General features: G+C 41.2%; 2 protein-coding genes across 5 annotated transcripts; both read right to left on the bottom strand.

The window, feature by feature from the left end:
* Positions 1–29,664: 29,664 nt before the first annotated feature.
* Positions 29,665–129,004, bottom strand: RNF217 (ring finger protein 217). The gene is made up of 6 exons (XM_073337202.1): positions 128,057–129,004; positions 88,458–88,691; positions 79,440–79,604; positions 67,736–67,937; positions 46,969–47,040; positions 29,665–41,129 (listed from the first exon to the last, which is right to left on the bottom strand). The coding sequence occupies exons 1-6, from the start codon at positions 128,693–128,695 to the stop codon at positions 41,056–41,058; spliced, it is 1,386 nt and encodes a 461-aa protein (XP_073193303.1). The 5' UTR covers positions 128,696–129,004; the 3' UTR covers positions 29,665–41,055.
* Positions 129,005–218,427: 89,423 nt separating this feature from the next.
* NKAIN2 (sodium/potassium transporting ATPase interacting 2) lies at positions 218,428–998,954 on the bottom strand. Of its 4 annotated transcripts, XM_073337204.1 has the most exons (9): positions 646,853–646,900; positions 623,466–623,601; positions 609,501–609,652; positions 577,709–577,789; positions 328,639–328,839; positions 242,308–242,368; positions 227,716–227,797; positions 224,824–224,967; positions 218,428–220,605 (listed from the first exon to the last, which is right to left on the bottom strand). In XM_073337204.1, the coding sequence occupies exons 3-9, from the start codon at positions 609,636–609,638 to the stop codon at positions 220,596–220,598; spliced, it is 717 nt and encodes a 238-aa protein (XP_073193305.1). In that variant the 5' UTR covers positions 609,639–609,652; positions 623,466–623,601; positions 646,853–646,900; the 3' UTR covers positions 218,428–220,595. The 4 variants fall into 4 exon arrangements, with proteins under 4 accessions (XP_073193305.1, XP_073193304.1, XP_073193306.1 ...); XM_073337203.1 differs by lacking the exons at positions 609,501–609,652; positions 623,466–623,601 and adding an exon at positions 997,879–998,954 and having other exon boundaries at positions 646,853–646,990; XM_073337205.1 differs by lacking the exon at positions 623,466–623,601 and having other exon boundaries at positions 646,853–646,927.
* Positions 998,955–1,072,119: the final 73,165 nt, after the last annotated feature.

The raw sequence follows: 1,072,119 nt of genomic DNA, 5'->3' as shown, positions 1-1,072,119 counted from the left end.
GTTCACTTTTTCATTATTTTTCATAGCTGAGAAGGAAAAGTAAAATGTTGCCTTTTAGAGAAACTCAAGAAGAATTCCCCCAGCCTCACCACTGCTTCTCCTATTCCTGGGGCTCTTCATCCCACTCTCCCAAGCCAGAGGCAGAGGGCTGATGCAGTGTTCTTTTCTTCCCCTTCCCGGCTGAGCGAGTGGGGCAGACCCAGGAGTTCTTCAGCTCCTATGCCCCTTCCCAGGCCAGATGTTAGAGGGAAGCGGGGAAGGGGTGCAGAGAAGAGCTGTCTCTTTGCTCACAGAAGTGGAGGGGATGGATTAAAGCTGCCCTGAGCTGCTGGGCTCTTTTTGTTCCCTCCTCCCTTCCTGTGAGAATCGTGTCTGCTCCTGAGGGGAGAGGGAGAAAGCTCCACTTGCTTCCTGCAGTAGTTCCAATTGGCTGCTCTTCCCCAGAAGGAACCTTCTAATTTTAAAATCAAGCAAATTCCTGAAGGGTGCTAAATTGTTAACTATGGGGACTAAAGCTATCATTTATCCCTTAAAACGCTACAAGTGGAGCTACCGTGCAACCTCTCTTACACTTTGTGCTAGTCAATCCTGAACTGAAAGGACTACCTCTGTGGATGAGAGAGAGAGTACCTTTTGTTTCAACATGTCCATTTTCTCTGTTGTCTTTCTGCTGAAAAGCCAACAGAGTGTAATATCTTTTGGTAGATGAGGATGAACTGAAAGCAGTACATCATGACTTCCTGCAACGTGTCAGAAAATGGGTGCCAGCTTAAAGTGACCCAATCCGTAGTGAAGACAGAAACCAGTAACCTAAAGCTTAATGGGTTAGTAAATTCCAAATCATCAATACCTGACCATCCGTCGAAAAACTGGCAAATACTTTGGCTAATACCTGATGCCATGTGTGATCTGGTCTTGCATCATTGCTGTTTTTTTAAATATTTTGTCTTCCATTTCATGCACAGCAAACTGCACTTTCATAAGTTCCTTTCTCTTTTCAGAAAGCTGCAACTCTACTGCCGTCTGCTGCTCTGACCGTTGCTTTAACTTGGTGTCCACATACATAAAAGGAAACAAAGTTAGAGCAGAATGAATACTGAGATTCAGGCTTATTTTATGTTTATTTCTAAAATAACTGCAAAAAATACATCACTCATTAAGTAGTTCCAAAAAGTAATCTGGTTTTAGTTTGACTACTGCAAAACTGTCCAGTAGTCTGATTCCTTTATTGTCTTACCAGCTTTATATGATGACTCTTGACCAGGTACATAAAGCTCAAGTGGTAGGGGCTTGTGCTTTTGGTGCTGAAAGTTCTAAATTCAGTCTCAGCTGATGAATGTGGTGTTTGCATGTATGTGGTTAGGGTTTATTATATGGATGCTTGAGAAAATTTACTTATAGTGAGAGCATGGAATACATATTTTTACATGTCTATTATTTTTAACATTTCCTGATCAACAAAAACTTTTTTTTTCCAATTCAAGTAAGTGTCTCTATCAAATTTCACCACACATACAAATATTTGATCAATGAACTACTGTTTATTTGAAGTAACCACTTACCAGAATACTGAAAAAACAGATGGGGGAAAATGAAGATAAGAAAGGGGTTACTAGCATCCTGCACTTATACATGCCAATAATTTAATGCACGAGTAATCCTATTGAACTCAACTGGACTATGTGTGTGTGTACACATTTCATGGACTGGGATTTATATAATAGTTATATAGTATATTTGAATTTGCCTTGGCATTATATATAAACTAGTAGCAGTTCCTGAAGAAAAAATTGTGCTGGGCCATTCTTCATATTTTCTATACAGTCATTTACAATATGCAAGTAGTGAACTTCAGACTAGCTGGAGAAATAAAATTTAGATAAAGCATTAGTACCTTTTAAACCCTGCTAATACTACTTTGCATTTTTGTTGCTTTTTTGTTGTTTCTTTGACATCACAAAAGTATCCTAAAATATTTAAATTGTTTTTATTGCCTTATATAAATACACAGATTGAATTCAAGAAATATATTCCTAGCCAAATATTGTCATTTATTATTATTTAGAACATTGCAGCACTCAGAAGCTTCAACCAAGACTAGTTCCCCATTGTGCTAAGAAATTTACAAACACATAGGAAGTCAGACACCTTACCTCAGGGAATTTACACTCTACAGGATCAGTCCTGTGCCAGCTGAAGTCAATGCAAAACTCCCAATATTTTCAGTGGTGCAGGATTAGGCCTTTAAGGCCCCAGGTGGATGCAAAGGTCATTGCAGGATCAAGGTTTAAAACTCAATCCACTCATTTGAACCATATAGCAGTCACCATTACCTCTGCAGGTAATTCATGTTACTGTGATATTCACAGTATCCCTTTCAATACTAAGTACAGGGAACACTATGAACATTGTGGTATAAATCTACTTGGAAAGGCCTCATAAAACATGTTGTACTGGAAATGTTGAGGGGGCAAGGTGTGGTAGGCTGGACTCTCTGCTGATTGTGGGTTGACTGCTAATGAAATAAGAAGTATGTGCTGGGTGTGAATTCATTTCGGGGGGGGGGGGGGATATGGCTGAATTCAGAGGTGATGTGCAAGGTGGTACAAATCAGTTCCCCTGAGGCTCATCTAGACCTTATTCATAGCCTCTGTACCATTTTCAGAAAAATGTCAGTGGAGTTTGAGGACACTCACTACAATGCAGGATCGGACCCCTAGTCATAATAAATAGTGATTCCACACAAAGCACATAGCATGATTTTTCAGTGTATTATGAAAAGTTTTTATTATAATAGCTGTAGATTTAACAATGAGAATCTAAATTGCTAATAGACAATAATAAAAATGTTTTTCTGATCAACTGAATTCCATCCGCTATATTAACAGCAATAAATATATAACTTATTCCTAATAAAACCTCTCCCCTAACATCATATACAAGAAATAAAAATCCCATAAATGCTGCTGACTGATGTAATAAAACAATGATACTGTGCAGTGTACCTTTGACTGTATCACAAGGATTTTCTCTTCACAATTACTCAGGCTGGTTTGTTGCTGTTCTAATTCCTGCTTGGCACGCAATAGCTCCATTTCCTTTTCAGAGGCCTGTCCATCTGTCTGTTCCTTCCTTCTCTTCAGTTGTATGATCTCCTCTACTAAAGTCTGCTTCTCTCTAGAATGAAGTTCTAAAGAAAGGAAAGAGGGATTTTAATGGTTTCAAGTTTTTTTCAGCATAGATAGGGCAACATTTTTATTTTTCAGCAATGTTTGCTTACATTACAAATATTTATATAGCAGTCATGCAGGTTAACTACATATTATTTTACCCAATGGGGGTCAATTATTTCTTTAATCAAGTTAACACACTAACTGCTACATGTATCCAGATTGGTGCTAACTAAAATGATGCATGATTACTGCATTTATTACTCTCCTCGACATGAGGAATTGGAAATGAGGAACAAAAAGGTATTTTAAAAAAATTACACAAATAAAACAGGTTTATATGTTCGGCAAGTAACAGTCAACATGGATTTGTCAAGAACAAATCATGTCAAACCAATCTAATATCCTTCTTTGACAGGATAACAAGCCTTGTGGATGGTGGGGAAAGGGAGGCAGTACATTTGATGTATTTTGACTTTAGGAAGACTTTCGATACTGTTTCACATGACCTTGTATTAGCTAACTAGCGAAATATAGCATAGACAAACCTAGTATAAGGTGGGTGTACAACTGGTTGCAAAAATGCCCTCAGAGAATAGTTATTAATAGTTCATAGTCAAGGTGGAAGGGCATATCGAGTGAGGTCACATTGGGATCTGTCCTGGGTCCAGTTCTATTCAATATCTTCATAAATAATTTGGATAATGGCATAGAGCGTACTGCTATAAAGTCTGCTGACTATACCAAATTGAGAGGGGTTGCAGGTGCTTTGGAGGAAGGGATTAGAATTCAAAACGATCTTAAACTGGAGAAATGGTCTGAAATAAACAGGATGAAATTCAATAAGGACAAATGCAAGGCACTAGTCATAGGAAGAAATAATCAAACAAATATAAAATGGGAAATAATTGCCTAGGAAGTAGTACTGCAGAAAAGGATCTGCGGGTTATAGTGGATCACAAACTAAATATGAGTTTAAAAAAAAAAAAGCAAACATCATTCTAGGACGTATAAGCAAGACCCAAGAAGTAATTCTTCTACTTTACTCAGCACTGGCAAGGCCTCAGCTGGAGTACTGTATCCAATTCAGAGTACCACATTTTGGGAAAGATGTGGACAAATTGGGGAAAGTCTAAAGGAGAGCAACAAAAATGATTAAAGGTCTAGAAAATACGACTTATGAGGAAAGATTGAAAAAATTGGGTTTGTTTAGTCTGGAGAAGAAAAGACTGAGGGGGGACATAACAGTCTTCAAGTATGTAAAAGGTAGATATAAAGAGAAGGGTGATAAATTGTTCTCCCTATCAAATGAGGACAGGACAAGATGTAATGGCCTTAATCTGTAACACAGGAAATTTAGGTTAGACATTAGGAAAAACTTCCTAACTGTACAGGTAGTTGAGCACTGGAACATGTTACCTAGGAAAGTTGTGAAATCTCTGTCACTGGCTGTTTTTAAGAAAAGATTAGACAAACAGCTCTCAGGGATGGTCTAGTTAATACTTAGTTCTGCCTCAGTGCAGGGGACTGGACTAGATGACCTGTAGAGGCCCCTTCCAGTCCTAGATATGATTCTTTTATGTTTTCTTGTTCAAAGAGAAGAGGGGAACTTGGGGGATATTAAATACATGTAACAACATGAATAAGAATTACAAATTAATAATGACATGGGGGCACTTGGGAATTGGTTATAAGTTTAATAAAATAAAACAAGGGAAACATTATACATTTTTCCTATTTCTGCTACCTCTCAATATATTTATTTTGTCTTTTTAGAACATAAGCTCTTTAACGCAGGGACAATGCATCTCCATAAGTGTGTCTATAGTGTCTACCACATTCAGGGCACTATTGCAATTCAAACACATTACAAATAATTTGAAAGATCTGACTCAATTACAGCATGTAGCTAAGGTCTTCAGAAGCTAACTGGGACCAGAGAACAGGTGGGGGCAGGGTCACAGGATCTCAAGTGATAAGGCCACAGGTTCTCCTTCAGTCTCAAAGCTGCAACAGCTAGAACAGCCCAGGGCCTGGGGAAAGGTAGAATATCATCCACCTGGCTCAACAGGTGGAAAACTCAATTGAATCTGCAGGAAGGGGGGCAAGTTCTGTGAAAAAACGGTGGAGGAAGTGCCTACCAGAGGGAAACAGGGATAGACACTCCTGCCTCATGAGCTCTCTGCTTCCCATTGACAGCCAGAGGGAGATGGGAGCTGATCAGCTTCCTCCTCTCCCTTCTCATTAATTTAAACCCTGGCCAATGGTTTTACCATTTTTGGAAACTCCTATTTCAATTTTAGCTCCTATTCCATCCTGCTCTCTGTTAGGATACTGTGGTTTTTACTGATCACCTGTTTTGGGGTTTCCATTTGAGCCAAACTGTCGGAGACAAGGTAGATTTTTCCACTTTCCTCATAGCATCAAGAACACCACAATTAGATTAAATAGAAATAGGACTTAGAATTTAATATCAGTACTTTGTGTGATTGTTTAGCTTGTTGGAACTTGTAGACTGTGCCCAGTGCAGATAAAAGGCCAAAATGGCCAGCTACCAGAAGTAAAACAGATCTGGAATTTGGCTAGTGGACCTTAAGAAAAGGGGATACCTAAAGTCTTCACAGATCAAGGTCCCGCTTTTAGTACCCTCTGTCTCCCTTTGAGGCATGTGTATAAGATGATTCAGCAGAGTGAACTGAGTCTTAGGGGTAGGCTGAGGAGAAATATGGGTTATGTGGTGGGAGCCCACTAAACCCATTCTGGGCCACATGAACGTCTGGCATGGGTAGATGGGACAGACAGCTGTGAGGAGAGGTGCTACATGAATAAAGTTGCAGCCTGCTGCTGTAATCCATCCCTGTGTCTGTACTCATTCACCTCTGTCTCCTGATAAAATGAGAAAGATTTCTTCCCTCATCCTGCCCCACACTCTCATGCATCTTCATAGCACCAAGCCCAGTTACTCTAGCTAGACAAAGCATACTTGATTAGCCCTAAAACTGTTAGTTTTTTTTTTTTTTTTATTGAAGTGTAGTCATACCCTATGGCACACCCATTGCTAGCCCGGGTCAGCTGACTCAGGCTCCCAGGGCTTGGGCTGCTGGGCTATAAAATTACAGCATCTAAGTGCGGGCTCAGGCTGGACCCTGACTTCTCAGACTCCCACAAGGTGGGAAAGTCTCAGAGATTGGGCTCCAGGCTCAACCCAAACATCTACACTGCAATTTTATAGCCCTGTGACCCCAAGTCACTGAGACTAGGTGCTGTGGGTTTTAAATCACAGTGTAGACATACCCTTAATGTAAGAAGATTTTCTGAAAATTACCCTTAAAACACAAGCATTTTACTTCAGGCAATTTTTTGGTTTGATTTAATAAGAAAGCCCAGAAAATAGGGCTGAACAAAACAAAACAAAAAGTCCTCCATGTATGTATAGTTATGTTGCATATTACTACGAGTGGGGGCTCTACCAAATTCATGGTCCATTTTGGTCAATTTCACATTCATAGGATTAAAAAAAAAATCCTAAATTTCATGATTTCAGCTATTTAAATCTGAAATTCCATGGTGTTGTAATTGTAGGGGTCCTGACCCAAAAAGGAGTTGTGGGGTGGTCACAAGGTTATTGAAAGGGTGGGGGAGTTGCGGTACTGCTACCCTTACTTCTGCGCTACTGCTGGCAGTGGCCCTGCCTTCAGAGCTGGACAGTTGGAGAGCGATAGCTGCCGGCCAGGAGCCCAAATCTGAAAACAGAGCTGCTGCCGGGAGTAGTACAAGTAGTAAGGATGGCATGGTATGATATTGCCACCCTTCCTTCTGCACTGCTGCTTGCTCAGCTGGGCACCTGGCCAACAGCTGCTGCTCTCCAGCTGCTCAGCTCTGAAGGCAGTGCAGAAGTAAGGGTGACAATACTGCAACCCCCCTAAAATAAAATTGAGACCCCTCACCCTGCAACTCCCTTTTGCGTCAGGCCCCCCCATTTGAGAAACACCGGTCTCCCTATGAAATCTGTATAGTACTGCATAGAGTAAAAGCACACAAAAGACCAGATTTCACAGGGGGATACCAGATTTCACGGTCTATGGCACGTTTTTCATAGCTGTGAATTTGGTAGGGCCCTAACTATGAGGTTTGATCTGGCTTTTCCCTGCTTAGCACAATGAACTGTTAATCTGAAGTGGCAATACCCAATTTTACCACTTGATGGTGCCAAACATATTTTTTAAAAGCCTTTCAAAAAAGTCACATTTTGCAATGCTGTTTAAGCTGCATGTGAACCTCTGTGGTTCTATGGAAAAAACGTACAGTTATAGTTTACTATAACAGACATTTGTAGATTAAACTTGCTTGAAATTCACCAATCCCCTTTTTTCTTTACGTCTCTATGATCATCTTTCTTCCTTTTTCACGTGACTAGAATTGGATGCAACTAAGAATGCATTAAAACTGCCGTATTCACAGCTGTTGTGCAAAACATATCCATATTCACTAACAGAAAAACTAAAGGTAAATCTTTTCAACATCATCTTAGCAAGCCGTAAACTGCATACTGTATCTGTGAATGTTTTATTTGATTGCCCTCTATTATTATATGAAAAAATTGTTCAACAATATTCTTGGAACACTTGAGGTACAGAACCCATTTATATACTTCATATATATAGTATAGAAAATTTAAATTATACTCTAGTGATCATGCACTGAAAAGTGACATTAACCTGTATGAATTCTGCAATATTTACATATGTTCATGTACAAACCCAGTAACCTTCATACTTATATACTGCCTTTTCATGTCTAAAATCCTTCACCGACATCTAATTAATCATATTACCATTAAGAATTAACACCACTGGACTAGGGCCACTGCTTATCTCTTTGCATTTGGAAACATCATTCCTTTAAGCAGCCAGGGTTGAAAACATAAACCAAAAAAACAAACAGCCCAGCCTCTCCCTTCCTCCCAGTATTTGGGACTGCTGCAGGTAGAAATTAAGGTCTCAGAATTTCTTTTATGGCTAAGAGACCTAACTAAAGACAGAGAATTATACTAGAGATGTTCCCCTATCAGCAAGGTAGCCAATCAATTCTAGTCTTTCAATTCACTGGGCTGAAAAATGAGGAAAAAAAAATCCCTTTTCCAGGCACCTCTAATACCCTTCAGGTAGTTGAAGGCCGCTATCAAATCCCCCCTCACTCTTCTCTTCTGAAGACTAAATAAGACCAATACCCTAAGCCTCTCCTCGTAAGTCATATGCCCCAGTCCTCTAAAAATTTTTGTTGCCCTCCGCTGGACTCTCCAATTTGTCCATATCTTTTCGGGGTAGGGGGGCAAAACTGGACACAATACTCCAGATGTGGCCTCACCAGTGCCAAATAGAGGGGACATATCCACAGAGCCAGTTATCTCATCACAGAAGGCAATCAGTTTGGTAAGGCATGACTTGCCCTTGGTGAATCCATGTTGACTGTTCCTTATCGCCTTCAAGTGCTTCAAAATGGATTCCTTGAGGACCTGCTCCATGATTTTTCCAGGGACTGAGGTGAGGCTGACTGGCCTATAGTTCCCCGGATTCACCTTCTTCCCTTTTTTAAAGATGGGCACTATATTTGCCTTTTTCCAATTGTCCGGTGCCTCCCCCAATCGCCACAGGTTTTCAAAGATAATGGCCAATGGCTCTGCAATCACATCAGCCAACTCCCTCAGAGCCCTGTTCTGCCTATGCTGTCTTCTATGGTTCTTTGAAACTGTGATCAAAAGATCATTTTTCAATATGAAGCATTTCCCAGCTTATTCAATGAGAGTGTTGTAGCTGTGTTGATCTCAGGATATTTGAGAGACAAGGGAGGTGAGGTAATATTTTTTCATTGGATCAACTTCTTTTGGTGAGAGAGACAAGCTTTCGAGCTATATAGAGCTCTTCTTTAGGTCCATTGACTGGTCTGAGTGGGAAAGACTACTGGAGGTGCCAGGCCTGGATAGAGGAGCTGATAGCTGTGGCCCATTAAGCTGTTAGGAGGAGGAGTTGACAGCTGTATCTTCTGGTCAAGAAAGCCAAAAAACCTGAAGTTTCCAGTGTAGTAGAGAGTAGCTTTCTCCCAGAGAACTGAATATTGGAGCCTGGGAAAATCATGGTCTTAATAAAGACACTGGACTTATGGCTTATTACAATAATCTTTAACCCACTGTGACACATGGCCAGAAAGGGTTAAACATCCTGCAAAATAAATGACTGAAATTCCACCCTTGAAGACATATGGGGAGATAATGTTTGTGTTTTTGTGTATTGACATATATATGGGTAGTTGTCAACAGTGTAATCAACAGTCCCTGTCTATGCTGTATTCTGATAATTCAGAGATCAAAAGAACATCCTAACATTTAAATGAATTGTAAACATGGGATATCACTGCATTCATCTCTAAAATGCACAGCAAATCATCTGTGAAAGGTCGAAAAACAGGCAGTTGCCTTTTGTTAATTCATGTAGCTAAGTACCAGTGATAGACTGCCTAATGGATAAATTGACTTATGTTAATCTATGTGATAATTAATGATGATGCTTAGGAAAAGAGGGCCTATTGTTCCCCAAGGGACTCCAACTTGTCAAAGAAGGCCTGAAGTTGTATAAAAGATACTTAGGACCCAGTCCTTTGTATCTCAGATCTGCTTAAGCTTCATTAGGGGAAGTTTGAGTCACCAGATTGAGATCCCAGTTATGCTGGTACTCCCTGAACAGGATATTGTACGTTGGACTATAACCTATGGACTAAATTCTAAAAACTCTTTGCAACTACAAAGCTCACCATCTCTGCTATGTATCTAAACCTCAAGAATTTAATTCATGTCTGTATGTATATTGATCTTTTAACCATAGTGTCTCTTTTTTCTTTTTTAATAAATTTTAGTTTAGTTAATAAGAATTGGCTGTAGTGTGTATTTGGGGAAGATCTGGAATATTAATTACGTTGGAGGTAATGTGTCCGATCCTTTGGGATTGGTAGAACCTTTTCTTTAATATGATGAAATAAGATTTTCAGAAATCTTCATAATATTTGACTTGGGTACCTGGATGGAGGCCTGAGGCTAGGTTACTTTAAGAGAACTGTGTTGTTGGTTTCTGGGTAACCAGTAAGGTATAACAGAAGCTGTTTAGTGCTGGCTTGGTAAATATAAGTATTGACACATCCACCAGCTTTGGGGTTTGTCTGTCCCATTCTTCGCAGTTCACCCTAATTGAGTGACCTCAGCTGGCCCCCAGTGGGACCCCGGTGACACCCACTGAGCCTCCTTTTTGACCTATGACTATAGGTGTGTTAACAGGCCACTTCACCTTCACCCTTTGAATATGTGCTAACTACTTATGCTAAACCATCTGTTCAATCTTATATTTAGCTGTGACACTCTGAATACCTTTCCAGACGTGAAGAAGGGGTCTGTGTAGCTCAAAGGCTTGTCTCTCTCACCAACAGAAGTTGGTCCAATAAAAGATATTAACTCACACATCTTCTCTCTCTAATTATTCACTGAGAGACAGAAAGGAACTGGACAACCAAGATACAGAGTGCCTGTAAAGAGCAAGGGATTGGCACCAACTCTTAACTGATCCATTTCTACCTGACACCAAAGGAAAGAACCCATTGTCCACACTAGAGCAACTGCTACAGAACTTCGGCTGCTTTTCTGGAACCTGAAACTCTGCAGTTTGTGCCCCTCAAGGTATTAAGAAGAAAAAAAAAAAAAGACCATAGACATTCAGATGTTGACATTTGATTCCTGAAAAACAATTACTAACTGCAACATTGATCTGGTTATTAATTTGTTCTCTGTCTGTTTTCAGCATATTTAAACTGGCTTCCTTTCGCTTGAGTTCCAAATGGAGGCCATCATCTTGGGACTGTAATTCCTGTAAAAAAATAAATATTTTTGTGGTGAAAGTACATTTATTACTAAATATTTCCACAAATGTCAAATGCTCATTTATTCTGGTCGGTTGCATCTCAGTTCAAACCAATAAAAATTTAAAAAGAAACTAAACACAGATAGATGCATTCAGACACAAATTGCATATTTACAGTGCCAGCATTCTACACCAACTGCTTCAAATGTCTGCTGAATGCAAAAAGAAAAGGAGTACTTGAGGCACCTTAGAGACTAACCAATTTATTTGAGCATAAGCTTTCGTGAGCTACAGCTCACTTCATCGGATGCATACTGTGGAAAGTACAGAAGATCTTTTTATACACACAAAGCATGAAAAAAATGGGTGTTTACCACTACAAAAGGTTTTCTCTCCCCCCACCCCACTTTCCTGCTGGTAATAACTGATCTAAAGTAATCACTCTCCTTACAATGTGTACGATAATCAAGGTGGGCCATTTCCAGCACAAATCCAGGGTTTAACAAGAACCCTTGTTCTTGGGGAGCGGGGGGTAGGAAAAAACAAGGGGAAATAGGTTACCTTGTATAATGACTTAGCCGCTCCCAGTCTCTATTCAAGCCTAAGTTAATTGTATCCAATTTGCAAATGAATTCCAATTCAACAGTCTCTCACTGGAGTCTGGTTTTGAAGTTTTTTTGTTGTAATATCACAACTTTCATGTCTGTAATCGCGTGACCAGAGAGATTGAAGTGTTCTCCGACTGGTTTATGAATGTTATAATTCTTGACATCTGATTCGTGTCCATTTATTCTTTTACGTAGAGACTGTCCAGTTTGACCAATGTACATGGCAGAGGGGCATTGCTGGCACATGATGGTATATATCACATTGGTGGATGTGCAGGTGAACGAGCCTCTGATAGTGTGGCTGATGTTATTAGGCCCTGTGATGGTGTCCCCTGAATAGATATGTGGGCAAAGTTGGCAACGGGCTTTGTTGCAAGGATAGGTTCCTGGGTTAGTGGTTCTGTTGTGTGGTATGTGGTTGCTGGTGAGTATTTGCTTCAGGTTGGGGGCCTGTCTGTAGGCAAGGACTGGCCTGTCTCCCAAGATTTGTGAGAGTGTTGGGTCATCCTTCAGGATAGGTTGTAGATCCTTAATAATGCGTTGGAGGGGTTTTAGTTGGGGGCTGAAGGTGACGGCTAGTGGTGTTCTGTTATTTTCTTTGTTAGGCCTGTCCTGTAGTAGGTGACTTCTGGGAACTCTTCTGGCTCTATCAATCTGTTTCTTCACTTCTGCAGGTGGGTATTGTAGTTGTAAGAATGCTTGATAGAGATCTTGTAGGTCTCTTGTAGAGATCTCTTGTAGAGATCTTGTTTGTCTCTGTCTGAGGGGTTGGAGCAAATGCAGTTGTATCGCAGAGCTTGGCTGTAGACAATGGATTGTGTGGTGTGGTCAGGGTGAAAGCTGGAGGCATGTAGGTAGGAATAGCAGTCAGTAGGTTTCCGGTATAGGGTGGTGTTTATGTGACCATCGTTTATTAGCACTGTAGCGTCCAGGAAGTGGATCTCTTGTGTGGACTGGACCAGGCTGAGGTTGATGGTGGCTGAACTTTGTGACTTTGTCCTTACCCATAACTATTTTACATTTGGGGACAATGTATACCTTCAAATCAGCGGCACTGCTATGGGTACCCACATGGCCCCACAGCATGCCAACATTTTTATGGCTGACTTAGAACAACGCTTCCTCAGCTCTCATCCCCTAACGCCTCTACTCTACTTGCGCTATATTGATGACATCTTCATCATCTGGACCCATGCAAAAGAAGCCCTTGAGGAATTCCACCATGATTTCAACAATTTCCATCCCACCATCAACCTGGACACTACAGTGCTAATAAACGATGGTCACATAAACACTGTTGCCTTGGCTCCTTAATGTCGTGGAGAGCCTTTGATGTGCCAACACCTTGGCACAGAAACATGGAATTCAGCCACTCTAGGCCCCCCACCACTGCACACAATCCTCTTTCTAACAGAGGACCCCACTTGCTGGCAACCCCCCCCACTTCTCATTGAAGGCCCATTCACTCTGCCTTCCTTCCCTCAACATCCACCTCCAAGCCACTGACTGCGTAAATAGCTCCCTACTGACCAGGAGCGTGCATGGAATATGGCTGGCAAATCTGAGTGTCGGACTGGCAACATCAGAAAAAGGAAGCAACTCTCAGATCTGACCAGTCCCTTTGCCTAATCTTGGCATAGTTCAATGCTTTTTGTGTTTAATTTTAAAAATGCCCGTGTCTGGGATGTTATCAAAACACATGTGGGTGTGAAGTTTGAAATATATGGGAATTACTGAACTAGTTGAACAGTTAGAGGAACCTTAAGAAAAGCAAGAAAAACAAAGCAAAATTTAAAAGAGGAAACATTTTAAAATTTTACTCTGCCAAAATTATCAAATATTTAACTAAAATTATTACATGGAAAACATGACAGTCCTCTGAAGTTACCATGTCACATTCGAAAGATTTTTGTCTGGCTTTGAGAGGTCTCATTGCATCTTTATAAAGTCATTACCGAGGTCTTCTTTCTAATTCCACCACAAACCTGCATACCCAATACACAAAAAGGCACTTTTCCTCACTTTTCCACATTTTAGACTTATGATGAGAAAAGAAAAAAAGTTAGGAATATTTTCAAATAGTCTACAGCGGAGAAATTTTTCAAACACACCTTAACTCCTCTTCTGATTCTCAACTCCCTCCCCCCGCAAATCTCCCAGAAAATATCTACTCTAAGATGAAATATGACTTGAGAATTTAGGGAGATTGTTTTCTTTTTTTATTATGGCTATAATATGGGGATTCAAGTTTTGGTAGGCCCTAAAGCAAAAAAAGTGGAAAGACCCTCAAAGCGATTGCAAACATATGCAGAAGGCCCCTGAGCCAGTATGACCTGTTTTAAAGAAACGGACATATCTTATATCATGTATACATATTCTATTATTTATTACCAACATGTTTGGTGATGTACAAAAACAGAGACACTCCCAGCCCCAAAGACCTTGCAGCTGATGTACAACAAAGCACATGGTATAGCTAAAATCAACTTCGAATATACCACTGATGAACCTTTATTGTCCACAGTTCTGGGAAAAATCTTCAAAAGGATGTAAATTTTTTAAGTCATTGGAAGATTTCACCTCTTTTAAAATGTAGTTTTAGGCTACCTTTTTAAAAAACAAACAAACAAAAAAAACCAAACCAAAAAAACCCCAGAAAACAAGAGCCTAAAATCAGGCTCCTAAATAGATGGTCAGATTTTCAAAAGTGCCAAGCAGTCCATCCAGCTCCCATTGCAGACCCATGGAAGCACTGTCCCACTTCAATATATTTCTGAACTGAACTCCGTAGCTTATGTCTACTAGTGATTTTACTTTCCAATTCATAAGCAAAGAACACAATATCCTTATTCAGTCAAATGGCTGCATTTTTCCTTTTGCTTATACACAGAATTGTCTCATAAAAATTCCTTCATTTGATTTATAACAACCTATATCTGATGTGCTGTTCCTTTACTAGTTTGTTATTCGCTTTAGTTAACTCCTCCACAAACTCACTGAGAGCACGGCAACAAACCAGCATGTCATACAAAATTATTTAAACATTGGTAAACCACCAACACACAATAAATCAAATGTCAGCTCCTTTAACCCACTTGATCATTTCCTTTTTCTGTCATGGTGGGCTATCAATAAAACATTTATGCATGAACATGACAGACTTAGCAAAGTTGTGAAGCCCTAGGAGACAAAATACCTCATTTTGCTGACATAAGCAAAGTGAACAAAAATGCTTTTTCCATATTTATTTACATAGAAATATACTGAAACTTTTGAAAAATCATCAGTTTTCCTCACTAAATATATTCCCTCACCTAGATTAGTACATAGATTTAGGTGGGCTGCATGGCTCCTTTCTGCATCAAGACCTTGTTTTATTCTGCTATAGCTATGCCAGTATAGCTCCCCATGTGGACACTGAATTCTGGAATAGTAATTTATTGTGGAGTAACTATTCCAGAATAAAGTAATGTTTTCTCCTAAACAGAGTATACCCACAAAAAGTTATACTTACATAGCTATAGCAGAATAATTATTCCATTATAGCTATGCCGGTCAACTTCCCCATATAGACAAGTCCTTGGTTACTAACTTTAGCTTTGTTCTCCTGGTAAGATCAGGGCCATATATCGGTAGATATGGCCAGTTTAGTCAACAAACTTTTTAAAGGGACACAGTCAACTTAAAAAAAAACAACTAAAAGTTCTTCGTTATTGTTACAAGTAATACTTAAATTTACTATAATTAAAAGATTTTAGAAAGTATTTATTGTCTTTTTTCCCTGTTTATACATATGACAGCATTTTTGTAGTCAGGCCTCAAGCCTTTATACACATGCTTAATTTTAAGCTCATGAGTAGTCCAACTGAGTATGTGCACGTGTCATTGTAGAATGAGAGTCTTAACAATTCGGTTTCCCATTTTGTCGTCTTTCATTCGACAACAGGAGTAAGGAATTTTTTAAAAAATTGATTGTAAAGTCAGAACACTTGGCAGGATGACTTAGAACAAGTGCAATAGCTGAAACTATTTTAACTCATTCTTTGATACTGTGTTTCAAGTTGACACAATATTTCATTTTATTTACAAAAAAAAAAGTGCAAAAAAGCTACAGTATTTGATAGAAACAGAATAGACCACAGAGTTATTCACATGAAAATAAAGTTGTATAACTGGAAAAGTTACCTGTAGCTTTTGAAGCAAATGCTCAGTTTCAGAGGTAATGCGGGGCTGAAGATCAGTGGCTTTTTTAGTCTGTTCACGCGTGATAATGAAAAGTTAAGGTCAAAAAGTGGTTTTAAATTAATTACATAAAGTGCAGAAAAAGTTTTTTTTCAATCAAAATCATGACACTCAACAGTTAAAATGTTTTATTCAGCTTGTGTGATCTTAATGTATTTCCAAGATATGTTTTTCTTGCATATATTTATCTCATTTTTAGCAAGGTATATTGAAGGACATAGAAAGTTGGCTTCCAGTTCAAGGAAGTAGATTTGATGCTGGAGGTTCTTGATGTATTCAGATTCTATACTTAAAGTTGTATTCTCCATTGCTAGAATAGATTAATTCAAAACTATGTTTACATTGTAATTATCAATCAACAAAATATTATACTCATAATGTAGTCTCCCTATGCTAAAATGTCTCTATTAAGCCTATTTCTTCTACTTATCCTAGTATATTTTCACACTTACTGATGATAATGGTGTGAAGTACACTGTAATGCACACTTCCTAAAGGTTAGTCAGTTACTACCGTTATGTATAATATAAATGCTAAGTACAAGATGACTTCCAACTCAAACAACAGGAAAAACCTTATTTAAGTTTACCCAAGGACCAAAACCTGTTTTTTTCTAAAGAACTTATGCCTAATATGTAAAATTTATAAACAATGCAGGCAGAATTACAAGATTCTGCTTCTCAACAATTAGTGAAGCTAAGGTTTAAACACACATCTCCTAACCTGGTCAGTATTTAACACACACGAGTATATGCTCCCTACAAAAGGTGCCAATGATCTCTTCCTTTCATCCTTCTTAAATCTGCTACTAGTTAAATTCTTTACCCAATGACTTGAGCTTTTCACCACTCTTCTGCCCTCGAATCATAAGACAGGTAGGGACCTCAAAAGGTCTTCTAAGTCCAGTCCCCTACACTTGAGACAGGACTAAGTATTATCTACGCTATCCCTGACAGGTTGTGTCTATCCTGCTCTTAAAAAAACAGAATGGTGATTCCAAAAACTCCCTTGGCAATTTATTCCAGTGTTTAACTACCCTAACAGTTAGGATTTTTCCCTAATGTCCAACCTAAACCTCCCTTGCTTCAATTTAAGACCATTGCTTCTTGTTCTATCCTCAGAGGTTAACAAGAACAATTTTTTCTCCTTCCTCCTTGTAACAATATCTTACGTACTTGAAAACTGTCATCTTGTCCCCCTTCAACCTTCTCTTCTCCAGACTAAACAAACCCAATTTTTTCAATCTTTCCTCATAGATCATGTTTTCTAGACCTTTAGTCATTTTTATTGCTCTCTGGATTTTTTTCCAATTTGTTCACAACTTTCCTGAAATGTGACATCCAGCACTGGACACATTATTCCAGTTGAGGCCTTATCAGCACAAAGTAGAGTGGAAGAACTACTTCTTGTGTCTTGCTTACAACACTCCTGCCAATACATCCCAGAACGATTTTTGCTTTTTAAAAACAAACAAAAAACCAGTGTTACACTGTTGACTTATATTTAGCTTGTGATCCACTATGACCCCCAGCCTACCCCTCCCTAGGCAGTCATTTCCCATTTTGTATGTGTGCAACTGATTGTACCTTCCCAAGTTGAGCACTTTGCATTTGTCCTTATTGAATTTTATCCTATTTACTTCAGACCATTTCTCCAGTTTATCCAGATCATTTGGAATTTTAATCCTATCCTCCAAAGCACTTGCAACTCATTTCAATACTTTCATTAATTCGTTTTATCCTAAAAACGAACAATCCCCCCACCCCCCAAAATTCCTTGTCCTCACCTTAAAGGCACTATATAAATTTCACCCCATACCTATAACTCTACTCTTATTTATCCAACCTGCAAATCACTCTCTCTGTTCCTTCCAGTCCTTTCTCCCTCTCCTTTCTTTCATGCTGCTTTCTAAGAAAGCAAGTCTCCCTCTCAGTTTGCATTGCTCGCTCACTCACTCTGTCATATTCCTCCAGAAAACCAACCTACACCAAGGAATGCTTTCTTACTTCTCCCCATATCCCCATATACAATGTTCAATTTCTAGCATTCAGATCAAATAATTACAGGTGTGTACAGTTGAATATGTAATTATACTGAAAACTCACAGGTGCCTTTTGTTGGTCAGCTGGAAATGATTCAATGCTTATTTTTTTACATTTTTAACTGTTCCTGTAGTGCAATGCATATCAGTATAAACAGATTCAGGAGCCATGCAACAGAACTTTACCTTCAATGACATTAAAAATGGCAAATTCAAAACTGATAAAAAGAAACACTTCTCCAAACTATGTGTAATTAGACTGTGGAACCCCTTGCTATATTATCTCACAGAGACCAAGAACTTAGCAAGAGTCAAAAAGTTATTGGACACTTATACTGATAAGATTAACCAGTTACAATACTAAATGCTAACAAATATTTTTGAAGGGATATAAAACCTCATGCTTCAGGTTTTAAACTAATCTGTATTAGGGATTAAGATGAAACCTTTGGCGCGGGGGGGAGGAGGGGCAGATTAGCCCGCACCTGCCTACTGCAGGGTTTGTTGCACCTTCTTCTGAAGCATCGGGTGCCGGACATTGTTAGAGACACGATACTAGAAGAGACGGATCATGGATCTGATCTAAATGACAATTCTTATGTTTCTACTGTTTTTAATAATTCCAAACATTTACCCCTGGCAGAATTCTTCACCACTGCGCATGTGCAGAATTTATGTCCCCAGTAGATTTCTCTGCTTCCCTGCAGAAAAATGACTCTGACAGGGAAGCAAAGGGAAGCCACAACAGTGGTCATGCGACCCTCCCCAGCAGTATGTTTCGGGTGCCCGGGGCAACCGGCAGAGAGATAATTCACTGTGGGGCAGAGAGCAGGACTGTGGAAGACCCAGCTCGTGGCTCCTATCCTTTGCTGGACTCAGCTGCTAGTCCTGGCTGGGCTAGGGAAGACAGGACTTCCTCTTCCCCTGCACAGCATCCGGGGCTGGGTCAGACCCACCCCCAGATTTCTCTCCCAGCTTCAGGAAGCTCTGCAAACTCCCTCCCTGTACCCATTGCTCCTCAGCTGCAGGGCAAGGGATCCCTGTACAGGGAGCTGATCCCCCATCCACCATGCATCCAGACACCCTCATATCCAGGCCCTTCCACCGAGCCTCACACCCCTGCACTCAGAACCTCCTGATGAGCCCCACTCCCACTGCACCTAGACCACCCTGATGAGCCACCCACACCCAGACCCCCCACCAACCTCTATATCCCCCACACCCAGATCCCACCTTCACCTCCTGCAGAGTCCCATTACTGTTACACCCAGAAACCCCCAACAAGCCCCTGTACATCAAGATCCTCCCCCACACTCAGGTCCCCCACTAAGCCACCTGCTTCCCGATTGTCCCACACTGAACCCTCTCACACTAAGCCCCTCCACCCTTGGAGCCTGCCTTGCTGAGCCGGCCTGCCCACACCTGGTGCACCTGGCACAGAGGGGCAGGGCCCTGGGTGTTTCTGGGGCAGGCCTGGTTCTCGTGCTGTGTCAGGGTTGGATGCAGCCTTCCCGCTGAGTCCATGTCCCGGCGGGAGCTGCACAGTGATCTCCCACCTCTGTGCAGCCAGTGGCCTGTGCTCCCCAGTGCTATGTTGAAGCCTCCACTTTTATTTGACAAATAAAATTTGCAGAATTTTAAAATAATGTTCACTGAATTTTTATTTTTTTGGCATAGAATGCCCTCAGGAGTAATACATTGTAAAGTACATCTGCCATAGCTCCTAAGGATGGAGTAGTGCCTGTTTTATCATTAAAATATTCATTAAAGAAAAAAGGCACCATAGTGTTATATCATGATATAAGAATACCTTGGCCAAATTACTTCAACATAGTTGTTTCACATCATAACGCGAGATCGCTTTAGCTATAAGAGAACAGCAAAATTATTTGTAATGAAGAAACTTTTGGTGCAATATTCTGCTCATCCTACTCATATAAGCTAATAGGCTATGCATAAAATTGCATCTTTAGAAATCTGGTCTCAAGAGATCAATGGGTGTGAGTATGAAGAAGTGTTTCTAAGATTCAATTTAAGGATACATTTGGAAACAGTGGATATAGGGTCTCTATCCTAGCACAGTCTTCGTGCAAATGAAGATTGCATACTGTGCTTTCTTGGATGTACCCTGTACTGACATGTGGCCTGATATGCCTTAGTCTTGCACTATGATCATAAGTGCTAGAACTAGGGGTGCTGACGTACTCCCTGGCTTGAAATACGATTTCCATTATATACAGGATTTATAATTTGGTTCAATAGCTCTCAGCACCCACACTATACAAATTGTTCCAGCACCCTTGACTGTGATATACATCACATAGGGGATATGTGAAATCCAGCATAAGAGTTTTCAGTTCTAAAAAAATGAGGATTGAGTCCTTATAGTGCAAGATCATAATGACAGAATTATTTCAACCTAGAGAGACTACTTTGTGACAAAAGGAAATCAATTTTTTTTTAGCACTCTATACCTTTTGCCCTTCTGTTACAGCTAAAGAAAAGATGGCATTGTTAGATTATACAAATGTTAAAAGATCATTTATAAATTCTAGAATTGCTAAACTACTCATGAAACAGCTGAATTTTATGAGTCAATTCAGAATGAAGTAATAAGCAAGAGTTTAAAAAATGGTACAGCTTACCTACCTTCGATGAAATGTGATTTTTAGAAGCAAAATAATCAGTGCTGTGGTGTTAGGTACTTGTAAAGGTTATTAAGGAATTTGAGGGAAAGGCAACAGCAGATTTATTTGAAAATACAAAACAGCTGAAGGCCTTATGGGAAAGCTGTACTGAATTAATGCTTGTTTAGTTTGGCAAAGGGTTGCCACCTGGGCAGTTTATTGCTAGCTCAGGCTGGTGCCTCACCTCATAAAAGCCAGATGACATTAAGATGAAGCCAACTTTTTAAAAATGATGTTTAATAAATAAAAATAAAGCCATTGTATAGCAGAACATGTAAGATTCCCTTCCCTTGCTTTTCTGTTTGGAAAAAAACCCAAGCAAACCCCAAAACTCTGAAGCAAGCAGGGATTTCCCTAGACCACCTCCCCTAATTTCCCTGAACTCCCCCCCCCCCCGAGTTACACACAGTGATGGCAATTTAGTTGTTAGTTGGAAATTTGAATTGAAATTGAAACATTAATACACACTTTAAAAGCATATACAGTATATGAGAAAATACTTATACCTGAGAAAGCATAATGGGTTTGAAAACTATGAACAAAGACTAACATCCTCATACAACTGTTATTTATGACAATGTCAGCCCATTTGTTTCAGCTATATTGGCCTACCTAATAATTTTAAATGATTATTTATAAGCAAGGTCTGAATGAGCTTTCCCCTAACAGCTAGTGAAGAGCCAGGGGACAGTGGAAAGGCTTCAAGAGCAGATTGCATTTAGATGAACATACCTACTCTGCCTAGGTATCCAGCAGACAGAGCTGTGCTGCCCAAGTGATCAATTTTGGCTGGTGTGGGTTACAAATCACTTAAGTATTAAATGTGTGGGTCATGAAATTGTGTTACCCTCATTGTAAGAATAAAGGGCAGCAGAACTGTACTTAGCCTGACTGAATGAGGGGGTTCTCCCTCCCTCAGTGCTTAATTTGTGCTAGGGCTTGCCAGGGCTGAGCCCCAACACCTCTAGGCTTGGCAGTTCATAGCCCTCAGACCTCTGGGCTTGTCACATCAGTTATGAAAGTAACAAACTTGCTTGAGCCCTCGCACCTTTTTCATTACAAATTAAGCACCGGTCATCCTCAACTGAACTGCACTCCCTAAGCAGGTTTGGATGCCATATCCTAGGGAAGAAAGAGAGGGAGGGCACAGGTGTTTTGCTTGGTGGTGTGGGCTTTGTCTAAGTTAAAGGCATTATTTGACCTGCCCCTCTCTCCTGTTTAGAGATAGAGCTGATTAGTCTCCATAGAGACTCTTTTGGTTTGTTAAGTAACCACTAGAGCTGAAAGCACTGATAATCAGGTCTAGGTGCTTAGACCTGCTGTGGGACAGTGTTTCTGTGGAAGAGAAAGCTCAGCCTGCACTCGCTGTGAAGTTCCCCCACTGAGATCTGGGTGGAAACTTGAGAGACCAACTTGCAGAGGTCACAGTAGCAGCAGAAGGTAACAGTGCAGGGCCATTGGGGATGGATCGGTAGAGTGAACGGTGGCACAGCAAACAACAGCGGCCAGAGCATTGGACTATGTTTTAGTGACTTTGCTCCAGAATGCTAGATTTGTGACTGGGAAACTTATATAAATATGTTTCCTAGTAGGCCAAGATTTTTAAAATGCCTTATTTGCCAAGGTATTTATCTCACAACATCGCTAACTCCAAGTGGTCATTATCTTGGAGTTTACGTACAAAAATATTTACAATAATAAAAAGTTTAGTACAGAAAGACAGCCATACTGGGTCAGACCAATGGTCCATCTACCCCAGTATCCTGTCTTCCAGCAATGACTATTCCAGGTGCTTCAGAGAGAATGAACAGAACAGGGAATCATCAAGTGATCCATCCCCTGTCGTCCACTCCCAGCTTCTGGAGAACAGAGGCTAACGGACACTCAGAGCATTGTGTTGCATCCCTGCCCATCCTGGCTAATAGCTATTGATGAACCTAACATCCATGAATTTATCTAGTTCTTTTTTGAACCCTGTTAAAGGTTTGGTCTTCACAACATCCCTGGCAAAAAGCTCCATGAGTGACTGTGCATTGTGTGAAGAAATACTTCCTTTTGTTTGTTTTAAACTTGCTGCCTATTAAGTTCATTGGCTGATCGCTGGTTCTTGTAAAGTGAAGGGATAAATAACACTTCCTTATTCATTTTCTCCACACCAGTCATTTTATAAGCCTCTATCATATCCCCTCTTAGTCGTCTCTTTTCCAAGCTGAAAAGTCCCAGTCTTTTTAATCTCTCCTCATATGGAATCTGTTCCATACCCATAATCATTTTTGTTGCCCTTCCCTGAACTATTTCCAATTCCAATACATCTTTTTTGAGATGGGGTGACCAGAACTGCACACAGTATTCAAAATGTGGGCATTTCATGGATTTATATATTAAAAGTGGAGGAGCTTAGTTTGCCAGACTGATCAGCTAAATCAATACTGAAAACCCATATGAAAAGACTACAAAACACCATGCCTCTGGACTGCATCAACGTGCAGAAAGCCTTATAAGCCAGTCACTGTCAAAGCCAATTTTAGAAGAACTTAATGAGGCTGTTAAGAATGCTGGAGATGCAACTCAGTTTATGTGAACCAACATGGCTGTTGCATCATACCACACACTACAAAGTGGAGGCCAACGTTAAGTGCATTGTCATTTGTTAATCCTGAAGTTGGACACTTAGGGTAACCAGATGTCCCGATTTTATAGGGACAGTCCCAATTTTTGGGTCTTTTTCTTATGTAGCTCCTATTACCCGCCACCCTCATGCTGATTTTTCACACTTGCTGTCTAGTCGCCCTATGGGCATTGGTTTCGAACAAGACTGGCAAATGCTCGCTATCTTTCTGAGAAAACTCAGCTGACTCTCCAGAAGCATGTGATGCAACAGTGAAAGACTCAGCAGCTGAAAAAGTGAAGAACACGCTCCCCATATTCAAAATATGCGCATACATGGCTGATGAATGCCCCAATGCGAATAGGCATCAAATATTAAGACACTGTGGATGTTATCTTGATGTCCGTGATAGGCCAGTAGATGATTTTTAGGTGCTCAGGTTATAGAAGACACACCAGCTGCGTCTGCGACATCTTAGAAGAGATGTCTGACCCCAGAGGGGGAAAGGGGACAGCGCCTCCCGCGGTCCCAGCCAGGTCGGGCCGGTTCCCAGGACCCGCCCGTGGCGTCTCCTCACGCCGGCGTGGCGGGAGGCTGAGGGCTCTGAGCCCCCACAACGGCCCAGGCCGGGCTCCCCCGCCAGCGCTGACGTCACGGCGGGAGCTGCGAACGATGGGAAGCTCCCACCTGCCAACGCCGGCAGCCGCCCGGCGCCGAGTCACCCGCCCCGCCCCCTCACCTCGCTCGCGGCAAGTCTCGTCGCTGGGGGCGGGGGTCTTAGCGGAGGGACAGGCTGGGCGCGACTGGGCAAGTTGGAGGCGCCGCCGCACGCGGTGTTGGTTGCCAGGGTAACCAGCCCGGCCTAGGGAGCCAGCCGCCTTCCGTTGCCGGGGGTGCGGCCGCGCGCCGCCTCCGGCGGTCTGTGGGGTCCCCGCCCCCGCGCAAGGCGGGGCCGACGGGCCGGGCTGGTTCTGTCCCGCAAGCGCCGAACCGGCCGCTGTGAGGTCCCCGGCGCGCTCGCGTGAGCTGGGCCTGCTCGGTGACGGCTGAAGGCGCTGCCCGCGAGGGGCGCGGCAGCATCTGTGCGGGGACGGGGGGGGGGGGCAAACCCGCACGCAGGAGGAGCCAGGGGCCCAGCCCCTGGGTGGTAAGAACGAGGGCGATGCGCCGCCGCCAGTGGGGGCGGGGAAACCCCGGGCGGGGGCGTAGAGGGGACAGCCGCCCACCCACGCTAGGTGAGCGATCTGCCGTGGGGGCGGAAACAGGGGGCGGGGGCGGCCCCCGGCAGCCGGGTGCCTCTCAGCCGCTGCGGCGCCGCAGGGCTGTGCTCTGAAAGGCGCGGGGGCGGCCCAACGCCTCGAGCGAAGGCTTCGCTTCTCTCTCTCTCTCTCTCTCCGAAAGCAGGTTATGAGCTGCTCAGGGATATTGGTTTCAGGGGAAGATTTTACATACCTGCCCCCGAAACACTAGTCGTGTCATACATGATTTTTTTAGTGTTGTTAAGAGTCCCTTTCCAGTTACTATGTCTGCCTAAAGCTTCAGAGCAGTATCCACATTTGCCTTCGCTAATGCTGTTTGCCTGAAGCACACACTTGCCTTTCTCCACTAAGTATCAGAGTAACAGCCGTGTTAGTCTGTATTCGCAAAAAGAAAAGGAGTACTTGTGGCACCTTAGAGACTAACCAATTTATCTGAGCATGAGCTTTCCTGCGCTACAGCTCACTTCATCGGATGCATCTGATGAAGTGAGCTGTACCGGAAAACTTATGCTCAAATAAATTGGTTAGTCTCTAAGGTGCCACACGTACTCCTTTTCTTTCCACTAAGTATAGTTTCACTCCTTTTTATTTACTTTTTAAAATGTTTTATTAGTTTTAGCACTTCATCATTTACCTTCATTACTTTTGTGCAGATGGATGTCATTAATTTACATTTTAATAATCAGTGGAAAATATTAATAGCTACTAGTAGCTTCAGCAGTCACACCTACAGTATTTCTAGTAACATTTCCTGTTTTTCAATTGTGATTTTGTAATCTATAATTTTTATTCCTAAATTAGTGTTCATATTCCTTTTTTTTTTTTATAACACAAGTCTGTTCTTTGGGCTCATAAAACTTCCAGGCTGCCTGAGTTCTTGGGTTGGTGCTAAAACTTCTTTACTTTCCTTTGATCTATCATTGGCCCTTGGCAACTGTTTTGTATCTGTACCCAGCATTTGAGTGTATTTCACCACTTGTGAGTAGAATTTGTTTCCCAAATATTCAGTAAAGGCCAGATTTTTAAAGGTTGAAAACACCCAGCTGCTTCTGAAAATCTCACTCGTGACCCTAAATATCTTTAGAAATCTGATCCTAGGGGCACTATGCTATCTTGTATGAAATCTTTCTGAAAGGCAATTTCTACTGTAATTTTTACTCAATATAAATACACAACTACAAGATTGGCAACCACAAGAATTAAAATATCATGAGTTATGCACCCCAAAGTCAGGGAAGCACAGAGGCAGGAAGCAGGGCCATCCTTACAGCAGAGCCCCCCACTGGAAGCAGAACAGAACAGCTGATGGCTGGTAGGCCAAATGAAGGCCCTTGTGGTCAAGTTGGCCCATGGGGCTGCCTTCTGAAGAATACAGCTAGTGAGATTCCCTTTTGATTTTAGCCTCTACCTGCTAGTTAGCCACTTGTGATTAAAATCTTATCTTTTACTCTGTGCTCCCAGGAAAATTTAACTTACAAACTCCCCAAGTCCCCATCATCTCTTACGCTTTCCTTACATTGATAGTAGTGTTAATGAGTCCATGACTGCGATATCAGCAATGGTGTGAGGAAAGTCTGGTAGACTGCAACAAAAACGTTTAAAGTTAGCTGAAAACACTGTGATATTGTCTCAGCATACATGCATAGTTCATGCAGGACGCATTACCTGACCCAGAAACATCCAGAAATAAGGTGTGGCAGCTACTAGATATACTCTGTATTTGTTTCTGAAGCAGTAGCATGTTTTCATTGTAGGCAAGCCACCTGGCTGGTTTACTTACCCACTGGTTGAGCCAATCAAGCCTCACTGGGAGAAATGTTAGAAATATGTCTCCTTAGGCTAGCCAAGTGTCTTCAATGGCTCATCAATGCAAGAGCATGCAGGTTGTCTCTGAGTGATGGTTTTGTTGACAGCACTGGGAAGTGTTTTGAAAAGAAGGCTGACACTGACATTCTTAAGTAGCCAGGTACATATACTATAGTGTATATTATGGCCACATAATAGAGGTTTATGGCTGGATTAACAAAGGTACTTTGGCAGCTAAATCAGGGGTTTAGGCTCCACAGCAATTCACAGAACTCTCCCAGCACCCTGTAGGTACCTAAATGCACTCATTTGACACCTACATTTTCAGGAATAGAAGTTCCCTAGACACTGACGTTTTTACCTCTGATCATAAACACTTTGTCCTGTGGATGCCTACTTCCCACCTAAGACCCAGAGCAATTCATGAACCAGGGAAGATAGGCAGGCAAATACCTAAATTGCATGCAGGGCCTGATCCAGTAGGTATACGCTGAGACTGCCTACCGGAGCTGGTCTCATTCAAAATCTGCCCAGATAAGGTGAGCAGTAACACCACCTTGTAACTTTGAGCCCAGTGGCTAGAGCACTTACCTAGGATGTGGGAAATCCCACATTTAGTTCCCCCCTCAGTAGAGGGGGAAAAAGATTTGAACAGGGATCTCCCACATCCCAAGTGAGTCCTCTAACCACTGTGCAAGAAGTTGTAAGATGGGCACCACCGCATCATTCAGCCATTTTGTGTGGAGTGAGGCAGACATCTGCCTAGCTCATTCTCCCAAGCAACAGTTTAGAAGCCTATGCTACCTGACGTGAAAAGAGGGGTTCCTGATTGTGAATCATCCACACAGCTAGGCACCTCCCTGCAGCCCAGACTTAAACTCTGTGAGAAGGGCAGCGTTTAGAACCCAGGCCTCTCCTCACCATCTCCCATTGGCTGGCTTAGGCAGCTCCATATCTAGCATGCCATGTTTTACATAGGACATTCTTGTTAATATACCTCAGAATATTAGCCTTTATTGTGACTGCATCACAGGCTTGACTCATATTCAATTTGTGATTTACTATCACCCTCAGATCCTTTTCAGCAATACTGCCACCTAGCCAATTATTCCCCATTTTGTAGTTAGATAGGGGAAAAAAAATCAAATTTACAAGTGAAGTACTTCGCACTTATCGTTATAGATTTTTGTCTTGATTTCAGACCAATTCTCTAATTTGTCAAGGTTATTTTGAATTCTAATCCTGTCCTCCAAATCACTTCCAACTTCCACCATGCTTGAGGTCATCTGCAAATGTTATAATCATACTCTCCACTCCATTATCCAGGTCATAAATTAAAATATTGACTAGTAGTCCAGATACTGGAATGACCCCTAAAGGATCCCACTTTTATGCCCTCCCAGTTTGACAGTGAAGTATTGATAACTGCTTTTTTAGTATGGTCTTTCAAACAGCTGGACGCCCACCTTATAATAATTTCAGCTAGCCCACATTTCCCTAGTTTGCTTATGAGAATATCATGTAGGACAGTATAAAAAGCCATACTAAAAATCACCTCCTGTTCACTAGGCCAGTAACCCTGTCAAAGAAGGAAGTTAGGTTGGTTTAGCATGATTTGGTGTTGACAAATCTATGTTGGCTCTGTCTTATAACCCCATTATCCTCCCCCATTATTAATAATTTGTTCCAGTATCTTTCCAGGTATCAAAGTTAGGCTGATTGGTCTATAATTCCCAATGAATCATCATTAATTATGCCAGTTATAATTAACTCGGAAATGGGCTTCAGCAACCATTATGGACCAAATATTTAGGTCTGTACACAAAATGATCATAATTATACAATCACAAGAACTGTACACATTAATAGCCTGCTAACTATTTGTACAAGAAACGGAGTGCACATTCATTAGAAAAGGAAGCCCTTTCAGTTAATCATGGAATTTTGGTCTTCAGGCTCACTTATCTCTAATAATCACTGTTTAATGTTAATTTTATTTAGTTAACTTTTCCCTTTTCCTGCCCCCACCAAAATACTTGGGATGTTGAACAACATTCTTAAATGCAATTAAAAAATAATAGAAATCACCCTTTAAAAAGTAAAACAAATTGAAGCAGTATTATATGGATAACTTAAGTCCAAAACTATTTAAGAAGTCAAAAGAAAGCAGGTGCTTTAAACTGCAACTAGTTTATTAGGTACACAGGAATTAGTACTATTCATGTACAGACTGGTTTAGAGACAGATACATCTCATCCAGCTCAAATCTTGGAGCTGAATGATGAGCAAGTTCTTCCTCCTGCTTCTTTTCATACGGTCTGTCAGCTAGAGGCTCCATGCAAATTTTCTTATTTTCTGTCACTAGCTTTCTGATGAAGAAACTGGCTCAATGAGAGAACATTTTGTCCATTAATTGAATTAATGGCCTAGGACTTCATTATCTCATAGTTTCTCTCTCAGTCTCGGATCAAGTTCTTAGATCTTCAGCCCACCCTCTGTGAGGTCTTTTCTGGCAAATCTAAAACAAAGCTATCTGTATAATGTTGTAGGAAGGTGGCAGCTCAGCATAGCGATATTTATCTCTGAAGAGCAAGTACTGGTACCTTTTTCTTTCCCAAGGGTTTCTTCCTGTAAACTCTCTGCACACATAATCATGATTACACTCATGCGTTTAGACATTTTAAGGTCAATTATTAGAGATATACAACACTTTGCATTTAGAGGTTTTGATCCGTAGAAGCCAATGTGCTTTAACGAGGTGAACAGACATTATTATTCCGTTTTTACAGAGGAAACTGAAGCACAAAGCGATTAAGAAACATGCCCAAAGTCACACAGTGACTCAGTGGCAAAACTGGGGCTAGAATGCAAGTCTCCTGACTCCCCTCTGATAGTAAGTTCATTGGATCAGACTTTATGCTTAGAGACACCCTAGAATGTGAATTAAAATCACTGAATCCTATTGATACATTTTATCGTACAAAATGTAGTCAAGGCATAGTTCCTTTTTTTAACCAAAAGTTTCAATTCCTGAGAAATAGGTATTCTTGGTGACGGTTAAGGGCACAGTACTGGCTAAGCCTAGTTAACACTTGAGAGCACCCTTTTCAAGATTACTGAAATTTTTGGTATCTTTATAGTTATCGTGATTAGAAGAATGGGTTCTGGAGAATATTTTTTATTTTCCTGTTCCAAAAAGTTATCTAAAGTAGTGCTTCTCAAGCTATCTGATGTGGGGGACCAGCAATTTTTTTTTCCAATGTGCGCGCAGACTATTTGCCTAATTTGCACAGCTACAGAAGTTTAGTCCTTTGCTTGCAAAAAAGGATTCAGAAACATCAATAGCTTTTTCCTCTCCAAAACTTTATTAGGTAGACATTACTAGATGACACTGTATGACCCTCAGCATGCAAGTAAAGAAAAACTCCACTGTGTATACCTTCACACAATCCATATCTTAACAAACTCAGAACACTATTTCCCAAGGTTAGAACAGGTGAAGTGCATTCAGATTCTTTTTATAACATCCTCCAGTTTCATCATGAGAAAATTTCCTTTTAATTCCTCATAAATAAGGGACATTAGAATATTGATGAAAGTCAAAGGGATGCATTCAAAAGCACTGAAGCACCATAAGCTTCTGACTATTGAACTTCACTCACAGGATATACACCAGATTTACTGGACACTCTTTACTGAAAATGCCTACAGTAAGTGTGATTGGATTTAGCAAAGTGGAACAGTACAATGACATTCCTATAAATGAATATTAGTGAGGTACCATTTTGAAAATAAACTGTTAAAAATTTCACTTAAATTTCAAAAGGTCCTGTCCAGCAGGATGACGCTTTTCCTTCTTTCCATGTTTTTGTACATGTGCCTATACAACCTGTGTCTAAATGTTTTTGAAGAACAGGATTCATTTTAATTATTTTACATTCATTAATACAAGTTTAGTCAGACACTCTTATGGCAGATTGTACAGAGGATGACAGAGGACAAACATAAAACAAAAGGCACTCAAAAGGATAGCAAAAATTATTAATTACAAAACATTGACACAAACTGAAGCAATTGTGGAGGGAGCATATTCAGTAATAGCCATTGATATAATTCTAAAGTATCAGTCTGGAAGGTAGATTAGTTAAAAAAAAAAATACTGCCTAAAATCATCTATTGAGGTGTTTGGTTTTTTTTGTCAAATTACTGTAGCACAGAGATGTTTAGATTAACATTCACAAATTTAGTATAGACACAATTACTCTTGCTAAAATGTTGCTTTAAATAATTTTGCTGTATAATGTAATTTTCAAATAGAAACACAAGATAAGAATTATACATTATCTTTCAGTATTTTAGTTGCATGGAAGCAGAGAAGAATGTGCTTTTGAGGGAACAATTTGTTACACAAATACTGCATGTTTCTTTTATGATAGCTGAAGACTTACAATACATGGTCTCTCATTCAGTAGACTATAGAGTACTTAATTCTGATAAATTTAAGATACTACAGGAATAAAGCTATTGGTATGAGAGGGTATCAACAAGGGTTATGGCAATTCAATAAGTCTCACTGAAGTGAGACTCTCAGGCAAATTCCTTGATCTTAGTAACTTCAGAATTGTAGTATGTTGGAATTAAGACATATCTGACTGAATCCTAGTGAAGTACTTATATGTTTCTTTATAAAAAGTCAAACTTCAGGTGGGAATAAAATCTTCAAAGATTTTCCTTACTGTAATTTAAGCTAACTGCACTGGATGAAACATCTTCTAGAATTCAGAAATTTCAGTAACAGGAAAGGCTCTAGAAAACAAAAGCCACACAACCTTATTTTTGGTCAAACTTGACAGAGTGTAGAAAAGAGTTTATAAAGGAAGCATATTTATGACCATAGTTTCATGAAGAAATAATTTTGTAAAACAAGCATCAGTTTTCATCTAAAAATCAGTTTGCCTACAGTAATTTTCTTTTGACAATTGACATTGGTCTTTATTTTTTTTAATTTTCAACAATTCAGAAGAATCTACAAAAATTCAGGAACAGAACGTATTCCTTATTCTGACACCAGATTTGAGGAAAGAGATTAAAAAAGGGATCAGTAACTTTTTATGGTACATATGTAAGTATTTCACGCAATCTAGTATATAGTGGGTAAATCCTGGTCCTCACTGAAGTCAATGGGGGCGGGGACTTCACCAAGTAGTTTGACAGAAGGGAGGAAAGAAGTTGCAATCACATCCTCCTTTTTGAGATTGAGACTCAGTATGGCATGTATCCGTTTCAAATTAAGTCTCTTCACACAAGAATAAATCTCTTTAATCCAGGATTATAACTTTTAACGCATCATCAGTAGCAGAACTAATAGGTAGGGGGCAACTGCCCCTCCCCCTGTGGCCTTTAGGTGTATGTGTGGTGGCTTTTCAAGCATATTATGTAACTGACAAAAGGAGGTGTATGACAGCATTTTCAGAGGGAACAGTTTCAGGCGATCGTCATAGAAGGTCAAATATTAGCCAGGATGTCTCTTCAATCATCCTTGGATGCCACAGACACTACAAGCCTGCCTCAAATTCACCCAGCAGCATCTGCTCCTGTCCCACGTGGCTGGGCCTGGTTGCACATTTCAGGAGTTGCAACATGGCACACAGGTTCAAGTGGTATAGCAACCCCGTGAGCCACATCACAATGCCACTCACTCAAATTCATGGTGAAACGGTAACCAGGCCAAATCTAAATAATGCTCTTATGACTTGTGTGCTAGGTTGCAGTACCCAGAGTAGGGAGCTAGGCCCAGCCCTGTGGGTCAGGAGCCACCACTGCCACGTGAGTACGGGGCAGGCTTGCTTTCCAGCCCTCCCCCCAACCCCCATCCCTAAGGTCTCCTTCCTGCACTGCGCCAGGATTAGGGGTTGTGGTGTCGGGATGGAGGGTGCTGCTGCAGGAGGTAGGTGCTCCCTCGGCAGGGCAAAGAGGATGCAGCGGCAGAGAAGGAGTACATCCGTTAAACAGGAAGTTTCCACAAATGACACCCCCCCCCCTCCCAGGTTGTAAAATCTGGCTCCACCATTTTCTCTCATCTAAAATTTGGCCTGAAAGGTTATGTCAAAACCCACAGTTACTTTTATTAGAAGACAAAATGAACACTGACAACACATATTTAGATGCATTTCTGGAAAAGGAGGGGGAGTGAATAGTAGTTTAAAAAACAGAAAGGTTAGATTACCTTTCTTGTTCCTAAAATGTATTATGTTGAAATATCCCTGTTTCAGAAAAAAAGACTTTTGGTCTAAAGATGTCTATATATAGCAATCAACTTGTCAATATTTCCTATATGGCTCTTTTATAAAGGAAAACTCAACTGATTCAAGCAATAAGGCACTAACATAAGTTAATAAAAGCATGCTGTCAGTACACAATGCTCTAAATCAAAGCTGAAAAGCAAGTGTTAATATTATACCCACTTTTCCAATTTTTAATGGCCTTTATGTTTCTCTCTCTTTGTTGACTACCTAAGAGACGTATTAAGAGTCCTATTCATGCGTGCAACTTTTAATTTTAAAATACATTTGGAGAAACTGCTTACTTAATTAATCCAAATTCCTTCTTGCCCCAGCATTCCTGTCTACTTCATATAAGGGGAGAAAGATTTGTCACTGATTTTGCTAGAAGTAGGATCACCACCTATGTTCTGAACAATGCTAGGAGCAGGATTAATATTTTTATTTTCTCACCATATATTGTACTTATGTATATCACATACAAAAAATAACCTATTTTATTTCAATGATTTAATTGCCATTAAAGATAAGAAATTTGGCCCTGAACAGTTCAAGATTGGACAAAAAAGATTTTAGGCTGTCTAATTTTGGAATTTTTTTAGAAATTTAATTTAAAATCCCAAAGGAGACATTGGGAGTTTGTTTTTAAATTTCCCATAGAAAATATAATAGGTCAGATCCTCAGCTTTTATAGATCTGCCTAGCTTCACTGAAGTCTATTGAGTTACATCCATTTATACTAGCCTAAGATCATTCTCTTTTTAGGAGCCATTGCTATTAAACTGAACAATATTATGTAATGATAAAATTCTTATACTATAATCCAAAATGTGATACTATTTATATATGCTAAACTGCATTAGCGAATAGTAATACTGTACCAATATTGTCTGAAGTGGTCAATTTTAAATGCAGTTATTTCCTTCTTTAGCCACTTTAACCATCAGTTTGAGAGTTGGGAATATAATTAAATAAAATGTATAACAACGGGCAATAAGGTAAACATTTTATTATGAGATGGCACAAACAGACAAATGTAAATTTACCTTCTTGTACTTGTACTAATTTCTGGATATGAAGCAGCAGAATGTAGATTGACATGAAAAATTCCTAACTGCAATTTCCATGTTAAAAAAAATGGGACATGACTCAAGATTGAACCTGTTCGGCTTCCCCTGGAGCTTGGATCAGATACGAGCGCATTTCTTGCCTGTATCAGCAATTTACAAGCAGCAGTGTTCATATTTTAACAGCTTGTTTTGACTGTATGTTTTTTCATTTCACCTTTTTTTCTTTGTAAAATGAGGCAATCATGGGATCACATTAGTAACTTTATGCTGAGTTAGTGACAATAAATAAATAAAAACTGCTAACAAAGTATCATTTTTGTTTCACTGTTTTCCAAGAATTTCCTAATTGCCTATGCCAGGTCTTGTGAAACATTATAGCTGGAAAAGCAAGGAGCTGGCATGCACTGATGTTTAAAAGGGTCTTGCACACACTTTTTGTTTTTGTTTTTTTAGTGTAAAAATGGGTTTTTCTCTAATAATTTTCAAATAAACCTCTGCCATTTTGACTTTGATCCATACAACAATTTCAGATTTACTGTTCAGTTTTTCACATGAGCCAAACAGAAAATGAAAGGTTTTCTGCTGTGCTGTACACAGTATTTTTTCCTAATTACCACTGAGAACAGGGTCTTTTAATTTTATATAATAAGACTTGCAATAATTTTTAAGGGGAAAGATGAGACATATTTAGACATCCAGTTTCACTTTTCTAAGAAACAAGCAACTGTACCTTACTTACACACACTCATATCTCAAATACATCATGCATTTTATAATCAAGTTCCTACAATACCGTAGGTGTTGGCAAATATTTTACTGCCATATTAAAAAGAGCATTAATGATTTTGCCTTTTACTGCTAATGTTTCCACTTTTTATAGGAAAAGACTATAGATAGCTCTAAAGCCTTTACTATCACTTGGAATAACATGGAAGAAGCTGGACCAGGAAAATTACAGTCCTGCGAACAGAAAGTAATTTTGTAGTAGGTCCTGTTTTTAAGGAGTCACAATGTGTTATGGGGACAATTTTGCTTAGATCAACTCAATGGTAAGAAAAATTACAAATACAGTCACACTTTAAACTTACATTCATTCTTTTTATATATTTTACTTTTTCTTGCCTCCTAACAAGCCAATTACTCCTATGTAAGTGAAGTCAAAATGTTGAATCATGACATCACTGTTTTCCATGTCAGGCTGATTTCTGAATCACAGGACTACTTCACTGCAAAATATAACAAATGATGAAGCTGGGTTCTGAAAGAGAGTTTCCTTGATGTAAATATCTCTACTAACAATAGGCAAAATACCAAAAAAAAAAAAAAATTGCAACTCAAACTGCGAATTGTATATGAATACTCTTTTTCAAGTTTGAAAGTCCCTATTATGAATACTCTTTTTCAAGTGTGAAAGTCCCTATTAAAAACTCTGGATATCTGCAGGTTGCAGTTCCTAAAACTTACTGATATGGGTCTGCTGAATAGGACAGACTTTAAAAAAGGCCTAAATAAACACTATATACAAAGTGGTTTACCAGTATCCCAAAGAGGAAAAATGGCTACATATTATTACAAGTCAACATTCCTTTAGCATGGAACCTTCCAGAGAAAGCAATTTGAGACCAGATCAACTGTTCTACAGAAAAAAGTCTAGCCTTGCTTCCCCACCAAAAAAAAAAAAAAAAAAACCACCAAAGAAAAACCGGTGCTAGTGTTACTATGAAGAAACTACTAAGAGGTTTTGATAGAAAAAAGATGGGATGCCTTACAAGGGTGGAGAGGGGAGCACCTTTCTGAAAAATTCTGCTCTTACCGAAGATGTAAAATCGTCTGATTTTACAGTTGCTGTGCTACAGTCCTTAAACATAACTTCATGTAACTTGGTCAAAACATTGTGGGCCAAATTTACTACTGGCATACAAATGGATGCAACTTCAGTGACTCCAATGGAGTTGTGCCTGCAGCAAACACCACCAGCAAATTTGGCCCACTGCAACTAAAAGGCTCCTGATGAAGAAATCATGAAATTCTCTTCCAACAAAGTGCTCCTTTAGGATGCTTCCCATCAGCAAAATTCAAAGTGATCTAATATGGATTTAAGTTATAATGGCCCATGGTTCACACCCACAACTTAGAATTATACAGCCATAACCACGGCCAAGAATTATAAACGGTATAAGGTCCACTCCAGAAAGAAATGCCACAAGATTTAAAAGTTCAAAGTCTGTAAAAGTAATCCATTTGGCTACTGAATTTGAACCAATTAGATACACTTGACAAGAGAAACCATTAAATTCTCTAAGAATCATTTCATCAGATGTAAGCAAAGAATTATCAGTCCTCTACAAGAGACAGTTATACTGTCCTGCACTTTTTTTTTTTAATGTCACACTAACTGCTATGACTCTTTGGAAAAACAGACAGCTCACTGGCTAAACAAAATTCATAGTGGCAAGTATTTCAAGTATTATTGGCAATATTCACCTCTCATTAATATTATAGAAAAATTAAAACATCATGTTGTCCAACCTTCCAAAAGCAAGGTGAACAGATGCAATAAAAAAAACACCATGTCATCAAGAGCTGTGCAATAAACGACTATTTATATAGTATCTCAAAAAATGAACTATGGACAGATCCTCAGCCCCTGCTATCCTAAAGGGAGATCACAGAGGTGAACTGAAAGTGCATTTTTAATTATTTTAAAGATATGACTATACTGTGCTATAAATAAGTGATAAAAACTGGAAATGTTGTAAATATAATTTGTGATACTGAAAAGGAAATGTTATAATCAACTGGAGGACAGGGTTGCAGTACAGTTATTGACTCATAACTGCAGTCCCACTTTTCAGTTGCATAATTCATTGCACTCTTATTGGCTAAGGTAATAGGATTTGCACAATAACTAGTTATTTTCCAATAATACAATATGCAATTCCCTGCATAATCACCTTACAGTTACACAAATACCTCCACTATGAAAGGCTACTGCACCTAGAACTCCATAAGATACTGCCACAAATATGGTTGTCTCAGCTTCTGGTCCCCTTCCCACCCTGTAACCTCACCTAGTTGCACTAAACACAATTTAATTACACTAAGTGAAGGAAGGGAGGGGACTAAGCCTTCCTCAAGGGGCAAACAGCAGCATGGGAGAGAGAAATATTGGGAAAACTAGAGTTAGATTGGCAGGTGGCAGTGTTTGTTGTGAACATATGGGTGGGAAGTTCTAGGGCACTAGCCATTCAGAGTAGAGATAATCAGAGTAGCCAGTCAGAATGCAGGATTAAGAGGATACTTTTCAGTACAATATTCATAATTTCAGGGGGCTTTGATAACTCTGTAATAACTATATACTGGCTAACAACTCCTGAATTTTTGCCCTCAAATTTTATTTCACCCAGGAGGGCTACTACCTTGAAAATAAGTATCTTAAAGTTACAATTTAAGTACACAGAGCCAAATTTCCTCCTCTGATAGAACAATCTGCGAGGGGACAAAGAATGAGGAAGCCTTGTGGGTGGTAGGTTGTTCCTCCCCATGGAAGAACAACAAAGCTGGCATTGAAAATCAGAGATTTAAGAAGATCAGGAGGCCAGAGCCCTCCACACTGAAGTCCTGGACCTCTGCCCAACTTGGTTTTACTGGGACCACAGTTGGAGCCACTATGATAGGGCTTATACAGCTGGCATCAGATACTGGGATCTACTTTTAAGGGAGGCTTCCAATTGCAGAGAGGTGGCCGTAGAAAGGTAATTCAGGCTAAGGCTGTATTATCTTTGCACAGGAATCTCTACAGTGGGCAGCGATCATGTCCTCAGCTGGCCTTCCCCACTCCAATTACCTTGTGGAATCTCATTCTGAATATGTCTTTTGGTGTGAAAGAGCTCCTCAAATGAAAAACAACCTTTTACTGTCTACTGTGGCTACTTCCCGGTGCCTACTGCATCCGTGGGTCAGCATACAGTAACATGAAACCTGTCTTAAGAATCATTCAAATGGGAAACAACTTAGTGTTTTAATGGAAGGGGTTTACTGATCAAGGCGGAGCAGAACTGTTGTCTAGTAAAGAGTGCTGTCATGTAGGTTTTACTCTATATAATTTACAAATAAAAATACTTGGTAAGAGGATGAACGAAAAATCATTTATCAATTTCCCAATCATAGTAGCTAAATAAATCCTATTCCAGAAATTTTGGTATAATTTATGTGTATCAGAAATAATTTAGAAAATATTGACTTTTACTTTCAAATCAAATATTAAATTTATTTTCCAGAAAATTAAAAGACTGTTTAACTATTTTGTTGATAAAATTTTGACTTCTAAACTTAGAAGTATTCACATTTGAATAGTTGTCAATTTATGTGATAACATATTTAAACTGGAATATAAAATAGTCTTTTTTTTAATATAGTGTTCAAATTTTTAAGGTATTTTTAATTTAAGAAGAGTGAAGAAGTGAACTACAAAGTAGGCAAGCAATCCAGGACTGAATCTCTCTCCTCTCATACAAAAAAGCACTATCAATTATTCTTATCATTCTTTTGGAGAGAGAACATACAAAAGATAAGCATACTCTCTCATCTTTATAAATTCATTAGGTTAAACTTGGCCAATTTTGTTATATGTACAAACAAAATGGAAAAATCATTTCCATTTGATTTTGTTTACCTTGATTAAATTAATGCCCTAGATGACATAGTACTGTAGGAACTGAGAGATGTTATTTTGTATTTTTTTAACCTTAATGGCATGCTTTTTCTGTTCACAAATATTTTTTTGATTATAATAAGTGACTAGATCTATTACCCTACCCCCTTTGATGGCACTAATGTGGAAATGCATGCTATTCATTCCATTCTCTTATCTTAAGATCTTACTTGCATTCCCATAAGAAAATCTGAAGTTATTACCTCAAACCTCCCATATTGAAAAAGCTACAAAAATAGGTTACACATTGTAAGAATATTTCAAACATTTATAAAGAACCAGGAAGAATAATTGAATCATTCCACTGTGTAACCAATTACAGAAAATCTTAAGTACTAAGATATTCTTAAATGAAATAGTTGATTTGACACTGTTTTTATAGACTACACCACAAACACCAAAATTCTCTATACATCTCTAAGGTCTGGAACTTTTCTAAATAATACAAAAGTATCCCCAGAAAGTTATTTGACTTTTAAAAGAAAGGAATAAAAATCCCTGAGTAATCCAAAAACAACTGATATGTATGACCTCAGAAAACGGACTCTTAAAACAGACTAGTTTCAAGGCAGCTGACAACTTTCAGGTACAACCAAAATAAGGGACAGATGTGTCATAGCAGAGACGGTTTTAAAGTTACATAATATATGTATTTTAAATAGAAATACTATACTTTGAAATTAGGTAATTGCCTCCATTTTTAATATAAAACTCTTAGGAAAGGTCCTATTTCCACAATCATTGCAGGGTCAGCATACCTTTAAACTGAAATGGAAGATGAACTGACAGGTGCTGTTGGAACTATCTTGGCTACTATTATATACTTGTACACAGTGTTTTGGTAACAAAAAAAAAAAAAGCAAGCTGGCTAAAGCCTGTAAATAAGCAAACACTAGCCAACTACGGTAAGCTGACATTTGTGTTGCCAGGTAAACAAAATCCACTACAATTTCGTCTACTGAGGCTTTGAAGTTTAAGTATACTCTACTGCAGGGGTAAACATGGATCACCAAATTGCTACTGCTATATTCAGGTTTCAGTTGATTTTTTTTTTAAGGGTATCAGTGCAAAATATATACTCGCAAAATTGTATGCTGTAATTGGATGCAAATTTACAATACCTACAAGCTTTGAAGGAGACTAAATAAAACCACAGCATATACAAATACGTGGTTAGATGTGGTCAGTTAATATGGCCATTTTAAGCAATTTTATTCCTTTTGTTTCTTAAAGGCCAACTGACACTTTATGGAAAAAACTGATATTTTTATTTTCTCCTCCTCCTTTAATGTTTAGATATTCTAGTTACAAACATTTTCATTTCTTCTTCTTCCTAACATTTTTTAAAAAAACCTTTAGTGATATTTGCATGATAGCAAGATAGTGGGATTTTTTTTGTTTTTTATTTCTAGTAACTTATTCCTAACCTTTAATTACATTGTTCTGATTGCAATGGACTGTGAAAAAGAAGTCAGTCAGAATAATATGATTTTAAGTTAGGAATAAACAACAGGACTAGCAGAGCTCTTCAAACAAAGGTATTATTGTCACAGTACATTATCAAAACCAAGGAAGAGAAAACAAAGTATGGAATACTAGTAGGATTGTTTCTAAGTCCTTGCCTCCATGCTCTGCCTGCCCCCACCCATGAGACATTGGGTCTTTTAGGAATTGAGCAGTCTACTTAACAATTTAAACGTGCTGTTTGGGTAAATAATATTTCATAGATTGAATCTTCATACTGTAGCTAGTTTGTAGTGTATGTGCCAACATACAAGTGAAGATACAAGTTAGTTCTAGCTCCACCATGAAAACAGACTTTCCCAGCCATTTTCCCATCTCACTTTCAGTGAGTGCCTGAAGACAGAAAGGGCCAGTAATATTTGTTTCATTAGCTAAGACAGACATTTCTTTTTTGCTGGGAGGGGCTGAAATACTGTAATGTCCTACAGAATTAGTCTCCCCAAAATCATTGCTTATATTCCTAATGTAATTTAAATACTACAACAAATATCATTGACTTGGTTCCAATAATTTTACTCCTTACTTCCCTTTGAGGCACTGATATTTTGGCTGTGGCAACCCCTGCCACATAGGTGATTAAGCTCCCTAATCCGCTGGTAAAATTGGCAGACAATATAACCAGCCATCATCTTCCAGCATCTGATTTTACACATTGGTATGTTAGACAGAACACTGTGTGATGAAAAATACTTACAGAATTAGACTCTAAAACCAGACTAGGCTATTCAGTGTACACTAAAAGTCCAAACACCTCTAGGCATTTCCTCTGAAAGGCCTATACAGAAGCTAAATGGAAAACATGTTACCAATTAAATATTTTCTTCACAGGACAATCAGTGGAGTTGTGGCTACAATACAGACTTTGATTGTCTACGAAAGAAACTTAGACCTAAACCTTTAAAAATAAAGTAAAAAACACATTTAAAAAGCAGCAGTTAGGGGGCCCATCTTGTTGGAGTGCACCAGAGTAGGAGGCATTCTGGTCAGCAGTAGTGTACTGTGTGGAGGGAATATCGCAGAAAGTTCCTATTCTTTTTCCAGGACTGTGGCTTCAAAGCTGTTAACCAGTACTATATTGCTCTGTCGCACAATTTTTGTATAGCCCTTACATGACCAGCTCAGTTCAGGTGAGTAAGGTCCATTCTTACCAGGGCATACCTGTCCGTGACCTTTTCCTCTGCTTTTTACAAAGGCAATAGATAGGAAACACAAATAAACCTGCCAAAAAAGCACACACAAAATTAAAAGAAAATAGTATATAGTTATGAAATACTAAATTGTAATTTCCCAGTGTGTGCGCATCTACTGAAACACAAACACACACACACCACCCAGTATCCAAATATTGCTCCACAAATTCCTGTGAAACTTTAAATGGTTAAGACATTTAGACTAGCACGGAAAACACTGAACTGCAATCATCTATTTTTGGTAACTACACTAACATTTCTCTATCTTTCATTAATTTTGGGTTTAAAACTTATACTTCGAAAATTGCATAGTTTAAACTCTCACAATTCGTCAAAGGACATAAATAGTACAGAACTGTTGAGCACTGGCAATCTTAACTCCACATTAAAGTTTTTTGCTGTGAAATTATAAATTATCAGGAAGCTTTCCAAAATACTTTGAGATTTATTCAAAGAAACCTTAACTCTCTGATTTTATCTGGCATAAAGATCCTGTGGGTATAAAAGAAGGATGCCATTCAATTTATGGTTTACTTTTAATTTACTTGCTAACTACTGGCTTTATGATAAAGCAGTGTTTATTTTGTAACTTACATGATACAATTCCTGCTAATGCCCCTATCTCTCAGGAACAAAAATAAATGTCTCTTCCATAGTGTCTATTATAGAAGACATGAGAATTCCATCATAGATTTAAAGAGAGTATTTTAAACTTACACACTTTTAAATTCACAACTAAGTTAATAAATCAGTTTTCATACAAATGCAAATCTAAAAACTCTGACACTAAATTACACTCATTGTTACCTACTTTCAGTTCAATTTTCTTTTCTATTTGCTCACTTTCCAGAATCCCAATTTCTGACTATAGAAAACCTTTCATGGGTGATATAACCTGAACTACCATGTAACATAAAAGTAATGTCTTGGGCCACAAGGGTATTGTGATTTATGTTATACTAAGTGGTTGTATGCAGTGTTGCTAAGCTGTGTTGGTCCCAGAATATTAGAGAGACAAGTTGTGTGAAGTAATATCTTATTGGACCAACTTCTCTTGGTGAGAGAGAGAGACGCTTTTGAGCTCATAAGAACAAAAGAATGGCCATACTGGGTCAGACCAAAGGTCCTTCCAGCCCAGTATCCTGTCCACCGACAGTAGCCAATGCCAGGTGCCCCAGAGGGAGTGAACCTAACAGGTAATGATCAAGTGATCTCTTTCCTGCCATCCATCTCTGCCCTCTGACAAACAGGGGCTAGGGACACCATTCCTTACCCATCCTGGCTAACAGTCATTAATGGACTTAACCTCCATGAATTTATCCAGTTCTCTTTTAAACTCTGTTATAGTCCTAGCCTTCACAACCTCCTCAGGCAAGGAGTTCCACAGGCTGATTGTGCGCTGAGTGAAGAACTTCCTTTTATTTGTTTTAAACCTGCTACCCATTCATTTCCTTTGGTGGCCCCTAGTTCTTATATTATGGCAACAAGTAAATAACTTTTCCTTATTCACATATTCCACACCACTCAGGATTTTATATACCACTATCATATCCCCCCTTAGTCTCCTCTTTTCCAATCTGAAAAATCCTAGCCTCTTTAATCTCTCCTCATATGGGACCCGTTCCAAACCCCTAATCATTTTAGTTGCCCTTTTCTGAACCTTTTCTAATGCCAGTATATCTTTTTTGAGATGAGGGGACCATATCTGTACGCAGTATTCAAGATGTGGGCGTACCATGGATTTATATAAGGGCAATAAGATATTCTCCATCTTATTCTCTATCCCTTTTATAATGATTCCTAACATCCCGTTTGCTTTTTTGACTGCCGCTGCACACTGCGTGGACGTCTTTGGAGAACTATCCACGATGACTCCAAAATCTTTCTCCTGATTAGTTAGCCCCCCATCATATTGTATGTATAGTTGGGGTTATTTCTTCCAATGTGCATTACTTTACATTTATCCGCATTAAATTTCATTTGCCATTTTGTTGCCCAATTACTTAGTTTTGTGAGATCTTTTTGAAGTTCTTCACTGTCTGCTTTGGCCTTGACTATCTTGAGCAGTTTAGTATCATCTGCAAACTTTGCCACCTCACTGTTTACCCTTTTCTCCAGATCATTTATGAATAAGTTGAATAGGATTGGTCCTAGGACTGACCATTGGGGAACACCACTAGCTACCCCTCTCCATTCTGAAAATTTACCGTTTATTCCTACCCTTTGTTCCCTATGAAGTGAGCTGTAGCTCACGAAAGCTCATGCTCAAATAAATTGGTTAGTCTCTAAGGTGCCACAAGTACTCCTTTTCTTTTTGCGAATACAGACTAACACGGCTGTTCCTCTGAAACCTGTCTTTTAACCAGTTCTCAATCCATGAAAGCATCTTCCCTCTTATCCCATGACAACTTAATTTACGTAAGAGCCTTTGGTGAGGGACCTTGTGAAAGGCTTTCTGGAAATCTAAGTAAACTATGTCCACTGGATCCCCCTTGTCCACATGTTTGTTGACCACCTCAAAGAACTCTGATAGATAAGTAAGATATGATCTCCCTTTACAGAAACCATGTTGACTTTTGCGCAACAATTTATGTTCTTCTATATGTCTGACAATTTTATTCTTTACTAATGTTTCAACTAATTTTCCCAGTACTGATGTTAGACTTACTGGTCTGTAATTGCCAGGATCACCTCTAGAGCCCTTCTTAAATATTGGTGTTACATTAGCTATCTTCCAGTCATTGGGTACAGTAGCTGATTTAAAGGACAGGTTACAAACCATAGTTAATAGGTCCGCAATTTCTCATTTGAGTTCTTTCAGAACTCTTGGGTGGAATGCCATCTGGTCCTGGTGACTTGCACTGTTAAGTTTCTCAATTAATTCCTAAACCTCCTCTAGTGTCATTTCAATCTGTGACAATTCCTCAGATTTGTCACCTACAAAACGGCTCAGGTTTGGGAATCTCCCTAACATCCTCAGCCGTGAAGACTGAAGCAAAGAATTCATTTAGTTTCTCTGCGATGACTTTATTGTCTTTAAGTGCTCCTTTTGTATCTCGATCATCCAGGGACCTCCCTGGTTGTTTAGCAGGCTTTCTGCTTCTGAGGTACTTAAAAAATATTTTGTTATTACCTTTTGAGTTTTTGGCCAGCTGTTCTTCAAACTCCTTTTTGGCTTTTCTTATTACATTTTTACATTTAATTTGGCAGTGTTTATGCGCCTTTCTATTTACCTCAGTAGGATTTACTTCACTAAGAACTCCACAGAGTTCTTCTTCAGGTCTAGGAAAGGTACTCCAAGCGTCACAGCTAAATACAATGTGCTTTGCATAGATATCAGACTGTATGTATTGGCATAGTAAAAAAATAAATCAGTTTTTACCCTCTGCTTACAGCTGTTTTTTCCCCCGGTCCCTGTCTTTTTTTGATGGAATGTAGATTTCAAGTTTCAGAGTAGCAGCCGTGTTAGTCTGTATTCGCAAAAAGAAAAGGAGTACTTGTGGCACCTTAGAGACTAACAAATTTATTTGAGCATAAGCTTTCGTGGGCTACAGCTCACTCCATCAGATGCATAACTCCGAAGAAGTGGGCTCTAGCCCACGAAAGCTTATGCTCAAATAAATTTGTTAGTCTCTAAGGTGCCACAAGTACTCCTGTTCTTTTTGTAGATTTCAAGTATTACATGTCTTCCTCTATTAGTAACTTCACTTTCCTGAACATTAGGTGGAGTGGTATTTTAACAGAAAACTTATTTATTTTAAACTTAATTAACTAGGAAGCAAATCCTCAGTATAATGTTTTCATTTTCCCTAGTGAAAAAGTATGGTCTCCGGATCACCAGCTGTCTGCATAAAGACACAATGAGTGTACGAAACATCTGCAGTTCACTGGCTTTCCAGTAACACTATTAATTTGAAAAGTGGAGGAGAAACAGCAATACCTTTCAGCAAAATGAGGGTAATAGTCCTTTCTGCCTTCAAAGGGATGTGGCTTAGTTCATTAATATTTATAAAGCACTTTGAGTTGATCAGAGAGAAGGTGATACAGAAATACAAATATTATGTGGAGTGATTTTCACTCATGCCTTGTCTAGACTAGGATTTAAAGGTGTGGTGTTTGTCCGTGTTATCCAACATGTTCTAACACATTGATATTTTGCCTTAAAACATGCTAAATTGGTCAACTTAAAGACCAGGTTCCTCTCTAGGCTTTAATTCAACCAGTTTAGTATGTGTTGAAGGCAGCATGTCTTATCTTCACATCAGCAAATGTGTGCTAATATTACACCTTTGATCCTAGCCTAAGCAAGACTTGAGTTTATCTTAAAGCCTTTCTGTAAAAAGCAAGCTGTTTAATAAACCTGATTGTGTTTTTTAAGTGAAAAAGAACAGTTTGTTAGAAGTACTTTTCAATCGAAATCGAAAGAGTAGTCCATACACTTTGTCCATATGGGCTGATTAGAAAATATGTGCTTTTCAGAGACTGCTGCTCTATCATACCAAAAAGAAAACCTTCTGAAGTCATTACTCCTAGCTCAGTATTTACCAAAATGAACTGTCAAAATACAGATGGTGAAATTACTGGTGTAGAGTGGTTTACAACTTCCCTATTAAGATTACTTTTACAGCTGTGTTGGTACCAGACGTTGCTATAATTACTTCAATTTCAGAGATTAACCATATATAATCAACATGTCTTTTCTAAACCCCATACACATTACTCTGCAGGATCAGCTCAGTGATCTGATCATAGCTAAGGCCCAGTTTTACACTTAGAAGTTTTGTCATTATAGCTATGCCAGTATATAGCTATACAAACCCCTCTTAGTGCAGAAAAAGTGGTTTCACCAGTATAGCTTGGTGAGCAAAATAAGCTTTAGAGGCAAAAGCATTTTATGTCAGTATAAATGCATTGACACTAGGGCTTTTGCCAGCATAGAAATGTCACCAAAAAAGTTAAAACAAAAACACCAAGCACCAAAGCACTTCTAGTGTAGGCATGGCCACAGTTACACCAGAATAAAGATGCCTTATACCAGTATATAGCTTATTTTGCTTTCTGACCCAGGATTAAGATGTAATGGTACAAGCACTTTCATACTGGGGGAGGTTTAGGTTGGATATTAGGAAAAACTTTTTCACTAAGAGGGTGGTGAAACACTGGAATGCGTTACCTAGGGAGGTGGTAGAATCTCCTTCCTTAGAGGTTTTTAAGGTCAGGCTTGACAAAGCCCTGGCTGGGATGATTTAACTGGGAATTGGTCCTGCTTTGAGCAGGGGGTTGGACTAGATGACCTCCTGGGGTCCCTTCCAACCCTGATATTCTATGATTCTATGATAACTACATCCACACTAAAGGAGGTTTTGTTACTGTAACTATACTGATATACTTCAGGTGGCAAAATGTTCTAGTGCAGACAAGCCCTAAGTATTGACTCACTGAAAATAATTTGTTCTTTCTAAATAGCTGGGAGGCATCAATCCTGCACAGGAAAAAATAATTATAATGCATTGAGATTCTCATATAGAAAGCATTATTAAGATGCAAAGTGATTTACAAACATCAGTCACAAAAAACACCCCTGTGAGATATGTATGTGTGTATTTGTGCCTCCATTTATCCATCTCTAAAAATGGCATTACTGTAAGACTGAATGAATTGCTGAAGGTCACATGTCATGTCAGTGGCAAAATCAGGATTAGAATCCAGATCAGCAGATTCTGATTCCCAGTTTTATGTTAACCCTTTAATACGATCACGAAGTTTCAATGGAATTATACTATCAGATTCGGGATATACTAATTACTTAGACTTAGAAATTCCTTTTTTTAGCAGAACAGTCATAATTATACTGCATGAGTTCTTACCAATTACAACAGCTATAGCTCCCAGTGCCAGTCCCAATACCAGTATTAAGGGTGCAATGAGTAATTTTCCAGCTGAAAAACAAAAATAATTAAAATTATTTATTTTACTTCATTATCATCCTGGCTACCCACAAACACTTGAAATAATCTAACCTCATAGGTACTTCTGAAATAAAACTAATTTTTGGAAGTTTTACTGGAGTTCCCCTTTGAAATGATATTCTTCAACTCCAGTGAGAGGCCATTAGTGATAAACCAATCTTCTGCTCTTCCTGCACTGTAACCACTCTCACATGCCACAATCTACCTTTGTGTATCTCAGCTTTCACAGTGCATCTATTACCAGTTCTAATTTTAGGACATTTCAGGATTAAGAGCAGAACGATGGGCATATACGCTCAGTACTTTTGGTATCCCCTCGGGAGGCTCTACGAGTCCTACTACATCCACCCCACTACCATCCCTAGGAAGATGCCCCACCAAAGCATCCATCATTCTGGGGATCTATAGAGTTAGGCCCAGATCCAAAAACGGGATCTCAGTTCATAGTCAGTAGCAGCAGCTCAAAGAGATGTCACCAACTGATAACTAGCTAATTTAGGGTCTGATCCTTTGCCCTTTGAAGGCAATGGTAGTGCTCCCATTGACTTCCATGATGCAGGGCCAATCCCTAAGAGCATCTAATCCTGTTTCCAATCAATACCTAAAAGAAATGGTGTGGCTCTCCCAGGACTGGGTTAGAAGAGTTGTGCTGAGTAGACGCCATAGGAGCATAGAAGTTACACTGTATGGGTTGTTCTTTTTAGGTTTGTATTTTTTAGTTTACAGCTGTTCAGCTGCATGAAAGGACTGAGCAGCCAAAGACTTGCCAAACTGATATAAATTTGGATTGAACTAGAACCCATGCAATACCACTACTTTGTCTTGCTGACACAGACTGACCTCTAGAAACAGGGATAGTTTCTTTCCATGTGTTGTATAGCATGTAGCACAAAGGGGCTCTGGTCTCAGCTGCTTGAAAATGCAAAGTGGGAAGTAAATGCCAAGTATTTTATTGTTACTAATGGTCCAGTAGTTCAAATGGAGATGTGAATTTCAATAAATTAGGTTGTGCCTTTAAGAGATTACCTTTGGAAGGGGAGGAAAATTAAAAATAGATACCTCAGAAATACAGACTGACTTGGATTAGGTTTTAGGGAATGATTTCATCATCATTCAAGAGAACAATGATGTAAGCTTCTCCAGAACCAGAGCCACTAATTTGAGCAGTTTGAAGGGAAAACAAGATGTTTCACAAACATTTACAACGGTAACTGAACTGGTCCTTTTCACACTTCTGTATAATTCAAAAAGCCTTAAAAACAGAGTGTATTGAGCGGGAGAGAAGGGTTCTGAAAGTATGATTAATTATGAAAAGAAAAGACTTGGAAAAGTTTATTCTTTGAATTATCATAAAACCTAGATGCCAACCCATGGATCAGGATGCCATTTGTTAGGATATAGATATTCAGGCCTGTCTGTAAAGGCCTATACTCTAAGAATTTAGGTGTATTCTTATCACTTGACTAATTATAGAGGTATAAAAGAAAGAATCAAAATCACTGTCTGCCGGTGTAAGGGCCTTCTCTTACTGTGACAGTTTGTGGCCCTGTGCTTAGGCTCAGGCCTTTGGCTAAGCAAACGAACGGTCACATCCTCACATTCCAAACTAGTCACATTGAAATAAGGTGCTATTGGGCTGTTAGGCACTATCAGGACAGGATTGTATTCCTATCACCTCCAGAGAAAGGGAAGTGCCTAGAAAATGTAAAAGGAAACTTAGTTTGATAGCATCCTGTCTGGCAAGAACTCACTTATCGATAGCTGGGATGTGAAACCCTCACTTCTGTATTGTCTTGTCATTATAGTTTCCACTTTGCTATTGTTTGTCTGTATAATCTCTGTCTGGTTCTGTGATTGTTCCTGTCTGCTGTATAATTAATTTTGCTGGGTGTAAACTAATGAAGGTGGTGGGATATAATTGGTTACATAATCATGTTACAATATGTTAGGATTGGTTAGTTAAATTTCAGGAAAATGATTGGTTAAGGTATAGCTAAGCAGAACTCAAGTTTTACTATATAATCTGTAGTCAATGTGGAAGTGAGTGGGTGGGGGTGGGCATGGGCATGTGGGTAAGGGAGATGGAAACAGGGAATGGGGGTAAGAAAATTGGAATCATGTTTGGCTAAGGGTAGGAATGGGAACAGGGACACAGGTGTAAGGCTCTGTGGTGTCAGAGCTGGGAAGGAGGATACTAAGGAAGGAAATTGGAATCATGCTTGCTGGAAGTTCACCCCAATAAACATCGAATTGTTTGCACCTTTGGACTTCGGGTATTGTTGCTCTCTGTTCATGCGAGAAGGACCAGGGAAGTAAGTGGGTGAAGGAATAAGCCCCCTAACACCATTGTGCTAGATGCTGTAAAAAGAACAAGACAACAGTCTCTACCCCAAATAGCTTGCAATCTAACACAAGAGACAGCAGATGGATGCAAATAGACAGGCGGGGACCACAAGGAAATAAGGCAATCAAGGAAAAGCATATAGATAAAAAACATCATTTTTTGTTATTTCAGTACATTTTTAAAAAGTAAAAATATCTAAAGTATTTGAAGCTATGACAAGCTATACTCAGGCCTAAACCTATGAAATCTATTAAAATAATTACATTTAAAAATACACAAGCAGTACATGTTTGCTACTGAAGTTTTAAAGAACATCAAACCACTGAACTGGTAGAACTTGGAAATCATTGGCTAAGCACCTGGAATCAGAGTTTGTTGTAGCGCTAAACCAGAAGTAGCCTCTTCTGCGGGTGCAGAGAGAATATTTTCTTCATTTCAGTTCAATCAACTAGTTCATTCAAAGGTGAGGAAACCAGTTGGGAGTTGAAAAAAGTAGGAAAGCTTTTTTTCCAATTCCAATCTATGAATAAAAACTAGCTGTGAGAGGATGAGATCTAATAGTTCTAAAATCTTGAAGGACAGTGGCCAGAAACAATCAGTGGAATTCAGTAACTACATGTAAGAATTCCTTTAATACAGCCATTTTAAATAAAAAACATATTTTGATAAACTTTCTTATTCTGTAACCAGCATAGTTATGGTAGTTTATTTAAAAAAATATTAAAATGCAGTCTGTGAATTTATAATTGAATTCCAATTACCATCCAAATATAGTTTAACACAAGTCACAAGTAAAAAAAAAATCAATTTAGTAAAGAAATGTGTGATTCAGCATTTTATAATAAAAAATGTAAAAATTAAGAATCTGAATAAATGTACATTAATCTCTCATGACAGCCTTTACCCTTATGTTCATCACTTTTACAAGACTATGATAAATTTTGAACAAACTATGCATTGTGCGGTATTGTTTGAAAACTCACAAATCTACTAAATATTATTTCCTGGTAAAATGTGTGCAACATTGTAGGTAAAATTATAAAATTTTACTCTATGACATTGCTGAGACATGTTCCAAGTTAGAAAAACAACCCAGACCAGTTGCTCAGAGACAAAAGGTTAGCAAGTACCTCAGCCATGTGTCAACATAATCAAGTGAACTATTACTGGGTTGAGTGTTCATTCTTTAACAGGAAGAAGGGCGTCAGTGAGAAATTTACATTTTGGCAATGGAACAGCTTGGGGTTTCCATGTAAGCAGACTGGCTATCACCTGAACCCCAGCTGGAGAGGATTCTCAAAGAGTAAAAGATATAAAAATGAGGAACAGAGGACACAAATCACTTTCTTTCACCTCATCTCCACTCACAGCATCAACAATGTTTGAAAGACAAAGGACGCATCAGTGAACTAAGGGAGTGGTCCTGACTAAAGGAGGTCAGCCAGTGAAAGCATGTGGTGAAAAAAACCTGTGCTTTGAATTCATTTAGCTTCATAAATTAGGTATTAGTTTGCATTTACCTTTTATTTCTTTGTAACCAATTCTGACTTTTATGCCTCATTACTTGTAATCACTTAAAATCTATCTTTCTGTAGTTAATAAACTTGCTTTATCTAAATCAGTATGTGTTTGGATTGAAGTGTCTGGAACCTGAGATAACAGGGTTTGTGCATATCATTTTCTTTTAATGAAATGATGGACTTTCTATGAGCTTGTACTGCACGGAAAGAAAAAGAGTTGGGCAGGACAAGACACACATTTCTTGGGACAAGTCTGGGACTGAGAATTTGCTGGTTTCACTCTGCAACATAATTTAGAAGTGGCTGGCTAGAAGCACTCATATAATTCAGCTGGGAGTAATTTTGCATGCTAGAGGCTGTATGTTAAAAGGCAAGGAGTGGTTGTTCTCACAGCAAAGCAGTGTGAAAGGCACCCGAGGTTGGAGGGTTGAGAGGACACAGCTATTCAACTATCCAGATTGTACCCTGGGGAATGTCACATCTATATAGTTACTTAAACATGCATAGATAGAGTGTATTCTCCTGGTTAACAAGAAGTAGCAAAGGCTATATTTAGTTTCAAATCAAGGTTTCACTGGTTACCAACCTACCAATATCAACCATTCTTTAAGAAATAACTAAAAGGTACAAATGCAAACCAAGATTAAAATCAGTTATTTAAATCAGTAAACAGAAAATCTTGACTTAAATCAATTTTAATCAAGGCTGGGGGAGGGATAGCTCAGTGGTTTGAGCATTGGCCTGCTAAACCCAGGGTTGTGAGTTCAATCCTTGAGGGGGCCATTTAGGGATCTAGGGCAAAAATTGGGGATTGGTCTAGCAGGGGATTGGACTAGATGACCTCCGGAGGTCCCTTCCAACCCTGATATTCTATGATTCTATCTTTAAGGTTTCCCATTTGCTGATTTAATTATACACCTCTACCCCGGTATAATGCTGTCCTTGGGAGCCAAAAAATCCTACCGCTTTATAGGTGAAACTGCGTTATATTGAACTTGCTTTGGCCTCGAGCATTTCCATTATTAAAGCAGCCCCGCCCCCCAGAGCGCTACTTTACTGCGTTGTATGTGAACCCGTGTTATATCGGGTCACATTATATTTGGTAGAGGTGTAATTAAAATCAGTGACTTAAATCAATCCGTTCCAGATGATATTGGTCAGCATGCTTGGCAGCAGTAAAAAAATAACAGTTACTGCTTAACACATCACCGTTCATGGGGTTTAACTGAAGAAACTATTTGTATAAAATGTATGAAATATCTAAATTAGAACACTAAAAAAAAGTGAGGGACAGCAACAGAACACCTCTGTTTATCAGAATGAATGGAACTCATTAGGGCAAGAAACTTAAGTGATAGGGGGGAGGGCAAGAGGAGAATTCTCACCCCGGAGAGAAATACCTAGATTACTGCTTGTAACCAGCCCATCTGTGCCTTCAAATTCAGTTAATAGAGTCACTGAACTTACAGTTGTAAGATTAATTAGGACAATAAGTACCTAGTCCTGCCAGTGCAGGACTGTCCATTGCAGTACATTTTCTACTACTCGCTGGTATATCCACTGTCCACTTTAAGCTGAGGAGAAGCAGATACGACATGAGTCCACAACAGAATATTTCTGATGAATCATATGAAACAGAAGCATAAATTGTAATGAATTCCACTGCTAAAAAGGGGTCTGCCATAGCCACCACACTAAAGAACTGGTTTCTCATTGTAAACAAAATGCATAGTTATGGCCTCTATATAGAACCCACTGGGCAAGATACACAGCTGGTGTAAACTGGTGAAGATCCATTGCCTTTAGTGGAGTCTCTACCAATTTACACTAGCTGAGAATCTAGTCCAACCAATGCACAAGGATCATGATGCAGTCAATCACTATTATAGGAAACATTAAATGCTGAGAAATACTGGAGACTAAGTAAATACCCAAACTTAAAAAGAAAAACTTTTAGAATTCTACACCTTAATTAAGTGGAAGCTAATTGCACAAGATTATCTGACAATGGGAGAATAACTCCAAGCAATTCCAGCTACAGCAGAACCTCAGAGTTAGGAACACCTTGGGAATGGAGGTTGTTCGTAACTCTGAATAAAACATAGTGGTTGTTCTTTCAGAAGTTTATAACCAAACATTGACTTAATACAGCTTTAAAACTTTATTATGCAGAAGAAAAATGCTGCTTTTGACCATCTGAATTTAAATGAAACGAGCACAGAAACAGTTTCCTTACCTTGTCAAATCCTTCTTTTAAACTTTATTTTTTAGTAGTTTACGTTTAACACAGTACTGTGCTGTACAGTATTTGTTTGGTTTTTGGGGGACTTTTTTGCTGAATGATTGTGTACATCCAGTTTCAAATGAGGTGTGTGGTTGACTGGCAGTTCATAACTCTGGTGTTCGTAACTCTGAGGTTCTACTGTACCTTTTCATGTTGTTCTGGTATATTTCATGATATTTTTCTTCAGGGTGAGAGAACTGGTACTCCAAACTGGTACTCCAAATCCACCTCAAAACACTGCAGATCCTCTATTTACTCCCTCCAAGAAATCTTTTACTCTACATGTGTTATTAAAATTACACTAAAAAAAACTTTTTAAAAAAAGCTATTGTTCTACTGAGTTATTTGGACACTGAATTCAACCACTAGCATAAAATGGAATGTTTCGTCTATTTATGCACAAATTTCAATACACACTTTAACTATGGAATCACTCCAGTATCTGTACTGATAATATACGTAAACACAAATACAGGCAGATCTAGCTAGTCTGCAAATACTATTCTCAGTTCCCATCTGGATTAAAAAAAAATCAAATACATATATGAGGACTTATTATCAGGTCAGTAATAAATAAGCCTGGCATCTGCATGCAGATGTCTAACAAAGACTGGACACTGGAGACATATGCTGGTTTCTGCAGTGCATAAATGCATGACTATCTACCCTGCTGAATCAGGCACTCAGTCTTGAGAAGGGCGGGGGGGAGTAGAAGATAGAATAAACAGGTGTAAGAACATAATATTTCTAAATCTTAGAACTAGAGCAAGTTTTTAAACAGTTATTTCTGATGTAAAAGCTTCAGTTGTTATAACGGAATCTGTTTTATGGTTTTTGTTTTGCCCTGCTATGTAGCATGTAATCCGTAATGCAGCACATGATTTACCATTTAATGCAGTTAATTGGAGTCAGATAATGCTTTAATAAAATTTAAACGAGCTGTGTATTTTTTCCCCCATTTTCAGTGACCGCGGGATTCATAATCCCTGCCATAACAAACCCAAGTTAGGCTACATCTACGCTACAAGCACTACAGCTGCAGAGACATCACTGTAGCACAGACGTGTAGACACGTGCTACAGCAATGGAAGGGTTTTTCCATTGCTGTAGTAAATCCACCTCATTAAGAGGTGGAAGTCAGGTCTATGGAGGAATTCTTCCACTGACCTAGCAATGTAGACACTGTGGCTTAGGGTCAGCTTAACTACACCCCTACATGACACAGATAGGTCAACCTAAGTTTTAGGTGTAGAGCAGGCCTTAGTCTGATCATCCTGTTTTCTACAATTCAGCCGAATGAAGGCTAGGTAGGGTAGAGATGAAATCTGCTAATTTTTTGGACACCAGATGCTTAGTCTTACTGCTTTCTCTGGAGACCGTGGACAAAATCCCTTTTAAAAAAATCTGCTGGTTGAAGGCACGGTGAAAGATAGGGCCAAAGTGAGGAAAGGAACAATCACTTCAGCTGTATGTTTTCCCCCCTTTCTCTAATTTCTTTTAATAATTTTTAACTAGACAGTCTGCCACGGAGACACGTGCAGTTTTTCCTGACTGAAACATTTGCTTCTGAACAGCAAGTCTGCCAAGTCTGCTGCGCAAATCTTTCCCTTTTTATATAAACGCTAAAATTGGAATCAGGATTGCGTGGTAAAAACCAAATTCAAAACATTTTAAAGCACAGACTTAGATTTTTGTTTAAGCTAAGCGTTTTTCCTTCCAAAACAGAAATCAAAGTGAAATATCTCCAGCAGCATTTCAATCATATGGCACTCCACTTCCTCACTACCGCTCCCGCCATTCTTCCATGAGTTCCAGACCTAAATGCCAATTCATTTTGCTATAGGACTGACAATCAGGAAATCCCACTTCTCTACATTAAAGAGTTGTTTTCATTTATACTCCAGGGGTCGGCAACCTTTCAGAAGTGGTGTGCCGAGTCTTTATGTATTCACTCTACTTTAAGGTTTCGCGTGCCAGTAACACATTTTAACGTTTTTAGAAGGTCTCTTTCTATATGTCTAAAATATAAAACTCAACTATTGTTGTATGTAAAGTAAATAAGGTTTTTAAAATATTTAAGAAGCTTCATTTAAAATTAAATTAAAATGCAGAGCGCCCTGGACTGATGGCCAGGACCCGGGCAGTGTGAGGGCCACTGAAAATCAGCTCGTGTGCCGCCTTTGGCACGTGTGCCATCGGTTGCCTACCCCTGCTATACTCCATAGATGTTATTTTCCTACAAGTTACATTGTGTTGTCTCCCCTTTATAACCTTCTTCAATCCTGCTCCAAGTAGCGACTGACCAAGAACTAGCATTATAAGAATCTCTCCAAAATTTCCCATAGTATAATGAGATCTGGATTCACAACTACAAGAACCAAACAAACCCATACAGTTTTAGTTCAAGGCCAGATCCAAAACTGGAATTAAACTATTTTCCAGTTCTGGTTCAGAGATACTTGAAAGTTCACAAGAACAGACTCTCTGCACAAGACGGTGAAAATCTTACAAGATTTTAGCTGATCTCACAAGATTTCCACCATTGAATAAGGCAGAATTCACAAGTTGAGCTGAAATCTTGTAAATATCAGCTCAGTTTCAGCATTTTCCACCTTCCTGAATGAAGGAATTATCAGTAGACAAGCTCATAAGAGACTGATGCCATTTAATACATAACATTTCCCTGATTCAGACAACCAAATTATACACTAAATCTAATCTACAGCCTAATGCCTTCTCCTCAGCAATCTTGAGTCCTAATTCGATTCAAACCATTCTGGTTTTATTTTTCAATTTTCTCCTCTGAGATTTGCTGAAATTCCATGGTATTTTGCTACCCATATATTTTTTATTTCCACATCTTGTACTAGAGCAACATAAAAAAAGCCTGGTTTCAGAGTAGCAGCCGTGTTAGTCTGTATCCGCAAAAAGAAAAGGAGGACTTGTGGCACATTAGAGACTAACAAATTTATTTGAGCAGAAGCTTTCATGAGCTACAGCTCACTTCATTTGAAGTGAGCTGTAGCTCATGAAAGCTTCTGCTCAAATAAATTTGTTAGTCTCTATAAGGTGCCACAAGTCCTCCTTTTTTAAAAAAGCCTGTTTCCCTTCTGTAACAGGAAGACATTAGGACCATGTATATCAATGCAGAATTTTCTGATTGTGTCATCCTAGGTTCAGGTGCTAAAACCTTACACCAAAATTCAAGGTAATTACTACTGAATTATGTAGGCAGGTGGCTCCAATTAGCTCCATCCACACTGAGGAGGTCAGAGTTTCACAGGGAAGTAGTGAGCTAAAACAGAGGTTGCCCCAGAGAGAAACCCTACAGCAGTGGTTCCCAAACTTGTTCCACCGCTTGTGCAGGGAAAGCCCCTGGCGGGCCGGGCCCGTTTGTTTACCTGCCGCGTCCGCAGGTTCCGCCGATCATGGCTCCCAGTGGCTGCGATTCGCTGCTCCAAGCCAATGGGAGCTGCTGGAAGCGGCGCAGACCAAGGGACATACTGCCCTACAGTAAAATTCAGTGAGTAAACACAGGCTGAGGTTTTGCATTGTACTACTCTTACTAACTTATCAAGAAAATCTAAGTCACAAGAGCACTTACAAACAAGGAAATGAAGAGCTAAGGACATCAAATCTTACACAGACCAAACATGGAGAAATGTATTGTCATCATAACACAACAAATTTAACTCTGATTCAAGGATTACTGGGGCTGCATTTATTTGTTACCTCCACATCAGTATTTAAACAGTATTTCCTCAAAAAACAAAAAAAACCTGATAATATTTTCCAATAATCTAGTGATGGAGTTTTTTTGGTAGAGTATTGTTTTTTGGGGGTTTGGGGTTTGTTTGGTTTTTTGCTGTAACAATAGAAATATGGTTGTTTCTTGCAGATCTATAACAATAGACTACGAAGTAGTAAAATATTGATTTTATTGTTAAATTATGTATATGGACTTTCATTTAGATCTTACCAATGGGTCTCATTAATACATACATACAAACATAACCTTTTTCAGTCAGATTTCTGTATTTGTTGTATATTTAGAGATCACAGATGCATGAGTAGTATTTAATTTTGGACAGCTGCATTGTGATAAGCCTGATGAACTAGATGTATTTATACTGATCAGAACTAATTATTTACTTTACTGTAGCACTAGCCATGGAGTAATAAGTTAATGCTTTAGCATGAAGGCAGCATGGAATTTGTAATATATTTTTGTCACTTAGGTTTTGAAGAGTCAAAACTAGGGTTGGTTCAGATCCAGATTAAATTTATCCAAACTAAAACCCACATACAGGGGTTCATTGAAAAAAAGAAGAAGTTCTTGTTTTGGCCCATCTCTCCCTTGTAGTTTTAGAAAAAGGCACAGTCATAGTATCTGGACATTGAAACTCACTTTTTGCAAGCAAGATGATGCAGATCAATTTCCTATTAGAAAGTTTAAAAAAAGAACAAGGATAATTGGAAAACACGCAAAATTATTTATCTCTTTGCTAGGTCCCAAAAATAGCATGTAAGACTGAGGGTTTAAACCTCTTTGGGAAATGCAAAGATCTCCTCCAGAAGGGCTATATGAACTCCTAATATTCTTATTAATAGTATCCAGTTCAAGTGTCATTTGGCAACAAAGACTAAATTTATACAAACATATTAGGTTATCTATTTTATTTCAGATCAATAAGAAAGCTAACAGCTGGAGCTTTTCTGATGGATTGCCTATACCAGGGGTAGCCACATTTATTGACACTCTGAGCCGCATATGATAATCTTCAGAAGTTCAAGAGCCACAAGACACACACAGGTTTCAGAGTAACAGCCGTGTTAGTCTGTATTCGCAAAAAGAAAAGGAGTACTTCTGGCACTTTAGAGACTAACCAATTTATTTGAGCATAAGCTTTCGTGAGCTACAGCTCACTTCATTGGATGCATACTGTGGAAACTGCAGAAGACATTATATACACAAAGACCATGAAACAATACCTCCTCCCATCCCACTCTCCTGCTGGTAATAGCTTATCTAAAGTGATCACTCTCCTTACAATGTGTATGATAATCAAGTTGGGCCATTTCAAGCACAAATCCAGGTTTTCTCACCCTCTGCCCCCCCACCCCCACACACAAACTCACTCTCCTGCTGGTAATAGCCCATCCAAAGTGACCACTCTCTTCACAATGTGTATGATAATCAAGGTGGGCCATTTCCAGCACAAATCCAGGTTTTCTCACCCCCCCCCCCCCCAAAAAAAACACACACACACACAAACTCACTCTCCTGCTGGTAATAGCTTATCCAAAGTGACCACTCTCCCTACAATGTGCATGATAATCTAGGTGGGCCATTTCCAGCACAAATCCAGGTTCTCTCACACCCCTCCCCACACACACACACACAAACTCACTCTCCTGCTGGCAATAGCTCATCCAAACTGACCACTCTCTTTACAATGTGTATGATAATCAAGGTGGGCCATTTCCAGCATAAATCCAAGTTTAACCAGAACATCTGGGGGGGGGGAGGGGGGAGGAAAAAACAAGGGGAAATAGGCTACCTTGCATAATGACTTAGCAACTCCCAGTCTCTATTTAAGCCTAATTTAATAGTATCCGATTTGCAAATGAATTCCAATTCAGCAGTTTCTCGCTGGAGTCTGGATTTGAAGTTTTTTTGTTTTAAGATAGCGACATTCATGTCTGTAATTGCGTGACCAGAGAGATTGAAGTGTTCTCCGACTGGTTTATGAATGTTATAATTCTTGACATCTGATTTGTGTCCATTTATTCTTTTACGTAGAGACTGTCCAGTTTGACCAATGTACATGGCAGAGGGGCATTGCTGGCACATGATGGCATATATCACATTGGTGGATGTGCAGGTGAACGAGCCTTTGATATTGTGGCTGATGTGATTAGGCCCTGTGATGGTGTCCCCTGAATAGATATGTGGGCACAGTTGGCAACGGGCTTGTCTCCCAAGATTTGTGAGAGTGTTGGGTCATCCTTCAGGATAGGTTGTAGATCCTTAATAATGCGTTGGAGGGGTTTTAGTTGGGGGCTGAAGGTGATGGCTAGTGGCGTTCTGTTATTTTCTTTGTTAGGCCCGTCCTGTAGTAGGTGACTTCTGGGAACTCTTCTGGCTCTATCAATCTGTTTCTTCACTTCCGCAGGTGGGTATTGTAGTTGTAAGAATGCTTGATAGTCTTGATTGTCTGGCTACGTAGACTCCCTACTCAGGCCCTACACTACCAGCACTCCCAGCTACCTTCGAGACACCACTGACTTCCTGAGGAAACTACAGTCCATCGGTGATCTTCCTGATAACACCATCCTGGCCACTATGGATGTAGAAGCCCTCTACACCAACATTCCACACAAAGATGGACTACAAGCCGTCAAGAACACTATCCCCGATAATGTCACGGCTAACCTGGTGGCTGAACATTGTGACTTTGTCCTTACCCATAACTATTTTACATTTGGGGACAATGTATACCTTCAGATCAGTGGCACTGCTATGGGTACCCGCATGGCCCCACAGTATGCCAACATTTTTATGGCTGATTTAGAACAACGCTTCCTCAGCTCTCGTCCCCTAACGCCCCTACTCTACTTGTGCTATATTGATGACATCTTCATCATCTGGACCCATGGAAAAGAACCCCTTGCGGAATTCCACCATGATTTCAACAATTTCCATCCCACCATCAACCTCAGCCTGGTCCAGTCCACACAAGAGATCCACTTCCTGGACACTACAGTGCTAATAAACAATGGTCACATAAACACCACCCTATACCGGAAACCTACTGACCGCTATTCCTACCTACATGCCTCCAGCTTTCACCCTGACCACACCACACGATCCATCGTCTACAGCCACGCTCTGCGATACAACCGCATTTCCTCCAACCCCTCAGACAGAGACAAATACCTACAAGATCTCTATCAAGCGTTCTTACAACTACAATACCCACCTGCTGAAGTGAAGAAACAGATTGACAGAGCCAGAAGAGTACTCTGAAGTTACCTACTACAGGACAGGCCTAACAAAGAAAATAACAGAAAGCCACTAGCCATCACCTTCAGCCCCCACTAAAACCTCTCCAACGCATCATCAAGGATCTACAACCTATCCTGAAGGATGATCCAACACTCTCACAAATCTTGGGAGACAGGCCAGTCCTTGCCTACAGACAGCCCCCCAACCTGAAGCAAATACTCACCAACAACCACATACCACTTAACAGAACCACTAACCCAGGAACCTATCCTTGCAACAAAGCCCGTTGCCAACTGTGTCCACATATCTATTCAGGGGACACCATCATAGGGCCTAATCACATCAGCCACACTATCAGAGGCTTGTTCACCTGCACATCTACCAATGTGATATATGCCATCATGTGCCACAATGCCCCTCTGCCATGTACATTGGTCAAACTGGACAGTCTCTACATAAAAGAATAAATGGACACAAATCAGACGTCAAGAATTATAACATTCAAAAACCAGTCGGACAACACTTCAATCTCTTTGGTCACTCGATTACAGACCTAAAAGTGGCAATTCTTCAACAAAAAAACTTCAAAAACCGACTCCAACGAGAGACTGCTGAATTGGAATTAATTTGCCAACTGGGTACAATTAACTTAGGCTTGAATAAAGACTAGGAATGGATGGGTCATTACACAAAGTAAAACTATTTCCCCATGTTTATCCCCCCCGCTGTTACTCACACGTTCTTGTCAACTGCTGGAAATGGCCCACCTTGATTATCACTACAAAAGGTTTTTTGCCCCCCGCTCTCCTGCTGGTAAGAGCTCACCTTACCCGAAGTGTGTATGATAACGCCCATTGTTTCATGTTCTCTGTGTATATAAATCTCCCCACTGTATTTTCCACTGAATGCATCCGATGAAGTGAGCTGTAGCTCACGAAAGCTTATGCTCAAATAAATTTGTTAGTCTCTAAGGTCCTCCTTTTCTTTTTATTGTGAAGCTGGAAACACACACAACCAGCTTTTCAGGTACAACAATGGAGAAGCCAGACAGCATTGATAGCCCATTAAGGGAAATACACACTCACAAAGATTACCCCAGGAACTGTATACAATGGAGACCTCTCAGAGAGAGCACGTAGACAACAGAGACTGCTTAACTCATAGCAATAGATCCTTCCAGCAAGCATGAAGAACCTATAAAAGAGGGGAAATGACATCATTTGGCCTCACTTCCCCCACATCTCAATACCCAGAAACATGTCTGGAGAACAAAGACTGAACTGAGGAGATGGTCCCAGGCCGGAAAGGAAAATCCCATCTTGTGAATTAAGGAACTATACCTTGAGAGTGAGACACTGCTTGATTTAAATCCTGTCTAGTTTATAGAACTAAAATTGCGATTTTACTTTTATATCTTGGGTAGCCAACTTTGATCTGTATGCTTACTACTTATAATCACTTAAAATCTATCTTTCTGTAGTTAATAAATCTGTTTCATATCTTACCTCAAATAGTGTGTTTTGCTTGAAGTGCTTGGGGAATCTGCTCAGTGTACAAAAGCTGGTTCACGTCCACTTTCCTTTGTAGAAGTGGTGGACTAGGTAATAAACTTACATTGGTCAGGCTTCTGACCAGAACAGGACTGTAAAGCCCTGGGATCCTAGGCTGGGGAGTAGGGGGAACTGGCTGGAGTCTATTGTTGGTTCATGAGTGGCTGGCAAAAGCAGTTGGGTGTGTCCCTGCCTGTGGACGTCTGTGTTAAGTGCAGGACCTGGAGCATCACAGTGTGAGAGGGAGCCCAGGTTGGTGACACAGAGGGCTCAGCAGTACCCCAGTTCCAGGTTGCACCCCAGGGAACCCATCACACACTGCCATCAGTTTTTAACAGATGAAAATTAGACAAAAGGCCAGGTTTCCAGAAATGTGTGAGCAGTCATGCTCGCGAAGTCTGTGCGCACATTTTTGTGAACCCACATTTCTAAATGTGCCCTCAACAAAATGTTAATTAGAATAGGGCATTTGTCAGAAAAGTTACTTCTGTTTTGTTTTACAATTGCTTTCCCGTATTTTAGCACACACAGTATATACCTACCCATTTGGAACCTAAAGTCTAGATTTTTCATGATTGCATGTTCTTAGACAGATTCTTATCAATTGCTTGCTTTTAGACCATGGGACTACATTTGTAACCCCTTCATGTCTGATTGCTGGGTGTTAACAATTATTTTTTGAGTGTATTGAATGAATGGAGTGGAGAGCTGCTGCTACTGTTAGTGATACTACCACAGAGTATGTCTACAAAAGTATATGGGCAATTCTTAATTTAGTGCAAAGCGCAACAACAGAATACGGTCCAAGAGGTGAATATAGCTGAACCACTGGGTAATAGTAGCCATATGGTAATTAAATTTAAAAACCTTGTAGGGGGGTTAAAATACCAAAGAAACCCACCACAGTAGCATTTACTGTCAGAAAGGGGAACTACACAAAAATAAGAAAGTTAATTAAATGGAAATAAAAAGGAACAGTCACAAGGGTGAAATGCCTGCAAAGTGCATGGAGACTATTTTAAAACACCATAATAGAGGCTTAAACTAAATATATATATAAACCACAATAAACAGTAAGAGGACCAAAAAATGCCACCATGGCTGAACAGGAGAGTAAAAGAACCAGTTAGAGGTAAAAAGGCATCCTCTAAAAATTTGAAGTCAAATCCTTCTGAGGAAAATAGAAACTTTAGTAAGTCAAGTATAATAAGACAGAACAAGAAAGAATTTGAAAAGTAACTAGTTAAGGACATAAAAACTAACAGCAATTTTTTTTAAGTACGTCAGAAGCCTACCAAAAAGTCAGTGTGGGACACTGGATGATCAAGGTGCTAAAGAAACATTTAAAGGAGACCAGGTTGTTGCCAAGTAGCTAAATGAATTCTATGCAATAGTCTTCATTGCAAAGGATGTTAGGTTGATTCCCACACCTGAGCCATTCTTTTTAGGTGACAAATCTGAGGAACTGTCCTAGATTGAGGTGTCAGTAGAAGAGATTTTGGAACAAATTGATAAATTAAACAGTAATAAGTCACCAAGACCAAATGGTATTTACCCAAGAGTTCTAAAGGAACTCAAATATGAAATTGCAGAACTTCTAACTGTGGTATGTAACCCATCACTTAAATAAATGTCTACCAGATGACTGGAAGGTAGTTAAGGTAATGCCGATTTTTAAAAATGGCTTTAGGGGTGATCCTGGCAATTACAGGCCAGTAAGTCTAACTTCAGTACCAGGCATTTGGTTGAAACTATAGTAAAGAACAAAATTATCAGATACTGTGACAAAGTTCCTGCTCTACCTTGGTGGGTCTTGCGCTTATTGGCGGATTTCCTCACCTTGGAGCTTCACGGCAGCCCTGAGCTTGGCCGTTTTTCTGAACCCACAGTCCAGGTCGACTCCTCCTGTGTCTGACCAGGAGTTGGGAGGATTTGGGGGGAACCCGGGCCTGCCTTCTACTCAGGGTTCCAGCCCAGGGCCCTGTGGAATCCACCTGTCTAGAGTGCCTCCTGGAACAGCTGTGCAACAGCTACAACTCCCTGGGCTACTTCCCCATGGCCTCCTCCCAACACCTTCTTTATCTTCACCACAGGACCTTCCTCCTGGTGTCTGATAATGCTTGTACACCTCAGTCCTCCAACAGTCCGCGTTCTCACTCTCAGCTCCTAGTGGCTCTTGCTCCCAGCTCCTCACATGCACACCACAAACTGAAGTGAGCTCCTTTTTAAAACCCAGGTGCCCTGATTAGCCTGCCTTAATTGATTCTAGCAGCTTCTTGATTGGCTGCAGGTGTTCTAATCAGCTTGTCTTAATTGTCTCCAGAAGGTTCCTGATTTTTCTGGAACCGTCCCTGTTACCTTACCCAGGGAAAAGGGACCTACTTAGCCTGGGGCTAATATATCTGCTTTCTATTACTCTCCTATAGCCATCTGGCCTGACCCTGTCACAATACATAGATGAACACAATACATTGGGGAAGAATCAAGATGGTTTCTGTAAAGAGAAATCATGCCTCACCAATCTATTAGGATTCTTTGAGAGTCAACAAGCGCGTGATAAGGATTATCCTGTGGATAAACTGTACTTGAACTTTCAGAAAACTTTTCACAACTTCCCTCACCAAAAGCTCTTAAGCAAACTAATCAGTCATGGGATAAGAGGGAAGGTGTTTTTGTGGATCAGTAACTAGCTAAAAGATAGGAAACAAAGGGTAGGAATAAATGGTCAGTTTTCACAAAGGAGAGATGTAAACAGCAAAGTCCCCCAAGGATCTGTACTGGGACCTGTGCTATTCAACAAATCCATAGATGATCTGGAAAAAGGGATGAATAGTGAGGTGGCAAAATTTGCAAACAATACAAAATTACTCGAGATAGTTAAGTCCAAAGATGACTGAGAGGAGTTACAAAGGGATCTCCCTAAACTAGGTGACTAGGCAACAAAACGGCAGATGAAATTCAATGCTGGTAAGTATAAAGTAATGCACATTAGAAAAATAATCCCAACTATACATACAAAATGATGGGGTCTAAATTAGCTGTTACCACTCTGGAGTGAGATCTTGGATTGTGAATAGTCCCCTGAAAACTTCTGCTCATTGGGCAGAGGCAGTCAAAAAAGATCACGGAATGTTAGGAACCATTAGGAAAGGGATGGAAGATATCATAATGCCACTAAATAAAACCATGTTATCTAAATCCATGCCCTCACCTTGAATACTGCATGTTCTGCTTGCCTCATCTCAAAAAAGATACATTAGAACTGGAAAAGGTGCAGAGAAGGGCAACAAACACGATTAGGGGGTATGGAACAGCTTCTAGAGCAGTGCTTCTCAAGCTATCTGATCTGGGGGACTGGCAATTTTTTTTCCAATGTACGCACAGACCGGCAGCCGATGGCTCGTGGACCGGCAGCAGTCCACGGACCACCATTTTGAGTAGCACTGTTCTAGAGGAGGAGAGATTAAAAAGACTGGGTCTGTTCATCTTAGAAAAAAGACAACTAAAGAGGGATGTAATAGAGGTGGAAGCGTTATTTACCCCTTCATATAACAGAAGAACTAGAGGTCACCCAAAGAAATTAATAGACACCAGATTTAAAACAAACAAAAGGGAGCACTTCTTCATACAATGCATAGCTAACCTATGGAACTCAATGCCATGGGATATTGTGAAGGCCAAAATTATAACTGTTCTCTGAAAAGAATTAGATAAGCTCATGGAGGATAGGTCCAACAAAGGCTATTATCCAAAATGGTCTGTGACACAATCCCACGCTCTGGGTGTCCATAAACTTCCCATTGCCAAAAGCTGGGACCGGAGAACAGGATCACTGTTCTGTTCTTTCCCTCTGAAGCATCTGGCACTGGCCAATGTCAGAAGAGAGGATACTAGGGTTAGATGGACCACTGGTCTGAACCAGTATGGCCGCTCTTATGGCAAAAGCAAAGAGCACAACAGCCATCAGAAGACCGTAATATGGTTGCAGAGAGTAGAGAGAAGGGGACAGGAAGGAAGAAGAGGATAGAGCAAAGGGAAAATAAATGTGGGGTGGGGTGGGGTGGAGGGAGAGACAGGGCAAAAGGAAAGATGATGAGCTAAGCAAAGGGGATCAGAAGCAAGCGAAAAGAGAAGGGAGGACAACAGGTTTCCCCACATAAAATGTAGTAACTATAAAATATATTCTGAATAGGAGTTAACGATTCACCAGCATCACATCCTAGTCAAACTATGAGTAACAAACTAGAATAATAAGAAAAAAATTAGCATTTACAAGAGCATCCTCAAAATGATGCAGAAACACTATGTAAATTATTTACTCCCCCCAAAAAACCTAAAAGGTAAAGTAATATCCCTTTTCTACAGAATTGGCGAAAGCAAGAGACGTTAAAATAACTTGCCCAAGGCCACACAGAAAGCCGTCAGAAGTCCCCAGATTGGAAGTTAGGAATTCCTCTCACCCAACCTCATAACTTCCTTCTAGTCCATGTTGACTCTCAATTGTATTATACTGGTTTTGAAAGTTAAAGTTCAATGAGGTGGCAGGCCACGAATGCGATAACATTGATGGTCAAAAACCAAAATTTTTGTCCTGAGGTATATTTTTGATATTTTAACATTTGCTTTCTTCCTGATCTGGGATGAGAAGTTGTAATATCAGAAATTTACCCAGAATGGGAAGTTTACAAAAATGTAAATCCAGAAGTGCAGAAGTGTTTTATTTTGCCATTTTCAATTGAAACTATTTTGATATTCCTGAATCAAAATGTTTCACTGCAGCTTGTTTGAACTGTGTCCACCCGAGCTGCCATAGAACCTCATGTTCCTCATGCCCCCATTCTCCTCTCTGGGCCAGACAACATCTTCCATGATCCACCATGGTGGTTCAACCAAAGGGGAGATTGTGATGTAGTTTGGACTGTAGAATAGGACAGACCAAGCAATGTCAAAACTACAACTCCCATGAGGCTCCATAATAAGCACAGTTCAATGTCAAACTGATATGAAATGAAATGTTTTAATTCAGGATGACCCGACTCAAAATATTTCATTTAGATAGCAGACCAAAAAAGGACAATACAAATTTGGACAAAATCAAAATTTTTCTGCAGAAACTGTTTTTTTGATGGAAAAACATTGATAGAAAATTCTCAGCCAGCTGTAGATGAGCATTGTTTTGATGAGTATTAGTACTTTGAAGGTCTAAGTCTCGTAGTGAGACAAAGAGGAGGGTATCATCACTGAGACAAAGCCCTTCGTTCCCATATATATGTTTTTTATATATATAAGACCACCGATGTGGTTTTCACTGCATTATCAAGAAAGTGCTTGCTGATTCTCCCACTAATCAAAACAGCTGCACTAATGTACGCGCACGTCTGTGTGTATGTATGTGTGCAGTACAAAACAATAATATGGGACAGAATGCAAAAGAGAAATGTAGAATCCCAGTGTTGAAATCCTTTTGGAAATATGAGTACTTCATAAAGGATGTTCACCACAGCACCCTTGTTTCTTAGGATACAACACGGAACAGAGGATCCATTTAAATACCCTAAGTCACAACAAAAGAATACTTAGAAAGTGTAAGCACAAGACAACTATAAGTTTATCTTTCCAGAAGTTATATGCTTCAGTTCCCCATTAAAATAGTTTTATGTTGGGATGCAAAGCTTTTTCAATTTGCTTGCTACAGTAACACTCTGATTACAAAAAAGTTCCAATACAAGAGAGTCCATTAGAAAAGGTAAAAGTAAAAAAGAGCTTATTCACCCATAACCCTCTGATTAAAAATTCCAAATGCTAAATTTGTTTATATTTTTAATGAAGCATCTTGAAACAACCCAACTTCTTTATAAGAAGTCTATGATGCATTTTGGACAAACTGTTAATTAGTTAATAGTTTTTTCACTCATCACTTCATAATGCCGTTCTCTGCAAGGCACATCATCCACTCACCACAGACAGAGCCTCGCACTAATCTCCTTAAATGCGGTCTCTCAGGGAGGTAGCGATATTTGCATCCAAATATACTGAGGTTTGACGTGTGATCTCCAAAGAAACGGAGCTGGCGGTATCTCTCCCCACAGCGGTAACAGAAATTAGTGTTACATTGTGAACAGGTCATGTGGTCACACCCTTCTGTTCTCTGGATGTGGATCTTTATGAGCACAAGAGGAAGAAAAAGAAAATGTTAATTTAAACAAATAAAAAAAAACATTAAAGCAAGTACTACGTAATAATTATCTGGAACAAAGATCAGATAAAGAGTGAACATGAGTGATTCCCAGAGTAACAGTCACCCTGTTACTGTCCCAGCCATTCTATCAGTAATATGATTGGCTTAAATAAGTGTACGATGACATTCACACATTTGTTTACGAAGCAACAAACCTGAATATTTCACTTAAATTCATTTCTGGAATTCCATTTAAGGATTACCTCCCCATTTATCTCCCCTTCCCTTCTTTTTTTAGAGAACAATTTTTTTTTTACACCTCAGACAAGAGCCCACGGGAGTTCTTCAAATAATCCAAATGTTATTGCAGTTTTAAAATGATAAGAACTCTGGTGATTATTTAGATACATTATTCAGTACTACAACTATAGTTCAATTTAAAAAAGTATTGAAAAACATAACTTAGGAAGGCACCTTTTCCTGCCTGCTGACCTGTCATGACACTCTTCCACCATGAAATTGGAAGTGAGAGCATCAAGCCCTCCTGGCCCCAAGCATGTTGGTCCCTACAGCAACTGCTGAACTCCCCTCTTCTCCACCTTGCCATCCTAATGTACAAGTTATGGATGTCTGCCTGAGGATCCTGCACACTGAGCTTCATGCACAGGGCCCTGCAAAATGTAAAGCTCAGATTTGGTAAAAGCACTTGTAAATTCTTCATTTTAAAGAGTCAACTGACTGTGAGACACTTAGAAACAGCTGAATAGTGCTTTACATGTTCTGTCCTTAATACCTTGCCTCCTTTCACACATGTTTATGCCTCTGACTGTTGCGCATTATACTTGGAGCCACTTTCTGAAAACAGTCCAGCCTCCACCCTTACATCACTCAAATCACTACTAGAAACCCAACTCTGCACCACTGCCCAGTTCTTGCTTTCCCCACCCTTCACCCCCGAAGTACAGCAAAAACAAGCAACAAAAACCCAAGGAAACAACAAGATGCGTTCCTATCTTCACTCAAATTTTAAGTGGTATTTTGTATCTTCTCCACACACATTGCTCTCTTTCAATTACCAGCTGTTTAAGGGAGGGACTGTCTTCCTACGTCTGAACAGAATCTAGCATACCTTAGAGTAGCAGTTCTCAAACTGTGGGTCAGGACCCCAAAGTGGGTCACAACCCCATGCCAGGTCTGGCATTAGACTAGCTGGGACCACCCAGGGCTCAGGCTTTGGCTTCAGCCTGGGCAGCGGGGCTCAGGATACAGGCCCCCTGCCCGAGGATGAAGCCTGGGGCTTTGGGCCCCTCTGCCCATGGCGGTGGGGCTCAGGCTTTGCCCCCCCACCCAGAGCAGCGGGGCTCGGGTAGGCTCAGGCTTCAGTCCCCCCTCTTGGGGTTGTGTAGTAATTTTTGTTGTCAGAAGGGGGTCGCAATACAATGAAGTTTGAGAACCCCTGTCTTAGACACTACTATAACATGAATACTAAAAACAACCCCCAACACACTTTTTTTTTAAATTGAAGAATAAAGTATCTCTTCTACATCCCCTGATGTATCCCTACTGATATCTCTCTGATATGTGTTCTCCCATATCATTTGTGGCCATTTTACCTCTCTTTTTCCTCCACCCCTTCAACTTTTTCTTTATCTCGACAAGCAGGTAGCCATTGGGGCACTTTTCCTCAGAAAGAGACATGGTATCAGTTCAGAGATCCTCGTCAGTGATACTATTACATCAGGGAGCAGAGGGTGCTGAAAATCATCATTAGCATCACATTCTCCCTACACCACCACTTTAACCACTTATACTTTAAAAGAGACCAAAGTATCACTTTTAAAGTGCACCACTTTGCAGAGCCTAGGGTCAAACATGTCTCACACAACAGAATGATGGGCATTTCCATCACACTACCACCAAATATACCCCAATTTGTATGTTGTTCAGTTGACTAAAAAAATTAGGATTGTAAAAAAATACCCCACAAAACAAAAGACAAAACATTTCAAATTCTGGATCCCAGTTCCTAATGTCTGCAGTCAGATTAGGCCTCAATCTGAAAACTACTAGAGAGTATACCGAAAAAATCTTAGCATACAAGACTAAGGGAATTATCCCTGAAGATTCATTCGCGTATCTTTAATATCTTTCTTCAATATTAAACCCACCCTTAACTAAACCACTAAAACACGCACCATTCACATACTTAAACTGAGTTACTGCATTATCTTATTGCTGTAACCCTTGTCCTTCTCCATCCTCCTTTCCCACAAATATGCATGGAGCAGCACAGCCCCACACTCAGGAAGGAAACAGGTCCTGGGCACCCCCAAAGCTCAGCCCCAACACCCTAGCTCTACTCCCAGTGATAGCCCTGAAGCAGCTGCCAGTATTAGCTAACAAGTTCTGAAGGTGCGTGCATCTTCAAATTGGAAATTTTTGTTACACACCACTGATGTGACTCTTTCCAAAGCAAATATATTTCAACTTTGATTACCCACAGCACCCTGTTATCAGGTATCATGACGCTGCTTTGGATGTCTAAATTCACATAAACAGAGCAGTTCTTCGGTGTCATTCAGATGATCAATGCTGAACTTACTATGGCTTCTGCAGATTAACAACTAGAATATCCTCACTGAGGGGATCGTAGAATCAGAGGGTTAGAAGGGACTGCAAGAGTAATCTAGTCTAACCCCCTGCCAAGATGCAGAATTTGGTGCATCTAAACCATCCAAACAGATAGTTATCCCACTGCCTCCTTTCAAAAACTTTGAGTGAAGGAGCTTCCACAACCTCACTAGGCAGTCTGTTCCATTGTCCTACCATTCTTACAGTTAGGAAATTTTTCCTGAGTTTTATTCTAAATCGGCTGTGCTGTAGTTTGAACCCATTGGCTCTTGTCCTGCCCTCTGTGGTAGGAGAGAACAACTTTTCTCCATCTGTTTTATTGCAGCCTTTCAAGTATTTGAAGACCGTTATCATGATCCCCCTTTAATGTCCTCTTTTCCAAACTAAACATACCCAGTTCCTTCAGCCTTTGCTCATTGGCCTGCATTCCCCATCCCTTTGATCATCTTTGTCGCTCACCTCTTGATCCTTTCCAGTTTTCCTACATCCTTTCTATGTATCCTTTCAAAACTGGACACAGTACTCTAGCTGAGGCCTAACCAGTGCCAAGTAGAGCGGTACTATTACCTCCCATGACTTGCATGCTATGCCTCTGTTAATGCAAACTAAAATTGCATTTGCTTTTTTTTGCAACAGCATCACACTGCTGACTCATGTTGAGGTTATGATCTACCACAACTCCCTGATCCTTTACAACAGTGCTGCTGCCAAGCCAGTTATCCCCCATTCTGTATTTGTGTATTTGGGTTTTCTTCCCTAAGTATAGCACCTTACATTTGTCTTTGTTGAATTTCATTTTGTTGTCTATAGCCCAGTTCTCAAATGTATCAAGTTCCCTCTGAATTTTAGCTCTATCCTCCAGTGTGTTGGCATCCCTCCCCTCCAGCTTTGTGTCATCTGCAAAGTTGATCAGTATCCTCTCCATTCCTATATCCAGGTCATTAATAAAGATGTTAAATAACACCGGACCCAGAACAGATCCCTGTGGAACCCCACTTGAGACATCCCTCTAATCTGACATTGTTCAATTAACAATCACACTCTTTGTGGTTGTTAAACGAATTACGTATCCACTTAATGGTAGTCCACTGAGCCTGCATTTCTCCAGCTCACTTATCAGAATGTCCTGGGGGGCTGTGTCAAAAGCCTTGCTGAAGTCCAGGTATATTATGTCTATTGCATTTCCCCTATCCACCAACCCAGTTACCACATCGAAGAAGAAAATCAAGCTGGTTTGGCATGATTTGTTCTTGGTAAATCCATGTTGGCTGCTAGTGATTACCCCTTCAACTTCCAGGTATTTGCAAACTGAATGTTTTATACATTGCTCTAGTAGTTTCCCAAGTACTGAAGTCAGGCTGACTGGTCTATAGTTCCCTGACTCCTCCTTTTTCCTTTTTAAAGATAGGCATTACTTTAGCCCTGCGCCAGTCTTCCAGGACCTCTCCTCTCATCCATAAACTTGCAAATATTATTGCCAGTGGCACCAAGATTTTTTCAGCTAATTCCTTCAGTACCCTGTGATGAATAGCATCAGGCTCTGCTGATTTGAATTCATTCAAATTGTTCAGAAGATCTCTAACATCTTCTTTAACCAAATCTGCATCCCTTCCCCTTTATTGTCTATGGTAACTTCCGGTCTCATGTTATTTTTTGTGAGAACACTGAAGCAAAGTAGGCATTGAGCAGCTCTGCCTTCCTATCATCTTCTGTTCCCAGTTCATGTTTTCCTTTGAGCAGTGGACCCACACCGTCCCTGATCTTTCATTTTTGTCTGCAGGGATGCTACAGCACAAGAAGGAAACTTTCATACTATAACTGTGAAATGTATTTTCTTATTTCCAGATAAAAGCTAAATATCTCCACATGCAATATATATACTTGTCCCTGATTTCCAAAGAAAACAGTCTGCGAAATGAACTGAGATTCCTCATTGGAGGCCAACATGGGATAAACCTGCAGAGGCTAGGGGGAACAATAAAAGAAATTAAGCATTGACTAACTTTAGTTCCCCAAGTTACAGAATATTGTTCAACCACTCAAGGAGCCCAGAGAACTCAACTTTTAGGTGCCACTTACACAGACCTGAGTGTACATCCCCAAGAATATGTACACAAGTGCCTCTGAAAAGCTGTAAATTTGAAACAACTAGCTTCACTTTTCTCCAGTGACTGTATTTTCAATTGTAAAACATTTTCTTCAAAATTTACCACTTTATTGTTATTCAGATTAGTTTAAAAAAATTGGCCATACATCTTTAACATTGTTCCTGGAGCTTCATATCAAATGCAGAGACTAACAGTGGCAGATGAAGTCTGTATAATTCAGTCAGGATGCTTAGAAATTTACAAATGACATTTCATTTGATAAACTTCAGCTCTGGTTCAGATGGGTATTTCTCCCTCCCCGTCTCTATAACCCTCCAATGGAAATGGATTATGCAGCTAAGGGTTGGGAAAAAGTGACCGTTAATGGATCAAATGTCATTTGCATGTTTCTACCCTACTGGGCAAAACAGCAGGAGTATGACATGTAATAGACACCACAAGGAATGTGCAGGCCTAGAAATTCATTTTGCTATAATTAGCAAAGTACATTTCAATTGCTTGATAAACTTAATTTCTTTGTTATAGAGGAGGATAACACAGAAATGGAAAAAGGAGAGCAACCAAACAGAAGACAGTTTGAATCTCTGAAGAATCTATGATTGGCTTGATCCTGCATGGCAATGAGCACCCTTAACTCCCACTGAAGTCATAAAACATTCTTCATATTACAGGATTAGGCACTTTTATCCAAGAATCCAACAGTGCTTTACAAAAGGTGAAAATTATACCCATTTTACAGATGGGCAAATTGCACCATAGAGCTAAATGACTTGGCCAGGATGTCACATTGAATCAGTGGCAGAGTCTAGAATAGATCCCTAATCCCCTGCTATAAAATAGCCATGTAGTTTTTTAGAACTATGTAATAAACAAACAAACTGCACATTTCTTTACAGTACGTATGAGCTAGCTAACAGGGCTGACTCTAGTTGTGGGGAGGAGTGGCCAAGCAAAAATGTTTTTGGCACTCCCAACCACCCTGATCACCTGCTCTGCCGGCTAAATGAGACTCTCGAGTGAACAATATTTTACAGCAAGTTATTTAATGAGCTATCAGTTTGCTGAAAAGTTAAGCTTCTTCCCCACCTTTTGTACCACCATAACTATCTTTCCATCCAATAAAAACCCTCTTGAAAGAAAGAGCCCTTAAAAAAATCCCCAGACAAACATTTTCAAACAACTTTACTGTATCATAAATGACTAGCTATCCTCTTCGTTACACTTCTTTCAAAAGGAAACCCTCTATACAGTTAAATCCTTTCATATATCTGCAGTAATTCACTGCCCTAAAAAGGAGCCCAGAGAGTTCCTTAAAAGATTCAGCTGGAAATACTCTACAATCAATTTGCTGGATTATTTGATGATACTCATGTTAATTTGAATATCTGATCCAAAAAGAGTGTATGTCCGTCCTGATTTGCACCAGTTTTCTTGTTCACTTAACTTCCTTCGACTGTTCAAAGTTCCACAACTGTAACTCACCAGCTTTTTAAAGTTTTCTTCTGTCACCCTAAAATGTGTTTTCTCCTGAAATCCCCAGCAAGTTCACATTTTCTACATACGGTACTTCCTGTTTTATTGTATAGAAATTACCCTTGAGGAAGAAGGGGAATTTTGTGGGGGAGTTTTTTAACCACACTATTTCAAGAATTTTTGAAAACTTTTGGTTGAGGAAACAGGTATACTAATTATATTCCTTTTCATCGGATATGTATACAGGAGATTTTATACCGCTCTAGACATCTATGACTGAAATAAACCCAGGACTTTTCACCAAGATGCAAAACTATTCAGAAAGTCAGACTGCACTAGGTATCTCAAAACAGGACAGGATCAGTTAAAAAAAGCTAACAAATTATTTAGTCTTAAATCATGTAATACAGAACCCAAAGAAACCCCAATCCTGCCATTGTAGTTATCATTTACAAATGTTAAAGGCAAAATACAACATATTGTTGTGTTTTGACAGTACATGTTTTTGCTTGCTTGTGTAAATATATCCTGTAGGCAGCAGCTACACCTAAATAAATGTTTCAGTCAGATACAGGAAGGTAGTATTCACTTTCAAAAAATTTAAGGTGGGATTAAAGATGTGGCCACAGAATGGTGCCTTCTGCTCTGTGTACCCTTCCAGAACTTGAAATTCCAAAACACCTACCTCAAAATGTTGGAAAACAAGAAATGCTCTTAGAGATCTCCCCAGATATCCCCCAAAGGAAAATTCTTGTAACACTAAAAACACCCACAAACTTAAGAAAATCAGAAAAATGCATAGCAAAGGTAACACTTTTTTGACTATATGTTCACTTTATGAAAAGTTGCACCACAACTAACAAATCAGCTCCACAGGGGTACTGAGGGTTGTGAGGCTCCTCACCACCACCTGCCCTTAGCACGAATAAATCTTGTCTGTGCCTGCTGTGGATCAGTTCCCTGAAACCAACAGCCTCTGGCAACACAAGCACTGCCTTCCAAGCTTCTAAGCCTCATTCTCTCTATAAAGATAGCGACAGCCACACAGCAACCCCCTTATACTTGGAACACTGCTACAGCATCCAGCCCCTTATCCACTGAACACACTCAGAATTACCAGACTCACTGGTAAAGGAATAGTACACATCAGCTTGTAAAATTCAACCCAGGACCACTACTTTGCTTAACACCGCAGCACTCTCATATAGTGAGAGTGAAAACGAGAATAAATTCGCTATCAAAGAATAGAGATTCGAGTAATAGTGAGTAAGAATATTGGAAACAAATGGTTACATATAACCATACACTTTCTAAAACTTAAACCTTAACTAATAAACTACTCACTTGTCTAAAGTTATCTTACCCAAAGTTCTCCCCAGTGTTTTCAGCCAAGCCTGGCTGAGACCCCTTTTTCCTGAAGAAAAATTGCTGTCCTTTTACTTCCTCAGTGAAAGGTGCCCATCTGTCTTCTCTGCCCCACAAATATAGTCTAACAAACTTTTAGAGGTCACCTCTAGATAAAGTTCTCTCCCCGCAACTCTTCTTTTCTTGTTGTTAGTTTCTTTCTGAAATTCTGACAATCTTCATTTGCATTCAGTTCAGACTGATGATAGGAAGACCATTGCAAATGAGACAACACTCAATTTACATATAAACAAATAGATGGATAAATCGCTCATCCGACAGAAACCCTGTTTTTCACCTTTGCTGGTGACCAGTACCTGGATACAGACTTTAAGAACGTATTTTCAGCACACCCACAACTCCTTATACAATATTTTACATACACTTCAGAATGGAATTAATGAACAGTGTGACACCGGTTTTCATTTGAGACCTTACATGACATTCTTTGGTGATCTAGAACGTACACACCAGACTCATGACATTCCTGTATTCCCTCTACACCTCCTTTGGCAGTTTGCATTAAGAGGTTCTTGGGTCACATCAACATTCCCCCAATATCTACCTGCTCATAAATAAGGCAAAACTTGTAAGATGGTACCCTTTGGAGGCAACCAATAATTTTACATTATGCCTTCCTGATGAGAATAACCAGCTTGCCTCTTCAGGTATATACACACTGCACTCTTTACTGTGGCGTGTAGAGTACATACAATAAGTGCCTCCCTAGCACGGGTGTAAATACCACTATAGATGGGAGGCACTGCTTAGGGAAGTAAAGACAGGCCTGAACCATGTGGTATGTACCCAACACGGCTCTCTAAATGCCCAAGCAGTGCCTTCCCAGTCTACAAAACTATTTTTAGTAGCAGTGTCCCGCTGCCTCCCTGCTGCTGGAATCTTTCCCTGAGGCAAGAAAAGGCTCCAGCAGCCAGGAAAGGCTCTAACAGAGGGGAGGCAGCAGGGAAGGGCTTCAGCAGCTTCCTGCTGCCAGACACTTTCCCTACTGCTTCCTCTCAGGCCAGAGCCAAAGCTCCAGCAGCAGGGAGCTGCTGAAGCCTTTCCCCACTGCCTCTCCCCTGCCGCAGCTTTTCACTGACACACATATCTACACCCCAAAGTGTGGATGCAGCCTGCTTTTCACGAATGCATGTAGCTACATGATCCTTACGTGCTGCCACCAGTAGTATGCAGTTTAGACATAGCCTATGTTACATCAAAAGAAGTCAGACTTACTTCCCTGCTTTGCTACAGTTTTTAGTTTCTGAACAAATGACAAACAACTATACTTGAGCTTAAAGCTTTAGGCAAAAAATGTACTCTGGGGTTAAAATATACTGTCATACTGAAATACTGACATTCAAATATTATTAATCATAAATCCATTCAAATGCCATTCCAATATCACTTACTACAATAAGAAATGATCGTTTAGCTTTTCTTAGTGACAACAGACCTGGTGCCCTCTCTTTCTCAACAGATCAGATATGGAGTGTGAATGTTTGTGTGTGTGTGTGCGTGTGTATATATATATAGAGAGAGAGAGAGAGAAAATTTTTAAGACACTTCCTAAGGTATAGAAAAAAGAACTTCTATATGTATAACTATTTGCAAAGCTACAGTAGGTAGTATTCCTTTAAAGGATCATCTCTTAGAAGCTGTCACAGTTCAGGACAACTACATCTGTATTTCTCCCTCCGGTCTGTCCAGGGCACCCACTCTAGGTGTCTAGTTCCCCAGCAGTTGCCTCTTGTGGGTGAATATTCACATCTTTCTGATTAGGATATTTCCAGGCTGCACAGGCCCCTGACGATACTGTGATATCTCCAGCAACAGACAAGCTGACTAAGCAGGCTTCTTTTGCCTTCTCTTCAGAGATGACACACAATCTAATTGCCACAGTTATAAGTTACCACACAGCTTTTTCTATATGAGTTCCTAAAAACAACTAACAACAATTCAACAAGGTTTAACTTAATTCCATTAGTTTTGTCCTAGATATTGCAGGATATTGTCATATCTGTACTGATGCTACTTGTATGCAATACAAGTAATACTGCATCCTCTTTCACATGCTCTTCTAACATTCTCCCAGGTAACAGAAGTTCTTGTAGGTTTGTTCAGGAAGGATCCATTTCTGAAAGTGCAGTTCCTTTCCTGTATCACCAGTTCCTGAAGCCTCAGTTTATCCTTAAACTGGTCTTCAGCTTCTTGGAATATGAAAATAAAGTTTGTGTTCCATCACATAACAGTATGCAAATCATTTTACATTGCTTCTTTGGTCCTAACAGAATATTCAGTCAGTATTAACATGTTCATTGTCCTTCCATATTAAGCAAAAAAAGCCATGATCTAGTAAATGATTCACAAAAAAGGCCACACTCTCTCTTTTTTCTTTTTTTGGCCAGCACTTGGATTTTTTGCTGGGAAAGGGAATTGGTGGAAAACACAAAGCAGCAAAACACAGCCATTCAAAAAAAATCCAGTCAAAGTACAGAAAAGTATAGCTGTACTTTAAAATAAATCATAGTATGTTCTCAGTTTAACAAATAATACTTCAATCCTGTTTGCTTAAAACAAACAGTAATACCCTGCTCCTTTTAATACTTAAGCTTCACTACTTTTTGTAGTATCCCAGTTTAATGGCTGATTTTGACCTTACCATATTATAAATGCTGCCGCTTAAGAGTATGCAAGAAAGCTGTTTTTATGAAATACTTCAAGCGAGAATGCACTGGACCTAGAACAAGTTAGGATAGATCAAATGGAAGAGTACATCAGATGCAGATTCTTCTTTCCCCCCCTCTTTTTCTAATTTGCATATGGAATATCCATATCCCACTACTTTATATACAACTGCTTCAAAATATCCCACTACTTCAGATACAACTTTTTTTTTTTTTATAGTTACAACTGCTATTTTGTGTTGCAGCTCCCCTTTCCTGAGATCTTTTTGTGTGCTTTGAGATCTACAAATGAAAGGTGGTAAGACTGAGTCGTGGTGTACTCTGTGCTACAACTGTTGGGAAAAAGCAGAAACACAGCAACCTTGCAATCCTTCTAAGCAGTTATTTTGTTACTATTTGCCAGTTGCACAGACTTGATCTTGCTTAAACAAATAATGTTTTGATACAAACTGGCCAGACTGTGTAGCTTAGAGAACGCTCCTTTCCTCCAAAGATGAATGCTGAACAACCAGAATTCCTTCTCAGACATTAATGACACTTTGGTTTAATATTATGTAGTTAGAGGAGAAACTCGCTACCAAAAGGAATTAACAAGAGTGACCTACATGAAAGACAGTACAGCCTCAAGAATTCACTTTCAAATCAGAACACAAAACGTTCAGCTTTAAAGATCTGCCACATCCATCCTCTGGCAGAGTGAAAAAAAACTGTATAAACAACAGTCACACTTCCTCATACACAGATTACAACTCAACAGAAATACCGAATTTCTAAACAAATGTCATTGAACTGCAGAAGGACTTTTATTAACAAAGGTACTTTTCCACACATTGGGCTTGTCTACATTTCAAATGCTATAGGAGCACAGCTACACTTCAGTGTAGATATTACTTATGACGACGAGAGGGGTTCTGCCATTGGCATAGATAATCCACCTCCCTGAGAAGTGGTAGCTAGGACAATGGAATAACTCTTCTGTTGACCTAGCACTGTCTACGGTGGGGGTTAGGTAGGCTTAACTATGTTACTCAGAGTAACACCTCCTTAATATGCATCCATTCCATTATTCCATTATATATTTGCTGAAGTAACATTAGACAAACAGATGCCTCAGTTTGGATCATTATTATTCAACTGCAATTCTGAAAGCTTATATTGTGCCCTAACAGAGGATAGCTTACCTTGCATTTTGGACATTTCTGAGCATTCCTTTGCCCATGTTCAATCTCACTGGCCCAGTGACGCAACAGTTTGTCTCCCTTTTTGTATTCTTTACAGTTAACACCTTCATGCCAGGGAGAGTGGCACTTAAAACACCAGACAAGTTGGCAAGTTGGACACTGGATCTGCAGAAACAAGTGAAACAGGAAAATACCAGACAAATTTGAAAGCTGGGCATTGAATGCGTGTGGAAAAACTATCACCACCATTATAAACACCTTTATAATTAATTTTAATTAAGCTCTCAATTTCGTTAACAGCTCAGGTCAAACAAACCTTTAAAAAAGTACATAAAAAAGTACCAATTTAACGTATAATTCTATATGTAAGAAACTATATTAAGAAAACATTAAAGATTCACAATTAATTACTCAAGATCAGGAGATGTCAAAGGCCCCAATGCTTAAACAGGTGCTTAACTTTCAGCACATCAGCTATCCCATTGAATTCAATGGGATTACTCAAATTGTAAGTGTTTTGTTAGGTTGGGGCCAAAGTTAGTGTTGAATGCACAATTCTTCATTCTGCCCTTTTATGAATAAGCAGTTTAGTACAAACTTTAGTTATTTGATAGACAATGTGTTTTCAGATAATATCATAGCTTTTTCTACAAACTTTAATACAATTTAAATGCTTTTAATTAGATGTGTAACCTTTAGTATTTTTCCTTCACTATTCTGATTTGCACAATGGTGCATTCACATTTTTAAAGATTTAGAAGACCTTATTTTCACTGCCTGGTACCTATTGTAGTAATTTACATCTGCACAGAGCAAATAGTTTTTGCGCTGAGGTAGTACACCTAGAGGCCCCAGACCTATTTTGCCTAGGCAGTGTACAAACACAAAGGTCTGGTCTGCACAAAGTTGTACCCATTTAATGAGAGCTATGATTCTAAATCAATTTAACTAAACCATTGCAACTTAGTGTTCTGACATAGGTTTATCTTGCCCCTATAAGTTTACAGAGGCAAGTTCAACTAATTCAATCAGATTTAAATGTATACAACTGTGTACCAATGGGGACTTAACATAACCATTCTAAATGTGTGTATAGACCAGCCCCCCCAAAAAATCCCTGAAGGGCTTAAGCTATCTTCCTACTACTCTCATTTGATGGTGTTTTCATCCACTTTGCACAGGTGCAAATGACAACCACAAAGCAAGAAGGTAGAGAATCAGTGCCAGAATTTGATGCAGGTTCTCCTCTGTAAACTATGAATTTTAATATTTTAGGCTGCCATGTATTAATTTTCTCTCTAACAAGTACAGCCTTCCTTATGTGCAATTCAAAGGATGAGACAGTTAAGTTTGCTGTTAAGTTAGATGGCCTATATGATACCACAATATGAAGAAACTTAAATTTTGCTTTCTGTAGTAGGTTATGTAAATGTCATATACGTAGTTTCAACATATATTATTTTCCAGTCTTTGAACTACAGTACTACAAGATGCTGCATATACACATACAACATTGTAAAAACACAATATATTGCATTTGACAAGAAGTAGGTGATCACGTAATTAAACGACTACTGTAGTCTTCAAGGAAGGCAGCACAAAGATTGTGAAAAAGAGTTAATATATTAATAGGAATGTTTCCATCATTATTTAGGGAAAAAAATGAAAGCTTGTTTGCATTTAAGTACTTCTCTGCAACATCTGTAATCCAAATACTGCAGATAGTGACAGTGCATCAGAACATGAAAGTCAAATTGATTGATTTTCAATGGCCAAGATAAATACAAAAGTAAATAAAAACAGAAGAGTATCTTTTTAAAAAATTCTGCTAGGAATTTGATGTTCTATAAATAACTAAATTTTTATTCCTTTAAACCTCCTGGCCCTAGGTAAAATTTCTAAAGTACTTACATGACAGGGGAGCTTAAGTCCTATTTTTCAAAGAGACTTTCGCACTTAGTTATGGTACGGCTACACTTAAAACACTACAGTGACACAGCTGCAGCTGCACTGCTCTGATGCTTCAGTGTAGACTCACTACAGAAACGGGAGGGCTTCTACCATCCCTGTAGTTAATTGACCTCCCGGAGAGGTGGTAGCTAGCGCAATGGGAAATCTTCTATCGTTCTAGCGCTGTCTACGATGGTGGTTAGGTTGGCATAGCTACGTCTCAAAGGGGTGTGGCTTTTTCACATCCCTCAGAGATGTAACTATGACGATGTAAGTTTTCATTGTATACCAGCCCTCAGTCTCACTGGAAGTCAATGGATCTTTGGCTCTTGTGTCACTTAGGCACTTTTGAAAATTTTACTCCATGTCAAATTTATAAAGGACACCATGACGACAATGGAATGCGCAATGGAGGTAGTAATGCCATAGTGATAAGATTAGAGCTGAATGCACAATTGGGTTTTTTGGTTCAGTGAATGGTGGACTTTCCAACCTGAAACTTGTCTTTTGTTTTGTAAAATAAATCTAGCTAAGTATCTAAAAACACAAAACATTTTGTTTAGAAAATATTTAAAAAATGCAGTTACTAACCTTCCGGAACTGTTTTTCTTCAAGATGTGTTGCTCATATCCATTTCATGCTGGGGTGCATAGGCCAGCCCCCACAGGGGGGAAAATTTGCAGCAACTGTGCACTTGGTACGCACACACCTAGCACAGAATCGACATGAGCAAGCACTCAAAGAAGAACAGAATACCAAACCACATTTTTCAGCAAATAAACTATCTGAAAAATTTCACTGAGTTCTAAATAAGACACCTTTAAAAATAACGTTAAATATCCCTATGGGGAAAGTAATACAAGACTGTCTCTGCAAACACAGAAGCTGCTCCAAACAGTCACTTCTAACCCTGTCATTTCATGATTCATCTTTGACAGACATAAAATAACCCACTTAAAGAGCACTTCCTGCCATAAAGTATCACCAAATTTTAAGAGTCAGGTGAAACCCTATCATATTTATTTGAAAGCTTGTGAAATACATTCTCCAGAGTTACAACTTCATAGGATAGCCAGGACATGAACAAAGATATGCAGGGATACAAATATGTCCTATTTTAAAAAGGGACGACAAAATTGACAGGCCCCTGTATCTCCCCATGTTGAAAGTTACATTTAAAGATTACAACCTTAATCCTTCCCCTTCCAGCTATGCTCATCTCTACGCCCTACAAACATTCCCCGGATAAAATTCTACAGAATTTGAAATATTGAAGCCTCTGCTGGGTTTTTTGTTAGAGTCAGTCTCATGGTGCCTGGTTTTTAAACAAGCATGCATATTGTCCTATTGCTCTGCCTGTCAGAAGCATTCCTGTCCCCAGGCTGCTTTTTAATGATATGGAAATTTTCAGCTGTTCAAAGAGCTTGCAGAGTAGGATGCTTATTATTTTCAGTATCCTACTGTCTCAGAAGACTGATATAGGTTTGCATACATCCCTAGAAGTCAACACACAGAGCTCGTAGTTTTAATTACTGGTCTACCAGCCTAGACAGTGTCCTCCAAACTTGTTTTAAAGTCCTTAAAAACTTTCACTTATCACTACAGTAACTCCTGACTTAAACTCGTCCCGGTTAACGCTGTTCCGTTGTTACGTTGCTGATCAATTAGAGAACATGCTCGTTTAAAGTTGCACAATGCTCCCTTATAACGTTATTTGGCAGCCGCCTGCTTTGTCCACTGCTTGCAGAAAGAGCAGCCCGTTGGAGCTATCTGGTGGGAGCTTGGAACCAGGGTGGACCAGCAGCCCCCTGCTCCCCTAAGTTCCCTGTGCGGCAGCCACCCAGCAGGCTATCAATTGATGGCAGTTCAGCTGTCCCTCCCGCCACTGCCCTGTGCTGCTCCCACCCTCTGCCTTGGAGCTGCTCCCGGGAGCTTCCTGCTTGTTGTGCAGGGTGGGAGGGAAGAAGGGGGCTAATGTCAGGGTATCCCCCGCCCCCCTGCTCCTGCCCCTCACTTACCCCATTTCCATGGGAGGAGGGACAAGACAGGGCTCAGGACAGAGGGAGCATGCTGGCAGCAGGGGCTGTCTCAACTTGTTGACCTACTTAAAAAGGCAATGTACTTAGAGTGGAGTCAGCGTACTTAAAGGGGCAATGAGCATCTCTCTCTCACACAATAGGGTGTGTGTCTCTGTCTGCCATGCTGTCTCCCCTCCCTCCATTTGTGCTGCCTTGTAGAGTGTGAGGCTACATTAACAACAACGTGTTAACCCTTGAGGGCTCAGCTGTTCTAGTTCATCATTTAGCAGTAAGGTATTCCCTGGGAAATATCCCACCCTCTTCCACCCTCTGACTTCACCACCTCAACCAAGCTTCACAATCGTCATTGCTGTGTACAGTATTAAATTATTTGTTTAAAACTTATACTCTGTGTGTATGTGTGTATATATATATATATATATATATATTATATAATATAGTCTTTTGTCTGGTGAAAAAAATTTCTCTGGAACCTAGCCCCCCCCTTACATGAATTCTTATGGGGAAACTGGATTCACTTAAAGTCGCATTTTTCAGGAACATAACTACAATGTTAAGCAATGAGTTACTGTACTAACAGAAGAAGTTACATAACCTATGCTGTGCTGATATTCTACAGTAGGTAATGACACATTGTGCTATATTTGTGATTTCTTAGTTTGTGATCTCCACTCAAAAATGAATATGTAGCCATAGTTACCTCTTCTAAAAACTGAAGACCTTCAGCAGCTAGCCAACTGCTGCCAAGTGTTTCTCAGTCTATCTGTAATGCAGTAACTTGTAAACGCCATAACCAATCAATTCCAAAATTTAAAGGAAACATTCTAGGCACCAGTGACCAGAATTCTATTGATTCTAGGAAACATCAGTTAACACCTTTTACTCCCAGCCCACTGACTGACTGAATGGGTAATTAGGCCTGCACCACAAAATGAGTTTGACACCCCTGAATTAAATTCTAAACTTCAGGTCAGGGACTGTCCTTTAACTCTATGTTCATAGAGTGCTTACTACAATGGGGCCCTGATCTTGATTGATGCCTCTAGTAATTATTGCTAGAATACAACCAACAACAATTGATCTTTAGGCTTTAGCTTAGCTTGTAGAAGACTCAACTGCAGCAAGAAAAATAAACAATGCTGAGATTAGTCTGAATTTAGGTTTTAGAAGGTATGTGAATGATTTGTCATAATTGTTTTCAAACTGTATTAATTATTTGGAGTATGTGAGTATGCTATTTTTTAATCTCTAGAAAAAGTGTATTCTTGGTTTCTAAGAGATACAAAAATCCCCCCCCGAATTACTATTCAGAGTAAAAATGCACAACTGATACAGTATTTCTAGACTTCAGTCCCACTGCTGATGTTCTGTAAGCCTCACATATGTAACCTGGTTCTTCTGAAGGCAATATATTTCCTGTTACTTATTCAATAGCGATAAGAAAGAATTCCCTCTGGTGTAATTTACAGATGGAGTGAGGAGCAGGGAAAAGAGGCATTCAGCCAGGTAACAGCAGCCCAGGAGGGTAATCTTTGTGGGCACAGCAGCAGTGACTGGAGAGCTCTATACGTCACATATTTTATTGGTGCTAGAGAGAAATAATTCAAGAAAATCTGATGAACGATGATCACATTAACTGCAAACAGAGCAGCTACTCTGATATGCACTGAGACAGATGGCCAGAGCTGCAACCTGCCATTTCTTTCAAGTGCAACTAGTAGAAACAATAGCAGGTGATCTGAATAGCTAAAATGAGCAAGCTGTCTAAAGGCTGCCATTTTCAAGTATTTCCATCTGGAGGACTCTGTCACAGAAAAATTACTGCTTTTTACCAAATTACACAAATGTAGGATAGCCTCAAATGAGCTCGGTTCCACAAGGACAAGTGGAATAGATATTATCTTCAGTCACTCTGAGGGAACACAATCTGGCAAGTCCAGACTTACCAAATGGATCTTAGATCAAGTCTACAAAAAAGGAGAACACCACTTATCATAAAGCTACAGTAGAACCTCAGAGTTACGGACACCTCGGGAATGGAGGTTGTCCATAACTCTGAACAAGACGTTACGGACTTCAGCCACTGGGGGTGGAAGGGGGTGGGCCTTGGGGCTGCAGCCGAGGGGAATGGTGTCAGGGCTCTGGGTAGCGGGGGATCATGACTTCTGACCCTCGGGAGCACCAGGGCTCAGGGCTTTAGATCTGGGGGGAGCGCTGGGGCTTGGGGCTTCAGTCCTGTGTCTCCGTTCCTGGCTTCTGCCCCGCAGCTCTGTTCCCAGCCTCTGGGTGACAGGGAGTGCTGGGGCTCCCCATGGCTCCGCTCCTGGTTTCAGTATGAGGGGAAGGGGGAGTGTGCGCACTGGGGCTCCATTTGTAGCTAAAAGGCCAAGCCCCGGTGTCCCCCTGCAGGGCTGAAACCCTGAGCCTCAGCATGTCCCCACCACAACACGTCTAAAGCCCTGAGCCTGGTGCTCCCGAAGTAGTAAAGTATTTGCGCGCGCGCGTGTGTGTGTGTGTGTCTCTCTCTCTCTCCCACCCCCCACCCCCCCAGCTGCTGCCCAATTACGTCTGTTTCCAGAAGGTGACTGGTTGACCAGTAAGTCCGCAACTCTGGTGTTCATATCTTTGAGGTTCTACTGTAAATGCAGTGGTCTAGACAACAAGGATAAATGTAACAAAAGAACTAATGTTTTATTTCACAGAGTCATATTTAATTCTACATTCCTTGGGGAAACACCTACAGTTTCAAAAATATATATATTGGGCCTCATTCTCCAGTCTGCTCTGACACCCCTAGACTGGGCTTAATAGGCCACTCAGTGACTCTCCCTCTCTAGGACGAGACTAGAAGTGTAAGCACTGTGATCAGTGTGTCCTTCTACCTCAGCGATATTCAGCTGCTGAATTGTCCCTTGGGGACATGGACAGATAGCAGAAAATACAACTGTTATAAGGCTGCTCTAATGTATGCTCTGAAGAGGCCTAATGGCTGGAGTGCCTGAGGATTTTGAGAGGGAGGTATAAAGATGACAAACACCTTTACAGTACTCCTAACTAAGCTGGTAAGCACAGCTTGGTCACAGCCTTGGAAGCTGTCATTCTGAATTCAGCTTCCCTTGAGGGTGTGTCTATACTGCAGTTGGGAGCAAGCCTCCCAGGCCAGGTGGACAGACACATGCTAATGGGACTCGAGCGATCACGCTAAAAATAGCAGTATGGATGTCGCAGCTCAGGCTGTAAAGCCCACCCAACCCCATAGGCTTGAGAGCTCAAGCTCCAGCCCAAGCCACAATGTCCGTACTGATATGTTTATCACTATAGCTAGTGCCCTGTTAGCATGAGTCTGTCCAAGCCGGCTAGGAGGCTCACTCCTGGCTGGGGTGTAGACACACCCTGAGTGACCTGAAACCCAACGAGACACCAACATATTCCAAAGACTGGAAAATCTGCAACACTACTGTCATTAGAGCAAGAAGCAAAAACAGTGACTGTGACAGGCAAGTTACAGTATTCTTAATCATGAGTTGGTAGTTTTCATCCATTTACTAACAAATATTTCCTAAATTAACTGATAAAATACATAGAAGACAAAAAATGACATCTTGAGTGTCATGCCCAGAATCTTGTCGCCCTTCGAAATAACTCTGCCATTTGCCACCACAGAGGGCTTTCTAGAACAGATGGTGGTGACTCAAGGCGCAGAACATGGTACACATCTTTGCAGCTTTTTTAGAGGTTACCAATAATATGTAAATGGCAGTAAGTAAATACTTTAATAAAATAAACTAATAAAAATGTGGCTCTAATATATAAACAAGTGCTGTCATCTTTAGTATTTTACCATAAAAAAGTCATGGAAAGGGAGAGTGAAGAAAGAGGAAATGAGTAAAATAGTTGTGAAAAATGTGTAATATAACTGCCACCCTACGTGTTCCTTCCTCAAAATGGCAACAAAAAAAGTATCTGAAACAACAAGATTTAAATTAAGTAAAAAAAATGAAAGGGGGGGGATAGTGTTAAAGACTACACTAACACTATTCTTCAGATATGGATTTTTTTTCTCCTAGCAAATATTTAGTGCCCACTGTTGTAAACAAGTTTAAAACCTAATCACATATCATACACATACACTTGCTCTCAGAATGTTAAGTAACTTTGAGAAAATCTAGTACAAGTGACTAAATAATGCAACTGGACAGTAGTTACCTATTACTAGTCTTTTTTGCATTATGCATGTGAGTTTCAGTCAGACTGTAGGCATAGTGGATGGTACTTTGCTTTTTTGGCTATGAGCATATGTACCGTCATCATCTTAATATCCAGTATATCCCCTCTCAGAGTATTATGTTCTGGCATGACAGGAGGACAGATAAATATATGATACATCTTTTTCACCTCTCCCTTCCTTGACCCTCCTGTATCATACCTTCCTCAATAGGGTAATGAAGAATTCTAAGCAACTGATAATCAGATTACCTTTTGGGAATTTTAAAACAGTTATCCATTAAAAAAATAAAAAGTTGCACCTATAAGCAACTGATTACAAAGCAGCATAGCAGCCCTCACGAAAAGTGCTTCCCCAACACATAGTCCTTTATACTTGTACCTAAACATTTTTGTTAATTGTGAGAAAAGTCGACTGGAGTTGTGTGGCTAAAAACTCTGGTTAATTATGAAAGTCAATCTTAGTGCCCCCATCTCTCTTCTGTCCAAAGTGACGTTCAGTTAGTGCACAGAGCAAAGTGAAGGGCTCAGCCACCTTTCAAGGTATCATGAAAATTTAATGGCCAAAACTGTTCTACCACCACAAGAAATAAATGATAAAAAGAAAGTTCAAATAGACGACTGAACTGTTACATGACTTGACCAGTTATTCAGAGGTATCATACTATAGATTCATATTCTAAATCACAGCTTACATTAGGCTCCAGCAATGGAGGAAAGCCCATTTAATGCCCACCACATGCTGTCCTACTTTTGTTGCTCACAGCTGTGTCATCTAATCCATAGGTTTGGTGAGCATGCTCACTTTGTATTTGTTCTCCAATTTCGTAGGGGTTGGAATGTGACCTCTCCTCCTGAAAGTGGTAAAGTGTTTGCATTGAGGGCATGGCTTGGTGCTGGAGTCAATACGGCTGAGTTCCAGGAAGTATTTATACTTGATGATGTCTTCATGTGGCAGGTTGTAGAGGACAGTTGTTTCATCCAAGTGTTCACTGCACTCTGTGATTGGACATTTTATATCTGCCTGTCCCAGCTGCACCTGCACATAAACAGAAGGGTAAAAAATTACCAGGTAAGTGGTCATATAGCTGTGAAGCAAGTACTCCATGTCTACTATGCAAAAAGCAAAGCACTTCCAACACATCTTGTGAATTGCACAAGATAATGCATTTGTTCTGAATTCTAGCTACCCGTACACTAACAAAACATGCCATTTTTTTTAAGTTTATTTTGAACACATTCTGGAAAATATTTTAAAAGAGTAATTTTGCTTTTCTGTCACATCCCCATCTGTACATCACACGCACAAAGCACATGTATGTTTGCCAGTGAGTCTATGTTCAAACATTTTATCTTTTATATTGGCTACTGAGAGAGACAGTCTAGCTAATCCTCATTTTACATCTTACTAAGATATGCAATACAAGTAGACTACAGTGGTATTTTTTATTTCATGCAGAAAGGATAAAAACATGTACCCAAAGAGAGAGCCCAGTTTTTACAAGGGAAAAAAGATTACACTTGCTCCAGAAGCCTCTGGCTGCCTTTGCTAGCTCAATGCTCTTATGCGTGCTTCTTACCAGAAGTTGGCATAGGGAAAGCAAATTCTATCTGTTCCTTGAAGAGCACAGAATAAGCTGTTGCCACTGTATTCTACATCACTTTCAATCAAATGGAAGATAGGTCCATCAACGGCAATTAGCCATGATGGTCAGTAACACAACTGCTTGCTCTGGGTATCCCTAAACCTCTGACTGGCAGAAGCTGGGACTGGAGGACGGGATGGACCATTTGATAATTGCCCTCCCCTGTTTACTCCCTCTGAACACTGGCCACTGTCAGAAGACAGGATGCTGGGCTAGATGGACCACTGGTCTGACCCACTATGGCCATTCTTATGTTCTTAAACACAAATACTTGTTTTAAACAGAGAATGCTTATAGCAGCAGATATAAATATATTTCATAGATAAAAAAACTCTACGCACCACTTACATCATGCATTAATTGCCTATGCAGTGCGCAGAGTCTTGTGCAGACAACTCCACAGTGGGGAGAATTTCACACATACTGAAAGAATAAGAGTACTATCACTACAAAAGGTAAAGCTGTAAGGAATGGAAAGGCAATACTTTTAAATCGAGAAAGGTTAAAGTTTTGAAGACACTACTTCTGTTTGGAGCTTTACCCTATAATGGCGCTGCACCTACTCTACTCTCATAAACTGAGTATATAAACGCAAATATTATGTACAGGAATTTCTATGGTATTCAATCACTGCCTAGAACCGCACAAACAGTGAATTAAATCTCACAATTCCCCATTTTACAGAGGAAAAAGGCAGAGAGGTTAAAGCCACAATTTTTAAAGAAGGAGGCCTAACGTTAAGCCCCAAAATGGCCTAATTTTTCACTCATTTAGATATATCAGTTTCAAAATCACAGCCTGAATGATTTGCCTAAGGTGACCACATATAACTATGTAAAAACGACACCTTCTTACTCAGAAAGTTTGCTGTGTGTTCTGAGACTCGTGCTAACTTCACTGACTAAAGTTAGCTACTGTTAGAACTGTAGACAGACATGGAAAAGGGAGACGGATTATATCTAGACTCTCCCCTTAAGGGAATAATTTAATTCCTACCACAGGGCCAAATTCTGTCCTCTGATACATGTTCATCAGCCATTTAAGGTGTTACCAAGGAAGATGTACTGTGGGATTGCACAAATGCAAGTGAAGGGAAAATTCTGGCCTGCAGAACTTTTAATACTGGTGAATATGGAGCTGGAAGAAATCAGTTACCTTCAAATTTCTCTTATTTTTTCTAGTGTCCCTCATGAGCAAAATCCCTATTAAATTGTGAATCCTCTACTCACTATAAGACTGATAATCCAAGACTAAAAGATTGAAAAAAATGCCTTTATTTTCCATTATATATTTCCCACTATTGCCAACCTCAGGAGATCAAAAATCATTAGTCAGACCTCCAAAAACATGAAGTTTTCTTTTCTTTCAAAGACTATATAGTGTGCTTTTTTGGTCTGTCTTTTGATTTTTTAATTCCCCCTTTCCATTGTGGGTGAGAGTGAGAAAAAAAAAAGATGACTTTGGCCCCGTTGAAAGAGCTCTCACCCGCACATCTGCCTGTCCCCGCCCAGCAGCTAATTTGTAGTAGTAGGATTTTATGTATGTATTTTGGATAATTTAGAATGAAGGATATAATAACGTAGCATGTATTTGATGTATGATTTAACCATATCCTGACAGCCACCCTTTTTGAATAGCAGAAAGGAATGGCCTAAGAGGTCATTGGTAGAAACGAATCAGACAGGCTGCCTGTGTCTGAACTGATGTTAAAGCAGGAACAGACCAGAACAGTCCTTATGGCTGATTATGGTCACCTTTTCTTTTAGGATAAGTTTTCATTACAGTATTTGCTATAAGGTCTTGTTTCTTATCTGCATTGCAAATGAAGTTGTGTAAAGTTCCTTTGTAACCATATAACCCTTTCTAAAATGTAATCCTGTCTGAAATTCTCTGTAAAATTGTTTGGTGTGAGTAAAGGATGTGTGCATGGTTAAGGATGAGTGCGAAAGCTATCACAAATGTCCAGATGCTCAAGAAGAAGTGAGAGACTTGGAGAGACAGCAGGAAACAATCAGAAAACATCTATTGTATCTGATGCTCTAGAGTTAGCAGCATTGACAACCTCAGAGGTGAGGCAAACACCCCCGAAGGCGAGACAACAAATAAGAGATAACAGCGGAAAACCCCAAGATTAACACAATTTAGGGACTAACAATTACAAAATGACATTGCAAAATCCATAGACTGAAGTGGGAATTTACAAGTGTAAAGTTGGGGTGTTTTGCCATAGGACTCTGGGTTCAGTCCTGCAAAGCCTTGGAGTGCGACTGACAGAACCCAGCTCCTCACTCTGTGCTCAATCAAACTGGCCAGTAGATTGACTCAAGCCACGACAGACTGGTAACTATAAGACCATCTGCGGAATGTGTGTGTGTGTGCACACATGCTAACTATTGTATTTTCAATAAATGCGGCTGAAAAGATCCCCTGAAAAGATCCTGTGTGCTTTTTATAATTCATCCCACACCCAGCTCCCACCCCATCAGCTCAGTCCACAAAGCTGCCCTCAGTTCTGCACTCACTCATACAGCTTCACCTCTGCTCCTCCTGAGGTTCCTCACCCCCCACTGCCATGGCTTCCAGACAGGGGGGACACTCCAAAGGGTCTTCACTTCCCCCCCACCCCCGCTCCTGGCCAGATGTTGCGGGGTAGGCAGGGGCAAAGGAACCATCCTGTCCCCATGGCTCACAGAAGGGGAGGGTACAGAGCCATCTTCACCCTCTCCTCCTATGAGGATGGCTTTAGGTTGCTCTGGGGTTGGAGGGATGGGGAGAGACAGCTCTGTCTGTAGCAGCTCTGATTAGCTATTCTGCCCCAAGAGGCAGGCAAGTGGCCAGACAGCCAACTTGCAGGCTCAAATTCACTACACGGGCACCAGTCAACCAAAATCACATCACTCCCCCAAAATTGTGAGAGTTAGTACCACTGTAATTTCTTATATAACTTTTATATTTATTTGGGTAGCTCTCAGAGTCCCCAGGATCCCACCACCCCAGCTGCTATGCTAACACTTTCCCAGTAGACATGAAGTAACAGGTGATAAACCAGAGGAGAAAGACAGTGGACAATAGTACTATAAGAGATTGTACAATTATTTAAATTTTCTATGTGCAACTTGTGATTCAACAGTAGAAACAGTGATTTTTTATAGAATTTAGCCTCTGATACAATTCCCCACCACCACACACTTGTACCTAAAATTCTTGCCCATCTCCCATTTCTTTATAAACTATATTCCTTTGTTACGTTTCATTTTCACTTTTCCTTTATTCATTCTTTTCCATAGTAGATCCATTAAAGTTCCTTCCCAATCTCTGCACTAGACTGCTTTTTCCTACCAACAATGTCCTATAGCCTTCTTACCAGAATCATCATGCTCCTTTCTCTCAAGAGGAAAATCTGTCCCAAGAAAATATGGGTAATTTGTTCCTGGTAGAGTTTCAGAAACTGAAGATTTCTCCACACACAAACTTGCACCGCAATAACTAAATCAGTTCTAATTTACACCTTATCTTATTTTAGAATGTGTTCTATTTTGCTTACGGATGTAAAAATTCAGTGTACGCTAAATCAGAACAGGACACTTATTCCTACATAACAGCATCCACAGAGACTTTCCCTGAAAACCGCCCCACTCCCCCAAGATATCAACTAGAACAGGTTTAATTACTGCAGTGCACGTTTGTATGTAGACGGACTCTGAGAGGGTTGAAGTCATGCTGCTGCATCTCTATAAGCGAAGTCTCTCATTTCCCCTCCCAAGCTCAGGCTATGCCTCTGGAAGGAATTCCTGCCCCATGTGATCCTGGAGTGGGGTGAAATAACCTAAGCCAAGTGCCTTACTCACTCCAGGCCTCCAGGGGTGGCATGCAGCCTAATTATATAAGTATGTAAATATTCACTATTCATTATCCTCAGACACTTCTTTGTTGATAAACAATAAAAAGGCATAAATCACACAAAAATCCAGTTGAGGCACTGGGAGAACAGGATTCTTGAACATTTTAGTATACAATCTGCTTACAGCAAGGAGTAGGGAGGCAAGTAAAGAAAAAGTGCTACATATACACCTGCAATACAAACACCTTTGATAAAAAAGTTTGACCTTTTGGACCTAACAGCATGTCTTAAACAATTTATAATACCCATTTAAGTGCATTCATCAGTTTAAATTCCCAAAGCTCATCTAGTTTTTATAGCTTTATTTATAGTTTGAAATTTGAAATTTAAACCCAATACGCCTTACCGACACTGGTTATAGCTCCCAAAGGAAAGAGTTGCAGGTACTGACCAAGTTCAGTAGCACCAGGGAAAGCATGGTCAGTACACAGGGTACAGCCACCTGAGGCCACGTCTAAGAGTGGGAGATTTGTGACTCCAGCTGGTAAAAGGAGTTGTGTAGGTTTTATGACCCATTACAACAATTTGCAACACATCCTGCTGCCTACTAACCCTCCACTGTCCTATGACTGCAAGGGTGTTAACTGTCCACTTCTTTTTAAGTGGTCTCCTACAACACTGTGCTTGATCTGTCCCATCTTGTATTTAGCTTGGACACCCTGGTTACCTTCTCTAGGCCTGACAAAGAGCTCTGTGAAGCTTGTAACCTTGCCCCTTCCACCAACAGAAGCTGGTCTAATTAAAGATATTACTTCACCCATCATGTCTCCTTCATACCTTGGGACCAACAAAGCTACAACACTAAATCAAATGTATACTGGCATTTTTTCTGGTAATCTTCTCTTCACCGTTCTACCTCCATTTTTCTTTGGATTTGAGCCACGAAGCCATGATAAAGGAAGAAAAGGGGAATGGGTTCACTGATAATTTTATAAATTACTTTTCAAAATTTAATTTTTTTAAATGTTTGTGTGTGTATATAGGTCAAAAACTGCTGATGTGTAAGTTGTGGTTCATATTTTATATGCTCAAAACTCAGACAGTTCAGTTATGATTTCCACAGAATCCCCTAAACTGGGCTCCTAAAAAGTGCGTGCTACAGAACTTTGCATTGATGCAACACAGGGTTTAAGGTGGCTTGAATACTTGAGAATTTAGCTCCAGTATGCTTCAGAACACTTGGAGACTGGAACTGAAATTGACAAGCTCCAGAGAAGGGTAGCAGAGGAACAATTTAGGAGGAGCATGGAGAGAGCCCCTGTTTTATGAACTACAAGTGTCTCAGAGCAGGATTTCTAATGTGCTTCAGAGTAGAAGTCCCTCCTACACGCATAAAGTGCCTTTTGTTAATTAATCCCTTTATGTTCTAAAACATATGAGTTTGCAGGGAGGGGGGTTTCAAATTTCAAAATGACTCTTTTCCACAGACTCTGTCAAATACAAGTCCAAAACTACTACCAAAGCTGATACGTTCTTCACACTCCATTTAGAAATCTTTGCTTACTGGATCAACTCAGTCTTCTGGGAGGTTAGCCAGAATCAGGTCCCTGTTTAAATCTGCAAATGAAATAATCTCTTCATTTACAGGTCACTGTAACCCAGCTGAATTCTTTTTATACTACTAAATTTCCAAAGGCAGCATTCATAAATTGTTGGCATACTTTTGCTGCCTAGCAAATGGAGTCCTCCTGCTCCAAGACTAGGATTCTTAGGTGCTGCAGTAATACAAATAAATGCATCACATCCATATATTATTAAAAATAGTGTGACAATAATAAAGTCAGATAGTAACAGAATTCTTTTAAACATAAGAAACTACATGCTAACAGTGCTCACAACAACGTTTATTGCACACTGCCCTTGTTATCAACTAGAATACTGAAATGGTTCAACTTTAAACATTTGATTGTCTCACCTAAATTAAACTGAAACAGGACCTACTGCCCCTCTATAATACATCACTTAGAAATCTTCATAACTCCAGTGCAGTTCTGTAGCTCAAAACTGTCTCAATTTTAGCAGTCCACATATGAAACTGCCCTTACTGGTCATAAAACTATGTTTCTCCCTTTGGCCAGGGAAGAAGTTATCAGCTGAGGCATCTAATTTGATAGTTCTTATATTTAAATGTTTGGGGGCCGGTGGCATGACATTCCTATTACCTGGCTCTTAACTCTAAAATTTACTTCCTCTTTTTGATCTAACATAAGCTAAATTTAACTCTCTAAGTATGGTTCAAACTTAGGTTTTTATCTGTGATAACTTGCTGGGGCAGAAAGAAAAGGAGTACTTGTGGAACCTAAGAGACTAACCAGTTTATTTGAGCATAAGCTTTCATGAGCTACAGCTCACTTTATCGGATGCATAAAGTGGAAAGTACAGTGAGGAGATTTTATATATACACACAGACCATGAAAAAATATACATTGTAAGGAGAGTGATCACTTAAGATGAGCTATTACCAGCAGGAGAGTGGGGTGGGGGGGGAAGAGAAAACCTTTTGAAGTGATAATCAAGGTGGGCCATTTCCAGGAGTTAACAAGAATATCTGAGGAACGGGGGAGGGGGCGGAGAAGGGGGGAACAGTTTCACTTAGTATCATGACTCAACCACTCCCAGTCTCTATTCAAGCCTAAGTTAATTGTATCCAATTTGCAAATTAATTCCAATTCAGCAGTCTCTCGTTGGAGTCTGTTTTTGAAGTTTTTTTGTCGAAGGATACTCACTTTGAGATCAGAAATTGAGTGTCCAGAGAGATTGAAGTGTTCTCCGACTGGTTTATGAATGTTCTAATTCTTGATATCTGATTTGTGTCCATTTATTCTTTTACGTAGAGACTGTCCAGTTTGACCAATGTACATGGCAGAGGGGCATTGCTGGCACATGATGGCATATATCACATTGGTAGATGTGCAGGTGAACGAGCCTCTGATAGTGTGGCTGATGTGATTAGGCCCTGTGATGGTGTCCCCTGAATAGATATGTGAACACAGTTGGCAACGGGCTTTGTTGCAAGGATAGGTTCCTGGGTTAGTGGTTCTGTTGTGTGGTGTGTGGTTGCTGGTGAGTATTTGCTTCAGGTTGGGGGGCTGTCTGTAGGCAAGGACTGGCCTGTCTCCCAAGATTTGTGAGAGTGATGGGGCGTCCTTCAGGATAGGTTGTAGATCCTTGATGATGCGTTGGAGAGGTTTTAGTTGGGGGCTGAAGGTGACGGCTAGTGGCGTTCTGTTATTTTCTTTGTTAGGCCTGTCCTGTAGTAGGTGACTTCTGGGTACTCTTCTGGCTCTGTCAATCTGTTTCTTCACTTCAGCAGGTGGGTATTGTAGTTGTAAGAATGCTTGATAGAGATCTTGTAGGTGTTTGTCTCTGTCTGAGGGGTTGGAGCAAATGCGGTTGTATTGTAGAGCTTGGCTGTAGACAATGGACAGGTTGTTGATTCTGAATGTGTGCTCCTTATTGGGACAGTTATGCAATAGGGGAATATCTTTGGCTGCATAAAACATGAAATTTATTGTCTTTAAATGCAGTTTTCTGAATAAAGTAACTGTTAAAAGAATAGGGGTTTTGGTGTGTATTGTCTCAGTGAACTGCTCTGTTAAAAAGTCACCACTTTGTTCCATTTGTAAACTGCCTCCCATGTGAACTCAGCCTTGAATCTTGAAACTCAGGCTGTCTTCTTTCTGGTTCATACATAGTTGCCAGGAATAATAAAGATTCTCCAGATCAAATTCCACTCTCAGTTGCACATATGCAACCCCACTGTCTTTGTATTGGGTTGCACAGGTATAAATGGGGGCAGAATATGTTCTTGATGTTGAAAATTAATAATACTATTGGTGAATAAGAATATAATACAGCAAACTCTCTCAGCGCTTCAGACTCGTCACAGACAACAGGACTAAATAGTAGTTGAAAAAGACGGTTATCTTTTGTAATTGTTGTTCTTCACGACGTGTTGCTCATGTCCATTCCATTGTAGGTGTGTGTGCTCACCACACGCACCGATGCCGGAAGTTTTCCCCTCAATGGTATCCAGAAAGGACCGGCTCTGGCACCCTCTAGTGTGGTGAACGTATGCGCCGGTACAAGGGGCGCCACCCTCCCTAAGTTCCTTCTTGCCAGAACTCCAACAGAGGGGAAGGAGGGTGGGTCATGGAATAGACATAAGAAAAACATCTTGAAGAACAACAGTTATGAAAGGTAATCACCTTTTCTTCTTCGAGTGCTTGCTCATGTCCATTCCATTGTAGGTGACTCCCAAGCAGTACCACTGGAGGCAGGTAGGAGTTCATAGACATGTTGATTGCAACACAGCTTTGCCAAATACAGGGTCATCTCTGGCTTGCTGGGTGATGGGCGCAATGTGTCATGAACACGTGTACCGAAGACCATTTCAAAAGCTCCTGATGGGCCCTTGCATCATCCTGGGGAACCGTGTGAGAGGGCCCTGCTATCGCCTCATCAGGCGAAGATGAGGAGGAGGCAGGTACAGGAGGGTCTGCCAATTGCACCACTTCTGCTAGGAGAGTCTCTGCTGAGGCTGGCTGACCCTGGGGAGCCTGCTCTGACTCTGTGCCCGAGTTAGGGGTCGGGCAGGAGACTGTTGCTGACCATATTTCAGATGCCCCGAGACCGACCTATGTCCCTGTAATGGGGTGAAAACTCTCAGGGGTTCTATAGTTGCCAGGGGGCCGGCCACTGGCTCTGGGGCCATGTAGCCACTGGTGGCCCAGACGGGAATGTCGATGCCCCCAGTGGGTGATGTTGGCCTGCAGGCAGGTTCTCCTCCTCGCTGTCCAAGCCTGAGGAGGGAGAGACTTGTCTGTGGTACTAAGAGGGTACCGAGGCCGCCTGTCTACCCCAATCCCATCGGCTCTGGCCATGGACCTCAACTGAGGACTTGTACGGAGGTGACGGCTCTCAGTGCCACAACCCCAGTGACCGACGGTGGCGTTTGGCAGATCGGCAACAGTACCCCAGCAATCAACGCCTCACGCTTAGAGTGCGGTGCGGCTCCATAGATCGGGAACGGGAGTGAGAAGACTGACATCTCGGAGACCACCGACGTGCCCATGGTGATCTGTACCGGTGATCTACCGACGGGGCTTCAAGGACGGGCGTCTCGACCCTCTGGGACTTATGCCATGCCTCTGCGGGTCTGTGCCAGACTGCAGGCGATCAACACCTAGAGCCCGAGGAACACTGCCTAGAGTTCGGGGACCAAAGCCAGGAACTCTGACAGCAGACCTATGTCTGGGGGCTGGTGGCACTGTTCAGATGAGCGCTGGCAAGGCACCCCCTGCTGCAAGGAGCAGTGCCACACTGATGGAGACCACTGGAAGGGTCCCAAGGCAGGCTTACCTCTCAAACAGGTAACATCTCCTTGCTTTGGACATTAAGATGGAGTCATCTCCTCCTCCCTGTCTTTTCATGTTAACTGAAGTACAAAAGTTTATCATTCCCTTAAAGTTATAAATGAACCATCTACATCTAGAGAACAAACAGAATAAAGAGCATTGTAGATGTGTATGTAAAAACTATTTGACTTTCTGGTTTTTAGCTGCTAATTTCCTTTGTGAACTCTCACTGATGAATTGGAAGGACATGATGAGGAATGTAGCAGAGATCAGTGCATTGATAGTACTTGATGAGGCAAGGTTTTCAGTGTATATTGGCAAGAAACAGAACTTAATTCCATTGTCAGTAATGGGAAATGTTAGTGAAGCACTAATTCTGGTACTGTTCGTTTGTGATGTCTGACTGAATCTAAAGAACAAAGCCTTTTGCTTGGGGTGGGGGATTTGTATCTCAAACTCTGAAACAATGACCTATTCATGTAAAGAATAAATGTTCTAGTTTCATCAGTGCTAAACCAACAGTCTGAGATTGAATTCCTGTATTGACAGAATAGCTGCACCCCAGCCAGCAGCACTGTAAGTTTCCATGTTCTGCCTTGCCAATGTGACTCAAAAATAAACCTGAGGTACCATCTCAAGGGTGAGAGAGAGTAGCTGGGTAACTCAGTGTTCATGACCATTTGGTCCTTGGTGCCCCTGCTGAGTCCATCAATAAGTTTCCAAAAAAACCCAACAAAATTGGCAATGTGAAACTGTAGTGTATGTTTATTTTGGTATTTTTAGTATAGGCACCTAACAGCCACTAGTGTGAGCAACTTTCACTCACTACTGATGGACTGAATGGGATGTCGGTGAAAAGTTCTGTCTCCATTATCAATCCTAAGTCATATTCTGCCCCCTACTCCGTGTTACTTGACAGTAGCATTTCAGCCTTATAACGAATATATGAATGTGCTTCTTTTAGTCAGTGAAGTGTGATGTTCCTTATCGCCATGATAAAAATATGTAAGCCAGCGATGTGTATTGCAATCTACAGGCAATGGTAGTTCATCAGCATTTTAAAGTGGGTGTCACTAAAGGGGCTTGCCATGATTATTACAGAAGACGTAATACACCATGCACTTCAATAAATTTAACTGTATAATTTCAATCTCTAGCTATAACAAAGCCCTTTAATGAATGAGTTATTGCTGATAGTGGTAGTTAAGTGACTGTAAGCAAATTTATCCTAGATTACAGGCTCAGTAATAGCATGCATTCATCCTGTGCTCTCTGGGTCCATGTTATTTAGGAGAGAGAATGTTGACTGAATAGCTCAGGAGGCTGATAACAGAATACAGGGCTTTTCAGTTCTGGGTTACTCATTTAGACCTTATCTGTTTCAGTAATGAGTAAAAGCTGCTACCACCTGAAGGTTCTTAGGCGAAGGTAGAATGAGCCGAGGGTAGGGTTGCCAACCCTCCCGGATTGGTCAGGACTCTACTGGAATCAGCACAGATCTCGCAGTGACTACTGAAAGCAATCCAGGGATTTCCCTACACGCCCCCCATAGGGGTGATTATCCCCCCTGAATTTCCCCCCTCCCCCCCAGTTTTGTGAACTAGTTACATGCAGTGCTGCCAATTTAGTGATTGTTTGGAAATTTGAATTGAAATTGAAACATTAATATACACTTTAAAAGCATATAAAGTGTATGATAAAATGTGTACCAGAAAAAGTATAATAGATTTGAAAAGTATGAACATAGATTAGCTTCCTTATACAGCTGTTGCTTTTATGACCATGTCAGTGCATTCATTTTGGTGATGTTGGCCAAGCTAATAATTTCAAACTATGATTTGTAAGCAAAGTCTAAATGAGCTCTCCTTGACAGCTAGTGATGAGCTGGGGGGAGAGGCTTCAGGACCAGATTGTATTTACATTCACACCTAATCTACCTAGGTATCCAGCAAACAGAGCTGCGTTGCCCAAGTGATAGATATTGGCTGGGGTTGGGTTACAAATCACTTGAATGCAGGGGGTAAAGATATGTTGTTATTCTTATTGTATGAGTAAAGGGCAGTAGAACTGTACTTAGCCTCTGCTGATTGAGGGAATCAAGAGAGAGGGTGGGGGGCAAGTGTTTTGCTTGATGGTCTGCCTGAGTCACAAGTACTTTTAGACCTGCCCCTCTCCACTGTTTAAAGACAGAGATGATTAGGCTCCATAGATAGTCTTTTGTTCTAAGTGATCACTACACCTGAAATTACTGATAATCAGGTCTAAGTGCTTAGACCTGCGGTGGGACAGTGTTTCTATGGAAGAGACGGCCCAGTCTGCACTAGCACCGAGGTTTTCCCCACTGAAATCACTGAGAGCTGGGTGGAACCTCAAGAGACCAACCCACAGAGGTCATAGTGGCAGGTGGCAGCAGAAGGTGATGGCGCAGGGCCTTTGGCAACAGAGCCATGGAGTGAACGGTGCACAACGAACAACACTGGCCAGAGCGAACAGTGAGCAGCTGGAGGAATGAACAACGTGCCTTCTTGCCCCCCACATGGGAGGTGAACTCATGTGAAAGCACCTCTGAACTCTGAAGTCTCCACTGACCAAGGATACTACCAGTAAGTGTTAATGAGGTTGTTAAGAATCCTGGAGACACAACACAGTTCATGCAAACAAACATGGCCATGGCATCATACTTTCTATTTAAGCAATAGATACCACACACTACAAACTGGAGGCCAATGTTAAGCGCATTGTCACTTGTTCATCCTGAAATTGAACACTGATTCCAAACAAGACCAGCAAACACTCTATCTTTCTGCAAGAAACACTGCTGACTGGCTAGACGCATGTGGTGCAACAGTGAAAGACTCAATAGTTGAAAAAGTGAAGAACTCTCTCACCACATTCAAAAAATTTGCATACATGGCTGATGAATGCACCAGTGCAAATGGTCATCCAGTATTAAGTCATTGTGTACGTTATTTTGATGTCAGTGGTAGGCCAGTAGATGCATTTCTAGATGTTCAAGTTATAGAAGACAGATTGGCTGTATCTGTGACAACCCACATCTTAGAAGAATTAAATGCTTATCAATGGGACTCCAAACAGATGGCTGCTTGTGCATTTGATGGAGCTGCAAACTTCTCTGGAAGACATGATGGACCACAAGCTTTGCTCAGAGAAAAGTGTAACCCTAATCTCTCCTATACACACTACAGAGGCCATCTTCTCCAACTAGCGCTAGTACGAGCTGCAGACTCTTCCAAAAGACATTAAAAAAAGCTATAAATTTAACGTCTTTATTATATTTTTTTCAGCAAGAGTCCAAAAAGACTGACTATCTTGGAAAATATAGACGGTACATGGGACTGAAATTCAAATTAGTCCAACTTAGGAAAACCCTCTGGCTTTCTCATGAGCTATCCTTGGCTGTTGTCTTAAAATTACTCCAGCCATTATTACCAGCTTTGGAAAGTATCTACCAAGATGGGATGGATCTAAGTAGTGAGGCTGGTGGATTACTTTTGCTACTATGTTCAGAGAAGACTATTGCCATTCTCTCTCGTAAGCCTTCTGTTGAAACCACTTGGGTTATTAAACAATGACATCCAGGCATCTGCTACAACAGTTGTCCAGCAATAGAAGCTACATTTGGATCAATCAGAGAGCTATCCATTGAAAAAGTACTGGAAGAAGCAAAGACTTCAGTCCAGAAGTTGACTAATGGCATTTATAGTGAATCCTTAAGTGAAGAGGACAAGTAATGTTTGTTAAGACAACTGAAAAAGTACACAGACTTGATTCTTAAAAATCTACAACAGCAACTTCTAGATTCTACTCAATCTCTGCGTAGCTTTTACAGATCCCTGTCTTATAAAACACCAACAGCTGAGTGGAGTGAGACACTACCAGCAATGGGGCTGCCATGTGCTCAGGACAGAATAGAGAATTTGAACACAGAGTGGAATATCATACAACGAATGAATGAAGATTTGACTTCAACTTCTTTTTTATCAGCACTAGTGGCTCGACCCGATCTGTATGCTATGTTTCGTGGGCTGAAAGAAGTAGGAATTCATCTCTTGCTACTCCCAGTCACAACAGCTACAGTTGAGCATTCTTTTTCATCATTGAATAGAATTTTGTGTTTTGAAAGAAGTCGCCTTCTGCCTGATCATGTGAATGAACTAATGAGCATATCAATTGAAGGAATGGAAGTACCGGACACACGAGAAGCCACCAAAGATGAACGCATTGCATTCAAGAAGTTCATTAACAGAGTTGTGCAAAATTATAACAAGAAACCAAGAAGGATATAGAATTAGTGCTTCATAGAAGGCTTGAATAGCCAACTTTAATTTGTGTGCTGATTTCAAAAATCTAATAAAATGGTCATGAAACATTTTTCAGTTTTTACTATGGTGCTATACAGCCCACCTTCACCCTCACGGTCTCACCCCTCATCGGCCCTGCCCCCCCCCCATAAATTTGAACGCCCCCCAATTGCAATTCCTGGGGAAAACACTGAATCCAGGAGATTTTAATAGGCTGCTGAAAGTCTGGTTGGTGGCACAGCAAGGCTAAGGCAGGGTCCCTACGTGCCTGGCTCCATGCCACTCCCAGAAGCAGCCGGCACGTCTGGCTCCTAGGCGTAGAGGCGGCCACGGGAGCTCCATGCACTTTCCCCGCCCTGACCACCAACTCTGCAGCTTCTATTGGCTTGGAACCCCAGCAAATGGGAGCTATGGGTGCAGCACCTGCAGGCAGGGGCAGCGTATGGAGCCACTGGCCGCTCCTGAGCCTAGGAACCGGAGGAACAACCCAATCGCTTCTAGGAGTCACCTGAGATAAGCGCAGCCTGGAGCCAACACCCTGACCTCCCCCCTCCTCCACGCCAACCCTCTGCCCCAGCCCTGAGTCCCCTCCCACACTCAAGCTCCATCCTGGAGCCCTCTCCTGCCCCCCAAATCCCTCATCCCTAGCCCCACCCCAGAGCCCACACCCGCTCCAGCACTCCAATCCTCTGCCCCAGCCCAGTGAAAGTGAGTGAGGGTGTGGGACAGCGAGCTGGGGGGTGGGAATGGACTGAGCGAGGGCAGGGCCTTGGAGAAGGGGCAGGGCAGGGGCATGGCCTCTGGGAAGGGGCAGGGCAAGGGTGTTCGGTTTTGTGCGATTACAAAGTTAACAACCCTAGCTGTGGGCTCCTTCCGCAATGAAGTGTTCGCAACACAGAAGTCACCACTAGCATAAACTGGCATCCTCACACTGAATGTACGTGGGGATTGAACTGAAACAATCTGTCCAGGGTGCAATTTCAGAACACCCGTGCGGGCTCTCTGTGCCTGTGCTTTACTTGTTCTGTGGGTGAAGGGATAACTTTGGGCTCCAGGGTGGCTGCTGCTCTGGCACCACAGTGTGACAATCATCCTCTCTCTCTCTCTCTTTCTCTGCAGGAAAGAGAAAGATGTTGAGAATTCTGGCTATGACATTGTGACTATCTCCCAGGGGGTGTTTTTTTTAAAGTGTGACTTCTAACAATAAATGATGGCTGCCCAGTTTGTAAAGGAACTTTATCGTTAATGTCTGATTCAACACACAAATCATGCTACCATTGGGTATCCATTCATTTAGTATTAAGCAGATGGTCTGACAAGCAGCTAATTAGCATGCCAGCTGCTAAATACAAAGCACTTCTGAAGCACTCCAGTGCTACCACTTAAAATGGAAGAATTTCTTACTTTTACTAGTGTTTTTGTTCTTCAGGCCCAGGAACCAAGCTGCACATTTCAGTGATGCCACACTCCACAGCCTAACTGTTCAGCATGTTTGTATTGTAGGCAGGATTAAAAATAAGAAAAAAAAGTGTCGGTTAAGTTTTGGTGTAATTCCAAGGAACAGCTGGCTAACTTTCCCCAAAATATTTCAGTGGGCTCTAGATGTAGTTGTGTAACCACAGTAACCTGTAAAAGGGTTTGAACGGGAAACCAAAATTGTGGTTAGGCTTTCCCCAAAACTTCTAAGACCATCTTTGCTCATTACAATTTTCCATGCTTTCTGAGGCTACCAACCGTGTTGGCTGCTGCATGGTTAGGCATCTGTCCCACCACAGGGCCTGGCCACGGCTGCCACCTTTGTGGCAGTTTCTGCTATTGGAACTACCGTGGCTGCATTCCTACATCACCCACCAGTGCTGCTAAGAGTATAGTATGTGTGACTTTATTTACTCTTAAATCACTCTTCACGCATATTGGGTGAGTACAGTGATCAGACAGTATCAAATAATACTTTAGTGTGAGAAGGCTACTAACAGTAGGGACAAAGCATGACCCAGAAGTAAAGGATTTTTAAAACATCAAAAGGTCTACAGGCATGCCTACACTTTGCTTCCTCCCCCTCTCCTCCCTCCCAACCCCCTTCCAGTTAAGCTCCGGAATAGCATTCCAAAGGAGGCTGTGGAATCCCTATCATTGGACGTTTTTAAGAACAGATGGGACAAACATGTCAGGGATGGTGTAGATTTATTCAGTCCTGCCTCAGCACAGGGAGCTGGATTTGATTTCTCAAGGTCCCTTGCAGCCCTTCATTTCTATGATACTAAACCAATATTTATATAGTACACTACCAATAATCAATTTATATATCATATTAAATTACTGAGCAGCTCCACATCCTTCAAAAGAAGCCCTAAATTAAACATTTAACTCTTCCATGTTTAGAAATTCTTCATTAAAACTACAAATTTGATTTTTAACTATGACAAGACTGAAATCTATCTGCACAGTACTTCTATGATGGTCTTTCGAGGAATACTTTTTTTTATTTGCAGTTTTTGGAGTAGCAGCCATGCCATCTGTATCTGCAAAAAGAACAGAAGTACTTGTGGCACCTTAGAGGCTAACAAATTTATTTGAGCAGAAGCTTTCGTGGGCTACAGCCCACTTCATCAGATGCCTAGAATGGAACATATAGTAAGAAGATTATATATATAGCCCAAGTTAGAATCATAGAATATCAGGGTTGGAAGGGACCTCAGGAGGTCATCTAGTCCAACCCCCTGCTCAAAGCAGGACCAATCCCCAACTAAATCATCATAAACTGGAATTAATTTGCAAACTAGATACCATTAACCTGGGCTTGAATAGAGACTGGGAGTGGCTGGGTCATTTCACAAATTGAATCTATTTCCCCATGTTAAGCATCCTCACACCTTCTTGTCCACTGTCTGAAATGGGCCATCTTGATTATCACTACAAAAGTTTTTTTTTCTCCTGCTGATAATAGCTCATCTTAATTAATTAGCCTCTTAAGAGCTGGTGTGGCAACTTCCACCTTTTATGTTCTCTGTATGTGTGTGTGTGTGTGTATATATATATTTCTTACTATATGTTCCATTCTATGCATCTGATGAAGTGGGCTGTAGCCCATGAAAGCTTCTGCTCAAATAAATTTGTTAGTCTCCAAGGTGCCACAACTACTCCTGTTCTTTTTATTTGCAGTGTTACTGTTTTCTTTAATCAGGTCTCCACACTGAACAATACTGTTTTGATAACAAAGTAGTGGTATTTTCTTCTTTGAAACTAAAGCAGCCCGAGCATAAATATAGGTTAAGAGGCCTGTTTTTATTATGAGCAGCCAGACTTCCTCTTGAAGAATGTTTGACAAGCTAAATGCAAACACTTCACTGCATCACTTCAAGCTTAATACAGAGAAAGAAATTTCAGCACATCCATAACAAGGAGATAGAATGAGGGTTACAAATTAATCATTCCCATTTACTGATGGCGGCATTGGTTCAAGAATGATTAGATGAGATTACACCATTGTGAGGATGTTTTACGAACAGTGGCCTTGTAATGTTTTTAAACAGTAAATTAGACAGTATTTTGCTATTCGTTAGCTAGAATAAGCTATTACTGAAATTTTGCAAAAGTGGAGAAATGCAGGTCTTTTTGTCTCTATCTGTGACCAGTGTTTTGTTCTTGGTAGCCTTTTTGTAGCAATCACCAACAATTCACCCACAAGCAATACTTCTTTAAGTCTGCCCAACTCAAAGATCATTGGCCATGTAGCGTATTTTAACTGGTAAGATGGATAACACACTTAGACCCAAAATGAAGTTCAAGATGCCCATATCAAACCTTTTGGTAGGTCTCAGACTACACCAGTTCGGCTGCCATTTCTAATCACAATGAACCTTATTTTTGAGAAGACAGCTTTGCTCCTCCAAGACTTTCTGAAGGCTAGAGACATTTCAAATCGGCACAAACAGGGACAGGAAATAAGTCAACTACATCCAGTCCCAAAGCCAAAGTGATCCAACTATTCATAGTTTTATTAACTAACTCCAAAGGGAGTACTTTCTTGTCTTCAGATGGTGAGATGTAGTTACAACTTGGGAAGCTGGAAAGCAGAGGTGAAAAACTGTTAGCGAGAATGTTGTGAAAGTGAAAGAAACAAAGATTCCCTCAGGACTCCACAGGATCAGATTACATGAAGGGGCCTGAATATTCTCTGGCACACAAATTAAATTCTGCAGGAAAATCCTGATTTCTGTGATATAGTGCTAATTTTGAGTCACAATGAAATTTCTACAATAGATTCAGATAAATTCAAGATTCTATTAATGAGTTTGTTTTTATTTTCATATTAAACAACAAATTCATGGATTTTTTTCCCCATATGCACTGCCTCCAGATTTTCATTGTTTAGTATGCTGCAAGATTTTGAATTAATGCATAAAATCTGCAGGTTTCTGTCAAGCTGGGGCTTTTGGCAACTTGGAATGGGCAATAGATGTCCTAAGGGGTTTTTTACACCACAAGGCTAGCTAAGATTGTTGGTACTTGAGAAAGTATGCATCTCCTCCCTCTGTTCCCCTTGTGAGCAGAGACCACACTCACCTGATTTCTTTCCAGGAAAGGTGAAGGAAAACCATGGGAAGTGGGCAAGCTTTTTGACTCCTTTCCCTGCCCCAGCAACTCTGGTCAACAGCCAGATGTCCTGTGGTGCCCCCCTCTATTTCTCCAGCACTACAGCTAACCAGTGATGGATAAAAACATTAGCTCGACAGTCTGCCAATACTACCAGCAGTGAAATAAATTAACAAGACCTTTAAAATTGCATGAGTGAATTTCAGACTAACATCTTATTTGGGTGAACAGGAACAAGTCATGCTATTCTAAAAGCTTTCCTTTCATGCTGTCTGCATAGTAAAGCAAACTACATCAATTCACATTTAGGCAGTTATCTTCACAACCATAAAGAGCTAAAATCAGTATTAAAAGAATAAATAAAAGCTTAGATGTGGCAGCCAAATCATGTTTCTAGGGTGACATTCTATAGCCCATTCCAAAACAGAGAGGAAATCATGGGACCCTGAAAATAAATAAATATATATACACACTCACAAATACACACACACACACACACACACACACCAGTCTACTTCTGGGTCACTCAATTAGTAAATGACAAACATTACAAAGCCACAAGATTACTTTTTAAACCCACAAGCCATTCCCTGCCAAGCAACATTAAGCAGCACCCAGGGAAAATTTAAGAGCATTTTATGGAATCATTTAGATTTAATGGAACATATTTTATTAAAACCAAATTGATCCTTTGTTGTATCCTTGTGCATAGTGTACCCTAATTATAAATCTGTTTTTATTAATAAAATCTCTGGAGTCTACTTTCCACCTCCACTGAAATCCATTTTATAGAAGTGTACTAAACATGCAAGTGTGCTAAATACTACCACAGACAGCAGAAGAAAAAGTATCTGCTGTACAATTCTACTCTAACTGGGGAACAAAATAGTCCTACTGTTATAAGTCAACTGGAACTCTCACAGACTTTCACACATATGTATTATATTTAGCCTTTGTTTCAAGTTTTGCACATTGAACTATGGGATACATGAGGGAAAATGTAATCTAATTTTAAAAGATTACGCCTATAATACCCACACCACTTCATCTTGCTTCCAGTCATATCACTTGCTTTGTACATTGAATCCCAGATCCTGAAAACAAACAGTTACACCACTGCTTATCTTTACACTCGAGAAAAGTTCCACTTACTTTTCATTTGCAAGATTGGGGCCTTAGTCAAAAAGCAGGTCACCAAACATGGATATCATTCTTAGTAATTTTTATTAACTGCTAAATGTACTCCTTAAAATCAGGTCAGATTACCATAGTTTATATGTACTTTTAAATTTTAGATAATAAAGTCTTAGATAATGGTCTAATATTTGTGTGTGGGGGGGAGAAGGGAGAATGCTTTTAAAAAGTTACACACGAGTTAAAGGCAACAGATTTTCTAAGACTCTACCCCATATAAGAGTATAAGGGCTTCCCCCCATCACTACACACTGCATTCACTTACATTAAGTGTGTAAAAATAAATAATATTCTAGAGATGCTGGGGCCAGATTCTCTGGTCTGGAAGAACTGAACTTTAAGCAATCTTTGCACTCTCTTCTTCCTTGGACCAGCCAGCTGTGCAAGTTACAGCATTCTCCAAAAGCTGAGAATGGCTCTTGTGTCCAGGAGCTAAGGATCCCATTCCAGAAGCTAAGGATCAGCCTGACATGTGTGTGCACAGGGGAAGGGAACGGAGGAGCTGACATCACCACCTGCACTGGAGAGGATGTAGCAAAGGCACTGCTACAGCAGACTTACACCCTGTGGTGATTCGCTTACATAGGTGGAATCTTTAGGTAATATGTGAAGATGATCTTCTGGCTGCTCAGGACAACCAGAGCAGGAGACTACCTTGTGAGACATGACATACTACATGATCTATTACACACACACACCCCTTGTTAGAATGCTAAAGTTACAAAGTCAAGCACTCAAAAATTAGGGAATGCCAGAATTAACATTGCTTGTTAACATAGCTCCCTTGTGTGTACACATAATGATGCAGTCTCTAAAGATTTTTCCACAGAATCCCTGCCTCATTCAGTGCTCAGGATGGACCTGCTCTTGGGATCACTCGACGCTGTGTAATAAGAGACTTTTGTCTGTAGGATCCCTGCCTCATTTGCTGCACAATTGGGAAGATATGCAATGAATGAGGCAGGGAACTCCAAGAAGGGAAAGAACAGTCTCATGGTCATGGCACCTGAAGGCTGCCCTGGAGGACTGGGAACTCTGAAGCAGGAATAGAATCCATATGATGCTAGTCAATTCACTTAAACCAAATTTTTCACCGGTGGTCACTAACTGAGTGTTCCTCATTTTATGGATGCTCAACTTGAGCACTCACAGCTGCTACTGAAGTAACTGAGAGCTGTGCTATATGATGCTAAGTATTCTGAAAAACACATCAGACCCTGGGACATCTCAAATTGGGCACTCAAGATTAGCAGACAGTTTTGACCTCTCTCTTCCTCGGTTCCCCCATTCACAGATCTGGAAAAACCACCACCTCAGAGGAATATTGTGAAAATAAATTCACTAATGTTCATGAAGTACTCATATACTATAGTGATAAGTGCCATAGAGGAAGTTAATTCTGTCTTCAGAGCGGACTTTGAATAGCATGCAGTAAATAAGGCATGGAGCCACACAGTGAACAATGATGATACAAATACCAACTAGTGGCTTGTTCAGTGAGCACCATCCATCCATCCAGTAAACTGAATGAGGCAGCAGTCACGTGGAGAAAATATGATCATGTAATTAAAGACTTATCATAATGCATAAACACAAGGGGGATGAATCAGGGTTGCTAGGCAATCTCAATTCCGGCATTTCCTAACTTTTCATGCTTCACTTTGCAACCTTAATGTTATTTTAACAGTTTTCCACTTGTAAGACCCTTGTTTAAAAAAACAAGCACACTCACAAAACCCAGAAATTTCATCAAATGAAGAAATACTGACTCCCATGCTTCATCGGCAGAGCTGGAATCTTTACATCCACAGCACAAAACTCTACCACTTGAGTAATGGAGTAACTAGTAACAGCAGTAAGGACCAGCCATTAGAGGAGGTTGGAGACAGCAGAAGAATGGGGAGACTGGAATTCTGGGTTTATTTGTAGGTTCCGGAGAGGAGTGGGCACAGACTTTTCTGCTCCTTCCCCCTCTCCCCCCACAAAACCCTCTGCACAAGCCTGACCCTTCTGCCCATTTCACCTCCAGCCTATCCCTGTGCCAGCCCTCTCCCTCCTGCCCCATCCCACCTCCTCATCCTAGATTCCTCATCCTACTCCCAGCTTCCTTGTTCATCAAGTTCCCCATCCCCCTTCAGCTTTTGTCCCCTCTACATTTCACTCCTCCTCACTGCCTGGAAGCCAGCAGGGGAATTACCGTATATACTCGTTCATTAGCCCGTTCGTTTATAAGCTGACCACCCAAGATGGATAGGTAAAAATAGTAAAACCTGTATGACCCTTTTATAAGCCGATTCTATATTTCGGGGGTTGGCAAGCTTTGGCTTCCAGCCCGTCAGGGTAAGCCGCTGGCAGGTTGGGACGTTTTGTTTACCTGGAGTGTTCGCAGGCACAGAGCCCCTCAGCTCCCTGTGGCCGTGGTTTGCCGTTCCCAGCCAAATGGGAGCTGCGGGAAGTGGCGCGCCACAGCCACAGGGAACTGAGGGCTCCATTCCTGCAGACGCTCCAGGTAAACAAAACGACAACGTATTAGATATTTAATTCAATGATTTCATAGAGTTTAAAATCATCAAATTCTGGTGTAGACCCATTTATAAGCCGACCCCCACTCTTTGATGCGTCACTTTTTTACGAAAAATATTAGGCTTATGAACGAGTATATACGGTATTTAGAGCCCTGGAAATCCAGGTCTTTCACTGTTCTCTGTTCCAGTACCTGATACCACAGCAGCCCAGAGCAGCAACTGAAGTGAGTCCTGCTTTATCCCTGTAACCCTGGACTGAAGCATACTCAATGCAGACTTAATCCTTGGGAGAATTTAGCTGCCAAACTAACAAATCTCTGAGGGTATGCTAAGTGCAATTTTCCAAAGGTTTATAAATTGGTGAAGTTTGGGTGGTTTTTCAAGAGGGAAGGTAAAAGGAACATCCCTGACACAAAGGCAACCCACTGCCAAATTTCAAATCCCTGCTCCAAGGAAGGAAGGCACAAAGTGCTTCTCAACCAAATTATTAGAGTTGTTTAAAAAAAAAAAAAACACACCTAGGCAAAAATACATTTCCCATAATCCTGTTCTCAGAAATGGCTGATCCATTTTTTGCTAAAATTTCCTCCTAAAAATTCAGTCCAAAGCAGACACCCGGCATGGAAAATCTCAACTCAAATGGTCAAGCTTGCCAAAGTTATAACCACCTGGAAAAAGGGTCTAACATAGGAAGTGTTGAGCAACCCTAAGTATAGGCTGTGCTGCCAGCACAGACTACGTTGAAGGATCTTTTGCTTACAATGAAGCAAATAAGCTTCAGTTTTCCTCTGGGACAACAGCTGATGGATACATTGAGACAGAAGCTGGCTGATTGTTGTCCTCTGTCACTTGAACAGCTAAGAGCACCTGTATGGTGAAGAATTAATACCACAGAGCAGCAACAGTTTTTTTCTTTTCTTTTTTTTTTTTTTTTTTTAAAGACACCTGACATCAACCTGTCTCTGAGGATAAATATCCTTATGGGCAGCAAATGGAAGTGCAGTACAGTGAAATCAATTTAACACTCTGCACTAGAAACTGTTCTTTTCAAGGGATCTAAATGTAGAAGAGAATATAAGCCCTGGTCTACATTACGGGGTTAGGTCGCATTTAGCCACGTTAGGTCGATTTTAAAATGAACGCGTCTACACAAGCAACCCCGTTCCGTTGACCTAAAGGGCTCTTAATATTGGACTTCTGTACTCCTCTCTGGCAAGGAGAGTAGCAGTAAATTCGACCTTGCTGGGTCGAATTTGGGGTAGTGTGGACGCTAATTAACTTTTTTGGTCTCCGGGAGCTATCCCAGAGTGCGCCAACGTGACCACTCTGGACAGCACTTTCAACTCCGATGAACTAGCCAGGTACACAGGAAAAGCCCTGGGAACTTTTGAATTTCATTTCCTGTTTGGTCAGCGTGGCGAGCTCAGCAGCACAGGTGACCTTGCAGTCCCCCCAGAATCACAAACGAGCTCCAGCATGGAGCGAACGGGAGACACTGGATCTGACTGCTGTATGGAGAGAAGAATCTGTGCAGGCCGAAGTCGGCTCAAAAAGAAGAAATGCTAATATATATGCCAAAATCTCACACAGCATGATGGAGAGAGGCGACAAGAGGGACACACAGCAGTGCCGCATGAAAGTCAAGGAGCTCAGGCAAGCCTACCTAAAGACAAAGGAGGCAAACGGTCACTCTGGGTCAGAGCCCCACACATGCCGCTTCTATGATCAGCTGCATGGCATTCTAGGGGGGGATCACTACCTCAGCACTGTCTGTGGACACCTGCAAGGGGGGAGTCTCACGCAACACGGAGGAGGATTTTGGGGATGAGGAAGAGAAGGAGGAGGATGAGAATGCGCAGCAGGCAAACGGCGAATCCGTCCTCCCTGGCAGCCAGGACCTCTTCATCACCCTGGAGCCAAAACCCTCCCAAGGCGGGATCCCCAACCCTGAAGACGGAGAAGGCACATTTGTAACTACAGTACAGGGTTTGCCATTTAAAAGGAGGGGCTGCGGTTTTCGGGTGGATTTGCAGCACACACCTCCCCCCACCCTTCTGCGTGGCTATTTTCAGGGATGATCCCGTTTAGCGAAGCGCAAACAGCCCAGCATGAATGGGGTCCTTTTACTGTTCCCTTACAAAAATTCCCCTATTTCAAACAGGTGACCATGAGTGATATCACTCTCCTGAGGCTAACAAGGAAAGATATAGACCGAATGTTGCTTGAAAGTGACCAAAACCCAGGCCATTGGCTGCCATGCTTTGTGCTGCAGTGATTCCAGACTACTCTGGTGAGTGCACATTTGTAACTACAGTACAGGGTTTAAAAGCAATAGTGTTTACTGTTTGTTACGCTCTGAAGACTTGGGATGCATTCGTGCCCAGTACAGCTACTGGAAAAGTCTGTTAACGTGTCTGGGGATGGAGCGGGAATCCTCCAGGGACATCTCCATGAAGCTCTCCTGGAGGTACTCTGAAAGCGTCTGCAGAAGGTTTCTGGGGAGGGCTGCCTTATTTCATCCTCCACAGTAGGGCACTTTACCACACCAAGCCAGTAGCAAGTAGTCTGGAATCACTGCAGCACAAAGCATGGCAGCCAATGGTCCTGGGTTTTGGTCACTTTCAAGCAACATTCAGTCTATATCTTTCCGTGTTAGCCTCAGGAGAGTGATATCATTCATGGTCACCTGTTTGAAATAGGGGAATTTTTGTAAGGGAACAGTAAAAGGACCCCATTCATGTTGGGCTGTTTGCGCTTCGCTAAACGGGATCATCCCTGAAAATACCCACGCAGAAGAGTGGGGGGAGGTGTGTGCTACAAATCCACCCGAAAACCGCAGCCCCTCCTTTTAAATGGCAAACCCAACCGGCATTGCTTGCTATGGGAAAGGAGGGTGCTGCAGTTTGAAAACATCCTGCTGTGTCCTAAGTATCCCTCATCTGCCCTACACCACTGGTCACTTAATAATTTGTAACATAGATGATCCCCCCCACCTCCACCCCAAATCAAACTTTATCAGAATATATACTTATGAAACCTACAGCATTCTATCTGAGCACACTTGCCAAATTCCATAAGAATATTGAGCATAAACATCATTCCACCTAGCATGGGCCAAATGATTTATAAGGGAGATAGATTGCCAAACCTGATTATAATTCAGACTCACCAATATTTTCAGTTAGTGTTTATGGTAATTAATGCAATCATTAGGGCAATTACATACAGAGTTCTATTAACATCTTCTGTTTTTATATGCTCATAATTTTTAGAAACATTCTCCTTTGGAATCAACATTTTCCAAGCCTAATCCCAAACTAGTTATTTCTCCCTTTAAAAATAAAAGTTTGTGGAAAAATCTCTTTACATGTCTGAGAGTGCTATAAAAATACTCAACATTTGGCTTTATTTTGCTCACCAATAATTCAAAAATAGTTGAAGAAAACTTCCAAACTTGGCATCTGGGTAGGCCTCCATTACGCATAGTCGCTTTGCTAATTTGGGTTGAGGTAAGTGACGGGGCGGGGGGGAACAAACCCAGCTCCTGAACATTAAACAATTAAATCAGCACAAACCCCAGACTGTCCTTGTCTTCACTTCAGAGTTACGAGAGCTATTGCTAGACAGGGCCACAGAATCATAGACATCAGAAATAAAGAGATGGAATATCCAATTGGTTTCCTTAGAGATGCAGGACTGTTCCCTACAATGTGTTTTCTCCAGTCTAGAGTTTAAATTTAATCAGTGGGCTTTTCCTCCACTTTAGTAAGACTAAGCTACAACCTAGCAGTTCTAGGTCAGGAAGTTTCTTTACTTTCATCCCATTAACCTCCACTAACACTAAATTTCTCCTCCTTTCTTAATGCTCACATCTTTTAAAGTATTTTTAGACTCAATCCTCTACATATTTAAACTTTTAATATTTCCTCTCCAGTCAGTCCCACGTACAAGCTAATTTCTCACCACAAACTTCCTTTAACTTTTCCATACCGTGCTAGTAACAATGGGAAAAAAAGAACACAATATTATACAGAAAAGGATTTTCACCACCCCACTCCACTCAGAAGGTAGGCACTCAGTCACAGATCTTGAAGCTTCAACAAAGGAACAGTGCTAGGTGAAAGTGTGAACTGAACCGCAAGTAGCTACCTACAGATTTCAGAAGTAGGAATGCCTCTCTTAAAAGCTGTAGGGGCTGCTTGAGGTGGCTCTAACTCAGCTATGCTACAACTTCTAATTCAGACAGACATCCACTTAGTCAGTCTTTGGATGGATACAGTTCAACCTTTAACCCAGTCTGCAAAGGCCAGAAACAAGCTGGAGTCTTTCAGAGGGGTCTTGTCCTGTCCAGATAGATGAGTACCCTAATGACATTAAGGGTGTGAAGCTTAGCTTCCCCTTAGCCAGCGTGTGGCTTAGGAAAGAACAAGAAAGTGGATAACTTGGTTCAGGTGAAAGTCAAACAACTTCAGCCAATAATTTAGGGTCAGGTCTTAAATGGTTTTCCACAAAGGCAAGATGACACTAAGGACGACAGCCATGAGAGCTTGAATCTCTCCTAATCTTTGAACTGATGTTATTGCTCCTAAAAGGCTGTCTATGAAGACAGGTAGTATAGAGAACAGGTTGCTAGAGGTTTGAGGAGAGTTCCCATCAAGCCTGCTAACATGACCCCAAGGTTCTAGCAAGGTAGGGGTCTCTGACTAGGGGAAAATACGTATGAGATCCTTTAAGAATCCAGCAACTTTGGGTGAGAAGACTTTATTTAGTAGTAATTTCTGCTTATGGAGCTGATTGACAGTCCTGAACATTTTAAATCTAACAAGTAATCTGAAATGGCAACTACTGGGGTTTTCTAAATGGATGAGAGTGTTTGTAGTGGCTAAATCAAAAATCTTTTCCATTTAACTTCTATGAGTAGAAATGTTCTTGACTTCAGTGGAGCAGGTTCTGTCTGTATCAATTAACTAGTGAGTACTGAGGCTGTCAGATCCTGGGTAGGATTTGGCTTCTGCTCAGCACAGTCACATCTGGCTGAACCAAAACCATGGTCTGTGTTGGTAGGTTCATCAGATCCAAATACCAGAACTCAATGGGCCTTGCCAGAGCTATCATTATATTAAGGCTGTGCCCATCTTGATTTTCTTCAGGATACCGAGTATCCACGGTACGTGTGCATAACCATAAGTGAGTCCTGGTGTCCCAGGGATGAGAAAGGTATTGAGATGGAGCCTGTATTGAACACCCTCTAGAGCAGAGCTGATACTTTCTGTTTTAGTCTGAGACATAGAGGTCTATTCATGGGCATCACCACTGCAGAGCATCTTTCACAAGAACAGTCCTTGACAGATCACATGTAATTGTCTAAGTAATGTCTGCTGAACTGATCAGCTACAGTGTTCTGCAAGCCTGGAAGCTACAGATCCACTATATGATTTGATAGAAAAGGCCCAAAGATAGACTGCTTCCTGGCAGAGTGGCCCCCCTTTTTATCTGGTATTGCTGGGCTAGGCTCCCCAGCCTCTTCCAGCCAAGCACACAGACAAGGCCACACCCAGCTGCACAGAGAGACAGAGATCCGCTCTGAGAAGGCTCAGCTTAAGGGGCTTGTCACAGCACCCAGATGTCCACCCCCCACTTGGAGTACAAACCCAAAATTATATGAAATTCACCTTTTCCTTCAATGTCGAAGAGGGTATATATATAACTTCTCCCTCCGTCCCCCCCCCTCCCCCGTTAGAAATCACAAAGTGGGTTGTATTATAAACCAGAAATAAATTTATTAATAACAGGTGTATTTTAAGTAGTTAAGGAGGTAGCCGACAAAACAAGGCAGATTACTAAGAAAATAAAACAGAGCACACAAACTAAGCTTAATACACTAAAGAAACTGGTTACATGCGAGTTCTCACCCTAAAGCTGGTTCTAATAATCTTCTTCACAGGCCAGATGCCGTTCCAGTCTGGGCCCAGTTCTTTTCCCCTGATCAGTTTTAGTTGTTTCCAGCAGTCATCTTGGGTGAGGTAGCAGGGGAGAACTGACAACTAGGATTACCTCACTCCCCACCCTTAATAGGATTTGCATAAGGCGGGAGTCCTTTGTTTCCCTAGTTTGACCCCCCCCCTCCCCTTAACAGTGGAAAGTTACATGAAGTCCCAGGTAATGTTTTAGTATCAGGTGAGAAGACCACCTGATTCTATAGGATCACAGTGTCCATGAGTCAGTGGCAGTATGGAGAGTCCACAGGAAGGCCAAGCTTTTCACAGTCCATTGTCCTTGCTGATGGGCCATCCACCCTGTTTAGCTTTTCTACTGTTGTACCTGAAGTGTCAGCAGGCATCACACAAAGTAGCATAGTTGAAATACAGAGACAGTCAATATTCCTAATTTCAGATACAGAAATGATACAGGCATACAAATTGGATAATCACATTCAGTAAATCATAACCTTTCCAATGATATCTCACTTGAGCCATTTTGCATAAAGTATCTCAGTTATGTCATTCATATCATAAGCATATTTTCATAAAGAATATGGAATGACATGTCACAGGAGTCCACCTCCTTTCTTAGCAAAAAATCACTAGAGGAGCCCCTAAAGAGGAATTTAAATGGGATAAAAATATTCCTGGCCTACAGTCTCCAGGATCTATTATTGATCCAAAGGTATTCACTACCAGGCCTCCTGAGAAAAAATGGGTGGGGGGATGGGGAGGGGGAGACAAGCAGAGGGAAACAGAAGCAGGAGAAAGATCCAACAGTTCTAGCTAGTTCTCAGTTATGGCATTACACCTGAAGACATGAGGTTGACAGACTGCATGGCAGAAGGGAGGACAGAGGATCTCCTTTGGAACCACTGCCTCTCCCTTGAACATTCTGATTTTTTACTGGCCCTAACAGTAAGGAGGCTTCTGCCTCAAACAGCTTTGGAATTCTATACTGCCTTCTCCTTGGGGCTGGTGTAGATACCCTTAGAGAGTAAAGAGTGGCTTTTGAGTCCTTCAAAGTGTGCAGGGTTTCATCAGCATGATAGTATAAGAGGTCACAGTCTTTGGGAGGTCCATGAAGCCATATTCATTGCGACTTAGGTTGCTAAGGAATGCACTGCTGTGTTAGAGGCATGAACAAAAACGTGAGGGAGTGCAGGCTCAGATGGTTTGGTCACGTAAAAGCACAGTCCTGACAACTACAAGGGTAAGAGAGTCCAGCAGATCAAGACTGAAGGAAACAGACAGACAGAGGCAGACCCAAGAAGAAGTGATGGAGTGGACTAGGCTCAAAGGAAAGGAGCAGTGGAGAGGTCCTCCAAACAGGCTAGAGTGGCTGCAGGGGAAACAGCCAATCAGGGTCCAGGAGGGTCATATAAAAGGAGCTGCAGAACAGAGCAGCAGTTAGTAGCTTCTGGAAGCTGGAGAAGAAAGGACTGCATGCCTGGCTGGCTGAGGGAACTGCAGCATAGTAGACAGCTAAGCGGGGGCAGGGACCAGGGGAGCTGAGAATTACAAGTCGCAGATTTCCTAGTGAAGATGAATTCTAGATTAATACAGACTATTGTACATGTTTCTACTATGTTGGTATTCTGTTTATTTCTTCCATATAAGAACTTGTCACTTGTTCATTTTGCTTCCTGAGCTGCACACGATACCATGAAAGTAAACAAGCAGAGTTTCCAAGCTATTACACAATCCAATTCCATTTGCACTTGAAAGAGCACAGAAGAGTTAGTATCCTTGCTTCTGGAAAGCTTTTAAGTCAGGTTAGAAGTAATAGGACAAATGACTCGCACAGCACAGGTGCACTAGAATGGAAAGAACATACAAGGAGTCCCTTCCCCCAAGGGCATTCATACAATAAACAGAAGAACAAGGGGGTATGCCAAGCATGGGGAGGACCTGGGCATAGACTGGATAGCAATGGCGGTACATGCAGAGTACCCCTTTGTAATAGGAATATGCATAAGTCACTGCTCATTGCACTCCCCCACCACCTGTGAAGGTATTATGCCTTATGGTGACACAACACCTTCCTTCACACTACTTCTCTGCTACCAGTGATCTGTAGTGATGCTCCTCTGACTTGCAAGGAAGCCATTTAGCCGGATGTTTTTAGGCAACAGAATTTCTCTACCTATGTTATCTAAGATATTTCGATTCTGAAGCTTTTTTAAAGAGTTTTACTAAAACACTTGGAGACAAGTTTCTTTTTTGATCTAAAGACACTACAGATTGAAAGAGTAACAACAGGAACATTTATAGTCACTTTATAAAACTGCACTGCTTAGCCTTTAAGTATATATTTATGAAAAAAGGAACTGTTGGTATGTTTTAGGAACTATTTATATTTTTCCTTTAGTCAATACAACTTATGAAGTGAGTAACCTCTCCCACAATTAAGGAAACTTCTATTGTCCTGACAAGCTTGTAATACAATACACACATTAGTAATCTTATGAGGTAGAAGAGAGGATTTTGGTTGTTTTTTTTTTTAAAAGCAATTACAAAATAAGCCTTTTCTAACACTGCTTAAATCTTAAAATGTACATAGACTTGGCCATCTAAATAATTTATAGCAGAGTTTTCCCTCTAAAACCAACAAGTCTCAATTTTGTACTTCTTGAATAAAATTTGTCTGATTTATCCACCAGCTTAGTAACCATTGCCCTAAGGAACTGTATCTGAGCTGGGAGAATCTCAATTTGTTTTTACCACATAGATACATATACCATATGGCAAGAAGTTGTACACTGAGGATCATGTGTAAGTCTGTTTGGAGAAGCAAGGAGGGATATATAACTCAGTAGAACGTATAAAGACTGGAATTACTAACCTCCTGAATTCTTGTCTCAGCTAGACTTAGCTTTGTTACTTTTTGAAAGCATTCACTAATCTGTAAAATAAAGATATGCCACCTACCACTCAAAAATGTTGTAAAATTTTTTATGATTGTAACACACTTTGGTCATGAAGAGGACAGTACACCTGCTGATGATTTTTCCACACCAGCGTAATTCTCAGCTGTTCATACTGGGTAGTTCTGCATCCACTTTATACCACCAGAGAAGCATAGAAGAGGATTTAGCACATAAGGAGTCAGATCTAGCTCATGCAAGCACAACAAAGGCAGCTTTAAATCTAGACACTTTTAAAGATCAAGTTAGGCAATACACCTGCTCCCACATCCCCACCAACCTGCATGGTTTTAGTGTCATGTGTTCAGGTTTTTTTCCTCCAGTTGGATGAAAGATCCACATAAATAGGGGACAGACTGACTCCATAGAGGAGAAAATGAAAAAGTATTTTTCCTCCATTTTCTTTCACCTATAGCATCTTTAAGGGGTCAACTTACTATATAAAAAAATATTCAGAATATAGTATGCCACTTAAGTTGACCGGACAATGTTCTTTTAACATAGGAATGAATACTGCAAGCAAGCGTCAAATAAAACACATCACTGACAAATGGGGGACCAAAACCTAACTCTCAAAACTTGATGATCTACAAGTAAACAAAGCAGTAAAAACAGCAAGGGTCTTATACCACAAGATTTACTTGGTTCATTTATGAGGAAAATGATAGCACAGATTTAATTATAAAACTTCACATATTTAGTAGTGTACTGTACTGCAATTTATAGAAATAATGAAATCTCACTAATATGAGTTAGTCATTTTAATATTTGCTGAAAATTGGGCAATAAGACTACCAGTTTTGTGTGGTACTTATCAAGTTTACAGATTAATGAGGTAAGAGGAAAAAAAGTTAGGTTCTACTGTAGGTGTAACTCTTCACTTCAATTTCTTCCCGCTCATCCATTCAGAACAAATTTAGCCATGATTTTGTTTTATGAATAGCTGAAGTTATTCATAATCTTTGTACCAGAAGCCATCACTATGTCTGGTTTTGTTTTTAGAGGGAATTCTCAAATAAACAAACACCAAATATTCACTCTGACTCAGATTTACAAACCAGTAGAGATGAGGAAGTGAATCACTCTTATCAGGCTTGTGTACACACACAGCTTCTAAAATAAAGAAAGCTGAATGCCATGTAAGAGAAGCAGCATGAATACAATATTAAGGTTGAGAAGTCAAGTACACTAATCTCTCCCTTTTCTTCTTAGTTTATACACTATGCAGAACAAGATTTACAGCTCAAGGGATGGGTTGCTAACCTAGCTTTCAGCCACCTTTTGCCTCCTGGTGAGCAGCCCTAGGGGTAATTTAATCAGCACTAAGGAGGCTGCCCACAGATGGTGCTGCCCAGAAACAGCACGGCAATTCCGCCCCCTCATTCTCCAGTCCCACCCCAGCATGCTACCTACGCTGAGGTTTGAGAGTGGCTGTCTTCTTCAGCTCCCATGCCACGGAATTCCTATGGCCAGATCCATACCTTCTAGAGCCACCCCCACCTGGCACACAGGTGTCGGAATCTCACTCAAGTCATCTCCTTCCCACAGCCCCAATGACTATCTTTACGTTTACTGCCTTTAAACAGAGAGGGAACAGAAACATTTTCTCAGGAAGCCAGCTCCCAATCAACCCTAAAGGACTCCCTGAGAGGTCAGTTAAGTATCATGCCCAAGTTTTGGATTGGTAAATTGAGGCAGAGAGAAGGTATGCAACTTTCCAAAGATCACATACAGTAAGTCAATATCAGGACCATTATTAGAACTCTGGTCTCATCTGCTAAACTTCTGTCTAACCACTAAATCAGTCCCCACCCCACCCCCAGTAAATTAATCTTAGCTTTTGGTTTTTATATCTGTAAAACAGAATACTTTGCAGTTGCCGAGTACTTTTTCCATCTGCAGAAAGTGCTTTGCCACACTGCTTAAGTATTAGCTGGCACATTTCACAGACAGGGAAAACAGACAGATTTAGGTGGAATTTGATGTATAAGTGGGAGAGGGTTGTGTTAGTGGCTCTGATTCTTAAGTCTTGTCCTACGCTACCAAAATTAAATAAAGCAGAAAACAGTCATTGGCAATGAACCAGTGAACACCATTTAATTGCAATTGTAGGAGAAGAAAAACTCTGTTCAGCACCATTTCAGAAACCATGATTAAAAACTATCAAAAAATCGGTCACTACAGGTCCCAGACTTGCTCAATAGGAAAATGAAGCAGAAACTAAAATAATCTGCTGCTCTATTTCTTAGACCTAAGAACCATCCCTCAAAATGGTGGAGTAGTTAACAGGGACAGCTTTAGACTCCAGACAACGCACCTCCCACTAGACTACTTACAGGCTATGTTCAGAGTTACTTTAGGCTCAGGACAAATCCTTCTATTCAGTTATTGCTTCTATAATCAAACTCCAGTTGAGATCAATGCAGGATTAGCTTAAAACAGTTCAACCACCTCAATTTGTAGACAATCATGGCAAGCACTGTGCACCCTGCAACTGGAATCTCAATGGTTGTGGATAAAACCACTGCATGCTTGCTGAGGAGTTCCCTTCAACCCAGCCCATCAACAGTATTAGTAACAGACACAGGTTTAGATTGTAGAGCTCAGCTGAACCATCTCATAATTCAAGGTCTCTGGGTTTAGGAAGAGTCCAGCTGTCATGTTCTTGATGGCCTGTCATGCTGTCTAGCCTGCCTGGCGTTTTTAGCCTGCCTCAAAAAGGTGTTCTTTTCACAACTTTTAGTTCTATTGCTGTGTGCCAAGTCAACTGTCAGGGTGGGGCTCAGCACAACGACCACATCAGGAAGCTATGAAGAATGGGAAATTTCCACATTAAAGGCAAAAATAACATCCTGACAGATTACCTGAGCTGTAAATACAGTATCCAGAACAAGTGGCCCCTGAAGAGTGCACTGGCAAACCCATGCTCTCAGACAGGTGGACCTATTTGCCATAGAACTCAATACAAAATGAAATCCGTTCTACTCTGAGGATAGGAAGTATCAAGGATCCTTATTGGATACATTCCTCTTAGACTGGAAACAAACATACCTGTATGTGCCCCCTTCAAATTCTTCTCATCCTATCAGATGCAGCACCGTGGAGCTTATTACCATCTGAACAGAACTAGACCATTCCATAAGACATTCCAGGTTTGTCTTGATTTCAGGTTTTGTTTTTCAAATGTCACCTAACACATTCCAATACTAGCACAGACAAAGCAAATTGTACTTTGGCACGTACATTAACTGGTCAAGTTAAAGCCGAGGAGGGAGCCTATGTTTCAGCTCAACCAGCTAGAACATGAAAAAGTTTAAGATATGTTCTCACACTAACACAGAAAAGGTGATAGTTAAGGAGTTCTAAAAAACAAAAACAAGTTATCCTAGCCAAGACAATCTCTAGACTGTTAATAGCATGGAGGGATAGTTCTAGTTGTCAGTAAACTTCCATAAACATATGCCATAAGAACCAGCAAGGATTCCAGTACCAACAGGTGTTAAAGGCTCCTATTAAAAAGAAAAGGAGTACTTGTGGCACCTTAGAGACTAACATGGCTGCTACTCTGAAAGGCTCCTATTGCATCTCTCAGATGTGCCCATTATAGAAATACATAACTCCAGTTATTAGGTTTTTATCCATACCTTTACACTGAATTACTCCCTGGATTTAGTGAGCGTCTGCACTGAGGTAGACTGCATCAGTGCAAGTCACAGTTTACAACACTGTCTATACTAAGAGCTTGCGCTGGTGCAGCTACACCACAGGCTAAAAACTGCACTGTAGACAAGACCTTAACCTCTAAATCAGATGCTCTCAGACTGCTTGGAATAGCAGTGTCACTGTTAAACTGAGACACCTCAACATCTCCTGTGATTATTTTTTAATCACAGTGGGTATCCTAATTACTTGCTATTTACCCAGGGCAAGAATTTTATGTTTTAAACAAGGGGAACATTTACTTACTACAATAAATATGGTTCTCCACAATGACTGACTGCATGGACCTACACTCCCCATCTTCCTTATCAGCACTATTTTAGTCTTACAACTGGTTTTTATTAGGGCTGTCAAGCAATTAAAGAGATTAACTGCACGATTAAACAATAGAATACTATTCATTTAAATATTTTGGATGTTTTCAACATTTTCAAATATATTGATTTCAATTATAACAGAATACAAAGTGTTCAGTGCTCACTTCACAGTGCAAATACTTGTAATCAAAAAAATATAAACAAACAAAAGAAATAGTATTTTTCAATTTACCTCATACAAGTACTGCTGTGGAATCTCTTTATCATGAAAGCTGAACTTACAAATGTAGAATTATGCACAAAAACTTCATTCAAAAATAAAACAATGTAAAATCTTAGAGCCTGCAAGTCCACTCAGTCCTCCTACTCGTTCAGCCAATCACTCGGTCAAACAATTTTGTTTACATTTGCAGGGGATAATGCTGCCCGCTTCTCGTTCACAATGTCACCTGAAAGGGAGAACACGGCACTGTTGTAGCTGGCACTGCAAGATATTTACATGCCAAATGCACTAAAGATTCACATGTCCGTTCATGCTGCAGCCACCATTCCAGAGGATATGCATCCATGCTGATGATGGGTTCTGCTCAATAACAATCCAAAGCAGTGCAGACCAATGCATGTTCATTTTCATCATCTGAGTCAGATGCCACCAGCAGAACGTTTATTTTCTTTTTTGGTGGTTGGGGTTCTGTAGTTTCTGCATTGGAGTGATGCTCTTTTAAGAATTCTGAAAACATGCTTCACACCTCATCCCTCTCAGATTTTGGAAGGCACTTCAGATTCTTAAATCTTGGGTTGAGTGCTACAGCTATCTTTAGAAATCTTACATTGGTACCTTCGTTGCATTTTGTCAAATCTGCACCTAAAGTGCTCTTAAAATGAACATGGGCTGAGTCATCATCTGAGACTACTATAACATGAAATATATGGCAGAATGCAGATAACAGAGCCAGAGACATATAATTCTCCCCCAATGAGTTCAGTCACGAATTTAATTAACGCATTATTTTTTAACAAGCGTCATCAGCATGGAAGCATGTCCTCTGGAATGGTGGCCGAAGCATGAAGGAGCATATAAATGTTTAGCATAGCTGGCATGTAAATACCTTGCAATTAGGGATGTAAAATGTTAACCTGCCTTAACCAGTAAGCACCAGTCTTACTGGTTAACCCGCCTTAACCACTAACCTCCGGGCTGGCCCACCGACCCTGCTCCAGCCAGAGCAGCCCCAGCCGCGCCAGCAGGCCCTTTAATCGGTTAACCATTTAAACTAAATATTTTTTAATCCTTTCAATGGTTAACTTTTTAAACTGTATTTACATCCCTACTTGCAATGCGGGCTACTACATTCTCATGCAAATGCCTGTTCTCACTTTCTGCTGACATTGTAAATAAGAAGTGGACAGCATTATCTCCTGTAAATGTAAGCAAACTTGTTTGTCTTAGTGATTGGCTGAACGAGAAGTAGGACTGAATGGACTTGTAGGCTCTTAAGTTTTGCATTGTTTTGTTTTTGAGTGCAGTTATGTCACAAACAACAAAAATCTACATTTGTAAGTTGCACTTTCACAATAGAGATTGCACTATAGAACTTGAATGAGGTGAACTGAAAAACACTCTTTTGTTTATCATTTTTACAGTGCAAATATTTGTAATCAAAAATATAAAGTGAGCAGTGTACACTTTGTATTCAGTGTTGTAATTGAAATCAATATATTTGAAAATATAGAAAAACATCCAAAAATATTTAATAAATTTTAATTAGTATTCTATTGGTTAACAATGCGATAAAAATTGTGATTAATCACAATTTTTTAATTGCAATTAATTTTTCAGTTAATCGCATGAGTTAAGTGCGATTAATCAACAGCCGGAGGAAGGAAGGAATTGTGCTGTAGTTTGTTATAAATGCTTTTATATCCACTAATGCAGGGATCTCAAACCCGAATCACCACAAGGGCCACATGAGGACGAGTACATTGAACCGAGGGCTGCATCATTGACCCCCCCCCCCACGCAGCGCTGCCACCAGCCCTGCCTCTGCCCCACCTCTTCTCCACCTCTGCTCCTGAGTGCGCGGCTCCCCACTCCTCCCCCTCCCTCCTGGAAGTGCCTGCAGGTAGGAAGAGGAGCTAGGACACGGTGCTCTAGGGGGAGGGGGAGCCTGGCGGGCCACAGGAAATAACTCTGGGGGCGTGGGGAGCTTGGCGGGCTGCAGGAAATAACCCTGCGGGCCACGTGTTTGACACCCCTGCACTAATGGGAGTGCACAAACAGGACTATGCACCCACCCTACTTAAACACACTCTGCTACCCAAAAGAGCCTTTGATCCTGAAAACACAGATGCACGCAGTGCTGTTGACTTTACAAGTACGTAAAGTTCTGTAGGATGAGGACCAAAGTTTGGAACTCATGCATCACCCAGAGTATGTCTGTCAGGCAGACACCTCAAAGAAAAAACCCTATAATTACTAAACTAGTTAGCAATTCTGTTAGTTTTAAGGAAAAGCGTTGGGGGCGATTCAGTCAATTATAAAATAACATATATTTTTCAATTCAGACTGGGAGGCAACAATATGAAAATGTACAAAGAGAGAAAGACGGAGTAAGCTCACTAAAGTGTGAAGCACAATAAAGCATGTGGTTGTGCATGATACTCCAGCATTTAAGTAATAAACAGTTAATATTTGTGAACTATTGGCTTATTTTAGTAACAAAAAAATCACCAAAAAAATTTGGAAGCAGTTTGGTAAATACTTTTGTTTGTATAAGGTGGTACAAAGTGTTTCTATACTGGGCTATAAGGCTTCACCTTAGTTTTAAGTAATTCACTGAAAAACCAACCCTGGTGTGCAAATCAAAAGTTGTTTGCTGTATGAAATTAACCTAATAAATCTATTAGTATTGCTGACACATACAGACTAGTTTTAAATCCAGCTATGGAGATTCTTATTGCTATTAGATTAGGGTAGGAAGAGTTTTAAATTATATTTTGATCTAAGTTAGATTGGCTGAGCAAGATGGTGCCTCTCCCATTTAAACCTAGCCCAGTTCCACTAGTCACTGAAAAAAGACACAAGGTCCAATACAAAAACGACTAATGTACTAGCCAGTGCTGAGTGGAAAGTTTTAACTGGCCTCTGGCAACAGCAGCAGGAGTGAATCAGTCTGTTCCATGTTTTACTGACCTGCTGATGTTATCAGGCTGGGATAAATTCAAGAGAAATTTAAAGAAAATGAGTTTAAACTTTAGAGCATCTTTAACCTACACACACAAATCCTCAGCCATTGAGGAGAAGAGTGTGCACACCTCCATAGTGTCCAGCAAGTCCTTCTGCTCCACATGAGAGAGGGAGCAGCCCTGTAACCAGTCACTTCCGAGAAAAATATTAAGTTTTAACTATGTTTGGGGTCTAAGAAATGGGATAGGATAGGGGGTGTGAAGCCTGCCCTAATGGCAGAGCTCCCTCAACTAGGCTGACAGCTTGAATGCTCAGGAGGGCCAGGAAATTTACCTGGGAGCCAAGGTGGGATGGGGCAGGGCCATCCATCGAAAGAGTGATAAAAGCCAAGGTATTTACCTGGGTAGGATGGGTCAGGGCTCTCCACCGAGGGGGCGAGGAGGGCCAGGGCATTTACCTGGGTGCTGGGGTGGGATGGGTCGGGTCAGGGCTCTCCACCGAGGGGGCGAGGAGGGCCGGGGCATTTACCTGGGTGCTGGGGTGGGATGGGTCGGGTCAGGGCTCTCCACCGAGGGGGCGAGGAGGGCCGGGGCATTTACCTGGGTGCTGGGGTGGGATGGGTCAGGGCTCTCCATCGAGGGGGCGAGGAGGGCCGGGGCATTTACCTGGGTGCTGGGGTGGGATGGGTCAGGGCTCTCCATCGAGGGGGCGAGGAGGGCCGGGGCATTTACCTGGGCGCTCAGGTAGCGCTTCAGGCACTCCTCGCACACCGCCTTCTTGCAGCAGGGCAGGGGCTTGATGGGCTTCTCCTCCAGGCACACCCGGCAGCTCAACAGCAGCAGGGGCCCGAAGTCCCCCGCTATCAGCCCGGAGAAGGGCTCGGGCAGCAGGTAAAAGTCCACCTCGATGCTACCCCCCGAGGTCAAGGGGTCTCCGACGGGGCCGCGGCGGGCGGACAGGGCCCCGGGGGCTGCGGCGGGCGGGGGTCCCGGCCCGGCCCCAGCCCGGTCGTTCTCCACGCAGTACACGGTGCAGTACACGTGCCGCCGCGGGGGGATGCGGCGGCGGCTGCTGGTGCTGCTGCCCCAATCCCGCCCCGGCCCCTCCTCGGGGGGCGCCCCGGGCTCCCCGCCGGCCCCCGGCTCCTCCGCGGGAGGCTCAGGGGGCGGCGGCGGCTCCACGCTGCGCTCCGGACTCCCCGGGGCCCCGCCGGGAAGCGGCTCCTGCTCCCCGCTCCGCCGCCTGCTGCCGGGCTCCGGATCCCGCGGTCCGGCCGCCTCCTGCCCCGGCTCCCGGGCCCCGCCGGCCGGGAACGGCGCCTCAGCGGCGGCCGCCCGCAGGGTACTCAGCGAGCTCTGCTGCTCCCCCATCCCCGCCGCTTCCCATCCAGCCGCCTCCGGCCCCGCTTCTGCTTCCGGGTCCCGGGCCCCGCAGCTCCGCGACCCAGCGGGGAGCCGCCGCCGCCGCCTCCCCGGGGCCAGCGGCCGCCGCCGCCGCTCCCCGCCGGGCCTGCGCAGGTCAACGCCGCCCGGGGGCCCCGCCGGGCCGCGCTCCCATCCCGCAGCCCCGGCCGCCCCCGGAGAGTCAGAGCTGGGTTCGGACGGCCCGGCCCGGCCCGGCCCCGCCTGACCACAGCCCCCCAGGAGCCGCGCCGGCCGCGGCCCCGGCCCCCCTCTCACATGTATGCGGGCCGGGCCACTCTCCGCCCCTTCCTGCCTACACAAGGGACCCACCCACTCTCAATCCTGCCCCTCACGTACACACAATCTCCTCCACCCCTTAACCCTGCCCCTTTCTCACACCCCACTCGGGGTCTTTGCCTGGGCCCCCCTTATACACTCCTCTGCCCTCCCACCTACTTCTCCCTCTTCCTTTCCTGCGTTAATTCGGGTCACCAGATAGCAAGTGTGAAATATCAGATCTTTGGGTGGAGGCCGGGTATAGTTGCATATGTAAGACAAAGCCCCTAATATCAGAGAGGTCCCGATAATATTGGGATGTCAGATCACCCTACTTTACACACCCCTCTATCTACTCACCCACCTTTCACCTCTGCCCGCCACGTACACACCCCCTTCTCGCTCACATATATCCACTTATCCCTTTATCCTGCCACACTCTCACACACACAAACTCCTACCTACCACTTAACCCTGCCCCTGTCTCACACACACACCCTTACTCACCCCTTAACATTGCCTCTCATACCTACTCTGCCCTCCCTCCCCGCCCATTAACACTACCCCTCTCATTCGCTCACTATACAATCACACCAGCTTCCTTGGCTCCCTACCACATACCCAAAGTACAGCAGGAGCAGGCTATAAGGACTTTAAACAATCTTTAACATGAACATTGAGTTTTCTTCAGCGTAGTTTCAGCATTAAATAAAAAGGAAGTGCTCCTTTTGTGTATTTACAGTTTTGTTCACTAATTCTTCACAAGAGAGAGATTGTCACCAAGGTTCTTCAGAAGATAATATTCTCATATTCTTACTCCAGGATACCAGTGTAAATGTAATTTACAGAAAAATCAGCTGACCACCTCCACACCTTTCCATTTAAAAAGTCTCATTTTAGCCAGATGTGATGATCTGTTCCTCACTCTAAAAAGCAATAGTCACCTACGCAGTAGTACAGCCTCCCCCGTCCCCCGCCCGTAAACAGATACATTGATAGAGAAAGTGAGCACACTCATTAGGAAGCAAACACCCTTTTTAATTTCAAAACGGCTTTGTACTTTGAATGTGATATATTTTGAATAAAAATCCAACGTCCAATTAAAAATTAGTCCCAAAGAAAACAAACTGTAAAAAATAGAAGCATCATCTTTATCCTCTTAGTGTCACAGGTATTTAGGTTTATGATTGGCATACCACATCTGAACAATACTATGACATCTGCAAAAGTGATTTAAATAATTAAACTCAGACAAATTGATAAATACACATCCAATGAGTCTGGTCATTTGCAAGTAAGAGGATTAAAGAAAAAATGCCTGTGGATGCTGTTTAGAAAGCCTGCCCAAAAGCAAGGAAAAATGTCTTGCAGAACTCGACATCAACATAGATACCGCAGATAACATAAAGCCCATTCTAGGACAGCTGCAGTGTTGGTAGTGGCAAGTACAGCAGGCATTTACTAAAAGGTGCTTCTTCTTCTTCTTCTTCTACCTTGTCTAGACTAGCGGTTTTGGTCCATTGCCCCAGATGGCTCCTAACTTTCTATTGAAATCAATGATAATGTGATCAGTGATAATGTCACTGTCCCTCTTTTTTATACTTTCTTCCAGTTGCTAGAAAGATCCTTGATGTGATGTGGGGGTCAGGCAGCCCCCACTCCATACATGCCCTCTCTGAGAATTCTCTGAGATCATGGATTCTTCCTGATGTGCCATTAATGCCTGTCTGGATGGTGGTAGTTGCTCTTTGTCCTTACTGAAAGGGCAGATGTGGGCATCTCCCAACCTCACAACATATTTCAGTAGCACATATAGCAATACTTCATAACTTCACATACAATGATAGTGGATATTAAGGTTCAACAGACCAAGTCTTTTTAAATGATACCTCACAAGGCATACTTTGTATAAAAAATATAATAATCATATGACAGTGGTGAATATGGGGGACCCATATTTTGGATCTTTGCAGTACAGATTGTCACAAGGGGGTATCCTGAGTAGATCTGGTGCAATAGGTAGTTTTTAAAATATATATATATATATATATATATATGTATGTGTGTGTGTGTGCGTGTGCGTTGGATTCAGGATCTTTTTTAGGTTATAGCTGGAAGTTTATGTGCTCTGCACACAAATTTCCTTGATAGGAAATAGGTGCACTTAAATCTGATTGCCAGATGGGGGCTGTGCATAAAACTTTCTGTCAGGAGCTACACTTTCCTATCAGGTTTTATCCTATACAGAGTTCATGAGCAGCTGCTGGAACATGAGAGTTGATGCACACACGCTGACAAATAAGATAGTCTCCCCATTAGCAGTTGCACCTTTAACTCTACAGCTCCACCCCTCCCCATTCTATGTTTTCCAATCTTTCTTCTGAAGCAGTTAGGCTTCCTACATGCAACATACCTCACAAACACACATAAGCAAGTAAATTAAAAGTAACTAACAGTACATGTATAACATTTTGGGGACCACCCAGATAAATAAGGCGTTCTGTCACTGCCTGCCCTCTAACCTTGGGGGCCTTTGTGTTGTGTACCTGTGGTTCAGATCCCTGACACCAGTAGCCAGCCCACAAGTATAAGGTCTCACCCTGGCTCTCGTCAGCCCAGTTACTCTTTGTACCAATAGCCCTTCCGGTCCCAAGTCTTCCCAAACATGTCCTCTCCAAGTTCTTAACTATCAGACCCTCAGACCCTTCCCTTGTGGTTTGGCATGAAACCAGACCTCCAGTTATCAGCTCACTTTGCCATACACTCCACACAGTTGGCACACCAGAGACCTTGGGATAAAAATAAACAAAAAATGTATTTCATAGAAAAACCACAGGTTTAAAGAGGAAATAGTGAGGGAAAGCAAACAAATATACGTACCACAGAAAATACACATAAAGACACAACCTAAGGCTTTACACTTTCATATTATATAAATGCCTTAAATCAGCATACCCCCTACCTAAAAGGACAGCGTTCAGGAACTGGAAACTGCCTTGAAAGTGTCCCCCAAGTTCTGGATTTAAAAAGAAGATCAGTTCCAAGCCCATTTATAAAAGGCTTTTTACTCTCTTTATTTTCTCTTAGTTTCTGGTGACTCATGGTTACTCAGAGTTGGGAAACTCCTTCCTAACTCCATGTTTGAGAGCTGGGATGGTCTTTTCAATTTCGAGTTGTCTGAGACCTGGTCTACACTACAGAGTTAGGTCAACGTAAGGCAGCTTATGTCTACCTAACTGTGTAAATGTCTACAAAGTTCCTCCCACCGATTTAACTCACCTGCTACGCAAACCTAATAACTCCATCTCTGCAAGAGGCGTAGCACTTAGGTCAATGTAGTTAGGTCGATGCTGTGTCTGTGTAGACACTGTGTTGCTTACATTACCTGTTGCTGCCTTTGACAGCCCAAGCTCTTCCACCCCAGGGTTGACAGCATGGAGCCCCGCCACCGAAGCTGACAGCCAGACACCCGCCATTGGGGTTGATGGCCTGGAGCCTTGGCGGTGGGGTTCCAGCTGTCAGCTCCAGGGTGGCAGAGCTCCAGCTGTCAGTGCCACACAATGGCTCACTTAAGTCAGTGCAAGCACTCCTGGTGAGGATGCACATTGCCAACAGAAGAAGCATAGTGTCGACACAAAGAGCCAGTTTAATTATTGCTGTGGCTGTAGGTTAACCTTACTTAAGTTGATTTAATTCTGTAGTGTAGGCATGGCCTCAGTGTCTTTCCTAATGGTTCTAACTTTAATGGTCCATCATTGTCTTTTCCTGAGCTGGACTATGGATAGTTACTTGGAGCCAATTTCATGTAAACAACTGGCTTGGGAGGTGTCATTCCCTACTTGACCGTTCACCACCCTGCTGTGAGGTGGGGCTGAAGTTGCAACACAGTTTATGAGCAGAGTTTTCCATATTCACAAATAGATACATTCAGAAACACAGTCTGTATGCATTTCTCATAATGACCATCAAGTTCAGAATGTTACAAACTTTCATAAAAAACTTTCCTTGATATATTTTTATAGTACAATAACTCAATATGCAATCCATTGGTTTAACTGATTATTTTGGGTGCTTAACCTTCTTTTATCTCCTTGGGGTGCCTGGTAAAGGAGTATGGGCAGAAGGGTGAAACATAGGGCAGTGTTAAGATTGCAACATGTGGTCTGTGTTGTGCAGTAGATGTGGTAATGGTAAGGTGTGTACTTGTGTGTAGAGGAGTAGAAGGTGTGTACTGTTAGATGTTTATTTCCTTGCTTTTGTGGGTTTGTGTCAAATTTGTTGTGTATGTGTAGAAACCCTGCTTCACAACAAAGTTTTTTTTGTATTAATTTTATATGGTTTCTTTCATGTAGATGGTGTGCTAAAGTGTTTAACATCAAAGAGTTAAATAAAATAGCAGAATGAGAGAAATATTGTTCAGAGGAACACAATAGATACTTCTCTCCTGGCATGACCTTGTTACTGATTATATATTAGGATTAACCCACTGCCTTTCCCATTGTGCCTTTGCATAGATTTATCCTAGAATTATTTCAAGGAACAGGATTCTCATTCATTTCCTACACACATTTTGAGCACTAGGCCTTTTGGCTAATGACTTACTGGATGTTTTGGCAAGGGTTGGCTATAGTCCATTTTTATGAGCCAAATGCATAACTGGTATAACTTCACTGATGTGACTCTGTTGACTTAAAGGATGAATTTGAACCCATATATTTTACAATGGTCTAAGGTCACATGCAGACTAGGTCTTACCAGTTGTAATGAAAAGGTTAGCGGCATGTCAGGATGTGCATAAAATAATAGATTGCAATTATTTAGCTTGAAAAGGAGAAGAGTTTAGTACTGGTCTGCACAAACATTTTATCATGTTTGGACACAGTGTGAAGAACTGGATCTTCTTACTTGAGAGATCACCTCTCTCCTGCTGATATATTGTTACAGCTGAGATCAGGACAGGTATATCAGTTAGAGCTCCCTCAATATAAATGTGAGCAAGCTGCTGTCAGGGCATTCTCTGTGAAGGGTCCTCAGTTTGAGAATTCGCTTTCCAACATGGTCCACCAGAGGCCAGATTCGTTATCCTTCCATGCGTGCTGCAAAGTCCATCTTTTTTTCTTCTTTTTACATCTCTTGCAGAAGGTATGGGCCAAGATATTTAGGACCAGTACTTTTGTGATGTTGTGATTTTTAATCACAGTCATTAAAATAATTCTTTTGCTGCATTTAAAAAGCCTTGTCTTCACTGCTAAAAAAAAGGTGCATTTTTTTTATTTAAAGGAAACTAACACATGTGAGCTATCCCATGGTAAAAACACAGTGAAGACAAGACACTTTAGTTTTATTGCAAAGTAAACTCATATAGATCCTAAACCTATACCCCGACCTGGGGCTGACCTCATCTACTTTACCCTGTGGTAAGGTACATCTGTGGGACACTATGAGGAAGTTATCACTGCCTGTTCTGTATCTGTTCTGTAGATAAATGGGAGGACTCCATTTTCCAGGGCTGTTATTTTGATACCACTTCATGAACGTTAGTTTTACTAAAAAAGTCACCTGAATATTTGTAGGTACGTTTAATTAGAACATATGAGTAACTAACATTCATGCTTCATTGCATGTTGATTTGCCTTAGGAATTCAGATACGAATCATTTTGCCATGTACAACACTGCATAATTGTCATTGCTGTATTTACCCATAGAGTATAGAACTCACTTCAGCTGAGATTCTCTCTACTTCCAGTGATTTTAGTCTTTATACTGAAAAGACAAGCGTGATAAAGTATATAAAACAAATAATTAAATTGTGAAATACTTCTCAGAATACTAATTATTTTGTGCAGTAGCCTTCACTGAATGTTTGTTTCTTGGTTTTTGAAATAGAAACTGTAAAACTGATTTTGATTTGTCACCATATAGGAATAACTTTTTCCATATGATTTATCATATAAACATCACACAAAAACACACAGTATTTCTTATTCACACTTGAGTTATACTCTCACTTTTCACTATCACTACTTTGCATCAGAGCAAATACATTCAACACCAAGACACTTTCAGCATACTTCATAATACTCTGTCTCACATTCTCTATGTGTTCTTGAGAAAGAAGAATATGCTTCATTGATAGCACATAAATCTTCGGGCACAGTCTTATTTTTCAGATGTTATGAACTGACTCCACAGTGATTTTTTTCCTGCAAAGATTTATTACTTCATCACACAATTTGATAGTTTTCAGCAAGAGAATATTTATATTCTTTCTGTGAGGAAAACTCACAGTGATAATACTATCATTATCATCTGGGATCATCCAATGAGAACAGAACTCTTAAAAGCTGTCCTTCCTCTACATTCATGAGTTTGGATGGATTGGATATTGTTTATTTTATGAAAGAAAAAAAAGAGTTTAAAAAAAGCATTTAGTGAGTTTAATCATACCTCATTTCTTCATAACTTCATTTGACAAGAAAATTCTCATGGCATTTAAATTAGAGTAGGTGAAAAAGTATTCTTAACGGTACACAGCTTTAAAGATTACATGATATACATTTGCAGCTGGAAGTTAGTTTCTTGCAGGCTCAATTCTTTGAATTTCTGTTGTTTCCTTTCTCAAGGTGAAGGAACAACATTAATGCCACAAGAGATGTGGAATAAGAAAAACAAGTGTAAATTAGAGTAATTTCCTATGATAATCTTTTAATACAGTGCCTTTTAAAATTAATCAAGAATGATGAATGATGTCTAGTTTAATTGTTACAGAAATTATTTTGACCCTACACCATAACAATTTTTCTATCTATTAAACCAGTCTTCAAAATGCATCATTTTGACCTGAATCCTAAAAAGAACTTAATCAGTGACACAGAGCACCATCTTTTCAGCTTCTAGTAGCCTCCATGCAGGTGCCATCATTGATACTTCCCTGAAATTACAAAATAACTGTAGTGATATTAGTGCAATGTCATTGAGAACCAAGCATGGCCCAAATCAGTGAAAATGCTGGATCATGCATGTTTACAAACCATACATAGGTTTGTGGGATGAAATATTCTTCTGAAAAATTTTGATGACCCTTCTTAATCTATCTCACCAGGATCTCCCCCTCTTGACTCCACTGAAACAGCTTTAATTGAGATTTCTTCTTATCTCTTTATGGCCAAATCTCAGAGCCTATACTTTATATTCATCCTCTTTAACACTTCTGCTGATTTTGATATGGTCAATCATACTTACCTTCTCAAAATCTTGTCCTCCCTTAATTTTTGTGACACCAACCTCTCCTGGTTCTCCACCTACCCTCTGTGTATTTCTTCATTATCTCTTTCTACGGGTCCTCCTCCCATTTCCTCCTCTTCCTGACAGTACCACAAGACTCCATCCTTGGCTTGCACTTGCAAACACAGCTGCGGCTACCATCTTTACACTAACGGCTCACAAATTTATTTTTTCATTCTTGACTTTCTTTGCTCAATCCAATCCCATTTTTCAGTCAGTCTCTCTGGTATCTCCTGATGTCTCACCATGAGCTTAACATAATAAAAACTATAATTTTTTTCCACTCCCCCCAAGTCTCTCTTATTTGGGCACCATTACCATCCTTCTAATCATTGGGGCCCATAGTTTAAGAGTTAACTTCACCACCTACACAGGATAGTTTGATTGAATTAAGCTCTGTAGACATTTAGCTAATTGTAGGGTTCCAGTCTGCCCAATAGTGCTCCCGTGTACAATTCTATGGTTTTTGGAGTTTAAACTCAGAGAGTTGGTGATTAAAACTCAGCTAAAGAAAGTTGTGTTTAAACAGCTTGCCCAAACATATCCCTATCAGCTTCAAGGTAAGGTATTAAAGAGACGATTGAATATGCAACTCGATCCTGAGACTGTGACAAAAAATGCACTGAAGAAAACATCCCACACCACCCTAATATAAAGTCTCTTTTTTTTTTCTAATAGAAACTCTAAGAATTTTTAGGCATTAATTTTGTTCTCTATAATTTCTGTTGGTCTCTGAGTTATCCCTTTATTTTATAACTGCTAAACTGGAGACTCTCCAGTTGCCGAAAAGTGTGGATTGCTTCTTTTAGTTTTTCTAACTGCTATTCAATCCAGCCACCCATTCATCTAAACAACTGATTTTAGTGGATAAAATAGATGCAATGTTTCCTAATGGAAAACTTCGGTAAGTGTTTGGATCTTCAAGGGATCACAGACCAGATTTTTAAAGATCAATTTTTAAATTGAAATCAATGTGAGTAGGGTTAGTTTTGAAAATCACCCTAGGCTCCTATTTGCATCTTTAGGCACATAAATACCTTTACAAATCTGGCCCCACAAGGCTAACCCCATCCATCACTACAACTTTATGCTGAGTACATATTGGCACATGCATATTCCAATCACAGGGAATTATACAGATAACCCACTCCAAGGAGCACAGTTATTGTTATTTCAAGTTCCTTTTGACAGTCCATAATCCATAACAAAATCAAGGGATGTTTCCTGCATCCAAAAATGATTAGTTTCCCATGTAATCATTCAAAAGGAAATGCATACCTATGTAATTTTGCTAATGAATGGAATGCCTATATCCACAACATGTTTTTTGGTAGATTATCTTTTGCGAATCTGAAGTTATGATCCATTGAAAATAGCTGTTATAGAAGTATGAGAACATTCTAAACCTTACCACTATTTCTAGATTCTCCCAAAGAGGGAATCCCTCATTTTTGTATCATTGCTGTTAACATTGCTGCTCTTGAACTGATCTTTAAAATAAAAGCTCTGCACAAATAGCATGGTACAAATAAATTGCACGAAGGAGCAAATACATTTTTACAGAGATTATTACATTAATGAACTATTCCTAGTAATACACAGATAGAATGTTTAGTCAAAGTAAGACTAAGCAGCTATATTTTCAAAAATATAACATGGAATTCTCTGATGTGTAAATACCTATTGCTATCTTTCCATTCCTCGCCGGAAACGAAAAGGAGCTGAACATTTGTTAAAACAATTGTCTACCCATATTACAGGATTATCAAATTATACTTTTATAATTTGGTGCTTGAGGGTTGTTACAATGTTAATAATATAGAAGGATTTAAGAATATAATTAAATTAAGTACTTAGCTTGATCAGACAGTGGAAATATATAAAGCCACTCAAATTAGCTGCTTAATTATAGTTCTTTGTTTCTTAAAGGAAAATTTTTGAATGATTTTGGAGACCTTCTTACGCTCATGTCTATCACTGAACTTAATCTGCTGTCATGAACAAAAGCTAATTTTACTTGATGATTGACCCCACTGAGATTTATTATTTCTGCAAAGGGCCATTATATTATTTTAACAAATATATTAGAGATAGGTAGTGTAGCCTACTGGATAAGGCACTTGACTGGGAGTTGGGTGACCTGGTTTCTAATCTCAGCCTAATGATGACTTGCTCTGTGACCTTGGACAAGTCACTCTACCTCTCTGTGACTCTGTTTCCCCTCTCACTCTTTGCCTATCTTCTCTATTTGTACTGTAAGCTATTTGGTGACACAGATTGTTTATACACATACAGTACTTAGTACAATGAGGCCCTGATCTTGGCTGAAATTTCTAGATCACTGGAATACAAATAATATATAACCACCACCACCTCAGGACATAGTGCTACTGTGGTGCCTATAAGAAATTAGATAATTAATAATGGCTAGGTTGAGGGAGAGGTGGACATAGCCCTCTTTATAATTTTATATAAATTTACTTTTATTATACGTATGTTTCCACACACCCCCACCCTTACTTTGTTAATTTCACTCGGCACGGGACAGTCTGGAAAACCTCTCAGTTGGTCCTAGACCACTATGAAATAATAATGGTGCATATTGTAAGGAATTAAACCTTACTCTGGGGTATCTAGTGTAAAAACATGAAAGACAACCAACCCTCACCCTTCTCCCCGCCCCCCCCCAGTCCTCTTACAGAAGGAGGAAACACAACATTTTCACTTGCCTAAGTAACACTTCTACTTGTCAGACTTCTGCACAATAGAATTTTTCACAGCCTGCTAAGAGCAGAATTGGGCCAGTAAAAGAACGTAACTAACAATTATATTGATGCTGCACAAGCCAGAATATAATCCAGCTCACTTTCCCATAACTATGTTCGCTTTCCAAGGCTAACAAGTAAAGTGTCATAATCCACCCCCCCAACCCCCACATCTTATATCAGTCACTGAAGTAAAAACACGTGATTGACTATACACAGGAAATCATTCTGCTGAGTAAGAGGATGTGAGAGACAAGGTGGATGAGGTAATATCTTTTATTGGACTAGCTTCTGTTGCTGAAAGAGACAAGTTTTTGAGCTACAAAGTGCTCTTCTTCAGGGACCAACATGGCTATAACAACACTGTAAACAATGAGTAAGAGGATGACAGGTTTATATGCCCGCTCTTCAGAGAAGACCTTTGAAGGCTTTGGCATTGCAATGCGTGAGATGATTAGGACTCTTGTACTGTTCTGCGGTGTTTCTCAAACTGAGAGAGAGGCTTTACTGGAGAGGCAAAATACTTTTCCAAGAAAGTCTCAGAAAACCAATGGTAAATGAAGAAAAATGCAAACAAACAAACAAAAACACCCCCCCCAAGGAATTTCTTTCTGTTTTAATAATTTGTGACTCAGCAAAAGCAGAACAACTGTTTATTGATTATTCTATAGATAGTTCTGCAGAACAACTGTTTATTGGTTATTCTACAGATAGTTCTGCTTTTGCTGCATCCTAACAAAAATCAAGAACAATTAGTAAGCACGAACAGGAAGCAAATGGTCCTGACCACATGTTTAACAGTTTGTTTGCTGCATTACATGTCCAGCATAGGATGCAAAATGCACACAATGACAGATAATACATCTCTTGAAAGTGCTGCTAAGACTTTAAATAATGATAAACTCTGTCATTGCAGGACAACAACAATCAACAGGGAACAAAGTTAAAATAAATTACTAAAACACCATTTTTTTTCTTAAGCAAAACGATGCAGTGTTTTGTCAGCAGTTGAAAGTCTGGTTCTCAAATGGTCAGGTGCTAAAGTCCAAACAAAAATATATGTGAAAATTACACCCAGTTTGTGTGTGTAGCTACTGTAACTGCACGTACAAATCAGACATTTGTGCATATGAAAATGGGGAGTTAAACAACTGTCCATTTGTACTTGCCACAGCGATAATTATGCATGTGGCTGCACATGCATTTTTGCACACAGCCCTGGCCATTCTTTAAAAAAAAATCAATCCAATAAAGTATTTTTCCAATATTTACTGAATGAAAATATCCTGTATTAATAGAGAGCAAAAATTTTACGTACTAAAAAGTGACCCAGACAGCCTGCAACATGTGGAATCCAAGCACAGGACTCAAATTTTCGCTTTTGATCATAGGGATAGTGAGCAAAATGATTAATGTAGAAGGGGAGAGATTGTACTGCAGGTACAGTAGTGATTTCTCTAGTCATTTTGACAGTAACATTAATGTACAATTCTTCCAGAGAGACAGTTGCTCAGCTTTCACGATGTCAGGGCGTTGATGGACTCTGAAGAGGAAAAATAAAAAAAGAACAAGAGATATTGAAGATATGCTTGCACTTCTGAAAGTGCCCTGTAGATCCCTAGGGAAAAATAGGGAGTCGTAGAACAAAGAAATTATACAGAATAAACAAATGAGAAACACACAATCATGTGTTTGTAATCAGATTTATCTTTTGTTTTAAATTCTTATTGTCTATGCACTTTTCACACCTAGAGAGATTTAATGGTGGGAATGTGCTGGCTAAGTATTTCAGATGTGATACAACTGTATGCTGCTATGTGCTGACACGGCTAACCAGGCCATTAATTCACTGAGTAGTACTGGGAACTTTTTTTTTTTTTTTAAAACTAAGAACAGATTTATCTAGGGTTCTCTCAAAATACACATGTTCTTTGACGACTAGGTCTTGCCACCTCCTGTATGAGTCCATGTCTTGCCTATGATGCAAAAACATCTTTGCACTGAGGCAGAGTTCAGGATCTAACAACCCTGCGTACTACCTATATTGCTATATGGGTCAGAAACCTGGACCTTCTTACAGGCAGATGTGAAAAACCCAGAGGCATTTTATATATGCCATCAGCACCAAATCCTGAGCATAAGGTGATTTGACTTTATGAATCTTGCAGAGATCTGGCCTTTCTTTAATCGCTCATTATATTCTCAAGCGGAGTTGCATGCTCTTTGGCCACATTCCCAGGGTAGCCAAAAACACTCCTGCACTCCATGCTCTCAAACTCTCCATCAAAACATGAAGGGGTACATGCCCTGACCCTGGCACTGCCCCTGGATTTGCAGGGTTGAGCCAGACCTGGGAACTTCACCATATAATGCCTGGTTCGATTCCATCAACTGTAGTCACTTTGGCTGGCAAAACAATCCTATGTGTGTTTGATGATGATGCCTCAACATAAAAATAGAGGTTATATTTAAGTAAGAGCTTATCTATACACAAAAAGAAAAGGAGTACTTGTGGATCCGATGAAGTGAGCTGTAGCTCATGAAAGCTTATGCTCAAATAAATTGGTTAGTCGCTAAGGTGCCACAAGTCCTCCTTTTCTTTTTGCGAATACAGAGTAACACGGCTGTTACTCTGAAACCTATCTATACACAGAAGTTGCACTGATTTAACTAAAGGTATGATGCTAATTCAGATTAGTTAAACTGGTGTTAGTGCTGGTTAAATCAATATAAACTAGGTTTAAATCACTGTAAGAGAGTCCACAAACAAAGTTGCATTAGTTTAACATCACATGTACCTATTCACTACTGTTCTTCCAGTGCAATCTCTCCACACCTACATTAAATCACATTGCTCCCTGCTCCTACCAACTTAGGCTCAAAAGACCACATACACATGCATAGATATAATAGACTTTCATAAGACACAGAACCACGTGACATTCTGATTTAAAAATTAGCACTATATAATATCAATAAAGCACATGCTACGTGGACTATGAACTAGCTAATTGACAGCTTTCAAAAAGTAGCTGTCAATGGGGAATCATTGAATGGAGGTGTTTCTAGTAGGGTTCTCCAGGGATTAGTACAAGGTTCAACACTTCAACACTTTCATTGCTGATCTGGAAGTATATATAAAATCACTAATGATAATATTTGCAGATGACACAAAGAGAGGCAGAATGGTAAATGGGCAGCCAAAGGGTGACCTGGATCACTTGGTAGGCTGAGCACATACAAACAAAACGTGTTTCATTACACCCAAATGCAAAGTTATACATCTAGGAACAAGGAATGCAGGCCAGACCTACAGAATAAGGGACTGTATCCTGGAAAGCAGTGACTCTGAAAAGGGTTTAGGGATCACAGTAAGCAACTCAACATGAGCTCCTAGTGTAATGCTATGGCGAAAAGGCCTAATACAATCCTTGCATGAAAACACCAGGAGAATAGTGAGGAGGTGAAAGGAGGAAATTTTAACTCTGTATACAACATTGGTGAGACCAATACTAGAACACTGCATCCAGTTCTGGTGTCCACATTTTAAAGAGGATGTGGCAAAATTGGAGAGTGGGCAGCCCAGAGCCACAAAAGTGATGTAGTGGCTGGAAAAAATATCTTACAGTGAGACTTACAGAACTCAATATGCAAAAAGAAAAGGAGTACATGTGGCACCTTAGAGACTAACCAATTTATTTGAGCATAAGCTTTCGTGAGCTACAGCTTACTTCATCGGATGTTAACTTACCGAAAAGGCCACTGAGAGGTGACTTGTTTACAGTGTATAAGTACCTTCATGGAAGGAAAATATCAGGTACTTATAAATTAAAGGTTCTTTAATCTAGCAGAGGAAGGTGTAGCAAAAACCAGTGCCTGGGAGCTGAAGCCAAACAAATTCATATTAGAAATAAGGCACACGTTTTTAACAGTGGGGATAATTAACCATCAGAACAAACTCCCAAGGGAAGTGGTGGATTCTCTACCTCATGGTGTCTTCATATCAAGACTCGATTGCCTCCCTGGAAGGTATGTTTTAGTCAGACACAAGTTATGCTTTAGTGAAACACATGTTATTGGGCTCAAGACAGGTGTAAATGGGTGGAATTCATTGGCTTATGATGTACAGGAGGTCAGATTAGATGATCCAATAGTCCCTTCTGGCATTAAACTCTGTGAAATCACACCTTTAGTTAAAACAACACGGAGTAGTCTCTAAGGTGCCACAAGTACTCCTCGTTGTTTTTGCTGATACAGACTAACACGGCTACCACTCTGAAACCTGTCACCTTTAAGTTGAATCAGTGCAACTTGTATGTTTAGGCCAGGCCTAAGAAACAGTTAAATTGGTTCAACTTGTATGTTTAGACAAGGTCCTAGAGAAAGGAAACTAGAAATTTTTTTGATAGTACCATTAGCAAGGGCAGTAGCCACAGCTCTGCCAATGCACCGAGTGACAAATTAAATCTGTGGGGGAGAATCACAGGTACTTCGGCAACTGCTAGTCAGAGAGAAATGATCAAATCGGGGTCTAAATACAAATTTTGTACCAGCATAACTATTTTGGTTAGGGGAGTTTTTAACCAGACTGTTTATATCAGTACAATGCCTAATGTGGGATGTAATTATACCAGTAGAAAAGTGGTATATAGCCTATTCCCGAACCATACAGGAATAAGCTACACTGCTACAAGCACATATAGTTAAAGCAGTACAACTTGTGTGTATAGACAAGGCTCAAGTCTCCGTAGATTGCTGATGAAGAATACACTCAGCAGTGGGCTGAAAAGATGAAAGAGTCTCTGACAATAATGAAGTTCAGAAAGATATAGTTGACCAAAGCCTTGTCTACACACAAAAATTGCACTGCTTTAAGTATACCACTATAGTTAAAGTGGTATAACCCCTTAGTATGGAAGCACTTCTAGCAGCTTTATATTAGTATAGCTATTCTCATAGGGAAGAGGAATAAACTTTACTGTAATAAAGTACCTTTATACTGGTATAATACTGTCCACAATAAAGGGTTGTACCAATTTAGCTATTTTGATAGAAAAAAAATCACACCCCCTAACTGAAGAAGTTAAACAATACAATCACTGTGGGAAAATTAACTTACCCCATGATGGTAGTAACTCCATGATTGTAATGTGCAACTACATCGGAAGAGCCAATGGCAACAGGACATGGGAACCAGCCATGCTGTCAAGGTAAAGAACAGTTGGTGGGCCAATAAGAAGAAAACTTCTCCATGGCTTTGTATGGGATATGTATACTGTATGTGTGCAGGCCTATATTCCACATGAACATCTAGTCTAAGCAGCCCTGTCTACTTCCCCTAGGCCACCATCCCCACATTACTCAGTGTGTGGGAGTGGGTATGTGAGAGAAAAATATTTCTCACTTCATCTTCCTGCCAAGGTGGCTGCCATCACAGATAGAGGGACTGAAGGAAGTATTTTTGGATGTGATGGTGAAAGAGTCTGTCTGTTTGGAGACTGATGCAGAAGTTACTGTGCATGGACTGGTGGATCCTGAAATTCTATCAGCTGATGTTCTGAGCCCTATTCCTGTGGTGCTGCTGGGGGTTGTGCCCTGTAACAGAGCAGATTCCACTCCTGTCCTGAGATCCCATCCAAACAGCCTTGGATGCTTTCTGTTTGTTAGCACCTCCAGGTGTTTTGTTTATATCACATCCACCAAACAACCGTCAAAATGCCATGCAGCAATTCTATTTATAGTCTTCTCTAGTCCTCAGCTCTTTCTTGAGGAAGAGATCTTACCACCCTGAGATCTTATTTCCTCTAGACTTCCTTCCAGTGCTATTTAATTACCCTCTCAGCTAATGGGATAATTAATTTCTTCCCCCTCCCCCAAGTCACTCCTTCACCTGGCTTTTTTTTCTTAGATGATCAGAGCACTGGATCAGCGTGAGGGAGGCGCCTTCAGATGTAGGTGGGCTTGTGCCTGCTCACCTCCTGGAACTCAATAGGTACTTGCTCTCAGCACTCTGTCATGTGGCTCCTGGCTGAAAGTAGCTGTGGGGAAGCTGACTTGGGAACTGTGCTTGGGGAGGATTTGGGGGAGAAGGCACAGAAAATTGGAGTACATGTTGAAAAGGAAAAAGTTTGCTTTGTGGCCCCCTGCTGTTGGGGAGCAGCTACCAGAAGGAGACCAGGGTATGGAGAGGCTGGAACTCATAGACTTTAAAGGTCACGTACCATCATGATCATCTAGTTTGACCTCCTGCACATTGCGGGTTACAGAACCTTCCCCACCCATTCCTGAAATAGACCCATAACCTCTGGCTGAGTTACTGAAGTCCTCAAATCATGATTTAGAGACTTCAAGTTACAGAGAATTCATTGTTTACACTAGTTTAAACCTGCATGTGACCCATGCCCCTGTTGCAGAGGAAGGCAACCCCTGTCCCCCTCCCCCACCCAGGGTCTCTGTCAATCTGAGGGGGAAATTCCTGGTGGGAAATTCCTTCTTGACTCCAAATATGGTGCTCAGTTAGACCCCGAGCATGTGGGCAAGACCCACCAGCCAGACACCTGGGAAAGAATTCTCTGGAGAAACTCAGCGCCTCCCCATCTAGTGTCCCATCACTGACTGTTGGAGATATTTGCTTCTAGCAGTCACAGAACTAAGTCCCTTTATTCTGGGAAATGGATTGAAGAGCATGTCCTCCATTTCAAACTGTGCATGTGGTCTCAAGGAGTGGCAGGAATACAGTGTTTTGCCACAGTCAGGCTGTATCAGAAATGTAGTTAAAGGACTGTTCAGCTGCCACAACTGCAGCTCCCCTTTCCCCTGTGAGTGGAGAGGAGAGTGGTTTCTCCCTAGGTGCTGACTCTGTGGGTGCTTCAGGGCCGGAGCACTCACGGAAAAAAATGATGGGTGCTGAGCACCACCAGCAGCCCTCCTATCAGTGCCTCCCTGCAGCACCTCCCACCTGCTGGTGGTCCCACTGGTCAGCACCTCCTTCTTCCCACGAGCTCTTCCTGCCTGCCACAATCAGCTGTTCCGTGGCATGCAGGAGGCACTGGCGGGGGGAGGGGACAGGAGCGAGGGCCAGGTGTGCTTGGGGGAGGGTATGGAATGGGGTGGGAAGAGGCGGGGCTGGGGTGGAGCAGGGGTGGGGCCTGGGGCAGAGCTGGGGGAGGGGCACCCCCAGCACATTAGAAACTTGGTGCATATGTGCAGTAACTCCATTTGCTATAATCCCCTCAGCGGATTATTAAGGGTATTAGTTGACTAGAGGGAAAGAATCTGAATCTTAAGAATCTGAAATGGGGACTTTTGTTTTTCTTGACCCTGAGATTTCTTGGAACAGAAAGGGAAGCCTCAGTACTGATGAGGGAACACATGAGTGAAACTGAGGAACAGTGAAAATAAGGAAGGCACTGAGGTGTCTGTCTCCAGCCATGAGTCCCTGAGGACCTGTGTAGAGAGATACTCTGCAGCAGTCACAGCTGGCCAGGATCAGGCTTCTGGGCAAGACTCCTCATAATGGAAGCATTATCCTAGATTTGACTGCACTACATGGAGAACATGGACAAATGTCCCACAACGGCCTTTTTTTTGTTGGTGTGTGCGTGTTAAAATCTCTTGGATTTTTTCCTGCATAACTGAAACCTGTGATGTATCCATTGGGTAGCAGAGAATTAGATGTTAACATTTACTCTCATTAGTGAGGTAGAATTTTTCTGGGGGCAGTTTGGAATTAGGAAGGGGACTAAGACTGGGATGGAACAGTAGCTGTTTCTTTGTTCCAACCTGCCTTTAAGACACTGACTATTTTCTTGCAAAATGAAAATATACAGGGCGTAGATGTTCTGAATTGTGTTCCACGTTACACTGAAGAGTTGCAGCCTCCAGTTAGAGTTTATGATTGATTTAGGATTTGGAATGGTGAAATTAAAGGCACCATTGAACTTTACCAACAATATGTCCCCAATATATTTTATTTAGGTTCTGAGCAGGGTTACTGTAGGTATCCTGGGTAGCCATGCACTTGTTTGCTCTGTGGCTCTACAGAGCATTTTAGTCTGGAATGTAGTGTGAGGAAGTATATGTGCTTTTTTTTCTCATACACACAAAACCGAAGATGGTAGGGACTCCATAAGATGCAACATGCCTGGGAAAAGTGGTCATGTTTATAGGCAGTGCCTGGTGGCACAATAGGGAAAGACGTAATACCCAGCCTTTCAAGGACCCTTCGTCTTTCTCTGAGCTAGAGGGTCAGAGGATTCCAAGCAGTCCTGCAAAGATTTATGAAAGCCCATTTTGAGTGGCAAGGTTGCTCTACTTTTGGGGGAAGGAGTGGGAATAATTGAGAGCCAGGATGACACAGATGGGGACATGAGTGCTAGTAATGTGGCGGTGACTATGAGAGCTGGGTAGGGGGCGGGGAAAGAAACAAGGTAAGGAACATCTACAGGTGCAGTTGGTTATGCAGGAATCCCAGTCCCCAGGGAGGGATTGGCCAGCAATGGGTTTGGCAGACCCTATTGCTGGGGAGTAGGTTTTGGTGTGCTCAACTTCAAGAGCAGAAGAATTTCTTGAATTCAGACAGGGAAAGAGAGAATCCAAGGAAACTGATGGGGTTATGGTACCTGAAAATGGCCTACACTGTCCAAATCACACAGCAGTTTCACAGTTGAAATGGATTACAGGTTTTCTGCGTTAAGCATTGTTGGAAACAAGGGAGAGCAGAGAGAGAAGCCTGTGGATGCATTGCAAACACATTAATTGGGGGAAAGGAACTCAGGGTTAGTCGGCTTGAGCAACTTCAGAGAGAACTATCAGAGGTGGGATTAGGAGCTAGGGATTTAGGAAGACCAAGAGCATCATGGACCAGCCAACAAGGAAAAAATAGCTAAAGAAAAGGAGTGAGCAAGAGACGGTAAGTCAGAGAAGTTTAGTAGCAGCAAGAAAACTCTCAACTAGGTGTGGCATGCATGTACTTGTCACGACTACAGATGATACTGAAAATTGCAACTTGGAATGTGTACTGCATCCTGACTGTGTGCCGAAGGCAGACGATCTTTCAGTTTTTGGAGGGGCAGGATTTGGAGCTAGTGGGGACCCAGGAAACAAAACTATGTTGTAGGCATGATGTTTTGGAAGCTTGAAGGGTCCCATCTTTTTGGTCCACAGGACCTGATACTTATGATGAAGTAGGGTACTGTTTTATACGTTTGATTTTTTCAGTGGAGAGGGTGGTAGAACTGGAGCTGGGAAGGGGTTTGTCAGTTGATTTCTGTTATTTGAATGTGAGCTATGGTCACTGATTCAGTAGCTGAGTTGAACTTGGAGAAACAGTTAGCCTTGTGCCAGGTTAAGGTGATGAGGTGGAAGAGATGACAGAAAAGGTGATGTTAATTAAAACATCCCTGTTACCACTTTGCATTTTGTGGCATATGTGTATTCTCTCCGTGGAACACTGTGCATTAGATTGACAGGATTATTTTTTTCAGATGCTATGGGGCAATAAATGTAACATAGTGAAGAGAAGCATGGTCTACTTGCCAGTTAAAAAAGGGGGTTTGGGGATGGTATGCATTGAAGTTTTCTAACTGGTGGTGTTTTTGGTATTTTTAATTTTCATAGGATTCACACAACTGGGGGCAGGGGATGGCCACTCATTTTCCAGTGTTACTGGGAAATGTCACAGGGGAAGAAATGGAGTAACTAGTAAGAAAAAGCCCCTAAAAAGGATTTTTTCCCCCTGCAACAGCCAGGCAGGCTCCTTCTTACATACAAGTTGCTGTAAGATGGCAGATTCATGCAACAGTATCTCAGCATAGTGACTCGTGGGTGAGGAGAGTGCTATACCAGAGGGTGCTTAAGGACTATTGTTTCAGAACACTATTTAGCCATACAGAAGATTGTCTCAGGGAGGCTTTGTTGTATCTTTGAAAAAATAGAGTTCCCTGTAAATATAGCACTATTTGGTAGTGAGTATTTCATAGTAAATTGCACGTTAGAACATAGGCTATGAGGGAAGTACACTGAAGATAAAAGCTGTCCCTGAGAAGTCTAGTCTGGATCAGGGGACACAATGGAGCACTTTTTATTATTCTGCTCCCTTAATGTCTGCATTTGGGATTTGTTGGCTTCAAAACTGAGAGTCCCACTTTTCCATTGCCACACTTATGTGAGACAATTGGCTTTTGGACTCTTTCAGACACCAGAGGACTCAGCATCGGTCTCGATAAGGAAAGACAGACATTTGCCACATATTTTCCTTGGACTGGTAATTGTTAACATAGTGGGGTTTATATTGCCTATGGCAGACTTGCTCTTTGGCCTGTCCTCAGGCACAGAACAATGTATCTGAAACTCTAGTTCACACTATTTGTGCAGTTGGTAACCGGCTATGGTGGAGGAAAACAAGAATGAGTTCAGTGGAATGGGGGAAGGGGACTAGGATACTGAATAGATCTTCTAGGTTTCAGGACAAAGAGTCTGGAGGGTGGGATGTTTTCTTTCTGTATCTGTTATTCATCCAGATTTAGACTGTAATTTCTTGGTTTTGTTTCAAAAAACAAGAACAGAGAGGGAAATGGAGGGTGGGAGACGCCTGTAGGACTGTGTCAGGGTACTTGTCCCTTTTTTAAAAGACCTTTTTTCTTTTCCCATGTTTTTGTTTTGTTTTGAAAGCGGGAACAATTGGACCCAAAATCTTTTATATACCTTGAGTGGACAAACTCAGAGAGGGAACTTTTTTATATCAATCTACAGCTAGATACTGAATTTCTACTTACTAGCTTGATACACGGACATTTTGAGATATGTTGTTAATGTCTGAATTGTGCATCAATTAGAAATGTAAAATAAAGGTGACTTTTTAAAAATGTACAAATCTCTATGATTCGGGTGGGGTGGGGGGAAGGGTGTGTGTGCACTAGAAGAGGATTACAGAGCAGCAACAACATTTTCTCCATAATCTTTATCCTTTTCCTGAGTAAGTGCTATCTGCTGATACAAATCCCCGAGATCCTGACCTCTCTTTTGGCTTCCTTTCCCTGTAAGCATTTGAGAGGAAATGATTCCTGCCACTGAGCCAAAGGGGCCATATTTACATGACTCCACATGATGTGAGAAGGAAATCCTGTTGTAGAGGATGCAGAAGGAAAACAAGTACTGTAGGTTGTCTATTCATTTATTTTTTTAGACTCCCTGCCCTTACCCCTCAACATGCCTACTTTCAGAATCACCATTTTTGTGGTGGGAGGTGACAATACAGATGTCTTTGTCTCTGAATTTTCCTCTTCTGCTCTTGAAAGCAGAGATTCTGGGGACATTATTCTCATTCCTGACTCCATACAATATATTACTTAATTGTGTTGTGGTCTGCTGCACATTCTTGCCTTGTAAATTTCACTTGTGGTGGCCACACTTTTCCTGCTCTCCAGCTGATTGTCTTTAAGCTCTGCATCACAATAAAGAAGGGACATAAGCTTTTTGATCCCTGTTCAGGAGAGAGGGAGCAGGAGGCTTCACTGCAAAAAAGGAGGGTATTGACATTTCAGATCCTAAAGCAACTTGACAGGTTTCAGAGTAGCAGCCGTGTTAGTCTGTATCCGCAAAAAGAACAGGAGTACTTGTGGCACCTTAGAGACTAACAAATTTATTACAGCACAAGCTTTCGTGGGCTACAGCCCACTTCATCGGATGCACAGAATGGAACATATAGTAAGAAGATATGTATACATACAGATAAGTTGGAAGTTACCATACAAACTGTGAGAGGCTAATTAGTTAAGATCAGTTGTTATCAGCAGGACAAAAAAAAAACTTTTGTAGTGATAATCAAGATGGCCCATTTCAACAGTTGACAAGAAGGTGTGAGGATACTTAACTTAGGGAAATAGATTCAATATGTGTAATGACCCAGCCACTTCCAGTCTCTATTCAAACCCAAGTTAATGGTATCTAGTTTGCATACTAATTCAAGCTCAGCAGTTTCTCCTTGGAGTCTGTTTTTTAAGCTTTTCTCTTGCAAAATTGCCACCCTTAAATCTTTTACTGAGTGGCCAGAGATTGCTGTAATGTGTTGAGCCTGGCATTGTTTTTTGCCTCTGTGCTATGGATGGTTGCAGTGCGTGCACTACTATAACAATGCAAATGCACCTATTGCCTCTGTCTGTGAATGATAATATCAGTCACCATATTTTGGAGAATAAGTGGTATTTATTCCACAGCCATGCAAACACACTTAGATAATGCTGAGGTTAACTTCATACATACATGGTAAAGTATCTTTAAAGGGGAAGGAACAGGGAATTCACAAGCACATACAACAACAAGGCTCTCACATCTGGGTGTATGTGGGGCTGTCAATGTATTTAATCTCCCATGAGGTGGAGTGCCTTGGGTACTGCTGCAGCCCTCGAAGATACAAGGAATGTGTAGGGGTGTTTGTGGTGTGGGGGAGTGTATGGAGGTCCTAGAATGCAGTACTTTATAGGCTGTAAGGGGAGGTAAGCACGGATGTGCTCAGCCTGAAGTTGAATCAGAGACTGCAGCATGTCTGTTTGCTTCCCGAGCAGCGTTATCTCCTGCAACCCGTTTTTACTGTCCTTGCTATCCCTCTGCATTTTGTCATTGATTGCTACCCTCCAAGCTCTCTGCTCGCAATCTGAAGCACCAGAGACTTGCAGCATCTCCTGGAACATGTCTTCTTTACTTCTCTTCTTTCTCCTCCTTATCTGGGTGAGCCGCTCTACCAGTGTGCTGGATGAGACCCTCAAGGCCACATCTGCGTCTGCTAAAGAAACAATGGACAGAGGTTCCATTGTCAGGGTACTTACACTCCTTGAGCAAAACAAATTACAAGCACAACTTTTTCACTCTCCCTTGGGAGACTAGAGCAGGATGGCGGCCCCAGCCATGGTGAGTACGGCCCGTCGGGGGCGGGGAGAGATGGGACAATAAGCAGGGGTAGCCCTGGTATATCAGTACAAGTGGATAGGACTATTGTACTGAATACTGGCACCGTTTTCCACAGGTGGCAGTGACTGTAGCTGATATCTTACTCCATGGGTAACCGAGGCTGCAAGGGAGAAGCTCCTGCCTGTGTCTGGCTGCACAGGTCTGTCTGTCAGGTCTGTAAGCTTCTCGCTTGAATGATGCCTGCTGAAAGTATTGCTGGCATGGGAAAGTGTCCTACTGCCGGAGAAGAAACAAGGCAGCCCTCCCAAGAAACCTTTGGCAGAGGATTAAAGATTACCCCTAGGAAAGTTTCCTAGAGATCTTTATGGAGGGGTCACGGGACATCCTGATGTGTCCCCTGTGCCTAGCTGTACAGGGGAATAAGGAGCAGATAGCAACTGTACCTGTATTAGTTATTTCACTACCTTTTCGAGCCTGATTAATAAAGTAATACATGAGCAGATGTGTCCATGCAGTACTGAAGCAAAATGAGTACTTACCAGAGGTTCCATCTCCTGCATTTCGGCTCAGCACAGCTGGACTGCTGGGAGTGGTTAGAAGCTCAGGAGTCAAAAAGAGGTCCTGCCTCGTCATGCCACTAGATCTCCCTGTTGCCTGTCCCCCATGTGCATTCTCCTACACTTCCTCATCTAGCACGTTATCCTCAAGGCTCACTTCAGTGCCCTGTGACGCCATCTTGCCCCAAGTATCCACGGGCCACTTAACAGTAGAGGTGGGGCTGCTGCAGAGGATGGCATGGCGCTCCTTGTAGAAGCAGCATGTCTGCGGCTCTGCATCAGGGTGACTATTTGCCTCTCTTGCCTTCTGGTACACCTGCTGCAGCTCCTTGATTTTTACACAGCACTGCTGTGTGTCCCTGTTGTAGACCTTCTCCAGCATGCCCCCGCAAATGTCAAAGTTCCTGTTGCTGGAACAGAGCTGTAACTGCACAGACTCCTCTCCCCATAGACCCAGGAGATCCGCCACCTCTGGTGTACTTCAGGCAGGAGCACATTTGCTGCGTGGAGCCGGCACAGTTAGCTGGGCAGTAGTTTTGTTAGCTCTCCATGCTGAGCAAACAGGAAGAACAATTTCAAAACTTCCTGTGGCTTTAAAAGGGAAGGGGCACATACTAATGTACCTAGCTGCAGGGCAGCGAAATTCAAAACGGTGACCAGAGTGGTCGCGGTGGGCATTGCGGGACACTGCCTGGAAGCCACTTAGTCGATGTAAGCAATACAGTGTCTACACTGGCACTGCATTGACCTAAGCACCACATCTCTCACCGAGGTGATTTTATTAGGTCGGCAGTTACAGCTGTGGGAGGAGCACTGTAGTGTGTACACCTCTGTAGTTAGATCGTAATAAGGTGCCTTATGTCAACTTAATTTAGTACTGTAGACAATGCCTTAGTGTCTCCCTCTGCTAATGAAACATAAGTGACTTGTTTGCCTGTGGCTTTGCACTGGGCTGGTGGATTCAATTATTTTTTTCAGCTAGAGCATTTGTAATATAATTTACTTCACCATGTGTTTTTTAAAGGAGAATTCAGCAAGATGGAGCTCTTGATAGTCTGATATTTTGATGGGTTTCAATTCTTCTTCAATACCCTCACCCCCTAATCATTTTCCTGCACTGTTGATTTTCCATTTACATATTCAATTTAGTATCCTCAAAAGCATACCCAAGTGTAAAGTCTTAATGACTCTTGTTGCAGATTTTAAAAGATTTCTCTTTTTTGAAAGCAGCAGCTGCCTCCAGGGATAAAGTAAACAATCCCAGTTGGTATAACTGGTTGAGTAACATTCCAAGAGTATTAACGTCATTGGTAGTCCCCAGTGACTTTAAAACTTCAAAAAGGTTGGCTCCCTCTAAAGTTTATTCAATGATACAGAATGTAGAGATTGAGGAGGAAATAGCTGGTTTTGCCAAAACCATTGGCAGAGACTCTGATGAATGCAGTTTGAATTTTCTGCCATAAAGCATATATTTGATTTCTTGTTTAGTGTGAATGCTGTCTCTGGTACTAAAATAGTATGTACAGTGACACTGATCTGTATCTCATTTAAAAAGGAATTCTAAGCGGAGACTAAGTGGAATAATCCAGTTTGCAATGAAAAAAACTGGTTGTGTGCCAAGTATATGGTATACAGGGAAGACAGCGCATTGCTGTTTACCTTTTATTTTTCATCATTGCCAGGTAAAAAATGTTCTAGTCTGATATCTATCAAGGAAGGAACACAATGTTCAGAATAGGAACATTTCAGAGAAATGTTGTTTACCCACTACAATTATAACAGTAAAATAATCTAGATTGATAATGGATTCCAAGAGCTAAAATCATCCCAGATAAAAATTAGTAATGGAGTTATATCAGGGATGAATTTGGCCCCAGGCATAACAGTTTTTGCTTAAATATACAGTATAAAATGTTTTAAAAATTGTTTTGTAATCCAAAAGTTATAACAACTATTTGACTATACAGTAGAACCTCAGAGTTATGTACACCTCAGGAATGGAGGTTGTTCTTAACTCTGAAATGTTCATTAACTCTGAACAAAATGTTATTGTTGTTCTTTCAAAAGTTTACAACTTAACATTGACTTAATACAGCTTTGAAAGTTTAGTATGCAGAAGAAAAATGCTGCTTTTAAGTATCTGAATTTAAATGAAACAAGCACATAAACAGTTTCCTTACCTTGTCAAATCCTTTAGCTTTGCAAACAAGCAACAAAGTATCCATCCCTCTCAGTATCTACCAAAAACCTCACTGTGAAGGTGAAAGCCTAAAAGGCTTTTAGGAATGAATTTACATTTTTGCACACCCTCAACATCTTGCTACTATAGAAGTCAAAGGAACACAAACCATAAAGGGGCAGTATTAAAGCTACCAGGTAACATTTATGGACAAGACATTTTCACCGTTTTTTTCTGATTTAGTGTTAGAATTTCTTTGACATCCCACTATCTACTCAAAAAGAACATTGTCAGTTTTCAAAAAATACATCTGGGGGCTATGGATCTAAGAGAGATAAAGAAATCAAACTGGCTTAATGTAATAGAAATAGGAAACCTGGGACACCGCTCATGAAACCTTAGTGTAGTTGAACAAACTGTGCCTAAGTAAAAGAGAGTACACAGCATAGGAAAAAAAAAATGCCAGTGTAACCCCGCAAGGGTTACACTATGCCACCCCACATGACACTCCAGGCTTTCCAGAAAGACACCATAATTGTCACTATGAAACGCTGCTGAAAAGTGTAGTATTGGCAGTTAGAAGACATCCTGACTTTGTAATAAGAAGATGGTCATTGACTTTGCATAAGGGGCCTGATCCTGTTTCTACTGAAGTCAATGGCAAAATGCCTTATGATTTACATGGGAGTAGATCCTTAATTTTGTAAGGTTATCAATGTTGAAAATGTAGCTTTTCTCTAATACTTAGATGCCTCTGCCACTGAGCGTTTGCATGTTTCTTAATGATAATGACCTAAACTGGTGAATTTGAAATGCAGCTAAAGGTGGGTCAAGTCTACAATAAAAAGTTAGGCTGAACCAACTACACTGGTCAGGGGTGTGAAAAATCCCACCCCCTGAATGTGGTAGTTAAGGCCACCTAACCCCTGGTATAGACAGTAGAAAGAACTCTTCCATCAGCCTAGCTACCACCTCTCAGGAATTAAGGTGGATTAACTACAGTGACAGGAGAACCCCTCCTGTCAGCATAGGTGGTGTCTACACTGAAGTGCTAAAGTGCCACTGTAGCATTTTAAGTGGAGACATAGCCTTAGACAGTCATTTAAATCAAGTTTCCTGAGAGCATCTCAGTTTACTGCCCAAGGCCCCAGACAAGCAATGCACCAGGCCAGAGGTAAACTCTGAAACCTGTCACTTTACTCTAGTGGTTCTCAACCTATTACGATTGTGGCTGCATATGCAACTCTCTGTGTGTTATGTGGGCTGCATTCACACAATATATCTACACCTGTCTGCAGGGCTGGATTAACCTTTTGTGGGCCCGGCCCCAAACAAATTTGTGGGCCCCCATGTAGTCGCTATGGGCCCCTTCCAATTGTGGGCTGGCGCAATGGTACCACGGGTGCCGTAGTAAACCCGGTACTGCTGGGGATGAAAACATTTATTCAAAAACAAAATAAGATATTTGAAGCCACACTTGATTGAGACCCCCACTTAGCCCATAGAGAACAAACTGGGCTAGCATCAATATATTCAGAATACTCTTGAATTTGGTTTACTTGGGTGGGAAGGACCTGCTTGGGGACCTGAACACAAGTGCCTAATTAGCACATTTATGAGCCATATTAAGCCCGAATGTGGCAGTCAGTGGAGTTGCACCTGCATCTCACCACCACCACCTCCTCATCCTCCATCTCCACCCAAAGTTATGTTTCGTAAATACATTTTTTTGAAAGCTGGATTTTCTACTTCGGTACAATCATGTTTTAAAAACTTTTTTAAAAAAAGTTTATTTAGCCTATTTCTCCCTTTGCCTCACCACCCCTCATGACTTCAAGTGAAACAGTAAAGTTACTGGGGTGAAGGGTGGGGAGGAAAATTGCGGGTACCTGTCTTTTGCAGAGAGAAAGGGCCACTGAGACGTACATGCACACGCACTTTATCATCACAATCCAGCCTCAAGCCCCTCCCGCAACCTTCACACCCAGGCTCTTCCCCTCCCCCATCCCGCCTTCTGTCCCATTCCCTCCCACAATTAACCCTCATCTTCACATAAGGGCTCTCCTCAATTGCCCTGCTATTGCCCACCTGCCACTTTCACCCCAGGGCTGTCCCTTCCCTTCTACTGACCCCCCTTCCGCACAGAGCCAATCCCCACCTTCAACCCAGACTCCCCTCCCTCCCTCTTCACCCCACATAATCTCCCCCATCCTGTTTCTCCTACCTCCCCTTCCCAGAGTCACTGCTAGCTCCCCGGTTGCACCTGGACTTGCCCCACAACTGCCCCTTCCCCCCAAACCGCGTTCTTCCCTTTCCCCTCCCCAGACGGTGTGTGTGTGTGTGGAGTTTCTGGGCATTCCCACTGGCAGGGATGGGGCAGCAGCCAGCCCCACTGTCACCACATGCCCTGTCCCGGCCCTGACACCCACAGACAGACAGATTCCCCAGCGCGGCCCCTGATGGCAGCCGAGGGGAGACACACACAGCCCCTTGGTGCGAAGCTACAGGGCCAAGATGGTGCCCAAGAGTCTGTGGCCAGGAATCAGGGTTTCCGGGGGGCCACACGCCGGGAGTCACAGCATTGCTGCTGCCCCAGGAGAGCAGGGGAGACTCGGGGACAGAGGGGCACAAGCCAGGAGCTCCGAGTCTGTGCCCCATGGGGAGGACGGCACAGCGGGATCAGTGGCCCAGCACCGGGAAACCTCTCCCTGCACCGTTTCCTGTTTTTTGGTCCGCTCCGCTGCCACCTGCTTCAACTGGGGCAGCTCACAGCGTGATGTGGTGTATTCTGGGACGAGTAGTGTAGCTGGCGGCGCAGGTCCAACACAGAAAAACAACAACAAGGTGTCTGTCTCTCTTATACCATCAGACATTACTTAATCCAGCAGGTTTATGAAATATGGCCCAGGAATATGCCAGGAGCACTCTATTGCTACAAGAGTTTACAAGCTGGTCCATCCCTTGCTTCAGGATGGTCCTTCAAGTAGTCCCAGGTCATCATGGGAGTGAACAGTCAGTCAGTCTTTGGCTTGTACAGGGAAAAGTAGGGCTAAGAATCTAAACATCAAGACAAAGAATAAAGTGTTTCAGCAGCATTTGGATTCTTTTCTTAGTTCTTTCATGCTTGAAGTAGAAGCCTTCGATTTCCCTGGATAATCCAAACCTCCTTCCTGCTTCAAGGCCTGTGACGTAGTATGCGTCCCTTTTAGAAAAATACTCTGACATAAATTAGACTAATTTTTATTTCCTTTTTATAGCCAAACATTTGTAGTTTGGGTAGATTTGTTGTTTTAGGTAGATTTTTGTCTCTCCTTGGTCCCAGTCTTTTAACCTGTTTGGTGTGGGATGTGTATGTCCTATCGCGGGAACAGTTCATTACAGCCAATTTTTATGAAGACAGAATGGATTCATAGAAGTGTTATATAGAATTGATAAATACTCACGTGACCCAAATTAGCTAGGAATCTAATCAAGTAATCAAACCACAATAACCAGTTCAGCGATGCCTATCCAAAAGACATGGGAAGGAAATAACCTCTGCTGCTACGTGATTTACAAATTAAGTTAAAAAAATTTAAGAGAAGCAACTTGTACAGGCCTACGTACATGTCAAAGTTATGGTAACAGAAGAACTAAGTGAGGGAAATTCTCTTACTTGTAAACTGAGTTTCATTACTCAATGACTTTAAGGTTCTATTGAATGCTCTCCAATTCCTATTCTTTCAATCTGACCTGTCCCATCTGTTCCTGGACCTTTATTCTCCATTGTCTTATGCCTTTTGTAGTCATTGACACCTGTGCAAAGAAAGTGTAAAACAAAGTCATTCCGATCTGGCAACACTTGAATCCATCTTGCACAGTTGTCAATGTTACTACAAGGTAGTAGAGAATCTTAATACACCACTAAAAAAATTAAAATGAAATATTTCTGAAATTGTGATACTCTGATTTATCAGAGAGTGCATTGACCAGTATGACTACTTCCCTCTGTGTGATTGGTTTTCACTTATAGCAAACTGATGCTATGTGAACAGTACATAAACCTAAAAGAATATTGGCTGACACAAGATTATTTTTGTTCTGTTTGCCTTTGTTTATCCAAGTATTCCATTTTTCCAGATCTGGTCCATCAATACAGTTTATTAATTGAAAATTCATGCTGGTCCTAGAGCTCCCTCTTCTGTTTATGTATTGTAAGCACAAGAAATTCAAGAATCAGCTCAGCTCCATAATATTAGTTAATTGCAGTTGCTTAAATGGCTCCTATCACTTTTGGATCTGAGCACCTCATCGGCATGAATGAGTTTATCCTCATCACTATTTTGTTTTACAGATATGCAGATGAGGCACAGGGGACCAATTTTTTAAAAGAATTTAGGCTCCTAAAGATGCAGATAGGTGCATAGTGGAATTTCCAAAAGGGTCTAAGCAGGTTGAGTGCCTAACTCCCAATGGTAGTTAGGTACTTTTGAGAAAAAAAAATACACTAGACACCTATCTACATCATTAAATACTTTTTCAAATCTGGCCCCGAGAGGCTATGGGGGAGAGCCAGGCTGTACCGAAGTCAATAGCAACATTCCCATTGACTTCAATAGGGCTAGGATTTCACTCTAAGTATCTTGCCCAAGATCACACAGGAAGTGCATGGCAGAGCCAGGAATTGACAGAAGTTCTCAAGTTCCAGTCCAGTGCCTTACCCACAAGACCATCCTTTCTTGGGTGGAAGTTGAAGATAACCTAGTGATTACATTTATGGTGACTAAAACTCGATGAAACATTCAGCTTGTTGTTGAGGGAAGAGAGAAAGCATGAGCAAGTACACTGAGAATCTGAAGCATAAGAAGAGCATGCTGGGCAGCGGTAATGTTCAGGAAAACTGTGAGAGTTAGAAAATATACTATCCTCTACAGGGTGTCCTATCCAGCATAGAGTTTATTTAAAAGTTTATCTCCTTTGACAGTTGTCAGATACAGAGTTATTTCACCATCTAGGGTAATAACATTTGAGGTCAAATCAAAGGCTCAGTTACAGACTCTGGGGATGTTTAGGTCCAGATGTGACTGTAGGAGGTCAGATTTCCAGAGGTACCAATGGCAGTTAGTTAAACTGTCTCAATCCCTAAGTGAGCTGCTATTTAATATTTCTTTTTTCCTCTTCAGTTAGTGTGTGGCCCCAGGGACAGCATTCAAAACCTGCTTTGAATACAGAATGATCACTGTCCTCATTGTTTTTTCTATCGTGCTTTCAACATAGTATCTGAGAACTTCACAAACAGTGATGAAATAATCTTCACACCAGAGAATAGGGGATACTGTTCTCCCCATTTTACAGCTGGGGGAACAGAGGCACTTGGAGATTAAGGCCAAAAGTATCCACTAATTTTTGGTGTTCCATTTGAGACACCCAGGGCTTATTTTTCAGAGTAACTAGCATTTTATAGCACTTTGTATGTTCAAAGCACAGCTCCAATCCGCTGTTGGGAGCACTTAGCACTTCTGCAAATCTGACCCCCCGTTCTCTCATGTTTGGTGTCCAGAAAATGAGGCACCCACCACTAGTGGTCATTTTGATTTAAGTGACTTGGCCAACATCACACACAAACTCTGTGGCAGAGGCAAGGATCAAAGCCAGTTCTCCTGGGCAGCCTTCAACTGCCTTAACCATGAGACAATCCTTCCTCTTCCTGAAATCTCCTGCCTCCTTCATTACACACCTTCCATGACAAATGTACACACTAGGGACTCCTAGGCTCAATTCCAGGTTCTGTAGGGGAGCATGCTCTAATGATTATAAACCTTTCTATCTCTATATCCCTAGTTTGTCTCTATCCTCCTCTGTTCCTATCCACCCTCCACCAGCTCCTCTCTCCACTCCCTCTCTGTTCGTTTCCAACTGCTCTTGCGCCACCTTCTCCTCTCAACCCCCCAGCAGCCTTCAACCCCAGTCCTCATCCCCCTTTGCTTCCCCCACCCTCTGGCACCTGCAGCTCTCTTCCCCGGTCCCTCTCCCACTTTTCTCAGCCCTCTGCATGCAAGTCAGTTCTTCCTTCTCCTCAATGCGGAGGCACCAGCAGGAGAAGAGGGGGACATTGAGAGCAGAGGAGAGAGTGCTTGGTGCCACAGTGGCCCCTCCAGCTATTGGGACAAGCAGTTGTAAAGGAAGTCCCGTTCAGCCCCTGGAGAGGACATACTCAGTCACAAGTGGGGATGGTGCATACACAGTCTGGTCACATGTAGGAGCTGTACGGGGGGACAGCATGTCCAGTACAAAAATATTCAGAAAATGTAGCTGCCAAACTCCAAACACACTCGTACTGGGCATGTGAGAACTGTGTTTTTTCAGAGGCTTAAAATTTGGTGAAATTTGAGATAATTTCACAGGGACAGCAAAAGGCAACTCCCCAACACCCAATTAATACCCTTGCCCAGTTTCAAATCCCTGATCCAAAGGCAGTGCTGGAGTTTCTCAATGGAATGGTTGGAAGAATTTTTCTAACACTGACAAAACATATTTTCCCCTAACTTTTTTTGAGCCATTTTTGCTGAAACTTTAGACAAAAAATAAATACATCTATATAATATGGTTCCAGGAATGTCACCTGTCTGTGTCACTCTGAAGCCTAGAATGTCTGTTGAGTCAGCGTGAAGTGATGGAAACAGCTACAAGCATGGCTGAGAGCTCTGTTTGTTCAGAAGATCACCAGGTTGATTCGTCACTGGGTTTTACAATCTGTTAATGTCCAGTTTTCAAGTTCTCGACCATTTTGACTTTACAAGTCATACCCATATGATTCACAGTTACAGTAAGGCAAGTATCTATGCCACACCAAGATTCTTAGACCATTGTGATATTAGAGACAATTCAACCAATCACCGCCCATATGCTACAGCTAATTTGCATGCAAACCTTTTATTGGTTGTATGCAGGAGATTGCATTGATGGTGGATTACTTGACCCAACTGCCACAGTCGTGAGACAGCATGGGCTTTCATCTATCAGTAAATAAATAAAATTCAGCCTGAGGCAGACACCCAGAATGGAAAATTTTAACCCAGAAAATTAAAATTTGGCAAAGACAAAGCAATTGAAAACAGAATTTTTGTAACGGGGTGCGTTGGGCAATCTTAATACGCCGTGCTACCAGCTCCACCAACCAACAAACTGCATCAACTGAGCTGCAAACTTTTATCTATAGATTGCTGAATATAATGTATTTTCCAGAATGAACTGAGGACTGTTGATCAAGCTATATATGAGTGCTAATGCATGTACATATTTGTACTGCACATTTCCTCCAGAACAGCATGTACCGTAGAGATATTCTTGTATTAAAATACTAGGTTTCTCTTGTAGGTCAGATTACACTTTGTAATTCAAATAACCCGGACTTTTGTGAGCAGCTCTGAGTAACACATTGAGACTGTATTATCCTATTTGTACTAGAATTTAGAACAGGTCAACCAGACACTTGTTTATATACAACTCTTGCTAGAAATGTCCTTTTTTTAAAACTGAAAAACTATGCCTACGCTAACAATATTTTCTTCAGCTTTCTGTCTGTTGCACTAACACCAGTGCAGCTGTGACTGTGGGAGACCATCCATATTTTTACCATTGAATCATGTTGACCCGTACTGAGCAGGATTGGAGACACAGTGGTACAAACACCAATGTCCAGCACACAAGTGTTCCCAGTGTTGCTATTGCAGGTGAATCTGCATCAGTGATAGAGTGAGAATAGATTTGTCAGAAAAGTGCCAAGTTAGATAAAGGAAATAGCAGCATTTCAGTAGACCATTGCCAGCAATTGACTAGCTTCACTGGTGTTGGCCATGATCTAGCTCAAAGTGTAGACAAGGACAAACTGTGGTTAGCAATGGCACAGCTAAACAGATGCTGGCAGCCTGAAAGAGGGCCCCACAATCAGAAAGTCTGCCATGGAGAGACTGCAGCAGTGGAAAATGACCCTAATCTTTGCTCTCCCTAGAAGTCCACAGATAAAAAGTATAACCTAAAATATGGAACTAGAAGGGAAGGGGGCTTTGACAGAACTGCTTTGTAGATTGAGCTCAAAACCTCAACAAGCTTTACCAGCAGGCTCCTATGGAGCCCCAGACAAAAATCTAAAGCTGCTCCTTCTGGTGGAAAAAACAAGGGAGCATGGGCACAGTATCACCATCTGCCATCCCATCAGGGAAAGCCCACCCATCTTGGGTCAGACATGGGGCTAAGAAGGCACAGAAACATGGAATGTCTGTCTGTCTTCCTATGTGAGTTTCAGTGAATCTGGCGCTGCATTCCTTGGAAGAGCAAACAAATGAATATATCTTAAAAAGAGCAAGGGGGGAAAACCCACTCAATTTTAAGAGAAAAATACTTTCACTTTTAAAAGGACTGGCTCTAAAACTCTCCTTATCAGGCTGTCAGACCTGTTGTTACTGCTATTGCAGTAGTGCCTAGAGACTCCAACCAGGAATCAAGGCTCGACTATGGTAGGTGTTGTACAAGCACATAACAAATAGAAAGTCCTTGCCCTGGAGTGCTTACAAACTGTATAAAGACCTGTAAGGCTCACCACCATACTCCAAAAATGAAATATTTTACCAACTGGAATATTTTACTACCAGTTGAAAATTATCTTCACAAGCTCGAGGGCTAGAGACTTAATTTCTTTAATGAAAGCTGTGATTCTAGAGCACTAGGTGCTGCCAACAGGAAAATATCACCAGCTTGTTGAGCTGCCATTCCCAAGCCAAATCAACCCCTGCTTTATTTGTTAAAATTATTTTTTTGATGAGCTTTCCTATGGGTGCCATCACTGTACATACAACTCCTGTTCAAACATTGAACTTACCCTCATGACATCCCTAGGAGGTAGAAAAGTTTCCTGTTTTCAGCTGCTGAGCTGAGGCACGGAGAGCTTAAATGCGTAATTTTCAAAAGGTCTAAACACTTCAGGCTGTAGGAGTGGTGGATGCTCTGAACTTTGGAAAACTCAGGTGCAGGGTGACATATGGAGTCTTTGGCAGAGCTCAAATACAACCTAGATCTCCTGTCCCTGGTCGTTACTGAGATCATCAGACCATACTTCACCTTGGTTTAGAGGCAGGGTCGTGGTTTTCTGGGGCACAGTCAGAGGTGTGGCTACTAGATTTGTGGCTGCATGCATTAACAGACTATAAACCCCCACGTAGGTTCTGAAAGGTGTCGGCGGCAGTGACAAGGGCTGAGTTCAATATCTAGGGATTCCTATTAACTATACAAAACAGAACCCGCTCAAGTCCCCACCCGGTAATTTGGGAAAATTAACCACCATTCCGGGAGCCTCTAAGAGGCAATACTTTCCCTCTCACAAGGAGTGAGTCTGTGTATAGCAAAGAAAACTTGTAATAAAAAGGGAAAAGGAACCCAGCATTAATTTTAGAAAACACCACAACCACGATTAGAAAGCATATGCCCATGAACAAACACCCACCCCAGAATATGGTGAGCAGTGCCTTTTGCCGCAAGTTCTCACCTTGCGGTGTGGAAGTCTAACAAACAGATGTTCCTTTAACACACCACTCCCCTCTCCCTCCACTGTATCCCACTCACAGTTGCTGTCGTTGGTCAGTGAGGTCCCAGAGTTCAGAGATGTGTTCACGGGACCTCACCTCCCATCCGGGGGAAGAGGGTCAGGCACCAAGCAGTACCTCAGCTGCTGCAGCTAGATCACAATTGATGTTATTCACTGTGCTACTGCTGCCTCCATCTCTCTGCTACCAGTGTCTCTCTGCTGTGACATGTTCTGAGGTTCCACCACTTAACCCAGCTCTCAGTGATTTCAGCAGGTAGTGGGGAACCTCTCTGCCAGTGCAGGCTGTAGAGTCATTCACTGTACTACTGTCCCACACCAGGTTTAAGGCTCAGCAGCTGGTTATAAATTATTTCAGCTCTAATGATTACTGAACAAAGCAAGGACTCTCAAATTGAGTCTAATCAGCTCTGTCCTTAAAAAGGGGAGGATCAAATGGTGTCTAGAACTCCTTAAACAGAACCCACACCCCTTGGTCAGAGTATTTCTCTCCTCTTCATGGGAAGTTGGCGTACCTACCTCCCCACCCCAGGGAGTGAGATTCAGTTTAGGGTGACCCCCTCAATCAGGGCAGGCTAAATACAGGTCTGCTGCCCTTGACTAATATAATAAGGATAACATTTTATTACCCCTGCACTCAATACCAAAATGATTTGCAACCGAACCCCAGCCAAAATTGACCACTTTGGCAGAGCAGCTCTATCATGCTGTGCACCTGGGCAGAGTGGGTGTGTTTATGCAGATACGGTCTGTTCCTGAAGTCCTTCTCCCCCAGCTCATCACTAGATGTCAGGGAGAGCTCAGTCAGACCCTTCTTACAGGTGCATAGGTGCTGCGATGACTATGGCAAACCAAAACAAAGGTAGTGGCTAATGAGCAGCACTGCTAGTGATACATGACCTGCTGGGGGTTTAGGATTCTGTTCCCTATGGAACTTCAGTGCTGAGCCCATTTACGCAGACTTGTTGCTGGTCTGAATAGATTAGACAGGAGGAACACAAGAGCGGATCAGAACAGTGTAATAACTAGAGTAGGGAAATGTTTTTGGAATTTAAAAATTTCCAAAGGCATTCTCATTTTGCAGGTTTCAAAAACAAACGATTTGCCACTTATTCAACATTTTTCATGAACATTTTTCAGTTTTGAAAATTTATTTCTATTTCCCCCTCTTTGTTTTACTTCTCTCTTTTCCTTCCCCCCCACAGCTTTTTGCATTTTGTGACTGAAAAGCGGGGAGAAGGGGAAGGAACAAGTGGGGAGAGGAAAGCAAAAAGAATAAATGACACCTTTTCCCCCATTTGCACTGAAAACTCTGAAAATGTTGAAAACAACAATTTTACAAACACACACAGAAAAAAAATCAATTTTCCATATTTTTTCCCCACTAAGTCTAATACTAACTCATGAGTATAAAGGATAATGCTTCTGTTTACACATAAATATCCTAGTTAATATTAATACAGAGGAAAGAAGTGCACAGCAATTAATTGAGGCTTTAGTAAAAATGTGTATTTTTCCCCTCATGTATGCGATGTTGTTGTAGCTGTGATGGTCCCAGGCTATTATAGAGAAAAGGTGGGAGAGATAATAACTATTGGATCAACTTCTGTTGGTGAGAGAGACAAGCTTTTGAGCTCTACAGAGCTCTTCTTCACATCCTGGAAAGCTACTAAAAGTGTCACAACTAAGGCTATGTCTACACTGCACTTTTTTCGGTAAAACTTTTGTTGGTCAGGGTGTGGAAAAAATAGCCTCCCGACCGACAACAGTTTTACTAACAAAAAGCGCCAGTGTGAACAGTGCTTTGTCGGTGGAAGACGCTCTCCCACTAACAAAGCTACTGTCCCTCATGGGGGATGGTTTTATTTTGTCGGCAGGAAAGTTCTCTCCCGCTGACAAAGTTATTGTAGGTGAGGTTGCGGTACTGCTACTCATAATTCTGCGCTGCTGGGGGTGGTGGTGCTGCCGCCTTCAGGGATGAGCAGCTGGAGAGCGGTGACTGCTATCTGGGAGCCTATCTCTGAAGGCAGAACCGCCACCAGCAGCAGCGCAGAAGTAAGGATGACATGATATGGTATTGCCACCTTTACTTCTATGCTGCTGCCTGCAGAGCTGGGCCCTCAGTCAGCAGCTGCCACTCTCTGGCCACCCAGCTCTGAAGGCATCCATGCAGAAGTAAGGATTACATGGTATGGCATTGCCACTCTTACTTCTGTGCTGCTGCCGGTGGGGCTCTGCCTTCAGAGTGAAAGCAGAGCTGAGTTACACCCATTTGCTCCATGCAATTTCCAGAATAGATACCCCTACAGAATAGTATGCAGGCTTGGGAGTGGTCCCAAAATCAAATGATAAGGGAAAGATCAGTGTAGACCTTACCAAGCTCAATGAGAATGACTGTAGAGAGTGACATGTACCCCCCTAGTGTCCACACCGTCGGACAACTTAGTGAAGCAAAATTCTGCTCAAAATGGATGCTCAGTCTAGATTCTTGCAGATACCTTTTGCTGCAGAAATGGAACTACTAACAACTTCCATCACACCTTTTGGAAGGTTTTGTTTCAACCGATTACTGTTTGGCATATCATTTGCTTCTGAACACTTCAAGAAGAAAATGTCACAGCTCCTTTCTAAATACTCAGACACTCATCTTGCCCAACTAGCATACCAGTCAAAACCTCTGGCAAATGGCTTCAACTCTGAAGAACTGTTGATGGGAAGAAGCTACGGTCCACTCATCCAACCATCCCTTCCCAACTAAACCCTTATTGGCTTGACTTTGAGGAAGACCAATATAAAACTAACCAGACGAGGAACTTTGACAGGTGACATAAAGTCAAATCCTTGAGAGTACTGAATCCAGATCACAGTTGCATGAAAGAGTCTCAACAAAAGGGGACAGTGCAGGGACATGCCAGAATCTCTCGATCCTACTTTAGTAGTGTGCCAGCAGGAATCATCTGCTGCAACCAGTGTCATCTTGTGGCGTCACACCAGGAATCTTCGATACACTCTGATCCCTACCCCAAGACAGAACCTGTGAATATAGAACTGCCAGCATGACACAGAACTGCCAGCATGACCTTCAGAACCTCTCCCTGCAAGGAGGTATCCAGCTAGAGAAAGACGCCTCCTGCATGCCTGGAGGATTACATACAATTTTGCAAATCCAAGAAAATCAGAGGACTAATAGCCAAATGTCATAAAAGTCCAGAATAAATCCCTGACCCAAGGCTGAAGATTTAGGCAGTCCATCCAGTCCTTCCTAGGGTTGTTTATTTTTGCTTGCATTGACATTTTATTTAGTTCTATGTTGCTGTTTAATGAAAAGTTTGGATAAAGGTTTATCACCATAGGCAGCAGCATAGAATCATAGAATCATAGAATATCAGGGTTGGAAGGGACCCCAGAAGGTCATCTAGTCCAACCCCCTGCTCAAAGCAGGACCAATTCCCAGTTAAATCATCCCAGCCAGGGCTTTGTCAAGCCTGACCTTAAAAACCTCTAAGGAAGGAGATTCTACCACCTCCCTAGGTAACGCATTCCAGTGTTTCACCACCCTCTTAGTGAAAAAGTTTTTCCTAATATTCAATCTAAACCTCCCGCACTGCAACTTGAGACCATTACTCCTCGTTCTGTCATCTGCTACCATTGAGAACAGTCTAGAGCCATCCTCTTTGGAACCCCCTTTCAGGTAGTTGAAAGCAGCTATCAAATCCCCCCTCATTCTTCTCTTCTGGAGGCTAAACAATCCCAGCTCCCTCAGCCTCTCCTCATAACTCATGTGTTCCAGTCCCCTAATCATTTTTGAAAAAAAGGAGTACTTGTGGCACCTTAGAGACTAACCAATTTATTAGAGCATAAGCTTTCGTGAGCTACAGCTCACTTCATCAGATGCATATCGTGGAAACTGCTGCAGACTTTATATATACACAGAGAATATGAACCAATACCTCCTCCCACCCCACTGTCCTGCTGGTAGTAGCTTATCTAAAGTGATCATCAGGTGGGCCATTTCCAGCACAAATCCAGGTTTTCTCACCCTCCACCCCCCCACACAAATTCACTCTCCTGCTGGTACAGGATTTGCTGGTACAAATTCTCCTGCTGAATTTGTGTGGGGGGGTGGAGGGTGAGAAAACCTGGATTTGTGCTGGAAATGGCCCACCTGATGATCACTTTAGATAAGCTATTACCAGCAGGACAGTGGGGTGGGAGGAGGTATTGGTTCATATTCTCTGTGTATATATAAAGTCTGCAGCAGTTTCCACGATATGCATCTGATGAAGTGAGCTGTAGCTCACGAAAGCTTATGCTCTAATAAATTGGTTAGTCTCTAAGGTGCCACAAGTACTCCTTTTCTTTTTGCGAATACAGACTAACACGGCTGTTACTCTGAAACTAATCATTTTTGTTGCCCTTCGCTGGACTCTCTCCAATTTATCCACATCCTTCTTGAAGTGTGGGGCCCAAAACTGGACACAGTACTCCAGATGAGGCCTCACCAATGTCGAATAGAGGGGAACGATCACGTCCCTCGATCTGCTCGCTATGCCCTTACTTATACATCCCAAAATGCCATTGGCCCTCTTGGCAACAAGGGCACACTGCTGACTCATATCCAGCTTCTCGTCCACTGTCACCCCTAGGTCCTTTTCCGCAGAACTGCTGCCTAGCCATTCGGTCCCTAGTCTGTAGCTGTGCATTGGGTTCTTCCGTCCTAAGTGCAGGACCCTGCACTTATCCTTATTGAACCTCATCAGATTTCTTTTGGCCCAATCCTCCAATTTGTCTGGGTCTTTCTGTATCCTATCCCTCCCCTCCAGCGTATCTACCACTCCTCCCAGTTTAGTATCATCCGCAAATTTGCTGAGAGTGCAATCCACACCATCCTCCAGATCATTTATGAAGATATTGAACAAAACTGGCCCCAGGACCGACCCTTGGGGTACTCCACTTGATACCGGCTGCCAACTAGATATGGAGCCATTGATCACTACCCGTTGAGCCCGACAATCTAGCCAGCTTTCTACCCACCTTGTAGTGCATTCATCCAGCCCATACTTCCTTAACTTGCTGACAAGAATACTGTGGGAGACCGTGTCAAAAGCTTTGCTAAAGTCAAGAAACAATAAATCCACTGCTTTCCCTTCATCCACAGAACCAGTAATCTCATCATAAAAGGCGATTAGATTAGTCAGGCATGACCTTCCCTTGGTGAATCCATTCTGGCTGTTCCTGATCACTTTCCTCTCATGCAAGTGCTTCAGGATTGATTCTTTGAGGACCTGCTCCATGATTTTTCCAGGGACTGAAGTGAGGCTGACTGGCCTGTAGTTCCCAGGATCCTCCTTCTTCCCTTTTTTAAAGATTGGCACTACATTAGCCTTATTAATGCCTAGGCCGAGAAGGCCTAGGCCTAGGGCAGCAAATTTGCAGGGGTGGCAAATTTATAATAGCAGCCACAGGCTGCTTCCCCGGGTGCCGGTTCCCGCCCTCAGCCCCGCCCCCATTCCCCACCCCCTCCCTGCCCCTATTGGCCCCTTCCCCAAATCCATGCCCCGGCCCCGCCTGCTCTCCTGAGCACACCGTGTTCCCCCCTCCTCCCCCCTCCTTCGCGAATCTGTTTCGCACACAATCACTGGCAGGGAGTGGGGAGAAGCGGGACTCAGCGGTGTGCTTAGGGGAGGAGGCGGAGGCGGACCAGAGGTGAACTGAGGGGGCGGGGGGGGGGCGGCAATTATTTCAGGGCCTAGGGACAGCAAAATCTTTAATCTGCCACTGACCATAGGCACCACGGTGGATTTGATTTAAATCAAATTGATTTGTTAAATTTAAATCATTTAAATCACTAGTCAGGAAGACTTGATTTAATCATGGATTTCTACATAAAAATACATTCTTGTTGGTTGTTATAACCTTAATACATATTCTTCACAACTCAGAGATAGAGGTAGGTTTCATTTTTTGAAGGTTCACACTGTACATTTTTAAAGGGATTTATTTTGAAAACTTTTCAGATTAGTTTTACAGCTATATCAGAAAATGAATGATTGTTTAGTTATTTCATTTACCAAAGGTAACTGAAGCAGATATTTATGAAGTTATTGGGAGGTGAACTATCTCCAATTCAACAGGTTAATCATTACTATTTGGAGGATTTTCTTGCCATGCTGTATTAGGAGAACATCACCAGACAGACATTTAAATTGTTTTATTTAACTAAAACAACGTTATGTATTCTGGATTTTTTCTTCAACAGCAAACATAATATTTTAACAAAACAAGCATTAGAATTTTTGAATTTAGTTAAACATTCAAGTTTTTTAAAATCAGGTTTGTTTTTGTTAAAATTGTTTTTAACTAAAATACTGAAATGAAATATATTTTTTTAAAAAACCAAAAATTGTATCGACTATGTCAGCCATGTCAACGTGAGAAACTTCAAATATAGGCTTCTGCAGTTAACTCAGTCGTCTTCACCTTCGTTTTCCAGTTTGTTCATAATCTGGAAAAGAAAAACAACCTTTCCTGCCTTTTCAGGTCCCAAACGATTTCTCAATTTGGAATGAATTAGTCCAAAGGAAGAAAATATTTTTTCTACACCGGTAGAAGAAGCTACTGCTGTTAAAAGTGAGATTATCACTTCAACAGTCGCTGAATCCAAGTGCTTAAGTGACTTCCACCAGTTCACTGGTGTGACTTTCTTTAAAACATCATCAGCAAACATATATTTCTTGAATGGTTCACCCTTAGCTCTGAAGTTTATTATAGCCAGCATTATGGAGGGATGACTGCTCAATGTCCATGTCATAGCCATCTCCTTCTTCAGGAGTTAAGGTTTGACCCTGGTACCAACTATTGAGAATATTTGCAAGAAAGTGAGCTGAAGATAGTGCTTGTCCCATTCAGGTTTTTTTTAATGCTTGTAATTTAACTCTAATTGCATATTTCTCTTTTTAAAATCTACTAAGTTCCTTCCAAATTTCAACAGCATCAGGAACAAAACAGCTGTTTCCCTGCATTTTGTTCAGGGCTACAGAAATAGGCTTCAGGGTACTCAGCATGTGTTCAGCATTTCTCTTAAGCCCAATGTTGAGAACTTTGGTTGTGACAGTGCCATCTATTTTTTCACGATTTTGTTCACAAACTGTCATCAGATTAGGCCAATTCTTGATACAGTGCTCAAAACAGGCCACTACGGAGTTCCATCACATGTCTTGTGGGAGAGTTGGCTTGGTTCCTCCCACTTTTTTCAGAGCAGCTGCTGCAAAGTGGTTGTTATGGAAGTATTTTGCATTGCTTGGGACTCTCTTCACTGTCTTCTAAATTTCTTCTCATCTTGGATACAGTTGCAGCATTGTCTGTGACCAAGCTGTGTACTAGACATTTGATTTTTTTCCCACAGTTTGTTATAGCTTTTACTGCTACTTCTTGTAAGTATTCTGCTGTGTGTGCATTTCCTGATGTATCAATTGTTTCTGTAAGGAAGACATTCCCATCTTCTGTTGTCACACAAGCACATACAACAGGATCATTGTGGACATTGCTCCACTCATCAAGACTCAGGTTAACAATTTCACCCTCTTGACCTTTTGCACACTGCTCCATTTCTCTTTCACACACTTGATCCAGCAATTTGCCTGCAACATCTGCTCTGTTGGGTGGACTGTATCCTGGTCTTAATGACTGAACCATGTTAATGAAGTGTGGGTTCTCAATCATATGGAAGGGAGAGTTTGTTGCATAAACAAACCGTGCAATTTTTTCATCCATTACCTCTTTTTGTAATCTGCTGGTTCTTATCACAAACTTATCTATGGTTGTTTCTGGATGATGGAGATTTTTTTTTCTTTTTGCTACAGGTGATATACTGTGGCTATGTGACATACATGATGTGACTGAAACACTACCATTGGCAGATAACTCTGAAACTATGGAAAATGATGGTAATCTTGAAGGTGGATAGTCTTCAGAATCCTGTATATTGAGGATGGATTCTCCTAAACAAAATAAGTCAATGCAGTTATTTAATTATTATTACCATACTGCTCATTTAGTATTACTGATTGCATTCACTGACACTCAGTACTACTTTAAAGGTGAAATTGTAAAAGGAAGATCTGCCCATTTCAGCTATTTATTTTTTATCACAACTGCATCTAAAATGATAGTACCATAGAGTAACAACTATATTTTTTGCTCAAACATGAGAATTCAAGAATAGTCCAGAAGGAAGGCAGGCAGTCCTTAAGAAAGAAGTATGAAATAAAAAAGTTTACCAACCTGAAGATCCTGCATGTTTAGACATGTTCCTTTCATCATCTTAAATGCAGCTTCCTCCTGAGAAGGAACACTTCTCATGATGATGTTTCTTTCGGGCAACCAGCTCTTGCATTTCTTTGTTGCACTATTTGCATTTTGCGCACATGCCTGTCTTACCCACAGGTAGAGGCACTTCATTAAAATATTCCCAAACTGGGTCTCTTTTACAGCCTGTTACCATTATAGGTTTTCCCTTCTAGTGAGAGAATGGTATGGTAGATCTCAAATCAATGAAGGCTACACTCAGAAAGACCTCAAGACTTCTGGAATATGCCGCTCAAACAGTTTCACTTTTGTTTTTACTGCCTGTCCCTCCCTTCTCACATTTATCTCCAGACTTCTCCTTGTCCAGATCTATTCTGCCCCCAACAATCTTCTGTTCATTTAATTTTTGAAACTTTGCACTTTTAGAGACAGGTAAGGGATTGACTCTGTGCACACAAATTTGCAGAAGGACAACAGGGTTCAGATCTGTTATTTCTCACCTCTCTATATTATTTATTTTAAAACATTTTTGCTGTTAACAAGCATCTTATCTCTAGAGACACAAATCCACAGTTTGAGAACTGCAAAACTAAGCATCTCTGATGGTATCTTCTAGACGGAGCACTGAGTCCTGTTGGGTAGACAGAAAGATTAACCTAAATAATCTTTACAGAAGCCCCTGGAACCCCATAAGATTGGGTCCCTAATCCATGAACTATTGGAACTCATTTAGAAAACTTTTCTTAAACATTACATGAATATATTATCTCATACTATAGAATTAAAATTTATAATCCCTATTCCATGATGAGATATCTTTGAGCTATAATGTATCTTAATTAAAACTATCATTTGATCCAAAAAATCCAATTTAAATAAAAAACAATCAGATTTAAAACAAAAATAATTGATTTTTATCCACCCTGATAGGTGCTGACTTTTGGTTTTGCTGGCAGGTGCCCCACATGGCTCTGACCCCTCCCCCAAGGCCCCACTCTCACTCCTCCCCCAAGGCCCCACCCCACTTTGCCTCTCTCTGCTCCCCCCTCCTGGTGGCTCTGTCTAGCGCACACCCTCACCCACTCACTCAAAGTGGCAGAGGAGGTTTCCCCTCTTCAGTGTAGGAAGGATTGCCTAGTGGTTATGACACAGGCCTGGGGCTCAGGTGTTCTGGGTTTGATTCTCTGCTCTGCCACAGACTCCCTGCTTAGCCTCAGAAAAGTCACTTTACCTCTGGGTGCTCTAGATCCCACCTTCCAAATGGGGCTAATACTTCCCTGCCTTCTAGTCTAAAACCATTCATGCCTGTTTGGTGCTGGAGGCAATGGAGGTATTAAGGTTTTGGACTTCACAACATCCCCTGGCAATGAGTTCCACAGGTTGTGTGAAGAATTCTTCCTTTTGTTTGTTTCCTATCAACTCTAAGACACTTGAAGGTGTACTTCCAGTAGATAAAAATGTTATCACCTTTTCCTATGGCAGTGTGCTTTCTTTACCTATTAAGTTACTCAGTAACTAGAAATAAAATCTTAAATATTGTAATCTATTCATACAATGCATTTACTATTTCTCCAGCACAAATTAAAACACATTCCAGTTCAAGGTATTAAAGGTGTAAAGATTCAAAACATAAAATCAAATTTAAAAATTGAACTTGCATTTAGAAAATGACTGATTTAAAAGCCCGTTTTAGCTCTGAAACAGTTCAGTTTTATAATGTAATATAGAAATCCTGAGTATGTATCTATAGTGACTCAACTGGATGATTCTTAACTCTGCCTTACTGAAAAGGCAATATAACACTGTACATCTTAAGTGTTAAGAAAATGTGCCCTCTAAACAATGTCATTTTCAAGGGCATACTCAAATATTAAGGAAGATAGTAAAGAGACCTGTTCTAAGGCTATAACAACCAGATAGAATTAAGAGCATTCCAGTTGTTAAAAAAAAGTCCCCAGGATCCATAGACTGATTCAAGAAAGAAAACATTTTTATTTTCTGATAGAGGAAGTTAGGGTACATAGCTCTGCTTCTGAGATTTCCAACAAGAGCAACTGAAATGTCTCAGGGCAGCGATTTAAAGGGCCCGGGGCTCTAGCCGCAGGCGCAGTGGCCGGGAGCCCCAGGCTCTTTAAATTGCTGAAGGAGCCCCGGGGTAGTGGCGGCAGGAAGCCCTGGGGCTCTGGCTACTGCTGGGAGCCCGGGGCCCTTTTAAATCACCAGGCCCCTTTTGCTCTCCCCCCCGCCGCCCCAATCAGTGGCCCTGCCGGTATGGTTGGCACTTTCTTACCGTACACCATACCGTACCGGCTTACTTTCACCTCTGCCTGGATCTCATCCTATCAGCTGGATGGGAGCTATTTACTTACATGAAGTGCTTTGAGTGCCCCTCTGGTCCTGGGGCTGCTAGCACTGCTTTTGGCTGGGGGAACTGGCAGGGGGGCGGGGGTGTTTCTAAGGTGCACAGGCTCTCAGCCGTCCAGTCTGAGGGGGCATTTGAGACTCATTAAAGACTCCCTCTGTGTGCGCAGGGGTGGGGGCGGACCGAGCAATGCAGACAGCTTTCCTGCTCCCAGCCACGGAGCAGCAGCCACCCGCACAATGGGGAATTGATATTTCCCATAGCCCAGAGCCAAGGGGGACAGAGGAGCTGCTGATCCAGCTCCTCCGGGAAGAGCCCTATCAACTTCTTGCTCAGCTCACAGCTTAGAGCTTCAGGTACCTCCAGTGACAGCGGGGAGCAGCAGTTCATTTTCCTGTTTGCACTCCATGGTAGGAAACTCAGGGAGGAGCAGAAGCCCCCTCTGCCCTCCCTAAATGGCACCTGCTCCCTCTGCCCTGGAAAGGGACCACTTTTACCAGCAGTGGGAGCCAGGCTAGGAACTGCAGCCACATGTGGCAAGAGCTCATCTGCTGGCTCCCTGCCAAAACAGCTGATAGGCAGCTGTGTGCTACAGCTGATTGGTTGGAAACAGCTAATCCGACTGTGACGTTGCACCCCATAATGCTTTATAGAAATATGCTTATGCATGTAAATATGACATAACTGGAATAGATTTTATGCTACATATGCCATGTAACATATCTCTGCAAAGATTATGATCTACTGAATATATTCATCCTATTTGTATGCATGTATCATTTTTGTATTCAAAATTATGAATATTGGCTGTGTACTTGTTTGATTTTAAGTAGCCTCAGTGAAGCATTTGAGAAAAGACTATTCTCAGTAAGTGCCCAATCAAGAAACATTTAAGCTGATAATAGACTTTGACAGACGCCAATCCACATCTGAGCTTTCCTGGGGAAGTTCCTGTAGAGAATTAAGTCATGCATGGATATGTGACTTGCCCAGGTGACTCCAAAACTCCATCTTGTAGAGGGGATTCTACACAGGGGAGGGAGGGGTTTCCACCCACAAGAGAGAAACTATATAAAGCCCTGGGCGACCCCTCCATTTGGTCTTCGGGTGGCTCAAGAGGTAGCCTCTCCATTCCCAAAGGATACCTGAAAGAAACTGGAACAAAGGACAACAACTACGGGGGTGTGAGTGATTGCTGGACCCAGACTAGAAGGAGGCTAGTCTGTAAAAGAAACTTATTGGAACATCTCTGATGGTGAGATTTCATCTGTAATCACTTTCTTACTGTATTAGACTTAGACTTGTGTGTTTTATTTTATTTTGCTTGGTAATTCACTTTTTTCTGTCAGTTATTACTTGGAACTACTTAAATCCTACTTTTGTATTTGATAAAATCACTTTTTACTTGTTAATTAACCCAGGGTATGTATTAATACCTGGTGGTGGTGGGGGAAACAACTGTGCATATCTCTCAATCAGTGTTACAGAGGGCAAACAATTGATGAGTTTACCCGGTATAAGCTTTATACAGGGTAAAATGGATTTATTTGGGGTTTGGACCCCATTGGGAGCTGGGTACCTGAGTGTTGGAGACAGGAACACTTCTTAAGCTGTTTTCAGTTAAGCCTGCCGCATTTGGGGGAAGTGGTTCAGACCTGGGTCTGTGTTTGCAGCAGGCTAGCGTGTCTGGCACAACCAGGCAGGGCACTGAAGTCCCAAGCTGCCAGGGAAAACAGGCTCAGAGGTAGTCTCAGCACATCTGGTGGCAGTTCCCAAAGGGGGTTTCTGTGATCCAACCCATCACAGCAGCCACTCTCCAAAGGTTGATGGGGCCCTGGATGCACCAGAGTTGATTTGCAGCTGCCACACCTGATTATCCCAGTGGGTGCTGAGCACCCACTATTTTTTCCCGTGGGTGCTCCAGCTCTGTAGCACTCACAGCATCGGTGCCTATGTTTATCACCCTTCTTCAGAAGGGGTAATGTAGTGTTAGTTGTGAAAAGACAAAGCCTCTAGGGGGCATGCAGCAGAGAGGTATAAGCCTGTGTTAGCAGGAAATAAAGTCAGTCTTGGATTCACTTCCACCGTGATGTCCTGGGTCTCTAGACTCCTCAAATGCAAATTAAGAGGACATCATTACCTGGTATAGTGGACTATTTTTCCAGATATATAGAAATACTTGAAAGACATAGCATGTTGCAATGTTATTGAGAAACTGGAGTGCAATTTTGCTTATTTAATATTTCAGAACAACTAGTGATGGACGATGGACCACAATTCACTGCAGCAGAATCTCAGTTATTCTGAATGACACATGATTTTGATCATATTACTAGATTTTGATCATATTACAAGCAGCCCACATTACTCACAAGCGAATGGAGAGTCTGAGAGAGTTGTACAGACAGCCAAGGACATCCTACAGCAGGAAGATCCAGTCCTTGCTCTTCTGAGCTACAGATCAACACCAATAGCAGCTACTCCTGTTCAGTGCAACTCCTTATGGGACTCTAACTTTCAAAAAGTACCTAACTCGAAAGTGGCCAGACAAGAAGAGAGTAGCCAAATCAGGGGGGAAAAAGGCGAAAAAAACTTACAAACACTTTTACAAGAGATGTCACTCAGTTAAAGAGCTTCCGGGTCTAGAATTTGGTTACCATGTGTCTCAAACTAGATGGAGAAAAAGGATGGACATAAAGCTATCAGACAGAAAAAAGAATTCAGCACCCAAATCCTATGTGATTGAGACTGACAGTGGAAACTTCAACAGAAACTGTCAACATTCTACAGTTTGTTCCTCAGAATCTTTCTGGGACTTTGCTCTTGCAAACCCTGCAAAAATGGTTCAACTTGCCACATTCCTTTCAATGCTGTCCCAGTGCAAGACACTTCTCCTTTACCTGCTCAGGCTGTCCCCCACACTAAATACATCACACTGTGGGGAGAGAAACTTAAAACCATTTTATTTTGTCTCACTGCATGTATATCTAAGGGTGCTGTGCCTCCTAGAGTTTTCATCCTCTGTCTTGAGGCTTCCACAGCACACCCTACATCTCAGCATCTGTCTAACAGGAGATCACCTTTCCGGAACAGCCGCTCCTGCAGGTGATGACCCCAAGAGTTGCAGACAATTCTATCCTGAATCAGGGAGACTCTCAAGTCCCCAAAATCACATGTAGCAGCCAGTGTGCCTAAGGCTATAACACAGGAGTCTCTCCCCCTCCTTTGGATTGGTCTGTAGTGACAAACCCATATCACTCCATAGTTTCATTCTGTTTGGGGAGCAATAAGTCCCCAGGGCTCCTTGGACTGCTGGGAGGCTTGAGGCAGTGGTGCGCTTCAGAGTGATGCATAACAGTTTTACTTTCCTGCTGTTGGAGTCCTTCTGCACGGCCAGGTCTGTGGACAGCTCGAACTCCTCCTTCCATCAGGTCCATTGCCAGGCCAGATTTGTGTCTGCAAAACCCAGGGCTCTGGGGTTCTTTAGACTGAGTTCCATAGCTCACTCTGTCAGCAGCTACTCTTCAGAGAATTCACAGCTCCTCTGCTGCCACCATATTTCATTAGGAAAGAGTGAAGCTGAATGCAGATTAAGTCAAACAAGTGGAACTTTATTAAACCCTGTGCACCGTTGTGTCCATGTGGCTGAGTGGCTTCCAGCCTAACTGCACACATTTCCCCAGGTGTCCTGTCCATTACAGTCCCTCCAGGGAACATGGCCCCACTGACTCCAGTTCCACCAATCGTGATACACCCCTCATAAGCTAGATCAATGCATTCATATGGGAAACTCTAATAACTCAATATGACTATACAGTCATACCTCACTGACCAGATCACCTACAGCATTCACAACATTATTACACATCAGCTCCATGTCCTCCACACTAGGAGGGGCAGGGAATCAGCAAGCTGGAGACACTGAGTAGGTGACCCTGCCTTAGATAGGGGTAGAACTTGTGGGACACATTCTCTCCCTCCATACTGACCACGTGAAGATTTCCCATGAAAAGAAGTATGGCTTAAGGGCTGTATTACCTTTCCTGTGGAGCCTGATAGATGAGGGAAAGCTTCCATTATGGCAGAAGCATTTGCAGGGGAGTTCCCTGATAATAGAGCTTCACGGGATAAATACACCTAACAAGCTGGTGGGAAAGGAGCTTATATGAAGGCATAGGGCCTCTATGGGGAGAACCCTGGGCTCTTACACATCCATGGGAGCTCTGAAACGTTTGAGAACTGGGCCTGTGATGACTCCCAACCCTGCCAGAATGACTCAGTGGAAACTCTGCAAGGTGTACTCCCCTCAGGCCTCTCCTGAAAGTTTTACACCAGAGGGAACAATGCCCCCTAAAGCTATTTGAAAGTATACATATTAGCAACAAGCACCTTCAATTTTACCCTTTCACCAATAGGTGGTACTAGCAATTTAACAAGAATTATGGTCCATATTGCTTTTTTATTATTGTGTGGATCTATCATTTTTCAGTGTTCCGTACTATGTGGTTTGTACACTATTAGATGATATTTAATGGATTCTACCACAAAAATCTAGGTTCCCTTGTTTGTAAAGAGCAACTTAGAGCAGCAACAAGCTCACCATGCTCATAAAGAACCTGGTTAGCCTTAGGCAGGTGGAATTGTGAAGTATGTTTGACTCAAGCTGCAAATACATTAAAATCAGACTTTGCTTGAGGTCAGGGGTGGCCAGTTTGTATAATTTTTGGTGGTGCCCAGAAGCGGTCCACATCCTGCCCTCCCCACGCCTGCCTTATAAGCCGATATTTTTTTAAAAAATAATGTAAAAATGGACTGGAAACAGTAAGCGTTTTAACAGTTTCCCTATATTGCACAATGTGTGTGTGTGGGGTGGGGCTGGGGATGAGGGGTTTGGGAGGGGGCTCAGGGCTAGAGCAGAGAGTTGGGGTGCGGGGGTGAGGGCTACGGGGTGGGACTGGGATGAGGGGTTCACAGTGCAGGAGGGAGCTCAGGGCTGGGGCAGAGGGTTGGAGTGCAGAGGGGGGTGAGGGCTCTGGCTGGGGGTGTAGGGCAGGGGATGAGGAGTTTGGGGTGCAGGCAGGCTGCCCTGGGGCTGGGACCAGAGAGGAGGACTCCACAGTTCCCCCAGCCCTCTCCCCCGGGGCAGCACACTCACCCGGCACTGTCACTGCACATTCTCCTAGGGACCAGGCCCTTCTCAGGTCCAAGAAGCCCCCTCACCTCTCCTGTGGTGGGTGCTGGGGTGGGGGGTGGTACTATCACATGTGCACCTCCTCCCTCTGCAGGCTGTGGTTCAGCCTGCCGCCAGCCCCGCTCTCTTTTGTAGCCAGCAGCAGCAGCGGCCGGCAAGGGAGCGCAGCACGGAGCGGCAGAGCAGGTGCCCAGTGCTCAGGGTGGGATGCTCTGGGAGAGGTGCATGGGGCGGCAGGCGGGGTTAGGGGAGAGATCCGGCTCCAAACACTGGTGGAACTGGGCCCCCGTGCCCTAAATTTGCGGAGCACGGGCACCCTGGGCCCCTATAACTCACTGCTCCTACTTGAGTTGAAGTTGAATTCATGACCCAGACCTGGTTGTGAATTGTGTTCATATCCAGAATTTTTGTACAAGCTCTTTTGTTCTTTTGTGGGTGGCTAGGAAGATTTGGAGGCTCCTGTTCATTGCTGCATTATGTATTTGAACGTTGTTTGCTGGGAAGTGTCCCATGAGGCAAGTCACACAGCGCTCCTCATGTGTTACTGCTTGGCTGAGCTTATTTCATGTCATCAGAAGGGTCTGCAGGCACTGTTTCACTTTGTTCCTGAGATGAGAATGCTATTAAAATTTTACCTCCAACTCTATAGCCTTTTACTGCAGGTGAAGCAGTTAATCCTTCAAGAGGAGAACATATAAGGTATCTGTAGTGCTTACACAATCCATTTATGGACCAAGATTAAGATTTCTTGATGGGCTCAAGATAAAGTCTGAATTTAGACTGTACAGTAGTAGCAATAGTGACAGATGCTTAGATGTGAGAGTTCTGAGGCAAGTTACACACCATAAAGTATGGTCTGAGCTGAATTGTTCATATATTAATACCCAAGCTGTTAACACAATGAGATGGACACAATACAGCCTGCATAGGTGCTGGAACGAGGGTGGTTGAAGTGGTTTCCATTATATCTAGGGTTTACAGTTTGGTTCAATGACTCTCAGCACCCCAACTACACCAATTGTTCCAGCAGCCCTGCCTGCAATACACTATTAATTATTCAAAATGGTACAAGCTTATTTATTTATTCAAATGTAACGCAAAAAGTGGTGTTATGATTTTGAATTTTGATACTAGGTTAACTCTTAGGTACTCAAAGTATTTTCTGGTGCTGTTACCTTATTCAATCAACCTGATAGTTTTACTGATTGACCAGTTCAGAACAGAGCACCTCAGCTTGGCTTTGGGTCAAATAACGGGGTATGATTTACATGCCTATACATTTAAGGGCGTCTCTAAGCTGGCGTAACACAAAAGATGAGGGGGTCAGTGGAAGGTGAAAGTTACACCATATACAGATAATAGGGTGTTATTTTAATGAAAATATGTTAGGCTCAGGTGAAATCGTTAAAAATTCCTTTCACCACTATGTAGGTTACTTTGTCTCCATTGAAATGTTGGTAAATAAACCAGTTCAGTGTATCTTTTATAAAATAATTGAAAGATTAAGAAAGCAGTTCTAAGAAAAATATGAGTTTAACCAAAAATGTCACTAGCTACTTTAACCTATAATTTTTCTAACCTAATTTACAATACTACAGTTCAGTAGTCAAATCAAGGTTATAATTGAAATGTAGTCAATAGCTCAATTTATCTTGCTTGCCAGTGACTACAATCAGTAATTAAATCAAATTATAATGAACAGGTCAAGGAAAACAATATATCTCATGGTTTTGCAAGAAGGTTAAAGGGAGAAGGCATTTGATTTAAGGCATTTAGCTAAGAGTCTGTTAAAGGCAGGGGGCTATTCCTTGCCTTGGTTTTAAGAAAGCTTCAAAATGATTTCTTGGTAACTTCCTCCTTTTGGCTGCTTTGTCCCATTAAGCATCATTGTTCACAGAAATTGCACCAGGCTTTTATCTAGTTTACCTTCCTGTCCCCACTTTTACACAATATCTGCATCTGTCTGGCAGCCTTACAGACACAAAATGATTTCTAAAATCCCACACTTATAGCAGCTTTAGAATGACACTGGTTTAACTCAGAGAGCTCAGGCATTTAGTGTCTATTTTGGGGAACAATTAGTGACATACAAAGAGACATACACACCTACACACACTCACCAATGGGTGTAGGAGTGATTGGAGCATCCTTAAATTACTCTACAGAAAAATTTGCTGTACTCTGCTCTTCCTCTCACAGTCTTTAGCTTACATGCCTTGGTCTTCGTTTAGAACTAAGTTGGTAATTTACTGGTATTTCTATTGATGATAGGATGAACCTGAAGCTTTTTGCATGCAGGGTTGAATCTGGTCTTTCTTTTCAGGATAGACATCAGGCTTGGCTTAGCAGATGGTCAGAATCTTTTGCCTCTTCTTTTCTGGGTGGCTGGTCCAGGGAAGAGGGGAGAATACAATGTCAGGTGGTGGTGTTGTGAGAAAGCCTCCACCTCTTTCCATGAGCTCTATACTGAGGGCTTACAGATGTAGATGTGGACTCACAGACTTGTCTCCTTCTCTCCAAACTAAAATCTCAACTTGTCTCTTACATCTCCTTGTGGATGTCTAACAACCAGCTCAAGCTAAACAGGGCTCCTAATCTCTCCTTCCGCATAGACCTCCCCACTATGTCTTTTCTTGATCACTGTGGACAATACCACCATCCTGCCTATCACTCAGGTCTGTAACCTGTGTGTTCTCTTTGACTCAGAGCTCTCTCTCTAGGTCTTCACAATCAAGGCTATGTTTAAATGTAGCCAGTTCTTTCTGTATCACACTAAGACTTGGTCTTTTTTATAAATCCATACAGCTAAAATGATCATCTTGTGTCTCAGTTCCTGCAACAGCCTTCTCTCTGGGCTTGGCAAATGCAGTCTTGCTCTCTTCATCTCCATTAAGAATGCTGCTGTAAAGATCGATTTTCCTAGCCCACCGCTTTGATCATGTTACCCCTCTTTGCATCCCTCCACTGGCTCCCTCTTCTCTGTCGTATTAAACATAGGCTGTTTGTATTCACTTTCAAGGCTTTTCATCGTCAATCTCCACCCTACCCATCATCTTTCATTAGCTACCAAGCTGTCAACGCTTTCCTCCAATCAGCCCATGGTGCCAGCTTCCATCGCCCGCTTTTTTAAATTGTCCAGCAAGCATCTTCATGCTTTCTCCATATGCTTGGGATGAATTCCCTATAAAGACATAGCAAGCTCTCTCATCCATCTTCACATCTCCTCTGCCGTGATGTCTACAAAAAACTTGACAATGGTTAGATTGCTGGTGTGCTGAGACCACAGTCTATCAGGTGACCAATATTGTCTCATTGTTTTCCTGTACCTCCCCATCTATCTTTGTCCATCTGTAATCTCTTGTCTTATACTTAGATTGTAAGCTCTTTGTGGGGCAGGGACTGTCTTTTTGTTCTATTTGTACAGCACCTAGCAGAATAGTTCCTGAACCATGACTAGGACTCGTCGATGCTAGTACAATATGACTAATAATACATAAAATATTGTATTCAAAGTGATTTACTCCTATACAAATGAGTAAGCTAATCAGAGGCTAATCACTAACTTCTTTATTTTTGTGGCAATGCTATGTACAATTTGAAGAGTCTTAAACCTCTGAAACCCTTTGATTAGGCCTCTAAATACCAGGGTATTTTGGCACTCACCAGTGTTTTGGGCCAGGATTTTGCCCCCTTATTCCATTGATTTTGGATGAACCACACATCTACACTGCCTTCTAACCTGGTTAACCTCCATAGCTGCACAGCACCTTAAGGAACTTCTAGTCTGCTGAATCCCCCCAAATTTCCCAAGAGGGAAGACATATTCACTGTGCAGTGGGGCAATTTGAGTTCACCTCCAGTCTGCACCTTCTGCGGGGACTGGGGCCATTCCCAATAGAATGCCTTCTGCAGGGCCTGGGGATACATTGGTGTAGCGCACTCACAGCTCCCGGTTACCGAGATTCACTGGATCTGGGATTCCTTTCTTGCACCACTCTAGCATTTAAAGGAATCATTAGCAGTAAGCACCATGAGTTTATAGAGAATAAATTTTGGCAGACAAAATTTAATTGCTTTCTTAATAGACTTATAGCATTAGTAAGCGAAGGGAAAGCAGTAGATGTCATATATTTGAATCTCAGTACAGCATTTATTACATCTTACAACATTTTAATTTCAAAACTAATTCATATTGGCTTGGATAGGAAAACTGTCATATAAATTGAAAACTGACTGAAATACCATAAGCGACTGGTAATAGTCAGTGTAAATATATCATGTTGGAAGAGGGTTTCTTGTTGGGTACCATGAGGACTGACACCATTTAACATCTTTTTTTTATTGGTTTGAAATAGAAGGCAAAGAATACATTAACAACATTTATAGACACTGGGACTGGATGACTACACCAGTGAAGGGGAAGAAGTAACACAAAAGGGACCAAGAATCTAATCCAAAATCCACTGAAGACATAGGCAGCAGGTATAATAGGCCAGAGGAGGCTAAGCCTCCCATGGTACAGCTGCTACTGACCCGCTGCCAGACGCCTGGGCCATGGTGGCCCCTCCATGGTGGCTGCACTCCTCCTCTTCCCCTCTCTGCTCTGCCTCTTCCCCAAGGCTCCCACTGCCTGGCTTACCTGGTGAATCCCTCCTCTCCTCCACTCTGCCTCCCCTCTCTGGAAGTCCAAGCCGCTCCCCTCCTCTCCTTCACCCCCCTTCCCCGAGAGGCCCCACTTCCCCCACCACTCACTGTGTCCCTCCTCAGCCCCCTGCCCCCGATGGGGAGGAGGATGGAGGACAGGAGGGATGTGGGGAGTGGCAGTGGCCCATGGGGAGTGGAGCGGGCAGGGAGTGGAGGGGGATGGAGTCGGGGTGGGACCTGGGGCAGAGCAGGGCTAGGGCCTGGGGCGGGGTGGGATCGGAGTGTGGGCAGGGACGTGACAGAAGAGGCAAGACAGGGAGCTAGCCTCCCCCAGGGAAAGCTTCACCCGCCACCCATAACTGAAGACAAAAGAAAGGCTCATTGTTTCATTGGTAATGGCAGTGGAGCCTTTCAGGCTCAGGCTGCAGGTGGAACTCTGGGACTCTCCCATCTTGCAGGGTCCTAGAGCATGAGATCCAGTCAGAGCCGGAAAAACTCACAATTAAATAGCACCACGAGCCTGAGTCAGCTGGCACGGGCCAGCCGCAGGTTTCTAATTGCAATGTAGACATAAGCTATAATACCCTTTAATGCTCTGCCAAGTATGGCGGAGGTTACTTAAATAAGGTCTTCTACACACAGTGCCACGTAGGGGTTACACAGTATAACACAATTTAGCATTCCATTACAAAAAAAAAAAAGGAGGACTTGTGGCACCTTAGAGACTAACAAATTTATTTGAGCATGAGCTTTCGTGAGCTACAGCTCACCATTACAGTTCTTCCTTCTGAGACAGCCTGGGCAGTCAAGGCTCTCACACCATTTTTCCAGTCAGCAGCCCCTCCTTGCAGGCACTAGGGAGATCTGAGTTTCAGTCCTGAGCCTTCAGGGAGTCATCCTGCACTGAGCAGGGATCCTCCCTTTTAAGAACCTGCTCAACTCCAGGCTTGGCAGACCTCACAGGTGCACCAATCTGGGGCTGAGTATGCTCAGAGGAAATCTAACTCCTTCCTGAGTAGGCTGGGGATTTGCCCACCACAGTGGGGTATAAACAGTGACAAAGAAGAGGATTATTTAGCGTGGTACAAGGGAAGTTTAACTAAGGGAGAGGAGATGAAATTAAGAGAGGGAAATGTTGGATTGAACAGCAGGGAAAAATCTCCGGATGATGGGACATATTCGGTTGTGGAATAGTCTCTAAGGGAAGTGGGGGAGGAACAGAAGTTCATGGAAAACAGAAGACTGGACAAAGCACTAGGAAATGTACATTTGGAAACCATCAAACAATCCGGCCTTTGCAGGCAGAGGTACTGGACGACCCAAACAAATCTTTCTTTCTCTAATACCAATAAATCTGTGATTCCAGGAAAGTTCTTCCTTTTTGAACTCAGAAGCAGCACAAGCTGGCTCTGCATTAGTAGTGAGGGACTGAGCATCTCCAACTCTGAACTGGCCTCCTTCTGTGGGAAGACCCAGTTAGAAAACTGAGGAGAAGAAAGGTTTGAATGAATTGTACATAAAATTGATTAGTGAGCATGGAAACAGTATCCTGTGCTGCTTTTGCTAAATAAGTTTAGAAATAAGGATCCAGAATTTATTTTGTGAATCAAGCTCCAGGAGACTAAATAATAAAAACATACTAAAAATATGAAGTAAGGTGACTGACTGTACTGTGTCTTTTAGGAATTAAAGGGGCATTTAGCAGTGATGTAGGTTTTAAAGTGGTAATTTACAGGGCTGGTAGTAAGAATGTGTAAGATTCATATGGCAAATAGCAACATCACAGAACTTCACACACACTCTGCATTCTAATTTACCTACTAGATTGCTTGGATTGAAGAAGAACATTTAGCTTTCTTCTGTAAATTCACTTTCAGCATTTTTAAAATGGAATACTTAAACTACAGCAAGGCAATTGCTGTTTATTTTTATACAAACTGCACTAGTCAAGCAACACCTGGATCTCCTCTTTACTTGCATTTCTGCCTGAAATTAGAAATTGTGTTCCTGGTTTTCTGTTTTTTATAACATTTTCAATTTTTCTGATGTGCACTGCAAAGCTTTAAAAAAAACGTACATTGTTTAAAATGCCATTTCACGCACATTAAATATGGAGTCTAGCACATTTTAATAGAAAGTATAAATAATCAATTTCTCCTTTACTTACTGTAGTACATCTGCTAAGAACTGAATTCGGGATTCTGTATTTGCCGTGCAGTAGCTGATGATACAGCAACCTTGGTTCATGTTGTATATGTGGCCAGGAAACTGCATATTACTCCATACATCTAGGAGCTCTGCCTGTGTACAGGGACAGTAGCCATTTTGTTTTTGAGTCACTGCAACCTGGACAAAAGAGACACACATACTGGGCTCTGATGTACAGACTATACTGTAGTCCTTTACCATTGTTCTTTTAAAAAAATGTAAAATAAAAGTAATTTGGGCTGACAGTAAACAGTTGCACTTTGTGTACAGGAAAACATAACCATGTTGTCATTGCTGCTGATGTTATCAGATGCTATAGAGAACGCTCAGCACACTGAACTCAGAAACTAGTAGGTAAATGAAGGAGCAACTCATTTTCAAAGAGAGTTTCAGAATAAAAATTGGCAGATTTTAAGTCTGCACATGTAGGGCCTAATTCTGAGCAGTGATAAGCACCTCCTGAAAAGGACTTACCACCTCCTCAGTACCACTCAGGATCAGGCCCCTCACATGGTGAAATCCTCATCTCCTATGTGAAGTCTGTGCAAATAACTTTGGTTGGGTAATCCATAAATGGTTGATGGAGGACACATTTCTCTCCCTGTGGGCTGGTGCCCCAGTGCATCAACAGCCCCCTTTGGTCAGACAGGATGTTGCACAGAGTCTGCTCAGATTGGTGGGGCAGTGAGTCCACCCTTCTTGTCTAAGTCTCTATAGTCCTATTCTGGAACCAAGGACATTAATTTCTGTCCCACTGGGGTGTATCGGCTTCACCTTATGTTTAGCAGGGGATTGTCTGGTCCTTGTCCTCAAGGGCCCTGGAACCCCCCTTGGTACTTAAGTCTCTGTTAAGGGGTAGGAAGGGAAGGCTCACACACTCCATTCCACTGGGTTTCAGCTTAGGGCCCTTAACCCAGGACATCAGAATCAGTCCTCCACAATTCTCCTGCTGTACCCTGAGCTGCTTCCTACCTCCCTTGGTTCTGTAGGTTCTGCAGCCTGTGGCTCTCGTTGTCCCTTGGGTTGTTGTCACTCTGAGACAGCTTCTTGCCAGCTAGCTGGCAGTACCTTCTTTCTCTGGCCTGCTTGCTCCTCTGGCAGCGGCCCCGCCCCTCTGTTTCTCAGTTGCTCTGAGGCTGCCAATCAGTGCTGGCATTAACTCCTTGGCTGCTGGGCCTGCATGGGTTCCACAACGCTCCCCAAACTGTAGCGCACCCTGCAGTAACTTCATGGGCCTTACTGCAGCTCTTGAGGCCAAGGCCCACTATGCTCCCCCTATACTAACTTTAAGTCAATGGAAACATATAATTCATGGAGTCAGTGGACCTTGCCCTCTTCCTCCACCAGCCTGGCCACAGGAGGGGGGCAAGGAGACGAGGGTGTAGATTCCCTCAGATCAGCATCTTGCTGCACAGTGGAATTGCTGTGGTTCTGCTGTGTTTTGGGCCTTGTGTCCACAGAAGCAGGGTATGATTTGCCCATAAGTCCTTGCCCAGGCAAAACTCCCAATGCCTGCTATAAGAGTTTTCCCTGAGTAAGGACATTAGGACTAGGTCCACATTCAGGGGGAGTGGGAGAGTAATCATGTAACAGCCCTCAGAGATCCTCAGCTTAACACAACTCCCACAGTTCCACTGCACAGTGGGTGCATAGCTGTGGGATGGGAATTTCTCACCCCATAGGCAAAATCCTGACTCCACTGAAGTGAATGGAAGCTTTGTCATTGACTTCAACAGGGCCAAGATTTCACCCCATGTGCATGGTGGAGCTGGTCTATGTGCTAGTTCTAAATAGTCTACCATAGCGGTAGGGAGTTGTGGGAGCAACCAGGCCATGTGGTGCGAGGTGTATTACTTGGTCTGCAATTACATGGATCCAGGGACCACAGACTCTCAGATAGAGGCTATACAAGGTTTGTTGTCCCTTTTCCAGCCAGGGCTTACAGTAGTGGCCATGGAGTTGCCCTCTGTCCTGTACTCTTTCCACAACTTTGGCGGTAGATTCACTCTCCATCACCCTTGCATGTGGTCTGTTTACTCTGACTTTGCGTAGGGTACAGTTGGGGTGTAGCATGCAAATGTATACCTTTGATGAATAGGGATCTATAATAATTAGAACAATTTCTTCTCCCAAAAGCAGAGCAATTTTCTATGCAGAATAATGTTGTGTAAATATCGTACTTAATTGGCAATCCTGCACTGAACCTCTCTAATCAGCCATTTATGATTAAAATACTTTCACTGCACCACAAAAGGGTTTAACTAAGTTTTGTTTTCAATTTTTTAAATGTAAATAACAGCTGATGTTTGTGTTTGTTTTAGTGAGTGTCTTTGACCTACAGCCGGGCTTTTAGCACTCCAAAACACACACAATTAAAACCAAATTTAATTAGAATACTGTAGGTTATTCCTAAACTCAGAAGAATGGTACATTTACACAAAATACCTCATGTGAAATGTGTGATGCTTTGTTGTATTTAACACTCATAGTTTGGAGTAGTTCATACATCCATTTCTCCCCCCAATCCCAGGGAGAAAATAATGGAAGCAGAGAGACAGTTTACAAATTGGTACATGAAACCATAGAGGGAATTCATTACTGAACTGTTTTCCTGCTATTGTAGTTCTAAATTTTAGAGTAATAAAGAGTACTGGATTGGCTTCTCTTTCCTCCTTTCTTTTAATTCATTTAATTTATTTTCATGTTTTTCACTCTCTTCCCCGCACGTCCAATTGTTCTTTCCTTTTTGTAATGCTCTTGTTAAGCACTTCCAATCTGGCTGTAATCTGTTGCTGCAGCATTTGTAGAGCTGAAAAGAAAGCATTACTGAGTTGTCAGCATTTTTTCAACTTCATTAAAAATGACAACCTAGTAATCAGCTGTACAGACTGTATTACAGCAGTTAAAGGGGAAATCTGAGTTATTTTCTTGCCATTACATCTCTAACAGCAACCAGTGAATTTCAAAGATGAGTTTGCCAGCTAATGTTTTCAAAGCAATTTACTAGAAATCATGACAGGACTTGGAATCTGGTTTCACAGGCCTACTCTCCGGTAGAGAATTGAACCACTGTTATTTGAACTGGTGGAGGAGCCTGCGTAAGTGCCACGTGTCTATTGTAGCCATTCTGTTTTGGAGTGTGGGTCAGCTGTAGTGTTGAAGAACTGTATGTTTAAAATGGCCTGGTGTAGGAAATTGAAATTTGGTAGGGACAAAGTCCTCCTCGAGAAGAAGTGCCTTTGTGTGTTCTGGTGAAATTTGGTTTTGATTTCACTAATGTATAGCCCTTTGGAAATCTTCTTGTCCACAAGAATAGTACATTTTTGTTTTCGCTAGCATGGAGAATGAATTTCATCAACACAGAGCATGTTTAAACCTTGAAAACCCAAGCAAAGGCACAATCCTTGCCCCAAAGAGTACATGCTCTATATTTAACATGACTCAGCAAGGAAGGGCCATAAACAGTGAAGTGGAGGGAGGAAAAGGAGAGGAAATACCCAAGTGACAATAACATTTGTAGCCAATTATATTATCTTAGCATCCATTTATTGTGTGCTGTGTGATGTTAGGATTATAGAAGTATAAGATTGATCAGTAGTCAGAAGCAATAACTATACATTAGGTATCTAAGTGTAACCCTTCTGCCCGTCAGAGTTGGCAGCAACAAGGGCCGGGTTCAATATCTAGGGGTTCCATTCCAATAACACAATGCAAACCGGCTCGAGCCCCCACCCAGTGACCTGGGACAAATATATACCACCCCCGCTGGGCGCCTCCAAGAGGCGATACTTCCCCTCTCGCAAGCACATAGTCTGAGTGTAGCAAAAGCCTTTTAATAACAGAGAGAAACAATGTGGCATTATGTTGGGGAAACACCCCCAACAGGATTCATAACACAACCCATGAGCAAAAACCCACCCCAAGCAAATTGGGGCGTGTCCTTTCCCTTTGGTTCTTGAGTCCAGCAATCCAAAATCACCCAAAGTCCCAAAAGTCCAATGCCCCAAAAGTCTCTGTCCCTGGTCAGGGCAGCCCCAGAGTTCGAAAGTTTATCGGCGGAGCTTTACCTCCCAATCTGGGTGGAAATGGGATAGGGGTAAGAGGCACCTTACGTGATCTGAAGCTGACCGCCCCATAGCTCCATAGCGGCGCTCCGCTCCGCCAGCCGCCCCACGAACTCCTTCGCTCAGCTGCGCTCCGCCAGCCGCCCCACGAACTCCTTCACTCAGCTGCGCTCCGCTCCGCCAGCCGCCCCACGAACTCCTTCACTCAGCTCCACGGCCCACAAGCAGCTCCTGCCATCCACACACTGCTCCGCGTCGAACTGCTTCACCAGCCGTCCCGCAAATTGCTCCACAATATATCTTCAGGCTCCCCCACTACTTAACACAACACTCAGTGATTTCAGCTCTTAGGTGAATTCAGCTTATAGTAGGGGAGCCCCAGTGCTGGTGCACTGTCAGCCCAAAGTGAGCTCAGCAGCCTATAACTAGACTTCTAATGAAATCAAAATTAGCTCTGATATTCCACAGTGGAGAGAGGAGGAAGTGCAATCAGCATGTAAGGCCCTCACCAAGGGGCCCATGCCACCAAGTATTAATACTTGTCCCCAGCCTCTCTCCATTCACACAGTTTTGGAACCCATGACCCTTGCCTAGCGAGTGCTACTTAGTTGATGGTGAATCCCTCCATCATAACAAAAGGCCACGTACAGTTCCAAGCACAGTTCCCATAATCAGGGTAATAGCAATTTATTCTTCCTGCCCCAATAACAGAGACACTGGGGATCCCACAGCAGCCAAAGTGACCATTTGGGCAGCTATGGTCTCATTCTAGGCGTGGTGGGTGTGCCTATGCAAATGAGATCGGCCCCTGAAGTTCTTTTCCACAACTTGCCACACCTCACCACCAGATGTCAGGGTGGAGCTCATCCTGACACTGCTTACATCCTCCCCCCAGCCGAGACTTTGTCGTCCCGACAAATCACACTCCCTTTATACCAACTCATTGGTTTCCTCCAAAGGGCCTCAGGAAGCCCACTTTAGCTTCCACAAGCCTGTGTGCTAAATGTATTGGCTCCTCACTAGTCACCCCAGGTGCATCATAAGTTAACCGTTTCACTGGTCTTATCACCCTGTCTCGTCTATTGAGAATCTCTGTTGCCAAAGTAAGGGGAACATCCTCTTGAGTGACGGATGGAGAGGCTTCCCTGGAGGGTCCCTCGGCTACTGGCGTAGGCCCCTGCACTCCTAGTTCTAACGCTGGAGGGTCCAAGGTGCCCAGGACATCCTCTACCTGTCTGTCCCCATTGTCCAATAACCTGTGTTTGTCATCACAGGGGGGTCTCATCAGCAGCACCGGGGTATCAGAAAGGGGCCTAAATAGTTCCGCCAATGGGTTTAGGGCGGAAAAGGGAGAACTCTCGTTTGGTTCAGCTGATCGAGACTGAAATCTTGTCTCCATCCCAGGATACACCAGGGTTGTGTCTTCCTCCTCAGACTCACTCTCAGATGTGCAGAATAGGGGTAAGTTAGCTGCAGGGGGCCCACTGTCTGTGTTGGATGGCGGCTTTGGTCTAGCACCTCTGTTCTGCCCGGCGGCCCTGCCGTGGCCCATCTCACAAGGGGTGCTTACCAATTCCCCCACAGGGAGCAAAAGGTTTCTATGCACCGTCTTTATTTGCCCTGGACCGTCTTCAGGTTTGATCTTGTAGACCGGCAGATCTCCCAGCTTTTCCATCACCAGGTAAGGTATTGCCTTCCATCTGTCAGCTATCTTGTGTTTGCCAGCAATACCCAAATTTCGCAGCAGGACTCTGTCCCCCGGCTGGAGCTCCTGCGAACGCACTCTAGCATCATATCGATGTTTGTTGCGGTCTGCGTTCTTCCGAGCCGCAGCGGTAGCTAAGCGATAAGCATCCCGCAGCTTTTCTCTTAGTCGGGATACATATTGCTGATGAGTTTCATAGCTATCTCCATCCTCTGATACACCAAAGCACAAGTCTATGGGTAATCTTGGTTCTCGCCCAAACATCAAGAGATATGGGGTGACTCCCGTAGCATCGTTCTTTGTGGCATTGTAGGCATGCACCAGAAATGCGACATGCTGGCTCCAGGTTGCCTTCTGCTCTGGTCGCAAAGTTCCCAACATATCTAATAGGGTTCGATTGAACCTCTCTGGCTGAGGATCACCTTGGGGGTGATAAGGCGTTGTCCTAGACTTTTTAATTCCTGCTATCTTCAGCACCTCCTTCAGAAGGTGACTCTCAAAATCCCGCCCCTGATCAGAGTGTATCCGAGCCGGGAATCCATAGACTGAGAAATATTTGTCCCACAATACTCGAGCAACGGTGGTGGCCCTCTGATCACGTGTGGGATATGCTTGTGCATACCGTGTAAAATGGTCAGTCACTACTAGAATGTTTCCAACATTCCTCTTGTCTACCTCTACAGACAAGAAATCAATGCATACCAACTCCAAAGGTTTGTTGCTGGTGATGTTCTTGAGATATGCAGCCCTCGTGGGCAGAGTTTTCCTTTGAACACATCGAGCGCAAGTCTCACATTTCCTGCGAACATCTTCAGCCATTCGGGGCCAATAGAACCTACTACGAATAAGTTCCAGGGTCCTCTCCATCCCTAAATGCCCAAAGTCATCATGCAGGGCCCTCATGGCCAGGGCTCTGTACTTTTTTTGGCAGTACTAGTTGTGCTCGTTGTTTTTGTAAAGGGTCAGTGGTCATTCGGTGTAGCACTCCCTGAATCAGTTTTAGTTTGGTCCATTCTCTCAATAGTAGTTTACCCTCCGGGTTAGGTGGGACAACCGCAGTTGGGCTTCGCCCCTCCCTTTTGGCAAGTAGTGTATCACGAATGTCAATATCTTGCCGCTGGGCTTCTTGCCAGTCAGCCGCATTGAGCATGGGCAAAGGAGATTGGTCTAATGCAATATAGTTCACCGAAGCAGAAGGCATGCATTCAGGGGGCAGGCCCAAAGCTTCTGCAACACATCCCTGAAAGTCTTCACGGGCCTCTGGCTCTCGGCGACTCACACTGCAAATAGCTCTCACTCCATCTGTGGGTATCACAGCAACTTCTGGAGCCTGCGGACGCCTGGACAATGCATCTGCATCTACATTGCTTCTCCCTGATCGGTACTGAATGCTGAACTCATAGCTAGCCAAGGCGGCCACCCATCTCTGCCCTGTAGCATCCAGCTTAGCACTTGTTAACACATAAGTCAGTGGATTGTTATCTGTCCACACCTGGAACTGAGCACCATACAAGTAGTCTCGAAATTTCTCAGTGATGGCCCATTTCAAGGCCAAAAACTCCAGCTTGTGGGTGGGATAGCGAGTTTCACTATCAGACAATCCTCGGCTGGCAAAGGCTACAGGTTTACATTTGCCTTCCACTTCCTGGTACAGGACTGCTCCCAGACCCTCCAAACTGGCATCAGTATGCAGGATAAATGGTTTGCTTGGGTCAGCAAAAACTAGGACTGGAGCATGAGTTAGGCAAGTAATGATTTCTTGAAAAGCCCTTTCACATCTCTCATCCCACCGTGGCCCAAATGGTGCAAAGGGGCCATTGTGTCTCTGCACAGGAGGCTTTGGGGACCTCCCCTTATTCTTGGACTTAGATTTGTTCTTGCTGAACTGATGTCCCCTGGTAAGATCATTCAGAGGCTTTACAATCGTAGCATAGTTTTTCACAAATCTGCGGTAGTAGCCACTAAATCCAAGGAAGGTCTTGAGTTCTCTGTAGTTACTTGGACGTGGCCATGTAGTGAGTGCTTCTATTTTATCAGGATCAGTACTCACACCTTCTTGGGACACAATGTGACCCACATACTTCACTGAGGTTCTGCAGAACTGGCATTTGTCAATTGAAAGCTTCAGACCATAATCCTCCAACCTATCAAGCACTTTAAGAAGTCTTTCTTCATGCTCCTCTAAGGTTCTTCCAAACACAATCAGGTCATCCAAATAAACTAACACTTGCAGTAAATTCATGTCTCCCACAACTTTCTCCATGAGACGTTGAAAGGTGGCAGGTGCTCCAGAAATCCCTTGGGGCATGCGTTCGAACTGATAAAACCCTAATGGGCAGATGAAGGCTGTCTTCTCCTTATCTTTTTCTCCCAGAGGGATCTGGTAGTATCCACTTCGAAGATCCAACACAGAGAACCACTGGCTTCCCAGCAAACAGTCTAAGGCGTCTTGCACTCGAGGCATAGTGTACTGGTCGACCACAGTACGGCTGTTTAGGGTGCGGTAGTCAATACACATCCGGATTTTCCCATTCTTTTTGCGGACTACCACAATGGGTGAGGCGTATGGGCTGCGGGACTCTGTAATGATGCCATTCGCAGCCAGCTCCTGAAGATGATGTCGCACATCTTCCATCTCAGAGAGAGCAATCTTCCTAGATCTCTCCCTGAAAGGTCGAGAGTCATGTAGTCTGATATTGTGCTCTACTCCTTTTGCACATCCCACATCCCACTCATGCAGTGAGAACACCTTGGATCTTTCACAAAGTTTCTTCCTCAGGCGATCTTTCCAGTCCTCGGACACTGGTGAATCTCCAAAGTCAAACTTTGCTGGGTCTATTGCCGAAACTGGAGTTTCATACTGGGGTTTTACAATCGACTCAGGCTCAAAGAGGTCTGCTATCTTTTGTCCTTGCTTCACAAAAATATCACGACTCGTTTCATTAGCAATCAATATAGTCACCCTTTCCTGGGCTTCAGCAGGTAGGGTTATGACTCCACTGGGGACCAGCACTCCTTCAGGGAGCTCTCCTCCCATCGGCTGCTCTATCATTGCTAACGTCCCTTTACTGCCTTTCAGACAGGTACTCATGACAAGCACTTCTTGCTCCGTCCTTGCAGGCACTACTAAGGGGGTTGTGCCCGCGTACTTCAGTGCCCCAAGCGGTAGCTCAGATGTGTCCCTTTTAGCGCTCTCAATTTTCCTATAGGCTTCAGCACAAAGCGTATGGATCATCAGGGTATTCAGGTACTGGTCCCCAGCCCGCCTTCTGCAGTAATCCGCGAGTACCTTGAAGAGACTGGAGTTGGTCCCTATCAGCACAGACACATCAGAAGTCCCTTTAGGGTCAGGGCATATTAAGGCAGCTGTGTCTACCTCTTCTCTTACCCCAGCAACCTCCTCTGGGAATTCCAGGTGCACTATGACATACCCTTGATAGGGGTATTCATCCATGCTGAGGCCACATAGGCCACGGCCAGTCAGTGGCTGTATAGGCAGGTGCCTAAGCATCTGTTGGTAGAATGACTGAAATATAATAGTCACTTGAGATCCAGTGTCAAGCACTGCTTTACACTCCACCCCTTCGATCCTCACCATGACCTCTGCTCGAGGCCCTATCAGTCCTGCAGGGATCCCAGCTGGACAGTCTTTTCTGGGGGAATCTTCAAATCCTGCAGACCTGGGGGGTCCCCGTCCCCAGACCCTCTGGCAGCTACCGGATCTCTCCCAACTGATCCTCAGCTTTCCATACACTAAGGAGGGGTTTTCTTCATTACGGCACTTGGCAGCACTGTGTCCATCCTGACCACATCGGTAGCAGAAGAATTGACCTTTCCCCCTTCGCCTGGGGGGGATGGTGGCTCTAAGTGCGGGCTTCTCAATCGCCACAGTTTGAGGCTTCTTATTCCTAGAAGTCTTAACTCGGTCAACGGTACTTTGCAGCTCAGCTATCCGTTCCGTCAGGACCTGCATTTGTTGGGCAAGTTCCTCTCTGGTGCTCACCATCAGTACACTGGCCATTTGCAGTGGTGTTGTGCTGGCTGGCTCCGATGTTTGGGCTTCCCAAAACTCACTGGCAGCCTGCCTTTCTTCCTCCTCTCGGACCTCTTTTATCAGCTGGGAGTAACTTGGGGGATGTTCCCGTCGTTCTCTTAGCCGGAGATGAAGTAGAATCGGGTTCTGATACTGAGTTCCTCTTACAATTTGAGCCAGTCTGGTCTGATCCATCTGCTCAGCAGTCACTGCTCCCCTCATGACAGCTCTCTGAAGCAGTCTCTCCAGTCTCTGTATGTAGGCTGAAGCCTTCTCGCCCTTTTGTTGTCGGGAATTAAGGAACTTACAGTAGCTGTCTTCAGGGCCCTCTACGCTCCCAAAGTTGTGTTCAAGGGCCTCTAGGCAGTCCTTCACACTGACCCCAGGGTCAATGAGCTTCAGGGTGCGAATCACATCTAATGCTGGGCCGCCAAGGCTCTCTATAAGGCATCTTCGCTTTTCTGCATCTGGTACGGCCCACTCTTGCAGCATTTCAGTGGTATGCTCTAACCAGGGTTCAAACTCCTCCTCCCCAGCAAATAATCTTAACTTACGACAAGAGTCTGACTCAGCATGGGGCAGCGCAACCTTTTCCAATATTTGCCCCAGAGCTTTTGTCCAATCATCAGCCGAGGCTGCAGCCTCCGAGCTAGAAGCTGCTGAGCCAGGGCCCAACAAACCTGACATATTAGCCATTATACAAACAGTAATTTCCTCAAAATATAAGCACAAACAAAAAAAAATATAAATTGTTTCCCAATGTAGTGGATCACTCAACAGGTGCTTGCGAGGGGTACTGACCCAGGCGATCCCGGACGAGCCCCCAAAAATGTAACCCTTCTGCCCGTCAGAGTTGGCAGCAACAAGGGCCGGGTTCAATATCTAGGGGTTCCATTCCAATAACACAATGCAAACCGGCTCGAGCCCCCACCCAGTGACCTGGGACAAATATATACCACCCCCGCTGGGCGCCTCCAAGAGGCGATACTTCCCCTCTCGCAAGCACATAGTCTGAGTGTAGCAAAAGCCTTTTAATAACAGAGAGAAACAATGTGGCATTATGTTGGGGAAACACCCCCAACAGGATTCATAACACAACCCATGAGCAAAAACCCACCCCAAGCAAATTGGGGCGTGTCCTTTCCCTTTGGTTCTTGAGTCCAGCAATCCAAAATCACCCAAAGTCCCAAAAGTCCAATGCCCCAAAAGTCTCTGTCCCTGGTCAGGGCAGCCCCAGAGTTCGAAAGTTTATCGGCGGAGCTTTACCTCCCAATCTGGGTGGAAATGGGACAGGGGTAAGAGGCACCTTACGTGATCTGAAGCTGACCGCCCCATAGCTCCATAGCGGCGCTCCGCTCCGCCAGCCGCCCCACGAACTCCTTCGCTCAGCTGCGCTCCGCCAGCCGCCCCACGAACTCCTTCACTCAGCTGCGCTCCGCTCCGCCAGCCGCCCCACGAACTCCTTCACTCAGCTCCACGGCCCACAAGCAGCTCCTGCCATCCACACACTGCTCCGCGTCGAACTGCTTCACCAGCCGTCCCGCAAATTGCTCCACAATATATCTTCAGGCTCCCCCACTACTTAACACAACACTCAGTGATTTCAGCTCTTAGGTGAATTCAGCTTATAGTAGGGGAGCCCCAGTGCTGGTGCACTGTCAGCCCAAAGTGAGCTCAGCAGCCTATAACTAGACTTCTAATGAAATCAAAATTAGCTCTGATATTCCACAGTGGAGAGAGGAGGAAGTGCAATCAGCATGTAAGGCCCTCACCAAGGGGCCCATGCCACCAAGTATTAATACTTGTCCCCAGCCTCTCTCCATTCACACAGTTTTGGAACCCATGACCCTTGCCTAGCGAGTGCTACTTAGTTGATGGTGAATCCCTCCATCATAACAAAAGGCCACGTACAGTTCCAAGCACAGTTCCCATAATCAGGGTAATAGCAATTTATTCTTCCTGCCCCAATAACAGAGACACTGGGGATCCCACAGCAGCCAAAGTGACCATTTGGGCAGCTATGGTCTCATTCTAGGCGTGGTGGGTGTGCCTATGCAAATGAGATCGGCCCCTGAAGTTCTTTTCCACAACTTGCCACACCTCACCACCAGATGTCAGGGTGGAGCTCATCCTGACACTGCTTACATCAGAAAGTAGGGCTGAAACGCAAAGCCTACAGGCTGAGGCCTGTAAGAAGTCAGCTTAGCCATACTAGGCCATAGACTTAAGAAATGCTTGACATAGGTGACCAAAGAATGACCTGATGCCACAAAAATACGGAAAAAGCTGCGCCAATGGGTAGTATTGCAAAAAATTAGCCGCAAGATTAATTTTTGAGTACAAGATACCCGGTAGTCACATTTTTCTAACACATGCCCTAACCGTAGGGTGCACTATGTGCATAAATGCTAATGAGCACAAAAGGAACTATAAATAACCTATGAGCAATGGGGTACCCCAATATTTTTGGGGGACACAATACAGATAAGTAGAGCCCTCCTAAATTCATGAACATGGAAAATGCATCATGGACCCTGAAATCTGGTCTCCCCCCATGAAAGCTGGTATGCTTTTATCCTATACTATACAGATTTCACGGGGGAGACCAGCGTTTCTCAAATACGGGGTCCTGACCCAAAAGGGAATTGCGGGGGGGGTCACAAGGTTATTTTAGGGGGGAGTCACAGTATTGTCACCTTTACTTTTATGCTGCCTTCAGAGCTGGGTGGTGGGAGAGCGGCGGCTGTTGGCCAGGTGCCCAGTTCTGAAGGCAGCACCCTGCCAGCAGCAGCACAGAAGTAGGGGGCAATACCATACCATGCCACCTTACTTCTTGCTGCTGCCTTCAGAACTGGGCAGCCAGAGAGTGGCGGCTGCTGACTGGGGGCCCAGCTCAGCAGGCAGCAGCACAGAAGGAAGGGTGGCAACACCAAACCATGCGATCCTTACTTCTGTGCTGCTGCTGGCGGCGGCTCTGCCTTCAGAGCTGGGCTCCCGGCCAGCAGCCGCCACTTTCCAGCTGCCCAGCTCTGAAGGCAGCACCACCATCAGCAGCTGAGCAGAAATAAGGGTAACAGTACCACAACTTCCTCTACAATAATCGTGCGACCCCCCCCAACTTCTTTTTCAGTCAGGACCCTTATAATTACAATATTGTGAAATTTCAGATTTAAATAGCTGAAATCATGAAATTTATGATCCTATGGCTGTGAAATCAACCAAAATGGACCATGAATTTGGTAGGGCCCTACAAATAAGGAAAAAGAGGGTGGACACCTTCATGCACATGCACAGAGTATTAGGTGTAGTCAGAATCACAAGATAAAAGAGGGCTCCCAGATTGGGTAAAATGAGTTCCCTATGGGAAAACTCCAGCAGGAACCATCCCTCTATTGATGATCCATTGGCAAGGTATCCATCAAACCCTCAGAATAGCGTTAAGGATGTGAGTATCGGGGCATGCACGGTGGGGGGTAAGCAGGGGCCTGGTCTCTCCAGTAATCATCGTTACCACCACGCCCAGCTTCCACCCTGGCTTTCTGCCCTGGGATTCCCTCCCCCAAGCCGATCCTTCCTGCTCTCTGCCGGGGTAGGAGTCTGGCTTAGTGTGGCTGAAGGGATGTGCCTGGGAAAGGCACTGCAGCTAGCGCTCCCACTGAGCACCACTAGATGGCACCCAGAGCAGGAAAGCTGGACTGGCAGAGGGGCTGCGGGGAAGCTGGCTGAATCCCTTCCCTTCCTCGCCCGCAGCCCCAGTAAGTGTTTGGAGCCCACCTGGGGTGCGCAGAAGGGAGCTCGTGACAATGGAGGGTGGAGGCAGTGGCGAACTGGGGCGCTGTGGGGAGTACGGGGAGGCAATGAGGGCCTTGTGGGTGGGGGAGGCAGCAGGGCCTAGGGGCAGTGGATGGGGGAGCAATGTTTAAACTGCTCCTCCAAAAGTAGTCACATTTAAATCCCTGCACATGACCTTGTGTGAGTATAAGTATATTTGTAATGTGTGCATAGGTTTTTATAGGATTTTTGTATGCATGGATAATCATAACCTTAATTCTGACTTTAATAAAGCTTGTAAAACAGAGTAGACTGTGTACTTGTGTATGTGTGGACACTATTCTTGGTCTTTATGCATTCCTAGAAATTCTACATCTGAAGCAGGTAGCAGAGGTTCCTTTCAACCTCTGTAAAGCTTGAAATTGTAGCCGCCTGAGCCAAATCCATGCTGGTGTAATTCAACATTCCTAAATTCTCTTTAAATAAAATAAAAGGCTACACATGATAGAATTGTACAATCGGAGAAATGTAGGTCTGGAAGGGACTTTTAGAAGTCATTAAGCCCCTGCCCCCTGTGCTGTGGCAGGGCCATGTAAACCTAGACCAGGTGTTTGCCCAACCTGGTTTTGAGAACCTCCAGTGACAGGGATTCCAAAACCTCGCTTGGAAGCCTGTTCCAGAGTTCAGCTACCCTTATAGTTTTTCCTAATATCTAACCTAAATCTCCCTTGCTACAGATTAAGCTCATTATTTCCTGTTCTGCCTTCAGTGGACACAGAGAACAACTGATCACCATCTTCTTTATAGCAGCCCTTAACATATTGGAAGACTGTTATCAGGTCCCGCCTCAGTCTTCTTCTCCTCTCAACACTAAACATGCCAGTTTTTCTAATCTTTCCTCATAGGTCAGGTTTGCTAAACCTTTTATTATTTTTGTTGCTCTCCTCTGGACTCTCGCCAATTTATCCACATCTTTCCTAAAGTGTGGTGCCCAGAAATGCACACAGTACTTGATCAGAGGCCTCACCGGTGCCAAGCAGAGTGGGCCAATTATCTCCCATGTCTTACATGCGACATTCCTCTTCATACAACCCAGAATAATATTATCCTTTTTTTGAAACTGTATCACATTATTGGCTTATAATCTTTTTGTGATCCACTGTAACGCCTAGATTTTTTTTGGGGGGGGGGTACTACTGTCTAGCCAGTTATTCCTCATTTTGTATTTGTGCATTTGATTTTTTCCTTCCTAAGTGTACTACTTTGCACTTGTCTTTAGTGAATTTAATCTAATTGATTTCAGACCAGTTCTCCAATTTGTCAAGGTCATTTTGATTACTAATCCTGCCCTCCAAAGTGCTTGCAAGCCCTCCCAACCTGATACCATCTGCAAATTTTATAAGTATACTTTCTACTCTGTTATCTGAGTCATTAATGAAAATATGGAATAGTACCAGACCCAGTACCTGACACCCTGTGGAACTCCACTAGATACATCCTCCCAGTTTCACAGCAAACCATTGATAAGTACACTTTGAGTACAGTCTTTCAACCAGTTGTGTGCCCACCTCATAGTAATTTCATCTAGCCCACATTTCCCAAGTTTTCTTATGAGACTGTCATGTGGGTCTGTATCAAAAGCCTTGCTAAAATCAAGATATATCATGTATAATGCTTCCCCTTCCCCCCTCCCCCTGTCCTCTAGACCAGATAACCTGTCAAAAAGGAAATTAGGTTGATTTGACATGATTTGTTCTTGACAATGCACTATGACAATGGCTATTTTGTATAACCCTATTATCCTCTAGGTGCTGATTCTTTTATCATTTGTTTCAGTATCTGTTCGCCCTTCTCCAGTCCTCTGGGACTTCACTTATCCTCCATGAGTTCTCAAAGATAATCACTAACATTCCCAAGATTGCTTCAGCTAGTTCCTTAACTACCCTAGGATGACTTTCATCAGGACCTACTGACTTGAATACATCTAACTTACCTAAATATTCTTTAACCTGTTCTTTCCCTATTTTGACTTGTGTTCCTTCCTGCTTTTTGTTAACATTAATTGTGCTGAATATCTGCTCACCGTTGACCTTTTTAGTGAAAACAAAGCAAAATAGGCATTAAATACCTCTGCTTTCTTGATGTCATCAATTATTAGCTCCCCTTCCCCGCTAAGTAGAGGATCTACACTTTCCTTTATCTTTCTCTAGCTCCTAATGTATTTAAAGAATCTTTTTTCTTATTGCCTTTTATGTTTCTTGCTGTGTGTAACTCATTTTGTGCCTGAGCCTTTCTGAATTTGTCTGTGCATGCTTGTGCTATTCTTTTGTACACCTCCTTAGCAGTTTCTTCATGTTACCACTTTTTGTAGGATCTCCTTTTGATTTTCTGGTCATAAATGAGCTCTGGATGGAGCCATATTGGCCTCTTACTATTCTTTCTATCTTTTCTTCACATCAGAATAGTTTGTAATTGTGCCTTTAATATTGTCTCCTTGAGAAGCTTCCAGCTTTCCTAAACTCCTTAATTCCTTAGTTTTTCTTCCCATGAGACCTTACCTACCAGTTCTCTGCATGTTAAAAAGTCTACTTTTTTGATGTCCATTGACCTTATTCTGCTGCTCTCACTCCTTCCTTTCCCTAGACTCATGAAATTTATCACTTCATGATCACTCTCACCAGACTTGCCTTCCACCTTCAGATGCAAAACCAATTCCACCCTATTGGTCAAAATCAAGCCTAAAATGGCTAACCCCCCCCGCTTACTTCCTCCACTGTCTGAAACAAAAAGTTGTCCCCAATACCTTCCTAGAACTTACTGGACATTTTGTGTTTTTGCGTATTTCTTATCCAACAGATGTCTGTGGAGTTAAAGTCTCCCATTACTATCAGGTCTTGTGTTTTGGCTGTTTCTGCTATTTGTTCTAGAAATGCCACCTCATTCAGCTTGTATTGACTACGATTCTTTCTCTGCCTTCTTCATTTTCTTCTTCACTTTCCCACATATCTCTGCCCTATGTGCGGGAGTTTAAATTGTGGCCCAATTGTTGCAAGATTATGAAGAGTTGTTGAAAGTTGGAAGCACATTAGTGAGATTCCACAGTTAAGCTGGGTCAGAAAAAATCCCTTATCCCAAATCTCTGGGTGGGCATCATTGTGTATCTTGGAAAATCAGCTACTGCACCAATGGTTAATTTGCATTGGCTGGTGAATATTTAAATAGATTTTTGAGCTGGTAGATTGGGTAGATTGGTCTTCTTACCACATGCACAACGTGCCTTAGGTGGCATGTGAACAGGATTCATCGCTGAATTTGGTCTGCTGGTTGGCTCATTAGCTTCCTTGGCTCAGGCCAGGTACTGACAGGGAGCGTGAGCTCTTGGTTGCCCTTGGTGGATTGGCAACGCTCAGTTAAATACTCTGGGCCTGATTCTCATTTATACTAGGGTCCCTTGACTCTCCTCTAGCAGTGTAAAAGAGCCTTAAAGTGGGCATAAATAAATTATCAGACACTTGAACGTCTCTTTAAACTGCCAGAACGGTACAAAGAGGCCATAGTATAAATGAGAATCAAGCCCTGTTTATCTCATATAGAGCAGGCATATTTCTATGAAACATAAATGGGCTATGTTCCCAGTCCTCCAGTCTGTACACAGGCATGACACCTAGGGGAAGACATGGCCCTCTCTAAGTAATAACAGTTTTTCCAGTAGAAAGATTCCCATTCCATATCTCATATCCAAAGCATATGAAACAAGTGGGTGTATTGGGTTCCCGTGGAGTGTAACTTTGACAATTATAACACACTCCCTGCTGTATTTTAGGGGTTTGTTCTACACTTAATTCCTCAAGCGAAGCAGACTGAGTGGCAGTTTCTGCGCCCATTGTCCAAACTTCTGGCATGCTAAATATGTCAAAAAACTGTCAGCAGTTGCACTGTTAATCTGATATCAGTGTGCTTGTTTCGAGAGAGCTGTTAGCCCATGTCATGTTTCCCATCTGGGCTCTCAGGTGTTTCCAAACTACTTTCATACATTCTGATACAACATTTATGATTTTGTAAGCCTGCAATAGATTTTAGAAAGCTGGGAAGGGAAATCTGTTGGCAGATTTCTGTTAGTGTTTCTCCAAATTTCATAATATCTATAAGAATTGCAAGTGAATTCAGCAAATTGACAGGATCTTCGATATAATTAGTAACAAGAACGATTCAACTCAGGAGGGGATTGGGGTGGACGCTCCTGCAGAAGAATAGAAGGAGGTGTGAGGGGAGGAACTGGGAATCTGAGAGGAGGGGGCAGCCTGTTGCATGCTGGGAAGGAGGGTCCTGGGAGGTCCTGGCCCATTACAGCCCCTTTGGGATTTGCTCCCTGGCCCAATCCTGGGCCCCATGGCAGCCGCTTCAGCCCCTCTGGATCCCTCTCTCCCTTTGAACACCCCCCCAAACACCCGAGGGCATACACAAGTTCAAGTGGACGCAGCGCTCCCACAATATTTCCATTATGGGGGCACTAGCCCCTCCCTGGCTTTCCTGGTTTTGCCACCTCATTCATTTTCCCCTTTGATATATAGGAGAAGTTTGCAGGTGGCTATCAAAGTCTTTTAAAGGCAGAGCTGTTAAATGACACTTGAGAGAGCTATTTAAAAAATGCATTTATCTGCCACTTAATAGTCATTAGGGCAAAAAGCCTCTCACCCTTGTTAAGGACAGATGACTTTAATACGCTTGAAATGCTAAAGCTTGCCAGGATTAATTAATTTATGTATATTGACTTGTACAATGTACCTGTCCTGAGGGTCTAGGAACAAAAGGTAAAAATTTCAAAGGCATCTAAGAGCATGTCTACCCTGCAATGAAAGATCAGCAGCACAGGTACGGCTGGCCTGGGTCAGCTGACTCAGGCTCACACGGCTCAGGCTGTGGGGCTATAAAATTGCAGTGTAGATGTTCAGGCTCGGGCTGGAGCCAGGGCTCTGATACCCCTATAAGATGGGAGGGTCTCAGAGCCCAGGTACCAGCTGGAGCCGGAAAGTCTACACTGCTATTTTTAGCCCTGCAGGCCTGAGTCAGCTGACCCAGGCTCTGAGACTTGGTGTTGCAGGTTTTTCATTGAAGCGTAGACATACCCAAAGTGACTTAGGAGGCTGTAGTGGTCCCTTGCTCTTAAGCGGGGAGGGAGGCCACTCCGCCTCGCTGTATCAGGCAACAGCATTCGGGCTCGGGTCTTGCTGGCGGGGCCGAGTCGTAAGCAGTCTATAGTTCTGTGGGCGCCTCGAGAGGCAAACAAGCAGTAATAGTCCAAGGTGCTCACCCTCCCTCAGGCCGGCGGAGCACTGAGCAGTCTTTAGCCCACAGCCCCTGGGCTGGGCTGGCAGTAATTAACAATGTAAGGCTCTGGCCCTGTGGGTGGGACAGAGCAGGGAGCACTTTAGCCGAAGCCTTTGGGCTGAGGCAGCCAGCAAACACTCAGTCTGGTGCTCTAGCCCTGTGGGCAGAGCAGAGCAGAGCTGGTCTTTAGTCCACTGGCTTCTGGCTGGGGCTGACAACAAGTAAGCATCTAGCACGCCCCGACCCTCAGACAGGGCGGAGCAACAAAAGGTCTGATGTCTCAATTCGAGCAGACCACAGGCAAAGGCAAGCCCCTTGGCCTACAGTGGGGAGGCTGCGGTGGCAGGGGTCAGGGAGATGCAGGCCCACCCAACTGCACCATGTCCCAGCTCAGGGCCCAGGGAGGGTCCAACCGAAACATGCTGACCTGTGCTCTGACAACAAAACCGGACTACAGTCTGGTTTTCCTGAGCTACTTCCTACCACAGTCTGGGCGGGGCAGTGTGGAGTCCACAGGTCCTCTGGCTCCTCTGGGTACACAGCGGCAGGCAGTCCCGGCAACTCCTCTCCAGGGTTACTCTCTTCCAGGGGCAGGGCGCTGCACAGCGCAGGTTCAGCTCCAGAGTTCTGCAGCAGAATGGAGACGTTTGTCTCCTTCCCTGGCCTTTATTCAGGTTCCCATTTTTGGTCAGTAGATTCATGCACTGATGCCATGCAGTGTGTAAGATTATGCCATGGGCACTGTAAACTGACTTCCCAATGTCTCTGATGCATTGCGAAGTTTATTTTTTCAAATAAATTAATCTTGTTTTAAAAGCTGCATTGATTGTATTATAAATAACAATATATGGGCCAACAGCCATTACTAAGGCTGTAAGTCTGTCTTGGGGTTCTGATAACTTGAGTCCTACTTAGCTTTGCTCTTGCAGTTTATTGTACTATCAGAACTGCTCAATTGAATTACAGCCTTGTAATGGCTGTCTGCCCATGCACTATCCTATATTTCAGTTATCTAATCATGTTCCTCCACTCAAATGAGGAGTAATAAAAACACTAAGTAATTATGCAGGTGACTAGAGATATGTTCAAATACCTATGGGAGGTTAGAATAAATTCATGAGTCCAGATCATCATTAAATGTCCCCTACCTAAAGATTTTTTTTTAAAGAGCTCCAGCCAATGCTTTCCTAATGTCAAAAGTTTGGAGCATGGGCCATGCTCCTTGAAACTTCGTACACTTGGAATACTCGCTCCTCAGCAGCTGTATGGTGGGGTCGTTCCATTGAGCTCCACATTGGTCTTATCACATGTAGGATACTAGAATGTTACCTATGTAATCAAGGACATGGCAACCCTGGTTAGTTTCAAACAGCATAGAACATGCTTTTAAAGATTCCAGTTTAATTTATTTAAAAACCCACCAGGGATGAGATTGTCATATAGCAAAAGTCGCACATGGCCTGGCATGGATGACAAGTTTAGAAACATGGCTGTGTCCCTGACTCACTGGATGAGTTGGCATGAAAGAAACAGACCTGGATTGTTGTGGGAAAGTAAATGGTTGCTCTCTTCTCAAGCTCCATCTGTCACAGAGCTTTGGTGTACCATTAGTGTCTGTTCTAATCGAGACCATTCAGACACTTTCTATCTATCTGTCTAGGTTTTTATGGGGCACCCATCAAGAAAGGATCTGATTACCCGCCTTCCTCCCCGAAGCACAACACTCACCCAGATGGAGAAATGAGCTTTAAAGGGAAGTTATATCGTGAGATCTCATCTAGACCGCCCTGTGTGAAGATTGTTTTACATTACAAGATTGTGCAATTAGCAGAGAGACATTTGTACACAGGAATAGCTCCAGTTTAATTGGTGCTTTTGGTAAATATAGGACACTGTTGGGCCACCCTTTGCTGTGGCACCTCATGTTGCCATCTAGGTTTAAACATTTCCCTGCTTGTAAAGCAGTTTGCTCACTAGAAGACTTAGCAAGTCTTTAGCGCTTTAGTTAATTCAGCAGGAAGACAGAACAATACAAAATAGTTAGATTGGTAGTGTAAGACTAAAATTAATATTTAACATTTATTTTAAAAAGGCAAATGTCGAGGAGGTTGTTCAAAGGATTCAACCTATTATATCATCCATCAAATAACCATGCAACCTTCATTCAAATGCTTCTTAAAACTCACTTTTTCTGCAGTTTTCACTGCCAATCCACCACTGAGAGATTTTAGTCATATGAAATGAAATACACAAAGGAATGGGATGGTATAAATGTTTTATTGGCATGAGTCTGGCAATGAGCAAGTTCAGCAAGTCAGTCCAAATGACTGTTAATAAAATATAACACAATTCCATATCTTCTGTATATGCCAAACAGTCCCTCCGCCCCCCCACCATAATATATTTCAGAAATGTTAGAGTTTAAAAAAAAATTGGGGCTAATTTTTGTATTCCTGTATTTGTAAAACAAGGTTTTCAGGTTACCAAGGCTGAAGTCCTGACCCTGTTGGAATCAGTGGCAAAACTCCAATTGATTTCAGTGGAGTCAGGATATCAGTACCTGAGTCCAAGCATGAAGGACTCAGAAAAGAGCAAAATGACAATACATTTTAGAAATCTTGAAATATTAGCCAAAATAGCTTTTCTTTACACAATAACATTGTGATGACAAGGTTCAATTCTCAGACTCATCCAGGAAGAAAGAGGTATGTTTGCTATTGAGAATTCAGGAATATTCCTTTTCCATGGGGATACAGCTGTTTCCAGCAATATAGGTTGTGAAATACCAGACTATAAACCTATCATTGCTGTACGAGCTATTATTGTCTATCCTGAACTTCAGGCCAGTATGTGGTTAGTAAGAATTTCCAAATTTGAAGGAAAAAGCAAACATTTTAAGGGAGGTTGATTTAAAAACAAACAAACCCCAAACCAGCCACTGTTTGAATCTACTCAAAGGTTTGCAGCGTTAGAAGTAATTCCAAGAGAGAGAAATTTGTGGTCAGAGAGCAAGTCAGGCACTCAGAGATGCATGGTAAAGGAAATATGTCACATGACTCTGCAAATTATCACAGAATCATAGAAATGTATGGCTGGATGGGACCTCAAGAGGTCATAGAATCATAGAATCATAGAATATCAGGGTTGGAAGGGACCCCAGAAGGTCATCTAGTCCAACCCCCTGCTCAAAGCAGGACCAATTCCCAGTTAAATCATCCCAGCCAGGGCTTTGTCAAGCCTGACCTTAAAAACCTCTAAGGAAGGAGATTCTACCACCTCCCTAGGTAACGCATTCCAGTGTTTCACCACCCTCTTAGTGAAAAAGTTTTTCCTAATATCCAATCTAAACCTTCCCCACTGCAACTTGAGACCATTACTCCTCGTTCTGTCATCTGCTACCATTGAGAACAGTCTAGAGCCATCCTCTTTGGAACCCCCTTTCAGGTAGTTGAAAGCAGCTATCAAATCCCCCGTCATTCTTCTCTTCTGCAGGCTAAACAATCCCAGCTCCCTCAGCCTCTCCTCATAACTCATGTGTTCCAGTCCCCTAATCATTTTTGTTGCCCTTCGCTGGACTCTCTCCAATTTATCCACATCCTTCTTGAAGTGTGGGGCCCAAAACTGGACACAGTACTCCAGATGAGGCCTCACCAATGTTGAATAGAGGGGAACGATCACGTCCCTTGATCTGCTCGCTATGCCCCTACTTATACATCCCAAAATGCCATTGGCCTTCTTGGCAACAAGGGCACACTGCTGACTCATATCCAGCTTCTCGTCCACTGTCACCCCTAGGTCCTTTTCCGCAGAACTGCTGCCTAGCCATTCGGTCCCTAGTCTGTAGCTGTGCATTGGGTTCTTCCGTCCTAAGTGCAGGACCCTGCACTTATCCTTATTGAACCTCATCAGATTTCTGTTGGCCCAATCCTCCAATTTGTCTAGGTCTTTCTGTATCCTATCCCTCCCCTCCAGCGTATCTACCACTCCTCCCAGTTTAGTATCATCCGCAAATTTGCTGAGAGTGCAATCCACACCATCCTCCAGATCATTTATGAAGATATTGAACAAAACCGGCCCCAGGACCGACCCTTGGGGTACTCCACTTGATACCGGCTGGTCACCTAGTCCAGTCTTCCATATTGAGGCACGACCAATTAAATCTAGACCATCCTTGATAGTTGTTTGTCTAACCTGTTCTTAAAAACCTCCAGTGAGGGGGATTCTACAATCACCGTTGGAAGCCTATTCAAGTGCTCAATTATCCTTACAGTTAGAAAATTATTCCTAATATCAAATCTACATCTCCCTTACTGCAGGTTAAGCTGATTACTCATTGTCCTTACATTCAGTGGACATGGAGAACAATTGATCATCAACCTCTTTATAAAAGCCCTTAACATACTTGAAGACTGTTACCAGGTCTTTGTTTGTTTCTTTGTTTAGTCTTTGTTTCTCAAGACTAAACATACCTATTTTTTTAACCTTTCCACACCGGTCAAGTTTTCTAAACTTTTTTTTATCATTTTTGTTGCTCTCCTGTGGAAAAATTGGAGAGAATCCAGATCTTTCTTAAAAGTATGGCACCCGAAGGTGGACACAGTACTCCAGCTGAGGCCTCATCAATACCAAACAGAGCAGAACAATTACTGTCCATGTCTTACATATGACACTCCTGTTAATGCATCCCAGAATGATATTAGCCTTTTTTGCAACTGCATCACATTGTTAACTCATATTCAGTTTGAGATTCACTATAACTCCCAGATCCTTTTCAAGTGGTACTACCATCTAGCCAGTTATTTCCCATTTTGTTGTTGTGCATTTGATTTTTCCTTCCTAAGTATATTACTTTACACTTATCTTTAGTGAATTTAATCTTGTTTATTTCAGATCAGTGCTCCAATTTATCAAATCCTTTTGAATACTAATCCTGTTCTCCAAATAGCTTGCAATCCCTCCTAGCTTGGAGTTATCCACAAATTTTATGAGCGTAATTTCCACTCCATTATTCAGGTCATTAATGAAAATATTGAATATTACTGGTCCTGGGGATAGACCACTTTGGGACCCCACTAGATACACCCCCCCAGTCTGACAGTGAACCATTACTCTTTGAATACAGTTTTTCAACCAGTTGTGCCTCCACTTTATAGTAATTTCATCTAGACCACATTTCCCTAGTTTGCTTATGATATGCCCATTAATATGATATGCTTATATCATGTGGCACAGTGTAAAAAGCCTTACCAAAATCAACATATATCATGTCTCCTGCATTTCCCACATCGACTAGGCAGGTAACCCTGTCAAAGAAGGAAATTAGATTGGTTTGACATGATTTATTCTTCACAAACTCATGTTGGTTATTACTTATTACCCTATTATCCTCTAAGTGATTGTTTAATAATTTGCTCCGGTATCTTTCCAGGTATTAAAGTTAGGGTGACTGGTCTATAATTCCATGTGTCCGCTTTGTTCCCCTTTTTAAAGATAGGCAGTATGATTTTTCTTCTCCAGCATCCTAGGACCTCACCTGTCCTCCATGATGCTCTTCCTGTTTTTATCAGGTGGATCCCATCTCTTCCTAGCAGTCCTCCTTCACAGAACAACATCCCGTGGATGAGGAAGCCAAAGCCCTCCTGTCAACATGACTTGCGCAGCCATGCTAGGATGACCAGATGTCCTGATATTAGGGGCTTTGTCTTATATACGCAACTATAACCCCCCTGTAAAAAAAGTGTCCCAATTTTTCATGCTTGCTGTCTGGTCACCCTAAGCCAGGCACTCATCTCCAGGATGTGTGTATCCCTTCCGGGGCCCTTACCCTCATCCGAGAGGATAGAGAATAACACAACCTGCATCCCTGACTCCACCCTGGTTCCCAGAGCCCAAATGCTGATTTGCTCAGGGTCATCCTGGCAGTATCACTAGTGCCAACATGGATGAAGAGCATGAGATAGTGGTCAGAGGGCTGAATGATCCTCAGCAACCTTTCCATAATGTCTTGGATTCAGGCTCCAAGCAAGCAGCACCCTACTGGGATATCAGGTCAGGTTGGCAGATGGATGTCTTCATCCCCCTCAGTAGGATGTCCCTGATCACTAGCACCCTCAGCTTCCTTTGGTGTGGTGGCTGTGAGGCTCCCAGCCTTCAGGGTAGGTGGCTTCTCCTAATCAGCCATCGAGGTCTGCTTTTTTCCTCTTGTTGCCAGTACAGCATGCTGGTTCTTGACCTTGGTGGATAGGGGACCAGATGGTGGGTGGAGAACTGTCTACTGCTCGAGGCCAGCAGCCAGTGTCCTCTTCACTGAGCAGCTGGTTCTCCTTCCTCCTCCAGTCCCACTTAGAGTCTCTATTTGGGTAGCATCCTCCATGCCAGCCATCTCCATGTGCATCCTGTTAATGAAGTCCTCATGCTCCTGGATGCTACACAGATGAGCCACTTCTTCCTGCAGTTCTCTTACTTGCTTCCCGAGGGACTCCATCAGAGGACACGTCTCACACCGAGTTGTTCCATCTGCCTGGCTTTCATCAGTGGTGACATGCAGGTCATGTCCCCAACAAGTCAAGACCAGGCCTGGGTGGAAGCCTCCAGGGTCAGGATATCTGTCTGTCCAGGGCCCCCACAAGAGCTAGGGGTGATGTTGGCAACACACCATTTTCCTTTCATTGTGGGTTCTTCCTTGCAGAGTACCTGCAGATTGAAGAAAAAATACCACCCTTCTTTCCTCTGCTGGCAAACCTGGCTAATGCCCTTAGTGTCCCAGCTGCCTTCATAGCACACGTTACCACCACATATAATGTATGTGTGTATAAATGTAACTAGGGTGGAGTTTTCAAAAACACTCCAGGGTAGCTCCTCAGAGAGTATAACTTTTCATGGCTCCGTTGAAGTCTATGGCCTAACTGTAACCCAATGGACCTACTTCAATGGAGCAAAGATTGGCCAATGTGAGTACTTTTTATAATCTCACCCATATCTCAGATACATGTATACTAGACACAGTTAAAACATTCATTCTGGTTTTAGAGACATTGCCAGTTCTCATGATATTCCCTATATTTTAGTTCAGAGATACTATTAGAACCAGCTACACCTCTAAAACTGGAATGAGCTTTTAAAGTGTGTCCACTGTATGTTTGTTTACACACACACACACCCCAACTATTCCTTTTTTGTGTTTTTTCTCTCATTTTACAGTATATGCCTTGTTACTGCAGGGATCATTTCCTTATATTTAACCCTTGAAATACCACAAACATCTAAACACCAGTATCTTTTTCCAGTGCCAAGGTTGGGTAGGGATGAGTATGCACTCCTATGGCAGTATTTAAAATAGTAATAATAGTTGCGTGAGTATTTTGATCCAATCCCCCCCCCACCAATCTAGCAAAGTGCTTAAATATGCATTTAACTTTAAGCACATGAATAGTCCCATTGGCTTCAACAGGACTATTCACATGCTTAAAATTAAGCACACACTTAAGTGCTTTCCTGGGTCGGGGTCTAAATCTATTGCAAATGAATTAGACAGTAAAAGCAAAGATTAAATAAAAAATAAACTCTCATTTTGACAATACTTGCTTAGTGTTTCTCACTGTTGGAGAATAAACAAAGCTTGCAATAAACAAAGCGGTCAGTGCAAAGCTTTCAATTTGTGAGGGGGTCGGGGGGGAGAAGAGAGATTTACTTGTGCAGCTTCCCACACATCATGATGAGAATATGCAGCAAAAGTTGATGTATGAAACAGGAAAAATAATGAAGAAAAATGAGAGCATGCATACCCTCCAGAAAAGAGAAACAGAGTATGGCTTTGGTAAATAACTCCCTGCAGAACTCTTAGAAATGATTTACTGATTAATTGAATCAATCCATCATCCTTTTTGTGACAGCATCAATTTGCAGTCTTTTATTGTTGTTGTTCTTTCATAGCTGCTGCTTTAAACTCATATCAAGGTAAAAGGTTGCGTAGGATGTTAATATATATAAACATGTATTGTATAGGAATCTGTTAGCTTACTGAGATGTCATTAGCTGAAACTTTTGTTTTCTGTTCCTTCCAAGATGGGATTAAAGAATTGTGGGGCCCTGTGCACTATGGAAATTGGGGGCTCCCGCCTTCCTTAAACGAGACAGAGCATGTGATAGTGTATAAATATGAGAACATCTTCATTTATTAATTATTATTATTAGATTGGAGACGGCTTTTAAATATATTAAATATTATGAAATATATTAATATTATTTGAGCTAAACTATTTAAACACATGGCAATTTGATTTGAAAACCAAAAACAAATACCCACTCGCTCTCTCTTCTTTTGCTCTGTGAAGCATATGCGAAGTAGGCTAATCACTTGAGTGTATTTATGAAATGAGACTTAGAACTGAACTCAGCACTTCCCAGCTGGTTCCCTAGCTATAGGTGAAAAGGTTCCCGATGAAAGTGGAATTTGCTGGAGACCATACAAACCAGAAAAGAGCAAGTACATCAGTGTATTGGATACTGGAGCCTTCTGAACCAGAAAGGCGTTGCCTATTGAAAAACAGGCAGAGAAGGGGTCCCAGCACTTCTGGTGCAAATACATGCAGTTGCATGAATATCGATAATCACATGTAAATATGCTGAATTGCACATGAATACTTGTATACTCATGAATAAAAGTGCCTTCTTACACATTTATACAAACATAAACCAGTCACTTGAAAGTTTGAGCAAGTGAGCGAGAGAGCAAGCGAGCGAAAAGAGGCATATATGTTAGATTGAAACTCAAGTCTGACTCAGTGAACTTGTTCACAAACACATTTTCCCAGAATCATTCCTCTTGTGACCGTTGATAATTATGAGCTCTTTGTAGTCACTGAACTATAGCTTTTAGCAAATATTACACATCTGAAAATCATTTCTACAAGGATTAGCTTAAGAGAAAAAGAAAGTCCTTGAATATTGTAGTGACTACAGTGTTGTCAACTTGCAATTTTATTGTGTGTCTCATGATATTTGTTTTTTTTTAAGGGGTTTCATTGATTTCTGTCTTCAATTGCTTGAAGTTTTGCCCTTATCCCAAATGACTGTCTCCTCCCCCGCCTTCCCCACCATTAATGTCAATGGGACGGAAGCCACAGACTTCCCTCAGCAAGATGGACACTGCTCTCATTGTTTCCCAAGCTAGGCTTCCCTAGAGGAAGATAGTGCCCCATTAGGCAACCTGTTAGGGCCAAACAGGGGACAGGTGAATGTGGAAGTGCAGGGAATGAGGCTGTGGAGAAAGCAGGCTGAGCTGTTTAATATGCAAAAAAAAGGTGGCATGTTTGGTAGGGCCTGATCCAAAGTCAACTTATGTCAGTGGAAAGACTCTATGACTTTAGTTAGCTTTGGACCAGGTCCATAAAGATGGACTTAATTGATTTAGGAGCCAGATGCCAGATAAAGGGCCTGCTAAAGAAAGAGTGTATATTAAAAAATCACACTTCTGGGTTTCTGGAAAGGCAATTCGTGGCAAGAGATGTGTAAGGAGCATATGTACTATGCTACCAGGAGCTCATCCTTTTGTGTAATATCTTTGTTTTTTTCCCCACAGTTTGCAGAAAAATATTTTGTTTGTACATAACTTAGGGCTTGTCTTCACTACCGGGCAGATCGACGCTGCTGCAATCGATGACAGCAGAGCGCTCTCCGGTTGACTCTGGTACTCCAGCTCCTTGAGAAGAGTAAGGGAAGTTGACCAGAGAGCGTCTCCTGTCAACGCAGCGCAGTGAAGACACTGCAGTAAGTGGACCTAAGTTACGTGGACTCCAGCTACGTTATTCATTGAATTAGCCATGTGGCTAATTGTTATCCAATCTGGCATTAATTGTGTGCCATTGTTCTCCAAGTTACAATACGTGCTGATACGATCCATGCTCCACACTATGATGCAACCAAACAGTTGAGAGCACCCGACAGAAGAACGGGAACACTCTTTTGCCATGAACTGATAGGCTCAGTCCAGGTTCAGTCACAGTGGTGGCTTCAGTCCAGGGTCTAGTGGACAGATGTATGTATCACAAATCCAGTTGGCACTAATTGGTACTCTAATTGGAAGTCTGAGGATAAGGTTAGCCAGCACTCAGTCAGTATGATACCTATTCTGTGTATAAATAGATTATGTCAGTCTAAAGTGCATTTGTCACAAGAGCTAGATATATTTAAAAGCACATACTCTTTTCTGGAGTGTGTAGCCAGCATCCAATCTACATTATTCTCAAGTTGTAATGCAGCAATTGATACAGTGCTGCCTGCAGCATATCTAACCAGCCGTGTTCTTTAATAAAATCTGGTTTAGGCTCAATGTCGATTCAAAGAAGTCTATAATCCATGTACAATACTAGGGGGCTGTAATAGTAAGGGAATGACTAGAATACAAACCTGATGAATGCATGAGTTGCCTTCAGCCAGGTTTAAACTCACTACAAGTCTTCGCAAGAACAAACCTGTTTTCTGATTAATGAAGTTTAAGAAGAAAAATACAGACAACTCATTCTTTCTGGAAAATAAAAATGGTCCAGGACTTCAGGTTCGATTTTACACTGAATTTTGTATAGCATTCTGATGGTATATTATAGGTTGTGTGTGTGAGAGGGGGTGCTTCACTGTTTTTGCGGGGCGGCCGTCAGTATTTAAAAAGATTAAAAGCATCAGCCTCAGAGTTAATAGATAAACCCCATCTAGATACAACCAGGAATCACCATGTGTAACATCTGTAGTTTATAGTATGGCCCAACCCCTTCCAAAATGCTACACAATAGCTGAGTACCATAACCAGCATTCTGGGACACAGATCTTGTCTTCTCACATGCCTGAAATGTATCATGTACACGGTACCTAAGAGGGTATGCACAGAATAATAATAATGAAAGGATTAAAATACCCACACAAAAGGCCACTCTTCCTAAGCAATCACCTATCTTAAGAAACGACCCTGGAGTATCCCTGAACATACTGAATAGAATTCTGGGCCACCTTTATTAAGCACGCAGTCTAAAGTAACCAGTTTTTGTGAGTCCCTTGAAGTGGTCGCTTAAGACACGTTTTCATTTTATTGTGTTATTTCACTGCATGGGCAATGAAGCAGCATTTTAAAAAACGAACTGCAGTGGAAAAATCCATATTACATCGCTCCCTCTTAACAAGGATTACTTAATACAGTACTTAGCACTGTTGGTAACTGTAAACCTGTCATAGACTTAAAATTCCTGATGAGTAGACAAAATACAAAGATATTTTCTAAATGACAATGTGCCTACTGCAGCCAGCCTTGTAAAAGAAACCTTTTAGTGTCAGGAGACCATGAAAATACGTGTTACCTATGACTCAGTTAAAATGATGTCATGACCTGGCAGTTTCTTTTCAGCACTGACACATCCATGCATTGCACAGAGTAGGGTGGGCATTCTGTAAATTTAAAAGGAGTCCTCATTCTGTATTGTTGCTCAGCCAAGAACTGTAATTCTAAGTTTCTCGCAAGTTTGTGAATAGTACCAGGGGGCCATAAATAGCTTGGAAACCTATATTTTTTCATTTTTTTTAATGCAAATTACACTAGTAAGTAAAAAAAAATCACTTTTGTTAAAAATACATTCAGAATTAACAAATGCAAAAAAGAAAAAAAAGACACATTTGGATTGTAACTCTTGCCTTCTGAATATTTAGCTTCATAACAAAAACCCAGCCTAGAAAAATAACATTCTTTACTGGATTTTGAGGCGGATATAGCTGTACAAATCAAAAATGTCATTCCAGATATTCTCACACTACTGTGCTCCAAACTGCTTCCAAAACATCATCCTTTAGCGTAGTAGTCAACAGTCCTGAAATACCAGTGCTTTCACTGCAACTTAAGCAGGAATATGAATGACTATTTTATATATGTGTATATATCTCTATATACTTGAGTGTATGTATACATATGTGTGTACATATGCAATATATAAATATACACACATTATTTATAATACTTAGCACTTACATAGTAATTCTAAGCACTGCACAAACATTAATTAATCCTCACAACCACTATGTGAGGTAGTTATTATTATTCACATTTTATAGTTGGGGGAACTGAAACAGAGAGATGTTAAGGACAAACTTTTCTAACCTGGGTGCCTAAAGTTAGACCCCTAAATCCATGCTGAGGCACCTAAATAAATTGCCTGACTTTCAAAGGTGCAGAGCACAATAGCTCCCATTCAATGTGAATGGAAAGTCAATGCAAGACATGACTGCTCATTATCCTTGAAAATCAGGCCACTATTTAGGTGCCTAAATACTAGAGCTGGTAAAAAAAAATGTAAATGAAAAATGCAGCTGTGTTAAAATCAAAATGTTTCATTGGAACAATATTTTTGACTGGAAGAAATGAAAATGAATTGTTTTGACTTTCTCGTTTTGTTTAGACATTTTGATTAATTTCATCTGGACTTTTATATTTAATTTATATGCATATATAAACATTTAATTTTTAATCAAATATAAAAGTCAAAAGGAAATAAATCAACATGATCAAAACGAAATGATTCAATAGCAACAACATGTTGCAATGACCTCAACTCAAAATTTGTCAGATATTTTGTTTTGCAAGAAATTTCAGCTTTTTTTTCTGATTCAGAATGGAAAAAAAGTTTGAACTGTCGGAATTTGCCATAGAATGGATATTCCATTTCCAGCCAGCTCTACTAAATATCGATTTAAGGGCTCAAAATTTAGGCAGCCACCTAGGAAAAGTTTTGAAGAAGACACCAATTCAGCCAAAGACGTTAAGCATGTTTTTAAGGGGTTTGCTGGTTCAGGGCCTAAGTGACTTGTTTATGGTCCCATAGCTTATCAGGAACTCAGGAATTCCTGGCTCTTAGCCTCATGTTCAAGCCAGAACATTATGCATCTTTCCTCAATATATGTAGGTGTGTATTATATATACATACATACATGCACACACACACACACACACACATATATAGAAAATCTTACAGAATTAATGTAAGTAGAGTTCCTAAATCTGTCTTTTATCTTATTGTCAGTGGGGAATGCTTGTTCCACTGTCATTGTCCAGATTTATTGTTTGTGACACATTACATTCATGCACACACAGCGAAGGGTGCCAATTTCTATAGCAATGGATAAGTAGAGTTAGTGCACAGGGCATCAGAACCGATAAGCCACAGAGACTGTGAGAGTTTGGCAAGCTAGGAATAGAGTCGCTTTGTGATGACTTGCACCTTTCCAAGCACTGACCAGTCAGGCCCTCAAGGACATGTGGCTTGGGTGTGCGGCAGGTGTGTGCATTTGTCTATGCAGTTTCTGAACAAAGAAAGAATGACAATTCAAGTTCCTGAAAAGCCTGAGCAAAATATTTCTTTCCTAATGAAAGCTGCCTAAGTGCTTGAAAATACAGATCAAATTCAGAACAAAACAAACGTTCCTATGAGTTCAGAATATGTCAAACACATTGACCTACTAGTAAAATCCCCAAAGGCATCTTGTTGCCAACTACATAACAGCACAGGTTTTCTCAGCCACAATTTTACAGGAAGATAAAATACACATTCTAACACACAACGGATCCCCAAATATACCACAAAAAGATCTCCAATATTTCACCAATGCAGCTAGTCCCTCCCCACTCTATGTCAACCAAAACAAACAAAAGAAGTTAGATCCCTTCCGGTGCAATTAGAAAAAAGAATGCTCCCTTACATAGGATTTTCAGTTGAAATTAGATATAAAAGAGTAAACGTAGCTAATACATATTCAGTTGGCCTCTGTTGCTAGAAATCTGCAGATGTCTCTGGAGTTAGTAAAAGACATATTTAGAGTTAGTTATAAAAGCACCTACAGTGTGATAAATAAAAACAGTGGGGTTATGAAACACTGTTTCTGTTGTTTATTTCCAGTAGGTTCAGTTATTGGTTTAAGGAGGGATTCCCTTTACACATTTCCCAACCCCAGAGATCTATTTCTCTTTTAAGCATTATAAACTGTTTGTTTTCTTGACCATTGTGGAGGCTCATTAGTAAAGCACTTCTCTGACAGCTGGCAGTTTTCGTACGCTGTCACTCTGGAGCTGCTGAGCAACAGAGCCTTATTCCCTGACACAAAAAACTAATCTTTCAGAATTAACAGCAGCAGGTTGAATCTAAAGGAAGTCACTTCAGTAAGCCTGCACTGAGTTTCTGTGATGTGCAACTTAGTTGGGTTAAGGCAAGTATGTACTGTACAGCCTTTAGGGCAAACAACTTGCTGTCTATTGGCTTCTGTTACAAGGTCATCACGGTATTTTTTAAAATAATATAATGACTAAGGAGACTTGGTGCAAGTGGTCTCAGAAAGAACTTAATTGGATGAAATAATTTCATAACTCAAATAAGTAGGAATGAAGGTAGTAAACACAGGTAATAGCCAGCAGATGGCACCAATGCTTCTCCTTTTGAACCTTCCAAAGGCCTGGCAGTTGTTTTTGTGTATTCAGGAAATCCAAGAAGGGGGTAATGTGCATCTCTGTCTGTACCTGTTGGAAAGAGAGGTCGAATGCACCTTTTGTTTCTCTGTCTCAACGTATGCTCTTTTTTTTTTTTAACACAAAGGTTGTTTTTTTGCTGTTTGTAGAACACAGGGGGCCATTCGGAAACAAGTTTTTTGAAAGGTCCTTCAGCCCCCACACAGAAGTCACCTTGTTCATTTTGACCTAAAAGAGAGACACGGGAGAAAAAGACATTTGTAATCAACTAACAGATGGATTGATGCATCACCTCCCTTCACTTCAGGCACCCACAAGACTGCAAACATGTGCAACTAGCCTCTCCAAAACAACCTCCTGGAAACAAGAGATCACTTCCTCTGCCTTAATACCCCATTTGTAGGTCAGACAGATTGCATATGTGTGTGCACAGAAAGAAAGGACAGGCAAGTGATTTGCTCAAATAATCTCTTTAGCATCTTTTAAAATATTATCAAGGTATTTGATGGAGGTCCCCAAAACCTTGATTCTGGGTAGGAGCAATATTTAATTATGCAATCCTCTGAGGCTGCTGACCATGTGTAACCTGGAGGATGACCTGAACAACAGTAATCCAGCAAAATGCAGCTGCCTTTAGAAAAAGGAACAGTTTGGTACATAAAACAGAATGGCTGAAAAGCAGCTGCATAGTTAAGTCACCTATGGCTACCTCAGCAAAGCAATTGTGCAAGGTTTTAGCTACACAGCTCCTGCTGACTTTAGTAAGAGTCCTATGGCTAAACCTGTATTGGTACCAGTTGCTATACAGGTGTTCAATGGTAGTTTACTTGAGTGCAACTTTGCTCGTATTGTTTAAATTACTCAAATATAAGTCCTAATTAAGGTATTTCAGCTGAAAGAGACAATCACATCGTAGCATATTCATATCACTGTGATGAATTGGGCATTATGATGCCTGCTACATATCAGGGCCCTATTCTGCCGATTAGGCCTATGCCTTACTTACATCTGACCTTCAGACAATGTGAATGGCAAAATGGCACAATGTACTTTAGTTCTTTGATCTAATGTATGTGAAATTAGTATTCAGTCACCTGGACATGTAGATGCAGCATTAGGATAGGAGACCATACAGGCAGAGTGATTATGCAATTTCAGCAGGCAGAGGAAATGTGGAAACGGGGAAGGAGGTCAAACAAACTAGAGATGGACCAAACTGGGTCACTGGATCCAAACTTCCTCATTCTTTGGGGATATTTAGATCCTGATCTGAATTTCATAGCTCAAGTCCCTCCATAAAGTAAACTGCATGTACCCAAAAAGCAAAGCCTACAAATATTTCTGTGTAGCATATACATGACAGATAACTCAAAGGCTCACAGACCTCATAGAATGACAAGGAAATCTTTACTTAAGGAACAATTTCTCCAGTGCATTAGGCTTCAGCATCAGACAGGGGTTTTTTTTGTTTCATCTCTTCTTTTCTTGAACAAACATGTTTATTGTGAACAACACAGGGAAAATCTCTCTTTTTCAATTTACTTTCTATTTGCATCGCCCACCCCCCGACGCTCTCCCAGGGCAACGATCACACAGTGCAGAATCCTGTTCCAGAACTCAAAGTATTTTTTTAGGGCTGTCAAACGATTAAAAAAATTAATCGCGATTAATCACGCGATTAATCGCACTGTTAAACAATAATAGAATACCATTTATTTAAATATTTTTGGATGTTTTCTAAATTTTCAAATATATGGATTTCAATTACAACACAGAATACAAAGTGTACAGTGCTCACTGTACATTTATTTTTGATTACAAGTATTTGCACTGTAAAAAACCAAAAGAAATAGTATTTTGCAATTTACCTAATACAAGTACTGTAGTGCAATCTCTTTATCATGAAAGTTGAACTTACAAATGTAGAATTATGTACAAAAAACCCCCTGCATTCAAAAATAAAACAATGTAAAATTTTAGCGCCTGCTGTCCACTCAGTCCTACTTCTTGTTCAGCTAATTGCTCAGACGAAAAAGTTTGTTTACATTTGCAGGAGATAATACTGCCTGCCGCTTGTTTACAAAGTCACTTGAAAGTGAGAACAAGTGTTCTCATGGCACTGTTGTAGATGGAGTCTCAAGATATTTAAGTGCCAGATGCACTAAAGATTCATATGTCCCTTCGTGCTTCAACCACCATTCCAGGGGACATGCGTCCATGCTGATGACGGGTTCTGCTCAATAACAATCCAAAGCAGTGCAGACCGACACATGTTCGTTTTCATTATCTGAGTCAGATGCCACCAGCAGAAGGTTGATTTTATTTTTGGTGGTTCGGGTTCTGTAGTTTCCGCATTGGATTGATGCTCTTTTAAGACTTCTGAAAGCATGCTCCACACCTCGTCCCTCTCAGATTTTGGAAGACACTTAGATTCTTAAACCTCACATGCAGCGAAAGTGTTCTTAAAATGAACAACAACATGTGCTGGGTCATCATCTGAGACTGCTATAACATGAAATATATGGCAGAATTCAGGTAAAACAGAGCAGGGGACATACACTTCTACCCCAAGGAGTTCAGTCACAAATGTAATTAATGCATTATTTTTGTAATGAGCATCATCAACATATATCTCACTTTCTGGTGACATTGTAAATAAGAAGAAGGCAGCATTATTTCCTGTAAATGTAAACAAACTTGTTTGTCTTAGTGATTGGCCGAACAAGAAGTAGGACTGAGTGGACTTGTAGGCTCTGAAGTTTTACATTGTTTTGTTTTTGAGTGCAGTTATGTAACAAAAAAAAAATCTACATTTGTGAGTTGCACTTTCATGACAAAGAGGTTGCTCTACAGTACTTGTATGAGGTGAATTGAAAAATATTATTTCTTTTGTTTATCATTTTTATAGTGCAAATATCTGTAATCTAAAATAACATACACTTTGATTTCAATTTCAACACAATACAATATATATGAAAATGTAGAAAAACATTCAAAATATTTAATACATTTCAATTGGTATTCTATTATTTAACAGTGCAATTAAAACTGTGATTAATCACGATTAATTTTTTTAATCACAATTAATTTTTTTGAGTTAATCGAATGAGTTAATTGCGATTAATCGACAGCCCTAATTTTTTTGGATTTCACTGGCACTAATTCCAGTGCCACCGAGCAACTCCTAGTGTTCAGTTTGCCTTCCATGCCAGTTCTTCCATTTTTTGGCCATTTATTTTCCTCATCTGATCATGCAAAGCCTGTGAGCACACTCCTGTACTATTGTCTGAAAGTGGGCACTGGCATCTTCAACACAGAATGCCATGAAGCTGTTTTGTAGGGTATCAGACGTGTGAGCCTGGGAAGGATGGATTTGAACACCAGCGCTGTTTGATTCTATTTAGACTACATGTTTTTTGGCAGCTTTTATAGTCTATTTCTATGGTCAGACAGTTTGTAAACGAGTATGACTAGGAAGGAAGGAAAGGAAAATGATTTGTACAAAACTGCCTGTGTTTTGTGTCTTGTGCAGCATGAAGCTCATTACTGGCATTTAAATAATAAACATAATAGATATTTAGAATACAAATAAAAATTCGGGTTGATGGAATTCTCCCACCAGAATCCACAAAATCAATCGGTTCCTGTGAACAACTTGCTGGTGAAGTCTAACAAATACCTTGGAACTGCACAGGTGTAACTAAGACTTGGGAGGTTTCCTTACATGACCAAAAAACGTTAAATATGTGGGGATGAATCTCTGCAGTCATTATTGAAATCCGTGCTGTAATCCACAATTCAACAAGCTTTATGGGCATCACACAGGAGCAGCCATACTCAGATTAGATCACTGAACGTTTATATTGTCAGAGAAGAAACTATGTCCTCCTTTGCTTTTGCACAGTGCCTAATACAACTGGACCCCCACCCTGATTGGAGCCAATAAGTGCTACTACAACATAAATAACAAACCAATATTATCTGCCTCTGATACCTAGTACTACAGAGGAAGGGCACCTCTCTTCTCTCTCTGCATAGACACAATGGTGCATATCCTCAGGTCCAGCTGAGCTGCATTCAGTGCAAGAATGGAGAAAGGAGACGGCATAGGTGGCTTTAAGTCACCTTTATGCGCCCTTGCTGCCTGGCATAATGCTTTAATTTTGGTCAGGCTGTCCATAGCTCCAAGGGTTTATTTAAGCAGTCTGGGAGCACGGATGTAGGAATGCCCAAGCCATACTCCCTCTCTACTAGGAACCTTCCTTGCAATTGGAGGCCAGGAAGGTGGATGATGTCGGAGTTTCTAAAGCAGCTCTGCACAACCTGAAGATTTCCTCAAACTGGATTAATCTAGTCCAATGTATTTAGCTAATTCCTGCAAGTGATGAAATTATACATACTTTGAAGAGTGGGATTTGATTAACCATATATGTCCAGAAAACATACCGCCTTGTGCTGTGATCCTGGAAGATTTCAGAAACTAAGCAGCACTGGGATGGATAGGGGACCTCCAAGGAAGTGCTCAATGCTGCTGGAAGTGCTGTTGCTGATTCAAAAGGTGGTGCTCTTTCCTCTAGTTCAGTGCTGAGCCTAGAACCCAACATGGTGTTAAGGGGAACTGTGATATAAGTTACAAAATTTAGGTCTTGATCAGTTGTGGTCAATAATGAGCCCATGGTTTGTGCATGATTTCAGTTTAGGCCAGGGGAATGTAATTGCCCAAGTCAGAATTTGATCTGCATAGTAACCTCACTGGCAAACCACATTCTGAGTTGAGCAATTACTTTCAGCCTTTCTAAATTCTCCCCTGCAGTTTCAACTGAACTCACTAATCTTTTTCATGTTTCTTCCTGCACCCTTGTGTCGTGTTTCTGTGTACTGTTAAACAGCTGCTACATTCCAACCCAGAGATGGTTGTATTTGGCTGACAGCATATTTAGCAATATGTGCATATCCTTTACCTACTTCACAGGGGTCCTGAGTAACACCTGAGGGGTGTTGATTGTTTGTAAAACACAGAAATCTTCTTGGCCACATATGGTAGTGTGAAGTCTAGCTATTTTAAAATTACTTTTCCTTTGAATCCTATGGGGTTAATATTGCTGTTCTCCAGTAGACAAGAGCCATGGGGAAACGAAAGATACAATAAAGCTTTAAAGCAACCTAATGTAGTCTTCTGTTATCATTTCAGGGATGCAATTTCCACTAAGTATTGTCTTAAAAAGTGCTACAACCTAGTCAAACTGCAATTTGTTTAAACTGAAATTTGAATTTGTCACTCCACTATCTAATGATCTGCCCACGTTAACAGAGCTGAAGGCAAGGCATTGCTCCAGGATACGTGTGTGTGCTCCTGGCCTGCCTCTGCAGTATGCAGTACAAGGCTGTTGCCACATGCAGTCGAAGATGGTTAAACATTGTGGGTAGAAATTCTATAGAACCTTGATCAAATACTGTACAGTGAGAGGGAAACATTACATGTCTTTGTTTGTCTGTCCCTGGGACATGACAATATGCCTTCTCTGGGTTTATTTGAAACAACATCAACTTACTTACTGATTTTTGTCTTTTAGTGCAAAGAAATCCCCTACATTCTAGCAAGAAAGCAGTACTGCCATAAAACAGAATTCAGTTTTAAAGGTTCATCACAGGTTTCCTTGTCTCAGCTACATGCTTTACAATTTATATTGGCTTCTCTTTTCAAAGCTCCAGTGTTCCCTCCACTCAGTGTTAGCAGGCTCTGTAAATGCAATCAGCTACTCGTGAAGAAGAAACACTGAGAGCATAAAGAGAATGGGATAATATCTCAGCTAGAGGGCTCCATATGTTGATGACAATGTATAGTACACCGAGAAAGAAACAGGATTAGAATTGTTCTAAGTACCTATGAGCCACACAGAGTACAAGGAAGGAAATAACGTTTTCTAAATGTACAACATGATGCCAAAAGTGCAGGTGAAAAATCTTTATTTGAGCACATACAGATGGAGAACTGAAGCTGGGCTGGAATGGGAGCTATGCACTATTGTAATTTAAGACTGTTAAAATCCCCCCAGAAACTAGCATGCTTCACAAAGGGCCAAGTCCTGAGCATTCTCCCAGTTTGAGGTCCACAACCAGTAAAGGAGTAAATACCAGATCCACATAAATAATAACGGCTGCTCATTCATCAGCAGATTTCCTTTTTTAAAAGTAATTACATGGTTTAGTTAAATGTTTCCATTAAAGTTTGAATGGATACTAGGGTTGAATTGATGTCGCCTAGTTATGTTTAGTTCTCTCCTTCAGTACAAATGATTGGAAGAGAAAAGGGACAAAGGAAATGATGCCCTTTTTCAAGTCATCACATCCCATACTTTCACCTAATAAGCTTGTGATATTAAACAAAACCCCAAAGTTACACCTTTGCACTGCAGTGAGGCAAGATTCACCTGGGCAGTAATGAATCTGTGACTTGCTTTCTCTTTGGCACTAGTACAGGTGATGTTTGTAAATCATTGCCATGTTGCAGTCTAAGGATGAGCAAGGACTTCAGCGTAAATCTGCCCCAGTCTTGTGCTTTTGCTGACATTTTCTTTTCCACTCAAACCCAAAATGTATCAGCTTGTATTTCTAGGCAGTGGAGGGAACTGTCACTGACACAGTATAGTCAAAATATACCATCCTAGTTAAACTGATTTCAAAAGCAACATGCCAGTAAAATACAGAAAACAGAAATGAGGAGAGCAAGGGAAGTAGAGGGACACCTCAAAGAATAGATGCTCTAATAAGAGAAATGCTAACTATGTTTTCTGCATAATATGTTTCTAAACCTCCGATAAACCTAGCTAAAATCACTGGGCCACATCCTTAGTTAGATTTTACTCAGGACTTGTCTACACATATAGCACTGAATTGGTGCACTGTAGCACTTAGTGAAGATACTACGTACGCCAATGGGAGAGCTTCTCCCATTGGTGTAGTTAATCCACCTCCCTGAGAGGTGGTAGCTATGTCGATGGGAGAAACCCTCCTTTCGACATAGCACTGTCTACACCAGGAGTTTTGTGTAGACTGTAGTATAGAATGAGTCTCAGTCTGCCTGAGGGAGGGTTAGTAAAAATCCATGTCAGGAGGTCCGTCTTATTAAAACAAATGTGACACATGGGATCCCACCACAAGAAATCATTATGTTGCAGGAGAAGGATAATGTTAGTGGTTAAGTGCAGAACTTGAATTCGGTCTATCAAGAAAGGCTTTTGCCTATCCTGAATTTTTAAGACATGTAATCTTTCAGTTTAATAATCCTTTAATATCTGCCTAGCACTCCATAGAATATCTCAGAAGTTAAGTACTTACATATACATGGGCTGTAGCTGTAAATGCGATGTCTTCTGTGGGCCTTGATAGCCGTAAGAGTCAAATCCACCTATGAAATCAACTGAAAGAGGGGAAAATTGCTTTCATTAGCAACATCTTTTCAGAAGAGATAGGCACTATCATTCCAGAACAAGCTTCCACACAAATTACTTTGGACAGACCCCCGAATAATCTATCTACTAAAATTAGAGTGACTCATTGTATAGAGGGTGGGTGGGGGGTCAATGGGAGAGGCAGTGTCTTCAGATGCAGACAATGAGGGATTTATAAAATCCATCTACACCAGAGAGAATTATGCATCACTCTTTTCTCAAGCAGACCACCTTATTGGAGTATAAAATTACATTTTATCTGGATATTACAAATGCTGCAAACCATTTATTTATTGGTATGGATGCAATGCAACTGACTGTTATTATTGTGTCAAGCTCACTGACATACTGTGGTTCAGTGATCTAGCGGAGAAAGCATATTGATCCTATTCTGTTTGAGAGACAGAAGTTGCTCTGATTCCATACTTTGACATTTGGGTTGAAATGCAGAGACAGAGGCTTAGAACAATTTATCTGAGCATTGGAGATGGGACTTCACAGATCTAAGGATACTCCAAATACAGTGGAGGTCTATGAGTGGGGGTTATTTTCTAACTCATACCACTGCCTACCTATGTTTATTTATATAATTTCTGGGACAATACAGTCACATCCGAGTCAGAAACTCCCAGTTTCCCATACTCAAGTGCTTTCTTTTAAATGGTGAAATATGATGTCTTTGTGTCTTCCTTAACTGTAGTCCTCATATATATTTGGATGCTATCTCCATGAAATATTCTAACCTACATATTGTACACCAGAGTGGCATAAAAAACCAGGAGTACTTGTGGCATCTTAGAGACTAACAAATTTATTGGAACATAAGCTTTCGTGGGCTCCAGCCCACTTCATCCGGTGCATTGAATGGAACATATAGTAAGAAGATATATATATACATACAGAGAAGGTGGAATTTGCCATACAAACTGTAAGAGGCTAATTAACTAACATGAGCTATTAGCAGCAGGAGAAAAAAAACTTTTGTAGTGATAATCAAGATGGCCCATTTAGACAGTTGACAAGAAGGTGGGAGGATACTTAACATGGGGAAATAGATTCAATATGGGTAATGACCCAGCCACTCCCAGTCTCTATTCAAACCCAAGTTAATGGTACCTAGTTTGCATATTAATTCCAGCTCAGCAGTTTCTCATTGGAGTCTGTTTTTGAAGCTTTTCTGTTGCAGAATTATCACCCTTAAGTCTTTTATTGAGTGACCAGAGAGGTTGAAGTGTTCTCCTACCGGTTTTTGAATGTTATGATTCCTGATGTCAGATTTGTGTCCATTTATTCTTTTGCGTAGAGACTGTCTGGTTTGGCCAATGGACATGACATGAATAACTGGATCTACCTCAACAGGAGAAAGAAAAAGAGTACTTGTGGCACCTTAGAGACTAACAAATTAATTTGAGCATAAGCTTTCGTGAGCTACAGCTCACTTCATCGGATGCATCCGATGAAGTGAGCTGTAGCTCACAAAAGCTTACGCTCAAATAAATTTGTTAGTCTCTAAGGTGCCACAAGTACTCCTTTTCTTTTTGTGGATACAGACTAACACAGCTGCTCCTCTTCAACAGGAGAGATTGAGAGATACCCACCACAGAATAGCCTATAGCCTGGTGGTTAGACCCTGTTCCAGAGTGGGGATTTGAACCTGTGTCTCCTACATCCCAAGTGGGTGCCCTAGCCACTGAGCTATTAGGTAAAAAGGGGACACTTCCCATCATTGTCATTTTGTTAACGGAGCCTAAATCCTCTTGTGAATCTCGCCTGAAAAATCAGAAAGATTTGACATTTAGATTAACTATTTTACCATTTCCAATTTTTTTCATTTCAACTGAAACAATTCACCAAAATCTACATGAATTCATGAAATGGTTTGACCCAAATCTTCATTTTTCAGCAAAATAAGTTTCAGCCGAAAAATTTTACCTAGCTCTAGTGTACACCATTTTGATGTTACTTAGCAAGAGAGAAGCCAAAGCTGTAAAGTTCAGCTCTGAAACTGTATTTCCCCTAGGTACTGGGATGTCCCTGAGCAAACTGTGATTCTGAAGGTATCTGTATGCACCAGAAAGTAGCAAATTACTCTCTAATACAGGAAAGTCCTTTCTGATATGAATACAATAATAAAATTAGAGTTCACATGTCATTCCTTTTATAATTCACAAATCTGTATTTGAGATCTTTCACAGTGGACAGCTTAAATACTGGATCTCACAACACATCATTATGAAGAGCTTTCACTCTAGGATAAACATTCACATATAATCATACTTAAACATACACATATTCACTTTCCAAAAACTCTATCCTTTTCGTAGGGCCATACCCTCACCTCTATCCATGCAGGACCTGGGCACGAAGCCACCAGCTCTTAGGAAATTCCAACTAGTACAGAACACTACAGCACATCTCCTTAGCAACACAGGCTACTGTGAACACATCAAGCCTGTTGTTTATTCTCTATGCTGGCTTCCCACAGAACAGAGATCGGCAACCTTTGACCCGTGGCCCACCAGGGAAAGCCCCTGGTGTGCCAGGCCAGTTTGTTTACTTGCTGCGTCCGCAGGTTCTCCCGATCGCAGCTCCCACTGGCCGTGGTTCGCCGTTTCAGGCCAATGGGGGCTGCAAAAGCGGGGCGGGCCGAGGGATGTGCTGGCCGCCCTTCCTGCAGCCCCCATTGGCCTGGGGCGGTGAACCATGGCCAGTGGGAGCTGCAATCTGCTGAACCTGCAGACACAGCAGGTAAACAAACCGGCCTGGCCCATCAGAGGCTTTCTCTGGCGGGCTGTGTGACAAAGGTTGCGGATCCCTGCCATAGAATATTGAGTCAAGTTCAAGGTCTTGAGCCTTATCTTCTACGTACCCAATGGTCTTGGCCCAGTGTATCTAAAAGATCACTTAAAGCTCTGGAACAAAGGCCTTGGTCGACAACTTTGCTCCTCTGGCACAATGGTGCTTTCATCCATAAGGGTAAAGCTCATCTGTACAAGGGATAGAACTTTCTTGGGGGCTGGTCCAAGACAGTGGAATGAACTTCCCCAAGAACTAAGGACTATCTCAAACCTCACCATCTTCCACTTCGAGAGCAAGGCAAACTTCTTCACTTTGCCTTCTCCAACATAAACACATAATAGTATGTACATTAAAAAACAAAACACAGCAACAACTCCCCCCCAAGCCAACACCCATATCCCTATCAAAACAAAACACTCCATTGCATTCACAATTCTTCTTTTGGTGAGAGGATGAGAGCGAGGATGAACTACATGTCACAGATGTTAGTCGCATTGTTTAATGCACTTAGATACTATGGTGATGGGGGTAGAATAAGAACCAGTATAGACTAGAATGTAAGTAATCCCACTGAAATTAATGAGACTACTTATTAAGTGAGGTGCTATTCAGCATGAGCAGAGCTAGCCCCATCTGGCCCATAATTAAGACCATTTGTACTGCAAAAAGGAATAACAAAGACTATACCTACTTCAACTTAAATGGATTTTAGTGTGGATTACAGAGCTCTATGTTCACACTGCCCTGTCTTCTATTCTAGCCCCTCCAATTTATATATAGTGCACCTTATGTACATGTGACTTCCTACTAACACCTGTTAAGGCACACATCTGCACTTCCCTTACATCAGTTCCATATACTGCAGCCATTAACTCGGTACACTACAAATGAGGTTCCTAGATGCAGCCCTTGCACAGTGAATATATTCCTCCTCCCTTTGTGACATCACAATTATTTCCATGGGAAGACACACATGTAATAAACACAGGATTGAGATTTAAGGAGGACATGAATGAGCTCTTATTCAAATACAGATACATTCAAAGATAAGGGTGACACAGGCCTTTGCTGGTATGTCTTGTAGTGAATTGCTTTTTGTATAAATGTTCTTTTCTTCGGCCTTGACCTTCTGAACACAGAATTCAGAAAACAAGCTGTCTGGGCTAGATTGTCCGCTGGTATAAATCAGCATAGCTCCACTAGCTTCAACAGATCTATGCCAATTTAAGTCAGCTGGGGGGACCTGTCCCCCTATATAGTGTGTGTGTCTTTTCAGAGGTATGGTGTAACATAAAGTTGTACCCTGTAAGAAATGACAAAATGACTCTAATGTCACAGGTAGGGATGCTCTGTTTTGAAGACACAAGAAGAAATATCCTGAGGGAGTTTCTAGGTCCTTTCCCAGAAAGCTAAACCAAAATGTTCCGAAATAAATTCCCAGCAATAAAAGGAGTTTGTGTGGGCTCAGGAAAAAAAAAATGTGCCTATTATCTCTGCATGGCTGTGTGTCCCTGTCTTTTGCCCGGTTGCACAAAGGAAACTCAGTGTGTAAACAGGCCAGATTACAATGTGATATAAACAAGATGGGTCTATGGAGACAGCTCTGTTTTAAGCAGACAGTACAGGCTCCCCACTTATATATCCAGATGACGGTAGGGGAGAGAATATGATTGTGACCTTGTTAAAGGGATACAATGGCTCCTTACATATAACAACAGTGCTGCAAGTGAACTAGGAAGGGTGGGTAACAGGGGATTAACTTTGATGCAGAGAATGTCTGTAATTTCTTTGCAGCACATTTTCTTCATCGTGGCAGCATCTCAGTTAGCGCTGCAGAGCCTGTGGTGCCTAGACGATGCTAAAAGCTCCCTGTGGATTTTGAGTTAGTTCCTCAAAGTATGCAAAATGCTGCCCTTTCTGCTGGGCGTTTTATCCTGGCTGTGCCTGAAAGGTCACTAAAAGTGTCATACCACGGATACACTCCTGGCAGCAGTAACGTGAGATGAATAAAATAAGCCTCATTAGCTGAATCATTACAGATTTTCAATTCCTAACCTTATCCATCAAACACATTTTTGCCTACTATATTTTACTTTTATCTTGTATATCATCATTACCAAACTCAGGTCTTTAATCATGTTTTGCCTTCATAAACACACACACATACAATCCTACTCACATACCATATCAACAGATGAGATATACTGAGAGGCTTGTCTGAAATCTGGTAATGGAACATTTAACAATGAATAGCTCACTTCCATTTTGTGAGTCTGAATCTTTCTTGCCTTGCTGATACTAACTGGCTCCTTGGTTATAAGGTCAGGTTTACAAAAGCACCATAAACTCTTTTTAGGACATAACTGGGGAAGTCATGTAATTAAAATTGGTTATGGTTCAAAATAATGGACATATTTTCTATTAATACACCCACTAAGGACCTGGCACATAGTCAAAACTCCCATTGAAGTCAATAGGAGCTTTGAATTTGTCTTAGTCTGTAGGATGGGATTGTATGTCTGAATTCGGTATTCAACTTCAGTTGTTGGACATTTGTTGGTGTGCAAAGAGCCTATTAAGCTAGGATGTGTATACCTGAACAGAAGGGGACCTGTTTATATAAAAGAGTGGGGAGTTTCTACCAAGATCAGCAGGGAGGAACAAAGAAATAAGCAGATAGATAAGTAGGCAGGAAATAACGTGGTATAATATAGCAAAGTGATGCTCATGCAGAAAATAGGGAAGAATATTAAAAGAAAAATCAGGCAATCGGACATCCCCCTCCAGCAAATACAAATGGCTTCAGTAGAGCTATGGCAACGTATACCAGCTTAGGATCTGACCCAACAAGTTTAACAAGCACAGTTAGGGGCATGCGCCGATAGAAATAACACTGACATTATGGCAGTCATCAAAATTTAGTTGGGATGTAAACATCAGTACAGATTAAATATGAAAGGATACAGACTCTTGAGAGGAGGAGAGGGGAAGAGTGGGCTGGGAAATAGCCATACAAGTTAAAAACAATCATTCTTATGAAAACAAAATACTCCACTGTACACACAATTCTCCCCCTGGAGAGACGCTGCAAGAGAATGGACCACACGTGACAAATGTCAGTCCTGTTACTCAGTGCACTACTGGAAGGCTCTCAGATACCATGGTGATGAGGGTGGTATAAAAACCTATCCAGACTAGAACAAAATGCCAGATGTAGTCGAGAGCTGTGCAAAAACGCTGAATTTTACAAACCTTGACACAATTTAGAAACGATTAAGGGCGTGAAATTAGGGCTAATTTTATTAAATTTGAAATTAAAGCAGAAAACCAGAAGTCTGCCTTAAAAAAAATAAAGAAAATCTATAAGCTAGGAGGAAGAGCCTCATGCTCTTACAGGCTACCATTGCCGTCTGGCCTCCTGCTAAGCTGTCTTGTGATGGCATGATACTCACCGCCTGCCAAATCTACCCTAGCCTTACCCTTTGTATACTGTAAGCATGCCTATCTGCTGTACAGTTACACACTGTTCAGCAGATAGGCAGAGGTTTGCTCTAATACAAATCTTCAATAAAGTTTGTTTACAATGATAATCAAATGCCATAGGCTTTGTCTTGTGGATATAGCAATTAAGACCCACAGAAGTGGATAGCAGAAAAGTGGCAGGGACAAAGAACGTATCTGCCAGTTTGTGAAGCTGTGCCATTACCAGTGAGACATAGCAAAAGACTGAAACTACATAAGAGTTCCAAAGGGTTAGCAGAAGGAAATCCTCTAGCCATATTTCTCTGCTTTGGTTTTGATGTGCTCTCATCATTGCAATTCCATTCCCTTTCACAGCAATGGAAACTGTTCTCTTTGGCAGTCCCTTCTGGTAGCTCATGATTTTCCAGGTTTTCCAGCAGATCCTTATACCACATAATTTGTTCTTGAGATAATTCCCTGCAGGGCCCTCTCTGAGCCCTGCTGATCCCTGGCCAGCTCTTCCATCACTCCATCTGGTATAAGCTAAAATCAGCAAAACCAGATTGTCAGAATTTTGTGTCCGCACATCCTAAGCAAGCTCCTTCCTCCATTCTGTTAAATGTTCCCACTCCCGCTAAAATAATTTAAAAAATATATTTTATGTTTTCCCTTTAAGTATATTTCAGATAGGCCTGGGCCTCCCAGAACAGTTTCCATTTGCTCTCCAATTTTTGTGCATGCGAACATTTCCTAAACGTCCTTGAGATATTTTTAAATTGATAAAATATTTCTAAATTAGCTAAGGATTCCATAGGTTTTGCCCAGTGCCATCTAGAGGTAATGCAAGTTAAATATTAATAAAAGGAGTTCTTAGGAGGAATTTGCTATAGACCATCTCATCACAAGGGCTAAGCTAGTGATCAGGAAAAGCAGACTGGGGCCATGCTACCACAATTATTATTTATTATTTATATTATTGTAGCACCTAGGAGCCCCAATCCTGGCCCAGGGCTCCATTGTGCTAGGCACTGTATAAACATGGAACAAAAAAAGACAGTCCCTGCCCCAAAAATTTTACAATCTAAATATAAGACAAGAGATGGATAAAGCCACATGGGAGAGTACACAGAAACAATATTGGTCAGCATGATGGGCTGTGGTCTCTGCACATCAAGAGCGTAACGGATGTCAAGATTTTTGTAGGCCTAACTGCAGAGGAGAATTTTAAGGAAGGTTTACAAGGAGGATAACAAGTTAGTTTTGTGGATGTTTATGGGGAGCTCCTCTCAAGTGTGAGAGGCAGCAGGGAGAAAGGTGGAAGATGGAGGCAGGCATCATGGGACAATCGGAAGCAGGAACTGACATCTCAGTAGCAAATGAGAAATGATACTATACAAATAAGTAAGTATAATAAGAATTAATAAGTGTAACAAAGAGGAGAACTGGGCCCTGAATGTGTGAAGACTAACAAGGCAAGATTAATGAAGAGCCATCCAAAAATTTAAAAGGAACAGGCAAAAGTAATAAGAAATGAGGAAACCTTTAGGGGGTGACATACTAATGGTCTAGAGAAAATGTAGCACAAAGATATGTGTCAGATAGGGTCTAGGAACACCCAGGACACTACAAAAAATCCAGTTTGACTCCTACAATGGGGAAAACACAAAATTGGATGGAATACCAGAATGCCAGACAGTGCAATGAGCAGACACACCTTGAAAGGTACAGCTCAATAGCTTTGGGCCCCCAAACAAGGGATTTTGGAGCTTAGCTGTTCATATCAAACCTGCTTTAAAGAGTGCCAGACAAATGAGTGACAATGCTTTTCAGCTGAACTTGTTTGGAGCAGTTGTGACAAACTATACATTGCATTGAGTTAATCATATATGCGCATTCTCAGTAGGTAGTCCAGTCAATGTAGGCACAACTCAAAGTCTCTTTAAACACAGCAGTTTGAATTAAGACTAGACGTCAAAGTATCTGCTGTTAGAGAAATACTGTATAGCATCCAGTATGATGTAAATCTGTATATGATGCATAGTTATAACCTGAGTGTCTCTCAAAACCACCCATAACTTCTAGTCGGAACTGCAAAACTTCTTTGTTACTAACCCATTTCTGTTACAGACTTGATAAAATTGTGAAGGGCATTATTATCTTGATCTCCTGTCTTGAGTTTCTCCTCCAAGGACAATTACTCTGTGAGTAGCAGAGTAAGATTTTTGAAAGGGTTTGGGTGTAAAATTCATCTCTTTTTATAGAAAGGAGATTAATTTTGTGTGCTTCCTGCATCTTTTCTAGTGCAATTTGCTTCTAAGGTTGCTTTTTATACTAGTGGAATCAATATAATATTTTAAGCAGCCTTATTTAAAAACACTTTTCATTTAATAAGATTCAGCAATGGATGATGAATGAAAAAAATACAATAATGTAAGGCAGATACATCCCTTGGCTACTATGATGCATTGATTTTATTAAACAGTATTCCATCGTGATGAGCCACCAAAATGGAAATGTCACTTCCTTCAAGCACTAATGTTATGTTCTTTAGATATTTTTGAAACTCGAGCTTGATAATCCCCATAGGAAGCAGTGAGGGATGTGGGGGGAGGGGCAGGCAAGAGAGTGAAATTGGAAGGAGGGAAATTAACATCTATGAAGCCAGAGACAGCACCATGTCCTGCCCCCCCCCCCAATGATTTTATTTATTTATATATTTTGTTTCATACCACATCCCAGTCTCTTAGGGACTCCTTTAACATAAACTTCATTAGTTATGAAGGCAGCAATCCATAGCCAATTTTCCTTTCATGTTAGGCTTGTTCACGTATAAACCCAGCCCTTTTGTTGGAAGCATTTGCAATTAATCCCGAAAACAAAGAAAATGCAAATCTTACAGTCTACCCTAACCAACCCGTCTGACTCAAGGTCCTGACCACCATCTATTATACACTCAAATGAATTGAAATTCCCACTTTGAACCTCACCTAATTTTCTAGTGATAATAGGCATGGATTCCCAGAAGCACTCTGTGCATCTTGATAGTAACATCCTAATTTCCTTTCCTGGTAAATGTTTTAAATAAGATTTTAGCACCAAAGGAAATTAACCTCTAAATTAATTGTAATTATAAAATGCCATCGCTGATTTTGTCTTCAGCCTAATTACTCGCTATTATTTAAACAAACTTGCTCCTCCTCTGAGCTTTCACTTTGTTTCTCTCTCTGCAACACAGTGCCAGCTGATCATAGCTAAGGCTGCGTAATGTCTGTGTAGGTCCTGTGAGCACCTGGATAGTGTAGTTCAATTTACATGTCAAACACAACGAGTTTTTGTTTTTCTATCTGCTATTTAAATACTCCCCCTCCGGCAGTTACGGCTGCTTCCTAGATGTTTCCAGTGTGTACTTTAGAACAAGTGGCCAAACCTTGTGGGATTCAGAGTGTTTACTTTTCACTGCTGGGGGAATGAGACAGTAAAAGCCAACCCTCTCTGTTTTTATTCAAGGCCACTTCTAAGGATAGAACACAACTGAAAGCAATGAAGTGGGAAGCGGCTATTGTTACTTTCAAAAGGCTGATGCTGAAAAGACTTCTCAGTACATTTCCTATATGCTCATTGCTCGTGATGGTAGTTTGGTGTCCCAAGCCAGCTTGTTTTAGGATGAAATGTGTCAGACAGTGTCATGGGATTTCAGACGCTCCATTCTGTGTGTTAGCATCCTGACAGCTGGAAAACATCCCATTGCTTTCCCCCTCTCTCTCTTTGGCTTCGCTTGCTTTATGTAGCAGTCACAGCACTAAAGGAAACAAGTACCCAGAAAAGCTTCTAGCCAGTCAGTGGCTGTAAATTTGGGGGTACAGTTGGGCCAAAGTACTTTGCCAAATTTCAAAACAGATCTTTAGCCTCTCAGCCTTAGTCTGCTCATACAAGGCACAAACAGCTTGTTGAACAGGTGGGAGAACAGGTGCATGCATGTATGGGGGTTCTCATCTTTGTGTGTCAAGCATTGGTTTATAGTTGTATTTATGACTGGTTTTTGAGAGCTTTTCTAATGCCTCAAAGAGCCATTCATGGGGCCAAAATAATGGAAGAGTCAGGCTTTCCAGGATATTTCAGTTCTTAGGTGGCAGATTTCTTTTGTATTACTCTGCCCTGAAAAATGGCTCCCTGAGGCAAAATATATAAACACAAACATGAATACTGAGATAAATGGTCCAATTGGAGAGGGCACAGTTCCAGTGGAGACTTTTCCTATCCTTCTAGCCTCAAAACTCCCAATTCACAAACATCAGAGAGAGAGAGAGAGGCAGGGAGGAACAGAGACAGATTTGCATTTTAACATTTATTACATGTTTCTGATTCTTTGTGTTTGTACTGTACTTTTAGAGCTTTTTAAGCAGCGACTTAGGCACAGTACTAATTCTCAATAATGCCTCACTAATCATACTGTGGGAGGCATTCGGCACAGAAATAAAAGAATATGCAATAACACCTTGGACTTCTATAGGCCATTTCATCCAAAGAGCTCAAAGTTATGAAGGCCTGCCAACACACCTGAGAAGTATGCTAGTATTATTATTGTTTTGTCTTTACTCACCTGGTCTGTAATTATGTTGGGGTGTTCTTTTTATTAATGAATGAGAAACTGTTTTTATGATGTTGCCTAGCACCCCAAGCACTTATATTATTATTATCCCTAATTTAAATATTGGAAATGGGTATGGACAATTTAAATAACTTGCCCAAGGTCACAAAGAAGTCTATGTCAGAGCCAAAAATAGAACACGGGCGTGCCAGCTCCCAATCCTGAGCGTTAGCCAGAAGATCACATCTCTTAAAACTAACCAAATAAAATTCTCTTTTCCCACCTATGTGAAATCATCATGATACTTATCAGTTCATGGTTGGTATCCCAGAGCACCTCATTCTTTAACATTACAAATATCATTGATTTATGGGGGTTGTAGTATCTGTGACATTGTATTCTGGGATATCATCAGTGAATCAGGAAGTACCAAGAGGTTTTCACAGAGGGGAGTAAAGAAATTTCAAAAGGTTACTTAGAACTTATTTCTGTGCCAAATATCCCTAAACGCCTGGCTTGATGGATATTCAGCATGGAAAGCTGTCATTTTTGCCTTGCATTTCACCTTGAAACAACAAAAGAAGGAACAGGCAGTGATGTGGCACCGTAAGGTGAGACGTCACAGTTGCCATATTTTAGATTCACCCCTGCTAGTACCGGGTGGTGCAAAGCAGACCTGCCTGTGCTCCAGGACTATTCACCCTGGACAGGTAATAGTTCTACCGCTGCCTTCTTTGAGGGTGTGTTACAAAGGGAGAGGTCAGCTTCAGGTTGTAGCTGCGGCTGCATAGGTGCCCCGGTGATGGCTGGTGCTATGTGGGGAAGCACCAGGCTGCAAAGTGTCAAGTCTCCCTCCCTACTTGGGGACATGGAACAGGAGGCAGAGCAGGTCCCACAGAAGCAACAGGGGCTTATGCAGCCACAGCCAAGAGTAGCATTAGCAAGGCAGAGGGTGAGGCACCTTCACAGCCCTGGGACATTTGGGATGACAGCAGGGTGTTTATTACTATTAGAATACTGGCCATTCTTTTCTGTCTGCTGATTGGTTGTTTATCCCCCATCGCCTTCCACCCTACTCTCCTACTGTCTCCCTGCTGCCAGCCTTACTCCTCCTGCCCTGGATGTTTCTCCCTGCAATTTCTCCTTCCCTTCCTTCCTTTTTCCCATTTTCTCAGCCCCTCCTAACATTTCGCCTCACCACAGCCTCAGTTCCCATCACACCACAAATAAAAAAGAACATGGAATTAACAAGAAGTGTGCCCATTATACTGGCCTGCATTAGGCAAGTTAAAAGCCAGGACTTTTCCTTTTGGCTACTATGCCCACCTCATGCTCCACTTTCCCCCTATAATTTCCTTCCTCCATTTGAACCAAAAAAAAAAGGCTTTATGTTTTTTTGTTGTTGTTGTTGTTACCATTGTTTTAAATTAGAAACATAATTTCTCCCCATTTTAAGTGAATTTTGACAATTGTGGGGCTCAAGGAGTCCAGAACTGTTCTTTTTTTTGTATCTTGTTCTTGCAAGATTCATCTTTCTATTCTTTCTCTGCTTTTATCTGGCACCACTTTCATGCTCATGGCACTGATGGCAGGGGCCAACCAAAATCCTGAGATTATGGACATAACTGTGAGGGCCTCAGAAGACTTGAAAAAACCTGAGAGTTAGGCCAAAAGCTCCAGGTTAAGTAAATCAGGCGCCCATCATAAGCTTGATCACTTGGCTTTCATGTTGCTATGACCCTAAGATCCCTTTTATACCAACTGGCAAAGGACACACCCAACAGACTTGTCCGAATATTCAGCCAAACAGCATCTTGTAAACAAGAGCCATAGTATGTAGGACTGCTCCCATAGTATAAGGGAGAACTTTCCTCAAGTTGCTTTGCTTTATGATGTCTGTTAATAGAATGAAAAAAGACCAGAACCACAGCTGGGGATCACTGTAGTCTAGGGGCATCTCAGCCACACTCCCATTTCTCCAGTCTCGCTTCATAAACTGGCCCCAGCTGGAATGGTGGCAGAGAAGCCTCTATGCTGGCTTTACATATCTGAGGCCATCCCTGAACTGTGATGGTGCTCTCAGAACTGGATAAGATGACTCTTTAGCCAGATTCCACTGCTGGTGTGGTGCAAAGCTGCTGCACCTACTTGGAGGACCACACTGATGGCATACAGTACACTAGCAAAGTTATAAGAGAACCAAAATAGGCAAGAAATCTACAAGAAAATCTTCTGAAAAGCATGAAAATCTTTTCCTCTGGGTAGCTCTCACCCAGTAAATGAAAAATTGTATAATATTAGCTCTACAAGATTTGAGAAGGAAATACCATTTTACAAACCACAGGAGAAATCATTTGAGTTTTTAATTTAATTCTTCACCTGTTCAGTGAGCCAAATCTTGATGTCTTTACTCAGTTTTTACTTCGATTTGGCCCAGTAGCATTACAGAAAACTGAAAATGAATGTAATCTCTTAGAAGAGAAGGCAGAATTGTTTTAAATATGATTCCATTTTGGGGTGGTCTAATTCTCCTCTAGCTCTGTTGCTATCCAACTCATCAAATTAGACAACCGGACAAAGAGCTTATGCCTACATCGTTTCATGAAGTGGCACTACATTCATGGTGTAGGCCGTCACACCAAACATGCTCAGAGCCCTTTTTATTAATATTCCACTCTGACCGCCTCAAAAACAAGAGAAAGCTGCAATGAATCTCTTCCCTAGGACCTTGGAAATGAGGTTTACTTACAAGCTGAATCTCCATGATGGCTCACAGTGGCACTGCAAAAGCAATAGATTATAGGGTTCCAGCTATCTTCTGCACAGCAAAATATACAAAGGAAACCCCACCAGGTTTATCATCGCTCTCAATCAAATAAAAGCCTGTAAGCTTCCTGTTGGAAAACTCTGTCTCTAGGATTCATGTATATTTTATCAAAGTTACATGCGGTCCGGATATTTGTTTCTGAAGCATGTCAATCCCAAACTGCACTGAAATACTACCGTGCCTCTTTTTAAAACAAAATCAAAGTTAAAATAAACAATAAATGAGATTACGTGGATCCATAGCTTCTATTCACAGTAAATGCTCCTCAACAGGTTTTTATTGACACAAGTAAGTAAGAGAAACCTAAAGGTATTTTGTAAACATTTCCACTACTTTTAATTGTACATTGGAGCAGCAGGACCTAACAGGAACACTGCTTCACCTCTCTTAAATGAAATTCCTGCAATGATCTAAAGCCAGTTCTTGCCAGAAGTGCTGTTACAATCCCTTGCAGTCAACACAGAAGAGATGTACCCCAGCAGTAGCCAATTATTATCACGATAGTTAATAACAGTCTTAAAAAAAGTGTTGTTTACAAATTCGGGGGGGATGAGGTAAGGGGGTTTGAAAAAAAAGGCGGTAAGTCATGCTTTCAGAATACTAAAGAATTTTTTTAAAAGTTGAATTTATTCACTTCCTTGATTTGCTAGATATTTACTAATAGATCAAGTATGTGGGACAGAAGACATGCTCCTGATGACCCTATAACAAAGTATTTAGGATGAAGCTCAGTCAGAGAGTGTCAGCAGAGTTAAGAATATCACAAAGAATTCATCTAGTATTAATAGAGCTTTAGTACTTACAGCTGTCCTCTTCTTCAGTAATACATTTCACAACATAACAGGCATAGATGAACCCTGCCAGCTGAAACAAAATGTAATAGTATTAGATATCAAGCCAATACAAAAATTGGTTTAAAAACCAAAAACTTCCTAGACTCTTTGCTGAGGCATTGCCAATTCTTTATTATAGTTCTCTATGTCCTTTAGTGAGTGGATTTCTCTTATTTTCTGTGACTCTATTAGAACTAGTCAGGAGATTATTTTTTCCCCTGCAAAATATTCCAAGAAAAATGAAAGCAAAATGGCTTTAGTCAAAAATTTCCCATACCAATGTGTATTTTTGTTAACCAACTGAAGAACAAAAACTGAATATTTTTGTTTTTTGGCAACTGTTTTGAATATTTTTTTTGGCAGAAATACTATTTTTGAATGAAACCCCATGTGGGAGGGGATAACAATGAAACAAAGAAACAAACCAAAAAAAACTTTTCAGTGAAAAAACTTCAGTCAGGTCTAGGATCTAGTCCAATGAGCTTGAGAGTTGATCTCATTTGAGTATTCCTTCATCTGCCACTTGCAAATGAGTCCTGTAGTTGTGGCTGTGGAATGGGTTTCTGTGAAGAAATAGCTAGTCCTACATCTGAGGATAGATTTATGGATGTGTTTATGTCGGTGTCTCTTACAGCAGTTGGCAAACACAGATTTTGTTCCTTACATCCCCCCTTGTAAGAATGTGTATAGAATATAATCTTAAATGGAAACAATATCATTCAAAGAACATATACATATATATGTGCTGGAAGACCAGGGTCACCAGTGGATTACCCCAGATAATATTTTCCAAAAATGTTAGACATCACACATAGCATAGACCAAATATAATGTAATTGGTACTTCTATTGGTTCAAGTCTAGTTAGCTGTCTCTGGGAAGTTAGATTCCACGTGAAAGCTCTTTGCAGCATCTTATGTGCTTTTCAAGGCAGTCCATCACATCTGATATCTGAGAAATTTTCCTTTACATAGTGTTAACAGACTACTACCTCTTCTAGCTCATCACTAAGGTCCACATAAAGATGGTAGGCAGTCAACTGAGTCTAGGTTTTTTAATTTTTTTGTGCTGAAAAGTGATGAATCAGATGAATCATAGGGTTGGAAGGGACCTCAGGAGATCATCTAGTCCAACCCCCTGCTCAAAGCAGGACCAATCCCCAATTTTTGCCCCAGATCCTTAAATGGCCCCCTCAAGGATTGAACTCACAACCCTGGGTTTAGCAGGCTAATGCTCAAACCACTGAGCTATCTTTTGGTCTAATCCTTTTGCATATCATCATTGTCAGTTTTGAGATACTAGTGTCTAGATGTGTGATACAGAAAACTTAAAAAACATTCAAATGATAACAAAAAAACTTTTTTTTGGCCGGATCCAGTCTCTGTTTGGAGATCACTTGCAACCAATGCAGATAGTGTGTGTGGGATAGTTAAATCTCTATTGGGAGCACAAAAAATCAATAGAGGTTATATTTCTATGTTACAACAGAGCTAAATGATCATTTCAGTCATTTATTTCATATCTGACCTATAGCTCTGCTGGGAGGATTTGACACCAGGGAGGCATGAAAATTCACTGTTGGACACAAAGAACCTATTGTACCAAGAACAGCGGCATCTTCTGTTAACAGCAGCATTTCATCTCTACTTTATTGGTTCACTGTTTCCTTTGGTATCTTGGCTCAAAGATAGAGGACTAAATTACTCCACTGGCATAATCCTGTGCAACCCCATTGACTTCAACGATGTTACATGGGGTATAATTCAGCAAAGAATTAGGCCCAGAAACATTCATAAATGATTCCACTCTTGAATGTGAGCCTCAGCTTAATAGTTTCCTTGTTCTCTTTTTACAGATCATCAGATCCAAGTTAGCCTAATAGTTGCATCTCTGATAGGCAGTAACAGTGGTAAAGACATTCTGATAATAGTCTGGTATTTCACTTCTTGCTAAAATGCAACAAGTTCACGTTATTAACTAAACTTCTCTTACCAAGTGAAGCAAACAAACTGTATCAAAAACTGTGCTTGCTACTGATCTTTTAATTGCATCCAGTTGCATCTCTTAAATATCTGGGGAACTTCTTTAATATATACGTAAATCCTACAGCATTTCATCAAATGTGCTTGCTGATTAAAACAGTGCCTTTAAGCTAGAAAGTGTTGTGCTCTGAACACAAATGGAAGTTTGTTTCCCGTGAGATAATCAGGATTCATAAAAACAAGTTTCAGAGTAACAGCCGTGTTAGTCTGCATCCGATGAAGTGAGCTGTAGCTCACGAAAGCTTATGCTCAAATAAATTGGTTAGTCTCTAAGGTGCCACAAGTACTCCTTTTCTTTTTAGGATTCATAAAAGAAAACTCTCTTTCTCTCACGCTTCTCCAGCTCTTTCTTATGCACGTATAGCAACCTTTGTTTTAATTTTAACTTCACAGCTATTTTTCCACAATAATGTATCGGTTCAGATACAGTGATGGACATTCCACTGCTGTTTTCAAAAGGAGATGCATTCTGTCAAACAATAAAGGGTATCCATGGAAAGCTGAGGCACTGATGGTTCACAGAGCAAAGATGAACTGCACTGAATAAATATTATTTAGCAAAATAGCCCTTAGTTGTTTTCACACGGTTATTGCATGGTGTCTCTAAACAAGTGAAGAGTTACCAATGCAGTATACCTGGGCATGAAGCCACCACCCCTTAGGAAACTCGAACTAGTACAGAATGCTACAGCATATCTCCTCAGCAGTACAAGTTACCGTGAACATCAGTGTCAAACCTGTCCAGTGCTCTCTACACTGATTTCCCATAGAATAAGGAATCAAATTCAAGGTCTTGGTTCATATCTTCAAGGTGCTAAATGGTCAGGGCTCAATATATCCAAGGACGAGTCTACACTTCTGACTGTACACTGTTGCATGTGCATTGTTGTGCTATAACCTCCCTATTGTCCACATCTGAAACCTTGAAGCACATTCCTGAAGGCCAGTCTAGTGCACAAAAGCTAGCATGCATAAAGGGTGTGGGTATTTACACACCGCCAATGTCGCATAGCTCTGTACCCATTTGACAGTACAGTGTGAACGAGGGAAAGGGGCACACATACCAGGTCATGGGGATCGATAATCCTTGAGGGCTATTCCCACAATGCACAGATCCCTTTGCTGCCTGACCTTTTCCCAAAAGTATAAAGGTCCCTGCCTCCTGCCCCCTTGCCAGCAGTAGTAGCAATGATGGGATGCCGCGGAGGGACTGCATGAAGGGGCAGCAGGGATGTCAGAGGAAGTCCCAGGAGACACAGAGAAAGAGGAGCATGTGATTTTGCACTTCCACCCGGCGGATCTGGCTGAGGAAGCCCACTCAAGGAGCCTGAGGACCTAGAGCTGCTGCAGGAACCAGAATCTGACACTGGTAAGTTTTACAATGGACCCCATAACCATCACCAGCAATATCCCTTCTTGCTTTGGTGGTAAATACTTCACCCTGGCCCTCACCCAGTGGTGAGCTGGAGCCAGTTCGCACTGGTTTGCTAGAACCAGTTGTTAAATTTAGAAGCCCTTTTAGAACCGGTTTAGGGCTTCTAAATTTAACAACCGGCCAAAAGTGGCGCCTTAGGCACCGACTCCGTGGGTGCTGTGGGGCTGGAGCACCCACAGGGAAAATTTGATGGGTGCAGAGCACCCACTGGCAGCTCCCCGCCCGGCCCCACCCCGCGCCCAGCCCCAGCTCACCTCACCTCACTTCCGCTCCGCCTCCTCCCCTGAACGTGCCGCCCCGCTTCTCCACCCCCCCGGCTCCCCCCCGCTTCTCCACCCCTCCAGCTGTTGGCGCGGGAAGCCTGGGAGGGCTGAGAAGCAGGTGGCTGCTTTGCGCTCAGGCCCAGGGAGGTGGAGGAGGAGTGGAGGGGAGCTGGGGCGAGGCGGGAATGCGAGGAGGGCCGCCCGTGCCTGTCATAAATATAAAGGGAAGGGTAAATCCCTCCTGGCCAGGGGAAAGCTCCTCTCACCTGTAAAGGGTTAAGAAGCTAAAGGTAACCTCGCTGGCACCTGACCAAAATGACCAATGAGGAGACAAGATACTTTCAAAAGCTGGGAGGAGGGAGAGAAACAAAGGGTCTGTGTGTCTGTCTATATGCTGGTCTTTACCGGGGATAGACCAGGAATGGAGTCTTAGAACTTTTAGTAAGTAATCTAGCTAGGTATGTGTTAGATTATGATTTCTTTAAATGGCTGAGAAAAGAATTGTGCTGAATAGAATAACTATTTCTGTCTGTGTATCTTTTTTGTAACTTAAGGTTTTGCCTAGAGGGGTTCTCTATGTTTTTGAATCTAATTACCCAGTAAGATATCTACCATCCTGATTTTACAGGGGGGATTTCTTTATTTCTATTTACTTCTATTTTTATTAAAAGTCTTCTGTAAGAAAACTGAATGCTTTTTCATTGTTCTCAGATCCAAGGGTTTGGGTCTGTGGTCACCTATGCAAATTGGTGAGGCTTTTTATCCAACATTTCCCAGGAAAGGGGGGGTGCAAGTGTTGGGAGGATTGTTCATTGTTCTTAAGATCCAAGGGTCTGGGTCTGTAGTCACCTAGGCAAATTGGTGAGGCTTTTTACCAAACCTTGTCCAGGAAGTGGGGTGCAAGGTTTTGGGAAGTATTTTGGGGGGAAGGACGCGTCCAAACAGCTCTTCCCCAGTAACCAGTATTAGTTTGGTGGTGGTAGCGGCCAATCCAAGGACGACGGGTGGAATATTTTGTACCTTGGGGAAGTTTTGACCTAAGCTGGTAAAGATAAGCTTAGGAGGTTTTTCATGCAGGTCCCCACATCTGTACCCTAGAGTTCAGAGTGGGGGAGGAACCTTGACAGCGCCGCAGCAGGTAACCCGGGGCTGGGGGGGGGGCGCAGGGGAACCGCTCCCCTCTCCAGCTCACTCCGCCTCCCTGGGCCTAAGCGGGAAGCCGCTGCCTGCTCCTCAGCCCTCCCCGGCTTCCCCCGCGAACAGCTGATTTGCAGGAAGCTGGGGGAAGGAGGGGGGCAGAGAAGCAGAGCAGGGCGGTGCGTTCAGGGGAGGAGACGGAGCGGAGGTGAGGTGAGCTGGTCCTGGGCACGGGGCGGGGAGCTGCCAGTGGGTGCGCTGCTCCCACCAAATTTTCCCCGTGGGTGCTCCAGCCCCAGAGCACCCAGGGAGTCGGTGCCTAAGGCGCCACTTTTGATGTGGATCAGTGGGTGGAGCAGCTGCTCCCCCTGCTCCCCCCCAGCTATGCTCCCCCGCCCCTAGGAGCCAGAGGGACCTGCCGGATGCTTCCTGGGAGCTGCCCCAGGTAAGCATTGCTGGGTCTCCCCACCTCGCCCACTGGCTCTTAGGGACAGGGTGGGTACCCACTACGGTGGTCCACAAGACCCTCCTGCCCAGTTCTGGGGGCAGTCAGGGGACAGGGGTGGATGGGGCAGGAGTCCCCAGGGGTCAGGGGTGGGCCACGACCCCCTCGTGGGGTGAGGAGGTTAAGATTTTGGCAGCTCATCACTGCCCTCACCCTCACCCCGATATGGTTCTAGAGCAACACAAAGCTGTAATTCAATGATTTTATTGAAATCCCATGAGACACTGAAATATTTAGCAGAAGCTATAAGAAGTTATTAACAAGCAGTCCCTGAGTCCCTGTATCTGCACATTTCTCAGACAGCACTGACACTAATAGTCCTGAGGTTGCGTGACACAGGCGGAAAAGGAGGGAGGGAAGGTGAGAGGGAGAGGGCAGGTTTTAAAGGGCCTGTGTGGGAAAATAATAGTTTCATGACAGTTATTGTTGTGCAGAGACCCAACACCACCCCAGTCCATCCCCCCCTCCATCTTTCCTTCCCCTTACGAATGGCAGCCATTCAGAAGTGGGTGGGGGTAGTTGATAGCTTGTGTGTGGATGCCCTTAAGTCCAGGAAGGGAAAGGGAACTATTTGGCTGTCTAAAGAAAGTCAGATGCCCGATGCCCATTTCAAATGTTTTGTACTGTCCCTGTCTCCGGTGTCTCTCTTCTACTTGCGCTAAGCCACTAAGCAGAAGCTAGGAGAAGGTGAAGCATCCACTCCGGTGGCTGCACCAACACAATGCCACGTTTCTTAGCAGTGGAGTGGCACCTGGCTTGTGGTGTTAATCAAAAAGTTCAGGGAAGAACATACACTTCTGGAGTCACACTTTGTGTCCCTGTCCCTTTCAATGCTGTTTGCTGGACACAGGGCCTGAATGTTCTGGCAATGCAGGGGGAATTAGGGGGTTGGTGAATGTCTTCTGTGGGTCTCTGTTCCTATTCCATGCTAGCATAGAATACAGTCAATTTTCTCTTGAATTGCCACCCAGTTCTGTAGGCAAAATTCAGCAAATTTGGATGTAGCAGTAATTCAAGCTGTTTTTTTTAGATTTAACAGCAGAGGGAATGTTCTTGATACACCTTGGTAGCTCACCAAAACCCTCCACTCAGCAATATGTAGAGGGTCACCATTAGCAGAAGCATCTCTCTGGCATAAGTGCCTGGGTGTTCTTCACAGTACTGGAAAGCCATGTCTCTTTTCCATTCCAGTACCTTCAAAACAGTTATGTTCTCCAAGTGATGGCCAGCCTTTAAAGATGAAAAAGGTGACTGGTAACGTTACCCCTGAAGGAACCAAATCAGACCCATACTGGTCTCCTTGATGCTCTGTAAACACTACAAGAGTTTAATAAATAATGCAGGCATCTTACCATTTTTATCCTCAGCTCCTTCCTCATGGGCTGCAAAAGTAGTTTGAAGGAAGGAGGCTATAACAGTTGTATTCCTGGGATACTAAAAAGTATCAAGATTGTGGCCTTTCACAGCACAGTTGCCTTATGTGGGGGGATTTAGGTACATATAGGTAAATGCTACCCTTGTCTTCGATTTGGCAGGACATTCCAATGCTGGCAGGGAAACCATTTCAATGGTAAGGCAGGAGTGGCACTGCAAAGGTAGCAGAGGAAGATGAAGGACCCTGGAAGATTTGCTTCTTGGCACAGAGAGAAGGAGCCAGGAGCAATCTGACTTTCTTAGGTAAAGGCAGGCATGGACTTTCAGGCAGCATGAGGCACTTCTGCAAATGGAGAGACAGCACAGGCAACAGGCATGTACGCAGCAAGAGTGGGATCACTAGTTCAGCTGGTGGAGGAATGCTCTCAGGACCCACCCGCCACTGTAGCTACTCTTGTCCAGAAACAAGTACCACCTCCTCCTTTACTCCTCCAGCTGCAACCCCGGCTGCTGCTGAGGTGGTGAACGCCCCCCCAATTCTGGGCAGGCGCATGCTGGATGCCCAGAACAAGATCCTCTGTAGGCACCTGAATCCCCTTGCTGGGGAACCCCCCGCCAGAACATTCAGGAAGGGAGCCCAATCTAGTCTCAATAGTACAACCTGTGTTCGGCCCCCAAACCTCATGCTGGAGGTGTCCCCGTTTGTCCTCCTGCACAGTATTCCACAGCTGTTCCCCCATTGTCAGAGTGAGGGGGATGGGAAGGGGGATGGGAGGAGACATGTCCACAGACATTAATGTTTGATCACTTCTTTGACCTTGCCGTCTCTACCATAAAGATATAACAATGTGTATATATATATATATATATAACAAAATAAATTCCAAAACATTTCACTGCACACACTCCCCGCTGGGGAGAGTATCAGAGAACAAACATGTGACAGATGTTAGTCATGTCACTTAATGCACTACTGGAAGGTGTTCAGATGCTACTCTGATGAGTGTGGTATCAAAACCTATATAAAATAGAACTTTTCAAATTCAGCATCTGATGGGAAAATTTTGCTATGAGAAGAGAGTGAACGAGCACTTGGGTGTTGTGGAGAGAAGGACCTTGACTCAAACTTAGAGAAACACCTCACAACTAGGAAAGCTGCCATGGAAACTCTTGTTACTGTGAGTGCATTCTGGTCACTGCTACTTCCGTTATAGACACTTCCATTAAAGATGAGAAGAAATGGGTCCAAAGCACCAAAGGTCAGCTCTGGATCCCAAATTCCCCCTGGTTAGATGTTTGGCTCTCTCCCATACTGACTGGAACTTACCCAGTGTTTGAGCCAGGGTTTGGCTTTATGCCCTTCTCTAATTCATTGTGGTTAGGGACTCTAGAGGAGAGGGACAATAATTAATCTAATTTAGATACATAGATGGCTAAATACTTGTCTTTGACACTGAATACCATCACAGACTCGATTTTCTGAAGCTCTTTACTACTCTCACAGATATGCCTACAACAGACTATAATTAAAGACTACTGTTTCTGAAAGCTACTCTTCTCCCATCACAATCCCAATGTTAGTTTGTGATTGAAGGCTATTTTCATATGATAAAGATGGAAATATGATGGTCTGAACCAGTGCAGTAAAATACCCACTTCTCTTCCCCCAAACCTTAAACCAACAAAGAAAAACCCAACCCTGCAACACAACCCCAAGAGGAACTACAAGGTTTCAAAGATTACTTCAGGACTGCTTATATTCTGTTTCATGGGTACACGCCTCTCATGTCTACACAAAGTTAAAAAAAATCTCTAAGAAAAACTGACAAATTATTTGCCAATAAGGCCAATGGCATTTTGGGATGTATAAGTAGGGGCATTGCCAGCAGATCGAGGGACGTGATCGTTCCCCTCTATTCGACATTGGTGAGGCCTCATTTGGAGTACTGTGTCCAGTTTTGGGCCCCACACTACAAGGAGGATGTGGAAAAATTGGAAAACGTCCAGCGGAGGGCAACAAAAATGATTAGGGGCCTGGAACACATGACTCATGAGGAGAGGATGAGGGAACTGGGATTGTTTAGTCTGCGGAAGAGAAGAATGAGAGGGGGTTTGATAGCTGCTTTCAACTACCTGAAACGGGGTTCCAAAGAGGATGGATCTAGACTGTTCTCAGTGGTAGCAGATGACAGAACGAGGAGTAATGGTCTCAAGTTGCAGTGGGGGAGGTTTAAGTTGGATATTAGGAAAAACTTTTTCACTAGGAGGGTGGTGAAACACTGGAATGTGATACCTAGGGAGGTGGTGGAATCTCCTTCCTTAGAAGTTTTTAAGGCCAGGCTTGACAAAGCCCTGGCTGGGATGACTTATTTGGGGATTGGTCCTGCTTTGAGCAGGGGGTTGGACTAGATGACCTCCTGAGGTCCCTTCCAACCCTGATATTCTATGATTCTATGATTTACCACTGCAACCCAGAAGTATACTCTTAAGGTGTTTGTGAGGCTATAAGTTAATCTTGAGCTTGATCAGAGTGCACTTCTGGAGTTGCCAAGGTTGCCAAGTGCTGTGATCACACTAAATCTAAATCAACATTGATCAAAATCCTGTCTAGTTATTTTTCCTCCACCCCTTTGATTGAGACAAAATGTTTTCATTCACTGCAAATGGCAGCAGGCTTGGGAAAAGGCTTTTTTGGAAAACTCATCATTCCTGTTCAATTTTTTTTGACCATAGCACCTACATTGATAATTATAAAGAGGAATCTTTATTAAGCCAGTTAGCTGAACCAAAGAATGACACCAAGGAAAACAAAATTAGAAGAGGGTAAGTTTTGCACATGGAGCTGAAGAAGAGAACGTTATAAATATGAAAATGACTTAAGGATTCTGGGACTAGCACAAGGTCCTGTCCTCACTGAAAGTGAATAATTCTTATCTCCTTCCATAACTGCTCTTTGTCAGAAGAAAGGTCAATCCAACAGAAATCATTGTGTCTTTGGACTGAAAAACAGAGCAGCATCCACAGAGGCAGCTAAGTGCTTGTGCTTGTATTTTAACTTCTCATGCCAAGCCTAAGTTTTGTAGCACACAGGGGTTTGAAAGGATCACTCAGAAGTGGAAGATCTCTGAAGAGAAAACAAAGGGGGGCTGGGCTAGGGACAGAAGGCTGGGCCCCATGCTGTAGGATCAGGCCCAGAGTGCCAGTGTTAATTCTGGATTTTATTGCTTTTATGAGAACCATGTAAGTCGAACCATTGTACCTAAATTTTCAGTCACGTGCCATTTAGATATGCATCTTCCACTGACTTTACTGGGATCTGTGTGGCTAGATTCCACGTAACGCAATACAGTTAAGAGTCAATGTTTCTTTGAAATAGATTTTGGCAGTTTAAAATATGTATATAATATTATGACCCAATTGAAGATGAGGGTTGGTAAATTACTATCAAGAAAACTTGCAGTATATTGATTTCTCAAGAAAATCATACCCATTACTTAGTAGAACAAAGGAGACAGAGACCTTTCTATCAATAGCTGTAGAATTAGATTAGTGTCATGGGAGTTCTGAAGCTGCCCCATGTACTAACCCATCCAAATTATGTTTTGGTTGCCTGAAGTGTGATGGCATTGTAGACAGGAGCTCACTGCCAGAGTTTATGACGACATTGAAGTAATACAGTACAGAGACTATTCTCCAGAGATGCAGCTTTATTTATGTTTATATGTACAATTGTTATCCTGATTTTTTGAGAGTTCTCATCTGCTTACAAGTTTAACTACTCCTTATTGAAACAGTAGGCAGGTGCATTTAAAAAATATTAACATACTGGGCCAAAACCCTTCTGGAGAATGCAGTTTGCACTGACACTGAACTCTTTGGCTGTGGAATTAACAAATGCTATGCTATATAAAGCAGATATGTAGTTGATGTGATCAAGTCTCTTGGTCCTGACTGATAGCCAGAACAACTGATCTTGTAGAAGCTGTGTTAAACTCCTGGAGAACATAAAAACAGCCATACTGTATCAGAGTAATGGTCTACCTAGCCCAGTATCCTGTCTTCCAACAGTGGCCAATGCCAGGTGCTTCAGAGGGAATGAACAGAGCAGGCAATCATCGAGTGATCCATCCCATGTTGCCCATTCCCAAATTCTGACAAACAGAGACTAGGTTCACTTCAGAGCATGGTTTTGATCCAGACCATCCTGGTTAATAGCCATTGATGGACCTATTCTCTATGAATTTATCTAGTTCTTTTAAAAATCCTGTTAAAATCTTGGCCTTCACAACATCCTCTGGCAAAGAATTCCACCGGTTGACTGTGCGCTGTGTGAAGAAATACTTCCTTTTGTTTGTTTGAAGTCTGATGCCTATTAATTTCATTTGGTGACCCCTAGTTCTTGTGTTATGAGAAGGAGTACATAACACTTCCTTATTTACTTTCTCCACACCAGTCATGATTTTATAGACCTGTATCACATCTGCCCTTAGTTGTCTCTTTTCCAAGCTGAAAAGTCTTGTTTTAATAATCTCTCCTCATATGGAAGCTGTTCCATACCTCTAATTATTTTTGTTGCCCTTTTCTGTACTTTTCCAGTTCCAATATATCTTTTTTGAGGGGGGCGACCAGATCTGCACGCAGTATTCAAGATGTGGGCATACCATGGATTTGTAGAGCGGCAATTTGATATTTTCTGTCTTATTATCTATCCCTTTCCTAATGATTCCCAACATTCTGTTAGCTATTTTGACTGCCGCTGCACATTGAGTGGATGTTTTCAGAGAACTATCCAGGATGACTCCAAGATCTCTTTCTTCAGTGGCAACAGCTAATTTAGGCCCCATCATTTTATATGTATAGTTGGGATTATGTTTTTCAATGTGCATTACTTTGCATTTATCAACAGTGAATTTCATCTACCGTTTTGCGGCCCAGTCACTGGAGCCATCCAGTTTCCAAGCATGGCACTGAAAAACTTGAGAAAAGCTTATGTCTTAACCTACATAGTAAGCATCCAGTTTGCTTTTTAATTAAAAAAAAAATCTTAGAGGTTGCTTTTGTCCCCTTATGGGAACAATATAACTTAAATGATAGCTACAGAAACCTGGACTCACTGGGAAATACAGAGGATACTATTAAGTTACATTCAATTTTTAGATTTTGTTTTGTTCAGTGCATCTTATCTTCTTTATAGCAGTAATTTAGAAGTTGCTTGGGGCAGGCCTGTCTATTTGCTGGCTGGTATTTCTAATTTCTTCCTTACATAAAAATCTCAAGATCAGCACCAAGAACAAGCTAGAACATTTTTATTTGAAATGCTGCTGGGCTCTTCCACATCTATATTGTTTAGGGCAACTGTTCCCTTAGCTTCTTCCCTGGCAAGCCTTCTTACCCAATGCCTGGAGGAGACTTGCAGGGACACAGAAAATCAAAGGACTGATATCTGTCACTTAAGAGCTGTGCAAACCTTTGTTAACAGCGGAAACCAGGTGATACTTGTTTTGAAGTCTTGTTACAAACCCTTCATTTGACCTAGGTTTGCAGAACATTTTGCAAACCTTTGGGCAAACCTGTGCTAAATTTTAGACAAATCTTCCACCTGTGTAGGCATTGGGGGGGAGTTTATGGTTTTGACTCCAAGCATGTGCAGTTTGGTACCGTTACATGGTTTCAATTTGAAGCATTAGGAAATGCTGTGGTTTGGACTGAGTTTCACTTTGTTTTCAAGTTCTTTCAAACCCCAGTCCACAAGTAAAATTTAGAGGCTGCCAACCTGTATGAACCGAAACTGGGTATTGTTCATTGTACCTAATGTAAGCCCAAACAAAGAGTATTTTACTACTATCAGGCTCAATCCTGAGTCCCACTCTACTCCTGTTGCACAGTCTCTGCTGCATAAAGAGAATATGTGGGGATTTTTCTTGGCAGGAGGGGGCATGGCCAGAATATGCTGACCTATGGCAATCCCTATCAGATAAACGACAGTACTGAAGAGCCAGAAACAGCTCCCTATCTGAGCTGCATTTGGTAGATACTGGGAGCTTTTTATGGTCAAGGCCTTAGTGTCACTTGAACAGAGAACTACCTAAGTTAGCAAACCAATGTCTGCTTTTTCTTTTTTTCCTTTTGAGAAACTAACTCCACTTGACCTTTTTCTGTAAACACCTGCTTGACTAGGGCTCTAAGTGTCCCTAAACCTTTGACTGCTAGAAGCTGGAACTGGACAACAGTCCACTTGATAAATTGCCCTGATCTGTTCACTCCCTCTGAAGCACCTGGCACTGGCCACTGTCGGAAGACAGGATACTGGGCTAAAAGAAACATTGGTTTGCCCCAGTATGGCCATTCTTATGTTTTGCTCTGAAGGTTTTATAGCATTAGGCATTTAGACATTTCCCCAGCTTGTCTTCTGGGAATTCTACAGAATTGTTTAATCATCTGGCTTTGGTATCTGACTGCCTTGGGCAGCTGTAGCTTTTCTTATCGGTATGTCTTACTGTGTGTCACCTTTTCTAGACAGCTATAGGATTAGGAAAAGAAAAATTGGTTCTTTATGCTACAGATCTAACAAACCCACAGACTGCTCACAGCCCACCAAATGAATGCCTAGCATTTAAAATCGACCTGGATGAGATGAAACAGTTGATTATGAATGCTAGGCATTCATTTAGGGGACCAGGGAAAAAATCTGCATAACTGAAGCTTGTGCAGATTATATAGGGGGGAATATTTTGATGGTATAAGAGAACACTAAAAACCTTTGGTAAACCAATACGTGCGAGTACCTCGGCTGAATGAAAACATCTTCATGTACTGGTGTCCACATGGCCAGTGAGGCTGGGAGATCTGAATGTGAACAATGGGTTCTTAGAGCTGTACTTCTACTCCCAAAGATGCAGCATTCGGAGGAAAAGAAATGCAGGATAAGAGGAAAAGTGCTGTGTTGGTTTGCCAGCTCACAAAGATTTTGCAGGCTAATATGAAAACAATGTGGAAGGAAAGGGTGCTGTAGAAGCAGAGGTAATTCACTGTTGTTTACAGTGACATATTGGATTAAATTAGAACAATGCTATCACACCTACACCAAGAGACAGAATGTTTCAGAGGAGGTGAGAGAAGCTTTCCTGCAAAGATTGACTCCTTTCCCGTGATGCTATTTATTTTCATTCTGATGAATTGCAGTGCATTTGAAGGCTCTGAGGGCAGTTACAGACTTGGGAATGACAGCCTCAATATTACACTCGCTTCATGGTGGGTGGTCAAGGTGTAACAGCCCAGTGTGGCTCTGATCAAAGTGCTGCTGTGATTGGCTAGCAATGGCTGTGGTGGCAAGGCAGATTGGTGCACTGTATGTGAAGTGCATGGCTCAGCTGAAGCTGCTGTTCAGCAGTCTGAATGGCCACGTTTTCCATCACAAAAAGAAAACCAAATGCAGGATGTCTTTCCATCCACATTAAAGACTATTGATCACGCTTTAAACCGTGCTCGTCAAATAAGGATTTAATTTATTCTACAATGAATATCAATTGATTATTAAAAGACAAGAACCATAATTTGTGAAGGAAGCAGGAATCAGAGTAATAACCCTGGGACATACTGATCACAAATCTATAAGTGCATAAACAACAGAGTTAACAAAGGGCAGGTGGTTAGCTCACAAAGGGGCTAATCTCATCTCCACGGCCACAGAGGAGCCACTGGCAGCAAAGCTCATGCATAGGATGGGGAGGCAGGAATGGAGACAAGGAGCCCACCTGGCAAAGCACGTATGGCAGATGGGGAAGGGGCAGGAAGAGGAGTGGGGCCAGAGAATCTGGTCCCTGTACTAGGGTTGCCAACATTCGAATTGCACAAAACTGAACATCCCTGCCTGCCTTTCCCTGAGGCCCTGCCTCTTCTCTGAGGCTCTGCCCCCGCTCACTCTACCCCACCTTCCTCCACTGCTTGCTCTCCCCCACCCTCACTCACTTGCTCATTTTCACCCGGCTGGTGCAGGGGATTGGGGTGCAGAGGGTGAGTGGTTCAGGGTGTGGGAGGGGGCTCCGGGCTGGGGGTTAGAGTGCAGGAGGGGGTGAGGGCTCCAGCTGGGGGTGTGGGTTCTAGGGTAGGGCCAGGGATGAGGGGCTTGGGGTGCAGGAGGGGCGCTCTGGGGTGGGGCAGGAGGTTGGGGTGTGGAAGGGAGTGTGGACTCCAGGAGGGAGTTTGGGTGTAGGAGGGGGCTCAGGCCTGGGATTGGGTGTGGGATGGGGTGAGGGCTCTGGGCAGTGCTTACCTCAGGTGGCTCCCGGAAGTGGCGAAATGTCCGTGCAGCTCCTAGGTGGAGGTGCGACCAGGTGGCTCCGTGCACTGCCCCCACCCGAAGAGCTGGCTCCGCAGATCCCATTGGCCAGAAACCACGGCCAATGGGAGCTGTGGAGCTGGTGCTCAGGGCGGGGGCAGCGTGCAGAGCCCCCATGGCTGCCCCTGTGCCTAGGAACTGGAGGGATCTGTCACCGCTTCCTGGAAGCCACGTGGAGCCAGGTAGAGAGCCTGCGAGCCCTGTGCCAACCAGACTTTTAACAGCCCAGTGAGCAGTGCTGACCGGAGCTGCCACGGTCTCTTTTCGATCAGGTGTTCTAATCAAAAACTGGCCACCTGGCAACAGATACTCAAGCCTTTTGCTCTGTGGCAGGGACATGGGGGGCTACTTTAGTAAACAGACTGAAGCAACCTGCACAGAGCAACTCAACAGAATTCCTCCTTCCTATTTATTACCTGTGAATCTGCCCAGAGCACATCCCAAACACTTAACCCGCCATGAGGCTTTGGCCCTATAAGCACAATATAAAATTACTCCAAGTCCCACAGGACTTCAAGGACACGATTAGTAAAAGCGCTTTCTCTGGTACCTAACATTTACAACGAGTGAACACAGCTCACGTTTCACTGCTTTTTTTCGAGCATTAGGCTATTGCAGGGACCAGGCTTTTGTTACCTGTGTGATTTATATTGAAACAGACATGGCAATGCTACTGTTTCAGTTCAGCAAAATAGGCTAAGCAGGCTTCAAAAAAGCCAACACTACAGCACCTTTTGAAATCTTCCCTGCAAAGAAAGCCACTAGAAATTTTAACGGAATATCATATCCGGCGGTCTGGCTTGTGTGAAAAGAGATTACCCTGCAGGAATTCCAAAGAAAAGGACACTTAAAAAAACCCACTGACAGGGGTAATTTTCATCTCACATACCTTCTGTCATAAATATGTGTGTGAGGGGGGGAGGGGTAGAGGGGAAATCACTTTACTGTTTACTTTGTGTGATGCATTAGTAATTAGTAGATCATTAGTAATGAACGGGATGAGTTTAAAGTTGTGTCCCCATCACAGCCTGGAACAAAAGAGCACCTATTTATAAATCCTCAAAAGAGGATATAGACACCTCAGAAATATGCATTATTAAAAAAAAAGTTTGGTTGAAGCTTCCAGTAACTCTCTATCTTGCATCATTTTGGGGGAATGACAAATGATAGAGAGACAATTCTCAGAAAGGCTGTGTCCTTAGAATCTATGCATCATTCTAGTGAGTTAAGTGGACGAGTTATATCTGACAGTTTATGAGCCTTGTTAATATAATGCAATATCTGGGACTGTGCCAGCCAGGATGATCCAGGGAAGTCACAGTTAGAACTCAGACTGTTGACAGACATCAGAGACCAATTTAATGCTAAATGTTAAAATTGAGCGAGTCCCTTCTCTGCTGTCCATTAAATTGGTGATACTCATTCAGAAGCTCTCAAGCTGCATGTGGCTCTTCACAGCCCTGCATGCAGTTCTCTTCTTAGCTTTGAGTAAGACATTGCTTAGCATGCTGCTGTAGCATTTGCCCTGAGGGGAAACGTGAGTGACTAATGCCATGTCTACACTAGCACATATGTCAACAAAACGCTCAGAGGTGTGAAAAAACCTCTAATTTTTTACATCCATGTGTGGAATGAATTTTGTTATATGCGCCAATATGGAGGTGATGTGTGGCGGGGTGGAGCTAAGGGGTTTGGAATGTGGGAGGGGGCTCAGGGCTGGGGCTGCAATGGGAAGAGAGGTTTCAGAGTAACAGCCGTGTTAGTCTGTATTCGCAAAAAGAAAAGGAGTACTTGTGGCACCTTAGAGACTAACCAATTTATTTGAGCATGAGCTTTCGTGAGCTACAGCTCACTTCATCGGATGCATACCGTGGAAACTGCAGCAGACTTTATATACACACAGAGATCATGAAACAATACCTCCGTGCTGAAAATGGCCCAACTTGATGATCACTTTAGATAAGCTCTTACCAGCAGGACAGTGGGGTGGGAGGAGGTATTGTTTCATGATCTCTGTGTGTATATAAAGTCTGCTGCAGTTTCCACGGTATGCATCCGATGAAGTGAGCTGTAGCTCACGAAAGCTCATGCTCAAATAAATTGGTTAGTCTCTAAGGTGCCACAAGTACTCCTTTTCTTTTTAATGGGAAGAGAGGACTCCCTGTAAGCTTATAAATGTAGACATTGTGTAAAACACAAGGCACATGTTAGTCTTTATCACTCATGATGGGTGACTGATATCAGGGAGCTCCAGACAAGGCTGAGTTTAAAGCACAGCTCAGAAAGTCAGAAGATTTGTGTTCTGTTCCCAGTTTTGCCACAGACTTTCTGTGAGACCTGAGGCAACTAGTTTAGAGCCAGGCTGTGGTGACTAGCTCCTGCATGTGCATGAGGGAAAGACTGTGAAGGCAACTTACCTGCCTTTCTGCACTAGTGTGGAAGGACAGTTTCAGTCCAGCTGCATTGCTGGCACCAGACTGCACAGAGATGGTTGGGAAGGGAAAAAAGCCCATATATCTGCTTTCTCTGCACTGGCCAACAGCACACACTGCACCCAGTTCCTCATGGTGATATAGTGGCTGTGCTCCTTCTTTGCCCCTTAAGGTATTGTGACATACAAATGCACAATGCCTCTGGGAGCTCTTGCTATGGTGATGCAGAACCACCCCATGTCCTACTGCAGACTTGCAAGCAGTAAGCAGTTTAGCTGTTAACTTCTCTATATGAGAGAAGGTGGGGGAGATAATATCTTTTCTTGGACCAACTTCTGATGGTGAGAGAGACAAGCTTTCGAGACAAGCTCTTCTTCAGGTCTGGGAAATGTACTCTGAGTGTCACAGCTAAATATAAGGTGGAACAGATTGTTTAGCATAAGTAGTTAACACGTATTTCAAGGGACCATTTTTCTGTGTGAGTTCATCTGAGCGCGTAATGATTCAACCACATAGTTGTTACTGGAGCCTTTAATTCACCGGATGAAGTACACCACATGTTGTGATAGGCATGTGTTTCCATGGAGTAATTGTCCAGAAATTCTTCTTCAAGGTGGCTCATGAAAATGTTAGCATATTAGGGAGCCACCCTAGTACCCATGGCTGTTCCCATGGTTTGGACAAAGTTTTTGTTGCTGAATGTAAAACTGTTACGGGAGAGGATGAAGTGGATGAGTTTGGCAATGTGTTTGGGGTGGATATCTGAGTATTGTCCATTATCTTGGAAATACTTGAGGCAGGCAGCCATATTGTCATTGTGAGGGATGTTGGTGTACAGGGAAGTGACATCCATAGTGGCAAGGATGGTGTTCTGAGAGAAATTGTTAATGTTGCAGAGTTTTTGGAGGAAGTCATTCGTTACCTGGAGGAAGCTGGCACTTTGTGTGATGAGTGTTTGAGGATGGTTTCTAGGAGTCCCGACATTCCTTCAGTAAGAGTATGATGCCATGTATGATGGGTCTGCCTGGGCTCCCTTGTCTGCGTATCTGAAGAAAAATGAAGAAGGTTCCTGGAATGGATTTGTGGGGGTTGAGGTTCTTGCTTTTCTCTTGGAGTTGTTTGGGGAAGGATTTTATGACAGCCTTAAATTCCTCTGTAAATTGTGGTGTGGGGTTTTCTTTGAGTCCCTTATAGTATGTGGTATTGGAGAGTTGTTGGTTGAACTCATCAACATAGTCATCTCGTTTGAGGACTACAATGGCACCCCCTTTGCCTGATGGTTTGATCACTATCTGGTGGTTGGATTTTAGGGACTTTTTAGGGATTTTTTGTGGATGTGATGTTTGTTAAGGATTTCACAGTCAATTTTTTATGGCATCACTGTCTGTGTGAAATATTTACAAGAAAATGGTCAACAGTCCAATATCCACCCCAAACTCATTGCCCAACTTATCCATTTCATCCTCACCTATAACAATTTTACATTCAACAACAAACACTTTGACCAAACCATGGGAACAGCCATGGGTACTAGGATGGCTCCCCAATATGCTAACCTCATCATGAGCCACCTTGAAGAAGAATTTCTGGACAATTGCACCACAAAACCAATGATACGCATGCCTATCACAACATGTGGTGTACTTCATCCACTGCACTAAATGCCCCAATAACAACTATGTGGGTGCAATGAGACAATCTTTATGCTCTCAGGTGAACTCACACAGAAAAATAATTAAAGACAAAAACACCGTATCGCCTGTGAGTGAACACTTTTCACAAAGTAAGCATTCTATATCTGACCTCTCTGTCCTCATCATCAAAGGAAACCTACATAACACCTTCAAAAGACCAGTCTGGGAGTTTAAGTTAATAACTTTGCTAGACACTAAAAATCATGAACTGAATAGAGATACTGGCTTTATGGCTTATCAGAACAATATATAACCCACTAACTGTCTCCTCCCCTTCCACGGCCTTTTTTTCTCCTTTCCTCCCTATGACTGGAGAAGTGTTAACAGGCCACTTCACCTCAAATGGTCCCTTGAAATATATGTTAACTACTTATGCTAACAATCTGTACCACCTTGTATTTAGCTATGACATTCAGAGTACACTTCCCAGACCTGAAGAAGAACTGTGTGTAAGCTCGAACGCTCTCTTACCAACAGAAGTTGGTTCCATAAAAGCTATTACCTCATCCAGCTTGTCTCTCAAATAACCTCGGACCAACAGGACTACAACAGTGCATACAATTTTTCTGTGTCTCATTTCCACCATCTATAAAATGGGGACAATATTACTTATCTCACAGCAGTGGTGTAAAGTTTCATTCATCAAAGTATGCCAATTGCATTGAGATTTTGGATGCAAAGTGCTATATGAAAACTAATTATCCTATGTTATTATACAATTATTAAAGAATAAATTTTAGTATTGTATGAATAGAAATAGTAATTTACTAATGCATTATTAAGAAAAGGAGTACTTGTGGCACCTTAGAGACTAACCACTTTATTTGAGCATAAGCTTTCGTGAGCTACAGCTCACTTCATCGGATGCAACTGATGAAGTGAGCTGTAGCACACGAAAGCTTATGCTCAAATAAATTGGTTAGTCTCTAAGGTGCCACAAGTACTCCTTTTCTTTTTGTGAATACAGACTAACATGGCTGTTACTCTGAAACCTGTCATATGCATTATTGTAACTTTGTTTCATGCATTTTTGTATTTCAAAAGATGCACACCTCATTCTTTTTTAGTTCAGTGACAGACTCCATTCAGTGACAAAGTAGGTCTTTGACAGAAAAAGTTTAGTGCCATTGACCTAAACACAGAACCTGGATCTTTGAAGAATGAAAACCAGGGTTATGCCTTAATGACAGTGAGGGGAGAGATGGTTCTCACATGTTTTGATGTCCAGGATAAAAATTTCAACACCGAAATTGGGAAGTGAGACCTTATTTCACCTAGTTCTACTGTCTTGGCAGAATAAAAGGAAGAGAGGATAATTTAATTGGCAAGACATAGGAGGATGCAATATGGCACCATGCAATGAGGTCCAAGTCACATAACCATCTTTGAAGACAGATGAGCTGTGTAGCTGCATGATCACACTAAACATTGAATAAAGCCAAGACACAGCACAACTCATGGGATTTTCTTTGCATCTTATGTTTCCACCGAAAGTGGGAGAAAGATCTATTAATATCTTTAAATATGCCAGGGGAGTGATAAGGGTATAACAGATTAGGGAAATAGTTCATTACGACTGAATTAATTGTCTCCGAAATGGAGAGGAGCAGAATGCTCCATTGCTACAGGTCAGCCTTGATCACATTTACAGTCCTAGGTGCTTCTAATTGACAAACTTGCTAAAGATTTAGTTGATACCCAAATATCCAAGTATTTAATGCTATTCAGAGCTACTTTAAAAAGTTATAGCTATTAGAAATCATCAGGAGAGAGTCTAGCAGAAAGATTAAAAGCTTCAGATTTTGTATCAGTCACCTGAGATCTGTCTGGAAAAAAATGGAATAGCATTTGGGTAACAAGGAGGCATAAAAAGCACTGCCAGCGCAGAGGAACAAGAGACATATGCATAGATAGCCAGACCCTTTGGAGGTATAGCCAATAGGTATAGGTATTTGCTAGGTAAGTTGTAGGCATAAGTTAACACAGTGAATCAATGAACTTACAGGCCTTAAGCCTGTAAGACAATAGCTTAGCTAAATAAGGCATAAGGCCCAAAAGCCTTAGTATACGCAGTTAACCAGATCGTAAGAGTATGCTGTAATGACTAAACTGCTAACAGGTAACCATAGATGCCGACTCCATGGGTGCTCCAGGGCTGGAACACCCACGGGGAAAAATTAGTGGGTTCTCTGCACCCACCAGCAGCCAAGCTCCTCTCCCCCCCACACCCCACCTCCTCCTCCCCACCCCGAGTGTGCTGCATCCCCGCTCCTCCGCCTACCTTCCAGTGTTTCCCATCCAGCCACCTCCGAACAGCCGTTTGGCAGCGTTAGCATCCTCCGAGGGCAGCGGGGGAAGCGGGAATGTGGCATGCTCAGGGGAGGAGACGGGGAAGAGGCGGGGCCGGGATGGGGATTTGGGGAAGGAGTTGGAATATTGGCAGGGAGTGGGAGGAGTTGGGGTGGGGACTTTGGGGAAGGGGTTGGAATGGGGGCAAGCAAGGGGTAGGAAGAGGTGGGGCAGGGCCACGGGCAGAGCGGGGGGTTGAGCACCCACATGAAAGAGGGGAAGTCAGTGCCTATGCAGGTAACCACAAGATTCTAGTTTATAATTATTACACAATCAATAGATCAGGCCACAGAGATGATAGATAGATAGATATAATGGTTTTCGTCTTTCATGGATACTCCAAGTATGAGAGAAAGGATAGTCAGTGCTTAGGGAGCCAGATTAGGCTGTGGGAGATCTGGGATCAATTCCTGCAAACATCCTGTGTGACACTGGGCAAGTCACTTCACCTGTTTGTTCCTCAGTTCCTTGTCTGTAATATGGGGATAACAGAATTTCCCTATCTCACAGGGGAATTGTGAGGATAAATACAATAAACACTGTGAGGTGGTGATGGGGGCCCTATAAGTACATATGATAGATCATACTGTCCAACATTGGTGTAAGCAGTGTCAGGGTGAGCTCCACCCTGACATCTGGTGGTGAGGTGTGGCAAGTTGTGGAAAAGAACTTCAGGGGCTTTGCATAGGCACACCCACCCTGCCTAGAATGAGGCCACAGCTGCCCAAATGGTCACTTTGGCTGCTGTGGGATCCCCAGTGTCTCTGTTATTGGGGCAGGAAGAATAAATTGTTATTACCCTGATTATGGGAACTGTGCTTGGAACTGTACTTGGCCTTTTGTTATGACGGAGGGACTCACCATCAACTAAGTGGCACTCGCTAGGCAAGGGTCATGGGTTCCAAAACTGTGTGAATGGAGAGAGGCTGGGGACAAGCATTAATACTTGGTAGCATGGGCCCCTTGGTGAGGGCCTTACATGCTAATTGCACTTCCTCCTCTCTCCACTGTGGAATATCAGAGCTCATTTTGATTCCATTAGGAGTCTAGTTACAGGCTGCTGAGCTCACTTTGGGCTAATGGTGCACCAGCACTGAGGCTCCCCTACTACAAGCTGAATTCACCTAAGAGCTGAACTGACTAAGAGCTGAAATCACTGAGCGTTGTGTTAAGTAGTGCGGGAGCCTGAAGATATATTGTGGAGCAGTTTGCGGGACGGCTGGAGTGCCTTGTGGACAGGCTGGTGGAGCAGTTTGTAGGACGGCGGGAGCTGCTGGTGGGATGTGGAGCAGTTTGTGGACCGGCTGGTGGAGCTGCTTGTGGGCCATGGAGCGGAGCGAAGGAGTTCGTGGGGCGGCTGGCAGAGCGAAGCGAAGGCCTATGGAGCTGTGGGGCGGTCAGCTTCAGATTATGTAACGTGCCTCTTACCCCCATCCCATCTCCACCCAGGTTGGGAGGTAAAGCTCCGCAGATAAACTTTCGAACTCTGGGGCTGCCCTGACCAGGGACAGAGACTTTTGGGTCATTGGACTTTTGGGACTTTGGGTGATTTGGGGTTGCTGGACTCAAGAACCAAAGGGAAAGGGGCATGCCACAATTTGCTTGGGGTGGGTTTTTTTTGCTCATGGGTTGTGTTATGAATCCTGTTGGTGGTGTTTCCCCAACATAATGCCACATTGTTTCTCTCTGTTATTAAAAGGCTTTTTGCTACACTCACACTATATGTTTGCGAGAGGGGAAGTATTGCCTCTTGGAGGCGCCCAGCGGGGGTGGTATATATTTGTCCCAGGTCACTGGGTGGGGGTTCGAGCCGGTTTGCATTGTGTTATTGGAATGGATCCCCTAGATATTGAACCCGGCCCTTGTTGCTGCCAACTCTGACGGGCAGAAGGGTTACATTGGCATTAAAAGACTATTGAGGTTTAAGAGCTATGTAACGAATATTTATTTAGCCTGCTTGTTAAACCTCAATAAACACCTTTAATTATTAGTTGGTATATAATTAACATGTAAGAAGTACTAAAACTCTACCTCTCTTTATAGATACATATTCCTCCCAATTATTAGGGCACTCAATTTCATCCAACTTAAATAGGGCAGAAGGCAGGGTGGTGGTTAGTCACACTGAATGACTGCATGATTATCATGCCAACAGTTAGTGAGTCACTAATGATCCCTAGCTATAATTATCTTCATCTCCAATATTGTCATATACTTAAACATATACACACATTGAGAAAACTACCAAGCTGTGCACATGCCTTGAAATGAAGAACTGAATTTTCAGATGATTGCCATCCTCTTCTTTCCCTGCCCTCTCCTTTTTGTCACCCTGACTGTTGTGTCACACTGAAAATAAGGGTTGCAAGTCCTTTGGGGCAGGGACCAAATCTTTCCCTGTGTTCTAAGAAGTGCTCAGTGCACTGTAGGGGGCTCTAAAATAATACATAACATTATTCTAAAGTCTAAAACTCCTAGTAAAGGTCACTCTTCACAGACATCTTGGGCAGCATCAGATAACTGGTACAGATGCACCTTACTGATGCAGAGGTGAGAAGAGAATCTCTGAGATCAAAACTGAGAATCTCACGTTAAAGTCCTCTGAGCTAGCTAGCATACCTTTCCAGTCACTTTGATGCTCTGCCTTCCTTTGTGACAAGACACTAGAGATAACTGAGGCAACTATGTGCACACTTTGCCTATAGGACTCACATTTATAGGTTACGTATTTCTCAGGAACTCAAAGAGCCATTAGACCAAGTTCTCCACTCATTTATTCAGATGTAAAATTGGAGTAGCTCCATGGATTTCAATGGAATTCCTCCAGCTTTACACGAGAGTCAGAGCAGAATTAGGCACATTCCGTTAAAATTTCAAAAGTGGTTAAGTGACTTGGGAGCCTAAGTCCCATTTTCAAAAGTGGCTTTAGCACTTAGGATCCTACCTCCAACTGAGTTTTAATAAGACTTTGGTACCAAAGTCACTTTTTAAAATGGGCCTAAGTTGCTTTTGAAAACTTTACGTTTTATAATCATCATACACAACAGTTGTCCCATTAAATTTAAATTGTTTACTTCAGCAGATTCAAGGGCAATGAATTTAAAGTGGTAGCCAAATTTTACATCCATAAGGTAACTCAAGATAATCTTCATTAAATCATCACATTTCTGGATAATCCTATACAACCAGTTGTACAACACCATGAAACTCTTAACTGCTAATGGGAAAGATCACCTCTTAATAACTCCATCCCCATTATGTTTTATTGCTTTGTGAAATGCCATCCATGTCTCTGGGAAGCATATTGTAATTCTGAAGATAACCATTAATATATACCTTGGTTTAAGACTTGAGATGAAAACACCTTATCTTTTTCAAGGTTGTTCTTGTCACAGATGAACTACACTTTCATAAACTAATGGATCTGGTCGGATTTCTGATCATGTTCAGCGGAGTAAAGAGCTAATTCTACCTTGTGAATGCTTAACAAGGTTCATGTTTCTTGGAAATTAACAAATAAGCATGAAGAGGACAATAAATTACTAATCTGCAAAAATGTAAATCTATAGCATGAATGCTAAAGCATAAAACATCAGGTATAATGGAGGATCAGAAGCACTGCTGAAGGAACTTAAGGTTGCATAAAATATAAAAAAAATCAATTCAGCATTTGCAAGGAAGAGTGTATTACAGGTTAAGATAAATAAGAGATGGTTCAAACACTTAAAAGAACACGGGATCAATGAAAGAGACAGCAGGACTTTTAGAGGTAAAATGTGCAATTACTGACTTTGGAGATGAATCTGTTCCTCAAAATGAAATTGAGTCTTTGGTTTCATGTTCACAAGGTACGCAGAGGGATAGGTTAAAGAAACAGGCTTAAATTTCCAAGAGAAAAAGAAGAAACTCAGGAATATATCAATAAAGATCTTGAAGAGACTAGGTTAAAATTAAAATTGAAAATCCTCCAACAGACTATAATCTCTTAATTCCACTAGGCAGTGGCATAAGAGACACAGACAGAAGAATCTTCAGTAGATAAAACCACTCAGAAAACAGAGACCAGTGAGCCAGAAAAAAAACCTAACATCTGCACCATAGGTCAAGGAAGGGAAAACAAAATATACACAGGAGCTAGGGAAGATGCAGGAAACTTTAAACCAGTAAGAGCAACGTCAGTGATAGGGAAGATGACAGACACACCAACCAGAAAAAGAGGAGAAAAAAATGCTTTGGAGAGTTAAGAGTCTGGCAGCTTGTCCGCACTGATTCTCAAAGAGGAGATCATGGATAACATTTTCAAAAGCACACAGGTCCTGTTTTCGGAAGTGACTAAGACACTAGAAGCCTGTCTCATTGAAACCCAGTTCAATCTATGGCTTGTTTACACAGGTTTGGGTTTTTTTTTTCATGCTAACTTTGTTGTTGTTGTTTAATTAAAATTCCCTTCCTCCACACAGGACAATTCTTCCAAGTTAACTTGACAGTTTTTGCAAACTCGATAATCCACTTTGGAAGCTGATTTAGCTCTAGTCACTTAAAGCTTTTGAAAATTTTACCCCATGCCTAAAAAATTTGCAAGAGTTGTTTTAAGAAAGCAACAAAAGTAAATTCTTAAGGGGTAAGCCAAGGACATAATTTGCTAACTCCCAATTGCCTCCTCCCACTGAAATACCTATAGAAGCCAGAAATCTGTAGAAAGTTTTCCTTGTGGAGTTTATCCAACTTCTTCCATCACAGGAAGTGGAGCCTGACAGGATTTATTTCCCTGCAGTGATTCCCTGCAATCATGGGAGCCCCAGACTACCAGAAATGGCCAAAACATATGGTAATTTACATTGGCAGTTTTTGCACAGCATTAGTTATACCCTGTTGTACCTAAGCAACTCCTGTGCTTCTTTTTGGTATTTACACTCAAATTTCTTTAGAATCATGTCAGTTTTACTCCCAAGCTGTCAGGACTTCCATGGTCCATAACTCCAGGATAACCTTTACATGCAGAATGCCCCAAGCCAGGTACCCCAAGACTTCCAGACTACCAAGCCAACTGGCTCTCTGGGCTACCTCACTTTTGGGGCAGCTGGCTCACTGAGCTGAGGAATCAGGCAGCCAAGTGCCCTTGGAATCTGGAAACCCTGGTTGTGGGCTCGGGCAATCTGCACGGTGGGGCTGTCCAGAAGCTGCAGACCCTGGAAACCCTGAGATCACCCAAGGTTTCCAGATGTCAGACTCTGCAGCAAGGATCCTGGAAGCTATGGAGTCCCTGGGCCCATTCATATGGCAGGGCTGCTCAGAGCTGGGTATCCTGGACTCCTGGGCTCTCACAGCACATGCCTGTGGTTCATGGAAAGTTCATCAAACCTCATGCTTCCATGAAACATTTTGGGTTGGACAAACTGACATTTTCAAACAACACCCAGTTTCATCAGAAAATTCCCAACTAACATGATTTCAGAGCTGGGGATTTAAGAAATGCACCAAATAGGAGAATTGGCAACACTGTATTTAGGGTCTGATTCACCACTGTGTTATTGCACTTTTCCACTGGTTCATTTCCACAGACTTCAGTGAAATTTACTGGTTGAAAACTGGACTAACACAGAGGGTAAATGGGGCCTTTAATTTTTCTACTTTTTTCTTCTAGCCACTCTTAATTTTTTGTGTGCTTCTCAGATTTCTTCAAAATTGTTGATAACTTTGGCAATTCCTGTACATTTTGAATACACAGCACTCCACATTGCTGATCTCTAATCATATAAGTAGGCATTTTACTCCAGGGTTCAGTCAGTAATACAAGTATGAAAAAAATCTCAGCATTGAAATAGCATGAAAAGCCAAACTGTCAGAAAACACATCGTTGTTAGGGTTTTCATTGTGCTGAATACAATCTTGTTCTAAAGAGAGAATTTTATGAGGGTTGGTCTATGGTCACATATCATAATAGCTGATCTGTCATCACACTGCTGTGCATTTGGAAAAGCTGTATCCTTCACACAGTAATGGATTGTAGACACAAGATGGCATAAAAAAACAGCCAGTCCCTCTAAAAGAGGATTTTTTCCCCACATTACCAAGAATCTTTCCTTACTCTGACTAAAAGTGGAATGAGGCTGCAGATGCAGATCTTCAGGAAGATCTTTGAGAGATATTGAGCCCCTTTAACTGATGATAGACCTAAGGTATTGTAGGATATTTTACCCAGGTGCAGTCTGGCTTATTTTAGGTGGGAGTTTTTTCTTTTATAGCTCGGGGACCACTTCCGCAACGGCTTACTGTTGCTTTTGCAATGAAAGCCACACATTTTCAAACGTAGGTGCTTATTGCGGTGCCTGGAAATTCTGGGTGCTTACCTGTTGCTTATGGAAACCTTCCATTGTTGTGTCTAAGGGCATCATTTCATGCAATGGCCCCACTTCTCATGCTTTAACTGTGCATGATTTGCAGACACAACTCAGGTAACCACAGCTGAGTTTGAGCTTGAGTGTCAGCATAGAGTACTAGTTCCGTGGAGGGTTTAAACCTACCAGGCAGTGAACACAACATAAAGCCAGTGGAGACATGAAGCTTAGTGTGGTTCTATTTGGGTCAGAAATGAATATATAGTAATATACAGATGGTGGGTGCCATGGTTAATATGGAACTAGTGTTAATACTGAACTCTCTTATACAGTGTTTTTTCTCGGTGCTACAGTCTTTGTTATCCATGTGCATGGCTGTGATGAAAACCAGATCTTTGTTGCCCTAGCGTTTAATTTGCTCTGCATTGTTCTAGCCACTTTTCTTGCCTCCTGAATTGTGAAGGTGAATGATCCCTGTCCAGATTCTCTTTTGTTTCTTCCTGGTTGCAAAAACAGAAGCAGGGACAGAGGGAGGGAGGAGAAGATGGGGTAAAGTGCACACTTTAATTTTGCCAGTTCGACAGTCCATTATCACCATTGTTGGGGTCTAGCTAGGGGCATCAAATAAAGAGAGGATGTAGGCATTTGCTCTCTCCCAGACTTACAGCTATCTTTGATGCAACACATCTATTTTAATTCTAAAGAATGAATTTATTTAATTAAAATTTTGCACACTGTGACAATCTTCACTTACATCTCATTCCTCTAGAGTCCCGGGGACAACAGAACGTATACTTCAGTAAAACACTTCCAGTATAATGTAGGGAACCAGATTTGAAATTCGGAGCTTTAGCATTCCCCGATTAGCCACTGACATTGATGTGAGATTGGGGTGTGCAAGGACTGCGGGATTTGGTGCTCATTCTCATATGGTGGGTACCATATTGAGCTGTCACAATTTAGTGTATATCAATATTTGTCTGAAAAATGGAGCCGTCGTATGTGAAAAATGGGGCAGGTTCCTTCAGCGAGCAACTGGTTGTGAAGCTGGTAGAACAGTTGTGGCAGTTAAAGACTCCAACTCACTCAGACTACAGCTATGCACCCTCTTCCCTCCCCCAGACTGACCTCTGATTCTTTCGGCTTGTTTCTCTGTGTGGAAGTTACTTTAATTTTGCAGAGCTAGTGAATGGTGGTAGTAGTGTAATATAATGAGCTATTATACGCACTTCACCCAAGGTGTAATTTATACCACCACTGTGTATGTTACTGTAGAGTTGGACCAGGAGACGTGCAGGGGAGTTACATCAGCATACACCAGAGCCGAATTTCATCCTGTATTTGGAAATAAGGAAATACAAGAGAGCTCTCTTTGTCTTCAGCCCCTCATTTAAAAAGAAATCAGGTTTGGATCCAGAGAAAAAGAAAAATACAGACAAGAAAGAAAATTGTAGTGTATGTCTTCTACAATAAGACACACAGGATACAAGGAATGTAATATGGGAGGGGGAAAGGACAAGAGAAGAGCTTGAGGGAAAACCATTGTCCTAGCCTTCCTGCACTTTCCTTTCATTTGTCTTCGTAAGGGACATAATATGCCTTAGGTGTCTATAATATAGAGAGTTGGGAGTTGATATGAAGTGGATAGAGGCAAAAACTTTCAAAATTAGTATTTTAAAACTCTGCAGGAAGGTGCTTGAGGCAAATAAAGCTGCTCTCCCCAGAACATCATATAACCACCCAGTTAGGCTTTTATTTTAGAAACTAAGCATGCAAGAAATCTGAAGGCTGAGCATCTGTCTGGGTTGCACCTGTGGTTAGAGAACTCTCTTACCATCCAGTAGTAGAGAACGCATGAGCCTCACATTAGAAGATAGGAAATTGTATACGTTTTAAGAGCAGTAACCTGTATACATTTTGCCTCTGATGAAGCAGAGTCCCTCTGGGGAGGTAGAGGAGATATACTACCTGAAGAGCAGCGTCTGGAAGCCTTACAGCTTAGTAAGGTAACATACCTTCAAAGGAGCTGTGTAGTGCATGAGCTATAGTAGAGACACTCTCAGGACATCTCTTTAAACCTTCCAACTACCAGGGAGTGGCAGACACTATATAGTATGTCTGGTATTGTCAGAGGGTCTAATTCTGTAAATCCTTGCTCACTTTCAGTAGTACTTACCTCACATGGGTCAGCCCATTGAAATTAACTGGACTTCTGAATGTGACTACAACTCAATGTGAGTAATAGCTGCACCAACTGGGCCCAGAGTCAGCCACATATAATAGCTTAATGTGTGTCTGACTACTGACTACATTTCAACCCTTGTCTAGGATCTCTTTGGGGATTTATCCCTTTTCTTATGTGTAATGTAATTTTCAAAAGTTCTTATTCAACTATGTGAAGCTAATGTGTACACAATGTGTTGCAGCTGGGGAAGTGTACTGGCCAGCAGGACTTTGCATATATTTGCCCTTTTCTTTGGGATCTTTGGATTTAGTTCATGGACAGAATACTGGTTACACTTATCTCACGTGCTGTTACAGTATTAGTGTTTTTTACTGTCTATAAATTCCTTCAGTTCTATAGGGAACTAGCTTTAACTCAGCACACCCTAATCTACATTTGCCCTGACTGCCAAGATCTCTAATGATTTACATTAGAGCTGCTTAAAACGTTGCCTCTCAGGCAGAGAAATCACAGAAGCTCTTTGGGGCAGGGATTATCTTTTTGTTCTGTGTTAGCACAGCACAGCCCCCCACATCTCCCATTCTCTGCCTACCAGATTGGGGAGGGAAGCTCGTGGCTTCTTCCCTGTGGTGGGGCTAGGGGCTTCTGCCCTGCAGGGAGGGGGATCTCGGGGCTTTAGCCCTGCGGGGGTGGGGAGACGGGGAGAGATAGGGGCAGAAACCCCACGCCCCAGCAGGCATCTCTGCAGGTTGTGTGTGTCTTGAGGCTCTCGAATGTGTATGTGGCTTGGAGGGTCAGTAAGTTTGACCACCCCTGCAATATATAATATTATGCTAACTAACGTTTCTTCGACCCCCTGTAGTTGCAGTACAGTTCAGTCTTCAGCTCTGACTTGCTTTTTAACTCACAATGAGCTCTACAATACAAGCTATTTAAATCATCTTTTCTTTCTTTCGAAAATATTTCTGCCGGACATCCCCTCCCCATCAATCTCTCCCACAGCTCATCGGTTTATATACGCAGAGAAAAAACCACCCTCTTTTAGACTCTGTGTCACCAGAATTAGGACAGTGCTTAGGTTGTTTATTCTCCCTTGTACAGTGCTACTTTCTGCTCCAACAAACTGTTGGGGCTCTTCAATAATCCTGACATAACACCTTTTCAAATTGCATAAAGTACACTGAATATATTTTAAATATTTAATTCATACAGCCCCCTTGTGGGGCAGGTAAATAAGAATTTTCGCTGTTCTACGCATGGAGACAGAAGTTCAGAGGTCCAGTGATTTGGCCAAGCTCACAAAGCAACTCAGATAAGAGATAGAAACATTAGAACAAAGGCCAAAAATTTCCTAATAACGCTGGTTTTTGGCAGAAAAATTGGGTTTTTAACTAAACCATTGTTTTGCTAAAAGTATCTGCTTTTTACAGAAATGTTTGATATTTCAGTGCAGAAGCAAATACCCCCAGCCAAAAAGTTTTCAGTTGAAAACTGAAAAAATTCAATTTGGAAATGCTGCCATAAAGCCATCTGTGAATAGTAATTTGAATACCTCATGCCCCCATCCTCCTCTATGGGGCACATTCCCCAGGTGTACTATATCTCCCATGATCCATCACAGACAGGGATTGTTATGATGAACCATGGTTGCTTAACAAGGATGACTGTAGTGCATCACAGGAAATGTAATCCAGAGAGGGAGATTGGCCCGTAGAGAAGAATGGGATCCTGAGGCACTGAAACTACAACTCCTATGAGACACCGGGGCAGCATAGCCAGATCAAAATTTTGAGTTTGTAACTGAATTTTTCAATTTTCAGTTAAAAAGTTTTGGTTTCAATTTTTCCACCAAAAAGTTGCAATTTTCTGTGGAAAAAAAAATCCCCATTTTCTGACCACTCTAATAACCCAGGTCTCCTGTTTCCTAAGTCCATGTCTTACTGAGTAATGAACAAGTACCTGACCCATTTGCAAATCAGAAAAATTTCTGCCATTATTTCCAACAATTCTCAGATCAAATCAAAGAGCCAGGAAAATGATTTAGAAAAGAAAAATATATGAAAAAATTAATGAATTCTAGACTGTGTCTCATCTTTCCCTTGAAAGCCCTACACCACAAGTGCCACATTGGCCCCAAACACATGGGTCAGCAAGGAACCAGTCAGCAGTAGTCACTCCCTGAGAGCCTCCTCAGCTTGTGCAGCCTGTTCCATGCAGCATGTGATTTGTGGAAGCCACACATGCATGGTTTGTCATTTTGCTGGATGCTGCTGCAGTATTAACCCTTATTCTTCCTGTCCAGATTTCCTTCCATAAGGCTGGGTACTGGATGTGATCATGTATGTAGTGTTAGTGGTCTGCATCCAAGTGTTTGTAGAAAGTGAACTGTCTTTCCCACATACATCCTCAAGCCAACAAAAAGAGAAGGCCAATAAATCAAGTTCCAACTTCAACTCAATCAAGAAGATGATACTGTGGATCTCTCAGTGAAATAGGTAATCATGATCTCCTTTTCAGAGATGGAAAAGCTGAGATACAATAAAGTGAACTTGCTGGGAGGGCACTGAGGTCTATCAAAGTAGTCTGAGGATTGGAATTTAAGAGAACTCGGTTACAATCCTGGGTCAGAGACTGAGTGGCAGCATAACCTCAGGTACAGGTGATAAATGAGTCCCTCTTCTCCATCAGCAAAACCGGAACCCAGTACCACCTGGCCCCCAGTCCTGTGGTGCTTTAGACCTTGTAGAGTAAGAGTTCTGTTTACAAAATGTTGGAGCATCCTTGAAATATTTTAGATTAGTCATTTCAGTATGTATCTGAGGGTACCTCTACACTGCCAACAAAAAAAAATAAAATAAAAAACCCATGGCAGTGTCCTGGTCACCTGATTGGGCTCATGCTACAGGGCCAAAACTAGCAGTGTAGATTTTTGGGCTCGGGCTGGGGTCTGAACTCTGAAACCTGGCAAGAGGGAAGGGACTCAAAGATCGGGCTACAGTCCAAGCCCAAATGTCTACATTGCTGTTTTTAGCCCCATAATGTGAGCCAGAGTCAGGTGACCTGGGCTCTGAGACTCACTGCCATCAGTCTTTTTTTTTGCAGTGCAGACATACCTTGAGTGACACTGCTCATGTGCACATCACATCTAGCATTAGCACAGACAGCAGTTTAAATATTAATAGAATTTTCCATTGTGCAAGTGGAGATCCAAATATTCAAATGGTATTTCTGATCCCACTTTTGGCATTCATGTGTTCATCTTGGGCTGGCTTTCACTAGATTACATACAAGACTCCAAGTCACATAATACATTCAGATAAAGGTCATCTGGTATCCCATGATCTCCCTAACCTCTGGAATTCACAAGGAGACTTTTCAGCAGCAACCAAGCTCTTTTTCCAAACTATCAGAGCTCACTGAGCCTCTCCTTTTGGAAAACCTTTCTTCACAGGTTCTGATAATCTTTCCAGATAAATCTTTTATGCCAACCCAGATTTCTCTTCTTCACGTATACACTTATTTTTAAACTATGCTGCTGCCATGCACGAGAATGAAAATATTTTAAAAATGCTTGAGTACTTTTTAAAACATCCACACAGTAGTCTGTGCACGTGAGTTTTGATTTTCACCTTCTGTTGGAGCTTTGTTAGCTTTTCTGGCTGTCTTATATGTTTTGGCTTCTTCCTCCTTTTGCGCTAAGCTGTTCTTTGATAAAGTTCAGCTGGGGATAGCCAACCCTCCCAGGACCCAATCAGCTTTTTACATCAATTAAACTAATTGACAGAAGGCTTAACACATTTCTTAATTGTGACTGCAAATGCTTTCTTGGAAGAAACCCCAAAGCATAGAAAAAAAATCTTTCCTAATAAAATAATTAAGAAAAAGTCTTCAAAGGTAAAACTCTGGGAAAGGAAGTTTAGTGATGGGCAACTACCACTTCAAGGCCTAAATCTACACTGGGCCAGAATGACTATCATGCAGTAATACTCAACATGTGTCTCATAAAATGGAAAATAATTAAAGGGTGGAGAAGACCATATGGAGTTAAAAACACAACTAACAAGAATAAAATTGCCCTTCAGGAGCAGACAACTTTTGCTAGTGTAGACACTGAACTGCAAAACAAGCATCTGCTGTCTTGAAAGCCCTTCCATTTCTATATACTTCTTTATAGACATATTACATGGATCATTGCTTTCCAAATAGGTTTAATTCCTTTGGTACATTGAGACTCAGGTCAAGGTTGAACAGCCCTGGGCAACAAGTCAGAACCAATACACAATGAATTTTTGTCAGGTACTAGATTGGAAGGTATGACATTGATTTATACTGCATTGATATTAGTGGTATTAATCACTAAGACTGTATTTGCAAAACACCCCTCATATTTCCATAAAGCACTGAGTAACAGAGGTAGTTTATATATTTAATATAATATTGCATATTAAAATACAATTCTCTAGCTTCCATTTTGGAGTCAAATCAGTTACATTATCAGAAATGATAATGAAAATGACATCAGATTTTTTGATACCTGCTGCTGCTTGCTCTCCCAATTTCCCCGCTTGTCACTTTACCACTGTTTCCCTGTGCTTTGTGCTATGTGAAGACAATAGAAAATGACAATTCAATATTTTTCAGAATACCTGTAGGCATGAAATATTTTAAGAGCAGTCTTTCCTGGTGGGTTTGAACATCTGGCCACCCTACTTGTTAATCACACTAGCAGTGTTGGGATTTTTTAAAAAAAGCATATAAGACACATAAAGAACAAACAGTTTAGTGAGTTGAGCCCTTAGGGAGTAATGTTTAAAGCAGTGCAGAGCAGCTATATACATACATTCCTTGGACATATTTCCCATGTAGTACATTGAAAACCAACACAGCTCTATCAGAGCTGGAATAAGTGTTGAATTACAGTAGCACCTTAAAATATATGGCCCACATTCTAGCTGCTTGTGTGTGAGAACACAATGAAAGGAGAAGGCACAAGAAGCTCCTTCTTCTCTCTAATCCTGTTCACTGAACACTGAGGATGATGAAGTGCACCCCAGTATGCCCAACATGGTGGTGGTTAGGTCAGGCCAGAGTACAGCCATATAATTGGTTTCTGTGTGATATCTAATTAAGAACATGCTTCACTATGCAAAATCTGGTGAATCACAACATATTGGTTCTGCAAGTCAAGGACTTCCATTGACTTCAACCGGCTTTAGATCAAGCCTAGATACCTTACTTTGTTTTTTCATCCTGCTTCTCTTCACTTTCTAGAATTGGAATCAGGTCCTTACCAGCCAAATAAATACTCAGCATTGCATGCAACAGAGAGGTAACATTCCTCGACCCTGATAGTTCTGATATTCTTGCCACAGTATTACACAGCATACCTGACCTTTTTGGATGAAATGTATCCTGCAAGTCTCTGCCTTCTTCCATATGAACCCCTAGGTGCAGGACTTCTTCTCTGACCAGGTCCACCCATACCTCCAACTTGTTATGCTTCAATTCCCTTCTTAGAATGCACGTCTTCCAAAAGATCTATAAACGTAGTCCTTTCTGCTCTGTCTCTTTTCTACACCAATGCTAAATAATGTTAAAATATCTAAAACAAACCCAATGAAGAGAACAAAGGAATATACCATTCAGTAACACACATTTTTGTCACATCCCATCCTCTCCCTGGGTAGATTTTTATAGTCCTTGGGGCAAGGACCAAGTCTTATTACCTGTCTGTAAAGAACCTAGTCATCTACTTTTCTATGCATATAATAATAAATAATAATAAAAATAATAACAGAGATAATACAAGTTCATGTTTCCTTTTCATGGGGTACAAAATCATTTCTGTGTTTGCAAAACAGTTCTTAAGAGTAAATTGCCCCAAAACTTCATTGATTCACTGATCGTTATAACTAGTTGGAGCATTTGATCAGGACACATAAAACAGAAGTGGTTGTTTTAATGGTTTTATAGATTAACTGAATTACTCCATCTCTTAAATATATTGTCCTCCAATAGAGATACACAATATATGGCAATACATGATCTTGGATTTTCATCTAGGCCTGATTAAAATTTCTAGTGTTGGAACACTGCCAAATCTGTTTGCTGTTAGGGAATATTTTGCAGTATATTGAACTGGATAAATGCATCTTTTTCTTCTCCTATAGTATCAGGGATTCTGAGGACAATTAAGTCTCAGACAATTTAGCCTAGAATCATTCAGATATGCTTCATCAGTTGTGAATTGGTTGGGGCTCAAATCAATGTTGAGGCCCTTGGCATTTTTCATTCATGTTGAAAATTTAGTTAATTGGGAGAGATACTCATCCTTTATCAGAAGGAGCAAAAGGCCTACTGAAGCCTTGAAGGATATTGAACCTAATTGAACTTTACTATCTTACAGTTGCTTCTCAGGAAAGATCTCAACTTCATGCTTTTTGATGGATCACATCTAGGTAGTTCTGAGATTAAAGACATAGCATGAGATTGGCTGTCAAGCTGAACATTCCACTGTACTCACAAATGTATTCCTCTGTAACTTTTGTAAACCTAGGAAAAAGATCAATGATGCTTCAGCTTTATATTAGACCTGTTACTGCGCTGAAATTATTTCAGGTAGTTCCGTGCTAAATAATCTCATGGCCCTCCATAAATGGATGATGTGGTTGCACAGGCATTGACTTATTTTTCCCCTGGGGCACTCCACCCCTGCTCCACCCTGAGGCCCTGCCCCTACCCTGCCCCTTCCCCAAGGCCCTGCTTTCACTCTGCCTCTTATCACTCCCATTCTGTCCCCTCCCCTAAGGCCCCATCCATGCTCCGGCCCCTACCCCAAGGCCCCACCCTTGCTCCGGCTATTCTCACTCCCGCTATGCCCCCTCCCCCAAAGCCACACCTTTGCTTTGCTTCTTCCTGCTCCTGCTCCACTGCCCTCTGCTTGCCGCTCTCTACTTTCCCACAAGTCCCTCCCTCAGCTGCTGATCAGCTGTTTGGCAGTGCCACCCATTAGCTGATTGGGGTGCCACTGAACAGCTGTGGCTAGTGGGTGCTAAGTACCCACTATTTTTTTCCCCATGGGTGCTCTACTCCTGGAGCACCTATGGAATCGTCGCTTATGTCTGGTTATTCCTTTCAGTAGTGGTGAAGCTGCAAGTCATGTGGAGATTAACATTTTGACTAAGATGGTACTTGCCATAAGACTAGGGGAAAGATTATCTGTTATTAAAAATTGAGCTCCTTGGGGCAAGGAAAGTATGTAGCCCACTGGTTGTGCTACCAAAACTAACTTAGTAAATAGTAATATTAATTACTACCAATGAGTGTGAATGTATCTCAATAGTTGCATATTTGTGTATTTAGACTTATTTGATAAAAGTACCCCAGTTCTGATCAGTTTAAGAAACAAAATAATTCACATAAAGTTGTTCAACTAAAGTGTTTGAATTTTTACAGCCGAAGTAGTTTGGGATTCAGTTAACAGTTTCCCTATAATGTTTCAACATCAGGGAGACATTTTAATGTTATTCCTCTTGTTTAAACAAAACAAAAAATAATTTCTCCCAATTCCTAATAACTTATGTCTTACCAAACCATTGGAAAAAACCCACCAACTCTTTACCAGTGTATCAGTAATAGAATACCCACAGTTTCAACATTTTCAAAATATATTATTTTGAATTTTTTGGCTTGAAGTGACTTTGTTTAAAGTTTCCTATAATTTTGTTAAAATTAATAAAAATGTTTTAAAATGGACAAAATCAAAACAAAATATTGATTTTTTTCAAAATGAAGAGTTTGGTTCAATCCAATTTTTTCAACTTTTATGCTAGAAGTTTCAAAAACATTTGTTTTTTGTTTGATTGAAAACATTTTGTTTTTCAGAATTGCCAGTGACCAAAAAAAATCCATTATTTGCCCGGCAATAATCAGAAGGTACTTTCCCTTTTCAACCTCAGCCTGGTTACAAAGGCAAAGTGATTTCATTTGCTGAAACAGTATTTTTCAGTTTTGCATGCATTAAACTAAGAATACAATAGAAAAACCATTATTCTGGGGGAGACAAGGATTCTAATAGGAAACCCAAACAATATCTAGCTCGTTTAGTAGTTCAATGACTTGAAAGTTCAGAGCACTTGGAAGTGACTAAAACTTTGGATTGCTTTCTCTTTATTATCTGTTATGAAATGAACCCATGAAACAGTCTATTGGTGGTTATCTGGTGGAAGTCATTTGTTGCAGTTTTCTTTGCAACAAAAAAGGAGTGTTTTGTCCCTTTTTTTCCTTTAATGTCATTGAAAGCTGGCTTATTTACAAAGCTCATTAGCCATCATCCACCTCCTTGGGCAGATGGTAGCAATAGAAGAATCTCCCTGGTTATTTGTTTCTGTGCTAAATAAGCATACTGTCATAAAAAATATATTTTGAATTTTCGTGGAATGAATTTATTGTTCAAAGTTGGCAAATTTGCCAGGGCTGGAAAAAATCTCTTTATGCAAAGGACAGGCAACAGCAGCAGAAACTTCCTTACACTACGCTGTACTCCACATGGCTTATAAAGACCACATTTAGGTGTCTGCAGTCCATTCAGTCTTTGAAGAGATGTCCTACAAAAGTACCAGTTAGTAACAGTTCTTGGAGATATGGACACATGATCACTGGACATTAGACTGAAACCAACAAAGGCATTCCATATATGTCATTGAACAGCCATTAGATGATAGCTTTGTGTTGGCAAGAAGGCTAGACTGAATGATCTGAAAGACTGTATATTCCTCCTGTCATAGGCTCCATGAGCTGGTAATAAAACTATGTAGGCTCCAATCTTGCCAGCGGATCTGCATGGACACCTGTGTGGAGTTGCTTTAACATCAAGGTGTCTGTTTGCACAACCTGATTGCAGGACTGTGGCCTTTATTAATAGAGCCCTGCAAATATCCACTTTATATCCGCGGACCATGTTTGCGGATCCTGGATGGATACGGATCCAAATTTTACATGTAAAATCTGCGGATATCTGCTTTATATCCGTGAATCATTTTTGCAGATTGTGGATTGGATGCAGATACAAAATTTGTATCCGTGCAGGGCTCTATTTATTAATGTCATTTTATAGTTGTTCCCCTTTACAGAAAGCTAACTGTTTGTTAAGGTGGCAATCATATACTTGCCTTGCATTAGCTTTTGCTGGATTTTGCAGTAGACATATCCAAGTAGGAGTATGCCTACTGTGCTGCTGAATGTACTGGATTGGTCTTAACATTGTTTTGAATCTAATGGAGAGAGCTAGTGAACAGTAATAACACATGGGTTGGGAGGAGCAGCAGGAAATCAGTTCATTACTGTTATGTTGGAGTTCTGCTCTCTGCACCCTCACCTCACCCCCTGGATTCAGATATGGAAAAATATGCTGGTGGTAATTTCTGCAAGTGATAATTACTTTTCTGGTTAAAGGCAGCATGATCTTCTTCTTCCCTCATCTGTTAATTGGTTATTTTCTGCATTGTTTTATATTATTTATATAATGAGGATGTTAAGCAGTGCAGTGTTCCCTGAAAAATATAGAATAGTATTCCCATCTGTTTTCTGAATCAATCCTAAATTTTAGTGGTACTTTGTAGTACTCTGTCAGTGTTTCCTTTGATAATCTTATTTATTCAGGTGTTTATAATTTAACATGAAAAATAATTGGTGAATGCTGAATTACAAGGTAAGATGTCAGCACTGGGGCGATTTTTCTTTTCAACAAATGTTAAAAATGACAGACGTTATATCTATTTTAAGACACTTTGAAAATAATTTTTTTAGGCTCCTTGTTAGTGAGGTGGACCAGACCCAATGACTATTTATAATAAGCTTATATCCTGTCCACAATTTTACATTTTGATCTGGTCTTCTAGATATTACCTCTTGATACAGATTGCTTTCACCCCCATCTTAACTTCTCTTTTTTACATGTGAAATGTTTGGGACAAAAAGATGCATTTACAGGATAGTTTATATATAGGGCTGTCAAGAGATTAAAAAAAAAATCAATCGCAATTAATAGCACGATTAAAAAAAATCACGATCAATTGTGACTAATTGCACTGTTTAAACAATACAATACCATTTATTTAAATATTTTGGATGTTTTCTACAATTTCAAATTATGACACAGAATACAAAGTGTACAGTGCTCACTTTATATTTATTTTTATATACAAGTATTTGCACTGTAAAAAGAAATTGTATTTCATTTCACCTAATAAAGAGATTGCACTACAATATTTGCATCATTACAGTTGAATTTAGTAATGTAGAATTATGTACAAAAAACTGCATTAAAAAATAAAACAAGGTAAAATTTTAGAGCCTGCAAGTCCACTCAGTCCTACTTCTTGTTTAGCCAATTGCTCAGACAAACAAGTTTGGTTACATTTGCAGGGGATAATGCTTCCGGCTTCTTGTTTACGTCACTTGACAGTGAGAACAGGCACTGTTCTCATGGCACTGTTGGAACTGGCATTGCAAGATATTTTTGTGCCAGATGCGCTAAAGATTCATATGTCCCTTCATACTTCAACTACCATTACAGAGGACATGCATCCATGCTGATGATGCATTCTGCTTGATAACAATCCAAAGCAGTGCAGACTGATGCATGTTCATTTTCATTATCTGAGTCAGATGCCACCAGCAGAAGATTTTTTTTATTGGTGGTTCGGATTCTGTAGTTTCTGCATTAGAGTGTTGCTCCTTTAAGACATCTGAAAGCATTCTCCACATCTCGTCCCTTTCAGATTTTGGAAGGCACTTCAGGTTCTTAAACCTTGGGTTGAGTGCTGTAGCTATCCTTAGAAATCTCACATTGGTATCTTTTGTGTTTTGTCAAATCTGCTATGAAAGTGTTCTTAAAACAAACTTGTGCTGTGTCATCATCCGAGACTGCTATAACATGAAATATATGGCAGAATTCAGGTAAAACAGAGCAGGGGACATACAATTCTCCCCCCAAGGAGTTCAGTCACAAATTTAATGAATGCATTATTTTTTTAATGAGCGTCATCATCATGGGAGCATATCTTCTGGAATGGTGGCTGAAACATGAAGGGGCATACGAATGTTTAGCATATCTGGAACATAAATACCGTGCAATGCTGGCTACAAAAGTGCCATGCAAATGCCCATTCTCACTTTCTGGTGACACTGTAAATAAGAGGGCAGCATTATCTCCTGTAAATGTAAACAAACTTGTTTATCTTTGTGATTGGCTGAACAAGAAGTAGGGCTGTGTAGACTTGTAGGTGCTGAAGTTTTACATGGTTTTGTTTTTGAGTGCAGTTATGTAACAAAAAAGTCTACATTTGTAAAAAGAGATTGCACTGAAGTACTTGTATAAGGTGAACTGAAAAATACTATTTCTTTTGTTTATCATTTTTACTGTAAAAGTATTTGTAATAAAAATATATACACTTTGATTTCAATTAAAACACAGTATACAATATATATGAAGAGATAGAAAAATCTCCAAAATAGTTAATAAATTTCTATTGGTATTCTATTGTTAAATAGTGCGATTAATCACGGTTAACTCATGCAATTTAACAGCCCTATTTATATATCATCTCTGCATTTCCCTGAAAGCCTTTTTTGCGGGGGGTGAAATCAGTGTTGCATGTGCTTTGGCCTCAGGTCTCACAAAGCCCCACACCTGAGGTGCAAATTTAAAGTGGATTTTCTTTAAAAATAATAGAGAGACTGACCCCTTATTGGATTCCAGTGGGACTACTCAAGGAGTAGGGGACTACTCAAGGTGAGTAAGAACAGAAACAGAGAGATTTAAAAATCATAACAAACACCTCCCAAATCTGAAAAATACAGTTAATACAAGATCAACTATTGGGTCTTGTGTCTCATTAAAAAACAAGTACTACCAGAAACAAAAACACCCCCACCCCACCAAAAAAAAGGCAGTAAAACATCCCAGTTGTAAATCAAAAGAGTGGTACCATCCACCAAATGTATTAAAATTGTTAAAAACCACAAACAAAAAGGCTCATTTTAAACCTGTAATTTAATTTATATATCAAAACAAATACAAAACTAGGAAAGCTGTGAACATGGCTATGAACACAAGTGGATGTTGTGATGCCATTTTAAAGAAGGTGAACTATGCACTAGTGCTTTATTATAACGCTGCCAGAATCTGATGTATTTACAAGCTCATAATTCACATTATTTACCCATCATTTAAGTCTCTCTCTAATCCATGCTGTCATCTATTGTTGCTTATTATGTCCCTATGATACCCTGGGCATTTGATCAGTAGTTTGGCGTCTTTAACTCAATTAAGTATACTTGACAAACTGGATGCTCTCACTTTCACAGGATTATTTTTAACTGTGACAAGATGACACATCATTGTCTCTTGCCTGCTATCCTAGATTGGATGATACTGGCTGACAGAAGAGACTATCATTGGTTGATGTGTGTGTAAAACTATAACTGAGAATGGATCATGCTATTAAACCCCAACAATTGCTTTACTGCTGTTAGGTCAGCTCCAACCTATGATAAAAATGTTTTCACAGTTGGTCTCCTATTCACACTTCCTTGGACATTAAGACCTGACTGTCTAGCAACCTGGAGATTTTGAAATTTGTGTAGAACTGAAAGTCTGAATTCCTTGGGAATGAGTCTTACTTAGCCTGTTTGATCCTGCTATCCCAATTTAGACAAGCTATATAATGGTTGGTCCCAGTCTTAGCCCTTCCTTATGACAGTAGTTTCATTTACTCCCATGAGTAAGAAATGCAGAATCAGGCACTATGTTTGCATCCTTATGTTACTTGAACAAAGGCTATATGCAGAACTGACTTGCATAACTAAGTCATTATAAATAGATGTTCTTAAAACAAGATAATTTCTCAAGTGTTACATAATTGTTTCTCTTCAGTGTTCTGGTTCTTCCAAAGTCAGTGTAGTCATTTAAAGGATCCTTTGCTTACAGGATTAGTCCTGCACTGTGTTTACAATTCCTATGTAAGCAAGAATTTACCTATTCAACTAGAATGGCCTAGTGAGCCTTTTAGGCTAAAAGAATACAGTCATACAACTGAAAGAGGTAAAATGATGCCTGTGTATTACAGTATGGCCACAAGATTCCATAGTCCTTTAGTAAGAGACAGAAACTTGCAATTGGCAGCCATGCTGATGAGATGTACACCATAGCCTTTATAAGAAAGTACGGGCCAAATCCTTTAGCTGGTGTATGTAGGTGTAGCTCCTTTGCTGTTAATGGTAGTACATCATATCGCTCTACAATATGAAACTGAACTTTTCAGCAACCAAAACAATGTTATGGGAGCCACAATCAACAGGAGTAATTAAATCTCAACTGAACTGCAAGTATTTTTCAAGCAATAATGTGGAACTGGTAAAAGGCATCCCAGGGCTAGAGAGACCATTTGTGCTTCAACTATTAGAAGACCCCACATGTACAAAAAACCATTTTTCCAACACAGTCACCAAGTTTCCATAGTACATCCACTTGGCAAGAGAGGAAACAAATAAATCCTCCTGGTTAGTAAGGCACTGTTTCCAAGGAAGGATGTCACCAAACTCAGGGCCTGATTTTCAGCAGGAGTTGTAAGTGCTTAGAACTCCTGAAACCAGACCTTCTTGTTCTGGTGGTCTCAGGTTCCCAGTGGATTGTAATTACAAATCACAAAAACCACCATTACAATTGGCACTATAATTGGTAACTTTATTGGCAGTATCAATAGAGAAGCTAAAGAGACATGGTGATTAAATAGCTGGTTAATCCTAAAGGTGGTCCTGCTAGTCTAGGGTTGAGGTACATTGGTAGGGCAATGTGGAATTATGCTGACCATACTATTGTAATCCCTTTGGGGTTTAGAGAACATGGCCCCTTTACATCTTTATTCTGAGGGGTGGGGGGAGTACTGATTGTTCCAAAAGGAGGATGTGCTTTTTGGTGGGAGGGGGAGCAGAAAGGGAAAGGGGAGAGCAAGAGGGTGTATGTGGCTGGAGCTCTGACAGAAGGGCTACAGCAAGCTTGGAGCTGGACCCAGTGGGACAGATTGGAGCTGGACCCAGTATTACTCTTGCCCAAAGCTTCATGGGGCTGTAAGTACTGGTGCTTGTGACTCTGTATTGGGAATAAGGGGGGGGGGGGGAGGCTTCACTCTGTGTGGCTTAGCAGAGAGCTGCCGAAGAGTGCACCAGAGGGGTTTGTTGTGGAAAGTTTATTGGCGCCGAAGATGACCAGGAGCACCCAAGCCTTACTAGCAAATTGGAACTTTGCCAGGACTCCTGAACTCTGTGTGCAGACACATTGCTCTAATTTATACTGGGAACTGGCTCAGCACCCAGACAGCCTAGGATTCCGCACGTGTGCATGCATGCTTCTCCTCTTTAAACTCAGCTCCATTTGAGCATTCCTCAGAAACAACTGATGGTCTGGTCCTCTCTTTTTTCCTTAGTCTTTGTTTTTCTTCTGGTCCAGAAACTGTGAAAATAGGTATCTTGGAAATATCTTTCCACAGTCCTGATTGGAATCCCAGCTTCTTATCCTGCCTCCAACAGCAGCTAATACTCAATACCTTAGAGGTATACAAATAATGCCCTTCTGTATATAGAAAGAAAATTCATTCTTGACCTGTGATGATCTTATACCCTGAAGCATGAAACTTGCTTACTCCTATTTTAGCATGCAAAACTACGTATGTTATTACTGGTCAGAAAATTAACAAATTTTAAAATCCAATTATGGTATTTGCCTCTGTGACCTCCTGCCACAGTGGAGCATATCAGTGAGTGGAATCACATTAAACTAAAACAAAAGGAAGGCGCTCTTCATGGCTGACTCTAATGGTGAGAGTTCATGGTCCAGTAATTCCTACCAGTGCAATACGAAACTTCATCACAAAGGTTTATCCCATTTCAGAGCTACAGATGAAAAGTAATTGAGTTCATGTGCTGCAGTGATGCAAATCAAAAGCCATAACATTTGTATTAATTGCTGAAAGCAGACAGTGCTTGGGAGTAGAAAAGAGGGTGGAAGTACAATAAATCTTCAAGTCCAAATCTGGAAATGTGCCAGTTCTCTGGAAGGTAAGAGTCTGATCAGACACTTAAAAGTGTAATTCCATTAAAGAAAAAGTAGACAGATGTATATTTTAGATCTTAAAAAAAAATGTTTTTTTGGAATCTTGTTAATTGAAGCTCCGGCACTAAGTACTGTTTCAGATTCCCTCATATGCATAGAGAATTAAATTGGTTTTCCTATCGCCAATGCCTTTACTCTCTTACAGGCTGTCATTTAAAGATACAATTATCACTATCTTTCTTAGGTTTTCACTGTCAATGAACTGGAAAAATATAAATAGATTTATTTAAGTCTGTTCCTTCTATAGTGGGCTATGTGAAATCAATAGTACCAGGAGCACTAATTATTCTGAAAGACTTTGAAATAGCTATTAAATAAACAGAGGAATTAAAATGTAATCTTTTTTCTTTTTAATTGCTTAATGGAAAAAAGAGGAATAAAGAATTATATGTTTCAATATGGTAGCATCCAGTGAATCAAAAGAGACCACTATCTTAATTATAAAATATATATATTCAGTATAAAGAGAGAAAAAGATATATACATACACAATTAACAGTACATTGATTTGCTATTCTACTCCTCCTTCAATGTAGTGAAATACACTCACTTAATACAGCCAGTGATACTGTAATTTTCAGTTACGTAAAATGTTAGCATTACATGGAGGACAATGTGCACCCTGACTGACATGTGTCCCAGGTCTATCATGATGATTATGATTTAAATGGAATAGTCAAAGAACAGGACAGCTGTTATTACTGATACAATTATTATGATACCATACTATGACTGCAGTGAGGATTAGGGCGCCATTTGTGCTGGGTACTGTACAAGTCAGATAATGATACAGCACCTGACCCAGGGATCTGGCAGGTTGAGGGAAGGGATAACATACAATCTAATGAGCATGGTGATGGTTGGCCCAGTTGTGTTAGTTACAAGTTGTGTTGTTTTTTGCTGTTTTTAATTGGCTAGAGAGGAGATGGGGGAGGGGAATTGGCAGGAATGTGGGGGTTAACAGTAAGAAAGTAAGAAAAGGAAGGGGAAGAGGGATGATCTTTAGCAGGATCATTTTAGTAGGCTTCACAGAAGAGGCGAGTCTTAAGGAGGGAGTTAAAAAGCTATTATTGATAATTGTATCTCACAGAGGGTTTGCCAGTATAGATATACTGGTAGGGCCACACAAGTCCCCCTCGCAGAGACACAGCTTCAAGTTCTTTTCCTGGTATAGCTCATACCGGTTCCCCAAATGGCATAAACTACATAGTTCAAAGGACTTTTCTGCTAATAGAACTGTGCCTGCACTCTGGCTTTTGCTGGCACTGCTATCTCTCAGGTAGGGTGACCACCTGACCTGAAGTAGGTGGGACAGTCCTAAAATGGAAAGTTCAAGTCCCAGTCCCTGGCTCATGATGCCAGGACAGCATTTGTCCCGGATTCCCTGTGGTGCTGCTCTGTGCCTGCCTGAGGCTCAGGAGTGGCACCAGCCTGGTCCTGGTGAGGAGGGCTGAGGTGGGCCATAGCCCTCTCTTGCCACACAGCCCTGCCCCCCTGCTCCTCCTCTCTCCCGAGGCCCTGCCCCCTGACTCAGTCAGAAGCCAGAGCCAGGCCCTGGCAAGAGCTGCCCAGGGACCTCGGGCTGCTGTGGGAAGCCCCAGACCCTCCAACTTCCCTGGGCAGCATGCCACGGAAGGTGGGGACATGTGCTGGGGACTGCTCTTGGGCCCCCTGACTCCCAACCCATGGTAGGTGGAGGGTCCAGGGCTCCCCACAGTGGCCTGGGCAGCTCTTGCCAGAGCCCAGCTCTGGCTTCCAGCCTGGCCAGGGGCCGGGGCCTCTTGCATGTGCCGTGCTTTTGCCTTTTGAAGACGTGGTGACCCTACACTTAGGGGTAGGGAAAAAATATCACAGCCATGCTGGAGCGTAGACCAGGCCTCAAGTTGCTTAAATGACCAGTCTGTGCCACAATAGAGGAAGCAAAGCCAATGCATTGTAATGGAGCTTTCAGGCCTGTGCTGCACCATGATTACTTATGTAGGGACTGCTCCAATTGCTATTGCAGTCAGTGGGATTCTTTCCCCCAACTTCAATATGATCTAATGTGATTCAGGCCACTCGGGCTGAATCTTGCGAGGTGTTGAGCACTGCTCTGAGGACTTGAGCACCATTGTGGGATACCAAGCACCCCTCAGCAGCCACCGACTTCAGTAGTGATCAGCACTTTGCAGGATCTGCAGGAATAAAAACAGTTAAAAAGCAGCCATATTTGGTTCTCTTATGCCAACAAGATGTTAAAGTAAATTCCTACCAGTTTGCTGTTTGTTCGTATGAGCTGCTGGATACTATGCAAGAGATGGAGACGGGAAAAAAAAAAAGTTGGGATGAATCTAAAGTGTTTAATGTTTTCAGCTGAACTGGGGATTTTTAATGGTCATAATAGTCAGTGGTTGACATCATTAAGAGCTCAGGCCCAAATCTTCAAAGGTATTTAGGTGTCTAACTCCCATTGAAGATCTGGGTCTAAGAGTACAATAGGCATATACTGCAGAAGCTTCTTTAACACAACTCTCCTGAGGGGGATTTGCAAATTGGGCCATGCAACTGTCCATAAGAAACAAGATTAATAAAATGTACTGGACCAAATTCATCTCTTGTGTAACTCCTCTGGAATCAATGGAATTATACTGGAGATTAATGGGGTCTATTAATTTCAATTATAATCTGAGCCAGATTAAAAGCTATGTGGAGATTTATTAATGAAATGGCATGCCAAACGGTAGCAACCCTTTTGAAAAGGTTCCATAGACATACATAAAGCTCATACTGTTCAGTTAAGATCCTTGTGTTCCATTTGTGTTTGCAAGAAAAGCTAACCTTCTCTTTGATTCCATTCAGGGCACGACACACATCTATTTGCTTACCAGGCTTTTGGAATCATATCTGACACAAAGTGTAGAAATCTGAGAGAAGCAACAATTCAAACATATCAGGTCTTTAAACAGCCAACCTTCCAATATATTTAAATCATTCTAAGAAGATTTACGTAGTCTCAGCCTAATTTACTTTTGTTACCTTGTTGTAGCTTAATTTGAATGTCTTTCTAGCCCTGGCAAGAAAGAAGAGGAAGACTGACTGGATGTCAGAACACATCAACACAGATACCTGATTTAACATTTGACAAGTTAGTAAGATCTGCCTGATGAGTCCACTACATCAAGATGAGAGAGAAGCACTCACTTTGGTGTTTTTATAGAACTTCAGCTAAGATTTTCTTTTCCTGTCTCCTTCTATGAGCGCATCTGACATATGGTTCTGGTGCTGCTCAATTACACATTTCTCTTCCACCTCAGTTAGCATTTTTCATTTACTTGTCATTTCCAATCTTCTAACTGGAATTACACGTTATTCATCCTTCCTCATAGCCTTGTGTTATTAATTTTTATCTTGGAAGGAAAAAAGCATTTATTCTATTATTTGTAAAGAGAACAAGTTTAATCAGTAAGAAACCTGAATGAGCATGATGTATAAGAGTTTTCTGTTCCTAATGGGCTGATTGGCCACCCGCATAGCCTGTACCAAGCACCGAAAACTTACTTAAGACTGGTTTCAGAGTAATAGCCGTGTTAGTCTGTATCCGCAAAAAGAAAAGGAGGACTTGTGGCACCTTAGAGACTAACCAATTTATTTGAGCATAAGCTTTCGTGAGCTACAACTCACTTCATCGGATGCAGAGAAGGAAAACACACACTAACTAAACAGGAAGTGAGGAATGCGTAGAGCATGAATCCAACCCATAATATGCTGAGTAATCCAATTAATTATTTGAAGACCACTTTACCACAAAAGCCTCCTTAGAGGCACTGCAGTCATTAGTGCTATCTTCTTTCCTGCAGCAATGGTATATGAATCCCCTCCCCTGGGCAGTTAGTTGGGTTGGACAACAGATCTGGTGAGGATGTTCACACATCCCTGCATTCTAGACCCCTTCTCTGTCACATAGCATTCCTCTTCCACAAAGCAGCAGCACATATACATGCTCCAAAACTCCATTAATCTGGCTCACTCCAAAACTTGCATTTCAGATACACAGACCACCACACATACATGGAAAAATTCATCATTGTCTGCTGATATTGACACTCTTAATTCTTCCATCTGTGATGCCTGAAGAGATATTACTCTAAGGCAACAGTCTAAGGAAAACACTCTAGACCTTCACATTCCAAGATCAGGTAAATCAGCCTCAGTGCTCTGTCACTAGAAACAACCCTCACGGTAAGTTTCCTTGAGGAACATATGGAAATACAAATGGTAAATGTGTAACACCTAGGATCTTGTAGCAAAGCAACAACTCACCAGTGTGGCACCTCCTGCTGGTCATCTTGGGAATTAGCTCTCCAGCTTACAGAGCGCCTCCTAATGGCTGGTGTCTCAGCTGCTGTTGGCCCCCATGTCTCTCCCGGACCCTGGTGCCTTTTACCTTGGGGTCTTGCCCCAGCAGTACCCCCACACTCTGGGTCTCCCCTCTCAGGGGAACCCCCAACCCTCTACACCCACCTTGCCTCAGTGGCTAATGCCAGTCATCATCCAGCCCCCTTTCCCTGGAGCAGACTGCAGTCTGTAATGGCCACCCATCATTGGCAAGGGGTAGGACATGCTGCCTTTGCCTATTCCTGGGCTACACCCCTGCAGCCCCAGTACCTGTTTAGGCCTTGACCAAGGCCTCAGCCTGGGGAGTTGGCAGACTGGAGCTTCCCAACTCCTCTTGCCCTTTTCCCCAGCACAGCTCTGTCTAGGACCCTACCCCCAGAAAACTAGGCCCTTCTCCCTCCAAGGCAGGAGAGAGACTGTTTGCCTTCTGGCCCCACAGGTCCCTTATAGGGCCCAGCCTGGCCCTGATTGGCTGCCTCCCAGCCTCTCCTTATTGGCTCTCAGCCCCAGCCCTTTCGAAGGGCTGACTTTTAACCCTTTCAGGGCTGGAGCGGGGTGACCACCCCGCTACAGAGCCCTAGTTATGGATCAGGAGCCCATTGTGCTAGGCTCTGTACAAACACAGAAGAAGAAGATGGTCTCTGACTTTAAGAATTTGCAGTCTGAAGTATAAGACAAGACAACAGATGGATACAGATAGACAGATGAGGAGCACAAAGAAGCAATGAGACAATTTTGGTCAGCACAAGAAGCAGTGTCCTCAGCATACCAGCTGCTTATCTGCTTATCTCCTTAACACCATTCTTGCCCTGCCTTCCACATTAACTAGTTTCTAGGTTTTGTTTACATGGAAATTGGGTAGTTTGCTCAGTCTCCAAGTGGAACTCTACAAAAAAGAGAAGTGTGCAACACAATCCCATATTTCATCCAAATCCTGTGATACTGTAAGGACAAAAATAGAGTAAAACAGAGAGTGAAATTTTCCTTGCTGTTGATCCCAATAATCATTTATTCAAAATAGAGAACACTGTTTATCCAAGCCTCCATCATCTGGCTCCCTGTATTAACTGAACTGAGCCTGAGCCCCGCCCATTCTCCTGATTATCTCCTGGCCCTGGTCCCAATTAGATTAGATAAGTGGAGTTTCACTATATATGAATGAGTTTTACATACAGTCCACACAAAAACAAACTGCCTCTTCTTCCTTTTCACATCAGTATTTCCTTCCTCTCTGCACAAAATATTCTCCACATTGCTTAAAAGCATGCATTCTCCCTGCAGATGGTAGAGAAGTACCTGCTTGTAAGCAGCCCACACCACACAATTAACCCCTTGGGGTGGCCAAGAGAGATTCAAATTGCATCGAGTTGCCACAGACATGATGTGTGGCGGTTTGTGCACACTGAATTAGTTTTTCAAGATGTGAGATTAGAATTTCAGAGATAGCCATGAGCTGGGCCTTAACTCTTTACATTTCAAGCATTTTCCGAACTCGATTTCTTTTTTAATAATCTTCCAGTCCCTAGTTTTAAAGGGCTTGTAAGAAGCAGGAAGGAGTGGGCAGATGCGAAGTTCGCAATTTCTTTCAGATGATACGTAAATGATAGTGTGGGTGTGGTATAATATACCCTGTAACTGACCACAGGGTGTTTCTTTGTACAACAAAGGCCCTAGAGCTAGAGAACTGCAAAACCAAACCAAACAATACAAAAAATTCTTCTCAGAATTAAGCTGAGGTAACTGGTGTTGTATATGATTAACCACCGCCCTATAATAAACACAACAGTTGATAACATGTGAGTGAATGCTACCTGCTGTCGGCAGAGTCCTTGACTTTCCCAGTTTAAAAGCAGGTGTCTCTCAATAGTCACTCAGGCATCCCTGCTTCCTGCTTCAAAGACTCCATCTTCTGGAAAGAGCCTGTCAGGTCCCATCTGTTTTTTGGTGACGTTGCCAGCCCTCTGAGAGAGGGTCTTCCATTCCCATCTCCTGTCTGATGTTGGAAAACCAAAGGGGAATAACCCCTTCAATCTGCCAGAAATTGGTTTTCTGATATCAAGGCTTTGCCTCCGGGAGCTGCAATCTACCATACTTAGATGAAAATTAGTTTTGTAAGTGCGGTACTTTCTTCTGTTGTCTGCTTGGAAAAACCTCCATGTTTGCCTGTGTTCTTTTCTCTGCAGTGTGGATTGAAGGTGCTTAAACTTAAATAAGCTTAATGAGCAAAATCCCCAACATAAACATTTCTTATTATTGCAGCTGATGGGGAGGGAGAGGAAAGAAAGTAAATAATCTGTCTTAGAAACTCCTTGCCATTGAAATGAAAGTAAAACTTCTGTTTCAGCTATATGCAGTAAGCAGGCCATGGCTAGTATAATTAATTGCTGTTATATTTGTCAGAACCTTGAAAACAATTAGCATGTGACCTAGATGATATGACAGAATCATGAAGCCTCAAAAGTATTTCTCCAAATTGATTTATCAATCAAATAACTGTACTCTCACTACTACCTAAAAACATTTACAAAGTGCTATGAATTTATTCTGTGCTTTACCACACAGATACAGGCACATCCTCTGCCCCCAAGGGGTTATAGTCTAAATAACACTGGACAAACACATACTCTATAGAAAGCACAGGACAACCATCCAGGAGAGGGAGGATTTATGATAAGAACAAGGGAAGAGGTGAGTTTTAAGGAGGGATTTGGAACACAGAAGGGGTGCTTAGTGGGTGAGGGAAAGGAGACAGTTCCATGGGTAGAGACAGCATAATAGATGTTATGAAGCCTATAGCAGGAAAAGGAGATGAAGAGGCACAAGGCAAAAGGATTGGGAAGAGCACAGGAAGCCAAAGGAAAGATAAGGAGTACAGAGAGGTGGATGCAGTCAAGAGTTTGTAGGGCCTTTAGGGTCAGAATAGGAAATTTCAATGTGATGCAGCAAGAAATACGAAGCCAATGAAGGGATTCAAGAGTAGGGTTTGAGATGAATATGACTTTACCAACTGCATTTTGGACTAGGGGGGTGAAAGGCAGACAGCCTAGACAGAAGAAAGACTACCCATAATAAAGGCAAGAGATGATCCAGTGGTAGACCAGGGATTTAGCAGTGGGAGTGGTAGGGAACAAGAGGAAGATGCAACAGGACAGAGTGGACATGGTGAAGAGAGGAGGACAAAAGAAAAGTGATGGCCAATGTAAGGGTCGTTTGCACTATCAGTTTAACTCTGAAGACAGATCTACATAGTGCTGCTTTCAAACAACTAATTCAAAATGCCATCTTCTTTGGGGCAAGCAGAGCTCTGGCGGGTGGTCAGGGGAGAAAGAGGCTACTGGAAAATGAGGACAAGAATCAAAGGGTCTGACCAATGCCCATTGATGTCAATGGACTCTTTCCACTGACTTCAACAGGTGGTGGACTGAGCTCAAAGATCCGGGGCCAAATTCAGCCCTGGTGAAAGAGGGCCTACATTCATTTAACTTAATGAAGCTCAGGAATGAATTGTTTCCCTTTTCTTTATTTCTCATTTTGCTGCTTATATTTTGCCTTCTTCCAACTCTTCACTTATTCTCCACAATTTGTCTAAAGAGGTAACCTGCTATGGAAAAGGGCCTGGTGGTGAAAAACAGTGGTTATTAGACCAAGGCTAAGAGTGATGTTATGAATCATAGTCATATGAACGATATGGGACATGAACTATAGTCAGGTCATCACTGCCTCCAAGTAAAGATAAGGGTGCTATCAGTCTTCTATGTGCAGGACAGACTGTCTACTCCCAAGGACACAAGGGTACAGGAGGCTTCCACAACTCCCTGTGGGAAATTACCACTGAGCTGCAGGGCAAATATATTGATGGACTGGTATAACACTGCAACCATTTGTTGTCCACAGCCACTGACACTCTGGTACCCACAGGTACACTCAACTCCATGTGTCACTAAGATTCTCTGACGGCTCTTTGGACCTATAATAGTCACTAGGGCAGGGGAAAGGTGATGGGTCCCAAAGCTATTATTTTTACCCCTTCTGGATTTGAATTGGTAGCTTGCACATAGAAGTCTCCATGTAGTCCTTTCCCTGTCCTGAAGCAAAATAAACCTGCATGACACGTCTTTCTCACATAAAAAATACTCTGGAGTTTTATTACGAAAATGTATTAGTAATATGGGTATGAGACTGTGTGTGCTGGGGGGCAGGATGGTTAAAATCCTAACACATTAGGATGATTAGCACATGGGAATGGCATTCAAAGGTAACAAGAGGCAGACCTATTTTCTAGAGAGGAAAGCAATTACACCGAGCAAAATGTGATAGAAACTGTAAATGCACTGCACATTGCCTGCCTATGCTTCATATATAACTAGTGTCATTATGTTACTTAATGACACCAATTATTTAAAATTAAGCACACAAGTACCACATGCTTCACATTTATTGTATTCAGATAGAGTTGCTATCTGCAGCACTTGAGGGCCAGACCTCCTTTAATAAATTCTACACATGCCTTCCGTATTTTCTCTAGGGCTGTATTTTTTTTATGCTAACTCTTTTAGTGGAGAACCTCAGCCATAAAAAATTAAAAAGGTCAATTTTATGATGAAACACATGAGCCTGAATATTCTAAATCGCACCCTAGACTAAAAAAAGCTAATTGCTTTTTCACAGCAGAACTCTCCTAAGCGCTCACAATGCAAACAGGTTCATATAAAAATCAGAATGCTTCTCTCCCCCGTTTCCAGGCCCGCTGGGATTTACTGAGATGAGTGATGCTGTAAAAAATAGAAATCACCTGGAGCCTGTTAAAATTATAATCAAGTAAAACTACAATTACAACAGTCTTAATCTATCTTTCTCTGTGCATCCACTGCACTTCCAATCACCTGCTTTGGTTACATTTGTAATTATAATGGAGTTGGAGATGACAAAATATTACCACATGACATTCCAAATGGCAAGACACTGACACACCTTAGCTTGCTTATCTCTATAGCTTTAGTGTAGTTATCAGTCAGTAAACAAAATAAATGTAGTACAGCTCTACTACTATTGCACGCGGAGATTGTTCAAGGATCTCCAAGTTTACTTCTAGGAGCTGTATTTTACAATAATTTTGCATTGTGTTCCATGTTTTAAATACAGGTAAGTAAACAACACACTGCTGTTTGCTCACTGGCTTACATGAAAAGCACAGTGCTGTTCAATAAATAATTGTGGAAACATTACAGTAAATACAGTCAACAAATTCTCTAGTGTATAATGATAATTTTACCAAGTCAAGTTTGCAGCTGGTGCAACTCTGGCCCCTAATCTGTATGGTTGAAGTCAGTTTCATTTGTTTATAATTATGAAAAACTCAATGAAAATTAATATTGTAAGAGAAAACCTCACAAACTCAGTATAATTGAGCAGGTGTCTTCCCAATCGGAGCCCAAGGACTAGAGTAGCAGGGGATTTGAATACATAGCAATTATCAAGATGAAAGTCCTTGTGGGAAAATTCATTTGATTCATGTTCTTGCCATTAAATCCCTCATTTTCATAAACATTAATACACCCACAAATTTACTTAAATGTGCCCCAGAACCATTTACATCAGGTGCTACATCACCACTTTTAAGCAAAACCACTATATTATTCTTATTTACTATATTGTTTGATTATGTGCCGTATTATTACATGTCCATTGGGGCTAAGATGGTGAGGGATGCAACCCCACACTCTGGGTGTCCCTAAACCTTCAACTGCCAGAAGCTGGGACTGGATAACTGGGGATGGATCACTCAATAATTGTCCTGTTCTGTCCAGTCCCTCTGAAGCATGTGGCCTTGAAGACAGGATACTGGGCAACGTGGACCGTTGGTCTGACCCAGTATGGCCATTCTTATGTTCTGTTCCAGGGCTTTAGTTTGGGCTCATCTCTAGTTTTGGTGAGTTTCTATCAGAGCTAAGTTGTCTAGTTAAATTTCTGAGATGTTATGAGTAAATGACTGAGTTTATGGACAATGGATAGGCCTCATTTCATTAGTCTGGAATTGTAATAATCCGGGGAAATACTCAAGGTGATGATATGGAAATTTTTAAAATTCCAGCAGCCATCTCCAGCTTGCTCCTTCTAAGAGTGAGCATCTGTCACATATTTGTAAAGCATTGCTTTTTAAAAAGGATTAAGACAGTTTTACGTGCACACCAGCAGAAGATCTGGCCCAGAAGGAGCACTTCAGGATGGAGACTACAATATGCTGTGGTAGGATTTTAGGTATTCCTCATATTTTAATATAGTAGAATTAAATAAAGGGAGTGGGGGTGTGGGATGAGGGAGAGCACATGCATGCAGGTTGGCCTTAGGTTCAGAATGACCACTTGAGGCCCTGTGGTTCCAGGGATCATGTGCTTCTGTGCTCTCACCTTTTGGCCGGAGCAGTCAAATGGCAGTTATATCAGAATCCCTGTTCCCCTCCCTCCGTGATAGCAACTTGGGTCCCACTCTTGCTTGGAGCTTCACAAATCATAAAGGGTGTGTGTGTGTGTGTATGCATGTGCACTCACTTGGTATCTGGATAATAGCTGGGATTAGGATCTTCATCTTTAGAGAACAATAATATATTGTTATTTTACTCCATTTGCATCCCTGCAAATTTTGCTGCAGCTTTATATTCTGATCATTGCAGCAGGAAGTAATCATGGCAAGAAACAGTTAGCAATCAAGGAACAAATCCTTTTCTTATGGCACACCAAGATTTCAGGAACTTCTTTACAGAACACAGGAACATAAAAGCCAAGTTCAGACAAAGCATAAAACAATGATTTAAGAGATGAATGCTTCTGAAAACCAAATTGATTTGTGCTGTTTGTAACTGAAAATGTTTGCAAGAGTACAGTGCCATCTTTGAAATACATCTGGCTGATCTATTTTAGACAGTCAGTATCTGGCTACAGCAAAATTTCTGCATAGCTCTCTAAAGGAGAATCAAGAGTGTGTCATCTGAAAATGGGGCAGACATCGCCAGCTGATAGAGAAAATACCAAGCGGCTACTAAGCAGTGCCAGCTCAGATGAGACTCACACCCGTTTGTGTCTAAATCTTCTGGAGAGTAAATCATTTCCTGTAGCAGGGACAGAGACTACAGTTTATTAATCCTTGACGGACCACAAGGTATTGTCCATAGTGACAATCTGTTTTGTATGGGCAGGCTGCAGAAGCAGTAAATCCTATTAACCTAGTCAAAGTCAAATGAAGACATTTTAAAAATGGAACAGCTATTACATGCACTGTTCAAAGAACACCTTATCAAAGAGAGGTTAAATGGATGTACTGCCTATTAGAATATGTACAGTTACACTGCAAAGAAACAGAAACCTTCCTTCTACCTGTTCATGTCCTTCAGAATTTTATTTATTATTAATTATATCTACCAACATAGTTAGGTGATCCTGAAAATATTATCTTCAGTTCTGCCAACAAGTACATATGATAATTTTCTGGATTAAAAAAAATCAGTTTAATGCTAGCAGAAGTACTATGGAACATGCCTATATTAAACTATGCCTTCAGTATTGCACACTTCCCCAACCCAAAACATATGGCATTCTGTGTGCATGGGCCACTCTGGAGATTTATTGTAATTATATCATGATGTGCTTATTGTTATGGATTCAGCAGCCTTTCTTGCATCTCTACCTGCTTTGTTCAGGAGCAGCTGCTAGCTTCAAGCTGTTGTCTGCTTCTAGCAGCAGAAGCTGAATGAAGGAATGCTTTCTAGGGAAGACATGTTTTAAAGCAGCCACACTGACAACAAATGGTTCACTGGGGGATTATAAGATTGACTGGATAAAAGTCTAGTAACCAGTCTATGATAATTTATTGATGCTGGGTCCAGTTTCCTAAAAATATTTCTCTCTTATACAGAGTTTGGAGGCCTTTAACTGATAAAAGCGTGCAATGGTCTTTTACAAAGTGGCTGATATTTGGAGATTCATTAAACCAAATTATTTCCTCTTATGTATAAGTGACTATTAGAACATACTCACTAGCTGTGGAGAGAAGGGAGAGCAGAATCACTTGAAACAAAAATGTGACATCCTCCTCATATCCTCTATGAGACATTAGAATACGCAGTACTCGTATTTACTAGGAGCCTGAAACAACTGGCAAAATGTTGTGTGCACAAATTAAGATTGCATAGTATAAACTGAATTTGAGTTGTCATAAATATAAAGGGAAGGGTAAACCCCTTTGAAATCCCTCCTGGCCAGGGGAAAGCTCCTCTCACCTGTAAAGGGTTAAGAAGCTAAAGGTAACCTCGCTGGCACCTGACCAAAATGACCAATGAGGAGACAAGATACTTTCAAAAGCTGGGAGGAGGGAGAGAAACAAAGGGTCTGTGTGTCTGTCTATATGCTGGTCTTTACCGGGGATAGACCAGGAATGGAGTCTTAGAACTTTTAGTAAGTAATCTAGCTAGGTATGTGTTAGATTATGATTTCTTTAAATGGCTGAGAAAAGAATTGTGCTGAATAGAATAACTATTTCTGTCTGTGTATCTTTTTTGTAACTCTAGGTTTTGCCTAGAGGGGTTCTCTATGTTTTTGAATCTAATTACCCTGCAAGATATCTACCATCCTGATTTTACAGGGGGGATTTCTTTATTTCTATTTACTTCTATTTTTATTAAAAGTCTTCTTGTAAGAAAACTGAATGCTTTTTCATTGTTCTCAGATCCAAAGATTTGGGTCGGTGGTCACCTATGCAAATTGGTGAGGCTTTTTATCCAACATTTCCCAGGAAAGGGGGGGTGCAAGTGTTGGGAGGATTGTTCATTGTTCTTAAGATCCAAGGGTCTGGGTCTGTAGTCACCTAGGCAAATTGGTGAGGCTTTTTACCAAACCTTGTCCAGGAAGTGGGGTGCAAGGTTTTGGGAAGTATTTTGGGGGGAAGGACGCGTCCAAACAGCTCTTCCCCAGTAACCAGTATTAGTTTGGTGGTGGTAGCGGCCAGTCCAAGGACAACGGGTGGAATATTTTGTACCTTGGGGAAGTTTTGACCTAAGCTGGTAAAGATAAGCTTAGGAGGTTTTTCATGCAGGTCCCCACATCTGTACCCTAGAGTTCAGAGTGGGGGAGGAACCTTGACAGAGTATGTGGGTTTCCTGCAGGTATTACTATATAATTACAGGATCCAATTCAGCAGTCCTTATTTGAGCTGAACTCCCATTAGCTTCAATGGTAGTTTTGTCTGAGTGAGGACTGAAGGACAGTTACTATCACTTATCATATGACCCTTTGATTTCTCAAACACAGAAAACCTTCCTGAAGAAATATGTGACAAGTACAAGGTGATAGACAGAGAAACCAATTTCCCTGTTAATTCACATCTCGTCCCTAGGTTTTACTGTCCCTGATCTTCACGGGTGGGCAAGGAAGAAGGATAGCTGGTTAATTAATTAGGGAGCCCTATGGGTGCAGGAAATGTTGGAGACTCCTCCATTGTGCTATTGTCATATTTCCGTTGCTGGAAATGACAGCTATTAAAATTTTATTGACTAGAACCTCTAGGGAAGAGACCAGATGTGACCATTTCATTACTTTCTGCAAATGCATTTAAAGAAAAAAAATTCTGCTATGTCAATATAAGACTCTCATGTATAGCAACCTGCACTGTCAATAGCTAAATGCCCCTAAGAATTGGCAAATGTCATTTTCTGGCAGTGACAAATCTCACAGGAATGATCTGCTCCAGAACCACATAAAGCCTGCACCAAAAAAAAAAAAAAAAAAGGTCCAGGCACTGCATTATTAATTTGTGTTCATTAAAATGTAACCATTTCCTTTTCCACATTTTGAATTGAGTGGAGGTTAAGTTAGCAGTGCTCAAGGTTGCAGATAAAAAAAATCCTGTCTGCTGGAAAAAGGAATCTGCCTTATTGGCCTTGGAAATATGAATCCCTTTGTGCCAATCAATTTACAGAGGTTGGGAATTGAAGAACTGTGATATCTAAATGATTCTGCAGTTTAACTGAATGGTGCTGCTAAAGAGCACATCTTGAAAGCCCAAACAATATATCAGCAGAACACAAATGTGCTGTCTAGCCAAACCATTTCCAGTGGGCTTTGTAGGTATCATCTGCTGAGGAAGTGATTGAGAGTAGGCTGACATCCTCTCAAAGTATGTGCTAAGAACAGATTACCTGTGCTTTTATGGAAAGGTCATTCTTTTTATTTGGGTAGAACAATGACATTTTCACTATTACCCATCAGTTGAAATCTTGGCATCAGGTGAAAGTTCCAAAACACTCATGCCAAAAAATATCTCAGATTCCTCTCTAGTATAGAATAATAAAATTGAAGCGTCATAGAAGCTAGAGAAGGAAAAGTCCTTAAATCATCGATTTCTCTGTAAACACAGGAGTATTTCCGATAGTACATAGATTGCATCCTACACTACATATATGTAGAAATGGGACTTGTCTTCCATAGCTTACAGGTTTTTTTCACCTGATGCTTAACTACAGCACAGCAGACTCACTCCTCCCTTCCCCTAATAAGTTGCCTTCTATATAATGGTGTCATCCTCCTACATCACCCAACTTATTTAATCAAGGATATAGAAAAGACATCTTGGTTCAGCATTCTCCTGAAACTCATACTCATGCTCTGGGTGATCAGATGAGGGCTTTGCAGTGGGTGATCACTCAGATCTTTTGAGAGTGGAGATATTCTCTGAATACCCAGATGTCTGCCCTGTCTCCCAGCACTAAAACTATGTTTCAAGGAGAACACTGAATTTTTGCAGGCTTCCTGGGTTGGCCCTTCCTTTCAAGGAAAAATTTCTTAGCGTGATATGAAGGACCCTCCCAGGACCAAAATAACATGATCACTTTTCCCACTCCACCTCCTTGGCCTGCCTTAATAATTCATGAATAGTACATTTACAGTATTTTGAAAGGCACTCTTGTTGAAATGCATATAATATAAAATGGAAAAAAAAGCTAAAAATTCATAATGTGATGTTGGCTGATGTTTTACATACTCACAGAAGTCAGAATAATCAAAGTCATAGTTCTCAGCTTCCATTTTCTTGTGTGCACATGTAGTATTTTCTACGCTCAAGCACTTAGTTCCATTAAAATCAATATACTTGTAAGTGTGGAAATATACTGGATATGGTACCTTCAATAAGGCCAAGTTGCAGCAGCTGAGAGAAATAACTTTTTTTTGGCCTATTAATTAAGCAAACCAGTTTTTAAAAATTTTGTGTGTTCCATTTTGCGTTCATAATTACAGATACATAAGGGATCATTCAAAGCAAATACCCAGGTGTATGCCTAAGTGTCCTTTTGTGTGCTCAGTTAATGTTTTTGCAGATGCCACTGTGAGATGCCACAGCAATGAAATGCAGGGTAGCACATAGAATCATAGAAGATTAAGGTTGGAAGAGCCCTCAGGAGGTCATCTAGTCCAACCTCCCGCTCAAACCTCAACTAAATCATCCCAGCCAGGGCTTTGTCAAGCTGGGCCTTAAACGCCTCTAAGGATGGAAATTCCACCACCTCCCTAGGTAACCCATTCCAGTGCTTCACCACCCTCCTAGTGAAATAGTTTTTCCTAATATCCAACCTAGACGTCCTCCACTGCAACTTGAGTTCATTGCTCCTTGTTCTGTCGTCTGCCACCACTGAGAACAGCTTAGCTCCATCCTCTTTGGAACCCCCCTTCAGGTAGTTGAAGGCTGCTATCAAATCCCCCCTCACTCTTCTCTTCTTTAGACTAAATAAGCCCAGTTCCCTCAGTCTCTCCTCATAAGTCATGTGCCCCAGCACCCTGATAATTTTCATTGCCCTCTGCTGGACTCTCTCCAATTTGTCCACATCCTTTCTGTAGTGGGGGACCCAAAACTGGACGCAGTACTCCAGATGTGGCCTCACCAGTGCCGAATAGAGGGAAATAATCACTTCCCTCAATCTGCTGGCAATGCTCTAATAATGCAACCCAATATGCTGTTAGCTCTCTTGGCAACAAGGGGACACTGTTGACTCATATCCAGCTTCTCGTCCACTGTAATCCCCAGGTCCTTTTCTGCAGAACTGCTGCTTAGCCAGTCAGTCCTCAGCACATGGAATTCTTCCATCCTAAGTGCTTGTTCTTGTTGAACCTCATCAGATTTCTTTTGGCCCAACCCTCTAATTTGTCTAAGTCACTCTGGACCCTATTCCTACCCTCCAGCATATCTACCGCTCCCTCCATCTTAGTGTCATCCATGAATTTACTGAGGGTGCAATCCCATCATCCAGAGCATTAATGAAGATGTTGAACAAAACCAGCCCCAGCATCGACCCTCGGGGCACTCTGCTTGATATCGGCTGCCAGCTAGACATCAAGCCGTTGATCACTACCCATGGAGCCAGACGATCTAGCCAGCTTTCTATCTACTTTATAGTCCATTCATCCAATCCATACTTTTTTAACTTGCTGGCAAGAATACTGTGGGAGACCGTATCAAAAGCTTTGTTAAAGTCAAGATATATCATATCCACTGCTTTCCCCATATCCACAGTTATCCAGTTATCTCATCATAGAAGACAATCAGGTTGGTCAGGCATTACTTGCCCTTGGTTGACTGTTCCTGATCACCTTCCTCTCCTCCAAGTGGTTCAAAATGGATTCCTTGAGGACTTGCTCCATGATTTTTCCAGGGACTGAGGTAAGGCTGACCAGTTTGTAGTTCCCTGGATTCTCCTTTTTCCTTTTTTAAAAGATGGCACTATATTTGCCTTTTCCAATCATCCAGGACCTCCCCTGATCACCACAAGTTTTCAAAGATAATGGCTCCGAAATCACATCAGCCAACTCCCTCAGCACCCTCGGATGCATTGCATCTGGCCCCATGGACTTGTGCATGTCCAGCTTTTGAAAATAGTCCTTTGCCTGTTCTTTTACCACAGAGGGATGCTCACCTCCTCCCCATACTGTTCTGCCCAGTGCAGCAGTCTGGGAGCTGATCTTGTCTGTGAAGACCGAGGCAAAAAAAGCATTGAGTACTTCAGCTTTTTCCACATCATCTGTCACTAGTTTGGCTCCCCCATTCAGTAAGTGTCCCACACTTTCCCTTATCACCTTCTTGTTGCTAACATACCTGTAGAACTACACTACAAATTTACGTCGGCACAGCTGCACCACTGTAGCATGCCTGGTGAAGATGCTCTAAGCCAATGGATGAGAGTTCTCCAGTCAGCTTAATAACCCCACCTCTGTGAGAGGCAGTAGCTATGTTGGAGGGAGAAGCTCTCCCACCAACATAGTCCTGTCTACATGGGCGGTTAAGGTCAGTATAACTATGTCACTCAGGAGTGTAGATTTTTCACCCCCATGAGCGATGTACTTATACCGAAGTAAGTATGTAGTATAGACCAAGCCTCAGTCAGGTACTGACTAATGCCCCAGCAGGGGACTATGCTATATAAGTTAGTAAGCATACTGGGCACAATAAGATAGTTTAGTTATGTACTGCAGGTATTTACATAGCCTCGCCTCAGGATTTTCTTTCTAAATAGCAACCGGGGTGTGTTTCCTGTACCATCAAAATAATCTCTGAGAAGAGTTTGGTGAACTGCGGCCTGGAATGTGTGTTTCCAATATGGGCAGAGAGATTACTTGTTGTTTGACCATATATTATAATGGAAGACCTTAGAGTATAAACAGCTTGCACTCTTTATTAATCATTATTATTATCGTATGCGTTTCTAAAGCACCCATCATTATATCATCTGGATTCTCTTACATACATTTTCACATGTAAGGAATATCCAAAATGGGAGAATAGTCATCAAAGAGGTTCTCCCTCAGAATGTCTTACATGGAGGGTCAGAATCCAAGTGGAGTTGGCTGGTCCCCACTCAATTGTTTGGAAAACACCTGCATGCCACAAAGAGATGAGTCTCACATTGAACTCTGACAGTAGCAAGAGTTGGGGCCAGCCTGATTCTCAGTGGGAACAAGTTCCACCATTTGCTTTCACTAGTATGAGAGAGCTAGTGATTAGTCCTAGCATGCTTCCAAGAACTGCCTGGTCACAGTCTGCTCATGCTGATGCTACCACTTCTCATCCATGAAAGGCAGTTGTATTCTCAGACTACTCTACTGAAAGGCTAATTCATATGCTTCATGGGGGAGAGGGACAATTGATCCAGTCTGGATCACCATGTGCTGAGATTAGGAAAATAAATCTGGTGCTGTAAATCCTGGACATGCAAATAACCCTAAAGGTGACTTGACTGCACAATTTTTCCATGCAACTATCATGGAACTCACTTCATGTGAATGAAATTGTATTTAGAAGAGAATCCTTTATGTAAACGAACAAGTACAATTTTACATACAAAGCTCCCTGCTTTTTAAAAAGCAATTTATGCAAGCACTGTACAGGCTTTGATATGTGTGATTGAGTTTCCGACAAAGGCTGTCAAAAGAGAGCAGGTGGAATCTGATAAAGGGAGAGAACAGATAACATATGCAGGCATAGAGAAATCTCTCTCTCTATTTTACTCCTTCAAAACACTAAAGACGTGTGCCCTAACATTATTGTCAAATAGAGAAACAGCAATATACTGTGCTCTGAGGTAGGGTAAAAGAAACCTGAAGTCACTCTTCTGCTAACACAGCATGACAGTGTTATTAAATTAGCAATGGTTTATACCCTCCTTCCATTGTACTAATTGTACCCAGTTCTGCGGTAAAGGCTAGTCTTTCTCAAGTATCAATCTATACTAGCTAGATCAGAACTCCACTCTAATCAAATAAGGTTATTCTTCACCATCAGGCTCAAAGAGTCAAACTTTGATTACAAGAAGTTCTGGCTCATTTTCCTATAAAAATATATCCCTGTGACTACACAAGCACAACAAGAGGCATCAGGCATTTTGAAAGCATGTTGTGAGAAACTTCTTCAGATGTTCACTTTGTATAGCTTTAGACTTGCTCTCACAGTTTGTAATAGTCCTTCTACTCAAGCACAAAATTACTCAGAACATCCTGCCCTCAGCTCTGGACAGACTCTTCCTTCTTAACATCATCCCTCCTCATTTTTTACTCTTCCAAATTTGTTTCCTCCTCAGTTTCCTCTCTTCTGAGCTCACCCAAGTTTCCCTATTAAACTATGGGTGGATTCTTTGATCTTACAGAAAGTAAACTCTCTCTTTGTAAGAGAAGTGTTATTTAAAAAGATTCAATTCCTATTCTAAAAATAGGAATTACATACTAATTCACTAGACTATTAAAAGTGTTCAAAACCTATGTCAAACAGTATTATTTCCTTAGAGTCTGTGATCTTTCATTTGAATTCAAATCCCCTCTAATATACTATGAAGAGCCTAGAAGATGGTGGCTAGTCCACAGCCTGGGTGGCTTGGATAAAATGCGACCCTGATTTGACCTGTTTATCTTTTTGACTTAACAAATTCAAAACCTCTATATTTTGTTCATTTCTACTCAGTAGCATATTGGGGACACACTAGTACCATTATTGCCTTTGGAATGGGATCCTCATTCCAAAGAAATCTAGTAGTTAAAATGTATTTTTTAATTCTGGTATTTTCCTTTTTACTTAGTCAACTTCTACCTGTAGTCTACCTCTTCTCTTTCTTTCATTGACATGGTTGTTTGATCCTCTGTTTGCTTCGCTGTCTTCAACCCTTGCCACTTTTTTCCCTCTTTCTCTCATTCCTCAGCCTGCCCCCACTGTGGTTCACTCTCAGTGTCTACTTCCACAACTCCTGCTCTCACACTCCTGATTGTCTCTGGTGGAAATCTCATGGTCAGCCTGACTTCCTCCACCACCGATTCGTTCTCTCCTCCTTCATTTCTGCCATCTTTTTAACTAAACAACTCCACCACTCCTTTTTAATTGAATGCTGTGCCTGCAATCCCTGACATCTTTTCAACACCTCTGACTCACTTCTTAAACCCTTTCCTCCTCTTGCCACCACATCTCTTGACATGTCAGTTGACTGTGACACTGCCAGACGGACTCCTCTTCTTGAAATCTTGTTCTCCTTTGGACTGTTCTCTCTTGGTTCTCCTCCTAACTTTCTAATAATTTCTTCAGTGTGGCCTTTGAGGATCCTCCTCATCCTTCCATCAGAATTTCCGTGAGGGTTCCATAGGGCTCTATTCTTGGTCACCTTTTGTTCTGTTACACCCTATCTCTGGGTTATCATATCCACAAAACATGAATTCAACTAGCATCTTTAGGCCAACAACTCACAGGTCTACCTCTCTACTATCCACCTGCCTCGTTCTATCCATAGTAAAATCTTGGCCTGTCTCTTTGATATCTCCCTGTGGATATTTAGCCATCAATTTAAGAACAACATGGCTAAAACAGAGATTTTAATCTTCTTGCCTCCCCCCCAAATCTCTCCCTGCTATCTCCTTTCTCAATCATTGTGGTCAACACTACTAACCTCTCTGTTACCCAGGCCTGTGACCTGAGCATCATCTTTGGTTCTGACTTCCCTCTAGGCCTTCAAATCCAGGCTATGTCTAAATCTTGCCAATTCTTTCTGCATAACATCTCTAAGATATGGCTTATCCATACACACAGCTAAAACTCTCATCAGGCTCTCATCATCTCACATCTCAGTTACTGCAACATTCTTTTCTCTGGTATTGAGAAATGCAATCTCGGCCCATTTATGTTCATTCAGAATGCTGCTGCAAAGGTCATTTTGCCAGCTCATCACTTTGACCACGTATCCTCTCTTTTTGTATCCTTCCACTGGCTTGCATCAAACATAAGCTACTTGTTTTCACTTTCAAGGCCCTTCATGGCCTATACCATGCTATCCTATCCTTATTGCTAATTCACTGTCAAGATGTCAACTCCCACCTCTAATTGAATCATGGTGCTCGCCTAAATCATCCGTGTTAAATTTTCAAACAAGTATTCTTTTGCTTTCTTCCATGCTGGCCCTCACACCTGGGAGAAGCTCTCTGTAAACATCCACAAAACTACCTCCTTAAAACCTTCCTTAAAATTCTCATTTGCTGTGGTGCCTAACAAAAAAACCCAAACAAACCCAAATTAAAAAAACAAACAAACCCTGACAACATTTGGCTGCTGGTGTGCTATCACTGCCTATCCTGCTGACCAATATTGTCTCATTATGTCCTTGTGCTCCCCCTTGTGTCTGTTTGTATTCATACATGGTCTCTTGTCATATTTGGATTGTAAGCTCAAGAGAGCAGAGACTGTCTTCTCTAGGTCAGACAGTGCCTCTCACAATATGGTTCATGGTCCATGACTAGGGTTTCTAGGTAATACAAATAATAATATTTAATAGTTGCATTTGAGTGAAATACATACCACATTTAGGATTCAATTTACAAGGAAAAAACTCTCCAGGAAATCAGAGCTTTACATGAACACACTCTCTGTCTCCCTTGCCTCACTCAGTGCTATGGTTCCTATTCTGTGCTGCACTGGGCAGAGTACAGGTAGCAGCATAATGACAATTACTGTTTTTTCTCAGCCTCAGAGGCTAGAACTAGAGTAAATTTAACTACACTTCTATCTGCATACAGAAGGTGCCACAACAACATCTGACAGGTTTCAGAGTAACAGCCGTGTTAGTCTGTATTCGCAAAAAGAAAAGGAGTACTTGTGGCACCTTAGAGACTAACCAATTTATTTGAGCATGAGCTTTCGTGAGCTACAGTCCCGATGAAGTGAGCTGTAGCTCACGAAAGCTCATGCTCAAATAAATGTGTTAGTCTCTAAGGTGCCACAAGTACTCCTTTTCTTTTTAACAACATCTGAGATTCATAGATTCTAAAGCTAGAAGGGACCATTGTGATCACAATGCTGAAAACAATTATGAAACAAATCAGCAGGGAGGAACAATTTAATTAGAGAAGTGTAAATGATAATTGGGAATAATTTAAGAACATATTACTAGATGCCCTAAAAAGCCACAATTGAGGAAGGAGATACTGATTAAAAAAAGACCCAGTTTAGAGAGGAAGTGAATGCAGCTGTAACAATAAAATATAACAAATGAAAGTTGATAGTAATAAATATAAATCAGAAGTTAGGGATTGTAGAAAACTGAGAAGGGAAGCCAAGGGACATGAGGAGACAGCTATAGACAGTAGAATTAAGGACAAAAAGAAGAAGTTTTAAAAATATATTAGGAATAAAAAGAATCCTGACAATAGTATTGGTTCGTTGATAGATGGAAAAGGTAGAATTATCAATAATGCAGAAAAGGCAGAAGTATTAAAAAAATTTAAGATCTGTATTTGGAAAAAAATGCAGATGACACCATCTCATCAGATGATAACACTCTTTTCATTCCACTAGTATCTTTGGAGGATGTTAAACAGAAACTGTTAAATCAGCAGGTCCAGAACACTTGCATCCAAGAGTTTTAAAAGAGCTGGCTGGTGAGTTCACTGGAACTTTAATGCTTATTTAGTTATTCAATAAGTCTTAGAGTTCTGGATAAGTTCCAGAAGAAAGATAATGATGTGCCAATTTTAAAAAAGGGTAAATGGGATGACCTGTGTAACTATTGGCCTGTCAGCCTGACATTGATCCTAGGCAAGATAGTGGAACAGCTGATACAGGACTCAATTAATAAAGAATGAAAGGAAAATAATGTAATTAATGCAAATCAAAATGGGTTTATGGAAAACAGATCCTGTAAAACTATCTTTAACTTTTTTTAATGAGATTACAAATTTGGTTGATAAAGGCTATAATGTTGCCGTAATATATTGAGACTTTTGTAAGACATTTCACTTGGTATCTCATGACATTTTGATTAAAATACTATAATGATATAAAATCAACATGACACATATTAAAATGGATTAAAAACTGGATAACTGATAGGTCTCAAACTGTGACTGTGAATGGGGAATTATCATTGTTCAGGTGTTTTCAGTGGGTCCCATATGAACATCACTGGAAACACACACAATGCGCTATTTTACATTTTTATCAATGACCAGGCACAAAACCAAAAATCATCACTGATAAATGTTGATGACACAAAAACTGGGGGGTGGAAAATAATGAATAGGACAGGTCACTGATTCAGAGTGATCTGGATCACTTGGTAAACTGCATTGCAAGCAAACAATATGTGTTTTAATATGGCTAAATGTAAATGTATACATCTAGGATCAAAGAATACATCATTTACAGGATGGGGAACTCTATCCTGGGAAGCAGTGACTCTGAAAAAGATTTGGGGGTCCTGGTGGATAATCAGATGAACATGAGCTCCCAGTGAGATGCTGTGGCCAAAACAGCTAATGTGATCCTGAGATGCATAAACAGGGAAATCTCAAGTAAAAGTAAAGAGGGTATTTGGTATTGGTGTGACCACTGCTGGAATACTGCGTCCAGTTCTGGTGTCCTCACTTCAAGAAGGATGTAGATAACTTGGAGAGGGTTCAGAAAAGAGCCACAAAAATGATTAGAGGGTTGTAAAACATGCCTTATAGTGATAGACTCATGGAGCTAAATCAATTTAGTTTAACACAGAAAAGGTTAAGGGATGGCTTCATTTAGAGTAGTGAGAATAATTAATCACTAGAACAATTTATCAGGGGTTATGGTGGATTCTCCATTACTGACAATTTTTAAATCAAGATTGGATTTTTTTAAAAAAGATCTGCTCTAGGAATTATTTTGTGGAAATTCTCTGACCTGTGTTCTACGGGGGGGCGCTCGGGGGGCGGGCGGTATCAGACTAAATGATCACAATGGTCGCTTCTGGCTTTGGAATCTATGAATCTAGTCTGACCTCCTGTAGAACACGGCTCATAAAACTTACCTGAATAAATTTCTGTTTGAACTAGAACAGATTTTTTTAGAAAAAAAATCCAATCTTGATTTTAAAATTGCCAGTGTTTCAATGATTAATGACCCTCAGTGTAAAAAAATATGCCTTATTTCTAGCAGGAATTTGTCTAATTTCAACTTCCAGTCATTGGATCATGTTTTACCTTTCTCTGCTAGTTTGAAGAGATTAGTTCTCATGCTGTTGGATGGCATAGAACAAGTTATGCGTCTCCACATTGTTTGTTCTGGCACGTTATAGGGTAAGTAAGGTACAGGTGTCTGTTGATGCCATCCAGTCATTGTCTTAGGTCCTCTGGGTGGTCTTTTCCATCTTGTTTTCACTGGGTCAAAGACAAAGAAGATTTACAGGAGATAATGCTGCCCTCTTCTTAGAATCATAGAAGAGTAGGGTTGGAAGGGACCTCTGGATGTCATCTAGTCCAACCCCCTGCTCAAAGCAGGACCAACCCCAACTAAATCACTTTTGTAGCTGGCATTGCAAGGTTTCTACATGCCAGATATGCTAAATATTTGTTTACCCCTTTGTGCTTTGGCCACCATTCCAGAGGATGTTTCCATGCTGATCACACTTGTTAAAAAAATAACACATTAATTACATTTGTGACTGATCTCCTTGGGGGGAGAATTGTATGTCCCCCGTTCTGTTTTACCTGCATTCTGCCATGTATTTCACATTATAGCAGTCTCAGATGATGACCCAGAACATATGGTTCATTTTAAGAACACTTTCACTGCAGAGAATGGAAAGAAAGTACCAAAGTGAGCTTTCTAAAGATAGCTACAGCACTCCACCCAAGGTTTAAGATTCTGAAGTACCTTCCAAAATCTGAGCGGTATGAGGTGTGGAGCATGCTTTCAGAAGTCTTAAAAGAGCTACACTCCAATGCGGAAACTACAGAACCCAAACCACCAAAAAAGAAAATCAGCCTTCTGCTTGTGGCATCTGACTCAGATAATGAAAATGAACATGCATCAGTTCGCACTGCTTTGGATTGTTATCGAGTAGAACCCGTCATCAGCATGGACACATGTGCCCTGGAATGGTGGTTGAAGCCTGAAGGGACATATGAATCTTTAGTGCATCTGGCACGTAAATATCTTGCAATGCTGGCTACAACAGTGCCATGAGCATGCCTGTTCTCACTTTCAGGTGACACTGTAAACAAGAAGTGGGCAGCATTATCTCCTGCAAATGTAAACAAACTTGTTTTCCTGAGCGATTGGCTGAAGTAGGACTGTGTGGACTTGTGGGCTTTAAAATTTTACATTGTTTGTTTTATTTTTGAATGCAGTTTATTTTGTACATAATTCTACATTTGTAAGTTCAACTGTCATGATAAAGAGATTGCACCACAGTACTTGTGTTAGGTGAATTGCAAAATACTATTTCTTTTGTGTTTTTACAGTGTTAATATTCGTAATCAAAAATAGGTATAAAGTGAGCACTGTACACTTTGTATTCTGTGTGGTAATTGAAATCAACATATTTGAAAATGTAGAAAACATCAAAATATGTACATAAATGGTATTCTATTGTTGTTTAACAGTACAATTAATCATGATTAATTTATTTAATCACGTGATTAATAGCAATTATTTTTTTTAATTGCATGACAGCCCTAATCGTTTCACATTTTCAATCATTCAGAGATGACTCATCCGAATGGTGCCCAACTTTTTTCCATCTTGACTGAGGCTACATCTATGCTACAAACCAGGAATATGATTCCCATGCTCACGTACGCATACTTGTGCTAGCTCTCATCAAGCTAGTGCAAATGTAAATAGCAGCGTAGCTGCGGTAGCAGGGGTAGTAGAAGTGGAGGCATTGCTGAGCCATGCTCAGCACAAACCCTCCTGAAACCAGCTGCTTCTGCTACCACTGCCCACACTACCCTGGCTACACGGCTATTTATACTCATGCTAACTTGATGAGAGCCTGCACAAGTATGTGTACATGAGCTCGTAGTGTAGATGTAGTGAGAGAGGGGCCATGTTTCAGTTCTGTAAATCAGAATACTGACCACTGAAGTATTTGTAGGAACAATAGGACTATATTCTAACTTACTGAAATGTATAATGGGCTCAGGAATGTTATGGATTTTACCGTTCTCGCCTATGTAGGTTACTTTGTCTGCATTGAAGTTTTTGGAAATAGACCAGATCAGTGTGTCTTTTAGAAATTTATTAAAAAGATTAAGCAGGCAGCTATATTTGTTTTATAAGTTTAAGCTAGGTGGCATAGTTCTCCTGGCTTAATTTATAAGAGTATATTACATTGGTCAAATTGATATTAAAATTGAAATACAATCAATGTCAATGGTTGGAACTGGCTTACCAATTACTGCAATTAGTAATTAAATCACACTGAACAAATTAAGAAAAACAATCCTTCTTAAGGTTTTACAGAAAGGTTGATGGGAGAGTCCGTTTTCCTTTAACTTGATTAATTTAACTTAAAATCTGCTGAAAGCAACAGCTGTAACTTTGCCTTGATTTTAAGGATGTAAACCACTTTAAATGATTTCCCAATAGCTTCCCTTTTGGCTACCTCTCTCCCATTAAGCTTTACTGTTTACAGAGATTATACTGAGCTTGGGTTTGTCTAATGTATTTCCCACCCCACATTGAGCAATGCCTGTAATTCTCCGATAGTCTGGCAAAAACACAAAATGATTTCTAAAACTCCAGACTTATAGCAGCTTTAGAATGACATTGGTTTAATCCAGGGATCCCTCACTGTTTCAATAACAGACTTGAGGGTTTAGTGTCTATTTTGTGGAAAAGTTAGTAGTACACAAACACACACACGAGAGCTTTGGAGTGATTCAAATTGCTTTACAGATGGACTTTCTATTCAAAGTTTCTAACTCATGTGATTGGTTTTAGCTTGAATTTAAGCTGATATTCACTGGTATCTTCATAGATCATAAGACTTGATCTGTTCTTTCACATGCAGTGCGGTTTGATCTTCACCCTCTCTCTTGCTTGGCTTAGTCTGTCAGCATTCTTCACTCCTTCTCTGGGTGGCCAGTCCAGAGAATGGAGCAGGATATAACTTCAGTTATCTTGCTGGTGCTAGAGAGTTCCCTCCCTCCATTTTCTCTGCTTGGCTGGCATCTTTTGTTGGGATCAGTGATCTCTCTACTGCACCCCTAGGGACACTTTTTGTCTATGTAGGGGTTCCAGCATGTTGGTGTAGGTCATCAGGGACCAATGATTTGGCATCTTTGTCTTGAAGGTACATTGAAGGTTCCTGCTAGGTTGGAAATGTCATAACCGAATTCATTACTAACTGCAAAAACATGTCTCTTGAAAACAGAATGCAAGAAGGTGCCATGTGATGAGGGGCTGTGAGACAAGTTTCTGTTTTACCCCTATATTGAAATGTCTTGATTGTTTAAATATAATTCAGGACTTATTCAAGGTGATGTATTTGCTCATTTTCGTACTTTGTCATGACAATAAGTTAATTATGACACTGGGAAAATATCCTAAGAAGTGGGATAGCGACTAGGACAAATATATAATATTTTATCCTAATAACCCTTTGCCTACACTCAAAAAGCTGCTTCAAGCATCTCTTTGCAATGCTAACTTTTATTAAACATTTTGGCCAACCAAAGTCACTCAGGCTTAAACCCAGATATGGCCTATGTTCCTTACATATTATATATCCTCAGTTTCATCTCTCTATGTATCAGGGGATTCAGTTTGCGAATGACTTTCTTAATGAGGCGTCCCATGACTTTTTTGCAGTGTGGGCTTCAGGTTCTTTCTCAATGCCACTCATGTTATTGACAACACAGCCAAGGAGGTGAAATCACTGAGAATCTTAACTGGATGGTCACCCACTGAGAATCTTAACTGGATGGTCAGCCAAGGTGCGAGAGCCTGCAGGGTGTTCAAAATTGCCAACCAGAAGAATTTTAATTTGACCCCGACTAGTTTTCAGTCCTACTTTTGCTGCTGAAATTTCTGGATATTGAATAGTGTCTGCAGCCACAAAAGAAAAGCTGGTCCAGCAATTTTAGACTGAAGATCTCATTATCAAATGTTTGTTCCCAACGTAGGTGCTTACAGACTGTGATCAAGGTACCACTTAATGTTCTCTTTGTTAAGGTGAATAGACTGAACTCCATGAGTCTCTCACCGTAAGGCATGCTTTTCAGTCCTTCATACATTCTTGTGGTTCTTCTCTGAACCCCCTCCAATATATCAATGTCCTTCTTGAATTGTAATACTGGAACTGGACTGTATAATCTTCTAGCAGTCATACCTGTGCTGCACGCAGAGGTAGTATAACCTTTCTAACTCCTACTCAGGATTCTTTGTCTATACATCTGGAGATTGCATTAGCTTTTTTGGCCACAGCATTGCACTGGGAACTTAGGTTAACCTGACTCTTTTTTTAGAGTCACTTTTGAGGTTGGGTCCCTTATCCTGTAAATAAGGTCTATATATTTTGTTCCTAGATATATGACTTTACCTTGGCTGTATTAAAATGCATATTGTTTGCTTGTATCCAGCTTACCAAGCAATCCAGATCACTCTGTATCAGTGACTTGTCCTCTTCATTATTTACCACTCCCTCAATCTTTGTGTTTTCTCCAAACTTTATCAGTGATGATTTTATGTTTTCTTCCAGGTCATTAATAAAAATATCAAATAACATAGGACCAAGAACCAATTGCTGTGAGATCGCACTAGAAACACATCTGTTCAATGACAATTCCCCATTTACAGTTACATTTGAGACCTGTCAATTATCCACTTTTTGATTCATTTAATATGTGTCTTGTTAATTTTGTATCATTCTAGGTTTTTAATCAAAAAGTTGCGCAGTACCAAGTCAAATGCCTTATAAGAGTTTAAATATATGGCATCAACACTAGTACATTTATCAACCAAACCTGCAATCTAATCAAAAAAGTTAGTTTTACAAGATCTGTTTTCCATAAACCCATGTTGATTGGCATTAATTAATATTATCTTTCTTTAAGTTACACATCAGATGATTCATTGTTTTCCCAGGATTGTTGTCAAGCTGACAGCCTGTAATTATCTGGATCATCCCATTTACCCCTTTTAAATATTGCCACAACATTTGCTTCGTCATTGTTCCAGGAATTACTAAAAATCAGTATCAATGGGCTAGTGAGCTCTTCAGAAAGCTCTTTTAAACTCTTGGGTACAAGTTATCTGGACTCACTGATTCAAGAATGTCTAATTTTAGTAGCTGCTCTTTAACATCCTCCTGAATTACTATTTAAATGGAAGTGTTTCATACTCATGTATGACAGGAGTACATCATCTGTTTCCCCCCCCCAAGAAATATTTATTGAACACTTGTGTCTTTTCTTTAGGATTACTGATAATTCTACCATTTCCATCTAGTAACAGATCAATACCATTGTTAGGATTCTTTTTGTTCCAAATATACTTAAAATACTCCTTCTTATGGTCCATAACTCTGCTGGCCAGAGATTGTGCCATATGTTCACAGAATCATATCATAGAATCATAGAATATCAGGGTTGGAAGGGACCTCAGGAGGTCATCTAGTCCAACGCCCTGCTCAAAGTAGGACCAATCCCCAATTTTTGCCCCAGATCCCAAATGGCTCCCTCAAGGATTGAATTCACAATGCTGGGTTTAGCAGGCCAATGCTCAAACCACTGAGCTATCCCTCCTTTTGCTTCTCTTATCCATTCTCTACAATATCTAGCTTCTGATTTATATTTATTACTATCAACTTCCCCTTTCTTTCATTTGTTATACGATTTTTTATATTTTTATTTTTATAGCTGTTTTTCACTTCCTCTAATCCAGGTTGGTTATTAAATCAGCATAGCCTTCATCCCCTGAAACTAAATGCCTCAATGCACTGAAACAGATTAATAACTCCAAAACATGGCATCAGATTATTCACATTTCTTATCTGATGTCATCAGCAATATGTTTTGATTGCTAATCGTTGAGGGAACCATGTTGAAAATCCCCTCTTTATATATTTTAGCAAACTATAGCAATGCTAGTCTATCTTAGGTATTTAAGTACTTATATGGCCCCCATCAATACTGTATCTGACTGGCTCACAATCTTTAATGCATTCATCCTCTCAACATCCCTATGAGGTAGGGAAGAGCTGTTATCCCCATTTTATATATGGGGAATTGAGGGACATAGAGACTAAGGATATGTCTACACAGCAGCTAGGAAGTATGATACACTCTGCTTAGTGTACTAAAAATCACAGTATAGCTATGGTGGCCACCTGAGTATGTACCCAGAGGGTTAAGCAGGATTGTATTCAGGCGACTGGCCCAAGCCTCCATAGTCACACTGCTATTTTTAAGCAGACTCGCTGCAGCAGAGCTTGTGCATGTATGCCAATCTAAGCTGGGAATCACACCTCCCAGCAGCTGTGTGACTTAAGTACTTATATATGCACTAAGTGACTTGCGCAAAGTCACACAGGAAGTCTGTAGCACCCAGATCCCCCCTGTGCTAAACTAGCATGCTATCCATTGGGCCCTCCTTCCTCTCTAATCTTAACACAATTACATTTCATGTCGGCTTAAATCAATTTGACAATATCATAGCTTGAAGGATCATGTAAACTAAAAAGGCTATGCAGATTTCTGAGTGGTAGGTATTTACCATAAGCAACCTGGATTAGTAAGTATTGATTATAGTTTTCTAAACCATGAAATAATTTTTAATGATGGTATAATGGTAGTTCTTGTAATGCATGTTTTCTTGTATTAATACAGGAAGGAATAAAAAAATTGCAAACAATATACAACATATAACGTACTAAGGCCATTAACAAGATTATTATGGTATTGGTCAATATTTACATACACTAATTTTCCTATGGTTTTATTTATTTCATCGTTAAGTTACCAGCAATAATGTATTTATAGTATGTGAAGGAATGCTTACTCACTTGGAGTAATATTACTGTATCATATTTAGTGGTACATGTTACACAGTTCATCTTTTCAGGGCCTGTATAAGTAAAAACCAAATTGCCTAAGGTGATTCCTTTGCATTAATCGTATTCCCATAACTCAGGCACTTCATTCCACTAAAATCAATAGACTTGTGAGTGTGAAAGTGCAGAAGTAAAAGACAAGCATAATAAATAGTCCAAAACCTGTGTTGCCAAATAGATATGTAATTCTTTCACACTTATTTGCATGATTGATCTTTGTTTTGCATATTTTCAAAGTTTTGATCTACAAATGGATTTTAATTTGTGTACTTTTGAAGGAACAGCCTTTTGGGAATGAAGGCAGGTAATGGCTAATCAGAAAGTAAAATATAGACTGATAGAAGTTGCACATAGTGACTCTGAACTCCACTGCTATGTGAAATGTAATTATTGTTACTATTTGTGTTACTTAAAGGTCCTCCTGTGCTACATGCTGTACAAACACAGAGATTGTAAGAGACAGTCCCCTCTCTGAAAAACTTACAATCTACTTACAAAACAGATAAGAGATACGCAAAAAATATTTTCCTTCCTTTACAGATGAGGAACCGAGGCACAGAGAGATGAAGTGACATGCCCAAGGAAATGCAAAAAGTCTGTTGTAGAAGATCTTGAGGCAGAATCTCCATCCAGTGCCTTAATTACAAAAACATCCTTCCTCTTTAAACAATGAGGACCAGATTCAGATGTGCTTTAAGGCTCTCGTTTAGCAAAACAATTATGCACATGCTTTACTTTAAGCAAATCATTGAATCCTATTAACTTCAGTGGGACTTAAGCACGTGCTTTCCTGCTTTGCTGGATCGGGGCCTAAATGCGTGCAATTCCCAATGAAATCAAAAGTGGGAGTGCCAGCCTTCCCTAGATCTGAATTTGCCCCAGTTTCTGGACAAGTTATATTTAATGAAAGAGATCTTATATTTGTATATAGGTGTGAAGGTATAACAGATGCCGTTTGACTGAGGTCAGAGGCAGCAACTGGCTGATTAGCTCTACCCATTGGGAAAAGAATTGCAGCTTTACTGGCTGATCCTCATAAAAGGAGGAGCAGGAAAAGGAGAGGAGGAGCTGCAATACCTGCCAGAGGCTGAAACAATTGCTGGGAGGAACTGCTTCCGGAAATAAAAAATGGACAGAAGGGAACTGTGGGAAGTCCTATTATCAAAAGGCTCTGAGGTAAGAGACACAAATTTTGGGTTGAGAAACTTCCGGGGTGGGTGAGTGGGGAGCTGAGGGACAGACTTGGGGAAGTTTTCCACAGCAACTGCCCCTGCTGGAAACTACCTTTCCTGGACAAGGTGGGAAGGTTCCAGGCCGAATTCCCACAGGAAGGGTGCTGGCTCAACCAGAGCAAGCTCGGGTCCAGCTGGAAAAGGGCAATATACAACAGGGCCCAAACTCTTACAGTAGGTGAAATATTCACACATCTTTAAACTTATATTTCAAATTCTGATTGGACTTTATTGTTCCACGTGTGTTTCTTGAAGATAATCAGAAACTCATGCTTTGCAGTCACTGACTTTATAGGAAAGAGAGGAGATAGCTCAGCATGCTGCTAATGAATGATGCTGTACATATAACCTTTGATCTCCTCTTAAAATAAGTAAATTAGACAGTGGTATTGGTTCAATCAGAGTGGACAGCTGTCCACAACCTAAGAATCACCATCCATGTTGTCACTCTTGTTAGTATTAGCACAGAGGCTCAAGACTCAAATGGAATGAAGACTGAATTAGTTTCATAATGTGAACTTTCCAGGTCAGGATTCAATCTATGACAAAGTCAGTCCTGGCAGATCTGAGAGACTGGAGGGGGGCAAATGTATCAGCCCTAGAATGGTGAAGGCCCTGTTTGCTATGAGCTGAAAAAAGGTTACCTCAGGTTAACTGGAAATACCTGAGGCCAGTTAAGAGCTGCCAGTGACCTTTAGAAAAAACACTTTTCTGGTGAGAGAGTGAGAAAGGGAGCGAACAGAGACAAGCTATAGTAGGGGTAGTGGCAGCATGAAGGAAAGACTTCCTGGTGGAAGTCTGTCTCCCCTCGCTATAGGGAAAGAAACTAAGTTAACACCTGCTTGGGAAGTACTGGCAACTAGGAGCCAGTATAGCAAGGGAGCCAGTATAGCAAGCAAGCCAGTATAGCAAGCACAGAGCGGGGCAGGGAAAAGTATTTCTGTTTTCCTTGTAAGTGTGGGTTTTGGGTATTTTTTTTTGTTTTGTTTTTCTTAAGATAACTTCTTGGGCCCACCCTGAGGCCCACCATGTAAGTAGGGAAAAATAAAACTAGAGATAAGAGAAAAACCCTCCAGAGACAGACTGATTTACTCCAGGCCCCCCACTGCCTGAGGGAGAAGTGCTGAGGTAAAGAAAATATCCTGCCACAGGTTATACTGTTGCCCAAAGTGGGAAAATAAGCACAGCCACTGCCTATGAAGTGGGTGAAACCCTGGCTTCATTAAAGTCAATGGCATAACTCCCACTGAAGTCAGTGGGGCTACGATTTCACCCAGTATCTCGTCTATGGATAATATCCACGGCAATGATTTAATTCACAGACCAGTAGTAAACCAGACATCCTCACACTGTATTTCTACCTGACCTCATCCTTTACTTGGGACAACCATCTCCAGAGATTAGTTTGTAATTTAATTATGTTCATCCCTGATAACCCAGGAGGTCTGAACATGAAATTATGACTTTGATATACAGGGCCAAAATCAATAGCCATTAAATGAATGAGGACATTTTAAAGTATGGAGCATGCTGAGTGTCTAAGCTGCTCCATCACCACAATAGCTCAGTCTGGTCATACAGAGGAGCCAGAGAAAGACTGTACTATTGATCAGCCCACTACATGTTTGCTGACCATGAAGCCAGCACAGATGAATAGACAAATAGGAACCAAACTAAAGAGTTGCTAAGGACCATTTGGTAAGTGGGAGGTAGGTGAAAGCTCTACAAGCAGAGTTCTCCAGGAAGTTGCTCATATTTGCAGAAGCAGACAGATAATGGAAATAGAGTTCTTGCATTTCAGAGAAAGTCAATGGAACCATGAAAAAGTAAATATTTTACAAGTAGATGGTATTTTGAAAATACTGTATCAGGTTGAATCTTTCTGTATTTTACTCTGTTTTTACTTAGTGAGAGTTTTTACTTAGTTTTTACTTGTAGTTGGGCCAGACTCTCAAGTGGTGTAAATTGGCATAGCTTCTTGTGATGGGTGGATAACCATACACTGGAGAGTTAAGAATGCAGGAACATACCAGGGGGCTCCGCCCCGACAGCACTCGCTGCTACAGAGACACTAGGCCAAGAAGGCATTCCTAGGTGGAGGTCAGCTGCATAAAGTCAAGACTCCTTACCCTGCTGAGATCCATGGATGAGGTAGCCAGGAACAACCGCCACCAAGACAAACCCAAGGCAAGGAGCAGAGCAGTAGGAAGAGGCTTGGGGAGAACATTAGGTGGATCTCAGGTAGTGGACTCCTGCATTACAATGCTCCAGAGAGTCTCTGGGTCAGAATGCAGTGGCGTGGGAAGGCCTGGGTTCTCCTATTCTATAATCACCAGGTGTGGCTGACACCATGGACTACAACGGCCAGGTGGTGCTGCTGCCTCAAACTATAATCACAAAGTGAGGAGGCTCTCGCCTGCTCACAACTGGTGGAGAATGCAGGCAAAATGGCCTAGTCCTGCTGAAGGACATAAAAAAGGCCAAAAGAGGAGCAAGGAAAAAATAAGAAGGGATGGCATGGAGATGGAAAACTTGCAGAAGTGAGTAATGGAGAGCCAATAGCAACAGGCAACTCAGCTTCAGCAACAACAGAAGCAATTATTACAACAACTGGACTCACAATACCAGCAATTGATCTGGGAACGGCCCACTCAATACCAAGAATACCATCACCACCTGATGTCGGTGCTCCTACAACCCTCAGGAGCTGCTGCTAGCCTAGGGCCAAGGTCCTCTGGGGTGGGGTCCTTACACCAGTCAAGATGACAAAGATGGGCCCACAGAATGACCCCAAAGGCTTTTTAGGGACGTTCAAATGGGTGATCATTGTGGCTGCCAGATCATTGGACCACACTCTTGGCCCCCTATCTGACAGGGCTGGCCCAGGCAGCTATAGGGTGCTGGATCCTGGGGGTGCCTGAGACTACCAGAAGGTCAAGGTGCCTATCTTGGACTGCTTCAATATCTCCCCCAAGACCTACCACAACGCTTCCAGAAGGAAAAATGACTGCCCTGATGGTAGTGGCCCGTATCTAAAGGATTATTATGGGCACTGGCTAATTCTGGAAGGGCACATCGGGGTGCAGGTGGCAGAAGATATTGTCCTCAAGCAATTTATCCAGTCCCTTGTGGTTGGGTGATGTGAGGAGAGAGAAACACTGCCTACTGTTGGAGGCAGTGGGACTCACAGAAAATTACCTGGCCACTGAAGGTCCAATCCCTTGGACCCCAAGGGTGTAGGCCATCACCAGATATGGAGGGCTGAGCACAACGGAGAGAACGGGGCACAGGAGACCATCAGCTGGGGCAGGGTCTGAATTCCTTTCAAGGAAGAGACTATGAGACTGAATAAGAGCACCCCAAGACACAGAGGCCCTCCTCCAAACAGGACAATCCCAACGGGGTGGGGACAGACAGCAGCCCCACTGGATGGCAATTGCTTCAATTGTGGGCAGCATCACCACTTTCAATGCAACTGCCCCTTTATGGATTGTAACTACAGAAAGGCCTGAATGGCTGCTCCTAGATCCCACAAGCAAGGTCTATGGGACTGAGGTGATGGGACTAATAGATTCTGGTTGCAGCCAGACCCTCGTGAAGGAAAAGGTGGTTGAGATCTCCATCACAGACCAATGGGCCACTGTGTGATCTTTCTACAGTGTATACACAGGAACCTGTGCCTGTACCCCATGAATGAAATACAGCTGACCATGGGGAACCACACTGAGACTCAGTGTGCGGGGGGCAGCTGCTTTTGCCTAACTCATGATCCTGGGACAAGACTGGAAGTACTTTGGTGATGTCTTGCAGGTGCAGAAAAGAGACCCGGCCTTGGGGCGTGATCGTGACCCTGACACTGGGGAAGAAGCAGAGCCTGCAGAACTGGCTGACACAGGAGAGCAAGAAGATCTAGGGGAAGGGCCTCACTATAGACAGAGGCGCCCCTGAGAGATCAGCAGGACCTGCAAACTCAACACCTGTGGGTATGAAATGCCTGACCCAAAACAAGGATTTAATTGGGGAACAGAAAAAAGATCTCACCTTAAGCTGGGCATATGACCCCCCAGACCAATGAAGTCCAGGCCCAACTCCTGGTACCCTGGCCCTCTAAGAGGGAGTTACTCTGTCTTGCATGTTGAGTACCATGTGCTGGTCACCTAGGGAGGGAGAAAGCAACTGGTTCTATTGGCTGGACATCCACAAACCGGTGAGAGATTATTTTATGTCCTGCCTGGAGTGCCAACTGACAGAGCCCAAGAATACCCCAAGGGCCTCCCAGATACTGATGCGTTTGCAGACACCCCCATTGAGAGAATTGGTATGGACTTGAAAGGCCTGCAGTGTGTAGTGTGCATGGCTATTCCGCTTCTCACAATGAACGCAGCAACCATGGCAGTGGAGCTCATGAAGGTCTTCATGAGGGTGGGAATCCACAAGGAAATAAAAACAGACCAGGCAATGAACTTCATGTCATGACCAATGAAGAACTTGCGTGAGCTGCTGAAAATCAAATCTCTGAGAATCCATCTACCAGCCCCAAACAGATGGGCTAGTTGCATGCTCCAATGGGACCCTGAAGAGGATGCTAAGAAAGTTTGTGGCTAAAGACCCCCACCACTAGGATCACCTTTTATCACCCCTTCTGTTTGCAGTACACAAGGTTCCCCAGACCTTAATGGGGTTCTTGCCCTTCAAGTTGTTGTATGAGAGGCAACCCTGGGAGACCCTAGATCTAGTTTGAGAAACATGGGAGAAGAAAGAGCCCAGGGTCATCAGGGTAATACAGTATGTTTGGCAGCTACTAGAAACGATGACGACACTAGTGTCCTTTGCAAAAGAAAATCTTTTAAGGGCCCAAGAGTATCAGAAGCAAGCTTATGACAAGGGTGTTCACCCACATGAATTCCAGCATCAGAGTATTGCTGCTACTGCCCAACTCTGAGTTAAAGTTCAGGCCAGACAGCACTGGAGTGGACAGCACTCTTGAGTCCTTTCAGGTGATGCACTGGATGGGAGCAGTGGATTACAAGATCTGGCAACCTGGGAAGAGGAAAGAGACCTAGATTTATCACATAAACCTTCTAAAGGCATGGTGGAGGTCTGCTGCACAGAGCAGGGGATCTCTACCCCGTTGAGACCTGTGGACCAGGTCACCAGGGACAATCACCAGCCATAATGTGCCCCAAGGGGAGGGGTATAGCAGTAGGGAGAAGCCCGGGGGATAGCATTAGCTGAACCACAGGTAGCAGACTCTTGCATTATAGAATCCAGTGGAGTGGAAGGGCCTGGGTTCCCCTACCCCATAACCACAAATGGGGCTGCCACCATGGACCGCAACTGCCAGGTGCGGAGGCTTGACCCCCCTCACACTTGTAAATAGAGTTTGTCTGAGTAAGTAGTGAGCAAAAGCTGAGTAACATACCAAAATACCTCACTGATATCAGTAAGTGGACACGCTACTCCAATAAAACCTCTGTTGCTTTGTGAGACATAATGAAGCTAAGGTTCTGAGTTAGCAGTTTCAACTGCAGTATTAACTAGGAATGTGTGGGATGGTTTTGTAGAAATTTCTCCCCCACATCTTTTCCCAAAGCTCAGGGCTTCATACTAAACAGAACAAATCACACATCCTTAGCAGTTCTGCTCTGCTAACTACAGCTGCATGCTGCAGGTGGTGCCTGAAAAATGTTTATTTTGCAGCGCTGCAGGCTGCAGAACTAAAAATGAAATAGATTCCTTTCTTTCTTTTCACATAACTGCGTATGGGGGTGTGGGCGTAGGGGAGGTGGAGAGGTGTGATGATGAACAGCACAGAAAGAAAGTGATAAAATTTAGGCCAAGCTTGGCTTGAAAAGAACCAAACCAGAAACACAGCTGACAACTGAGGCTTAGCTCCTGATTTCTTTTATTTTCAATGAAGCACTGAGGAAAAGCTGACAAGCACAATAGGTGTGGCATTGGGATCTTTGATACTGCACAGTTTCAGAGAGGCAAGTCAAGCATAACAAGCTCACATGAGACCTCCACAATATCTGGGTGAAATCACAAGCGGTCCTTTCAAGAGCAACAACTGTCAACATAAAATCAATCAAGAGATGAGCTTAAAAAGTAATAAAAAATCAACATGGCTATCAGGCAACCATAAATGGGCACAAAGTGACTATCTTAGGCATTTCTAACACCATGGTAGATAAGGATAGTCCTTGTTCTATGAAGGCATATCCTTGCATTTGGTACCTCTCTGATAACTGTTCCTAATTTGGAAGTTTTTACAAGGCTACTTGCTTTCAGTAGCTCAGAATATTGCGAACAGCATTAATCAGAATAGTTCTGTTGCTTCTTCAAAGTTACCAGCTGTATTGGTAGGAAACAGGCCTTGATGTTTATCCGTACTGAATGAAATTCTATCCTCTACGGAAGCCAGCACAAGATCTGGGCATCACTTACGTCCCCCAGTGTTATTCTTAAGACCTATTTTGAATGTATGTGGGATATAAGTGGTGCCCAGGCCTGGGGCTGGTCCTCTGCACAGGGGTGAATCTCTTGACTTTTGAGAGTGTAGGTCAGACTCTTTAATGTTCTCAAGGTACTTTAGATCTGAAAAGGAAAAAATAACTATCTATAAACGAACACTCTTCAGAATGTATAATTACAGATGACTCGCATAATATTTGTAATAGCACATATAAATTCCATAATCTGGCACTATTTGGCTAGATGCCACCAAAACACTTTGTCCAACACAGTTTAGGAAGCTCTCAGGAGAGATCACTTCCCTGGGAACCTTAAGTGCTATGGAGTTCTTGTAGTGCATCAGCAGAACTTCCTTTTGCAAAAATACAGTTCCCTCTAAACCCCTCTATTTAATGTGTAAAAGGATGGGGCCAAGAGCTCTCACTTCTCCCTATGCATAATGTACTTAAGTACTCTTTTCACTAAGTCAGACACACATGAACTGCACAACTTCCTTTAGCTGCACACTTTGCAAACCTAGTAAAAAGTCATAGAAAATGCACTGAATATGTTATGTCACTTTCAAAGAATCATAAAAGTCAGCTCCAATCAGAATTATTTCCTTACTCCTTTTTGAGACATTTATCTGCAAGGAACCCATTTAAGAGCAACCAGTGGTGCTACTGTCCCTGCAAAAGCTAAGATCAACATTAACTTGATACTGGCCAGGAACACAGGGGGAAAAAAACCAAACAAATTTAAAGCAAGTAACCAATTTGTAGGTCGCAATTTACGGTTTTACAGTTAAAGTCCAAGATCCACGTAAGTGCCCATAAAAGGGAATTGAAAGAAAAGATCAACTTCTTTTCACTAACCAGGGATAAATCTGGGCAGAGACTTGGAGATTAGTTTGTTGAAAAGAGAAGAAAACTCTGCTTGTCTAACTTTGTGTTGCAGGTCACCCCGTGGTTCTATTTCTGTATTTACATGCCAAACAGTGGTCATTATTTTTAAGAAAACATTTAAACTATGTGTTATGCAATCCAATATGATGGTTTGGAAAATTGACCCAAATGTTTTCTTTGTAAATGGGTACCTATAATAACTACAGGTATGGTAACATGAGCAGTAATAAAACGCCTAACCATGGTTGGCTAAACTATGCTGGGATTTCAACACAGAATCTGATAGCTTGTCATTCTGTACTTTTTCTGTGGCATGAAAAGCGAGGCCTTATCTAGAAATACAGCTGTGTTCAGACACTGACACCTCTAAAAGATCTGACGTAAAACACACCATGTATTTCTGAATGGGAACAGAACCTATGCTGAACGATATTTTTTCTTTGTTCTTTCACTCAACCCTCATTATTATCCACAAAATTGAGTTCGAAAAAAAATCCTTAACATCGACTTTGGAGATGAGGCTGAGCTACAGACTTTGGGCCTGAACACTATCCTGTCATTACATATTTATGCAAATACACCTGTCTTTATTATTACTTTGTCCCCTCCACCCCAAGCCTATTTGTCTGTTTATCCACAAGTTGCAATTTGTCATAATCCAAGACTGTGCCCTTGCCTGAGCAGGTACTGTCTTTGTTTTACCCATTTGAACATGCTAAACTCAATGGGGACTCAATCATAGTCTCTAAATACTGCGACAATAGAAACAATCATCATTATTATAGGCAGAGCTGGTACCAGCGTCTATAGTTAAAATTGTTGAACACTTTACACTACAAGCCCATTTTCAGTTGCTTATAACTTTGTCACACTTTAAAGGTGAAAATCTGGCCCCACTGAAGACATGGGAATTTTGCTTATTGACATCAATAGAGTGAGAATTTCACAGCCTTTGTGTCATGGCAGAAATTTTCCATGCTTGCTCTATACCCCAAGCTTATTCCCTCCCCCCCCCCCCCCAAAGTTTCAGCAAAAACAACCATTTTGGAGAATGAGTTTACAAAAATATAGGTATCTAAAAATATTTTTCTGAGTGGTTAGATGGACCATAAGAAGTCCCAGTTTTAGACTGGTGAGGCAGGTCAGCCTTCACTATAAGATAAATTCTAGAAAAAGTGCTGGAAGAGAGGTTGATTGTGAACACTTACTGCAAGGAAGATCTGAAGGGAGCTGTGAGCCACTTCTATATACTGGTATTCAAGCAAACACCCTGAGACAGTGATGTAACGATGATCCTCTGGTGCCCATTCTGGGGCTGGAGTCACAGATGTCACTGTACAGCCTGGGCCATTCTCCATCCACCAAGAACGGTGCATTGAGATATTAAAGGTCAGAATAAGATCTGTTTCCTGCAAAAGAAAAAGGGAAGGCAATAATTCTGGAATGGTACTTTGATGGGTCTTGGAGTACCCAGTCACCTTATTACTTCCCTGGCCCCAGCAAGAAGCAGATTTGCTTGCACTTAACTGGGTGTCAGCACTGTTAGACACCCAAGCAGTCTTCTTTGGGCTATGCTAGTCCTTGCTTAGCTTTGGAGGTGAACAATAGGTGTACCCCAGTCCCTGAGGCTCTTCAAAGCATTCCCCTGTAGTGTCCAGCCCTTTCTTCACTGAACACTCACAGAAATACCAATAAATTATTAATAGATGTAATAAACATATCACAGACATGAATCGTATGTGTTGTAGATGGTGGCAAGGACATCAGTCAAAGGTGTTATAGATTATTATAAGCAACCTACTGGCTGCTGGACTTTATAACAATTGATTAACCATTTAGTAACCTTTATAAACATAAAATTGTGTAAAGTGTCAATCTGCACATGTACTCAGTCATGCAAAGAAAAATTGCCGTTAGAAACATCTTTTCAGAACCAAGCTCTCCTACACATCATCCAGAGTAATTTACATTTTTTTCAGCCTATTGATAACATTAATATTTAAGACCCTCAAAGATTTCAATGTAACTATTTAACCAGGTTTACCTATGTGAATTGAATATAATCACCCCATTCTGTAGATACTGTGTGTATTTTCCCCTTCCCTCAAAAATACTCACTTTCCAATTGAATTTAAATCATAGGCTCCTTGTTTGTACTAACTCAACCAAATGTAATTCAATCCAGAGAATTTTGCATAATTTCATGACTGATATATTAATCTGGGCTTGCGTTTGCCACCATCGTGCTGCTGAACATATTTTAAAAAATTGTAGATACTTAAGATACTGTGATGTTGCTGCTGGGTATGTCTTAAAAATCAATTATTAATCTGCACGTACCCACCCGACTACCAGATAGCAGGGCCAGCTGTAAATTTTTTTGCCATCAATAAATACCACGCAATTCCATAAAGGCCTTACAGGTATGGATAGTGCTATCAGTGTGAACAGGGCTATTCATAATAGTAACTTCTATGCCTAGTGGCAACTGTTCAGATAATCAGACCCTATGTGAACATTTGGGCACATAATCAAAGCTGCCAAACCTAGATATATTCAGGTCCAATAAATTGAATACTGTGGTTCAATTTGGCAGACATTTTAAGACAAACTTCATAACACTATGCACACTCACAGCAAAGAAAACTGCCCTTATTTTGCACATATGTTACGCATGTATAATGAGGGTGATGCACTGGAAATAGAGAGGTACAAGACAAAAGATTCTGATTTTATATACTATACATCTATATTGCAGCTGGGAACATGTTTCACAGTACTGGTAGATATAAGCACTAGCTCTGCTTGAACTAGTGCACTAAAAATAGCAGTGTAGTTGGGGTAGCATGGGCAGCAGCTCAGGCTCATTGCCCAAGTATGTACCCAGAGGGTCTGGGCGGGTTTGTATTGAGGAGGCTAGCCCAAACTGCCACCCATGCTATCTTGCTACCCTGCTATTTTTAGCATGCTAACGGGAGCACAGTTAGCATGCATCTGTCTACCCACACCAGGAAGCGCCTTCCCAGCTACAGTGTAGACATACCCATGTGTTTCGAGCCATAACCCATATTGAAATAAACAGAATTGAAAATCTAGTGTGTGGGGGAATATTTGAATATAGAAACAACAGAGGCAAAAGTAATACAATGAAGTAGAGAATCCTAACACTTTATATTAAAATTACTCCAAAAGGAAACCAATTTTTCTCAGTACCTCAGTTGTCCCAAGCATTGTAAAACAACATCTGGAATGATGAATCGTCTTTATGTGCCCAGAACATCTGCCTCAGTAATAGCTTTTTGATTGCCTTTTCTTCACAAGAAAATTGAAAGTCCCCCCTACCTGGCATACAGAGGCTGGAACAGAGGTGAAGATCTCACCCCACCAATATCTCTGCTGAAGTTAAGTTAATGGATTTATACTGGTATGAGTGAAATCAAATTTCATCACATTATTGTCAGAAGAGTTTTTCCTCTTTAAGTCACTGTAGCTACCGTGGGAAATTCTTAACCTTTCTACTCTCTTATCAGAGAAGCAGTAAGAATGAATAGGATTAATTGTTTCATTCTATTTTATAGCTTGCAGTGAACTCAGAAGTATCATGATCAACCAAAATTTGTAAGAAAATAAAATGAGAAGTGCAAAATGAACTCTGAAAAATAATACCAAAAAATCAATAATACAAAGAAATCAAGATATGGAATATTTTTTTACTGTGTGTAAAGCTGGAAGTTAAAAAAAAAGAGCAAGGGAGGCTGGTCATAGAAGGGCAAAATTCAACCATTGTGTAAGTGGCCACCTGGCTGCATTGATCTGCAGACTTATAAATGTGAAGTGCAAGTAAAATTCCAAATGGCATAGATAATATAATTACACATTAAAATTTGCATAATTACATATGCAAAGAAAACATTGCACATTCCAACCTTCTTCCATTGCTAAACCTATCCCCTAAAGCTTCACAGGAATGATTCTCTATTATGCTTAACAGGTTTTTTTTCCAAAATAACAGTTTTTGGCATTTTATTTGAAAGCTGTGATTAGTATTAAATAAAATTGCTTCAGACAAGGATAGACATTTTGGGTCCATCAGTAAAAAAAATAAAAAAAGAAAGCTTGAGCAAGTGCAGAACACCACAGTGGGTGTGAGCAGAACTGGGTTTAACTTCTAGATCTGCCAAAGACTTGCTTTGGGTCCCTGAGCAAATCACTGAACTTCTGCATTGGCTGTTTGTTTTCCTCATCTATAAAATGGGGGGATACCTATCACAGAGAAGTGTTGGAAGATTTCAGTTTCAAAAAACCAAAACAGAACCCCAACTTTGAGATCCTTGGGTGGAAGGTCCTAAAAAGTGCTGAATATCAATAAGATTTTAAAACTGCAAAGCTGAGTCAACAACTAAGAGATATTTATTTTAAGAAGCAAAAAGAGGTGATAAGCCAAATGGGATCCTGGTTTCAGCAAATACATCCAAATGTCCCAACACAAATCTGAATATAATAGGCCTGACTTTGATCTCTAACTGTTGTAAGAGGAGTTACAGGAGTAACTCTATTGAATTCAAGGGTATTACCATATAAAACAGGCACAAGTGGGCTCAGAATCAGGCCCAGAGTCCATTATGTCTCCAACAACACAAAATGAACTAGTTAGTAAACCAGTGTGCAAAGTAAGACTAAGTGGCAGATCTGCAGCTGATGTAAATTATCATAGGCGCATGGGCCTCATTTGATAATTTACACCAGCTGAGGATCTGGCCCTTAAGTGTATGTTATTTCATCTACAGGCAGATGAGACAAGCATCCACAGTTGGTGGGTGGCGAAGGACCACTATGCGTGTGAAAGGTTCTAATGACAAAACAGGTGAGCTCTGAAGAACTGTGTAAGTCAGTCTGAGGATGGACGCATTCATCGCTAACATCCATTATGCAGAAGCACTGAGAATTCTTCATGAAAAGCTCCTCTCACTATTTACACACGTTATTATGCACACTGTTTGAATACAGTTTTAGTGGGCATAGAAAAAGTCTACAAAAGCAGCAAGGGATTTTTTTTATCCTCTTATGAATTTCCTGTATGTGTTCTTTTCAACATCTGTGGTTCAGATGCTATTCAGAGAAATGCTGAGAAGTAGCCTGATAAGCCTTGAAGCTGTGGAACTTAACAGGAACGTTGAGACATGCTGGGCATGCCGATACGGTATTGTTCACAGCCTGTATGTCAAGGAAGATTTTATTATCCTAATTCATCAAACAGTTGCTTCCTCTTATGGACACAAATACATCTGTACAAGCTTTATTGACTATTACTGTAAAGCCTGGTGATATTTACAAAACCTGTTAAGAAAAATTAAACTAGATTTTGTTTATGCACCAAGAAAGAGAAACTGGGAAAGAATATTTGGAAAGGTATCTTTGTTGTCATTCTTGAAATGACAAAAGATATTTGATGTGGACATGGGAGGATTACATAACAAAGCTATAGTCTGGAGATTCCAGAGAGGCATTATAAACTCAGATGTTTTTGAAACGAGTCTGTCTATGAAATTATAATTTCAGTTTATCCTAGTTTTCTCTAAACCACACTGATCACTGATAGTTATGTGACTAGTTTAAGACTTTGGGCTCCAGCTTAACCCCTCAGTGCATAACAATTTATGCTGAAGATGACACTAGTGAAAGGTCCCTGAAATGGACTGTCCACCAAAGGAGTACATTGCATTGTCAGAAAACGGTCACAACCTCTCTTGCACTAGGGGACAGTAAAAGGGCAGCACATGGACAGAGATGGTCAGGAGTTATAGTGAGTCAACTTTTCCATTACAATGGTTCCCCTATGGAGTTCTGGCATTGGTGAGAGCAGCTTATTCTAGAGACAACCCCAAGAGAAGGCAGCAAGTAGTGGTACTTCAGAGCAGCTCCCTCATAGGGAGCAACAAATTTTGCTGGTACAAGGAGATATAATTTCTACCTTCCTGTATCAACTTCAGTTAATGTGGCCATCGTGTCATGGGAAATCAGATGCTTTCATTGTTCTAATTAGGAATTGCTGAAATCTGTGCAAGCCTGCAAGGTCTCAATACAAGTTTTGTCAAATACAGCAGGGCAACCCCACTTGTTTAATTTTTCAAACACACACTATCAAGAGCAGGCTGCTTGGAGACTGAATGATCACATGCAGTTTCACTGATAAAAATCAACCTCTAAAAGCTTCTATAGTTCTGGGTGTTTTGGATGCACAGAGGCCTCTCCAGACAGCTTTTTCTCCTGTTATCTCACATTCCCACTTCTACTAGTTCTCATTGGGCAGTATCGTTTTCATCATGCAAGCAGACCTTTTTCTCTCTAAAGAAACATCTATATTCATCTGTGGGGCAAAACAATGTAAAGCAGCCTGGCATCTGTTCCCATAGGCAGACCTTTCTGTTGTTCTTCAGTGTGTCTAAATATTAGTAATGTGCACAGAAATTCACTCTTGTTACAGTGTGTACGGTAACACCCATTGTTTCATGTTCTCTGTGTATATAAAATCTCCCCACTGTATTTTCTACTGCATGCATCCAATGAAGTGAGCTGTAGCTCATGAAAGCTTATGCTCAAATAAATTTGTTAGTCTCTAAGGTGCCACAAGTCCTCCTTTTCTTTTTGCGGATGCAGACTAACACGGCTGCTACTCTGAAACCTGTCATTATGCAACGCACTGAATTTAGCCGTATGGAGTGGAAATCTATTAGCTTCATGAAAAAACTCATACAGATACAGACGGACATCATCTTCCTTTCCAAATGCAAACAGATGGACATCATACCAAAAGGACTGACGGTAAAAAATCCATTACAATCTACATACCACACAGACTATGGGGACAGCTTGTGCCTCAAAGAAACTGCGGAACCACCTGATCAACATCCTATACAGCAAACAGGGAAAGATTAAGAATGCGCTCTCAAAACTGGATACTCCTAAAAAAAACAATCTTCCACACAAACTTCCTTGTGGCTGGACTTTACAAAAACTAGACAAGCCATTTACAACACACACTTTGCTTCTCTACAAAAGAAAAAGGACACTAAACTATCTAAACTACTACATGCAACAAGGGGCCACAACATAACCTCAGCTGTGCAGAACACAATGCCATCCGCAGCCTCAGAAACAACTCTGACATCATAATCAAAAAGGCTGACAAAGGAGGTGCTGTCGTCATCATGAATAGGTCAGAATATGAACAAGAGGCTGCTAGGCAGCTATCCAATACCACATTCTACAAGCCATTACCCACTGAGGGTTACAAAAAGAAACTACACCATCTGCTCAAGAAATTCCCTGAAAAAGCACAAGAACAAATCCGCACAGACACATCTCTAGAACTCCGACCAGGGGTATTCTACCTGCTACCCAAGATTCATAAACCTGGAAAGCCTGGAAGCCCCATCATCTCAGGCATTGACACCCTGACAGCAGGATTGTCTGGCTATGTAGACTCCCTCCTCAGGCCCTATGCTACCAGCGCTCCTAGCTATCTTCGAGACACCACTGACTTCCTGAGGAAACTACAATCCATCGGTGACCTTCCTGAAAAAAACCTAGCCACTATGGATGTAGAAGACCTCTACACCAACATTCCACACAAAGATAGACTACAGGCCGTCAGGAACAGTATCCCTGATAATGTCACAGCAAACCTGGTGGCTGAACTTTGTGACTTTGTCCTCACCCATAACTATTTCATATTTGGGGACAATGTATACCTTCAAATCAGTGGCGCTGCTATGGGTACCCGCATGGCCCCACCGTATGCCAACATTTTTATGGCTGACTTAGAACAACGCTTCCTCAGCTCTCGTCCCCTAATGCCCCGACTCTCCTTGTGCTACACTGATGACATCTTCATCATCTGGACCCATGGAAAAGAAGCCCTTGAGGAATTCCACCATGATTTCAACAATTTCCATCCCACCATCAACCTCAGCCTGGACCAGTCCACACAAGAGATCCACTTCCTGGACACCACGCTGCTAATAAGCAATGGTCACATAAACACCACCCTATACCGGAAACCGACTGACCGCTATGCTTACCTACATGCCTCCAGCTTTCACCCAGACCACACCACACGATCCATCGTCTACAGCCAAGCTCTACGATACAACCGCATTTGCTCCAACCCCTCAGACAGAGACAAATACCTACAAGATTTCAATCAAGCGGTCTTACAACTACAATACCCACCTGAAGTGAAGAACCAGATTGACAGAGCCAGAAGAGTACCCAGAAGTTACCTACTACAGGACAGGCCCAACAAAGAAAATAACAGAATGCCACTAGCCATCACCTTCAGCCCCCAACTAAAACCTCTCCAACACATCATCGAGGATCTACAACCTATCCTGAAGGATGACCCATCACTCTCACAGATCTTGGGAGACAGGCCAGTCCTTGCTTAAAGACAAGGACTTCACTTCTTCACTAACAAGGTCAGCTCCCAGACTGCTGCGCTGGGCATCACAACATGGGGAATAGATGGCTAGCCCTCTGTAGAGAAAGAGGTGGTTAGGGACTATTTAGAAAAGCTGGACGTGCACAAGTCCATGGGGCCGGACGAGTTGCATCCGAGAGTGCTAAAGGAACTGGCGGCTGTGATTGCAGAGCCATTGGCCATTATCTTTGAAAACTCGTGGCGAACGGGGGAAGTCCCGGATGACTGGAAAAAGGCTAATGTAGTGCCAATCTTTAAAAAAGGGAAGAAGGAGGATCCTGGGAACTACAGGCCAGTCAGCCTCACTTCAGTCCCCGGAAAAATCATGGAGCAGGTCCTCAAAGAATCAATCCTGAAGCACTTACATGAGAGGAAAGTGATCAGGAACAGTCAGCATGGATTCACCAAGGGAAGGTCATGCCTGACTAATCTAATCGCCTTCTATGATGAGATTACTGGTTCTGTGGATGAAGGGAAAGCAGTGGATGTATTGTATCTTGACTTTAGCAAAGCTTTTGACACGGTCTCCCACAGTATTCTTGTCAGCAAGTTAAAGAAGTATGGGCTGGATGAATGCACTATAAGGTGGGTAAAAGTTGGCTAGATTGTCAGGCTCAACGGGTAGTGATCAATGGCTCCATGTCTAGTTGGCAGCCGGTGTCAAGTGAAGTGCCCCAGGGGTCGGTCCTGGGGCCGGTTTTGTTCAATATCTTCATAAATGATCTGGAGGATGGTGTGGATTGTACTCTCAGCAAATTTGCGGATGATACTAAACTGGGAGGAGTGGTAGATACGCTGGAGGGCAGGGATAGGATACAGAAGGACCTAGACAAATTGGAGGATTGGGCCAAAAGAAATCTGATGAGGTTCAATAAGGATAAGTGCAGGGTCCTGCACTTAGGACGGAAGAACCCAATGCACAGCTACAGACTAGGGACCGAATGGCTAGGCAGCAGTTCTGTGGAAAAGGACCTACGGGTGACAGTGGACGAGAAGCTGCATATGAGTCAGCAGTGTGCCCTTGTTGCCAAGAAGGCCAATGGCATTTTGGGATGTATAAGTAGGGGCATAGCGAGCAGATCGAGGGACGTCCCCCTCTATTCGACATTGGTGAGGCCTCATCTGGAGTACTGTGTCCAGTTTTGGGCCCCACACTACAAGAAGGATGTGGATAAATTGGAAAGAGTCCAGCGAAGGGCAACAAAAATGATTAGGGGTCTGGAACACATGACTTATGAGGAGAGGCTGAGGGAACTGGGGTTGTTTAGTCTGCAGAAGAGAAGAATGAGGGGGGATTTGATAGCTGCTTTCAGCTACCTGAGAGGTGGTTCCAGAGAGGATGGTTCTAGACTATTCTCAGTGGTGGAAGAGGACAGGACAAGGATTAATGGTCTCAAGTTGCAGTGGGGGAGGTTTCGGTTGGATATTAGGAAAAACTTTTTCACTAGGAGGGTGGTGAAACACTGGAATGCGTTGCCTAGGGAGGTGGTGGAATCTCCTTCCTTAGAAGTTTTTAAGGTCAGGCTTGACAAAGCCGTGGCTGGGATGATTTAATGGGGGATTGGTCCTGCTTTTGAGCAGGGGGTTGGACTAGATGACCTCCTGAGGTCCCTTCCAACCCTGATATTATATGATTCTATGACAGTCCCCCAACCTGAAGCAAATACTCACCAGCAACCACACACCACACAACAAAAACACTAACCCAGGAACCTATCCTTGCAACAAAGCCCGTTGTCAACTGTGTCCACATATCTATTCAGGGGTCACCATCATAGGGCCTAATCACATCAGCCACACTATCAGAGGCTCGTTCACCTGCACATCTACCAATGTGATCTATGCCATCATGTGCCAGCAATGCCCCTCTGCCATGTACATTGGCCAAACTGGATCGTCTCTACGTAAAAGAATAAATGGACACAAATCAGACGTCAAGAATTATAACATTCAAAAACCAGTCGAAGAACACCTCAATCTCGTTGGTTACTCGATTACAGACCTAAAAGTGGCAATTCTTCAACAAAAAAACTTCAAAAACGGACTCCGACGAGAGACTGCTGAATTGGAATTAATTTGCAAACTGGACACAATTAACTTGGGCTTGAATAAAGACTGGGAGTGGATGTGTCATTACACAAAGTAAAACTATTTTCCCATGTTTATTCCCTCCCCCCCGCCCGCTACTGTTCCTCACACGTTCTTGCCAGCTGCTGGAAATGGCCCACCTTGATTATCACTGCAAAAGGTTTTCTCCTCTTCCCCCTCCTCCCGCTCTCCTGCTCGTAATAACTCACCTTACCTGATCACTCTCGTTACAGTGTGTATGGTAACACCCATTGTTTCATGTTCTCTGTGTATATAAAATCTCCCCACTGTATTTTCTACTGCATGCATCCGATGAAGTGAGCTGTAGCTCATGAAAGCTTATGCTCAAATAAATTTGTTAGTCTCTAAGGTGCCACAGGTACTCCTTTTCTTTTTATGGAATATGACTGATTTATCTTTTTAAAATTGGAACTGTAAATGTTATTAATCAGAAATGTATAGGAATGAAGTAATCACATCAGAAAGTTTCATATTCATATAAAATTACTATATAATGACATCACTGCCTTATTCCCGTATAGAGATCATGGATTTCTAATTGCACACTTTCGTTTCTCCTGTTGCATACTCATTGATCTCTGTCACTCCTTTCTCTTGCACATGGATCTTTGGGTCCCTTTCTTTGATTTGGTATTTATTATTAGTATATTTTATATTTGATTTGATTTCTTTGATATTTGGGAGTCAGATAACCATAACATACTGGCCCTGAATCTCCTCTCACACAACCAGTTTTACATCAGTACGAATCTGTTATTTTTCAGTGGTATTATTCCTGATTTTCATTTGTGCAAGAGAGAAGAATCAGGACCATTGTATGGCCATCTAATTGCCGATTGATAAACAGAGATATCAGAAGCTCGTTCATCAGTATGTTTCACCAATGTGCTATTAAGAAGTTCCCCAAATTTATCTAAAGTTCTAGGGATGGTATTCTTCCAAGGAGCCCACTAAATCACATTAAAAGATATTAAGAAATATGGGGATGACTGAGCCCCTTTGAAATTGCTAAAGAAATTACAAAATTCTCAGAACACTGAATAATTTTGTCACTTGGTACAGCAGAATACTAATGTTTTGGCCACTCCCATCAACACTGTCCTGAAGTCTTTTGAGCTATGATTAGTGCAATCTCAATAACATCGTAGTTCTACCTTTTGATGGAACAAGTACATTCAACATGGCTAAGATTTCTGGTCTGTTCTAGGAAAACTCATAAAAAGATTTAACTCTAGCATATTTAGTGCCATCAGTCAAGAAGCAGACTATTATTGTGGGAGAGTTCAGCTTCACCATAGGCTTGGCAATATGTTCGGCAAATGATCCGCATAGCTCCCCTCTGAAAAATATCACAAGGAAATATTATAATATCTCACAATTTGTGCTATGGGAACCTAGAAGCTTTGTTGATGCAGCTGTACAGTGGGCCTGATTCCACTCACACCAGTTTTATCCAGGTATAACACCACTGATTTAAATGGAATTACTCATGATTGACACCCATGTACATGACTTCAGGATAGAACCTTTGTCTTTTGGTATCTTCTTAGCCCATCAGTAGCAAAATATAGAATACTGTAAATTCTGTGGAGAAGTATTTTCAAACATGGACACCTTACTTAAGGTACCAGGTTCTATATTTGGACGCTCAAATCAGCTACTAGGTGTCCAGATACCTATTTTAGGGAGTTATGTTTCTGTTTCAGTGTGAAAATGTGAAACCAAGTGGCCTAATTTAGACTGATAATTGGGCTTTGTGCACTTCTTTTTTCTTAAATGAGAACAGAACTTAATAGAGAGAATCAGGACACCATCCAATGCTTATAGTCTGCACCATCATTCTTCCCACATCAGAGTTATATTTTAGAAAACACAATTAACAATGGATTTCAGAACTTTTCTAAATTCAGTCTTCTTTTGCATCTCTTTCCAACATGAAGAGAAACATGTGAAAGACTTTCAGGGTGTTAGTTGTTTACTAATAATTAAAACTGAGAGTCCACTGGCTTATAGCAGTATTAATGTTTCTCATGTGCCGTGTAGAAGGGCTTTTAAAAACATTTTAGTTGTACTTTATTTTCAGGATAGTTGCTATGTTTCTTGTCTTGGTTTATCCAGGCAAATATGTAGATCAATAGTGCTTAGAATTTGCCGAGACAAACATAAATAACCTCCTAATTCTAAATAAAACACTTCTAAGGACATGGTTTTATTACCTTTGGACAACATCCAAAAGATTGGTCTAGCTTCCTCTTCCAACTGGGACAAAGTTAGTTGGCTGCTGAGGCTGCTGATGGAAAAGTCTAAGCCAGGAGAAAAATATTGAAGTCTTCCCCTTCTGTAGTGATTCATTTGCTATATTGGCTAAAATATTATTTCTACACTGTGCCAAAAGCACTCTGCTTGATCAGCTCTATCCAATCCAGAGTTCTAGTTTTAGCCCAACACAAAATCTTTTCCCCAGCTATGCCTCCAGTACTAGTGGGCCACAAAGGAGTGTCACAGAGCTGCTATTAGGAGTCCTTGTGGCACCATAGAGACTAACAAATTTATTTGGGCATAAGCTTTCGTAGGCTAGAACCCACTTCATCAGATGCATGGAGTGGATGAAGTGGGTTCTAGCCCACGAAAGCTTATGTCCAAATAAATTTGTTAGTCTCTAAGGTGCCACAATGACTCCTCGTTGTTTTTGCTGATACAGACTAACATGGCTACCACTCTGAGAGCTGCTATTACAGCTCTCCACCAACTGGAAATTCTCCCCATGTAGGAGAATACATGGATATTTGGTGAGGTCTGCCTGCTTTATGGTCCCTTTGCACTGGTTGGAGTGGCACAAGGAGAACGGAGAATTCCAGGTCTTTAGGGCTCCCAGTGGGGGCAAGGCAAATGTTTGTGACAGAATACTAGACTGAAACTTGGATTACACATGAGCACAAAGGAGTAAGAAGGAGCAAGGACTCCCCTTAGGTCTTTATATAGCTTGCCTAGACTTTGGGTCTGGGCACGTAGAAGTAAGGAAGTTCTGTGCCATGGCTTATTCCCACTGCCCCTCGAGTGAGTGGGTAGAGGGGATGGAGAACCGGTGGAGACTTAGGGCTTGTCTTCACATGCAAGTTTAATCCAGAATAAGGTAGGGTGTGAATTTAAAGCAGATTAACCATTTCTGATTAAACAACGAGGAGTCCTTGTGGCACCTTAGAGACTAACAAATTTATTTGGGCATAAGCTTTCGTGGGCTAGAACCCACTTCATTAGATGCATATTAACTACATGTGGATGCTGTTATTCCTTCCAGTGTGGATTAAGCTAATTCGGAATAATTGATGACTTATTATGGAATAGAAGCATCCACACATGGAGTTAATCAGAAATAACGGAACAGAAATAGCTATTCCTGAATAACTCCCTGTGCAGGCAAGCCCATCTCCACCACTTGCTGACCAACTCAGATGAACCAGTGGAGAGTTGTTGTCACTTGCTGCTGTACTGGACAGTAGCAAATTACTACCCTCCAAAGAAAGGAGCTACTTAGAGGCTGAGCCTAAAAGCACAATCTAACCCTAAGGTTGTTAGGAGCAATTATGTTCAATAGTGAGTTAACTGGGTTAACAAAGAATATTCATGGGAAAAAACCCAACAAATCTAGAGTTTTGTCATGGAACTCATTTTCTATCTGCTCTGCAGAGTGGAATACACATTGGTTTTAAACCATCAGTTAAATATTATTAAATGCTGTTAAAAATGTGTAATTGTAAACTGATGGATACTTGTTTTTTCCTAATTTCCAATAACATCATAAGTGGGCATGCCAGTCCTGCAGCCCTGTGCACCAGGTGTGGCTCTGCAGCACCCTGCCTCCATTTCCCCCTTCAAGGAGCTCCTTAAATAGGCTCTGTAGAGGCTTGGAAGAAGAGCCTTGGAGGTGAGAGAAAATGCCAGACCTAACTATGGACTTTTTCCTTGTCTTGTTGGAAGAGACTTTAGTTTGGGACTCTGGGTTGTTGTAGGGTGACCACCCGTCCCAAATTGGGCGGGATAGTCCTGAAATGCAGAGTTTAAGTCCTGGCCCCAGGACGAATGACTCCAGTACAGCATTTGTCCTGGATGCCCTACAGCACCACCCCGTGCCTGCCTGAGACTCAGGGGCAGCACCAGCCTCTTCCTGGTGGGGGTGGGGCTGGGGCTGAGGTGGGCCTTAGTCCCCGCCCCTTGCCACAAGACCCCACACCCTGTTCCTCGTCTCCCCCCCGCCCAAGGTCCCATCCCATTTGTGTAAGTCAGAAGCCAGAGCTGGGAAGTGGTAAGAGCTGCCCAGGGAGTCTGGGCTGCTATGGGGAGCCCCAGACCCTCCACCTGCCCTGGACGGTGTGCCCCGGGGAACAGGGACATCGGCACCCCCCCCCCCCACAGGACAGGTGTAGGGTCTGGGGCGCTCCACAGCAGCCCGGGCTCCCTGGGTAGCTCTTACCATGACCCGGCTCTGGCTTCCAGCCTGACCAGGAGGCAAGGCCTCAGGAGGAAGAGGAGTGGAGGGCAGGGAGGGGCAGGGCTGCTTTTGTCTTTTGAAAAGGTGGTCACCCTAGGTTGTTGTAAACTAGTTCTGGTATTAAACTATCCCAAGGTAGGGGTACTGTTATCCAGAGAAAGCCTTATTTCTTGAAGGTCCCTGAACAAGAGGAAAACCAGAGGTGGGGAGCTTGAAGGGACAACCCTGGCCAGGAGGGGCTGCTCAGTAAGCAGCAGTTCTGTTACATATTGGCATAGTCAGAGGATCCCAAACCCCCCTTCAACTAAAAAGGAGAGTTGATATAGAAGAGATAATTTCCTCCATCTCTTCTTATGGTTATCTGCCTATTAGTACAGCAAAAGCAAAAGACTCAGATCTTCTCCTGCTGCTTTTGCAAAGCCAACAAAAGCAGCAGGAGGTACAGCTGGTCACCCAGCAGCAGTGGCAGGAGTCCTAATGTCAGCAGCAGGAGCAGTTTCTGCCGCAACACGGCAGATGGGCCCAGAATATCTGGAAGGATTGGGACAGGGCAGGCCGAGCCTGGCACTGGCAAAGTAGGACCTGGAAGATGTTGCTGAGGCCTCTCTCTGCATCTTTGAGCAGGTTGCCTGGGCTGCTGGCTGGGAAGACTCCACTGGGTTGCCAGGGTGATGCCATTTCTGACTAGAGAAGCTAAAACTGTTCATAGAAACTTGAGTGATATAGTTGAGCTTGTACGGCAAATGGAAAGCAGCTTAGTTTGGCAGGGGTTCATGACTGAAGCATACCGGCATAAATTCCACACAGAGCCATGTCCACAGGGAGCCTGACCCTATACAGCAGGCCAGAGGTTGCGAGACCTAGCTGCCCAGTGTCTGAATCCAGAGACAATCTTGGTGGTGGTTGTCATGGATCTAATTGTTTTAGAACAATTTCAACCACTTGTAGGTTTCAGCTGGCAGTTCTTTCCAATAGAACTTACCCTGGTGGGGACAAGGTTCAAAAAGGGGAGGGTATGTAACAAGGTGGGGTTCATAGTAAGCAGCAGTCCTGTTACAGGAGCTAATACTGTTTTTGATTCAGTCAGCCTCATCTACCTCTGCCAAGTATTCCCATTCCTTCCTTTGCACATACTTCTGACATATCCTGCCACCAAATCCATTTTATGAGCTGGAAATGAGCTGTAGGGGGGCAGGTCACCCTGGGAAACAATTATAAGGATGGAGAAGTAGTCTGGAACCCAGAATAGCTCTGATCAGGCTATTGGCCAAGAAGACATGGATAGGAACATAAGAACTTAAGAACGGCCATACTGGGTCAGACCAAAGGTCCATCTAGCCCAGTATTCTGTCTTCTGACAGTGGCCAATGCCAGGTGCCCCAGAGGGAATGAAAAGAACAGGTAATTATCAAGTGATTCATCCCCTGTTGCCCATTCCCAGCTTCTGGCAAATAGAGGCTAGGGACACAGTTATACCTAGCCTTTACATTCTGAAAAGTATAACTATCTTCTTTAGGTTGCTCTTTAAAAGGTTCATTTTATTTTTTAAATCAACAAGGCAATAGTTGTTGGGATATGTTAAATGACTCTGACAAACTTTAGCCCATAAAAAGTTCATTCCTGTCCTTGGAGGTGTTGAAGTTTTGCACAGTGCCTAAGGCTATATTGAGACTTGATATATCAAACTCATTTCACTTTACATGCAGTAATTAATTTAACAGTAAGTGAAACTGCTCTTTCTTTGTGTGGTGCTACACTACGTCACTTAGTAATGATCACAGCTTTAGTTTTATTAAAAGTAATTTGATTATCTACTGCTTGAGTCTCCACTCTCCTCTGACTATGGATTTAAGATATAAGCATATTTTAGACTGCAGTGTGAAATAAGGAGGATGTGTATTGGCTGCTTCCTGCATTTGTGTGCTTTTCTGGTTATATTTGGAATAACATTTGAAATGTTTTCACAACAAATGAGATTCACAATTCCTCCTACACTGTAGGCACTGTCCACAAAGACTAAAGCATACGTTTGAAAAAAACAAAAGTTCATAGGAGACATAACTATGACCTCAAAGAAACTGACATTAGCAAATTATAATCATCTTTTGAGCTGTGGCTAATGCATTACAACCCCAAACAAATATTTATGGTTACTTTAATACTCTAACCTCCTGAGACTCTGATCATTCTAGGTCAGCTTGAAGCATGATGTTCCATACAAGGTATGTACACTTTCCATTATTTTTCATAAGTACATGTTAAGGAATGCTATGAACCCAGTGAGCCAGATCCTCTGCTGGTTTCAATGAGAACATGTCCATTGAAGCCAATTAAACAATTCCAGTTTACATCAGCTGAGGAACTGGTGCAGAGGACAAGATTCTGTCATCCTTCTACATATTGACTTGTTCATTACTCTGTGCATAGTCGCAGTGAAATCCAGGGGAATACTTGGAGGGTAAGGGAATACAAAATACAAGGGTGGCAGAATCCGCCCCATAATAAATAAAAGCAACCACTCTCTTGCAAGCCTAATATTCATCACCACATGTATATTGTTATCAGCTATATGACATGGAGAACTTAGTGTGTCACACAGAAGAAATAACAGACAGAGCCAGGAAACTGATAGGTGTGGTATTAGATTACTAGAGACAGTTGTGGGCTGAGATCATTGAATTAAAATTAAATTAATTTAAAAAATAAATTAAAAAAAGTAAACTAAAATAATATATATGGATTGAAAACACTTACATTTAAATTTCATATACACATGCATTTTGATCTCAGATATTATCTTGTAAAAGTAGCTATGTCCCTTGAGCACAAATGAAAAGCAAATGCTTTTACAAGATGAATAGAAACTCAGGGTGCCATTTATCAGAGATTAGAATCTGGTTTTCTCTCACATCCCTCCACTCCTTATTTCCATATATACTCCCGTAAGAAATTAATTCCTGGATCAAGTATTCTTTAATGATGCAGTTCACGTGAATTGTCAGCTTCACTGGCAGAATGGTGAGGGTTACATTGTACATAGGTGAATGTAGTATACAGTCTTGAATCATCTCATGACATTCATGTATTGATGCTTCCCTTCATCTGACAATGTTGTGAAGAGGGAAATCACCTTTCAGTTCTGATGTACACAGGCTTACTTCAGAACAGTTATTATGCTGGGGATCTCACTCTTTCTCCACCCAGAAACCCTAAACCAAATCAACCTTTCTTGTCATAACTCCAATTTCATAATAGTTTGTACTTACATTTGCTAGGCTGTCAAAGACACTGGAGAGGAGAGTTTTCCACCATGCTGGGAAGTACTTTGTCCTCCCCCACAGGAAGACATCAGGGCAGAATGGAGGAGGATTGTGTTGGGATGGAGATCCATGTGTCATGGTGGTGTCTCCCATAGGTTTGAGAGGCATATAAATGTTGAACTTTTTGAGTTCCTGCATCAATCTTTTTATATATAATTTTTCTTTACTGAGGATGGTTTACAGTGTGCTTTTACATGTAGTTTGGTCATGTTAAAACTGGGGTGCGGATTTTTAAAAAAAATCCTCTTGGCAGCATAGTGTACATGTGATAAAAAATAAGTTATGCCTTGTGGTGGGTGGTATCCTGATGGGAAATGGGCTGAATTAACTGCTGTCACACACCTTAACAATGACCAAAATACCCAGTCTCAGTCTTGCTTCCCTTTATCATTCTGTCCAAAATTCTGGTTTAAAACCCATGTCTCCCCAAGTGGCTTCCTTCTTGGTAGCTTGCTTCATCCTCATGTAAGGAGAGGAAGAGAAAATTGTAGTGGCAGTACCACCTGGGTTAACTCTTCAGTGAAGGTATACCTGGAAACACCAGAATAACTGTGAATTGGTAGAATGGAGCTGAATTTCACCTCACCTCCTCTCAGCCCTGTTACACCTCTGACATGTCCCCTACAATAGAATGGAAGAGGGGCAGGAGGCATAGGAGCTGGCTTCACTGGCTTTAGAGGTTACAAGGAATATCAACTGTTCAGATGTGGCGAGGTCCCAGCTCCTTTCTGCCACTCAGGTGTCACAAACAGGCCAGAAATGAGACAGAATCTGGCCCACAGTTTGGGGAATTTGTCTTAAAATGTTTTGTTCCACTTGTATTCATTCAACCTGAGTTGTATAATCACACTGCTCAGCCAGTGTTTTCTGTTTGCCAAGTTTTCATCTATGCAGCTAAAACTCCACCCACCAAAACCTCTCTTCATTTTCCATCTCTGAATCCAAAGATGCTCCAGTGTCCTGTCAACACTAAAATCAAACACAAAGATGAACTTTAATAAGCATAGCTTGCCAGAGAGTCAGCTAGAATGGAGCTCTCTCTCTCTGTGTAGACTTAATCGGTGACTGAAACTTTATTTAAGTTACAGACAGTAGATTTACCATTCTAATGGTGGTGTCCGGAATCAGTGTCTTAAATTAAGTTTTTAATAGCTGATTTGGCCCTGGGAAATGCAAAATCTTGTTGAATTGTCTCTGAGGGCTTCTTAAACTGCATTTTTTTTTGTTTGTGTTTAGTGCTTATGCAGAATTAGAGGAACTATGGTGTCAGAGAGTTAGAAGATTGATGCTTTTACTACTATGAATTGCAATGCTGGTATACACAAAAGAATACCAGCTGGGGAAAAATCAAAGACATTGCACTTCATAGTGCTAAGAATACTGTAATACATTGGAACTTGTGAACTCTAGGATATACAGTTAATTTTCTTGTCAAGGAATAAATATTAAATATCTGATTTATTAAATATAGGCTTTGAAGAAAGATAAAATAGATTTTATAGAAAGAATATATATATACCCAATAAATCAAATGTCACCTCTAGTAATTCATGACTATAGTATCTATATAACTACTTTATTATGAAGTACTAGCAATAAAACACTTAAGGCCTGTCCCTTTATTGTGTAAAACTCTACTAATAAATTACTTGCTAGAGTGACATTTTCTTTACAGGGCACATATATTTTATACTGACCCCATCTATTTTTATCTTTCTTGTATGAAAGAATTAAAATAATTAAAACTTCCTTGAATTCCCAATACTGCACCAGCTCCTCTGATGGTATAAATCAGTGTAGCTCTACTGACTTCAAAGGGAGTTTAAAGTGCACAAGGAATGTAGCACTAAGCCTCTTTTGCACTCATAACACAAAGTACATACATTAATTCCATCTAAAAAGTTGAACTATATTGTACCATTCATTTTTAAGCATAGATATCCAATAATATTAATTGATGGCACAATCAGGCCCTATGTTAGGAGGAAGTCAAAACCGCATGGTTCAGCACTCAAAAGTCAGGAAATGCCAAACTTATGCTTGCACACACCACCTTGTGCCTACTCTCGTGTGCCTATGCGTTTCAATACTGTCTTTAGTTACATGGTCATGTACTATTTAAAAAAACAAACAAAAAAAAAACTTTTTTGCAACCTTAGCTACACACGTAACATCTTGTAATACTTTTTCATTTATTTACACCCATGTAATCTGCACTGTTAAAGCAGTCCAATATGTCTTTTATACACTATCAACTTGATCTTGCAAGGATTTTCAATGTATATTACCTTACACATTGGGAATAGTTCAAACTTAATACAGTGCATAAAGGTAAGCATGTGCCTAAATCCTTGCTGGACTGAGGAGTTAGGCTTTTCATACAAGTTCTCTCTTTCTAAGGCCTGCTCCTGCGAACAGATAGTATTTATTATCCTAAGTAAGACTAAGATTTTGTCACACATATTTTAGTAAAAGTCACAGACAGGTCATGGGCTTCCATGAATTTTTCTTTATTGCCTGTGGCCTGTCTGTGACTTTTACTAAAAATATGTGTGACAAAATGGGGAGCGGTAGGTTCCGCACACTACCGCAGTGGCTGGGCAGCTGTGGGGGCCCTGGCTTGAAGCACCAGGGGCCCCCGTCACCCAGGGGGTCTCGGAGCTCCAGGGAGTTGCAGGGTCTCTCCGCCGCCTGCAGCGGCCAGGAGCTGCAGGGTCCCCCCTCCGCCTGTGGCAGCTCAGAGTTTGAGGGGGTGCCCGCTGTCTCTGCAGCTCCCAGCCACCGTGGGCTGAAGTCACGGAGGTCTGTGGAAGTCACGGATTCTGTGACTTCTGCAACCTCCGTGACAAAATTGTACCCTTAATCATAAGTAGTTCCACTGAAGTTTGACGTATTTAATATAAAAAGTGGAAATACCCCTCAAAATATATGCTACATAAGAATAACTCAATCTAATACAACATTCTTCCCAGAGTTTTCTGAGAGGCATCAGTGATTTTAAGAGATGCTCATTTTAGGAGCAATTATAATGGAATGGCATCTTTTGAAAAAAGTTATTTTTCTCTCTTGTTTCTAACTTTTCTTTGGTAATTTTCTTAGTCTACCCATGGGACCCTGACGACACAATATGAGTGGAGTGTATCTAGGAGATGGGACTGGAAGTGTACATAAAAAGAAGAAAGCATTATGCTTACCTATAGAGCAGTAAAAATAACAATAAAAAGGATGCTGGTCTGGGGGTGTTGGCTTACTGCAGATTCATGTAGCAGGAATGGCTTCTGATTAGAACTGGTCAGAAACTGGAATTCCCAATCCATGGAAAATTGGAATTTGAAAACATGAAATTTCAAAATTTCATGAAAAATGGGAATTTCAAATGTTCATTTTGAAAATTTTGACAGGTTTCAGAGTAACAGCCATGTTAGTCTGTATTCGCAAAAAGAAAAGGAGTACTTGTGGCACCTTAGAGACTAACCAATTTATTTGAGCATAAGCTTTCGTGAGCTACAGCTCACTGGTGAGCTGTAGCTCACGAAAGCTTATGCTCAAACATTTTGAAAATGACATTACTTTCAAAGCTCCCTGAGGTGCCCAGAGTTCCAGCAGTCTGCCAGGCAGGGAGCTGGGCAGCCTGGGCACTCTGGAACCCCTCCACCTGGTACGCTGATGGGAAGCCATGGACCCTGGAAGCCCAGGCTTCCAAGGACCCATGACATTGGGAACTTGGGAGCTGGGGTCAAGGAGCTGGAAGCCTGGGCTGCCAAGGGCCCAGATGGGTGAGCTGCCACCAAAGCAAGCAGATTTCCAATATCAGGCAGGATTATGTTGTTAACCTGCCTGGTTTCCATTGGCATTTTGTCAAAATCATGTCATTCCTACAGAAGATTTGATTTTCATGAATTGACATTTGCTGATGGAAAAATGTTCCATCAGAAAATTTCTGACTAGCTCTACTGCTGACCTTTACTGTTTTCATAATCTCCCTCTAAACAACCACATGATTTTTATTGGAATTATGGGCGAGAAAGACAAACAAGACATATTGTTACTAATAATGACAATTTACTGTTGGGACAAATTTGTCATGACAGACTGGATTTAATTAACAGTGGAAAAGTCAAGGAATCTAGTCTGATTTGCAGGTGACCATTCCTTACATAATTCTGAAAGGATGAATTTGCTTGTAGACTGAAAGCTACAGTTTGAGTAGAACTACTAGACAACATGGATATTGAAAACATGTGGGAATTTTTCAGACCAGCAGGCTGAGTGTCAATGTCAACTTGCCCCAAGCTAAAATATCAAGGTGAAACAAATCATGAGTCCTGGATTAGAAGTGTCAACTAATTCAGACCTTCAGTCAAACTAAGTTAGCTGAAAATTTTACGAGCATGAAGGCAAACAATATGCTATGCATAAAATAAAGCTTTCAGATATGAGGCAAGGAGAGATGTTGGAAAGAATGTAACCAAACTTTGAAGACCCACACAAATGATTTTGAATGGACATAAAAATGGACTAGATAAGGGTTCAAAAGTAGGGTAACAGAATATTTGGTTTCACCATGAAGTCAGTGGAAGTTGTAGATGGTCAGCTTCTCCCAGGATTTGCACTGGTCTTGAAGTCACTTGGCAAAATATAATAATACCAATCAAAACCTTTACTCTGGAATCCAAAATGTCTTTGACCAGAAATTAAAGAAATTACCTGATCTTGGAAAGTGTAGGTTTGGTGTACCTTTTATTCAAAAGGTTAAAAAGACCCTCTCAGAGGTTCAAGGAATATTTTTAATGTAATACTATTACCTCTATTTTAGAATCTTAAAACCAAAATCTGTCTGCAAATGGAAGTGGCTGCATTTATCTCTCTTGTTGGCAGTTACTGTTGTGAACATAGCTGCCATTTATATTGTAGTTTGTGAGAAAAGTAACGGTGCGCTCATCCTTTTACTTTCTCTGGCTGAACCAAAGTCTCTCACTTTCCTACTTTCCCAGTCTCAGGTGATGTTCTTCATTCTTGCCTGGTTCTCATTTCCAATTCAAACTGACCCCACATCTTAGTTTCCTGGTTCTTGCGCTATTCTACTTGTTGGTACCATCTCCCAGCCAAACTCAAGTCTCTGCTTTACAGCCTCTCCTCCCAGCAGTAATTATAAATAATTGCTCATGTTATATGCACACTCATACATAGATGTTACATCTCCATTCCTTTCAGAGTCAAAGTACTTTAGAAATATCAACAATTAAGCCTCATAACATTTCTTTACCAGGTTATGCATCTTTTATATTAAACACTGAACTAAAATAGGGCATATCGAGCAGCTCATTGTTCATGACTTTTGTTTTATATGCAAGAGCTGTACTAAGGAGATTCTTTATAACAGTCTAAAACATTCATTACTTACAGTGTTTGTTGGTACTAATAAACATTTTCATTGGCTCTCTAGTTATAAATTCAGTGAAACTGAATTGTGATATTACTAATAAATGTTGAACCAAAGTGAGTATCTGTACTTCACGTTTCCTATTAAAGTCCAGTTATTACTTTCAGGGGATTATTATTCTGCTGATCCAGAAGAGACAGTTTGAATAAATATGGAAATGATCTGTAATAAGATAGACCTAAATATGTGATAAATCCCAAACTAAAGATTGTAAACCCCTCACTCAGATGAGATGGACATCTTTTATGGAGTTAGGTATGAAGATTAATTTGCTAAACTCTGAATTTCTTCACTATTCACAGCAAAACTGTAGAATATGTGACTGTATGTAAATAAATAGGCTTCTCTTGTTATAATCTGGCATGGTGTTCTGTAAATTACCGTGCTTAACCTATATAGTGTGTGTGTATATATATATATATATATATAACATGACTTCAAATTCTGTGTGGTGTCTCCCATGTAATTAAGAATAAAAATCTCTGGGAGAAAGATATAAGGGTGGAATGCCAAAAGACAGGACAAGCTACCAACAAGGTCAGTGGATACTGACCCCGCTCGTTTGACAAGGCTATTAACCTCTTGGAACACTGACCCATATTAGATGGTCACATCCAGTAAATAAAACTCAGACTGTTACCAGTGCTGTTATGTGTCACAACATTATAATATCTGTTTCTAGAAGGGATTCCAATTAGTAAAATTTATATGTTATAAAATTTAGTTCTAGACGTGGTCTTAAATTAGGAAGAAAATATAACTAAAGTGAATGCAAACATTCCATGATACAACTGTCAGGAAAAGAGGATTGTGGATGTAGTTTATTCAACAGAATTTAGGAAAAACAAATCTGCAATAGGTTATCACTGGGTAGCCAAATACCACTAATGCCAGCTTAGGGTTTCCAGCAGCAAAAACTGAAACTTAGCTTTCACTCCTTATCAGACTGTTAATGTCTAACCTACTATTCATGAGCGAGACCTGATCCAAAAACCTACATCAGTTGACTTCATAGCCCATTAGATACACACACACACTTTGTCAATTTCAGATTTCATATATGATACCTGGTCGTAGTAACAGCCACTACAGTTATGCTGCGCTTAGTTATAAATTAAGATTAGGTTGGAACTCTCATCATAATTCTCTTTTCACTTGCTTTTGACTTTCTGAAAGAAAATGCTTTACCTAGAACTGTATAAATTAGATCTTTTTCTTTAAAGCTTAATTCAAGCTATTCACAAGTATACACCATCCCCATATAACCCTCAAATCTCCATGTCCTGTTCTTAATCTGCCTATAGCAAGAAAAGACAGGAACATATTCATTTTCCTTAAATGAAAACAAAAGTATTCTTCCAAAAGCATGCCAGCAAAATTTTCATTTGCTCTGTGAGGGTTTTTACTAAAATGGATAAAAAAGGGTGAGCGGCAGGGAGTCACGTAAAATTTAATCTTTTAACATGTTGTTTATCATTTTTTTAAAAAATCCCAGACAAAAATCACTCTCTACAATTGATTAATTTCTTACATTAGAAACACATTTCCATTTCTCAGTGAAGATAATGAACTCCCTCTCCTTAGTTTAGTATTCCAGAAGAGTATAGAGCTTATCCAAAATGCTCATTAACAAACTCCCGGATGCTAATATAATGTTCAAAGCATCACAATTAGATCAATAAAAACAGGAATATATTAATACTTGATAATGTCAAATTTTAAGGAAATCTCTTAAGTCAGAACCTTTTTTTCTTACCTTCATTAATTTATTAATGTCTGAGGACATTAATAAATGCCTTGAAAACAAAATTTCTCCTATTTGTATAAATGACATTCCAACCTGATTTAAAAAAAAAGCTTTCTTAAAGTATGAACATATCCCACTAACTATCTTAATGTACACATATAATTTATAACAGCAGAAGTACAAGAATCAGACATCTCGAAGTCAAAATCATTGACAAAGATGAATTAAATTTGTTCAAATATATCTGATAGTCACAATGGGGTCTTTGCCTTCCTACCCTTATTTCAACAGCAAAATATAAATACTGCACATACAAGATTTATTTTAAAGATGCCAGTTCATCTTGTAAAATTCTCTCTAACCAGCAAAATGCATTTTCTTTTTAATTTTCTGCTTTTATTTTTAATTAATCCAGACTCTTGAATTTTCTTTGATAACCATTCTGCAGTTGGTCTAATGAACCCTTTAATTTTCTAATCTCTTGCCAAATCCCATTGATCTTCTATTCCATTATTATAACTAAATTACAACTAGGCATTATAGTAATTTCAGTCAGGGCTAGCTTATGCTGTAGGAAGCAGCCTTATGTATGGGTGGGTGCATGACTGAACCACCCAAGGAAGAAATTGTGACTCACCAGTAGCAGATTACTACCCTCTCTAAAATGGCTCAATTGCCTGTCCCAGTGTTGGAAGGTGAGGGGCAGAGCAAAATCTGTGCCCATTCCTCACCTTTCCCACCTATCTATAGAAGGGGAAGTAATGGCATGCAGCTCCTGCTTTCCTCTCCCCACACCTCAAAGACCCCATCTGTACTGGTCCTGGTCCAGCCCAGTGTTCAGCAGAACATTTCCTGTAATTGTTTCCATGGACTTCTCTGGGCGATATCGGTGCTGGGCACTGGAAGTAAGAGTAGGGAGCCTGTCTCTCTTGTGCTTTCAATGTCCCTTCCCCATGGAGCACAGACAACAAAAAGGAGGAAGAAGCTTATTTGAAAGCAGAAGGGACAAACACTGAACCAGGAGGCAGCGAGAACAGATTGGCTCAAGGAGCCTGGGAGAGGGGAACTGGGCCTGGAAGCTAGTAAGGGTGTGGAAGAATGGGACTGAGCATTGCAGTGGGTGGGTGGGTGGGCACTGGGAGCCAGGGAAGGCAGAGGAGACTGGGACTGATTGAACAAGAAGACTGGGACTGGGAAACAGGTGGGGGGAGACTGGTACTGGAAGTAGGGAGAAAAAGGGAGGATTGGTAGCCAGTGGGTGGGGGTTTGAGATCAGATGAGGAGCCAAGGAGAGACTGGGATTGGCTGGGCAAGGTGGCTGGGAAACAGTGGAGCAAGAAGAAGGGGAGACAGATCTGAAGGGGAACCGGAGTGAAGAGGAGAACTGGCACTGGTTAGACAGAGACTGGCACAAGCAGCCAGGGAGAGGATGGTGTTGGTGGTGGGAGATTGAGGTTGGATGAGGACCCTGCAGAGGAAGATTGGGATAGGGAGCCAGTAAGGACAGGGAACATGGGTGGGGAGAAACAGATGGATGAGGAACAGGAGACAGAAATTAGGAATGGCTGGGCAAGAAGACTGGGCTGTGGGGAGACTACGACTGGGATGGAGACTCGAGAGGGAGGGGCTAGGACTGGTTTGGCAAGGAGACTAGGACTGGGATGAGAAGCCTGAAGAGTGGAGATTGTGTAACTGGTTAGGTGAGGAGAATGGGACTAAGATGATGAGCCTGGGGTAGGGAAGAGACAGGACTGGCACAAGGAGAGGTTGGAGAGGACAGGGCATGACACTGATAGTTACAAGCTGGTTGGCATGACATCAATCCTGGGTGAAATAATAGAAAAACTGATATTGTATTCAATCAACAAAGAACGATGATAGAATTTGCAGAGGACATGTAAATGGTGGTGTCATAAACATACAGCTAAGGGTAGCATAAAATCCCTCCTTTACCTGTAAAGGGTTAAGAAGCTCAGATAACCTGGTTGGCACCTGACCAAAATGACCAATAAGGGGAGAAGATACTTTCAAATCTGTGGGGGAAGGTTTTTGTTTTGTGTTTTTTGTGTGTGTTCTCTCGGGAGGCAGAGAGGCACCAGGTCAGGGAAATCCATCTCCTCCAAACAATCCTGAAGCTAGTCTCTGATATTACAAAAAGTGTAAGTAAACAAGGCAAAGTGCATTAGGTTATCTTTTGTTTTAGCTTGTGAATTTTCCCTGTGCTAAAATTATCCCTGTATTTTGTAACTTTAAAGTTTTGCCTATAGTGGAATTCTCTGTGTTTTGAATCTGATTATCCTGTAAAGTTACCTTCTATCCTGATTTTACAGAGGTGCTTCTTTACTTTTTTCTTTATAATAAAGTTCTGTTTTTTAAGAATCTGATTTGTTTTTAGTCTCCTAAAAACCCAAGGGTCTGGTCTGTGCTCACCTGGGTTACCTATTTGGTTGGTAGATTATTCTCAAGCCTTCCCAGGAAAGGGGGTGAAGGGGCTTGGGGGGATATTTTAGGGAAACAGGAACACCAAGTGCTCCTTTTCCTTAATCTGTCTAATTTACATGGTGGTGGCAGCAGTACCCATCCAAAGACAAGGAAGGATTTGTGCCTTGGAGAATTTTTTAACCTAAGCTGGGAGAAATAAGCTTAGGGGGTCTTTCATGCGGGTCCCCACATCTGTACTTCAGAGTGGGGCGGTAACCCTGACAGGTGGAATGGTAAATAATAAGATGCACAGAGCAGGCATCCAGAGTATTTTGGATTACATGGTAAACTGGTCTTTTTCCAACAAAATACTGAGAAATACAAGGCCATATATTTATGAACAAAAAAATGCAGGCCATACCTACAGAATGGGGGCTGTGTTCTGGAAAGCAGTGACTCTAAAAAGAGGATGTAGGGATCATAGTGGACAAACAACTGAACATGACTTCCCAATGCAATGCTGTGGCAAAAAGAACTAATGTGGTTCTTGGATGTACAAACAGGGGAGTAGTGAGTAGGAGCTGGACTGTGTTTTCACCTCTGTATATGGCACTGGTGAGACTGATACTGGAATACAGTGTGCAGTTCTGGTGTCCACATTTTAAAAATGTTGAAAAATTGGAAAGGGTGCAGAAAAGAGCCACAAAAATTATTCAAAAGCTGGGGAAAATGCTTTACAGTGAGAGACAAAGAGCTCAATCTGTTTAGTTTACCAAAAAGAAGACTGAGAGGTAACTTGATTAAAATGTATAAATACCTTCAGGAGGAGAACAACACCTGTTAAAGGGCTCTTTAATCTAGTGGAGAAAAGCATAAGAAGAACCAATGGCTGGAAGCTGAAGCCAGACAAATTCAAATGATAAATTTGAATTTAACAGTGAGGGAGTGAGAGTGGTTAACCATTGGAACAAACTCCCAAGGGAACTTCATATCAAGACTGGATACCTTTCTGAAACATATGCTTTAGCTGAACACAAGTTATTAGTCAACACAAGAGTTACTGAGTTCAATACAGGGGTGAATGAGTGAAACATAATGGCCTCTAATATATAGGAGGTTAGACTAGATGATCCAATTGTCCCCTTAGGCCTAAAACTCTATGAAAAAACACTTAAATCAAACCTTTCACAGGTGATCACTAACTATATATTCCTCATTTTCAGGGTGCCCAATCTGAGACCCTGGATTCTGATTTGCAGAAGTGCTGAACACTCACAGCTGCAACAAAAGTCTTGGGATCTGTGCCCTGAAACTCAGGTGCTAGATGTCTCATATTGGGCATCCAAAATTACTGGATACTTTTGACTTAATTATTCTATGCCTTGGCTCCCTATCTGTAAAATGGGGATAGCAACACCCACTCACCTTGCAGGATTGTTGTGAAAATAAATCTTTTGTGACGCACTCAGATACTGGAGTGATGAGTACCATAGAGAAGCCCATGAAGAAATTAATAATTCTGTCTTTAGAGCAGGATTTGAAAAGTATGCAATAAATAAGGCATGGGGCTACAGTAAGTGAGCACTATCCATCCTGTGCACTGACTTGGTCAGGGCTCCTGCGTAAAAATAACATAATTAAAGACTCTACCATAATGCATATGTACAAGTGTGTTGCATTATGGTTGCACAGGTAACTGTAATTATGGCATTCCCTAATTTTTGAGTGCAAGGCTTTTCAACATTTATAGTGTTCTTTTAATGCATCTGTTTGTGTTTAATATAACGTTTGCATACTCTGTGTAGGCTTCGTTGATTGGCTGCCCACAGCTGATGCATACTAGTGGTGATAATACTCATACTAAACATGTTCTCACAGCAAACATATTCATACAGATGAATTTAATTTTTCTTATCTCTTAAAATGCAATGACTCCAAACTTGCCTTCTCTGGTGCGCTAAGATCATAAAGTTCATTGTTACTGTGGCTACAATTCCCAAACATCTTTTGATCCCTCTAGCAGGTTATTTCTAATTTTCTTTCACAGGATTTAAACTAGATCTTTCTGGCTTTAAGAGGCTGTGCTCATTTATTTTTATCCAGTAAAAACCCCTCCAAGCTTTTGAGCCAGTTATTTCATTAGAAATGAATACATTTGACTTGACCATACACAGTGCTAAAAGGCTTAGAGTGCTATGACCCAGCCTAGCTTGCCATGTCATCTAAACCCCTAGCTTTATTTGTAAAGGCTGCTAATGCCACATCAATATTCAGCTCAGAATTTAATGTAATAGTTATTTCTTGGAGCACAATTCTATGAAACATGCAAAATTAATCAGCGATCATGTAACTCACAGCAGAAATGGGGGAAGAGCTTTTTCTTGTTATTCAGAAAACAGGAGGTGGCAAGTAAGGCACAAAATCAATTCTTATAATTCTGTCCATTCTTTCAAATTTCTCAGAGTTTACACTTTTTAGAGAGAATGATTCAGTGCAAAAGGGCTGAGGTGACATGAGCTAAAGAAGCTTCCTTATGCAATGAGTTAATACTTTCGGTGATTCACTCATATAGCATTAGTGTGTTTGATGTCATTGTGCTTCTTTCAGTTGTAATGTACTTTGTCCTAATGCTGTTCAGAGGCTGCCTTCCCAGAGTGAAGCTTAAAACAGAATTTTAGTTTCTGTAATTCTAAACACTTTCTTTTGTACTTGCAGAGTCATAATCAAAACAAATTTTTATTATTATGTTATCTTTGTTGTTTACAAAAAATATAAAATTTAGGATTTAGACTTACAAAAATGAAAGATCACTTTTGGGAAGAGACAATTGGGACAGTTTAGTAATTCACAATATAGAACATGTAGAAGGGAATACATATCAGGGAGCACAATACGCAGAAACATTCCATAAAGAACAAAGATCTCATGAAGGTTTTCTGTTAGTTACCAACTAAATAAATAAAAGAGCCCTTTATAGCACTTGCATACACTTTGCAGCTCTCTGTTTTTAAAACAAGATAGTGATGCAAATCAGCTTTCTGGTTTCAGTTCAGCAATGTCATCATTTTCTCTCCTAAAATTCTAATGAGGAAGGCAGGAAGTTGTCTCCAATATATATTAATTGCCTGTCTCCCCCGGAAGTGGTGTATAAACCCCATATCATTGATGAACAGGTTAAAGAGCTGCTGGGGCAAGGCTGGCCCTGCCCACTCCAGTCCTGTCAACCATGTCAGGGGTGAATAACAACCTAAAAGCAGGACGTTCCAGGTAGTTGCTGGGCAGCTCTGGGGCTCCCAAGAGAGACTCCTGGAAGCCTTCAGGATAACTACCCTCAGGGAAGGCATTTACCAATCCCCACCATGCCTACAAGGAGATAACAGACTCTGGGATTCTGGTGGGTAGGGTAGGTTTGGCAAGCCCCAAGGTGAGCTAGTTAGGCATGAGGCGTTCGGTACCATTACCCTCTACCCCTTTTGAGATTAGGGAATCTGAGACTAGGGTAGTGGGGGCCAACAGCTCCATCCCCTTCAAACACAGTTGGACTATCAGAGACACCCCGACTTACGTAGACAGGGTGCCCTGAGGATTTTTTAGTGTTCATATAATCCAGGTGCCCATCAGCAGCCCAAGAAATGTGACACTCCAGTATATGTATACATAACATAACAGAGAAATATTGGGCAGTTTTAAAAAAGTTCTGAGGAAACATTCAACTTGTTTGGTAAGTACTTTTTGGTAAGTATAGTAGATCATAATGGTAACTGCATTACAGGGGTCATATCTTCACCCAGAAAACTATTCTGAGACAACATCTTCAACATATTAAGCTTATTTTACATTAGGTATCCAAGTCTGTTTGCTTCATTATTTTTTCTTCAATAAACACAGCAATGAACAAATCCCACTCCCCAGTCTTAATGTTAGAAAAGGTATGTCACCACTGTAATAGAGGACTATTGTTTGCAGTGTTTTTCTAGGCGTTTTTGTCCCAGGACATCAGACATAAGGTGGGTGAATGCTGTGTTTGCTCAAAAGCTTGTCTCTTTCACAAACAGAATTTGGTCCAATAAAGATATTATCTCCCCTACCTTGTCTTTCTAATATAATACTATGGCAGTTCAGCTTCTTTTTGTTTAAAGGATCTTTCTTAGAGCACTAGCTTTTAAGCATTTCATTTACCTTAGAGAAGCTCACAGTAGTCATAAAGCTGCAAACACTCATGCACAGGCTTAATTTTAAACATGTGAGTAGCTTCACTGAAGTGAACGGGACTCCTCATATGTTTAAAATTAAGTGTAACCCAGTCCACAGAGGATGTGAATTTGTTACAGCTCTCAACTAAAGAGCTATAGCTCCAGTTGTAGCAGCTTATGCTTTCAGCTCTGGAGGTCCCCAGTTCAAGCTCTGGTATGTTGACCAACACATAAGCAGGGGCTCTTCTGGGATTTGATGGGTCTTAGATTTTTTGGACAAGTTTCCTTTGATCAGAGGAAGTATATAACCCACTGGTGAGTGCATTATAAGTCCCCTTCTGTGCCTGATCTGCAGAAGATACAAGTCTGGTACAGTCCCACCTAAAGAATTGAAGGGTGAAAGTCCAAAAACAGAACAAATAAACCCCCTAAATTAGCCCAAACAAAAAGGACTTGTAAGTAATAGAAGGACTGTGTTATGATCAGGCTGGTAAACAAGAATAGTGTAGAATCATAAATAAATGAATAAAAATTGGTGTGCTGGAAATTAGGCCTAATGGGTAAACAAAATAATAAGGAAAGGGGCTATTTTCGCCAACTCTCCCTTTTGGGGTTCTTAAAAACACCCACCTTAAACAAATTAGCAGTGGGGAAAAGCTGACTCCTGCAATGCTGGCTGGCTGAAAGAGGAGAGAAGGGGAAGGAGAAAGCTTCACCATCATGGCTGCCCAAACCCATACCAGAGCACCCACACTGTGTACAAAGAACAGGAGTACTTGTGGCACCTTAGAGACTAACAAATTTATTTGAGCAGAAGCTTTTGTGGGCTACAGCCCACTTCATCAGATGCACAGAATGGAACAGATAGAAAGAAGATATATATACATACAGAGAACATGAATAGGTGGAAGTTGCCATACCAACTCTAAGAGGCTAATTAATTAAGATGAGCTATTACCCGCAGGAGGGAAAAAAATTGTAATGATAATCAAGATGGCCCATTTCAGACAGTGGACAAGAAGGTGTGAGGATATTTAACAAGGGGAAATAGATTCAATTTGTGTAATGACCCAGCTGCTCCCAGTCTAATGATATCTAGTTTGCAAATTAATTCCAGTTCAGCGGTTTCTCGTTGGAGTCTGTTTTTGAAGCTTTTCTGTTGCAAAATTGCCACCTTTAAGTCTGTTACTGAGTGACCAGAGAGGTTGAAGTGTTCTCCTAATGGTTTTAGAAAGTTATGATTCCTGACAGATAACAGATTTGTGTCCATTTATTCTTTTATGTAGAGACTGTCCGGTTTGGCCAATGTACATGGGACAGGGGCATTGCTGGCACATGATGGTATATATCACATTGGTAGATGTGCAGGTGAATGAGCCCTGATTACATGGCTGATGTGATTAGGTCCTATGATGGTGTCACTTGAATAGATATGTGGACAGAGTTGGCATCGGGCTTTGTTGCAAGGATAGGTTCCTGGGTTAGTGTTTTTGTTGTGCGGTGTGTGGTTGCTGGTGAGTATTTGCTTCAGGTTGGGGGCCTATCTGTAAATGAGGACTGGTCTGCCTCTCAAGATCTGTGAGAGTGCGGGATCGTCTTTCAGGATAGGTTGTAGATCTTTGATGATGCGCTGGAGAGGTTTTAGATGGGGGCTGAAGGTGACGGCTAGTGGCATTCTGTTATTGTCGTTGTTGGGCCTGTCCTGTAGTAGGTGACTTCTGGGTACTTTTCTGGCTCTGTCAATCGGTTTTTTTCACTTCAGCAGGTGGGTATTGTAGTTCCCAGTCCTTCATCATCCAAATCCTGTAAGTTGTCCTGATCAGACAATGCCAAAGAGAGGGAGCCAGATTACATTGCTACTTTCACCAGTTCTGATTAAACCCTGAATACCACCTCAGATGTGAGACTTTGTCAAACACCTCTTCTCCTGTGTTCTTTTCCTTCCCTGCCTCATTTCTTCTCTTTCATATCCTTCTTCCTTCTGCCAAATAAGAGCCAAGACTGCATATTTTGCAACACTGTGGTAAGCCTGTGACCAGAAGGCCAGAAAGAGACAGCTAAATGCAATGCTCTAAAAGCCCAATGCTCATACAAATTTACCAGGTTTTGAAGTGGCTAATAATTCTGTGTGATGGAACTATGGTTTTCCATCAGAGGGGTTGCAAGTGAAATTAAACACCGGTGACAGAAGCTGCATTTTCTATCTTTGCTATTCTTTTATCTCCCCTTTTGTGTGTATTTGTCTTGCTTTGTCTTCTAGGAAACAGGATCGGACTTTAACAATAATAGCAACAAAAACAGCTCCAACCCATCTCAACTAACTTCTTTTCTCACAAAGGACAGCTATTACCATCCTTAATACCATCTAAAATACTGTCAGACAAAGGGCTTTTTTTTTTCCTTTCTAAAGATTTTCTCCAGCAAAAGGACACATAGGATATGGTTAAAATGAAAGCCTTATTTAAAACCTTACATTTCAAATGCTTTAACCATTTTTGTTTCCCCTTCTTTTTTGTATCTTTTATAAAAGCTTAAAATACTGTTGATGATGTGTTTGCCATGGTTCTAAGCAGGCCTTGGTTTCTGTATACCAAACACTTGTTTCATACTGTTTAATGTTGGACAGTGACTGGGTTATGTTTGACTCTTTGGGCCCATATGCTCCATCTAAATTAATATAACAGGCCCTAATGGATTATGCCCTGTCATCCACTCCCTTTCTCTTATAGTAATGGACCTTCATCTCAGGCTCCTCTGCTTGGCAGTATGTCAGAGTACAAGGCAAAGGAAAATCAAGCCCTGTGCGCTCAAGGGCGAGTGAAGGAAATACATGGACATTGCAATGGTTGGTAGGTGGAGGTCCAGATTTTCAACTCTGCCATAACTGGCAATCTTGGGGGGTGTTAACAGCCAAAGTGTGTAAAAGCAGCAGTTAAATGTTATGTTTTTATGTCACTAATGTCTAGAGTAACTGGCAGACATATCAAGGTTTAAGCTACAAATGAATTATACATAAAAATGTTTTTGTTATTTTATGTGTTTAAAACATTAAAAGTATTGAAATATTTGAGTATTAAGAGGTTTATAAATAATTAGAAATGGTGCTAACATAAATATTCTTTATATCTTTCATGGGACTCCCTATAGCTGATCAACTAAAATTCTCATCTACCTTTTTTAAATATCCTGGATAAAGTTTTCCAAAGCATCCGAGTCACTTTTGAAAATTAGACTTAGCTCCCTAAGTCACAAAAGCTTTTTTGAACCTACCCTACGTCTTTCATATAATTTTTACCCTACGTCTTTCATATAATCATAGAACCATAGAATATCAGGATTGGAAGGGACCCCAGGAGGTCATCTAGTCCAACCCCCTGCTCAAAGCAGGACCAATTCCCAGTTAAATCATCCCAGCCAGGGCTTTGTCAAGCCTGACCTTAAAAACTTCTAAGGAAGGAGATTCTACCACCTCCCTAGGTAACGCATTCCAGTGTTTCACCACCCTCCTAGTAAAAAAGTTCTTCCTAATATCCAACCTAAACCTCCCCCACTGCAACTTGTGACCATTACTCCTTGTCCTGTCCTCTTCTACCACTGAGAATAGTCTAGAACCATCCTCTCTGGAACCACCTCTCAGGTAGCTGAAAGCAGCTATCAAATTCCCCCTCATTCTTCTCTTCTGCAGACTAAACAATCCCAGTTCCCTCAGCCTCTCCTCATAAGTCATCTGTTCCAGACCCCTAATCATTTTTGTTGCCCTTCGCTGGACTCTCTCCAATTTATCCACATTCTTCTTGTAGTGTGGGGCCCAAAACTGGACACAGTACTCCAGATGAGGCCTCACCAATGTTGAATAGAGGGGGACGATCACGTCCCTCGATCTGCTCGCTATGCACCTACTTATACAGCCCAAAATGCCATTGGCCTTCTTGGCAACAAGGGCACACTGCTGACTCATATCCAGCTTCCCGTCCACTGTCACCCCTAGGTCCTTTTCTGCAGAACTGCTGCCTAGCCATTCGGACCCTAGTCTGTAGCTGTGCATTGGGTTCTTCCGTCCTAAGTGCAGGACCCTGCACTTATCCTTATTGAACCTCATCAGATTTCTTTTGGCCCAATCCTCCAATTTGTCTAGGTCCCCCTGTAGGACCTTCAGGAATCTTCAGGAGATTCCCTTCCTGTCACTCCCTTGAATGTTTGCCTCATACTGGTTTCACTACGCCACTTTTTTTGTTAAAGGGATGTACGGTTTTCTTTTTGTTCTGCAACATTTTTAATGCAATGCTAATGAGCAGGCCAACTGACTGAAGATTTTTTGAGTAGAAACCTGCCAGACCTGAAAGCATGAGGGGCGCATACCTAATTGCTCAGCTTCCACTGTCCTCAATGACTCATTTTCTGACTTCAGGATTGGCTTCTGCATGAGCAATAAGCACCAAATCCATAGAAAGAAATATTGTTTCTGTTATTTGTTTGGGTTTTTTACATTCCTAATGATGGCACAACCCGTGGAAAAACCTTTTAAAACACTCATTGCAAACTGGATAACCCCTCTGCAGTTCCTAATTCTTGGTGAGAGTTCTGCAGATTGGTGTCTGCATAAAGCAGATCATTTGAATTTTCCACAGACAATCTGAATATGGAGACAATACAGTACCGCTACATCTTTATTAATAATCTAACTTGTCAATACACGGCTCTGCCTTATGCATACGGTTTGAGACATACTCATATATTTATTCAGTGAAGGGTATCAGAGTATGAAACTCTTAAAATGCAGTTAGTTCACCTATATGGCATAATCCTGCAAGTAGTTTATCCGAGGTACTTATATCGCCCCCAGTATCATAGCATTTGATAGCTTTGTGATGATTTATGAATTAGTGTATTTATCCGAACAATACATGTATGAGGTGGGGACATAATCTTATCCCCATGTGATGATTAGGGGAATCTGTCTATGTATAATTTATGAATTCCAGTTTGATTTTGTGAACACTCTGGATCATGATGACAGTCTTAATTGTGTTCTAGCTTCATACTCATTGTGCTAAGAAGACAGGGGAAGTGCACCTGTATATCTGGATTAGATGAACAAACTATTAAGACTCACTGACATTTGAATAGGTCTACCTGGGCAATACAATGGATTGCTAAAGAAGGTGACCAAACCAAGAAAACTGGTTCTTCCCAGGTGGGCTGGTAACTAAGAAACAGATCACCTGGTGAGGATCTTTGATCACCTAACAAAGGGAACTGTAAGTTTACAGATATATTTCAGAGTAACAGCCATATTAGCCTGTATTCGCAAAAAAGAAAAGGAGTATTTGTGGCACCTTAGAGACTAACCAATTTATCTGAGCATAAGCTTTCGTGAGCTGCAGCTCACTTCATCGGATGCATACTGTGGAAAGTGTAGAAGATCTTTTATACACACAAAGCATGAAAAAATACCTCCCCCCACCCCACTCTCCTGCTGGCAATAGCTTATCTAAAGTGATCACTCTCCTTACAATGTGTATGATTGGCATGGAATGGTATATAGATGTTTTATTGTTTTTACCTAGATCTGTATATCTGCTGTGCTATCTAAAGTGAAGATTAATTGAGTTGAAAACCTTAGCAAAGCCTTTGTGTTGTGTTCTTCAACCACCATAAGTCCTTGGAGATGTAAACCATAACCCAGAATGCACTCCAGGGTGTTGCTCTGGGATAGGGTGTGTTTAAGCTACTGGGTTGTCTTGAGAAGTAAGCACTGGTCCTGAGGGTCTAGGGCACCAGGACCACAAGGTTCAATGTCTATGAAGGGGTAAGAGATAGAAGCTATGCTCAAGAAGTGTGCCAGCAAGGCCAAAAAAAGAGACAGCGATGGAACATACTCTGACACAAGAAACTCAACGTACATGGTCCTGTGTATCGGGACCCAACCACAGCACCTTGATGAGTGTCCAGATGGGGAAGCTCAGTTATGACTGTGAATTTTACAGATGAGAAATGAGGCACGGAAATGCTAAGTGACGTGCCAAAGGTCACACAAGGAAGTTTGCGTCAGATTAAGGACTTGCACCCAGACCTCACTGGAGCGTATAGGCCCTGATTCTGCAAATACTCACAATATGCATGACTTTACACACTATGAGTAGTCTCATTGACTTCAGTGGGGACACTTACACATAAAGTTAAGCATGTACATAAGTATTTGGAGAATCAAGCCTATATTTTGCCCTTGAAGAGATCAGTTGTCATAATTTTAAAGGAGGAAGAATTAATTGAGCTAAATGCCATTTTTTTGCAGGTTACATTTCCCCTGATTTTCTTCTTTTGACAAACAACCCTTGCAATGTATTTAATGGAAAATTGCCATAATTAGCTATAAAACCTTAGTAAAATACATATATCTGAAATAAGAGTAAAAAATTCTGCTCTGATACATAGACATAATTCTGATTTGACTTCCAATGAGATGTGAACACACACATCTATGGGGAGCATTTGGCTCTATGAATACAGATTAAAGATTATTTTTTTAAAATCCATAACTGTTTTATTGTCTCCGTAACTGTGAGTGGTGGCAATTGACTCACTACCAAGGCTGCCATTTTAGAGATATTTTGTAGCAGGAGCATCTTTCTGATCTTGTAGAGTAAGATAGAGAGATGCAAAACTCATTTGATAACACAGGAAAGAAAGGACTTTTACCATCATACATTCTATCATTTAATAGAAGTAAATGGTTAATTTAAAAATGTTTTAGTAACTTTTTCATGAATGGAGAATTACAGCTTGAACAGAACTTTGCAATAGTTTTCACTGTTCATGCTTTTCTTTGAATGCAAATGGGTTCTGCCTTCTCAAAGACCTACTCCCATCACTCCCACACTTTAGATAACAGCTTCCTGTTTAATTGCTAATTATTCTTTTTAATTCTATTTAGACAGTTTAATTATTTTGTTTAGTGATTTAATAACAAAGACATTCACCTCTTTATTTTTTCAAAGCACGTTAGAATTAATAGCTGGAGTGAGGTAAGTAGTGGTGGTAGTAAGTATTATTACCCCTTGTTATAGATGGGGAAACAGAGAGAAGTTAATGTGATTTCACATTGGCCACACAGAGGAACTGAGGAGTTCCTCTTTTCCAGCATTGTGCTTAGTCCAGTAGACCAAATTGCCTCCTATTAGTATATAGGCTTATTTGTCAGCCTGAGATAGAATTTTGTGTTTGACCTTTTGATACTCTTATATCTTATACTAATATGTGTGAACAAAGAACAAAGACACTGTGTGTGTTGCTTCTCCCTAGCCAGATGGGTTTGCTAGTATAATGGGAACAGATAAAAGCAGTTAAAGTGTTACTGGAGATTGCCTCAACCCCTATCTCAAGGCAACGTTAAGCAACCAGTCGGGAGGGGCAAAGGGAGATGTGGGGAGGGTTAAAACACTAAAAATGCCAAAGAAATGCCTGTCCCTGACCTAGCACAACCTCACTCCTCACCCCTCCCATGGGATGCAGAAGAGGTGGGACGAAGACCTTAGTCTCACGACCCGCAAAATGGATAATGACCATAAATTGTAAGGCGTGGGACTGTGGGTGTGCATTGCAGGTATATTTGGGCCTGCTAAGAAAGAGAAGGTGGGAATGGGGAGACAGCCAAGGCTCCACAGCATCAAAGCTGGGAAAGGGGACGCGGGGCAAGGCTCTGTGGCGTCAGAGCTGGGAATGGAACAGACTCTGCTGGCATCTAGAGCTATGGATATGTTTGCTTGGAACTAACCACAATAAACATCGCATTGCCTGCACTATGGACTTCCGGTCTTCCGCTTTCCATCTGCGTGACAAGAACCAGGGGAGACGGTGAAGGGAAAGCCCTCTAATACCTCCTTGATTTATTCTATTTAAGTAAGATGCAATGATTACAATTTGTTTTATATAACTAGAGGTTTCCTTTAAAAAGAACAAAGAAAAGCATGAATCTGCATTCCCTATATTACAAAAATAACAAAACTGCACAAGGACCTGATCCAGAACACACTGAAGTCGACAGGAGTCTTTCCTTGCATTTGAATAGATTTTGGATTAAGCCCTTGTGCATTTCCTTTATCATATAGCATGAATGCAATGCTTTTTAAACTTATAGTATGTGCAAGAAGTATCCTACATTTGAATGTTTTTTATATTTCCAGGTTACAGTGAATAATGGGTTGATAGCAGTAAGTGTAACTAAAAGGCAACATTTCAAGCAGAATCATGGCCATTAACACAGGTCTTATATTTTCTGAAACTTTACAGCATCAAACCTACACAAAGGATTCTAAACCCATCATCCTTAAAATCTACAGTATGACTACTGTACTTTCTCTAAGCTTTTACAAGTTATCCCCTTCTACTACAGCTGTTGACATGTTTGACAGCCCACTTTGTATAGTACCATGTTACCTTCAGAAAAAATATTATTCCTTTTAAACGTTGTTGCCATAAATGTCTTCATACAGTACTCAGAGTAGCAACCATGTTAGTCTGTATCCGCAAAAAGAACAGGAGTACTTGTGGCACCTTAGAGACTAACCAATTTATTTGAGCATAAGCTTTCGTGTAGCTCACGAAAGCTTATGCTCAAATAAATTTGTTAGTTTCTAAAGTGCCACAAGTCCTCCTTTTCTTTAATACAGTATATTTGAGACATCTTTTAACATTATTTCACTGGAAGTTCAAAAAAGGAATGTACTATACCAGGACTATTTTGTTTACATTCAATGCCACCAGGAAAATTACAGATGGCATTTCAGTCTAATATATTATCAAATTTCAGTTACTTTATGAGTGTCAGATGTAAACACACAATCATTTGGCCCAAAAGTTCATCTTCAAACCAGATAAACCACAAAGACTAATAATGCAGAGGAGCAAATTTACAGAGGAGTAAATTCTCAGAGTTTATGCGTGATAAATTATTGTATATGAACAGTTGCTTGGAGCACATGCTAATTCATACAGTTCAATGAAAATTTACCACTGAGTATTATGACTCAATTCATCATGTATGAGTAATTTTAAGCACAAGCTTTAGTATATTGTTGAATCATGGCCTAAATATGTGCATAAGCAATGCAGGCAAAACACACACTAATGCCTGAAAAGGCCAACTGCCTCTACAATTTGCCGTTCCCAGGGTTTGCCACTGCAGGTGCAAAATGATTAACTGGTCATGTGAAGGAAACACTAAGAAACTGCAACAAAATTAGTCGTTTTACATTTTATATATACATACAGTTTTGAAATCTTATTAGTCTCTGCAGTACCCCAGGATCATGATTGTTCATGCTCACCAAATGGTTGGTTAATCTGCCCTATTTGATGAGTAATTCTGCATGGAGACCTACCTATATGCCAAGATAGTACACCAGCCTTCATTTTTCTTTCTGTCCTGCACATGGAATTCCATGTAAATTAAAACATTAGAGGGAATCTAATTATCTGTTACTTTATTATTTTTGAAGCTCTAGTGGAATAGAAGACTAGACTTGGTCTGAAAATATTTACTTAGTAAAATATCTCCATATTTGATGTGATTTATAGATGTTAGGGCCGGAAGGGGCATTTATGATCATTTAGTCTAAATTCCTGTATCTAGCCCAATAACTTGTGGTTGAACTAGAGCATCTCCTTGGAAAAGCTATCCAGTCTTGATGTAAAGATTCCAAGTGACTACATCCCTTGTTAATCTGCTGCAATGGTTTATTACCGTCACTGTTAAATGCTTATGTCTTAATTTCAGTTTTATCTTTGTTCACTTCAACTTCCAGGCCTTGGTTCTCCCCAGGCCAGATTAGAAGCCTTCTAGTATCACATATCTTCTCCCTGTGTAGGAATTCAAATTCCACCCTTTAGTTCCTGATGGTGGCATGTGGAACTCTGTTCGACACTATGCGCTGCATCAGTGAACACAGAAAGAGGGCACCAGCTAAAGGGAGGGCAAGTGACCTCCCCACGTGACTCGTCCCCACCCCCCATGTGACCCCCTCACATGACTCATCCCTGCGCCGCTCCTCACATAACCCCCCATGTGAATCGTCCTTGCCCCACCCCCATCCCGGGGGGGCCCCGGGTTCTCCCTGTCTCTTCCCTATCCCACGTTACCAGGTGGGGAGCAGGGGGAGGGGGGAGGAGGGCTCTGCTTCAGTCCCCCTGGTATGTGGAGCCACTAATGCTCTCTCCCAGGCAGCCTCTGGCCACACTGCCTGCCTGGGATGCTGCAAGCAGTGTGGGCAGAGGCTGCCTGGGAGAGTGCAGCTGCTGCGTGCCACACCGGGCAGTGTGGGCAGAGGAGGAAGCTGGAAGAAGAAAGGCTCTGGCCCTGCCCCATTCATCTCCCCGGTTGCTGGCCGTGCCCTTCCCCCCGGCAGCGTTTTGGGGTCCACCACACCCCCCACGGGCCACCATTGCCTGCTCTTGTGGTATCTTTCTGTTGATGACTTGAGCAGGATATTCCACCACCCACCTCATTTACTGATCTCTTCACAACACACTTTCTGGATCCATAGACAGTCTAGGCAGGAGTTGAGCGGATCTGTGCCTGACCTTTGCTTCAAGAGGTGCAATAGTGCAGTTCCTATCAAATGAGATTGAATGGGTTCGAGGCTACCAATGGTCTGCCTCTGTTACTGGTGGTGAAAAACTGTTGGTATCACTTGCCAAGCCTGCTCTGCATGTTCTTAGCCAAAAGAGGGGAGAGTCAGAAAGCGGTGGTCCACAACACTAATTTCAGTGTATTTCACACCTTTTCCTCGTTTCATTAGAAGGCTACGTGATGACTGCCTTTGGAATTGGAGACAAAGACAAAGGTCCACTGGGTCTAACCCTATGTCCGCATTATTATTATTTTCTCCCTTATGCAAGAGAATTTTTAATACAGAAAGAGAAGCGAGCCAATTGGAGTGTTATTCAGGAATGTGAGGCAAAATTATATGATTGAGATTCCCAGCTCAACTGGTGGTGCCAAAAATTAAATTTTCAATGCAGACAACCTCGCCATGCCAAGATCTTTTTAATTACTGACCTACTGCTACAGTCTACAGTTAACTTATTTAATGGACATAAAAACAGAGTGAGCTTCACTTATTTAGATAACTGCATAATAAAACCTGTATTTAAATAATGCTAAATAGATGTTGCTGGGGATTTTTTATCATATATTTCTAGTTCACTGTTTATAACCACCCCTTGAGAGTGAGACACTAAAATATGCTTCCTCACAATTCTTTGTTTGCATGCATATTTGTTATTGTGCATATGCTCATGAATCTTGAGCTACTAAAATATTGAATTTTTCAGGAGTAATATGGATTTTGCAAGGAAATAAAAAGGTAAGTGAAATCTGGCCTCCACCAACCTTGATAGTATCTCTAAGTTTGGTACGTACCATACAGCAATAAAAATAAGGATATTTAGACTGACTCTGCAAACTCACTGTGCTGGGAACTTTTGTCTCAATATTTTGCAGCACACTTTCCATAGCACACAAAATATATTTCTTTTCAAACAGCCCTGCCATGTTTTAATTTAGAGTCCCATATAGGTAGGTATCTTTTGCTGTCTTAGAGCCTGATATCAGGGGGTAACTGTGTTAGTCTGTATCCACAAAAACAACAAGAAGTCCGGTGGCACCTTAAAGACTAACAGATTTATTTGGGCATACACTATCATGGGTAAAAAATCCACTTCTTCAGATGCATGATAGCTTATGCCCAAATAAATCTGTTAGTCTTTAAGGTGCCACCGGACTCTTTGTTGTTTTAAAGCCTGATCCAACTTAACTTTAATGATCAGTGGACTTGGCCCTTAAAAGATTATTCAGGTACATTCACAGAAGGGAGTTACTGTGGTACAGTGTATTTGAGCATGAGCTTTCGCGAGCTACAGCTCACTTCATCGGATGCATATCGTGGAAACTGCAGCAGACTTTATATACACACAGAGAATATGAAACAATACCTCCTCCCACCCCACTGTCCTGCTGGTAATAGCTTATCTAAAGTGATCATCAAGTTGGGCCATTTCCAGCACAAATCCAGGTTTTCTCACCCTCCACCGCCCCCCCCCCCCCACACACACAAATTCACTCTCCTGCTGGTAATAGCCCATCCAAAGTGACAACTCTCTACACAATGTGCATGATAATCAAGTTGGGCCATTTCCTGCACAAATCCAGGTTCTCTCACCAAATGGCCCAACTTGATGATCACTTTAGATAAGCTATTACCAGCAGGACAGTGGGGTGGGAGGAGGTATTGTTTCATATTCTCTGTGTGTATATAAAGTCTGCTGCAGTTTCCACAATATGCATCCGATGAAGTGAGCTGTAGCTCACGAAAGCTCATGCTCAAATAAATTGGTTAGTCTCTAAGGTGCCACAAGTACTCCTTTTCTTTTTGCGAATACAGACTAACACGGCTGTTACTCTGAAACCTGTGGTACTGTGTGTGAATATTTGTTCAGATTTCTAAAACCATAAAGCTGATAGTTGAAATTAATGGAAATTGGGCATCAAGTCACACGGTCAGTTTGAAAATCTGAGCCGAAAGGCTTTTCCAAACGGTAGTGACTAAAATCACAGCGCTCCTGCACTATCACTGCTCAGCACTGGGGAAGCGGGAATAAGGCGCCCCAGAGCACTGAGGTATGGAACAGAGGGTTACCAGATTTTCAAAGTGAAAAATAAGGAGACCTGTGATAGGGTTGTGGAGCAGGGGAATGGTCTCACCTGAGGTTAGGATAGTTTTGGCGGGAAGAGAAAAGGGTGACCACCCTTCCTTAGGAGAAAAAAATATTAACTCCTTTGTTAATTAACTCCTCCTCCTCCCCCCATTTTCTCCCAGTGCTGACTTTTTGTGTATTAAAACCCCCCTTTTGATTAAAAAAAAAATTCTCCCTGCTCAAAAATCTTGCCTTTTTTTATTGTCTCCATACTCATCTTTTCCTAGGTTTTCTGGTCTTAAAATGTTTAATTTTGAATCAGTTCAAAAAACCAGACTGTATTTCCCTATTGGCACATTGCCTTATGGCAGTTGAAGTTCTGGCCAAGCTCCGGAAGGACTACTTTTCCCATGATGTGTGTCATCTTTGTGGTACATCATGGGAGTCACATTGCTCTGGGTATATTTTGGGAGATATAGTTCAGCCAGAGAGCCTGGCCCATAGGAGAGATGGGGTCCAAACAACAACTCCAAATAGGCTGTAGGGAAATACAGTTTAATGTTGCCATGATTCGAAAGGAAACCTTCTGGGTCATTCCAAGAAACATTTCTATTTTGGGACTGCCTAAATGTTTTTTTGACCAAAATGTTAAAATGAAACATTTCCATGTTTCTGAATTGAAATTTTTCAGGATTTGTGCTCTGTAGACAATTTCAAAAATTCAACTTTTTGTCTAGTTTTGGGATGAAAACAAATATTGAAATGTCAGAATTTACACCCGGGGCAGAAATTCAGAATTTCACTCAGCTCTAATCCCCAGTCTTCAGTACAGCCCCTCTCCCTCTTTTCTCCCCCAAACCTTCGCCAAACCCATTCATACATGGTCCCCCAAACACTCTCTCTTTCTCTCCCTCTCTCTTTCTGGCAAGCCCATTCTCTTACTAATTCACTCTCAGTCCTTTACTTCTCTATTCCTCAGATGCAGGATATCTTTGTCCCCATACCTACCTACAAACAGTGCTTACTATTGGTGCAGGGGAGGAGACATTAGGCATCACTGCCGGCCAACTTTGGTAAGTAGTCATTTTCATATGGCAGCGTGGCTGAACTGTCTGAAATTTCATCTCCTCAGCACCATCCAGACACAGAAGGAGTATTTGACTTAATATGCAGTGAAGGGCTAATTTAAAATATTGTGAACACAGGGGACCTTGGGGATGGACAGCAGTATGGCAATATATGTCAAGCATATTGAACAGCATCTACTAGAGATAAATATTTTTATGTTACCAGGCCCAGAAAACTTGCACCCAAGAATCCTAAAAAGTCCACTGAGGAGATCACAGGCTCTCTGATGTCAATTTGTAATAAATATTGGAAAACCAGGGAAATGCCACAAGACTAGAAGAATAATGGTGTTGTGTCAAGATCCAAAAAGGACAAATGGGATGACCCAGGTAATTATAGGCCGGTTAGCCTGACATCAATCCTGGGCAAAGTAATGGGAAAACTGATACTGTATTCAATTAACAAGAATCACTGACAATAGAATTTGCAGATGACACACAGACTGGTGTAATAGTAAATAATAAGGAGGACAGGGCAGTCATACTGAGTATTCTGGATTGCGTGGTGAGGTGGGCCCATTACAACAAAATGTGTTTTAATACAGACAAATGCAAGGACACATATCTATGAAGAAAAGAATGCAGCCTATATGTACAGGATGGGGGACTGGAAACCAGTGACACTGAAAAGGGTTTAGGGATTATAGTGGACGAACAATTGAACTTGAGCTCCCAGGGTGATGCTATGCAAAAAGGGCTAATGCAATGCTTGGATGTATAAACATGAAAGTAGGGAGGCAATATTACTTCTGTATACAGCGTTGGTGAGATCAGCATTGCAATCTAGGTCTGGTGTTCACATTCTTTAAGGGAAATTGAAAAACTGGAGAAGGTGCAACAAAAGGCAACAAAAATGATTCAAGGGCTGGAGAAAATGCCTTACAATGACAAACTGAAAGAGCTCAATGTGTTTAGTTTATCAAAAAGAAGACTGAGAGGTGACTTGACCTTTAAGAACTTTTAATGAACAGAAAATAACCATCAGAAACAGGGACTGAACTCTCCCACATACAAATGGCAGTAAGTTAAATTTTCAAAAGCTCCTAAGTTATTTAGGAACCTCCGTCCCCTTTTGAAAAAAGTAAATTACATGCATAAGGGTCAGATTTGTAAAGGTTATTAGGTGCATAAAGATGCAGATACAGGCCTGATGGGATTTTCAAAAGTACCCTGGAATCTATCTGCATCTTTAGATACCTAAATACCTGTAAAAATCTGGCCCTAAATCGCTTAGGAGTGTTTAAAACGTTATCCTGGAGTCCTAAGCCTCAGTGCTGTACTCCTCCTCCCTCTCCCATAGCAAATGTAACATGGAGGTGCAGGGACTACCCCATGAAACCAGTGTTCATTTCTAGTATAAGGCAGAGATGAGGAGCAGCTGCTCCCAATGCCGTGATAATACAGGGAATGGTAACATGCTGCTGCTGAGACTAATGCTGCTGCATTCTGAAAGATGGCAGCATTTGCAAATTACTGACATGAAAGTGCACTACAAGGACAAAACCTGCTGTAGTGGTACATACTATACAAACCTCTCAGTCAGAACTACGATGTGAGGTACAATAAAATGCTTCATGGAACATTTGTATGTCAAGTGTGATGTAGCAATTATGTGTATGTGACCAATGTTCCCTTAGTTCCCATTTTTAAAGGTTTGCCTTTTTCTTGCTCTGTTGTTTCAATGTGGTTGAATACATTCAGAGAATAAAGTGACTCTTTCCACACTACTTGCTGAGAAGACACTCAAGATCTAGAACAGTGGTTCTCAACCCGGGGTACTTAAAGGTTTTCCAGGGGGTACATCAACTCATCTAGATATTTGCCTAGTTTAACAACAGGCTACAGAAAAAGCACGAGCAAAGTCAATACAAACTAAAATTTCATACAGACAATGACTTGTTTATACTACTCTCTATACTATACAGTGAATGGTAAGTACAATATTTATATTCCAATTGATTTATTTTATAATTATATGGCAACCATGAGAAAGTAAACAATTTTTCAGTAATGCTGTGCTGTGACACTTTTGTATTTTTATGTCTGATTTTGTAAGCAAGTAGTTTTTAAGTGAGGTGAAACTTCAGGGTATGCAAATCAGACTCCTGAAAGGCATACAGTAGTCTGGAAAGGGTTAGAGCCATTGCCCTACAACACGGTTTCCTTAGTCAGTATCTTGCAGGGATCATGACAAAACCAACAACATTTTCCTCTTCACAACCTAGCTGTAAAATATGTTGGTACTGGCATGTCAGAAACAGTTGAAAAGAGAAACAGAAATAAACTACTGTAATTATTAATATATTTTTGCTTATCCGCTACAGGTCTGAAATTTTCCGCTATCCTCACTACCAATAGCACTCCAGTACTGTGTTTTATGATTAATTTCTTTAGTACAGATGCCTTTATAAATGTAACACTATATACTTCATTCTATGACAGTATTTTAGTAAGGGAAAAGTAAATTATGAAAATCAAGCAATTATTTGCAAAATACAGAGACGAAAGAAGAAAGTAACAAAATAATTTAAAAGAATTACACCTGATAATTTTATACCTCAGAAAAAGGGAATTGTGTACGTTAGGGTTCTCTCCTTACTTATGAGACATTTTCAGAGATTTTCAAAACAATAGAATAAGAATGAAGTTAATACTCTACCACAGAAAATCTAAAAAAAGCTTTAATACTGGGGAAACATTACGCATATGAATGTTACCACAACATTATTGCATTTCACTTCAAAAAAGTTTGGGAAAAATATCTTGGGTTTCTGATATCATTTTACAATGATGAAAACATTGGTAAAACCAGAGTAACTAGGATTTTAGGGTCTGGCTAAAATACTCACAGTGCAAATTGAGTAAGAGGATGCAACGGTGGCATGAAATTCACCTTTACATGCTGAGGTCCCTCCCTCAGGCTGCTCTGATTTACACTGGCTGCCAGCCAACTCCTGAACCACAACTCCTACAATGGCAGCACGGTGAGGATGGGGTGGCAAATGAACCTCTCCTTCAGCTGGTGATCAGCTTGCATACACTGCAGTGATCCCCCAGGGCTGAATACGCTCTCTGAATGGTCAGAATGTGCCAGTGGCACAGTGCAAGCAGCTGTCCTGCACCGAAGGATCTAGGCTGTAAGTGTTTGGGAATACTACAGTCTTCACCAACAAAACCATCACTGCTTACATGACTATTACAATGCTTTTTTCCCCCTCCCTATCATACTACATAAAGAATGAACAAGTCTTTCTTTTGTCCAAAGCATTCCCTGTTTTCTATTTTCATGTAATAAATCACTGTATTAATTAATATTTCCCACCTCTTTTCTGTATTAGGACTGTATTATTCTGTCTCCACTTTGATTTTCCCGGCTGTGGAAGACTCAGGAAAGCCAACGTTCAAAAACTGTGCGTTGTGCCTCAGTCACTATTCTGTAGAGCTGTGTGAATTGCTGATTTTTCAGTTTGCGGCAGTTAAAGAAAAATAAATCAGTTCAGGTCAAACCAAATTTTAAAATTCCAACAAATGTTGGCAAATAAAATCAGTTTCCGGTCGGTCCAACACAATGTCTTGTTCAACCAAGACATTTTGTTTCTGGCATTTTTAAATGGCTAGAGTCACAAAATGTCAGCAGATGAATAGGCTCTTCAAAGCTTTAGCCTAGTGGCAAAGGCTCTCTCCTAGAATGTGGGAGACCCACGTTCAATTTTCCTCCCTGCCTGATAATGGGGAAGGGATTTGCACTTGGATCGCACATACAGCAGGAACATGCCCTCGTCACTGGACTGTGGGATATTCTGATGTGTGTTTTTTCTTAGTTGCTCCTGTTCAAGCTGGGCCACTGTGTATAAACAATCAAATGGATCAAAGCTATAGCAAGAATGACTCTATCACTTAGAACAGAGCATCTAAGTGGGAGCTGAGCGACCCAAGTTCATGTCTCTGCTTCAATGACTTCTTCAGCTGTTGGTGACTGGTCTGTCAGTACCAAGAAAAAAAAAATGTCGGGGCTGAAACTATTCAGAAAATTCATAAATATTTTCAGTGTGCTGAAATATGCACTTTGGGCAAATTTACTATTCGCTGAAAAAAAATTGTCCCACCTCTAGTGTTGACAGCAGCGATTAAAATGAGACTGATCTTTCAGTCTATACTGTGGAAAAAGTCCTGCTGACTTCAATGAGAATTTTACTCGACTAAGCATCTTAGTATCATACCCAGTAGGGGCAGACAAGAATCAGAGTTCATGTAATAATAATGCAGCAAAGTATATTGGGACCCAGCACAATATTATAGAAACCTGGTTTTGTGGCCACAAGAAAATGGTCTCTGATGAGTTTCCACTTGGTATTAACAGTATCCCTGTTGCACTGGTGTGTATTTGCAGGATGAAAAGCAAGAACTCATTTAACCTGTGCATGCAGGTTTGTCCTTATTAGAGGAAAAGCAAGTACCGTGTTATCCCATGACAGCTAACATAAAAATGCCTGATCTAAATCCTACTATATGGCTACGCATCTTAGCCACTTACATGGCAGAATATACACTTTAATTTGAATGGTGTGCAGGAAAAATGTGATGTACATTAACTGACTGGAAAACATGGGAGTTCATGTTCAGTGATTACTACCTTTCTGGGTTTCCACTGACTTCGCAATATGTGCATGGCTTGAGTGGGGCTCATTCATTTGAAATGGATTCCTCCTGCTCCCACCCAGGACTAATAGTACATGTCCTATCCTATCCTCACAGAAGTTGTTTCAAAATGTCTCAGTCTGAATGAAATCCTTTAAATTTATAGAGAGACCCCAAAAATCACATCAGCAAGCAGAAGATCAATTCACTAAAGCGGTTTGCATTAATATATGGAATCAGATCATGCATACAGGTACATTCACATTTAATCATCTGAAGGCTACATGATGTTCACAGCATCTTGATTGCTGATCAGACTGGTAGTGGTCTTTTTTCTGGGATAAAAGAAGAAAGATTGCAAGCCTTCCCAATTTAAACTATCCTCACCTACTATTGATTATTTACAAATAATTGTCTCACATTTTACCATAAATTGTTTACAGGCCAAGCATCTGGCAGAAAATTTCTTCAAGACAGGTTAATGTAATTTTGTGGTTCTTGCAAAACATGACATTTTGTTGCAAAGGTAACTCATTTAGTTGGCAGATTACAAAAGGAGAATATTTTTCAGGTGCTGAATTTAGTGGATTCTATCCCAGTGACATCTAAATGTGAAAACTAATTTTAAATTAAGCTATTTTCAGACAGATACAACACCAAAAAGTGTAGCAGCCCTTCTTGATTACAGGATCACATAAAAGCATTTGAAACCATAAAATCCAAAATCATCTCTTTAATGCTTTTGTATTCTTACTACAACAAAGGCAGGGGTGAAAGTAAATCCAAAGGCTCATCAGTACAGGGCAGGGCCTCGGGCGGAAGGGGCGGGGAGCGGGGTCGGCCTCTCCCAGCCCGCCCTTCCACACCACCTGGCCCGTGCTTTGCGGGGCTCCAGCCGTGATTTAAAGGGCCTGGGGCTCCAGCCACCGCTGTTGCAGTAGTGGCAGCGGTGCCTGGAGCCCCGGGCCCTTTTAAATCGCCGGCCCCGGGGCAGCTGCTTCCTTTGCCCCCTCACCCCCCGTCGGCGGCCGGGGCTGGGAAAAACAGGCAACGACGTTAAAGCGCTGCCATGGCAGGTCTAGTACCGGCTTCTTACCGGTATTCCGTACCCGCCCGTACCAGCTCACTTTCACCCCTGAACAAAGGACAAAATGATTTAACCCAGCCCTTGAAATTAATTATTGTTTTTAACCCAAATTCAGCTTTGCTCATTTTTACCATTTGTGTGTCACAGAGGCACAATAATATTAAAAGAAATAGTTTGGTGGTTCCAGATGATTTTTACATGCTCCTGTAATTTGAAGAAGTTGCTTCACTTTGAAAAATAACATTGACACTAACACTGCATTTCTGTAGCCCTTTTCATGCCAAGATAACAAAGCACTTTGCAAACATTAATGCTAGAGCTGGAGAAACTTAGAACCATATTCCATTGGTCTATGCAGTTCTCTTACAATTGAATGCTTCACAAAATCAGATCAATTTTACTGGAATTTGGTCTCGGAGAAAAAATGGGGAAAAAAGTATTCATCGTGGAATATTTCAATTCAATTTTTCATTTTGAAATTATTCTGTTTTGAATTTTTTTATTTTGTATTATAGTATATGTTATAACACAAAATTTAAAGTCCAAACCAAAACAAAACATTTCAATTGACCAGAAACCAATTTTAGGGATGAATTTTCTACCAGAAAGTTTTGAAATTTTGAGGTTTTGTTTTAATTCGGAATGAAATAAAATTTCAGAATCCTTTGTGAAATGAAACTTCCATCCTCCACAGAGCTGCAATTAATACATTAAGCATAAGATCATTCTCCTACCCCCGAGACAGGTAAATATTATCATCATCCCTATTACACAGATGGGGAAATTCAGGCCCAAAGAGATTAGGCACACTGATACCATGGGGGTGGTTGGCAGTGTAAGAACTTGAAGAAAACAGAAGTGGCTTGCTGAGGATCATACAAGGAAACTTGTGGCAGTGTCAGAAATGTCTGAGGGTATGTCTGCACTACGAAATTAGGTTGAATTTATAGAAGTCGTTTTTTTAGAAATCGGTTTTATATATTCGAGTGTGTGTGTCCCCACAGAAAATGCTCTAAGTGCATTAAGAGAATTAACTCGGCGGAGCGCTTCCACAGTACTGAGGCAAGCTTCGACTTCTGGAGTGTTGCACTGTGGGTAGCTATCCCACAGTTACTGCAGTCTCCGCTGCCCACTGGAATTCTGGGTTGAGATCCCAATGCTGATGGGGCTAAAACATTGCCGCGGGTGATTCTGGGTACATATCATCAGGCCCCCGTTCCCTCTCTCCCTCCATAAAAGGGCAGACAATCGTTTCGCGCCTTTTTTCCTGAGTTACCTGTGCAGACGCCATACCACGGCAAGCATGGAGCCCACTCAGGTAACCGTCACCCTATGTCTCCTGGCAGACATGGTACTGCATTGCTACACAGTAGCAGCAACCCATTGTCTTGTGGCAGCAGACGGTGCAATAGGACTGGTAGCCGTCGTCGTCATGACCGAGGTGCTCCTGGCTGCGTCGGCCGGGAGCGCCTGGACAGACATGGGTGCAGGGACTAAATTTGGACTGACTTGATCAAGTCATTCTCTTTAGTCCTGCAGTCAGTCCTATTGAACCATCTTATGGTGAGCAGGCAGGCGATACAGATTGCTAGCAGTCCTATTGCATCATCTTCTGCTGGGCAGCCATGAGATGTGGATGGCTTGCAGTCCTTCTGCACCGTCTGCTGCCAGCCAAAGATGTAAAAGATAGATGGAGTGGATCAAAACAAGAAATAGACCAGATTTGTTTTGTACTCATTTGCTTCCCCCTCTCCCCGGTCTAGGGGACTCATTCATAGAATCATAGAATCATAGAATATCAGGGTTGGAAGGGACCCCTGAAGGTCATCCAGTCCAACCCCCCGCTCGAAGCAGGACCAATTCCCAGTTAAATCATCCCAGCCAGGGCTTTGTCAAGCCTGACCTTAAAAACCTCTAAGGAAGGAGATTCTACCACTTCCCCAGGTAACGCATTCCAGTGTTTCACCACCCTCTTAGTGAAAAAGTTTTTCCTAATATCCAATCTAAACCTCCCCCACTGCAACTTGAGACCATTACTCCTCGTTCTGTCATCTGCTACCATTGAGAACAGTCTAGAGCCATCCTCTTTGGAACCCCCTTTCAGGTAGTTGAAAGCAGCTATCAAATCCCCCCTCATTCTTCTCTTCTGCAGGCTAAACAATCCCAGCTCCCTCAGCCTCTCCTCATAAGTCATGTGTTCTAGACCCCTAATCATTTTTGTTGCCCTTCGCTGGACTCTCTCCAATTTATCCACATCCTTCTTGTAGTGTGGGGCCCAAAACTGGACACAGTACTTCAGATGAGGCCTCACCAATGTCGAATAGAGGGGAACGATCACGTCCCTCGATCTGCTCGCTATGCCCCTACTTATACATCCCAAAATGCCATTGGCCTTCTTGGCAACAAGGGCACACTGCTGACTCATATCCAGCTTCTCGTCCACTGTCACCCCTAGGTCCTTTTCCGCAGAACTGCTGCCTAGCCATTCGGTCCCTAGTCTGTAGCGGTGCATTGGATTCTTCCATCCTAAATGCAGGACCCTGCACTTATCCTTATTGAACCTCATCAGATTTCTTTTGGCCCAATCCTCCAATTTGTCTAGGTCCTTCTGTATCCTATCCCTCCCCTCCAGCGTATCTACCACTCCTCCCAGTTTAGTATCATCCGCAAATTTGCTGAGAGTGCAATCCACACCATCCTCCAGATCATTTATGAAGATATTGAACAAAACCGGCCCCAGGACCGACCCTTGGGGCACTCCACTTGATACCGGCTGCCAACTAGACATGGAGCCATTGATCACTACCTGTTGAGCCCGACAATCTAGCCAGCTTTCTACCCACCTTATAGTGCATTCATCCAGCCCATACTTCCTTAACTTGCTGACAAGAATACTGTGGGAGACCGTGTCCAAAGCTTTGCTAAAGTCAAGAAACAATACATCCACTGCTTTCCCTTCATCCACAGAACCAGTAATCTCATCATAAAAGGCGATTAGATTAGTCAGGCATGACCTTCCCTTGGTGAATCCATGCTGGCTGTTCCTGATCACTTTCCTCTCATGCAAGTGCTTCAGGATTGATTCTTTGAGGACCTGCTCCATGATTTTTCCAGGGACTGAGGTGAGGCTGACTGGCCTGTAGTTCCCAGGATCCTCCTTCTTCCCTTTTTTAAAGATTGGCACTACATTAGCCTTTTTCCAGTCATCCGGGACTTCCCCGGTTCGCCACGAGTTTTCAAAGATAATGGCCAATGGCTCTGCAATCACAGCCGCCAATTCCTTCAGCACTCTCGGATGCAACTCGTCCGGCCCCATGGACTTGTGCACATCCAGCTTTTCTAAATAGTCCCTAACCACCTCTATCTCCACAGAGGGCTGGCCATCTCTTCCCCATTTTGTGATGCCCAGCGGAGCAGTCTGGGAGCTGACCTTGTTAGTGAAGACAGAGGCAAAAAAAGCATTGAGTACATTAGCTTTTTCCACATCCTCTGTCACTAGGTTGCCTCCCTCATTCAGTAGGGGGCCCACACTTTCCTTGGCTTTCTTCTTGTTGCCAACATACCTGAAGAAACTCTTCTTGTTACTCTTGACATCTCTTGCTAGTTACTGGTTACTAGTACTCTTACTTCTAACTAGTACTCTTGTTACTCTTGACATCTCTTCCTCTAGGTCACACTGCAGTCACTCACAGAGTAGGTGCAGCGAGGTAAATCTAGCCATGTATCAATCAGAGGCCAGACTAACCTCCTTGTTCCAATAAGAACAATAACTTAGGTGCACCATTTCTTATTGGAACCCTCTGTGAAGTCCTGCCTGAAATACTCCTTGATGTAAAGCCACCCCCTTTGTTGATTTTAGCTCCCTGAAGGCAACCCTGTAAGCCATGTTGTCAGTTGCCCCTCCCTCCGTCAGAGCAATGGCAGGCAATTGTTCCATGCCTTTTTTCTGAGTGGACGCCATACCAAGGCAAGCATGGAGGCCGCTCAGCTCACTTTGGCAATTAGGAGCACATTAAACACCACACACATTATCCAGCAGTATATGCAGCACCAGAACACTGGCAGAGCGATACCGGGCGAGTAGGCAACGTCAGCGCGGTCGCCTGAGTGATCAGGAGATGGACACAGATTTCTCTGAAAGCATGGGCCCTGCCAATGCATGCATCATCGTGCTAATGGGGCAGGTTCATGCTGTGGAATGCCGATTCTGGGCTCGGGAAACAAGCACAGACTGGTGGGACCGCATAGTGTTGCAGGTCTGGGACGATTCCCAGTGGCTGCGAAACTTTCGCATGCGTAAGGGCACTTTCATGGAACTTTGTGACTTGCTTTCCCCTGCCCTGAGGCGCATGAATGCCAAGATGAGAGCAGCCCTCACAGTTGAGAAGCGAGTGGCGATAGCCCTGTGGAAGCTTGCAACGCCAGACAGCTACCAGTCAGCTGGGAATCAATTTGGAGTGGGCAAATCTACTGAGGGGGCTGCTGTGATGCAAGTAGCCCATGCAATCAAAGATCTGCTGATATCAAGGGTAGTGACTCTGGGAAATGTGCAGGTCATAGTGGATAGCTTTGCTGCAGTGGGATTCCCTAACTGTGGTGGGGCCATAGACGGAACCCATATCCCTATCTTGGCACTGGAGCATCAAGCCGGCGAGTACATAAACCGCAAGGGGTACTTTTCAATAGTGCTGCAAGCTCTGGTGGATCACAAGGGACGTTTCACCAACATCAACGTGGGATGGCCGGGAAAGGTACATGACACTTGCATCTTCAGGAACTCTGGTCTGTTTCAAAAGCTGCAGGAAGGGACTTTATTCCCAGACCAGAAAATAATGTTGGGGATGTTGAAATGCCTATAGTTATCCTTGGGGACCCAGCCTACCCCTTAATGCCATGGCTCATGAAGCCGTACACAGGCAGCCTGGACAGTAGTCAGGAGCTGTTCAACTACAGGCTGAGCAAGTGCAGAATGGTGGTAGAATGTGCATTTGGACATTTAAAGGCACGCTGGCGCAGTTTACTGACTCGCTTAGACCTCAGCGAAACCAATATTCCCACTGTTATTACTGCTCGCTGTGCACTCCACAATATCTGTGGGAGTAAGGGGGAGATGTTTATGGTGGGGTGGGAGGTTGAGGCAAATCACCTGGCTGCTGGTTACATGCAGCCAGACACCAGGGCGGTTAGAAGAGCACAGGAGGGTGCAGTACGCATCAGAGAAGCTTTGAAAACCAGTTTCATGACTGGCCAGGCTACGGTGTGAAAGTTCTCTTTGTTTCTCCTTGATGAAACCCCCCGCCCCTTGGTTCACTCTACTTCCCTGTAAGCTAACCACCCTCCCCTCCTCCCTTCGATCACCGCTTGCAGAGGCAATAAAGTCATTGTTGCTTCACATTCATGCATTCTTTATTCATTCATCACACAAATAGGGGGATGACTACCAAGGTAGCCCAGGAGGGGTGGTGGAGGAGGGAAGGAAAATGCCACACAGCACTTTAAGCACAGCACTTTAAAAGTTTACAACTTTAAAATTTATTGAATGCCAGCCTTCTTTTTTTGGGGCAATGCTCTGTGGTGGAGTGGCTGGTTGGCCGGTGGCCCCCCCCACCGTGTTTTTGGGCATCTGGGTGTGGAGGCTATGGAACTTGGGGAAGAGGGCGGTTGGTTACACAGGGGCTGTAGTGGCAGTCTGTGCTCCAGCTGCCTTTGCTGCAGCTCAACCATACACTGGAGCATACTGGTTTGATCCTCCAGCAGCCTCAGCATTGAACCCTGCCTCCTCTCATCACGCTGCTGCCACATTTGAGCTTCAGCCCTGTCTTCAGCCCGCCACTTACTCTCTTCAGCCCGCCACCTCTCCTTCCGGTCATTTTGTGCTTTCTTGCACTCTGACATTATTTGTCTCCACGCATTCGTCTGTGCTCTGTCAGTGCGGGAGGACAGCATGAGCTCAGAGAACATTTCATCACGAGTGATTTTTTTTTCTTTCTAATCTTCAATAGCCTCTGGGAAGGAGAAGATCCTGAGATCATTGAAACACATGCAGCTGGTGGAGCAAATAAAAAGGGACAGCGGTATTTAAAAAGACACATTTTATAAAACAGTGGCTACAGTCTTTCAGGGTAAACCTTGCTGTTAACATACATAGCACATGTTCTTTCGTTACAAGGTCGCATTTTGCCCCACCCCCACTGCGTGGCTACCCCCTCAACCCTCCCTCCTCCCCGTGGCTAACAGCGGGGAACATTTCTGTTCAGCTGCAGGCAAACAGCCCAGCAGGAACGGGCTCTTCTGAGTGTCCCCTGAAGAAAAGCACCCTATTTCAACCAGGTGACCATGAAGGATATCTCACTCTCCTGAGGATAACACAGAGAGATAGAGAATGGATGTTGTTTGAACGCCAGCCAACATACACTGCAATGCTTTGTTGTACAATGATTCCCGAGTATGTGTTACTGGCCTGGAGTGGTAAAGTGTCCTACCATGAAGGACGCAATAAGGCTGCCCTCCCCAGAAACCTTTTGCAAAGGCTTTGGGAGTACATCCAGGAGAGCCGCGAATGCCAGGGCAAATTAATCCTTTCACATGCTTGCTTTTAAACCATGTATAATATTTTAAAAGGTACACTCACCGGAGGTCCCTTCTCCGCCTGCCGGGTCCAGGAGGCAGCCTTGGGTGGGTTCGGGGGGTACTGGCTCCAGGTCCAGGGTGAGAAACAGTTCCTGGCTGTCGGGAAAACCGGTTTCTCCGCTTGCTTGCTCTGAGCTCTCTACAACCTCCTCCTCCTCCTCATCATCATCTTCTTCATCCCCAAAACCTGCTTCCGTGTTGCCTCCATCTCCATTGAAGGAGTCAAACAACACGGCTGGGGTAGTGGTGGCTGAACCCCCTAAAATGGCATGGAGCTCATCATAGAAGTGGCATGTTTGGGGCTCTGACCCGGAGCGGCCGTTCGCCCCTCTGGTTTTCTGGTAGGCTTGCCTCAGCTCCTTAAGTTTCAAGCGGCACTGCTTCGGATCCCTGTTATGGCCTCTGTCCTTCATGCCCTGGGAGATTTTGACAAAGGTTTTGGCATTTCAAAAACTGGAACGGAGTTCTGATAGCACGGATTCCTCTCCCCATACAGCGATCAGATCCTGTACCTCCCGTTCAGTCCATGCTGGAGCTCTTTTGTGATTCTGGGACTCCATCATGGTCACCTCTGCTGATGAGCTCTGCATGGTCACCTGCAGCTTGCCACGCTGGCCAAACAGGAAATGAGATTCAAAAGTTTGCAGTTCTTTTCTTGTCTACCTGGCCAGTGCATCTGAGTTGAGAGTGCTGTCCAGAGTGGTCACAATGGAGCACTCTGGGATAGCTCCCGGAGGCCAACACCGTCGAATTGTGTCCAAAGTACCCGAAATTTGACCCGGCAAGGCTGATTTAAGCGCTAATCCACTTGTCAGGGGTGAAGTATGGAAATCGATTTTAAGAGCCCTTTAAGTCGAAATAAAGGACTTCATTGTGTGGACGGGTGCAGGTTTACATCGATTTAACGCTGCTAAATTCGACCTAAAGTCCTAGTGTAGACCAGGGCTGAGGTATCCTGATTCTCAGTCATGTGCTTCAGCCATAAAATCTAAACTTAAATTTTACAGGCTGTTGAATGTTCATGTGAACTGGTATTTAGAGATAGTTGGTCACATCAGATACTAAACCCACAAGCTTATTTTTGGTGAACTCACAAGTGGAAAGCTGGTGAAATTTTTTTGATGAATAGTTTATTTGACCAAAAAAATGCAGTTTCGGTCTATCTGAAACTATGCATGAATTTGACACATCTACTTTTGGCCATTTACAAAACAGCTCAAGAAAGAAATGGTGGTTATGTTGCCTTTCCCTTACAACCTTTAGCTCAGTGGTTTGGGAACTTATTGGGGACTTAGGAGACCCAAGTTCAAATCCTTGCTCTTGAACAAATTTGAAATGGTCTTCTTGAATTCAGAAAAAAATCAAGTTCTGTTCGACCTGAACTGAAATTTGTTTTTGATTATTCAGAACTGCCACCCAACCGAAAAATCAGTTTTTCACCCAGCTCTATCCATAAGATCTCCTTCTTAGAGTGTAAACTTCTCAGCATCAGAACCATCTTTTGGTTGTGTGTTTATACAGCACCAAGGGGCTCCTAGTTGTTACCACTATACAAACAACAAAATCTTACTTCACCTATGTGCACTCAGGGGAATTCTGGGAGTGATATCATGGCGATAGCCACTGCTGAAGCAACTCTGTAGACTAGTGTGAACAACTTTCCTCTTCACCAAATTATTACTCCATTTAGACCCATGTTTAAATCACATCTCAACTCTCAATACTCTCGAACAACCAGTGATTCCATGCAGAGAAAGTTAAAAAATGAACTACATTAACTTTAAGCAGACAGTATGCTGACCCTGAGCAACTCAGTCAGGAAGACGTCATTTTGAACAAGGTCATAGAAAACTATCCTACAGAAAAATGGAACTAAATCCCATAAGGAACATCTTCCAAATGTTCTGTATTTGATTTGCCAATGTCTTTTCATCATGTTGGAAAAACTTTTTCTTAGAAATCTGGGAAGGATGTGCCAATCTGCAAAGGCAACTCTCTTTTTGTAAAAAGAAAAGGAGTACTTGTGGCACCTTAGAGACTAACCAATTTATTTGAGCATGAGCTTTCGTGAGCTACAGCTCACTTCATCAGATGCCACAAGTACTCCTTTTCTTTTTGCGAATACAGACTAACACGGCTGTTCCTCTGAAACCTCTCTTTTTGTAGCAAATGATCTGAAAAAGAACACTAATTACTGAGAAAAGCTAAGGATTAGAGAAGAGGAACACCCTGCAAAGGGAATTCAAACCGCTAACCATTATATTCAAATAGCTTTCAGAAGTTCACTATAAATGAAAATTCCCCCCTCAAAGCACTGTAATATTGGGATCATTCTGCACTGGCTCCAGAGACTTGGTGTGAGTGGTCTGATAGTTTAACCAAGTTTTTTTTTTTGCCATCTGTGGCTCCTATTACAATGTGAAATGTTATCTCTGTCTTGTATTTCACTACAAGCAGCCAAACTTCATTTTCAAAACCAGAGAGGCTGCTTTGCAGTTAGCTCTGTGCTGTTCCACAGTTTTCCATTTGTATCTTGGTGCTTTGGTCTGGTTACTAAAGGATTTTAATGTCAATCTGTATGGAGAATCTAAATAAGGGCTTATCTACCCAACACAAATGAAATTCACAACTGATGCAGCTCCCCAAGTGGTAGCAATGGTAGATTTTTCAATTCTAAAAGACTTTGTTTCAAATTTTACATTATTTTTATATTTAAGAAGATAAACTCAAACGAAATGTTTCAGTTCAACCTGAAATTATCTTTTTTTGTTTGTTTGTTCAGACACTACTCTACAGGAGAGGAATTGAATGAAGTAGGCTGCTGACAGCACACACAAGAGTAGCTTGCACCTTGTGCATGCCACAGAACTGTGCTTTGCAGGGGTGAAATCTTTCCTAGTACAGAGCCTAGTGCTAGGCATGGTCAATGGATCCATAAATATGTGGCTTCATTGACCAAACCCCCTCCGCTCAGATGGGAATTGGGCACAATTTCCACGAAAGCTGCTGCAACCCTGAGGTTGAAGAAGCATCTGCAGAGCAGTTACAATGTCACTTCATGATTTGGTAGCTGGCAGTATTATGTAACTCTTCCCTCAACAGCTGTAGAACCCTGATGCAAAGTTCATTTACCAGGGCTTTATATATGGCCCTAAATGACTAATCCTGAAGTCCTTTCTCAGGCAAAACTCCCACTTATTGAATTACACTCATATATCTGAGGGTAGAATTAGACTGAATATTTTCAGCTTGTGTACTTTAGATGGGGTGTCAGTAAGCAGTACCTAGTTTATATAAATTCTTATACTACCCTCTGTAGTATCTGATCGCCTTCTAATAGCGCATTAAATAATCTGATTAACACCCATCATAAGTAGCTTGTTCTCTGTCTCATCATCTTCCTAGGGGGAGAACTGTGTGCATTGTAGTGTTTTGATTTGGTAGGGTTTTGTTTTTGTTTTTAAATATACCTATTACTATATGTTAATCATGTCTTGAGATGTCTCATTGCAACTGTAAAATGGCTTTGAATTTGCCTTTTACAGTTTACTATATTCTTTTTCAAACTGTTATTGTAAAATTCAGCAACTCTGATGCCTTTGGAAATTAGCAGACTTCTTGTATGCACGTCTGTGCAGTGATGTCATGTACACTGATACACAATTAATGCCAAACAAACCCTGTTAAAGCATCATTTGAAAATGAAATGGCCAAACCACAGGGATCTGCACACTTCTGTAGTGTCTGCAGATGCTTAGCTCTTGTGGACTGAGTCTCTGCTGATGGTTTTAAAATAATAAACACATCAGTTTTGACAGCACATTTGAACATACCTGTATCATGTTGATGTGCTGCCATACCCAGGATAGGTGACTTCACTGAAAACTTTTAAAGCTGTGTGTCAACTCAAATAGACTGAATTCAAAATGGAGTCTGCAACTGAGTGCATATAGCAGTTTTCTTAAAAGATTAGATTATGCTTTAAAGAGCCAATTTGAATGCTGCCTGGACTCAGATGAAATTTTCCTTTAAAGTAAAAGATAAAACTGTTAAATTCACAAGCAGATGGTGTGGCTTGTTTTCACTCACCAATTTTGATTCTCTTCTCTGAGGACAGTGTCTTCGTAGCCCCTTTTGAATCTCACAAAGACATGTTTGTTTGAATAAAAAGGATAGGGAAACGTCACAAATCACTGTGCAAAGTCAATACAAAATGGCAGTCATTAGTGATCATTTTTACTCTTTATCACATATATTGCTGTAATGCCAAAAGTCTTCAATCATAACTGGGCCCCAGTGTGATAGATGTAAAACATGCAGGAAAATATGGTGTGGTTTGATTTCATATCTACTGTGATGTAAGATCCTAGGGGAACTGCATACCTGCCACATTATGAAACTGACAGTATTGAGTAGTGTGTGTGGTGGGGGAGGATCCAAAAAAGTATTATTTTGATTTTCAAGTTTCCAGGCATGAGAAATAGTGAGCCTGATTCTGCTCTGACTTGTAGGGGTATTCATCAGGAGTAACTCAGCTGAAATCAATGGAGTTACACTAGTATAAAATTGGTGAGAGCAGAATCCAGGCTATTCCCTGGTGGCATCACAATTTGGAAATGCACTGTGACTAATTGGACACTTGATCTTTCTAATCTAATTTTATTATTTAATGTTTAGGGATTTATTATTTTTTCATATGGTATACTGTATTCCACGATATCTATTGAAACATACTGTAGTCCATCTTGTGACTGTAGAACCTCAAATGACGAGGGTAGAAATCAGTAAAAAGTAGAAGTAGAAGAGCTGTGACAAGAACATTCATTTCTTTTAACTCACATTCTAAAAAATGTGTCAACGTAAATATCACCAACTTCCACCTCATCTTGCGTCAGAGGAATTAATTAAATACCTACTTGACATTGAGCTCATTGAATGATTTTGCACTACTGTAACCCTCCTCCCCTTTGTTTCCATTTGTTTATTTTCATCTGTTGTCATATCAAGTGGGGGTTCTCAAAAGCTGCTAATTTCCTGATGTAATGAAGTATTAGTTAACCTGAAATAGATAATCTCAGTAATTGTAGGAGCCAGGTTATTTTCAATCATACAAGGGAATAGAAACTAGAAAGGAGTACAGCAGATATGGAAGTCTCTATTTTAGGTAAAACTGGTGAGTTTTTTAGAACTACCTGTTTGTCTAAACTAAGTAGAAAACTTAGCAGGGGAGGGATCTACCATTTGCTTAGTCTGTGGAGGACCTTGGCACATCTGCAGTGTGGCACAAATAATAATCACATACAAAAACACTGTGTTAAAAAGCACATTAAGGTTGTAAAGTAAAGCACTCGACCGTTAGGGAATCGTAGAATGAAGGTTGCCTGTGCAGCCTGGCTCACTCGATTGTATGTATCATAATAATCTTGCCCAGCATCAAATGAGATGTCTATGGCAGAGCCAGGAATAGAGTTCTGTTACTGTTAATCCTGTGCAACGAGTGAGACACAGATCATATAGAGCCAATAGCATGTGATCATGTAATTAAAGACTATGTCATAACGCATATGTGTTGTGGCTTAGACTGAGCTCCCCGTTGTGGTCAGACTGCTGTATTGGACCCAAACCCTTGGATCCCACATGCCTTTAAATCTTTTGGGTATGAGCAGCGTCCAGACGCTGTCTCTTAGTCCAACATCTCTGGCACACTTCCTGGGCATAAACCCCCCTGTGTAATACCTGCTAAGGTACAGGTGTTCTAGGCCCAAAGACCAGTGCTGAGGCCCAAGCCCCCCCAAAAGCCTACCTTCCCAGTACCTATGTTCATGGGTACTCTGGTTTACCGCTCAACACTTTGAGGATATTGTGATAGTTAAACCAAAGGATTCTGCAAAGGAACTTCTATGTTAGACAGTTTACTCATAGACCAAGCAGAAGAGTTACAGATCTAGGCAAAAATAGCAAATGCCAGCCTGCTAACCTCACCCCCCCTCTAGTGCCATCAACTGTAGGTGGTTGCAGGTCTTGAACCTGGGCCCTCAGGTCCCCAGGAAGTGCTCAGCAGCTTACCTGAACCAGTGGAGAATGGGACTAGTAAAACGCTAGCTCATAGAGGTCTCCACCCACAAAGCTCCTGACCGGGGGAGACATCCAGCCCCATAAATGGGCTGGGATGCTCTACTTAAATAAGAAAGAGGCACAGGAAGTTGTCTGAGGAATTTGGTGAATCCCTGGCTGGCTGTTGCTATGTACCCTCCCTACTTGTCTCATTCCTCAGCCCTGCCTGTTCCTGTCCTCTTTATCTCAGACTACTGTCTGTTCCTGGTCACTATTTTCCTGCCTTGCTCCACGTCCCTGATCCTATGCCCTACCACTGACAATGACTCCAGCTTTGACCCTTGACTCTGAATCTGACTTTGCTTCCAGACTCCTGACTCTAACCATTAGGAATGACCACCCATGCCTTGGTTCCTACACCACTGTACTAATACTAATCTGTCACAATATGCAAAAGGAGGCTGAATTAAGGTTGCCAAGACACATTAATTTTTGCATTTCCTAACTTTTGAGTGCTTGACTTTACAGACTTAATGTTCTTTTCTACGTTTTTTTCCCCAAAAAGAAAACTGAACAAACAAATTCAATAATGTGGAACCCATGTAATCATATGGGTAATTAGCAGGGTTGAAACCAAGGGCTTTTAGAATGACAGTACAGGCCTCCACCACTTGAGCTAAAGGAGTAGCTCGTAGCAGTAGAAGGCTGTTATCCTCTGTGTGGACCAGCCACCAGTGCATGCAAGACAAACTTTGCAAGTGGCTTGCATGACTATTTACTAGATAGCAGAAGAGTACTGAAGATCAGAAATTCTGGGTTTTATTCCTAGCTCTGGAGGGGAGAGTAGTCTAGCCATTACAGAAACTATAGATAAGCACAAACATTTTTTACATTTGTTTTGAATAATACTGTGGATATGTACATGAAACTTGCCATTTTAGATTCCATTCCCAACTCGGACAGAAGTGACCTTGTGTATCCTCTCAGTTATTTGTAAAATAGATAAATGATACTTGCCTTCCTCCTAAGTAGGAGGTATGACCCCTGGCTAAATAATAAGGGCTGTGAAAGGCACAAATTTAACACCCATTAGTGGATGAGCTTGACAAGCATGCAAGGAGGTCTCCCAACCCAGTATGCCTTTTTCTAGGTCAAAGGTCTCTGTGTGGCTGCTGCTGTTACATCCTGCTCACGACTTTTTCAGAACTTTATCTTTGCACCCATCTTGTAGTTGGTGCTATGGCAAACAGTGAACTTTGTGGGCCTGGAGCATGAGCAGTGCATAGGGAATGCTCAGAAAATTTAGCAGCAAGCTTCTAACAAGCTCTACTTAGCAGGTGCCAATAGTGATTTTTAGTTTGGCTAAATTCCAGTGGATTTTCATGGGGACAGCAAAATGCACATTTCTTATTCTAAGATCCTGCCCAATTTCAAATTCCTGTTCCAAAGCATGGACATGTTAGAACTCTGCAAAGAAATGGCTAGAGACGTATTTTAACATTGGCAAAAATACCTATTTCCCCCCATCCTTGTTCTTGAAAATTGTTAAATTGTTTTCACTGAAACTTTTTTTTTAAAATCAGCCTGGAGCAGAAAGGAAGCATAAACAATTTTAGCCTGAACACTTAAACTTTGGCAAAGTTATACGCAACTGAAAACAGGGGTTTATAATGCACAATGTTAGGTAACTTTAACCTGACTTCTTGTTTCCAATCCTACATACAACAAGAGCCAGTTAAACAAGGAAATAACTTTTGCTGGTCCCATATATTCATCATTTTATAAATGATAACATGGGGCAGGTTTCATGTTTGAATTACCATCTGGAGTAGTAATACAGAAAGAGATCCTTTCAATTACAAATCCCAGTTGCAAAATAAAAGATGCTACTTATCTATTTATTTAGTTTTTGGACCGTTAGATCAACAAAATATTGCAGCACTACTAATTCTTGGGAGCAATCAGCCAGAATCTGAGGTAAATCTCTTCTGCAAGGAAATAAATTGACTGAGCTAAACTGAGACACCCATATTAACACAAGGTGGAATTTGTTTTCAAGTAAGAAATTTCTAAAATAGGATTTTTTTTTTCTGTATTTTGTTGAAACTTCCATCAGGAAAGAGTTAGAAAGCTTCAAAGTTCGACATTTTGAGAAGGAAAAGGAATGACTACTTGACAGGTTTAAGAAGTCAAGCTTGACAGAGTAGTTATAGCTGTTTGATAGAAAGACTTAAATGTGCTGCTTTATTGGATGACAAGCTGCAGAATTGAAAGATTATCAGAATAAAGCTTTTTTTTAACACTAGAAAATGTTTCACTTAACAGTCCCAAGGCCACTATGCATTATAATAAAAAAATCTCAATGTTTTTGGACCTACTAATTTTCAGTGTTCTTCTCAATGCATTGGGCCGTCTGTATGTGGAAAGCACATTAGAACTATGTTACCAGATGCATGGAATCTTTTTTAGGAAACTTCTATAAATACATAAACTGTACTTAAACACAAACCATCCTTTTGGTTGGGAATTTTATATTTACTAAAAATAATTATGAATGAACCAGGTACATTAATTTTGCCATCATCTTAAAACTTTTTACACTAATATGTGTGCTTATTGGTGTTTGGGGACTGCATTGCTGAAATCTGAAGCTCTCTTTTTTATACACTGTCTATGTGCACTCAGTGAAACCACAAAATACTTCTCAGCACACTGTTCTCAACATGCTCAACTCTTTGTAGAGTGGCTAGGGGCTTCAGTTCCTATGGTATGTAAATGAAGTTCTCAGTCTCTCTTGATCACACCTGACAATTGTATCAAATTACATGTGATTCTTTTCAAAAGCAAGGCATTGTTCAGGAGGAGCTAAGGATATCAAACTCAATTCACTGACAGTTACATGTTATTCTCAAAGCAGGTTTCTAATCTTTTGCTACAGGCCTCTTATACCTATCAATAAATATAGCAGGTTTCTTGAATTGCACTTTAATGCTGCAAAAGAAAAGCACTTACTGTATGACTGGTACAGAGTTTACATTTTATTATCATTAGTATTAGTATAATTACTGTACCTCTACCTCTTGGCATCTAATTTTCTCTTTTGACCTTCAGCAGCAATACATTGAAGTTTAATTTAATATTCAGAAATATATCAGATAAATAGTCATTTTTCTTCTCCACCTTCTCCCATTTTGGCTCGTTGCAGAGATTTCTGCTGGAATACACCAGGAAGTCTGTGATTCATATAATAGAATCAAAGAGCTCCATTACAATCCCAAATTGGTAGGACCTCTATTTATCTCAGAGCTCCCTTTCTCTAACTGCAGGTCTAGGCCCAAAATCTTCACTATATTACTAAAGCCTATCCAACTGGTTTTACATGCTATTGACAGCAAATTTCATCTGGTAACCTCTTTCATACTACAAGTGGTCTTTCACTTTGGGAAATTGATAGAAACTTGCAAATGATAAAATTACATTAGATCTCATGATTCTTAAAATTAAATCAGCATTGACTTTTCCCATTGCAATATTTTCCCCATTACAGAGGTCCAAGAGAAAATGTAAGAGAGTTGCAGAGCACTGTAAAATACAATGTCTTATTCTGTAGTAAAACAATCGTTCTGGATATCTCTGAGGGAGATGAACAGGGTTACTCTAGATCCAGGAATGGATACACATAAAGATGTTTATTTCTTTAAGCAAATTAAAATTTTAAAGGCACTTATTTAGTGCCCTAGGCTCTTTTTACAAAATATGCAAGTGCACATCATAAGACACAAACTCCTCACTAAAGAGTTGTCCATTATACCTTAGTTTTCTTTCTTTTTAACTGCTAGTGCTGTCCAGTATCCCAACAATAATCAACATATGCGTGAAGCAACAATCATAGTGCTCCCCAAAAATCAAGCCCTTAAACCTTAGCTGCTACTGCAAATTCTGAAGCACTGTGTATTGTGTGCTCTGCATAGTGCACCATGTAACAAGTAGGCAGCCATATCCGCACCAGTGTTAGTTTCTAATTAATATCAACAAGTAGACTCATGTATGTACATTACAGTAATTTACTCTCCATTGGCAAAGGCATGGGTAACTAAAACAAGGTTAGCATGAAAAAAAAAGAAAGTTACACACACCTTGCATAGCAGAAATGGAAAAACACAGCCTCTACCTGAACAAACAGGAGAAGATCACGATCTGTTAAGACACCAAGATTTTAAGCATGAGCTGTGAATGGTAGATTCATTACCCAATCAGAGGTGCCAAACTAATATCCACCAACTCCTCTGGCTGCTATTTCTAGCTTAGTAATTAAAGATGGTAAAAATAATTAATATATATAAAAATTTTGAATGGAAAAATAGCTTTTTTCCCCTGTAAAAGACATTTTTGTAGGAAAATTTTAATTTGATACAAAAATTGTCATATTTTTTTTTTACAAAAATACTAAAAAATGTGTGCGCGTGTGTGTGGAGGGGTATTGAATAGCATTGCTCCTCAGCACTAATTGGAAGCTAACCAGCTCCACAAGTTTCTTTGAGCTGGCCATGAAAATAGGTCCTTTGAGACAGGAGTGTCTCAACATCAAAATACAGGAGACAATGCGTGGTCCATAAAATCATAAGACTGGAAGGGACCTTGAGACGTCTTCTCGTCCAGTCCCCTGCACTCAAGGCAGTATTAAGTGTTATCTAAACCATCCCTAACAGACAGGCATTTGTCTAATCTACTCTTAAAAATCTCCAATGATGGAGGTTCTGCAACCTCCCCAGACAATTTATTCCAGTGCTTAACCACCATGACAGGATGTTTTACCTAATGTCCAACCTAAACTGCCTTTGCTGCAGTTTAAGCCCAGAGGTTAGCAAGAACATTTTTTTCCTTCTTCCTTGTAATAACCTTTTATATACTTGAAAACTGTTATCATGATCAATCTTCTCTTCTCCAGCCTAAACAACCTAGTTTTTTCAATCTTCCCTCATAGATAATGTTTTCTAGACCTTTAATAATTTTTTTTCTCTTCTTGTGACTTTCTCCAATTTGTCCATATCTCTCCTGAAATGTGGTGCCCAGAACTGGACACAACACTCCAGCTGAGGCCTTATCAGCACGGAGTAGAGTGGAAGAAGTACTTCTTGCATCTTGCTTACAACACTCCTGCTAATACATCCCAGAATGATGTTTGGTGGGGTTTTTTTTTTAGATTTTTGTTTTTTTTGTTGGTAAGAGCATTACACTGTTGACTCATATTTAGCTTGTGATCCATTATGACGCCCAGATCCCTTTCCGCAGCACTCCTTCCTAGTCAGTATTTCCCATTTTGTATGCATGCAACTGATTGTTCCTTCCTAAGTGGAGTACTTTGCATTTGTCCTTATTGCTTTTCATCCTGTTTAGTTTCAGACATTTCTTCAGTTTGTCCAGTAGTATAATCTCTATTCCTCTATCATTTAATCAAATCCAAAATATCATGCTCAGTCCTATGGGTTGAGCTAATAAACAACTTGAAAAAGTCCCATGGTTGTCATGGCAGCCATGAAATTCTGAGCTGATTCAGATGAATCATCATCATGCACATCATGAAGTCATTGAGCACTATCAGCCTTAATAGCTCCAGTGCCATGACAGAGAGGAACTTGATTAGTACAGTGAGGACTTCTGCAGTTCAGTGGGGTTTTTCTGTACACCAATTACAACCCTAATTTACCCCAGGAACTCAGCACTATTCACAGAAGTTCATATTCTGTCCTTCTGAGCAATGACTTGAAAATTAAAGTTGTTCATGGGTTGAAAACTGAATACAAATTCAACTCCCCCATCAAAAAATGATGGCAGCAGGATCAGCCATAGACCCTTGGATCAGTCTGAGTTCAAGGGTGCTGTGGAGGGACTACTTCATTCCATATTTGAATGAGATAGTGACCTGAAGGTAACAAAGTGGGAAGTTGACTTATTCAGTCAACAGAAGTGAATCCATATTTTCCCATATTTTAGCAGGCACAACACAGACTCAGTGCCAAAGACTTATTTTCCTTAGACAGAATTGATCATTTATTAGAATTAAAGTGCCATCATTTTAGGTTGCAAAACTTGGAGTAATATCTATAATGATTTAAAATGTATTTTAATAGCTATAATTATGTTAAGACAGCTGCACTGCAGCATGCAGATAGGACTATCAATATGAGGAAGAGGTTCAGAAAAGCATTCAAACTTTTGGATGCTCCACCTAAACATTGCATCCATCACTAACCACAGCAAAGGTGGCATGTAAGAGCTGAAAAGTCAGCACTTGTCGCCCCTTTCATTAAGGGTATGTCCAGTGGCAGAGTTAAATGCGGGGGCAACAGTCTCCCCCAGAGGCCTTTAGATAATGTGTGATGCCTTTACAAGCATATTATGCAACTGACAAAAGGAGGTATATGATAGGAATTTTCACACAGTGCTGGAGAGACATCCCACTCTGCATGCACCCGGCAGCGGCAGCTCCTATCCTGTGGGGTTGTTCCTGGCTACCCACTCCAGGAATTGCAACAGAACACATGGTGTTGTGAGGCACTGAAGCCCTATGAACCAGGTCACAATGCTATTCACTCAAATTTGGTCTGGCCACCTCTCTGTCATGATGGTGGGGTGGCCAGGCCGTACCTCAATAGTGCTGTGACCCTGTGAGCCATGGTGGAATGCCCAGAGTGGGGAGCCAGGTCCAGCAACACTGGACAGGAACTGACACTGCCAGGTGAGCGTGGGGCGGACTTGCTCTCCAGTCCCCCTTTGAAAAACCAGGCTCTGCCATTGGGTATATCTACTGTGCATTCAGAGGTGTGACTGAAGCACGTGTAGACATACCAGAGCTAACTTTGCTCTAACTCACTTAAATAACTACAGCAGTGAAGCTTCAGCAGCATCGGTAGCAGCACGGTGCATCTAAGCCTACCCGGGACCCTGGCTATGTACATGATTGGCTAGCCTGTGATGCGACTTCACTGTTATTGTAATTCAAGCTAGCTGGATCAAACCTGGCTCAGGTACGTGTGCTGCAGTCTCTCCTCTGATGACAGTGTAGACATACCTTAAGGGACGTATCACATAATGATTAAACTCTGAATGAAAAATGTTTCAGTTTCAGGTACATGGCCTTCCCGGGTTACATGAAATGTGTCATTTGCTACAGAGGGCTATAATCCATAAGTGCAGCAGTCACAAACAGGGTATGAGAAATGGAGGCAAATATTTATATTTCAAAAACACAAACTTGTTGGCTAAACAGGACCCTGTAGTTTTGGATGAAAATGATTTATTTCTTATCCAGAGGTAAGTATGAAAGATATAGGATGATTTTGTTGGATATTAGGATTGATTCAGGAAACATGGAGTCTGTACACAATTCTGCCACAGACTTCTTGTGTGACCCCATTAAAGCCACTTAGGGTGACCAGATAGCAAGTGTGAAAAATTGGGATAGGGGGGTAATAGGGTCCCTATATAAGACAAAGACGATAATATCAGGACATCTGGTCACCCTACAGTCATTCAATATGTGTCTCAGTTTCCCAATCTGCAAAAGAGATGGCAATAATTTGGCACTTCAAAGAAAACCAAATTAACGAATGCTCGGAAATTGCTTTGAGATTGTTTGGATAGAAGTTGCGACATAAGTGCAAAGTATTATTATTACTGTATTGTTAAGAGCTGGGTTAAACCTGGCTATGGATTGAGTGAAAACTTTGTGAAACTGATGTGAGGTACAGTTAAGGGCCCACGCATTAAAAAAAAAAAGGCATAATGGAGCCTGCACAGAAACTAGCATCATGTGGGGGGAGGGTTCCACGGGGTATTGTTCTGAAGAGAAGTGGGTGGGGGTGGGTGCATAAAAAGGAAGGAGCAGAAAAGAAACTGACAGAGACTCGGAGGGAGAGCAAGAAAGCCAAGTGGCACCCTATAAGCAGAATGGGACCTTGAATGCAGGTTCTGGGTCAGAGATGCTGCCTGAAAGTAGTCTGAAAGTAAGCAAAGAAACTATCCCCTGCTTCTGGATCCTGCTGCATTCAAAGAAGCAGGACTTTGTACATTTCTTGTAAATAAACCAGATTGCATCAAAGAAAGTACCAGACTCCATCATTCATTTTTACTCCCCATTGGAACATCCCAAGGGCCCTGAATTTTGTTCGGCTGCTCAGGTCAAAACCAGGTAATATCTCCTTTACAAGATTAGTCCCTATTCTGTTCTGTAAAAAAGTGTAGGAAGCCCATTCCAGGTTAGAGAGTCTGAATGTGGAATAAGAAAAGGAGTACTTGTGGCACCTTAGAGACTATGCTCAAATAAATTAGTTAGTCTCTAAGGTGCCACAAGTACTCCTTTTCTTTTTGCGAATACAGACTAAGACGGCTGTTACTCTGAAACCTGAATGTGGAATGAGTTTAGAAACCCATACTTGGCAGAGGCCTGGTTAAACATGAACTATGCTTGATAGAAGAGCCAATCTGAAAACCTTATTCAGTTCAAACACTAAGAGTAATACATCTTGTACATTATGCTGACCTTAAAGGACCTGATCCAAGACTCTCTGAAAACAACAGAAGTCTTTTAATTGACTTCAGTGTAGTTGGAAGGAGTCCATAATGCACAGATACTTACTTTTTCTTGCTTACTCTTTTCAAACAGAAGTCAGAATGAGCCCCTGAATTAAGACCAAGAATTCACCAATGGCTATAGATTCAAAATAAATAACAGGGGGTTCCAGAAAATCCATTCCTACTCCAGCTCCACACCTCAGGCCAGCACTGTACATATGGACAGATCTTCCAATCCCAGCTCTATAACAACCATTTATTTCTAGCAGTAGGAAAAGAGATAACAGAACAAAGATGAAAAAGTACCTTTTTGCTGGAATTAAAATTTCACAACTGCATCACATTATTGGCTCATATTCAATTTGTGATTCACTGTAACCCCCACATCTTTTTCAGCAGTACTACTGCCTAGCTAGTTATTGCCTATTTTGTAATTGTGCATTTGATTTTTACTTTTTGAGTGCATTTCTCTTTACTGTATTTCATCCTGTTGATTTTAGACCAATCCTCCAATTTGTCAAGGTCATTTTGAATTTTAATCCTGTCCTCCAAAGTATTGCAACCCCTCCCAGCTTGGTGTCCTCTGCAAATATTATAAGCATACTCTCCTCTCCATTATCCAAGTCATTAATGAAAATGTGAATAGTACTGGATCCAGGAGGTGAAGTCAAATCAAGTCGAGATCAAAACCAGGAGTTCAAGAGTTGGAATGATCATGGTAGCTACAGGAGAGCCACGCTGTTGCCTGGACACTTCCTGGAATGCCCAATGGGTTTATATAGGGTGAGGAGCCAATCAGGAGTTGTGACAGAGCCATAGAACCTCTAACCGAGGGGGTCCCAGAGGAACATACCAGTGGCCCTTGATGTAGAGCCAGCTATCCTGGATCTTGTGTTTCCCCTAGCTTGGTGTCTCAAGTTCATTGGGAGGAGGATCCATCACTGCAGCTGAGAAGATCAGTGACATGAGGTCTTATGGAACTGTGGCACCAGGACTTAAGAACACATGGGGACTCAGTGTCGGGGTGGATCCTGGGTGGCAAGATATTCCCCTTTTTGGGACAAGGCATCAGTGGTCTTGTTCTGGGCTCCCAGGTGGTACATGATGGCGACATTGAAGCATGTGAAGAGCAGAATCCAACAAAGCAGCCTCTGGTTCAGTGCCTTGGCTCAGTGGATGTATTCTAAGTTTTTATGATCTATGTAACCCTGTACTAGGTACCAAGCACCTTCCACTCTTCAAAGGCTGCTTTGGGGACTAGAAGCTCCTTATGTAGAATTTCATAATTCTGTTCAGCTGGAGTAAGCCTCTGTGAATAGTAGGCACAAGAGAGGAGGTACCATTGGAGACCATGTCATTGGGAGAGTAGGGCACTCACCTGGGATGTAGAAGACCTGGGTTCAAATCCTTGCCCTAAAACAAGAATTTGAATCCAGCTGCCCTAAGCACCAGGCTTCAGGCTATTTTGGGCTAGGTCTCTCCCAGTCTCTCCTGTTGCAGCTGTTCCAATTTGTTACTAGTAATTAGAGCTGGAAGCTGGGTCTCCTCCTCTCAGGTGAGTGCTCCTAACCACCAGGCTATCAGCTATCCTGCAGTGGGTCTCTTTTAATCTCTCCTGTTGCACATTGTATAAAATACATGAATAATCATTGGGCCAAAAAGCAAGAGCAAGAGAAAATCACTCTGCTGCCTTTCTGCTGGTTAGGGCACTTGGTTGGGGGGGATAATCAAGTTTGAATCCCTGCTCCAACAACTATGTATGCAAAGTGGAATTGCTTTAACAAAAGAGATTGAGGGAAACCCACCCAGCAGTAGTTTACAGCTTAGTAATCCAAGCACTCACCTACGCAGAGGGAGACCTAGGTTCAACTTCCTATTTCAGGAGATTTGAACTTGGGTTTCCCACATCCCAGACTAGTGCCCCAACCTAAAGGTCTAAAGGTTATACAAGCACCACTTCCATCCATTTTGTGAATGGCACCTAAGTCTCCTTGTGAATCTAGCCTGTCATTATTTTGGGGGCTGAATTAGCAATTTTATGTCAAATTCACAAATAGTTTGGGGTTTACAGAAATGACATTTTTCGGCAAATAAATGATTACTTTGAAAAATATCACCCAGCTGAGTTACTAATTGCTTCTCTGTCTCATCTCAGTGATGCTATTTTCTTGAGAGACTACTGCTGGCCTGTTAAAACACATAGCTATATCTCTCTGTCTATTCCCTGTAGTGCTTCTTACCAAAGCTAATTTGTCTCAGCTGAAATTTGGCCCTTTTCACCTCACAGTTTCTTAATTAGAAAAAGAGAAATATTTTTGAAAATGAAAGTGCCATATTAGAGTTAACAGGAAAGTTTTAATTCAGCTTTATATTAAGAGATAAGATCTTCTTTTGTGCCTTTAAATCCATCCTTTCTTTCCTTGCTCTCATGTGGATATTAGATAGCAAACTAAATAAAACTGCCATAAACAAATATCCTTCCTTACAACTTCTTTAAGACACATTTGTGTGGAGTGGCATTGACTTTGTGCTCCCATTTCAAACAGGGATGTCTTCACAATGGATGTCCAAACAACTGATTTCTTTTCTAAAGTGCTAATCTAATGGGGGTCAGACATCAATTAAATTCCTTACAATCACTTATGCACCTTATTCAACATGTTTCTTGATGTTTTTCTAGAGTGTCTATTCTGTGGCAATATACATTATGACTTCATGCTGGAACTCAAAAGTGCTCATCAAAAGCCAATAAATTGTCCAGATGTATATTTGATATCAACGAGCGTAAGGGGAAATAGGATGGAGGAAAATAGGAAAGGGATGGTGGTGAAACTGACATTTTTATTACTATAATCATGCGAAAATTCTCTGTTCACCAAGACTGGGAATTCAAAATCAGTTACTGACCAGTTAGTGCTTTGTTTTAGTAGAATGCAACCCAAACATATTAAACTGTCAGATCTCTCCTGTCCAACAATAAAAATTACCTTTACTTTCAGAAAAGACTTATTTTCACTCTTCACCTTTAAATTGACTCTGTGCAAGATAATATTATTGAGGATTTGTGATAGAGTAAACAGCATCTTGTAATTTTACAGATGTCCTAAAAAATGCCATTGCTATTTTGGGAATTACATTTCCTCCCAATCTCATTCTCCCCTTAACTATCTGAAATTGTTTTAACATTTACTTCTGTCTGTGTTCATGCGTTCATGCACAAACACACACACACACACACACACACACACACACACACGAGGAACAAAGGAATAGTTATACTGGATCACACCCATAGTCCATCTAGTTCAGTATCCTGACTCCAACAGCTTCAGAGGAAAGTAAGGGGAAAAACATGCAGTAGGCTGTTATGGGATACCTTCTTGGGGGCAGGTTTTCTTCTAACCCATGGGTGGGTACTTTTGAAGGGGAGGGTACTCCACGAATTTTGGTATGTCATCATGGACCACACATTTGTTCAAGGAGATGAGGAGTCCTATCTCAAATGAGGACTTATGTTGGATGCCACTGTCGAGCTGCCGGAGAATGGCGGCCAACCTAGTGGGTGGAGCAGGACCTTGCCTGGTGGTTGCGGTGGCAGTTCAGGTAATGACAAGCATAGATCCGGGCATCAGGCCCAAGTCCAAAGATGGAGCCAGAATCAGGGTCGAGGGGACAAACCAAAGGTCAGAACCAGAGTCAGATGCCAAAGCCTGAGCTAAAAGGGTAAGCTGGACTTGTAATCAGAGATATAGCCAGGGGTCAGAGCTGGGAGTCAGAAGCCAAAGCCTAAGCTGAAGGGTAGGTCAGAGTTGTAGTCAGGAAAGTCAAGAGTCAGAAACCAGAACAATCAAGTACAGGCTGGGGCTGGAGCAGGAACAGAGTTGTAACCAAGGCAGGAGCATGGCTTGGAGCAAGGACTGGAAGCAGGCTGGAGTAAGGGCTCGAGCAGGAATCAGAAGTGAGAACCGGGTAAGGGCAGCTGTGGGCATGGGGCACATTGTGCAGCCACTGAGGTAGCTCAGGTAGCAAACCTCTGGCTCCCCTGCCCAGTCAAAAAGCTCAGCCATTTGGAGGAGGCTCAATGGGTCCTGCTGAACTTGCTGGGTTGCCTAGTGATCAAACTGGGAACCAATTGTGCCCCTGACAACAACCAGTGGAAGTGGAATTGATGGTACTGATGTTTCCCTCATACTGAGACTATTGCAGAGATTTCCGTTAATTTTGATATGGTTTGGTTAGAAGTGAGAGATCCACAATCCAAGATAGCTGAAATGAAAACCAGGCTTTCAGAAAACGTCAGCAGTTGGAGCTGAACTCTGGATGAACAATATCACAGAGCTGATGCAGCGGAGCACAGGAGGAAGTCAAAAGTTTGTAGTATAGTGCATAGTATATATTTCCATGGGAATGCATTTTGTGAAAAGGCAAAACATTTTCTTCTATCTTTGGCTTGAGTTTTCGTGAAAATTGAAAGATGTATATGGAGGAGAATACCTGAAAATCAAAAAGTACTTGTTTGTCACGGCTCTGTGCTGGAGAAGCAGAGCGAGGACTCAATTTTAGAAATTGTAAGGGTGCCCAAAAGTGCAGAGGAACCCAATATTAATTCAATTTCAGGAATAGGCTTTCATCTTTAACAATGTCATCTCACTGCTCATCAAGTGAGTAGTCAACTGACAGCAGCAGGACAAAACAGATTTGAGAGGTGAGGGGCTATGGCTTTCACATGCAACTGCAGGATTCTGTACACTTATGCATTATCAATATTTTGAGTTAGTTCATTACTTTAATTTCTATACCTGTGGCTAATGGTGCGCAACTAAACAAAATATTGACAAATGGTCAAAGGATGAGTGTTCCTCATCCGATGGTACAAGTTGTGTTAAGAAGAAAAAAAACCATAACAAAATAGATTGGATGGTCTCTCTCATTGTTTAAGAGTTATCAGAGAACAACTCTGGTCTTTTCCTTACCACAAAAGCTAATGTGAAGGCACATGTTTTTCCTGCTAATTACAAAAACAAAACTGTTGTAAAATTCACACCTCACTTCACATATATTGAAACCCTTTGCATGCCTTTGACTGGTGCGACATGAAACAAAATTACACACCAAAAATAAAGTGTATGTCACCTCAATAGCTACAATAGCAACTGACAATTTTTTTCAGTACGGTCTCTTTGAAAACTTTCTGGAGCACCTGAAGTGACTGGAATTTTCATACCAAAGTCAAACCCTATAACTGGAAAAAACAATAACAATAAAATAGTTGGCCTGGTAATTCAAGAAATAAGAATCCCAGTAGTCTCTTGGAGAAAATAATAGTGAAGAAAAGGACAATTTTTAATTGGAATTTCCTCATAATTCTTCACCAGGGAAGTTTTAACTAACCTGTTCAAAGATAAAGATAAAGATATATATATATATATATATATATATATATATATATATATATATATATATATATAAATGTTTTAAAAAAAATCTCTATCTTTACCAAATTCTGGATGGCTGTTTTTCCCCCAAATTTCTTATTGTTAGAATCTGGACACATTAATGCCACTTCTAGTCAATCCATGTTAGATGGGTTTAAGACTTCGACTCCCTCAGGGAACGGATGGGTAGGATCCCTGGGGGACTAACATGAAGGGGAAAGGAGTCCAGGAGAGCTGGCTGTATTTCAAGGAATCTCTGTTGAGGTTACAGGGACAAACCATCCCGATGAGTTGAAAGAATAGTAAATATGGGAGCGACCAGCTTGGCTTAACGGTGAAATCCTAGCGGATCTTAAACATAAAAAAGAAGCTTACAAGAAGTGGAAGGTTGGACATATGACCAGGGAAGAGTATAAAAATATTGCTCGGGCATGTAGGAATGAAATCAGGAGGGCCAAATCTCACCTGGAGCTGCAGCTAGCAAGAGATGTCAAGAATAACAAGAAGGGTTTCTTCAGGTATGTTGGCAACAAGAAGAAAGCCAAGAAAAGTGTGGGCCCCTTACTGAATGAGGGAGGCAACCTAGTGACAGAGGATGTGGAAAAAGCTAATGTACTCAATGCTTTTTTTGCCTCTGTCTTCACTAACAAGGTCAGCTCCCAGACTGCTGCGCTGGGCATCACAACATGGGGAGCAGATGGCCAGCCCTCTGTAGAGAAAGAGGTGGTTAGGGACTATTTAGAAAAGCTGGACGTGCACAAGTCCATGGGGCTGGACGAGTTGCATCCGAGAGTGCTAAAGGAATTGGCGACTGTGATTGCAGAGCCATTGGCCATTATCTTTGAAAACTTGTGGCGAATGGGGGAAGTCCCAGATGACTGGAAAAAGGCTAATGTAGTGTCAATCTTTAAAAAAGGGAAGGAGGAGGATCCTGGGAACTACAGGCCAGTCAGCCTCACCTCAGTCTCTGGAAAAATCATGGAGCAGGTCCTCAAAGAATCAATCCTGAAGCACTTACATGAGAGGAAAGTGATCAGGAACAGTCAGCATGGATTCACCAAGGGAAGGTCATGCCTGACTAATCTAATCGCCTTCTATGATGAGATTACTGGTTCTGTGGATGAAGGGAAAGCAGTGGATGTATTGTTTCTTGACTTTAGCAAAGCTTTGGACACGGTCTCCCACAGTATTCTTGTCAGCAAGTTAAAGAAGTATGGGCTGGATGAATGCACTATAAGGTGGGTAGAAAGTTGGCTAGATTGTCGGGCTCAATGGGTAGTGATCAATGGCTCCATGTCTACTTGGCAACCGGTGTCAAGTGGAGTGCCCCAGGGGTCGGTCCTGGGGCCAGTTTTGTTCAATATCTTCATAAATGATCTGGAGGATGGTGTGGATTGCACTCTCAGCAAATTTGCGGATGATACTAAACTAGGAGGAGTGGTAGATACGCTGGAGGGCAGGGATAGGATACAGAGGGACCTAGAAAATTGGAGGATTGGGCCAAAAGAAATCTGATGAGGTTCAATAAGGATAAGTGCAGAGTCCTGCACTTAGGACGGAATAACCCAATACACAGCTACAGACTAGGGACCGAATGGCTAGGCAGCAGTTCTGCGGAAAAGGACCTAGGGGTGACAGTGGACGAGAAGCTGGATATGAGTCAGCAGTGTGCCCTTGTTGCCAAGAAGGCCAATGGCATTTTGGGATGTATAAGTAGGGGCATAGCGAGCAGATCGAGGGATGTGATCGTTCCCCTCTATTCGACATTGGTGAGGCCTCATCTGGAGTACTGTGTCCAGTTTTGGGCCCCACACTACAAGAAGGATGTAGATAAACTGGAGAGAGTCCAGCGAAGGGCAACAAAAATGATTAGGGGTCTGGAACAGATGACTTATGAGGAGAGGCTGAGGGAACTGGGATTGTTTAGTCTGCAGAAGAGAAGAATGAGGGGGGATTTGATAGCTGCTTTCAACTACCTGAAAGGGGGTTCCAAAGAGGATGGATCTAGACTGTTCTCAGTGGTAGCTGATGACAGAACAAGGAGTAATGTTTTCAAGTTGCATTGGGGGAGGTTTAGGTTGGATATTAGGAAAAAGCTTTTTCACTAGGAGGGTGGTGAAACACTGGAATGCGTTACCTAGGGAGGTGGTGGAATCTCCTTCCTTAGAAGTTTTTAAGGTCAGGCTTGACAAAGCGCTGGCTGGGATGATTTAATTGGGGATTGGTCCTGCTTTGAGCAGGGGATTGGACTAGATGACCTCCTGAGGTCCCTTCCATCCCTGATATTCTATGATTCTATGAATTGGAGACTTGAAAGGAAAGGAATGATTGACTGTTATGTCTGACTAGAATTTTTATACTTTATTACTAGGGCTATCAAGCAATTAAAAAAATTAATCGTGATTAGTCACACAATTAATCGCACTTTTAAACAATAATAGAATACCATTTATTTAAATATTTTGTATGTTTTCTACATTTTCAAATATATTGATTTCAGTTACAACAGAGAATACAAAGTGTACAGTGCTCACTTTATATTATTTTTGATCACAAATATTTGCACTGTAAAAAAGAAACAAAAGAAATAGTATTTTTCAATTCACCTAATACAAGTACTGCAGTGAAATCTCTTTGTTGTGTAAATGCAACTTACAAATGTAGATTTTTTTGTTCCGTAACTGCATTCAAAAAACAAAACAATGTAAAACTTTAGAGCCTACAAGTCCACGCAGTCTACTTCTTGTTCAGCCAATTGCTCAGACAAAAAGTTTGTTAACATTTGCAGGAGATAATGCTGCCCGCTTCTTATTTACATTATCATCTGAATGTGTGAAGAGGCATTCACATGGAACTGTTGTAGCTGGCATCGCAAGATATTTATGTGCCAGATGCACTAAAGATTCATATGTCCCTTCATGTTTCAATCACCATTCCAGAGGACAGGCATCCATGCTGATAATAGGTTCTGTTCTATAACCATACAAAGCAGTGCAGACTGAAGCAAGTTCATTTTCATCATCTGAGTCAGATGTCATCAGCAGAAGTTTGATTTCCTTTTTTGGTGGTTCTGGTTCTCTAGTTTCCACATCAGAGTGTTGCTCTTTTAAGATTTCTGAAAGCATGCTGTACACCTAGTCCGTCTCAGATTTTGGAAGGCACTTCAGATTCTTAAACCTTGGGTCGAGTGCTGTAACTATCATTAGAAATCTCACATTGGTACCTTTGTGTTTTGTCAAATCTGCAATGAAAGTGTTCTTAAAATGAACAACATGCTGGGTCATCATCTGATAATGCTATAACAGGAAACATATGGCAGAATGTGGGTAAAACAAAGTAGGAGACGTACAATTCTCCCCCAAGGAGCTCAGTCACAAATTTAATTAATGCATTATTTTTTTAATGACCATCATCAGCATGGAATCATGTCCTCTGGAATTGTGGGTGAACCATGAAGGGGCACATGAATGTTTAGCAAAACTGGCACGTAAATGCCTTGCAATGCCGGCTACAAAAGTGCCATGCGAACGCCTCTTCTCACTTTCAGGTGACATTGTAAATAAGAAGTGGGCAGTATTATCTCCTGTAAATGTAAACAAACTTGTTTGTCTTAGTGATTGGCTGATCAAGAAGTAGGACTGAGTGGACTTGTAGGCGCTGAAGTTTTACATTGTTTTGTTTTTGAATTCAGTTATGTAACAAAAAAAATTCTACATTTGTAAGTTGCACTTACATGAGGAAGTGATTTCACTACAGTACTTATATGAGGTGAACTGAAGAATACTATTTCTTTTGTTTCTTTTTTACAGTGCAAATATTTGTAATAAAAATAATATAAAGTGAGCACTATCAGCTATGTTGCAACTGAAAGCAGTATATTTGAAAATGTAGAAAAACAACCAAAAATATGTAATAAATTTCAATTGGTATTCTATTGCTTAACAGTATGATTTAAACTGCTATTAATCGGGATTAATTTTTTAAATTGCAATTAATTTTTTTGAATTAATCGTTTGAGTTAACAGCCCTACTTATTACTATTTCATAGGAACTATTCTATTTCTACTATTTCTGCTTCCTTAGAGTCTGTAATCATTCAGTCACCACTGACTATCTGGCACAAATCAAACATAAAATATAATCTGAGGACTTGTTTTTAAGAATATTTTAGTCACCCATGATGGATCCTTGCCAATACATGTATTAATTTTCAAGGCCTGAATTATGCAGGTTTGACTAGATGATCACAATGGTCCCTTCTGGCCTTAAAATCCATGAAGTATAATAAGGCTGGTTTGCTTTTATATTTTTGACAAGGTATATAAGTAAAACATCCATTCAAAATCACTGAATTGTTATCAGGATTATTTACTGTCAGGACAGTATCTTCTCACCATTAAGGTGGGTCATCAATCATCATCATTTCTCTATTGCCTCTTTAGGGTCCAATTCTGAACACACCCACATTGGTGTTATTCAGGAGTTAGTGATTTTAAGTCAAAGTGTTTATGAGAACAAAAATCAAACTTTCCAATTCCAAAGGCCAAGTTCTGCTCTCAGATGCGTTCTCCTCCTTTAGACAGAATGCCTCTTAGTGCTCCTCTTGGGTGTGACTTAACTCTGCTTCTTACTACAGCCTATGCCAAAATGGCAAAATCTAGGTTTATATTCTTAGACCCTGGCTATATACAAAAGTTATACAGTTTTAACTACATCACTACAGTTAAAGTGATACAACCAATACTCCCCAGTGTGGATGCAGTTATAACAACATAAAAATGTTTATTTTGGTAAAACCTACTCCTGAACAGGAATTGGGAACTGTGGATGATATCAGATCAATTATTTCAGTAAAAAAATCACACCCTAACCAAAATAGTTATATTGGTACTAAAACTGTGTGTAGACCAGGTCTTAGTGATGTTTGAACATGAACCTGGTAACTTGGTATCTCACTGGGATGTGCAAAAAATAGTTAAACAGGCTTTTAAGAGACAAGAGACTAGGTAAAACATTAAAAGGAAATCATAACCCAAATATAAATTTAATAGCAAAATTTCTAAAAATTTGATCTTCTCTTTTACTACATTATGTTAACTACTCCTTGCATGTGTTATAAATGTCACTTCCAGGCTTCCAGCTATTCTGGAATGTATTTGTTTTTAAGACACTCACTGAATAAATTTATAGGCCAACTGTTTTGTAGTGTTCAACAGTATGGGTTGTTTTTAGGAGGGTTTTTTTTTTTTTGAATGCATGTAATTGAATAATCAAATCCTGTTTGTGCAACAAGTTTCCAAACTGTGACAGTAAAACACAATTTAGGTATTATGAAGACTTCATACTAGTTTAATTGGTTTGTCTGTGTTGTATATTTTTATTGTGCAGGCAACAGCATATCATCACTCTGATTTCCTTCAACTATTTATTATTATTCAAGGTTCATACAACTTCTAGGTATAGTGTAGAAATTGAATTTCTATTGCCATAAACAAAAGTTTAATTTTTATCATTTTGTACTATGGTGCGGTCTACAGTACCATCTCCAGCTTCTCCAGTCCACATTCCTAATTAGTACAACGCCCTTATTCTTGGCTGTATAGACATGTTTTTATGACTCTCCTTGCTTAGGTCATCCATACATTCCTCCTCTCTTTTTAATCTGTTACTCTTCATGTAAGTCAGGCAGCATGAGGGCCTGATTCTTCTGCCATTCTGGTTTTACATCACTGTAAATCCACAGACTTCAGGAGAGTTACTCCTGATTTATACCAGCATGAGACAAAAATCAGAACCTAAGTAATAAAGGGAGAGGAGTATTTTCTAGTCACAAATATAAAGAAATCAAGTCTGAATGAACGGCATTTCTAGGCTACATATTGCATGCAAATTTTTCACTAGTCAGTTTCAAAAACCAACTTAAAAGTAGTTTCAAGCACTACAACTGCCTCTGAGTCCTCCTGCTAAATTCTGTGGATTTTATTGGAAGACCTATTATGTTACTCAATGCATCTCCATGCCAATGCAGGACCGTTCACTATTTTCTAGTGTTTTGTCCAGATTGCTTTTAATTGCCCAAAGCAACTGAGCTGCTAACATTTCCTTTTAAAGATTCAACAGCTCATTGTCAAGATAATGACAGCAAAATCTGTCATTAAAAAACCCTTTTTAAAATTAGATTGTAAACTGTTCCATGTATTTAGACAGTGCATGTTTGGACAGCATCTAGAACAATGTGGCTCCAGTTTTGATTGGGACCTTATTGTACTACAGTAATATTAAGAACAACAACAATAGTAACTGGATTTTCATCAAGCAGTTGTCTAGCAGAAGTGGTCTTTATTTAAAGGGCAAACAAAGCTGTACTGGAAACATATGAGATACATTAAAACAGTCACTATGGTGGCCTATTGTGCATATTTAACTGTATATTTCTTAACTTTCTGTTCTAAAACGTTCATACTGATGACAGAGAAAACCCTGTCTTCCTGATTTAAGCTATTAGAGTAATAGTAATAATTAAAAATGAAAATGTAACCAATAAGAGACTAAATCTCTTAAGCAAAGCTATGACTTCTGTTTGGGCAACTGTATGTGTGGAAGACATATGGGAAACCTCACCTCACACTTTTGGAATTACTGCTCTTACTTTCAATTTTACTTGCATTTTTATTTTTGATGACAAATGTCCAATTTTAAGAAGCCTCCTTATGGCTAATGTCTGGTGTGGCATAATCTCCTCCTCAGTGAAATGTGATTCCCAGGGTCTTTTCCCATTCAGATATGCAGCTTAACTCTTCCTGTCTGGGTATTGCTTTTGGGTTGGTTGGTTGGAAATTTTCCAATGTTATTTTGCTGTAACTACTGTGGAATTAGATTCAGTTGTAGAGTTTTTACCACAGTTTATGTTATTGAACATATTTGTTCGGTATCTCTATAAACTATACTGGCTCCCTAGGACACAGCCCATAGGTGCTGCACTACCCCAGGAGCATCTCAGGGAAAGAATTATGGCTCAGACAGGCACAATCTCTTTCCTGCTTTCCCCTTAGCTCCAAAGGATTAGTAATTGACTGCTGACCAAATTACAGCTCCACCCCTTGCACAAGCACTACTGGGGGCAGAGCCAAGGCTTTACCTATTTCCCACTGCGGTCTACTCACCTGTTAAATAGTGTAAGTGTGCCTAGACCCAAGGTTTGAGTAGATTGCCCACGGGCACAAAAGGGCGTCTCTTCGTTTCTGTTAAAGCCCTGTACAGGTGCACATCCTGAATTAACAAGCTTTGTTTGTTTTATTGGTCTTTTTTCTTATCTAAAATTAAGAATGAATAGATTTAAAAAATCCTGGTTGCTCTAAATTGCTGTTTGGGGTTCTTTTGTGCAAAGGAATCTGATTTCTTGCAAGTTGTCTTCTATTAGTCACTTTGCAGTAATCTTGCCATAAGCAAGCTATCTGGTCCACTGACAGATAACAGCATTTCCACCATGTCCATCAAAAATCTGGAAAGTTATCAGTGCATTTTTCATACTGTTATACCGTAATCTTTCTGCAGAATGGTTTGCACTGGCAGTTCTGTTCAATTTATTGATCTCAGCTGTCCTGTGTAACTACATGTGACAGCAGTATAAAGGCACAGCTCCTTCAAGAGGTACTGGTGAGAAGCTGCTCCCTGTCTCTGAAAAGCATCCTGAAGTGCAATACTCTGGAAGTGGTTATTGATTCTTTGAAAGGAAAAACAGAACTCCAATATCATTTTTGACTAGGAATATACAGTTTAATAGGAACTTCTATAGACCTATGGATGGAGGAAAAATGAGGCAGGGTTTTTGTTTGTTTTTATTCATTTTATTGCTTTAATCTTTAAGGCATCTTTGCAGTCCTACAGTGATATAAGGCCAAATTCTCAGCTAACATAACTTAGTTGGCTTCAGTGGAATGATATCAGTGAGAATTTGGCTGTGAACTTATTTCTTTTAGGTTTAGGATTTTCTGATAGAGACACTTATCCTTGGTTAATAAAAGCAAATGTGCTCAAGGAATGCTCCACTTTAAACCTGGGCTTTAATCATTGTGAAAGGTGAAAATAAAAAGAACTAAAAGGAATAAGCAGTAATAGTGTTCCAGATCAAGATATCTTACCCTAGGATACACCATCTCTTATGCAGATATCATTTATCCTGACCTACACACATCAATTCTCTGAGTTTCAGGAAAGCATTAACTCAATTCTCTGATGCCAAATTAGGACACAACTAGAGATGAATTCAAGATGCCAAATTTGGATTTAGATGCAGAGTTCAAATACCCCAAAGTTCACAAGCGCTGAGATCCAGAATTTTAATTTGTCCTATTATAATGAAGAGAATTTGCAAAAATCAGTCTAGGAACTGGGTTTGTATTTCAAGTACCTTCTGCCTTCAAAATTTGGGGAGGATTAAACCTATGATTTTAATTTGGGTCAATCTCTAGACAAAACCCAGCCCATGCAATTTGATTTTCAGTTAAAGAGTTTACTCAGTTTTCTTCAAAGTCTCAAGTCTGTGCATCATTTGGTTTCTGAATCCTGCAGTTCCTCTCAGTCTCAATCCCTGGTTGCTTCCTATCTTCTGTATTCCAATAAAGGCATACTCAGCAGGTGATTCTAACAGTTGAACAGATTGCTTTCATGTCCTCTCAGTTTATGCTGTGATCTTTCAGCGTCAGGCTGCACATAACTATTCAGTTCACTATGCTTACAGTTTGCAAAAACTTACTCAGCAAGAGAAACAGAAAGTGAAACCATGGAGCTAATTACATTTATGTCATTTGCTACATTTTCATCAACACATAGCAAAACTACTCGATAGTGGCCATCTAATAATACTGGGCCAGCCTGTGATACCATTATTTTCGTGCAATAAGGTATTATTCAATGTGAGTATGGTTATAGCCATCTGACCACTGAGAGATTCACATTTAAAATTCAAATGCCAGAACTTACATAGTCATTCTGTTTAACACTAAGCTTATTTTCTTTTGTGTGTCGGGGGTGGGGGTGGGGGGGGGGAAGAGTTCAACATCACCCTCATTACTGAATACTCTAGAAAGAGAAAGGCAAGATTCTTATGTTCTGTAAATAATGTTTAATATTAGAGCTTTAAAATATACATAAAATGTTTTATTACTTATATTGAGGGTGTTTGTTGAAATCTCTTTTCGTGATATAGTTACAGGTATGTTCGAATGTTGCATTCCATACATAGAAATAAATGTAATTACTAAAGACTAATATGCTGGTCTTCCACAGCATGACTATGTTTTATAAAGAGTATCCCTCTCCTAGGGCTCTACATTCTGATCTCTCCCAAATCCACTGAAGTAAAATAAAAAATGCAATGTACTATTATAGAACAGACACTTACCTGGACAGATTACTAGCATACTTCTTCATATTTTCTCTTGGTGATCAAGGAGGACCCAAGTTGTGGAATACTGGGAAATACCTCTATTTTTTAATAATATGTGCATGTCTGTTCATGAGAGGTTACTTGTGATGGAGTTAGATCAAAAGGGGTTGTTAGTTAGAGGCACCAAGCAGGATAGGCAAAACAATGGCACATATAAGAGTCCTGGAGGAAACAATGGGGAAGGTGTTAATTGGAGAATACCCACTATCTGTCTCCATCTACCTAGAATCTTGAGGGGAATGGCAAGCTCCAGTCTGACAGTACGCATATTGGTCTCTTTACTGTTTAAAATGTATTCCTCAGAGTGCTGTGCACCTTTTGGAAAAGAAATCATTCTGTTTTGAAGAAGCTGCTTCTTTGTTATTGTGTACTGTTACTGCCCACAGACTCCCAAAAGGGAAATTCTTGCAGGTGCCAAGCTCACTGGGCCTGCAAGGTAATATAGTTGGCAACTGGGATGACGGTTGTGTGTAACCTGGAGATCCAGTTAGAGAGTGGTTGTATTGTGGGGTCACACCCCAAACAGAAGTAGAGGAATGGGTTTGTCACTTGAAAGTGATACACTTAGGGGACTGGAACAGGGTAACGACAGCCTACCCAAGGGCCTGTGACACAGGTATCTCAAAACAAGTCAGAATATCAAATGATGAATTTCTGATCCATGGTGACACAAATGCTAAAAATCAAACTAACCCTAAAAATCTAATCAGAGGCAGGCACAAAAGAGGAAAAACCAAAGAGATCACAGAGGCTATTCTGTTAACAAAGGTATTTTAATTGTGTTTTTGTGTTGCTGGATTAGATTAAAGAAGAGAATTGAAATTTATTGTACTGAAGAGCTACTACATTCTCCTTTAAAGTGCAGAACACTTTGTATTGTTATTAGCAGTGAATCAAAGTCAGATTTCAAGCCTGAATTGATGTGACTTTACTTTTACTACTCTATTTTATAATCATATGCTTTGCAACTTGGAGTCAGCATTTCTAATTATATTACTGTCATTTTGTACATCTCATATAAGCAATAGCATTAGTGCCATCAAGCAGAATTGTTAACACATAATGCATGATGAACTCATCCCAAGCTTGCCTTAGATAGGGATCCCCTTTTATGACAATTGTATGGCACAGAGACAAATTGCATTCTTTGAGCCAAATTCATCATTGATTTCCGTGGAATTACACCAGGGATGAATTCAGTCCTCTTTCTATGAAAGACTTAGCCCTGGTCTACACTGGGGGGGATCGATCTAAGTTACGCAACTTCAGCTACGTGAATAACGTAGCTGAAGTTGACGTACTTAGACCTACTCACCGTGGTGTCTTCACTGCAGTGAGTCGACTGCTGTTGACTCTGCTTGTGCCTCTTGCAGCAGTGGAGTACAGAAGCTGACAGGAAAGCGCTCGGGGGTTGATTTATCGCGCCTAGACTAGACATGATAAATCGACCCCCGCTGGATCGATCGCTGCCTGCCGAGCCGGCAGGTAGCATAGACATACCCTAAAAGACATTGGACAAATCGTGAAGTCTTTCCTTAGTCCTTACACACATACTGTGGTAAAGCTGAGATTTAAAAACACAAAATCCAGGAAGTTTAGAATCAAGGTTCTTATGGGAATTTTATCTTTAATGCATTCAGCATTAAAGGTCCAATTCTGGAACTAGAGAATGCAGCAGTAAGGAGAGCAATGTCCCTTCACTGAAGCCTAAATCTGCTCTGCACTAAACTGAAGTTCAAGGACAAGGGATTGCAGAGGAGACCTACTCTTGCTATGTGCTTAGGAGCCATAGGACTGTTCAGGGTAGTGGTGGGAACAGGAAGTTCATCTAAATGTACCACCTATTGTTTTAGCAGCTTTCCATCGTTTCTATCCTTTGGCATCAGTTAGGGCGGTTGGTGCATTTCATTGCAAGCCTGAAGTAACCCTTCAGAATTCCTGCAGGAGAAAGGGAAGCCCATAACTTCTCTCCAGCTGTGTCTTTGTAGGGGGTTGATGTGAGGGTAGCTCTGTGTCTTTCCTGATTGCAAATGGATCTTTGAGAATCTTTCACCAATAGGCCAGTAAGGGATTCTCTCTCTCATGTCTATATGGCCCCCTCAATTTTCCTAATGGCAGCTGGTTAGGAAGAACTTTGCTTGTACCCTGCTGGGACATTGGGCAGGCAACATCTCCTTGGGGGAAGAGGTTTTCACAGTCACAGGCTCTGCTCCTGGAAAGGGGTTGTTGTTGAACAGCTGTGAAGGCGCAGAGTGGCTACCACTGGAAGCATGTGTAGGCACAGGATCTGCATTAGCATTGACTCACAGAAAGGGGCTTTCATTACAAAAATACACACAACTGTACAAAGCACTATTCAGCAAATAAATATTTTACAAGTTAACTATGTGGAGGTTGTGATGAATATGCAGTGCTTTTAATGATTTATTAATACTATATGTTGGCTTAGTTATTGGGATAGCGTTTCTATATCTTGCTTTAATTATTTGCCATTAGGAATCTGTCAGGCAGAAAGGAGAAAGTGGCTCAAGATGGACACCTATCAGCTGGCTATTAAAAATCCTTAAAGGATAATGCCAGAACTATTAATTCAGACTTGGCCTGGTCCCTGCTGAGCCTATGGGACTGATTGGACAAGAAGGGCCCAAGCCTTCCAACACTGCTAACAAAGACTCCTGGCAGGTTTCTCAGAGGCGCAAGGAGGAAACCACCTTGAAACCAGATGCAGACACAGGAAGAACCCACAGGGGGTGGGGAGGGGGTTTGTGGCAGTATCTGGAGAAACTAGGCTTGCCTAGGTCACCATCATGGAATGATAACACTTTAGGTTAGAGAGACAGACACATGTGTAGGTTGTTTGCTGTTCTAGAAACTGTTTTCCCCTAAAGCTTTGTTCCATTGGCTAATAAACATATTTGTTTTAAGAAAGCTGCTCGTTACTATATCACTGGTCACAAGTACCTGAAAGGAAGAAATGCAGGTAGCCAGTTAAACCTGCAGGATGACAACAGTTGGAGAGGGAGTTTCACCAGGTCCCAGTCTTAGAATGGAATAATCACCCAGAGACAGGTAAGGGTGAAAAGACTAACACTTGAGGGGGTGAACTCAGAGAGACGAGAAAGGTGACAAATGTATTGCTAACCCTATGACCAAGACAGATTTAAACACACAGATCACAGTTTGGATGATGTGCTGTGAAGAATGATGCTAGCCATGAAATGAAGTTGAACAAATGCAATATTGATCTTGCAAAAATGTAATAATAAGCTTAAATTGTACAATGCTAATATTCTTATGAAATGCAAAGTTATTTTTAAATGATAAAGATTTTATGATGGGTTTTCAAAGTAGTAATTATTTGCCTCTCTGTATGGAGAAAAGGATTAACTGTAATAGGGTCTAAAGACTGCTGACATTTCTTAAGAATATATAAAATGGAAATATTTACTAGGATAACAAATACAGCAACTTTAATTTCCTCTTGTGAGAACAATTGGCGTTGTTTTATGTAGAGTTCTCTTAAGTGTTCCACATAAAGATATTTCAAATAAAAATAAAATGTAGCTTAGAAAGTAATTTTAAATATTTATTAATATAATTAAGTTTTATTCACATTCTTTATTATTTGTATTAAACATTCACAAGGATTCACATCCCTTTTCATCTTTATTAGATGTGTCATAATTTGTTATGTATTTTCATGAACTGATGAATATGAAATGCTTAAAAGCATTCTTTCCCTTTAGTTATAATAACTTTGTGGGGCACTATTAATATTTAAATAAGCAATTACAGTTGCTGGTTGAAATCTTTTCTACCATTTTGCCTAGCATACAGTACAAAGGCCATTCTTTATATAAGGAAAATAGTTTAATCTTTAGGTTCTTTAGGATGATCTGTTAAATAATATTTTTCCAAGCAGTATGTCCAGTGTCCTAGGAACCTCTCACACAAATTTATCTGTATGTTCTGATAATATATGATATTGTAATCAATGTTAATCCTATATTTATGCCTCCACTGGATTAATCTGTATGTATCAAACACTATTATTTATTATGGATGGAAGAATTGTGACTCCAAAAGTTAAAGTTGAGTTGAGTTTTTGTACTTAAAGAAAGGATTGAACCTCTTTGTTGTGTATGAAAAATACAGCATAATTTCCCCCCAAATTACAGCATTTATTCTTTGACTATAGAATTAATTTTCTGAGAAATTACAACTAAATCTAGGGCTGCCAACCCTCCAGGATTGTCCTGGAGTCTCCAGGAAATCAAGATTAATCTTTTAATCAAAGATTTGGTCATATGATGAAACCTCCAGGAATACGTCAAATCAAAGCTGGCAACCCTAAGAAAACCTCAATAGTGATGGCAGAAGGGAGGAAGAAAGCTGGAAGTGTGCATGCATGGGGGTGTGAAAGAGAGGCAGGGAAGGGGAATTTTGGGTGCAAGGCAGGCTGTATATAAATTATGATTTAAAATAAACTAAACATTTTTTTTTATTATTATATCAGATTTTATATTTTCATGTTCTAGTTGTTCACTTCCAATTTTATAGTCTTTAATTGCTAATTGTAGATTTATTTCCAACTTATGCCACCTTCTTTATTCATTATACATTTTCATATAAAGCTTCAATAAACATAAATTTACAAAATTGTAAAAATTGACTTGGATTATACCTTGTTAAGGATGGGGCATAACCATCACCTCTAAGTCAGGATGAATGTAAAGAAATGACTGAAATAATGGCAGTCTCCAAACCCAGAACATAAGCATACGTCTCTGCCCCAAACAAAAGTAAATGCAAAGATGCCAAGAAATTTCAATCACCTGGGTGGAGGACTTCACTGTGTATTGTTTTGACAGGAGGGGAAGAGGGAGAGAGATTGACAGAGTGTGAACATGAGGACAAGCACGCTACGTGATCCTTAGAGCAGCTGAGAGAGGGGACTTCTGGGACTTGGTGCTAGCTAGAGGCTTAGGGCTGTAATCAAAGGAACTATTTCCTGTTGTTTGTTTCCTTCTGTATGCATGAAATAAACAAGATTGCATCAAAGAAAATAACCTATCATCAGTTTCTCTTCCAAACTGGAACAATCTGCAACACCCTGACTGACTTTCACTAGCTGCTGGAATTAAAAGGGGGTAACAATCCATAAATAATTTAGGATAAACTACATAATAGGGATATTGTAATTATGCCAAACCAAACATTAGAAACTCAGGAAATTCAGAGTTAAAGGTAACCTTAAAAGAAAGGCAGATATGTTAATGTATGAATGCACAGTTAGGGCACTCATAAAACCTTAACTCTGCCCTATAGCAACACACCAAAAGAGGAAAATCTAATGTGGCTTTAAAAATCAATTTAATCTGGAACCACAAACACTAAAAAGCCTTTATCATAATAATATGGTTATTGGTTGGTGGAGATAAGGTTGCTTAGGCCCCTGAGCAATCCATAAGCAGCAGAGGGCAAACCTCAATCTCAAGTGATATACTAATAGTTTTATGTATGTAATATCTTTGGCGTGGTCTACACTTAAAACTTATACTGGCGTAGTTATGTCGGTAGGGGTGTGAAAAACTATACCTCCTATTGACATAGTTATGCTGACAAAACCCCATTGTAGCCACAGCTATGCCAATAGAAAAGTGTTACTGTCAACACAGCTAACTTTGTTTGGGGTGATGTTCCAACCCGCAGAGAAACTCCTTCCATTGCCATATGCTGCATCTATGCTGGCAGCGATGCTGGCATAGCAATAACAACATAGGCTCAGTAGCAGACTATGTAGACAAAGCCTTTATCTCCTAAAACAGAGAGGGTAAACTGAAAAAAAGTGGGCTGTTTTGATGCAGAGGGGTTGGCTTCCACAGCAGCATGAACTTGCCCTGAATAGACCAACCTCCTGCAAAGCTGTTATTCGTGCATTTCCTGAATATATTCACCTTGGATAGCCATGAACAATTTTTGCTGTCACAGGCCAAGCTTGCCCTGTTTTCCAACCAAAGCAAAAGTCTTTGGCTAGTTATACATTACTAAATGAGTTCAAACTTAAGCCTCCAATTAAAAGAGGGATATGTAAGTGTATCCTGGCAATAACACACTTACTGAAGAACATCAAGGGTGTTGTATTTTGGGATTTAGAGTCTTAACCTTATGTCCTAGTTCTGCTCCCATTGAACGCAATAAGAATTTTGTCATTGATTTCAATGAAAGTAGAAATTGGCCCCAAGTACATTAATGTAAAATGAAACTTAAGCTAAATAATATGACAAAGTGACTGGAATATAAAATCTAGTTGGCTGCAACTCCAGTTATATTAAGATGAGTTCTAAATACTCCTTTAACCACACTACAGTAGAATGACTACAGTATTAATTTTTCAGAACGGGTTTGCCTAAATATTTCAGGAATATGAAAGCATTTCCTGTACCAAATGAAAAATTGCAATGCCCTCCTATTCCATCTCAGCTGTATATGATCACTAATGTACTCAGAATTAGAGAACAACTCCCTTAGTCCTTCAAGTCAGAAAAAACAGGAACTAATTCTCTTTTTTGGTCCAGAAATTACTCCATGGTATAGTAGATATTGTTAAATATAATGCTCACATATGAACAAATGCAACATGCTATAGCTATTCCTCCTGATTCATGAAGTAAAGGTGTTGCTATGGGTATTTTTTGTTCAAATAATAAAAAAACAATATACAGATCTCAGAAGACAGTATTTACAAACAGAAAAACTTACGTTCAGCATCAAAATCAAAAGTACATCCAAAGCAAATAGTATCCAGTTTGTCATGGCAGCCCATCAGCAGCCTAATTGCATGACACATACATTCAGAAGAAACTTGAGAGATGCTAACACAAGTGTCTGACTGAGGTCTCTTAGGAGACAGGTGTTATTGTGAAAAAATAGCCTTTATGGGTAGAAATCGGAGTCACTGCGACTGCTGTCCAAAGAGAAGGTTGCAAAAAATATTGCTGGGTATTGCACAGTAAAACCCAATTTCTTCAATACCGAAGGTAGTAGTTTAACATTATATTGATAGGTCAAATATTATGACAGTATAAATTCCCTAAAATACTTTATGAGAAAGAACCATGAAAGAATTACAGCAAGTCACTTCATTTTTAGACTAACTATCAAGCAGCTTTTGCCGATTTTCATAAAGACAACAAAGCAACTATATACATGCTCCATGACAGGTACAGATGCACTATTATTATTACTAATAAATACTATAGTTTGTTATTTAATAAAACATTAGTACATAGTTTTAGTAATCATAGATAATTTTCCGTGCCTTTAATTAAATATATAATAAGCTGAAGCATTTGATAAGCTTGTTAGTTGACTGTCATGGCTCTTTCATGACCTCTTCTTCATCATTCACATTATCCCCAAAAATGAGTCATCACCATTGTCAAGAGAGCCGATCAGTCAGTGTTCAGGAAAATAACAGAACATCACTGGCCATCACATACAGCCCGCAGCTAAAACCTCTCCAGTGCATCCCCAACAATCTACAATCTATCCTGGAAAACGATCCCCCACTTTCACAGGCCTTGGGAGGCAGGCCAATCCTCGTTTACAGGCAGCCCCCCAACCTGAAGCAAATACTCACCAGCAGCTACACACCACAGCACAGAAACACTAACCCAGGAACTAACACTAACCCACAATCCCTGTAACAAAACCTGTTGCCTTCTCTGTCCCCATATCTACTCTAGAGATACCATCATAGGAGCCAATCACACCAGCCACACCATCAAGGGCTCATTTACTTGCACATCTACTAATGTGATATATGCCATCATTTGCCAGCAATGCCCCTCTGCCATGTACATTGGCCAAACCAGACAATCTCTATGTAAAAGGATAAATGGACACAAAGCAGACATCAAGAATGGTAACACACAAAAGCCAGTAGGAGAACACTTCAATCCATGGACACTCAATAACAGATTTAAAAGTAGCCATTCTTCAACAAAAAATCTTCAAAAACAGACTTCAAAGAGAAACTGCAGAGCTAATTCATTTGCAAACTTAACACCATCAATTTGGGCTTGAATAAGGACTGGGAGTGGCTGGCTCACTACAAAAGCAATTTTCCCTCTCTTTGTATTGACACCTCCTCATCAATTATTAGGAGTGGACCACATCCACCCTGACTGAATTGGCCTTCAACATTGGTTCACCACTTGTAAAGTAACTCCCTTCTCTTCATGTGCCAATATATATTTAGGCCTGTATCTGTAATTTTCACTGAATGCATCTGAAGAAGTGGATTTTTTACCCACGAAAGCTTATGCTCAAATAAATCTGTTAGTCTTTAAGGTGTCACCGGACTCCTCGATTTTTCCTAGCTTTCCATTAAGGCATTGTACTAGGACAAGAAGGTTTGTGGTTGAGAACTTCATTTACATTGAAATTCCAGTGTATGGAACCATATGCTGTTTTCTCTGCCCTAAATAGATATTAAGAAAAATAATACAGTTTTATGACTCCAAATTATTAATTTCTAAAGTGCATATTCTGGCATGCTGTATGGTCTTTAAAGACCTAAACAACAGTGGATCTGCTACTGTTTATTTTGGGGGCAGTCGGGGACAGCAAGGCCATAGAGGGAGATCCCACAGACCCTGCATATCATGGAGAACTCCCTGGGTTGGTTATCTCTGTAAAGAAGGTGGTTAGGGATGACCATACAAGCTAAATGGACTCATTGATCAAAACCATCATGTGTAAGCAGAGAGACAAAGTAGTCTACTACTAAACCCTGGAGGCTGTTCTGCTGCTCTGTATCCTTGCCTCAGGTGTGGAAGGAAGGCAGCTGTTTAGGCCTCCCACACTAATCCCATTTACTCATGGGTAAAACACTTTGTATGGAGGGTAAAAATGTGGCCCTTCATTTGCAATCAGGAAGAAAATGAAAATGAATAATCATTCACTTGAATCGGAGAGAGAAGGTTTTTTCCTGTTCTTTTAAGAAGTAGCTATGCTTGTCAGAGAGAATTTATCTGCAATCCAATTCACAAAACTTTTAAGCACTGGCATAAATTGTTTAAATTGGTTTCCGCAGAGCCCACTGTATCCTGCTACAGTATGCTTTCTGACAGCAGGCTTAATTTGCTTGGAAATGAAAAGTACAATCCACATCCTTTCTGCAATGCAAAACATTGTGCATATTTAATGAGCTAACATTTTAAACCCTTACTGTGTAAACAGCACCCTTAAGGTTGATTGGGATATGATTTAAATGTAAATCTTCCCCCCCCCCCCCACTGTTAGTATCTTTCAAAATACCATTAAATACATTTTACGGCAATTCAGCTTACTACATTCGCTAGAAGTGGCGAGATAATTAAATATGTTTTTCTTGTAAAATTGCATAAGACTATCTAGTTTTATGAACACAGGTTGCAGTGCATATTTATGTGCATTGGAAATTATCCATTTTGTCAAAACGTAACATGAAAACATTGATATGACACCTGATAATAAAGGGTTTGATCTGCGTCAGCTTCCAGATGTCCTGTTTCTAATTTTGGAGTGCAAAACAAATGGAAAACAAAACAAAACAAACAAGTCAAGGTTTCAGAACGAGTTTGCTCAGTGAGAGGTATATTTCAGGGTAGTCTATTCTCAGAGCCCTCTTCATGGGAGGCATCAGACCAAGTTTATTTTTCTCTGTTAAAGTTTATGTCTCATCTTTACACTTGCCAAAAGTTACACTCATTAAACCATGGTCATTTTAAGAAAATAGACAATTTAGTTACAGAGAACAAAACTGACCCCCATGCACCACTTAGAGCCTATATTTGAGAGCATAAGTGGGACTTAAATGATGCATGAGGCTTGTGTTAGCCCTCTGCACTATGGATTTCAACCAGTGTTTTTCTCTGACTTCCAGGGACCTCCCTCTGTGATAGATGAACCATCAGAAATGGCTTCTTAGAGCCAAATACTGGGATGCAAAAGCCTAAATTGTGCCTGAAAATATCTGGTTTGTAACCTAGTGCCTGATCTAGTAGGATGGTGCTCTGCAGAGCACTCTCCCCAACAGGAAATCAAACAGGCATTTTATATGCATAAGAGTTGTGGGATTGTGGCCTGTGCCTTTAAGGGCTGAGCTTCCCAAATACAGTCTGGGCAGGGTGCTGGCATTGCACCAGTCATACAGAGCTGATAGACATTCTACACTTTTTGCAGATGTAATGCCAAGCACCTGGTTAAAACAATGTGGCATGACCATAATGCAAGAACATGTTAAAATAAGGCTGTGAATCTCAAACTGTACATACATAAGACTATCTAAGAGCCTAGAAAACTGGAAGAAACAGTTGTTGTTGTTGAACTTTTATATTGTCGTAGAGCCTAAATGTCACAAGCAGGGCAGGCCGTGTTGTGCTAGGCACTGCACAAAGATATGCTAAATGACAGTCCTGGCCTCAAAGAACTTACAATCTAAAAGACAAAATGTGAGGAGGAAGAGATAGACGTGCAGATCAGTGAGGAAATCACAAGGAAATCACAATGTGCCCAATTCCCTTTGTACTGAAGTCAATAAGAGTTTTGCCACTGACTTCAGTGGGAGAAGGCCTCTTGCCTCTTCTGATTCACAGTCATAGTCAGATGCAAAGAGACATTTATTCTCAGCTCCAAGAGGCTTTCTGAAATGTTGAATTTGGATCCACAACTTGCAAATGCCAAGACATCTTTTAGGTGTCTTGGGATATTATTTGGACAAAACAATGATCGTTCTCCTCCTTCTTACCCCCTTCCTGAATGAACACCCTTCTTCCAGAGGCTGAAACATATGGGTATTCATGCATTTTAAAGGAAAACTTTAGAGAAAGCTTATTCAACTACAAGTGTCTTAATCACAGGAATGTAATGAATGCTTATTCGTTCACAGATATACTATTTTATCATAACATATTCATAGTCAGTTATGGAAAAAACAGACATCTACTTGAGCTATTGACTGCAGAATTAATTCAGTCTGAGACTGAGAAACGTACCTATGAGTGCTCATGCTAACTCTGCTGCACAAATTTATTCTTGTCTGACAAGAATGAATTAAGTGATCTTGTATTATTTGGAAACCAAAATATCAATTATATCTAGGGTGCCTTCCTGAATAGACCACAAACAATCTTAATCATCGAATATATTTGATTTGTATACTTGATATTTTAAGGGATTACTTTTCCTATTGACAAAGCAGGAATTTATACAGATAGCTAACCACTAATTGTGTTATATGCATAAATCCTCTTCATAGTACAGAATTCCATAATGTATACAGGTTTGAGATCATCTTATTTATTACATAAAGGATTAAAAAAAACCCTTTTCTCCAGCAAATAGAAGGCAGTAGGTTTGCTTTAAATAAACCTGCCTTTCAAACAAATTCCTGTAGTTTGCTATCCTGTCCACATTATTTCATAGGCTGCTCAAGTGGAGCCATATCTTAGAAGAAGAGTTAAATAAATCATTTGTTGCTGAGTGATTTTGAACTCACTAGGCTCCATTCCATTTGGAAAATCAGTGTTTCAGACCGGCATTGCGCAGCGGTCCACTGCGGACCAAGTCTCCTGAGGCCTGATCTTTGACACAGCAGGCAGCCATAAATAGGATCCAGCCATACCAGCTTAACAGGTTGCTAGCTAGGCAGTGTTCCTTTTCATATCACACACAAAAAATAATTCATTTCTTCGTTCTAGCTGGAGCTGTTGATTCATGCCTTGGGCAAGGAAAGAGAAGGTAGGCAGAGGGGAGGGAATTCACAGATCTGCCATTTTGCACCTACTCCTGTTCCTTCCTCTCCTCCAAAGAAAGAAAGAAAGTTTGAGGTTGCTGTCACTGCAACAATATGAGCTCCAGGCATCTATCAGCAATAAAATGAACTTTCATCCAAAGTGTACTTAAATGGCAATTATTTCAGGTCACTGGTGTTATCACTGTACTGTTTACTGTAAACAGACAAATGTAAGTGACAGCAGGTCTGCTGAAAGTCTCTGTTATGCATGCAATTGGTGTAGAAATCTTAGATTTCTTTGAGCACTTTGTTAATTCATGTAGTACACATAATCTTACATACCTTCCTAATTAAAACAATGCATTTCTTATTATACCAAATCCTGCTGCATTCCAATATCCCATTAAAAAAGACAACCGATTATTGCCTTTTGTAAATTAAATCCTAGCTTTGTCAAACAGCAGAAGACCCATGTTGGGTAGCACATTCTCTTTCTTTACTTGCATATTTTCTGTCCTCTATGCTCTGCTCCCCTTTTTCCTACAGTCAAGCTTCTTCAAAGAAGGCCTAATACAAAGCCCATGGCAGTCTTTCCATGTTTCATGTGTCAGGTCCAAAATGATGCATACAGTAAGTAACACATGGACAATCTGCATGTTGTGTTGTATCTTTACTATTTTCCCAAGCAAGTCATTAATAGTCTCTCCAGCCAGACACTAAACCTCAGACCATCTCCCTTGAAGTACAATGTGCAATATCTTGTCTGTAGGATAATGTGCATCATTTCTGATCCTTGAAAGGTAGAGAGAACTGAGCAAAATCTCAAAGGAATACTATTAAGTTTAAATAATGTTCTAGTATAATTTCATCCATTGCTATAAAAAGATTTTTGGAGATGAAAGTTAACATCACTTCCTCATTCACTACACCACCACTGGCTAAGGCTATCAAAACTACTGTGCCAATAAATTATGATCATTTACTGGCCACCATACATGACTAAAAGTAAAAAAAACCAAGAGGCTTCCCATATCAGTCAATAGTCAATGGTTTCGTAGCCTACAGATGAAGTGTCTACCCCATATTACAAAGGTATATTGTCAAATCCTCTGGTGGACTGTGCAAATGAAGTAGTGGAATGCCCAGTCCTTGTATTTGATTCAAACTAAATTATACAAAGAATTGGAGAAAACAGAGCAGGGAACAATCATGCACCAGCAGTAGTGTGGACAAGGTAATTTACTAGGTCTTTTCCATTTCTAAGGCTCTATATTTGGTATAACAGATGCATAACCCTTCACTGAAGCACCTTCCTGTTACTGCAATTGGAATTTGCACAAATCTTTTATTTTCAATTACCCACAATCATGGTTCTCTTTATTTTAAGGCATAACTAAATACCTCCTCTGAGAGAGAGAGAGAGAGAGAGAGAGAGAGAGAGGAGGTATTTCAAATATATCAGTATATTATATATTTTAGGCCAGACTGTGGTCCTGCTACAGCAGCTGCACAAGATAGCAAGGGAGCATAAGGCACCTCTTTATTACCTTTCGACAGCTAACCACTCAACACAGGAGGCAGGCTCCACAGTGCCATTACATTTCCTTCATGGACAGCTGTGGGCAGAATATATGAGAAGGGGCTGTGAAGAGGCAGAGTTTTAGCTCTGCCCTGTTCACCCAACATGCCAGGTAAACATAACTGCACCAGCATGTCAGCAGACATATGCTGTGCTGCATATAGACACAGAACAGTTTATTTCCTTCCAGGAGCAGCTGGGAGAGTAGGAGGGATATGATCACTAAGTTACACTTTCGCTCCCAGGCTGCTTCAGGGGCAGAGCAGCAAAGCACTGCTCAGGTGAATCATAAACTCATGATCTAGCTCTTTATTAGCATTTTCCTGTTTGATTTGCTGGGAAAGGGACACTGAAATGTATTCTTTCAGTGGCCTAACGGCCTCTGAAAATTTCCAAGCAGTTACAGTATCTTATGCATTTTAGGATGTTGTCATGTACGAGCTTGGATTTTACAAGAATTTGCTTTCTTATCTGTCCTTTTCAAAGAATGCAAGATGGAAACTCTCAGAAATGTCAAGTATTATGATACTGCAGTGCCAAAAATGTGGTAGGCACTGTACAGATAAATAGGAAGATGGTATTTGCCCCAAGCTTACATTATAAGAAGATGCACAAACACAAGGATGGAGGAAAGGAACGCAACATATACATCGTGATCTCAGAATAACGACTATGATCATCTTGTCTTTGTTTATATACATCAGTGCATAATTTGTCATGAAAGAGGCGCTGGGGCTCAAGTAATTAGGTGCTGGGGCCCTAGCCATTTTTTTACATTCATAACTGATGCAGCAAGCCCAGAGGTGCTGTGGCTATGAACTGCCATGCCTAGAGGTGCTGGAGCTCAGCTCTGGCAAACCCTGGCCCAAATTAAGCACTGATATACAGTATTCCCAACTTCTCCTCTATCTGCCTCTCAACCAGTCATATTTACAGCAGTTGGTTAATTCCTTGTAGATGTTGAGTAGAAGTGGACATTTAGGAGGAGATTGAATAAGGAGAGGTTAATGGCACCGCCACTGATGTTATCAGGGATCATTATATTTTTTGAAAATAAATGTATTCAAAGTTGTGGGGATTTTTATAAAATAATATTTCTTTATATAAACAAAAATAACTTTTCCCTGGTTTGAAGGATACAGGCTTTACTGTGTATCCTCCAAACTAGGGGAAAAGTTATTTGTCTTTGATGTAATTCTGCTGAACTTAATGAGTTACACAAGGGATGAATCTGGCCCATTATTAATTATTATTGTTACATAATGCCAATAGATTTTAAAGACTGGGAAAATGATTGAATGACATTCAGGTATATTTGACAAGCTGTTCTTTGGTAGAAAATTCTAATTAATGTGTATGATCAGAGAATCAGACTTGAGTGAAACAATTGTGTAGAACTTTAAAAGATAAAATATTTAATTTCAAGATTTTCTCTTGGCGTAATACATTAAAATATTTATATTATATAATAAGAAACTCTGGATGACTGATGCAAAAAAGAACACATCCTAGTGTTTTTGAAGGAGAACATAATTTAAAAAATCTTATTTTTTTGCTTCCTTTACAGTAAAATACATAAATTGCAGCTGAATCAGACTGTGAGCCTATGAGAGATGTTCACCTGGTGCCCACTTGTTATCACTCCCCCGCTCTAAGAAGTGCAACTGCGGGAGCCAAATAGATGGCACAATTCTGTGCAATAATGAAACACCCACACCAACATATAACATTTAGAGAAGGTCAGGAAAGGAATACCATGTCCCTGAAAGCACAGCAAGAGATACACCAGAAGTACCTATCTTAGAATAGCTATGCTAAACAGTGCTCAGAGTAAGAATGTATCTGATGCCTGCAAAGTAGAATGGCAAGGAGAAAGTTTTTTTTCCTGGCATTTCTCAAAGGTCAGGTGTTGCTTTTTGGCTGGAAATAACATGAATGAAAGGAGTAATGATCAAAGAAAAAATAAGTCTGCTTCACAGATTGTTCTTATTACTCATAGAAGAGAACCATATTGACTATGTATCTGGCTAGCTTGTAAATAAAGAATTTATATCAATTTCACTCTTCATTCTAATCACAAATACAGATTATATAATAGTTACAGGAAGGGTGTAGTTCCCTTTTAGGGCCAGATTCAGAGCTGGTATAAACTGGAGCCCCTGGATGCAATGGACTATCACCATTTACACCAACTGGGGGTCTGGCCCTTCTATATTTTTTGGGAACCTCTATATACAGTTCTCAGGGATAGCATCCTTATGGGACAAATGAGATTATGATTAATAATGTTGGCAGGGTATTTGTATGGTTTATACAGAAAAAAACCCTTTACTAACCGGTTTTGTAGCTGCTGTTCTTCGAGATGTGTTGCACGTGTCCATTCCACTCTTGGTACATGCACATCCCAAGCACAGTTGGCAGAAAGTTTTCCCTCCGTGGAACCAATCGGGGCAGCTCGAGCTCCCTCTGCTGCCACATGCCACAGCATGCAGGTATAAAGGGTGGAGCTTCTCCAAACTCTGTTCTGTTCTTTCTTGCCGGAAAAACTCTGATACAGAGGATTAGGAGGGCGGGTCACGCAGTGGACATGTGCAACACATCTCAAACAACAACAGTTATGGAACAGGTTAGTAACTGTTTTTTCTTCTTTGAGTGATTGCACGTGTGCATTCCACTCTTGGTGACTCACAATCCACAAAAACTTGTGGTGGGATTAGAGCCTATCTGAACAAGGACTGAAGAAAAGCTCGACCTAATATGACATCCTCTCAAGCTTGCTGAGTGATGGCATAATGGGAAGCAAACATGCACTGAAGACCCAGTTGCCACCTTACAAATGTCTAGAATAGGACCTTTAGTCAGGAAGGCAGCAGAAGCCCCCATTGAATGGACTGTCACTCTGCTTGGCAGGATAACACTAGCCAAATTGTAGCAAATGTAATACACGAATACACAAGGCTATGCAAGATGACATTCTTGGAGAAGAAATGGGGAGCTCCTTCAATCCTTCCTGTGATCATCATGAAGAGCTGGGAAGAAGCTACCTGGACTTGTTCAGATAGAATGCCAAAACTTTCCTGACATCCAGAGTGTGAAGCCTTTCTTCATCTTTATTTAAGTGTGATTTCAGAAAGAACTAAGGTACATAAATTACTTAGTTGATGTGGAAGCTAGATGCCATTTTTGAGGCACACTTTGGATGACGATGCAGATAAAGAAAAGGAGTACTTGTGGCACCTTAGAGACTAACCAATTTATTAGAGCATAAGCTTTTGTGAGCCAAAGCTATAAGCTATAAGCTCACGAAAGCTTATGCTCTAATAAATTGGTTAGTCTCTAAGGTGCCACAAGTACTCCTTTTCTTTTTGCGAATACAGACTAACACGGCTGTTACTCTGAAACCTGTCATGATGCAGATAAACTTTGTCTTTTAACAAAAAGTGTAAGGAGGGCCAGACATCAAGGACTGCAGCTCACCTACCCTCTTAGTAGAAGTGATGACCACCAAAAATGCTACCTTCATTGAAAGATGCACTAAACAGCAGGTAGCAAAAGGCTCAAAAGAAGGACCCATAAGCTTTGACAATACCAAGTTTAGATCCAATGGGGGAACAGGATCTTGTACCTCAGGTACAATCTTTCCAAAAATCTTATTGATACTCTATCAGAAAAGATAAAGTGATTACCTACCTGAGGGTAGGCCAAAATAGCTGTCAGGTGGACCCTGATGGAACTAGCAGCCAAACCTTGCAGTTTTAGTACAAAAAATAGTCCAAAATATACTGACAGCTGCACTTGGGATGCAGAGTGGAATGCACATGTACAATCACTCAAAGAAGAAACCTAACTTCAGCCAATGCTAAGTAGGGTTTGTCTGTATTTAGTGTCTTGGACAGCTTCAGGCGTCCTATTGACACTTAACATATTGCACTTAACATCTCCCTTAGGTGTTCGCTTGTATTTGGATCACCAGATCATAGTGCATGAGACGTGCTTATTGCATTTTCTCAGAAGAATGACCATCCATTTCCTACTGGGTTATATAGGCTTGAAGATAGATTGTGATTGGACTACATGCCTACGCAAGGGAATTCAAGGAATTAAGAATAACTATATAACCATACATAAGCTATCTAGAACTTGGGCCCAGGGCTAGGTAGGAAGGATTATCTAGTGGATAGGGGCACTGGCCTGAGACTGAAGAAACGTTGCTTTAATTCCAGGCTTAGACACAGATTTCCTATGTGACCTTAGATAAATCCCTTATCTACTCTGTCTCAGTTCCCCATCTATAAAAGGGGACATATTGTTTCCTTACCTTGCAGCTGTGTTGTGAAGAAAATCCATTAATGATTAGGAGGCGTTCTGATGATGAAAGCTGTATAAGTATATAGATAAAAAAATAAGCGGGGCTATGCACTGCCTTACTCTTTCCCTGGAGAGATAGGCAGTGAGTGGACAACCATGGATGAGGAATGTCAGGAATAGCTGAGAGGGAGGCAGGAAATAGTAATGTTATGCTGGTATAGGCTAGCAGTACATTTCTACCCTCTTGAAGGAAGCAAAATGCTCTAACAGGGAGAAGCTGTCCCCAGTAATGATTCTTCTTACAACAATATCTAACTATAAATGTTCTCACTGAGGCTAAATCCACCTCTTAATGTACACTGTCAGAGAGTCCCAACAACAAAGTCCAGTGCAGATGGAGGGAGACACAGAAATAGAAAATGGTTATGGATTCTCCTTTGCTGCTGGATCCAGTAAGGGACATAATAGCTCACAACATGGCAGGTATGGGCAGGGTGGGTTGGGAATGTGCTGATTTGGCACATCCTGTCAACCGGTGGGGAGTGGAAAAGGGATGCTACCTCTCCTGTGCCACCTTCAGTGAATTTGGTGCTTGTATTATACCCATTCTCACAGCAGATTGTCGGGCACGATCCTCTGAAGAAATAAACTCATTAGACAGTGAACATGAGTTTTCTGGTATCAGTTTGGTGGCCTGTGAGACATGAACTAGTCATACTGCAGGTCTAAAAGAATAGGTGTTCTCATCAAAAAAGCCATTATTAACTGTTATCCTGGATAGCAGACATGGTCATTATGTGGCAGAAGAGGCTCTCCGGAGACCCTTGCTAATATTCTGTTATCAAATGGAAAGGAGGGCTAAAATGACATCCTGCCTCTGATAAAGTTCAATCCCTTTTCTGGATGCTTGTGAACCATTCCTGACAGAGATGATGCATCCCCATAGCTCATACAAATATTTCTGTATAGCAAAACATTTGCCTTTTTATATATGGACCAGATTACACAGAAAGGCAAGTATGTAAAATATTTCCAACAGGCAATTATCCAGACTTCCCTAAAATATGCCTTAGCCCCTTTTCTTTACCCTCTTCCCTCCCCAGTACCTACCCCAGACATAACCTTTTAAATTACCACCTACTGAACTCTGTGGTGGACTGTTAAAATACAGGATTCTGTATATGTTTCACAAATAAAGCAGAGCATTTTCAGCCAAGTGCCTTTAAGATGTTTGCCTATTGCTCTGCCTCAATTCTTGCTTTTATTTATAAGAATGTGGTGAGCAAATTACTATTTTCTTCAGTCCCTCATCCAGTTTTTCCACTAGTACATGCAGCCCTAATTCATGGGATATATCACAGGAGGAGGAGGACGAGTTTTGTGGGAGTCCCTTGTGGAAGTCTTTGGGAAAGGCCAAGGAGTAGATCAGCATAAAATCTGAATGGCCTTATCATCTGGAGGTTGTATGTTCTTATCATTAATGAGGTACATTTGGTAGGGCAGTGTGTGGATACTACCTTTACCATATTTATTCTGTAGATTAGAAAACACAATTTCTAGTGCTGATAACCTGGACTTTTTCTGAACTCTAAACTCATTTTAAAATTATTAAAGTAAAAAGCAAACCTAAACTCATAAAATGGTGCTGATTCTGCAGAAGACAGCCATAAATTAAATTTTATTTAATTACTTTTGCATTGCGTAGCAAGATATTACCTACTAAATGCAAAAACTAGAATTAATGCAATGTTAAGTTTCGGAGGCTAAAGACTCAAAGCTTTGGCAACATATTTTATAGTATGCATTAGTACCACAGAGTAATATGTTGAGGTCTGTTAACAAGTGGAGAGAAATAGAAAATATTTCAGCTGTACAATGTAACCAAGTTAACATTGTTCCAGACATCACAGGAAGATATGATCACAGGAATGTGGTTTAACTAATCCACAATTGTATTAAATAATACATCCGGGGAACTATCTGCCCATATCTCATTCAATGCAGGCCATCAGCTCCCCAGCTCTCTGTACTATTTGGGAGAGGCTGCCCTCAGGCCCCTACCCATCTTTAACCTGGTCCCAGCACCATTGCTGAGACCCCAATGCCCTCCCTCATATGAGGGTTAAGTGGGTGGGGAAGAGTGAGTTTTCTCCTTGCTATATTAGACATTATGATTCCCAACTCTGTTCCCCACTTTCTGTAGGAGATGCCTTCTCCTAATTTGCTTTCTATTCTGATTTTCCAGGGAACCAGACACTGGTTTGAATGTTTACCTGTACTGGGCACCTGCCAAGTTGTGACAAAATGAATTTTCCAACATCCCATACCCACTAGGTCTCTGTGCTGCTGAGGGGAAGGCAAAACTCATACCACATCCAGCCAGGTCAATCAGGCAATACAGAAAATTCGTTCCGAACCCAAAAAAGGCAAGTTATGTGATGACCACAGAAAGGTCCCAAAATCTGGTTGTATGCTAATCCCAAGTGGTGGATAGGAGTATTTGCTCCTGGTCTCAGATTGGCAGTGGGAAAGGCTTAAAACGCCTCTTCTTGGGTGTGCAGGAGCCTGGGTATGCTATGTCTTTCTGTGCAGCCAGCTAACCAAAAAGCTCTCCTCCTTCCCTTCTTAAATCCATGGGAAGTCTGAGTAGCCATGAGGAAGGAAAAATACAGGTAGGCAATCCTTAAAGAACCAAGGGTACTCTGTCCCTGATGGTTCAGGCAAAGCCCCTCCAACATTGAAAAAGCCAGGGAGGGCAGTACTGGGATGTAACATCATTCAAATAGTAGATCATCCTGTAACTTTAGGGGATGATTGTGCCCAATCATAGGCTGGTTTGCAAAGGGGAAGGAGAAGGAATAAGTGGAGCTCCCCCCCGTTCCTCTCTCCTCACCCATTTATAGTCCTTATAGTCATTTATAGTCCACTCCCCTAACTATATTGAACACTTTAGTCTAGGCCTGCTGCCAGCACCAGATTCCCAAAGCATGGCAAAGAGGGAAGGGAGTGAGCCTCATGGCTTTACACAGAGGATTGGGATTTGCTCCTTCTGCACTGCAAGAGTCAGGGCACCTTGACATCGTCCCCTGTGTAGAGGCACAATTTAACTTAACATTGAATTAACACTAGATTTTGCATTAAATTTTCTAATATTTTTATGGTTTTTGCTATTAAATAATCTGAGCAGTAATTGGCCTGCATATTTTGCTAACCTTTTTGTCCTGGTATGATTCCAAAACTAGGCTGAGACAGTCAATATGTACAGCAGTTAGTATCAGTATTCAACTCTGCTTTTTGTTGTTCATCTAGAACATTGATTTGTGTTGACCTGGCTTCTTAACTTTTACATTTTAGTTATTGAATTTTAAGTCATTTTGCATTAAAAATAAGCCCATGACTAAAGCAGAATATGGATTGTGCAATTTTGTTTGTTTGTAAAACATGACTTCTAGCCTCATCTTTGTTAACACACATCCATCTGATCTATTATGATCCTTTTGCTGTGCTATATCATTGCTAGTGTAATTTCCTTCAGAAACCATTTAATTGATAGACAAGAAGAGACAGAGGCAGAAGAGTGGAAATGCCACTAATGAACACATCCTGTTGAACTTTCTTTCCGACCATGGAATCCTTGCAATATATATTGTTTGGATGAAAAGAGATCGTCATCTGACTAAAGGGTATTCATCTAATAATTTTATTCTGCCAGGATGAATACACATGAATTTTACTGGAAACAACAGACTCCAGAAATCTATAAATAGATTAACACAATATCTCTGTCTAGGTTTTACATCGTGTATGAATGCCTCCAAAAGTGTCAACACATTGCAAATAAGTTGTGATTCAGAGCTATGGAACATCTCAATAACTTCTAAAGAATCATTCTTTTTCTACTCCAACCTCCTCTTTAACCTTTCAGTTTCTTTTTGGGTGAGCAGTTGTTTTATCAGCCCCTATCAATTCTTGACTAGCCCTCAAGAAAGCAAAATGTCCCTGAAAAGGACTTATTTCCTTATATTAAATCAATAATTACCTCAGCGTATTTTCCACTGTCCTGGGACTGAAGGCTTGAGTCTCCACTTGCATATAATGCTATGTGGGGATGTTACTTTGTGCCAATTATTTTCTCACTAATGGAATTTATACCCCTTTTTCTTTCCTCAATATAAAACTTCTTAACAGATTACAAAGTAGTCCAAAGCAAGAGTTTACAGAATAATACCAGTACAAACCCAGCTTTCAACATGGAGATAAGCTGTCACTTCTTTAGTTCAAAATGCACATGGTGTGCAGATGCAAATATCAGAACAGCCTATAGCACATAAACCACAACAAGAAGCAATATATGTTCACTATACCAGAACACAGAGATAAGTTGGAAAAAGACAAAAAATATTCTTTATTAAATCAGAGAGGCCACTGAGTCAGTTATGCTGAAAGAGAAGAAGAGAAAGACTTGCTAATAATTACTGTGACGGGGCAAGGCCAGATGGCTGTAGAAAAGTAGTGGGAGATAGATATATTAGCTCCAGGCTAAACAAATCCCTGGTACCAGGATAAGTGAAATGGCAGTTGCTCCAGGTCAATTAAGACACCTGGGGCCAATTAAGAACTTTCCACAAGGCAGGGAGAAGGCTAGGTTGATTGGGACACCTGAAGCCAATCAGGGGCTGGCTGAAACTAGTTAAAAGCCTCCCAGTCAGTCAGGTGGGTGTGCATGTCAGGAGCTGTGGGAGGAAGTTGTGCTGTTGGAGAGACTGAGTAGTACACACCATATCAGGCACAAGGAAGGAGGCCGTGAGGTAACGGTGAAGTGGAACTTGAGGAAGTGAGGGCTGCTGTGGGGGAAGTAGCCCAGGGAATTGTACATGTCATGTTTCTAAAAGGTCAGCTACCATAGCTGATACTATTAGGGTCCCTGGGCTGGAGCCCGGAGTAGAGGGTGGGCCTGGGCTCCCCCCCACTTTGCCCCCTCATTAATCACTGAGACTGGGAGACAACAGAGACTGTGCAAGGAAGGATAACTTCTCCTCACCTCCCTCGCTGGCTTATGATGAAAATGGCTCAGTAGACTGTGACCCTTGTCTCTAGAGAAAGAAGGGTTACGTGGAGGGACACAGTGAGCCTCTGAGGCTAGCGAAATCTGCCAGGAAATGCGGGACCCATGGAGGCAAGGACAGAACTTTGTCACAATACATACATACATACAGTTTTTTATGATAAATTGTGGTGAAGTACAACAGATTCTAAATTTAAAAGACAAAACTCAGAGCAGCAATGCTTCTGTAGAAACAACTTAATCATGGTCTGCAATCAATAAATGAGATTTATAACATTAGAAAAGGACTATCTTTTTCTGCAAATGAACAATATGCCATGACATGTGAACAATTTTTCAATCCACCATGTGAAATAATGGTTATTTGCCAGTAGGATAATTCCTAATTTATTTTTCTAATAACGCAGTCACTGAGTAGCTATAATACTTATTGATTGTGATTCTTCCAGATCAATAGCATATTCTCAAAGCAACCTTTCAATTGTTCCATCAAAAAAAGAAATCTGATAAAGTAGTTCTGCTTGTGTGGCATAAGCAGCAAGCTCTTCTTAATAAGTGGTCATTATGTAATGTTACCAGCAAAGTGAACACTCCCTGTGCTATTAATCTATCCTTTCTTGAGTACTTTCTGGACTGAGTATGGGAAGGCTTATTTATAGAGTTGAAAAGGCTTTCACTAACAAGAACCTGTCACAGGATAATCACTATATATTCACACACACTGCAAAGACACCAAGAGGAGCTGTGACTATCTTTCTCCTTTCTCTTTGTTCAGTATATCAGGATGCCTAAAAATGATGGTGCAATAGTGGCACAGTTTGCACATCTTAACTCTGGGGCTGCAATGAGCAGGGTCAGATTCCTGGCTAAGTTGGAGTAGCACCAGTATTGCCAATCTCAAGCATGCAAAAATCACGAGTCAGGTGTTCAGAAATCATTTTAAAAATAATTAAAAGTTTACATTATGTTTCATTGGCTTCCAGTTTCTGAGCCTTTAGGGCACAGTCATTGCATGTTTTCAAGCTTTTCTAGTCAACCAGAAATTTGCTTTTTTTTTAAAAATGAAAACTGAGATTTTCACATATTCACATGACTCCAGGAGATTCTCCTGCTATGTCTTGATTCCAGCAGCTAGTGTTTTAAAAAGACATCAAATATCATGAGACCTGTGATAAAATTGAGAGAGTTGGCATCACTGACACACCTGATGCCAAGAGCTCCAAGAGGCTGAAACTGTTGCTAGAGAAAGGCACAGAACAGGTCTTTCAATGAGAGCTGGGCACCTAAGTCCTTTAGGCTTCTTTGAAAATTCCAGCCCTTAGAGCCTGAACTAAAGCGAGTCTCTCCATTCCACTTCAGTGGGTTTTGGATCAGGCCCTTAAATTCCAAAAACGTCTTTAGAATTGTTAGAATGAAACATAATAAAACAGGACAAAATATTTAGGGTAAGTCTACACTTATGGCAGTGTGTAGAGTACAGCTACGGCACACCCAGTTAGCACTGGTATAAATAGCAGGATGCATGGCTTAGGCAAGTGGAGTAGAGTGCCCTACATGTTTGAATCCTTAAGGTATATAATACCCTACAGTGCTCTCTACATACCCAAGCAGTATCTCCCATGTCTACACTGCTACTTTTATGAGCGTAGTGTCCTGTTTCTGGAACCTTTCCCTGCTTCAGTGAAAGACTCTAGCAGTGGGGAAAGGCTCTGGCAGAAGGGAGTCAGTGGGGAAAGGGTCTGGCAGTTCCTTTCTGTAGGAGCCTTTCCTCACCACTTCCCTCCACTGGAGACTTTCACTGCGGCATTAAGCTACACATGTACCCTACATGCCGACGCAAGTGTAGACCAGGTAGAGTGAAGTGTAAATCAATCCACGCAGATCAGCATTTTGAACTTTTCAAATCTTTTTCCATAGGTTACACAGCAAAGAAGTAGAAAAAGACTACACACTCTTTGTCAATGAATTAATGGCAGGAGTGTACTTTAATCAGTAATAATGATTCTGAGTTACAGAGCAGTGTCTATTTATGACTCTAAGGAATCTTAAACTGAGAGGAAAACACTCCTGGTAAGCGGGTCAATAATAAACAGAGTGTTTCTGTTTAAAATTCATAATTTTTGTTTGTTTGTTTGTTTGTTTGTTTTAAGGCCTTGGATTATTGCGGACTTTGTGCACTCTTTGCTTTCTGTTTGTGAAAGACAGGAAATAAAGCAAAACTACAGGTTTTCTGTCACCTAGGTAAGTGTCATTGCAAAGTAATAAAAGAACTGCAGTCCCCATCAGAAAACAAACACCAAAGTTTTACTCTGTTTAGTGAGTCATTTTACAGCCTTTTCACATTTTGGCCTTTATGCAAGTCTCTCTGTGTTGAAGGTAGCTCACTTTACAGATATTTATAGCCTTATTGCCAACTCAAGTGAACTTTGCCACCAGCAACATTTGTTTTTACACAAATACAAATCCCTTGCCATCCAAGGGTAACCTTTTAGACAGACAGAAGTAGGCACAAACCTATATACTTTATAAGAATAGTAACATACTACATTGATATGTATGTGCTTGCATATGTAGGTGTACACAAACACATACATCTTAGTTGCAACAGAATTAAGGGGTTTAAAAATTATATTCTGCATTTTCAAGGCTGCAACAACCTGTGCTTAAACTATTGTGTGCTGCTAATTGCCAGTGTGAAATAAATATGTTAACCTAAAAACAAATTTAGGGCAAGGAGTGTTCTTTCAGTCTCTTCTTGTGGAAAGAACAGTATATTTTATAATAATATACAAATCTACAGGAACATCTTCAGAAGACAACACAGTTTGATATTGAAAACAAATTGTATTACATAGTCTAATTACATTATAAATCCACATTCTTTTTAGAGATGGCTGATGTTATGGAAATGTTTGTTCAATATATCATGATGCCTTAAATTAGTTCCAAATAAGTTGTGGGGTTTTGTTTTTTTGTTTTGTTTTCTGTTTTTATCCAATTGAAAACCTGTTTTAAAACTATATTTAGGAAAGGAAGATAAATATTTGAACCACCCTGTCCCTCCTATCTCTTGGAATTTAAAAATGTTAAAACTGATAAAGGGACATTAATTACAACTGCTTTCTGTGCAAAGGAAATGCTGTTTTTATATTTGTCTCACTGAAATTTTTCTTCAAGATAGAAAATAAAAAAAGGCCTGACCAACAATGCAAGAATTTCACATTTAGATGGATACAATAATAAAGTACATTCTATCAATTTTACAGTTGGGATGGTACAACTTTTATAAAAACTCACTTTTGAGCACAAATTGTTTAGGTACCTCCTCAGCCAGTTTTGATGTATGAACACAGCTTGTGTGCAGAAATATGTTTGCATGTGTCATTGAAAGACTGGGGGAAATGCTCAAGGAGAGGAAAGCAACTACAGCAGGAGTCAATCAAACCAGAGTGTGGGGGAGACAGCATCTGGCATAGACTAGGGAAGCATGGGGGAGAGGCAGCATCCCAGAGAGAATGAAGGGGTTAATACAGCATTGGAAGAGTAAGGAGGGATGTGTATCCTGTGTAGGGCTTGGAACTGGTCCTCAGAACCAAGTATTATAACGAACAAAGAGGTAACTGTGAATTATGAAGCTATAATTCTAACTTGGGTTTGTGGTGATTTCAGAAATCACTCCTGCTTTGCTCTTATGGTTTATGATATAACCAGAGCCCCTTGATGGAAACATTGCCCCATAAGTCAGTTACCTGCCGTGTATTCTATACTGTATGTATGTAGCCAAAAACATTTGTTCACATCACATGCAACTCATATCACATGCAACTCATACCAAGTCACATTTGAATTCAAGGGGCTCCTAAGGTGAAAAGCTTAAGCAATAACCCACTGTATTGCCAAGCCTACCAAAACATTTTATTTATTTATTTTAAGGGTCTAGGTTATGCATGTGGGAAGCAATGCAAATACATTTTCAGAAGACTTGCAGCCACACAACTCCCATTAAAATCAGTGGGAGATGTCTGGCTAAATTCCATGTAACACTTTGGAATTTGAGGGGGAAGTCTCTAGCCATTAACTGTGATGTAATTTAGTTTGAAAGCTTAATGAGAGAGGGAAAATAACATTCGGGGGCAAAGCATTTACGTAGCCCACTTCTACTGCAGGTGTCTAATTGGTAGTGATACGGGTTTCATTAGAATACGCAGCAGGTTGTGGAGCTATCTAAAATGCCACAGAAGACAAATGCATTTCGTTATCACCAAATGTAACGGCTTGAACTGGGAACCTACAGTTGTAATGTACTGTATAGTACCCACCTCATATCCTTAATTTCATACTGTTCTGTGGAAAAAGTGAATATAAAAAGAATTATTAACACCATATCTTTTGGAAGGAAACTAGTTTAAAAGAGAAAAAAAAAAGGAAATCTAAAATAAGGGCGAGGGATGAAAGCAGTCCATTGCCTTTATTTAACAGTTCTCTAGGTAACATTAAGATTGTGAGGGAGGTGGTTGGCATGAAAAAAACATGCGCTCTGAAGTTTATGTGGCCTCCTTACTTTCAAACACAGTGTGAGAGTGTAAAGAGGGTTTATACCAAAACCTTCATGTGAGAAGTGAATTCCCAACTACTCTGTCCTTTTACTCACATGAATGTATGTGGTAATTTTTTGCACTTCAGATTCCTAGAATTCATGTCTGAGAGACAATCGTCCATAGTTGGCATCAATTAAGACCTAATGGCTTGAAACCATAAGGGAGGGAAAAAATCCATAAGATGGAGTTGTGGTTAGAAGTACATACTCATGCAGTTACAGTTATAAATATGTACTCATAAACAAAATGAAATAAAACAGTAACATATAGTTTTAAAAGACTGAAAGCCAAGAAGTTCAGAGTTAAGGCTACAATTTAAGACACAAATTGAAACATAACAAAGTATGGAGATGTAGAGTTAATGTCCCCAAACAGTCCATAACACTGCCCTCAGATTTCCACCAGCTTGTGCATCGGCAAAGAAAGCAGGTATCTATCTATGGCAAGAATTACAATATCTCACATTGTTTCACGTTGCATCCTGGATAACTTGGCTGTTTGGCCAGGGACCCAAGTGGGTCAGCACATCTTGAAAAAACACATACTTTGTTGTATGAACAACGGGGTATGTTAATTAAGGTGTATCCTTCGTGGGGAAAATACCAAAGTATGTATATATAGCTTAATATCCCTACAGCCACAGGGGCTCTAGGCAGAGTGGATAGAAAGGGTTAAAATGTTTGTATACTTTCTAATGACTGCCATAAGGTGACAACACTAGCAATGTGGATGGAAGTGCTGCAAGCCCGGCAACTGCCCTCTGTTTCAGGAAAGGGGAAGAGAGGAAAAAGGAGGGAAATGAAGAGGAGACCGAGAGAGAGAGAGAGAGAGAGAGAGAGAAAGAAAGAACCAGGAAAACCTGGTTGGACTCCCACCTGCAAAGGCTGCCATGTGGTAGATCAGCTGCACTGACTTCTTGTCTCCAACTAGGTCAAACTGCCCATGAGACCTACCTTAGCAGCCTGCAGGGGTCTTTCCCTTGATGCTGTGTCACCATGCATGGGCAGAATTCAGTGACTAGCAACTGTATCCTATAGCTGAGGTAGTGCTCCCTGGAAATAGACTTTAAATAGTGCTAGTCCTAAATCAAGGGAATTGCACTGAAACATCATAGCAGCTCACCTTCTAGTCAGTGGTCATTGCTATCTCAAAGACCTTGAATTTGTTCACTAAGATAAAAGGAAAAGAAAAACAAAGGACAAGAAAAACCTAGCTATTGCAGCTGGTACAAGTTCTTTCAACCTGGAGACAAGGACAGGAGCCAGGCAGCCAATCATTAAAAGGATAAAAGAACAAATACCGTGCACTTACATAGCAAATTCTATCCAATTATCTTGATATGTTTTAAAAACATCAATTAATTTTGTCTCAGAAGAACCCTGTGAGGGTGAGAAGGATTATTATCCCCCTTCTACAGGTGAGTAAACTAAAGCAAAGAAATTAAGTTTCACAGGAAGTCTGTGGCAGACTGAGCCACGGATAGAATCTAAGAATCCAGACTCTCAGTCTTGTGCTTTAACCATAAGACCTTTCTTCCTCCTCACAAAGCCAAGATGTTAGTGTAGAGGGTGAACTGAGAGCTGGAAGCTGGATTCTTGTACATCATCAATGGATGTACTTCTAACTGCAGAATCTTTATGTTAACATGTACAGATGTGTACACTTGAATTACACCTTGAAAGTTGTTAGCAATGGGCATAGGCAGCTGGTGGCTAGGGCTAGAGTGGACTCAGCCCCCCATCCCAAATCTATCTCGGTCTGGTGTTGCTAGGACTAGGGAGGAGGTGGGGCAGGGCATCACTAGGGGAGGGCCCTGCTTGGGTGTTGGTGCTGCCAGAGAGAGAGATATTGGGGAGTGGGGAGGGTGGGAATCTGAGCACACTCTAGCCCTAGCTGGTGATGGGGAAGAAAAAGAGAATCCTGAGATGATTGTTGGTGATGGCAGAGAGTTCCAGGAGAAGGGGGGAACCTGAGGTGGTTGTGGGGGCAGAAAAGGAGAGTCTGGGTATAGGGGAGATCCTGAGGTGATTGTGGAGGTTGGGGGAGGAAAGTCCTGGGGGGCAGGGGGCATCCTGAAGCCTCATGTCCAGTGGCACCAGGGCCAGGAAGGGAGGAATGATGGGGCAGGGTGTTGCCAAGGAGGGCCCCACCTGCGCACAGATGCATGAATCAAATGATTCTGTGCCAGGCTCTGAATTTGTGAGTGGTGGGAGGCAATAGGTTGGAGCGGGGAGGCTGACCAAACCATCTGGGACAAGAGATGATGCATCAGGGTGAGTGCAGGGTGGGCGCAGCCCCCACAATGAATATTTTCACCAGGCAATTTTCTAGTGAAGGGGCTTGCTAAAATCATCCCACAGATTCCCACAGATGGTTTCCCACAGATGGTTAAGTAGTAAGAATAAAGGTAAGTATCCAATTATTCAGAATGGATCATTTTTTCCCCTTAGATTAACAGGAAGAAACTTATAAAAGCTTGTGACTGGTTCAAAACTCCTTTGAGATCTCTGTGTATTTTATGGGACTTCTGGCAGATATCTTCATTTGTCAGGAAGTGATTTTTCCATATCACATAACAGTTTACTTACATTTCCAATAAGCTAGTCTATTGTATTCTTTGCAGGAAATGGCCAGTCATTTATGATGAAAAGATGGGCAAGTACCTCAATAACCACTTGAGAGAACACTAGAGCACTGAGATAGAGAAACTAACAGCATAGGTGCTGAAATGAGGAGTCCTGGGGGTGCTGCCGCACCCCCTGTCTTAAAGTAGTAATAACTCAAATTCATGGTTTTGGCCTTCAGCACCCCCACTATAAAAATTGTTCCAGCACCACTGACTAGCAGACCTATTGTGTCCAAATTCACTTCTAATAAGAATGATTGTTCTGATCTCTTTCAGGTTTCCTAGCTGTCAAACAGAGAAAAAACACCAAAATCAATGTATCACCCACTCTTTGGGTTCCCTGTTCCCACCAGTCTCAAGAATAAATGAAAGATTTTTAGCCTACTGCTAACATTTCTTTTTTGCTTCTCATACTTCATATTAACCAGCTGCGTGGTGCCACAGATCCTGCCTGAAATCATCACTCTTGGGAATGTTATTATTTTCAATCAGGCACAACTAGTGTTTGATGTAGACTGCATATGTATTCTGCATCCCATATCTTGCATATTAATCTGCAGGGAAGCAAATACAGTTCTTGTAATATTTCAGGAACTATGTATATTGTCTTTTCTATTTATTCTCCCTATATTTTAGGGTATGCACTTTCTATACAGTTTGACTGATTTAGTGTCTATTCTACTTTCACTTCTGCTTTAATGATCGTCTCCATCTGCCCCTTGCATTTTTCACTCATCTTTAACAGAAACTTCTTTAAAACAAAAATCACATTTGTTATTTGAAATTTTTGTACACTACCCTGCTTCACCTCTCATTTTATTTTTTTTTGCCTTAGCACAATTTTTGCACCTTTTTAAATTATCCCATTATTCACACACCCTATTTTCATTGTCTAGTAATAGTTTTCTAAAGCATTTTATAAATAGTAAATTAGATAGAAATGCTTCAGTGGCAATGCAGACCTACAGGACAGGCATTTTACATGTGATGATAACTCTTATGCAGTCTTAAGATATAGTTTCAAAGAGAGGAGTCTGGCCAGATAACTTAGGTGACCTTTTCTAAAAAAGAGGGACATGACATTTTAAATTTCTACCTAAGCAGCTTCCAGAGTTAGACAGAAGAAACCAGGTTTTAAAATCTAATTTGAATGATGGCATCAGTATAGCAGTGAATGAATGCACTGCTATACTGTAGTATCAGCAGTTGGCATGAACTCAAGTTCTGCTGTGATACCTCAAAATGTTTTAAACTCATTTGCCTCAACACTGAGCCATCAAGTTGACTATTTTATGTAGCTGGAGCTATGACTTGAGCTGAGTGAAATTTTTTAGCCCAAACCTTTTTTGGTGAAAAAATGCAGATTTGGCAAAATGAAAACATTTTGCAAATTCATGTTGGTTTTTCTGAAATGCTGTTGTCAATAAATAAAATAATATAAAATTAAATTAAATTAAAATTAAAAGCACAAAAACATGCATGCACCACCAGAAAAGATAAAACATTGTGCTTGGATATTTAGAAACAAAATATTTTTATGTTTTGGCTTGAATGTACTTTTCTTTTGTTTCAAAAATTTTATTGTTTTTTTTAAATTCAGGAATGTTACAAAAATACTTTGATCTAAAACATTTTTTTTTTACTTGTTGATTTTCCAAAACTTCTTATTTTTTTTGTTTCATAAAGTGAAGGAGGCTCCCCCCCCCCGCCACATCTTCCTCCCATTATTGCCATGAAAAGAAACAATCCATTATTTGCACAGCTATAATCATGGTGATTTCTACCCGCACTATTCAAATGCTCTTTTTAATGAACTGTCATCATGTTGCCTAGTCTTACTGACTCTGTGTATTGATTCCTGATTATTTAAAAATATTTAATGTGTCCAAGCAGTACAACACATTTTTTTTTTAAATCCAACCATTTACTCTGTCTTTACAAACTATGGGACAGTTTATTAAAAAAAAATTAGCCCTTTTGCAAATTATTCATAAACAGGCTGTGATTTTCGTAATTTTTAATGCTATTTGCAATCATTTGTGTGAACAATCTTTAGTTTATAGGATTTATTCATAAACTGGTCAATATCAGTATTTGCAATTTATTATTCATATTGTATGATTAGTCACCTAAATCAATTGGTATTGTTTCTGTTCCCAGACTGGATGACCTAAGCCTTATAAAAAGGAAGAGTGCCCTTTCTGTTCATGAATTATCCATGAATATCCACAATTAAATCTATTGTGGGAATGATTAAAAAAGTCTTTTAAAATGACCATGAGCTCCCTTCCACTGCAAGCACTATAGTAAACATTTATTCTTTCTAGTATTCATGATAATTTTGCTTTGTATGAACATTCTTGTGAATAACATTTCACTCGCTCTAACATTTGTGAATAAAAGGGGTTGTGAGTGCCAACGAAGTGTATCACCAGATAGTCACAGGAATACTTTTTTCCCCTGTATTCACTCAGCTCTAAATTAAACAGTGTGTATACAGTAAATATCACACAAAACCACACACTCACAGAGACATGCCTGCCCTTATCCCACCACACACATATGAAGAGACACACCCAAGTTGTGGGATGACTTTTCCCAAGTGTACTTGTATTAAATTATAACAAACATAATTTTTTTCAAGGTATTAAGTAGGACTGCTTTGGAAAAAAGGTTGTTTACAATTCACTTAAATTGTATGTTTTATGAGACACAAAGAGCAACAATGCTAAGAGGGAGAGATATAAAATACAACAGAAATATTGTAATCATCATGCATGCAGCTGAAGAGACAGAGGACACAAATATCCATGCTTTTTAAAATGTCAAGTTGAACACCTTGCTGTGAACCAGATTGCTTACTGTATGGGCCTTTCAGCTCTAAAAAATATCAAATGCAAAAAGGACAGCATGACTAATTATTATAAGTTTAAAAAGATAACATGAAAATGGTACCATTTCATTATAATTAAATCATTTACTAACATTTATGATGAAATGCACTTTTGAAGTTTTATAGTTGAGTCTCTTTTATCAATTAAATGCAAGTCAAAATGTCATATACCAGAGAGCACTGCTGTGCTAAAGGTCTCAGTTAAAGATTCAAAATCAGATTTCTTTATGCTCAATGTAAAAAAAAAAAAAAAAAGACATTGAACAAGTCCTATTAATTTGTTCTCTATTTTAACTGGTTTTTCCTTTCCCCTCCAACTTCTAAATTCCTGGAAAATCTGATAAAAAGAGTACTTTTTTGCCCCCAATTCTGCTCTCAGCAGATTTGTTTTTCCCATTAAAATCAAAGGGAGTGTTGTTCATGCAACTGAGGACAGAAATTAGCCCACTGTGAGCCAAATCTAATTTGGCTTACTGAGTTGTCCCCTTGTTTTTATTGCTTCTGTTCCCTATTGCTATTTAAAGGCACAATTCTGCCTCTGTTACTCATGTTCAGTAATGTCTAACTCCACAAGTAGTACCAGTGAAATCAATGGGAACAATCTGGATCCGGCTCAAGAACCACAGATCCAAAACACCCTTGAACTTGGTGGCTTCCATCTCTAATTTTGGAGTTGTTCTGGCGGCTATGAAAGTCTGTCCTCCCATTTGTTCTAAGGATAGTTAGATAAAAGTAATCAGTTTAATACAATGACCTTGCTTCTGAGTCCTAGGTTACTGAATATGATTGGGTTTGCATATGTAAATGTAATTATTTCTTGTCTGAATGGCAGATGGTGGCAAACTAGACCTGAGAGTGCACGATGAACTTTGATTTAGGGGTTTAGGTAGGACTGAGGAAACATTCACATTTCCATAAATATCATACAAAGTCACCAAAAAACATCACTATTGGTCCAGACAATCAAGGCTTCTTTCATGGAAGACAATTCTTTCATTTATTACTTTGTTCAGTAGCGTATACAGAACAGGAGGGAGCCTGCAAGATGCTGAATGCACCTATTGAGGTAAGGGGGAATGGAGGGTGCACAGCACCTCCAAAAAAAAAAAAAAAAAAAAAGCAGCCCAAGTTCAAATATTGGACCTTCATAGATTTTAAAGCCAGAAGGGATTATTATGATCATCTAGCCTGACCTCCTACATAACACAGGGCAGAGAATTACTGCATCAAGCCCATTACTTCTATCTGAACTACAGTATATCTCTCTTAGAAAGATATCCAATCTTGATTTAAAGACTGCAAGTGATGCAGAATCCACCCCATTCCTAGGTAAGTTGTCTGAATGGTTAATTACTCTTACTGTTATAAATATACACCTTCAATTTGTCTAGCTTCAGCTTCTGACCATTGGATCTCAGTATGCCTTTTTCCACTAGATAAAGGAACCATCTACCACCAGAAATCTCTTTTAACTGTGGGTACTCATAGCTCATGAACAGGTCATCTCTTAAGCTTTTCCTTGATAAACTAGGTTCAGCTTCTTAAGTTTCCCATTATATGGCTAGTTCACCAGATCTTTGATCATTGTTGTAGATCTTTTCTGAATCCTTTCAGTTTTTCAACATACTTTTTAAAGTGTGGACAATGGAACTGGACATAATAGTCCAGTAATGGTCTCAGTAATTCCATATACCAAAGTAATGCCACCTCCCTACTCCTACTTGATATTCCTCTATTTATACATTGAAGGATCCTAGTTGCCCTCTTAGCTACAGTATCTCATTGGAAGTTCATATCCCATTGGTTATCTAACATGACCCCAAGGTCTTTTTCACTGTCACTGCATCCCAGGACACTGTAAGTGTGAACTACATTCTTTGTTCCTTGGTTATGAGCTTTCATTTGGCTATGTTCAAACACCTGTTGTTCAATAAGTCCACTTTACCAAGCAATTTAGGTTGATGTGTAGAGCTGACCTGTCCCCATCATTATTTGCAAGTGCATCTATTTTTCTGTCATCTGCAAGTTTTAGCAGCAATGCTTTTACATTTTCTTCCAGATCACTGATAAAGATACTGAAGAGCATTTGGCCAAGAACAGATCCCTGAAGTACTCCACTAGAAACACTAGCAATGATCACAAACTATTATTTACATACTTTTAAAAATACATTAGGAGAAAGACAAAGGAAAATGTAGATTCTCTGTTTAGTGGAGAAGGAGAAGGAGAGCTAATAATTGATGACATCAAGAAGACAGAGGTGTTTAATGGCTATTTTGCTTTGGTCTTCACTAAAAAAGTTAATGGTGTCCAGATATGTAACACAATTAATATAACAGCAAAGGGGAAGGAACACAAGCAAAAGAACAGGTTAAAAACTAGTTAGATACGTTAGATGTATTCAAGTCAGCAGGGCCTGATGAAATTCATCCTTGGGTACTTAAGGAAGTGGGTGAAGCAATCTTGGAAACTTTAGCAATTATCTTTGACAATTAATGGAAGACAGGTGAGGTCTCAAATGACTGGTGAAGGGCAAACATAGTACCTGCCCTTAAAAAGGGGAACAAAGGTGACCCGGGGAATTATAAACCAGTCAGCCTAACTCTGATACCCGGAAAGATACTGGGACATGTTATTAAGCAATTTGTAAGCATCTAAAAGATAATAGGGTTGGTTATAAGTGTTACATCTGGATCCCTCAGAGAAGGAGATATACGCAGACAGAGGGAGCTAATGGAAACAGAGCAGTCTCTTATGGATCCATTATTGTTCTGACTGAAAAACTGAAACCAAAGTGAGGCTCCTTCTCTGAGTGAGAGGAGTCCAAACATTTGAAGAGATGGGACTTCATATAAAGGAATATCCAGCATGGATTTGCCAAGAACAAATCCTGTCAAACCAACCTAACTTACTCTTTTGACAGGATTACTGGCCTAATGAATGTGGTAAAGCAGTGGATGTGATATATCTTGATTTTAGCAAGGCTTCTTACACAGTCCCACATGACATTCTCATAACTAAACTTGGGAAATGTGGCCTGGATGAAATTATTATAAAGTGAATGCACAACTGATTGAAAGACCATACTCAAACCGTGTTGTCAACGGTTCTCTGTCAAACTGGGAGGGCATATCTAGTGGGATCCCTCAGGAGTCAGTCCTGCATCGGGTACTATTCAATATTTTCATTAAGGCCTTGAGTAATGGAGTGGAGAATATGCTTATCAAATTTGCAGATAACACCAAGCTGGGAGGGGTTGCAATCACTTTGGAGGATAGAATTAGAATGCAAAATGACCTTGACAAACTGGAGAACTGGTCTGAATTAAACAAGATGAGATTCAGTAAAGACATGTGAAAAGTATTTCACTTAGGAAGGAAAAATCAAAGGCATAACTACAAAATGAGGAATAAATGGCTATGGGGTAGTAGCGCTGAAAAGCATCTGGGGATTATAGTGGATCACAAATTGAATATGAGTCAACAATGTGATGCAGTTGTGATAAAGGGTAATATAATTCTGGGGTGTATTAACAGGAGTGTCATGTGTAAGACATGGGAAGTATTTGTTCCCCTGTACTTGGCACTGGTGAGGCCTCAGCTGGAGTGCTGTGTCTAGTTCTGGGCACCACACTTTAGGAAAAATGTGGATAAATTCTAGAGAGTCCAGCGGAAAGCAACAAAAATGATAAAAAGGTTTAGAAAACCTGACCTATTAGGAAAGATTAAGAAAACTGGGTACATTTAGTTTTGAGAGAAGAAGACTTAGGGGGGACCTGATAACAGTCTTCAAATATGTTAAGGGCTGTTATAAAGAGGAATGGGATCAATTGTTCTCAATGTCCACTGAAAGTAGGAAAAGAAGTAATGGGCTTAAGCAGCAGCAAGGAAGATTTAGGTTAGATATTAGGAAATGCTTTCTAACTATAAGGGTAGTTGAGCTCTGGAATAGTTTTCCAGGGTGGTTGTGGAAACCCCATCATGGAGGTTATTAAGAACAAGTTAAACAAACACCTGTCAGGGGTTGTCTAGGCTTACTAGGTCCTGCCTCAGTACAGGGGGCTGGACTTGATATCCTCTCAAAGTCCTTCCAGCCCTACTTTTCTGTGATTCTATTATTCACAACTATAAAAAAATAGGCATGCCATTTATTTATTCAAATTAAAGAAGGGCAGGTGCAGTCGTGTTTGGCTTGGGAGTTGGATCCAGATGCCAAAGTCAAAATTTCCCCGAATTGGTCTATATCGAAATATGCATCTGCCACCCAAACCCAAATGGCAGGAAACTTTCAGAAATAACTGTTCACCACTCTTTTACTCCTCCTACACATTACAATATGGGTCTTCTGAGAGCAGGTGCAGAAGAAGTAGGCTTCTCCCCACCCCCAACCAGGAACAGTGTGGAACAACATAGTCTAGTCCCCATTGCTAGCACTATCCATTGGAGCTACAAATACATAGAAGACCTTGTAGAGTTGCTAGGGAACCACAGAGGTGCTTTTGGGATTTGTAGTCTTAGCAGGTAGCACTAGCAACATGGAGCAGAGTTACTGTACTCTGTTTGTGTGGGAGGGAGGTGTTAAGGCCAATTACCGCATTTCTCCGCTCCACTCCCAGAAGACTGCTGCTGGACTGGATTGGATTGGATTGGAATGGAATGCTGGTCTGACCTAGACCTCTATGGGAAGAACAACTGTATTGCCAGCTTGTCACATCAAGGGCAGGCCTCAAAAACCATGAGATTGGCTTTAAAACCATGAGATTTAAAACACTTGTGGTCTGATTTGCCTTCTGGTATTTGAACCTTTAAGAGTTATGATTAGCATTTTCCAGCTGTTCTCTGCAACTGAGAGTGTTGGAAACTTTCTTTTAAATGAAACTTGGATTCAAACATAATTACATGCCTCCCAGAGATGGGACTTTAAGAAAAAAAATCAAATATTGTGAGACTTGTGATAAAGTAGCAAGAGTTGGCAACACTGAAATGTGTGTTTCATTTGCATGTACAGTATATGCCTGGTTATCTGCATCGCTTGGGGGACATGGATCTTATTTGGCTAATCGGGTGTTCAGATAAATCGAGAGGGCAGTAGCCATTCAGCAGCAGGGTGGCCTTCTTCACAGCTGGGAGCTTCTCCTCCTCTCAGTCCTGGCCGAGGGAGACCCCGGTCACAACTCTGCTCTGCCCTGTCAGGACTGCACTGTTCCCTCTACCTTGCATGAGACACAAAGGGGACAAGGAAGGGATTTGGATAATGCAGAGGTTTGGATAATAGGGTTTTGGATAAATGGGAGTATACTATATATTACAACAAACCATCCTACATATTGGACTGTAATATATATATCAAAGTGTCACTTTCATATTAATTCATAGATGAGTCAATATATGAGCTAAGTCCAATGTGTAAAACAGACATTACTTACATAGAGCTCATGTGTGGGTTACAATACTCATTTTTCATATGGGTAGAAGAATAGGATATAGGAGGGAAAGCAATAAGCCAGCATCTCTCTGAATAATCCAGGTGGGCTGTTCACCCTTTTGAATAGCACTTTGGTGAAAAATGTTCAGAAGTTTAAATATACTTAGATACTTTTCCTGAATAGGTTCTGTGATAGATACATTTTCATACCAATACATTGTGTGTGTTTGTATTGCATTTTTTTAAGAGATGAGCTGCAAAAATTTCCATATTGCAGAGAGCTAAATGCTAGTAGAACACTAAGGAAACATTAGGAAAATGAGATGTCATAATTTGTAATAGTACAGCACTATATCTGGGTATGAAATTTAGATTACCAAAGACTTTTGTTGTAGTTCAAATAGTAGGCACAACTCTATATGTACATATTAAAAATCTATTATCAATTTTTAGTGTAATACTGTATGCCAACATTTGTGCACTGACTCAGTCATATGGTGCTCATTTATATAATTTATTCTGCTCTATAAATTAATGGATTTTAAGCAAGGTACTTAACTTGTTCCTTTCTGTGCAAAAATAATGAACATTCCATAACTGGCTGGAGGAAGTACTGTGTATTAATCTCTGCTTGTCCATTGCTTAGACAGCTTCATCCAAGCTACATAAAATCAGTCCCACCTCCACGGAGGTCAAGGTCCTTATATGCAGAACAGGGAAAGGGATAGGTCATTTTGTGGATAATGAGCTGATTGTTTCGCTGCTGCTTCCTTAGTTAAGACAAAAATAGAATGTTTCCAACTGTTTAGGATTAAATAAGTTAAGTACAAACACTTGTATCTGCAGTCTGCACTGTGTTTGGAATGCTGTGGCATGAAATGAGGTTGTGAATTATATGGGCCACTAGAGTGCCATAGACATATTCTGTGGAGGGTTTTGTTCTGCAGTTACATGTCTTTTATTTTACCCTATCCAACAGCTGACAGAAGCTTGTTAACTTAAAAGAAGGAGAAGCTGCATCTCACTGAATCCAGCTGTATAAATATTGTGTCAACATCATGGGTGTTTTGCCTGAATACTGCAACACATTGTGTATAAGTGTATAAGTATCTAAGCACAGAAGTATAATTCTTATTTGAGCGAAGGGAGAGAGTAAATGTGTCCAACGGGGAGGGAGAGCTGGGTGCAGTTCAGTCAAACAAGTAAGTAAATGATAATTATTTAACAAGTGATCAGCTAGGTACTTCAGCTAATTTTGAATTCTCTTGTTTTATTCCCTCAAGGGTGTGCTTTGGGATTCAGTCTTAAGCAGCATTAGCAGAGCCTATTATTATTACTGTCTGCAAGCATGCCTGGTTCAGAGTCATTTATGTAATCAATGTCAATTTATATTGGAGAGACTTTGTGCAAGCCTAAGAATCAGTTACGGAACTTGCTTTCAAAGTAAGAAATTACCAGTAGATGCACTTCATTCCAAACAGATGTTTAATCCATCCTTAACTTACAAAACAGAAATTGTTTTTGTAATAGAGGAAGAGAAGGTGTAGCCTTGTGGAGGCTATTAGCAACTGAAGTGTAGGCTGCTCTGAGGCAGGCACATTACTGGGTGTGAAGTGAAAGATAGCATAGGAAAAATGCTCTTTCTGACCCTAGATCCATTTATAGGAGAATTTAAAAGGATGCTTCTGAGAGCACTAGGCTACAAAATAGAACCAACTTAACAGTAGCTCTAAAATAAATTCTCCAGCAGTCCATCCTTGTACAATATTTTATTTCAAAACCAATAGTTCCAGACACTGAAAGGTAAATGCATAAACATTGCGGGCCAATAATTCCCCTCATTTGGTCAATAAAGGGTTCCCACTGACTTGAGCAGGAGCTTCACATACAGTCAAGTGGAATATTTGGCTATATGTACAAATTAATATTTGTACAAAAGTAGAAGCTCCCTGATATACTTCACTCATACGCATCAAACAAAAACAAACAGTGGCCTTTCCTCAATTTTCAGCAGATTTAGGATCATTTTGTGGTACTGAAGTCTCACAGAATTCGGACTTCTTGACTTCTACAGTACTTACTATAGAACATTTACTAGCATACCATAAACTCTTATAATATATAATTAAACTAAAACAACACTTTAAGTAAGGGCCTGATTCAGCAAGTCGTTGAACACTTTTTGAATGATGTTAAAGCACCTATTGTGTGTATGCAAGTATGTATATGTAACTCACTGAAGAGTGTGTTATACGTCCCTAGGGTTGCCAACTTTCTACTCACACAAAACCAAACACCCTTGCCCCGCCCCTGAAGCTCTGCTCCCCACTCACTCCATCCCCCCTCCCTCTGTTGCTCACTCTCCTCACCCACACTCACTCGCTCATTTTCACCAGACAGGCTCAGGGGGCTATGGTGCAGGAGGGGGTGAGGCTCTGGCGGGGGGTGCGAGCTCCAGAATGGGGTCAGAAAAGAGGAGTTCAAAGTGTGGGAGGGGGCTCCAGGCTGAGGCAGTGGATTGGGATGTGAGAGGGGATGAGCACTCTGGCTGGAGGTGGAAGAGAGGGCTCCATGCTTGGGCTGAGGGGTTCAGAGTTTGGGGTGGGGGCTCTGGGCTGGGGCAGGAGGTTGGGGAGTGGGGGGGTGAGGGCTCTGGCTGGGGGTGCCAACTCTGGAGTGGGACTGGGAATGAGAGGGTGTAGGAGGGTGCTCCGAGCTGGGACCGAGGGGTTCAGAGGGTGGGAGGGGGTTCAGGGCTGGGGCAGGGGGTTGGGGGTTGGGGGGTGGGGAGGCGAGGGCTCCGGCTGGGGGTGTGGACTCTGGGGTCCGGCTGGGGGTGCTCTGGGCTGGGATCAAGAGGTTCAGAGGGTAGGAGGGGATGAGGGGTCCAGGCTCCGGGCAGCGCTTACCTCAAGCAGCTCCCAGAAGCAGCAGCATGCCCCTCTCTCCGGCTCCTGTGTGGTGGCCAGGTGGTTCCACACACTGCCACTGCCCCAAGCGCTGCCCCCGCAGCTCCCATTGGCTGGGAACCACGGCCAATCGGAGCTGTAGGGGCGGCACCAGCAGACAGGGTAGCACACAGAGCTGCCTGGCTGTGCCTCAGCATAGGAGCTGGAGCGGGACATGTCAGCTGCTTCCCGGGCGCAGCCAACCAGACACTCAACGGCTCGGTCAGTGGTGCTGACCGGAGCCACTAGGATCCCTTTTTGACTGGGAGTTTCGGTCAAAAACTGGACACCTGTTCACCCTATAGGTCTCCCTCTGTGCCAGTTCACAGAGGATATGAGTTGTTATAGTGCCCAGCTACAGAGCCCTGGCTTTTTAGCTCAAGCTGCAGCAGTTCATGCTTTAAGCTCTGGCAGCTACCAATTCAATTTCTGGAGTATTGGCCAACATGGTGGCCTTCACATATACAAAAACCAACCAGCCAAACATTGTTAAGTCAAGATTCCTGAATTAATTACTATAATTTTTATGCAAAACACATTCATGCAGCTTTATCTGTGAAAGACTGAGGAGGTACCAGCCCTATTGACTCTTTTAGAAGACTAGGAGGATGACTGAGGAAACCACAACTGAACTCTGTTGTGGGGTCCTGAACTAATGCAGGAAGGCATATAGGCCAGATACTGCCTGTCTGAGGGGAAGGCAAAGTGGTGCTATGTGAAGTGAACACTATTTGGTTTCAAGTCGAAGTATTTTGGGGTCCCTGATTTTTCCTGGTGCTCAGCTGTAACCAGAACATGTACATACAAAAAAAAAAAAGAGAGAGAGAGAGAGAGAGAGACTGACCTAGAGGCTAGCAGCATCCACTAGGAAGGGTGGCTAAGCCACCAGCACAGAATTTCCTTCAGACTAGTGTTAGGAGGTGAGCCTCTGGGGAAGATGCCTGTGTTGCAGTGCTTCAACAGTCAGAGGGAGCATACCAGGAACTCTGCTTCTGTTGGGCTTTGAGCTTCACTGATCAGGTACTTTATTCCCTTCCTTGAAGAGCTTAATTTAAACTCTAGACATTCAATGTGTCTCAATATGTCACAATTTTAGGTATAAGCATCAGGAGAATCATTTTATTTTTTCTCCATTGGCTATTTTGTCATAAATATAAATCTGTTATAACAAATGAAGGGAACAACTATTCTTTATTTGTATAATTTCTTCATTAGCCAGTGCAGATGACATCATCCATGTGCTGTATTTGGAAAGCTTGAATTTTGTCAGTGTCTCTGGTTTGAAGCAACTAGGCTCTGAATAAAAAAGTAAACAGCAGCCATTCAACTGCAGAAAATGGTCATTATTAACTGCTTCAAACACTTATAATAAAGAAGAATTTTACTTCAAACTTCCAAGAAAGTTATATCAGTATCCTGAGATTAAGTGATATAATTTTGGAGATAATCAACATTTACATGCTTAATTTAAGGGATTTGGTTGTCTATTGATGTATATTTCTGTAAACATGAAAATGTGCCTATGCAAATGTTTTAGGTGTCTTTGAAATAAACTAACAATAGAAACTAATTTAAACAATGAAGCAAAAAACAGCAATTTCTTCATTCAACTCTGTTCACACTACACACATTGCCGCTCTCACTTCCCCCACTTCTCCAAAAAGCAGGGGAAAGAGGAAAACTTGCTTTTACTGAAAAACTCAGGTTTTGGCTCATAATAAGTTACACATCCTCTTTATATTTATATTCCAAAATATGTTTGTTGAAACACAAGAAATTAAACGGCATTCTTTTGAAGACAAAGGTTTACAGTTGGGATTACTACCAAAGCTAGTCAAATCTGAACGCTAATAGTGAAATTCTAGTTCCACTGAAATCAATGGCTAAACTCCCTCTGACTTCAGTGGGGCCAGATTTCACCTTATACAGTTCAACACTTCTATCAGGTGACCTGTCATCTCTTTAATAAGCAGTTCACTATTTATTTATTATTTAAAACAAATAGTAGAATAAACTACAGAATGAAAACTAGAGCAAACAGAAGAGTGGCCATCCCAAGCATTGGTCATCCTTTACAAACTTTTAGAAATAAACAGACTTCAGAAATTACACTCAGATAACATGAGTGTAATCAACCCCACTAACAGAATTACCATCAGATTCCACATCCAGCCATTCCCCAGCCAACCTCATTGTAGGCCAGGGAGAAGTAGTGGGCTTTGCTGCCATCCCTGGAGGTTAATAAATTCAAGCTGCTGTGGACCAAAGCCAGAAATGAGTTCCAAAGGTGAGAGGCCCTGTAACCCTTAAAGCTAGCTTTAGCATTTTATTTTACTCTGCAGTAATGCAAGGAACCTACAGGCCTATATCCTGTAAGACTGGCTTACACAGTTAGCGTAAGACTTTGAGACCATGAATTTTGCCACAGAAATGGCCCGACAGTCATCTTGAGTTTTGGAGGGCTGGGAACAGGGTGTTTAAGGAGGGATTTTGTACAAAATGATACCAGGTAACCACAGGAACATTGAACTGGTACTAGGTTTGGATATTTTAGAATAAAACATTGGGAAGGACATCCCAACATTATTAGGATGAGGAAGTTAGATACAGACAAGGGAGGCTGGGCATTTGTATGAATAGTCATGGCGGCCCCTAGGCACTATAATAGGTCAAACCATGATGTAAGAGGGAGATCTGGACCTTTGGACTTATCTGGCATGCCAGGGATAGAGCAGGACCTTTATTTCTTACATCAGATCCTTAAGGAAGGGTGTGAGTATATGAAGCATATGTATGAGGAATAGTACAAGAGAGAACTTTGCACTATTTAGCACTAATAGTACAAGTGATAACTTTGCACCAGATACTATTACCTTTGCATTTTTGCTATATCTTTATGCAGTTCAGAGGTTTTTTGTCTTTACTAATTGTGCTAACAAAATTACTTTGAGTTCTGCTTTGCCCGCAGTGTGAGTTTCTTCATTGTGCACACCAGGGCTCCCAACCAGATATTAAACTGGATAACTTTTACTCTGTTGCACCTGATTCTGGGACTAGAACCCTACAATCCCCCAGCTATTTAATTAGTAATTAACTGGAAATCAACAATCAATAATCACTAAAGAATTGGGCACTAAAGAATAGACAACACTTTACCAGAAGCCCCACTCTTTTACACCCATGGGGTTTAAGTTCAGGTGTCTCCACTGAGTGCAACTGTGGCAGACTATTGTGGTGACAGTCAGTCTTGTAGGCCTATATCCTGCAAACACTTAGGCAAGTTCTTAAGTTTATGCATGTGAGCAGTCGATCAAAGTTAATGGCACTATTCACATACACAAAGTTAAGCATGAACATACAGGCTTGCAGGATTGGGGCCTTAGATGGGTAGATCACAAGGTATTAAGGGCTTTACACCAAAAGCATGTAGAAACCAATAGGCTACTACTGCAGATTACTGAGCACAAGTTAAATACAGTCACAAAAAATGCTGTTTCACAAGCTGACCATTGAATTTGGCTACAATTGCAGTGTCTAGCTAGATTTGAAATATTGCCCAATGTAGCCACCATTCTTACACATATACAAAATGCTATTGCAAAGAAGGGATACCACAAGCTAACTCATAATTTGTCGTGTACTCAGGACCACTGTTTCCTTCACTACACCCACCTCACAAATAAAGATTCACAATCTGTGCACCTTTTGGGGTAAGCAAGAATATTAGACAGTATGGAGGACTTCCATTCTTCTTAACTGAGAAAGCCATGTAAAAATCTTTTTAGACCACAGGGAGATTTAAATCTACTTTAAGGAAGTTCCATTGTTGTTTCCAATGAACTTTTTATATATTTAGTATAGCATAGCACATTTAACTCTCCAGCTCTTCCTTTCTGCCTCTTATTGAATTCTATAGAAAAAAAGTGCTAGACATTAATATCTCAGCTAGAAAAACCATGACTTCATAATATTGAGTTTTCCTATTAAAAGTGGCATTTTCATTAAAATCCCTGTCTTCCTCATGAAAAATCATGATGGTACGTTATCTGTTCTGATAAAAACGTGTTACAGCAAGTAGGAGGTAGTAAGACAGTTTAAGAAAAACATTAAATATGATGTCTGGCCAAATGCAATTTACACATTTGTTGGCGTGTTATTTTTAGCAAGGAGTACTGCACCTGAAGCATCAGTGTAATGCTTTCACTGCAACACAAAGGAAGGAAAGAAAAGCTCTGTGTAATCCCACGAAGGAGGATAGGTTAGAGAGTCTGTCAAGAGCTACTGTGGTTAGGTGCTAGTGGTAAACTCAGTGCATTATCCTACTAGTGGAAAAACACTTCAGCTATAATTAACATGGAATACACAGAATAAATGTAATGACAAGCCATAAATTCTGGTTAGCATCAGCCTACTGCAGAATTAAAAGAGACTAGCTACTTAAAAATCCTATTTCTGTCTGAAAATTTTGTACCTTCTGAACTGGGTATTTCAGTTTGGAAAAGAGGAGATTAAAGGGGGACTGATAAAGGTCTTCAAATACTTGAAAGACTGCCATAAAAAAGATGGAGAAAAATTGTTCTGTCTTGCCACAGAGGACAGGACAAGAAGCAATGGGTTTAAACTACAGCACAGCAGATGTAGATCAAATCTCAGGAAAAACTGCTAACTGTAAGAACAATGAAACAGACTGCATAGAGAGGCTGTGGAAGCTCCTTCACTAGAGGTTTTCAAAAGGAGGCTGGATAGCCCTCTGTCTTGAATGATTTAGACACATCTAATCCTGCATCTTGGCAGGGAGTTAAACTAGATGACTTGCGGTCCCTTCTAACTCTATGGTTCTATCATTCTATGCAAGTAATCCCTAAGATTGCTACAACTGAAAGGAGTTATATCCTCCACCCCCACCCCGACACACATACATACCCAGTTTGTGTACTTTGTACATTTGACTATGATCTTTTAATAGTTGCTTTCATTGTGGTTTTTTTCATAATAACTTAGGGTACGTATACTGTAGCAGCGAGAACTCAAAATGGATGCAAAAATTATATTAATAAACTATATATTTTTAATATTAGGTCATTAAGCTTGTTTGTGTCTTTACTGAGGCTTACAAATATATTTATCATTACTTTCATGCATAAGGGACTTGGAGAGAAGTACCTCACATGCATATATTTTTGTTTATGTAATTATGTGAAATATTCAAGCTAACCAAAGGAATCCCAGGAGGCTTCTACATTATCCCCCAGGATAAGCAAATGTCACAAAGGTAAACATAGTTTTGTAGCTTAGGAGATGTTTATTACCTCCAAGTGTGTTTACACAGACTCTAAAATGCAGCTTTATAAGCTCTATTTCTCTTTAATGTTCTATACTATTTTCTTTTATACTATGTTTTGAAAGATGTATATAAGTGTTTGTTACCAGGAGTGGCACTTTGTATAAAATATTTCATAAGAATCTGTAATTACAAAATGTAAGCAAATGGTAGGGTGTCATTCTAGAAACCATTTGACCAAAAAGCAAACAAACCTATTAGTGTTGAGAAAGAATTACAACATTAATGCATATGTGCAGTAACTAACCACTTATTAGACTCATAGAGACTCATAGACTTTAAGGTCAGAAGGGACCATCATGATCAGCTAGTCTGACCTCCAGCACGTTGTAGGCCACAGAACCTCATCCACACACTCCTGTAATAGACCCATAACCACCGCATAAATTACTGAGGTCCTCAAATCATAATTTAAAGACTTCAAGTTACTGAGACTCCACCATTTACATTAATTTAAACCTGCAAGTGGCCTGTGCCCAATCTGCAGAGGAAAGCAAAAAAACCCAGGGTCTCTGCCAATCTGACCCAGAGGAAAATTCCTTCCCAACCCCAAATATGGCAATCAGTTGAACCCTGAACATTTTGGCAAGACCCAACACCAGACACCTGGGAAAGAATTCTCTGTAGTAACTCAGAGCCCTCCTCATCTAGTCGTCATCGGCAGTTGTCAATATTTGCTACTAGCAGTTGCAGATTGCCTACCTGCTATTGTAGGCAGTTTCATCACACCATCCATTTCATAAACTTATCAAGCTCAGTTTTGAAGCCTTAGTTTTTTTGTCCCCACTGCTCCCCTTGGAAGGCTGTTCCAGAACTTCACTCCTCTGACAGTTAGAAACCTTCGTCTAATCTCAGGTCTAAACTTGTTGATGGCCAGTTTATATACATTTGTTCTTGTGTCAGCTCTGGTGCTTAATTTAAACAACTTTTCTCCCTCCATGGTATTTATCCCTCTGATGTATTTATATAGAGCAATCATATCTCCCCTCAGCCTTTATTTGGTTAGGCTAAACAAGCCAAGCTTTTTGAGTCTCCTCTCATAAGGTAGGTTTTCCATTCCTCTGATCATTCTAGTAGCCTTTCTCTGCAACAGTTCTAGTTTGAATTTATCTTTCTTAAACATGGGAAACACTTCCCTATCTCTGCTGAAAGTGTTACCTAAGCCAACTCCAAAGGCATGAGGCCAATGAAAGAGTGATAACAACCAACTTCGAATCTAAACAAGCCTGAAAGATATAATTGCATCAAAATAAGAAGGAGAAGCACATTAAAAAAACCCTCTGAAGTGAGTACCCTCCCCTACACACATATTCTGCTATCCTGCTTAGACAGCATGAATTCCACAACCCATTCTGTCCATCTCTATAAGCAAGCTTCCACAGACAGATGATAAAAACAGAAGACCAAAGAAGAAACCAACCTGAGAAAAATAAAATTTCAACATGGACTGCTGAGTGAATGTTAACTCAGACACTGCCAACGAATTACTATAATGATAATTCATATAATGATTTTATTGGAATAGTGAACTGCTGTTGTAACTTAAAATATTAAAAATGTATCTTGTTAATCACCACATTGGTAAACATAGAAATGGTGGAATTTAATTGGATTTAAGATTCTTAATACTTATAACTGGTCTGTCTCAAGACAGCTCCTTAAATGACTTCTAACTAACTGATTTAAATATTTTCTTCAATTACATATTATTTAGTTAATATAGCTTCCTTTTCCCATCTAGAAACTTACTAGTTTTATTATTCTTAATAAATAGATGGGATCCAGCTGCCCTTAACAAATTCTTTTGTCCAACATAAACAGCTTTTAAGTATCTAATAAGATACTAAGATTGGATTCACAATAATTCTGAGAAACTCTATACTTTGGTCTTAACTTACCAAGAGAAAAGCACTCCACCAGAGGCCATTCATATTCAAGGGTGTAATCTGTTAAAAGTTCTTCACAGAGAGAGTCACACACACAAAAGATTGTAATGGAAGTAACCAGTTTATTGTTCGAGTTCGGTCATTTGTGTTGCTTTGTTTAATGTTTTTTCCCTTTCTTTAATAATAAAATAGCCATGATTAATAATTGTGATGATTTTGCTTGCTCTTAATCAGGGTGTCCCCTAAGTTATATAAAAGAACCCTTGTGACTAAAATAAGTAGTCATGCCCCGACATAGCAGTAAGACAAGCAATTACTAAGGGCTAGCCTACCATTTCTTGTTTCTCTAAATAAACTATTTTCAGTAATTTTTAACATAAAATTACCTGGTGTCCAACAATTAAAATCACCCCTTTCTACTTCCCACTACATTTGGAGTTGGGGTGCGATTCCCAGCTTGAGGAGACATACTTGTGCTAGCTCTCATTGAGTTAGCATGCTAAAAATAGAATGTATCTGCAGCAGAGTGAGCTATGGAATGGGCTAGCTGACCTAAGTTCATGCCCAAGACCTTATGCATGTACTCTGGGCAGCTAATCTGTTCTACTGCTTGTACTGCTGCAGCTACACTCTATTTTTAGCATACTAGCCTGATAAAGGCCAGTGTGAGTATGTCTACTCAAGCTGGGAATCACACCTCCAGCCCCAAGTGTAGACATACCCTTAGACCTCAATCTCATGAGCACTTATGCACATGCTTAACTTTAAAGACATGAGTAGTGCCATTGACATAAAGTATTGGTAGGATTAGAGCCCTCTCATGTCTTCCCTCTCTTGAACATGCTTTCAAGAAAACAGAAAAATCCTTATAATTTTTAATTGACTTTAAAAAAAGCTCAGGACATGCTGTTTAAAGGGTGCTCTATCCTTTAACAGAAAATGGATTTGCAACAAACAAGCAAGCAAGCAAGCTCATTTAAAAGAAATCAAGTTTAACATGTTGTTTTTATGTTGTGAGTTAGTTAAAAGATCGCTTTAGGAATATTGCAAGAAGATAAACTTCAAAATTAAAAATATTACAACTTCAACAGAATACTGTAGTGTCCTTTTGTCCAGTGAGCACTCTTTAATAAAATATTACATAATTTCCTACTGAAGGGAGAATTCTTATTGGCCATACCATTTCCCCCCCTAAAATAAATAATAGAAAATGTACTTTTAAACCACTAAAGCCCTGATTCTGCAAATAGTTTATATATATATATATATATATATATATATGTCTAATTTAAGTCATCACTGTCCCATTGAAATCAAAAGTTTCTAAAGTTAGATATGTGAGTGCCTGCAGGATTGGGGCCTAAGAGGGTATATCAACACAGAGGCTGGGGACAAGACTTCCAGGGCTTGTACACAGATTTACACTAGTGGGGCTCGAGTTAGCAGTCAAAAAATACAGGGTGGATATTGCGGCTCTGGTGGCAACTTGAGCTCTCTCTCAAGCCCAGCCAACCCCCTAGGTATGAGCTCAGGTGGAGTGTCTACAGAATCGCAACATCCATACTGCTCTTTTTAGCACACTAGCTCAAGCCCTGCTGGCACAAGTCTTCCCAGGTTGGGAGGTTTGTGTCAATCACAGCTTAAGTCCATCCCTCTTCAGTAAATCTCTTTAATGGAATTTATGTACATGCTAAATGCTTTGCTGAAAGGGATGGTTTGTAGCATTGGGGCTATACTGCATAAAATATATTATTAGTCATGTCTGAATGACATTTCTTCCATCTCAATTATAGTTGAAGTATTTTTCAACAAAGAATTGTGTTTTTCTTTCACATAACATATGCTAAGTGCAAAATTGGTTTTGTAATGCCTCAAAATAATATTACATTGGAAAAGAAACCTTTTCAGTCAAATTATTCTACCTCTTATTTAGTATTACTAAGAATATAAGAAATAATGCATGCGTTCTATATATAGATTTCAACACTAACATTTTTCTACTTTGCATGTGAAGACAGTGCTAAACAAGACTAACTAAAAGAAAACATTTACATATATCTGGTTAGTAGTACTGTAAAGTTGGTAATTTGGATTTATAAACATATTTGTTCCTCAAATAGAAAGAAAGTATATAACCTAAATTAAAAGCTTTCCATTCTGCAAGTAAACCAGAAGAACAAAATAACTGACTCCCCATTCTGACATGCTAGGTTAGGGCTGCCACTCTGTTTGTATCTGCCCTTAGATACTGATAGACTTTTGCCAAATTGTTTGTCTTTTCAGCACCTACTCTATTATGACCAAACTAATCTAAATATGCATATTGAGTTGATGGCTGGCCAGATCTGCAGGTCTTTTCAATATTGACAAAAGTCTGAATTCAATTGTCCTGTCTTCTATGATGGGATGGTAGAGCCCATGGCTGGTCATACCATAGGGGTTGAGGTCCAGAGTGAAGGTGTGTCTGAGAAGGCCCATGTTGATGGTGGGAGGGAGTATTGTATAGCGAGAGCGGACAACCTCCTGGTCACTGTCTGAATCTCCACTGGATATTGATAGAGCAGACAAGGAGACTGGAGGTGATCAGCTCGGTACCAGTGGTGACTCCGGGGTTCAAGATGCGCCTGGGACTGGGGCTTGGGACCAAGTAAATGGGACTCTGGGATCTCAGATACCACAAGGTCCTGAGAAAACCAAAATTCCTGCGGTACCATTGGTATCAAAATGACAATGTGTCAGGGATCTCCTCTGACTGGTTCACGACTCGCTGTGAGGACTCATAGCTCTCTTTCTGGAGGTCTGGAGTGGGGAATCCAAAGCTTTTTTCCTCAGTTCACCCTCTTTACAGGTAGAAGTCTGTGGTGATGACTTGCATCACGAGACAACTTGGGAACTGGGTCAGTCTCAGGTTGAAGAGCTCCCTCCCATAAGGAGTATTTTCAGTTTTAGTTACCATTTTTTCAGGATCTGGCTTTCAATTGTTGACAAAAAGTAGAGTTTTGTGGAACGTGGGCCTCTCCGAGGCAGCGCACGCAGTAAGAATGTCTGTTACTGAAAGAAAAGGAGTACTTGTGGCACCTTAGAGACTAACAGATTTATTTGAGCATAAGCTTTCATGAGCTACAGCTCACTGATACTGGTATGGCCTCCCTGCAGGAGAGGCAACTCTTAAATGCAGGGGGAGCCAGGCATGTCCCTGGCTGGGGCAGTCCCTACTGGACAGGGGGAAAGAAGGAGTGAAGTATATATTTTTTTGAACAGTAAAGAAAAACTAACTGAAACCCTATAATATTGAGAAGAAAAGATGAACAAAAATGTTAAGAATATCTGAAAGAAAGACTTCTAAAGAGGTAAAGAATCCGTGAACAGATTGCTAATCGCCGATCAGAAGTGCAGGGATGCAGACACACCTACAGTGGAGTACTTACAGGGACACTACTCGAAGAAGAACCGTAATGTTCTCATCACTTCCCTTTTAACTGTTCAAGTTTACCAGTTAAAATAGTATATATACCTCCAAGCATTTGCTGATCATGTAGATCCTTCTCCCATCCCACTCTGACAGATTATATACAGGAATAATCTGTCTAGAAAGAATGCGCATGGAGCCACTGTTGGCTAGAACATGGGCTTGGCATTAGTGTGTACACAGAAGAGACAGGAAGAACACAGCTGACTTTCAGATTCTATACAGAATTTGCAGGGCAGCTAGAAAAATCAGTCTGACTGGTAAACTGCGTAATTTTGATTGAAGTCTAGGAGACGAATAAAAATGGAACCCTTTAATACCATATGTACGGTCACTTTCCCACCTAAAAAGATACTTAAACTCAAACATGAAATCTGCCATTAGACTTAGAAACCTTATTTGGTATCCTGAATGTCTGTGATTTTAGATACTGGCTGTGAAGATTCTAGTAACAGACTGAAAACCATGAGACTTGCTTTCATTTTCTTTACTTTACCTTTTTATTTTAAACTTATAGCATTATTATATTTGTCAGCAAGAAAGCACTCCACTGAAGAGCATCAAGCCTCCTTCTTGATTTCTTATATATGATCTGAATAATGGTAAAGTGGCCTACTCAGTGCAGTGATAGGCTTCATTTCTCGCCGTTGCCAAAGAAAATCTGCTCTCAGTGATCAATGTAATAAGAAATGGAAACAATGCTAGTAAAGACAGCACAGAAGCTTTAACACACTATTATAAGGTAAGGTTTTAATTTTCAAATGAATCTACACACCCCTGGAAAAAATAGTGTTAATAATAGAAAGATAGGGTGGCCAACCCTCCAGGATTGTCCTGGAGTCTCCAGGAATGAAAAGATGGAATACATCCCATCAAAATTGGCAACCCTATAGAAAGAACAAAATTGTAGGTAATGTGGTTGTGCTACCATGATTATACTGAGGATAGAATGTTTGTGGAAAGTTTCTATCAAACGTACAATGGATACAACAAATAGGGTTCTATTAAAATGTAGTATGTTTCTATAGAAATTATTTTAACAACCTATATAGTGAGATTACACCCTTGCTATGGCTCCTTTACAGCACATAAAGGGACCAAAGCACCGCAAAGAGGCTCTAAAAACCCTAGCCATGGGAGAATTCCCCAGTGCAGGAACCGTGGTAGACAGCCACAAGCTGTACTCAGAGGATCGTCATCCAAGTCCTGGTGTAGGCGGGGTGTCAAAGGTGGAGGTGGGGGTGAGCTCATAGCACTTAGCACCAAATACATTCTTGCCAGCCAAGGAAGGATCCTGTCATTTAGCATTCAGGGCTGTCTAATCACTACCAAGCTCCCAGAGCAACTCATAATCAGGAGTGCACAAGGGCAGCTTTAAGCCATTTTAGCCTCCTCTGCTCACTATGCCGTGTGCATCCAAGAAGTGCAGCACAGAATGACACCCATAGAATTTAATAGACAATGATTTTTTTCTACAGGTTTTAAGCCTAGAACAGGAATATTATCCTTTTTTGTTTTTTTAAAAAATTGCGGTGGTATCGTATTTACAGGGTGAGGAGATGTCATATACTGTTTGCAAAGTTCTGTGCTAGAGAAGGACACAAGTAGTAAAATTTGGATCTGGATTTCACACACTGCAAAACACCGAGGCTGCCTTAGTCAGTTGGTTTGGGTTCAGGACCATTTGAAAAATTTGGAACCAGATTCTATTTCAGATTGTGAACCCTTCCTACCAACATTAAGGGATGGTCACATTTTGGACTTTATTTTGGGTCCGTCTCTATCCTCTATCATGTCAGAACACATGAAAATATTTATATGCAGAGATTATCCCAGAATATGCACTAGTCTAATTATTACAACCAAGAAATACTCTTAGTCCTAAAGAAATAAAGCTTTTGGCACACATATCATTGAGAAGCAGAAGAAATGCTTGCATTACCCTTTGTTAAATTCAAGTAAGTTCCCTAGCAACCCAAGCATTATCTTTGTGGTGGATAAAAACACATAGGCATAATTCAGAAGCTGAGCGCCTTTGACAGCAATCATGGTTTTTGACCACTGAAATTAATTACCCAAGATGCTGGCTACAGTCCAAGTATTTTCCTTCAAGGGTATAAGCATCAGTAGGGTATTTTGCCTAATGCTAATGCACTTCATTTTCTGCTACACGTTAAAAATCACTCTCTGTGTATCTGATGTACAAAACAAAGTGCAGAGGATACCAAACAAAAATCTTCACATTAAACTTTGGTACGTCCATCAACAAGAACACAACCACATTGTCAAGGTGACGTTTTTAGATTCATTTGGGGGTATAAGTAATGGCCTAACTAAAAATACTTTCAGAAAACCAACTTCTTTAAGAAAAATGCAAGTTTTTTCCATCACTGCTACATTATCAGAAAATGGCTGTTAATGTAACCTGGCTGAGGCAAAACTGAATCTAGGGACAGGAGTGGTAAAGAAGGCAGTCTGCAATTTGAATTCTGGGACAATTAATTTATATTGTCCTCTGTGTATAGTGGAGTCATTAACAGACAAATGAGATGTTAAAAAACCCCACACACATACTTGATTAAAAAAAGCTACATATTTGATTTTTAAAAAAAATTAAGTATCACTGAGGAAAATTGTGTGATGGAATAGCCCTCTCTCTACCTGCTGGGGCAAAGAATCATTGCTTAAAGACTTCTCATGCTGTCCTATAATCCTTCAGTTTATGGAGGATAAAGGAATAACCCTCATTAGCCAGCCTGATTTAAGAAACCTGTTTCCTTTATCGTGGCTTCTCTGTGGCCCATTGAAATTTGACTGCTTTCCAGACCTGTATTTTTCTCCACATTAAATCTCAGGATTAAACACCACCAATATTTGGTGGTATCCTGTGTCCCTGCCTACAAGGCTGGGTTTACTCCAGCATATGCCTTGTTCTAAAATGGTATAGTTCATTCTGAGCAGACACCATTACCATCTAATAAAGAAAAAAATATGTGTTCCCTCAATTTCTTGGCTCTCCCTTGCTTTAACCTTGTAAGTTGTTGTTGGTTTTTTGTTTGTTTGTTTGTTTTTTTAAGAAATGATTATTCAAATACAAAGAGGTAAAACAAATGCTGCTAGTTTAAGGTATGCACCTATCAGGAGGTACAATAGCCAGATCTGCAGAAAGATGAAAACAAAGCAAGCCACGCGTTTATAACCTTCTCTTTTATTTATGTGAGGAGAACCAATCTCCCACTCTCCATATCAGCATTTCCTAAGCATTTCTACATGGATACTTGGAATTGGATTGGCATTGTACACTGCATCTTTCAATGCTATTCACCAAATTCATTTGTTTTAATGTTGCCTATAAACACACACACACAGTGTATGTTTGAGTTGTCTGACTTGTTTTCTTTCACCACTATCATTCCTGTATTATGCAGACAATATGATTATGGAAACAAAGGTGCAAATACTTCATATTACCTAGTTAAGGTTATGGTCTACATTTAATTATGGCAATTGATAGCCCCACGGCACATGGTTGTTAAAAAAAGAAAGAAAGTAAAACAAGTACACCTTGCATTGGCTTGTAGGTTGCCACAAACAGGCAGTGTACTTTTTAACTAAACTACCTCATTACATTTTAGGAGTCTATTATTTCTTGTCTTATTATTATTCTAAATACAATAATATGGCTTCTGTGACTCATGCATAGTAATTCAGGACAGCTTTCTTTCCGATGTGCACTGCATTAGTCATACTTTTCTCGAACACAAATGATATAAAGTGAAGCCTCTGCACTTGCTATTGTACCCTAGAAAAATACTACTATATTATCTGGTGCTGCAATTAACAATGGAATATAAACAAACATCACTCGAAAATAGCTTCTGAAATTCAGGAAGATGGGGGATCATTCTCTTCTTTTACATTCTTTTATTGATACTACTGCAGAGAGTTAACTGCTGCATAATAATTCTTCTGTTGTTTGCAGAAATATGAGCTAAAAGAGAAAAGTATAAAGGCCATAGAAGATGAAGTTAAGAACCACAAAGGGAAGTTGCATCTGAAGAAGTAGGGCTTTTACCCATGAAAGCTTATGCTCAAATAAAGCTGTTAGTCTTTAAGGTGCCACCAGACTCCTTGTTGTTTTTGTGGATACAGACTAACATGGCTACTCCCTGATACTTGACACAAAGGGAAGGTTTATGATAAATCTTTTGTCCTAAGAAACAAAGAACTGCAAGATGCCAGAACCATTTGAAAAGTACTGGAATTCAAAACAAACAAAAATATATGATTCCTGGTCCATTAACATGAGCCAGAGCCTGCCAATCCCTAGTTCAGTGGTTCTCAACTTTTCCAGACTACTATACCCCTTTCAGGAGTCTGATTGGTCTTGCATACCCCCAAGTTACACCTCACTTAAAAACTACTTGATCACAAAATCAGACATAAAAATACAAATGATTACTATTACTGAAAAATTGCTTATTTTCTCATTTTGTCTGTATGAAATTTTAGTTTGTACTGACTTCATTAGTGCTTTTTAGGCAGCCTGTCGTAAACCAGCCAAATATCTAGATGAGTTGATGTAACCACTGGAAGATCTCTGCGTGCCCCTGGCTGAGAACCACTGCCCTTGTTAATCTTTGGCAGGATTTGTTTAGCTTATGTTAACCATCCGATGGACTCATTCTCTTTGGCAAAGTTGAATACGTTCAGGCAAGTCTCATCCTTTAGTTGTTTATCTCTAATTTGCTGAAGTCCGCTGGCAGATGCTGGAATTGCTGCCAAGAAAAGGTCAATGTAGACTTTGACATATATCTCTACAGACTTTTCTTGTGTTGGTGGCTGCTTAATTGGTGCTCTAGATAGACTTTCTGTAGCTATGGGTGCTTACCCTGGTATGTGTTCAATAGACTATCACAAGAGAAAGCTAGGCCTCCAGTGGATAGAGTAAACATGCAAATGCAATGGTGGCTGACTAGAGAAGGAGTGATCGTGATGGGAGCATGTCTCTCCCTCCCTTAAGTTTGGAACCCCTTCATCCTGATCCATTAGGGGTTGCATGACTTCTTTGCTGGGCCTATTCCTCACTTCCTGATTGCAGCTTGTGCAGCTCAACCTGGGTCAGGTTTGGTGAGACTGAGCAGGCTAATGGGCAAATGAGGCTCGGGATTGAAGGAGTGGGGGAAATACACTATAAGAAATCCATATCCATGTAAATGAGATCACCTGGAAGAATAGCTTCAATGAGATACCAAAGTAACTTCCCTTTCCCTTCTCTGAATTTACCCTTCTCAGATATTTGGGAGCTGGCCTTCCTGTGCTGGTTTTTTTAACGCATCACATTCCAGGTTGTCAAGCTTAATGGGTGATACAGGTTTTAGAGTGAATGACACTGAGTGTTTGTTCAGTTGACCAGTTGGTTGTCAACCAAAAGTCATATCCAAATAATATTGACCTGCCCAAAAGGTGTCACATGGATTAGTTATGTATTGCATGTAAAGCACTTTGAGATCCTTACATAAAAACTTCTATTAGAAGTGTTATTATTAAAATGAAGAATGGTTCCCTAGAGCAGTGGTTCTTAACCAGGGTTGGGGCCCCCTGGGGGATTGAGCAGGCTTCAGTGGGTCCACCAAACAGGGCCAGCGTTAGACTTTCTGGGGCCAGAGCGAAAGCGGGAAGCTCCACTGAATGGGTCTGAAACCCAGAGCTCTGAGCCCCATCATCCAGGGTTGAAGTCAAAGCCTGAGCAATATAGCTTTGTGGGGGCCCCAGGCAATTGCCCTGTTTGCTACCCCCTAATGTCAGCCCTGGCTTTAATATGCAGAAAAAACAGTTTTGGCACAGGTGGGCTGTGGAGTTTTTATATCATGTTGAGAGGGGCCTCAGAAAGCAAAAGGTTGAGAACCCCTACCCTAGAATATAATGGTGATGTGCTTTATCCAGTCAATTTTAAATGGCTCGAGTTACTGAGGTTCTATCACTTCCTTTGGGAGATTATTTCTTATTGTAATAGAATTTAGTATTAGGAAAAGTATGACATTCAGCCTCCATCTTCCTTTGCTTGTTTACATCCAGTCACTCCTAGTTATTTTTGTTTGAACTATCCCTAAGCCATTCTGCTTTCTCCTTTGTGTTTTCACTCTTAAAATCTTATGATGTTTAGCATATCCTGCATTAGTCATAATTTAGACAAGCACCATGCATTGAGCTCTTTTAGTTTTTCCTCATAAATCAGTCCTTCAAGCCTCTTCATCATTTTTATTGCTCTTCTAACTGCTGATAGTGTTCATAACTAAGGTGTCCACAACTGCAATAAGCAAGAGAAGAAGGGAAACAAAAGACCAAGACTGGAGTTAAATAAACAAAACACACCCCAACTTGGGTACCTCCTTTTGATTCTATATATCTGTCTACAAATGTGCCTATATATCTTACCCTAATGTACAAAAGACTGTTTTGTGGAATCATTTACAGTATTTAAGTTCTGTCATGCTTCAAAAATAGTTATCACTTTCGTTCAAGATTAGTCCACAGCTTGACAGGCAAATAACACATTTTTGACAGTCAAATATTTACAATACCCTATCCTAATGGTTTCAGGTTAGAACAAGGACACTTCTTTTCCCCCATAAGGATAATGAATACTGGAAGCCTGACATTTGAGGCTTATGGCTGAGGTGTAAGTTTTAATGAAACTATTTATAAAATGGGATCAATATTCCTGATGAGAGCAAGGACCTACTTAGACCATTTTGAAAGATTTACTATACGAGAGGAAGAAAATCCCATGAGAGTTAAGGGCAAACACCTTGTCTTGTAGTTCGCTAAGCAGAGCTCATATACGCAGAGCAATCAGTTAGGCTCATGGATACAGGTCCTGTATTATGTATGTGTATTGTGTATGTATATAAGAGAATACACATACACACACACACACACCTATATACACGTACAAAAAATGGAGGCAGCAATGATGAATAAATCAACTTAATTTAGATATTTTGAAGTCATGTTGTTGTGAATTTGTTTCAATTTTAGAAATAAAGAGAATTAGAAAATTGGAATTTTTCTCTAAAGGAATACACCCATTAAAATGAAAAGGAGTACTTGTGGCACCTTCACCTTCATGAAGTGAGCTGTAGCTCACGAAAGCTCATGCTCAAATAAATTTCTTAGTCTCTAAGGTGCCACAAGTCCTCCTTTTCTTTTTTGTGAATACAGACTAACACGGCTGCTACTCTGAAACCCATTAAAATGTGATCTAAATAATCAGCATTAATTTACCAAAAGTTACAATGGCTCAGCTCATACTAACTCTACTCCTTTTATTAAGGGTCTGTCATTGGTCTCATCACAAATCTAATTTTTTGAGGGGTTTATAACTCAGCCACTTAAAATTTGCTTCAGTATGAAACCTGCCCAAAAGGGTTACTCGCCTGGATTAATTGTTTTAATTTAATTTTACTGTTATGTTTAATGTTTTAAGTTACGTTGGTTATTCTGAGATCAGAGGTGCATAGCAAAATGCAGAATTCTCAAGCCTTCAAATGTGTAAAAAAGAAAAAAAGCAACAACTGGAAGGAATTTTTTTTTCCTACTTGAAAAATTGGTCTCTGTGAGCTCCTCTATATCAAACCAGGTAAGTTGGATTTACTCATTTGTCAGCAGGAGGATATATTACAAATGAAAACTATATGCATTTTTCAAGTAGTAGAACCTCATATAGTTATAAAAATTATAAAAAAAGGATGAAAACATTTATCAAAAGTTAGGTAATTATAGAAGATATAGCTCTTCAGATATATTTTGAAATATAGCTCTACAATTGTGTTCTCATTGAACATGCCATTGCCCCTCAGAAAAGTCTGCCCTTTTCATAAAGTATTCATGTAATATACATACACTTTACTCTTTACATCACTTCAAAGGTTTGAACAAAGGTGTAATTCTAAGCTTATCTTGGAAGTGAATAGCAGAATTTTCATCACCATCTTGTCCTCATGAAAAGTGCTTTGAGAGAACAAGACCTGGAATTTGATTCCTGATCTGACTGACTGAATGATAACTATAAGGATGTTTTGTGATGCAAAAGGAAAAAATAAGAAGCCCTCTGAATTTCAGTGGGAAGTTGCATCAGAGGTTATGCAACCACAATGGGTTCCCATTCTATTTTTAAAAGAGCAGATCTATGCAAAGAAACCTCCGAAAAATGGGGATCCATTTAAGGGCACGTCTACACAGGGACACACAGGAAAGTTAAGGCAAATCAACTTAAGGTGTGAAGTCAATGCCCCTAAGTTAAACATGTTAAATCCCATGTGGATGGTTTCATCCAGGAGTAAAGTGATCTTGGTTTGCTGTAAGTGAGCTAAGACCATTTTACTCCTAAATGAGAGCATGCTTTAACTTATGTGCACTGACTTCACGTCTTTTATTGATTCTCCTTAAATTTCTTGAGTGTCCCTATGTAGACAAACCTGGGAGTAAGGTTACTAAGGGCATGCCTACACTACAAACTTGTACTAATGCAAATTACATTGGCATAAAGTCTCTGCAGTCAGTACTGTATATCGCAGGTGCGTGTGCATACTTGGCTCCTTGTGTTAGTGCTGTGCATACTCACCAGGAGTGCTTGTTTTGATGCACACTGTGGTGCACCATGGGAAGATATCCCAGTGTGCACCTCGCCATGATCCATCTCACTGTCTTTTGGGAAGTTTTGGCAATTCATGGTGGGGCAGAAGCAAGTCGCACAGGAATGACTGGGACTGTGGGGGCAAGTTTCCATCATACAGCTTTCTCCATCCCATAATGCTACGTGTATTCCATAATTTTTGTGCCTATCTTTAAAACCCCACAAATCTGCATGGAACTTGCTGCTGTCCTCCATCTCTGACAGAAGCATGGAACGTACACAGCTCTGCATTACTGTCATGAGCGTTGCGACCACAGGATGCACAATCCTCTGATATTTGCAGAGAAGAGCCACCAGGAACATAATTTCCTGGGGGACAGATTGCTGTCAGACATAGGAGAACCAATTCATGATTGTTGGTGGTATTCACGGAGCAGCTGCAAATGTTACCAGAGTTACCTATGGGGAGAGGGCTCTGTCCTTCTCCCACGGTGCCTCCCCTCCCCCCCAGCACATTTGGCCATTCTCCCTGGCAGCCGGGCCTGGGTGGGGAGTGAGAGGGAGCCGCTTCTCACACTGGCTGAAGATGGCCAGCTGTCTGAGAGAGAGCCCGGCTGGGGAGGTGGCAGCAGCAGGCTGCGCAGGGACAGAGGCCGAGCGACCTGGAGCCCCCCCTCCCTTTCCTGGCATGTTTCCAGCTCACTCATGAGGTTTTAAAAAGAGGGGTCTCTGTGATCCCTGGGCAGTGGAGTTCACAACTATGGCCAGAGCAATCCATGTCAGGCATTGTGGGACAGCTGCTGTAGGACTTTTAGGGTCAACAGAGGTAATGCAGTGTCTACATTCACACTGTGTTGACGTCAGTAAATGGGGGCATGGTCAATGCCACTTAGGGACGTGGTCTCTTACTCACTTACAAAAAATACTAATGTTTTAAGCCAAAATAAGTGGAAGAAATGGCTCAAATACTATGATACATAGAAATAACTGATGTTTTGAGACCTTGGCAGCAAAAGCCACTCCTGTCATTTTATTCATCAGTCACCCCTTTTCAGTCAGTCAGTCAGTCAGTCATTATCTCTCAAAAGTCATCAAGAAAGAACCAGTATCTGAGGATTGGGGTGAAATATGGGAACATGATGAAGATGGTACAGACTGCATAGTAGAAGAGACAGTTTTCTGAGGAAAATCTCTGAGAACCAGCTGTGCTTCAAGTAAGGGAGTGACTAGGATAAGGAGAGATTACTCACCTTGTGCGGTAACTCAAGTTCTTCAAGATGTGCATCCCTGTGGGCTCTCCAATTTAGTATCATGGGGAATAGATGGCCAGCCCTCTGTGGAGAAAGAGGTGGTTAGGGACTATTTAGAAAAGCTGGACGTGCACAAGTCCATGGGTCCGGACGAGTTGTATCCGAGAGTGCTAAAGGAATTGGCGGCTGTGATTGCAGAGCCATTGGCCATTATCTTTGAAAACTTGTGGCGAATGGGGGAAGTCCCGGATCACTGGAAAAAGGCTAATGTAGTGCCAATCTTTAAAAAAAGGAAGAAGGAGGATCCTGGGAACTACAGGCCAGTCAGCCTCGCCTCAGTCCCTGGAAAAATCATGGAGCAGGTCCTCAAAGAATCAATCCTGAAGCACTTACATGAGAGGAAAGTGATCAGGAACAGTCAGCATGGATTCTCCAAGGGAAGGTCATGCCTGACTAATCTAATCGCCTTCTATGATGAGATTACTGGTTCTGTGGATGAAGGGAAAGCAGTGGATGTATTGTTTCTTGACTTTAGCAAAGCTTTTGACACGGTCTCCCACAGTATTCTTGTCAGCAAGTTAAAGAAGTATGGGCTGGATGAATGCACTATAAGGTGGGTAGAAAGTTGGCTAGATTGTCAGGCTCAACGGGTAGTGATCAATGGCTCCATGTCTAGTTGGCAGCCGGTGTCAAGTGGAGTGCCCCAGGGGTCGGTCCTGGGGCTGGTTTTGTTCAATATCTTCATAAATGATCTGGAGGATGGTGTGGATTGCACTCTCAGCAAATTTGCGGATGATACTAAACTGGGAGGAATGGTAGATACACTGGAGGGCAGGGATAGGATACAGAGGGACCTAGACAAACTGGAGGATTGGGCCAAAAGAAATCTGATGAGGTTCAATAAGGATAAGTGCAGGGTCCTGCACTTAGGACGGAAGAACCCAATACACAGCTACAGACTAGGGACTGAATGGCTAGGCAGCAGTTCTGCGGAAAAGGACCTAGGGGTGACAGTGGACGAGAAGCTGGATATGAGTCAGTAGTGTGCCCTTGTTGCCAAGAAGGCCAATGGCATTTTGGGATGTATAAGTAGGGGCATAGCCAGCAGATCGAGGGACGTGATCGTCCCCCTCTTTTCGACATTGGTGAGGCCTCATCTGGAGTACTGTGTCCAGTTTTGGGCCCCACGCTACAAGAAGGATGTGGATAAATTGGAGAGAGTCCAGCAAAGGGCAACAAAAATGATTAGGGGTCTGGAACACATGACTTATGAGGAGAGGCTGAGGGAACTGGGATTGTTTAGTCTGCAGAAGAGAAGAATGAGGGGGGATTTGATAGCTGCTTTCAACTACCTGAGAGGTCGTTCCAGAGAGGATGGTTCTAGACTATTCTCAGTGGTGGAAGAGGACAGGACAAGGAGTAATGGTCTCAAGTTGCAGTGGGGGAGGTTTAGGTTGGATATTAGGAAAAACTTTTTCACTAGGAGGGTGGTGAAACACTGGAATGCGTTACCTAGGGAATCTCCTTCCTTAGAAGTTTTTAAGGTCAGGGTTGACAAAGCCCTGGCTGGGATGATTTAATTGGGAATGGTCCTGCTTTGAGCAGGGGGTTGGACTAGATGACCTCCCGAGGTCCCTTCCAACCCTGATATTCTATGATTCTATGATTCCACTTCAGGTGTGTGTGCGCCCTGTGCTTTTGATTAGAGATTTTTAGTAGCATGCCTGTTCAGCCCGTGCATGTGCCCTATATAGGGCTGTATGGGCAAACTGCCCTCAGTTTCTTCTTTTCTTCAAAGTCCCACAGAGGAGACTCCAAAGCAGAGGGGAGGAAGATGGGTAGTGAAGCACCCACATCTTGAAGAACTCCAGTTACTGCACAAGGTGAGTAACCTCCTCTTCTTCTTCGAGTAGTGTCCCTGTCAGTGCTCCATTTCAGGTGACTTCCTAGCAGTAACTCCTTAAGGAGTTGGGAGTTTCGGAACAGAGTCCTTCACAGAAGAAAGAACTGCGTGGCTTACTGCAGCATCTGATGTGGCAGCCTGAACTAAAGGATAATGGGTGGAAAATATATGCACCAAGGCCCATGTTGCAGCCTTGTGGATTTCAGCAACTGGAGCGTTCTAGAGTAGGGCTATGGATATAGATTGTGATCTATTAGAATGTGAAACCTTAGCAGAACCATAACAGGCAATAAGGCATCCAGAGATCCATTTAGAAAGTCTCTGAGTGGAGACAGACCTATCTGCAATAGAAACAAAGAGTCTAAGGGGTCTTCATGAATGGCCTGATTCTGTCAAATAAAGGCTAATGCTCTCTAATGCTATGTAAACTAATGCAGCTTAGGAAAGAAAACTGGAAGGTGAATAGTTTGGTTAATATGAAACTCAGAAGAAACCCTAGATAAAAATTTTGGAGAGGGTTGTAATGATATCTTCTCCTTGGAGGAGAACACATTAAATGGAGGGACTGCCATTACAGGCCCCCTCTCTCCAACCCATCGACTTCCATGGGGTCAAGATCATAACCCAGATGCTTCAGAGGAAGGTATAATATCCCCATAATGGAAAATTAGTTAGTAATATTTCCAAGGGGGAATTTTCTTCTGAAAGCCTGTAAGCCATGCCTTGAACATGAGGATTTATATCTCATATAAAAGTTTATCCCAGACAGAGTCACTATGTTTTTTCTTATTTGGATAGCTGTCTAATGAAAGGTGCTGAGTCTATGAGAGCTGAAGGTGTTTTCCAACTTTGAAATGTAAGCTATTTTTATTTAGGCACAAAAATATGGATTTAAGAGCCTAACCTTAGGTAGCCATGTTTGAAAAATTTGACTGAAAACTATAGAAATGAGTAATCACAAGGATGAGAACACAGATGGCCAAAAGTCTTGAAATGTTAGAAGATTTTTTGTTGTCTAATTTCCTAAAAATGTTCTATGCTCTTGAAATCTTCTTATTCTTTCCCCAATTTGCAATTTTGCTTGTATTTATTTTTATAAATGCAATATTTTAAGTCCATCCTTAACATATCTATATAGCTGAGCCTACATTCTAATCTTAATTAAAACTGTAAATCTAGAATAAAGCCCTTGGCTTCTATGGAGTTACTCCAGATTTACAGTGGTTAAAATGAGAGCAGCATTTAGATTGTTATTATATCTACACACTGTACTATACTGGGCAGTGAGAGGCTGTTACTGAACTGGTTGGATATTGTTTTCCTCTTAAAAGTGCACATATGGTAATTTGTATTTGGCAGTCAGCCATCTGGTGACTTAAAATTTTAAATTTCTGAAATGAAATGCTTCTCATTAAACTGCATACCAATAGCACGAAAATACCTCACTTATACTTGATTGACATACAACAAGGTATGAACAATGTCTGTCTGTTGTAATGAAGTGAAGCAAGTGACCTCAGAAGCTAGAAGATGCTGCCAAACATCTGAATTGTATCCAAAATAAGTGTCTGTTTTCCCCTACAATCTACTTAATGCAGAATGTATTAGTATCTCAGTACTGCACAGCTGTGCTTCTCTACCAAAGGAGGATAATGCCTGCTTTCAGACTTGGAAAAAAAAAGTCTCTTTTAACTGGATTTGATATCTTTATCTGCATTCAAGTTGCTACTTATTTATTTTTAAATAATTGCATTCTGGCAACATTTTATTTGCGCAAGTGGAACAAATACTGTAAGAGGAGGTCAAGTTCTGTGTCAACCTCCAGCTGTGTTTCAAGAAAAAACATTCAAGAAAAAAAATGACTATGCAAGAAAACTTGCCACTTCATGACTGCTTTTGCAGTTAGTTGCGACATCAAACACAATTTTACTTCATGATCTTAAAATTGATGGCTCCGTTCCCAGTTGAAATGATTGCAGCCCTGTTTGCATTGGCTGAAATAGCTTTTATAACCTGATATTTTCCTCCCCCAAATTCTCATGGTGTAACCTCTGTCCTGAAGCCCCACTATTATCCCATTCACCCTGGTCCCTGCCTCTACTCACCACATGATGCAGCACAAGAGGCCCTGGAGAGTTGAGCTATTCACTATCTCAGCATTCTGCACCCCATGCAGAGTCTACCGGAATTCTGTCCCCCTACTGTGCAGGAGAATTGCGCTGGTTTTGCTCGCTGTGGAGCCTCCTCATCCACAGAGGATGAAACTTTTGGGAACCTCAGTCTCCACCTACAGACATGGCTCGGGTACCTGGTAGTTTGAATTTATAAGTTCCAATTTCCTTTTCATTTATACCACTATAAAACAAGACAACGCCAATGAAGTTAGTAGAGTTATAATGGTGCAACTGAGAAAAGCACTTACACACATGATTAAGTTCATCCCTATTCAGGAATTCATTGGGACTGAAATATGTACTTAAAGATAAGCCTTTGCCTAAGTACTTTCCTAAAAAAGAACAATGTCCTGATTTGAGGCCTATGTGAGAAGAGAATCAGGTTTACAGTTCTAAACTCCTCTAGGGCCAGATCCTCAGCTGGAGTAAATTGAGATACCTCCAGTGGTTTCAGTGGAGCTCTGTTGATTTATACATGCTGAGGATCTGGCCCATGTAGAACTAAAAGGTGGTCATATCCAGTTCATCCTTGCGTTTCTCCCTCAGATATATCTACTTACTTTTCAGAGAGCTGTACATGAGACCTTTTTACATTCTCTAACAAATGATGTATTTACAGTGCTAACACCTGCAGCTCTGTTCTCTTTAATTCAGGATTTTATGCTCCACCCTTCAACTTGGTTTTTGAGTGCTTTCCAGCAATATATATGGTTATGTGAACTAGCATCTGTCATGTGTGGCTCCTTTTCCATTCTTCTGCCAAGAGTGAATACTGTGTATGTTTTTTCAGCTGCCTTTTATCAGTTTAGGCTCTGAGGACTTCAGTTATGTCTTTTGTGTTTTGTCTACACCAGAAAGTTGCACTGGTTTAACTTAAGTAATTTCTTAACCTCATTTAGTTAAACCGGTGCAAACCCTTTTGTGACACTTATGTCAATTTAAGAGTGGCTTATTTCAGTTTAACTTAAACAGAGTCTTAAATGACAAACTAAACTGAAAAAACCCTGGTTTAAAGTCCTGTTCACTGCTTTATCTAAATCGGTTTAATATCACCTTTTTAGTTGAAGTGGTGTAACAATCTCATGTAGACAAGGCCTGTTATTTGATGCATCAATTTATAATACAGTAGAGGAGTTACCTTAAAAGTACAGCAATTAGTTTTGAAGAAGAGCTGTATTTTAACAATGTACTCTTTTGACACAAAACTGGTTTGTGAGTAAACTTTTTTCAGAAACATTTCATAGTCTGTTTGATTAAGTTCAAATTTGAAGGGCAAACATTTCAGCCTATCCAGGCCTAGCCTAAAGACCTGACCACACTTCTTCTATAACCGAGTCAAGGAACCTAGTTACAACACTGTTACAAACCAGAGCATAAACAGAAACTGTGTCCCCATAGCTGAATTAAAGTTTTCTGTAAGTTCAAGGTTTAACGTGGTGAGAGCCCATGGTTGGGTCTTGTTTAAACTACATCTTTTAATCATAGTTTAAGCAGGCTAGCTAATTAGGGTGCAGTTTAACTGCAAATGGCACCCCAAGTCCTGCATTTATTAATAAAAACTGCTCTTCAGAACTTGTTCCATAGATGGGCTACAGAACAAGCAACTCTTTTATGTTATATTAGTTAAAAAAAGATCTTGACAATGTATCTGCTAGCAACTAAAAATATAATCAACAGAAAAGATACTTTACATGTAGGCCCACACACACAGGCAAGAAAAAAAAAAGGAGGAGGCAAAAGCAAACTGAATGCATGTAGGGTGGCCTGGTGGGAGTGTAGTTTGATAGGCGAATCAGGAAGTACAGTAACACTAAGATGAGAAATCATGTGACTTTTTCTCCTTGCAGACATTATTTAAGAAATAATGGTGTACTTTGTCAACCACAACCTCATAATCATAAGGCCTGAACTGAATTAATTGCTGTGTTCTAATGTTGGTCAGTTAGGAGAACATAGTAATTCCAAGTCCTGAGAGAGTATTAACTATTCATTACCATAAATATTGCTTACATTACACAGTGCTGTTATATATAGTCTTCCAAGTTCTTTTTCTTTGTGTTCAAGCATGTGTTCAGAAGACATGTTGGGAAGATATGCTGGACTGTTCTTAGCTTTGGTTATGTGAGATTGTGCATAGAAGCAGTGGTCCTTGAAGAGGGAGCTGCCTTGGTCTCTGATTAGAGTCCATTCTTGAGGCAATACCATGCCCTGGGAAGTGGGCATGGTATTGAGCTGAGATTCGTGGAAGAAGGGATTGCCTGTATGGTCTTTGACCATCTCTGTTCCAGGACTTGTTATGTCTATAAATGTAACAAGTGACACTAAATACCCAGACTCTCCATCACGGATTTCTGCTTCACTGAGAAGCCAACCTGAAATGCCCCAGACATCTACTACTCCTCAGATGAGGAGTGATGCTGGTGTCAGAACAGGACACTGGTGTCAGAAAAGGGGGCAAAATATATATAATGTCTCTATAAATGTTCATATAGTTGTATAGAGTGTAAACTGAAGAAAGTACAAAACTACCACTATAGTGAATAGTTGTCCAATTAAACCTTCAACATTTAAGTAAAAAAAACAAACACTTGGCTGATACTTTTGTCATCTACTCATGTTATTATTCGGTGGAGATGGGTCGAAGAACGTTAATTAATGACCAACCTATTCTACTTTTTCTTTTAAATGTTCAATATCAGTGACAATGTCCCTTGATATCAAATACTCAACCCCTCCCCCCCACCTTGATAACTTTTAAAATTGCAAAAATAATTGCTCATGTCTCGAGTCACCTCACTGCTCCTGTCAAATCTGCAGACAGTGCTGCTGACAACTGTTTTTGACTCCACATCCAGGGCCTACTCCGTCTCCTTTTTTTCTTCCCTGATCCACCCTGCTTCTTTTTATGGACTCTATCCCACTGCCTCCTATCAGCCTTGCAGACTTGTAGCTCCTTCACCGCTGCCTACTTTTGATCCCTGTGGCCTATCCCTCTCTTCGGCTCCCTGCACAACCTTTCCCTGTCTAATCTCATTCATCATAACTTCTCACACCATCCAATCCTCCCAGGACTACACACATTTTCCCCTCCATTGGAATTACCGCTTTCCTCTCAATATCAACTGTACCCAACCTCCCATCTGGTACTGAGGCAGCTACTCCACCTGAACCCACTTCCCTTGAACTCCAGTTGATGTCCTGGATACCACTAACCCTAACAAAATCACCCTATATGACACTGCAACCCCTCTTTCTCTGACTCTCACTTCAAATTTCTCTCTCTCTCCTGGCTCCAGGCTACTACTACAATCCCTCCACCATTACCCTTGAACAGCAACCTCCCTCAGTCCAATCAGGAACAAAATGGAATTCCATACACGATGCCACACTGAGGTTAATTAATTCAGGAACAGAGAGATTAAAGTGGGGCTTTTAAGAGGTTCTGAGGGATTATTAACTATTTGTAAAATGGAATCAAGTTTGGGACTGAGAGACGAGAACTCTGTGTAGAGTGACCAGTAGTTTCAGGGAACAAACTGGGAATGAAATGGAGCAAGTAAATTAACTTATCTGCTTCACTTTTCCCATCTTTAAAATAGAACTACTACTTAAAACACAGCGATAATTTGGAGATTAGTTAGTTAACATTTGCAAAATTCTTTGAAGAGAAAAAGTATTATATTTGTGGGAAGTTTTATTATAAACATTCATAATAATGGATTTTTTTTAAAATGGGAATAATTTACTCAGTATTCCATAATTTGCTACAGAGAACTGTTAAGTATATCATTATAATCTCTATAATAAAAGAAATATTAACTCAACTGTCTGTAATGGCTAAAAGAGAGAAATTAGAATTTATATACTAAATCCATATTTAGAAACAAACCTAAGAAAAAATCTTAAAGTTTATTGGAAAAAGTCATTATATGTGTATGTTATTTACATTTTAAAATTCAATATCTATTTAATTTTGTATTCAAAACAATGAACAGGATTAGACTATTTTTTGAACCACTTTGCCAAATTCCATCATTTTTAAACAAAATCTACATTTCTGAATCACAGTATAGGGCAAATTAGTTGAAACAATAGTAAAGAATAAAATTGTCAGACACATAGAAGAACATAAATTGTTGGGCAAAAGTCAACATGGTTTCTGTAAAGGGAAATCATGTCTTAGTAATCTATTAGAGTTCTCTGAAGGGGTCAAACATGTGGACAAGGGGGATCCAATGGACATAGTGTACTTAGACTTCCAGAAAGCCTTTGACAAGGTCCCTCACCAAAGCCCTCTTCTGTAAATTAAGTTGTCATGGGATAAGAGGGAAGATCCTTTTATGGATTGAGAACTGGTTAAAAGACAGGGAACAAAGGGCAGGGATAAATGGTAAATTTTCAGAATGGAGAGGGGTAACTAGTGGGCTTCCCCAAGAATCAGTCCTAGGACCAATCCTATTCAACTTATTCATAAATGATCTGGAGAAAGGGGTAAACGGTGAGGTGGCAAAGTTTGCAGATGATACTAAACTGCTCAAGATAGTTAAGACCAAAGCAGACAGTGAAGAACTTCAGAAAGATCTCACAAAACTAAGTGATTGGGCAACAAAATGGCAAATGAAATTTAATGTGGATAAATGTAAAGTAATACACATTAGAAAAAATAACTCCAACCATATATACAATATGATGGGGGCTAATTTAGCTACAACTAATCAGGAAAGAGATCTTGGAGTCATCGTGGATAGTTCTTTGAAGACGTCCACGCAGTGTGCAGCGGCAGTCAAAAAAGCAAACAGGATGTTAGGAATCATTAAAAAAGGGATAGAGAATAAGATGGAGAGTATCTTATTGCCCTTATATAAATCCATGGTATGCCCACATCTTGAATACTGCGTACAGATGTGGTCTCCTCATCTCAAAAAAAGATATACTGGCACTAGAAAAGGTTCAGAGAAGGGCAACTAAAATGATTAGGGGTTTGGAACGGGTCCCATATGAGGAGAGATTAAAGAGGCTAGGACTTTTCAGCTTGGAAAACAGGAGACTAAGGGAGGATATGATAGAGGTATATAAAATCATGAGTGGTATGGAGAAAGAGAATAAGGAAAAGTTATTTACTCGTTCCCATGATATAAGAACTAGGGGCCACCAAATGAAATGAATGGGTAGCAGGTTTAAAATAAATAAAAGGAAGTTCTTCTTCACTCAGCGCACAGTCAACCTGTGGAACTCCTTGCCTGAGGAGGTTGTGAAGGCTAGGACTATAACAGGGTTTAAAAGAGAACTGGATAAATTCATGGAAGTTAAGTCCATTAATGGCTATTAGCCACGATGGGTAAGGAATGGTGTCCCTAGCCTCTGTTTGTCAGAGGGTAGAGATTGATGGCAGGAGAGAGATCACTTGATCATTACCTGTTAGGTCCACTCTCTCGGGGGCACCTGGCATTGGCCACTGTCAGCAGACAGTCTGACCCAGTATGGCCATTCTTATGTTCTTATGTTAGGACTACCAAATTATGTCTAAAACCATTAGCTTCTATATTTTTTAACATATTAATAATTTATTAAAAATAATTCCACATTTTTAAGGGAGAAAAATGAGCTTCCAAGCTAATTTTGGAGAAAATTCTTATGGCTGAGTTGAGAAGAATAGCATGGTATAATTTAACATGGAGACTGGAGAGCGTGATGGGGGATAAATGTATTTTCTTTACAAGTAGTTGGGATAGTATAGACTCCAGGACTGGATTATTTCCTTGATGAGAAACAAAGAAATTCACACATACACAGAGCACACTGTATTCATATGCTAATATATTTGCAGTTATGTACACTTTTAAATAGGGATATTAATTGACAAAAACAAAGTGCAGCTTTAATATTCAGACACAGAAAACAAATACTAGCAGAGAATACTATACTGAAACCAAATGTCCAACCAGAAACTTGTTCTGTTAGTATTCCAAACACTGCTCCTTTGATATGCTCATGTCATTCAAAATCATCACTCTCAGCTACCTAATTCAGATGTCAATTGATATTATACTATGGGTGAGGTCATTACATTCATTGCTCTGATTCACATCTCTAATTTCCTGCATTTCAAAACTGCCTCTGCTTTTGGAATGATCTGTGCTGTTAAACCTCCCAACACTGAAACAAGATGATACCAATTGTCAAATTTCTGAATTTAGTATTCCATTAAAACCAATTCCAAATGAGGTGGATAGAGCTGCTGCTTCTTCTTCCTCTTCTTCTTCAACACTTAGCCAGAGAGTTGGCCTTAACGATCGTTCACCACTTAGATGGAGCTGATAATAAATAAATAATTTGTGATGATAAAAGATGGCGGAGAGAGTTCACTTACAAAGTTTGTGGATGATACCAAGTTGGGAGGGGATGTAAGCACTTGGGAGGACAGGATTAGAATTCAAAATGATCTTGACAAACAGAAGAAATGGTCTAAAATAAATACGATCAAATTCAATAAGGACAAATGCAAAGTACTACATTTAGGAAGAAATAATCAATTGCACAAATACAAAATGGGAAATGACTTCCTAGGATGGAGTACTACAGAAAAGAATCTGGGGGTTATCATTGACTACATACTAAATATGAATCAACAATGTAATACTGTTGCAAAAAAAATCATTCTGGGACATATTAACAAGCACATTGTAAGTTACACACAAGAAGTAATTCTTCCATTCTAGCAAGCACTGATAAGGCCTCAGCTGGAGTATTGTGTACAGTTCTGGGCATCATACTCCAGGAAAGATGTGGACAAATTGGAGAGAGTCCAGAGGAGAGCAATAAAACTAATTAAAGATGTCAAAAACACGACCTACAAGGAAATATTGAAAAAAAATGGTTTGTTTAGTCTGGAGAAGAGAAAACTAAGGGGGGACACGAGAAAAAGTCAAGTACATAAAAGGTAGATAGGTATAAAGAAAAGGGTGATAATTGTTTTCCTTAACCACCGAAGACAGGACAAGAAGTAATGGGTTTATATTACAGCAAGGGAGATTTAGGTTAGACATTAGGAAAAACTTCTTAACTCTAAGGGCAGTTAATCACTGGAATAAATTACCCAGGGAGATTGTGGAATCTCCATCATTGGAGTTTTTTAAGAATGGGTTAGACAAACACCTGTCAGGGATGGTCTCTAGATAATACTTCTGCCTCAGTACCAGATGAGCTATCAAAGACCCTTCCAGGCCTACATTTCTAGGATTCTATGGGGTGGCTGTTAACCATTTTTCTGTCTAAATTATAATTTATAGCATAAATGGTATGTTTAATAGTTTTTCCATTTTTGTTACAATACAGCTACTCTAGTAAATGGGCAGATACGTGATCAAGCGTGCACACACTTGCACAAATCTGCATGCATATGTTCATATGCGCGCACACGCGCAAACAACACTGAAAGTGAAACTCTGAAAGAAAAGGATCTGGGAAACTCAAACCTTGCTCAAGAGTAAGCTTTGAAGAAAGCCTTACAAACCTCAGAACTAGGCAGTGGGGTCGAGTACTGTAAGTTCTTTGCTTCCTAAAAGAAGCACTACCTTGCAATTAGCAGTCACTGTTCGTTTGCAAGGTCTAAAAGTAGGACAGGATTCTTTTTTTCCCTCATTTAGTTTGTACTCACTTTTTGGGGGGTGGATAGAAAGGGAGAAATCTGCAAATTGGAAATTCCATTTACAAACATTTTTATATCAAAATATGTATCTTCACATGAAAGTCAAAGATACATTTTTGAAATACGTGCTTTTTAAGTTTTTCAAAGAATTATTTTCAAAAAGGCAAGCACCTCATCAGTTCTCATACGCATAAATCTTCAAATACTTTTTTTTTGAAGAACTGCATTTAAAAATGTGTTCAGTCACATACCAAGCAAGAGAAGCTGCAAAAAAAAAAATAAATCTTTGAATCTGAACTACAGCTCATCGTAATCTGGTTAAAATTATCTTCAGAACCACCTGTCATTATTAATGCAGGGAGAGAGGTGGAAAAATACCTTCAGCCCTGGTACGTTATTGAAAATATGGTCCATCAGTTTCTCACTGTTCTGTCATATAGTAATAGCAGTTAGATTTTTGATGGATTTAGGATTTTGCTGCAGTAGCTGAATGTGTAACTGCTTTTATTGAAAATGTTTCTTTGGGGGTGTCCTATCATTTTTGAAGCATTTACATTTAATTTCAAATATGAAATTACTCAACCTTTAATGTATACCAGTGTTAAGTTAAAAAAAATCCTCAATTTTGCCATCCCATTTGGCCTTTTGTGTTAAAACATATAGATTGGTTCAATCAAAGCTTTAAGTAAAAGACATCAACCAATCGGTATATTAACAAAATGCTTAAGAAATGTCAGGAAATGTTAACTGTTTTTATACATAAATGGCTTAAACCTACAAGGTGCTCAGACCCTCAACTCCCAATGAATTTATTGAGCATTGAAGGCGTTCAGTATCTCACATGATTGAAGTCACAGTTGTTTAGTGCAAGATATGGAAAATATTCTTCTGCTAAGACCTTTTCTCACTCACTGTACCGCTACTGTGCACACCCACCACGGTGCTATCTCCATTGATGTGTAGGCATACTACCCCCCGCCAAGTTAAGGTTCTTTTGGTTATGACAAGGGTAGGAATAGGCTTGCCCACTGCCTTCAAAGCCCAATGCCAAGTGTTTCAATTCACACGAAAGACTGGATCATCTGCTAAACAGGACAGGAAACTCTCAGAATTGTCACTGTTTTGTTCAGTCAGTGTGTTGTTCCTTTCCCCTGCCTGGGGTTTCACCAGAGGGAACCAGGCTGTGCCTCTGCATTACCTCCTGCCTCCAGCTCATTATTTTTATTATCTCTTACTGTTCTGCTTTTATAAGACTCATCACCATGGCTTCTATGAGCACATTATAGGATTTAAATCTGAAACAAAGTGACATTTTCCCTAAAATTGGGATCATACATTGTCCTGTGTGATAACTTGCAGCAAGTCAACCAACTCCTTGGAAGGACCTAAGGATCAGAAATAGGAAACCAGTTTAAATGCTGGGGATGCCAAAGCCTACAGTTAGTAGAAAGCCTGAATGAAATTGTGGTGTATATTATGCTCTAAAAATAGACAGACCTCACATATATTTCCAGCAGGGGTAAATTCCAGAAGTACAAGCCTACCACTACAAATACCCTTTCCTTCTGACTTCTTTCCACGCTACCCTGGGGACAGTTAACTAAGCACAGGTGTCTGGACACAAAGTGAAAAGCCGTCTCCCAGATAATTAGGACCTAGACCATTTAGGGTTCTATACCAGCACCCTAAATTTCTCCTAGAAGTTAACTGGCAGCCATTGGAAAGTACAGAGCACAACTGTATTATGCATGATACTCTAACCTGGTCACAGGGCAGGCAGCCATATTTTGTGTTAGCTGAAGCTTCTGAGTGTTCTTCTTCAAGGAAGATCCTTGGGAAGCCTGTATTTCCATAATTTAGCCTTGAGTTGATAAAGCATGATTAGCTTATGTTGCAGGTACAGGAAAGGAGTCAAATGGTCTCTACTTTTCATGGCCATTTGCCATGTATGAGACACTGCAAAATTACAGGGTTAGAATAACTACTTTGAAGGGATAATACTGACTTCAGTATTTTGTTTTGCTTTTCAAACTAGTAGGCTAATCACTTGCATTTAATTACATTCAGGTGCACCCAATATAAACTGCAAATTTGCAACAACAGTAGTTCTGCTTTGCCAAGAAGCCTGATATCTGAATTTTCATAAGATTTTTTGACACACTTTTGCTCCATGTTAAAAGCTTAAAATAAGGATTGGTAAATTCAACTGGAATTATACGATCATTTCTAAATAATAAAGGAAAACAATTTCAAATGGTTACTGGGCTACATTGTTTAACCCTATTCTTTAAAGATTTAGCTTCGTTTATCATTATGGTAACATTTACCTTCTCTTCTGTAATACACACAGAAATTCCTGTTTTCTTTCCCCAGAACTGAAGAGAGTGAAAATTCAACCAACTAGAGATCAGAAGCCAGACAGGGCTCTCAGTCACACCAGCACAGATCCTTTAATTCAATGCAGTTAGTCTGCATTTACATCAGAGTAACAGAGTATCAACTTATCCTCTGACTGAAGAAAGACCTCAACCAACTATCAAAATTATGTAATTATACTTCTGCTGGTTGACCACATTTGAAGCAACCATGCCTCCATTTGAAACACTAGACAATAAGTCGCCTTTGCCATTCCTTCCACTAACTCAGAATTGCAGGCTCAAAATGGCAGGCTTTGAGACTTTATCAAATGTCTTCTGTGTGTCCATCTTCACTGAAATTATTTTCCCCCAAACTTCATTGATTCTAAATTTTAACTATATACTTGAATATGAACAGTTTGGAGGTTTATACTTAAAGAAAATCCATTGAGTCTATTTCTTGAATTTATATTTGCGGTTTGATTTTGCTGTTTCCAGCCATTTCTTATTTTTAATGGCAATATTTTAGCATCTTTATCTGGACACAGAAACCTTTAACATTAGATATCCCAGTGTACTGTGATAAGGCGGCAGATCTTTAGACCCATGTTAAAAAAAACAAAAACAAAAACCCTGGCAGATTAAATTCTTTTTCTGGCAAATCCATAAAAACACCGAGCCAGGCCGGTCAAACACCGGCCAGGTGGAAACCTGGCTGAAGCCAGGATTTCACTCCATATGTTTGTATGTGATTGTACAGCACCAGCTGGACAATAGATCCAGAGACTGACGAGGGCATCCATATGTCTTCTGAGTTTTCACCTGTTGTATTAGTTGATATAATACAAGTTCAAAGTGAATTGATGTCCTTTAAGAGCATACCCATTATTATCCAAATTTCATGGTAGTTTCCCCAATGTTTTAATCATATTTTGTTTTGTTTCATGATCATGATTTTTGAGGGATGAAGAACAGTATCAAGAGACCTCAGTTTCATTCCAGACAGAGACAAAGAGGATGATAAATTCATTTTCCCCAATTAATTTAAAATAAAGGCAAACTCAAGTAACCGCGGAATCAAGAGAGCACCATTTAACTGTAACTTCAGTTGATGGGGCACACTCTATTTTTCTATCTCCACGCAAGACAGGTGCTAGAATAAAGGTTTTCTTTTGGTATGGTTCCAGTTGCACAGCCATTAGCGAGGTGTTACTTTGTAGCAACCTGCAGAGTGCAAGAAATGCTCCTCTAAATTTCTTCTATACCTGATAGGATCTTAATTATCAGCTAATTACAGATAATTATTTCAGTAAAGCTATCAGGAAAATTAACCACATATAGAATTTTCTTCGTCTAATTTTGCTTTATCAAATATACTTACTCATGCTTTTTAATAATTACTTATTATAGTGTACAGCTGATTATGTCCTCATAAGAAAATAGGAATAGCCATAGTGGATCATAGAATCATAGAATATCAGGGTTGGAAGGGACCCCAGAAGGTCATCTAGTCCAACCCCCTGCTCAAAGCAGGACCAATTCCCAGTTAAATCATCCCAGCCAGGGCTTTGTCAAGCCTGACCTTAAAAACCTCTAAGGAAGGAGATTCTACCACCTCCCTAGGTAACGCATTCCAGTGTTTCACCACCCTCTTAGTGAAAAAGTTTTTCCTAATATCCAATCTAAACCTCCCCCACTGCAACTTGAGACCATTACTCCTCGTTCTGTCATCTGCTACCATTGAGAACAGTCTAGAGCCATCCTCTTTGGAACCCCCTTTCAGGTAGTTGAAAGCAGCTATCAAATCCCCCCTCATTCTTCTCTTCTGCAGGCTAAACAATCTCAGCTCCCTCAGCCTCTCCTCATAAGTCATGTGTTCCAGACCCCTAATCATTTTTGTTGCCCTTCGCTGGACTCTCTCCAATTTATCCACATCCTTCTTGAAGTGTGGGGCCCAAAACTGGACACAGTACTCCAGATGAGGCCTCACCAATGTCGAATAGAGGGGAACGATCACGTCCCTCGATCTGCTCGCTATGCCCCTACTTATACATCCCAAAATGCCATTGGCCTTCTTGGCAACAAGGGCACACTGCTGACTCATATCCAGCTTCTCGTCCACTGTCACCCGTAGGTCCTTTTCCGCAGAACTGCTGCCTAGCCATTCGGTCCCTAGTCTGTAGCTGTGCATTGGGTTCTTCCGTCCTAAGTGCAGGACCCTGCACTTATCCTTATTGAACCTCATCAGATTTCTTTTGGCCCAATCCTCCAATTTGTCTAGGTCCTTCTGTATCCTATCCCTCCCCTCCAGCGTATCTACCACTCCTCCCAGTTTAGTATCATCTGCAAATTTGCTGAGAGTGCAATCCACACCATCCTCCAGATCATTTATAAAGATATTGAATAAAACCGGCCCCAGGACCGACCCTTGGGGCACTCCACTTGATACCGGCTGCCAACTAGACATGGAGCCATTGATCACTATCACTTTGGACCTATCTAGTCCAAAGTTTTTTCTTTAAGAAGAAACAGTGCCAGATGCATCAAGGGAGATTGAAAAAAATCCAGCGATAGAAAATTATGGAATAACTCGTCTATAGTAGAAGCTTTTTCCAAACCTCAGGCAACTAGCAATTGCCGTATGCTCAAAAGCATGACAGTTTATTATATCCCTTATATAGTTTTTATCCCATTGAATGTAACTGGATGTGCCATTATCCATTAACCATACAAATGTTTATTCCTTCACCTAAACTAATATCAAAGTCCTAGTGAAGTTTGACCTCAGTGCCTCTTAAAACAGCTTTTCAGGCCATTTGTACATTTATTTCACACCTTATGTATACAAGTTGCAGTTTGTCATTTACAATATACTCAATGACATTAAGAGGGAACCTTTCATGGTAAGGAACTAAAACTATTATTGCTTCAACAGAGACCACAAATTGTCTTACGAATTATTATTTTCCGATACATTCAAGAAATCAGCTCATCTTTTTGTTTAAAATTGACTCCATGATTGAGAAGATAGTGTAAGTCAAATAACCAGATAAAAAGATATATTACTTCTTAAACAAAAGAGAAGACTGCCACACAAACACTAACTGCATGCAATTATAGTTAAAGTAGTAAGTTTCTGAAATCTGTCAGAGTGGTATTCGGAGTGTGACTCAAATCCAAGTGAAATAGGGTAGGTAGACATCCTCATGCTTAATATACAGATGTGACCTGTATAGAATCACTCAATTGTGATCAAGCATGAGCACAGCACATTGGGAACTGTAGTGTCTACAGGGCTGCAAATTCATATTAACTATGAGGACAGCTACAACACACTCAATTTTATGCAAAATAGGTGCTCTCTTCAAGTTGACAGACAACATGGTGCTATGTGGGGCAAAGTTTATGAGCTATTTGTGGTAAGGCATGAGAGAAGGTGATGCCAGACACAGTCAGTCTCAGGCAGCCATGTATTTCTAATAATTAACAACAAATCATAAGCACCATGATAAAAGAAGGAAGAGGAGAAGATAGAAGAATAATGCCCCCACATAAAACAGGCAATGAGGAGGGAGTCTAGAATTATGACACAATGGTCATGCACAATGCTATCTTTAATTGTTTTCTGGTGCTTAGATACCACACTGATAATTGCCTTAGAAATACCAGGAGTAGAGTAGATCATATTAAAGACACAGCAATCTTTCATTCTAAGATCTAAAAGCATTTTGAGGGTGAAACCCTGGCCCTACTGAAGTCAATGGCAAAACTCCCACTGATGTAAATGAGGCCAGGAGTTTGCCCTCCAAACTGATCGTTCTTTAACTGGTTATTAACGTCTACTAAATACCGAAGTATGGATTAACTTAAAACAAACACACACATAACAACAATTCTTCATGAGTCATTTTACATTACTAGGTTGAATCATAACAGAAGAAATTAGTCCCTTGGTTCAGAATCCTCCATAGTTGCTAATGGCCAGCCATTTTTTACTGTGCTCATCTCTACCATGGTTTTCATCCAGCAGAATGGTAACAGTCTTTAATCAGTGCAGTGAAGATAGCAGATTCAATTTTGCCGTCCGTGGCTTTATATCATTGCTCTGCTGGCTGTTTTTCTTTTCTGACAGGCTTCAGTCACTTCATTTTCTCACATTTCTGGCTCAATAGGTTCAGCATGAAGCTATGCATGATGATGCTGAAGAACTGTTCAAGGTTTTTCCATAAATTTTCTCTTATACTAAACATACTTCATCTTTATAAGTAGCAATGTTTTCTGCTTTACTGAAATCATACTATACACAAACACACACACCAGATTTCCCTTTTGATACTTCAAGGTAACTACAGTTAAAAGTAATTGCCCACAGCCAAATCTAAAAAGTCAGTTTTACACTGGGAAAAATTGTTGTATTTTTCAGGTGTTTACAATTTAAGCTAGTAGGAAGGTCCCTTTAAGAAAACTGACAATTCTTCACTGCAGTTCAGTTTGCCTTAGCACACCATTAAAAATACCGTGTTTCAATGTCACATCAAAGTCACACAGGTAATTTTTTATTCACCATAACAGGAGTAAAAATTGACATTTTGGCCTTTCTGCCTTCCTCTGAGGTTACTCTAAGGAACTAAACTGAATGGCCAAATCATCCTGTTCTACTCATAAATCAAAGTTATGTTTGGTCTTCATGTGGCAATGAAGCATGGTATTTTTAAACAATGTGCTTTGAGTATTCAAACTACTAGCAGCTTTTGTTGTCTTGTCATGTTTTATTACAGATTTACTAATTACATTTCAATTCAGCGAAACAAACTACAAGGTGAAGCAGTTGATTAACCAGATATCCCTCATGCAGAAGCCAGCATGTAGGTTTAAAAAACACAAATTCTGCTCTATGTAAATATCCACAATCCCACTGGCTAAATTCATATAGTTAAACCTAATTAAACTCTAAACAAATTTTACAATCTGTGTCTCTAGTTCTGTGTACAGGAATTACATTATTATTTGCCTCATATTACATACACACACACCCATAGAAGGTGGTGATAGCCATGTGACAAACTGCAGAGATATCTAATAAATTCTGTGTTTCTTAGTATGTACTTATTGATTTTTTATAGGACCCATCACCAGTGTGTCTAAATACAAATTATATATGCAGCTTTAAAGAGTTCACTTGCACTCTGCCTACTGATCTGTTTCCTCCAGGAATAATCATAATATATAGCAACAATATCACACCTCTCAGCAGTGTTAAATGGTTGCCATTTTTATTTTTGAGAACTGTCTTGCAAGGAAGTGTTTCCTTCTTTCCCCTCTGCAAAGCTAAGAGTTCAAGAGCCAGTAAGGACAACATTGAGTCCTGGAGCAGTGAGAGGTTTATACCTTGCATAATCCTTCTGCCAGGTGTCCTCGGCAGCAAAGAGGACCAGGTTGATTTTTCTAAGGGCTTTCTTGAAGTCTTAACTATGTCTTGAAACCCCACCCAGAAACTATAAACACCACCCTGGCCTTCCCAATGGGCAATTCTTCCCCACTTGCAAGCACTGAGTCCAGCGCTTGCAACAAAGATAAATTCACTGGGGATGGGATGGGGGAGGAGGAAAACAATAGAATGAATTTGGGAAAACCAGCAATTAACAAATTCTGCTGCTCTGTGCCATCTGTTGTCACCAAGGGGCTGCTGCTATCTCCGCTCTGCACTGTACAATGTTGACTGTTCACTATTCTCAGCTCAGCTCTTAGGAAGGAATCAGTGGTATCGAGGACTCCTGACAGAGTTCTCACCACCAGAGACATATTCCCAGCAGCAGGCACTTCCCCTCTCTCCGCCTGCTTTAGCTACGTCCAGGATCCCTTCCCACCCAATGGCACCTGACAGCAGTCGCAGTCAGTGTAGCCCCAGTCAATAGGAATGTTTGATTCTTGTATTTCCCAACAAGGTCAATTACATTTTATTGCCCCCATACTGAATCTTAAGCAAATGCCCCAAACCATCAAAATAATGAAATTCAAACAAGGCCTGCTCAATTCAGTTAACTTCTCTTGCTTTGCAACAGAAACTGGCAGAGAGTTCCTTTGCTAGTGGAGCCCCTGCCCATCTTAGGCAGTTCTGGGCCACTCTTCACCCATTTCACCAAGAGGATGACAGTAGTGAACTTCCTTTTCTCTTAGGCTTCAGGCTATAGAGTTTACACTTGTGAGCCTTCATGGTACAAAATGAAAGAGATTTCATTAGAAAGGGGAGATCTGAATGGGCAGCATTTTCGTCTATGCTCGAAGATTCTGATATATTGGATCTTAAAATTATTGTACCATAAAATTATTATCCTTTAATATTCATATAGCAGTGGCATCTGGATGCCCCCGACAGTCTCTGGACTCTATTGTGCTGGTGCTGTACAATCACACACAAAGATATGGAGTGAAATCCTGGCTCCCCACGGGCTACCACCGCTCTGGTATTTGACTGGCCTGGCTGGGTGTTTTTGTGGATTTGCCAATTGCCAGAAAAAGAATTTAATCTGCCAGGTTTTTTTTTTTTTAAATCTAATGTTAAAAATTTCTGTGTCCAGCTAAAGATGCTACAATGTTGCTGTTAAAAATAAGAAATAGCTGGATACAGCAAAATCAAACCGCAAATATAAATTCAAGAAATAGACTCAATGGATTTTCTTTATGTATAAAGCTCCAAAACGTTCACATTCAAGTATATAGTTAAAATACAGAATCAATGCAGTTTGGGAAAAAATAATCTCAGTGAAGATGGACACAAACAAAGCAGCTTGGAGAAATATGACCAAGGTAAGAAAACAATGTTATTAATCTCATCTATATGTGAATTCTCTCTAGATACTGTAACTGGCTGTTGAAGGGAGTGGGGGTTGTGGAGTTGCCTGTGGTTGGGGTTGTGGCAAACTTGCGTGGGTGATGGTGGGGGGGGGAGTATTTGCATGTCAAAAGTGGGAGAACTTTACTCATGATTTCGGTGGAACCAGGTTTTCACTCATTCTCCTTGCCCCAAAAAGTTTACAATTTAAGAAATCACAGTCTTATTCTATAAAGGAAAATAAACGATTTTTGTTATTTTTTTAGGTTTCCAAAACGTTATAATTTTTCTGGCTTGTAAAATTGGACTTATAGTAATTAAGACTTCAGAGGTGAAGGGATAAAAATTAGTGCTAAATATCTGTCTGTATATGAAGAAAATCTTTCAAACATTTTACAAATATTTTCTGACCTATATGTATCCGGATGATCTCAGACATACAAATATTGCAAATATAAAATGGCAACTGGAGACTCAGCTAGGAGATCCTTAGATCTGTTTTCTACTCACATACTAGTTGACAAAATGCCTGTCTGGGTTCTGTTTTAATTTAACAAACCTGCATAACAACTTATATATTCAAGGACAGTATTAAAATTAAAAAATGATACAGTAAGTTCATCCCATTTTCTTTCTTACAGCATAGTTTGTAGGTTATGTATTCTTAAAATCAATCTTTTCAGATTCTGGTGGTGGTGATTATGGCATCTCTTAAAAACAGTGAATTTAACAAGAAGAAAATTGTATATTTATTTTGCATACAGTGAAAAAACAGTACTTCTTTCTAAAGACAAACTGCATGGCTTAAAGTACTTTTCTTAGTTGTTTTGGCCCACACATTTGAGTTTTCATAGCAAGCAAAAAAAATATTTTTGTGTTACTTTAGCATGGTTTAATGTAGGATAATTAGGCAGAGCCCCCTGAGGCAATTCCACTGGCATGTTTAAAGAATTTGTACAAACAGTTTACTGCTTTTGACTCTAATGGCACTGAAAAATTAACTACATTTATTATATGTGAGAGAATTTCAGCTGGCTTTTCCCCTTACCCCCACTCAGTCAGAAAAAGAATAAGTTAAATTTGGCCTACTTAATTGGAATTTCAGCTTTTCAGTTACAGTTGGAAATCAATCCATTTGGTTAAGTTAATCCATCTGGCATTATTCAGCTCAGCTCCTACAAAACAACACTTTTATCATCTATGCCACAAATTAAATTGCGGTTGTTTCATAATCATGGTTTTAAGGATCACATCAGCAGCACATAGAACTGCACTACTGATTTAAATTATTTGTGGGTTACTTCCGGTGGAGAATATTCTCTATCTATCCCTTGTTGTGGAAATTTTAACTAATCTGTATTACTACAATACCTGACCTGGCAATGTGTGGCTACCAGAAGTCTATTGGAAAAGTTAATCCACAGTAACTCAAGATTAAGTAATAACTTGGTTTTAAAAGGATGGAAAACAGTTTTTTTGGAAAAATTTTTTAAAACAGCTGTATTAAAGGAATACTACTATTTGGTGGGTTAAAATATATATTTCTTCACAATGTCAACCTGTGGAACTCCTTGCCTGAGGAGGTTGTGAAAGCTAGGACTATAACACCTGGCATTGGCCACTGTCGGTAGACAAGATACTGGGCTGGATGGATCTTTGGTCTGACCCAATATGGCCATTCTTATGTTCTTAATGTAAATAGAAATTACACATATCAAACAGCACTGTAACTTGCAAAAACAATTCAGTAAAATGAACAGAATCAACTGTTGGGTAGTTGAGGGAGAATATATGTAAACCAGGTATTTATCCCAAAAATCCAAAAAATTGGCATTTTAAAAATGAAAATGTTTGGTTTTTATATAATTGATGTGAATATGAATAACACTGTAGCCTGAGGGTTTCTTTTTAACTCATCTGAAGTAGCATAACTAGACAATGCCAGTTTTTCATGTTCATTTCATGCCCAAACTGGGTCTAAGATTTGAATCAAGCACATACCTAACACTTAGTTTATTTTTGTAATAGGAAGCCTTCTGTATATTTCATTTTGGCCTTCGCCACACTAGAAATTATCCATAACCAGTTTGTTTGATATGCTGAAAGATCACAGATCAGCTTTGAGGAAAGATGATGTATAAATGTATGCTGTTACTGCACTGAGGAGACTGCTGTTTAAATTTTCCATTGATTACAGGTCACAACGAGCACATTCAAAGTCATCAATCTTATATCTCAAGTGAATGGGTAAAATATTGATTCTTCAAAAATACATTTCCCCCAATATTGTATTACTTTACAATCATGTGCTCTGAAAAAGATGCTTTCCCTTCACTTTATAAAACAACAGTATATTTTGGAACAAAATCCTTTGTTTCTAGCACAGCATGTGGCTCAGATCCTTACATCTGCATCTATTTTTAGTGTTCTCAAAGGCTCAGGTATGTTCTTTCAAACTGTCTTGCCTAATGTCTTATTGAACAAATGGACATACAGTAACTGAAACAAGCAATGCTGGAAATGTACAAGAAGAAAAGTCATATGGAGTAGTAGATGCTATATTTAAAGCCTAAAACCAACTAACCACATGAATTATTTATTTCAAATTAACAATTGGTGAAGAGACTGGTTACTGCTGGTGTACATCGAACATTTTGGACACTGTAAACAGAAATTACTCTGATTTGAAATAGTACTGGGGTCTTTGCAGTTTAGATACAGTGGAACCTCAGAGTTACGAACTGATTGGTCAACCACACACCTCATTTGGAACCAGAAGTATGTAATCAGGCAGCAGCAGAGACCAAAAAAGAAAAAAAAAGGGTGCAAATATAATACAGTACTGTGTTTAAATGTAAACTACTAAAAAAATAAAGGGGAAGTTTTAAAAAGATTTAACAAGCAAAGGAAACTGTTTCTGTGCTTCTTTCATTTAAATTAAGATAGTTAAAAGCAGCATTTTTCTTTTGCATAGTAAGGTTTCAAAGCTGTAGTAAGTCAATGTTCAGTTGTAAACTGTTGAAAGAACCACCAAAAAGTTTTGTTCAGAGTTACAAACAACCTCCATTCCCGAGGTGTTCATAACTCCAAGGTTCTACTGTACTACTTATTATGGATAAAGAGCAGCAAGATGTTACAGTCTCTGAATTTAGATACCATTAGTACAAAACACAACTGAGGTGGCAGAGGGGGAGGTTATGCAACAGTGAAGTCACCCCATGTTAAATTTACTATATCATCAGGAAGCAGCCAATAGCTAGCTGTCTTTTGGAAGTTCTACTGTCTCGCTACACATTGGTAATGAAATAATTGTTCTTTCCCAGGTGACTCCTATTATAACTGTAACCTGACAAGGGCATTCTAGGCTAAGCCATGTGTTCACCACATTTCCCATTCTACCGCAGGAGTCCTTCTGGCTAGAACCAGGGCTGGCCTTACCATGAGGTGAACCGCGGCAGCTGCCTCAGGTGCCAGACTCGGGGGGGGGGGCACCACTAGGACCCAGAGTGTGGAAGATTGGGTCTGCTGCTGGCGCATATGTATTCTCTCTGCTCTAGATGCACAGAGATGGTGGAGTGCTGTGCTGGAGGAAGGAGGGCACAAGAGACATAACAGGCAGGCAGGAGAAAAGGTGAGAGGGAATAACAGAAAGCAGCAGGAGCTGCAGGGAGAGAGAGGAGGAGGAGTCTCTTATGTACCTCTCTAGCACCCCAAGGAGCCTGGACTGATTAACACATGCTTCTCAGGGAGCTTCCTGTTTCCTGCTGCTCTCCTGAACCCACTTGAGGAGAACAGGCAGTCAACTGAAATAGTTGGAGCCAGTTAGGCCCCTAAGATGCTGATATCTTCCCTCACTCAGGCCCTGCTACCAGCCTGCTTATTTGTCCCCTTCAATTGAGTGTTGAGAGCCACTATAGCTGGCACAGAACAGCAGTCATGAGTTAAAGAAGAAAATGCCCCTCTGGGGCAGCATTCAGAAAAAGAAAGCAAGCAAAGGAAGCTTTTCTATCAAATCAGGAAGGAGCTCTCCTAAGATACATAGACACAAATGTTTACGGTGAGCCTTCCAGCCCCAGTGAGGATGTGAGTGGTGTGGAGATGCCTGATCTTCCAGTTAGTCAGAGTGCAGGTGACCTGGCAGCTACTGCACCATCCATATCTCCATCTCAAATGGATGTAACCATGCACATTCCTGAAGAAAAGTGTAGATCAGAGAAGAGCGTGGTGGAGGCACAAGAAACAGCTGCTGCTGAGGTTAGTTCCTTAAGTCTAGATGATCCAGGACTGTGGACCCACTTGAGCAGTAGCCTGAGGGACTTCCTTGTACTGCATGGGCCACAGCAAGTGAAAAACTTCATGTTCTCCAAAGACAATGAAAATATAACATTTCCATCCAACACATTACTGGCGTAAAATCCCCAATGGTGACAAAGTGGAGAGGCCATGGCTTATGTACTTAAAAACCCAGAATGCTGCGTACTGTTTTTGTTGCAAACTCTTCCAGTCTAATATTCCAGCCACATTGGGTTCTACAGGAACAAAGGACCGGGAAAATCTGGCTAGAAATCTGGCATGCCATGAGAAGGCAACAAATCACCAGAGAGTATTCTATAGGTGGAAAGAGCTTGAGATGAGACTAAGGTTAAAGGCCACCACAGATGATCAGCATCAAGAGAAGATTGCAACAGAGTCTCTTTACTGGCAAAATGTTCTGAAAAGGCTCATTGCCATTGTGAGAATGCTTGCTACGCAAAAACTAGCACTGTGTGGCACTTCAGATCAGCTGTATGTGCCAAACAATGGAAACTTCCTTAAAATTGTGGAGCTGATGGCTGAGTTCGATACTGTACTCCAGGAGCAGCTAAGAAGAGTCACCACCCAAGAAATGTACACACACCACTACCTTGGAAAAACAATTCAAAATGAGATCATACAGTTACTGGCAACAAAAGTCAAACAGAAGATTGTGGCAGATCTGAAGTCAGCAAGATGTTACTGTTATTCTGGACTGCGCACCTGACATCAACCATACGGAACAAATGACTTTAATGGTGCGTTTTGTAACAACAACAGAACTAGTGAAAATTGTCCCTGCAATGACTGTCAGAGAGCATTTTCTAGAATTTATTGACATTGATGATACTACAGGAGCTGGTATGACAAATGTACTTCTTAAAAAGCTGGAAGATACAGGAATTGTGATAGTTGACATGAGAGGTCAGGGCTATGATAATGGTGCCAACATGAGAGGAAAGGACAGAGGAGTACAGACACGGATCCGAGAGTTAAACCCTCGAGCTTTTTTTGTCCCATGCAGTTCTCATTCATTGAATTTGGTGGTCAGTGATGCAGCATCAGCTTCTAGTGAGACTGCTGAATTCTTTAATGTAATTCAAAGCATCTATGTATTTTTCTTTGCATCAATTCATCGATGGCAAATTTTGAGGCAACATCTGGAAACATCCTCTCTGACACTAAAACCACTGAGTGTCACACAATGGGAAAGTCAAGTAGAGGCGATAAAGCCTATCAAACACCAAATTGGGAAGATAGATGATGTCATAGTTGCCATTATGGAGGATAATGCTATGACAGGAACTGTTCGTGGGAGAACAGTGGCAGAGGGAAATGGAATCACCAGAAACATACATAACTTCAAATTGCTGTGTGGCTTAGTGTTGTGGCATGACATACTGTTTGAAATAAATGTTGTCAACAAGAGACTCCAAGGTGTTGACCTTGATATATCCGGAGCAATGGAACAACTGGACAAAGCAAAGTCATATCTACAGTCTTACCGGTCAGATGAGGGATTTCAAAATGTTCTGAAGAGTGCACAGAAGTTGGCAGAGAAACGTCACACTGAAGCTATTTTCCCACCCATTCAAGAATACAAGAGTCACCGAAGAAGACGACATTTTGATTATGAGGCATGGGATAATCCCATAAGAGATCCCAAACAACAATTCAAAGTTGAATTCTTTAATCAAGTGCTAGATTGTGCAATACAGTCAGCTGAAGAACATTTCATGCAGCTCAAGGAACACAGCAGTATATTTGGGATGTTGTATGATATTCCAAAATTCCTCACTATACCTAAAGAAGACCTACACCAGCAATGCAGGGTACTAGAGACATTGTTGACACATGTTGACACGTGCAATATTGATGCGAGTGATTTAGGTGATTAACTGAAAGCCCTTTCAAGATACATTTCAGCAGGATCAACTCCAAAGGCTGTTCTGGAATATATGTGCACAAGTAAGATGACCACCCTCTTTCCAAATGCTTTTGTTGCTCTGCGCATACTTCTAACACTTCCTGTAACAGTTGCCAGTGGAAAATGCAGATTCTCCAAGTTGAAGTTAATAAAAGCATATCTACGCTCCACAATGACATAGGAGAGGCTGGTTGGCCTTGCAACCATCTCAGTAGAGCATGAGCTGGCCCAGACCATGGACCTTCAGCAATAAGCAGTTCAAATCTTTGCAACCAAGAAGGCACGGAAAGCACCACTTTGATTATTCAAATAGATAAAAATGCCAGTGTTTACTATGCAGACAAGTTACATTTACTGTTCATGCATTTGAAAGATAATCTTTACTTAAAATTTTTGAACAAGGCATATTAAGTTGTTAGTTCTCCTTTATTGGGGTAGGTAGCAGAGCAGTACCATGAGAGGAGTAGAACAGGAAGAAGGCAGAATTGAGACCTTTCAAAGTTTTGGCCCAAGCGAGGGGGCATGGGGGTGTCATTTTAGCTCCCCGCCTCAGGTGCCAAAATGTTGTGGGCTGGCCCTGGCTAGAACAGCCACATGTAGCAGCTTACGAAATGTAGAAGTTAGGATTCTACTCAGGAGAGGGATCACATTGAAGTTGGCTCCTGCATCTGTCTTTTCTTCCCACCCTAAAGGGACAACCTCAGTTTTGACAAAGGTATTTCACATTGTGTAGCACACCTGAAATACTATAGACTAATGCAGTGTCACACTTCATAGCACAATGACATTTTCCCAGAAGGCAAAAGCACACAGGTCGCAAGCATACAAACCATAGCTACATACTACATGTGCTTGTCTTCATGTTAGTACTCTGAATGCTCCCAAAGCTATCTCACATTGGTTGGCAAAGCTGAGCTTCAGCTACAATAGCTACCGGTGAAAACTAAACACAGCTTTTAGGAAAGGATGTCCTCCGTTACATACAACTATTTTGATGTCAATGGTATTGCATTTGCATTACCTACAGCACTTGAATACCTTCAGCAATGTTGCAGGACAGGATTTCAAACATTCCAAAAGAAAAAAACCAAACAGAAACAAACCAAGCTTGAATGGTGTTACAGCCTTTCCAAAATATATTCTTAATGGTGGAAAGACTTTCTTGCAATATTTAAGATAGGGTAGCTTTTCTTTCTCTTTTTCTCACTGTGCAAGGGTTTGCCATCCTGGCATTCAACAGCATACTTCAATATAGGTTTATTTATGTATGTGAATAATGTACAGCATATTACACTTTGTGACAGGGTCGGGTCAGATATCTATAGGAGAGTAATTTTTTTTTTTGAAGCAAAAAAGGTATTTTTTTATTTCATAACACACTTACAAAACAAAACAGCAGCATATGCAATGTGTAACACAGCAACCAATCACAATTGTTTTCTCATTAGCTTCAGGGGAAGGAAGTGTTCAAGCTTGCCTGGGCCCAGAGCGGGGGGCTTCCTCGACTCGCGTGGTCTTCCACCCTTCCGAGATACGTGGTGGTCCAGAGCGAGGGGGCTTCTTAGACTCTTAAGGTCTGCCACCCCCTCGAGTTACCTGGCGCCACGCCCGAGCATCACCAACAATTCCCTCCTCTGAAAGCACCCAACAAAAGGGGCAGGCTGGGGGCGGGGGTGGACAACCCGGGGGGGGCACGTGCACCCATGTGTGAAAGGACCCCTCTAAGGTGATGTTGTCCGCAGCATCAATGACTGGGGCTGGGGTCCCTTACTCTCTCCCCCAATCAAAGGGTCAAAACAAAGGGAGCCGGATGGGGACACCAATCAGAGAGCCTCGGACAGCGCCCACCGCTCCTCAAAAGCATCAAGGGAGTCAGTGGACGCCGCCCAGAGGGACTCCGCCTGGATACGTGAACGGACCGAGGATCGGAAAGCGGCCCCACAGTCACAGGAAATTCCATCGGCCAACCTCCTCTCTCTGGTTTTATAGATGGCCATTTTAGCCAGGGCCAGGAGGAGGTTAACTAGGAGATCCTGCGACTTTGTGAGGCCATGGATGGGGAGTGCATAAATAAAAAGGTGAGGGGAAAAATGCAACGAAAAACGTAATAAAAGATTTGTGAGGAGCCGGAACAAGGGCTGCAGCCTGGTGCACTCCAAATATACGTGCGTTTCCCTCACACCGCAAAAGGGACAAGTATCTGGGATGGGGTTGAACCGCGCCAAGAACGTGCCTGTGCTCACAGCTCCGTGAAGGAGCTGCCAACTGATGTCCCCGACGGGCCTCGGAACCAAGGTGGAATATAGGCTGGCCCAGCGGGGCTGCTCACCCTCCAAAGGTGGCAGAAGGTCTCGCCACTTTGTGTCGGGGCAGGACACTAGGGTGAGGGCGTGAAGGGTGAAGGGTGTGGAGCACGAGCATGTATAGATCTCCTCGAACATGGAGGGGAGGACACTTTCCACTGCCCCAGGGTTCTCCCCGCCGGCACCCACCACGACGGTTGCCTCGGGGTTCACGGGTGCTTCGGGTAGCGTCAGGACAGAAGGGGCTTCCTCGAGGGTCTCGGAGGGGAGGGTCTCCCATGGAGGGGAGACACTACCCTCCAGTGCTGCCACATCTTTCCCAGCTGACACTGGTGGATGGAATGCACTCGTGGGCAAAGCGGAAGGTTCCGCATCGGTGCCCCTTCCTGGTCTTCCGGGGAGCCTCCGCCTAGGGTAGATGAGGTGGAGCTCGAGCCTTCCGCTTGCCTCGCTTCCCCTGGACTAGGGCCCAGCCCTCCATGGCATCATCTGGGGGCTGGTTAGCAGGGGTCGTGTCAGGGGGTAAAGGCGATGGCTCAGGGACTTGTGGGGGGAACGGTGGGGCAGCATAAGGGAGGGAGGATTCTCCCTGGGGGCAGGCTCTCTCCCATGCCTGGTGGTATCTCTGCCACACCCTCCTCCATAGGCCCCGCTAGATTGTCAGCAGCGAGGGCGGGGCTCTCCTGCTCGTCTGGGCATTGTAGGGGAGGTGCCCCTTGGGCCTGAGTGGAGTAGCGGTGGTCCGAAGAGGAGGGGGGGCGGGTTCGGGTACCAGGCGGCTGGGGGCATCGGCAATGAGGGGGCCGATGTCCTGCCGGGTGTCGTGGATTCCAGGTGCCCCTCCTTGCCGGAATAAGGGGCAGTCCCTCCGGACATGCCCCGACGCCCGGCAGAGGTAGCACGGGCTTCCCCCGTGGAAAAGTACACCCGGTAATGGGCCCCCTGGTGGGGGACTAGGAAGGACCCTTTGAGCGCCACTCTGTCACGCGCCGCCGCCAACAGTAAAAGTTGCACTTGCTGGCGGAAGGAAAAAATGTGACGGAGGGTGGGGTCCTTGCAGCCCAACGGGAGAGGGCTGATAACAGAAACAGGTTTCCCCAGGGTGGAAAGGGCGGGTAGCAGGGCAGCATTGGGGAGAAAAGGAGGACAGAGGTCAGGACCAGGCGGACGCCTAGGTCCTCTAGCGGCTCCAGGGGGGGCTCCAGGGGGACAGGACTTGTTGGTTAAGCACCAGTGCTCTCCCTCGGAGGGAGAGACATCGGAGTAGCCTCGTCCATCTCCGGATCCGCTCTATCACCCCGCCCTCTAAATTTGCCAGTTCTCCGGCGGGGAAGGATGCGTGGCGGAAAGGTAAATGCCAAGATAGAGCAGTGGACCCGCACTCCACCGGATGGTCTGAAGTGCAGGTGGGAGGGAGCTTACCTGCCGCCAGTCCCCCCCGCCAAGCCACAGCTCTTGACCCGGTTGAGTCGGGCGAGGAGGCTGCCGAATAGATGGCGTGGCATGCCTCCACTCGCGCCAAGTCGCCCGGGTCCTGGACCACGAGGAGTACGTCATCGGCGTACGCCGACAGGACCAGCCGCAGCTCCGGCTCCCCGCAGCACCAACCCTGTCATCCTCCCGCGGAGGAGACAGAGGAAAGGCTCGATCGCCAGAGCGTACAACTGGCCCGAGAGGGGGCACCCCTGCCGCACTCCTCGCCCGAAGCTGACCGGTTCAGTCAGGGTCCAGTTGAACCTAACCAAACACTCCACGGAGGCATACAGCACCTGGAGAAAACTCACAAACTGAGGTCCAAATCCAAAAGCCTGCAGAGTGCTCAGGAGGTACCCATGGTCTACTCTATCGAACGCCTTCTCCTGATCAAGAGACAGGAGGGCGAACGATAGACCATCTCTCCGCCCGAGTTCCAAAAGGTCTCGGACTAGAAAGAGGTTGTCGAAAATGCTGCGACCCAGGACAGTATAGGTCTGGTCTGGGTGGACCACGTCCGCCATCACGGACCCTAGCCGCAGCGAGATTGCTTTCGCTACGATTTTGTAATCCGTGCTAAGGAGTGAGACGGGACGCCAGTTTCGTAGATCGCGGAGGTCCCCCTTCTTCGGCAGCAAAGCGAGCACCGCTCGCCTGCATGACAGAGGGAGGACCCCGCTCTGCAAGGACTCAGCCCAGACGGTGACTAGGTCTGGGCCGAGAATGTCCCAGAACGCGCGGTAAAACTCCACGGTCAGCCCGTCCATGCCCAGAGATTTATTGGTGGGCATGCGACGGAGGGCTTCCGAGAACTCGGCCAGGGTGAGAGGCAGCTCTAGTCAGTCTCGGTCGCCCACGCTGACCGTGGGGAGTTCCTCTCAGAGCACCTCGCAAGCATCAGGATCGGTCGGGTCCGGGGAGAAAAGGCTTGTGTAGAAGTCACGGGCCCTCCCACACATCTACTCCGGATCCGTGAGGGGGGTGCCGTCTTCCGCAAGAAGGCAGGTGACGTGTTTCTTGGCCCCCCTCATTTTCTCCAGGGCATAGAAGAAGCGGGAGCCGCGGACCATCTCCCGAAGGAGGCGGATGCGGGACCGAACGAAGGCACCTCGGGCCCGGTGGTCCTCAAAGGCCCGGAGCTCCTCCCGCTTCTCCCGGCACGCTCCGCAGAGGGACGGGTCCTCGGGATCGGCGGCCAGGCGCCTCTCCATCTCTAAGACCTCCCGTTCCAACTGCTCTATTGCCCGCATTTCGCCGTCGGCTGGTGCCCCGAGTGTAGTCACGGCAGAAGAGCTTGGCGTGCACCTTCCCGAGATCCCACCATCGCCGCACCGAGGGAAAGGCACGCCACTGCTCTCGCCAGGCCAGCCAAAACTCCCGGAAGGACATCACAAAGCTCTCGTCCTCCAACAGGCTGTTATTAAAGTGCCAATAGGCCGGCTCCGGTCTCTCTGCACGGAGGGAGACCGTTACAGTGACTAAATGATGATCGGAGAATGGGGCCGGCCGAATGGCGGAGGAGTGGGCCTGTGAAAGATGGAAACGGGATAAGTAAATACGGTCCAACCGAGAGTGGTGTGACCGATGGGCCTCACCCGGACAAAGGTGAACGTGGAGGTGTCATCTGGGTGATGGTCACGCCAGACGTCCACTAGGGAGTGATGGTCAACTATCCCTTGGAGAATATTTGCAGCGGCCGGACTTGGTTCGGCCCCTGAGCGGTCCCGTTCCTCAAGGGTGGTGTTAAAGTCCCCCTCCCAGGACCAGGCACTCGTGCGAATCCAGGGTGCCGAGAAAGTCGGACACCTGCTGATAAAATTGTGGCCGCCTGGAGCTCATTTGCGGGGCATAGATGTTAACAAGATTAACCACGAGCCCCTCCATACGACTCGAAGGTGCAGCACGTGGCCCGGCACGGCCTCATTGACCCCTAGCACCTCAGGCCGTAGGTTGGGGGAGAACAGGGTTGCCACTCCAGCCTGCCAGATCGCAAAGTGGCTAAAGTATACCCCGTCCCCCCACTCCAGCCGCCACCTGTCCTCGGCAGCCGGGTCCATATGGGTCTCCTGCAGGAAAACTACAGAGTACCTCCCTTCCCGAAGGTAAGAGAGCACCTGGGACCTGCGGAGAGCCATCCTACAGCCCCTGGTATTCAGGGTCGCAATAATAAGAGGCGTCATGCGGAGGGCTGGGGGGGTGGGGGCCTCGTATTGGCGGGGGGCTTCAGGGCCCCCGGCGGGTTGCACAGCAACCCATGACCCATCCCGTGGGTGAGTAGATCGTGTCGGAAGCTGTGGGCTCGCTCGTAGGCCGCAGCACCGCGCCTTCCTTGCCCCCTGCCCTCCTTTATAAGGGCCCTTGTGGCCTGGAGGATTTGATCAAAGTCCCCCCATAGCTGAAGAGCCAGCTGTGCCCTATCGCGGGCGCCACGGGTGTGCTCTAGGAACTTCCGTAGCGCATGCCGCAGCTCATGGGGGGGTGGGGTTACAATTCCCGAGGTATTCCCTGATGGGCCTCTTAATACAGCCTCGTGGTCTGCTAAGGCAGGTAGACAGGGTGCGGACCACCGACGGGGCGTCTGACAGGCTGGGGTTATTAAATTCATTTCACGCCTTGGGGTGGAGGGGGATGGCAGGGGAAAAATTGCCACTCCTAATGGGTCGCGGCTAGAAAGTGCAAAGACTGCTCCCTGGGGGGAATCTGCAAAAGGCGGAAAGGAAATAACCCCAGGGGCGGCATTAACATTGCAGGAGGAGGGACATTGGGCAGGGGCAGGGGTGGGGGCAGGGGCAAGGCTCTGGGGTGCAGGAGGCAAGCAGCTAAAGGAAAGTGCCTCCTGAGCAGAGTCAAGGGTTAAGGGGTAAGGGAGGGGGCTCCCAATAATGCTAGGTGCTGGCTCCATGGTGGTCTTAGCGGCCATGGCATCAGGTAGTGGACCACCTTCTGCAGGGTGCTCACCCGGGAAGGCAATTAGGGGGAGGGAGCATGGGGAAAAGGAGGCTGGGGTAAGGCTGCCCAGCTCGAGGCCAGCCGGCAGCAGATCATCCCCTCCCTGGGTGACCGGGATCAAATCTAGGGCCTCAATCTCCGCATACACGGGGGAGAGGCCAACTCCTGCCACCCCGGGGGCCTCTCCTCTAGGGCCCGCCTCAACGGTCGCCTCGGGGTCTGCGGGGGGTTCGGGTAGCGTCCAGGCAGAAGGGGCGTCCTCAGAAGTCTCGGAGGGGAGGGTCTCTCGTGGAGGGGGGATTCTGCCCTCCAATGCCAGTCCGTCTTCCCCTCCCGACACCAGCGGATGGATCTCGCTCGTGGCCGTGGTGGGAGGCTCGATAGCAGTGCCTCCTTTCCTGGTCTTTCGGGGGGCTTCCGCGTCAGGTGGATGCAGCAGAGCTCGAGCCTTCCGCTTGCCTCGCTTCCCCTGGACTAGGGTCCAGCCCTCCATAGCATCATCTGGGGGCTGGTTAGCAGGGGTCGTGTCGGGGGGCAGAGGCGATGGTTTAGGGGTTTGGGGAGGTAGCGGTGGGGCAACATGAGGGGCGGGGGCTTCTCCTTGGGGAGGGCCCTCTCCTATACCCGATAATATCCTTGCCACACCCTCCTCCATGGGCTCTATTGGGTTGGTACTAGCAAGGGTGGAACTCCCTTGCTCGCCCGGGCATTGTGGGGAAGGTATCTCTTGGGCCCGGACGGGAGCAGCGATGGGTCGAGTAGGAGGAGGGTTGGTTTCAGGTGCCGGGCAGCCAGGGGCGTCGGCAGCGATGGGGCCGATGTCCTGCCGGGTCTCGGGGGTTTCGGGTGCCCCTCCCCCCCAGGCCAAAGGGCAGTCTCTGCGGACATGCCCCGCTGAACGGCAGAGGTAGCACCGGGCCTCTCCGGTAGAATAAAAGACCCGATAGCGGGCTCCCTCGTAGGGGACTAGAAAGGACCCCTCAGGTGCCTCTCCGTCACGCGCCCCTGCCGGCGGTAGAAGCTGCACTTGCCGGCGGAACGAAAAAATGTGAAGGAGGGTGGGGTCCTTGCAGCCCAACGGGAGAGGGCTGATGACAGAAACAAGTTTCCCCAGGGTGGAAAGAGTGGGTAACAGGGCAGCATTGGGTAAGAAGGGAGGAACGGAGGTAAGGACGAGGCGAACGCCCAGGTCTTCTAACGGTTCTAGGGGGACAAACACCCCCCCTACCGTCAGGCCCCTCTCCACCGCCTCCTGGGCGGCATCCTCCGAGGCTAAGAAGAAAACGACCTTCCCATACATCTTGAAGGCCGCCACAATAGCCGTGGGTCCCACCACCTTCGCCAACGCCTGCACGTATGTCTCCACGTGGGGCGAGGCGGGCACCAGGAGGTAATGGACGCCGTGCCTCCTGGTCAAGGCGGGGAAAGGGCCTCGGCCGCTGGTGATGGTGGCGGAGGCAGGGGGGGGGCGAGATGACGAGGCGGCAGGCAGCGGGGAGTCCGCTGCCGCCCGGGCATACGTCCTGGGGGCCGGGGGAGGGACAATCGCAGAGCTGGTGGAGGGAAACGCTGGGAGGGGCGCCACGGTTGATGACGAGGCCGCAGCGGTGGGGGCAGCCCCTGCCATGGAGGGCTCAGTGGTTTTAGCGGGGCCCTTTCCTTTTCACCTGCCCTGGCCCTTCCGGCGAACCGGGGGGGTTTCCTAGAATCTGGGGGGGTGGTGGGTGCAGCAGCAGCAGCAATCACCCTGGTGCCTCCTGCTACCGGTGCCCCAGCAGGGGGGGTGGCAAGTATCTTGACAATAGTGGTAGGGGAGGGACCTTGGGGGTCGGGCAGGGGTGGTGGTGGGGGAGGGACAACTAAATTTTGTTAAAGCAGTCTCGCCCCTCTCGTTCCCCGCCATTGTGAGCAGGGAGAGACAGGGAGACACCGGAAGGAGGAGGGGGGAGGGGAAAAGGCGGAATAGCCCCTCCTTCCGCTGGCTGCGGACGGGAAGGGGAAAAATGCCAAGGGAGGGGGACTGGGGGGGGGGGACGGACAAAATCGGGGTCCAGTAATAGGGGCAAGTTGTGGGATAAGCAATCCGGGGGGGGTGCAGACCCACACACGTTTGTCCAAAGAGTCTCGGTTGGTCGGCTGTTAGGTCTGGTCCGGAAGGCAAAGTTCAAAGCGAACAGCTGGATCTGAAGGGAGATGGCAGATTGCCAGCAGGGACAGACGGCGGGGGGGCCGTGACAGTTGTAATAACGATGGGGGGGTAGGGGCACCGATGGATCGGGGGTGGGGGTCTCCACGCCACACCCCCTGTGCCGCCACAAACGCGAGTAGTCACAGTCAAACTCCCCCCCACGAGAGTATAATTCAGAAAGTTACTCAATCTTACGGCCCTCGTCACGATGATTTATATTATTTCTTCTGTCTGCTGAAATTTTCGTCTCCGGCTGTGTTGGCTGTGTTCCAAGGCCTCCGGCATGTTAAGAATGTTGTAAGGTCCGAGCTGCTGGCAAAACGGCTGGGTCTGGGGGTTTCCACTCCCCCCTCCGGACAGCAAAATCGGCAATCCTCCCCCCCTCCTCCGGGGGCTCAGCTGAGGCAAATAGCTGCGCCCGAAAGCAGGCGTGGGGGGGGATGGCTGGCGAAGGACGTAGACGGAAAAAAAACACAAAAAATGAAAAGAAAAAACAAAAAAGCGTCTGGCCCAGTCGGGGGGGGGACTAAGGCAGGTGCAAAAAGTAAGAAAAATCCGGGCCAGGGGGCTTTAGGAAAGAATAGAAAGCAGCTAGCTGAGGAGCAAGCAAAAGACGTTCCGTTTCCCAACAGGGACGGTTCCAGAACAATCAGGAACCTTCTGAAGACAATTAAGACAGGCTGATTAGAACACCTGCAGCCAATCAAGAAGCTGCTAGAATCAATTAAGGCAGGCTAATCAGGGCACTTGGGTTTTAAAAAGGAGCTCACTTTACTTTTTAGCGTGCGTGCGAGGAGCTGGGAGCAAGGGGCACTAGGAGCTGAGAGTGGGAACGCACACTGTTGGAGGACTGAGGTGTACAAGCATTATCAGACACCAGGAGGAAGGTCCTATGGTGAGGATAAAGAAGGTATTGGGAGGAGGCCATGGGGAAGTAGTCCAGGGAGTTGTAGCTGTCGCACAGCTGTTCCAGGAGGCACTCCAGACAGCTGCATTCCACAGGGCCCTGGGCTGGAACCCGGAGTAGAGGGCGAGCTCGGGTTCCCCCCAAATCCTCCCAACTCCTGGTCAGACACAGGAGGAACTGACCTGGACTGTGAATTCAGAAAAACGGCCAAGCTGAGGGCTGCTGTGAAGCTCCAAGGCAAGCAAATCCCCCAATAAGCACAAGACCCACCAAGGCAGAGCAGGAACTTTGTCACAACTTACTGATGCTCATCTGATAGTTGCTTACATTGAGACACATTCTAACAGGAGTTACCTGACTCCTATCTGAAATTGCTTGCAATATATAGTTTGAGGAGAAATGTGGTGAGGTATGTGAAAGGTACTGGTGCAGAATTCAACACTGACACCCTTTATTCATAGCCTTAGTAGTTTTAAGTTAAATTCTCTCAATACCTATCAATGAGCTTGGCAGTGACTTGAAGGAAATCACCTTTTAGGATGTTCACAAGGGAGTCATGTCCATGCTGTAATCTCATTTCTGGGCTTCTGCTGAACAGAAGCTGAGAATGACCAATTAAGCCTAATTGTGATAAATTATATGTTTTTTATTAATTCTAATGGGAAGGGAGGTCTGCAGCCTAACTGGTAATAACACTGAACTAATTGTGGTGAAAACCTCAGGTTACATTTAAAGTGACCCTAGACATGAGAGGATAGTTCTTCATCTATTATGCCATTATTACAGCCTTCACATTTATATACACAATTAATTTTTGGTGACAGTGTATGAAGTTATGAGCCTTAATATGGTTAAAAAGGCCTGTCTTTCCACTGCATTATTAGTTTTCATTGTAGAATAGCTATTTTGTCACCATATCGTTGAAAAGACCCAGACTAGGATTCAGTTAGCCTAAACACTACCTGCTCTCTTTTCTATTTGTGTGTACGCATGTGTATGTCATACCATCCCTTCCTGTCTTCCCTTCTGTTCTGTTCTTGTGAGCAGGCAGCGTGCTGCAATTTGCAAGAACTTGGAAAGCATACAAAATCAAAATAGTCTGTCATTAATTTTGGTACTACATGCAGACTTGTTCTCGATGAATGCACACACTCACAACAGCTAACAAACCTAACCAGTGAAGCTACTGATTGCTCAGCATTAGGGTCGGATGCAAATTTTTAGGTGAATAATTTATTCACAAAAATGCAGTTTTAGGGGGAAAAAAATTCTGAAAAAGTCAATGTTTTCCTTCAATATTTTCAAATTAAACATTTCAACCTTTCCTTTCGAACTGACAAATCATTTAGAAATTGTACTTGATTTAATTATTTTTAGGACAAAACACACTCAGAAACTAACCAAATGTTTTATATTGCTTTGAACAAGTGATTTTTGTTAACTGATTTTTCAGATCAGCCACTGAATTGAAAAATTTATTATTTGTTCTGCTCCAGTAGCCTTTGGAGGTGATCAAAAATTTTGTCAAAAGTTTATTTCTATGTAAATTGGGTTTTCAACTAAATGAAAATGCTCCCAGAAAGGGCTTTCTTTGCACAAAAGACTTTGTTCAAAAACCTAATCTCAAATATTTTCAGCTGGCAACAGATTGCTGAAAACAAAAACATTTTCAGTTTTTCAATGAAAAGTCAAAATTTTCCACTGAAAATGTCAGTGAAAAATAAATTATTTTAATCAAAATGCTCCATGGGGGGGGAGAAAAAAATTCGGACCAGTTCCAATCAGCTCTTTTGAAAATCATGTCATTTAAGTGGCTAAATGTGATTTTAAGAACTTACGTTTAAATATTCATTTTGAATATCATAGAATCACAGAAATATAGAGCTAAAAGGGACCTTAAGAGGCCATCAAGTCCAGTCCCCTGTGCTGCAGCAGAACCAAGTATTCCTAGTCCATCCAGGACAGGTGCTTGTCTAACATGTTGTTAAAAACCTTCAGGGATGGAGATTCTACTAACTCCCTTGGAAGTCTATTCAAAGGTTTAACTACCCCTATAATTAGAAAAAGTTTGTCTTAATACCTAATCTAAATCTCCGTTGCTACAGATTAAGCCCATTGCTTTTTGTCCAACTCCGGTGGACATGGAGAACAACCAATCACAGCCCTCTTTATAACAGCCCTTACCATATTTGAAGACTATTATCAGGTCCCCCTCAGTCCTCTTTCCTCAAAACTAAACAAGCCCATTTTTAAAAACCTTTCCTTATATGTCAGATTTTCTAAACCTTTTCTCATTTCTGTTGCTTGCCTCTGGACTTTTTCCAATTTGTCCACATCTTTCCTCAAGTGTGATGACCAGAATTGAACACAGTACTGCAGCTGAGGCCTCCCTAGTGCCAAGTAGAGCGGGAAAATTACCTCCCATGTCTTACTTACAACTCTTGTATTAAAAGCCTTTTTTTACAACTGCATCACATTGTTGGCTCATATGCAATTTGTTATTCACTATAACCCCCAGATCATTTTCAGCTGTACTACCACCTACCCAGGTATTCCCCATTTTGTAGTTCTGCATTTGATTTTTCCTTCTTAAGTGAAATACTTTGCACTTGTCTTTATTGAATTTCACCTTCTGGATTCAGATCAATTCTCTACTTTGTCAAAGTCATTTTGAATTCTAATCTTATCCTCCAAAGTGCTTGCAATTCCCTCACAGCTTTGTGTCATCCACAAATATTAGAAGTGTACTCTCCATTGATTATCCAAGTCATTAATGAAAATATTGACTAGTACCTGATCCAGGACTGACCCCTGTGGGATCCTACTAGATAAACCCTCCAGTTAGACAGTGAACCATTGATAACTAGTCTCTGAGTATGGTCTTTCAATCAGCTGTGCACCCACATAGCAATTTCATCTAGACCACAGTTCCCTACTTTGCTTATGAGAATGTCATGTAGGACTGTGTCAAAAGCCTTACTAAAATCAAGATTATCACAGCTGTTGTTTTGCCCCTATCCACTAGACCAGTAATCCGATCAAAGAAGAAAATTAGGTTAATTTGACATGGTTTGTTCTTAACAAATCCACACTGGCTATTCCTTATGATCCAGTTATTCTCCAGAGGCTTACAAATTCATTGAAAAATACAGGAACAAATTATTCAACAGGTATTGAAGTTAGGGAATTATGAATATAGGGAATTCAGTCCAGGTCCTTTTTGTTCCCCTTTTTAAAATAGGTGATATGTTTGCCCTTCTCCAGCCATCTGGGACTGCACCCGTCCTCAATGAGTTCTCAACAATAATTGCTAATGGTTCTGAGATTGTTCAGCTAGTTCCTTAAGTACCCTATGATGACATGAATACCTTTACTTTATTTAAACATTCTTTAACTTGTTCTTTCCCTATATTGGCTTTCCCCTTGTTAATATTAATTGTGTTGAGTATCTGGTCACCATTAACCTTTTCAGTGAAGACTAAAGCTAAATAGCCATTAAACACCTCAGCCTTTGTGATGTCATCAGTTATTAGCTCACCTTCCCCACTAAGTAGACCTTTTAGCTCTTAATGTATTTAAAGAACCTCTTTTTATTGTGTTAATATGTCCCTTGAGAGGTGTAACTCATGTTGTGCCTTAGCCTTTCTGATTTTGTCTCTACATGCTTGTGCTATTCTTTTCTATTCTTCCTTAGCAATTTGTTTATGGTTCCACTCTTTGTAGGATTTCTCTTTGAATTTCAGGTAATTAAAGCACTCCTGGTGAAGCCATATTTTGGCTGCTTACTGTTCTTCTTATCTTTCCTTTGTATCTAGATAGTTTGAGGTTATGACTTTAATATTGTCTCCTTGAGAAATTTACAGCTCTCCTGAACTCCTTTATTTTCTTTCCATAGGACCTTACCTACCAGTTCTCTGAGTTCGTTAAAGTTTGATTTTTTTGTAGCTTGGCAAAGGTCACGGATCAAATCAGTGGAAGAATTGGAAATAGGTCTTAGGAAACTAAGATCTCTTAGAGTTATCACAAAGTGCTTCTGCTCTAATAAAAAAAAAAACTAAAATGAGAAAAAATTGAACCGTTTAAAGTCCTACTTATGTGCAGACGGATCTCCTTGCAATGAATATAGATAAGTGATTTCATGTAGAGGGACCTTGTACAATCACGTTCAATTGCTACATAGGGAAGTTGAGGTTGCATTGAGAGATACCATTGATTTTTCCACTTCTGCTGTTGCGGATGCATATATTAGCCATCTCCTATATTGCTTCACAGCTGGTTTAAGTCTATTTTTTATGCATCATTACTGACTCTTACACGGTCTTCCTAGGTGGCAGATTTACAAGCCTTAAGTAATCTGAAGTATATACGTCTAAAGTTCTCATACTCCCTCAGGCAGGAGAACAATGTAATTCAAACAGAAAGGGTCACTGGGGAAAGTATAGTGCTTCTGATTAAAGTGAAGATGAAGTGATTTAAAATATATAGCTTTAAATTATATAAAAGATTAAATAAAAAATTTAGGAACTGACTGATTTTACACTGAAAACTTTCACATTACAAGTGCAAATGTATTAGATCTGTTTAACAATCTCTTCTAAAAAATAATTTGCCAAAACCTTTAAAACAATTACATCCTTTTCCTATTTGGTTAAAAATAGTCTTTCTTGCTGTTAATGAACAAACATTTACAACATAAAAAAATGATGTTCTGTATCAGTAATTATATTTCCCTCATCCTTTGCTATCATGTAGATGAATAATAGTTTCTGATTACCTTAAATATACATCTGAGTATTCAGCATTTCAAGTGTTGGAGTCCTTGATGAAAGAGAAATAGATACATCTATGCAGTCTCTGGAATAAAATCTCCCTTGAGTGCATGTGTGTAACTTCCAGTAAGAGCTTGTGTGTGCACTGAATGGAGAATATCAGCATAGAGTAAGAACACTTTGTCACAGTTTTGTATATTTGTAATGGAGATAGCTTTCCAACTCAGGGTGAACAAAAAACAATTTCAGTCAAAACAGAATGGTCTCAGAGATTCAGCTCTTAAGACTATGGACCACAAAGCATTAAGTTTTAGGTCTCTTCCCTCTGCCCTTTTGTTCTAGACAGTTTGCACTTTTTACTGTCACCTGCTCTAAGAAGAAATTCCAGTCCCTCAAACATACAGATCTGGATGCAGTTTCAGGCATATTTTGGAGTTAAAATCCGAAAGCAAATGTAGGATACGTGAACTAACAGCTGGTTTAGACTAAACTGCTAGATATACTGCTCTGCTAACATATCACTCCTAACTCGCAACAATTGCTGTTCCAGTAATGGTTATCACTTCCCCAAGTTTTAAAGAGGAGGACCTAGCGTTTTGCCCTCTAGGTCTGATCTATAAAGTCTCTCTCTCCTGAGAAGTGAAAGGTTAGTACACTAAGCCACGGACGACACTATCCACTAGTTTAAACTACATTGTTATTCCTTTTGATGAAGCAGCTAACCAAAAATTCTGGGTCTTGTGGATTGTTCCACTTAGGAAGGGAAATTGAAAATGGAATTTAGGATCTTTCATGCAATCTTATTTACTTACAAAGAATGGAAAAAATCTCATATTCTTGGTTCCAGGAGGAACTGAAATATTAGGAGACAGTGTCCTAGCTCACAGGCCAAAGCTTCTCTCAGTCAGAATCCCTGACCTAAAGTATCTTTTTCGACTTCTCATAGGGCTACACATGCTTTCAGGATGTTGCTTAGCCTTCTTTCTCTGCTTCTGTCTCTCTGTCCCAGTCTCTCTCCATGTGCTTGCTCAGGTTTTGACTGCACTTCAGCTCATTTTTACACACACACACACACACACACACACACACACACCGGTCAAACAATACCCAGTGTAGCACCCACCCAGAGGTTGCTAGTTTCCAGGCAGACTGACTCCATTGTGTCTTGTTTTAAATGGGGCTCCTTAAATGTCTCTCACAGCTATCTTAAATTAAAGATATATTCATACCCAGCAGTTTCAACTAGGTTTTAATCCAACCCATAATAATAATTTAATAAAAAAAAATCCAAGCTGCTCAGAATACAAACTCTGGGACCAATTTACCATTGTGTTGCTCCAATTTCACACCACAGTGAATCCATTGAAATCAACTAGAGTGATGCGGTGGTGAATCAGGCCTTTTGATTGTTCCTGGAAAACTAACGCAAATGTAACCAAATGAATTATCGTCCAATCCTAACTATCAGAAATCAAGCATTTCAAACAGTCATACTGTATCTTCCTAATATTATTGCACTAACAGCACATCAACTGCTAGTAGTGAAGGTTTACCCCTTATTGAGAAAAGTGCCAGGAATAAAATGATGTGTGTGTATATATAAAATAAGAAGTAAAGTTATTGGGTAAGAGTTAATTATCCATCAGAGAAAATATCAAAGATCATAAAGGAAAAGGAAATGAATAAATCTGTGATGAGAAATTAATACAACATTAAGAAAGTATATTAATACTGTGATAGAGAAGCAAAGCTAAAGTACAAAGAAAAAAAAAAGGGGATAGAAGAAGATCATAGACACAGCAAAGCCAACATGAAAATCTTTATAAAAAACAAACACATGACAAAGAAACTATACAAGTTCAGTACAAGGTCCCTGATCATGAGCTACAAAGTTAGGTAAATCCAGCTGGAATACACCAACAGAAAGTGTGCATAATTAGATAGTGGGTAGAAAGAAATTGTGTAAGAAATTCATTACAGCTGTCTGTATTATCTTCCCCCTCTGCAGTCTCTTCAAAGCCTTAGCTAGCAAACTGCAAACAGAATATGAAGACCTCAGAAGAGCTCAGGAGACCACTGTGAAGTTCTATAACATCCCATGATATTGTTAGATATGCACAAGGGTGAGATGGTCAAAAGTTTTCTCATGGAACGTTTTACCCATCAGGAAAATGCCAATTTGTCAACATTGAAATGTTCCACAGGCTTTTAATGACATTTTGTACTGAGATAATTTTGAATACTTTTTAAAAATGGAAATTTCAATAAAACTTTTCAATTTTTGTTTATATAAATGACTTTTCACTACAAAATAAATGTTGTATTACAATATAAAATAAAGTCAATATAAATGAAATGTTTTTTGTTGAAAGAAAACATTTCAATTGACAATTTTTTTTTACTTTCATTTAACAAGAGTTTTCAAAATTCTTTATTTTCATTTTAGTTCAGGGTGAAAACAAATGTCAAAATCAGAGAATTTCCCGCGAAGTGGAAAATCTGGTTCCTGCACAGCTCTAGTATTGCATATTTTAAACTTAGTAAGAGTGAAGCAATAAATGCCATAAAAGAATCCACAGCTTTGTAGGCAAATACCAAAACCTAGTCTATGTTCTGTATTTAAGGGCCACAAGTGGCAACGGTCATAAGTGTGCTTTAGTTGAGCTCTTTGAAGAGCCTGATGATAGGACAGTTACTACAGTATATATCAATATGAGCCAAGGTGTTTGGAAGATGGAGAAACACTAGAATGATGACAACAACAACTATTTTACACAAGAATGTCTAAAAAATAGGACCCGGAAGAATACCTCAAATTAAAGTTAGCAGATTACTCCTAGATGCAAGTAAGAAGAAGGCAAGTCATTCAAGCTACAACATGAAAGTAATTTTGCAGAGAGAGAGAGGTTTCCTAAATCTTTTTTTATTGTAAATGTCTGTATGTTTATGCAGATGAACAAAGTACTATAGAATACAGATTTTTCCAGCTCACTGAAATTGGATTGTTGCAATCTCTGTGTGACAATCAACAATTATCAGACCTTGCTGCCAATGAAACTGACAGGTTTCCACTTAGAAAGGGTACTTGACAGGGATGTGGTTTCTCATCACATTTTAAAAAAACTATCTTGCCATGATGCAGAACTGGTCGAAAATTTTCCGACAGAAAAGTTTTCTATTGGAACACCCAGATTTGACAGAACATGTCAACTGTGTCTAAACTTTCAATAGAAACCAGGAAGGTTCCCTGGCTCCCTGCCTGACAGGTTGCTGGGGAATGAGGGCTCCCCAGGTGACCAGATCCCTGGCTGTCAGAATCTCTGACTCCCTGAGCTACTGGCTCCCCCGCTGGTAGAACCTTGGATTCCTGGATGGCTGTCTGTTATGCTGCTGAGATACCCCAGCTCCACAGGTGGCAGTCTCCCTGTCTTGTGGGATACCTGGCTTCCTCCTAGCCTAGCAGGCAGTAGCACAGTGCTCTAACTCCATGGGTGCCCCATGAGGTAAAGGGAAATCCCATGGGTTGGCTGGGGCATTCATGCACATGTCCAGTGCCTGTTCAACACTCTCTAGGCATCAACCTCTTCTCCCAGCTTACCACATATCCCTTGGATTCCTGTGGCCAGGGGCTCCTTAGTAATACTTCCCTGACCCACAAAAAGCAAGAAGTTTGATAGTGTTTACTGGGATTCCCCATAAGATAATGCTAGCACAGTAAGCACTTTCTTATACACAGCAGTCCCCAAGGATGTACAGAGAATTGCTCCACCACCTAGCATATAACTCCAATATATAACATTTAGACAGAGGGGCTACTGTAAGCACAGAAGGGATGCTGCTGTGTTGGCTTCACTCCCTTTGCTTTCAACCGTATTGTGACCAAAAAGAAGCATGTTTTCTGATCATTTTATCTCCTCCAGAACAAAAAGCGGAGAGAAGATATGACCTTTGGAGAATAGAATGCTCATAAAAAATGAAGAACTGGTGCAGAAAGCGTGGGCAAGCAGGCTGTGGAAGCTGTCCAGCATTGAAGTTGTACATTTGTTCTGTCTTGTTATTCCGGTTCTAGTCTTTTCCTACTATTACTCGTGCCAAACTACAGTGTGATTCTGTGACATGAACAGATTTCAAATATGAGCTATAACCTGAAACTGCAAATTCATTTTCACTTGTAACTTAACACATATTTGAACCCGGAGCCCCAGAGGAAAAAAAGGTCGAGTTCATTTAAGCACCATGCTACTGAGCCCCTGCTCCTCTCATACTTCTGAAATATGAGATGTGTCAGGTGTAAAATTAGAGCTTTTTTGAAACTTCTGCACAAATTATAGGTTTCTCTAGCTTTTGATTTGTTCAGCAGTCAACAATGGCTGTGAAAGATGGAGAGGGAAGACATAAGGAAAATAATCAACTAGCATAGAGACGAACTGATGGTGAACTTGCATCACAGAGCAGACTGGCCTCTTTGTAGGGATGGGTGAACCAGTCTGGATAAAATTAGAAATGGACTTGGATCGAATTACAGATCCAAACAATCCCAAATGCTGGGAAACAGATCTGGATCCAAAATTTGTGGCTCAGGCTCAGATCTAGAGCAAATAAAAAGCAACTTGAACTTTCATTAAAACTCAAATGGATCCCTTTTTTGTGGTTCAGAAAAGTTTAGTTAACTGTGATTCTGATCAGGATAAATAGTAGAGGTGTTGAATATACTATGAGAAAGGCAGTTTGTTGCAATTACCCAGCCCAATTTTACAGAACCCTGATGTTCAGATACATTTTTTCCTCTAATCTAGTTACAGTATCTTAGATCTATTTCCAAAGTGGTTTTCACCATAGTGTCTAAGCTCCATTTTCTTATATGTAGACAGCTTTGCCTTTCAGAATTATATACACATAGCTATACTTTGACTCCTGTTTTTCTCTCATTTAAATGTGTTTGTTTTATATTCCAAGTGGGAGAAGCCACAAGACATCCATAATCACATCACGGCTGTGCAAGAACCAGATTCTCAACTGTACCAGACTTCCCTGATTCTCAGCTGACCAGCCCTAGCACAAGTTAAAACTGCAAAGGAGCAGCTGTAACTTATACCACTGATATAAGTTCCTTCCAGGATCTTATGTTGATGGAGACTCATTCTTCCATGTACCCTCCTTTTACTTATTCTTCCTTTTCTTTCTCCCATCCTCTTAGGCAGGAGTGCGAGGAGGGGAAAGGGTGCAGGAGAGAGGAAGGATTCCAGGATAGAAGGCAGAGCCACCTCCACCCAATTTACTCCAGCAGACTTCTCTAAGGCAGGGATTCTCCTGTGGAAATCTCTGGATGCTTTCAGTTCACTCTGTGTTGTGTACAACCATCTGACTCATCAGACGTTGTAGAGGACATGGAGAGCTGGGAGTGATGGGGGCCATGGAGACTCTATACTGATTAATTTGTAATCTGTCTGTCATGTTCAGTTATCAGAGGACATAGCAAACTCTAATTTATGTAGGAAATTCTAATGTACCCATTATGGTGATGCTTTTTGAGGTTCAGCCATCACTGCTGCTGAGCAAGTCTAAGAAACAAGGGGCTATGCACTTGGCATCTAGATAATCTGGTAGTAGACATATTAGCATTTCCTAGGTAGTTTAGATTGGATTTTGTTATGAATTCTGATAACTGAGCATGATAGATGACAAATAAAACAATATGGGGACTCCATGACTCAATTCACCTCAAGTCACCTCAGACTGATGTGTTTATGTGTTATTTGTGGTGCACAACTCTACACATTCCGCTAAATGAGAAGAAATGGAAGTCACTAAATTACAGCCATTTATTTATTATATTTGAATGAAAAAGTGTCCATGAAATGACAAACCTGATAATCTGATTTGACTTTGAAAGGTTTTTTCTGTTTTTAAAACTATACTTACTGAGATTCTCAAAGCTTAAGAGAGAGAGAGAAAGGATTAAAGACAGAGGTAGCACACAGCTTTCCATCATTAGAGCAAATGAAAGCATTCTTTTCTTTGAAAAAGCTGTTACCTATTAGTAATGATGGGGAAAGGCTCAACCATATGGGGAAAAATAAAACCTTATAAAGAATTTCTGTCTCTAGATAAAAACATTTAGCATTGACTTTAAAAGCCTGCTAATAAAACATTACTTAACATACATACTGGCTGCAATTTTCTTTAATTGGAGTCATGCTTTGTTTCTTCTTTTTTTTTGTGACAAGATGAAATAAATCATTTTCAAATAAATCAAGTTTCACACTGATAGCATCTCCAGTACAGTTTTTTACTTTGCTTTGTAGAACCTTCCAACCTCAATAAAACAAAATTCCTTCTAGTGGTTTAACACTGAGTCTCATAGGACTGGGGTCCATATGTTGCTTTTGGGACATTATAATTATATTTTAATACAAGGCTGGAACCACAAACTCTGGAAAGAATGAGATCAAAACTAGAACGGAACAGCTCATTAATAGGTGGTCTGGGGTTACAAAGTATTTGGATTATGAGAAACTATCAAAGTGCTATTGCATGCTAGTGGTTTTCCTTCTTCCCTGAAGCCAGCTCTGATGATAATTTAAAATCAACTTTTTATGATCCCTTGAATTGTATTGGGGGTGAGGAAGGTGTGACTATGCAGTTTTTTCTTTTTCTTTTTAACATTTATTCGAAGCTACTGAATTTCTAAATGGTTTGCCTAATATTCCAGAAAATATTCAATGTCCACAGGTAATTTTGAGCCAGATTGTGATATGCTTACTACACTGAATAGGGCTTTATACCCAGAGCTTCAATGGGATTACACCTGGAGTGAGGCACATCAATGTGACTCAGAGTATCTGGTCCTTAATTGTCACTTTAAATTCTCTTTGAGAAACAAATATTTCTATCTTAATAAACAACATCACTGGAAGAGATAAGATTGGTGAGGTAATATCTTTTATTAGACCAACTTTCTGTTGTTGGAAGAGAAGTTTTCAAGCTTCACAGAGCTCTTCTTCAAGTCTGAGAAAGGTAACCAGAATGTCACAGCTAAATACAAGGTGATACAGATTGTTAAGCACAAAGGGTTAACATGTTGCAAGAAACCACTTAAAATGAAGCAACCAATTAACATCTTGACAGTCATAGGACAAATGAGGTTTAACAGGTTACAAATTGTGGTAATCAGCCATACAACCAGTATTTCTGTTGAGACCATGATTTTTAGTGTCTAGCAGAGTTATGAATTTTAGTCCCCAGTCTTGTCTCTTTTGAAGGTGTTTGCAGGTTTCCTCTGAGGACAAGGATAGATCAGATGTGGAGTTCTCTCTCTGTGAAAGGTGTACGGCCATGGATAACATGGTTTGTTTGTCTTTTATCATTTTTCTATGCGAGTTCATTCAAGAGTGTAGTGATTGACCGTTTCCTCCACCTAGTTTTTGTTGGGGTAACTGATGCATTGGATGAGGTATACTACATCTTGTGATACGCATGTGTAGGACCCATAAATCTTGAAAGGTCTATTGTGGGGGATGTTGATCATCATAATGGCAGAAATATGTCTGCAGGTTTGGCATCTGTTCTGGAGAAGAGCTCTGCGAAGATCAAAAGCTTGTCTCTCTTCCACCAACAGACATTGGTCCAATAAAAGATAGTACCTCACCCACCTTGTCTCTCATATCCTGGAACGAACACAGCTACACCAACAACAACACTGCAAACAACATCCACTAGAAGTCAAGTGATCAGATGGCCAAACTAATAATAAAATAATCCTTTTGAAGCAAATCAGGATACAAGGATGCAGTGTCGTTTAGAAATATTAGGTTTCATTTTTGATATTCTCTTTGGTCCAGATTGTGAGTCCTCCTGTATGCCCATGCAACGGCATCAGGAATGTCTGAAGTCCCTTTATGACACAACATGGGCTATCTGCATCACCAGAACCTGTGTATGTGGGCAGGAGACAAAAGCTGACACCAAGCTGCTGCTACTCTTCCCATGCAGGTGGGTGGTGTGTGAGTCAGAGGCAGGGGAAAGATGGAGTCTCCTTCTCTAATGCACCAGCCTGTGCACAGGAGCTGACATGGGGGGATGGGGGAGGGGAAGCCAGAATCAGTTTATAATAACTTGGAGTCCCAAGCTGGTTTCTGCCCTGCATGTGGAGCAATGCAGCTATTTATTGCTCACTACTGAGGCTGAATTTTAGGATTTCAATCCACTTCTCAAGGGCCATTATTCTGCCCATCTACACATACATTTCCATTATCCTCAAACCTCAGTCCTCAAGAAAGAAGGGACACGAAGGAAAGGAAAGGTTTCCACAGCATTCCCTAAACCTAACAACATATAGAAATTAAAGACATACAGTACCAAAACACAACTGACAATTTTCAACTCAAACGAAATCTCAGCGCCAACATATGGCTTCAAGAGCTGGAGAGCTATTAACATGCTAAACTGAAAGCTAGATGCTTCTGAAAGCAAGTGCCTACAGAAGATTCTGGACACTGGATGGAGAGACTCACTGGATGGAGAGATCTGAGAAATTACCAATCAGCAGCTCGTCTCCACCAAAATCAGAAGAAAACATTGGATATATTTGGGTCATGTACTCTGGATGCCAAAACACAACTCCAACATGAAGCTGTGAAGTGGAAACCAACTGGTGTGAGGAAATAAGGGTGCCCAAGAGAAACCTTAACAAGAACCCTTAGCAAGGAGAGCAGAACAGTTGACCACAAAACCAGAGAGCAGATGGAAGCAGCAGCTAATGACAGAGATGGATAGAAGAGACTGCTTTCCACCCTGTGTGACAACATTGGTGAGAGAAGGATGTAATAAAAGTAAAGAGGAATCAACTTTAGGTTTCAAGGAAAGAATAGACCCCCTTCATTCATAATGCAGCCACCCAGCCTCAGAGAATTTTTAAAGCTGAAATCTACATAAGAAAACCTCACCATTAGGATTTATTTTTAAAATATACTTTAACAGAGGAGTATCACTGAGTCAATTTGGATTTCAGTTGCATCATGGCATGCAAGCATCCTTGAAAAATGGAGGCAGCATATTCAATCTCTCTTTGAACAGAAGCCAAAGATTGCCAGAAAAGTTCTGCATAACTGAAAGCTGGGATAATGTAGAAGCCAGTTATGTTGATCTACTTTAATGAGAAGGTGCAGAGAATAAGTACTTCGGTCATAAGCCTTTTTCTTATGGAACATACACATTTCCAACAATTTGTAAGCATAGCAGATCAAAGTCTATTTCCTCTGGGCACACAGGTGGCTCTGTGGCTATGTGCATATTCCTATTCTGCTAGATGGATAATGACAAATGTATATGAAATCCCAGCAGATTGAGGATTCTTTTGTTTCATTCTGAAAGGGCTATAAATAAATAGTGTGGCACAAACAGACTGCTGAATGAAACACACACACACAATCAGAGAAACCTTTGTGGTTTACAAATGGCCAATTTCAAAGGGATCCAAGCAGACAGAGTGGGAGCATTTCTCAGCAAATAAAAGAAGGACTTTACTGCATTCCGCAAGCATTTCTGGGAAGAAGCTTCTATCAAATATTCATGGTAGCCTCTTGTCTATACAAGTCTGGTTGATAGAGTAATAGTGTCGACTGACTGGGCACCAAAATGCAGCCATTTTCCTTTTCCCTGTCTAGTAAATCTGTGACTGTCAGTGATGGGAGCTGATGGGAAATGATAGCCTTATTGAGCTGCCTCGTGAACTGTAACTCATTTGTTCTGAAGACCCAGAACGACAACCCCTGCATTTCTCCCTTCCAGCAAAATTGAGTATAAATCACTTTATCATTTTTCTCCATGACAGTTTATCAGAATTCTGGAATTTTATATGAAGTAATAGGGGCTGGTGATAGGAAATAAGACTTATACTCAATCTTGTTGTTGAAGGGCACTGCCCCTCACAAGGGCTAAGCATTCCCATAAAAACTGTAATCCGAGTTTCACTATACATACATATACACAGACTATATATATGTGACTTGATGACAGAAAGAAAACACTGACAGACTAGCTTTTACTAGGCTTTAGACAGGAATATTCTAGGCCATGACTCCTGTGAACCTACCACTGAGGTGTATTCAGCTCTTTGTAAACTCATCTTTCATTTGTCATTCTGAATGTTAATTTTTCTGTTCTTGCCAATTTAAGTTTCATGACAAAAATGTATTAATGTCCGGCATAACCTTATCAGGTAAAGAAACTGCACTAAATGTTGCTGTTCTTGTTATTAAATGGGAAGTGTTGAGATACTATGGTGATGATGGCCACATACATTCCTATATAGATAGATCTTTTCTGCTTTCTTTAAAAATATTTTTTAAATTGTTACTTGTGACAATGAGGAACTAACACTAAGCTGAAATCATGTAAACTAGGCGATTTTACTTTTGTCTCCTCAAAAGGCTCTCTACACATCACCTCAGTCTCATGTGAATTTCACTGAGCATTTACAGGCACTAGGCAACCTTGCCACACATCTCTGCCACTATTCCTTCCATTCTAGGGCTTGGCCCCTCTGAGAAGGCTGACAATTGTACAAAAATTGAGTAGCTCCATGATATATAAACAATATCCAATAGAGACTATGAACTGGGTACCAGAATTTTTCTTCTCACACTGAATGCTCTATTAAGTATGGTTATAAAACAAACAAATAATAAATGGGCCTGAAATTCAAATCTGTAAAGAGAAGATTAAGATGACTGAACACATTAAGGAGCGAAGACAGAGGGGAGACATGGCAATTGCCTATACTTAGAAGTGTGTTTAGGTTCAAGGTTCACGTTACCCAAGTTCAACAAAGTTGACCCCAAACTCCTCTGTCTGTGCTCCCAGAGTTGGGTCATAGAAGGTGGGCTAAGCTGATCATATGGGGAAGTGATCAGCCTATGTTTTATCCAGTGCTCCTGGGATGAGTTTCTAGGATTCCCCCCACAAGTGGCTGCATAAAAAGACAGCTGAGCAGTATCTTCTTGATCCTCTATGGATGGATGGCCTGCAGTGCAGGTGACACGCCATGGAAATCTACATAGCGATGCCCCCTCATAATACTGTGATGCCATATCTACCCAATCAAGTTTGCTATTGCCTGATTTCCTCTTTCAAGACTATAAATGCAATACTGTTGACATGGATCACACTTCTGCTTACATAAGTAGATGTGAAAGCTCAGTTCTCATTAGTCCAGGAGATGAGGGCATGTATCTTAAACTATGGTAGGAAAATTTTTGATAAAATACTAGGAAAAATGTTAAAAGTCTAACTAGACACTGCAGCAAAGCTACAAAAGAAAGTTCAAAGGAGATAACTGTAGATCAAACTTAACTCCTGTGACCCATCTATTTAGAAATAATTAAACCCACTACAATACAGAAAGATGGATTAAATGACCTACCCACAACCACAATAATTTGGCTTATCTCCTGAAACTAGATTTAAACCCAGATCTCCAGAGGAAAGAGCCTGATTCAGTAGGCCACCATTCTAACCTTTTCTTAATATATATTATCACATGAAAGACCCAGGCTAAAGTGTACTGTAAATTTTATGCTCATAACCCAGCAGATGAGCGTGTGTCTTGCTTAATCATCCTCAAATGGCTGAATATTGGCACCACCGGCATGTCTTCCTTGAAGGAATCAGGCTTTTTGCCTGGAGTCAGGCTTTGGACCCACTGTTGCAAACACTAAACACTGACCTGAGAAGCCGAAGTCCTCCCTCCCCACCACTACCCTTTTTTAAACACCATTTAAATTTTATTCCATCCACTTTTTTTTACCGTATGGTCCATATCATTAAACAATTGATCCTTGCCTATCCCGTTGGCTCTGGTGATGGCATGGACCCTGGGACTAATTTTGCACAGGTTATATATCAGAGATTGGGAAGAATGTGCACACACTATGAAGAAGAAATTTGCTGAGACAAACCTGGGAACTATGCATTTAAAAGAGAAACAGCAATAAATTAAGAATAACTTGGAGATACCAAGAGCATGGTGCTAAATGACAACCCCATGAAATATATAGAAAAACTTGATATTAAGACTAGTGATAAACACATGAAAAGGCAATCAACACTTCAGGATAATACACAACAAAACCCTGAATCAAGGAAGGATATTGGAAAGTGGTGGATAAAACTCTTTTTGGTCTACAGGCCAGTCCTTAACAGCACAAGTGTACGGGAAACAAATCAAATCCTGTCATGAATAAAAACAGGCATCAATTATGTTAAAGGGAATTTTTCTAAAACTGTAAAAGGTACTAATTAAGGTTATAGTTAAAATGCAGTGAGCCGTTCTGATCAATCAGTTATAAAATAATTTATTAGAGAGAAGGTGGGCGAGGTAATATCTTTTATTGGACCAACTTCTTTCTCTGGCAGACGTTGGTCCAATAAAAGATATTACCTCACCCACCTTATCTCTCTAATAACCCGGGACCAACACAGCTACAATACTGTAAACATAAAATAATGATGTTATCTTTTTATAAAAGTTGTGGAGGGTAAAGGAGTCTAGGTGGTTAGGTGGAATTTCTCCACATAGATAATAGTTAATATATGGAATAAAATGACCAAGTGTACACTTAGCAGCAATGAAAGTAAACAGTTTCAGAAAAAAAGGTGAGAAATAATATAGTAGGGGACAAGTGTTATCCAAAAGGAGAACAGATACAAGCTGAAATGGATTTCTCCAATCCTAGCATGATCTGCATTCATAAAAGTCCAGTATGTCTACAGAAAAAAATATACTCATGCTAATTTTATACGGAAGCATATATACAGTCCTCCAGCATTGGAAAGGTTTGATATTTAATGAGAGAATATTATGATATTTCCAAAGAGTTCTTCTGCCTTTAGCTTATTCCAAATATGCTGTTACTGTATATTACCTGTAGGCTTTTTTTTTTTTTTTAAAGCAAAGAGCAAACATCCAGAAAATATTCAGCCCGGAACTGTCATAAGGTTGCTGCAGTTTTCATGTGGACAGTTTTAAGGGCTGTTGAAAGGAAAAGGGATTATAGCCAAGTCACTTAAGTGGCATGAATTTTCCATAATGGTTCAGGCTTGTTTTAGAAGTTTGTGGGTCTTGCTAATAACCTGAGCTTCATGGATTCTTAAAATGGAATATCTTATACATAGCTCTAATTTATACAATTTCCAAACAGCAAGTTCTGAGCTGGCTATGTTTAGAGATGCTAACTGCAGTGCTTTTGCAGAGTAAAATGGTATCAAAATTGCAGGAGGACTGAGATGATGGCTATGACACAGCGGCAAGCAAAAATGTCTGTCTTGAGAAACTTGTGACCATTTTATTTAAGGGTTTTGTTCCTTAGGATGACTAATCATCCCTCCTTGTATTTATTTATGGATTACCACATACACTGGAGGCAGAGGAATTCTCTTTCTCTTTGATTCTTCCCAGCTCCCCTCCCTAAAATGAGTCAGAGGAATAATATTTCTAGTCATAACTTAGCCAGGCTGATTTGCCTAAGTACAGCACAGCATGGGGAGGACATGACCAGCCCTTTGTGGAGAAAGAAGTGGTTCAGGACTATTTAGAAAAGCTGGACGAGCACAAGTCCATGGGGCCGGATGCACTGCATTTGAGAGTGCTAATGGAGTTGGCAGATGCGATTGCAGAGCCATTGGCCATTATCTCTGAAAACTCATGGCGATCGGGGGAGGTCCTGGATGACTGGAAAAAAGGCTAATGTAGTGCCAATCTTTAAAAAAGGAAAGGAGGAGGCTTCGGGGCACGACAGACCAGTCAGCCTCTCCTCAGTCCCTGGAAAAATCATGGAGCAGTCCTCAAGGAATCAATTCTGAAGCACTTAGAGGAGAGGAAAGTGATCAGGAACAGTCAGCATGGATTCACCAAGGGCAAGTCATGCCTGACTAAGCTAATTGCCTTCTATGATGAGATAACTGGCTCTGTGGATGAGGGGAAAGCAGTGGATGTGTTATTCCTTGACTTTAGCAAAGCTTTTGATATGGGTCTCCCACAATAAAGAAGTATGGGCTGGATGAATGGACTACAAGGTGGATAGAAAGCTGGCTAGATTGTCGGGCTCAATGGGTAGTGATCAATGGCTCCAGGTGTAAGTGGCAGCCGGTATCAAGCGGAGTACCCCAAGGGTCGGTCCTGGGGCCGGTTTTGTTCAATATCTTCATTAATGATCTGGAGGATGGCGTGGACTGCACCCTCTGCAAGTTTGCAGAGGACACTAAACTGGGAGGAGTGGTAGATACGCTGGAGGGTAGGGATAGGATACAGAGGTATGTAGACAAATTGGAGGATTGGGCCAAAAGAAATCTGATGAGGTTCAACAAGGACAAGTGCAGAGTCCTGCACTTAGGATGGAAGAATCCCATGCACTGGTACAGACTAGGGACTGTATGGCTAGGCAGCAGTTCTGCAGAAAAGGATCTAGGGATTACAGTGGACAACAAGCTGGATATGAGTCAACAGTGTGCCCTTGTTGCCAAGAAGGCCAATGGCATTTTGGGATGTATAAGTAGGGGCATTGCTAGCAGATCGAGGGACGTGATCATTCCCCTCTATTCGATATTGGTGAGGCCTCATCTGGAGTACTGTGTCCAGTTTTGGGCCCCACACTATAAGAAGGATGTGGAAAAATTGGAAAGAGTCCAGCGGAGGGCAACAAAAATGATTAGGGGGCTGGAGCACATGATTTATGAGGCGAGGCTGAGAGAACTGGGATTGTTTAGTCTGCAGAAGAATGGGGGGGGGGATTTGATAGCTTCTTTCAACTACCTGAAAGGGGGTTCCAAAGAGGATGGCTCTAGACTTTTCTCAGTGGTAGCTGATGACACAACAAGGAGTAATGGTCTCAAGTTGCAGTGGGGGAGGTTTAGGTTGGATGTTAGGAAAAACTTTTTCACTCAGAGGGTGGTGAAGTACTGGAATGCGTTACCTAGGGAGGTGGTGGAATCTCCTTCCTTTGAGGTTTTTAAGGTCAGGCTTGACAAAGCCCTGGCTGGGATGATTTAGTTGGGGATTGGTCCGTCTTTTAGCAAGGGGTTGGATTAGATGACCTCCTGAGGTCCCTTCCAGCCGTGATAGTCTATGATTCTATGATTTTTGTCAAGGTTCCTTCCTCACTCTGAACTCTAGGGTACAGATGTAGGGACCTGCATGAAAGACCCCCTAAGCTTATTCTTACCAGCTTAGGTTAAAAACTTCCCCAAGGTACAAACTTTGCCTTGTCTTTGAACAGTATACTGCCACCATCAGCATTTTAAATAAATAACAGGGAAAGAGACCACTTGGAGACATCTTTCCACAAAATATCCCCCCAAACCCTACACCTCCTTTCCTGGGGAAGGCTTGATAATAATCCTCACCAATTTGTACAGGTGAACACAGACCCAAACCCTTGGATCTTAAGAACAATGAAAAATCAATCAGGTTCTTAAAAGAAGTATTTTAATTAAAGAAAAGGTAAAACAATCACCTCTGTAAAATCAGGATGGTAAATACCTTACAGGGTAATCAGATTCAAAACATAGAGAATCCCTCTAGGCAAAACCTTAAGTTACAAAAAGACACAAAAACAGGAATATACATTCTCTCCAGCACATCTTATATTACCAGCCATTAAATAAAAGGAAATCTAACGCATTTTCTAGTTAGATTACTTACTAACTTAACAGGAGTTGGAAGGCTGCATTCCTGATCTGTTCATGGCAAAAGCAACACACAGACAGACAGACCCTTTGTTCCCCCTGCCTCCAGATTTGAAAGTATCTTGTCCCCTCATTGGGCATTTTGGGTCAGGTGCCAGCTTGGTTACATTAGCTTCTTAACCCTTTACAGGTGAAGGGGTTTTGCCTCTGGCCAGGAGGGATTTTATAGCACTGTATGCTTGATAGAAATATGAACAGTTAGCACAAGTTTATGGCAAGTGAAAAGACACCTGTAAGGGCCAACAAAGATGTCAGGGTGGGAAAAAAAGGACAGGTGAACGGTATCAATGCAGAGTCACCTTTGCAGCTGTAGGTGAACGGTAGGTGCTTTGTGAGTATCACAGATTGTGATAAATGAAACTGATAATGAAAAAACTGAGCCAATGTACTGTAATTCAGCGACAAACAAAAGGCAGCCTGGTGTAGGGAAAACATTACAAAATGACTTATGCAAAGAGAAAATGAAATATGTGAAGCAAAGGAAAATCTAAGGAGATTTTGGAAAGCCTAAGATGGGGATGGTGGAACAGGTGGTACCAAAACAACTGTTAGAAAGGAAGGGAAATTTAGCGCAACAGATAGAGACAATGAAAGTGCACAGAAACAGGAATTAGAGCAGCCTGTCACCTAAAGAGGATGAGAGAGCATGTTAAAGTCCTCAAATGCTCTATTCTCATAATGGGAGAGAAAGAGTATGTTTATAAACATACACACAACATTACCTGTCACCGCACAGTAATTTTTTACCAAGACTCCAAAGTCATATAAGTAAATTAGGATATATTGTCAATACATATTTGCTGTGTGGATTCAGATTCACCTTAAATATTTCTATCTGCATCAAATACCAATTTCATACAGTTTTCTTGGGAGCAGATATGAAATGTGAATTGTGTATTTGTCTGTGGATGTCTGTATTAATGGGAATACCTTACTATCTGTACCTCTTCAGATTGTGATCTTGTCAGATCTCATATGCTAAGCAGGCTCTAGCCTGAATAACAATCGGCTGGGAGGTCTCCAAGGAAAAGCCCAGGTACTACAGAAAGTAGCACTGGTGATTCAGCAATTGGCACTCTTCCTTCTAGTTCAGGAATAAATCAATGCCACAGCATGGCATTAGGGAACTGTTATGTTGCTGGGTATGCCAGCTTCTAGAGGACACGTACAACCAATGCCCTCAACACTTGTTATTGAATTATCAATGGCACTTCTTACAATGCTAGCAGTTGCAAAATTCCAATTTTGGCTATAACAGTCTACCAACCCAAATTTTGCCTGCCATTTCAAAGAGAGGAAGGTAATTCTCAAAATCCCATCCTAAAAGTGGCTGGTTGGAAATAGCTCACACATGCCACTCCAAAGTCAGTGCTTTCCAGTGGTGAGTGAAGGAGCATTCTCTGTTGCTCTCACTCACAAAATCTGTCGAGTGCTTTGGGATAGTTCTCAATGAAAAGTACAACACAATAACAGCAAGCTATTGAAATCTTATTGGGAAGATAATGCAGTGATATTAGATGTAACATAATTGGGATGATTAGGTGCCTTTATAATATGTAGTTTAGACAAATGGGAAAGATCCAGAAAAATCAAATGATACCTGTGAAGTCAGAGGGCCTGATTCTCCATTGTGCTACACAAAAGTGTGTATCAATGCATCAGTTTTATGTAAGGGTAATTCCACAGACTTCAACAGATTTTCTCCAAGGTAAAACCGGTGTAAATGCAGTGGCAAATTCAGTCCCAGATATGTTACTTGTTTTGCTATTTGAAGCTAAATTCCAAAAGCCCTAATTATAGCTCTGCTTTTTAAAAAACTTCCATAAAATATCTTCCCTTTTGAGAAGCTGACAGATAGGTGGGGAAGGATGGAAATTTATGGCATATGAATTATCACTATGAATAAGATGTTTAAACCCTCCATTTCAAACTTTTTATTCTGAACAGCAGATTTTTTATGTTCATGCTATGTTTTAAAAATAACCTCTGAAAGCAGAAAATCATACTCAGCATTATGAGTTACAAGTGACTACCAACTTTAGAAATCAACAAGTTTTAATTTTTTCCACTTTGCAAAAATGACAATTTACAATACACATACCACAAGTTACTCTTATTTCATAAGAATATTGAAATATTCAGTTCTCTAAATAAAAGAGGCAATTATTACAAAATAAAACAATTTGCAAGTGCCCTTAATCAACTAAACATTTGGCAGGTTTTTAACAAAATTACTACTTTTGGTACACAAAATTCTTAAATTAATTCTGGAACTTTAACAATTTTAAATCAGCAAATTGTCTCACTATTGCTGATATATATTTAATCAGGTCAACACTGGAGTAATTTCAACTCAAAAGTTGTTTGCCTAGCATTGAGCACTGCCCTGCAGACAGCAGCACTTCTAGATTTATTGTTCCTTCCCTTTGCCTCTCCTGCCCACCCCACAGCAGAGCTGAAAGTTGAAGCAGATAAATACACTGTTGCTCTCTGCACTACCCTGCAAAAGTCAGGAGAAGAAGCCAATCCCCTTCCGCACCCCTCATAATTAATCTACTGAAGTCAAGTTGCAGAAAAGGCCAACAATGACACAGCTCTTTTCTGACTTGGGACTCTGAGCACTATCACAACATAAATATATTGGATAAATTAGAGGGGAGAAATAATTCAACTATATACTAGGGTTGCCAGGTATCTGGTTTTCAACCAGAACACTCAGTCGAAAAGGGACCCTAGCAGCTCCAGTCAGCACTGCTGATTGGACCTTTAAAAGTCCAGTTTGGCACAGGGCTGGCAGGCTCCCTACGCAGCTCTGCCCAGCTCCTGGGAAGCAGCCAGCATGTCCTTCTGGCTCCTAGGCATAGGGGCAGCCACGGGGGCTCCACGCGTTCCCCCTGCCCCAAGCACTGGCTTCGCAGCTCCCATTGGCCAGAGCCAATGGGAGCTACTGGGGTGGTGCCGGTGGATGGGGTCAGTGCACAGAGCCCTCTGGCTGCGTGTCTCCACCTAGGAGCCAGAGTGATATAATGGCCGCTTCCCGGGAGCCGCCTGAGGTAGCACCGCCTGGAGCCCACACCCTGAACCTCCTCCTGCATCCCAACTCCCTGCCCCAGCCCTGAGCTCCCTCCCGCACCCAAACTCCCTCCTGGGGACTGTACCCCACTCCCACTGCCCCAGCCCTGAGCCCCCTCCTGCACCCACACTCCCTCCTGGGGACCGTACTCCCTCCCGCACCCCACCCTCCTGCCCCAGCCCTGAGCTTCCTCCCACACTCTGAATCCCTCGGCTCCAGCCCAAAGCCTCCTCCTGCAGCCCAAAACTCTCATCCCTGGCCCCATCTCAGAGCCCACATCCCCAGCCACAGCCCTCACCCCTCCCTGCACACAACCCCCTGCCCCAGCCTTGAGCCATCTTCCGCACCCCCAGCTGGAGCCCTCACCCCTCCCACACTCCCTGCCTGGTGAAAATCAGTGAGTGAGTGAGGGTGGGGTAGAGCGAGCGATGGAGGGAGGGGGGATGGAGTGAGCGGGGGTGGGGTCTCAGAGAAGAGTCATGGCCTCAGGGCAGGGAGTGGGCAAGGGTGTTCAGTTTTATGCAATTATAAAGTTGGCAACCGCACTGGAATACTAACTTCAGCTCTAGTGTCCACATTTCGAAAAGGACACTGAAAAATTGGAAAAAGAGTTCAGAAGAGAGCTGCAAGAAATATTTGAGGTCTGGAAAACATGATTTACAGTGAGAGGCTAAAGAAACTCAATCTACTTAATCCAAGAGAAAGATAAGAGGTGACTTGGTCAACAACTATCTACATGGGAAAGAGACTTCTGATAGTAGAAGGCTCTTAGATCTAGCAGAAAAAAGGCAAATGGAGATCCAATGGCTGGAAACCAAAGCTAGACAAATTGAGACTAAAAATAAACTTTTTCTTTAGAAAATAGTGAGGATATTAGAACACTGAAATGATTAATCAAAGGTTATGATGAATTGCGTATCACTTAAAATCAAGATTGGATGTCTTTCTAAAAGATATACTCTGTCTCCAGAAGTTTGGGGCCTGATGTAGGAAATTCTATGGCCTGTGTTACATAGGAGGCCAGAATAGATCATCATAAAATATATTAATCTATAAGGATGTGCAATGTAGAAAAACCATCATATTAGGAAAGGACAAGTAATTTAAACAGTCAGTTATGGATAACCTGGTCCCCTTTCTTAAGGTCCATAAACCCACATATTGGAATTATGAATTGGAGAAAGAAGAACAAATTAGACCTATTTGTGTCACATTTAGTATGGTTATAATTTTTTTAAATTGTTATTGCATTTTTATAAGTCTGAACCTCCTGTTTCTCTAATTTGGATTATTTCAAATGTGAAATGTTTGTATCTGAACTATTTTTTCCCTTTAGAAAATTGATAAGGATTCATCTATAATTGCCCGAAAGAAAAATCCAGCAGGATTTGAATTTAATAGCTTTGGAGTACAAAAGACCTTATCCACTAGTCTACACAGTCACTTTAGGTAATTCCTGTGGAAATTTACAGACATCATACTGGTCTCTAGAGGAAGCCCATATTCTTCCATGATTGCAGTAGAAACATATTGAGCATTATGAGGAAAAGTTAATTAAAAAATTGGATGGAACTATTATGATGTTCAAATTTAAGTGTCAGGAACTGGGGAATAATATACCTAAAAAAAAGCAAGCCAAACTTTATACAAATTTAAGACTATAAAATAGCATTTTCCTAGTATAAAAATACCCATGAATGAGGCAACATTCAATCTCCGCATATAATTAAAGGGATTTATTCTTATTATATGATATTGGTTTGATTCAGTCTCTAAAAGTCACACACATCTGTTCCAGTCCTTAATACTGTCAGACCACTAACCCAGATTTTTTTCCAAGTTTGGGCCTATAGAAATAGTAGCTGTAATGTTCTTTATTTACCTGGATTTACTTTGAGACTCTCAACAGGAAATCTGGAAAAATACTACACAGAAGAAGCATCACAAAAACAATCTTCTTTCCCTATTTATGTTATGGAGTAAAGAATAATACTCCCCAAATAAATAAAGTCCTTTCATTAAAATATGCAATTAATAAAATGCCCCAGCGTTCAATGGCTGAAGAAAAGTTTGAGTTTCCTAGTAAGGGTTGTTTATTAACTGTTCATTTATTAACTGTTCATTAAGGCTCAGATTCAGGAAAATATCTCTACTGAGGACAGTACTTAAGTACGTGCTTAAAGGTAAGCCAGTACCTAAGTGCCTTCCTGAATATGGATGGACGTAAACACGCACTTAAATATTTTGCTGAATTGGGGCCTGAGAGAGAAAGTGAGTGATTCAGAGGCTCAGGATCTTCTCTCTCAGGTGTTTTACTCACAGTACATACACAGATTGTCTTCACCTTGAACAAAGATGGCAAAAGTAACAGCAAAAAAACGTACAATGGCGATACCCCTTTCAGGGCACTAGCTAAATGTATAGCATTTTTAAGAACACTTGGTCTCAAAGATGGTTTTCTTCTACTGCAGAGAACCCCAAACCTACCCTTTGGCCTCAGCCTTGCAAGGAGCTCTGCAAAGTCAATAGAGCTCTGTGTAGGACTGGAACCAAAAATAGCCTTTTGTTGTTGTTGTTAAAAGTGCTTTTCAAAAACACTGCTTGCCAGAGCTAAGCTCCAAATGAAATCTCCGTGTGTGTGATCCTCCATTCAGACAAAAGAAAGAACTAACGCCCTCCTGTCTTATAGGAAAAGAACAACTGTCTTTAACCCAATATTATAAAGGTGAAAAGGGAGAGGGGGAGAAATGGTGTGTGTCATTTTTTTTGTCTCATAGAGGCATAAACAAAGCTTGAAGGTTGTTGGCTTTTGTTTTATGTGTACACATTTTATTGGTGGTGGTTTATTGGTGTGTGTGTGTGTGTGTGTGTACATTTTTATCCCAATTGCTTTATATTTTAAATATCAGGAATGTCAATTCAGGTCTTCCTTCAGAACTGCCTGTTGTGAGTTCTGTTATCCCTGAAATGAAGGACCAAAGGTGGCCATTCTTTATCTTTCATCTTTTCTTTCAATTGCAGCTAGTACGCTTGAGTTAACCAAGACTGATGAAAACACACTCCCACTCTCATTTAACTAGACGTCAACACCGTAGAATGCGTGACATCATAATAAACTGCCTGTTATGCATAAGGTGTACCTGGTTATAAAACTCCTTAATTTCTAAGTTAAGAAAAACAAATAGGAAAAAAATATAACCATGCCTAGTTCATATAGCAAAAATAAGTAAAATTAGAGCATAGAAGACTTTTCTCTTTGCAGGTCCCTTTGACAGTATAACTATGAATATATGTAAAACATAATATTGTACTGTTAAACTGGTGCGGTTGCAATTTTTAAGACATCCTGAGCACAAATCAGATTATTGACGTTCTACTGCTATGATCCCTTATGCTTAACTCTTTCCTGGAGAGTTTCTACTTATGTATGCATTTTGTTAATGCATTTCTTCACCACCTTTGCTGTAATGCTATTATTAATGGCACAAAAACTATACTGGAGTTAAATGAAACTTGTGTTGCTATCAGGGGAGTCTTCTACTTCCTTTCTGTACCGACACTGAATATTTAATCCAAGATGAATTTCCCTTTTCTTTGTACTCGCTCTAAATCCCAGCTATTTATTACAATGCCAAAGCTTTTAATTGTAGGATCTAAATGTTTGTGGGTATTTGCTATAATGGTAGAATTTGGCTTTGTTTCTCTTTTGGGGAGGAGGAATGTTTGTTACAAAATACTTTGCTATGGTCTGTATTTGACACACATGGCAGACAGTGGTGATGGAACAATTTTTATTGTGGGGGTGCTGCAGGTGGAAACTAAGTATTTGAGTTGTTACTACTTCAAGTCAGGGGGTATGGCAGCATCCCCAGCACCCCGTAGCACCTATCATGGCAGAAGTTCATTATCTTGCATGCATTCAAATAGTTGCTGGGAGCAGAGCTGGTCAGAAATTTTTCACCTAAATATTCTTCTGCTAAAAGTGCTGTTTTCATCAAAATCAACACTTTCAAAATGTTTTGATTTTGACAAAAATGACATTTTATAAAAAAAACTGAAAAAATTCTGACCAGCTTTGCTCCCAGTATCTCTGTTAGAATGCACACAATTATATTGGATACTAAATGAAATTTTGTTTTAAAAATAAAATAAAATAAACAAGATGTTTTGATACTATGTCCAGTTTTGTCATTTTTGTTTCAAAATGATTTTTCAAATTCAATATAGGATTGAAATTTGACTGATGTTAGATCAACCCATTTTATTTTTTATTTCATTTCACTGGAAATTTTTAAAATATTTTTATTTTGCTCTGTTTTGGAATTATTTATTTTTCAAAATTGCAGTTTTATTTATTTATTGTACAATGGATTTCTCTCACCACAGCCCCGGATTCCAAAAAGAGAGTATCTAGGTATTAAACAAGTGACAAATAACCTTAATACTATTTTCTAGTTTCACCAGGAAATGCATTCTAGCCTGTTATGCCTGTTTCAGTCTTCATATCCTATTCCCCTCTTTTTCTGACAAGTGAGACTGGCTGACGCTGCCCTAGTAGAATACAGAATTGTGTTGAATATTTGTGTAGCTAATATAAATTGTATTGCTATTGCAAGGCGCTACTGTATAGAAGTGGTGCAATGACAGATTTTCAAAAGTGGTCTCTAACTTTGGGGGCCCAATTTAAGACCCACAGGGGGTGATTTTCAGATATACCATGATAATTGGAACTCTAGAAATACATAGGTAAAATTCTGGCAGAAATATTATGCACAAGTGAGACGTACAGTGGGTTAGAGTTACACTTACCTTCTAAGGGATAACCTATTACACTCCACATACAAGTTGAAATTTTAATTGAAGTTCACAATTTTGGAACGAGTACTTTGGCTTTGCATTTCAATGCACGTTGTTTATACAAGATCAGCCTTGAGGTATCTCTCCTCCTACTAAATCTAAATGTGCTGTGTAGCTAACCCTACCCATTAGGACAAAAGAACCCCGTAAGATCAGAGAATCGTGTGTAGTATGTAGTAAGCTATCTTAGACTTTCACAGTTGCAATACAAAATGGCTGTGACAAATACCATTGGCGCAAAGATTAAAGTTGTGCCTGGCCCACTGATCATTGTATTTTATTTACAACAGAAATATGCCAACTCAAAAGGTAGATTCCAATGGAGATTTATGTGCTGAATCATCTGAAGTGGAAGTGAAATAACTAATCTCTAAATTGGTCTGTATCATATCAACAAGCCCAGCTTGTGACAATGTACAGGTTAGTTCTGTTTGATGGACAGAAACCAAGGGACTTCCCACCTCTATAATAAGGGTTTGTCTACACCATTATACCATTTTAAGCTAAGGTGTGAATTTAAACGGATATACCCGAATAATCCCCATGTGGATGCTTTTATTCCACTGTAAGAGGGCATTTTTAATTTTATGTCACTTGGAATGGAGGTCAAGCTAAACCAAAAAAGCCACTCTTATGCCAGAATGAGAGTGTCCACACAGTCAACAATTATTCAAGTTTAACTATGGGTAATTCTATTCTGCGATCAGAGGTGTGGCTGGAGTAAGCATAGACAAACCCGAGCTAGGTCTGAATTTAATTTATACCTATATGGCTTTATAGTTTAAAATTACAGTCTATCTTAAACTGGGATAGCTTTCCTTTGTAAACAAGCACTTAGTTTTAGACCAGTGGAGTTCTATAGCATAGTTCAATGACATAATGGCAAGTGAAGCTGAATGGCAATATAAACCAACAACAAACATGATCATCATCATCTGATCATACATCTCTGTTTAGAGGCTGTTTGCTGTTAAACTTTATCTTCCTAACTTTGATAGTTAAATACTACCTTAAAAATAAGGACGAGGCATCTTTGGATCACTTGGACACACAGCACTTACACATTCCGTTCTTAATGGCACCTACAGTGAAAATATATATCAAGTACAGAACAGGGACTTCCAGCTGAGAGGAGCTCATACTGTTCATATTGTTTTCACCAAGAGGAGGCTCTCTTTGGCTCACCTAGTAAAGAAGTGGCCTGTCAGTTTGGGTCTCTGCTGCATTAATGTGCAGATCATGCATTTACTGAGGCCAGACACTAGATAGGACTCAGTTACTTCTAAGAGTCCATTCCAGTTTTTGCCATAAGAAAACTAGCAGCTGCTGGTGAAGAAGGATGGGATCAGCCTCATGATCCATTCCTGGAAGGGGAGGAAAATATAAGATAGGCAAATAGTAACTTCCAGCTGAGACCCACCTAATAAGGGAACTCTACGAATTGATTAGCACTTATCTAGTGATATGCTGCTAGAGATTAAATACAATAAATGACATTGTTGATCATTCTTATTTTAAAAAGTTGAGAATCAGTGACTTAGGCATTTCATAATTATTTAGCCAAAACTTCTTCAGTGTTTATTGCACAGTATACTGATTACTACTAGGCTAACAAACCTTTTGCATCCAGAGGCAACTGCTCTGGCACTTGGATTGATTAGCACACATTCCCAAATGTTTGAAGATAGTAACCTACCCATCCTGTACAATCTGTGCAAGGTTATGCAATACATCACAACTTTGAAATTTATCAGTCTAAATCTGATTTCAAAATACTTAAAGACCAGGACCAGATGATTACTGGACATTTGTGGGGAGAGAAATGATTAAAAATTGCATTTATTAAATAAAAGCAGTATTTTTGGACTAAACATTCCCTTGTTTCAAGGGAAATACAAACCAATTCCCATGAAATAAAAGCCATCCTCCACCTTTGCCAGAAAGTGGAACAAACCACAAATATTTTTCTTTGTTCAAGAGAGGCATTTTTTTTTTTTGGCATCCTGATTTCATCAAATCTGGAAGAAGAAACAGCCATAGGAAAGCAAAACAAAACAATCCTCTTATTTTCTGAAGCAAATAAGCATTGGAAATCTCCTGAAAAGCTCTCAGGAGACTTCAAGACCAAAGAGGCTTCGTAAAATATCTTGTGGTGTAAAGCGTGCTATATGAAAATCTAAGATATTACCATATTATTTTTACACAAGTCCAAATGCCAACAAAGAAGTCTCAACTGGCTCTTTTTCAAAAGATAAAAAACAAAACTTTTTAAAATCAATATGTGCATGCACAAACAGTTACTGCAGGTGCCACATACCAGATTTCTGTTTTCTTGCAAAAGCCACGTAATTTAATTTTAAAATTTTACTGAAAGATATGCATTCACCCCAGACCAGAATTGTAGCATGGTCACTGGTTTTCTTTTGTTCACAGTACAGCTAGTGTGTGGCACAGAGACCTACAGTGACACATAAGGCCAATGTAAGCATTATTTAAGTGCCACTACCACATTTTTACCCATTCATAGACTTGAGGGGATATGGGAGGAACAAATCATCCTTTCAACATCTCCCTAGTGAATACAGTAGCAACTATATATTGAGTGGGGGAAAAGGAGAAAGAAGTGCAATAGAGAGTTGCTAAGAACTAAGGAATGGCTATAATAAATACAGTGAAGTGAAAGAGAGGGAAAAGTGTGTTAAGAGAGAGAAAAATATAGGTAATTTGGGCAATATTTCAGATAGCTCCCTCTATCTTTATATTTGAATAAAAAATATTTTTGTAGGCTCGGGTGGAGGAATCTCAGGTCATCTCACAAAGAATAATGGGTTATTCCTTCCTTTTGTCTCTTCAGCTAGCAAACCAGAATTTACTTAAAATACAGATCACACTTAACCCACCCGAAAATCTGTTTACTGCATTCCTATACATTTATTTTGTGTTTACTTGTTATAAATGTAGATTCTGTTTCCACTTCATCCTTTCAGTACAAAAACCAGGGTTCCTGTACAATACTTTCAGTCCATGTCTGCAGAGGGCACAACCATCTTCAGTGAACTTCAATGAGACCTCACAATTAAAACATCAATTTAATATTCCTGCCAACACCTTGCAAGAACACGTTCTCCTTCAGTTTGTTGTTGAGATTGAGATGGAAACTAAGTACATCTGGAATTTTATCAGGATATTTCCATTTCATATTGGCTGGAGTAACAACACTAAGAAACATAGTTTATCCCTGTAGTTTTGCCCACTGCACTTATTACACAAGAGAAGGCTGGATTTGTAGATTGGAGAAATTAAGCTTTATTTCCTGACGGTGTGCCACTGAGTGGGCAATAACAGGCATGAAAACATAAGACATGATTTCTGAAGCACTTTTGTTCCAATTGTACTCGCTTTTCTGTGTTTTACCATTCAGTGTGATTATACAGGACACCTCTTGATGTATTCAAGTGTAACAAATTGGAAACACTCCAGGTGAATAGAGTACATTTACCTTTAAAGACTTCCAAAATGTTGTGGGTAATGCCATATAATTACTAAATCTTTCGTTGTTATATTAAAAGCAAAATACCAGGTTAATGCAATTTTTAAACTGAAAGCGAGATTCTCAGCTGGTGTAAATCAGTGACGCGCCACTGAATTCAATAAAGCTACTGAGTGACTCCAGCTGAGGATCTGGCCCAGAAAATGTAACTGTCCAAGAGTCAGGAGGCTGAAGCTATGTCTACTCTGGGAGCTAGGGGTGTAATTCCCAGCTCACGTAGACATACTTGGGCTAGCTCTGATTGAGCTAGCGCACTAAAAATAGTCATGTTGCTGGGAAAGCCTGGGCAGCAATGAGTGGCAGTATGAGCTACTTGCCCTGAGCATGTACCTTTGGGGCCAGGTGGTTTTGTACTCAGCGCAGCTAGCCTGTGCCACCACTACCACTTGCCACTGCCCATGCTGCCATGGCTACACTTCTATTTTTAGCGTAGTAGCTCACTAAAATATGTCTACATGAGCTGGGAATCACAACCCTAGCTCCAAGTGTAGATGCAGCCTTAGGGTTAAAGCTCCATCATCAGCCTTTAATATGCCACCTTGTACATGTGCATACCTGTTAATAAAGTCCCTCATTATATGTCCACAAACCATCTATGCACCAAAACAAATGCTACATAACATGGATTCCATTCCCCCTCCCTGACACAATGGGGAACAATTTGCACACTGTTATCCCTTAAGGGTTTGTACAGGGACAGCAGCCTTGAATTGTGACTGGAGCTCCATAGGACTAGGGCTGTTGGAGTACAAGATAGAAACATGGTATTCACTGTCCATGAATAAACTTAGGCTAGAAATTGGAAGTCATCTTAAGAGTGAGGGTCTGGAACAGCTTTTCAGTAGAAGTAGAGGAAGCAAATAATATAACTAGTTTTAAAATGGAGTTTCATGAATTTATTAATGGGATTATATGCTGTGGTTGCCTGCGATAGCAGACAACTGGACTGGGTGTCCCAGGAGGTCCCTTCCAGTCTTACATTCCTTAGAATTCCATTTCACAAAAATTCAGATTTCATCATTTTTCCTCACTACAATGCAGAACAAAATCTACACCTTCCGAAAACTTTCATTAAAAAAAAAAACCCACCATATAATAGCCAATAGCCCAGTTGGATAGGCACAGCCAATAGCCCAGCTAGGACACTCAGCTTGGTTGTAGGCAACCATATTCAAGTTCCTGTGCAGAATCAGACAGGTGAGTGCCCTAACCACCAGGCTAGTCTCTCTCTCAGTTCATCCTGTTGGAGCTGTTCCACTTTGTGTGAGTAATTAAATATTCATCAGGCTAGAGATACTAATTCTATGACCTGGTAGTTAGTTAGGGCATTCACCTGGGACGGGGGAATACTCGGGTTCAAGTCTCTGCTTTGAATCAGGCAAAGTGGGGACTTGAATATGGGTCTCCCCACACCCCTAGTGAGCACCCTAACCAATGGGCCTATCAGCTATTCGGGGGGAGGAGAGGGGTGGTCTGTCTCTCTCTCACTCTCTCTCTGGTTTTTGACCAGAAATTCCATTCTGAACCTAAGAAACCTACTGGACAACATTTTTTTAAAACTGATATGTTTCTTTAAAAGTTTTATTTTTGACAAATCAGTATTTTCTAATGGAAAACTGTTTTAGTCAAAAAAATTCCCAACCAGCTTGAACAGAGTCTTGCTGAGAGACTCATAGATTTAGTCCATTTTACTAACCGACTTTCAAGGTTGGACATTTAGGTCTGCATATGTATCTAAGGTTATGGTAAAAAGTGTAGCTTAATGGAAATCACCAGTGGTTATTCATTGTGCCAATATTTTAAAAAAGGTAAGTGGATGACATAGATAACTATAGGTCAGTTAGGTTGACACCGTTCCCAGGCAAAGTAATAGAAAATGCTGATTGGATGCAAATCCGTGAAGAATTAAAGGATGATAGCAAAATTAATGCCAATTTTATGGAAAGTAGGTTCTGTCAAACAAACCTGATATTGTTCTTTAATTAGTGTAAAAGTTTGGTTCACAAAGGTACTGTACTGACAGAATATATTTAGACTTCAGTAGGGCATTTGACTGCACATTTTTATTATAAAATTAGCAACTCCTCGCTTAACATTATAGTTATGTTCCTGAAAAATGCTACTTTAAGCGAAATGATGTTAAGTGAATCCAATATCCCCATAAGAATTAATGTAAATGGGGGGAAGGGTTAGGTTCCAGGGAAATTTATTTCGCCAGATAAAAGACTATATTTTATATATATATATACACAGAGTATAAGTTTTAAACAAACAATTTAATACTGTACACAGCAATGATGAGTGTGAAGCTTGGTTGAGGTGGTGAAGTCAGAGGGTGGAAGAGGGTGGGATATTTCCCAGGGAATGCCTTATTGCTAAATTATGAACTATCACTCGGCTGAGTCCTCAAGGGTTAACGCATTATTTTTAAGGAAGCCTCACACTCTACAAGGCAGCACGAATGGAGGGAGGGGAGACAGCATGGCAGACAGAGACAGAGAGACACACCCTGTGTGAGAGAGAGAGGGGCATTGTCCCTTTAAGTAGTCTGACCCCACTCTAAGTACATTGCCTTTTTAAGTAGAACAGCAAGTTGAGACAGCAGCTGCTGCCAGCAAGATCCTGAGCAAGATCCTGAGCAGCTTCTGCCTCCATCCTAAGCCCTGTTGTGTGTCCCCTGACCCACCCTGTGGAGATAGGGTAAAGGAGCAGGGGGGGCGAGGGGGACACCCTGATATTAGCACCCCTCTTTCCCCTCCCCCCTTGCACAGCAAGCAGGAGGCTCTGTGGAGCAAATCCAGGGCAGAGGGCAGGAGCAGCACATGGCAGTGTGGGGAGGGACAACTGAACTGCCGGCAACTGATAGCCTGCTGGGTGGCTGCTGCACAGGGAACTTAGGGGAGAGGGGAGCTGATAGGGGAGTTGCCGGTCCACCCTGGTGCCAAGCTCCCACCAGCTAGCTTCAATGGGCTGCTCTTTCTGCAAGCAGTCGACAAAGCAAGTGGGTGCCAAACAATGTTATAAAGGAGCATTGACCAACTTTAAACGAGCATGTTGTCTAACTGATCAGCAATGTAACAATGAAACAACATTAACTAGGATGATTTTAAGTGAGGAGTTACTGTAACTTAGCACTCTGGAGCCCTAGTCATGGGTCAGGACCCCACTGTGCTAGGCATTGAACAAACAGAAGAAAATATGGTCTCTGCTCCAAGGAGTTTACAATCCAAGAATATGACAAGAGATAAGGGTGGACACAGAGTGGGAGGGGAATAAAGTAAAAAATGACAACATAGGTCCACATGATAGACTGTGGTCTCAGCACACCAGCAGCCTAACCATTGACAAGTTTTTTGTAAGCATCGTGGTAACACGGTTTTGAGAAGGGAACATACATTAAGTGGTTTTTTGGATGTTTGTGGAAAGGGCTTCCCAAGTATGTAGGGCCTCACGGGAGAAAGTACAAAGAGGCTGCCTTGAATATTTATTACAAAATAGGTAACGGAGGCTAACACCATGGGCTGATTAGGGAAGAACACCAACAACTCAATAGCAAATGAGAGACTATAGACAGGGTGGAGATCTGGAAAGGGCCTTTCAGATGAATACAAGCAGTTGATGTTTGATGCAGTAGAGAAGGGAGAGCCAGTACAGGGAAACAAAAAGAGAGGTAACATGGTCAAAACTATGGGCTAGGAAAATGTGCTTTGAAGCAACATTCTGAATGAACATGAGTGGGACAAGATTACATTTTTCAAGGGCCGGAAGAAGGATGTGGCAGTAATCAAAATGATGAGAATCTGGAAAAGAGTTTTAATTGTGTTGATGGACAGTTGAGCTATCAGATCTTAAAAATGTTATGCAGAAAGATTCTGCAAGATTAAGAATTAACCTGAATGTGAAGACCTAGGCAGACTTATCAGTTAAAGATGACACCCAGGTTACTGGCCTGAGTGACAGGTAGGATGGTGGTGTTGTCAACAGTGATCAAGAATGGTGGTAGCAGGGAGGATTTGAGGGGAAAGATTAACATCTGTGTTTCAACCATGTTGAGCTTTAGCTCCTACTCCTTACAGCACTGCCTCCTGGTAGTGAGCCACAAGGAAAAGTCAGAGAGACAGGTCAAGATTTTAGTTTAGACACAAGGAGGCAGGTAGATCAGAGTTGTTGGGCATAGAGATAGTACTGTAATTTGGTTTTACAGATGAGATAAGTTACAGAGAGAGACAAAAGAAGGGGACCAAGGATGGAGCCCTGTGGAACCCCACCAGAAAGCTGGAGGGCTGATGAGGAGGATCCTCCAAAGAACATGTTGAAGGAGCAATTAGAGACGTCGGAGGAGATCCAGGAGAGGACAGAATCAGTGAAGCTAAGGAAGGAAAAGATTTCAGGAAGAATAGTATGGTTGATTGAATTGAAGATGAATAATACATCAAGGAGGATGAAGATGGAGTACTGATTCTGAGCTTTAGTTAGGAAGACGTTATTAGAGACTTTGGCAAGAGTGTTTTTTTGTGTACGAGTAGTCCCATTTATCCCAGTGGGTCTACACACGTGCAGCTTCAGGAGTTTCAGCTCAGGATTCCTAACACAAGGAGGATTTCAATCGTAATAAATTAATCAAGCCAGGCTAGCAGAGTAGTTAGTGGCATCTGAAAAGTGGAGAAATCTACTGCAAGTACAGGTCTTGAAGTGTCTTTCTACTGTGAAAAGAGACACTAAAATAGCAAAGCATGATTCTATTTTTATTGTCTCAATGATTTCTAGATTAGAAGCTATCAGTTTACAAGTTGTTGTTTTTTTTTTAAAAGAGTCTCCCTTGAAAATTCAACCTAGGATGTGAAGGTCAGCCTGGGGTCTCTTTCACTATTATTGCCAGTAACAATGGTTTTGAGGGACAAATCATGTCCACCATTGCAATGACTGACTCCCAATATCTTCAGATTATGTCTTCAATAGCATCTCTGAATTGCCTTTAAAAGGTTTGCACAAGTGTAATTTAGTAAATAAGTCTGTTGATGATATGCAAGAAAGACTAGAGAGTCATGTTCATTCATTCACATTTATGTTGCCTTTGAAATGTAAAGACAGTAAAAGAAATACAAACTTATTTTTGTCAGAAAAAGTCAGCAGAGATCTCTCTATTTGTACAAAGGGAGCAGATCTGTTGACTAAGTGCATTCCTTTTTTATAGAGCTGTTATTCAGAGTAGAACTACTGTGAGTGGTTCCTGTTTTCTTGGAGCAGCAAGGTTTTACCCAGCCCCAAGAGAGAGAACATTACACTTTCCCTGGGAAAAGCAAGGAAGTAGCTTCCTGAGCTTTCTTTTCTGTAGTCTTGCCAACCCTCCAGGATTGTCCTGGATTGTCCAGGAATTAAAAGATTAATCTTGATTAAAGGTTATATCATGTGATGAAACCTCCAGGAATATGCCCACACAAAATTGGCAACCCTACTGAGATGAAGGAAATACTGGTCTGTAAAATAAAACAGGTGGACCAGGCAGGAGTTTTTAAGTTAGCTTAGTCTAAGTCTCCAGGACCACCAACACCCAGCATGACTCCTTAAGACTACTTTCTAAAGTGATCTGAAAAAAACAACCAATAAAACCCACATTACTTGAGTTACTGAGAAACCTGTCTTATGCAACCAATTAAGAAATGTGCAAGAATTGTCACCTAGTTGAGACCTTTTTAAAGAAGAGATTGAATAATAATGTACTGGATACTCTGGGGCTTTTTTGAAATTGGTGATTAAGACCTAGAGTTGTCTACAGGATATCATCCTCAGTAAAAAAATTTCATGGCACTTTTAGGAGCACTAATCTGTGAGAGAAAAGTCACATAATATTTCATCTACATGGAAATGTATTCAGGAATTGAACTGCAAAGGACTTTGCAATACTGTGCATTTTTATCACCATATGCATTGTTTTTTGACTAAAGTCCGAAATCCTAAAGTAAATTTGTTGATATTAAATATCAAATCAGACCTCTAACATAGTGGTCTTGTTCCGCTGCTTGTGCAGGGAAAGCCCCTGGTGGGCCAGGCCAGTTTGTTTACCTGCCGCATCCGTAGGTTCAGCCGATCGTGGCTCCCAGTGGCAGTGGTTCACTGCTCCAGACCAATGGGAGCTGCTGGAAGTGGCAGCCAGTACGTCCCTTGGCCTGTGCGGCTTCCAGCAGCTCCCATTGGCCTGGAGCAGCGAACCGCGGCCACTGGGAGCCGCGATCGGCCGAACCTGCGGTCGCAGCAGCTAAACAAACCGGCCCGGCCCACCAGGGACTTTCCCTGCACAAGTGGCAGAACAAGTTTGGGAACCACTGACCTAACAATATTTAGGTTTTTTATTATTGCAATATTAATCTGCAAATGTTTTACTCTTCTTATTTTTGCATATGTCAAGAAGTTTTCTAGCATTTCTACAAATGATGAACAATTATAGCTAAGATGTAGACAGTTCTTCCAAACATGGCAGCTTTTAAATGTTATAGCCTAAATCAGCGGAGGATGAGTCGTTTTATCTTCTGCCATCATAAATACATTTTGTATTGCATAGCTACAACAAAGCCATGAGGTAATCTATTCTAAACCAAGTGTCGTAAATGTACTTTTTAATGGCTTTTCATGTGATGGCTAAATAAAGACATGACAATATTGTACTGTTAAATTCGTTCTCTAATTAGTCATCATTTTGGCTTCTCTTTTCAAATAACGAAAAATGTGCATCAGTAAAAGTATTGTCATTTGTTAGGATTCTCCTCTTATAGCTTTATATGTATTTTAAATGTGTTACCTACCTTTTAGCTGTGCATTTGCTGTCAAGGCAAAACGTATTCTCAACTTCACTGTTTTGTGAATTCTGCCTTTGATAGTTATACTTTTCTGCATTACTATGGAGATGCTAATAATCAGAGATTTCTCTCACATTCAGTTATAGGAACTTTTTGGAGCTCTATATTCTGACGGCCACCAGAAATAATTTTTTTTAAAAAAGGACTTGTGAGGGGAAGGCATCATTTATCAGTTTCAGCAATCATTCTAAGCTCTTCTCTCCTATGCTGCACCAGACATCAACAGGTTTCATGCAACTGGCTGCATTTCTTTGTCCATAATGACATATCACCAAAGAAAGAATGGCAGCAACTACAACATGGGACACAATGGATAATCATATAAACCATCTCCTCCCCCGACTCCCCTGCAAAAAAAAAAAATAAATAAACAGATGCAGTATTGTGCCTAATTACTGAAATTTAATGAAACCAGTCTGGGTCTAGCTATCAAAACAATGACTATGAGGCCATATTCTCTGCTAGTGTAAGCAAGCACAACTCTATTCAATTACATCAGCTCATTGGCCATTCTTTTACATCAGTATTTCAAATTATGTACAATTGTGTTCAATGAAAGCCTCTCAACCATCTTAAAAATAAAGTAGTCCGCCTCTGGCAGAGCAATGAATGAAGGACAGTATTTCTATACTGGGTAACTGTCTTGGTGAGGAGGGGAAAAGGAAATCCTAACAAAACTCATTAATTTAGAGTCTCAGATTTATGGAGCTGTCCAACACTCAGGAATATTTAGTCATGGATATGGGTTTTTGTTTGTATTTATTTCAATTTCGGCATTAGCCTGGGTATTAGCAATTTCATTTATAAATGAAAAAAGGTGGGGAAAATAAATAAAATATGAATTGCCCATAAATTAATTTTTTCCAGTACCTTTTTTATTAGTTTGAGTGCTACATGTCAAAAACCAGACAAGAATTGCACTTTCCTCTCTCCACATTATTCTTTAAATCATGTATTGATTAGATACAGTATTACAGTAAGACATTTGCCTTTTTATTCCTCTGTTGGCCGCAGGAGCTCTAGGCAACTACATTACTTACATCATAAACTGGCAAGGTGGGGGTGGAGGAGAATAACTTAAGTAAATAAACCACACTAATAATCAATTTTCATTTATAATTTCAAGCATAACATTTTAATCACATTGTATTCAATAAAGTAAATAAAGAGGTAGAATGCCTAAAGTATTAGAAAAAGTGATCACCATTTTCACTGCAATAAATGTGGATAGCAAACAGAAGATGTTGCCTTAGTTTTCTTTCTTACTCAAAGATTTAGTTGTCTTCTCTGCTTTAATGGAGCAGAAGAATGGGGTTATGGGTAGTCAGAGTGATTCACCAGTGAGAAAAGCAAAGCAAAAACAAACAAATAAAAATCCCCCAAAATAATTTCGCAGGCCAGCTGTATTTGTCCTTGAGGGTTTTTTTATTCCTCAGGGTTTTCAGAAAACAACATTTACAATAAGTAAGTTTTCGTGGATTGGACTTCAAAGAGACATTATTAAGGGCACAAAAGCAAACTAACCCAATGAGTAGGAAAAATAGGAAGCATGGCAAGACACACACTGGCTTACCCAGGAGATCTTCAATGATCTGAAACTCAAAAAAAGAGTCCTACAGAGAGTGAAAACTAGGTCAAATTACAAAGGATGAATATAAACAAATAACACAAATATGTAGAGATAAAACTAAAAAGGCCAAGGCACAAAATGAGATCAAACTAACTAGAGACAAAGGGAAACAAGAAAACATTCTACAAATACATTAGAAGGAAGAGGAAGATCAAGGACAGGGTAGGCCCATTACTCAATGGGGGGGGGGGGAGAAGCAGGGAACAATAACAGAAAATATGGAAATAGCAGACGTGCTAAATGACTTTTTTGCTTCGGTTCTCACCAGAAAAGTTAGTAGTGATTGGACATCTAACATAGTGAATGCCAGTGAAAATGAGGTAGGGTCAGAGGCTAAAATAGGGAAAGAGCAAGTTTAAAATTACTTAGACAAGTTAGATGTCTTCAAGTCACCAGGGCCTGATGAAATAGATCCTAGAATACTTAAGGAGATGACTGATTATCTGATTATTATTATTATTATTAGCGATTATCTTTGAAAAATCATAGAAGACAGGAGACAGGAGAGATTCCAGAGGAAAAGGGTAAATATAGTACCAATCTATAAAAAGGGAAATCAAGACAATCCGGGGAATTACAGAACAGTCAGTTTAACTTCAGTACCCCAAAAGATAATGGAGAAAATAATTAAGCAATCAATTTGTAAACACTTAGAAAATAATAAGATGATAAGCAAGGTGATATTTGTCAAGAGCAAATCGTATCAAACCAAAGTAATAGCTTTCTTTGACAAGGTAACAAGCCTTGTGGATGGGGGGAAGTGCTAAATGTGGTATATCTTGACTTTAGTAACACTTTTGATATGGTCTTGGATGACCTTCCCATAAACAAACTAGGGAAATAAACAGCCTAGATGGAGCTACTATAAGGTAAGTGCATAACTGGTTCGAAAACTGTTCAAGGAGGGTAGGTATCAGTGAGTCACAGTCTAGCTGAAAGGGTATATCCAGAGGGTCCTGCAGGATCGGTTCTGGGTCCGGTTCTGTTCAATATCTTCATCAATGATTTAGATAATGGCATAGAGAGTACACTTATAAAGTTTGCAGATGACACCAAGCTGGGAGGAGTTGCAAGTACTTTGGAGGATAGGATTAAAATTCAAAATGAGCTGGACAAACTGGAGAAATGATCTGAAGTAAATGGGATGAAATTCTATAAGTACTCCATTTTGGAAGGAACAAGCAGTTGCACACATACAAAATGGGAAATGACTGCATAGGAAGGAGTACTGCAAAAAGGGATCTAGGATCACAGTGGATCACAAGCTAAATATTAGTCAACAGTGTAACACTTGCAAAAAAAAAAAAAGAAGCAAAAAATCATTCTGGAATGTATTAGCAGGAGTGTTGTAAGCAAAACACAAGTAGTAGTTCTTCTCTGTTCCCCACTGATTAGGCCTGAGCTGGAGTATTGTGTCCAGTTCTGGGCACCACATTTATGGAAAGATGTAGACAAACTGAAGAAAGTCAAAGAGTGACAAAAATGATTAAAGGTCTAGAAAACATGACCTATGAGAGAAAATTGAAAAAATTTGAGTTCTTTAGTCTGGAGAAGAGAAGCCTGAGAGGGGACATGATAACAGTTTTCAAGTACATAAAAGGTTGCAACAAGGAAGAGGGAGAAAAATTATTCTCCTTAACCTCTGAGGATAGGACAAGAAGCAATGGGCTTAAATTGCAATAAGGGAAGTTTAGGAAGTTTTTCCTAATGTTCAACCTAACTGTCGGGGTAGTTAAGCACTGGAATAAATTGCCTAGGGAGGTTATGGAATCTCTATCATTGGAGATTTTTAAGAGCAGAATAGACAAACATCTGCCAGGGATGGTCTAATTTAGTCCTGCCATGAGTACAGGGGACTGGACTAGATGACCTCTTGAGGTCCCTTCCAGTCTTACAATTCTAAGTAACCAATCAAAACATGACATATTGATTGAAAACAAACAGAGAAACTAAAGTCTTGGCTACCACCACAGCACTGACACTCTCTGTGGCTGGACAGATGGATGGAAAGAGTCTTCCTTACTCCAAGACAGCCGGCGGCCTTTCTCACAAGCAGCCAATCAGAGTTCCCCGTTCTTTCCTGTTGGAAAATCTGATTGACATGCACTTTCCAGCTGTCCTTCATTATTTTCCCCTGGGCACCCCTAGAAGGGGAAAGGGAAGCCAGTCCGGAGTTAACCCCCTGTTTGCTGGTTATCAAATAGTGCCTGTGCAGATCACAAGAGAGAGGAATAAAGGACACTGGCACAATCTCACTGAGGGAAGTGGTGAAAAGAAATCCCTGTCTCCCTGTATCTGTACCAAATAGAGATGGAAGAGGAGTAGTCTCAGTCTTGCTACACAGCTATTTCCCATGAAGAAGATATATGGCCTTCCATGGCTGCTGGGTTTTGCCAGTACCCCCAAGATGAAGAGGAAGGGTTATTTTGACAGGTAGATTCCCGTCTGCTGTAGTGAAGCACTGCTTACAATTAAGTATTTTCTGTTAAAAAGCACTTTGCTATCAAAAAAATTTCACATTAGAGAGTTTCTTAGAACCTGTCTTTCAGATGAGACATAAATCCAAAGTCCGAGTGCTTGTGGTTGTTAAAGGTCCCATGGTACCCTTCGTTAGACTAGAGGTGTTAACCCTGGTATCTTGGCTAAATTCCAAAATGAATTAATTACATTTTGCCTACCTACATTCCTCCTACTGAATAATGTATTCTTCTTCATTTCCTGTACTGTATTGCTATGCAATTTTGTGGTGCAGTCTTAACCAACTGCTAAATTTCAGTGGTGGCTGAAGTGATTCCTGTGTCTATAGGTTGTACAGTGCTTTGCAATACTTCCAAATGAAAAGTGATATCTAAATATAAATCATACGCTTCTTCTCAAGAACCTTAAAAGTGCCAGGCTATGCATCATTTTATGTTGTAGAAATGAACTTTCAAGTTTCCTCACTCATAAATTTAGTCAGAATGAAACTCCCAGAAGCTTAACTTTCATAAGGTGAAATCTGACTCTTTAATATGTGTCAAACATAAACTTTCAGTACATAAATAGTCTTTTAATCCCACTGTAGTAAAGTTTGCAGTTAATCTCCATCATTTATGCCAGTACATTTGGTTTCAGGAATCCCTGGAATAATTATACCGGTTTTAAGTCAGTGATAGACAGCTCATCCATGCCCCAAAATAAATATATATTAAGAGAGACATGAATAACATTTCAACAATAGGTTTCAGAGTAACAGCCGTGTTAGTCGGTATTCGCAAAAAGAAAAGGAGTACTTGTGGCACCTTAGAGACTAACCAATTTATTTGAGCATGAGCTTTCGTGAGCTACAGCTCACTTCATCGGATGCATACCGTGGAAACTGCAGCAGACTTTATATACACACAGAGAATATGAAACAATACCTCCTCCCACCCCACTGTCCTGCTGGTAATAGCTTATCTAAAGTGATCATCAAGTTGGGCCATTTCCAGCACAAATCCAGGTTTTCTCACTCTCCACCCCCCCACACAAATTCACTCTCCTGCTGGTGATAGCCCATCCAAAGTGACAACTCTCTACACAATGTGCATGATAATCAAGGTAGGCCATTTCCTGCACAAATCCAGGTTTTCTCACCCCCCCACCCCCATACACACACAAACTCACTCTCCTGCTGGTAATAGCTCATCCAAACTGACCACTCTCCAAGTTTAAATCCAAGTTAAACCAGAACATCTGGGGGGGGGGGTAGGAAAAAACAAGGGGAAATAGGCTACCTTGCATAATGACTTAGCCACTCCCACTCTCTATTTAAGCCTAAATTAATAGTATCCAATTTGCAAATGAATTCCAATTCAGCAGTTTCTCGCTGGAGTCTGGATTTGAAGTTTTTTTGTTTTAAGATAGCGACCTTCATGTCTGTGATTGCGTGACCAGAGAGATTGAAGTGTTCTCCGACTGGTTTATGAATGTTATAATTCTTGACATCTGATTTGTGTCCATTTATTCTTTTACGTAGAGACTGTCCAGTTTGACCAATGTAAATGGCAGAGGGGCATTGCTGGCACATGATGGCATATATCACATTGGTGGATGTGCAGGTGAACGAGCCTCTGATAGTGTGGCTGATGTTATTAGGCCCTGTGATGGTGTCCCCTGAATAGATATGTGGGCACAGTTGGCAACGGGCTTTGTTGCAAGGATAAGTTCCTGGGTTAGTGGTTCTGTTGTGTGGTATGTGGTTGTTGGTGAGTATTTGCTTCAGGTTGCGGGGCTGTCTGTAGGCAAGGACTGGCCTGTCTCCCAAGATTTGTGAGAGTGTTGGGTCATTCTTTAGGATAGGTTGTAGATCCTTAATAATGCGTTGGAGAGGTTTTAGTTGGGGGCTGAAGGTGACGGCTAGTGGCGTTCTGTTATTTTCTTTGTTAGGCCTGTCTTGTAGTAGGTAACTTCTGGGAACTCTTCTGGCTCTATCAATCTGTTTCTTTACTTCCGCAGGTGGGTATTCTAGTTGTAAGAAAGCTTGACAGAGATCTTGTAGGTGTTTGTCTCCGTCTGAGGGGTTGGAGCAAATACGATTGTATCGCAGAGCTTGGCTGTAGACAATGGATCGTTTGGTGTGGTCAGGGTGAAAGCTGGAGGCATGCAGGTAGGAATAGCGGTCAGTAGGTTTCCGGTATAGGGTGGTGTTTATGTGACCATTGTTTATTAGCACTGTAGTGTCCAGGAAGTGGATCTCTTGTGTGGACTGGACCAGGCTGAGGTTGATGGTGGGATGGAAATTGTTGAAATCATGGTGGAATTCCTCAAGGGCTTCTTTTCCATGGGTCCAGATGATGAAGATGTCATCAATATAGCGCAAGTAGAGTTGGGGCTTTAGGGGACGAGAGCTGAGGAAGCGTTGTTCTAAATCAGCCATAAAAATGTTGGCATACTGTGGGGCCATGCGGGTACCCATAGCAGTGCCGCTGATCTGAAGGTATACATTGTCCCCAAATGTAAAATAGTTATGGGTAAGGACAAAGTCACAAAGTTCAGCCACCAGGTTAGCCGTGACATTATCGGGGATAGTGTTCTTGACGGCTTGTAGTCCATCTTTGTGTGGAATGTTGGTGTCAAAAAGGCTGACAAAGGAGGTGCTGTTGTCATCATGAATAGGTCGGAATATGAACAAGAGGCTGCTCGGCAGCTCTCCAACACCACTTTCTACAAGCCATTACCCTATAATCCCACTGAGAGTTACCAAAAGCAACTACAGCATTTGCTCAAGAAACTTCCTGAAAAAGCACAAGATCAAATCCGCACAGACACACCCCTGGAACCCCGACCTGGGAGATTCTATCTACTACCCAAGATCCATAAACCTGGAAATCCTGGGCGCCCCATCATCTCAGGCATTGGCACCCTGACAGCAGGATTGTCTGGCAATGTAGACTCCCTCCGCAGGCCCTACGCTACCAGCACTCCCAGCTACCTTCGAGACACCACTGACTTCCTGAGGAAACTTGAATCCATCGGTGATCTTCCTGATAACACCATCCTGGCCACTATGGATGTAGAAGCCCTCTACACCAACATTCCACACAAAGATGGACTACAAGCCGTCAAGAACACTATCCCCGATAATGTCACGGCTAACCTGGTGGCTGAACTTTGTGACTTTGTGCTTACCCATAACTATTTCACATTTGGGGACAATGTATACCTTCAGATCAGCGGCACTGCTATGGGTACCCGCATGGCCCCACAGTATGCCAACATTTTAATGGCTGATTTAGAACAACGCTTCCTCAGCTCTCGTCCCCTAAAGCCCCTACTCTACTTGCGCTATATTGATGACATCTTCATCATCTGGACCCATGGAAAAGAAGCCCTTGAGGAATTCCACCATGATTTCAACAATTTCCATCCCACCATCAACCTCAGCCTGGTCCAGTCCATACAAGAGATCCACTTCCTGGACACTACAGTGCTAATAAACAATGGTCACATAAACACCACCCTATACCGGAAACCTACTGACCGCTATTCCTACCTGCATGCCTCCAGCTTTCACCCTGACCACACCACACGATCCATCGTCTACAGCCAAGCTCTGCGATACAACTGCATTTGCTCCAACCCCTCAGACGGAGACAAACACCTACAAGATCTCTGTCAAGCTTTCTTACAACTAGAATACCCACCTGCGGAAGTAAAGAAACAGATTGATAGAGCCAGAAGAGTTCCCAGAAGTTACCTACTACAGGACAGGCCTAACAAAGAAAATAACAGAACGCCACTAGCCGTCACCTTCAGCCCCCAACTAAAACCCCTCCAACGCATTATTAAGGATCTACAACCTATCCTAAAGAATGACCCAACACTGTCACAAATCTTGGGAGACAGGCCAGTCCTTGCCTACAGACAGCCCCGCAACCTGAAGCAAATACTCACCAACAACCACATACCACACAACAGAACCACTAACCCAGGAACTTATCCTTGCAACAAAGCCCGTTGCCAACTGTGCCCACATATCTATTCAGGGGACACCATCACAGGGCCTAATAACATCAGCCACACTATCAGAGGCTCGTTCACCTGCACATCCACCAATGTGATATATGCCATCATGTGCCAGCAATGCCCCTCTGCCATGTACATTGGCCAAACTGGACAGTCTCTACGTAAAAGAATAAATGGACACAAATCAGACGTCAAGAATTATAACATTCATAAACCAGTCGGAGAACACTTCAATCTCTCTGGTCACGCAATCACAGACATGAAGGTCGCTATCTTAAAACAAAAAAACTTCAAATCCAGACTCCAGCGAGAAACTGCTGAATTGGAATTCATTTGCAAATTGGATACTATTAATTTAGGCTTAAATAGAGAGTGGGAGTGGCTAAGTCATTATGCAAGGTAGCCTATTTCCCCTTGTTTTTTCCTACCCCCCCCCCCAGATGTTCTGGTTTAACTTGGATTTAAACTTGGAGAGTGGTCACTTTGGATGAGCTATTACCAGCAGGAGAGTGAGTTTGTGTGTGTGGTTTTTGGGAGGGGGGTGAGAGAACCTGGATTTGTGCAGGAAATGGCCCAACTTGATTATCATGCACATTGTGTAGAGAGTTGTCACTTTGGATGGGCTATCACCAGCAGGAGAGTGAATTTGTGGGGGGGGGGTGGAGGGTGAGAAAACCTGGATTTGTGCTGGAAATGGCCCAACTTGATGATCACTTCAGATAAGCTATTACCAGCAGGACAGTGGGGTGGGAGGAGGTATTGTTTCATATTCTCTGTGTGTATATAAAGTCTGCTGCAGTTTCCACGGTATGCATCCGATGAAGTGAGCTGTAGCTCATGAAAGCTCATGCTCAAATAAATTGGTTAGTCTCTAAGGTGCCACAAGTACTCCTTTTCTTTTTATTTCAACAATAGCCACTGAAGTCCTAAATGGCATATTTTCCAAAAGAAGCAATGGTTCAGATTTACCATCATTTCATCAGGGGACATGAAGAATATAACACTGGGATGCATTTAAAGCTGCAGGCTGCAACCTGATTAACTTTGATCTTTAATTGGGTGGGTAGGGCATTAAATCACCCTTCCCAAAACCCTGCAGACATTTACTTAGATCCACTGTGGTGTTAAATGACTTCATGCCATATGATCAATATTCAGGGTTGTTCCCTTCAGTCTAAACCTTAGTATTTGGCTCACCTCTGAATCAAAGAAGAATGAGGATGTTTATGAGGATTATCAGAGCCTGCAAAACCTTAAGGTCAATCTTTCTCTATACAGGGTAACAGGGTTCACCAACTATATTCCAGGTCTCCTGCTCATATTTTTTTTGAAGCTGGTCCCTTTCAGCCTCTTCCCTGTACTTTTCAACTGCAATAAAGTGCAATTAAATTACATACCCCAGCTAAACATACAACTTTTAAATTCCTTCCCCTACTTGTTATAAATCTTAAAACCAACCCTTGAGGAAGGTGACTCTAAGACATGGGTCTTTAAGGAAAACAACTATCACAAGACTTGCCATAACAAAACAGCTGGCAATACTGCCCATTGCTCCCTCTTGTCCACTGCCTCAGCAGCTGATGAATAAATCATAAATACATCCGAGAAGCAAGTTAAAGCCAGTTACAAATAAAACAAGCTTTAATTAATACAAAAGGGTCCGAATTATAGCTCTCTTCTCCAAATCCCTGGCCAGGGGTCTGATACAGAGATCACTACAAAGGACCCAATTGCATCCTTTCCAATTATGGATACACACATCCAACTGGTATTTGTCAGTGGCCATGGTGAATGGATGAAAAGAGACATATATAATCTTCTAGTAAATTACACATACACAGTGATAGGAAATGAAATCTGCCCCATCCTACAATATTATGAAATCGCTGATCGAAAAATTAAGCTGTTTCAGGCAAGCCCTAATTCAAGCGACACAAAGAGAAAGATTAAAATCAAATGTCCTTATTTTGTCATCCTGGCTCCTTCTAACGCCTCAAACTGTTCCCACAATCTCCCTGAAAGAACCAAATGCCTATTCTTTTGGTCACCTCTCCCTTTTATTGCAGTTACACTCACCCAGAATGGAAAAAATACCATGGGACTAACGTGACCAAGATTCACACAGTGTACGGAAATAAAGAACTTCAGATGAACACTATTTGTGAGCAACCCATCAGCTATAATTTGTCCTTATGAAACAGAAATAATTTTGAATATCCAATTATGATCACCACAGTCAGTTTACAAACAATTTATGGCAAGAAAAAATAAATAAAAGGTTTAATTTACTGAACACATTTCTTGCTACAAAAAGATTCTGTAAGCTCTTTTTGTTCTGTGTTTGTACAGCACCTCACACAATGAGATCCTGATCCGTGACTGGGCTCCTAGGTGTAACTGTAATACAAATAGTAACAACAGATTCATTCTAGGTGAACTCTCTGATTAAAGTCCTTATTTCATATTAGTTGAGCACTTTGCAAATATAAATGGATACAGCCTTAACATCCTTGTGATGCAGGGAACCAGTCGTCCTCATTTTGCAGAAATGGAAACACAGAGATTAAGTGACTTGCCCCAGGACACACAGAAAGTCTGTGACTGAGCTGGAAACTGAACCAAGATCTCCTGAGTTCTAGTCCAGTGACATGATCATCTCTCTTTTCTGCAGACAAATAAATGGTTAATTCTCTGTGAGGCCAGTTTTTAAAGTGTTAAAAAAGTCTCAGTGAGGAATTTGGCCCACTAAACATTGACACACCTGTTATATGCAAAGCCTGCTATATTATGAAGGCCAGAAATAAGCAATTTATCAAACCCTGAATTCATTCTATACTATCACTCATACGTTTATCCATGTCTTGCAGTGATAAACACCAAGTAGGCATTTTTCTAAATCTAGTTTAACAACATTTTGGCAGGAAAGAAAATTAGGTGTGCATGCCTTAGGGCGATGTTTTCCCCCCAGAAAATGCAACAGAACAGTGATAGCTTAAAAGACACATATTATCTTGTAGATTGTGCAAATGCGTTGTTCAGTATGAAGAATCTCCAAACCACATTTTCTCGGTTTTGAATGTTTTATGTAGTCCTTTGCATATTTCTCGTTATGAGAGCCTTACATAGCGCAAAAAATTTACAGTCACAGTATTCAACACTTTGTTTCCAAGCGTGCACTTATTTTATGCAGCTTTTTAAAATCTTCATACTTCTTGAAATTCAATCACTCCATGATCAGAAAAGTGAAAATATTGGTGCTTGCTATTCCTCTGCATTTTAGCATGACTTTCTGTATAAAGTTTTTCAAACCTGGGCCTTGTTTTTTCAGGGCTATACTCGGAAGATTTTCAGGGTATTTGATGTTCAGCACCACTGAACTACTGTGAAATAAAAGCCTATAAATAATAAAGGAGGGGAGGTAGTAACTTACATACAATTACAACCTGTGATTGAAAACACGTAGCATTTTTTCTGCAACTTTATAAAATGCTATCACTGCCACATTTTCTTTACTCCACAGTTGAATCTATGATGAATGAAGACATCCCTTTTCCACAATTGAAGCACATTAGTTCAAGGGCCACTTCTCATCATATGTGGGCTGCAAATGCATTTTTCCAGAAATTATATGAAATTATGCCACCTGTGTTTGCAACAGTTTGCATTATGCCCTCTGCCTGTATGCAGTGAAAGAACCTAAAAATCAGTATTTGATATTTACAAGCATAAAAAATGTCGCTTTTTACAATGTCAGTGGACAAAAGGGAATTGTCATCTTATACAGCACCCAATGATGTCTAGGTTAAAATACCAATGCACTGGAAAAAAACAGTCAGTAGTAAGGCTTTTTATAAATTCTTTTTACTGGAAGAATTTTAGTGCTTGTAAAAAGGACCGACAGCACTGACTAAACCAGGGGTGCAGGAAATAGAGCAAATTCCCCACATAAATTCTGCCAGTGAACTTCAGCCCTGAGTGACTATTTCAATAAGAAGATAATCTCTGCTCACCTATAGGTAAGTTGGAGACCACCACATTCATTCCCACTTTGAGACCTAAATTGGGATCTGAACTGCAGTCTCTTGAAGGTGCCTTGCAGAAGTGTAATATTACAATTATATTTCAATAACCTGTTATGAGTGCCTGGTTCCACTCTAGGGAAAGGAAATGTTTCTTTAAACAAGTCCCAGTTACTTCAGTTTCATCCTTTACACTGTCTCTATGTGTGAAACACAAGGGTCATGCAATTCTCATTATGTTCTCATTCCTATAGCAGGTTATGTGTGCTAATGAACAAAAATGATATAGTATCATATAGTCAGTTAGTGAGCACTCCCCTAACCTTTGTTGTAAACAGCTGTCTGATTATATCAAATCTCATAAATATTTCATTGATTAAAAATTAAAAATCAAGAAGGCAGACAGCACAACTAAAAATGTAATTTTATATACGAGCTAATGCTTTGATTCCCCTTTACCACCTTAGCCATAAAAATGTACAGTATCACCCCCTGCCCCCAAAAAGCTGCTAATGTCATATGAATAGATATACATCGTATGTTCTTGCTTTGGATTGAAATCACTGATGTGACACTAACATTTTCTAGCATCACACTCCACAGAAATAAAGGGACTGATTCAGCTTTTGGCTAATAAAAATACCAGTGAGCATAATAGGGACTGTTTAGTTTAGAGATAACAGAAATGAGGAGGGACATGATATAGATATACAGAATAATAAATTATAGCATAAGGACAGTAATGTACAATACAAATACAATAACAAGGGCATACCTAATAAAATTGAAGGACAACAAATGTATAATTGATAAAAATATTTTTTTTTATTCTTACAATATTTTTATTATGTGGACTTCATAGCTACACGATGATGCAAAGGCTAAAAATTTAATGTTAAAGAAAAAGGATTAGCCATGCAGTTATATTAGTTCAAATGAAAAATGCTGAGAGGATATAAACTCTCATACTACAAGGCATAAGCCAACTACCAAAGGAATTTAAGCACCTAATTGCCACTTTGGGTACCTAAATCCAAAACTTATATCTTGGAAACACCTGCTTAGTTGCCACCTAATACTGTAGGTGGCAAAGTTTCCTCTAATGACGTCCACTAGATGCCTAAAAATCCACCAGTGGGCACCACTGCCCTTATACTCTATAGCCCAGTGTTCAAAACCCCACTCAGCCTGAAAGGGGCAGGGACTGGAACCTGGTTCTTCCATGTCCACAAGCATGCCCACTACTGGGCTCTTGAGTTATTCTCACTCTCTCCCTCTGGCCCAATGAATGACTGGGAATCCCAAATTGTGATAGAAACCTCCCTCTGACCTGGAATTAGGCCCCCTAAACCCTGGCACATGTGGCTACAATGGATAATGGCAGTTAAGAGATACAACATGAAAAAAAAAACATGTACATTGTTATGTTTTCTAATACAACAAATGCAAAATATATTTGTCAATTTAAACTATTTATTTCAAAGTGAGGAAAACAGAGAACTACAAATTTAAAGTTCCCTTGACAGAAAGAACTGAACTGACACACAAAATGGCATCCCTTGAATGAGGCAGGGAGATGCCTCTACATTTAATGATGTAGTACACTGAGAACAAATGGAACACCTTCTAGCTACAAACACCACAGCAAACATTAAAGTATGGAGGTATGTGAAAAAGAGGGCACTCCTTCAGAAATGTTGAATTGGCTGAACATCTAACAACCCTCTCATATATAAATAGGTGTTTTTCTGTTCTTTTCTTTAAAACAGCCTCATTGGTCATTTGAAAATATCCGTGAGACTGTCAGACACAGCAGGTTACATTTTTGCTTAATTAGCCAACTATTCTGGAATAAAAGAAAAAGAGCCTGAGTTATGCTATTGCCTGCTGAAGACCAGGCTTTTAGAATGAAACTCACAATAAACCTCACTTTTGTTCAATTCATAAGGTTACTTAATCAAGCTAGTCCAACTCTTCAAATACAGAAGCCAATTTCTTTCCAAATAAGTGTTTGTGGTAGTCTGATTAAGTGGGATATAATGTCATAGTACTGCAGTCTACTCTGGAATAGATAGGATGCCCCTTAAAATTAAGGTAATTGAAATAGCAGCAGTAGGTTTTGAAGCATTAGCTCTAGGCTCAGCCTGGACCGAGGAAATAAATTCACAAAGGTAATTGTGGGGTTTAGTAGATTTTTAGAAAAAGAGTTCACATATATTCCTTTCAACAGTCTTTCATCATATGTATGTGGGAACACCGGCACAACACACCGAGTGCACCAGATTCAACTTGGCATAATATTGAAGTCGATGGAGATAGATTAGGGATGAAATTTGCCTCATTTATCAGGAACACTTAATAAAAATGCATCACCAAGTTTCTCAGGAATCCTAGATGCTGAAGTGAATTAATTCACATAGGAATATAAGATAGACTGTTGTCTTTTAATAGTAGCATTAGAAATAATACAGTGCTCTTACTGACAAGCTACAAGAAAAGAACCTATATTAATATTTGTGTTGAATTAAGCAGTCTAGCAGTAGTAGTGGGGGTATGGACCTAAAATTCGTATGCCATGCAGCTGCTTTGCATCACACTGCCAGTGTAATTTGGCCTTACTTCCAGTATAACTGGTCCCAAGGAGGTTCATCCCAGTGTAAAGCATTGCAATACTCTTGTGGTGTGGAGCAGACATAGGAACTCTTACACTACAAGGCCTCTCTACTGCCACTGTGTAGCAGGAGAGAAAAGCATGGCCAGGATGAGGCTGTATTGATCCCTCACTGCATTTTTGACCCCTCAAGCTGCTTGAACTATTCTGAGGGACTGACTTGCACTGGGCAACACCAAGGTAAGAGCAGTGAAAAAGTAAGCTTGAATACTCTCTTCATCTCCTCCCACGAGAATCCCAGTGCTAAGTAGAATGTTCTCTTTTAAAACTGAAATGGTGTTTCTGGCAAAATACTCCACAGAATAGGTGTAATTTTGATCTCATACCAGCTTCATGCTGGTGTAAACACTGGATATATATAACTCCTTGATTATATAGTATAAGTGAGCTCAGAATCTGTTTCCTTCAGGAAATCCTCTCAGTATCATCCTTCTAAGAATGTATATTGGCTTGATGTCATTTAAAAGTCTCACCCCATCCTCAACTCCACGTGGATTATAAAGTGATATCTTTGGTATGTTGTAATTGGAAGCTTACATTCAAAAAAAAGGGAAATGTGAAAAAAGTAAATTACTGTAATTTCATCTATAGCTAGAAAGAATAGTAAATCACTAAGGCCAATATGAAAGCATCTTAAATGTAAGCAAAAAGACTAATTAATCAAACAAGAAGATGCCATCATGACAGGCTGATGACTTGAGTTTGAGACAAGAGAAATATAACTTATTTGAATTTGGAAGCAGTGGAAAAGTGGAAATGTATTTTCATCATTGTTATGAGGTAACAAAATGTTCTTTAAAATATATATATATATATGTATATATATATATAAAATCAATAATAGAACTTTTCCTATCGAAACTTTGAACTGCATTTTCTGTCTTATCAGGTTGGATTTCCTGCTGGTAAGCATGGGGGTAAATGGCAGTTCATTAAAAGACATCATAGGTTTGAAGATGTTTTCAGTGTCATCTTCCTGCCCCAACCCACTTCCTCTCCTGCATTTCCCATTTGTTTGTTTCCTCCTCCTGTCCTATCTCATCATATGCTAAGATTGTGAACTGTTTGGGGCAAGGAGTATTTTTGTTATTTTATGTTCATAGAGCACCTAGTCCAGTGGAGCCCCAATACCTGATTGAAACCTTTATGTGGTACTGCAATATAATAAATAAATAATAATGTAACATCTAAAAACTGCTCTTTTGCTGCAGTGTCTAGAGCAGAGTGTTTGAAAAAACCTGCAGAAATCTCCATTACGACACATTGCTTGTATATACATGTTATCAAATGTACATGCATACATATTATACAGTTGGCTGCTGTGAGGTATAGCTTGAATACGTAGTAACTGTTTATGTTCACAGCATACATACGGTGGAGTAGGGAAAAGACATAACATACTCTTGCCAGAAGGTTGAAATGTAATATTACTTTATTTCTTAGAATCCAGAACCCTAACACATAAGAATCTAAAAAGAGAGATGTAGTAGGCTGCTCCCTGTGGCAGAGGAGCACAACTCAACCCATCTTGCTCCACTTTGTGGAGACTCCACAGAGGACCCAGCTCACATGCCTTCCCTCAGGACTTCCTAGTCTGCAAGCAGGATCAGGAAACCCCTTACAATTACAAGCTATTGCTCTAAATTGTAACAGTTTCCAATACACCACAAACTGGATCATCTTTAAACATGACCCTAGATTAATATACATATGAGATGGTAATTACCACTTTATCACAACAATTAATCACTGCATTTTTCCCTTAAGATGCTATTTACGTGTTTTCTTGCACTTAGAACCATAATTATTATAGTAAAGGGATTAATGGGGAGAGTGTACACACACACACACACGTGTTTACATTAAATCTTAGTATAAAATATAAGCTATGATTACAATAATGTGGCCACATTCTATGCCGGTCAGAGTTTGTACAATCATATTTTGTATTTTTTGCACCTTTGAATCACTTTCAATTGCCATGTGCATTACTAGTCCTACGAAGAAGAAAAATGCAAGTTTTTATATATGCTTTCAACCATATGCTGAATCTACAGAAAAACAGTTTTATTTTGTAATCAGTTGCATTCTCACTGGTTGAGATCTTGAGGTTAAAAAATTGCTGCAAACTAATTTAACTGGAACCATAAGCATGCTTAATAGTATCTACCCATGAAACTACCCTCGAAATAACCTAACACTGTTGGTTGCCAGCATATTTTCAATTTTCATCTGTTAGATATATGATCAAGCATGTCAAATCTACTCTAAGTAATAGAAGCGAAAAAGTAAAGTCATTTACTTAAAACATTCTGATAGCTATTTATCCAAAAACCCTGGTCAGATTTAGTGCTCAAAGGCATTTACCTACAAAGTTAACCAGATGCTTTAAATGGAAAACTAATTTAATTTCTCTGTTATCGTAACGGGACATCTGTTAAAACAACATCCAAGGAAGGTAATATGTTCAAAATTAAACATCCTGCAGCTTGTCTCATTAGAGTATATGCTGCAGTGACATTCAACTGATAACCACCACTCCCTTATGAAAATGATTAGTAAATGTGAAACGAAAACAATATAGTTATTACTGTCACAGACAGGAAATATAGGGTCAGTTTGTGCCTGGTGCAAATGCAGCCCTCATGCCAAATTCATTCTTTTGCTACTACAGAATTACACTAGCGATTAATTTAAACTCTTGGTTTTTATGTCTTTTTCTTCTCCTCTTCCCTCCTCCACATCTTTTTTTGTTTTTTTTAATTGAATTGAGTTTATTCTATTTTAAGGGTCATTACTGAATTCCAGCATATTAACTGCTTAAGATTTAGGAACACATTTTGAAAAGTGCTCAACTGCCGAGTTTTGTTGAGCTCCATGTCTTCCAGTCTATAAAAATCATATATTGAGCTAACTGGCATACTTGCCAATAATTTGCGTATGCCCATAAACTTCAGCTAGTGGCTTGACACACCCTGTCTCCCAGCAGGTTCAAGGGCAGGATATGGAGTTGCAGAAGTTTGGCAGCTTCAGCTGGAAAAGCTGGAAGACTGTTATGTTACACAAGTGGGTGAGTATCAGCGGGTGTCTGAGCTGTGCAGACGAGTGGGTGATGGACAGTCTTAGGGTGTTTGGGAGGTAGGTAGGTTGGCAAATGCTGGAAGGTATCTGGGGCACTGGTTAGATGTGAGGATTATGGAGGGAGTCTGGAATTTCTGACAGGTGTCAAGGGGATTCTGGCTTAGGTGGGTGCTGGGTGGGAAGCAGGGGCCTGGATGGGGAAGTAGGAGGAAAATTGGGCATGTGTAGCTGGAGAGCTGCTGGGGGTGAAAGGTGAGGGCTGGGTATTTGGGGTGTAAACTGGGGACAGAAGGGCTTTTGGGGGAAACCAGAGGAATAAAACTACAGGGCTGGAGAGAGCTGGAGGGAAAAATCTCATGTTGGGGAAGGACGGGTGGCCAAAGGGATGCAAAGTGAGTGGGCACCAGTACTGGACCCCTTGTCTCTTTCCCCTTTGGCTGCTGCTGCCTACACTGCCTCTTTGCTGACACTTCCACAGGGATCCAGTAGGAGGAGCAGCAAGAAGAAATTAAACGCTACTGCACTTCAGTAGCCAGAAGCCGCAATTCATGTAGCCCAGCTGAAGAGAGACATTTCAACCTGGCAGAGAGTATGTGAGTGCCACAGTAGATGCATGACACATGGCAGGTCTGCATACCCACAGTTGTGGCTGGATTTCCAACGAGCTCAGTTTCTATTTAGGAATATAAATGAAGTAGTTTGATTTTCAAAACGGCTCAGCACACAGCAGCTCTCACTGCTCTCAACTGATGCATGTTTATTCTAAACATGGGAGAGATAACTCAGTGGTTTGAACATTGGCCTGCTAAATCCAGGGTTGTGAGTTCAATCCTTGAGGGGGCCATTTAGGGATCTGGGGCAGAAATTGGGGCTTGGTCCTGCTTTGAGCAGGGGGTTGGACTAGATGACCTCCTGAGGTCCCTTCGAACCCTGATATTCTATGATTCTAAATTCAGAACGATATCAATACATGTGGTTTAAAGGTTTCCATTTTAGAGATTGAATATCTCTATGTTTCTTTTCCATTCAACATTGATGCCGATTGCATCTGCCATTGTATTCCTTGACCAAAAAGGATGTGCAGTAGCCATAGAAGCTAAAGAATTAAACAGTATAAGCTTATTTTCTCAAAACCACAGAACACAAAATAATGCAAGTTGTTGACAAAATTTTACCCTCTCTGGCCATCTTTTAGATTGATTGATAAACAAAAATGACAAAATGACTTGATCCAGGGTGCAAGAAAGGCAGAAAGAAAGAAACCCTTCAGTTCTACTGGCCTTGAAACCTTCAGTGCTATCATCATTTACAGTCCCGGGGCATTTAATACCTCACAACCTGTATGTCCCTTGTGACTTGCTAAGGCAAACAGGGTTTGATTTTCTTTAACACACTGCTTACTTTTCCACACTTTGTTGGCAGCTAGTTAAATAGCTCTCTATTCTACCACAAATGGTAGGCAACACAGGCAGAACCACATGTAGTAAAGTTGCCCAACACTCTTCATTATAAGACCCTGCTTTTGGTTGCTTATTGTTTTGCCAAAATAAAGTATTTGTTGTGAAATTTTACATACCGGATCTCTATCTCAGGCTGACTTTTTTTGGATACATTATAAAAAATTCAGCCATTTCCAAGAATGAGACCAAGAGGGGGCGGGGGAAATGTTGTTTCCCCATGTTAAAAAGTTCTTACAACCATTGAGTTGATAAGCTGTAGCGCCCACTTGCTTTGAAGCAGGAACTTGAAATCTGGCAGGAAGTCACTCTGGTAGCTGGGATGTCCCATTAAAAGATACCAAAATTGGGTGAATTTGAAAAAAAAATCAGTTTACACATGCTCAGTAGAGACTTGTTAGAGTTTGGTAAGTGCATTTTCTGAAGATCTGATCTGAATTGGACATGTTTCTTTGCTCCTCACTGCTATGGCACTGGGCAGCAGAACACACACACCCTCCTCCTACACACAGATATTTTCTCTCCTTTTCTCTCATGCTCCCCTGAATGCACCCAGGCCACATGGAGGAGGAAGCACTCTGACCTGAATGTAGAGGGACAAGAAACTGGTGTGGGAAGAGGACAGAAAGAAGAGGCAGTAGGCTGGAATGAGGAGCCCAGGGGGAGGGAAGAGTCAGAGCTTGGATGGGGTGGAGAAAGACTGGGAATGACATGGAGAGCTCCAAGGCAAAGACTGGAACTGAGCTCCAGGCAAAGACTGGGCAAGGAGATTGGGACAGGGATGAAGAGCCAGGATGGTATGTGGGGTGGGAGGGGGGAAGACTAGAACAGCAGCAGCCTAGAGGGGACAGGGACAAAGGGTTTATTCCATCTACAGAACAATCCCATCCAGGATGTGAAATACAATCTCATGGTTATGGTTATGGCAGTTGAATGCTGACCCTGGAGTACCCAATTCTATCGTTGCCTCTGCTCACAGTGCTTTGAACATATAAAGTGCTATATAGTGCTAAGTACTCTGAATATCTGCCCCTGGGCTTCTCAAATTGCAAATCCAAAGTTAGCAGACACTTTTGATCACTTCAGTTCCCCATCTGAACAAGGGGATTTGTAATACCACCTCATCTCCCAGAGGTGTTTTCAAAATAAATTCATTAAAGTTTGTGAATCATTCAGCTATTATAGGGAAGAGCACCACAGCCATGACTAGAGCTCCTAGCTGCTAGGGTAACAACAATCATCATTCAGTATTCTGAGCAGAGTGCAAATAGTGTGAAGTAAATATGGCTTGGGACCACACAGTGAACAATTAGAAGAAAATAAGTTACTGACTAGCACCATCTATTTATTTCATGCTTCATTCATTACACACCTTTCAAATTCTACAACAAATGAGGCAGGAGTCTTACAGACAATAGGCTGTTTTACTACATATCTCTCTGATTCATCCACAGAGCAGATCCATCCTGTGCACTGAATGTGGTAAGGGTCCTCAGGAAAGGATATGTAATTAAAGACCATATCATAATTCATATGCACAAGGTGGCTGAATTCAGTTTCCACAGGCAACCTAAATTCTGGCATTTCCTAAACTTTTTAGTGCTTGGCTTTGCAAATATAACATTCTTTTAAAGTATTTTTGTGTGTAATGTTAGAAAGAGAGAGAAAGAAAGCAAACCTACAGTTCACTGATGTGATATTACAGTTGTTAACTTAAAAAAAGGAAGATCTCAGGAAATGCACCATAAATGCAAATACATTAACCTACACAGTTAACAACCAACAAAGATCAAAAAGTAGAACATCAGCAGAACTCAGCCAGCTTCATACAATTCTGGAGAACACCACTGAAGTCAGTGCAGTCATATTCCAGAATTACACTGATGTGACTAAATAGAATTTTTTGTGCAACGTGTCTAAATTAATGGTGCTGTTGTGATTTTAATTGTACAAGTTAAATAGCACATCAACACTTTTTTTTCCAGTCAATATCTTACCACTTTTAAATTAAAAAAAAAAAACATTTGGATGCCTTTGGCTTGTAAACTTCTTATTCCTCAGCTATCCAGCTTGTGGAATTTACAGCATCTGGAGATGTCTCTAGTGGAAGCTTTCATGTTCCTGGAACCAAGTACGTTATATAAGCATTTGCAGCACTTCTTTACTGAGGGGTTTTATTTAGCAGACATTGTTCAGGCAAAACTCCCATAGAAATCTCCGGGAGTTTTGCCTGAACGACGAATAAGCAGTACTGAATATGGCCCTACATTTAATTGCTCTTGTGCTCCATTACAAAGTTGCAGAATCACCTCACTGAAGTGACATCTGGAAATATTTCTTGACCTTTTAAAAGTGGTAAATGCAAAATTAAAATTTAATGGAAACTCATCCTACTTTTGTCTCGTAAAGGATAAATACGTTTTCTTTGATTTTTGACAGTATGCTCATTAAAAGGGCACAACATATGCATATATTAACCCAAGGGAGTTTATACCTTCTGTGTGCTGTGTGTTGTCTCCACCCTTGGGACAAAAATGGATAAGTTTTAAGTAGTAATCTTGTCTGTTTCTCTTAAAGATGCCTACAAACTCCCACTTATATTGGCTATGGTGCCTTACTAAGAGGATCTCCATATGGCCAAGGAGAAAACATGAAGACCAGTGAAATATTACTTAAAAGGGTTACTGTGTAACAGAATGTACTGTGAAGTGGGCATTCCAGATGGCAATCCATAAACCCATACAACAACCAAGTAGCTTTAAAAAACATCCCCCCACCACCAAACTTGCTTCTTTTTGGAAGTGAACAAATAAATCATAATTATTCTGCATAGTTATGGAAGCTAGGTTGTCAGCAAAGGCATTTACAAAAAAAGCACAAGGATAGAAAATAGTCAAAGTGCAATACCACTCTCCACTGTATGGACATACATTCCCCATATTGGCATAGAATGTGAACAGCTCCACATGGCTGTTCACTGGTAATCCTTTAGGCTCCTTCACTCTTGTAAGCAGGGGATAATCTCATATTCTAAAAATAGTCTTTACAAGGCCCTTTTGCTATAATAAGGCACAGTTATAAAAATGCCATGACCTCTGCCCTTGAAAACTAATTTAGAAAGAAAGAAACTAGTAAACCATTGGTATGATATATTAACAGATTGAAATAGGTTGTCTCCTTTAAATTACTAGGTGATAACAACATGGATGCCCAAAGAGCAGAAGCAAGTTTCAAAACTTTCAAAAAAAACCTTTGATTTTATTTGGTAGAAAGCTATATATCATACATATAAAATAAACTATCCCCAGATGGACTATTATTAAGCTGTCATTTTAACTTAGCAATTCCTAAAACCATGCTGTGCAAGTTCCTCTCATTGTTTACGACCTCAGCAGAGTCCCTAGTGGAAGATATACGCTAATACTGTGCTCCCCTAAAGGTTACTTTTTATATTCTGCTTAGAGTCAGTTCAGTGCTTTATCTTTTTAAGATTCCACATGCCTTTCCTAACAGGAGACAATACTCCCAAGTATCATTAAAGCTTCGATGTCGTATTTATTCTCAGTTAAAAAATACATGTAACAAAGAGAATTCAATGCAAGACTTACGACGATAGCTAGATGTATGAGGCACAGTGCTAGCCGTGAAGCACTGTTTAACCCCTCTGCTGGCCTGAAGACACACACAATGTGTTACAACAAGGATAAGTTTGCCCTAGCATGTCCTAGACTGTTTTTCTACAGATGTGGCAAAGCATATGCTTAGTTTTTGTAAATAGTGGTTTTTTAGGTACCACATTTATTTAGGATAAAATAGACCCATCTTCTCCAAAGCTGTACAACATTCCATCATGGGCCAGATCCATGAGCGTTTCTTTGCTTCCCCTTTCCACTAAAACCATTCCTTGTGAAGGAATTTCTGACTGCTTAGGAATTTCTGAATGTCTAGATGTGAGGTAATGCCCCCATGCCCTGACCCAGGAGATGAAATTAATAGCTTGAAACCTAATTTAGGTGATGGGAATACATTGGGTTTTTCCCCATTCCAAGTATAGAGCATATCACTGGAACCAAAATGAACTTTTCAGATGCATCTGCTGTATAGGCCTGAACAAGGCACCCAGTTCTGGAAAAAAAAGAAAAAAAAAGAAAAAAAAAAACAACCAAGAGGTGAACACCCCCAAACTTTTGAAAAAAATCTCAGCTCTGGCCCATATCTACTCAGAACATCACTTTCATGTTCTTAAATGATTTTTAGCCATTAAAATGCAATGATAAAACAGATCAATTCCTTCTCAAATCAGCCTACAAGCACCCCACATTTTCATTCACACCCAGAGACTAGCCAATGTATGCAGCAGGCTACAAAGAACAGGTCTAAGGGGCGTGAGTTTAAAACAAATAAAATACTAGTTTGTACAGGATGCCACAAGCATAACTTGCCTGTTATAACATCTGTAATAGTTTTCTTCACAATATACAAAGCATTTGTAATATAACAAAAAATATTGTCCAGAAGGTCATTGTATTTATTACATCGTTGCCCAGCTCCTTAATGGAGTGGGCCTATCTACAGTTACAAAGGCAGAAAGCATGACATATCTTCAAAATAAATTAAGCACCTCAAAGAAGGAACTTTGGCACTATTAAAGTCAAAGTGAATTTTACCATTGACGTCAACAGGATGAGGGGCTGGTTTAAACCGAAAACTTACCACACTGAAGCGAGACAATGGTGCACAGTTGCAGTGCTCCAGTTGTGCTGCTGCAGCATCTTACGAGTCGACATAGCCTAGGGTTTCATCCAGGCTTTTGCAGGAGCAGCACACATGGGAATACAAGATACTGTCGAACAGTGCACTGAATTTATATTCTGGGGAGTGCTTTGAGAGGCAGCACTTACAGTGAAATAAGAGTGAAAACTGCCTTCTTTTCTGTGAAATTTTTCTTGGCTCATCTAGGATTCTAAGTAACAAACTGAAGTTGACTCCACAATCCAGTCTATCCTGGCATCTCAGTTTACATTTTAATTTACCAGTGACACCTTGTTTTACCGTTATTACTTTGCAGTATAGGCCCCTGGAAAGAATTCAGCAAAACAATAACCAAGTTAAATGATACAAAAAGAGCATGCTTACCCTTGAGATAGCAATCTCCCTTTGTATTTATCAAATCTGATTAGTAGCTCTCCCAAAGGTGGCACTTGCACTGAATAACTACCAGAAGAAAGTGAGTTTTCCTTTAAAAGTATAGTTGATATCAAAAACACAAATACCTCAGCTGTCTGGGATGTGGAATGGCAAGATATACGGCATATGTGAAATTTCCATCATGCAAACCTCATTTAAATGATGCCAAGAGGATAAGTAGCAGAAGACTTAGCCTCTGAATGGGGGCATGTTAATAATGTACAGATGGCTTAGACATATCTGATGGTAAATTACCTTTGAAAGATCCCCAGCCTCCAAATAGAAGCAGATAACAAACACATTCCATGTGACCCAGAAGACTAGCCAGACAGCATACTGCAGGAGAAGGAGAGAAATAATACATTATTAATTCTGCAATCAGATGAGTTAAACTTAAATAAAGCTTAAACTGTTTGTCCAAGTCTCAGACAGACACAAAAGAGAGAGACTGTAAATACAGTGGAGCTGGATGAAAACATTTTGCAAATAAAAGCAAGAAGAAATGTCTCCTTTTCCCTAGCCACAAACTGGTGAGAGCTGATTTGGTGCTTATTCACATTAGAAATTATGCATCTCAGGGGAGGTGATGGTCCTGAAATTTAATGTTCAAATTCATTTTGATTTTGTTGTATTCCTAATTATGGGAGAATCTTAGTATCAAAGCAATGAGACACATTTTGGTATTACCTAAGTGGGTTTTAGTGCTTGCATCTGCACTATATGCTTATTCAAATGGGACTCTCTAAATTCCCAAGTCCCGTCCCAGCATGTACTTGACTCTGTACCACACCTGAGATGGACTATCTGGAAGATGTTTCTTCATTAGTTGTTTTACGATGTTGGTGAGGAATCCAGAGGGAATTCTAGGTGCCTCACTGTACATGTATTTTTTGGCATTTCAAACCTTTTGATCCAAAATGTTCACTTTAATACACCATTGAAAATGTTCATTTTCATCTGAGTTTGAATTATACTGGACAGTGGATGTAGAAAAGCTTGAGCAAAACCTGTTCAATGGTTTGTGTTATCTATTTTCTAATATGCATATTTTGTGAGAGTAAAGGAGGTACACTTTCTTTCTGCCCTTCTATCCACACTTACATATATGGTGACATTTTTGCATTAATAGAGACATCATACATTCTGGGTTTGGAAATGCTGCCTCCCTACCATACTGAAGATCTTCTACGCTAATTTCTGACCTGTTGTCTAGTCATGCCTAGTGTTAGTGCCCCAAAAAATTCCCTTGATAAATTATTCCAATGTCTAATAAACCTTAACATCTGCAAATGCTATTCTAATGACTTATTCCTATTTGCTAGTTACTCCTAATTTAATTCTGTATGTTTGGTAATTTTAATCTATGGGCCCATGATATTGCATATATGAGAGTTGTTTCATAAACCAATATAATATAAACTATTCTCCCCCCATTTTACTTTAAGACTATTTTCCTTGTTATGCCACCAATGTCCTCTGCCTCTCAAGAATTCACAAAATTATCACATTCCCCTTTGTTTTGCTTCCTTTTCCTCAAACCATACACATTATATTCCTTTAATCTGACTTTGTTTCATATGTTTAATATTGTTATGTTTTTTGTATTTCACTGGATTACATCCAATTCATTATTTTGTTCATGAGAAGTACATCAGCACACTGTACTCTAAGTCTGTCTTCACCTCAGTTGTATGAAAAAAAGAACTACTTCCCTTTCTCATGATACTCAGTTTTTATATGGTCCAATAGAACATTTTCTAATTTTTGACAGCATTCCACTGTGAAATATTTAGGTTGCTGTGAATTAATGTACCATTCCCAGTTCTTTCCCCACTTTACTGCTTTTTAACTTGCATTTTCACCTTTTTGATATTAATTTGCTATAAGTGCATCATCTGTCTTTCATCTAAAGTAAATCTCATTCAGTTAAATTCTGCCTTCTCCTCTAAATTCTCAAAATCCTTTTACAATTTCTCTCTCATTCCTGCTACAATCTGTTTTCCTAATTTGGTATTAGGAATGTATGGTAGTTTATCTATTGTTTACATCTTCCTGTATATAATTTAAATTATTAAATCTAATACTGAGTCCTGTGGTGCTTTGCTTGTACTTCTCAATGTGATATTTCATTATTTGCATATGGTCTGTCATACCAGTTTTCCACTTGAAGCATAGGCCTCCATAATATTGTTCTAAATTTATTTGAAAATTCTTGCATGTGACCATATCAAGACATTTACATTTAGCTATTAAGTTTTACATTACAGATAATTAAATCATTGTCAGCCAGCCAGACTACTGGATAGGCAACCTTTGCCTAAAATGATAACAAATAGAGCTTTAGTCTAGCAGACTAAATAAATGTTTAGATTATGCTTTATGAGCAAGCTGATTTCTGATTTATAGATAATACAAGTCCATTCTCTAAGGATGGGATTTTCAAAAGCACCTTCATGACTTAGCACAATACCTACTGGAAGTCAATGGGACTAAGTCACATAGGTGTTTTTAAAAAGCCAACCTTAAGCCAATCAGAAGGCACCTGTTCAGTAACGGTATACTGAGCTTTTCAGTCTACTGCAGGCTGCTTCACAATACAGCACTGTTACTATCCAATACCAAAGGTCAGATATGCCAAAGCAAGAAGAAGGCAAAATTACAGCTTCCTGGGTAACCTTAGTTCTGACATTTCCTAATTTCTCAGTGCTTGACTTCACAAACTTAACCTTCTTATTTTATTTTTTATATTATTTGCACTGTGGTGGAGGTAGTATGACTGAGTTGAAGATTCTGAATTTTGTTTCCACGTTGCATTCATGCAGTAGCTGATTTGAAAGATACCTTATAAAGCAAGCACACAGTGATGGATCAAGACAATGCAGTAAGCCACTTTGGATTTGTTTGTGGTAGCAGAGCCTCTTACATTTAAAATAATAGCATAACTTCTTTTTTTAACTGTCTAGTCACAATCATTCAAAATGCCAACATCTGAATTTCAGAATTTTTAAAAACAAACATCTGCTATGTTTTGGACAACCACAACAAAAATCTTTCACATTATTTGAAAGACCCCCTACTTATGAAAATGTCACGTTAAGTGTTTGCTACCTGAACCTTTGGGGATGAGTACTGAGCACAATTATTTTGAAAAACAAGGATGCTCCCACTCCCCACTGGCAGTTATTTCAGCTGCTTCAGATCTGGCACATCTCTTATCGCTGGATCACATGCAGTCATAAATACTGCTTTTTGTCTCATGAGCTTCAGCTAATCATTTTGGAAATTTGACACTGAAGGTCTGCAACAAGGAACAAATCCCTCTGGCGCTGTCTGTTATATACAGCTAATTAAGAAACATTTGGTAAGAAATCTTCAAGGAGCCAGAGTTGTCTGTTTTTTCCCCTTTTGGGGAGTTCTAAGGAGCTGCACTAACTGACAGCGACCACCACAAAGATACAACAGCCAGAAATCAACAAGCCAAGAACCTCAATGAGCAAACCCTTGACTACCACCAGACAGAAGATGTCACCAGGGGGCAATACCTACAACCAGGAGAGAGTTGCCATCTTGGTATTGTGAAAATCTACACCGAAAAGAAATATAGCTGGAAGGCTAAAGTGGAAGATTTAAATGCTAATTACAGTTATTGCTAATCTGTGAGGAACATAGGCACTGATCCATGAAGCCAATCAAAATTCTTTCCTTCAGTGAAAAGAGTTACATAAACAAGGTATAAGCTATAATGGAATCATCAGTATGCCACTCTTCAATGCTCCAGAGAACTTCAGCTTTGAGAAACCTTCATAATGGACAGACTGGAAGCAATATATTTGCAAGATTTCAAATTGCAAAAAAGCTGCACAAAGAAACTGGAGATCTACAGGTATCTTTTTAATTTATGTTATGGGAAAGCAGGCAGAGCATATCTTTAAACCCTTTGACTTTACTGAAGACAATCACAAAGATGACTATGAAAGGGTTCTGGCTAAGTTTAATGCATGCTTTATACGCTAGAGAAATATGGCTTATGAAAGAGCATGCTTTCACTAGAGAATTCAAGAACCAGAGGAAAAATGTTGAATGTTTTATAATGTTTTATACTGCTGAATATTTTATAAGAATGAAAAACATGAAAACATCAGAGATAGGCTGGGTTCACAAGAAAAAAGAATGTTTCACAGCAGGTACAACTGAAGTGAGTTTAACCCTAGCCACAGCTATACAGAAAGCAAACCATTCCAAAACGGTAAGACAGCAAAACCTAGAGCAACTTGATAAACTTGAAAAATCTGAAACTAGCTTTAGGAACTATAAACAGGCACTTGAATATTAAAAGTCATTATCATAAAAAGTTTTGAGTATGTTCTGTCTTTACAATGCCAGAGAAGGCCAGGAACTGAATTTCTTCCACTATGGACAGTGCTTGAAACTCAAATCCCACCCAATCTAAGAGAAATCCTAGATCTCTCACATATCTTAACCACTTGAGAAAATCTGTGGCTAAGGTGAAGATGAATAAATATCTTCTAAGCAAAGTGGCCGGCACTTCCTGGGGAGCAAATACTCCAGTTCTCCAATCATCTGGTTTAGCCCTCTGTTACTCTGCAGCTCCATTCATCTTATGTCAAACTAGGTTGACACACAACTACGTGCATCATAACTGTATGATTTGACCTACTGTGGCTCCTGTGTTAACATCATTCCTCCACACGTCCATTGTGCGGATGTTACAGACAGAAAGGTTGAGATGATCAGGGCATACACAAGCCTATCACTATACATGGACCTCTTTGACTACCCAAGGGTGCACTTGTGGGCTCCTTTGCCCTGCCCAGATTTCTCTAAAATGTCAATGTGGCATGAAGAATGGTCTGCAGCTGATGTCAGAAACCAATCTCTTATAATTGACCCAAACATGGGTATACCTGACTAAATTGGTTAGTCGCTAAGGTGCCACAAGTACTCCTTTTCTTTTATATTTCTCATGTGCTCATGGGCCCTTCTGAATTGATTTCAAATGGGCCAGGGTCAATGTGTAGCCAGCTTTCACATCTGGGACCACTGAGAGGATCCCACATGTGGCTGTGGCCAAAGACAATGTCTCACATCACTGACAAATGCCCTCTGACCAGATTTGGTCTGTGGGCTCTGCACTTCGCTGATGAGGCTGCGACGTATTGGCTTGATGAGCTCTGCATCTGATAAGAAAATTACTTACATTTTACAGACAAGAAGAGTGAAGCATAGAGAGATTAAATGACTTGTTTTAGTTCAAAACTGAGTGGCAAAGTTAACAATAAAAGCCCAGTCTCTGGACTCCCTGGGTCCAATGTCCTTGCCATGTTACCTCCCCATATGGAAAGAAACTCCCATATACCTTTTAAGTGAAAATAACTTTGGAGACTGATCCTTTGAATATCATTTTGAAAATGCTCAGACCAAGAGCATGTGTTCCTCAGAAATTGTTATGATACCTCTATAACTGAAAAAGCAAAATTAAATTCTTATGCTCTGCGTGTTCAAAGTATTGGTTTGTTATATTTTTACATTTTTAAAGTTGCAAATTCCTCTCAGTTAAGCTGAAAACATATGCTATAGCAGCTACAATACTGTGCCCCACATCATAGTATTTTCAGTATCACATACACCCAGCAGTCAGATGGGGAAGGGGCGATAGATGGTGGTACTCTTCCAAGCTCCACCCACAAAATCAGCTTTGAGGTTGTGCAGATGTTTAGAATATGATCATGTATCTTCTCTGGGCTCGACCGGACTCTGAGTTGAGCTCCATTTTGATTGTGAAAGAAAAAAAAAAGTCTCATCTAAACACCGCCAACTTGTGGCACCAAAATGAGACTTCAAAGTAAACTGAGCAAGAGTGTTATCCTCCCTCTCATCTCTTATGAGGAATGAAATAATTTAAATTACATTATTGACATTAATATAATAAAGTGAAATCTGAGTTGGCATCTTATTGAGATGAATGGGGCAGTTCAGACTTCTCAGAACTACTGCCCCAAGTTCTCTGCAGACTCACATGGATATCCCTGCATTGTTTACACTCAGTTCACATTTTTTTTAGGTTTTAGTTACAACCATAAAAATAAAAGACTCTCTGCCCCCCCCCCCCCCCAAAAACAATGAAATCTGAGATTCTGGAGTATTAAATCTTCAGAGGAGCGCTGGTACAGCATCTGGGTGCATACCACATGTTTGACCCCTGCATACCTTTTCTAGTCCTCCATCTTTGCTCTCAGCTTACCACTGCAGCTCTGCAAACACTTAGAACTATCACTCAGAAACCTATTTGCCAAACCTACCTATGGTTAGTAGAGCTTCCTTGAAACCTTGAGAGACATTGAACAACACAATTCAGTCTGCCTTCATAGTTAAGAGACAATATTTATGTTCATACATGACTCTCTGGATGGACTAGGTCAGCACTATGCAGTGTTGTTATAGCCATGATGGTCCCAGGATATTAGAGAGACAAGGTGGGTGAGGTGATATCTTTTATTGGACCAATGTCTGAGAGTGAGAGAGACAGGATTTCAATCCTGCACAGAGCTCTTCTTCAGGTCTGGGATATGTACTCAGTGCCACAGCTAGGTGGAATAGACTGTTTAGCATAACTGGTTAACACATATTTCAAGGGACCATTCAAGGTGAAGTGGCCTGTAAATACTTTTCCAGTCATAGCTGGGAAAGGAAAGCAGGGGAGGCAGCTTTGGGGGGGAATGTTGTTAGTGGATTACAGATTGTTGTAATAAGTCATAAATCCAGTATCTCTGTTCAGTCCATGATCTTTAGCATCTAGCAATGTTATGAATTTAAGCTCCCAGACTTCTCTTTTGAAGGTGTTCTGCACATTTCCTTTGAGAATGAGGACTGGAGGTCAGATAGAGTAATCATTTTGTGAAAAAAAAAAGTTTGCCCACTGCTGATAAGTGATAAAAGACAAAAACACCCTTTCTGTGACAGTTCATTTGAGTGTGTAGTGACTGTCTAGTTGCACCCACATAGTTGTTATTGGGTGAAACTGGAGGAGGTACACCATATGTTGTGATAGGCATGTGTAGGACCCATGGATCTTGAAAGGTGTGCTGTGGGGAGTGTTGATCACCATAGCAGTGAAGACATATCTGCAGGTTCTGCATATGTGGTTCTGGCAGGGTCTGGTGTGTCCTGATCTGTGGAGAGCTTTCTTCTGATGATGAGCTTGGAGAGTCTGGGGGGTGAGGGGATTATTTGAATGCCAGAAGAGGGGGTTCAGGAAAGATTTCTTTCAGGATGTGGTCCCTATCAAGTGTGGGTTGTAGTTGTTTAAGGATACTCCATATAGATTCCAGTGTGGGGTGGTGGGTGTCAAATAGGGGTGTGTGTTCCGAGAGTTTATATGGAAATAAAACCCCCTCCAGCTGCACATCCCTCAGCTAGCATAAGCTAGCATAGTTTTGTTCAAGCCACCACTTGATGATCCGATGCAATGACTCTTAGCTGCAGGAATGCACAAATTTAGCACACAGAATCATAGGGTTAGAAAAGAACACAAATCTAGTCTAACCCCTGTCAAGATGCAGGATTTGTTCTGTCTAAACCATCCAAGACAGATGGCTATCCAGATTCCTTTTGAAAACTTCCACTGAAGAAGCTACCACAATCTCCCAACGGAGTCTGTTCCACTGTCCTAAAGAAGTTTTTCCTGAGATTTAATCTAAATCTGCTATGCTGTAATTTGAACCCATTGCCTCTTGTTCTGCCCTCTATGGTAAAAGAGAGTAACTTTTCTCCATTTTTTTAATATCAGCCTTTCAATTATCTGAAGACTGCTATCATATCCTCCCTTAATCTCCTCTTTTCCAAACTAAACATACCCAGTTCCTTCAGCTTTTGCTCTTAGGGCTGGCATTCCACCGCTTTGATCATCTTTGTTGCTTGCCTCTGGATCCTTCCCAGTTTCTCTACATCCTTTTTATACATTGGTGATCAAAATTGGACACAGTACTCCAGCTGAGGCTGAAACCAGTACCGCTCCATTCAGCGCTATCACTTCCCATGACTTGCATGCTATGCCTCTGTTAATGCAATCTAAAATTGCATTTGCTTTTTTGCAACAGCTTCACCTTGGTGACTCAAATTGAGGTTGTGATCCACCACAACTCCCAGATCCTTCTCAGCCGTGCTGTTGCCAAGCCAGGTTTCCCTCATTTTGTATTTGTGCATCTGGTTTTTCTTCCCTAAGTATAGCACCTTACATTGGTCTTTATTGAATTTCATTTTGTTGCCCTGTTCTCCAATGTATTAAGATCCCACTGAATTTCAGCTCTATCTTCCAATTTGTTGGCACCCTCCCTAGCTTTATGTCATCTGCAAATTTGATCAGTATTCTCTCCATTCCTACATCCAGATCAGTAATAAAGAAGTTAAACAACACCGGACCCAGAATAGATTCCTATGAAACCCCATTTGAGACCTCCTTCCAATCCAACATCATTCCATTAATTACTCTTTGTTTGCAGTTGTTTAACCAATTTATACCCACTTAGTGGTAGTTCTGTTGAGCCCACATTTCTCCAGCTTACTTATGCGAATGTCATGTGGGGCTGTGTCAAAAGCCTTGATTAAGTCCCGGTATATTATGTCCACCACACTTCCCCGATCCCCCAAATCAACTACTCTGTCAAAGAAGGAAATCAGGCTGGTTTGGAATGATTTGTTCTTGGTAAATCCAAGCTGGCTGCTAGTGATTTATCCCTTCACCCTCCAGGTACTTCTAAATTAAATGTTTTATACATTTCTCTAGTAGCTTTCCAGGTATTGAAGTCACTCTGACTGGACTATAGTTCCTTGGCCCCTTCTCCCCACCCCCCACCATTTTCAAAGATGGGCACTACATTAGCTCTTCTCCAGTCTCCCAGGACCTCTCCTGTCATCCATGAGTTAGTAAACATTATTGACAGTGACTCTGAGATTTCTTCAGCTAACTCCTTCAGGTGAATAGCATCCAGCCGTGCTGATTTGAATTCATTCATTTTAGTCAGAACATAGAATCATAGAATCATAGAATATCAGGGTTGGAAGGGACCCCAGAAGGTCATCTAGTCCAACCCCCTGCTCAAAGCAGGACCAATTCCCAGTTAAATCATCCCAGCCAGGGCTTTGTCAAGCCTGACCTTAAAAACCTCTAAGGAAGGAGATTCTACCACCTCCCTAGGTAACGCATTCCAGTGTTTCACCACCCTCTTAGTGAAAAAGTTTTTCCTAATATCCAATCTAAACCTCCCCCACTGCAACTTGAGACCATTACTCCTCGTTCTGTCATCTGCTACCATTGAGAACAGTCTAGAGCCATCCTCTTTGGAACCCCCTTTCAGGTAGTTGAAAGCAGCTATCAAATCCCCCCTCATTCTTCTCTTCTGCAGGCTAAACAATCCCAGCTCCCTCAGCCTCTCCTCATAACTCATGTGTTCCAGTCCCCTAATCATTTTTGTTGCCCTTCGCTGGACTCTCTCCAATTTATCCACATCCTTCTTGAAGTGTGGGGCCCAAAACTGGACACAGTACTCCAGATGAGGCCTCACCAATGTCGAATAGAGGGGAACGATCACGTCCCTCGATCTGCTCGCTATGCCCCTACTTATACATCCCAAAATGCCATTGGCCTTCTTGGCAACAAGGGCACACTGCTGACTCATATCCAGCTTCTCGTCCACTGTCACCCCTAGGTCCTTTTCTGCAGAACTGCTGCCTAGCCATTCGGTCCCTAGTCCCTAGAACATCCTTGATGAGCTCTTTACTTATCCCAATCTGTATCTCCTCCCTTTAAAGTCTATGGTAACTTTGCTAGTCATTAGGTGACGTTATTTTTTGTGCAAAAACTGAAGCAAAGTAGGCATGGAGCAACTCTGTCTTCCTATCATCTTCCGTTACCAGTTCACCCTCTCCACTGAGTAGCGGACCCACATGGTCCTTGATAGTTTTTTTTTTGGTCTGACATATTTGAAGAACTGCATCTAGTTGTGTCTAACATTCCTTGCAAGCTGTAACTCATTCTTTGCCTTAGCTTTCCGGATTTTGTCCCTACATGGTTGTGTTATTCCCACATATACTTCCTTGGTGACATGCCTCTTCTTCCATTTCCTGTATGTATCCCTTTTGATTTCTAGATACCTGAAAAGCAACTTGTGCAGCCACATTGGTCTCCTGGGGCTCTTCTTATCTTTCCTCTGCATCGGAATAGCTTGATGTTGAGCCTCGAGTATTACATCTTTTAAGAACGGTGAGTCCCCTTCGACTCCTTTTCTTCCTAATTGGTCTTTTTGCATGAGACCTGGCCTACTGTTTCTGAGGCAGTTGAAGTCTGCCTTTCTGATTTCCAGTGTCCTTGTTTTGTGGTTCTCATGCCCTCCTTCCCATAGGATATTGAATTCTACCAGATCATGATAATTTCCTCCCAAGTTCCCAACCACCTTCACATTCACAACTAATTCATCCCTGTTGGTCAAAACCAGATCCAAGATGACAACCCCTTAGTTGTTTCCTCAACTTTCTGATTCAGAAAGTTGTCCTCTACACATACTAAGGATTTGCAGGATGTATTATGTTTTGCTGTAACAGTCTTCCCACAGCTATCAGGGAAGTTAAAATTCTCCATTAATACCTGTTCATGTGTGTTAGCTAATCTTGTTACCTCCTTTTAGAATGACCCATCCATTTCCTTTGCTGATTTGGTGGTCTATAATAGAACCTACCATAACATCACTACTGTTCTTTTCCCTTGTTATCATCATCCAGAGACTCTCAGGAGGCCTGTTGCCCACTTCCCCTTGGACCAAGTGTATACATTCTTGACATATAGCACAACACCTCCTCCTTTTCCCCCCCATATCTATACTTTCAGAACAGGCTATATCCCTCAGTGCTGGTACTACAATCATGGGAGTTGTCCCACATGAAGATGATGAGTGTAGATATCATTTTGTATAAGGTGTACTCGTCATGGGAATATTTGAAAAAGTATTTCAGAAAATTTTGTACATCACTTTCATAAAATGTGCAGTCTAGGATAAGGGGGAAAAGGGAGTTTTTATGCAAGTTGAGTAGTTGAAGTTAAGTTAACATAGTTGTGTTCTTCACTACTAGAGCTGATCACAATTTTTTTGTCAAAATGCTGATTTGACCAAAATTAAAACTGGTCACAAAACAGGGTCAGGCTGGACAACTTTCCCAACTTGAAACAAATGTCATGTTAAACGTTTAAGATTTCTTGAAATGTTTCATTTTGACATTTTCTCCAAGAAAAATTCTAGTTTCCTGGTTCAAAATTACTTTTTGTTTCAAAAATGTAAGCTAATGAGCCCGTGAAAGGTTAATGAAAAAGAAAATCAAAATTTAAATTAAACTTTTTGAGTTATTACAACATATTTTGAAAAAAGAAAAGGAAAACTTGTGGCACCTTAGAGACTAACAAATTTATATGAGCATAAGCTTTCGTGAGCTACAGCTCACTTCATCGGATGCATTCAGTGGAAAATACAGTGGGGAGATTTATATACACAGAGAACATGAAACAATGGGTGTTACCATACACACTGTAATGAGAGTGATCAGGTAAGGTGAGCTATTACCAGCAGGAGAGCGGAGGTGGGGGGTGGGGGAGAACCTTTTGTAGTGATAATCAAGGTGGGCCATTTCCAGCAGTTGACAAGAAAATCTGAGGAAAAGTGGGAGGGTGGGGGGAATAAACATGGGGAAATAGTTTTACTTTGTGTAATGACCCATCCACTCCCAGTCTTTATTTAAGCTTAAGTTAATTGTATCCAGTCTGCAAATTAATTCCAATTCAGCAGTCTCTCATTGGAGTCTGTTTCTGAAGTTTTTTTCTTGAAGAATTGCGACTTTTAGGTCTGTAATCGAGTGACCAAAGAGATTGAAGTGTTCTCCGATGGTTTTTGAACGTTATAATTCTTGACATCTGATTTGTGTCCATTTATTCTTTTACGTAGAGACTGTCCAGTTTGGCCAACGTACATGGCAGAGGGGCATTGCTGGCACATGATGACATATATCACATTGGTAGATGTGCAGGTGAGCGAGCCTCTGATAGTGTGGCTGATGTGATTAGGCCCTATGATGGTGTCCCCTGAATAGATATGTGGACACAGTTGCCAATGGGCTTTGTTGCAAGGGCTTTGTTGCAAGGGCTTTGTTGAATGCATCCAATGAAGTGAGCTGTAGCTCATGAAAGCTTATGCTCAAATAAATTTGTTAGTCTCTAAGGTGCCACGAGTCCTCCTTTTCTTTTTGCGGATACAGACTAACACGGCTGCTACTCTGAAACATATTTTGACTTACCCAAAATAATTTTTATTTATTATTCAGTTTGTAAAGAGTTTTAACAATAACTTTTTGTCCCAATTCGAAATGGGACAATTTTGAATTCTTGCAAATATCTGCAGGACAGGAAAACAATTTCCTGCCCCGATCTATTAGTTACCTTAACAAGAGAAGATGTGGAAATCAAGATAAGGTGAATAAGCAACAATTGACTGCTATTAAGCCACCATACTAAAAGAAAAGATTTATAATGTAGTAACTAAGGCCCCAGAAATCATGAGTTCTGACTATTAAGAATTGCTCAGGCATCAAAACCTTTTAGAAAGCATAGAACTGAGGGCTGAGAGAACAAAAACCCACAGTCTAACGACATTGAACATTTGTTCAATAATCGGAGGAAACTCAGAATGCTACAACCTTTCACAAGAGTGTACTACTGGTGTAGCTAGGGAGACTTCCTCTTTTTCCTGGTCTCTGAATGAAAAAAAACAACCATATTCAATAAATACCAAACTTTGATATATGACATATGACATGCCAGATATAGTAGTAAAATGGGGAACTTGAAGGAATCTAATATTATAATTAAAATGTCTATTAAAGGGAAGTTAAATCCAAGAGATGCAACTTTTGGCAAGATATTGCAAACTTTAGTGAAAGTATTTACCTCATGAGCAGTGCGGTAGGAAAGAAAAGTTGCATTCATATTGATTTTTTTTAGTTTAAGTAATAGTGAGGAAGTCAGTGTAATATTTGAAGTCTAGCATGTTTATCCTATCAAATTAGTAAAATACACCTGTGCTGAAAGAGGCAGTAAACCAAACAAACAATAAGGACACTTGACCACAGAGTAAAATAATCAGAAATGTAACAGTTTGGTTAATAATGCATGGACTCAGCCCCATCATACACAGGCTCTACCATTGTTGTTAAAACAAGGAGAACAGAAATGGAAGATTTCTATAGCTGTTCCAGCCTGCTGGAGAACAACAGTTTCTGTTGTGACTTTTGCATTGTATAATGGATTGTTAAAACAAGTTTAAAGAGCATCAGGAATATGGAGGGACTTTGTATAAGTTACATGAAATTTAAAATGGACATTTCAGCAGCTAGAGGAGTATTGTTGGAGAAACTGCAACTTGAGCAAGCATAACTGCAAAATTGGCCAAGTGGTACACCACAAAGGGGCCCTGGGAAAGCAACTTGTTGAGATAAATTGCTGACTGGAGTAAACCAAGTAGTGTTCAACTTATGTACCAAGATGGCAGAACCAACAGTTATGGCCTAACATGCCTTACATCTTGTCATACCTGCTTGTATGTTACACTGAGAGACTGGAAAACTCCAGCCCCAGTTGTAAGAATTCAAAACCTTATGTCTCATTCCCTGACTGGATAGTCAAAGAGGATGACTCTCATTTTGGTTGGACATATGAATCTTTGGAAGAAGTGTATGTCATCATTTGATTGTTCTATGCCAGCGCCTCCAGGGAGAGGAATCAAGCTGGACAGTCCAGCAGAAATAAGATAAAGTGACCTGTCTCCTTCAGCACTTCATTTCTCAAAAGCTAACTCTGAAAGGGAGACGACTGAGGTCCTAAACCAGCCACCTGCAAGTCTTCTTGGTTACATCAAGTGCCTTTTTTGGATAGGCACCTTTAACTGTCTTTCTATTTTCCAGCAATTCGGGTTGCCCACTATTGTATTGGGAAAAGCCTATAGTCATGTCCATCCTTTGCTCCTTCTTTGTTTCCAGTGTCATCTCTTACTGTGAGCAGAAACTGAGCTGAAAGCTGTGGCTGAGCTGGTGTGTGATAAGTAACACAGTGACTTTCTTTTGGGTGACTAACCAGATCATCCAGTTGATCAATTCTTGAAAGTGAGTACCTAATTAATAAGGAAGTGTACATGCTTGTGTATGTTCTCTAAAGGTTGTCTCAGAGTTACTGTGTGCCTTTATTTTGGAATAGGTTCCAATCAAGAGTACTACGTGTTGTAGAATTGTGCGTGTGTCTACCATAATTGTTTCATACGGTCTTTCAAGTTCATTTTATGGCTACATACAGACAAAAAATGAGACCGAGTGTGGAAGTTTCTTGTACTGCACTCAGTCTATATAGGCTTCATAAATGTAGGGGCTTATGTTATGCAGTTAGACATATTAGTTAGATCCTGGGCTGATATTCACTGACAAATAGGTTAAAAGGGTTGACTAGCACAGATCTATTGGGAAGGAGACCTTGGTGAACTGGAATGTAAGTAATTTAACAAACTGTTTTGTAATCTAGCTTTGGAGTGTTTTTTCTCCATTATGTTAGCAGCAACACCACAGCTGATAACTAATTGTCACAAGCCAGGCCCTGTTCAGAGGCACATTTAATCAAAAAGATAAACAAAGTCACCTTCCCAAGATAGTAATTGAGTACATGTACTATTTTCTATTGTGTCTGAAATTTGATTTTGAAAATTTAAATGGCTATACAGCCATCATTTTTTAAAATTTATGTAGCCAAATCGTAGCCCAATACCATTTTTGCCTTCTTATATCCTATACTATTAGCTGCTGTCATTAAGGCTATTTAATAAATTCTATAAAAACAGAAAGATGGTACAGGTAACCAGTTAAGCATTTGCTTAATCGTTTGTTTTATACCCATCTTTCTTACAATAACCATCCCTGTACAGAATAGGTGTCTGAATCATTGGTGTAACCCCTTGGGGTTTAGAGACCATAGAGACCTTTAAATCTTTTTCCTATTGGGGAGGGGGAGTAGTGAGAGAAAGGGAAAGTTGGGGGTGTGGCTCTGGAGCCCCAGGAGAGAAGTGCTGCAAGTCGGGAGGCCCGGGACAAAGAGAAGGAGAGAGAACCTGCCTGAAGCCTGGGAAGGACAGGGTGGCCAATCAGCGACACCCCAGGACAGGAGCCAGGGGGAGCACTGTGCCAGGGAGGAATCGCCCGAGAAGGACAGGCTTAAGCTGGACCCAGCATCACTGCTGCCCAGACCTGCATGGGACTGTGAGTACTGGGACTTGTGACTCTGCACTGGGAATAAGGAGGGAAGCTGCTAGTTAGTTAAGTGGGGAGGTTGTCACTCTGTGTGGCTTTGCAGAGAATGGCAGAAGAGGGCACCGGAGGGGTTTGTTGGGGAAAGTTCACTGGCGCCGAAGACGACCAGGAGCACCCAAGACTCACCATTGAACTGGAACTTTGCTCAGGACTCCTGAACTCTGTGTGCAGACACATTGCTCAGTGTCTGCTCTTTCAAACTGTGCTACCACTGGGCCTGTGGGGCCTTGGTTTGGAGGCAACCCTGTTCTACCGCTCCCCCTACATTTCCCCTTGTTGTTTTTCTCCTCTCATTCCTCTGTAAATAAATATCTCCCTTTGTTATACCCATTGTACTTTTCCTGTGGGTGGGTGTGTTCACTCTGGGGGGTTTGGAACAGGTACCCCTGGGGTGGAGGGAATTTTTCCTGCTGCATTCCTGCGCGCACCCTCTCTTGGCCAGAGCTGCCTGCAGAGCAGACTCCATCTTGGCCACAAGGGTGCTAAAGTTACATTGATTTGCCAGTTTGTCATATCAATATGGCAGGTAACATGTATCTTTAGATATCATGATACAGGTCATGGGAGTGGCTATGTTAATAAATTGTATAAGCCTCCAACACATCCAGATAGCTATTTCCAGAAAGCTAAGCAGACTTCCTCTGAGTTGGCTGCGCATGATGTTAATAAGAGTGCAGCTCCTATTTCTTGAGTGCTTACTAAACTTTGCAAAACATACAGCAGAATAAGCTTCATAGAAACAGCTGAAGGGATTGGTTTTCAATGAAATCCCAATGCTTGAAAAGGTATACAGATTTAATGGAATTGAAATCATGACACACTAAATTTTTGCAAATTTTTTTTCACGTAAGAACTTTTAAATGCAGGAAGAAACATAGAAAGTGGATGATTTTCTTATTTTGTTTTGCAGCCAGATTTAGGAATATTACTGGGGAGAAAAATAGACCACATTCCTTGGGCTTAGGGCTTGTTTCAAAGAAATTTAGAAACAAGAATCATGATTATGATTCAGTCATGGAGTTTTATATGAATAGAGCTTTTAGCAGCTGTACCAATTTAAACTTTCTGATAAAATATACAAGTAATGAGATCCAAAAATCTTCCCATATTAATTTTTAACAGAAAGAAAAAGATAAAAATCAGTAGACCCAGTAGCTAGGAAGAGAGCTCTACTGACATTTATCTAGATTCTTATCTTGATGCCTATCATAACAGTCTCTGAGTGCCACTTAGGATTGTTGGATATTTGAGTAACTATTAAGGGAATTATTCTCCTCCTCATGCATACATAAATAAATTATTATTTTTGCTAAGACCTTATGCACTGTCATTGCTGATTCAATTGTGACATTTTGGGGTTCAGTCAGGCCAGTAAGGAATTTGGTTGCTGTCTGCCTTGTCATCCTGGCTGTCCTGTAGCTGAGCTGCTTTGGTCCAGGACTCTGGCCCCAACAGCCTGTCAGCAGCCCACAAGCTTCATCCTGGCTTTGCCCAACCTGGTTACTCCTTGCAGGCTGACCTTAGTATGCTTCCAGCCCTGAATTGGCCCGACTGCCGAGACCAGTCCCTTCTCTCTTGACCCTCACAGAGAAAGGGTTAAGTTCACTGACTGTAGAGGGACAGTAAAACACTCCAACCTGTCAGCTTTCTAGAAGCGCACACTTTACTGAACTTATACAGCAATGATCATTTATATGAAAGCAAAACAAGTCTATTAAGAAAAGAATCATGCATTAAGTGATACTAAGGGCATTGCTACACTGGAAACTTCAAAGCGCTGTTGCAGGAGCGCTCCCGCGGCAGCGCTGTGAAGTGCGAATGTGGTCGCGCACGAGCGCTGGGGGAGAGAGCTCTCCCAGCTGCTAATCCACCTCCACAAGGGGATTAGCGCCGAGCGCTGGGAGTGCGGCTCCTAGTGCTCGGAGCCTGTTTGCACTAGCACTTTAAAGCACTCAGACTTGCTGCGCTCAGGGGGGTGATTTTTCACCCCCCTGAGCCAGCAAGTTAGAGCGCTATAAAATGTAAGTGTAGCCAAGCCCTATGTAATAGGGATATAGGTAGATCTGGTTACAAGCAAACCACGCAACTAAAAGACTAAAACTTAATCTAGCAAGATACAGTTTTTCTTCAAGATAGTTTCTCACCAATTCATATCCAGCTTTTGCTGGCCAGCACCCATCCCGGAGATCAAATTGCTTGGTTTCTTTGTTTCCTAAGACGAAGGATACAGTTGGAGTCTCTGTTCCTTATATCCCCAAAGGGATGTTTTGTTTTTTTTTGTCTTTCAAGTCAGGAAAGTCTCTTGAGGTCAGGTGCAGGAAAATCCCTTCCAGTTTAGCTCAATGGCTTGTTTACTGCTCATATGTAAACTTAGGTAAACCCACATTCCTCTGTCTAGGACAGATCTGTTTATCACCTTTACCTACGCTAGGCTGTCTGGTCTTATAAAACATGTTCTAATAACTTCATATAGAAGGAATTCTCTTCACAATTTTTATTGTGGGGCTGTAGAGGGTGGAAACCATGTATTTGGGTTGTTATTACTACTTCAGCCAGGGGGAGGGCAGCAACCCCAGCATCCCTAATTCCAGCACCTGTGGGTGGGTGGGTACAGAGGAAATGCAGAGTCTTTCTTCATTCTATACACAGTTCTCTACAATAGCGGTTTTCTGATGTTATCAAGGCCTCCCAGAAAGTTTGGAAAATCCAGGTTTTGTAAGTCAGTGAGAGCTACCTAAAATACTTTGAAAAATTTACATTCTAGGGGTGGGGGACAGAGCACAAAGAGCTCCAAAGCCTGCTAGCTGGCAGTTCTGATTTGCGAGAATGTTGGCTGTTTTGAAAAGGATCAGACAGCTATAAAGGCTGCACTTAATCCTCTAGAGAACAGCAAAGAGAATGATTACTGGTGACTTTGCAAACTGTCCAGCTTTAAAGGGGCTTCAGCTAGCACAATTGTTTAAAGCAGCGGTGGGCAACCTGTGGCCACTGGGAGCTGTGGGCAGCTGTGCAAGTGTAAACAAACTGTCTGGTGGCCCGCCAGCTTATTTCCCTGACAGGCTCCAGGTTGCCCACCACTGGTTTAAAGCCAACGGGTCAGCAGAGCTGGCCAGAATTCTCTTCATTGCCCTAGAAGGCTGAGACTACAGGAGCATAGTGCAGTTGGAGGACACAACTGAACTGCAGTAAACGAGGGATTTGACAAATCAATGTGGTTCAGTAGAGCATTAAAGTTTCTTTAAAAATCTGCAGAATCATTAGATGAGCTATTAACAATAGTTGTAACACCAATAAAATAAAGAGAATTCCTTCATGCAGTAGGCCTAAAAGATACAAAACAGAAAATCAAAATAGGAGTAATTAAATTCTTGAAGCAAACAATGTAGCATTTGAAAATGTCCAGTTTGCACTGAAATCAGAAAACAAATATATATGTATCAATAAAAATGGATTGCACATATTTAAAGGATGCAATGTACTACAAGTATTTCTTTATTAATCAATATTTGACTGTGCACACATGTAGCAAGAGTGCATACCTACAACCATACTTCTTCTGAACAAATCTGTCAAGGTGTCATTAAACCAGAAGAGTGCTTATGCACCATTTCCCATGATTTAGCCATGGTTCTGCAGTATTCAGGATGCAGTAAAGGAGCTGGCATTAGCACATTCTGGTCCTCAGAGGAGTTAGCAGGTAGAAACTCCATTATGTTTTGTCTCTACCTTCACTTCTTGTCTAATAAGCCCCGTTCAAAAGTTCTTTACAACTTTTTATTTTTACTCTTTGAAAGTTAATCCCAGGCAAGGCTGGCATCCCTCTAACTACAGATGTAAGAACTCAGGACATTCAGTTGTTAAGACATCACTGGCTGGGAAGCCTGCCATCAACATCCACACTTAATGCACATACATTCCCTTTTGGCTCTGTACATTCAAGCCCATCTGCTCAGATGGCATGGTGCCCACTCATCAGTTGGTTGGACTGTTGCACTGGGGCATAGGTGCCAAATACTGGTTTTATGTGGTCAGCCTGCAGAACCCTGCATCTCTTTTGCAGGAAGTTGGTGTTTCAGCACTGCCGCAGAGAACCAATACACCATATCTCCCGACATACTATCACACCTGCTGAAATAAACCTATGTGCCAAAACAATTTTTAAAACTCCTGTAGAGAAAAAAACATACATTGTTTATGGTCATGGAAACTCAGACATGCTGCATTGCAGAAAACCGCATAATGCTAATGAGTCAAAGGATACAAAGAGAGCAAGAGAGATGCATTGCCCACAGGTAAGACTACATGAAAAATGGCACTGCAGGACAAACTATAGTATAAATCCAAGGGCAAAAAAACCCCTAAATTAAAATGGAGTTAAGGCTGAGAGTACATACCATTAACATAAGGGTAAAAACCTATTTTAGAAATGTTGCAGTTATCTCAAACCAAGCATTACAAAGACAGGAAAGAGTTACTCTTAAAAGAAATCCGAACATGATAAGGTATGCAAATACACAAATAGGGCATTCAAACAACCTTAACTGTTCCCTGTTGTGACACCATGCAATCGCCATATGATTATGACAATCACTTTGTCATAATTGTCATTTTGTCATTAGTGTTTGTGGTCCAAAGTTAGAAGAAACTTTTTAATAATTTTTAAAATATTTCCCTTCAAGGCATGGCTATATTTCATGGGCCAGAATCACCAGTGAGTTATTTCAGTTTTATGTAGCTTTAACTTCAATGAAATCAATAATAATTAGTGTAAAACTGGAGTAAAGACACTGATTGATTAAGTCCTACATTTTAAGGTCTTTAAAAATAATTAAACTATGAGACACGTTTCTGAGATAAATATTATGACATGTTTTAAGTGGGTAGATTGAGTCACAGGTAAATTAAAAGTGACTTAAGGTCACAGACTGATACAGTATTAGAGTTGGGAAGAAAACTCTTCACAATCCCCGTTTCTATTGACACAAGCTGTATAAAAAAAATCCTTAAAAGGTCACCCACAGTTGTACTCTGATTCAGTCATGTCAACATAAAAAAATTGTAATACATACAGGTGAACAGCTAAGAAGAGAAAAACAAAACAGAAATTATAATTATTCAGCAGGTAAACCCCCAACCACAAAAGAGCATTTTGTAGAAAACTGTTTTTGATTACATTTAATATGAGGCTATCATTTTCCCATTTTAAGTGATTTATTGTAAAAATCAATTGGTTGATGGATATGCTATTTATGGTCTGGGATGAGAGATGAAGCTGGGTGGGGGTGAAGAACAGCAAGCGACGGAACACGAGATGAGATGGCTAGAACAGGTATGATAATGCATTTCTCAAAGCTAAGATCATAATTTTCTACACTAAATGGGATAACTGATGACAAGTGAAAAAATGTGAACTACTGGGGATCAATGTTGGAAACGACACTCTAAGTAGCATTCAATACTAGTTGCAAGTCCATTATTAAGAGATCTATAAGCAGCTTAGAAACTGAAATTTGGGTTTAGAAGTTGTAACAGATCCAGACAGGCTCCCCCTGCTGGCTGTTCATCAGACAGCTGTGAGGAGATCCAACTGCTGGATCCACTGGTGTTTTAAACTTCAAACAGATTCTTAACATCTAGTCACTGACCCAGTCTTGGGGTCCCTAGGCATATTTTGGGGTTCAGGCCCTCTGTCTAGTACCCCATAATGACAGCAGCAACCACATAGTCTCCTGCACAACCCCTGGAACCAGTGCTGACTTGTCAGACACTCCTATAGCTTAAACACATCCTCTCCCAGAACTCCATGGCTTATCTCTTCGGGTAGGTGTAGCATATAAAAGGCAATTTGCACAGAATTCTTACACATTACTCTATTTAAAAAAAAATCACATGAGAAATAGACAGATCTGCACAAAAATAATAAACTCTACATGCATTTGCCTGCCTCGGTTTCCTCAACAGTCCAGGATATTCTCTGGGCTAGGGTCAATGTCCTTTGGATTCACACAGAGTCCTTCTGCTCCAGTGCATACTTTATGCTCTGAAATATGGAGCCTTCTCCATCAATCAGCTTGCTCTGACATAGGCCAGTCATAACCAAACTTCCACTGTGTCTCGCCTCAAGCTCCCCATGTGGCTCTGAGTCTGCTTATATTCACCCCTACCAATACCCGGGCTTCTTTGTTTGGAGTCTAGTAACTTTCCAATCTCCTTCCTCCCCCCTCCCTTCAGACAGGAGGAGGAAGTTACCTTTCCTGAGGTCAAGCAATCCCCATTTAGCATATCTATTGCCCATACAAAGCACCCAGTCATTAAAATTAAGTATTCCCCATTGCCCTCAGTTTGATGTGTAACCCTGTTAGTAATAGTGGATACACATCAACAAAGGGTCTTTGGGCTGAGGTCAACTTCATAACACCAACCGGGATTCATAAGTTATACAGACAGATCCCTAAATCATCACAAAAAGTATAATCTGGAAACCAATCACTGGTCAAGATAGAAGTTAATATAAGTTAAACTACTGTAGGTACTTGTAATAGGGTCAGCACCCACCTCTCACAAGTGCCCTGTTTTCTCTGGCCAATATACCTGCAATCACCGCCTTTTTCGGGGGCAGCATCCGCCTCTCATGGAGAGCCCCCTTTGGTTGGCTGAGTGTGAGCCTGCTTTTGGTTTTAGTTCTTACACCGAGGTGGCACCCCCTCTTGGCTGACGGGTCTCTTGGCAGATCTTCAGCAACTCAGCCCTCCGGTCAACCCACATACACTGTCCCCACTTCCAGGGTTTATAGTCCAAGTTCTTATCATGGTCCTGGTATGGGGCCGTAGCACTTAGGCTTCTTCCAGAGGCACTGCCCTCTTCAACCAACCAGCCCAGGCCCATCTCGGTACCCGCAGCTGGTGGTGTTTCAGCAGGCTCCCTGGGCTCATCTTCAACCCCACGAGCGGGACCCATCTTGGTACCCTCACTGGCCTGGACAGGTTCTGTGCTCAGTCCCCCAGGCTTTAGCCTGCCTGCACTGACCTGCCACTTGTCCTGCTGCAATTCCCGCCAGCTAGGCACCCAGTCTTCATTCCTCAAACTCCACATAGCAATTGAACTTCACTGCTCTGCTGCTTTTTTATATAGGGCCCTTTTGGCCCCGGATTGGCTGCTCCATCGGCCCCTCGGATTGGCTGCTCCTCTCAGTCACTCTAGGCTGCCTGGAGGAATTCTCTCTACTCCACTCTGGGGCAGAGTGATGCAGGGCCTCTGCACCTAGTCTCCCCTGCCACAGTACTGTCATCAAAATAGTAGTATCTCATCAAGTTGGGAGTCCAGAGAGATCATATAATCCCTCAAAAACAGGACTCAAGAAGAAGCTGTTGAAATTCGTAAGTAGGGCCTTAAACTTAAGAAATTTCTTACAAGACATCTGATATATATACACACATTGAAATTGGTCATGTACCATGAATAAAATAAATGTTAGCTTAGTTTCTTATATATAGAGGATCATTAGGGACCATAACAAATACAGCTGAAATATCTATGTATATGAATAGCAAGACCTAAACCAGGCCTGCAACAAAATATTATTATGGGCTTAAACAAGGGTCTTTCTTAGTCCTATGACCTTATGTACAGCATGAATGGAAAATCAGACACATTTATGTTGAGAAACACTCAGAATGACACCACCTTTTCCCAGCATTTTTGAGAAAAATAGCAGATTGTAGAAAGGATGATAGCTCAACAAATTATAAGGAGGTAGGAAAGGTTAACTGAGTGAGGAAATAAACAGCTGACACTTTAAATGGAATGGGAATATATCCATATGTCAAGATAATATTTGATGATATTAATAATGAAAGGAGCAGTAGCTTTCACACATTGACAAGAGAGCTAAGTTAAGTTTTGCCTCAACGAGCCCAGATTGCCACACAAATTCAGAGTACAGCTGAGCCAGACAGATTTGTCACTGCACCCAGAAGTGCCACACCAGAGAGACTGTGATGGCAGTTTTAATGCAAGCAATTGTACTGTCTGATACCTTTGATTAGAAAGGGGATGAGGTTTTTTTTTAGGGGCCTGAGTTATTCAAAATTATATACATACATATTATATATAAAAACTTAGCAGGTCTTTTTTTATACTCTGCCCTATAATGCAAAAACAAGGAGACATTCTATGAAATTAGGAGCAAGGAAGTTAGAATCTCTAAAAGGAGTTACTCCTCTTTGCAGTGTGGAGATCAGCTCTGCAGGAGGTCCACCAGGAAAATACTGTTAGGTTTTTAAAACAGCTGGCTAATTTTGTGACCATTAAAAGCATTTGTTGCTATGCAAGACAAAATTCATGCTTACATTAAATTGAAACTCATGCTTCAGGGTGAGTTGGAGGAGTCAAGGAGGACACCACTGCATCCCAGTATACTGATGTGTCACATACAAAAAACTGTGTTAAAAGAAAGTTAAGGTAGCAAAGACATGGACCTAAAAGTGAGAAAATGTCAATAACTCTCCAGTTTTTAGTGACACAATCACATACTATACTATATGCTGCTCAATGAATGGATAGCTATTCACTGTCTCTTTATTGTCATCATTCAATGTGGCCCCAATCATTTATGTATTGAATACAGAATAATTAATTCTCTCATGGGCTTTTCTACAGTGCTCATCACTGTAGTATCTGAAAGCTCCATAAATATTAATGAATTTATCTTTACAACACCTTGGTAATGTAAGGGGATTTATCAGATCTTGTTCTAGGCCCTGCAAGACTGTTTTTCAATGGTCAGCACTTTGCAACACTTAATAGTTTGCAAACTCCTCTGCCAGCCTACAGCTCATTTGTAAAACAGAAAAAAAAAAGAAAAAGAAAACACAAAATTGATTTAAGAGAAAAATATTAAAGAAAAATAAAGGGAGAAAGTAAAATTATACAAGAGGTTAAATAAATTTTTAAAAGGCCAGATACATAAACTAGAAGAGGTCATTGAATGATATGGTAGTACCTTTAAGAGCTAGAAAGGTTAATTTATTGACAGAAAAGAAAGTCAAGGATAAAATTTAGATGTCTGTGTTTCACAAAGACATATGGGGACAGATGCCAGAAACAGAAAATTCCAAAAGGAAAAAGAAGAAAAACTATAGGACATCAGTGTCTGGCCAGAACTGGTCAGCAAAAAATTAGAAAGTCTAAAAGTTAAGAAAACTTCAAGTCCAGATAGATTTCTATCAAAGAACACTAATGAAACGGCAAGAGAGATACAGGGTGGTATTTCTGTAGAAAAGTGATGTAATGTGAATTTTGAAATGGACATATGGAAACTACAGAAAAACTGTAGCTTTGTTGCATAAGGTAGGTTCTAGGAGTAGAAAAACATTAACTAGTGATAGGATGGGACAGAATTGGAAAGCTTGACTTTAGGAGTATCAGCACTCACCTTAGTCCTTAAGCAAATGCTCACTTTTCTAGCCAGGTTAGGGATTCAGTTGAGCCATGTATCTGGAGATGTTGCTGTTGGGGCCAGGAGCTTAGACCTCTCCCCTAAGTACATTCACTTGGTCCTCATCTGTCCCATACTTGCTGGGGAGATGATCCTACTTTTGTTCTGGAGTGCAACACAATGAGCAACACCAAGCATCCCCTTTTGGCCAGGGATACATCTGCAGTGCCCTGCCTCTATTTTCCCCTTCTTCAGGGCTCCTTAAGCAAAACTCCACATGGTCATAGTCAGCCAGTCACAGCCCATTCAAAAAGTAACCACAAAAACAAATCTTCCACCCAGCCTTAAGCTGGACACAGCCCCTTATTCCCAAGGTACTATCCCTTCCTACTGCCTTAGCAGCCAGAGAAGATGCAAGGCCTTGCCTTCCTTTCCCAAAAAGGGAAAGCTTTCAGCTGGGTCTTCTTACCCAGTCCAACTCCTCTCCCTGCAACTTCACTCTGTCCTCACTGAACTCCCTCTGACATTTTATAGCCCAGGTGCAGCCCAACCCCCTTAACTGGCTCAGCTAGGAGCACCTGCTCTGGCAAAGGGGTGGTGCTGCACTTATTTCAATCACTGGGAGCTAGCAGCGCCCCTGTGATGGGCAGGGCAGTGGTGTGTGCTGGTACCTTTGGCCACCTCAGACCCCCAGGGTGCCATTGGACTGCCTTGGAATTATGTGGCTCCCAGACTTTAAGTTGGAACTTATAATAGGAAACTCCTCCCTAGACCTGGGCACGTTTAGTCTGGCACCAATTTTGCGACCACAAGTATGTTGGGAAGGGAAAGGTAGAGTAGAAGATGAAACTATGGCAGTGCTTGCTGAGGAACCCACAGCTGCAGATGCTGCAAAGTAGGATGGCCAGCCTGCCTCCCTGTCTACCCTGCTGCTGCTGTTCTGGATGCCCCAAGGGCTGTGAATGATATATAAGTACTGCCACTAAGAAGTAAGGGATGCATTGGTTCAGCATTAGCTGCCCAACAAGGTGTGATAGGGGGACATCCAAGTTACTTACTGGCCTCCTCTACAGTGGGAATCAAGTGCAGACTGCAGATGTGGACCTCTAACTGCAGCTGGGGGGGGTCTCTCTAGCACTAGTCCTAAGAACTGGTTTGGTTTAGTGAGGGCTCTAGTCTCCATGTCTTGCACAGCTTCAGGCTCCTTCATAGTTACACCTTTCCCTGAGTGTGGAGTGGGGGCCAGGGACTCTGGCCATCCTGATGAGCTTCCTAGCTGGTGATTTAAAGGGATGAGATCACACTCCGACCTTATGGTTTCTATTATATCTTTCACCATTGAAATCTAGACTAGAAATCCCCTGTTGTATGGTTCTTGGGGTGCTATCCACCCATGTTGAGTTAATAGCTACTTAATAAAGAAGCAGTCTCTGCATTTAACCTTTAGGTATCCTTGTTCAGATCAATTAGGGAAGTAATCAAACAATTAACATGATAAACAAATGGAAATAATTTGCTTAGATTTTAGGAACCAGCTTCTTGCCTTTAATATGGCACTGTAACACCCGAGAGGCATTCTACAGCCCAGGTTAGTAGCAGGAAAGGTACTTGAGGGAATCTAGAGCTACATCTTTCCCCCTGCATGGATAAACCTGCAAGAAGTGAGTGTCTGAGTGCCATTGACTGGAACATTTACAGTTGTGCCTCGTGGTTAGAGGCCAGATGCCAGAATCAAAGTCAGGAATTGGAGCCAAGGGTCAGAACGAGGTTTTGTGGATTGAGGCACAGCAGGAGCTGGGCTGGTAAAAAGCAGGTGCAGGGGCTATCACAGGGGAAACGCTTTGAGCAGCCACTGAACTGTTGTGGCTGGGCTTAAGAGCTGGCCTGTTGACACTTCCAACCAATCCATCAGTACAGCCAATTAGGCAGCCTATGACAAGCCAGCTACACATGTTAGGTTGTCCAGACACTGGCTCCACTGCAGGTCACGATTCCAGACAATGAGGATCCTCCAGAGTGAATCTCCAGCTAAATTCTCCCCCTTGAAGGGAAGGGACCATGGATGTCTGAGCTGTAGGTTAGGTCCCATGATGCATCACTCTTGCAGTCCTATGTTGCCACTGGCTTCCCTGCAGAATCCCTTCCCAATAAACTTGACCGTAGATATCCATAATTTTAGAGGAAAATGTGTTGCATAAGGTAGCTGCTCTCCAACTCCCTCCTGTATGCCCCTTGAAATGGCACCTATCTCCAACCACGTGGAATTAGCATGGAGGTTCAGACTCATATGGAGTCAAAGAAAGGGGCATAATATGGCACACATTAGCATTGTTCCCCACTTTCATGAATGTACGGGCCCTTTACACTATTAGTCTGACTCCTTCACTCCCCTTCATGTTGTGGGGCAAAAAGAAAGCACAGGGACCCTAATGTGGATATATAAAATACAAAATGTTACTGTGCTAAAAGCATGGGACACAGAGACGTCATTAACAGGATGCTACAAGAGTAACAATTGTAATATTTTTTTTTACTTTACAGAGAATCCCAAAAATTAGAAGAAAAAAATGTAGTGATTAGTCAGTCCATTTCTCTGCTGCAGCAAGATTATCACCTAAATAACTGTTTTATCTAGTGTGACAAAGCTCTGTCCTTGCCTCCGTGGGTCCTGCGTTTCCTGGCGGATTTCGCTAGCCTCAGAGGCTCACTGTCACCCTCCATGTAACCCTTCTCTCTCTGGAGACAGTCTACTGAGCCATTTTCATCATAAGCCAGCGAGGGAGGTGAGGAGAAGTTATCCTTCCTTGCACAGTCTCTGTTGTCTCCCAGTCTCAGTGATTAATCAGGGGGCAAAGGTGTGGGGGGGGAGCCCAGGCCCACCCTCTACTCCGGGCTCCAGCCCAGGGACCCTAATAGTATCAGCTATGGTAGCTGACCTTTTAGAAACAAGACATGTACAATTCCCTGGGCTACTTGCCCCACAGCAGCCCTCACTTCCTCAAGCTCCACTTCACCTCACGGCCTCCTTCCTTGTGCCTGATATGGTGTGTACTACTCAGTCTCTCCAACAGCACAACTTCCTCCCACAGGTCCTGACATGCACACCCACCTGACTGACTGGGAGGCTTTTAACTAGTTTCAGCCAGCCCCGATTGGCTTCAGGTGTCCCAATCAACCTAGCATTCTCCCTGCCTTGTGGAACATTCTTAATTGGCCCCAGGTGTCTAATTGACCTAGAGCAGCTGCCATTTCACTTATCCTGGTACCAGGGATTTGTTTAGCCTGGAGCTAATATATCTATCTCCCACTACTTTTCTATAGCCATCTGGCCTTGCCCCGTCACACTAGGCAAATTCCAATATATCCCAAGGGCGGGGGGGTGTCTGCCAGTTTTCTTGGAAGACTCATGCAAACTGCCTCATTATTAAGACATACTTCTTAATCTGGTAATGACCAGAAAGGCCACCACATTAGTTAACACTACAAAACATGGGAGGGTTTTCAGTAGGGAGAGCTAGTTCAATAATCTTCACATCTGAAACAATGCCAACAACAACCAGATCTTCCGCAACATTTTTAGAACACAGATGACTCTGAGACCAGCCAACTATCATCTCATGTACTTGAAATTCACCCCTCATAAAAGCCCACCTGCCAAAGTGCTTAAGATGCAACTACCCTCTCACTGACAAAGGCCATCCTTATGGTAGCACAAGCACTAAGAGAAACAACAACATTTAAAAGGACTGAACAAAGATGACTCTGTCATAGCCAATACAATTCTGAAAACTTCAATTCAGAGCTTAAAAGTCCTAGATAAAGCAAAGAAAAATCCCATGATGCAGATAGAGAGGTAACGAGCATAGAACAACGTGGTGATTTGATCCCCATGTAGTCCATTCATGCTCCTATCCACCTCCCAAAGCCAGTAGAGACTGGGAGAGCTGCAGAGTCAGCAAATAAGGCTCCACTGGAGAAGTCTTTTGTTTAACTCAAGAAGCCCTAGAAGGCCAATGTTCTGAGGTATGTTTAGCCCACCCTGCCTGGAAGAGGTGCCACCACAATGCAGTACTAATAAACCAAAAGTGTACACAAAGCGTAGTGAGAGAACCACGGGCTAAAAACTATGGAGGGTTTACATACAATTTACAAGACTGTGTTAGCTGCATTATGAAAAGCAGAGTACACTTTTAGTTTTAATGCTAAGTTTTACCTTAGAGTTAAGAAAAGGGGGGGAAAACATCTATTTTTTCCCTGCGATCGTTATTTCATCAGTGCAAATCCTACTGCATCAACGTGTTTCCTCCTGCTCTAAGCTATTTGAAAATAAAAGTTATCCAAACCTCGTCAGATTTCAGATCCTCTCTTATTTATAGGGATATCTTTGTAAGAAATCAGTTCCTCACAAAATCAGGTATTGAAAAGGGTACAAATAAACATAGCACGTGTAGTCATCCCAGCCCAACATCGTTGGAAGATCCAGTAAACTGGAATACAAAACCTACCGCCACTTCTGTCCAAGAGCTGAGGCTTTACAACAGAAGTCGTGTCTTTGATTGTGTTTTCAGACATACTACAGAAATAGTTTCTAGTCTAGTCTAGTTCTAGCCCGCTTCTGCTGTGCTCCAAGAATACCTTTACATATGTCAGTTGCTTCTGGCATAATAAGAGTTTCCCCAGTAGCATAAGATTTTCTGCCTTGTGTTGCTATCCTGAGACAAATCAGATAAGCAGCCTTCAATGCTTTCACTGGCATTGTAACCTACTACTTTTCCCATAAATTATATCTACTTATTTTCTTCTTGCAATTTCCTTTTGAAAAAAATATACATTTATAGCCTTATCTTTCAACTCCTGTCACTTTGTGGCCAACTGTCTGGGAGGCTTTGATGGCTTTATTGATCCATTTGTAAGCACAGGAGTCAGAAAAGGTGGTGTATGATTTTTCTACAGATCTCACAAATTTGAATCACCAAATTAGTATTGCTTTGTCATAGCTCCTGACAGAAAGTTTAAAGCTTTCTCTGCAGAAGGGCTCAAAAGTCCTCCTGGTCTGGGTTTCTTTCTGAAGAACATTACAATCTGTTCATTGTTACTTCAATTCCAGCTGGAACAACTGTTGCACACTTCCAAAAGATAACTCAAGGCAAAGAATTTCAAGACACGGTGTCCTTTCTAGCCTGAAAGTACAATATGCAGACCAAAACCCAGACCTCTTGTTCAGTGCATTTATTTTCTCAAAGAATCTTAGTAATTATAGACAGACTTGAGGAGTTATTCCATCTCCGTGTGAGTGCTGGACTGTTTCCAACCAGAGTCTTCAAAATAGCTGGTCAAAATAGCTGAATTTTTTAATGAATTTTTTTTTATAGTCAGAAGATGAGGATTTGTCTCATCCAGAACTTCCTGAAGGAACATGTCAGTTTGACAAATTTTTCATTTTGGAAAAGTTTGAGAAAACATTTTAATAATATTGAAATGTTCCATTTTGACAATTTCAGAATGAAATGTTTTAATTTTGCAGTTTGGAATGACTTCTCATTGGGAAACGTATGTTATTTTACATTAAAAATGAGAAAAAATATTTTGAATGTATTGAATCAAAACATTTTGATGGATCTAAAATGAATTTTTTTTTTTTTTAAATTTCAGTTCACCAAAAATTTTGAGACTTTGGCTTTTCAGCCCAATTCAGGATAGGACAAAATTTAAAAAATTTTTTTGAGGGATTGAAAAATCCATTTATGGACCTGTACTTGTCTCCATCCATTGCTTTGTCCACACACTTAGCTTCTTCCTTTGCAGTTTGAACTACTGTCTTGAAGAATTCACTTCTTGTTATAGTACTATGTACAGGTGACCTTCTATGAGCAACTTAGCTGATTTTAGATCTAGCTTACTCTGTATCCTATGATGGCAGTGCCTACTTTCACAGCAGAAACTCTGCTGCTTCTGCTTTTCACAACCTAGCCAGCCAGCCACTTTTCTATCTTTTATTTTTCTCTCTTTATTTTTCTCTGTGGCACACAAATGTGTTAATAATTAATTCTGCCACACATTTCAACTATTATTTTTAAATAAAACCAGAGACATAACATTAGAATATTAAATGGTTTCTCTATAAAAGTTCCCATTTATTAATGGTCTGTTCAAGAAGTTGCCGTTGAACAATATAATTCCTTATGAATATGATTATACTGTGTGTGAGCGTACCACATTATTTCTGGATGTGACTATGATGGCATTTAAGAAGCTCCAGCTGAAATCAAGTGTGACATCCCACATGCTAAGTGAGAAGGCAATGGAAAAATCAACCTGGTGCTGCAGACTTTTAATAGTCTTGCCACTGAATTCCAGATTAAACTCTAAATCTTGGTCTTGAAACTATGATCTTCAAAGCATTCAGTGGACTGGGCCTGAGATATTTTAAGAGCCACCATGACCAGGACCTTACTGCATCAAGTGCAGTTAACAGGAATAATGGAACAGTCATCAACAATGGCTTTCTTGGCAGCCAGTCTTGGCTATGCTATGGAGTACCTTGGCCCAATGACAAAATAATCACACTTTAAGGACCGAGGCCTCAGTTCAGCAAAGTACAGAAGCACATGCTTATTCAGCAAAAATACTTAAATGCATGCTAAACTTTAAGCATGAATTTAAATATCATTGAAATCAATGGAATTTAAGAACACATGCCTAAATACTAGCTGCTTTGCTGAACAGAATGGACCTAGTGAAGAACAATCTCTTTGCTATGTTCACCCCACAAAAACAATCACCTAGGGAAGGAAAAGTGAAGAGAAGATTGCTCCATTAAATCCACTATGGACTTAACTGAAATTGCCTAGCAAATCTGAACTACCTGTGCTGTGCTTAGATGTTATAGTGATAGGGCTACAAAAGCTCCCTCTAAAATATGTATAGAACAAGAAGAAGGAAAAAAATAGAAAAAAAGTACAACTGCTAATACAATAAATGATATTGGAAGAAAGAGGACAAAGAAAGATGTTACTATTTTCTCAGTGTACTTTCAGATTTTAATTACTTAAATATTTGTTGAGCACTATGACATCACAGTAATGAGTGCTGTAAAATACGTACTTTGATTAGATTAGATGTGGCAGATGAGCCAAAGATTGAAATACTTGGTCATGGAGAATTTACATACATAAATATTGTGCATAGAGACTAAAACTATTCTCTCACCTGTGGGCCAGAGTTGAGGTACATTGGCAGGAGGGTATGGCGGAGCCTGCAGTACTGATGATTAGGGTAAGTTGGTAGCTGATCAGTGGATAAATACATGACTTTATTTTCTAATGCCATCAAGCTGCCATCTCTCATGAGGATTAAATTTACTTGAAATAAACAGCAAACAGAGTAACCTATTAGTTTTACACCTGAAACGTCAGAATTTGAAGAAGCAATTAATCAGGTGTTGGATAAGCAAGTGCTAACTATATCTGACATCCTCTAATCCTATACATCACATATAATTCCTTTTAGTACTGCTTATTTTCAGGCTTTGATGCATTTGGTTTTTTTTTGTTGTTTTTTTAACTTCTCTACTGTGGAAAAATGCATCCTGCTGTAACAGGTTAACTAACATTATGTTTGACTGGGCAGTCTCAGATTCTCAGCTGGTGTATTTCAGCATAGTTCCAGTAAAGACAATAGAGTTAATGTAGATTTACACCAGCTGAGAATTGCAGACAAGGACTGTTGTATTTAAAATCATAATGCCAGGTACTCAGGGGTAACCGTATGTGATGGCTGCATATGACATTGTTTGAAAGTTTGTCTAAACAGCAAGTTACTGCATGATAAGTCAAGGTATGAATCTACGGACTACCAGTTTGCTATTACTAGTAGTAAGCCAAATGGCACTTTGGGACTTTCAGTGTACTGTATCAGAACTCATATCGGATGTTAATGTGTGGCAAGCTGTTGTGCTGTTGATTCACACCCTGGTGTTTAATAGTAACTTGCTGTATAGACAAGCCTCAGGAACTCATGTGGTATCTAATTTTTCATATTTTTGGAAAGGGAAACAAATTGGTAAAAAAGTGTTTCTAGGGCTGATTTTGGATAATAAGTCAACTTTTCCTTGCTGAGGATTTCCCAATAACTTTCCAATCTATGCACTGTTATCTGGGAGATATGTCAGTTTTCAGGATTCTGCCAACAAAGATATGAAAGTCTGCAATTTTCCAAATGGTGTTTGCAGGTGATAGTACTCAAAAATGTACAGACAAAACTGCATTTGTGCAGACCCCAAATTTTGAAAACAAGATCTTAATACTTTACAGTGATGGCAGTATCCCTATTTTACACTAAATGGGGATTGAAGACTTCATAAAAAAATTGAAAAGTTCATAAAATTTAATATCTCAAAATACACTCTAGTGCATAAGTTGTAGTATGGTGCACTGTATTGATTTTCTTCTTGTCTTTAAAATCACTGCAAAGCTATTTCCAATGCACTGAAGGCATCAGAATATGAAGGGAGATGTTGACTTGTTCTTCATTGATATTACTTTTGTTATGTGCTTTTTTAATTCAGTTGGGAAAAATGGTTTATATAACTGGTAACTCATAAGATCTGTGTTTGTAAAAATTAAGGTTCTACTCTAATAAACATCTTACATTGTTTAAAGACATCTGTTTGGATATATTATAAAAAAAAGTTAGGATCTAAACCCACACACAATTGAGCTTTTATTTTATGTTTTCATTTGAAACAAGTTTTTAGAATGTATTAGGAAAACGAGAGAAGAGGTGAATGCAATGGAGAGCTACAATATTTTTGGGGTAGAGCTGGCCAAGACATCTATATTAAGTAGTTTATGGGACTATTTTCCTGTCTTTTTTCCTCATAAATTATCAACAAATAGCAAATAAATTTGAGAAAATTACTATTTGAAATTATGTGCAATAGTGAATAATGAAGACTTGCAGGTTGTGAATATATGAAATTAAATATTTGTACTGTTCTGGCTAGTTCCATAAATCATACTGGATTGTTTGTGTTCCTGGTGATATTGCTTATGTAACTAACAGACACAGTGAATTGTGAATATTACAATTGCATATACAATTTGAATTTACTTTTGGGAAATATTCAAGCATGCAAGATTAGAGTTTTTCTCCCCCCACACCTTACCCCACCTCTGAGCATTCATGCTTGTAAAGTTCATTTGTGCAAATACTCTCTGGAAGTGAACACAAAAGGAGCAAAGGAATGTTATTAAAATTTTGTATGACTATTTGCATATTTTTGTAAGGTTGTCCAGTTATATTTTTTGGTGGGTCTTCTTCAAAATGTTTTCCATCAATGAACACAGGGCTCTATCCAAATCTAAATTAAGATCTCCATAATTCTTTATATGAACTAAAGCTGTTACCACTTTAAAGGATTTCAGTTATAGGATAAATCATTTGGTCATCTTAATTTAGGCCAGAATCAAGATTTCCATTGACTCACTTTTAATTTGGATCAGCATCTTTGGCTACAATTCAGCAAACATGCATGTGCTTTACTTGATTGTCATAAGTAGTCCCATTGACTTCAGTGGAAACACAGATATGCACAAAGTTAAAGCACATAAAAAGTATCTTAAGGATTGAGGCTTTACTAGCAATAATTTTTTTTTCTGCTTCAGAAAACCTCTCATAACTCACCACAGTTGTCAATCTACAGGTGCACATGGGGATTTGTAGAATAAGCACTTGCACTGGGTGAATTACGTGGAAAATTTACACCTTACCAAGCCAGAGCTTCCATTAGCACTAATGCTCACATTATAAGTATTGTTGGTTTTTTTTGCACATCAACCATAGCCCAAACTTCTTAAGTGTGGTGAGGTCCCAATCTAAAAAAGAATATTCTCGTTCTGTAATAAATATAGCACTGAACTGAGCCTTTAAACTTTTGATTAAAAGTTGGCCAAAATGTTCCACTATGCCTTAGTTTGTATGTGCTGAGAGTGACTATATCTTGGTACTTTATTACTAAAATCTAACAGAGCATACATAATTTAGCTGCAGCAAAAATCTCCTGATTTATTAAAAGCTGATATAAAGCTTTCGATACATACCTATTCTGGAAGGTAATATGGTATCAGACAAATTGGCAGGATAAAACTTACAACTGGGAGAATATTTTAAACTAAATGATAAGCCAAAATATAGCTGTTTACTCAAATATGTTTTTAAAGTATAGTTCATTCATTAGGTTACTGAAAGGAGGAAAAGCATTTCAGTTACAATTGTCAGCCTTTATGGATTTTAAAAGACTTCCACTTCCAACAGTGTTACCACAGGATACACACAACTATTGACTGTGAGCCATTTATGGGAGATGGATTAATAGCTTTCTTTCCTCCATAAATATAAATAATGTGTCTATAACTCATCAAAATGTCAAACAGTGAAACTGTTAATGGTATCCCTCTCCATTCTCCCACCATTCCCCGCAGGAGTCTTACAGGAAGAGAAACTCATGTGTAGTGTTTATGGAGAATTCATTCTGTGATCCATGCCGGGTTTTTCTTTTAGAGTCTCAGGTATACCAGCCAGGTCATATAAATAGAAATTCTTACATTTCCTATAGAAAATTCGTATGGACGTTCTATCTTGGAATACACTGTTCATCAGTTGGCTTGGCAGAAGCAACTCAATCCAAATGAATAGCCTACAGAGAGCACTTTTAGTATTTTTAGTCCATTTCAGATTTCAGGTTTTTACTGGAGAGTCCAGTTAGCTACAGTCAAGAAGCTGCATGTTGTGTTCTCTGAGCTTCAGGATTAAACAAGTGGCCTGTGGAATGTTAATTAAAACTGTATACAGCATATATATTCTTCCCAGAAGCTCCTACTCAGTTAGGAAACAACACTGGCAATGAGGATCAACAACAACAAAACCAACAAAAAACAAAGTACGAGCTTTGTAGCTGTTGAGTTTTTAGATTGTACAATGCTGCCCACAGAAAAAAAGAGTCTCTGTTCCTGCAGTTGCAAAAGCCACACTCATGCCGTGCTGTAACTGGCACTTTGCAACAACTGTACCTTGCTCTATCAGATTGGAAGTGTTGGGCATATCTTCTGGAGAGCATCAGAAAGCCTGAACATGTCCCTCTTAAGTTAAATAACAAAAAGAATAAACAAACAAGTGTGCACATAACATTGCTAACCAAGGTGTTGTGACAAATCTATCAAGGGTCTACCTCATATTCCACAGCCACACAGTATGCTTTGCAGTTCTGTAGTCTGAACTTGGAAAAAATGTTCTTGAACTTCCCTGAGCTTTTTGTCCATGAATCTTACTCCACTCTGGGACCCAGATGGGAATATTGGCTTAAAAGGTTAGAAAATCTATTTCTTGTGACGGAGGAAGATGACTCTACCTACACTTGCAAAGTACTTTAAATCACAAAAATATTGACTATGATCAATATATGTTTCAGCAAGCACATCGGTGAGAGAGGAAAAACATGTCTGAGTATCATGAGTGCCTACATCACCTTGTGATTTCATGTGAGTTAACAAAAGTGGATCGCAAGATAAGAGGGCAGATAAAACAAGGATGTTTGTCAGCTAAACTGAGAAGACAAATTCTCCAAGACCTCCAAATGACTCATCAGAATACTGGATGGACACTGCTTGAGCAAACAAGATGTCAGAAACACATGCTCAACAAATAGAGCAAGACAACCTGGCAACAGATACAGAGACAGCACATGTACTCCACACTAGGAACTCAATCAGGAATTGAGTGTGTAGTTATCAAGATGGAAACCAAATTTGGAAAACTCAGGGTCCAACCACAGAGATGACATATGTAAAATGCTACAAATGTGGAGCTCAACTGATGACATGGTCCTTTTCATGTCAGAAAGCTGGTGGAAGAAGAATAAGCACATCTGGAAGAGGCTGAAGTCATCAAGCAAGTGGAAGGCCCCACACCATTGGTATCCCCTATAGTAGTGGCCCACAAACCAAAGCAATCAGGCAAAATCAAAATCTGCATGGATATGTGTTTAACCAATGGGGCTATTAAATGTAAATGACACATCCACCCCACTATAGATGAGATTATTGCAGATCTGAATGTAGCTAAATTCTTCTCCACGTCTGACCTCAGAGCAGCATACCACCAACTTGAGCTTTACCAGAAGTCAAGGTACATAATAACCTTCATGACACGCTTGGGTTTATGCACTATAAACAACTCAGTTTTGGCATTTCTTCAGCCACAGAAATATTTCAAAACACCATACATGAGCTACTAGCTGGAATCTCTGGAGTTCTTAACATGAATGATGAGATATTAGTATTTGGCACCACATCTGAAGAACATGACACTCGACTTGCAGCTGATTTTGAATGACTGCAGAAACAGAACCTGTAGCCAGACAGCCAGCCCCCCCCCTCAGACCAGCATTGCTGGAAACACAGGAGGAAGCAGGAACAGGGCACTTAACATATATTCCAGCACACCCTTTGAAGCTGTGAAAGCACAGGTGTGCTGCTACAATGTGCCTCTGGGAGCAGATACAAGGATTAAGCTCACAGCAGGCAGAGGCCCTGTGACAGACATGGCTCTTAGCCCCAACTAAATAGCATGATGCACACACACCAACATCCTAGGTGGGAAAATATTTACCCTGATAAAAGAAATGTCCAGTAGTCGAAACTTATTGTTTCTCTCCTTTGCAAGTGTAAACTACTCTTGCGAAAGCTGGCGTCACCCCAACAGACCAGCCTCAATTTGGCATAAGAAATGAGAAAGAGAATAAAGGAGTACAGAGGTATAAGTAGGGGACCTACAGCACCATGATTTTTGAGTGCTTTTCACTATCTATCTGCTGGTCAGATAAGTGACAGCCTCCCAAGGCTTCTGCAGCTAAGAGGGTCCCTACGCCTTGTCCCTTATTCGTCTTTCCGCGGAATTGAGTGACCGATCCTGGCTTGGCACCGCTGGAATCGAGAGATGCAAGGAGGGTAAGAAGCACCCACACCTGATCTCCTATCTTTAGTGTACACATATTTTGAAATAGAGCTCTATACTTTGTTTTCTTTCTTTGGGATTGTGGCTTCAGTTTTGTAACTTGTTTGTGTGTGTAACATCTCTACATTTAAATAAGTAGGCACTAGCAATTTTGTAACCACATGATTAGAATCTAGCTTAATAAATTTTGGTAACCATTTATGCATAAGCCTGACTTGTTTTCTCTGGTTTACTGTAAAGCAGCCAACACAATTAAAGAACCTCAGCCGTTTTGGCTCTAAAGCCTGGCCATTAGGTGAGAGTACTAAGAGCCTAGCGTTGAGTTGTGCCGCCTCCACGGGGCAAACTCTTGGGGCACCTGTCAGTCAATCCTGGCTGCCCGCTGCGAAGGAGCTCTGAGCTCTAGCAGTTAAAGTCACGGGTGTGGAGAGGCTCTTAGTGCTGCCATTGGGGCACCTGTCAGTCAGTATTGACTGCCCGCTGCGAAGGAGCTCTGAGCTCTAGCAGTTAAAGTCACGGGTGGTTAGGACCTTGGGGCATCCGTCAGCCTAGCCCGGGCTGCCCGCCGCAAAGGGACAGTGCGTCCTAGCGGTTAAAGTCACGGATGGTATAAACGGGCATAGCTGGCACCTCACCAAACATCCTTGGCCGTCGGCTAACAGAACCTCACATTAAACACAGACAAATGTAAGATAAACCCAGAATGTTAGAATTTTTTGGATGTACATTTTCCAGAGATGGTGTCTCAGTAAGATCCTAAGAAAGTGAAGGACATTAATTAGGCCACCATGCCCATGAAACCCACTGAAGTTCATAGCCTGCTATGGCTTGCAAATTACTATGGCAGATTCATTCTGAGGCTAATCACTATCACACAGCCTATGGAATCTTAATTTAAATCTATATACAGAATTTGTGTGATTCTTTCCAGAAGCTCCTACTCAGTTAGGACACAATATTGTGCAGATGGGAAATAATCTCTAACTAAAGCCAGGTAGACCTGTAATATTTTGTACATAGTAAAATGTGTAAATGATTATTTTTTCATGCATTTTTTCTTGGTGACAGTGCACCTAAGTAGCAGTATAGCTGAAAGTTAACTCTAGTTCTGGATGGATTTAGTGTGCTTTTAATATTTAGATTTTGACTTTTACTGCTACAAATATGTAACCCTAAAGCTGTGGCTGTTTCCCCATTGACCCGATAATTGGTATAACTCCCCTTGTCCATCCGGGGAAGCCAGCCAATGTAGGAGGATGAGAGTACCTGAACTACAACTTGCAGAAAGCATCCCGGTGACACATCAAAATCAAAATGTCTCCGTTTTTTCGTAAAAATTTTATTTGGGATTGTTTTTTGACATACACACACACACACCCCACTAAATGTGTTAGTCTCTAAGGTGCCACAAGTCCTCCTTTTCTTTTTACAAATAAATAATCCATGGAATGCAGGCGCCCCCTCAAGAAAACTTTGGACATATTCACGAATATTCAGCTATGAAGCAGCCATCCAAAGTACGATAAACTAAAAAGAAAGAACAAGAAATTGCAGATCTGGACACCTTCTCCCCCTGCCCTGCCTCAGATGGTATTTCCCTTTTCTTGCCTTTCAGTACCAGATGTTCCCGCAGTATTGTGCTGGTGTCTCATATAAATAAAGGACATGAATGTGCAGCTGGGGAAGTGAGGAAGAGGCAGAAGTGAAGGTGAGAGGGAAGGGTTGCCAGTTTCTTCAGCTCTCTCCTCCATCCCCACGATGAAGTTCCTACTCATTATCCTGAGGAAGCTCCACCCTTCTATCTTTTAAATTAAAAAAGGAACATTTACTATATTGCAGCCAGTTGTAGCCCTAGCACTTGGGGTTGCAGAAGGGGAGCCATGGGCAAAAGTGTGCCACAAGCAGCCACATACTTCACTGATGTTTAGCATCAGCTCTGCCCAGAGGTGAAAGTAAGCCGGTACGCCCCGGTACGGTGTACCGGCAAGAGCCGGTGCACCATCCTGGGGCAGCCTGGCTTCCCCAGGCAGGGCCAGCTCTAGGCACTAGCAACACAAGCAGGTGCTTGGGGCAGTACCTTTCTAGAGGCGGCATTCCCACGCCGGCCATGCCGCCCCTAGAAATGTGCCCCAGCCGCCCCAGCTTGCCTCCACTCTGCCTCTGCCTGCTCCCCTGAGCGCTCTGCCGCCGCGCCACTTCTCCCCCTTCCCGCCCAGGCTTGCCACCCGCCAAACAGCTGTTTGGCGTGGCAAGCATGGGAGGGAGGGAGGAGAAGCTGAGTGGCGGCGTGTTCAGGGGAGCAGACGGAGCGGAGGTGAGCTAGTGCGCGCGGGGGGAGGGGGGGAGCTGTAGGAAGCAATGTGGGGGAGGGAAATGCTGCACAGCCTAGGGGAGGAGGCAAGGCTGGGGATTTGGGGAAGGGTCGGAGTTGGGGTGGAGCCGGGGGCATGAAAAAAATGTGGGGGCAGCCAAAAATTTTTTTGCTTCGGGCAGCAAAAATCCTAAAGCCGGCCCTGTCCCCAGGGGGCAATTTAAAGGGCCTGGGGCTCCCAGCAGTGCTGGAGCCCCAGGCCCTTTAAATTGCTTCCAGAGCCCCGTTACTCCATGGCTCCGGGGGCTATTTAAAGGACCGGGGCAGTAGAAGCAGGGGAGCCACAGGCCCTTTAAATAGCCCCCAGAGTCCTGGGGTAGCGGGGGCTTCAGGGGCTATTTAAAAGGCCGGGTCTCCAGCTGCCTCTGCCACCCCGGTCCTTTAAATAGCCGCTGGAGCCCCACCGCTTCCCCAGGGCTCCAGAGACCAATTAAAGGACGGGGCAGTAGAAGCAGGGGAGCCCGGGGCCCTTTAAATAGCCTCCGGAGCCCCAGGCTGCTGCTGCTACCTGGGGGGGGGGGGGCGGGAAAGAGGAGGAGGAGGAGGGGCAGCACTTACCTTACAGGGTGGGCTGGGGCTGGCTCTGACCCCCTCAGCCCCGCCCCTTCCGCCCTAGGCCCCACCCCTTTCTGGGGCCAGAGCTGGCCCAGCGTCACTCGACTTACTTTCACCCCTGCCTCTGCCTCAGCATGAGTCGCCACTTCACTACCCATCAAATGGGCAAAAGGCTGGTATCTTAGCTATTTCCAGGGCAGGGCTGGGTATTCCCCCACGCTCCAAAATGACCTTTTCTTTTTTAATTTCTCTAGAAACTTTCTGGTTTTTCAATTAAAAAAAAGCAGAAACAAAGATTTGCTGTTTTCAAAACCCAAGCTGTAGTTTTCCTGTCAGTTAAACTAGGCAATGTCAACTAAAGCCTGGGGTATATTGTTGACCTCATCTAGCTACCTCCTGGTAAAAACTACAGTGCCTGTCTCCACAAGGATTTTACATCAGGATAGCTAACACACATTAGTTATCTCACAATAAAAATAAAATAAAATAGAATAAAAATAAAATAATAATACCCCTTTCTTCAATGAAAACAAAGCCTAAAGTAGTCTGGATTAAAGTTTGATAGTTGCTGGAAGTATAAAGATATGAAATATAATATTGGGCATCTGATTTAGTTTTGTGCAGACATAGACACAGTGCAGCAGTATGCATTTCAAGTAATAGGAACATTCAGATGTAGTGATATGCAGCTCAATGAAATGTAAGGTCTGATGCAGCAAGGTGCTGTGCACTCTGAAGGCTCACTTAAATTCATGGGAGTCCTTGAGTGGATTGCTCAGGATCACTCATCATCAGGACTTTATTTTGCAGCATAAAGTCACTAGTTTGCCTGTGAAGGTTTGGGGAAACTGTTTATGAATGACTTATGAATTCTGATTGATTTTATGACCTCTATATACAATTCCAACCTTCAGCGTGTAGTGAGTCAGCTGTTTGCTGACAGGGACCATGCCATGCATCACACACCCTGTGCTACAAGTCAAATAAAGAAGTGATTCAAAGAGAATGGGGTTGTCCTGGTAGAACAACGAGTATATAAAAGAGATTAGCCAAACTAAAGGAAATTGGTTATCTAAGGTTGTCTGGGGGACGGATGGGGGGAGAGGGGGAAGGTCGGGGGATGAGGTTAGAGCATTGGAAATTCCCCTGCAGAAAAAGGAGGAGAGAGGGAGAGGCATTACCTTGCTGTTAAAGCAACATGCTTCCTGAGTCAGAGGAAACCTTTCTGCCCACCAGAACTAAACAAGCTACAGAGAATTTGTTGCAGGGCAGGAAGAGAGAACCTGAAGGCTGGGCAGGAGGAGAGGAGGGTCAACCCTGAAAGGACTGACCAAAACCCAAAGGATTCTAGGAGCAGTGAGGACACTTGAAGGAGGATTTTTGAAGGCAGGTTTTGTTATTTGCATGGATCTGTAAGTCTCCATGTTTTTTCTGAGTTGAGTGTGTATGTTAAGAAGTTGCTTTGCCATGCCTTGGAGACTAAACTGTAAACTGGAATACCCACAAGGGTAGAGCTCTGGGGAGGGCATGCTTAAGATTCTAGGGAGACTGGGGGTCCAGCCCTGGTCTTGATGCCTTGGGAGCTGGAGCACAGAGTCCCACTTCCAAGAAGGGGTACCAGCCAGGAAGTTTGTATCTCCTAGGCTAGGGGTGAGCCTGAGAGGCCAGACCTGGTGTCTGGCTGCTGATCAGACTCAGGGGGCTTAGAAGCACACAGAATCTAGTGTTTGGATCCAAACTCAGTAGGTCTGTGACAATGGCAAATGTTAATACCCCTAAGAAATAAAAGGATAGCAATGCTAATATTAAGTGCACATTTTGCTTTGTAGATGGAAAAATTCATTGCACCAACACTACAATCTGCTTATGTATTATTCATAGATTCACAGATTCCAAGGCCAGAAGGGACCGCTGTGATCAGCAAGTTTGACTGACAGGAAAACTTCCCCTAAATAATTCCTTGCACTTATCTTTTAGAAAAACATTCAGTTTTGATTTAAAAATTGCCAGCGATAGAGAATCCACCACAATCCTGACTAAATTGTTCCAGCATCAGGGGCTGTCTCTCTTTTGAAGGGGTGACACACTGAACCTACATTACTGAGCTACTCATTTTTTTGGGCACGTTAACTGCTCTAAGATATGTATTTCACACACCATCTTGGCCTCTTATTTTAAAAGATCATTTGAGTGCCTCCTCAGAACTGCTGAATTATTCATCTTTCACATAATTATTTGCTGTTTATGGCCATGTCTGATGTTTGACTTTGTATTTTCTTGTTACTTTAAAAAAAATGAAAGTCTGAGATAATTATATAGGATCACATTTTAAATATGAAATATCAGTCACTGTGTACCTATGCTAAAATTAAAAGAAAACTGTAGGAAATACTCCAGAGATGTTGGGCATTTTTATACATGCATCTGTCTGATCTGCGTTCAGATTGCCACTGTCTGCTCTAATGGACCAAATTAAACACTTACATGGATGCCATTTATTGTAGATGACTGATAATTCTATTTCTGCTTATACATCCACAGGATGACATTTGAAATGGCATAATTCTTAAGGAAAGAAACAATTGGCTTCTCTTGATATGTATACCATTGTCTGGCTGATCCACTTATCTATATGAGTTTGCTCTGTACTTCGGGGAACTGACATAATATTATCCTGCCATGTGACGTTCACGTAGGGCATGTTATTAGAGCTATAAATCTAAAGGACAACTTGTATGGTGGCTGGTTCTCCTTGAGTAATTCTACAGCAAGTTCACATTTGTGTTCAATAAGCTTCTTGCCTGAAAGCTTATGTATTGCATAATGGGATTTTTTTCCTTCTTCTAGTGAAAGTAAAGGGCCAGAGTCTGGCTACCCTTGTACCGGCATGCAAAAGGAGAGACTGGAGCGCAAGAAACCATATGCCCAGGTTGAAGAATTGGCAGCACAATCCAGGTGCTTACCATCTTGAGTGCAAGGGCTGTGTTGGGGGGCGGGAAATCAGAGTCACCGGTGTAGCTTAGCTCCATTGAAGCCAATTGCAAAACTCCCAGACATCAGTGGACTCAGGATTTCACCTGCTGAAAGGTGAATGCTTGTGTAGTTTGAGGCCAAGGCTCAGTCCTCTACTAGTTGGTAGAAGGCAGGACAAATGCTGCAGAGAATGCATGCTGTTCCCTTTTCAAGAATATAGTCGCTGTCACTGCTACAGGAGATGCTCCAGTGTCCTCCTGCCTTCCTCAGACCTCTGCAGGCAGAATATTTATATTACATCTAGAAAATGTCCCAGGTATGGTGTCTATACTATAGGCACTCCTCCATTAAGCATCTGTGGCTTTTTAAAGGATAATAGAATTCAAACTATAGACTGTGTTCTAAGAGGTCTTCTCACCATTTCAGGACACCATTAATAGGCTTTGTGACATCTATACAGGATACTTTTTCCTCAAGGTCCAAAAAGGATTTCAGTGGTGGCACTTAATTAAATAAAGTAATTGGAATATTTTAAAATAAAATATTCAGTTAGCTAATCTCAATTTGCATTATTCAAGGTATTTACCACAGCAAGTACAAGGGAATATTGCAGATATGGAAATTTAATATAGCTATTTAAAGTTACTGACCTTGGCAGGTTTTTCTGTACCCCTACTATAAGTATTGTAGTTTTAGTGGGAAATTTCCCACTATGTGATCTTGCCTCAACAAAGAGCATGCTCTTGGCAAATTCAGCCCCACTGAGGCATTTTAAGGCATTGTGTGAATCAAGTCATTCCTCTGTAGCTTTATAACTTTTTAGACAAGTTATTTTGTCTTATTTGTAAGCTTCCGTAAGTCTAGCATGAATCTGACTGCAATTGCACTTTAGGTTTTCTCTGAAGATTTAAATTTGTACACTTTGATTTGTAGTGGCACTCACTTTTCAGCCATTCTTACATGCAAGGATTTGAAACTAGGATTTTTGAATATGTCTGGCACATCTAAAGTCCTACACAGAAGCTTAAAAATACAAATATGCACCTAAATATCATTTGCAGGCCTGGGCAGTATATTCAAGGTTTTGACTATATTTAATCTTTATTGTCTGAGTTCCAGTTTAAATTCATAGATCTGTACACTCTAATACTGTGTCTATATTTTGAGGAGGATATTAAATTGTATATTTTAAAAAGAGCAATTGGGAAAGGATTAGAATGCCTAACTGAATAGACAGAGTCAAAACAGATAGCATGACCATGAAAGAGTCTTCTAACACAAAAGAACAGTATTAAAATGTGCATCATAAAGGACCACTTACAGATTATGTGTCAAAACATCCATGTGAACTGGGTAAATCATTAACCGCTCTGACTCATTTTCCCCATCTGTGAAATAGGGATAGTAATGCTGACTCAACAGTTATAAAGCACACTGAGAATGACAGATGAAAACACAATATAAGTGCTCCATATTAATTATTATATTTGTAAGCCCTTTGGGATGAGGAATTGAGTCTGTACATAGTTTAGCACTCTGGGATCCCACTCTGGTTTTGGACTTTTGGGCACTCTCACTATAAAAAGAAAAAACAGGTTAAAATTTTCAAAATTGGGTGACTACAATTAAGCTACTGAATACATATTCAGGCATCCAAAGAAAAGTGGCCTGATTTACAAGGATGCTGAGCAAACACAGCTCCCAATGAAGGGGGAAAAATGGGTTTGAAAATCTTGCCCACAAATACCAAGAATAACATTGTATTAGTAGGTCGTGTAGAGAAAGGTTTATTATGTTACATATGATTTTTGAACTACAGGGTTCCTAACTAGGATGTTCAAGAGCTGTTGTTCTAAATAACATTCATATGTGATGTTCATGAGTACTGCAAATGGAAGTGGGTTAGAAAGCTCACACTGGCACATTTCTGAAATGCTATACATATATCTTAGGAACAATGAAGATCATAATAAAAACACCTTGCTTTTACAGAGCTTTTTAACCTTGGATCTGAAAGATTTTAATGACTTAATGGAGTGTTCAGACAGCTGTTATAATATCTTTATTATAGTGTCAAGTATCAGGGGGTAGCGGTGTTAGTCTGTATCCACAAAAACAACAAGGAGCCCAGTGGCACCTTAAAGACTAACAGATTTATTTGAGCATAAGCCTTTGTGGGTAAAAACCTCACTTCTTCAGATGCATGGAGTGAAAGTTACAGATGCAGACATAAATATACTGACACATGAAGAGAAGGGAGTTACCTCACAAGTGGAGAACCAGTGTTGACAGGGCCAATTCAATCAGGGTGGATGTGGTCCACTCCCAACAATAGATGAGGAGGTGTCAATTCCAGGAGAGGCAAATCTGCTTCTGTAATGAGCCAGCCACTCCCAGTCCCTATTCAAATCCAAATTAATGGTGTTAAATTTACAAATGAATTTTAGTTCTGCTGTTTCTCTTTGAAGTCTGTTTCTGAAGTTTTTTTGTTCAAGTATAGCTACTTTCGAATCTGTTATCGAATGTCCAGGAAGATTGAAGTGTTCTCCCACTGGCTTTTGTGTGTTACCATTCCCGATGTCCGATTTGTGTCCATGTATTCTTTTACATAGGGACTGTCCGGTTTGGCCAATGTACATGGCAGAGGGGCATTGCTGGCACATGATGGCATATATAACGTTAGTAGATGTGCAGGTAAATGAGCCCCTGATGGTGTGGCTGATGTGGTTGGGTCCTCTGATGTTGTCACTACAGTAGACATGGGGAAGAAGGCAACGAGGTTTGCTACAGGGATTGGTTCCTGGGTTAGTGTTTCTGTGGTGTGGTGTGTAGTTGATGGTGAATATTTGCTTCAGGTTGGGGGGCTGTCTGTAAGCGAGGACTGGCCTATCTCCCAAGGTCTGTGAGAGTGAGGGATCGTTGCCCAAATTATCTGACAGCAATTGGTGAATATTAGCATAAGTGAAGTTACCTTCAAACTCATGATTTTCTTTTTTTAGATTTATTTCCATAATGAAACATTTATTGAAAGAAAACATGCTTGCTTACTAAACAATAATTGTCCTTGCTTATGCATGAGTTAGAGGGTGCTATGCTTTTAATGAAAGCATAATGCCTAAATCAAGGTTGATCAGTATGCTTAGCAGCAGATGACAGGAGCAGGGAAAATGTGATATGAATAAGCAACAGCTAAAGGACAAGATGACTCAAAAGACCATGTGAGGTGCATATGCCCCAAATACTTATATTATATTCCATGTTATCTTTTCAGCCTCAGCTATTCTTGTAATTCTTCCAGTGAGTGATGATCAGTCCATTCGAAGGTTTTAGTATAAGTAACTAAATGAGCTCTGTAGCCACTTCTAACAAGCACTGCATTTTTCTGGATGGGTAGTCAACTCATCACAGTAGACTCCTAGTACAGCTGAATGCTAATCCCTGTTTGTTCCTGTGAGGGAGGTCAAGCAAACACAAAGTTTCCCTTGGTCTCAGAGCAGAAACATCTGAGAAGCCTTAAGTGGGCTTATTGGGTGAATTCAGCAGCAAAGATGCCTCAAGTTGATTATCTCTGCACTCACAGGAAGGTGACTCTGCAATCAAAGAGAATTGCCGTTGAGAGTTTCATGGAACAAGAATAGAGGATTCTAGCCAAAAATAGTATTGAACATAGCAAAGAGAATGCAGCCAAAGACCAAACACAGCAGCAATGCCCTTAGTATCCGAGGCTGACATAGGGGGAACTGTAACATTTACCTGTGAAACAACAAAAAGTATTATACCCAAGTTGTTTAGAAACAAAATTTATGTTGATATCAGGGAATGTGTAAAGTGCCATTCTGTACTTGTAGATATTTATAATTCACACTATATCTGCTGAGTTCACAGACATAAGATGTTGCTTCACTGTGATCTTTATTATTTTAAATATAAGATTACTCCTTATTTATGGTTCAGTTTATCCCACATGAATGTGCGTGGCATTATTATCAATGCCTGAGCATAGATAATAACCCATAAAACAATCTCCAAATAAATAGCGCAGTTGACAGCTAAATGATTGAAACAGTGAGCAATGGACATTTTGGAACATCTTTAGTGCTGCATTTTACTATCATACATGTTGTTTATCTTTCTTTTCAGTGTCATCTGGAAAATGTTTCTTCCTTGGTAATGGCACTCACGAAGACAGGCAAAGCTTAACAAAAAAAAAATAGCGTCCCTTTTCCTGCTGAGCTTCAGGAGTTGAAAATCATAATGAAAATATTAAAAATGAAAAAGATTAGTGGAGGGTAAGTGAGAAACATCTCTAAAGTTCTGAAACAGAGCTTTGTGACAAGATGATTTACAGGAAAGGTGTTCACATAAGGTTCTGGTTGGGAGGCAGCAGAGCCACATTTAGAATATGACTAAAAATCATCTCCAGCATCTCTCACTACCAAAAGTAGTGACTGGTAAATGAATGGGATAGTGCTGTTATATGTGATTTTCAATGCATCTTTCCTGAAGCATGACTTCAGTGATATTGAAACTCACAAAAGAAAGGTAGCAGTCACGTTACTGAGAAGAAGAACTTATACATTACTTTCACAAAAAAGATAGAAAGGGACTACTGTTCTAGCAGGTTACCCTACAGACAGATATAAAGCAATTACATGACAAAGCCCATCCTTCCTTGAATAACTGATCATGCAATTGGAATAACTAGAGCTAGTCAAATACATTAAAAACCCAGTTGCCAAGGTTAAAACTGGGTTTTGGTGTATCGAGATATAGATCAGGTTGACAGTGGAATAACTAGGTCTAAAGCCACACTAAGTATCCCATTGCCACAAAGTGCATCATTAATTTGAGATATTAACACTGAAGCAAAGACTTCCCAAGGAACAACAACAGTGTAATACTTCTATACATAAACCTTATCACACTTTTTGAACAGTCAGAATAACAATCTTCTTCCTGTCATCAGGTATGACATTGGTATGTCAAAACATCTGTAACAGCCTACTCAGCCTTGGTACAACAATACTCTTACCTGTCTTCAGGGATTGTGTTACAAACCCCTAGTGCCTTCCCAAATTATAGCTTATGGACCGTGATCCAGATCTCTTCTTGCATGAAGGAAGGTGGACTGCAGGTGGTGGACAACTGAGGGACATCTTGAAATGATCTTCCCACCAATGCAATAAATCTTAAATATGCTGATGAGATTATCTTGGCAACTCAATTTCGTGAATTGCTGCAGCTGATGGACAATCTGGTCAGACAAGAAGTGGCACACATTGGTTTGGTTATTAATTCTGGTAAAAGAAAGTCCCTGGCCATTACCATCAAGCAGTCTCCATCTCCAGTATTACAATAAGCTCGGCATTAGTCTGTCTGGAAAGGACATCAAGCAGGTGGCAACTGTCAAATATTTGGGCAGTGCTGAGTGCACTCAAAAGACATGGATACTCATGTAGCAGCAACTGCCACCATGTTTCAGTCTCTTAAGGGGACTCTATGTGAACATTGTGATATCAAGCTGCTCACAGAGCTGTGGCTCTATAGAATCACAGTTATACTAACAAGTGAAATGTGGGTGCTGAGGAAGGCTGAAGAATATGTGATTGATGTTTTTGATTCACAACAACTTCAGCAGCTGCTCCATATTAAGTGGTAGGACAAGATCAGAAATAAGGATACTCAAAGTCAAACCGAGCAATTGCCTCGGTCATCACTGGTTCAACTATATTGGTATGGACATATTAGGATAGAAGACCAAGAAATTCCGAAGTGTGCATACTAAGGAATACTGCTACATGGACGGCAATCATGCAGGTGCCAAAAGCTTCAGTGGCATGAGAAGATTCCCTCTGATGGACATAAATTGAATATCCAGCCAGACCATGTTAAGGACCTAGCCAGATGTAGATATGGGTGCTGCTCGATCAACAAGGAGGTTACATCCCTTTGGGATTTGCTATGATGACAATTATGAAACTGTTTTGATCTGGCTTCTTTGTCTCCTTTTGTTATTTGTTGTTCATGATTAGGATTCAAATTCATTTAAATCAAGATAAAAGTGATCAAACAAATTTTGTTTCATCCAGAAGTGGATGCAATGTAGTGGTCATTTTAGACATTTTTGATGTTACTGGATAAGTGGCAGTGGCAGAAAGTAGAAGAGAATGAACATAAGAACAGCCATACTGTGTCATACCAAAGGTCCATCTAGCCCAGTATCCTGTCTTCCGACAGTGGCCAATACCAGGTGCCCCTGAGGGAATGAACAGAACAGGTAATTATCAAGTGATTCATTCCCTGTTGCCCGTTCTCAGCTTCTGGCAAACAGAGGCTAGGGACACCATCCCTGCCCATCCTGGCTAACAGCCATTGATGGACCTATTCTCCATGAATTTATCTAGTTCTTTTTTCAATCCTGTTATAGTCCTGGCTTTCACAACATCCTCTCGCAAAGAGTTCCACGGGTTGCTTGTGTGTTGTGTGAAGAAATACTTTCTTTTGTTTGTTTTAAACCTGCTGTCTATTAATTTCATTTGGTGACTCCTAGGTCTTGTGTTATAAGAAGTAAATAACACTTCCTTATTTACTTTCTCCACACCAGTCATGGTTTTATAGACATCTATCATATCTCCCCCCAGTCCTCTCTTTTCCAAGTTGAAAAGTCCCAATCTTGTTAATCTGTCCTCATATGAAAATTGTTCCATAACCCTAATCCTTTTTTTTGCCCTTTTCTGAACCTTTTCCAATTCCAATATATCTTTTTTTAGATGGGGTGACCACATGGATTTATTTAGAGGCAATATGATATTTTCTGTCTTATTATCTATCCCTTTCCTAATGATTCCCAACACTGTGTTAGCTTTTTTGACTGCTGCTGCACATTCAGTAGAATATCCACAATGACTCCAAGATCTCTTTCTTGAGTGGTAACAGCTAATTTAGACCCCATCATTGTATATGTATAGTTGGGATTATGTTTTCCAATGTGCATTACTTTACATTTATCAACACAAACTTTCATCTGCCATTTTATTGCCTAGTCACCCAGTTTTGTGAGATCCCTTTGTAGCTCTTCACAGTCTGCTTTGGACTTAAATATCTTGAATAGTTTTGTATCACCTGCAAATTTTGCCATCTCACTGTTTACCCCTTTTTCCAGATCATTTATGAATATGTTGAATAGTACTGGTCCTAGTACAGACCTCACTATTTACCTCTCTCCATTCTAAAAACTGACCATTTATTCCTACCCTTTTCCCCTATCTTTTAACCAGTTGCCGATCCATGAGAGGATCTTCCCTCTTTTCTCATGACAGCTTACTTTGCTTAAGAGCCTTTGGTGAGGAACCCTATCAAAGGCTTTCTGAAAATCTAAGTACACTGTATTCACTGGAGCCCCCTTGTCCACATGCTTGTTGACCCCCTCAGAGAATTCTAGTATATTGGTGAGGCATGATTTCCCTTTGCAAAAACCATGTTGACTGTTCCCTAATAAATTATGTTCATCTATGTGTCTGACAAGTCTGTTCTTTACTATAGTTTCATCCAGTTTGCCCGGTATTGAAGTCAGGGTTACTGGTCTGTAATTGCCAAGATCACCTCTGGAGCCCTTTTTAAGAATGGGTGTCAAATTAGCTATCCTCCAGTCATTTGGTACAGAAGCCGATTTACATGATAGGTTACAGACTACAGTTATCTAGTTCTGCAATCCCACATTTGAGATCCTTCAGAACTCTTGGGTGAATACCGTCTGGTCCTTGTGACTTATTACTGTTTAGTTTATCAATTTGTTCCAAAACCGCCTCAATCTGGGATAGTTCCTCGGATTTGCCACCTAAAAAGAGTGGCTCAGATTTGGGAATTTCCCTCACATCCTCAGCTGTAAAGACTGAGCAAAAATTCATGTAGTTTCTCTGCAATGGCATTATCATTCTTGAGTGGTCCTTTAGCATCTCGATTGTCCAGTGGCCCCACTGGTTGTTCAGCAAGCTTCCTGCTTCTGATGTACTTAAATTTTTTTTTTGCTATTACTTTTTTGAGTCTTTAGCTAGCTGTTCTTCAAATTCTTTTTTGGCCTTCCTAATTATATTTTCACACTTCATTTGCCAGAGTTTATGCTCCTTTCTATTTTCCTCACTAGGATTTAAGGATGCCTTTTTTGCCTCTCTTTGCTTCTCTTACTTTGTTGTTTAGCCACGGTAGCACTTTTCTGATTCTCTTACAATGTTTTTTAATTTGTGGTATACATTTAAGTTGAGCCTCTATTATGGTTTCATTAAAAAGTTTTCATGCAGCTTGCAGGTATTTCACTTTTGGCACTGTACCTTTTAATTTCTGTATAACTAACTTCCTCATTTTTGTGTAGTCCTCCTTTCTGAAATTTAATTCTACCGTGTTGGGCTGCTGTGGTGTTTTCCCTACCAGCTATATTCACCTATTGGACCAGATCCTGTGTTCCACTTAGGACTAAATCAAGAATTGCCTCTCCTCTTGTGGGTTCCAGGACTAGCTGCTCCAAGAAGCAGTCATTTAAAGTGTCAAGAAACTTCAGCTCTGCCTCCAGTCCTGATGTGACATGTGCCCAGTCAATATGGCAATAGTTGAAATCTCCCATTATTACTGAGTTTTTGTATTTGTATAGCCTCTCTAATCTCCCTGGGTACGTACAAAGTCATGGAGTAGAAAAAGATAAGAAAAAGCAGTAGAAAAGACAGAACATTATGAGTACGTGTTACAGAGCAGTCTGTGAATCTGCAGCCTGCCTCCCTGCAACTTCTATGAGAGGAAATTAAGCAGAAACTGGGTTATGCAGTCATGTTTGCTTGTCAGATTGCAGGAGTTCACATACATTTCTTTGCCCCTTGGTATTATAATATTTTTCAGTTCAGCCTAGGCAATTACAAGAATTTACCCATCCTAGAGAGCATGCAGCTTCTGCTGCAGGTCAGCACAAGAGTCAGTTATTATCGGAGGAGAAATTGAAATAAATGGTCAAAGTACAGTACAAGGTTTTCCTCTATAATACTGCTTTTGGCATACACTTCTGTTTGTAGCCACAGGGCCCAGTCATCTTCCTGATTATTTACTGTGTCTGAGCAGTTATCAAAGAGTGTGCTTGAGAAACTCAACAAACTCATCCCCTTGTGGAAGACACACAGAAGTGCATAGCCCGTGGGTTTTTAAGAATTTCAATACAATGTCAAGTAGCTGTGATTCAGAGTTTCTCCCCCAGACAGTGAACAGTGTCTAGGGCAGGGGTGGGTCCACAAGCAGTTTTAAGCCGGCCCGCAAGCCGCACCACGTGGCTTAGCCCCACTCTGGCGCTCTGGCTGGGGTGCTGGGTCGGGGGCTGGGCCACGCGGCTGGGCTCCACTCTGGTGCTCCGGGGCGCTGGGTCGAGGGTCATACCACGCAGCTTACCTTGAGGTAAGCGCCACTTGGACCCTGCACCCCTGAGCCTCTCCCCAAGTCCCAATCACCTGCCCCAGCCCTGATCCCCCTCACCCCTCCTTGATCCCAGCCAGGAGCACCCTCCTGCACCCCAAACCTCTCATCCCCACCCCAGAGCCCGCACCCCCAGCCGGAACCCTCGCCCCTGCCCCAGCTCTGATCCCCCTCCTGCCCTCCAAACCCCTCAGTCCTAGCCCAGAGCAGCCTCCTACACCCCAAACTCCTCATCCCCAGCCCCACCCCAAAGCCCACACCCCAACCCCAATTTTGTGAGCATTCATGGCCTGCCCTTCAATTTCTATTCCCTGATGTGGCCCTCGGGCCAAAGAGTTCGCCCACCTCTGGTCTAGGGAATCCTATATATAACCCAAGGCTGAATCATGACCTGGCCAGTCATTGGAACAGTTTCAGGTCATTTTGTAAAACAACCAGCCATAACCAATATATACTATTTTCCCTGGGGATTTTGTGGGACTTTTGGGCACTTTTACTATGACACATAAATCCATAAGCGTAGTAACAAGGATTGAAGCTATTTCTGTAGGTAAAAGGAATATCCTTTGATTACACTGGTTACAGGTGAACACCTAGTCCTGAATATTAGAGGCCATCCCAGGGCACTAGAAACATTACTAAAATCCTTGCATGACTTTTAGTTAACCCTAGATGGCCAGAGCTATGGCCATTATGAGAAAATTTCAATACTTCCTGCAGCAGTGTAGGATGCAGAACCAAAAGCCATCGATCTTCACCCTGATCTCTTACATTATGTGTCTGAGAATCGTATAGTCCACCAAGCTGTTCATTGCTCTATGCTTCTGATAGAGTTTAAGCACATCTGACATTAATTCAACATAAAAGGTTTCTTGTTAAAAATATTTAGAGTAGAACCCTTTTGTCATTTACAGCAAGGTGTCAGCGGAGGTAATCTAAAGGAAGAAAAGGAGAATGTGGAGGAACATCATATTTTGGCACCTTTCCCGCTGTTAGGGAACTCTCCAGCTTGAATTAGAATAAAAATTCATATTCACATTTTACTACTAGCAGTTCTAAACTGGAACTGTACTCAATGAAGACTCCATGAAAAGCCATCTATCTTTTTGTGAAGAGGATGAGAGACAAACATTCTCAACAGCTTTTTTTTAATTTGCATACTCTTCACTGAAATGAGATAAAAGCATTTAGAAAGGATGAATGTAGCTGAATTTTGCACTAATTAAACCTGTTACAAATATCTCATAATTAAAGCTTTAAACTGTGAAAATAACAGAAAGCTTCAAGTACTGAACAGGTGATGCATAAAATTTACTGGAAATCAATGCTGCACTTCATTAGATGATGCAAATTATAATTTGTCATCTTCCAATACTTTTTTTCAAAATTGATATCCCTGTGAAATATTAACTAAGTGTCTTTAAAGGGATTTATTGTAATGGAAAGTTAAAATACACTCAGAAAATGAGGCTGAAATCAATTTTCAATAAATGAAAATACGCTTCAAACAGAACTATTGTTGAAGAAGAGGCCTGAACATATATCTATCTGTTTTAGGGTTTTCTGGAGCACCCATCACCATAATTGCTAAGTGCGTGCCAATTAGATTAAGTTTTCAAGACACAGTGACCCAGAGAGCCTGGAGCCTCTTTTTAATGGTCTGATTAAGAGCTTTTCCAGTCTTTAAATTCTGGGTTCTCTTGGGAAGTGTCCGTGCCATGAGACCCAAAGTGAGAGTAAGAAGGTAGGACAGGTCTTTAATTTAAAGAGAAGAGAGTGGTCACAATTTTCCTTAGACTGATTTTATCCCCTTGGTGCTTTAGAGCAGAGCTGTACAAATAAGTGAGGTTTTGGTTTGCTGGCCATGCTAATTTTTTTAATTGTTTCCCCAAAATGAAAATTTTGGGCAAACTGAAAAAAATTTCAAAATTTGTTTCAGGTTGAATGAAATATTTCATTTGACCCAAACCAAAACATTTTGTTTCTTGTGAGTTAACATTTAAAAAAAAAAATTGAAACATTTCAATTTTTTCAGAGGGGTTTTTTTTTTTTTTTTTGGCGTGGGGACTGAGGGGGAAGTCCAGCTGAAAAATTTCAGCAAATTTGACAAAAGTGTGGAATGTTTTGGTATACCTGAATCTGCATTTTCCAGTGGAAAAAAAGGTTTGAGCCAAAAGGTTTCACCCAGCTCTACTTCAGAGTGATCTAGCTGTGCATGGAAGGGTCTTAGGCTGCGTTCATTTTTAAATATGTCCCATCTATCATTCCTTAGCCAAACAGTTTTGCAAGTAGGAAAAATATTTTTTCCCTTAGGCTTTGTTCAAAACAGTATTAAAATAAGGCCCAGGAAAGCTGAGAGAACTGAAGATACTTAGTTCAGGTTACATCCTTTTTTCAGGTTTCAGAGTAACAGCCGTGTTAGTCTGTATTCGCAAAAAGAAAAGGAGTACTTGTGGCACCTTAGAGACTAACCAATTTATTTGAGCATGAGCTTTCGTGAGCTACAGCTCACTTCATCCTTTTTTCAGTTTCTCTGTACACAATAGAGACACATTTTGCAATAATATACAGCAAATAACTCCTTCAATTGGGGTATTTTTTTTGCCAGAGGCTTAGCTCAGCCCCCATGCTGGCAAAATTTGAGACTCTGCTAGGGTTTCCTGCAAGGTACAGAGCAAAGTCACCAGAAAGAGAAGCCAAAATCAAAGGCTCCATATAATCTAAATATGGATTAGCTCTGTGGCTTTTTTGTCAGATGAAAGGAGAAGCTCATGAGTTCTGAACTGGTGTAAAAGAGTACACAATATAATTTTTCTACCATTAGAGGACTTGTGCACTTCTCTCTTATTATTCTCCTTATAATCCCAGAAGTTTTATGAGAGAGCATGCATGCATTCATTCATTCATCAATTCTTGTACTCATAACTTGGATTAATTACATCGGTACAGCTATGACAATAGGGTTTACTAGCTAACTTGCACACACTCTTTTTCTCTGCTTAAAAGTTTTAAAATTGGAGCTACCGTAAAGGTAAACTATTGACACTGTTTCTTCAAATGCAAACTGAAGAACATTTAAATCTGTAGTACACTAAAATGTGACATTTGTATGCAACAATAAAAGAATACTATATTACAAAGTGTACTTTTTCGGGCCAGAGTAACTGGGCTGAGAAATACAATTTCTTTCAGCAAGAATTGTTTCAATTCCAAAGGACATCCTCACACCTTTTTTTCACTACATGTATCAAAAGCGAATATTACTCTCAAAATAAAATAGATATAATGTCACAGCAAGCTTAACAGTGGTCATTTAGTGATGTAGTGTCCAGCAGCCAAAGGACAAAATATGCAAAGAAAATAAATGGAAAAAACACCTGCTCCATTTGGATGTAGTAGATTACTGATAAGAATTTAAACAAGAAACCATTCAGCTCTACAGCAGTGATAACATGCTGTGGTGCCAGGGATTATGAATATGCAGGTATTTCACCAATCACTGCTGAGACCTGCCAGCATGACTAAGTCAAAGATGACCAGAACAAAGAATCTCTTGAGCAAGGAGACAGCCGGGCAATCAACAGGCCCCCTCAACCAAAACTACTCAGTAGGAATGTTTACCTAAGGAACGCTGATGATCATGAAGGCTTAGAACAACTGATGCCAAGGAGAATGCGTGCGGATATTCATGACAAAGAAGGCATTACATGAAAGTGCTCCTGTGCAGTAATTAGTCTACCATAAAAGACCAGTGCTTCACTTACGCCCTGTCTACACTGGCAAGCGTCCGCTCAGTAAAGCAGCCTGCTGCGCTGTAACTCCCGAGGTGCACACACTGCCATGCCACTCAGTGCACAGAAACTGTGCAGTTGCAGGGCTTTAAAAAAACCACCCCGACGAGCGGCGTCGAGCTTTCTGCGCCGGGGCAACAGCACCGCGGTGCCAGTGTAAACAATGTGGCGATTGCAGCTCTGTGATTGGCCTCCGGGGGGTGTCCCACAATGCCTGTTCTCGCCTCTCTGGTCATCGGTTTGAACTCTACTGCCCTGCCCTCAGGTGATCAACCGTCATCCCCACCCCGTAAATTCCTTTGAAAATTTGAAAGTCCCCTTCCTGTTTGCTCAGTGATGCGTGCAGTGATCTCAGCGCATCTTTCCAGGTGGCCATGCCTGCTCCATGCACCAGGTGATTCTGGAGCAATGCTGAGCTGCTGGACCTCAACAGCATTTGAGGAGAGGAGGCTGTCCAGTCCCAGCTGCGCTCCAGCCGTAGGAATTATGATACCTATGGACAGATTTCACGATGCATGACAGAAAGGAGCCATGATCAGGACACATTGCAATGTAGGGTAAAAGCGACGGAGCTGAGGAACACCTACCACAAGACGTGAAAGGCAAACTGCCGCTCCAGTGCTGCGTCCACGAGCCGCTGGTTCTACAAAGAGCTGGACATGATACTCGGTGGTGACCCCACCTCCACTGCGAAGGCCCCTGTGGATACTTTGTTAGCTCACGCGCCAGTTGAGAGTGGACCGAGCCAGGAGGAGGACATCTTGGATGAGGATGTGGAGGGGGACCCAGAGGCAGAGGATGACTCGGAGGCCAGAGATGCATGCAGCCAGGAGCTGTTTTCTACCCCGGAGGAGCCTATCAAATCACAGCTGTCGGAGCTTGACAAAGTGCAAACAGGAGAGGAGGCCCCTGGTAAGTGGATCTGATTTTGGGAATTGCTTAAGCGAGTTTTTGGGGGCAGGAGGGTTGCAGAAAGCAGGCGTGTCTCCCACCATATGCCTAGTGTTCAAAACTCAGTCTCCAGGTGCTGAGCCTCTGCAGTTCAGCCCTGAGTGAAGTTTTCACCCTTCCCTTCACAATTATGGAGCGTACAGCACGCAGCTATAAGCATAGGAATATTGTCATCGGCTAGGTCCAGCTTCCCATACAGGCATTGCCAACGGGCTTTTAAATGGCCAAATGCACACTCAGTCATTCTGCACTTGTTCAGCCTGTTGCTGAACCACTCCTTGCTGCTGTCAAGTTACCCATGTATGGCTTCTTAAGCCACAGCATTAAGTGGTAGGCGGGGTCTCCCAGGATCACAATGGGCATTTCTACTTCCCTACCATGATCTTCTGGTCCAGGAAGAAAGTCCCTGCTTGCAGCTTCTTGAACAGGCCAGTGTTCCAAAAGATGCGTACGTCATGCACCTTTCCGGACCAGCCTGCATTAATGTCTGTGAAATGCCCATGGTGATCCACAAGCGCCTGGAGAACCATTGAGAAATACCCGTTGAGATTAATGTACTCTGTGGCTAGGTGGTCTGGTGCCAGAATTGGAATATGCCCACCATCTATCGCCCCCCCACAGTTAGGGAAGCCCACTTGTGCAAAGCCATCCACAATGTCATGCACGTTGCCCAGAGTCACGGTCTTTCAGAGCAGGATACAATTAATGGCTCTGCTCACTTCCATCAACATGAGTCCAACAGTCGACTTTCCCACTCCGAACTGGTTAGTGACCGATCGGTATCAGTCTGGAGTAGCCAGCTTCTACAGTGCAATTGCCACGCACGTCTCCAGCAACAGGGCAGCTCTCATTCTCGTGTCCTTGTGCCGCGGGGCTGGAGTGAGCTCATCACACAGTCCCATGAATGTGGCTTTCCTCATCCGAAAGTTCTGCAGCCACTGCTCGTCATCCCAGATGTGCATGACGATGTGATCCCACCACTCAGTGCTGGTTTCCCGAGCCCAAAAGCGGCGTTCCACTGTGGTCACAAGCACTCCATGAATGTCACAAGCACTCTCGTGTCATAGCTAGTACGCATGACGAGATCAATGTCGCACTCCTCTTGCCTTTGTAGTTTAAGGAATGACTCCACTGCCACTTGTGATGTGTTGGTCAGAGCAAGCAGCAGGCTGGTCAGCAGTGCGGGATCCATTCCTGCAGCCCGAAGAGGCAGAGCGCACAGTGCACAAACCATGGAAAGATGACACCAAGTGCAGATGGAAGCACAGGGATTCCTGGGATGCGAAGCAATGCATCATGGGGCATCGGGACAGGACTCAAGATGCTCCGTGACCCCCTCCGCCTTCCCACAAGTCTTAGCAGCAAAAGAGAAAGAGGTGCTCTGTGGGATAGCTGCTCAGAGTGCACTGCTCCAAATACCACTGCAAGTGCCACAAGTGTGAACATGCTATTGCGCAGGCAGCTGACAGTGTGAACACACACAGCGGTTTTCCTTCAGCGCTCTCTGAGCGGTGCGGTAATTGCCAGCGCTGTAACTTTGCCAGTGTAGATGTGCCCTTAGTGTCAATTTATTTGGCATAATGAAAATGAAACTCTGAATTAATTCTGGACTGAGGCTGATTCTCTGAGGCTTAGTACACTTAGCTCATGTTATGATTGGGTACTGCAGCATACCATAAATGGTAATAGGATACCCCTCATGCAGCTTCACCCATTCTGACAGTCTTGCTGTTTCTAATACACTCAAAGTATTTGTTTGTTTTCATGCATTTGACCTATTTGCTCTTTAAATTCCCTTTCAGCTGACACAAATTCCATCTTATATGTGAATTGCCACAGTTTATGTTCCTGTTTAATGGCTTCACAAACTTTGAATTTGGCTCTAGTACCCTCTAGCACCTTGCCATGTCACCAGGGGCACCGATTGGGGTCTAAAGCAGGCATCTCAGGGTGATGTTTAAAAAATTTACCAAATGTTTCCCCAAATTGTATCAAATAGTATCAGTGGTGGATGGAGGAGGCTGATGTAGACACCCAGGGGAAAGGGTGAAGGGAGGAGACAGGCCCTTCCAGATCTGATCCTGAGCCATGAAGTTGAATTGCTGGGTAGGATCGGTGCTTTTCTGCGCCATCCTCCCATTTTGTGCTCGTGCCCTCTGCAGCCAGGCTGGCCCTTCACTCCAGCCAGACATCTGGTACTGAGCCAGCCTCACATCACCCCACACCACCTCAGGTGTAACTGGGAGAAGGCAACAGAGCTCGGGCTCCTGGGTGAGGCTTGCACAGCAAAAAAGGCTTGGCAGTGGCAATACCATTTCTAAGGCTACCACCCCCCGTCCCACACAGCACCAGCACTCCCAGAGCCAGCTCCTCAGCATCTCCCCTCCCTCCACAGGCAGCACTTGGGGAGCCCCTGAGAGGTAGCGCCCCCCCGCCTGGCTGGTCCAAACGCCTCCGTTGCTGACATTCTCCATGCGGAGAGGGAGATCTGTGGGCTCAGCAATGCGCTGCTCTGAGGCTGCAGAAGGCCTACCAGTCAGGAGGCAAAATTTTACCAAATGTGTTGGGGGGGGATGTGTTTCACCCCTCTGACTTCCCCACCCCTTGTGGCAACCCTGCATGCAATCATGCTGTTTCCCCTTTCCTCTGTCTCCTTTTCCATTTAGGGACATACATGCTTTCTGGGACTCTATTGTGCTGTGATTAAGTTGACTTAAGCTTATTCCTCACTTTTGACTTTAGGGTCATTTTAACTAGATTCCTCATTATTTTTTTAAAATCCCTACTTCTGAAGTTTAGTGTCAGCAACAGTATTTGGTAAGATCCCACTCCACAGGGTAGTGAACTTAATCATACAGTAGTGGCTATTAGTTCTTGACTCAGTACAGTTACTTTTTGAACCACCTCCTGTGCACTACTTTGAACTAAGTTGAAAATAGCCTCTGCTCTTGTTTGATTTTGAACTAACTGTTCGAAGAAGCAATTTCTTAAAATATTGAAAATTTGCTTCTCTAAATCTTGCCCTGACATGACATTTGATCAGCCTGCAGGTAGTTAAAGTCACCCATTATTACAGATTTGTTGCCTCTGATCTTGCTCTCCATTGCACACTCAATATCTTTCCGGTGAAAAAGTTAGCAACATAAATCTACTAGTGTATTTGTATTCTTATAATCTGGGATTTGTAGCTATATACTTTCTATTGTATGGGTCTCTCCACTCGGATAATCCCTCTCATTAGATTTTATGACATCTATTAGGTACAATACTGCTCCCCAACTTTTAAAGCCAAATTGGTCTTCCTTGTATAATGTACACACCAGTGACAAAGTATTCCACTGACGTGTGGCCTTCCACCATGTTTCAGAGATTCTTTTATGTCAAAATTCTCTTCTATTGCCAGGCACCCTACTTTAGCTTTTTCAGCTTCTTGTGTTGGTATATAGATATTTATAGCACTCTTGATTGTGCACCTATTTCATTTTTTATCTGGCACCCTGTTATTTCTCTCTAATGTATAGCCGTGATCATGTACTTCTTGGTTTCTTCCTTCTAGGACAGTAAACACAAGTATTAAAACACAAACTAAAAGGCAAGTCTCATAATATTTCCAATCTGACTAAAGCCAATCACACTGCAAGAACTATGTGAATACTGCAAAATGTTTCCAACAACTACTTATTCAAAATTTTAAGTGGTTCCCTTCAGTTGTGCTCACCTCCCTTGTGTTTTAACTTTCAACAGATCTTTTAGCAAATGAAGACATTGGCAGGATGTTTAAGGAAACAGCCAATTTGATGCAGATATTGGATAATATTTGCAGAAAGGAAATTTTGTATTTTTAAAATGTTTTTGTACCAGAAGCCTGTATCTAAGAATTATGGTTTTCTAATTAGAGAGTGTGTGTGTGTGTGTTGGGGAATGAGGGGGGGAACATATAACTTATGTTCCAATCTAGACTGACTAACAAATCAAATAGCAAGTGCTCAGAAGACATTGCTCCTCTATAAAGCAAAGAGTCACAAATATTTATGGGAAATAATTTCAAATAATGAGAAGTTGAAGAAAGTTATCTGTTCTTAGGCAATATGTTTATAAAATGTTCAGGTCCCACACTTCCATAACTGTGCTACCAACAGCAACACGGGCTTCAAATTTTGTGTACAAAAGCCTATTATTTGTGAACACAAATTAGAATTTGTGCTTTCAAACTGGTAAACTGTGTGACCAAATGCTTCTTTATACATACTATTGTGGTTTTTTGTACTTGCAATAAATGCATCAGCTGATTCTCTGAGGCTGTAATGCCCTTAACTCATGTTATGATTTGGTGCTGCAGCATACCATAAATGGCAAAATGAACCACTGAAAGTTTTGTCTTAAAGGATCGTAATCTAGACAAGAACTTCTCAAGGAGTCATCACTTAAGTGAGTGCTTCTGGCTAGGATACTAGGTTCCTGAACCTCCAGAATATCAAGCTTCATAGCCTGGTCAGAATATGTAAGGGACTTCATTCCCTTTTAGCCTTCTTTTAGATACACTAATCACAAAGGAGTATCCTTCCCCAAAGGTATACAGAATGTAAAAGTGGAAATATCTGTCTTGGATAATTCCTGTACAGGGCTTGAAGACACGTACTGCCTTACTTTAAAGAAAACAAATCTCTGGAAAGCAAATTGAATGGGGTCAATAAGGCAAGACTTAACGTCACAACAAATGTTACTAGAAAATGCTGAAAATAAGAAGCTTTTCTCATACTGTGAGTAAATAGCTTTTCTTGGGAAAAGCACTGGCAGTCGATTGTGTTATCTTCTGTTATAAGATATTTGGGAGTAAAGAAAAATCACTGAAATTCTTTTACCAAAACCAATACTGATGAATCCTAACTCACTGAATACACAGAACCTAAATTTAAATGTGAAAAAGGTAGCAGAGAACAGGATGATCCAGAACTCAAGATTCACTATTATTCCTGTTTGTTATTGGCTTACATTTAAGCATTTTTGTTGTACAGCTGATTTGTAGCTGCATTATTTGACAATATCCTGATATGTGCATGTTATAGATGAGCTTCTGCACATTTTTATGCATCACCATGAACATTTTAAAAAATATAGTGGGTACTAAGTTGCCATGTGTAGTTCAACATATTATTGAAATACTTCCTGGAATCTGCCAAGATTCAGGGATAAATTCACTTTGGGGCATTGAGTTGGTCTACCTACAGGGCTTGAGGCAGTTGGCAATTCTTTGCTTTAAAGGAGGCATGGATTAGCTCAGCTATACTCTCTGGGGCCTAATGGTCTAGCAGACGGATGATGCTGCAAGAAGCTCAGACATAAGGTAATTGCCTCTCTCTCGCTCTTTTAATATATATCAGCAATTACATATTAAGTAATGTACCAATGATAATCTGTTCTTTTCTCCAAGACTTAATGCAGCCAAGTATTAAACTATATAAGATTCGTCCTCCTTTAACTGGCTGCAAATTTGTGTTGTGGTAAATTGAGGTCTTTGCTCTTTTTCTCCAGCATATTATGCTCGTTAGTACTTTCAGAGGTCCATGAGTCTCCATTAATGTTTACTATTATTATTTTTTCTTATTGTTATCCCTAATAGAGGGATATAACAGAATACATTAAACTATGGCAACATTACATTGTTTCTTATCCTCTTTGTATGTTTGTTTCACATACAGTCTATATCTATTCTTAATTTAAAAATTCGGTAAGTGCTAATTTTTAAAATCTGCTTAGTTACATTATCGTTCCCTACTACTGCAGGATTAAAAAATTGAAATCCCTCTTCTGGTTAAAAATGTCTTCTTGTCTCATGTCTCTTCACTCCCAAGACCAGCAATCTTATTCAAACCTTTAATCCAGAGGTTCTCAAACTGTGGTCCATAGTTCCCTCTATGGCACGTGCCTGGGCTGCTGCACACAAGAGAATGAAGGGCCACAACCTAATTAGTGGAGCCGCGCAGGCGTGGCTCCACTGATTAGGTGCCTGGACCCTGAAGAAGATGCACATGTAAGGTGAGGTGGTGGCCTTGTGGGGAATAGGGGGCAGGTGAGAGGGGGCAGTGGGGTGAGAAGAGGGGGTGGGGGAGGAATTTGGGATATGTACGGCAGTGGCAGCCAGAGAAAGAGGCGACCTTCCCCTGCTACAGGACTGCAGATGCCAGGGGGAGACCCCCCAGCCTTCCCAGCCCCAGCTCGGGGCTGCCGTGGCCGGGGAGAGAAGCTATGAACATTTTTGTCTATGGCATCATTTGGCTAGTACTGTAATTATCAAAAACAAACCTCGGTTCACACTGGTTTCTACATCCACACTAGCAACAACTATTAAACATGTCTATTGTTATCAAGGACGCACCCATCGCATTAGAAAGGTCAGACTACTGATTTTAAAATATTGAGTTGTGTGCTTCTATTTGTAGAACAAAAAACCAATTATTATTAAGTTTTTTTATATAGCACTTTTATTCAAAGCACTTTACAATAGTTAGCTAATGGTACAAACAACATTTGGAAAGATCATTAAGTGGTTCGCCGAGACCCTCTGCAATTTTCAAGTGGTCCACAAAAAAAAAAAAGTTTGAGAACCACTTTTTTAATCCATTTCCCTGTCCTCTCCCTGCAAATCCTTCCCATCCCTTGTCTGAAAGGCTGCCAATTACCACCTCCAAAATACTGTCAAAATTCTCTTTTATCTTGGTCTTTTCTGGCAGGCACACATCCAGGATTTACATATTGTGGAACAAGCTCTAGTCTAGAAGAATCAGGTTCACCAACACCAACAGGACTAAAGCTCCAAAGTGGCAGTTGACATCTGTTTCTATGTAAGACTGACACCCAGTGGCCTCTCTCCTCAAATTCCCGGATACACATTTCCTATCCCCCATCAACTCTCCTTAATTCCTTCACATCACTCCATTTTACATTTTTGTACCTTCTTCCCAGGGCAAAAAGAGCAACATAGAGTTCAATTTTACCACCTCATCATCCCTAGAGACTGCGGGTCTCCCTAAATGTTTTCACCTTCTTTGTCAGGAGCCAGGAATAGCACCTACTGCAAATATTTACATCCCCTGCCCCTCATATTCAGAGCTCTTGGAAGGGTGGAAAAAGGATGAATAAAAATGCTGAACTTCTCTGCAGAGCAGGAGCCAGACAGCATCAATGTGTTCAGCAGCCTTCTCCTACTTCTTGCATTTCAAAGCAGGTGTAGAGCAGGAATTGTGACTGCACATATCAGTGCATTCTGAGTCTAGTCTGCAGGAAGTCTCCTAAGTGGAGTGGAAGAGACTGAGCTGCTGTGTGTGGTCCAGGATGAGGAAGAGATTGATCAACAATTTCCCAGGCCCCTTGGTTAGGTGGAGCCCCAGACATCTATACTGCCTTTCCCCACTGATGGCTCTGCTAAAAACACATTCACATCTCCATCATGTCACTTCTGAATGCTGACAATCCTCTAATATCTGCTCTCTAAACTTCAGCCATACTATTCTTTCCTGCAATATTACCTTAACCACCTTCTCTGTCTGCCTCTACCATCTCCCATTTCAATTAAAATATCTCCCAAGACCTGACAGTGTATTCACCTGTTCCCCAGTATGCCAGTTTTGGCTTTCTATTGCTCTCTCTCTCTCTCTCTCTCTCTGCTTCTTGTGATTCTCCAGAGTTTAAGGTCACTCATTCACTTGTTGTGTCACATCCCTCTGAGACACTAACTTATTTCTTTAAATCTCACCTTCCGTTTTCTTTAACTTGTGATTCACTGTCCCTAGAAAATGTGTGATACCCTTTATTAAGCATGTTATATAAAATTAAAATGCATTAGTGTTGTAGAAACAAGAAATATTACAGATACTGATATGACTGAGCAGTAGGGATGATGCAGGGTACGTTCACAGAAGATGGCTGTCCTTAGCCTTGCATATTCAATTGGCAGTCTGAGTTTTATCGACTCCTACCCACACCTCTGGAAATAAGCAAACTTCATTGCTACCATCCCCAGGCCCAGAAGACTGTTGCCTTACTCCTTACTGTGCTCTCCTGGAACTGGGAACTGAGCACCCACCTTCTGATTCTTCACGTGGAAATTCTCTCCATCTCCTAGCTTCAATGGAATACATGGTATGGACCCATGAAAACCATGATGGGCAGGAATCAGTCTACTCCCATCCTCAGATACACTCACTCCAAACAGAGCAGCAGCCGACGTGAAACACGCATTATACCACTACATTCAGGTGACAGGCTGACTGGTCTCCTAGCAACTTTGTGATAGCTGGGGCAACTTCTAATTCCTAGTGGGATTTCTTAGTAACAGCACTAAGGTGGAAGTGGTCTCTATGCAGCTGCTGCAGTGACAGAGGGAGAGTTTCCCTTTGTTAGATGTCTTTTGGGACAATCAGGCTACTTACTGCCCACCCCTGTCCAACTGCAGGGGTGCAGCAGCATCAGGCACCTGCTCTATGTGTGGGAACACATACTTCAGTTCTAGATGAGGGATGCCAGGTCACAGGGCCCTTTACAACAAAGAGTAAAGTCGGGGACAGCTCTAAGAGAGGGCATATGGGAAGATGAATAGGAAAGAGTGGTAGGAATGGAATCAGCCCAGGAGTTTAAAGTGTAATTTATTTCTAGAATTTGAATTCATTCTGATTTCAGGTATAGTCCTGGTTCTAGCAGAAAACGGTGCCTTGTCCTATTGAAGCGGCCCTTTTAAATATAAGCCTCTATTTTCTGGCATTTTCGGAATAAATTCTTTGTGCTTAAACTTCTTAGAGTGGTTTTGAGCCCAAAGGTAATATTTTTTTAAAAGCAAAAATTTTATAAAATCCTATTTCCCCTTTTAATGTTTCCAGGTGTGAAAGTGAGTGTTTTCTTTTCTTCAGAGCTGACCGAAAATGTAAATCATAAGAATTTTAAAAATAAGTGTTGGGTTCTTTCTATTTGTCTTATGGTTTCTTAGCTTGAAAACAGGACCTGAGTGCACCCTAAAAGCTTTCTCCCCCACAACCATAATAAGGACTAGAAACTGACTTTCTCAGAAAAGGAAAGCTGTGATTCTCACACAATCACAGGATTGCAGAAGGTGAGACTTGATGAAAAACTCAAGTATAATATTTACACACACAGACACACACTTTCCATATATATAAGATGTTTGCAGTGTTGTAGTGTTGTTGCAGCTGTGTAGATCTCAGGATAGAGACACAAGGTGTGGGAGGTAACATTTTATTGGACCAACTTCTGTTGGTGAAAGAGACAAGCTTTTGAGCTTACACAGAGCTCTTCTTCAGACCCAAAGCTTCTCTCTCGCCAACAGAAGTTGTTCCAATAAAAAAGGATTACCTCTCCACCTTGTTCCTCTAATATCCTGGGACCAACATGGCTACAACACTACTGCATATATACAGAAGCACATTTTCACTCCTACACATACTAATATTCATTCATTAACATTAATACCATAGGACTAACCTGTGGCTCAGGGACTGCAAGGACGTAAGGAGACCATCATGATCCCTTATCTCATTGGCCAGTTGCCCACATCTTGTGTAACAGTGTAGGAGGGGATGCCAGCTCTTCAGAGCCAGGTACAGACCCAACACAACTTACTCCTTTCCCTCCTTGGAGCAGCAAGGGGAGTTACAATCTCACTCTTGGGCTGAACCAGGAGCATCTCAACAATGCACTAACTCCAGAACAGGCTTATGGTAAAGCCACAGCTGACTCCATAGGGACCAATACAAATCAGACAAACAGGCGTATGCCTGAAGGCTGAATTACTATTCATGATGAAACAGCAGCTTTGGGATTTCCTGATTTGCATTTGTGTCTGTGAAAAATCTACACTGTACTGTTGAATTAGTATTTTTTTTATTATGGATTTATTTTTAGATAAGGACATTCTGAGCAACGTTTTTGAGCTTTAAACTTTTTATATCTTTCTTTTTTTAAAACAAAATGCTAAAAATGTAAATCTAAAACCTAGTTAAAATTGTAATGGGTTACAGAGTCCAACAGAGTCTAATTTGTTAGTATGTATGCAGAAAGGTTAAAGGGAGGATGGATGAAGGGGAAAAAAACAGGTCAACTCCTGAGATGCACATACTATCTTTTTTTACTTTTGTTTTGTCACTTCCTTACCTCTCTCTCCTCACACACCCACAATACTGTGCATCACATGCATTATATTTTGGGGTAGGGGCATGATCTTATTTGTAAGAAGCAGGCATATTTTTGCACTCTAAACAACATGAATTAATAAGAAATAGTCAATAAAAGTTACAGTAATTCACTGATCAACAGGTAAAATCCAGTGTGCATAATCTTTTGTATTATCTATATCACCTCTTGTCATAAATATAAAGGGAAGGGTAACCACCTTTCTGTATACAGAACTATAAAATCCCTCCTGGCCAGAGGCAAAACCCCTTCACCTGTAAAGGGTTAAGAAGCTAGGATAACCTCGCTGGCACCTGACCAAAATGACCAATGAGGAGACAAGATACTTTCAAAGCTGGAGTGGCGGGGGGGGGGGGGGGACGGGACCCAAAGAGTCTGTGTGTGTGTGTGATGCTTTTGCCGGGAACAGAACAGGAATGGAGTATTAGAACTTGTTAGTAAGTAATCTAGCTAGGAATGTGTTAGGTTTCCTTTTGTTTAAATGGCTGGTAAATAAGCTGTGCTGAATGGCATGTATATTCCTGTTTTTGTGTCTTTTTGTAACTTAAGATTTTGCCTAGAGGGATTCTCTGTGTTTTGAATCTGATTACCCTGTAAGGTATTTACCATCCTGATTTTACAGAGGTGATTCTTTTACTTTTTCTTTAATTAAAATTCTTCTTTTAAGATCCTGATTGCTTTTTCATTGTTCTTAAGATCCAAGGGCTTGGGTCTGTGTTCACCTATGCAAATTGGTGAGGATTTTTATCAATCCTTCCCCAGGAAAGGGGGTGTAGGGCTTGGGGGGAAGACATCGCCAGGTGGTCGCTTTCCCTGTTCTTTGTTTAATGCTTGGTGGTGGCAGCATAGGGTTCAAGGACAAGGCAAAGTTTGTACCTTGAGGAAGTTTTTAACCTAAACTGGTAAGAATAACCTTAGGGGGTCTTTCACGCATGTCCCCACATCTGTACCCTAGAGTTCAGAGTGGGGAAGGAACCTTGAACCTCTTCTTTGGGGATTCCAAAGTACTTTACAAATGTGAACTAATTAAGCTTTATGCTATATTCATATTTTCATATATGTTGTGAGATTATTGATTTTTCGTGGTGCTATTTAATTATGATAGGTGACGCATAACAATGTTACAGTTGTAAAATAAATACATATGCAGGTTAAACAAGGGTAAGATGTATATTTAATTCCTAAGCAAAAGGGTAAAGTTTGCACATCCACCTCTCCCATTTTTATGATGCTCAGAAAATAAAAACATAAATGATACTCACTCCTGTTATGTAGCGAGGTCTATACTGGATGGTTCCAAATAAGCCAAGTATGACTATAATAATGTGCACAAAATTTGCCAGGATTGGTGCCCACTGATAACCAAGGAAGTCAAATATCTGCCTCTCCAGCACACAAACCTAGGATTTAAAAGCATCAGAATGCATAGATTAGAACAGTCCAGAAAAACCAGATATGAAGACATGTTCCCTCCCCAAAACAAGAAAATTGCCCTAAGTTTAAAACTAGTTCACTCAGCAGTATAATGAAATGAGTTTGTGATGTTTCATCCTTTGGTTTTAGTGAAAGCAGCATTTCTCACTGACAGTCTACTGAGTTATATGCAGTTAGCTAAAATATTCATATGGGTGATTCTGCTGAGATACCAGACCCTGTTCACAGGGATGTTGTGTTTGCAGCAGAAACAGCACAAATCATCTTGTCATACACTGGCAAATGTTGTACTTCTACGGTGGTGCTGAAAGTCAGTGGTGGGTTTAATACTCGAGCTCAGCAAAATATTTTCAGCTGAAACTTTCAATGAAAAAAAATCATATTGGATCAACTGATTTGGTTAACTGATTTCCACAGCTGTGCGGATTTTGGCAAATTGTTTTAGTCAAAACATAAATGAATGATTTTTTCCCCCTGGAAATGTTGAAGTGGTTCATTTAGACACTATCAAAATGAAACATTTAATTTTTTCAGGATATATTCACAAGGGAGTAGCACCATTCACAAAAACTGAGGCGTTTGTGTTCACCACCCCTCTGTTCCCCCACCTGCGCAATATCCAGTTGGCTGGTGGTTCGAGCACTCACCCTTGATGTGGGAATCCCAGGTCTGCTTTGGAGTGGGGACAGAAACCCAGGTCTCCCCCTTCCCAGGTCACTGCCCTAACCACCAGACTACTAGATATTCTAGGGTGGGACTCACTCAATCTCTCTTGCTGAAGCTGTTCCCATTTGGTATAAATAATTAAATATTCATTGGAGCATGGATCAGTACCTGGTTCTCATGTGAGTGCTCTAACCACCAGGCTATAGAGTCTCTCTCTTTCTGATACACTTGAATAGTCATTGGGCCAAAGTGGAACAGCTTCAACAGGGGACACTGAGGGAAGCCCACCCCAGAATAACCTATAGCCCAAGGGTTAGCCAAGAGAAGGGATTTGAACCTATCTCCCCCACATTCCCCAGGTGAACATCCTAACCACTTGGCTATGGGATAAAGGGGACACCACTGCCTCTGTTTTATGAATCTAGCTCTTCATTCCCTTTGCTTTTATTAATAGAAGGTTAAAAATGCCCAAATCTAAACAAAATAATCTTTTGACTCAAAACAAAGTTCTTATTTTTTTCTATTTGCCCCTCCCTCCACCACTACCAGCAAACTGAACAATCAGTTATTTGCGCAGCTCTAGTTACAATATCTCACCTCAACATCTTTTCTCCCATCAGTAAGCCTCATCCTGCAATCTCCTTCCATCCCTCTTTCTCCTTCACAGCAGAACTGATTCATTCGGTTTTCCCCCTAATCTATCCGTTCTGCCACTGTAGTTCTCCCTACTCCCAAATACTTACTGCCTTCTGTTTAACTTGGCTATAGAGACTCGCTTCCTAGCTTACATTTTCCTCTCTCCGTACCCTCTGCCCCCACTTCTGCCCTGTCATGGAAGACTGTATCCTATTGTGCATACGCACAAAGGCGTTGAACTAAGGTGAGCACGCAACCTTCATTCTGGCATTTCCTAACTTGTGAGTGCTTGACTTTGCAAACTTGACATTCTTTTAAAGTAGTTTGTTTGATGTTGGGTTTTTTATTTTTATATTATGCACAGATGCAAACTTTAAAAACTTTACCTTTACGCAAATCAAATATAAAATGCATCATTGGCAGGGAATAGCCCCACCAAACCGTAATAATGTCCCCACTGCTGTAAGTTACACAGCAAATGCGAATAGCTACACAATCTTCAAGATAGCTTCTTTTTTAGAAATATTTACATCATCATGTTAATCTCCAGCCAAGTTAGGGCAGTTGGTGACCCTGGCCAAACAAGAACATTTGAAGTAGCTAGACCAGAGTAAGAAAAACTAAGCGTCAGTTTGGTTTAAATAGAAACACCTTTCAGAATTCTGCAGAATGTGTTAACTGGTGTAGTGACATTTCATTAACATGCAGCTCTATACACTGGTGCATGCTCAGAACTGCATATCCAAACAACACTGATAACATTAAATGAATCTTCTAGAGAAAAAAATTCCCTGACCAAGCCTATTTTACTAGACAATTCTTCTAGTGAGAATTCTGAGCAGACAGAAACTTTATTGAACCAGGATTTTTTCTTTTAAATCAGCTGCTCCTATATGAAGTTGCAACTCCACCCCACCCCAAAATCTGTTGGTGAATATTTACTCAGTTTATAAAATGCAGTGGATCAATTGTATTAGGTTTTTGTCATGAACACTTTTAGTTAATTTAAAAGTTAATATCTGTGTCTGAAATTAAGTGCTAGCTGAATAATTGATTTTAGTTCAATGCAATTCTTTAGGTGGTACAATTTATTAGAGGTATTTTCCTGTCCACAAAGGCATTTGAAGAAGCAAAATACAACAAGACCTTGCTAAAAAGTTACTAAATACATACATCACCACTAAAAGGACAGCATTTGCCCATTACTGCCACATAGTGATAACTGAGATACCACATTTCCCCCCAGTTTATAGGAGGAAAGTGTAATTATATGGTGTCTATGGACAAATGCTGTCCTCTTAGCCTGGAATTTTTAAAGGAATCAAAGGGAGTTGAGCATCCCAAACCCACTGAATTTCTCATGTTCCTTTTAAAATCCCAGATTTAATCATGACTACTGTAATTCTTCCTCTCTGAAGGCAAGTTAGCACTGTACAGTATATTAGATTGATAGCCCATCCTGACTTTTGCTTAGAATTTTGCTTAAGAGAGAGTCATAGACCAAGCTAGCCAACCACTGTTCTTAAATTACCCAGGATTCTCCAGGCCCGGTTCACAATATTATACATCACAGTTTCAGCAACACTACAGGTCAGAAGAATTCCCAAAGAAGCAAGACATATCATGCTAATTGCAATGGCAATGATGTGACTAAGAGACCAAGCTGTTTTGCAAGTTTCACAAAATCCCAATCCCCCTAAACCTCCAAATGCATCATTATAAAATTTGTTTAACTCTTAATGTATATAAATGAGATCCATCTGTGATGCTGTGCAGGTCTTTGTGAAATCCAGTAAGAGTATCAACAAAATACCTGCTATATCTAAAGCATTATTATTAACTGTCTAACAATTGGAAAATGTTCATTCATAACAGAGAGCTCTTATTTTCATCAGCTGAAAAAACAGTAAAATGAGAATGGCAAAGCAGCTGTAAAAAGAAAATAAACTGTGCAGACTTCTAGTAGAACAACTATGGGGGGGTCAGTCAGTTACAAAATATAGAGGGGATGAGGCAAATCATTCAAACAGTAGGAAATCACACAGATAAGTGTACCAATTATAGAAGAAAATAGCAGTACTGTAGTTAATTATAAAAAAAGTAGGGAACTTAATATTCCCACTGTAACTGTAAGGGTAAAAGAAAATCGCATCAACATATACCAAAGTTTTGGGTTTTTTTGTGACAGATCTAATAGTTCTGTCAAAAATTGCTTATAAGGCTATACAGACTGAGTAAGAGGAGATTCTATAGTAAATCTTCACTTAACATATTTTCATTCATTTCTCTTTCCATATTAACCCTGTCATTTTTCTAAGGCTATTCTATGACTGTTTTCTTTAAACTGGAAACCTGTGGATCACAAAGTTCAGAGATAGACTTGTGCCGTTATAGTTGTGTGTGTCAGGATGCCATGAAGAAATTTTTGTTGTTGAATTCAGTTATAAAGATGGAGTTCTAAAATCATACAGGTTTCAGAGTAACAGCCGTGTTAGTCTGTATTCGCAAAAAGAAAAGGAGTACTTGTGGCACCTTAGAGACTAACCAATTTATTTGAGCATGAGCTTTCGTGAGCTACAGCTCACTTCATCAGATGCATGCCGTGGAAACTGCAGCAGACTTTATATATACACAGAGAATATGAAAAAATACCTCCTCCCACCCCACTGTCCAGCTGGTAATAGCTTATCTAAAGTGACCATCAGGTGGGCCATTTCCAGCACAAATCCAGGTTTTCTCACCCTCCACCGCCCCACACAAATTCACTCTCCTGCTGGTGATAGCCCATCCAAAGTGACAACTCTTTACACAATGTGCATGATAATAAAGTTGGGCCATTTCCTGCACAAATCCAGGTTCTCTCACCCCCTCACCCCCCTCCCAAAAACCACACACACAAACTCACTATCCTACTGGTAATAGCTCATCCAAAGTGACCAGTCTCCCTACAATGTGCATAATTAAGGTGGGCCATTTCCAGCACAAATCCAGGTTTTCTCACATCCCCCCCACCTCCATACACACACAAACTCACTCTCCTGCTGGTAATAGCTCATCCAAACTGACCACTCTCCAAGTTTAAATCCAAGTTAAACCAGAACATATCGGGGGGGGGGTGTAGGAAAAAACAAGAGGAAATAGGCTATCTTGCATAATGACTTAGCCACTCCCAGTCTCTATTTAAGCCTAAATTAATAGTATCCAATTTGCAAATGAATTCCAATTCAGCAGTTTCTCGCTGGAGTCTGGATTTGAAGTTTTTTTGTTTTAAGATAGCGACCTCCTTTTCTCCTTATAGTGTGTAAGGTAACACCCATTGTTTCATGTTCCCTGTGTATATAAAATCGTCCTACTGTATTTTCCACTGCATACAACCGATGAAGTGGGCTGTAGCCCATGAAAGCTTATGTTCAAATAAATTTGTTAGTCTCTAAGGTACCACAAGTACTCCTGTTGTTTTTGTATTTTGGAGAGGTGCTGAGCACGACATGGGTGTGTGACTAGTGTCAGTGCTCACCACCTCTGAAAAATCAGCTCTCCTCTATTTAGGTGCCTAAAGATGGATTTTCGTTGTCTAAGTTGTGGCTGATGTGCTAAATAAATACAAATCTGACTGCTCTCATCTATTGTTAGCTTTAAAAAGTTTTTGCTTTGGACAAATATTAAGGTTACCTGATGGGATGAAACTTTATACACACTTTTTCCAGACACCCCAGATGAGTGTGCAGAACAGAACTGAAATAAATTAAAATGCAAAGTTTATTGCTTTGTTGAAAATACACTGATTGTTGTAAACTTAGAGCAAACATTTTCAAAGTCAGGAGCCTAAAGTTCGACATGCCTTTGTAACAGGAGCTGCAAGAGCACTGTGTTACCAGGCATTCAATTTTGAGAATGTTGGCCTTCATTTCTTCCCTTGGTGGTTTGCACAGTAAAAGCGTATTTTTTAAACAATTCTGGATGGTAAATGCAGATATAGGGCCTGATTTTCCAGTGTAACTCCATTGACTTCAGTGCAGTTACCCCAGTGAAAAAACTGACGTAACAAAGAGAATCGAGCCTATATATATTTCAACTATATATAGTTGAAATAGTATGGGAAAAAGACCAGCTGCTGAAAGGAAGAGACCAGATTAAAAATAATAATAATTATAAAAGCAACAGAAGTTATGAACGCAGCTGGGCTTTTTTCCCCCCTAGTCTGGTCAGTCAAATTTTTAAATGAATTCCCTTGAGCCATGCTCATTCACTTTGCATTGACATTCAAGGGAGTAATTTTTAATAGCAGAAATTTCATCTGAAGCTAATTTAAAGGGACAGACTAGAATCTGAAGAACCCAAAAATTTAGTTGGTCTGAGTTGGAGACAAAATGATTATAGACTCAGGAAACAGAAACAATACCCATTAAATTAACCAACATCAAACACTCTAAAAAAAAGGTTTGAGATCAATCCACAGAATTAAAAAACATGCTTAAAAAGTTAAATCACATCAAGTTATTTATAAAAAAATTAGAAAATTGTGAGCTATTTGCAGATGTTTGATGAGCAGAACAAAAGGTTAAATTTGATACAAATTATTCATTGTGAACTATATGCACAGTTCTAACAACAAAGACTCCTGAGGAAATATGGACACAAGGGTACTCATAACAAGTTCTTGGGCTGGGTCCGAAGTTTTGAAGAAGCTGGTTACAAATACAGTTGATTCTAGAAATAATTAGCAAGAAATCCCTTTTTCTTTGCTGGCAGACTGCTTTGTAGGAAGCATGCCATAGGGATCCCTCAAGGAGATTACAGACACCCTAGCACTACGACTATTCCCTTTGACTTCATTGGGTGTAGGAATGGGTCCTTACTATAATTATGGTCAGAACATTTACTGTGTATGGCCCCGTTCCTGCATTCTGAAGCCAATGGGGCTTTTCATGGGCACAGCAGGCCACTTGCCTACAACAACTTGGAGGATATGGGCCTACAAATAGAACCCTATTATTCAACATATCTGCTCCTTGTGTGTGTTCAGAGTGTTAGCTGCTGACTCTCCTGAAAAAAATATAATTACAAAAATACCTTTAAAACACTAGTTTTGCCCTGCAAAAGAGATACTGCAAAGGGAGAATAAGCTGAATTCTTTTTAGGTTCACTTATATAATGAATGGAATTATTAGCTAAATTGCAACTGCCATCATTATTCCTGGTGAAATAAAACTAAGACTCTAGCTGGACTTTCAAACCCCAGGCTGCATTTGAGAGGACGGCACTTGGTCAAAACATCTTTTGTAAACTGAGCAAGTTTGGTATGCAATTTTTATAGTTGTTTTTCATAGCATTACTCATAATTTAGAGACATTTAAGGTTCTAATCCTGTAGAGGACTATGTGCAGACACACTTATCCACATGTGGAACCCCATGGACCCATAAAAAATTCCGGTCTTTTCAGTACATTATCAAAAGAATTGTTCCCCTGGATGAACTAATGGCATATGCAAAAAATAGAGAAAATTGCTGCCAATTTAGGATCAAAAGGTTTTACTCCCACCAGAAAACAACACAACACCGATATCCACAAAAATGTGAACAGTCCAGGCATTAAGAGGGAAAAAAATGGAAAAGTCGCCAATTTTACACCTAGTAATTTCCCTTTTTTATTTCACATACAGCTATATTGCTTTTCAAAATTGTTCTTTTTATAATCCTGAAGAAAGCGTATTGCTACTTTTGTTTAAATGTGCAGCAGTGTTATTTAAATACATTTTTATCATCACTGTAATTAGTAGGGCTGTCCAGTGATTAAAAAAATTAATCACAATTAATTGCACGATTAAAAAATTAATCGTGCAATTAATTGCCCTGTTAAACAACAGAGTACTATTTATTTTAAATATTTTTGGATGTTTACTACATTTTCAAATATATTAATTTCAATTACAACACAAAATACAAAAAGTTTCCGCATCAGAGTGCTGCTCTTTTAAGACTTCTAAAACCATGCTCCACACCTCGTCCCTCTCAGATTTTGGATGGCACTTCAGATTCTTAAACCTTGGGCTGAGTGCTGTAGTTATTTTTAGAAATCTTACCTCTGTACCTTCTTTGCATTTTGTCATATCTACTGTGAAAGTGTTCTTATAACGAACATGTGCTGGATCATCATCTGTGACTGCTATAACATGAAATATATGCAGAATGCGGGTAAAACAGAGTAGGAGACATATAATTCTCCCCATAAGGAGTATAGTCACAAATGTAATTGACGCATTATTTTTTTTAACGAGCATCATCAGCATGGAAGCATGTCCTGTGGAATGGTGGCCGAAGCATGGAGGGGCATACGAATGTTTAGCGTACGTGGCATGTAAATACCTTGCAATGCCGGCTACAAAAGTGCCATGCGAACACCTGTTCTCACTTTTAGGTGACATTGTAAATAAGAAGCAGGCAGCAGTATCTCCCATCAATGTAAACTAACTTGTTTGACTTAGTGATTGGCAGAATAAGAAGTAGGACTGAGCAAGTTGCAGTGGGGGAGGTTTAGATTGGATATTAGGAAAAACTTTTTCACTAAGAGGGTGGTGAAACACTGGAATGCGTTACCTAGGGAGGTGGTAGAATCTCCTTCCTTAGAGGTTTTTAAGGTCAGGCTTGACAAAGCCCTGGCTGGGATGATTTAACTGGGAATTGGTCCTGCTTCGAGCAGGGGGTTGGACTAGATGACCTTCTGGGGTCCCTTCCAACCCTGATATTCTATGATTCTATGACTTGTAGGCTCTAAAGTTTTACACTGTTTTGTTTTTGAGTGAAGTTATGTAACCAAAAAAAATCTGCATTTGTAAGTTACACTTTCATGATAAAGAGATTGCGCTTCAGTACTTGTATGAGGTGAACTGAAAAATACTATTTCTTTTGTTTATTATTGTTACAGTGCATATATTTGTAATAAAATAATATAAAGTGAGCACTGTGCACTTTGTATTCTGTGTTGTAATTGAAATCAATATTGAAAATATAGAAAAACAGAACAAAATTATTTGTGGAATGGTTTATTTGAAGGGTTAAAGTAGCTATGTTTTTCTGGCTGACACACAGTAACACAGACTCAGAGAAATACCACAAACATTCCAGTTTGGATCTCTGCAAGAAAATTTGAAGAGTCAACTCTATGGAAATCATGTTCTACCCAAGTTAACTATTGCATTGCTACAATTTGTAAGCTACAGGCTTATTATTCACAATATTACACTATACAGTATTTGATTTCCAAGCTATGCATGATTTCAGTAAGACATGCTTGTATTCTATAAGTTCTAGGAGACATAGATTAAATCAGCAAAGATACCATAAGTGGCTCAGACTCAAACTGATAAGTCACCTCAAGATAGGACATTCATTTTATTCCTTAAAAATGAAACCATGTTATGAGGCAAAAATCCTGCTTTTTTGCCCAGAACAGGATTCAATCACTCAACAATGATAAACTGGGTTTTTTTTAGGGGGCGGAGGAATTATTTAAAAGCAGACAAATGGAAAAAATATCTTGTTAAAACATATTAGACAAAAAGGACAGAATATACATCAAAAATACCTAAAATACTTGCTTAGATGCACACATTCATATTTTTCATCACACATTTCAACACAACACAACATTGACTGCAGAACAGTGTCTTTCCATCTGTGCTAATGATTTCCATTTTTAAGGACCCTTGGGCCAGATTTATAAAGGCATCTGGGCACTTAAAGAGGGAGATAGATACCTAGTGGGTTTTAAAAAGCACCTGAGTTAGGCACCTAACTCCCATCAACTTCCATGTAAGAGTGAGAGATATGAAGGTAAAAATCAATGTGGAATGGTATCAAAGGAATATATCAGGTGAAAATAGCCAGTCTCTAGACACGAAGGTGGTTTTACCTATATTCCCATACTAAGCTTACTCTAAGCTATTGCCAGAAAAATAGCTAAGCCATGCTGGAACTGATAAGCACATAGAGCTTACTGCTTTGCTCACTTTACTCACTCCACATCAAATTTGAATATGCAGAAGCCTGATTTCATCTGACCTTATAAAATTATTTTTAATATACTCCTGCTAGAATATTCATTATCATTACACACTGTGAAGTATTTACTAGATTTCAAGCCTTAGCGTTATCTATACACAGATCTTTCAACTTTGCTGACCACTTTGGTAGTGTAGAAGAGAGAGATGGGATATCAGTTATCTCCCAAAAAGTTTGCAACTGCTAAACTTTGCCTACTACCTGGACATGAAGCCATCAGCCCTTAGGGAACTCCATGTGGTACAGAACACTGCAGCACATCTCAGCAACGTGGCCTACAGAAAACAGACCTGTCCTTTGCTTTCTTCACTGGATCCCCACCGAACAATGAGTCAAGCACAAGGTCTCAGGATTTATCTTCAAGGCATTCAATGGGCTGAGCCCAGCACATAAAAAAGATCACTTAAAGCGCCAGGATGAATGCCAAAGTCAACAGCTCTGCTCCTCTGGCACAATGGAAATTTGGATCATTAAGATAAACCTCATCTGTGCAGGGTTCAGAGCTTCCTCAAGTGCCAGTCAATGTGGAATCAACTCCATCAGATGATGACAATTCTAATTTGCAGCAACTTTTATGATTTCAAAATTTGTTTTCATTTTGCACTGGGAAAAACCTCAAAACCTTTTGACTGATTTTGCAAATGTCACACACTCCATAAACTGGTAATTATGGTACTGGCCTGGGATGAGGGAGACCCAGGTTTAAGACCCTTCTCTGTCTCATTCAGATCAGATTTTTTTCATCCCAGATCACTCCAAATCACACAGGGCAGGGACTTAAAGCTGTGTTTTATCCCACATCCCAAACCAGTACTCCAATACAGAGTGAGTCTGACTCTCCTGGCCACTGTCTCTCTGAAGGTTTTTGGGTCAGAGAGAGAAAGTTCTGAGGAAACTGATGTGTTTCAGAAACACATTTTCACTTCAAAGCAACAGCCTATTTTGCCAAAATGAAATTTTGGTAATAATGTTCTGACCAACCAGAAGATGATGAGGTTTATGATGGTCTGTAGTACAGCTGTAGTGCAAGGTGAACTTCTTCAATCTGCCTTCTCTAATATAAACAGATAGCAACACATACATTAAAAAAAAAGACACCCTAAACAAAACAAGAACCTGCACACACACAATTCTCCTGCTCTCCTGTTGGCATAATTACTCCACCTCCCTGAATGGCAGTAACTATATAAGCAGGAGAGCTTCTCCCGCTGACATAGCGCCATCCACGTTGGCACTTAGGTCGGTGTAACTTATGTCACTCAGGAGGCTGGCTTTTTCACATCCTTGAGTGACTCACATTATACTGAAGTAAGTGCTAGCGTGTACAAGCCCTTATTCTCATGTTACTCCATTAGTGTCAGTAATGTTACTCTGATTTACACCAAGATAAATGAGAGGAGAATCAGGCCCAACGTTCCACTAATTTAGGGCCTGATTCTGATGGTTGCTGAGCACACACAACTCCCACTAGTGCTGAGCACCCAGCTCTGCATCAGCTCATCATTGTTTACACACACATTCACTCAAGCACAGTGACAGACTCCGGGTAACCTAGTTTGAAGATTAAATCTTTGTAAAAAGCCAGCTATGGCAAGATGTATTTATCACTTTGGTTTTGCTGCTACACTTCATATAATAAAATACCACTAAAGTAGTAAAAAGAAAAAGAATGACACCTGTTTATTTAAATGTGCCATGGACAAAATAAGGGGCTAATATAGCTGCTTAGTTTATGCCACATTGTTGATCGTGTAAGTTTGTTGCTTCATAAAAGTATCAAGCCTATAGGATGAAGTAAACATTATAATGTCACAATTCATAGTTTCCCTATTGCATCTGCCCTCTAATCTCCACTTTTCTTGCCCTCCAATTTGGTTTATTTACTTTGGTGCCCATCACAATTCCACTTGGAAGCAGCAAAAGCTATAATCTAGTACTGCTGCAAGCGCTCCTCCAACAGAACCCTCCCCTGCCAATAGCTGCCATCATTCAAGTGGCACTTGCTGGCATGATAGCACAGAGTTGCAGCAATTTCTTTTCACTTTTCCATACCTCATATCCCCAGCTGTTTCAGGGGGGTGATCACCTTGCTGGTTTGATGAAGTCGAGAAACTCGGCAATAATTATTGTGCTGGAAGTGCTTAAGGCAGCCAGCAGTGGCCTGGCAGGAATTGGAATGCAGCCTGACCAAAGCAGCACACTCTAATTTGTTGCACTGAATATTTTGTTGTAAGAAATAATCATGACAGACTATGAAAGGCAAATTAAACTGTCTGAGGCCAACTCTTCTAAAGTGCCTCCTACAAAATGGGCTGATAATATTAGGTTAGCTGCTTAAATCTATCCATTCAGAGTGCTCTGACTTGTTCGTCAGTGACCTCTGAGAGCTATACAAAATGTGATCATTTATCCAGTCATGATCTGTAGAAAGAGAGTTGTTTACAATTGTTTTTGACCCATTTAACAAGGATTAGACTAGAAGACTGAGACTAAGGCTATGGCTCCACTAAAGAGCTTAAAGCGGTGCAGACAAAGCACAGTCACCCTTCTCCATCCCTGCTGTTCTAAGACAGGATCAATCCCCATTGAACTTACAGTGCTACTGACAGTGCTACACCAGGAATTGTGACAGAGCACTAGAGAAAGCCTAAGCAGAGGTAAAAACAAACACAAAAGAACAATAAAGAGCAAGAAGGGGGTGTTACAAGTTTATTTAGGTCAGTGTGCTTAGTAAGCTGCTCGAATAATCACGTAAACCACAGCTTCAAACTGCTAATGCTGGGACTAAGAGGACCAATTTCAGGGCTTCATACTGTGAATAGCTGGCATTCCTCGACACGCTATTTCAGTAATGTTAACATTAACTTCATACTGGTCACCTCAGGAATGGTAAGAATGCCTGTTGCTGCCAGGCCTCCTGCTTGGTCCCACTCTCTGAGGTGAGAGCCTCCGACACTGACAGCATTACTTCTGATCCTCTGCCAACCTTCCTGCTCAGGTCCCAACCCCAAAGCCAGACATTGCTGAGCAAGAAAATTTAAACCCTCATGTGCTGAGGGAACAACTACTTCATTCCTTCCAGGAGTTATTTCATTTAAAAACATTGTTCACATCTGATGCTAGTGCCTGCTTGTGGAATTATAGATTAGTTTGTGAGGTGGCATTAACTTTCTTATCACCAGTGTATCTTCTGTCTAAGAAGTATATGCTCCTCTTACATCTGAGAAGGCTGCCGTAAGTAACCATATAACTGATATGGTAGAAGGTCTATGCTTTAAATACTGCACTGGGTTCTGTTCCAGGCTCTACACCAGACTCTGAATTTAGGCAAATCACTATCTCTCTGGGTAAAAATTTTGAAAATTTCACCAGTTTCCAGCTGGACAGTAGAGAAAATAATAATTACAGAACCCAACATGCAATATTATCCTGGCCTTTTCTCCCGCTTCTCTGCAAAAAGCAGTTGGAAGGGAGGGAAGTGGGCTAAGGTCATACCAGTAATCACTGTGGTGGGATACAAAATTGATCAGATGCTTTTCCTGTCAACTGGTTTCAGCTTGTTCTGTGGGGGGAGACACCATGCATAATTCATCATCATTTTTTGGTAAGAAAACATTCAGTGCAAGGACTAAATCAATTATTATGGAAATCAAGGAACCAAAAACAAGGAAGAGACCTATCAATTCTAGTGAGTACTAGAATACTAACAATTAGTTACTCTGGAAGAGAGAAGGCAGAGTTTTGTACACGTTACTTTGAAATTTCTTTTCTTTACTCCACCATATGTTTTTACCTACTGAAAGTTGATTGATTTGAGGACTTCAATAGCTCAGACATAGGTGAGAGGTTTTTCACAGGAGTGGGTGGGTGAGATTCTGTGGCCTGCGTTGTGCAGCAGGTCAGACTAGACGATCATAATGGTCCCTTCTGACCCTAAAGTCTATGATTCTATGATCTACAGACTCTAAATTCCTTGGGAGCTGGTTACTTGACAGACAGCCTTTTCCCTACACCATATTTTGAGACCAGCTGAGGCACTTGAAGTGGAATCTCTGTAGTATAGAGGGCTGCCTTGCTGTTCTCCCTGTGGGTCCTCATTTTGGGAATTTGATTCCTGATCTTGTGTAGGCTGTGTGTCCAAAGTCCAGATGTCTTTAAAGTATGTTACAAATTGCAGTCTCTCTCTCAGATATTTGGAGGAAGAGGAGATTATAGAAAAGGGAGGAGAGTGAGGGTTGGGCAGGCTTTGTTGTTGCTGTGTAAGGATTTATCTTCCGGTACACATTTCTTTTATATTGAGAATAGCAGTTTGTATACTTTACTGTAAAATTAAATTATGGCAGGACAAGATGGGTATCTACTTCTGCTTTTATAAAACTGAATATATACATACAGGGGATCCTTCTGATATTGAGTTTTAGTGCAGAGAATAGTTTCAGAATGTAAACAGTTCACATAGACCCCATCCACATAGCCCTTATGCAGACAAAACTAGCAAAGTCCATGGGAATTTTCCCTTTGTGAGGCCTATAGGTTTGGTCCTCATATGTACCTATTTAAAAAAGCTTAAAGTTTTTTTCCCATTCAAGGATCAGGGAAATGACTCCAATCTCACAATGGGTACCATATAAAGCTGTGGTTTTCAACTTTCAGAGTAGGAGCCGTGTTAAGAAAAGGAGTACGTGTGCCACCTTAGAGACTTACCAATTTATTTGAGCATAAGCTTTCGTGAGCTACAGCTCACTTCATCGGATGCATAAGGTGGAAAATACAGTGAGGAGATTTATATACACACAGACCATGAAAAAATACACATTGTAAGGAGAGTGATCACTTAAGATGAGCTATAACCAGCAGGAGAGTGGGGTGGGGGGAGAGAAAACCTTTTGAAGTGATAATCAAGGTTGGCCATTTCCAGCACATTTCCAGGAGTTAACAAGAACGTCTGAGGAACAGTGGGGGTCACCTGCACATCTACCAATGTGATATATGCCATGTGCCAGCAATGCCCCTCTGCCATGTACATTGGGCAAACGGGACAGTCTCTGTGTAAAAGAATAAATGGACACAAATCAGATGTCAAGAATTATAACATTCATAAACCAGTCGGAGAACACTTCAATCTCTCTGGTTACTCGATTTCTGATCTAAAAGTGACTATTTTTCAACAAAAAAACTTCGAAAACAGACACCAACGAGAGTCGGTTGGGGTTCTATTTGAACATAATGTAACCTTAAATTAGAGAGGCTAAACTCGTTTATAAAATACCACATCAATATGATAATTTCAATAATTATGCTCCTTTAAATTCCTTTAAGGTAAAAATCAGAAACTAGTCTCCTGCTGGGAGATGCTGTCTAATGGCTAAAGGGAAAGATTAAGCATTAAGGGAGTTCTCCATGAAAATTAGGGTTCATTCACTTACTCATTTTGTACTTTTCGAAAGTCCTTATACACCTTCTGTTTCAACTGGGTCACACTTGTATATATGGAATAAACTCATTGTTTAATGATAAAGCTAGTTCAAAAAAATAAAATAAAATATTGCCCAGAGTTATTGAATAGTTTACGAGATTGACTAGATGAGATTAATACATGGATGGACAGATATCAAAGAGGTGGGCAACATGAAAGAGACAGTCAATAGTTTAGAAATAAAAATAAGCCTAATCAAAAACCTTGGATCAAAAGACCCCAGAACTCTGGATCTGATTTTAGTTCAAACCCTTCTTTTGGGTCACTGGATGGGTGTCTTTATGTTGGAGCTAACGAACTCCCCATTCTTGATTACTCTGCTTCTCTGATTTCTCTAAGGACATGGTACAACTTAAATCTCACATTGCACAATACAAGCAAGCACCTAATGAAAATAAAAAAAAAAATAGGAGATACACTAGTTAAAAAGAGAAAGATGCCAGGACCTGGCAACACCATGACCACCACTTAGATCTTCTATAGTGCTGTTCATCCATGGATCTCAGTGCCTTACAAAAGGAGCGTATCATTATCCCCACTTTACAGATGGGGAAACTGAGGAAGTGAAAGGTGAAGAAATGTCACCCACTAGGCCAGCAGCCACTCCAGAAATAGAACTGAGATCTACTAAGGTCCAGCTGAGTGCTTTATCTGCTAAGCCATGCTGTCTCCCAAATACTCAGTGCTTCCAAAGAAGATTGTTAAATAACTTTCCCCTCATTTGCAATAACCTGAAGCAGGCAGCCATCTATTTATCACTAATTAATATGTCAGTTAACTAGATTACCAAGCTTTTATAATGTATGCCATGAAAAATGTAAGTCTATGAGGTACATTAATAACAACAAAGTGATGGTGTTTCTGATGCCTTAAAAGCATCCTAAACATACTTTAATTTTTAATTAGCCTTTTTAGCAGATGAACACTAGTTGGCAGAGCACCAGAAGGTGACACATCTGTTACTGCTGCAGGGTATACACCCAGAATCCTGCAATACAGTATAAATAAATCACTACATGTACCTTATAATGAAAAAAAAAATCACTAAAACCTGTCAGATTAGTGCAGCATCATGCAAGTTGAGGCACAAGAAAGAAATTATTTTGATAGTTCGAAGTGCGCTGTTAAGGAGAAAATATATCCCTGAAAGCCCTGGATAGAAAAAGAAAATGGAACAACAGATGGAAAATTCCACTGAATACTTTATCAGCCACCTGTCATCCACTGAATGGTGGCCAACACAGCTACACCTTATTAAGTTACACAATGGAAGACAAAGTTGCACTAGTGAAGCAGTACAGTACTACAGGGTAATGATGTGTAGCTTATGCTAAGCATAACAAACTCAAGTTGCATTTTAAAGGAATAGGCCAGTCCAGAATCAGAAGTAATGATTAGCTATGAGTAAGTGTCAGAAGGCGTGCATGCTTAGCGGAACTTTTTAAAACTCCCCCCTCATCACCACCCTCTCAGTGTCTTCCAATAGCCTCCTGGCTCCACCCAGTAGCATCTCCTTGGTTCCACCAATATTAACCCACAACCCTCCAACAGACCCCTCTCCTTCTCTTTCAAGTTCTCTTTACTAGGCCCAGAGGCTCCAGTAATCTCTTTATTGGCTCCAAGCATTATTGAATTTAAATTTTGCACACTGAGACAACGTGCTTTGGAGAGTTTTCTGCTTTCTTAAAAGTGTGCAGGCTCTGAATTTATCAGTAGCCAACACATAGAGAGGCTGCCAGAACCTCATGATGGGATCATAAATAGATTGGGATGTGAATAAAGAGCAAGCTGTGGATAGAGAATGCCTATTTGCTCTGGGACATTTGAAGGTTAACCAGTTGAAAGGCAGCTGGGATCTACTGGGATCTAATAGTGGCAAAGGATGGAAAGGGACAAGAGTCATATGGGTGAATTGTTTAGAGAGAAGTGGTAGGGAGCACTTAGAATTTTTTTTTAAAAATCCATTTTGGGGGAGGTTCAGGTGTTCATTTATTTGGACAATCGTAGTAGCAGTGTTGCAGGCTTTCCTCCCATCTTCTGGCCAGGACTTGCAATCATTTCCGTTAGATGCAGATAGTAATGATAATCCATTACTTTTTCCTCCTTTTCAGATTAGACTACTGCAATGTGCTCTATATAGTACTACACCTTAACCTAGAAAAATCTACCCTAGGATTGAAGCTGCTGGATCACATGGCAGCTGTTTAGTAAAGGGTGTATGTATCAAGGTAGTAGACCGGTGCTATGGAATCTGCACTGGCTATACATGGATTTCCAGTGGAGTTTGAGGTGCTCGTTTTCAACTACTGAGTCCTAATTGGCTTGGGAACTACTCATTTGAGGGAACATTTCTCTCTCCCTGCCATATGGCTACCAGTGTGGTCAGCAGAGGCATTAGAGTTGCAATCCCTTCAGTATAAAAGAAACAATGGGGCATTGTTGGCAGAGCATTGTTCATGAAAAAGTGCATCTCAGCTTTGAAAATTTCTCCCCATTTAGTTCAAAGTAGACCAAATCTTTCAGTGTACGTTGCAAGGTATATCCCAATGCCTTTGCATAGGGTATGGTGCATGATATGGGTTCTTTGTGACTGTGGTTTCACTGGGATGTTCATTTGATTGCTATATCTGGCTGGCTATTTACTTATTTTGAAGAGACTGCCTTTTTTGTGTCACTATATTTTTAAGATTGTCAGAGACTTCTAGCCCAGGATACACATTCTTTAACTTGATTTGTAACAAAAAGAATGAAATGCCTACAGAAAATAAATCTGGCAAAAAATGCACAACCATTTGGTATCAGAAAAATGTATAGTTAAACTACACATTATGGCAAATGTCACTGCTATGGATTGATTTAATTTCTTTGGGAAGAATGAATGACTAATAGAAAACAAGCAAAGACTTCAGAAGACAACCAAAGAAATAATAATATAACAGCGATTTTAACAAAAAATAAATAAATAAATAAATAAAAATATGGCAAATAGTTCCTGGTTTTCATTTTATGTAAACCCAGCAAAAAGTCTAGCATTTTGAAGTGGCTGGGTACTAAACACCGCAAAAAAAAAGAGTCACTTATTTATGTGCCTAAATTTAGACTTAGCAACCTAACTTTAGGCACTCATTTTTAAAAACCTTAGCCCTTAATCTTTGTGTGTCAGCATCAGGTCAGAGAGCAGTATTTGTCTCTAAATACTAGAGCTCAGAGAAAGGTGAGAATGACATAATGGTACAGACTAAGGGATACTGGCTTTAGCCATTTTTGAAATTATATGGAATAAAACAAAGTGTATCAAAATATGTTTGCATTGATTCATTCAAACATTTACAATGACTTTAAAACAACTCTGAGTTCCAAGCATTATTATCTCCCTGGTGCCTAGGAACCCCAGTCATAGCACCCATTGTGCTAGCTACTGTACAAAACAGAACAAAAATACAGTCCCTGCCCCAAAGCGTTTCTGTCTAATAGACAAGGCAGATTTGCGGGGAGGGGAGACATAAAAGCAGAGTGAACAATGTGATAACAGCAAATGCCCACTTTGAGGGGGGGAGGTGCATTTACTTAGGAGTGGGATCAACTAAATGGCAAAAGAAAGAAGGGGAACAGGGCAGGGGATAAGAGGCAGGGGAGGTGTGGAGTGAGAGAGGGGAAGGTTGGAACAAACAGCCAATCAGCATGGGCCAGTTATGTTGAAGGTGAAAAAAAAAAAAAAAAAAGGTCCCTGGTTTGCTCCTCCTGTTCCTACTGGCTGTGGTCTCTAGCTGACTCCTCTAAGCAGCTTTTCCCCCAGGCCACATGGTGGGCAGGAGGGAGGGCACTATCTTGCGCCCCCAGATTTGGGGAGAGTCTCCATGCACAGATCTGGGACCAGAGGGCTGCTGGGGCAAGGGGGAACAGGCCTCTCTACTTCCCCAGTCTCAAAGGTCCCAATGTGCTCCTTAATTCCTTACTTCCACAACTTAACTTCTCTGAGCTTTCATCAGCTCCCTTCAGTCGTCTCGGGACTCCCCTCTCCTCTCTTTCATTGTCCTTGGTTTGTGCTTAAAGCACATCTTGCACATTCTTTGGAGACACAATGCACTCTGGGACACAGTTTGAGCACCCACTAAATGCAAATTAACCAGCAGTGGTTCCCAGCGTAGGATTATCAGAAGTCCTGGGCCCTGCTTCTCATGTCTAGCAGCACAAAAAGTAGGATAGGATAAGTTATATAAACTAATATTTTATCCACATTTCTAGATGGTTCTAGGATGGTTCTGTAACTGAACCTTACCCTTTTGAGGTTCCATTCATGACTACTCATCACAATCACAATAATATAACCCCCCAAAAAAACTTGTGCAGCCACAAACACAACTCAGACAAGACAGATCACCTATAACTTCTAGACTGAATGCTTTGCTATTGAACAAATCTAAAATATGCCAAAATCTAAAATAGAATTACTAGGCACATTATACCTAACCCACCACTAACAAAAAAAAAAAATCTATTTATCAGATTGAAATTTTGTCAGTGTTCATTATTTCTCTCTAAGGCTCTTGGGTCTAATTGTAAGAAGTACTGAGCACTTACTATGCCAGCTGAAGTCAATGGAAGCTGCAGCTGGGTGCTCAGCAGCACCTCTGAAATATCAGATCATTTTCTTTTAAATAACTGTGGTGTTCACAACTTACCAACGTTTAGCTTTGTGAACACCACAGCTTAGCTTACCTCAGCATGACAGCCCCTGTGAATGAAGCTAGTTTACTCATGACAATGTCATTAAAAATAAAACCCACTACTTTTTTTCAAATCTTCAGCTAGTTTGATGCATACCTATAGAAAACACAAATGTAAAAAGGTTATTAAAATGCTTTGGTTTGTTAGCAACTATACCAGTCCTGGAGCCTGAGTAAATCTGCTCTCTCCTGATACCTGACTTATTCTAGGATGCCTTCAATTATTTCAGATGAGCTCTCCATGTCTTTCTGGCCTTTATAGTAAACAGAAGACACAAAAGATAAATGGGGAAACATCAGTCGTTTCCTCAACAAATGCCCTCTGCTACAAAGGACCAGTGTGCAGACAGCAAAATAAGACCCACTTATCAAACCATACACTCAAAGCCACTAGAGAATTACGCTGTGTTTTGATAAGGATTTCCTGGATGATGTGACCAAATTCTGCCTGCATCTCAGAGGTACCTTGAGCGTCTGGAATAGAATGCTTCAACCAGATAATGACAACAAATCACTTTTAATTAGTTAAGTCTTGCTTTCCACCTCCCCAAATCCAGTTTTAAAAAAAATCTCTGGCTCTGACATTTGAAAACATGATGTGTTATTCCCTAACGGCCCCAAATGACAAAGTTAAGTAGTGGCTAACTCTCCACCCAAAACCTGCTGACTAGTATGTAAACATAACACAACTTTCAATGTGCCATCAGAAAATCCATACACGATACTGTGGTACAATTCTTAGGAATTATAAGTCTCTTTTTGCAATTTTTTTAAAGCAACTGCAGCCATATGAAATCATAAAATGTTTCCCTATACAAAGAGGTTAACCGATCCATAGCTAACAGCATATTTGTTCTGGTGAGATTAAGAAAGATGTTTGTTACTGATAAAGTCTAATACCTAACTGTTTTCTAAAGAAAGTTGAAGCTGGACATTTTCTTCTCTTTAATGACACCTTCATAGAAGGAATTTAAATGCTATGCACTGTTGATATTTAGGAAATCAGTGGATAACATTTCCCCTTGAACTAGGACTGCAGTTGTGATGTGCCCTTACATGGGCTGTGCAAGGTGGGAAGTGGGGACTCCTTGTATGGTTTCTTCCACCTTACACACTTATGCAGAGGTCAGTTATAATCTAGCCCAGGGATCAGCAATGTTTGGCACACGGCCTGCCACGGTAAGCCCCCTGGTGAGTTGGGCCAGTTTGTTTACCTGCTGCATCCGCAGGTTCAGACAATCACAGCTCCCACTGGCCATGATTTGCCGCTCCAGGCCAATGGGAGCTGCGGGAAGTGGCAGCCAGCACATCCCTCAGTCCGCGCCGCTTCCTGCAGCCCCCATTGGCCTGGAACGGTGAACCAAGGTCAATGGGAGCACTGATTGGCCAAACCTGTGGACGCAGCAGGTAAACAAACCGGCCTGGCCCACCAGGGGGCTTACCCTGGTGGGCCGTGGGCCAAAGGTTGGAGATCCCTGATCTAGCCCTAAATTATACATTTGGCTCCTCCAGAAACATTCCTCATAGCCTGGAGCCAAATCTCTGTCTTCTATTTCCAACTATGGGACTCGCTGCTGAGGGATAGTATTGACTCTGGGGCATATAGGTTAGAAAGATGAAAAGGAAAAAAAAGGGACACATGAACAGGTATAGCTACTGTCACGATTTCCCCCTCCCACTTGCAGCTGGGTGTAATAATGTTAGGGTTACTCCTCTCAGTTTCTCCTCTCAGGTTCCTTAAAGTCCATAAGTTCTCCTGGGTCTGATAATACTCCTGCATGGGGCGAGTTCATTATTCCACCTAGTGCAAATAGTCCTTGAAAGTCCATTTATCTCAGACACAGTGCATATAGTAATAATAGTGATAAAAACCAGTCCAACAAATCACCTCATGCCCCAGCTCCAGTGTCTTCTAACACACCTGGGCTTCCTTCACTCCAGACACCATTATATCACAACAGAGATCCCAGGCATCTTCCTGACTTCCAAGCCTCTGCCTGGAGAAGGTCAGTAGGCTAGACCCTCCACTACTCTCCTGCCCTCAGCTTTCTCCACAGAACTCCCTCCAGGGACCTCTTTCCAAACACACTGTCTTTATATCATTTACTATCCCCAGCTGCTGCCCTGCTTTTAATCAGGTCAACATGAGATGTATGTATTCTGGCACAAAGGGAGCTGGACCCACTTCACTTAAAGGGGCCAGCCACCCTTTGATACAATTGCAGCTACACTAGCTAAAAACATATTCACAAGAATAAAACTTGTGTGATCAAGCACCTAATCTTCCCACTTTATTCAATATTACATAGTTTCTCAGATGCATTATGGGTGAACTTTGCCTTCATTGGCCATATCTAGTATAGGCCACTGCTGGAGACAGAATACTGGACAAGATGAATCAATGATCATACCTATGATTCAATTAGTAAAAAGTGAAGCTGAATGCAGATTAAGTTGAAAAAGTGGAACTTTAATAAACCCTGTCCATGCACTGCTCTGTTCATGTAGCTGCATTGCTTCCAGACAAATTCCTCACATTCCCCATTTTCCTGGGGACCTCTCTCTAACAGTCCCTCCAGGGATCCTGGGCCTTCTGACTCCAGTTCCACTGATCATAGTATGCCTACGTTCTAAATCAAGAAACTGCCAATGATGTCAAGCATATTTCAGTAAGAATGCCTGGGGCAGCCTCAGTCAGTCTGATTGCGGAGGTGGGCTCAGTGACATCAGCCAGGGAGCAATGAATATCCTAGACTGGCACCACTATATACCTCTACATTCAAGAGAGAAAAAGAAAGGGAAAGAAAAAAAAAGATTTCCAGACTACACAGCTCTCCACGACAAAGGTCAAGTCTCAGATGAGTTAGTCAAGAAGAGTTTTAAAGTGGTAATGTAACAGGAGAAAAAAACCCACAGAGCAGCCATCGAGGTCATGAAGATCTCAGATGAAAAGAAGTCTATGGCATATCAATTAGGTAATTTTTTTTCTTTATAAATGAGGCTTTTGTATTTTCAATTGGTCCTTTGAAGTAACATTTTCTGAATAAGTTATACATTATATTTCTATAGGAATACAGATTGTTCACTAACTAGTAGAACTGCAAAAATGACAATAGTAGTAATTCTCTCACTTTGGATGTTCACCCTCCTGCAATCCGCAACAAAATTAACCTATCATCTGAAAAGGGGCCAACAGAAACGCTGTTCCTTTGAAGAGAATAGAAAGCTCTCTTCTTAGTGATCTACAAAATACTACACAGTGAAAAGAGAGATTAATGATTTGCAATGTCACATGGAATCAATTCTCATCTCTGAATTCCCACATCAATCTAGAGATATATGATGACCAAAAACTCAGAAAAATAGGAATTGTGGTTTTTACCATGGTGTTTTCTTGCTAATGTTTCAACAGGTTACAAATCACATTCCTTTCATTAGGATATGTTTAACCAGCAGTCCCTTATTGATTTGGGCTTTATCGCTCAATAGTGGATCACAGTAAGAACTTATGGAGCTTGTAACTAGACATCAGCCAACACATTTCAAACTGGCCACTGATTGGGTGGTACGTAGCTTGAGTCACTCTAGGAGCATCAAAGCTGGGGAGCCCAAAACCAAGGCACTCAGAATCTGTGTCTGCTTTTGAAAATGTTGACCTAACTCATTGGTCTAGCAAGCATCATAGAGGAACAAATATACAGTTGGAACCCAGTCCTACATTGTGATCTGAACAGGTAGGCTGCTGCACACATCTGGAGCCCACTGAAGCCAACAGGGCTCCATACAGGTCCTCCTTAATGGGTAGCAGGTTTAAAACAAATAAAAGGAAGTTCTTCTTCACTCAGCACGCTGTCAACCTGTGGAACTTCTTGCCTGAGGAGGTTGTGAAGGCTAGGACTATAACAGAGTTTAAAAGAGAACTGGATAAATTCATGGATGTTAAGTCCATTAATGGCTATTAGCCACGATGGGTAAGGAATGGTGTCCTAGCCTCTGTTTGTCAGAGGGCGGAGATGGATGGCAGGAGAGAGATCACTTGATCATTACCTGTTAGGTACCCACTCTCTCTGGGGCACCTGGCATTAGCCACTGTCGGTAGACAGGATACTGGGATGGATGGATCTTTGGTCTGACCCAGTGTGGCCATTCTTATGTTCTTATGTTTTCCCATATGAATCACAATGCAGAGTTAAGCTTTGGACATTAAACCTGAAAGACAGCTGCAATATGTGAATAATATGCTTAACTGTTATAAGCTTCTATGTTTAAACACAAGGCATTTTAAATTTCTATTAAACACTACTAATGCCACAATAAAAAGCTATATCAAAATTACATAATCAACATTATACTCTGCATTTTAGAGACTGTTATTTAATTTAAAAGTGGTACAGTCCAGGAACATAGGAAGATGCATACCAACACAGGTCATAGATGACATCCTGGCCACAATGAAGTCAGTGGCAAAACTCTCATTAACTTCAGTGAGGCCAGGATATCACCCCAAAAACTCAACCTACTCTGGTATTCTATATCTCATGGTATTCTCTACTCTACTCTGGTATTCTATATCTATATCTCATGGTCAATGCTGGATTTTTCATAAGAGTTGGGTAACCCTGGCCCCTACAATGCCCTGGTTAGTGCAGAACAACATTGTGGGCACATTTTCTTCCTTATCCCAGATTGTAATCCCATGCAAGATATGATAAGAATGCATTACAGAATAATAGGGAATGTCAGCAGGCCTTTTGAGGCTGTCATGCCAGGGCAAGAGTCTCTTGCAAACAGCATCTTGAATGGACAGGTATTTTGCCAGGCAGTACCTTGGTATGGCTTTTGTGACCAATCCAGTGGAAAAAAAATTCTTATATCAAACATGTTCTCTAGCATCTGAGCTGGAATTTATTTTCATATAGAGTTTGTGATGTTGTATAATATTGGTTTTTAAAAATATTATCTTTATTAAATTTTCAAGGGCACATTACAAAGATGAATTTGGTACAGAGAGATACAGCTGGCAGATCAAGACAAGGTTTGCACCTCAGGCACAATTCAAAATTTCATGTACAATGCTAATCTGTATCCATTAAGTGTTACTATATCATTTGTATGAGCTAGTACTAAGCCATTAGGATTATTAAATTGATTTTGCACTGCTTGGCTTGCTGGTTCACTTTCTTGCCCTCCTCCATAACAACATGGGAGAGCTGGCTCTGTTGAAGAACATTACCAGGCTTCATTTACTTACACTCTAGGATGACATTAGAATCAGTAAGGAGTTTACACCCAAGAATCCTGTTGTGAATATTAGACATTTGTATGCTGTTCTTGTTGGTAGATATGCACTTGACTATGTAAATTCATCAGTATAAAACTAACATGTTAGTAAAGTAATAAAATACATGTACACTTTTTTTTGAAAATGGACACTGGGTGAAATTCCTCCTTCTGTAGATGACTGACAATGCCGATGTCCTAATTAAATTCGACTTATGTTCAAGGACCATTCTGTCAGTCGGGGATCTGCAGTACATAGAGATGTCCTGGCTATACAGGGCTTAAGCACCACTACACTAAGGAGAACACTTTATTTGCCAGCAAACTGGATTTCAAGCTGCTTGTGAGGCCGAAGAAGCTCAGAGCAGTCTTAGCTGAGCTAAGGATCTTGCCTCAGGTATATTTACTCTTGGATCATTTTTCATAAAACAGTTCAACCAATCCTTTCTCTACAGAGCATGGGAGACCTCTGCATAGGAGACGAGGTAGGATGGGAAGGCGAAGAAACAGGGGGCTGTTGCTGCAGTACCTAGCAACTGGGGAAAACATTGCAGGGAGCAGCAGATCCAGGAAGCAGATAGCTGGTTTGGGTGCTGCCTACTTACTTCACCAAGACCACAGGGTTTGTATTGTTGAGAGCCTGCTCCAAGTATATCCACTCCAGTAAAGAAACAGGGGTGGCTATAGTAGTATCCAACTGGCTACAATAAATAAGAGTTTGCAGTGTGATGACTTTGTGAACCAAATTATTCTTGACTATGTACACATAGGGGAATCACATAAAAAACCAGGAAAGACACAAGGTTCCTCTACATAGATTGGGGTTGACTGTTCTTGGAGCATCATGTTTAATTTTAGTCCTTAGATTAAGGAGGATGTGGAGAAGCACGGAAAAACAAAGAGCAGCAAAAAATCTTACTAAGTACGGAAAAACAAATGAGGCAAGAATGAGGGAATTTAAATTCAGTCTAGAAAATGGAAGAATCACGATGGCAGTCTATAAATACATTCAGGATAATATAAGAGAAAGAAAAAGGATAGTACTGAGAAAGGAAGGAGCAATGGCCTGAAGCTCAGAAAGGAAAAAAAATAGGCTTGATATGAACGGAAACATTCTCAACAGTAAGAATAATTGGCCAGGGAAACCAATGCCTAAGGGAAAAGGAGGAAGACAATATCAGCAGATATTCAAAAACAGGTTAGCTAGAATCTTACTGGGAATGATGTAGTGAGTGGTTTTGCAAGGGGGTTGGGGGTCAGCCTGAATAATGTAAGTGCCTTTTCTGCCCCAGATATAATTAATAGATATATGATTAAAAAGGCTAATATTAATGGGGTGCTAAGGTTAAGAAATCAACCACTCATCCATCAGAAAATAACCCAATTAAAGAATTATACCACACTAAACTCAGTTACATTTCACAACCTACATATTTTGTGATCTGAGGGAAAATTTATTAATATTTTTGTTAAAAACAAGAGAAATTTAAAATACTGGATATGCACAAGATAAAAAAGGTCAGAAATCAATATGTATCTTGTAACAATTACATTCATGCAGAAAGGCAAGACTCCTAAATATTTTCTCCAAACAGATGACAGTAAAGGTTCAGTGCACCATTTAACACAGTGTACCATTATTATTATTTTATTTGGGTTTTGTTTTTAATTTTCCTAGACCTATATTGCCAGGGGTGCTGGAGGTAGGGGTGTTGAGGGTTGTGACAGCACCCCCTGGTTTGAAGTGGTTTCCATTATATACAGTAGGGGTGGGGAACCTATGGCCTGTGGGCCGGATTCGGCCAGCTGCTTCATTTCTTCCGGCCCATGGCAAGTTTCCGCACCGCTGGCTGGAAGCCCCGAGCCTTGCTCCCTGCCACCCCTTCTCCCCCCCCCGCCCCCGCAGGGCTGGAGCCGTGAGTGCTGGCTCGCCCCGCTGAAAGGGGAAGCTGGGGTTGCCAGGATGTTAAAAGCCCCTAGGAGGAGGGGCGATCAGGGAAGCTCCGTGCACTGCCCCTGCCCTCAGCGCCGGCTTCGCAGTTCCCATTGGCTGGGAACCATGGCCAATGGAAGCTGCGGGGGTGGCACTTGCAGGCACAGGCAGCACTCACTGTGCAGAGCCCTCGGCCTCTCCATCTGGGGCCAGACATGGCATCAGTTTCTGGGAGCAGTGCGGAGCCCCAACATGCAGGGAACCTGCTTTAGCCTCGCTGCACCGCCTGGATGGAGTCTGCACCCTGAACCTCCTGTCCCAGGTCAGAACCCCCTCCCACACCCTAACGCCCTCTCAGACCCTGCACCTCCACCCTGACTCCCTGCCCCAGGTAAGAACACCCTCCCAGAGCTCACACCCCAATCCCTTGGCCCAGCCCTGAACCCTCTCCCACACCCAGACTCTCTCCCAGAGCCAGCACCCTGAACCTCCTCCTGCACCCCAACCCCCTGCCCCAGCCCTGAGCCGGCTCAACACTTCAAACCCCTTGGCCCCAGCCTGGAGCCCCCTGCACCCAGCCGCCTGCACCTTGAACTCATTTCTAGCCCGACCCTGGAGCCTAGGGGAAGCCCCGAGCCTCCGCACCCTGCAACAGGGCTGGAGCTGTGAGCACCGGCTCGCCCTGCTACAGGGGTGGAAAGACCCGGGCCTCTGCGCCCCAATGCAGGGCTGTGTGGCCCTTCACTGATTTTCTTCTGTGGGTCAGTAGCCCCTGATAGAAAAAAAGATTCCCCATCTGGATATACAGGGTTTCCAGCTTTGTTCAATGGCTTCCAGCACCCTCACTACAAAAGTTGTTCCAACGCCACTGTATATTGCTCAAGATTCTAGACTTACTCTTTGCTACCAGTCTGCACAGCTTAACAATAAAAACAAACCAACAACTGTGCTACTTGAGGAAGCAAAGGAACGTTAATCATGATACATGTTTCTTACTACGTATGGACAGTTACCGTTATGAAAATGAATGCAGTTTAAATCTATGCTGAAAAGCGGAAGATGAAATCCTAGATTCAAACAAAATGTTTGGGTTCTGAATCTCATTAAATCAGTGGCTAAAAACATGTATTAGGTTATTCAATAAAGCAGATTTATATATAGCTTTTAGTGGCAAATCTGTGGCCAGAAATGTTAATGCGATTTGTCTGAATCTTAATCACGAATTTGTTTCCCAGATTTTAATAACTGTGCAGGTCTCAGCTTGGAACTGAACTGTCACCCTGAGCATCAGACCTGTATTTAATTCACAAATGACTCTTATTCTATTTTTTTCATTTTGCAGAAAAGAATTTTGAAAGATAATAAAATATTTCAGACATACTGTATATGAACAAGTTCCATGTTCTGTACCATTTATCTTGTAAGCTCTAAAACGATAATTACATTTAAATTACTCTTCAGCTCTACTGCATTAACATAATTGTGTGTCAGCTAACAAGATGTACTTATTAAATGGGGTATTTTTAGACTTACCACACGTTAATAATGAATTGCTACATTTACAGTATATCTTGTCACACTTTGCCTGACAAGTTGCTCCTGCAGGAAGTGGTGCCATTAAAGCTAACAACTGTACTACTTCCTGTTGACCACTGTGAATTTGATATTGCCTGATAAAAAACATGGGAAGCACATGGCAGTGTTGCAAAGCTCTTTTTTACTGAATTCAGGTTTTTAAAAATGGAAAGAAGTGTTCCTAGTGAAAGGGCACAAAACTATCTTAAAACATTATGTGCACAGGCAGGATAAATAGCACCTTCAAATCAGCTACAGTGGGGTCAGGAAGATCCCTATGCTACAATACCAATTAAGGATTGTTCCTATTTTATGCAGAGCTAGCAGAATCCCAATAAATGGACAGAAGAATCTGGAGAATGAAGCTGGCCTATTATAGTGTTTCAGTTCTTGCACCCAGAGAATGAAAGTTTCTTCCTCCTATCATCACAATATTATCCAAGAGACTTTTCCGACAAAGCTGAGACATAAAATCATGTCTCAAAAGCAGGCCTTCAAAAAAGAGACTTCAAATCAATGCTATCTTCCTAATATACCAGCTTTGTCAGTCACTCTCATTCAAGTATATAACATTCTAACATAAAATCCTGGGGCAAAATTGGATCAAAAATTGGCACAAAAAGTACAGGCAAAAACCAAATCAATGAGTCATAGCTAAAATATTGTGATTTTTTTCATGGTTTTTCATTTTATTTTTCATAAGTTGTGTTACTTCATTTTATTCACATGGTTGGGGTGGCAGATCCTGCCCCCTGGAGGTAGGAGGCCCTGGGGAGGGATGTTTTGCAGATTGAGCCTGACTTGTAATCACTGTGCAGCAGCAGCTCCTGTTCCACAGGGTTGTGCACGACTCTTCATGCTGGGCACTATGACCTGGCACACAGGGTCATGGTGCTGCTAATGTTTGGCCCAGCCACACACCCATCTTTATGACGGAGGAGCAACCAGACCAAATTTGAGCAAGTGGCACATGCACCAGGTTGCAACTCAACTCACTCAAATTTGATCCAGCCTCTCCCCCATCATGATGACCTGCAGCTTAGTTCTCGTCTGAATGTGTTTGGTTTAAACTTCCAGACATTGGATTTTGCTGTTCCTTTGTTTGCCAGATTGAAATGTCCTCTATTATCAAAATTTCTGTTCCCCAGCTGGGTACTTACAAATTGTGATTCAGTCACCCTATAATCTTCTCTTTGTTAAGCAAAACAGATTGAGTTCCTTGAGTTTATCACTATCAGGCATGTTTTCTGACCCTTTAATCATTCTCTTGGCTCTTCCCTGAGCCCTCTCCAATTATCATCATCCTTCTTGTGATCTTGCCACAGTATTCCTGCAGTGGTCATACCAGCACCAAATGCAGAAGTAAAATATCAAGTATTCCCCTGTTTATTAATACAAGGATTGCATTAGTCCTTTTGGCCACACTGTTGAACTGGTTTCAGAGTAACAGCCATGTTAGTCTGTATTCGCAAAAAGAAAAGGAGTACTTGTGGCACCTTAGAGACTAACCAATTTATTTGAGCATAAGCTTTCTGTTTGAACTGTTGAACTGAGAGCTCAAGCTCAACTGATTATCACCATAAGCCTCAAGTCCTTTTCAAAAAAGGATGCATCCGATGAAGTGAGCTGTAGCTCACGAAAGCTTATGCTCAAATAAATTTGTTAGTCTCTAAAGTGCCACAAGTCCTCCTTTTCTTTTTGCGGATACAGACTAACACGGCTGCTACTCTGAAACAAGTCCTTTTCAGAGTCACTGCTTCCCCAGATACAGGATGGAGGACTCATAACCTACATTCTTTTTTCCTAGAATGTATAACTTTACATTTGGCCATATTAAAACACAACTTGCATTTGTTAGTAGTTCATCTAGCCCGTAATTGAACCTATTTGTTTCCCAAAGTCAAGTTGGTCTCTTGTATTGTATCTTAGAAAAATATGCGTTCTTGTCTCTACCTTCAAAATTCTTGGGTCTTCTCTGTTAGTTTCCAAGATTAGCTATTTTCTTTGAGTCAAATATCCAATCAAAATGAATATTCAACAGAATATTCAACCAGAAAATTAAACCCAACCTTAAGAATCCAAGGGCACTTGTAATTTATGGACCATTGAGTTTTATCATTAAAAATAAAAAAAAGTGAACTAGAAAATTACTTACCTCTGAAAATAGCAAATGAACATTTGCGCTAGCTACTTTTGTAATCTACTGGATTAAGAATGTCAATAACATCATGGATGGACCTGCAGACTCAACACAATATACAAAAATGTCACAGTTATCAGAACTACAGATGGAAAAGACTTATTAGATCATCCAAGCCATCTCCCTTTCAGTGTAGAGTTCCCTACAGTATATTTTCTTAATATTTTGTCTAGTCTAGTTTTAAAAGTCCCAAGAGATGAGGCTTCCACTACTTTCCTTGAAAGGCTATTGCAGAGCCTAGCCTATCTCACTGTCAGGAAGCTTCTTTTTTTGATACTGTCTCTCAATACTCCCACTGTAATTGTACCACTATATACCCCACTAAACTTGTCCTCTCCATCTTTGTGTTTTAATATCTTTCATATCTAATGTTCCTGTTAGTTATCACTTCGCTAAGTAGGTACAGGTTGGCTCTTTTAAATCTTTTCTTATAAACTAATTCCTTCAACTTTTGGATTACTTCTCTCCTTATAACTGGTGTTTGCATCACCTACACATTTTTGTTATCTGTGAATTTCATTAACATACTGTTTACTCCTTCTTTCAGATCAGTAATGAAAATGTTAAGTAAAGCACCAGTCCTGCAAATATCTGTTCACATGTTTAACATTAAGCAACGGAATAGTTCCACTGTCTGACTTTACCTTGAAGTCACGCATGTAAGTCTTTGTATGACTATAGCCTAAACACTAGAGAAGAGAGTAGGGCCCACTTCTAGGATGAACAGATGTCCTGATTTTATAGGGACAGTCCTGATATTTGGGGCTTGGTCTTGTATAGGCGCCTTCTACCCCCCACCCCAATTTTTCACACTTGCTGTCTGGTCACCCTACCCACTTCAATACATTTATTGTGATCATACGTTTGAAAACTAAAAGATTATAATCTACATAACTGTGTTCCTAAGCAAGCTAATATGAATTACTTCCCTCACTCCACAAGTAGGATTTGATGAATCACAGTAATAGTTCTTTACTATTATCCAAATTTGAATCTGTGAATATGATTGATACCATGGGATTTAGCATGTGACTCTTACAGTGCAAATAGAAAACACTAGAAATGATCACAGGAAAATATCTCAAGTGACCCTGAGAGTGAAATCTATCTGCCTAAAACAGAGATGGTGCTCAGATGGGAAGTAATTCATATTAGCTTGCTCAGATACTATGTGGCAGTATAAAACTCAAATAGATTTGTTGAATACTTTTCTGTCACTAACCTTCATAAATATTCATGAACATACTTCATTTGCCAACCAAAAATGGGGCTAAAATCACTGAGTAAATTGTTAACCACGAATGGTTTGCCCAGCTCATACTGTGAAGGATGGTGGTTTCACTGACACATATGGCATGTAATGAATGAATGCAATCTCACAGAAAGATCTTGCGCCAGTAAAATTTGTAGATGAAAAGATTAATTAACATTGATTACAGGGATTTAAGAGCTACTGAACAAATGTCAATAGGAACATTTAAAATATTGGGGGGGGGGTTCTATGTATTTAATTATATTAATTCAAGCAAATATGAATATAAATGTAACATTAAACATACTGTTTTAAATATGCAAACATCAAGAAAGGTAAATGTAAAAAAGTTAGCTTTCATAATAATCCTAACTCACTCCACATTATGCATGATTTGGATTACTACAGTTATGTTCTTAATTATGTATCTTAATACCAAATACATCTTTTTAACTCCCACAAAAGTCAGTTGAAGTTGTCTGTGCATATCTACAGGCAGAATTAAGCTCAGAAAGTGTACATCTAAAACCAAAATGATTAATCCAAGCATTCATGGACCAAATTCGATGAAGAGATGGCATTATACAAGCAATGAACTCTTCCACGTGTAGATTGACCCCCTTTGTCAACCCCCCCCCAATATTTCCCCCCCAGATATCCTGAAAGGCTTTGCTACTGTAAATTCACCTAGAATCATCTTTAAAAGGGTTACCACCACTACATGGACAGGCTTAGCAAACAAGGTATAGGATAATGTAAGGGAATGCTGCTGTAGCGTTGTAGTGTAGACATACCCTTACACAGCTGTGGAACTGCACAGGGCAATCACAATCCAAAAAACATTGTGCAGCAAACTCCTAAATAATTTAGCATCTTATATTATCTCGTTACCTCAATTTGTAGTCCTGTCATTAATACCAGTGAAGGGTTTTTTGCACCACCGCCCCCCCCCTTTCTTTTACTGCAAACATACAAACCTGAATTTCATTTCCTGTGTGTGTGTGTGCACACATAGGAGACAAGTCCTAATGGAGGACTAACAAATTTCTGCACTTCTTCCTCTCCTATTTATTTCTCCCCCACCCCTGACACACTTTGAAGAATAAGTAATTTTCCAAGTAACTTTTATCCTCTAGGAAAAAAATAAGACCCCTGGAAATTCTAAACTTGTAAAATCATTTTCTGAGGACACGGACTTAAAATACTTATCCAGCTCATAACTTTTCCCTCAACTTTTTTTTAATAACTTAAGTGTGTTGGGTGCACATTGCTCAGACTCCCCATAAAATTTCACCATTGGGCTAAAAGAAAAAATCACAGAAAATTTCAGCCCAAAAGATTTTTCAATAAGATATAGCATGCAAAAACAGAATGGAAGTCTGATGGCAAATAGATTAAATCAACATCACTACCATGGCAACATCCATTTATTCTTAATTCTACATTTATTTTTCTTTAATTTCTTAAAACAAAGAAAATTAAAGTACAAATGAATAATGAACAAACAAACAGTTTACCCTTGTGGCTTTAAATTACCTTACTGACCGCCAGGATAGAACACATAGTTCTGAGCCAACTGCAATATATAGGAACAGTTATAGGACTAAAGGTTGAAATGGTAAACTTATACTCCAATTTCACTTGGCTTTTATTGGTTTAAGTTGTTCCTTCATATTATTTGAACATTGATTTTTGGTATTTAAACAGACAGTCTTTTTTCCCTCCCTCTATCCACAGGGATTGTGGCTGTTTCAAGATGGATTATATTTTGTATCCTTGAGGTCCTAGGAGTCTTATAGCTGCCAAAAGTTGCTCTAGAAAGGCTGGTGCTGCTTCCTGGGTATAGAATGAACAGATTTATTAAGAGGGGGGCAGGGATAGAGAAGACACATAAGGACACATGTTGCAGGCAAGTGACAGGTGAGTGTGTGGTAGAGATTTTTGGTGAAAAGACAGGATTGTGGGAAGCATTTGGGAGCTAGGAGCAGGGGAAAGGATGCCAACTCATCTCTCCCACTTCTGCAGCAGTGTAAAAGGGATAGGAGTAGCTTTTTCAGAAGCTGTTTTACACAAAGATGTTTTGTAAACTACACAGGAAGGATGGAACAGTTCTGAAAAACTGCCCAGTTCTGAAAAACTGCCCCCTTCAGCAGCTACTCTGAACTTTGTTTCATAAAACTTCTACATACTGTGACTTTAAACAAATCACAATACAAAGCTTTCACAAAACTTTCACTAGAATAGAAGTCTTCATTTTTCTGGGCACGGACGTATTAAACTGAAACAAACTCAGCGAGTAGCCTTGCATCCTGAAGAGATGTATTTAAGTTCTCCTTCCTGGTACCTTGCTAGCTTTACAAATATGGGACCGTTTTCGTCAGTCATGAAGTGCTGGTAGTTTTTCCTGACTAGTGAACCAGAGTAAATCAGTGCTTACAGAAGCTATGGGAGAGCTGATAGAACTACTAAGCTCCACTCCTGCATGCTGGCCCAGAGCCCTGCTAGCACAAAACCCAACTGTTGGATCTCGTTATGTCTTTTTCTGATGAATTAAAGAACCTTCCTCTAGCAGAAATCTCTTCCCCACATATGGACAATCAAGTCCATCAGATGTGGAGAATAAGTACTTTTGCACAACATTTCACTTTCATTATTCTGTTTAATTTTTGTCTCATTTTTCTTCATGAGCCAGGACTAAAACCATTAACAACTATGAAGTTGAAAAAATTTTTGAATTAAAATAAGCCTACTTCTAAAAATTCAGATGACAAAGGTTTAAAAATATTGCATAAAAATCACTCAACCAGTGTCGAATTTCCCTCAAACATGCATTTTGTCTTAAAGTATCACAATAAACCAGGATATATTTCAGGAAACTTAAGCAGAGATGGGGAGGAAAGGGTTTCCCCATTTAGCAAAAAAATCAAGATCTCAGAACATTGTCCATTGAGATGAAACCAAGACCTTTCACAATCTTTAACTGGGGACAGGTGAGGAGGTGAGGTGGGGAGAGAGAAAGAGAGACCTACCCTAGAATAGTCTGATGTTTGGGGCACTTGTATGGGATGTGCGAAACCCAGATTCAAATCCTGGCTCTGCCTGATTCAGACCAGGAATTTGAACCCATGTCTCCCACATCCAGGGGAAGTGTCATAAATATCTGGCTCTTCTGGGGTGGGTCTCAAATTCTCCTGTTGGTGCCATTTCACTTTCTATAAATAAATATGCACTGGGACAAAGACTGACTTTACAGCCCTGGTGTTATGGTACTTATGAGATGCAGGAGACCTTGACCAAAGTCCCTGATCTGACTCAGACAGAGCAGGGATGTGAACCTGGGTCTTGCACATCCCAGGAAAGTGCTCTAACTACTAGGCTATTGGCTAGTCTGGAGTGGGCTGGTCTGTCTGTCTCTCACTTCAGAAATTCCATCCTGAAGCTGAGAAGCCTTCTTAATGGATATTTTGAAAACCAACCCTTTCTGGTGAAAGGTTTCAGTTTTGATGAATCAGCATTTTCCAATAAAAACTAGTTTTGTCAAAACATTCCAGACCAGCTCTATTTTTGAGACAGTTATGAGACAGTAGAAACGCAATGGAATAATTATTTCAGCTTGTTTTTTATTTTAATTTCTGTTCCACTGAGCAAACCATTAAAGGTGATATCTCTAAGTCTAGGGAGACAGTGGTTCAGGGACCACAAGCGGCAGTGGAAGATTCTGTTCGAATAGAATGCGAGACAGTACTAATTACATTTTTAAACAACTGTATGCTTTTTGATCTGTGGGAAGGTTACAAACAAGTGGCCAGATTCTCAGCAGAAGTCAATATGTGTAGCTCCATTAAAGTTAATGGATCTGGCTGGCCTAAGCTTCTCCCTACCCAGTAAAGCTTTTGCAATATACCTTTAACCTCTTAAGTAATGCAGATGAATTTAACTACATGGCTAGTCTGTTTATGAGTATATATATTAAACTGCCAAATTAAAAGAGCACAAGCTATAAAAATGGTTCATAAGATAACATGCATAATCATAAAAGAAGAGGTCCATCTGCTAGGGTTCTGAATAGCTCATTTGCCAAGTTCAATAATGGGGGATCTGCAGTTGGTTGATGAGTTCTGGCCACACCAGCAAGTGTTACAGCAGGGCATGTAAATTGCTGTAGTTGGGTGTTAGGTGCATAGTTCTGCTGGGCTCAGTGCATCAAAAACACTTTAAAAAGTAAATGTGTTCAAGACAATATATTTAATGGCACTTGTTTATTGTCTGGAAAGTATTCAGTTATCAAGTAATTTAAATAAATTGCCAACAGAACAGCGAGCAGTAAATAAAAAGTTCATGGGTCAAGCAAGTGTTGCCACTAAGCAACAGATAAGATTAGAATTTCAACTGCAGATAGTGTGGTAACTTGTGTCTCAGCTCATGCAATTGTCATTTGCATGAAATTTCCACTCAGTTGTGTTGCAATAAAAACAGTAAAGATTTACAATGACAAAACAAGCTTTTGTCTCTGCACTTAGTGCCAGAGAGGAGATCTTTTTTTCCAGAAAAGAATTATGAAATACAAATATCAAAAATATGAATTGTGAAAGGAGGGAAGTTACTCCATTAACTCAAGTTTGCAAATTTCTGGGAAACACGGTATTTTGGAGGAATTTACTGATGAATCTGGAGAGGCTTCTCCAAAATTACAACCTCAGTTGGGAAGGAAGAATGCCTAATGGCTTATTGTTTGCTTATGGTTGCCTGACCACATGGGATAACAAATGAAGCTTTGGAGCATATATACAAGCCGCATACCCTGACTTGTAACTTGCTCAATCTCTTGCCCCTGCCTCACCCATAAGATGGCTCTGAGCTTGGCTTGTTCCACTACGGGCCTACTCAAAGCCTACTGAAGTAAACAGAAGCCTTGCCATTGACATTTTTGTATCAAGAACTAAGTGTTTAATTTCTTAAAGGCAAAATACCCTTATTTCAGGAAAAAACAGCCACAACCAACCCTGCCTAATCAATGCTAATCAACAGCCTGGGTGGAGAAGACACTCAATTAAACATTTGACCACATGTAATCCATACCATAAATCCAAGAGCACCTTTCCATCACACACAAAATAAACCAAGAGGCATGATTGTTCACACTGAAATTGCTAATGTCAGGGAAAGATAAGATAGACCCCACGAGTCAAAAACTCTCTGCTGGAGAGGACGTTGTGACTTATGCTAGGATGACAAGAGTTCCAGAGGGTTTTGGCCCACCACAGATCCTGACAGTTTATTTGATCCCATCTCTCATGACTACTTCTATGACAATAATATACAGACAGAGCAAGACAGAGCCAGACAGCCATCAAGCCAGACAGCCATCAAGCCATCAAGGAGTGAATCGGTTTTGGAGCACAAAATCTGCAAGGCCTGTGACAGATAGAGAAGAAAAGAAGAGGAACAAAAAACTGAATAAAGGAGAAAAAGGAGTGACTGTAGGTGAAAGTAAAGAGGGGACAGAGCAAGAGAGGGGAAAGTAGCATGTGTGATGTGTCTTGCTAATTGTGACCCTTATACTCCCTGAAGAATCTAACTGTTTAACAGAACACTACACCTAGCACAAGCAAAGACAAAAAGCCTCAGAGCGAGATGACACCTAGCATTGAGTGGCTGCTGACAGGGCCGGCTCTAGGCACCACCTAAGGAAGCAGGGGCCTGGGGCGGCAAATCTGAAGAGGCGGCGCTCCGGTCGCTCTTGGGGTGGCAGTCTGGATTCTCGGCGGCACTTCGGCAGTAGCTTCTTCATTTTTCTCTCTTTGGTGGCACCTCCTTCATTTTCTTCTTCTTTGGCGGAACTTCGACACGCCCCCCCCCCTTTTTTTTTTTTTGCTTTGCTGCTTGGGGCGGCAAAAAAGGTAGAGCCGGCTGCTGAAGTGAGAGGAATGAGAAGGTATAAGGAGTCTTCTACAGCTCAAGTGTACTGGATCTTTAGCCAAAACCTGCTGTCTCTGTTCTACTGCCCTATGCGGTCAGGAAAATGTCAATATCATGCAGATGTGCATGTTAGTGAGAACTGCAAATACCTTATTAGCCTAGGGGAAAGTACACTGAGCTCAAAGCCAGAATAGCAAAGTCTGGTTCCATCCCTAATGACTATTTATATTTCTGCACAAGATCTGAGCCCTACCTTAGAAAGCAAGCAGATATCATCCCCCATTTAACTAGGTTAATTGAGAAGCTGTACAAGATCACATCCTGCAGGGTAGGGAACAGAACCCTGGTCTTTAATATAGTCCTATCCACTAAGTAGGGTTGCCACCTTTCTAATGGCTGGAAACTGGACCTCAGAGGCCCCACCCTACCTCTTCCTCTCAAGACCCTGCCCCTTCCTCCAAAAGTCACGCCCCTGGTCTGCCTCTTTCCCCTGATTAAAAAACCCCAGACATCAGGGCTTATCAAATGGCACCCGGACACACAAGCCGAAACTAGTACTGTCCAGGTGAAAACCAGATGGGTGGCAACCCTACCACTAAGCCAGACTGTCTCTTAGAATGGATTACAAGTTTATGAATATGGCTATCCAGTCTCTTAATCACTAGATCACACTCCCCTCCCAGATCTAAGAATAGAGCTAAAGGAGTAAAAGTTATCATCAAGTGGTAGAGCTCTGTGCTGGGGATCTGAAATTCTAGGGTTTTAAATCCTCCTGGCAATTGATGTGGAGAGTCCTTACAGTCTCACATAATGGAATTTGGTTTTACAGGGTTTGTTTGTTTTAAAATGCCACCACCACAACAATTCTCACACTGAAAGCATCCTTAAAATATTTTATAGTTAAAACCACTATAACCGATTGGGTTTAGACCAACACACAATAAAACAGGTGTTCCCTATTTCAGTTACTTAACATACCGTTCAATTGCTGTGTGTCACATAGTAGTAGTAGGTTTGAAGATTAAGAGATATGCTAGGCATGTTTCTGTTATAACTATCTTTATCTTCTGGGGTGGGGATAGTCCAGGGCAAGGGCAGGACCACAGTCCCACAACATTCTATGCAGTAGTCAGGATAGCTTTCTGAAGATCTCCTTTCTTGCTTAAATTTGCCATAATGGGCACAGATCAGTGTGAAATTGTATGTATGTGCTCATAAAGTCAGAAAAAAATCTGTTCATATTATGAGAATTTTCAAGTAGCGGAACTCTGCTAGCTCTTACTTCATTCACCATCTGCCTGAATAAAGCCATACTCTGATCATCAGTTCCCATTCACTACTTCCTCTACCTTCCTTCCACCAGCCTCGGTTCATTTAACTCCAGCCTCTTCCTGAATGAACAATGTATAGCCTTAACTCTGACCATACATACAATATACCAAATACACACAAGTGAAGATTTCATATTCTATAAAATATTACTAATGACTAATATAGCTCACAGATTCCCATGATTTCTTTACATTACAGAAAAACAACCCACAGTGACCATTTGCAATCTAATACTAGACCCCAATTACCATACCAGTACAGAACTGCTTACTAAGTATATATTGAAAACCATGACAACTAGTATACATGCTCAGAGTTCAGAGGTGCTGGACTATGGTGCAGATATATGGGCTAGGAGTGGTGTGAGGTAGTGGAAAATGAAAGTAGGAATGGTCGTATGGAGTATATATGGCTATTGAATTACTTACATGCTTATTTACTTGCTAGTTACAAGTCCATTTGTGGACCATGCAATCTAGCAATCTTACCCCAAAGTTAATAATAACCATAAATTATACAGAATATAATGGCTGAGTTAGGTTTATGTGCAAAACTTGATATTTACATTTCCAAACTGAGTGTTTAAATTAGTAAACCTTTATTTTCATGCTAGTTTTTGTAGTTTTAACAGAGTGGTGAGAGCACATAATTAGAAAGTAATTTGGTGTGATATTTTCCTTACAAGCATATCTAAAAAAGATTCAGCAAATTTATTAAGAGCAAAGAAAGTTTTTTTGCCACCTCTGTGCTTCCTTCTACTGAGACCATGTGAACATCTTTTTTGTTAGGCAAGGTGGGTGAGATAATATCTTTTATTGGACCAACTTCTGTTGGTGAGAGGCGACTTTTCAAGCTTACCCAGAGCTCTTCTTCAGGACAGGTTTTTGATTTTCAGTCCAAAGTCCTGATTAGCTTGAAATGAGTACCAAAGGTTTAGGCAACAGCATGAATTTTCTTATTTCATTCATTCTACTCAGTGCAATTTAGTGAGCAGCTTATGCTGCAGCAGTGCATCTTCCAGGAGCTGTAAGCCATTTTTACACTTCATTTACATAATGGAGATGTGATTTGAGGTCATGATACATTCAATACAAAAAAGCTACAATACTAAGGATTTGAACTGGGATCTGAGCTAAGGAACTTTAGTTCCAATACTAAGGATAAAAAAAGCAAGGAAATTAAAGGATAAAGGGCATATGATGCACCTTAGAAGAAGAAGGATTCTTACTCTTGCTTTAGACTCAACCGCTGTTTCTATTACTCAGTCAGTCACTGTGTTACTTTAAAATAGCTTTGTGCACTTAATTTTATTGTTTTGTTTTGAAATTAGAATACTGTATCCTCTAGGGAATATTTCCATGAAAAGAATAGCATTCTTGTATTTTTCATCAGATAAGATCTTGCATAAGCCATGTTATTGTTACACAGTGGAATGCTAACAATCTGTAATAATTTTAAATATTATTTTCCCTGAACAAGTTCCATTCATTTCTCTGGGGCTTTGCTGTCAAAATAATACAATACTAACTGCCCAAGCAGCTGACACAGTGATCACTCAATTGTATCAGACAGCAACTTGTTTTGGTATATAGTATGTATCTTGGACCATACAATCAGAGGTATTAGTATAAGTTTCTGAATATGTATCAATTTATTTGAAGATTTTCAAATAAAACATTTGCATATAACTTTTTTCCATTATTTCATACAACTTTATTTATTGCAATAAGCCACACCAGGGTATGTATTGGTTGGCTGACCGCAGAAAATGGCCATTTTAGAGCCACAGGTGGTTTGTTCTCGCCAGTTTAAAGTGATGGTTACCAGAAAAGCATGTTGGGAAAGAGTCTTATAACAGGCTGAACCCACACTAGAAAAATCCATTTAGTGATCAGAAAATCATTGATGAATTCGTTCCTAAGGAAAGGGCTGAATTCTGAGCAAAAGGGATGAATTCTGTGGGTGGAAGTTACTCTGAGAAGTCAAAACTACAGCCTAATCCTATCTATTTGTTCTCTTTTGTTTGTTAAAAAAAACTAGCTGCTTTTTAGACATGAAAGCCTCCCTGTGCTTAAAAGTGATGAGGATTGTATCACACTTTACAGGTGTATGGGCACTCCTGTCACAGAGCATAAGCTCTGTAGGAGAGAACTTCTCTTTTAGGATAGGTCTACACTGCAATTAGACACCCGCAGCTGGTCTGTGCCAGCTGACTTAGGCTCGTGGAGCTCAGGCTACTGGGCTGTTTAACTGCTGTGTAGATGTTCAGGGCTGCAGCCCAAGTTCTGTATCGGGGGTAGCCGTGTTAGTCTATACCCACAAAAACAATGAGGAGTCCGGTGGCACCTTAAAGACTAACAGATTTATTTGGGCTTAAGCTTTCGTGGGTAAAAAACCCACTTCTTCAGATGCATCAGCCCGAGTTCTGGGACCCTCCCACCTCACTAGGTCCTAGACCCATGCTCCAGCCCGAGCCCCAATGACTACATAGCAATTAAACAGCTCCTTAGCCCAAGCTGGCTGGCACGGGCCAGCCATGAGTACTTAATTTCAGTGTAGACGTACCTCTAGGCCAGTGTTTCCCAAATTTGGGACACTGCTTGTTCAGGGAAAGCCCCTGGCGGGCCCAGCCGGTTTACCTGCCACGTCCGCAGGTTCGGCTGATCGCGGCTCCCACTGGCCGCAGTTCACTGTGCCCGGCCAATGGGGGCTGCGGGAAGCAGAGGCCAGTATGTCCCTCAGCCCATGCCACTTCCCACAGCCCCCATTGGCCGGGCACAGCGAACTGCGGCCAGTGGGAGCCACGATCGGCCGAACCTGTGGACGTGGCAGGTAAACAAACCGGCTGGGCCCGCCAGGGGCTTTCCCTGAACAAGCGGCGTCCCAAGTTTGGGAAACACTGCTCTAGGGCCATTACAGATATTTCAGAAGTTGACAGATTTTAACTTAGCACCCGTTTGATCTTGCTACCAATATTAGCTGTGATACTTACGGTTGAAGTGAGTATTGAAGCTCCCAAAGCTACTAAGTTATTGATGTGGATGTAATGAATACTTTTTAAATTAGAACGGAGTCTGTTTCTTATTAAGGATTACTCTGAAACCTGTCATTTTACAGATAAGTTGCAGCCATGTTAGTCTGTATCCACAAAAAGAAAAGGAGGACTTGTGGCACCTTAGAGACTAACAAATTTATTTGAGCATAAGCTTTCGTGAGCTACAGCTCACTTCATCAGATGCATTGGATGAATTGGAAAAGGTTCAGAAGAGGCAACAAGAGTGATTAGGGGTATAGAATGGCTTCCGTATGAGGTGAGATTAATAAGACTGGGACTTTTCAGCTTGGAAAAGAGGCGATTAAGGGGGGATATGATAGAGGCCTATAAAATCATGAGTGATATAGAGAAAGTAAATGAGGAAGTGTTATTTACTCCTTCTAATAATTCAAGAGCAAGGGGCCACCAAATGAAATTAATAGGTAGCAGGTTTAAAAACAAACACAAGAAAGTATTTTTTCATGCAACATACTGTCAACCTCTGGAACTCCTTTCCAGAGGGTGTTGTGAAGGCCAATACTATAACAGGGTCCAAAAGGGAGTTGGACCTATCCTACATGAATCTATCTATCAATGGCTATTAGCCAGGATTGGCAGGAATGGTGTCCCTAGCCTCTGTTTGCCAGAAGCTGGGATTGGGTGACAGGGCATGGATCACTTATGTTCTTATGATATATGGGAGGTCAGACCAGAGGATCTAGTGGTCCCTTCTGACCTTAAATGCTGACTCTAGCATTTATATTGTGTGCGATCTGAGATTAAAATGTTAATGAGGAGTACTTGGGGCTCCATCTCTCCACCACAATCAATGGGACATCACACAAAGATTTTAAAAAAGTGGGTGGTGGTTTCTCCAACAAGGGTTAACAATAAATGATATCCCTGCCCATGGGGCATTGACCAATTCACAAATGGTCTTTATTACAGGGAGACTCAGCATAGTCCCAGGTTGTGTAGGAAATATGGAACAAAATTAGTCCTTCACTTCCCAAACCAAATCTTTGTCATCTTCAGAGAAAAAGGAAATACAAAACAAAAACCCAGCCCTTGCTTCAGGGAATCCATTTCATTTCCTAGGGGTTAGATGGCTGGGCCCTTTTGTCCCTATTTCAGTTAAACCACGGACTAGGAAGGTTGCTTCAAGGTTTACCAACCTCAAGCATAGTTAGAAGGAGGCTACTCTCCTTTCCTACCTCAGGAGAGTTAGCTCAAGAGTCTGTGTCCTTGAGTTTCCTTGCTCCCACAATGCCTCATTTGGAGGAATCACTTTCCCAATCAGCAGCTCAGATTGTGTCCGGGGCAAAAGGGCTGCGTTAAGTGCTTGCTTTTAATTTTCACCTTTTCTTAGCTCAGCTGGACGTGGCATATGTGTTCCCCATCATGTCAACCATGAGAAAGTCCTGCCCAAGGAATATTTATTTAGAATATCGTGAGTGAGTGGAAAATTGTTACTGCAGTGTTGGCATGCAGAGGGGAAAGAAAATGTACATCCACAACAAAGATTACAAATTTAACTTAAGATCATCCAGTGCCCCAAACCCACACATTTTGGTCCTCTCTATGAACTGGTTGGAAGACCAAGAGATCTTTGATCTAACTTAATTCCACAGACAACTTGACAAAACTTTAACCTCACTGTAAAGTGAAAGCAGAAACATGTTTAAATATCCCAGATAAATCAAATAATTTCTCCAAAATATAATTTTTGGGCATTTGAGGCACTGAATAGAAGCACACTGTTTAAGAATGGATTCCCCTATGAGAGGTTCCATTATTTTGTGAAGGAAAAAATAAACCAGTATTAGCTTTCTTAAATTATAAGAAATTATAGCAAGTGGGCTTTCCAGTTACCATGGTTACAAGCCCCCAAAGGCCATCCTTTTCTGTTTGAATTTCCTCCTTTTTTCCCCCCTCAAGATGAGAAACAGTCCTTAAAAATATCATCTAGATTACATTAAAAGAAGGTGTATAATACATTTCTATTGTTACACAAAAGCTTTTGTTAATGAATACCACTTGGGCACCAGCATATACTCAGAATGACTGCTGATAGGAAATACAGAGGTCTTATTTCTAGATAAGCCAGAGGTATTCTAAAAATAAAGTGCATAGCATTATGACTTGTCAAAATAAGGAGAACGTTTACTTTGTGTGACTAATCTAGGAATAAGAATCCAAGTCAATGACTTTCTCTGGTGCTCCCTTTTTGGAACTTGGCGCTCACTTTGAGACATTTCAATTGTCTTTAGCTCTTATACCACCCTCAATACTGTAGCATACAAGTGCTTTCCAGTAGTGCATAAAGCAAGGTGACAACTTTTCACATGTGGTTCATTCTCTATGTGTGGTGTGCTCATGTTCTAGAAGTCACATATGAGCACTCACAAAATCTGAGATATTAAAAAAATGCATTTAGTACAATTCCCACACAAGAAAACTGCTTTAATTTACAGTTTAGCTTACTCAAGTGTACTGCCTGTCAACATAATCACCTAAAGTTAAATCAACAATATCCACAACCAATTTCACGTGACATCTTAACTTTCACCCATCATAATATAGGCCTCAAATGTACTCAGACTCCTCAACTCCACAGATCACGCCCTTTTGATTCCAGCCACACTGCATACATCTGAAGGATGTTTTCTCCATCTTGTATATAAACCTATCATCGGCCAGATGACTGCTGCTGTATATGGGTGAAAGTCTACTGAATCAAGGAAGCTGTGAAATTACATACACACACCCACACACGCGCACACACACAAAGTCCTGATTATCCAAAGAACATGGGGGACACGGATTTTATTTTGATAATGGGGAGTTTGAATAATCGAGAGTGCAGGCGCTGTTTATCAGCAGGGAGGCCTTCCCTGCAGCTGACAGCACATTGTTCTCCTCCTTGCAGTTCTGGCCAGGGGTCTCTGCTCCGCCCTGCTCACTCCCATGACAGCAGTACTGCAGAGGGCTCCCTGTGCTGCCAAAGGGTCGGTGACACCCAGTTCCTACAGAAGCAAGGTACACAAGGGGAGGCTGTGGTCCTGGCAGCGCAGAGCCAAGCCCCCCGGCCAGCACCCAGCTCTGCCCTGCCAGGACCACAGCCTCCCTCCACCTGCTGGGATCGGGTGTCACTGGCCCAGTGGCCATTCAGGGAACCTCTCAGTGCTGCTGTCATGGCCCTGCTTGCTCCCTCCCCCATGACAGCAAAGGAATTGCTATGCTGCTGTGGAAGCCATTCAGCAGCACAGCGGCCTCCCCCATGGCCAGGAGTTTGTCCTCCTCCTCCTCATGGTCCTGGTTGGGGGTGGGGTGGAGGTGGGAGGTCTTTGCTCTATTAGCCAAACCTCCACATCATCTGAATCCCTTCCTTGTCCACCAGCATGAGATGGTGCTGAGGGCATGTATCTCATGCAGGGGAACAAAGAAGGGATTTATATGATGCGGAGGTTTGGCTAATAGGGTTTCAGAAAAATGGGAGTACACTGTATGGGTGTGTGACTTCAGAAAACAGGGCCCTTATGCAACTGAAAGAATTACACAGCCCAGGTTTATAACATTATTAAACCACATGAAATTGTAAGTAACAAGGATGTTGGCTGTATAATTCCTTCAGTTGTATGAGGCTGCAGTGTTGAAGCCATACACTCTGCTGGTATAAATTGGCATAACTCCATCGGAGTCAGAACTGTTGGGATTCAATAAAGCTACATGGATTTGCCTTTTCAATAAGGGGACCAAACTTTTCTGCCACTATAACTAGGTGCAATTACATTGAAGTCAATGGAGTCAGGCAGTCTTAGACAATCAGTGAGTTTGAACCAATGCCTGGAAGACGTTTCATTTTACTTAACTAATGTTACTATCTAATTCACTTACCTCAATTTGACTTCCTAACATGATATGCTTGCCACAAAAATGGGGAAATAAAGTTGAAGTAGAACGCAAAAGCTTGTGGTGACTTGAAATGAATTGACATGGAGGGATAAACATGAAGCTTTCTGCTAGGTTCACAAGAAATATTGGTTTGGTGCATACATAAAGAATGTTTTATGTGTACTACTGACTAAGAATCAATATTTACAATGTCTCCTATCTCCTCCTTTTTAAAACTCACCCATACCCATTGCTGTCCTCTGTAATCCTAACATCTACTTCCTTTGTTCTCGCCATCAGAGTCCTGCATCCAATATTGAGCAATCTACAGTAACTCTGTGACATGAAGAATGCTGCATACTATATTTTTCTAAAAACTAGGACTTACTGCTTTAACTAGTAGTCTCTTCTTCTAACCGAGTCTTTACTTACCAATAGATCATATTCAGCCCCAAGTATCAGACCTCATTGCAAACATACGGATAATTTTTTGAAAAGTTAAAAACCCAGCTATTTAGTTTGCTGTTCAAAGAATAAATTCACCATTTATGAAAGGTGTCAGATCATCAGTTCTGAAGTCTCTTGTTATTTACAAAGAAGGCATAGCATGGACACAGCAATGCAAGCTTCACCTCACCACCCAGCTTCAACCCTGTTCAGGAGGAGAAATTCCTATGTGGGGGAGGGTGGTTCAGACACTGTTCCTTTTTAATTCTAAGCTCCTCTGCAGAGACTATCAACCAAAGCACTAATCAGTGCCAGTTTTAGTGGTGGGTTTTGTGATTGTGGACACCTGTTCATTGGGAACTGGATTGAGACCACTGAATCAATCCACTTAGGCTCCTGAATAGTCTTCTAGACAACAACATAAAGTTATCACAAGCCTGTGTTTGCTTTGAATTGGTGAAAGAGACAAAACAATCTCTCTCTCTCTCTGTCTCTCATATCTACTCAGGGGCAATCTAGTCAGCCCTCCTACATATAAAGGCCAAATTCAGGGACAGCGTGAGAATGGTATGAATAAATGGATGTTGGTGTACATTCCATTCCAGAGTGGAATGGAAAAGCAGGGTTGGAGCAGAAAAATATAAAACCAAACCAATGGGTGACTGTAAGTAAGAGTAAGATTTAAGCCTTGTCTACACTAAAAATGCGTTGTAATTTATACAAGATCCCTCTAGTGTAGATGCAGCATAGGCCAATTGGATTTTTCTATCAGCATAGTAACACCACCTCTCTTCATGACAGGATAGCTATTCTTCTGCTGGCACAGTTGCATCTGCACTGGGTGTTTTGCCAGCATAGCTCTATCAGCTAAGTAGTGTATTCCATCCCCAACACACACACAGCGCGACCAACAAACAAGTCAACAAAACTTAGTAGTATAGACCTGGTCAAAATATGTTCTTCCCCAAAAGGTATTCAACAAACTCTTATTGGTTATTTCCCCTTGATGTCCAGGCTTGTCATCAGGAAAGATACACATTTCATATAAATGGGTGTAAATTAGTGTAATTTACACCATTTACATGTCTATTTTGGCTCTGAAAAAAATGATACCAAATAACAATTACCAATGAAGAAATTTTGGTTATATATCATAACAGAATTAAGTAATTTCAATGTGATTACCCTGGGGTTACATTTTTTTATTATTACCCTTAATTGCCACAAAATATACATTTTTAAAAAGAATTCAGGTACTTTAGCTACATGGTAGCTGCACCTGATTAATCTAAATCATGCAGTTAACCTTCCCGTTATGTCAATTTGGTAGTAATGAGACATATCAAACATAACTATAGTATAATTGCAATGTAATTAAGGTCACTGTATTATAAAGTGTAATAGAGATTTTAAAATGTTCAACATCTGGGGAGCACCTATTAGTAGTTGTATTGTGACCCTTTCATCCAGGAAACTGGAGCCCTCTAAATATGTTTTGTTTTGCGTTTTCCCTTAATTTCCAATTCAAGAATAGTTGCGGGCATTGTTGGATTTTTGTTTTATTTTGGGGAGTTCTTTCCCCCCGCATAAGTTTATTGTTTGCAAAGTCTTCATGACTTGATCCATAAAGAAGCTTACTAAATCCAGACCCATCAAAGTAATAAAAACATTAATACAGCTCCTCGCAATACAAAGTTTCTCAAGAATTTAACAAAATTTGAATTTATAAACTATATAAAGGAAAACTACAGGCACCACTAAAAATGTCGTCTCCAGTGGAGTGAAATGCAGCAGCTATTTAGTAATAAAACCCAACACTACTCCACAGTTGCAGTTTGCAACAGGAATGCAAAGAGATCATCATGGTCAGTTGCTTCTGCAAAGGAAAAGCTGATCGGAAGCATCTCCTCCATCAGAATTTCTCCAAGATTAATGACTAACATCTTTAATGAACAGAAGGGATGAGGATCTTGGTTCTGTCTCTTCTGAAACAGCACTACTAGCACCACGGTGATGGGAAATCTCCCCCAGTAGGTTTGCCTCACAGGCAAAATAGGAAGGCACCAGCTGCCATTTGTTCCTTTGAAAATCTCCCCCGTTAGCTATTGAAGAAGATGTATTTTAGTGACATGAAAAAGGTGATCTTCCTGATAACACCATCCTGGCCACTATGGATGTAGAAGCCCTCTACACCAACATTCCACACAAAGATGGACTACAAGCCGTCAAGAACACTATCCCCGATAATGTCACGGCTAACCTGGTGGCTGAACTTTGTGACTTTGTCCTTACCCATAACTACTTCACATTTGGGGACAATGTATACCTTCAGATCAGCGGCACTGCTATGGGTACCCGCATGGCCCCACAGTATGCCAACATTTTTATGGCTGATTTATGGCTGATCCTTGCTTCCTCAGCTCTCGTCCCCTAAAGCCCCTACTCTACTTGCGCTATATTGATGACATCTTCATCATCTGGACCCATGGAAAAGAAGCCCTTGAGGAATTCCACCATGATTTCAACAATTTCCATCCCACCACCAAACTCAGCCTGGTCCAGTCCACACAAGAGATCCACTTCCTGGACACTACGGTGCTAATAAACAATGGTCACATAAACACCACCCTATACCGGAAACCTACTGACAGCTATTCCTACCTGCATGCCTCCAGCTTTCACCCTGACCACACCACACGATCCATCGTCTACAGCCAAGCTCTGCGATACAACCGCATTTGCTCCAACCCCTCAGACAGAGACAAACACCTACAAGATCTCTGTCAAGCTTTCTTACAACTACAATACCCACCTGCTGAAGTAAAGAAACAGATTGATAGAGCCAGAAGAGTTCCCAGAAGTTACCTACTACAGGACAGGCCTAACAAAGAAAATAACAGAACGCCACTAGCCGTCACCTTCAGCCCCCAACTAAAACCCCTCCAACGCATTATTAAGGATCTACAACCTATCCTAAAGGATGACCCAACACTCTCACAAATCTTGGGAGACAGGCCAGTCCTTGCCTACAGACAGCCCCGCAACCTGAAGCAAATACTCACCAACAACCACATACCACACAACAGAACCACTAACCCAGGAACTTATCCTTGCAACAAAGCCCGTTGCCAATTGTGCCCACATATCTATTCAGGGGACACCATCACAGGGCCTAATCACATCAGCCACACTATCAGAGGCTCGTATACCTGCACATCCACCAATGTGATATATGCCATCATGTGCCAGCAATGCCCCTCTGCCATGTACATTGGTCAAACTGGACAGTCTCTACGTAAAAGAATAAATGGACACAAATCAGACGTCAAGAATTATAACATTCATAAACCAGTCGGAGAACACTTCAATCTCTCTGGTCACGCGATCACAGACATGAAGGTCGCTATCTTAAAACAAAAAAACTTCAAATCCAGACTCCAGCGAGAAACTGCTGAATTGGAATTCATTTGCAAATTGGATACTATTAATTTAGGCTTAAATAGAGACTTGGAGTGGCTAAGTCATTATGCAAGGTAGCCTGTTTCCTCTTGTTTTTTCCTACCCCCCTCCCCCCCCAGATGTTCTGGTTTAACTTGGATTTTAACTTGAAGAGTGGTCAGTTTGGATGAGCTATTACCAGCAGGAGAGTGAGTTTGTGTGTGTATGGGGGTGGGGGGGATGTGAGAAAACCTGGATTTGTGCAGGAAATAGCCCAACTTGATTGTCATGCACATTGTGTAAAGAGTTGTCACTTTGGATGGGCTATCACCAGCAGGAGTGAATTTGTGTGGGGGGGTGGAGGGTGAGAAAACCTGGATTTGTGCTGGAAATGGCCCACCTGATGATCACTTTAGATAAGCTATTACCAGCAGGACAGTGGGGTGGGAATAGGTATTGTTTCATATTCTCTGTGTATATATAAAGCCTGCTGCAGTTTCCACGATATGCATCTGAGGAAGTGAGCTGTAGCTCACGAAAGCTTATGCTCTAATAAATTGGTTAGTCTCTAAGGTGCCACAAGTACTCCTTTTCTTTTTGCGAATACAGACTAACACGGCTGTTACTCTGAAACCTGATATTAACAAGTCCTATATAATGAAAGCAATTGAATCTAGATCCTGCAAATGATTGCATGAAGGCACACCCTTATATCAGCACAGATTCAGTGAAGTCAATAGGGCCTCACATGGGCACAGAGGTGCTCTGTGGTCAATTTTGACCCTAAGTCTGCACATTCCCACGGAAGGAGGCATCAGCCAAGATAGCGCAGGTGCTTCAGTTGGCAGTCCTTGGCTCAATCTTGTTCCTGGCTCACACTGTAAGTGCTAGTGGTGTAATTCAGAGCAACAAGAGGGAAATCAGTGGGAGAATCAGCTCGGCTCCTTAGAGGTCTATACACAAATGCAAGCAGTACGTGGAATAAACAGGAATAAATGGAAAAATTAGTGTATAATCTAAATTGTGACTTAACTGGCATCACAGAGGCTTGATAGAATAAGTCTTGTGACCAGAATGTTGGTATAGAGAGATAGAGCTTGTTCAGGAAGAACAGGCAGGGTAAAAAGGGAGGTGGTGTTGTATTATACATAAAGAATATAAACACTTGTTCTGCAGTCCACAAGGTTGTGGAAGGCAGACCAGTTGAGAGTCTCTGGGTAAAGATAAAAAGGGGAAAGACATGGGTGATGTCATTGTTGGGGTCAAATCAGGAAGAGGATGTGGACGAGGCATTTATTGAATACATAATAGAAATAACCAAAGCACAAGACTTGTTATTAATGGGGGACTTTAACTACCCAGATCTCTGTTGGAAAGTAGTATGACAAAAAAAAAGTAGTATTCCAGTAAGTTCTTGGAATATATTGGGGACAATTTTTTGCTCCAAAGCAGAGGAAGTAACCAGAGCAATGGCCATTTTAGACATGATTCTGACCAACAGGGAGGAATTGGTTGTAAATCTGAAGCTGGAACACAGAGATCACGAAATGCAAGGAAAGAGTGAGAGCAGCAGAATAAGGACAATGGACTTCAACAAAGCAGGATTTAACACACTCAGAACTGGTAAGTAAGATCCAATGGGAACAAAATCTAAGGGAAAAAGGAGTTCAGGAGAGCTGGCAGTTTCTCAAGGAGACAATATTAAAAGCACAACTGCAAACTATCCTGATACAAAGGAAAGATAGGAAAAAAAATCAATATGGCTCCATCAGCAGCTCTCTAATGACCTGAAACTCAAAAAGGAATTTTAGAAAAAATGGAGATAGAGAAGCTGCTAAGGAGGAGTACCAAAGAATAGCACGAGCATGTAGGAACAAAATCAGAAAGACTAAGGGTACGTCTTCACTACCCACCAGCTCGGCAGGTAGTGATCTATCTATCGGGGATCAAGTTATTGCGTCTCGTCTAGACATGATAAATCGATCCCCGAATCAACGCCTGTACTCCACCTTGGCAGGAGGAGTAAGCAGAGTTGACGGGGGCGCTGCTGTGGTCGACTTGCCACCATGAGGACGGCCAGGTAACTCGAACTAAGATACTTCAACTTCAGCTACACGAATAGCGTAGCAGAAGTTGCGTATCTTAGTTCGAACACCCCCCCAGTGTAGCCCAGGCCTAAGGCACAAAATGAGTTACACATAGCAAGAGGTTCTTTCAGAACATTAGGAACAAGAGAAAGAAGGAATGTGCAGGTCCTCTACTTTGCAGGGAAATAGCGGTCAAGAAGGCAGAGTTATTAAATTTTGCTTCAGTCTTCATTATAAATGTTAACGGTGACCAGATACTTCACAATTAATAGTAACAAGGGGGAAGGAATGCAACCCAAAACAGGGAAATAACAGGTTAAAGAATATTTAGGTAAGTTAGATATATTCAAGTCAGCAAGGCCTGATGAAATTTATTCTAGGGCACTTAAACTTGCTAATGGTTCTGAGACTGCTTTAGCTATTATCTTTTGAGAACTCATGGAGATGAGGTCCCAGATGACTGGAAAGGGGCAAACGTAGTACCTATCTTTAAAAAGCGGAACAAAGAGAACCCAGGAATTTAGACCAGTCAGCCTAACTTTGATACCTGGAAAGACACTGAACTAATTATTAAATAATCAGTTTTTAAACACCTGGAGGATAAGTATAGCAAGCATGAATTTGTCAAGGGCAAACCCTTCCAGACCAACCTAATTTTCTTCTTTGACAGGGTTACTGGCCTAGTGGAAGGGAGAGGGTGGGGGGGGGGGGAAAGCAGTAGTTAGTATACATCTTAATTTTAGTAATATTTTTGACATAATCCCACATGACATTCTTGTAAACAAATTAGGAAAATGTGGTCTAGATGAAATTACTATCAAGTGGTTGCACAATTGGTTAAAAGACTGTATTCAAAGAGTTGTTATCAATGGTTCTCTGTCAAACGAGGAGGACATATCTAGCAGGGTTCAGTCCTGAGTCCAGTAGTATTCAATATTTTCATTAATGAGTTGGATAATGGAGTGACGAGGATGCTTATCAGATTTGCAGATGACACCAAGCTGGGAGGGGTTGCAAGCAATTTGGAAAACAGGATTAGAATTTTAAAAGCCTGACAAATTGAAGAATGGATCACAATCCAACAAGCTGAAATTCATTTAAGATAAGTGCAAAGTACTACACGTAGGAAGGAAATATATCAAATGCACAACTACAAAATGGGTAATAATTGGCTAGGTGGGAGTGCTGCTGAAAAGAATCTGAGGTTGCAGTGGATCACAAATTGAATGAGAGTCAACAATGTTATGTTTCAGAGTAACAGCCATGTTAGTCTGTATTTGCAAAAAGAAAAGGAGTACTTGTGGCACCTTAGAGACTAACCAATTTATTTGAGCATGAGCTTTCGTGAGCTACAGCTCACTTCATCGGATGCATACCGTGGAAACTGCAGCAGACATTATATACACACAGAGATCATGAAACAATACCTCCTCCCACCCCACTGTCCTGCTGGTAATAGCTTATCTAAAGTGATCATCAAGTTGGGCCATTTCCAGCACAAATCCAGGTTTTCTCACCCTCCACCCCACCACACACAAACTCACTCTCCTGCTGGTAATAGCCCATCCAAAGTGACAACTCTCTTCACAATGTGCATGATAATCAAGGTGGGCCATTTCCTGCACAAATCCAGGTTCTCTCACCCCCTCACCCCCCTCCAAAAACCACACACACAAACTCACTATCCTGCTGGTAATAGCTCATCCAAAAAGTGACCACTCTCCCTACAATGTGCATGATAATCAAGGTGGGTCATTTCCAGCACAAATCCAGGCTTTCTCACCCCCCCACCCCCATACATACACAAACTCACTCTCCTGCTGGTAATAGCTCATCCAAAGTGACCACTCTCCCTACAATGTGCATGGTAATCAAGGTGGGCCATGTCCAGCACAAATCCAGGCTCTCACCCCTCCCCCCCCCGGGGACACACACACAAACTCACTCTCCTGCTGGCAATAGCTCATCCAAACTGACCACTCTCCAAGTTTAACCAGAATGTCTGGGGGGGGGGGTAGGAAAAAACAAGGGGAAATGTTATGTAGCTGCAAAAAAAGGCTAGATTCCCTAAGTTGTAAAACATTGGGGTTCAGCAAAATGCTCACTTGCTGTTTGTTTGGGCAGGCGAGTGTGAACATTTGATGGTTCGCATAAGGCAGCAGAATACCTAGAGCTGGCCCTGTGTGACACCCAAAGAGGAAAAGTGAACAAAGTCGACAGTCCAGAATAAGACTAAGCAAAAGCCAAAATTTAAATGCAGCTACTAATACAATGACCATTATAACAAAATTGTTTTCTTTGTTCTCTGTACAACGTGGAAATAAGCAGATATTTTGGACCAGTTTATTTGTAGGAGAAGTACATGAGTAGTAGGGACTGACAAACATTTGAGAATAATTCTGATAATTGTGAAACTATTGTATTATTTCCTTTTCAATTATTTAAGGTGCTTCATCTAGCTGGAATGGATAGAACTGCTGTACTCCTCCCACCAACAAAACCACCACCAACAATAATAGATAGATAATTTCCCTTAACTGCTATTAAAACTGCTATTCTATTAAAAGTTATTATACTAGGTGGTTTGGTTTTGAATGTCTAAACTTGTCTCACAATACACTTCCAATATCAGTCCTCAGTACGGCTGTTTTGCAAAATACCAGACCAGCAGTTCCAATTGTGTGTTAAAAACTGCAGTTCATGCAAAACGTGTGAGGCCCAGTAACAAAAACTGGCTAGGAGAATTACAGTGCATTTATTCAATTTTTATCTAGAGTGTTTCAGACGAAAGACAATAGAAAAAAAAATCAAGATTTATCATAAAGTACTTATCTTTTAACAAATCCTTAACTTTCTTACACCAGTGAATATAAATAGCTTTTTTTCAAAAGAGCAGAAGTAAAAAAAATCTTGAAAGTGTTATAAGCATTAAACAAGATGTTAGCAGAAAATTGATTATATAGAATCAAACTAATGGACCTTGGCATATTGTCTGCTTATGCTCCTTTCTTCATTTTCACTTTATCATTGTTCATTCAGGTTAGAGCTACTGGTACAGATCTTTAAATCTACTGTTGTCAGAGATCCCAGACTCCTAATGCAGTATGAAACGTCCAACAGTCTTTTGTGAACACGTTGCTTTCATTTTTCCTGTAGTGGTATCTAATGCCAGACTGCTTTTTTCCTGAGTCTTTTGGTTTAAACAGCAAAATAATTTGCTCTCCTATCCTCATGGAGAGGACTATTGTCCTATGACAAGACTGTATTCAATGTTGGCTAATTTTTAAGCCCAGGGTAGCAGGGCTATCCATCTTACCCTCTACCACACACACACCAATCATTTATATGCAGCACACATTGCAGACAGGACTATTAGGACAAATCTTGCAGAAGTAATCAAGTTCTCAAATTTGAACATTCTTTAAAAAAATTGTAATAACGTTTTGTGACATTCCTAATATCTACCCATGAAATGACCAAGCTTCAGAGCCACAGAAGAGTAATTTGTTGTGGTATTTGTGTGTAATTTAATTCTAAATTCCGGAATATAAAAAACCCTACTAAATAAAGTAAATCATTCCCATGTCCATTAGGCCTCTCTTCTTTACAGCTTTTGAAATCCATACTATGTCTTCCTCAGATATCTTTGATTTTAGAGAGTTTTTTTGGTAACGTAGGTCAATTATAGCTTTTCTGAAGTGCCAAATGAGTGATGTAGGAGCTGTAGTAAGGTATCTATTGATGTTTAGATGAAACAATAATTTAAAAGATATAGAAGACAACTTCCATTTTTGCTCCTGTACATCCAAACACCCATCACTACACCTACTAAGGACTCTTTTGTGAGAGTGCCACCTACAGGCAGGAGCCTTCAACATCAACCTTCCTGTATGGTTTCAGAGTAACAGCCGTGTTTGTCTGTATTCACAAAAAGAAAAGGAGTACTTGTGGCACCTTAAAGACTAACAAATTTATTTGAGCGTAAGCTTTCGTGAGCTACAGCTCACTTATTGGGATCTTGTAATGCAGGACGTTTTGCAAGATTTGATGAAGCCATAGGAAAAAGATAGTCTTGAGTCAAAATTTAGTCAACCAGTGGGAAAACAAATATGAAGATTGTGTTATATAAAACACATTTGGAGACATTATCTGAGTTCTACCTACTGTGCTGAAAAATTATTTCCATACATGGCTATTTTCCAAATTTGAACTATGTAAGTATTGCTAGCCACATCGTATTTTATCATCTATGTTTAAGACTATGTGAAAACGTGAAAATGTAGACCATTGCAAAATGGGCCCATTTTATTATACTTAAATATACAGTAATCCGACATAGATTTAAAATATGCTGTCATAACTGATATAGTGGAATCCTTTCAATCAGTCTGCTCTATAACCAGCATCTTGAACCTATTAACGGGAATTCCTGATTAACAAGATCTGGGGAGCTTCACAACCAGAATGGGTAGTTTTACTGAACAAGCCCCTAGAGCTGAGAGGTGCCATAATGGGCCTAATCCAAAGCCCACTGAAGTCAACAGAAAGACTCTCACAGGAGGGACTGGATGGGATATATATTGTCCTTCCTCGGGCCTGGAGGAAATTCTGAACAAAAGACACAGTAATACAGCCTAGGCCTGTATTATCTTTATTGTAGTCCTGCCTCTCTGGTAGAAGGGTGTGTAACAGAGGGCAATCACCTCTTGAGTGCCTCCTGCTGCACGTAGTAGTGCAGGCTTGTTCCTGCTCCTAGCACTCCCTGTAAGTTGTTGACCTCACTTGGCAGGTCTTCAGTGGCATCACCCAATCAAAAATGAACCCCTTCTGAGTTAGCAAAGAGTTCAACAAGCTGCCTTCCCTCACCACAGTGTTCAGCCTGAGCTCCAGGCCCTTTAAATTCATCCTTTGCTCAGCCTTCTGAAAAATCCTTGTCCCCTTCTTGAAGTTTACACTACTTTACTGATGGAGTAACCCGGGCCTGCTCACTGCTCTGGGTTCAACAGAAGACATATACTGCTCACTTCAATTCATTGGTGCTACTTCCCTGGGCCTCTGCCCACCTGGCCCCGTTAACTCTGAGATGAAGGATGAAGATCAAGTTCTCAGATCCACTTTCTCCCCCCACTTTAAGCAAATGCATTTAGAACCAAACTAGTTATCACTCAAGCACCTTTGGTCAGGGACACACTCCCTGTCTTGCCCCTCTGATCCCAATCAGGAACTGACCTGCTAAGGCCCTCCAGTTCCTTTTATCTGATCCTGCTGGGCTCTAATGGGCTGCTTCCATGCAGCCTGTCTAGGCAGTCCTGGATGACCCAACTTCACTATTCCTTTCCTGGGGCAGGGTGTACCATGACTGCAGGGCCACAAAGGCCGGATCCTGTAAGACACTGATGAGGTGTGACAACTGGCTGCTGGGCAGCAGGCTGGAGGACCCACTAGGGCACAGAGCTGCAGTGGAGATACTAGGCCTCTGCCTCCCATAGATCCACAGGGTTTTGTGGCACAGCCCCACATTGTCCGTTCCACAAAAAGAGCACAAACTTTGCCACCTAATGGAACACAGAAGGAACTTAATGAGGAGGCTCACAAGAGATTCCTCCCCCATCTCCAGTCACATGGGTTTAACCACAGAGGGGAGGGGCTCTTGGTCATGCCCAAAGTGTGAAACTAAAGAGAAAAAAAAAACAAAATAAACTGTTCTGAAAATAAATTAAACCAAGTTGTACTGTAGAGGAAAATTTTGCTTGTAAAAGCTCACCTTCAAAAGAGCCCACCAGAGGATCTTCCTCAACTTCTTGCTCCCAGGACAGAACATTTGGTACTGGCTAGTACTTCAATGAATGACACAGTACTCTTTGGAGAGTAGATGTTTAGATATATTTGGTCTGCTTACTCAGTGATACAACCACAGTCATGCTTTACTAGATCTTCAAAAATATACTTCCCCTTCACCTCCGCTCCCCATAGGATTTGCTTCCTCCACGGGTTAGTAATGTTAAGGCACAAGTAGCCAGATAGTGTTTATAACAAACTGAGATACAGTAACACTTACTTGCACTTTTAGCGGTCAACAAGAACAAACAAACACCGTGACAAAGTGTGAGCTATGGGAGTACTTTCCACTATCCAAAAGGCCATTGCTGTAGAGTACTGGGAGGGGGAGACAATATTATCGGAATAAATTTCAGTCTGGTGATCTGTGATGCAAACTGCTTCAGCATCAATGTAAACAGCAAAATGTAATTGAGGGTTAATGGTGCCACCTCTTTTCTAGTTGCCTGAGAAATGCTACAGCATTCTTCTTTGTACTTCACAGAATATCAGGGTTGGAAGGGACCTCAGGAGGTCATCTAGTCCAACGCCCTGCTCAAAGGAAGGCCAATCCTCATTTTTTGCCCCAGATCCCTAAATGGCCCCCTCAAGGATTGAACTCACAACGCTGGGTTTAGCAGGCCAATGCTCAAACCACTGAGCTATCCCTCCCCCACTTCTTTATTCCATCATTATAATAATGGGTCAGTGATGACTTGCAGAGCATGTTCCAGGTCTCAAGACTTCCTGTCAGAATCTGCTTTCATAGGAATTTACGTTTTTTTGCCTCCCCTCCTGGACCCAGCTCTTTAGTTCCCTAAAGATTCTGCCCCAATTCAGTTTGGACACTCCCAAACTTCCATTGACTTTGGTGAGAAAAGTGCCTGCTCGCACCAGGGGAAAGCTTGGTTCTCTATCTTCTGACAGAAGTGATATGCCAGTGGTCTCCCAGCTTTGAGCTCCCATTGATATCCCTCAATCCACAAAAATCTGGGCAAAGTTGTTGGGTAGGGAGCATTGGTTGGGTTCTGATTTAATTTTTCATTATATTATTGTCTGATTTAGAGGTGAGGAGTTAAATATTTTTAAGATATGGTATTTTTCATTTACGTCAAAAGTGCCTAGAGCCCAGAATAGGCTCTATTTATGTATTATAAATCAAAGTAAGTAATAAATGATAAGTAGCAGCAGCTAATGATGCAGACACAGCGCTCCCTATCCCCACTAAATGCAGCAGTATAGATGGGTGATTGTAGAAAGTTGCATCCTTGCAGATAGCACAAAGATGATGTCACTATACACAACAGTTTACATAGCAACTCAGAAATATGTATAGTGTAGTAGTCAGACCTAAATGCACATGTCAATGAATAAGAGGAATAATACTGTATATGCTTATATGCTAGCTGGGGAGTTGGTGGGTAGATATTTCACCATGAACAGGGTTTTTTTAGCATAATAATTAGTAAGTGTGTGGGCTACATGTGAGAAATGGGACTCTGACATATAATTGTGCCAATTTCTGTATCATGGACAAAACTCAGAAGATTCACATTCTTGCTAGTTCAATAAAAACAGATTTGGGCTTCTTGACAGATTTTCTTAAACATGTTTCATGTTGACAAAAGTAGTTTCTGTAATCAAAATTACAACCGTTTTCCCCCATATACTTTTAGCCACTTTGTCACATATGGTGGGGAATAAAAACATTAAAGATTGTGAAGTGCTCAGAAACTATAATAATAAGGACCTAAGCCGGTGGTTCCCAAACTTGTTCCGCTGCTTGTGCGGAGAAAGCCCCTGGCAGCCGGGCCGGTTTGGTTACCTGCGCATCCGCAGGTTCGGCCGATCGCGGCTCCCAGGGGCTGCAATTCGCTGCTCCAGGCCAATGGGAGCTGCTGAAAGCGGCGCGGGCCGAAGAACGTACTGGCCGCCGCTTCCAGCAGCTCCCATTGGCCTGGAGCAGCGAATTGCAGCCACTGGGAGCTGCGATCGGCCGAACCTGCGGATGCGCAGGTAACCAAACCGGCCCGGCCCGCCAGGGGCTTTCCCTGCACAAGCGACAAAACAAGGCTGGGAACCACTGACCTAAGCGTATGTCTACACTGCAGCTGGGAGCATACCTTGCAGTTCACATTGGCTCAGCTCAAGCCAACGTGCTGAAAATAGCAGAATGGGCGGCAGCTCAGGCTGTCAAGCCCACCAACTCCAGGGGTCCAAGCTCAGCTGGCTAGCCCAATCCTCTGCTGGTGCCTAACAAAAACTTTTGTACTGTTATTTTAAGTGTGTTAATTCAGCTTGAACTAGTGCAAGTCTGTCTGGCCCTGTCCCATGCCATGCCTTGCAGAGAATCTGGCCCATATTATGTAATAATTTAGGCTCAAAATATGACCTACCATCACACTTTTATTTGGTGAGGTAATATTTGTGTTTTCTAAATACCCATTCGGCGGAAGAAAAAAAATGTACTTCTACGGGTGAGAATTAAAATAAACCACCCCCACCCTCTGAAATTCCCATTCCCGATATAGAACATGCCCTGAAATCCTAGGATGCTATTCACTCTGAGTCTGCAGCAGTGGTTACATTTAAAAAAGTGATTCTGGATATGCTGTTAACAACTTCATTGCTGTTGCTGCACAAACAAGAAAGTTAGCGGGGAAAAACATACAATCTTCAAGCACCATAAGTAATGGACGTGAGTAATGAGATGGACATGGAAAGGAATCTAAATGGTAGAAGAGATATTTGACTAGTTTTGAAAAAGGCTGTAACAAGCAATGGAAGATGAAACAATTATTGAGGGCTAGATTCTGTACTACTCCTCTCACAAGGCACAGTACAGAGGTCCCAATTCAGCTGCCCATGCTTATTTAGCAGGCACCAAAGTATAGGCTTAATTTTAAAGCACATATTTAAGTGCTTTGTTGATTAGGAATGGTCTTAAGGCTGTCTCTTAAAGCAAATGCTAACTTTAGTTAGAAGGCGCAACCCAGGAGAGGTGGGGCACATCTGGCTGTAAAATACCTTTGTACCTGTGGGATTGTGGGCTTCACTATGCATTACAGCAACCTTGGCGAATGCTCTAAATCCCCAAGGCCTCCGTATGGCTGCTAACAAATTGCTCTACAACTCAGAATAGCTATAGTGCGAATTGTAGTGCATGTCTCCCACTTCATATCCACCCACTTCTGTCCCCACCACCCTCCTATTCCAGCTCTGCAAGAGGAGTTAGCATAAGGTCACATATGTTAGCCCTACATTGCTCCTCTGACTGGGGGATTTCTCTGGGGAATACTGAAGGTCCGTTAGGGCTCCTGTGGGTCATAAGAGTAGTAGTGTACAGGGTCCAGAATATGTCCTCTAAAATCCAGGCAATAAACAAAGTACTGGACAGAGTCCTCTATTCGTTCAGAGGAAGTATTTGAAATAATGTACCCGAGCTTAGAACCCTGTCAAGATATGAGTACTTTTGAAACAGGTTAAAGGACTGCAAATGTTTTTTGTTACTAGGTCTGCTGTTATCACTCGGGATTACTTACTGCACATGCTGTAATTGAAAAGAAGCTGTTCAGTTTTGAATGAGTATGTTTCACTTACGTTTTAGATAGAAAATTAAGACAAATACTGAGCGGGGAAAAGACTGGTAAATATTTGGCAACAGAAAAGGATTTTAATATCCTGTTTATTGAGGCATAACAAAATGCAAACAAAGACACTGATCCTGCAAAGACTTATGCATGTGCTTAAAGTCAAACATGACTAGAAGTGTTTGCAGGATCAGGGCCATAGCTTCCAAGTCATGGATTATGCAAATATAAATTTATTAAAAATCCTGCTTACAGTTAGAGAAGTCAGTATGAAGATCAAATATCTGTTTGAAATGGGAACCATTTTTATGGTGTCCTTTTTGGGACTCTATTCTGAACTATTAATCTAGGTTGCACCACATATGGTACATTTTCAGAGCAACACACCAGCACTGACTTTAATCATTTGTAAAGTGTTCATCACTGTTGGAAGTTTTATGGCGATGCAGAGTAGGTTATTTAGGGCAGGACAAATTTTCCTCTCCCATTAAGGACTTTGCATATCAGAAGTGGACATGTGAAGTCTTCATCTGTAAGAAAAAAAGTCAGAGATGGAACAGAGATCAAAGATGGATGGTCAGTCACTGCATTTCTGGCCATATTAGTTTTTTGGCTAAAGCCCCAGATTTCATTTTGAAACTCTTCCACTCATTAGCTAAGGGGTCTTTGTTTATGGAGGAAGCCTGGATTATAGGGCGAAGAATGATATATCTCTGGAGGCTGGGGAGAGTGAGTACATCTTCTTGAAGGGCACTCAGCTGCAGAACAAAAACACCTGACAGATTAGGATAAGCCATGTCTCACTGCATTTGAGGCTTCATCCTGCACCTAATGAAATAAATGGGAGTCTTAAATAACTTCAGTGAACTTTGTTCTGACTCAATGTAAGGCATAGTTTATAGTCAGGCATTCACATGGTAAAGGAGGTGTCAACGTGGCAAGCAAGACTTTTCTTGCCCAAGATAGAAACTCTCAAAGCAATGACCTTCTCTGACCATGTGAGGAGAGGAGGAAGCTAATCATTTACCAGCAAAGAACTAATGTTTTAATTACTGTTAGGGTACTTAAGTACCATGGTGATGTGTTCTATTGAGACACAGTTAAGTAGATGACACTTATCAAGGTAGTAGCTAGAGATATGTATGAAGATCTCTGAAAAAACTTGCCCCTTACAATTTGGAATCCCCATTTGAAAGGATGTAGAAGATTTCCCTTTCTCTACTGAGTAGCACAAATGATGTAATCTGAATTATAATGACAGTTAAGGAGAGATTCCCACTCAGATTCATTAAAGGGAATACTTTCTGATGGTCACAAGCAGTAAATCCTGAACTAGAGTTTCCAGTTGTGTGTCTACAACTTTGAAGGAAACCTTTGCTTACATATCATGTTCTTCAAAACAAACAAAAAATTAAGGAACAGATTAAACAAAACATTCAGTCATAGAAAGTCACTGAGTAGAAAGACCATTTTCCCCGTAGCACCTTGGCCAGTCAGAGAAATACTTACAGCGAGTGCTGGACACAGATTGAAGATGTCATCGTGAAGGATTTGTGATAAGTTTCTGTTTAACTAAAAATCAAAACTCACTAGATCATTGATTGTGCATAAGTCTGCTTCATTGTTGCTGACATCCTAGGTATGTGTGTTCTTATTGAATTTAAATAATTCAAATAATTCAATAATTCTGCCTTGATCTGCCAAAATACTTAAATACACAACAAGGTGCAACTGGTTTCTTATTTATTTTTATGGCAGCAAAAAAAAAGTGATTAATAGGAAAAGTAGTAATTTTTTAGCAGACTATGCTCAATCTCTGCAAGGGTTGTAGTATAGATTTACTAGTTTGCAAAGTAAGAATAATTCAGTAATTGTCTGTGTTTGTTACACTCCTGTTATATGTAAAAAGAAAGCATATAAGAAAAGATCCCGTGCAGGACAGATATTGCTCTAGCTTAAAGTATATCTCTATAAATGCTTAAATAGATATTCGTAATTACACGGCTACAAAAGAAATAAAATAGATGTTAAACTAGCCTGGGACAGAAACATTTCCTTTCTCTTAGCTGGCTATTAGTCTTTAAGCACATTAACGCTGAAGAGAAGAAGCTCTCTTTGCTCTTCTACCATAGATCTGGTCATAAACAGTGTAAAACGCAGAGAAGACCGTTGCATGATGTACATCTGGTTCAGTACAGAGTACAGCCTCTTCCTGTCTTTATTCCCGTATAAAGTATGAAAGAGGAGAGAGGGCTTGCCAGGCGATCTCGGATTTAGTGGTGCTAGGCCTATAAACTGTATATTTCATTTCCAAGTCTTTTTCCTTTCTACCTTGCAGTGTCACATGGAGAATCTCACACAAGCAAATGCAACACACTGTATTCAGACACCCTTGTCAGTGTGCAACTGTGACCACCAAATGTAAAAGTGGTAAACCAAAACAAAACACTAGACCATTGCCTGATGCTGTGTCCACAGTCAACATACTGTACCCCTAAGGAACTATTCAGGATGAGTGACAATGCTGGGTTTGGCTGTGGTTTTGGAGCAACAAGCTATGATGATGATGACGATATTGATAGACAAGCGGTTCGTACAGCCTCTAAAACGTTCATTAAAGAAGGCCTAAAATTAACCTCTTTCTACTGTGTTTATGCTCAGTTTTCACAAAAGAAAGAAAGGTACAATTGCCCATTGAAATCAATTGGAGTCTTCCAATAAGCCCATATAAATGCATCTATATGCTGGCAACATAGGATTTCATTCACGGCTTCATTTTTCCAGTTTTATGCTGCCATCATTCCATTAAAAAAAAAAATCAATGGAGTTTCACCAGTATAAAATTAGAGTAACAGTGGTGTAATAAGCTCAGAGCCTCCGCAGCTCTGTAATCAACAAGAGGACATGATGTAGTTTAGAGCAGCCTCAGAGTTGCTCTTAACTGTGGTAGTCGCCCCTTGGATACCACCTTTCAGCATACTCCCTCCCTGTCTCTACCATGCCCATACCACAGCTATGAACAGGGCTGGAATTGGTATTCCTATACAAGCTCTGAGCCAGCTGAGGACCCCCTGTGCTAGGAATAATTCTCATCAGGGGATCTATAAGGAGGAGCACTGCAAAGGGCAGCACAGAGAAAGCAAAGGTGGCTCAATACTATCAGTCAATAAGTGTTTACCATTCAAATAAATATTGTTTCTTAACAAATGCTGCCTAACAAAATCCTTATCCTTAACAGTCCTTATTTCAAACACTACTAATTTGATGTGCACCATTAAATCATCTAAATAGCAGCAAAATTAAAAGGAAGACTTAGTTCTTTTGACAATTATAAACTGCCCTATCATATTCTGTGATATTTTTAATTTAAGGCATGAAAAGCTTACTGCTTTTTTTTTTTAAACTAGCTTCTCACATGTGAAACTACACTATGAAGGAAAATATGCTTATTTGAATAATTAGACAAAATCCATTGTTGAGTTATAATAGTTAGGGCATGCAGCATAAGCAGAAAAACATTTTATTGTTCATTATATAAAGTGTGTCTTTCATGAAGCATATTAACAAAAACATTGACTCATCACTTGCTTTTGTGCGTTGGAAGGGCTGAATTCTGTATCATTCCCAAGGTTTTTTTTTTTTTCCTGGCAGATAGTGCTTCTGGGTCTTTTTTACTTACACACACCACATTTCTTTCAGGTAGAACTAGGTTTTAATAAATTTTAAATCACATTAAGCTATAAAAGGTTTAAGTTGTAAAGAAGTTTTTTTTAAAAGACAGAAATTCAACATGTTTAGAACACTGCTAAACAAGACCACCAATTATTTGAGAAACTCACACAAAACCTATTAATCTGATATTGCAGTTTGCAACAGCCTTTATGGCCTGCCTTTACATCCCACTTATCTCTGGCAGAGCAACTATCATTCAATACAGTCCCAATTCTCTAAGCACTTAAAAGCTCACGGCTAGTTTAAGTTTATGAAGAGTACCATTGAAATCAATAAGATTACTCACATGCTTAAAGTTAGGCACATTTTAAGCACTGGAGCCGAGCAAATAATTGATTTTTCAGTTCAGTGGCCACCCCCCCAAGATTGGTTTGTTTTGAACAGAAACTTAATTTTTTTTAAATGTAAAATAAGAAACTAAAAAATATTTTGATTGAAACAATGTTTCAAATGTTATTTCAAATAAAAAAAAAGTGTCCAAATGGTTTGGCGCTTTCAAAATGGTTGTTTCTGGCTACTCAATTTCCAACTTCCAGGTGCTTGTTTTACATTTTTAACCCTGTAAATTGAGATTCTCATACAACCAAAGGAGACATCATTTGTGAAAAATGCAAATATATTCAGTTAATGGCAAGAAATTCACAAATAGAAATGTTATGGAAAGTGAAAGTGACATCTTTAAGAAAGTGTATGTTAATCAACATGAACTGAATACAAGTTTTAGTTACATAAATTGTAAGTCATAATGATTGTTACCTGAAGAAAAGTTTGCATTACATTCCAAATAAACCCTGCTTTAATAAACAAAGTTCATAATAAACTTTATATTATAACTGTAAAGTTAGATTATATACAAAGTTTTCATGAGGCCATATTCATGTAATTTATTAACCCAAGATCCACATTTGAAGCAACGAACAGTTCATCTTAAGAACCAATGGCACAATATGTCATTCATTCAAATTCAAAATTAACTGCAACACTTTTCTGTCCATAATTGGAAAAGCAAGACTATCTTTGTGTTATGTAATACCAAGAGTGAAATCTTAGCCCCACTGAAATGGCAAAACTCCCATTGACTTTAATGGGACCAGAATTTTGCCACAAATCTTATTTATTTATATTGTAGTAGCAACCAAAAGCCTCCATCAGGATCAGGGACCAGTCGTGCTAAGAGCTTTACAACCAGATACTAAAGAGAGGACTGATTACTGCCTTCAAGACTTTAAAGCCCCAGTCCTGCAATGATTTACACATGGTCTATAACTTTCTACATAAGTGGTCCTAATGAGTTTAATGTGTAAAGCTCAACATTCATATAAGCCCCTTTGTTACATTCCTTGCTGTTTGGTGGCCCCTTCTCCCTATGTTACAGGATGGGAACAGAGAAAAAAACCAGAACATGTGGTGGCAAGAGTCTTTATTCCTATACATTTCTCAAACATTAAGTGATAAAGTACTTTTAAGCTTTGTCATAGCCATAGCTATAGGGAAGTAAACAAATTCCAACATCCCACAGAGTAGTTACCATTAACAATTTATAAGAACATGAGGATTGCCATGCCAGATCAGACCAGTGGCCCATCTAGGCTAATATCTCATCAGAGACAGTGGCTGATACAAGATGCCATGTGAGAGGACCATGCACTAACACAATGAGAAATAACTCAATAATCTGCCCATGGGAGATGTTTCTTCGTAACCCTAGGCAGTCAGCATTTGTCTTATGTCCTCAGCCAAGATGATAAGTTCCTTACAAAGTTTTTATCCTACCTCATATAAAGAGGATGTTGTCCACTTAAAAGTCTACTCTTTTTTATAATTGCACTGAGATCTTGGCCTTAGCTGTAGCTGAGTGCTATAGGTGAATTTGACTGTGTGTAAAAAAAAAAGTATTTCTCTTTATTAGTTTTAAGTTTGGTATCTTTAGTTCTCCTGCAATGAGCCCTTGTTCTTGTATTATGATGAAGGGTAAACTTCTCTATAAGTTTTTGTGTTTTTGTAAATGTCTCTTATGCCCCTCTTCATCTCCTTTCTAAAATAAGCATTCCCAGTAAGTTTTCATATGGAAGGCTTTCTGTTTTATCATTTTTGAGACAAGGTAGCCAGAATGGACTACTGCTTATTACTAATATTTTCAGTATTATTTTCTATTCCACTATAACCATTCCAACATTGTTTGTTTTTTTGACTGCGGCCACAGTCACTGAGCTGTTCATAACAATGTCAGGTCTTTACTGACAATTTAGAACCCAGCAAAGTGTATGTTTAGCTTAAATTATTCCTGTCAAGAGCTATTAACTTGCTTTTGTCAACAAAAAATGTTATACATTATTGTGCTGCACAGGCCCCTAGCTTTGTTAGGTCCCTCTGAAGGTCTTCTCAGGCTCAGTCTCCTGTGAGGACCCAGCCGTTAGAGACACACCAGAAGGAGAGGACGAAAGGAGTCATGAGAGGAGCAGTAGTACCCAGGACATATGATGTGACTACAGAAGAGGGATAAGTGACACAAAGTAACAGGAGACACTGAGTCAGCAGATACAACACCAGAGAGACCCTATAAAGATAATCACAGAACTGAGAGACAGAGAACCTCTGGACACCAACCCCACCAGGATAGAGGAGACTTCACAGAAAGATAGTTGACTAGACTCAGAGACAAGTGAGAGGGAGATAGAGATAGGTCTCCCCCACTATGGTCACTGGTTGAAGAGACTAACTATCTCAAAGGCTATGTAACCAGCCAAGGCTGTGGTAAACACTCTAACTCAACTGTCATTTGCTGTGCATATAAAAAGCCTGGCACAGTAGGGAACAAGCCCGGTTAATGCTCCAGATATTACTACAAAATAAAGTTAATAGGAATATATGATAATTTGATTTAATAAAATAATTAAAAGTTGCATCATAAGTGACAATATATAGATGTATATATACAGAGACCTCTGTATATGTACATTATATACAAACACAAAACTATTTTAAAAGATTCAAGTTGTAAAGTCAAGAACTCAAAAATTAGGAAAGGTCAAAATTAAGGTTGCCTGTACAACCTTGATTTGGCCCGCTGGTGTATACATATTATGAGAGTGCTCATGCAATTGAAGACACACTATTTTTCCTTAGCCCAGCCTCACGTGCCTCAATGTTCTCATCCCAGGGAGAGTTTTCTTGCCTAGCCAGTCCCACCTTCCCCCACAGCCCCTACTCCAGTCCCAGCCTTCTTGCCTAGCCAATCCCACTCCCCAGGGCATCTGCTCCCAGTTCTGCCCTCATGGTTCCTTACCTAATGGGTCTCTTATTCCTGCTCCAAAGCATGGCAACATTAGAGCATCTCAGAAAAAGTTTGACAGAATTGAACATGGACAAAACAATGGTGTTTTCCCTAGCCTTGGAAACAGCTAAATCTTTTTTTTTTTTTGGGGGGGGGGGGGTGGTGGAGGGAAGAAGGACAACTAGCATGGAAAATTTCAGCCTGAACAGTTAACGTTTGGTAAAAATATAAGCAACTCAGAATAGGGTTTTATAACAGGAAGTGTTGTGCAACCTTAATAGTTGTTCCAGCCCAGTCTAGAATGCAGTTGAATATTGTACATATATAAGCAATACAAAAAAAATCACAAAACATAAGGAGTGTGTGTGTACCATTTTCTTCTAAAAGATCTAACCATGTTTCATAATAAGATAAATGAATCTGTAAATGAGATGATGCATCACATTCTACACCTTTCAAGCCAGATACATTCAATAACCTGTCACAATATTAAAGGATTTCCTCAAGAGAGCTGAAATCTCTGGTGAAAAATAAAAGGCGCAAATGCAATCCTGTGCAATTGTCAGATCAGCCAGCCCCACTTACATCTTTTATCCGCTGTTATAAAAGGTAAATGTTTAGGGAGTGGGCAGGACAGCAGCCTAATAAAGGAGGTTACTATAAATGTCTCTTTTTACAGTATACATATCCAATTTACACTGCTGAGAGGGAAAGCTAATTCCCAGTTCCAATATATCAGACTTTTACATTGATCAAATAATAAAACTCTCTACTTTAAGTGTAAGATACTGACTTTTATAATACAGAAAAAATATCCTAGCATTCCAAAAAATTCTTAAAGGGTGATAAGAAAGCAAGAAACGGAACATGGAGGTTACTTTAACCTGCACCAGAACATAAGTGATTACTTATACAATTGTGGAGTGATAGCTGCCTGTAGTTAAGGTTGCAGCTGTGTGTCGATCATAAGACAAGTTTAGGACTTTTCTTTAAAATACACACACAAACCATACTGGCATCAAAACTGTGATGTTAGATCTGGGGCCAAAGTAGGATTTTTTTCTAGACAGTGTGAATTGAATTAAATAAGGGGTACCTGAATTATAACATCCTAAATATAAACCTGTTCTACTCTTTGTGGTATTTGCAAGCAGAAAAACAGAACAAGGCAGAAATAAAACTGAACTTTCCTAGAAGAGATTAATGCACATCACCAAACCTCTTGAGTTGCTCCTGAGCACTTTGTTAACATTTGGAGTCCTGGGCTAATGGAAGCTCCCTTCCCCCACATGTCCTCAGCAGAATTCCCACCGTCTGTATGCCCTTATACTCCCATCAACGTTTGCATATAGCCCCTCTTTTCATGTCTCCATGCCCATTCCCACCAGATGATTGTGGGGGAGATCCTAAGGAGCAACTCAGGGGTACAAAAGGAGAAAGCCTTGGGGGAGGAGGGAGGCCAGAAGCACCAGAGCGTCCCTTTCTTCTCCACCCAAAAAACTCCTGTGGCTCGCTATACTGAGACTTGCCCTCTGATAAACCATGGGAGGTTTGTCTGGTGGACAAGGCAGGGAAGCCCTAAATCTTTTCTCCATGATTTCTCCAGTGGCACCCTCTAGTCCTGGCAGCCCCACATCCAGTCATTTGGTCGCTGGTGGGGAACCATGGAATTGCTGGGGGGCGGGGGAGAGGATGAAGATATATGGGCCATCTGGTATCTTATAAGGGAACTGCCAAGAGCAGAGGGGTCCAGCTGGGGGACACTTAGGAGGAGCTCAAGGATGCAGGAGGAAGTGCTAATATTCCCTGGGTGTCTATAATGTCTGAGACTGCCTTTGACCTCCACTCCTGCAGCATTAGCTTCACCCTAATGAAGTTTGTGTGGGAACATGGATTACATATGATATGTATAGGTGTACTTACATATGTCACACACACACACCACCTACCCCTTATTGGAAGTAAGTGACATAGGAAGTTAATGTAAGTCAAGTACTGACAGTACCTCCCTGCCATTCATGGTAAGACATCAGAAATACAAAGAATGATTTATTAAGGTTAATTTTTCAAATTATTAATCACAAACCATCCTAGTGCACTCTAACCTCTTGCTTATCCTAGATCCTAAGTGTCAATGTGATTTTAAACATGGATTTTCCTCCTCTATCTGCCAGGTGGAGTGACCCCAGCATCTTCAGCTGTTTTATTCTGATTGAGAAGTGGATCTCATTATTAAAATCCCTTGAAGTTTCTCAAGGCATCCCTGCCTTGATACTTCCAATGGTGTGGACAGCCATAATTCCCTATCTGCATTTCTTAAAAGCAGTTAAAGGTCATGAATAAATTATTAAGCACTAGAGTATGGAAAGAAAGTGGACTGGTGCTAAAATGAAACCATAAAGATTTATTAAAACCCTCCTTCCACAGAAACATTTCTTTTATAACATTTTGATACCAGGGAGGCCAAGGTTGCAGTGCCATTAGCAAGTGATGACCTTTATTTGCCTCGGTTGACAATAAATAAGTAGGCAAAATGCAATAAACCATTTCCTATATTTACCAATGAATTATCCACCTCATTAGCTAAGGTTTTATTCCCATCCCCTTGATGTACCTGTGCTTCCTCACATCTGTACAGTATAAATTTACTGAAGCTTTGGAATCTAAATGAAAGTCTAACAATCCATCACTAGGCAGCAAATAAAATGACAAAAGTTCTGTTATTTAAAAAAAAAACCAAAAAAACCTCCCCATCCCAGAGAAAGGCCAACATGTCAATTCTTAGTAGTAAGTAAAAGATGGTAGCAGAACATTATTTTCATTACAACATTTTAACTTGTTTTCTTCTGTTTTCCTCTTTTCCAGCCTGAGACCTCCTTAATGCCCTATAAATACTATTTGGTTTCCTCTTGTGGATTACATCACTGTAGCTCTCAGTCCTAGACTAATCTAAGCAAGAATAAAATCCAGCTGTAAGACACCAGAATTTATAAGGCTTTACCTCATGGCTCAATAACAAGCAACATATTCTTTACAAAATAAAAATAAAATTCAGGAATTACAGTGTATTTTGAATTTGTTCTGTTTTTTAATTTAATTTTTTTTTTGTAATCTAATTTAAGCCTGGCAAAAGGTGTTGGATTGAAGGATCTAGAGATTGAAATCTCAAATCAGATACTACCATGATGAGTGACATTAGAAAAACCTGGATAGGTACAGATATACAATGAGCAAGTTGTGTAGCAGAAAGAAAGATCTCCATGAAAGGAATGAACGCATACCCTGTCTTTACAATCTGCATGTAATGGCGTGGTACCCACCTCTCAAGAGCTCCCCTTCTGGTTCGGCATGTCTGGAGTCTTTTAAGAGTTCCAGCCCTGGTACTGGGTTGTACCCTCGTGGCTTCCTCCCTGGTGGCAATGATTTCATATTCTCTTGGCCCTTCTGGCCCCAACTGGGCCACTAAATAGCTCAGATCCCCTTCTGGGGATTTATCACTATCCAATTGTTAGCCACTTCCCCAGTGACCTATGGGGGGGACCCAGGCCTGCCCACTACTCTGGATCCCAGCCAAGGGACCCTAAGAATAGCAGTCATGTGCCACCTTGTCCCTTTAACAAAACAGCTTTCAGTTTCCTGGGCCATGTCCCCACAGCCCCAGCCTTCACCCTTACCTTAGGTCTCTTCTATGTTCAGGCCCAACAGCCAGCCAGAAGCTCTTCCTCACTTCCCGCCTGCACTGAGTTGCCCCTTGTGCTGCAGGTCCCTTTCACCAGCCAGGAGCACTACTCATAGTCCTCTGACTCCAGCAAGGAACTGACTCTGGTCTGTACTGCAGCTCTTTTTATACTAGCCTGCAACTCTATGATTGGCTAACCCCTTGCAACCTCCCCGGATTGGCTGCTTTCCTGCACAGTCTCTCTAGGCCGCTTGGAGGACATAGCTCCACTACTCCTATCCCAGGACAGGTGTGGCACGACCCTGAGGTCTCCAACAGGGGGACCTCTGGGCCTAGTCCACCTAATCACACCACACTAGAAATTGAGAATCAAAAATGGTGGCTCAATTCTGCACTCTTCCTGTGCTCAAAGACTTTAATACATAATATTTATTTTGATACCTATTCCTGCACCTCTGTCTCCCATCCCCTGTACCTTGTTTGTCTGTATGCCCGTCCTGCAAACATTTAAGCATGTGAACTGTACTCACTGTAAATTCAAGTAGTTCTACTGAGAATTTAAAAACAAATCCGACATAAAGAGTTACCTAAATTTATACTAATTCTCACTTGAGTCTGCCCTGTATGAAAACAATTCTCGGAATTGCATTAATACATTATTATTTGAACAGAAATTAGTTAATATTCATATACTTGATTATGTAAATTGTTACATAAATGCCAGGTGTTATTTATTATTTCCGGTACTTGTCATCTAGTCAACATACAATTCTGTGACAACAATAACTGTTAACAGTTCTGCAAACACTTAGAGTAGGTCTACATTGCAGTTAGACACCCAGGGTTGGCTCGTGCCAGCCTGAGCCTGGAAGTCTACAGAGCAATGAAACAGCCCCACAGCCTGAGCCCCGCAAACCGGAATCAGCTAGCATGGGCCGAGTTTTTATTTGCGGTATAGGCATATCCTTAGGCATGTGAGCAACTTAATGCATATAAGCAGTCTCACACTCAGGCAATTGCATATGGAAGAGGTGACTCTTGCATTAAGAACTCAGCATTGCCTAACGACCTGTTTTTTAAATACATAATTTGTGCAACTGAGTTTTAACTTCAAGTGTCATACTGTATGTAGGAACCTGTACTATAGGATATCTTGAAATCCAGCAGCCTAATTTTTGGTACATGTTTTTAAGGTATGCATATACTGACACTCAGAGACCTGAGATTAGGGATAAGCAATGAAACCACAGTCCCACTGAAGTAAGTGGCAAAATTCCCATCAAATTCATTCCCAGTGACCTCTGATGGGGGTGGGGGAAGGATCAGCATTTTTTTATTTTTGTGCTCCCTTTCATAAACATTGTACTGTTATCAGAAACAATGATGAAAGATGCCTTATAAATGTAAACTATTGTTCTTTAAGAGGAATTTAAAGTTACAATGAATAAAATAAAGTTTTCTGGAAGAGGTCTTCACTCACAATCTAAAGTATGCATATTATCTATGCCCAATTCCATGTTCAGTCACAATGAGGACGCATATTAAAGAAGCACCACATGATACTTGCTATTTTACTGAAATCACAGTGCACGGGAGGTCAACAGTCTGAATACCATCCAGCGCCCAAGCTGCAGTAAACCAGTGTACTGTGACACTCCTAAAAACTCTTTCTATTGATTGTTTCTACTGAGAAAAGGGCATGAAAGTATTCAGACAGATTTGGGCAGCAGAAAGTGAAGAGAAGTAACACCACTAAGGGCTGGAACTCCAACAAAAACATCATGTGTGTTACAGATCAATGACCTGGAAATAAGCAAGAAAGGTTTGTGCCATTTTTTAAAAAGTGTTCAAGATGCCACAATTAATTTCTGAAAAATAAACCATAACTCCTTATGAAATAACCTAAGTAATAAACAAAAATGAAGCAGTACTCCGTGCTTACTTTAATCAACAGTGAATGTAGGGCTTGAAAGCTAAGGGAGGGCATCAATTTAAAGTGGAACTATTCCTGATTAGCTTCGTGTGAGGACAGTTATTCCAGGATACAAGTGCCTTATTCTGAATTAGCTTAATCCACTTTGCAAATGGATCCAAAAGTGGATAATGCTAATTCGGAAGAAAACACTCTTGTCCTGGAATAAGAGCACCACACATGAAGTTAATCAGGAATAGCTATTCTGGAACAATTTCCCATGTAGACAAGCCCTTAGAATCATATTCAGCTCTAGAATGCATGCATGCAACTCCTTCAGTGGATGCTGTACACAGATATATCTATATGAAGTCAGCATTTGGCCCTTATGGCTCATAAAAGGTGTCAGACTGACAGCACTGTGGAATTAATTCAATTAATAGAACAGGTACAACCCGTTAACATGGCTCCAAATCTGACATGAATAAAACACTTACATTGGTTCAGTTTTGCCTCTGTGCCAATTCAATCCGGAACCTCTCCACTAACAAGAATGTGGACTGTTGCTAAGTGTGCTGGTGGTAGGGGTTCCTAAAGTTAATTTTGTGCCAGGGAATGGTGCTGGATTTATGGCCCTGGAGAATGAAATCTGCTATAAGCAAATAAATAATTGGCTTTTATACAGTGTCTTTCATCCTGAAGGTTTCCTGCAAAGTGATTATCAAACTGTTCACATACAGCAGCACTGAAATGCAGCCAGCTGGTGTGCAGCCCATTAAACAACAATGCAGGGTGAGAAGGGAGGCATTTAACTAAGTGCACCAGACAAAACTCCTTACTTATGACATCTGTCATGGGATATTTCATGTCCACACAGAGCAGAGAGAATTGCAGTTTTCAGGGTCTTGTTTGTAAGAGTCAAACAAAAAAAAACTGCACAGGATGAATGAACCCTATGGATCCAAACAGTTTGCATGTTCCTAGCCTGAGGTTTGGACCACTAAGCTATTCCCTTCAGCATTTATCTATCTTCTATTTCCTTCAAAAACAGTACAGCACAAGCCATGGCAGTGCCAACTTTACCACACTTCACCAGTGTGAAACCAATGACTTCAAGTTACCCATTGGAGAAGGTAAGGGCAGTTCATCCTCCATGGCCCACTCAGCCCCCAGTTTCTCTGCTGAGTCTACCAACAAGAGTGCCAGAAATTGGTAGTGACGTTTATAGTAACGATACCATTTTACTTGGATTAAAAGAACTTGCCAGCTATTAGTTGGTAAGTTTTGGTTACTACCAGCCTGGGTTGTAGTTGAACCAGTGATCTTGAAATGAAAGGCTTTGTAGCCGATTACTAAGTTCCTGAGCTATTCAACCCCTAAAGGTCTGTTTTTGCTACTAAGAAACAAGACTCCCTGTTTGACTTTTGTAACCTCTCATGCAATTCAGCACTACTGAGCAAGAACACCATTGTGTGTCCAGATTCCCTCCAAAAGGGAAAAAAAGGCTCAAACTACTACAATTCTGAAGATCAAATATTTTTATTTCCGTACTAAATACATTGACTTTAACTTCATTTAATTTACTGGGCTATTTCTCACCACTTCAATATTAGCAAGATATTTTCCCCACATTTGTCTCTATTTTTCTCATTTTATATATATTGTTAATATTTGGTTACAGACAGTGCTTTCAGGAAGCTGGGAGAATACATAAAAAGCATCACACAGATGCAGATCACACACTGCTTTGAACACAGCTTCAAACCTGCATAAACATATGATCTAAATGGGGCAGGGTATAGATTATCTAGTGATTTGAGTATTTGACTAGGAGCTAAGATCTAATGAATTTTGGTCCAAATAGACTTGTACCCTGAATTCCTCTGGAGCCTCACAGCAGTCAATTAAATATTGCTCCCACTCTGGCATAGAAACGATCTTCCTGCCTCTTACTGTCAGACTAAATCACCACCATGGTCCTTTCCGGCCTTTTAAATCCACAGGTTTGGCTGTGACCAAGCAATGGAAGAGATGCAATGGTTGGGGGTGCTTTTTGTGACACCCAGCCCTAGTGGTAAAGCTGCAACAGGGCAGCTTTAAATTCCACCACTGGAGAACAGTATATAGTGGACCATCACTCTGCCTGCCATGCCTTCTTCCTCCCCCTTATGCTAGGGTGGGGGGTTGGGGTTCCAGAATAAGGGGTGGCAGAGCTGATGCCAGTGGAGCCACCTTTGCTGGGTTCGTACTAGCAGGAAATCTCCAGGGGCAAACTGTCTGCTTCGCAGTGCAAAGTGAACTTGGCTGACCAGAGAATCTGGCCCTATGAATTTCCAGGTGCAAAACAAGGTGCCAGTGCTCTCTAGATTGTACAATAAATGCCTGTTCTCTACCAGCTGAAGTTAGTGGGAGTCTTTTCATTAACTACAATAGGCTTGGATCAAGCTAAGACGTCAAGAACATTTCTGTGGTCAGGAGAAGGGTGCAAGGTTTTATGTTCAGGGGCACAGACGTTGTCCACCTGGAAGCCAATAGGTCAATTTATTTTTATAAGGAGAATTGCAAAGGTGGAATAACTGGCTAAGAAAAAAAACCAAACATTCTATGAAATCATTACAAGGTACAATCTGAATATGCATTAGCACTGTCCTGCAATAATAATGCCAGAGACAAATTCTGAGTGCCTATATAACCATTTTAAGGCAGGCTCTTTTCCTAAACAGGACAACGCTCGAGTGACATTAATCACTGGATTTTGGGTATAATTTTTAATGACTGTACATGCAACAAAGGGATTAGTGTGGTGGGCTGTATAAATCAAAACAAACCAATAGTGTTTACAGCCTTCAACCTCTGCTAAGTAGAAGTTGCCACTGGTTGTATCATGGGCTGGTGTGTGTCTTTAAGCTACTGTTGGTAGGGGAGATGTGAAGAGGCTTTGGACGGAGGTAGCTCCTGGAGGAAGTCTCCATGTATCAGTGAGTGACCCTTTAGCTGGATGCAGATGGCAATCTCCCACCCACACCATTCTGGGCTAGCTGTACCATGACCCCCTCCTTGTTCTGTCCCCTTTCAGGTATTTAGCACCTGTGGTGATGCTGGAGTTTCTCAGTCCTTGCTGCATGGATCAAGATTGTGCCTGGACCCTGTGCTGGGGTGCCAGTTAGAAGAATAACTCCCTGAAGTCTCCCTTCCACTCTGTGGACCCATGTGGGGCTAGGGATTACCTAGCCCCATACCAGACTATGCCAGTTTAAATTAAAATGACACATGATTTGGCCAAGTAACTAAGTGAACACAGAGTAGAGATTTCCCCAACACATTGACCTACAACCTCCATTTAGAGGTTCTCAGGGGGAACTGAGGAATTTCAATTCAGGGATAGCTCCCCATTGAAGAATGAAAAACTCTTCATGTGCGATTTCTTTAACATCTTCATCTTTGATTAAATAACCCAGATTTCGGAATTTAGGTTCTTCGAGTTTATTAATAGCAATTAGATTAGCCACTGAAGCTTCAGACACAGTACATTGCCTTCCTCACTCCAATAAACTTCCCAGTCATTTATTAAAATTAATTCACATAAAGGATTCCATTTAAATTACAAAGTTAAATTTGAGATGTTAAGAATCAATCAAATCATGTTTAATTTACATGTAAGAGCTATTAACATAGCTTTCAGGAGAGCAAGCAAGGCACTACCTTTCTCCTACTACCAAGACAAAACTTTCTGTTTTGACATACAGTCTTATTTAGGTGTTTCAAACTTGAGACATTTCATGAGTATCATCACTTGGCAGTTGAGTATTTAATGTTCATATAAAATAGATCCAATTTAAAAATTCTTTGAGATACTTGCTTAGTTTAGTCCCAGTCATATTCCTCTCAAGAGATGTGTATTCCTAACACACACATACAGGGTACCTGAGCTACCTGTCACTCATGAAGTTGCTAATTAAAAGATTTGTGAATGCATCATGTACCACAATATTTCTCTCCATTAAATACAGATAAGAAACTGTACAAGTGAAAAATCACACAGGAACAGTACACCACCTGGAAACTTCAGCTCAAATATAATCTGTTCACTTACTTATAACGAATTCCCTGTGGGAAACACTTTTGACCAGATTATTCAGAAGAAGCTAAGCTCCCACAAGTGGGGACAGATTTTCTAAAGAACTCAGCATGTTAGCTGTTGACCTCTTTTGAAATTCCAGCCATAAGTGTCTCAGTGGGAGCTACTAAGCACTTTTGACTCTGGACCTTGAGCTCCTTTGGAAATTTGACCCACTATTAAGTACAGCTAGTCCGCAAAACTTTCCAATTAATTTCTGGGCACCAAGTGAAGTGTTGGTTTTGGCTAAGATTGAGCTAACAGTGGAAAACATTTCCACAAATGTTTGCTGGAATTTGATTCTAAATTTGATTTGATCATGTTCACAACCCTTTTGTGCCTGCTTGTGACAAACATACATGTGCTCAAGTATTACCAGTCAATACTACCAAACAGGGAATTTTTAGTTTGAATTTCATGTTATATGTTCAATTATTACATTTACAGTTGGCATTGTTGATTAGTTAAGTCATGATTGCATCTATGGGACTGGAGTCATCTAAACATGCAAAAACTGAGGATAAATAGGGAATTCAGTGAATGGCTAGAAGTAGGTCCCCAAGGTTACGTGCACTTCCATAAACATTGCACTGAAGTGTTTCAGGGGAATGAGTACAAGAGCCCAGCTAAGTACATAAAAACAAATGAAATTATAATGAAACATTAAGTGCATAAAAGTGAATTGACTTTGCCAGTGCTGAATGATTTTCCTCAAGATCATCAACTGCAAACATCAGATCAGTTTACAAGTGGCTTCTAAACCTAGAATATCTAGCAAACTGAAAATGGATTTTTTTCTATTCATAGTTTATTTCATATACTCTTAATTACTATCAGAAATGATCCCATCTTTACTTTCATTATTATTTAATAGAACTGTATGACTTGGGACCCATCCAAAGCCCAGTGAAGTCAAAGAAAAGACTCTCACTAACTGCACTGGGCTTTGGATCAGGCCTACAGCAAGTGTCCTGGTAACTATACTAGGTCTGTCCAGCAACTCTGTTTAGAGTTCTAAGAGACTGAGGCCTGGTCTACGCTACGAGTTTATGTCGAATTTAGCAGCGTTAAATCGAATTAACCCTGCACCCTTCCACACAACGAAGCCTTTTTTTTTTTTAACCGCACATAAAGGGCTCTTAAAATTGACTTCTGTACTCCTCCCCGACGAGGGGATGAGTGCTGAAATCGACATCACCGTTTCAAATTAGGGTTAGTGTGGACGCAATTTGACGGTATTGGCCTCCAGGAGCTATCCAACAGTGCACCATTGTGACCACTCTGGACAGCACTCTGAACTCGGATGCACTGGCCAGATGTACAGGAAAAGCCCTGGGAACTTTTGAATCTCATGTCCTGTTTGGCCAGGCGAGCTCATCAGCAGAGGTGACCATGCAGAACTCATCAGCACAGGTAACCATATAGTCTCAGAATTGAAAAAAGCTCCAGCATGGACCGAACCAGAGGTACTGGATCTGATCGCTGTATGGGGAGACGAATCCATGCTATCAGAACTCTGTTCCAAAAGACGAAATGCCAAAACATTTCAAAAAATCTCCGAGGCCATGATGGACAGAGGCTACAGCAGGGACGCAATACAGTGCCATGTGAAACTTAAGGAGCTCAGACAAGCATACCAGAAAACCAAAGAATCAAATGGATGCTCCAGGACAGAGCCCCAGACATGCTGCTTCTACGTTGAGCTGCATGCAATTCTAGGGGGGGCCACCACCACTACCCCACCCCTGTCTGTGGACTCCGATGATGGGGTACTCTCCTCCATGCCTGAGGATTTTGCAGATGGGGAAAGATGAGGAGGAGGACGAGCTTGAGGAGAGCACACAGCACACCGTTCTCCTTGACAGCCAGGATCTTTTTATCACCCTGACTGAAATATCTTCCCAACCCAAACAAGCCAGAGAAGGGACCTCTGGTGAGTGTACCTTTTTAAATAGAATACATGTTTTAAAAGCAAGCTTTTTTAATGATTAATTTGCCCTGAGGACTTGGGATGCATTCGTGGCCAGTACAGCTACTGGAAAAGTCTGTTAACGTGTCTGGGGATGGAGTGGAAATCTTCCAGGGACATCTCCATGAAGCTCTCCTGGAGGTACTCTGAAAGTCTTTGCAGAAGGTTTCTGGGGAGAGCAACCTTATTCCATCCTCCATGATGGGACACTTTACCACGCCATGCTAATAGCAATTAATCTGGTATCATTGCATGACAAAGCCTGGCAGCGTATGGTACTGGTGTTTGCTGGCATTCAAGCAACATCCGTTCTTTATCTCTCTGTGTTATCCTCAGGAAAGTGATATCGTTCATGGTAACCTGGTTGAAATATGGGAATTTAATTAAGGGGACATTCAGAGGTGGCCATTCCTACTGGGCTGTTTGCCTGTAGCTGAAAAGAAATCCTCCTCACAGTTAGCCACGCCAGGGGGGTGGGGGGGGGCATTGGCACTGAATTGTTTGCATTTGGCTAGCAGGGATCTTCCCCAATACCAGCCATGCGGTGGAGGGAGGGGTAAAGCGATCATCCCAGAGAATTGGATGGGGGGGTTAATTTGGTTTCTGCTGCTGCACGTTAACACGAAAACTGCAGCACTAAACTGCCAACTCAATGGGCTTTGCTTGGTATGGGAAAGCAGGGCACTGCTGTTATGAAGGTTGTAGAAACCGAAAGACTATGGCTTACCATGGCCGACTGCAAGCCGAATTTTGTTGCCTGGCACTGAGTGTGTGATCTCTAACACCAAAACCGCAGCACTCAATATAATATGCAAAATGCGACCTTGTACCAAAATTACATGTGCTATGTAATGTGAATAGTGTTGTTCACTGTGAAAGAGTATAGCTATTGTTCTGTAAAATGTCTCCCTTTTTTCCCTCCCACAGCTGCAAATGTTTCAAGCCTCCCTCTTCCATCCCAAATGCTATCTCAGATAAGGCGGCGAAAAAAACCGCACACGCGCCGAAACGTTCTCTGAGCTCATGCAGTCGTCTGGCACTGACAGAGCTCAGCAGAATGTGTGGAGGGACACAGTAGCATAGTACAGGAAAGCGGCCAATGAACGTGAGGACAGGAGGGATGATCGAGATGAGAGGTGGCAGCAGGAAGATCAGAGGAGGCATGAGGCAACGCTGGGGCTACTGTGGGATCAAACGGACATGCTCCGGCGCCTTGTGGGAGGTTCAGGAATGGCCTCAGGTTCACAGACTGCCGCTTCAGCCCCTGTTTAACCACCCTCCCTCCTCCCCAAGTTCCATAGCCTCCTCACCCAGACGCCCAAGAACCCGGGGTGGGGGGAATGCGCAGGAAAGGCTCCGGCCACACAACCACTCCACCCCAGTGGACAGCCTAAGCAACAGAAGGCTGTCATTCAACAAGTTTTGAAGTGGCCTTTTCCTTCCCTCCTACCCTCCTCCCACACGCCACCCGGGCTACCTTGTGAGTTATCTCCCTATTTTTATAATCAATTAATACAGAATACATGGTTTTTAAATGATAGTGACTTTATTTCCTTTGCAAACAAGCTGTGATTGAAGGGGGGAGGGCGGGCAGCTTACAGGGAATTAGAGTAAACCAAGGGGGTGGATTTTCATCACGGAGAAACAAAACAGAAGTGTCACACGGTACCCTGGCCAGTCATGAAACTGGTTTTCAAAACTTCTCTGATACACAGCGCACCCTGCTGTGCTCTTCTAAGCGGCCTGGTGTCTGGCTGCATGTATTCAGCGGCCAGACAATTTGCCTCAACCTCCCACCCTGCCATAAACATTTCCCCCTTACTCTCAGAGACTGTGGAGCACACAACAAGCAGCAATAACAATGGGAATATTGGTTTCACTGAGGTCTAACCGAGTCAGTAAACTGCACCAGTGATCCTTTAAACGTCCAAATGCACACTCCACCACCATTCTGCACTTGCTCAGCCTACAGTTGAACAGCTCCTGACTACTGTCCAGGGTGCCTGTGGTTATGTCTACACTACGGAATAAGGTTGAATTTATAGAAGTCGGTTTTTTAGAAATCGGTTTTATATATTCGAGTGTGTGTGTCCCCACAGAAAATGCTCTAAGTGCATTAACTCAGCGGAGTGCTTCCACAGTACCGAGGCTAGAGTTGACTTCTGGAGCGTTGCACTGTGGATAGCTATCCCACAGTTCCCGCAGTCTCCGCTGCCCATTGGAATTCTGGGTTGAGATCCCAATGCCTGATGGGGCTAAAACATTGTCGCGGGTGGTTCTGGGTACATATTGTCAGGCTCCCCTTCCCTCCCTCCCTCCCTGAAAGCAAGGGCACACAATCGTTTCGCGCCTTTTTTCTGTGCGGACGCCATACCAAGGCAAGCATGGAGGCCGCTCAGCTCACTTTGGCAATTAGGAGCACATTAAACACCACACGCATTATCCAGCAGTATATGCGGCACCAAAACCTGGCAAAGTGATACCGGGCAAGGAGGTGACATCAGCACGGTCACGTGAGTGATCAGGACATGGACACAGATTTCTCTGAAAGCATGGGCCCTGCCAATGCATGCATCATGGTGCTAATGGGGCAGGTTCATGCTGTGGAACACCGATTCTGGGCTTGGGAAACAAGCACAGACTGGTAGGACTGCATAGTGTTGCGGGTCTGGGACGATTCCCAGTGGCTGCGAAACTTTTGCATGCGTAAGGGCACTTTCACGGAACTTTGTGACTTGCTTTCCCCTGCCCTGAGGCACATGAATACCAAGATGAGAGCAGCCCTCACAGTTGAGAAGCGAGTGGCAATAGCCCTGTGGAAGCTTGCAACACCAGACAGCTACCGATCAGTTGGGAATCAATTTGGAGTGGGCAAATCTACTGTGGGGGTTGCTGTGATGCAAGTAGCCCACGCAATCAAAGATCTGCTGATATCAAGGGTAGTGACCCTGGGAAATGTGCAGGTCATAGTGGATGGCTTTGCTGCAATGGGATTCCCTAACTATGGTGGGGCTATAGATGGAACCCATATCCCTATCTTGGCACCGGAGCACCAAGCCGCCGAGTACATAAACCACAATGGGTACTTTTCAATAGTGCTGCAAGCTCTGGTGGATCACAAGGGACGTTTCACCAACATCAACGTGGGCTGGCCGGGAAAGGTACATGAGGCTCGCATCTTCAGGAACTCTGGTCTGTTTCCAAAGCTGCAGGAAGGGACTTTATTCCCAGACCAGAAAATAACTGTTGGGGATGTTGAAATGCTTATAGTTATCCTTGTGGACCCAGCCTACCCCTTAATGCCATGGCTCATGAAGCCGTACACAGGCAGCCTGGACAGTAGTCAGGAGCTGTTCAACTACAGGCTGAGCAAGTGCAGAATGGTGGTAGAATGTGCATTTGGACGTTTAAAGGCACGCTGGCGCAGTTTACTGACTCACTTAGACCTCAGCGAAACCAATATTCCCACTGTTATTACTGCTTGCTGTGCGCTCCACAATATCTGTGAGAGTAAGGGGGAGACGTTTATGGCGGGGTGGGAGGTTGAGGCAAATCGCCTGGCTGCTGGTTACATGCAGCCAGACACCAGGGCGGTTAGAAGAGCACAGGAGGGTGCAGTACGCATCAGAGAAGCTTTGAAAACCAGTTTCATGACTGGCCAGGCTACGGTGTGAAAGTTCTGTTTGTTTCTCCTTGATGAAACCCCCCGCCCCTTGGTTCACTCTACTTCCCTGTAAGGTAACCACCCTCCCCTCCTTCCTTCGATCACCGCTTGCAGAGGCAATAAAGTCATTGTTGCTTCACATTCATGCATTCTTTATTCATTCATCACACAAATAGGGGGATGACTACCAAGGTAGCCCAGGAGGGGTAGTGGTGGAGGGAAGGAAAATGCCACACAGCACTTTAAAAGTTTACAACTTTAAAATTTATTGAATGCCAGCCTTCTGTTTTTTGGGCAATCCTCTGTGGCGGAGTAGCTGGTTGGCCAGTGGCTCCCCGACCGCGTTCTTCGGCATCTGGGTGTGGAGGCTATGGAACTTGGGGAAGAGGGCGGTTGGTTACACAGGGGCTGTAGTGGCAGTCTGTGCTCCAGCTGCCTTTGCTACAGCTCAACCATACACTGGAGCATACTGGTTTGGTCCTCCATCAGCCTCAGCATTGAACCCTGCCTCCTCTCATCACGCTGCCGCCACATTTGAGCTTCAGCCCTGTCTTCAGCCCGCCACCTCTCCTCCCGGTCATTTTGTGCTTTCCTGCACTCTGACATTATTTGCCTCCACGCATTTGTCTGTGCTCTGTCAGTGTGGGAGGACAGCATGAGCTCGGAGAACATTTCATCTTGAGTGTTTTTTTTTTTCTTTCTAAGCTTCACTAGCCTCTGGGAAGGAGAAGAGCCTGTGATCATTGAAACACATGCAGCTGGTGGAGAAAAAAAAAAGGGACAGCAGTATTTAAAAAGACACATTTATAAAACAGTGGCTACAGTCTTTCAGGGTAAACCTTGCTGTTAACATTACATACATAGCACATGTGCTTTCATTACAAGGTCACATTTTGCCTCCCCCCACCGCGTGGCTACCCCCTCAGCCCTCCCCGTGTCTAACAGCGGGGAACATTTCTGTTTAGCCACAGGCAAACAGCCCAGCAGGAATGGGCTCCTCTGAGTGTCCCCTGAAGAAAAGCACTCTATTTCAACCAGGTGACCATGAATTCTCTCTCACTCTGAGGGTAACAGAGATAAAGAACGGATGTTGTTTGAACGCCAAACATACACTGCAATGCTTTGTTGTACAATAATTCCCGAGTACGTGATACTGGCCTGGAGTTGTAAAGTGTCCTACCATGAAGGATGCAATAAAGCTGCCCTCCCCAGAAACCTTTTGCAAAGGCTTTGGGAGTACATGCAGGAGAGCCACGAATGCCAGGGCAAAGTAATCCTTTCACATGCTTGCTTTTAAACTATGTATAGTATTTTAAAAAGGTACACTCACCGGAGGTCCCTTCTCCGCCTGCTGGGTCCAGGAGGCAGCCTTGGGTGGGTTCGGGGGGTACTGGCTCCAGGTCCAGGGTGAGAAACAGTTCCTCGCTGTCGGGAAAACCGGTTTCTCTGCTTGCTTGCTGTGAGCTATCTTCCTCCCCAAAACCTGCTTCCGTGTTGCCTCCATCTCCATTGAAGGAGTCAAACAACACGGCTGGGGTAGTGGTGGCTGAACCCCCTAAAATGGCATGCAGCTCATCATAGAAGCAGCATGTTTGGGGCTCTGACCCGGAGCGGCCGTTCGCCTCTCTGGTTTTCTGGTGGGCTTGCCTCAGCTCCTTCAGATTCACGCGGCACTGCTTCGGGTCCCTGTTATGGCCTCTGTCCTTCATGCCCTGGGAGATTTTGACAAAGGTTTTGTCATTTCGAAAACTGGAACGGAGTTCTGATAGCATGGATTCCTCTCCCCATACAGCGATCAGATCCCGTACCTCCCGTTCGGTCCATGCTGGAGCTCTTTTGCGATTCTGGGACTCCATCATGGTCACCCATGCAGAGCTCATCAGCAGAGTCACCTGCAGCTTGCCACGCTGGCCAAACAGGAAATGAGATTCAAAAGTTTGCGGTTCTTTTCCTGTCTACCTGGCCAGTGCATCTGAGTTGAGAGTGCTGTCCAGAGCGGTCACAATGGAGCACTCTGGGATAGCTCCCAGAGGCCAATACCATCGAATTGTGTCCACAGTACCCCAAATTCGAGCCGGCAAGGCCGATTTAAGCACTAATCCACTTGTCAGGGGTGGAGTAAGGAAATCGATTTTAAGAGCCCTTTAAGTTGAAATAAAGGGCTTCATCGTGTGGATGGGTGCAGGTTTACATCGATTTAATGCTGCTAAATTCGACCTAAAGTCCTAGTGTAGAGCAGGGCTGAGTCTGGCTTCATGAGCCATGGCATTAAGGGGTAGGCTGGGTCCCCAAGGATAACTATTGGCATTTCAACATCTCCAACAGCTATTTTCTGGTCTGGGAAGTAAATCCCTTCCTGCAGCTGTTTAAACAGACCAGAGTTCCTGAAGACACGAGCGTCATGAACCTTTCCCGGCCATCCCACGTTGATGTTGGTGAAATGTCCCTTGTGATCCACCAGTGCTTGCAGCACCATTGAAAAGTACCCCTTGCGGTTTATGTACTCGGCGGCTTGGTGCTCCGGTGCCAAGATAGGGATATGCGTTCCATCTATGGCCCCACCACAGTTAGGGAATCCCATTGCAGCAAAGCCATCCACTATGACCTGCACATTTCCCAGGGTCACTACTTTTGATAGCAGCAGCTCAATGATTGTGTTGGCTACTTGCATCACAGCAACCCCCAGAGTAGATTTGCCAACTCCAAATTGATTACTGACTGACCGATAGCTGTCTGGAGTTACAAACTTCCACAGTGCTATCCCCACTCACTTCTCAACTGTGAGGGCTGCTCTCATCTTGGTATTCTTGCACTTCAGGGCAGGGGAAAGCAAGTCAAAGTTCCATGAAAGTGCCCTTACGCATGCAAAAGTTTTGGAGCCACTGGGAATCATCCCAAACCTGCAACACTATGTGGTCCTACCAGTCTGTGCTTGTTTCCTGGGCCCAGAATCGGTGGTCCGCAGCATGAGCCTGCCCCATTAACACCAAGATCTCCAGATTGCCAGGGACCGCGGTTTTAGAGAAATCTGTGTCCATGTCCTCATCACTCTCGTCACTGCGCTGCTGTCGCCTCCTCGCCTGCTTTTTCAGGTTCTCGTTCTGCATAAACTGCAGCATAATGCTTGAGGTGTTTACAATGGTCATAACTGCTGCAGTGAGCTGAACGGGCTCCATGCTTGCCATGCCATGGCGTCTGCTAGGGTAATCCAGGGAATTGGGCGTGAAATGATTGTCTGCTGTTGCTTTCATAGAGGGAGGGTTGACTGATAACATTTACCCATAACCACCCATGACAAATTTTTGGTCCCATCAGGCATTGGGAGCTTAGCCCAGAATTCCAATGGGCAGCGGGGACTGCGGGAAATGTGGGATAGCTACCCACAGTGCACCGCTTGGAATGTCGATGTTTGCCACGGTACTGCGTGCACACACCACCGAATTAATGTGCTTAGTGTGGACGCATGCACGCGACTTTATACAATCTGTTCCCAAAAATCGACTTCTGTAAAATCGCAGTAATTTCATAGTGTAGACATACCTTGATAAATTTGTAGGCCCAATGGGACTATCAGATCATCTAGTCTGACCTGCGTAACACTAGTCAAAGCCTATCTTCTAGAACATCATCCAGTCTTGATTACCACTTTCCTAGGTAGTTTGTTCTGCTCATTATTTACCCTCACTGTTAATATTTTGTGCCTTATTTCTAATTTGAATTTGTGAGGCTTTAAGTTCCAGCCTGTCTTGTTATGCCTGTTTGCACTAGATTAAAGAGCCTTTTTAGTACCTTGTATTTTCTTCCCATGAATGTATGGATACACAATAATAAAGTCATCACTTGATCTTCATTTAGGCAAGATCAAAAAGAACTCCTTAAATCTCTCACTATAAGGCTTTTATTTTCAGTCCTCGTGTCATTTTTGTGGCTCTTTTCTGCATCATTTCCAGTTTTTAAACATCCTTTTAAAAATGTGGACAGTGGATACAGTATTCCAGAATCGGTCTCTACAGTGCTGTATACAGAGGTAAAAAACAAACAATATCCCTATTTCTACTCACCACTCCCTGTTCATACATCCAAGGATTGCATTACTACTTTTTGCTACAGCATTGCATTGGGAGCTCACTTCCAGTTGTTTATTCTTATCAGAATCACAGCTTTCCAGGATAAAGTCTCCCATTCCGCAGGTGTGGCCTGCATTCCTTCCTCCCTGAGCTATAACTTTGTATTTAGCTATATTAAAAAAACATTTTGTTTCACTGGACCCACCTTACCAAGAGATCCAGACCACTCTGTATGGCTGCCCTGTCCTCATCACTGTTTATCACTCTGCTAATCTTTGTGTCATTTGCAAATTTTTATCAGCAGTGATTTTATATTTCCTTCAGATGACTGATAAAAGAATATTAACTAGTGTCAGAGGCCTAGACCTGATCCCTGTGGAACCTCACTAGAAATACCCCCATTCAATAAGGATTCCCCACTGACTACTACATGTTGAGACGTGCCAGTTAACCAGTACTTAATCCACTGATTAATGGAGACACACATGCTTAGAGTTAAACACATGCTTAAGTGCTGTGCTGGATTGGTGGCCATAATACAATCTGACAAATTTCTTTATTTTCCTCCATCCCTGAAATGCTGCACGTTTTATACTTGCAACTTGCTCCTGGAGTTCTATTCACTGAGAAAGTTTAACACGTCTCCACAAATTTGCACTAACCTAACTAAGAACCATATTGCTCTTTGAAAGAAAAAAATTCGATTCTTAAACATATAAAGGTATTATCTTACTTCCATATTTCAGGAGTAGTAAAGCACAAGGGAGATTGATGTTTGAAGTGCAGAAATCATTTTTATACATTTTATAAAGCTGCAAATATGGCTGGTTAGCAAGACTGACAAAACACAGTTGCATGGTACTAACCTTCATTGTGTCTTATAATCAAAACACCTTTCCATTTTATAGTTTGTGAAAGTCCAAGTAAATTATATAATGTGTTATAGCGATATATATGCACACTATAATCTGAATCAGATAAAAACATTATGAAGTGTATAAAAAAATTTAAATAATTTTATTTAGATTTGCACAGGCATCCTCCTCATTTTGGAGTGCATAACTTTGCAACCTTAATGCTCTTTCAACACTATGTTTGTGTTCAGTTTTGCAGGTGTTTTTTGTTGTTGTAGTTTAAGAAAATGGAAGTTACATAATCTGGAACCATATTTACCACTTACATGTGTCATCAGCAGATTTAGAATCCAAGAGCTTTACACCAACAGAACAAACCCCTACCACGGGAACTAAAGGAGCAATTTATAGAAGTAGTAGGCTGTTATCCTATGTGTGGACCAACTACTACAGGGGAACATGACACATCTTGCCAGTGGCTCACCCTCAGGTAGCAAAGGAATGTTCATATCAGGAATCCTGAGCTCTGTTGCTGGCCCTGAAGGGGCTCATTGTTAACTCACGTTCCCTGTTTGTTGTAGCCATCTTTTGTTTCTTGTCTCATACTAACTTTGCAAGTTCTTTGAGGGCAAATAAGCTATCTTTGTTTTGTTTGTACAGCATCAAGTAAAATGGAGTGCAGGACCCCTAGTCATTAGTGAAATACAAGTTAATAATAAATACTACAGGAAGTGTTGTCTAGTCTGCATAGCCAAGCACATAGATTTAGCACAAACATTTTGAATGGCAGAGTGGCTCAATTAATGAGATTGGGGTCTACCATATTAGAGACCTGGTTCTATTTCCAACTATACTAGAAGTTATTTTGTACAACTTCTCAATTATCTCATTGAGGAAAGAAATGATACATGCCTGGCTTCTTCGGTAGGGATATGAGTTCTTCCTCAATAAGAATAGTTTTGTGCATTTTACAGCCCTTAACCGTGGAACAATTAGTGGAAGAGCAGAGATGAAAACTCATGTCTGCTTCTGGCTCCCAGCTGAGCCAGTAATCAGAGGGGTGCTTGCTGCTTCTGCATACCTCTGTCAAGAGCTGTGTGCCTGCTACACAGGCGGCTCAATGGGTGTTGGGAGCATGCTCATTGAAGACTGAATTTTAGAGGTTTCAGTAGCAAAAGTCCAAACCTGTGCAAATGTGCAGGCATGTAACTCACTCAGTCAAATCTGGCAATTACAAACAACTGGGAATAGGGGTCTTTAATGGAAAGTCACAATTGCAAAATTATATTTTCCATTCTTTGAGGGTATATCCAAGCACATGGACAAGGTTGATCCAATGGATATAGTGTATTTGGACTTTCAGAAATCCTTTGACAAGGTCCCCCCCACTAAAGGCTCTTAAGCAAAATAAAACAGTCATGGGACAAAAGGGAAGGTCCTCTGATGGAGCAGTCACTGGTTAAAAGATAGGAAACAAATGTTAGGAATAAATGGTTGATTTTCACAGTGAGAGAAGTAAATAGCAGAATTCCCAAAGGATCTGTACTGGGACCAGTGCTGTTCAACATATTCATATATGATCTGGAAAAGGGAGTCAGTGAGGTAGCAAAATTTGCTGATGAATACTAAATTACTCAAGATAGTTAAGTGCAAAGCTGACTAGAAAGAGTTACAAAAAAATCTCATTAAATGGGCAACAAAATCCCAACTATACGTACAAAATGATGGGGCTTAAATTAGCTTTTACCATTCAAGAAAGATCTTGGCATAATTGTGGATAGATCTCTGAAAACATCTGGTCAATGTGCAGCAACAGTCAAAAAAGCTAACATTAGGAACCATTAGGAAGTGGACAGACAGTGACAGAAAAATATCATGCTTCCATATAAATTCATAAATTCCATATAAAACCTTGAATACTGCATGCAGTTCTGTTTGCCCCATCTCAAAAAAAAAAGATATATTACAACTAGAAAAAGGTACATAGAAGGGCAACAACATGATTAGGGGGATGGAACAGGTTCCATATGAGGAGAGATTCTAAGCTGAACAGTCCCAGTCTTGGTAAAGAGATGACTAAGGGGGGCTAAATGATAGAGGTCTATAAAAATCATGAATGGTGTGGAGAAAAAAGTGTTATTTACCCCATCATATAACACAAGAATTAAGGTTGCATTGCTACAGGCTGGGGACTGACTGGCTAAGTGGCAGTTCTGCAGAAAACAATCTGGAGATTACAGTGGACGAGAAGCTGGATATAAGTCAGTGTGCCCTTGTTGCCAAGAAGGCTAACGACATATTGGGCTGCATTAGTAGGAGCATTGCCAGCACAGCGAGGGCAGTGACTATTCCCCTCTATTCGGCACTGGTGAGGCCACATCTGGAGTACTGTGTCCAGTTTTGGGTCCCCCACTACAGAAAGGATGTGGACAAATTGGAGAGAGTCCAGCAGAGGGCAATGAAAATAATTAGGGGGCTGGGGCACATGACTTATGAGGAGAGGCTAAGGGAACTGGGCTTATTTAGTCTGCTGAAGAGAAGAGTGAGGGGGGGATGATTTGATAACAGCCTTCAACTACCTGACGGGTGTTCCAAAGAGGATGGAGCTAGGCTGTTTTTATTAGTGGAAGGAGATGACAGAACTAGGAGCAATGGTCTCAAGTTGCAGTGGGGGAGGTTTAGGTTGGATATTAGGAAAAACTATTTCACTAGGAGGGTGGTGAAGCACTGGAATGGGTTACCTAGAGTGGTGCTGGAATCTCCATCCTTAGAGGTTCTTAAGGCCTGGCTTGACAAAGTCCTGGCTGGGATGATTTAGTTGGGGCTGGCCCTGCTTTGAGCAGGGGGTTGGACTAGATCATAGAATATCAGGGTTGAAAGGGACTCAGGAGGTCATTTAGTCCAACCTCCTGCTCCTGAGGTCTCTTCCAACCCTAATCTTCTATGATTCTGTATGATTGTTCAATGAAATTAATAGGTAGCAGGTTTAAACCAACCAAAAGGAACAACTACTTCAGACGACAAAGTCAACCTGTCAAACTCATTGCCGGGGATGTTGTGAAGACTAAAAGTATAACTGGGTTAAAAAAAGAACTGAAGACAGAGGTGATAGGTCCATCAATGGCTATTGGCCAAGATGGTCAGGGCTGCAACCCCACGCTCTGGGTGGCCCTAAACCTGTGACTGCTAGAAGCTGGGACTGGATGACAGAGTATGGATCACTCTTGAAGCACTTGACACTGGCTGCTGTCAGAAGACAGTATTCTTGGCTAGATGGACTGTTGGTCTGATCCAATATTCCCATTCTTATGTTCTTAAGTAGCAGTTTTGCATTAAAAATCTAAAATGTTGTATTTTGAAATGAACACTGATGTTTGTCAGAATAAAATTTAGAAAGTGGAAGTGTCAGAGTTTTACCACTTCCTGGGGAAAACAGGCTTATTTCCATTCAAACATTGTATTAGTTTTTGAAGCAAAAAGCCCCACAATCACCACAAAATTTCACTGTGCTTTGATTAATTTGAACTATTTTTCTGAAATTGAAAAGAAACACATATGACAAGCTATTAGTTTTGCTGTAAATATTTCACACAGCCTTCAAAGGGAAGCGGAGTGGAGGAAGAAAGGCCAAGTAGGTAGAACGCTAGAGAGAAAGTGATTTGATTATTATGGATGAGAGAGTCCAGAACACAAAGGCACAGAGGTGTTGTAGCAAAAATGCCAAATATGCAATCAGTTACAGCTCTACATTACAAGATGCTGGGTTATGAAATAATCAGAAAGCCTTGCGCAGGCAGAACAAACCATTTAAAGGGTGTGGTCCTGCCACCAGACATATGGGTGAGCATCACTGTGTTTGTAAAAACCAGCTATAGACCTGGACCTTAAAATGTCACTGGTTATGCAGATTTCCTGCCATGCAGAGTGAATAATACTGGAAGACACTGAATTCCTCTTTTTATTAAGTAAACCACACCCCTTTTGTGCAGGGCAGGTGGAGTTTTAGGGCTTCAGCATCAGAGTGGCAGAAGCTAATTTTACAAGATCCTCAGCAACTTACCTCTGCAGAGATTCTGAAAGCAGACCGATGCCTTAAGTGAACTATGGGTTTGACATGTTTTAGATGATGTTTTTAATGTTGGTAGCTCACACAGGAGAAAGGTTTTGTATCTAGATCAACAAAGATGTTGCTGGAAACTGAACAGAAGTGATGTAGATCAAGTATTTGTTCTCTTTGTACTGAGCCTTGCTTTTGCTTTTTGGTTCTATATTTCAAGGAGAAAGGATGAATGGAGCATTAGGAACAGTTTCTCTTCCAGAAAGAACTGCTGAAGAAGATTAGTGTATCAATGGAACTGGATTTTTTGTTTGTGGTTCAAGCAAATTTAAAAAAAAAAAAAAAAAAAAAACAGCACATTACCCATCAACAGGCTTCTCGCAAATGGTACTTGTGGCTAATAATTAGCCAAGCAGTGTTGCCAACTCTCACAATTTTATCACAAGTCTCACAATATTTGGTGTTTTAATTAAAGTCCCAGCTCTTGGAGACAAGTGATTACAATCTCAGCTGTTATTTAAAAAAAAAAAAAAGTAGTAAGCCTCTAGCTATCCTGGTTGTGGAGAACAGCTTGATATCACAACCTGAGCACCCTTTGAAGTACCAGAAAACCTCCCCACCCCCAAATTAAAATAAATTATTTTGAAGCCAGTCTCAGATTTTTCAGGGGCTCGGGGTAGATTCAAGATTTGGGCGTTTTAAGCCGGCTGTAGTGGGCTACTGCCTACACAATAGTTTTGACTAGGATTTTTACCCAAATCCTTTCAGCAACTTTTAATATTCCAGCATTTCTTTTTATACCTGGCTGGTCAAACCAACACTATAGAACCTGATCCAGCAAACGCTTATGGATGCACATAACTTTATTCACCAGTGGGACTATTCAGGTAGTTAGAGTTGCATGTAACCTTAACACTGCAGGACGAGAGCCGGATTTTACAGAGATAGGTAAACTTGTGGGAGTTTTAGGTTTGTGAATATCACGTATTATTGTGTCGGTTAAAAAGGTATTAAAAATATTCAAGGTATTGAGTATTCGTTACCTCCTGTAATTGAACTACATCCCCTGAGTTAAAAGTAAATTGAATTAAAACAAAACAAAAACTGATTTAAGAGTAACCTTTGATATATACTAGGGATGAAAGAAGCCAAATACCCCCAACCAAAATTTGCACTGACACAAGTAAGCAGCCAGTATATATTGTACTATAACTATAACAACTATTTAGGCATCATCAGGTGGTGTTGTCACCTAGTCTTCCATGTTCTTTTTCTTAGCATGCAAGCAAGTTTTTAATCACAGAAGAAATCTTGTGATGATATACAAGGTTCTGGATAGAAGGAGCTGCATGAGCATGAGGAGGGTTTGCTCTGACTTGAGTCAATTCTTGAGGCAGAGTTACTGCCTGGGAACCTGGCACTGGTGCGGTGTTGAGATTCCTGGGGGAAAAAAAAAGGTTGCCCTGCATGCTGTTTGACCACCTATGTTCCAGGAGTGGAGTCTGTGGGTAAATAAAACAGGCTGCGTCACAGATGTCTCCTCCGCTGGGAAGCCTATCTGCAAGGCCCCAAATATCTTCTACCACTCAGAAGAGGTTATACGAGTGTCAAGAAAAAAGGCAAAACTGTTTTAAAACATAGTATCATTCTTCCTCCTCCTCTTTTTTAGAACAGCTCTACATTTGTTTTTTACTGTGTTCTATTGATTTTCTCCCTGCTTGCCTCCTCTGCTCCTGTTTTGACAGTCTCTTCTAAATAGAATGTAAACCCAACATTTATTGCAGGAGAACTTTTCCACACATGGTATTTGAATAGGTTTGAAACTAGGCAAAACCTAGCAAAAAGAAATAGTCATACTGATTCTTGCTGAGGGACTTCATTGCCCAATGTTTTTGTCCTTTTATGCTAGCTTGCAACACCGGTCTTGTATCTGCCGAATGCTTTATGTATTTTTCAGAAGTGCTTAATTTTTGCAAAGATACAAAAAACATTTTCCAGCTCAAAGTGTTCCTGAACTAGTACAGGAAGATGCAGTCTCAACAGGAGATATAATGTGTTTACTGGCTGAACTATAGCTCTGTTCTTTGTGGTATTTCTTCTGCTCACTTAATGGTTTGCAATAGGAGAGAGCTCCAGGGAACTGCATGACCCCTATGTGTGTCTGAGAGTTCTGGTTGGGATGTGCTGCAGCTATTAGTGCTCAGCGTGTGGGAGGAGAAGCCGCTGTATATGCCAGTAAAATGCAGAGTTACTTTTGGGCTTTTCTCCCTCTCTCTCTCTCTGAAGCTAATACTAATTTCCCTCATCTCTCATTCAATTGCTATTCAGTGAATTCTACCTTACTATTTTTCTGAGTCTGTGCATCTCTCTCACCTTTCTCTCCTTTCACAAACAGGGTGATTATTTTTAGCCTTCAGCCTCTAATTAAAATGAAGTGAGGGTAATATCCTTTTCCAGGGTTGCACCGATGACAAACGCTATTATGAATGACTCACTACTGGCCAACTGAAAGCTAGGCTTTGTTGGCTTTTGTGCCAGTTCCAGTTGCCAACTCCCTTGCCTTTCCTAGAGCCCACCCTTGGGTCTGTAAAGCCCAAGGCCAGGAACCCTGTTTTTGTGAGAAATAGAAAAAAGAAAAGAGACTCTCAGCTTTTGTTCTAAAGAAAGAGTAGGTTCCTAGCACTCTTCCTTGCAGAGAGGGTTTTGACAGCTGACCTCCACTTCTGATGCAGAAAGGCGATGGGAGTTTGGAAAGTAGTACTGCCAACCCCAATGTTGAAATACAAAATCATGAGTCAGGCCCCCGAGAATCATGAAATTGGCTTAAAATAATAAATGTTGTGGGGTTTTTTTACATATGCCTTCTGGTACTGGGGTTCATGTTTTCAAGCTTTTCTCCACAACCATGAGGGTCAGAAACTGATTTTTTCCCCATTAATAAAAGCTGAGATTCTCAGTTAATAAACTGATTGCAACAGGTGGGACTTTGGGGCGGGGGGACACCAAATGTTGCAAAGACATGACCATGTCATGAGAGTTGGCAAAACCAGATCAACACATCCACATATAAAATTAGGCCGTTAAATTTGGGTGTGTGTATATGTATATATATATATTCTACAGAATTATTTCATTAGCCCCTCCTCAAAATCCTCAGGCCAGCCCTTTGCACATGAGCAACCAAAAATGCTAAGTCAGCTCTGGCACTTCCTCCTTTATCTACATTTTTCAGTTTAATTTCCCCCTCCCCCTAAGGCACTGCTGAGTAAGCTTCCAACAGGATTTTAGAAAACATATCCTGATACAATGTGTGCAGATGTGTGGGATTTATGTTTTCAGGTGGTGCGCCTCAGTATTAAAGATGTCCTGCCTAAAGCTACCTTTAACTTTCTCCCATGAGCCCAACTTCTTACAGAGGCCATAATACACAGAAATTTCAAATAGAGCATTTTTCTATTTAAAACTCTCATTAAGAGAGGTTCTAATGTTTAGTTTGTTTTCTCAATGCCACCACTCTCCATGTAGAGTTTAAAGTAAGTCTTCTCTATCTGCTATTCAACACAAACTGTACATTCACCAAGCACCAGTAAATTAACCGATACTTCCCCCCCTCCTCCTCCTCCCATTAAACAGAACTGGAAGGGTGAGGGAAGTACTGACCAGCATGAATTTCCTCTGTGCTCTCAAAAACCAACCATGCTGCACAAAATAATTTAGAGTTTTCTTGACGTTCCCTAGAAATTGTGCAGGGTGGTTTGACTTATCTTTGCCCTTATCTTTAATTAAGACTTTTTTTTAAACTGCGTTTCATCTCTAATTTTCATAATATGCCCAAAGCTGGATTTCAACTCATAAAAATAGAGTAAAAATAAATTTCTCCAATTACACTATTTCGGAAATGAGGTGAAATGGTTTAGATCTAAATATACACACAGGAGATGAATATGGTACTACACTGACTTTAATTATGGGATTAGCACTGCTCTGTTAACAGTGGCATAGAAGTACCATAATAACTAACGTAGACTTTATTAGTTCAATATATTGTAATTCAAAAGTGCTTTCTACACAGAACTCATTTAAAGGAGTTGGTCAAGAGCGCAATGTTGCTGCAGAACTGAAGTGTATAATTTGCCTGCTATGGAAAAAAACGCTCTTCTTTTAGGTCAAGGAGGTATAATACCAATTAAAGCTCTAAAAGATGGCAGCATAGACACAGTATTAGAGAGCTGCATTTGGATTTGAAAAGCAAGATCCGAAAAAAACTAAAGAAGTTCTGAGTAACAAAGGAAAGGTGCTGGAGTTTATCTTTTAGTTGTTTGTCGCTAAGCCCCTTTAACAGTGGGAACTACAGAGGGAAATACACAAACACAGGAGAACAGGGGACATGAATACTTAGAGATGGAAACAAACAGGAAACAGAAAAAGGCAAGGTGTGGGGAAGGGGGAAGAGGAGAAAAATGCTTATTTTCACAAACAAGAAGGATGAGTCACTAATAGCCAAATGTTAAAAGGCTGATGCAGTGATGTGGCAGCAACACATGGTTCTTTATACTTGATCTCAGTTACAAGAATAATTTGGCTACACATCTGAGCAATGAAGAGAGAGCTAAATGTGAAGGTGACATATGTTGTCTCTAGATGAGATGGCAGTTCTACAGTTATTGAATCAGCCACTTCCTCTAGTCACTGGAATGTAAATGGAAATAACCCCAGCTCAGATGATGCCATTCTTCTACTTATCTGAAAGGAACCAGGTTGCTAAAACAGAGACCTATTGTGGGAGAAGAGGCATGGTGGAACAAAAAACTTTGCAGTATTAAAGGTAACTCCTTACCCATCGCACCCAACATTTCAAGGGGGAAAAAACCAGACCCTTAAAAAAGAAGGAAAGAGGATAGGTGACAGCCCCTAAGCCAGACTTCAAAATAGATCTGGGCCTTTGTCTTCAGGAAGATTCGCTAAAGTCAGTAGGATTCCACATAGTCTGGAAGAGAGAAGACTAAGGGGGTGGGGGGCATGATAATAGTTTTCAAGTACATAAAAGGTTGTTACAAGGAGGAGGGAGAAAATTGTTTTTCTTAACCTCTGAGGATAGGACAAGAAGCAATGGGCTTAAATTGCAGCAAGGGAGGTTGAGGTTGGACATTAGGAAAAACTTCCTAACTGTCCAGGTGGTTAAACACTGGAATAAATTGCCTAGGGAGGTTGTTGAATCTCGTTCATTGGAGATTTTGAAGAGCAGGTTAGACAAATATCTGTCAGGAATGGTTTAGATCATATTTAGTCTTGCCATGAGTGCAGGGGACTGGACTAGATGACCTCTCGAGGTCCCTTCCAGTCCTATGATTCTATGACTCTATAAGCACAGAGGTCTGCCTGTGAGCATTAGGCCTCAACCAGTTATTGAGCTTGTAAAAAGTTAGATGTTTAAAAGCACATTTTCTATTTTGTTCTATTTGCTCAAAGCTTCCCATTGCACATTTCTTGACTTCCAAACAATAAATGTAAAACATATTAAAATTACAAAACTTACATGAATATGAGGGCACACTTCTAAACACTCCAGAATCAGAAAATGCAAAAATTAAGATACTCAAAGTACTTTAACTCACCCATGTTACATATACATGACTGACTGGGCTGTCAATAGTGACAGAGAAGAGGAGAGTGGGGTAAGCCCTACAACATTATATACTTTTTTCTTCAAGTATTATGAGATCTATACAGTATAAGCCAGTTACTATTTTTCATTTACACAGTCTATTATTAGCCTCAAGATTTCACCAACTGAAGACCCAAACAAGCAGTCTGATCTGCTTAGTACCCGTTTTGTATCAGGTATTCCAAAAAAGGTTCATTAAGTCATCTCAATTTCAATCTCCTTCTAACTTGACTCCCCAGCAGCTGTGAAGGTGAACACTGTCTTATCTCTCTCTCACTCTCTATTATGGACAGATTCAGACTTTCAGTAAGTAAAAGAAGATAACTCTTATTAGCAACTTGCTAGCTAAGTTTATGGCTTGTTCTATTGCCCCAGACTTTGTAGCTCCCAGGACTGCCTCCAAAGAAAGATGATTGCATCTCAAGGGGTTTCCCTCCCTTATAAAAACAATTTATAAACAAATAAAAATCATTTTGTCAGTTGAAGGAGGAAGTAATTTACTGCTTTCCTGAAGTGGGATCCTATTATATTACTGCCTCATCTCTTGATTACTGTTTTTGACAAAAGTGTTCAAATGAATGTCAGAGCAGCTATAAGAGGCCTACTTCCTTTATGTCAGTATTACAAAAAAAGATTCAACCAGCATTTAGATTTGGGAGTAGCACAAAAAGGCACAGGGAAGATGTGGCCTGCGAAGCTCTTCCTCCACAAGGTGATATTAGCATGGTCTCAAAGTTAGTCTTATTGGTGGCTTTTTATAGAACTGTTCCCTAGGTACTTCAACACAGTAGTTGTCCATCATTGACAGGCATATCAGGCATATCAGGCTTTTGTGATTAGTATTCTATTCTCTCATACTCTCTATCCTAATTATGAGTAATCCATGCTGGGCCTTAGTTGCAATGTCCCTGATGTCTCTCATTCATCTGCGTGCACTTTAACCTATAGGATTTTTTCCCCAGAAGGCTGTGGTTTGGAGCAGCTAAATTGTTAACATGCATAAACTTTGGGCTAGATAAAGGGTAAAAATAAGGAAAAATTGGAAAGAGTCCAGCGGAGGGCAACAAAAATGATTAGGGGACTGGAACACAAGATTTATGAGGAGAGGCTGAGGGAACTGGGATTATTTAGTCTGCGGAAGAGAAGAATGAGGGGGGATTTGTTAGCTGCTTTCAACTACCTGAAAGGGGGTTCCAAAGAGGATGGATCTAGACTGTTCTCAGTGATAGCTGATGACAGAACAAGGAGTAATAAGATAAGATAAGAATAAGGATAAGGGTTCGGTTCAGATTTGATTGTATCCAATCTCAAAAACGGTTCTCAAAAGATAATTATATATGAAATAGACCTGGAAATAGATCTGACCTATACTCAAAGCCATAGAGGTAGACTCAGGTAAAGAGATGCAAGTCCTCATGCACCCACCAAATTTGAAGGGATTCAGATTTGATATTCCCATTTGATCCAGTGCCTGGCATTTACCTGAAATGCCAGTCACCTCTTGGCTCAGGTGGGTGCGGGGACGACAAGAGTTCAAATCCAAGCTTTGGTCAAAGTCAATATGAGTTCACTTTTCTTAGTCCCCATGTGTGCACATCAGTAAACCATAATACAGTTTGGCACAACTTTCTTCCCAAATGAGGCAATAGTTTTCACATATGCTAACCTTGCAAAACAAAGCCACTTATAGCAAGTTTACTCTAACCTTTGAATAATATTCCTGTTGTTGGATAGGCAAATTGAAAAAAAAAAAAGTTGGACAATTTTCAATTGTTGATAGTCCTTCTTGGATATTCATTGATACCATCACAGTGGAGGTGTGAGTTAGGAGGAAAATGGCATGGGCAATGATGTGCTAGATAGGCTGCTCACTAGTTCCCTTGTTAAAACTCCACCATTAAATTGAAGGGAATGGAATATCTCCAGACCCTGCTAAAATCCCTGTCAGAAAGGACCTCTTCCTGAGGTGCACAAAAATATTTACAAAATGCAATCATTTTGTCACTTTCTCAATGTTCCAATTGTCAAGTCTTTTAAAAAAAGACCTGGGGACAATAACTGTAGATCAGCCTACAAGGTATTTTACTATTATTCCTCCATCCCTATTTAAAATCATACAAACTAATCCCTTTATAACTGTACACTATATGGACTGTGCTATACAATCAATTTACTCATTTTATTTTTTCAGGAACAAAGTATATTTCCAGTAACTACACTAAAGAGAAGTTAGTTTGCCAAAAGGGAGAAAAAACTGTAAACAAAAGCTCTCTTGTAACAACAGTTTTTTCTCCTCTGGTATATGATGTGCATTATAGGGTGGGTGGGGGGGTGAGTGTTGGAGTGATATGTCTATACAATTAGGCCAATTACAGCTCTTCAATAAGCAAGCACTATTCCACTGACTTCAATGGAGTTCAGCCAGGGCTTCATTAAGTGTATGAGTAGGAAAGCTTGAACAAAGAATACTTGCACTATACTCAAGTCAATGCTGTTAGGCTTTCATTTTCATGAATACTAAATTCACACATAGCACTAGCATTCACACTAGCAATGCTTTTACCTTTCTGTAATATACCAGCACCAAAACACACCAAACCGAGCAGATTGGTTCAAAACTTCAGGTTGTGATTTAACTTCCACTTTCTTTTCTGAATGTCAAGCAGCTAGAGCTTGGCATCTATTTACTGGTTTGATGGGGACTAACTTTAATGTATATGCTTAAATTAAATTCCCCTTTGTATACACTCCAAAGAATGAAACTGCTAAATAAAACCATTCACCTCTTCTGTAGTGAATGTCAATCATACTTTTTGCATTGCCAAAGCACTGTACCCACCCCAGTTCAGCAGCTAGGTATTATCCTCATTTTACATGTGGAAAAGAAAAACACAAAAGGCCAGATTCTCTGCTGCCTTGTACCTTTTGTTGTCATTTTGACCTCTGCTAAGAGGGTATGATTACACAAAATGTAGGGAAGTGGGGAATCAGGCCAAGACAAGGTAGACTACTTCCTCAGGCAACACAGTGGCTCTGATTCTCTCTTCATTTATGCTGATTTTACAATCAGTCCAACTTTTATCACTGGCCTCACTGGGGCTAAGATTCTACCCATTGATGTCAACAGAATTCTTCCTGGTTTACATGGTTATAAATTAGTTTAGAATTCAATCCATCGAGTCAGCATCAAAGATGAGATTATAAATCTGGACTTCCAGGATCCTAGACCTGTGCGCACCATACTGCTTCCCTATATTTTATTATTATGTAAGCCTTTAAGGACAAGGGAGGAAAGTTGATTGAGAGTACAAAACCATTTCAAAGGAGCACTAACTCTTAACTGTCTTTTCTCTTGTAAAATATGCCATCAATTTCTTGAATAAAGCAAATTAGTAAATGAAACCTCTTTAACATTAAAAGGAACTTTTGTGCCTCCAAACTTTATCAAAACTTACTCTTAGGACCAGTGTTTATCACATATTGACTATTTTGAAGACCTATAGTTACAAAGCTCTTTAGGTCACATTTATATGGAATATGTATGGTCTTACAACTGTGCTCCTGTATGTCACAATTAGTATAATTTCAAGTGGTGTGAAGGCTGTGATGATTAATATACTGTATATTATGTATATGCTTGTTAATTTAATACATCAAAATATATTGATGCATAATGTTTCAATTAAGTCCATTTATTGGATTTTTGTACTTCATTTTACATTCGTTACAGACTCATGCTTAATAGAAAATGGTTTAGCTTATATAACTCTTCAAAACAATAACAAAACTGCTGCCAATTTTAGGGCTAGATCTTCAGCAGGTATAAATTGAGGTAGTTTAATGAAGTCAATAGAGCTACACTGATTTACACCATCTGAGGATGTCCTTTAATTTGTATCCATTCATGCTGTCTTACAAAACCTGTAGATTCACTGTTTAACTTATCTATGTAGTGAGAATGTTTATGGCTTATTAGACTGGTGGATACCTGACCAAGATTTGCCGATAACATGGTTTTAAAAGTATGAAATTTCAGGCAACAACTAGACTCTCCATAGAAATAGAATGCACATTTTTAGAAATGTGCTTCTGAACATATGTTTGTCTCTGTCAAGCATTCCCCACCTCAGTTCTCCCATCACATTATAACCTGGCATGTTAATAATGATCCAGTGATGTCAATGGGAGTTCTGAGTGGGCATGCCATATAGCAGCAGACACACAGTGAGTAAATACTATTCAATTGCACCCACAGCTATCAGATGAAATAATTAATTCTGTATCAATCAGTTTCATAGAAATACTGTCATGATAGTGGATCGTTATCACAGGATCAATGCTACCCATTTTGAAATGTCTCCTGCTTCACCCTATGACCGCAGCATTTATGTGGCGGCAAAAGACCATTATCTATTCTGTTCCAGTGACATTTACTCTCTCCTCATTTATACAGTTATCCATTCTTGGGAGACTCTAATAGATCATGTTTTTCATACTCCAGCACTTACATGCTGTACTACTTTTATCCATTTGGACCTTTTGTGAGAGGGAGATATTCCTTTCTCAAAGCATTTTCACAGCTAAAACTTCTGTTGCTGTTATTACCTGATCATCCCACTCCCAGCTCTGTCCTTTTTTTAGACTTTCACATCCCACAAAACAATGCAGTACAGGCGTGATATTACTTACTTCTTCTAATTTATTTCCATTTTTCCCTTTCAGAGTTCTCTAGGCACAGTACCAGGGTTTGGGGAGGCTTGTTTTATGTAAAGTTCTTTGAGGTCCTCAGATAATATCTGTAACTAGGTACTAAGAGGAGGAAAGAATTTTCTTTACCTAAAAGAATCACTTTACGCTCCATGTTAAAGTAAACATTTGCATTTTTCATGGTCAGGATTTTTAATGTCCTTTCCTGGTTGTTTTACCATTTCTTGTACTAAACCAAAGAGTGAGGTACAGGAGGTCTTTGGTCAGACCGGATAACACAACATTTTTATAATGGTCCCCATTAAAACACTCTCAGTTGCCAACAGTTAACACCTGAGATACCATATATATCCCCTATATATTTTTACTAGACGCTATTGTTTTTAGAATAGTATGAGAATGACCGCCCTGCACCTTTAAGCATGGGGGTATTTGGCTGGCTGAATGAAGGGAACAGTGCTTTATGGCTCAGGGGAGGGAAAAGATGAAAACTGCTGCAAAAGGGTCAGTGTGGTTACGGACTCATCCCCTAGAAATGCAGGGTTTAAAAGGGGCAGCTCTGCACCTGAAGTCTCCCTTTTACACAGAGCAGGCTGAAGCAGGAACCATCCTCCCTCCCCTTTAGGTGGTAAAATACCAGGTTTGGTCAAGACCTGCTATGGGCATTATAATAGCTGCCCCTTTTTTAGGTGTGATGGGAAGGAATTTTTCCCTTATCACATATTGGATTGGGTGCAGTTGGGGTTCTTTCACCTTCCCCACAGTTGGTTCAGGAAGGGCTCTGCTCATGCATGGCATAAAGGGCGGTAGACTAAAGGACGCTGTAACAAGGTTGAGACTCACCACCGCAGCACCTCCTGCTGGTTGTCTTGGGAATTAGCTCTCCAGCACTCAGAGCGCCTCCTGGTGGCCAGTGGCTCACCTGCATCAGGCCCCATGTCCCTCCCAGATCCTGGTGCCCCTTTCCTCAGGGTTCTGCCCACAGCAGTACCCCCTTACTCTGGGTCTCCCCTCCCAGGGGAACCCCCAACCCTCTCACCCACCTTGCCTGAGTAGCTACTGCCAGTTGTATTCTAGCCCCCACTCACTGGAGTAAACTGCAGTCTGTCATGGCCACTCATCACAGGCAAGGAGATTGGACTCATCCCCTAGAAATGCAGTGTTTAAATTGGATCACATGCCTCTGCCTAACCCCAGGCTACTCCTCCCAGCCCCCATACCACCATAGGCCTCCATCAAGGCCTGCAGCCTGGGGAGTTGCCAGGTTGGAGCTCCCTAGCTCCTCCTCCCTTTCCCCAGCACTGCTCTGTCTCAAGTACCCTTCTCTCCTAGACAGCCAAATCCTTCTCACTAAAGAGAGACTGACTCAGCTGCTGGGTCACAGCCCTTTTATAGTGCCAGCTGTCTCCTAATTGGGCATGGTCCCAGCTGTGGCTGCCTTCCGAATCAGCTTTTTCTTATTGGCTCTCAGCCCCAGCTGTCTCCAAGGGCTGGCTTTTAATTCTTTCTGAGCTGGAGAGGGGTGACTGCCCTGCTACAGTCGCAACTCTTTGTTTCAGTGTAGGGCGGATGTCCTGTGCAGGTACGCCACAGGGAAGGGATACAGTGCCCTGATAAATGGCTTGGAAAAGGACTTAAAAAGAGGTGTTTATTTAAGGAATGAACAGGGGGTGGTTGGGGACTCCTATGATTGGTATGGCAGGGAGCCAACCCCCCATTCTTATAGCCCACCGTAGCCCTTCCTCGAGTGGGGGTGGATGGTAAGGTCCCAGCAATGGATTTGCTGGAGGGACCTGGATGGAAAAAGGGGAAGCTGGTAAATGCCCCCAGGGTAATTACGGAATAAACATGGGATTACCTGCATTGTACACTTTTATCTGTCAGGTAGTCCCAGATATCTAATAATAAAGTTACGGCCTGATTAAACCCATGTACACTGTCTCCTGTCCTTCTTTCGGTATAGCCAGACAACAATGACTACCAGTAATATTAATTTTAATTTAAGTGATTAATTGGCGTGATTGTTTTCTATTGGATATGTACACTTTTTAGACCCTACAAGTTTTTTTCCTGAGACTGGCAAGTTGGTTCCAGTTTGACAATTTAAACTAAAAGGCTAAGCCTTTATGAAAAGTAGAGGAAAAATCTGTGTGTGTGTGTGGGGGAACAGGTTGCAATTTACTCAGTGGAAATCTAAAACACCAGGTGCAGAAAGCAGACAAACAGATCTTCCAGATTTTCAATGCATCTTTCTTGCTAAAAAAAGGCTTCAGTCAGCACAAAAACCTGCCCCTTCAAAGAAGATGACAGCATCTACATAGCTTCTGCTCCAGGAAAGGAAATTGAGCAAGACAGGCTGTCAATGCCTGTTTTACCAGCTCCAGCTGCCAGAATACACCCCCAAGTTAATCCTTCTTGTACAGAGTGAAAATTTCCCTAAATTATACAATACTTTTATAAATTTGGATTCATTTTACAAATTAAATCAGACACACCACTGCCAGGCAGACAAACATGAGACAGATGAAGATGCACATTATCAAAGAACTTACTGCCAAACAAACAAAAAAGAACCAAAATAAAACACAGACTTAAGCCACCAGTGGTAACATATACACTATTATTATAGGCAAAGGTGATAGGGCCACCTATGGCTAAGGTTGCCCAGCACTTGTCTGCTTTCGGTTGCTTGTAACTTTGCCAAAGTTCAACTGCTGGGGCTCAAATTTTCCATACTGAGTGTCTGCCTCAGACTGATTTTTTTAAGTTTCCACTGAAACAATGTAGCCATTTCTGAGAACATGAATAATATGTTTCAACATGATGAAACATGGTGATTTGTGGAGAAGCTGTAGCCCTTCTATGCTTGGAGTAGGGACTTGAAATTTGTTAGGGAGCTTTGTTTGATGTCAAGATGTGCTTTTTACTGTCATGGATGGTTATAAACTATTCAGGAAGGACAGGCAGGGCAGAAAAGGTGGGGGAGTAGCACTGTATGTAAGGGAGCAGTATGACTGCTCAGAGCACTGGTATGAAACTGCAGAAAAACCTGAGTGTCTCTGGATTAAGTTTAGAAGTGTGAGCAACAAGAGTGATGTAGTGGTGGGAGTCTGCTATAGACCACCGGACCAGGGGGATGAGGTGGATGAGGCTTTCTTTCGGCAACTCGCAGAAGCTACTAGATCGCACGCCCTGGTTCTCATGGGCGACTTCTATCACCCTGATATCTGCTGGGAGAGCACTACAGCGGTGCACAGACAAACCAGGAAGTTTTTCGACAGTGTAGGGGACAATTTCCTGGTGCAAGTGCTGGAGGAGCCAACTAGGGGGAGAGCTTTTCTTGACCTGCTGCTCACAAACCAGGAAGAATTAGTAGGGGAAGCAAAAGTGGATGGGAATCTGGGAGGCAGTGACCATGAGTTGGTCGAGTTCAGGATCCTGACACAGGGAAGAAAGGTAAGCAGCAGAATACGGACCCTGGACTTCAGGAAAGCAGACTTCGACTCCCTCAGGGAACTGATGGGTAGGATCCCCTGGGGGAATAACATGAGGGGGAAAGGAGTCCAGGAGAGCTGGTTGTATTTCAAAGAATCCCTATTGAGGTTATAGGGACAAACTATCCCGATGTGTCGAAAGAATAGTAAATACGGCAGGCGACCAGCTTGGCTTAACAGTGAAATCCTTGCAGATCTTAAACATAAAAAAGAAGCTTACAAGATGTGGAAAGCTGGACAAATGACCAGGGAAGAGTATAAAAATGTTGCTCGGGCATGTAGGAATGAAATCAGGAGGGCCAAATCGCACCTGGAGCTGCAGCTAGCAAGAGATGGTAAGCGTAACAAGAAGGGTTTCTTCAGGTATGTTGGCAACAAGAAGAAAGCCAAGGAAAGTGTGGGCCCCTTACTGAATGAGGGAGGCAACCTAGTGACAGAGGATGTGGAAAAAGCTAATGTACTCAATGCTGTTCACCTATGTACTCAATGGCGGCTGTGATAGCAGAGCCATTGGCCATTATCTTTGAAAACTCATGGCGATTGGGGGAAGTCCCGGATGACTGGAAAAAGGCTAATGCAGTGTCCATCTTTAAAAAAGGAAAGGAGGAGGATCTTGGGAACTACAGGCCAGTCAGCCTCACCTCAGTCCCCGGAAAAATCATGGAGCAGGTCCTTAAGGAATCAATCCTGAAGCACTTACACGAGAGGAAAGTGTTCAGGAACAGTCAGCATGGATTCACCAAGGGAAGGTCATGCCTGACTAATCTAATCACCTTCTATGATGAGATTACTGGTTCTGTGGATGAAGGGAAAGCAGTGGATGTATTGTTTCTTGACTTTAGCAAAGCTTTTGACATGGTCTCCCATAGTATTCTTGGCAGCAAGTTAAAGTAGTATGGGCTGGATGAATGCACTATAAGGTGGGTAGAAAGTTGGCTAGATTGTCGGGCTCAACGGGTAGTGATCAATGGCTCCATGTCTAGATGGCAGCCGGTATCAAGTGGAGTGCCCCAGGGGTCGGTCCTGGGGCCGGTTTTGTTCAATATCTTCATAAATGATCTGGAGGATGGTGTGGATTGCACTCTCAGCAAATTTGAGGATGATACTAAACTAGGAGGAGTGGTAGATACGGTGGCAGGTAGGGATAGGATACAGAGGGCCCTGGACAAATTGGAGGATTGGGCCAAAAGAAATCTGATGAGGTTCAACAAGGAGAAGTGCAGGGTCCTGCACTTAGGACAGAAGAATCCAATGCACCGCTACAGACTAGGGACCGAATGGCTAGGCAGCAGTTCTGCGGAAAAGGACTTAGGGGTGACAGTGGACAAGAAGCTGGATATGAGTCAACAGTGTGCCCTTGTTGCCAAGAAGGCCAATGGCATTTTGGGATGTATAAGTAGGGGCATAGCCAGCAGATCAAGGAACGTGATCGTTCCCCTCTATTCGACATTGGTGAGGCCTCATCTGGAGTACTGTGTCCAGTTTTGGGCCCCACACTACAAGAAGGATGTGGAAAAATTGGAGAGAGTCCAGCGAAGGGCAACAAAAATGGTTAGGGGACTGGAACACATGACTTATGAGGAGAGGCTGAGGGAACTGGGATTGTTTAGTCTGCAGAAGAGAAGAATGAGGGGGGATTTGATAGCTGCTTTCAACTACCTGAGAGGTGGTTCCAAAGAGGATGGTTCTAGACTATTCTCAGTGGTAGAAGATGACAGGACAAGGAGTAATGGTCTCAAGTTGCAGTGGGGGAGGTTTAGGTTGGATATTAGGAAAAATTTTTTCACTAGGAGGGTGATGAAACACTGGAATGCGTTACCTAGGGAGGTGGTAGAATCTCCTTTCTTAGAAGTTTTTAAGGTCAGGCTTGACAAAGCCCTGGCTGGGATGATTTAATTGGGGATTGGTCCTGCTTTGAGCAGGGGGTTGGACTAGATGACCTCCTGAGGTCCCTTCCAACCCTGATATTCTATGATTCTATGCTAGGAAAATATGCAGAAGTTATAAGCCTCTGAAAAATCTCAGTTTGCACACGGTCAGTCGGGACTTGGTAGAGTTTGGCAGCTAAATTCTCTGAAGATTCCACTGTACTGTGCATGAGACATTCCCTACAGATCAGACTGTGCATGCAACATCCCTGCGGAATGATTGAGCATGCTGCATGCATCTCAGGGCTACAGAGTCTGAGCAGGACTTTCTCTGCAGTTGGTCTTTCTGTGTGTCAGGAGATGCTGTGGTTCCAAGCAATGGACCTAAGAGCTGGGAGTCTGTCTTCTCTGTGCTCTCAGTGTTTCCCCTGGTGCAATGGACAGGAAGGAGGACGTTGGCTGACTCAAGTGTACAGAGTTGAGAAGGACTGAGGGAGCAGCCACAGAAAGAAGGGGCTGCCGGAGCCAGGAGAAAGCAGATGGGGAGGGGGACAGAAGTCGGCTGGGGGCACAGGAGCAGAAAGGTCTTGAGAACAGTCCCCTACAGAACCTGGAATTGAACCCAGGAGTCCTGAGTCTCTACATTCCCCTGTTGTCAGCAGACAGCTGTGGAATCCCTTGGCAAAGTGTATGTCTCATCCCTCCTCTAATAACTGGTCCATGTAGAGGATAACAGTCTACTGCTGCTATCATTTACTGTTAGTTCAAGTGGTAGAAGTCTGAGATTCCAAAGGGCTGAACCTAAGCACTCAAAAGTTAGGAAATGCAGGCAGCCTTAATTTGGCCCCCTTTCTTGTATGCACTATGATACGATCTCTGTTTACATGATCACATACTATTTTTGCCTGTACTGTTTAATTCAGAGGACAGAAGAATGCCACAGTAGGCAGATGGGGGGTAATCTGCCCCTCCCCCACCACATACATTAGGTCTAATCCTTATGTCTAGTTTTTAGGTATTGTCTTAAGCCCTGAAGCATGAAGCTTACATCTCTTCTGAAATTGCTGAAAAAAATGGTTACCTACCTTTCGTAACTGTTGTTCTTTGAGACCTGTTGCTCATTTCCATTCCAATTAGGTGTGCATGCACCATATGCACAGTAGCCAGAAGGTTTTTCCACTAGCTGTATCCTTTGGGTTGTTTTCAGGCGCCCCCTGGAGTCATGCCTCCATGGCGCCTCAGGTGCCAGAATCTGGGGAGGGTGCCACTAGGACCCAGAGTGTGGAAAATTGTGTCTGTTCCTGGTGCATATGCATTCTCTCTGCTCTAGATGCACAGAGATGGTTGAGTGCTGTGCTGGAAGAAGGAGGGCACAAGAGACATAACTGGCAGGCAGGAGAATAACGTGAGAGGGAATAACAGAAAGCAGCAGGAGCTGCAGGGAGAGAGAGGAGGAGGATCCTTTTATGTACCTCTCTAGCACCCCCAGGAGCCTGGACTGATTAACACCAGCTTCTCAGGGAGCTTCCTGTTTCCTGCTGCTTCCCTGAACCCACTTGAGGAGAACAGGCAGTCAACTGAAGTAGCAGGAGCCAGTTAAACCCTTAAGATGCTGATATCTTCCCTCACTCAGGTCCTGCTACCAGCCTGCTTATTTGTCCACCTCAATTGAGTGTTGAGAGCCACTATAGCTGACACAAAACAGCAGTCATGAGTGAAAGAAGAAAACACCCCTCTGGGGCAGCATTCAGAAAACAAAAGAAAGCAAAGAAGCATTTCTATCTAAGGAGGAAGGAGCTCTCCTGAGATACATGGACACAAATGTTCACGGTGACCCTTCCAGCCACAGTGAGGATGTGAGTGGTGAGGAGATGCCTGATCTTCCAGTTAGTCAGAGTGCAGGTGACCTGGCAGCTACTGCACCATCCATATCTCCATCTCAAATGGATGTAACCATGCACATTCCTGAAGAAAAGTGTAGATAAGAGAAAAGCGTGGTGGAGGCGCAAGAAACAGCTGCTGCCGAGTTTAGTTCCTTAAGTCTAGATGATCCAGGACTGTGGACCCACTTGAGCAGTAGCCTGAGGGACTTCCTTGTACTGCATGGGCCACAGCAAGTGAAAAACTTCTTGTTCCCCAAAGACAATGAAAATATATGTTTCCATCCAACACATTACTGGCGTGAAATCCCCAATGGTGACAAAGTGGAGAGGTCATGGTTTATGTACTCAAAAACCCAGAATGCTGCATACTGTTTTTGTCGCAAACTCTTCCAGTTTAATGTTCCAGCCACATTGGGTTCTACAGGAACAAAGGACTGGAAAAATCTGGCTAGAAATCTGGCATGCCATGAAAAGGCAGCAAATTACCAGAGAGCATTCCATAAGTGGAAAGAGCTTGAGATGAAACTAATGTTAAAGGCCACCACAGATGATCAGCATCAAGAGAAGATTGCATCAGAGTCTCTTTACCTGCAAAATGTTCTGAAAAGGCTCATTGCCATTGTGAGAATGCTTGCTACCCAGAACCTAGCACTGGGTGGCACTTCAGATCAGCTGTATGTGCCAAACAATGGAAACTTCCTTAATATTGTGGAACTGATGGCTGAGTTTGATGCTACACTCCAGGAGCATCTAAGAAGAGTCACCACCCAAGAAATGTACACAAACCACGACCTTGGAAAAACAATTCAAAATGAGATAATACAGTTACTGGCAACAAAAGTCAAACAGAAGATTGTGGCAGATCTGAAGTCAGCAAGGTATTACTCTGTTATTATGGACTGCACACCTGACATCAACCGTACGGAACAAATTACTTTAATGGTGCATTTTGTAACAACAACAGAACCTAGTGAAAATGTCCCTGCAATGGTGGCTGTCAGAGAGCATTTTCTAGAATTTATTGACATTGATGATACTACAGGAGCTGGTAGGACAAATGTGCTTCTTAAAAAGCTGGAAGATAAGGGAATTACGATAGCATCATAGAATCATAGAATATCAGGGTTGGAAGGCACCTCAAAAGGTCATCTAGTCCAACCCCCTGCTCAAAGCAGGACCTAATACCCAACTAAATCATCCCAGCCAGGGCTTTGTCAAGCCTGACCTTAAAAACTTCAAAGGAAGGGGATTCCACCACCTCCCTAGGTAATACATTCCAGTATTTCACACCCTCCTAGTGAAAAAGGTTTTCCTAATATCCAACCTAAACCTCCCCCACTGCAACTTGAAAACATTACTCCTTGTTCTGTCATCAGCTATCACTGAGAACAGTCTAGATCCATCCTCTTTGGAACCCCCTTTCAGGTAGTTGAAAGCAGCTAACAAATCCCCCCTCATTCTTCTCTTCCGCAGACTAAATAATCCCAGTTCCCTCAGCCTCTCCTCATAAATCTTGTGTTCCAGTCCCCTAATCATTTTTGTTGCCCTCCGCTGGACTCTTTTCAATTTTTCCACATCCTTCTTGTAGTGTGGGGCCCAAAACTGGACACAGTACTCCAGATGAGGCCTCACCAATGTCGAATAGAGGGGAACGATCACGTCCCTTGATCTGCTGGCTATGCCCCTACTTATACATCCCAAAATGCCATTGGCCTTCTTGGCAACAAGGGCACACTGTTGACTCATATCCAGCTTCTCATCCACTGTAACCCCTAGGTCCTTTTCTGCAGAACTGCTGCCGAGCCATTCGGTCCCTAGTCTGTAGCGGTGCATGGGATTCTTCCATCCTAAGTGCAGGACTCTGCACTTCTCCTTGTTGAACTTCATCAGATTTCTTTTGGCCCAATCCTCTAATTTGTCTAGGGCCCTCTGTATCCTATCCCTACCCTCCAGCGTATCTACCTCTCCCTACAGCTTAGTGTCATCTGTGAACTTGCTGAGGGGGCAATCCACACCATCGTCCAGATCATTTATGAAAATATTGAACAAAACCGGCCCGAGGACCAACCCTTGGGGCACTCCACTTGATACTGGCTGCCAACTAGACATGGAGCCATTGATCACTACTCGTTGAGCCCGACAATCTAGCCAACTTTCTATCCACCTTATAGTCCATTCATCCAGCTCATACTTCTTTAACTTACTGGAAGATAGCTGACATGAGAGGTCAGGGCTACGATAATGGTGCCAACATGAGAGGAAAGGACAGAGAAGTACAGACACAGATCCGAGAGTTAAACCCTCGAGCTTTTTTTGTCCCATGCAGTTCTCATTCATTGAACTTGGTGGTCAGTGATGCAGCATCAGCTTCTAGTGAGGCTGCTGAATTTTTTAATGTAATTCAAAGCATTTATTTATTTTTCTCTGCATCAACTCATCGATGGCAAATTTTGGAGCAACATCTGGAAACATCCTCTCTGAAACTGAAACCACTGAGTGCCACATGATGGGAAAGTCGAGTGGAGGCCATAAAGCCTATCAGACATCAAATTGAGAAGACAAATGATGCCATAGTTGCCATAAATGTTGTAAGCAAGAGACTCCAAGGTGTTGACCTTGATATATCTGGAGCAATGGAACAACTAGACAAAGCAAAGTCATACCTACAGTCTTACCGGTCAGATGAGGGATTTCAAAACGTTCTGAAGAGTGCACAGAAGTTGCCAGAGGAACTTCACACTGAAGCTATTTTCTCACCCATTCAAAAATACAAGAGTCACCAAAGAAGATTTTGATTATGAGGCTTTTTGATTATGAGGCATGGAATAATCCCATAAGAGACCCCAAACAACAATTCAAAGTTGATTTCTTTAACCAGGTGCTAGATTGTGCAATACAGTCAGTTGAAGAACGTTTCATGCAGCTCAAGGAACACAGCAGTATATTTGGGATGTTGTATGATATTCCAAAACTCCTCCCTATACCTGAAGGAGACCTACACCAGCAATGCAGGGCACTAGAGACAGTGTTGACACATGATGACATGCGCGATATTGATGTGCGTGATTTAGGTGATGAACTGAAAGCCCTTTCAAGATACATTTCAGCAGGATCAACTCCAAAGGCTGTTCTGGAATATATGTGCACAAATAAGATGACCACCCTCTTTCCAAATGCTTTTGTTGCTCTGCGCATACTTCTAACACTTCCTGTAACAATTGCCAGTGGAGAACGCAGCTTCTCCAGGCTGAAGTTAATAAAAACACATCTACACTCCACAATGACATAGGAGAGCCTGGTTGGCCTTGCCACCATCTCAATAGAGCATGAGCTGGCCCAGACTGTGGTCCTTGAAGCAGGAAGCAGTTCAAATCTTTGCAACCAAGAAGGCACGGAAAGCACCATTTTGATTATTCAAACAGATAAAAATGCCAGTGTTTACTATGCAGACAAGAAAAGTTACATTTGCTGTTCAGGCATTTGAAAATTAAGTTTTACTTAAAATTTGTGAACAAGGCATTTTAAGTTGTTAGTTCTCCTTTATTGGGGTAGGTAGCAGAACAGTACCATGAGAGGAGTAGAATAGGAAGAAGGCAGAATTGAGACCTTTCAAAGTTTTAGCCCAAGCGAGGGTGTATGGGGGCGTCATTTGAGCTCCCCCCCTCAGGTGCCAAAATGTTGTGGACCAGCCCTGCACACACCTAATTGGAATCAACATGAGCAAGCACTCAAAGTAGAATTATTAATTATAATAACTCTGAATATTATGGATAGCCAGATAAATGTTCTCAGATATATTTTTAAAAAATACATAGTTCATGTCTTCAGGTAATGACAATAATAAATAATACTTTTCACTTTTATAGTGCTTTTAGCCAAAGATCCCAAAGCATTCTAAAAAGTATTATTGCTGATGGGGAAACTAAAGTAAGTAGAGGTTAGGAGACTTATCCAAGGCTACTCAGAAAAGCAGTGGGCAGGTGGAAAATGAAACACATTGACTGGCTCCAAACGCCCTGCACTAACTGCTAGACTGTATTGTCTTCGGGGAATGTTGTGAGTTATGAACGAAGAGGGTATCCCACCACAAAGTGAAGTTAGGTCCTCTTAATTTCATACAATTTAAACATTTCTCTATCTCAAGCATTCTCAGCAACATAGGCAGCCAAGGAAGGTACTGAAAGAGAGTTCACACTTTTTGGTATCATTATCAGGCACACCAGATATGTGATACTGATTGCCAAGCATGAGTACAATAGCATGCATGCACACACACACACACACACAGAAAGAGAAAAGAAACATATACGTTTGGGTACCTGGACCAAACCACACCAAATTTGTCCAGTAAAAACATTAAAAGCACAATTCTGAAAGCAACTCTTAAAAGATTCCTGGGCACCAGTGCACCTAGTATAATTGTGTGATGGAGAAATATCAATCCATATCCAACGTTCATGGATCATATAAAGTACATAAAACCATCTGCTTCTGGCTCCTCCCCATCATAGGTGATATGTTGGGGGTATCCTACGGCCAGAGGGAGGCATGGCTGGAATTGACATAGCTCCAATCAGACCCTGGTGGAGTGGTACCTAGCGTCCATTCTAGATGGTACAAGTTAAAACAGCTTTAAGATTTCTCTATCCCATGACAGTGGCAGTCATCAGTACATGGAGTTATGAAATGTGGTAGAAAGCCACCTATGCTCCTTCCCTTCCTTTTCCCTTTCTTTCTTTCCTTCCAAATAAAGCTTTGGATCACCTGAAGGTCTAAATTGAAAGGTTTGTCAGCATATTATCTGTATATTATAATTAATTATGGAAGTGTCATTTGTGGTTCCATACTTAGGTTTAGTTGACTTTTGTGCTTAAAATAGCAATTCACAATCTCTTCATTTTTTATGAATACTATGGTGTATTCTCCCCAAAATTACAGCACTTACTCTTTAAGTACAGGCTGAATTTTCTGAGAATTTACAAGTAACTCTGTTATTTAGTTTAGGAGCTCAATTAATTTAAAAAGAAGGGACGGGTTGGATCACAGAAACCCCCTTGGGAACTGCCAACTGATGTGCCAAGACTACTTCTGCCCTTGCTTTCCCTGCCCTCCCAGCTTGGGACTTCAGTGACCTGCCTGGTCTGAGCCAGACCCACTAGCCTGCTGCAAACCCAGGCCCAGGGTCTGAACCACGTGCCCCAAAGCTGCATACTTAACTGAAAGCAGCTTAAGAAGTGTTCCTGTCTTTAACACACAGATGCCCAACTCCCAATGGGGTCCAAACCTTGCCAAATAAATCCGTTTTACTCTGTATAATGCTTATACAGGGTAAACTCATAAATTGTTCGCCATCTGTAACACTGATAGAGAGATATGCCCAACTGTTTGCTGCCCCAGGTATTAATACATACTCTGTACTAATAAGTAAAAAGTGATTTTATTAAATACAGAAAGTAGGATTTAAGTGGATCCAAGTAGTAACAGACAGAACAAAGTGAATTACCAAGCAAAATAAAATAGAACACGCAAGTCTATGTCTAAGAAAACTGAATACAGATAAAACCTCACCCTCAGAGGAATTCCAGTAAGCTCCTTCTAGTCTGGGTCCAGCAATCACTCACACCCCATGTAGTTACTGTCCATTGTTCCAGTTTCTTTCAGGTATCCTTGGGGGTGGAGAGGCTATCTCTTGAGCCAGCTGAAGACAAAATGGAGGGGTCTCCCACGGGCTTATATAGACTTTCTCTTGTGGGTGGATACCCCTCGCTCCCCCATGTAGAATTCCAGCTATAAGATGTAGTTTTGGAGTCACATGGGCAAGTCACATGTCTATGCATGACTCAGAACTTACAGGAAGCAGCCATGGTTCACATGCTACCTTGAACATCTTCATGTAGACTTCTTATGTGGATTGGAGCCTTCCAAGATCCATTGTCCATTAAATACTTCTTGATTGGGCACTTAATTTGCACATTCCTTTCTCAAGAAACTGAACAAATGCTTTACTAAGGCTACTTAAAAATCAAGCAAGTACACAGCCAATATTCATAACTTTGAATACAAAAATGATACATGCATACAAATAGGATGAATAGATTCAGTAGATCATAACCTTTACAGAGATATGTTACATGGCATATGTAGCATAAAACATATTCCAGTTATGTGATATATACATTCATAAGCATATGTCCATAAAGCCTTATGGGGTGCACCGTCATAGTATCTTTAGCAATAATTTAATTTAATCCAAGACCTAAAACATTAAAATGCCTTAATAATAATTATATGCAGGGTTATTGCACAGCAAAGGTAAGCTTATTTGGTGCTCTAAATATGCATTTCTATATCTTAAAATGTTTAGATTTCTTTTAAATTTAACCTTAACTCTGAATTTCCTGTGTTTGTAAAATTTGTTTTTGGGTTAGGTACAACATCCCTGTAATGTATTTTACCTTTAATTACTGATATGTGGTCTTGCCTTTACTTCCATTTTAATACAGGTTTTGTCTGGGAAATCTCATCATATACAGATAAAATCCAAGAATATCCTGAAATCCTAGAAAAAATTGCCTTGACATCAGACCTGACATCAAACATAATTGCCTAGGAGGAGTTCTTGTCTGCCTACACATTCAGTATGCCCAAACATTCATTTCAATGTTGTGCATGTGAAAGCATTTATATCTTGTTAAATCTATACCAATTAGGTCTTGAAATGTATGTTCCTTCATTATGCATATCTTGCAGTATGATTGCTGCACTACCAGTGAATGTATGCCCATCAAAAATGTCACACATTTTTAATTCAGTGATAGGAATAAAAAATACCATAGCAAATAGGAGTGTTTGGGATTTCAAACTTAAAACTCTCCATGCCCCAGGTCAATGGATCTTGGCTTTATGTCTGCATTTGCAGCTCATTTAGCCGCACTCCCCAATGAAATCTCTAAAGATAAATGGTTAACCTTCTGACCATATCTAAAAGTATCCACACTACCTGTCTATCAGTATTTTTCTTGATCGTAAAGATAGGTCAGTTTCTTTCCCAAGGATGAAGAGAAAATTTTGAATATAGATAAGAATGTGCTTTCTGATTCAGGGGCACAGTGATAAATGACAAGCAAAACATATGGTTAAAAACATAACATAGACAGAAAATGTCTTAATGTGAAATGAGTAACGTGCATGACCTCTCTTATGCTAGTTAAGACCATCAGTATAAAACAAAACTCCATGACAAGACTGCCTGTAAATTAAGGATTTCATTAAATGTGTTCCTAATCACAGATTTTTTTTAATCTAATAAAAACAGATGGGCGGAGCCCCCAGTCGTCTATCACTTTTTGTATGCAAATTTGTCCAATTAAGTAATGACAATAGCTCACACAGATTTCCAGAAGACTATGTTAAAAGGAATGAAATTATCAAAGAATAGTATACCAAACCTTCATGATCCGATATAAAGGGATGACATTGAAGGCAAAGAGAATGCTGCAGCACTAATAGATCACCTTGGTTTCCTGCTGTCAAGCTGATTAAACAAGTAGACAGAATAATAACCTATTCATGCAAATAAAGTTATTTACTTCATTAGATAAATGCTTGATTTGTTTCAGGGTTTTATTTTCTTTTGATTTTCTGCACCAACACATACTAATTCTTTAAATAATGACCTTTCCAAGTTCATAAACTCTCTCATGGAAGTACAGTACTCATATTAAAGAAACACCAGAGATCTGAAATACACTCATGCATACATATATGTGCACACACCATTGCATAGGCACTGTAATTTCACCAACTGATTTTTCAAACACTCGACTAGCCATTATGACAATATATTTAACAGTACCCAAGAGAACTACAGAACTTGATGTTTAATACAAAGTAGCTTGTTGAAAAATATGATTACTTCCTATTATTTTCCAAAGGAAGAAAATAAAAATGGAGCCTTTAGAGAGCTATTTACTGTATATTGATGAACTTTTAGAAATAGACTGAGTACTTAATAAGGGCTGTGCTATGCTTTTTAAAAAACCCTAAACTGCATTCTCAATAAAAGTATATATATATATATATATATATATATAATCACACAATGTTCTGTATAATTAGACGCATACTCAAATGCACTATATATCCAGAGGTAATATCCAAGTAGTACATTGACTGAGATATGTGAAAAATAAATTAATTATGTGCCTGTCCAATTTTAACCCATACCTATCACCAAATCAACTGCCTACAAATCTATCTCCCTGAGATTTATTCTAACATTCCAATCATTTGTTTTTGCACATATTTGGGAATTCTGTTGTTTATCCCTGCAACATAGTTACTTTGACACCACGACATCACATTTAGATATGATTGTTTCAGCATACTGGTGTGCTTATTATTCTGTGCTCTATAAGCTCACTTAACTCATTGGTTTAAAAAAATAGTTCAATGTTGCTAAGATATCTATCCCTAGAAGCCTTTTGTTTTTTCAAGAGAGATATATAGCCTTCTAATAAAAAGTCAAACAAACGAACAAATTCCTTCACAATACCTATTTAGATCTATATCATCAGTAGGAGCATTAATTAGTACAATTTGCCTTTGAACATGTCTTAAAAATGACACGTCCGGGTTTATTTCCTTTCTGCATTCTACAAATTATAGTTCTGAAACCTTAAAATAATAAAAATAAAGAAAGCTTCCTTAGAAATAGCTCATGCCCAGAAAATGTATGGATTTTCAATTCAGCATTAAAAATAATCCCCATAGTAACACAATTGCAAATGCTAATTGCATTTCAGTAAATTACTTTACATTCATCAAATAACATAATCAATGAAAGACATAGCTAGCTTCTTTTATTATAATGATCCTGTTTGCAACTCCATAGATACGGTCGTGTCAGACTGTTACAATCCTCTCACTACCTATATTCAGGGGTTTATAACTCTGCGATAAAAATGTATGCTGAAATTTACCAATCCTGCCCAAGAGTCATTCTTTTTAATTGAAAAATAGGTTGCAATATATTCGGTGGAAAAAAAGAAGTCTAGGCCAAATTCTCCTGCTCTGGTACCTGAATAAAACATCTAAAGCAATAAATTAGCCACAATAAATTACTTCAATTTCAAAGGTGCTGAGGTCCCAGCTCCCTCTGAAATGTTAGTCTTTTATTTTGAATAAACTTCTCTCTGCACTTTTTAAATTACACTTTTATTTTTTGTCTTTGGGGCTGTGAATGTCACCAACCAAAGGGAAGCCATGACGTTTTAGTATATGTCTGTATCTATATCAAACTATATTTTGTTTCTGAACACCATTTGGGTTGTAAGACTGTACTATCCCTTCCCTGTTTACCTGTATCATAGACTGAAATTTCAAGAGATGTTCACAAAGGACTGTGTCCAGTATCTCCTAGACAGAACAATGGACAGTCATTAACCTATATAGCCTCCCAGTGGAGCACCTTAGAACAATGGGATAGCTCCAGCTTAGGGCAAACCAGTTCATCCAGCTTGTATACAGAGTTGGAGCAGTGGAAAATCACCAGAAGAACACAGGAACAGAAACCAGATGTTAAAAAGGGGCATTTTTAAAAGAAACAGACTCCGGGAGGTTCCAGGAACTCAAAGGGATATGTTTTCTGAGCTCGGTGGAATATTTTGACTGCCAGACCTAGGCAAGCTAAACAGAACACCTTGCAGGTGCAGAAAGGGAGAACCTAAAGCAGGGGTGGCCAACCTGAGCCAGAATTTACCAATGAACATTGCCAAACAGCCACAGTAATATGTCAGCAGCCCCCCATCCGCTATGCCCGTCCAACCTGCAGCGCCTCCCGCACACTGGCAGCCCTGCAAATTAGCACCTCCCCCTCCCTCCCCACACCTCCTGCCTACTGCAAACAGCTGTTTTGCAGTGCGCAGGAGACTCTGGTGGGGAGGAGCAAGGGCATGGTAGGCTCAGGGGAAGGGGCAAGGGCCTTTGGGGAAGGGGTGGAGTATTAGAAGGACCTGGGGCAGAGCGGGGGTTGAGCAGTGAGCACCCCACAGGACACTGGAAAGTTAGCATCTGTAGCTCCAGCCTCGGAGTCAGCGTCTATGCAAGGAGCCACATATTAACCTCTGAAGAGCCACATGCAGCTCTGGAGCCACAGGTTCATCACCCCTGACCTAAAGGCTGATCATGAGAATTCGGTCTGGGGACCTTGAAAGGGCTGATGAAAAACCATAAGGGTTCTAGGAGTGGTGAGGGCTAGGGTTGCCAACTTTCTACTCTAATAAAACCAAACATCCTTGCCCCTCCCCCTAACCTACACCTACTCCTCCGAGGCCCCGCCCCTGCTCACTCCATCCCCTCCTCTCTCTGTCACTTGCTCTCCCCACCCTCACTCTCTCACTCGTTTTCACTGGGCTGGTTCCGGATTGGGGTGCGGGAGACGGTGATGGCTCTGGCTGGGGGTGCGGGCTCTAGGATGGGGCCAGAAATGAGGAGTTCAGAGTGCAGGAGGGGGCTCCAGGCTCAGGCAGTGGGTTGGGATGCAAGACAAGGTGAGGGCTCTAGCTGGGGGTGTGGGCTCTGGGGTGGGGCCATGGATGTGGGGTTTGGAGTTAGGTATGCCCTGATTCTCATGGGTGACTTTAATTTTCCTGATATCTGCTGGGAGAGCAATACAGCGGTGCATAGACAATCCAGGAAGTTTTTGGAAAGCGTAGGGGACAATTTCCTGGCGCAAGTGCTAGAGGAGCCAACTGGGGGGGCACTTTTCTTGACCTGCTGCTCACAAACCGGGTAGAATTAGTGGGGGAAGCAAAAGTGGATGGGAATCTGGGAGGCAGTGACCATGAGTTGGTTGAGTTCAGGATCCTGACGCAGGGAAGAAAGGTAAGCAGCAGGATACGGACTCTGGACTTCAGGAAAGCAGACTTCGACTCCCTCAGGGAACGGATGGCCAGGATCCCCTGGGGGACTAACTTGAAGGGGAAAGGAGTCCAGGAGAGCTGGCTGTATTTGAAGGAATCCCTGTTGAGGTTACAGGGACAAACCATTCCGATGAGTCGAAAGAATAGTAAATATGGCAGGCGACCAGCTTGGCTTAATGGTGAAATCCTAGCGGATCTTAAACATAAAAAAGCTTACAAGAAGTGGAAGGTTGGACATATGACCAGGGAAGAGTATAAAAATATTGCTCAGGCATGTAGGAATGATATCAGGAGGGCCAAATCGCACCTGGAGCTGCAGCTAGCCAGAGATGTCAAGAGTAACAAGAAGGGTTTCTTCAGGTATGTTGGCAACAAGAAGAAAGCCAAGGAATGTGTGGGCCCCTTACTGAATGAGGGAGGCAACCTAGTGACAGAGGATGTGGAAAAAGCTAATGTACTCAATGCTTTTTTTGCCTCTGTTTTCACTAACAAGGTCAGCTCCCAGACTGCTGCGCTGGGCATCACAAAATGGGGAAGAGATGGCCAGCCCTCTGTGGAGATAGAGGTGGTTAGGGACTATTTAGAAAAGCTGGACGTGCACAAGTCCATGGGGCCGGACGAGTTGCATCCGAGAGTGCTGAAGGAATTGGCGGCTGTGATTGCAGAGCCATTGGCCATTATCTTTGAAAACTCGTGGCGAACTGGGGAAGTCCCGGATGACTGGAAAAAGGCTAATGTAGTGCCAATCTTTAAAAAAGGGAAGAAGGAGGATCCTGGGAACTACAGGCTAGTCAGCCTCACCTCAGTCCCTGGAAAAATCATGGAGCAGGTCCTCAAAGAATCAATCCTGAAGCACTTGCATGAGAGGAAAGTGATCAGGAACAGCCAGCATGGATTCACCAAGGGAAGGTCATGCCTGACTAATCTAATCGCCTTTTATGATGAGATTACTGGTTCTGTGGATGAAGGGAAAGCAGTGGATGTATTGTTTCTTGACTTTAGCAAAGCTTTTGACACAGTCTCCCACAGTATTCTTGTCAGCAAGTTAAGGAAGTATGGGCTGGATGAATGCACTATAAGGTGGGTAGAAAGCTGGCTAGATTGTCGGGCTCAACGGGTAGTGATCAATGGCTCCATGTCTAGTTGGCAGCCGGTATCAAGTGGAGTGCCCCAAGGGTTGGTCCTGGGGCCGGTTTTGTTCAATATCTTCATAAATGATCTGGAGGATGGTGTGGATTGCACTCTCAGCAAATTTGCGGATGATACTAAACTGGGAGGAGTGGTAGATACGCTGGAGGGGAGGGATAGGATACAGAAGGACCTAGACAAATTGGAGGATTGGGCCAAAAGAAATCTGATGAGGTTCAATAAGGATAAATGCAGGGTCCTGCACTTAGGACGGAAGAACCCAATGCACAGCTACAGACTAGGGACCGAATGGCTAGGCAGCAGTTCTGCGGAAAAGGACCTAGGGGTGACAGTGGATGAGAAGCTAGATATGAGTCAGCAGTGTGCCCTTGTTGCCAAGAAAGCCAATGGCATTTTGGGATGTATAAGTAGGGGCATAGCGAGCAGATCGAGGGACGTGATCGTTCCCCTCTATTCGACATTGGTGAGGCCTCATCTGGAGTACTGTGTCCAGTTTTGGGCCCCACACTTCAAGAAGGATGTGGATAAATTGGAGAGAGTCCAGCGAAGGGCAACAAAAATGATTAGGGGACTGGAACACATGAGTTATGAGGAGAGGCTGAGGGAGCTGGGATTGTTTAGCCTGCAGAAGAGAAGAATGAGGGGGGATTTGATAGCTGCTTTCAACTACCTGAAAGGGGGTTCCAAAGAGGATGGCTCTAGACTGTTCTCAATGGTAGCAGATGACAGAATGAGGAGTAATGGTCTCAAGTTGCAGTGGGGGAGGTTTAGATTGGATATTAGGAAAAAACTTTTTCACTAAGAGGGTGGTGAAACACTGGAATACGTTACCTAGGGAGGTGGCAGAATCTCCTTCCTCAGAGGTTTTTAAGGTCAGGCTTGACAAAGCCCTGGCTGGGATGATTTAACTGGGAATTGGTCCTGCTTCGAGCAGGGGGTTGGACTAGATGACCTTCTGGGGTCCTTTCCAACCCTGATATTCTATGATTCTATGATTCTATGGTTATTTTCCTGTGGATCTGTCAGTCTCTTATGCTTTCTCTATGAAGTATATGTGTGTTTAAAAAGTTACTTTGCCAAGTCTCTGAGTTCCTTGCTATAACTCTCACATGTTCCCAAAAGGTTAAACTGTAAACCAGAATACCCACAAGGATGGAGCTCTATGGAGGGTGTATTTAAGTTACTGGGGAGTTTGGGGAGGTTCAGCACTGGTCTTGGGGTCTATGGCAGCTGGACCACAGTGTCCCACTTCTGAGAGCCAGTGAGTCTGTACCCTGGAGTGAACTGAGAAGCCACAGGCAGTGTCTGGACTCGGCGGGCTTAAAATCATGCATGATCCAAGCACAACAGCTTGGTCATTGTCCAGCAGAGGGGGCTGGACTGAGTCTGTGACAGGGAGGACATGATGATCTCACTACATTACTTCAGATTTTGAAAGGCTCTTGCACAGCAAGGCATTTTGGGACAGGCAGCAGGCTGTAATGCCACTGTGCTACTATCCCCTTTTTGCTGCTGTTGCTTCTCACATTCTTTTTCTTAAAGGTGGCTTTTGTTAGCTATACAAAATTTGAGGAATGGAATCTTGCAATATTTAAGCCAATTTTTTAAAAAAGCAGTTTCTAAAACTGCAGGCACAATTTTCTGCATTCATGTTTTTTCCATATGTTAAGTTTTTTCGCATGTGGTTTCTATATATGATTTTAAGATTATGGGCCACTATCAGCTAACTCAGTTACCCAATACACTCAGCAAAGCCCAATCTTGCAGAGAATGTAAGCATTTGCATAACTTTGTTCACAGGAGTAGACCCATCAATTCAACCGGACCCTTCAATTCAAGGTAGACTGCTAGTGTCAGAGAACAGAAAATCTTCCTGTGGGTCTAAATCACTGGTTTTCAACCTTTTTTCATCTGACAATCCCTAAAATATTTCGAATGGAGGTGTGGACCTCTTTGGAAATCTTAGACATAATCTGCGGACTCCCAGCTGTCCGCAGAGCACAGGTTGAAAACCACTGATCTAGATTAATTGGTTAAAAGAAAACTAGTACTTAATGCCAGATGCGATAATCAAGAGGGTGACCTCACCATTGAAAACCACTGATCTAGATTAATTGGTTAAAAGAAAACTAGTACTTAATGCCAGATGCGATAATCAAGAGGGTGACCTCACCATTGTCTGACAGACTTTACCCATTATTAGCAAGTTCCATACAAAGGCTTGTCATCTGAAGGAAAGAGAAAAATAGTACTGCTGTTATTACTGGTGAGACCACAATATCAGCCTTAGCTTAAACTACAGAATAAGAAGCTACACAAAACAAATTCAGATTCAAGATCGAGAGCTTGTAGAAATTCAGACTTTGTGTGTTGAGAGTGTGCCGCTGCATGTACGCTACGTCTCTGCACGTGTGCAATAGAAATCCTTATTTTAGTTGTGACATAAAAGTATCCTTGCTTTTTCGCTCATTTATGTGCATGTTTATAAATCGTTCCCCTGGCACCTCATCACTTGTATGCCTTACATTAGAAGAATACAAGATTCACAAATGACAGGTCTTTAAAACTCCACAAGCAAACCTGCACATCCTGCCAATAAAACAGTCTGGAGCTCAACTCAAAGCTTGATTTAACAGAGGTATTTTAATAACCTTGAAACTCATCAAGCACTTGACCTGGCAGATGCTGAGCGCTCTGGCCTCCATTTAGCAAAATATTTAAGCACATGCTGTGACAGGGTCGGGCCAGATGGCTATAGGAGAGTAATAGAAGGCAGATATATTAGCCCCAGGCTAAGTAGGTCCCTTTTCCCTGGGTAAGGTAACAGGGACGGTTCCAGAACAATCAGGAACCTTCTGGAGACAATTAAGACAGGCTGATTAGAACACCTGCAGCCAATCAAGAAGCTGCTAGAATCAATTCAGGCAGGCTAATCAGGGCACCTGGCTTTTAAAAAGGAGCTAACTTCAGTTTGTGGTGTGCGCCTGAGGAGCTGGGAGCAAGAGGCACTAAGAGCTGAGAGTGAGAACGCAGACTGTTGGAGGACTGAGGTGTACAAGCATTATCAGACACCAGAAGGAAGGTCCTATGGTGAGGATAAAGAAGGTGTTGGGAGGAGGCCATGGGGAAGTATCCCAGGGAGTTGTAGCTGTCACACAGCTGTTCTAGGAGGCACTCTAGACAGCTGCATTCCACAGGGCCCTGGGCTGGAACCCGGAGTAGAGGGCAGGCCCGGGTTCCCCCCAAATCCTCCTAACTCCTGGTCAGACATAGGAGGAGTTGACCTGGACTGTGGGTTTAGAAAAACGGCCAAGCTGAGGGCTGCCGTGAAGCTCCAAGGCAAGCAAATACGCCAATAAGCGCAAGACCCACCAAGGTAGAGCAGGAACTTTGTCACAGTGCTTAACTTTCAGCATGTGAGTGGTTCCACCAAAATTAAAGTTACATGCATGCTTAAGTGTTTTGCTGGATTGGGGGCCATAGTGCTAAGCACCAGGCAGAATCAAGCCCCAAATACAGGATGTGACAGACAAGATGTCCTAGTTGCATTGGTTTTGTGATGCAAAAACCATGCTATATAAGTCCCACATCATTCTCCCCTAGCCCCCAGTATTATGGGGGCACATTTACCATCTGTTATGCATCCTTTTAGTTGAAAAATTCCCATTGCCTTTGTGGGAATTGTGGGTTTAAACCCCCACACCTTCCACTGCATCAAGTGACTATATATATTTTTTTACTTTTCTCTCTCATTTATAGAAATGGAGGAAAAGAATTACAAAAATACAGCTATAAAAGATGCTATTGTAATGAGCTGTGGAAATTTGCTTTTGTAGTGTCAGATTCAATCAGGGCAACACCAGTAGCTTAACGTAACATTTGTTAATTAGCCCAGTTCATATTTCTTTTCTTGGGAGTTTCAGGGTTGTAATGTTTCCAAATATGGTATCAATTCATGCGGGATAAATCTATAGGTGCTGGGAAGGCTGTTCATTCTTGAAATCTGGACAGTTATAAATTTACAAGCTGGAAAAATCCTGTATTTACAAAACGACATGTTTTGAACTAGTGAATTGGAAAGATGAATGAAACTGGAGACAAACTTAGACTCAAATGGATCAGCTACATAGTCTAATAGTGTTGCTATGACAAAACCGGGGAATTTTCTCTAGGCAGAGATAAAGACAGACAAACAGAATGTGAGCCTAGTTATGTCAATCCAGAATCTTGCTACTGGCAACGTAGCATAGCCCCAGTTCTCCCCTTTGCATCAGTAAGATTGCATGAATTAAAGGATTAATTCAAAATAAAGCTGAATTTGAAGCATGCAACTGTTCCCCTTAAAACTGTGTGAATGGCCTGTGCACAACCAGTTATGGGAGGAGTTCTCCAGTATTCCCCCTTTCCCCCACCCAGACAAGGACAGTGTTGCTGAAGAAGCCATCAGAAAAGCAAAGACGACTGCTCAGAGTGGCAACCTCAGCAGGTCAAGTGATTACAGTGGTAACTGGTACTGGTTCTGACAAGGCCCTAAGGATGAGAGGGAGAAAGTCAGTGATTGCTAGACTGCGAAGTGCAAGAGCTATTATAATGCGTGTGTGACCTGAGTTCACTGTGTATGCCTGATGCATGTTCTTGTGCTGTCACAGAAATGTGGGGCTAGCTGACGAATCACTGCCATCTGTTGTTACGATAACATGATTCCAGAATATGTTAGTTGCCATCAAGGCTGATGTCTTACAGGGATTGGCCGTACAGATTTCAGGCCTCTGTTATGGAGAATTCATTTTGTATAAGGCACAAGCTGACTGTATCCCTTGCCCAAACCCTGTCCTATCTCTTCGGATAGAAGCCTGCTGTAAGGGCCAGCACTGAGCAACACTGATTGCACACCTTCTCTGGGTGACCTGGATTTTGTGATTCAGGTTCCATCATTTTTCTTCTGGTGGCTATATGCTGTATGTCTACAGATTGACCCTTGTGAGTCCCTCCCTGCTATAGAGCTCTCCTTATCTGACCATTAAAAAACATTCTCCATGGCCACCCCTAGCAAATAGCGTCAATGGCCATCAGTAGTATAGATTTAATGTGTCTGGTTCAGCTATACTTACACTTTTGTACATGCATCTTATGAAGAGACTTTGGGCACACCTTCCTCGCACCATGACATGTCACCTTTTACACTATGCTTTGTCTGTACACCCCTCCCTGCTTTGACTATCCCTTCTCTAGACACAACAGGGGCGTGAAAGCACACAGCATAGCTGTACGTAAGCCATGAGCTCCAACTTTTTCAATGCACTGTAGTTCTTTCATCTATGTTGGGTGGTTCATAACTAGAAAATGAGCCTAGACTATCTATTAGATTTGTTGTCTGTAGGTTGATTTGCTTTAAAGACCCCAGTCTTCTCTACTTACAGACACGGAACACAGATATGGTGACTGCGTATCAGCATTCTCAGTGGGAAGGCCAAGAACTACATGAGGCTGGAGACTGCATTCCTTTCTTGTCTTTGAGGTGGCCCTCGCAGGAAGGCTGGACGACCCAGTGATTAGATGACAGTCTAAGACTTGGGAATTATTGGTTCAAGTCTCTGCACTGCCTGACTTTCTGCGTGGCCTTGAGAAAGCCCCTTAGCCTTTCGAAAAATTGTGAGGCACTCACGTACTATGTTGATGGGCGCCATATAAACACCTTAGGTAGTTAGGACAAGGCTAGGGTATGACATAATAGTTTGCACTGCTTCTAATTGTGCTATAACTGTTCAGTGGATGGCTCAAACACTCCAGAGCACTCAATATGCTACACAATACATGCATTTTAAATGTGTATACTTTTACCCACAATGTAAATAACAGCAGCTTCTGACTTTGTGTGTCTGATGTCTGCTAAGTCAGAGATGGAGTAAAGCTAAAGAGTAAGTACCATCCTGGTGGAATGCAGGCCAAGTGGATGACGATAACGGCAAAATGGAGCGAATACAACATTGGGACTGATGATTTGAAGGAGAAATGATTCAAGGCAGAGCTTCGAAAGAACAATTCTGCGGAAAAGGACCTAGGGGTGACAGTGGACGAGAAGCTGGATATGAGTCAGCAGTGTGCCCTTGTTGCCAAGAAGGCCAATGGCATTTTGGGATGTATAAGTAGGGGCATAGCGAGCAGATCGAGGGACGTGATCGTTCCCCTCTATTCGACATTGGTGAGGCCTCATCTGGAGTACTGTGTCCAGTTTTGGGCCCCACACTTCAAGAAGGATGTGGATAAATTGGAGAGAGTCCAGCGAAGGGCAACAAAAATGATTAGGGGACTGGAACACATGACTTATGAGGAGAGGCTGAGGGAGCTGGGATTGTTTAGCCTGCAGAAGAAAAGAATGAGGGGGGATTTGATAGCTGCTTTCAACTACCTGAAAGGGGGTTCCAAAGAGGATGGCTCTAGACTGTTCTCAATGGTAGCAGATGACAGAACGAGGAGTAATGGTCTCAAGTTGCAGTGGGGGAGGTTTAGATTGGATATTAGGAAAAACTTTTTCACTAAGAGGGTGGTGAAACACTGGAATGCGTTACCTAGGGAGGTGGTAGAATCTCCTTCCTTAGAGGTTTTTAAGGTCAGGCTTGACAAAGCCCTGGCTGGGATGATTTAACTGGGAATTGGTCCTGCTTTGAGCAGGGGGTTGGACTAGATGACCTTCTGGGGTCCCTTCCAACCCTGATATTCTATGATTCTATGATTCTATGAATTCTTCAGAAAGGGAAGGGCTGTCATTTGCCCGCAGAGGTGGGTGCAGGGATGTGGGAAGGGAACAAATGACTTCCGTACATTCTGTTTCTGTGTCACACACTCCGCTCACCTATCTCACTGATCTCATTCCTGCCCTAAAGCACTCATCTCTGATTCCAGACACTGGGGATCTGGGGGCAGCCCAGAAAGGAGCAGGGGCATTAACAAAGAAATAGAACAAATTGAGAAAATAGTCAGAAATCTGTCATGTGGAAAGTGCCCACTGCAAGGTGACTGACTTAGCTATCATATCATCTAAAGCAGTGTTTCCCAAACTGGGGATGCCGCTTGTTCAGGGAAAGCCCCTGGAGGGCCCAGCCAGTTTGTTTACCTGCCGCGTCCGCAGGTTCGGCAGATCGCGGCTCCCACTGGCCTCAATTTGCTGTGCCTGGCCAATGGGGGCTCCGGGAAGTGGCGTGGGCCGAGGGACGCACTGACCGCCACTTCCCACAGCCCCCATTGGCTGGGCACAGTGAACCGTGGCCAGTGGGAGCCGCGATCGGCCGAATCTGCGGACGTGGCAGGTAAACAAACCGGCTGGGCCCTCCAGGGGCTTTTCCTGAACAAGCGGTGTCCCAAGTTTGGGAAATACTGATCTAAAGGGTCTGCATAGCCCGATATATTGAAGAAGTTGCTCTGGGAAGTTATTTGGGAAGCATTTATTTCCCACTGGGGGAAAAAAATCCCATTTTCCTCACCTGTAAGTCATCTCATTTTCCAATTTATAATGAAACTGAATTTCAAATATTTCTGGCATTTAAATGTTTTAAGAAAAAATACACTTTAACATTATATTCAATTATGACTATTTTTGTTCTGAAATGTGCACATGGGGTTTATATTATACGGCTAATCATTTGGGAACATAATTATAATAGCAAATTCAAGCAAAATCTCTGCATTTTAACACAAATTTTTTGATGAATGTGATTAACCTGTACATTGTAATTTTCTATAATCAAATTTTGTGATTGACTTGTGAACATTTTATATATTTATTGTAATTTGATAAGGCCTTTGGATAAACACTTAGTAACAAGTAATCATAGAACCATAGATTTTAAGGTCAGAAAGTACCATTATGATCATCTAGTCTTACCTCCTGCACAACGCAGGCCACAGAATCTCACCCACCAACTCCTTTAACAAACCCCTAACTTATGTCTGAGCTACTGAAGTCCTCAAATCGTGGTTTAAAGACTTCAAGGTGCAGAGAATCCTCCAGCAAGTGACCCGTGCCCCATGCCCCACGCTGCAGAGGAAGGCGAAAAAACCCTAGGGCCTCTGTCAATCTGCCCTGGAGGAAAATTCCTTCCTGACCCCAAATATGGCGATCAGCTAAACCCTGAGCATGTGGGCAAGACTCACCAGCCAGACACCCAGGAAAGGATTCTCTGTAGTAACTCAGATCCCACCCCATCTAACATCCCATCACAGGCTATTGGGCATATCTACCGCTAATAGTCGAAGATCAATTAACTGATCATGTGCCTGCACATCCCAGATTATAATCAACACCTAATTATCTATTTTCCTGACATAGCTATCACCCTTGCAGTGCAATGCAAAAATATAATACCGCCATTCTGATGTGGTCACACCAAACTACAAGCTATGAGACCCTTCAGCCTCAGTTCAGCAGAAGTTAATTAAAAAACAGTCCCAAGAGCTGCACACATTAGCAGCTGTGATATATGGGCAGAAAAAGAGAAGAATTAAAACAAGCTGGTTTTGATGGAAAGCAAAATAAAGGGCCCAATTCTCTGTTGGCCTGCACCATGTACCATCATAGGCACAGTGAAAAATAAGTGTCAAAAATCTGTAAAATGCTACTCGATCAAAATCTTAGCCCTGGTTTACACTATGAGTTTAGGTCAAATTTAGCAGCATTAGATCGATTTAACCCTGCACCCGTCCACACGACCGAAGCCATTTTTGTCGACATAAAGGGTGCTTAAAATTTATTTCTGTACTCCTTCCCGATGAGGGGATTAGCGCTGAAATAGACATCGCTGGGTCGAATCTGGGGTAGTGTGGATGCAATTCGATGGTATTGGCTTCCGGGAGCTATTCCAGAGTGCTTCATTGTGACTGCTCTGGACAGCACTTTCAACTCAGATGCACTAGCCGGGTACACAGGAAAAGCACTGGGAACTTTTGAATTTCATTTCCTGGCGAGCTCATTGGCAGAGGTGACCATGCAGAGCTCATCAGCACAGGTGACCATGCAGTCCCAGAATCGAAAAAGAGCTCCAGCATGGACCGAATGGGAGGTACTGGATCTGATCGCTGTATGGGGAGACGAATCTGTGCTATCAGAACTCCATTCCAAAAGACGAAATGCCAATATATTTGAAAAAATCTCTAAGGGCATGATGGACAGAGGCTATAACAGGGACCTGCAGCAGTGCTGCATGAAAATTAAGGAGCTCAGGCAAGCCTACCAGAAAACCAAAGAGGCAAACTGCCACTCCGGGTCAGAGCCCCAGACAAGCCGCTTCTATGATGAGCTGCATGCAATTCTAGGGGGTGACCCTACCACTACCCCACCCCTGTCCATGCACACCTGCAAAGGGGGAGTCTCACACAACAAGGATGAGGATTTTGGGGGTGAGGAAGATGATGATGATGAGGATAAGGAGGATAGCGCACAACAGGCAAGCGGAGAAACCGTTCTCCCCGACAGCCAGGAACTGTTTATCACCCTGGAGCCAATACCCTTCCAACCCTCCCAAGGCCGGTTCCCAGACCATGAAGCAGGAGAAAGTACCTCTGGTGAGTGTACCTTTGTAAATATAATACAAGGTTTAAAAGCAAGCGTGTTAAATAATTAATTTGCCCTGAAGACTTGGATGCATTCGCGGCCAGTACAGCTACTGAAAAAGTCTGTTAAGTTATCTGGGGATGGAGTGGAAATCCTCCAGGGATATTGTTGAGGAGACATTCAGAGGTGGCCGTTCCTGCTGGGCTATTTGCCTGTGACTAAAAAAAAATCATCTCCACTTTAGCCATGCGTTGCGGGTGGGGGAGGGCGTTCATACTGAGCTATTCGCATTTGGCTGGCAGGGATCTTCCCTGATACTAGTCACGTGGTGGGAGGCGGGGTGAAGCGATCATCCCAGAGAATTGGGTGGGTGGGGAGGTTTAGTTGGGTTTGTGCTGCACATTAACCCAAAACTGCAGCCTCTCCTTTTAAATGGCCAACCCAATCGGTGCTTGGTATGGGAAAGGAGGGCGCTGCTGTTTGAAACCGTTCCCACATGTCATGAAGGTCAAAAAAGCCAAAAGACTGTAGCTTACCATGGCTGCCTGCAAGCCGAATTCTGTTGCCTGGCCCTGTGTGTGTGATCTCTCATAAACCGCCAGGCTCTCAATATAAGAGGCAATATAAGAGGCAAAATGCAACCTTGTACCTAAAGCACATGTGCTATGTAATGTTAACAGCTTGGTTCACCATGAAAGAGTCTACCCATTGTTCTCTACAATGTGTCTCTTTAAATACTACTCTCCCTTTTTTTCCTCCCACAGCTGCAAATGTTTCAATGCTCCCCCTATCATCTCCGTTCCAGAGGCTAGCACAGATAAGAAGGTGAAAAAAATGCACTTGCGATGAAATGTTCTCTGAGCTCATGCAGTCCTCCCGCACTGAAAGAGCTCAGCAGAATGCCTGAAGGCAAACAATGGCAGAGTCCAGGAAAGCAGAAAACGAACACGAGGACAGGAGGGACGAGCAAGATGAGAGGTTGTGAGAGCAAGAGGAGAGGTGGCGGCAGCGTGATGAGAGGAAGCAGGATGCAACGCTGAGGATACTGGGGTATCAAACTGATATGGTCCAGCGTCTGGTGGAGCTGCAGGAAAGGCAGCAGGAGCACAGACCGCCACTGTAACCCCTGTGTAACCGCCCGCTCTTCTCCCCAAGTTCCATAGCCTCCTCCCCTTTACTCTCACAGATATTGTGGAGCACACAGCAAGCAGCAATAACAATGGGAATATTGGTTTCGCTGAGGTCTAACCGAGTCAATAAACTGTGCCAGCGGAATTTAAACATCCAAATGCACATTCTACCACCATTCTGCCCTTGCTCAGCCTATAGTTGAACAGCTCCTTACTACTGCCCAGGGTGCCTGTGTACAGCTTCATAAGCCATGGCATTAAGGGGTAGGCTGGGTCTCCAAGGACAGCTATAGGCATTTCAACATCCCCAACAGTTATTTTCTGGTCTGGGAAGTAATCCCTTCCTGCAGCCGTTTAAACAGACCAGAGTTCCTGAAGATGCGAGCGTCGTGTACCTTTCTCAGCCATCCCACATTGATGTTGGTGAAAAGTCCCTTGTGATCCACCAGTGCTTGCAGCACCATGGAAAAGTACCCCTTGCGGTTTATGTACTGGCTGACCTGGTGGTCCAGTCCCAAGATAGGGATACACGTTCTATCGCCCCACCACGGCTGGGGAATCCCATTGCAGCAAAGCCATCCACTATGACCTGCACATTTCCCAGAGTCACTACCCTTGATAGCAGCAGCTCAGTGATTGCGTTGGCTACTTGGATCACAGCAGCCCCCACAGTAGATTTGCCGACTCCAAACTGATTCCCAACTGACCGGTAGCTGTCTGGCGTTTCAAGCTTCCAGAGGGCTATTGACACTTGCTTCCCAACTGTGAGGGCTGCTCTCATCTTGGTATTCTTGTGCTTCAGGGCAGGAGAAAGCAAGTCACAAAGTTCCATGAAAGTGCCCTTACGCATGCGAAAGTTTCGCAGCCACTGGAAATCATCCCATACCTGAAACACTATGTGGTCCCCCGAGCCTGTGCTTGTTTCCTGGGCCCAGAATTGGTGTTCCAGGGGATGAGCCTGCATCATTGCCACCAGGATGTCCAAACTGCCGGGGCCCGTACTTTGAGAGAAGTCTGTGTCCATGTCCTCATCACTGCGCTGCCTCGCCACCTCGCCTGCTTTTGCAGGTTTTGGTTCTGAACATACTGCAGGATAATGCACGAGGTGTTTACAATGCTCATAACTACTGTGCTGATCTGAGCGGGCTCCATGCTTGCTGTGGTATGGTGTCTGCAGGAGAGCAGAAGCAGCGGAAGCGGTGGCTGACAATGGATGCCAAGAGAATAGATATTTATAGAGAACGACAAGAGGACCTGTGAGGTGGATTCATGAGAGCAGAGTTGCAGTGAAAGTGGTGGAGGACAACGGTGAGCACCACGCACATTTCCAGAGGAAGAACACACATATCCGGGAGCCCATGACAGACAACATGGAGAAATTTGCTATTGAGACAATAACAGCAGAGCAGAGTTGCAGCGGAAGCGGTGGATGATGACGTTAGCAGTCGTAAAAATTCACCAATATGTTTGAGGTGTTTAAATATTACCATGATGTCCCTTAAGTACTTTGAGAGAAAGATAGCAGCAGCCTGAATCCTGATATGAATAGCCTGAGCACTGGCTTCTGTTAACTAAAGCAGCAAGGTTGAGATCTCTGAAGAATACATTTGATTTCTGGATTTCCTTAAAAAAACAATTTTTTGTATTAAAGTTAATAATAGAAAAGTAATTTTGATTGTAACATCTCTACATTTAATTCAGAATCTAGGCCTGAACTACAGCAGAGGAAGTGTGTTTGGGGAAATATAAGTACAAAATGTATTACTCTGGCCCCTCCCTTCTATAAATTACAACAAATACTGATTTCACTTGCTGTAAAGCTTTTCTTTACTCTTTTTTGTCCCCAGTACTGAAGTTCCAGTGCAGCATAGGTAAACAGGCTTCCCTTCAGTTGCACTGAGCCGTACCAGTTATATAAAACAAAGTTTCACATCTGAGTCTGAAAGCACTACTATCTGAATCTGGTGACTTAAGTATTTTTAATTTATCTATTTGTTCGAACAACTTCTCTTTTTGATACCTCAATCTCTGATAGTACCTCAGCTTTATTAGCTGAAAAGAGACTAGACTCCAAGAAGGTCTTTCTATAACATTTGTTGTGGTGGAGACTGAGGCAAATTGGAAATTTAGCTTCTCTGCAATATTCTTATCTTTCTTAATTGCTCCCTTTACTCCCTGGTTGTCCGCTGGCTCCTCAAATTCTCTTGTAGGCTTCTTGTTTTTGTGTCTGAGTATTTGTTTTTCCAATTCTAATTTAGTCCTCCAAATTTCCATTTTATCTGCCATAGTTTATATTTTCTTCACTTTGGGTTTGATTTCCAATTTCTGAAGAAAATCCTTAAATATCAATGTCAATGTCAAGAACAAATCATGTCAAACCAACCTGATAGCTTTCTTTGACAGGGAAACAAGCCTTGTGGAAGTGGGCAAATGGTAGATGTGTGTATATCTTGACTTTAGTAAGGCTTTTGATACTGCCTTGCATGACATTCTCATAAACAAACTAGGGAAATATAACCTAGATGGAGCTACTATATGGTGGTGCATAACTGGTTGGAAAATTGTTCCCAGAGAACAGTGATCAGTGGTTCACAGTCATGCTGGAAGGGCATAACGAGTGGAGTCCCGCAGGGATCGGTTCTTTTGTTTATCATTTTTACAGTGCAAATATTTGTAATAATATAAAGTGAGTACTGTACACTTTGTATTTTGTGCTGTAATTGAAATCAATATATTTGAAAATGTAGAAAAATATCCAAAATATTTAATAAATTTCAACTGGTATTCTATTGTTTAACAGTACAATTAAAACAATGATTAATCGTGATTAATATTTTTAATCACGGTTAATATTTTTGAGTTAATCAAGTGAGTTAACTGCAATTAAGTGACAGCCCTAGTTAAAACACAAATGTTGACATCACATGTTAAAATATACAACATAAATATCCTTAAATCAAACTCTAAAGTTCTCAAGAACGATTTTTCTCATTTTGTCTCTCTGTAAATGTTGACTATTATCAATGGAAATGTTTTTTCACTGGTTTGTGTGTGTACAGTGAAATTGACATTTATCAATAAAAATCTAATATTTCCAAACCTAACTATGTTGGATATTTACAAAGTAATAAGCCTTCATTCCTATTGCTATTACCCAAGCATAAGCCAGAATAAATTTATGCAAATTATTTGTCACACAAAGGACCACATTCATCTTTGAACATCATTCCTAAACTCATCCCTGACATATGAAGATTTTGTTTCTAAGAAATAAAATTAAAGTCAGGGAAAATCAGTGAGTCAAGTAAAGGGTGAAGTTCCAAAATCTTAGTACATCATAACATTGTCTGAAGGGAATCTGAATACTCATGATTAGTGATTTGTTCTTTTCTATTTTTAGTCTTCATCTTCAGAGACTGGCTGTTGAGACAATTCACAGTCCATCTTGTATTGGACGCCACATGTAATCTTATGGTTTAGAAGCTCATTACTCTTATTCAGCAGTGGATAGACAGTGCATGAAGATCATCCGTGCCTACTTTAAAGTACCCCTCTAGAATTACTAATCAAGATCACACAAGGATCAAACTAAAGCAACAGGAAAGGATAAAAGAATTATATGTGGGTACTTTCTTTTTAAATTTCAGATTCATCTCCCCAGCAGCACTACCGTGCAATAAAGCTTTCTGCTATAATGTTCCAAGAAAATTTCTACCTGATCCATGAGACAACAAAATTATGGAAAAATATGGAGTTTGTGTGGGTGAGATGCGCAAAATGTGGAGGAGTTAGTTTCCTAAAGGCAAAAAAGAAAAATACTATATTTTAATGCCATATATGGATTTCAATCCAATGAAGCAATTTAATCCCACTGATACAAGTGAGTTGACAGCCAAAATGTGAGCTGATGGGACTCCTCAGGTGCCTAAAGTGAAGTATTTGCTTCAGTTCTTACTGGATTAGTGCAAGGCTGTATGTCTCTTACGGAGCTTGAAGGATGTATATTCTGCTTGAAGTACTGTTTTCTAAACACCTTTGTGCAGCAGTTTGTGAGCCATGCTAGTTCATCAGAGAAATATATATTTAAAACACTTTTTAAAAATCTGCATTATTTACGATACCCAAGAGACTGAATTGTTCCAGTCTATCATGTAAAATCCTATTTGGAATGTGTGTTATGCATTACAAATTTTTGCAAAGTCTATGTCTTAATTCACTAGTAGGGCCTAATCCTACAGTTCTTACTCAGACAAAAATCACTGAAATACAGTTCCCCCTTAAATATTCAACTATGCAATGTGCCAGGGCAGTGGGGAGGAGGTAGAGGGTATGGAGCTCTGCTACTGTTTCCACATTGCTGTCTGGAATGCAGATTGTATTGCATTTCTCTCTGGGGTTAACAGTTTTTCTTTTCAATTAAGGATTTCCCTCATTTTTAAAAAAATACAGCAACAACAAATATCCACCAGCACCAATTGCTTTTTAAGTGCTAAGCATGTAGATAATCTGAATGGTACTGTATCTCATTAGTATACAGTGGAGCTGGACTAATGTAGGCAAGTTCTGTCTGCCTTTATAATGGTAAATGTATATTTCCATGAGTAAAGCTTTACAGGTATCCTAGAAAACCCTTTAACCTATTAGAAACTGAGAAGTCAGCTGTCTCTAGCTCAGGCAAAACCTGTTTTTTCTCTATCTGACTCCTTATCAGGGGTGCTGGAACTACGGGTACAGTAGTGTGGCAGCACCCCCAGGCTTGAACTGGTTTCCATCCTATACAGGGTTTGTGGTTTCATTCAGTGGCTTTCAGCCCCCCCACTATACAAATGGGTCCAACTGGACTGGTGCATATCATCCAGAGTTCATTCATAATAGCAAATGAGAGAAACAGCCTGTTAGCCACTTTGGTTTCAGGGATTCCTGGCTAATGCTAAGCAGTTTGGTTTTACAGGTTTTTTTTGTTCCATGTTTTCAAATTTCAACACGCTGAGACCCTGAGTCTTTAAAAATTAAAGGCCAGATTCTCATCTGGTGTAAACTGATATAGCTTCCACTGAATTCAATGGAGCTCCTCTAAATTATTCCCAGCTGAGAATCTAATCCTAAAATACAAAAGTGTCTACATGTCCCTTATGCATCTCAATCTGCTCACTGAACTCAATTTTGGTTCCTCAAGCCTTCAGATGATGTCACACCAATACCTTTGTGTGCTCCATTTTCTCAGGGTGCAGTATCTACTGTATAGGCCTAATTTCTTTTTTTTTTTATTTTTCAAACTTGGTCACCTCCAAATACCCATATGATGATCCTCAATGGTGATTTGACATCCAACGTGGAGGATTTAGACATCATGGTAAGATGCCCATTTTTGGGAACGGGGTTCTCCGGGTCTGCCAATATACCTAAATACACACATATCTGTATCTATGTACAGACACACTCAGACCTTTCTGGGTATAGTGGTTGCCATTAAAATCTTTATGATTTCGCCCTTTGTCTAATTAGCATAATTAACATGGGGATTCTGTGAATATTAAAATAATATTAATTATTGTAAATGGCAATTTAAATTTTTTAATGTAGCCCGTGTGCATATAAATGCCTAATAATCAGCCAACACTTGCAGTCCTAACTCCAACTGAGATCAATGCATTTTTTTCCTTTAGGACTTAGTATGGACTGCATTTAGCCCACAGTTTGTTGAAATTCAGAACAAATGAATTGCATGGTGCAGCCTTTCTATGGCTGTACATAATTATTGCTGCTGCTGAAAAGGATTTGAGTAGAGGCATCAGTCAGATGTGGAGTGAACAGAAGGAGAGACAGCTAGCCAGAAACCAGTATGACATAACTGGACAATGGCAAAAGGCAAGGAAAGCCAAGACACCTTCTCTTATTAAAGACTTTTTAAACAATCAAGTAAAAGCTTTATAACTAACACATATACTATATTGGGCCAGATCAGCAGCTGAGCATTTGCTTGAAAACAGATACGCCAGCTTACACTAGATGAGAATCTGGCCCAGTGTATATTATAAAGACAATGATAAAATTAAAGCAACAAAATAAACCCTCCATTCATATTTAAAGGCTTGTAACTCCCATGGCTGAACCCTGGATCTATATTGAACCAATAAAACATTTGAACCTCTAGTGAAGTTTGCTCATGCCTGAACTCCTAGGACATCTTCAATATTACCAGTGATTGTAGTATTATTGCAGACAGCAGGATCGTATTTAGTGTAGCCAACACTGAACACATCGATTGTTTAAAAAATATAAATCTGGAAGTCATCCCAGATTACACATCTGCCCCTCTAACTCACATTTATTCAAAATGAATGGACTTCTCTCTCCAATGCATTTGTGGGTGAGCTCCCAAAAAGTATTTGGCTACACAGTGGCTTGCTAACAAATAGGAGCTAAAACACCTACTGCATATTAGATACTGTATATAGAACAGAAACTGTGCAAATTGTCAATTCATGCGCATAAAATCTCATCTACCTGTTGTTTTATTTAGGGGCAGTTGGAAATAGATCCAATAAAAAAAGAGAAAATCTATAGGAAGCAATTTTCTTTTTCTTTTTGGTTGTCTTGTATCTCTTTCACCCTCTCCTACCCATTCTGATGCTCTTTTCTTCATACTACACTCTTGAAACCTTTTAATTCTTCCTGTCATCATAGGGATTTCTTGTATTCTCGGTGTGATCTACACTGAGTTAGGTGAGCAGATTGAATAGCACATGGGACAAAAGAAGGGACATGTATACACTCTTATATTTTAGGACTCTGGGTGAACTAGCTGCAGGTGTAAATCAGTCAGCCATCCAAATGCCAAGATTATGGACACAAAAAATATAGGTACAAATTGTGCCCACAAAAATAGAGGTTACCCTATCAAAATAAAGGGTGACATTCTGTCTACACCTCTACTCACATGACCACATCAACCATGATAGGATTGTATGGTTCTTCAGATAGCATCTGGCACTGTTTTTGAAAAGTCACAAATTTAAAGGTGCCTTAGGAAAGCATCAAAAACTAAAAGGGGGTAAAGTAGAGCTGGGGCCAACATGCTAATTATAGATCATGAATAGAACTTCCCCAAAATTTAGGGAGGGAAGGACAGCATTAGAACCTGGGGTATTGGCTCAAGCCATCTTTAGAAGGTGTTTATCTACCAGTATAAACACAAGAACAACCTAATGGGGCATATTCTGCCACTCATACGCATGTTGAGGGGTATCTTACTTCGTGGATAGTTTTGGTAAAACAAAGAGTACGAGCCATTGCAAAGGTGGTCAAACTGGGCCTTATGTTTGGATGGTATTATTTCAGCAGGTTTCACCAGACACTATATGCTGTTAGGTTTCAGGCTCTCCAAAGGGATTGATTTTTGCAAGTCCCCCATTTAGCTGGAGGGCATTCAACTATATTTTGCTAGCAAAAGAGTTAATGGATTTAACCTTTTGAAAAATGTACTTCTTTACATGCATATGATATGATGGATAGTTAACTGCATACACAGTGGTAAACAGAGGTGAAAAACAAATTAATTGGAAGGTATAGAGTTTATTGTTTGTTCTCTGTTTGATAGATGGATCTCATTATTTTCCTTAGGCAGACAAAGCCATAACAGTTTCCAGAGAAAGGAGAAGTGGCAGCTCCAGGAAAGTGCTTACAGATGGACAGCCAGCAGGCTAAAAATATTACTTCTGTCCACCTCATCAATAAACTGACTCTATGCAGAATGGCAATTATTCTTCTCCTACTTGTGCTGCCCTTTGTGAGGCATGAGGACTGTTATTGATAACAGGGTATATAGTGCAAAATATATACAGTAACACAAACTCATTTACTATAGTAAATCTATACTGGGTAGCAGTGCTGCTTTTTATGCCATTATTTAAAGAGGCAGTACGCACTCGTCAATGTCCAAGAGGATTATGCTGATCCTGTGCTTTGCTACTACCCTATTAATGATTAATGATACAGATTTATTATTTGCCTATATTTAGATACCATGTATTCTACACTCCCAAAAAGAGCACTACTGTGTTATCTTTAATAGATTTAAACGAAACAAGGAAAAGCATTTATAGTCTTTGATACAGACAGGGCTTGATTCTAATAAGAGCCAAGCAACTCCTGGAGTTGCTGAGTTCCCTCAAATGAAATCAATGGGTCTACTTGTGTGCTCAAAGTTAAGCAGGTGCTTAAGGCACATTTGCTAGATCAGGGCCACAGTGCTCTGCACTAATGGAGCCATGAGTGTACCCCACTTATACACACAGTAATATTGGAATATCAGCTGTGACAACCGATTGCCACGTTTCCAATACATTAGAAAAAGAAATACACATAAAGAAAGATTTAAAGCTGCAACATTGAACTGGTTAATCTATAATCAGCAAAATACAGTGTAAATTTAAGGATTTTTGATGAAGGCATATGGCATTTGTGATATGGTTATGAGGATTTGGTTGAAAGGCCTGCCTATTTAGATAATAAGCTTTTGAGGGAAAGGACCTTTTATTACCTCCTTGTACAATGCCTAGCACGAGGCCCTGATCTTCACTGGGACCTTTGGGCACTACTGCAACATAAATATAAAAATTAGTTAATAATCTTACAGCTGAGTGAGACCGTCAGGACAGGGATAGTAGAGGCCTCCGGCTGGAAGCCTCAGGGCCCTGTCATGCCCTGCCCAGGAAAAGAGCAATTGAGGAGTCCTCCAAGCAGCCTAGAGTGGCTGCAGGAGAAGCATCCCCCAGGAATGACCAGCCCCTTATCCACCAGACACTTACAGAATTACCAGACCTGCTGTTCCAAAGGGACCAGAGCTTACTAGTTCACCTTAGAACACTACTCTGCTTAACGCACTGCACTTAGATTTGTTTATAGAGAAAGCAAGTATAGATTTATTTAGCACAGAATAGAGATTCCTATGATAGCTAACAGAAATAATGGAAACAAAGAGTTACATATAAAACAAAATCATAATACACCTTATAGAGCCTAAACTCAGCTAACAAAATTCCCTCTTGTCTGATAAGGAACTGCTTACTCCAAAGTTCTTCTCACAGCATTTTTCAACCTTGCAACTTTTCTTTCATGAGGCAAAGCCCGCTAGCAAGTTGCCTCCCCTTGATGAAGGATGCGAGGGCACCTCTCTGTATCCCCAGGTATACCAGACCAGACCTTGGATTTCCTGAAAATAGGGATCCCCTGCTGATGTTTATCTCTTCCTGTTAATTTTCTTTGGACATCCCCTCAGGCTCTTCATTAGCATTTGACTCAGTTTGCTAACAGAATTCTATTGTAAGACACACAATTCACAATGGTTAGTTAGAGAGATAAGTGTCCAAGGCACACTACCTTTGAGTGAACTGCCTTCAACCTCAAGCCCTAAGACCATTATTTCAGTATATCAAAAATATATTTTCATATTATCTGTACACTGATTATGTGTGACAGGCTTTCATTAGAGATCTTTACATAATATTATTTGGTGGACTTTGTATATAGACATTGGACCCAGGGGATCCCTATAACCCTTATGCACCCCTGTGCCTTCTGCCATATGGCACAAAGTGGTCCCTGGGCCACAATCACTTAAGCCCTTTTCCCGCAAACTCATATCCAGGGGTGGACTGTGCATATTCCGATTCTCTTCAATGGAACTACTCCCATACTTAAAGTTAGGCTTGTGCTTAAGTATCTACTAAACCAGGGCCTCAATCAGCAGCTGCTCTGCAGATCACTACAGACTTGTTTTATTGTCTGTATTCTTGTAAGCTGGTGGCTTTATCTAAAAGAGATCCTGTCCATCGTTTTGGTATCCATAATTAAGGCTGCGAGTCTGTTTTGGAGGTCACGGAAGTCACGGATTCCGTGACTTTCCGTGACCTCCGTGACTTCTGCAGCGACTGGGCCAGCAGCAGCAATTTGGGTGTGTAGGAAGGGGCTAGGGAAAGGGGGTTGCAGGGTATAGGGGGAGAGTGCTTATCTTGGGATGGGGGACTCCCCAGTTTCCACTGGCATGGCTCTGCAGCTCCTAGGCAGAGGAGGGGCAAGGGGGCTCCATGAGCTGCCCACACCCACAGGCCCTGTCCCCGCAGTTCCCATTGGCTATGGCTCCCGGCCAATGGGAGCTACGCAGCTGGGGCTTGTGGCGGGAGCACCCGTGGCCCCCCCCGCCCAAGTTTTAGTTAGGGGTATATAGTAAAAGTCATGGACAGGTCACGGGCCATGAATTTTTGTTTACTGCCCGTGACCTGTCCATAACTTTTACCAAAAATACCCATGACTAAAACATAGCCTTATCCATAATCATTTTCATGGTATAAAATGAAAAATTCCAAAGACTGAGACTAGCTGCTGATGCTCATACCATTAACAGCATAACACCTATTAGTGCCATTGCGAGTCCCAAAATAATTAAAAGGGCATTGCCCCAGAAAAGGCAAGGCAGAATATTTTTGTATATTGGCTATACTCTTACTATACTTTACATATACTTGCGAGTACTTTAGTATATTTAATTACTGTTTTTATTTTATAAAATATAAATAAAATTGTTGGCACTCTATGAGAGAGTGTTGGGTACAGAAGTTAAAACCTTGATCCTGCAGTCTGGCTAGGCCTTTGCACATGCACTGAGTTCAGCTAGAAATCAATGGGGCTCTGAATGGTTGCAGGGATCTTCCATACAGATCAGCTTGCAGGTTAAGAGGCTAACCGAGTACAATGGAGATAGGCCAACAAGGGTTGCGGATTGCCGTAAGTACTTTAATGTTGTAAAACTATATACATTATTTATGTTAATCAGTTCATCCCACCTGCTGTAGGTTTCTTCAAACAGATGAACTAACAAGCAGTACCTCCTTTCATTTCTCTTAATTTTTTTTTATTCCTGTAACTACATAAAAAGCCAGCTAAAATCTTTTACACAATTACAAGAAAAATATACCAGAAAAACAGCATGTTTGTATCTTCAGGTTGCTATTATTTACAAAATTATAATCCTGAGGCACAGTTGAAATGGAAAAAAAAAAGTTTTGAAATAATCAGGATGCCTTTAAAAAAACAAATCAAAAGCCTAATAGGTATATTGAATACCCATTTTTCTAAAGAAATGCAGGGCAATACTGATAACATGAGGTTAAGCTGGGAAAAAAAGTAAGCCAACAAATCTCTCCAAAGGATGTGGAAAAATATAACACTAACCTTTATAAACAGCACAAAATTTCTTACAAGCTAAAAGTACCAATGGAAAATTATGACAAAATATTTTGCATATACCAGATTTACAAGAATAACAGATGCAAAATTCGGATAAAAGTATAGACAAAACACTGCCGCATAGGGACCCATTTTCATATGATATAAGACTTTCCCAAATTGAAAGAATTCTGGTGTGACATTAGAAAATGTATGCAAGACTTAGCTCAGGAACATCCGCAGCCAAATTCCTCTGATTGTGATATTAGAGAAATGTCCTTATCCAATTAAATTAAACAAAGATAGATACTTGTTTAAAATTCTTGTGACTGCAGCCCATAAGTTTATGTCAACTGCCTCTTAAAAGAGTGAGAGATATGCTAGCCAATCTACGTCCATTAGACATAGATTAACACAATGAATGATGCTATTGGACAATACTTAGCACAAAAGTGTTGAGGAATCTCTTTGAACTGAGTACAATGTACAGTAATTTTGGCCATAAGACTGTTTTCAGAATCATTTAGAGCCTGATCTAATAGCCACTGAAAGCAATGGCAGTCTTTCTATTTACACCAATAGGCACCGGATCAGAACCTTCGTTAACCCAGCTCTGATGTCGAGAGGATAGATTTAATTTCAACCTAGTTACATACAAATACTTACCTTTAGATCAAATTTTTTAAAGTTCCCCAGTTGATACATTTGAAAGTTACATTTAGATAGGAGGCAAAAGCCAGATACTTTACAGTTTCCTTAAATCCTAATGGCATCATCTCCTTTGAACTGCATTCCAATACCGCTGGAAAAAAATTCTGAGTGCTTCTGTGACAGGAATAACTTGCTCTATGGTTCTGATTTTTAACAAGGGATAATTTAAATATTTATTAAGCTCATCTGATTAAAAAAGGAAAAATTCCCATACAGTCACAAGAGGCTCTTAATTAATCTAGTTTTGGGGGACGAGGACAAAGAAACATTCAAGCACTGCCATTACTGATGTGTTTCTAGGAAAAACTAATTTCACAAATATTTGCCTTGTGCAACAGGAACAACAAAAACATACCTACTGTATGACACACATTTCTTTATGCACTGCAAGATTAAATAACCCAGATAATTACTTCAGCAAAGATGCAGTCTAAGATTTAGATGAATATCTGTCTCCTGTAGCTGAAAAATACATAAACATTTCCAATATTGGTACATCCAAGTGAGCAGTTCCTGAAGCTGACTCCTCTAAAGGCAACAAGGAATTATCAAACTTTTTGTAAGCAATGTTTGTTTACAAAAAATGCTAACTGGCCATATGTGACATGACATTTCCTACCTTCTATAATTTAACAGTAAAAAATCTGATATAAAATATAATTGCATAATGGCAAGGTGCCAATTGCGACAGTCAGTTTTATGACATGTACATGTACCAGCTACAAAGCAGAGGGAGGCCATCAACTCATTTCATGCAAACCAGCCAACAGCTATCATATGCTAACCACTTTCAGTCACTATTGACTGCGCAATATTCAAACCAGTGACCCAGAAGTGAAATGTTTTGTATCTATTATCCATCGCCATTTGTAGCAACCACATGCTGGACCAGAGGGATCCTTCCTCCCTGCCCGGCTGAAAACATTTATCCAGTTTGCTGGGTTTTGAATTGAGACTATGTTATCAAATGCATTCAGCTCAGAAGTTTCATATTAAGATGTCTGGAATGAGCACTGGGATTTAAAACATTAGGATTAACTCAAAAACTAAGACAAAAAGATAAGTCATTTTTTCCTCCTTCCAGACAAGAGACCACTAAGATCTAAAATTACGTGGAAACATATTAGCATTATATAACTCTTAGAAGATTAATTTATATAGTAACTCTTGTAAGACAACCTTTTAATCATAATTTCCTTCCTTCAGTGATTTGTGGTAGCACCTTTCAGCTTCAGGATGACCTTGCCAAAATATTGTTTCATCTAGTTCTCACAACCCCAGTCTTGCATGAGAAAAGGGCAAATGCATCCTTAAGAATTTGTACTCTCCATAAATGAAAGGCCACACTGGGTTAATCTGAATACTTCTCATGCCCCTAGTTGTCCTTATGCTCTGCTAGGTTTTATGAGACTACTTGTCTCACAAGCAAAATCAGGTTACTGGTCTTCGCATTTCCACTGCTCTCTACATATGGTTTATTTTCTTTTTCTTTACAGCCTAAAGTAGATTAATTACTTGTGTTCACTATCTTAAATATGTCAGTGAACATCTGTATTTAATTTTATATGCTCCCTCAGCAGATTCTATTATTCTTCTCAGTTTAAAGTGAATTATTGAGGAATAAGCAAAGAGTCCTTACTGCAAGTTTATCTACATACATGGGAAAAAGAATTAGTGTTTTGTCCCTGCTGCAAAGTTTTCTTGGAGATCTCTAATCACCCTTAGAATTATACTCTAATGAAAATCTATTAATCTTATGGCTTTTCCAACACTGAAAATGTAATACTACTTACCTAAGAAACATACTTCAATCATAAAAACCCTCAACATTTCTAAATAAGATAGATACTGCAGGAGTGGCCAAAATATGTTGTATAAAAATATATTAACTTCAATTTATGAACCAACTATTCTGTTTATCTGTAAGGAACAACAACTCATTATTTTTACTTATAGGTCTTCACTCATAAATAAAATAGGTGAAGACTCAGAAGCAAAAATGAGTTGTTATACTTTAACAGATTAATCCTGTTATTTATACTAATACTTCTTCATTTGGATTATGTTAAATCATTTAGTTTTAACGGTACATAGAACAGAGAAAGATTTGTCTAAAAAAAAAAATCAGATAACCAGCGGGCAGCCAGCAAAATGAAAAAGCTATAATCTTTGTCTGAGACTTTTCATTCTCGTACTCCTGGTCTAGTAACTTTCCCAAATCCCAGACATGGTACAACAAAATAAGGTAAGCAGTAAATTCAGTTGCTGGTTTCAGGTTTCTAATCCCTTCCTGATTCCTTGGAAACTATGACTGGCTCAGGAAAAACAGGCTGAGGATTAAAAAAATAATAATTTCTGTAAAAATGTATCCTTGTCCTGCTCTAGGACTTCGTTTCCAGGAGTAGAAAATCTCCAGCAGGCAACACGCAGCCAAGAATTGTGAGTGAAAACTCCACGGCAAATTTCCCCAAACTAGCTTACAGAAAAGAAAGTGTGTAGCATTTCAAGGGTCTGTTCCAATTCCCACTGAAATCAATTGAAGTTATCCTGTTGACTTCAGTGGGATTTGGCTACTACCCCAAACTCTCGGAAATATCTTATTAAAGTGGTTATCTGAGGGAAGACCAGGGAGTTTAATCCACGCTGTCTGGATGTACTAGATATGTATACAAACTGGAACATTCACTAGCCAGATTCTACCATCCAGACTGCTTGCAGTCAGATGAATATATTAAATATAAAACAAACTGTACGTGCACACTGTATTATCACAACACTTTTAATATGTTAATTTATATATATTGCATATTTACTAAAAGGGCCTGGGAGGAAAGGGTATAGCAGTAGTAACCCTGAATTAGGTTCAGTTCTTTTAAAAACTGCATGATATCAACTTTGATTTTTTAAAAGTGAGTTAAATGTAATTTAGAAAGAATGAGATGAAACACTATAATCACTATTACCATGAAATAACCACTTAGGCTCATTTTTAAGCCTCTGAAACAGACAAAGGTTACTGGGTTACCATCCCTATTCTCTATCAGTTAAGTATTAAGCGCTTATGCCTGAGGTTTGCAATGATCATTCAGACAAGGGCAAATATGAATGTGTCAGTGTTCTAACAGACTCAGCCCACAGAATGAATTTTGTTACTAATATTAATCTTTCAGCCAAGCTTGTGATAAACCATTAGGATCCCAATATATTTTCTTTGATTTCATATCTCATTGTTCATAGCTTGTATCATTGGATTTAGTCTAGTTCTCTATGGACTAAAACAGTGGTTGTCAGCCAGGGGTATATGTACCCCTGGAAATACTCAGAGGTCTTCCAGGGGTACATAACTCATCTAGATATTTGCCTAGTTTTACAACAGACTGCACAAAAAGCACCAGCACAGTGAATACAAACTAAAATTTCATACAGACAATGACTTGTTTGTACTGTTCAATATACTACACACTGAAATGTAAGTACAATATTTATATTCCAATTGATTTTATTATATGGCAAACATGAGAAAATAAACAATTTTTCAGTACTGGTGTGCTGTGACACTTTTGTATTTTTATGTCTGATTTTGTAAGCAAGTAGTTTTTAAGTGAGGTGAAACTTGGGGATATGCAAGACAAATCAGACTCCTGAAAGGGGTACAGTAGTCTGGAAAGGTTGAGAACCACTGGACTAAAAGAAACACACATGCCTGTCCTGTCATTTAATTTGTAAAGCCAAGTAACTTGGCTATAAAATGATATGTGCATTTTACTTTTCACAGTAATGTGGGCATGGGAAAACAATATTTTTTTGTGCCTAGTTGTGTCGTTATTTAGCTAATGACATATATTCAGCATCCTGTAGAATACCCTCAGGCATCTGTTGTGCAAAAGGTAGGTATGAAAGAATCCCATCTCTCATGCCTTTGCTATTATTGAAAAGTTCTTCCTTTACTTTGTGTGGCAATACTCTCACTTCCAAATCCTAAAGTGGTGGGCTATGTGCACAATGAGCCCAATCCAAGTCTACTGAAGCCGGTGGGAGTCAGAGAAACACAAAGATTGTATCCATAAGGACAAAATCTAATTTTATGTTAAAGCAAAGAGAACTTCTAATGGGAAAGATCATCAACTGCTGTGCAACAGCCACAGAACTTTGCAGAGGTGACAAAGCAAAGGAGACACATAAGGAACCAGATTCTCACTGATATCAACTCATTTGGCTGCCTAAATTTTAAAAAAAAGTGTTTGGGAAACTAATAGAAAGGGAAGTCCTTCAAAAAGAATACTGTCAATGTTCCTTCCCAACTCTGAACTCTAGGGTACAGATGTGGGGACCTGCATGAAAAATCCCCAAAGCTTATTTTTACCAGCTTAGGTTAAAACTTCCCCAAGGTACAAACTATTTTACCTTTTGTCCCTGGACTTTTTTGCTGCCACCACCAAGCGTCTAACAAATATAACAGAGAAAGAGCCCACTTGGAAACGTCTTTCCCCCAAAAATCCCCCCAAGCCCTACACCCCCTTTCCTGGGGAAGGCTTGATAAAAATCCTCACCAATTTGCATAGGTGAATACAGACCCAAACCCTTGGATCTTAAGAACAATGAAAAACCAATCAGGTTCTTAAAAGAAGAATTTTAATTAAAGAAAAAGTAAAAGAATCACCTCTGTAAAATCAGGATGGTAACTACCTTACAGGGTAATCAGATTCAAAACATAGAGAATCCCTCTAGGCTAAACCTTAAGTTACAAAAAGACACGAAAGCAGGAATATACATTCCACCCAGCACAACTTATTTTATCAGCCATTTAAACAAAACAGAATCTAATGCATATCTAACTAGATTGCCTACTGACTTTTTACAGGAGTTCTGACCTGCATTCCTGCTCTGGTCCCGGCAAAAGCAACATATAGACAGAGAAAACCCTTTGTTTCCCCGCCCTCCAGCTTTGAAAGTATCTTGTCTCCTCATTGGTCATTTTGGTCAGGTGCCAGCGAGGTTGTCTTAGCTTCTTAACTAACCTGCCGGTTCAGGTTTGGTGGGGCCCTCTGGTGTTGGGGTTGCAAGTACGGGATTCAGTGCTGGCAATGGGTCTGATGCTGGTTGTTCCACCGGTTCCAGTTCTGGGGCTGGCTCTGTCTGGGTATCTGGGACTGGATCCACTACTGCTGTTGCAGATGTTGGCATGAGGTCCGGTTCCATCGCCTCTGATCGGGTTCTGGTAGAAGTTTCTGGAACAGAGCTAGGCGGGACGGCTTTCTTAGCCTGGCTGCGGGTGACCATTCCCACCCTCTTGGCTCGCTTCACATGATTGGCCAAGTCTTCCCCCAACAGCATGGGGATGGGATAATCATCATAGACTGCAAAAGTCCACGTTCCTGACCAGCCCTTGTGCTGAACAGGCAACTTGGCTGTAGGCAAATTGAAAGAGTTGGACTAGAAGGGTTGAATTGTCACTTGGATCTCTGGGTCAATTAAATTTGGGTCCACTAAGGAAGCATGGAAGCCAACACTTGTGCTCCAGTGTCCCTCCATGCGGTGACCTTCTTCCTGCCCACACTCACAGTTTCCCTCTGCTCTGAGGGTATCTGGGAGGTATCTGGGCCTGAGGACCTCTGGTATGATTCCGGTGCAATGAACTGTAATCTGTTGGGGTTCTTGGGCAGTTGGCCTTTACATGCCCTGGCTTGTTACATTTAAAACATCATCCAGCTGACGGGTCACTGGGGTGAGGTGGGTTGCTGGAGAATGGTGTGGCAGAACGATAAGGTGTCTGGAGTATTCCTTGGTGTGCAGCTGGGGCTGTGGGCTGCCCCCGGTAGTAGGGTGTGGTCTGAGGGTGTCCCTTCTGGTATCCACTCCAACTGCGACCAGGGTTGTTCCTCTCTCCTCCCTCCACCCATTTTGTTCTGGCTTGCCCCACCTCTCTGGCCATCTGGGACTGCTCGTATCGATCAGCATAAGAAGCAAGACTTTCTGCTGAGTCCATTTCCTTATCCCATAAACACTGTTTTATTTCCTCCTTGGACATATTCAGGAATTGCTCCTGAGCTATCAAATCACATATTCCGTCAAAGCTAGTGACACCCCTTCCTTGGACCCATTTATTAAACAGATCCTTCATCTGGTTTAGATAAGCCACATTACTTAGTCCAGTAATGTGTCCCTCTATTAAGGGTTCGAAATTTTACTCTGTATGTTTCAGATGTAATTTGAAATTGCTTTAAAACCAAAACCTTGAACTTATTATAGTCAGAAACCTCATCAATAGGCATCTTATTGAATATGTCCAGAGCTCTTCCAGTTAATTTTGCGACCAATGTGGTCATCTTGTGAGCTTTAGGAATTTTATGGAGAGTGCACAGTCTCTCAAAGGTGAGAAAATATTCAGCAATATCACCGGATACATCATACTGTGGACATAGTCGCTCCCATTTGTGGATTGTTGGGGAAGGATGGTTAGGGTTATCCAGTAGATTCCGCTAAGCCTTTGCCTTCTTCATCTCCAGTGCATGCTTCCTCTCTTTTTTCCTTCTCCACCTCAGCATGCTTCCTCTCTTTTTCCTTTTCCTCCATTTCTTTTTCCCTTGCCTCCATAGCTCTCCTGTGGGCAGCCTCCCTTTCCTCCTCAGCATCCTTCCATTCTTTTTCCTTTTCTCTGTAGCTCTCCTGTGGGCAGCCTCTTGGGCTTTTTCCTTTTCCGCCATTTCTTTTTCCTTTGCCTCCTTAGCTCTCCTGTGGGCAGCCTCTTTGCCTGTTTCTGCCTTGGGCTCTGTCATGTTTGCCTCTCTGTTTTTAACTAACTTTACACCAGAGAGTTAGAAATAAAACAAAAACAAACAAACAAACAAACAAAACTTGGCTTGTCAAAAAAAATAGGTTGTGCTGTAACTGGATACCTATGTTCTCTGATAGTGGTTGTCAGCCTACAGAAAAATCCTTAAAAAAAAAAAACTAACCCCTTTGTCTCCAGGCAAATAGACAGAAAAAGCCTCTAGTTGCTCTTAGTTAAAAAAAAACAAAACCTCTTCCGGTCTGTGAAGACTTGTGAATTTCCCTGCAGGAGGTTAACTACCCTGCCTTTAGGTAGAGAAACTCCAGCTCACAAAAGACAATTCCCTTTTGTCTCTGTTCTGGCCCCCAAGCAGAGACAAAAAAACCTCTAACTGCTTTCAGCTTAAAACAAACTTTCCAGCAGCACAAAGGAAAAAAATAATTCCTTTTTAAAATCTGTGCTTCTGGTTCAAAAAATCTCAAATTGATCTCAAAATGATTTCAAGTTAATCCCACCTCTCTGCCACTATGTCAAGGTTCCTTCCCCACTCTGAATTCTAGGGTACAGATGAGGGGGCCTGCATGAAAAAACCCCTAAGCTTATTCTTACCAGCTTAGGTTAAAACTTCCCCAAGGTACAGACTATTTTACCTTTTGTCCCTGGACATTTTTGCTGCCACCACCAAGCGTCTAACAAATATAACAGGGAAAGAGCCCACTTGAAAACATCTTTCCCCCAAAAATCCCCCCCAAGCCCTACACCCCCTTTCCTGGGGAAGGCTTGATAAAAAATCCTCACCAATTTGCATAGGTGAACACAGACCCAAACCCTTGGATCTTAAGAACAATGAAAAACCAATCAGGTTCTTAAAAGAAGAATTTTAATTAAAGAAAAAGTAAAAGAATCACCTCTGTAAAATCAGGATGGTAACTACCTTACAGAGTAATCAGATTCAAAACATAGAGAATCCCTGTAGGCTAAACCTTAAGTTACAAAAAGACACAAAAACAGGAATATACGTTCCATTCAGCACAACTTATTTTATCAGCCATTTAAACAAAACAGAATCTAATGCATATCTAACTAGATTGCTTATTAACCCTTTACAGGAGTTCTGACCTGCATTCCTGCTCTTGTCCTGGCAAAAGCAACACACAGACAGAGAGAACCTTTGTCCCGTCCCCCCCCCGTCCAGCTTTGAAAGTATCTTGTCTCCTCATTGATCATTTTGGTCAGGTGCCAGCATGGTTATCTTAGCTCCTTAACCCTTTACAGGTGAAAGGGTTTTTCCTCTAGCCAGGAGGGATTTAAAGGTGTTTACCCTTCCCTTTATATTTATGACAAATACCATGGTGGCTACTCTCAAAAACTTCAAAGGGATGCTTTACCCTCTGATCCATCCTCAATCCTAGCTAAGCAAATGGTGCAGAAATCCTGACCTCAGTAGTAATGCCAAGGATCAAGGGAACATGGATTGAAAATTGGAATGCCTACTAACTGTATGAAAATAGCAACTAAATATAATATATTATTAATACACTGTAATGTGTAATTTAAAGGATTAGAAAATGGAGTAACACTTCCTTCTCAGCTATACAGATTAATGATAAATGTCAATTTTTCCATAATACTGCTTTCCTGAATAAAACTGAAATAAGTGAGCATTGTCACTTTGCTAATTAGTCAAAAGAAAAAAATATGTTAAATGTATCAAGTGTGAATATTTTGCACCACTATGCAGCTAAAATTAATTACTGTGGATGATATAATTACATCATTATTGAGTTAAATTTATAAATATGTAAATTATAAGTCATAAAACTGTTAAAACTCCTATTTCTCTATTTTGGAGCTGTGGCACAAAAGAGAAATAAGTGTTTTAATGTTTTTTATATACACATGGCACAGCTATGTCACCCTTTTCAACAGTCACACAAAGCAATGCACCAGTAACCACTATAAATCAATAATCACCTCCACTACATATGCCAAATAGTTCTGGATTCCAGACTCCACTTCCTTCCCATATTTAACTGGTTCTAGTTTACTCAGCCTCAGTCTTGGAACTTCCTAAATACATTACTGCATTTCTTAGAATGTTCCCATTCTACAAAAATTGGTTTGAATATAGGCACTAATGTGTTTAATTGAATGTTCAATCATAAGTACCGTAGGTAAGGGGGCAGAAAGTTAGTGACTGCAGGAGTAGGAAATCACTGGTTCAAGCAAAATCAGTGTGTTAAACTCAGATATACACCTGAAAAAGTTGGGAATCCAGAAGGAATATCACAGTGGCCAGCCTGCAGCAGAGCAAGTCTCCGGGCAACCCACTGAGTGCAGCTGGCCCCCATGGAAGCTGTCTGATTGATCGTGCCACATGACTGGCTGCAGGAGTCTGCAGGCTGATGCTTAAGCTCCGTAGCAGAAGCAGTCCAGTGGCTGCTTAATGCATTCCTAGCCTTCTGCTGTACTTGGTCCTGTTCCTTCCTCCACTAATGGATTAGCTTATACCAGGGGTCGGCAAACTTTCTGGGCCATGGGCCACATCTGGGTGGGAAAATTGTATGCAGGGCCAGGGCAGGGGGTTGAGGTGCGGGAAGGAGTGTGAGGTGTGGGAGGGGGTGCAGTGTGCAGGAACAGGCTCAGGGCAAGGGATTGGGGCAGAGGAGGGTTGTGGAGTGTATGAGGGGGCTCAGGGAAGGGGGTTGGGGTACAGGAGGGGTGTGGTGTGCAGGAGGGGGCTCAGGGCAGGGGTGCAGGAGGGGTGTGGACTGTGGGAGGGAGCTCAGATCAGGGGCTTGGGGTGCAGAGTGCAACAGGGGGCTCAGGGCAGGGAGTTGGGGTGCAGGAGGGGTGTGGACTGCAGCAGGAGGCTCAGGGCAGGGAGTTGGGGTGTGCAGGGTGCAGCAGGGGGCTCAGTGCAGGGGGTTGGGGTGCAGGAGGGGTGCAAGGTGCAGGCAGGGGGCTTAGGGCAGGGAGTTGCGGGGGGCGAAGTGCAGGAGGGGTTTGGGCTCCGGCCTGGTGCTGCTTACCTAAAGCGGCTCTGGGGTGGCAGCAGCACGCACCGGAGCCAGGGCAGGCTCCCTACATGCCTGTCCTGGCCCCACGCCACGCTGCTCTGGGAAGTGGCCAGAACCACGGCCCTGCACGGCCCCTGGCGGGGGGCCCAATGGGATCTGCAGGGGGCTGTGCCTGGAGGCAAGGACAACGCACTGAGCCCTCTGCCACCCCGCCCCTCCCTGTCCCCCGGGGCTCTAGGGACGTGGTGCCGGACGCTTCTGAGAGCGGCAGAGCCTGCGGCACCACGGGGGACAATCCCGCGGGCCAGATCCAAAGCCCTGAGGGGCCGGATCCAGCCTGCGGGCCGTAGTTTGCCCACCCCGGCTTAAACCACTGACTTTTACAACAGATTGCAGCAAAGGGAAATGAAATAAAAAATATCTATAGTGACTATTTCTGGAAAATATTCCTGAATCACATTAATATTTTCACACTAACATAAACATTATTGATTTTAAATTCTTAAAGTCCAGGAACTAGTTAAAGATAACAGTATTATGCAAAGGTACTATTAAAAATAAAAGGAGAAATTTTGTTCTGTTTAATGAAATGGGTGATATCTCTGTTCAGGGAAACTGCACCTGTATTCCCCCTCTGTGGTTCCTCAAAGATACCCACTTAATGTTTATGTTAGTGTGAAAATATTAATGTGATTCAGGACAATTTTCCAGAAATATTCACTATAGATATTTTTTATTTCTTTTCCCTTTGCTGCAATCTGTTGTGAAAGTCAGTGGTTTAAACTAATCTCAAATTACTGCAGTAGTGTTGACTTCCTAGCTAAACAGTTATTTTGCTTTACAGAGTTTTCTGATGGAGTTATTCAGATGGCAATTCCGGGAAGACTGGCTAGCACAGTCTAAGATTTGTGTGGTAGGGGCACAAAATGAAAGATCAGAACTATATCCTCTCTGTTGATTCTACCTACATTCTGAATTCAAATTCTCTCTCTCTCATATTCATTGAAACAGTTTTCAAATACTCAGTTTCTCTTCCAGTGTCTCTGGGATGGCATCTGGCACTCTTGATTTTATTCATATCTCTTATCTTGTACTTGAAGTCATGGGGTCTTTGTAATCTAACATTAAGACCCTAAGATTGCATCTCTACTTTATAAACACAAAGTCCTCTCACAAATAACATCTGAATATTATTACTCCTCAGGGAATTCTGTGCCAAAAAATTAGAAATTCTGCACTCAATATTTTAAAATTCTGCATATTTTATTTGTCAAAATTAACACAATATAATCACGCTCCGGCTGTCAGCCCCAGGTTCTTGTGGCTCCTGCTGTCAGCCCTAGGTGGCTGACAGCAGCAGTCTCAGCTGCCCATGCCAGGTACGGGCAGAAGTGCTGGGGAAGGGGGAGGGGGGAATCACAAATTCTGCAGGAAAAAATAAAATTCTGCTGGGAATGTTAATTCTGTGCAAATTCTGCATTGTGCAGTGGTGCAGGATTCCAGCAGGAGCAGAATATGCACCTTGACCTGGTTCAATGTACCACCATCAAATGTTACTCCACCTCCTTTCCAGTTTCTCTTAGGTTTATGATCTACTGAATACCCAACTAGCATCCACTGTGCCAGAACTCTTCCAACAGTAAAAAGAAAAGGAGTACTTGTGGCACCTTAGAGACTAACCAATTTATTTGATCATGAGCTTTCGAGCTGTAGCTCACGAAAGCTCATGCTCAAATAAATTGGTTAGTCTCTAAAGTGCCACAAGTACTCCTTTTCTTTTTGCGAATACAGACTAACACGGCTGTTACTCTGAAATCTTCCAACAGTGACATTCAGTCAGGATTCAGCAATACAGGGGGATTCATCCTTTATTGAATCATGGATAGCTGATACTATTCACCATCAACCTGGCATTCACCAGCATGGCTGTTTGCTGAGCTTCCCCTCTTTTAGCAGATGAAGTGCTACTTTCTCAGAGAATAAAGAGAGATGCACAAATGCCAGACATGTTTAGATTACAACAAACATAAGTGTTATTATCAAGTGAAAGCTAATATCAGTATTAACACAACTAAATGAACAGTATCCCCAATATTATTTAGGATTCCATAAGAAACAGCTACATCTTATGTCTGACACTAGCTTTGAGAAGTCAGGTTCTATAGATGTCATTAACATTCTACAGAGTGTGTGTGTGTCAAAGTGAAGTGTTCACTTACCTTAGTCTGGTATCAGCACAAACGCAATTTTAACCGACCTAGAGCGTGTGCATTGTGTGTTGTTTTTAAATAGCTAGTTTGCTTTCAGACAACAGTCACATTGTCAATTTATTGGCTCAGTATAAAGTTAACTGGGTAAAATTCTATGGCCTGCATTTAACATGAGGTCAGACTAGATGATCTAATGGTTCTCTTTAACCTTAAAATCTATGAGGATGTCACCTAATGTGTAACTCAAGAATGAGAAAAGAACAGCATATCAAAATATGCAGTGCAATATGAAATTTGCAAGCCACTGCTTCAGTGCTATTGCTTACACTATGCATCCACTCCAATTTAAGCTTTCCATCATCAGTTAAATGTGCTCACTAACAGAGCATGATCAACAGCATATAGGTAAAAGGACTCCTACCTGCTTTTGTATGCCTTTGGGACAATTCATTAGAGAACTCTTTGCATAAGTCCCAATAACATATAAATCTAAGACTGCACTTTCTTATACAGTTTAAGTGGATTCTAGCTGTTCCCCTCATTGGATGCACAAACCTTGCCTTACCTAAAAAGGTTTGAGGTTTTTGGACAGCAGAACTTAAATAACCCCGTCATTTTAAATACTGCAGAAAGAAGAACAGTTAATTAACGGAAGAACAGAGTCTTTAAACTAAATCAGTGATACTTAAACCACAACTTTTCTAGCCCTGCAGGTGGCTTTCTTCATGGATCTTAGTAAGGCACAGTATGCTGTCATCATGTCAATGCAGTGGCTGCCATGAGAAAACATGGCATTTAACACAAAAGCAAGAGATACAGGCAGACACACTCACAAAGACACAAGTGCGTGGTGGAGATATCAGTAGAACACAACTTCTCAAAAAGGAGTGGTGCAGTAAAAATGTGAGATCTTCTCCTACACTTATGAGAAATCAGGTGCCAGTTTTTCCAGGAGATTTAGGTACCTAAAGATGCAGATAAGTGCAGAGTAGGATTTTCAAAGGTGTCTAAGCAGGTTAGGCACCTAACTCCCATTGATTTCATTTCCCATTAAATGGGATGGATGGAGACTGAATGGTGGGAAGGAAAGTTGTAACAGCACTGGGCTCAGATGAGTTCATCTATGTTGAAGGAGTAGAATGGTAGGAAGAACACAGGAATTGCCATATAGGACTAGAAATCCATCAGATCCAGTATCTTGTTTCCAGCTGTGGCTGTTACATGATGCCCCAGAAGAAGGTGCAAGAAACCCTGTAGTAAACATTTACGGGGCAACCTGCCCACAATAAAAATTTCTTCCTAGCTCCCGAAAAATGTAAGAGCACTGAAACTGAACTTAGAATGATGAGGTGGAAGATGGGTGGTGGGTGGGGGTTGGTTTGTGGAGGGACTGTGAGGGAGAGGAACGCAAATGTAAATAATCAGATAATGACTATCCAGATCTGTTTGTTTGTATATATGTATATATCTTCTCTATACCCCTTATATGGCTTTGCCTTTTCTCATTGTAGGCTTTTTGGAGCAGGAACTAAGTTATCCTGTGTGTCTGGAATGCACCTAGCTCATTTTGGGTGCTTCTAAAAACCAAATAAAATCACCATCATCTCAAACTGAGCTGTAAATACCATTGTTGATAATGCAGTCTTTATTAACTTCTCTATATTGTAGCTCTGTTGATTAAAATATAGTATTATACTATATTTATATCAATTTTTGAATTCCTATTATATATAATTTTTGGTAGTTCTTAGCAACTGTTTGATAATACAGTGACACTTCAGTTGTGAAGGGTCCAGTGTCACTAATCTAAACAATTACTATACAATAGAATAAATGGATGGTTTTACTACATGATAAGAGGGAAAACAAATAATCACCTACAAGAAGGAATTCTGTTGAATTTAACCCAGAGTATTTTCATTTTATATTCTCAAACTATCTAAAACGTGCTAGCTGACCAGTGTTCTCAAGTTGAATACCATGCGACAGGGTAAGAATGAAGCTTTGATAATTCAGATGCACTTTGATAGTGCATCAATAGAATTTAGTACTGAATAACAAAATGGGTAAATTTCTAAACTTTAGCTAGTGGCAAAGGAAATACCAAACGGAAAATAAATGAAAGCCTTTTCCCTCTTCAAAAGCTAATCTTTGTAATGCTTTCATTAGCAGTTTAAAAATATATCTTTGAAATAGACAAGAAATGGATTTGATTATACTGATTGCTATGGGCTGTAGTTTTACTTCTCAGTTTTCCCCAACAGGCAATGTCAGGAGTTTCTTTTACTGCTGTTACACTTGTAAAAGGTTTGCTTGTAAAAGAACCAAACAGTAATACAAGACAGATTATCTGAGTAATTGTTTGTTCAGTGTGTCCAGTAAAAGGGTAAGTAGCTTTCAGAATCAACCAGGAAAAGAGATTTAAAGCATTTTCTTCCCAAAGAGAAAGTCCCTGTAGCTTTGGGGTGAAGGCACCATTTGCACCTTAAAACAAATACAAAGTAACAATATTTGGAGGGTATTAGCATTGAAGATGCAGCTGGAACTACATCCAGGAAAGAACCTATTACTCCAACATAGCAAAGAAAATCCCTGTAACACAAAACACTCAGTAGGGGCTGATCCAAGAAATGAGGATGGTTTTGTTTCAAACCCAATTCCAGCAGTGAAATGCATTGCAATCCAAAGTAACTATGACTACAAAAGAAAAGGTTTATGTCTTCTGTTAGCTTCCCTTCACACCAAGACAGCCTGAGCTCTTACTACGTCTGTCTCAGCTCAAGTCCAGACACCTTTCAGGAAAAAATCATGTCTGCCATCTACAATGAGGTTGTTCTGGTTGGAAGTCTATGGAAAGCCTAGCATATGGACTTAAAAAAAAACCCTAACGACTAGAGATGTACAATTTTTTGATTGAAGTGCATGAATTTTTAAGTGTGATATGGAAGCAGTTTTAGGATTTAACAGTTATCAGTGACATAAACATCAGTAAAATTAAACCTATTTTGAGGATAACTCAGAAAAAGACAAAGGCTGTTCTATATTGGCCCCAGATTGCATAGTATTTTTCTACTGTGTTAAAGGTAACTTGGGTTAATGTGGACTGCTTAAGACAGTTTTTAATGTCCCAATACCACATCTTCAGTGTTGGAACAGTGGGTGTTACACAAAGATTCAGAATTATTTTTTCCCCAATCAGTAACACTGTAGTCTAAGCTTCCTCTAGGATAGCTGTACTTATAGGTCTTCCCATAAAATGTAGAGTAATGAGACTTGGTCTGAGTGGATGACAAGCTTGGTTTTCTCCAACATGTTGAATAATAAGGCACAAAATTGCCAGCAAGAAACTCATAATACTGGTTGCAGAGTAATAAAGCCTTTAACCCACAGGAATAGCCTCAACAGTCCTCGGTGGCCAGCAATCAGTGAAGCTGCAACATTCCATGAGTGCAGACAATGGCAAACTGGGATTTGCACCTTTGAGTTAATTAAAATTCACCTCTTCTCATTATCAGTATAAACCCTGATTATCTCAGTGGTTGCAAACCCAACTGAACCTCACCTACATAGGTCAACATCCATGCAGCCACAGATTGATAGCCAATGAGTGAATTGGGGCTATTCCTGAATGTAGACAAGGCTTCAGGATAAGGGATCCTCAATGTAAAGGCATCCTCCTTTTATCAAATCACCTTCCGAATTAACAACCACTCCCTTCACAAATGCCCATGAAAATAAGTGACCTTACATCTAGGTGATGGTCAGCAAATCTTGGCTGTGATGAACTTGGCGTGGAGAGAGCTTGGAGAGTTCTACAGCCAAGTACCCCTTTTCATGGCCCCTTCCACAGGCTGCTTTCCTCTATGCCTTTATTGGTGTGAGAGTCTTCCCCTCTGCAGCTCCTGTGATCTAGAACTGTCTTCCTAGCTCTCCAGCTCACAGATTCTCAGTCCCTTCTCATTTCTCAGATGAACATATATCTTTTCTCTTGCCTGTGCCTCTTACCTTCCCTTTTCATATGATTGTTTTATCTAGCTCCAAGGGGCCAGAGCCTCAGCTGTTGTAAGTGTATGTAATTGCCCTGAATGTATTTACCGATCGGTAAGTCTATTGTCAGTACCAGGGAAATTAGTTGAAACAATAGTAAAGAATAAAATTGTCAGACACAGAAGAACATAAATTGTTGCGGAAAAATCAACATGGTTTCTGTAAAGGGAGATCATGTCTTACTAATCTATTAGAGTTCTTTAAGGGGGTCAACAAACATGTGGAAAAGGGGGATCCAGTGGACATAGTGTACTTAGATTTCCAGAAAGCCTTTGACAATGTCCCTCACCAAAGGCTCTTACATAAATTAAGTTGTCATGGGATAAGAGGGAAGATCCTTTCATGGATTGAGAACTCAAAGACAGGGAACAAAGGGTAGGAATAAATGGTAAATTTTCAGAATGGAGAGGGGTAACTAGTGGTGTTCCCCAAGGGTCAGTCCTAGGACCAGTCCTATTCAACTTATTCATAAATGATCTGGAGAAAGGGGTAAATAGTGAGGTGGCAAAGTTTGCAGATGATACTAAACTGCTCAAGATAGTTAAGACCAAAGCAGACTGTGAAGAACTTCAAAAAGATCTCACAAAACTAAGTGATTGAGCAACAAAATGGCAAATGAAATTTAATGTGGATAAATGTAAAGTAATGCACATTGGAAAAAATAACCCCAACTATACATACAATATGATGGGGGCTAATTTAGCTACAGCTAATCAGGAGAAAGATCTTGGAGTCATCATGGATAGTTCTATGAAGATGTCCACGCAGTGTGCAGCTGTAGCCAAAAAAGCAAACGGGATGTGAGGAATCGTTAAAAAAGGGATAGAGAATAAGACGGAGAATATCTTATTGCCTTTATATAAATCCATGGTATGCCCACATCTTGAATACTGCATACAGATGTGGTCCCCTCATCTCAAAAAAGATATACTGGCATGAGGAAAGGTTCAGAAAAGGGCAACTAAAATGATTAGGGAATTTGGAAGGGGTCCCATATGAGGAGAGATTAAAGAGGCTAGGACTTGGATATGATAGAGGTATCTAAAATCATGAGTGGTGTGTAGAAAGTGAATAAGGAAAAGTTATTTACTTGTCCCCATAATAAAAGAACTAGGGGCCACTAAATTAAATGAATGGGTAGCAGGTTTAAAAGAAATAAAAGGAAGTTCTTCTTCACTGAGTGCACAATCAACCTGTGGAATTCCTTGCCTGAGGAGGTTGTGGAGGCTAGGACTATAACAGGGTTTAAAAGAGAACTGGATAAATTCATGGAGGTTAAGTCCATTAATGGCTATTAGCCAGGATGGGTAAGGAATGGTGTCCCTAGCCTCTGCTTGTCAGACGGCGGAGATGGATGGCAGGAGAGAGATCATTACCTGTTGGGTTCACTCCCTTTGGGGCAGCTGGCATTGGCCACTGTTGGTAGACAGGATACTGGGCTGGATGGACCTTTGTGGCCAGTATGGCCATTCTTATGTTCTTATGAACTCTATAGGGTTTGTGGATATAATTTGTATGAATGAAGCCATTTAAAATGAAGTGTTATGCTGAAACAGTTTCATTGGACCAATTTGAAAGTTGACTGTGTTTCTACACCTGGAATGCAAGTATTGTCATCAGCACAGCGCCACTTATTTGCTTGTATTATCACCAAAATATGTAGAAATCTTGACATCTGGGAACATTTGATTAGGATAATATTTAATAGTATGAAAAAAGGCAAAAATAAGTTTCATGCAAACTAAAATACAAAGCCCACATATTATAAGTGCATATTTAGACAGCTGTCTGTATTAAACCACAAGCATATTACATTTTTTCCATTGCAGCTAGTCTGCAAATCCAGCTCAGCTATTAGCAACCAAAAATATGAAAGATGCAACCATTTTACAACAAATCTAAGCATTCAGTTACATTATTCCTGTTTCCCTGACAACCTACCAGCATTCATGAACCAACAAAATTCCCAGCTGAGTTGCTGATCAGACGTTTAATAATTCAGAGGTCTCTCTATTTCTCTCTTTGTGTGGGATGGCATTTGTCACTAATGACAGAGCCACCAGCAAACCCCTCTTTGTCCATTTCCCTAATGTGCCAAGTGTGATGTAATGTCAGCTTTGTTAAGCTAAGCAAATCTGCTCAAATGTCTTTGCACGGAACAACAATGAAAACAAAAGGATAAGAACACAACTCTGATCAAGAATGATAACCTCAACAGAACAATGGCTATCATTAGTTGCTATCTTTATTTTGAAACTATTGTTTTCTTTCAAAGGAGGCACTAGAGTGTGCATGAAAATACTTGTTGTAGAGTTATCAGCTAATTGCTATTATTGGTGGGATATTTCTAACTTGAAAAACTCACTTCATTGATATCAGAGTCATTACAAACAGTGCAGTGCCTCTCTTTATTATGTAATCTCCATTGCAGAAAAGAAAACAACCAAAACACACAAAGCTAGATTGTGTGTTTAGACACAGCCCTGAGCAAGGTAGATACAACCTGGGAGTAACCCCAGGAGGCACTGTGCCTCAGAGACACTCCTTTAAGGGATAATTTGTTCCTTACTTTCCCCTTGTACTGGACAGCTAGTGCTTGGGTGCTGGACAAGGCTCTGTCTAGGCCCCACCCATCTGCTCTGGATAGAGGGAAGGAAGTTGGGACACAGTGCCATTTTATTCCTGCATGCCTGGACCCAATTCCCAGGTGCCCACACAGGTATGTGGGGGGAGGGTGTGTAGTTCCAGTCACAATCTAACCCTTAATAATGTCATATACTCAAAATAATTCATTTAATCGGAACAGGATTTATAGAATTAATAACATGTTTCTCTAGAATGTAGTTAAATGGCAATTTACTGGGCCCTCTTTTTGAATTCTGCAGCTATGTCAGAATCAAGTCCTTTATTAGCTTCTACTTATCACCTTGTGAGCATTCATTTCCTTTTACATCATCACCTCTCCAATAAAAGAAAAAAAATCATATATTAGTTTTCTGTTTGTTCCCTACATTATCATAACATGTTCAATTTTACTTCGGCTCAAAATTTAAATAATGTTTCTCAAGTTTCACGACATTTTTAAAAACCTAATTTAAAAAGAAATGCTTTCATGATTTCTCTCTCCCCTTCCCTCCAATTTCAATTATTTTTTTTATTATTATTTAAACATTAATTTATCCCCCTGCATTGTCGGGATCCTAAACAGTACAGGCCAGTACCAATATATATGAAAAGCAGAAAATGAAATTGGCTAGGAGTTGGTCAGTCTAGTTTTACTGTCTAAGCTAAGTGAAATGTAAACACTAAACAAAACCACATACATGATTTAAAGTGAGTCACATATCTTAAAATTCGCTCAGATTTTTAGTAACACAACACGGATAGAAATATTTTCTTTCTGAACACTGGGCCCCAGGACTTGTGCTTAGAAATGTTTATTGATCTTGGAAGAATTTGTCGAGGCCTTCCATACTGAAGTTCACGTTATTTACTATCTTGTTTTAATTTCTCTTCTTCAATTCTGACATGTTAGTGCAGAGATCTTAATAGCTACAAGGGTTGGACGCCGATCCCATGAAGCATTACACATACGCTTAACGATCTGCACTGTGAGTAGTAGCAGCAGCATAACAAGCGTGCACAGCAATGGAACGACTCACAGACAGTGTGTTAAGTTAAATGTGCACATAAATCTTCACAGGATTGGGACTTTAGTAATTAATGGCCTCATCTAATTTACTGACTTCCGTGGGAGTTGGTTCCAGTCCTATGTTTTAACTGAATCTCCAGATTTCAGGTGTTATATGGCTACAACACTGAGCTCTAGTGCTGCAATCATATATATCCTTAATTTTAAATAAGTGACAGGTTTCAGAGTAGCAGCCGTGTTAGTCTGTATCCGCAAAAAGAAGAGGAGGACTTGTGGCACCTTAGAGACTAACCAATTTATTTGAGCATAAGCTTTCGTGAGCTACAGCTCACTTCATTGGATGCATGCTTGTTAGCCACTAAGGTGCCACAAGTACTCCTTTTTTAAATAAGTGAGTAGATCATGAAACTGCTCATGTGTTTAAATATACGTGTTTGAAGGATTGGGGTCTTGGTTTCTATCACTAACAATTGTCAAGATAGTTTTGGAAACGAGGTAAGAATAAAAGCAAGATAGTAATCACAAAGACCTGATTGTAAGATTCGATATGGTATCTCACCATTTGTTAGGACTGGAAACAATTGCTCAGTTGCTATTTACCATTGAAAGAGAAGATTAGTATCTTCCCAACACCGATTAGCAGCTCTAATAGTTCATGATACATTTAGCTTTAAAACGTTCACAAGGCCAAGATCTCAGACTAGTGCAATTTTCATTCCTTACATAGGTCAAAACATTTTTTTTTGAAAACTCATATACTACCACTGTAAATCTCATGTATCAAGCTGAATAAAGTCGGACTAGCCGTGTTGTCGTAGCTGTGTTGATCCCAGGATATTAGAGAGACAAGGTGGGTGAGTTAATATCTTTTATTGGACCAACTTCTGTTAGTGAAAAAGACAAGCTTTTGAGCTACACAGAGCTCTTCTTCATATCTGGGAAAGGTACTCAAAGCATCGGAGCTAAATACAAGGTGGAAGAGATTGGTTAGCATATTCTAAGGCAGTGGTTCTCAAAGCCGGTCTGCTGCTTGTTCAGGGAAAGCCCCTGCCGGGCCAGTTTGTTTACCTACCGCGTCTGCAGGTTCGGCCGATTGCGGCTCCCACTGGCCGCTCCAGGCCAATGGGGGCTGTGGGAAGTGGCGCGGGCTGAGGGATATGCTGGCCGCCTTCCCACAGCCCCCATTGGCCTGGAGCGGCAAACCGCGGCTAGTGGGAGCCACGATCGGTCAAACCTGTGGACGCGGCAGATAAACAAACCGGCCCAGCCTGCCAGGGGCTTTCCCTGAACAAGCGGCAGACCAGCTTTGAGAGCCACTGTTCTAAGGGATCATTCAAGGTGAAGTAGCCAGTTAAACCCCTGTAGTCAAAGGGGGAGAAAAGGGGGGGGGAGTTAGTGGGGTGATTGTTGTAGTAAGCCATAAATCTAGTGTCCTTATAAAGATGATGATTTTTAGTGTCTAGCAAAGTTATGAATTTAAGCTCTCAGGCTCGTTTTTTAAAAGTGTTGTGCATTTTTCCTTTGAGGAAAAGGTCTGAGGGGTCAGAAATCAAGTGATCATTTTGTGAAAAGTGTCCCCCCTCGGGTAATAGAGTGTTTTAGTCTTTTATAATTTTCTGTGAGAGTTCATTTGAAAGTGTAATCATTGTCTGGTTTCACCTACTCAGTTGTTATTAGGGCATTTAGGGCACTGGATGAGGTACCACATGTTGTGCTAGGCATGTGTAGGACCCATGAATCCTGAAAGCTGTGTCGTAGACGATATTAATCATCCCAACAATGTAGATACGTCTGCAGGTTTTGTATCTGTTGTTCTGGCAGGATCTGGTGCCACTTTGAGTTGGTGTGACCTGGTCTGTTGGGAGCTTGCTTTTGATGATGAGCTTGGTGAGGCTGCGGGGTTGTTTGAAGGCCAGACAGCTGGGAAACTTTGAGTACCTTTCCCAGACCTGAAAAAGAGTTCTGTGTACCTTGAAAGCTTGTCTCTTTCACCAACAGAAGATGGTCCAATAAAAGATATTGCCTCACCCACTTTGTCCTCTAACATTGGACTTGTCAGACTATAAAGAAAGCTCTATTTTTCAGCCTACAGCATATTTAGATTTTCAGTGGGATATTTATTTTAATGGATTTTTAAAACTGGAGTCCAAATGAACAGAGTATTATTTGATATCTGAGAAATGGTTTACCTAGAATCATATAAATGCAGGCTGGAAGGCACCTCAAGAGTTCATAAAGTCCATCCACCCACACTGAGGGAATGCCTTCACTAGCAACGAAAGCACTGTTGCAGCAGCGCTTTAATGTGGGTGTGTATAAAAAACCCACCTCCACGAGGAGAGGAGAGCAGCTCACAGTGCTGGAAGCGCGGCTCCCAGCGCTGGTGCACTGTCTACACTGCCACTTTACAGCGCTGAAACGTGCAGCACTCAGCACTGAGCGAGGAAGTTGCAGCCCTGTAAAGTGGCAGTGTAGACCAGGCCTGAGGCATGATCAAGTGTAATCTATTCTACACCATCCCGAATGGGTGTTTGTCTAACCTGTTCGTAAAAGCCTTTTTGGGTAACTTGTTCCATTGCTTAACACCTTTATACTTTGAAAGTTTTTCCTAATATGTAACCTAAATCTCTCTTTCTACAAACTAAGCCTATTACTTCTTCTCTTACCCTTGGTGGACATGGTGAACAATTGATCACCATCCTCTTTATTACAACCTTTCACATATTTGAAGACTGTTATCATGTCTCCCCTCAGGCTTCTCTTCTCTAGACTAAGGGTATGTCTACACTTACAGAGTTTTTGCATTTTGTAAGTTTCATCGGTGATAGGGAACCGGTGAAAGCAAAGCACTGCTTTGTGTACTCACTCAATTCCTCAGGCGTCAGAGAGTGTTTACACTACCAGCACTTCCATCGCCGATGAGAGCAGTGCTGTAGGTCAGCTATCCCACAGTGAAGCTCTCTCGATAGGTCTTGTGGGAAGGGGGGCATGAGCGAAAGGCATTCTGGGTCCCTGCTCAGGGCCCTGTGCTGCCCTGCTTCATGTCTCAGGAGCCCCATTACTTCCTTGTTTCTTCCCTGGCATTTTTTTAAAATCCTCCTGCTGTCTGGCTGCTTTCCCCGCCACATCTACAAACAAAGGGAAAGGGAGTTTCAAACTTCCCGGGGCTTACAGCTGGAGAGGCGGACATCCGTGCATCAGAGCAGTGGAGATGCTGGCCAGAGTGGTCGCTTTTGGACCTGTGGGACATCCTTCGGAGGCCAAAAGGTGTTTACACTGGTAGAACGTGTCTTCACTTTCACAGCAGCGCAAAAAGAACAGCGGTAAGAACTGTATGCCTCTCGTGAAGGTGGTTTTCTTTTTGCAGTGAAACTTCTGAGTGTCACTGCAAAAAATCATTGACAAGTGTTGATGCTCCCGCAGTTTTAGTGCAAAAAAGGGACTTTTTGTGCTTGAAATGGTGAGTGTAGACATACCTTAAATATGCCCAATTCTTTCAATCCTTCCTGCTGGCACGCTCTAAAAGTTCCATAGTGTGCATCAGTGTAGTCCTGTTTCAAACATTAATATGCACCAGGGAACTTTTAGTGGGTGCCAGCATGGTTCACACGGCTTAGTTAGTGTCCAGTATGCACTAACATTCACACCCCTCTAGTGCAGACTAATGTAACTTGTAGACAAGCCCCAAGGAAAAATGTTTATATGCATCTTGACTGAATAAATATTTTTTTTTATGTAGTGGGTGCTTTATACAATTGCAATTACAATTTATTTTATAGCAGTAAACCCTCCAGTCTGGCATGACTATACAAAACACTAGACAGCTAGGCCTGATGCTCTGCAAAGCTGCAATGTGATTTTCATAGTCACTGCTGTTTAAGAAACATGAAAAGGCAGCCAAAATTGGTTTCAGTAATTTAGTATATTAGGTAAGGAGGGGATTCATTCAGGAAGGGAGAACACAATCTTAGTGATGAATGGAAATCAGCTTAAATCGCTGAACCAGAATATGCAGCCAAAGCAGAAATGAAGTGTGAAAATGCCTATTGCAGTGGATGCAGCAGCACTAGAAAGAGAGTTAATAAGAAAAATTGTGATATGGAAAAATATTAGAAAAAATTAAGTTTAAAAAGATGCTAAGAAATGAATTCTGGCCATGGTCTATGAGAAGCTGACTTTGAGCCTAAGGAGATGTACTTCATCTCTTAAGCAGGTATACCCCCTTGTTAAATGACCCATGGAGCTAGCTCTAGAAGAAAAACTCCTAAGCAGTGATAAGTTATTGTAGAACAGGTATACAATAAAACAGTAGAATAACCTCAGTAACAATTTAAGTAGTTTCTATGTATTGATAATGAACTGCATGATATTGTTTAATGAATCAGTGTTGTGCCATAACACCATCTTTAATGTCCTACATTCACTGATCCCGTGTACAGTTACCTAGGAGCAGAACACAGCAGATGAGCTAAGATGTGAAGAATGAGCACATGAAGAGGAATTCTTGGAGTTTTCTTTAAGTTAAACAACTGTTTGTCAAAAAGTTTGCGAACCATTACAAAAGCAACCCAAAACTAGACAGGTTTAAATAGAAAAAAGAATTTTCAAATATAAGAATAAAAAATGTAATCTTAAAAAAAGTTATACATTGTTGCACTTGACTGCTTTTATAAATCAGTTTTTGAGTTTATTCTCTTGGGTCCTGATCCAGCACAAACTGAAGCCAAAGGGAGCTGGATCAGGTACTTGGAGTCTCTGAAATCATGTCATTTGAAATCTTTATGTATTATGGCAGAATCCAAATTTCAATACTCAAGATTTAAGAGACAAGTCTGAGCTGAAAAATATGGCTCCTAATCCAGATTTTGAATCCTCCTGACAGTGGTGTTCAGCTGTTTAGGTTGGGCCCATCTATTTAATGGATTATAAATCAGAACCTGACAAAATCAAGTTAGAAGCATATTCTAACTGAACTATTTTTGTTCCCTAAAACCATGGGGAACAAAATAATATGCCTTTATAAATCCAGAAAACAGCCAATTTCCTCATATTTAAACCCACAAATCTACCTGATGGCTGTGGCTTGATTTTTTCTCGTTGAAATTTTTTTGAGTTTATTTGTGCCACCTGCTTCTGTTGTTGACATAGTGAGAGAAATTCTGAAACCACCAAAGTCAGTGGGAATTTTGTCACTGATTTCAATAGGGCCAAAATTGCATCCAGAAAGTTTATTTCATATTTCAGCCATCTTTGCATAAAGAAATATTGATTAACTTTGTTTATGCTTTAGTTCATTGTTCATCTTTGCTCCTTGACTTTTTGTTTTTAGTTGAGTTATTGTCCCAAACAGCTTACATGCATCATAAAAACATAGGGCTGGAAGAGACCTCGAGAGGTCATCCAGTCCAGGCCTTTGTGCTGAGGCAGGACCAAGTAAACCTAGACCATCCCTGACATGTGTTTGTCCAACCTGTTCTTAAAAACCTCCAGGGATGGGGATCTCACAACCTCCCTTGAAAGCCTATTCCAGAGCTTACCCATATAGTTAGAATGTTTTTCTTAATATGTGAACTAAATTTCCTTTCCTGCAGATTAAGCCCATTACTTCTTGCCCTTACTTCAGTGGACATAGAGGACAACTGATCACCTCAAGACTAAACATGCCCAGTTCTTTTAACCTTTCCACATAGGTCAGGTTTTCTATGCCCTTTTTCATTTGTGTTGCTCTCCGCTGGACTCTCTCCAATTTGTCCACATCTTTTCCTAAAGAATTGTACCTGGTACTCCAGCTGAGGCCTCACCAGTGCCAAGTACAGCCTGAGAATAAGCTCCTGCATCTTAGGCTACATCTACAGTGTACCCACAGTGTAGCAGGCTACATCTAGCAGTATAGCTGCAATAGCCCTGGTAGCAAGTGTAGAGGCACAGGCAGGTTTGTACTCAGCATGACTCAGCCATGTCTCCGCTGCTGCTAATGGTGTTACTGCAGTTACACTGCTATTTATATTCATGCTAGCTTGATGAGAGCTAGGGGGAGCATGTGTACACAAGCAGGGGAATCACACCTCTAGCTCATAGCGTAGACACAACCTTACATACAATACTCCTTTTAATACATCCCAGAATATCATGCTATTAGTCTTTTTTGCAACTTGTTTCAAGAATCATTTCTACTTCTGTGAAATCCCCATTGGTCTTCTCTTCTGTCTTGAGAACTAGAAGCCATGTCTGGTTTATTATTCTCCTTATTTTATGGCCCTATAACCCCCTAAATCAATTGTGGTTGTCTTCTGTCACACATTTTTCATCTCAGCAATATACTGTGGTCTTGGTATGCTGGGCAGTGTTTTTTTTTTTTTTACATTGCTAGAATAATCCTACTGCTTCATTCTCCAAAACTCTGCATATTATCACACACAACTCCCCTAACATTATATATCGTTTTTGAAAATGTTAACAATGGATATGGATTTAAGCAACTCCTAGTATCATTTATATTATACTAGTATAATAATATAGTGCATAATTGAATTTCCTTTTTGCTATACCATCTTGTGAATAATAGTTAAAAGATGTTTAAAAAATAGGGTCTACTTAAAATCACAAAAGGAAGGGAATTCAACTCCACTGTATCTTTAACAGACTTTGCATGTCTGTGATTAGCATGATGTACTACAGTATGAAACAAGATGAATAAATAATGGGATGCCATGACTGAGAATACTCTGTCAAATAAAATGACTAAAGTTACTATAGTAACTATAATATAAAGAAAACTAAGCTTAATACTCTTTCCTTATGACAATCTATATGTTACAGTATGCCTCTCCACCTTTATCGTATTCCTTATCAGATACACTCCAATTTCTGCCCTATACCAATATTTAATCCATTTAGAATTTACTTCATTGGTGGCCACTATATTTTTTCTGACTTTACAGTGTCAAAAGTTTTCCTGAAAACTAGATAAATTGTGACATTATATTTGCTGTTTCTTTCTAGTCTGGCAGCTTTTTAATGGGCTCAAAATTTCAAATCAGAAGATTGAGAGATAAGTCTGCATCTCTATCTTCATCTCATCCTTGTGTCCTTAGGTATGTCAAAGGTTGCAGAGTAACACAGCACTGGAACAAGGTAAAGGGCTGAAATGCCTCTGCCTCAGAGAACTCCTCGTTGTCATTACTGAATATATATATTGCAGTATTGCTCAGAAAGCCCAAATAATAGTAATACTTACTTCTTATATAGCACTTTTCATTAGTAGATCTGAAAGTGCTTTACAAAGGAAGTCAGTATCATTATCCCCATTTTACTGATGGGGAAACTGAGGCACAGGGGGACATTACTTGCCCAAGATCACCAACCAGGCTTGTAGCAAAGCCAGGAATAGATTCTCCTTTTTTCTGAGTCTAAGTTCAGTGCTCTATCCAGTAGGTCACACTGCCTCTTCTACACTAAAGAGTGGGTCCCCGTTATGCATGGCAATAAACAAATGCAGATCCTGCTCTAAAGAACTCCATCTAAGATCCCTATCTTGCAAACTCTTACATCCTTGCTTAACCTTAGTTACTTTCAGTTCATTGGAACTGTTCATGTGCATTGTTGACCAATATATGCTGTATTATGTGCACCATACATATATTAGTATGCATTAAGCACAAATAGCACAAGGCACAAATAGTATAGCCTACATTAGCCTATACCTTTAGTCTAATCCTGGTCACTTATGTTAAGTATCTCATAACACCTTACATTAGTTGAAGTAAACTTTGGTTTAAGAAGATAGGAAAGCTATCAGGAAATATGATTATTTTACCACAGCAACAGAAAGGGAGTTATTTTCACAGGCTTGTACTAGAATGTCCCAAAGAAGAGGACAAGACATATGATTGTTCTACCCTAGCGGAAAGTACCTGGAAGTACCTGGAATACATGTTTTCAGAACACACAGATAGGAGTACACCATGGTACCAGAAAAACAAGATAGAAAGCTGATTGGTTATAGCTAGTTTCAGATGGCATATACAGTACCTTTTTCTGGTAAACAGGTAAGGTAAAGACAGATGTTGCCTATTTATATGTGTGTGTACACTCAAATTTGTCAAATGTAGAGCCAGTCCATCATGGTAAATTCTGGAGAGCAGTACTATACCAAGGCGCTCCAGAGCTAAAGTGCCAATAAGTATTCTTTATTAAAAGTACTTATGAGAATACGGGAAGGGAGATTTAAAACTTATCTTTCCCTTTCCCTTGTGATTGTAAAGCTAACGGTACGTCTGTCTGTTTTTATGAACAGCTTCTGGCCTGATGGCCTCGAGGGGTTTCCTCTCCATGGCCACAAAATGCCTGACCTCGATGAGTAGGAGAAAGAAGAGGACTAGGGAGGACCTGTTCTATAAGATCCTGTAAGCCAGTGCCGCATCAGACCATGAACAAAGCGCGTGGACGGCTAATATGACCAACAGCATGGTGAAAGAGAGAGGTAGGAAAAAGGCCCAGGAGTCCCAGCAGGACAAAGAGCAGGAAACGCACCAGGACATAATGGGTCTTCTCAGGCAGCAAACCCAAATGCTGCAGACCCTGGTTGACCCACAGGTCCAAAAATGCCGTTGCAGTCCTTGGAGGATTCCATGGTTGGTATTCCCAACACCCTACCCCCTCCCAATGTACCATGTGGTATCACAGGCTGCATTCTTACCCCTACCACTGCACACTGGGGGACAAAAGGAAAAATACAGTTTCACATACACTGACCTGTGAGACCCACAGTTGGTATATGTGTAGCCACAACACATTTGTTTACATTGTGAACATAAATGTTTACTTCCTTTTAATTTTAGATCCCCCCACCCCATTATATGTGTTTTTGGCACTTGGATTTTCTGCACTGTTTTTTTTCCTCTCAGATTTCTGGAGATTCATATGATCTTTATTAGTTCACAACAAATATTACAGAATGCATAGCAGTACTCAAGAAAGCGAATACTGCTTATAAATGCACACCAAGCACCACCAAATCCGTAGGTTCAGAAAAACACCCACTCATATTTATTAATGTACAGCCAGCGCCACACAATTCATAGCAGCACCCAAAGCTCCAGCCCAACAGAATAGATACTAGTAGGCGAAGACTCACCAATACATAATATAGATTACACATAATACCATGAAAGCAGCAGAGAACACTACCGTGGATGACTTTATAAAATGCTCTTTCAAAGTCTCCCTCTTCCACATGGCTCCATGTTGGGGTCTTCTAATATCCCTTGTGTCTGGCTATCCAAAGTCGGCAGACGCCCACTCCACCACCACGCTTGGTGACAGCTTTCTCCCCCTTTGCCTCAAAGATATTATGCAGGACATAACAGGCAGCTATAATCATTGGGATGTTTTTCTCCCTGAGATCCAATCTCGTGAGTAAACAGTGCCAGTACCCCGTCAGTCTACAAAAAGCACATTCAATTGTCATTCTGCACCTGCTGAGCTGGTAGTTGAATCTTTCCTTGTTGTTGTGTAGGGGGTCAGTGTAAGGGTACATAAGCCAGGAGTTCATGAGGCTAGGTCCCACAGAATCACTACTGGCATTTCAATATTGCCAGTAGTAATCCACCAGTCAGGAAAGAATGTCCCTGCTTGCGGTTTTTTGAAAAGTCCTGTGTTCTTAAAATGTGAGCGTCATGCACCTTTCTTCAACAGCCCACACCGATATTGGTGAAATGTCCCAGGTAATCCACGAACACCTGCATGACCATAGAAAACTACCCCTTTCTGTTGATGGACTCTGTGGCAAGGTGGGTGGGTGCCAAAATAAGGATATGTGTGCCATTTATCACCCCATCACAGTTTAGGAACCCGATTGCTGCAAATTCATCCACTGTTTTTTCGTACACTGCAAAGCAGGAGATTATTAATTGCTTTAAACTCTTGTAAATCCAAAATTATACTCTTTTCTAACTCCAAAATTATTTCCCACTGACAAGTAGCAATCCAGTATTGCAAGCTTCCATTTTGTATTCACCATTTGTTTCTCTTCTGTCAATAAGAAAAGGAGTACTTGTGGCACCTTAGAGACTAACCAATTTATTTGAGCATAAGCTTTCGCGAGCTACAGCTCACTTCATCGGATGCAACCGAAAGCTTATGGTCAAATAAACTGGTTAGTCTCTAAGGTGCCACAAGTACTCCAATTCTTCTGTCAATGCAGCTCTCATTCCAGTGTCCCTGTTCTGGAGGTCTGGGGCAAGCTCGGCACACAGATCCAGGAATGTGGCCTTTCACATCCAAAATTTCTGAGGCCATTGCTCGTCATCCCACACCTGCAATCCAGTGTGATTCTACCAATTAATGGTTTTTGCTTTGGCCCAGAAGCAGTGTCCACCATCTGCTGCTGTTCCACGAATGCCACCAACAACCTTGAATTTTTTTCCCTATGTCTATAAGCAAACTGTCCTCAAAGATATCCACACATCCCTGGTTGTTGTGGTACTTCCTGGGGGGTCTACAAATACGAAGAATTGTGTGTCCTATATTTGCAACATTCATGACAATAGTGCAATAGCTCTGTGTGCTGCATGTTTCGTCAGAGATGCCAGACACCAAAAAGCGCTGCACGAGTTTGTGGTATTTTTAAAATATGCAGTGAAAATTATGGGATATGGACAGTATTATGAGATGGGGAAAGTTGCATGATGGGAACTTGACCCCTGACACCCAGAGATTCCTGGGTGAGTCATTACTATCCCACACAACATTGCAAAAATGTCATAGAATCATAGAATATCAGGGTTGGAAAGGACCTCAGGAGATCATCAAGTCGAACCCCCTGCTCAAAGCAGGACCTAATACCCAACTAAATCATCCCAGCCAGGGCTTTGTCAATCCTGATGTTAAAAACCTCTAAAGAAGGAGATTCCACCACCTCCCACCACCCACACATTCCAGTGCTTCATCACCCTCCGAGTGAAAACGTTTTTCCTAATATTCAACCTAAACCTCCCCCACTGCAACTTGAGACCATTACTCCTTGTTCTGTCATCTGGTACCACTGAGAACAGTCTTGAGCCATCCTCTTTGGAACCCCCTTTCAGGTTGTTGAAAGCAGCTATCAAATCCCTCCCTCCCCCCATTCTTCTCTTCTGCGGACTAAATAATCCCAGTTCCCTCAGTCTCTCCTCATAAGTCATGTGCTCCAGCCCCCTAATCATTTTTGTTGGCCTCCACTGGACTCTTTCCAATTTTTCCACATCCTTCTTGTAGTGTGGGGCCCAAAACGGGACACAGTACTCCAGATGAGGCCTCACCAATGCTGAATAGAGGGGAATGATTACGTCCCTCGATCTGCTGGCAGATCCTACTTATATAGCCCAAAATGCCGTTAGCCTTCTTGATTCATATCTAGCTTAGGGTGACCAGATAGCAAGTGTAAAAAACTGGGACAGGGGATGGGGCGTAATAGGTGCCTATATAAGAAAAAGCCCCCAAAATCGGAACTGTCCCTATAAAATCAGGACATCTGGTCACCCTAATCCAGCTTCTCATCCACTGTAACCCCTAGGTTCTTTTCTGCAGAACTGCTGTCCCTAGTCTGTAGCAATACATGGGATTCTTCCTTCCTAAGTGCAGGATTCTGCACTTGTCTTTGTTGAACCTCATCAGATTTCTTTTGGCCCAATCCTCTAATTTGTCTAGGGCCCTCTGTATCCTATCCCTACCCTCCAGCATAGCTACCTCTCCTCTCAGTTTAGTGTATCAGCAAACTTGCTGAGGGTGCAATCCATGCCATCCTCCAGATCGTTAATGAAGATATTGAACAAAACCAGCCCCAGGACCAACCCTTGGGGCACTCTGCTTGATACCAGCTGCCAACTAGACATGGAGCCATTGATCACTACCCATTGAGCCCGACGATCTAGCCACCTTCTGTCCCAAGAGGCTTTGTACCAGTTGGTGGTGGATGGCACACTGGGATACCTACCCATGATGCACCGCACTTTACATTGACTCAAGCACTCCAGATGAGTCTGTACAGTGCCAACACAAGCAGCCAAGTATGCATGCACATGAGCGATATACGAACTGCAGCAGCTGTATGCCAACATAACTTGCATCAGCCCTGGTCTGTAGTGTAGACATGGCCTGACTACCAAATGAAGGATTTTTTTAGTCTCTCCAAACTTTGCATATTTTTATTGCAGATTATCTAAAACATATTAAAAAGCTTTCTATAGGGAGGTAGAAAGGAATATATGTATTTGCTTGTGAGATGTTTTGATGGGTTCCAATGTGTACTAAGAGCTGTATTCTGCCATCTTTACTCAAACAGTAGTACATTACTCTGCAAGAGGTCCTATTGAAATCAATGGGACTGCTTACAGGGTAAAGTACTATTGAGAATGTGGAAGTACCATAATGTTCTGGCTTAGAGTCTCATGGAACTTTCAGGCTGGAATCACTGAAAGACTCCAATAATTTTACCCCCAACCAAACCCCCAGTTCTCTTTGTTGTGCTGGGTAGAGTACCTCAGGAATATGATCAAATAATAGGTTCTCCTTGGTCCACTTAGTTACATACGGTGAAAATCAGGCCAGGTAAACCATGTATGTTTCACACTTCAGCTGCAAGCACTGATAAGTACTAGCCTTACCAAAGCTGTGGCACGTGGTACTGTGGCAAGTGGTACTGACTTCCTGCAGGCAAAAGATTCATAGAATCATCAAACCATAGGGTTAAGAGGGACCTCAAGAGTCATCTAGTCTGCACCCCTGCCAAGATGAGGAATTGTTGTGTCTAATCTATCCAAGACAGATGACTCTCCAGCCTCTTTTGGAAAACCTCCAGTGAAGGAGCTTCCGTGACCTCCCTAGGCAGTCTGTTCCATTATCCCCCTGTTTGCACAGTCAGGAAGTTTTTCCTGAGATTTAATCTAAATCTGCTATGCTGTAGTTTAAACCCATTGCCTCTTGTCCTGTTCTCTGTGACAAGAGAGCACAACTTTTCTCCATCTTTTTATGGCAGCTTTCCAACTATTTGAAGAATGCTATCATGTCCTCCCTTCATCTCCTCTTTTCCAACTAAACATACCCAGTTCCTTCATCCTTTGGTCATATGGCCTGCATTCCCCATTCCTTTGATCATCTTTGTCACTCGTCTCTCCAGTTTCTCTACATCCTTTCTATACATTAGTGACTAAAACTGGACACAGTGCTCTAGCTGAGGCCTAACCAGCGCCGAGTAGAGTGCTGCTATCACAGAGAGTACAGCATGACCCAACTAGTGAGTACAAAGTAAGAACACGGAAAGGGTCTCATCAGATTCTGCAAGTAGCTTCAGCTAGCTTCATGGAAGTAGTGCATAAAACAATGCTAGAAAGCAGAATTGTACCTGGAAGAATACAATAAGTTCCTTAGGAGATTCACCCAGTATGTCCCTTTCGACACTAGGGACATTTTCTAAACAGTCCCTACTGATGCTAGCAAAGCTTCAGCTCCACTGATTTTAGGAAGCTGGGAGAACGGATGTAGACAGCTTACAACAAGTTGTTGTTTTACACCATGTCATGTAACCCTGAGGCGGGTCTTAATAAACATAGTGTTTAAAATGGCTGTAGCAGCTAGCTAACAATCTACCCTAGCATGCTGAAGGCTGCTAACACCTGTGCAGCAAAACTCATGAAATGTATAATAATCAGTGTGAAACTTTTAGAATATTTCCCAAGTGCAGATATGGATATACAGAGGGAAGACTGAAGTAGGTAGGAAACTCCTGCAGATTATATAAATTGGGAAGGGAAAGCTTAGGTGCTAGCCCATGGTCTGTATGAAAAAAGGGTGCACAACTTGGGTGAAAGAAAAAAATACTGTAGGAATTGCATTGCTCAATAATTCATCCCAAATTCTATCACTCACCAACAAGATAATCCTGGAAGACAGAATTAAAAGAAAATCTATTATTTTCCTATTAGTTGACTTTTTCTTCTTGTTACAATCTGATCTATAGCCCAAAGCTTCACATATTATGAATATACATATACAGAAAGGCAGTTGACGTCCTCTGAGCTAAGCAATATGTATATGCAATGAATGCGATGTTATAATTCATAATTATGCAGTCACAGTTAATGATTTTATTGCTTACCAAAGGCATAGCCAGTTATGTTAGAAGTACTAAGTAATATAGTTTCCTACAGCCCAATGATGTTTTCATCTGTAGCCTAACTCTTTTAGGGAACTATGAAATCAACCAGTAAAATATTTTAGCTCATGGGCCAGGCTGAATAGTAGCATGGTGATATATCATCTATACAAGAAGTTGTTCACTGCATTATGGCACACGGAGCTAAGGTTGCTACCTGAAGTATCAGTCAGAAGAAGATTACCAAAAGATGCATTTTGAAGCAAAGGAGGAGACTGGAGGGTGGATTTAAAGGTAGTTGTGCTCTGAAAAGTGACCCCGCAGAAAACATTGTTGGAGGTCCGTGTTTATTGTCTTTCAGCAACTCTACAGGAACTTTGTTTCGTTTCCAGGTAAAAAGGATGGTTTGGTTGATATATTATTTTATAACTTCCAGCCCTATCAATACAAACTTGGAATCTGAAAGCCAAGTTGTGTTCTTTCTGGCATCAGCATCTCTGACCCAACTGAAATATATTATAAGTGCAGTCAAGGTGTGTTTCTAATTACAATGCATGCTAGAGTTTCTGCAGCTGGAATTCAGAGACCAATGCACTGATGTGCAAGCTGTTGATGTGATTTCATCTCCTCTCCTAGCTGTATTGGCTGTACGTTAGGAAGAGTAAATAGTTGTAAAAACTCAGTTTTCTCAGGAAATATTTTTGGCAGTTTTGTCCCCTACATGTCTGCACTCAGACCTGTGCCATTCAACATCATAACTGATCTGTAAAAAGAGTGAACAGTGAACTGGCAAAATTTGCAAATGATACAAAATTACTCAAGATAGTTAAGTCCAAAACTGGCTGGGAAGAGTTACAAAGGTTCTCACAAAACTGGGTGACTGGGCCACAAAATGGCAGAGGAAATTCAATGTTGATCAGTACAAAGTAATGCACATTTGAAAATATAATCTCAACTATACATACAAAATGATGAGTTTTAAATTAGCTGTTATCACTCACAAAAGAGATTTTGGAGTAAACATATCAAGTTATCTGAAAACATCCACTCGTACAGCAGCAGTCAAAAAAGGGTAACAGAATGTTAGGAACCATTAGAAAAGATATAGAAAAATAAGACAGGAAATATCATAATGCCATTTTATAAATCCATGGTACGCCAGCACCTTGAATACTGTGTGCAGTTCTGGTTGCCTCCTCTCAAAAAAAAATTATTACAATTTGGAAAGGTGAAGAGCAGGGCAACAAAAATGATTATGGGTATGGAACAGATTCCATACAAGGAGAGGTTAGAAAGACTGGAATTATTCATTTTAGAAAAGAGAGACGACTAAATGCGGGAATATGATTGAGGTCTGTCATAAATATAACGGGAAGGGTAAACCCCTTTGAAATCCCTCCTGGCCAGGGGAAAGCTCCTCTCACCTGTAAAGGGTTAAGAAGCTAAAGGTAACCTCGCTGGCACCTGACCAAAATGACCAATGAGGAGACAAGATACTTTCAAAAGCTGGGAGGAGGGAGAGAAACAAAGGCTCTGTGTCTGTCTGTATGCTGGGTCTTTGCCGGGGATAGACCAGGAATGGAGTCTTAGAACTTTTAGTAAGTAATCTAGCTAGGTATGTGTTAGATTATGATTTCTTTAAATGGCTGAGAAAGGAATTGTGCTGAATAGAATAACTATTTCTGTCTGTGTATCTTTTTTGTAACTTAAGGTTTTGCCTAGAGGGGTTCTCTATGTTTTTGAATCTAATTACCCTGTAAGATATCTACCATCCTGATTTTACAGGGGGGATTTCTTTACTTCTATTTACTTCTATTTTTTATAAAAAGGCTGCTTGTAAAAAACTGAATGCTTTTTCATTGTTCTCAGATCCAAGGGTTTGGGTCTGTGGTCACCTCTGCAAATTGGTGAGGCTTTTTATCAAACCTTGTCCAGGAAGTGGGGTGCAAGGTTTTGGGAAGTATTTTGGGGGAAAGGACGCATCCAAACAGCTCTTCCCCAGTAACCAGTATTAGTTTGGTGGTGGTAGCGGCCAGTCCAAGGACAACAGGTGGAATATTTTGTACCTTGGGGAAGTTTTGACCTAAGCTGGTAAAGATAAGCTTAGGAGGTTTTTCATGCAGGTCCCCACATCTGTACCCTAGAGTTCAGAGTGGGGGAGGAACCTTGACATGGTGGCATAGTGGTGGGATTAACCTGAAATCATTTTGAGATCCAGTTGAGATTTTTTGAACTAGAAATACAGATTTTAAAAAGGAATTTTTTTTCCTTTGGAAAGGAAGTCCAGAAAGCAGCTGAAACTGAAAGCAGCTTGGTTTTTCTCTGCTTTGTGGCCAAGCAGAGACAAAAGGGGATTATCTTTGTGAATTGCAGGTATTCTTTGTCTGGAGGCAGGGTACTTAACTCCTGCAGGAAAATTCACAGTCTTCCAACCCAGAGTTTTTTTTTTTTCTTTTCTTCCTAAAAGTAAATAGGGGGTGTGTGTTCTACCCATTTGCCTGGAGACAAAAGTGGCAGGGTTTTTTTTTAGGATTTTGATTTTTTTGTTTTACAAGGAGCACAGGTTTGAAAAGGAATTTTTTTTTCCTTTGGGCTGCTGGTAAGCAGGTTTCCAAGTAGTTGGAGGTTTTTTGCTTTGATTTGGGCCCAGAGCAGAGACAAGGGAATTGTCTTTTTCTGTAGGCTGACAATCACTATCAGAGAATAGGTATTCTATTCCAGCACAGCAAAATTTTACAGCCAAGTTTTGTTTGTTTATTTCTAAACCTTGGGTGTAAAGTTAGTTAAAAACAGAGAGGTTAGAATGACAAAATCCACGGCTCGACAAAAGCTGGAATTAGCTAGATTTCAGGCTGCGGAAAAACAAAGGGAACATGAAAGACAGATAGAACTCATGCGGCTGAAAATGGAAGCAAGGGACAAAGAAATGGAAGCAAGGGCCAAAGAACTGGAGGAGAAGGAAAAAGAGAGGAAGCATGTGGAGGAGGTGGAGAAGATAAAGGCTCAGCGGAATATCCCAACAAACCCTTGCAATCCTTCTCCAAGTACCACTTCCCATCCCAGAACGTTCCCCACCTACAAGGCAGGTGATGATACTGAGGCCTTCTTAGAAAACTTCGAAAGGGCCTGCCTTGGGTACAACATCTCTACTGACCAATACATGGTAGAGCTGAGGCCGCAGCTCAGTGGACCCTTAGCTGAGGTGGCAGCTGAAATGCCTAAAGAACACATGAACAAGTATGAACTGTTTAATTCCAAGGCAAGAGTCAGAATGGGGATAACACCCGAGCAGTCTCGTCGGAGGTTCCGAGCCCTAAGGTGGAAACCAGACATGTCATTTACCCGACATGCCTACCACATTGTGAAACATTGGGATGCCTGGATATCAGGAGCAAGTGTTGACTCTCCAGTAAATTTGCCCTTCCTAATGCAAATGGAACAATTCTTAGAGGGTGTTCCTGAGGAAATAGAAAGATACATCCTAGATGGGAAACCCAAAACTGTAATCGAGGCAGGAGAGATTGGAGCCAGATGGGTGGAGGTGGCAGAGAAGAAGAAAACTGGTCGCAGTTGGAGCGGAGACTAGAAGGGACCACCCCAGACCACACCCTATTACCGGGAGCCGCCCAAAGCCCCACCTACCTCCCAAAGAACCCTCCAGACCCCTTATCGTCCCACCACCCCGTTCTCCAGCACCCCTCCTCGCCCTAGTGACCCGTCAGCTGGACGATGTTTTAAATGTAACGAGCTGGGGCATGTAAAGGCCAACTGCCCCAAGAACCCCAACAGATTACAGTTCATTGCACTGGAATCACACCAGAGGTCCACAGGCCCAGATACCTCCCAGATACCCTTGGAGCGGAGGGAAACTGTGAGTGTGGGCGGGAAGAAGGTCACCGCGTGGAGGGACACCGGAGCACAAGTGTCAGCTATCCATGCTTCCTTAGTGGACCCCAATTTAATCAACCCAGAGATCCAAGTGACGATTCAACCCTTCAAGTCCAACGCTTTCAATTTGCCTACAGCCAAGTTGCCTGTCCAGTACAAGGGCTGGTCAGGAATGTGGACTTTTGCAGTCTATGATGACTATCCCATCCCCATGCTGTTGGGGGAAGACTTGGCCAAGCATGTGAAGCAGGCCAAGAGGGTGGGAACGGTCACCCGCAGCCAGGCTAAACAAGCCGTGAGGCCTAGCTCTGTTCCGGAAACTTCTATCAGGACCCGGTCAGAGGTGATGGACCTGGACCCCAGGCCAATGTCTGCAACAGCAGTAGTGGATCCAGTCCCAGAGACCCAGACGGAACCAGTCCCAGAACCGGAACCAGCCGAACAACCAACACCAGACCCCGTGTCCGCACTGAATCCAGTACTTGCAACCTCAACACCAGAGGGCCCCACCGAACCTGAACTGGCAGCAGCCGATAACCCTACACAAGAGGCTCAGCCGGAGCCTGAATCCCAACATAGTGCACCAGCGGAGAGCGGTTCACAGTCAACAGAAACAGCTCCATCCCCTATATCGCTTCCAGAGGGACCAAGCCTAGGTCCACAATCCCATGAGGAACTGATGTCTCCAGCATCAAGGGAACAGTTCCAGACCGAACAGGAAGCAGATGAAAGCCTCCAGAGACCTTGGACGGCGGCACGGAGCAACCCACCGCCTCTCAGCTCTTCTAATCGATCCAGGTTTGTTATAGAAAGAGGACTTTTATACAAGGAAACTCTTTCTGGTGGACACCAGGGAGACTGGCATCCTCAGAGACAGTTGGTAGTTCCAACTAAATACCGGGCCAAGCTCTTGAGCTTAGCCCATGATCACCCTACTGGCCATGCTGGGGTGAACAGGACCAAAGACCGTTTGGGGGGGTCATTCCACTGGGAGGGAATGGGCAAGGATGTTTCTACCTATGTCCAGTCTTGTGAGGTGTGCCAAAGAGTGGGAAAACCCCAAGACCAGGTCAAAGCCCCTCTCCAGCCACTCCCCATCATTGAAGTTCCATTTCAGCGAGTAGCTGTGGATATTCTGGGTCCTTTTCCGAAAAAGACACCCAGAGGAAAGCAGTACATACTGACTTTCATGGATTTTGCCACCCGATGGCCGGAAGCAGTAGCTCTAAGCAACACCAGGGCTAAAAGTGTGTGCCAGGCACTAGCAGACATTTTTGCCAGGGTAGGTTGGCCCTCCGACATCCTCACAGATGCAGGGACTAATTTCCTGGCAGGAACTATGAAAAACCTTTGGGAAGCTCATGGGGTAAATCACTTGGTTGCCACTCCTTACCATCATCAAACAAATGGCATGGTGGAGAAGTTTAATGGAACTTTGGGGGCCATGATACGTAAATTTGTAAATGAGCACTCCAATGATTGGGACCTAGTATTGCAGCAGTTGCTCTTTGCCTACAGAGCTGTACCACATCCCAGTTTAGGGTTTTCCCCATTTGAACTTGTATATGGCCGTGAGGTTAAGGGGCCATTGCAGTTGGTAAAGCAGCAATGGGAGGGATTTACACCGTCTCCAGGAACTAACATTCTGGACTTCGTAACCCACCCACAAAACACCCTCCGAACCTCTTTAGCCCTTGCTAGAGAAAACTTACAGGATGCTCAAAAAGAGAAAAAAACCTGGTATGATAAACATGCCAGAGAGCGTTCCTTCAAAGTAGGAGACCAGGTCATGGTCTTAAAGGCGCTCCAGGCCCATAAAATGGAAGCATCGTGGGAAGGGCCATTCATGGTCCAGGAGCGCCTGGGAGCTGTTAATTATCTCATAGCATTCCCCACCTCCAACCGAAAGCCTAAGGTGTACCATATTAATTCTCTAAAGCCCTTTTATTCCAGAGAATTAAAGGTTTGTCAGTTTACAGCCCAGGGAGGAGACGACGCTGAGTGGCCTGAAGGTGTTTACTACGAAGGGAAATGTGCTGGTGGTGTGGAAGAGGTGAACCTCTCCATGACCCTTGGGCGTATGCAGCGACAGCAGATCCAGGAGCTGTGCACTAGCTACGCGCCAACGTTCTCAGCCACCCCAGGACTGACTGAACAGGCATACCACTCCATTGATACAGGTAATGCTCACCCAATTAGGGTCCAACCTTACCGGGTGTCTCCTCAAGCTAAAACTGCTATAGAACGGGAGATCCAGGATATGTTACAGATGGGTGTAATCCGCCCCTCTGAAAGTGCATGGGCATCTCCAGTAGTTCTAGTTCCCAAACCAGATGGGGAAATACGTTTTTGCGTGGACTACCGTAAGCTAAATGCTGTAACTCGCCCAGACAACTATCCAATGCCACGCACAGATGAACTATTAGAGAAACTGGGACGGGCCCAGTTCATCTCTACCTTGGACTTAACCAAGGAGTACTGGCAGGTACCGCTAGATGAATCTGCCAAGGAAAGGTCAGCCTTCATCACACCTCTCGGGCTGTATGAATTTAATGTACTCCCTTTCGGGCTGCGAAATGCACCCGCCACTTTCCAAAGACTTGTAGATGGTCTCCTAGCGGGATTAGGAGAATATGCAGTCGCCTACCTTGACGATGTGGCCATATTTTCGGATTCCTGGGCAGACCACCTGGAACATCTACAAAAAGTCCTTGAGCGCATAAGGGAGGCAGGACTAACTGTTAAGGCTAAGAAGTGTCAAATAGGCCTAAACAGAGTGACTTACCTTGGACACCAGGTGGGTCAAGGAACTATCAGCCCCCTACAGGCCAAAGTGGATGCTATCCAAAAGTGGCCTGTCCCAAAGTCAAAGAAACAGGTTCAATCCTTCTTAGGCTTGGCCGGTTATTACAGACGATTTGTACCGCACTACAGCCAAATCGCTGCCCCACTGACAGACCTAACCAAAAAGAAACAGCCAAATGCTGTTCAGTGGACCGGAAAGTGTCAGAAGGCCTTTAACAAGCTTAAAGCGACACTCATGTCTGACCCTGTACTAAGGGCCCCAGACTTTGACAAACCGTTCCTAGTAACCACAGATGCATCCGAGCATGGTGTGGGAGCAGTTTTAATGCAGAAAGGACCTGATCAAGAATTCCACCCTGTAGTGTTTCTCAGCAAAAAACTGTCTGAGAGGGAAAGCAACTGGTCAGTCACTGAAAAAGAATGTTATGCCATTGTCTATGCTCTGGAAAAGCTACGCCCATATGTTTGGGGACGGCGTTTCCACCTGCAAACCGACCATGCTGCACTGAAGTGGCTTCACACCGTCAAGGAAACTAACAAAAAACTTCTTCGGTGGAGTTTAGCTCTCCAAGATTTTGATTTCGACATCCAACACATCTCAGGAGCTTCTAACAAAGTGGCTGATGCACTCTCCCGTGAAAGTTTCCCAGAATCAACTGGTTAAAATCGTCCTTGAGATGTGGAAAATATTGTTAGTCTTTATGTACTTGGTAGTATATTTAGAGATGCATGTGTCTTATTAACTCTGTTTTCCTAGAGCTCCAGGAAGAAATCCCAGCCAGTGTTTCACCCTAGCTGAGATTTGGGGGGCGTGTCATAAATATAAAGGGAAGGGTAAACCCCTTTGAAATCCCTCCTGGCCAGGGGAAAGCTCCTCTCACCTGTAAAGGGTTAAGAAGCTAAAGGTAACCTCGCTGGCACCTGACCAAAATGACCAATGAGGAGACAAGATACTTTCAAAAGCTGGGAGGAGGGAGAGAAACAAAGGGTCTGTGTCTGTCTGTAGTCGTCTTGGCCAGGGACAGAACAGAAATGGAGTCTTAGAACTTTTAGTAAGTTATCTAGCTAGGTATGTGTTAGATTATGATTTCTTTAAATGGCTGAGAAAAGAATTGTGCTGAATCGAATAACTATTTCTGTCTGTGTATCTTTTTTGTAACTTAAGGTTTTGCCTAGAGGGGTTCTCTATGTTTTTGAATCTAATTACCCTGTAAGATATCTACCATCCTGATTTTACAGGGGGGATTTCTTTATTTCTATTTACTTCTATTTTTTATTAAAAGTCTTCTTGTAAAACACTGAATGCTTTTTCATTGTTCTCAGATCCAAGGGTTTGGGTCTGTGGTCACCTATGCAAATTGGTGAGGCTTTTTATCCAACATTTCCCAGGAAAGGGGGGGTGCAAGTGTTGGGAGGATTGTTCATTGTTCTTAAGATCCAAGGGTCTGGGTCTGTAGTCACCTAGGCAAATTGGTGAGGCTTTTTACCAAACCTTGTCCAGGAAGTGGGGTGCAAGGTTTTGGGAAGTATTTTGGGGGGAAGGACGCGTCCAAACAGCTCTTCCCCAGTAACCAGTATTAGTTTGGTGGTGGTAGCGGCCAGTCCAAGGATAACGGGTGTAATATTTTGTACCTTGGGGAAGTTTTGACCTAAGCTGGTAAAGATAAGCTTAGGAGGTTTTTCATGCAGGTCCCCACATCTGTACCCTAGAGTTCAGAGTGGGGGAGGAACCTTGACAGTTCCCGACAAAGGTATCACACAGACAGACAAAAGCCTTTTCCCACTCTCCAGATTTGAAAGTATCTTGACCCCTCATTGGTCATTTTGGGTCAGGTGCCAGCCAGGTTACCTGAGCTCCTTAACCCTTACAGGTAAAAGGACTTTGCCTCTGGCCAGGAGGGACTTTATAGCACTGTATACAGAAAGATGGTTACTCTTCCCTTTATAGTTATAACAATGGCCTTCATTTTCTAGAGACAAAAATAATGGAGGGAAACAGTGAGGAAAATAAAACAAAATAATGTCACTTGTTTGACACATATTGAGAGCAGAAATATTGCTCTTAAGTGAAGTAATAGTTGTCTTTTTGTAACATCTGATGTTGTAGCGATTTTGGTGGGACTGTTTCAGAATGGATATAATCACCAGTGACCTTTGAAAATTTAGGCTCAGGTTTTCAACAGCTAAGAAAACTCACTAGTGAAGAGTCAAATTCTGCCCTCCTTGACATGCTACCCCATCAAAATCAAGCTGTTTGGGTGGCAGCTTACAATTTAGTTCTGTGCACTAACCATTACAATCTACACATCAGAAACCTTCTGACCCCCCCACTGGAATTAGTTATTGTAAAAGATGAAAAAAATGAAAGCCTCACTCATAAGGTGCAAAACAGCCATTATTTCTGTTCTGTAGAGTAAGATTCTTTGCTTCCCGATTAGAAAAGTTTGCATGTGACATTACAAAAGGGCTAAAGTGTATTCTCAGCATTAGAACAAAGTGCTCAAAGAGATGAAGTGTCCTATACTCTGAAATGTGAATGTAAAAATCGCATCATGGTGCTCTGTTTTTATTGTCTCTTAGTGACTTCTAGATCAAATGTGTTCACTTTACATATAAAAAAGATAATTTTCCTAACTTCCAGCACTGAAAACTCAACCAGGGAGTCTATTCTACAGAAAGTCAGCAGAGATGACTCCGAATAGTCTCAGGGAGCAGAGCTATTAAGGTGGTGCTATTTTTACACAGTCACTTTACTGACTATAAACACACTTTAAATGTTGCTATTTTTCAAATGGGTAAGGTGGATTCTCAGCTTAAAGACAAGGTAACATGATCTCATTTATGGGGTGTGTCAAGGTTCCTCCCCCACTCTGAACTCTAGGGTACAGATGTGGGGACCTGCATGAAAAACCTCCTAAGCTTATCTTTACCAGCTTAGGTCAAAACTTCCCCAAGGTACAAAATACTCCACCCTTTGTCCTTGGATTGGCCGCTACAACCACCAAACTAATACTGGTTACTGGGGAAGAGCTGTTTGGACGCGTCTTTCCCCCCAAAATACTTCCCAAAACCTTGCACCCCACTTCCTGAACCCCTCTAGGCAAAACCTTAAGTTACAAAAAAGATACACAGACAGAAATAGTTATTCTATTCAGCACAGTTCTTTTCTCAGCCATTTAAAGAAATCATAATCTAACACGTACCTAGCTAGATTACTTACTAAAAGTTCTAAGACTCCATTCCTGGTCTATCCCCGACAAAGACCAGCATATAGACAGACACACAGACTCTTTGTTTCTCTCCCTCCTCCCAGCTTTTGAAAGTATCTCGTCTCCTCATTGGTCATTTTGGTCAGGTGCCAGCGAGGTTACCTTTAGCTTCTTAACCCTTTACAGGTGAGAGGAGCTTTCCCCTGGCCAGGAGGGATTTCAAAGGGATTACCCTTCCCTTTATATTTATGACAGGGTGGCAGAGCCATTGCACCTACTGTATGTTTAGGCTCTCTTTTGATTGATTTGTGACGGGAAAACTAAGAGCAACAGGATCAGACATTAGGGGTCTCAAGAATTGTAATCTGCCTCACCAAACAACTAATCAGTTATGATGACTGCCACTGTGTTATGCACTTTTACAAACTCAGGGTCTCAGAATCAGTTCTGAATATGACACAGCCAGAAACAAACACTATGAAACACATTGATAAATAACTACAATGGACAGAGAGCTTAACTTCAGAGAAAAAACAGGGTTTAAATAAAGCTCAGAAATGGAGAGAAAAGTGAAAGAACTAAGATGATTATTGCTGCCTTGTTTTGGTTGGACATTAGATTAGTCATGTTAAATGTTATTTTGCTTATAATACCGCTAATAATTGGATCCAGCTAACAATACATGGAGAACTGCAAATTTATACAGTTTGTTTTGGACAAAAAGAAAAGGCAAAGTAGCTTATAAGAGTGCCAAAAGCAATCTGACATTTGAAAATTGTTTTCCAATTATATCATAATGATTTTAGTCACCTTATCTCCATGGGACCTGCCCTTTGAGTTGACCTCTGATTTTATTTTTCTAAGAAATCTTTTTGAGGGATGCAGAACATCACATAGGAGCACTGACCCAATTGTTTCTGCAGCTGTGTATGTGAGGCTAGTCATCGTTATCATTTATTAGTGTTTCTGGCATAGCAATTTTTCAATCTCCAAAAATTCTTTCTGCCCTATTATATACCTGCACTGCATAATGACTGGTTTCAGAGTAGCAACCGTGTTAGTCTGTATTAGCAAAAAGAAAAGGAGTACTTGTGGCACCTTAGAGACTAACAAATTTATTTGAGCATAAGCTTTGGTGAGCTACAGCTCACTTCATCGGATGCATTCAGTGGAAAATACAGTGGGGAGATTTATATACATAGAGAACATGAAACAATGGGTGTTACCATCCACACTGTAATGAGAGCGATCACTTAAGGTGAGCTATTACCAGCAGGAGAGAGGGGGTGGGGGGGGAACCTACTGACCACTATTCCTACCTACGTGCCTCCAGCTTTCATCCAGACCACACCACATGATCCATTGTCTACAGCCAAGCTCTACGATACAACCGCATTTGCTCCAACCCCTCAGACAGAGACAAACACCTACAAGATCTCTATCAAGCATTCTTACAACTGCTGAAGTGAAGAAACAGATTGACAGAGCTAGAAGAGTACCCAGAAGTCACCTACTACAGGACAGGCCCAACAAAGAAAATAACAGAACGCCACTAGCCATCAACTAAAACCTCTCCAACGCATCATCAAGGATCCACAACCTATCCTGAAGGACGACCCATCACTCTCACAGATCTTGGGAGACAGGCCAGTCCTTGCTTACAGACAGCCCCCCAACATGAAGCAAATACTCACCAGCAACCACACAACAGAACCACTAACCCAGGTACCTATCCTTGCAACAAAGTCCGTTGCCAATGATAATATATATATATATGGTTTATAATGATAGATAGTGAATGAGTTTGGATGGAACTATATCTAAGTTTTTGGCTGGCATGTCTCTTGCCAATTTGTCTTTTACATAGGCGTGTTTAGATAATGGTCATTGCTGACAGGACAAAGGTGACGTTTTGTTATTGCATTGGAAAATTTATATAAAAGGAAGTTAATTAGTATAATAAATACACAAACGTAATACTAAGTGTCCCTGTGTTGGGAAAAACAAGAGCAAGACGACATGGAAACATGACAGAAAATAGTATAAACAACAAAATTGTATAAATTGCAGCTTGTACATGCATATCGTACAGGTTATGTAAGACACAATGCTTAATGTTGATTGGAGGAAAGCTAATGACTATGTAACACGGAAAGGTATGTGGAAACTAAGTGAACAAGGTCCATATCGGAGAAATACTGAACCAGAAACTGAAGGAACAAGACTGAAGGACAAGACTAGGAGTCAGAGATTAAGATGACCATCACGAAGTGGAGGCAGACTTCCTGGTACTCAGGAATTTGGTAACTTGATCTGTTTACTGTCTGGCATAAATATATGTCCAGAAAATATAAGTAACAATAATTCTGTTTGAAAATTTACAAATGAAGGTGAAAATAGCTTAAATGTGCTTGATCTCTGTATCAGAAGAATTTGTTGTTCTGCAATTCATTAAAAAAGGGGAAAGGATGAGGAAATATGGATAGAGAGTAGCCTTCCGCCTTTCTATCTTGATGTGGGTAAGTGCCCTTAGAAGGTTCAGTTCTGTTTGTAAGTCAGTCCTGTAACAGGAGGAGACCCAGAAGGAACTGCTCCCTGCTGCGGAGAGTAGTGTGACTGTTAACTGCGCCCCTTTGGGAGGTGCAGCATATTGCCACCACTATACCTGGTCAGCTCTGCTGACCACTGCATGCGGCAGTGGTGGGTAAAGGCATGTTCCGGGGTGTTGTGCACCCCAAAGGCCACATGGAAAGAGTGGAAGGACTGCTATTGTACCTGCTACATTCAGGGACACATGGAAGGAAAGACTTTTTTAAACCTCCCTTGCTCCCCAATATACAGGCACGTTTCCAAATAAGGACTTTAGTTCTGAGAACCGAAAGTTTTCTATACCTCCTACACAATTAGAAGAAAACACAAAGTCAGGATTTCTTTTTCTTCCATGGCTGTCAGATGGTTCCAAGCAGAACCTCTGTCATTTTATTCATAACCAGCTTTAGAGCTTTCAGTGGAGCTGCATATAAGTAGAGTGGAAGCTCAAAGTAAAATGGAGACAGTTCAAAGCTAACCATGGTATATTTATAATCCAGTTGAATGTACCTTCTCAGTTATGGTGGGCTTGTGAATTCATATTCAGCATTGCTCTGTGGGCCTGTAACTCTTTCTGACAGAGATTCTTAAGATGATTCCTCTCTGTTTCTCACTACCGGTAATTCTTTTTTGCAGTAAAATTGAAGTAAAGAAATAGCAAAATTTTTACACACTTTTTGTTTCCACCTAAGTAACTCTGGAGTTTGAGCAAATACACAGTTATCCACATAAATCTAGGTTTCACCAGTTCAAAAGTATTTTTCAAACCAGCATTCAGTTCACTGAAAAATAAAATGAGGAGTCTGGTATAAATCAGCTGACATTTTACATGTGAATCTCTATTCTTTCATACATAAATTTCTTTTTTATTTTATAATGGAACTCAAGAGCTGTGCATTATACAGGAGTGGGGTGTCCTATGGTAAAACTGGCAAACTGTTGTACTGTTCCTGTGGGATTTCTGGGATTTCTGTGGGTATCAAGAGATCAGAGACATTTTGAAGGGATGCAGGGGCAAGGGTGCATCTGTTGTCAATCTGCAGGGGAAAAACAGAGCTGGTATAGCCCAGAGGAGAGTGCTTGAGTAGCTGACAGGCTGGTTGTGTTAGGGAGCTTAAAGTCCAGCTACTATAGGCAGTACTCCCTGACGCTGGAGGCAGATGGTAACACGATAACTCAACCCTGGATGCCATGAGAAGGGGCACAGCCAGCAAAAATGTTTTTCTTTGTGTCCTTGTGATCAAATATTCCACCCTGACTGTTCAACAGGGCGAAGAAAACAATAATTCTGCTACATTTTCTTTTTTAAAAATGACTCTACAATTGCCACATATTCTCAATGTATCATACAGTCAAGACTATCCTCTGATTCATTAGTTTCCAGAATTGTTCAGCCTTCCATTCCAGTTTTCTCACCCTAGCCATGAGATAATACTTTTAGGACCCACAGTAGGGCCCAGATTTTCAAAAGAGTTCAGCTCACACTGAGACACCAAAATCGGTGGAAAGATTTTCATATTAGCTGCTTTCAGCTTTTTTAAAAATCTGGCCCTAATAACACAAGTGAAATCCTCAGCAATATATATTAATCTTTATAGAAGACACCACCACACACAGGCTACTCTGGGAGGGTCCTCTTTCATTTATATAATGATACATGTACTTGAATTAAAGCTCTTTGGGGCAGGGAACATTCTTAACTTATGCTGATGCAGCATTGTGTAAACAAACAGTAGTAATAATGACTGCCGATTAGGAGTGAAATCCTGGCCCTAACATACTCATTGGCAAAACTTTATTTGACTTCCATAAGGCCAGGATTTCACCATACAGCTACAGTCATATCCTGAAATTGCCAGTTTTCTTATTTCTGAAAGTGCACAGAGATGGTAATTTTCTTCACAGATGCAAAGGATATTGAAATAACATTGTATCAGTGACAGAAAACCAATACAAATAAACACAGCACACACATTTCTTTCCTTTTGGGATTTGCAAAGTCAGCTGCACACTTCCTGAAGTCGCTAGTTTGGATTCCCTCCAAAATTTGCAACTACTTAAGAAATTTTAAGAATTTATTGGTTTGAAAAAGCCTCTGAACATGTGCAATGTCCAGAAAGTCTTCCTTAAACAAAAGAAGTTTTCAAAAAGCTCTTTAAGTTGCATGGAGTGTAGAGGAAAAAAATCAATCAATGGTGGGCAACCTGCGGCCCGCGGCCTGTCAGGGTAATCCCCTGGTGGGCTGCGAGACAGTTTGTTTAGAATCATAGAATCATAGAATCATAGAATATCAGGGTTGGAAGGGACCCCAGAAGGTCATCTAGTCCAACCCCCTGCTCAAAGCAGGACCAATTCCCAGTTAAATCATCCCAGCCAGGGCTTTGTCAAGCCTGACCTTAAAAACCTCTAAGGAAGGAGATTCTACCACCTCCCTAGGTAACGCATTCCAGTGTTTCACCACCCTCTTAGTGAAAAAGTTTTTCCTAATATCCAATCTAAACCTCCCCCACTGCAACTTGAGACCATTACTCCTCGTTCTGTCATCTGCTACCATTGAGAACAGTCTAGAGCCATCCTCTTTGGAACCCCCTTTCAGGTAGTTGAAAGCAGCTATCAAATCCCCCCTCATTCTTCTCTTCTGCAGGCTAAACAATCCCAGCTCCCTCAGCCTCTCCTCATAACTCATGTGTTCCAGACCCCTAATCATTTTTGTTGCCCTTCGCTGGACTCTCTCCAATTTATCCACATCCTTCTTGAAGTGTGGGGCCCAAAACTGCACACAGTACTCCAGTTTACATTAACCGTCCACAGGCACGGCCTCCCGCAGCTCCCAGTGGCTGCGGTTTGTCATTCCTGGCCAGTGGGAGTTGCGGGAAGCGGCAGCCAGCACGTCCCTGAGGACAGTCAATGTAAACAAACTGTCTTGCAGCCTGCCATCGGATTACCCTGATGGGCCGCAGGTTGCTCACCACTGATATAAAAGTATGAGGTGGAGGGTCCCAACTTGGGGCATTAAAAATTCATAATTTGTCCTTTTCAGTTGATGGCACTCTAATATTTGGACACAATAAATTACCCTGTGAAAAGCTGTTGTAGCTATTGTAGCATGCGGAATCTTATGTTTGCACTTCAGTTATGGAATTCTTGGCTTTTGTGGCCTGTCTCACAACTTTAATGTACTTTAGAAACGGTTTATTTCTGTATTTCCTTGATTGTTGTTACATGGGGTTCTGATTGTCTTCTTGAAACACAGAATCATAGAAGTGTAGGACTGGAAGAGATCTCAATAGGTCATCTAGTCCAGTCTCGTGCATTGAGGTAGGACTAAGTATTATCTAGATCAACCTAATAGGTGTTTGTCTAACACTTTCTTAAAACCTCCAGTGATGGAGATGCCACAACCTCCCCAGGTAATTTGTTCCAGTGCTTACCTACCCTTACATTTAGGAAGCTTTTGCTAATGTCTAACCTCTGGACTTTCTCCAATTTGTTCACATCTTTCCTGAAGTGTAATACCCAGAACTGGACACAATACTGCAGCTGAGGCCCTATCAGTGCTGAACAGAGAGGAAAAATTACTTCTTGTGTCTTGCTTACAAGACTCTTGCTAATACATCCCAGAATGATTTTTTTGCAACATTATTACATTGTTGACTCATATTTAGTTTGTGATTCACTACAACCCCCAGATCTTTTTCTGCAGTACTCCTTCCTCGGCAGTCATTTCCCATATAGTATTTGTGCAATTGATTATTTTTTCCTAAGTAGAGTACTTTGCATTTGTCCTTGTTGAATTTCATCTTATTTAATTCGGAGCATTTCTCCAGTTTGTCAAGATCATTTTGAATTTTAATTGTGTTCTCCAAAGCACTTGCAACCTCTCCCAGCTTGGTATCAGCCACAAACTTTATAAGTGTGCTATCTATGCCATTATCTAAATAATTTATGAAGATATTGAATAGAATCAGACCCAGGACAGATCTTTGCAGGATCACACTTGATATGCCCTTCCAGCTTGATTTTGAGCTGTTGATAGCTGCTCTTTGAATACAGTTTTCTAGGCAGTTGTGCACCTTTTCTACTGATTTTCATCAGATCTAGTCACTGCTAACATAGCTGGATAAACAAGCAGAAATCAGCTCTAATCTTGGTGCTGTTCTCTAGGAAGTCAAGATTTTTTAATTTTTTTTAAGCACATTTTGAATTCTATCCAGCCATTACTAAAAGAAATATCCAGATAATTGGAAACCCTGAGGTAGTAATGTTTTTTCAGTGAATTACACGGTCATTAGAGAAAGTAATTTTTGGTTTATGCCCGCTAAAATTCAGTGACAGCTCTAAATTTTTTCATAGATTTATTCTAGGCTGTCTACAGTTTGCACAGGTTTTAGACCTGGTCACTGCTAATGAATCAGTTTAGCTATTGCTGTGCATGTTCAGTTGCCATATGGTAATTAAATGTTGATGTCTCACTTTTTAAAACAGCAAAATAAGCAAATTTTAACAGACCACACTAGTCAAGATGAAGAATAAACAACGATGCACCATATACTCAGCTTGTGTGTCTAGAAAGTTCCACAATTGTTTCCTGTCTTAAAGAACCTACAGGGCAAACGCTTTATTGACATAACCTATTGACTTCAATGGAGTTGCAGCAGCAGATAAACTGACTTTGATTTTTCAACATCAACAAAACAAAAAATAAAAATCTGATCTCATTTGAAATCCATATGCCAAATTTCATACTAACTGCAGTTTTTATTGCTCAATCATGAATCCCTTTAGATAGCAAGTTTGAAAGTGCTAACATTATTCATGTCTTAGAAACTAGTTTTCTGAACCTCATTCAGAGCTCTAAAATGTCTGATTTACATAGGTTTCACTGCAGAGAAACCTATATAAGAAACCACCCTTATTATGCAACTTTCTGTCCTAAGAAATTACACCAACATATCCCCAAAAGTATTAAGTGCAATTCTTCTTATTAAAAAAACTATTACTGTTAGGCAACGGATTTTTGTCAGTTTATTGGAGGGTCACGCGAGACAGGTTTCATGGTATATGAATACAGAAGTCTGTATAATGTACGTATTTATGTGGTAACATCATATAGCACGTCACATGAGCTGAACTATACATAAAAGAACCATATTTGTTACAGAACTATTTAAATGTATGTATGCTAAACCTATGTTACATACAGATGTTATCTTGTATAAACTGGCATGTGACTTCCTGGACGTGATAGACTCTATGGGTTTTACCTCAAGGGCCAAGGAGAAATCCCTCAGGGCTGGCCATATGTTCTACTTCATATTTTGGGCTGGTTTAAAATACATAAAATAATTGGATCACCCCACAGAACACTCCAACTCTCATCATATACATTTAAATGCAAGGGGTAATTCACATTTATTAATGCTAAAGCCAATTAAATTCCTTATGCCTTAGAGACTAATGGATCCTATGACCTTTTGTACTCTCCTTACTGGTGCCGAGACACAGCTGACTTCCCTCTTCAAATCATGGTTTTGACACTAATTGCAATGGCCCCTTGTCTTCCCTCCTGCCTGCCTTAACTAGGTTGTCTGACCCCTTAGCAAAGAAGCTGCCACAACATAATGGTGATCTGCGTGAGCTGAAGTAGGCTGGGTGCAGACTGGAAAGAAGATAACTGAGAAGCCACGTGGAGAAGGATCTTGTACACCCACACTTTACACAGGTGTGCTTATCTCCTTTTCTTGCTTACAGAAAGGAATCTGTTACATCCTTCATGGATGAGATAGTCTGCAGCCTGATCTCTCTTGGCCTTTGGACTGCAATAGATTACCTTTCTCTAGCTGGATTTGATTTATTTTTCAATCAGACTATCTATAGTTTTATGGATGCCCTGAGCCCCATTTTCTCAGGATTTGACCCCTTTCCATCCTCTTTGTCTGAAGAAGGTACTATAACTGTTGTACTACAATTTACAAACATTATTAACTCCTCATCTGGCAGGGGAAGGTGACGATCTTCCTCAGATATGCACAGATTTTCCCCCTTGTCAAGAAACGTTTCTTGATTCTGAAGCAATTGCTATTTGAGGTTCACTTTCAAGCCTTCCAAAAAAGGAGATTGAGAAGATGTCCTATACAGTCTCAGATGTATTTGCATGCCAATGACATTCCACTTCGATTCCAGGGTTTAGGCTTTCCATTGAAGTCAAGATCGTGTTTCTTAGGCTATGTCTACACTTGAGCTGCTGCAGGTGCACGACTGTAGCGTTTCAGTATAGACATTCGCTACAGTGATAGGAAGGGTTCTCCCACTGCTGGGGTTAATCCACCTCCCTGGAAGGCGGTAGCTAGGTCAATGGAAGAGACGTGAATGATCTCCTGTTGCTTTCAAATATGGATTAGTTGTTCATTACTATAAATTCATATCCACTATGTGTCTCTGCATCTTTTGATATCATTGATGAAATTTTGCTGGTGTCTGGAACGGTTATTGAATAGTTCAAGTCATACAAAGAAGAGTGACTCGGTGATGATGAACAGTTGTTCCATCACCCATGTAGTTCACACATGCACACAGGCCCTTTCCAAAATAGTTTTATACATGATGGTACTGAAATTAATAGTTTGGAGGCTAGTGAATCAGGTAAATAATCCTGATATCACTTTTACCCACGCCCTTTCTAAGAAAAAAACATATGTTGGCTGTAGCACAAAGATGTGTTTTTCCTCAGTTGCACTATTTATCATGTTTTTATTATTACTATTAATTATTTATATTACAGTAGCTCCCAGAGGTCACAATAAGGATCAGGACTCCATTGTGCAAAGAGCTGCACAAACATACGAGACAACTGCTGTCCTGAAGACCTTACTGTCTAAGATTACAAGCAATATCTGAGTGCTGAGGGAGAATACAATCAAATTATGTATAATTTTTATAGTCTTACATACATTTTAAAAGTTAAATAAATTCCCTTTAACTGCACCCGGCTTCCCCTCAGCCTATTCTGTTCTAAATACACAGAAATGAGGCATGACCAGAGGATTACAAGACTAATTATTGTAGTTCCTCTTTGCAGGACTTCCAACAGTGCTTCTCTATTGCTTGTAACTTATTTAGAATGCAGTAGCACTTTTGTTCACTGGCTTCAGCAATCAGGATGTCACACACACCTTGTGTTGCTGTGCGTAAATGAGAAGACTGACGTTAAGGTGGTAGAGTTGATTTTTCAATCTCTTAGCAATGTGCACCTAGGCTAAATTAGGGAGTCCTCCGTGAGCTCCAACCTGAGATGAGATGAGATGCCATGTATCTTTTACATATTCCACTGTTGCACCTTAAGTCAGCAGGAGATCACACCATTGCTCTGGTAGACATTAGAGGACTCCTTTAATATCCGTCTCAGTTATTCTCTTCCTATTGAAAAAACATCTTTTCCAAGGGTGTTTTTAGTACAACTGCTGATGGTCACACATTTACTGGTTTTCACTCCTCCATGCAATTGATTTAGAACGACCATGTCATCTAACTCTGATCTACAAGTGGCTTTTTTAAGTAACCAAATTAAAGCTCCCTTCCAGTTTCTTAGGATTTAGCAAGATCACTTATTTTTGTCCATTCATAAACTGCTAAAGATTTAAACAGGACCTGCCTTACTTTCAATAGTCAGGATCCATCCATTCCCACTGGCTCGAATTACCTTCTCTTTCAGCTTGGATAGAGAAAAATTTTACCTACAGGAGGCATGCCACATGCCTCGCACTTGCACTTGGTGCAATCTTACGTGGAATCTCTCCATGAGAAAGACACAGCAGAAGAGGTTGTAAATCAACTAGTATACTGTGGTTTATGGAATATTATATCATATTATATCATAGCTACTGATACATTTGATTTCTCTTGCTCTTCTAATTTATGGCACCCTACTAAGGCGTGAAAGGAACCTTCATGTAACCAATAGTTGGCTCATACCCCTGATTTTATATCACAGAAATAAAATAATTAAGCATTCATCCTACCTGGATCTTTGGTTTCCAGATCACCATTTTTAGTAATGTTGGGGTAATATTACATGCATCCACATAATGAAGGGCAGGCATGCTGAAAATCCAGATATATGAAAGGATACATTACAGAAGCAAAATGTTTTCCAGAAATTAAGGCTGCAATTCAGGAAAGCACTCTAGCACATGTTTAAGCCCCATTAAAGTTAAGCATGACTTTCCGATATAGTGACTGATTTACTCACATGTTTCAATAGTTCCTGAATCAGGACACAACATGCACTGATGTAACACATTTTTCTACAATTATCTATTTGTACTTTTATAGATTTTTGTAATCTAGCAATATAGCATGTATATTAACTCTTATTTATGACTCAGGCAGACAGTAATCTTGGAAATGAAAAATGTTCAAATTTATCAAGATTGCATATTATTTTGATGAAATACACCAACAGGATAATTTGTGGGTGCTGTTGATTTCAGAAGTAAACATAACATAAACATTTCTTTTGGAAATAAGAAAATTGATGGAAACATGCCCAAATAAAAAGGAAGACAAAACCTAAGCAGTCCATATTTACTCATTTATCTGATAGGCACATTTAATGGGCTGCAAAGCAACAACACAAAATAAACCCCAGGAGAGAATTCTGAGACTGTTTCTGATCCCAATCCTGTGAGATACTGAATGTCCTCAACTCCCATGTAAAGTAAGGGAAGTTGAGTGCTCAGCATATTGCAAGACCAGGTCCTCTCCAAACTCATAGAAGAATAACCAGTTCAAGAGATACATTATTGAACATTATTGAGCCTATTATTTTATTAAGGGAGATATAAGTGCATGCTAACTTTAAGGTTATATGATGTATCTTTTCATTAAAATGTGATAAAAGGGGTCACATGCTATTGTGAGGAAGATGGCTGCCTAGTCCTGGACCTCCTCATTCCACACATATCAATTCATCTCTAATAATTACTTTCCTAGCAAATTAGCAATACGTTTCTCTCATAACCGTTTATATTAATTCCAAGGTAAACTTCAAACTGTTGAATATGGATTCCAATGAAAAAATGAGAGGCAACAAAAGACCTAAGCCTGACTCACCTAAGCAGCTAAAGGAGAAGACTGCAAGGCCACAGCAGAACCTAGCCCAAGATATGGTGCCACTGAAAGAGCTCCTCACAGACCAATTGGATTCACTCTCGAAAGATATTCGTGGCCTTTCTAAAGATGTACGTGATGTAAAATCCCAAACGGCTCACTTGGAAAATGAGCTACAAAACACTGCCATTGAAACCAGTGAAATTAAAGAAGAAATCTCCTCCTTAAAGCTTAGACTAGACAAACTGGAAGAAAAAAAAAGACAACTTAGAAAACAGATCTTGAAGAAGACGTTTGCCTCTTAAGCATTGCTGAGGGTCTAGAGGAGAAGAATATTGTCAGCAATGCATATAGTGTAACAGTTTAACACTACACTGGGGTTTATAGCACCATCTAATGACTGAAGTATTATCTTCACAACTTGCACTGCTAGACAGAATCTCTCCACTAGCTCTGCCTTTGATGGATTGTGTTATGGTAACCACAAGTACCTTGGAACAGTCAATACTCCTGACATGTAAAATAGACCATAATCTAAACCTTAAATAGCACTAGTTATTCAATTTGTGCAGGACATTTGGCAACTGACAGCATATATTTATTCAAAGCTAACCAGTCTCTAATAGAGATAAGTACATATTATATCGTAGAGATGTGGTTTTACAGTATCAACAGGGAAACGTGCGCCTTCAGAATGAGGTTATATATATCAATGTATCATCTGAAACTTTGCCATAAATTTTCTTAGCATGCACCTAGAATTTCAGGGAAATTAATCTATCTTCCAAAAGAATTAAAATCCTGAAACACATCAGATCAAAAAAGCGTCAAGTAACTTGACTGCAGGAAAATCATCTAGCAAAATTAGATGCCCACAGAATCCAGAAGATGTGGGTAGGTGTTGAATATCATTCATCACTGAATTCTAAGAGCAGAGGCACATCCATCTTAATTTACAAAAGTATAACTTTTCAATGTATACAGTCTTGGTTTGGTCCAGAAGGAAGATACGTTCTTCTTGAAGGCTGTTTCAACTCAAAAAAGTTAATTCTAGGAAGCATTTACAATCCAAGTGGAGGTAATTCTGAATTTTTCAAAGACATTGCAGACATTCTTTCTAATAAAAAAAGACATTCCTGTATTACTGGGAGACAGCTGGAATACTACACTAGATAGACATCTGGACAAATCCAATTACATGAGACCCAGCTCTTAAAACACAATAGACCAACCCTCATTGTTAATGAAAGAACTTGATTTAAAAGATACATGGAGACTGAGACATCTCAAGGAGTGTGATTATCCATATTTCTTTACACTACATTCCTCTTACAAGAAAAAGTCAGTTCTGAATTATCTTCAGAACTGATTTCAGCAAGCCTAGAAGCAGCTATCAATAAAATATTAATTTCAGATCCTTCTCCCATTATATTTACCATTGACACTGGTTACACATCATTAAAAGCTTCTAGGTGGAAACTGAACACTCTTCTGTAGAAGATGTAAAGTTTTGTTCCACAGTTGATTCAACTATATTTAACTTCATAGAAGAAAATAAGTCTCAGATACCATATTTTGGGAAGCTCTGAAAGCTACTGTAGGGGGTGAATGCATCAGGTATGCCTCCCAAAAGAAGAGGACTCAAGTTAATAGAATCTCTGGACAAGGAAAGAGATGAGTTGGAGAGAATGCACAGGACATTCTCTAATCATTGCCAAATATATAGCGAATGCTTATCCAGCTAAGTTAAATTTACATTCAACCAGGTCAAACAAAGATATTATGAATGGGGAGATAAAATAGGTAAACTGCTTGCCAGAAGACTTAAGATGGAGCTAACCAACAACAATATTTCTTCCTCATTACAAGAGGACAGGGGTGCCATTCTTGAACCAATAGATATAAATGATCAAATTAAGCAATTCTATCAAGCTTTATATAAATCAGACAACCCATTTCACTCTAATAAATCTGATCATTCCATTGATGGCATACCTCTTCATACCATAACTTCAGAACAAATGTTGTTTATGGAAAAGCTATCACAACGTAAGTGATCGAATGGGCTACAAAAATATGAATTCTGGCAAGGCCCCTGGGGTGGATGGCTTTCCAACAGATGTCTACAAAACATTTTGTAATCAGCTATCTTCTATTATTTCAAATATTTTCACTGAAACATTCCAAGAAGGAACCATGGCTTGTGACATGAGAACTGATGTAATTACTTTAAAAGAAGAAAAAAGAGGGTTGCAACTTTGTCAACTTCCACCCCATATCTCTACTGAACACAGATTGCAAAATAATTGCAAACAATTTAGCAACACGACTGAACACCATCATCCAATCAATGATACATACAGATCAGGTTGGTTTCATTAAAGCAAGATTGGGTGCAGATAATATGAGAAAAATCACTTACTTGATCCAGGCAGCTCAGATGTTCCCTCCATAACCTTATCTCTAGATGCAGAAAAAGCCTTTGATAGGGTTGAATGGCCTTATCTAATGGCTGTCCTATAAAAATTCCGCTTTGGACCCATATTCCTGAATTGGGTCAGTGTATTATAAAACTCTCCCCTTGCTTCACTTAATCAATTAATGGAATTATTTCTTCCACATTTCAACTAGAAAGAGGGACATGACAGGGCTGTCCCCTATCATCCCGCCTTTTTACTTTTTAATGTCTCTCTTGAACCACTGACAATGTACGTACGTCAAAACTTAGCCATTGAAGGTGTGACTGTAAACAGGAAAGACTACAACATGAGTTTATATGCTGATGACATTTTTGTACTACTGAAGAATCCATCCTCATCAATCACATCATTATTTAATTTAGTTGATATTTTTGGAAAGATCTCTGATTTTCACATTAAGTGAAATAAAAAAAAAAAGAATGGATATATCCAAAAGACCAAATCTTTCTCACCTGCAGCATTTTCTATTTCAAATATGCAAGGAAATAAATTATTTAGGTGTTAAAATTTCTCCTAACTTTCCCCCCCAAATTTCTATAAACATGGACTATATATTAAAAGAAATTTCCAAGGATGTAGAGAGGTGGCATCTCCTCCCTCTATCCTTACTAGGGAGAATAGAAATAGCCAAAATGAATATCTACCCAAGAATGACTTATATTATTAGCCCATTGCCTTTCAAGTTCTCTCCCTTGCTCTTTACTCAAATAAATAGGCTTATCATGCAATTTATGTGGGATAAAAACCTCCCTTGTCACATCAGGTCCTCACAAAGTCCTGGGCAAACAAGGGTTACCAGATTTGTATCTATATTATCAAGCATTTCAAATGTGTCCAGTAGCAAAATTGGTCCCCTCCAGTAGCTCTGCATATACACTGGCCTGGTTTGATATAAAAAAAAAAAAATTAGCTAAACCATTTGGTTCCCTCTCTTCTTCTATATACCCTAAGAGGCTACCGAGAATCTCAAGGAAAAATCCAATCTTTGCATCGTTGTGGAAAACGAGTCACACCATCTGTTTGGTTCAAACAGTCTGAGGTCCTTTATTGAATATAAGCATGCAGGGAGAGGGAAATAGAGATGGTCACACACAGGTGCCACCCTGGTCTCTCTCTGCCCTGCCCCTATAATACCAGACTTATATAGGTCCAAATTCAAGCCAAATGGTACATTTCCTTACCACTCAGGCATTATTAATAAAGCCTTATAAGGAATTAATGGAAGGGCAGTTTCATAATTAGCACAGTGCTGATGCACCACGTTATTATCAAGATCTTATCAAGATCTGAGGTTTGCTGTGGCAGCGTTTTGCCTAGGGACTTTTTCAGGGTGGAGGGTGCATATAATGGACAGCTAGAGACTTTTCTGGAGGCCCTTTGGTTCTTTTCTAGTTAGAGATTGGCCTAGTCCATTATCTGGGTCAAGTGACACAACCTAGCATACGTAAATGCTTTAGCTTAAGCCAAGTCTTACAGGATACAGGCCTGTAGGCCTCTTGCATTACAGCTCTTGCATATGTTGCATATAGTGCATAGATTTTTGCCGCAGAATGGGATCAGTTTCAACAGCAAGGTTAACAGCAATTTTCCCCACAGCACCTACATGGGGCATCCTACAATGCATTAAGATAATTACAGCATCTGAATTTACTAATTCTTTTCTCTTACCACTACAAGATAACCCATGCCTCAGGATTATGGCCAACTCCATGCATAAAACAATTTGGATAGAAAAAGGCTTAACAAAAATTAAAGCTATAACACAAGATGATAGATTGGCCTCCTTTGATTACTTGTGTAACAAATATTAGTTACTGCTGTCTCATAGTTCTTTCTTTCAGCAACTTTCTTTCAGGGACAATCGTTCTGTTTCAGTTCGCTCACCTATAGAAGAACATATTAAGAAATATGGAAACAAAAGTCACTTTGTAGGAATTACTTAAATGTGGCTTATGCTTTGCATTACCCTCTCAATCTCAGTCTCAAAGGAAAATGGGAAAAATAATTTAGCTTTACCATCAAAACTGAAATCTGCGAGGATATCTGGCTTAATGTGAAAGAGACCTCAAATTCTTTAGTCTTGCAATTCTTCCAAAACAAGACATTAAACAGGTACTACTAGACTCCAGAACATTTGTTTAAGACTAGATTGGCAACACACAGTGAATGCTAGAGATGCAAATAGCCACAAAGCAACACATCACGCATCCTCTATACCTGTCAAAAAACATGTGTGTTCTGGAACACCATATTCAGTGCTCTCTCAAAAACTTTAAGTGTTGCTATCTTTCTTTTTCCACACTTGTGTATATTAGGGCCGTGGTATTACCAGTTAACATTAAGGAATTTCAGCAACTAATTTTAGAAACCAAAGGAGTTATTTTGAGAAAATGGAAATCTACAATTCTTCCCTCATGTACAGACTGACTTAGTGAGCTCTCTACTACTGCATTAATGGAAAACAACGGCCTTCTCTAACAGAAACATTTGGAAAAAAAATGAGGCTGTCAGCTCACACATGAAACTATTGCATACTTTTGTAGTTTGGTATATATTAGTCCCTGATACTAATATGTTATGTTCTCACTTATTATCTAGATAATCACTTTAATAATTGATGCCCTTCATGACCTCTAGGGGTTCAGGGTTTTGGATTTTGGGTGGGGAGGGGAGATGGGGAGCTCGTTATGTTTTGGGGTTTTTTGCCAGGTTTTACAAATAATGAACATCAAATTTTGTTATTTATATGCTATTTCCATTTTGTGCATGTATTTATATATGTTTTGTTTTGTTATGTGTTTATAATTTATGTAAACACAAATAAAAATAAAGTTTAAAAAAACTTGATGAAAACGTATCTGCAAATTAAAAATGACTCAGTTTCTTGGCAAATAGCCATGGGTGTCCTGAGCATGGCAGAGACTGAACAGACCCTTATGATGCTAATCATTTTCACAAACCTCATCTGAGGCCACATTTAGTTTGTTGCTTTAGGGTGTAAGAGAAACCCAGGAACTGCCTCGCAGCATCAGACCAGAAGTCCATATATGCAGTATCCCACAGCGGCCATCACCGGAGACTTCAAAGGAAGGTGTAAGAACTCCTCTGTAGAAAGATGTAGAATAATCTGTTTCCCATATAGATTTAATCCCAATCTATAATAATTAGAGCTTGGTTTAAACCCCGCAGAACGAGGTTTAAATCCCTTTAAAAATTTAGTTAGCATTAATTATGATAACTGCCAATTTTTTAATATCTATACAGTATAAGTGTCCAAAAGCTTTTTGAATCTTCCTAATCCTAAATCCAAAACCCATTAAAATCTGGAAAGACTCCACATTCACAGTCATATGTTCCCCCCACCCCCCACTTGTTTTATTTCCAGAAGATTAGGTAATATTTATTTCTGAATTTAACTGTATCCCACAAATACAGCCAATTTCTCCAATTCAGCAAATAATCAGTCCAAAGGGCCAAATACAGGACTGCCAGCCATGCTCTCCCATCCTCCTCCACTACAGGATAAAGTCAAGAATGACTATGTGTAGATTGCTAATGAACTCAAAAGAGCAAATGCAATTAATCTGCTATGGAAGAGATGAACACAAGCAAATATTCATGTTGTGAAGGCCAAGACATTAACAGGGTTCAAAAAAGAACCAGACAAGTTCATGGAGGATAGGTCCATCAATGACTATTAGCCAGGATGGGCAGGAATGGTGTCCCTAGCCTCTGTTTTCCAGAAGCTGGAAATGGGCGACAGAGGATGGACCACTTGATGATTACCTGTCTTGTTCATTCCCTCTGGGGCACCTGGCATTGGACACCGTCAGAAGACAGGATACTGGCCTAGATGGACCTTTGGTCTGACCCAGTAAGGCCATTCTTATTAATTGTGTGCATCCATCATTCATTGAGGAAAAACTCTTTTCATACTTATATGCAAGTTTGGTCCAGCCCTGAGGCTCCTTACCGAGTGCTAAGTGACCAGCAATAAAAACCTGCATTTGTTCAGCTTTCTCCTTATCATTTGGCTCAAAGCGTGATGCTGACCAGAGGGCACAGTCTCAGGTTGAATATGACCTGTTGGTCTTTTGTCACACCAGTAAACCCCTCAATGCAGCACAGAGGATGGCCTCCTTGCCTTTTAGTTTGCATTGTTCATGATTTGTGAATTTTCTTCTACGCACTCAGTCCTTCACTAGTGCTTTCATCAAAGCTATCCGTTGAAGCCAAATTAACAGATTTACTTCAGAGTTCAAATGCTTTAAAGTTGGTTTTGCGGCTTTAATGTTTTGTACATAATTAACATGTACTGAAGCAGCTACTTGTTTCTATGTTATGTAAATATTTGATATGTTTTATCTATCAGATATTTAATAGCACCAGCATAAATTAAATTGTTAAAATATTCCGTCAACCTGAAAATCACATGATATCTAAGCATGTTGTCCCTACTGTTGTTGCAAGTAATACCTAAGATTCCTGTGCCTGTAGATAGTAAAAGAAAATATTATTTGACGTATGATAGCGCAGTGGTCCCGATTCAGCAAAACACTTAAGCATATACTTAACTTTAAGCACACACAAGAAGTTCCATTGAAGTCAGTGGGATATAAACATCTGATTAAAATTAAGCATGTAATTAAGTACTTCTCTAAACTAGAGCCATAAGGAATGAATCTTACTAGAGAACCTTAGCTGCTTTTCTAAATAGAATTACAAAATTAGGGAAGGAAACAGAGTACCATAGGTGATTTTACAAAGGAATGTGACCTAGTGTCTCGCAAAATTTAAATGAGCCGGGAATGTGAATTTTGAAACTGAATAAAAGAGTAAATGGAGGATAACAATAAACAGCAATATTCTGAGCTAGGGGGAGGTGTCTAGTGGCACATGGCAATGAATGGTGGCCCTGATCCTGCAACTGACTTCACTAGGGCTGTGCATAAGAGCAGGAAAGGAGATTCCATATCAGTCGTTGAGGCACCAGGGCCTGAATTAACAACTTAATTGTTGTTGTAAAGTAACCAGCACGCTGTTGACAGAACAAGGTGCTCATCTGCATATATTATTGTACTGAGTGGCAATACAAAAGTATATCAAAAGTACAAAAATACAATTTAGAGCATTAAAGGCTACTGTACATTAAAGCAAACTGTTTCTTTTATGACTTAGCTGAGGGAATTTACGAAGATGTGGGTTCATTAGCATTTAGTTATGCCTTTAAATTAAAAACAGCTAATGAATTGTAATTAATGTTATTCTACAGAAAGCACTGAAGTGAAAACGTCAATAAAAGAAAATCATCAGTTCTGTGAAAATAAAGAAAAGACTTCAAGTAGCTAATAAATGAACACAATGTCCAGATCACTTGCAATTCTCTATCTCTGCACGGTGTATACAGTGCTCTTTAAACAGAACATCACATCTTTTTATTTGGAAGAGAAAGAGTCTCTCTCCCTGTAGAGATCACATTTTGTTGGACAGGTGAAAACAGGAAGCCTTTGTATTGATAGTATATCCTTCACATGGGGCTTTTCATTTCTAAATGTAACAGAGGCCATAAGAGGTGTTGGATATCAACACACCTAACTTCCCATTAAGGACTCTAGGTTGTTTTGTCCAATAGGCATCTCCTAGCACCAGAAATGTCACCAGAGGACATTCAAATCACTGAGAGAACATTACACTCATCTCCCTTACATTAGAATCCTGGGCCTGATTCTCATTTACATTTAGGTCACTTTACACTGGTCTGGCAGGGTAAAAGGGATCGTAGAGGGGTTTTAGACTACCAGAGTGCTATAAGTGGCCTTAGGGTTTGTCTTTATGCAAACCTTGTGCCACTTTACCTATACTGGCATAGTTAAAGTAATACAAATCCCCTGGTATGGATGCAGATATATCACATGAAGGTACTTTATATCAGAATAGCTATTCCCAGAGGGGACAGGGAATAAGCTATACTTGAATATGGCGCCTTTATATCAGTATAATTGCATCTCTCCTGATGCAGGGTTCTACAAAATTCTATCTTGTTAACCCTCTATTTCAACATTGATATAATGTTGCTCAAGGAGTTCAGGAGATAGTTTTGACACCTCCAGTATGGGAATCAGCCTCATTTTGAAAGTGCTGTACAGCAGCGTACCAAGTGTCTGACTAAGACTGTGTCTTAGATGCACATTAGCTGCCTGAGACTCATTCTAGGAACAGCAACAGGCAGAAGGGTCTGTGTGATACTTCCCTCCAGAGCTCGGAATGTAACCCAAGACTCCAGACTCTCACCATTCTTCTGCTGACAGAAAATATCTGTGAAAACTACTAATGTTGATCCACACAGAGGATGACAACCTACTGTCAGTTACAGGACAGTGCTCACTTAATGAGCAGTTATTCAACCTTTTGTTTTATTCTCATTATTCAATGTGTGGCCCTGGCCTTATATACTGCACACTATTCAAATGCTGCTCTGAATACAGAATTATTAATTTCCTCATGGGCTTTTCTATGGTGCCCATCACTGTAGTATCTGAATGCTTCACAAATATTCATTTATTTTCACAACATCAATGTGAGTTGAGTGGTTGTTATCATCCCCATTCTACAGATGGGGATTGAAGCACAGAGAGATTAAGGTCAAAAGTATTTACTAATTCTGAGTGCTAAACTTGAGATACCTAGGATCTAAATTTTCAGAATACTTAGCATTATATAACACTTTATAAGATCAAAGAATACCTCCCATTTACTTCAGTTGCATCTGAGAGTGCTCAGACCTTCTGCAAATCAGACCTCCGGGTCTCAGATCAAGCACCCAGAAAATGAAGAGCACACAATTAGTGGCCATCTGTGAAAAAATTGGTTTAAGTGACTTGCCTAGTATCACACTGAAACTCTGACAGAGGCAGAGATAGAATCCAATTCTCCAGGGACAACATTCAAGTCCCTTACCTATGAGACTCTCCTTTCTCTTCTTGCAAACCCATGTCATTCACAACCCACCTTCCGCAACAAATGAAGCAAGAGTCCTACAGACAACAGCCTCATTCGCTACATAGCTCTGATTCATCCCCAATATATAATCCATCCCATGCACTGAATGGGACAGGGGTCCTGTGGAAAAAATTGTACGTTATCATGTAATTAGATTATATTATAATGCACATGCACATAGGACCTGAATTAAGGTTTCACAGGCAACCACAATTCTGGCATTTCCTAACTTTTACATGCTTGATTTTACAACCTAAATAATGTTCCTTTAACATAGATTTTTGTGTGTAATATAGTATTATAATTAGTTGAGTTACTAGAACCTACAGCCCTCTGCTTTAAACTGTATTGGAATGATGGCACTTTCAGAGAAAAGAAGGGAACTATTTTGCCTCTTCGGGCCATCAAAGAATGGATTGTTCTGTATCATCTGTGTATATGTAATATATTCTATATTATAAAAATATGGGGCCAGAGCCTCAGCTAGGGTGAATCAGCATAGCTGCCTTGACTTCAGTGGAGCTATGCCAATTTACACAGGCTGAGGGGATGTGTGACAATATCATTTGCTATTTACTTCGTTTGCAGTCAAGTGAAGAATCCTGGTACTATCAGCTTCTTAGTCTGCTGTGGTTAATAAAACTTGCATTCAATTCTCTATTTAAAGGCCCTTTTTTATTGGGAAGCCTTTTATTGGGAAGTCAGTGGTTCTCAGTTGAGTCTTTATGAACACTTCCACATTGCTGTAGTTTAAAAAAATGACTGGTGCCTCTTCGAAACAATATTTAAAATAGAGATATTTCCATTTATTTGCAATTAGTGCTTATGTCTCTATTTCTAATCACTCCATTTTAAATAGCACTTGAGAGTGTTTATCCCCTTTGTCCCTATCATAGAACTATGTTGCCACATTTATCACTTCAGAGCAGAAATTGTAATGTCATGGCAATGCAATACTATGGAGAGCTTCCAGGATCAAAGAATAGAATGATGGCTAACATTTTAAAATATTCATTTTAAACATGTTGCTTACACTGTAAACTAGCACATTCTACGCACTATTAATTCCATGAATAGAACAGTTGCTATGATATACATATATATGTGTATTCATACACCCCCATACACACACACACACACAATACAAGACCACCATTGCAGAGTATCTGCCGCATATTACAACATTGTGGCGTTTTAAGTAAAATAGGATTTAAACTTTCAAAGGCTTCTATTTCTTCAGAATTTATATCCAGCTGTGGTTCTTTTGGCAGCAATAAAAATTACAAGATTAAATCCATGACCAGATACTTCTGATTAGCCCCGGCTGTGTGTCGGTTCTTAGATATGTGACTGATGACAATGAAGCAATACTTTTCCTTTCTTTCAAAGATTCATTTCTAGGTTTGTGCTTTGCATTCAAAAATCGTTATGTCATATTGTATGGTTATACACTGGGCCAGGGTCTCTAGCTACCTTTGGGCTCCTTGAGGACACATCAGCAATGTAAAAGGGCTGCAATCTAGTCACAGATGTCCAGCAGCATTCCCCTACTGGGCAGTAATTGGAGGCAACTGGGGTCAAAGGGTTTTTTGTTATTTTTGTTGTTGTTTGGGGCTTTTTTTGAGATGGGAGAAACTAAATCATGTTTGTATTGTGATGGGAAAGAACCAGAAGAGAGGGAGAGGTTGAGGAAAAGGGCAAGGAAGGGAAATGAGAAAGGGCACAAAGGAGACCAGTAGATAGGATGGTGTTACTGGGGTAAGTAGAGAGAGGTGGGTGAGGAGAGAGTTTGAAGAAATAAGTGGTGAAAAGGTAGTTGGGACTGCGGTCATAGGAGTCAATTAGGGCTGGGGTTCTCAAACTTCATTAAACCCCCTTCTGACAATAAAAATTACTACAGGACCCCAGGAGTGAGGACCTAATCCTGAGCCCACCTAGGCCCAACCACTGGGGGTGGGAGCGAGGGGACGGGGCAAAGCCAAAGTCCCACTGCCCCAGGCCAGGGGGGCCAAAGCCGAAACCCAAGCGCTTCGGCCCCAGGCAGGGGGCCTGTAACCTCAGCCCTGCCGCCCACCTGGGAGTGGGGATTTCCTCTTCTTGAAACAGGCTGTTGCGCTGGCTGCTAAAACATACAGATCTCAGGAGACCAGTGGGAGGCCTGTGCATTAACGCTGGCTGTGTCCCTCAGCAACTCCCCTCAAAATCTCAGTGCAGCCCTCTGCTTTAAACTGTATTGAAACTGTGCTGCCATGTCTTCCCCAGTCAGCAAATGCCCAGAGAGACCCTCTTTAAAAGGAATCCCCACCTTGGAGAGAGGGGCCCGTGCTATGGAAAGTTAATATAGGCTAGGAGGGACTGTATTAAGGTGCTGGGGGGGGGGTCTCTGTGGGTCTAATGGGGAGAGATACACAATTCTCTCCTGGTTAGATGCACCCCTAGCCTTCCCATTCCCCTGTTCCCAAATGAATCCCTAGGACAGCAGAATGTCTTCTACAGAGTTTGGTGAAGCAGGAGGCACTGTTATGGAGGCTACTGACTACCTCACCCCCTTTCCTTTTGGAGTGAGATGTTCAGGTACAGCAGTTCCTCTCTGTGGAGGAGCGTGTGCACAGCTCAAGGAGGCACAATCAGTCTCACGGTTATTTTGTATGTGATAAATGCATATAAGAACTAATACATATTAATGTTATTAACCATCAAAGGCAATATTCATACCTGCCCCTACATTGTTATTCACAAATACACCGGCACTGCCCTATCCCTGATTGTTTCGGTTACACAGTTGTTCATCTCTGGTTTCACTGCACCTTCAGCCAGTATTTTGTAAACTGGATTACAAGGAGTCAAGAATACCTAGATTCTATTGTACTTCAAGAAAGAGCTTAGATAGGGAGAAAAGGAGTAAAATCAGAAGAAACCTGCCAGTTCTCACTCAAGTGAATCGGGGGATGGAGGGAGAAGGGGATATCAGCAAGGTTAAAATGAAAATGAAAGAAAGTACACAATCTTTCCTCGGCAATGAAAAGAATGAATGCAGCAAGCTTGCCAAACGATTTGTAAAAGCAACCGTTTCCCACGTCACTCTTTATCAACATTTCCTGCCATCAGAAAGCATGATCATGACTTCAATCCAGCTATTACAGCAGTAAACCATTTACAAATAATGAGCCAAATATATTTTCCTCTCATTTTCCTCTTCCCCCGACTCCCAAGGAATTTAAAAAAACACTCTATTTTCCCCTCTGTTCTCATGCTATGACACAGGACTTTCTCTGTACAAACTAAAGCATATATAGACCAATATTGCCATTAGAGCAACAGAGCTATGACAAGTAGTAAGGGAAATTCCTGTGCAACTTAAGGTCCTTGCTTATTTTTCTCTATTGACATGCTTCCATATAAAACTGGAGAGCCAAAATAGCACATCTGTGTGTGGGAAGAACCTGGAAAATTTGGGGAGAGCCACACTCATCCCAACATGAGTGTTTCTTTAAGTGCCCCAAAATGTGGGGCTGGATATTTGTTAGGGAGATGGGTTGTTTGTTTCTTTACCTTTTTTTTAGGTGATGTAGTATTAGCTTTCACATTTGGCGAAAACAATTTTGCCAGATGCTCCAAGATAATCAGCGCTATATACACTGACATATACATGAGACAAGCCACAAATGGTAAAACCGTCAAAGGAAAGAAAGAAACAAACGAGCAAGCAAAAGGCAACTCTAGCAATCCAAGGAAATGTAATGAGATTCTGTTTATACTGTACATATATATATATATAACATGTAAACTTCTGTAAATATCATACTTTGAGGAGCGGGGAATTATCAGATATGTGGCTAAAGCCTCTGGTGAGGCTGCACTGTGTTCAGTGGCATAGCACAGTAATGTGCGAGGAACTAAAAGAGCTTCACACCAACTTCCACAGCTCCCCAATCCCAGGGCCAACTGCAGGGCTGCTTTAAGTTACCCTCAGCTGCAAGAGACTGTTGTGGCAGCTTTGGATCACTGGAACTTAGGGGCAGTCTAATCCTCTTTTCTCCCAGGAAGACGCCCCACTATGCTGGGTAGTGGGAGAATGAACAGTAGGATGAGCGCATAGTGTGCTGGTTAAATGTCAATCATCCAATCAGAAAGCTTCAACAATACTGTGACACTGGCAGACCAGGTGCCATCGCCTGCCAAGGCCCCTAAACCTCACTGAACACTGACAAATGCATAGCTGGAAACCAGGCTGGCTTACCTGTGTGGTAGCATTATTAAAACAGACATTAAGTTTATAAGGATGTGTTTAGTGTTCAGACTTGATGAAATGCTTGTAGAATGCTGCATGTATAGATCTCACTTATCCCATGGTATAAAGCTATATTGAGTGTTTGCATTATAAACCTCTGTGTAGTGCGTTAGTGGTTGTTCCCCCTCCCCGACTCAGACGGAAGCCACTCCTCCTCACTACAGCACAGCAGTAAAAAGTCAATTAGCAGAGAAATTAGCAAATCACCCATCTGTGGCCCACTGGGTAGGGCCTAACAACAATCTTTCTTTAGCCTAGCCTCCTGGCTAAGACAGACAACATATAAAGTCGGCTGCTCTGGCCTCCTGGGCAGGACAGAGCAAGGAGCAGTCTTGAGCCCCACCATCTGGCTAGGGGAGATAGCAAATGCAGTCTTGCTCAGCTCTCTGGGTGGGGCAGAGAGCAAACACAGTCAGGCTCAGTCCTTTGGACAGGACAGAGCAGCAACAGTCTATAGCCTGGCTGGGCAGACGGCAGACAGCAAACACACACATGTCATTCAACCTAAGATGGGTAGGCTGCCACCCCAGGAGTGGGGTTGGCAGCAGACGGTAGGGGGACCCAGGCTCACTGTACTCCACCGGATCCCAGCTAAGGGCCCTAAGAGTGGTGGAGGGGTCCGCCACTGAGTCAGCAGGGATCCCACCAAAAGATGCTGACTCACGATCTGACAGCAAACTAAGAGTAAAGTCCGGTTTCCCTATTCTACTTCCTACCACACTCCTGGGACAGGCTGCCGTAGTCCAACCATCCTCCATCTCCTCAGGACACTCCACAGCCAGCAGTCCCAGCAGCAACTTGGGGTCCTCCTGCACGCCAGCGGTTGGCGCAATTCAGTACAGGGGCCCGTGGCAAGGCAGAAGCATCTGACTCATTCCCTGGCTCTGGCCCATCTGAGCTGGAGGCCCCTCCTCTTATACTTGCTGTTCCACCTCTCTGCTTCTGGCTCAGGGGGTAAGCCTGATCTGGCTCCGTCCACTAGCAGGCGGAGAGTGGTCCCTCCCCATCAGGCTCGGAAGGAGGCCACCCAGCCTCACTACACTCTGTAACTGGGTAACTCACCAAACAGGCAAGAAGCATTAATTAATGCAAAGTGCTGGTCGTGTACACAAGAAGATCCATTGAAACCAAATGAATCATTGTGAAACATCAAAGGACCAAGACTTTGTTGATTCCCCCTCCCAACCCCCCACCGCCACCCATGAAGAGAAGACAGAAGAAAACACTTGCCCCATTAGTTTGAACTCTGGGGAAAGGGAATAAAATCCCTGACCAGGAGGAATTGTATCACTATGCTGTTTGGAATTTGGAAAGGGCAATATTTCTAAGCATAAGCAAGGGATCTCCAAGCTGTTTGGCTTAGATTAGCTCTAGAGGACATAGAAAACTTGCATATCAGAGCAGTTTCTATCACTTTTAGAACCTAAGACTGTAACTCGTGAAAACTCGTGGCGAACGGGGGAAGTCCCGGATGACTGGAAAAAGGCTAATGTAGTGCCAATCTTTAAAAAAGGGAAGAAGGAGGATCTTGGGAACTACAGGCCAGTCAGCCTCACCTCAGTCCCCGGAAAAATCATGGAGATTCCTCAAGGAATCTATCCTGAAGCACTTACACGAGAGGAAAGTGATCAGGAACAGTCAACATGGATTCACCAAGGGAAGGTCATGCCTGACTAATCTAATCACCTTCTATGATTAGATTACTGGTTCTGTGGATGAAGGGAAAGCAGTGGATGTATTGTTTAGCAAAGCTTTTGACACGGTCTCCCACAGTATTCTCGTCAGCAAGTAAAGAACTATGGGCTGGATGAATGCACTATAAGGTGGGTAGAAAGTTGGCTAGATTGTTGGGCTCAACGGGTAGTGATCAATGGCTCCATGTCTGGATGGCAGCCGGTATCAAGTGGAGTGCCCCAACGGTCGGTCCTGGGGCCGGTTTTGTTCAATATCTTCATAAATGATCTGGAGGATGGTGTGGATTGCACTCTCAGCAAATTTGCGGATGATACTAAACTAGGAGGAGTGGTAGATACGGTGGCAGGTAGGGATAGGATACAGAGGGACCTAAACAAATTGGAGGATTGGGCCAAAAGAAATCTGATGAGGTTCAACAAGGATAAGTGCAGGGTCCTGCACTTAGGACGGAAGAATCCAATGTACCGCTACAGACTAGGGACCAAATGGCTAGGCAGCAGTTCTGGGGAAAAGGACCTAGAGGTGACAGTGGACGAGAAGCTGCATATGAGTCAACAGTGTGCCCTTGTTGCCAAGAAGGCCAATGGCATTTTGGGATGTATAAGTAGGGGCATAGCCAGCAGATCGAGGGACGTGATCGTTCCCCTCTATTCGACATTGGTGAGGCCTCATCTGGAGTACTGTGTCCAGTTTGGGGCCCCACACTACAAGAAGGATGTGGATGAATTGGAGAGAGTCCAGCAAAGGGCAACAAAAATGGTTAGGGGTCTGGAACACATGACTTATGAGGAGAGGCTGAGGGAAATGGGATTGTTTAGTCTGCAGAAGAGAAGAATGAGGGGGGATTTGATAGCTGCTTTCAACTACCTGAGAGGTGGTTCCAAAGAGGATGGTTCTAGACTGTTCTCAGTGGTAGCTGATGACAGAACAAGGAGTAATGTTTTCAAGTTGCAGTGGGGGAGGTTTCGGTTGGATATTAGGAAAAACTTTTTCACTAGGAGGGTGGTGAAACACTGGAATGCGTTACCTAGGGAGGTAGTAGAATCTCCTTCCTTAGAAGTTTTTAAGGTCAGGCTTGACAAAGCCCTGGCTGATATGATTTAATTGGGGATTGGTCCTGTTTTGAGCAGGGGGTTGGACTAGATGACCTCCTGAGGTCCCTTCCAACCCTAATATTCTATGGTTCTATGATTCTATGATTCTAACTCATTTGTATGTGTATATTTATCTGCTTTAACCCTGTTATGAACTCTCTCATTTATTTTTGTTAGTTAATAAATCTTTAGTTAGTTTATTATAAGATTGGCTATAAGCACTGTCTTTGGTGTGAGGTATAAGGTGCAACTGAACTGGGCTAAGTGACTGATCCTTTGGGACTGGGAGTAACCTGAATAATATTGTGATTTTTGGTGTAAGGGATCGCCCATCATAATGGCAAGTTTGCCTGCGTGGCAAGATAGACTGGAGTACTCAAGGGGGCTGTGACTCCATGGTTAGGCTGCTATAGTGCTTGAGGAGTTAACACTTGTTACTTGGTTGGTGAAATCTAAGTATAGAACTCACAATCAGTTTGGAATTTGTGCCCTGCTTCTAGGCAGTCTGTACTGAGGCTGATACACACACTCATGAGCTACTCCAGGGAGCTTGACAGATACTATGTGACTTTAGGTGATGAAATCAGACAGCCTGAAAGGAATAACTGAACAGCTTGCAAACACCATATAGGCTGAAATTTGTTCACACAAATTATTTAGTGAATATATGTAGATAATAAATACATTTGTAGAAAACAGGAATGGTTTGTGAGTGATTCATGAACAGAGAACACTTCCCATGTCTTTTAGATTGTAAACTTGTTTGGGGCAGGGATTGTGTCTTCTGACTTGTCTGTACAGTGCCTAGCACATTTTGGGCACTTCTGTAATATAAATAAAGCAGCTCAAGCTGCTCCGTATGGGGAATGTGCATCCATACATTTGTGATGAGAGTTTTCTGTGGTGCGCCTGATGACTATTAGCCACAGAATACTACACTGCTTGAACCTTTTGGAGATGAAGAAGGTGTTCTTAGCATTCATACGTGAGTTAGAATCTAGCTGTGCTCCTCTGATCCCTGAGCTATTTTCTGTATTGTAAATTTTACACTTGCATGATTCTAGGATTTCAGTGACATACATTGGCTGCTTGTATTTAAATAGTATTTAACAGTGATGCCAATAAAGCAAAAATAGAGTTTCAGCGGAGCTGAATACAGATACCGCCACGTCCCCAGACATGTCTTAACTATGAGTAATGTACATTGAAATCTTAATTCCAACAGACAGAGATAGAGTCAAGCTAACGCAGAAAACAATAACGCTATCTGACATGCATGACCTTTTTGATTAAAACAACTTGTCTCTCTTACAAAAGGCAGTTACTACATCTCATTAACAGCTTTGGACTCTATTCTTTAAAATACTGCACCAGCCAATTCATTTTCTTTATTTCTAATGGCATCTGGAACTGTCTTCATTTCCCTTTGAAATTAATGAGCTACAAATATTCTATTGTAAATAATCAGTGGTGTGTTTTTCCTTGTTAATGGCATAGACCTCCATTTGATGTGCAACATTTTGGGTCAATTTTCTAGACCTCAGAAGACGTTTCTACTCAGTCCTCATTCAGGCAATCAAGAAAGGACCTAGGATCTGATCCTTCACTTGTAAAAGAGCCAGCCTAGAAATGACATCCGTTTATATGAAATGTGCAAAAACAGTCATGTTAAAAAAAGAACTGTACAGTTATGGGCACTACAGAAAACCACAGGATAGAGAGAAGTTAAAAAAAAAAACTAGTAGGACTAACTGGGCAGTCTTTCCCCAATTCTGTGCTTGTGCCCCGGACCCACCGAAGCAAATAGGATGCTAGATTGGAGCCTGTGATTTACTGCAGAAAAAGGAATCATACATTGGCTTAAGTGTGTCCTATTTAAGTTGATAATTCTGAAGGGCTAACCCTTTTCTTAACATGGATGCATACACTAATGTACTATAATTTTTCTTAGGTTTTTATGCCATGTTATGTTTACCTTTAGATCACTTTTTTTTTTTACACTAGGAATATGCTAAGACTTAAACTGTAATTTCATTGATGGAAAACAGTGAAAGCACCATCCTATTAGGACTTGAATTTCAAATATGATGCAGTCATTCTCTCTATCAATTAACACTCATGGGGATTTAGAAGTATTGTATAGGCCACTGAAAGGCTTCTATATTTTTGAAAATTGAATATGAAGTCTATAAAGTTTAAACAAAAAGTGTGCTTTGTAATTCATATAAAGACATTCTAAGAAAATTATTGCTCATAATTTTCAGTTTTTGTTATATAAAATAGACAATTTTTTCACTGTGAAGTCCTTGGTTAATATCCATGGTTATTTAGTTTTTATTTTGCAATATCATTATGTTAAAATTATTATGAAATATAAATAGTAAATAAAAACTGAGTATATGGTTTCCTGAGTGCATAGCATGTTTGTTCCTTAGTACATATAATACACTCTATGTGTATTGTGACAGACCCAAACCAGTGGGATCTAGAAGTCTGGTAGAAGGCAAATATACCAGCCACTGGATGAATAGTTTTCTGTTCCTTGAGTGACCAGAGCAGGGGCTGCCCTAGAGCAATCAGGAACCTGCTAGAACCAATTAAGACAGGCAAGCTAATCAAGACACCTGGAGCCAATTAAGAACTTTCTAGAATCAATTATGGCAGGCCGGCTAATCAGGACACCTGGTTTAGTAGGGGGGCATGCAAGGAGCAGGGAGGGAGAAGGCGTGCTGTGGGAGGACTGAAGAGTTCAAGTATGATCAGGCTTCAGGAGGAAGATCCTGCAGTGAGGATAAAGAAGGTGCTGGGGGAAGGCCATGGGGAAGTAGCCCAGGGAGTTGTAGCTGTCACGCATCTCATACAGGGAGCATTGTAAACAGCTGCTATCCACAAGGCCCTGGGCTGGAACCTGGTGTAGAGGGTGGGCCCGGGTTCCCTCCACTCCCCCAACTCCTGATTGGATGCAGGAGGAGTTGACCTGGTCTGTGAGAAACACCAGAAGGAAGGTCTAAATTGGAAAGGGATCTGGCCTGTTCCCGACCCACTAGGTGAGACACAGAGACTGCGGGGACTGTTCTCTGTTTCCCCCATACTGGCCAGTGATGAGGTTAGCTGAATGGATGGCAGGTTTGAACCACTAGCAAAACTGGCCAAACTGAGGGCTGCTGGGAATCTCTGAGGCAAGTAAATCTGCCAATAAGCGCAGGACCCACCAAGGCAGAGGAGGAACTTTGTCACGGTATGCAAAACTCCATATATTAAACCTTAGGCCAGATTCACTAAAGCTGTTACAGAGAGAGCACGCAATTTTGAAAGGCTTATAATTTGGTCAAGTCAAAGTCACCAGAACATTACAAGGCACTTCTCAATAGGGTCCATTTTCATAGTCAGTTTCAACTTTCCACCTCCTGACATTTTGGATACAGAGCTGTTCAAATACAGATGAAAAGAATTTGGGGAGGAGAATGTATTTTTTCACTTTTTTAAGTGCTCAAAAACGGCAGAATCTCAGACTTTCAGCTACAACACAAAAATTCACCGTCAGGCAGAAAACATGCCTGGTAAACACAGCATGAAAGGTTAAAAACTTTGAGTGACAGAAATCAGGGGTTTGGACAGAATGGAATGGAAATATAGTTGAGATAACTTTGACTATAGCTATTGCACACAATCCTGCTTATAATTTATTATTTGTATTAGCATAGTGCCTAGGAGCCCAGTCATGGAGCAGGACCCCATGGTGCTAGGTACTGTACAAACACAGAACAAAAAGACAGTCCCTTCGCCCAAAAGCTTACAATCTAAGTATAAGACAAAAGACACCTGATGGATACAGTCAGATGGGGAAGTACAAGGAAACAAGGAGACTTTATTGGTCAGCATGATAGGCAGTGATCTCAGAACACCAATAGTCTAAGTGTTGTGAAATTTTTTGTAGGCATCATGGCAAAGGAGAGTTTTAAGGAGGGTTTTGAAGGAGGATAATGAGTTAGTTTTTCAGATTTTACCAGGGAGCTTCTACCAAGCATGAGGGGCAGCATGAGAGAAAGCATGAAGGTGCTTGTTTGAAAATCGAACACGTGGGTGATGCAGGAGGACATCATGGGGTGATCGGAGTTGAACTTTTGATTCTGAATGAGAAATTATAGGTAAAGTGGGGATAGGCCATGAAAGGCCTTGAAAGTGAAGACATACAAATCATGTATTTATATTAGAGAGCATATTAGAATTACTTCTTAAAGTCACTCTTCCTAGGAAAATACAGTATAAAAAGGAATTCATTGACCAATAACTGATTACATTTTAGTAAACAAAAATGTTTGTGCAGCCAAAAGACACGCTTTGCCTGCAGAATTCCATACATATCTGTGAAGAAAGTATCAGTAGATTGGACAACTAATTATGATTTGCACAATTTCAGTGCCCTAAATTTAGGATTTAAAGAATTTTCCTCCATGGAACATTGCAGGATGAGTCTTAAGATATTACAGTATAGACCACTGCTTAAAGTGAACTCATCATTCAAACTCAATTTAGTCATTGTGACAAACCAATAGAGATGCTTTGTAATAATTTATGAATACTATATATTGATGTTGTTATTGGGGTGTTAACCCTATGACTGTTTTAGGTTAAATACTGGGATGTTTACTGTATGACTATACTGGTTAAATGAACAGGCTTGTTTGTAAACAAGCAGGCAGGCAAAACAATGACTCTGAGGGGAAGACACCCCTTAGCAAACACATGCTTATAGTACTTGTAAAGCAGTCTGAAGTACCCTGGGATAAAAATGTCATTATTTGTTTCTTGTAGTTCACATAATGTACTGAGCTCCCTGTAAACATGACAGTGGACAGGGTCCTTGTCTCAGTGAGTTTATAACATAAGTGCCATGTGACATTGTTATCTGTCAAATATTATACTAAGTTCTGTATGACAGCAATAATGTTATCTGCTGAAGCACGATTTCAGTTTCTTTGTGTTAGTATTGACTCATTTCCCACTGCGTTAGCATACTTGTACATGTTATTGTACAAAAGAAACATGATTTGATAGAACAACTGCAAATTGTATATTTCCACACACAAACATCTGTTGGACAAAAACACAGTTGTAATACTAAGAGACTGGCAGCAGCATTGTTATTATGTGAATCCCAGAATAAAACAAGTTCCTCAAATGGATCACTACATACTATGGATGGAAGAGTACCATTGTGTAAGTAAAATAGTATGAAGATTCACGCAGATTGAATCAGAAAAGCAAGCTGGTAAAAGGAGCTTTGCTAAACAGAGCAAGCAAAATGTACACAAATCCAGATGGTTGGGCCTATTAAGATGAAAGATGGTCTTGTTAAGGCACTGGCTTGGGACTAAAGAGATTTGGGTTCAATTCCCAGTTCTGCTACAGGCTTGTTGTGTGACCGTGGGCATGTCACTTAATCTCTGTGTCTCAGCCCTGCTTTTGTAAAATCAGGATAAGAGTGCTCACTTGGTCTTGACTGCTCAGGTTCTGTACCTGCAAATACTGACACATGCACATACTTAACTTCAAACATGTCAGTAGTCCAAAATGTGTAAGTATTTGTAGGACCAGGGCCTTACATTGCAAGCTCTTAGAGGTAGGAACTTTCTCGTAATATGCAGATACACATCACCTAACAGATGGGGCTCTGATTCTAGGCACTAGTGCAGGGCTTCTCAAACTGGGGGTAGGGACCCCTCAGCAGGTCGCAAGGTTATTACATGGGGAGGTCATGAGTTGTCAGCCTCCACCCTAAACCCCACTTTGCCTCCTGTATTTATAATGGTGTTAAAGATATTAAAAAGTGTTTTTAATTTATAGGGGGGGGTTGCACTCAGAGGTTTGCTATGTGAAAGGGGTCACCAGTACAAAAGTTTGAGAACTACTGCACTAGTGCAATAAAAATAATGAAGAATAAGAAGAAGGGTGCGCAGTGTAACAATCAGAGCATGAGCCACTAAACTCTTACCACATTGCCAGAGAGTTGCATGTTTTAACTGCACAACTCCCATTAAAGTCAGTGGGATTCTCTGGCTAAAAGTCCATGGAACGTACTGAAAGTATAATACAAATGATAAAGATTATCCTTTTTATATCATTTAATATCAGTGATGGGCAACCTGTGGCCCATGGGCCACACGCGGCACACCACTGTTTTATATAGTCAAAGCACTGTACAAAAAGTCACTAAATAATCCCCCATGTGAGAAGCAGGCTGGTAAGTATTATGCCCATGTTCCAGGAGGGGAAACAGACAGACAGAAAGTACCTGTCTGAGGCCACTAAGCAAGGGAGTGATAAAGCCCAGATTAGATAAGAACTCAAGAATTGCTCAAATCCAGAACTCAGGTCCTGGATCCCATTAGCTCTCTTTCCTGTATGAGGCTTGCAATAAAATGAAAAGATATATTGTATTTATCAAGCTGTATGATACAACATCTACAGATTCAAATTGTTTTATTCACATTAGCTCATAATGTACAATATACATTAAATGCTGCAGGTCTCTCAGGCTTGACGTTTTTATCAAAGGGAATCCAAGGAGAGCAATTCCTGAAGCTGAAGAGAAATTAAATTTGCATAGGGCAGACAAGAGTATGACTGAAATGGCAAAAAATTAAAATACAGAAATCCTATCATTTTATCTTTAATGTTTCTCTGTAATGAAGGTTTTCACCAGAGAATCATGGGGAATTTTGTGTAACTTAAGCAGATCCAGAGGGAAATTATAGGATACATAACACCCAGAGCTGTCAAGAAAATGAGAATGTGGGTTCATTTACTATTTCAAAGCCATGTAAATTATTACATATGTTTGGTGTGAATGCTCACACTGTTCAAAATGTGGAAGCTTCTTTACTAGAACTTCTATATTAGAAGTTTAGCCACTAGCAATGCATATATACATTTTATTAACTATATTTTCTAGTTTGTCGTATTTGATTAAAACTCATTATTATTTAACTTTTGTATAATCATATTATTATTTATAATACAATTAGAGATCTAACTTAAGATCAGGGCCCCATTATGCTAGGCAGTGTACAACCCTACTCAGAGACAATCCTTGCTCCAAAGAGCGGAGGGTCTAAATAAAAAAAAAGCACATGGTAGCAAGGGAGAGGAGGAATTAATATTATCTCAATTTTGCAAGTGAAGAAATTAAGGCACAAAGGCCTAGATTCAGAAAAGGTGACATCTGCCCTCCCCTGACATTAGGTGCCTAAATCCCAGATTTAGGCTCCACTGCAATTCCCAAAGCTCCCATTGAACTGGTAGGCACTGAAACTTGGTGCCTAAATTTATGCAGTAAAAAGTTCCCTAGGTGCTTATATTTCAGCCTCTGGGTATGAGTACTGCTGCCTGCCTCCGGATGCCTATCTCCTACCTAAGGCCCAGAGCAATTCACAAACGGGGGAAAGACAGGCGTTCAGCCATCTAACTCATGTGAGGGTCTCAGATGGGTTTGCACAAACTAAGGCCGTCCATCACAACCTTTAACCCAATGGTTAGGGTACTCACATGGGATGTGGGAGACCCCTGGTTCCAGTCTGCCCTCCCCTGATGAGGAGATGGGGTCTGAACAGCAATCTCCATAGGAGGGCCAGGGCTTAGCACACACACTCCTGTCGTCAGCATCTCCCATTGACTAGATTAGGCAGCTCCCCCCTAATGTGCTGGCTTTTGTGAATCACAGTCTAACGTGCCTCTCTCTTTCCCTGGTCATTGTATAGGGAGCCTAGGCACCTAACTCAGGCTTTGTGAATCTCAGTGTAGTTCTTGTGATTTTCTAGGTTCCTAAAATTTAGGTATTGCAATGCTGAGCATCACAATGCCTTTGTGAATCTACCCCAAAGAGATTAATTGACCTGTCCAAGGTCACACAGAAAATATGTAACTAAGCTAGGAATTGAACCCAGATCTTCTGAATTGCAGTGTAGTGGATTAACCAGATGCCAGTGCTTCCACTTTTAGCCTGTAGCAATAAATATTGTGCCTTATGTACAAAAACATTCTAAAATGCTTCATTTTCTGACCCATTTTCATTGATTCTGCAGACCACAGGGAGAATGTGCAATCTCTAGAGCCATGGGGAATTAGAATTAATTAGTTCTCATCATGGTTTTCTACAAGATAGGTGCATATTGGCCAATATCTTCTGTCTACATTCAACTTTGTTGTCCATTCAACAATGACCTCCATGACAAGGACTTCAAGAATATCCACCGGCTGGGTACCAATAATTCTGGACATCCCCCAAACCATGCACCATACATTTTATAACTTTCTTCTTCTTACCCGGCCTATTATCTGTTTCCTCTCCAGCCTCTTCTTTGTACTTTGTTAAAGGGGCGGGAAGGGGAAATCTACCTTACCACTCTTCTTTTCCTACTCATCCTGCTGTTTCTTTCAGAAATACGTCTGTCAGGTGTTTTTCCATGGCTGCTACATTCAAAAGATGGTGTTTTATGTAATGAAGGTAACTGTGATCACTTTACTGGTACAGAGCCTTTGAGTTGCAGAGCTTTAAGTGGCAAAGGTCAAAACTGGTCAGTAAGTAGACTTTTGGAACTGGGACTGACCCCAGAGCAGCAGCTGTTACAAGGAGGCTCCTTTGTTTTACTATTCCTTCTTATTCAGTTAATGTTACTTAGTTTACTGAAGGTGCATGGTGCCTCTTATGTTATCTCGGGACACAGGGTGAAATCCTGGCCCCGCTGAGTTATGCCTTTGACTTCAGTGAGGCCAGGATTTCATCCATAATATATATGTCCTTGTCCATGTTACTTTGCTTGCAAGCCCACTGAAAGGTAGGGGAATTCAAGAATTCCTGCCTGAAACGTAAGAACATAAGAACGGCCATAGTGGGTCAGACCAAAGGTCCATCTAGCCCAGTATCCTGTCTTCTGACAGTAGCCAATGCCAGGTGCCCCAGAGGGAATGAACAGAACAGGTAATCATCAAGTGATTCATTACCTGTCTCCCATTCCCAGCTTCTGTCAAACAGAGGTGAGGGACACCATCCCTGCCCATCCTGGCTAATAGCCATTGATGGACCTATCCTCCATGAATTTATCTAGTTCTTTTTTGATCCCTGTTATAGTCTTGGCCTTCACAACATCCTCTGGCAAAGAGTTCCACAGGTTGACTGTGCGTTGTGTGAAGAAATACTTCCTTTTGTATGTTTTAAACCTGCAGCCTATTAATTTTGTTTGGTTATCCCTAATTCTTGAGTTATGAGAAGGAGTAAACAACACTTCCTTATTTGCTTTCTCCACACAAGTGATTTTATGGACCTCTATCATATCCCCCCTTAGTCATCTCTTTTCCAAGCTGAAAAGTCCCAGTGTTATTAATCTCTCCTAATATGGAAGCCATTCCATACCCTTAATCATTTTTGTTGCCCTTTTCTGAACCTTTTCCAATTCCAATATATCTTTTTTTCCGATGGGGCAACCAAATCTGCACTCAGTATGCAAGATGTGGGCATACCACGGATTTATATAGAGGCAATATGATATTTTCTGTCTTATTATCTATTACTTTCTTAATGATTCCCAACATTCTGTTCACTTTGTTGACTGTCGCTGCACATTGAGTGGATGTTTTCAGGGAACTATCCGCAATGATGCCAAGATCTCTTTCTTGAGTGGAAACAGCTAATTTAGACCCCATCATTTTATATGTATAGTTGGGATTACGTTTTCCAATGTTCATTACTTTGCATTTATCAACATTGAATTTCATCTGCCATTTTGTTGCCCAGTCACCCAGTTTTGAGAGATTCTTTTGTAGCTCTTCGCAGTCTGCCTGGGACTTAACTATCTCGAGTAGTTTTGTATCATCTGCAAATGTTGTCACCTCACTGTTTACCCCTTTTTCCAGATCATTTATGAATATGTTGAATAGGACTGGACCCAGTACAGACTACTGGGGGACACCACGATTTACCTCTCTCCATTCTGAAAACTGACCATTTATTCCTACCCTTTGTTTCCTATTTTTTAACCAGTTACCAGTCCATGAGAGGACCTTCCCTCTTATCCCATGACAGCTTACTTTGCTTAAGAGCCTTTGGTGAGGGACCTTGTCAAAGGCTTTCTGAAAATCTAATTACACTATATCCACTGGTTCCCCCTTGTCCACATGCTTGTTGACCCCCTCAGAGAATTCTAGTAGATTGGTGAGGCATTATTTCCCTTTACAAAAAACATGTTGACTCTTCCCCAACAAATTATGTTCATCTATGTGTCTGACAATTTTGTTCTTTTCTATAGTTTCAACCAGTTTTCCTGGTACTGAAGTCAGGCTTACAGGCCTGTAATAGCCTGGATCACCTCTGGAGCCCTTTTTAAAAATTGGTGTCACATTAGCTATCCTCCAGTCATTTGGTACAGAAGCTGATTTAAATGATAGGTTACAGATTACAGATAGAAGTTATACAATTTCATGTTTGAGTTCCTGCAGAACTCTTGGGTGAATACCAGCAGGAGAGTGAATTTGTGTGGGGGGGTGGAGGGTGAGAAAACCTGGATTTGTGCTGGAAATGGCCCACCTGATGATCACTTTAGATAAGCTATTACCAGCAGGACAGTGGGGTGGGAGGAGGTATTGGTTCATATTCTCTGTGTATATATAAAGTCTGCTGCAGTTTCCACGATATGCATCTGATGAAGTGAGCTGTAGCTCACGAAAGCTTATGCTCTAATAAATTGGTTAGTCTCTAAGGTGCCACAAGTACTCCTTTTCTTTCCTTTCCTTTTCTTTTTGCGAATACAGACTAACACGGCTGTTACTCTGAAACCTGTCATCTGGTCCTGGTGACTTATTGCTGTTTAGTTTATCAATTTGTTCCAAAACCTCCTCGAATGACACTTCAATCTGGGACAGTTCCTCAGATTTGTCACCTAAAAAGAATGGCTCAGGTTTGGGAATCTCCTTCACATCCTCAGCCATGAAGACTGATGCAAAGAATTCATTTAGTTTCTCCGCAATGGCTTATTGTCCTTGAGTGCTCCTTCAGCATCTCGATCGTCCAGTGGCCCCACCGGTTGTTTAGGAGGCTTCTTGTTTCTGATTTACTAAAAAAAAAAAGTAAATTATTACTATTACTTTTTGAGTCTTTGGCTAGCTGTTCTTCAAATTCTTTTTTGGCCTTCCTAATTATATTTTTACACTTCATTTGCCAGAGTTTATGCTCCTTTCTATTTTCCTCACTAGGATTTAACTTCCACTTTTTAAAGGATGCCTTTTTGCCTCTCACTGCTTCTTTTACTTTGTTGTTTAGCCAGGGTGGCACTTTTTGGTTCTCTTACTATGTTTTTTTTAATTTGGGGTATACATTTTAAGTTGAGCCTCTATTATGGTGTCATTAAAAAGTTTCCATGCAGCTTGCAGAGATTTCACTTTTGCCACGGTACCTTTTAATTTCGGTTTAACTAACCTCATTTTTGTGTAGTCCCCCTTTCTGAAATTAAATGCTACAGTGTTGGGCTGCTGTGGTGTTTTTCCTGCCATAGGGATGTTAAATGTAATTATATTATGGTCACTATTATCAAGTGGTCCAGCTATAGTCATCTCTTGGACCAGATCCTGTGTTCCACTTAAGACTAAATCAAGAATTGCCTCTCCTCTTGTGGGTTCCAGGACTAGCTACTCCAAGAAGCAGTCATTTAAGGTGTCAAGAAACTCTTTCTACATCCCATCCTGAGGTGACGTGTACGCAGTCAATATGGGTATAGTTGAAATCCCCCATTATTACTGAGTTTTTTATTTTAATAGTGTCTCTAATCTCTCTGAGCATTTCACAGTCACTATCACCATCCTGGGCAGGTGATCGGTAATATATCCCTACTGCTATATTATTATTACAGCATGGAATTACTATCCATAGAGATTATATGGTATAGTTTGGTTCATTTATGTTTTTTACTTCATTTAATTCTATGCTTTCTTTCACATATTGTGCCACTCCCCAACCAGCACGACCTGTTCTGTCCTTCTGATATATTTTGTACCCTGGTATTACTGTGTCCCATTGATTATCCTCATTCCACCAAGTTTCTGTGATGCCTATTGTATCAATATCCTCATTTAATATGAGGCACTCTAGTTCCCCCATTTTATTATTTAGACTTCTAGCATTGATATATATACACTTTAAAAACTTCACTTTTCAGCTGTCTTCCATTATATGACATAATTGAATGGGACTTTTTTTCATTTGACTGTTTCTCATCAGATCCTACCTGTATTTTATCGTCTTCCATCCTCTCCTCCTTACTAGGACATTCAGAATCTCCATTAATAGATCCTCCTCTACGGGATGCCTCTGTCTGAACCACGTGCTCCTCCACACCTGTCGGCTTTCACCCAGCCCTTAATTTAACCTTTCCTAGAGCATAGCATTCTCATATAACTGCAACCACCCAATTGTCTGTAATTGTCACTGTCCATATTGACTTCAAGAAAGGCAGTCTTTCAACTGTTGGAAAGTCTCTCTCAACTAAAGAGTACATGTGCAGACCATATAAATAGCCTATTCACAGAGGAAATGATTATCTGGATTTCTCTTGCTGTTTTGCTCCCTCGGGCTAATACCTGCCTGGCATGTAGCTGATGTAGCTGTAATCTTCCTGTGAGTGATTGGACTGATAGGGAAAATGAAGATCACTTTCTAAACCCCCTCATATTCGCCCTAGTTTATTTTCTATATGTTCTGAAGCAGCTTTATCTGTCCATGGGTGTAAGCTTTCCACAAAGGCAGTCTGCTGCCTCCTGAAAGTGGCATTTGATACCATAGCCCAAGATGAGATCTTAATTCTGACTAGAGAAGAATATGAAATGTGGAGTTGCTGCTAGGAAAATCTAGACAGTACTGATAAACTGCTTATCTTTTGATTTATCCTTTAATGGGTTCCGCCATAAGAGCAATGCTTGAAGGTAAGCAATGAATGGGCCTATGCTGCCACTGCTGATGTTTTAAAGTTTCTTCTCAAGGCCCTCTGAATTCATCTACAAGTCTTGTCCTCAGGAGCAAGTATCAGACTCCTTTTTTACTATCTGTATTTCCCCTTTGGCTTTTTCCTTTTGGCCCATTTCAGCTGAAGCTCTAAAGTTTTTATGACTCTTTTGACCACAGTATCAAAGAAATCCTGTGGGAACAATCTGTCCTGAGTTTCTTCCTATACGTGCTCTAGGTCAGACTCCAATACCTCTTCTGTAAAGACAGAGTTCTTTGAGGAAGAAGGTGAATACCTAAGCCTTGGTTTGTTTCTTAGTAACCTTTTTCCTTTTTTATTTCTTAGATATATTTTCTATTTCTAGTTCTGGATAGGAGGAGGGGAAGGAAAGGCTATCCCTTTGTATCAATCACTTCTTTAACTGCATTTATAAAGACTTGACTAGATTCTTTATTGTTGGTTAGGCAAACATTCTGCCCAGAAGCTTGAGAATCCATTAGTTATCTCCTTGTTCCAAGAAGGAACCCTGTATTTTTCCTCAGGTCACAAAGATCTACCTTAATAACTTAGGTGGAAACCATTTAAAAGCCTCTGAGTATTTGTTAACTGTGAAGCATGTGCTGAGTAAATGAGGACATGAGGGTTCCTTGGCATTTTTTATATCTTTCTCCTGGGCTACATCGTCTATATCAGGGTCTAAGGAATAGGGAGAGGATTATAAATTTCATTCCACGCTGTATGTTGCCATTCACCATAGGAGATCTTCCTTCACTTCCAGTCCAGCTCCTTCTCTTTATATCAGAGTCCTATATGCAGAGCTCACTGTATTGACAGACATCAAATTGCATCCTACTAAGTGAGGGTTTGCTCTAAATCATTCTGGCCATCAGTGTTTTGTCCATCTGCTCATCTGCAATTTTACAACAGCCTAGGGGAACTGGGGACGGGTCTCCTTGTTGAAGCAAAAGGCTGGGAAATAATTTTGCTATACATGAGAGACGTTATCTTGCTTTCTTCTGCCGACAAGGTCTTTATTTTAGTGAAAGACAACAATTAAAAGTTGATGCCAGAGCTGTGCAGAATATGTCCAGATTTGTTGCTGAAATGTTTTGCATTGTTTTGCTAACTCCATTTGATGCACTCACTCTCAGCCTCATCCAAAACAAGGTGATAAGAACTCCTGAATATCAGATAGCAGACAGGTTACATTGTTTAGGATAATACCAGCATAATACCAGTAAAAGAAACAAAGAGAACTTCAAAAACAATGAGGAGTCCAGTTGCACCTTAAAGATTAACAGATTTATTATTTATTATTACAGATGATCTGTAATTTTCACTCCATGCATCTGAAGAAGTGGGTTTTTTACCCACGAAAGCTTATGCCCAAATAAATCTGTTAGTCTTTAAGGTGCCACCGGACTCCTTGTTGTTTTTGGGGATACAGATTAACACGGCTACCCCCTGATACTTGACACCAAAGGGAACTTCACATTTTTAACTTGTGGCTGGGAATCAGAACAAAAACTTCTTCTAATGATCCAACAGAGCACTTAACCATATGTATGAGGTCAACAGATGTGAATGGTACTGCTCATGTGCTCAAAGTTACACACGTGCTTTGCTGAATCAGGACAACACATAGAAAATGTTTTATCATCTTTAAAATAATGTATATTCTAAGCATGCAACTGTCTCCTCTCCCTCCCTCACTGGTAATACTACGCTTTATCCATTCCTATGACAAAGCTAGCAGATCCTACTCTGTTTCACTCTTCTACCTACATTAATATAGGGGAACACTACAGGTTATGTACACAACAGAGACATCACTGATTTCACTGATGGAAAAATGACTTGTAAAATTTTGGGGGAGGAAAAACTTAACCTTTTCCCCCTCCCCAAGCTCATGATGCCTGTGACTGCACTCCAAGCAACTAAGAAGAATATTGCTGGAAAGTTTTCTGGCCCTTAACATGTTTCTTAAATGAACAATGACAGTTTCCTATCCATCCTCTTGCCCTTCCCACCCTCCCCCAATTAAACACATTACAATTCAACAAAATTTTGGAAATTCAGGATGATTGTGGTGCTTTTGGATGCTCCATTTTCCTGTGCTCTTTCACTAAATCCAGTTAATCATTCTGCACTTTTATTGTGTTCTAATCTTGTATTATTTTTTCTCCATAGTGTCATGGTGGGAGTCTGCTATAGACCACCAGACCAGGGGGATGAGGTGGACGAGGCTTTCTTCCGGCAAGTTACTAGATCGCAGGCCCTGCTTCTCATGGGAGACTTCAATCACCCTGATATCTGCTGGGAGAGCAATACAGCGGTACACAGACAATCAAAGAAGTTTTGGAAAGTGCAGAGGACAATTTCCTGGTGCAAGTGCTGGAGGAACCAACTAGGGGCAGAGCTCTTCTTGACCTGCTGCTCACAAACCGGGAAGAATTAGTAGGGGAAGCTAAAGTGGATGGGAAACTGGTAGGCAGTGACCATGAGATGGTCAAGTTCAGGATCCTGACACAAGGAAGAAAGGAGAGCGGCAGAATACATACCCTGGACTTCAGAAAAGTAGACTTTGACAACCTCAGGGAACTGATGGGCAGGAACCCCTGGGAGAATAACGTGAGGGGGAAAGGAGTCCAGGAGAGCTGGCTATATTTTAAACAATCCATATTGAAGTTACAGGAACAAACCATCCGGACATGTAGAAAGAACAGTAAATATGGCAGGCGACCAGCCTGGCTTAACAGTGAAATCCTTGCTGATCTTAAACACAAAAAAGAAGCTTACAAGAAGGGGAAGATTGCACAAATGACCAGGGAAGAGTATAAAAATATGGCTCGGGGATGCAGGAGTGAAATCAGGAAGGCCAAATCACACTTGGAGTTGCAGCTAGCAAGAGATGTTAAGAGTAACAAGAAGGGTTTCTTCAGGTATGTTAGCAACAAGAAGAAAGTCAAGGAAAGGGTGGGCCGCTTACTGAATGAGGGAGGCAACCTAGTGACAGAGGATGTGGAAAAAGCTAATGTACTCAATGCTTTTTTTGCCTCTGTCTTCATGAACAAAATCAGCTCCCAGACTACTGCACTGGGCAGCACAGCATGGGGAGGAGGTGACCAGCCCCCTGTGGAGAAAGAAGTGGTTCGGGACTATTTAGAAAAGCTGGACGAGCACAAGTCCATGGGGCCAGATGTGCTGCATCCGAGAGTGCTAAAGGAGTTGGCGGTTGTGATTGCAGAGCCATTGGCCATTATCTTTGAAAACTCATGGCAATTGGGGGAGGTCCCGGACAACTGGAAAAAGGCTAATGTAGTGCCCATCTTTAAAAAAGGGAAGAAGGAGGATCCTGGAAACTACACACCAGTCAGCCTCACGTCAGTCCCTGGAAAAATCATGGAGCAGGTCCTTAAGGAATCAATTCTGAAGCTCTTAAAGGAGAGGAAAGTGATCAGGAACAGTCAGCATGGATTCACCAAGGGCAAGTCATGCCTGATTAATCTAATTGCCTTCTATGACGAAATAACTGGCTCTATGGATGAGGTGAAAGCAGTGGAGGTGTTATTCCTTGACTTTAGTAAAGATTTTGATACGGTCTCCCACAGTATTCTTGCCAGCAAGTTAAAGAAGTATGAGCTGAATGAATGGACTATAAGGTGGATAGAAAGCTGGCTAGATCATCGGGCTCAACGGGTCGTGACCAATGGCTCCATGTCTAGTTGGCAGCCGGTATTAAGCAGCGTGCCCCAAGGGTCGGTCCTGGGAACGGTTTTGTTCAATATCTTCATTAATGATCTGGAGGATGGCGTGGACTGCACCCTCAGCAAGTTTGCAGATGACACTAAACTGGGAGGAGTGGTAGATACGCTGGAGGGTAGGGATAGGATAAAGAGGGCCCTAGACAAATTAGAGGATTGGGCCAAAAGAAATCTGATGAGGTTCAACAAGGACAAGTGCAGAGTCCTGCACTTAGGATGGAAGAATCCCATGCACTGCTACAGACTAGGGACCAAATGGCTAGGCAGCAGTTCTGCAGAAAAGGAGCTAGGGGTTACAGTGGATGAGAAGTGGATCTGAGTCAGTGGATCTCAGTGTGCCCTTGTTGCCAAGAAGGCTAACGGCATTTTGGGCTGTATAAGTAGGGGCATTGCCAGCAGATCGAGGGACGTGATCGTTCCTCTCTATTTGATATTGGTGAGGTCTCATCTGGAGTACTGTGTCCAGTTTTGGGCCCCACAGTACAAGGAGGATGTGGAAAAATTGGAAAGAGTCCAGCGGAGGGCAACAAAAATGATTAGGGGACTGGAACACATGACTTATGAGGAGAGGCTGAGGGAACTGGGATAGTTTAGCCAGCAGAAGAGAAGAATGTGGGGGGATTTGATAGCTGCTTTCAACTACCTGAAAGGGGGTTCCAAAGAGGATGGATCCAGACTGTTCTCAGTGGCAGCAGATGACAGAACAAGAAGCAATGGTCTCAAGTTGCAATGGGGTAGGTTTAGGTTGGATATTAGGAAAAACTTTTTCACTAGGAGGGTGGTGAAGCACTGGAATGCGTTACCTAGGGAGGTGGTAGAATCTCCTTCCTTAGAAGTTTTTAAGGTCAGGTTTGACAAAGCCCTGGCTGGGACGATTTATTTGGGGATTGGTCCTGCTTTGAGCAGGGGGTTGGAATAGATGACCTCCTGAGGTCCCTTCCAATCCTGATATTCTATGATAGTGATTAACTGTAACAAGCATTTGGAGCCAAAAGTCCTGCAGAATTCAGACAGATGTAATTAATGTCAAGCTTTGCAGCAAGTGGCATTGCTTTCCTGCTTCCTCCACCTGCTGACCACCTGCTGTCACCTTCCTAATGCTGTGTCCATCTGTTGAAAAATTATTTCTAAAATTTGCCATTTTTTTTTCTTGGAGACTCCTGGACCCCCTTGTGCTGCTTAAATATGGGACCATTCAAATTACCACCACACACACGCGGTCCTGATAGTATTTTACTCAGTGATCCGAATTCAGAAACATATTCTATTAATGTCAGGATATAACAACTGTTTGTTTAGATCAAGGGCAACCCTGACGTAAGACAGAATTATGAACTCTTCTTTCCATCATGAGGAAGATACACTTTTCTGGGCCCTTCTGCGCTCCTCACACACACAATGGAATGTAAGATAAGGAACAGGTCTTCTAAACCAGTGCCTAGCACAATGCAGCCTTGGTCTATCACTAGGGATCCTATCCTAGGTGTTACAGTAATATAAATAATACATAATAAATTCCGTAGTTGCTTTTGAAAATCCCACTTGGTCTTAAGTAATTCATCAACTAAGAATTTTGTTATTTTAGCCACCAGAGGGAGCTCATATAGTCCCATTATATAACAGAAATGCATAGATAGGCAAAAATGTTAACCATCTGAGATAAGGAATAGAGCATTCAAATAAACTACTTCTTGCACAAGAACTACAAAATTTCAAGAAAACAGCAACACTTGATTTACTATTTTCATTCTGAAACAGCAGGATGAAAACCAAAGAGTAAGTAGATCTCCTCTCCATGTACTGTACTATTCCATAATGGGAAAAATAAAGCATACTGTTTTGTGAATCACACAGCCAGTTTATCAACATGATCAGTGAATAGGGGGATAAAAAGAGTAATGGAGTTGTAATGTTTGGCAGTACACTACGTTTCACATCAAGTGTGATCAAATATAAACAGCCATGTTAATATCCTTCTTTTAATTTGCCTGGAGTCAATACCATCTTCAGCTATAGTTAACCTGTTATTATTTTCAGTTAATAAATATTAGAGAAGGAGGATTTGTAGGTTTGACACCACAGGAAGGTGTATATATATCCTTGGTCTATTTAAATCTATATCTATATTTATATTTCTGATCATTCCATAGAGTTGTGTTCAGTATCAAACTGGGAGGATGAATCTAGTGGGGTTCTGAAGGGGTCTGCCTTGGGTCTAGGAGTATTCAACATTTTCATTAATGACTTGGATAATGGAGTGGAGAGTATGTTTATAAAATTTGTGGATGATGCCAAGGGAGGAGGGGTTGCTAGAACTTTGGAAGACATGATTAGAATTCAAAATGACCCTGATAAATTGGAAAATTGATCTGAAATCAACATGATGAAATTTAATACAGACAAATGCAAAGTACTGCACTTAGGAAAGAAAAATCAAATGCACAATTACAAAATGGGGACTAATTGGCCAAGTGGTAGTACTGCTGAAAATGATATGGGGGTAATAGTGGATCACAAATTGAATATGAGCCAATAATGTAATGTAGTTGTAGAAAAGGCTAATATCATTATGGGGTATATTAACAGGAGTGTTGTATGTAAGATATGGCAGGTAACTGCCCTGCTTTGCTCAGCACTGGTGAGGCTTCAGATTGAATATTGTGTCCAGTTCTGGGGGACAGATGTGGACAAATTGGAGAAAGTCCAGAGGAAAGGTACAAAAATTATAAAAGGTTTAGGAAACCTGACCTATGAGGCTAGTTTGAAAAGAACTGGGCATGTTTAGTGTTGAGAAAAGAAGACTAAGGAGGACCTGATGACAGTCTTTGAATATGTTAAGCATGGTTCTAAAGAGGTTGGTGGTGAATTGTTCTCATGACCACTGATGGTAGAACAAGAAGTAATGGCCTTAATCTGCAGCAAGGGAGATTTAGGTTAAATATTAGGAAAAACTTTCTGACTAAAAGATAGTTAAGCACAGGAATAGGCTTCCAATGAAGGAATCCCCCATTACTGAATGTTTTTAAGAAGGGTGTGGTGTGACAGTCTCACCACCCTCTGAGAAAAGGGCTGGAACAAGCCTTTTGAGGCTCTGCAGACCGGCAGCCAAACAATAAAGGCCTGTGGAGGGCCAATCAGGGGAAGGAAGAGGCAGCCAATCAGGGCCTGGTGAGGCCCTGTATAAAGGCGGCAGAAGAAGCAGAGAAGAAGAGAGTCTCTCTCCCTGACTAGCAAGGGAGTAGGACAGGCTCCTGAAGCAAGGAGTCAGCACCTTGGACAGAGCAGTGCTGGGCAGGCTCAGGGGAGCAGGAGAGGGCTCCAGCCCCATTACCTGCCAGGCTGTAGATCCTGCTAGAAAGGGCCGAGAAGGTGCACAGGGCCATAGGGGAAGTGGCCCAGGGAAGAAGTGGCGGACAAGAGGGGACAACTTATAGTCCATTCATTCAGCTCATACTTCTTTAACTTGCTGGCAAGAATACTGTGGGAGACGGTATCAAAATCTTTACTAAAGTCAAGGAATAACACCTCCACTGCTTTTCCCCCCCTTACACTGCACCTGGCTACGGAAGACGGTGGCCAATATGGACTGCAACTTGCCCCTGAGCTAAGGGGCTAGACTTTGTGTTGTGGTTGGCCACTGAGGCAGGTGTGAGTCCCAAAAATTGCTGTTAACCCCCACCCCCCTCAGAAGGGGGTGAGTCTGGAGTAGTGGGCACTGCCTGAGGGCAGTGTCCTGAAGCGGACGCCGCTGAGTGGGGAGCAACGCGGGTCCCAGGGCAGCAGAACAGACAACAGGCAAGACACCATGCGCAGAAGGTGCTTCATGACTGGACAGAGCTAATTCCCGGAGCAACTAGCGGGAGGCGCCGGTAGTGGTGAGTCTTGACCCGGTCAAAAGGGGTTGGACAAACACCTGTCAGGGATGATCTATGTATACTTGTCCTGCCACAGCACAGGAGGCTGAACTAGATGATTTCTCAAGGTCCCTTCCAGCCCTACATGTCTTTGATTCTATAGACATACACATACATACATATACACAAACATGAATTTAGTTAATCACCCTAATTTCCAAAGCATTCCTTTCCTGCCTCATATACTTATTCTTTAGTTGAAATATTAGTTTGGAGAGAGTTATCTCTCTCCTGCTAGGAATTTAGCTGTAAAAGTAAAATCTTATCTCAGATCACGCATCATTACGGCACCATTCAAATCTTTGCTCTCCAATATTCTAAAATAAAGGTTTTTATTTTATATTGTAAACACAGTTGCAGTTTTAAACCACACAATAGCAATTTACTTCTTCAAAATAACCGTTTTTTTAAAAAATGCCTCTTGGGTGCAATATATCTTTTAAATTGAACACGTTCGTTCCAAAGCCATGCAAAGGGGTATAAAGCTGCAGACATAGTGTTCTAAACAAATAATGTGACATTTCAGTGACATAGAAACAGAAAATGCAGTCATCTAATCTTACAAGTGAACATATAGGGCCTGAGTCATTACTGCATTACTCGAATTGTATGTCTGTGCGGCTCAACTGAAACCAACAAAGTCACATTACTGTGAAACTAGAAGTAACTGAGTTGAGAATCAGGCCCCATATATTGTATATTTGCTGCATGTGACTTTTGTTTTTCCTTTTTCAGAGATAAACATGTATGATCCTACCCAAAATTCCCCCTTTTTATTCTCCAGCTTTATAAATGGGATTCAAGTGACAAAGCTCTGTGGCAGGACTATATTTACAAATAGCTCAACAAGGACCTTTGCCCAATTTGTTCTATTCCAAGGGCTTCTCCCTGGCTCACTTGCTGCCCCTTTCTCTTTCTAATGCTCTCCTGCCTCAGGGCACCAATCCTACTGTTTATCTAGCTGACTTGGTTGTAATAAAACCCTCCTGGTCTGGTAAATGGGGAAAATCAGCAAAATAATTCTGCATTCTCCATTAGAACTGGTTGAAATTCTTTGGCTGACTTATTCTTTCAAATTAAAAATTGCCTTTTTATTTAAATCCATGGAAAAAATGTTAATTTCTTGTTTTTTAAAAAAATCTGTTTTTTAATCATAAAACTAGAAAATTCCCCACAAAAATCTTGAAAAAGTTGAAAATGCTTTTTCTTTTGAACATTTTCCAATCAGCTCTGCCCTCCACATGGGTTCCTAAAGGCGGATGCTCTGATATATCATGATAATTCCATGATCTGAGCATAATTTGAGTGCTGAGTCCCACATTCTCCGCTTTCTATGCAAAAAACATGCAGAAGAGACAGTCTTACTTGCAAAGACCTGTGCCCTTTAGTAAGCCCATATTCCACCAGAGTTCCTACCAGAGTGGTATGACCAGGAAATGTGTGACAATGAGCTCTGGTGACCCGCAGGACAACCAGATACTACAGATAGATCTCTCACTCCTCTCAGACATTTTGTGCTGCTCCCAGGTCCATACAGCACAGGCAACATGACCATGTTCTCTGCTACTCTGACACTACCTGGCCTCATGGCTGCATTCCCACCCTGTGGAGTGTAAAGTGAATTTGCAGCACGATCTTACAGCTGGAGATTATTAAACATATGTCCATTCTTCAATTCCAGCCTGCCCTACCTGTGAGGTCATTCATCTGTAACCTTGAGATTTTGATTTTTCAGGGGCTAGAGACCCTACAAGGTGTGCAGAAGTGGAAGAAAATTCTATTTGGCTTTCCCTCCCCATAGCCCCCTATCCTGCATTATGTGGGGATTTCCATAATTTGACTCCCTGACATGACATACAGTGGAGGGAAGCAGATGGCCTGTGGTCATTTAAGATATGTTCTATTCTGAATAAGTCACGCAGACAAATCATGTTTTATATTGTGATAAATACAATATGACTGTGTCCAAGTGCTTGAGCGGCCAAAAGCAGAGAGGCTAACAGAGGGAGTTTGCCTGGGATCTGTCTGAGAGGAGGTACGCTAAGGGCTGCATTAGGGAGGCTGTGTTGGTGAGTATCTGAGTGTCTGTTGTGGGGACAGTTTGACAGTTTCACCGTGTGCTTGACTGGTTGTTTGAAAAGTGTGAATTGGGAGTGCTTTGTTCCAGGTGAGCCTTGAGTGAGCCTGACTGTTATAAAAAGCCAGTCAGCTGCGAACCAGCTGAGTGACGAAGAGCAGAGAGGCAAACAGAGGGAGTTTGCCTGGGAGTTTGCCAGGGGAGAGCCCACTGAGGCTTACAACTTGCCGGCTTCTCTGAGTAGTTACTACAACTGCTGAGAAAGCTCATAGAAGGAAGGTAATATGGATGGGGAGCGTTCAGCTGTTGTGACCTGCACTGGATGTGCCATGTTTGTCTTTCTTCCACAGGACAGAAGCGAATTTGTCTGTACAAAGTGCAAGCTGGTCTCCATATTGGAAGAGAAGGTTCAAGGTCTGGAGAAACAAGTATCGACCCTGCGTTGCATAAGAGAAACTGAAGATTTCCTGGACAGGCATCAGGATATGCTTCTACGGGCACAACGTTCTGAAGATTCAGAGCTGGCTGCACAGTGGGGACAGGAGGATGGTGAAGAAATTTGGCAGCATGTGACCTCCAGAAGAAGAAAGGGGAGCGTCCATGTCCCAGCAGCGCAGATACAGGTAAGCAACCATTTTCATGTTCTCTCCACGGGTCCTAATGCGGAGAGTGAACTAGATGATACATCCGAGGGAAGGGAACAGAAGGAGACTCTGCCGATTGGAAGGCATGAGATGCACTGTCCTAGGGATGGGGGTTCCACGACCACCACTCCCACAAGAAGGAGGCAGGTGGTGGTGGTCGGGGACTCTCTCCTCAGGGGGACTGAGTCATCTATCTGCCGCCCCGACTGGGAAAACCGAGAAGTGTGCTGCTTCCCAGGAGGTAGGATTCACGATGTGACAGAGAGACTGCCGAGACTCATCAAGCCCTCGGATCGCTACCCCTTCCTGCTTCTCCATGTGGGCACCAATGATACTGCCAAGAATGACCTTGAGCGGATCACTGCGGACTACGTGGCTCTGGGAAGAAGGATAAAGGAGTTTGAGGCGCAAGTGGTATTCTCGTCCATCCTCCCCATGGAAGGAAAAGGCCTGGGTAGAGACCGTCGAATCGTGGAAGGCAACGAATGGCCACGCAGGTGGTGTCGGAGAGCAGGCTTTGGATTCTTTGACCATGGGATGGTGTGCCAAGAAGGAGGAGTGCTAGGCAGAGACGGGCTCCACTTAACGAAGAGAGGGAAGAGCATCTTTGCAAGCAGGCTGGCTAACCTAGTGAGGAGGGCTTTAAACTAGGTTCACCGGGGGAAGGAGACCTGAGGTAAGTGGGGACGTGGCATACCGGGAGGAAGCACGAGCAGGAGAGCGTGAAAGGGGAGGGCTCCTGCCTCATACTAAGAAAGCAGGACAAACAGCAAGTTATCTCAAGTGCCTATACACAAATGCAAGAAGCCTGGGAAACAAGCAGGGAGAACTGGAAGTCCAGGCACAGTCAAAGAATTATGACGTGATTGGAATAACAGAGAGTTGGTGGGATAACTCACATGACTGGAGTACTGTCAAAGATGGATATAAACTGTTCAGGAAGGACAGGCAGGGCAGAAAAGGTGGGGGACTTGAATTGTATGTAAGAGAGCAGTATGACTGCTCAGAGCTCCAGTATGAAACTGTAGAAAAACCTGAGTGTCTCTGAATTAAGTTTAGAAGCATGAGCAACAAGGGTGATGTCGTGGTAGGAGTCTGCTATAGACCACCAGACCAGGGGGATGAGGTGGATGAAGCTTTCTTCCGGCAACTAACAGAAGTTACTAGATCGCAGGACCTGCTTCTCATGGGAGACTTCAATCACCCTGATATCTGCTTGAAGAGCAGTACAGTGGTGCACAGACAATCCAGGAAGTTTTTGGACAGTGTAGGGGACAATTTCCTGGTGCAAGTGCTGGAGGAACCAACTAGGGACAGAGCTCTTCTCAACCTGCTACTCACAAACCAGGAAGAATTAGTAGGGGAAGCTAAAGTGGATGGGAACCTGGGAGACAGTGACCATGAGATAGTCGAGTTCAGGATCCTGACACAGGGAAGAAAGGAGAGCAGCAGAATACGGACCCTGGACTTCAGAAAAGCAGACTTTGACAACCTCAGGGAACTGATGTGCAGGAACCCCTGGGAGAATAACGTGAGGGGGAAAGGAGTCCAGGAGAGCTGGCTGTATTTTAAAGAATCCTTATTGAGGTTACAGGGACAAACCATCCTGATGTGTAGAAAGAATAGTAAATATGGCAGGCGACCAGCTTAGCTTAACAGTAAAATCCTTGCTGATCTTAAACACAAAAAAGAAGTTTACAAGAAGTGGAAGATTGGACAAATGACCAGGGAAGAGTATAAAAATATGGCTCAGGCATGCAGGAGTGAAATCAGGAAGGCCAAATCACACTTGGAGTTGCAGCTAGCAAGAGATGTTAAGAGTAACAAGAAGGGTTTCTTCAGGTATGTTAGCAACAAGAAGAAAGTCAAGGAAAGGGTGGGCCGCTTACTGAATGAGGGAGGCAACCTAGTGACAGGGGATGTGGAAAAAGCTAATGTACTCAATGCTTTTTTTGCCTCTGTCTTCACGAACAAGGTCAGCTCCCAGACTACTGCACTGGGCAGCACCGCATGTGGAGTAGGTGACCTGCCCTCTGTGAAGAAAGAAGTGGTTCGGGACTATTTAGAAAAGCTGGACGAGCACAAGTCCATGGGGCCGGATGCGCTGCATCTGAGAATGCTAAAGGAGTTGGCGGATGTGATTGCAGAGCCATTGGCCATTATCTTTGAAAACTCATAGCTATCGGGGGAGGTCCCGGACGACTGGATAAAGGCTAATGTAGTGCCCATCTTTAAAAAAGGGAAGAAGGAGGATCCTGGAAACTACAAGCCAGTCAGCCTCACCTCAGTCCCTGGAAAAATCATGGAGCAGGTCCTCAAGGAATCAATTCTGAAGCACTTAGAGGAAAGGAAGAGGAGGAGAAGAAAGTGATCAGGAACAGTCAGCATGGATTCACCAAGGGCAAGTCATGCCTGACTAATCTAATTGCCTTCTATTACGAGATACCTGGCTCTGTGGATGAGGGGAAAGCGGTGGACCTGTTATTCCTTGACTTTAGCAAAGCTTTTGACACGGTCCCCCACAGTATTCTTGCCAGCAAGTTAAAGAAGCATGGGCTGGATGAATGGACTATAAGGTGGATAGAAAGTTGGCTAGATTGTTGGGCTCAACGGGTAATGATCAATGGCTCCATGTCTCGTTGGCAGCCGGTATCAAGCGCAGTGCCCCAAGGGTCGGTCCTGGGGCCGGTTTTGTTCAATATTTTCATAAATGATCTGGGGGATGGTGTGGATTGCACCCTCAGCAAGTTTGCAGATGACACTAAACTGGGAGGAGTGGTAGATACGCTGGAGGGTAGGGATAGGATACAGAGGGCCCTAGACAAATTAGAGGATTGGGCCAAAAGAAATCTAATGAGGTTCAACAAGGACAAGTGCAGAGTCCTGCACTTAGGATGGAAGAATCCCATGCACCACTACAGACTAGGGACCAAATGGCTAGGCAGCAGTTCTGCAGAAAAGGAGCTAGGGGTTACAGTGGATGAGAAGCTGGATATGAGTCACCAGCGTGCCCTTGTTGCCAAGAAGACAAATGGCATTTTGGGCTACATAAGTAGGGGCATTGCCAGGAGATCGAGGGACGTGATCGTTCCCCTCTATTTGACATTGATGAGGCTTCATCCTGAGTACTGTGTACAGTTTGGGGCCCCACACTACAAAAAGGATGTGGAAAAATTGGTAAGTGTCCAGCGGAGGGCAACAAAAATTATTAGGGGACTGAAACACATGACTTATGAGGAGAGGCTGAGGGAACTGGGATTATTTAGTCTGCAGAAGAGAAGAATGTGGGGGGATTTGATAGCTGATTTCAACTACCTGAAAGGGAGTTCCAAAGAGGATGGATCTAGACTGTTCTCAGTGGTAGCAGATGACAGAAAGAGGAGTAATGGTCTCAAGTTGCAGTGGGGTAGGTTTAGGTTGGATATTAGGAAAAACTTTTTCACTAGGAGGGTGGTGAAACACTGGAATGCGTTACCTCGGGAGATGCTGGAATCTCCTTCCTTAGAAATTTTTAAAGTGAGGCTTGACAAAGCCCTGGCTGGGATGATTTATTTGGGGATTGGTCCTGCTTTGAGCAGGGGTTTGGACTAGATGACCTCCTGAGGTCCCTTCCAACCCTGATATTCTATGATTCTATGACCTCTGAACACTCAGACAGAACCTTAGCAGCCTGAATGCAAGAGAGAGAAAACTTGATTTTGTAGATTTAAGATATCATTATGATCATCTAGTATGGGGTGGGCAAATTTTTTGCTCGAGGGCCACATCGGGGAATAGAAATTGTATGGCAGGCCATGAATGCTCACAAAATTTGGGCTGGGGTTTGGAATGGGGTGTGGACTCTGGGGCGGGGGGGGGCTGGGGATAAGGAGTTTGGGGTGTAGGAGGGTGCTCTGGGCTGGGACCAAGGGGTTCGGAGGGTGAGAGGGGGATCAGGGCTGGGGCACGGGGTTGGGACAATGGGGAGAGGCTCAGATGGTGCAGGCGCTGAGTGGCGCTTACCTCAAGTGGCTCCCAGAAGCAGTGGCATGTCCCTCTCCGGCTCCTAGGCAGAGGTACGGCCTGGGAGCTCTGCACGGTGCCCCATCCGCAGGCACTGCCCCTGCAGCTCCCATTGGATGGGCATAGGGGCCTCCTAAATAACATAGGCCAAAAAATTTCACCCAGTAATAAAAGCTTTTCTCTTTACTATGGCATTACACCATGTCTTCAATTGTCGTTCTTAAGATGAAAAAAATTACAGCATCATCTTCAAATAATTGCCATTGGGGCCATGCCTTCCAAAGACTGGAATTCCTTAGCTGAAATTCCTCCCCTAACTTGAATTCTTCGTTGATCCTGCTCAAGTCTGATTGTTTCTAAGTGAAATCCCTTTGGTCTAGTTATACATTTCCCCCTCCCCTGCCACCTAAAACTACTCCATGGTTCAGTCAGACGCAAAGACACAGTATAAAATTACCTCAAAGGCATCTGAAATCCAGTCCCCTCCCACTGGATCACTTACAATGAAGAGAGCATGAGGGGGAATTTTATAAGTTTATATTAAATAAGCGGAGGGAGATTTATAGTAAACTGTCTGCAAATGCAAATATTTTTAAAAGCACATCAAAAGCTAGGGAGGTTAAAACAGTTGGAATATTTGTTAAAATATTTTATATTTACACTTTTTAAAGGCTTTTTATTGGCAGAAATTGCTTGGGCCAGCAAAACACATTTGGTTTATTTTTTGAGAGATCCACAGCACATTATGACATGACTTATGACAGAGACAATCTTGCCATGAGAGTTACGAGTCGCTTGTAAGAATAAATCATATAGTTGTGGCTTGACAACATTATGCCATCCAAACTATACACCTAACCATTTGGAAACAAACCTTCTCTTGAGATCATGTTTTCACATCTACACTAAAATCCCATACAAAATCTCTGTACGGAGAATGTGAAGGTTGCCCATTTAAGCACTCAAAAGTCTTGAAATACTGGGTGAAATCCTAGCTCTGTTGAAGTCAATAAAAACAACGAGGAGTCCAGTGGCACCTTAAAGACTACTAGATTTATTTGGGCATAAGCTTTTGTGGGTAAAAAACCCACTTCTTCAGATGCATCAGTGCAGTAGGTTTTTTACCCAGGAAAGCTTATGCCCAAATAAATCGGTTAGTCTTTAAGGTGCCACCAGACTCCTCGTAGTTTTTGTGTATACAGACTAACACGGCTACCCCTCTGATTATTGAAGTCAATGACAGTTTTGTCACTGACTACAATGGGGCCAGGATTGCACCCCACTGTACTAAGGTTTTGCATGTGATCATAACACTCTCCCTGGTGTGCCTGCCCTATGACATAATATTTAATCACATCCCCATATTCTGTTCACAATAAAAATCTACAATTGTGAATACACAAGTAACGTTGTTGGTTTTTACATCTTTTCATACTAACTACATACCAATCAAGCATCAAACACTTCAATTCAGGTTCACTCCTTGCATGATATTTCTCCCTGCCTTATTTCCCCCTATTTCCTGCCTACTACCACAGGGATTGAAGGCTCAAGCCTTTGTAATGCAAACTGCTAATATCATGCTCTATCATATGCCATGCAGTAGTATCCAGCCAAGAATCAGGGCCCTATTGTTCTAGGCACTATACAGACATACTGTCTCCAGGGTCCCCAAACCCCCAGTACATAGGAATATTGTTCCACCTATAAAGCACCCTAGAGTTGCCATCAAAGAGATGCAGCTCCCACCTAGACACTCAAACAGGGATCTTCAGGGCAGGCTGCAAGGTCTGTTTTAATAACATAATCTCCACCAACCATCCAAAATCTTTCTTATTGATCCACACCCCACCCTCTTCAGCCAGTTATAATACACTTTGCACAATCCCCCTTGTCAGATTAGCCCATTATACCTAGGGGAAAGGGAGTAGGAAAATATCAACAACAGAAATGCTTAACCCTGTACTCCTCTCCTTAGGGTTCATTACCCCATCCCTTTCTGACACACTCCAACCCCCCCCCCCCCTCCAAAATAACAAACACCATGCCCTTATGTCAGCCCCCCACACACATACAGGAAAATTATCTATGGTGATCTTAATCCAGCTACCCTCTTACACAGGCTTAGAAACAAGGGCCCTGAAGGGATAAGAGAGGGTTGAGGGAAGGAAGAATAACTCAGAATAGCAGCTGATCTAGTTTAATGTAAGCCACCCACCTAGGCAAATGTTTACTAGAGGCGATGAATACTCACAATCTTTTCTTAAACCCTCCGCCACTCAGACCTGCCTCAACACATAGGGTATGTCTGCACTGCAGAGTTAACCAGGGTTTTTATCCAAGTGTTGCCCCTGATTCACATACAAAACCCTTACACCTGAGATTGGCAGTGCTTTCAACCCAAGCTAGCTGGCACAGATAGGGGAGTGGGTTAGAGTACAGGTTCCACTTTTACTTAGACTGGTAACTCTTCCACTTTGCAGTGAGGACACAGACTAACCCACGCAAGTGCAGACAGTCCTTCGATACATTCCTACAGTCCCTCCTTCTTTGCCCACTCCCGTACCCAGAAGAGCGGACACTGCAGTACAAAGAACCACGGGATATGCCCTAAGAAGTCCTAGCAACAAACATGGGGGAGTGCAGCATCAGTGAGGATGTCTGGTGTTTCTCAAATAGATATTATAGAGATGGGTTCACACTGTTTCTATTTAGTAACAATCTGGAATATTTCTTTGTCGCTGTTTTTGTTATTAATATAAAATTATAGAATGAGAGAAATGGGGGCTGCCACTTTAGGAATAAGGTGTGGGTACTGCGAATGAGCACCTGCATTGGCAGCTGGGGTCAGGTGTTCAGAGTTAGTGCACTACTTCTGCCACAGGAAGCTGGCTTGTAGCTGGGCACTGAGGGAATGTTTGTCTGCAAGAAGCACCTAAAGTAAAAGAATTGTATTCCCAAAAGAAGTTCTCTTGAAGGGCTGGGTCTTGTGATTAAGGGTGTAACCAATGCAGTATCTTAGGTAAGGGCTGATCACCCAGGCTAATTATCCAATGAGTCTGGAGAAGAGAAGACTGAGAGGGGACATGATAACAGTTTTCAAGTACATAAAAGGTTGTTACAAGCAAGAGGGAGAAAAATTGTTCTTGTTAACCTCTGAGGATAGGACAAGAAGCCGTGGTTTTAAACTGCAGCAAGGGAGGTTTAGGTTGGACATTAGGAAAAACTTCCTGTCAGGGTAGTTAAGTTTTCAAATAAATTGCCCAGGGATGTTGTGGAATCTCTGTCATTGGAGATTTTAAAGAGCATGTTAGAAAAACACCTGCCAGATAATACTTAGTCTTGCCTTGAGTGCAGGGGGCTGGATTAGATGACCTCTCGACATCCCTTCCAGTCCTATGATTCTATTAGAACCTCCCAAACCAATCAAGGAATTCAAATCAAGTCAACATATCACCCTCTCAAGCTTCTCACTCTCTTCAACTTTGCCCGCCACATGGTCTCACTGCCACAAAGACGGTACAAAAGGAGCACAAGGTTATAACCCACAGCCACACAGCAATACTTGTCAACCATAAAAAAAACCAAACAATCCCCTGGCATCCTATCAAACCATTATCCAAATCACCCAAACATATCTGGTATGCTTCACAGCCCCCAGGGTGTCACGTTCTGTGCTGGGTCGGAACGGTGTTCCCTTTACATGATTAACTCCCACTTCTGCTGCTGCCCCTGAGGTTTAGGGCTGGTGCTCCAGTGACCTGGTAGCTTCTTAATCTTGGCTGGGCTGGGGAGAGGATGTAGTTTCTCTAAAGAGATTCCCTGCTCCTGTACTGATGCTGCCACTACTGGGGCATGAGCTACAGTTGCCTCGTGACTATTGGCCCCTGAAAAATCTCTTACTACCAGAGAGGCTCAGGGCTGTGACTGTGGTGGCCTGTTGACTCTTGAACCTTGGAGGAATCTCTTGCTGCCAAGCCACCAAAGACCTGTTCCTTTGCCCCACCACAGTACCATCATTCTGTAATTATCCATGAGGGTACACCTAGTTTCCCTTATTGCATATTCTGTCTGCAATCCTTTAAGCAGAACAGTGAGTGCTTATGAACATGTAAAATGTACTGCAGACACACTGCACTACTGTAGAAATCCCATGATGCCGATTAATAGCAATAATAATGCACAAGCAATTGTCCTTTGATTTTTCACATTTGTTCTATGGCTATTTTCCCACAAGTTTGATTATAGGAGTGAATGTGTTTAATGGATCAGGAATAATAGCAATATAATACAAGAAAAGCTTTATGTACAGTTTTAAGAAATATTTCCCTTTGTTGAAGAAAATGGGACACTATTCAGCACGTTCATGGTGCTATGTTTGTACTGCATTGTCTTTCCTTGCTAGAAAGTCTCTTATAGATTTACAATTGCCAATGTGAATTTTCAATTGCTGATAGTGACAGCTGCAGCCTGGGCTATAGAACTGTGAAGAGGAGAAACTCATATACATCTAGCTTCACACTTCTTAAGACATCAGTCCCTGTGCATTTAATACAATTGTATTGCTTTGAAAAGATGCTCCGGTAAGGTTACAGCCTTCCACATAGACTCTTTTCTCTTTGAAATATGAACCTCACTTGAAAGCTGATTCATTTCTGACTCCATTCCAAATGATCTTGACTTTACATCCTTGTGGAAGCAGGTATTTTATCTCAATTGTCTTGGATGGTCAGCTCCTGATCTACAGCTGCTGGATGAGATTCTCCGCTGTACAGTCAGCTCTCGTGAGAAAAGCCTGGGAACAAGCTGTCCTGTTCTCAGAGTCTGCACTTCTGATCAGCTGTATTCCCACTTAGAGCTTTTAAGCTAGAAAGAACTCTCTGTTTTGGCCTTCTTAGAATGACAACGTTAACCACTGAAAAGTGCAGCAGGATGAGATGTGAAACAATGCAATGAACCAGTAACTTGATAATTTATGGATGTATTTTAAGGTGTCTGAGTTTTTTCCAAAGTAATATTCAATTTGCATAAAATACGAAGTATATTCCAGTTTTATTTAAATCACCAGGCAATATAAATTCCAGTCTCAAGGTGACTAACAGTTATTATCCTGTTTTCATCTGGCATTTTATATTAGAGTTTAATAGAAAAATACAATTTAAAAAATCTCAGCTAGTTTGCTCAAGCATAAATTCATGTCAAGAACCTTTTTGACAATAACTGGTTTACTGCCAAACTGGACTGTTAAATTATTGTACATTATGTAAAATAACACACTAAAAACTGTCAGCTCTTTGAAACACTCCTTTAATCAAGAAATAACTTTAAAAGGATGGTTGGCAGGCCTAAAAATTGACCTACAATTTTCACATTATGGGTCAAATACTTTGGGGCATTCTGGACCCTTTTTTGTCACTCTTGCGGTGTACAGACTGGAAGGCAGCCGAATCTAGCCAGCTGAGACTCCACCCAGTATGGGGGGTAAGCTCTCAGCTGGCACATATCTAGCATACCCAGCTCCTGCACTATCCGCCAATCACCCACAGTGTAGTTAGCACTTTAGAGGAACAGCTGGAACCTACTACATTCTGGCTGTGCCCAGTTGGTGTACATGCCCAGTTGCTGCTCTAGCCTGTGCTGGGATAGGGGCTAGTGCAGGGGTAGGCAACCTATGGCACGCGTGCTGAAGGCAGCATGCAAGCTGATTTTTAGTGGCCCTCACGCTGCCCGGGTCCTGGCCACCAGACCGGGGGGCTCTGCATTTTAATTTAATTTTAAATGAAGTTTCTTAAACATTCACTCTTCACTTAAAAACCTTATTTACTTTACAAACAACAATAGTTTAATTATATATTATACACTTATAGAAAGAGACCTTCTAAAAATGTTTAAATGTATTACTGGCACACAAAACCTTTAATTAGAGTGAATAAATGAAGACTTGGCACACCACTTCTGAAAGGTTGCTGACCCCTTGGCTAGTGCATACCATCACAGGTTCCCTGATGGCCTCCACTCTCTGCCACATTGAGCAGAAATTTGTCACAGGTGAATATGTGGGGTTCTTTCTGTTCAAACATGTTGTAATTACTGACATTTCTGTGAAACTGTTACTAATAATGAGAAATGTAGTTTTAAAAATGAGTAGAACCTTGGTCATTTGAACAACAAGCATGAGCTACTGCCAACCAGCTTGTACAGGTGTTTTATATGGAGCCACATTGCATTGGAGTATTTTAAAAGATTAGCTGCAGAGGTTTTTCAGAAACCCCAGGTGGCCTGGGTTTGGATTTCTCCTGTAGCTACCCAGTATTTGATTCACCTGCTCAGCCAGTGTGGTGTATTACTCTCAACAATCTAAAATTCTCAGGATGTGCATATATTAACCAATAAAAACTCCCTTTTCTTTCCAATGTCTTTGCTAGCTGCAGAATGATAAGCCATAAAATGTTAATTCTTCGCCCAGAGCTTCCAACAGGCACTGAAGATTATACAATTTAACTTCCCCCACTCGTGCACCACAGCACTAGGCAGTACATTCACTCTTCACTTATAATTCATCTTCCTCTAGAGTCTGTTTCTTTGAGGCAAGACAAACAATTAATTTACATATTACTAGCTCTGCCTGCTCCTCTGTGTGTAAAACAACAAACAGTTCCCAAGGATAAGAAAACAATATTTTTACTCATCGTACTGTCAAGCAAGGTGTAAACACATTCAAAACAATGACAGAAATAACAGAGCCAGAAAGCACCTCAAAAACACCAAGGACTGAGATCAGAATGGAAAATCAAAGTTTTAACACAAACTCCATAATACCCATTTCTCCTCTACATGAGGTTTTTCTGCCTCATAAACACTGGGCTATTTTTAGAGACTCTGTACTCTCAGCTCTGATGAGGTGAATTCTTACACTCATATTATTTATTCAATCAGTGTTTGTGAAAGCCGAATTCCAGACTAGACACACTTCTCAATGGTACAACTGGATAATATCCGAGGCATGTGAAATATGTTGTTGCTCTAACAAGTCATATACATAGCATTGTATAAATATAATCTGCCTCCATTCTTAATTTCTATAAAACATCCTCCATGCTGAAAAAAACAAATGTTAAATGTAAACACTTGACAGTTGAAGTATTAGGCAGGTTCTTAGGCTGAATTCGTTTTTGTTCGGTCCACAGGTTGACCCTCTGCTATAGTCACTTGCACTTTTGAGTGCCACACCAATAAGTGTCACAGCAGATTTGAAACATATCTGCTTAACTCTGCTGCTTAAGCTTCTAACTTTAAAGGGACTATTAGTCTTTCAGTTACTACAATATATCGAGAAGGAGAAAATGGCAGAAGGAATGGTTCACAAGTGATCTGAACTTTGGAAACCAGTACAAGGTTTGGTTCTGGTTTGAAAGCAGGTGAAGGACAGGGGCTTTTCTTAGTTTACCTGAACAATGTCACTCATCCTTTATTATTATGAACATAGCTGGGCACTACTTACTCCCATAAAACTCCCATTAGTTTGAGTGGAGGCCTTCCTGGGTTAGGAATGCAGGATTGGACTTTAACCAAACCTGTAACATATTTTATTACATTATATACAATAACAGCTGAGTTGGTCTTTTCACACTTTGGAATGCATTTGAATTAATGTTGGACCAAATGATTTCAGTATGAAACGTCACAACAGCACAAAAATTCCAGGATAATGGAATCGTCTTTGAACCAACATATTTGGTGAACAACCTTCTGGAAGACATCTTTGAAAATCAAAAACTACCAAAGTAACTAAGAAAAAAGAAAACTGATGAGGGAGGGTGAATAACAGGGGTGAAAGTAAGTCGAGTGACTTACCAGTACTCTGGGGCCAGCTCTTGCCCCCGGAAGGGGCGGGGCCTAGGGCGGAAGGGGCGGGGTTGAAGGGGTCACAGCCAGCCCCAGCCCACCCTGTAAGGTAAGTGCCCCCCCCACCAGGGTAGCAGCAGCAGCCTGGGGCTCCCGGGGCTATTTAAAGGGCCCGGGGCTCCCCCCTTCTACCACTCCGGCCCTTTAAATAGCTGCCGGAGCCCTGGAGTAGTGGCGGCGGGGCTCCAGTGGCTATTTAAAGGGCCCAGGCAGTAGAAGCAGGGGAGCCCCAGGCCCTTTAAATAGCTGTAGGAGCCCTGCAGCCACTACCCCAGGGCTCCAGCAGCGGGGCTCTGGAGGCAATTTAAAGGACCTAGGGCTCCAGCCACTGCTGGGAGCCCCAAGCCCTTTAAATTGCCCCCTGGGGAAGCCGGGCTGCCCCAGTATGGTGCACTGGCTCTTGCTGGTACGCCGTACCAGGGCGTACCGGCTTACTTTCACCTCTGGTGAATAAGGATGCATAAACCATAAAAGACAGTGAGCTGTAGCTCACGAAAGCTTATGTTCAAATAAATTTGTTAGTCTCTAAGGTGCCACAAGTCCTCCTTTTCTTTTTAAAAGACAACTAGACTCTGCAAAGCTAGCTGCAATAGTGTCTTCATTTACATTCATATCCAGCTACCCTTGTGGAATATCTGTTATAATTACAAGTACTAAAGTCTGAATTAAAGGAAGCCTACGATAAACTCTTTGGATATAACTTATACAACACACATAAAAGAGAACAATATGCAATAAATACTATGTCTTAAAAGAAAATAGTAGCCAGAATAGCCGCTGAAATCTAATAATGATTTAGTAACAGAAACTGACTCATTTATTCCACAAATCTGTACAGTTAGAGCACAGAGCTCAGCTACGATTACCATGTACTCTTGAACAAAAAACAAATGTTTTGAGGTCCTGATTAAAAATCCACTAAAGTCAAAGGAAAGATTCTCATTGACTTTAATGGGGTTTAATCTGTAAGAGTAAGGTCTGATTGCTTTGAAGATATTGAGACAACTTTATTCCTGTAATTAGTACTAGATAGCACCAGTATTTAACAGACCAGTCTTCTTCCTAAATGACAAATCACACCTCAAAATTGCTTTCACAGTAGTGACACCCTAGAGCTATGCAAGACCCTGAACTGTCCTTCAGTTTTTACCACCAGAAACGTTGCCAATACGTACTGTTCTGTTTCCACCTGCAGCATAGTCTAAATGAAGGTAAATAAGGCATTCATGCAAGAAATTAACACATGGCACAAAATAATACTGAGCTTCAGGGTGAAAGCTAGCCTTGTAGTCCAAGTGAAAATCAAAAATCTAACTTTGTGTGTGCAATCCCAAAACCGCATCTCATTAATACTGCTAAAAGCCCTAATAAATGGATTGGCTGGACAGGCACACAATCCCAAGCTAAAAGTTGTTAGTTGTATCATGGTCTAAAAATTGCATACCAGATATTTTCCCAATTTTATCCTCCTCAGTTATTTTTTTATATTACAATGTCTTCCAAGTGATGCATTTTTGAGTTGTTTACATCCTGTGTAAAACTGCCATGTCCAAGATACTGAATACAGATAGCTAAATATAATCTTCATCATCCATTAATAGTGCTATAATGCAGATCCTAGTTTTTGCGAAATGGATAGTTATATATAACTTTTCTTCTTCAAGGAGAATGACACCAATGCTATTCATAGGAGCCTAAGGGAGTGCCCAGCTATGAAATTTCAGAAATGATGTAGAAGACACTATTTAAAAGGTTAAACTCTGAGTAAAATTCTGTGCTTCACCTTTTGTTGGTACAGCAAAGAACTCAAAGCCCAGGGGAAAGAGGGGCAAAGGTCACTTTATGCCACCCTTGAACCCTGCAGGCGGTTGGTTCCCAGGACTGAAACAGTCCAGAGTTTAGGTATCTCAGCTCATTGTTCAAAATTACTGCATCCTGTTTCAGGCTGACTATGTGTGGCAGTGCCACGCAGAATACTTATAGAATAGAAAACAATGAAATGCAAGAGCCAGAAACCTTGAAACTAAAAGAGAGAATTTGAAAGATATTTTGAAATAAGCACAAAGCCAGTACGTGGGGTAAGTGGGGACAACTTACCAAGCAGTCCAATTCATTATGTCACTTCCACTTTAGAAAGGGATTGTTTGATTTGTTTTAATATACTGACCCATGTCCTGTGTTGGGAAGTTACATCAGAGCTCTCAGAAGTCTCTAATGCTGAAATGATCGCTAAGGAGCCCTAATACACTATCAAAAAATTTGGCAGACCATTGACCATGTTGACTATGATACATAAATGAGAGGGAGTCCAGCTGAAGGTAGAATTTAAAAAGCACAGAGCTACAAGAAGCCATTATTATCTTTTGGTCACAGAAAACAAGAGAACACCCATCAGAATATAACACATAAACAATTCCTCAGACCCACAGCCCTGCATTCTTTCAGATAGTCTTTCTTCCTCTTCTGGGAGCAACTGCTTTCATGGTCACTCCCTGTAGCACCTATGTGAGCCTGAGTTGTTATTAATTCTTCATTTGCCTGGGATAGGGTAGGACCTCTGCACCATATCATTGTACCCATCTAGTCTTTGCTTTCTGTGGATATTCTAGTAAATGGAAAAACAACGAGGAGTCCTTGTCGCACCTTAGAGACTAACCAATTTATTTGGGCATAAGCTTTCATGGACTATAATCCACTTCAACAGATGCCTGGAGTGAAAAATTCAGTAGGCAGGTATAAATATACAGCACATGAAAAGATGGGAGTTGCCTTACCAAGTGGGGGGTCAGTGCTAACGAGGCCAATTCAGTCATGATGGATGTGGCCCATTCCCAACAGTTGACAAGAAGATGAGAGTATCAACAGAGGGAAAATTATTTTTTGTACTGACTCAGCCACTCCCAGTCTTTATTCAGGCCTAATTTGATGGTGTCAAGTTTTCAAATTAATTCCTGTCCTCGCTTACAGACAGCCCCCCAACCTGAAGCAAGTACTCACCAGCAACTACATACCACACAACAGAAACATTAACCCAGGAACCAATCCCTGCAACAAACCCTGTTGCCAACTCTGTCTGCATATCTATTCAAGGGACACCATAATAGGACCTAACCACATCAGCCACACCATAAGGGGCTCATTCACCTGTACATCTACCAGTGTGATATATACCATCATGTGCCACCAATGCCCCTCTGCCATGTACATTGGCCGGACAGTCTCTACGCAAAAGAATAAATGGACACAAATCAGACATCAAGAATTGTAACATTCAAAAACAAGTAGGAGAGCACTTCAATCTCCCTGGACACTCAATAACAGACTTAAAAGTGGCCATTCTTCAACAAAAAAAACTTGAAAAACAGACTTCAATGAGAAACTCCAAAACTGGCATTAACTTGCAAACTGGACACCATGAAATTAGGCCTGAATAAAGACTGGGAGTGGCTGAGTCAGTACAAAAAATAATTTTCCTTCTGTTGATACTCACACCTTCTTGTCAACTGTTGGGAAAGGGCCACATCCACCCTAATTGAATTGGCCTCATTAGCACAGACCCTCCACTTGATAAGGCAACTCCCATCTTTTCATGTGCTGTATATTTATACCTGCCTACTGAATTTTTCACTCCATGCATCTGATGAAGTGGGTCATAGCCCATGAAAGCTTATGCCCAAATAAATTTGTTAGTCTCTAAGGTGCCACAAGGACTCCTCGTTGTTTTTGCTGATACAGACTAACACGGCTACCCCTCTGAAATCTAGTAAATGGGTTTATTAGCAGGTATTTTCACAACAATTTTTTTAAGTGAAAATCAAAAGCAAGAATTTTGGAACAGACATAAAGCCTCATGCTTCAGGGCATAAGAAAACCTTTAATTAAAGGAGGCGAGGGAGAAACTTTTTCTTGTGGGCAAGTTATTGCACAAATGCCTATTGCAAGGTGTCTTGCACCTTCCTCTGAAGTATCTGGTACTGGCCACTACAGGGAGATAGGACAGTGGAGTCGCTGGATCACAGGGCCAGTCTGGTACAGCTATTCCTGTGTTCTTATGGAAGCAAATTCTGAATGAATAAATGTGAGTTTTTTCACTGGAAAGCTGTTTCAAAGAGTTATGTTCATCCAATGGAGTGCTGTTGTTTCCTTTTTGCTATACATTATACCCTATTTCTCTACACTTCTTAAATGTACTTCTAGAACCCTACAGAATTACTAAGGTCACCATTTGTGATGAAGATGTGTGTAACAAACACTCAAAGATTCAAGTACTATATCTCTAACCACACCCATCGGTTCCTGAAATTAGTACTGTCTGCCCAAATTAATTGAAAACAAAAATAATTATATTTAAATATATTTTCCCAGTACTGAGCATCTGACAAGAGATGCTCTTAGAGTGCTTTACAAAGATAGGTATCAAATGTTCCACATGAATATTTTTAAGATAGTGGGGTATTTCTCTTCAAGTCATTTCTCATTGAAACTACTTTTTAAAACCACAGTGTGTTTTGAAAGGCTTGCTCCTTTGATAGGTTCTATGATCTCACCCAGTCACTCGTTGACTCATGTTGTGTAACATTTCTCACTGGGTTTCAGTCATAACAGAAGGGCCATTCCTTGCAAAGCGCACCTTCAGGAGAAAGCTAGGAAGAGTAAAGAAATAGTGTAGCTGGAAATGAAGCCAACATAAAATCATGTTTAGTATGTGTTTATTCTACACACCATTAGGTAACGGCAAATCTCTATTTACACCTTTACAGAGGTTCCCACATTCAGAGCCTGACTCCAGCATAAACACTCATATCAGGCACAGAGCTCTCTCTCTCTCTCTTTGCTTTGGTCCCTCACTATAATGTTTATAAATGGCAGCATAAGAAGATATTTTTAATGATGTTTCCCAAAACTCTGGGTATATTTTGAATTCATTTACATTAGTGAATTAAATATTCATATTGATGGAGCAACTCGATTCATTTTTTTTTAAAGTGCCTTCTTTTCGGCCAGTGCAGCTTTTCATCGCCTGCAACAGTAATTTTAGATTTTAAATGCAAATGTTTTTTCCCCTCCCCGCTTCCTTGGCTCTATTCCCAAGATGTTTTTCTTCTTTCATCTTATCCCACATCTCAATATATAAAAGCAATAATAGGACTAATTAATGTTTAGCTGTTTAACTTCCATTTTATGCAGAGTAGACATCTGATTATCAAATCCACCAAATGTCTGCAATTTGACCACGTTCTGCAGCTGCGCTTCCTCTCGCTTGCTATAGTGCTCTTCTCTTTTTTCTCTAAACGGCTTGCTTTGTGATACACGTGATATACAATCCTCCGTGTACAGCTTCGAAGTAAATGTGGGATATTATTCTATCTTCAAAGCCAAAACAGAGATGGGCTGTACCAAGCTTTTTGGGGGCGGTGGGTGGGGGGGAAAGAGAGGCAATGATTGCAGATGTCCAGGCTGTATGCGGTAAAACTAGTCAGCATCACTGTCAGCTTGGCTGTCACTGTCACAATAAACTTCCCAGGTGTTCTATCTGGAAATGTCACAAAATGTCATGGCATAAGTTGCTATATTTTGTTTTCTGCAGAAAGGGTGAACAATAATAAAACAGCCTCAGGAGCATAGGGGCTAGCCACCAGCAGCTTGTAAAGGTCTCAGTAAAAAAGTGTAAGAGTGTGTGTGTTTCTGGAAAAGAAGCAAACATCAGCAGTTTATTTTTTTAATTAATAGCAGTGCTCGTGCTGATAGTCGTTTAACATTTGAATAAGAACAGAAAGAAAGGGCCTTTTGTCATCTCGTCTGATTATCAAAGCTCCTTTTGTCTATGAACTACAGCTCTAGAGTCAGATTAGTTATTGACAGAGCCAGTACAAATTTGTTCCTTGTTAATTTATCTTCTGGAATTTGATGTAGTGCCCTAGAATTAACAGCCAGCCTTCTGTGAAATAAGCTCTTCATTGGTGACATCCACCTGGAACAAGGCTTTACATTTTAAAACAAGTCCTTTAAAAGCAGGGATTTTGACTTCTCCATAAAATTATGAAGTTTCTTGTTCTTGAGCTGAAGTACAGCTTGGGCTATCTGGCTGGGTGCCTCATTCTCTCTCACGTTATTTTTGTTTGGTTTTTAGAAAGCAATGTAGCAGCACAAACAACAATCATAGAGGCATATGCTCAACAAGATGCCCGTCACTTAGCCATTATTAGAAAGTGCTTTATGTTAAACACTGCCATCTACACATCTAAAGCAAGCTTCAGACAATTTGTTTATAAAGAAGTGAAATCAGAATATAGGAAAAGGAAATCAATCATCTTTCATTCCATCTTTTTCTCATTACTGTAAGGCTCAATGCATGTATAGAGGGCACAGTTAAAATCAACAAAATTTTGCCTTTGCAATAATTAACTTTACTGTGGAATGTTAATGTTTCAATAATATTATCTACTTGCAATGCCCAAACTGTCAAGTGTTTTAAAAAAAGCCAGTGGACTCAAATATTGGTTCTGATTATTATTTGTTATTTAGTGGAAACCCATCTCTGGTTTGGTCTGTAAAATTATTGTGGTATACATGATTTTTTCCACACAATATGTTATTCAGCTGGTATTGTAGCTATATACAGAGCTGAAGACAAGGTACTGAGCAAAAATAAATGCTTAGGCAAAGACACAACCATTTGTTTTCAAAGAAAGAGATATAGACCCTGTGACAATGATTTATTCCAATGACTATTTCATTCATGTCAAATGATTCAGATGCTATAATTTAGTATTGTGGATTTTGCTACATTTAAATACAGTACCATTTTTGAACAGTTGTGTTATTGTTTAGAGGACAAACTGCATCTATGCTTCAGCCAGTTGGAAACCAGTTCACTCAGAATTCCTTTCCATTTGCCCTCACAAAGACACATTTTTCCTCTGTCTAAACATACAAAAAATCATCATCCGCAGATTCCAGGGGAAGAACAGTTCTTACATAAACTATATCTTATATTAATTTACCTTTCTCATCATATTCTTAGTCAATTCAAGTCACGCAAAGAAAGTCAATGAGTGGACATTATGGCACCGTTTTTCCTACAGGGGCTTGCCATCATTATTCATGATTATCATACGATAGTTTATTTCTCAACTTTCATATTGCTGTAGAAAAATCACAAATACCCAAATGAATGAATGAAAAAAAAAAGTTTAAAAACCTGCATTATAGCTTGGTGTAATCTTCTGATTTTTTAAATGTAACCTTTGCTTACACAGTACTTCTCTCTGGGCCACAAATGCAGATTGACGAGTGTGCTACTTGGAGCTCACAAGACAGGATCTTTTAGCTAAGACCGTAGAGGCTGATGCTTTTAGATCCAGAGATCCTTGTTGTGCTCCTTAGTGCTGATGGTGACCCACCTAGAAGCATTGCATAGCATAAATATGTAATGGGGCTCATCATTGTTTGGACCATCTATTCAAAAACCATGAGTCAAATTCTGCTGGCAGTTATACTTGTCTATTCCCACTGAAGTCAATGGGTGTTGTGCAGCCATATAGTGATCATACTCTAAACATTTCTTGCCCTTTGAAAGAGCCTACCAGTTTGAGAAACACCCATACTTCAAATGTGGAACACTAGTAGAACCAGTAATATCTCTCAGTGTGGTACAACCTTTTAAAGTGAATGCACTGCATCTTTGTTAAAATTTTAAAATCTCGTATTCCATTAAGTAAAGACTTACAATAAAAATTTTGAATTATATATCAATGCAGTACAGAGTTCCAGAGGATGTCCAATGAATCAATACATGCAAGAAATATAAAGGTAATAAAACCACTATAGGCAAAAATCATTAATAAGAAGAGAAGCTAGCAAGCTAGCTTATATAAATTATGGGTATTTTCCTTGAACATAATAAAGAGTTATCCTGCAGGCAGAAATGGTCTCATGTTATCCCATAGAGAGTACTTAAAATAAAAGTGGGGATCATTAGATGACAACTAAGAAAATAATTCTCTCTTAAAGTGATATTTGATTATGCTTAGAGTCATAATATATTGTGCCTATAGGTACATTTTCAAAGAAACTTCTTGCAGAGGAAAAATGTGCAATATGATAGCAGTACAAAAAGTAATTCACTCCTCTTTCTCATAAAGATAATTTAGGAGTCTAATCTGCCGTTGCTATGCATGTGTAACTTCTGTTGGGATCAATAGGAATTACACAGCAGTGTTTAGGGGAGAATGTAGTTAGTTTACTCTAGATGGAAAAATTAGGTGACATAGGTCATGAGCACAAGGAATCTTAAAAAGAGGATGTGCTAACCGAAGGGAAAATGAAATAGGGTCATTCCACAGGCTACTAAACTGAATATACTGAGCTGACAGTTTGGAGCCACAGTTATAAGCCTTTTAGGGTGAGAATTTTAAGGCCACCAAGGGGACTTGGGTGCCTAATTCTCATTAATTTCTAATGTCTTCATGGTGCTGTTCACTTCTCCCTCATTGGGATCTAACTTTTTAGACAACCATTATCAAAGGAAGATCCATAGAAAGTTAACTGCTGTGTCCTTCAGGTAAGAGGCTATGTATTATACAAGGACAATACTAGTTACAGGCGCAAGGTGACCTAGATGAAAAAGAGGAGTGGAACATTGGCCATGGTATCCCTCTGGTTTCATTTGAGATCCCAGATTCACCAGCCTGAGAGCAGAAGTCCTTAGCCATACCACTAGCTAGAAGAGGGGAATGACAACACTAATTCTAAATGCAAATGACAGTTTAAAAAGAGTTAAGGGAAAGTGATCACTTGTCATATAGGGAGACTTTAGGAGCAGGTCACCAATGATTAGCTGTAGCTCACGAAAGCTTATGCTCAAATAAATTGGTTAGTCTCTAAGGTGCCACAAGTATTCCTTTTCTTTTTACTTAAGATAGGAGTATTCCCTGTAGAACCAGTTTGATCTTAGGGCTTGTCTACACGGTATGGTGATGCACACTATGGGGGTGTGATTTCTAAAGCTCAATGATATGCTGTACATTAATTTGCCCATGTAGACCTGCTGGTATGTGCTAAATATCTGAAACAGCACTACATTAAAACACACTACGGAACACTTAGTACACAGCAGCAGGATCTACAAGGACCACCTACTGTGCAACACATTAATGCACTTTAGAAATTGCACCCCTATAGTGCACACTACCTCCCTATAAGCCCTTATTCTGAATATCAGAAGCCAAGAAATTCAGTTAAGGCTTGAACTCTAAACAGTTTGTCCAGTTGCACTTAAGTATTACAGATCATACAAAGACACTACATCAGAGCTGAGAGAGAGTCACCTTAATTCGAGTTTCCTTGTTTTTATCAATGTATTTTAATTTTTAACAAATACTTTGGTTCCTTTTAATAGCAGCACACAAAAATATAAACAAAAGTAACATTTTATATTTAAATTGTGCCAGACGTGCCTTTAGTACTGATGTGAATAGAATCATTATTGTTCTTCAGTGCATGTTTTACGAAGTTTTTGACAGAGCACATTTGCCAGGATTTGTGGATGTTAAGGGCACAGTATTATAACTGCATTGTATTGCATTTCAGTTTATATTACACTGGTACTGAAGAGACTAGCCTATTACAGTTCTGTCATTGCTCTTTCTCTGGAGGCTTATATGACTTGAACTAATGATGTTGATCAGAAAGCTGATAAGCCCTGCCCCTGCCCCGAAGGCCCCGCCCCTGCTCCGCCTCTTTCCTTGAGGCCCCACCCCTTCTCTGCCTCTTCCCCAAGGCCTCATCCCCTTCCCTGCCTCTTTCCCCAAGGCCCTCCCCTGTTGCTCACTCCTCTCCCCTCCTCCCCCTTTCACTTGCTGAATCATGTCAAGGAGCCTGCCTGCAGGTATGATATACACCTGTATGTGTGTATATATATATGCACCATATATACCTATAGGTGTATATATATTATTTATTTACCTGTTTGAAAATTGCATCCTTTGCCTCAGCACCTGGGTTCCTTATGGTAATTAAAACTAAATATGAAATTCACAAAATATAGGTCTAAAGTGACTTAAAATCTGTGCATTCTGGATTTAATGGTCTGGAGGTCATTCAAAAGCTTGAACATAGAGGTATGTCTTGTAACATACCTTGAAGCTTGCCAAGCATATGGTCTAACAGACTGCCAGAGAGAGTAGGTGCCAGATGTGTTGGCTCCAAGGGTATGGCTACTGTCAAGGTTCCTTCCCCACTCTGAACTCTAGGGTACAGATGTGGGGACCTGCATGAAAACCTCCTAAGCTTACTTTTACCAACTTAGGTTAAAACTTCCCCAAGGTACAAACTGTTTTACCCTTTGCCCTTGGACTTCCACTGCCACCACCAAACTTTATCTGGGTTCCCGAGAAAACGTAGTTTGGAACGTCTTTCCCCCCAAAATCCTCCCAACCCTTGCACCCCACTTCCTGGGGAAGGTTTGGTAAAAATCCTCACCAATTGCATAGGTGACCACAGACCCAAACCGTTGGATCTTAGAACAATGAAAAAGCATTCAGTTTTCTTACAAGAAGACTTTTAATAGAAGTAAAAAGGAATCACCTCTGTAAAATCAGGATGGTAAATACCATACAGGGTAATTAGACTCAAAACATAGAGAATCCCTCTAGGCAAAACCTTAAGTTACAAAAAAGACACACAGACAGGAATATTCATTCTATTCAGCACAGCTATTTTCTCAGCCATTTAAAGAAATCATAATCTAACGCATCTCTAGCTAGATTACTTACTAAGTTCTAAGACTCCATTCCTGTTCTGTCTCCGGCCAAAGCATCACAAAGACAGACAGACACAGACCCTTTGTTTTTCTCCCTCCTCCCAGCTTTTGAAAGTATCTTGTCTCCTCATTGGTCATTTTGGTCAGGTGCCAGCGAGGTTACCTTTAGCTTCTTAACCCTTTACAGGGAAGAGGATTTTTTCTCTGGCCAGGAGTGATTTTAAAGGGGTTTACCCTTCCCTTTATATTTATGACAGCTACACTGCAATCAGAGATGTGATGGCAGCATAAGCTATCAATCCGAGTATGTACCCAGGGAGACCAGGTGGGCTAGCACATCTCACACTGAAGCCGGTGCCACTACTTCTTCACTATTATTTTAGTTGGGCTAGCTAAATTAAAGCTAGCATGATTATGCCTTCCCAAGCTGCATTCACACCTCTAATTGCAGTGTAGACCTACCCAAGAACACCTTGTTAGTTCTTCAGAGTTAAACCCACTCCAAGGAAGAGTTACTCAGGACACTCTGTTAGTCTATAAGGTGCCACAGGACTCTTTGCCGCTATTACAGATCCAGACTAACACGGCTACCCCTCTGATTCAGGACATACAGTTCAGAGAGAGAGCAAACATCTCTCAATTACATGGATCCTTCACCATATTAGCCTTTGCAGATTAACTCTGCATTAACACAAACAAAACAACAAAAGACTAGAGGGGAAACCTCTAGTGACCGCAAAGTGAGCAATAAAGGGCTGTCCTGGATTAAAATCAGTTAAGAGACAGGAAGCAAAGGGTGGCAATCAGTGGCCAATTCTCAGCATGTAAGAGGTTAACATGCTGCACTAGGCAGACATCAAAGGCTGCACAGAGTAATAGGCTGGTTTTGAACTTGGACTCGTGACACCCTTGGAATCATAGGTAATGGCATTAAATAGATAGCTAGTATGATTCTTCCAGGATAATACTGAATCAAATGTCCCAGTCTGGTTCAAGGGGGATATTGTGATTCTAGAGATGCTATCTTCCATAGGAGATGTAAAACTGAGGTATTGTGCTGACCATTTTGTGGTCATTAAGGAGCCAGTTGCATTTTTTGCAAGAATAGCAGTGTTGACCTCAGGTTTCAGAATGGTAGCCGTGTTAGTCTGTATCATCAAAAACAATGAGGAGTCCTTGTGGCACCTTAGAGACTAACAAATTTATTTTATGTATGCCCAAATAAATGTGTTAGTCTCTAAGGTGCCACAAGGACTCCTCATTGTTTTTGGTGTTGACTTCAGTGTCTTGGTCAAATTCAGTTTGGATAATTACATTCTGGCTACCTATATCCACTCCCCCCACCCCCAAAAAACACTTGTTCCCTAGTGTTGCTGAACACTGTTTAACGAGGTTCTGCATTTGTCCCCAACTCGGCCATGGATCTGCTACATGATCTTGGACACTGACTTTAACCTGACTTTAACCTTTGGCCTTCAGTTTACAAATCTATAAAGTGGAACCTACTCCCAACAGGATGTGGTGAGAATGAATTAATAGATATAAAATGATTTGAGATCTAAGGCACTGTATTAATCAATATTATTTTAATTTCAATGGATAGATGTAAACAATGTTAAGGAACAGATTTCTATATTTATAGCAAATTAACACATATGCATCGACTAAAATTATTTATAATCCTAAAATGCAGTAATTGCCAATATAACTATTAAAGGGCAAGAGCTATGTGCAGAACACAATGCCATCCATAGCCTCAGAAACAACTCTGACATCGTAATCAAAAAGGCTGACAAAGGAGGTGCTGTCGTCATCATAAATAGGTTGGAATATGAACAAAAGGCTGCTAGGCAGCTCTCGAACACCACATTCTACAAGCCATTACCCTCTGATCCCAATGAGGGTTACCAAAAGAAACTAGGTTTCAGAGTAGCAGCCATGTTAGTCTGTATCTGCAAAAAGAAAAGGAGTACTTGTGGCACCTTAGAGACTAACAAATTTATTTGAGCATAAGCTTTCGTGAGCTACAGCTCACTACACCATCTGCTCAGGAAACTCCTTGAAAAAGCACAGGAACAAATCCGCACAGACGCTCCCCTAGAACCCCGAGCAGGGGTATTCTATCTGCTACCCAAGATCCATAAACTTGGAAATCCTGGATGCCCCATCTTCTCAGGCATTGGCACCCTGACAGCAGGATTGTCTGGCTATGTAGACTGCCTCTTCAGGCCCTACGTTACCAGCGCTCCTAGCTATCTTCGAGACACCACTGGCTTCCTGAGGAAACTACAATCCATTGGTGATCTTCCTGAAAACACCATCCTAGCCATCATAGATGTAGAAGCCCTCTACACCAACATTCCACACAAAGATGGACTACAAGCTGTCAGGAACAGTATCCCCGATAATGTCACGGCAAACCTGATGGCTGAACTTTGTGACTTTGTCCTCACCCATAACTATTTCACATTTGGGGACAATGTATACCTTCAAATCAGCGGCACTCCTATGGGTACCCGCATGACCCCACAGTATGCCAACATTTTTATGGCTGACTTAGAACAATGCTTCCTCAGCTCTTGTCCCCTAATGCCCCTACTCTACATGTGCTACACTGATGACATCTTCATCATCTGGACCCATGGAAAAGAAGCCCTTGAGGAATTCCACCATGATTTCAACAATTTCCATCCCACCATCAACCTCAGCCTGGACCAGTCCACATAAGAGATCCACTTCCTGGACACTACAATGCTAATAAGTGATGGTCACATAAACACCACCCTATACCGGAAACCTACTGACAGCTATACTTACCTACATGCCTCCAGCTTTCATCCAGACCACACCATATGATCCACTGTCTACAGCCAAGCTCTACGATACAACCGCATTTGCTCCAACCCCTCAGACAGAGACAAACACCTACAAGATCTTTATCAAGCATTCTTACAACTACAATACCCGCCTGCTGAAGTGAAGAAACAGATTGACAGAGCCAGAAGAGTACCCAAAAGTTACCTACTACAGGACAGGCCCAACAAAGAAAATAACAGAATGCCACTAGCCATCACCTTCAGCCCCCAACTAAAACCTCTCCAGCGCATCATCAAGGATCTACAACCTATCCTGAAGGACGACCCATCACTCTCACAGATCTTGGGAGACAGGCCAGTCCTTGCTTACAGACAGCCCCCCCAACATGAAGCAAATACTCACCAGCAACAACACACCACACAACAAAAACACTAACCCAGGAACCTATCCTTGCAACAAAGCCCGTTGTCAACTGTGTCCACATATCTATTCAGGGGACACCATCATAGGACCTAATCACATCAGCCACACTATCAGAGGCTTGTTCACTTGCACATCTACCAATGTGATATATGCCATCATGTGCCAGAAATGCCCCTCTGCCATGTACATTGGCCAAACCAGACAGTTTCTACGTAAAAGTATAAATGGACACAAATCAGACGTCAAGAATTATAACATTCAAAAACCAATTGGAGAACACTTCAATCCCTCTGGTCACTCGATTACAGACCTAAAAGTGGCAATACTTCAACAAAAAAACTTCAAAAACAGACTCCAACGAGAGACTGCTGTATTGGAATTAATTTGCAAACTGGACACCATTACATTAGGATTGAATAAAGACTGGGAGTGGATGTTTCATTACACAAAGTAAAACTATTTCCCCTGTTTACTTCCCCCGCCTACTGTTCCTCACATGTTCTTGTCAACTGCTGGAAATGGCCCACCTTGATTATCACTACAAAAGGTTGTTGTTTTTTTCCCCTCTCCTGCTGGTAATAGCTCACCTTACCTGATCACTCTCCTTACAGTGTGTATGGTAACACCCATTGTTTCATGTTCTCTGTGTATATAAAATCTCTCCACTGTATTTTCCACTGCATGCATCCGATGAAGTGAGTTGTAGCTCACTAAAGCTTATGCTCAAATAAATGTGTTAGTCTCTAGGTGGCACAAGTACTCCTTTTCTTTTTGCAGATACAGACAAACACAGCTGCTACTCTGAAACTACATATAGTGTTTATCATCATTTCATTTTAAGAATATCTCTTTTTTTATCCTGACCTTTAAACGACTGTATATGACGCAAATGAGCAAATTACAGAACTGAATTGCAAGTGAGAATGTGTGGTATCCTGGTAATTTTATGTTCAGATGAGCTGGTGGGTTTCATTTGAGAAGCACAAAATGTTGTTCTCTTTGGGCCACTGTCATGAAAATCAACTCAACTCTACTGAACTCAATGAAGCTACAGTAAGAGGACAAAAAATAAAAATATACCACCCTGGGTAAACAACAGCATAAGAGAGGCAGTTAGAGACAAAAATGCAATCTTTAAAAATTGGAAGTCAAACAGAAAGGAGCATAAACTCTGACAACTCAAGTGTAAAAGTGTAATTAAGCATGCCAATAAAAGAATCTGAAGAGCAACAAGCGAAGGACACATAAACTAACAGCAACAAATTGCTTAAGTACATCAGAAGAAGGAAGCCTGCCAAAATATCAATAGAGCCACTAGCCAACTGAAGTGCTACAATAGCAGTCAGGGAAGACAAGGCAGTTCCATAAAAGCTAAATGAATTCTTTACATTGGTCTTCACTGCAGAGGATGTGAAGGAGATTCCCACACCAGAGCCATTCTTTTTAGGCGACAAATTTGAGGAACTGTCTCAGATTGAGGTGTAAGTAGAAGAGGTTTTGGAACAAACTGATAAATGAAACAATAAGAAGTGACCAGGGTCAAATGATATTCACCCAAGAGTTCTGAAGGAACTTAAATATGAAATTACAGAACTACTAACTCTGGTATGTAACTATTGCTTAAATCAGCCTCTGTACCACATGAATAGTGGATAGCTAATGTGACATGGCTTTTTAAAAATGCTCGAGAGGTGATCCTGGCAATTACAGGCCAGTAAGCCTAACATCAGTACCAGGCAAATTGATTGAAACTACAGAAAAAATCGGAATTATCAGACACATACATAAACATGACATGTTGCAGAAGAGTCAGCATGGCTTTTGTAAAGGGAAATCATGCCTAACCAAACTATTAGAATTAATTGAGAACTTCAACAAATATGTGGATAAGGCTGATCCCAGTGAATAGTTTACTTGGACTTTAAGAAAGTCTTTGACAAGGTCCTTCACCAAACGCTTTTAAGCAAACTGAGCAGTCATGGGATAAGAGGGAAGATTCTTTCATGGAACAGTAATGGGTTAAAAGACAGGGGGGAAAGGGTAGGAATAAATGGACAGTTTTCACAGTGGAGAGAGGTAAATATCAGGGTTGTCTGAGGGTCTTTCCTGGGACCAGTGTTGTTCAACATATTCATAAATCATCTGGAATAAAAAGGTAAACAGTGAGGTGGCAAAGTTTGGAGACAATACAAAATTACACAAGATAGTTAAGACTAAAGCTGACTGCAAAGATTTGCAAAGGGGTCACAAAACTGGGTGACTGGGAAGAAAATGGCAGATGAAATTCAATGTTAATAAATGCAAAGTAATGCATATTGGAAAACATAATCCCAATGATACATACAAAATGATGGGGGTTTAACTTAGCTGTTACAACTCAAGAAAAAGATCTTGGCGTCATCATATATAGTTCTCTGAAAATATCTGCTCAATCTGCACCAGCAGTCAAAGAAGCTACCAGAATGTTATGAACCATTAGAAAAGGAATAGATAAGAAGACATAAAATATCATGTCACTATGTGAATCCATGGTATGCTCACATCTTGAATACTGTGTGAAGTTCTGGTCACCCCATCTCAAAAAAGAAATATTAGATTTGAAAAAGTTACAGAGAAGGGAACAAAAAATGATGAGGGGTACAAAACAGCTTCCATATTTGGAGAGATTGAAAAGGCTGGGACTGTTCAGCTTGGAATGGAGATGACTAATGGTGGATGTGATCAAGGTCTATTAAATCATGAATAGTGTGGAGAAAGTGAATAACCCTTCACATAACACACAAACCAGGGGTCACCCAATGACATTAATAGGCAGCAGGTTTAAAACAAACAAAATGAAGCACTTCTTCACACAACGCACAATCAACCTATGGAATTTGTTGCCGGGGATGTTCTGAATGCCAAAAGTATAACTGGGTTCAAAAAATAATTAGATAAGTTCATGGAGGATAGGTCCATAAATGACTATGAGCCAAGATGGTCAGGAACAGAACCCTATTCTCTGCACATCCCTAAACGTCTGACTGCTAGAAGCTGAGGCTGAATTACAGTGGATGGATCACTTAATAAATGGCCCTGTTCAGTTCACTCCCTCTGAAGCATCTGCCATTGGCCGCTATCAGAAGACAGGATACTGGGATAGATGGACCATTGGGGGTCTGACCCGGTATGGCTGTTCTTATGTTCTTACTAGCTGACGATCTATCCCTTTGTATTTTGTCTATTTAATGTAAGATATTTGTATTACTATAGCTTTGTATCAATTAAAATAAATTGCAATGTAAAAGAAAAAATTTTGGTGTTCCCTTGACCTGGAGTGCATTTATTAATTCCATTGGCAATCAGTAGGGCTAAAGACCAGTTGATTTGATACAGCTCATAACAACAACTTGCTGGTTAAAATACCAGAAAATTTTTTGCAGGAGATTTTGAAAATGTTTTCTGCAGGCACACTGAATTGCTAACTAATTGCATTCACATTATTTGCCATACCATCAATGGGGAGTTTTTTATGTCTGGATGCAGCTAGATTAAAATCAATTAAAAAGATGAGTTGTCTTTATCATGTATTTTTATTTTGTCTGACAGCTGTTTTCTGAATGCCACAGAAGAGTGCATAGGAAGCAGATATTTCCCCTCTGAATAAACCGATTGTTGTACACTAACTCTTTTATAGTAGAAGAATTACATAAAAATGAGGCAGTTTAAAGTGACATCTGAAACTCCCTCTATCCTCCTGCCTCAAGTCATCTCCAACTACTGCACAATCTGTCGTCTGTGCTACAATACTAAGACAGACCAGGGCACAGCAAGAATAGAGTTTGGGGGCTAAATTAAGGGGTGATGAAAATGGCAGCGTAAGATACACATCATCACACACACATCACAACGGTAAAACATGAGCTATCAAACAAGAGGCAGTCCCACTGTGTCAGAAAATTTCAAATTCAACTTGTATCAGTTTTCTTGCAGAGCTCCTTTGCATGTCTCTCTACCTGTTTACTCTGCTACCCAGGAATATTTTTTGTCTCCAGTTACTTTGGTGTAAATTCAACCATGATCCAAACTGATGACACCAAAATTCAGCACAAGGGAGGACAAACACATGGGAGGACAAAACCAGATTGCAGAGCATCTGAAGAAAATAAAGCAGCATGGCTATGAACAATGCAGGTAGACTTGGAACTGATTAGGTCTGGTCAATAATTTTCCATGGAAACTAATTTATGACAGGAATTAGGTTTTCAGCTCAATGTGTTTTTATTTTTATATTTTTGTGAAAAGCGTTTGCTTTCTTGGAAATGTTCAACTTAGCTCACACTGAAAACTTTAGTTTCTTGCCAAAAACTTTTTTAAAAAGGTCAGCTTTTGATTTTATTGACAAAAAGACACATTGTTTTCACAGCAAATTTCCACAGAGGAGGAAAAGCTCACACATCTCTAGGACTAATAAACATGAATTCCTATGTCACAGAAGAGAAGTAAGCAGCACAGGTGCACAATAAGTATGTTGGTGTATGTGTGGTGAGGGGCAGAAATGTAATCACTACATCTCATCCTTCACATTAAAGCATATGTATTTTCATCTTGTCTCATTTATGGAGTTAATTTCTCTTTAACAAGGTTTATAGTTGCCACAGGGAAGGTGTGCAATTAGGATTGGAACTTTGGGAGGACAAGTGGTTCATGAGAAGACCTGGTTAACCTTAAAAATTGTGTATTATGTAACAGTTTGAGAATCATTCCTTGGTTACAGAATCATAGAACTATAGAGTTAAGGGACTGCAAGGGTAATTTAGTCTAACCCCCTGCCAAGAGGCAGGATTTGTTGTGTCTAAATCCAAGACAGAGGGCTATCCAGCCTCCTTTTGAAAACCTCTAGCGAAGGAGCTTCCACAACTTCCCTAGTCAGTCTGTTCCATTGTCCTTGTGTTCTTACAGTTAGGTATTTTTTTCCTGAGTTTTATTCTAAATCTAGTGTGCTGTAGTTTGAACCCATTGCCTCTTGTCCTGCCCTCTGTGGCAAGAGAGAACAACTTTTTCCCATCTTTTTTTATGGCAGCCTTTCAAGTATTTGAAGGCAGCTATCATGTTCCCCCCTAATCTCCTCTTTTCCAAGCTAAACATACCCAGTTCCTTCAAAAAGAAAAGGAGTACTTTTGGCACCTTAGAGACTAACAAATTCCTTTTCTTTTTGCGGATACAGACTAACATGGCTGCTACTCTGAAACCAGTTCCTTTAGCCTTTGCTTATATGGCTTGCATTCCCAATCCCTTTGATCATCTTTCTTGCTTGCTTCTGGGTCCTTTCCAGTTTCTTTACATCCTTTCTATACATTGGTGACCAAAATTGGACACAATACCCCAGTTGAGGCCTAACCAGCACCAGTACTATCACCTCCCATGACTTACATGCTAGACTTCTGTTAATGCAACCTAAAAATGCATTTGCTTATTTTGTAGCAGCATCATGCTATTGGCTCATGTTGAGGTTGTGATCCACAACTCCCACATCCTTCTCAGCAATGCTGCTGCCAAGCCAGTTATTCCCCATTCTATATTTGTGCATTTGTTTTTTCCTCCCTAAGTGTAGCACCTTACATTTGTCTGTGTTGAATTTCATTTTGTTGTCTATAGCCCAGTTCTCCACTTTATCAAGATCCCTTTGAATTTTAGCTCTATCCTCCAGTGTGATGGCATCCCCTCCCCACCCCCTCCGGCTTTGTGTCATCTGCAAATCTGATCAGTATGCTCTTTATTCCTACATCCTGGTCATTAATAAAGATGTTAAACAACACCAGACCCAGAACAGATCCCTGTGGAACCCCACTTGAAACCTCCCTCCAATCTGACACTATTCCATTAACAATTACTTTTTGTTTGCGGTTGTTTAACGCCAATTATGTATCCACTTAATGGTAGTTCCGCCATGCCCACTTTTCTCCAGCGTACTTTTCAGAATGCCACGTGGGACTATGTCAAAAGCCTTGCTGAAGTCCAGGTATATTATATCCAGTGTATTCCCCCTACCCACCAACCCAATTTCCCTGTCAAGGAAGGAAATCAAGCTGCTTTGGCATGATTTGTTCTTAGAAAATCCATGCTGGCTTCTAGTGATTACCGTAATCCTCCAGGTAAACACAAATTGAATGTTTTACAAATTGCTCTAGTGGCTTTGCTCGTATCACGGTCAGGCTGACTGGTCTATAGTTCCCCAGCTCCTGCTTTTTCCCCTTTTTAAAAATGGGCATTATGTTAGCCCTTCTCCAGTCTTCTGGGATATCTCCTGTCATCCATGAGTTTGCAAATATTATTGCCAGTGGCTCTGAGATTTCTTCAGCTAATTCCTTCAGCGCCCTGGGATTTATAGCATCAGGCCTCAATGACTTCAATTCATTCAAATTGGTCAGAACATCTCTGACATGTTTTTTACTTATCCTGAGTTGCATCCTTCTCCTTTATTGTCCATGGTAACTTTGCTAGTCATCCGGTTGCATGTTATTTTTTGTGAGAAGACTGATTGTTCTTTTTTGTCTGACATATTTGTAGAACCCCTTCTTGTTGTCTCTAACATTCCTTGCCAGCTGTAATTCATTCTTTGCCTTGGCTTTCCTGATTTTGTCCCTATACACTCATGCTATTCCCATGTACATTTCCTTGGTGACATGCCCCTCCTTCCATTCCCTGTATGTATCCCTTTGGGTTTTTTTAGATAGCTAAAATGTTCCTTGCACAGCCACATTGGCCTCCAATGGCTCTTCTTTTCTTTCCTCTGAACTGGAATAGCCTGATGTTGAGCCTCGAGTATTACATCTTTTAGGAACTTCCAGTCTCCTTCAACTCCTTTTCTTCCTAATTGGTCTTTCCATGAGACCTGGCCTACTGTTTCTGAGTCAGTTGAAGTCTGCCTTTCTGACGTACAGTGTCCTTGTTTCGCGGTTCTCATGCCCTCCTTTCCATAGGATATTGAATTCTACCAGATCATGATAATTTCCTCCCAAGTTCCTGACCACCTTCATATTCACAACTAATTCATCCCTGTTGGGCAAAACCAGATCCAAAATGGACAACCCCCTAATTGTTTCCTTAACTTTCTGGATCAGAAAGTTACACCTACACATGCTAGGAACTTGCAGGACATACTATTCTTTGTTGAAATATTCTTCCAGGAGATATCAGGGAAGTTAAAACCCCCCATTAATATTAGCTTGTGTGTTAGTTAATCTTGTTCCTTGCTACTATTCTTTTCCCTTTTATCCTCACCCAGAGACTCTCAGTAGATCTGCTGCTCACTTCCTCTTGAACTTTTGAGCAAGTGTATACATTCTTGATGTACAGTGCAATGCCTGCTCCTTTTTTCCCATATCTATCCTTCCAGAACAAGCTATAGCCCTCAATGCTGGTACTCCAATCATGGGCATTGTCCCACCAAGTCTCAGTAATGCCAATGAAGTCATAATTTTCTTCATATACCATCACTTCCAGTTCATCCTGCTTGTGCCCTGTTGCTTTTCTTCTTGCCTCTTTAATGTACTCGTAGTTTCTAGTCCCTTCTTCAGTATTTAGCCCCTTTTCCTTGTCTTCATTACTTGAGCCTAGATGCAGTCAGTTACACTTCTAGCCTTTTACGGCTAGATGTGTAATGCTGAGCTAGATTGTAACCCTTCAATAAAGCCTGAATAATGGACAATGCACTAATGACTATTAAAAAGATATCACTGTGACCTGTATGAAAAGTGAACAAATGTGATATGAAAGTCAATAGAAAAAAATAGATATGGAAAGTCATTTTTACAGTCAGCTTTCCAAGTATAACCAAATTTCTAATGCTGAGTTTTTTTCTATAGAGTACATGCCAGAATCTGCTATGTAAGCTTCGTTATCTAACAATATGCAGACTTATTTTATGAGTCTTAAGTAGCAGGGTATCTCAAGCCTGAGTAGAGAAAAAATAAGTACGCTGGCATTCTCTGGATCTAGTAATTTTAACTGTCAAAATCCATTAGTAAAGGTATTCAAGGTCTCTGTAGTTCTCCTGTCTTATCTTTTCCCAAATATGTACAAGTGTAGTGGAGATACTAAGCTGCTTAGTTCCTTCTTAATACAGACTTCCTCTTTATAAGGCAGCTTCAGCACCTGTCTTATCTGCTGATAAATTGTGTCCTTCACTCTGTTCATTACAAACATCCCTTTTAGAACTGAAGGCCATCACTGGAGCTGAACTTCTGTTGAGAACAAAACGATTTTGTAAAGGTCCTTATCTCCACAGCTTTGCCGCTTAACACTCTAAACAAAAAGAACAATGAATTCTAAACAAACTCTCTACCAGAATCTTTTATTGGAGTGTCATTAATAAGTTAGATAAACCACTCTCCTGTGACCACACTGACTTATTGTTATTGTAGGGTCTTCCAAATTGTGCAGGCTCGCTATCCACCCCCCAACACACACACTCCACCCCCCTACCCAGACTCTTTCAGATTTAGTACTGGGTCAAAAGCATTCTGGGGCCATCCTTTTATTAATATTTTCGTCCTGCAGCAAAATGGTACAGCTGGCACAAGGGAAGTGTGGCTACATAAGCTTACCACTTCTCAGTCTCCTGGAACATAAATCACACATTACCCCAAATGAAGGACACACTCAAATACCTAGAGAGGAAGAGCTCTGATGCCAGGTTCATTGATTTTTAAACGTTTTATATATATAATAGAGAAGTTTTAACAGGTTTAGAAATCCTTGCCCTGTAAAGATTAGAGACATCACAATATTCAGTAAAACAGTTCCATGATTCAGCACCTCAGAAAGAAAAAAATGTCAGTGATTAGCTGTGAGGTAACCAGCAGCCAAAGAATGCCTAAGGAGAAAGCCAACATGACCTCAATAGGTAGGGATGAGATACAGTACATTTGGTTCTAAAATGAGGACCCATCCCTCACAATGGTCTAGCACTTTCAAGACTAGATTTTGCAATAAATATTTTGATTGTGGAATTGACTTTATATCTTATCCTGTGCAACTCAAGCTTGCTTTTTTTTATGCACCAGAGACTTACTGAACACAAGTCCCTAATGCAGTTTGTTCTATTGGCACTCACAATCATGATGTACACAAACTTCATATTGAATAATCCCTAGTATCCTGTAATTCAGACTGATTACTTCATTGACTTCTCTTGCCAATTAGCTCTCTTCCTTGTTCTTTGTCTGAATTTAACCATAATCCAAGCCACCACTGGGTAATTAAAAATATATTCGTAATTAGCCAAACAGGCCAATGATAAATAAAGTTATGGCTCATTCAGTCTCCAAACCCTGAAAAGAATAGTGTTTATTTTTGGAGTGATGTTGTAGTTTGCTTAAAATCTAACATCTGGTGCAGCTACTGATCTACTTCTTGTAGCCAAGATCTAGAAAATCCCGCAGCAGAGGATTTTGAGTAATGTCAGGAAAGAAAATAATTGTGAAATAAACAGGGAGCAGTTTCAACTCCTGCCATAGCATTACAAAGAGAAGTTAAAATTATGGATGCCCATTGCAAAAAGTCTTAGTTTCTGACCTCCTAACATTTCCAGGAACTGGAATATTCTCATTGGATAAAATCCTCAGTGGGTATAAACTGGCATAACTCCATTGAAGTCAATAAATCTACACCTGTGTACAACAGCAGAGATTCTGGCCTGCTATTTTTGGTCTTCAATTTGTGTTTGTTTCCTGTAGCCCTGAACCATATTTTTCAAACTTCCTTACAGCCAATGTTCAATAATGTTCAATGTTCAATAACCTGTTGAAACCAACAATTTATCAATATCAAACGGCTGACAGGCCTATCTCCTGCCCTGGGAAAAATTAGGAAATCAGCAAGTTGGATCAGATCCCCACATTGATATAAATCTACAGAGCTCTAGTTGAGGATCTGGCCCAATATATGGATCCAGCTAGGTCATTTTTGTGGCATGTTACAGTACAGTATGCCTACCTTTCCAGTAATTAATATAACGAAAACTGCCAAGCCAGCAATAACTACCAGTAATTCTAAAATTACAAAAGAGGAACTAAAAGTAATTTGCCACTAAAAGCTGTGGGCTGTCTGGACCTGCCTGTAGAAAGTTTCACACTTGTCTTGCTGTTGTTGCAAAAAACACGCGTGGCAGCCTGCATGACATAAGGTAGCAGACTCAGCCCAGCTCCCAATGGACAAGGTGCCATAGCAGAAAAGAGATAGTGCCACCTCCACAACGGGCACCCTTGACGTCTCAGCAGAGATGCCAAGATGGAATGTACCAATGGGATTGATGATTACAGTGGTCCACTTCAGATCCAGTTTGAGCAAATTAATGGAGTGGTGTGAGGGAAATTATTAATGCCAATGCCCATGTTACCCAGAGGAGCTCAGTCTCCAGGGATGCTAGGCGGACACCTTTCACCAGAGCTAAACTTCCCCCAGGGCTAAATTCAGCAACAAGTAGTAGTATGTACCTAGAGTACATTAACTATGGAAAACTGCTCCAAAATGGTAAACTAAGCTGAAAAATACATCACCGTGCACTCCTCCACTTAAAGCCATTCAGGGAAAGAAATGGTAAAATAATATTTTAAAGCTAGTTCTACTGTGAAACAAAACTTGACACATCTGATATGATACACACACAGTAAGTGTTGTTCCTTTGAAAAATGAAGCAAATCTACAGTAGTTCTCAGCCTCTGAGTTGTGAACCTCAAAGGCAGCCAGCCAATCAGGCAGTGGCACAGACAGCTGCAGCGGCACAGGAGCCAGCAAACAGAGCTGTAAACGGGGGAGTTTGAGTGGGAGTTTGAAAGGGGAGTTTGGGGGGAAGACTAAGAGCCAGGCAAAGGAACAGACAGGCTAGTGAAGGGAGTGTGGGGTGTTCTGGCAGTGTTTTCGGGCTCGTTGGGGGTTTGTTTTTGCTGTGGGTGCTGCTGTTTTGGTTTGGTTTGTGTTTCCCAGACTAACAGGACTTAGGTGAGAAGGCGATGACAGACACAGAGGCAGCAGTGGGAGTGACCCAAGTAGTGGAAGACGCTATGAAGATGACTGGATGTAGAAGCTGCGGCATGTACATGATCCTGGAGGGGGCACCTGAAAAGAATTTCATCTGCATGAAGTGCCACCTGATAGAGCTGATGGAAGAGAAGATCCTAGGATTGGAGATGCAAGTGGAGACTCTGGTTGAGTTTAGAAGGGGGTTCACACACAAGATGGAGCAAAGATATGAAGAGGCTGAAGGGAAAAGCTCAGACTTGAAGATGGAAGTAGGACTGAAGAACTCTGAGAGGATACTGCTGGGTGAGGAAAGTGGACAGTGGAAGCATGTGACTAGGAGAACCAGGCAGAGGAAAAGATGGGGCAGTGAAGGAGAAATAGAGCTCAGGAACAGGTTTGCAGAGTTGAAAAATGAAGAAGGGGCACAGCAGATGGCCACTGAAGATGAGAGGGCAAGGAAAACGAGAAGAGCAGATAGTCCTATTGGAAGAGGGCAAGAGTCAGTGGAGATATCAACACCAAATATGAGCCCCAGGAGGATACGGGATGGGTTGCAGAGGATTGCAAGGGACAATAGGAATTGAGAGGACTTGCGGCCAGATGGAACAGGGGATAGACTGGAGAATCGCACCATCGCCAGGAAAAGGCAGGTCTATGTGACTGGGGACTCATTACTGAGAAGAATAGACAGGCCTGTAACAAGAACTGATCCAGAGAACAGAAGGGTGTGCTGTCTGCCAGGTGCTAAGATATGGGATGTGGACCTGAGGCTGAAGAGGATCCTAACTGGAGCAGGAAAGGAATCCACTGATTGTCCTTCATGTGGGAACAAATGATATGGCTAGAGTCTCGCTGGAACATATCAAGGGAGACTATGCCAGGCTGGGGAAGAAGCTAAAGGAAATTGAGGCTCAGGTGATCTTCAGTGGGATTCTGCCTGTTCCTAGAGGAGGGCAACAAAGGTGTGACAAGATTATGATGCTCAATAGATGGCTTAGGCGATGGTGCTAAAAGGAGGGCTTTGGGATGTATGGCCACTGGGAAGCATTCATGGACAGAGGACTGTTCTCTTGGGATGCACTTCACCTGAGTAAGGAGGGAAATAGACTTCTAGGATGGCACAACTGATCAAGAGAGCTTTAAACTAGGAATTCGTGGGAGATGGTTGGGAGATGTCCAGGTAATCTCCATGCCAGTTATTCTCTTTGAAAGGGAAGAAAATGAAGTAAGAAAGGATACAGCCGTGGGTAGAAGAATGGACATAAGGCGGAAGGGCAGTGTACACACCAATCTAATAGGTAATATTGGATGTAGAACGTCTGTGCCCCACTGGGTAAAGAATGTGAGCAAAGCCAAACAGCAAAAATTAAAATGTTTGTACACTAATGCAAGGAGCCTAGGTACTAGGAGGAACTAGAGCTACTGGTTCAGGAAGTGAAACCAGATATTATAGGGATAACAGAAACATGGTGGAATAGTAGTCATGACTGGAGTACGGATATTGAAGGGTATGTGCTGTTTAGGAAAGACAGAAATAAAGGCAAAGGTGGTGGAGTAGCATTGTATATCAATGATGAGGTAGACTGTAAAGAAATAAGAAGTAATGGAATGGATAAGACAGAGTCTGTCTGGGCAAAAATCACATTGGGAAAGAAAGCTACTAGAGCCTGCCCTGGGGTAGTGCGTGGGGTGTGCTATAGACCACCGGGATCTGATGTGGATATGGATAGAGACCTTTTTAATGTTTTTAAAGAAGTAAATACTAATGGGAATTGTGTGATCATTGGAGACTTTAACTTCCCAGATATAGACTGGAGGACAAGTGCTAGTAATAATAATAGGGCTCAGATTTTCCTGGATACGATAGCTGATGGATTCCTTCACCAAGTAGTTGCTGAACTGACAAGAGAGGATGCCATTTTAGATTTGGTTTTAGTGAGCAGTGAGGGCCTCATAGAAGAAATGATTGTAGGGGACAATTTTGGTTCGAGCAATCATGAGCTAATTCAGTTCAAACTAAATGGAAGGATAAACAAAAACAGATCTGTGACTAGGGTTTTTTTATTTCAAAAAGGTTAACTTTAAAAAATTAAGAAAATTAGTTAGGGAAGTGGGTTGGATTGAAAAACTTGTGGCTCTAAATGTGGAGGAGGCCTGGAATTACTTCAAGTCAAAGTTACAGAAACTATCAGAAGCCTGCATCCCAAGGAAGGCGAAAAAATTCATAGGCAGGAGTTGTAGACTAAGCTGGATGAGCAAGCATCTCAGAGAGGTGATTAAGAAAAAGCAGAAAGCCTACAAGGTGTGGAAGATGGGAGGGATTAGCAAGGAAAGCTACCTTACTGAGGTCAGAACATGTAAGGACAAAGTGAGAAAGGCCAAAAGCCATGTAGAGTTGGACCTTGCAAAGGGAATTAAAAGCAATAGTAAAAGGTTCTATAGCCATATAAATAAGAAGAAAACAAACAAAGAAGAAGTGGGACCACTTAACACTGAGGATGGAGTGGAGGTTAAGGATAATCTAGGCATGGCCCAATATCTAAACAAATACTTTGCCTCAGTCTTTAATGAGGAGCTTAGGGATAATGGTAGGACGACAAATGGGAACGAGGATATGGTTACCACATCTGAGGTAGAAGCCAAACTCAAACAGCTTAATGGGACTAAATCGGGGGGCCCGGATAATCTTCATCCAAGAATATTAAAGGAACTGGCACATGAAATTGCAAGTCCATTAGCAAGAATTTTTAATTAAACTAAACTCAGGAGCTGTACCGTATGACCGGAGAATTGCTAACATAGTTCCTATTTTTAAGAAAGGTAAAAAAAGCGATCCAGGTAACAACATGCCTGTTAGTTTGACATCTGTAGTATGCAAGGTCTTGGAAAAAATTTTGAAGGAGAAAGTAGTTAAGGACATTGAGGCCAATGGTAATTGGGACAAAATACTATATGGCTTTACAAAAGGTAGATCATGTCAAACCAACCTGATCTCCTTCTTTGAGAAGGTAAACAGATTTTTTTAGACAAAGGTAGATCTAATTTACCTCAATTTCAGTAAGGCATTTGATACAATTCCACACGGAGAATTATTAGCTAAATTGGAAAAGATGGGGGTCAATATGAAAATTGAAAGGTGGGTAAGGAACTGGTTAAAGGGGAGACTACAGCCGGTCACACTGAAAGGTGAACTGTCAGGTTACTAGTGGAGTTCCTCAGGGTTCAGTTTTGGGACCAATCTTATTTAATCTTTTTATTACTGACCTTGGCACAAAAAGTGGGAATGTGCTAATAAAGTTTGCGGATGACACAAAGCTGGGAGGTATTGCCAATACAGAGAAGGACCAGGATATCATACAGGAAGATCTGGATGACCTTGTAAACTGGAGTAATAGTAATAGGATGAAATTTAATCGTGAAAAGTGCAAGGTCATGCATTTAGGGATTAATAACAATAATTTCTGTTATAAACTGGGAACGCATTACTTGGAAGTAACAGAGGAGGAGAAGGAGTACTGGTCAATCACAGGATAACTATGAGTCGCCAATGTGATATGGCCATCAAAAAAGCTAATGCGGTCTTGGGATGCATCAGGCCAGGTATTTCCAGTACAGATAAGGAGGTGTTAGTACTGTTATACAAGGCACTGGTGAGACCTCATCTGGAATATTGTGTGCAGTTCTGGTCTTCCGTGTTTAAGAAGGATGAATTCAAACTGGAAAAGGTACGGCGAAGGGCTACTAGGATGATCCGAGGAATGGAAAGCCTGTCTTATGAAAGGAGACTCAAAGAGCTTGATTTGTTTAGCCTAACCAAAAGAAGGCTGAGGGGAGATATGATTGCGCTCTATAAATATATCAGAGGGATAAATACCATGGAGGGAGAAGAATTATTTAAGCTCAGTACCAATGTGGAAACAAGAACAAATGGATGTAAGCTGGCCATCAGGAAGTTTGCTTTGCACTGCTAGTATTCTGGGCTAGCCAGTGGCATGCCTGGCCTGCAGTGCAAATCAGAGCAGCCTAAGACTGCTGTCCTTCCCCTGATTCACCACATCCTTCTATTCACTCATTGTCACATCTTCTACTCCAGGGGCTGCAAGTGGGGTTGGTGTAGAACCCTAATGCTAGGTCTCAGTGGCTGGGAAGGCTCCTTGTCCAGCAGGTATTTGCAATTGGCTGATTCCAAATCCTTAAAGGTCCCAGAGCAGCATAAAGAGACCTAGGGTAACTGAAACAGGCCCATTGTCTTTGGCCTTCTACAGAGGTAGATTTACTCAGTCATTTGTCCTCAGACACCAAGAGTAACTCATTAACCATTGTGCAAGTTCTCACAGTACCTCCTTAGAATCAAGATGGGAACAGGGAGCCATTATCCTGCAATTCCACTGAGGTCCAGGTGTGAGTGGTTCACTGTGAGGACATGATACTAAAATGGTAGTAAACCTCTATTCTGCATGATTTTGACAGCTCAACTGAACTCATGGAACTTTACTATCACATGTGATGGGGGGAGGGATAGTTCAGTGGTTTGAGCATTGGCCTGCTAAACCCAGGGTTGTGAGTTCAATCTTTGAGGGGGCCATTTAGGGATCTGGGCAAAAATTGGGAGATTGGTCCTGCTTTGAGCAGGGGCTTGGACTAAATGACCTCCTAAGATCCCTTCCAATCCTGATATTCTATGATGGTTTGAAATGTCACAGGCAATCATTTGAGAGGATAAGTCTAACATCCTATTCTATAGCCCTGATATGGCTGTTTGTTTCCTATTTCCTGCGCAGTTGTCTCCATTGAGGGAAGGGGCTAAAGTGACTGTGAAAGGTGAAACTGATAAAGTTATAGCATTTTAAAAAGGCAACAGTGAGGAATTTTCTCAAAGCTGTGGTAACTGCAAGGAGCCATGACATGTAAGATTTGAGTTTAGATCTTGATAAAGTGTAACTTACTTCCACCAGAGATAACGTCTCTTAATCTTTGAAAAGAACAAGAATAATATCCTTCTTTACAACAAATATAAAGGCATGGCACAGCACAGCACTGCATGAACTTCCTTTTTCCTTTCTTCCTAAACTGTCCACTGATGGTACAGCAAACAGTATGAATGCAATTAGTTAATAATTTATTAAGCCTTCAGAAAGTCTGGAGACATCCTGCTAATAACCTTCTGATCTCAAGTTTTTGGTAAGAGAAGCATCCCACCAGCTACCCTGTTTCTCACCTTTGTAACTCAAAGAGATTTAGTATCTGTGCTCACTTGGAGGAAACTCCAGTTTCACTCAGAAATGGGCAGCAAATCAATATAATCTGCATTACAATCCATGGTTTTATGGAAGTGACAGGATACTTTCTAATGATCTCCCACTGTGTATGGCTTTTTATGTTTCATTGCTGAAATGTTATTTCAGGGCCAGTAATTTCTCCCAGAGAAAGTTGCTTTTTCTCCCAGAGAAAGTTGCAGTTTAAGCTCTTCTACCTTAGCACTAAGAAAAGGAGTACTTGTGGCACCTTAGAGACTAACCAATTTATTTGAGCATGAGCTTTCGTGAGCTACAGCTCACTTCATCGGATGCATGCCGTGGAAACTGCAGCAGACTTTATTTATACACAGAGAATATGAAAAAATACCTCCTCCCACCCCACTGTCCTGCTGGTAATAGCTTATCTAAAGTGATCATCAGGTGGGCCATTTCCAGCACAAATCCAGGTTTTCTCACCCTCCACCCCCCCACACAAATTCACTCTCCTGCTGGTGATAGCCCATCCAAAGTGACAACTCTTTACACAATGTGCATGATAATAAAGTTGGGCCATTTCCTGCACAAATCCAGGTTCTCTCACCCCCCTCCCAAAAACCACACACACAAACTCACTATCGTGCTGGTAATAGCTCATCCAAAGTGACCACTCTCCCTACAATGTGCATTATAATCAAGGTAGGCCATTTCCAGCACAAATCCAGGTTTTCTCATATCACCCCCACCCCCATACACACACAAACTAACTCTCCTGCTGGTAATAGCTCATCCAAACTGACCACTCTCCAAGTTTAAATCCAAGTTTAACCAGAACATCGGGGGGGGGGGGTAGGAAAAAACAAGAGGAAATAGGCTACCTTGCATAATGACTTAGCCACTCCCAGTATCTATTTAAGCCTAAATTAATAGTATCCAATTTGCAAATGAATTCCAATTCAGCAGTTTCTCGCTGGAGTCTGGATTTGAAGTTTTTTTGTTTTAAGATAGCGACCTTCATGTCTGTGATCGCGTGACCAGAGAGATTGAAGTGTTCTCCGACTGGTTTATGAATGTTATAATTCTTGACATCTGATTTGTGTCCATTTACTCTTTTACGTAGAGACTGTCCAGTTTGACCAATGTACATGGCAGAGGGGCATTGCTGGCACATGATGGCATATATCACATTGGTGGATGTGCAGGTATACGAGCCTCTGATAGTGTGGCTGATGTTATTAGGCCCTGTGATGGTGTCCCCTGAATAGATATGTGGGCACAATTGGCAACGGGCTTTGTTGCAAGGATAAGTTCCTGGGTTAGTGGTTCTGTTGTGTGGTATGTGGTTGTTGGTGAGTATTTGCTTCAGGTTGCGGGGCTGTCTGTAGGCAAGGACTGGCCTGTCTCCCAAGATTTGTGAGAGTGTTGGGTCATCCTTTAGGATAGGTTGTAGATCCTTAATAATGCGTTGGAGGGGTTTTAGTTGGGGGCTGAAGGTGACGGCTAGTGGCGTTCTGTTATTTTCTTTGTTAGGCCTGTCCTGTAGTAGGTAACTTCTGGGAACTCTTCTGGCTCTATCAATCTGTTTCTTTACTTCAGCAGGTGGGTATTGTAGTTGTAAGAAAGCTTGACAGAGATCTTGTAGGTGTTTGTCTCTGTCTGAGGGGTTGGAGCAAATGCGGTTGTATCGCAGAGCTTGGCTGTAGACGATGGATCGTGTGGTGTGGTCAGGGTGAAAGCTGGAGGCATGCAGGTAGGAATAGCGGTCAGTAGGTTTCCGGTATAGGGTGGTGTTTATGTGACCATTGTTTATTAGCACTGTAGTGTCCAGGAAGTGGATCTCTTGTGTGGACTGGACCAGGCTGAGGTTGGTGGTGGGATGGAAATTGTTGAAATCATGGTGGAATTCCTCAAGGGCTTCTTTTCCATGGGTCCAGATGATGAAGATGTCATCAATATAGCGCAAGTAGAGTAGGGGCTTTAGGGGACGAGAGCTGAGGAAGCGTTGTTCTAAATCAGCCATAAAAATGTTGGCATACTCTGGGGCCATGCGGGTACCCATAGCAGTGCCGCTGATCTGAAGGTATACATTGTCCCCAAATGTGAAATAGTTATGGGTAAGCACAAAGTCACAAAGTTCAGCCACCAGGTTAGCCGTGACATTATCGGGGATAGTGTTCCTGACGGCTTGTAGTCCATCTTTGTGTGGAATGTTGGTGTAGAGGGCTTCTACATCCATAGTGGCCAGGATGGTGTTATCAGGAAGATCACCGATGGATTGAAGTTTCCTTAGGAAGTCAGTGGTGTCTCGAAGGTAGCTGGGAGTGCTGGTAGCATAGGGCCTGAGGAGGGAGTCTACATAGCCAGACAATCCTGCTGTCAGGGTGCCAATGCCTGAGATGATGGGGCGCCCAGGATTTCCAGGTTTATGGATCTTGGGTAGTAGATAGAATATCCCAGGTTGGGGTTCCAGGGGTGTGTCTGTGCGGATTTGATCTTGTGCTTTTTCAGGAAGTTTCTTGAGCAAATGCTGTAGTTGCTTTTGGTAACTCTCAGTGGGATCATAGGGTAATGGCTTGTAGAAACTCGTGTTGGAGAGCTGCCGAGTATAAATAAAGTCTGCTGCAGTTTCCACGGCATGCATCCGATGAAGTGAGCTGTAGCTCACGAAATCTCATGCTCAAATAAATTGGTTAGTCTCTAAGGTGCCACAAGTACTCCTTTTCTTTTTGCGAATACAGACTAACACGGCTGTTACTCTGAAACCTACCTTAGCACTGGCTGGCTTACTTGGCATTTTCACCCAGCTCTGCCTTCTCCACACAGGCAAAGATGTGTGAGGAGACAGGCAGTGGAACTTGTTTTAAGGGATGCCATTTAAGGTAAACAAGCCTCCCAGGAAAAAAATGGAAAATCTTCAGAAATAGGCTGAGGACCTCAAAGACGAAGACCAATAGAGACTTTGCACTGATAAATACAAGTTTAATTTGTAGCATTTCTGAGGCTTCCATAGAACGCTTGAGTGTAAGGGTGCCACTAAAATGAGATACAATCTGCTACATGTTAAAAATAATATATTAAAAGAAAGTTACTTAGCTTTCTTAGCTCAGTCCAAACAACCCAAACCTCTTTCCTGGTGGGAAATCAAAACACTTTTTCCAGTAACTTTTTCCAGGGCTAACAGGGAAATAAATGCACAGCATATTGACCAGAATTAAAGGGAGTATCCTCTTTCATTTCTTACAAAAATGTATCCATAATTTTCCACTAGAATATTAATAATAGCAGATCATGTGTGTGGCTCCTTTGTAGCTTTCTTATTTGAACATAGTAAATATATCACCTTTGATAACAAACAATCCTTAACTACTGTATAGTACTTATGTTGATGACAAAAGCACCAGTAGAGGCAGACAAATGAACAGCTTAACAGAACGAGACAAAAACAGTACAACTGCATAACAAGTATCTTGGACCCTCTGGCTTATTTTTATAATTATTTCTAAACTCAAGGATTAGGGAAATAGTTATTTTAGAGAGAATTTTAGAAAAAGAAAATATTTATTGAGCAGGTACTTGGAAATCAGTCATAACTATCATGCCAAGTTCTTAGCGAGCACTTCTAATCCATAGAGCTCAAAGCACTTTAAAAATAAGGACAAGTATCAATACCCACATGTTAAAGATGCAGAAACTGAGCTGCAGAGAGGTAAAATGACTTGCCTGAGATCATCAAGCAGGCCAGTGGCAGAGCTGGGACTAGAACCCAGGTCTCTTGAGTCTCAGTTCTTTACCCTATTTACACTGCTTCTAAGAGAGAACTAGCAGCAACAGTGGAAATCATATTAGATATGAGTTAGTAACACCATACAGAGAGGAAGAAGGGGAGATAGGAGGAACCAGTATGATTTTGGGCTACCTAACTAAAACATTACGTGATCCATGATCCAAAGATTTCTTTCTCTATAGAAGTTGATAAATCCCGAATACTGTGTTCAGTTCTGGCATATATTCTGAGTAGAGAATACTGCAATATATTAATAAGAATAAAGAGGAAAAAACCAGACAGTACATAAAAGGTTGAAGAGAAGATTAAAAGAACTAAATATCTATACTTCAAAGTACACAACTAAGGGTAACATGAAAACCACACACAAGTATTTGAAGTGTGTAAACACTCTCTGCAACACTTCAGTGGTATTTTGTGAGCTTGTCTGAGGACAAATTTGTTCCCAAAATTTGTATCCTACTATAGGGTAGTACAAGAGTGTTTAAATAGGAACAAAGTGATGAAATTACACAAAGAAAAAGATTAGATATAAAACATCTTAGTAATAAGAACTATTGCACTATGGAATAGCCTAAGGCAGAAGTTTTCTATCTGTGGTCTGTGGACCACTTTCTGGTGGTTCATGAAAAGCTGGATGGTCACATGGTGCTGATCTTCCTTCTTACTTCTTGATACCAAATGACATTAATAGACAGCAACAATGCATAAATTGCCTAATATTACTGTTCCACGTAAGCAATTGTTCCAGTTGCCCAATGCTGCTGTGTGACTATGAATGGGATGGAAGATGATCCATTTGCAAAGTAATAAAGAGAAGGGAAGGGGGCCCTGTCATAAATATAAAGGGAAGGGTAAACCCCTTTGAAATCCCTCCTGGCCAGGGGAAAGCTCCTCTCACCTGTAAAGGGTTAAGAAGCTAAAGGTAACCTCGCTGGCACCTGACCAAAATGACCAATGAGGAGACAAGATACTTTCAAAAGCTGGGAGGAGGGAGAGAAACAAAGGGTCTGTGTCTGGCTGTATGCTGCTCTTGCCAGGGACAGAACAGGAATGGAGTCTTAGAACTTTTAGTAAGTAATCTAGCTAGGTACGTGTTAGATTATGATTTCTTTAAATGGCTGAGAAAAGAATTGTGCTGAATAGAATAACTATTTCTGTTTGTGTATCTTTTTTGTAACTTAAGGTTTTGCCTAGAGGGGTTCTCTATGTTTTTGAATCTAATTACCCTGTAAGATATCTACCATCCTGATTTTACAGGGGGGATTTCTTTAATTCTATTTACTTCTATTTTTTATTAAAAGTCTTCTTGTAAAACACTGAATGCTTTTTCATTGTTCTCAGATCCAAGGGTTTGGGTCTGTGGTCACCTATGCAAATTGGTGAGGCTTTTTATCCAACATTTCCCAGGAAAGGGGGGGTGCAAGTGTTGGGAGGATTGTTCATTGTTCTTAAGATCCAAGGGTCTGGGTCTGTAGTCACCTAGGCAAATTGGTGAGGCTTTTTACCAAACCTTGTCCAGGAAGTGGGGTGCAAGGTTTTGGGAAGTATTTTGGGGGGAAGGATGCGTCCAAACAGCTCTTCCCCAGTAACCAGTATTAGTTTGGTGGTGGTAGCGGCCAGTCCAAGGACAACGGGTGTAATATTTTGTACCTTGGGGAAGTTTTGACCTAAGCTGGTAAAGATAAGCTTAGGACGTTTTTCATGCAGGTCCCCACATCTGTACCCTGGAGTTCAGAGTGGGGGAGGAACCTTGACAGGCCCCCATCTATTTCTTTAGGTTATTATATTGATGCCTACAACCATCATATCTGAAAAATGAGACAGTCTGTCCATTACAATAGAAAAGGTTCAAAACCCACCCTGAGAAGTTGGAGAATCCCTGGCCTACAGGAAATGACTGAAGACCCATTGCTTGGATCCTCTAAAACTTCACAAATCACCTGAAAATGTATTGTAGGGAACAATCCTACATTGACAGAGGGTTGGAATAGAGGGATAGACTTGGTGACTGAATAGAGACTAAGGTGCCACAAGTACTCCTTTTCTTTTTGCAAATACAGACTAACACGGCTGCTACTCTGAAACCTATGATTGTATGAGAATTCATTTTGGAATTAAATGGAGAAACCTGTGTATAGCCCTGTGGGAAAATAGCATGAGTAGTTTTTCCAGTCCTGATATTTTAATGGCCATGCTTATTTTAGTACTGTTTTTCAGTTGGCTGATCACAAAGATACACAGATCAGAAAAGCACTCATTTCTCTGAATTTCTGTTTCCCTCCCTTTCACAATCAAATCATTTACCCATTCTTGATTTTACTAAAGGAAAGCCATTTTTGGTGAAACAAATGATTAAGGTTAATGGATTCCTAATGTGTGTTATAAGCAAAATCATATCAGAGTCAACCCCTAATTTCACATTACATGGTTAAAACAGGTGAAAGCTGAAATGGAGAGAAAAATTAACATTGGAGATTGATTCCTGTGCATATATCTGTGTGAACTGATTGCCTTTCCTATGATCACCAAAAGGTAGAGCAATTCACAGCCCACAGAAACAAAGTCAATCAGTCACACTGAACACTGCAAAAAAGCTGCTTCTGCTATATCTTTTATATATTATTACATAAGGGTTCCCATTTAAAAGAGTGTATTTATCAACAGTTACCATGCAACACTATCCAAAACACTACTTATATCCTGGACTAGGTGTCAGGAAACTTTGAGACAGGTTCTAGGAATCTGCATTAAGATATAGGGCTATTCTACTGACTCAGCTTGGTAGGCAGAACAGGTGAGTCCTATTAGCACCAATTCAGTAGGATGAAAGCTGGAGAATCTCTTGGGTGTAAGACAAAATATCTCACAGAGAAAACACCAAGAGACAGCCAGCTCAATAAGAGTCTCAGACTAAGGATTCAGGTGATTTTTTTTTAAAGATTAGACTAAATGAAAACCAAAAGCAAGGAGGTGAGTTTAGGAAATTTACACAGTGTGTATGTTCTGTGTTCAGACTGGTGTGTGGACTCTGCCCATTCAGAAATGTTATGGTAATTATAGGTAAAAGGTTGACTTTTTAAACGGTGACTAAAATGTTTCTGATTAGAGGATGATAACTCTACTGATGGGCTCTAGAGAGAGTTACTATCAGACTCTTTTTAAAAAATATCTACCTTTCTGTCACTAAAAAAATATAGCTATTATAAAATAGTCTTTCTGTAAGAAGCACAGAAATGTTTTATGCTCTTGAGTTTCATTTGCCCATTTTACAGCACCAATTAACCAATATACCTAATCCAGGTGCTGCACTAATATCATAATATTGTGACTGCACAAAAAGCAAACCAAACAAAAAAGTCTCAGTATGCACAGGCTTCACAGAGAAAACGTAATGCTTAAATATGCAGTAAGTGTCTTACAAAAGATTTTTAGCAGGAACATTTTGCAAATATAGTGAAGCACGCTAAAGCTGAGATTTTCTAAGGGTATGTCTACACTGCAATTATAAACCCGTGTCTGGCCCATACCATCTGACTTGGACTCCCGGGGCTCAGGCTAAGGGACTGTTTAATCGTGGTGTAGACATTTGGGCTCGTGCTGTCACCCAAGCTCTGGGACCCTCCCACCTTGCAGGGTCCTAGAGTCTGGGCTCCAGCTCAAGCCCAAACAGCAACACCACAATTAAACAGTCCCTTAGCCTGAGTCCCATGAGTTGAGTCAGCTGGTATGGGCCAGCCATGGGATTTTAACTGCAGTGTTGACATACTCTAAGAAGCCTACCAGAGTTGGATGCACAACTCCTAATGAAATTCCATGGGAATCCCAGTGGGAATTGGCTATCCCTTAACTCCCTTTGAAATCACATTTTAATTGCCTGCAAGCCAGAAAAAAAAGTTGATAGATGTTTTCTGTCTATCCAATGGCATGCCTTTAAAAATTTATACATTACATACTGTAAGTAATATGAAATCCAATGAAAGTATTCTTGGAAGGAGTTTGAGATTAACATACATCTCTACCTTACCTCCCAGCCCTGTGCCTTGTTTAGTCAGTTGGATGAGAGCTATTTTTCACTGCAGATTTCCCATTTTTTATTGTTTTGTGTCACAGATTTCATGTTACTTAGGTGTAGTTTTTTGTATTTAATTTATTGTGCTCTCAAAAAAATCCATTACAGGCAATTACTTCAAGTCCGTGAAGAGGAAAGGAAATGTAGCCTTAATCAATAGAATTGCTTTTTTGTTTCTTTATATGGATCATGGATTCAATTCTATCTTAGTCCCTTGCGTAGCACAAAAATAGCCCTGTGGGTGAAGGAGGAATTGCCTCTTAAAAAAAAGGAGAAATCTTTGGCATGTGAACATCTTGATGTCTATGCAGTAAAGCTTTACACAGCATTTCTTTAATCCATTTTACTTGGATGGGGATGGTTAACTGTATGCATAATTGTATCAAATGTCATCTTTCTGATTGTCCTGATCTAGGTAAGATTTGGGGTTTTTTTTAAACATCCTTATTCTGGTTGCAGAACCTCAAAGTAATTGTAGTTGGCACTTACACTTTCAGCACTTTACAACTTCAATGCAATGCCCAGTGTTAGCTAATGTTTATCCCCACTCCAAGATGGAGGACCAACCATTTGTCAAGTGGCAGTTAGAGAGCTAACCCTGAGCCCTTACCTCTTTTAGGGTGCAATGCAAGACTGGCCTCTTAATTGCAACTTTCCTCTAAATTGCATTGCAGAGTTTTTGGTCATCACCTGGGTTTGGTTCAAGTAAGTGTATTTTGATAAAGGTAACAGGATAGTCTTTCCTTCCATTTGTGGAGAATTGTGTTTGTAAACTGTATCCAGATAGTTGGGTAATGGACAGCTTATACATATGTGTAATAAGAGTTAATAGCTATACCGAATGAGATTTTATGAAAGTTTATTCAAATATTATATATATTATTTTTTAACTTTGAGTTGACATGGCAGTTTAAAGTACCTTCTGCTATTGCTCACATAACAGTCCAATATTTTCTAATAATGTGTTTAAGTCTAAGTAAAATAAACCTTTTAAATGACTTAACAGCAATTCAGCTATGTGTTGGCCTTAGAATAACACCATCCTGAAGTAGGCTGTTGGAAGACATGATCCTGGCGAATCAGATGCAGATATGCACAGGATGACTGCAACTTGTGATTGAAATGTTAATTTTTATACAAAACCATGCTAGAGATTTCTGTTCTAGAGTAAGGTAGCCATAAATGAAAATAAATCTCTTCTAAAATGAGTACCAGCCATTTGTTCATGAAACATTACCCTTTCCTCAGAAAGTGCATTCATGTTACCAGGGAGGACAATTTATATTAAGGATTGTGCTATCTACAGCCACTAGGGTCCCAACTTAGGAAGGAACAATCAGCTGCACTCATACAAAATGGGAAATGACTGCCTAGGAAGGAGTACCTCAAAAAGGGATCTGGGGGTCATAATGGATCACAGTGGTTGAACAGTTTAACACTGTTGCAAAAAAAGGCAAACATCATTCTCACATGTATTATCAAGAGTGTTGTAAGCAAGACACAAGAAGTAATTCTTCCGCTCTACTCGGTGCTGATTGAGCCTCAACTGGAGTATTGTTTTCAGTTCTGAGTGCCACATTTCAGGAAAGATGTAGACAAACTTGAGAAAGTCCAGAGCAACAAAAATGATTAAATCTCTAGAAAATATGACCTATGAGGAAAGATTGAAAAAATTAGGTTTGCTTAGTCTGGATAAGAGAAGACTGAGAGGGGACTTGACAACAGTTTACAAGTACATAAAAAGTTGTTACAAGGAAGAGGGAGGTAAATTGTTCTCATTAACGCCTGAGAATAGGACAAGAAGCAATGGGCTTAAATTGCAGCAAGGGCTAAATCTAGGTTGGACATTATGAAAAACTTCCTGTCAAAGTAGTTAAGCACTGGAATAATTTGCCTAGGGAGGTTGTGGACTCTCCATCACTGAAATTTTTAAAAACAGGTAAGACAAACACATGTCAGGGATGGTCTAGATAATACTTAGTCCTGCCATGAGTGCAGGGGACTGGACCAGATGTCCTCTTCAGGTACCTTCCAGTCCTACAATTCCATGGCAGTATAGACTTGAACCATACTATGGATTGTGGATTGTTCTGGCAGGTTGCTGCCTTAATTCCCATCCCAGCAGAAAGCTCAGAAATCACAAAGCCATTTTATATTGCTCAAGAACTTCACTGAAATCTCATTCAAAGTGACTTAACCAGTGCTTCCACTGGCTGTGAACTCTGATATTAGTAGAGATGAGACTTAATGGCAAGTGTAGGATTATTTACTTTTATTCCTTCTGTTTTAACTGAACCACAGATTTAATCTGAGTGTCACAGACAATAATTTAACTTTCAACCCAGTCCTCATCACACAGATGTAAAGTTGTAAAAGAGGGCAAAACTCCTCTCTGATTACTGATAGTTTGTTTAGACTGAAAGATTAAAAACGGTGACCCTTTCTTCAATAGAAAATACCTAATGACTGGTGCAATAACCTCACTAAAAGCAGAATACTGTATTTCTGGAAATGGCATGCTAATGTGTTTCAGATAGGATTGGTCAACTGAAGTCTATTAAAGAATGAGCTCAAGTCAGTTTAATGGCACCTTCCGGTTAAATTTTATGGCACAGAAAGCAGTTTAAGTGTATTCTCCCCTACCCCTAGGTAAATGTTTCCATGGTCAAACTCCAAAAGATGTGAAAGGGCCAAAGATCTTACAACTGAAAGGAGCAAAAACTTGTAAATTCCAGAGAACAGTGAAAATTACAATCTGCCACTGGAATTAGGAGCTGTCTGGAGGTTTACTGTTTTGCTTTTTTTAATTGGCTTGGTCTTCAGAGTTTTATGTTTGATGTTAGAATGACCAGATAAAACAGGGGATGGACTTCCTCACACATTTTATTTTTGTGTGTACTTTAGAGTGAAGAGAGAGCAAACGCTCATCCCATCTTGGTTAGGTCCCTGTTGTTTTTTTTTATGGGGACTACACAAGCAAACCCTCCTCAACAGAACTAGCAATATCCCTTCTGCAATGATCCTCCTCTGCGCCAGCCTGAGCAGCAGGAATACAAGAGGCAGGACTCTGAGTGGCACTGCCATGTGCTACTAGCTGTGTCATCAGACTACTAACTTACCCCTTTTTTTTCCTACACTTACGGTGAAATTCACCCCATGTATCGGGCCATGTCAAGGCCTATGCACTACATAAATCCCACTTCAGCCCTTTGAAAATGGGAAAATAACCCACCCCACTTTATTGCCATAAAAAGCAGCTAAGCCCAGTATGAAGTGATAACTGCTGGTAAATGCTCATCTTTTATAGTGACCATTACATTTTAGATGACCATCACATGGCTGCTTTGCCATTGTTTGGCCAAGTAGTACACAAAGGCAAGAGCCTCAGCTGTTATAAATCAATGTAGTTCCATTGAGTTCAAGGGAGCTACATGTATTTACACCAGCTCAGAATCTGGCTCACAGCATTCAGTACTTTAACTCTGTCCTCAGACATTAATTCCTCCAGCCCCTTAACCTTTTCTTAAAATTCGCTCTTCTCTGAATTCTTTCCAGTATGTTAACAAATTTCCCCTTCTTAGGTGCCAAAAACTGAACCTAGAATTCTGTATCTGGTCTCAGTGTTTATATCAAATTTCACTATGCTGCCAAAAAAAAACCCAACAAAAAAACAACCCCTCCCTCAGCCCCTCCAAGTTCTGGGAGCCCTGGGCAATCTTATAAAAATAGACTGTTAAAATAAAGAGTCTCCATCAATTTCTTCCCTATCACAACACTCCATATAGGGATGAACTGTCATCTTCCTGGTCCATGGCATGACAACACTTCTATGTTCACAGCTCAAAAACACATTGCATTTTTCCTATCAAATTGAATTGCAACCCCATAGCTTATTTGCTGTCCACCATCACCCTTAGGTATATTTTGGTCTTGCTGCTTTCTTTGGAGTGCCCTCTGACTGGATAGCTATTTCAGTTTATTATTCCTCTTATTACCATTATTGCTTAGCTTTTCCCAGATTGAGTCTCATTTCTTTTGCATATTGCTAACCTCATTGTTTGTATTAATTTTCCCTCCTCGCTGGTGTTCACAACACCTCCCAGGCTCATATAGTCTGAAAATGTAATTAACAAGCTGCTTACCCATTCTAGGTCATTAACGAAGATGCTGGCTCACACAATCTTACTGCCTAAGTTTCTGCTTGTTGGAGCAGAGAGGGAGGGCTGACAGTGAGCCTGTAAGGGTATGTCTACGCAACATTTTGCAGCCCGGGTCTACATACTCAGGTTAGTGGGGCTCGCACTAGTTCTCTAAAACTAGCTGTAGAGACAGTGCTTTCAAGTTGCAGCTCAGCTGAAGCTCAGGGCCTGAAGCCCACCCCATTCCTCCTCCAGCAGTGTGTCCAAGTGACAGTCTACCAACTGTGCTCTTGTCACACCCTCAAAATAATCCCTACTCTGGATGTGTGTTGGGAGTAGCACTGAAGGTGGTACATTGTGGGAATTCATAGCTGTCCCGATTCTGCTGCTTTCCAGCCCCTGCGTGCCACCAGAGAATGCATCAGAGAATCTGGCCCATTAAATTAAAACTTGAGTTGACATGAATCCCTGTGGCAACCCACTGGCAACCCGCCTCCAGTGGTCTTTATGTAATCTGAGGCACACATTTTCCAGTCTTGATGATGTAGGTGGCCTGTGTTTAAAAATAGCCATATTTGCAAATCTGACACTTTTTATTCCAGTTTCTGTACTCTGACCATTTCATTTCACAACAGCGATAACACATCGTACAACACCGTACTCACCATTTTTTTTTCAAATGCAGCAAAAGCTTTGTTGCTAGTTCTGCAGCTGATGAAGAAACCCGTCAATGCAAAACTGCCAATTGAGCAGGATGTGATTGGGAGGCATATTTTAAAAATGTGTTTAAAAATTATTCCATACTCTTAATCTCTGAAGATTCATATTATCAACTACAAAGAGAAATGGTTAGGAAGGTTGGCCACAATTTGCTATTATCCACTTGGCTGTGGAGTTAATTCCCCTATCCTACGTACAAGCCCAGCTTCTTTGCTTTGTGATTAATAGGTGCAAGGAAACTAGCAAACAGGTAGAGACCTCCCCTGCTGAGAATTCCCCAACTTTAGGAAAGCTATCAGGTGCTGTACAGCTGACACTGCCAGCCCCCGTACCATCCCCCAACCCAGTACCTGCATAAGGGATGGTCAGGAGCAATAGAGAATAGTATTTGAGGGTGATTGGAGCATACTGTGCTCCTGGAATTTTCAGAATTGCCAGAGCCAGTGATGGTGCAAATGTATCATGAGAATCATAGAGCCAAAACTTGCTCTCTGTACTGAGGTGCTCTCAACTCCGGAGAATAGTCTGACTAAACAGGCTTTGTGCAGGGAAGTCTGAAAGTTTGGGCGTGAGGAAGGAAAGAAGACAGACTCCTTAAGGCAGACTGCAAGAAAGCTCAGTCTCTTCTCCACAGCTATTACTCCAGCCCTTTAGTTGGAATATTGCCTGCACCCAGGTTTTAGACCACTCAATCTACGTAATGGTGAACTGACTGACCATATGCTCACATCCTTCCCTAGTCCCTCCTCTAATCACAACGCTGCAGTATAAGTAGAATTGGAGAAACAGGGCTTGGTTTCAGGAGGGAACTAGTTTGGAATGGCCTAAGGGGCATGGGAATGTAAGAGTAGTCCAAACTGTGAAGTGTCACGACTCTGGAGCCCATCATGTAGTACTGACCATATTTAATAATTATAGAAACATAGGGCTGGAATGGATCTTGAGAAGTCGTCAAGTCCAGCCTCCTGTGCTGTCACAGGACAAAGTCAACCTAGACCATCCCTGAGAGGTGTTTGTCCAACCTGTTCTTAAAACCGTCCAATAATGGGGATTCCACAGCCTCCTTGGAAGCCTATTCCAGAGCTTAACTATCCTTATTATGAGAGAGATTTTGCTAATATTCTACCTAAATCTCCCTTGCTGCAGATTAAGCCCATTACTTCTTGTTCTACCTTCAGTGCACAGAAAGAACAATTGATCACTGTCCTCTTTATAAAAGCCCTTATCATATTTGAAGACTATTACCAGGTCCCCGCTAAGTCTTCTTTTCTCAAGACTAAACATGCCCAGTTTTTTTAACCTTTCCTCATAGGTCAGATTTTCTAAATCTTTTATCATTTCTATTGCTCTCCTTGAGACTCTCTCCAATTTGTCCATATCTTTTCTAAAGTGTAGTGCTCAGAACTGGACAGTCCAGCTGAGGCCTCACCAATTCTGAGTAAAGCACAACAATTACCTTCCATGTTTAATACATACCAGAATGATATCACAACTGCATTACATTATTGACTCTCATTCAATTTGTAATGCACTTTAAACCCCAGATCCTTTTCAGCAGTACTACCACCTAACCAGTTATTCCCCATTTTGTAGGTGGGCATTTCATGTTTCCTTCCTAAGTGAAGTACTTTGCATTTGTCTTTATTGAATTTTATCTCGTTGAATTCAGACCAATTCTCCAATTTGTCAAGGTCATTTTGAATTCTCTATCGATTCTCCAAAGTATTTGCAACCCCTCCCAACTTGGTGTCACCTGCAAATTTTGTAAGTATACTCTCCACTCCATCCATTATCCAAGTCATTAATGAAAATATTGAATAGTACTGGATTCAGAACTGACCCCTGTGGGATGCCACTAGATACAGCCTCCCAGTTTGACAGCGAACCATTGATAACAACCTTTTGAGTACAATCTTTCAACTAGTTGTGCATCCACCCTATAGTCATTTCATTTAGACCACATTTCCCTAGTTTGTTTATGAGAATGTCATGCGGGACTGTATCAAAAGCCTTACTAAAATCAAGATATAGCACATCTATTGCTCCCTCCAATCCATGAGGCCAGTAACCCTGTCAAAGAAGGAAATTAGGTTGGTTTGGCATGCTTTGTTCTTGACAAGTCCATGACGGCTATTCCTCATAGTCCTATTATCCTCCAAAAGCTTACAAATTGGTTGTTCAATCTTTTCTTCCAGTATATTTCCAAGTATCGAAGTTAGGCTGACTTGTCTATAATTCCCCGGGTTCTCTTTACTTCTGTTTTTTAAAGACAGTACTATGTTTGACCTTCTTCCCTATTTTGGCTTGCATTCCTTCCCCCTGGTTGTTAATATTACTTGTGTTGATATCTGGTCACCATTAGCCTTTTTAGCAAAGAGTGAAGCAAAACAGGGATTAAACATTCAGCTTTCTTGATGTCATCAGTTATTAGCTCTCCTTCCTCACTAAACAGAGGGTCTACACTTTCCTTCGTCTTTCTCCTAATGTATTTACAGAACTTCTTGCTATTGCTTCTTATGTCCCTTCTAGGTGTAGCACATTTTGCGCTTTAGCTTTTCTGATCATACTTAATAATCTAATTTTGTATATCTTAATAAATAATATAACAAAGATCTCTTTCCAACAACTCTGTCTGCCTTTGCATCACTTATAGGTAATGAAACACCTTCTACAACTCATTGGTGGCTTTCTGTGGCTCATTACTATAATGTGAGAATTTCACTCTTGGTGAGAATTTTATCATCTTGCTACTGTACAAAGTAGTTAATCTTTCTGTGCCAGAGGAATTTGCATGTTGTGCTAAGCTTTTCTTTGTAAGCTAGAGCTTTCTCATAATTTCTGTACTTTTTCATTCCATCAAACATTTTATTACAATGTTTGTTTCAAAAGCTTTTTTACCTATCATTATGTGCAGGCTGATACTGAGAAACTGCAAATTGTATGCCTAAAGGAATTCTATCCATTAATGGCAACATACTACAAAAAGGAATATTTTAAAACCAACAACTGCTTGAGAACTTTTAATGCAATCTTACTGAAGATGATTTCATAGAGTCCCTAAACAGCAGTGTTCAGCACAGATTGACCCAAATGACATCTGAAATGAAACTCTCTCTCTCTTTTATTAGCTCTGTTTCCAAAGAAAGGGGGTGGGGATTAAATGAGTTGGTAGAGAGGAAGGGGTCTGATTTTATCCATAAAGTTCAGTGAAGACTCAGGAACTGGAAATAAACAGCAGATTAGCAAAATGTTAGTTGCTAGGATAAAAGGTTTTCTATAATTTCTACTGTAGTGTATTTTGGAAAGGCATTTTGAATCACGGTATTAAATATAGCTTTATGTTGAACATACAATGGTTTTCTTCTTTTCCTATAAACCATTACATTATTCATTGTTTAAAAAGAGCTGAACATGAGAATACCAAGATTTCTGAGGCTTGTTTTTAATAAGTGATGCATTGGAAGAAATCTCCTTCCATTGACTACAGGGGGCCCAAGTTTGCAGACCCTATGCTGGCAAAATTCTTATCTTCAATGGCACTGTCCACAGGCAATTTCCCTGCCACGCTCCAAACACAGTGCACATACGTTATAGTAAGTAAAAAAAATTAAGCTCTTCCTAGGATTTGGTTTTGTTTAATTAAGGAACTCAAATTGAAACAACAAAAAATACAGCCCAATGGCTGTTACTTAGATCCAAGAGCTAAACCTTGCATATAGGGATGCACACGGGTACTCATAGAGGCAGTAGATTAGCTACACGTCCACTGTACACCAAGCTGCTAGGCTGTGGGAAAGGGCACATCCAGTGTCTTCTCAGACCCTCTTGGCAAAGTCTGTTTACTATGGCTCAGTAAAGAGACATTTAGTCTCGAGATATGAAATCCCCCATTCATCTCAATGAGATACAGACCTTGAGGGTGAATTATGGCAATTTAAATATCAACATTATTAACTACTTCACTGCTGATCCTTTTTACATAAGCATCCAGCTCCTCTGGGATGGCAGGCAGGGACTGAGTTGAGTGCCTGCCCTTTTATTCCCTCCCTATCTACCCCATGCATATTGTTATGAGCTGGGTGAAACCTTGTTATGTGTCGAGTTACCTCACTAAGATTGATGGGTGTGCACTTATTAACATAAATGTAGGGATAAATTAGTCACTTGCTCTGTGGAACACAAAAGGGAGTTGTGAGTTTGGAGTGAGTGAGCAAAGCGCTTTTGATGAGTGGTGTTTTTGGGGTCGGGGACGTCTATATGAGAAACTGGGAACACACGAATCACGGGGAGAGGGGTGCGGGGGAGAGGAGAGAGAGAGTAGCAGAGGTGAAAAATCAAGCAATAGCCAGTGAGCATAGAGTGACCCTGGAAAAAGCTAGAAGAGAGTGCTTTTGGATCTGTTGGCTACAGGCTTTAGGAAGCATGCTAAGAAACTGCTCCTTTTGTTCTTGGTACCTCCTGTATTTGGAGAAGCAGGCCTTTGTACACACCTGGAAATAAACAAGACTGCCTCAAAGAAAATACCAGATTCTATCTATTTCTACTTCCAACTGGAACATCCCCAGGGCCCCGAATGCTGACTAGCCACTCAGGTCAGGAAGGGGCAACACTGCTGTAAGGATTCAGTTTCCAAGGAGAGATATTATGAGCTGGTATACCTGTTACCTGTTGAACCAATATGGAACAAATAATGGAAGTGCTTGCAGAATTCAAGACTGGCTAGTGGGATCTAAAACAAGACCTAAAATAGGAGCTAGAGACTTGGCAAAAGGAATTAAGACAAAACCCTAAACAAGAACTGGAGCTTTCCCAGAAAGGGCTCAGATGATGTGAGAGCTGAGATGAGATCCCTGTTGGAGCAGCAATTACAAAGTGCCCATACAGATTGGGTAACCCAGCTGCAATACACCCAGACTGGAATGGTAAATCAGACTGATGAGGTGGCCAACAATCTGGCTGTTTGTAAACCACAGAGACCCAGAGGAGAGAGGTTGGGCTGTCCCAGCTCAAATGATGCAAAAGCCCACTGGGAGGCTTATTTGGCTCAATTCAGCATTATAGCTCAAATTAATGGCTGTCAGGATGGAGAGAAAGCGGGTGTTACGGCAGTGAATTTAGGTGGCCCAGCTCTGATGGTGCTGAAGAACTTACCCCCAGAAAAGAGACTGCATATCCAGACCTGATACAAGCCCTTGAAAAGTGTTTTGGATCTACCCATCAATTTGACTGATCATTCTGTCTTCTTCTAGCTCTTAGCTGTGCCTTGAAGAAATGCCATCTGAAGTGGCAGACGACCTGTGGAGACATGTTCCTGCCATACCCAGATATCACCAAGGCCTTCCAGGATAGACTGGCAATGGACCAATTTTTTCGGTGTTTAGCTGACTTGAACTTGCAGATCAAGATCAGCAAACGGAGGCCAAAGACAGTCAGAGGCTGTGAAACCTGCATCTTCCTTTGCAGCAATGCACCAGAAGAGGAAGCAGCCATTAGTAAGGAAGACAGAAATTCATCACCAGTTCTGTAAGTACAGCTGTGTGTCTACTATGTATAAGGGAAAAGAGGATTCTAATCTGGTTCATGAGCTTACTGATTGGAAAAACAGATAAAATTGGAAGGGAAATTGGCAAAAATGCTAAAATTAAAGAAAATTAAACAGTTCAGTTAAATGCCGGTACTGTGACAAAATTGTCCACAGAAAGGAGAGTTAGTTTAATGCAGGCCAAGACAGCATCTCAGAAATGTCTAGTAAAAGCCCCTCACCCAGTTCATGAAACAGGGGAACATCAGACTGAGGGGGCAAAGCTTGTTGGAGGTACAAGGATCAGCCCCACTGTTTTTGTTTACATCTCGGCGACTTCATAACAATAATGGGAGTTTGGCTATTGATATGGTAATAGGATCTGTAAAAAGCACAGCAGTGATTAACACAGGCTCCAACACAATAGTTATTAGACCAGAAACAATAAAAAGGCTAGGGAATAGGGAATCCAAAACTAAACCACCTAACTGGTCTTAAATGGAGACAAAGATTGGGGCAAGGGCACCCATACAAAAACTAGGAAAATTGGGCTTGAGGACTGGACCTCTGGAATTAGCAAGAAGCCTGGATGGCTAAAATAGTGAAAGCGCTACTGATTGGCTTGGATTTCATTATGGCTAATGATCGTGTAATCAAGGTCAGGAAAGTAAATGTCTTTACAAATTCAGTCTGTGGAAATTCCCTTTAAAGATAAGGCCAAAGTGAAACAAATGGTTTGTAGACAACTGGTTTGCAATGAACAAGTTGTCAGAAACCATTATAACTGCTACATGCTGTGGTAGTTTTCCAGAAAGGGAAAGATGGGGAGTTGTTGACACCTGTTTTGAGATCCAGGGTCTCGGGGGGGGGGGGGGGGGCAGGGGGATCTTAGCTGCTAAACCTCTTGTGATCTGATACAAGAACTGATCCCTGTTCATTTGCTGAATGTTTCTGACAAGCAGCAAATAGTCAAGAAAGGAAACCATTTCAGTGGTCAGGAGGGTGTGATTTAGCATTTTCACAGTTGAAAAGTGCTCTTGGGACTGCTCCTGTCGTATCCATGTTTCAAAACTCTTTTCATATTGGACACAGATGCTAGTGCTTACAGTCTGAGGGATAGAACTTCAGCTTGGCTGCCCCCTTCCCCCTCCAATCTGAGAATGTAGTTGTGGAATTTGAAGCTAGAAAAGTTGAGGTGAATCCCCATTCAAACAGAATGGGCAGGGTCTGCCTGAGCCAGGAAATTCCACAGAAACACTAGGCATTCCTGAGAGACTGACTGAAAGGGCCACTCACCGCTGGTTGAAAGAAAGTCCATCAGGGAGCGAAAATTCCACAGGGGTTTGGGTGGCAATAAAAATCAATTTGGGGTGGTGATGTGAAAACATTTTGACAGGAAGATATTGTACAAAATAGTTAACCTTGTATCATTTGTAAATTGTTAAACTGTTTAGTCTCATTGTTTGGGATGGGCTATTGCGGAGGTGGGCAAACTAGGGCCCATGGGCCACATCTGGCCCGCGGGACCATCCTGCCTGGCCCTTGAACTCCCAGCCCGGGAGGCTAGCCCCTGACCCCTCCCCAGCTGTCCCTACTCCCCCGCAGCCTCAGCTCACCGCGCCGCCAGCACTCTGGCCTGCTGCTCCTCCCGGGCAGCGCGGCGGCATGGCTGGCTCCGGCTGGGCAACGTGGCTACAAGCTCCTGCTGCTCTGAGCAGCATGGTAAGGGGGCAGGGGTGAGGAGCAGGGGTTGGATAAGGGGCAGGGGGTCCCGGGGGGCAGTCAGGGGACAGAGAGTAGGGGCGGAGGTTTGGGGGGGGCGGTCAGGGGACAGGGAACAGGGGGGTTGGATAGGCGTCAGGGTCCCAGGGGGCCTGTCAGGGGCCAGGGTGTGGATAGGAGTCAGGGCAGTCGGGACAGGGAGCAGGGGTGGGGTTCCAGAGGGAGGTTAGGGGCGGGGGTCCTGGCAGGGGGTGGTCAGGGGACAAGGACCGGGGGGGTTGGATGGGTCAGGGGTTCTGAGGGGGGGGCAGAAAGTGGGAAGGGGCAGATAGGGGACGGGGGCCAGGCTGTTTGGGGAGGTACAGCCTTCCCTACCCGGCCCTCCATACAGTTTCGCAACCCCGATGTGGCCCTCGGGCCAAAAAGTTTGCCCACCCCTGGGCTATTAGGTGTCATCATTTTAGGCCTCATTGGGACAATGGCCAAAACTGAGTTGTGGGTTATTGCTATGAGCTAGGTGAAACTTTCTTATGAGTCACATTAAAACCTCACTGAGATTGATGGGTGTGTACTCACCCTTCAATTAACATAACTGGAAGAATAAATTAATAACAAGCCCATACCTAAGACAAAATGGTTATATGGACCCACCCAGGAGTTTTGGACTGAGTGGGAGGAGGGCTTTTGCTCAGATGTATGTGTATGTCTGGGTGTGTATGAGAGAGAGTGAGGGTGTAGGCAGAACACACAAAAACTGAGAACAAGACTGGAACCGAGAGGGAGGCAGAGGCAAAAAGCAAGAAAGCCAAGCAGTAGCTGGTGAGCACAGTGTAACCCTGGAAAAAGCTCTAGAGAGTGCTTTTGGGTCTGCTGGCCAAAGAGGCTAGCCGCTGTAAGCTGTTGGCTAAACAGTTCGGTCTCCATGTCCATTCAGTGGAGAGGACATTATATCTCTACTGAGACTGCCAAATAGTGCCTTTGGTAATGGTATTTTTCTTTACCTACTAGTAACTGGTTCAAAGTCCAATCCATTTCACAATGTTACTTTTCATAAGTGCTTGCTTCTGTGAATAACAGACAGGAAATGTTTTATGTTGGGTGTTTCTAACGGCCCCTTTGTACACAGTATCACACCAACAAGTTAGTCAGATAATGACACATCATTACACTACATCATAAAATCAAAACTGAAGACATACGTAAGATTTGACAATGTTAGCTATTCCTAATTTATGGTGTATCCAACTTCAACATACATGTTGATGTTACAGTCAACTCCTCATTCCGATTAGACCCTTGTCTCAGATATGCTAACAGATTGCTGCAGTTTGAGTTATCTTAATTAAACTCTCCATCTTGAAGGCTAATATTTATTCTTAATCACAACTATTTTTCAAATTCATTCTTGACTAGTTTAAGGTGATTTCTTTTCTTCCTGTTTATCAACATAATTAGAGTATTTGGTTGCATTACACTTGTTGAAGGGACCTACGCCCTTCCCCCGCATAAAATGACTAGTTAGTGCGCAATGGAGAGGGACATAATTTGTTTTTGTTTTGAGCAACTGAAAAGACTCTGGCTCACATGAAAAAAGAAACAGAAATATACCGACTTCTCAGTCAACAGTTAAATGTGACATATCTGCTTTTACCTAGTTAGCTTTTCATGCCCACAATCTCTGTCACTTTCACTCTTCATATACAATTGCTCTGACATATGGGTACAGCTGACTACATTTTAGAGAGGTTCAATGACATTATGAAAATGAACGCTTTGATCTCCTGGCCCTAAAATAAGCACAAGAATACCACATATGTCTTCACAAGTCTGTATTCTCCCCCCTCCCTTTCACTATGGAAATGGTTTGTTTAAAAAAATATTTACCCTCAGCTCAGAGCAAGGAGAAGTATAAAGGGAGTTCCTCTGAGAACTGATTAATTTATTCTCCAATCCCCACACCACCCAACATGACTAGAATCCTTATGCCTTAGCCATTCCTTGTTTCCTACATGCAGCTGCAGTCCTGAGACTAACTTAAATAAAACTGGAGTATTAGCATTCTTCTAGTCCAGTACAGCTCCTTTGAGAGCACAGGCAAGTGTCTTGAGAACTTAGGCAGCACCAGGATCTTTTTCAGCCCCCAGTGGTTCTAAAAATGTATATAACTCCAAATGACTCATCACGTAGTGAAACCAGGAGGGTTTTATGTTTTTTTTTTTTAACTTGTGGTTTTTATGTCTTCTCTGGACTATCTATTTCTTTAAAGTAATGGACCATCACGTGTAGCCTGAATGGCTGGAAGAGTCTTGTTTGAATGCATCTTTTGATATGTGTTGTTCCGCTGTTTATTTTTACTGGTAGTAAAGTACAATATACTGGACAAAGATACTGTATCTCATGCTGAGGACTTAACAGAAATGATTGTTTGTATAACCTTAATTTTGGCTGTCTTTTGTGTAGAACTACTACAAGATTTTCATGTAGCGTAAACTGAACACAAGCTGTAAAATCAGATTTTAAGCTTTTTTTTAAAACAATAAAAGCAATCAGACCACCACCCACTAGCTTCATTTACTTCTCCCTCAACAGACTCAAACCTCTCCCAAAATTCAAGATTCCTGCCATCTTCCTATTCTGGAAAATATCCCAAATTTATCTGTCTTCATGAAGATGATTTCCTGCCCCTCCAGCCGTTCTATCGCCATATCATTCCCTCCCTTACCTGCCTCCGCCTGCTGGCTTCTGGCCTAGGGCACGAACCAAAGTCTATTGAAGCCCACAGGTGTCTTTCCATTGACTTCTGTGGGCTATGGATCAGGCACATAATGATTAGGTCTAGGACAGAACTTGCTAAATTGGTCATGGGGGGAAACACATCACTGAAGACTTCCAGCAGTGGGAAGGTGAGGTGGAAAGGAATATACTTCAGTCAAAACTCTTGCTCTGCTCCTGGGAATCTCCCTGATCCCTAGCATGGTAGGCCCTGCTTAGCCCTTGAAAATCTCTTAACAGCAGGTTGCTTAAACTATGATTGTTACTAGTGTTATTAGCCTAATCTTAAAACGTCAGTATTTCCATAAGGTTCTATAGGCAGATCTCTATATCTAGAGATTTCCAACTGAGATGCAACAAAAAATAAATCTGGATCAAATCTTGGCATGCACAATCTCAGCCCTGAAATAAACAAGTTATTTACTTAATAAAACAATCATAAAATTAAAATAAAAAACATCCTAAATCTCTAACATTCCCAAAGAACTTTTGTTTAACATTTTGACGCTTCCCATAATAAGGAACAACTGCTTTGCTGTTACAAACAAAAGTTAATTCTACTGTTCTCTTTTTAACATGGAATTCTAGGCATGTAGACTTCTGCACAGCACCCCTGGTAAATAGCACACATTGGCTTCAAAGGAGCTATTATACAGTCTATAGGTTCAATGATCTACAAAGTAATAAAGAACTCCTTCTGGAGCTCTCACAGCCTATTGAGTAAATAGTAACTGTTTAGAAAAACTCCATAATTACATGTTTACACATTACAGCCATTATGGGCTATCTACAAAAATTACATATATTTTTTAAAAAAATTCTATAATTATGTTTTTTACACGATTACAGCTCCTTTGGAGCCATTATAGACTATTAACTAAAGAACACACAGGCAGAAAAGCCCATAGTTACGGAATGCATTTATTTGCAGTGAAAACAAAATGAGACTTACACCCAAAATATGTTACATTAATAGTAAGGGTCAGACTGAAATCCTCCAGCAGAGAGAAAACTGAGAGGTAAGCCACACCAGGGCTCGGGCTCATACCAAAGCATGATACTTCACTTTAGGCCCCAATTAAGCAACATATTAGGTATATACCAAAACACTTTGCTGAACCAAAGCCTTAGTGCTTACTTGGTGCGGGGAATCCAATCGCTGCATTCTAAGAGGTACAAAGTTTAAGTTAGAAAAGAAAGGGGCTTAAACCTGATGTCCTGGCCATCATTCTCTCTTAGGATTCTCAGCTATGACTGTAGCTAGTCCGGGAGATTACCCCCTGACCCAACATGACATAATGTCTTTTTATTAAAATAGCCTATTAAAATCTCCCAGATTGCTTTCAATAGTCACCGGGGGTTCAATTCCGATTCCAGGAGACTCCAGGCCAATCCTGGAGGGTTGGCAAACCTATTCTCTCTTAGCAAAATACACACCAATGCCCAAACTGTGGGTGAGCAATCCTGAGCACATAACAGATGCCGCCTTTGGCTTTATAAAGCTCTTTAGAATACTCAAGTATGGATGGCAATATAGTAAGACAAATTAAAACATTGGCTATCTTGAATACTACTTTGACATAACTGTGTCTGTTTATATGTGTAGTAAGAAATACAACAGCTACCATGGTTAATAAGGAAAATTGTGTATTTTTCACTCACAAAAGCCTGCTGGGGCAGATCCTCAGCTGGTGTAAATCATCATAGCTCCACCAAAGGCAATGTGTACTAAACACAATCAAATCCCTTACAAGTAGAAGAATATTCTGAGCTAGGAATCATCCTAACCAAGTGGAAAAATATGATTGATTTCAGTTCTCTTCACCATCATTTATATTCAATGTAGACCATGTTAGGGTTGTGATTTGTTCATGTTCTTAAAAGAACAAGCAACAACAACTTGCTTCACAAACCTATTTAAAGCTTTATTTACTATTAAGTTTTCTAGGAACATGCCCAAAAATCTCAGGAAGAAATCAGGGGAATATTTTTGGGTGGTACAGGAAGTGCAGTTGTGGCTTAGTGATCAAAAAGGTTTTCTTGTACAGCATGGGAAAAACATGCAGTCCTTACACTTTTTGGTCTTGCTGTCACATTCTGAATGTGGGGGAAAAATTACTTCCGGGTCCGGCTCAATACTTATATGACAGAAATTTGACAACTCATTAAAAAAATCTATCAAACTAACTAGGTTAAAGAAATTGAAGACTCATTCTGAATGTCTCAACGTGAAGTTGTAATGGTTATATCTTTTCTGACTTGGTGAGTTTAAATTACAGGTCACTTGGCACTTTTATATTATAGTAAAATCTCAAAATATATGAGGCAGCACAATATACTTATATCTAAACTTCCAGAACTATATATCTTTTGTAATTTCTTATACATACATTTACACTCTTCAGGGTACAAGTAATAAATTAATCTTACTGCTTCTCTAAAACATCACAGTAATTGTAATAGTTTTGTCATAACTCTATGCAGAGCAATTACTTCTATGGCATTTATATGAACATCTACTTAGGGTAGGTTCACATGAATTTAGATATTGCCATATAACATTTACACGTTAGATACACAAATAGCTAAGTTGTCAGGCTGGAGCAGCGTTTAATGCAGAACCACAAACGTATATGTCTAAATTCGGTCACATCAGACATGTCATATATAGCACATGCCACTCAGTGACAGAAACCCTATCGGAACCCTGGATAATCTATAATAGCCTGACAACAAAGATGGATGGTAAAGTTGAATTCTAACCAATATGTTGATGCTGAACAATAGAATTATCCAGTGTTTAATAGTACTGTTAGTCATACATCACTGCTGGGTAAAAATATAGAGTAGGAGGAAACAAAATTACATTGGTATCAAAATGCAATTCAACCAGATTTGCTGGTTAAATCAGTGTGTAGCATGGGTGTAACAGGTCTTGTTACCTTGGCAGCATTATTTTTTTATATATAACACCCATTTTCCAAATGTCACTTTTATAATGAATGAGAATATTTTCCTTTACTGTGTCTTTATTTGCACAGTCTTTCTTACCAATTAATTGCCTGTGCATATAGAACCAGAACACAAGAAGAAAGCTGAAGTGCAATTTTCATTATTTTCCACATAAGCAGAGTTGCTGTCCTCTTGAAAAGAAAATTATTCCACTCACGTAAAGATTTTACTTTTACTTTTTCTTTATGGAACACCAAGCTAGAGGAAACAAGAATATGGATTTTTATATATGCTGTTGATATATACATATGGAGAAAGTGACAGAACAAAATTGAAGAATAAGTAACTCCCAAGATAACAAGTAATTATGCCTTACACCTTGTTGATGTGTCATTACACAAAATAAAACTATTTCCCCATGTTTATTTTCCCCCTCTACTGTTCCCCACACGTTCTTGTCAACTGCTGGAAATGGCCCATCTTGATTATCACTACAAATGTTTTTTTTTCCTCTCCTGCTGGTAATAGCTCACCATAACTGACCACTCTTGTTCTAGTGTGCATGGTAACACCCACTGTTTCATGTTCTCTGTGTATATAAAATCGTCCTACTGTATTTTACACTGCATGCATCCGATGAAGTGGGCTGTAGCCCACAAAAGCTTACGCTCAAAAAAATTTGTTAGTCTCTAGGGTGCCACAAGTACTCCTGTTCTTTTTACCTTGTCCTAAGTTTCTTATTTTGTAAGATATATGACTATCTCCTGTTCAAAATTAGCCTTAAAAAAACAAGGCTTCGTTAAAATAGCCTGGAGTGAAATTCTCCTTTTAGATGTTTTGAACAGCTAATAACAACATTATTGAAATTAAGTTTGGATAGGTGGTTTTGGGTAAACCAATTTGCTTTCTTTACATTCTATGCCAGGAGCATATTATTGCACAAGAAAGCATTATACATACATTTATTTAAGTACGAGAGAAAAAAATTATGGATGGCCAAGATTAATATTAAGTAAAAAAAAAATCCTAAACTTAAAACAGTAAAATTTAATATATGATTCTCATGACTTTCATTTCCATTTACCTTGTAAAGTGCAGTGGGATAACTTGAGTAGGGAAAACACTCTATGAAAACAAGTGTAGTTCAAAAACACTATCAGGAGAAGGGTAACCACTGAAGTTAGTAGAAACTTTCCCACTGACATCAACAGCAGTTAGGTCAACACCAAGTGCTTTTGAAAATTTTACCTTTAATATGTGGCACTGATCTCATAAATGTGCAACCAAGGACCAAAATTCAAAGCAATAATTTTCAAATGTATCAGAAATATAAAAAATGCACATGAAACAGAACATGCCAATATTCAAAATAAACTATGTTCTTATAACTCCTAAAAAGTGCCCAGTCTCCCCAGAGATTGATCTAGCTCCTACTGAAAGTCAATGGCAAAACTTTTACTGGCTTCAGTAGTGCAGGACTGAGCTCTTAATCAGCCCTAACCAACAAAACACTTCCATTTTCATCTGCCAAACCCAGTCTCTCTTTTGATGATCCAAACTAAACTGGGAGGAGTGGTAGATACGCTGGAAGGGAGGGATAGGATACAGAAGGACCTAGACAAATTGAAGGATTGGGCCAAAAGAAATCTGATGAGGTTCAATAAGGATAAGTGCAGGGTCCTGCACTTAGGACGGAAGAACCCAATGCACAGCTACAGACTAGGGACCGAATGGCTAGGCAGCAGTTCTGCGGAAAAGGACCTAGGGGTGACAGTGGACGAGAAGCTGGATATGAGTCAGCAGTGTGCCCTTGTTGCCAAGAAGGCCAATGGCATTTTGGGATGTATAAGTAGGGGCATAGCGAGCAGATCGAGGGACGTGATCGTTCCCCTCTATTCGACATTGGTGAGGCCTCATCTGGAGTACTGTGTCCAGTTTTGGGCCCCACACTACAAGAAGGATGTGGAAAAATTGGAGAGAGTCCAGCGAAGGGCAACAAAAATGATTAGGGGTCTGGAACACATGACTTATGAGGAGAGGCTGAGGGAGCTGGGATTGTTTAGCCTGCAGAAGAGAAGAATGAGGGGGGATTTGATAGCTGCTTTCAACTACCTGAAAGGGGGTTCCAAAGAGGATGGCTCTAGACTGTTCTCAATGGTAGCAGATGACAGAACGAGGAGTAATGGTCTCAAGTTGCAGTGGGGGTGGTTTAGATTGGATATTAGGAAAAACTTTTTCACTAAGAGGGTGGTGAAACACTGGAATGCGTTACCTAGGGAGGTGGTGGAATCTCCTTCCTTAGAGGTTTTTAAGGTCAGGCTTGACAAAGCCCTGGCTGGGATGATTTAACTGGGAATTGGTCCTGCTTCGAGCAGGGGGTTGGACTAGATGACCTTCTGGGGTCCCTTCCAACCCTGATATTCTATGATTCTATGATCCCATGACTTTCATTCTTAGCTTCTTTCTATATTCTCTCTAATGAACTTCTCCAGTTCATTCATTCTACCATCAGCTCTGTGTCATTCAGTTTCCTTTAATAAGTATGACTTGTGTAATAACCCCGCCTTTCAATAAGGAGGAGATAAGGGAATGTCAGTTTGGAGCTAGCATTTGGCTATAATGCACATTAAAAAATTGTAGAGATGCAGAACTAACCAAGACAAAAGTGAAACACAGTTTTGCAGAATAATTTCCTACATCAAAGCTTTATATTTGAAGAAAATACATCACCTTTAGTAATCAAACTTCATGTGGATTCTATCCAAAAATTGAATAGCTTGATAAATTGAATAGCTTGATAACCAATACAAATAACTGGAATATGCTGCTTTGCTGTTCAATTCCCTCTCTCCCCATTGTTTTCCATCCCACTAACAATGTATCTGATACAGTCATTAGCTTGAGTATTTAGGCTGACCTATCCCTTCCTTTTCCCTAATCTTGTTACAAAACAACCAGGAAATTGATATTCTTCCCAATTTAATCCTTTGTTTCAGTGTCTCTTTTGAAGGCAATTACTGCAAAGATCTAACGATAGTATGAGCTCTAAATCATTTTAGGAAGTGCTCATAGAAAAGGTTGCCTAACATTTCCCATTATAAGACCTTGTTTTCAGTTGCTTATAATTTTGCAAATTTTAACTATTTAAGTGAAAATTTTCTATACTGTGCATCTGCTTCAGACTGGGGAGAGGGTGTTGTTTGTTTTTAAGTTTCAGCAAAAATGGTTCAGCAATTTCTGAGAAAGACATTAGGAAAAAATAAGTTTTGCTCATGTTAAAAAAAAATCATACAACTGTTTTGTTGAGAAGCTCTGGTGCCTCCATACTTTGGAGCAGGGACTTGAAATACAGCAAAGGCTTTGCCTTGGTATCAGGGATGTGCCTTTTGCTGTCCCTGTGAAAATCCATCCAACTCTGGTCAAGTTATAAGACTATGAAAAATCTCAGTTTGTGCATGCTCAGTAGAGACATGTTAGAGTTTAGCAGCTAAATTATCAGAAGGTTCCATCTATACTGAGCATACTTCAGCACAGAACTGCATGGCTGAGCAGGATTTTTCCTTGAACTGCTGCTCCCAGTTGCTGCAGGCCACTGTGACACACTGGGTCTCCAACAAAGCATGAGGAAACTGTCTCTTCTGTGCTGTCAATGCTTCCCCTACTGGCACCAAGGCAGTGGGGAGGAAAAGCATTCATGGATTTTAAGGCCATAAGGGACTGTTGTGATCATCTAGTCTGACCTCCTGCATACCACAGGCCATAGGTCTTCCTTGAAATAATACCTGCTTCAAATCCAATAGCTTCATGACAAGCTGGAGGAGCCAGGGGCAGAAGGATCTGTAACCACTAGACCCACTCCCCTCAGAACCTGAAAGAGCACCTAGGATTCCTGAAACCCTATGTTCTGCATTCTAATAACTGTAAAACCTGCTAGCAAAGTGTGCGCCTCTAATGGCTGGCCCACATATAGGATGAAAACCTATTACAGCTATCAGTTACTCCATTAGCTCAGGTGGCAGAGGTTTGTGCAGATAAAATTTTCAAACCTACTCATGACCCACCGGGGTGTCAATATGGTTTCACATTTTAGAATTTCTTGGTTTTTTCGTTTGCTTTTTTAAAAGCCTAGGAAATTACACACAAAAAACTCTGTTAAAAGAACATCAAGTCCAGAACTCAAAAGTTAGGAAATGCCTTTGAAACCTTAATTTGGCCCTCTTGTACATATGCATTATGATACAGTCTTTAATTACATGACCACATGCTATTTTGTTCATAGGAGCCCTGCCTCATTCAGTGGACAGTATAAAAGGTGTCCATTCATGCTTTTAGTATTTAGCAATCTTTATAAGGTGGGATTTGAGATCTGTAATCCAGGTAGTTCACTTGTACGCTAAAAGTGTTTCTGTACGTGCACTGTTGATTTATAAATTAAGTAGAAAACAGAGATAAAACTTTATTGAACCTTACACATAAATATGCATATGAATAAGACCAAAAAGTTATGAGTCAATTAAATATTTCATGGTGAAATCATTACCTTAATTAGCTATAACTATTCAGTTTGTTTATACAGTGGGGCTGAGTAGCCCAAGGTCAGCAGTATGTGGCCGACCACTGTGATAGTATACTTCTCAGCAAATAAACTGACTTTCAGATAAAACAGACTCCTTTCTGGGTCATTTGGTTGAAAACTGGCTGCGCTGTATATTTCAGGATCTATGATAAGTTAAGAATAGTGTAAAGCTGACAGCCTAATAACAGTATGTCTCTGGCTACTTGTCTACTTTTTTTTGTTTGTTCTTGCAGTATGATTTTACATTGTTTATTCTGCATTTGAAATGAATACATATGGTATAATAAAGTGAGCAGACTATTTAAAAACACTTAACTGAATCCATAATTGCTAAATATACAAGAATACAAAGATGTGAAAGGGATGCCACTGAGAAGAGGAAGTATGTTTTAGCTAAGGGCCCAACTGTTCCTTCCACTTCCCTCCATCTCTGCTTCTGGATCCTACCCAATGAGGCACAGAGGAGAAGGGTGCTGAAGCTACCTCGTTGCCACCCCTTAAATCCTGTGAAAACCCTTCTTCTAGAGCTCTATTAAGACAGGACTCCATAGATTCTGAGGGTGAGAGAGAGAGGGAGGGAGGGGAAAGGGAACAAGCTGCTTTGTAGCATTCTCCTTTTTAGTGGCGTGGATAACTTCACGCTGAGTACATGCATTCATGGTAGAAGAGAGGTACTTTTGCACAACTGAGAGATGACTGGCCAATGGCAGAATTCCATGAGCCATCACAAAGAGACAGAAAAGGTATTGAACCACAGAATTATTACCAAATCTTTGCCAGATTCATGGGTGCTTCCATTTGTGTCCAGTGTAAGCTGGTCTTCTGAGAGCATCAGCAAAACCTACTCCCCAAAAATAAAGAAAAAAACATAGACCAGATCCTCAGCCAGTGTAAATCCAATGTAGCTCCAGGATCTGGCCCCTTATTTGATCTATTTGTCTGTCAAATACATAAAAGGTGGAAAGATAATACCCAAGAACAGCCTTTCTTTCAATTGCTATTTAAATGTTTTCCAGTTCATATATTAAGGCACAGTTCTACACTAACTTTTTTGTATTTTTAACTCCTTTGTTCAACACATCCTGTGCCACCCATTGTTTTGATTTTATTCTCGTTGTAAGAGAAAAGGTTGAGTTAGCCATAGACTTTTAGTTAAGAGTGAATTTTTAGCCTGTTTATAATAAGTCACCAACGATTCTTGTTGAAAACTGCAGAACTGTAATTCTTTTCCCACTTCCTAGACCAGAGGTTTCTCAAACTGTGGTCTGTGGACCATCAGTGGTCCGCAATCCCCATTCAGGTGGTCCGCGGAGGAGGGATTTTAAAGTGGTTTACCCTTCCCTTTATATTTATGACAGGGTCCAATTTGAAATAAACTTGTAACTGATTTGCACCCAAAATTCCAAGTGCAGCCCATGGAAACTGTGCATGCTTAGCATTCCAACACGTACATACACCATTCTTATTTCTTTTCTTTCTTTCAGATGCAAGGTGCTCCACGTATCCTCCCTTTCCCCCTTCTAAGTTTAATCATCAAAATCAACAGGGTTCTGCCCATTGAGGCACAGAACACTCCCTGAAATTTTGGAATTGATTGGAAGCAGCATTAAAAACAATACACCACTTATGTTACAGACAGACAGAAATGCCACTGAGTTCAGAGTAAGACTTTGCTTCACTTGGTCAAATCAGCTTTGCAGTTGTTCAACACACTAGCAAACGAAGACTCTTTTCAGAATTGAACTTTGGCTCAGTATAAATGTCTGATTGACAAAGAAGCACCCATATGTCAGGTATGATCTAACAAAACAAAGTTGTGTTTTCTTCTGTGATTGGCAAGAAATAGTGCTTTTGGCCAATACATTAGTAATTCATTTGCCAATAAATTATAATCAGTTCTGATATATTGTGGCCACAGGTTTCATGGCTGTTAATTAAATTTGAACTCAGGATCTTTCTTTCCCAAAGCACAGGGCCTGATGACTCAGCAGGTAGACTCAAGTATCAATGAAACCCTCTATCAGCTACAGTAGTATTAAGCATCTTGTGAGATTGATACTGCAGGGCAACAACTACAAATATTCAGTAGGTCTGACATTCCAGTCTACTAAAAGGCAGTGGCACATGGGCATAACGACAACAGATGCTTCTGTGACCACTAATAGCCAGGAAAAATTGCACAAGCTTTACAGAAATGTGATAAAGTAAATTATAAAGCCTTATTTTCCATTTGAATAAGAATAGAGCATTTACAAAAAACTATGTTACCCAAGTTAAAGTGGTACTATGTATAATATGCAGTGAATTCACTAACACTGCCAGCATAATGGACACAGAAACTACCAAAAAAGAATGGTATCAGATTTTTCCAATTTTATATTTAATTTATTTGAAAAATGACAGAACAGTCTTAATTTCAAAATGTGGAATTTAAAGATTTCTTATCATATAAAGTCATATAAAAATATAGGCCAGCATTTTTTATTTTGTCCACATGCTAGGCATGCAGTACAGAATGTTCACAGCTGAAATTTATATGCGTTTCCTGTTATAAAGCAGCATAGTTGCACTTGTCAGAGAAAGAAATAGTGTTATAAAAGACCATTGTGCCACAAGAGAAACTGTTTCTCTCTTCTCAGCCAGTGCCTCACCAACATGAGAAGACTAGGTTTCTTAAACATAACATAGGGCTTGTCTCACCCTTTAGTGACTGGTCCATACAATGGAGGATAACAGCCTACTACTGCTACCAGTCACTCAGTTAGGACTCATAGTAGAGGTCTGTGCTGTGGATCTAAAGGTCCAAATGCCGATGATGAACCAAGCTGGGGGTTAACTTGGGTCCACATGAAGGACATTCTGGGTTTGTTTGTTTCATATTTCCATTAAGAAATCACATCCAGAAAAACTACATTAAAACAACATTAAGGCGACAAAATCAAGCTTTCAAAATTTAGAAAATAACAGAAATCATATTACCTGTGCAGCCTTAATTCATCCCCTTGTGTGCATGTATTAGGACAATCTTTAATTATATGATCAAATAGAATTTTACTATATATTTCAAAAGGCATAAACAATACAAAAAGACATAAAAATTGTGCACCCACAAAATTAAAAGCAGAAATAATTGCCTTACTTGTGGACACTTGTGTTTTCTTTACACCATTCTAAACAAATTACAAAAGTTCATATCATCTAGCACTGTGCACTTTACTTATATACTCTGTATCTCAGACAGCATGTATACCTTGTGATGGAGGGAGGATTCTGGGCTGCTGCTTCAGGATGCCATGGAACCCATTATTACTTGCATTCTGGAATGCCAAAGGCTCTGGCTACTTTAAATCAAAATCTTATTAGGAAAAAATATGTCTTTACATGACAAATGTAACTTAGAGGAACTCATTGGATTTAAGTCTGTAGAACCTTGCATTTTACTGGTACATTTAAAGCAAAGTAGTTCTTTAATCCTGCACTGAGAACTGCATCCATGGGCAGTCCCATTGAATCCAGTGTGTGAGTGCAGGGTACGCTTGCAGGGTTTCACCACAGGACTGGGGCCTTTATGCTAATAGTAAAACTAAAAGATAAGGAGTCTTTTCTCTGAATTGTCTCTTTGTTTTATCTTTCACTTCTGCTGATGTGGTCACTAACGTAGAGCAGAGAATAATACCTAATAATAGGACCGGATTGATTTCACACCAAACAAATGAATAATGTGATCAGAACATATCAAAAGCCATTTTCAACGTAGTGTTCACAAAATTCTAAGGGACCCTCACCTTCTGGAACATAGGTGGGCTCATTTTTTCCAACAGCATGCCCAACAAACATATATTTTGAATCTGAAATGCGGAACATTTCTGCCGATGTGGAACACTTGAGAGGTATGCTTGCAATAGCAATTTTGTAAGCTTCCAAAGCTGGTTCTGGTTGCATGGCAAATCTATGGATTTGAGTTTGGGGTGGTTTTTGCTGTGTGTTCTACAATTTTTTGAAGGAAGAGATGTAATTTATATGTAAATTTTTACTAAATACAACCCTTACAGTTCAAAAAGTAAATATTTTAAGAACAGTATATAATCATATGGTAAGAATACCAACACTTGCCTAAATAGAATTTAAAGAATAACTGTAATGAAAAAAGAACACAACATTAGTCAATTACAATTCTTGCATTGTGTTATTAAATCTTCTAAGACAATTTGAAGAAAGAATGAAAATATTAAGGAAAAACATTCAAAAATAAACACATACATTAGATTGAACATGATAAAGTATCTAATAAAATTCACTCTACCTCCTATAAACTTTCAATTTTAATTAAAACCCAGGAAAAAAACTAATATTCTACATACTGGCAATTTCATATTTATATTCTTTTAGATAGCAAGCACTCTTCAAAAAGATGGATTGAGTACAGTTCTAAATAAAGTTGTTATTCCAAAATGCTATTCCAGCTTCTGAGTTTGATTCCTATGAGTGATAGTCAAATGTGTGTGGTGCTGGTATAAAATTCTGTTTGCAAAAATTTAACATATTGGGCCAAAGTCATAGTGATTTCATCAGAGTTTCCAGATTTTTAAAATGATGGGCATATAGTTCTTCACTTTGCCTCTGTTAACGGTATCAATATTTGAAGACTGCATATGAAATCAAATTAAACATGCATCAACAAGTAAACTGTTTTTGCAATGGAAACCTGTTGGATGCTGAAATCCATGAACTTGCAAACATGTAACTGAAAGCAGAATTCAGCACATTTATTACTATTTTATCAGTGGCGGAATAGCAATCTCAGGTTTTTGATTGCAAAGATCAGAGATGATATCTACCTCGCAAGGTTGCAGTGAAATTCAGTTAATGTTTGTAAAGCAGTTTGAAGATGCACCACACTATGTTCTATTAGGACATTGAAAATGGAAAACTGATATAATGCTTCCTTAACCAATACAGGAAGAGCCAGGTGAGCAGTTGAAATCTTTAATTTTCCTAATCAGCCATGGGAGGTCACAGTTAAACACCACAAGTCAGCAGAAATATTACTTATGCGGTAATAAATCAAAAGCATTTAAAATTAACTCTAAGATTAGAAATAATAAGCTGGGACCCTTCCACGCATTTTTAGAGAAAAATATCCATGTAGTAGGACTGGCAGGATGATTGGTTGTGCAGAGGAGCTTTACTTCAAAGTATCACAATTTTAAATCCTAGTCACCTTCTCAACTTTAATTTCAATATGTTTAATACTAGGATCTGAACTTCCATCTCTGCAGGCATTATCATTGGCAGCAACAATTCTCTTTAGAAACCTCTCTGCAGTGTGAAAAAACAGATCCTCAGCATGTATAGTTTGGGCCCAGTCCTGTTTATTTCTCACCCGAGGCTCCAAAATGAGACAACACTAGCGCAGACAAAGTAAGAGTGTGTGTGTTCTCCAACTAATTCTTTACATCTGGAAGCTCTTTTGACATTTTGGACCAGATTCTCAGCTGCTGTAAATCAACATAGCTCTAATGAATTTAATGGAGATTAGCTGTTTCCTTATGCTCACAAGATCAATCATCTCTGTTCTCAGAGTAGCAGCCGTGTTAGTCTGTATTCACAAAAAGAAAAGGAGGACTTGTGGCACCTTAGAGACTAACAAATTTATCTGAGCATAAGCTTTCGTGAGCTACAGCTCACTTCATCGGATATCTCCTCAAGTGGCTGAGAACTCTGGAAAATTATATGACCCTTGATATCTTATCCAAGGACATATGCCATCACAACCAGCATTGGACTGTAAGCTCTTTTGAGCAGGAAACTGTGTTATCTGATGTGTTTAAACAGTGCATTGCACAACTAAGCTCAAATTCTGACTGTGTGATACAGACATAAAAATGACAATAATGATATATATCAGTGACGAAAGACCTGTCATGTTCTGATTATTTTATCATTAGCATAATTTCTCCCCCCAAAATACACTATAACTGAATTTTTGCATCTTCCCCCCTGCATCAATGTGAAGTGCAGGTATGCGCCAAGCCAGCTCTGGTGTTAACATAAACAGGTTTTGTATTTGTACAGACAGAAGGAAAAGAAAACATGGATTAAATATAAACAAACACTTCAGGCTTACAGATTTTTATTCTTAGTTGCCTTCAAATGGAAGTTGTTATAGCAACTATTCTTGGTCATCAGTGGTTCTTAAATGTGGAATAACTGCAGGGACTAATAGACATTTATATTATGTGTGCATCTAACTGCTAGAGAGGCATCATAGGAAGTTATCTGATGTTCAGAAGTTATTTGTTCACTTTGACTTTGGCCCAATACGTTGTTTGTTCAGATGTCTGTCTGATTCCATAGAGTATGCTTTACATACAATTATTTCATCACTTTTTACAAAAAAATGTGTATACTTTAAATTCACATGCTTTAAATGCTCTTGGGGTGGGGGAACCTGACAAGCAGTACTTTTAATTACCCAAACTAGAAAAGCACTAGCTAGTTCCCAGTATTGTATTCCATGTTGAAATGGCATTTATATTTGTGTATAGGCCAAAAAAATACGTCAATATTTTAGAGCAACATTGGGCAGGGAAGAAATTGACTTATATTTAGGCAGTCAAACAGGCGAAATACGGTATAATAGTAGGTAAGTAATAAGGGTTCTGAGGCAGGAAAGGGAGAAGTATGTAAAAAAAAGCAATTCAGAAGTGAAAAAGTTCCCTGCCTTACGCTACCTTTACATTGCAGGTTAAATATTGAGCATTATCTGATGAATTTTGTGTATGTAAAAAAATAATTAAGCCCATCGCCCAAAAATGGAAGAGCTGCAAGAAGCCTAGTAAGCAAAGTCATGCTCCCTCTTTACTGTTACAAAAGCATATCTATATAGTTAGGATTTAAAGCACAGCAAAAGTAGCAGATAGCTATTAAGTCTTAAAACACTAAAAATGGAAAAAAGAAAAACACAAAGTGGCAGCTACCGAATAATATCCTGACTGATGTACAGATTTCATGGACTGTTAAGTTATTAGGGCAAAGATTACAAAAAAAGCTTCCAAAAGATTAAGGCTGAGATTTTAAAAACTGTCAAGAAGATTTAGTTGCCCAGTTCCCATTTTAATTTTAATGGGAACTGGGTGTCTAAATCCCATTGGCACCTTTGAAAATCTCGGCCTTAAAGCAGACAGTTTTCACAAGTTCAAAATCAGGCTATACTAAGAACATGTGTATGTATTGCAGCAGACTTCTCACAGGGATGTGACACCAATGAACTCTGAAAATCAGACCATCCTTCTAGCAGTATAAAAACTGTACAGTATTTGTGAAGATGACAAAAGGTCACATTTTGCTATGCTTTTGTCAATCCTGGCACATGGCAGGAAGCTTACAGCAATAATAATCAAAACATGATCAAAACCCATAAACTTCTCTTCTGGATTCATTGTGCCGCACACAGCCGAAAGGCTGGGTGGATAAGGATTGGATAAAAATGGCACAAAAGACCTGGAACAGTGCTGTGCAAAAGCTCTATACTTGTATAAGATATGTCTCAGGCACATTTAACTGATGGTGTAAAAAGGACGGTGAAAGAGCCAAACTTGGATTTCAGAGTAACTTCAGCAAGTCCGACAACTACCTGAACAAGCCCTTCACAGGCCAAGTAAGAAATATTGGGCTGCATAGGAGTCTTTTGGATTGTCCTCCAAGACTAAAGGCAGCAAATTTAATGAAGCCACGGTGCTTCTATGACTGCCCCTGAGTTACCAATGTCTGGGATTCAGTTAAATTTGTTAGTCTCTAAGGTGCCACAAGTCCTCCTTTTCTTTTTGCAGATACAGACTAACATGGCTGCTACTCTGAAAACGTTCCTGAAGTTGATTCTAAGGTCTTCAAGGTGGTATCAGCAATGAGCCACAAACTGTTGCACTCAAAAGAATGAAGATGATGGAGAAGAAAAAACTAATACAAAAAGGATGATCTTTTATGACAACAGTCACAAAGCAAGATTCAGACTTATTTGATATTTCTAGCAGATACTGAACATTTTAATTTTTTTTTTCAAACCTGGGCTTGTTTTAAACATCTCACTGGATGCAAATCAAGCCATGAACAGTGACTTAATATGAGAAATGAATTTAAAGAAATTCCATTTTGAGTTATTCATTTTATTTATGATGATATAAAAGAGAGAACATACTTTAAGACACAAGCAAAAGGAATCAGAATTACACTTGAACTTTGAATCCTAACGCTGTATTTTCCCTTCGTATGAAATTTTCTTAGAATTTTATTTATTTATTTATTTATTTTTAAAAATGCAATTGCCAATGGCACTTTTAAGTTATTTGATATGCAGGTATTTGTTCTGGGGCTTCCTGAATCCGGTTTGCTGTCGACTGAGATCATCTGGAACCCAAATTACCCTTGGTCAAGAAACAAGCTGCTTTAAACAATAGGCCAAAAGCTTACTAAAGATCAAAGTTCAATCACTCCAGAAACTGAGAGCCAGTGTGGTCTTTTAGTTAAGGTGCTGGATTCAGGAATTATGGTTTCAGTTTCCATTTCTGCCACACTTCCAGTGTGACTTTAAGCAAGTCATTTAATTTCTACGGCTCTGAATTGTGGCCTTCATGTCTCTGTGCCCCATCTGTAAAATGGGAAAATAATACTTCTTTTCTTCTCCTTGTCAGTATTGTCTCTTTAGATTATAAAATCTTGGAGACAGGGATTGTCTCTTACTCTTTGCACATACAGCACCCAAACACAATGGGGGCCTAGTCTCAGTTGGGGCCTCTGTTGGCTATTGTTATATAAATAATAATAAACTCCCTGTCATAGTTATCTGCTCTCATTAGCTGGAAACAGATAAAAAAAGAATATGGATAACAAAATTCTAGTGGCTACATACAAATATTTCTAAAAATTGTATTTCTCATGGCTTTAGAATTACTGGGCCAATCTTATGCAAACTAGGATTATTCATTAATTATGAATAATACCTACATAAATAAGTCATGTTGGACGTGCACACACACACCTATGTTTGAGTTATGCATGTGTTTGTGATTGGAAAATAATAATATGGAGTACTTTTTCATGTCCTCATGACTTAAATGGTTCAACTGATTTTGCTCAGACATTCCTAAAACATTCATCTCAAGCCTTCGGTGAAACAGCCCAAAAGAAGAAATCAGTTTGAGAAAGCTAGGAAGGTGGGAAAGAACTCGCTATACTGTGATACTCTACCTCAAAGCAGCACCCTGGAACTCCCACATTCACCACTGTTGTATAATTATTATATGTTTTGTACAAAATATTCTTTGCAAGGTATCATTTTAAAAGTCTTGATCTGTTGAACATAATTATCCTGCTAGATTGTATGTGCTATCATTGTGTGTGAAGTTATGAAGTTTTGTTATGTGTATGTTATTGAAATATGTTGGGAGGTTAGGAACACTCACAACCAGCCTTTCAGGTACAATGGAGTAGCCAGACAGCGGTTAATGCAGGGGTGGGCAAACTTTTTGGCATGAGGGCCACATCGGGTTTCTAAAATTGTATGGAGGGCCCGTTAGGGGAGGCTGTGTCTCCCCAAACAGCCAGGCGTGCCAACCCCCCCCCGCTTCGCGCCCCCTGATGGCTCCCCTGAGATTCCTGCCCCATTCAATGCCCCCCTGCCCCTGATGGCCCCCCCGGGACTCCTACCCCATCCACCACTCCCTGTCCTGACCGCCCCCCGCCGCCCCATCCAAACCCCCCCTCTCCTTCCTGACTCCCCCCCGGGACTCCTGCCCCATCCAACCCCCCTGTTCCCCACCCTCTGACTGTCCCGCCCCCTATTCACACCCCTGCCCCCTGATCACCACCCCCAACTCCTCTGCCCTCTAGGAACCCCGCCGGCTCCCTGCCCTCTGCCCCATTACAGCGCTGCCTGGAGCGCCATGGCTGGCGGTGGCTCTGCAACTGTGCTGCCCAACCGCCCAGAGCACAGCGTGGCACGCTGCGGCTGCAGGGGAGCAGGGACAGCAGGGGAGGGGCCGAGGGCGAGCCTCCCGGGCCAGGAGCTCAGGGGCCAGGCAGGAGGGTCCCATGGGCTGGATGTGGCCTGCGGGCCGTAGTTTGCCCACCTCTGGGTTAGTGGCTCATCAACACCCATCAAGGAAAGAATCCACTATCCCAGAAACTGTATACAATGGAGACTTCACAGAGAGAACATGTAGACAATGGAGACTTTTTGACCAATGGGGACTGCCTGATCCCCAGGTCACTGCAAAAGATTTTTCCAGAAAGCTGGAAGAAACTATAAAAGAGAGGAAGTGACATCATCACTTGGCCTTTCTGCCCCCACCCCACCCCAGCCCAACATCTGGAGGAACATCTGGAGGACAAAGACTTTGAGCTGGAGAAGGGTGGTCCTGGGCTGGAAAGCAGTTCCCGCCTGTGTATTGAGGATCCGTGGCCTGTCTGGGTAAGATGCTGCTTGATTCAAATCCCCTTTACATTTGTAGAACTCAGACGGATCTCTACACTTGCTATTTATAATCACTTAAAATATTTCTGTAGTTATTATTTCTGTTTTATATTTAACCTAAAACAGTGTGTTTTGGTTGAAGTGCTTGGGAAATCTCAGCTCAGTTTACAAACGATAGTAACCTGACACTGACCAGGCTTCTGACCAGTGCAAGATGGTACAGTTCTGGGGTACAAAGCTGGGGAGCTGGGGGAAATTGGATGGAGCCTCCTATTGATGGTTCATGAGTAGCTGGGAGATTATTCATATAACTCAGTTGGGTCTGTGCCTGACCAGGTGCAGTACCTGTCAGAGGTTTACAGCCTGACAACAGCAACACAGTGTGAGAGGCAACCCAGATTAGTGGGTTTGGGGGACTTAGCGGCCCCACAATCAGGTTGCACCCTGCGGACCCTATCACAGATACATACATACAGTACAGTGTCTGCAGTCTTTTATGCAAGACCACTATATATTTGAACTCTATAAGCAGATTAAGGTCCCACCATGCCTTCAATAGTGTCTCCATTTGCCATACATAGTCCAAATTTACCCCCTTCCTGGGGTTTGGCTTTACTGGTGATTCAGATAACAAAACAAAGCCCAGCATAAGTTTTCTCTCCTAGTTTCACTGTTCCCCATTTCCATACAGGCCTCCCTCTGGCCAAGGGAGACATTCTAATTCCTTTTATAGCATGGTTGGAGCCAACAAGGTTCATTTACAATCAAGAGTCAGCAGTGAATGTTCTCCATTTGTACTCAGCGTTCTGGCACCTGTGTTTATAGTGACTCAGGAAAGGAGTCTTGCATACCCAGCATCCTGGAACCCTGCTACATACCACTTACACTAACTTTTATTTTTTTTAATTAACGGTCTAATCATAGCATTGCAAAGGGGTAATGTGAAATTATCGCTATTCTTTTAATTTGATTGAGCAGAAAAAAGTATGAAACATTTATCACTTATTCTGTCCATAATAGACTTCTAATGATGAGTTCACTAAAACCACATGCTTTAAAGTAAACTCAGATCTGTTCCTAAAGGTTACAGCAATATACTTTCATCAAAAACAGATTTACTGTTCTTTCTCTTAAAGCTTTGAGCACCACCTACACTCTGTGGGAGAACCTGACTCTATAACTAGAAATACACTAATAAATCCATAACAGATGTGAACTCATTCAAGCACAATCTCTGACCTCAGTTTCCACTTTGACTGTTACAATATTTTGCCTAAAATGCATCTGTAACCTACCAGTCAGGGTATTACATGTCCCCAACTGTGCCTGATTCACAGAGGACATGGCTCTGTTACAGCTTTCAGCTTGAAAAAATGGCTCTTTAGCTCAGACTGTAGAGATTCACATGGTTTAGCTCTGGGGGTCCCTGAATCCTTAGAATGTCAGCAAAGATGATGGTTGTCACACATGCTCTTTGACCATACCCGAGGCTCCGGAGGGAAGGGTGCCTTGGAGACTCAGTCCAGCCCCGGTGTAGAGACCTGCAAATCTGCAGAACCTGCAGATAATTTTTGTGGATCGTGGATCGGATGTGGATACACATTTGTGTATCTGCGCAGGGCTCTACCCATCAGTTGTGTCCCCACCCAGCCCTTTCCATCAGTTCAATCCCTCCCCATCACCCCACCTCAGTTCAGTCCCTCCAACCTCTCACCTCTGCTACTCTTGCGGTTCTTCAGGGGTAGGGGGACGGGCTGCAGAGGGTCCACTGTCTCCCATCCAGGCTGAGGGGGTGCATCTCCAGGGGCTCTTCACCCCCCTCTGCCCCTTCCCGGGCCAGGTGCTGGGGAGGGGGAGTGGTGGGAGAGGACCAGATAACCCATCCCTGATGCTCACAGCAGAGGAGGAGGGAGGAGGAGGCAGAGCTCTGTTGAGTGCTGGGCTCTTTGCTTGCTTCTTCCCTCTCCCCTACTGTGAAAACAGTAAGCAGAGGGCACAGAAATCTGCCAGATTCTGGCAGAGTTGAACTTTAATCACCACATGAGCTCCAGCCCCCTGTGAAACCCCATCTCTCGCAAAAAAGTCATGAGAGTTGGCAACACTGCAGTAGTATGTGTGCTGTGTATTCTCTACTTACAGAAAGCCCCTTTGACTCCGTCATTCATTTTGCATTGCTGGCTTTCAAAACAATAGAAAAGAGGAAAAAACGTGAGATACGAGGAAAAAAATCCTTTGTGATGCTAAAGTTCCATAAACGCAAGATCAGTTCCATTCTCATCTGCACTCCCCTGCCAAAAAAACCTATTATAATGCTCTCTTAACATTTCAGCAATCCAGCTCTTCTTTCCACAACTGCACTTCTTCAAATTAATAATCCTTAGTGTAATTCTAGCCACTTAAATCAATTACTAGATTTAAATTTTCTCCTAAAGTGTGCAAAATTACATTGTATTTCTCTGCTACTTTTTGTTCTGTTCTGCTGCAGCAGGTCCATCCAGTGTGTCTGTGTCATTATATGACATTCCCTTGTATTTTTAACTCTCGTCTTAAAGGAGAAATGAAAACATTGGCCACTGCAATGTCTAAAATATGAGAGGTTATTTGGGAAGAGAGTACAAATGATCTCATGACTAGATGGGTTACTGATTTAAGGAATCTTAATGATTTTCAGTAACACTTCATGACAAAGGCTTGGCCAGAGATATGAGTTTCAGTCTAGGTTGTAATTACAAAGGCCCTGCATTTATTTTCAGCTAGCTGAAGCATCTGTTATAAGTGGATGCAATCCCAAAAGCACACAGCTATTTAAGTTTGGCCCTTTACTTCAACTTTAGGAGACAATCTGTTACCATATATGTAGCCAATGAGATAGATTCTAAGCAATGGCTCAGTCTACCTTTTTGTTCCTACTAAGTTTTAAGGAAGCAGTGCACATAAGCCCTAAGTAGTTAAAAGATATGGACGGTGGCAGAAGTGAGGCTATGAAAGAAAAACACTGGCACACTCCATCACTGCCTGTCAGCTCTTGAAAAGCAGGAACTCAGTCACCATTATGAGCATAACTAATCCTTGTAAGGATGGATTTTATTAACTATATTTCACAGCTTTCCTATTTACAATTATATCCATCTTCTTTAATAAGTGAGCCTGGAGAAACAGCCTATCTTATTTTGTTTTTTTCCAATGCATTCTCCTGCATGTATTTTTGTTTTTTTATTGTTTGCTTTGTATGTTTTATTTATTTTTTTGTGGGTGACATAAGAATAGCCATACTGGGTAATACCAATCGTCCACCTAGCCAAGTATTCTGCCTTCCAGCAGTGGCCAGTGCTAGATGCTTCAGAAAATGAACAGAACAGGGCAATTTATCAAGTGATCCATTCCCTGTCATCCAGTCCCAGCTTCTAAAAGTCAGATGTTTGGGGAAACCCAGAGCATTGGGTTTTTCTCCCTCAACATCTTGGCTAATAACCATTGATGGACCTATCCTCCACGAAGTTACCGACAGTAGAACCTCAGAGCTATGAACACCAGAGTTACAAACTGACGGGACAGCCACACGCCTCATTTGGAACCAGAAGTATACAATCAGACAGCAGAGACAAAAAAAAGCAAATACTCTGCTATACAATACTGTGTTAAATGTAAACTACTAAAACAAAGGGAACATTTTAAAAAAATGGACAAGGTAAGGAAACTGTTTCTGTGCTTGTTTCGTTTAAGATGGTTAAAAGCAGCATTCTTCTTCTGCATAGTAAAGTTTCAAAGCTGTATTAAGTCTATGTTCAGTTGTAAACTTTTGAAAGAACTATACCGTTTTGTTCAGAGTTACGAACATTTCAGAATTACAAACAACCTCCATTCCCAAGATGTTCATAATTCTACTGTAATTATTTTTTTAATCCAGTTATACTTTTGACCTTCACAACATGCCCAGAGCAATGAGCTCCACAGGTTCACTGTGTTGTGTGAAAAAGTACTTCCTTATGTTTGTTTTAAACCTACTGCCTATTAATTTCATTCGGTGACCCCTGGTTTCTATGTTACATGAAGGGGTAAATAACACTTCCTTATCCACTTTCTCCACATCATTCATGATTTTATAGACCTCTATCTTAGTCGTCACTTTTCTAAGATAAACGGTCCCAGTCTTTTTAATCTTTCTTCATATGGAAGCTGTTCCATACCCCTAATCAGTTTTGTTCATAGAAGAATCATAGAATCATAGAAGTTTAGGGTTGGAAGAGACCTCAGGAGGTCATCTACTCCAACCCCCTGCTACAAGCAGGACCAACACCAACTAAATCTTCCCAGCGAAGGCTTTGTCAAGGCGGACCTTAAAAACCTCTAAGGATAGAGATTCCACCATCTCCCTAGGTAACCCATTCCAGTGCTTCACCACCCTCCTAGTGAAATAGTGTTTCCTAATTTCCAACCTAGAACTCCCCCACTGCAACTTGAGACCATTGATCCTTGTTCTGTCATCTGCCACCACTGAGAACTGCTAAGCTCCATCCTCTTTGGAACCTCCCTTCGGGTAGTTGAAGGCTGCTATCAAATCCCCCCTCACTCTTCTCTTCTGCAGACTAAACAATCCCAGTTCCCTCAGCCTCTCCTCATAAGTCATGTGCCCCAGCCCCCTGATCATTTTCATTCCCCTCCACTGGACTCTCTCCAATTTTCCACATCCTTTCTGTAGTAGGGGACCCAAAACTGGATGCAATACTCCAGATGTGGCCTCACCAGTCCCGAATAGAGGGAAATAATCACTTCCCTCGATCTGCTGGCAATGCTCCTACTAATTCAGCCCAATATGCTATTAGCCTTCCTGGCAACAAGGGCACACTGCTGACTCATATCCAGCTTCTCATCCACTGTAACCCCTATCTCCTTTTCTGCCGAACTGCTGCCTACCCATTTGGTCCCTAGTCTGTAGCAGTGCATGGGATTCTTCCGTCCTAAGTGCAGGCCTCTGCACTTGTTCTTGTGGAACCTCATCAGATTTCTTTTGGCCCAATCCTCCAACTTGTCTAGGTCACTCTGTATCCTATCCTTACCCTCCAGCATATCTACCTCTTCTCTCAGCTTAGTGTCATCCGCGAACTTCCTGAGGGTGCAATCTATCCCATCATCCAGATCATTAATAAAGATGTTGAACAAAACCAGGACCAACCCTTGAGGCACTCTGCTTGATACCAGCTGCCAACTAGACATCGAGCCGTTAATCACTACCCACTGAGCCCGACAATCTAGCCAGATTTCTATCTACCTTATAGTCCATTAATCCAATCCATACTTTTTTAACTTGCTGGCAAGAATACTGTGGGAGACCGTATCAAAAGCTTTGCTAAAGTCAAGATATATCATGTCCACTGCTTTCCCCATATCCACAGAGCCAGTTAGCTCATCAAAGAAAGCAATCAGGCTGGTCAGGCTTGCGCTTGGTGAATTCATGTTGACTGTTCTTGATCACCTTCCTCTCCTTCAAGTGCTTCAAAATGAATCATAGAATCATAGAATATCAGGGTTGGAAGGGACCCCAGAAGGTCATCTAGTCCAACCCCCTGATCAAAGCAGGACCAATTCCCAGTTAAATCATCCCAGCCAGGGCTTTGTCAAGCCTGACCTTAAAAACCTCTAAGGAAGGAGATTCTACCACCTCCCTAGGTAACGCATTCCAGTGTTTCACCACCCTCTTAATGAAAAAGTTTTTCCTAATATCCAATCTAAACCTCCCCCACTGCAACTTGAGACCATTACTCCTCGTTCTGTCATCTGCTACCATTGAGAACAGTCTAGAGCCATCCTCTTTGGAACCCCCTTTCAGGTAGTTGAAAGCAGCTATCAAATCCCCCCTCATTCTTCTCTTCTGCAGGCTAAACAATCCCAGCTCCCTCAGCCTCTCCTCATAACTCATGTGTTCCAGTCCCCTAATCATTTTTGTTGCCCTTCGCTGGACTCTCTCTAATTTATCCACATCCTTCTTGAAGTGTGGGGCCCAAAACTGGACACAGTACTCCAGATGAGGCCTCACCAATGTCGAATAGAGGGGAACGATCACGTCCCTCGATCTGCTCGCTATGCCCCTACTTATACATCCCAAAATGCCATTGGCCTTCTTGGCAACAAGGGCACACTGCTGACTCATATCCAGCTTCTCGTCCACTGTCACCCCTAGGTCCTTTTCCGCAGAACTGCTGCCTAGCCATTCGGTCCCTAGTCTGTAGCTGTGCATTGGGTTCTTCCGTCCTAAGTGCAGGACCCTGCACTTATCCTTATTGAACCTCATCAGATTTCTTTTGGCCCAATCCTCCAATTTGTCTAGGTCCTTCTGTATCCTATCCCTCCCCTCCAGCGTATCTACCACTCCTCCCAGTTTAGTATCATCCGCAAATTTGCTGAGAGTGCAATCCACACCATCCCCCAGATCATTTATGAAGATATTGAACAAAACTGGCCCCAGGACTGACCCTTGGGGTACTCCACTTGACACTGGCTGCCAACTAGATATGGAGCCATTGATCACTACCCGTTGAGCCCGACAATCTAGCCAGCTTTCTACCCACCTTGTAGTGCATTCATCCAGCCCATACTTCCTTAACTTGCTGACAAGAATACTGTGGGAAAATGGTTTCCTTGAGGACCTGTTCCATGATTTTTCCAGGGATTGAGGTGATGCTGACTGGTCTGTAGTTTCCCTGGTTCTCCTTCTTCCTTTTTTTAAAGATAGGAAGATTGTTGCCCTTCTCTATACTTTTTCCAATTCTAATATATCTTAGAATCATAGAATATCAGAGTTGGAAGGGACCTCAGGAGGTCATCTAGTCCAACCCCCTACTCAAAGTGGGACCAGTCCCCAATGTTTGCCCCAGATCCCTAAATGGCCCCCTCAAGGATTGAACTCATAACCCTGGGTTTAGCAGGCCAATGCTCAAACCACTGAGCTATCCCTCCGCTAATCTTTTTTGAGATTAGGTGACCAGAACTGCATGCAGTACTCAAAGTGAGGGTGTACCAATGATTTCTATAGTGGCATCATAATATTTTCTATATTATTATCTATCCCTTTCCTAATGGTTCCTAATACTCTGTTAGCTTTTTTGACTGCTACTGCACATTGAGCAGATGTTCTCAGAGAACTATCCACAATGACTCCAAGATCTCTTTCTTGAGGGGTAACAGCTTATTTAAACCCCACCATATTGTATGTATGGTTCGGATTATGCTTTCCAATATGCATTTATGGAAATGCACTGAATTTCATCTGCCATTTTGTTACCCAGTCACCCTGTTTTGTGAAATTCCTTTGTAACTCTTCGCAGTCAGCTTTGGACTTAACTAACTTGTGTAATTTGGTACCATCTGCAAATTTTGCGACCTCACTGTTTATCCCTTTTTCCAGATCATTTATGAATATGTTGTATAGCACTGGTACCAGTACAGATCCTTGGGAGACCCCCCTATTTACCTCTCTCCACTGTGAAAACTGAGCATTTATTCCTACCCTTTATTTCCTGTCTTTTATCCAGTTACTGACCCATGAGAGGACCTTCCCTCTTATCCCATGATTGCTTAGTTTGCTTAAGAGCCTTTGATGAGGGACCTTGTCAAAGGCCTTCTGATAGTCCAAGTACAGTATATCCACTTGATCACACTTGTCCACATTTGTTGACCCTCACAATGAATTCTAATAGATAGAAAAGGAGTACTTGTGGCACCTTAGAGACTAACCAATTTATTTGAGCATGAGCTTTCGTGAGCTACAGCTCACTTCATCGGATGCATACCGTGGAAACTGCAGAAGACATTATATACACAGAGACCATGAAACAATACCTCCTCCCACCCCACTGTCCTGCTGGTAATAGCTTATCTAAAGTGATCATCAAGTTGGGCCATTTCCAGCACAAATCCAGGTTTTCTCACCCTCCGCCCCGCCACACACAAACTCACTCTCCTGCTCGTAATAGCCCATCCAAAGTGACCACTCTCTTTAAAATGTGTATGATAATCAAGGTGGGCCATTTCCAGCACAAATCCAGGTTTTCTCACCCCCCCATCCCCCTCCAAAAACCACACACACAAACTCACTCTCCTGCTGGTAATAGCTTATCCAAAGTGACCACTCTCCTCACAATGTGCATGGTAATCAAGGTGGGCCATTTCCAGCACAAATCCAGGTTTTCTCACCCCCCCTACCCCCATACACACACAAACTCATTCTCCTGCTGGTAACAGCTCATCCAAAGTGACCACTCTCCCTACAATGTGCATGATAATCAAGGTGGGCCATTTCCAGCATAAATCCAAGTTTAACCAAAACGCTGGGGAGGGGGGGTAGAAAAAAACAAGGGGAAATAGGCTACCTTGCATAATGACTTAGCCACTCCCAGTCTCTATTTAAGCCTAAATTAATAGTATCCAATTTGCAAATGAATTCCAATTCAACAGTCTCTCGCTGGAGTCTGGATTTGAAGTTTTTTTGTTGTAAGATAGCGACCTTCATGTCTGTGATTGCGTGACCAGAGAGATTGAAGTGTTCTCCAACTGGTTTATGAATGTTATAATTCTTGACATCTGATTTGTGTCCATTTATTCTTTTACGTAGAGATTGTCCAGTTTGACCAATGTACATGGCAGAGGGGCATTGCTGGCACATGATGGCATATATCACATTGGTGGATGTGCAGGTGAACGAGCCTCTGATGGTGTGGCTGATGTTATTAGGCCCTTTGATGGTGTCCCCTGAATAGATATGTGGGCACAGTTGGCAACGGGCTTTGTTGCAAGGATAGGTTCCTGGGTTAGTGGTTCTGTTGTGTGGTATGTGGTTGTTGGTGAGTATTTGCTTCAGGTTGGGGGGCTGTCTGTAGGCAAGGACTGGCCTGTCTCCCAAGATTTGTGAAAGTGTTGGGTCATCCTTCAGGATAGGTTGTAGATCCTTAATAATGCGTTGGAGGGGTTTTAGTTGGGGGCTGAAGGTGACGGCTAGTGGCGTTCTGTTATTTTCTTTGTTAGGCCTGTCTTGTAGTAGGTGACTTCTGGGAACTCTTCTGGCTCTATCAATCTGTTTCTTTGCTATGGGTACCCGCATGGCCCCACAGTATGCCAACATTTTTATGGCTGACTTAGAACAACGCTTCCTCAGCTCTCGTCCCCTAACGCCCCTACTCTACTTGCGCTATATTGATGACATCTTCATCATCTGGACCCATGGAAAAGAAGCCCTTGAGGAATTCCACCATGATTTCAACAATTTCCATCCCACCATCAACCTCAGCCTGGTCCAGTCCACACAAGAGATCCACTTCCTGGACACTACAGTGCTAATAAACAATGGTCACATAAACACCACCCTATACCAGAAACCTACTGACCGCTATTCCTACCTACATGCCTCCAGCTTTCACCCTGACCACACCACTCAATCCATCGTCTACAGCCAAGCTCTGCGATACAATCACATTTGCTCCAACCCCTGAGACAGAGACAAACACCTATAAGATCTCTATCAAGCATTCTTACAACTACAATACCCACCTGCGGAAGTGAAGAAACAGATTGATAGAGCTTAAACTTGGATTTATGCTGGAAATGGCCCACCTTGATTATCATGCACATTGTAAGGAGAGTGGTCAGTTTGGATGAGCTATTGCCAGCAGGAGAGTGAGTTTGTGGGCGGGGGGGGGGGGTGAGAAAACCTGGATTTGTGCTGGAAATGGCCCACTTTGATTATCATGCACATTGTAGTGAGAGTGGTCACTTTGGATGAGCTATTACCAGCAGGAGAGTGAGTTTGTGTGTGTGGTTTTTTGAAAAAAAAGGGGGTGGGGGGGGTGAGAAAACCTGGATTTGTGCTGGAAATGGCCCACCTTGATTTTCATACACATTGTGAGGAGAGTGGTCACTTTGGATAAGCTATTACCAGCAGGAGAGTGAGTTTGTGTGGGGGTGGGGTGGCAGAGAGTGAGAAAACCTGGATTTGTGCTGGAAATGGCCCAACTTGATGATCACTTTAGATAAGCTATTACCAGCAGCAGAATGGGGTGGGAGGAGGTATTGTTTCATGGTCTCTGTGTATATAATGTCTTCTGCAGTTTCCACGGTATGCATCCGATGAAGTGAGCTGTAGCTCACGAAAGCTCATGCTCAAATAAATTGGTTAGTCTCTAAGGTGCCACAAGTACTCCTTTTCTTTTTGCGAATACAGACTAACACGGCTGTTACTCTGAAACCTCTAATAGATAGGTGAGGCATGATTTCCCTTTACAAAAGCTGTGTTCCCTCTTCCCCAGTAAATTATGTTCATCTAGGTGTCTGATAATTCTCTTCTTTACTATAGTTTCAACCAATTTGCCTGTTCTGAAGCTAGGATTATTGGCCTGTATTTGCCAGGATTGCCTCTGGAGCCTTTTTTAAAAATTGGCACTACAATCATCTGGTACAGAGGCTGCTTTAAGTCATAGTTACATACAGCAGTTAGTAGTTCTGCAATTTCACATTTGGGTGAATACCATCTGGGCCTGGTGACTTATTACTGTTTAATTTATCAATTTGTTCCAAAACCTCCTCTACTGCCACCTCAATCTGGGACAGTTCCTTATCTTTGTCACCTAAAATGAATGTCTCAGGTGTGGCAATCTCCCTCACATCCTCTTCAGTGAAGATCAATGCAAAGAATTCATTTAGCTTCTCTGTAACGGCCTTGTCTTCCTTGAGTGCTTCCTTGATGTTTCCTTTAGCATCTTGATCACCCAGTGGTATCAGTGGTGATGGTGTTTTGGGTATTCTGTGTGTTTGTTTCTGTCTTTAATGGCACTGTAAATAAATGCTCTAATTTAACAACTCTGGGCCAGAACCCTGGGTCTGGCTGAGATGTACTCACCACAGGACCCAGAGAAGAAGGATGGGGGGAGAAGTTTACTCTAAACGTTCTTCTTCCCTAAGCCTCACCCTTACTGGGGACCAAAACAGCCTGGCACAACATAGAGCAGCTTAGGAGCTGCAGTAAATGACACAGTGGCAGCCAGGACTCAAGGGATTCCCTCATGCTTCCACTCCATCACAACAGATGGTGTAAAGCCAGTGTAGGCAAATACGTCACTACTTAATAAGTCAGGGTATCCAGCCCTTTTGCATCAATGGAGTGATTTCTATAATAAAGCCACTTTATTATTAATTATTTTTATTATATCAGTGGTCATAAGACTACTTATTATTATTTATTTATTTGTGTGTGTACCAGTAGTGATAGGACTGCTTCAGGGACTAGGACCTTTGAGGAAAAAACCTTTTTATTGTTGCTAAATGTATCTTGATATATTCATTTTAAAGTTTGCCTATTAGATGCAAAATTCACTATAACTAAGGGATCATTAGGGAATGTAATTTCAACTGTAGCACAAAATACAAGACAACCATTGCAAAAATTAAGTTCTGAAGAATTGAAGCTGCTCTGGTTAAGACAGTGAAGAGCAAGTGTGGCAGGGAAAGCAGCCTCTAGTGGATAAAGTAAGGGAAACAGGTAAATAATGTAGGACTCCAGTAGTAAAAGTTCTGACTAACTCCATGAGAAAAAATAATTACAAGATTATACTAGCTGGCTAGTCAAAGGATTTGTTGTGCTTCTGCAAGAGTGGACAGATTGTATAACCACCTCTCCCCTGTTAGGCTTATAAGACAAAGTAAGAAAAAACACAGTACTATTGAATGATCCTTCACCATATCCCAGGTGTGAAGATTTTGTTTTGTTTGGCACTAAGTAAATAACTTTGTAGACATATGTCTTTGGGAAGCCCTTTCTGAGTGATCTTAATGACATGTTGAATGCAATTACAGTATTTCAAGACAACTTTTTGGGGGTACATCTTAAAGATATTTAATCCCAATGGGAAAAGATTCTACCTTCAAAATTCACTGTGCTATTTCCTCCTTATGATGTTTGTCAAACAAACAGCATGCAGAATATTTTCTTTCTAACATTCTGGGAACTCAAATTAAGTTGGTTAGAAAATTATCTGTGGAAAAAGTAAGACTTTCCATGTTCCTGGAACACTAATTCAAAGCCAAAATGCAGAAAGTGTGTCTTACGCACATCATTACTTTGAAAGGAATTAGTATTGAAAAATATTTATGTAGACGTGGACAATATTCACAAACAGCTGGGGTTGACACAATTGTTGATCTAAACACATAAATAGCTCTCAAGTTTTAATTTTTTTTCCCTTCACTCTAACCCCAGACCTGGCAAATTTCAACTGAAATAAGTAAATCGTCTTCACTTCTTGACCTTTTAAAAATACAATTCATGAACTATGCTTTATCTTGATCAACTTTGACATTCCCGAGGATTCAGGTGGCTGAATGTTAATATACTGACCTTATACGTATCTCCATTTGGGTTTTAGCATAGCTTTGGTGACAGATAGAACAGTTTTAGTAGAAATAAACCTAATATTCATCCTCATCACTGAGGACTAGATTGATCCTTTAAATAAGGGGTCACATGTACGAAAGACCACTCCAGGAAAGAAGTCACAATTCCTTTCCTCTTCTCCTTCTTGCCTTGGGCAAAGAGGAAATAGGTTACTTCACCTTTTCAGGCTACAGCTAATTCCCCTGGATTGAGTCAGGCCATTGCAAGAAGTAAGGGTGGTGCAGTCCTGGCTCCACCCTCGTTCCCTCCCATCATCCACATACTCAAAGGGAGAATATTGGGTGTGTAGCCCCTAGTCTACCCCAAGCCCCAGCCAAAATCTGAGTTGTCCTACTGTGAGCACAGATGGGGATGGGGCTTTACTCTCTTGTCCTGCCATCATATGACTAGTCAAAATGGAATCCTAAATTGTAGGGATGGGCCTGGATGCAAAGTTTGGCATCAAACTTTCCCAAAGTTTGGAAATACTAAGATCCAGGTTGGGGCCATGTCACCTAAGCTAAAGTAATGCGTGTCTGTTCAAAGACAGATGCAGTAATGTGACGACAGTGTTCTACACTCAAGCTTTAAGTACATTGATATAACTCTTTGAGGCAGGTTGCATGGCCTCTGCCTAATTCTTGCCAGCATTATCAATTTTTACTTTTGTCAGGCACGGATTTCTTTTAAAAGTGACTTTTCTTTGGAGTTTTCCACCGGCTGTAATTTTATCTCCCAATTCCCACCTGATCACCTTACTGAGAGAGCGATTGCTATTGAACCTGTTAATAGTAGTGCTGACTGATCAATGCTGCTGGGGCCTTCCATTCTTCCATCCATTCTTCCTCCAGAGGCCAAAAAACTTATGATAAGAGGATCCCTATCATAAACCCAGGCTCTCTAGTTCAAATAAAAACATGCTACCAGGGTGTCAAAAGCCAACAAAACATCCCTTTTTCAATGCAAAATTCTCAAATAATGAAATACAAAAGCGTATCCATTCAATCAGTCCATTCAATCCATTCAGTACAGAAGTTTTAGATCACTTTAGACCACTGAAATCCTCAACAAAATTGCCTGGAATAGTGGTCACTGTCTTAGTAATAATTGTTCCTGCTCTCATTAAAGAGTGTTCTATTCTGTTCAGTGTTTAAAAATATGCACCTCATTCCAAATATGGTATACAATCTTTTAATTAGTTTGAGGGTTTTATATAAAAAAAATAGGAAACATTTACATAAACATGGGACTACATCTGGCTAAATGCTCTAGTCTGACTGAGCTTCACTCTGCACAGAATTAGGGGAGCACTTTTTAAAGGAGAGCTCTGTGTCTGCATGTGTAAACAGTTAGTTATTAATAGATATGGTGTCAGTAGATGGCTCTCTCATCTACGGTGTCACTAGATAGCTCATATTCCTGGGCACCTCCTCCTGGCTGGTCTGGGGATTAGCGCCATCCAGGTCCGATGCTCCTGGTAGCTTTGGATTTCTGGGTCATAGGAATGCCCCAGCCACACCTCCTTTATTCCAAGAATGCCCCTTATGGTCAGTGTCAGTGTAGAACTACTATGCTGGCTCTATACAACTCAGATTTCCCTTACACAAGGAGAATCCTCAGGGAGCCAGTTAAACCAGCTTCCCACCTGCTTTGCGCTGTTGGAGCACCTAAGAATCTGACCCTTCTTTTCTAGTGAAGGCAATTAATATGATTTTGCTGTCCAAATATACTCTATTTTCCAGCACATGCCTTTTATAAGGGTCTCCTGTATTAAAGTCAAGATCAAGGAGTCTTATCCAGCATATGTTACCACTGGCCTTTTATTCTCTAACATCAGCACTGCAAACACACTCTAACTATACAAATATAAGGGTCTAGTCTCCATTGAATAATTTGCATTGATTTGGTTCAGAACTGTACTATTCCTGTTTTATATCAGTGTTTAATTGAAACCAACAGAGTTATATAAGCATAAATTAGAGTAATGCTGTGGTGAATTACACTCAGAACTTTATTATCTGTGGGAGTTATATGCATGTTTTGTATAGAGAGGAATAGTTGACCCCTAACAGAGAGCTAGTCATGACAGATATAATACTGACATGGGACCCACATGATGATATTTTTATGTATACTACAAAATAAGAATGATTGCAAATACCAGCAACCACAAAAAGCATTTTTATTCAAATTCATGAGAGCAGCACATGTGTGCAGCAAATAGGACTCATTAAACTAGCTGCCTTTTAGTACTGTTCATATGCCTATCTGATTTTGTACAACAAATACCACTTTATCAGTGTGCATCAATAACTTTCTTACTCTGAATCTGGAAAGGAACAATTGAGCATTATACAGCACAAAATCTCTTTCAGAACTTCTTCTTCTTTACCTACTATAATAGCCCCAACTATGGGTTATAGCATTCATTACAAGTAAATGCATTGCACTAGATGACTGAGCCCCTAACTATTCTTAGAGGCTGCCAAAAATTGAAACAAAACATTATTGGTGTGTTCCTGGATGCTACATGCAGCTGCAGTTTGTTGTGGTTTCTTTTTGCAAGTCCCAGTTACTGTCCAGTTTTACTGTCAGTTATCATGAGGGCTTTGCTTACCATGGAAAACACAAGACAATGAACTCTCTTTTCAGTATACAGTAAATTTGAGCCAGAGTCTTACAATCAACGCTACTAGTGCCATCACCTGGCTTATCACGAGTGGCTGTCGTGACTAGTAACTGATAATGTCAAAGAAACTAAAAATATGATTGGCCTAAAACACATGGGATGGGAGTGGTTGTGCACATTGTTTTTAAAAGCTTTGCAACATCATTAACAAGAAATACAGCATCTGTATTTAAAAATTATTTTCCAGATCAGCCTCCTCCTCTTTAGTAGTCCCTTAACTCCTAATGTTTTCTTGTCTTTTGCACTGCCAACTTGAATAATGATGCAATGACATGACTGGCCAGTAACTAGTGTTATCATAAAAACCCATGTCACTGGTGGTTCCAATGAACATTGAACAGGGTCTTCTTAGGCATAACATATTTGTGGTTTTATTTGTGAAAGGAGCAATGATATACAACTGGCTTTTTCTCTCCTTTGTTTCAATGCTTTATAATAGTTTCTGTGATAGTCTGCTCAATCTGTGACCAGAGAATAAAGGAAAACTCAGGGCCGTTGTTAGTCATGGCCAACATCTGTAAGCTTCGCATTTTGTTTTGAATGATTGGATAACTACTTTTCATACCCCCATGCATTGTTCTAAAGAGACATCATAGCATCTATCTTCCTTTTTGCACTAAAGCTTTTTATCTTAAAGTTAAAAGGAAAATAATTGTTGAGAGCCAATTAGTAGGCCCTTCTGTAGAGAATGCTAAAAGAATTTTTAATTAGTAAAGTGAACCATAGTATGAGTCACCTGAGAAAGAATTACTTTAATTCAGAAAGCAGTTAAGAGTTCAGATACAAATATTAGCCAACATTTGTCTCTAAGCCAGATTCACTATCCTTCCTCTTAGTGAATAGTATCTTATTCTATAAACTGTTTTCTGTGTGAGAATTTGGGAAGGTGTAATATAATACTCCAGAATCTGGCCCTTTTGTTAGGTCTGCAACATTACTTAAATATAGGACAGATGAAATTTTACGTACTATTTATGCTTATGTCAGCTAAATTCCAATTAACAGTTCTATATTCTGCTCTGTCTCAATTTCCATTGTAGTTTAATTAGAGAAATTATTGTTCACTTCTCTCCTACTCTGCTGTGTCTTGCTGTGCTGTTAAGAAACAGCTGTGACAATGCTACCACCAGAAGTGGCTGGACTTAAGAAGAAAGTGATGTGATCCTTATAGATGCAGAGTCTGCAAAGGATTTTGTAGTAATGTCTTCTGAAAGAAGAAGATGAATACCTACCTGTTTTATGAAAAAAGAACAGGAGTGCTTGTGGCACCTTAGAGACTAACAAATTTATTAGAGCATAAGCTTTTGTGGGCTACAGCCCACTTCATCAGACATAAGAAGGTGTATATATACACATACAGAGAAGGTGGAAGTTGCCATACAAACTGTAAGAGGCTAATTAATTAAGATGAGCTATTATCAGCAGGAGAAAAAAAACTTTTGTAGTGATAATCAAGATGGCCCATTTAGACAGTTGACAAGAAGGTGGGAGGATACTTAACATGGGGAAATAGATTCAATATGGGTGATGACCCAGCCATTCCCGGTCTCTATTCAAACCCAAGTTAATGGTATCTCATTTGCATATTAATTCAAGCTCAGCAAGTTCTCCTTGGAGTCTGTTTTTGAAGCTTTTCTGTTGCAAAATTGCCACCCTTAAGTCTTTTACTGAGTGGCCAGAGAGGTTGAAGTGTTCTCCTACCAGTTTTTGATGTTATGATTCCTGATGTCAGATTTGTGTCCATTTATTCTTTTGCGTAGACACTGTCCAGTTTGACCAATGTTTTAAACCTATTTTATAGCATTTTCATCAATAGATCTGAAAGTGATTTTCCAAGGAAGTATGTATCATCAAATCCCAATTTTACAGATATGGAAACTGAAGCATAGAAAGGTGATATGACTTGCCCAAGGTCATTGCAGAAGGCCATGGAAAGAGCTATGGCTAGAATCCTGCTCTTCTGAGTTCCAGTTCAGGGATTTGTTTACTAGGCCGCAATCACACACACACACACCCTTCCCACTAGAGCGTTGTAACTCTATAAAGGGGATACAAAATATAAATGTGGTAGGTATTGTTATATTGGAAGAAACACTGAGTTCCCCTTAGAAGTGATATCATTAACTTCATGTTGGTGTCTTCTCTACTAAACTCTACCATCAAGACCTTGTGATGTGCAGGGGAAAAAAAAAGAAAGAAAAAACGAAACAAAACCCTGAACCTTAACCTACTCAGGTGCAAATAAGTGATATGACGACTCCAATCCTTCTCTCACTGATGTCATTGGTCATTTATTCAGTTTCTTCAATAAAAGCAGAATTAAAGCATATGTAGGTAAAATGGCCTAAAAAGAGGCGCACTAGAAAGCTATCAGTGTAAGAAACATAAAACAATGAAGAGTAAATTTTTTTCAACATCAGTAACATTTTTCTGACTTTAGTTTCCCACTCCAGTATTTCTCATTTAAAAAACGTACAATTACATATATAGAAGAGCAGCAGGTTTGTGCATGAAAGGTAAATATGAGTTTAAAATGAAGGACACTTGTGAGGTATAGTATATGTGCACATTTTAGTAAGAATCAACAGATAGTCTTAAACTGATAAACATTTCTCATAAGTTATTTATGAATTCAAAGCAATATTTGAAATTAAAAATGCATAAATATGATGTCTGTTGAATAGAACTATTAGATATGCATGTTTACTTTTAGTGAACACAGAGATCAGTAGTTTCTCGCTCTAGATGTCATTTCTAGAGAGTTATAGAATGTGAAATATTTTCAGACACCATCAAGACAATGGTATATTACATATTTTTTTTAAATAAATTGGGTAGTAGCTTAGGACCTACTTGTTGGCTCTGGCAAGGAGGTGTCCATTCAAGCCACTATATCTCTTTATCACTTTACAAGTTAGAAGGAACTAGATCTTCCATCCTCTGACTCACCAGATATTGAAAGCAGTATTATTTCCCTCTAGAAGAGCGATGTTAGTTTATTCATATTTAAAACCAACAACAACAAAACTTCATTAGAACAAGAATAAAACATCTTTGATGGTTAAAAACTTTTGTACCTTCACTGAATTTCTCTACATATTCACTACTACATGGAAGTCAACTCATTACACTCTCACAAATCTTGGGAGACAGGCCAGTCCTTGCCTACAGACAGCCCCGCAACCTGAAGCAAATACTCACCAACAACCACATACCACACAACAGAACCACTAACCCAGGAACTTATCCTTGCAACAAAGTCCGTTGCCAATTGTGCCCACAATTAATATATACTAAATTAATATATCTATTCAGGGGACACCATCACAGGGCCTAATAACATCAGCCACACTATCAGAGGCTCGTTCACCTGCACATCCACCAATGTGATATATGCCATCATGTGCCAGCAATGCCCCTCTGCCATGTACATTGGTCAAACTGGACAGTCTCTACGTAAAAGAATAAATGGACACAAATCAGATGTCAAGAATTATAACATTCATAAACCAGTCGGAGAACACTTCAATCTCTCTGGTCACGCAATCACAGACATGAAGGTCGCTATCTTAAAACAAAAAAACTTCAAATCCAGACTCCAGCGAGAAACTGCTGAATTGGAATTCGTTTGCAAATTGGATACTATTAATTTAGGCTTAAATAGAGACTTGGAGTGGCTAAGTCATTATGCAAGGTAGCCTGTTTCCTCTTGTTTTTTCCTACCCCCCCCCAGATGTTCTGGTTTAACTTGGATTTAAACTTGAAGAGTGGTCAGTTTGGATGAGCTATTACCAGCAGGAGAGTTAGTTTGTGTGTGTATGGGGGTGGGGGGGATGTGAGAAAACCTGCATTTGTGCAGGAAATAGCCCAACTTGATTGTCATGCACATTGTGTAAAGAGTTGTCACTTTGGATGGGCTATCACCAGCAGGAGAGTGAATTTGTGTGTGGGGGTGGAGGGTGAGAAAACCTGGATTTGTGCTGGAAATGGCCCACCTGATGATCACTTTAGATAAGCTATTACCAGCAGGACAGTGGGGTGGGAGGAGGTATTGGTTCATATTCTCTGTGTATATATAAAGTCTGCTGCAGTTTCCACGATATGCATCTGATGAAGTGAGCTGTAGCTCACGAAAGCTTATGCTCTAATAAATTGGTTAGTCTCTAAGGTGCCACAAGTACTCCTTTTCTTTTTGCGAATACAGACTAACACGGCTGTTACTCTGAAACCTGTCATTACAATCCAGTTACATAACAGCTCTTACTTCTAGTAATACTGAAGTTCTGTACCTGTTACCACGCATAACCAGAAAAATATTAAGAAATAAAGATCTTAGTTATCAATTTGGAGTATTTCATCTGAATAACAGCACAGAAATATACTGTGTATCCCCCACCCCCTCAAGTTTTTACTCATCTTAAAGGTTGGCTACACATTTCCTCCATTGCAACAAAAGATGTTAGTTCTTTGAATTCTAGCTCAAATCCTTGACTTATATAATCCTGACAACTCCTCAAATGCACTCTGCAGCATTACACAGCAGCTTTCAAAAATATACATTTGTTGAACGTCTGCTGCAGGTAAATTTGTGTTTACTTCCTTTGTAGAGTTAGTGCCATCAGAAAATTTTGGAACAGAAAGAGGCTAGGATGCTCATCTTCATCCATTCATTTTTTTTCTTACAAAATTAAAACAAAACTACAAAGAATTTTTAAGAAGAAACAACCTGTTTTTAACCCAAACACAATTTTGAAGGCATCCAGAGACCCAGTTCTAGAAGCAAAAAAAGAATCTTTGTACTTTTAAAAAGCCTATGGATTTGTGAACTAAGGACCACACAAACCTAACACCTTCCGCTCTAAGTACAAGGCACATTTCTGTGACATGGCCTCCTCTAAAATAAAAATATAGCAACATATGTGTCATTATCAAAAGAATTTAAAAAAAAAAACACTACCCTGTACACACCTCCCAGCTGGGGAGAGGATGAAAGAACAAACACAAACGTGATGTCAGTTACATCCCTTAATGCACTGCTGGAAGACAGTCAGATATTATGGTGAAGGCATGGTGTAAGAACACATCTAGAATGGAATGTTAATTATTCTGTAAAACTATCTGGTAAATATTGCTTAGGCACAACCCTGTGAGTTTTCTGATACTGCTCTGTAAGTGACCTCAGCTCTAACCTGGATAGCCATAGCTCCCTGCAGGACTGCTGATAATTCAATCTGCAAGCTATTCAGACAAGGATTTCTCTTAAAATAAGGATACTAATGATACAAAACTGAGCAAAATCAAGTGGGGTAGAATTGTGATATAAACTGCTACAGACCTGAAATTACCATTCCCATTTCAGACATTAAGCTGGTGTTCAACCTCAGTTTCTGACATGAAAAGCCTACACCACAATGCATGACAGAATCTACAAGTTTTCCAGTAATGATGATTTAAAATATTCTGTTCATGACAGATAAAAATGAGCATAAAGATAGCTTGCTGTTCAAGCCAAAGTTTGATAGGTTATATTTCTTACTTTTTACAAAAAATTATCACTAAGGCACACTTGTTCTCCAAAGATTAAAGCTCTGGTTCTGCGTGGTTAAATGTATCGTTTTATAGTTTATGCAATAATTGGAAGAGAAAATTCTGTAAGTATGAAGGCTAGCACTGTAGATTAGTTGTACCTCTGACCATGAAAGGCATACTGCAGATATTACTTTCTGATTCTATGTAATTCATTTCCACCATTTGAAAGTTTACAGGGCTTTATTTCCAGCAGAACAAATATGTGCATACAGGTGCAACAGTATAACTAAGTATGGGTTCACATACAGTACATCAATATCACAGATAAGCATAGAAATTACCCCAATTGGTGTTGTTTCTGAAATAAATTGTTTGAGTTTTCTCTACACTCATGTTAATAATTTGTGCAAGGGCATGAAACTCAAGGGAGTTTTTGAAGCAAGCTGTCAGAATCCATTAAGTATCTGATCACTACTTTAACCAGCATAAAGCACAGATAAGAATTAAAGCCTACATCAGGGATGGGGAACCTACAGTTTACAGGCCAGATCTGGTCCCTTGTTCATTTTCATCCAGCCCGTGGGCCACGCACATTAAACTCACCTGCCCGGGGGGGGAGGGGTGCAGAGACTCTTCCTCCCACAGTAGGACAAGCCGGCACTCATAGCTCCAGCCCTGCGGAGGCCAAGCCAGCACTTGTGGTTCCAGCTCTGTGGGTGGGGGGGGGGAGGGGTGCTGAGGCTTGGAGCTTCCGGAGGCTTGGGGCTTCCTGCCCATGGCGGGCGAGCCAGTGCTCGTGGTACCCCCCCACCGAGGAGCTGAAGCCACAAGCACTGAGCCTCTGCGCCCCCCTGGGCACGTGAATTGAACGTGCGCGGCCCGCCATTGATTTTTTTGGTAGGTCAATGGCCCCGATAAAAAAAAAGGTCCCCATGCCTGGCCTACATTTTCAGAAATGACTAGTAATTTTGGCTGTATCAGTTTTTTTGGGTGTCTTGACTTTCAGAAAGTCCTGAGTAAATACGCTTTGAAAATCAGGCCCCTTTAAAGCAACTGAAGTTGAGCATCCAAAAATTGTGGTGCCCACAATGACTAGTAACATTTCAAAAACTTGATGCCTATTTGTTAGGTGTATCTATAAATTTTCTGCCTAACATTCATGCGTACAATTTATTATAACCAATCAGGTATATGTGACGAGGTGTCCACCCCACACAAGGGGAGAGTCAGGGATTGAAAAGCTGATGGAGGATGGAGTCCAGCTAGAAAGAAACAGGCAGGGTTGGTATAAAGCCAGGAATTTGGCAGCAGAAAAGGGCTACAGGGGAAGTAGTTTGCAGTCACACCTTGAGAGAAGGAAGATATGTTTAAGACTACAGATTAAGGTAGTCTGCAGAGAGTTTGGGTTGATAAATCCAGAGTGGGGGAGAGTGTGTGTGTGCAGAAGATAAGAGCAGAGAAGTAGGAAAGAGTCCAGTGGAAACAGCAACAGGCTCTGGATGCAAGCAGATCACAGTTGCTAGACACGGGTCCTGGACTGGAACTTGGAGTAGAGGGTGGGGATGGGTTCCTCTACCAACCGCTGAAGTGGCACAGACTGGGACATGGAGCAGAAGACTGCTTGGGATTGCATCCGAGGACTTTGCTACCCAAGAAGGAGAGGACCTAGTGACCTGGCTGGAGGGCTGAGTCTCTAAGAAGGGGTAGCTGAGTCCCAGATTGAGAGGGGTACCACGATTCGAAGAAAGGGACATCGGACTTGGAAGGAGCTAATCCCCAGACCAGCCAGGACAGTAATGGACCTCATGACAGTATAGAACACAAAGAAAAATGTAAATAGTGACATATAAAAATAGTATAAAATATTGCATGAGATGGAGAATACCATTTACCTACTTGCCTCTGGGAAGTGAGACCCTTTCCACAGTGAACAGAAGTAGAGTGATAAGCTATTAATTTCTGAAGAATTTTAAATTCCACTTTAAAATTTCTAGCCTTTGCTTATGACGATAACTTCCAAGTTTGACAAAATGAAGTACCGTCTTCCTGAATTTCCTGCTGACCGGCTCAGTGCTTCTGCCATTGTTCATAGTTTTCCCTCACAGCAACAGAGGGAAACTGAAAAGGCTCTGGCCAGTTTCATTACTGCTCTTCTGACCTTTATGGACAGCACCGAAACTGACAACTAGACTGTCAGTTTCATTTTTCCGCTGGTTGAGAAGACTGTAAGCAACAGCATAGGCAGCCAGTAGAGCTATTAATGGGAAAGGAGGCCCAAAAGAAAAAAAGGCCGAGAGGCTGGGGAAGAGGTAGAATAGTGGAGACTCCCTCTCAAAGCAACATGGAATCTGGGTCAGAAGTGAAAGAAACAGAGACCACAACTCACACACATCCATGCTTGGTGGCCTCTTGAGAAGGAGGAGATAAATTTACAAAGAATCAGTTTAATATCTTTGAAGAATTAAGAGGTATACTGGGATTATTTTCATATACTAAATTAATTAACAGTTTGGACCTGACATCAGCAAAATTAACTCTTACCTGCTACAGGTTCACAGATTCTAAGGCCAGAAGGAAACATTGTGATCATCTAGTCTGACCTCCTGTATAATACAGGCCATAGAACTTCCCCAAAATAAATTCCTGACCCTTTGAGAAAACATCCAATGTTTTCCAATCATCCAATGTTGATTTAAAAATTGTCAGTGTTGGAGAATCCACTATAACTCTTTGTACATTGTTCCAGTGATTAATGACTCTCACTGTTAAAACTTTGCCTTTTTTCCAATCTGAATTTGTCTAGCTTCAGTTCCAGCCATTGGATAATCTTACCTTTCTCTGCTGGATTGAAGAGCCCATTATTAAATATTTGTTCCTCATGTAGGTACCTATAGACTGCAAACAAGTCACTCCTTAATTTTCTCTTTGTTAAACTAAATGGATTCAAGGAGCTCAATCTATAACTATTTGGCATGTTTTCTAATCCTTTAATCATTCTCGTAGCTCTTCTCTGAAACCTCTCCAATTTATCAACATCCTTCTTGAATGCTGGGTACCAGAACTGGACACAGCATTCCAGCCTCAGTCACAAGAGCATTAATTTTTCTTATTGGTTAATAAATGCAGAAGAAAATGAACTGTCAGAAGCTGCTTTGCATAATACAAGTGAGAGCACAAATAGGAGGGACTCTGTATGTTAAGCAAGGGAGCACTGATCAGTGTGCAGTTGGAATTCTGTGTTTGAGCAGGTGCTCTCAAGTGTATCTAACAGCATTCCTGATGCATTCTTTGAAAATTTAGCCTTTATGGTCCATTTCGGAGATTGGCCATACACTGTACAGATAAGCCTGCAGCAACTTTTCTAATGCTCAACAATATACCATTGTATTACATATTTTGCCAACCCTGCCAAGACTAACTAAATCACTACATCTATACTAAGCAAATATGCAAAAATTCTTCTAACAGAAACACAAGTGCAAAACCCCTTTCCTTTCTTAAAATCAGAAACTTTTTTCCTTAAAAGTGTATTTTCTATGTTTTATAATTGTTTTCAAAATTAAACCATTGGTTTTTCAATACAAATGTTCTCTGTTAAAAATGTGGACAAAAAATTATCAACAGTCAAGTAATGCTGCTTCACAATATCATGCCAGTTGACTTTTCTTCATTTTTTTATCATCTTCATCTGCATCAACATGGCTGCTAATTATGGGCTGAATCCTGAAAATTTAGGCCATTCTACTCTACAGAGATTACAGTGGCATAGCTCTGGTGCCATAGCTATGCCAGCACAGACATGTATATAGACACAGCCTATAGCAACCGGAAGAAGTTTTTCCATCCCTGTAGGAACACCATCTCCCCAAGCGATGGTAGCTAGGGACTTGTCTATACTCAAAATGCTACAGTGGCACTGCTACTGCCCTGCACCACTGTAGCTCTTCAGTGCAATTTTCTCATTGGCGTAGGTAATCCGCCTCCCTGAGAGGCAGTAGGTAGGTCAACAGAAGCAGTCTTCCATCGACCTAGCACTGTCTACATAAACGTTAGGCTGGCTTAACTACGCAGCTCAGGGGTGTGGATTTTTTACATCCCTAAGCAATGCAGTTAAGCCAACTTAATTTTCTAGTGTAGATCAGGGCTGACGCCTAAACAGTCGTTACACACTCACACCAATCAATCAATGGAAGTACTCATATGAGAAAGGGTTTGAAGGCTCATGACTTATATCAATGTGACGGCACATAAAGTGGGGGGCACACGACCTTTGTAAAGTAAGAAGAGTATTCTTGTATAGCCAACTATATTTTTGATCTACTGAAATGTCACTACGCAGATACAGTATAATTGAGGTGGGGGGGGTGGTTAGAAGTAATGTGCCCCTTCTTGTGCAGTAAAGAAATTAAAGCTTTCAGGTTTGTCAGGACACTATGTAATGGTATGAGCTCGCTCAAATCTTGTTATAGTCAAGTTAAAACCCCATGGAGATTGACAGGTCTGAATACACCTTTCAATTAGCATAACTGTAAATATAAGCCCCCACTTAAGACAACGAGTATGTGAACTCACCCAGGAGCTTTTGTTGAATACTGTTTTAGACAGGGCTGGGGGTGGGGAGAAGGCAGAACAAAAGAAAAAAGTGGGATAAGCACAGGAGACAGAGAGAGAGCCTGAAGAAACAGCTGAAAGAAGTTGACCCTGGAAGATATATGGGGAGACGTTTTGGGGTCAGGGGTGCAGACTAAAAGTACTCTTGGTGCTGTGAGCAAAAGAAGCTGTTTTCTGCTATTTGATTCCTTCTGCATTCAGAGACACAGGACTTTGTACAATCCTTGTAAACAAACTAAACTGCATCAGAGAAGTACCTATTACCCTTTCTCCTCCTAACTGGACCAACCAACTAAACGCTGATTTTTTGAGTAGCTCGGGTCAAAAAGGGGAAGAGTAGTGCCTTGCAGTCTATTTGAAATATATTGATTCTCAAAGGTTTTGTAAGCAATGGTGGAATACAGTACTTAGATTATATTTTACTTATTCTAGGACCCTACCAAGTTAAAATAAAAAAGTAAAATAATATGAAACAAGATCCTGCATTATTTCACTTACTCACATATCCCTGAGAGGTGTTTTTACACACACATACACACACAGTTAGCAAATGTGCAGACCCTAAGAACAAGAAAGTTTTTACATCTCTGCACCTTCAGAAGCTAATTCACTCCAGCTAATATTTCTTCAAAGGGAACTTTTGTCCATATGATGTACATTTTAAACTTTTTGTTGCCTTTTCACAGAAAATGAAAAGCATGGGTCTGAAACTTAAATAGATCTGGAAAACTTAAATGATGTGTTTTATGTTTCCAAATTGCTGGGAAAAGATTACATTCCTCATGTACTACAGACTTCTATTCAAGTTTTTCTTTAGAGACTACATATGAATAAATGAAATCTACTAAAATATACCAGATACAAAGCCTTGCATAATGACAGGTTTCAGAGTAGCAGCCCTGTTAGTCTGTATCCGCAAAAAGAAAAGGAGTACTTGTGGCACCTTAGAGACTAACAAATTTATTTGAGCATAAGCTTTGGTGAGCTACAGCTCGCTCACGAAAGCTTATGCTCAAATAAATTTGTTAGTCTCTAAGGTGCCACAAGCACTCCTTTTCTTTTTACCAAGTACAAAGGATCAGATAACTTCTGAGAACACCATTTGTACAAACAGAAGGCTTCCCACAACACAGAAGGATAAAGGATTAATCACAACATATATAAAAGACCACAGACATTTGTGCTTCAGTTCTACTGACAGTACATAAAAAGTAGATTTGATTTAGGACTCTGAAATCCATTGGTTTCTTCTGCAGTCTTCTTAGTACCTATCTCCATTGGAAGAATTGGTGGTAATGCTGGTTGCCATTGATACCAGCTCAGGCTTTTCCAGCAAGACTATACAATAAGAGATACAGGGGAGTAGGTAATGTTAATTATTTCATTCCCGATCAAGGTTAACTGCTTAAAGAAGTCCTCTACCACATGTTCCACACTTGGACAATTGAAATTCAGAGAGGTGGCATTTTTTGTGGCTGGGTCCTTAGTGATGTGTACTTGCATCGCATTTAATTTGAATTCTACAAATTCCACCATCCTCTCAAATCAGACAATAATCCAGATGGAAATTCTCATATATAATACAGAAAAGGAAATGGATTTTCTTTAGCTTGTTAGCAGTTCATTAAAAATGTGCAGTCACTTTAGAGTGCCAGGGTATGTTTACCTATTCCATATTTTTGATAAGTAGATCTATCTTTAAGCCTTTTCTAAGTTATTGTACCTCTCTTGCATACTTTCTAAACTCAATACTGTTTTTATGTCTGATGGCTATGAATACAATATCTGCAATGCATTCTAGCATTTGTTTTCACTTCTGTAACAATGCAATGCAATTAAACATCAGTTACTAATACTGAAAGAAGAAACATAACTGCAGAAAAAGTCAGTGGTAAATTCACTCACACCTGTGTGGCAAGCTGTTCATGACTAATAACAATGGCATCCCTGAGTGCTAACTAAATATCAGTTTGTTGAAAGAAACCAGACACCAAGTTTAGCCAATGCCTGTCAAAACTGTCCTGAGGTTTTGTTTTATTAACTTTACTGTATGTACAAAACTCTATAGCTGTCTAAGCAACACCTGTAACAGACCCTTTTTTTCCAATGCATATCAAAGGTACCACCAGATCTCTCCCATTTCAGGGAGTTCCCTCGTTTGGGGGGGTTTATTTTAAGACAGCTGGGACAGTAGCTCCATGTGATCAATGATACCTTGTGTCAATGATCCACTGAAAAGTCTTTTCTTTTCTTTTTTTTTTTTTTACCTTCCACCTCCCCCTTGCAGCCCATGTGTCAGCCTCTGCCCTGCACTTCTTTGCCACGATTGCCGAGAGGCACCGCACACAGCGCCGTGTCACTTACCAGTTGCATGCCACAGACAAAGATCAGCGTGCACCTGCCGCTGCAATAACCCATGGTTTCCAAGAGCCCTCGCCACGTAGAGCCCAACTTGATCCAATCAGATGGCGGGAGAGGCCAGGCACACCTGAGCGGGGCTCCGGGGGCTTGCGCCTGCTGCCGCCGCCGCCAGCGCGTCCCGGGAAATGACAGACATTAGGACCCGCTGCGCCGGGTTAGCAGCCGCTGCTACCTTCGCTCTCCCTGTGCACCACGGAGCGAGCCTCCAGCGAGCGCGTCGGCGGCAGCGCCGGGGGCAATGCTGCGCCAGGTGCCAGCAGGAGCAGCCGCGCTGTGCCGCGAAGCCCCAGAGGCATCTGGGCTTCAAAGCCTGCCCCCCAGCTCAGCTCGCAAAGCCTCCAGGGCGGCGGCGGGGCCGAGCTCAGTTCATGCTGGGCAGCAGCGCGCCCCCTTCCTCCTCCTCTCTCCCAGCCGGGTCTCGGGCAGCGCCAGCAGCGGCCGCCCCTCTGCTGGGAGGCTTAGCCGGGTCTCCCGACTCCCCTGGGCGAAGGCTTCAGCGGCTCCATGCGGCGCCGGCCGGGCTCCCCGCGCAGCAGCAGCGGGAGGAGAGCGTGGCACGGAGCTGGCGGCGGCTGCTCAGCGGCATGGCACGGGGCTGGCTCGCAAGGTGGGGGCTGCTGCTGCTCTTGCCTGCTCCAGCGCAGCCCGGCTGAGGCGCGGGGAAAGGAGGAGGGGTGCCCGCTCCCCTCAGGGCTCGGGCTCTGCAACAGACTTTGCTGCTCCCCACCCCACCCCAGCCAGCCAGCGAGCGGTGAAATCTTCACTTCCCCGAGCTCCCCCTGCCCGCGCAGCCGGGCGGCCTTGGCGGTGGGCGGTGGCGGGAGCTGCTGTGGCTGCCACACGCGCTCTGGCGGCAGATGCTGGGGAGGAGGGGGCTGCTCTTTGGGTCAGGTACCGGGGCGGGCGGAGGTGCCGGCTGCGGTGGGGACGCGGCTCCTCTCCGGGAGCCGCGGGGGCACTTGAGGCTGCGAGGTCCCCGCTCGGCCAGACCCCCGCCCCCGCTCCCATTTTTGGAAGGGGCGGCGGCGGCTGCCGCTCAGAGAGCGAGCGAGGGACTGGGCGCGGGAGGAGCTCTCTGCTGCCGCCTGCCGGGGCACCGCGGGAGGAACGGCGCGAAACGCGGGCAGTGCCACGGGGGGGCACCTGGCTGGGACCTGGCCCTCGGCGCCTCCGCCCCACGCCGCCCAGGAGCGCGTCCCAGGTCCCTGCAGAAAGAGAAGCCGCTTCCCTTGGGGCCCCCAGTTCTCCTTGCTCAAAAGCGATGGAAGGGATGAGCGGAGGGAAGCCCAGGGGAAGGTTGACTGGAAGGTGACTTGTGGGGGGCGGCTGTTGGAAAGAGGAGAGGGGCTTGGGAAATGGGGAGTGGGTTGGATGGTGGGGCAGATCTGGTGGAGGGAGCAAAAGAATGGGAAATCTTTCCTGAACCTCCTCCCCCCACACGCACACTTCCAACACACACACACACACACACACTGCCAAGCTCATCATCAGAAGCAAGCGCCCCACAGATCAGGGCACATCAACTGAAAGCAGCACCAGATCCTGCCAGAACAGATGCAGGATCTGCAGATATATCTCCACTGCTGCAATGATCGACATCTCCCTGCACAACACACGTTTCAAGCTCCATGGATTCATACACATGCCTATCACAACGTGTGGTGTAGCCCTAGTAGCAACTATATGGGTGAAACCAGACAATCACTATGATCTCAAATGAACTCACAGGAAAATGATAAAAGACAACAACACCCTGTCCCCTATGGGTGAACACTTTTCACAAAGTGATTATTCCATATCTGACTTGTCAGTCCTCATCCTGAAAGGAAATCTGCACAACACTTTCAAAAGATGAGTCTAGGAGTTTAAATTCACAACTTTGCTAGACACTAAAAGATATCGTCTTAATAAAGACACTGGACTTATGGTTTATTATAACTATCTGTAACCCACTAACTCCCTTTTTTTGTCCTATGACTGGAGGGGTGTTAACAGGCCACTTTACCTTGAATGGTCCCTTAGAATGTGTGCTTATGGTAAAGAATATTTCAATCTTGTATTTAGCTATGACACTCTGGGTACCTTTCCCAGACCTGTAGAAGAGCTCTGTGTAGCTCAGAGATTTGTCTTTTTCACCAACAGAAGGTGGTCTAATAAGAGATATTACCTCACCCACCTTGTCTCTCCAATATCCTGGAACTGATACAGCTATAAGCGCACTGCATACAACTTCTGATGTTACTCAAAATTGCTTCAAGACTGTTGGAAGAGATAAATTCAGTGTCTTGTGAAGCACTATGGAAAATATTTGCATTGGCTGGTGTGTTCCAGTCTTTTTGATTTCCAAGGTGTCCAAAATATGTGGGTAAAGTTTGTGGGGGAAATTACAGCATTATGTCATTTAAACTATCTAGTATCTGTAAGACTGCAAAGCCATTTACCTGCTGTGTCATCAGAAACACCTGACACAATGTTCCAGGGAGGTCACTCTTTTGGCTGAGTTACTGATTAATGATGTTGTTTTAGCAATTATACCAACAATTATGAATGGCAGGAATCTCACTAGGTTTACTAATCAAATTTAGACAGTGACTTGCACAATGGACATGCAGTGCCACTGGATACTCACTGTGAATGAATGCCTCACTCCAGAAAAAAGAAAAAGAGTACTTGTGGCACCTTAGAGAATAACAAATTTATTTGAGCATAAGCTCTCATGAGCTACAGCTCACTTCATCGGATGCATGCAGTGGAAAATACAGTGGGGAGATTTTATGTACACAGAGAACATGAAACAATGGCTGTTACCATACACACTGTAAGGAGAGTGATTAGGTAAGGTGAGCTATTACCAGCAGGAGAAAAAAAATCCTTTTGTAATGATAATCAAGGTGGGCCGTTTCCAGCAGTTGACAAGAATGTGTGAGGAACAGTGGGGTGGGGGGGAATAAACATGGGGAAATAGTTTTACTTTGTGTAATGACACATCCACTCCCAGTCTTTATTCAAGCCTAAAGTTAATGGTGTCCAGTTTGCAAATTAATACCAATTCAACAGTTTCTCGTTGGTGTCTGTTTCTGAAGTTTTTTTGTTGAAGAATTGCCACTTTTAGGTCTGTAATCGAGTGACCAGAGAGATTGAAGTGTTCTCCGATTAGTTTTTGAATGTTATAATTCTTGACGTCTGATTTGTATCCGTTTATTCTTTTACGTAGAGACTGTCCAGTTTGGCCAATGTACATGGCAGAGGAGCATTGCTGGCACATGATGGCATATATCACATTGGTAGATGTGCAGGTAAACGAACCTCTGATAGTGTGGCTGATGTGATTAGGCCCTATGACGGTGTTCCCTGAATAGACATGTGGACACAAGGGCTTTGTTGCAAGAATAGGTTCCTGGGTTAGTGTTTTTGTTGTGTGGTTGCTGGTGAGTATTTGCTTCATGTTGGGGGGCTGTCTGTAAGCAAGGACTGCCCTGTCTCCCAAGATCTGTGAGAGTGATGGGTCGTCCTTCAGGATAGGTTGTAGATCTTTGATGATGCGTTGGAGAGGTTTTAATTGGGGGCTGAAGGAAATGGCTAGTGGCGTTATTTTCTGTTATTTTCTTTGTTGGGCCTGTCCTGTAGTAGGTAACTTCTGGGTACTCTTCTGGCTCTGTCAGTCTGTTTCTTCACTTCAGCAGGTGGGTACTGTAGTTGTAAGAATGCTTGATAGAGATCTTGTAGGTGTTTGTCTCTGTCTGAGGGGTTGGAGCAAATGCGGTTGTATCGTAGAGCTTGGCTGTAGACAATGGATTGTGCAGTGTGGTCTGGATTAAAACTGGAGGCATGTAGGTAGGAAAAGCTGTCAGTAGGTTTCTGGTATAGGATGGTGTTTATGTGACCATCGCTTATGAGCACTGTAGTGTCCAGAAAGTGGGTCTCTTGTGTGAGCACTATCAAAGCCTAAATCTACAAGCCTGCTGAGATCATATGTGTCTGTAATAGTAACCTTGAGTGAGTCCTGACACCTCATTCAGTCATAGAGCTTAAGGCCAGAGGGGACCACTAGATCATCTAGTCTGATCTCCTGTATATCATAAGCCACCACCCAGCAGCTGCACACTAAACCCAACAACAGAAATTAAACCAAAGTAAATGAGACCCACGAGAGTCTCTAGACTGTTATGTGCCATAGACAGAGAATAGGAAGGACCGAGGTGCACCAGTGCTCAAGATCCTTGCAATGGCGGGGAAATTATTTAGTGAGATATATCCAGATAATCCTTACAAGTAACCCTGTCACAGGGTTCACTCCACTCACTGCTGTGACACCTTTTTGTGCCTCATCTGGGGATTATCTCACCACTGGTTTTATGTCTCTTCTTGCAGTTCCCTAGACCCCAATTGTCCCAATCTCTCACACAGGGGCTTCTCTTACTCTCTGTGAGCTGCAGCACTTCCTCTTCATGGCTTGGCCTTCCAGCCAGGTCACTATAGTCTCCCCACTTCTGGGGTATCCAAGTATCTCCAAATAAACTGCCTCAGGCAGTCTTCAAAGTCCACTGCCTTGTCCATGCCACTCCCAGTGGCTGGTAGGGGAACCCAGGCCCACTCTCTACGATGGGTTTCAGTCTAGGGACCCTACAATCAGCAGCTAAGGGCCCTGTGGTCTCATCCTTGCTGCAGTTCTCGCTAGACTTTTTCCTGCATCTTTCTCTCAATCCCAAGATTGACTGCTAACTCACTCCCCCTGCAGCCTCTTTCTGCCCTCCTCTCCCTGGCTTTATACAAGCCTAGCCTTTTCCTGCCAGTCTGGGATTTAGGTTCAGTTAGCACTGTATATCCAGCCTACACTTCACCCATGTGCAGCTCATCCTGTCAAGTAGCCCCCTTCTGAGCTATTTTAACTTCTTCAGGAGTGCTGTCACGTGAACTCCCCATCACAGACCTGTACCCACACACTACAGAGGAAGGCACTCCCCACCCCCAAGGTCATTGCCAATCTGGTGTGGGGGGAAATTCCTTCACAACCCCACTTTTGGCAATCAGTTGGACTCTGAGCATATGAGCAAGAACCAGCCAGCCAAGCACCTGAGAGAGGGAATGCTCAGAGCTCTGGCCAGCCCTACCCAGTGTCCCATGTCCAGTCACCTGTCATGTAACTGGGCTCATAACCCAGTCAACCTCAAACCAAGTCAACAGAAGTACTATAGGGCAAGAAACTAAAACAGAAGAAACATTTCAACAAGAAGCTCAAACTTTTACTCCCACTGCAAGTGATAGACCCTGTCCAGTTCTGAACACAAAATTGCTGGCAGCCTGTCAAAGTAACAGCTATACCATCCACAATGTCATATGGTATAACTGCCACTGAGGATCAGCCATGCGGGGAAAAGAAGACATCTAAACAAAACCAAAAAGTCAGATTGGTTCTTGAGGACACCCAGCATGCTATTGATGGTGCTGACAGAAGTAACACATACTTGCCAGTCACTGATAAAAAGACACCAAGAACAGCAAACAGGCTCCAGGTTGAAAATCCACCTCCGCAGCTGAGGAAGTCACTGCAGAAAGAGCTATTTGGAGAACAAGAAGAGGCCATGTGATCAGAATGCCATGGAGATTCAGAGACAGTTATTACAAATGCCCAGCAAGAAGCAGAATAGTTCTCATCTACCAGAGAACTCTGGTTGTCTACCTTGAGCACCGCCCTTGACATCTCCATATGTGTGTTTTATTAACTGATGTCATTGATTTGTACTTGTTGTTTTGGTTCATATTATGTTTGATTTTAATTTGGTTTTCTTTTTAATAGAGACAATGCAACAGAAGCTCCTGGAATTGCTGGAGACTGACCATTGTCATGTGATGGGGTAGTAACCTTTGTGACCCTAGCCCAAGACAGATGACTGGGAGACAGTTACCTCTTACTAGAACTCCTGTGTGTTACACATTTATTACATGGTAAATTTTTTACAATGAAAATGATAACAGAGCCCAGACAGAGTACAGTCCTTCATGGAGCTCTGTACCTTTCACTTCCTACCCCTCCTTTATTACAGTTCCCTCCTTCCCCTGATTCTTCTGTTTCCATCTGTCTCCGTTGCTCTGTTTTCCCACTTCCCCTTTTCTCCCACCTCTGCTTCTTCACCCCCTTTGCCCTTATCTTGTTCTATCCATTCCATGTTAATCCTCTGTGCTTCTTTCCATGCCATTTAACTCCCTTGGATCATTCTCCTTCTTGCCTTCTCCACATTCCCCTGGAGCCTGCTTCTTCCCCAGGAGCTCTGTAGCCTGTTGCTCCCTGAACCACCACGCTAGAGCCTACTCTCTGCCTCTGCAGCCATTCCCCTCCATTTCTGCCCCAGCTGCTCTCCACCAGCAGTTGCACTGAGGAGGAAAGAAAATCAGCTAGCAGAGCAGAAAAAAAGAATATAAACATGCCAGTTCAACTGTATGTTTTAGCTTTGGATGACTTGCTTGAAATCCTTATGTCTGTCTCATCTTGTGAGTATTCTTGAATCCTTGGGGCACTGCTGTGCAATCAGATGAGTAGTTAAGGTCAAGTGAAGATCACATGACCTATGTATTTATTACAGAATCTCTCTAGTTTTCTGCAAACAGCATGGGGATTCCTGTTCTCATGCAAGCTGGGATTTGAAGAGCTAGGCACATGTCCCTCCTTCCTAACCAATGCCAGTCAAATATTGTTAATGATGTTGACCTTTAAATTGTCCTCCGGAGGGAGTCTGTTAACCCTCACTGAGATGGTTGTGAAGAGTTCACACCTCTTTTAGCTATGTAGTCTGTAACAGACTTGGCACAGCATAGGTTTGCTGTTGTTTCATCTTTGGAAGGTTTTTCCTTACAATCATAAAATATTATTTCAAAAAATAAAAAAGCTTATGCTCTGATGAACCTCATGGAGTGAGGGCGGACTATATCCTTGGCCCCCATCCCCATATCTAACATCGTGAGGCTCACTTTTGTGCACTTTACATTAGCCAGGGTGGAGCTAGTCTGAAAGAGCTGTAGAGCAGACACTCCGGTCTTTCCGCAGGCCAGTTTGGATCCATTCTATGGCCCATGTGGTTTGGTATGCAGAAAAGTCAGCTGTGCACATATGTACAGTGTATTTGTTTCTTTGGTTCAAACATAATTAACTTAGGATCTGTTGTGTGTATTCAGCAAGCAGTTTTCAAATGCTTAGATCAAAACTGATTTCCTTGGAAACTAGGCTGGAGACTGCTTCTCACTGAAGATCGTACCACACAAAACGTTAACTTTCAGACATCAGTGATTCCACTGAAAGGTTCGTAATATAAAAATGATCACAAGGGGGAGGGAGGAGTGTGTTCTTTCCCCACTCTCCTTGCTCTAAGAAATAGCTTAACTGATTATACTCATATTCCCAAAAATCATCTATGGTCATGGGCAAAGACTAGGGCTGTCAATTAATGGCAGTTAACTTATGCGATTAACTCAAAAAAATTAATTGCTATTAAATTGCACTTACAACAATAGAATACCAATTAAAAATTATTAAATATTTTGAATGTTTTTCTACATTTCCAATATTGCTTTTAATTACAATACAGAATATAAAGTGCACAGTTTTCACTTTATATATTATTATTTTGATTACAAATATATGCACTGTAAAAATGATAAACAAAAGAAATTGTATTTTTCAGTTCATCTCATACAAGTACTGAAGTGCTTTATTGTGAAAGTGTAACTTACAAATGGAGATTTTTTTTTGGTTACATAACTGCACTCAAAAACAAACAGTGTAAAATGTTAGAGCCTACAAGTGCACTCAGTCCTACTTCTTATTCTGCCAATAGCTAAGACAAACAAGTTTGTTTACATTGACGGGAGATAATGCTGCCTGCTTCTTATTTACAATGTCACCTGAAAGTGAGGACAGGCGTTCGCATAGCACTTTTGTAGCCGGCATTGCAAGGTATTTACATGACAGATATGCTAAACATTCGTATGCCCTTTCATGCTTTGGCCACCAGTCCAGAGGACATGCTTCCATGCTGATGATGCTCGTTAAAAAAAAAAAAAGTCTCAATTAAATTTGTGACTGTACTCTTTGTGCAAGAATTGTATGTCTCCTGCTCTGTTTTACCCGCATTCTGCCATATATGTCATGTTATAGCAGCCTTGGATGATGACCCAGCACATGTTCGTTTTAAGAACAGTTTCACAGCAGATTTGACAAAACGCAAAGAAGGTACCAATGTGAGATTTCTAAGGATAGCTACAGCACTCGACCCAAGGTTTAAGAATCGGAAGTGCTGTCCAAAATCTGAGAGGGACGAGGTGTGTAGCATGCTTTTAGAAGTATTAAAAGAGCAACGCTCTGATGCGGAAACTATAGAACCCAAACCACCAAAAAAGGAAATCAACCTTCTGGTGGTGGCGGCATCTGACTCAGATGATGAAAATGAACATGCGTCAGTCCGCATTGCTTTGGATCATTATCAAAGAGAACCCATCATCAGCATGGAAGCATGTCCTCTGGAATGTCCTCTGGTTGAAGCACGAGGGACATATGAATGTTTAGTGCATCTGGCATGTAAATATCTTGCAATGCCAGTTACAACAGTACCAGGTGCATGCCTGCTCTCACTTTCAGGTGACATTGTAAACAAGAAGCAGGCAGCATTATCTCCTGTAAATTGTAACCAACCTTGTTTGTCTGAGTGATTGGCGGACCAAGAAGTAGGACTGAGTGGACTTGTAGTCTCTGTCATGGGAAAATTAACCACTCATTGTGTTTGGATCAGAACAAAGCCTGAGGCTCCTTTATTCAAGCATGCGCATACAGGGAGAGTCAGCCGGAGCTGCTCTGGCGTAAACAGAAAATACAGGAGTTTATATAGCTGAAAACCACAATTGGTCAAGCATACTTCCACCAAGGGAGCTTTCCCTTATTTGGCATACAATCTGAGCCTTAACAGTAGTTTTGCCTTATTTGGAATATTTTTCTGTTATTGACAGGTTGTTCTTTGTGGTTAATGGGTCTTTCCTAATTTCTAGCTCTTAGGGTTACATTTCTTAAGCTATGCTGTTGCAATTGCCCTACAATGGAATATTCCTCACTCTTTTCTTATGCTCTATATGCACAGTTAGCTCGACAAAAGTTTTAGGCCTACTTGGGAAGTTTAGGCCTACTTGGGTCCACTGAATTTTTCCTCCACAGCTCTAAAGTTTTATATTGTTTTATTTTTGAATGCAGCTTTTTTTTTTTTAACATAATTCTACATTTGTAAGTTCAACTTTCATGATAAAGAGATTGCACTACAGTACTGGTACGAGGTGAATTGAAAAATATAGTTTTTTGTTTTTTACAGTGCAAATGTTTGCAATCAAAAATAAATATAAAGTGAGCACTGTACACTTTGTATTCTGTGTTGTAATTGAAATTAATATATTTTAAAATGTAGTAAGCAAACAATAGAATACCATTTATTTTAAATATTTTTGGATAACAGCATGACTAATCGCGCAATTAATCGTGATTAATTTTTTTATTCGTGTGATTAATCGCTTGACAGCCCTAGCAAAGACCAAGCTGGGGAGATGTCAGCCCAAATGGTGAATCTTCCAGGTGAATGAACAGAAACAGAATTTTGCTACTTTACATTGGTTACTATTTTCCTTAGTAATATGTCCAGACATGTATATCACAAGCAATTTTGCAAATGTACACAACATTCCATCTATATCTAAACATGCCCATCCATTAACATGTCTATACAGTCTGACACAAGTCTAGGTAAATCAATATAGATACCTGTCCACTATACTTGTCCTAGTTTCAAACTAGTTTTGGCAATATATAAAAAGCAGTAGTGGTGGTGGGAGAAGGAAATGTCACTTCAGTTTCACTAACACACTTGTTAAAATCATAGACCTTTTATGTATTACCAGGGGATGGGAAAAATGAGGAGAAAAAACAAATGTTATACATAACAGAAAATTATTCTAAGCTTAAATACCTTTCACCAAGAACTCTATTGAAACCTGAAAGGCTGTAGTAATTTTAAACTATTTTTTTAACCTCATCCCTACCATGAAGATTGAATGTCAAGCACTCTTTTTCCCTCCTGCAGGATTTCAAGACTTGATTGCCCAAATGACAGTTTACTTATTTTACTGTCACATACTTTTTTGAAATGCCATAACACGTTGATTACAGGTTTCACATTTTGCATAGTGACAAAATCATCTGTCATATAACAGACTGATGCCTGAAATCCATTTCACGAAGAAGCAGTTTCTATTGAAATTAATGCTATTCAGAGCATTGCAATGGATTTAAATATGTAAGTTTCTTAAGCAAGGCTCTGTTTTAGCTAAATGGCAAGAGCTATATTATCCCACTATGCATGGAATCAAAGCTTGTAAAATTCATCACATTAACTTGCCAGAGGCTGATCCAAAGGATGAGTGGGATCATTCCATCAGTGAAACAAAGAGGCAGTGCTCTGGTGTGAAGCCAAGTGACACTCCCAGCTGTTGCAGAGAGTAAGGTGTTTGCTGCCTGTCACTAGACCTTCTTTGGGGAATCCCATCAGCATATGACCTAGAATTTAAAGTCTCCTCATACCACACTCTGGCTGCTGGGAGGAAAAAAAAAAGAGCTTTTTCTTTCCTCTGCCACCTAGAACCATTTGGCTGTTGGGAGTAGGGTTCCACTACTCTGGCCTTACACCTACCTTCTGACTAATGTAATGGGGATTTTCTATTAAACCACTTCTTGCCCAACCTGCAGGTTTTGATGAACATATAAAGTTCTTTATAGTAATAAGAATAGTGTGTTTAACATGTGACATCCTTACCTACCTTACCTTTTCTTGATTTTGAGCAATCAGGCTTTTGTAAGTGATGTGATAGGTAAACTACATTGTTGTTACTTAGCAATCTTAGCTGGTTTCTGAAATAACTTTTTTGTTGTGGGAATTTGTTGTGTAGGTTTGGTTTTGTTTTTACCACACAGAAGAAAAATGTGTGTTTAACTGACAATACAGGTTTGAAAATGGTAAGGAAATGGAATGAAATAGAGCACCAGATTATTAGATTATATTGAAGGAGTGAGTGGTGCTTCCCAAGAAGTTAATGGCTCCCATGGAGACCTCGATGCACACCTGGCAATCTACATATATTTACTAGGTAGGTAACTCGACCATGTATGCCTGCACCACACAGCATACCAACATTCAGAATGCTGGCAAAGAGTCATAGTAAGTTAACTGCTAGACCCACTTCTACAGCCTAATCTGTTTGGTATTACAGCTAGGGCCTGATCCAAAGTCCACTGGAGTCAATGGAAAAACTCCTGCTAAATTCAGTGGGCTTTGGAGCAGGCCCCTGAATGCATACATTATTAGACTGCTGTGCCTCAAAGTGAGTCCCTAAACCTGTCTGTGCCTTAGTCAGCACATTTGAAAGATATAGCAAATAATAATGCTTTCCATTAAACTAGGTCTTTTCCATTTGTAGCTCTTAAAGCATTATACAAAAATGGGTGAGCATTATTGGTCCCCTGTTTCACCTCATCTAAGTGCAGAGATTTGAAGCAATTTGTATGAGAGACACTTTAAATGACCCATATTTTACTCACTAGACCAAAGGATTCAAGATGAGGTTTGTTACTAGGTCTGTTATAATCCTCCTCTATAGCCTTTGGCAAGTCATTTAAACATTCTGGTTCTCAGTTATCTCATTGAAAAGATAGCAGTTTAGTATGTCATGATCTGTTTTCCATAAAAACATGTGGCAAGAATAGACTGATACCTTTTCTGATCAGATTACAAGTTTGGTTGATAAAGTTAACAGTGTTGCTGTAATATACTTAAACTTCTGTAAGTTATTTGACATGGTACCATGCAACATTTTGATTGAGAAACTGGAATGATACAAAATTAACATTGCACACATTACAAAACTGGCTAACTGGTAGGTCTGAAAATGTAATTGTGAACAGGGAATTATTGTGGAGCAGGTGTGCATCTAGAAGAATTCCACAGGGACTGGTTTGTGGCTCTACACTATATATATATATATATTTGGTGAATTAATGATAATATTTGAAGAAAACAAAAAGATTGGGGTAAATAAGGAAGAGGATAAGTCATTGACACAGAGCAATCTAGGTCACTTCATCGTGTAGACACAAGCAAACAATATGTGTTTCAGTATGGCCAAATGTAAAGTCATACATCTAGGAACAAAGAATGCAGGCCATAATTACTGGATGGGGAACTGTAGTCTGGGAAGCAGTGACTCTGAAAAGGACTTGGGGGTTGTGGTGGATAATCAGTTGAAGATGAGCTCCCAGTGCAACACTGTGGCCAAAAGGGCTAATGTGATCCTTGGTTCTATAAACAGGGGAATCTCAAGAAGGAGTAGGGAGGTTATCTCACTCCTGTATTCGATAATATTTACTTTGTATGTAACAAGAACGCTACTGGTTTACTGTAATCTGCTGTCCACAATTCAAGAATACTGATAAATCAGAGAGTTCAGAGAAAAGCCAGAAAAATAATTAAAAGATTGGGAAAAAATGCCTTATGAGAGGAGCTCAATCTTTTTATCTTAACAAAGAGAAGGTTAAAGGGTAACTTGATTACAGTCTATAAATACCTGTATGGGGAACAACCCCCCCTCCCCACCCCCCAGAGTAATAAAGGACTCTTCAATCTGGCAGGCAAAGGTCTCACAAGATCCAAAGGCTTGACATGCTCCATGATTTTTCCAGGGACTGAGGTGAGGCTGACCGGCCTGTAGTTCCCAGGATCCTCCTTCTTCCCTTTTTTAAAGATTGGCACTACGTTAGCCTTTTTCCAGTCTTCCAGGACTTCCCCCGATTGCCATGAGTTTTCAAAGATAATGGCCAATGGCTCTGCAATCACATCCGCCAATTCCTTTAGCACTCTCGGATGCAACGCATCCAGCCCCATAGACTTGTGCACATCTGTGGAAAATACAGAAGATGTTTTTATACACACAGACCATGAAAAAATGGGTATTTATCACTACAAAAGGTTCTCTCCCCCCACCCCGCTCTCCTGCTGGTAATAGCTTATCTAAAGTGATCACTCTCCTTACAATGTGTATGATAATCAAGGTGGGCCATTTCCAGCACAAATCCAGGTTTTCTCCCCCTGCCCCCCCCCCAACAGGAGAGTGGGTTTGTTGGGGGTGGGGAGAAAACCTGGATTTGTGCTAAAAATGGCCCACCTTGATTTTCTCCCCCCCCCAAAAACAGGAGAGTGGGTTTGTTGGGGTGGGGGGGGTGGGGAGAAAACCTGGATTTGTGCTGGAAATGGCCCACCTTGATTTTCTCCCCCCCCCAAAAACAGGAGAGTGGGTTTGTTGGGGTGGGGGGGGTGGGGAGAAAACCTGGATTTGTGCTGAAAATGGCCCACCTTGATTATCATACACATTGTAAGGAGAGTGATCACTTTAGATAAGCTATTACCAGCAGGAGAGCGGGGTGGGGGGAGAGAAAACCTTTTGTAGTGATAAACACCCATTTTTTCATGGTCTGTGTGTATAAAAACATCTTCTGTATTTTCCACAGTGTGCATCCAATGAAGTGAGCTGTAGCTCATGAAAGCTTATGCTCAAATAAATTGGTTAGTCTCTAAGGTGCCACAAATACTCCTTTTCTTTTTACATGTTAACCTGTTTCCTTTAATGCTCACTATCTGTAGAGCCTGCTACTGTTGTTGGACTTCCTTCACTTTGCTTCTCCCCACTTGCTAAAATCCATTCTATTTCCCAAACTTTTTGGGAATTGTCCAGCTCACTCTCAACTAACTCCTGCAGTCCTTATTCTCTTAATTTCAATTACAGTTATTTATTTTCCTAGCCCACAGACATAATTCAAAAGTTTCTGGTTGCTGTTCAAACACAATTTGAGAAAAGATTCACTCCAGTGTATCCCGCACATCTTTAGGGGATAAAGCATAGGGTTAAGAGTCAGGAACCCAGGGTTATAGTCTCATTTAGACTATTTGCCCACTGTGTGACTTTGGGTAACTACTAAGGATCTGATCAAAATTTTCATTTAAGACTATTGAGGATTTGGCTCCATAAAAGCTGACTATTATTAAAATCTTTACTTACAACGTCATAATATTAAGACCATAATTATAATCAACAAAAAATATCTTACGTTATTTTCCTTTCAACACTCTGGACTAAATGTTGCCCAGTTTCCCTGATCTAAGCACTTTGAAGCTTTTAAGGGTTTTCTTTTTCATGATTTTTCTGTCATTTTAAAATTGTGATGATCTATCTTGACCCTTCAGGGGAAGTCAGCTGTCTTAAGAGGATGCCAATAGATATATTATAAGCACTCTTCTGAATTTAAAAGGTTGGTTATCTATTCCTGCCATTTATCTATAAAACATATGATACAGGAAAGTACAATCATGAAATGAAGACGCTCTGACCATGCAGTTTTTGACATTGCCAAAATCTCCAACCTTAAGTGCTTCTTAGATCATGTTAGTTGATTTTATTTGTATATTTTTAAAAAGGAATTTAAAAATCCTATGGGACGTGAAATTTAAATTCAATAAATTAAATATAAGAAGTTTGTAAAATCTTCATTTTCCCTACTTATAGTGAGGAAAATTTCTTATAAATATTCCATGAGTAATAAGGTTATAATTTAAGAACAAACACATTTGTTCTCTATACCCTCCATAACCTGTAACATTAAAGCTACTTTATTACATCAAGCAAGAGTCTAGGAATGGGCACATCTGATGAGTATAATGCAAACCATACTAGATAAAGGAATAGGATAACACCTACTTGAATGGAAGTGATTGTATGCATTCCTCTTTGTCTTCATCTCCATGCACAATTCAGGTTCTTCATAATGTCTTTCTCTCCCCCACTCCCCAGCAAATGCACAAGGGGGTTCTTAGAGCCAACAAACAAAAGTCCTCTCCCGTCTTTCTTCCCTTATGGGAGTGGGGAGCCCATAGGAAAATAAAGAGAAGGAAGGGTGACCTGGATCTCAGACAGTCTTGCTGAGTCAACCCTTTGGGCTTAGTCCAAAATGGGGTCTACCTCCAGCCCCTCCTCGTTGGGCATACTGCTCCAAGGCTGCATTTTACAGTTTGGGGAGCAGTAAGACTTATTGCTGTCTCCCTCTCAGCAAGCTTGTCTCAGCTGTTTGAGGCAGGGCAGCCTTCTTCCTATTCACTGCTCCTCCCTGAGGCAGGTTTTCTCTTTAAGCTCTCCTTACCCCAGCCAGAACAAGTCTTGCAGGTGCCGTCGTTGGTGTTGAACTGGCCCAGAGGAGCTCATTAGTGTCCTCTCTGCCTGTGTGAGGGCCTTTCCCAAATAATTTTATTTTTTAAAATACTAAAAATAGTTAGTTTAGAGAAATAAGAAATGATAGGTTAGCTCTAACTGATTGTTTCTCTAACTGCTAACTCAGGATTGTGACTCCTACTATTTTAGTAACAGGGGTTGTTTAACAAACCTGAGGGGACACCATAATTAAAAGAAAGGAAAATAATCACAATTATTAACCAGAGTTATTTTATTACAGAAAGAAAAAGAAAACATTAAACAAACAATACAAATGACAGAATACAACTGATAAACTGGTTATTTCCATTACAATCTTGTCTGTATGTCTCTCTGTGGAGAACTTTCACCAGAGATTACACCTCTGAGTGTGGACTGCCTTTGGGGGTGTTCATTTGGTAAACCAAGACCAGAGTATAGTATTTCCCAAATTTATTGAGAGTCATTTCAGTATATCATAGATTCTGAAACTGTTTATAATTGAGCAAAAGAATTCACTGAAGAGCAGGTAGGTCCTGTTTGGTATATCATTGATAACCTAAACAGTTCATAATTGGGCAAAGTAAGCAATCTTAATTAAATCCTATGAAATTGAAGAAAACATTTAAATCATTTACTTAAAAGAAGCCATTTAAGGAGCTGCCTTGAGATAGGCCAATTGTAAATATTAAGAAACTTAAATTCAATTAAAGCTCGCTATTTCTGTTTGCCAATATTTAGCCCGTCTCCTCTCTAGGAATACATAGTCTAATCATTTGGTGATTAACAGGAGAAACTGTTGGTATCTTAGATTACAACAGTATTTCCATATGCCAATAAAATCATTACAAGAGTTTTAAAACTAATCCCTTGGCAGTGTCTTAGTTAATGCCTTTTACCAATCCATGTTGAAGTATTGGGAAAGTTTTCCTTGGGTTGGTTTCTTCTTGAGTCTTCTCTCTTTTTCTTAACTGTCTGTGGTAGCTCGCTTACAGAGATGGACAGGATGAGTTTTGGAGTGCTTGCTGTTTAATCAAGATAGCAGAGAGAGAGTGAGAGGGCTGCTCACTTCAGAGTTTTATATTATTCTCCTTCCTATTTTCATGAAATCAGGAATCTCTTTCAAGCTTATTTAGATTCAGAGATGTTTGCTTTCATCCTTCATTGGCTCCAAGCTGTTGTGGGTTGGTTTAGGGTGACACCTTCAGCTTCTGAATATGCGGTCTGTTTCATGAATATGCAACACTTCCAATTGGCTTTGTTCTTGTGTCAGGAAAATCCCAGAAAACCTTCTAAAGTTAGTGAATAAATAATGTCTTCTTTTTATTGAATTCCTTCAATTTTATTAGGGTTCAATGGGAAATTAAATTCTATTTTCATAGAATCATAGAATTGTAGAACTGGAAGGAACCTAAAGACATCATCTAGTCCAGTACCCTGCACTCCTGGCAGGACGAAGTATTATTGAGACCATCCCTGACAGGTGTTCATCTAACCTGCTCTTAAAAATCTCAAATGATGGAGATTCTACAACATCCCTAGACAATTTATTCCAGTGATTAACCACCCTGACAGCTAGGAACCTTTTCGTAATGTGTAACCTAAACCATCCTGTTTGAAATTTAAGCCCATTGCTTCTTGTCCTAGCCTCAGAGGTTAAGGAGAACAATTTGTCTCCCTCCTTCTTGTAACTCAAAAAGTAATAACAAAATGTTTTTTAAATACATCAGAAGCAGGAAGCCTTCTAAACAACCAGTGGGGCTCCTGGACAATTGAGATACAAAAGGAGCACTTGAAGACAATAAAGTCATCGCAGAAAAACTAAATGAATTCTTTACTTCAGTCTTCACGGCTGAGGATGTTAGGGAGATTCCCAAACCTGAGCCATCTTTTGTAGATGACAAATCTGAGGAACTGTCACAGATTGAAGTGTCACTAGAGGAGGTTTTGGAATTAATTGAGAAACTTAATGGTAACAAGTCACCAGGACCAGACGGCATTCCACCCAAGAGTTCTGAAAGAACTCAAATGTGAAATTGCGGAACTGTTAAGTATGGTTTGTAATCTGTCCTTTAAATCAGCTACTGTACCCAATGACTGGAAGATAGCTAATGTAACGCCAATATTTAAGAAGGGCTCTAGAGCTGATCCTGGCAATTACAGACTGGTAAGTCTAACACCAGTACCGGGCAAATTAGTTGAAACAATAGTAAAGAATAAAATTGTCAGACACATAGAAGAACATAAATTGTTGCAGAAAAATCAACATGGTTTCTGTAAAGGGAGATCACGTTTTACTAATCTATTAGAGTTCTTTGAGGGGGGTCAACAAACATGTGGACAAGGGGGATCCAGTGGACATAGTGTACTTAGATTTCCAGAAAGCCTTTCACAAGATCCCTCATCAAAGGCTCTTACGTAAATTAAGATGTCATGGGATAAGAGGGAAGATCCTTTCATGGATTGAGAACTGGTTAAAAGACAGGGAACAAAGGGTAAGAATAAATGGTAACTTTTCAGAATGGAGAGGGGTAACTAGTGGTGTTCCCCAAGGATCAGTCCTAGGACCAATCCTATTCAACTTATTCATAAATGATCTGGAGAAAGGGGTAAACAGTGAGGTGGCAAAGTTTTCAGATGATACTAAACTGCTCAAGATAGTTAAGACCAAAGCAGACTGTGAAGAACTTCAAAAAGATCTCACAAAACTAAGTGATTTGGCAACAAAATGGCAAATGAAATTTAATGTGGATAAATGTAAAGTAATGCACATTGGAAAAAATAACCCCAACTATACATACAATATGATGGGGGCTAATTTAGCTACAACTTATCAGGAGAAAGATCTTGAAGTCATCGTGGATAGTTCTCTGAAGATGTCCACACAGTGTGCAGTGGCAGTCAAAAAAGCAAACAGGATGTTAGGAATAATTAAAAAAGAGATAGAGAATAAGACGGAGAATATCTTATTCCCCTTATATAAATCCATGGTATACCCACATCTTGAATACTGAGTTCAGATGTGGTCCCCTCATCTCAAAAATGATATACTGGCATTAGAAAAGGTTCAGAAAAGGGCAACTAAAATGATTAGGAGTTTGGAATGGGTCCCATATGAGGAGAGATTAAAGAGGCTAGGATTTTTCAGCTTGGAAAAGAGGAGACTATGGGGAGATATGATAGAGGTATCTAAAATCATGAGTGGTGTGGAGAAAGTGAATAACGAAAAGTTATTTACTTGTTGCCATAATATAAGAACTAGGGGCCACCAAATGAAATGAATGGGTAGCAGGTTTAAAACAAATAAAAGGAAGTTCTTCTTCACTCAGTGCACAGTCTACCTGTGGAACTCCTTGCCTGCAGAGGTTGTGGAGGCTAGGACTATAACAGGGTTTAAAAGAGAACTGGATAAATTCATGGAGGTTAAGTCCATTAATGGCTATTAGCCAGGATGGGTAAGGAATGGTGTCCCTAGCTCCTGTTTGTCAGAGGGCAGAGATGGATGGCAGGAGAGAGATCACTAGATCATTACCTGTTAGGTTCACTTCCTCTGGGGCAGCTGGCATTAGCCACTGTCGGTAGACAGGATACTGGGCTGGATGTACCTTTGGTCTGACCCAGTATGGCCATTCTTATGTTCTTATGTTAACGACCTTTTATGTACTTGAAAACTGTTATCATGTCCCCTCTCAGTCTTCTCTTCTCCAGCCTAAACAAACCCAATTTTTTTCAGTCCTCTCTTAGAGACCTTTAATAATTTTTGTTGCTCTTCTCTGGACTTTCTCCAATTTGTTCACATCTTTCCTGAAATGTGGCCCCCCAGAACTGGACACAATACTCCAACTGAGTCTTAATCAGTGCAGAGTAGAGAGGAATAATTATTTCTTGTGTCTTGCTTACTGTAGGGAGCCAGGGTGGCTTCCCTCCGAACCAGAGGGTAAAGAGCCACCCTCTCGGCCTGAGTGAGCTGGGCCAGACCAAGCTTATGCCAATCCCCGGAAGGGGAGGGGTGGGACAGGAAGTACAAAGGGCGGGACCCTTTGCCCAGTGAGAGGAGCACTAGGGAGGGAGATAGACACAGGCTGCTGGCTGCTCCCTCCAGACCCTGCTGCCAACCCAGGGGAGGCCCTGGGCCAGGAGGAACCTTACTGGGAGGAAGGCCTGTGGCGACCAGGACTGCCAGCCGCTGAGTACCCAGAGGACCTGGAGGGGCCAGGCGGTAAACTGGGCCAGCGTGAGCCCGACATAGAAGGGGAGCTGGAGCTGCCAGCAGCTGAATACCCGGATGAGCTGGAGGGACCAGAGAGGCCCGCTTGAGAGACCGGTTAGGAAGTAGCCCAGGGGCAGAACTCCACAGTGCGGTGGGTGTATTTGGTCAGCGAGGCGCGGATGGCCACCCCGCTGACCCAGCGGCGGGACCTTTGCCTCCCGCCACTGTCAGGGCCCTGGGCTGGAACGCAGTGGAGTTGGGTGGGCCTGCGTTCCCCTACCCCGGCCAAGCCGCCTTGGGTAGCAGAATCGCGCACTGCTGACTCGCCCCGGGGCTTGAGGGGCACGCTGCCGACTCGGGCCAGCACACCCTTTCTGCTAATTCCCCAGTGCCCGAAAGGTGTGACTAAGGCCTGCCCGTGGGACCATAGCTCTCCATCGCCCCCTAGGGGCTTGGTGGACCGACTGAAACCTGTCACACTTACAATACTGCTAATAGAGCAGAATTTTTGCTTTTTTTGCAACAGTGTTATACTGTTGTCTCATATTTAGCTTGTGATCCATTATGACCCCCAGATCCCTTTCTGCAGTACTCCTTCCTAGGCAGTCATTTCCCATTTTGTATGTGTGCAACTGATTGTTCCTTCCTAAGTGGAGTATTTTGCCTCCATAGGCCCTCACCACTTTCCGCAGCCCCCATTGGCCTGGTACGGCGAACCCCAGCCCATGGGAGCTGTGATCAGCCGAACCTGAGGATGCTGCAGGTAAACAAACCATCCTGGCCCACCAGAGGATTTCCCTGGCAGGCCGCGGGCCAAAGGTTGCCAATCCCTGCACTAGACAGACTGAAGTGGAAACACTGTGTTTTCTCGTGTCACAAGGTACAAGAGCGTCAAATCTTATCTAATTTGCATTTAAACAATACTTGCAACTATGACAGTAGAAGTAATTTGTCATTTTAAGAAATAAACAAAAGCTTAAAACATTTGCAACTACACATGTTTTTCCCCAGAGGCTTTTCTGAAGGAAGTTTTTAGAGTAATTAGAAAATTCATTTCAACAAACATATTTCTAGAATTGTTTGTGTGGGTTTACTTAAAAGTTTTTCTCAGGAGGGTGAAAAGCCCACTTAACACATATATTTATTGCTCTGATAAATACAACTGTACATTCTTTTTCACAGTTTGGTCTTTTTCTATAACATAAATGTTTTACGTACTTTGTTTTCTTGAGATAAGGATTACATTTGTACCAAACTGGTATTTTATACATAAGGAGATGTCCTGGTCTAGATAAGACACTCTTAGGGGTGATAAACATGGTTTCATGGCTAAGAAGCATCTTCCTGATATTTGGCTTGTATGATATATGACGCAAAACAGAAGCCTCCTGCAATTTCCATAACCATCCTGAACCTTTTATATCATAACTAACTTTTACATACATAGATATTGTTATATTTCAAACATTCTGGCTATAACATACATGTAGCTATATCTTAATATTTAGTAAAGGTGCAAACAAGTTTGTAATGACATAATATTAAAATAGTAATAATAATTTTATTAATATAATTTTGCATTAATGTTGAGGTCTGTTCACCACACCTGTTTGGGAACTTTCTGTAATGTATGTTTGGCCATCTTGGCCAACATACTAGGAATTGAACTGAGACCCTTCACCCCCAGAGCTGAAAGCATAAATCTGTACAGCTTGAGCTTTGTAGGTGGATTTTATGATGGACTCATATCTTCTATGGATCAAACACAAACACACATTGACCAGGGAGTGACTTATTTGTATACTTTAAGACTAAATTTTGACCTGAACTATGGACCTTCACAAGGGAGTAAGAATTCCCCCACTTTCACAAGCTATCCTTGGCTCCAGACATGTAGGATTAAACAGGTCTACGTACCTACTTATATTCTTCCTGGAACAGGTGGGTGGGGACAGGGTGGAGTCTTGACTTCCCCATTTTTTGGATAACTTATTTTATCAAGGAATGGGGAAAGATTGTGTAGCAATTTATTGGCCAGCAGTAAATTTCTAACTCATTTCTCCTGGAGGAAAGAGGAAGCAGGGAGGGAATTTTGACTCAGAGGGGTATCTCTGAGGTACAATATTTCCTGGGGCTGCTGCTGGTTTACTGTGGTTTATCTTGGTCAGATCTGTGCCTATATTCATAATCTCACTTCAACATGCTAGTTTTCAGCCTAGTTTTGAGTATGTTCTTCCCTTTTTTGTTAACACCATTACAGTATGCAGACACAAGCTGGAATATAGAAACAAACAGGCTTCTATGTATGTAGCTTTTAATAATGTCCTGAGTTAATTTAGGTTGCAGCATTTAGAGTCATATACATTCCATATACCTGATTTTTTAAATCATCAGACATCCAACTGACATTGTTTTAAAATGTAAATGGCCAACAATACATAAAGATGTTGGGCCTGCACTTTCAAGCAGGCAGTACACATATCAGAAACACGAGTATCAGTAAATGTGAATAGAACAATTTTTACAATTTATTTTTTGGTGTAAGAGCTCGTCCTCTACCTGCAAAATGACAGTGTAAAAAATACTGTACATATTCACTTGACGTGTTTACATTTGCAATTTGTTCTTTTATGTGGAAGAAGAGAGACAGAATGAAAGGAGAATCCTTCTTTAGTAATGACTATTTCACTGTGTCTGTCCAAAGCTCTGTAAATATGCAGTGCTATAATATTCAGTTGTAAGAAGTAATCATTATTTAAAAAAAAACAGAATATTTTTTCCTTTTCACCTGCCATTTAAATGTCTGTAGCCATTAAATTTGTCTGGAAGACCAGTTTTTCTATTGACCAGTTTTTCTATTTGTATCCTAATAACAGTAATGTGACGATTCAGAACATCTCAGAAAATTATGCTTCAATGTCTCTTTTCCATGATTGCAAAAAGAAAAGGAGTACTTGTGGCACCTTAGAGACTAACCAATTTATTTGAGCATAAGCTTTCATGAGCTACAGCTCACTTCATCGGATAAAGTGAGTTGTAGCTCACGAAAGCTTATGCTCAAATAAATTAGTTAGTCTCTAAAATGCTACAAGTACTCCTTTTCTTTTTGCGAATACAGACTAACATGGCTGCTACTCTGAAACCTTTCCATGATTGGTTTCACAGCCTTTCTTCTATGGAACAGGCTTTTTCACCCTTCCAATCTATTCAATCAAAAGTCAGAAAACACATGGGTAGCAGAAGCTTGTTTTGGTTACTTCTGTGTAGCTGCGGAGGGAAATTTCAGTAAAATACCCTATGTAGTATTGTACCTATGCAGATAGGCCAAAAGCCTTTTGACAAGATTCAGGGTTTGGGTTTTTGTTTGTTTGTTTATTTGTTTTATATTTTAATTCAGCCCCATTGGGCAAAAGACTTTAAGAGGACTTCTGTGTTCAGGAGTCCTTTCTGGTGAGGAATGTGAAACAAACATGCAGCTGATTATAAAATGAATGTTATATTATGCAAACCTCAGAGTGATAGGATGTCGTTAATGACTTATGTATTGTTGAGGTACTTTATCTTGTGGTTAATATGTTGTGTAATTTTCCCAGGCAGTTATGTGGCCACTGGAATGTGAAGATGCTACTTACCCTATGTGTCTTCCTCAAAGTGTGATGCTCATTGAAATGGAGATGTGACAACTGGCTTCTTAGACCTGGGAGGCTAATATGAAATTTGCCTTTAGACTATGTATGCCTTTTGGGAAATGTAGGTTAGTAATTTGGTAGCCATTTTTGCCAGCATTGTTGGTTGTTTAGTTACATTAAATAAATACGATGGGATTTCTTGAATTAATGAGGGCAAAGGTTTACCTGATCTATTTTCGTCATGTGAAGTTAACTGGTTTTTTGGAGGGGAAGGAAGGAAGGTACTTTGGGAGTGGAAAGAGGAGGTTGATTGGGATTTAATTGTTTTTGGTGGTATAAAGACCCAAAGAAGGCTACAAAGGTTACATGGGATCAGATAGATATCTGAATCTGGTTGTAATCTCTAGGGCAGAAGAATTTAGCCTTTTCAGTGTTTTAAATTTGTACATAAGGCCAGATTTTTAAAGATATTTAGGTGTTGCTGCACTCTGTGCTACAATGCCTACCTCTTTTATGAACCTAAATATCAACCGTCAATGGAATTTTGACTCTTGAGGGTCTAAATCCCTTTTGAAAATGAGATCTACCTTATATTTGTGTTTGGCCATTGTTTTTCTTTTTAATTTTTAAAATACAATCTTTTATATAAACATTCCCAGTTCTTCAAAGAGTTTATACTCTCACTACTGGTTGCTTCCACTGGCTGGAAAACAGTTTGTCTCTTCCACCAATTCCAAGAAGGGGGTGACAAGTTGGGAACTCAGATTTGTAACTCAGAGTGCCCTGTGTGCTGTTTTTGCTTCTCTGATAGATTTTTTTTCCCAAAGGAGGCCATGTTCTAACAATGAGGAACAAATACAATGGGTTTATGAAGAGTAGATAATTCCAGACAAAAAAGTTGATTGCTTTTGTGATAGAATTATAACATTACTGGATGAAGGGAATGCAGTAGATGTGAGACAGGAAGAAGAGTAAGGTAGTTAGAATGGTAGCCTGAGACTTGGAAGACCAGGGTTTGATTTCCGGCTCTACCACAGACTTCCTGTGTGGCCTTGGGTGAGTCACTTAGTTTCGCTGTGCCTCAGATAATAATAATCCTCTAACTCACAGGATAAATACATTAGAGACTGTGGAGATGCTCAGATACTATTGTGATGAGGACCACACAAATCACCATATAAACTTAGATAGATGGATTGGGTCTTAGTGAAGTGTTCGAGTCAGTGTTCACAAAATCCTACACAAATTAATTCAAACTGTTTTAGATAGGATTATCACATGGATTGAAAACCAGCTGAATTACTGCAGAAAAAGGGTGATGGCAAATTGAAATGTACCACGTGGGGAAGAAGTGAGATTGGAGTTAGTGACAGGTTGTTCTGCTTTAACTTTCTCATTCAAGATCTGGAGTAAATGGCATGTTAATGAAATACACAGGACTTGCAAACACTAGTGAGGACACATAAAAGAGAGACAAAAAGAGGTCTGAAATATGGGCTGAATTGAAATTCATCTTTGAAAAATACAAGCAAATCAATACAAAACACAGATATTAAATGGAAGGGAAAACTCTGGACAATAGTACTCTTGCAGGGACTTAGCAGTGATAGTGGGCAGCAAATCAGACAAGTATTTGCATTAGTGATATAGCAGTTAATTGGGACAATACAATATTAAGCTGCATATGTGGAGTCAGCCTATAAATGAGCAAGGGGATAACAGTTCCTGTCTATGAAGCTCTGGGATGACCACACTTGGAACATTGTGGTCATCTCTGGGCATCTCAATACTAAAAATATATTGTGGAATTGGAGACAGTTCATAGAAGAGCAATGAAAATATCCAGAGGACTTTGAAGGACTGGTCCATGAGAAAAAAAATTAAAGGTGCCTGTATACTATGCTTATGGGAACAGGGCATCTACATTCCTCAGGCAGGTTTGAAAATCCTATCCTGAATACCATTAGCATGGCTAACTGAGGACCTAGAGAGGGAACCTAACCCAGTCCTGATTCAAAGCCTATTGAAATCAGTGTGGGTCTTTCCACTGACTTCAGTGGACTTTGGATCAGGATGGAGAGGAATAATGTAGAAACAGAAAAATGCAAATTTTAGGTTGAATATTAGAAAAGAAATCCAGATAGTAAAAGTTTGAAACATTTAAAATAGCACAGGTCAAGGAAGCTTGAAACATTTAAAATAGCACAGGGCAAAGCACTCACAAATATATTGGCCAGATTGTCAGTAGTGTAAATTAGCATAGTTTCATGACTTCAGTGAAGCTACTTGGATTTAGACCATCTAAGGATCTGGCTCATTTAAAGGAACAATCCTTTAGAGGCAGGAGGGATAGACAAAATGTTCAAAGTACTTTCCATATTTAATTCCTACAATGATTCTGTGACAGTCCTACAGGTTGAACTTAATGAGAAATGAGTGATTATGAGACAGGCTAAGAGACCAGTTGTGTAATTGCCCTAGAGAGTTGGAAGCCAAATTAAGAGGCTGAACCTGAGAGGATAGCAGCAGTATGTGTTAGGGATGGGGAAAGAAAAGCAGACTTTATTCATGTTCTCTGCTTGAGAGCCAGGCAAAAGGAAAAGTCAAGGAAAACGATCATGAATGAGAGTATTTAAATGCCTGTCAGTCAGTAGAGCAATAGAATCAATATATAGAACCTTGGATGTTTTTCTTCAGGTCAGTTGGCTGCAATCTGGCTTCACTCAACCTCTCACTGTTGAGAAAAGTTATTCTTTCTAAATATTCTCAGGTCAGGCTTGTTTCAGCATTGTATGTGAGGGGATGTTAGGATATGTGATTCTTTACACTGTGCTATTTAGGGCTAATGAACAAAGTACAAATGCCTAGACAGAATTATATTATTTTAGATAGATGCATTGCCAAACACTGAAGTGTAAACTCCACTGGAATAATCCAGAAAAACGTCTGGTTCTTGAGTCAGGATTCGGCTCAACAGCAGCCAAATTGTAAAAGCCCTGTGGGGCGTCTGTGTCCAAAACTGCAGAAATTGAATTTAAGCTTGAGCAGATAGCTACAGAAGTAAGTAAGTTATGCCATAATGGTCCATTAGAATATAACAATATGTTGCCTTTTAGATAACTTTCAGTTTGCTAATTTGAAAATTGCTACCCTATGAAAGCTTTCAGAATGACAGTACATATATTGGTTTATATTCTGTTATTTGAATATGTCTAATATTGGCTCTGTTAAGCCATTATAAAGCTGCAGCAACTACATGATGCACATTTTCTTTCTGTGAGAATACAAAAGCATAATGCGCCAAGATTTGCTGAAAACTGCACAATTAAGTACATTTGTTTTCTACTTACAACAGAAAGCTGTGCTCTTGAAAACCTATTTAAGAACATTGAAATTTTCACTCAGGGATGTTTCTCCCTGTCTAATGACCAAAGACAGACAGCTATATAATTCTTGGATAAAAAGAACAGTATATGTCAGTAATCAAGTGTCTCTAGAGACCCCAATTTTTACAGCCTCATTAGCAGTGTCTAAATTAGATGTTGTCAAGGTTCCTTCCCCACTCTGAACACTAGGGTACAGATGTGGGGACCTGCATGAAAACCTCCTAAGCTTATCTTTACCAGCTTAGGTCAAAACTTCCCCAAGGTACAAAATATTCCACCCTTTGTCTTGGATTGGCTGCTACCACCACCAAACAAATACTGGTTACTGGGGAAGAGCTGTTTGGACACGTCTTTCCCCCCAAAATACTTCCCAAAACCTTGCACCCCACTTCCTGGACAAGGTTTGGTAAAAAGCCTCACCAATTTGCCTAGATGACTACAGACCCAGACCCTTGGATCTTAAGAACAATGAACAGTCCTCCCAACACTTGCACCTCCCCTTTCCTGCGAAATGTTGAATAAAAAGCCTCACCAATTTGCATAGGTGACCACAGACCCAAACCCTTGGATCTGAGAACAATGAAAAAGCATTCAGTTTTCTTACAAGAAGACTTTTAATAGAAATAGGAGTAAATAGAACTAAAGAAATCCCCTCTGTAAAATCAGGATGGTAGATACCTTACAGGGTAATTAGATTCAAAACATAGAGAATCCCTCTAGGCATAACCTTAAGTTACAAAAAAGATACACAGACAGAAATAGTTATTCTATTCAGCACAATTCTTTTCTCAGCCATTTAAAGAAATCATAATCTAACACATACCTAGCTAGATTACTTACTAAAAGTTCTAAGACTCCATTCCTGGTCTATCCCCGGCAAAAACAGCATATAGACAGACAGAGACCCTTTGTTTCTCTCCCTCCTCCCAGGTTTTGAAAGTATCTTGTCTCTTCATTGGTCATTTTGGTCAGGTGCCAGTGAGGTTACCTTTAGCTTCTTAACCCTTTACAAGTGAGAGGAGTTTTCCTCTGGCCAGGAGGGATTTTAAAGGGGTTTACCCTTCCCTTTATATTTATGACAGATGTCAACCAGGTTAGCATTGACTTGTGAAGCTGATACAAAATGTGGTGAAGGGCAACCGATGTGCTCTCGAAATGTCACATAGAGCGTCCATCTCATAATATATGATACATTTGTTAGAAGAGGTTGAAATAAGTGTGTGTGGTGTGTGTGTATGGGGGGGGGCTTTTTGTTTCCACTACCTTCAACTCTCTCAGTAAACCTAATTGGTTTTCTTTTTATAGATGGGGAAAGGGGAATACCATGGTTTTGAAAAAGAATGTTCTAAGACTATCTAATTTGATAAAAGCAATTTCTTTGTGCCTAAATGGGTTTATCACTATTGATTATATATCCCAACAAAATATATCAGAAGATATTGGGGGAAACATTTATGTTTGAATGAGAACTGAAAGGCCAGTTTGCAGAATTTACTTAATAGTAAACTATCAGATTATTTAGATGCCATAATTTATGTCCATTCAGATTTTTATATTTGACTGTAACTTGTACTAATGATTGAAATGAATCAAGAAAATGCTTCTTGCTGAGGAGTGAAAATGTATATGTGGCTTCATAATCCAGAGAATTCATAGAATCATAGAATCATAGAATATCAGGGTTGGAAGGGACCTCAGGAGGTCATCTAGTCCAACCCCCTGTTCAAAGCAGGACCAATCCCCAATTAAATCGTCCCAGCCAGGGCTTTGTCAAGCCTGACCTTAAAAACTTCTAAGGAAGGAGATTCTACCACCTCCCTAGGTAATGCATTCCAGTGTTTCACCACCCTCCTAGTGAAGAAGTTTTTCCAAATATCCAACCTAAACCTCCCCCTCTGCAACTTGAGATCATTACTCCTTGTCCGGTCCTTTAATTGTCCTTATTGCGTACACAACAATCCATATTCATTTATTGAAATGCACAACTTAAAGATCAACATTATTAATTAATTATTTTATTATTAAATTCTGTGATATCCATGCCTAAAGACCTCTAAACACCTTAAAATATGGACTCAACATCCATTCAAATCAGTGTGTATCTTTCTGCCTAGTTTAATGGGTGTTTGAATCTGGCCATAAAAGGAAAATTGCCATCACATAGGGTGAAAGTTCTGTAAAGAATCCAAGAGCCAGCAAACAAAAACCCCACATGCCACCCTATATTCCATTAACATAACCCAAGTAATCAAAAATGGAAACTAAAAAGTTCTGAGCTGTTAGGGGGCTTATTCCTTCACCCACTTACTTCCCTGGTCCTTCTCGCATGAACAGAGAGCAACAATACCCGAAGTCCAAAGGTGCAAACAATTCGATGTTTATTGGGGTGAACTTCCAGCAAGCATGATTCCAGTTTCCTTCCTTAGTATCCTCCTTCCCAGCTCTGACACCACAAAGCCTTACACCTGTGTCCCTGTTCCCATTCCTGCCCTTAGCCAAACATGATTCCAACTTCCTTACTCCCATTCCCTGTTCCCATTTCCCCCTTTAGCAAAACATGATTCCAATTTTCTTACCCCCATTCCCTGTTCCCATCTCCCCCTTTAGCAAAACATGATTCCAATTTTCTTACCCCCATTCCCTGTTCCCATCTCACACACCCACATGCCCACCCCCACCCACACCCCGTCACTTCCTCATTGACTACAGATTATATAGTAAAACTTGAGTTCTGCTTAGCTATCCCTTAACCAATCATTTTCCTGAAATTTAACTAACCAATCCTAACATATTGTAACATGATTATGTAACCAATTATATCCCACCACCTCAATTAGTTTACACCCAGCAAAATTAATTATACAGCAGACAGGAACAATCACAGAACCAGACAGAGATTATACAGACAAACAACAGCAAAGTGGGAACTATAATGACAAAACAATACAGAAGTGAGGATTTCACATCCCAGCTATTGATAAGTGAGTTCTTGCCAGACAGGATGCTATCAAACTAAGTTTCCTTTTACATTTTCTAGGCACTTCCCTTTCTCTGGAGGTGATAGGAATACAATCCTGTCCTGATAGTGCCTAACAGCCCAATAGCACCTTATTTCAATGTGACTAGTTTGGAATGTGAGGATGTGACCGTTCGCTTCCCAGCTTATGGCTGCCTCTGCTGCTTAGCCAAAGGCCTTAGCCTAAGAACAGGGCCTCAGACTGTCACAGTAAGAGAAGGCCCTTACACCAGCAGACAGTGATTTTGATTCTTTCTTTTATACCTCTATCACTAGCCAAGTGATAAGAATATACCTAAATTCTTAGAGTACAGGCCTTTGCAGACAGGCCTGAATATCTATATCCTAACATGAGCCTTGTCCTGAATGACACCACAGATATAATGGATCCAAGGCAAGAGCAATCCATAGTTTTGGCCCCATGAAAAAGAAGGGTCTTGCTTTTGTCCTATCTGGATAACAGTGAGAATTTCCAACCCCACCAATTTTAACCTCCCTGATGGCACATGGGTCCCTCAAATAGACTAGCCCTGAAATTTTTAAAGGTTTAACTACTACTGATAAAATTTACTCTGAGATCGAAACACTGTGATAAGATCAGACAGCAGTATAGATCTGGTCATCATACAGGTGATACAAAAGATCATGTTGACATATCAGTTCTCCAAGTGGTTTCACATACACATTGAACAACACTGACAGACACCTGTGGGATTCCATGAAGAAAGGTAAGAAGTAATTAGACATTGCCACTGATTTAACGTTACCTGATGAAATTAATAGAACTCCCCTCCAGCAATTTCAACCACATCTAGCTGGTTGATACACTTGGGCAGCAATGCCCAGTGACCATAAGTATCAAAAGCATTTTATTGGGTTGTTGATCTCATAGAATAGTAGTGGCTGGCTCCAATAAGACACATTTTCTCAGTAAAGAGGATGGAAACCTCTTCCAGGGCTGCAGTAATGCCCTGCTAAGATAAGGGGAGTAAAAAAAAAAAATCTTTCTTACCCTGCAATAAACTTTTTGCACCAGAGGTGCTTTTTCTTGCAACAAGGAAAGGTAAGAGATTGGGGAAAATGCAGTGTGTTTTCTCCCTTAGACAGAAATATTTTCTTACAAGAATAACCAAAGAAAGACGCAACACTACTTCATAAACAAACAGATTAAGAGGTAGTAAACTGAAAATGTTTGTCATAAAGTTTGATCCAGAAAATATACCTAATATATTGATTTAATACCATTGTGTTCATCTTGTATAATTTGAAAGGGCAGGGTGTGCAGTGAAAACACTGTGGAGAAGTCTGGAGTTATCCTTCATGGAGACTTTTTATTTTTAAAATACCAATCATTGGGTGCAATCTGGTCCATTCCAAAGATAAAATAATTTGCTTTTCATAAGTATTTTATGAGCTCTCTGGCAGGGATGACTTAGTATCCAGAGAGGGAATGACTCAGTATGAGGCAGGGAAATCATTCAAATCTTCCCTTCAAATTGGTGGAGACACGTTAACATGGATGTTCTGGAATTGCCCTCCAGCACAGGACTGCCATGCGTCAATATAGTGTTCAAAGGAAACAAGTCTGGTCGGGGTCAGGAAGTCTGGATCAGTCCACACCCTTCAACCACCCATAGAGCTCTTCCACACAGGTTTTTTTTTTTTTTGTCTTGAAGTATGACAAAATGCTGTTGTTAAAGCACAGTACTGAAAGCAGTAGATTTGAGTTTTATTCCTGGCTTTGCTGTACACTTTTTGTGGAACCTTGAGCAAGCCACATAATCTCTCTGTGCATCAGTATCTTCCACTGTAACAAATGGAGAAAATAATAAGTATCTACCTCAGAAGGGTGTTGGGAGGATCAAGGCCCTGATCCAGCAAAGCACTCAAACCTTAAATTCATGAGTGATCCCCTTGAAGTCCCTTTCCCTGGGAGTAAAGTTAAACCTATGTTTAAGGCCCAGATTTTCAAAGGTATACAGACGTTGCTACCCTCAGCATTGCAATGCTCAGCTGAATTAGGAGCTTAAATCTCATTTTCAAATGGGATTTAAGCACCGAGAAGCCAAAATCTCATTGACGCACCATGGGATATAGGCTCCTAAGTGCCTAAATCCCTTTGGAAAATGAAACTTAGGCATTGAGTGCAGCAACACCTACATATTTTCAAAAATCTGGGCCCATGTGTTTTGTTTTAAGATGGCTTAATTCATTAACATCTATAAAGAGCTGTAATATACTCACATGGAAAGAGCATGTTAGATAATTTAAGTCTGCAATGCTTTGGTTTTCTTCCACTAAAAGCAAAAAATAAACTTTCTGTCTCAGTCCCAATACTCCAAGCAGTTAAAGATGGTCATAATTTTCCTCATGGGAGTAGTCCCATCAAGTCTATGGAACTGTGACGTTGCACCCCATAATGCTTTATGTGAATATGTTTATGAATGTATATATCATAGAATCATAGAATATCAGGGTTGGAAGGGACCTCAGGAGGTCATCTAGTCCAACCCCCTGCTCAAAAGCAGGACCCATCCCCAATTTGACATAACTGGAATGTGTTTTATGCTACATATGCCATGCTACCTATCTCTATAAAGGTTATGATCTACTGAATCTATTCATCCTATTTGTATGCATGTCATTTTTGTATTCAAAGTTATGAATATTGGCTGTATACTTGCTTGATTTTAAGTAACCTTAGTAAAGCATTTGGTCAGCTTCTTGAGAAAGGAATGTGCAAATTGAGTGTCCAGTCAAGAAACGCTTAACGGACAATAGATCTTGGAAGGCTCCAATCCACATAAGAAGTCTACTTGATGATGTTCAAGGTAGCATGTGAACCATGGCTGCTACCTGTAAGTTCTGAGTCACACATGGACATGTGACTCCAAAACTCCATCTTCTAGCTGGAATTCTACACAGCGGGGAGGGGTTTCCACCCACAAGAGAAATTCTATCTAAATCCCTGGGAGACCCCTCCATTTTGTCTTCAGCTGGCTCAACAGATAGCCTCTCTGCACCCAAGCATACCTGAGAGAAACTGGAACAAAGGACAGTAACTACAGGGGGTGTGAGTGATTGTTGGACCCAGACTAGAAGGAGACAAGTCTGTAAAAGGAAGCCTACTGGAATACCTCTGAAGGTGAGGTTTTATCTGTATTCAGTTTTCTTACTGTATTAGGCATAGACTTGCATGTTCTATTTTATTTTGCTTGGTAATTCACTTTGTTCTGTCTGTTACTACTTGTAACCACTTAAAGCCTACTTTCTGAATTTAATAAAATCACTTTTTACTTATTATTTAACCCAGAGCATATATTAATACCAGGGGCAGGGGGAGGCAAACAGCTGTGCATATCTCTTTATCAGATTATAGAGGGCAAACAATTTGAGTTTACTCTGCATAAGCTTTATACAGGGTAAAACGGATTTATTTGGGGTTTGGACCCCATTGGGAGTTGGGCATCAGAGTATTAGAGACAGGAACACTTCTTAAACCATTTTCAGTTAAGCTTGCAGTTTTTGGGATGTGGTTCAGACCTGGGTCTGTGTTTGTGGCCGGCAAGCGTGTCTAACACAACCAGGCAAGGTTCTGGAGTCCCAAACTGGCAGGGAAAGCAGGGGCAGAAGTAGTCTTGGCACATCAGTTGATGCCCCAAGGGGATTTCTGTGATCCAACCCATCACAGGTAAAAATTCACATGTAAAGTTACACAGGTGCTTAAGTATTTACAGGATCAAGGGCATATATTTTCAATTTAGATGTCTTATTTTAAGAAAGGAAGAAAGAAAGAAACCGAACCTCAGTGAGACAGTAAATTGTTTCTCCTTCAAGATTCATCATCTTGACTTCCCTCACAGTCACAAACTAAACTAAATTGAAAAATATGGCATGTTCTTTACACTGCCATTCAAACGTTAGTGTGGCCTATCTGTATTAGTATAGTTAATTGTATTACGTAGTAATGTTTATAGTAACAGAACACTGAGGCACAGCGAGAACAGTAAGATATACTAGAGAATTATAGCTCATGGTTACATAATTATGGAAATAGTTCATTTTTTGCAATTCTTCTAAGCCAATACACTATAGATGAAAATTGACAACGCTGTCCCCTGTTAACCTACTATTTACCAATTTTACTATACTGCATCTGTGCTATGTCATTTAAGTTTTATTATTGTATTGTGTATATTTTGTATCAGTGATGTATGTGTTTTATTTCTGTTTACCTTCCGACATTAGTGCACAGTCCTCCGCTGTCCTACATATTAGTCAAGCTTGATGAAATAACTGTCACTTGAAAAATATTATATTATATTCTAAATGAAGAATGTATTTCAATGCTTATGTCTGGAATAGAGTTAAGGATACATGTATGACTTTTATTTTAGCATTTCCTTACTTTTGAATGCTTGACTTTCCATTTTAATGTTCTTCATTTTTTGTATGTTATATGGTTTGTTTATAATCCTGTAAAACACATTGAGGTTTATATAAATAAAGTATTTTATGAAATATGCTGTAAAATTAATTCATTTTGTATACACTTACTGGTTATTTTAGGAATGGTGCAAATCATTGTTTTTAAATGTGCATTGATGAACACAACTACTTAAGCAATTTTTCTTGAAATATTGTAATAATGAATTTGATTCCATGTTAGAAATGAAGATTTTAATCATATAAATAAATCATATACATTCTAGAAATTCAGAGTTGAGATTCTCAATTGCCAAATTAATTCTGTCCTCTTGATTGTGTCATTACAAAAAGGTCATTCATTACATTACCATACAACAATGGACTCCAATTAATACAATATTATGGAAAGTAAATGCACCTTTTCTGTAATGTCAGGTGCACTCATAATATTCTTTGTATTACTGCATATATACTGCCTGGTATCTTAATGAAAGATCTTAGTCTAATGCACATAAATAAAAGGAAAAAATCTTGACTTTTGTGCAATTCACTTATCAATATTACATGAAGGCAGCTTTTTGTGTAAGAGGGGAGCCAATCACATAAATTATATCAGTCTAATAGAGAACAGGTAGAATTTTTTTCATAGGAGTCTAAGGAAAAGAATCCAATAAGTAGAATTACAGTCAGGCTGCTTTCACATCAGTCATCAAATCAGTGCATAGGATGCACTAGTACAGTCTGTGATAATCTCCTCTAATGCCAGACCCTCTTACCATGTACGCAGAATTTGTGGGGAGGTAGAGAAGAAATAGAGCATTGTGGAAAGTCACACCTCTCCAGACATGGAACTTTAAATACAAAACCAAAAATCTGTCTTATGAAAAACACAAGGTAATCACAGAATATAAGGCTACAATTCATTCTCACGGCTCTGCTGGTATTCATGTGCCCCCACAGCTCATCAATTAAAATATAACTCAGATATAAATGGTAATAGCCCCCAAATGACTGTAACAATACAATATGTTTCATGATGACATTAGTTGGTTTTTGGCCAATATAAAAAACTTTTCAGATCATTTTTAAAACCTTAACTAAAGAATATATTTACAATTGATAATATTCTTATATTTCAGAGTTAAAGTTTGTATTTAAAATAAATATCACCAGTGGCTGTTAATTCTTGAGTTATACCTTTTATCAGTGTATAGTGCACAGAACTTTCCTTTTTCTCAGTCTCACATCTTGGCATCAGTCAACTCAAACCATCAAGGTTTAAATTTATAATTCATGTATGAACAACAGTGACCTCATGTGGCTATTGCTTCAGGGATGCACATTTATCAAAGAATGAAGCATTTCTTCATGACAGGATTATAGAAGAGTTCAGAGGAAGCCCATTGTGGTGTATTATAGCTTTTGTCTTCAGACATTTGCTACAGTATTGCTTACAAAGAACTCAGTTCAATAAGAGATGCCTTGAACTGGCCAACAAGCACTCCTGGACTGTAAAACTTATCTGTCTATCATCTAATTTTAATAACACTTCCCATAATTTCTGAGAGCTCCCCAGACAAATTAGGTTTGTATAGCATGGTATTTCATAGACTCATAGGTTCCAAAGCCAGAAGGGACTGCTATGATCATGTAGTCTGACTAGGGTGAGCAAACTTCCTGTTTTGGCCAGGACAGTCCCCTTTTTAAGCCCTGTGCCAGCTGTCCCGACTTTTTTTGTAAAAATGAGTATTTGTCATCCCGGTTGCTCTTGCCAATTGATTATCAGTTGGCAAGAGCAAATGGAACAAATGCCCAGTTTTGCCAAAAAAGTGGGGTGCACCCCCTTAGGGGGTGTGTGGAGGAACATTTGGGGAGGCAGTGGTGATTTAACTGGGAATTGGTCCTGCTTCGAGCAGGGGGTTGGACTAGATGACCTTCTGGGGTCCCTTCCAACCCTGATATTCTATGATTCTATGATTCTATGCAAGGTGCTGGGCGGTGGGGCTCTGGCGAGTGGTGGCACCAGGTGGCTCAGGCCAGCCCCACACAGTGTCTCGTTTTTACTTTGGGAAATGTTTAATTTGGGTCACTCTAAGTCTGACCTCCTGTACAACACATGCTTCCCCCAAACTTCCCCCAAATAATTCCTAGAGCAGATCTTTTAGAAAAACATTCAATCTTGAGAAAAATTGTCAGTGATGGAGACTCCACTGCAAATATTAATAAAATGTTCTAATGGTCAATTAGGCTGTGTTTTGGCAGGCAGTTCTGGGCTACTGAATTCATACTGCAGGGAAAACTTTTAAGTTGCTGTATCTGCCTTTATATGTAGCCAAACACACAGTAAATTTTACCAACACAACACCTTGTCTTTGTTTGCCTATTTCTGCTTCTGGGGCTAGCACTTTTAAACAGGAGGTCCCACTAGATGATCACAGCAGTCCCTGCTGGCCTTATAATCTATGAATCTTGGTAGAAAAGATGTAATGTGACTTATCACAAAAAGACTTATCATACATTCCTCATTCTGTCACATTTACACAACCCATCAGTTAAATCCTTCAAACCTCATTTAGTCCTTCAGCTGAATAATGGGAGTTTTGCCCAAGTAAGGACCAAGTTAGGACTGCAGGATCTGATCTCACTTAGGCCCCATTCTAGCTCAACTTTAAGCATGTGAGTAGTCCCATGTGCCTAAGTTCTTTGCTGGGCTGGGATGTTACACAGGTGAGTTTTCAGCATGTTTTATTCCCAAATTCAAATACATTCCCATATTTCACCTAACCGTATCAACAATGGAAATGTTAAAACTCCAAGGAAGTCAATATCATTATGTCCCTGTTCTTCAATATATCCCTGTTCTTGTAAGTGGTGAAGCCTTCCTATTTCCCAGCCTTCCCTTCCATAATTAGCAACCAGGTTGTCTCATCATAAGCGTTTTTAACTGATGATTAAGGTAAATAAGAGCCTTACCCACCTGTCTTGCAAAACTCCCTTCTCAGAGCTTTTACATTCAAGTACAAGCTGCTACATTACACCTTAAAGGATAAGAAAAAAGTCTCAGCAATACATGTATATAAATATATTTCTCTGCAAGGATGTTAGTGCTATTCCCATAATCATCCATTATCTACAAAGGAACTTTACCAGTTCTTTACCAGACTTTGTGTCACTCTTTTGTTTTAATACACAAACATATGCAATAATATTGGCAGAACAGAACTTTTTGTTTATTCCTAAAAAGCTAGGACCTGAGTCTGCTCACACTGAAGTCAATGGCAAAACTCCCCCATTGACTTTAATGGGAGTAGGACATAACCCTTAGTTATAAAGATACATTTCTGAACATCATGGAATGTAAATTTAGGTAATGATTTGGAACCTTTCCAATTGCAGCTTAAGCCTTGGAAACAACTGATTCCCTCTGAAAGTCATTGTAGCTGAACATTAAAATTCTTGTTATACTATAGCAAACTGACATCACACAAGCATCAGTAATGACTGGTGCACCAAAGAATCAAATACCTGTATTTACATTCTAAGAACAAGGAAAAGTAAAAATAAAAGGCTTGGAGTAACTGAATTATGAATTAGAAGTTTGTAAGTTTGTTTTATTTTATTTTTTCATTTTTATTTGCAGCTAAGTCAATGACACATAAAATTACCAAAAGAAAAATTGGCTGTGCTGTTTTACAATGGTATACAAAAGGAATCATAAAAGATATCCTGATGATAGCCAATTCTATATTTGTGTGAAAATCATGGCTACATAAAGCTTGAATACAGATGTATCTGTCTCTCTCCCTTTTCCTTTCCAGTTTCATAGTGAGAAGGAAAAGAAATAATTAAGCAATGTAGACATGAATTAATTATCCCACCCATCCTCACAAGTGAAGATAAATATCATAGCATCAGCCTGCATTTTTCAGATGTAGGAGCACAGAATTTAGCATACTGAATCAGCTCACTTGTCCATCAAATCCAAAATCCCATGTCTGCTGTGACCAGTACCTGAAATCTTACAGGAATAGACACAAAAGACTCAGTACATCATGTTGTTCATAATGCTGCTTATGCAGATTTTATTTTATATCATTTTTACTTTCTCATACATGTGGATTGCTACCTAATATATTATAATAATCAGATGCTCAAGAAGCTAGCTGCTTTTACAACTAGCAGCCATGGCAACCAATCCCTTGCTGGGTTGGCAGCCTACTCCTCAATTTACACTCAAGTCTATTCTTTTCTGCTATATTTTTCAAAGATGGTTTGGCATTCTGCAAAATCTTTAAGCTTCCTGGAAACACATAAGGGTAAATTATATCAGTTTACAGAAAGATAGATAATCACCTATCTTCATTATTCTGAAAGTGCCTACCTAACTCCTTGGTATTTAGCTACTGAAATACCCTTCCCCAATATGAGTATAAAAGTTTATAGTGAATAATGCTTTTTATAGAGTATAGGTGGATATGAAGCTCAAAATTTGATTCCAGATCCAAACTTGCCCAAAATTTGGGGGTGGGTTTTGGGACAACCTTTATAATAAGGCTACCTGTGAAGTTCATGTCTAGGATGTTCTGGTATAAGGTTTTGGTTCAGGCCCATCTTTAATTTAGAGGATTAAGGTCTAAGGTCCAGATCCTCAAAGGTATGTAGGTACCTAACTCCCACTTAAGTCAACGGGAGTTAGGTGCATAAATCCGGGCCTAAATTCACTGAAGGAATTTTGATGCAGTTGCCAGGGAAATTAGAAATGGCACAGTCTACTCATGAATCCATATGACTCCCATTCACTTCAGTGGGAGCAGAATGTGTTCATTCAAAGGGCGAATTTGACTCATAATTAATATACACTGTAGATTCCTGAGATAATTCACAAGGCAAAAAACCATTGATCTCTTAAGTAAAATATAATTTGGCAGGGTTTTACAGTTAAAAACCTTTCATTAGTTATGAGACTTATTACAGTTAATATCAAGTAATACATGAAAACTGTTGGGGGGAAAATACCCCTAATATGTGAAGAAACAAGTTTGTTTCTCTAAATTTCTTAGTAGTTAAACATAAACTCTACAATCCATAAAATGCCCAGCTGTATATTGGGACAATTGAAAGAATAAAGGGGCCATTTTCCAAGACAAAAAGGGCAGGTAGTTGCCCAGCTTCCGGTCTTTCGCGCCTTCAGAAAACTTCCCTTCAAGAGTAACTTGCCAAATGAAGTTACACCAGTGTAAGCACCACTTTACACCAGGTTAGCATGTCTACATTAGCTTGTTGCATTGCTGTAACTCCATTAATATAGTTATGCCGATGCAAATTTTCTTAATGTTAGACAAACTCTTAAATTCTGGGCTTGATTCTCCAATCTGTTATGCCATTTTATACTGGTGAAATTCCACTGAAATGCATGGAACTAACCTGGTATAAAGGTGGTGTAATGGCATGGAGAGTTAGGCCCAATACAGTCTAAAATTATAATAGTATATTATACTATTAATATTATAATATTAATATATATTGATTATAATATTATAACAGAATTTAAACCAAATCCAGATTTTTACTCTAGCAAGCAATGATCTCTGATTTATAAGGAAACAGTTACTGGAATGTTTATATTTATTATATTCCTGCTTTATGCAAGCGATTAGTTTAATAAGTGTCTGAAATACAGCATACATTAATTTAATTAAGAGATAATATGAATTGAAGAGAACGTTGTCACAGGATAATGGTCTCTTGCTTCTACATGAATGCTAAGACATTTATGGAAAAAAATACTGAAGGCACACACATTTATTTTCAAGGAAGATACCTGACATAGTTTTATGTAAGTGCATTTATTTCTATTATGCCCAATGATTTATGTAGATCTAGAGCTTATTCCTTGCTGACTTACATCTAATGTAGTCATTTATATCTGTGCAAAGTGGCTTACTAGATGGTTTCTACACAAATCTGCACTGTTGTAAGTAACTTCATGAGCTGAAAGGGAATAACATTATTTTCAGCAACTTCACTTCCACCCTTCCAAAAGATTACTCCACCTTCTTTTTCTCCCTACTTAGAGACTATTTGCTCCAACAGACTTGCTTCTAGCCTGGCCATATTTCTCCTACACTTACACAACCCCACCAGATGTGAATAAGTTATGGTTGGAAGAGAGTGCCATGTTTTAGTCTTTCCCCTAAAAATACTTTTCCCCCAACCCTAATCTTATTTATTATTCTTTGGACTCAGTAGCTGTATTTGGATCTATGCCTCACTGGGCTATGTACTGTACATACATATATAATCAAGACAGTCACTGTTCCAGAGACATGGAAGTCTAAGTATATGATGAGATAAAACAGGACAAGGTAACAGTGAGATGATTATGACTAGTGCAATAAACAGCACAGTGGCTGACGATGCTTCATAAGCATCATGAAAGAAGAGACCTTTAAGGAGGGATTTGAAGGAAAATAATGTGGTGACTGTGGATTTTTACAAGGAGCAATGCCTATGCTTATGGGGCAGCACAGGGGAAAGCACAAAGGTGTAGGAGGGAAAACTTGACTAACAAGCAATAAAGGTTTCCATGATTGGCATAATAAAAACTGGGGACTATGCATGTGCTTAAAGTTAAGCACACATATAAGGACTTTGCAGGATCAAGGTCAATATGCAAGCCACATTATTCTGCAACCACTTCAGCTTCCAAGTGTTCTCCAGATGTATCCCTATGTAGAATGCATTACAGTCTATTTTCTTTGGGTGGATTTTCAAAGACACAAATAGATGTCCCAATTCCTTTGAGTTTTAATGAGAGTGTGACAGCTATGGCAAGTTCCTGCAATATCCAGGACAAACCTTATTGAATTAAGTTAAATCATATTGATTTAAGATTGATCATGCAAGCATTTTAGGAGCTCGTTGTATTAACAAAGCAAATGTTTATGTGTTGTTGTGGGATTACATGTAACTTGGGTGGGAGATGTGACCAATGTAAACCTTGGGAAGTGTTATGAGCTTCAACACTTTCAAACAATGGGACAAGAATGAATTGTTAGTTTCCTAGGAAATATGTGGGAGGAGTGGATGCAAATACCCACCTCTGGATCCGATCTTTAGAAGCTTCACTCTGGGAAGAGGACCTTTGTCTATGAATTACCTATTCCCAGGATCAAAAGGCCCAAATGGCACAAAGGAGTATCTCATAGATTCCTAGGGTTTCTTATTCTGAGCCAAAGGAGTTATGAATTTGTAACCACAGGAAACCCCCAGAATGTGGTTTGAAGGACTGTTCAACAGCCAGAGCCCTTGTTGGAGTTGGGGTGATCTCTGGTAAGCTTATTAGCGGGTGTGTAGGTTCTTTCAATAGGTTTCCCCTGTAATGCTTTACCTTAAGAATAAATGGGTTTGCTTAGAACTAGGTGTGTGGTAATTTAAAGTGTTGGGAACTGCCCTGTTAACCATTGCTGAGGAGAAAAGTAAAGAAGGACTGCTGAGGCAGTCTGATTTTGCCAGGGATATTCATAGCAAAGCCAGAGAGCTCTGCAGCCTGGAAATAACCTCGTCAGGAGGGAGAGAGACACAGCTGGGGAGCCAGAAGTGTAAGAGTGGGGGACCATAGAGGGGGGATACAGGGGCAGCTGCCCTGAACTCTGACAGGAGGTTGGGCACTTAACTAACTCTCTTAAGTTCTGAAAATCCCATGCAAGCTGATAAAAACATGGTCCACACTTGAAAGAATCTTTCTTCAGAGCCAAGGTCTTTATGAACAGAATTTCTGTCACCATTCCCTAGTCTATATTTTGTGATTATTCTTCCATATCTTAGTAGATTTGTGCTAATATTTGATTTAATTATGTGAAATCCATAGCTTACATTTTTTTTAAGTTTTCTTTGTTCTTATTCTGAGAAAAGCATCTTATTCAGTGTTGCCATTATGTTGACTTAAAATATGGAATCCTCTAGAAGTCGCTTAATGGAGCTACAATAGTTTCTGAATCCAAGCTGCCAGCCAAATGGCAGATCAGTGTGATATTGAATAGCTGAGATCTGAAACCTAAAAACTGGAATTTATAATGAAGATACCAACTCAAGAATAATTTTAGCAGGATTTACTGGCCTTATACAATAAGGAATATAATAAGCCCCAAAAGCTACATTTTATAAATTAAAAAGAGAAGAACAAAATAGTCTGCTATTCCACTGGTTATAATCCTGGAGGACACAGGGTAATTAAAGTACTACTATCCTTTTTTAACTATAGAAGATCATCTCCTGACATTGCACCAATTCTCCTTTGCATGGCCTATCAGCCACTGCTGAATTGATTCTCTTTGGTCTAACTGTTCTCTGTCCAGTGAATAGAGAACCATGCTGTGGTATAGCAAGGAGGGGGTGAGGCCATGACCCTACCTGCTTCTTGTCCTTCCTCAATCCTTTAGTAGCTTCATGCTCCCCAGGAGCTCAGAGGGGTCGGGGAGGGAATGAGCAGCCCCTGATCTCAAATACAATGGTGTAAAACTAGAGTAACTCCACTTTAATCCACAGAGTTACACTGGATTTACACCACCATGACTGAGATCAGAATCCAGCCCCACGTTACTAGTTTACCCTTGCCACAGAATTCTCTGTTACTTTCCTTGTAGCAGAAATCAATCCTGAAATACTGCCAGAATCTCATGGGTTTTTCTTATAACTTAAGCTCCTCAGTGTGTCAAGAATTCAGAAGTAAATAACATAGGTTAGATGAGGTTAGGAATAAAATAAGAAACTCTACCCTCCTCCTTCTTCTCCATATGTGCTTTCCCTTGACTAGATTATAAAACAAAAATTTTGGATTAATGTCAGCTCCTTCAAGCGTTTGTGTTATGCAATTAAAATGCACTGAGCAATAAAAAACGCAGGGCATATCCAACAAAAATAGCTAAAAAGGCTAATTGGAAACCTGGCTGCTACAATGACAAATTGCTCCATCTCTTGCTTTTGAGTCATATATCATTATATATCAATAAGGACTAATCTGTAAAACGCCTCACAAGGTTTGATTGACACTAACTAACCGGCTAGCTGTTGCTTCACTAATGATAAGACAATCACCGCAGTTTCAAGGATAGAAGAGTCAACATTATGCAACCTTTGATACTTTTCCCTTTGGATCTGTGAAGAATAATGATTTTGAGCCATAGAATTTAAATTGAATTACCAGCCCTGCTGCCCATCTCACATGCCCATTAGAACTATTTACTTTTACAAAAAACAATCTCACTAGAAATAAAGGCATTCAATTAGTTATTATCCTTAAACACAAATTCCCGTATTAGTGGTTTCGGTTGCCACTGTAACAAACCCAATTAGCTTACTGTGCAAACACTGTGACAGTATGAATATTCACTAAACAGATATTGTTACACCACTACCATATAGACAATTGTCAAGCCAATTTTATCAAGTGGTTTGGAGGGGCTTTTTTTTAATATTAGCACCAGGGTTTCTATCAATCCATCCTCTTACATTGGCAACCACCACTGTAGCATCTGAGCTCCTAAAAGTTCTTTGTAAGAAAAAAGTGACATTGAATAACTTTAATAATGTGCTGTATATGAATTAATCCTATAACATGTGCATTAAAGTTTTTCAAACTGCAGTACCTCACTGTCTTAATAATTCTACCAATATGTGTTTTCTCTTATCTGTTCCTTGCAAAGTTTTTAATTACATTTGCTTTTCTAAGTATATCAGAATTATAACACCTCTTTCTACAGGCCTCTGTCCACCAGAGATGGAAAAGGTTTTAGTATATCTAGATGCAGCGTATCTATTCCACATGCCATCATTTTAATCTATAAAATTGTAAAAGGCTGATTTTCAGTAAAGTTTCAGGATTTGGAGGAAGCACTGCTTAGTCTAAGTCAAATAATTACCAAACTCAGGCAAGCACAATGATTATGGAATTGATTATACATTATATACATAACTATCAGGCAAGCAGTAAGATTTCTAACAAGACATGCGTGGTAATATCACTTTAAGACTTTCTGGAGTTTCATGCATGTGAGTGGATGTCAGAGAATTTGAATCTAAAACATCTACTGACTGGGTTCATAGACATAAAATTTGACTATATTTTGCTTCTGTAAAGCAACCAGAAAAAGCCACTACATTCATTTCTGAAGTAAGTACTTTAATGGAAAAAAAGTGATTATCCTTAGGGAAACAAAGAAGCTGGGGAATAGTGATAACACTTAGGGTCTACTGTTATCAACTCTTATCAAGCACAATTAAATGTAATACTAAGCCAAAACGTTTAAAGTCGACCAAATGTTTGCATGAAAGAAGTAGAGTTGGGCTATTGAGTCATTCTCCTTATTTTTATTGTCCAATTAACATTTAATTAAAATATTTAATTAAAGGGAACAACTTCAATAGGAGAGATTAAAGAGGCCCACCTCAGAATATCCCATAGATCAGTGGTTAGAACATTCACGTGAGAGGTGGCAGATCCCTGTTCAAATCACTCCTCCTCATGAGGCAAATGAGGAACTTGAACCAGTGGTTTCCCACATTGCAGATGAGTGCTCTAACAACAGGGCAAAAGGTTATAAGGGATGTGTGACGGGTTCGGTCACAGAGACCCCCCTTGGGACTGCCACCTGATGTGCTGAGACTGCCACAGAGTCCATTTTCCCTGCCAGCTTGGGACTTCAGAACCCTGCCTTGTTGAGCCAGACATGCTAGCCTGCTGCAAACAAGACCCAGGTCTGACCCACGCCCCCAAAGCTGCAGACTTAACTGAAAATGGCTTAGCAAGTGATCCTGTCTCCAGCACCCAGACACCCAGCTCCCAATGGGATCCAAACCCCAAATAAATCAGTTTTACTCTATATAAAGCTTATATAGCGTAAACTCATAAATTGTCCACCCTCTGTAACACTGATAGAGAGATATGCACAGCTGTTTGCTCCCTCAGGTATTAATTACTTACTCTGGGTTAATTAATAAGCAAAAGTGATTTTATTAAATATAAAAAGTAGGATTTAAGTGGTTCCAACTAATAACAGACAGAACAAAGTAAGTTACCAAGCAAAATAAAACAAATCATGCAAGTCTAAGCCTAATACATTAAGAAACAGATTACAGATAAAAGCTCACCCTCAGAGATAATGGCCCACACTGAGCATTACCTAAGTCCCTATTTGGATCCGGGCCTAAGAGCGTACTCAGAGGCACATACCAGTCAGCTAGACTGATATTCTGGGCGGAGATGTTTTGCAGGTATAGTTCCTAACCTCTGTAAATTCTATAAAAGTTAATGCAAAATATAGTTTATAAAAGGCTTATATTCCTTTAAAGTTTATACTAGCTGACTGGAATGTCGGTAGCATACAACTGCATTGCTACAAGGTCAGATAGAAAAGAAGTGTTTTTTTCTGCCTTTTACCAGCATGTAAAAATAAAACCCTGAAGCGAATAGGAACAAGTGAAGTAGCTTAGCTACTTGAGATAACATCCAGTGTAAAACTAGAGACTAAAATCCATGCCACAAATCACTAGGCAACAATGAGATTCTCTGAGACCAGCAGTTAACAAAGTAAACACAAGAATACACTCAGCAAGATATAAGTGAAAAATATAGAAGGTAGAGGTGGAAAGACAAGTGATCTACAAAACAGAGGAAAGGTTTAAAATCCAGAGCCCTGCAGCAACATCCTTCCTGCTGATGGGAATGGTTATTTATTTGGTGTATGCAATCTGGTCAAGCTAAGCCACAGCATTCTTATCAACAATGTTCAAGCCATGAAGACCTCCAGGAAGTTGAGTCATTTTGCAGACTTCAACAATGTGTGTCATGATTTGTGGCTGCCCACACTGATGTAGTGGACTGTCTCTAAAACACCACTGAAATTCTGCTGCAGCACAAATTCCATGTCCGGTACGAAACCGGTTCAGAAGGATCCATTGCTTTTGTGGTAAATCAAACCTGGGTTGATTCTGCATGGGGTCCAAGACAAGATAATTATTTGTCACTTTCTCTGCAGACCATGATGCTTGCCCTAAATCCCTCACCCAGTAAATTTATTCACAATGGGCACCATGACAACAGATGACCAGGTGATGGATTAATCAAGTCTTTAACAGCAGATGTGGTATATCACACAATTTTGTCACAATCTTTGCTACACTTTCCTCTCTGTGAACACTGGATGAAACAATATTGCAGAGAACTGGTAACCAAGAGGAGTAGATTTCAATGACAAAACGACCTGACACAGCACAGGTCTGGGCAGTAGTCCCTATTCCAATGTGCTGTATGGAAGGTACCACGCTGCTTAGTCATGGACCAGTACGAGATCATCATTTGTTGCTCGCTCCAACAGTTGTTCACTGGTTGAGTCTGCAGTCACACTAATTAAAGTCGCCAACGTACACTGCAGGACGCTTAATCCTTGGGAGAACTTGTGGACCCAGTGTTTCACTTGATGGCTTATATACATTTGTTATTTGAAGCCCACCAACTTCAACCATGTTGCAAAAGGGTGAAGATTCAATATGACGTCTGAAATATCACTACAGATGCACGTGGCTCAGCCATGTTTCACATAAAGATCGTGACTTAATAGAGCAAAACCAATTATTTTAAACTGATGAGCTTCATTCAGTGTGATGTGAGTTTCTTGTAGACAAATAATGCCAGCTAGAACTTCCTTTGCCAGAACACTAATAAATTCTCGCTTGACGGTAGACAACCCTTCAACATGCAGCTGGAGGACATCTGACTAGAAAATCATCATCTGGAACCTGTTTGATTGGTTGACCAAGATTTGTGGTATGTAAGACCTTGTCTTGTTTTGTTGACAAAAGTCAGCTTTCATCAACAAAACTGTGACGGCGTACACACTACACTGTTCCTCCTGCCAATTTAACTCTCCTGCTCCACCGACAAAATAAAACCACCTTGATGAGAGGCATAGAGCTTTTTGTGAAAAAGTTAGATTGTTGAGTGTCAGTGTAGACACTTTTCAGAGTAGCCCAAGAGTGACACAGAGTATCCGTGTTAGTCTGTATTTGCAAAAAGAAAAGGAGTACTTGTGGCAATTTAGAGACTAACAAATTTATTTGAGCATAAGCTTTCGTGAGCTACAGCTCACTTCATCGGATGCATTCAGTGGAAAATACAGTAGACACTGCACTTGCATATGTCACTCAAATTGGCTTCTAGGAGGTGTACCACAATGCCCATCATGACTGCTTTGGTCAGCAGTTTGAACTCCATTGTCCTGAAGGTACGCAGGCATGTGCCCCTCCCCCATTTAAAGGCCCAGGAATTTTTGAAATTCCTCTTCCTGTTTGCTCGGCATGGACAGTTCACACAGCATCTTCCCAGCTGACCGTGCAGGCTTTCTGCAGTAGATGTGCTCCTGCATGGAGTACACTGGAGCTGTTGAGATACTGCAGGATCAGCTGCATTGTGTTAATAATGCTCATCACCAGACTGGTCAGCAGCTCAGGATCCATGTTTTCAGGAGGAGATGGTGGGCGCACAGTTAAAAAGGGCTGTTGAAAAATGGCATGAAACAAAGTTGGAATCCCATGGAATGATGGGACAGAAAGAACTGCTTAATAGGATGGTGGGGGTGCCCCTTGATGTACCATGATCCATACCAAGAGCTCCCAGCAGCAGAGGGTGGCAGAGGGTGGCGTGTTGCACAGTGGGATAGCTACCCACAATGCAAAGTTCTCTCGTTGATGCAAGAGCACCAACTGTGGACACACTCTGCTGACACAAAAAGTGTTTTGTGGATGTGCACAACCTAAGTAATTAAAGTGGCTTATGATTGTCAACATAACTTAAGTCAGCTTAACTCTGTAGTGTAGACATGGCCTAAGATACCATATTGCTTCTCTACAGTTACAACTGTGTGATAACTAAATGGCAAATGTTAGCAGATGTTGACTTTTTATGGCTATTACCGTATTATATGTTTACGTACACTAGGAAGGGACTGTGCACATGTTAATATTGCTGCGTGCTTTTGTAATCATGAGTTTGGTGGACGCTATGAAGCATTTCTTGCCAAGTTTTTATTGTTAATAGAGAGGCTAAGCATAGTGTGCCTTCACATTAACACTACTTTCCTGCTTTTGTGTTCCCTTCCTGCTTTTGCTTAATAAATGTTGATTTGTCCAACCCACAATGTACTCCAGAAGAATTTTTTCATCCCCTGAAGACTGGATTCATTGAAATAAATGTATGTCGATGTAGTGCTTCCCACAGTATGAATGTACAAGAGTTAGTTGTGTATGAGTTCTTGTCTTAACAAAAGGGAAACAAACTGCATGATAACAAGTGAGCATTCTTTGTGGTTTTGCCTAATACGTATATTGGGCCCAAATCTACTTTCAAGTACCAGTGTGTAACTTTCATTACACACAATGAATTGAGAACAGAATGTAGTCCATTATGTGGTCCATAGGAGCAGCTGAGAGGTAAACCTGGTGAACAACCTGGTCTGGAAAATCAGTCAGAGTTAGAGCTGGTTGGGAGTTTTCCGATGCAACAGGTTTTTGTCATAAAATGTGCATTCGTCAAAACCCGAAGTGTTTGTAAAAATGTAACAGCCTGGGATTCCAGGGTCTACGGCTCCAGGGAAACCCCACCATGTGGACTGCCTCATGGCCAGGGATCCCAGGCTTCTAGGGTCCAGGGCTGCAGGGCAGACAACCATGTGAACTTCCCAGGGCCCAGGACCCCAGGATTTCCAGGCTCCCTGCCATGGCGGCGGTACCCTGGAAGCCCTGGGAGCCCTAGCACCTGGAAACCCTGACCACCCTAGTGTAAGTTGGGGCTCTTAGGGCTTCCAGGCTCCCTGCTATGGAGCTGAGAGTCTGGAAGCCCTCGGCTGAGACAGGCATCTCAGGGCTTCTGTGCTCCCTGCTCTGCAGCAGGAAGACTGGAAGCCCTGAGCTTGAGCCTGAGCTGGGAGCCTGGAAGTCCTGGGACCCCAAATCTAATCAGAGTTTTTTTCAGTAAGAACAATTCTTAGCTGCAACTATAAACTATAATTTTAAAAAGGTGGAAAGAATTACTCACCACAGTCTTAATAGGAAACCCAGGAAACTTAAACGAAGAGCCTAGAAAAGAGAAAGCAGTCATCAAAGAATCTTTAGTTAAAAGTCTACCACTGAAAGGCTCTATTGCTAGATACAGTTTTGTCATTATAGCTAAAAAAAACCTCATATGTGTCTGATTAACTGAGGCGTTGGGATCCTTCTGTGTTTGTGGTTTTTGAGTCACGGGGCATACATACGACATACAGAGGATGCTGGTGAGGTCTGCCTGTGCTCAACATTTTTTGAAATCGGGCCCATTAGTTAGGAAAGTGGAGGTGAAGTGGACAATAGAAAATAAGGCATAAAGAGGACTCGGGAGAACAAAATGACTTGATTTTCAGAGAAGCTGAGCACATACAGCTCCCAGGAATGTCAATGGAAGCTACAGGTGTTCAGCTCCTTTGAATATAAGGCTACTTGTTTAGGTGCCTATATATGGCTTAAGTGGTGTGATTTTCCTTCTGCCTGATTTCGGAGCACAAGTCCCAGTGAAAGGCAATGGGACTTGCGTTCTTCAGGCACTTTAGATACTTTTAAAAATTCCACCGTAGATGTTTAAGTCTGAAAATTTGGGGCTAATTCATGAAAAGAGTTGGATAAATGTATAACATCTTGAAGGCATCAGGTGTGTGTATAATATCCAGAGTTATAGATATAAACACATACAGGAGTAAATAACATTATCTGGTGCTATGTACTTACAGAATCTTGTTCTGTACTACTTTTATACATACTCTTTATATATACACACAGGGTTAAATGTAGGGATAGATATAGATATATAGATTCATTGATTTTAAGGCTAGGAGAGCCCACTCTGCTCTGTTAATCTAATCTGACCTTCTGCATAACACAGACCACTGCATTTTGCTCAGTAACTCCGTGGAGGGAATTATTCTTTCCTACTATGTAATGAACACTATGCAGCCCTATAGTTTGTGGTTGAAATAGATCATATCTCATAAATATATAAACTTTTGTCGGTTCATGATACTGAATAATGATACTGAACACTGTACAGAATGTGGAGGAACTTTCTCCTGTTTTCAGGAGGAGAATATATTCTGTGCATAATGTTTTGTGTTGGAAGGCAATTTAATATCTTTTTTTTTAAAGAAGGAAATATCCAGACAATCAATGGTTAACTTTAAGTCAAACCTGCTATGTAACAATCAATACTGCCTCCTCTCATGGTGTGTGTGTGTGTGTTTGTTAGCATGCCGATGGCCGGATCCAGCAATCCTTACTCTGGCAAAAGTCCCTCTGAAGTGTGAATAAAGACTGCAAGATGAGGTCCTGAGCGTAATTATAGGAGTATATCTTTGCAAAGATTATAGTCAAAAAATCCCCACCATGCTGTATGGCCACATCCTGAAAATAATAGTATGATTGCTCAAATAAGAAATTATTCAGTCCTAAACCTAAAATGTTTTCAAAGTCTGCAATGTTTCCAATTAGAATCCAATGAATGCAGGTTTCCATGGTGATTTGCTAAAATGTGGAATGAACTTCATTTCATGATAATTGCTACATATTTGCAGCTGAAGTGTATCTTTCAGTTTCAGCCCAAGACTTTGAGACCCTAATCACAGCTCTGGATCTGAATCTACTGATGAAACCTATAATAAAATGCAGGCTATCTCCATATTTTTGGGGGAGGGAGGCGGAGTTATACAACCAACGTAATTTTTTTAAATGTGTCTCATTATTTTGGCTTTTGTGCAGTTATTTGTGTAATCTGTAGGGCAGCAGAACATAGTTATTCCAGTTCATTAAAAAAGAAGCTTTAATAAAAATCCCCTTCTATGACATTGGTGAAAGCAGCACAAGCTTTGATTACCTGTAAATTCCACAGTGCTACATGTTTCAGAGTAGCAGCCCTGTTAGTCTGTATCCGCAATAAGAAAAGGAGCACTTTTGGCACCTTACAGACTAACAAATTTATTTGAGCATAAGCTTACTTCATCAGATGCTCACAAAAGCTTCTGCTCAAATAAATTTGTTAGTCTCTAAGGTGCCACAATTCCTCCTGTTCTTTTTACAGTGCCACATGTTCCTATTATTTTTGAAAAGCTAGGATGTAGGCTATGGTAATTTTACTACAGTTATTTCATACCCTATATTTCTGTACATCTTACATCACAATGAACTTGCCAGCAGAACTTAATGGCATGCACTTTAGGTCACTGAGAATGTTTGTAACAATTAGGCTGTAATAATAAGATGTCAAATGCTACTTGAAAGCAATTATTTTTTAAAAAAATCTTTTTTTCTTAGCAGACTGACTATCTTATACATTCTGGGACCAGTCCACCTGAAATGTTGGCCTGAGACAGAAACTCCTCCCACCAGAAAAAAATAAAAAGGCCACCCCCTCTAGGGAAGGGAGTTGCAGAATTCCTCAAAATAGGTTATATGGAGTATGGGGAAATCTCAGTTGACATACTTTCTCATTGTAGCAGGCTGAGCTCTGAAACAGCCATAAAGAGCTCTCTCTGAGTTCCTAAAACTCTTCTTTGGACAACTGGGTGAGAATCTATTCACTCCAACATCAGGATGTCAGAGAATTCATGTTTATTCACTCAGCATCATTCTTATGACCCTGGTTGCCATAGATGAAAATGAAGTTGAACACAGGCACGGAATCTGACCCTAGGACATGAGAGACCAAATCTGGCAAGGCCTCTAGAAAAGGTTACTTCCCCCTTGGAACATAAAGTGACCTCTGTCACTGCTGAGTACCAGAGCCAGGTTCTATATATCCAACAAAACTTCATGAGCATAATAACTACATGTGGACATGTGAATAACTTTCCCACCAGGAGTAGATTATATTGATATTTTCTGAAACTAAAAAGTGTCCTAGGAAATTAAAAAATATTTTATAGTATTCCATCTACGATACCCTTGGTGCATCTTGGTATCTGCTGGAGGATATGGTCATATATGATATGTCTTTGTACTTCTCATTGGAAGCTTTACATTTCCCCCATCATTTTATAAAAAAGGAGGATAGCGATCCATGGTTAATATACACATTCTGTCCCCAAATATGTTAAGAAAATGAACTGCTGTCAACAATAGGTTCCCATAGATTGTGACTTAGCATTGGTGGAGTTAAACTGTTTTCAGCACTCACTACAGAAAATATACTACACAACATATTCCATCAGCGGAGAGTCTAGCACATGTGCTATAAAACAGTGGTACGAAACAGGCATGCAGAGATCTTCCAGGGGGGACATCAACTCCCTAATTTTACAACAGGCTACATAAAAAAGCACTCGCAAAGTCAGTACAAACTAAAATTTAATACAGACAGTGACTTGTTTATACTGCTCTATACACTGAAATGTAAGTACAGTATTTATATTCCAATTGATTTGTTTTATAATTATATGGTAAAAATGAGAAAGGACGCAATTTTTCAGTAGTAGAGTGCTGTGATGCTTTTGTATTTTTATGTCTGATTTTGTAAGCAAGTAGTTCTTAAGTGAGGTGAAACTTGGGGGTACACAAGACAAATCAGACTCCCGAAAAGGGTACAGTAGTCTGGAAAGGTTGAGAGCCACTGCTATAGAGGGCACTGAAAATGGAGCAGTGCTTCCTAGCAGTCAAATCAGTTTCAATACCACGTATAGAGGAGCCAGCCGGGACAAATTATCAACAACAGGTCATTTTCCTAGTGTCAACAAGCCTCTAAAAGGAAAATATCTTGCTGCCAGGAGACCATCTCTTCTGACTTTTTTTAAACATATTTTTGGGAATAGGAGGAAGCTAAAAGGAAATGTGTTGTTCTATGGTGAAAATGATGAATGACCCTTTCTGTGGAAGTGGAAAAGAACTGCTAAGCTATTTGATTAAGTTTACTGGCATTCTTGCAGGCTGAAGGGCAGCAAGTGTGTTGCCTGAGCTGGCACCACTTTGCTCAATTTTTATAGAAAACCACTGGTGCCCATATTACAAACTACCAATTTGTGTAGCTACAGCTTAGTAAAATGGCCCCCGAATGAGATAATGGCTCTCTTAATCATTAAACTCAAGCAGCAATTGCACGGCCTGGTGGGTTTCCAACAAATGAATTTTTGGGGGGGGTGCAAAACAATGAAAGACTGATTGAAGTTAAGTGGGTGTGTTTGTGACAGGAAATTATGTTCAACCGCTAACATCCTGTGATTATTTAAATTTATTTTTCAGATTATTGTTGAATTGTTTTCCTTCGCAAATTAGAAGAGCAACTGAATATGTGCATTAAAGAAAGTACAAATGGAAATCACCTGATTGTGCATTTGGCCCTGTGAGGTGCTAAACAACCTCAATTCCCATTGGTATCAGTGAGAACTGGGCAGGTGAAGGGGCTTAACACCATAGAGGAGAAAACCCTGAATGAGTTTCTTCAAAATATTTAATAAAAATTGAGAAGACAGTTGAGAGAGGAAGTGTGGCTTACTGGAGAGAGCTCTGGACTAGGACTCAGGAGTCTGGTTTTTATTCCCTTCTCTGCCACAGGTTGTCCTTTGGCAAACCACTTAACCTGTCTATGCCTCAGTTTCCCTATCTGTAAAATGGAGATGGTGATGCTGACCTCCTTTGTAAAATGCTTTGAGATCTACTGATCTATGTAAGAGCTAGGCATTATCCTTGTTATGTTTATTTTCTGTTACTTGAAATAAAATAAGAGGCTGCTCACACATTTTTTGCAGCTGATCACTTTTTGTTAACCAAGTATCCAAAGTATCCTAGGTTTCCTCATAATAATAGCTATGTGAATTCTGTGGCCTGAAGCCTCAGAGAGAAGGGCACACATTCTCACCTGTTGATGAAATGGGAGAATGTGACCCAAGAACCTCTTAATGCCAACTGAAAAGGGGATGCAGAGGTACTACAGGAATCTCCCGATTCTGGTATGTACATTCTGGTTCATGAAAGAATGCCATGTTGGGTCTCGGATAAAAGCTGGTGTCACACTAGTCATCAATATCATTGTGGAATGTGTGTACAGATAGTATGTAAGGAGTTGTATATACATCTCTCTCTCTGACTTTCTACCTACCTACCTCTCTCCCTCTCTCTCTATGTCTACCTATCTCTCTCGCTCTCCCTCCATCTCTCTCCACCCATCTTTCTCTCTCCCCCCCTCTCTCTTTCTCTGTATCTAGATATATACTGAAAATAATTTCAAAATGAAACACAAAAACCTATCTGAAGGTAAACATGAAAGGTTTGCTCCACTATATTTTGAAGGCAAAGAAAACACCATGGCACCCTTCCATGAGGAAGAAAAAGGACATCGTTTTTGCTTCATGAAAATGTGGTCTCAGCTACACGTAGCTGAAAGTGCTGAAGAGAACTTTGGGTGAGATGAACTTCTTAAGGAGGAGGTTAACCTGTTAGTTTAGTCTCTAGAAAGGGTGTTATGACTTTGTTTTACATGTAACCAATGTTTCCAATAGTCTTATTCACTATCACTTGAACCTCTATTCTTTGATAATAAGGTCATTCCTGTTTTCACTACAAATATATGTAAGTTCTGTGACGTTAAACAAAGTGCTGGTCCTGAGGTGAATCTTACAAGTTGGTGTGTACTGTTGCTCTGGGAATAACAGGCCTGATAATTCTGTGAGTGTTCAATGCATAAGAGGCTGGAAGCTCCAGGGAACACGCTGAGGACTTGGGGGTTGTTGTGTGCCTCTCAGAGAGAGCGAGGTCTGGAAGATAGTAGCAGTAATGATAGCAGCTCCAAGGTGACGGACAGTGCGGAATGGTGGCAGTAGCAGCAGCAGCTTCTTCCAGGTAATGGACAGTGCAGAGTGGCAGCAGCATTTTCAAGGAAATAGATGGTGCAGAGCAATGGCAGAACTAGGCAGCTTGGGCTGAAACCTCATAGAGAGGAGCAGCCTACACAAGGGACTCTGGTCTGGACTACCTAACCCAGCAATTAAAGCTAAAATCACTCCAGCTGGGTTAGGTAGTAGAGCACCCAGAGGTGTCCAGGTAGCACTGACCTGCTAGAATCATTGGACTGCTCCAACGCATGACAGCTAACTGTGAGTGGGTAGCTGGTGTGGAAGGAAGTGGCCAGAACACATCAGCCACTCAGTGACCGAAGAAGTACTGAGGTTGGGACTACTGATAAGACACCTTGTGGTGGTGGGAGTCTTACATCGTAAAATTTGTTAATTTCTGGTTTTCCAAATTCATTATGCTGTCTTCCTTCTCCCCCGCAACAAAGTTATCGTTGTTGTAATCCCCGATTCAGTGCTTGCAAGAGGCGCCCAGGGTGGTGTATCTAGTTTTCCAGGTATCTAGTTGGGGGCTGGAGCTAGTGCTAGTTAAGTCTTTAAAGTCTCCTAAAAATGGAACCTGGCACTTTTTGGTGCTGACAAAACCTGGCAGAAGGGTAACAGTTAAATTGCAGCTAGACTTGAAACAATATGTGAAAGATAGTTTTGGGATGGCCTTCTCTTCTGCAACCAAAGTGGAACATTAGAATAGGGACAAGTAGCCTTCATTAATCTGACACAACTCTCCTCATGAATTAGCTCCCTGTTTGAGGGGGAACTTTCCAGAAGGTAAGTGGGACTACCTATTTCATGTCACTGCATGCATCAAATCAAAGTAGGGGGATAACTCCAGGATTACTGAACCCTGTCACAGTAGTAGTGTGTCTTGAGAAAATAAAGACTGTCCCTGATAATAAGCACATATGTAAAGCAAGACCATATGTAAACCACAGGCTTTATATTGCAACATTTGACTTTGTTTGGCCCAAAGAAAGGGAGACAAGCAGAGGGAAGGAGGAGGAGACTGGGATTTCAGTAGATATTGGATCCAATTTAAATATGTCAGGGAGCAGCTTATGAACAAAGCTGATAACATCTTTTTCCTCTAGACCCTCAATAATGCCCAGGAGGCGAAGCCTGCTCCTCTGAGATCTGTTTTTCTTTCAGTTTGTCTAGTCTAAGATTTAAGAAGGCAGTTTCTTCTTTAATTTCACTGATTTCAAGGGCAGTCTTTTGTAGCTCATTTTCCAAATGAGCCATTTGGAATTTGACATCATGTACATCTTTAGAGAGGCCAGGAATATCTTTTGAGATGGAATCCAAATGGTCTGTGAGAAGTGCTTTCTGTGCCACAATATCCTGGGCTACTTTCTGCTGTGGCCTTGCAGTTTTCCCCTTTAGCTGTTTGGGTGATTCAGGCTTAGGTCTTTTGTTGCCTCTCATGTTTTCATTGCAATCCATATTCAAGAGTTTGAAGTTTATCCAGGGGATTAATTTAAATTTTGATGACAGAAACTTATTGCCATTTTGCTAGGAAACTAACTATAGAGACAAATTAGTATGTGTAGAGTGAGTAGGTTTGGGACTAAGCAGCCATCTTCCCCACAGGGACCACGTGACTGATACTGCCTTTCTTAAGCTCTGAAGAATCCAGGTAGCATGCACAACAGTCTATGGCCACACTAATAAAAACAGGGAAATCATCTCCGAGAGAAGATCAGAGGGGAATGAGTTATTTAGATGTCCTCATAAAGTTAATATAGCCAAAAAACTTCGCAAGCATAATGAGCCTGGTACTCAATAGTGACAGAGGTCGCTTCCTGTTCCAAGGGGGAACTATCCTTTTCTAAGGGCCTTACCAGATTGGGTCTCTCATGTCCTAGGGTGTCTGTGCCTGTGTGCTTGCTAAAGTATCGAAGTATAGAATGTCATGTTGAAACCTTATATTTGAATGTATGTTACAGTTACAAAGTGGGGGAATTTGTATGAAGAACAGTAGTAGATTACAATCTAAGAATTTTTGTTTAAGAGTCATCCATAATATTCCAAATACAGCTTAAAGAGATTTTTTTTTTACTATTGACAATGTGTTCTGGGAGCATTATGTGTTTGTTTTATTAAGAAACTGTATGGCACTCTGTCTTTGAAATTGACTGGTAACTATTAACACTTCTTTATTAGGGTCTTGTGTACAATAGGCCTGAAGTTGAGTCCTAAAAAGACATAAGTCTGGTCTGTGCTTCAGCAAAGAGTTAAGCTAAGCTAGAGGAAGAAGGAAAATGCAATGAAGTTGTACATAACATTGCCTCAGCATGCCCATGCCCTCTTACCCAGAGCACCATACTGTTGAGGTGTCCCATTTTGTCATCCCCTCCTCCCAACATGTATGTATGATCTCCTTCCCCTAAAAGTTGTGTTTGGCAGTCCAAACATACATCGGAAACAAGCACCACTGACCTGCTTGCTTGCAACAAACCCCCCTACATCTCTCTAATGACAACCACCTCCAACATATCCAGTTGCCAAACTCCTTTCCCTACCCCACCATATTGTCTAAATCAGTTGAAATCCAACACATTTTACATAACAGCCCTATGCATCGTTCCAATAATAATAACCTGTCTCATATCTAACACTTTTTAGCAGTAGACCCCACTTGTTTTACAAAACTGGTAAGCATCATTATCTCTATTTTGCAGCCAGATAGATATTGTGAGGCACAGAGCACTGAAGTGACTTGCTGGAGATCATTCAGCAGGCCTGTGGCAGAGCTAGGGAAAGAACTGAGGTCTCCTGAGTCCCAGGCTAGTGTGCTCTCCATTAGCTGTTCTGATAAACCTAACTAAGAGAGAAGATATTTCTTCCACTTTGCGTATGAAGACACTGATGTGATTTTCTGCAACACCAATTCTAAAAACCTATTTCAAGATTGGTTAAAAAAATGGATTTTCTCAGTCAGTCTCTGTAAAATCTATTGTTCAGTCCTTGTGTCTGTAATCCTGCTCATTTCTGAGAAGGGCATCATGGATATTATCAGGATTGCATCCCTTAAGAACTGCACAGTGATAACACTGAAAATGAATGTGAAAATCAGTCTTTAGCACTTACTATTATGCTATTTATAGCCTGGATTAAAGACCATTTGGAAAGGGAATTATTATCATGTGATAATTGCACTCCCTGTTGTGTTTTATTGCTTAATTATTTTTCCCTTTCTGATATTTAAAGTGAATGTATTTCTCCAAGGGTTTTTTGCATTCTCATTTTCTTTTTTTAACGTCCAAACTTCAGATATTTCCCCTAGCCTTCCAGATTTCCCTACATTTGAATGTGTATTTTTTCTTAATTAAGAGTTAATATTAATGGTGCCTGAGAATGTGTGGGTCAATACATGAATGTATTAGTGATATCATGCCACAGCAAAGCTACGCTACTTAATTACTATGAAAGCCAGGTTTGGGGTGTATATTTCAGTGCTATGAACAGTACTCCTTTCATGCAACAAGAGAAAAGAAAATTCAGCCAAGCAAAACAGACAGGAAAAGAACAGATCTTTAGACTTTGGGGTGAATGTCACACATCCACTCTTCCTTTATTCAGGGCATTAGGCCTGCAGTGGTATAAAGGGGCTCTAAAAACCTCAGATCCTACAGGGGAAGAATTCCTGTAGTGCAGGTACTGACAAAGACAGACATATTTCAAGGACTCCCATGCAAGTTCCAGTGTAGTTGGGAAGAGCATGAGGTATGTATTGGGCATGTTGGGGCAATGGCACTGCATGCTTTGGGGATTGATGGGGATTGGCTGCCATAATTTAGGCCACGTTCCAGGGCTGCCTAAGTTATACCAGTGATTATTTCAGGTCCCATCAGAACCCAGAATTTGGCAGGTGCAAAAATAGCCTCGCCAGAATCTGGACCACAGCAGCAACAAGCATTTCAATAGCTTTTGTAATATTAACAGGTGACTGAATTAGACATAGAACAGTATTTCAGAACATTTACTACTAGCACTGGTTTTAAAAAAAAATGTTTTGGTATAATAAGAGCTCTATGCAGCTCAAATTACTCTCTGCTAAACAGCTTGCAGCATCTTCATGAACATGGATGCTGTGAGAGTCAGCCAGGCACTGACTCAGTACCTGTCACTCAAATCCCCAGCAATATAGGTTAATTTGAACCTAAATAGAGAATCAACTAACAAGTGGGGCCTCAGCTGAATGTCTAATTAGTGAGGGGAAGCAACCCCAGCTGCTGGGAGCTGATAAATGCAGAGGGGGAGTGGGAGAATAAAGAGCCCAAAGGAAGGCAGATCTGGCTGCTACTAATACCACTCCCTTTCTTCCCAGAAGTAAGAGGAGGAACTGACTGGGACTTGTAAATATATTAATAGTACTACAGACAATGGTCTGATAGAATGCTATAATAAAGCATGGTGGTGGAATGGCCTGGAATGGATGTGGGCTATACTTGTGGCGAGAAAATATGCGCAGGGGACCACCTGTGACAGATGCTGATACCTATTCCAAATGGGAGGGACAACTTATCTCTCCAAAGGGATTGTATATGTAAGTGGGGGAATAGTCCTGCTCTTGTGGGGAACTTTCCTGGCTTCTGCACTGCCCTGGTGAAGTGGGCTAGCGAAAGGATCTGAGTCCTCGCTCCCACTTCCTTTACCCGGTGGCCTCCCTGCCCTTGAGGACTCCCCTTCCACTCTCCTGTCTGGCAGAGTCCTCATAATCCCAACAAGGCTGGGCCCAGGATTCCTGGGGGGCTCAACCCCCAACTCTGCTGTGGTCACCTAGGACACACTCCGGGGTACTCTCTCTGCACTGAGCACTTCTCTGACCCACCGGCCACTACATACAAGTTAAAGCAAATGTAAGTTATTTAATCAACAATTAATTTTAAAAAGAATAAGGAAAAATGGGAAAGGTTAAAGGAAACACATCAACCCACTCTGTGGCAGGGAACATCACAAATAGTGTCTCTGGAATGTCCAGGCAGTTCACAGTCTATTCCTTGGAAGTCCCAGGCCTTCTTCTCAGGCCCTGGCTGTGCTGTAGGGATGCTGTGGGTTGGACACTTGCTCTGGTGGTGGCCACACGCTCTCAGGCTCTAAGTGGTAGAACCCTTCTTCCCAGTATCGCCCCTGCCCTGTCAGGGTTACAATCCAAGCCTGGCCTGCAGAGCCCCTTGGCTGAGGCATCTCCCTGTGCTGGGCCCGCTGCCCAGGGTCCCCCTCGCTCTCCCCAGCTGCTCGCCACACCCAGCTTCGGACTGCTCCAGCCCCAGCTGCACCACTCGGTCTGAGCACTGTTGCTGCTGCTCTGTCTCCAGCTCCCTGGGCTGCTTCTTTGGCCCCTCTGCCTCTGGTTGCTGCAGCTCTGCTTCCAGGACAGGTCTGCTCTGCAGGCTGCTTCTGTGACTCTGCTCCCAGCACTGACCTGCTTCATGGGCTGCTTTTCTGGCCCCTCTGGCTCTGGTTGCTGCAGCTCTGCTCCCAGGGCAAGTCTGCTCTCTCTGGGCTGTGCCTCTGGCTTTGGGGCTGCAGCTCTGCTCCCAGGACAGGGTCTGCTCTCTCTGGGCTACTTTTCTGGTCCCTCTGGATCTGGCCCAGCTCTGCTCTCCAGCTTAGCTTAGCTTGGGCCCCTGCTTTCTCCTTAGCTCGGCCCCACTCTCTCTGACCCAGGCAAATCCAGCTCACATGGAGGACTGGACCTCCCTGGCCTCCTGACTCCCTGATTAGCCTGCTCGTCCTGTCATTCAGGCTGACCTGGAGCGTTGGCCTCTCCCCATTGTTCCTGGGGGCTGTCAGTCTCAGGGTCCTGGTTCCCCATTCACCCTTCCCCCTTTTTAGTACTGGGAGCTAGCAACTAAAACACCCCCACTGAATGTTAGTAAGGGGGCAACTGTCCCCTTACATATAATTCTATTATTACATAGATCCAATTACCCCAGGGTCATGGGGCTGACTACGTGCTGTTCTAGATTATGCCAACAGGAGTGGTTCCCTAGGGACCACTCTGTTGGTTGGGAACCACCAGAGCCCAGTACATTCTAGCTACACCCTCAGCAAGGAGTAGGGAGAGCAGGTGGCATAGAGCTACCTATGCTGGATTTACACCACCCAGGGATTCCCATACAACAGAGGAATCTGCATATGAACATCAAGGGTTATTTAATTAGGGGTTTATCTGCATTGCTAGACTGTGTGCAGGACGGGACAGCTGCTGAGGCCTAACAGTCTCCATCCCATACTCCCCTTTCTACTAGATGGTGATGATCAGTCACTGCTTCTTCTCTGTGCCAGCTCAGCAGCATTGGTTGGCATGTTGAAGGGATTTAGCCAAGGCCTTGCCCGCTCCTTGCCCACTCCTTGCCTACCTTTGCAGTTGAACTGGCACAGCGGGAAAACAGTGACTGAGTGTCAAAGTAATAATTTGGTCCTTGGTCTGGTCCTGGGGCAGTGCAACTATATACTTGTTGGGGACACTGGGGCATGGCCACTAGGTAACTCGAGGGGATGGAAGACCACGAGTGTCGATGAAGCCCCCTCGCACTAGGCCCAGGTGTCCTTGCCCCCCCCCCCCCCGCCTGGAGGCACTCGCAGCAGCTCTGCGTACTAGGCCCAAGTGTCCTTGGCCCCACCGCCTGGAGGCACACACAGCAGTTATGCTGAGAATCTGCAACAATATGTTGCAGAGTCAGACTGCCTGAAACTAAGCAAGGCCACACAGGGCAGATATGGAAGAACAATGCTGAATAAAGCAGCTTTATGTATAGTTTAACAAATGATACAGAGAACCAGGGAACTAGCTGGGAACTGGATTGGCTGGCTATATGGATACTTGGGGCAGCTTGCTATTGGATAAGCATGCTGGGAAAAAGGATGTATAAAAGCCTGTGTAACTTCCTGCTCTGTGTACAGGATTTGAGATTCAAATCTCCCTGTACCTTTTTGAAGCTTCAAATAAACTTTTCTGCTTCTCCACCCCGTTGTGATTATTGGGTGTAGCACACCGGGTAACGAACCAACTTCAGCTGTTGTTTAGCCTCTTGGCACTGGGTGCCGGCAACATACTGATCCTTACTCAGCTCTTGGGAACTCTTATGTTCTAGCTCTGAATGAAACCTTCAGAAGATATATGTACTAACTTAAATCTAATGCGAAAGAAACATTTAATACTGAAATAGTTTTAGAATTTAGAACTCTGAAATCATCAGCAAGCAAGAGGTCATATATACAGAATATTGTTTTATATTCTTCACTTTTTACCTTTTCTTTTAGTCACCTGATTCCTTAGAACTAGACTTTGTATCTGAGGGCAGAATCAGGCCTTTAATTACATGATTCTTGCATACAGGATTTTAATAGCCAAGCATTTTGTAGCTAGAATTATCAAAGGAAGATAGTGCTGACAAGTTGTTTAATATAATGGAAAAAAGGATAATAGGAATTGTGTGTTTTGCAAAAGCAAATGGGATTCATAAAATGAATTCTAGAACATTTCCAGTTTCAGTATACAGATATAGTTCTATTGCACCCTTATATATGCTTTATAAAATGTTTTCTATTTTTCTTGTATCAGAAAAACAACTGACAAATGTATATCAAAGAAATATTGATTTTCATGCAAAACAACAAAATCAAGGGTGTTAAGGATTTGTGTAAGTTTCTTCACTCATGTCATTGTATCTTCTTGTTTCTTCAGCTACATCTGGTAGCCACTAGCAAATGAGAAATTAATTTCTCATTACACAAACTGTAAACATTTTTTTTACTGGAAAATCGAAAATTATCACCAAAATGCCTGGTGGAAGACCTTAATTTGTAATCTAATTCATGATGTAAAAGAATTCACTTTGGAAACACCTGGAATCTCAAACCATATGTGAGGAGCAGTAAAATCTTCCCCTTAGATCCATCCTAACAAGTGTCTGACCCTCCTGCTCCAGTATATATTTTCAAAATTTTCAGGCATAAGTTATTCTTGGTAAACAATCTTAAAATGGGCTTTCTCTAATGGAAGTGCAGATGGAGGATACAGCACCTTTCTTCCAAATTGAACTCTCATTGCTCTCCGGTTGTTGCATTTCCCATTGGTATTGCTCACTCTTTTCTAAAAGTACACTTTCTGTGTGATGTCTGCTGTGTAATTACTGATACACTGAAATAATTTATGTTGCCCCATTTTACCCCAGTACTGCTTTTAAACACACAACTGTCCACTTTTAAAATACTTGAGAATCATATAACTGTTACTTTAAAATATTAATTGGGGCTCAGGGGAAGTGTCTTTTCATTTTGATGTGTACCTAATTCCTGTTAGTGCTAATTTGAGATAAGTCTGAGCAGTTAGTAGTGAACTGACCTAACAACTAGTGGCCAGATTATCCCCTGCCATGGTAACACCCGTGGAAGAACATCTCCATTACAGCCTCACAGAGTTCCCTGCAGTGATTCTACTGGGAATATGAGGAGTATTGTGGTTTTCCCTCACTAGGCCCCAAATGTAGGAGCTGAAAGAGACCTTGACCTTCTGTGAAGAGGTACGATATCCTAGCACCAGTTCTGTACCCCCAATGGCAACTCCATGCCAGCTTGGCTCGAGTGTAGCCCAACTTCCTAGGAGTGCCCCTGCCCAGGGACCTCACCCTCAAATGGGATTTCCACCATGGACGGTGCTCCTGAGGAAAGGAAATACAGCCCCCAGGATGTATATTTTCTGGGTAATCTTCATACGGACACATGGAGGATGATCTATATTTCTCTAGCCTCTTTTCCACCAATTGTGAAACGTCCCATTCTTTCCCTCACCCCACTTAGCTTCTGTTCCCTCCCTCTACACAATTCTCAAACCCTCTGTGGGGTCTTAAGTGGGGGTGTGGGAATAGTGTTACAAAGGTAACTGCACCCCAATTTCTGCACAGGAGGAGTGAGAGCTGTGCACAGCGGTCCCTCTGTGCATGGGTCAGGAGGATCCTATGATCTGGTCCTATGAATTGTACCAGTGAGAATTAAGAAAATATTTGTAATTAGATTCTGAAATATCGCAAGTTATTTTGGTCAAATGATCTTTGTGAGAGTATAAGAGGGAAAATAGAGAGGAGTTGTAAAGTTTTGTTTTAGAAAGTTGCTGTCAAAGTCAATTTGGCTTACAAAAGCATTCCAAATCAGTGGAAATGAATGCTTGTCAGGTCAAAAATACCTATTTATTCAGCAATGATAGGGAAAAAGCTACCATAATATCTAATAAAATACTATATGGATTCAAATAGGCACCTTGTCAAGATTAGATTTTTCAGTATTTTCCATTAATTGTCATAATTTGAGTTATTGGTCAACAGTGATGAAGCAGACAACTCAGAGAAGAAGATTTTACATGAAGAGGGACAAACTCATAAATATGTTTTGAAGGGAATCTTTCCATCAACAAAATTCCTCATGAAAGCTTGTGGTATTCCTTCTAACCCAAATGACTGACTGCACCATAAGAGTGGCAAAGGTAAACTATTGACATTACTCATCCACATTAAAGGGAAGAGTTATTTTTAGCACTCCATATCAAGAACAGCAGAAGGTTAATAGGTCCCTTTGGTGAAGTGCAGTTAAATGGGCATGCAAAGTGTTGTACATTGCAAAGAATAAAATGCAGTCAGATAATGAAATGGAGGAATTAGTATAGCTTTGCACAGTTGGCTATCGTTATTAGAAGGAGTGCAGAGATCACCTTCCTCTGTAGTAATACACGTTGGCCTCTACCCCAGGCAGCATGGCAGATCTTTAATCTTAAAGTATTTTTTGTTTATTCTGAAAGGTGGTTTTTTTTTTTGTTTCTTTATTTTTCCATTTTAGACTCAATTTTGAAACATGAGGCAGTACCAATCTTTCATTTTTGTGTTTAGATCAGCAATGAGGTGAATAAAATGTGCTTTCTCTAAAGATATTTTTTGACTGAGGTGTGCTGAAGCAGCACAGTAAAAAGTACAGAAGTACCGAGGCCACTGCCTCCTAAATTAGGCAACCTACTAAACTGACTGGAAATGGGTTAATGTGAGAAGATAATAAAAAATGCGTAGTGCTGGAGGAGTTTGTCATCAGTAGTATAGTGGTAAAGAAAGAAGCGATAAACTAACCTAAACTAAACTGTATATCCTCCAAATGAGAAGTGGGTAAGAGTTTACCCATGACTACACTACTGATTGTGACACCAGAAGCTCCTTTTTCAACAGCCTAGAAGGCTGTGGGAATGGTATTTATCTGCAGCTTTGCTCATGTTCTATGCCACTGCTATACTCCCAGGGCCAAAATTAGAGCTGAGGAAAGGTTGAAAGGAAAAGAAAGTGCTGTATTGCCTATGGCCCGAGGGAGATTGGCTCAGGAGGGAGCTGAAGGCTGCAATGCATATGAGCAGCAAATTTAGGTTGGAGGCAGCAATGGAGGAGCTGCCTGTGGAGAGAAGGCCAGAGGTTAGCGGTAGCTATGGCAGGTAAATAGCCAGGAGTATCTTGCAGTCACAGGGGCTGTGTAGGTAGGTTTGACTGAGACTGCAGGTGCTGAGCAAAGAGACTGGTGTATCTGCAGGGCAGTACCTGATTGCCTCAGAGAGATGACTAGCTTAGAGTGCGTATCCCTGGCAGTAGGTCTGAGGAGCCCAACATACTCCCCAAGTGAGCTGTCTTTGGTGGTTGGATTGGGACCCATTGTGTGCTGTTTGTCATCTTTTGTTTAAGCAATCATGCCTAGAGTAATTGCACTGTTTATTTCTGGCAGCCCTAGGAAAACAACCCTTTGCTGTTCATTAGCATCTGTGAGTGTTTGTGGGCACCCACTAAGGGGCAGAGCCTGAAGGGCCTAGGGCTAGGAACACCCACAGTGCTTGACTCTGAGAGTGTGGTGCATAATACCAGATTTCAAGGGTGTGCCACAGCACTCCCAGCGACCTCTGGGGTCGGTTACAGTACCTCCAGAGAAGCAGAGGTACAAGTAAGTAATTTTCCCTTTCCAGCAAACTTAAATGTTGAATAGAGTTCTCAGATGTCCTAATTAGACATTCATGTTGGAAAACTGGGCTTCCCATCTTTACCTTGAAGAAGCTCCTTGGTTACTGCTAATCAAAATAGATTATATAGCAGTGAGTAATATTTATAATTAGACTAGGCAGAGTTTGATTTTATTTTTGTAAAATTTCAATGATAAAATCAATGTTTATTTTTAAACACGTTTTTTAATTTTATCAATTTTATTTTTCATAGTTGTGGGAAATTATGGGGGGGGGGTCAGGCAATGAAGGGCTCAGACCATAAATATTTAGTAACAGTAAACATTAAGATTTAAAAGTTATCACTGTATAACTGTTAAAATACAAATTGTCAGCATCAAAGGTCAAAATATACAAAGTAAATAACCTTAAATCAAACACTAATAAGCTCTTAAGAAGCATTTTTCTTGCTTTGACTATTTGTAAATTTTGATGGGAGCTCACCTGGGCTGTGCTTCTCCAGACTGGCTGCCTCACATGTAAACAGAAGCAGGGAATGCATGCAATGCAATATCCTGATGCAAGGCAACACAAGGGTCAGAAGAAAAACTTACAGGAAGAAAGGAGAAGATGTGCTGTCATTTATAAGTAACTTAGCAATAAAGGACCTCTGAGCCTGTCTTTGAATTAAAAAGAGCCTGTCACCAACAAATTTAGAGAAAAGAAGGTTTTAAATTTAGCCAAATTTAAATCTATTGGGCAGATTTTAAAGTGCCACGCCATCACTTTGTGCTGGTAGAAGCTGGCTATAGAACTGGTGTATCCACCCCTGGAAAGATCATCTCAATCAGAGGAAATTGTAGTGGTATAGAGCGTTTTTTGCTACCCTCCTTCCTCTGCTGACACGGCCAGAGGAAACAGGGCATAGCCAGCACTCCCCTGTGTTGTGCTGATCTGCTGCTGCAGCTTTGCCTCTTGGGCCTATTAGCAGTTTAAATAAATCCTTAAGGCTGTTCTCACTTATGCTGAGGCACCAGCTCTGTATGCAGCAGCCCTACAATTGAAGGAGTGCAAAGGTAGGCTTTACATTGTCATATATGTAAACCTTGCACCGTATGCTTCTCAGCTGGGGCCAAAGTACAATCTCTACAATTTACAGAGGGAAAAATCTAATGTCCTTCCCCAGGTTCTGTACCATTACTGAGAGACACAGACTCAGTATTGAGAAGGAAGAAATAATAGAGCTCCCTATGCAGACTGTCATTTTCTGTTTTTTTAATCCAATTTTATTTTAAAGCCTTTGCACTTTCTAAATAGCGGAATACAATGCACAAACAATATGTCCTAAACTAAGTTGATGATAAACATAGTTCAAGTCTTGTGAAGGTTCTGCCTCCAATGGTCTCATGAGTCTTCCTCTGTGGGTTGATGGTTATATTTTTCCAGTGGAACATAGCTGTTGTGACAAGTCATGGTCACAGGAAAGCCACCTCAAACAACATTCTGAATTCAGTGGGGAACCAGTGCAGAGAGCAGAATGTTGGGGTGCTTTGATCTTCGTTGGTGAGCTCCTGGGCGGCTGCAATCTGAATAAGCTGGAACTTGCTGAGGGCTTTCTTCCTAGCTATAGAGAACTGCAGTTTTCCATCCTAAACATACATGGCTTAATATGGCCATATCTTTGTTCATTAGGATCAGGCCAGCCACAGAGGTTTTTGGCAACTGTAGCTACTTGAGTATATTGCAGAGTATAAGGGATTGTGTATATGGGGAAATTAACCAGAATAGTTATTGCATAATAGCTCTCTGTGTGGAAACTTATTCTGGAATAAGAGTGTCCACATGGAGAGCTGTTCTGGAGTAGCTCTTGTGCTTTAAATTCACACCACACCTGATCAAAATTAACTTTCAAGTATAGATGAACCTGAAAGGCTGTGAACCAATTTGACAATTTGAGGGTAAATGTCTATAATGAATGGAATAGATATGAAAGAGAATTCCCCAGCGCTGTTTTCCCCTTTTTCCAACTAGCATCACCTAAGTCTTGTCCAGTTTCAGTCATCTGCTCTTCATTCAAGTGCTGATCTCAAAAAGGCAGTCAGAAAGCTTGGAGAAGGTGGTGTTTTCAGTTGACATAAAGGAGATGTAGAATTGGTTGTTGTCTGTGATACTGATGAGGCTTCAGCCCATGCTGTCTCATTAGCTCTCTCAGTGGATTTATGCAGATGTTGAAAAAAGGAAGGGAAGAGAACAGAGAGCCTTGCATATAAGGAGTCTGGAGGAAAGGGGCAGTTTCACATGGGTTTTGGGTTTGGTCTGAAAGGAAAGACCTGTGTCGCTGTGCGGGATTTCTGTTAACTACTACCTCCTCTTGGAATTGGTGCAGGAGAGCTAGGAGATCCATTTTATCTCTTGAAAAGTCCAGGAGGATTAGTATGAATATATTTTCCCTGTCAGTGGACAGAGGGAAGTCATGCACCAGGGTGATCAGTGCTATCCCAGTCTTTGCCTGAAGCCAGCTCCAGAATGGTGGCTGCAGAGATGTGGTTTTGAAAATTATGTTTAGTTAACTTTGTGATTAGCTTGCTTAGAAATGGAAGGTTGAAAGAGTGGGGGGTGGTTTTCAAGGTTGCTGGCATGAAGTGATGGCTTCTTTGGAAATGGATAGAATCACTAATTTTATCGCTGGAGGTTAGGCAACCTTCTTAAAAGGAGTTGTTGATAATATCTATTAGCATTGGTCCTGGGTGTTTGCTACTGTCTTTCCTGCAGCCAGAAAGGGAAAGGATCAGATTTGCAGGTGACAGAAACACTGACAAAATCTTATATGAATGGACAGGAAAGGCAGCACGGTGTCCCCAGTCCTGGGCTTTATTTGCTTGTGGAGATCTGTGAGGTGGTCTTGAATGCAGGTAGGAAAACAGGAGGGCAATTCCTCATGAAAAATGCTATATTCTGGGACTGAGTGAAGGTCTTCTGAGTTTACAGAGTGGTTTACTGTTCAGAAGAGCTCTGAAAGGCAAGACATTTCTGCCTCTATAGCTGATGAGAAATAAGCTGTTTTAGCTTCTAGTAGAACAGGAGCATAAATTTGGAGGGAGAAATCTTTGTGTCAGTGTCAGACTGCAGTTTTTTTCCTCAGTTCTCTTCCTTCCTGCTTATTTTGTCACAGGTGGTCAAAGAGCCAAGGAGATCTGTGTGGGCATGTGGTAGAAGGGGGTGCTTTGATGCCAAAGTATCTATTGCATGTGATTGTATTGCTTCTTTAATTCTCCCTGGAGGTAAGAAGAGGATTCTACTAGTCAGTTGTGAAATTTGGCAGGGTCCAGGAGCCTTTGGGGTGAATCATGATGATAGCTTCCCCTTCTCTAGTGGTTGAGGTGTGTCACTGACTGGCTGGCCCCTTAAGGCAAGCTGGGCTTCGCCTTGCCTGTAATCTAGAAGTTGCCCCTCAGCTTTGCCCATGATCCAGCCATTTAGGGGCAATTAGTGGACCCAGCTGGGTGAGATTGTGTTAGTTGGTCCAAGCTGTGAGAATGACTTAAACTCAGTCAGAGGGAGGTAACCCAGAATATAGAAACAAGGAGGTGTCTCTCTGGGAAAGGTTTGGGAAAGTCAGTCTGGAAGAGACTAGGTTAGCTGGGGAGGTGGGATCCTGAGATAGGGCTTGTAAAGGGCAGGGAGATCTCTGCGGTAAATTTCCTTGGGGAAGGAAGGTGGTATGGGGAATCCCACTGCGGAAGAAGCAGCCGAGGAGGAACTCTGTATGGCCCAGGAGTTGAGGACTTCAGCATTGTCTGAGAAGGCAGAAAAAACATTATTTGAGATTTATTTTGGATTTACAAGGGGATCGTTTGTTACCGTGGAAGGGGATTGAACTTTTAAGTGGTCATGGAAGACCGAGACGCAGACAGGCCATTGCAGGGCCAAGGAAGCATGCACCAGGGGGTGCCATTGATGATGACCCCCTGCAATGCTGCCTCTAGGCCCCAGAGGGTGCCCACAAAGTGAAGACCCACCATAAAAGGGTGGCAGAGTGGATTACTGACATCAAAGGAAACTGCATAGGTGCAATAAAAATTTCCTAGAGGGACTCTTCACACATTCTCCTACACCTGCCATCCTTCCCAACAAACTGGCTTATTATGTTAGTTCTCAGTCAGCTTACAAGAGGTTTAGCTAAACTAACAACTAGGAACAGCAAAATATTAGGTTTACTCTTGAATCATTTGTGTGCTAATGGTCAGCAGCAGTCCTAACAGCCAGTAACATTGCAGTTGCCTGGAGAGTTCATCCGTCTCGAACTGCATTATGGTATATAGTTGTCTAATATCTAGAAAAGGAGTCTCATCAGTGGCTACTGTTAACAGGGGTCTGTAAATGCATTCTTACTCTCTGCATATAATAAATATGGACAGTACAAAAGAACCATCTATATATACACCTGTTTAATCTTGTTCTGTGGGGCATAGAGTAAAAATAATAGCTTGATTTGAAAGGAAAACCTTTTTAAAAAAAACACTTTTGGGACCAAAGTGTTCATACAAATCACTGGGTTATTTATACATTCCAAAAATTATGCAAATAATCACTTTAATGGTGAATTAATCAACGCTAATCACTTGAAAAATAGCTGTTAAGTGTTTTTATAAAAATGTATGAAAGTATTTAAAATTATCATAGTGAGCTTCCTTTTTAATAACCTTGTTTTTTTTAAATACTGGCAGATGAATACTCCCTATGTTATTTTAGTGTTGAGCAACAAACACAATGGGTGATCACAGGTGTAAAATTCTGAAATTCGGTCCCAGACTCTTCCCAAGGTTTACAAGATGATAGTGTGAATTTCAATTCTTGAGGAATTGAATTTCAGCCATAGATTTCAGATACCTCTTGTTCCAGTGGGAGATTCCTATTTCATGCAGTAATATTTAGAGAAGTACATTAAATGAAAGATGCATTTAAAAATTGAAGGGCTTGAAGGCTTTGGACACACATTGCTGTCTAGCTTGAAGAGATGGCTATTGCTGTTGGATACACAAGCAACATGGCTATGTCTAAAAGATAAATGGTGAGGTGCACCCACATACATCTGAGTATTGAAGAAATCATGGCCAAGATTTCTAAAAATCTATATATGCCTATAGTTAGATTCTTAAGACCACATTTAGTCACCTAAATAAGTGGCCTGATTTTTCAAAATTGCTGAATACTGAGGAGCTCCCATTTGCTTCAACTGAGGTGGTGGGTTTTCAGCCTCTGACAATTCGGCCCTAACTGGTTGTGCTTTATGATCAAGACTTAACCAATTAAAATGCCAAATCCTGTCCTCTGGCGCATGGGGCCACTAAGTAGGTAATGGGTAATAAGGAGCCTCTTCCATCTATGTGGTGAAAGTGCAGGGATCATATCCTCTGTAAGATCATGGGGCCTCACTACATTTGGAGCCGGGGGCGGGGGGGTGTGACCTGCAGCTTGGAGACATACTTGTGCTAGCTCTCATCAAGCTAGCCTGCTAAAAATAGTGTGTGGCTATGGCAACATGAATGGTGATACGGGGTAGCTGCCCTGAATATGTGCCTAGGGTCTCTGGTGGCTATGTACTCTGGACTGCTAGCCTGTCCTCCTGCTCACATTGCCATGGCTACACTCTATTTTTAGCACACTAGCTGGATGGCAGCTAGCACTAGTGTGTCTTCTCCAGCTTGGAATTACATTCCCCAGCTCCAACTGCAGACATACCCCATGCTGTTTCATGTACTTTCACGCATTTTGTTTAATTGGGTGCAAAGGTGGTTAGAATTTGAAAGGAATGCTGTGTTGGTAGTGTGGTGTTAGAGGCTATGACATCTCTTTTGTGAATTGTTTCCCGAAGACCAAGGAATGATTGCCACGGATACAACACTGATAATTTCCATTGATGGGTACTCAATGGAGCAAAAATATGATCAGGTTAGTAGCTATTGTTCCCTGTGGAAACCAGGTAGATGTTGCCAGAACTAAAAGAAATAGGAATCAGATTTTCATAAATTCTTTATAGTGTCCTTTTCTCAGACATCATGGCTACTGATTTACTGTTTGTGTGCTAATAACACATAATGTCCATTAGTACCTGGCAACATTCACAGCTAAATTACAACTGCCATCAATTGAAGTTCTCTAATATAACCTATGAAAGGTCTTTTCTGCAGCTGGTGCCTTCCAGGAATGGATTCACCTCAGTTCTCTGAGATATTGCATTGACTATTACTTCTCTTGGGCCCTCAGTTGAACATTTTGTAGGATCAATTTCTGCCTTCTTAAGAGGAGATTTAAACCATGACCTTATGATCGCTAACTCAAGTAGGCCATATTCTTTGGGAGTGGAAATGAATATTTAATAAACATTTCTCTGAAATATTTTTGAACTTATGAGTTTCCAGACATGAAAGAACCTTTGTCTGAGTCATTGCAGATCAAAAAGAATAAAGTGAAAGTATCTACAAGTTGGGTTTTACATCTGGAGATGAAGAACTCATAATCTGATGGAATCCTTTTCATCTGGGGTTCAGAAATACTGATAAATTGTAGCTCTGCCAAGCAAAGACACAGATGTTATTTTTGCAGATAACAGTCTTATGGTACATGAAACATTAGTCATATCTCTTAAATAATTCACGAGACTATTAATATCCCATAACTTCCTTGTACTTAGGAGTGACAGTTGTATTTAAATTAATCTTCCTGAAACAGACTATTCCAGTCATAATTTGACTTCAGGAAAAACAATTTTTAAGTACCTGATCCTTCAAGCTGCTGAGCATCCTTAGTTCTCTTTGACTCAAATTGAAGTTGATGGCTGCTCAGCACCTTGCAAGATTGGGTCCTGCATTGTAAAAGGTAAAAGCCTTAATTTCCCCCTATGCTGCAGTGGCACAAAACAACCAGAAATCCAGCTTAACTGGCCCAGTTTCAAATGGAAATATACTTGATTATTAATAATAGGTGTCTGGGTCAATATACTCTTTCTCCCACCATGTGCAGTACACCATGAGAACAAAGAAGCAGCTGTCCCTCTGCTCTACATTTTTACCCAGAGAAGGAAACAATGGACTATTATATATCTTCATAAATGATCTGGAGGATGGTGTGGATTGCACTCTCAGCAAATTTGCGGATGATACTAAACTGGGAGGAGTGGTAGATATGCTAGAGGGGAGGGATAGGATACAGAAGGACCTAGACCAATTGGAAGATTGGGCCAAAAGGAATCTGATGAGGTTCAATAAGGATAAGTGCAGGGTCCTGCACTTAGGACGGAAGAACCCAATGCACAGCTACAGACTAGGGACCGAATGGCTAGGCAGCAGTTCTGCGGAAAAGGACCTAGGGGTGACAGTGGACGAGAAGCTGGATATGAGTCAGCAGTGTGCCCTTGTTGCCAAGAAGGCCAATGGCATTTTGGGATGTATAAGTAGGGGCATAGCGAGCAGATCGAGGGACGTGATCGTTCCCCTCTATTCGACATTGGTGAGGCCTCATCTGGAGTACTGTGTCCAGTTTTGGGCCCCACACTTCAAGAAGGATGTGGATAAATTGGAGAGAGTCCAGCGAAGGGCAACAAAAATGATTAGGGGACTGGAACACATGAGTTATGAGGAGAGGCTGAGGGAGCTGGGATTGTTTAGCCTGCAGAAGAGAAGAATGAGGGGGGATTTGATAGCTGCTTTCAACTACCTGAAAGGGGGTTCCAAAGAGGATGGCTCTAGACTGTTCTCAATGGTAGCAGATGACAGAACGAGGAGTAATGGTCTCAAGTTGCAGTGGGGGAGGTTTAGATTGGATATTAGGAAAAACTTTTTCACTAAGAGGGTGGTGAAACACTGGAATGCGTTACCTAGGGAGGTGGTAGAATCTCCTTCCTTAGAGGTTTTTAAGGTCAGGCTTGACAAAGCCCTGGCTGGGATGATTTAACTGGGAATTAGTCCTGCTTCGAGCAGGGGGTTGGACTAGATGACCTTCTGGGGTCCCTTCCAACCCTGATATTCTATGATTCTATGATCTGATCCTCAATTTTAATTTGCATTTGGTGATGTTTGAAAAATGCACGTATGACTGTGTGTGCTTCTAGTCTTGGGTTTGTGTAGTCTTGATGATGCATTGCTGCTGCTATTAATGCAGCTGAACCCAAGGGTAGAGCTTTAATTGGCATGTGCTGTTTCTTATTTGCACTGTAGAGAGCGAAGTTTTGTTCTTTGTTTCTATTTTGACACTTATATTGTTGGGTTTATGACTGTGTATCACACCTTCATTCCATAGATCCCAGTTCAAAACTTTCATATCCCCCTC

Source organism: Lepidochelys kempii, chromosome 3 (assembly GCF_965140265.1).
Source record: "Lepidochelys kempii isolate rLepKem1 chromosome 3, rLepKem1.hap2, whole genome shotgun sequence".
Classification (NCBI taxonomy): domain Eukaryota; kingdom Metazoa; phylum Chordata; order Testudines; family Cheloniidae; genus Lepidochelys; species Lepidochelys kempii.
This window is presented reverse-complemented; position numbering and strand designations above follow the sequence as displayed.

Excerpts from the sequence above, each read along its gene's own strand:
- RNF217 (XM_073337202.1), bottom strand. The coding sequence starts at position 128,695 with ATGGGGGAGCAGCAGAGCTCGCTGAGTACCCTGCGGGCGGCCGCCGCT. Across the intron at positions 79,605-88,457 it reads AATTGGAGAACAAATACAAA|ATCCAGTGTCCAACTTGCCA; the intron begins GTGAGCATGCTC and ends TTGTTTCTGCAG. Across the intron at positions 47,041-67,735 it reads AGTGCGAGGCTCTGTCTGTG|CTGGAAAATTACTCATTGCA; the intron begins GTGAGTGGATGA and ends TTTGTTTTTCAG.
- NKAIN2 (XM_073337203.1), bottom strand. The coding sequence starts at position 997,932 with ATGGGTTATTGCAGCGGCAGGTGCACGCTGATCTTTGTCTGTGGCATG. Across the intron at positions 328,840-577,708 it reads AGGCTGGGGATCTTTCAAAG|GAAACAGATCTTATTCTGAC; the intron begins GTAATTTACCAT and ends TTTCTTTTGCAG. Across the intron at positions 224,968-227,715 it reads CAGCTACAGCCCATGTATAT|GCTCAGCACTGAACTAGAGG; the intron begins GTAAGTACTTAA and ends GTTGGGTTCTAG.